Genomic DNA, 1,089,725 nt, shown 5'->3' with positions numbered 1-1,089,725 from the left:
TGGAAAGTTTACAGTTTAGTGCAGTTAGATTGTCAAGTCAGTTGTGCTTCGGAAGCAACTTCCCTTTATGTTGGATGAAGAAAAGTTCAGTCTTGTTGGGTTTAGGTTTTAAGCGGTTGTTGGTCAGCCAGGATTAAACCATGCAGAAGGTGTTATTTAGGAGCTGGATGTCTTTGAGTGACAAGATTTTTATGTAGAGTTGGGTATCATCTGCATAGAGGTGAAATGCGATTGTGACTTGTTTCAGTATCAGTGCAAGTGGTTCCTTGTAGAGTTTGAACAAGGCAGGGGATAGGATAGATCCTTGGGGTACTCCTTTTGTGACTAATAGCGCTGGTGACGTAGAATTATTCAGTTTGATCAGGTGAGATTGTTGTTTCAGGTATGAGGCGAACCACTGAAGGACAGTACCGTTGATGCCTGCATGTTGAGAGAGGGTATTCAGGATAAATTTGTGGTTGACCATGTCGAAGGCCACGGAGAGGTCCAGGAGGATTAGGATGCATGCCTGTCCATGTCTAGAGATCTGTGTATGTTGTCCTTGACATTCAGGACGGGATTGCAGTCTCCGTACTGCAGCCATTCCTGAACCCAGATTGGAAGGTATCGTGCAGGTTGATTTATTCAATGTGGTTGTTGAGTTGTGAGAGCACACTTTTTTCGATAGTTTTGGCAAAGTTATTGTTAGTTATTGGTCTGTAGTTATTGAGGTGATCCAGGTTGACGTCTGATTTTTTGATGAGGGGGGGTGACTTGGCAGAGTTTGAGGAAGGTCGGCAAAGTACCTCTGGAAAGAATGAGTTAATGATTTTGGACCTGGTAGGGGCAATGGTGTGCCTGAGATTTTTGACGAATGTGGAGAGAAAAGGGTCAGAGAGATGCAAAGTAGGCTTAATACATACTAGTATTGAGGAGATTTCTTCTTCCGAGACAGTATTACAATTGGTCCAGAATGCGTTGTTTTTCAGTTGTAAATGATTGTGGTTGATGCTCTGGTTCAAAGAGGGGGTGCCAGTGGTTGGGAAAGTGGCAGTGGGGAGGCCATCTGGACGAGGATCTCTGTTTGAGCGTTTGGGAGAAATTAGCACGAATTTAGGAAACCAACTTACTTACTGTTTAAAATGGCACTTTACATTTTTTAAAATGTTGTGGAAATGCTTATGTTAGGAAAAAGAGTAAATGCATAGGGGCAGATTTACAAGAAAGTGGCGCACCTGTAGAGATGTGTCACTTTCCCTGTGCCACCCTGAGAAACCCTTGCGCCACCATGGATGCGCTGTATTTACAATGCCGCACACCATGGCTCAAGGATTGACAGATGCGTCAGAAATTCTGATGCATTTGCTGGGGCAAAAGTCATGCATTGCTAGAGTCGTGTCGCAAGCACGACGCAACTGCAGCAATGCATTTTGAGGCCTATTCACACTACACTGCATCACTACTTACGCCTGCTTCAAGCAGGCGTAAGGTTTTGACGCAGTGGCGTCCTAGAAGTGACGCAGTAAAATCTGGTAGATTTTACTGTGTCACTTCTACGAGGCTTTCCTGCGTGGGTACGCCCACCCTGCATACATTATACCAGACGCAGGTATAATGTGACACAGGGCTTTACAACGTGATGCATCTCCCTAGATGCGTCATGTTGTAAATTGGCCGGATTTTTCATGCCGCTGCTGCGTCAAGAAAGTGACACAACGGCGGCACAGAAGTATCACAAGGGGCTTGCAAATCTGCCCCATAATGTTTAGAATCCTAGTAAAGAAATGGTGAAAATACATTAGCTAAACACATGTAAATAAATGTGCATTTTAAAACTTTTTGCACCAGGCAACCATTTCTTAACATGTATATTAACAAGGCCCAAAAGTCTTTTCTTTCAACTCTTGCTCACAGTTACCTGAATAAGATATTTAGCAAAACTGCTTACAATTAGTGACATCTTTCAGAAATGTGCTGACTATAACATCATGTTCATCAAGCTCCTCATCCCATGTTAGATCATGTGTTAGAATACAAAGAATCTATTAAAACTGCTTGTGTTAGATGGTGACTTAGAGATTTTATGAATGATATTTCTGTATAACATTTATAGATGCTTTCATATTACTGACTAGCCATTGTTCATGCATTGAGCTCATAGTGCATCCTTTAGCTTACGTAGGAGGGTTCTCATGAGAACCTTCCCTCATGCAACAAATATTGCAATAACAATATTGATCAATGGCAACGAGGGGACAGACTGTGGGAATCGGAAGAAGAGGCATCGTATGGCTGGCGACACCACCTCGTGAACTATTCTCATAGGCTATCAACAGAGGACACCTAGTGAATTGTTACGAAAGTATGAATCTATAGTAATGAGTGTTCCTAGGTAGTTAGCACCACTTCCTTTACCTCATTCTCTGCGACTTACCGTTACCCGTTATTCCATTCCAGTGGTCCTGCCGTTGGATCTCTCCTTGTGTTGAGACTCTTCTTTATTAAGAGTTGATTTCTTCAGCTCTTCCCCTGAGGTGATAACTTTTGGATTTTGGTGATCAGTGCTACGGCAAGGATTGCACTCTTATTTACAGTTGTTACTGCAGCTGTAGTTTCTAGAACTACTCTTTATGAGAAGTTAATATCTTGCTCACTCTTCTCCAGAGGTACTCTTCATGGGTTCTATTTAGAATAGGTCCTTTAGTTAACTTACAGGGTTTCTATACAGAACATTGTATTTTTCTAATGCTGACTTCTAGCTAAATCTTTTTATATTTCTGTAAACTTACTAATCTAAATAATGAGGTTTAGAGATTCTAACCTTATGATAAATATTTTTGAAACTTTTATCACCCTCTCATCATTGACTGACTTCAAATCCTAAATGTCATTGATGTTTTGAAATATTTTGAGAAAGCTCTAATTCGCCTAAGGTGGAAAAGATCCATTGACCTCTCCGGAGCCACAAGGATTCTCGACAGCAAGATTTGTAAGTGGGTGTATATTAAGATTTAACCACCTTGATGAGTCCTTGTGCTCCAGCATGGGGGAGGTGGTGGGGGTCCAGTGAGAGTTGGATGCTAGTAATTTTTCAGAGACAAAATTGGTGAACTCTTCACATCGCTTAACAGAGTCATCAGTCAGATGTTGCAGAAAAGAGGAGGCTTGCTGTTTTATGATGCAGAAAAGGTCTTTAGGGTTGTTTCAGAGAGATATCAAGTTGGGCTTGGAAGGAGGGGGATTTCTCTCAGAAGATATGTTTGTTGTATTTTAGGCATTAGGCTTGGAAGAGAGAGAGAGAGAGAGACGGGTCAGCAAGGGTTGTTGTTTCCATGTTCTTTCAGCCAGCATAAGTTGTCGTCTCTCATTGTTGACGTCTTTATTGAACCAGAATCTGGAGGGGATAATTGTTGACTTTTTGAGTAAAAGGGGCAATTGCATTCTTGCATTTTTGTGTTATAGTGAGAGGTAAGGTCTTCAGCGGAGGAAAGATCAGAAGGAGGTTGAATTTGGGAAGAGATTAGGGATAGTAATTCTGGTTAAGGGATTTGGTGCATATTTCTCACCCAGTGTTTAGGGCGTTTAGAATGGGACTGGAGCTTGGGTTGGTTGGCCGTGAGATCGAATAGTATAAGGTGGTGATCAGTCCAGTCAGAGGGAAGGATGGACTGGAGTTATATGGTGCTAGGGTTAAAAATGATTGCGTCGAGTGTAGAGCCTGTGGTGTAAATTTGGTTATTGCAGTATTGGGTGAGATTGTTTGTTCCATGGAAAGTGTATATGGGTTGAACTGTTGCATCTTCTGTATTATTCAGGTGAAGGTTGAGGTCTCCTAGTATAATGTCTGTGGTGCCCTCCAGGGAAGTTTGTGTTATTAGGTATGTTAAGTCCTCGGAGAGTAGTGTTTTTTCACCTAGAGGCTGATAGATGAGGTGGATTTTAATAGGGTTGGAGCCTTAGGAAGGGAGATCAGCCCCTAGATATTCAAAGGTGGAGTAATCGGATGTAAGGAAGGGTTTTAGGCATAATTCGGTTTTGTGTATGTTAGCTTGCAGTCACAACATATGATTGAGGAGTCTGGTGGGGTGAGGTGATCGATAATAGGGGCTGAGTATTCGTTTATACAGGTTTCTGTGAGAAAAAAAATGTCAATATTACGGAGAAGGATAGTTTCGGCAATTTCGGTGGCGTGTTCGGCTGCTGAGCAACAGTTTAAGAGCATGCAATGTAAAATGGAAGATGTTCTCGGTTCGGTTTGACTAAGCTGAATGGTAGTCAGTTGGGCAGGTGGTCTGGGGGGGCGATTGGAACAAGGGTTTCTGCTAGATCCAAGGATGACTGAAATCTCATGGTAGCAAAGCAGGGTGGGAGCAGTTACAGTTGTGTTGCTCAGCATTTCCACTTCTAACTGACGCCTTCTAGTAGTGGTATGTTTAAGTTGTAAGGGAGCATTGTCATATGTGATGCCCTGCATTTCCGCTTCTAGCTGAGACATCCTGGTAGTGTTGCATTTAGGTTTGAGGTGGTAGTGAGTATAAGGGACGGTGGACCAAGGGGTAGAAGGTGAGGGGTCGAGGTGTGTGTAAGTGGCGGCAGGATTAGGGTTTGCCATAGTTGTGGTGTTAGGAAATGAGTTGGAGCAGAAATTTAAGTCTTTCCGTAGTGTAGTGTTTCATCCAGTATAGCATTGATTTTGAGTTCAAGATGGGTGATTATGGGGATCAGTTGAGAGGCGGTTGTATCTCTGGTAGAAAGTGGGGCAGATTGGTGGACGTTGGAAGCTGGGGAGGGTGTTATGGGAAGGTCTAGCTAGCCTAGAGTGGTTCGTGGGCTTTGGGGATTCAGGTGTTGTAATTTGATCTAACTGCGTTGGGGAAGTAGGCATGGAGGTAGGAGACCATAGCTATTTTTTATATTACCTTTATTAAGTCATTTTAGTACTCTTTAGAATTATGTAGAATATTTGAGCATCATCTATTTAGTATTCTTTGTTTGCCTGAGACTGCAGCAATGTATTTTAGTGGTTTGAGACATGTGTGTGTTTGGTGGGGATAATGTGCTAATAATTAAAAGTGTTTTAAGTAACAATGTTCATTACTGTAAATCAAATTTTAAATGCAACATGCATTCAAAGTAATTTTAAAACATGCATTCTAAAAAGTGTGTTTCTTTTATTTGTAGTACATTGACACTACAAGTTTAGCAAGACGTATTAAAAAAGAAAATAATGTGGATTGTGGGACAGTGTTACCTTTTGCTGACAGGGTTATTTGTTTATAATGTTTATTTTCATACACTGGGGAGGATTCTTTGATAGATGTTCGTATCAAGGCTCAGCCTGCGCACTGGCGTTGTGAAAATGTTTCTTTTTTACCAGCACCTAAAGAAAGATAAAATGCTGTGTTTCATTCTATTTCTTAAGGGAAACTGAAGATCATGTAAAATAATTCAGGACTGTGAATTACGGGAAATAATTCATGGTTAGACCTCTTTCACGTAAAATACGAGCTTTGTAACCACTGATAAATATGCAATAAGAAGGCTTAAGATTCTGACTCAAATTCACTAAATCACTGAAATTCACCACTTCTATGGAAACCATTACTATGACTCCCTTTGCAAATTTCATCACTCACAATATCATTGATGACATCATAATTGATATAACTGCTTGAACCAAAATATGAACCGCCCCCTTGAGCCACCTGTGACATAACACAAGGCATCATTAACTACATAAGTGACATCTTTGATGAAAACCACTCTTGACATCACTAGTGACTTCACTGAGGACTCCACTTCTTCTCGTTACAATGCTTTTTGCCATAATCTTTTCAATTGTTTTTGATCTGCATAAGATTTAATTTTTAACGTTAATTAAATAAATTGTTGCTTATTTTGATCTTTCTTTCATTTTTAATTTGTAATTGTAAGTTATATGCTCCTCTTTATTGAGGGTTGTTATATTAGTTTATTAAGGGGCATATCATCAAGGTGGCGCTATAAAATTATTGCCGCTTTTGCGTCCGTTTCCGGGCGATAAGCATCGATAATTTTATTGCCTTATCAGCAAGGTCACGCTATCGCGTGAATCCTTGCCTTAGCGCCCTTCCCCATAACGCCCAGCTTTGCATCTCTAATGAGATGCGAAGTGGGCGTACCTTCCCAAAAGAACGTGAGAAATGCCGCTAAGCGACATTTCTCCTATTATCTAGCCTCACGCTACCCTGCAGAGTGATAAGAAAAGTAGCGCTAACCGAGGTTATCGCTACTTTCCTTACGCCTGTTTTTCATCTGACTTAGCCATGATATCCAAAGGAAGGTGGATATCATGGCTGAGTCTGCCCTGCCCTATCAACAAGCTATCACCAAATGTTGTGCAATTATCACTGGATTTCCAGCGATAATCGCACATTTGGAAGCTTGCGCCTGGAATTTTATCGCTGTTGAGCTCAGCGTTGCTGATAGCACGCTATATCAGTGATAAAATTCAGCGTTAGCCGACGATAATTATCTTCACGCTAAGCGCGCTGAGCGATAATTATCGCCGGCCCTTGCTGATATGCCCCTAATTTCTTTTGAGGTTCTAATCTGTAGTCTCATATAATTACGTTAATATGCAATTTTTGCTTTGTATTTTATCTCTAGTCTTTATTCTTCATAGTCTTCTATTATACTTGATTATGGGACATAGAGACGTAGGGTAGAAAATGTTGCCACTGTTAATGTCATACAGATGCACTGACATGTGCACCCCAGTATTAGTCTAGTGACACAGTGTAGTATGGCGCCGGACGCACCTATGACTCCCAACATGGCCCCTGAGAATGATCCAGATGTAACGAATATCCCCACACCAGTCATGCAGGAGGAATATAATCGCTATCTTATCCTCTTTTTGGTTTTGACTGACTCCTATAGAGACCACAGTTCTTTTAATAAAGAACCTATATATTGATAGTAATGAGTGTGTGTATCCTTCTGACTAGTGGGCTACAAGACCACAAATGACAACGCAATATATGGTGCAGAATGTTAGGCAAAGATACACACAGACCAACAGTTTTGCATTATACTTCCCCCTCAGTGTCTCAGATTCTCTAATTTTCTGGATTGGGCCTGACTTAGAATTTAGTGAATGCGGTAACTGATATTCCTTTCACCATATTAAAAATGGCATAGGATATAATACACTTGAAATCCGGCAGGCGGGATATCCTTCATGTTTGGTATGGGGTATTTCAACCATAAAATGCTAAATCAGCATTTCGACTTAGGTAGAGATCTACTTTTTTGTGACATTTGTGAACACTCATGCTCTCTGTACATCTTACTGAGTGATTCTATAAAGGCCTTAGTGGTATGATCAAATTGTGTTCCTTGACTGGAGGTCCTTGTCAGTTAAATAGTATTTAAATGTATGTCATGGGGTGTGAGTGTGTGTGTGTTTGTGTGCTTGTGTGTGTGTGTGTGTGTGTGTGTGTGTGTGTGTGTATACATGCATATGGAAATATGAGTCTGTATATGTGAGTGGTCTCTAATGTTTTTGTGTCCCTATGTGGCTTTCGGTGTAATTTACAATGCATGATATATTTATTCCATATCCCTGTTTTGCTGTATGACTGTTTGTTTATATGATTTCTAGAGTGTTGCTTCTCAATTTTATGTTTCTCTTGCAGTATATTTGTCTTGATGTTTGTGTGTGGCTTTTTTGTATCTGACTGAATAATAGTGTACAAATGTTTGTCACTGAGTATGTATCACATTGTATCTCCAAACAAATGTCACTGTCTGCCAGGGTCTCAAGCATTGTGCCAATAGTGGACCTGAGTCTACCTCTAACTTTGTTGCTTTATATATATATATATATATATATATATATATATATATATATATATATATAATTCACTTAAAAAACCATAGGTTTCACACATGTTATAGTTAGCTGTACATTTCACTCGTAAAAAACCAATGAAATTCCACGTTATAGTTAGATCAGGTAACTATAACTTGCGCGCCCACAATAAACTGCTGATGACGTCACATAGTACATCACTCATGACATGGTCAGTGACATCACTCATGACATCAATGATGACATCTGAAATTACACATTGTGGATTGCGGTCGCGCAAGTTATAGTTACCTGATCTAACTATAACGTGGAATTTCATTGGTTTTTTACGAGTGAAATGTACAGCTAACTATAACATGTGTGAAACCTATGGTTTTTTAAGTGAATTTGCAAGGTTTTGTAAATGATAATTCCTAACTATAACGTGTGTGAAACCTCTGGTTTTTTCAGTGAATTTGTACGGTTTTTTAAATGCTAAGTTATGTATTTATTTTTTATTTTTTTTCTGGTTTTTCACTATGCGCACACCCTGCGCGCACGGTGCGCTTCGCGCACCGTGCGCGCACTGTGGGCGCTCGGTGCGCTTCGCCCACCGAGCGCCCACGTTGCGCAGTCCATGCCGTGCGCGCCTCGCCTTTTTTTACGCAGTAACATTTGTTTTTTTCTCCCTTGTGGGTCCTTTAATTTATTTAATAAATGTGATTGTTACTTCTTTATTTTTATTTTTTTATTTTTTTTGCCGTGCGCGTACGGTAAGCTTACCGTAAGCGTACCCCGCGATTTTTTAAAAAAATTATTTAATTTATTTTTTGTACTTTTCGGTCCTTCTTGGACCCCCTGACAAACACTAGGGGGTCTGCAACTCTCTTCGTTGCCCCCGTTTCACGTTCCCCACCTTTGTTTGTCAGTGCGAGAGACAGAAAATGGCGGCCGACACTTCCTGATTTTGACCGATTCGAATGTTTACAGTCATGTAACCACCAATCAGAATTGAGCTCGCGCACGGCACCGTACGCGTACGGTAAGCTTACGGTAAGCGCACGGAGCGCGCTTACAGATATATATATTGATTTAAATGCTATTTTCTCAGGACCTACTGAACAGATTTACACCAGACCTACAAAAGGCACATCCTTGACCTGAGGACTACCTCTCTGCCAAATTTCAAGTAATTCTGTTCAGCCACTCGGGCTGTAGCTTTGTCTAAAGGTCCTATGGAAAAATGCATGGGGAAAACGCGTTTTGGGACCCCCCTTTTTTCTCAGCCCCCGCTTGACGAATCCCCCCGAGACTTTCAGGGTAGGAGCGGAGCGTAGCGCCCCATTAGTTTTGAAAATTTCGCGAGGATTCGTCGACCGGCGCCAAAGTTATTCCAAATAGAATGTTGCGGATTTCCTATGGAAACACGGTCCTAACTATAACTATCTACTGGCGACCGCCAGTAGATAATATATATATATATATATATATATATATATATATATATATATATATATATATATATATATATATGTTTTCTAGAAGGATGAAATCCGAGAATTCCCAGACAATAATCCAGCGGCACACCAAAGGACGACACAATAAAGATTTTATTGTGTTATACAAACAGAACTACGCATTTCGGCGAAGCCTTTGTCAAGTTGATGACCTGTTCCCAAATTCCCATAGAAATACAGGTCATTGTTCATAGACAGTGAAGAAACATTGTATGCACGGTAAATCATAATCCTTAAACAATAAATTGTAACATCAGCGATATTTTCTCATGATGACAAGTGAATGTTTTTTTACCTTGAAGACAATTATAATTCATTCATTTTCAATTTTGAAAATATAAGCCTGAATACATGTATATATCGTAAATTCGATGATACATTTTGGTTAATGTTTCATTTTCTTTCTCTTTCCTTCATTCAATTAATTGAAGGTAATTATTTACTTTTGTACTGGTAATGTACCAAAATATCATCGATATTAAGGGCAAGTGCCCAATCATTATATGATCACCTATTGCATATACAATGTGCTTTTATCGGTAAAATACCAAGAAATCTATCATTAAGGGCAAATGCCAAAACATAATCAGATCATATATTAGACAATATAAAATATACAGATTTTGAATTAAGGCGAAAACAATTCATCAACTCATCATTGCAGTTTTTCTTTTTGCAAGGAGTGTCTTTATATTAATATGCATCGATAGTAGGAAATATATCCAGGGGAATAGGTCAGAAACTGTTTGTGAGGTGTGAAAACAACCGTATAAATCCAATAATGAATAAATAATAATGAATAATAAATACACCAAGTGAATATAGATAAGAGTAATAATAATAAGAATGTTAGATAGCAGTATATACGGGTATCGGTAGTGTACATCCATATGTCACATAATCTAAGTCACTACGCTAAGCCTAGCTTTGTGGTGAAGAGTTCATTAGTTAATTAATTTTAATGAACCATTTAGTCAATACAAAGAAATAATTCTAAATGAAAAATATCCACCCCCTGCTTCTATACTGTAAAAAGTGAGTTGTTAAAATCTACATTCAGAAAGGGAGAACAAAAGGAAATTTTTTCGGAATTGACAGAATTCTACCACTTCCCAGAGGGGGAGATAGTGAGAAACTCCTAAGAATTACAGAGTCCAAGTATATTATTGAACTCAATACTAAAATCCCTAATGGGATGAATTATGGAGAATAACTTGCTACTCACATAGGTTAAAAATCCTATCCCCAGAGCCTTATCTCTCCTTTTGTTCTCCCTTTCTGCAATGATGAGTTGATGAATTGTTTTCGCCTTAATTCAAAATCTGTATATTTTATATCGTCTAATATATGATCTGATTATGTTTTGGCATTTGCCCTTAATGATAGGTTTCTTGGTATTTTACCGATAAAAGCACATTGTATATGCAATAGGTGATCATATAATGATTGGGCACTTGCCCTTAATATCGATGATATTTTGGTACATTACCAGTACAAAAGTAAATAATTACCTTCAATTAATTGAATGAAGGAAAGAGAAAGAAAATGAAACATTAACCAAAATGTATCATCGAATTTACGATATATACATGTATTCAGGCTTATATTTTCAAAATTGAAAATGAATGAATTATAATCGTCTTCAAGGTAAAAAAACATTCACTTGTCATCATGAGAAAATATCGCTGATGTTACAATTTATTGTTTAAGGATTATGTTTTACCATGCATACAATGTTTCTTCACTGTCTATGAACAATGACCTGTATTTCTATGTGAATTTGGGCACAGGTCATCAACTTGACAAAGGCTTCGCCGAAACGCGTAGTTCTGTTTGTATAACACAATAAAATCTTTATTGTGTCGTCCTTTGGTGTGCCGCTGGATTATTGTCTGGGAATTCTCGGATTTCATCCCTTTAGAAAACGTTTTCAGCGGAGTTGCGACCGCTGCTGGCACCGGCGTCGAGAGGAGTGAGAGCGGTGATCTCGCAACGATTCCTTGGAAACATATATAGATATATATATATATATATATATATATATATATATATATATATATATATATTCGAGAAAGGCCACAGAAAGTTTTAAAGTTCATCTCTCATATTTAATGCTCGGCAGCTTGCAGACAGACCCTATGCCCAAGGAATCACATCCAAAATTTAAATGTCCAGACGCGTTTCGGGAAAAGACAATCCCTTCATTAGCGGCGTTCGGTCTTTGAAGGAGTTGAAGCTAATTAAAACCCCAGTGGGTTTACGCGAGTCGTGGCGGGCGCCTGCCAATGCTTTATAGATGCCATGTCAGGCATAAACTTGCGCTCCCTTTGGGCATCACGTTGGTGTTTAAACTTTGGGAGGAAATAAGCTGGCGCTTTGCAGGGAGCGCAAGTTTATGCCTGACTCAGCATCTATAAAGCATCGGCAGGCGCACGCCAGGACTCACGTCAACCCACTTGGGTTTGAATTGGTGTTACCGAGCAAAGAATGGATAGCACTCCCAGTTGGGATTATATTCAGGCACTACATGTACCAGGAGGCCATAGTTATGGCCACGCCCACTGAGGGCGGTTGAAAAGGGTGCGGATTCACAGCGCTTCCACTCCTTCAAAGACCGAACGCCGCTGATGAAGGGATTGTCTTTTCCCGAAACGCGTCTGGCGATTTAAATTTTGGATGTGATTCCCTGGGCAGAGGGTCTGTCTGCAAGCTGCCAAGCATTAAATATGAGAGCTGAACTTTTAAACTTTCTGTGGCCTTTCTCGAATTTGGGTTCCTGTTATGGTTGGATTTGTGAGCGGCTTTCCTGGTCGCGAGTAAAGGCCCACTGCATAAGCGGGTCCATTTGGACATCACGTTGTTGTTTAAACTTTGGGAGGAAGTAAACTGACGCTTTGCAGGGAGCGCAAGTTTATGCCTGACTCGGTATCTATAAAGCATTGACAGGCGCACGCCAGGACGCACGTCAACCCACTGGGGTTTTAATTGGTGTTACCGAGCAAAGAATGGACAGCGCACCCACTTGGGATTATATTCAGGCACTACATGTACCAGGAGGCCATAGTTATGGCCACACCCACTGAGGGCGGTTGAAAAGAGTGCGGATTCACAGCGCTTCCACTCCTTCAAAGACCGAACGCCGCTGATGAAGGGATTGTCTTTTCCCGAAACTCGTCTGGCGATTTAAATTTTGGATGTGATTCCCTGGGCAGAGGGTCTGTCTGCAAGCTGCAGAGCATTAAATATGAGAGCTGAACTTTAAAACTTTCTGTGGCCTTTCTCGAATTTGGGTTCCTGTTATGGTTAGATTTGTGAGCGGCTTTCCTGGTCGCGAGTAAAGGCCCACCGCATAAGCGGGTCCATTTGGACATCACGTTGTTGTTTAAACTTTGGGAGGAAGTAAGCTGGCGCTTGGCAGGGAGCGCAAGTTTATGCCTGACTCAGCATCTATAAAGCATTGGCAGACGCACGCCAGGACTCACGTCAACCCACTGGGGTTTTAATTGGTGTTACCGACCAAAGAATGGATAGCGCACCCACTTGGGATTATATTCAGGCACTACATGTACCAGGATGCCATAGTTATGGCCACGCCCACTGAGGACGGTTGAAAAGAGTGCGGATTCACAGCGCTTCCACTCCTTCAAAGACCGAACGCCGCTGATGAAGGGATTGTCTTTTCCCAAAACGCGTCTGGCGATTTAAATTTTGGATGTGATTCCCTGGGCAGAGGGTCTGTCTGCAAGCTGCAGAGCATTAAATATGAGAGCTGAACTTTAAAACTTTCTGTGGCCTTTCTCGAATTTGGTTTCCTGTTATGGCTGGATTTGTGAGCGGCTTTCCTGGTCGCAAGTAAAGGCCCACCGCATAAGCGGGTCCATTTGGACATCACGTTGGTGTTTAAACTTTGGGAGGAAGTAAGCTGGCGCTTGGCAGGGAGCGCAAGTTTATGCCTGTCTCAGCATCTATAAAGCATTGGCAGACGCACGCCAGGACTCACGCCAACCCACTGGGGTTTTAATTGGTGTTACCGAGCAAAGAATGGACAGCGCACCCACTTGGGATTATATTCAGGCATTACATGTACCAGGAGGCCATAGTTATGGCCACACCCACTGAGGGCGGTTGAAAAGAGTGCGGATTCACAGCGCTTCCACTCCTTCAAAGACCGAAGGCCGCTGATTAAGGGATTGTCTTTTCCCGAAACGCGTCTGGCGATTTAAATTTTGGATGTGATTCCCTGGGCAGAGGGTCTGTCTGCAAGCTGCCGAGCATTAAATATGAGAGCTGAACTTTAAAACTTTCTGTGGCCTTTCTCGAATTTGGGTTCCTGTTATGGTTGGATAAAGGTTTGAAGGATTAATAGCAATAATACACACCCCACTGGAGGGATGGTATTTGATCAAAGTCATGGCAAAGAGAAGTAAAAAAGAAAAAAAGAACAAAAAAATCTGCCACCGCAGGATGTAAATAAAATGAGAACTGGCTTCCTTTAAAGACTTTCATTAATTATATTATTTTTTGATTGAATTGCATAAAGTTTCATTCAATTTTAACAAAAAAAAACTACAGCACCCAGAATACATTGTGATGCTCCCATCACCTGACAGGAAATGACGCAATTTCATGTCTGTAATGGTTTTTAAACTTTGGGAAGGGAGCGGTCATGTGATCGTGAACAAGGTATCAGTGATACTGAAATGCGTAGATCAGGACGCTTTTGACCTGTAAAAATGAAATAATGGAAGCTGTGCTAACTTCAGGAGTGCGTCCCGTTTTTCTTTGCAAAAGGAATATGGTGAAATATTGAAGCGGCGTGGTTCTGCCGCAGGGAGTTGCACCCATGGTAAGCGCTGTGAAATCCTGGTGAAACGGAACCGACGTGGGGAAATAAATGTACCAGGAACAGTGACCGCTGGCATTAAATCGGAGGAAAAAAACAGATACCAAGGAAACACACCGCTCGGGATCAAGGTAAGAGTGTGTATTGGCGTTTTGGACGAATTGACTGTGTAAATCAATCACGCATACAAGTGTAGTGTGTATCGCCAGTTTCATGCCGGGAAGGGGGATAGCCGGAGCAAAAGAGTACTGCATTAAAGCTTCAATGAGGGAGTGTGCAGCGGAAATGCTTATCTGAAAGGGCTATCAACCGGAGTACGGCTGGAGTTAGTCACAGCAATAAAAGAAGGTAGAGATTGGAAAAATAAAAACAGCGATAAAGGAAACCAAAAGCGAGGTAATGGAAAAAAGAGAAGCGAAGCGTAATGAATTGTTGACAACAATCTTTGATAAAGGGAATGTGGACAAGGAAAGGAATGTGATACCTGAAATAGCAAAATCAGATCCCAAGAGTAAACTAAGGATGTGGGAGAAATTAAGCCGCAAAGAAATCAATAAATCATGGGAATTTATAACTTTAAGACAATACTTGGAAGTACAGAGAGTACCAAGAGGTTTGCGAATAATGCTAATGCCGAGCCATCAAGACAGCTCAAATGAATTACTGCAGGAATGGGGTGACTTTATACTGAAATCTTCACTTGGATTAATTGAGATATTAGTGAAACATATAGAATTTGGACTGGGGAAAATTAAAGAACAACTTAATGAGACAGAAAAAGAAATATTACAATTAAAAATGACCAGCGAAATGATAAAGTTTAAAGAGGAACTAGAACTTCAAATTGAGAAACATGAAGATGTTGTGCGAGAGCGCAAACATAATAAATTCATACGAGATTCAGTGGATTATGCAGAGGGACGCATATTCACATTCTCGAGAAAATATGATTTATTAAAGCAACAAACACCGTTCAACAATGCAGGAAATATCTCAAGCAGTGTCTCATCTCTATTATCAACTGATGCAAGTGAAGAAGACTCTGGGATACCATCAGATCAAGGAGGGGATAGGGGACATGCGCCTCGTATTGCAGCAAAGACAGTGGGAACAAAATCAAAACACAATACCAACAAAGAGGAAGAGGGAGAGGGCATCAGTGGACCCCAAGAAATCCAAGAGAACGGGAAAGAGGTGCAAAAGAGAGCGCAGAGAAAATCGGAACAGAGACAAGAAGCATGCGACAGAGGAGGAACAAATGATGGATGAACTACAGGTAGTCAATCTATCAAAAAGACATATAACGGAAATGGAAACTTCATTACTAAAGAGAGGCATACATTTTTGCCCAACAAAGAAAATGGATTTGGCTCAAGTGAGAATAGATTTATATCTATATATACGAAAAATTAAGTTAGCAAAATTCTTTGAAGAAAATCAAAAGAAAGAGAGAGAAGATAAATTGGAAGATACAATATCAGTCTTAACAGCAAAAGATTCGGACAACTTCTTGATATTATTAAATTTGGATACAAATGAGGGGGAGGAAATGTCACTAAGCCAAGCAACTACACAATCTGGAGCAGGCCTGAGTGGCAAAAAATCGAAATCGAAGTTCTATCCCCAATTACCACCGGGTAATATAGTAGACCTCTTCCAAGAAGCGGTAATTCAAGACCTGTATAAAATCAAGGACTCAAACTATGAAGACAATCTAACAAAACAGGAAAGAGAAGCATTGGCGCATTTAGCATCAGATGACCAGATTGAAATAAAAATGGCGGACAAGGGTGGGAACATAGTGATTTGGGATAAGGTGGCATATATCACTGAGGCACATCGTCAACTAAGGGATCCCAAATACTACGTGAAACTGAAAGTGAATCCAACAGCAGAAATAAAAAGAGATCTGGATGAAAAACTTAAACAATGGAGAATAAACGATCTAATTGATGAAGAATAATACAAATATCTTGGAGTACCCCATCCAGTGACGGCTACAATGTACTTCCTGCCGAAGTTACACAAAGATCAGAAAAAAACACCAGGGAGACCAATCCTATCAGCAAAGGGATCAGTACTAGAACCAATTGCAAACTATATTGATCACTTTTTACGACCATATGTTGAACAATTAAGCTCCTACATACAAGATACCAGTGACTTGTTGCGAAGACTCGAAAATACACCTTGGCAAGAAACCTACCAGTTAATTACAATGGATGTCATATCCCTATATACTAACATAGGGAATGATATGGGCCTACAGGCATGCAATTTCTTTTTACAAGATCGAAACATACAATATAAAAATCATAATCAAATGTTATTAGACATGATCTCAACATGCCTGACCAAAAAATATCTTCTCATTTGGTGAGCAGGTGTATCGCCAAAATAACGGGACTGCCATGGGATTTTCATTTAGTCCCAGCTAAGCCTGTTTAGCAATGGGATGGTGGGAGAAGGAAGTGGCATGGAACACAGAAAATGCTCAGATGACAAACAAAATTGTTAGTTGGATACGTTTTATTGACGATCTACTCATCATTTGGGATGGGTCAACTCTTGAATTCCAAGAATATTTTGAAATCATAAATAACAGCATGTCAGGCTTGAAATTCACTTATGAAATAAGTGACCAGAGAGTTATTTTCTTGGACACAGAGATCCACATCCAGGGAAATCATATCCAAACTACATTACATAGGAAAAGCACGGCAACAAATGCCACCTTAGAAGCAACAAACTTTCACCAACGTACGCTTATTTCCAGCATCCCATATGGAGAATTTCTTCGTATTCGAAGAATCTGTAGCGAAGAAACAGAATGGCAGAAACACAGTGAGGCAACAATGATAAGATTCAATAAAAGAAAATATAACAGAGGCAATGTCGAGAAATGTTGGACAAAGACTAATGAAAAGACAAGAGAGGAATGTCTAATTCGACGAAACAAAGAGAAAGGCGATGATCCTGAACCGTTAAGGTTAATAATGGATTACTCACAAGAGAGCAAAGAAATTGCCCAAATTAAAAAAAAAATTTGGAAAATCTTACATCTGGATGAAACAGTAAGTAAAATAGTAGGCAAACATCCAACAATAACTTATCGGAGAGCTAAAAACTTAAAAGATCATTTAATTCACAGCCATTTGAAAATGAAAAAAGAGGAAACATGGCTAAAAACGAAAGGATTTCGAAAATGTCATGCATGCAAGGTGTGTCAGATTGCCAAAACCAACAAAAGAAATCAAAATGGCCAACACCAAAAAGTGGGAGATTCGTCAACTAATTACGTGTAAGACTCAATACACCGTGTATGTGATAGAATGTCCCTGCCCGCTATTGCATGTAGGAAGTACTATCTGTGAATTAAAAAAACAAATAATTGAACATGTAAGAGCAACCATTCACAAGGATAGAGCAAATGTGATTGCGAAACATATGGAACAACATCATGAGAGCAATTGGAAATGTCTAAAGTTTTATGGCATCGAAACAGTCCCAAAGAAAGATCGTGGTGGGGACAGGGAGAAACTTTTAAGACAGAAGGAATCCCGATACATATTAAAGCTACGAACTCTGAGTCCACATGGCCTAAATCAGTCAGAGGAGTTATATATTCATTTATAAAATAAAACAGAACAAGTTTCCAGTATAAGAAATAAATATGAAAACAAAACAAAAGAAAGAAAATAAAAAATAAACTAATGAGAAGCACGAAGTGACATAATTTTAAGACGGCACATATATCCACCAATATAGACAATGTCTATGATCAATCCCCACTGGAGGGGTAAAGGTTTGAAGGATTGATAGCAATAATACACACCCCACTGGAGGGATGGTATTTGATCAAAGTCATGGCAAAGAGAAGTAAAAAAGAAAAAAAGAACAAAAAAATCTGCCGCCGCAGGATGTAAATAAAATGAGAACTGGCTGCCTTTAAAGACTTTCATTAATTATATTATTTTTTGATTGAATTGCATAAAGTTTAATTCAATTTTAACAAAAAAAAAAAAAGAAAAAACAGCAGCCAGAATACATTATGATGCTCCCATCACCTGACAGGAAATGACGCAATTTCATGTCTGTAATGGTTTTTAAACGTTGGGAAGGGAGCGGTCATGTGATCGTGAACAAGGTATCAGTGATACCGAAACGCGTAGATCAGGACGCTTTTGACCTGTAAAAATTAAATAACGGAAGCTGTGCTAACTTCAGGAGTGCGTCCCGTTTTTCTTTGCAAAAGGAATATGGTGAAATATTGAAGCGGCGTGGTTCTGCCACAGGGAGTCGCACCCATGGTGAGCGCTGTGGAATCCTGGTGAAACGGAACCGACGTGGGGAAATATATATATATATATATATAGATATATATATAGATATATATATCTATATTCACTGAAAAAAACATAGGTTTTACAGACGTTATAGTTAGGAATTAGCATTTAAAAAACCTTAGAAATTCACTGAAAAAACCATAGGTTTCAAGGACGTTATAGTTAGTGGAACTTTTGACTCACATAAAACCAGAGAAATTCGCCAGTTATAGTTAGTTGATCTAACTATAACTCACGCACCCACAATGCACTGCTGATGACGTCACATATTACATCACTCATGACATGGTCAGTGACATCACTGATGACATCACTGATGACATCTCAAATAACATCACTGATGACATCACTGATGACATCATCCAGTGAATGTGTGTTTCTATAAAATGTAAATATGTTTTATATATATATGCCAAGGTGTATTGAAGAATAAATGCATTTACAAGTGCCTAAAGGAATTATTTCGTATGTGTGTGACTGACTGTATAAGTGAGTGATTGAACGTGTCTTACTGAATGCATGGGTTAGTGACTAAACTGTGTAAAAGTCTGTATTAGTCTCTCCATTGGTGTGTAAGCAACTGCATGGGTTGCTGAATACCTACATGAGTGTCTATATCGGTTATTGATTTGTTGTCTGAGTATCTGTATGGGTCCCTGGGTGTCTGTGTGGGTGGGTGGGTGTATGAGTCTGTGCATAGATGTCTGAGTGGGTGATTCAGTGGTTGTATGGATTAAAAAGTGCATCTAGAAAGGGCTGTATGGGTGAGCTAGTGTGTTTATGGGTGTGTTGGTGCGTGAATAAATGTCTCAGTGGTATATCTGTGACTAACTACATATGTTTTAAGCCACTATATGTGCGTGTTGGAGTATATAAATGAGTATACATGAGATTAAGTTATTTCAAGAGTGGGTGTATAAATAACTGTCTGCTTCTATCAGTGATTGTATAAGACAGTAAATATGTGTTAGTATCTGTATAAATAAGTGATGTGGCATGTCTAAAAATAACGAAGTTGGTATGTATAACGGTATACATGATTAAATGGGTATGTGATTCATTCTTTGCATTACTGATTAGCCGTGTGAGTAACTCTATGGATGAGTGGCAGCGTGTGACTGCATATATAGATGTATGAGTGCATATTATAGTCCTCTATTGATGAGTAACTACATGTATAAGTGACTGGATGTGTGTGTAGACCTAAGAAATAGTGAGTGCTATGTAGTATATGGTATTCTTCTGTGTTTGCTTTCAAAAATAGTAGTCAGCATTTTACAATGGATGTATCAAAGTTTATATTAGAGCATCAGTATGTGCATCAGATTGTCATGTGGATGATGTCATCAGTGATGTCATCAGTGATGTCATTTGAGATGTCATCAGTGATGTCATCAGTGATGTCACTGACCATGTCATGAGTGATGTAATATGTGATGTCATCAGCAGTGCATTGCAGGCGTGCGAGTTATAGTTAGCTCAACTAACTATAACAGGCGAATTTCTCTGGTTTTATATGAGTCAAATGTCCAACTAACTATAACGTCCCTGAAACCTATGGTTTTTTCAGTGAACTTCTAAGGTTTTTTGAATGCTAATTCCTAACTATAACGTCTGTAAAACCTATGTTTTTTTCAGTGAATTTCAAAGGTTTTTTAAATGTTAATTTCATATTTTAATATTAATAAAACCTATATTTTTTCTAATTGATTTTTAATATTTTGCAACTCTATTTTTAACTTTAAAAATTATGTAATGTTTTATATCTTCCCCCAAAAATATGCATATCAAACTTTTTTTGGGGGGGAGAAAACTACAGTCCCGTACCGATACTCTATCAACCTTGATCAGCACGCAAATCCTATCCACCACATTTAAATGATGTGCATTTCGTATCCGACAGGTTTGTGACACCACGTCCCGCGTAACATCATGTATGTATGAGGTCGCGCCAGCTGCTACTTTAGTATGCGACGGGTACGCACTACCAAGCCGTGCGTTACGTCATGTACGTAAGGGGTCGTGCCCGCTGCGCGTTACGAATGGGACGAGTGCACGCTGCCACACCCTGTGTTACATCATAAATGTACGGTGTTGTGCCACGTACGCCATTCCCTCATTTTTTTTGTCACAAAACTATATCTAAATATCTTTAAAGTGTATATGAGAGCAAGCGATAATCTAACATATTTTAAACATTTATATATTTCTAACTGTAATAAACTTATATTTTAGCAATTATATTTTCTCAAAATCACGTTGGGTGCGGTCTCCTTGCGTACTAGATGCGCGATTGCCATGTGACCATAAAAAAAAGCACTTTTAGTTCATAACATTTCCCATTGTAACAGTTGGAAAACACCACCCATTTTAGTCAATCTCTGTACTGCATTTGATGAGACACACCTCTACTGCTTAGAGAGATTTTTTCTAAACTTTTTGCAATGTACACATATCTTACACTACGCATAACATGCAACCATCATCTTCATCAATATTCATGGTCTGTTAAGTAGCCTTCCACCTGTGATAGCCATACACTACAAGTTACATAACCAAAGTTTTCCCCACTACCAGAGGTAACATAGTTACATACACTGCCCACAGCACAATGTAATATCATACAGCCCAAGGGCACTATCATGCATAGATAATGAACACACGGACACAGATAGATAGTGGAAGTGGGTATGAGCACATGCGCTCGACACCTTTTTATTACCAGGGTCACATATCCAGTAACGTCTGTTGTGGATGCGTGTGGAGTCAGTGTAAACCATTCCTCAAGGAGTAGTTGCTGCTATCATCTACTACAACAGTAATCATTGGATCACACATAAACATTCAATAATAAAAAAATCAATAGTTTGTACTGCAGTAAGGTAGGGACAGGAGATGTGAAGTAATACAGAAAAATATTCTATCGCAAAAGAAACACAACTGATGGTATACTGAGACACAATTAATAGATCAGAAATAATACACAAAAAGATTTTATCATAAAGGGTCGATCAGTTTTTAGTGCACTCAGAAAGCCACATCAAAATCATTCAGCATGTCAACAGCCAGCAATGATGTGTGCTGTAGACAGGCAGGCAGGCCGTACTTGGAGTAATATCTGTTGCCATCAACAGAACATCATCAGTAATAGCACCTCAATCTAAATTGTGAACACTGCTGTCTACAGTGTAGGCCAGAGAGAGCGGTCAGCAAGGGCCCACAGCTACGTAAGGTGGAATTCAGCTACACAGTTTGTCATACACGAAGCAACAAAAGTTTGTCTGGAGCCTGTAATAATACGTATTCATGGTGTAGACAGAGCGCACTGGAGCAATGTCTTTTCCTACAGAAGTGCGTCATCTACAAGACCAACTCTATCCTAATTGTGAACACTGCTATCTGCAGTGCTAATTGTAAACAGTACTCACACAGACATTCATGAATACTTTCTCTCACTTCCTCTTAACAAAAGACAACAACATCAATTGCAGAAAAATCTGCAATAAATAAAACAAAACAATTCAAATACCATTTCTGCTGTCTACAGTGTAGACTATTCAGTGTTCCTTTGCACTTGCAAATTAAATTTGGTCATTGTATTAAACCTATAAATCATTTAAAAAAATGTCTTCAAAGAAGTATACTAAAAACATAATATGGATATTCCAATAGATGTTGTAGTTACTTGACTACTGGATTCTATAATTAAACAATCAGCACTCAATCTGAATTGTGAACACTTCTGTCTGCATTGTAGGCCAGACTCACTATTCATTAACACCTGACAGCCATGTACCGTTCAATTCGAAAGCATGGACTTGCTTGCAGCAGATCAGAAAGGGTACACAGAAATAATATCAAACTTCAACTTCTGACATCCTCAATCATACAATCAAGACCCCATTTCACTGTTTGGACCTGCTGTACCACAGTGTACTCCACCGACTAGTGTCAACCAAGCACAATAATAATGTGCAACAGTTAGCTACGGAAACACCAAGTCTGATGCACCTCAACAGAGCGAGTTCTATGAAAACCAAGCAACAAGTAATATCGGACATCTTCCATTGTGGAATCAAGACACTGTTCCACTGTTGGGACCTACAGTTGCTTGCACCTGGTCGAAGGGAGTACCTTCATCTTCACTCTCAGATGAAGTTCTAACATCCTCCATTGTCAGATCAAGACACTGTTCCACTGTTGGGACCTAGAGTTTGATGCACCTCATCGGAGGAGGTACCACAAATCATCACAAACTGTAACTTCTGACATCCTCAATCATAAAATCAAGACCCCGTTCCACTGTTCGGACCTGCTGTACCGTGGTGTACTCCACCAACCACAGTCAATCAAGGCCATTAATCATGTGCAGCAGTTAACTACGGAAGCACAAAGTCTGATGCACCTCAACAGAAGGACCGCTGAAGATTCACCTGCACGTTATATCGGACATCGTCCATTGTGGGATCAAGACACCGTTCCACTGTTGGGACCTAGAGTTGGTTGCACCTGGCAAAAGGAGTACCTTCATCTCCACTCTCAGATGCAGTTCTAACATCATCCATTGTGGGATCAAGACACCGTTCCACTGTTGGTACCTAGAGTTTGATGCACCTCATCAGAGGGAGTACACAGATATCATCACAAACTTTAACTTCTGACATCCTCAATCAATCAATCAATCAAAGGCATTTATAAAGCGCACTACTCACCCGGAGGGTCTCAAGGCGCTGGGGGGGGGGGGTCCGCTACTGCTCGAACAGCCAGGTCTTGAGCTTCTTCCTGAAGGGGAGGTGGTCTTGGGTCAGGCGTAGTTCGGTGGGGAGGGCGTTCCAAGTCTTGGCGGCCAGGTGGGAGAAGGATCTACCTCCTGTAGTCGCTCTGTGGATGCGGGGGACGGCTGCGAGGGCGAGACTGGTCGAGCGGAGGTGGCGTTTGGGAGCGTAGAAGTTGAGGCGGCTGTTGAGGTAGGTCGGGCCTTGGTTGTGTAGGGCTTTGTGTGCGTGGGTGAGGAGCCGGAAGGTGATTCTTTTGTTGATCGGGAGCCAGTGCAGGTCTCTCAGGTGTCTGGAAATGTGAGTTCGTCTGGGGACGTCGAGGATGAGTCTCGCCGAGGCGTTCTGGATCCGCTGGAGTCTCTTCTGGAGCTTGGCGGTGGTACCGGCGTAGAGGGCGTTGCCGTAGTCCAGTCGACTGGTGACGAGGGCCTGGGTGACTGTTTTCCTGGTCTCGGTGGGGATCCACCGGAAGATCTTACGTAGCATGCGCAGGATGTTGAAACAGGACGAGGAGACGGCGTTGACTTGTCTGGTCATGGAGAGGGAGGAGTCCAGGATGAAGCCCAGGTTGCGTGCGTGGTCTGTCGGTTTGGGTGCGTTGCCCAGGGCAGGGGGCCACCAGGAGTCGTCCCAGGCGGAGGGTGAGGAGCCCAGGATGAGGACTTCCGTCTTGTCTGTGTTCAGTTTCAGGCGGCTGGTCGTCATCCACTCGGCCACGTTTTTCATCCCTTCGTGTAGGTTGGCTCTGGCGGTGGCGGGGTCGTTGGTCAGGGAGAGGATCAGCTGGGTGTCATCGGCGTAGGAGATGATGTTCAGGTTGTGTTGGCGTGCGATGGCCGCAAGGGGGCTCATGTAGACATTGAAGAGGGTGGGGCTGAGCGAGGAGCCCTGAGGGACGCCGCAGGTGACTTCCGTGGCTTCTGATCTGAACGGGGGCAGGCGGACTCTCTGTGTCCTTCCGGTGAGGAAGGAGATGATCCATTCCAGTGCCTTCTCCTTGATCCCGACGTTGCTGAGGCGCTGCACTAGGGTGCGGTGGCAGACAGTGTCGAATGCCGCGGAGAGGTCCAGGAGGATGAGGGCCGCTGTTTCTCCGTTGTCCAACAGGGTTCGGATGTCGTCTGTGGCAGCGATGAGGGCGGTCTCGGTGCTGTGGTTGGCCCGGAAGCCTGACTGGGAAGGGTCGAGGGAACCAGTCGTCTCGAGGAAGGCTGCCAGTTGCTTGTTGATGGTCTTCTCGATGACTTTGGCTGGAAACGGGAGGAGCGAGATGGGGCGGTAGTTCTTGAGTTCGGTGGGGTCCGCCGTTGGTTTCTTTAGTAGAGCGCTGAGTTCGGCGTGCTTCCAGCTCTCAGGGAAGGTGGCGGTGTTGAGGGAGGTGTTGATGATGTCCCGCAGGTGGGGTGCGATGACAGCGTCGGCCTTGTTGAAGATGTGGTGAGGGCAGGGGTCGGTTGGGGAACCGGAGTGGATGGAGTTCATCGTGCTGATGGTGTCTTCGAGGTTGATCGGTGTCCAGGCGTTGAGGGTGGTGGTGGGGGGCGTTGGTTTGGTCGTGGGGAGCGTTGGTTGTGTTCTGAAGCTGTTGTGTATGTCAGCGATCTTGTTGTGGAAGTAGGAGGCGAGGGAGTTGCAGAGGTCTTGCGATGGGGTGATGTCGTTGGTTCCGGCGTTGGGGTTGGAGAGCTCTCTGACGATGTTGAAGAGTTCCTTGCTGTTGTGTGCGTTGTTGTCCAACCGGTCCTTGAATGCTGTTTTCTTGGTGGCGTGGATCAGTTGATGGTGCCTTCGGGTGGCGAGCTTGAGGGTAGTCATGTTGTCCGGCGTTGGGTCTCTTCTCCATGCTTTCTCGAGGGCTCGGCAGTTCTTCTTGGAGCTCTTGAGTTCGTCGGTGAACCAAGGGGCCTTCTTGCTTCCGGGTCTGCTGGGTGGGGTCCTCAGAGGGGCGAGCTCGTCCGCGCAGGTGGAGATCCATTTCGTGAGGTTGTCGGCGGCTTGGCTGGGGTTCGGTGAGCTGGCGGGAGGGTGCTGGCTCAGGGATGTGGTGAGTTGTTCGGCTGTGATCTTGTTCCAGCTTCTTCGTGCGGCCTGTTGCTGGTGGTGGTGGACCGTGGTTCTTTTGAAGGTGAAGTGGATGCAGCTGTGGTCCGTCCAGTGAAGTCCAGTGGCGTGGCTGAAGGAGATGTCTTTGCTGGACGAGAAGATGGCGTCGAGTGTGTGTCCGGCGAGGTGGGTGGGGGTGGTCACCAGCTGCTTGAGTCCGAGGGTGGCGAGGTTGTCAAGCAGGGTGGTGGTGTTGCGGTCGTTGTTGTTCTCCAGGTGGAAGTTGATGTCCCCGAGGAGGATGTAGTCGGCCGAGGGGAGGGCGTGCGGGCTGATGAAGTCGGCGATGTCTTCGCTGAATTGAGTGCGTGGTCCCGGGGGTCGGTAGATCAGGGTGCCTCTGAGGGTGGTCTTGGGGTCGGTGTGGATCTGGAAGTGCAGGTGTTCGGCGGATGTCAGGGTGTTGTCGGCGTTGGTCGAGATACGGATGGTGTCTCTGTGGATGATGGCGATGCCTCCTCCAGTCTGGTTGTCGCGGTCTCTCCGGATGATCTTGTAGCCCTCTGGGACGGCGATGGCGATGTCGGGCGCTGAGGAGTCGTTCATCCAGGTTTCCGTGAGGAAGGCAACGTCAGGAGCTGTGGTGTCGATCATAGAATCAAGACCCCATTTCACTGTTCGGACCTGCTATACCACGGTCTATTCCAGCGACAGCAGTCAACCAAGCCCAATAATCATGTGCAGCAGTTAACTGCAGAAGCACAAAGTGTGATGCACCTCAACAGAGACAGTTCTGTGAAAACCCAGCAAAAGGTTATATCGGACATCGTCCATTCTAGGATCAAGACACCATTCCACTGTTTGGACCTAGAGTTGGTTGCACCTGGTCGAACAGAGTACCTTCATTTCCACTCTGAGATGCAGTTCTAACATCCTCCATTGTGGGATCAAAAGACCGTTCCACTGTTGGAACCGACAGTTCGTTGCACCTGATCAGAGGGGGTACACAAAAATCATCACACACTTTAACTTCTCACATCCTCAATCACAGAATCAAGACCCTGTTTCACTGTTCGGACCTGCTGTACCACGGTGTACTCCACTGACTGGTATCAGTGAAGCACAATAATCATGTGCAACAGTTAACTACGGAAGCACAGTGTCTGATGCACCTCAACGGAGGAAGTTCTATGAAAACCAAGTAACAAGTAATAATGGACATCTTTCATTCTGGGATCAAGACACCGTTCCACTGTTAGGACCTAGAGCTGGTTGCACCTGGTCGAAGGTGGTACACAGAAATAAACACAGACTTTAACTTCTGACATCCTCAATAGAATCAAGACCCCATTTCAGTATTCGGATCTGCTGTACCGCGGTGTACTCCAGTGACTACACTCAACCAACCCCAATAATCCTGTACAGCAGTTAGCTACGGAAGCACAGAGTCTGATGCACATCAACAGAGTGAGTTCTGTGAAAAACAAGCAGCAGGTAATATCGGACATCATCCATGGTGGAATCAAGACACCATTCCACTGTTGGGACCTAGAGTTAGTTGCACCTGGTCAAAGGGAGTACCTTCATCTCCACTCTCAGATGCAGTTGTAACATCGTCCATTGTGGGATCAAGACGCCATTCCACTGTTGGGACCCAGAGTTGATTGCACCTGGTCAGAGGGGGTACACAGAAATTATCACAGACTTTCACTTCTGACATCCTCAATCATAGAATTAAGACCCCGTTTCACTGTTCGGACCTACTGTACCGCATTGCAATTTCAACTTCATGCATAGCAATGGCTGCTCCATTTTCCAGTATTGCTCGTCCAAGAAGATCGTGACTACATGGACCACTAGTTTCACTATCTTGAGAACCTTCATTATTAATTTCAGCTGTGATAGTCTTTTTCTGTTCAACTTCATCATTCAACATTTTTAAATATATAGCAAAAATTGTACGTGCAACGCTACTTTTACATGTAATACAAGAATCTTCATAACAGTCAAAGTCTCCAAATAATTCACTTTCACTACACCATGAATTAAACAGTTGCAGAAGTGCTAAATAGCAAAATTCTCCCTTATCTAAACTTTCACAACTAACTTTCTTGTGGTTTATGAGATTACTCTTTGCATGTTTTACTAAACAACCATGACATCCAACTACTGCATATTTTCCTTCTTTTACAATCTCTTTAACATTTCAAGCTGTAATGTTGAAGTACTTCATACAGACATAGCTGTTCCAGATGTTGACTCCTTTCCGGTTAGTACATGTCCAACATATTAGTTTTAAGATTGTCTGTACTGTCTGCTTCATTTGCTGCTAATTCTTCAATTTCTTCAAATCATTTCAAGACTCCATTTTGTTTGCAGGCAAGACCTAAACTTACTCAAATGATTCCTCGTGACTTTGAATTTAAACTTGAAGAGCATCCATACAATCCAATTTCTCGGTGGGAAAGCATTTTCAAAGTAAAGCTGTACAATTCTTTACTAAGGCTTTTCTCTCGTGTAATTTCTTCCCACAGTTCTTTCATCTCTATTTTTTCTGATTTTGTTATGTACGATGTAACGTAACATGCAACAGCAATTGAGTTATCTGCAACATACTGAATGTCCATGTTCGCATTCCACATTTTTTATATGACTGGATTGTAATCATTGATATACTTTGACACTTCTCTTCTTTTTAACTTGTAGTTATTCTTTTGAGATTTCCGAGTTATTGTGTGTCTTACAGAAGAAAAAAAATAATTTACTCTTCCTTTACAAATGACTGGACTGGAGAACCACACCGACATCTGGTGTAAAATTTCCTTTAAAGTTGTAGTTTCTTCTGCAATACTTTCAACACTTGTGACTTTGGAAACGTAAAACTTGTTATCTCAAGCTTCTATCTCCTTCTTCTCTTGGTATCTCAAATGTCACATACTATTCAATGAAAGGCAATACTGTTTTATCAGAATCATTTCCAAATGTAGGTTCATCCTTGAGCCATAGTAGCATATGTATATGAGGTGCACCTCTTTCTTGATACTCCTTTCTCCAAAAGAAATAGGTAACCTCCCCAAGAGCTGTATTCTTTTTATTGCAGATAAAAGACATTATAGGTTGAAACCTATCATTACAATATCTGCACACATATACAGGATCAAATGAACACAGTTCACCACAAGGCTTTATTTCAACATTTTTTATATTTTGCTTCTCTTAGAAAGTCAAGCAAATCTTCCCATGCATACTCTGCACAACTAAGTGAGACAAACCATGTTCTTGTACCTACGTTCCGTAACATACACTTGAGTTCTTCATGACGACAATACCAATACTCATTTGTTCCACGTTGACATGCCATCAAATTGATTAAGTGTCCTTCTAAATTTTCTCTTTCTTGAAGTTTCTCCACAAATACTTTCGCAGAAAGAACTTATTGATGAACTTTAGTTTTAAGTATGTGGTTCACTGCATACGACAAAGAAGACAGATCACTTTCAAACAAAAAGGTGAAATATGTATAAAATGCACTGTTGAAATCTAGGATCTTCAGAATATAATCTGAAATTTCAAGTGGTCAAATAGAGAAAGTGGACAAGTCAAGGACTGAAGATATTTATGAACATTACACAATATGTCCTTTGCATTCAAAAGAAGTAATAGGAAGCAGCATTGAGTTATTTGAAATGAAAAAAGCACAGGGAACTCCAATAAGTGTATGGGAGAAAACCTTGGAAGGTCATTATTTTCCACAGCTGTTTCCTACAGGAGAAGATGGACAGTATATTGATCCACCTGTACCGATTGCAGCTTCAGAATACCGATCAACAAGATTCATCTTCTAAACGTATTACCTGTTCACCCACATTTACAGTTTTGTAAGAAATATTGTTCTCTATAAGTTATAAGGTAGCCTTTTCAACTTTTTTAACACCCACAAAATCTTTCCATATTTTCTGACTTTTTGTTACTACAACATTTACTAGAATGACTACTGCCTAATTTTCCTCTTTCACTCCAGCAATAGTTTCAATATTCTTCTTAAAATCCAAAGGTAAGTACACCACTCTTCCTTCAAACCTCTTTGCAAGTCTGTTGGTGACAGTTTACATGTTTTAGGTTCCATCCGAATTTTAGTTTGAAAATAATTAACACATTGAATTAGGACAGACTCATATGTATTCAATTCTGCCAGTTCCTCCGGAATAGCTACTAATTCTAAGTTATTATTCACTGCTCTAAAAGGCATTTTGTTCTCTTCTAATTTGTTATAACAATATTTACATATACGTTGATCACTACCTAACTCAAATTGACCTTCCACCAACAAGTAAATTGTAAATTCTATCCACTTACCATTGTTCTCCTTTTCACTTTTCATATACAAATCAACATTCCTACTTTGACTTTTATAATCAGTACGTCGACAACAAACACAAACATAGTCTCGTATTTCACACCACACTACATTCAACTTTCCAATTTCTTCTTCAAACTGATCAGTGCTAATCACTTTCCCATCTCCTCCAACATCTGTAATTGTCAAACTTTCACGTTCTATGAACTGGTCCTCTGAACCAAAATATCGCATTTCAATATCATCACACTTTTTTTGAACAACTAATAAAGAAGCATATAAAAGACTTGTACTCAGTTCACTTAAAAATAATGCAGAACTTTTTACATAGTACACTTTCCTCACAAACATCCGCATTTCTGAATAACATACTGCTAACATCCTCAACTGATAAAAAACACTTTTACAAACTTTTCTTCAAAGACAAGCCAGAGAATGTCCATACTTCTCAGTATATTTTCTTACGTGACATAGATCTAGTCCTTGTAACAACTTAACGTTCTGTGTAATACTTTCTCTTCAAAATCACAATGAATAACTTCTGTTTTAAATTGAAAGCACTATCCACTACACTTTCAATATGCTGTTTCTCTTTCAATTCAAAAACATTCCTTTTATATTTGAAGCATTCTTTCATTGAATTCTGAATCACTCTAGATCGAAAAAGTCTCTGGCCATTTTCATGAATTTCCTTTTGTCTCCGAGTAACAGATACTATTTCTTTATCATCTTTCCTTTTCCTGGTATTTGAAATTGAACTCTGCTTCACCTTACTTGAAAAATTCCTATTTTTCCTCTTGTGTGATCCTTTTTTCATCTTGTACTTATAGTAGAACAAAGTTTTTCTGTACTACTCCCATTTTTTCCAAATACAAACTTTTGCCTTTTGCACAAATATATATTTTTCTTCTCTTTTCTTTTTTTTTTCTACTTCTTCTTGGCATTTCCAAATTTTAATCCAAATGAAATAATTTTCTGAAAAAAAAATAGATCCAATTATTTTTCATACAAAACTTCCACTAACAACTTCCACACCCAGTGCTGCAACGTGATTGAACACGACAGAGCAGCACTAACATGACAAGAAGTGTCATAGAACATACAGCAAGTATTTATTTAATTATTTACAAACACCTTTACAATTTATATGTAATTGCACTACCTCGTACTTTTCACCTCTCCGCCGCACCCCACCACCCCACACCACTCTCTCTGCAACCCACCACAGACAACTTTAAAGATAGTATTAGTAAACCTTTTTAATCTATGTACTTAAGATGATATTATCAACCAAAAAGCACCCACAAAAATTACCATTATTAGCCTACAATTTTATCTACAACTTTCCAAACATAACACTGCCCCCCGGTTTTAAGTGCAGGGGAGTGTCTGTGGGTGTCTGAGCAACCTCATCCCTTTTTTATTTTCTTTATTGCACTGCAGTGAGACTGTGAGAGCATGCACATTACTCACTACTTAGAAGTGCAGACATCAATGCAGGTGACTCGCATTGAAGGAGAAGAGAAATCCTTTGAAAAGACACTTTTTCTCTCAGAATTTCTCTTTTTGCGTCGCAGGAGCAACATCATCGTGGGGTAATTGGAGAGGATTTTCTAAAGCACACAATGATACTTATCTTGATTTAGAACATGGCCCAACTTGCATAGCCCACACCCCTTTAAGAGCTTTGCCCCCCCCCCTTTTAGAGCACCCCCACTTTCTGAAATGCTCATAAGCAAAACGTATTAAAAATGCAAATTTGCGAGTAAAACATATACCATGCCATAGGGCTCTTTCTAAGTGCTCCCAGTGGTACTACATCACCTTTTTTTTAAAACATTTTTTTTATTGTTTTCATAGCAGCAACTCAATACAAGCCACGCTACCCCCCGTCAAAGATGATACTTCACATACAGTGTTGCCTTCCAATATCCAGGAGAATAATCATCCAGCCCATGTGGGCCCCCCCCTCCCTCCCCACCCCATGTCAGTGTGCCCCCTCCGCCTTCCCCTCTCCTGATGTGCACTATATCACCTTTATTAGCTCGACATCTGCACGTTACTATATTCTGTGTTTTAATCAGAAACATACCCATCTCCCCCACACCCACAACCACCCACGCCCTTCCTTAATCGTACAAAATAAAAAAGAAACCACCACCATTCCTAGTAGCGCCACTTTACCCATACACAGGCTTAATTTTAACAGGTGTGTGCCGGAACACTTATCAGCAAAAAGTATTCAAACATGCAAATTCGCGGGAAAATCATAAACAATAACATAGCACGCTTAATAAATGGGCCCAGTGAAACTGCATTACCTTTACTAACAACACATGCCCATGTTACAAATGTCCATCTTATAATCAGCAACATGCGCACATCCCCCACCCCTACCCATACCATGCTTAACCTTACGAAATCAAACAACCATCCCCTGTACTTCCGTTACCGCCACTATAGCCATAGATAGACTTAATGTCAACAGGTGTCTGCCGGAACGCTCATCAGCAAAAGCTATTAAAACCTGCAGTTTTGCAACTCACACGTACACCGTACCATAAGACAGTTCATAAATAGTCACAGTACCACTACACCACCTCAACACCCGCCCTTGCTTAACTGTACGCAATAAAAGAAAGAGCTCCACAAACGTAGAAGCGCCACTATAGCCATACAGAGGCTTAATTTCAACAGATGTCTCCCGAAAAGCTCATCAGCAAAACGTATTAAAACATGCAAATTTGCGGGTAAAACATATACCATGCCATATGGCACTTTATAAGTGCTCCCAATGGTACTACATCACCTTTAGTACACATCTCCACGTTACTATATTCTGTGTTTCAAACAATAACATAACTACCTCCCACACACCCACCCCAGCCCTCGCTTAACAGTACGAAATCAAACAGAAACCCCCCCATTCCTAGTAGCGCCACTATACCCATATACGACGTTAATTTTAACAAGTGTCTGCCGGAACACTTATCAGCAAAAAGTATTCAAACATGCAAATTGGCGGGTAAAACATAAACCATCCCATAGCACAGTTTATAAATGGGCCCAGTCGAACTACACCACCTTTACTAGCTAGACATCTATATGTTACAAAAGTCGTTTAAACACTCTGTAGAGTGTATAGCAGGGCATGGGGAGAGTAAACAAAGTTCTAATTCCCAAACTTTTGATATACAGTCCCTTTACTGTATCTATACTAAAGATATTAAATGGAATGAATAAATTGACGAGTGTCTCAAAAGGGATAGTGAAGCTCACAATCAGTAAAACACTAACCACTTCAACACCTACATATATCTGCCACAGCGACACAGCCTGACAAATAGTATCACTTATAATCACATGTAGTTCTCTAATGTCAACAAACTCATACAGAAATAATACCGCACATTTACATTTTTTTTATCTCTCACACATTTATAAAACATCTCTTCTAAAGAAGCACTCCCCAACTACTTCTATTCCATAAGAACAGACAATAATTAATACGTTTACTACCATATATTTTAGTATATCTACCTTTTTATTATTCACTAGTCAGAAACTACAAAAACTATTGACTATACCCAAATGCAAACCAGAAACCATATTCATATTTATCTCAACTTAGATTCACATGATTCAAACTATGTGTACATATAAAAGGAACTTATCACTGTTCCTGTCTCCATCTCCTCTCTATGTAATCTCCAAACACTGTACAACAACCTACCCTGACTTACATTCAAATCTACCTCTCAGTGTCAAAAATAAGACCACAACCTGCCCACATAACATTTCTGCATTTCGTTTTATCGCTTTTAACTTAATAACACATACGTCTCCTACCACCACCTCCTACCCCACTATTTCCACAAAAAGTATCAGTTGCAAACGTGCCACATTTTCTTTATCTCCCCAAATACATTACAAACTCAAATTAACGCTGTACCTCATTTTCAAAACAATACAGTCCTATAAAGATGACAAACTACACTTCTTCTCTGTGAAAAATTCTTAAACATATATAAAATACTTATATAACAACAGCTCAAATGTTATGCATATTTCATAACCAATATCAAACACCACACTTTACTAACACTATATTACTTCGAAATAAAAAATACTTTCAAAATTAAAAACATCACCTCAAATACTTAATCAATACTATAAAACACATAACACACCTTGTTCATTTCTAACTCACCTTTGTAGTTGTTATCCAGATTTCAAATGACACACGCATACAATTCTCTCTTTCTCACATAGTACATGTAAAGCTCCGACTTCATCAAGAATGAAACCAGGAATGGCACAATTTCTCTGTCGCTCCACACATAAATACATGTAAAGAACAAATCAGAATACTTCATTCCTTCAACGACATTCCAAAACTTACCTCCATTGCTTAATTTTGAATTTTCCTTCCGAAAAGCTACTTATTATTCCGCGCCACATACAGGTCACAAGTTCAACCTATTTTATCACCACACTTTCTGGGACTTTCTACGACACCTGCAGGTTAAAAGTTCATCATTTTTTTTAACGGTATACTTTTGCAACATTTTATCGAACATTCAACGGCACGTGCACGTTAAAACTTCACATTAGGGGTCAGTAGTTCATCAGCTTTATTCCCAGCTCCAGCAGCACCTCACCGTACGTCCCCAGCCCCATAAGACCCGTAGGAGTCAGTGTTTTCCACTTTCCAAATACCAAATTCATTTCATACACACGAATTTACCTCCGCACTCCCCATATAACACCCCCTAAGCACCATACAGAAGTTACAATGTTCGAAACAAAAGTTCCTCCAAGTAGCTATAACTGCATGCTGACACTACTTGCACAGATGTGGCACAGCGGCCAGAGCACATGACTTCACAGCATATGACACACTGTTTGAGCTCACGCTTCCATCCCGAGTCCGGCAGCAGCTCATCTTAGCAGCATGAGACTCTACACACTACCTCACATATTTTCCGTACCCCAGAACTTTCAGACCAGTACGGGTCAGTAGTTCATCATAGTAGTTATAGACACATGCTGACACTACTTCCACAGCTGTACTGCAGCGGCCACGGCACATGACTTCACACCATAAGACACACAATTTAGACTCACGCTCTAATCCCCGAGTCCCGCACCACCTCACCTTAGCAGCATCACACTCTAGGCAATACCTCACTTAATTTTCGTAGCCTAGCACTTTCACACCGGTAGGTATGATTAGTTCACTTTGCACCCCCTCTATAGCACACCCTAAACACCCCACAGAGGTTACAGTGCTCCTACCCTCCTATTCCCACTTTTTTCGCCCTTTTTTCCCCTTACTCGCTTCAACGGAATAACAAAATGGCAGCCAACACTTCCTCCTTCCATGAGACTCTAGACAATACCTCACATATTTTCCGTACCCAGGACTTTCACACCACTATGGGTCAGTAGTTCATCCTAGTAGGTATAAACACATGCTGACACTACTTTTGTACTGCAGCGGCCAGGGCACATGACTTCACAGCATAAGACACAAAGTGTGGGCTCACGCTTTAATCCTCGAGTCGTGCACAAGCTCACCTTAGAAACATCACACACTAGCCAATACCTCACTTAATTTTCGTAGCCTAGAACTTTCACATCGGTAGGTATGATTAGTTCACTTTGCACCCCCTCTATAGCACACCCTAAACACCCCACAAAGTTTACAGTGATTCTACCCTCCTCTTTCCCACATTTTTTGCCCTTTTTGCCCTTACTCACTTCAACAGAATCACAAAATGGTGGCCAACACTTCCTAGTTGCAAACGCTCGCAGCGCTCACAGCCAATCAGCAGCAAACTCGTGCTCATAATGCCTCAGCCAATCAGATGGCAGAATTCCCAAATATCGATATCTGTAAATTTCGATATCTCTCAAAAACTACTGAACGGATTTACACCAAATAAACAAAAGCGTGCTTTCTAGACCAAGACCCTTCTCCCTGCCAAATTTGGGGTAATTCCGTTCACCCGTTCGACCTGTAGCCTTGTCTAAAGTTTCCAATGGAAATTAACATTGAAAAAACACGTTTTGGGACCCCCTTTTTTCTCGCCCCCCCCTTCACGAATTACCCCCAAACTTTCAACATAGGAGCTGATCTCAACAAAGAATTAGTTTTGAAAATTTCACGAAGATTTATCAATCGGCGCCAAAGTTATTGCGAATAGAATGTTGCAATTTCCTATAGTAACTAGGTCCTAACTATAACTACCTACTGGCGCCAGGGAGCTGCGTTGCAGAGAGGTGTTCAGAGTCCACGCCCCTTTTTACAACACTCTGCAATGCAGCTCCGTGGCACTCACTAGAGGTACCTGGTGGGCTAGTTAGCCCCTAGGGGACCTCTGGATTGAAGAGGAATGAATTCCCCAACTTAAAACGCGCCACAGGACGTGCTTGCACACATCACCTCAGGCCCCGCCCCCTACCTTCACCACTTTGCAAATGCGCCCCTTGGCGCGTTTAAGTTGGGGGATTAAGTCCCATTGAATCCTGAGGTCCCCTGGTGGCCAACTAGCCCACCAGGTACCTCCAGTAAGCGCCACGGAGCTCCGCTGCAGAGAGGTGTAAAAAGGTGGCACGTTTGCAGAGTGGTGCAAGGAGGGGGCGTGGCCTCCGCCCGATCCCGTATTTTTTTTTTTAGAAGTGGGGCTATGTAGCCCCCCTTCTTTTTCTAATTTATTGGCCCTGGGGACCCCATCCCCCAGGGCCTGCCCCCAATTTGTTTGAAAAAAAAAATTGGGAAGGGGGCCGTGTGGCCCCCCTCCCGAGGCCATAATTTGCCCCGGGGACCCCATCCCCAGAGGCATGGCCCTTTTTTTTAAATGTTTTATTTTGGAGGGGGGCTGCCTTGACCCCCTCCTGTGAACACGTATGGCCCCGGGGACCCCATCCCCCAGGGACATTTTTTTGTTGTTGCTTTTTAAAATAAGCAAGCAGGGAGGTGTTCAGAGGCCACGCCCCTTTTTACAACACTCTGCAATGCAGCTCCGTGGCGCTTACTAGAGGTACCTGGTGGGCTAGTTAGCCCCTAGGGGACCTCTGGATTGAAGAGGAATGAATTCCCCAACTTAAAATGCGCCACAGGACGTGCTTGCACACATCACCTCAGGCCCTCCCCCTACCTTCACCACTGTGCAAACGCGCCCCATGGCGCGTTTTAAGTTGGGGGATTAAGTCCCATTGAATCCTGAGGTCCCCTGGTGGCCAACTAGCCCACCAGGTACCTCCAGTAAGCGCCACGGAGCTCCGCTGCAGAGAGGTGTAAAAAGGTGGCACGTTTGCAAAGTGGTGCAAGGAGGGGGCGTGGCCTCCGCCCGATCCCGTCTTTTTTTTTCATTAATGGAAGAAGACATGGTAAATAGGTGTCTAAATACAGTGATGTAATATCTGACGTCATCAGCAGAGGATTGCGGTCGCGTGAGTTATAGTTGCCTGCACTAATTTACACAAACAAGAAGAGCCACCAACGACAGACAATGGTTAAGCACTTAAATTCCCGAGTATATTTTTATTCAAAGATGGTGCATCCACTTCCAGCATCCGTCGTTGAAAGATGCTATAATGATCCAGGAATTTCACAAACAAAAGGAAGGTGCACTCAGCACAAAGGTCATTCAGATCCACAAGTATTATCCATTAATATTTCAAGTTTATTCCAGGTAGGCAAATACAACCGGCAAACAGCCAACGCGTTTCGTCCCTTTTGCCAAGGAACTTCTTCAGGGCTGCGGAAGTAACGTAACAGTATGAAAACACAAATATAGTGCGAAAACCAACAGAAACACATGACAAAATACAAATATATAAATACAATTTGATCAATGACAAACATAAACATTATGTACAACATCATATGTATAAAAACAACACAATACACACACATTACATATAGCGTGTTTTGCTAAGCATGTAATACATATATAAGAAATTCATAAGTCCCAAAAAGGAAGGAGAGCCAAAGGGTACTAACCATAAGGCTACATACATTTTTTTGTAATCTTGGAAAAGACATTTTCAATAGAACGAAGAGGAGAAAGGAGAGAAGAAAAGAAAAGAAAAGATTTTTATAATAACAGAATCTGAAAATATATAAGAGACCAGTATAAATATATACAAATCTAAAAACAAATAAAATCAATGCAAATACATACTCCATAATAGTAAGAATATATATATATAGTCTCACCTAAAGATCAAAGGGATACGGCTAATTTCGCAAGAGCAACTTCTCAGTAGCCAAAAAATCCATTAGTTGCACAAAGTTCAGCACATGTGTATCCCAATCTAAAAGTCAAAACGACAAAAGTCGAGCAGATACATGATGTGTCTAATCTTTAAAGTGGATACACAACTATAGAATATATTCTAAAATCCAAATCGTCGCATCTAGGGAGAGCACGTTAGTCAAAATAATTTTTGGCATTCACGGCATAAGCCAAACGCAGTAATACCAAAATCACGTTTAGACATCAAATCATCACATTACTCATGCACGGTGCGCGCCTATAGATATAAATGTACTTTCAACTGAAATTTTCTCAGGAACTACTGAACAGATTGACTCCAGATATTCAAAAGGCACATCCCTGACCTGAGGACTACCTCTCTGCCAAATTTCAAGTAATTCTGTTCAGCCGTTCGGGCTGTACCTTGGACTAAAGGTCCCTATGGAAAAATGCATGGGGAAAACGCGTTTTGGGACCCCCCTTTTTTCTCGGCCCCCGCTTGACTAATCACCCTGAGAATTTCAGGGTAGGAGTGGAGTGGAGCGCCCCACCTATTTTGAAAAATTCGCGAGGATTCGTCAACCGGCGCCAAAGTTATTCAAAATAGAATTTTCAGATTTCCTATGGAAACACGGTCCTAACTATAACTATCTACTGGCGACCGCCAGTAGATAATATATATAAATATATATATATATATATATATATATATATATATATAGATAGATAGATATATATATATAATATAGCAACAAAGTTAGAGGTACACTAGGGGCATGCCAGTTTACCAAGCATTCCCGGTCTGTTCCCGCAGACTAGCCACGCTTTGCTCTGCTTAAGCTCACATTGTTATGTGCACGCTCCACTGCTTCAGTGTTTTGGAGCTTGGCATAACTTTCAATTCTCACTCCATATACACATTTCCTTTGTTTGTAATTGCGCTCAGGAGCGCGACGGCTCTCTCTGCCCTCTGTTGGGACCCCGACACAGTGTGTTTGGAACAGAGTATTTCTCTTTATTTTCGTTTAATACACACATTTCATTCGTTTGCAATTGCACTCAGGAGCGCAACAGTTCTATTTGCCCTCTGTTAGGACCCCAATATAGATGATTAATGAACTTAACTTTTTGCTTATGATTGCTCACTCACTATGTGCTTGTCTTCACTCTATTAAGCATAACTCTTTGATAATCTAATGCCACTACCTTTACTTAATGGGCTGGATTGGCATATGCACCTAAGGCTCATAGCCCGGGACAGATGCGGTAAAATACCTGACTGTTGTAGGTGAGTTTTCGCAGAACTAAGCAATCACTGGGTGCACTGTCACATGAGTTCTGTTGCACAATCATGTACACTACATGTTTGTTTGTCTCGTGTGGAGTGGTTCAACCATGCTGTACGTTACCATGTTCTAAACTGCGCGGTGTGTTCTCTTTTGTTTCACCACAGGTTTTACCGGTGAATCTGCTGAACTGTCGGATCACTGGTACAGTATTACACACCGTCGTCTCCTTTAACTATATTCATTATTTTTCATCACTCACTATTGTGTTCACTCACGTATAGCAGTAGCTAGTAAGAGATCCTTATGAAGGCTGCAACACTTATATAGGTCTAGAGGCCGAAACATGTGATCACTTCCTAGTGCACCTGCTTCTAATGTTGGGGTTTACACTACTCATTATCTATTTTTAATCTTGGCATGGGGTTGCAATAATAAACGTTGTCTGGCTAACCTCGTAGCTAGTTTTAACCACTATTTCCTTAGCACTGCACTCCCTACACCACACGTCACGCTCACATAGGGTTTTAGGATAACCCCTTCTTGAAAACATCCCTGAGCTCCTCCCTTGAAGCGAGGGGGTTGTAGTCTGCGTCACGACTAGGCTCATGACGCGAGGAGGCATCCCTATGATGAAGCATGACACCTCTGGTTTGTGAGGGAGAACGTCCTTAAAATGGATCCCCCCTCCCCTTCGAACATAGTTATTTCTATCAACACGCTCAACTAGCTTCACTTTGGAACTGAGGGCTTCTTTTGTGACAGATATTAGTAGGATTGGGGAGTCTGCCCCCGCTTGTCCTTAAATCTCCTCAAGCCCCCTCTTGTGGGAATAAATATTATGAGGTCATCAACATTGCAATTAGTGTGCAAGTTATGGTTTGCATGGCTATTGTGTGAGTTAAGCATTGTGCTCCTAACCATAACTTGTGAATTTCAGTGTTTTTTTCTGTTTTTATTTGTAACCACAACTGCTCCTTAACTGGGATTTTTAGGTGAATTTCTGAGGTTTTTAAAAACATATATTGAGGTATTAAAATCAAAGCTCACCATAACTTCACTTTAACCTTTGTTTTTCCAGCTTTTAAAAAAACTAATATACCACATTCAAGAGTTCGTGGCACTCAGCATCTGCGGGTGGCTAACTCCCCTTGTGCTGCCTTCAGTCATGTGCAGCAGGGGATTGGCTGCCTGTGCACAACAATCCATGGGCAGTCAACCCCACTTCACACAGCATTCAGCCATTGGCTGTGTGCAGCCTCAAGCCACCCCAACATCCAATGGATGGCCAAACCCATCTGCACACGGCCTTTATCTGTTTGCAGCAGAGTGTTGTGTGCAGGGCTGGGCCAGTGGCACAGCCTTTGGCTGTGTGCAGCAGCTCTGGCCCCAGGACCTACATTTAAGGTCATGTGCCAATCCTCTGCAGGTAGACAAACCCTGTAGTGGGGTTGGTGGCAGGGCATTTACTGACCACTCTGTGGACAGTTAACATCCGCTTTGACTGTGCACAGCATGGTCGGCTTCAGGGTGTACCAAGACTTCATGAGCAGCCAACTCCCATGGCCTTTGACCATGCACAGTGGGAGTTGGCCAAAGGGCCATTTACCCAGCTCTCTAGGGGCGGCCATCCACATTTGTGCACACTGTGCACCGTGAATGATTGGGTGCAATTCCTGGCCTATTGTTAGTGACAGCTGCCCCCACAATGTGTTGTGCCAACCCCTACATGTGGCCATTTGCCAAGCACAGGAGAACAATTCACAAATCCAATATGTGATCCATGAATCTTGCAAAATAAAAAATAAATCTTATTTTTATTTAACTGGTGTGTGGTCCCTTTGACCCCCACGTGGGACCCAGGGTCAGGGTGCATTCACCCTGCCCCTTTTCTTTTGATTTGTACCAGCATGGTGCTAAATACCTCGTGTTGGGTAATGGTGGCTATGATGGTCAGCCAATCAAGAAGCAGTGCAAATCCACAATGCAGGATGAAAGAAAATGTCCCCTCATCCAATATTGTGAATTTATTTTAATTGATCCACAGAGGATACGCAAATTAACAGTACAGTTATCATCAAAATGTAACCTCTTGATGTCCAAGCTGAGCCCATATTTAAATGTTACTTTCTTGAAAACTACTGAATCGCCTTACACAAAACATGGCAATGGTACTTACTTGAGTAAAGTTCTACTTTTGTGACATAATTGGTGTAATTCTGTTCAGCTGTTTTTTCACTATTTCAAATGGTAAATGACAGTTTTTTTGAGCCCCCATGTGACAAACGGCATAAAACCTACCATGACGAACCCAAAGTAGGTGTACTTTTAAGGGGAAAGTTTTAAGAAACGTTCCTTACTTTGGATTTCACTACAGCCCGCTACTTTCTTTCTTTCTTTCTTTCTTTCTTTCTTTCTTTCTTTCTTTCTTTCTTTCTTTCTTTCTTTCTTTTCTTTCTTTCTTTCTTTCTTTCTTTCTTTCTTTCTTTCTCGCTCAATGGTCCTCATGATGCGTAGTATAGGAATTGAGGCAGATTTTTTCCATCCCTGGAGTTACTGGTATCGGGTGAAAAGTGGGAGTAGAGAAAATCCTCACCATTAAAAGTTAGACCCTGAATCGGGTGTCCACTAAGAAATGAGTAACTACTGGGGAAACTGGTTAGTTCTAGGACTGGTTTACCTGATAAATCATCATCTTGTTGAGCTGGATTGTCACCTGAAGAATTTGACTGATTTCAGCAGCCAAAAACTTTGGATGAAAGTTTTTTTTAAAAACTCACAATTCCAGTAGGGCAGGTATCTGCTCTTGCTGACCCCTTCAAAATTAAATTGCCACTCGTAAAGTGCCTAAAGGCCTTATTATGAGTTTGGCGGTGAGGGGGCAGGTCTGCCCCGCTCCCGCACCGCCAAACCCATGTTTGAACTGCCCGCCAGATTAGAAGTTTTCTCCTGTCTGGCGGGCTGTTATTTGGCGATCCCAAAATAGGCACCACAATGGTGACGTCAAAATCAGTACATACACAGCATGGACTGAAGCAGATACTGGGGTGCACAACATGTGCCCCCTGCATGCACCTCGTGGCGCAGAGGAACAAGGGGGCCCTGTAGGGCCCCTTTTGTTTCCTCACCGCCACACTTTTCATGGCGGTTGCACTGCCATGAAAAGTGTGGCAGTGAGGAAACTCGTAATATGCATGGCCGGGCTGCAGCGGCGCCGCCAAGCATATTGCGGCCTCAAGACCACCACACCACTACCAGGGATCTCTGATCCCTAGCAGTTGCCGTGGTCCCTGGGCGGCCAGACCATCCTGGTCATAACAGAGATGTTGGAAGACCGCCACTGCCGCGTCACCACAAGACTCGTAATAAGAACCTAAGTCTCTTGTGTATGGGTCACAAGACTAGGGTGTGTGTGGGGCAAAAGTTGAATGATCTGACAAAGAGAGTGAAAATAGCTTGAGTTCATTATACTTTTCTTTAGCCCCTTGATTTGAAGACATATTTAAAATGAAAGCATCCTTTATTTTTCGTGCTACATTGCAAATAAACAAGGGCTTAAGAAAGTGATGATATCTAATCAACAGAGCACAAATCATTACAAGATGCGACTATTTTCTTCTTATCGCTAAGCACCATCACTGTGGTTTCAGCAATATCAACCAATGTTGGCTTATAGCTCACCATAGCTATAAGCAGCAACTGAGGCACAATTGGAAGTCGGTCTCAAAGAATGCATCAGCAAAAATTGATGGTCTAATATGCACCACTCCTAATATTGATATCTGCCACATGGTTACCTAAAATGGGAGCGGCACAAAATTCATCCCTATTTGATCCTATTTCTGATGGATTTTTTTAGTGGTAGTTGCCCCCCATCTGACACTGGCCATTACAAGTGGATATTCATCAACAAGGCAAATAGACCTTCATTAGCTCCCCAATATTTCAGTTTGTCCCATGAACAACTATGATTAATGTTATTAAATCTGAGCTTCGGTCTAAGAACCAATCATAGACTGGAGTGTCTAGTTCAAATGGTTAAAGCTAAGGGCCTGATTACGAGTCTGGTGGTCTTAAGACTGCCAGACTCGCGGTGGTGGTGGCCCGTCCGCTGCATTACGACTTGAAAATTTGTTGCGGCGTAGGACCACCAGCTGCGCCAGGGATCAGTTGTTCCTTGGCGTTGTCCCACTCAGCATATTATGAGTTCCGCCAACGCCAGCCATTTCATGACGGGAACCCTGCCATGAAAAGGCTGAAGCTGGAGGAATAAAGGGGCCCTACAGGCCCCCCATGCAACCTTCACCATGGTGATACGCTCAAGGAGGCACAACATGTGCTCCCCTGTCTGTATTCCCCCAAAGTTCCAGCACGGCATGGACGTCACCGTCCATGCTGTTCTAGAACTTTTTGCTGTTCCCATTGCGGTGCCTGTTTTCCAGGCACTGCCAAGGGAAAGTCGAAGGGCCGCCCGCCTTACACGAGTTCATTTAATAATATAGGGGGAGGACCTTGCTCAGCTTTGGAGCAGCTGTGTCGGCTGAGAACCGGCATAACTGTGCCAAAGTCAAAATCAGGACCTAAGCTGCTATCATGGGTAGACTTTTGTCAAAGGAGACAATCTTTGGATCTTCAACTCAAAACATCTGTCCTACGTTTGATATTTGAATGCAAAGCTTGGCACCCTAATCTAGAATTTCTATAACGAAAAACTTTCATCCACTCTGCATGTCACAGTATTTATAAACGTGGCTTAATATACCACATTTTGATAAGTGCTGTATAACTTGAATTGGTTAAACTCTATAGTAAATAAAGAGTGCCACTAATCAACTGCGGCTTCCAAAAATATGTTTGGTATATGATTGTGCTCACAAGAATGTATATTGTATGAACAATGTCTCAGGATTGCAGCATATTTCAGTGTCACTCACAACTCAAACCAATGAAACATCTTTATGACTTGAGAGAAGAAAAGTGACTTTTTATACAACTCATAAACCTGCTCACCCCAAGCTACTGTTCCATTTTTAATAGAATCCCTCTTATTTAGGCTCTTAACCATTTTATTGACAAAACAATGAAAAACAATGGTTAGTATTAATTTTAGACATCACATTAGCCCAATCTACATTGGAAGCCCTATCTGCCTTTTTCTCGCCACATTTTAACACTGTTGTCTTGTTGCAGGACTTGACTGCCATAATTAGAATTAATAAACAGAACATTGGAGAATCTTAATATCAACTTTACATTTAAATTTGCTATGACTGCATCTGTTCCACCAGTGTTAATTACTGTTCTCGGCCTCCTTCCAAAGGAAACATATGGTACAAAACTCTATACCAACTCAGTCTTGTAAAATGTCTCATACCCTCGGAAAGGGAAGATCATTAACATTTGAAGGAAAAAATGGCTGAGTTAGCAACACAGAAAAATATGTTTTGCTCTCTATTCTCAGAAGAATTGGTGCACATACGGCCTGATTACGAGAATAGGTGCTATTTATCGCACCTGATAAATAACGATACCACGGGATTTGTTATATATTGCATGCAATAAATAGCACCCATTACGAGTTTCTGGAGAATAACGTGGATTTTGGTGTTTAACGTGCCAAAATCCTGATGATACGGTAAATACTGTATGCTTTTCCCTGTTAAATTTCGGAAAGGTTTGACCTGCCTCAATTTAATGAAAGTTGAGCTCGTTAATGCATCCGCTAATCATCGGATGTGTTATATAAAACCAAACCCGTTATTCAGACCAATGCGTAAACAGGGGTTTATACATGGATTGGAATTTAATGAGCAAGTCGTAATCAGGGCCAAATAGTCGTCTGAATAGTCGGGTTATTGCAGACGATGGCCTAACAGATTTTAATAGCTTGCACTGAATTTTCAGGTACAGGGTCTCATCAGTTGTACTTCTATCTACCCTGGGGAGGAAGAATCACTCCCTCCTTTCACATGCTCCTTTTACTTCTCACTCACTTATCAATTACACCAGAGAAGTCACAGAAGGAAGATAATGGATTCATCCACAATGGCTGACCTGAGAAGTAAAGAAAGTAGCAGCAATAAAGAAAAGGCCTACACTCACTTCACTTTAGGTAATTCAGAGTTTTGTAGTCATTGCCAAATCTATAAGAGCTTTGTTAATCAATGTTCTAAAATCATAAGCTCGAAAACTAAGCTACTGCAGAAAGGAGTAGCTTTTGTTTGGTCAACTGAAGCAGGTCAGGCATTTAGCTTTTTTGAAAGAATGTTTTTCTAGTGTGATGGACTAGCCCGATCTCAAGATCACCCCCAAACCTTTTTACCTAACCCCTACTGTTTTCTGAACTTGTTTTTGTTGACTTTTATACTCTAGCACTGGTTAGCACTGGTAAAGTGCACATAGTGCTTGTGATTTCCCCTTTAAACATGGTGAAATTGGCTTAGACTCACGTGGCACATTTAAAAAAAATCCATACATTAACAATTAATTATAAAACATAATGCCAAATAAAATATTCAGTTTTAAACAATTTCTATGAACACCCAAAAGCTCTAAAAAGTACCAAAAATATTTTTTTTAAATTATCTTGTTGAAAAGTACCAATGTAAGCATTATTTACCAATGAGAAAACACTAACAAATTACAATTAAAACACTTCCCAAAATACTCCCAATAATACACAAAAAAGTGAAATTATATTCCAAAAAGTTAAATGAATCACAACAAAAAATATTTTATAGTTAATAAATCTTTTTAAAAATCAAAAAAATAACACATTAAAATAAAAGAGACAAATAGATTAATAAGTTGAATAATGTGCATAATTATTAGCATATTTATCCAATTAAAATAAATAAAATAATTGAAAGTTTACAAAAAATCCTGAAATATTTAATGAACTAAAACATTTACATAGCTAATATTCTAAATAGCAAAAACAAATAAATAACAATTTTTCAAATTTTTATTAAATAATGTAACAATTAAATAATTTACTTAATACATTTAAATGTGGAAAAGCATATAAATGAATTAAAAGGTATATGTAAATATCTTCCCACCCTACTCCCCGACAAACCAAACTATCCTACAATAATTAACAAAACAAAAAAATAAACAAAATTAAAACTTTAAAACTATTAGGAAAATGTTAAAACTAAACAATTACTGCCAACCAAAATAAAATATTAGTAACTTAAACTGCGCAAAATCATAAAACATTATCAAATAATACAAAAGCAATATTATATAGAACTCTATTTCAAAAAATATTATTACAACACATACAAACACAATATTCTTACCTGCAAAATTCTGTACTATGAGAGTCTTGTCACTCCAATACTTTTGAGACAATATGTTAGACGATATTTTTGACACAGTATTATCATTGTGCACCTGTCAAACTATATCTAAGATGTCAGGCCTTGGCACAAGAAGGTGACTAGGACAAGACATTGTGGCTGTCAGAAGTGTGAATGTACATGTATTTTGCAAGCTTTTTAGGTTTCCTTGTCTTTAGCTTTCAGGAATTCCCAGTTACCCAATTAGTCTAGTCGGGAGTAGAGAGTTGATTGAATAGAGATATTGCTATGGTATATTTGTTCAAACACATCATAACACATAGTATTCAAAAGACAATCTATTGAAGATATTTCTTTATATTGTAAATATCCACTACAACCTGCTGATCTCCTTCACCCCAGAAGTGACGAGGCAGAGTGAGGAGTCATGTGTCTCTGTTTTCTCCATTATCCCATTCCCCTCCCCCACCTCTATCCCTGGCCCTCACATTTTAGCATATGTAGTCATTGGCAGGAATGGTGAGAGACGGAAAATAACACCATATCCTTTGTATCCTGCAAACAAGGTTAGCGTAGCCTGGCACAATTGAAAATCTACATGGTCAGGGGGAAAGCCAAGAGTTGAAGTAGACCAAAAGCTGCAGGAAGCCTCAGTGATAAATTTCAGCCGGTGGTTTTCTGTGCTCGGCACCAGCACTTAATTGGTTTGCGGTGCTCTGCACAGCATTTAATTGTCAACAGCACACACATGACAGTCTGCCACATGGTGGCACTGCTCATCTAATTTAGAGATTAGCAGAACAATGGTTGTTTATTAATTTAATAAATACTAAACATTACTAATACCTACCTCCCAAGCCCTTCCTTCAGTTATGGGAATCTCGAATAATATGAACTGTCGCACTTGCAGGTGAGAGAGTTGTTTTGGCACCATCGCTGGCAGCGATGACAGGGGCAATGGGTGGTGCAAGTTACAGCGGTCTCCTGGCCAGGGCCCTGGCACTTATTATTTTACAAATTAAGCACTGGAAGGCCTACAGTTGAAGACAGGCCAGGTATAGGAAGGCCAGAGAAGATAAACAATGGGACCAGACGTTCAATGACCCCATGAGCTAATAAGAACTCTTAACCCAAGAGCTAATGAGATGCTAGGAGCTAAAGGGAACCCACAACCTTGGAGTTCCATAGATGCTAGCAACTGAAAGCAGCCCTTAGCCTCGGAGCTGCAGAGATGCATAAACTGAAAGAAACCCTCATCATAGAGGCTGCAGGGATACCAGGAGCTAAAGGGAGACCTCTGCACTGGAGTTCCAGAGATCCTAGAAACTAAAATGAGCCCTCAGGCTCAGCGCTGCAGGGATGCAAGGTTGTAAAGGGAGTCCTCAGTCCAGCTGCTGCAGTGGGAGCCAGGAGCTGCAGCTCTATGCAAAGAAGAGTAGGGAGAACAGGAGTTACTAGGGAGCCAGGACAGCAGGGTCAGGATAAGTGAGCATAGGTCCAAAGAGCTGAAGGGAAGCCAGGGTCTGCAGATACCAACACAATTGGCCGAGAACCTAGACACTCTAAGAAAAGCAGGTAAATGAAATGTAAGTTGTTGCATCCTGGGTCTGATGGCTAAGTGGACTAATGCTTCCACTGCTGGCATCTGCAATTTTGCTGCCATCTGTCATTATCTTCATGGAAACAGATTCAAATGTTGGTGACTCTACTAAGCCATTCCTTTGCACTAGAATGATCAAATCATTATCACTGTAAAAAACCCAAATAACCATTGGTTATTTAGTGCCAGATGTACGCCAGGGTGACTGTGTGCTTTACAAATGCATTCTCTTTGAAACAGGAGACTATTTTTTGCTATCGCTCAGGAATCTTCCAATATGAATTCTTTGTGTCTTGTATAATATTTCTTTATTAACAAATTTCGAAACCACCGTATTTAGTTTACAGATTGTTCATGCACGAAAAGAAACAGAGTGGATAATTCGGCAATATTAAATATATAGTGCATTTGTGACATTGATCAAAGGATAGAAATCGAAAACAACATCATTACATCAGCATCAAGATGTACTCAGGCTTGTGTAAGATCTGTTCCTGCTCAAGTAAGCAGAAATCCTAATGAATAACAGAACAACTGGTGCGTAAAGAAGCAGTTTGTACTTATAGTCGTTGCTTACGAGAAGCAAGGCTAGCAGTAACTGCGCCTCTTTGACTGCCAGCCTTGCTTCTCGTAAGCAAGACTATAAGTACAACGTGCGTGTTTTCCACCGTTTGCAGGTTTTTAAAACACAAAAATAAAAGGCATTGTCATTTACAATGCCAGTAGCGCAAACTCTCGCAAATGCAAAAACTATTGCATTGTAAATGCTTGCTCGATCAGGCTGTCCAGAGGGGACTGTGAGGACAAAGAAAGTCTTATTAAAGGTCAGCTTAAGGGGCGGGCCTTTTCGTGGTCGGCAGTCAGCTCACTCTTGCCAAGTGACAGTGTTAGGCCTCTGGAATGGGTGAAATACTGCAGGTATGGTGCATGTTGAGATCTTAAAAGTGGGTGCGCCATTCACCCCAAACGGATGTATGTCGTTACAACGCACACTTTTACAACGCATGCACTTACAACGCATTTTTTACAACGCAAAATCCATTACAACGCATTGCTTTACAACGCATGACACTACAACGCATTTTTAAAAACTGCCTTTACAACGCATTCCATTACAACGCATACTACCTTTACAACGCATACCATTACAACGCCTAATATTAAATTGCATTTAAGGTAAGTATTAGATAGTATAGGGGTAAAAATTACTTAATAAGTGTTGGATAGTATAGGGGTAAAAATTGCTATTCTAACTCCAGGGGGTGCAACAGTAGGGTAAGTGTTGGATAGTATATGGGTAAAAATTACTATTCTAACTCCAGGGGGTGCAACAGTAGGGTAAGTGTTGGATAGTATAGGGGTAAAAATTACTATTCTAACTCCAGGGGGTGCAACAGTAGGGTAAGTGTTGGATAGTATAGGGGTAAAAATTACTATTCTAACTCCAGGGGGTGCAACAGTAGGGTAAGTGTTGGATAGTATAGGGGTAAAAATTACTATTCTAACTCCAGGGGGTGCAACAGTAGGGTAAGTGTTGGATAGTATAGGGGTAAAAATTACTATTCTAACTCCAGGGGGTGCAACAGTAGGGTAAGTGTTGGATAGTATAGGGGTAAAAATTACTATTCTAACTCCAGGGGGTGCAAAAGTAGGGTAAGTGTTGGATAGTATAGGGGTAAAAATTACTATTCTAACTCCAGGGGGTGCAACAGTAGGGTAAGTGTTGGATAGTATAGGGGTAAAAATTACTATTCTAACTCCAGGGGGTGCAACAGTAGGGTAAGTGTTGGATAGTATAGGGGTAAAAATTACTATTCTAACTCCAGGGGGTGCAACAGTAGGGTAAGTGTTGGATAGTATAGGGGTAAAAATTACTATTCTAACTCCAGGGGGTGCAACAGTAGGGTAAGTGTTGGATAGTGTAGTGTAATATTATGCGTTGTAATGGTATGCGTTGTAAAGGTAGTATGCGTTGTAATGGAATGCGTTGTAAAGGTAGTTTTTAAAAATGCGTTGTAGTGTCATGCGTTGTAATGCAATGCGTTGTAATGGATTTTGCGTTGTAAAAAATGCGTTGTAAGTGTAGTGCGTTGTAAAAGTTGCGTTGTAAAGGTTGTTCCCCACACCAAACGTGGGAAGCAATAAGATCGCAGGAACACCTGAGATACCCTCACAAGGGACAGTCTAAATGTCTCTGCCACCTTGAAGAATGCGTCAACGCCCCCCTTTCCTCACGAGGAAGGAATAACCCACAGTACAGGAGAAAGGTCATGGGACAGCGAAAGGCTTAACTCTGGTCAAACCAGTCTAGTGTGAAAGAGCAAGAGGGTGGTGACGTGCACACGTAACCAGAAACTGGAGTGGACGGGAGGGCATGGATAGTAGTGAGATGGAGAGGAGGGATGAGAGTGGCGAGAACAACTGAAAAGACGAGACAGAGAGATAGAAACGATCAGAAAGAGAGGAGAAGAAACTAAAGGAGGAAGGAAAGGGTTAGCACTCCAGTGGAGGGGCTGGGGAGTTGGAGGAGGGAAAAAGGGAAGAGAATGAAAATGGAGGGAGTTGATGTTAAAGATAAACACAGAAGGCCATATTCACAAGGATCTATCGCCGAGTTAACGGCACTTTATCGCAGCCAAAGTTGCGATAGACTTATCGCCCCAATCACAAGCTGGTGTTAACATCTCACAGCACCAGTTTACCCACGATAGCAGCCGCAAAACACATCGCCACAGATGTCCTCTGCAACTATCGCTAATGAGATGGAGAGGAGGCGTTCCCGTGCCAAAAGCCGCGAGAACACCACTCCACAACATTCACAACGAACATCCAGAACTGCGATAAGAACACAAAACAGGTGATAAGGCGCATTAGCAGCAGGAGTTTAACACCTGATCTGACCTGGTGCAAAGTAGGACCACAGCCTGCACTACAAAAGGGAGACCAGCCCACAGCCACATCGGAAGGGCAACAGATGCCATGGAGCCACTGGTCATGCGGCCCGGACACCCAAGAGGGCCACAACACCCGCCGCCACCACCCCCAGGACCCCCCTCCCTGGAACCCCCCCGACCTAAGACATGCCACATCAACTACACCTAGACATGTACAAAATCATCCGCTTGATGTCGCACAATCACAACTGGTGACATGCATGTGTTGTAACAAAAATGAGCATCACACATTCACTTTCGAAGCAACAAATGAAACTTTATTAAAATGAACACTGAAATGAAATAAAAACACATGGCGGCTCCACTCAGGACAATCCATAGGTCACAGCCCGCAAGATAAAAATCATGATGAGAAGGTGTGTCCTGCGCACATCAAAGGACAGAAAGAGAGCGAAGGAGAGAGAGAGGAAGAAAGGGAGAGAGAGAGGGGGAGAGAGAGAGAGCGAGAAGAAGAGAGGGAGAGAGAGAGAGAGAAGAGAGGGGGAGAGAGAGAGGGAGAGAGAGAGAGAGAGAGAGAGAGAGAGAGAGAGAAGAAGAGAGGGGGAGAGAGAGAGAGAAGAAGAAAGAGAGAGAGAGAGAGAGAGAGAAGAGAGGGGAGAGAGAGAGAGATAAGAAGAGAGGGAGAGAGAGAGCGAGAAGAGAGGGAGAGAGAGAGAGAGAGCGAGAAGAGAGGGGGAGAGAGAGAGAGAGAAGAGAGGGGGAGAGAGAGAGAGTGCCGCCCCTGCGCACCCAGGCCACACTGCTCACCTGCTGCCAGCGGTGAGTCTCCAACCACTTGCCGGTATGTATAGCAGTACACCAGGTCACACATCTGAGACAGAGCCGTCATCTGAAACAGAGTCCAGATACATGTTTGGCACAGTACACACAATTGCACAAGACAACATCGCCTGCCCGCCTATGCACACACAGGCAGAGGCACCCCAACCCCTCCCGCCACCCATCGGAGCATGCCCGCCCATGCACACCCAGGCCTCACTGCTCACCTTCCGCCACCTGCGTGCAGACAGGAGGTCCCACCACGTGCCGCTGCAAGCCGCAAGCCTGGGGCCTGCGGACATGGCACCCTCCACATCATGCAGCCCCGCTCCGCAGGCTACCAGGTCTCACGTTTGGTGCTGGGTCTTGATTACTCCATGGCAGAGGACATACCAGTGCACCCAGTCTCATCGCAGGCTGCACACCCACTAATCCCAATAGGTGCCTCTAACTCTGTGATCCCGGAAGCGATGCCACATGGCTGTCGGCCAGCGCTGCCCGCTGGCTCTGGCCTACACTGCGGTCCAGCAAGGCACACAAAACCTGAGCTGTCCGGACCGCCGGGACAGGGCATCATCATGGGCAGCACACCCACTCAGCAGCTTGAGGTTTCACTAACTCAGTGCACCCAAAGTCACCGTCCTGTGGCGGGGTGCCTGTGCCGGCAACAATGCTCCGGATGCCACTAACCCTGTGCAACCCCAGTCAGCGCCACGTGGTGGTAGGCCCGTGATGGCATCAAGGTCTCGGGTGCCACTAACCCTGTGCGCAACAACTCATGGGCCCTTTATGATTGAGAACCGTGGAGCGTCCGTCATCCAGTCACCACCGGCAGAGGGAAATGTGACGTTGTTGGCCCCTTATGGTGGCGGAGTCACATGGCCTGTGATGCCTGTGCCGGATGGGTGTGGTGTGCATGCAAACCAGCATGCTGACAACTAGACCAGTGACCTGCACACCACCAGCGAGTACGCCTGCGACAGGTAGCAATGAGTGCCCCCCCGGAGCGTAAGCGGAGTGGTCTGGCCTGCCGTACGCCGGACCAGCGCAGGGCTTGCAACAATGACTCATGGGCTCTGGGCGTTGTTCACTTTATGTCCGGACATGAAAGTGACTGATGTGTGTGTCCCTGTTGTAGTGTTCACGGGACCCGGTACACAATATACAATGTAGCACCCTCTGACTGGCATCCCACAGGATGAGCATCATTGACGCAACGGAAATCACTGTCCCTACATTCATCCACACATTCATACATGAATGATGAAAGACATGGCACAGCAGTGCGTCACTGGATGTTTATTGCACATCTAGTGCAGGTCTGCAGCTGGAGCGGTACAGGGCAATGCCGAGCACACTACACAATATGGGCCCGTGGAGGGCCAGCCAGAGTCCATCCAGGGATTACAAGTACTGTGGAAGAGAAAGGAAACAGTCCGCAGTCTGGTCACCGTGTCATTGGTCATCAAATAGGATATGGCAGTCCATGTCGCTGTCCAAGGTGAGTGCATTGGAGTGTATCGGGGTCAGCGGAAGGTCTTGAGGCCGTCTGTGGCACCAAGTAGAAACAGGCCAGGTGGCGGAAATGAATGCTAGTGCCTCCTGATCACAAACTCATCCACGTCCTCGTCATCGGATGTGTGCCCCGGATGTGTGCTCCCACCTGTGGGTGTTGCAGTACCGGCTGAGGCACTGTGTGCCACTGACACATCAGGTGCTGGAGTGGATACGTCTGCCGCACTGTGAGGCAATGGCACACCAGGGGGCTGAGATGTGGATGGTGTGGGGGCAGCAGCATTCATCTGCGCCACGCCTTGTGGCAGCAATGCCATAATGATGATCTGCAGGGCATGGTAGATCCCAGTTACATTTTGCTGATGTGCAGCGGTGGCTGCCATCCTTTCCGTTTCCATCCGCACCATGTCCTCCATGAGCCTCCGCATGTGTGCCAGCTCACGGCTGGTATCGCTGGTGCCCCTCTGAGCGGACAGGTGTTCTTCTCTCCGTGTCAGGACTCCAGCGATGTAAGTCAGGGCTCGTTGGAGACCATGGAGTGGGCCTAGACACCCATGGATGGCGTCCAGTTTGGTGGCCATGAGGTCAAACCCCACCCGCACCTGCTCAGTCGTCTCCCTCTGGTCCTCCAGCACACAGCGCTGGAAGGTTGTGTGTTGTTCCCGGGGGCCTTGGGAGACTGCCAGGGCTGTGAGTGCCTCCTGATGGGTGGTTTGGGTGATGGATGGGGTCTCCTCGATGCAGCTGGTTAGCCCTGATCCTGGAGGTGAGTCAATGATGTCTAGGAGGGCTTGTGCGTCGATGCTGTGGTTGTCATCCTCGTCATTAGTGAAGAGTGGCTGGGACTGCTCTGCAGGGGGTGTTGACGATGGCCCTGCAATGTGAAGGGGAGATGATGTATTGCAATGTGTCCACATGTATGTAGCCACATGGTACATGTTGACATTCAGACAGCATGGCATTGCACATTGTGACAGTCTATAGATCTGGGGGATGACCCAGAGTCATTTGGGGTGTACACTGTGCTCTGTTTGATTGTGCATGTGTGCCATCGTGGCCATCTCCACCCATCCCCCCAGTACCTGGTGGTCACTCACCCTGTTGTGGTTGTGTTGTGTCCTGTCGAGCAGTGTCCGGTCCCCCGACTCCGGCCACAGTATCCACACTGATGACTGTCGACACCAGCTCCTCCATGTCATCCAGCAGGAGCTGTGGCGCTGGGCCCCCAATTCCAGTCTGCATTGCTGCCTTCTGGTTGGCTGCGTGTTTCTCCTTGGTCTTCCGCTTGATGTCATTCCATCACCTCTTGACCTCGTCCATTGTCCGCTTGTGCTCTCCGACGGCATTCACCTTGTCCACGATGTCCCGCCATATTCCAGCTCTGGTGCCCAATGACACGTTGGAGGTGACTTACAGTTGTTGATGGTGTTCCATCACCTCCGTGACTATGATCCTGTTCACCTGCGGACTGAACTTCGTCTTCCTCTTCTTCTTGAGCTTGCCCTTCATTGTCCCCGAGGTCCCGGGCTGGTCATAGGGGGTGCTTGTGGGGTTGCGCTTATCCTCTGCGCATGCTCCGGCTGCCTCCATGGTGCTTGGGTGTTGGTCAGTTTGTGTTTGGGTGTTTTTTCTACTTTTATGGTGATTTTTCCCACTCCTGAATGTTGTCGGCTCGCGCATGCCAGGGACTCTATTGTTAGCACTAAGAGGAGAATGGATAATAGGCACCCTTGCCTGGTTCCGCGACCAATTGGAAAATGTGGAGATAGTATACCATTCACCCAAACTGTTGCTACTGGTGACGTATACAGCAGCGCTATCCACCTTCGAAAGTTTGTCCCAAACCCAAATCTAGCCAGTGTACTCTCGAGAAAGGGCCAATGCACTGCATCGAATGCCTTCTCTGCATCTAGGGACAAGAATATGTGTGGTAGGTCTTGTCCCTTGACAGTCATCAGCCAAGTGTGTGTCCTACAAAGTTTCCACTTTGTAGCACGCCCGGGCATAATTCCGGACTGGTCATAGTGAACTAGGGATGAGATAACCCCTAGGAGGCGGGTCGCAAGGATCGTCGCTAGTATTTTAACCTCAATGTTCATTAAGGAGATAGGGCGATATGAGTTGGACTTGTCCTTGGGTTTACCTTCTTTATGGATAACCACGATTGTGGCAGTCCGATGATTCAATGGAAGAGTGCCTCCTTGTTCGCGTCCTGATGAAGACATAGTAGGTGGGGGCTCAATAGGACCAAGCATCGCTTATATAGTTTGGCAGCTGAACCATTTGGGCCTGGGGGTCTTACTAAGTATCTGTTGCTCTAATCTTTCAAGTTCCTCCACCCTCTTTTTCTTTTCCCATGCAACGCAGTTCTAGGCTCTATCCCGTAGCACCACTTTGTATGCCTCCCATAGTGTCACTCCAGAGTCCACCGATCCTTTTTTTCAGTAAAAAAGATCTCAGTGTCTGCCCTAAGGCACCGTATGATATAATCGTTTTGTATATCCCAGGCGTTTAGGCGCCGTTGGGGAGTTGTGTCCCGGTGTTTGGTGCCTAGGCTTACCAAGAGGGGGGAGTGGTCCAATTGCCCCCTCGCCAGGTAGTCTGTCCTCCCTACATCGCTTATATTGCCCATGGGGATCAGAACGTAGTCCAATCTAGGGGAGGCTATGTAGACTCCGGAGAAGTAGGAGTAGTGCCTGTCATGTGGGTGGTGACAGCAACATATGTCCCTCAGCCCAAAAGTACATGCAAAGCGTGCCGGGGGGAAGTGCTCGCCGGTGTGCCTCGAGTCTCAGAACGGTCAAGTGACACATGCATTACATCATTAAAGTCACCCCCAATCACATGGAGTGATGTGGGAGCCTCTAGGAGAATATCCGTCCCTTTGGCCAGAGCCTGGGACTGCAGTCTTGGCTGAGCATATACAAAAATTAGTGTAGTCAGTCTACTGCCCCATACACCTGTAACCCTGACATACCAGCCAAGGGGGCCTGCCCATCTGTGGGTCACCTCAAAGGGGGGGGGGGGGGGGCGCTTGATCAATATTGCCACACCCTGGGACCCAGAAGTGTAGCCTGCGTGGGTCAACAGGACATAGGCTCCCCTCCAGGAAAGCCACATCTGTAAGTCTGTCTCTTGAAGCATCACAATATCTGGGTGTTGTCATTTAATGTACTGTAGGATCAGTCCCCTCTTGATCTTCTTACCCATCCTGTTGACGCTCCACGTCATTACTGTGAAGGCAGGGGATTCCATTTTCATATTTCAGACCCAACTAAGTGTCCCCGCTGGATGAGTGAAACTCATATGGCCCATCTGCGGCCTCATGGATACCTGCCCACAAATAGCCTGTGTGAGCAACCTGTAATAGTAAACCTATAACTCCCCAGCACCCCAACCAACCCCTCCCCACCCCCCAAACTCTTCCAGCTGCATTTACCCTCATATCTAAACCATGTGCAGGAGAAACAGGAGAGGTCTGTTGACCACCTCCACCCCCCAAGTAGCATAGAAAAAGCAAGTAGTTTCCTACAGCAAAGAACAGACAGAAAAGAAAACAAAGATTAGGGCTCCAGTAGGGCCGTGTACCAGTCCAGCCACCGATTAGGGCATTGAGGGCACCTGAAGTGTTCATGGGTCTCTCTGGCCAGAGCTGAGATGACACGTCACAGTACTGGCCGTTCTGGGTTGCACTTGTCAATCAATGTTATTGGCCACCCGTCTTCCCCATACCGCTCTATGGCAGTAATTTCAGCAGCCAACAGGTGCAAACTTTCTGTTGCTGAGGATAGGTCGGGTTCCTCGGAGTCTGAGTGGGTGGCTCCTGAAATAGGCGTTTTCTTGATTTTATTCTTCGGGCGATCTCGGTCTCCTTCTGTGTCTGTGGAAAAGCCACATCTCAGTCTTAGCCGGTCTTGTATGTATGGAGTCCCTCTTCTTCCAAGTCGAAGAGCTCAACCAGTATTTCACTTTTTCCGAACATTGTCTTTGGGCCTAGTTCCGGAAGTCTGCTGTTGCTCACTCCCCTAGTCTGAAAGAGGCTGTGGGCAAAGTACGGGCCTTTCCTCAATCCACTCCCATGCCTTTTCCGGCATCTAAAAGAAATTAGATTTGCCCTGAAAAAATACCTTGAGCTTGGCAGGAAATAAAAGCATGTACTGGAGTTGGAGTGCTCTCAGTTTTGCTTTCTCTGAGTCAAATGTGCGCCAGAGTTGCTGGACCTCGAGACTATAATCCAGGAATGTCATTATTCGGGCGTTTGCATGTTTCACTTCACCTCGTCGGTGCACCTCCTACAATATCATGTCCCGATCTATAAAGTTGAGGAATTTGGCTATAATAGGTGTAGGAGGTGCCCCCAGAGGAGGCCTGGATTCAACGACCTGTGTGTACGCTCTATTATAAAGCACGTGGAGAAGAGTTCTGGCGGTAGGGTATCCTTTAGCCACTTTGCCAGGAACCACGGAGCATTTTTTCCCTTAACCCCCTCCAGAAATTGAACAAAATGGAGGTTATTTCTACGTGCCTAGTTTTCTGCATCATCCAGTCACCAGAGGACATCTTTGTTAGTGTGGCGGAGTTCATCAACTCCCTTTCGGAGGTTTCTCACTGTGTCCTCTACCTCCAAGATCCGGGTCTCTACCTCGTCACCCTCTTTGAGACCCTCTCTGAGACCTTGCGCAGGTCTTGACGCAGTAGAGACACCTCCGCACACACTTCACCGATCTTGCCCTCCAAGGCCTCTCGTCATGACTGTATAGCCTGCAGTAGTATGGTATTGTTCGGGACAGACTGTGTGTCTTTTTCTGCTTACCCCATAGGGTCTATGAATTTGGCATAACGATCTAGTTTGCCCTGCCTGGGGTGCTTGGCATATTTGTCTTTAGTCATGATCACGGTGTAGCTGGCGGGCCAGCACCTAGGAGGGGTAAGTACCCACTAATATGTCACCACAAGTGGGGAGAGACCGCTCACCTTCACATCGGACACCCGATGAGTGGTCAGGGAAATAGACTGGGGTAAAGAAGTGTGGGTGCCACCCCGCAGCGTAGTGCTTATAGCTCCTGCACCATTCTCAGTGCATCACCCTGAATAAAGGCCCAGCAAACAGGTATTGTGCAGGTATTGTAGGAGGCAGTCAAAGCGGTGCAGAAAACATAGTGGGCGTTGTCCATCCTCCATGAGGGAACTCCGATGTCAGCTCGCCCTGCAGGGCCCTCACCAGGGACCACTATCGAGAGAGGTCGACCATTTCCTCGATCTGAGCTGTTCTTCCTGCTCCGTGGGCCCATCTCAGCCCATGATGGGACCAGCACGCTCCAGGCCCCAGGCCCCAGGCACAAGCACCCCGCACCCCTCCCCACGTGGCACCAGGGTGGCCGCGTCACTCCCACAGCACTGCACCAACCCTCCACAGCACAGGCAAACCTCACCGCTCGGCCCATCTCACCCGAGCAGAGAGCTGCTGTGGTCTTGCAAGGCACACATTGAGGGAGGGAACTGGGCGGCAGGCTCTCACCTTTCGGGTCAGTGCCTTTCGTCGAGACGCCTCAGGCCCTCTGGGCAGTCTAGGGCCAAGCAAGTGCAGGATTGCCTCTTCCGCAGGGGCCATTGGTTTGCTCCCGTCTGTCGAAAAATGCCCCAGGCCTCTCACCAGCACACCTCGGGTCACCCAGCCACTCCACAGGGGCAGCCACCCACATCAATGTTCGAGTAGGCGGGTGTGCATCTGCGGCCCTGGTCTCACTCGGTGCACGCCGTTCCTGTTAAACAACGACCTCGATTATCCGATCTCTCTCGTCTTCTCGATGGCGGATCTCATTCACGACCCAAAACCAGGCGGGGGGAGGCGGACCATCCTGGAGGCTGGGCATCACCCCCCCCTGCCCTTGGGAGCCATCGGTTGTCAGGAGTAGCTCTTGTCCAGCGGGGCCGAGGCACCCGGTCAGCGCAGGCCGACTGCCATCTTGCTTCTCAAGGGCCAGCCGCATCCTCGGTCACCATACGAGCTCTCCCGGGGTCGCTGGATCGAGAGACCAGCAGATTGGCACGGGGCATGGCGAGGTCCCCAAGATGGCCTCTCAAACAGTAGCGGATGCTTGTCAGTATAGCAGTATTTCAGTCAGATTAGTCAGCTCCCAAAGGACGCTGCTTACACGTCCATGTCACTGGCCACGCTCCCTGTAGTGTCCTGCAGGACACGTTCTAGTGTTTGTCAGAATATGAGTTTTCCCAGCCACTCCCTTGAGGGCTGGGCACACTGGCGCTTCCACCAATCCATCACGGGTGTCATGCGTGACATGGCCCCAAAAATAAAAAGGGCCTGGGTGCACGTGCTCATGGCCAGTTACTGTACCTTACCGCCTGGTGTCGGTGTCAGTCATTGCAGTCATGTGGGTCTGAGGCCCAACACCACACTCCCCAGATGTTTAACCTAGAATTCTATAGCTAATTTGTCAATGAGATTTAGCCTCTGTCATGCCAGGCACCCAGTCATAAAATCATTATTTAAGGTGCTCTTCTGTGCTATTTTTATTTTTATCAGTAAGAAGAATTGGGATGCCATGTTTTAGCACTACCCATTTTGAAAACTAGGATGAGTTTTAAAACGTTGATGGTTTCATATTAAGCATGTACACAAACTCAGTTTTAGGCAACTAAGGACACATTAATTTAACCCACCAATGAAAGGTTAAAGATTTGAACATATTGGACAGCCTTTCCAAATATTTTGAATTGTTCTTGTATAAAAGTATATCACTTTTATCTTGATGCACTGCGCAAGCACTTTTTTCACCTATCACATCTCACGGACAAAGAAATTGTACTATTCGGTTATATGAAAAAAGCTCAAAAAAGAAGATTTAAATACAGACTTCTGCACTTAAGTTCAGTTACAAAATAATAAAATAATACTGCAATGCATCAATAATGTTACTACACTTTGGGGCATATTCTCAAGGACTTATCGCCGAGTTAGCGGCACTTTATCTCAGCCAAAGTGGTAATAAATGAATCGCCATATTCACAAGCTGGTGCTAACAGCCAATATCACCAGTTTCCCTGCAATAGCAGCCGCAAAAATCATCGCCACAGATGACACCGGCAACTTACGCTAATGAGATTCAGAGTAGGACTTCCTGTGCAAAAAGCCACGACAACACCACTTCGCAACATTCTCGCATTCTCATTGACCAGCCAGATCGGCGTTAAGATCACAAAACATGCGATAAGGCGCGTTAGCAGCAGGAATTTAACACCTGCTCCTACCTGGTGTTAATTTGGACGACAACCTGCAGCATGAAAGGGAGCCCAGCCCAGAGCCACACCTGAAGAACAACAGATGCCATGGAGCTACTGATCATTCAGCTCGGACAGCCAAGAGGGCCACAACACCCATCGCCACCACCCACAGGCCGCCACCCCCACCTGGGCCCTACCCCAGGCACCCCCCCCCCCACCCTGGACAAAGATACTTCACATCAACTTTACGAAATCAGAACAAAACAATTTGCCTGATATCGCACAATTACAACAATTAACATTCATGTGTGGTTAGAAAATGGAGATTCATTCATTCATCATTGAAATTCCAAACAAAATATTTCATTCAATCCTAACTCAAAACAACTATTTGAAAGAGTCATGGCGGGTCTTCACTGGACAATCTGTAAGTCACAGCTTGGAAGACATAATTCATGATAAGAAGGTGTGTCATGCGCTCATCAAAGTACAGAGAGAGAGAGAGAGAAAGAGAGAGAGGGCGAGAGAGAGAGGGAGAGAGGGAGAGAGGGAGAGAGAGTGAGAGAGAGAGAGAGAGCGAAAGAGAGAGGGAAAGAGAGAGAGAGGGAGAGAGAGGGAGAGAGAGGGAGAAAGACAGAGAGAGAGAGAGAGGGAGAGAGAGGGAGAGAGAGAGAGAGAGAGAGAGAGAGAGAGAGAGAGAGAGAGAGAGAGAGAGAGAGAGAGAGAGAGAGAGACTGAACAAGGAGCGCAAGGCCGCTCGGGCTTCTGGCTCATACATGCCAACTGTTGTGTGTGTATCGCTATTGGTGCACCATGAGCCTAAGGCCCAGCCTCAACTGCAGCTCGAAAGCCACATCACATTTCCAGAATGCAAGCAGTAGTCAGACTAACATTAGGGATAAAAGCTCCTTTGTCTCAATACATAAGGCGGAAGGACATCTTCACCTCCGACCTTGGTCTGGCATGCGGCTGGCACCCCCTGAGAGAGATACCGTTGCAGATTATGACGACTCCCACACCATGCACAGCGCTAATGAAAGACCAACGTATCCACACACAGAAGTCCTTGCTTGAGGTACTCCTGCATGGGATGCCCTTGACACTTACGTACACAACAACCCATTCTTCCAAACGTTGCACACACATACGACTCATTGCTCCGAGCTGTGGCATATCATCCACATAACTGCCGCAGGTCAGAAGAGTGCCGGTTCTACAAGAGCCACCAACGCAATGGCGGGACATCCCGGGCACATTCACAACCCCTGTCACATGGAACTGTACCGTGCATGTATGCTGCATTTGTTGGGAGCACTGCGACTGGCAGTGTTGCACATCAGTTACCGTCTGAGCCTCCGTCTTGCGTACGTTACCTGTGTCCAGCCCTAGTTCCACTGTCGAACATGCACATTCGAGTGGCCCATGGATGTCTGCCTATCCAACACAATGGTAGCTGAACTGGATTATGACTTGTGTGTGCGCCCCCTGATGGCCCACAACCAGGAGTGTAACTGTGATACCCGTGCATGGGATGCCTTGATATTTGGCGTATGTGCTGGCAGTTGGGCATGGGAGATTGCACAAATCCTTGTGGGGAGTGACCACATCAAGGCACTCCCCTATTGGGCTGTTTTGCGGATTGGTGAAACGGCGTGGACAGAGCACATATGTCTGCACCAGTTAATGGACTGGCTCTCCCTTGTGTTCGTCGAAGTCGACAACAACGTACTCTTGGAACTGATTGCCCTGGAAGCTGCGCTTGCATTCATGGATGAATAACTACGTTCCTGCAGCCACAACTGATTGTAACCCAAAACACAGGTCCCAATACCTTGTTGCATCTCGGAGGAATATCCCACCACAACAGTGGACTTGTCTGCATTTGCCTGGACTCAGAATGCATGTGCGTACACCTACATGTGTTGACACACACCTGTGCAAGGTGAGGCAGTCCCGTGGGCGGAGCTGCACAGCGTTGTTTGGCAACGTTCCTAAATCTGACATATTGCTGGAGGGAGAGTACACACATGGCAATGTAGTACTACATGTGACCTTGTTGGACCCTTTCACCTGCTCACTGTCAGCAGAGCAGACAGTCAGCGCAGTCCGGTGGTACAGCACTATGCAGATCCCATGGGCTGTGAGTCGTGTCCAATGACACGGAGCAATGGGCATACGACAAACATCACATGACTCGTCCAGCAAGGCAAGGTGGGCGGAGACCGTTGCCATCCGTAATGATTGGTGTTCATTTTTGCCTCCCCATTTCTTGCACCCCTACATGTTCCTATGCTGCCTGTTAGTGTCTGAAGCATTGGTCTGCATGTTGTGGCCCTTGTCTTGCCCGTTCTGACTCACATATGCTAATAAAGTCTTGGCAACTTCACTAGTGTTCAACTGTGATGGGTGTTGATTAGAATGACAAATCATGTGCCTCAATGAGCATTGTCCATACACAGGGAGGGACTGACTGACGCATTTCACTTGGGGGTGAGTCCCTATTGACAGCTCCAGCTCTGTGAGCCAGACATTGTGGTTGGGATAGTTGCTGGTAGACCTGTGCTCTTACGTGTCTTCAGCAATGTAGGTATGGTGTCCATCTTCTTGCCATGTGGATCAATGTGATCCATCAAAACAGGCTGTGTCCACACAGTTGAGTGTGAGTAGGTATGCAAAGAGATGTTCTGTTGTCACATGTGATGGAGGACATTACTTTGGGCCTGCTACCGAATTTGACATTTTTACACACAGCTCTATTTAATACATGGATGTGGGGCTACGTTAGGGGGTTGCAAGACTGTTGTTCATGAGCAATGAGGCCACAGCTAGTTCACACCTTCACAGTCATCTAATTGTCCATGTGGGTCAGGCTCAAACATGTGCATTGATGTAATTTCCTAGGGTGTACCTTTTGTGCAATCAATGTCCATACATTCATTCATATGTATATACTTGATTGAACATAGACATGACACATCTGTGTGATTTGGAATGTTTTATTCACATTCTGTGGCGTGTCGGAGCTGGAGCAGTACATGACATGCAAACCACATATTACATTGTTGCCCAGTGGAGGGCCAAGCAGAGTCCCTTGGGGAATGATAAGTTAATCGGAAGAGGAAGAGTTCAGTCCGCAGCCTGATTGCTGTGTCATTGGTAAAAAGAGTAGATATGGCAGTCCATGTTGGTGTCCAGGTGAATGTCGCAGAGTGTTTCAGGGGACAGTGGAAGGTATTGTTCCAGGGCATGATGCAGAGGGCTGAACCAAGCAGGGACAGGCCATATGGCGTGGATGAATGCTACAACCTCCTTTTGCATACTGAGTCATTACCATCCACATCTTAGTCCTCTGATTTGTGTTCTTTGTCAGGTGTGTCAGGTGTGTGTGGTGTGTGTGGTGGTGTTATGGCTGCCTCACTGTATGCCACTGGCACATCAGGGGGCAGAGGTGGTATGCTGCCTCACTGTGTGCCACTGGCACATCAGGGGGCGGAAGGTGGTATGGCTGCCTCACTGTGTGCCACTGACACATCAGGGGACGGAGGTGTGTGTGTCGAAGTTCCTGCAGCAGTCATCTGGGACAGACTCTGTGGCAACAATGGCAAGATGAAGTTCTGCAGGGCATGGAAGATCCCAGCTACATCTCACTGGTGTACATCCGTGACAGCCATCCTTCCAGCCTGCATCCGCTCCATATTCTCCATTGTCCTCCACATGTGTCCCAACTCCCGGCTGACATCGCTGGAGCCTGTCTGACTAGACAGTTCTTGTATCCAAGCAATGGCTCCAGCGAGGTCAGCCAAGGAGTGTTGTAGAGCATGGTACGGACTGTGGGTGTCCGTTAGGGACTGTAAGTGGTCCCTGATGGGACTCATACACCCACGTATGGCATCAAGTTTGGCTGCCATGAAGTCGAAACCCACCCTCACCTGTTCAGCCAGCCCACTCTGTCAGTCTAACACACGGCGTTGGAATGCCATGTGTTTTTCCGCAAAGTAGTGGGAGCCAGCTGTGGTGGTGGTTGCTTCCTGCTGTGTGGGCTGTGCAGGGGGTGGGGTTACCTCGATGCAGCTGGGCTGCCCTGCTCCTAGAGGTGGGGTGTGGAGGCTGTCCACGAGCCATTGGAGGGTCTCGGGGCAGATAGCTAGGGGGGTCCTCATCATCATCACTGAAGAGATGTCTGGTCTGCTCTGCAGGAGGTGTTGATTGTCCCTCTGCAATGTAAATGGGAGGTACAGTGTGTTTCATATATGTTGATGCATTGTACATGTTTACATTCAGACTGCATGACAATGTACATTGTGACTGTTTTGGAGGGGCTGGATATTTGATGGGAGACAGTGGACATTTTGACTACATGGCGGATGTGAAGTTGTACTCGTACATTATCAATTCACAGTTTCCTGCTATGGCAGATGTGATTGGCCAGTTTCTACGCACAAGCGGCACCAGTTGTGTCCTCTGTTCTGTAGTGAAAGTGTTACACTTTGTACCACATTGTCGTCAATGTTGATGTGCTGTGATTGCTATGTGTGTGTGCTGCATTGTGGGAGAGTCGCCCCTGCAGCTCTGATTTAGCAGCCCCTTATCCCTTTGAGGCGGTGTGCCTTTGACTTGTGTGCTTTTACGGTGCTGAGATGTTGGCAATTTGGGTCATTTGTGCTCTTGGGCATTTTTTGTACTCTTGTACATTGCTTGTCTGCAGATGTGTTGTTGACATCAAGGGTTGTATGTGCACGTGGATGTGTCAGAGTGTGAACTGCTCCTTTGAGGATGTGATCCACATTGGGCCACCTCAGTGTCGTGCACCATGTCATGTATTTTGACTGCAGCCATGCTATCGGTCATGCAGTGTCACTTGCATTGTCAGTGTGGCTCACAGAGCCGCTGCTTTGCTGGATCCGGGACATGTGCATGGGTAGGTTGTGAGATTGGTGATAGGGAGGGGGGCCCCTTTGTGAGCATAGTAGACTGGGGCCTTCTTGGTGTTTCTATGTGTGCTGCACTGTGCCAAGGGTATCAGGGACATGTTCCACAATCATTGTGGGTGTGCAGTGTGCTACACATAATTGTGCATGTGTACCATTGTGCCCATCTCCCCCGTCCCCTCAGTCCCTGGTTCTTACTCACCCTGTTGCTGTTCGGTCAGGTCATATCGAGCTGTGTCCGAACCCCCAACTCCTGCCACCGTCTCCACACTGATGACTGTGGCCACCATTTCCTTCAGCTCATCCAGCTCCTCCTATGGCGCAGGACTCCCACCTCCGGTCGACAATGCTGCCTTCCGGTTGGCAGCGAGTTTCTGCTTCGTTTAGCTATTCACGTCATGCCAGCGCCTCTTGACCTCCTCCATTGACCTCCTCGATACTCCGACTGCATTCATGTTGTTCACGATGGACTGCCATATTTCCATTTGTTTTAGCCAATGACACAGTGGAGGTGACGAATAGTTGTTGGTAGTGTTCTATCACCTCCGTGAAGATGATTCGGTTTTCCTGCGGACTGAACGTCATCTTCCACTTCCTCTTCTCCATTCCCTTCCCCGGCCACGGGGTTCCTGGCTGGTCCTCCGTGGGACTTGTGGGGTTCGAGTTGTCCTCTGCACTCGGTCCGCGTGCATCCATGGTGCTACGCAGTTTCTTTTGCTTTAGGTGTGTTTTTTTTGTTGCTTTTATAGTGCATTTTCCCGCAAGATGTGTGGGAATTGCATGCCTGTCGCGGGTCATCGCTAATTTTTGTATCGCGATTTGGGGCATCGCAACTTTTTTTGCGTTCGTGGTTCGCATTTTTTAGGCCTCGCGTTGATTTTATCACGGGCATTTGGCGCGTTATTGTGAGACTATCGCATGGTGCCGCCTGGTTGAGAGTACAACGTTACCACTGTGTTATTTTCCTGCGATACACTGCGATATGCAAAGTTGTGTTAAGATAATTTTGCGATAATTATCACACGTTCTTGAGAATATCCCCCTTTGTGCAAACGGTATTGCCATTTGAAAGTTAAACCAAACCAGTAAGTGAGTCTAAATAAAGAAAGTGCCGTACCTACTAGACTCATTAAAAAAAAAAAAATCTGCACGATTACCGCCAGCTTTTTACTGGTTATAACTATAAATGGTATTTCCTTGATGTAATGAGGCACCACATTTCTATAAAGCAGCAGAAAATGTATAAATGTGCGACAGTAGAATTAGAGTGACAATTCATTGCCAACATAAAGTAGCACTATTCCTTCTTTTCGTTGCCATGGACTTTTTTTTTTGCTCTTGTTCTCAATTCTTCTTGGATCAAGATGTGCAAATTTTAAAATTTCCCGAGCAGTGCTGTATGATGTTCGTCTCCTGGGTTGAACATGTGCATACCATCAGTTTAATTGAAAAGCGTTTACCCATGAGCAGAGATTAACTATTATGCCCGCAGGGTTGAGTAATCTGGGCCAAGAGTCAACATTCCCTTGTGTTTTCTAATTGTCACACATGCAAATGTATTCAACCGGGCAATTCCCAAGCCAGCTCCTCTGTGGAAGTCCCCAAGCTTTGAGCAGATTCTCATGTTGGAATGTAGTCGCCTGACAGAAAACTTTTGAGTTTTCTGATAGGATTTTAGCTCGCTTTTAAAGAAGAAAAATGTGACCGCCTCTAAATAACCTCCAGGCAAAATGTAAACAATTTGTTCATGGTGTTAGTGACTCATTAGAGCTGCCGGAACAGCAGCCGGTCTTGCTGCTCAGTGAGTCAGCACACAGGGTGGTGCATCTCAGGCAGTATTCGGTGTAATTGTGGGCAGGGCTCAAGGGTGGGGCCTGGGGCGGTCAGTTTCAGACAGTACTCTGTGTAATTGTGGGCAACGGTCAAGGGTGGGGGCTGGGGCAGTCAGTTTCAAACAGTAGGCCATGTAATTGTGGGTAGGGTTCAAGGGTGAAGGGTTGGGGTAGTGTACAATGATATTTGTGATATATTTACCAAAAACCACATAGGCTAACATTGTAAGCTAGCTGGGACGTATCTTAACATTCTATTGAAAAAATCTGAATAAATCTTGGCATTTAGTTCCTTTGTAAAAAAAGTCCACTGTTATAAATCTGTAAAATAAAAAATAAAAAACGTGTTGAAGGAGCACTTCATGCAACACAGTCTCTCTCTCTCTCTCTCTGTCTCTCTCATCCACCAATTCTGAAACTGACCTTCACTAATGACATCTAACTAATGGTTACTCAGTAGAAGCATTCCTAAAAGCACAGCTCTGAATGTGATAACATCAGAGCTTAATTTGTAAAAAAACAGAAGTGCCAGGGCTCCCGTCAGGAGGCCACTGCAGCTTGCACCACACATTGCCCATCCCAGCGCTGTCAATGATAGTTAAAGCACAACTGCTAATCAGAACACTCCTACAAGCGTGACAATTCGGACTATTTCAGGCCCCCGAAGCTATAAGAATGGCTTGGGTGGCATGTAATAGTAATTTTTTATGTTGTGGTCGTCTCTAAATTAGCCAGACAGTGCCACCTTGTGGTAGACTTTCAAGCGACAGTGTCGACAATTAAGTGCTGGTGCCGAGCACCGGAAACCACCTGCTCAAATTAAGCACTGGCTAACATGCTTTCGAAACACATCCAGAAGACTTTGTGCTGCTGAAAATAGGAGATGACATTAGTGCAGTCTGTAGCTTGCAGTGAAGCCACCTGCAACATTATGTGGGAATGAGTCTATGACAATATGCCGCAGAAGCCCAAGTTAAGCCCTTCTATCACATATGTCTTTCCATGGAGCACCGATAAGCCTGTTGTGAACATTGAGAAAACTACTGAACTCATCAGTTCAAGTCTTTGCCTATTTTGGACGATATATATGTCCGGAATGGTGAAGTTCAGGAAGGTGTGCCTCTGAAACACTGACACAGCACAATACATTGGTCTCAAGTCTATGAACTTTACAATGACTCAGTCATGTGCTGTGGTAACCAAAATCCCTAAACTGTTCCATGGGTGGTCAACTTTAAGGGCTTGGACGGAACTGCATATTACTAACTCTACCAATTTTATTGGCCATCCCCATTGTAGATTCCCATTCGCCATAAAGCTGCTGTGGAAGATGATAAAAATCCCTACTGGAAATGTGGCACTGGTTATGGCAGGGAGGACCTGGCTTGGCAGTTCGGACTGGACTGTACCCATGAGGCACAGGGTCAAGACTGATTTGCATATGGCTGGGTTCAAACTGGAACGGCATGGTGAGCAAAATAAGGATGGATTTAGGCCCGGGGTGAATGTATGACATTGTTCTGCATTCTGTCCATCAACTGTTGTCTTTGCATTTGTCACCCTGAGTGGGAAGGGTATGCCCAGACGTGGGTCCCATGCTCTCAATGCCATTGGAATCAAGCTATCCTGGCTGAAGAGGGGTGAAACCCCGCAACCGGTCCTAGGATGATTGTTTCCAGTCCATGGAGGACCTGGCTTAGCAGTTCGGGCTGGACTGTACCCATGAGGCACAGGGTCAAGACTGATTTGCATATGGCTGGGTTCAAACTGGAACGGCATGGTGAGAAAAAAAAGATGGATTTAGGCCCAGATCTCTGTACTGGGGTGAATGTATGACAATGTTCTGCATTCTGTCCATCAACTGTTGTTTTTGCATTTGTCACCCGAGTGGGAAGGGTATGTCCAGACGTGGGTCCCATGCTCTCCATGCCACTGGTCACCCCAAGTTGGAAGGGTATGCCCAGACGTAGGTCCCCTGCTCTCCATGCCACTGGAGTTATGCAATCCTGGCTGAAGAGGGGTGAAACCCCGAAACCGGTCCTAGGATGCTCGTTTCCCGTCCAGGGAGGACCTGGCTTGGCAGTTCGGGCTGCACTGTACCCATGAAGCACAGGGTCAAGACTGATTTGCATATGGCTGGGTTCAAACTGGAACGGCATGGTGAGCAGAAAAACTATGGATTTAGGCCCAGATCTCTGTACTGGGGTGAATGTATGACATTGTTCTGCATTCTGTCCATCAACTGTTGTTTTTGCATTTGTCACAACCAGGAAAGACACTACTGAATAACTCCAGTGGTTGCTTTTTCTGGACAGGCAGTGCAATCATACACCACCACAAAATATAATATAGGGCTTAGATTTTCATTCTGTGCCTTTTATTCATTTCCTCATTACTATTTTAAACTGTTTCTCTCTTTTTTTATTCAGTTTTGTTTGTTGTCAAGTGATGATAACATCAACATAATTGTCTGAAAGTCTTTCTAGGAAGAAATATTGTGGCTATCCCACTTACTCTGTCTTGGATGTTGGCTTTATGCATAAAGAGAATAAATCAAAAAGTACTTTGATTTATCTTGTCTTGCCAATGGATCATGAAAGCACATGATTCGTGCTGTAACAAAGCCGGGCTCACATATGAGGGAGGCATGATGTGGATGTGGTTTGTGTGAGTGTATATGTATGTCTGTGCATTCATGTATGTGTGCATATGTGTGTGGGTACTTATCTTGACTGCATTTGATATGAGGTAGGGGAGGAACATAAAGGTATTAAGTTTTATTGTTTCCAACTTTGATCACTTTTTCCAACAGCTACTCTTTTTTATTCCGTCTTCGAGATCTGTTGATTCTAACATTGGACTGGATATTTGATTACAGGGAAATGAAGAAGGACTCCTAATCAACTTTGCTTGCTACAAAGTCTTTTTACTCAGAAGAAAGGTCATTGTGTTTGGGAACAGCTACAATCATCATTATTAATGTTCTATACATATGTTGTGTGTTGGGAAGACAAGTCAGTCTACTGGAAGCCTTTCCATAGTGAGACTCCATCTCTGCACCAGAGCTAAACAGTTATTGAAAATGTTGAGTCATCTCCTAAATCTCTGCAGGTGGCAGGAAAACTTTTCCTGGACTAGAACTAGATAAATATCCTTGGCCATTGGCAGAATCCCCTTACCTCTGATGACCAGCTGTAAGCTTCCTAACAGGCGAAACACCCTGAATATCTGCACTGTTCACGAGGCACAACACCTGCCGAATGCCACTAAGGGCTTGTGATAGCAGAGTCCAGGAACTCCTCTGCAAACTTGAGGTGAAAACTCACTTTTTAACATCAGATGTTGGCATGAGACAATTTTTGAACTGCGGACCTACGACCAGTGGCATCACAAAAGCCCCCACAGTGCATGGGCCCCTGAGGTGCAGAGGCATCCTCCAGCACTGGCAGGCCCTTGGACTGAGAGCTTAAAATCATGTGACAGGAACAGGCCAGAACTGTAACCATGTGAAGGCCACATTGATACCACATTGACTTCTCAGAATCTCAATTTTGACCCGTTCCTGTCTGGTAGAAAAGGCTATCCCACATCTGGGGCACAATTTTCGTAAGGAGGAGCATGGGAATGCAGGAAGGTGGGGCCATTGCCGAAGGCTGCAAGTTCTGAGATTTTCTGTCACATAAGTATGAGGAAATGTATTCATTTCACCCATATTTTGACATTTACAGGGCAATATGAATTGGAAAAAGTGGGATTCACAGAACCCACACCATCCTTGGCTTCCCTGACTGTCAAACATTATTGGGCTTGGTAGGTTTTTCTGGGTGAAGGATGGCCCTGCACTGAATAGCCATGAGCCATCCCCCATAAAAGATGTGAGGAAATTGGATTTTTTAGGCATAGATATGATATTTGCAGGGCATTCCATGTAAGAAACTGTACTTGGATCCACACAACGCCATGGATTCCTCTAGTCTCTAGTTTTAAAAAATGTCTTGGGTTGGTAGCGATCTGTGATCGTCCACAGGCCCAAGTACTGCAACTACCCTCATCCCAAGAATGATTGGAATTTAAAGAAAACCTTCCACAGTGCATTTTAAGGCCCATCCACACAAATGAAGTACCATATTTATTGGGCGAAGTGTGTGCTAGGACTTTTGTCATTACTTTCAGATTCCAGTATTTTCTGTCACAGATAACTGATAAAATTCTGCGATTTCAACTAAAAGCTTGTCATTGACGGAATTTTTGGTAAGAAAAAGTAGTGTGATCCACACATGCCACATCACACTGGACTTACCCTTGTCTCTAGTTTCCCCAAATATCTAAAGGGCTGGTAGGGTGGTGTGGGTGCTTTTCGTCCCCATGCCTGAATACTACAGCCCTCCCCCATGGAATATGAGAAAAAAATAGGTGTTTTTAGGAATAGTTAAGACGCTTGCATGACATGACATGATAGCTATGGAGCTTGCAGGACATTCAAGTAAATGGATAGATAGATAGATAGATAGATAGATAGATAGATAGATAGATAGATAGATAGATAGATAGATAGATAGATAGATAGATAGATAGATAGATAGATAGATAGATAGATAGATAGGATATTTACACAAGCCACACCACCCTTGGCCTCCAGGTTTGAGAAGTGTTTGGGGTTGGTAGGTTTTCCGTAAATGCAGGGTGACTGACTGGCACAAATAGCACAGAACCCCACATCCCAATAATCAATGCATGTTAAAACTAACATTCTTGACATTTCTATGTCACATTGTTGGGTATTTCCTGTTCTGGGCCAAGTGGAAAACTCATGTTTTTTGGAAGAAGTGTGGCAACGATGGGTGATTGGACTTTGCTATTCCCTGCAATTTCTCCTCACATAAATATGAGAAAAGTCTCTGATTTCCTCTACAGTTTGAGATTTGCAAGGTATTCTGGGTAAGAAAAAATATTGGTAATCATACAGCCACTCCACCCTACACTATCAAAAGTGTCTAATTTTCAAACAAGTCTGAGGTTGGCCAGTTTCCTTGGGTATTGACTGATCCACGGCCCAAATACTGCAATTAACCACATCACAAGAATGATTATAATTGAAAGCAAAAATCTTGACATTTCTACAATGCATTTAGGGATATTTCCTTTTCCTAGTATTAGGCCAACCAACACAAGTGGGGGTGCCGATTTTATCCAGAAAAGAGGGAAAATGTTGCATGGTTGACATTTTGTTGTTACTTATAGACTCCACAACTTTCCTACACAGAATTTGTTAGAAAATTTTGCGATTTCACAAAAAGTTTGACTTTTACAGCGCTTTTAGATAAGTAAAAGTAGTGGGCAAAAGTGGACTGGTACAAGGAATCCATATCCTTAAACTCAAAATCTTGGGTACTTTTAAAAAATGCATAGCTTTTCTTTTCACATATTTACCAATTTATTTTATTTATTAACAGCCTCATGCATCAAGCCAAAATCCAGTCGGTAAAATACCGATTCGCTAATAGCTCCCGGTATTGAGTTAAAAATACCCAATCCCAATGCATCAACCCAAAAGCAAAAATCGCTATTTAAGGAATCCTTAAATAGCGATTCCTTAAATAGCGATAGCATTTAAGGAATCCCAAATTGAGATTCCTTAATTTAAGGAATCTCAATTTGGGATTCCTTAAATGCAATGCATGAAAGTAAAAAAATTAGCGAATTCGCTAATAGGGGGAGCAAATTACCATGAAGATGAACTGCATGGTAATTTGCTAAAAGTTTGAAAAATGCACTTTTGTGCATTTTTCAAAGTTTCATGTTGCGCACACACATGCCCTTAGAGCATGTGTGTGTGCAACATATGTGCACATATCAATTTCAGGGGTGCAACAGGGTGTCATTTTGACACCCTTGCACCCTTGAAATTGCATGAGCAATTTGCGAGAACCTACTGGTACTCGCTATTTGCTCATGCAATCTCCAATTCATTCCTATGGGCCTGGAGGCCCATAGGAATGATTGGGATGGCATTCCTTAATTGCTACTCGCAATTTGCTAGTAGCAATTAAGGAAAGTTAAGCAATCGCTATTTGAATAGCGATTCCTACATGCATAGCCTTTTGCTATTCCTTATTAGCGATTCCTTATTTTTCGCTAATAAGGAATCGCAAATGGCATTGTTGATGCATGTGCCCCTAAATGTTTTCTACTGGAGTGAAAGCTGGCTGTACACAATGAAAATTATGTTTCTCTCAGTGTGGACTGAACATAGTAAAAGTATCAGGCTTCATTAAACCTTACACTCATCTCGTTTTTAGGTCTCGCCTGACCCAGCGCATGCGTGGGTCTGGCGAGACTTTTTGAGAGGGCTCCAAAAAGTGCTACCAGGCCAGCCTAGAGCTACAGTGAATGTGCGCGGGCGCGCGCTTGACCGCGATTACTTTCACTTTCCTGGCCGCACGGCCGCTTTGATGTTTGATTGCGATCGTGATCACTTTCGCGGCCGCTTGGCATAGCCAATAGGTCTCGCTTTTGGGACCTTATAAGAATTTAGTTATGCAACTGTTGCATGGCTAAACACTTATAAGGTCCCAAAGGCGAGACCTATTGGCTATGCCAATGCTTGTTTAAGATAGTCTCGCCATCCACATTTTGCCCTTGTGGGTGCTCTCGTTGACTTTTTTTTTTTTTAGCTATCAGCATCACTAAGCACATGTGGCTGCCATTTTGTGCTTCCGCATTGAAGGTTTTCCTTTCAAGATTTTTATTTTTCATGGTAGATCTTTGGCATTGATAATAGGCCCACATGATATTACAGTTTACAAGGATGGTCATCATTTCTGTGGGCCTTTCTAGAAATCCCAGCTGTCAGCATTATTTAGAAGGATATTCAGAGTGTCGACTTTGGAAAGAACTGAAGACACGCTTCTTTAAAGATCACTGAATGACAATGACAGGACAGCCCATCTTCACTCTCAGAACCCAGCTTCCATCCCAATCACAAATTAACTGTCTCTTTGTCTCTGACCCTGTACAGCACTCTGCCACTCGGCTAGATTTGCACTGTACGAATACATCATTTACACAGATAGTTTTCTCATACATTTGACGTTCATTGGTGGATTAAATAATGCAGATTCTGAAAGCTACTCCACAGGGCCCAAACGGATGGACCAACACACTAAAATAGATTTTTTTATACTGCAGTCTACGCCAAACCCTCCTAAACAGGTTTTGGTCGATATTAATCTGCATATCTGCTGAGTGATCAGTTAGAAGGATCACATTACCCTGCTCTGAGTGAGGTCCCCAGACCCAATCCCTAAAATATGAATGGAATGCTAAATCTCATAACGTATGCCCTTCCCCACTGAGCATTGTAAGCATATGGGGATATCCTGTGTTAGTGACCAATATAATAATGCAGCATTAGTGCCTTGCACTTGACTACCCTTATAAAGCATGTTGGAGAATGCTTTCTATGGCAAGACGGGAGGCTCAATTAACACTGCAGTAAACACCATCTGTAATTCAAAGAAGAGGAAGTAAGCCATCATGCTTTAGTTTATGTAAACAGGTCTACTACATGCTTACATAACCTTGTGTGGCTTTGTGTGGTTTAGTAAATACAAAGTAAATACACATTAATGCACAGTAAATACAAAGTAACACAAGGCAGAGCAAAGAACTGCCTTGCTTTACTTCACTTCGGAGAGTCAAGGATCACTTGGGTGGACCTATGTCTTCATGAAGCCTAACAAGGAGAAATGTTTCTATTTCTTCTTGTTACTTCCTCTTCGTAAGTGTGCTGCATACTGCAGCATGCACGGAAAGAGGAAAATGCCTTTAGCGATTGTTTTGGGCAGCAAGTTATCTCTTCCTGCACAAAAACAACCCTGTCGGTAACACATGCATTCTTTCACCATGGTGTAAGCAGGGCCGGACTGGCCGTAGCGGGCACCAGCTGTTTCCCCCGTAGGGTGGGGGACGGTTTTCTGGCTGTGGGGGCCGGTTTTGTCACTGGGGGTCGGTTTTGCAGCAGTGCTGCAATATCGCCCCACAGTAGCAAAAGCGGGAGCGGTGCTTTTCACTAGCACCCCCAAGAGGCCGGTCGAGCAGCAATCTGCCTGGGCTGGTTGCTGTACCCAGTCCAGCCCTAGGCCTAAGGGTGCCTGCTTCAGGGCTAGGCATCCTCAAGTGCGCCTGCGCGGAGAGAAATCTGAAGAGTGTCACAACTATAGATATAGCGCTTTTCAGCTCTCTCCCATTCACGTAACGCAGCGCAAAAACTGGCCTTGAGCACTGCCTTGCATGAATTCAGAGTCAATCTGTCCCTCAGAGCGGTAGGAGTTAAAAGCCACGCGCCTGCACAGGCATCAAAAGGGAGCACGCCATATTGCGAAAGACAAATCTCACCGAAGCGGCGACGCAAAACTAATGTGATCAAAAATAATGGCGCAACGTAGGAAAACTGTAATTTTATCGCAGACAATCAGTTTCAAAGTCTGAGGCATCAACAGACTGTCACGTGGCGTAACTAAAGAAGCATTAATTGCTTCCACTCATTACAGCTGACCTTTCACAGCTCACTCTCGACTGCGCTTTAGCACTCTTCAATTAATCAGGGCATCAATAACTCATGAGTAAATAATGGATCGCAGCGCTCTATCGCCGGCCCGCCGTCTCTCCCTCTGCTCGCGGCGCGGATCAATGAACCTCTCTAGCCGAGATTCCCGGGAATGCGGGGCGTTTATTACCGCCTGCCTCCAAGCACGACGCAAACAAACGCGAACAGGCCCAGGCTGCCGCCTCCTAGAAATAGAGGCGTTATTCCATTAGGGGAAGAAGAGGGAACCAAGGTCCTTTGTGCAAGCAAGGAAACTGGGCCCCCATACGCTGGTAAAAAAAAAACACAAAAAAAACGACCACTGCTTTTGGTGAAGTGAACCCTTCACACCCGGGTCCCGGTGTCAATGCACTTGCTGCACTATTGATACCACTCCTGGATTCATGGCAGGGCCCAACGGCGCTGATGATTACGGTAAATACAGAATAAAGGCATCCAGGTTAGATTCAGTCTAATTAAAAAATAGCAACGCTTGGTAAGCTCAAAAAGGAAATTTGTAAGATTGCAACTGTTGTGTTTTTGTTCTTTATCTAAGAATATTAATCAGTTTTTGTAGGATGGGGAGGAAAGTTGCAGACACTTTGTATAATTCACCAGCACGTTTATTTATATATTCCCCTAGGATGCATATTCTGCAAGTGAAAGCTTGTTAGTGTTTTTTGTAAGGTGCAAGTAGTAGCCCTTTCCCTATCATACTGGGTGATCTCAGCACCCCGTTTTTTTAAATATTGTATTTTATTTCATCTTTGCAATTTTATGTTCTGCACACGTGCCGACCTTTAAGCACTGTCTGCCAATGTGCTTCAGAAAATGGTTTATTTACCACAAATGACAGGTTTTGACACTACTTAGGGGCATATTTACTAGGACGGCGATAAATAATAGCAAAGCGCGCTTAGCGCTTGTTTATTTATCGCGGTCTATCGCAGGAAGTTATCGCCCTGGTAATGCGTTATTAACAACGCGTTACTCCAGGGCGATAATATTCCAGGGAAATGGGCCAACATCGCTGGAAAACCAGCGACGTTGCACCCAAAACGGAGATAGCCTTGGTGATACGACCCTTGATGATATGCCCCTTAATTTTTAAGGCTACTGGAATACAAAACTGGACATTTTTGAGGTGGAGTTAACTATCAGAATTGCATCTAATAACATTATTTTGAGCCGGCGCGACCGTGACGAGCACTTTTGTATGAAGATCATGGAGGAAAGAAGCCAAACCTCACCATGGCCGCTGTGTGGGGTATGCGCGTAACTCACTACTCATCCTTTGTACTGAGGGCCTGTTGGCCAGCTGCAACCACCATTTGCCTTTAGCTGTAAAACTGCTGTAGAGAAGTAATGTTTTTTTTATCTCAACGAGGGTATCTCAAAGCAGTTTCCAAAAGTATTGTACATTTTTGTAAATTTCCCAATTACATCTGTCCCTATATAGTTCAAGATAATGACCTAACAATTTCAAAGGGCAGTGTCAAACTTACTTTTCTTGTAGTTTGTAGTGTAGGACTAGCTCCGCTTTACCTCTACTTTTGTGAAAATATTGTATTCTTATGACAAGGAAATTGGATGTAGGGTAGGAATCGACAAACACCAACATATATTCTGACCAAAGCAAAACAGTTCCACCCCTGCTGCCTTTGATGTGTCTTCTGCTTCAGTGCACACTTGTATAAGCACGGTACACTCATTTTCTTGTCTCAAATCAATGCTTAACTCACTTACAGAGGAGGCCACTTGTTCCCAGCTTCAAAAACAGAAGCTTAGAGTCCTTCTGTACCAAGGACAAGGACTCACAAAAAGGAAAATCCGAGTGTACATAGAAAAGTTTTTTATTTTCTGATTATTGTTGGGAAATGTTTTCCATGTGGGGGATTTGGTTTAAATACAGTTTAGTTCACATCTCCCAGAAATTTAAGCGTTAATGTCTTAAAACAGTCATTCAAATGAAAAAAAAAAATCCGTATTTGTAAAGTGCAAACTACTCACCCTTACTGGTCTCAAGGCGCTGGGGGCCGTTGTGGAAATTAAGTGAGCTATTGCCCAGAGTCACATGGTAACGAGCTGAGCTGCCGCCGGAGCCAGGGATCGAACTGTGAACCCTGTGCTCAGAAGTCAGCTGCCCTGGCCGCTGCACCACACCTCTCCACACATGTGGACGGAATTGCTCTGATTATTAGCAACGGGGTGATTGCCCACTGTACCCTGGTAGCAAGCTTTCCATCTTTGAAGTGGTGGTACATAAGCTTCATTTGGCCCCAAATAAAATGATAATAAACCAATTTTATCTTATTTTTCTTCTTACCTGCGGCTACCCGCGAACGCGTCATATGGCGGGGCCATGCACTCTGTGCAACAGCAGTGGGGAGGAGGGGTGATAGGCGCTACCAAGTGAGCACTTAGCTTTTCTCCACCCAGCTGTGCTGTACAGCCGGGTGGAGAAAAACCACAGGCTCCCAGTCCGTGACTGAGTGCCGAACCAGAGAGCTCAGACCAATCCAAGCACTCTTCTTATTCTAGGATTACTATTCCCAGCATGAGAGAAGCGCTTCAATTGGCATATGGGAGCCTGCTCACCGTGATGAGCACAGGACCGGACCAGGATCGGGAGAGCAGCAATGAGGTAGGTAAGTTCTATAGTTAAAAAAAAAAATTGTCTGTTCCCCCCGCCTCCCCTGCCCCACTACTTTGGATCCACACAGTCACCACTGGATTAGGATTTTCTCCTTCCTTTATCTAGGGAAGCAACTTTGTGAAAAATAGGCATATGTAAAGCAAAACTTGCCATTCTTTAATTTGCAATTATATTTATATTACACTGTATACACTTGATGAGGTGCCAATGTGATTTTGATATAAAGGTAATAATACAAGGATGCATACAAAAGCTATCCCAAACATCTGGGTAATCTGAATAAACAAAAAAAGCAATGGTTTTCAGACTTGCCTAAAACCTACTATTCATGAGGACTACTTATGTAGTAAATACAATTAACTCAATAAAAAACTTAAATAAGCTAAATAGGAACAGGCATGATGGATTAGGAAAACACACTGCCAGGCACTGAAATTTAGCAGACAGTACTTATTAATATACACAAAATAAGACTTCAGGGACAAGGGGGTAAGTGAAAAACACGTGCTCCGTGCTCAAAACGTGTTTCACACAATACATTTAGAAACTTTTTTGTTTAATCACAATGAACGAATGGATCGTTTTCTAATCGCAATCTATTGCATTGTTCCCAAACATTTTAGAACCACGACCCAATTTTAGAACAATCGTTTGCCACCCACCTAACTTTAATGAGGTGGGCGATTTTTTTAATGTATCTAAAGCATCGGGTGGTGGAGTACTTACATTTACAGACAGCATATCTTCTATTAAAATGGCCACTAAATTTGCACAGACATACAATTTTACTGATAAAAATATATTGCACACTTATGATAATGTGTGGCAATCAGGTTTTGGTGAACATTTATCATTTATGCATCCCCAAGTAAAGTGTCTTGATTTGTTTTGATCCTATTAAAATCTTCGATTCCATCACACTTCAGAATTACCCCAAAAATATTCTTCGTTTTTGCTTTTCTAGCTGCATACAGTTCATTTACAGGTATTTTTCATTTTGTTCTGCGTTACAAAAAAAATGGCACCCTACAGCCTTTCCGTTCCCACTCCCTGTACCCAAGCCAGATTGTCACATAATTCACTTTTCTTCCTCTCACTGCAAAGTAAGATGAGTTTCTAAACACCAATCCCCAAGTTACAAAATACAAGCAGCAATTTGTCAGAAGACATAACCTGACATTTGACCTCTGTCTTTGAAGCATTGCAAATGTGACAAGATAAATACAGAATTTAAAAGCATCCTTAATTACTGCTTTGACTTGAGCAACCCACTAAAAATTGACTGGTGATCCACTGGAGTGTTGCGACCCACAGCTTGGGAAACTCTAAACTAGTGTTAATATATCAAAATGTCATTGCAAAAGGTAAAAGTTAACAGCGTTTCAACAACAGAATGTGCAGGCCATCAACAAGACTATTGATTCCATGAAAGCCTGAGAAAAAGATAGGGGTGGGCCACAAGATATCAATTCAACTGATGGGGCAGTCCGAACAGGTACTGCCAGTAGGATCAGTGGGCATGGGTACTATGTAGGCAGCAGACTGGAAAACAAGCGTACTTGGTGATGAAAGTGCTCCCGCCAAGAGGACACATCTGGAGAGAGGCCGGATGTGGAATGAAGCAGTATGGCATGTTTCTAAGAGGAACAGAGGATCAAAAGACCACACAATCTCTGCCAGAACAGGAAAAAGGTCCTGGATTCTTCTTGATCTGGATTCTGGTTCACTTTTTTTCATGGAATGCAAGTTTGAGGGTATCAATAGTGTAGCAGGTGCAGTGGCACCTGGGCTCAAGTGCATAAGGGGCCCACATCACCTCCAAAATTCACATCTTACTGTAATTAAACACAGGCAGCATACCAATATATGCAACCTAGTATACACATATATACAACTCACAGGGATTTAACTCAAGCTGTGCAGTATTATAAAATAATAATGGATTGCAGCGTACCAAGTAATAATTTCATGGCATGCTATGTTACAGAGCTTTGCATAGCACTGTTTTGCCATTAGTGTGGCCTTCCAGCACTGTCAGATTTTCTTACCTTCATACCATGTTTTGAGGATTTTAGTACACACCTGTCTGCTTGCTCATTGTTTGAGTTGGATCATCGGTGCTTTTGTGCATATGTTTGGCTGTTTATGTGATGAAATGGTTGTGCTGTTTGTTGGCTCTACCCCAAGGCCTAAACAAATTAGGATATCTGCCATCTAAGAAGCATTTGCCAGAGGTAATGAAGAATAGGGTGTCACATGTGGTTTTAAATCAGACTACCCGTGGGGTGTTGAGTGTGTGTGTGGTTGTGTTGACTTAGTGCGTTATATGTTGCCATAGTGTATTTTTTTTCCTTTTTTCTTTTTTTTTTTGCTTTGTCCTCATTCGCCTTTAACCATAATAGCCAAATCGACTGGTCATACCCCTACTTGACGAGCTAGGATAGCGCCGACTCTTTGATGGATTCTATCGGTACCTTCAACCTGTAGGGGTATCTATCCAGACCGACTTGCTACTTGCCCCCATAAAAAAAGGGGGTAGGTTTCACTCCCGCCTGATCTATGCGACCAGATGGACTCTTTCGATGTTGCGGGGGAAGACCCAACATAGTCCAGGGAGTTTCCGATAGGCATAATCATTGGACCCACCCTTCATTATAACATTTTCCCGATGAAATAACATAAGAGATATAAAGATTTATCTTTAACTACTTCCAACGAAGCAACAGCTGTCTTTCGACTCCCAAATCTAGCCAGGTCCATCTTAGATGTTTCATATAACGAGGTCAGCCAGTCCGAATGTTTGGGAGGGACAGTGTCTGTCCACCTTATACAGATTTGTCTCCTTGCCAGTAAAATTGAATAGAATAAAAGTGATCTGGTTGGTCCTACAATGTGGCTGTTAAGACCGAAAATTATCAAAGACAGGTCTATTTGTATTGGTACTCTCAAAATACTCTCCATTATAGCTCGAAACTCTTCCCAAAACAAACCGATTGAGGGACAGTCTTTAAACATATGTAAGTCCGATGCTTCTGCCAACCCACATTTTTTACAATTGACCTGAGAGCCTTTTACGATTTTTGATAACCTAAGGGGGGATAAATATGCTCAATGTAGCGTAATAAATTGATTTCTCTTCGGCCATGCAGGTTTAAATATGCTGAAGAGATTTTTAAAAGAGTCCTCCCAAAGTAGATCACACTGTACATTTGGTATCTTTTCGCTCCAGAGCTCGTTGGGTAGCTTAAAATCCCCATCCACCGCCCCTTCTATGGCCCAATACCAAAAAGAAACCTCCTTCTTTCCTGCTGGCCCCTCAACCAGCTGCTGTTCTAAGCTGTTTCCTTCACCGATATGTCCATTCTGTCTGATCTGGGACTGGACCCAGCTTTGTAGCTGAAGATATTCGAATCTTGAGAGGCCAGTACCCACTCTGCTTTTTAAGTCTTCCCATGAGATGCATGATTTGTTACTAACAAGATCTCCCCATACTCCCAGTCCCGTATCTTTAAGTGGTATTGCCAGCTTATCCTGAAGGCATTCGGGCGAGCCAGGGGAGTCCCAGAGTGGTGCTAGATTAGGGAAGTAGTTAAGACCTGTCATGTTTTTTAATCTTGCCCATAATCTGGCAAATCCCAGTAGGACCTTCAATTTAATTTTTTTGAAGAATTTTTGATCTCCAAATTTAAACATAAAACCCGCCTCCGACAGACCCGCCCCTCTTAACATAGCTAGTAACATGTCTCCTCCCCCTATAGCAGTCGGAGTTTTTAGTAGCATCCGGGAGTATGTAAGTTGAAAAGCCCACGCATAGTATTGAAGATCAGGTAACGCTAAACCTCCTTTCTCTCTCCTCCGCCTTAGCTTTTTCCAGGCTATCCTGGTAGATCTGTACGCCCACACAAAAGAGTTTATTTAACGTTGAAATTTTTCAATAGTGCCCTTATCAAAATGTAGAGGGATAGTGTTAAAGAGGAAAGTGACCGTAGGTAATATTGACATTTTAACAAGGTTTACCCTCCCAAGATAGACAAAGGGAGATGGGCCCATGTCTTCATCTGCTTCTGGCATTCATGAAGGACTCTAATTAAATTGACATCTGCTAATTTATCTATATCCTGGATAACTCTAATCCCAAGATAGCGCATATTATGACTTGTACTATGGACTGTGCCCAAGATGTTCCAGGTCATAATTTTTGTTTTTCCAGCGTTTATCTCATAACCTGAGACCTGCCCAAATTCCTCCCCCAATTCAATTACTGCTATGAAAGTTGTATCTAAATCCGCTGATAATATCAGAATGTCATCCGCATACAATGCCACTTTCCTCTCCCAATCCCCGTGTCTGAAAGGCTCAATGTCAAGACTTTCTCTGAGCTTCTGTGCAAAAGGCTCAATATAGATGTCAAACAACAGGGGGGAGAGGGGACAGCCCTGTCGAGGCCCTCTGGTAATACTAAGTGCCTTGGTAAGAGTACCATTAACCAAGAGCTTGGCAGATGGTGCCGAGTATAGCAACTGTATAGTGCAACAAAACTTATCTCCCAAGTTGAATTTTCTCATGACTTCTGACAGGTAGGTCCAGTTTGCCCTGTCAAAAGCCTTAGTGGCATCCAAAATTAAAGCTACCAGGGGGAGTGAGTAGGTGGAAGCTATGTCTATTGCACCAACCAGATCACAGGTGAGGTCTGCCAATTGTCTCCCTTTCACGAACCCCTTCTGATCGGGATGAAGGATATCCTATGCTACCACCCCTAGCCTGTTCGCTAAAATGGAAGTAAAGATTTTATAGTCAACGTTTAAAAGCGATATGGGGCGATATGACCCACAGCTAGAAGGATTTTTCCCGGTTTTAAAATCAAGACTATTGTAGCATCGTTCCGTGATGCATGAGGACTAGCTCCCTCCAAAAATATCTTATTGAATAGTCGAGTTAGTATTAGTATTATACTCTCCCCAAGTGATCCATATAGTTCGCCTGGTAGACCATCGGGTCCCCCAGCTTTCCCTCTTTTACAACCTGCCAATACCTTCCTCACCTCTTCTTGCGTTATACTCTGTTGTAAATCTAATTGTTGGTCTGCGCTAATAGGTGTTAAGATGATTTCCTCCAACCATGTTCTCACTCTGATTTTGTCCTCTATGGAGGTCTCTTTATATATCTCCTGAAAGTATTCCAAGAAGGCCTCCCCAATACCTTCATCCGAGGAAATGGAGGCTGCACCGTTACTCCCAGAAATGTCCTTTATGTGATTTCGGAGCTGGTTTGCTTTGATTTTAAAAGCGAGTAATTTCCCGGCTCCTTCCTCATAATCAAAGTGAGCAATCTTGCTAGCCTCCCATCTGCGCATAAGCTTCCCCTGAAGAGTGGCCTCCAATTTTCCTTCAGGGATTTACACTCATCTAGGTCTTCCTTTTGGCCTACCCCTGCCTGGCTATTCATTCTTGCCTCCACTATCCTCATTTCTTGTTCCAGAGCTAAAATCTCTTCTCTGTACTTTTTGCACCTATAGCTCGACCTATTAGTTATCATACCCCTCAGAAAGGCTTTAAGAGTGTCCCATATTAGTCTCCAAAAATAGGCTTGCTTCTCTTGAGAGAAAACTTGTTTCCTCTTCTTTGAGTAACAATGTCCAATCAAAGGACCATGTTCTACCCTGTTGTGTCTGGGTACAGTCTAAGGTCAACAAAATGCCAGATTGACCCGACAGATGTGATGGCAAATACTTTATATCTTTTACTCTGTCCCTTAGCCTATAGCTGATCAGAACATAGTCAATTCGTGACTTATGTCTATATTTAAAATTCCTGTAGGATACCCCCAATTGTTGTCCTGACCTCTCTCTCCAGATGTCACTGAGCCCCAATTGAGACATTATTAACAGAAGGGACGCCTGGATCTTAAAGGTACTGTCGCTCTGCTATTGGAGGATTTATCTAATTTAGGGTCCAGAACAATATTAAAATCTCCTGCTCAAATCACAGGCTCTGGAAAGTCCAATAAGTGTGAGGAAATAGTATGAAGGCTGAAATAGTCATCCTGATTCGGCCCATGATACCCCACCAAAGTGAGGAGGGTACCTCTTACAATAATCTTCAAAATCAACCATCACCTCCCTGGGTCCCCCTTATATTGTAGGACCTGTACTTTAGCTGATTTTTTAAAGAGAATCAGCACTCCTCTGATGTTAGCCATCTGGTTGGTGCAAACAAAATAATTCACCCATTTCTGAGATCTTAGTATATTTTTTGTTTCTGCCTCAAGAAGGTGTGTCTCCTGAATAACCATGACCTGCGCAGAGGAGTCTTTTAAGTGTTGTAAGATTTTTGCTCTACGTGACCTCACGTGAAGGCCATTCACATTCCAGGACAACATCTGCAGTGTAGTCATATTTTTAAATCTCATTGCCCCACACCCTCTCTTGAGCAAGGCAGACACGATGCCTAACTCTTACTCAGTCAGCCCATTTCATCCTAGATAAAACTAACAACCCAATGCAGCCTAAAAAGATCAAGCCGAATGAGGTGATTTTGTTTTTTATTCCCCCGTGCTCCCCCGCCCACTCTTCCCCTCCCTTGGAGAACCCTACCCCCATTTGTCTGGACTAGTTGTTGTCCAAATTTTCGTGTCCAAGAACTACTACCCCCTCTAACCCTTACATAAATGGAAAAGTTACCCTCCCGAAGTGCATCTCCTAATTCTAATAACAGCAAAAGGTGATATCTCCCAATTCAAAAAAGTATGTACTGTGTATGATCCCACAGAGTACATGCTTCCTTCGGTGTAGCAACTGCGTGCATGTATGCATTTATGCATGCACTGTGCAGAGCTAGTGACACTTCTTACTTGGCCCATAGATGCATGCAGCATAGTGGGCCCCTGGTGCCCTGCCACTCGGCCCATAGGTGCAGGCTCATTGTTGGACCACTGAAGGCTCCAACAAGACCCATTTAGGCACACAAACTGTGTGATCACCGAGTCTCTACATTTGGACCATTGATGCATGCACTGTGTAAGGCTATTGTTACTAGGCCCTTGGATGCATGGACAAAGTGGGCTCACTGATACTCCTTCCTAGGCTATAGATGAATGCATTGTATGTGGGCACTGTAATTGTCCTTTTGATGCACTCATTGTGTTGACAGATGGAAATAGATGTTATCATCTGTTATCATCTGTTACCATCTGTCAAAACAAGTCTTAAAACTAAAAAAGAAATCTTAAAATTGGCCAGACATGTTGGCTTTACCAGTGCTTGTTTTATGTTGATGACACGACCATTGGTCAAAAGGTAAAGCAGCAGCTAAGCCAGACTGATATTCTACCTACCATAACTAATACTTTCAGCAAGAAATGAGGGGAAGAGGAATGGCCCAAATAACTATTGTGTGAACGGGGCACATGAAAACCCATTCTCTGTATATTTTTGAGATGATGATATAAAATGTAGTAGGCAGTGAAAGCTACCGCTAAGTAATATTTAAAAGCCAGTGCAAAGCTACATTTCCTATGAACTGTAGAGAAAAATTGTTCACAGGAAATAGAATAACTTGTTACCAATTATAGCAATGGAATGCTTCTGTAGCATTACACCAACCTTCCAAACAAAATGGCTCTTTTTCCTTACTGCTGATAGCTTAGATAATCTGTCTTCTTTGACTGCTTTCTCTAAAAGTTATTTTTGACTTGTTTCAACAGTGTGTTGTTTAGAGTCATTTTTACAACCTTGGCACACATTCGGGCCTGTGGATTTGCAAGGGGGTGTTGACTATCACTCTGGAAGATCTCCATGAGCTGATTGTGCCAATTTGATTTCCAAACAGGTTGTCTCCCTTAAGCCTTTTATTTTGCCACTACAGGGCTATCTAAATTTAGGTGGTAGGCTCACTACTTGTTTAACAAAAATGCTAGCTTTTTTACACTTAGAACTTCACCCTCATCAATGTATATTAATAGGATTTTTCCCTAAATCTCTCCCATGAGTGTTCCTAAAAGTTTGCATCTTTTGAGACACAGCTGCCATTACTGCATCATATGTATGGAGCCCAGGAGATTAGGAGTTCACTGCTCCCTAGATATGGCTGCCTCTTACGAAACAACCAAAGAGCATAACACATAATTTTACTTGCTCGAGTTAGAGCTCTTAAGATGCTTGTGATGCTCCTGTGTGAGATGTTTGAAGAGATGTGCAGTGCAGAGCCTGTGCATTGTGAAACAGAGCTACCATTTTATGACATGAATGTGGTCATAGGTGCCAATTTGAGATCAGGCGGAATTAACAGCAGACCTACCTTGTCAAAGCAGCAGCCCAGGTCCCACTGTTTTGACTATTGGTGCTTCTTGCTCCCCTTCTTACTCTGGTGGGTTCAGTCTAGGAGCTGAGTTGTGCTCGATTAGGAGCATAACCCGATGTTCTTGACTTTTGTGTGCACCAGAAGAAGTACAGGGAAAGGTTTTGTGATTAAGGAGCCACTTGTGCATTGTGGGCCCCTGGAAGTTCAGCAATCTTCATGTTGAGCTTATTTATGATAGGCCACTGAGATTCTTTTCTTTGTCATAGACTGTTGGGTTTGGTGTCCATTTTCCTCCTTCTGATCACTGGTGAACCTTGTTTACTCCTCTAGTGGTCACCCAAACTGTTCACGAGGCATCCTCATTTTTACACATGAAATGATTTCTTTTAAGCCACTGCAGCAATGTCAGAAAATAAAGACAAATACTCTTCAGAGGCCCCTGCTTCACTGAATGGAAAACAAAATTACTGAAGCCATGATTTCCTTTCATAATGAACTCCACAGTCTAATGATCTATTCCAACAGCTAGTTCATGAACTATTAACTTACGCAAGGAGTGTTGCAGCCCTGGAACAAACTCATGGTAGGACCAGAGAACAGCACACCATCCAGTGCTGCAGCACTACTAGGAACAGGTGCAAATGAAAGTTTCAAAGCCAAAGCATAAAGGGTGCAAGGTGAGCCAGACAAACATGCTATATCACAGGACTCCATTGACAAACTTCACAGACCCTCTTGAAGTCTATATCAATTTAGTAGTCCCAGCCTTCTGGATAGAAAGAAAAATGGTGAAATGTACAATGAGTCACCTTGTGGGAGGCGTGAAAGAGGCGACTCCGAGCTCTGGAATTGACCACAACAATGCACAGACCTGTTTGGAGGATGGCAAGGGAATGAAAAAAGATGGGACTGTCTAGGTCATGGGCCATATAAGAAAACAAGCATCAAAAGAACCAAAAGATGCAGACAGTACACCTACTACTAATAAAGACATACCGGGAGTTAAAGCAGTAATTCTATGTTTGTCCTCCATGACTTATGCTCGCTGAGATCCTCACTATGCTTCCCCAAAACTGGAGAGGAGGAAAAAGTTAACAACAAGCTGAGAAAAATGCTGGACAAATAGATGCATGAATGCTTTAGAGCAGAATTCTTCAGACCCTCTATGCTATGTTGTGTTGTGCTGTGTTGTGTTATTGTATTTGTATAGCACGCTATCACCCACATGGGTATTCTAGTGCTGAGCAGGTGTGTGTGCTTAGCCCTGCCTATGGTAGGTTGGTTTACTGAAAAGCTAGGTCTTCAGCATCTTGAGAAATTCAAGAAAAGAGAGGAGGCTCTAATGTGGAGTGGGAGGTCGTTTTACACTTTAGGAGGAATGTACACGAAAGCTCATCCTCCTGATATGTTTCTGTGTGTGCGTGGGATGTGTGACAGAAGGAGTCATGCAGAGCGAAGGTGTCTGGATGGTTGGTGGAAGAAGTGACTGTTCAGGTACGTGAGGCCTAAGTTGTATAGTGTCTTGAATGTACGTGTTAGGAGTTTCAATTTAGAGCGTTTGTGTATCAGAAGCCAGTGTAGTTCCCTGAGGTGTGGTGTGAGAGGTTGAGGATGAGTCTAGCTGCCAGGTTCTGGCTGGTTTGTAGTCTTCTAGTGAGTTGCTTGGTTATCTTGGCATAGAGGGTGTTGCTATAGTCCAACTTACTTGTGACTGGGGTGTAAGTGACAATTTTTCTAGTGTTGCTTGGAAGCCATTTGAAGATCTTCCTCAGAATCTTCAGGATGTGGAAGTAGGATGCAATGATGGAGCTGGTTTGTGTGGTCATGTCCAGTTTGCTGTGGATGATTATTCCAAGAGACCTGGCGTGGGTTGTGGGTATGGGTGTAGGTTCAAGTTTTGCCGAAGATCTCTACTTCTGTTTTCTTAGTTTTGAGCTTGAGACAGTTGGATTTCAACCATTTAGCAACTTAGGCCATGCAGGCAAAGAACTTGTTTCTTGTGTTGGGGGTCTCGTCCGAGAGGGAGAGCCTGAGATGCATGTTGTCCGTGTAGGAGAGGATGTTGAGGTTGTGTACATAGATTGTATTTCCCAGAGGGATCATAAATGCATTGAAGAAGGTGAGGCTGAGCGATGAACCTTGAGGCACTCCGCAGATTAGTTTTTGGGCTTCTGAGGACTATGGTGCAAGGCTGACAGCTTGTGTTCTATCCGTTAAGAAGGAGCAGATCCAGGACAGAGTGGGTGCATGTATTCCAATCTAGTGTGGGTGCCTGATGAGGATGGGGCTGTTGGACTAAAAATGATTTCGTTATTTTGTCTGTGTATTATTCTATGTAAGTTAGCATTCGCGGCACCATTTTATGTTTGGCCACCATTTTGAACCATGATCGAGACTGATCCTTATTTTCTTCTTTGAAATGGCCTGTAGTAAGTTTTGCTTCTCCAAGGTTGGGCCTTGCTTTGCTAATGAATACATTGTTCTTATTAACGCATACGTTTCCTACTAGATAGAGGCCTTCTCCCAATCGTCTAGTGTCGGACACGGCCAGAATGACCTTGAGTAGAAGATAGTGTGTGCCCGGCCTCAGATTTGAAACCTGTCTTTCTGTACTTCTTTGTTTAGCTGCATCTGCCCAGAAAATTCCATTATGGGCGTGCCTTCATTGGTGCTGAATTGTACATAATGTATCTCCATGTTTTGCTGATGTCAGTCCCTCTGCAGCAATCCTAAGAGACTGGGCTCCGCTCAAGTGTACCGAAATAAATATATTGGTTTGTATTCTCTACTGTCTGAACGACTCTTCATTTGTATGGAAGGGTGAGAGGTGGTCGTGAGTGACCCGGGTGACCCTAATCGGGTCACTTCCTTCAGTTGGCACCCGAACGGGGACACCATCAGGTGAGTGACCCAACCCCCCTATGAGGACGGGTGGGAAAGTCGAGGCCATTGTCGGGTCAGATAGACAGATCAGTGAGCCCTGCACAAGAGACTTCCTGCACTCGCAGCTGCACCTTCTGTCCCACCGTACGGTTCCTCGCCCATCAGTCATCCCGACTGGGGTCCTGAATGGCAAAACCCTTGGATCTGACCGTTTTATCTGAAGAGTTGGCAGTGGAGAATAAATGTGTTTGACCTGCATACATCAGGTGAGTTTGTTTTGGTTCTTTGTGGATATGGTACCATTTTGGCTTGTATTTCATACTGTCTGAGGACCGTCTCTGGGATCAAAGCACTTGCAATTGCTTTGCCAGGCAAAATAACAAATTTGGGTTCTTTTTGAAAATGCCTGGGATTAGTCGATTCTTGGTTTCTTGTTGTCGTTGTTGTTCTACAGATGCTTTATTGGAAGAAGCTCATCCGGCGCCTCCAGAAGGCACTCCTAATTTTGATATGTATGTGAAACATGGTCTTGGCCCTATTATGTTTAGTACACTGTGGCATACATATACGAAGGACAATGCCGAGTTGCAATGGCCGTTGACTGGCAATTTTGACGAACAACATTTTTTTTGTACAGGAAAAATTGTTTTAGAAACGAAGTAGACAGTCTATGTTTGATTCACTTCGAACGTGGCAGAAGGAGGCTAAACAGAGATGATTAAAGATGGAAAAGGAGGCAAGAAAGGGGAGAATGAAAACATTGACTCAGAAAACTGTAGCACATGATAGAGAAAAACAAGAGATGGGATCAAACGTGGAGATAGGAGGTTTGATTACAGATTGATAAATCTTATGTGGCCCAAGAAGAAAATTATACTTTTGTGGAAGAATTGTTAGATACTCGACCCCCACCTCCATATGCCCTGCAGAGGATATATCCTGCTCTCCCCTCACAGTCCCAGCCACCTGTTCCTTCAGTCTCTGCTGTATCTGCACCTGTTACTATTGATCAGACTGCTTTGGCCACAGCACCTCCTGTCTTTTCTTTGTCCTTGCCGTCTGTAGCAACTATGACTGTTAGTACTCCTGCCATACCTATTGTTTCAGCATCCCTTCCACCAACTTTTACACCTACGATGCAGCCAGCAGTGACGTTAGTGCCCGTTACATTTGCTACTCCCACTCTGTTTCTTCATTCCCCAACATTACTGAGTAGTGGGACACCAGTACGTGGATTTGAGGATAGAGATTGGACAAAATTTAGGGAATGTATGGGGCCGTTAGTACGGCCTAATGTGGGAGATGAAGAGAAAAGGGTAGTAGCTAATCAGGCTGCCCAGTGGGCTCGTAATCCCATTTACAGTGTGGAGGATGTTTGGGGAACAATGCGAGATTTTGAGCCCTTTATACAGCAGCATGCTCTTAAGCACATGTCGGCGACTTGGATTGGTCTTTGGCAGCAGTGCTTTCAATCGGAAGCGCCTAAAATTTTACATGACATTAGAGATCGTGTGTATGTTAGTGACTTGAGCCCAGAACAAGTTTTCAGTAATGTCACGACAATAATAGCTTATTTAGGAAGGTTGCATGAGACCAGTCCCAAGACGGTGACTCAGTTTCCGATGCTGGAGGTTTATACTATAATCACCCGGAAATATCAGAGTTAACAGATCAGCATGGTGCTGTCACTAGACCAGGTGTGGTGGCCTGTTTCCAAGAACAAAGGGTTTATACTCCATGGAAAAGGAGCAAAGTTTTGTCTCTTAAGTGTCAGTTACCTGATCCTCGGAAAAATGCTACTGCATATTATAAAGAATTGACTGAAGCTGCTTCTTCAACAGTGATGACTCTAGCTGATATCGAAATGATTTTTGGACTTCTTGTTACGGTTGATATATGGAGGCAGGTGCATACTCAAGATCATGTTGCAGAGTTGGGGGGTAAATGGGATCAATTTAAAGTATGTGATCAAGAAAGGTAGCCAGGTGATAAGCCTAAAGCAGAGATACTTGCTTTGCCAGGCCGCATTATCACGTATATGTATTCTCATATTCCACTGAGGAAGGTTGATTGGGACAAGTTAACGGCTTGTTGCCAGAAAAAAACACAAGAGTATGTCTGATTTTTTCACTCGGTTTGAAGATATGTTTCTAGATTATAGTGGGCAGGATTTGTCGATTGAGGGAGCTGTCTGGTTGTTTGTTAATAGATTTGTTTCTAATTTGCTTACTGAGATTGCGACTCGATTGCAGGCTTCCAAAACCACCTGGTCCACCTCTTCCCCTTCTGTTATTTTGAATATGGAACAGTAATATGAGCATAGGGAAAATGAAGACAAGGAGAGGACAGAGAAGAAGCACAAGGATTTGAAGACAAAGGTGTTGTTGCAGCAAGCTTCTAGAGGGAATGGTAGAGGATGTGGTGGTTTGGCCCGACAGCTCACACGCTCTAGCAGGCAGCCGAATACTATGCCCTTGGGTCCGAATCAGTGTGCGTATTGTAAAGAGGAGGGACACTGGCGGGGCGAGTATCCCGTGTTGTTGCAGAAGGTGGAGGTCCCTGGACGGGGTCGTGGAGCTGGTGGGACGGACAGGGCTCAAGATGCTGTGGCCTCGCAGCTTCATTCTGATAAATACTTTGATGACCCTTGAATGGAGAGTATCATCATGATGATTATGTCACGGATGAGGTGACAGGAATTTCTTAGAGTTAGGACAGCCAGGGAGAGAGTGAGGGACCAGTTCCGATACCTGTAGATCAACGCGGTCCATATGTTACTGCGGATTTGCGTGGCCCGGCTAAGGAATTTTTGGTGTATACATGTGCAACAAACAGTTATATTTTCTCGTTCTTTGGTCCCTGGGGCGGCTCTGTCTGGCCATAATAATGTTTCAGTAGGTTTCTCTGGTGTACCGGTTGTAAGCCCCATTTCAAAACCTCTTGCATTGACCATTGTTCCTTTCACTGTGGATTTGTCATTCTTGCTGACATTTTATTGTGGTGAGAATTTGATGGGTTTGGATTTATTGAAAAAGTTGCATGCCATAATTTATTGTTCTCCGGTAGGTGTTTACATGACAATGGGTCCAGATGTGGTATGCACTAAACAGTGTCTGTCCAAAGATGCGCCCCTTCCTTTTGAACTTAAGGATGTGCCGCCCACTCTGTGGGCAACAGGTGACACAGATGTGGGACTATTACAGATACCGCCGGTTTCGACCCAAGTTAAAGACAATGCTATTTTGCCTTGTATCCCTCAGTATAAAATACCACAGACAGGAGAGCGAGCCTTATTGCAAATTGTACAGGATTTGATTGAGAAAGGAGTGGTTGAGGAGACGACTGCTAATATCTGTAGTAGTCCTATTCTTCCCATTCTTAAAAGGTCACCTTCGGGTTCCTCTGATGATCATGCAGATGTTTATCGTTTTGTGATTGATTTGCACAAAATGAATAAGATAGTAGTTCCCCAGTTTCCTGTTGTCCCTGACATTGCTACTCTTTTGACAATGATTCCTTCCACTGTCAAATTCTTTTCTGTCATTGACTTGAAAAATGCATTCTTTAGTGTTCCTATCCATCCAAACAGCAGGTATTTGTTCGGTTTTACACTACCTGGCAGAAGCTTTAGATTCTGTCGAGCTCCTCAGGGCTATACAGAAAGTCCAAGCATTTATAGTCAAGCATTAAAGAGCCAATTGGATTCCCTTTCACTTCCCCCAGGGAATGTATTGGTGTAGTACGTTGATGACTTGCTCATCGCTTCTGACACAGGACAAGGTTGTAGGTACAGTAGAGTTAAGTTGTTGTTGCATTTGGCACACCACGGACATAAAGTTTCCCTTTCTAAATTTCAGTATTGTCAACAGGAGGTCACCTATTTAGGTCACCTACTGTTGAAGGAGGATAGGAGATTGACCCTGGAGCATATTAGTAACATTGTTCAAGGAGGCGTTTATTCACAGTGTGGGTTCAGGCTGAAAGCGCAGCACTGCATAGTGAGGAGATAACTGGGCTTCGTAAATTTCCCATTTCACAAGACTGGGACAAATTGCTAGTCGCCTTCCAGACTGATAATTCAACAGCACCAGGTGCCACCCTGTTAGCCAATCCTTTACTGCCTTACCTAGCCCCACGACTCAGCAATGGGGAGTTGCACGCCTCTGAGCCTATAAAGTAGATTTATACCGCTTTCCCTAGTCTGTCACGGATGACTCCCCATATGCCCCCTTCAGTCCCCAGACACACAGACCCTCCTCATCAATGACAGCTCTGTCCTGCTATAAGTATTGTGTCTACTAATTATTGGGTGTACGGATGCGTGGAAGTGCACTGATGATGCATATTAATGTACGGTCCTGTGTAGTTAAAGCTAACTGAGATTAGTGGGCGGTAGATGATTCTTTAGATGTTTTAAGTTTTAGTTATGTTTAGAATATTTTGGGAAAAATATGCTTTGTTGGAATTCACTAGTGAGCGATATGTGTGTTTTACAATCATTTAAGGTCTTTTTCCTATTAAAAAGTGACTTGCCGGTACGATCTAACCGGTTACGCACTGGATGTACCTGGTGCACAAACGTAAGCTCCTGTTAAGACTGTATCGCTATGATGTGTTTTTGGAGTATGCAGTAGATAGCAATTACATTCATTGGTATTCTATGATGTAGCTCGATCGCAGGCAATAGCACACAGAGGTACTCCTGCGTATGCTAAAATATGATCTACATGTCAGCATTCAGGAATAGCATCAATGTGTTGTTTCTAAACTGTTACAACGGTCAATGCTATTCGGCATCTGAGATTCGCATTTATATTATTCGCAGCAGAAAATAACCAAAAGATTTTCCCTTCGATTGATTCGAACTGTCAGTTATGATAAATATGTAAAATACCAATAAAGATATTTAAACAAAAAAATTAGTACCATTGTTCAAATGCCAGTTCCACAAACTCAGAAAGATGTACGCGCCTTTATAGGTATCACCTCCTACTGTCGTCAGTTGATACCTAACTACTCCCTACTAATTAAGCCCCTGCTTGCACTAACCATGAAAGAAGTGCATGTGCCTTTACCTTGGACATCTGAATGTCAGCAGTCTTTTGAGCAACTAAAAACTGCGCTTTGTTTGGCTCCAGTGCTTGGTACCCCTAACTACACCAAATCATTTGTATTATATGTTCATGAGATGACTGGTTGCACGCTTTCTGTTTTAGCACAAAAGTTTGGAGATAAGCAAAGGCCGTAAGCTTATTTCTCTGCTGTGCTTGACCCGATCACACGAGCCCTCTCGAGTTGTCTAAGAGCTCTCAATAAGGCAATCGGCTGGACTCGTACTTGATACTGATCTCAAGGTCATGGTACCCCATGCTGCGGATACACTTTTGAATAAAACAAAGACACAGCACCTCACCAGTACACGTCTGACTGGCTATGAATTAACCTTGTTTGCGAAACACATCACGATCAAACAATGTGCCACTCTGAATCAAGCCACGTTACTGCCCCTCCCTTCTGAGAGTGATGAAATTGATACACATGATTGTATCTTCTGGACGGAGGAAGAGACGAAGGGATGGGTAGACTTGACTGATGTTCCCCTATCTGACCCCCAAGAGGAACTATATGGCAATGGCTCTTGTTTTAAATTACCAGATGGCACTACAACTGCTGCATATGCTATTACTACGCTGTTTACAGTAGTTGAGACCTCACAAGTTCCCTATCAGTCGGCCCAAGCTTCAGAGCTAGTTGCCCTAATACGAGCTTGCAAATTGAGTGAGGGACTGGTTGTCAATATTTATACAGATAGTCAGTACGCCTTTGGAGTCACGCACAACTTCGAGCCACTCTGGGCAGAGAGAGAGTTTCTTACTTCGCATGGTGCCAAGTTTCAACATGGACACCTTATATTGAGGCTTTTGTCTGCTTTAACACTCCCTAAGAAATTGGCAATAGTGAGGTGTAGGGCTCACTGGAAAGTCACTGATGATGTAGGTAGGGGAAACACTTTTGCAGATCAGACAGCTAAGGAAACGGCCCGGACAAAAATGAAAATGAGCCCATCATTGCAATTACCACCACCAGAGCCAGTCAGAGCCTTAAGGGGACTCTATGCCCCAGCACACCTCGTGGCAGGGGCCACTGACGGTGCCTCACGTGCCAGGAAGCACTCTACAACACTGCTCAGGGCTCCCGCGGTGCGGGAGCTCATCATTGCAATTACCACCACCGGAGCCAGTCAGAGCCTTACAGGGACTCTATCCCCCAGCACACCTCGCGGTAGGAGTCGCTGACGCTGCCTCACGCGCCAGGAGGTGCTTTAAACCCCCCCCCCCCCTTGGATCTGGTGCCCTAATCACTTTCAGCTTTAGGTAATACACCCAAGACTACCCGTCCCAGAATAGTAGTATCAAAAATAAGACTATTGTTCTTTTACTTCTAAACTAAACTCTGGGTGTATACTTGAAATTTGACACTTTTGCTACAGAGGAGCAGTACTTATTAAGATACAAAAACTTGTTATTCAACTATTACGCTTAAGGAGTGATCTGTGTACAGTCGATCGCCAGTCTCTCCTTTCTCCTCCCCTCTGTATTCAGTTGTTAATTGCCCCTACTTTATTTAGAGGTGATTGTATTAACCTAGTATCTGCAACAAGGAAGAGGTGAATTTACAAGGGAACTTTGCGTGGGTGTACATTTGGGAAAGAGCTTTTCCCCTAGCCCTAAAACACACAAAAATCCTTTGCAGACATAATGGGCAAGCAGAAGACATCCGACGGCGTAGCTAAAGGTAAATCCTCAAAAATAAGGAAGAGCACAGTCGGTAATTGCTTTATTGAAGAAATTGATAATTTGATTGAGTTGGTGGAATTATTGCTAAATACGAAATGTAAATTAATTAGCAATAGTAAAACAAAAATCACCGCCTTTTATACCAAATTTCCCCCAAGCACTCAATTTGTGAGCACGACACCGAAGGGCCTCACAATAGTAGTAATTGTACCCCAGCGATACACAACAGATATTAGCTCCCCCCAACATATGGCCCAGAATGAAAGCGACCACGATGTCTGCCAGGAGCCAATGTGTACCGCTCCTGAAGTACCAAATAGTGCTTAGAGAGGCATAGAGACCCTGACTCCGATTGTCTGCTACCAGCTGTAGAGATAGTGCCGACCAATAACAGCATGGAAATACCCATACAGGCATCTAATACAACAATGCAGGCACAACAACATGTCAATACTCAAGGAAAACCTAGTGAAACACATGCTCCGCCGATAACATTAGCATTGCAGGACAATAGTAACGAACCAATGAAAACATGCAATTGATAGCTGACCTTGTCCAGAAGTTAGATACATTAACAAAAGAGGCCACTAACCTGAAGGTAATAATAGGTAACTTACCAATTCATAACAGGGAATCTAGGGAATCTTCCCCAGAGTAACACTGTGCATGCCAGGAACAATATAGCCCCTCAAGATCCTGTACATAATTATCCGAGATCACAAGATCTAGTGAAAGGAGATTAAAACAAAATGAAGGACCCAAGAACTGATACACAATGAGAGGGCTCAAGACCGGAAACATCATATAAAAACTTTGAGGATTGGCATGGTTGGTAAAATAGAATGAATCATATCCAGGAAAGAACAAGACCTGAGAGTGGGACTGAGTGGTCAGGGAGAGAGCGGAGGATTAGTACCTACACAAATATTCAATCAAATATAAATAGAGCTGGCCATACCAGCTGGCACAGACAAGGCAGGGAAAGTACAGCATGGGTGCAGGATCAGCATGCTATACAGCACATGACAAACCGACCCATTAGACATATAGACGACAAGCAGATTTTGACCACTCATAGGATAAGTAGTTCCACCAAGCAAATGGGTTGGAGAGTAGTTATGACAAACATCCCCAAACTTAGTCTCTCTTCATATAGTGAGGACAAAGAGTCGCTGAAAAATTAAGGTAATACACTGGATTCGTCACAAGCGCAACTGTTTATCTGTAATCCACTCTGATCAACTGGAGGAAGAGCGTTTAACACACTAAAAATTCAGCCTTTGATACAATACTACTCACGTTAAAAACAAAAGATATAGCTGATGGATTAGCAGCCCTTGATCTAGGGACGGGACCACTCTCCAGCAGTTCTGTGAGATTCAGATTATTTAATCCCCGTGGTATAACAGAAGGGAACTGTCACGAATCTGCCAACCCCAGTTCAACACCTAACCCTGATCCTTCAAATAATACTTTGGAGGCAGTTGATTGACAGCTAACGCTGCCTCCCACACTTAATCGAAGCGTGGGGCCCATATTTTACCCAATGAAGAATCATACCCTTCCGATCTCATTACTAAATATCACAAGGTCCAAGAAGTTAGGGGAGAAATAGGGGCAGATCATGCCTTAGATATCCCACATATGTGAAGTTCACCAACTCAGCAATCAGAGGTCCAAGAAGTTAGGGGAGAAATAGGAGCAGATCATGCCTTAGATATCCAACATATGCGAAGTGCACCAACTGAGCAATCAGAAATGTGTCTGACATCATGGAACACAGCAGGGCTGAAACATAATCTAAAAGATGGTGAATGGCAGGAATATATCGATCATAGCGAAATCTGCCTGCTACAAGAAACTTGGGTATCGAAAACCCCTCACAAGCTTGGGTATTAAACATACAGTGTTAATGCCATCCCCCACAGTAAGAGGTAGACCCTTGGGTGGCCTTGTCCTATGGGTAAAAATCACCCTATTTGTTGATATAACTCAGCTGGATTTTCCCAATCAAGACACATTGGGGATAAAGATATTAACACACGATAAAGCTGACATTTTTATAGTAAATATTTATAATAGACCAAGTCCACACAGTAAGGAATCTCCAGTTATAGAGTTGTTAGATACATTTTTAAGCACAATTGACTTGAGGCCAATTGTAATTGTGGGGGGAGATTTTAATCGTAAATTTGAACCGGTAGTTTGATTGGAAAATATCTTTGAAGAGGAGGATATTGCAAATAATATTCCTCCTCTGGAAACCAGCCCCGCAGTGCCCTGCACAGTTGCAGCCTCGCAACGTATTCGACTAGTCTCAGGGCAGGGACCACAAAGAGCAGTATTGATTACATAATGGTATCTGTTAACTCCTGGCCTAACATCCATGATCTAAAAGTTGAAATCAGAGATGATAGCGATCATTATCCTTTGTGTTTAACATTAGCAGGCTCTCTCTTTCAACCTATGAATTGGAGAAACAATGATAACAACCCAATTTCAACCCAACCCACAGTTAGTAACAATCGTAGAGCCCTGAAATGGCCAGCAATAATGGGTAAAGACGAGGTTATCATAAGGATTTATAACATCTTTTCAGATGTCATTTCTCCGTATATTAATCTTCCTGTTGCAAAGATTCCTATAGTGCAGATCCACCACACAATGGTAGGCAAATTAAAACAGATCTTGAGTAAGATCCCTAGGGAGAATGGGGGGAGGAGGGAAAGCAGCCGCTTATATCTCAGCTAATCAGTGGTACAGCAGCGAGTGCCGCAAAGCTAAGAGTAAGCTTATAATGGCAGCAAAATCAAATGATATCAAAACACTAAGAGACAAAAGTCCAAGTATAATAGATTATTAACACAAACTAAGAAAAATTGGGACGATAGTGTCTGGGCGGAATTAATTATTGCAGCCAAAGTTAAGGATCACACAGGCTTCTGGAGACTGATAGCCAAGGGTAACAAATTGGGAAGGAACTGTATGGATCTCTTTTTGGACTCCGGTACTTGCGTAACAATTTTTCAAAACTGTATTCAAAGACCATCACTGATCCAACAAATAATCAGCAAGGACATATAACCAACCCTGCAATAACGACCAAAAGGAAACAAACTCAAACCCCGTTATTTAGTATAGAGGATACCCTAGCAGCTATCAATGCAGTTAAGCCCGGGAAAGCCCCAGGCCCACATAAATTACCAGGCGACCTGTTGAGGCATGATAAAGATGTTTTGGGGCCATATACCAATCTTCTCTGTAATGCAGTGGTGGCTGGCGCCCCAATACCAGAATCGTTGAAAGGGGCAGAAATTATTACTATATTTAAAAAAGGAGACCGCCAAGACCCTGCAAATTACTGGCCTAAAAGTTTAATCGTTACTTTACAAAAGATTTATGCTAAGCAGATTTTATCAAAATTAAATGACTGGATAGAATGAAACCATATTTTATCACAATACCAGGATGGGTTTAGAGCCAGAACTAGTACAATAGACCAGGCTTTTAGACTCCTTTGCATGAGTTGGAAATACACGATTTTAGTGAAAAGTCACTTGTATATAGCTTTTATAGACTTGAAGGCCGCCTTCGACCTTATCCCGAGAGATTTGCTTTGGAGTTCTCTAAAAAACCAATGTGTACCTGAAGATCTCCTTGTGCAAATAATAAGATTACATAAAAGTTAGATGGGGACCTAGTGGAGAGCTTACTGAGGCAGTCCCCATAAGTAGGGTTGTAAGACAGGGCTGTGTACTGGCACCCACCCTTTTTTTGTTATATGTAAATGATGCCCCAAAATATCTTTTGGGGTGTATACATGACTCACCGAGGTTAGGTGGGTTGCCAGTACCAGCTCTTTTATTTGCGGATGACACCATTCTAGTATCTCAAACTCCGAAGGGACTTCAAAATGTATTAGACTCCTTCAGTCATTACTGCGATTCAAAGGGTCTTGAAATAAATGAAATAAATTCTAGTTAAACAAAATATATGGCAGTTAAACCACATAAATCATTTAAGAAGAACATTACTGTCCAAAAACAGAAGCTAGAATATGTGTCGAATTTAAATTATTTTGGTATCACACTTGATACTAAATTGACTTATTACCCACATCTGCAAAAAAGTAAGACCATCCCGCTCCAAAATTCCTCACTAATACTAAAAACACATCAAAATAGTATCACAAAGGCAGTGTTCCCTGCACTTGAAGTGTATAAATACAGGGCACAATCAGCAACCCTTTATGGTGCAGAACTATGGGGGACTACCTGTAGGAACATGTTTGCGGGGGGAAGAAAATACGTTTATAGGAAGTTGCTACATCTCCCTGTGCGCACACATGTTATTCCTATTGTCATCGATTTAAACATAAAACGCACTGACCACCAGGCTACACTGAGACCGCAGCTGTTCTGGGTGCGATTGTGAACCATAAAATAACTAGCAAGTTATAAAGAAAGGCTAGTAGAAATGTTAAGGTTTGATCAGCTTACTAAACCCCAGTGGGTTAAGCATGTGCACATAATGGGGCAGATTTATGTTGCACTTGCGCCACTTTTGCGCTGCCGTTGCGTCACTTTTGTGACGCAGCAGCGGCGCAAATCCTGCGCCATGGTGCGGGGTATTTACAACGTGACGCATCTGGGAGATGCGTCACGTTGTAAAGCCCTGCGCCACATGTAGGCGTTCCAGGGCAGGTGGGGGCGTTCCGGCGCAGGAACGCCTCCTAAAAGTGGCTGAGTGAAATCTACAAGATTTCACTCAGTCACTTTTAGGCCCATGCTGCGTCAAAACCCTGCACCTGCTTGAAGCAGGCGTAAGGATTGACGCAGCATTGTACAGATAGGGCCCCCCAGAACATTGCTGGAGCTGCGTCGCGCTTGCGACGCAACTCCAGCAATGCGCCACTTTTACGGCACAGATGCGTCACGCATCTGTGCCGTTTTTGCCCCATGGTGCGCCGCATTATAAATGCGGTGCATCCATGGTGGCGCAGCTGTGGCGCATAATAACTGGCGCATCCCTGCTGATATGCAGGGATGTGCCAGTTATCATAAATCTGCCCCATGGTTTTGTAAACTTGGGTTGAAGCATTTTTGGGAAGAGCCCACTTTATTGACATCAACCTCCAATACATACAAAATAGTGTTACCCACAGCCCAGAAATTGGTAGATTAACGTCTCAGTTCCTTCTTACAAAACCAATTCTGACCATTGAGCACTATTTGGACGAAGTGCAGCCTCAGTTGGCAAAATCCTTGTACATGAAATTTTGCTATTGTGCTTTGCAAATTAATTCTAAGACAGTGAAATGGGGTCGAAAAATAGATGAGAATAACAACTATTGTTGTTTATTATGTCGACCCACTGTACAAGAAAACGATCTACATATACTATTCTTCTGCCCAGCATACGCTATTCCAATGCGAAAATGGATTAAATCCATCTGTTGTAATTTGGGAACTAGGTCTTGTTCTGATGCAAAAAGAATACTATAAACTGATACCTCACAAAAAATTGTTTTTAGTGTTACCAGATATCTGGTTGCCGTTGGTCTATTATGGGAAAAAAGGCATGACATTTTAATGTTCTAATCTTAGGTGTTGGTTTAATTACAAATATGCACTATATTGCATTTGCACTTTAGAACTGTCTAGAGACTAGGCAGAATGCTTTAGACATTAACATGCACCCTTGCATATGCTAGTTGCTGCTCAAGTTCGCATATACGCACTTGAAAAGCACTTGCACTTTTGTTCACTCCCTAGAATCTATGAAGAAAGCTTTAACTACTAATACTTACATGTACTTTTCTAGTATTTGCACCTTCCTACCTCAGCCTGGATTATATTATATGTTCCCTTCTATGTTTTAATTGTACTGAACTGTAAGCATAGCATTTTTATCAAACCTTACTTGATATATTGACTCGCCAGCACTTTATTGTAAATATAAACATTTTAGTAACTGCATTTGTTTAAGGTCGTAATAATGGAACGTTTTGTATTTGAACTGTTTTATCAATATGTATGAACTGTTATCCTGTATCTTTTATATTTTTGTTTTTTTAAACCGAATAAAGATTAACGAACTAACAAAAAGAATGTTTGTAGCATGTCCCCTAGGTGGGTGCCTGAAGTAGCCATGTTTGAAGATACACTTGAGAACGTGAAGGAGATACAAAGTGAGGCCACAATAGATGAATTAGCAATGTGGCAAGAAAGTACAGCACAATTGAACGATGAGGGATGTTGGATTGATAAGTCAGGGAAGCAGAGATGGATGTTGCCAGATACATATGTTCTTCCTGTAGTCACGATGGCTCATGGCCCAGCCCATATCAGTGCTAAGGGTATTTGCAACTTGTTAGACCCTGTATGGCAGAATGATAACATCTCGAAAACAGCTGCACATTTAGTGAAGTACTGAATGGTGTGCATGATGCACAATCCTGGGAAGGGTACTCCTACACCACCCGGTAATTTTGCACCACCTACTTTCCCTTTTGAGGTCATCCAGGTGGACTATATAGAATTAGATAGGTGCAATACTTTGAAGTATGTTTTGGTGGTTGTCTGTGTATTCAGTAAATGGGTTGAGGCTTTTCCCACTAAAGATAATACAGCCGTTACAACTGCAAAGGTACTCCTGAGGAGTTCTTTCCTCCTTTCAGCTTGCCCCATTTGATTTGAAGTGATAACGGGAGTCATTTTAATGCCAAGGTCATTCAGTTAATCTGTGATGGTTTGCACATAAAACAGAAGATTCATGTTGCAAACTACCCGCAGTCGGCATGTTTGGTTGGGAAGTACAATAGTACAAACTGAAATTGGCAAAGATTCAGGAGACAATGGGGTTACAGTGGTCAGATGCTCTACCATTAGCTCTTTTATCAACAAGAATAACAGCACATTCTAGGACAGGATTGTCACTGTACGAGGTCGGGTTTGGATGCCCGGCAAATGTCTGGGGCGTCCCGTGTCCTCGGTGGTTCTCAGACATTGAATACCCATTATTGATTGACTACCTTTACCAGTTAACTGAAAATGTGTGTTCTATTCACCAATAGGTCCGCGAGTCCCTGCCAGCTACACCCGAGGGACCCGGACACGACATCTAACCTGGGGATTATGTGTTAATTAAGAACTTTCAGCTGAAAAAAAAGCTTGGAGCCATGCTGGAAGGGACCGGACCAGGTCCTTCTGGCTACACGTACTGCAGTCAAGGTCGCTGGCTGAAAGAATTGGGTGCATATGGCACTCATTGCAAAATGGTACCTCTGCCTTAGGACCAATGGATCAAAGACGGCGTAGGGGACTCTGAGTGTGAGACGATGCCTCAGTTTGTTCCCTTCAGTGACTCTAAACTGACCTGGACACAAACGGATGTGGAGAATGATGAAGTGCTGAATGCAGCAGTTCCACCAGTGATACAAGCTATTCAGGAACCCCTTTTCACTGATTCCTCTGTGCCTGGAGTCACCAGGTACAATCTACGTCCTTGGCTGAGGAATAGTGCACAAAAGGAGAAGTCAGATGAGACAGGTTTGGACTGAGCAAGTTAGGATGTACTTTGCTGTAGTACCAACAGAGTTTGTTTAGGGTGAAGTGAGATTTCTGCACTGTTTTGACATTGGACAGGATAGATTGAACGTACTCCCTTAGAGGGGGGTACATTATCTAGATTGGCGTGGGATACATCACGAGCTTAGGATGGAGCAAGCTCCACCGCTGGTGCCTCAAGAGTGCCAATGTATTGATGAACAATAGGAGCCTGTACCAGTGAGGCTCTGACGGACACTGGGAACACTTACCTTTCCTATCATTTTTGTTGCATTTCGTTCCTTGCTTAATCATGCATCCTTTTGGTCGGCCTATTGATGAGGAGGAACAGCCATTTGCACCACCACGTTCAACAAGGGGTTGGTCGACAAAGAGTAAAATGATTTGCATGTTAATTTTTGTGCTTGCACTAGCAACAATATTTGGAATATCCTGGTTTTTAGAGGGGAAATTTCCTGTACATTCCTTGGTTGTCACAACTCCCGCTCACCCTGAGCACATTTTTGTTACTCTAGCCCCACACAAAAAAGCACATAGGCTGTCCTACACAGACAATGTATTTCTACAAATGTTGCACCATGCTCATAATTGTCTGATACAACTAACTGTTGGGTTTGTTGGTTGCTCCCTTCGGTCACTCATAAGAGCGAACATTTTTTGTCAATGCCACTGTCGTATATTGGCAGCTGTGAGGGTTGGTACGAATTGCTTTGACTGGTGTATTTCCAATATCAGCTTTCTACCTTGGGTATGACATCTATTGATTCTCACACTGCAAATGAATATTTACGCTTCTATCAAGGGTTTACCCCTCTAGGACCAGCAGGACAAGGGACTCTAGGGACACTGTCCTCAAAGTTATGCTTGAAAACGTACCATAGGGTGAAGGATAATGACTGGTTTCAAATGGAAATGGCTGATTTCCAATGGTTTAACATTTCTGAGTACTTTCAATACTTCTGAGGTCCAAATATTACTAAAGGTAAGCCGATACCTGTGTCGGTGGTCAATACGGGGACCGGGGAGATTAGGTTGGGGGTGAGTAAATGTAATTTCACCTACTAGCTGAATACGACTAATAATTTGCCTTTGATCCTGCCCCATATTGTCTATTTTGTTTGTGGGTCACAAGCTCACGTCTGACTCTCGAGGGGACGGTCAGGTACATGTTATCTCTCCTTCCTTCTTCCCCCTGTATATGTTGCCCCGTCTAATTATCATAAAAATCATCAGCTGCAACATAGAAGTACCTTCCTGACCCAAGCCAAAGGGGTTGTTGACACAAAGGCTATCGATCAGACAGACACCACTGCACAACAATTTGGAGATGCTGTGAAAGGCCTACTACCTTTTTGGGGCCCCATGGCTAATAGCCTTCAAATTCGTCAGTTAACAAGAGTTGTTGAAGTGGTTATCAATACAACTGCTGGGATAATGAAAATATCACTGGTGAGCTCCAGAGATTAGTCACTTTGCAGAACAGGATGTTGCTAGACGTTATCCTTGCAGATCGGGGAGGGACCTGTTGCATCATAGGTAGCAGCTGTTGTGTTTATATACCTGATAACGCTCCCAATGTTTATTCAGCGATACAAAAATTACATAGAATATCAGCTCAGATACACCAAGAAACAGGTACTTGGACTTTATCTGGGTGGTTTTGGAATACGCTAACATCCTGGGGTTGAAAGATCCTCACTTTCTTGGCTGTGGTTGCCGGTATCTTCTTTACATGCTGCCTCTGCATACAATGTTTCCCAGCTTGTTGTTCCTATTACGTCAACATCCTCACTCCCAAGCAGAAAATATCAATTCATGATACTAATACTGCGATTATGATACAAAAGGATATTGACGATTTGATGCAGATTGATGAAGGTATTTTTGAGCCTACATCTTTCCTTGCAGCCTCCATCCCTGATACTGAATATTTGACATGCTCCTAATACTGATGCTCCTTTGTCCTTAAAAATGTTATATTTTCTTTGATCATTTCATAAGATAGTTAGCTCATGATAAAAGGAGGGTCTGTTGGAATGAAAATGTTTTCTTTATTTTGTCTGTGTATTATTCTATATAAGTTAGCATTCGCGGCACCATTTTATGTTTGGCTGCCATTTTGAACCATGATCGAAACTGATCCTTATTTTCTTCTATGAAACGGCTTGTAGTAAGTTTCGCTTCTCCAAGGTTGGGCTTTGCTGTGCTAATGAATACACTGTTCTTATTAATGCATACCTTTCCCACTAGATAGAGGCCTCCTCCCACTTGTCTAGTGGCGGGTACGGACAGAATGACCTTGAGTAGAAGATAGTGTGTGCCCGGCCTCAGAATCGAAACCTATCTTTCTGTACTTCTTTGTTTAGCTGCATCTGCCCGGAAAATTCAATTATGAGCGTGCCTTCATTGGTACTGAATTGTACATAATGTATCTCCATGTTTGCCGACGTCAGTCCCTCTGCAGCAATCCTAAGAGACTGGGCAGACTGGGCTCTGTTTGAGTGTATCTGAATAAATATATTAGTTTGTATTCTCTACTGTCTGGATTGGGTTCAAAATGGCCGACAGGTGAGGAGTTCCAGCTGGGAGCTCACGGTCAGGGATTGCCTGTTTGGCTTTAATCCTGAAATTTCCACTCCCTCCTGGACCCGTTTACTCACCGGGGTCGTGCTCCGATTGCAGCCATTGTCTCTCCAATCTCCTCTTCTTGGATTCGTTAACCTCAGACAAATTCAGGTGAACTTCTCTGATCGGCAGAGCCAGAGGAACATGGCTGTTGCCCGGTGGAGCTGCATCGCCAGCTATAGAGGAGATTAGCCCCAGTGCACTGCCATGGCCGTCACCTACCCAGCCGGGCTTCTGGCATTTTTCTCCGCGCCTCTCGCTGCTGACACCTTTCTTCCCCCTGCCTCCTGACGAATCGTTGATGGTCGACTGTTCGGATCTATCCTTCAGCGGTTCTGATGCCTGGTGGCACTTCTCCGGATGGCTGCGGAATAACTGAAACAAGGTCACCCCTCGCAATGCTTTCCGAGATCGACAGCCGCTGCTTCCCATTCTGCCTGCCCTCCAGCTTTGCCTCCCGTGGGACGTCCAGGTCTCGTGAGTCTTTTTCCAGGTACAAGGGTGCAGAGGCGGCGAGTATCCCGGCACTGCGGCGTGTTGCCCCAGGCTGTTCTTTCCTTCTGGGAGACACGCCCTCCTAGACTGCGTTGCTGCCTCCCTTTCGAGTGGACCGCTGCCCCAACACCCAGGCAGATTTCCCCGGACCTTGGCATGATGATCTACGGCACTACTGCCCCCGCGACCCAGAGCCTGTGCATTCGGATGGACCGGTGGGGTTTGACTCCCTCCAGCACTCCGCTCTCCTTCAGCGCTTTTGGAGGCTTCCCCCCTTTGGCTCCACTCCATAAAATCCGCTCTCAGGAGTTTATTTTGGGTCTTGACTTGCGTGTGTCCCGCCATTTCGGGATGTTTTTGTTGGCCCCCTCAACTTGGATCCTCCATCTTGTCGACCCTTGTCCGTTTCCCCTTCTCATTGGACTCCATCTTGGCGATCCTCGAACGTTTCCCTCCACTGCTGGACTGCTCCTCGTTCTTAGCCTTACTGTCCTTTAATTCTGACCCCCCCTTAGGTCCCCTCCATTCCTTTCTCCTTTTTCTGGCTCCGAATCCTGGGTTCCTGAGATTAAGGGTCCAAACACCGGTTTGTTTTTTTGCTTTTCATTTCCCTGTCCTGATCTGCTTTCCTTACTCCTTTTTTACTTTTCCCCGCTTACCCTCTTTACCCCTTTTGATACTCTGTCCTCTGTTACTCCATGCTCTTGTAATTAATAGTTACTCTTGTCTGTTATGTAACTTTGTTTAACAAATGTAATAATTTTGTTTGTAACTTGCAACTCGCTGGTCTGTATGTAAAGCGCTCTGATACCTCCGGGTCTAGCCAGCGCTATATAAAACTCATCAAATAAATAGTGTCTGACCGACTCTTCCTTTGTATGGAAGGCTGAGAGGTGGTCGTGAGTGAACCGGATGACCATAATCGCGTCACTTCCTTCAGGTTGAAAGACCATGTTAAATGCTGCAGAGAGGTCCAGCAGAACGAGGGCTCCAGTGTCTCCTCTATCAAGGATCATGGAGATGTGGTTTGAAGAGTGCTGTTTCCGTACTGTGGTTGTGCCTGAATCCAGACTGCATGGAATCAAGGAGCTGCTGGTTGCTAAGGTGGTTGGTGAGGCATCAGTTGATTAGTTTCTTTAAGGCCTTTCCCGGGTATGGTAGTAGGGAAATGGGTCTGTTGTTGGTTTCTTGAGCATAGCCATGATGGTGGCATGTTTCCAGGTTTCCGGGAATCTGGTTAATTCGGTGTGGCTAAGTAGATGGAGGCGTTGCATATGAGTGTTAGTTCTTCACTGATTGGTAGGAGTCCTTTGGTGAAGTGGAGGGGAAAGATATGGCCATTGAAAATATTGACCATTCAGTATTCACATTCATGGCAAAATAGGTAAAGAATTCCAAGGATGGCCGGAGGGATGAGTCGAAAGAGTTATCCATCTGTCACAAAGAGTCAAATCCACAATCTGGATCCAAAACGGAGTAAAGAAAGCTATCCCAGTGGTGCAGAAAATATCATTTGATGATCCATTTGTGAAGGAGATGAGGACATAAGGTGCACCACTGTAAAACACCCCATCATGCTCAAGCCTCTAATAAAAAGGTGGTTTTCAGCAAAACCTTTGGCCAGTCATGTTTCTCCTCACATTTCCAACAAAGATGAAAATACTAAGACTAAAGAAGATCAAACACAATCATTCCCTGCAGAAGACAACATAGTAGAGGTTATGAAGCAGACTTAGCAGCAGGAGAGCTAGACCCCTTTCTATCACTAAGAGAGAAACTTATTCCAGTTGCATGGGTCTTGCAAGTACTGAAGGGATACCATATAGCACTGGATGGTACAACAGTGCAACAGAGACTTTCTACACCAGTTCCAATTCAAAACAGGAAGGGGAACTGGTATCATTGGACTTCTGATAACTGAAGGCAAAATGCAGTATCAACTATCCTTCCATATCTCTAGGTGTTTTGAAGATAACTTTTCCTTACTGCTGAATACAGTGAAGTACCAAACCTAGTAATAACTCTCTGTCAAGTTACTGCCTAGGGGGCCTAATGTCCTTTCAAAATGGAAGAGCTCATCTTCGGAGGGATCATCTTAAAGATGGTAATAGCATTGATGGTAATCCATTAATAAGCCAACCAAACCTCCTTCAGTTAATTTTGGTAAGAAAATATGTAGTGCCATCAAAGCTTTACTTTGACCTAATCCTGGTTAGCTGGTGCTACTAACTGCTGCTAAACACCAGCACCATTGTCCCTCACACTGGAGGAGGCCTGAATGCTCATATTTCTGGATCACATGATGCTCATGTCTCAGGATAAGGAGACCTCGTGAAGTAATATTCTGTGAGCATCAACACTCGTGAAGGATCAAGGCTTTGTGATAATTTAAGAACAACTGGGTCAAGTTCCAAAGAAGAATACAATCTTCCCAAGTTTCAAAGAGTTTGACTATTTTTGTCTGGCTTCTGCATAGTCAAGTATATGATATTAGGAAGGCTGAGTGCTGTTTCCTCCAGAGCACAGACAACATATCAGAAGTTCAGCACATAAAGCATCTGTGCAGCACCACATCCAAGGCACTAGCAGATCTAGGTGTTTAACACTGTCATTTCTGTTCAAAGCAAATATATGTCTGTATGTGCAAGATTTCTTCTGGGAACTTGAAACCCAACTCCAATTTTAGATATGTGAGGGTAACTGGAGCCTGGATCAGGCAGTGGTGGCATTGCTGGTGACTTTCTTGGGACCGTTTACAAGAGACCTCTTCACTTTGTCAATCTCTGCTCAGCTTCTGGTGGTCTTCAGTTGGCTACTGCATCTCTAGGCTCTGGGGGTGGTTGCATTGATGCAGAACTGGATCACAAATGTGAACTATGTGTTTCAACTGTTTGTGATGATTCTGAGCATGATCTCTCAAACTCTGAGGCAATTGGCATCTCTAGTTCTGAGAACCCCCTTTGGATGCCTCCAGCATAGTTTCCAGGTCCTCTGAAGTTTTCTTAGTATTTTCCTAATCCTTTCTTCCTTGGAATGCTTAATTTTGATAAATATTTTGGGGAGCCTGCACATGTTGGTGTCGGAGAGTTTAGTACCACTAACTTCATGGATTATTTTGGGGTATTCAGGGATGTTCCAAAATCTGTTATCTGCAATTTTCATCAAATCGTCTTGGGCCCTAAGAACATCCAAAGGATTTAGATCAACTTGTCTTCCTAGTATGGGTAATGTATGAAACACGACTGCTATGCCATTAGAGCTGATCTAGTTCACTGACTACATTTTTTACTTCTGAAAGTGGAAAAAGGTAAACATGTATCAGTCAATAAACAATTATATCAAGTTACTATTATTTATCACAGGACCTCTCAAACTGTTAAGCAGAGGTTTATGGCTCAAACAGCACCATCGATCAACATGAGCGCAGCACAAAATAGCTTCCGCAATATAATCTGCAACCAAATTAAATATGCACAGACTGCAGACAAGTGGAATATCTTGTTATCTTCCTACATGTAAGATGTGTAATAACCATTACATTACACATTTGACATTACTTGCATTTGGACAGCTCTCTTCACCTTAAAATTTGGACTAGAGGATCCACCTCAAGTACAAATCTCATTCAAAATAGTACTGGCTAATCTTGGCGCTATAGTGCAACATTTAGGGCCCAATTCACAAAGGTAATTCTGCATGTGGTGATCTACTCACTTGTAGATCTAAATCTATTCCGTTTATCACCTTATAGGGAAATGTAAAAAAGTTTATTATTTAAAAAAATACTTTCATGCAAAAAAGTGAAATACTTTTAAAGAAATAATATTAACCCAGGACTATTAAAAGAGCAGCACACTATCTCCTAAAATTATCTTTGTATTGTATTGAAAATGAATTTAATATTAAGGATTTTTTATAGTATTGTTCTTTTAAACAATAACATAAAATTTGAATTATCTGCCTGCACTAACATTATAATTTTGATTATTCTTTAACAATCTCAGTTACAAGTTATGTTATTGATTTTTTTTTTTAAATGTACTTTTTAAAAGTGAGTTAAAATTGTTTAATTAAATTAAAACACAATAAACTTTAGCAAAATTGTACTTAAACGTTTTTAACTTAAAAATGTATATATGCATTTTAAATATAGAATTGATGTATGTTACATTATTTTCTAAGCAGTCTTAATGTTATTGCCTGCCTACATTGTTTTCCAATGGAGTATGATGCATGTGCAGTGCTTGACTGACAGCAAGTGTGTGTTAAAGTACATTTAAGTCTGTTTTGTCACGATTAGGGCTGTATTAGTATTATTAGAAGTGTGTTCTGTGATTAAAATGGTCTTATTCATGTGTGGGTGTGTGTTTTGTATCAGCCTGTCCTCCCTAAACCCACCCTTATATTCCATTAACCCCGCCCATTTTGAAGTAATGATTTCTATTTTCCATTGTTCCCTTTGTCCCTCTAACATTTACTACTAAATCATTCACTTACATGAGCAGAGATCTCTGCCATCAGGGGTGATGGCTTAATTTTTAACTCTTACTAAATATACCACTGCGCTATTTTCCCTTGTGTGAACAGTGCTTCAGATTTTCACGCAGTGATGGCTGCTACCTGTTAGCAGCAGTGGGGCGGGGTGGGGGGTAAGTAGGTTACAAAAAAATAAATCACTTACCTCCTTTTGAGGAACTGAGGTAAAGGTCTGACAATGGTCCCGGCAATTTCCTGTTATACAATAAACTTAAGGGCCAATTGGGCCAGATATGGGACAGTACACATAAAGAACCTAAGCCTTCCGTTACATTATGTGTATTTCTCACGCATTGGTACAATCGTAAAGCAATCACTGTATTCAATGCAGGACTACTGAAGGGGAGGCATGAGTCTATGTACCACCTGAAATGGTGGTGGGAAGTTCAACTGCACCTGGACCTGACTGATGATAAATGGCTGAAATGTTGAGCAGCGTTAAAAAGGTTTCCAAAAATGCAAACCTGAAATACACTCAGTTTAACTGTCTGCACCACTCTTATCCCAAGTTGTATAGGGTGCATGCACGAGGACACATCGACTAATTGCCCGAGATTCACTGAAATTGACGCTGACTTCCCTCATATGGTTTGGCATTGCTCAGGAGTACGATTAATCAAGTGGAGGGAGAAGGAAGAGGCTGTGATCCATTCAGCTTCCTTGCAGTAATGCTCCATTTCAATAGGGAATGGATCACTTGACCTGAGTAACCAGGGTTTGCAACGTGTTAATTAAAAACCCTCAATCACGTATGTAGGTCATAGGCGGTATATCTTGGTTCTCCGCCAAGTTAAAAAACGTGACAGCATCATCATTGGGCTTCTTTTTCATATGCTTACCTCCGTCCGGAGGAAGAACCACTGGTTATTGCAGTAGTGATCAGAGAGAAGTGAATTCGTAGTGCCCTAGTGAAGTGGATTAAAAGTAGAAACCTCGTATGACCTAGACAATATTTTTAATTAGTCCGGAATCGAGGTGAATAAAATCCGTATGGTGCGTGAAAAGACGGGTTATCAGTCTAAAACTGTAAGTGTCAAAAAAATAGGTCGACATGTTTCAGCCCTTGCAATCGCCCATGCGGGTCGGTGGGGGCTTTCTTCAGGACCTCAAGAAAGTGATGGTGGCTATGTGTATTAACGTAGCAACCTAAGTGAACAGCCTATAGTTCACTTTTCATTAAGAAGGTCATATAGTATCTTCAAGCCCGTGATTATAGGCTTCAACAGGGTACCGGTGGGCACATTTGACCTGCTGCTTCCGTCGTTGTGAGCGACTTGTGCTCGCTCTTCCTACGGTGCCCTGGATTGCTCAGGATTGTCCAGAGTTTGGGATGAGGTGGTGCAGAATCTGACTGATATAACTAGTAAACTGGTTCCTAAGGAAGCCACGCTCTGCCCCCTGGGACTATCGACCCACATGAAATAGACTAAACACTTGTTGGTTTTTGTAGACCTAGCACTGGCCCTGGTGAAGCACTGCCTATGGCTTGGAAGGCCCCAGCGGCGCCACACATTGGGGACTGGCTGGGAGGTGTCCGGAAACGGGTGTATGCCGATATTGACATTTTCTCAAAACTTAACCTGGATGACACAAGCAAGATCTGCTACGACACCTGGAATATATACCTGTAAAAAGTGGAGGCTAGATGAAACAGGTGACTCCTTGAACATGATTTTATATATGTGGAATTAAAATTTGCTGTAATCAGTACTAACATGTGGGGTTGCTCTAGTAAACTGGGGTAGGATTGAGACACTTACAGCGGGCGGGCTTACCAACTGGGGAGACAGATAATTACATGGGGAAGCGCAATGCTACTATACCCGTATAGTTTGGTTATTTATGTTTGCTGGATTACTGTTTATTGAGAGATTCACTGCAGTAGTATATCCTTGACCAGTTCTGCTGCGGAACGGGCACATTTACCTGAGTACGTCTTTAGGTATATTTGTTGCTATATTTTCAGAACCGTTAAAAGTTTTATTGTAACAATTCAATAATAAATTAATAATAATAAAAAACTGTGCTACATTCAGCTAGGTTTGCTATTAACTGGAAAGATATTTTTGGCTGAGGCCAGATCACAGCAGTGCTTAATTTGAGCCAGCGCTTTTCATGAGTACCAGTTAAGGACACATTCCTCTTAGGCACAAAGAGATTAAGCGATTTTCTCAGAATCACAGGATTTAGAGCCGATGCTGAGACTCAAACCTGGTTCCCCAGCTTCAAAGTTGGCAGCTTTGGCCATTACGCCACATCCTCTCCCCACTTTTATGGTTAGAAGTTCTGTTGTAGGCTGCGCTAACAAGAGAAATGGGCTGGTGAAAGCTGCCTCTTGAGGAGAGCCTAAGTATTTTTTTTTTACTAATTAACCACTGGATCACAGGATATTAAACAACCGTTTAAAGGTCGGCTGAATTGACATTTAAAAATGTCTATTTTGAGCCAATAGATGACATGCCAGTGTTAATGGTGAGCATTTATCAAGCATAATCGTCGCCTCTCGGTTCTGACATTACTAGACTTTTCTAGCTAGGGTGCTAAAAAGGCACAATTGCCTGCAAGTTGTTGACTCCAAAGCACTTTGTGAAATGTCGCTGTTTGAGCCTCACAGAACCTAGTCCATGGCTGTGAGATGCCCCTGGGCAATGTTTTGCAAAATACCTCAGGTACTGCCTCAGGAGCAAACAAAACCTTTGCTAGTTGCAGCATGTTTATGCAGCTGCAGCAAGCAGCATTGCACATGTCTAATGCAAATTCAGAATTAAAATGTCCTGGTCCCTTGGTAGTGAGGAATCAGGGAGCCCTTCGTCCCTATAAGTAAACTAACGATTGGACAATTTCTTGATGGGGACTGATTTTTGGAAATAAGACAAATTATTAACGAGCAAAGTTTGTGATACATTGCTTGATGCTGCTTGTCATGCTGATATATTGTAATTGCATTTATATAGCGCCCACTAGCCCTGACGAGGCATTGAAGCATTTTTCTGCAAGTAGCCCGCTACAATGCAACCCAAAAAGGATTAGTGGTGAATTAGTATAAGGATAAACGAAACTAATTTGAGCGGTGGACATGAGAGTTTGTTATTTGGATTGAAAAAGGATAGTGGAGGGATAGAAGAGGGAAGGGTTTGCATATATATGGCGCTTGCTGCCCCTAATGAGGTGTTGAAGCGCTTTTCAGCGATTAGCATGCTACTCCAGAACCCAAAAAGAATTAGTAGTGAATTAGTATACGGAAATATGAAATTCATTTGAGTGATGGACATGTGAGTCTTTTATTTGGAATGAAAAAGGATAGAGGAGGGATAGAGACTGAAAGGTTTGCATTTAAATAGCGCTTGCCACCTCTAATGAGGAGTTGAAGCACTTTTTTGGTGAGTAGCACACAATCCGGAACCCAAAAACAGTATAAGGGGTGAATTAATATAGGGAAATATCAAATTAATTTGAGCTGTGGACATGTGAGTCTGTTAATTGCATATATGCCATTGATAACCTCAGGGTGTTTAGGCAGTAGTAGCAACCAGATGGGACATCTAATAGCAATATTGTGTTGCTCTCCTAAGGTGTTCCATTTATGTAACTATGTTGCTTTGTGTTGCTGTTCTGTTAGGGTAGGTTTCATACCGATTATAGAAGCATGGGTGTATACTCTTTCCTGCATTTATCATGTAAATATGTGTGGCATTTCTGGTAATTAATGCAGTTGTTGCGGAATGATGTGCTGAGTCTGGAAACAGCTATTCGTGGATATACTTGTGGTTTCTGAGTGTGTGCCCCCTTCGCTTGAGTGGTAGTTATGAACATTAATGCATTTAGGTGCTCCTATCATATTAGGAAGACAATATTTGGATGACGCTTCATTGGGGACCTGAGGTAAACATGGTCTTAACCAGGGTCAGCCTGGGACAGAAAATAGACCTGGGCACCAATATAAAAGTACCCCCATTAGCGAATCGAATAGCTAAGAAACTGGCCCACATTTGCTAATCGGGCAGTTTTGAACTTGTAAAAAAAGCTATAAAGGTTTTCTGCAAGGCATGGAAGACTGCATTCATTTGTGCTTGTTGCAGGCAATGTTTGGGCCAATATAAGCAAAATCAAGAAAACTGCCTCATCTGAATATAAAACAAGCCCACAAACAGCCAAAATACCAGCCCACACACATAGCTGATTGACCTGTTGGCCAGTCCAACACTGGTCGTAACAGAACCTCATACCCTTGTTGAAATATGTTCAGAAACAAGGATGATGTATGCATTTTGAGAATAAACCAGGTAGTTATCTTGGAGCACATGTGTAATATGCCACTAATGAATCACTGACATAATATTGACGAGCACAATATCGAAATGCAAAAATATCAGCACCAAATTATCGATTACACTATTATCGACTACCAATACTTATTAAACAAATTACACAAATATCGAAATGAGAATATCGTAACTAAAAAATATCGTATACATTTTCGAACACACAAATACCGTCAGAAAAAATATCGAACTTTCTTTAATGAACATTAAAATGTCCTAAATATCGAAAACTAAAATATAGACAGCTATTGTATAGATTTTATTTAAATATCGACATTTAAAAAAGTAACTAAAATGAACATATCTTCACCCCAAAACGTATTTTCACTATATAAACAATAACTACGCATATTATAACTATTATATAACTTTATTATAACATATAAACATATAAAAACATCAAAACTTTGAAAGTCAGCCTATTAAACTTAACATAAAATATTATTACAAATAACACATACAAAATTAAACATTATAAACTATATAAAACATACAAAAGCAAAGAAATATGTTTAAAAAAATAATTAGCACTAACAACGTCTTAATTAGCGTTTCCTATATATGGAAACTAACTGCCAGAAACTTTAAAAAAATGAAGAACAACAAATGGAAACCTCTAACTAATCAAATACACCAATGAAATAAAGATAAATACTATATAACCAACAACATTTTACATATAATACAAACTACAACTCTATGGAAAAAAGAAGATGAGACTCTGCCGGATTACTTCCAGATAGCAGATTTACATTTCAGAAACAACCTTTACAACAGCACTAAGGGGCTGGTTCCGATGGCCGGTCGGACAGCTGTCCGTAGCCTTACGCTGCGACCGACACGTACCCGGAGCCGGTCCGTCCTGTATAGGAAGTACGGTGCTCATAACTGCCAAAAACACGACCGACACGTAGGCTGTGAATCAAGACCCATTCTCCGTCCGAGCCGTAACTCCCAAAGAGGAACCGTGTCGCCCGGAAGCAGTATCCATAGCAGTTTCCGGCATTGACAAGTACGATGCGTACTCCCTACGCGGCGGACGGGTCGTCACGTACGGCACGTCACAGCATCCGGAAAACAAGCATATCAGCTACGATTCGCGCCACAAATCAATACACGGCTACGAGACAGATCAGCTTGCAGCGGGTACGAGACGGAGCAACAAGCAGCGTGTACGACACGAACACATCATGAATCCCATCGCGCAGGTCATACCAGTAGTCTACATCTATGACCGGATCAGGGACCGACGCCGATGGCGCAGACGGTAAGTCAGACACCTACCACATAAACAAACAACACGTACCCGCAAAATGGCCGACACACACAGGGGATACATATCCTGGCCGCTAACAACAGCCCGCCATAGGGGTTGCATGGCCAGCACCACTAACACCACCACCCATAGAGGGCCTGTTGCCCATCACCCCTGCCACCCCCACTCATAGGGCTTATGTTGCCCATCACCCCTGCCACCCCCACTTATAGGGCTTATGTTGCCCATCACCCCTGCCACCCCTACTCACAGGGCTTATGTTGCCCATCACCCCTGCCACCCACACCCATAGGGGGCCTGTTGCCCATCATCCCTGCCACCCCCACTCATAGGGCTTATGTTGCCCATCACCCCTGCCACCCCCACTTATAGGGCTTATGTTGCCCATCACCCCTGCCACCCCTACTCACAGGGCTTATGTTGCCCATCACCCCTGCCACCCACACCCATAGGGGGCCTGTTGCCCATCACCCCTGCCACCCACACCCATAGGGGACCTGTTGCCCATCACCCCTGCCACCCCCACTCACAGGGCTTATGTTTCCCATCACCCCTGCCACCCCCACTCACAGGGCTTATGTTGCCCATCACCCCTGCCACCCACACCCATAGGGGACCTGTTACCCATTACCCCTGCCACCCCCACTCACAGGGCTTATGTTGCCCATCACTCCTGCCACCCACGCCCATAGGGGACCTGTTGCCCATCACCCCTGCCACCCCCACTCACAGGGCTTATGTTTCCCATCACCCCTGCCACCCCCACTCACAGGGCTTATGTTGCCCATCACCCCTGCCACCCACACCCATAGGGGACCTGTTACCCATTACCCCTGCCACCCTTACTCATAGGGCTTATGTTGCCCATCACACCTGCTACCCCCACTCACAGGGCTTATGTTTCCCATCACCCCTGCCACCCCCACTCACAGGGCTTATGTTGCCCATCACCCCTGCCACCCACACCCATAGGGGACCTGTTGCCCATCACCCCTGCCACCCCCACTCATAGGGCTTATGTTTCCCATCACCCCTGCCACCCCCACTCACAGGGCTTATGTTGCCCATCACCCCTGCCACCCACACCCATAGGGGACATGTTGCCCATCACCCCGCCACCCCCACTCATAGGGCTTATGTTTCTCATCACCCCCACTCACAGGACTTATGTGGCCCATCACCCCTGCCACCCCCACTCACAGGGCTTATGTTTCCCATGACCCCTGCCACCCCCACTCACAGGGCTTATATTGCCCATCACCCCTGCCACCCACACCCATAGGGGACCTGTTGCCCATCACCCCTGCCACCCCCACTCATAGGGCTTATGTTGCCCATCACCCCTGCCACCCCCACTCACAGGGCTTATGTTGCCCATCACCCCTGCCACCCAAACCCATAAGGGGCCTGTTGCCTATCACCCCTGCCACCCCCACTCACAGGGCTTATGTTGCCCATCACCCCTGCCACCCCCACCCATAGGGGACCTCTTGCTCATCACCCCTGCCACCCCCACTCATAGGGCTTATGTTTCCCATCACCCCTGCCACCCCCACTCACAGGCTTATGTTGCCCATCACCCCTGCCACCCCCACTTACAGGGCTTATGTTTCCCATCACCCCTGCAACGCCCACTCACAGGGGACCTGTTGGCCATTACCCCTGCCACCCCCAGCCATAGGATGGGTGATGCGCAACACATCCAGCATACGCAAGCATCAGGTATGTCCGCAAAATACATCCCCCACGACATCATGACAACAGTGTGTAGTCTGTGACAAATGCCCACAACAGTGAATATGGCTCCGAGCATACAATGTAAGTAACAGCACATGTGTGACCAACACAGAAGTGTGACATACACAAGGCAAGCATCACCATAGCACTGTGGCAATGTAAAAAGAACACCCCCTCACGGTGTAGAACAGAAGTCAAGTGGGGGCTCACAAAACGCAGCAGATGTGGAGCATTGTGGTGATGGGGACCAAACCCCCCTCAACACAGTGACCAAAAGGTAAGTGTCATCATGGTCAAAGATGCAAATAACAAACAGCGTGTATGATCCCTGCTCCCAACACATCAAACACCTCTGGTGCAAAATAGTGGTTGTGTCCCATACACACAGAGATGTGTTGAGGCAAACAGTGCTGTGAAAACATAACACTCTCGGCCATGTGCAGACAAGCACAAAACATGGGGGCTGACAATGCACACAGCGTACAATGACACAACAGCAGAAGTGACCATCACCAAGCATGTACACATCTCGAAAATAGACACACCAACCAAAACAACATGTGTAGACTGTAGGTGTCAGCTCACTAACTCACATTCCATGCCAGCAATGGCACCTAACAACCAGAAATGAATGAATGTGCACAATGATGTGAAATGACTCACAGGAACAGCATGCAAAGTCACAGAAACAGCATCCAGACAAAGGCTCACAACAGCAATACCAATGCACTGGTGCAGATGCATAAACACAAACAGGCAAACTCACACTGCACATCGGACACAACATGTGTGTGTGTGTGTATGTCTTAGTGTCCCCAGGCAACTACACAACACATGATGGGGGCTGAACCACAGTGACACAGATGTGGACACAGTGCCATACAAAAGTAAACCATCATTGGGACACCCTCAGTGGGCAATCAGGCATTGGGAGATGAGAGGAAGCACAACAGACACATGTGACACTAGCTGGAATGAACACCAACGAACACAGCAAGAGACTGACACACAACAGCACAATTCCCAGGGACAAGACATTGGTGTGACACAAGCATGCATGACACCTCCACTGTACAAACTGGGAAACGCAGACATGTGTCCTGTGCCACAAACGTACATCACACATACACAAACACAAATCACTCAGCATGGGCACTCATCCATGGACAAACGGGAGCTAGGGGACCATCCATGCAAACATTCACATCAATCCACCCTCAACACCACACACCTGAACTGCAACAATGTGTATCTGTGAAGCCCACATGGACAGGTGACATTGCACATGCCCACATGACAAACACAGGAATGTTGGCAGGAACTAAGGTGCACACACACATCACACAAGGACTGTTTACAACCCTGGGGAATGACAGACACACTGCACAGTATGCGGTACATGGCCATGACCTCAAAGCTCATGTGACCTTCACAATCCCTGCCACAGTCCCAGGAATATGCAGATGCCAAGGAGGAACACCAGGCACCCATGCTGACACCTGCCAGCATCGCTGCCGTGAACCCGACAAGTGGGAGCAGTCACACACACATACAAATGTCGCAATCACTGAAAACTACCACCTAGGGACAACTACATGATATTGCGAACAAACAAGTGCCTTGAGGAACCCTCACTGTGTCCCATCTGCGTCTGACAACATCATCAACACTCAGAACTGACAAATCACAATGATGATATACCAATTAACAGTAGTGAGTCATGCACCCACACATCTGGTAGCCCATTGGAAAAGTAGTGGGATGAACCCAGTACCACTCAGCAAGCATCAACAACAGGAACATATAATGGGAACACTGTCTGTGTATGAACAGGGATGTGGACACACACACATGCACATACAACACACACCATGGGCCCAGGCCATGTCACTGGACAACACACTAACTTGAGGGGACACAACTCCTGTGTGAGCCCAGCTGTGCCAAACATATTCACCGCAAGTCCCACTCATGTCTGCAGAACACTTGGTCAGTCAGCCATCAGTTACCGCACACTGAAGGCTCTGGTCACAACAGCCTGGGTACGGGAGTTACCCCTAAGTCAGCTGCACATACCCCAAACATATGTCTAGCAAGTTCCACAGAGGACCCAGTTTCTCCTATTACAATGATGCCGACACCTGTAGGGCCAGTAGTGATGAGCACGAAGTATGTGGAAGTGACAATTTGGACAATGAGAAGCACATCATATGTGCAGGGGTGCAAGCCACAGATGTGACCATGCCAATGAAATGCTCACAGAGAGATGTACACAAATAGTTGATCCAGACACACCCAGGTAGCTGCAAAGGATGACATGGATACCCACCAGAATAGGATACATATCTCATGGACCACAGGGAGTACCTCACATCAACACATCAGTATGCAACATTGTAAACCAAGCATTACAGGTGCAAGGGCATCTAAAACAACCTCAACATGATGTACAGCTAAATCAAGTTCACAGGGACAAAGTAAAAAGCTTTATTCAGCATATGAAAAGTGAAACGTCTGTTCCAATAAAAGGCCAATGGCCAGTACATGTCCAAAGGGCAAAAAGTGAACTAGAGTCACACATGCAGTATATGAAATTCGAAACGTCTGTGCAAACAAAAGGCCAATGGCCAGTCCATGTCAAATTGCCAAGGAGTGAACTAGAGTCACAAATGCAGTATATGAATTCGAAACGTCTGTGCAAACAAAAGGCCAATGGCCAGTCCATGTCAAATTGCCAAGGAGTGAACTAGAGTGACAACTGTCACACCTTGCTTGCCTGCACTGCTACGGACCCGGGTCATCCCCTCGGAGGGGCATGCATGGGGGCAGGCCAGGCACCGCAGGGACAGGGTCAGGGCACAGCAGAAGGAGGCAGTGAAGAGGTGGTGGATGCAGGCGAGACACTTGCAACTGCAGTGGAGATGACTAAAGTGGTGGGTGCTGTCACAACTGTGGGGCACAAGTCAGATGGGGTGGGTGCCGGCACAACTCCAGTGGGCAGGTCAGATGGAGAGGATTGGCTCACCACTGCAGTGCCCAAGTCAGACGGGGTGGGCGTGGACTCCAAAGCAGTGCCTACATCCATGGGAGCGGAATGGGGGACAGGTGAGGTCTGCAGGGCAGGGGGTGGTGACACGGTCCGCACATCAGTGGCAGCAACTGTCTGACCAGGTGTGGAGGAGCAAGTGCTAGGGGGGCATGGCCTTAGCATTTTGGGGATGGTGTATCTGTGTGTGGGGGAACCCGGGGCAGGGAGTGGCGGGGGAACCTCTGGAGTGGTGGCCTGGGGGATGGAGGACGGAGACTTTGCCTTGGATCTGCGTGCTGGCGGGGGGTTCTTGCTCTTCTTGTGCCAGGGGGACTTGCGGGTGGGCGTCTCGGTCTGACTGCGCCTGGGGCAGGGTGTCCGGATGTGAGGGGCACTCCCTTCTGTGTGTGGGGACTTCCTCTTCCCCTTGTAATCAGGATCTGCTGGGTCGGTGGGGAAGAGGCCAAGGTCACAGAGGAAGAGCTTCTGGGGGTATGGGGTTGCAGGTGAGGCAAGGGAAGGGGGCTGGGAGGGAGAGGTCTCAGAGGACTGTGGAGTGGTTGTGGATGACTGTGTGTGTGTCAGCAAACCAGCCCCTTTGAGTGTGGAATCAGTCCCCTGCGCTTGCTTGTGTGCACGTCTAGACCTTTGTTTGGGGGATTCTGTGCTTTGGACAGGTAGTGTGGTGGCAGAGACAGCCTCACTAGCTGGGGTTTGGTGGCTGCTGACACCCGCCTCCACAGGGGAGTCATCCTAAGAGCTGCTATGGCCTTCAGCTGGGGGGGATGGTGCTGACGACTCCTCTGTGTGGCTCCACTCACCCTCTGTGCTACTGGGTCCACCTGACTCCTATCCTTCTGTCCCTGTAAGGTTCTGTGGCTCCTCCTGTTCCGTGGAGCTGTCCCCTCCTGTGGCCGTGGATGTATCTGGATAAGAATAGGAAGTAAGAGAACAACATCAGTCACCTGCACCGACTGCACACACCACAGTGAGTACATCACATCACAGGGCAAGCCCTGGCATCATCAGCTGAACGCAGCTCAAAGTGCCAACACTGTTTAGAATAAGACAATTGTCATTTCCAACATCAACCATGGCACACATATCGCTCCTTGACTTGTACACATATGTCTGTTGCATGTTGGATGCCAACACCCCAATGTGCCAACATGCACCACCCACACATTAGTTGTACATGCAAGTGAACATGTAGGAGTATGTCACTATACACACAGCACATCTCTTGCTACTGACTCAGTACAGCTGTCCGGATGAAGGGATGGGCAGAGACTCATTTCTCATGCTTGGGGTGCATGCCAGCAACACACACTATGGTGTACTCATGCCCGGATGGGCAAAGCCACAATGGGGTGCATGGTGCACACTTGAACACAATGCAGGCTCACTCATAGCAAGTTAAATGCCATGGCACTGGGATGCCCTGAAAGTCAGTCAACACTGTCTCCTGTCACAGGGGCAGGGCATCCAGACAACAACACAATCCTAGCTCAGGGGTAAAGCTAACTCTGCAGATGACCGGCGCACTTGCCCATCCCATGCAAACAACATATCCAGGACCCAGAAGACCCCATATCATGAAAATCAGACATATGAGTCTCAGCAAACACAGTAGGGGAGGAATACTGGTGAGCACTGGACAATTTAGAAGTAGCGGGATGTGTGGGAAAGCCTGGGTTTCCTAGGGGCGGTTGAGCACCCGTACATGACTCATAGTCGGGGAAGGGTACGTAAGGAGAGGGGACGACAGAGGGGGGCACACTGACATGGGGTGGGAGAGGGAGGGCGGGAGGGTCCACATGGGAAGGATGATTAAGCTCCTGGATGTTTGGTAGCAATGATAAATGTACGGTTCTCCTTTTCGACGGTGGAGGTAGAGGGGCATGTATTGAGTTGTTGTTTTGAAAACAATAAAAATTGTTTAAAAAAAAAAAAAAAGAATGAGTCTCAGCAAACACAAATCCATGTACAATAACACATCACAGTCTGCCATGCATATAACCCAGCTGCATGAGGGACACAGTTGTATACACCATTGTGCGCTGTCAGATGCTCACACACCTATATGTCACACAGGTCTTGTCTCACACAGTCACATTGCAGATGTCATGCTGACCCACGGAATCATGGACACCCCAGTTGTACGTAGCAACAACTAAGCCACACCCTAATGACACAGAGGCACACACCTGAGGGCACATGTCACGAAGCACAACCTGCAATTTCACACACAGGAGTGGGATTACAGAGTGTTTCTGAATGCCCTTGAGGGGGCAGGACTGGGCAGGACTAATTGAAACAGTGTTTTGCCCCGGACAGTAGTCAGGTGGCTAAGCAATTGTGGCATACTTGCGATACCTACTCCTGATGCCCAAAAATTGGAGTACCCTGCTGCATGGTTTTGTATTGAATACCCCAGAAACATGTTGCGAATCAGGCCAGCAATTGGTACACATCTCAAGGGCACACACAGTTCACATGTGGGATCTCAGGCATTGTGTAAACAATTGACCCACCCATGACACACACAACAGAGTCACGGGAACTGATGCTGACTGGTACCTGATACATAGCTGACTGCAGGGACACAGTTCCCTAGTGACACAATCAAAAGACTGTAGGGGCCACACCTGTGGAACAGATGAGGAGGGTGCATCACACAGATGAGGGACCTGATTTTGGGACTACAAGACCTACGTAATGTGGAAGTGTGACCCGGACAAAAGACTGCTATTTGCATGTCAGATATAGTACACAGATCAGGCATGGACTTACCCCCTTCCTGCTGCTGTCTGGCCTTCAGCTGCCTATCCAGGTCCGGGAAGACCACCGCCAGTATCCGGAGCATGTGGGGAGTCAGGGTCCGGTGTCCACCCCTCCTGCGTGGAGGTGACAGCTTGAGCTGGACTCTAGCTATCCTCCGGGTCCAGCCCCGAAGGTCCTGCGACCTCTTCTGGCAGTTGCGGATGCGGCGCTTGTAGACCCCCACAGAACGAACAGCCCGGGCGATGGTCAGCCAGATCTCCTGCTTCTGGTGGACACCAACCTGTGAGGAGGACAAAGTGAAAAGTACATCAACACACATGCCCCAGATTTGTGCAGCACACAATTAGATATACATGTCATCATCACAAAGTGAAAATTATTACACAGGTAGTGCAACCCTAGGGAATGAAAACTCACATGCATGTCTGACATGTTAACAATGCATGGATAGTTTAAGCTGGCAAAAATGCACTTTAGCAGCAGGAAAAATATTCAGTACATGTCCCTACACACATTGGGGGATGAAAGTAGTCAGTGATAATGCTTGCCACTGCTGTAGACACTGCTAGTACTGCTAGTCAGACAACATGCTTAATTAGGAAGGCAGTGGACAGCACACTCACCTGCTCTCCTGGTGTCCCATAGAGCTTTCTGTACACTGGAAGGAGCCCGTCCAGCAGGGTCTGGTTCTCCTCCTCAGTGAAGGCTGGGGCCCTCTCCAGTGTACGTGCCATAGCAGGAGCCAGAGGATGCATAGACAGCAGCAGTGGTAGCAGGGATGTGGCCAGTAGAATGTAGTGCAGGCAAGTGAGCTCCCTGGGGTCCAGCCAGCCATATATCTGTGCTGCAGAGGCAGACTCTGTGCCGTGTGTCCAAAGTGATAGGTCCAACACGGTTGCATTCTATGAATCTGGCCAATCCATTTAAAAGTACGACTCATACACGCCTTCCGCATCGTTCAAATCTTCACCTTCATGGAACACTTGAAATTGCACATTGTTGTAGGCATCCAACTGAATTTCCAGTGCACAACTCGTACAAGTTTTGAATCCGCATCCGTCTCCATGACAGTCTTGAGCCAATGGGTGTGCCCGGCTCATTCAACTGACTGTACAACGCGTATTTTGAATGTACACATGCACCCATCTCCATACGATTCAATGGCCAAGGCGTACGCACGGCTCGGACATGACCTGTGCAATGCGTACGCATTGTCACCCACGTCGGACCTCATTGCATTCAATGACAAGGCGTACGCACGGCTCGGACATGACCCGTGCAATGCGTACGCATTGTCACCCGCGTCGGACCTCATTGCATTCAATGACAAGGCATACGCACGGCTCGGACATGACCCGTGCAATGCGTACACATTGTCACCCACGTCGGACCTCATTGCATTCAATGACAAGGCGTACGCATGGCTCGACATGACCCGTGCAATGCGTACGCATTGTCAACCGCATCGGACCGCATTAGTGTGACTATTAGACGGATACAACACACATATTCTCATCATGGACACCTGCACACACCTGCCACACTATAGCATTGGCCACACAGTGTCCCATGGCATGTGAAGCTGCATTCCCTGGGTGTTTGAGGGGGCCACAGCAGTTTTTTTGTCTGGCACTTTGTGCATCCACTCCCAGGCTGTTATCTTGTACATGGGGGCAGAGTCCTTTGTGTGTTGTGCACATTAGCACTGTGATGTGCAATTGGACAGTAATGGGCATGAGTGAAGGCCACAGTGTCAGGTTGGATATGTTTGGGGCATGTCAAATACACCCTGAGTCCTGGGGGTGAGGGCATGTACGTCACAGTGAGACCTGTAGCCCCAATACTGATGTGCACCCACAGTCTGTGTGCATGTTGTGTCTCAGATGTGTCTGATCACATGTTACCATCACATGGGTGACAGTCTCCACATCCATGTGGTACATGCATCAACCGTGATGGGGTGTGTGTCTAAGAGACGTACATGTAGGGCCGGCATGAACAACAGTGGCCACTACCTGTGGGACTTACGCTTGCCTTGTGGTGTGTGCGTGCTACGCCATGTCCATTGCTGTGTTGATGTGGCAATACAGGGAGCCTGGGTTTCTGCATGGCAAAGATCTGTGATGCCTGGGAGACATGAATCCTCATTAGTCGCTGGGGTAGGTTTTTTGAACTTTGCAGCAGCACATAGGTTGGGTGACACAGCCAGATGATAAGCCCATTGCACTACATGGGACTCATGTGGACATGTGGAATTGAGATGTGAGGTGGTGGTCTTGTAGGTGACATATGTGTCCATGACCAACAGCACACACCTCAGTACATTGTGTAATGTCATGAACTAGCATGTGAGAGTGGTCGTGGTCATGGCCACATGGGTGGATGTACTGACAATCTTCCTTTGTGCATCTCTGTACTGCAGGGCACCAGCTGTGCATCGTCCGTTCCCAGACCTTGCAACCATGCAGGAACGCCACAGCATCAGACGGTACCACTTCACCAGGCCACTGATTGAGGAGTTGGCGGAGCAGTTGGCGCCATATCTGCTACCTGGCCGGACATACCCTACAGCACTGACCCCAGAGGTGAAGGTGATGGCAGCCCTGCACTTCTTTGCTACTGGTACCTTCCAGTACACTGTGGCTACTGCTGGTGGGATGTCGCAAACGATGTTTAGTCGGGTGCTACGCGATGTCTTGGAGGGGATATTGCAATTCCTCGACCTGTATATCAAGTTCCCGAGCCAAGATGAACTCCCTGAAATTGAGTATGCCTTTTATACACTGGGGAGGATGCCAAACGTCATAGATCCATTGACGGGACACATGTTGCCCTGATACCACCACAGGCACATGAGCAGGCATACCGCAACAGGAAGCACTACCATTCGATCAATGCTCTGGTGGTCTGTCTTGCTGACATGTTGATCACACATGTGTGTGCACGGTTCCCTGGTTCGGCGCACGATGCCTACATAATGAGGAGTAGTCACATTGCAATGCTGATGTCACAGATGCCAACTCAGCGTGCCTGGCTTGTCGGTGTGTACTGACTGTTTCTTATTGTGTGTGTTTGTCAGTGTTGTATTCCGCACTCCTACCAAACTCATCTACTTGTTAATTTTTGTGTGTGTAGGTGACTCCGGATACCCCAACATGCCGTGGTTGCTGACACCCCTCAGGAACCCTGTGACACCAGCCGAGCTGCGCTACAATGAGGCACATGGTTGGAGCAGGAGGGTGACTGAGCGGACATTCGGCCTCCTGAAAAGCCGCTTTCGCTGCCTGGACAAGACCGGAGAGGCCCTCCCATATGAGCCTGCAAAGGTGTGCAAAATAATACTAGTCTGCTGCATGCTACACAACATGGCGGTGCAGAAGGAGGTGCCTCTCATCCTGGATGAGGATGACGACGACCAGCTTCCGGCACCTGTGGAGGATCCCGGCCTGGGCCAAGATGCCAGTGATGATGAAGATGATGGTGACGTCCGCTCCCAGCTCATCAACAACTTCTTCACCTGAAAGTGAGTTTCCAGGGTTGTTATGTCAATGTATGGAGGTAGCCAGGAATGTGTTGAGCCAGCTCTGTTGCTGTCTGAGTGTGCCTGTGTGCCACTTGACTGGATGCGTACTGTGATGTGTCCATTCAGGTGGTGTGTACTCCACAATAGGGTAGTACTGCTAACAAGTGTTTGTGTAGGTGTTTTGCAACATGTTTTGTGCATGTGTATTACATTTCTCTCCTGTTCGTCTGTGCTTTTGACTGTATCTTGTCTGTGTTTCCCAGGGTCCTTTGCCTGTTGTGTGGTCAACACTGACCCCCAACACTCAGAAGCCAACACCAGTGTGTAAGTTGACAATTCCCATCAACTGATGAACCACACATCCCTGGACTTCCATTCTCCAAAACATTGTGAGTGTGTGTCCACTGTTACGTAGAATTACCGTGCAACTATTGTGGAATAAATGTGTTGCTTATATGTAATGAACCTGTGCTATGCTTTGTTATGTGCATTGTCTGTCTTCCCACACCTGAGTGATGTCTGCTTACCTCACCTGTGGACTTGTTACCACTGACTGTGCTTGGTGTTGTGTCTGTGCATGCCAATGTGTTTCAGGTCAACATCATTGTGTGTGATGAGTCACATGGCCATGGTGAGTATGTTTTGTGTTGCCATAGTGGTGTGTCTCCCTCACATGTGTCACATCCACATGACTGACCTTACGTTGGTCACATTGTTGTAGTATTTGGTATGCACTGTGTTGTGTAGCAGATCGAATTCGCCCTGAACATGACAAGTTTGAATCACAGCAGAAGCAAGTATGGTGTACTGGTGAGTTTATTTACAAACATGTGTGAGTGAGGTGCACAGGCTGGTGGGTGCTGTACAGTGGTTTGTGAATCCAAAGTTCACATTTGAGTTGGAAGTGCTGGTAGATGAAATGTCCAGAGTAAAGTCCACAGTCATCTGATACATTGGCCCAACATGAACCCTCCATGTCATGTGGGCGAGTTGTGTGCGATTGGACAAGGTGAACGGGTTGCGCACAAAGAACATTATCCAGAACAGGTTTAGAGGCCCTGGGGGATGTGCTGGAACATCTGCCTCTCACATGTCCTTCTTCGGACGACCCCTCTTCTTCCGGGGGGATCCTCATGTGCAGGCCTCTGCGGTGCAGGGTACTCTCCGCCAGAGTCCTCCTCCCTCCCTGTGACGCTGGCAGATGGTGTTGCGACAGATGTTGTGGGCACACAGGGAGGTGGGGACAGGTTGGTGTTGATCTGGCGGAGGCATTGTAGTATGTCCCAATGCACCGCAGTAAGGGCATCCCACTTTGCCTCCATGCGGGCATGGTGGGCGACCTGCTCCTGTTTTATGTCCTTGAGGATCCCCACTACCTGGCCAAATCCTCCGGTGCTATCCTGGTACGCATCTATGATACATGCCAGTTGGGGGTCATCATGCAGTCCAGACCCCTCTGCAAGGCGTGCCCTGTGCCTCCCACCCCTCCCAGCACCCCTCTCCACATGGGCAGGACCAGCGGCGGTACGCACAGGTGACCCAGGGACCCCTTGGGTGGTGTTGCTGGTGGTGTTGGCTGTAGCTTCCGGGGGGTCCTGTGTCCCTGTGCTGTGGGTGTTGATTGTCCTTGGTCTGTCCGTGTTGGCGGGGTTACCCTGTCAGTGTCCAGATGGTGGAGGCGTGGGTACAGGGGGGCAGATGTTGCTGCTGCTGGTGCTGCATGATGGCTCACACCAGAGGGGCCAGGTTGGTCGTCGTCATCCGAAGAGGACAGTGAGAGAGTCAGACCAGAGAGCTCAGTGTCCAACAGAGTCTGGGACTGGGTATCCTCGTCACTTGTCAGTGGGTGCCCAGCACGACCTGTGTTTGGAAGAGACACACAATGTGATTTATGTTTCTACATGCATCGTTGGTTCACAAACATGACATTTTCTACTTTTCTAACAGATGCCTGCCTGTACACTGCTTTTTCCCAGCTTGTCACAGACAGAGTTTGATCTTGTTGTTGGCCATTTGCCAGCATGGCCTTGTGCTCCCCACAACAGAGCCCAGTGTCAGACATCTTGTCGGTCCCTTCCCACTCCCTGTGAGGCGAGTATGGTTCAGCGAACATGCATAGATAAGCTGAAACATGTTCACCATTTATTTTCACTCATTTTAACAAATCGGATGGTCCTGGTCAACCTAACCAGCCAGTCAACATCCGTCACACTTCTTTTAACGGTCGCCGGTTTTTCCACCATTAAAATTTATTTTTGGCAAAAACCTGTCACCTTTTAAAATTTCACACTACTCACAACACTCACATCCTTGCACCCCCCCCAAAAAACCCTGCTCCGCTGTAACTCAGGCATTGTAGAAACCAGGGAGGAATTCGGCCTCTCTGATGGGGACCCAATGATGAAGCATGTCACCAACCAGGTTGGTGAGTGAGGGTTCTTTTAAAGAAATAAGTCTTTCCTTGTGCTGTCCTACCTTTTAGATTAAACAGTTACTCGTTTGTTGTTTTTGAATATTTATTGGCTTAGTCATTGCTTGTTTGGTCCTTTTTTTTTGCTTTTTCCTTTGTGTTTTGTAGGCATGTAGGATACGTTCATGTGACGGAAACAGACGCTGCTGTTGTCTCGTGCGGGCTTCTCCGCCTCGTTCACGCTGCCTGTCTTCTGTGTTTGGTAGGCGTCGTTCGCGGCGGTCTCTATTGCTTGTGTGCCGGGTTGTCTGTGCGTGTCGGTCGTGCGGCTTGGTCTCCGTGCGAGTTGGTCTGGTTTTACACGCATTGCATCGTACTGCACTAATCGTACATCGCAGGTATGGGTCGGTCGGGTTGATTCCGGGTTCGTGCCGGTCGGTGAAAATCGCATCGGTTTTCCGGCCGGATCACTATTTTCCCTCCGGCTCGGTCGTACGGCTTGTATTCCGTACGTGTCGGTTGTAATTCACTCGCGTTGCATCGTACTGCACGGGTCGTACGGCGCTGGTCCGTGTTGGTCAATATTCATCCGGGTCCGTGTCGGTCGGTTCGTTTTGCGGCCAGAATCAGCCCCTTAGTAAGTAAAACGCCATTTAGAATAGAACACTACTTACACTCTTCACTTAAAAATATATCAAAATTTAATTTACTAATATATCTCTCTTAAACTTATATCTCCTCTACAGATACCTTCTAAAAAGCACCAAAAACTACTTCTACTGCAGCAACAAAAAAGTTATTAAAGCAGCAAGTATATTTCTCTTTTATATTCAACAATTCCCTAAAAGGCTCACACAAAAACCCACTTATCCCCAATTTTCCAATCACCTATAAATTAATAGAGCAAACATTTTAACATTATATTTCTTCTTACCAACAGAAATATATTCAAGAAAACGAAAACAGAAGTTTGAAAATAACCAACACCATCTTCACTGACATTAACAGCAACATTGTAAGTATATGCAACGAAATGTCTATGTATTTTCCTAAAAACTGTACTGTATTATATCAATTATTATTTATAAATATTTTCCTTAGAACTAAAAAAGCCCACCATGACTGCAGGAGCCCAATTTATAATGTCACAAAAAGGCAAAATGTTATTGTGTTATATGGGTTATGAATACACCCAAGAAAAACAAAGTGGTTTAAAAGTGTTTTGGAAATGTAGTAAATATTATTTGAATAAATGCTATGGAAGAGCTATTACACAGGAAACCACTGTTACATCTGTTAAAGAACACAACCACCCACCAAATGTAACAGAGATTGAAATTAGAGGTGCTCTTTAAACAATAAAAGAAGCTAGCACTAGTACAGATAGACCTATCACAGAAAAACTGGAGGAGCAGTTACTAACAGTATCCCAACATGCATCTAGTCAATTACCATCTATTGATTCCTTAAAAAGAACAATAGCAAGACAAAAGAAAGCCACTACAACTAGTACACCTGCCCCTAAAACCTTTCAAGAGGTAGAGATTCCCCCTGAGCTAAGTGTAACACACAGCAATGAACCATTCATATTATTTGACAATAAATGCAAAGACAAACAAATTATTATGTTTGCTACTGCAAACAATTTACTTAAATTACAGCAAAGTAACAGTTGGATGATGGATGGGACATTCAAAATTTGTCCCAAACCATTTTATCAGTTATGCACAATACATGTTTTTTTTCCAAATATCAAATACTCCATTTATCTATACCCTACTCCCCAAAAAACAACAAGCTACCTACATTGAAATTTTAAAACAAAAAAAAGAGAAAACCAATAATTATTTTCCTAAGAAAATATTTATTGATTTTGAACATGCCATGATCAATACTATACTAAAATGCTACCCCCATACAGCAATCCAGGGTTGCTTTTACCACTTTAACCAATGTCTCTGGAGACATCTACAAAAGTCAACCCATGGGGGCCCATTAGGATGGCGGGCGGATCGCCCCCGCCGGGCCGGCGGTAGTCACCGCTGGCCCGGCGGGGGCAATCCGCCCACCATCCATACTTCAAAGACCCCCCGCCATATTAGGATGGCTGGGGGGTCCGCGGCGGATGGAAAGACCGTCCGCCGCTTTTCTGCCGGTCGACACATTGACCGGGCGGAAAACATTCATCATATGGTGGTGGTGTCTGCAATATATCCATATTATGATGATAGCGTTGCCGCCATGGAAAGGCATGCGGTCTTCGCTGTTGAGGGGTGGGGGGTGCACATGGGGGTACCTATGGTACCCCCCTGCATTGGCATGGACACAGTGGCAGGCACCGCACGGTGCCTGTCACCTTGTGCATGTCAATGCACAACGTGCATTCCCAGCATTGTGGCGGGCGGTGCTGTGAGCTTCGCCTGCCACAATGATGGGAATGGGGAATGCCACGACCACGATGGCGGTGGCATCCTAATTGCAGGTGAGGGACCATCGCACTCCTGGCGGTTGGTCCCGCATTCCGTTACGGTGGCGGGCGGACTTTGTCCATCCGCCATCGTAATAGGCCCCATAGTGTTGAGTATGCAACTGACAGTACTTTAGCATATCAAGTAAAAAAATTAATTGCACTGGCCTATGTTCGAGTAACTGAGGTAGCAGAGCACTATAGCCTCCTAATAGAAAGCTCCTACTACAAAAGACATCAAGAAAAACGAAGCCCACTATTGGATTACTTTGAGGATACCTGGGTGGGAAGACTCCACAGAACAGGGCACAGAAGACTACCCAAATTCCACATTCCATGGTGGAATGTGTACTTGAGCACACTAAACAAACAAGCCAAAACCAACAATGCTGTTGAAGGATGGCATAATGCCTTCCAATCAGCAACAGGAAGAGGTATACCTACCCTACATAAACTACTCCAAGCCCTACAAAAATAATGAAGGGGGCGATTATGTTGGTGGGCGGATCGCCACCACCCGCATGGTGGTGGCGATCCGCCCACCAACATTCACCACCCACCTCTCATTTCCCCCTTGCCACATTACGATGGCAGGGGAGTATTTAATATGGTGGCGGTACATATTACGATGAATGCGGAGAGCAGCCTTTCCATGGCAGCAACGCTGCCATGGAAAGGCATGCAGATCCTGCATTTGGGGGCCTGTTGTGGTCCCCCAGGGTGTGGGGGGGTGCACCTGGGGGGTACCTATGGTACCCACCAGCATTTGCCTGCACAGGGTGGCAGGCACCGCGCGGTGCCTGTCACGTTGTGCATTCAAAAGCACAACATGCATTTTTTACCTTGCGGCGGGTGCTGCTTGCAGCACCGCCTGCCGCAATTTAAAAAATACCCGATGCGCCCGCCAGTGTGGCAGGCGCATCCTAATGCCTACGGCGGGACAGCCACACCTATGGCGGGCGGTCCCTATGGCCATTGCGATGGCATTGCAATAGATCCCAAAGGTACCGGGAACTTAGAATGGAACAATCTGTAACTCAAATAGGCCCTAAACTCACAAAACAAACCAAAAAATGTACGAATTACTACAAAGTCAGGTAATACTATACCCAACTACAAGAGGCCTAGAATACCTATCACTAATAGCAAAAACAATTCTTTAAATAATTTTCCTAAAACAATATAAAATAACTTTCCTACAAAACACAATTTGTAACTGTACATATAATTTTTCTTAAGTTTGTAAAATATAAATAATTTGTCATATAAATTTAATGCAGTTATAAAAATATATATTGACATCTTAATTACATTTTACCTAAACATAACACATATATAAAATAAAATTGTCAACATACCCTCCCACAATTATAAAATTAAACACTTACGGTTTCTGTAGCTGAAGAAAACGTAATCCAAAAATCTTGAACACATCCAGGTATCTCTCAGTCCAAATAAATATTAAAATTAACCCCCCCAAAAAAGCAAAAATACAACTGTTCCAAAGTAAAAATCCAGTGTCGATAAATCCAACGGCTTTAAACCATTAAAAACCCAAAAATAGTGTTCAAAAGTAGAAACACTCCAGGAAAAGCCCGAAAAATTAAGAAAGTGTGAAATAAATATTAGTATTAAATACTAATAAACACTTCTTAATAAAAAAAAACAGTATCCTCTCCAAAACGCGATTCCGATAACGAAACCTGTAAAAATAGAAATAAACATACCCACCCACACAAACATACACATACAGTATAATAACCAACATATAAACACACTTTATGTACTATAAACACACATTTAGAAACATGTCCTACCCTTTGTACACTAGGCCGCAAACACAAACTATCGACATCTCGCAAAATTATAATTATCATTAGTATAAAAAATATTAATAATTATTATAATTACTCATTAATTTGTATCATTTACAATACCTATCCAAAAATGCCTAAAACTGTTTAAAATGTTAAAGAAAAATGTAATCTTTTGAAAAGCATATTTGTATAAAATGCTAAAACGTACTAATTAATATTATTAATTTATCATAAATGTATAATATTAATAAAAAACTATATATGACATGTTAAAAAAAATAACAAGTGTCTATGTTTTTTATGTTAAAATATGCATAATATGATATACTATACATACAAAAATATATATAAATTTTTGTAAATGCTATGAATGCAAAAACAAAACTGTATAAACAAGTAAAATTATCATTGTTACAAAAATGTTAAAAATAAAAATGTTTAAAAATGTTTCCTGCTACAAAAATAATGTACCTATGTTTTACAATGTAAAAAAGCAAGAAACATGTATGTTGAAAAAGTATTGTATGTGAATAAACATATATATGCAAAATATTTCATTTTCATCCATTACAAATATGTATTTTGTTTCTATGTTTCATCAGTTGTATAATTTTGCCTTAATAAAATGTATTCTTTTACCCTAAACATGTTATTAATAAATAATAAAATAATGTTTACAATTAAAAAGTGTTATTCTTTCTCTATTAAATTATTATCATTATATATGTTCCTGAAATATATATTTTAATTCAATGTATATATTCTATGTAATTAAAAATATCATATACATATATATATATATATAAATATATATATTTATATATATATGATGAAGAAATTAAATAACAACCCCGACCTTGTAATTCGCAACTAAGACAAAGGCGACAACTTAGTTCTATGGACAAAATCGGATTACAATAATGAGGCAATGAAACAACTACAAGACAAAAACTGCTACTGCAACAGTGATCAACTAACACTCAGAAATACTTATAACATCTACAGAATGAAGTTGATTGCCTGGAAAAATGCAGGATTATTGACCCAAGATGAATATTCCTATTTACGTAATGATCATCCGACAACTCCGATCATATACTTCATTCCTAAAATACATAAAGACCCCAAAAATCCACCGGGGAGACTCATTATCTCGGCACGAAACAGTCTATTGGAACGAACTTCCATATATGTGGACTATTTTCTTCAACACTTTGTGTACAGCTACCATCTTATATTCGTGATACGGGTGACTTTTTATCCAAGATTAAGGACTTCAATTGGAACAATGACTATTTGTTAATTACATTAGATGTTTCCTCGCTCTATACGTCAATCAATCACCAAGATGGCATTGGGCATTATAACATTATCTTGATCAGAGACCCTCACATTGTTTACACCATAACAAAATGTTTAAAGATATGACCGAATTTTGTTTGAATAACAATATCTTTATGTATAGAAACACTCTGTATCAACAACTGCGAGGTGTAGCGATGGGGGCCAGCTTCTCCCCCAGCTATGCATGTCTACACATGGGTTGGTGAGAGGAGCTGGTCCTCCTTAAAAAACATGAACACATAGTCAATACTAAGATTAAAATCTGGCTAAGATTCATTGACTACCTTTTCGTCATCTGGCAGGGGACCCGGCCGGAGGCGGAGGAGTTCCTGAGTGATCTCAATTCCAATAATCTAAACTTGGAATTTACAGCCAACATAAGTGCTCATGTGGTGGAATTTCTAGATGTACAGGTGTAGATAAAAAATGGAACTATAGCCACCAAACTACATCGCAAAAAAACTGCAGGCAATGCTATTTTACACGCCACCAGCGCTCATCCTAAACATATCATACAAAGTATACCCTATGGTGAGATGCTCAGATTAAAACGCATTAGTAGCAATGAGGATGATCTACACAAGGCCCAGGTGGCCAGCACCCAACGTTTTTTGGAGAGGGGTTATTCCAAAAAAACTATAGATATGGCCATCAAGAGAAGTAGTAAAATCAGCAGAGATAGCCTTTTGACAACACAGATCATTAACGATACCACAACTGACAGTAACACCCAACAAGAATCTGTACATGTGGATACATTCAGATTCATAATGGAATATAGTAAACAAGCTAAAGCCATCCAGAAAATCATTAAGAACAACTGGCCGCTTATACTAAGTGATCCGATTATCGGTCATACTTTGCCAACCAAACCAGCCATTACTTACAGTAAGGGGCCCTCCATGAAAGATGAACTGGTCAACAATGACCCTTGGGATTGTAAAAAAACCACTTGGTTAAACCAGCGAAAAGGCTTTTTTAAGTGTACATCATGCAAAGCTTGTCAACAAGGAGTAAATAAAATTTCATACAGCACTCCTTTCAGTGACAAAGAGATTTCTATACATAGAAATCTGACATGCAAAACTGAATATGTGATCTATGTGCTGGAGTGTCCATGTGGCCTTCAATACGTTGGGAGCACGGTTCTCCAAGGCCACAAAAGGATACTCCAGCACTTGAGAGCCATGAGAAACAAAGATCACACATACCCCGTAGCACGCCATTTTGAAGAAACACACAATGGGGATCCCAAAGGCCTAAAATACTTTTTGATCGATTGCGTGCCATACAACAAAAGAGGGGGCAATAGAGAAAAAGCCTTAAGACTGCTGGAAACCAGGTATATTTTGCAATTAGACAGCAAACAACCTTCGGGTCTCAATGGAACGGAGGATCGCTACACCTGTTTATAACAGTCACAGGAGTAAGAGTCTCAATTTCGATCAGAAAAGAAAATTAAGAAATATTGCTGCTAATAGTAAAAAATGATAACTGCCTCTTTGAGCCTATCACAGTCACACTTATGGGTTTTTAATAGTAGGTGATATTAGTTTATTTATTTATTCACAAATGCGCACGTCACAATATACATATATATAAAAACTTCTTTAGTGATATTGGTTATGAATATGATGCAAAATCAGGATAGGGACATAGCAAAAACAAACATCTTGTGAATGATTCTAACCATACAGTTCAATTTATCAACATAGTTCCATCTATTAATATCCAAATTTATTGTTGGCAAATACCCACATCCTACACAAGGGCCAAATGTCTCGAATTATGACACTATGTCAGATACAAAACCGCAGCCCAAAAAAGGGGATCAGCCACATGACATTTTAAGCAGTTCTTAAATTGTTATTTATTTATTATAATCAAGTCTATGGCCGTTTTTATATATTTTTATATATATTTATATATTTATATATTTATTGTCACACTGATTTTATAACTATGAGTACTAATTTATGTATTGTACGTATGGGTCTGTGTATTAAGTAACTCCTCTATGTCCATAACCATTTCAAATGCGATACCACTAATGTTTGTTGAAAGCACTTGTCACTTTAAAAGAGAAAAAATGCACTTTTTTGAAAAAAAGAAAAAAATGGTGAAAAACCCAGCAGAGACTGCTATTTGCGTCATGTGATCAAGGGCCTGTGGGCTCGAAACGCGTAATTGCTGTGCTGTGCTTGTGTGCAGACATTAAAACGAATCTTAAGCACTAAATTGTGGTCCGGGCTCCTACCTGCAGCGGCAAAAACGATTGCGTGAAAGGGAGTAGAAGTCATATATATATATATATATATATATATATATATATATATATATATATATACATATATATATATATATATATATATATATATATATATATGTGTTACTTACTATTAAATCAGAAAAATGCTGGACAGTAATCCAGTCTAATTTACTACTCCCACTCCAGCTAATATTAAGTCAGGGAAGTTGCTGGACGCTAAAGATATATAATTTACTATTCCCACTCCAAGTTAGTATTAGGTCAGGGAAGATGCTGGACCCTAAAGATATATAATTTACTATTCCCACTCCAGTCAATATTAAGTCAGGGAAGGTGCTGGACACTAAAGATATATAATTGACTATTCCCACTCCAGTCAGTATTAAGTCAGGGAAGGTGCTGGACACTATAGTTATATAATTTACTATTCCCACTCCAGTCAGTATTAAGTCAGGAAAGGTGCTGGACACTAAAGATATATAATTTACTATTCCCACTCCAGTCAGTATTAAGCCAGTGAAGGTGCTGGACACTAAAGATATATAATTTACTATTCCCACACCAATCAGTATAAATTCAGGAAAGGTGCTGGACACTAAAGATATATAATTTACTATTCCCACTCCAGTCAGTATTAAGTCAGGGAAGGTGCTGGACACTAAAGATATATAAATTACTATTCCCATTCCAGTCAGTATTAAGTCAGGGAAGGTGCTGGAGACTAAAGATATATAATTTACTATTCCCACTCCAGTTAGTATTAAGTCAGGAAAGATGCTGGACCCTAAAGATATATAATCTACTATTCCCATGCCAGTTAGTATTAAGTCAGGGAAGGTGCTGGACACTAAAGATATATAATTTACTATTCCCACTCCAAGTTAGTATTAGGTCAGGGAAGATGCTGGACCCTAAAGATATATAATTTACTATTCCCACTCCAGTCAATATTAAGTCAGGGAAGGTGCTGGACACTAAAGATATACTATTCCCACACCAATCAGTATAAATTCAGGAAAGGTGCTGGACACTAAAGATATATAATTTACTATTCCCACTCCAGTCAGTATTAAGTCAGGGAAGGTGCTGGACACTAAAGATATATAAATTACTATTCCCATTCCAGTCAGTATTAAGTCAGGGAAGGTGCTGGAGACTAAAGATGTATAATTTACTATTCCCACTCCAGTTAGTATTAAGTCAGGAAAGATGCTGGACCCTAAAGATATATAATCTACTATTCCCATGCCAGTTAGTATTAAGTCAGGGAAGGTGCTGGACGCTAAAGATATATAATTTACTATTCCCACTCCAAGTTAGTATTAGGTCAGGGAAGATGCTGGACCCTAAAGATATACAATTTACTATTCCCACTCCAGTCAGTATTAAGTCAGGGAAGGTGCTGGACAATAAAGATATATAATTTAGTATTCCCACACCAGTCAATATTAAGTCAGGGAAGGTGCTGGACACTATAGTTATATAATTTACTATTCCCACTCCAGTCAGTATTAAGTCAGGAAAGGTGCTGGACACTAAAGATATATAATTTACTATTCCCACTCCAGTCAGTATTAAGCCAGTGAAGGTGCTGGACACTAAAGATATATAATTTACTATTCCCACACCAATCAGTATAAATTCAGGAAAGGTGCTGGACACTAAAGATATATAATTTACTATTCCCACTCCAGTCAGTATTAAGTCAGGGAAGGTGCTGGACACTAAAGATATATAAATTACTATTCCCATTCCAGTCAGTATTAAGTCAGGGAAGGTGCTGGAGACTAAAGATATATAATTTACTATTCCCACTCCAGTTAGTATTAAGTCAGGAAGATGCTGGACCCTAAAGATATATAATCTACTATTCCCATGCCAGTTAGTATTAAGTCAGGGAAGGTGCTGGACACTAAAGATATATAATGTACTATTCCTACTCCAGTCAGTATTAAGTCAGGGAAGGTACTGGACAATAAACTTATATAATTAACTATTCACACTCCACTTTCTATTATATGAGGGAAGGCGAAGGACACTAAACATATTTAATTCAATATTCCCACTACAGCTATTAATAATTCAAGGAACATGTTTGACTTTAAACGTTATATTATTGAAATTATTTTAAGATTAATACTTTTAACTAATATTAAAATTTTAAAATAGACTACATATAAAGCATTAATACAGTATTTTTAAAAAAAATTATAAATCGTTATACATTTTTTATAATTTAAACAGTTTTGAAAAATCCTAATCTTTAATATAAATATATTTTTTTAAATTCAAGAAATTTTTGTTACAAAATTTGAAAAATATGTAATGTAATTTAAAAAAATCCGTAATACATATATTAAAATTTAAATTTAACAATACTAACCAGTAAAAATCCACATTTTACATGATAATTTTTTTTTAACACCAAGGGGTCTATTAGGTTGGCGGTCAGAAAACCACCCTGACCGCCATGGAATCAGAAAACAACCGCCCACCGGCACCTTGGAAAAACCGGCAGGGAAATTAGGATCAACTGCCAAAAAACACCGACCACGGCGGAACGGAGCCAAGAAAAACTGCCCATAGCGAGTGGAGATGGCCAAAATCCGTCCGTGGCAGTCGGATTCGCGGCGTAAAAACACCAACCCGCCGCAAGTATAGCGGAGACACCGCACGGGAAATTAGGTTATCCCCGATGGTCCCGCGGTACGTTCCGCTGTTTCCGACCACCGTGGTCGCAAACAGTGATGAGTGGGAGAGCCGGCAGAAGATCTGCAGCATAGCCACCGCTGCGGACGATCCGTGAAAAATATGGCGGACGAATGAAACAACCCACAATAAGGCCAAAAAGCGCACACAGCAAACTAGCCGTGCCCCACAAAAACACAAAACACACCCCAATGACACAACCACATGGCAAAAAGAAAAATACAATTCACAGGACAACACACCTGACAGCAATACCCCATTTGGACACACCCACATAGCTGAGTATAAAACCAGCCCCTTCCCTGACCACAATCCTTTGCAATTTTCCAGGAGTGAAGGGACATACACCCCAGCTTAAAGGAGAGGCAAAGAACACAACATCACTAGCCACACCACACACAGCACCACCACCACTTCCACACCTGCACTACTAACCCCCGGCACATCACACACCATACACATCACAACCACACCCACCACTCACACTCCTGCACCCACAACCACTTTGCACACCACACACCATGGCAACACATAAAATGCCCAAATTCACAGAGAGTGAGTTGACAGTCATGGTAGATGAGACAGTCAGAGTGGAACCACAACTGATTGGTAGCCTGGTCCAACAGACACCATTAGCCACAAGAACACAAATCTGGGCAAGGATAGTCAAGAAGGTCAATGCAATAGGGACCACCCGCGATCAAAAAAGGAAATCATGAAGCAATGGCATGACTTGAAGAGGGTTGTCAAAGAGAGGAGGAGCAAGAACAGTGAGCTGGCTCAGAGGACTGGCCGTGGCCCTCCCATTCCACCAAAACCATACACACACTGGGAGGAGAAGGTGCTTACCATACTGCATCCAGAGAGTCTCACAGGAGTACCCGGGGGAGTGGAGGCTGGTAAGTACAAACAAATGACTACCACCACACTGCTATGTACTGTCTTGCACAACTACAAATCTACACCACCTAGGACAAATCCCATTCATCTGCACCACACACTCACAAAAACATGTCTCACAGATCCAACATCCACTCACTCCCATACACCCCAAACTTAGCTAGCAACATTACCATGGGGGCATGTGTACAGGCAGACAGCACTACAACTCCCACCAAGCCCCCTTGTCCCCCTGCATCAGCAAGATGGAGCCCTCCCCCACCCCACCCAGAAGCATGTGTCAGCCATTACATAACCCACATCAAACTTACAGGTAGGTAGCCATCTTCCCTGGGAGGGGGTTTGGGGGTGGGAGGCCTGTACCACTACTCCCACCATGCACTCTGTCCCACACCTGAGCAGGATGGAGCACTCCCCCAACCAGAAGCAGTTGGAAGCCATTGCAGTACACCAAACAAACTTGCAGGTAGGTAGCCATCTTCCCTGGGAGGGTGTTTGTGGGTGGGAGGCCTGTACCACTACTCCCACCATGCCCCCTGTCCCACACCTGAGCAGGATGGAGCACTCCCCTACCCAGAAGCAGTTGGAAGCCATTGCAGTACACCAAACAAACTTACAGGCAGGTAGCCATCTTCCCTGGGAGGGTGTTTGTGGGTGGGAGGCCTGTACCACTACTCCCACCACGCCCCCTGTCCCACAGCTCAGCAGGATGGAGCACTCACCCACCCAGAAGCAGTTGGAAGCCATTGCAGTACACCAAAAAAACTTACAGGTAGGTAGCCATCTTCCCTGGGAGGGTGTTTGTGGGTGGGAGGCCTGTACCACTACTCCCACCATTCCCCCTGTCCCACACCTCAGCAGGATGGAGCACTCCCCCACCCAGAAGCAGTTGGAAGTCAATGCAGTACACCAAACAAACTTACAGGTAGGTAGCCATCTTCTCTGGGAGGGTGTTTGGGGGTGGGAGGCCTGTACCACTACTCCCACCATGCCCCCTGTCCCACACCTCAGCAGGAGGGAGCACTCTGCCACCCAGAAGCAGTTGGAAGCCATTGCAGTACACCAAACAAACTTACAGGTAGGTAGCCATCTTCTCTGGGAGGGTGTTTGGGGGTGGGATGCCTGAACAACAGCTCACCCCAGGCCAACTCGTCCCCCAGACCATCACAATGGAGCCTCCCCTCCCACCCAGATGCATGTGTCAGCCATTGTATCACCACAAACAAAATAACAGGTAGATAGACATATCATGCTTGCTAGTCACACCCCTGAGCAGGATGCAAGCCCCCCCCCACACACACACACAGATGTGTCAAGTCAAAGCCAAATGGGAAAACAGAACAGGTAAGTAGCCAGTATGTGCACATACATGGTGACACATGACAACACCAGCCCCCTCATTGCATACACACACATATCCTATTGCCACTCACAGTGTGCACACAGCTAAGCCAATGAGACTGTCACAGCAACCAAAGTGTGACACACCAATGCACATGTAGGAGAAAGTCTGGGAACAATCATGCACAGCACTGAATTCCATGTGTAAGTGCCATAGGGCCAGAGCAGCAAGGACCAAATGTGAAACTAGAAAGCATGGTTTGTGGTACGAATCCAGATATGCACATGACAAGATAAAGGTATGCAGGAGATGACAATGGCCTGTTCATTGCCAGATGTAACGTCTGACAGGGCTGAGTGAGCAACAAAGGGTCCTCACAGATATTTTTCCCTGCGCTAGTCCCTAGATGGCAACATGTCTCTGTACTCAGAAATCATGCACGTAGCACATGGTAGGTATTGACAACTCACACCATGGACAAGTAATGCATGTACCACAGCACCATGTCAGGAGGCACAGTAGTGCACATACAACAAAATGTGATGATCAGTCAACTGTGTGGTGTATAAACAGTGAATGACTTACAGTTAACACAAAGCTTTCGGTGTGCACTGCAATGACCATCTCCCATCTGACCCACAGGTGACCAAGAACTCACTGCAGAGGACAACACCAGCAACCTGCACAGCCAGTCCCTCCCCCCTGGTACATGAACTCTCGGATGTTGACTCCCGGGATTCTCTGGACGATGAGCTCGAAGCCGGCCCATCTGGTGTGCCAGGGAGCAACAGGTCCAAGGACCCCATCGTCCTCCACCACATCTGCTGCACCAACAACATCACTGCAGAGCCCTGCTGTTAGGGCCTGTGCGTCCACCGCCACCACCACCACCACCAGTGCTGCCTGCAACACCCTCCCTGTCCCAGAGGATGACCGCCCCACACCACCGACTGAGGAGGGCAGGGAGAGGATGCGGGTGCCTACAGTGGTGAGGCAACAGGTCTGTGGCAGCAGGGAAGGTGGGAGGGGCAGGGACACCCACAGATAACAAGAGGCTGGGACCCAATCCCTGGACCACATCACCAGAGTCCTTGGGACATATGAACGGGCCCAGGCACGAACGGGCCGGTCGGACGAACTGTTCCACGAGCTCATCCTGCTGATGAGGTCCATCGACACCTGCATGGGACAAATTGTGGACCTCTTGGGCCAGCAAGTGGCGTAACTGAGGGACAGGCCTGCGCCACAACCCACACCTCCACCCCCTTTGGTAGTCTGCAGGATGACAGTTCACCATCCTCCCCTGCGGCCACAGAAAGGGGTGAGTCCTCATACCCCACTGGCCCTACAGCAGGGCTCCCCCCTGCCAAGCGACGAAGGGGCCGTCCGAAGAAAAGAAAACCCTGGAGGCAAAGCACCTGGCAAACGCCAGTCACGGAGCCAGCCATGATTGCAACCCTCTTCACCACTGCATTGACTTCATTGGCTGTCCTTCCCCACACTGCCTTGTGAATGGCATCTGTCTGTTGGACTGGGTCACCACAACAATGTTGTGGCTACTCGGCTATCTCATTTGCCACAACTGTCAACTCACTGCTCCACTAATCACCTCAATGTAAATGTTTCCCCCCTCACTTGTCACCATTGTAATTAAAAAATCCTTACACACAAGTTGTTGTGTCTGCTCCATCTTTATTCCAGGATGTACAGTCGTCACCATGATTACAAAGTACCAGGAGACTGGAGTGTATGTAGGCAAGGAGAGGTTGAAGGCAGCTAGGAAAACACAACAGAACAACATTCACTAGTCTGGGTGTAGCATCACAGACATCACACAACACTTCACAACAAGAGAATCCCACATGCACACATCACAATGGGCAACAAGTGTCAACATACACATCCTGAAGAACCAGAACCTTTTGGACCTGGCGGCGCAGGGTACGCCTTAATCTCCTGGGTTCTCCTGCTTAGCTACACAGAGACACGGGGACACTCTGTCGGCATAAAAGATCAGATTTATTAGCTGCAGCTAGTACAGTTGTCCCAGAAGTACACGAGGTAGGTTCTCAGGAGACTGCCACTTCACTCCGTGGCGCACAGTCTTATATACCATATAAGTGAAATATTCATTAACCAAATACACACCTAGAACATATAGAAAAGAGCCAATAAGAAAAGTTGAAAAACAGGACAGCACCAATAGGAAAGGTTTGAAAACAAAGTATCAGATGACTCGAAGAAGCCTTTCCTTCAACTGTGTTTGTCATCCCTCCCTCAAACTAATTCATTGACAGATCCGCAACTAACTTGCAGGTGGCGAGATACGTTTGTGTGTATTGGAGGACAGTTGTGAAACGAGAGAATGCTAGCAGAGGACAGCGAAGGCCAGACGATAAGATAAAGTCAGAGGAGAATAGTGTGAACCAACAGATAGTTGAGACGGGGATTAGAAAAACCAGACAGGGATTAGTGTACTCGGCCAAACCTAACACCAGCTTTGCAAATAGAGGCAGAAGGCTAATTTTGACACGAAGCTGCAGAAAAAGCAGAAAAAGACTTCGATCATCATGCTGCCTGAGTGAGGGCAACACAAGTTGGCGGCGGAGTACAAAAATCGCGGGTCTATACGATCACAATTGAAAATCGAAGTTCCTCAATCCTGTAGATGTTCCTAAATTAACTGTAGCAGAAACATTGTCAGCTACCACTGAGTCTGCAACCGGCTGCTGTCACAAATCTCACAAACACCTTCACAACAACTGCAACATCATCAGACAATGGGTACGTTGTACATTGTCACCCACCTTCAAGTGAAGTAGCGGTTGATGAGCTGTTGATGCAAGTCAACACCTTCCTCCTCTCCTCTGTCCTCATCACTGGACACGGGTTGGTTTGCAGGCGTCGGCCTTGGGTCCTCATCATCATCCAGAATCTGGGGAATCTCCTTGCAAATGGCTAGGTTGTGGAGCATGCAGCATGCCACTACAATCTGACACACCTTCCCGGGCGAGTACATCAGTGCACCTCCGGCCTTGTCCAAGCAGCGGAAACGTGACTTCAGCAAACCAAAAGCAGGCCCCACCACAGGACGTGTTCTCCCATGAGCATCATTGTAGCGGACTTCACCCAGGGTCCTGGGATTCCGCAGTGAGCTCAGCAACCAGGGACGGTTGGGATATACAGAGTCACCTAGGTGTGACAAACACAAATAAACATTGCTATGTGGTGGAGGCAGAGGGCAGCAGGTCACACACCCAGCATGCCATATGACTAGGCATACTCATCAACAATCCATGCACGTTCTGGAAGCAGATTAGCCATCAGCTGGGGTACAATGCTGTTCCGCAGGATGTATGAGTCATGGGCTGAGCCGGGGAATTTGGTACACACGTGTAAGATGATCATATCTGCCAGGCACAACACTTGCACATTTATGGAGTGGTAATGTTTACGATTCCTGTAGATGTGCTCACGTGTCTGTGGTGGCACAAGCCCAACATGAGCGCAATCGATGGCACCAACAACATGGGGGATGTGTCCGAGGGGATAGAAGTCTCCCTTTACAGCTGCCAATTCAGGCCCCCTGGGGAAATGGATATATCTGTCCTTGTAGATCATCATGGCGGACAGTACATCACACAGCACCATGCTGAACATCGGTTGTGACATCCCACTTGTGCTGGCCACCGTGTGCTGGAATGATCCAGTAGCAAAAAAAATGCAGGGCCGCCATCACCTTATACGTTGGGGTGAAAGCTGTTGGATATGTTCTGCGAGGCTGCAGGTGGGGCTCCAACATATCACAAAGGGTCTTTAGGGTGGCTCTTTCCAGACGGCATTTCCGGATGATCGCCTCATCCTCCGTGTCTTCCAGCACTGTCAAGTGACGAAGCAGATTTGGTCTCCTCCTAGTTAAGATGAAAGTGGACACATGTCAATGCAATACATCATGAGATGGGCACAGTATCTCACGTTCTGGATGGCACAACCCCAACAATGACTGTCATCAAAATTGAGTTACAGACCAGCCTACATGTAGGGACACCTTCAGCTACACAATTGGCACACTTGTAAACTTACACAAAGCAAGTCCCTCAAACACCACCTCGGTCAATGTGAATGCACATAGGGATATGGCCACAATTACCATGGGCACGTCTGGGAGTATAGCATCCATCATATGTGTAACAAATCAACCTCACTGTCTAATGCCTAGCTGCTGTACCTGACACACCTTCATGCGTCATTTGAACCGAGCACACATCAACAACACAATGACCACACTCTGAGCAGAAATGACGATTGTGATCAGACATGAGAGGACATGCAAAAAAGAACATCATTAATTGAGACAAACAGCACCTCAACACATTGACATGTGTACACATTGTAGAGTCCATAACAACACTGTCCTGTGTACAGGACCATCAATATCACAAGTGACATGTGAGGGAGTACATGCCAATCTACGAAATCACATACACAAATGTGGCATGTATAGTCACCAGTGGAGTAAATGGAACATTGGCATTGTGTGCACAATGATGTGCCATTTACCATGTGGCCACTGTGCACTGTTGATGTTTGCCAGATGGCCATTGCCATTGTATGGCACCCAAATGGCGGTTATTACTGCCTGGCCCCAGTGGTGTATCACCAGCACATCCTCATATACACAAGTGCGGTAGTGATAGTCATGGAGACATGCCCAAATGGCGGTTGGCATGCTCCGCCACCCAAATCGCGGAACCTCATGTAAATGTATGGCACCCAAATCGCAGTAGCTACCGCCTGTACCCAGCGGTGTGTCACCAGCAATCCCCATATACACAAGTGCGGTAGTGATACATATCCATATATTGCCAAATGGCGTTTGGCATGGTCCGTCACCGAAATCGCGGTGCCTCATGTGGATATATGGCACACAAATCGCGGTAGCTACCGCCTGGCCCGGTGTCACCGCCATGGAGCATGCCCGTAGGGCCAATGGGAACCTTGATTGCGGTGGCATGATACAATTTTAAAAATCACGGTAGGTGTGCTCCGCCACCGCGGAGCCGGTCATTGAATGCAATTGAAAGATGCACCATCGCGGTAGCGCACGCCGGGCCCCTGCGGTGTGTCTTCGCCATGGAGCATGCCCTTACAGCGAATGGGAACCTTGATTGCGGTGGCATGATGCAATATTGAAAATCGCGGTAGGCGTGCTCCGCCACCGCGGAGCCAGTCATTGAATGCAATTGAAAGATGCACCATTGCGGTAGCGCACGCCGGGTCCCTGCGGTGTGTCTCCGCCATGGAGCATGCCCTTACAGCCAATTGGAACCTTGATTGCGGTAGCATGGTGCAATTTGGAAAATCGCGGTAGGCGTGCTCTGCCACCGCGGAGGTGGTCATTGGATGCATTTGAAAAAGGCAGACCTGGACCACCAATTGCTGCAGCTTGGCACCTTTGAAATGACCCCAGGGAGCTATATATGTGTGGGAGGGAGCCTTATAATTCCACTGCTCCCAGAGCCTGCTGCCAGAGACCCCTCACCTGCTGCTGCCTCCAGGGACTGCTGCCAGAGACCCCTCACCTGCTGCTGCCTCCAGGGACTGCTGCCAGAGACCACCCCCCTGCTGTTACCTCCAGGGACTGCTGCCAGAGACCCCTCACCTGCTGCTGCCTCCAGGGACTGCTTCCAGAGAACACCCACCTGCTGCTGCCTCCAGGGACTGCTGCCAGAGACCCCTCACCTGCTGCTGCCTCCAGGGACTTCTGCCAGAGACCCCTCACCACCCAATTCCGCCGCTGTTGTGTCATGTCCACAGTGATGGCAAGGACAGAGAAGATCTGTGCCAGTCCCTTCACAAGCGAGGAGCTGGAGGTCCTGGTGGACGAGGTGCTCACACAGTACCCAAGGCTAAATGGTGCCCCAAATGTCATTGTAAGTCCTCAACACCAGTGGGGGGGGGGCAGGGGGGCACACATGTAGTTGGACTGATGCAGTATGTGCCTGAGAGTGTGTGGTTGTGTCATGCACTGCCTAACATGCTGTCTCCAGGGGGAAGGTGTGTGTACCCAATGCCACAGGTTTCCCTACCTGCAAATGTATGTTTGTGTGACCTGTGTTGTGTTGTCAGCCATACAGTGACGCAGAAAGTTGTTCATGCAGGAGTCAGGACAGTGATTGCTTGGCTGAATGGCTGTGTGTGCCCCTGTTGTCCATCTCAGTGTCAGCCCAGCTGGCCTGCACAGTCCCCGCCCAAGAAGACAAGGACACATCACTTCACTTACAGAGTATTCCATCAGTCTTTTCTCATTGCACTCCAGCTATGAGCCATCTCAGCACTGTAGATTGCACACGACTGGCCTTGTGATGAGGATTTTGGATTTGTGAGATCATGTCCCTCAATGTGAAAACCATGACACAGTTATTTATTCACAGGGCAGGGACATTGAGGGCTGCGCAGTCTTGGAGACAGTGAGTCTACCCCCAAACACAGGTTGATATGCGATGTATGTGTTGCTCAACCTAAAAATGGACTGGAGATGTGGGCAGGCTACACAGGGGTTTCAGTGATGGCATCCTGCATGTGTGTGAGATGTGCAGGGACTTTGTGTCCCCTCACACCTGCATGCATTTATATTAGCTTTTCCCATGCAGATATACCATGTGAGATGTATTCTTGTCTCTGTTAGACATATCTTTGGATTTGTGATGAGTTTGTATCTTGCTGCTGTACTGATTTATGTAGGTATATAACACTGTGTCACTGATCATTTCCTCCTCTTGTCTCCCATGCCTGCAGCTCAAGGTACACCAGCGTAAGGCCGTGTGGAGGGCCATTGCGGCCAAGGTGCGGGCTCTGGGTGTCTCAAACCGACGGCGCACACACTGCCACAAGAAGTGGGACGACATCAGCCGGCTGGCACAGAACGTGGCGGAGATTACCTTGGGGCTGCTTCCTCGCACTGGGCGTTTGGCACGGCGCAGCATCACACCACTAATGGGCCGCATCTTGACGGTGACACAGCCTGAGCTGGATGCACGTTTGAAGGAGCATCTGCAGCTCGCCAGGGGTGAGCATTCTGGGAAGGGTGACTTTGGCTGGGAGTGGCTGCATGTGTACAGAGCCTGTGCCAGCGCTGGCCTATGTGATGTTGGTACTGTGATGCAGTGGCATGTAAGTGGCTGCCTGGCTGGGTGCAGGTGTTACACATTTGCCCTACCTGTACTTACAAAGGTAATTTGAGTACTGTTCGTTCCCATTGCATCCTGAGTCGTGGTCTTCAGGTATCGTCTGCATTGGGGTAGTCTGGGGAATCCCATGGGAGGGAACGGCAGTGTGCCCGATCTGAGTGTGCCTTCATCAATGTGTCCATTGCATGCACTCAGATTTGGGAGGCCTACACATCTGACAACAATGTGCACCAGTCTTTGGGCCCTAAAGTACAACATGGTGGGTGGCATGGGCTCATGGCCATTGTGGAATGTCATGTTGTAGTCTGTGTCTGTGTTGTCCACTCCTGTTCCATCCAGATGTCAGTGGCAACAAGTAGTGTGCCCCCATCATAACCCTAGGTGTGCTCAGAGCTATTTGTGTGTCTGATTGAAAGGAGCCACTAGCAGGGTGTTGTGCTGTGTGGTCATCACATGGCTCCCTTGCGCCTGAATTTCCAGTTTCCACGCACTGTTTGAGTCAATATAGTGAGTTAGCACAATGTGATTGCACAGGGTGGTGTGTAACATGTAGATTTAGTCATCTTTTGTAATGCATTGCTTGCATATGTTTGTTCTGGGGCTGCCACTGAACTGACCCTACATCTCTCTCTCTCATGCAGCATCTCCTGTGGTCACGGAGGGACAGGAGACGGACACCAGTGGGGGTGAAACAAGCACAACAGCTGCACAGGATCCCAGTGACACAGATGTCACCAGCGCCTCAGAAGGGGACAGGAGTCTGCTGGAGGAATCCCAGACTGAGACGCAAAGTACCACATCAGCTGATGCCAACAGGGATGCATCCATGTTGGCGGGCACAGGGAACGGGAACTCTGCATCATCTTCCACCACACAGCGGTCAGTGTCCACCCTCCCAGCCACTTCCTCTGGTGCTGCCCCTGTTCGCTTCAATAAGAGGGGAAGGGTGTCCTTCACCCCGGGCACCGCTGCCCCTGCCCCTGCCCCTGCCCCCCCTGCTGCCATCATTGCTGAGTCTGTGGTCCTTTTGCGCCAGCTGTGTGTAGGCCAGACAACTCTCCTCAATGCCTTCATTGACCACGACAAAATATTGGCACAGGTTGTTGCTTTCATGGGGGGCAAACATTCAGACGTGGGTGGGCTGCACCAGACTGTCCAGGCTTTGGCCTCCACAGTGACGTCAGCCCTTCAACAGGCACATACTCACAGTCCAGCTCCGGTCCCTTTGTCCACCCCCCTGGCATTTGCCACGTCTGACGATAGTGACCACGGTCCACATACCTCAAAGTCACGATACAGCACACGAAGCACACAGCAGCAACAACCCAAGCGGTCACAGGCGCAGACACCATCCCCACAGAAGACCAAAGCCACCCCAAAGCGCAAGGACAAAAGCCCGTCAGGCGACCCCAGGGGCCAAAATGCAAAGAAGCAGACCTCAGGCTCATATGCCTCAGAGGCATCCCCATCCAAGGACTCTCCTGTCCCTAAAGCATCTCGCAAAGAGAAGCATACAGTTTCTGTGCCCACTGAGAAGGTGGTGCATGCCAAGGGTACACCTAGGAAGGACTCCAAGGCACATTCACCCACCACCTTGACTCCCATTCCAAGCTCAGTGAAGCAGGGGAAGGAGGGCACTAAAGGGGTAACACCTAGTAAACAGGGGATGGAGGGGCAAAGGCAAAGTCAGACAAAGCATTCTGCTGGATCCAGCACATCACCAGAGGGGGTGCGAGCATCTGCACCTGATGCAGCTTTGGTGGTGAGTGTGCTTGTTGTGTCCACACCACTTCCCATCGGTCCAAAGTCAGTCAAGCCAGTTAGGATCCCCAAGAAGTGAAAAGGCACCCCTCCACAATCTCCCAGCCACACCGTGTCTCCCATCTGCATGACTCCGCCTCCACGTGCCAAGCAGCCCTCCGACTTGCCAAGCCACTGATAGCTCTACCTCAGCTGGTCCGCTCTCTCCCCGGTCAAGTGCCCCGACAGTCCCCGAGACACAGCCAGCTCCCAGTCCGCCTGACAGCCAAGTCTGAGTGGTATTTACCCTTACACACCTGTCTCTCACACAGGTGGGCCTGTACTGCACATTGTTACACCCTGACTGTGTTGCTGACCATGGAAAGGTACAGTCACACACATTCCCTGTGCAGCCTCTCCTGGACATACTCTGCACTTCGTTTTTGCCACTGGCCTTGTTGCTCTTTGCTGTGTTCAAGTATTTCCTGTGCAGCTTCTCCTGGACATACTCTGCACTTCGTTTTTGCCACTGGCCTTGTTGCTCTTTGCTGTGTTCAAGTATTCCCTGTGCAGCCTCTCCTGGACATACTCTGCACCCTGAGCTGGCCACTGGACTTGCTGTTTTGCCCTTGCCTGTGCAGCTTCTCATTGACATACTCTGCACTTTGCCCTGCCAACTGGCCTTGTCATTCACTGCTGTGTGCCCCTTGAATGTGCAGCTTCTCATGGGCATACTCTGCACTTTGCCCTGCCAACCGGCCTTGTCATTCACTGCTGTGTGCCCCTTGCCTGTGCAGCTTCTCATGGACATACTCTGCACCCTGAACTGGCCACTGGACTTGCTGTTTTTCCCTTGCCTGTGCAGCTTCTCATGGACATACTCTGCACTTTGCCCTGCCAACCGGCCTTGTCATTCACTGCCGTGTGCCCCTTGCCTGTGCAGCTTCTCATGGACATACTCTGCACCCTGAACTGGCCACTGGACTTGCTGTTTTGCCCTTACCTGTGCAGCTTTTCATGGATATACTCTGCACTTTGTCCTGCCAACTGGCCTTGTCATTTACTGCTGTGTGCCCCTTGCCTGTGCAACTTCTCATGGACATACTCTGCACTTTGCCCTGTCAACTGGCCTTGTCATTCACTGCTGTGTGCCCCTTGCCTGTGCTGCTTCTCATGGACATACTCTGCACTTTGCCCTGGCCACTGGCCTAGCTGTTTTGCCCTTGCCTGTGCAGCTTCTCGTGGACATACTCTGCACCCTGAACTGGCCACTGGACTTGCTGTTTTTCCCTTGCCTGTGCAGCTTCTCACGGACATACTCTGCACTTTGCCCTGCCAACCGGCTGTGTCATTCACTGCTGTGTGCCCCTTGCCTGTGCTGCTTCTCATGGACATACTCTGCACTTTGCCCTGGCCACTGGCCTAGCTGTTTTGCCCTTGCCTGTGCAGCTTCTCATGGACATACTCTGCACTTCATTTTTGCCACTGGCCTTGTTGCTCTTTGCTGTGTTCAAGTATTCCCTGTGCAGCTTCTCATGGACACACTCTGCACCCTGAACTGGCCACTGGACTTGCTGTTTTGCCCTTGCCTGTGCAGCTTCTCATGGACATACTCTGCACTTCGTTTTTGCCACTGGCCTTGTTGCTCTTTGCTGTGTTCACGTATTCCCTGTGCAGCTTCTCATGGACATACTCTGCACCCTGAACTGGCCACTGGACTTGCTGTTTTGCCCTTGCCTGTGCAGCTTCTCATGGACATACTGTGCACTTCGTTTTTGCCACTGGCCTTGTTGCTCTTTGCTGTGTTCAAGTATTCCCTGTGCAGCTTCTCATAGGCATACTCTGCATTTTGTGCCTTGCTCTTCTCTACTCATGGTGCCTATCTGTGCAATATTTGATTATGACAGTTGCCCCTTTTGTCTGTTTTGTCAGTGTCCTTACTGAATAAAGTTATTTTGCTGTGTGTATATGGTTTACTGTGCCACATGCTATGTGTGTCACTTCAACATAGCCAATGTCTTGGCTCACTTACTCTATTTTTTACAGGGGTGACATGGACTTCAGTTCTTCCTGACCCTGATACTTGTGGGGGCAATGATGTCAATTTTAAATGGAAATCAGTTGTCAGTTTCTGAATTTGTTCATGTTGGCTATATTGTACACATGTCAGGTTGAGGGGGCACTGCCAGCACAGAGTGTGATTCTATCCACAGTATTGCAGGCAGGCAGGCTGGCCAGGGTCATCATGTATGTGTATTCTTCCTTTATGTGTGCCCAGTGGTGTATGTGTGTGGTCATCTTGTGATGGACAGTCATCCTAGTCCCATGGCTTACTTTCAATGTGTGCTCTTGGGTGGTCAAGAAGTGTGCAGTGTGAAGGGGGTGACTTCGTCGGGAGTGTTGATGTGTGTATGCCCCTGTATTGTCAACTACACACGTGTCACCCAGGAGTTGTTTGCCTGTTGTCTTGATTGTTCAGCCCTGTGGATGTGGTTGTATGCACATGTGTGAGTTGTATGTTGTGCACTGTGCAGTGTGTTGGTGTGTCCTTGCAGTTCTGGCTGACTCCTACTTGTTGTTTTTCTCACTTGTGAGTATGCAGAGTGTGTGACTGGCAAGTCAGCGTTGTGTTTTGTTGATCATCCATGTCAACTACACACGTGTCACCCAGGAGTTGTTTGCCTGTTGTCTTGATTGTTCAGCCCTGTGGATGTGGTTGTATGCACATGTGTGAGTTGTATGTTGTGCACTGTGCAGTGTGTTGGTGTGTCCTTGCAGTTCTGGCTGACTCCTACTTGTTGTTTTTCTCACTTGTGAGTATGCAGAGTGTGTGACTGGCAAGTCAGCGTTGTGTTTTGTTGATCATCCATGTGTCTTGTTGCTGTTTGTGGAGACTGTGCAGACCTGCTGCTCCACACTGCCATTGTGGTTGTGTTTTCTCATGAATTGCTGTCACATGGTGCCTTTTGCCTCCAATATGGCATGTTGTGTGTGGTGTCATGCCATCCCCTATCTGTGCTTTAGATGCCTACCTATTGTGAGTCTGCACTACCTCTATTTGTGGATGATACACACCTGCCATGTCCCCTACTGACATGCAGTACACTTCACTTTGATGTCAGCTGTCCCCTTGGTTTACATGTGTGTGGGCCTCCCCATCACTTCATTTGTGACACTGTGCTTTGTGGTGCAGTTCTTTGGCCAGGAGCAATGTGTCACTCAGGGCATTTCCCCAATGGGTTATATGTCATGTTCTTGTGCTGTTTGGCAGTCATGGTTGCTCATATGCAGTTCAACTGTGTGTGCTGCCCAATCCTCTGGTCAAGTTGTTTCCACCTTTCTGTCCCAGACTTGTGCATATGTTGGTGTTGTGTTGGATGTTTGTGTGTTGGCTGTGGTACTGCTTCACTTCCTGGGTGTGCTGTTGTCTTTGTGCTGTGCTGATTGGTGTTGTGTGGGTTAATGTTATGTCACTCATGTCTGTGTGGGGCTGGTATGCTTGGTGTGCACACACTGCTTGTTGTGCATGCAGTGCTGTGTGTGTATGTTGCCTTGTAATTGCCTGGTGTGCATCCCCTGATGTCCTGCTGTGTTTGCTATGTGATTGTGTTGCCTGTGCATCTGTTGTTTGTTTGATGTGGCTGTGTTGTTCTGTGATGGTGCACTTCTTGTCTGTGTTGTGGTATGTTGTCTGTGCATTGTTCCTGAGTGACGAGGTTGTGCACTCCTGTTGTGTCTGTGCTCCCATTGCCTTTCCACAGTTTAGCTGCACAGGGCATGTCTTTTCTTGTTGTGGTTCTGTGTGTGTTTCTGTTGGGTTATGTATTTGTCTGTTGTTTTTGTGCAGACATTTGTTCTGGCACCCCTGTGTGTGTGTTTGTGATGTTTGTGGCTACCCCCAGGGTGTGTAATTGTTTGACTGTGTATTGACTAGCAAGTATTGCCACCCTTCAGTGTGTTTGACACTGGTGTTGTGTGCTGCTGGTGTGAGGGCGGGTATGTGTGTAGATTCCTACTAGTGTTTGGCAGTCATGGAGTGTGTCAATGTGCCCTGTGTGTTGTGCTGCTGGCGTACTCCTGTGAAGTAGTTGTGTACATGTGTGGCTGTTCACAGTTTGACTTCAGGGCCTTCCTTTCATCCTTGTGCCTATACATGGTTTGCCTTGCTGTCTCCCTGTGTTGTTGCACTGAGCTGTCTGTGGTTTGACTTCACTAACTGTACCAGCCATGTGTGCTTTGATGGGCTGAGGGTGTTGTTCTATGTTCCTTGTCTTGCATGTGATGTACACATGCTTGTTGGTTGTCTCCATGACCCCACTTTGGCTTTCCTATTTGTTGTGCTCCATTGCTGTTGGCATGTGGTGTGTGTATGTGTATGTGTGTCAGTATGGGGTATGTATGTGTGACTTGGCAGGCTGTGTGTCCAGTAGGATGTGTGTTCCTTGTATGTGTGTGTGTTCTTTGGTGCTTGTACTCATTTTTATTGCCATGAGTGTGGTGGTGTTGTGGTGTGTGTGTTTCCCTGGCCCTGTGCTTCTGTGATGTGTGTTCCTCTGCAGCCACTCCTGCTGTGGCTGGCTCCCTGGTTGTTTGGTGTGTGGTGCAGGGTGTGGATTCACCTGGCTTGTTGTTGTGCATGGGGGTGCACAGGAGGGGCACATGGCATGTGCCTTCAAAGGGTGTGCTAGTGTGTGGAGGGTGGAGATGTGGCCCTGTGCTCTTTGTGCCCTGCCCATGCCTGACGCTGGCCCTGCCTTCTGCATTGTGCGCATGTATTCCCTTGTCTTCACCACTGCGGTGACGTGACCGGGACATTGCTGCATGATCGCGGAAAATGTGTGTCCAGGATGCAGAGGGGTGACATGGTGGCAGGTGAGACATGTGTGGGTGCACTTGTGGATGTGTTCCTGTCCCCACCAGGGTGTCTGATGTGGATTTGGACCCTGTATCAGCCCATGAGTTGTGTGTTGTGGTTGTGTTATTGCGTACCTGCGGCGGCGTCCGCGGCGGTCCATGAGTTGCTGGTGATGTATCAGGTACAGCACCGGAAAAAAGTGTAGGGCTGGGTCCATTGCAGTCGTGTCCCGGTGGTGTGGACCGGGACTCTGGTTTTGCGCTCCACTGTCGAGCTTCCGCCGTCTCTGGTTGGGCGGTTTCTCCGCTGCGGTGCGACTGGTTGTTTGGGGCATCCTAATTTGTGGAGCGGAGCGGACATCATTCCGCACGGCGGTGAGTCTTCATTGGCTCACACCGCTGCGGTGGAGGGCGCACTATGATGGCGGTTCGCGTCGCACTGCGGCGGAAGGGAAATGGGCTAAGTTTGGCCATACTAATAAGGTGGGCGTGGGGTCTGCTGCTCGCGGGCTGTAAAATGCATTTTTCTGCACCGCCAGCACCGCGGTGGTGCCACCACCCGCCACCCTAATAGGCCCCAATTTTTTTTTTTACATTTCTATAATTTATTTTATATTTATTTAAAACACTCCCCATCCACACCGTCCAAAAACTCTACATCCCACTCCAAAAACAAATTATTATTTAAATTTCAAATTTATACATTTCATTTCTGGAAAAAAAAATGAATACGTAAAAAACTAGTACCACACAGTTATCCCATCATAAAACAACAATCCACACCTACTACCTTTTACAACAATATTTTAATATTAAAAAATACTATTTCGACATTTTCAAAAAACGATATTTTATACATTCTATATTATTATTTTCGAAATTTTTACAACACTATCAAACGATATTTTCTTGCAACAATATTTTTGACTCGATATTTCATACTTCGATATCAAAAAATATATATATATATATTTTTGTCATCGATATAAATTACTTTGATATAGTGGTATTGTCGATAAAAAAAATCAATATTATTGTCAGTCGATATTTTAAATTAGATATGACCAGTAACCCCCACTAATAGCTTCACCATTACAGCACTGCACTATTGCTGTTAGTGCTGTATAAATGGATTTGCCCTAGGAGTACCACGATTGCTTCACTGTGATTACTTGCTTTTCTTCCTTCTGATTTATTATTTTTTTATTTTAGGTGTTTCACGTTAATTGGAACTACATGCAAGGAGCAGCAATGTGATTTAACAAGAAGATTCCTACTGTAGCAGGGTATCTGAATATGAGGTGACCTGCAGTGGTCATGGTGGGGTTCGGTTGAGACTGGAACTCAAAAGTTAAGATGTAGTGGGTTAGGGATGATGTGCGGAAATTTAATTGGGAGAGCACAAGTCAGCAAAATATACATTTTTTGACTAATCGTACACATTTCTATAATATATGTTTACATATATATACAACCTGAGGCACACACTCATTTGAAATGTGTGTTTGTGACTGCCTTTCAATAAGCTAATTTTCTAATTTTTGTACCCAGCACCATATATCTTCATTATATTTCTGCAGAATGTACGTGTATGCTATAACTGCATGTTTACTTCTGACTCTTGATAGGCCTGAGAATCTTTATGGAGAAAAGAGAGTGACTTTCAGAAGTCGTGTAATGCAAGAGGTCAGACTGAAATGAGTAGCCACTGTAGATCACTGTTGCAAAAGTGTAGCAGAAACCCAGATACACATGACATTTTTGATGAACTTAGTTGTTCAATTTTGAAGTTTTCTACAGTGCAAACTAAGCATCAATGGATGGCTGAGCTCTGGGCGTATGCGTAGAAGGATCAAATAGTGCACATATATTAAATGACAAAAACATCATAAAAGACTTTCCAGGCATTATCCCAGGCAGTCAAGAGGTCTTTGGCAAAATCTGATCCTAGAAATGATTAATGCCATGGTCAATCAAGGGGTGTGTATTGGAAGACACAATAAAGCCAAGTGCCCTACAGAAACAATCGCAATAGTAAATGTTGCATGATCGTGGAAGTATCAGAGAGAGCCAATACCTGGAGTGGTAACATACCCCTCTATAATGATTTCCCATGCATAGACTGCAGGTGTTATGGGTGGCGCTGAGAGAATGATGGAAAGAGAGATGGAGTTCCATGACTGGGAAGGCAAAGTAGATTAGGAAATGGCAAAGGAGTTCTGTGGTTACGCCGGCATTGATGTGGAGAAGGGATGAGTGTATTCTATCAAGAGCTGGAGGACCAGGAAGTGTTGGGAAATTGTTAAAAACCTTTTCTTTCTAAGGAAAATATAACTTCAATTTACAGCAATCAATGCTACCCTGTGGGCCTGATTCACAAAGGTAAAGTTACACTTTTGTGCAAGCTTACTCTTTTTCCATATTCACAAACTATGATTTAATTGTAACTTTTGGACTATGCAGACTCTGTATTCGGGGTGGTGAACGCCATGCATAAAAAGATAGACCTGTCCTATGTTTTATGTGTGGAGTTCCACACATAAAAAGATAGGCCTGTCCTATCTTTTGTGAGTGGATTTCTCTGCCCCAACTTCGGAGTCTTAGTCAAAGTTTGTGTTTACAGAAACAGGGTAAACGTACTCAAAAGTGTAAGTTTTCCTTTGTAAATCAGGCCCCTCATGTGTCCTGTTTATCAGCGCCATGATGATCAGGTGAACTTGCGCTTTATAAGTAATGAACGTGGAACATAGATGAGTCCAGGAGGGTTGTGAAAATTGACTGAGTGCACAGCCCATTGTTAAAGTCCCAGCATGCCCCACTTTGGCTATTTTGGGTTTTTCCTACCCCCCCCCCCAACCCTCCATGGGTGGGGTGCCCCTGAAAGGGCTTGTAAATGATTGGCAGGCCACTGGCCTTAAAAACTGTCTTGCTGAATTTTGCCGGGCCCATAGTGTGTTGCCATAAATCAGTGTCCAACTCCCCCCATTGTGCGCCTGGGTACACAGACATGCGTGCTCTAAACACCTCATCATACTGGACCCACCCATAGCCCCCGAAGTTTAACTGGGCCTTTCTTATCACATCTATATAATTGAAGAGTGCCACCAACCTCTCCGGATATCTCTCGCAGTAAACATTAGCATATATAAGGAACGCCGCTGTCCAGTTCACTATCGTCATCCGCACTCGTGGCCGCTTTGTCAGCTCTAGCTCCTCCTCCTTAGACCCTTCCTTCGACCTCAAACTTCCATGGAGGAGTTTCATCATCTCGACATACTCCCCTTTCCATATCTCCTCTATCGTTACCTGCATCACGTGCACCCCCAATGGCTTGGCCGTCCCCATATAAGGCAGCTTCTTAAACCTAATCTCTTTACTCTCTAATTTGTCCCCAGGCTTGTCCTGTGTGTCCTTCTTCGTCTCCCCCCAGCCCCTGACCTCACCCCTTTGTCATCCTCCTTGCCAACTGTCGCCCCCTGCTCTAAAGCGTACCATTTCTTGTCCCCTGGCTGCCCTGCAGAGTCACCTCATGCACCATGGGGTCCTCAGTACCCACTTCAGTGTCCCACACGTACTTCCCTTTCCTCAAGTGGGCCTCCCACTGTCCTGGGGCTCCCTTGCCTCTGTTCCAATGAACACCATTGTTGTGCGGGCCTCCCAGCCTGTCGTGTATCTTCCTGCATCCTGCCCCACTGCAGGTATCCTGTTGTGGGCCTCCATGCTTCCTTGAGACTCCATGCCCTTCCCCAATGACCTCTTCGTGTGAGCATCCTCGCATCCCTGCACCTCGCTAGCTGAGACCCCTGTATAACCCGCACAGGGCATTTCAGAACCATACTTCAGTATCTTACCTGGTGCCAGGGTTGGTGCCCACTCATGGGCCCGCCGCTTCGCTATTGCCTGCTGTCTCCACGTCTGTTCTTAATTCCCTGTGTTCTGCTGGGCCCTTGTATCCTGCAACATACTAGGTGCAGATGGGTTAGATGACTCCCCCACCGCACTCTACCACTACCAATTACGCACTTCTACTTCACCCTCGTCGTCATCCCTCAATTCCCCCTCTTCCAGATTGCCTTGATCATAAACCAGTAAAGTGTCCACATTTGCGCCAACTCCCAAAGCACCACTTTTTCCTCCACCTGGGCATGAGCTCTTCAGTGTGCAAGAACTGATCGCGTGCCAACATACCGGGGGGGCTGTACCTTGCCCTCCCCACCTCTCTACTGATGCAGGACGCATAGTCCCATGTTCCAATTGGAAAGAGGATACCCCAACTCTTCTGCCAGTTGCACACTGGAGGTCATTCCAGACCTTCTTGAGGCCTGCAAGACAGACATGGTCCGGTGTGCTGGGGACTACCCCATCCTGCTCCCACAGCCCTTTTGACAACTGTTCCCTCTGCCCCTCCCTCCTGTGGGACCTGCTTCCTTCCCATGTGGGCTTCCCATAAACCCTGCACAGGTACCTCACTTCCACTACACTGGATGTGCTCCCCCAACTGGACCTGCCCGTCATTCCCTCCTCCTCCCTGTCACTCCACATCAACTCTGCCACTGCTATCCTGTGGCGAGGGGGGAAAGGGTGGCCATGCCCCTTCCACCCACCTCCCTTTGGGATCCCCCAATTGCACCACTCCCTGTAAAGCCACCCCCAGGCTGCCCTAATTTACTATTACCACTCCAGTTAGTATTAAGTTCACCCAAGTATCATTGCCCTAATCAATTATGTTCCAGGTCCCGTGCTGAGGGGAAGGGGCAACACCTCCTCCTCCCCGACATGCTCTTTTGCAGCATCCTCTGCCACCCACTCCTCATGAACTTCCCTGAAGTCTACCGGTTCCCGCTCCTGCCTGGCTGCCTCGCTATCCCTCATTAACTTAATCATCTCTTCTATATCACCCTCCCTCCACACACTTGTCACCTGCCCAGGAAGGTCGACCTGCTGACTGTGCAAAGCCATGTGAGGCAGCCCTTCCCGCTCCCTCCCTCTACTGGAGGCATGCGATTATCAGCAGAGGCCCACCCCCAAATCGAAAGCAGGAGGCCCCTATTCTTTCTGCTGGGACCTTACAGCTTTCACAATCCACAACATCCTGCTCCTGCCCCTTTGCCACTGCTGGGGACAAGTTCATCGCTCCTGTTCCCTCCCTTCCTCCCCGTGGGGCCACACTAACGTCTGCGGCGGCCCCGCCAACTTGCACCACTTGCGAGGCCTCTCCAGAGCTACCTGAGGCCTCACGCAACATCCTTGTTTCAACACCTCTTCGCCGTGCCGCGGCAGGGAGAGGCAACTCCACGTCCCCTTGCCACACCCACCCGCCCCACACCTCTTCCCAGGGCCGCTCTCCGAGTATGGGAGCGGTCCTTCCTACCTACCTGGCACACCGCTGCCAAAGGCCGGCACAGAGACCTGCAGGCCAAAACTGCAGCTGCAACTCCGTTGGCCACCCTACACCCCGGGTGGCATGCAGGCACCAGGGACCCCTTGGGGAGGAGATCAAGCTGTCCCACCTCTGAAACCAGCAGCACTGCCTGGGCCACTTTATCGCCGATGCCAGCCATCACGGTAAGTGTTTACCAAATCACTATGCTGAACTTATAAAGGGGAAACCCACCAGAGTGGAAAACCTACAAAAATGTAAAACCTGCCTAGGGACCAGCCACTGTGTCACCAAGACAAAATGGTGGCTTGGGCCCAAAATGGAGATCCTATATATGCCTTGGGCTATGAAGTAGCCCAACTGTAGCCCAGACTCCTGTGCGGTCGCTGGACTGCACCCAGGGCCGGACTGGGTACCACAACCTGCCCTGGCAAAGTGCTCGGCCGGCCCGGCCGATTTTGCAGCTATGCTGCAAGAACGGCCCTGTAACAAAAACGGCCCCCAGGGGCCCAAAACCGGCCCCCACCTGTGCGGCGCACCGGGGGAACGGCCAGTCCGGCCCTGACTGCACCAACTTCCCCAAAAACCACGGGGGCAGACCTTCCTGTGCTCAGCTGCCCCCCACATCCCCAATGTACATGTCCACGCACGCAAATAACACTACTTGTTGGGAAAAGGAATGTAAAAACGACACCCCTTTCTGCAATCAAGAATCAGAGACACATGCACATTTAAAAGCAAACTTCCTGCAGCAAAGGATTGCTGAAGGAATTCCAACTTCATGTTTGAAGGCAAATGACAATTTAAAAAAAGTGTTCCTGCACCAATAGATGTGCAAATTAAACATGTGGAAATGGGCACCCTATAACGTGGGCGAGGAATGACAAGTTACATTATACAGCGGCAGGGACCATACTGGTCAGAAGTATATTCTGAAGAGTGTGTGTGTGTGTGTATGTGTGGGGGGGGGAGGGTTCTAGGGTCAGAGATTGGATTGACTTTCTGTTTTCTCTGTTCTCGAGATGAGATACTCTATGCTTTTATACTGGCTGCTGGCCGGTATTGATTGCTTCGCTGTACCTGTTACTTGTTAGGTGGGGAATTGATGTCTTTAATATTTATGGCACGTTATCGATACATGCCATTCATCTTTCCTTGAATGCTTTTATCCACCGACGTGGAATATCGCGCATTGAATGCTAAGCGATAATAAAAACGCCGTGTCTGGCAGCCCATCACATTTGCTTGAAATGAAGCCTAACACAAGGAGCAGAGCAACAAAGGTGAGGAAAAAGCATAGGTTTAAAGCAGTAGAAAAGTTTTGGGCGAAAAGAGCCTTAAAGAGATTTTTAAATCTGAGATAACATTTTAAAGTTTAAGGGAAAATGAAGCAGAGCTCCTGAGGGGTAAAAAACTGCGATTTGTGCTGTAATCACTGGCCCCTATTAGAAGTTCACGCTGAATGATTACGCCTCGACGCTGAAACAAACAGCGTGTTCTATATTTTTTACCACATTGCTATGTTGAAGTCACTCCCGTATTCATGACGCTTCTGCTTGTTGCGTGATATTTCTTCCCAGACAGACAATCTAACATCTGTCACCGCCGCGCGCGCCCTAGAGTGACACCGCTGTGAATACTTGCTGTGCTTCCTGCACAGGCGCGGCGACATGAAGGATTGCTTTAGCTGCAGAAAAGATTTCCACTCTATTTTCCTCAGGGGAGGTGACCACTCTCGCGCTAAGTTGAAAATGAGAGCACGGGAGGCCTGACACTGTCCCTTTAAATTTTGCTAACTTTGGCAGTGACAAATTACTTGTGAAGATATGGAAAGCAGGGGCAGAGTTTGCTGGTCGAAAGAGAACAAATATGTGAACAAACTGCTAAGAGCCCCGCGAGGAACATGTACACTAGATTTTTAGAACTTTTAATGCATTGTAAATAAGCGAACAAAACCAATTTAACATTTGGATTGTAAACTGTTTAGTGCACTCTACAGAACACGGATGTCTAACCATATGGAAGAAAAAAAGTTACAGTTTGTTTAAATGATATATAAATGTACTTATGTACATTTGTAGGGCACACACCTATCAAATGAGAGCTCTTTACAACAAAAAGACGAGCCAATTAGTGCTCGCCCTCTTGGACTCACGAAGAGTAAAGTCCAATCAGATTGTCAGAATATCCACAATGAATATGCATGTGGATAATTTACACGTAGCGAATGTCATTGGCTGACATTTGCATAACTTTGGTCACTTTCATTGTTTGCCTGGACTTTAGCATTCGGTAGGCTGACGAGCCTATCATTAGCATCTAAGTATTTTATGCTACACCGGGCAATATTCATAATACAATAGTTCAGAAAACAATGTGAAATAATTAATATTCTATGGCTATTGTTGGCTATTGCAGTGTGGCAAGCCAACAGAGGCTATACTGTCTAGGACATGGCTGCAGCCCATGCCCCTGAGATGTGTGGTATTGCTTTTATATGTATTTTTAAGTGTTACACACAAGACAGGCCTTGCTGCATGCTAACAACATCATTGGGTACTGCATACATTAGAGCAGTGCAATGAAAGTACATAGGGGCATATCTTAGCGTGAGGATAATTATCGCTGGCCAACTCTGAATTTTATCCCGGAGATAGCGTGCTATCAGCAACGCTTATCTCCAAAGCGATAAAATTCAGAGCGCAAGCTGCCAATTGTGAGATTATCGCTGGAAATACAGCTATAATCCCACAAGGTTTGGCGATAGCTTGCTGATACGGATAGACATACTTAGCCATGATATCCACCTTACATAGGATATCATGACTAAGTCAGAAAAATACCAGACATAAAAAAGCAGCGTTAACCGCGGTTAGCGCTGCTTTTTTTTATCTCTAACAGGGTTAGCGATATCCTTGATAATAGGAGAAATGTCGCTAATGTACTCTGGAACGCCCCCTTTGCATAGATGCAAGGGGAAGCGTAGAGTAAAAGGGTGCTAATATGCAAATTTGCGTGTTAGCACCCTGTTGCTGATAGGGCACTAGTTTTATCTCTGCTTCTTTGGCTTTTAAAGCCAAAAAAGCAGAGTTAAAGCCCTTGTTGATATGCCCCATAGCTCATTTGTAACAAAGAGCGGTTTAAATTGCCCAACAAATATAATATGTGCTTGATGACCTTGTTACTCTAAGGCTCACCCAGGGCTTTAAGTGGGCCGGGTCATGCCGGTGCTCGGCACCAGCAGTTATAAAACGCAGGTACTGAGACGGGTCCCTAGCTGCATCTCCTTTTTTGTCCTCACAATCAGGGTGCAAAAATAAAATCTTAACTCTGCAGCAGTTCCACCCTTCACTGTCTTTGATGTAACTTCAAATAGACTCGTTAAATTCTTTCAGAGTCTCATCATTTCAGAACTGAAGCATTTTCAATGTTATATTCAACGAAGCCATACTTATTGCTTATTTATCTTTACGCAACTAACAACCGTTGACAAAGCCAACGGTCCTGGCTTGTGTTAGGTGTAATGAATGCTACTTGTATTATATATCTGGATGCAAGGACAAAAGCAGTAAAATACAAGTTGGGTGGCACACTATTCTAAGCACACACTTTTAGTTTATGTGTTTTTAAGCCACACCCAATTAAGGGCCACGCTGCTTTGAGAACCCCCGTTTCCCCCACCCCCACGTTTTTTCATCTCACTTGAAGCCCTGGGCTCACCAGAAGAGCTGGATAAAGAATATTTCCACTCTCCGATGCCCTCCCATAAACATAGTAGCAGGAATATGGCTACAAAAAGAGTTAGCCTTGCAAGTTCCAACTTTAAGGGAGGAGGGAGACAAGTAGCAGTAAGCTTCTGTGCACTTCCCATGTTTTAAAAAGAAGCATTGCTCATTATGCTGTGCAATGAAACAGGAGCAGGGGGTGAAGTGATGCCTAAGCAATCAATAGAGAAAAAAGAATTTGAAAGGTATATAAAACGAGATTACACATGAGTTGTTCGAGGGATGCTGAAATACAGAGTTATGACTTCAGGCCTTATGGCACAATAAAGTATATAGGGAGGATTTATATGACTTTGCATATTATTGCCAGTAGTGTAACACTACTATTCTGTTAAGCAGCTGGTTATATTTAAGGTACAGATTCGACTAATTGAGTAGGAAAGTATAGTGAAATATGATTGGGGATTATTTAACTTTTACATGAATGTATATAATGCTTGAAGAGTTGTTAATAATTTTTACAGTCATTCGAATACTTGCAATTAGTAAAACATGAATAGTGTACAACAGTCTTATAGTTTAAAATACCAATTGTTGCGTGCGAGTACCGATTTCGGGGCTCAGAGTGGGACTCTGGGTACACATGCAGAAAAGAGTTTCCCTGACAGATTTTGCCTGACGCCTACCACTCTTTCCACATGAGCATAGCTAATTTGGGAAAGAACGAGAAACCCCTATCAGTTTTCCTTTTCTCCAAAAAGGTTAAAATGTACTTTTGGGTTTAGTAAATATACTAGATGTAACCCTTAATAATTTGGGGTAACACAGCATCTCTACTGCATCCCCATTCAACATCCTTAAAGAACACAGTGCAGGTCTACATTGAATAAATGTATATTGCTTCAACAACGAAAATTAAAAAAAACATTTCAAACAAATACCATAAAATTTGCAAAAGAAAAAAGTGCAAGTGTGTCTGGTCTGATAGACCGTCACAGGAACATACACCTATATAAGAATATATGATATTTTCCCAAGGGAAAACATAAGTGAGAATGTATGGGGCAGTGCTTCACTATCGAAAATTCAACATTTGTAAGGGTGGGATGCACACCGAGTCTTCTTTCTTTAACTAATCCTTGCTTTTCAAAGAGTGCATGCAGATTGGTTAAGTGCCCTGCCCACGTGGCACCTAGGTAGTCAAACTGTAGAAAATAGGAGCGTCATTTCACTCCAACCAATCGCACAGCTAATAGTGCCAACATGGCGATCATGTATTTTTCATTTTGAACCACACTTTCTTCATATTTCGTCATTTTTAACCAACATTTTTAGCCATCTTTTTCATTTCAAATTCATGCTTGAATCCACACTCGGTATTAAATGCCATTTTCCAAATTTCTAATGTTCGCGCTGTGCCCATCCGAGCCTCTTGCAAGAACAAGACTGATGCAGAATTCGTCCAAGACGATATTTTTATTAAAAGAACACCCAATGCATTTCGGGACACAAACGCCCTTCGTCAGGGGTAACTCTGTCGTGAGTGTTAAAAACCATCGAGCCTCCCCATTCTTCCCAGAAATTACCAGGTGGTGTTCTAAGGTGATGTGCTCTACTCTTCCTGAAGATCACAATTTCAGTCTTGTCGGTGTTCAGCTTTGTGTCCTGGGCGTCTTATCCGTGAGGGAAAGAATGAGTAGCGTGCCATTGGCGTAGGAGAGGACGTGATGTTGTGAGAGCGAATGAGGCTGGCTCGAGGGATCATGTATGCATTGAAGATTTAAGCATTGCTCTATGGTACACACACCTTCACAGAACACATATTTGCAGACCTTAATTATGTCATTCCCCTCTGCCCATTTACTGATCCTATTAAAAATAACCCTGACAAGGACTTTAAGCATCAAAGTGATGAGTAAAACTGGCCTATAGCAGCAAGCTTGCTGCATGTCCCATTTTTTAAAGATGGGTACGATGGTTGACAAAGAGCAAGTTCTTGGTATACTTTTAAATGAGATTTTATTAAAAACTTTTGCATGTATAGTTGACCATAATTCAATATTACACTTAAATAGGTCCATGGGCAACCCATCGGGCCCTGATGACTTACCAGAGGGGCTCTCTTGCAAGGCACGAAGAACCTCAAGTATCTCAATAGATAGACCTTCACCGAATTCAGGATGTAATGAATACATTAGGCTGCCATCGGAAGAGAAGTTTGCTTGGAAAATATGCTAGAAAAGGGTAACCCACTGTGCTGATGTCATGTGAACACTTACGCTAGATAGATTATTATTGCTAACTTTGATAGCTCTGACTGTACTCCAGAATGCCTTAATGTTCTTGGATTTACAGACAAACATTAGGCGCGCCCATTTTTGTTTTTAGTGATTCTTTGTATAGTGCACAGCAAGCTGAAATCTTAGATATGTCTATAGGTTTGGATTTCAAGCCTGCCATAAATGCCACCTTGCGGTCAAGCAGGTGAAGTGAAACCACTTAGAGGTGGAATGTGCTGGTTTACAGGCTGGTTTTAATAGGGAGGAGTTAATTCCACAACAAATCTCTACAGAAGTGGCTACTGTAAGGTCATCAGTGGCTGTTTCTGACAGGCAAAGATCAAAAAGATCATAGTAAAGTTGAATGAGAGACCTTAAAAAGCCATCAGGATTATCAAGTGCCCAGACCAACCTAAGACCATCAGGGGTCGAAGCAAGTCGATAGGCATCCTTGGGTAGATGGTGAAAAATAGATAGTGGAGGAAGGATTACAGCAAATAGTGGAATATGGTAAGGATTTTTCCATAATCCCATAAGATTATAGCTGTTTTAAAAAACACTGGGCAATGAAAAATGAATCAATCACCGGAAAGCAACCATGACCAAAACAGGTGGGAGTAAAGCGGTTACAACTGCAATCATGTACATTTGCCAAATCTTTCTGATAAAATTGAAATCATGCTCTCTGGGATCTCAAAGGTCTAGGAACGAGCCATCAATAAATGTTGATCAAAAATGGAGATCCCAGCCTTTAATTCAGCGTTAAAATCCCCGTATGAAGACAAGATGTGGCCTGCTAGAGTACAAGTAATTTAGGTTAAACAATTCATCTACAAATTTAAAAAGAAGCTGATCGTTACTAATTTTAGAATGAGAAAAATCATTATGAAAATTAATAAGAAATAAACAAAAAGTTGCTATGAATTTAACCCAAACCCCCTGAATAAACTGGGAATGTGTATTTAAAACCATAGTACACAAGGTAGGAGGAGGGGGAGGGTGTAAGACTAGGTCGCCCTCCTCACGTATACAAACAAAGAAAAGCCAAGGTATTGGGTTTTGAGACCTAGTTCAAGAATGTGGCTCCTAACCAGTGTGATCGGGAAAAAAACAGAAAGAAAGAAAAAATATATATTTCTTGAGTCCCCTCACTCACCAGGGTTTACCCACGGTGACATGCTGCATCATTGGGGCCATCCCAGTTCTCTACGAACTGGGGCGTGCTATGACTTGGGGAATTATGTAGGAGCACTTTTAGTGGAAGACTATGTGTGGTGCAGTGTGTGGTAGAGTGGTTAGAAAGTGATTAAAAATACCTTGCTAGTGGGCCTAAACAACTTTTATTCTTGCTCCTAGGTTGGTAAGTCTAAAAGGGGGGTTGCACTGGGAAAACTGACTGTGATGAGTAGGAATTCAGTGTATGATCAACATGTTTCGAGCTTCCCCTAGCTCTTCATCAGGACCACACAGGGACCAGCCCTGTGTTTGCCACTCCTAATAAACCTTAATAGGAAAAAATAGAGACAGTGAAAAAATAAAGAAAATAAAGTGAACGCTGCTACTAATAAAGCATGCGTAATTAATACATATGTTCCCTAAGTCACATTGTATATCTGTAATGGTAAAAATGGAGAGAACGCATTAGAAAGCAAAAACCCCTCACTCGAGTGGAGGTACACATTATATTCTTCCATGCTGCAGTGCTCCATATGGGTGATTTGCTCCATAATGGTGCATGCAGGCTTCCAAGGTGAGCGTGGTTGTGCCGAAATAGGTTAAAACATGCCTGTCAAACGCAGCGTGGATTATTTACATATGTGTATAGATAGTTACACACAACTCAAGTGGTGACACACAAACGACACACACTCTACACAAACAGGTAAAAAAAGGGTTTTTGCGTATTTTCAAATCTTTACTTTGTTATGTGCGAGGTTGCGCTCCATGGACTCGGGGGGCGGTGTCTCCCTATGAAACAATCCTGCCAGAATGAGAAGGTAGGAGAGGTTAGCGTATGCAGTTAACGGAAGTACAATGATTGAGGTTTGCATGGGCTCTCGTTGCGTTAAAGGTACGTTGAACTCACGACCTTCCTAGCGAGACCTGTGGAGGCAAATTTCACTTACTTCAATGTTGGGGACACCGCGTCTAGGCACCTAGACTTCTCCCCGCCGGACCGCATCTTAGCGTTTCTCCGGCGAGGAGCTGGTTATAAGGCTTCCGTGTTTGCCGTGTAATGGTCTTGAGAGACTAGATTGCAAGGGGGATTAAAATGGCCGCCGCTGTTGGGAAAGGGTGGCAGCCATGCTTGTAGGATACGTGGGTGGGCTCCGCAGTATCCTCGTTTTCAACACTTTAATAGTAGCATGTCGGTGTTAAACTTTGGTCTTACAGCATAATTTAATATTCAATAAACAAAATTATTTAGAGGTGATAATGTATGGCCATGGAAACTTCTATTGTAAGGACTCGTTTTTTTACTGTGGAAGCCTCTAGTTTGGTATGCATTTGTACAGCATAAGCGCAGTGTGTCTTCTTTATGTAGTTACTTAAAACCGATCCTCTAGTGATGTAGGAAATAAAGGCATCGGTTATAAACGGGTGAACCCTACATCCTATTTTGCCAAAAAAGGATAGTTTTGCTCATTATGTAACCCCACTTCAGGCACATTGCATGTGTGTTTTGATGGGGATCTTGCTGTGTCTCATGTTTTTGGAAAATCAATGGGGAACATCTCTATGGTGTATTGGTGCAGAGGCATATACCCCACAAGAGGTGTTGCATGCTTCAGCTTGTCTTGATACCAGACCTAACCCGTGGTGACTATGTTGATACTGGCGGAAAATTCAACAGAACAGACCCGGTGCGGAGTTTGAACACCCAGCGTTGTTCCCTCTTGTGTAACCTCTTTTCTAGGTTATCCTTGTTGATGATCTGTTCTAACACTACCCATCTCAGATCGTTGGGTGTGTGTTGTTTCTTGATGAAGTGGGCAGTCATTCTTGTGGTGGCGCGCTTGCACCGTATGTTGCTTCCTGTGCTCCACTATGCGGATACTCACTTTCCTCGTAGTCATACCCACATAGTGGAGGTTGCATGTGCACGTGATGAGGTATACTACTGCTGCTGTGTTACAGTTTGAAAATTGCCGTAGTTCCCAAGTAGTGTTGTTGTTCAGAGTAACTGTTTTGGTTGCTGCTGTTAGGTGGCAGACGCTGCAGTTGCTGCAGGGGTAGTGCCCTGTGGGTAATGGATGTAGCCTGCGGGCACTGCCTTAATTCGTATTTGTTGATCTGGGTCGTATGTGCACTAAATGGTTCTTCAGGTTCATGCCACGTCTGTGGCTGAACATGGGTGTAGGTATGTTCAGACCCCCACTATTTAGTGTGTTCCAGTGTTTCTTCACTATCTTGGTGACTCTGTCTGAGGCCACGTTAAAGGGGGTTTACAAATTGGTCTTTTGGATTCTGAGTTTTTGGTTATCTTGGGCTCAAGTAAGGCTTCCCTGTTATTATTTGCGGCCCTTTTTCTCGCCTGGATACAAGATGTTTTGGGTAGTTACGTTTCAGGAGTTTCTCACTGAGATCCTTTGCCTGAGTGTTGTAGTCATGTTTGTCGGTGCAATTCCTTCTCAGACGAAGGAATTGTCCGAAAGGAAGGTTTTGTTTTAAATGCCGGGGGTGGAAACTATCATAAATAAGGAGGCAGTTCCTTGCAGTTGGCTTGATGTGTGTGGTGGTAGCTAGAGAGCCCTGTCGTGTCAGTATGTTTAGGTCCAGGAATACCAGGTGCGATCTACTCATGGTGTGGGTAAATTTTAGGTAGGGGTCTTGCGAGTTGAGCCACCTTAGGAATTCATTGGCTTCTTCCTCAGTGCCCTCCCAGATCAATAGAACATCGTCTATATATCTTTTCCACATCTGGACATGATGTAAGTGGGGGTTGGTATTACTTAGTATCTTGTGCCTTTCCAAATGGTGCACGTAGAGGCCGGCCACGTTTGGCGCAAAAGTGCTTCCCATGCTGATACCATGTTGTTGGCGGTACAGGTTGTCCTCAAATCTAAAGAAATTCTCAGTGAGCGCCAGTCTGCAGCATTCAAGCACTACGTGTCTGGGGGTGTGGTAGGTCCAGTCATTCTCAAAAGGGACCTCTTCTAGTATCTCTAGTGTTTCTTTATGAGGGAGACTTGTGTAGAGACTCTCCACATCCAAGCCAATGAGTATGCTGGATGTGGGGTCAAATTCTAGATCTTTCAAAAGGCAGAGGACTGCTTTGGTGTACTGTAGATAGGTGTCAGTTTTCTGTATAATATGATGTAATAATGTGTCTGCAAACTTGGACAGTGGTTCTAGAATGGAACCAATCCCTGACACTATGGGCCTCCCATGTGGTTTATCCTGATGTTTAGGGATTTTTGGGATAGTGTAGAAATAGGGAGTAGTGGGGTTGGTGTTATCAAGAAAACTCGCTTCTTTTTTACTCAACCAGTCGTTGGTTAATGATTTTTCAATGAGGAACGCAATGTCAATCCGAAGTCGTTCCGTGGGGTCTTCGTTGATGCGAATGTAGTTTCTTTCGTCTGCTAGCAAGCTCAGGCACTCATTTTGGTAGTCCGTAGTGTTCTGTAGAACGATGGCTCCCCCTTTGTCTGCTGGTTTTATTGTGATTGTATCGTTGGTGGATAGTTGTTGTATTGCCTCCTGTTCAATGTTGCTTGTGTTGTGGAAAATCTTGATGGACCTTGGGTTCAGTTCCTTAACTTCTTTCATTATTGCTTTCTCAAAAGCTAATAGTTCCACAGGTAGGTTGATAGGCGGTGGTGTGAAGTTAGATTTCTTCCTTAATCCTGTATCGGTTCTTTGTTCATCAGTTAGTGGTTTGCCCCTGAAGAAGACTTCAAGTTTTATTTTTCTGATGAACTCCTTGAGTTCACAGCAGTGTTTGAATCTGTCTACAGATGGAGTGGGTACAAAGCCTAACCCTTTTTCCAGCACTGATAGTTGTGTACGTGTTAATGTGACATCAGATAGATTCACAACTAGACTGGGTTGTTGCTTGTCGTTGGATTCTCCGGTGGGCCCATGCTCCGTGAGTGGCTCCTCGATGTCTCCAGAGGTTATGCCCACTGTAGTTGTTGTCCTTTTCTGTTTCTTCCTCATTGCATCACCTTGCCTCGGCCTAAAAAAGACTTGTTCTGTTGGTCTTGCCCTTGGTCCCAGTGTTGGTATTGTTGTTGGTGGTAGGCCTGGGGGAATTGAGGTGGGCCATAGAAGAAAGGCGGCGGTGGTCCGTAAGGCTGAGGTCCTGGGTATGTGGGCCAGTTAAAGGGTTGTCCCCTTTGGTACCTCCCGTAGTTGCCCCGGTGCCCTTCTGGACCTCTGGTTGCTGTTGCGATTGTAGTTGCTTGATGAATCTGAACTGTCTGAGCCACAATCGGTTCCCTCGCTGTCTGTGTTGTAGCCAGGGTTTCTCCCACTTGGTACATAGTCGTCCTTGGTGTAGGGGTATACTTTATCATGTGAAAATTATTTCTGATCTTTTCTTAGTTTTACATATTTCGTGTCTTTTAACCCAATCTCAAATTCCGTCATGGTTTTATTCAATTCTTCCAGACGCTTTTTCAATTCTGTGGTACTTTGGTAGGACTTAAGGCGGATCTCTAGTGTATGAATGTCCTCTTTCAGCGCCTCTGATAGGGGTGCTGCTGTTTTTATTATCAGCGCTAGCCAATCCCTGGTGCAGTGCTAAGAGATTAGCGACCAATCTTTCTTGAATAATTTATCCTTTTGGAATATGAAGGGTTCGTTCCTCACAATTAAACCTCTTGGCGCGAAGTTGGCCCTGAGGTATTCTGCCATCATTATACCATGGACTAATGTCTTGATTTGGCTACGTTTCAATTCGGTTAATTCATCCCAACATTGGCTGGCCTCATTGTTATCTTTATTAGGTGCTCCAGTTAATGGTAACATGGAGGCAATGACCCTGTCTACCTATTAATCCGAAAAGGTTAGACCTGTTACTTCTGCCATGATAGTTTTGGAAGATATTCGGTTTGTGAGCCCTGTTGTTAAAATGTTTGTGTGTGTCTCAGGTGTCAACTACAAAGTGTTGTGTGGTGGGAAGGGAAAACTCCAGCAACTGAGAAACTGCTATGAACAGTGCACAAGGTAGGGGGAGGTGGAGGGTGTAAGACTAGGTCGCCCTCCTTACGAATACAAACAAAGAAAACTCAAGGTATTGGGCTTTTGAGACCTAGTCCAAGAATGTGGCTCCTAATCAGTGTGATCGGGACAAACCAGAAAGAAAGAAAAAAAATGTGCTTTCTTGAGTCCCCTCACTTACCAGGGTTTCCCCACGGTGACAAGCTTCATCATTGGGGCCATCCCAGTTCTCTACAAACTGGGGCATGCTACGACTTGCTGAATTAAGTAGGAGCACTTTTAGTGGAAGACTATGTGTGGTGCAGTGTGTGGTGGAGTGGTTAGAAAGTGATTAAAAATACCTTGCTAGTGGGCCTAAACAACTTTTATTCTTGCTCCTAGGTTGGTATGTCTAACAGGGGGGTTGCACTGGGAAACCTGACTGTGATGAGTAGGAATTCAGGGTATGATCAACATATTTCGAGCTTCCCCTAGCTCTTCATCAGAAACACACAGGGACCAGCCCTGTGTTTGCCACTCCTAATAAACCTTAATAGGAAAAAATAGAGATAGTGAAAAAATAAAGAAAATAAAGTGAACGCTGCTACTAATGAAGCATGCGTAATTAATACATACGTTCACTAAGTCACGTTGTATATCTGTAATGGTAAAAATGGAGAGAACGCATTAGAAAGCAAACCCCCCCTCACTCGAGTGGGGGTACACATTATATTCTTCCATGCTCCAGTGCTCCATATGGGTGATTTGCTCCATAATGGTGCATGCAGGCTTCCAAGGCGAGCGTGGTTGTGTCTAAATAGGTTAAAACATGCCGGTCAAACGCACAGCGTGGATTATTTACATATGTATATAGATAGTTACACACAACTCAAGAGGTGACACACAAACGACACACACTCCACACATTATCTCCATTCTCTACATTTTTACCTTTACAGATTTACAACGGGACTTAGGGAACGTATGTATTAATTACGCATGCTTTATTAGTAACAGCGTTCACTTTATTTTCATTATTTTTTCACTATCTCTATTTTTTCCTATTAAGGTTTATTAGAAGTGGCAAACACAGGGCTGGTCCCTGTGTGGTCCTGATGAAGAGCCAGGGGAAGCTCGAAACATGTTGATCATACACTGAATTCCTATTAATCACAGTCAGGTTTCCCAGTGCAACCCCCCTGTTAGACATACCAACCTAGGAGCAAGAATAAAAGTTGTTTAGGCCCACTAGCAAGGTATTTTTAATCACTTTCTAACCACTCAACCACACACTGCACCACACATAGTCTTCCACTAAAAGTGCTCCTACGTAATTCCGCAAGTCGTTGCACGCCCCAGTTCATAGAGAACTGGGTTGGCCCCACTGATGAACCTTGTCACCGTGGGGAAACCCTGGTGAGTGAGGGGACTCAAGAAAAAACTTTTTTTTTCTTTCTTTCTGTTTTTTCCCGATCCCACTGGTTAGGAGCCATATTCTTGGACTAGGTATCAAAACCCAATACCTTGGGTTTTCTTTGTTTATTTAAAAACCATAACCATAACTTTTAGAGATAACTTAAACCATGTTACCTAGCCTACTCAGAGCAAGAGGAGGTGGCAGGGATTGAGCGACTATCAAAGGGCCTCATTTATGTTTTTTTGCCATAGGGCAGCACAGCAGGCCCTACAGCAAAAGAAAAGGGCAGGAATGCTCCATATTGATTAGATACAGCGCATTCCTGTCCTTTTCGCCGGCGCACAATGGGCTGCTGTGCGCCAACACAGGCACCTTTGCACCATGGTACAAGGGGGCCTGCGTTGCAGGGATGATTATTCTTGTGCAGGAAGGGAAACCTTCCTGCACAAAAACAATCACAGGAGGCTTTTTCCTCTTTGTATGTGTGCTGCAGAAAAACGAGGAGAAATAAAGATATTTTTCCCCGTTGAGCCTCTCATGCGTAAGTTTTTGGCGCTGCCTCAGACTTACGAATTCTCGTAAATCTGGGGCAGTTTTAAAAAGCCTTGGATGTTGCTGGGAATGCCCCCAGCAACACCTGTGGAACACCCCTTTAATGCAGTTTTCTGCGTGAAAGGGGCACATATTTATAAGGCCATGAAAAGGCATGTAACATGAAAGTGACGTTCCGGTTGCTCACTAGTGCCGGCAGGGTCCCATAAATGAGGCCCAAAGTCATTACAGAGTAAGTTAGAGGTATCCCACGTTTCTTGGAATAATGTGATAGCATACAAACGAATGAAAGCAAGCCTTTCTGTAGAATTCAGTTTGGCTCTCTACCCTGCAATATGCCCACTGAAGATGGTGAAGGTGGGGGAGGAATTGAGCAATCTGGCAGTTAGATTAGATTCCCTAGTCATGGTTACAGAATCAGGGCTTGGCATTGAGGTGACACAAGGTGGTATAATAACTGGTCAGTCTAGATTGTCTAAACTCTGTAGGACAGAAAATCAATTTTGTAACTTGTCAGAATGAGACAGCTCCTTAGAAATGAGTTCCTTGCTAGCACATTGTAGGTTGCTGTGAGGCAAATAGAAGTAGCCAAGTGTTAAAGCCATATAAGTTGCAGGGGCGGCTTCTCCATTAGGGCTCTGGGACTGCCCTCCAGAAATTCCTACACATTACTGTACAAATATGAAATAGATCAATTTATTTAGAGATATGATCGTATCTCTAAACAAATCAATGTTTTTAAGTCTGTGCTGTCTTTCCCAGGGTGCCTGCCCCACCTCGCTCTGAAGCAGAAGACGGAAGCCAGGCAGTAAATCAAGAGCTTACTGTTCTAAAGCCCTTAATTGCCATTGTAGTCTATAGCAGTATCCACTATAGGCCAGTGACGCTTTCAGCATCATGGGAGCAGCAGTCTGTCACTCACAGGCATAGATCCCACCATTTCCCATTCGACACACATAGGAGTGGATGCAAGCAAGAGTGTTTTGCTGCCTTGTTCTCAGTAATGGTAAATGTTAAAATGCTAATCCTCGGTTATGTATATTGTGCTGAGTTCCCTTGCCACGCTAACCTCCCTTACTGTGACACACCAGGCCCTGGCTGCATGTTGCTGGCCCTGTTAGAAGTGGAACTGCTGTATTTGTTCTGAAATTGATCCAAAAGATAAGCAGGTCAGGGTTCTTGTTCCCTTGTGAAGTTGATCCAAATATCGAAGCAAAGCAAGTGTTATGTGCTTACAGTAGACAGTTATCTTCTGTAGGACACTAAAACTTGTCATATGCCCTTAACAACATGAATGCCAAAAACATGGGTTGATTCATGAACAATGAGTGTTAAAACATTAAGGCAATGCATGTCAGTGATTTAGTTCCTCTCTTATTTCACTTTTTACTTAATCTTGCCTTTCCCAAGAGCTAGCTATTTAATCATGTTGTGTTTCTGTATTTTTTCCATGCCAGGTGTTTCTGATGGGATTTGATTGAGAGCTCTGACACTGAAGCCAAAGTAAAGTGCCTGTCAGTGGGTTAGCCTCTCTGCAGAGAGTTATTCCGGTTGCAATTGCACTTCTGTGGGAATATGTGTGAAGGGTGTGCACAGATGGCAAAATATTTACAGGGCAAAAGAAAACGGAAATAAATTGTTTAAATGTGAGTGAGCGTAGTGTATGCATGAAAGTGGTGAAGTGAGGGAGATGTGAGAAAGTGCAGGAAGAGTGAAAAGAGGTGTTGAAGAGGAAAGAGAGGTGGTTGAAGACGAGATGTGCAGAGAAAAAGGGCATACCTATCTAACATAAAGAGCACATAACTGAAGGCTAAAACTCCTTCCACAGGCCTCAATACTATTGAAATTTCAGGATTGAAACATTTTCAAGGTTAATTATTTATAATAAATCCCTATTGTTACTCATTATCTTAAACAGCTAACAACCTTTGACAAAGCCAATCGTACTGACAGGTTTTAGGTGTAGGTCAGTTTTTGTGTTATATATCTGGATGCAATAACATCTCCGAGAGAAACCAAACTGCCGGTCGGGTAGCACACTATGGGAATCACAGAAATGTATTTTACATGTTCCCTTTTAGAGAGCCCCCACATTTTTCATCTGACTTAAAGATATGTCTTCACATATTTCTATACGACTGATTGCAGTCGGCAACTGTGGGTCCTTCCCGAAGCCTTCTTAGAGCCTTTTCTTCTAAAGTTGATGCCGCATGCACTGCAAGACACTGGGCAAACAAGCACTTTAAAAGGCTGAAGTTGTTGTGCTGTACAAGTTGCACATTACAGTAACTGTTGAACATAGTAATGCAGTAAGATATAGGACAGTTTTTAATGTGTTTAATATTTCAACACTATATGTTCCCATTGCTTTCTAAGCCTTGCTTTATCACTAAATTAATTTGCTTTAAAATGCACCATTAGCCAATCTTTTTTCAATTTCTTCTCTGGAGGAGGACCCAGCCTGGACCCCACGTTTGTCCATTAAGCTTGCTCGCATTGCTCACTACATAAAAGTCATACCAAACTTTTACGCTTCACCACTTTCAAATGTCACCAGCCGCTACTGATGAGTTCTTATTGAAGTGCCTGAATTGAACCAAAAACTTATGAACAAATTAAGTTCACCAGAAATTAATGACCACACAATCACCCTCCAGTGATTTACTAGAGGGACACTCCCAAGAAACTCTGCTAACAAACAATACATGATTGGAATCATATACATTTAAGCTCAAAGTCTTACCCAGCCAATGGACAACTTTACACTTTAGCCGTTCCACGGTTTCAGCTGAATCAGATGACAGAGTAGGAACATTACCCACTTCAAACAGGAGGCTTATGATCGGCATCTTGCTTGAATTTGTACCCAAACAATACGTAAGATCACATTTATTCTGCAAAAAGATTACCAGTCTCACCACTGTGAGCAGATATAGTTGCAATAGAATTTAAAGGAGCTGAGACATTAGCACAAGACAAGGATTAACATAGTCACATATGAATACAGATGGAACTGACCGTAAGCATGGAATAGACAATTGATGCCTAAGGTTGTCATCGTCGGACAACTGTGAACCAGGAGAGAGTTCATCTGATAAAACAGCCATATAATTCATACAGGTTTGATGCAATCTTTCCAGTCTTGCAGTGAGTGGGAAGAAAAGCTTTTTGGGCGCAGAGTGAATACTAACACAGATTTAATTTACAGGCACGTTTCAGATAAGGTGGGCGTTAGTCAAATTGTCAGAGGTGTTAAATTCCCTATCCTGAAATTTAGGCAAACGGGCTGTCTTTCCTTTGCATTTGACCACAGGTTCAAAGGGTGGTGACCCGGAGGAAGAAGTCAAGACCAGTGGTGTTCAACTCTGACCAAGAGCGTCAGCTAACCCTGTATTTGCAGCAGTGGATGAGGAAGATAAAGACAGTGTAGATGAAGTGTTGCCGTAAAAGAAAGACTCCTTTCTTCAAGTTCTATCTCCTTAGAAATTACCCCAGTCGCAATTGCCCGAAAATGATCAGTGGTGGTGGCCTTGGCTAGGGCGTGTGTGTTACCTGTAAATTTGTGCTTTCCCATGATCATGGTCCAAGGAGATTCAGTAGTGAAGGTGAATGGGGAGGCCCAGCCCAGCCTCATCTCAGCTTGGACAGGCGCAAACGGGCCTGCTCTTGGCCTGGTCTTCACCCGGGTATGCGCCTGGGTGTGTCCCACACTGCAGGACACCACAGGTCATTTTGAGGACCAGCGCGGCACTTAGCAATCTGGTCCTGCCTCCTCACCGCCAGAAGGATTCAGGCTTAAGAATACCTTGCACCATAGAGACAAAATGACAGCATCCCTTGCCGTGGGGTTCCTCTGGTGATTAAGCACCCGCTGGATGCTTAACATTCTGGACTCACCTCTTCACCAGCATGATTCTACCCTTAGAGGACCTTGCACCAGAGAAGGAAACTAACAGCATGAATAAGAATCTGTTGATGCATATGATTGAAATAAACAGTGTGCCTATGGGTGCTTGTTATGAGCATGGGTCAGTCCTACTACAGCTGAAAAAAGGAGTGTTTTCATTTTACACAGGGAGATAGGAGGCCAAAATTATCTCTGCAGAATTTCTTATTGTGGGGCAAGAAGGTGAGTGAGGTATTAAACAAGACAGCCAGGGATAGCAATAAACATTTTTAAGAGAAACACACTTTGCTCCTGTGAGTCTGCATTTTGCATACACGATCAGGAATTTCACCTTTTGGTCATTCATCTTTTGCTCATCCAATTTTGGATGTAAGGTGTACAGTTGGAGAGGTGTGGAATGTCATTTGTGTCTTTGATCCTCATTTTCAATTTCATTGCATTGGTATATCGCAGGTTGAAAAGACCGGAGCTCTAGATTAGATGATCAAGTAGCGAAACGAAGACATTGAATTCGGAATTATAAAATCTAAGACCAATATCACAAATTCTATATTGATTACAGAGAAAACAGCAAAGAAGCACTTACTTGGATTTTTTTTCTCTTTTTTTATTATTTTTATATTGTATACATTCACAGATACCACTGCAGGGATAGCCACAGCTGGCATAACTCATTAGTATAGTGTTGTTTATGCGGTTACCCCTTTGCTGGTTAAATTTTGATAGAGAAGTAGGTGTAAGGAGGAAAGGACAGAAAAGTTAGAAAAGAGAGAGAGAAAGAGAATAGATAGGTATACATTCTTGACATAAGATTAGCGTCGATATATCAACTGCAATTCGTTTTATCTCAACTCGGGGTTATTGAGCCCTTCTTGAAGTCCACTCGGTTCATACTTGTGCTGTGCCTTGGGCTGTCGGTGGTTCCAGTAGGAGTTAGGGTCGGGTGTCTATGGAGGCTCGTAGGGGTCTAGGGATCTGTCCAGAGCTTCCCACAGCCCCCTTGATGACGCCTTCCAGGGGGAGTACTGCATCGCCATGCGATCCGCTCCTCTGAGGTGAGTGACCCAGTTGACCCAACCTTTGTAGTTAGTTTTGCTAGTGTCTTTCCAGTTGGTCAGTACAAGTTTAACCGCATCTGTGAGTAGTAGGTCCATTAGTTCCATCTCTCTCTCCGAGGCGAGATCAGTTAGTATAAACGCCGTGGTGAGGGAGGCAAAATCCCTCGTTAGTTTGCACTTAAACACATTGTCTATGAAATCAAATACCCTTCCCCAGAACACCTTGAGTGTTGGGCAGTGGAAGATAAGGTGCGCTAAGTCTCCCTTCTCTATGTTACAGTTCCAGCAGAGGGAGTCTTCCCTGAGGCCTAGTATGTGTAGCCGGTCTGGGGTCCAGAAAGGTTTGTGGAGTAGCCAGAAACTTTGTGCTAGGACTGGGGTGATTTTATTTCGCGTGGCCGAGGCCCACAAAGTTTTCCACTCATGGTCGTTTAGCGGGGGGAGGGTCTGGTTATTCCAGTATTCAGTTGTTTTGGCTTTGAGTTTGGTGGTTTTCGGGCGAAGTAGCTTGTATATTTGTGAGACTTGCACTTACTTGGATTTTAAAGGTAATGAAGGGAGATTAGGATGATGCAAGTGAGAGCACTTTTGAATAAAACAGTCAATATTCCTCTGGTCTCTAATTGCATCAGCGCAGGTGTTGGTTCTGTGGTCACAGATGTTCAGAAGATTTTGTGAATCTTTAGATATGAGGGGGAGTAGATTTAGGGCTGTTTTAAAGGGGCTATCCAGTGAACGATGCCACGATTAGCTGCAATCACTTCCATGCCAGTTCTGTAAGTAAAACACACATGTTTTAAGACATCTTTGAACCCTAGGCAGGTCTAGCTGGCCATTAGGTGTTTTGAGAGGTAATTTCGTATCTTGGCTCCATGAATACCAAGGGCCTGACCTCGGCCTCTCAAAGAGCTGAACCCTGGGCAGAAAGTCTTGTGCAGTGGAGGTCTTGGGAAGATTTATGTTTCAAGGATGCTCTCCTGAAACACAAATGTCTTTTGTGCAATGTGGCTTTATTCGCCATGGACCTCTCCTCTTACAGTGACTGCCCAGTTCTGCACACCTTGACCCTTTGCCTTTCCATGTGCTGGGTATCTTAATTCTAAAGAATAGCTCTAGTCCATCAAAAACAGAACTGTGGCCTGGATCAAAGCATCTTCCATGAAAATCCACAAAAGGCAGAATGTTCCAAGCTAGAAGGAGATGAAAGGTAGATGTCACCTTTTCCGTTATCTGCCTGTTTAGTGACTGATCATAGCCTAGCCCCAAACACAAGCATTTCATCCTAGTTTTTACAACCGGTCCTAGGCTCAGTGACTCAGTCAGTGAAAGGGGAGGACTGAGGCGATAAAGTGCCTATCAGCATGATGTCTGTCCTGTCCCATTTAAGGAGAAAATTATTTTACATACAAACCTAGAGCTCCACAAGGCACTCGCCCATTTTTTGGCTAGGCCTGTCAAAGTCATAAAATCGGCTAGGCCAGGTGAGCTACTCCTGCCCTGTCCTGAAAGTGATCCAACAGGTAGAAAAGTAATTTCTTGTATATGAGATGAGCCTGTAGAGATGGGCTAGAGGTGGCAGGTGTGGATACCATGTCAGCGGGCGTTGACTTTAATATGCAGAAGTTGAAAGCCAAGGTGGATTACCTGGAGGAAGCAGGCAACAAATATGCGGGTTTCCAAGGAAGAGCAGCAGAGCCTCTATTAATGTTGAAAAGCAAAATGGGACTGTTTGAAGATGCCAGATGGGTGACGAACATTAGAATTGGGGACTTTCCTGCCATTGCTTCAAATGCTTCAGTCCAGGAAGTAGTACCTTCCTTTCTCACCAGTCATTTAAAACCTGAAGATTGTGACATAGCTGAATTGAAGAAAAGGGCAAACAGATTGGCATCCAGGTCCCCGGGCCTCCAACAGTCTTAAAGCCTGGTCTCCATTATTGGCACTCTTTACCACCCAAATTAAGAGACTAAACACTCAGGAAAGCAGCAATACTAATATATGATCAGCAGGGGCAACTGGTCCTCCTATTTTCAAATTTTAGTCAAGGAACACAGATGCAGTCAAAAGAGTTTAATGAAGTGCGGAAGGAATTGTTGATGCACGGGGTATCAGCTGCTGTCTTGTATATCGCTCATCAGAAAGGGCAACTTAATGTAAAGTTATTTTTGTCACCCAATCAGAGGCAGAGCAGGCATTTCTGCAGCAAGTAAAACCCGGAAAAGAGGACTAGGGCTTGAAATAGCAACTTAAATTATAAACATACAGAGGATCGCACTGCTAAATTAGCCCTGTGGGAACAAAGTAGAGATGCTGATATTATGACACATTCGTAGATGTTGGTGTTTTTCTGTCTCTTTTATACTTCCTGCGTTCCCAACCCCCTTCCATTGGCTAGAATATTCAACTGTCCATCTCTCCATACCCTACTTCAGGTATCTCTATCAACGGCTGTCTATTTGATTGCACTGACCTGTGAAATATGCGGTCTACAAATGTTTTGCCTACAGAGTCTGGTGGCTCAGTGGGCTAATGCATCCACTGCAGGGACCTGTGTTCGACCTCATGGTCACGTGTCCACTCAGCCTTTCATCCATCTGAGGTTGATAAGATGAGTACCGTTGGGTAACAATATTTACTGACCGTTGTGATTCTTGGGTGCCACTGACTAAAACTGGTGCAGGGATTAGAGCGGTAATGATCAGGGCACAAATCAGGGGTGCGTGCAGGTGTACAGAGTCCCCCACAATTTCAAGAGCGGGGATTCCGTTCCCCTTGCCCGGGGCCAAAGGCATCTTACGTCCCAGCATTGCAGCTGTCTGCATTTACAAACTTTGCTCTGACTTCTGTGGACCCCCATTGAAAAACTACTGGTAGCTGGGGACCCCGTCTAAGCAATTTCTATGATTTCAACCTCAACACAAGACACACACATACAGAAATAAGTTTACGTAAAAATTACACAGATTATGAATTTTCTTATTCAATTCACAAACAATTTTTTTCTCCAAAAATCAGAATTTTAATGGGCAGGTTGAAGCTTTGCAAAATTTACTTTTCTTTCAAAAGACAAAGCGATATGCTAGTCTCTAGCATTTCACTTTGTCTTTTGATTTTAAAGCATGCTCTCTTTCTGTCAACAGATACCAGAGTCAATGAAGGCCACCAGTTGACCATACCAGATTCAGATTGCTGCACTCTCACTGCTATCACGAATCAAGATAAGGATAACAATTGAATTTTTAGCCTTCAGTTTCAAATTCCTTCACATTTACAGAGTGTTTAAAACTTTAACATTTAGCTTTTTTCTGTATTTATACTTTATACACCTACTAATATTCCAGGGACCACAGCTTACCAGCTGCTGGCCTAAAGAACTGCAAATGTGCAGTGCTGTTGTGCTCTGAAGCTGGACAAAGAAAACCAGCAGGAAGCAAATATGCATCAGAAGCAGGGTTGACTGTTTTAAAAAATAAAACAGGACATTTTGGTTACTTTCTAAACGCAGTTTTACATGTCATTCTGAGTTCCACACATTTGTTTAAAAATAGTAATTTCTGAGTTCAATTACACACTGAAATGTGGAAAGCATAAATTTGATTAAAAAAGGTAACAAACAACGTTGTCACTATTTTTTAACTTGTTGTTTATGTAAAATATGGAACATATGTAAAATATGTCAGTTCCATAATATAACTGAGGAATATTATAAGGGCATGACGAAGCAGATCTCCCAACCGTCGTCCTCCACTGTTACTGTGTTATTTTTTTTCTTTCTGTTTTCTTGTGATTCTCTGCAATGTATCTGTTGTAAAGCGCTCCGATACTCTCGGGTCAGGCCAGCGCTATATAAAACGTCTTAAATAAAATAAATCAAAATAAAAAATACCTATTGTGATGCCACTTCCTGAGATATGTTTGTTATTTATGTATGCTAATTGCTCCCCCCTCTATTTTTCTTAGGACTTGTGCCCTGGTGATGAGGGGTGAACATTTTGACCAGAACATTATGTGATGAACTCCAACCTGCTCCCATTCACTAAGTGATTTTATTTGCTGGATTCATCCTCAAGGAATCATGATATTGTTACCCGACTGCCTCTTTTTCTTCTTCTCAGTTTACTCCTAATAGAACTTTCTTTAGCTTTCTTGCACCTGGTTCTTGGCAAGAAGGACAGCTCTATTGTTATTAGGTCACGAACCACCAAAGAATGAAACAACTACTATAGGAGAACATAGATGTTTTAAGGCATGGGCAAAGTGGGCTGTGGCCCAGGGCCCCCATCTTTCAGGTGTGCCCCCTTTTTAAGCTCTCAGGACAGTTCTAGACTATCTAGAGGTTTACAATAGCCAGTTTGTTTACTTTCTGTTTTTTTCAGCCAGCTCAAGCTGTCTGGCCAGACCAGACAAGACCCTACTTGAGAAATGGCGATGGATAAAGAAAAATACCTACTAGATTCTGCTTAGTTTAAGCACGCAATTTAACATTTTAAAATTCACAGAGCTAGCCCAACTGCCTAGGCTTTTACCTTTATGCAACATGTGCCACCACTTACAATGCAGTAAAGGCTTGCCTTGTGTGCTCTTTCTATGACTGTTTCGTCCTACTGAAGCTTCTGCCAGATCAGCTCGATCACAGCCTAATGTCGCATGACTCTGAATACCAGTCCCAGGCAGCACTGGCAGTGCGGTACACAAGAGCACTCATCAGCACCGAAGGATTAGCTGCACCATACCTTGTGGCTTAGAAGGCTTAGTAGTGTCACTAGTCGTTTAGCTTGTCTGGTGTGGTTAAGCTGAAGACTGATTGTGCCAAGTTAGGGGCCAACTATAACTATGCAGTGCAGAACAGCATTATATGTACCATCCATGGCTGAACCGTCTATCTGGAGCCATTGCTGTGCCGGTGGTCTCAAAATCTAGACTCACCTAATTCAGAATCCATGTTCCTCATAGGCAGTAAGAATAAAAAGGTGAGGGACAAGTGAACTGTACCATGTGCAGCAGACTTGCTTTCGCAACTTGTCTTTCTGCTTCTCTGGTGCCAGCCAGTGAGACCGAGACTGTTTGTTCAAAGGATGAGCTCATTTGTAGGCTGCCCAAGACAGAAGGTTGATAGTGATCCGACCATAGGGCCTGATTCACAGAACCCGTCTGAGACAAAATCCTAAACTTACTACTCATGGTATTCACAGAATGCACTTACGACTGTCCTAAGTTTACGTCTGCACTCGGGCCGGAATTTCCGCACCCGGAGCGAAGCTCCGCAACCGGAGTGGAAGCTCCACATCTGGAGTGGAAGCTCCACACCCGGAGCGGAATTTCCACCATCGGGCCGGAATCTCTGCTTTCGGGCCGGAATACCCACAATCTGGTGTTAATTGCCTATATCTGATGCATTGTGGGTATTCCCGCCCGGAAATGGAGATTCCGCCCCAATGGTGGAAATTCCGCTCTGGGTGCGGAGCTTCCGCTCCGGGTGCGGAAATTCCGGCCCGAGTGCGGACATAAACTTAGGACAGTCGTAAGTGCATTCTGTGAATACCATGAGTAGTAAGTTTAGGATTTTGTCTCAGACTGTTTCTGTGAATCGGGCCCTAAGTCCCCAAGGGCATGAATGAGCAGAAAATACATACAAAAATTCAGAGTTGTTCTGAGTAAGGGGTCCTACATTATGTTTGGGCCAGGGCCCCCAAAATCCTCAAGATGCCTCTGAGTAGCGGATCCGTCAACTTCTTGCAAACGCCTGGTGAACCAGTAATGTTGTGGGAGAATTGGAAAGAAGCATTTGAAACATCTAAAAGCCACTGGTGGAGATGAATATGTTGCAAAAAATGTGTTTCGTTAGACAGGGGTGTTTAGGATCTTTTCGAATAATACACTCATGTGATATTATGACAAGTGCTGTGAATATCATACTCCTAGCCACTAAACCCACCTCCTTGTAGACAGAGGTTTCCTCTACTTTGGTGGAAGGCAAGCTCGGTAAAAAAAAAAAAAAGAACCTTTTTAAGAATCTGTCATTTATGAACCTCATGAGCTGCCAGTGATAGCTAATACGAAAGTTGTAGATACTATCGAAATATATATTTGTTTTAACCAAAAAGATAGAGCAGAATGGGTGAAGCGAGCAGTAAATGCAGAGGGAAGGGAAGTTAACAGATAAAAAGGGAAGAGTTTGGAGATTGAAGATGGAATTAATATACAGAGGGAAGTAGAGGAAAAGAGGGAGGAGGAAAGGAATGGGAAAAGAGGGGAGGAATAGAGAAAAGAGTAGAAGGTGAGAAGACTACATAAGAAAGAAAGACTAGCGAGAGGGTGGAGGCAAGGTGGATATTGACTAGAAGGAGAGGCGCGAGGGAAGGAGTGGTGAGAGAAGAGATGGACGGAGAGGACAGAGGGGGAAGTCAGTTGGAGTGCAATGCGAGCTTGGGCTGTTGGCACCAAGCTTGGCTCCTAGAAAGCTCTGGAGTGGCACTTTAGATTAGATGAGGTTGTTGCGTGTCCAGTGTGTTCTTTTTTCGTTGTACCTGGAATTACATCCTCCAAGGATCCAGTTGCATCTATGCTTACTCAGTAATATTACAATTCACCTTCCTCTTTTCATACCCTTGTCTCACACATCCTTCCATGTGGTCCTCCAAAGGCTCAGCTTGTTTGGCAAATGCTCTTGTGGCTCCCCAGTGAGGGGTTAGTCAATTAAAATGCCAGCTTCGTTCGGGGAATGGAAGCCCATCTCACTATTTCCTCACCCCCCCTCTTTTCTCTCTCTCTTACTTTACTCCATCCGTCTCTCATCTTTACTGTCTTCTCCTGTACACGCTCGGTGTACTACCCGACTGCCATTCATCATTTTTACACTATTGCAGCGTTGATACGTTTCCTCTTTTTTCAACACATTACACCAACAATCATAACAGTTGCATTTACTTTTCAACACATATCTCGCTCTGAGCCACTGTAAGGCACAACATACTTTGCTGTAACCCAGCGCGAGGAAATTCAATTAAAAAAGTACAAAGAATATAAAATTGTGTACAAACATTGCAGCAAACAAGAATGATAAAGTCACTGGAAAATAAGGTAATCAAAACAAAGCAAAAAAACTATAATAATAATAAATTGCATTTTTTACATATTCAGCTTGGACAATGCCAGCTATGTTGTATACGTGAAAGTACATATTCAGTTTGGACTGATGCCAGCTAACATTGAAAGATGAAGCCCCTATCCTACCATGGTTCTTGACTCAGTTGGCAAAGGTTTCCAAATCCACACACCCTCATTTGCATGCACCTGAACCAGAACCATTTGAGGAAGAAAGACTAGCAGTTGTCCATGAGCCTTAACAGTCAACTGCTGATGAGTCTCATCAGGCAAACCCCTAACCTCCATTCCTATGGAAAGATTTTGCAGAGCAAATTTCAAGAAAGATGCCTTCATCGGTACTGAACTAACCACTTTTCTCTATAATATTCTGATCTTGTCCCACACACTTCACTATATGCCTGACGTTCCAGACCCGTCCACCTTGGGGACGTTCAATACCCTGATACGGCGCCCAATCTCGGAATCACCTTTGTTGACCCAACCAAACTTAAAAGCCCTGATGCAATCCCCCACCACAAACTGCGGACTTTTCAAAGATGTTTTTTCCATCATATTTCACCTTCTCCCACCCTTTCATCTCTGCAATTCTATTAGCCACTACTTCCTGAATATAATTAATAGTATTTCCACAACCTATTTCTTTTTTAAACCACCATGGTTTAAATTTGGTAACTGGTTCTCTCCATTTCAATAAACGAAAAGGGCATATTTCAGTGAGAGAATGAGGGGTAACTCTATATAACCATACTCTTTGCCGAAAAAACTCTTCCCACTCATGCCCAATGTCCGTAACCAAACTATGCTATCTTTGAGTACACTATTAAAGCTCTCAACCTGACCATTAGATTGCGGCTCATACAGGGTGGTAGTAATGAGTACAATAGCACACTCAAAAACAAATTGTTCCATCTCCTGTGACTTGAGATGGACACCATTGTCTATAACCAGAAAATTGTGATATCCTCCTCTGCTGAAAATGTCTTTAAAAACATCCATCACAACCTTAGTTTTATTTCAGTTCACTTGGAATAGTAGCCAATAAATACAAATGTGAAACAGGAGTTCCCTGTCAAACAATTAAAAATGTTCCTGTTATATCAAGTGCCACCTTTTCCCAAGGATTATTTGCCCACTGTTCAAGGTGCCAGTTTAACCTTCAACACCCTGCCACTATTTACACACTTTTGGCAATCTCTAACAAATCTATAGTCCATTTTATCAAGGCCAGGCCACCAAAAGTGTTCTTTAAGTCTCCTCTTCATAGATGACATCCCCGGATGACATTAATTGGCTAATTCTAAAATCCTTTGATGAATTTTCACTCAGACTTTTTCCATTCCTCTTCAGATACTACTTTCGAAACAGGAGAAATATCTTTACCTAATGTTGCCACAACATAATCATCTTTGTGTCTATCACTTTTCTTGTGAAATTGGGACCATCCAAAGGTAGTCGTGAAAGACAATCAGCAGTTACACTACTTTTGCCAGGCACATATTCCACAGTAAAACCATCTTCCTGATATTGCCACCAAGTGACAATATCCCCACAAGATGTTTATGGTCTGTCCACGAAAGGGATTGAACGCCCCATTTAAGATTCTGAAAATGTTCTACCCCCCAAACACATATTTTTCAAAAGTGGTCCCAAGGAGGTAAGTGTAGCCCTTGACTTCCACTGCAGAGTGTTAGGATCAGTGTACAAACACCTCTAACAGAATTAGCTCAAAGGTATAATTTCACTTTATTCAATTTATTCTAAGAGATTGTCAATTCAATTAATTAGATTCAAAACGATTGTAAGGTGCTCCTAAAAAGTGATGGTACAGTGAAAATGACTATTGGTGCAAAAAGTGCACACGTGCTATGAACAGAAACATATGTATGTGGCCGATAGGGATAGTAGGATATTTTGAGTTAGCACCCGTTGAGCGAGTGTTGCTATCCATCATCAGTATATTAAAAACAGTCCACATAAGTTATTTTGTCAACGTTTCGACACCCAAAGTATGTATTATTCAAAACGGGGTCATCATCAGGACGAAAATTACATAGGAGACACCAATTGATAGCGACAACTGGTCCTACAGCCAAGGGGGAATTAATCCTCAACATACCTTGAATCTTTAATGTGATCCCATCAGAGACGAGACTTGGGCTTTTAAAGGTAAATGTGTCACCCAGGATTTTATCAAATGTGTTTCAAAATCGCATGTCTGCAGTCATTTGATTAAGAGCGTCTTTTTGACAAAGAACATCTCTCCTGAATTGATTGTCACATGCAAGCAATTCTCTCTTAATAACCGCATACCTCCTTTCATGGAAATGTCATGTTCTAGAAGCAAATGCCACATTCCATTCTTCCCCCTCTTTTGTGATAACACAGTCCCTACTCCATTTTATACACTAGCATCTACTGTTATAACATACTGTTTCCCCACACTGAACCATTTCAGATAGGACCTTCTATCATATCTTTTTTGATTTGAATAAAGCTCTTTTTGTGGCCTTGACCAGACAAACTCAGCATTCTTACTCAGTAACATCCTTTTTGCTTTTATGATTTTGAAAAATGTACTATAATACCCACAAAGTCCTGTGAAAGAGAAAAAAGTCTCCTTGTTGTTATGAGGTGATGCACCCCTTACAACTTCAACCAAAGACGTTTTGGGTACAGCAACCTCCCCTGACAAGGTATGCCCCAAGTTCTCTGCTTCTCTGTTGAACAACTTACATTTTTGACCTTTCAATATCAAGCCATGTTTCTTGAGGCAATTGCATACTTCTTTTAGATATTCCATATATTTGTCTTTGGAATTCAAGTTAATGAGTATATCATCCTGAAAGCATTCCATATAACTTTAAATGTCCTTGAAAATATGGAACATGGCTTTTTGAAAAACCAAGACTAACGCAAATGGCATTCATATGAATTGAGATAATCATTTAAAAAAATAAAAATAAATCATGGGACATTTAGTCCCTTCTCAATATTTGAGTAGCATTTCCCCATGACCTTGTTTCAGTGTTTTTCTAAAGGTGTTTAAGTCGATGGCAAGCCCACAATCACCTGTGAGCAGGGTTGGACTGGCCCATAGGGCATCCAGGGAGTGCCCGATTGGCTGGTGTGACAGATCAGTGTGTGGGCCACTTTTTGGGCTGGTTTCTATGGCTAGGTAGGGCTGATTCTTACTGTTGATTTCACATATATTAAAACATACATTACCTGCATCAAGCACACATCCATGCAATCTCTTATACCTTATAAAAAAACATATACAGCTTGCCCTTACAAGTTCAAGATAGTCATGATTCCCATTTTTTTAGCTATCTGATTTGCTAATGGGACCACTTTTATTTTGGTTCCCGGGCCTATTGTTTGTTCCAGTCTGACACTGCCTGTGAGGTTCAATATGCACTCTACCATAATGTCCCATAGGCCCATGATTAGTGGGCGCAATAAGTCAAAAGTATAAGTTAGTGTGAGTAGCTTTTCCAGACATGCCACACGATTTATTCTTCAAGCTGACACTAGACACTATCTCATTCACAGGGATGGTCATGGTGGCAATGATAATGGCTCAATTTGAGACACCAAGCCCTGTAAACAAAGATCAATTGAGATCATTTTTAGGTCTTTCAGAGGAATTTTGCTGGGAGGTCCAAATCTGTGAGACTATTGTTGAAAAAAGATGCAAGGTTTGAATGGTCACATGAATGTGAAGAATCGTTTTTAAATGTGAAGAATTGTATTACGTGTGCTCCCATTTTGAAGCCATTCGATCCTAAATATAAATTGGTGCTTATTACTTACACAAGTGTCTATGTTGTCAGAGCGGTTTTGATGACACTAGAAAGGGTGGTGGCATTTGCATCCAGGACTCTGAATGGTGCGAGAAAACTGACTTGGTAATAGAAAAAGAAGCTTTGGACTGTTGGCAGCAAAGCCAACGTGTTCGTACATAGTTGTTGGTTACAAGATTTGAACTAAAAACAGAACAGGAGCCTTTGTTAGACATTTTCTGAGAAGGTTCCAAAAAGAGCTTGCCTCACATGGCCAAGTGCTTTTCAGATAAGAATTTTCATTTGGGATTAAATATGTACCAGTTATGTGAACTGCAAATGCTGTTTGTTTATTTAGAATGCCATTGTCATCTCTGATCATGGAAAAAGAAGATGACTGGATACTTGCTGACGTGCAATTAAATTTAGGTGGGCCATCATGGAAGACGAATGGAGAACAATGAGTAGATGTGTGTAAAGTCAAATATCTCTTGGGGTTGGAGAAAGGAGATGGAAAAAGATCTTTCGCTAGGTAAATTCAAATGTGTTTGGCTAGACCTGTCAATGGTTAATGACATTGTTCTAAACTGTGACAAGTTAGTGGTACCAATTTCCTAGAATACAAAAGAGATGTCTTTGCTCTACGAGGGGAACAGTGGTATGACAAGGGTGAAGTGGAAAGCAAGAATGGGATTTTGGTGGCCAGGGATGAATCGTGATCTAGAGATGCATGTGAGAGATTGCAGAAACCCCATGCAGAGTAGGAAATCTATTTCTGTGAGAGCATCCTCCATTGGACCTTTGAAATATCCAGATAGGATATGGCAGAAGGTTAAAGTGGACTTTTTGGACATGGGAGTGCGAAGGGAAAACTAGCGATAGTGTTGATAGAGTACTACTCCAAATGACCAAAGGTGAGGGTGATTGAGTTGGTGAAGCCAGAGAATGTCAATGTTTTTTGTATCGTACAGGAGGTTGCTATTCAGAAAATACTTTCAAAAGAGATCACGGACTCCTTGCTAATCACACAATGTCCAATTAATAAAAATGTGTCATGCTCCATAATATGATTCGTAATCTCTTTCTTGATATTTCTTTTTGAAACATTGCAAACAGCCAATCCATGTTTTGAGGTAATTCTCTTTGTCAAGGCTAATGGCCAATGTGCATTAATAAAAAAAATCCAGGGGGTACTAGCATCCAATGTCTTTTATGCAGATATGTCTTACATGTGAAAAAGAGTATCCAGATCAGTTTCACTTTTAGTTCTCGTCAATGCGTGTTTCTCTGCAAAAGATTGCTAAGGTTCAAGAATAGCTTGGAAGCGTGAAGAGATACTGCCAGTTTTGATAATTGCCTGATACCTGCACTGGAAGGAACTAAAAATTAAACCGATCCACATACTCTTTTGAATCTTTTGGAAATTCCAACTGCCCTGAAATAAATATTTCCTCATAATTTACAACTCTATGGAAATATTTGATGGGAAGCAGGATATTTTACAAAACTTAGAATACCCATAATAAACAATACAATAATATAAAGAGCTAAATAGCAATTCCAGTTGACTTACATAATATCTTTAGCTCGTGTGCCATAGAACGATTGTACGAAGGAAGGGTGCCTTAGAAATAAGTGTTCTCCAATGATACATGGTGTACTAGTCGCACCTACAGCACAACATAGAATAATGACTAATGATTACAATAGAAGCATCAAAATTAGAAGAATCAATCAGTGCTTTGTTGACAGTGTTATCAGTGGCCGTCCTTCTCAATAAGCTAGTGGACATCCTCAGGAGTGTGGAAATAGGTCTTGTTTTGATGCATTTCTTGCTTGTGGAAATGACAACAAAAATGTTGTATGCACATTTGGACTTGAAGTGTTGTTGGAGTGACTGATTTCTTGTGGATTTCCACTTCTAGGGTCATTGCTCACTCTATTTGTTCCAGAACAAGTCAATCTTCTCTCAAATCTGATAGCACCTTTGACCTGCTGTGTCTACCTCTTGCAATCCACCTTACCTCCTTCTCCTTGTCAGTCTCCGGTTACTCCCTCTTCCCCGTGACTTCATAGAAAGATATGGCGATATCTTTTCGTCCATAAAAAAAAAATATTGCTCCTTCATCAGGCTTGGACATGTCAGGTAGGAGGAAAGGGATGCTGCCACCTCCTGTGTTCACACTCCACTGTTCTGCCACACTCAAAACATCTAAATCAGTGTGTTTTGATTAAAGCGATCCACCCCACAGTCCACTAGGTATCTCCCATTATAAATCCTCCACTTGACATAAAGCATGTCCTGCTGCCAAATTCTGTATCAAGGACTTATGTACCCAGAACCATATTGCTCTAAATCCCTATGCATACTCCATTGCATATACCCTTTATCGTAGGCTGCTTACAATGGAGGTAGAGCTTGGGTTTGAGCCACACCTTGCCCTTAGTCTCATTACCCCATAACCCACTGCACAATGCCTTCATCCATGCACATTAGGCTCAAGAAGCTAGGTGTACCCTTTGACAAAACTCAATCTCAATGCACCAAATCTGAATAAAGACATCCTCAACATGTTATGCACAGCAAGCTCTGAGCTTTTGAGTGGCAGGCCTTATATAACATGTAGAAAATAAACAAAAATAATGAACGCAAAGAAAATATTTGCATCTGATATTGGTGATGCTGAAAGTACACTTATTTGGGGGGGAGAGGAGGGCAGCGTTATAATATTTTCTTAAATGCATTTTTTCTCAACTGAGGAGCGACCTCTGTTTTGTCAGACACTGGATTTAAGACTGCGAAATTCCCAAGACATGTTTATTTGAAGCATGTCTTCGCTGATTTTGATTAATTTGAGATAAAACATCATATCCCTTCAAGGCTCAGCCCACCAATTTTAAGCATTGTCTCCAAGATCTTAACTTGGAGACAATTCTATTGATAGGACTGCATTCTATTGAAAATACAAGTGAAACAGTTATTTCAATATGTCTGAGTTGGCTGAAAACTGTGCCATATCTATTAAGCCAGCAGGTATAGGCCTAGTATAGTGTTTCACGACCACACAATTGACTATAACAAAGGGTAGATCGGATTACTGGGTAACAGGGATAACTATACAGCACTGTACCAAGTTTCTACCCAAGAGATGTGTACTTGTTCCAGAACAAAGTCAGCATAGCTTGTCCAGCAGATCAATATTCCTAAGCAATTTCAGTCCTACCTTTCATACCTCCCTCCCGTCTGCCTTCCGTACCCTCCCAAAGGTACACGCATGCACAATCAAAACACCTCATTTACCCATCATAGCAGATTATGGATTAATTTTGGAATAACTCTTGCAATATTTGTCTTTTCCCACAAAACCCGTTTTGTACAAACAACCTCTTAAATAAAGGACACAACTTAAATGATTCACATAACCCATGACAAGACATTTAACTCTGAGATAGACTGGCTGAGTAGTTTGTCATTGAAAATTTGTATGCAAGCATCCTAAAATTGCTGCCAAGATGTTTTACAATCTGTTGTTCAAAGATGCCACACCCACACTTCTGTAACAAACTGAACTTTAAAATCGATCACACCACTTTGGCTCTCACAAAGAACACTATTATTTATTCATTAGACAGTTTTATTTACAGATTCTAGGCACAGTCATGGGGTGATGTTAACACCAGTGATACCAATGTTTACATTACCAGCTTTAAAGACAAACATGTTTATCTTGTATCCAAAACGTATTTTAGTGATGCAAAGTGTTTGAAAAGATTCATACATAACACCATAAATATCATTACTGAGTTTTAAACATAGCTCAGAGCATGTTACCAACTTTTATATTTTTCTATGAACTTGCACGACAGTCAATGCCTATTAACTTTTACACTTTACTATCAATTGCCAGAATCTTAAACCATAGAGACACCAGTGACTGAAAGCCAATCATTAAGAACTCACTCTATTAATATAATCAACACTCATGGTTCTGAAATCCAGCCTCATGTACCACTTCTCATCAGGCTGAAAGGCTGGTATGTATATGCCATTTAAAACTGCTATTAAGCATGCACTCTGGAATACCAGTCATAAAGCACATACAAGGCTTGGTATCTGTGCAGAAAAATACTTATAGAGCCAGTGTCCGAAATTTCTGACAACCGTCTAGTAGGGTTTTTATTTTTCGAACCTAAAGATATATATATATTTTTAACTCATCCAGGGCTGGCACATTGCCAACTCAAGATATGTGCAGTCTGCCACCAGTCACTAAAGTTGCTATCCAATTGACAATTAATTAAAAGAAATAAATAAGAATCACATAATTCTAGCACCACTACTAAGTGGCAACCACTGAACTATATAAACTACAATTCAGGAGATGTTTATGTCATTAACTGTTCATGGGGTATGTTGCATGTTGGTCAAACCTCTGGAAGAGAAGAGTTCTACTGGGCTGCTTCACCAATGTCAAATCTGCCACCACTCAAGAATTTGAATGCACAAGGATCAGATAGGACTGCATTTGAGGAATGAATAAGTGTTGCTGGAGAGTGAACAACGTGGGTCCAAAGCAGTATTCTGTAAAGAGAAGTTAATCAGGACAAGTATGCTCTTGATCCATTTTAGAATGGAAATATCTGTGAGATTCAGGATCTTATTGATTAAGTCAAGATATATATATATATATATATATATATATATATCAGAGATACTTGTGATACTAATCTTGGTATGCTTTTCCTTTTTTGGTTAATTGGATATCCTTGTCCAGGAGACATAAAAATAGAGTCAACTGTTCTCAAAGCATAAGAGACAAACAAGTAAGCCAATGACAAGCATTTATTTCTTCAAAACATTAACGCATAGCTTGTTCTTATTCACCCAACAATTAATGAGTTGAGGGTCTTAAACAGCAGTCATGAAGCCACAGTGTCAGCCACGAAGATTTGAAACTTGATTCGCAGGGCTTAAATGAATGTTAAAGCACTATGTGTGGATCAAATCTTTTCATAATTTCATAACAAATGTTATTGATTTTTAGTTTTCTAACCTTACAAAAGGGCGTTGTGGCATGAAGCAATACAGCTTAAATAAGAATGATCAAGGTACATATATTATTTGTCTATCTTCAATACAAGTATAAAAGTATATGTACCTCTTGGCTATTGATCAACGATTGCTATCCTCTCAATCCTCAAACACACTCATATTTACACTTCACTGTCCCCCTCAATGCTGAATCTGTAAGAAGCACTTGTCATGAAACAAAAATGGTAAAATAAATCTGTATTTTAATAATCAATGTAAATTTATCCAAAGAATTTCTTATGTAACACAATAAATCATACACATAAAAATCATACACAATTTAAATTGATAAAATCACAAAACAATTTTTCGCAGTTATTTCTAAAAAATTACATGCCATAAGAAGGAGAATGGTAATCGACAAACAATGTGTCATACATCTGTTAATTTGGATTTGCCAAAGGCAGTGTCGGACATGAGTCACTGATCCCTGTCTTTCCCTAACTGCACCAAATGTAACACTTTGAAAACAACAGGCGTCGACGCGTTTCGGTGGTGAAAACTCCACATAGGACCACCTTCCTCAGGACCCAAAATATTTTCTCCTTGTGTGTATATGTGTTCAACTACGATGTCGAATTCACCTATTAAGAAAACATATTCATACACTATAAGATCCAGACTGACAATCTAAAAAAAATGTTCACAATGGTTAATTTACACAGGTTACCCATACAGATGTATAATCCCCTACAGGTGTTCAGTTTTATAATAAACAACATATCTTTAAAAAAACTTTTCTCAAAATGTATAGAAATGTTCAAAACATGAGTGCTTCATACAGTTCGGCAGACCCTTCTATTCAATCTGAAAATATATGTTTATCACTACATGCGCCCTTCAGTTCTCATTCATCCACTTCACTTTCACTCAACTCTTATTATACAATTTAATTCAGCGTTTTAATCATGAAACTCACCGGTACAACCGTACTTCGGCAAGAATGTCTCCTACATAGGAGTACTTCTAGAATTCTTGGCGGATGGTTGAAAACTTGCAAAGATTACTAGAATGATAAAACACCCCAGGTAAATTCCTTTTGGTAATGTGGGACTGTAAAAACCCTCATCAATTCCACCTCTTTAATCCCACTAATTTTTCCTCTCATGTCTCCTATATAGGAGTACTTCTAGAGTCCTTGGCGGATGGCTGAGAACTTGCAAAGATTACTAGAATGATAAGACACCCAAGATCAATTCCTTTTGGTAATGTGAGACTGTAAAAACCCTCATCAATTCCACCTCTTTTATCCCACTAATTTTTCACTTCATAAAGTGAAGAACTTCCACGACAAATGTGTAATGCTTTGACTATATATAATCTCATACAGTCCCTGTATTTATGTTATGGAGTTATTTTCCTATATAGGTCCGAAAACCCACCTTGATACTTGTCATAGGACGCAAAGATAAAGTAGACTTCAGTTCAAGTTCATGTTAGTGGCCGGATACAATATCGGTCGCTGCAAAAATACATATTTGGTATATATATGGTCAAATTTAATATGGAGCAGTGGTTTTTAATTAACTTCCCCTTCTATTTTAACCTCTTATTGAGGAGTGGTTTTCTCACTTCGAGCTCACCTCTCTGGAACTGCATTCATTCCATGTGGGTGTAAGTCCATATATCGCGTTTTCTTATTGTTCAAAAGGGGCGAGCATATAATTTGTCATCTCCCTTGGTCGTCTGTGTAGGTGATGAGAATAGCTATATTAGTCGTCGTATATCACCACTATCCTGCTTGTAATGCCATATTCTATCAGTTTTTGTCTATTTATGCTATTCAATGGGATACCTACCCGTCGTACTGCTGTTTATTGGACTATTCTAAATGCCTGCATTATGCTTAATAATTTCCTTCAAGCCTTCCACCTTTCCAGTGCTTGATTACTTCTATGGTGGTAGGGGTGTTTGTCAGAACTTATGTATTACGTTTCCTGAAAGAGTCAGCCTGTGCATACATCTTCCCAACCAAGCGTCATAATGTTAGCCACTATTTTATTCGTCGAATATAGACCCTCAGATTCTAGGTCTATGTCCACCTTGCCCCCTATGTCTCGCTTCGCAAAGGAACGTGTTGGAACTTGATTCTTAGCCATATGGTTCCGACACTGCTAGAAAACTAACCTTGCCTATACCCAGTATATACCGCACTAAAAGTGCTTATTCCTCCCCTATGTAGAATTTCAATGTCCCCTACCCAACCTTTGCTTACCGCTTGTCGGGGTCGCGTGTTTGTTCCTCCGTCTTTCGTTTTTTCCTCCCACTTTATGCTGACGCCGTCTAAGACTGTTTGTTTTATCGGTTGGCAAACGCATGACATCTCACTGTACGTACGTCGCTAGAACCCGACATTATTCACGTCTATTCCGTCATCGCCATCTTGGGATGGGGGGAAAAATACTCCCGCACATATTGCGCGATTGTTAGGAGTTTAACACCACCCGTTTTGTGGAAAATATTATTAAAATCAAAAAACCCTTATCTCCAAATTGGTATCAGTATGTTTTTATATATACAGATATAAGCCCCATTTATTAATCAATCCTATTAATCGAAGGGCGATCCAACCCTGATCCTTAAAAACCCCGTTTTTAGTTGGGGATGTCCATAAAGCACAGCAATCAGTTAAATTTAAAATCTGATTTCGTTATATTTAACAAGAGACCCCCACTCTGATGTTTTAAAGAGTAGTATTCATTTTTACTCTCCTCATTTGTAAATTAATTGCGTTATGCGGGTGCATATAAATCACTTCCGTCCTATAGAGTTTTTTCCATGTGTAAAATTAGAGTCTTTATTTGATGTGAACACTTTGTGTTGCAGATAGTCATCCTTCACAGGGTGTTTAAACCACCAGTGTCATCCAGTCTTCTTTCGAATTTAATCCCTTTTGGACAGTGTTCAGAGTGAAAATGTACCATTGTTCTCTGTTTTTCCTTTTGGTCTCAATGTTCCCTCCTCTTCTGTTAATCGTGATTCTCTCTATAATAAACCATTCAAACTCAGTATGTTTGTGGTTCATTAAGTTGAAATGCTCCACAAGAGAGGCATTGGGTTTCTTTGTTTTAACTGCTGACCTATGTTCTAGTAGTCTTAATCTCAGTTCTCTCCCTGTTTCACCCACATACGCTAATCCGCAAGGGCAGCGTAGGAGGTACACCACGTTTTTAGTTCTACAATTATTTAGGTGTTTGGAGACCATTGTGTATCCATTGTGTGTCAAAGATTTAGTGACCACACAGTTATTACATATCGAACAATGGCCACATTTATGATTTCCCAACGCCATATTGCCCTCAATCGTTCTCTGTGCTCGGGGGCTTTCCTCCCTATACGTTCTCAAGTTCTTTCGTATGTTGTCATTACGTTTAAACGCAAACAGAGGTTTAGGTAACTTCATCTCGTTGCCTTCATTGAGAATGCCCCAATTCGAGTTGACTATATTTTTGAGTTTGTTGCTTACATTTGAGAATTGGGTAACAAACACAATTCTATTTTCAGTGTTCTTTTTCTTCCTCTCTTTGTCCTCCACACTAGGGTTTAACATGCTCTCCCGGTTATAAAAGCGGGCCCGCTTAAATGATCTTTTAATCAGTTCTTTAGGGTAGCCTCTGTCCAACAGCTTGCCTTTTAGAACAGCGGCATGTTTATAAAAATAATCCAATGTTGAGCAGTTTCTCCTTAAACGTAGAAACTGCCCAAATGGGATGTTGTCCCTCTGAGTTTGCGGATGATAGCTCGTATAGTGGAGCAATGTATTTTTGTCCGTGGGTTTGGAGAATAGTTCTACTTTCAAGAGTCCTTCATTGACCTTAATTGTGATATCCAAAAAATTCACTGCACTGTTGTTATAATCTGCAGTGAACTTAAGGTTGATGTCACCCAGATTTAGCCACTCCAAGAATTCAACCAGAATGAGTTCGTCACCTTCCCAAATAAAAAAGATATCGTCAATGAAGCGGCGCCACAACCGGATGTTCTCAAAGAAGGGCGCCGCTTCATTGAAGATATGTCTGTCCTCAAATTTGCCTACATAAAGGCATGCCAGACTGGGATCTTCAATACACACACCATTGCAGGGCCAGTAACAAAGAAAACATTATCGTTGTTCAATACTAACATTGTCCCATTTCAGCTAAGCATGAGGAGTAATTCCATGCATCGCAGTTGTATCCATAGATGATATTGTATAGCTACCATTACTACGCAAATGTTTTGATCTCGGCATCTAATTGACTCTATGCGCCTTCATGTATTTGCAGGGGAATGTTCCTATAAGTGGCCCACCTTGCCCATATTTTGGTATGTTTCTGTGGACATCCACGAGCGATAAAAACTGGAAGCTCGAACTCCATAATTAAGTCCAGTCCTGTGTTCCATTGTGAGACCTGGGGGGAGGGGGATACGCCTTCTACAGTCTGTAGCTTATCGACTGTAAGACCTAAGAACAGTAAGTGTCTTATGTATCTGTTACCCACTAAATCTTCTGTATTATGTAAGAGTGTTAATTTCAGAAACCTCGGTATGTCCCAAGCCAGTACCTCAGCTAAGCAAGCAGGAACCCCTCCTCAGAACCGGTCAAGGACCAAGCAGGGCCTGGTTATATGTATAAAAGTGCCTTTGTCTGATTGACATCGGAGGCATATTGGGGAAGCAATCAACTTCGCAGTCCACAGTCTGGGCCGGGTGTAGTAAGCTCTGTGGAGGTATTTAAATTGGATGAGATGAAGTTGAGAGGAAATTGTGGCCTCACGTGGTGATCGTAGAGCTTCGGCCCAGTTATCCTCATCCAGTGGTCCAATAGATGTATCCCAGGCGACCCTGAGAGCATCTAAAGTTATTGGGTTATTAGTAACTAGGGTTTGCTATATCTTGGTTATCTTATGTTCCTCGAGATCCCCCATGAGGAGTTTGCATTCGAGAGGGCTGAATTCCGGGAGGGTAATCACATTTTTGATGTATGGGTGAAGAGCGTGTCGCAGTTGCAGAAACTGATATAATTGGGTATGGGGCATGTGGAATTCTTTTTGGAGGTCTCCAAATGATTTAAGGACCATCCCTTTCATATTATCCCCTAATGTTGAGACGTCAATGCAGTCCCAACCGCTGAAGCCCTGTAAATCAGCTAATTGCGGAAGCAGGCGATTCTGTCAAAGAGGGGTCGGTTGTGTTAGACGTCCCCACCATCCGATTCTACATAGGGTTTGTCGCCATGTTAGGATTACACCGTGTGTAGCGGGGGAAGATCTTTGGGATCAGTCTTATTGTAGAGAAGCAAGAGAACATTGGGGTCCGCCATCATCCACTGCTCAAGTCGATATGCAGATTCGGACCTAGAGCCATACCACCAGTCATTCAGAACCTGTAGGTGTTCTGCAGCGTGATAAGCTTGTATGTCAGCAGCGGCAATGCCCCCACAGTAAGTGGACTGTGTACATATACGTAGGGCTACTCTGGCAGCGCCACCCCCCCCCAGAGGAAGTGTCCCAGCAGTGCGTTAATTTGGCGAAACCATACCATAGGGACGGGATATGGATGGGATTGTAAGTGGTACAATAATTTGGGAAGGGAGACCATCTTGAATATGGCCGAGCGTACATATAGGGATAAGGGGAGTGCAGACCAATTTTTAATCTCAACTTTAACCTTTTCTGTCGTTTCTTCTAAGTTGCATATCCAGGACATACTTTGAGTGTCCGATATGTAGACTCCCAGATATGTGAACCCCTGTGATACTATAGTGAGTTCCTCAGCCCATCAACCATTCCCCAATGACCCCCACAGCGGCCAAAGCAGCGATTTAGAAGAGTTCATATAGAGACCGAAGGACTCACCAAAAATACGCATGATCTGTAGTATTCTGGGGCCTCATCTATGGGGGTCTGTTAGAAAGAATAACAGATCATCTGCATAGAGCGCAATACGATCAGAAATTTCGGGGGTCCATTCAAAACCTCAATATAGCGCATCTATAATTACCCAGGCCGCCAGGGGCTCTATGGCAAGGGCGAAGAGAAAAGGGGAAAGGGGGCATCCCTGTCTGGTTCCCCGCTGTATGGGAAAATGTGGAGATGTGGCCCCGGTGACCCGGACTGAGGCAGTTAGGGCAGTGTACAATAGTTGAATCAGAGCTATAAATCGGGGGCCATATTCTGGTGTCTTAGTAAAATGAACATATAGGTCCAACTGACTGAATCGAACACCTTGTCCATATCAACGAGTAGTAGGGCTGCAGATCTGTCTAATCTGTTTGCGGCCGCTATAGCGTTATGAGCTCTGCGTATATTGTGTTGGGTCGCACTGTGGGGCATAAAGTCTGCCTGGTCAGGGTGGATCAGGACTTGGAGATGGGGGAGCGATCTGTTTGCCAGTACCTTGGCAAGAATCTTAGCTTCAATGTTTAGAAAAGATATTGGCCGGTACGATGTGCATAATTCGGATGAGAAAGACCAGAATCTCAGCGTGTCTCCAATCAAGGGGTAGACACTTATTCTCGAGGGCTTCATTGAGGGTTGCGAGGTACTGTGGTCCTAATGGTTTCATGTTCAGTTGTGGTTCCGTGAATTCTGAACCCTTTCAATGAAGGTTGTCGTATCGTGATGATTTTGGTATCAGCGAACCGCGACTGACATGTGCGGTATGCGTAAGCATTTTCGTCATGCTACACCGATGGATTCACTGTGTATTTAATGATCTAGTCTTCACCCGTGGGTTCCATTTTGTGCATAACCGCCATTTTGTGGTTGCCCTCACATAGGCTGATGACTACAGGATGACTGTGGCCAAGCGAGCCTCTAGGGATGCATACACCTTAGTTTGAATTCGTGTTGACTTCTGTTTGACCTGAGTCAACTGACCCTGTTGCCCGAGGCTAAACTTGCTGAGCCAGTACCTTGTTAAGCAGCTGGTCAGATAGAGATCAAAGAGCAGGACATTATTGATTCTATGGCACACGCACACACCCCTCTATCTTTCTCCTCATCTGTTTCTGCTCCTTACTTTTATGGCCTTATGGCCTAATTATTGATTTGGGTTGAGGTCTTTTATGATGGGCCCGTCCGGCCTGTTTGAGCAAGAATGCCGGATTTATGCCTTGTCATTGGCGGTGGGTTGGATAACTGAAAGTGGGTTTGTCGTTATGTGATGCCTCTGTAAATATCGTCCTCTGATTGGTCACGTTTGTGAGTAATTAATGTTAGCCAGGAATGTGGTTTTTGGCATAAAAGATAATGCTCCGCTCTATTATGTAGAGCAGTCTCCTGAGAACATACACCGTGTTGTACTTCTAGGACCTCTGTTACTGGCTGCAGCTAATAAAATTGATCTTTGATGTCAGCAGAAGAATCCTGTGTCTCTGTACTCTAAGACAGGTGAACCCGAAGACTTCGGGCGTGTCCCCTGCGCCGCTGGGATTAAATCCTGGTTCTTCACAGTTTAAAGAATTTGCTATGGAACCCATTGGGGCCAGGCGATTTGCTTATTGCTTTATCTGAGGTGGCTGAAATGAGCTCCTCCAGCGAGACCGGAGCCTCGAGAGAGTCGTGTGCGTTGGTAGTAAGAGTCTTGGGTGGCAGATCCCGACAAAAGTAACCAAGCTGCACTTCAGATATGGTTTCACGCTTGGTATAGAGTGGTTAGTAGTAGTTGGCGAAGGAGTGGGCAACCTGCCCTGGAGTGATGATCAATTTCCCTGTTTGTGACTTAAGGGTTGGGAGTTGTATTGGTTTAAGGGAGTATTGGCAACATCAATGTAACAGTTTCCCTGATCTGTCCCCCTATTGGTAGAGCCTGCTTTGCATAGCCCGCCAGATGAGTTTGGCTTCATCGAGTTGAATACTTTGATATCTCTTCTGCAATATGGCTAGCTGACGGTGAGCCCCATGTCAGTCTTTGTCAAGTGCTTGTAATTCCGTTTGTATTATCAGTGCTTCTAAGTGTATCAAACACTGATTTTTTTGCCGTTTGGCAGCAGAACAGTAACTGATGTCAAAGCTGCGAATAGTGGGTTTCATAGCTTCCCACAGGGTAGTGGCAGAGTCTAGCGTACCCTCATTCATAATTAAGTAGTCTGTTAGGGCTTTGTGTCAATGAGAACGATAGCTCGCATTGTGTAAATGCCAAGACGACATTCGCCAGTGAAACGGAATCTGCTGGGGGCCCAGCGTTAATCGCACTTGTACTGGGGAGTGGTCCGAGAGACCCCTGGGTAGGATATCTGCCTTGATCAGGTGCAGTGCGTGTTCCCTGGTGATTAAAATATAATCCAGTCTAGAAAAAGACCCATGCACTGTTGAAAAGTACGTGAAGCCTGCCTCTGTGGGGTGGAGTTTCCTCCAGGTGTCAGACCAACCCAACGCCTCGACCAGCGGCCCGAAGCGGGACTCTCTATGTGTAAGCTGTGTAGTAGTAGAGCGGCATCGATCTCTTCCAGGATGTATGCCGTCGTTCCTATCCCCACCAGTCAGTGCTAAACCATCAGGAAAGGACCCCCAGATGTTGATTATGCGTTTGGTAAGTGGGCAACTGAGCAGTGGAGGGGCATATACACTTCTCAGTATTATGGCCTCCCTACCAACTGTGCCATGAACGAAAAGATATCTGCCCTGCTTGTCAGCACAAGTGCGGATGTGTGTGAATGGTACTCTACAGTGGATTAGGATGGCTACTCCTCTAAAGCCCCTCGTAAAGCCAGAGTGAAATATTTGAATGAATCCACAGCGAGTCAGGCATGGGGTTTTAGTCCCCAGCAAATGTGTTTCCTGCTGTAATAGGATGTCAGCCCCTAACTGTTTTGGGTGTCTGAGGACCGCTCCCCATTTGACCTTATCCAGCAGGCCTCTGACGTTCTAGGTAACCACCAATATTTTCCCAGCCGAGTCAATTGTGTCACAATGTGCCGAGAAATGATTTACAAAATGTGTTTAGAAAAGACTAGCTGCTATGATGCATTGAGGGGACCTTAGCACAACGTGAACCAAAAGCATTAATAACCAAGACACCCACGCACCCCCAACCGCCACACCAATCCAACACCTCCAGGAACACAGAAGTATCTGTCGCGGAATGTGAATAGTCCTCACTCCAACTGGGGTTAAAGGCTGGAACAGTCCAATGGATCCCCATTGATCCCATCCCTATAGAATGTCTCTGGGATCTAAAATGTCCAGTTCAGTAGAGTAGCCCAATCCTGTGCCGATGTGCAGGATCATGTTAAAGAAGAGCTTCCCCAGCCCAACTACAAGTGGGCCCTGGAGTCCAGAGGGTCCAGCCACTTAAAGCCCGGCCTTATTTATCTTGTTTATTAACCTGCTGGTCGCTACGCAATCCAGAGTGCCAAGAGGACCTCGCACGATGACGTATTTTTTCCGTGGGGTTATTGTCTTTGTGATGGCGCGAGTCGCTAGTTGAGGAATCTGTATCTCGTGGTGGAGGTGTATGTGGTTTAACTGGGCATCGTTCATCCATCGAAAAGCATCCTCGGGAGTGTCAAAGAATAAGGTGCTGTTTTTATAGCTGACACGAAGATGAGCCAGAAAGAGCAACATATATGAAATCTGCAGCTCCTTAAGACGTGTTTTGGCGGCCGTGTTGGCTTGCCTCTGTTGCTGCACCAGTCTAGTGTAGTCAGGAAATATCATTAGTGGTTGTGATTCATAAGTGAGGGATTTTAGGGCTCTAGCCTGTCTCAGAATGGTATCCTGATCATGGTAGTTTAGGATCCGTGCGATTATGGGTCTGGGACGGGCCCCAGGAGGTCCACCGCAAGTGCTTGATGGGCTCGCTCCAGTATGAAGCAGGGTGACAGACAACCTTCAGGGATCCAAAATTGGAGCCAATGTTCTAGGAAGGTGCACATGTCCGAACCCTTGCATCCCTCAGGAAACCCACAAAGCGTAGATTATTACATCTGGCTCTCCCCTCAACGTCCTCCAGGCCCTTAGAGATCGACTCGAGGGTGGCAACCTTTCCTTTCAGGATCGTGATGTCCTCTTCCACTTTCGAGACTCTGATTTTGGCCTGTGTGATCCGCCCAACGGCATTACGTCCGCCCCCACTGCGCCGATTTTAGCATCCATTATGTTGCGCAGTTGGGCAATCGCAGCTAGGATCGCGGCAGTGTCCGTCACAGCCACGGCTGTATCTTCGGGGGCAACAGAACCGGTACCGCTGAACGTAAATTTGTCCGTGGTGCTTTATTTTGCTGAATATATGGTTGGGTGGCGAAGATGATAGAGCTGTGATTTGAAGCCCCAGCGGGTAATTATGTGATCTAGTCCAGGACGAAGTATGGGTAGTCAGAACCCCTCGAGGCGGGTAAGTATCTGGACACCAGCACCTGGGGGTTCTGGTGCCACGGAGGATCCTCCACACGAATAAGCTGCACAAGGACCTAACCCGGCCACTTCTGCCGACGTGGCGATCCCCACTAAAGGGCGCAACCCTCGTCTACCTCGGGTGGCTGTGTCACGCTGGAGGGCAAGCTGGCATATGCTGAAGGATAGCGCAGTGATGTGGTGACACTTTGGCAGCAGTTATCTGTGGGACATCGCACATCCGCGGTCTAGGGCCACAGGCATGTCTCTCAGTGCAGGTCGGAATAGGTAAGGAGACAACCTATTCTGTATTGTTGTCCAAGGCCATCCAGATCCTGCAATCTCCTGGGATCCAAGGAAGCACCGCACCGTCGAAGACGCCGCCAGGGTGAGTGGCAGAAAGTGGGTATGACCAGCACCCAACCAGATTCTTGCTGCTCACCGGGGATCTCGCATCAGCCCCCAATACACCCTAGGCCACATCTGGAGAGAACCACACATCCAAATCTTCGGTGACGGGAACCTCGATGCCCGCCCCGGCGTCCCAAGCTCTCTCCGGTCAAATTCCAGGGCCAATGCGGGCAGCAAACTCGGGGCAGCCAGTGAGCAGCGGGTATCGGGACCACAGCCGACCCAGGACCCATCAATAACAAATCGGCGATAGAAATAGGTGTAAGTAGGCTCCCCTCCCTATGTCCTGCCTGCTGCTCCACACTGGCCAATGTTGTGTGTAGGTAATATCTGCAGGGCTGGACTGGCCGTAGTGGGCACCGGGCATTTCCCCATTAGGCTGCTAGGGTGGGGGGCGGTTTTGGGCCCCTGGGGGACGGTTTTTGTTACCGGGGTTGGCAATATGGCCCCCCTGTAACAAAATCGGCCGAAACCGGCCCTCGCAAACTGCTTGGCTGCACCCACTCCCCTGGTGGGGGGGAGGGGGGGGCGAGGCAGCTGAGCAGTTTGCCAGGGCCGGGGACGGTTCCCAGTCCGGCCCTGAATATCTGGGTGTAAATTAGGCCACAGCACAGAGCACAAATGACTCGGATTTCTCCAAGGCCCTCCCCGGTCCAATCCTAGGGCCAGCGCAGGGAGTAGGCCGACCCGCGTAATAGTCCAGAAGACGTGGCACTTCGTCTCATTTATATATCTTCTTTTTTCTTGTGCTTTTTACTCTGGGCTCTCGTGTCACACGCTGCCGGAGACCGAGAGAAGAGAAACGAGTAACAACAGTCCCAGGTTCCGAAATTAACTGCGACGAGAGCCCAGAGTAAAAAGCCCATGAAAAAAGAAGATATATAAGTGAGACAAAGTGCCACGTCTTCTGGACTATTACGACAGGACAAGATACACCATGGCACTCACTAGTGTCCTACATAGAACCCCACAGCCCTGAGGAAGACCTTCTGAAAATCATCACGGTCCCCACACGGCGTCGACACCCCCCCCCCCCACACTGAGGCAAAGAGTTTCTCCGTTCTGAACAACTAAGATGCTAAAGACACCCTGTCTAAGCAGTACCTAGGCGGCTTAGCCATGGACTTTCACAGGTGTTCTCTGACCTCAACCCTTTGGACCAAATAATAATTAAGTATCGAGGAGGTACAAGTTAATAGGGCCCGATACATAGAAAATAGAGTAGAACTATCTAAATTCATATGAAGAAGGCTTGTGTATTATATGCAGATGTTTTGATTTGTCATTGTATATAAAGTTTTAGGCACAGCAACCCCTGAACCAAAAATATTATTATGATTGTTTTGTCTAAAGAAAAACAAACACAAAAGATAAAGTAAAAAAATGCATTTTTTGATATGATGAACAATGTGTCACAATGTCCTGCTCTTTGAAGAAATGAATGTATGATGGCTTTTTCTCTCTTATAGAAAAAGAATTGAAGTAAACAAAGTTCATTAAAATTGAAGTCAATAGTAGGTACTAATAGAAGACCCGCAAAGTAAAAAGAACCGAATATCCGTGGTCCAAGAGGCATTTGATAATTGTACTATATCTGTTAAGCCAGCAGGTATAAGGAGAGTATTGGGTTTCACGAACACACAACTGAATATAACGAAGGGTAGATCGAATTACTGGGTAACAGGGATAACTATGCAACACTGTATCAAGTTTCTACCCAAGAGATTTGGCCTCCTTCCAGGAACACACTTAGCATAGCTTGTCCAGCAGATCATCATTCTTAAGCAATTTCAGTCCTACCTTTCATACCCCCCTTCCCTTCAGTCTGCCTTCCATACCCTCCTAAAAGTACATAAATGCACGATCAAAACACCTCCTAGACCCATCGAAGCGGACTGTGGATTAATTTTGGAATAACTCTTCCCCCCCAAAGCCCGTTTTGTACAAGCAATCTCTTGTATAAAGGAAACAACTGAAATGATTCACATAACCCATGACAAGACATTTAACTCTGGGATAGACTGGCTGAGAAGTTTGTCACTGAAACTTTGTAGGCAAACATCCTAAAATTGCTGCCAAGAAGTTTTATAATCTGTTGTTCAAAGATGCCACACCCACACTTCTGTAACAAACTGACCTTGAAATCGATCACACCACTTTGGCTCTCACAATGAACACTGAGGCATATTAGCGAGGGCTGGCAATATAATTATCGCCGCTATAGCGTCCGTTTTTGGGCGAAAAGCGGAGATAATTATATCGCAATATCATCAAGGACACGCTAGCGCGTGTTTCCTTGATGTAGAGCCCATTTTTCCCAGCCTCGCATCGCTAATGAGATGCAAAGAAGGCGTGGCTGGGAAAACAACACGTGTTAATATCGTGAAGGCAGCTTCGCGATATTAACAAGGAGGTGCAGCGATAAAAAAAATCGCGCTACCTCAGCCTTAACTCAGGAATTTAACGTCTGTTAAATTCCTGACTAAGGCATACTTTTAATGGGAGATGGATTATGCTGATAGGACCACAGGGTCGTATCAGCAATGTTATCGCTGTTTTCAATGGAACATCGCTGGAAAACCAGCGATGTTCCATTGAAAACACCGCTATCACTGAAATATTATCGCCATAGCGCTATACGTTGTAAATATAGCGTTATCATGGCGATAATATTCAGCGATAGCCGGCGATAATATTTCTATCACTATGTACGGCCAGCGATAATTATCGCTGGCCGTTGATAATATGCCCCACTATTATTTATTCATTAGACAGTTTTCTTTACAGAATCTGGGCACAGTCATGGGGAGACGTTAACGGTTGGTGTTATGTATGAATCTTTTCAAACATTTTACATCACTAAAATAAGTTTATGATACAGGATAAACATGTTTGTCTTTAAAGTTGGCAATGTAAAGGTTGGTAGCACTGGTGTTATCCTTACTGAGTTTTAAACATAGCTCTGTGCATGTTACCAACTATTATAATTTTCTATGAACTTGCAGGACAGCCAATGCCTATTAACTTTTACACTTTACTATCAATTGCCAGAATCTTAAACCATATAGACAGAAGTGAGCAAAAGCCAATCATTAAGAACTCACTCCATTAATATAACCAACACCCATGTGTTCTGAAATACATCTTCATATACCACCACTCTTGAAAGGCTATTATTTATATGCCATTTTAAACTGCTATTAAGCGTGTACCCTGTAATACCAGTCATGAAGCACATACAAGGCTTGGTATCTGTGCAGAGAAATACTTATAGGGTCAGTGTCCAATATTTCTGACAACCCTCTAGTAGGGTTATTTTTCGAACCTAAAGATATTAAATTTAGAAAAAAACCTCCAGGACTGGCAGATTGTGTGTCTCAAGATACGTGGGGTCTGCCACCAGTCACTAAAGTTGCTAGCCAATTGACAATTAAGTAAAAAAAAAACTAATTCTAGCATAATGACTATGTGACAACCATTGAACTACATAAACTACAATTCAGAAGATGATTATGTCATGAAATGAAATGAAATGAAAATATGCTTATATAGCGCATGGCTACCCGGAGGCATCCCAGCGCTGCGGAGTGCGAGTCAAGGAGATGGCGGATTTATGGAAATAGCCATGTCTTGAGTTGTTTTCTGAATGACAGATGGTTGGCTTCCCTACGAATGGAGAGAGGAAGGGTATTCCAGAGCATCGAGGCGTTGTAGGAAAGAAGTCGACCTCCTGACCGAGCCCTTCTGATTCTGGGGACCTCCGCTAGATGAAGTTGGTCTGAGCGGAGATTTCTGGTGGCTTTATAGGGTTTTATTAAGTTTTTGATGACGGGAGGGCCTTTATTATGAAGGATTTTGTGTGCGATACAGAGGGTCTTAAAGTGTATTCTCTCTTGTATTGGAAGCCAATGGAGTGTCTTCAGGGCAGGCTTGGCTGAGCAGTGGTTAGTAATGCCAGTGAGTAGCCTGGCGGCTGAGTTTTGGACAACCTGAAGTTTGGAAATGACTGCTCTAGGCGCGCCCAGATAAAGGGCATTGCCATAGTCCAACCTGGAAAGTGCCTGAACTACAAGCTTTCTTGAATGGGCAGGCAAAAGAGGGAGTACTTTCCGTAAGGTGCGAAGCATACCATAGCAAGTGGCAGCCGTTTTCCTTGCTTGGGTTCTGAAAGTGAGGTCATGGTCAAGCCATATGCCCAAGCTTTTTATTTCCAGTTTGGGTAATGGTGCAGGCCCCATACATGATGGCCATGAGTTGCTGGGATTGAAGCTTGCTTGATTGCCCAGCAGCATGAGCTCGGTTTTGTCACCATTAAGCTTAAGGTGAGAGAAACTCATCCAGCTGGTAACTTCTTTAAGACATGAGCAGAGATTGGTGGAAGACTGCTCTTCCTGATTCAGGGCCACAATGAGCTGGGTGTCATCTGCGTAGGTGACCAGTTGGATTCCAAAAGGGGCAACTATCTGTGCTAGTGGGGACATGTAAACATTAAAAAGAGTGGGGCTCAGGGAGGAACCCTGAGGTACCCCGCATTGGAGAGGAACTGGTTGGGACCGGATGTTCCCTTCAAATACCTGGAAGAATCTTTCTTCCAAGAATGACTCCAGCCAAGACAGGGCTTTACCTGTTACTCCCACATTTCAAGGCTGCACTTAGATCTAGGAGGATGATGGCTGAGGATCCTCCAGCATCCAGAATCTTCCGTGACTCTTCCACTACCGCTATTAATGCAGTTTCGGTGCCCTGGCCAGGGCGAAAGCCTGTCTGTGAGGAGTGGAGCAGGTTGAAGGTTTCTAAGTGGGCGGAGAGTGCATGGTTAACATATTTTTCTGCGACCTTGCTGACGCCGGGGAGTAGTGAAATGGGGCGATAGTTGCCCAATTCCAAGGGGTCCAGGTGGGGTTTCTTTAAAAGCGTCCTCACCATGGCATTTTTCCAATCTCGAGGGACTATGCCTGAGGCTAAGGAGGCATTGACTAAGTTGGCAATGGGAGGAATGATAGTGGGCATTGCCCGTTTCAGAATATTGAAAGGAACTGTTCATGGGGTATGTTGCATGTTGGTCAAACCTCTGAAAGAGGAGAGTTCTACTGGGCTGCTCCACCAATGTCAAATCTCCGACCACTTGAGAATTTGAGTGCACAAGGATCAGATAGGACTGCATTTGAGGAATAAATAAGTGTTGCTGGAGAGTGAACAATGGGTGCGAAGCAGTATTCTGTAAAGAGAAACTAATCTGGACAAGTATGCTTTGATCCATTTTAGAATGGAAATATCTGTGAGATTCAGGATCTTAATGAAGGAGTCAAGAATCAAGATACATATATCCGAGATACTGGCGATACTAATCCTTTTATGCTTTTCCTTTTTTAGTTAATTGGGTACCCGGCTCCAGCAGACACAAAATAGAGTCAACTGTTTTCAAAGCAAAAAGAGACAAACAGGTAAACCAATGACAAGCATTTATGTCTTCAAAACATCTTATTCTCATGCACCCAACAATTATTGAGTTGAGGGTCTTAAACAGCAGCATGGGGCCACGAAGATTTAAAACTTGATTCTCAAGGCATGAATTAATGTTAAAGCACCATGTGTGGATTGAATCTTTTCAGAATTGAAAAGGGAATTGTTGAAAGGGGAATAAAAACTTTAAGGTCTACTTGAAAGGATAGATTATGAAGAAAAGAAGCAGGCTATCTATTTGAGGTTTCAGTGACTCAGGCAGCAATCTGAAGATGGTGCAAGCACTGTTTTTTCTGATCTATAGTATGGAAGGCCAGTGATCCATTCAACAGTACAGGTGGAGCTCAACTGTTTGTGTTAGTTAATTGAAGAAGATCATCCTTTATAGTAAACATTGTTGTCTCATGACCTATTTTCACAGGATCTGGGCAACAAGGGATTTTGCGTAACAAGCGTAACATGAATTTCTCAAAATTACGCCTGCCTAATTTAAATTTGCCACTCTAGTTCTAACTAAGGACTTGCAGAAATTCCAGAGTTTTCAACGAGAACAGGAGCTTGGAAACTCAGTTCCTGTGTGTTTCTTCAGTATTGCTTCAATCAGTGCTTCTTTAAATAGGTTAGGCATCTGGACAAATGCCAAAGCCGATGTTACATATATATGGATAGTAAATGGTGACATTTTGCTGATTTTTTAATGCCTTGCGGGTTGGACATGAATTAGTCTGGGAGAGTGACAGGTGAATCCTCCTATGGATTTTGTCCATATCCTCAGAACAGCTGAAAAGAAAACGAGGAACACCATTTTCCAATGGTAACAATTATACATGAAGGATCTGAGGCATATTTGTTCTGCTTTTGTAAGCAAGTAATTTTAAATTTCATTTTAAGGATCTGTAGAGGTGGACTGGGTTTAGCCAGGGAAGGTGAAGATGTGAACATGTAATCAACTTTTTTGAGGTTTTTGGAGTAGAGGAGAGCTTTTCTATCTTCATAATAGCAATGCCACTGAAGCATTAGTTAGAATGGTTGTCTGCTCTCATGCGACTCCCTAAAACCCCATTATTTACATTTAAAGCCCTTCAGGCTATAACACCAATTCCACACTGTATTCCTAGACATCATCCACTCACAAGACTTCAGTGCTGCCACACACAAAATATTTCTAATGGAATGCGAGTATGCCTGCTCTTTTCTAAAAAGAGCAGGCCTTTCTATCTCCATACTAAATATTCCATTAAAATGTTCATTTGGACGGGGCTACCCATTGCGAGATGCTATACTGCCAAATCTTCAGTTTTGGAGTGACTGCTGTCCTCTGAGCCACAGCCCAGTTATCTCACACAGCATTTTTACTTTAGATCTACCGACCTTTTGGAAACCACATTCATAATCTTCACAGCACACCAACGCATGGAGAGAGGAACCGAGAGCGCTAGGGAATTCACCTTTAATACAATTTTGACTGTAGTATTAACTCTGCTTGCTTAAGGGCCAACTGACAAAGTGGGACACACTCGATTGAAGAGATGTAAGTGAAGTGACAGGGAGAACTGCAATAGAGCATGTACAAAGTTTGTGATCCGCCCTTTTGTTTGTGTGGAGTTTTATATAGCGTGAACTAGACCCGGCGGTATCAGAGCGCTTTACATGAGCACCAGTTATGTTACAGACAGACACATTCATTTTTGTTAGGCACAGAGAGATTAAGTGATTTGCCGAGAATCACAGGACGTTGAGCGTCCCTGTCGAGACTCGAATCCGGTTCCCCAGCTCCGAGGTCCACCAGAATTGCCGTTAAGTCACATTTTCTCCTCAAAGTGGGTAAAAATATCATACAGATTTGGCTGTATCACTATATATATTCACCAATCGCAATAAGATTTGGTTTATTTGGCCATGAGGCTCTGAATATATATTGGCCCACTGGGACATACTATTTAACAATATATTGCACCTCTATGATGATTTTAGCTACGCCTATCAGAAGGTATTGTGGTCTTTGTACAGACTTAGGGGGTGATTATGACGGCGGGGGGATAGACACCGCCTCGCCGGCGGTGGTGATCCGCCCGCCATTACAACCACATTTACCCCCTGCCATATTACTATGGCGGGGGGTACCGCGGCGGACGGAAAGTCCGCCCGCCGCTTTTCCGCCGGTCGGCAAACGTTACGATTGCTGGCCGGGCGGAGCTCAGGCATAATATGGTGGCGGTGCCTGGAAGGCACCGCCATCCATATTATGATGCCTGGTGGTAAAGGCCTTTCAATGGCGGCGATGCCACCATGGAAAGGCTGGCGGGGATGGATTTGGGGGCCCGTTGTGGGCACCCAGGGGTGTAAGGTGTACTTGGGGGGTATCAGTGCTATGCACAAGGTGGCAGGCACCGCGCAGGGCCTGTCACGTTGTGCACGGCAATGCACAGCAGGCCTCTTTGGCATTGGGGCGGGTGCTGCTTACAGCAGCACCCACCACAATATTAAAGATGCGGATTGCGACCGCCAGGGTGGCTGTCGCATCCTAATTGGTGCTCACTGTGCAACAGGAACCAAAGTACCCCCTTCTGAGAATCCTCAAGTAGGGCACAACTGGTCTGGGGTTGCTTGTGGTACCCTCTGAAGCAGCCCTCACCTGACAGTTCAGCATGGACTGTTCCAATGAAGAACATGGTCGGTACTGTATTGCGGAATGTGTGCCTTTGTCTAGAGCGGCATGGTGGGTGTAAAACGATGGACTGTAATGTGGCCCCCCAGTGATTGCCAGTGGCTGAGATGAATTCAAGCATTCCATCAATCACCTTGTTGTTGCAGCCAAGGCAGGAGCAGACAAGACACTAGCGAGAATGATGGTTGTGGTGTGAGAAGGAAGTGGCTCAGAGACAGGGAGAATCACAATAGAGATACTAAGGTGATGAACTATTCAGTGCCGCAGAGTGGAAGGCTCACAGGAGATGGTAAACTGAGATAAAGTGTTATGAGTCTGCAAAGCTGTTAACTATACCTTTGTAATCGTGTTTCCTTTAGGTGTATGTGAGGTGAAAGACGCACACATGTAAGCTTCTAGGGATCTAGCCAAGTAAGTTACAGCACCGTAATGGAGCTGGAGACAGCCATGTGATTCATGCTCACTGTTACGAATAATTGTAAGCTATGCAATTGCTATACTCTCAATAGAATTATCTCGAGGAAAAGGAGTGTGTTGTGCCAGTTAATAGGTGCTCTCTGCAGTGGCGTCTCTCAATAGTGAAGCGGAGTGAGTAACCTGCAGATATTTATTTTTCGAAACGTACTTTGCTGCAATATTAACCTGCCACAAATTCTTACTTGAAGTCAATATGATGTAATTATCTTATAGTGTTTTCAGGTCAAAGGATGTAGACGTTACTCAGCAGCAGCGTCTGCTCAAAGTTGTAAGGGTCGAGAAGGCACCTTCAATAAGAAGGGCATGCATGTTATGTTATGTTATGTTATACTGTTTGATTCTTGGTATAGCGCACGGCTCATCCCCGAAGGGACATCTCAGCGCTGAGGGGCAGGTAGGTGAGGGAAAGAGGCAATCAGAACAGCCAGGTTTTCCGGAGTTTCTTGAATTCAACTAAGCTTGGGCATGTTCAAATGGAAAGAGGAAGTTTATTCCAGTGGAGCGGAGCAAGATAGGTGAAGGCACGGCCTCCATTTTTGGCAGTGCGAATACAGTGGGAGCACAAAAGAGGTTGGTGGCTAGATCGGAGGTTTCTACTTGGAATAAAGGGGGTGAGCTTTTTGCGTAGCATGCTGTGGTGAACCCTACGTACTATGGTGATGCTGGTGAACATAGCAAGAAACAACTGCAGAGAAACACTACATGCTCAGCACTCCTCAGGAAGAGGATATTAGCAATTTTATTGTGGCAGTTAGAAGTCCTTGCTCATCGTCTGGTGGCACACACATGCTTGTGCATAGGGATATTCATTATAGCACATGTCCCAGGCAGTATCAGTGTGCACTGAGTTAGAGTCTGGACATCATGGTGGCAAAGACCAGCTTCCCAGAAGCATTGACCCACATCTATCTACTCTTGGACCATTCAGGGTACAAATGGTCCATGTTCGCGAGGAGGACCTGAGGCCACTAAGCCGATTGCTATCTAGTCTGGGAAGTCCTTAAAGCAAATCTTCTTTGAATTGTTGGGATAATCAGAAGGAAAGGTTCAAGATAAGGCTAGGCTGTAAAAACAAAATAGTTTGTAAATGTCACTCTGCAGGGTGAGAGCAGAAAAGCTATGGGGAAATAGACAGACGTCTAAAAGAGTTTCACTTGGATGCCTGACTTTTTAATCTTTAAGCAAACTGCCAATCCCAGCAAAAGAGCTCCAAATATTGCAAAAGGGATCCCTCAGGCAGTGACCAGTTCCAACCACGAGGTATCCGACATGTGCTGGTTCCTCTGGGGCTTGGCCAATGTCACGGATTCCCTGTCTCTGTTTGTGATTCCTCCAGACATTTTCATCCTCCGCCCTACTACTTGCTGCTTCCTGCCACACCCCATCTTGCAAAGCTGCTTCACACCCATATATGCAGTCAATAAAAAGGTCTCGAAGGTAGGGGAGAGATCTCGAAGTACTTGGAGTCTTCATAGACAAAATATGGGCCTTCCTAGACCAAGAAATTGGCCTGCCTTAAAAATCTTTTTGACGTTGAAGAAGTCAAAAGTGGATTTTTGTAAAAACTTTAATAACAATGCTGCCTGGAAAAACTTTGTTTTGTTCTTTTTCCGAATGATTTTGACAGCCATGAGTGGGTGCCTCGGTTCTTGTGTCTGTAGGCCAGTGTAAACCAAACAATGCGGTATGCCTCGCATTGTTTGGTTTTTATGCTTTTACATTTCATAATGAATTTGTCGTTTAGAAAAAACAAAATTGAACAACAGCGGAGCCAACTATTACTCCTTAATGTCATCTGCACTTTTATTGCCATAAAAATCTGAGCAATGTAGCCCGCAAGAAGCAGCCTTGAGAGCTTACGTGACACCTTCAAAACAAAATGTTTTAAAACAGTTGCATACCTAATCATACTCCTCACGCATGGTAGATCATGCTGTTCCTATTTGTTGGAGGCCACTCAGTGGTCCATTTTTACTAAGAAAAATATCTGACTATTTTTCTTAATCTGGTTCATTTTCACCCAGCAAGTAATGGAAGACATCCTTTGCAGACATTTTCCCCTGGAGTAGTTTTAAAAAATTTAATTTTACACTTTTAAATAACACAACACTACCTTTACAGATCAAGCGTCAGTGTGCTACCCACAGAACAAGACCAACTCAAGCGAGAACCACAGAATAGGAATATCATGAGGGAACACACGTAACACTGAGCAAAGAACCAGCTGAATGATGGAGTAACAATCCCCAGAATTCAGAGAAAAAGAGAATATGGGGGTGGGAGAAGTTATGTTATTGGGATTTGTATGGCGCGCTATTTACCCGAGAGGGTAACCGTGCTCACAGGAGTCTAGTTGAAAAGCCAGGTTTTCAGCTTCCTTCTGAATCCAGAGGGAGCTGGCAGCACTGATGGGCAGAAGGAATTCATTCCACGTCTTGGGGGTTATGTCTCCTAATTTCATGTGCTGGACGCAGGGGTTGTTGAATGGGAGATGTCCAGCCAAACTGAGGTGGCTTTTTAGGGATGCAGATGTGATGATTGAGTTATGCAGGTCCTAAGTTGTGGACTGCTATGAAGGAGAGGAGTTTGAAGGTGCGTAACCTATTAATGCGTAAGAATTCGTCCATTTGACTATGTTACACCGCTGACTACGGCTACAACAGTTGTTCCCTTTATTCAAGGTACTCAACTGTACCACTGACCACTTTCACACCATATTATAACAAGCACTGGCAAGTGTAATAGGTCTCACCTTTATACCTATTGGCCGTGCCCATGGTTTTTAACCACGCTGCACAGCAGCCATGATGCTGGGCAGCATGGGCAATGTTAAAGAAAAAAATGAAAACGTTTGAAGCAGCCGACTGCGTCATTTTGTAGGACCGCTTGCCACACATGCTCGTGCCTACAAAATGATGTAGGTGCTTTTTTTCAGTTCTGATCAGAGTTGGATCAGTAACTATAATGAAAATAAAAGGCGATTTGTTAAAAAAAAAGATTTTTTTTAAAGTTGCCAGGTTGGGGTGGAGTGATGGAACGTGGAAGCAACACAGAACACGGGGAGGGTGGGAGAACATGGAAGCAGCACAGGGGTTAGGGTTGAACGCAAAAGCAACATGAGGAGAGTGGTGGGGGGGGACACTGAAGCAAAATGGGGGCTGGAGGGAACGCAAAAGCAACAAGGAAGGACAGGAGGAACACAGTAGCAACATTGGCGTTGAGGGGAGGCAACACAGAGGGCACATGGGTGAAAGTAATGAGGAGAATCACATGGATGAGTGCAAGAAGGAGGGGGCAGGAGGAAGTGACAAGAGAGCAATACGGAGAGCAGGGAAGAAGTATTTGAAGGAGACAGGTCAAAAAACACTAATGAAGTGCTTCAAACAAAAGAAGAAAATAGGGTTTGAAAGGGAGGTAAAGGAAACGGAGATGGCAGCCCATCAAAAACACTGTAAATACGCAATGGCCCATGGGAGGAACAAACACAAGATTGGCAAGCTGGCACACGAATAAGAAGCAGGCAAACAAGATTGAAAAGGAAAGTGAACTAATGTTACGCCACCTTGGCTGGTGGCCACCTGCGAATGCCCACGGTGCAGCAACTCGTGATGGGTCGTATGAAAGCCAAAATGCAACAGGGGCACTCACGTGGGAATGCTCTAGACCCTCCAACTCCGTGTACTGGTGACATGCCGGAACCCACACCCACGGCCCTAGCAGCAAAAATGGACTCCGTCCTTGCAGCGATGGAAAGGATAGGTGCCGTGTTGGAACACACCAGAACCTCCCTGGAAACCCGAATAGATAAGATTGCCTCGGACTTCACTCTCCTACATGCAGACCATCGTAAGTTGGCCGATAATGTCACTGTGCAGGGCCAAACAATTAAGGAGCTCCAGCCTATCACACAAAGCCACACTGCAGCGCTGCAAGACCTAATGGATTGTGTTCATGAGCTGGAAGACAAGGCGGATGATGCGGAAGGTCGTTCCCGCCGTAACAACATCCGCGTGGTGGGCCTGCCGGAAGGTGAAGAAGGTAGTCATCCGGAACAATTCATGGAGCGGTGGCTCCGTGATCTTATACCTCAAGGTTTCTTGTCGCGGTAGTTCATGATCGAAAGAGCCCACCGCATCCCAGGACAGAAGCCTAAGCCGGGAGCCAGACCATGGCCATTCCTCTTTAAGTTACTCAACTATAGAGACCGCGACGTGGTTCTCCGAGAAACTCGCAAGATGGACGCTCTCACAGTAGGCGGTAGCTCGGTCATGCTCTTTCCTGACTATACAGCCCGGGTGCAAAAGCGTAGGAGCAACTACACTGCAGTGAAACAGCAACTCCGCGCCCTTGAAATACCATACTCACTGTTTCCAGCACGCTTGCGCATTATAGCCAAGGAGAAGACACTTCTTTGATTCCCCAGAGGAAGCATGGGACTGGCTCGAGGAGTCGGGGCTATGGTCGGGCGTGAGGCCTGCGAACTACAAGCAGTGGCGCTGCAACAAGTGGAGGAGCCCGACGTCGTAGACGCCGCGGGGCCAGGAGGGTCATCCAACCTGGGATCAATGCCCCAACCCCGGAAAGCATGCTAGAGAGAGATTGGAAGCTCTAGAAGCAGCCACCACCCTCGGCTCCCCACATGCCCAAGAACGCTTGGACACCCGCATAGAGAACACTCTGGTGCCCAGCGGCTCTTCCTCGCCCTCCACCACCACTTCAGATGACCTTACCCTACCGGTGGTGACTCCGCAAACTGCTGATGATCTTATCTGAACTAACCTTCTGGTGATGGTCACGATCATGGGCATCTCACGCAAGTAACCCATGGTCAGCCTCCGCTGGTTCCTAGCTATGGTTGCGAGCAGGGGTGGATCTATTGTACTAGCGGTAATGTCGGGCCCTCCTGGTGTTGGAGCGGTGGTGACCCGCCTGTCGTCGGCCGGGTCACACATACCATCTCATGGAGCCAGGGGGGGAGTGAGCCCAGGGGGCGTTGCATTTCCCTGGCCCACCAACTAGATTCACGGCCCGTTGGCCCAACACGATGACGCCAGAGCTCACACTGTTGACACACATCATATGCAGGAGCAAGGGGGAAGGCTACGACATCACAGCTGGTGCGCGCACCCTCACAGGCACCCTACTGACCTAGTTTACGCCACTCCATCGTTATAGAAGTTTGGACGGACATTACGCAATGTCTGCCCCTGCTGTTACACTGTTCTTAGTTTCTCAGTTGTGTTTCTTGTTGCAGCACTCCGACATATTGTCGCCGGACCTTGTCCCTTGCGCCGCCTGCGCCCGCCTTAGCCCCGGCACCGCTATTACACTGGCTCACCCGTGATGGCGCGCACTGACATAATTATGTGGAACATCCGCGGCACGTACAGACCCTTGCGCCGTTATTCCATCTTTGCATACCGTCAGAGACACTCTGCTGCCATTGCCCTCCTACAGGAAACACATATGACCCAGCTGGATCTAGACAGGTTGCGCAAACGCTGGAGAGGCCAATTATATGGCACAACCTATTCAACACGTGCACGGGGCACACTGATCTAGTTGCGGGCGGGTACTCCATTCATATGTGCCGACACAGTGATAGATCCTGCAGGCAGGTACACTCTGGCTCGGGGAACACTAAACGGCCAGCAAATACTATTGGGCTCCATCTACGCTCCGAACATTGACCAACCCTCATTCCTGGCACAACTGTCCACATCATTGGCCCTTATGCTGGACTTCCGTGGTTACTGGGCAGGGATTTCAATTCGGTACTGGATATACACCTGGACAGGTCCTTTCTGCCCCTCCGAACCACGCAGGCCAGTTTGAACGCCTGGGCCCTCGCTGGATGGCTTTCACACTGGGCGTTGCTGGATGTGTGGTGGTGCCTGCATCCTGACACTCGTATATATTCTTACTACTCTGCAGTGCATGATCTTCACGTGCGATTAGACAGGGTGGTGGGCTCCCAGGCACTGTCCCCACTGATTGAAGATGCTGAGTAGCTGGGGCGTACCCATTCAGACCACAATCCCCTGAAGCTGCAACTGAACTGGGACTCTGGTCGCCCCCCTGTACCCACATGGCGTCTTCAACCCGCCGCGTTAGAAAATCCGGAATTTCGTGCATCTCTGGGAACGGCTATCCTGGAGTATTTTGAACTGAATGACGGGACGGCGAGCAGTGCGCTGGTGGAGTGGGATGCCCATAAAATGGCTATCAGGGGCCACTGCCTTGGTGCAACGTGAAACATACGCAAACACTTAGCATGGTCACTCACTCGCCTCGAAACGCAATTACTTAAATATGAGCGAGACGGCAATGGCGGGGGTCGCCACTCCGCGCATCTGGCACGTCTTCGGGCGCAGCATCCTGACCTCCTGGAGCGTCTGCGTTGCCACAATTACACGGCCCACACGACACGCACTCATGCCAAAGCTGACAGGGCAGGTCTCTTGCTAGCTTGGCTACTCAAGCAGGAAAACGCCCATGCCCTGATTGGGGCCATACGTACGCCCGAGGGCCCCCTGGTATACAAGCAGCGCAAAATACACCGGGTGATGTCCGACCACTATGTGCAGCTGTACCACTCTGCGGGGCGCTGCTCCGGGCTCGAGCTGGACGGTTTCTTGAAAGCTGTCCGCCTGCCAACGGTCCCCGGAGAACATCTGTAGTCGCTTGACGGCTCCCTTACCTTGGAGGAGATTGGTGAGGCGATCGGCTCCATGGCCACCAGGAGGGCACCGGGACCGGATGGCCTCCCGGCTGAATACTATAAGGCCTACAGGGAGTCCTTAGTGCTGAAACTGCACACTCTTTATTCCACAGCTCTCGAGGAGCGCGTTCTGCCCCCTTCAATGCACGAGGCCTACCTGGTGTCCCTGCTTAAACCAAACAGGGACCCCGTGAGTCTGGGATCATACCGACCCCTGGCTCTACTTAACGTGGACTATAAAATATTTGATAAGGTGTTGGCAGAGCGCCTGCCGCCGGTGGTGCCTCAATTGGTGCACAGCGACCAGAACGGATTTGTGCCTAAGCGCAGTACCTCACTGAACCTGCGGCGGTTCTTTAGGGTGGCCCCGGATAGTGTGCAGAGATGGTCTAGGGCGGGTTGTCTCTTACTGGATCTTGAAAAAGCCTTCGACTGTTTGGAGTGGGGCTACCTCGAAGCGGTGTTGATGCGATACGGACTGGGCCTGGGGTTTCTCCAGATGGTCGCACTCCTGTACAAGAATCCTACAGTGAGGGTAAAAACTGGGCCCTACATCTCTGCTGCAATACCAATCTGCAGGGGCACCAGGCAGGGGTTCCCGCTTTCGCCCCTCCTGTTTCCGTTGGCAATAGAGCCCCTAGCCGCGACACTGCATATGACACTAGGAGATGGAATCCCCCTAGGGGACGCAACACATCAGGTGTCACTGTACGCAGATGATCTTCTGGTGTTCGTCAGAGATGTTAGTAACATCCCGGTCACTCTGGAGTGCATACTGCTCGACTTTGCCGCTCTTTCTGGACTCAAGGTGAACGCCACTAAGTCCTGTCTTTACGCATTTGGTGGGGATATCTTGGACTCAGGCTATATCCTAGATGGCGTGTGTGTGCAGTGGAAAGCGGACACTTTCCGATACTTAGGAGTCCAGATATACCACCAGCCGGCAGACCTCATCGAGGGCAATTTGGGCAGGGCTGTGACGGCGATTAAGTCCCAGATGTGTTTTTTTAGCACGCTCCCACTCACAGTCACCGGCAGGGTAGCCTTGTCCAAGATGGTGATACTCCCCCGTCTTCTGTACTATTCTGCCAATCTGCCAGCATATCTCCCGGCGGCCTTCTTCACCACACTCACGCAGTTGCTCCGGGATTTCATCTGGTGTAACGCGCGGCATCGGATGGCTCTGCCCAAGCTCTACTTGCCTACTGACCAGGGAGGCCTGGCTGTGCCGTGCTTTGAACATTACTATTTGGCAGTGCAGCTACAATGGATAGCCCACTGGCTAGCAGGTAGGGGCCTCGATAACACTGCAACAACAGCACCTCCCCTGTCTCTAGCTGCCATCACCAAGCTCTTTCACCCTGCCACGAAAGCCTCAACGCCGACACCACTCCTCATGGTAGTAGCCTACAAATGCTACCGTTGCAGACTCTACCTTACTAGAACCCTGGCTCCTTATGCTCCGGCCATACCGCTGGAGGGCTCCCCTAGCAGGCTGGGGGTGCTCACCGCTCCTGAGCTAACGGAGTGGCATGCATCAGACATACAGACCCTGGGTGACCTCTATCGGGACGACACTCTCATGAAGTATGAATCCCTGGTCGATGAGGCAGGCCTGCCACCTGGGCAATTCCTCAGACACCGTTCCCTGGTTGCGACATTGACTGCTAGACGGGGGGACATGCAGGTGGAACCAGGCCAACACCTCACCATACAGTATCTACATGTGATGGGGTGGGGTAGGCACTTGATACGTTAGTTTGCGGCCTCCCTCCGCACGCACGCAGCGATCAGCCTAGACCCGCTCCGCCGCAAATGGGAGATAGACCTGGAGAGGCCACTGGACGATAGGGAAGGGGGCAAGATGCTACAGAGCCAAACACGCATACCCCGCAAAATGCGGTTCCGCCAGATACAGCTGTTTATACTTCACAGGGCGTACCTCACACCCAAAATGATCAATAGATATTTCCATGGCATAGACACTGCTTGCCCCCGCTGCGCGGAGCTAGGAGCAGGGCTGATACATATGCTGGGGAGTTGCCACAAGCTGCGCCCATATTGGGACTCAGTCCACGAGGCGCTGCATATCTGCACAGGCCGTACCATACCATTTGAGTGGCCCGTCTACCTATGAAAGTCACCTCCCACTTCCTCGACTTGGGGTTGGTGGTGGCTAAACGGCTACTCACTAAACGCTGGAAGGCACCGGATCCACCACACACACGGGCATGGTGGTTTTCACTCCAGGCATGGGCCAAGGCGGAAGGCATAGCTCTCCTGAGAGAGGAAACACTGGGACTTCGGAGGACACCTATCACAACACAGTGGGAAGGGCTCCTGCAGGCCTTGACACGGATTGAGGGGGACACGGCAGAGAGACACACTGCTCAGGGGGGAGGCGTGTTCCCGGAGATTACTGAGTAGGTGTATGAGGTTCATTTGCCTGCCAAGTAGTCAGCTGCGTAATGCCTGTTGCCCTGGGTGAGTAATACTGGGTCTCCTATGTGGGACTGCTCACTCGAGGGATGCTGGGGGGGGGAGGGCTGGGGAAATAATGTGAAATATACGTTTGCATGTCGGACTCTGCTGCTGTTCTTGGTTACTGGGGGTTCTTGACACTCTGCTCCCTGTTTATGTTCTCTTTTATTATCTGTACCCGCAAGTATCCTGACGAATTTGCGTAGACTCTGTGCACTATACCACTGGACCTATCATACCAAAACATGATACTGTGTATCGTATTGGGGTTCGTATTATCACCACTTGGTCACTGACACCATTGAATGTTGGAAGAGAGGTCCCCATGTTTCACGGGACTGCTCCTCTGTTCTTGCCTACTACTTTATGATATGGTCAATGTTAATTGAGGCCTGATGCCTATCTGTAAGCTGTAAAATTTGCAAAACAATAAACAGATTTTTCTAAAAAAAGAAAAGGAAAGTGAACTAATGGTATGCAATGAGCGGGCTCCGAGCCTCTATGTTATTGGTAAGCCACAGTGTGTGTGTGCGTGTGTGTGTGTGTGTATATATATGTATATATATATATTTTGTTTGTTTTTAATGAAGTGTGAACTTGATCCGAGGGTATCAGAGCACTTTACATGGATTTACATATACATAGGCGGTATAACAAAAGTGGGAAGGAAGGAGTCATACAATATAAGGCTTTACAAGGATTATATATACATCGTTCACAGAGGTATCATAAAATGGGAAGGAAAAAGGCATTCATTATAAGGCAAGCAGGAGGTAAACCGGGGTCGTTTATAGGAGATAGATACAAGTGCGAGGCATATGTAAGTACAGTATAGGGGTGGGGTGGAGTATACAGAGGGGGTGGAAATAGAGGTTGGAGTGAGCAGCGTGTCTCAACAGACAACACATGCACTGTCAAGTAAGCTTGAGTTAAAAAAAAAAATAGCACTTTTTTTCATAAGACGCACTCTGTTTATAGAAATGATGTGCAAACATGCTTTTCACAGTGGTGGCTTATCCGCTTATCTCACGGAGCAGTGTAAAAAAAAAAATGATAATAGAAGTTATTTCTGTTATGACATCGGAAGGAGGAGGAGTTGCTGCACTCCAAAGTGCGCATGCGCACTTTGCATGTTCCCCACCAGGCTGCATTACTCAGCAAGGTGGGGAACATGCCCAGTCACCCATTCGCTGTCTGAGCACCGAGCCACAGCCCTCAGACCAATCACAACGCTGCATTGTGTGCTTCCTGGTTCCGGTGGAGAGACGACAAGGGACGATAGAGAAGAGACGGCTTATGACTCGAAACGTGACGAGGTGGTTTTTATTTTCAAATTACATTTTTTCCCCTTGAGTACCTGGGGCTGCTTTACAGATGCAGCGCATTTCCCTTCACTGTGCTGGCATACCTTTTATAAGGTGCGCCCAGCGCAATGAAGGGAAATACACCGTATTATAATGAATGCGCTGCCCCTAGGGCAGCTGTGAACCACCGCTGCCCAGGGTCCTCCTACCCCCAGAAGGAGGAGGGACAAAAGCCATCACACAAGCCGCGAGGGTGTATCTGTATGACTGGTGCAACAGGTATAGTTGTACCTGGACCCATGGGCTTACTTTTCTCTAAAAGGCAAGCCATTGACACATCTGGAATGTAAACTGGACACAATCCACATGTAGAATTATGTTTAAGTGGCGAGTCTTCATAATTAAAAAAAAAAAAAAGTGTATTTTTTTTTTAGTTCAAGTATTTTATGGAATTTAAAAAAGTGTATTTTTTAACATGCTAAAGCATTTTACTTTAGTACATTAGTTTTATCATCTCATTTAGTGGCACTTTTTTTAGAATATTCATGTCCCCCATTAGCCTGATGGTGATGCCATCAGAGAACCGAGAGGCAAGTCAGTTGCCATGTGTTCAATTTGATCAGCTATAAAATGTAATGATGGAGGAAAATGAGGCACAGTCAAATGAAGTAACTGCACAGGAGCACACAATCTGGTCAAGCAGGGAAGCCAGGATTGATCGGTTTGTTCGGAACTCACACTGTGCAATTCAGCCGGATAGGCATCTCTTTTTCGGTCCTGTTTTACATCCTATATTAATGCTTTGTCTTTTATTCTTCGAGGAGGAACATCACTGCACTGTATTAAATAAAGGAACAATAATGCATGTCAAATCAGGTTGAAACAAAAAAGTCTTTCTACAAAAGAATCGATTAAGGAATGGCAGAGTACTCTGTTTTAATGGTTCTCTTGCCTTAACAAAGACACTGATTTCAGGATAGGCGTTCAGGTAATTACATGCCTTAACAAAGCAAAAGTCTGGGAGAGCCTATGGAGTTCACAATTCTCCTATCAAGTGCAGAGCTCAGTTGTCCACAGACTTTCACACAAAACCCACCTCTGAAGTGCTTTTCGCATTTCTCATTACACCCCTAGGGCTGGGGGCAGCGGGTTAGATGGAGTGACCGTCAGGACCCTGTAAAGTGCTATGAAAGTGCTTGGAGAAGGACACAATGTCAAGGATTTGTCGAATTGTCTTACATAACATTCTGCAGGCTCTTCACGGTCAGCCCATCTTAAAGACTACCGCAATGCTGGGCAGCACAAACAAGCAGAATACAGTTAACACAAATGCCTCTGCACCATCATGAACAGTTGCACGCTGAGGAATCATTGACTTTATTACAGGTCTAGATTCTAGCCCCACCCATTGCCCTGCCCTTTGCACCGCCCGAAACTCCACCCCTGGTCCACAATGCCATTGGATGAGTACCTGCACATATGTTTTTTCCTTTTAAAGGACGGTTAGGTAGTGTCGCTACTGGCATTTGGCAGCACTGACAGGGACAGTGAATGGTGCAGGCTGCAGTGGACTACTAAGAAATATCTTGAGGCCTTCCCTTTTTTTTTTTTTTTTACAAATTAAGCACTAGTTATCTCCATACAGTTTTCCCTATCTAGTCCTGGGAACTTCCATCTGCACAGACGGTCTTTCAGAAGCTTGGATGTCAGTGCACACGTCAGAGGGCTGCTTGTGCTCTAATGTACTTAACATTTCGACAGTGTGGGACACAGTCACCTGCAAAATTAACCCTGTCAAGGCAGAATACATTCCTCTAGGACCTATTCTGAAAGAGGCACTGGTAAGGATCTCAGACTGATAAAGGAGTCAGGGTCGTTTGCCCTGATGAGCTTCGAATGCTGGGTGGCCCAGTGGAGAACATGGTCCCGTAAGTACCCACAGATGTTGAGTGGAAATAGGGAAATGCCTTCCCGGTGGCCTGGCTGTCACACTGGGAAGGAGGCGGCATTTAATGCCAGCAATAAGGAACTCTCCATTCATAAGAATTGAGAGGGATGGTCCTACCTCGCATTGCAGATCCAAATGCCTCAAGGGTGCCTTAGGAGAATTGAACTTACCCTTGGTCTTTTCTGGGACAACTGCATTTGCTTTAGCTTAGAAAACCCAGAGATCACCATTTTCCATCCTTCCACCATGCGCTGCGGTACATGCTGGCTTAATACTGGCCTGCATCAAAAGTAGTTCAGAGACAAAGACCTTTCTCATTGCCCTCTGCTTGTTAGAGAGTACTGGTTTCACAGCTATGCACCGCTGCCCAAAGTTATATGCAAGTCTCTACGTCATCTTTGAGTTTTCTGGCTCAGTGCACAAGCAAATGACTGTTTAGTTTAAGTGTTAGGACAAATAAGGTGGGGCTCTGTGGTCTGGAGGTGTACACACCATGCATGCCTTCCTTATCAAAAGGGACTATAATCCCCTTATCAGCTGACATAACCTTGGCGTGTTTTTAATCTTAGTCACAGATCAGGCATTTTTCCCTGCTCACTGCACTGGGCCTACACACCTCCCCTCTTCTCAGGTGCTGCTTAATTCCTATGTGGCTGGGGACACGACTACATCCAGTGTGCCCGGATTGCACATGTATTTGGTATAACTAGCTGGTAGTATATGCCACTGGAGCAAGCTGTGCAATATGAAGGTTAGAGGTAGCCTGGCAGTTTAGCAGTGTGTATTGCTAGCAGTCCTGAAGCTTGTGCGTGGTAATAAATGCTGAATTGTGGGAGAACATTGAGAAGATGTTGGGAAGCGACCTTTTGTTGTGCCCTGCCTTTAGTTATTACCATGAGCATTCATTAGATTAGATTGAAGATGTGGAGAGTTTGGAGGCAGTGGTCGCTTTTGAAGTGATGTCAAGTCCTTACCACTTTGTTCCACCAGAGGTGCTGTTCTCAAAAGGCTGATAGTGTTTAGTGGGAGGGCTTCTCTCTCCTCTTTGTCCTCTTTTTGTGGGTTTTCTTTTATCACCTCCATCTGCCTTGCAACTCATGGAGGGAAAAAAACAGGTTGTCTGCTCTGGAAGAAGGGGTTTTCACAAAGTGAAGGAACGCCTTAGTTCTAAAACAACGTGTGGAATTAAAAAAACATGTCTGAATAAGAGTGCTGAAGCTGCCATTGAGTGTTTTATGACTTCTCATTCACCGGTGTAGGCGATACCTTGCAGGGGGCTGGGGAAACTACCAAGATCCAGTGCTGGTGCTTTGACAAGCATCCTTCTATCGCCTGAAGAAGCATGCAAGTACAGAACTGAGAAGTTGTGAGTCTGCCTGGCCTCTTGAGAGGTGTACTGGAGGTATCCCTCGAGGAAGAAGCTCAGCTGCCTGAAGGAGCGGCCCGAAAGTGTGGTCTGTCCCAATGAAGAAATTGCCAACTTGAACAAACAATGTAATGGGCACTGGGCAGCTCGGCTGTGAAGCAAATGCAGTGCTTGCTGCCCCCCCCCCACCCCCCCCACAAGTTACCCTCACAGGACACCAAGAAAGGTCTCTGCCCTAGCAGGGGAGCGATTAGAGAAGTGATCAGCATGGTGCAACATTGCAGGATCTAACCCTAGCGAGCCCGAAGCAGGTCTCCCTCTGCTCCCACAAACTTCTCCCTATCCCCACCTGAGCTCTGCTGCACTGAGAACTGGAATCACACCCCATGGCCGTGAACTGAACTGTGGCCCAGCAGCTTGTAGAGTCAAAAGGATACGATGGACTGACATCCAGGTCAGTCGCTGTAAAATACTGTGCTGGTCCATGCACCCTTTTCTCTGTGTGCCTGGGACCCCAAAGTGTGGGCTCCTTAGACAAACTCTGTCTCCCTACAAACTCTTTTGGACTTGTCTCAAGATGCGAGAGAGAACTGTGACAACTTTTTTGGGGGGGTTGCTTCGAGTCTTAATCACAGTGAATTGTGACTGCTCATTCGCTTGAAGGCAGCCTAGCTGGAACAGCCATTCGTACCTGAAGGAAGGATATTCACTCTTCATGCTAGGAGCCTGCATCTGTCCAGTTTTCCCTACTTAGTAGTTTACCATTGTCCTAAATGTAGAATCACCTTAGTAGACCTTTATTTCTGCCCATATTTTGTGCTCTATCGATAGGCTGGTGTAATAAAGCGCTTTGTCATTTTATACAATCAAAATACCGACTGGACATTCTTTTACTGAGTGAGATTATGTGGATTGTTGAGATGCGAGTCTCTAACCAGTTATACTCAAAGTGCTGCCCTCCTGATCTTTACATGCAGCATCTTGATCAATAGCAGCACCTGGCAGCTGTTCCCACAACTCAGCACTGACATTGAAAAAATATTAAATAAAAAGGCAAGTCTTTCTTTAAAGGTTAATTGAAGTTAAATAAAGGAACTAACTAGGTAACTTAAGTTTAGGCCCACCTTCATTTTCAAAGCCATCTTGCAGCAAAAATGTAAAAATATGAGAAGGTCTCTTCAAAATTCAAAAAGTGTATTTCATTAACATGCAGAATCATTTCACCTCAGTAGATCAGATTATATCAGTACATTAAGAAGTCTTTTTTTTTACAGTGAGCTTTCAAACGTGAATTTACAAACATTAATTCTTCCCCACACACTGACAACATTGCCAAGTGAACCAAGAGACACGTCAGTTGTTATGTGCACTCTTAGGGTGGCCTGGGTTCCTATTATACATGAACAGCATTATAGTTTATTAAATCAAACACATGAGGTTTTGTAAAGCGCACATCCTGTAGTCATGTATTTTCGAGGTCCTCTTATGTGAGATGAAAAAGGAGAGAAAGCGAAATAAAACAATTTGCTAGGATCGCACAATTTGGTAAAGAGGAGAAGTTGGATTCAATCCCAAATTTTCTGGCTTCACATTGTGCAATGCAGTCACTAGATGTACATGCCTAACTTCCCTGCTGGCATCAATGCAGCCCTTGGTCACATCACAGACCAAACTTTGTGGCCCCTAGGAAAACGTTTGAGTACACCCATGCTCTAACCCAATAGCAAATCTGAGGGTTAAATTATAAGGGGTGTCCACAATAAGCCATCAGTGGTAACACCTACTGCTGAAGCTTAGTAACTCCTGCATGCTTCGGGATCCCCAAACCGGTTCTGACAAGGAGGGACCAGAGGCCAGTGGGAATTAATCGGCTACTAAACATGGGATGGGGTAGGTCAAGCAGGAAGGCCACTCTCCCTCGGAGTGCTAGCCACCCCACCACCCCAGAGACTGCTAAACCAATTGACCCCAGGCATTATGTAGAGGGATGAATACTTTTTCCAACTTTCCCACATTACCTTTACTTTTGGATTGCGTCTCAATTTCATCTTTCTAACATTTAGTTACAACCTACCATTTCTGTCTTCTTTGGTCCCACAACCACAGACAAATCTGGGTGCAGGGATGTCTGTCCATCACCAGCAACCACTCTGTAGCCCTTCCTATCAGATTCTTGCCACTGTAGAGGTATCATGCCCTAAACCCTTGCTCAGCTCTCAGGCCAGTCTCCTGCAACAATAGCTCCAGAAAATCTAGACTTTAGGGTAGAAGAGCATCCCATGATTGGGCTTGCTCTGCTGGTGTACAGTTACCATTTGCCTACGCTAACATGTCTTCTCTAAGATACAGGGAATAAAGAGGCAAATGTTCTATGGTGTGATTTGTTACGGTACATTATGTTGGCAGCAATGTAGCTCTTATTCTGCTGCCAACTATGGGCCCATATTGCATTAGACTGCAACAAAGCGTTCCGACCATGACCTGTGCATCTGACGCCTTGGACTGGCTTCCTCTGGACAGGACGGTTCTATTTAAATCCCTGGTCACAAAGCTATTCATCAGGTTGGGCCTAGTTTTCGGAATTACTAGTAGGGTAACTGCTCCTATTAGAGGGTATCTCAGGGTGGAAAGTGAGGGGATCTTCCGATTTAGGAAGTGGTGCCCTCATACACCCATTATAGTAAGGGGTGTGAAGCGTTGTAACCTACCCTATAATCTGCTTGCCTGGGGTCCAGACCTAAGGGGCACAAAATTTACGGTCGTAGGGCTGGAACATAGGACAACTTCATTTGGTTTACGCCCTATGAGTTAAATTGTTTTGACCTACAACTTTATGTAAGTACATTTGGGTAATCATTTGATACCAGCATGCATCCTCCCAACCATGATCAAGGGTAGGGTTACTGATTATCACTCTTTTTGGTCCTGATGAAATTACATGGATCCCTCCTGGGCCACTGAGGTATGAAACATGTCAACCTACACTATATCTGCACATTTTGCTTAATTGTTCTCTTCATAACTAGGAGCTAACAATTGACAGATTACTTTTATCTCTACCAAGGGGAACGCTGGATTAAATCAGTTTTGGTACCCCTTAGGTATTTTTTTTATAACAATTTGTATTAGAGAAAAAACTGCAGCAACAAAGACAGTACCTAAGCAGTTCAGCTGTTAGTACATACATTCAAGAACGAGTAAAGTGTGCATTACCTTACAAGAGCATCAACAATAGCATCAAACATTATAATGGTCAGTATAGAGGGTTACATTTGTGTCCACAAGTCAGAGTCACCACATTCTGCACATGTTTTATGTTTTGCCGGGACGGGGAATTATGTCGTCACGTCTGTGTCCGCTCCCTCCAGAATTGCGTTTCTCTCGTGTCTAAATTCCACCGTGGGAGAGATCCAAATATCCCCCCTGTATTTATTCCAACGCCCCCACTTTTGGTCCCATTTTTGAGGGCAGCCTCTACCTTTATACACAGTTTTCTCCGCCACCATAGCAGGGTCCATGTCCTTAGCCCAATCACGCAACGGTAAAGTATCCACACCCCACTTCTGGGCAATATTTCTTTCCAATATACTCCATCCCATGGTGGCCCATGATTGTTCGGTTTGTGTGAGGTCCGTTGCCTCCCAGATGTTAAGGAGGCATAGGCGGGGAGTTGGATGTATGGGTTTATCACAAGATCTAGTCATTCGTCGGGTAACATCTACCCAGTATTGCTGTATGTGGGGGCATTGCCATATGTGTATGACTGTGCCTAATTGATTGCAGTGTCGGAGACAGTTTGTGTCTGTCTCCTACCCATTCTAAATAGTAGTTTAGCATCAAAATATACATTGTGTAGGATCTTAAGCTGGACCAGCCGGAGTCGCATTGGGATGGCCACTTCGCGGGGGGAAGCTAGCGCTTCACGCCAGTCCTCATCAGTGATAGCACCCAAATCTATCTCCCAATTGGCACGCAATTGCAGCATTGGATCGGGCTGGTTGTTGATGAGTTTCTTATGTTAGTGCGACAGCCTTGTTTTCCATGGGGTCCAGCAACAACCTGTCCTCTAAAGGAGAGGATTCTGGGAGGGAGGTGTCTGTAGGAAGGGCACAGTCTATCGCATGGCTTAGGTATTTTTAACTCACCCCTTCACCCATCTCTCACACCCACACTCATCACAGCTATTGGATTAAAAGATCTCTGCCAAGGAGCCCTCTCGCTGGGCCCGTGGGTATTGCAGCACCGACCCCATGAGGAGCAAGCCCGAAGAAGATAAGGTGTGTGAGGGCACCACTTCCTAAATAGGATGATCCCCTCACTTGTGCCATTTTTCCACGCTGAGATACACTAATAGTTACCCTACTAGTAATTCTGTAGTTCTTGGGAGCAAGGGTTCTGGATCATTTATAAGCTCCATGCCCCTCCCCCCCTCTGTGCAACTAATACAGGCCTAGTTTTCTACAGGGAAAATGTGAGTGGTACTTCCCCAAATGTTTTCTGTGCTATGTCAATGCTAACCTGCTCATCATCCCCAAGTTCATAAAGGTATGATCACGCGGTCAAGTCTTTTATGTGAAAGCTGCCTGGATTTAGGACACTCTTCCCCTGATCTCAATCCATTAAGAAATACTGGCTTTTAGGAGAGACTCTTAAAACTTGGCGTTACACCCTCTAGGTCTCCTCGCGTTGTCAGTCTATTGCATCAGTTATCAGCAGCATGACACCTTTCTAGGCAACAGTTGCTCTTTATAAATTTAATAATATCAATAGAAACATCTATGCTTGGCCATTAGGATAACTGCTTTCATATCACCATGTAAGAGGCACTTAAAAAACCCCAAAGAAGTTACTTGCCTTTGGTAATGCCCTTTGTGGATACCCTAACCACAGGATCACCTTGTGAATATCCACTGGCGCCAGACTGGATCCAGAACCTACAAAACTAGCGCTCCTGCAACCGGAATTTGGCATCATGAGGCTCCTCACTGACTTTAGGCCATTCCAGAAGTGCCACATACAAGCACCACACATGCAGGTGATACCAAGGGGATGATGGACGGAGCGCTTGAGCAAATCAAACACCCACCCCAAGACAACTGATCTGGGTTTAATCCATCATCATTCTTTAGCTCACTCCACCACCCCAGTTCAGACATGGCCATATGCAAATCAGTCTGACCCTGTGCCTCATGGGAACCGTACAGCCCGAACTGCCAAGCCATGTCTTCCATTGACCGGAAACAAGCATCCTGGGACCAGTTTCGGGTGCTGCACCGCTGGCTTCTTTTAAAGACCACTAGAGTTTATTCCAAAACCTCAGGGCCTTTCGACACCATATGACCAGGGTATTCCTAGTATATGTAATACCGTGACAATTGCAACCCGATTTGCCCCCCTCGAGGAACAAGACTCACATCAGAAGAACGATGAATAAATAAATGGACGTAGCCGTCTTGCGAGGAACTTTAAGAACAGTGAATGTGGTCCAGGAGCAAATTACAAAGATGCCATACTCGACTCGCACATTCATTCTCAGATCATGGAAAATAAGCTAGACAACAAAGACTGGCAATCTCACATTCACAACGCAGATTTGTTATACTTACTGGAGACATGGCACACAGAAAATGTTACAATCAACAGTTTTTTTGCATTCATAACCCCTGCCACTCCATCAGTCCATGGCGGGCAAAGAAGACGTGGCCATTTTGGTGTCACCTTTAGCACTGCTGACTCTTAGGACAATTGATACTAAAACTCCTTTTTCAGCTGGTTCTCTTACAGTCCAATACGACATTATCTTTTGTACTGATAAACTTTTATAATATAATGTTTAAAGTTAAAGGACATGAGGTTGTGGAGGAATTTGATTAAGTATTGGACACAATTACAAAGGGCTTTGAAGCAGTGTGCGCATACATCTGGGCAGGAGATTTTAATATTAGTCCCCGTTTGTACTCCTCAGCAGGAAATTGTGGTTACACTGACACCATAGGAAATAATGAGGCACACTTTCCTCGACAAAGCTATGGCGATTGTATAAATGAATTACTATAGAGGTATAATTTGGAACTACTGGCACAAAGTGATGTTAGAGGTAAGGCTCTCCTTTCAACAGAATAGGAGAAGTTCATATATTGTCCATATAATGCTCTCATTGAATGCCGTTTTTTTTTTAGCTCACTCGTTGTAGAAGCTAGTAGCTTTAATGAATTTTCCACTCACACTAAACCGGATTTTCACAAACCAAGGCCTGAAAGCACCCCAGATGGCTGCTCATATTGACACTGCAAGGAAAAATGGGATTAGTTTAAAGTGGACGGGGATTAACAAGACAGCCCTAATTGATAAGGTGGTGAAAAGCAACAAGAACCTTTTAGTCTGTACAGAACGAGAGTCCTCCCAGATAAAAGTGTGCTAGCTTTCAGTAAGATTTCTTCTGCGATTGCAGATATTTTTAAAAAAGACTAAAAAGGGGACAAAGCAAGTGAATCTGGGCAGGTTTGATCACCACTACACAAGAAAATCGAAAACTAAACAAGCATTGGCAATGCAATAGGTCTCACATTAGCTTAAGTTAGAGCTATTGGCATTGTAAATGACAATGTCTTTTAACCATGTGTTATGGAGTGTATGGGGTGTGTAGTGAAGCTTACGGTTTCAGATTTACTTGTAGAGTTGTGCAGTGTTTGAAAGAAGTTGTTTTTTTTCTTCCGCAGAGTTCTCTATTGGTTCTTCCTCTAATAATGTGTTACTGTCTCACTGCCTCATACCGGCTGAGCAGGAGAAAGAAGATGCTGTCAGTGATAGTAGTGAGACTCTCGGCAGGAGAGGCTGTGAATCAGCGGGCAGAGAGTCGGGCAGTAACAAGCCTGAAGTACTGACTTTGCCAATGGTTGTTAGTTGCATAAGATAAATAAGCAATATGGCTTTGTTGTATATAATATCCGAACATGCTTTAATTCTGAAATGATGTGTGAAAGAAGTATAACGAGTCTCCTTGAAGGTACATCAAAGGCAGTGAACAGTGGTACTTTTGCAGAGTTAAGATTTTTTTTATCCTGAGGGTGAGGGCAACCGACAAGGAACCTGTCTCAGCCCCTGCTTTTAGAACTGCCGCTGAGCACAGGCAGGACCCAGCCCACTTAAAGCCCTGATACAGACTATACACGTGCACACAGAAACAAACAGCCACACTTGCATGCATCCAGCCCACAACATGCATACATAAATACCACAATGCAGATGCCAGTGGCGTACACGTGCCTGCAGGCACCAATTAGGCACCACTGACACAAGCACAAAATCATACGAGATCAACACGTGTACACACAATCAGCCTAACCCTAGATGCGTCCACAACATATGCATATTCAAGAACAAGAAGGGTGGAAGGGAGGAAGGCTGCAGCTACAACATAAGCAGGCACACAACAGTGGTGTACACTTTTATGCACTCACAACATACGTGCCCCAATAGGTAATTAAACACATACCGGCAATTAGGGTACACGTGTATGCAGCCATACACTGTCCATAATAATTTATGCACCATTAACATGATCACACAATCAGACAGCGTTCACTGGTATGCAGACAACATTTGCACACACATTGACGAAAGTTCACAATAGTGGAAGCGCAGTGTTTTGAGTCATAACCCTCTCCACAAGTTTTTGTTTCCAATCAGTCACAATAGTAAACCATAGAATCATTTTGAGCCCGCGCCTCATACACTATCAGTTCACGAATTATGGGGCAGTCATCCAAAAAGTGAATCTTGACGCCACTGGCAGAGCTGGATACTGCTTCCAACATGGTGATGTTTACACCCTCCTCTAGCAAGACACACATGTGGTGTGTAGAAAGAGGGTAATGTCATATTCGCGCTATATAAATGCAAAACAAATATCCACACTATTACCCAGCAGCCATTTGCACTAAAATCTACTTTCAGATGCTCTGTGCAACGGAAATATGTTGTCAGCTGTAGCAGACAAAGACAACATGGTGATCGCTACACATGCATTAAACACCCTCTGCATTTGTGTACCCGGTGAGGGATTTAGCCACGCCCAGTGGACCGAGTGCGGCTGTTTTCTTACATCAAAGGTCACACGACGGTTCAAATCTTGCCCTGCAACCTAAGGTGAACCACGGGTTTCAAGTCTAATCGCGTTTCCTCGCCACTGACAGCCTCAAGAGCGACAGATCAAATAGTCATTTATAGACGTGCGGCTCCGCTGCCGATCAACAAATTATAAATGTTTAAACCACAAAGCAAAAGACAGGGAGCCACCCAAGTGAGTAACTTAAAACCATTCTATCCCGGTGGGGCACAGTGGCTCCTGGCTGCACAGTCTTGTCACGTCGGTCGTCGCCGCTCCTCTCTGCCCCATGGTCAGATGGACAGAGATCAGGGCTGACTCGTCTAACAGGTTCAGCAGCTCTGCGTTGCTGTAAATGAGTCGCGTTAAGGGAGCGAGATGAAAATGGGAGCAAGCAGATTGCAGACAGTGAAAGTGATGCCATAAGCAAAAGACACGTTGTGCGTGAGAACATCTCCTGTCCAGGCAGGCATGGCAAGCAGGAGACTGGGAGGGAACAAACATGCCTCACTTGCAATCAACAGCAAGGATTTTTCCCTCGCGCCAATGAAAAGCATGGGTGGAGCTTCCACCCCGCTTCCAAAGCAAAACCAACGACAATAGTCTCACAAGCGAGCAGCGCATGTGCTGCGTCGCTAGGCGAGGCCTAAAAAGGCCCTACAGCGAATCTCAAGGGATAACAAGCATTTGCAATGCAATAGGTCTCGCATTTACGAGTTTGAGCTATTGACATTGCAAATAACAATGCCTTTTATGTTTGTTTTTAAAACAAATTAAAGGCTTTGTCATTTACAATGCCAATAGCTTACACTTGCATAAATGTGACACCTATTGCATTGCAAATGCTTGTTTTCTAGCTTGCCCAGGCCGATTTTTAACTCAATCAGACCCTGTGGAGGGGCCCTTGGGTGCAGGGGTGCCTGCTTAGCAAGAAGGGCTGCTGAAAGGGGGTGCATTTTGATGCACAACACCCCCAGGTTTAATAGTTGACTCAAGTTCTAGGGGTGGCAGCACGCACAACATCCAGGGTGGCCCAAATGAGTTACCTTGCATGGGGCACATCTGTGTATTGCGAGTGCATGGCGGAGGGTGGCTGCAGTCGGGAAGGAGAAAAACAAGAAGCAGCAAAGTATAGCCCTGAAACCGTTACTCCTATATGGGAATAAGCGTGCAAGGCTTGCTTGTGGCACAGAATAGGGACGGAGAAGATTTCCAACTCCCACGCATGAACTGCAAAGCTCCTTGAGACAAAATGGGTGCCATTAATACAGTTCCTCTCCTTGCTTCAAGTGTCTGCAAGATTTGAGAACCATCCAGCCCGTCCTCACTCCCTTAATAAACTTGGGGTGACCTGCTCCGTGTTATTAGCCAGCGCGGTTAACATGGTTTTGTAAGCTTGCTCTGTCGTCGGTGGGGGAAGGGAAATAAACAAAGGGGGAGTAAGGGAATTTCATGATCGCATCGCGCCGCCAGTTAATTGGAATCATTATAATAAATAAATGCATTTGATTTGAACCATGAAAAAAGAGAGCACTCTCGAATTTCACACACCATAAGGGGAAGGCCTCCTGGTGCTAGAAGGGAACACTGCGGCTCCACTGTGGTGCATTTGAAAGAGGCTGCACGGAAGCATCGGGCATTACCATTTCTCTCTGGGCCGGTCAGTCACAGGTATGTTCCACCGCACCACCCGCTTCAGTCGTCCCAGGTCAGCTCCCGGTCTGCGCTCGATATGAATTACACTGTCTTGGAGGCGGTAATAGATTGTAGTTTTTGACACTCAGTTTAATATCGGCGCAGTGCTGTTCTTTACAGCCCTGCGCGCTCCGGAGGAGGCAGCGCTTTGATTAAGTGCCAGTCTTGGCAGCAGACTGAGTTCTTGCAATAAAGGTGAGATTAAGCAGTGTTTTCTACAGCTGCACCATGGGTATTTTTCAGTATATTACCGTTCTTATTAATCATCATCCCAGCCTTCCACCGGGGGAAACTTGTCTGAACAAGCAAAGATAGATAAAAAAAAAAATAAAAATCACGTTTCACAGAGAACCCACACGCTGCTGCCTCAGCAGAAAAACAGTCTGCCGGGATCCCCCTGTCCTCCCTGTGCGCCTCTGCGCTCCGTGCCTGCTTCACAGCTGTCGTGAAGACTTCTCTTATCTGCTTGTTAAATAAACAAGCAGATAAGAAAAGTCTTCACGACATCCGTGAAGCAGGCAATGGTGTCTGGAGGGGCCGTCCAAAACACGGACAGGGCGGCAACCAAACACCCTTCTTTCCACTGGGAAGCCAGCGTTTCCCATAAACGCTGACGCTACCCAATGGGAATGAGGGGCAGGGCTTTGAGTCCCTTTTAGAAATGTTTTATATACACTATCTCTCGCAGGGGAGGAGTGCATGCACGCTCCAACGCCAGGCAAGACCTAAAAAGGAAGTTAAATCACTGACTTAACTATACACAGGCAAGAAGTCCGAAAAGAATTACAAGAACCAGGATGAGCCAGCCTGGAAGACGCCGTGGGTACCAAAGATAGCATACTATTTTGGAGAATAAGTAATTCTCCATTCATTAAAGATAGTTTGGACCTGAGAGTAGGGGCCCTAGTTTCCCCGATCGGACTGGATATGCTATTTCAAAAGTATATTTAATCCACATTTTGAACAACCTGCCACCGCTGAAGGGGACGATTCCACCTTACAGGTGTCATCCCCCATGCAGGCAGTTAGTTTAGAAGAAGGGGAAATTGCCATTGAAGTCTTCCACTACAAAGCTCCTGGCCCGATGGGGTTCCCAGTGGACGCATTTAAATCTTGACTAGCTTTGTGGGCACCAATCTTGACATAGGTACTCAATGCTGAAGCACGAGGGACTACCTAGTCTACTTGGACAGAGCCCATAATAGTTCCTATAACCAAAAAAAGGGGACAAGTGCTACAGTATGATATCACTTATGGATTCATCCGTGAAAATAATGGGGAGAATAATTTTGGATTAGATATCTGGGTAGCAGAAAACAATGTGTTAAACTCTTAGTATGGTTTTAGGAAAGATATTGGCACATTGACGAAACGCACCAATCTCCCAATACACTGTAGCCAAGCAGGGACATTTATCTGTGTAAATTATCTAAGCAGCGCTTTTGACTTGGTCAACCACACTAAATTGTGGTAGACCTGATCGAAATGGGCACCTCAGAAGACATTGTATCATACTAGTCCCAGATGTATGCCTCATTGACTGGCCGAGTGAGACATGGGATAGAGGGAGAATGTACCCCAGGTTTTAGGGTCACCAGAGGTATAAGACTAGGCTGTCTTAGCTCCCTTCCTATATTCTCTATACATAAATGGGGTTGACAGGAAGCTGCAAGGAATTGCTTGATGAGGCTAGAGTAGGTTCTCGCCCTACTCCTCTAGGCTGACAATGTGGTTGTGATATCCAGAACCGCAAATGGTCCACAACAGCTGATCAATGAATTTGTCACATATGGAGCAGTAAGATTTAAAATTAAACCCAGCAAAAACCTTAATTGTAGAGTGTGTAAGGGGGAAAGCGAAGAAAAAAGCCCATTATATAAGGGGCCATAAATTGAAGTTCATAACTTATCCTTCTTGGGCGTATTTTTTTTCAAAATTTGGATCCTGGGAAACCCATACAGGTCTAGCAAATCTCAATTGTAAAAGGACAATCGAGGCTCAGTTTAGATTTGCCACAAAAATAGGAAATAACCCAATACATGAGATGTTACAGTTGTATAGGAGTAAATGCATTTCCACAGCTACCTATGAGGCAACTCTTTGGGGCATGACGGGGCACTCAATCTTGCAATTATAGGATAAACCCATTTTGTACAGACACCTTGTTCCTTGTACAATGCTAACTTGTATCACTCAGATAACTGGACACAACTTACCTTGACACCTTTGTTTTTACCAGAAATATTTTTATTACCTCAGGAAGCTTTTAACTTTTTATGTAATCTTGAGACCGACATTTGGCATGCCGTCTCTGCTTTCATTATGTGTGCTATTATCGAAAGGAATTCACTACCCAGTGGATGGACCCGAATCACTCCAGTAAGGCTAGGCCACCCTAAAATTTATATCAAACTCATTGCCAGTACTGAAAATAATTATTAAACCACACTTGGTTAGTTGAGCACCCTATTTAATATCAGTGTCCAACCATTAATCATTTACTTCTTATTTTGTCTTTTTAACAGAATCTTCTTTTGAAAAACAGTCATATAGAGACATAATGAGGACAAACAAAAAATGTACAATTTTTTACACACACAACATCCATCCACTCTGTCTAATCATCCATACCAGGGTTCTCCAACCGGTCGATCGCGAGCTACCGGTAGCTCGCCGAGACCCTGTGAGTAGCTCTTGCAGCTTGCATTTAAATTTAGTAGCCCTTTGGTGTTGTTTGGGCTATTCAGGCTTTTTTTGTGCTCCGTTGCCTCCCCTCACCCAAAGCAGCTGCTCGGATTGGTTTTGAGCTTAGCTGGGGCGGGGCGGGGCGGGGGGTTGAGAGGATGACGCTCCTCTCCTCTCCTTCGTGTACATCTTGTGTCTGCGCCCCCTGCTTTTCTCACTCTGGCACCGCACTTTTCTTTGTGCACGAGTGCCAGTACGGAGCAACAGGCGTGGCAGGGTGAGGCCATTGCAGAGCAGTAGGCAGGTCAAGGTGGTACAAGCAGTATAGGACCACCGGGACCCACGCCATCTGCCATTTTGTGCCTACAGTACAGCCTGCCACTGCAGGAGGTAAGAGAAACGATTTTATTGAATAAGGCCCTTCGGTCCCCACGCACTATTGAAGAGATGGCATACTTAACTATCCAATTGCATAACTTTCCTGTGACTCATAGTTCCCCGTACTTAGGTAAAAACATATCCAGCAGCACACCCCAGCCCTGCCTTAATCCCTGGGCCAGAAATAGAACATTACTCGGGCCCTCATCTCCTCTCTAGTCTAGCTGCCCCGTCGTGTACTTTCAAACCAGGGAAACGGCTAACGGTGGCTTTGCCCAACCTTGATTAAAACCATACATGCCAACATTTCAGAAGAGCAAAGTGGGAGATTCTTTAAAAAAAAATCGGGAGAATGTGGCCTTGAATCGGGTTACCGTCATGTATGGGCTTTGGAAGCGTGCTGCCGCAGGATCGGACATTTGAAACGCAAATGCACGTTTTTTTTTACCTTCCAGAAGCATCGAGCGCAATGGCAGGCAGAGAGAGGGTTATGCAAGTGTTCTGCACTCACTGGCCTGGCAGGTTGCTGGCAGTGCAAATACCCTCCCCCCACCTGTGTGGCAGCCCAGACACACACACACAGCCGCCCCCGAGTACTTCACAGGTCTCGATGATTTTCACTGACCAGAAGTAGCTCCCACTACACAAAAGGTTGGAGACCCCTGGTGAAAATCATCGTGAGCTACTAAACCCAAGGAACTCTGGCATTTTTCCGAGCGACCTCCCACGCCTAGTTTAATTGACTATAAGGCTATGTCTAATTTCTTTAGCACCTATACTGTGGTTTGAACAAAATACTTAAGAGTTCCCTAGAAACACTGAAACTTTGGACTTTTTGGCCCACCAGCCAATAAAATCGACCCACAAACAGCCTAAAAACCAACCAATGCACTGATCTGTCAGGCCAGCCCTTAGGGCAGCGTCTGCATCACCTGTTGTCATTCCCACCCCACTGGCCTCTCAAGTGCAGTTCCATAGAATGGCATCACCCCCTTACAAAGTCACTCAATAATAATGTTTCACATTTAACAATTGTGGCAAAATGCAAAATGGGGATTACAAACAGACATACTTTGCTTGCTCCTGGCAGTGTTGTGAGATGGAATGGAAAGTTAGTTACAGTAAGGGGTGGATCGTGGAAACCAGAAGTTGCGCATATGATCATGCATCCACCATTTTATAAACTTGTTCAAGAAATTAGCTGCTTGCTGACAGAACTGGTCTCATCCAGGGTGCAACAGTGACTTTTTTCCACTTCTTTTTCATTAACATTAACTCTTACGAAGCCTGGCCTTTATTGGACAGTGTGAAACTACGAGCCCCAGCATGCATTGTGCTGTGGGCTCAGAAACCAAGACTAACTGATTCTGAAAGTCTCTGCACTTCTATGCTCTGTTAGTGAAACGAAGCCCACATGACTAGCTGTGACCACCCTGTGAAGTAAGCTGCGCAAACTGCTTGCTTTGTTAAATCAATGAAGCAATAACACAGCAAAGCCTGGGACAATCAGGCCACCTGCCTTGAGAAAACACAAGACTTCATGATGCTTGCTGCACAGAGAGCCCTCATATGCAGAGAAATATGGCATGCTTGAGGGCAGACCGCACACAAGACACATAGAAACACCATTCATGCCCATGCTGCACATAAATCAGCAGGGCTGCTGTTTAACATGACCCTGCCCTCTCCTGCGTCTTACCTTACCTAATTCTCGGATATATAAGGTGGCAGGCTGAAAAGGCAGGTGGCACTGTGCCCGGCCAGTTCAATACTACTCATGCAAACCTGCTCTGCACTGGCACTTATCGCACACAATAAACAGCACGGTGCCAGGGTGGGAAAGTCAGGAGGCGCAGACATGAGATGTGCATGTAGGAGAGGAACGTCATCCCCTTCGGCCCGCCCGACCCCAGCTAAGCTCAAACCAATCTGAGCAGCTGCTTTGTGTGAGGGCGGACAATGGAGCAAAAAAAGGCTAAAATTATGTTATTAGACGGGACGAGTCTCTGTGCCTTTGGAGTTTTGACCTATAAATAATCTTCTTGAGGCACGCATAGCACTATGGAGGCGACGTGCTTTGCCCATGCTAACAGTTTTCTAGCAATACAGGTGCTCTGTTTTAATCATACATGCCAACCCTCCCGATTCAGGCGGGAGACTACCGATGTCAAGGCTAGTCTCCCGCCTCCCGATTCCTGCAAGCAAAAACCCGATTCCTCTGGGTTTCAGCAGACAGGGCTTGGTATTGTGTAACGTGCTAATTCTAACAGCAATAGTCAGAGTGGCGATGCAGGGGCTCCTGGAGGGGTGAAAAACCAACAAAGCCTCTAACAAGCGAATGGTCTTTAAAAGACCTGTGAAGTACTCGGGGGCGGCTGTGTGTGTGTGTCTGGGCTGCCACACAGGTGGGGGGAGGGTATTTGCACTGCCAGCAACCTGCCAGGCCAGTGAGTGCAGAACACTTGCATAACCCTCTCTCTGCCTGCCATTGCGCTCCATGCTTCTGGAAGGTAAAAAAAAACGTGCATTTGCGTTTCAAATGTCCGATCCTGCGGCAGCACGCTTCCAAAGCCCATACATGACGGTAACCCGATTCAAGGCCACATTCTCCCGATTTTTTTTTAAAGAATCTCCCACTTTGCTCTTCTGAAATGTTGGCATGTATGGTTTTAATCAAGGTTGGGCAAAGCCACCGTTAGCCGTTTCCCTGGTTTGAAAGTACACGACGGGGCAGCTAGACTAGAGAGGAGATGAGGGCCCGAGTAATGTTCTATTTCTGGCCCAGGGATTAAGGCAGGGCTGGGGTGTGCTCCTGGATATGTTTTTACCTAAGTACGGGGAACTATGAGTCACAGGAAAGTTATGCAATTGGATAGTTAAGTATGCCATCTCTTCAATAGTGCGTGGGGACCGAAGGGCCTTATTCAATAAAATCGTTTCTCTTACCTCCTGCAGTGGCAGGCTGTACTGTAGGCACAAAATGGCAGATGGCGTGGGTCCCGGTGGTCCTATACTGCTTGTACCACCTTGACATGCCTACTGCTCTGCAATGGCCTCACCCTGCCACGCCTGTTGCTCCGTACTGGCACTCGTGCACAAAGAACAGTGCGGTGCCAGAGTGAGAAAAGCAGGGGGCGCAGACACAAGATGTACACGAAGGAGAGGAGAGGAGCGTCATCCTCTCAACCCCCCGCCCCGCCCCAGCTAAGCTCAAAACCAATCCGAGCAGCTGCTTTGGGTGAGGGGAGGCAACGGAGCACAAAAAAAGCCTGAATAGCCCAAACAACACCAAAGGGCTACTAAATTTAAATGCAAGCTGCAAGAGCTACTCACAGGGTCTCGGCGAGCTACCGGTAGCTCGCGATCGACCGGTTGGAGAACCCTGATTTTCACTGACCAGAAGTAGCTCCCACTACACAAAAGGTTGGAGACCCCTGATCCATACACTCCCTCTCAATACACAACAAATGAAGACTTTGCTTGACAATAGATATTTTTAAATACAAAACAGTTAGCACAGTTCTGCCTTTTCATGCCCAACAAGAAAACAGTGTTTTTCTCCAGCAGATTATACAGTTCCCTTCGTAAATGGGCTTCACGACCATGTAAAGCTCTTAGATCCACGTGGCAAGGTAACTTATTTTCTCAGTCTTTTTTTTTTTTTACCCCCGCCCACTGTGTCCTATTTTCAAGCTTGCATAGTTGTGTTTTACTTGTCGACACGTTTCGAATCCCTGATTAGTCCCGGGTTCTCCTCAGAACTGGTATTTACTCTCTGGTTCATCCTTCAAGAACCTGACACTGCGACCCATGCTTTGGTAGTTTCCTTCAATCTCTAATTTATCATCACATAGCCTATGGCCAGCTTGACACCATCTCTCGGTCTTGCGAGTGACATCCTCCACCGCAGTTCTGACGTTGATTCCCGAGTTGGTCTCCTTTGCCCGTAAAAACGGACCGTGCCTGACTTTTTACAGGCAAAGGAGACCAACTCGGGAATGGGAAAATTAGAGATTGAAGGAAACTACCAAAACATGGGTCGCAGTGTCAGGTTCTTGAAGGATGAACCCAAGAGGTATTTTACCACTCTGCTTGAAAGAAAGTCAGTGCAGTAGATTCAGATCTTAGTGGATAGACTGCCTTTTATGAGTGTTCAGGATTAGGTGTGCTGCTGCGTTCTGCACACATTGAAGCCCGTTTAGCACGTCCACTGGCGGCCCCAGATGGAAAAGTTACTTGCCTTCGGTAACGCCTTATCTGGTAGAAACATTATCTAGCCACAGATTCCTTACTTTTGAACTCCCGGGCCTCAGGCTTGATCCAGAAGATTTTTGATAGCAGTACCCATGCGTACTGGTAGGTGGCATCTGCCTGCTCAGCGTGACGTAGTCAGCGTTGTGTTAGTTGTCGTGACGTCCGCGTCGTCAATATAACCGGTACTCAGGCACGCTGATGTCCATACTTTTCATGTCTTTTCCACACCAGAAGCACGGAGCCATGAAGTGACTGACAATGGTGCATTAAAAGAAACTAGGGCCCTGAAGGGGAACAGCCTTCACACTAAAAACAAATCCACTGTGCAGAGGAGGATGGGTGGGTCCGTAAGGAATCTATGGCTAGATCATGTCTCTACAGGATAAGGCATTACCAAAGGTAAGTAACTTATCCATCTGATAGAGACATCTAGCCGCAGTTTCCTTACCTTTGAACAAATACCCAAGCAATACCATCCCTGGAGGAGGGACTGCGGAAAGGTTTTAGAATAAGAAGTCCTGCAAGACAGAGCCGCCAAACAGGCTCTCCCTGAGAAAACAGGCAATAGTGTGCAGAGATGCTCGCGTGGCCGCTTGGCAGATATCTGCAAGTGGGACACTACGCTAAAGAGCCATGATTGCTGCCTTTGCCCTAGTAGAATTGGCTCAAGGCCTTCAGGAGGCTGTTTCTTTGCTAAGCCGTAACATATTTTGTTACAGAGAATAACCCAGCGTGATAGGGTCCTCCTTTGGACAGCAAGCCCCTTCTTTGCCCCCACGTACCCTATAAAGAGTTGGTCATTCACCTCGAACTCTTTGGTGCAATCAAGGAAAAACCACAACGCTCTTTCGGGGTCCAGATGCTCCTTTTAGAAGTATGCTGAGGTGCATAGAAAGTGGGCAGAGTAACAGACTGTACCAGATGGGTGTTACCACCTTAGGGCGAAAAGATGTTCTAGTCCGAAGTACCACTTTGCCTGGAAAGATCGTCAGGTAAGGAGGCTGTGATGACCGTGCCTGCAGTTCACTCACCCTTCTGGCAGAGGTGATGGTCACGAAAAAAGCGGTTTTGATCCTGAGCAGCCATAGAGGGCAGTTGTGTAGCAGTTCAAACGGGCACACATCAAGTAGGTAAGGACCAAATTTAGGTCAAACTGTAGCATAAAAAATGGGGAAACAAATGGGTAAACACCTTAAAAAATCTCTGCACAAGAGTGGATTTAAAAAGTGAAGGCTGATGTGGCAGCCAAAGAAAAGCAGACAGGACCAAAAGGTAGCCCTTCAGAGTACCCAGAGAAAAGCCCTGCTGGACCAAGGAAAGAATAAACAGGAGAACATCTTATAGAGCGGCAGAAAAGGGGTCAATAGACCTTTCTTTACAATATTTGCAATATGTGTTCCATAGGCAGGTGTATACCGACTTCATGGAAAGATGCCTGGCTGCCAGAATAATTTCGCACACTTCAGCAGGAAGGTCAAAAGCAGTCAACTGCCACTGCTCAATCTCCACACAAGGAGGCAGAGAGTGGACAGGTTTGGGTGGAGAACCCTCTACTGCTGCTGCGACAGAAGATCCAAAGGGGCACACTGATCGGAGGATCGAAGCTCATTGCCAGAAGCTCGGAATACCAGACTCACCGTGTCCAGTCCGGAGCCACAAGAACGACTTCTGCCCGGTTGCTCCAGATCTTCTTGAGCACTCTGGGCAGGAGTGGTATGGACGGAAAGGGGTACAGGAGGCCTGAGCTTCACTTGCGATGAAAAGCGCCAACGAATGAGAGCCGCCTTGGAAACGCCAATGCGCAAAACTGCTGACATTGCGCATACTCTTCAGAGGCAAACCGATCTAACCAAGGATCTCTCCCCACCGCTTAAAGAGTCCTTGCACCCCCTCCGGATAGAGACATCGCTCATGATCCAAACGGAACTGGCAGCTGAGTTTGTCCGCTCTGGCGTTAAGAGAAGCGGCTAGATGTTGAACCATCAGGGCAATGCCCTGCTGTTCTAGCCAAGTCCAAAGACGCCAGGCCTCTTGACAGGGTCCACGACTCCCAAAACCACCTTGTTTGTTGCAGTACCACATGGTGGTAGTGTTGTCCATAAACACCTGAACTATCCTTCATTTGAAGAATGGCAAAAAGGCATTCAGTGCCTATTGGATTGACCGAAGCTCCAACAGGATGATATGGAGCTTGGCTTCCACAGGATACCAGAGTCCTCTGATCTTCACCTACCCCAGGTGGCCAGCCCCTCCCAGAAGAGATGCATCAGTCACTACTGAGAGATCAGGGTGGGGAAGGGAGAGGGATCTAACTCTGACCCAATTGCGGTTTGTTAGATAGAACTGCAAGTCTTTCGCAGTGCCGTCCAATATCTGAACCAGGTCAGTGAGATTTCCCCGATGCTGTGACCATTGGAACTTCAGTTCCCACTGCAGAGTCTGCATGTGCCATCTGGCATGGACCACTAGCAGGATGTTTGAGACCATGAGGCCCAACAGCCTCAGTCATTCTCACCGAAATCCAGGATAGAGGCTGAAACATCGGTATCATAGCCTGAATATCCTGGACTCGTTGCTCAGGAGGATAATCCTGAAACAGTACCATGTCCAGAATTGCTCTGATGAAAGGTGCGACTTCGGCTGGTTGATAGTGAACGTCAATGAATGCAGGAGGTTCGCCATAATCTGGAGGTGGGAAGACTACTGCTTGGCACTAGCCTGCCTTCAGCAACCAGTCGTCTGGTAGTCGTCGTGGGGGGAAGACTGGAACCCCTGATTTTCGCAGATGGGTTGAGACCACCGCCATCTTTCTGAACGCACTGGTGAAGCCAAAAGGGAGCACAACAAACTGCAAGTGCTCATGGCCCACCGTAAACCGCAGATAGCGACGATGGGCAGGAAAGACGGGATATGGAAATAGGAGTCCTGCAAGCCCAATGCTACCATCCAGTCTCCCGCGCAGACAGGACCTGTGTGAGGGTGAGCATCTTGAACTTTTTTGAGGAAGCAGTTGAGGGCCCTGCGGATAAGCCTAAGGTCTCTGCCCTTCTGTAGAACCAGAAAATAGTGGGAACAACAACCACCACAGCCTATTTCTGACTCCGGAACCCTCTCTATAGCTCCCTTGGCCAAGAGTTTGGACTTCCTCGTGGGACAAGGTGATCCTCCATCAGCTGATCATATGGATCGAGGGGTAGTCTCAAAGTGGAGGGAGTAGCTCCTTCAGACTATTTGCAACACCCACCTGTCCAAGGTGATGGTCAGCCAGCGGTGGAGGTGATGGCGTATCCTGCCACCAACTGGACGTGTGTGACCCGGGAGGAATCTGACTAGAAAGGTTTTGCGGTGGAGAAGGGAATGGTGGCTTGGCTCGACTTCTGGCTGCCCAAACCTCGGGTCTGGGTGAACCATGTCCACTGCCCCACAGAGGTTGCTGAACTCGTGGAACTTTCTGGCTGGAGATGGGTTGGCGCAGTTGGAAGCCCCTTTCGTAGCCGCAAAAGGAGCGAAAAGCAAAAACAGGCCAGGATGAAGTGATAAGGCCTAAGGACTTGGCCATAGCCCATGAGACCTTGAAACGCTCAAGCGCTGCATCTGCTTTGTCTCCAAAGTGACGGGAGCCATCAAAGGACATGTCCATAAGTTTGGTTTAGACATCCCCTGAAAACTCACGTGTTCAGCCAGGCATGGCGCCTTATGGCCACTGTCGAGGAATTCTGTCCTACTCCTGCGCAACTGTATCCCATATCAAATGGGAATAACGGCCCAAAAGACATGCAGGGTTCACCGACCGCAGTGCGAGGCTGGAGGAAGAGAAGATTTTCTTCCTGAAGCTTTCCAGCCTTTTGGATTCCTTTTCCAGGGTGCGGAAGGAAGCGTGCCACGAGAAGTGGAAGTTTGGACAACCAAGCTTTGTGGGTGGGGAGGCAGTGAGGAAAGCTGGGACGCCCGCTGCAGGGTGATGGTGGTGGGCACTTCTGTTCACAGGACCCCCTGTGCTGGGCTTGGACCAGGTTCCCGGAAGAACGTCCGTCAAGGCCTTGTTGAAAGGCATCAAGGGTTCTGAGGCCGACACACCAGGCTGCAGGACCTCTGTCAAGACGTTAGTCTTGACTGCCACCATAGGAAGCTGCAGGTCCAAGACCTCCTCACCACCATTGCAAATGGCGCAGCCTCCTCCTCCATAGCCAGGTTAGGGGGACAACATGCCAGAATCTGGGGAGGTGTCGGGACTGCTGGCATCACCCAGTTCCTCATACCAGTCCAGGTCTTTAGGTTGCAGGATTTCCAAGGTATCCTACTGCCCCTACCAATCCTCATCATCTATTCCTAACCCTTCAGAATAGGGCGGGTTGAACGGCATGGAGCTGTACAGCTCAGCTGGTGCCGGTGGACGCCAGACCAGCTCTGTGTTATCCAGAATGACGATTAGTTAAGGCTCCGCCGGTGAACACCGGAAATGCAGAGGACCTCGGCATCTGATGCGGTGCTGGGGAAGGTCACTGAGGTACGACTGGTGCTGGTCCGGGGATGGGTCCAGGAGGAGGCCATGGCGCATGGGCTGGACCCGAAGGAGCAGACCCCCAGGTCTCCATCTGAACCTGCGGGGCTTGAAGGTGTGCCAGCAGGCTCAGGCCACCCAAATACATGGCATCATACAATTCTTTTAGTTGGGTGGGTGTTGCTCTTGGCCACGGAAAGGGAGGGAAACGTGGAGCCGACCCAGGCACCCACTCTGCCGAGTGGGGCCTCAAATGCTGAAGCTCCTTTGTCTCATCGCGCAACGGACTGGGCCAAGTCTAACATGCTTCGACTTGTGGAGCTTCTTACCTGACTGCAATGACTGAGGAAGAGGACTTCGACCCTCCCAAGTGGTGCTCGGACATTCCTCTCGACTGGGAACGATAGACGAGGCGACCTCGGTGGAGCACGACTGTGTTGTGGTCGCGTTCCAGGCACCAGAGACACACTAGGTGAGGGTCCGTGACCAACATGGTGCAGTTACAGGCACCACCGGCTCGAACCCCGAGGGCTTTTTTCTGGACATCACTACACAACAAAAGGAGCATATCAAAAGTTGAAAAAGTCTGTAAAAAAATCTTAGACGGAACTCAGCTGGCTGGCACGGAAATAAAATAACGGACGTCAGCGGGCCAGAGTGGTGGTTAAATTGACAAACACGTTGTCAATCGGAGTCGACAGACACCACCTACCGGCACGCAGGAGCACTGCTATTAAAAAATCTTTCGCATTCAGCCTAATGCCATGGAGTTCAAAAGTAAAGAATTTGCGGCTAGATGTCTCTATCAGATACAGGACTTTGGCATAGTTAGATCTGCCTGTGATAAGAACATTAACTACATCTTACCCCAGGTGCACAGGCGGGAATTTCATAGTCTTTCTTAATGATAAGGACCGAAACTTAAGTGGCCACTATGGCCTGCACTTGCAGTTCAAATGATAAGTTATTGCCAAATTTGACCACCGGTGCCAGGATTGGAGGTTCTCCCAAAATAGCGGGCCACAATCTAAGATCCAATGGAGAAGTAGCGCCTAAACCCTGAATCCCAACATTATCAGAATACAACTTGAGACAGCTACCGTGTATCCAGCATGTAACAGCAGTGAGGCAAAACTAAGTGTTGGACTATGGTGTCATCTAGTTGTTAAAAAACTAACATCAATTAGGAGTTGTCCACATAGGACACAATATTAAATCCCCATGGCTCCACTTCCTTAGCAAATGCACTACAAATATATGTTAAACAGCATGGGGCTTAACGATGAGCCCTGTGGTACCTAACATTACAATTCCCTATAGCTAGAGATGAAAGGTGGTAGACGACTGCTTGTGAGATGGGAACTATATTAGCTACAGCCATGGTTTATACACAGTTCTCGATTTTCCAGTCTCTCAAGAAGCTCATGGGACACTATCAAACGCAGCTGAGATCAAGCAGAATGCCCACTGCTTTTTTGCCCCCACAGTGAAGATTGATTCTGATGAATTACATGATCCCTAAAAGGCTACTTCTGTACTAAAGCCTGAATGAAAAGGGTGAAAGACTCCCTTGTTTTCAATAAATCTCGTGATTGGTCTATTGACCAACTTTTCCAGCATTTTCTAGGTTGCCAGAAGTAAGAAAATTGGTCTATAATTCCTCAAGCATGGCGGGTCTCAGTTAGATTTTTTTTTTAATACAGGTAATACCAAAGCCTTTTTCTAAGCTCATCTCCTTCCTCCAATGACAAATTTAATAAAGTGCGAAGTCTTCTCAAATGCTTCTAACTTAGTGTACCAGGACTACTTCTGCAAACACATGTGAATTTCTGAACATGTTAAGTCTGTACTTCGGTCAACTCAAACACCTGCAGGTATACTTGTGACCAAGAATGGAGCCTCTTTTTTTGTGGGCATCTCAATAGTTTACACAGATTCAGTTATATTGAATCAAATATTGGCAGCCATCAAATGCATTCTATTTACAAATGTTTAAAGAAATGTTATCTAGTGTTGCCCTCAAAAGGTGAACAGCAGTTTAACAAAACGGCCAGTAGCTCTTATCCATTTTTTCCATGTTGCAAATATTGTTAGGGTATATTTTATTTGGAAAACAAAATGCATCAGTTTAGCAAAACAGCCTGCAGCCTTACTCAGTTTTCCCCATACTAAATTATTTTTGGGCCAATTAATTGCAAAATAGAAATCACCAGTCTTGCTTCCGTTTTACTGCATATATCGCATATAATAAAAGCATTTTGGGCTCAATTTAAAAAGACACAGAATTGTTACATTTTACAAATGTGTACACATTTTAATATTAGAACTGTCAGTAATGCAAGTTCAGCTTACAGCTCAGTGTACTTCACTATAATTTTAGCCCTATTAGTAAAGGCTTATAAATGACATTTAAACAATTTTGAACATCTTATACATATCATATTGTGCATATCTGGTATATTCAGCAAACAATCTTTTTCCCTAAAACCATACTGTGGCACTGTAAACTGGCAACAGGAGGTTAATCTTTCCTCTGCAGGGAACAAATTCAACATGAGAATTTGCTGTCATTGACCACAAACAATGTGTCTTGGGCGTTGGCCAGTAGAATTCCAGATCCTTGAAGGTTTTATAATAAAAAAATAGTTACCAACAGCCTGCTATTTCAGTGCCACTTGCATCTGTAAGGTGACCTTTTGTTATTTGCTGTAGTTCTGAATATCAATATTGTTTTAGCAAATTATTTTTCCTATGGGCTACTGTTGACTTTGCATATTCGAGTCATCCTATGTAGCAAATTATTTCTAATATTTTTTTGTAATGTCGTATTTCCATACATCGTACAATATGTTTGATTATTCAAAATGTTTCACTCTTTTTAAGAAACCTTTCCTATGTAAAATGCTCTGACACCCAATGGTTCCTCGTATAGAAAATAGCTAATAAATAACAAACAGTAAACCTCAACCCCCACACTACTGAAACACCAGTATTGGAGACAATGTACCAAATCCTCTGGTGGCCTTTAGAGTGTTCCCTACTCAGACTTATTCCTAGACTCAAATTGAACTCTACATTTCTGGGTCAGTCACCATAAGTGGGGCCTGTTAGTAAGAATTTCCATTCCAGAACCTGCCTTCCAGTCAATGCCAAAAACACAAATACGTGAGAAATAATGTTGTTTTGCTAGTATTGACTGCTTTATCGCCTTTGACTCCACAGTGTTTGCTGATTTAGGATGCTGCTGTTCAGGAGGGAATAAGTTTGTGATAAATATAACCTAGGAATTAAAATGACTGGTCACTAGCAACATGCATTCCTCAACATTCCTGCATATTAACCCAAATAATGTCTTCAGTAGATTCAATCCAGTTCTGGAGTGCATATGGGATCATTATTTTTCAGCGTATTAAAAACAATAGAACATAGGTAAAAGAATCAAGTTATATTAAAAGACTTTATTCACAATAGAGAAATTTTTACAAATATAGCTCTTAGAAATTGTGCATCTTTATCTATTACATAAACCCTAATTTTAGAGATTTTTATAAAGGTGGAAAAGGTCATAAGGAATATGTAAAAATGCATAGAAATCAAGAAAAATACAACATAAATTCAGTGTGACACTGGAATACACTAAACAAATGTTGATGCAAATTTTACTTCACATGTGTATGAAAATTGAATAATTGATTACATGACATTTAAGTGCTGTTAAACCTATTCACTTCCCAAAATGTATTAAATGTAAATTGAACTGCATTTACCTAGACTGCAAAAAATATATAACTTAAGATTAACATAATATTTAGCGCATTTTAATTTACATTTTCAAAACGGAAAGCAACTGTTAACTCAAACGCAATCTTTCATCACACATTACATGTTTCGGGATGTTTTAATGACAAAATGTTCAGACTTAATCAGATGAACACCATGTTCATAGTAAGCCTGTTTATGCTGCACAATCGTTTTGTCTACTTACACCAGCAAATCAAAGGTACAATCTAGTGCAGTTTGTACATAACTTACATCAAATAACCTGCTGAGTGTTTTTAGGATTTGTGCTCTCCACACCCTACCACCCACACAAAATGAAGTAGTTGGTGCTTCATGTCTATATAACCCCGCACTCCCTAAATATGAAAAGCTACACTATTTATCAAAATATATTGCATTATTAACCCTGGTCATAATAGGTGCTATAATTGGATTGCGCACTCGAGTACACGTAGGACTCACACATTAATGTGTTTCTTGAAGCCTCCTCGAGTTCTTTGCTGCTGGATGTGAAAGAATTAACCAACTTCTTTCTGGGGAGCTAGGAATCTTGGAAAAAGTTTAGAGTGAGAAACAGAGGCCAAGGTTATGATGTGGCACCTCAAACGTCAAAATACAAGGAATGTGAGAGGTATTAGTGCAATAAAAATGTAATTGAATTTACTCCTTCTACAGACTAAAAACATACAAACTGTAGTGCTCCTAGAAAGGCACTTGAAAAAAAGGAGGACGATCTTACATTAGAGAGGACTTGGCATGGTCCCATTAGTTATTCATGCTTTTCTTCAGCTGCTTGAGGCAGAGCAAATGGATTAAGCCCAATGGTCTCTTAAGACAGTTAATATTTCAGCTGATGTAATGGTGGGGGTCAAATGGGGACGAATGTGCAGCTGTGTGTGGATTACAATGTCGTTCATTAAGGAAAAAAGGCTTAAGATGCCAATTTAAACGAGTGTGTTCATATGATTTGAAAGTGGGAAGTAGAAATTGTATTCTTTGTAAGTAAACATTAGCATGCCAATCCGCCAAAGATGGCTCAATTAGCTTATGAATAACAAGGTTACGTTTACATAGCAATCACTTGTTTCAACTAGTATTAGCTTATTTTAATCCAAAATATGTCCTATATGTAGGATCTTGGAGGTCTGCAGTTTTACCCAAACTAGAACTGTACGTGCGTTTGGGCAGACCTCACTAATTATTTTTATAAATATCTTTGCATTGTAGGTCACATTACTGCACATAGAAGCCAGAGAAGCCACTAATTTTATCAAAACCACTTTTTCAGGTTTGCGCAAGGGCCTAACTAGCAAAATGCAATTTGGTAATCCTTTCATTAAAACATCCAATAGAGAAAAGTCATACCTATCCGACAACGGGCTACATTGCAAAGTGCCCTGCTAAGATTACTGGAAAAAGTTGTCATAGTAGATTTGATACTGTAATGCTGCTAAGTGGACAGCAGAAAAATCACAACAATCGTCCTCAAAGTAGCTATGGGTTGGGTCAAATGACATTACAATCTATTGAAAGCCCTTCTAGATGTCACAGAAAGAAATTCGGAAGATCTTAACAGGAGTTTTGTTGACAGCTTATTGACAGGATGCACAGAGGAGCACTAACAGTGGCTTTATTAAAGTGTGTGTATATAAACCATACGCTGAATGTGCTAATTCGATAAAATCAATGCTCATATCATGGTAAAATCTATATTTGCTGCAATATTGTGTGATATTTGATTAAAGCAGTTCAACACGTGCGGGGGTAAAAAAAATCCCAACTGCTTTATGCCCATTCTTTCAATAGCAGAACGAACAGCTGTACACAGTGCTACAAAATGCTTACTAAGCAGTTACGGATGAATCAAATGCAAAACATGCAGGTAAAATAAGGAGATCTGTCTAGTAAAAGTGAAGTGGACATTTGAAATATGCAGCTGTTATGTTCATGAATTCCCTAATTCATTAAGCTGAATCAGGATCAATAAAACTTCCCTCTCCCTTCACCCTCCCCACAAAACCGGAAGTTCGGATCTTTCTTTGCAATTTAATGGCAGCCAGTAGTTGCGCCATAAGGCGGATGATTAAAAAATGCATCCAATTATTCTGCAGCTGGTAATTTTAACAATGGCCCACACAAAGCAATCTAATTTGTAAAGGAAACTACAACGTAATGGCCAATGAATATGCTTTTGAGCAGCATGCCCAAACACACATTCCAAGATGCAAGTGACTGGTTCTTGTATGGCTGAAATGACATACAGAAATTAGTGCTGGTTAAAAATGATTATCTGAGAAGCTAAATTGCACTTAGTTTACAACTGATCTTTAATCATAAATAGACTAATTGACGCATTTCTGGTGCCGGTAAAAACGAATAAAACGATGCAAAGACAACATGGATCCTGTAACACAAATGTAACCCCCAACTTGTATTAAGCACTGGTTCTACAGACAGGATAGGTTAGGAAAATTATGTGAAATAGCATGAATATTTGTTCTTCACCTTATACCGGCACATATAAGATTTGTGCCTGTTATTTCAAGATTATGTACTGTGCCCAGAGTATGCACTAACACGGCAACTTCATAAGTAAGTGCACACACTACAGTCAACACCAACCGGTATTGCAGAATAAAGTTGTGTATCTCATATTTATTTTTTAAAGCTCATTTAACAACTCATGGACTTAGTGTTAGTATATGCACGATATGTTAAAAAAAGCTTTGTGAAAAATATGCACACTGCTCTGTTTTGTATCGGATACGGGTCTTGGTGAGATCCTTAATATGGAAAACAATTTTAAAATCAAGATAAAAAGTGGTATCCCAATGAAACAAGAAAGACAGACTGGCTTGTGTGAGTCATGTAGTTCTCTTGATAATGATTGAGGCGATCTCATTTAGAATATTTCTCCTGGAGCTCTTTCACTCTGAGATATATTTGTTATAATCCATGTCCCTTCTGATGAGAACTAGAATTCCTAAAAAACGTATCTTTTGATGTGTTTTTTCAGTTTATTACTTGCCAATATTTCGGGATGTGGAAAAGCAGAGACCTGAATTAAGCAGCCTTCCAGTCCTTTATAGTACTGTATTTTAAACAGCATCAATAAGAACAGCTACATATATTACACACTAATTATTTTTAGAAATGCACTAACAGGTATGACTATTTCGATTTTCTAACAGATATTTAGTAGTACTGTTACTACCGACTAAGTTCCCCATTTAAAAGTTTGTATTAATCTATCAAATATTTATGCAAAGTTCTCTCAAATTAGTGAGCCTGATAGTGTATTTTTATAACATTACATACTCTTAACTCATTAAGATTTTACCTTAATTCTTCAAATAAGTTTTGTAAAATTACCTCCTGAGCTGGTGAAGGTGATATACTACATAATTGAGAGGTGCACCATATAAAATTTAGATGAAAGATATCACTAAGTCAAAATGACCAATCATTTCATGATAATTTTCACTGATGGGTTCAATTCTTCCTTTATTGTTCGATCAAATTCATATTAAAACTGTAAATACAGTCAACAGCCAACGTGTTTTGTCCCAAACATTGGACTTCTTGTGGGCAATGATCCAATTAGAGTGGAACCCCGGCGCGCAACACCCATTGGACTCAAAGGGCTTCAGCCCCCCCCCCCCCTGTCGTGTTTGGCTGCCCGGGATGAGACGGCTTCCTGGGCACACACACAGCCGCACTAGAGTACTTCACAGGTCTTTAAAATACCTTTTGCTTGTTAACAAGGCTTTGATGGTTTTCACCCCTGCAGCTCCACTCTGCCGTTTGCTTGAAGAAACAGCCCCCCCTGAAATTTTTTCTTAGCCCCCCCCCACCCCCCGAAATTTGACTCTAGTTGCACCTCTGGTGGAACCAATGAGATATCCAAGAAACTTACAGCTGGAAAGGGTATGTTCCACACAGTTCCAATGTTGTAACCCTATCCCTAGAGGTTTGTCAAGACATACTCGTGTCAGTCAGTGAGAAAGAAATTAATGGGTGGTCCCTGTAGGTCCAATCCCAGGGTTTCCAAGTCGTGTCGGACGCAGGTCAATTAAGCCCTTATGAGTCAAGCACCAGAAATCAGTGCCGCTAGCCACAGAAAGCCTCAACGCGATCAGTCGGGATGACCTTTCTCACTGACAGACACGTATGTCTGGAAAAAACTCTAGGGATAGGGCTACGACATTGGAACTGTGCAGAACATATCCAAGAAACTTACAGCTGGAAAATGGGATCTCATTGGTTCCTCTCCAATTGGATCATTGCCCTGAAGTCCAATGTTTTGGACGAAACGCGTTGGCTGGTGTGGACTGTATTTACAGTTTTAATATGAATTTGATTAACAATAAAAGAAGTATTGAACACATCGTGAAAATTATCATGAAATGATTGGTCATTTTGACTTGGGGACATCTTTCATCGAAATTTTATACGGTGCTCCTCTCAATTATGTTAGAATTTGTTTAGTCCATTTTTTAAACCGCATCTTGGCAGTGGGTGCTTGGAGTGTGTGCACATGGCCAGATATTTGGCTCTCATCGCTAGTTGAAGACTTCTGGGAGACTGCGGATAGGTGCGATCCTCTGTTTTGGGTTCCACTGTCTTGTCCAGTTTTTCTGTGATCTACTATATATTCTTTATACTAGCTGGTGTTTACAGTTGCTGTGTTGGCACGTGTATTAGACACTGAAGCCATCACATAAGATTCCACATGTAAGGTCAGGTGAAAACATTTTGATAAAGTCAAGAAGTTAATCAGACCAGGTATATTTTCTTACTAACAATTTTTGTCTAGCACATTTAAATATGTATGTAATTAGTGGTGCTTTACTCTTCAACTCCTCTTCCTGCGCTATTAGTGGAAATCATAATACAGCAAATTAAAAAAAAACACTAAAATTAAAATCCTAAGGGTAATCTAAATGCCAAATATTTTATCTGAGGAGTCAAATTCTAACACCACAAAGTTTAAGCACTCAGTGGAATCTAAACACCAACAGAAATATTTCAAAAGTGCAAGGAAATGAAAACAATTTTTTTTTCCCCCAAAACACACATTTTAGACACTGCCTTTTACTTTTCTTTACCATTAGGCTGTTTCTCCAGGCAAAAATAAAACATTAACTTTGAAAGCTTAATCTCCACAAATTGTGATCATTTTGTGACTGGGAGCTGGAAGAGCTCACCCAGATGATGGATCTAAGGAAGCAGGATTGCATCTTTGGCAAATAACAGATCATAAAACAAAATGCAGAAGGATACTTATCGCAGGTGTAATTAAACCTCCAATCAGATATGAACTCACTAGCACTGCTTCATCATATTGCATATTTCCACACTACGTGTACTCAAGGCTGAAGCACTGCATTATTGCAAATGAACAAATTCTAATTGCTGCCGCACTGACCAATTTCATATTGTTCTGCAATACTCTTCCATTTTCACAGCCATTTAGGACGGGGATAAAATATGCCTATACTTTAAGATCCACTAAATGATAGATTTAGGGCAACTCACTCCACACACACAAGCCTTTGGATACAAAGTGGATGCCAGGGCGTGAACTTCATCCAACTTGAGCTTGTCAAGGTGGGCCATAAAATTCAATGCATACATTTGAAAACCTTTCCTGGGAAGTAATTGCCTCGCCATGCCCATCAACATGACATTTTGAAAGGGAAAGGAGTGATCTGTGTGAAATAAGTCCAAAAAGGTTGGAAGACATGGACTGCAAAAAACATTTTGTTAGTCTTGCTGCTCAGTTAACTCCTGGTGATTATTATTATTATTATTATTAAAAGGCTCTTCTATAGCGCATGGCTACTCGGGAGCATCCCAGCGCTTAAGACTAACCAAGCAGAGAAGGATTGGGAATCTAGAGCTATTTTAACTAGTTGTTTGGAAACAGAAGAGTTTTTAACTTTTTTCGAAAGACAGGGAGGTTAGGCTCTTGGCGGAGAGGTGGGGGAAGAGCATTCCACAGCCCAGCCGCGTTGTGCGAGAACAGGCGACCTCCTGTGCGGGATCTGCTGATCCTAGGAACTGTCAGCAGATTTTGTTGGTTCGAGCGAAGATTCCTGGTAGGATTGTAAGGTCTGATCATATCATCTAGAATGGGGGGGCCACTCCCATAGAGTGTTTTATGGACCGTGCAGAGGGTCTTAAAATAGATTCGCTCCTTTATGGGGAGCCAATGCAAGGTGCAAAGTGCGGGCCTGGCTGAGGTACGATGGCTGGTGCCCGTGAGTAGCCGTGCTGCGGAATTCTGGACAACCTGAAGTTGTCGTATAACCGACACGGGGGCTCCAAGATAGAGCGCATTCCCATAATCCAACCTGGATATAACAAGGGACCGGACAATGGTTTCCTTTGCTGCCTCGGGTAACTGAGGAAGGATTTTCCGGATTGTTTTCAGCAGTCCGAAGCAAGTGGCTACTGTTTTCCTTGCCTGGGTCTTAAATGACAACTCGGCATCCAACCAAAAGCCGAGACTCTTTATCTCGGTCTTTGGAGTGGGTCCTGGACCCATACAGGAGGGCCAATATATCGAGTTGTCAAATGTGGCTCGTTTTCCTAGAAGCATCAGCTCCGTTTTACCTCCATTCAATTTCAGATGGGACAGGTCCATCCAGTTTGCTACTGCTTCCAGGCAATGACAGAGCCTGGAGGGGGAGGATTCCAACTGATTGAGAGAAACAACTAGCTGGGTGTCGTCAGCATAGCTTACCAGTTGGATCCCAAAAGGGGCAACTACTTCTGCCAGGGGCGCCATATAAACATTAAACAGTGTGGGGCTAAGGGAGGAGCCCTGTGGCACCCCACACTGTAATGGCATTGCTGGAGAGCAGCTATTTTCTGTAAAGACCTTAAAGGATCTGTCACCAAGAAAGGACTCCAACCACATGAGTGCCCTGTCTTTGACGCCCAGTTTTTTAAGACGAGACAGGAGGACACGGTGGTTCACCGTGTCGAAGGCGGCACTGAGGTCCAGGAGGATAATGGCCGCGCTGCCACCTGCGTCCAGAATCCTCCTGGAGTCCTCTACCACCCTCAGCAGTGCCGTCTCCGTGCCCTGTCCTTTCCGAAACCCAGTTTGAGTTGGGTGGAGCAGGTTATGGGTCTCCAGAAAGGATGCTAGTTGTTTATTTACCCATTTCTCTGCGAGTTTACTGATGCCGGGGAGCAGGGAAATGGGACGATAATTGGAGAAGTCCTGGGGGTCGAGATGAGGCTTTTTTAACAGGGCCTTAACCATTGCCAGTTTCCAGTCTTGGGGTACCCTTCCTAATTCCAGTGAGGTGTTAACTAGATGGATAATGTATGTACTGATGTTGGATAAGGCTAACTTTAAAATATTCATAGGGGCAGGATCTAGCGGGGAGCCGCTTTTTACAGAGTTGAAAAGCGTGGGCAACAATTCAGTACTGAGGGGGGAAAAGGAAGGGAGGCAAGGCAGAGTAATATCTGTATCATCTGGCAAAGGGAGGATAGGTTCTTCAGGAGGTAGAGGGGGGAGGAACAGAAGGATCTTTTGAATTTTTTCAGCAAAGAAATTCGCCAGATTGATGCAGTGAGCATCAGCCTCCTCCGTGCAGAGTAATGAGGATGGCGGGTCGGGGGCTTTTAACAGGGATTTAGCTATCTTGAACATCTCTCTTGGGGCATTGGCTGAGATCTCTATTTTTTCTGCATAAAAGATGGATTTGGCCACGTTAAGAGCAGATTTATATTTTTTTAGAGAGAGTTTGTATTTAGTTTTTTTCTCTTCCACAAAGTGTTTTCTCCACTGTCTCTCTAACCGTTTACATTCTTGTTTTAGGAGCCTTAGCTCAGAAGTGAACCAAGGTTGTTTAGTGGAGGCTTTCTTTTTAGAGATGTTTGTTTTAGGGAGCACCCTATCCAATGATGATTCAATCCATTGGTTAAAGTCCACATTAGCCCTGTCAATGTCCTGATTAACCTGAGGCTCGCTTATATTCAGTGCCTCTGCCCATTCGTTCATTTTTAATTTCGTCCACCGCCTACTCAGAGTTTTTCTGGACGGTTCTGTTGGACCGGGTGTGGGCGTATTCCATATGAAGGGGATGACCATATGATCTGTCCAGGGGGTGGGATAAGGCTCAGCTGATGTTAAGTCCACAATATTGGAAAATATGGGGTCTAAAAGGTTCCCTTTAGAGTGGGTAGGGTGTGAGACTATCAAATTCAGTTCACATGCCGCAAGATCTTTAGTTAATTCTGTGGCAGTGGTATCTGAGGGATTATTGAAATGAAGATTCAGGTCTCCTAGTACTATAAAATTTGAGACCCTGCTACGTGATGTTCTACAATTGAAGGAAAGGCCCTAGGCACTTGAACATCTTAGAAGTCCAGTTTGTCAGGCCTGGCGGTATTACCTTCATTACAATTAAACTGATTAAGCAGCACTCGACCAACTTAAATTAGAGTTAAAGACAAATATACTATGGAAAACTGACTAAATTTGGTCTCTGACTGTTAATTTTGGCCCAGTCAACATTACGTAGCCAGAGGCGATGCTGTAAGGATTTAATTAAAAATGTCAAACAAGTCGACAATCAAACCCTAAAAAAACAAAAGAAAAAAAGTGAAATACAAAAATAAATTTATCAAATACCCGACGTGTCTCACACCTACCCAGAAGTCTAAAAATGTTTTAGACTATTATAATAAGTTCAGCATGGTTTGTAAAGACATACAGAATTCCCTTTTCAATATTATACAGTTCTTTAACAATACTAAACAATTACATTATATTTGCGCACTTCAGATTGTCTGTTGAACTTGGCTATTCTTGGAAGGGAAGGAACTACAACCCATCAGCACATACAATACAAACTTTGCACAAAATTAGTTTTTTCCAAATTAGGTTTCACTCTTGAAATATATTAATTTTGAAAGTGTAATGCTACTAGAAACCAAATGAATACATTAAATGGATGTAGTTCAATAAAGAAGTATTCCTATGCTTCCTTCATGGTTAATTAATCTTTGAGACATTTAAGGAAGATGGATAAACCCGCATACAAAAAGGCTGTCACAGTTGTACAGTTTGTCTCTGATGAGCTACCGACAAACCAGCATAACATCACACTGTAAAGTAAAGAAAATCTTTATACTAAATTTATTATGGCTTTTTGCAACATGGCAAAATATTACAGCTTAAAGCAGACATCTCCTCATGGAGGAGAAGGATTTTTTTGCAGTCTGACAAAAAACAATAAGGGGCTTAATAATGTGCCGCCCAGCTAAACAATTTGGCAAAGGAGGCACAGCAGCCTAAAAAAGTATTAAAAAGTCAAATTTCTAAATAAATGTGGCTCAGATGGCGAGATGAAATAACAGAAAAGTCAAGTCATATGAAAATAATTTATGTCATTCAAAAATATTTAGAGATTAAATGTAATAGACTGCAAAACAGTTGGTCTACAAATTAAGAATAACTACGGACTGGCATAAAACTGAATCATGTGGTCAGATACTGGAAAATAAATCTGAAAGGAATGCAGTGAATCATCATTGAAAATAGTTTTTTTCATTTGGACTGCTCTTTCATCTTGCTGTTTTTGTAGATTACTGGTAAAGGATGTGCCTCTGTGTTAAAGATCCAATGCTCCAATGGAAGAAGGTCGTCATCCGAAAACAGTAGGTACAAGTACCTAGAATAAGACAAAAGAAAGGATATATTGAAATAGTACAAACACCTAGCCTGTCACAAAAATTACTTAAGAATAATGTGAATGACTAAACAAGTGACAGTGTTGTGAAAAAGTACAGAGTTGGCGGTTTCTGTTTTCCAGCCCTGCACGTTATTTAACGGCGTTTTTCTTTCAGGGAAACTAAACACTTGCATCCTTGAATAAATGGTGATTTGGTCAGTTTGTGCACCTCTTCCTCTAATGGAAGAAGAGTTCTATTTAAAATTAAAAAAAATAATATATGGATATTTAATGATATATCTATATATTGGCAGGATACAACAAGTATGCTTAATTCAATCTCCTAATACTTGTTACAACATTGCATCATGAGACAATTAGAAAGAATTCTGAGATGCACAGTGAGGTACCAGATAGAAAAGAGTAAAATCAACAATATTTTCTGTTATTTGCATAACTGTTGCAAGTTTTATCTCTTCTATAATGCAATACTTTATTTTATCCACAAGGTTAGCCAATTCAGTTAGTCCCACCTCCATTTTTGGCCCAGATGTACTTTCCAATATATCGGACTGAATATTTTTGCCATTATCAAACATTTTAAGAGCAAATATGTTTATTTTCTAGAACAGTGTGGATGGTAGGATGACAATCATACACATACAATATCTGCCTTTTGAGACGTGCATTTAATCTGTTCCATTCCATGTATAATTTTGAACCAAAGGAATTTCAATCTGGTACTTTTTTTTATGGCCGGATATTAGCCCATCAGGCGGCCAGTCCCTTCAGGTGGAGTGTTATACAAAATACCGCCCTGCCAGCTCACGGTCGGAGGGTAGAAAATAGTAGATTTCCTTGGGCATGTACGAGGAGGAGTAAAGGGGGGTAGAACAAATACCCTTCACAATAGATTGGCTACTAACTACCAAAGACCGGTCTCCCATTGGCAAGATGGGGTGATAAATATCTCCCCACCCTCATGCTTGGGCAATATTGAATAGCAGTATTCTCCCCTCCATATAAATATAAGGGAATAGTCCCTGACATTGGGCAAGGCGCAAAGGGCAGAAACACCACCCTCACACTTGATAGCCACAACAAACTATTAATGTCCGCTAAACTATTGGCCATTAATTATTATTAATGGTTGGACCATTAAGGTTCATCCTGACGGGGGACACTGACCGTCCAAAAGGGCATTGCTTTGGGACTCGGTCATAAATTGAGGAATCTGCAGGAATAATTTATTCAGCAGTAGCCATACTTCTGGAACACAATGTAGCTTTCCGCAGATACCACACTGCCCTCCTGCGCCTCCCCTGATGAGTTGTGCTTTGGTTAGTAAAAACCCGAGGCATGCAAACATTTCATCCACTTTATGTGATGCTCTGTCTGTTTCAGTAAACGCGTCTCATTGGGATGGTCAAAGTGTAGAGTGTAAAGCACAATTTTTACACCGGCTATACCATTTAAACAGCAACCACTACCTAAACAAAAAATTCCTGGCACATGCAATTAAAACTTAGAGTAGGCAACACAAACACATTAAACAAAATAAAATGGCTCTCAACTACAAAGTCATGGCATGTTGCATCTGTATTCTATCGAAATGACTACTTGATGCCTGATCACCAAAGCCTAATGCAAACAGACAAAATCATCCATAAAATTGCCACTGCCATGACATTGATCAAACAAGTAATGGCAGGCCTTGATAAAGCCAAAGGCTAAAAGGGGCTGACCCAAAATGCACTCTTTGGTCTCCGTTTTTTTCTTCTTTTTTAAACTAATTACAAAAGACCTATATACTTACAGCTTCAGCAGCCAGACCTAAAAGCGTTAAAATATCCCCTAAATTCATCATATTTCGAATCAAAAGCACTGCATCTTAAAAGGAGGAGAAAAAAGACTGAGGACTGAACAAGTTGAAGGCAATTTTGCAAAATACATATTTTAAATAAGTTATCAATCCGTATTAGTGATTTTTACAAAAATAATGTATATTAAGTGACAGTTTTCAAATGTAAAGTGGGCATGGAAGTTGCACAAATCTTTCAGCAATGATTGTGAAAACAAACATCTACCTACTCCAAATCCTATTTATAAACAAGCAACCTTTTGGCTTAAAAACATAACAGAAGAAATCCCCTCACCAATGTAGAAAAACAAAAATATTTTATATATAGAATGACACTAAAATGACAATCACAGATACATTTTTTATATAGAGAATGACACTAAAATGACAATCACAGATACATTTTATATATAGAATGACACTAAAATGACAAACACCTGATCAGTAGAACCAGACGTTACAGGTAAATAAAGCAACTAAAAGCACAATGCTCCGCTCACGATTATCTAGTCATGTGAGACCGGGTGAAAGTCACAAGTTCAGGCTGACAGCAATGGAGCGCAGATCATATACAGGCACAAGGTTAGTTCCTTCTAAGTCCAGTGCAAAGAGTTCCGTCCATGGTGGAAGGGGCCACAAGAAGCAGAGCAAGCGTTACAGATGGTCGATGTAGCGTGAAGAGCAGACCAAGTGTCGCACACAGTCGTGGCTGTAGAATGAAGATTCTGTCAGGCGTCCTGGGCAGTCGTGATGGAGGTTTACGTTGGCGGTCATCGCATGCTTTCGCTGTAGTTACAGGTGCAGATCTCACACTGCTGGGAGTCTTTGGCGGTCGCTGTGGAGCAGAGTCTGATTCACCAGAGCTTCGCGTTGGCGGGCAGCAAGATCTTGACGTGAACTAGCCCTATCGCAATGAGCCCAAAGCTTCAAGAGAGCTCAACTGAGGCCACAGCAAGGGTCCAGGACCCGAGGGGCACCACTTTGGGATTAGGAAATCACTCCAGCAGAGACCATCAGGGCTTAGGCAGGTCGAGCAGCAGGTCAGTTGCAGCTGGCCTCTTAAGCTTGTTATATGTCCCTTTAGATCAAAACAGGAGGCCAACTGCCTGGTCCTTAATCCTGGGATAAAGGGGGCAGGGCCCTTCTCAGAAAGCAATACAGCAGACTAGCTGAGTAACAGTCCTTCTGGCAGCAAAGCAGTCCTCCTAAAGTATCCAAAGATCCAAGAGTATACTAAAGTGTTGGGACTGAGCGTTCAAAATTTATATCTGGTGCCTTCTTTGAAGCAGAAGTTGAGAGAATTCCCTATGAAGGCCTTGAAGTTTTCAGCCTCCCTTGTCCTGGGTCAAAGCTGGCTGCATGAACAAAACATTGGTGACAAGTCATTTGTGTGAAGGCAGGGCACAGCCTATTCAACTTATGTGGAGCTGTGCTCAGCTCTGCCCCGCCCCTTTCCTGCCAGTTGACGGCCCATCCAGACACCCCTAATCACTCTATTGTGTGCCTGTCTGGGAGGAATAAAAGCCCAACTGTCAACTATACATAGCCATGTGATCCAGGAACAGACTGCAGGCATCAAATAGGACAGGAAGATGGCAGCTTTCTAAAAGTGTCACTTTCAAAACTGTAACTGAAGATCCAACTCCATCATTTAAGAAGATTTTTAATTACAATTTCTCAGACACCAAACATTAATTGTTTACCTGTACCCATTTAAAAGTTAGCACTTATTAAATGTAATAAGGCAACCCAATATTATCCTAGGAGAGAGGTAGACCTCACAGTAGTGAAAAACAAATATAGGAGTTTTTCACTACCAGGACATGCAAAACTTAAAAGTACATGTCCAACTATTTAAATACCCCGTACCCTACCCTTTGGGCTGTATAGGGACTACCCTAGGGTTGACATATGCATTAGCCCTTTCACTGCTAGGCCTCCCCCCTTGTGCTAAGCCGTTTTTTGGCTTTTTGGGGTAGTGTGCGCTTAGGCCCCTGTAACTTTTTGTCCACATAAGGTATCCACGCCAAATTTGCACCCTTTTCGTCCATCATGGGGATTTTAAAGGTACCCAGGGTTTGTGGATTCCCCTGTAGGGGACCCAGAAATTAGCCAAAATACAGTAACATTTTGTTTTGGGGGGAAAATGGGGAAAAAGTGCTGCAAAGAAAGCGTCTGGGTTTTCCCCTGTAAATAGTATCAACAAAGGGTTTGTGGTGTTGAAATAATCATCTTCACAGCTTTCCGAGACAAGCAGACTTTTGTCAGAAACCATTTTTTTTTTTTTACAAAGTTTTGGCATTTTACTGGGACATATCCTATTTTTGCTACTTTATGTGCTTTCAACCTCCTTCCAGTTCGTGGAAGAAATGGGTGTGAAAGCAATAATGGATCCCGGAAAGCTATACATTTCTGAAAAGTAGACAAAATTCTGATTTCAGTAAGGGGTCATTTATGTAGACCCTTCAAGGTAGAAAAATTGAAAATGAGTTGAAAAACAGCCATTTGCCAACGTTTTTACCTGTAACTTCTTCTAAGTATGACAGATGTTTGAAAGCAATACACTGTTACATCCACTGGACCCTTCTGCTTGTGGGGATATATAGGTCTGGTAGGTTCACCAAGAACCAGAGGAACCCAGAGCCAATAACTGAGCAGCGTCTTGCAGTGCTTTTTCATTGTGTATCGAGCATATAGCAATTAATTTGGTAAAATATAAAGAGTGAAAAATAGGTATCAAAGACACCTATGTATTTCTGAAATGGGAAGAAAATATAAAGTTTATAAACAGTAGCTATTTGCACATCTCCGAAATTGTGGTTACCCATACTAGCCTTTGAATTGTAGGGCATTTTTCAAAGTGACTACTTTTTTCACATTGTCTTACATTAGAAAGGCAGAAATGTATAGAAAGTAAATAGGTAATAACAGATGGTCTACAATTTTGAGTTCCCCCAATTCTCCTGATAAAAATGGTACCTCACTTATGTGGGTAGGCCCTAGTGCCCGCAACAGGAAACAGCTGAAAAATGCTACTTGGACACACCATATTTTTACAGTGAAAACAGGCCCTTTTTTTGCACAGTGCCTAGCTGTGGATTTTTACCCTAGCTCAGCCGGCACTTCGGGAAAACTAGCAAACCTATACATTTTTGAAAACTAGACACCCAGAGGAATCCAGGATGGGGTGTCTTGAGTGGCTCTCACCAGATTCTGTTACCCACAATCCCTTGCCAACGTCAAACTTTGTAAAAACAAACAAAAAAAACAAAAACAATTCCTCACATTTCTGTGATTGAAAGTCCTGGAATCTGCATGGATCCACAAAATTCCACCAACCTCGCATTTCCCAAAGTCTTCCGATAAAAATGTTACCTCACTCGCGTGGGTGGGCCAAGTACCCGTGACCGGCAAGGGCCCAAAACGTATTGAGGAGACCTCCAAATTACCCATCACACACAAAACAACCTGGTTTTGCAAAGGGGAGGGGGTCGTCACCTGTGTTTTTGGCCCCAGCCTTGGCGGCCATTTTGGGAAGCTACCAAGCCCATCAATTACTGAAAACTAGACACCCGGGGGAGTCCAGCAAGGTATGGCTAGCGTGACCCCCCCAACGATTTCCTACCCAGAATCCCCTGCAAACTTCAAATTTAGCTCAAACAAAACACATTTTTCTCAAATATCTGTGTGGGAAAGTTGTGGAATCACTGGGCCACCCAGCATTCCCCCAGCTCTCCCCATAAAAATGGTACTTCACTCCCGTGCGCAGGCCAAGGGCCAAAAACTTATTGAGGAGACATCAAAATTGCCCATCACAAAACAACCTGGTTTTGCAAGGCGGGGGTGGGGGGGGGGGTCACCTGGGTTCCTGGCCGAGGACTTGGCGGCCATCTTGGGAAACCAGTAAACCCACACATTTCTGAAAACTAGACACCTGGGAGAGTCCTGCGAGGTATGGTTTGCGTGGAACCCCAAACGTTTTCCTACCCCGAATTCCCTGCAAACCTGAAATTCAATTTAAAGACATCAAATTTTTCTCACAATTCTGCGAAGGCAAGTTTTGGGATCACCGAGCGGACACACATTTCTTATCACCCAGCGTTCACCCAGGTCTCCTGATAAAAAGAATACGTCACTCGCGTGGGTGGGCCAGGTACCAGAGACAGGCAGGGGCCCAAAATGTATTGAAGAGTCATCAAAATTACCCATTAGAAAAAGACCTAGTTTTGCATAGGGGGGGAACCTGGGTTTTTGGACCATGGCTAGGCGGGCATCTAAGAAAACCTACCAACACATTACATCTGAAAACTAGACACCCTGTGGAGTTGAGAGGTATGGCTTGAGAAGATCCCCCAACTTTTTCCTACCCAGAATCCCCTGCAAACCTCAAATTCAGCTGAAAAAAAAAATGTTCTCAAATTTCTGTGTGCGAATGTTGTGGGATCACTGGGCTGACACAAATTTATCACCCCTCAGTCTCCAGATAAAAATCATATGTTATTTGTGTGGATGGGCCAAGTGACTGACATGGAAGGGCCAAAAACGTGAAGAGAATGAGGGCGCCCAAAGCGGGTCCGAAAGGGCAAGGCTGACGCTACTTTGAACACCCATACAAGTGAGGTATCATTTTTCTCGGGTGACCAAGGGAAATGCTGGGTAGTAGGAAATTTGTGCCCATGTGGTGTTCCTACAACTTACCGACACAGAAAATTGAGGAAAACGTGACTATCAGTAAATTTGAGATTTGCGAGGGATTCTGGCTAAGAAAATTCTGGGGATCCATGCAAACCACACCGCCAGCCAAGAGTCAGTACACGCACACCACCGTACACGCACATCACCATCCACACACCACCAGCCAAGCACCATCCAGGCACACCGCCAGCCAAGCGCCATCCACACACACCGCCAGCCAAATGCTATCAATGCACAGTCAGTCAAGCAATAGCCATGCACTATGCCAGCCAAGCTCCACCCAATCACTATGCCAGCCAAGAGCCATCCCCGCACACTTCCAGCCAAGCAGGGCCGGACTGGCAACAGCAGCCAGCCCTGGCAGATAGCTGCTTAACCGGCCCTGACGCTGGGGATATCGGCTCCCTGTGACAAAACCACCTACACAGCCAGAAAACCGCCCCACCTCTACTGCCCACCGGGTAAACGTCTGGTGCCTGCTATGGCCAGTCCGGACCTGCAGCCAAGAACCATCCATTCAAACAGACAGCAAAGCCTCAGTCCAGGTACACTGCCAGGCATGCACCACTCCACGCACGCCAGGCAAGTACCAATCTACACACCATCAAAGCGGAAATCCACCCACAGCACTAGCCAAGTGCCGGTCAACACGGACCGTCAGCCAAACTCCAGCCAAAGGTCAGTACACGCAGACAGCCAGCCAAACTCCAGTTTACACACACAAATTCTCCCTGGTTTATAGAGGTTTTCTGCCACCGTTTGTATGCAGATGAGAATAAAAATATCACTGAAACAGGCAAACTGTGCGCCCAAAATAAAAAAATTAAAAAAAAAGGAGCGACCCTTGCCTATGGAGCTTCTCACTGGCATGCCCATAAACATATACTTGGTGCCTAGTAGGTTTTGTGCCCCCCCCCCCCCCCCGGGGGGGGGGGGGGGGCAGATAGGGGGCTATTTCTCCGATCTGCCTTCTTTGGTCGGTAGGGGCATTAGCATGGCCATTCTCGGCAGCCCCACCCCCTACGTATAAAAAAAACTAAAAAAATCTCTGGAGCATAGTAGGCTTTCTGCCCCACGTGGGCAGATTAGGGACTATTGTCCCCAACTGCCTCAAAGGGATGCAGGAAAGGCTTGGGGGGGGGGGGCAGATTGGATTGGGGGCTACTGCCCCCCAGGGGAGGGAAGAAAGACTGATTGTGCCCAATTATTTTGAGGGGGGGGGGGGGGGGGGAGCAAAGACATTTGCCCAAGGGGCCGCTCCCCCCCGGATCCTTAAGCAGGGATCCACTGGGGAGGGGTACCATTGGAAAGGGGAGATTTTCCCCTTTCCAATGATACCTCTCCTGACTTTCTACGTGCTCAAGGGGCTGAAACAGACCCATGAGCACGTAGAAAGCGAACCAGAAATGAGTATCAGCTCATTTCAGTTTCTATGAAATTACATCAGCGCAACATGCGCGCTGATCGTCATTTCATGAAAACCAAAAATACAGTTTTGGGAGCGGAGGAAGCTCTTCCCCAGCTCCCGAGGTGGGAGGGGGGAGGTGTGGTAACGGAGTCCTTCTGGTGCCCACACCAGAGGAATTCCCTGTGCCATGGCATCGGATGTGCAGGAGCCATCAGTTGCACATGAGCACTTCTGTGTCTGACGGCTCCTGCTCGTCCGAAGTATGGAACGGGTTAAAAAAAAAAAAAAAGGTTTAGGCCTGGTAAAAGGTTTATTTTGCCAGGTCGAAATGCAATGGCAAGCTTGAGGCACGCTTCTAGGGCTACTTGGGTGCGTGGCATAATAAGTGCAGCAGACACACTTGTAGCACTTATTTTACAGGCCCTTGGGCACATGTGGTACCACTTTAATAGGGAGTAACAAGTATATTAAATATGCCAAAAACATTTGGGGGAAGACCACCCTAAGGCTGACTGGTCTAAATTGATTTGGGATCTAATGTTACCTATTCTAGGACTGTCTATTCCACATTACACCTTCAGTTGCTTTGGTCAGGCCATGAACTTGCAACTCACAAAAAGTCCACCTACTGTTACGATAAATGAAACTTGGCTTGTGGTTTGGCTTTTGATTTACAAAATTGGGTATTTTCCATTGAAATGTCCAATTACTAAAAATGAACTAATTCACAAACACCAGAAATACACTTCTGAAACCCAAAAAATAAAATAATGCCTACCATAGATAGGAGAGCCTTCCAGAAGAATTTACCCTGGCAGCTTCTTGATGGGTAGGATGCCAGAGATGTTTCCAACAGCAGAGCCAGCAGATGCTCCACCACCTCTCAAAGAAATGTGGAAATAAAATGTTTGGTGGGGCAGATGAATGGATGTTTTATTGTCGTCCTTTCTATTGCAACATGCTTTAAAAGACCACCTTAGTACTCTGATGGATAAGCATAGGCCTAACGCGTGTTAGTGTTGATCCCCGCATAAGTTGGCATCCACTGCAGCGAATAATAAAATGCGTTTTTTCGTTCGAGGGATACCTATTTTGTGAATGTGACTGGATCTATTGTGAAGAGTTAACAGACCTTTGTTACAAAATATTGGTTACTTAACCAGTCCTCCAAGAAAGGTCTCATTGGTATTTTTTATTACTTAAGAAAGGCCACCTACCAAAAACTAATTCCATTATGAAATTAGATAACCGAGTGAGTGTTTGTAACTGGAAATGTTCAATCCTCCCAGATGCTAAAACTGTAGGAACCATCTACACTAATACTGGATTTTCAGATGGTGTGAAGGTTGAGTTACTACTTATTATCCATAACGATTCTCAAAAACGTATGAATGACCAGACAAGGTCATTACTTAAGGAAAAAAAACAAACAGTCAAATGATTGGGTTGTCAAAATAGACTGGCACGCTCATATTGTAGCCTTCACCGTTAAAGGGAAACTAAAAATTGTACCTTTAAGCAAAGAACAGTCTACTGCTGTTACAGATATCTGAGGCTTTGGGATACTTTTGAGTGGTTCGAATAGGCATAACATTACTCTCAGAAAACAATGTTTAAGTGTCCTCTATGAGTTCACTACTGTAGTATCTGACCAGTCACAATCAAGGTAAGGTTTGAGGAGATATCACAGAGGTATCATTGAGAGATTACCTCTTTCAAGTCAAAATGTAGCCTTCCTGGATGTCATACTAAGCCCTTCAATAAAGTCTTGCCTCCTTATCTTCTTCTTGAGCAGCAAGTGAAAGTTGCATGGTACAGCAAGGAAAAAGTCGCTTACAAGCAACAACTGGTTTGTAGTACTGTAGATCGGCCTGCTGTGCACAAACCTATCAAGTGCTGGGCTCAGACATTGCAGGTTGTTTTTCTTCGAAGAAGTTTCAGTTTTAAGGTGAACCATGATGCTTCACGGAAATACCTTCACCAAAACTCACAATACACCAGGACACAGACTCCACCTTAGATTGAGTTTTTTACCCGACAGATAAGTAGGTGCATAGATGAGAAGCAGAAAAGTTATTGATAGTGTAGAGAAAACTGAATTTAGGAAAATTGCAATTGTAAAATGTCATACCGTGTGCTTGCATCTGGGAAGTTGGTATGGCACATGTGATTCTACAAGATGCAAACTGACTGCTACAGGTAAGCAACATTTTCATTTTGCAGCTTGTGCTGCTGTAAATCACATCCTATGCATCAACTATAAAGCAGTATCCATGTCCCTAAAGTGAAGCCATGCGAGGTTCTGCGGGTAGACGTTTGGAGCAATGTTTAAAGTGCAGTTTGTCCAGGGTGAACTTCTTGTCAGGCATGAATGTCCACGAAGTAATGCTAACTGAACATATGGCTAGTACACAATGACAGTTAAGAAGTCTGCAAGTGGGAGGTTGCCTAGGAAAGCCATATTGGTCCCTTTATGAGGAGCGAATATGCTACTTACCAGTATGCATCTGTTCTTGGCATGTAGGGCTGCTGACATTCATATCTGTGCATAGATCGCCGCCTAGTGTTGGGTCCGGATGATTGCACATTGTTGTCCTGGAAGAGTCTTTGAAGTATCACGAGATAGGTGGCTCCTCCCCTGGACTACAGTGCGCATGGGCATCCTCTCCATCCTCAGATTGTTTTTCGCCATTGTGGCAGTGATGGAGTAGATACAGTAAGTGATGACCATGCTATACAGTAAGTCTGAGTGCTGCAGCCGCCACAGGCGCCGGGGAGGAGGGTTATTGTTTTTTTGCCCACATACCCGCATTCACCTTACGGCTTTTCTCTTTAAAAGACCTCCGATAAAGAGACCCTTCGGGGGACCGTCGGGCATTGCAGCGCCGGCCCGACGAGTAGCAACAACAAGCCCAATGATGAAGCAAGACATCCTTCGGGGTGTGTGAGGGCTAACTAGAGGCTACATTGAGTCCTCCCCTTCGGGATTGGATCCTTGAGACTGGGGAAATTTCTCTCTGCCTCTTTTCATCTCCCTTCTACCTCCCTCCCTCCCTCTACACTTTCTCTTCTCTTTCTACTTGTGTTGAGCAGGTGATCGCTATTTTTGTTTCACCGCCAACATGGAACAATGTCCTCATTGATTTAACTGTGGTGATGGATCTCCAGACTGTCAAGAACTGTTGGAGTCTCCCCCCGACTGGTGTTATGTGGTCGGGGGGCTGTGACAAGACGTCACTGTTTGTTATTGGCGGAGGACCTGGTGTTGTTGTTTCCTCATCCTCTGCCTTTGGTGCTGGATCCACGATATCCACCCCTATTGGTCTTATTATAGGTACTCTGGTTACCTCCTTTATTGTACTGCTGCTGGGACCCCTGACCTCTAGCTGCTCCTCTATTCCCGGGGCGACGAAAGGAGCCACTCCGAAACTGCTGCGACTGTAGAGCCCCCATAGATTTTGCAGTTTCAGTGTCCTTTTTAATCTTTTCTAGTGTAGTATCAACCTCGGGGCCAAATAAAAAGTCTGGGTTGACTGGTTGATTCAAGATATTAGTTTGAATTTCAGGTTTGAAACCTGATATTCAACCATGCGTGCCTCCTTAACATCACACTAGTGTTGATTGCCCTAGCTGCAGTGTCAGCTGCATCTAGTGCGCATTTGATGGACGCATTTGTAATGAGTTTTCCCTCTATGATGAGGAGCTCCGCTCCATCTTTGTAGTCATCTGGTAGGTGTTCTATTAGTGCTTCTAGGGTATCGTAGTGTGACCTGTCGTATCTGGCCAGGAGTGCCTGAGTGTTGGCAATGCGCCAGATGTTTGCTGCTTGTGCTGCTATCCTTTTTCCAGATGTTTCTAGCACTTTGGACTCCTTGTCTGGAGGAGGAGCATCACCGGTAGTTTACGAGTTAGCTCTTTTGCGAGCATTAGAAACTACCATCGAGTCCAACGGCAATTGACCCTTAATGTACATTGGGTCCCCTGGTGCTGGTTTGTATTTTTTTTCTATTCTTGGGTTCAATACCCGTGCTCTGGTTGTCTCCTTAAAGATGTCCTTAGCATGTTTAATAACCCCTTTTAGCATTGGTAGAGTCTTGACTGTTCTTTCTGATGTTGAGAACGTGTCCACCAAGAAATCCTCTTCCACCGAGTCAGAATGAAGTTCCACTCCGTGATTGGCCGCCGCTCTTTCAATGAGGGCGTTAAAAGCAGCAGTATCTTCAGTGGGAGATGTTTTTATATTATAAATATGAGTGTCAGGAGCATTTTGTGGGTCTCCTGGGTCATTAGGGTCTCCCCATGCTTGATCCTGGTCTTGCTGTTGTTCATCAGGGTCAATATCCCCAGGATAAGTGGTATCCTCATTATAGCCCTCTCCTGCATCCGCCTCAGAGTGTGCGGGAGAAAAGGATTGTGGTTCCTGATGATATGTTTGGTAAGGCTCCACAAGCACTGGTGTCGAACCTGACGCTATTTTATTTTTCAGGGGAATTTTGTATGATTCCAAAGTCTTTTCTGGGACAATTTTCCGCTTGCGGAACAGTCTACCAGTCTCTACGTCGATAAAGTGGTCCTGTGAGTCTTCGACATCTGTCCTTCCTGTCGACACTGTTTGTGGTTGTTCGATACTCTTCCTAAGTTCGAACATCTTAGGTGTCCCCGGTGGTGGCAATCCAAACTTGATCGGTGCGGGCGCCGAGTGAGCCTTGGCGACCTTCTTTGGTTCGGGACCCGTTTTCGGTTCGAGAGTGTCCCGTTCCCTGATGCGCTTTAGGGACTTCGATACCAGTTGCAACGTGAATGTCGGCGGTGCTTTCGATCCGACAGGCTCTTTGGAGACAGGCCTCGACGCGGTCTCCGGTTTCTTTCCTGTCTTCGGGGCTTCGATCTGCTCAGCACTCCTCGGTGTTGATGTAGTCGGATCAACCACCTTGACCTTGGTCTTTGGTGCCCCAACCTTCGGTGCCATAGGCCTCTGCGGCTTCTCGGGACCGAGGGCCTTCTTTTGTTTCTCGGTGCCGAAGTCCTTTTTTGGTTTCTCGGTACCGAAGTCCTTCCTTGGTTTGTCGGCTCCGATGTCCTTCTTTAGTGTCGACGGATTGGAAGGTTTCGATGCCTTCGATCCGACCTGAACCAGTTGCACTTTCGGTTTCGATTTGACCGGTGCAGGTATTGGTTTCGATTTCACGGAATCGACTCCAGTCTTTTTTGATATTTCTGGCTCTTTTGAAATGTTCAAAGCTGGGCCTTTATGCGGGGCTGTAGAACGATCCGACCGATCTTGGGTAAGGCCCGCAGGCGATCCCTCGACCTGAGCCTTATCAAGACTATCTCCCTCGGCCTCCGCATCGACGGATTGGCCTAGCTCCTCGCCTGAGCTATCTTCCTCGGCCCCAAGGGCCTCCTCGTCGTCTCCTACGTCGACGACGTCTTCTTCCCTGAAGATCTCCTCATCTTCGTCATATTGGGAGTAATGCTCTGAAGCAGGGTCCGATTGGTCTTGAACATCCTGCTCTACAACGTCGTCGGAGTGGTCTACCTCTTCGACGCTCTCGCCTTCTTCGTCCTCGGTACTGAATATGTTAACCGGGTTAGGTGCCGATTTCTTGGCCTCCAATCGAGCCGCTCGTCGATTCCGAAGGGTCTTCTTCGACCGGAACCGGGCGCAGGCCATACATTTGGTCTCATCATGATCCGGTGATAAACATTTGTTACACACCGGATGGACATCGACGTGTGGATATTTTGCGTGACATAGAGGGCATCTTTTGAAGGGAGTCCTCGATTCCATCTTCGAACGTCAATCGATGTTCGGACCGAAACTCGATCCGATAAAGGTGAATAAGTTCGAAAACAAGTATAATAATCTATTGATACTGAACGCAAACGATACCGACGATATCTAAAGGCTTTTTGCCTTAAATAAAGTTTTCCTAACTTGAGCTAAGATAAGCACATCCGAACCCAATGGCGGAAAAAAACAATCTGAGGATGGAGAGGATGCCCATGCGCACTGTAGTCCAGGGGAGGAGCCACCTATCTTGTGATACTTCAAAGACTCTTCCAGAACAATGTGCAATCATCCGGACCCAACACTAGGCGGCGATCTATGCACAGATATGAATTCAGCAGCCCACATGCCTCGAACCTGAAAGTACCCTAGGCTGTAGGGGCGGTTGGCTTTGGAACAACAAGGTAAAGTAAAGAATAACAAACTTGAATGCATTTGCTAATCCATCAGGCAAGGCTCACTTTAGAGAACGGATTTCCAAAATGAGAATGGCCAAAAGCAATAAAGTGCAGTTTGGTTTCCTTAAAGCATTTAGAATGGTCAACCTAGTACATAAGGGCTTACAACTAAAGTGTGTAAAGCGCCTTCTACAATAGACTGTGTTAGAGAAAAAAAGAGGGTAAATCACTAGCTTGACGTGGAAAGTTGAGACAACTGGTCTGAAAAGAAAGATGTGTCCTAAGGGCTACCTGATCTTTGCGCACCTGGATAAACGGCTGCTAACCTGTCAAAACTTGCAGTTCACTTACCCTTTGGCAGGAAAGGATGGCAATGAGAAAGGTCATTTTCCAAGTAATGAACTGCAGTGGACAGAAGTAGCTCAAATGGAGGCCCCATAAGTCAAGTAAGGACAATAAAAGGTCCCATGAAGGGACTGGAATTGTGAGGTACAATAACCCTCTTGATGCAATCCGTAAGGCTTTTAGAAGGGTGATTTAGAAGATGGACTGGTGTATCCTGTTTTGCATCTAAGTGGCTAGGTGTAACATTATGGAGAAGTAGACCAATTCTGAATTTCTGTTAGGTGCCACATGTAACCAGTGAAGTCTTAGTCTTTGCAAGACGCTTTTAGATGCCATGGTTTATGACAATGGTGAAAACGCACTTGTTGTGGCTTTGACTTCTTTATGAATTTGCATGCTGTCTTCAGAAAGCTGTAGATAGCCAAACTAAGATTCAGTGAGTGCCCTAATATTGAGGTGGAGCAGCTGACCCGGATACTGCATGAGGAGATCTGGAAGTAGTTGTAGCTCTTCATGACGACGGATGGACATTTACAGGAGTAATACAAGTACCATGGTTCTCGGGCTTATTGCACTGCAGTACTTCTAGTGCTTACTGTCGCTATGTGGGTGCTGAAGCGCTTGCCAACATGAGTAACACCGTGTATGATGTGTGGTTGGAAGAATGTAGTCTTTTTTAAAAATATATGTAGCAAGTGTTCCCATGTTTGATGACCACTGAGGTGCAGTTATCTTATGAACCGCAGCGTGTAGTAGGGTGTTGGATGATAAAATGAGACCCAAGCCGTTTTACGGTTTTCAGCATGCCGGCAGCTTAGAACAGCTCCGCAGGCCCCTTCATGGCATTTCATGATGTAGTCTGCTGAGCTGGTTACTGCACTGGTTTGTCGAAACTGAGAATTTGTGTATTGTATTCCTGAGTAGGCATGTTTGGTGGAAGACAGAAGTGGGGAGATCTGTTTGGATAAGCATTTTTGTCATCATCCAATATCTGATTTTCTTTGTGAGATGTAAAGGGATCAACATTTATAGGGATCAACATTTATAGGTATTTGAGAGCTGCAGTGAAAGGACTATTCAAGTCCTCCAGCAATGTGTGAGAGATCTCTTCAGTAATTCCATGCCTGTTCATTTGGTGAAGATTCTTTTTTGGCTGTACAGTGCTGGTGATGGACAAACCTCATACCAGATATGTCTTATGTGAATTTAAGAGGTATACATTATAATTTGTTGCGGACCGCTGCGTATTATGGTTTCGGCATTATTGTGGGCCATATCTGTTATATATTCAAGTACTTAATTCTATAATGTCTCTCCTCTGCCCTGCCCTTCCCCCAGAAAGGAGGGCTGTCACTGGAGGAGTGACAAATCCGATAGCCTAACACAGGCCATGGGGGAGACCAGTGGTTCACACCTGAATGTTAGACACAGTGATGTGAAGCAAAAGGTTATCCAAGGGCCTCAGCCCTTTTTATCATTCTCTCATCAACCCCATCTCCTTCCTGAGATGTGCAGAGGCCTCTTCTCAGTGACCTCTCTGAACCAAACAGCACCCTTTGAAGTGTACTGAAGAGCTTGTCTGTCTCTGCCTCCATGTTGTCCCGCCCAGCTTACATGAATGCAGCAATACACAAATCTGCCTGGGGATTCCCCTACCTCCTCCCCTCATGTTCCTCCACTCAGTAGGTCTCCCAAAATGAAACCCAGAGTATTCCATGTGTTGTGCTCTTCACAGGCACAAATACACCTAGCACATTTATATAGCATGCACACAAAGCACAGCATTACATCCTTCATATATTGTTTCATTCACAGGCACACATGCACCAAGCACATGCATATAATATACATGCACTGCATTATCCCCGATGTTAACACAGACACCCAAGCACGTGTACCACACACAAACTGTGTTGCACTTCACACCACACCTGAATTAGGCCAAAGGGGAGTAAAGCACACAGCAGAAGAAATTTAAATGAGTGACCCTGTAGGCCTCACTCCAGTGACACAGGGAAAAGGGAACGGTTTACTTCTACTGATCACTACACAATATGCTGCAACCAAAAGGCTTGTGCTACTTAACTCCTGGTAAAGGCAGTAGCCTTTCACCATTTTGAGGGTAGGGCTTTGGGTGCCCCTCCCGGTCAAAAAAGACAGCAATCCATGAGACAGAACTATGAAATGGCACACACTCCTGATCCAGCATCGGGATCCAGACATTAAAGTTGGGGCACTCTGGCAGGGGTGAACGTCCATCACCACGCGAGGGACTTTTCTGTCCCAAACATGGTCCTTTTTTTGAGAGGCTATATGGACAATGTAGTGTGCCTTGAACATTGCTGTTCTAACTATAGACATCCAGTTGAGCGGTTGCAGGACTGGAGTCATGTGTTCGCTTGGGTTTAGCAGAGAAGAAGCTTTGTGTATGATGAATGCAGGTGCACCAAGGAATAGGCTGTTGACATAGTCAAGCTATTAATCTCATTTGTGCTATCCACATCTTGACTACATATGGTATGAGCAGTAGGGGGCAAGCATAACGCAAATATCCCTGACCAGCTGATTCTTAGAACATTGCCCATGGATTGCAGGTTCCTGGAGGTGAAGCTTTGGTATTCTGAGTTCTCATGGGGTAAACAATTCGACCACTGCCCGCCCCCCCCCCCCCCTCCCTTCTCCCACCATCCTTTTGGAGCTATTAAAGCACATAAAATGTATTTCCATTCATGTGTTTGTTGGTGCATTGGTGCAATCTGCAAAGTCAATGTCCACTCCAAGGAGTGGTTCTGCTAGGAGGGCGAACTAGAGTGTATGGCCTAGTGCCAAATTGACTCAACTAGCATGGACTACTGCAGCGAGTGCACCCCACAATTGTTTGTAAGTAGTACGCAAGGATTATGATGTCAGCTCTAGTACACTAATGTGCAAGTAATATTGCTGCTTAGATCATTGGCCCTGGATAGGGAGCTGGCCCATGTATGCTACTCACCACAGAAGGGAGGTGTCTATGTTGATGGTCACTTTCGCTTTTAAAATCTTTTTGAGTTTAAGTGAAGTACAGTTAGTCCACATTGTCTGCAACCAAGCTAAGTTGGATTGTAGTCAAAGAGAATTAAGCAAGTGTTGTTACAGAGCTACCTAAATCAGATTGCAACAAGTATGGGGCAGTCAGTCAAGCAATTCCGGGAACAACAAATTACTTGTGCATATCAACCGTTAACTGTATAAATAGCCATGCAATGCATCAAAGCGGTCAGACTAGACCCACTGGAGTCGGCAATACATATCTTTGCATTGTCACTTGTTGCGGCATGTTGAGCAACTTCTTGCCCAGGAACACGTTTTTGTTGTTAAGAGCACTGCAGTTTGTTCAGAATACTGGGCCCCACGAACACTAGACCTTCCCACTGACTAGTTGCTTGTGACCAGTGTGTTGAAAGGCACACTCAGAGGGCACACTCAGAGGGCACATTTGCAAGGAAAACAGACTTTGAAACACCATCACATTAATTGCCAGGTTAGGCTCTGCAAGTCACAGTAATGAGTGTGACACTCAAGAAGGCTTGCGTCTACTAGAAGCAAAGATGAGATTTTCGGTATGGTCTTTGGATCTCAATGTGTGGAGGAGTGAGATTGGTGGTTGGGTGAGAGCGAGGCATTCCATTTGGCTGTTACTCTTTACCAAATAATCTTCTAGGTATTGAAGAACAAGTTACTTACCTTCGGTAACGATGTATCTGTAAGAAACATTAGTTAGTTAGATTCCTCACCTTAGAATATCCCCAGGCGTCAGACTGGATACGGAAGATTTTTCGTCAGCAATACCCCTTGCGCGTCGCTAGGCGTCGTCTGCGGCTCCGCGTCCGTCGTCGGCGTCGTACGCCGGAATGACGGAGTACTTAGACGCCGCCCTCGCGCGCTGACGTCAGTTCTTGTACATAGCCTTCCGCGCCAGGAACGCAGAGCCATGCAAGATACCGACACTGGTGCCAAAAAATTCTAGGGCCCTGAAAGGGATAGCCTTAACCCTAGATGTCAGTTCGCAGAACGGGGAGGATGGGTGGGTAGGTGAGGAATCTAACTAATGTTTCTTACAGATACATCGCTACCGAAGGTAAGTAACTTGTTCATCTGAAAGAAACACGTTAGTTAGATTCCTCACCTTAGAATAGATACCCAAGCAATACCAACCCCGGTGGTGGGTCTGCGAACCAAGATCACACCAGAAAGTCCTGGAGGACAGAACGGCCAAAGAAGCCATCCCTCCGGACTTGGCTGTCCAGGCAATAATGCCTGGCAAACGTGTGCAGCGAAGCCCACGTTGCCGCCTGACAGATGTCCTGCAAAGGGACCCCCCGTCCCAAAGCAGTAGTAGCCGCTGTGGCCCGAGTAGAATGGGCGCGCAGCCCAACAGGCGGTTCCTTTTTTGCCAAGGAATAACAGATTTTTATACACAAAACGACCCACCGGGAGATGGTCAGTTTGTGTACAGCTTTTCCCTTCTTTGCACCCACGTAGCCAACGAAAAGCTGGTCGTCCACCCGGAACTGTTTAGTGCGGTCCAAATAAAAGGAGAGCGCACGTTTTGGGTCCAGACGGTGGAGCCGCTCTTCCTCTTTGGAAGGATGCGGAGGCGGAAAGAAGGTGGGCAAGGTGACAGATTGCCCAAGATGAAAGGGGGGTCACCACTTTCGGTAGAAAGGAAGGACGAGGCCGAAGGACAACCTTGTCCGGATGAACAGATAGAAAAGGAGGCTTGGACGATAGAGCCTGGAGCTCACTCACCCGTCTAGCCGAGGTGATGGCGACCAGGAAAGCAGTCTTAAGAGTTAGAAGACGAAGAAGACAATTATGAAGAGGCTCAAAGGGAGCGCACATCAGGAATGTCAAGACAAGATTCAAGTCCCACTGAGGCATTACGAAAGGGACAGGAGGGAACGTGTGAGTAATGCCTTTAAGAAAGCGTGACACTACAGGGGACTTGAAAAGAGAGGGCTGATCTGGAAGCCGTAAGAAGGCAGAGAGAGCAGCAAGATAACCTTTCAAGGTGCCCAGGGCAGAGCCCTGCCGGGCCAAAGAAAGAAGAAAGAGGGGCGGAAAGGGGATCCACAGCCTTTGCTGTGCACCATGCCACAAATTTGTTCCACCGGCAGGCGTATACCGTCTTTGTGGAGGGACGCCTAGCTGCCAGAATGATATCACAGACTTCAGGAGGCAAGTCAAATGGCATCAACTGCCGCCGCTCCATCTCCACGCATGGAGGTGGAGGCTGGACAGGTTCGGGTGGAGGACCGTCCCCTGCTGCTGCGACAGAAGATCCTCCCGAAGGGGCAGACGTATCGGAGGATTGGTCAACATACTGAGTAGCTCGGGATACCAGTACCTTCGTGCCCAATCCGGAGCCACCAAGATGACTTGGGCCCGGTCGCGCTTGATCTTCTGCCCAGAGTGCTGAAGAAGTGGTATAGGCGGAAAGGCGTACAACAGACCGCAACTCCACTTGCGACGAAAAGCGTCGCCGAGCGAGTGCCGCCTTGGAAATTCCAACGCGCAGAACTGCTGACATTGCGCGTTCTCGTCGGTGGCGAATAGATATAACCAAGGCTCTCCCCACTGCTGAAAGAGACCTTGCACCACCTCGGAGTTCAGACGCCATTCGTGATCCATCATGCACCGGCGGCTGAGTTTGTCTGCTCTGGCGTTCAGAGAACCCGCCAGATGTTGAACCACCAGGGTGATGCCCTGGTGTTCCAGCCATGTCCAGAGGCGCAGAGCCTCCTGACAAAGGGTCCACGACCCCACCCCGCCCTGTTTGTTGCAATACCACATGGCGGTGGTGTTGTCCATGAACACCTGCACGACACTTCCTCGGACAGAGGGAAGGAAGGCTTTCAGTGCAAGTCGGATCGCTCTCAGCTCCAACAAGTTGATGTGAAGGCGAGACTCCGCCGGAGACCAGAGGCCTCTGATCTCCGCCTCTCCCATATGGCCACCCCATCCCAGGAGGGACGCATCCGTCACTACGACATGCTCCGGAAGGGGTAGGGAGAGGCTCTTGCCCGCGACCCAATCGCGGTCCGTGAGCCACCACTGCAACTGCTGTGCAGTGCCCTCCGAGATCAAGACATGGTCGGACAGGTTGCCGTGATGCGGGGCCCACTGAAACTTCAGGTCCCACTGCAGAGCCCGCATGTGCCGCCTGGCGTGATGCACTAGTAGGATGCAGGAGGCCATCAGCCCCAGAAGCCGCAACACTAGCCTGACCGAAACCCAGGATAGAGGCCGAAAGATGGGAATCAGGGCCTGTATATCCCGGACCCGCTGTTCCGGTGGATGAACCCGGAACTGCGCCGAATCGAGAACCGCTCCAATGAAAAGGAGCTTCTGAGAGGGACTCAGGTGTGACTTCGGCACATTGATGGAAAACCCCAGCAAATGCAGGAGATCCGCCGTAGTCTGGAGGTGGGAGACGACTGTCTGGGGCGAGCCCGCCTTCAACAACCAGTCGTCGAGATAGGGGAAGACTGGAACCCCTGATCTGCGCAGATGAGCTGCGACCACCGCCATCACTTTCGTGAACACCCGAGGGGCACTGGTAAGGCCGAAGGGGAGCACGGTAAACTGAAAGTGCTCCTGACCCACCGTGAACCGCAGGTAACGCCGGTGGGCCGGCAGGACGGGGATGTGGAAATATGCGTCCTGCAAGTCCAACGCTACCATCCAGTCTCCAGGGTCGAGGGCAGCTAGAACCTGAGCCAAAGTTAACATTTTGAACTGTTCCTTCCGGAGGAAGGCATTGACGTTCCGGAGGTCCAAGATAGGGCGTAGGCCCCCTTTGGCCTTCTTGGGAACCAGAAAGTAGTGGGAATAACAACCACGACCTACTTCTGGGCTCGGAACGCGCTCGACGGCCCCCTTGGCCAAGAGGGCCGAAACTTCCTCGTGGAGAAGATTCAAATGATCCCCCCGAGATACGGTGGTGCTGCGGTGGCATGGCTGGAGGGGTCGTCTCGAAGGGGAGGGATTAGCCCCTTCGGACGATTTGCAGCACCCACCTGTCCGATGTGATGGACCGCCAGTGGAGCAGGTGATGGCAAACTCTGCCGCCCACTGGCGTGGAATGGGCCTGAAAGCTCGGACTAGGAAGGCTTTGAGGCGGATGCTGCCGGGGTGGATGTGGACTGACCGCGTCGTCCTCCAGTACCTCCTCGGCGGAAACCACGTCCGCGACCGCGTGCAGGTTGGTTCTGCGGCCGGTGGCTAGGCGGACGTGAGGAGGAGCCCCTTCCTTGGCCACGAAAGGAGCGAAAAGCGGAAGTTTGTGGCCGTGGGGCCGAGAGGCCCAAGGACGTGGCCGTAGCCCGTGAGTCCTTGAAGCTAGCCAGCGCACTGTCCGCTTTGTCACCAAAAAGGCGAGCGCCATCAAAAGGCATGTCCATGAGGGTGCTCTGGACATCCCCTGAAAAGGACGTGGACCGCAGCCAGGCGTGACGTCGAAGCGCCACCGTGGTAGAACTCTCCCTACCCAGCGAGTCCGTAGTGTCAAGCCCACATTGGATTGCATGGCGCGCTGCATCTCTCCCATCGGCCAGGGCCGAGGAAAGCCGAGCCCGGGCCTCCTCCGGGCACAGTGGCAGCACGTCCTCCACCGCATCCCACAGAGAGTGGGAATAACGGTCCAAGAGACAGGCGGTGTTCAAAGACCGCAGGCCCAAACTGAGCGAACAGAACAGCTTCTTACCAAACTGTTCCAGTCTCTTGGAATCCCGGTCCGGAGGAGCGGACGGGAAGGAGGATTGGGAGGTAGAGGCCTGGATAACCAGACTCTCGGGGTGGGGTGTTGGGACAGAAAACTGGGGTCGCCCGGAGCAGGGCGGTGGCGCCTGGCAATGTTCCTATCCACAGGAGGGACTGTGGAGGGCTTGGACCAGGTGCCCTGCAGAACGTCAGTGAGGGCCTCATTGAATGGCAGCAGAGGCTCAGTGGAGCATGCGGCAGACTGAAGCACCTCAGTGAGGATGTTAGTCCTCACAGCCACGGCAGGCAGCTCGAGCCCAAGGGCTTCGGTCGCCTTGCGCAGCACCACAGAAAAGGCTGCACCCTCCTCCGAAGCCACAGTCGGAGGAGAGATGAATCCAGTGTCTGGTGAGGTATCCAACCCACTGGTCTCCCCCAGTTCATCTGCTCAGTCCTGAGCAAGTTGGCTCTGAAGGGCCATAGGGTCATCAGACCCCTCCCAGTCGCCCCCGTCATCCGATTCCTGGTAAACAGGAGGAATGATCGGAGCCGGTCGATAGACAGTGTGTGTCTCTAGCGGCGTCGGATGCGGCGTCGGGCGGCGCCGCATCAGTGTCGGGACCGGACAGGGGCTGAACCGGGGATCGACGTCGACCGGAGCCGGTGTCGGGGGTGGTATCGGTGTCGGCGCCGGAGGCGTAACGAGGTCGACCGGCGTCGACGGGGGGCCCCGGCTTGGGGCCCTCGGGGACCTGTGGCGTCGGGGCCGGAGCCTCCAACTGCGTCGGAGCCTCCAACGGTGCCGGGGCCGGAGCCGCCGGCATGCGAGGTCGCCCAGTCGAGTCCGCGGGGCCCCTAAGGCGCGCCAGCGGGCGTCGACGGCGGGGCCAGGTTCCTCATGGCACTGACCTCCGCCGGCGTCGCGTCAGTCCCAGGGACCGTCGGGTATGGGTACTTGCGCGGCTCCTGCGGAGCCGCGGAGGTGGAACCACCCGGACCCTCGGCCGAGTCGCGCGACCGGTGAGGGGAGTCCGAAGAGCGGTGTCGCTTCTTGGACTTCTTGGAGTGCCTCAACTTACCCGAAGACTTCGAGCCAGATGAGTGACAATGTCGAGTGCGGCTCTGCGACCGATCCGTGGACCTCCTCCTGGACCGGGATCGAGAGCGACGCGGAGCCGAGTGGCGAAGCACGAGAACCTTGCGGGACCGCTCCCGCCTAGCTTTCGAGGTCAGGGCCATACAGTCGGAGCACGACGCCGCGTCGTGGTCGAGGAGCAGTACAGGCACCGGCGGTGATGATCGGTCACCGACATCAGTCGGTGACAGTCGTCGCAGGCCTTGAAACCAGGCATCCTACCGGCACCAGAGTCGAGAATTGACCAAAAAGAGTCAAAAAAGTTCGTCAAAAATTGACTAAAGGGGTAGCTCTCCCGGATCTGCGCTTACTGGCGCGGAAAAAAGAATAACGGACGTCAGCGCGCGAGGGCGACGTCTAAGTACTCCGACGACGTCATTCCGGCGCACGACGCCGACGATGGACGCGGAGCCGCAGACGACGCCTAGCGACGCGCAAGGGGTATTGCTGACGAAACATCTTCTGGATCCAGTCTGACGCCTGGGGATATTCTAAGGTGAGGAATCTAACTAACGTGTTTCTTTCAGATATGCATGAATGTCACTGCGTCGAAGTAGTACTGCTATTGCAGCAAGGCATTTAGTAAACAGCATAGTTCCTCAAAGGAGAGTACTTTGAATTGAACTACACTTTCCATCAATTTGCGGTACTGATTAGGCTGGTGGACTGGGATGTTGAAATCGGCATTCTTGCGATAGCAGGTCGCCATCTAGTCCCCGACGAAGAGAAGAGAAACGAAGTTGGAAGAGGTGTGGCGCTGCAGCCCGGGCGACTGACTCCGGATTCTGGGGATCATGGTTCGATCCCCAGTGCCAGATTAGCCCAGCACCATGTGACTCTGGGCAATAGCTTGCTTAATCTTCGACGGCCCCCAGCGCCTAGAGACCCTTACGGGGGATTGTTCGCGCTTTATAAATGTGGATTATTATTCTTGGAAAATTTTCAACTGAAAGCACTTGGACATGATCTACTAATTGAGTGCTTGGAAGTTGAGCATTGGCCACAACATCCAATCTTTCTTGTGGCTAGAAGTACAAGGACTAGGATTCCTTGTTCTCGTTAATCTGGTGTAACCGGTTTAAAAGCTTCAATTTTGAGTATACTTCCACTACTTTTAGCAGCAGTCACTGGTAGTTTTGGCTGATGTTATGCCAGTACGATGGTATACTGGGTGGAGTAGTGTGAAATTCTAGACAACAGCCAGGGAGGGGTGGTGACTGAGAGCACACATTGCTCTGAGGTTATATCCTTCCTCTGTGGAATATATATAAATACCATTATGCGTCCCTGAATAGGTGTTGCGTGGTCAGAGGGGAATGTGTGGTGAGTCACTGCTAAGGGCAGAGGTGTCCTTGGTTTGGGTGCCTCTGGCCTCTAACAGCTGTTGTCATGGAGGTGTACTGCTTGGATGACTGACCTTGCAGAAAGGGTTGCTGCGAAGATTGTGGTTGGTCTGCTGTCTTTGCTGCAATCCTCCACAGCTGGCGAAGAATCCCAGATGTCTGTGGATGTTTTTGGAGCGCTCCCATGGATTTTGTAGTGTTGGTGTGGTTCTTTAACAAAGTCCATTTGTGGTCCAAGGAGTGTGTGGAATTGAAGGACAAAACAATGAGCTGCTACTGCACATTAGGGTGTAAACCAGACACTCTAGTTCAAACATGGCAGTGGAAGAAGATATCTCTTTTGGGCCAGAGGGAAACTATCAGTGGCATTGAGGGTGCACCAGATGATAGCAATGAAATTAGTGACTCCAGGACAATTTCTTTCCCTGGCTTTTTGTAAGGTTTAGAAAAGTGCTTATTATGCTCCTCCATTTCATCCAAATGAGGTCTGTCATATTCAGACAGCAGGTCAATGGAGTTGGCAAATCGCCACTGCGGGACAATCTCCAACAGCAGCCTGCTTGTTAAGACCTCTATCGTTTTGCTCTCTTTATCTGGTGACAGAGTATTTGCTGTACTCTGGCTGAAAAGTCCTTTTTATTGCCGTGTGGACAGACTAGATCTGCTTTGTCTTCAGTAGGGAACGGTTTGCTCAGAAACTAGCTCAATGAGGTCTTTGGAGTTGACCATTTAGTGGGAGAGGGGGCATGAGTGTTGAGGCTTTATACCAATTAGTAGCTTCTTTGTTCTGCAAATTCCTTCAGATGGATAGTTAGATGTTTGTCAAGGATTTCAGCAGGACACGGGAGCAGCGAGATAGAACACCACATTTACAGACCTTACTGTCCAAGTTAGGATTTTTTTTAGATTTTTTTTTTTAGAAGGGGCCTGATCACTCCCTCCTTCCAACGCCGGGGATACGTCCCGGAAAGTAGAATTTTATTCATCAAATTGGAGAGCGGTTAAGCCACAATGCTGGCAGCCGTGTGTAGGATCGCTGCAGGACAGGATTCCAGAGGCGACCCAGATTTAGTATTAAAGATGTATTGTTCCAACGTCTTAGGAGTAAGGGATGGAAACAGTAATTTAGGCTCTTGGTCCTTAAACTCAAGACATCTTGGGAGGGTGTTAGTTTAGCTTCTCTACCCGAGGGTTCCTGTGCATGAGGATTAGAGGATTTATGCACTTTAAAGCCATCATAGATATCAAAAATTTTAGATCGAACAAAATTAGCTAGTTGGTTGCAAACTTTTTGTGAGTCTTTGGACTCACCAGCACCCGGAGGGGTGCAGATTTGATGAACTACTCTAAAGAGTTATTTGGTAGAGGTAGTTTTCTCAATTTCATGGGTACGGAAAGTAGATTTCTACTCCGTCACAGATAATTTATATTGCCCAATTCTATTCCTATAGATCACTTTCTTGCTCTTCCTGATTTTTCCTCCAGATCTGCTCTTGTCGCCAACACGCCTGCTTGAGTGTTCTGAATCTATCATCACACCATGGGGTGGATTGAGAAAGCGTCTTATGCTTAACTTGCGTAAGGGGGGACTAGCCTAACTCCAGACACACTGCAAAAGGATCACCACCCATGTCTACATCCGCCACAATCTCAATGTGTATGTGTTAGAAATGGGGGTCTCTAGTTGGCAAGGGCTTGCACCTTTGTCCAAATAGGGACCCTTCTTCCTATTCAGGATAAGGGAGTTACACTCCTAAAATAACCCCTGCTCATCTCCTTGGTAGCTTGGCACGAGCAGTCAAGCTTATCTTAGAGGCAGTGTGTAAAGCATTTGCACATAACCAACAGTAATACAGTGTACGCACTACAAAAGGACAACACCAGTTTAGAAAAATATCCAATATTTTTATATATTTAAGACAAGACCAAAACGATAGAAATCCACAATACATGGCTTAAAAATCTAGCCCGGGGCTATCACGGCGTCATGAGCAAACAAATCCAAACAGTTCAGGCTGACCGCAGCATCGCGGGCCAGCTACGGTGTCGGGAAGAATCGCAAACATTACCTTCTAGACATGCCGGGCGTCGGCGACCTCTCGTTGAGCTTTCGAAAACACGGTGTCCGCAGTGGTCTGTTCCGGAGGTCGGTGCAGGAGTCGTTGGTGCCCTCGAAGTCACACGCGTTGCAGATCGATCTCTCTGTTGGGAGTCAGGAGCGCTGGCGTCGGCAGGCGTCGTGTGCTGTGGTGCTCAGTGCAGCGGCGCAGTGCCCTCAGGTCACGGGCGAGCAGTGGCTCGGTGGCGGCGTCAGATGGCGTCGTCAGTGAGACCAGGGTCGCGGTGCGTCGCTGCCTTCTTCGGTGCATTCAGGACACGGAGTCGGCAGTGGCGTCACGATGCGAGATGAAGGCGGTGCTCGTTGCGGTGCTGGTAGGTCACGGGGCAAGCAGCGTAGTAATTTCTGAAGCGCTGTCGGCTGACGAACTGGAGTTGATGGCGCCGGCAGGCCAAGGCTGCAGTGCGAGATGAGGGCGGTGCGTCGTGTGACTTTACGAGCAGTGCCCTCGAACCACGGTGCAAGCAGCGGCGTCAATTTCATCGTGGAGCGTCGTCGTCGGGGATACCAAGGCATCGTCGTGAGCAAGGCGGTGCAGAGTGCCCAGAGGTCGCGGTGTGCAGCGGCTCGGTGGCGGCATCAGCAGGCGTCATCGGTGAGACCAGAGTCGCGGTGCGGCGGTGCCTTCAGGACACGGAGTCAGCAGTGGCGTCGTAGAAGTCGTTGAGTTGCTTTTCTTCTGTTGCAGCACAAAACACACAGTCCCCAGTGCTGAGGGCAGAAGAGCTTGAAGTCTTTGCGGTTCCTGAGACTTCTTGAACAGGGGGCAAGCTCTACCTCAAGCCCTTGGAGAAACTCACAAAGTAGAGTGCAGAAAGTTCAGTCCAGTCCTTTCACTGCCCAAGACAGAAGCAGCCACTGCAGGCTAACACAGAAAAAGTGGTAGTCCCTCCTCGCAGCTTCTCCAGCTCTTCTCCTTGGCAGTCTTCTTGGTCCAAAAAAGTTTTAAAGTAACGGGGTCTGGGCCCCAATATTTATATCCACAAATCCTTTGATCTTAGACAGAGTGTGTCTGTGCCCAGCCAGAACCAGTTCTGCCTTCTCTGGTGTGATTTCCTGGCAGGAGGTGGAGACGGCATTGTCAGAGGCAGACCACGCCCTTTGAGGTACAAGGATATCTCCTCCCCCTTTCCCAATTGCAGCCCAGGCCTATTCAGCCCTTTCCTGACCCATCTAGACTATCTGGAGCCACTCCTGCTCCCCAGCCTTCTGTCATCCAAAGCCCGGACAGGCAATGCACATTCCAGCTGAGGCACAAGGGATGACTGAGAAAGAAAGTACCTACTTTCTAAAAGTGGTGTTTTCAAACACAACATTTAAAAATCACCTTCACTAAACGTTGGATCTTTAGAGTCTGAGTTCAGGCCTGCTAAACTTATTTCCCTACCCAATTCCCTGGGCCAGTTATGTTTATAAGATGGTATAAACAAACTCCACATTTTGTCCTATGGGGAACATGTAGCCTAGCAATTGTGAAGAATGAAATTGGTCATAATTCCCTATCAGGACATACCACACACACCAGGGCATGAGCTATCTTTCACATACACTGCACCCTGCCCGCAGGGGTACATTGGACCTACCTTAGGGGTGCCTGACGTATGAAAAGGGAAGGTTAGGCAAGTGTATGCACTGGCCAAGTCGACATGGCAGTTACAAACTGCGTGCAGACTCTGCATTGGCAGGTCGGAGTTACCTTTTCAGGGCTAATCACGTGACGTGGGTGGCACAATCAGCGCTGCAGGCCCATGAGTAGCATTTGATTCACAGGCCCTGGCACACTGTGCATTTTACTAAGGACTGACAAGTAAATAAAATATCCAATCATGGAAACACCAATCCATAACACAATTTACCACAGGAGCACTTGCAATTTATTACTGATCAGCAGTGCGAAAAGTGCGCAGAAACACTACGCCAGCAAAAACTGGGAGGTCAGAAAGCAAAAACTCAGGGGAAACACGACAAAAGATGCCAAGTCTAACAGTACGATACCAAAGGGGATGATGGACGGAGCATTTGAGCAAATCAAACACTCACCCCCAGTCAACTGATCTGGGTTTAATCCATCATCATTCTTTAGCTCACTCCACCACCCCAGTTCAGACATGGCCATATGCAAATCAGTCTGACCCTGTGCCTCATGGGAACAGTACAGCCCGAACTGCCAAGCCATGTCTTCCCTGGACCGGAAACAAGCATCCTGGGACTGGTTTCGCGTTAACCTTCATCAGCCAGGCTATCCTGAATCCAGTGGCAAAGTGAGCAAGGGACCCACGTCTGGGCATACCCTAACAGTATGCCATCCAGAGTGTAGTACAAGGCTTCAGCCGAGACCCCTTTCCAACTTGTCCAGGTTTTAATCTTAGGGGGCTGACCGCTTCTAGTTACAGAGGGGGGATTAAAAGAAAACACAATTGTCATATGATTGAACAAGCTGAGGGAGTGACTGAGTGATAGGACCCCCTAGTATCATTAGAGAATATACAATCTAGGGTTTGACGTGCCTTATGTGTGGGACCTGACACGAGTTGAGTCATTTCCACGTAGGACAAGGTTTTGATAACTGCTAAAGAGTCTTTGTTTTTCTCTTCAAGATAAAAATTTAAATCACTCAATATGGTCAGGCACCTATTAGCGATAAAAGATTCAATGAGGTATCTTAGCTCATTTACAAAAGGGAATCTGGGTCCTATATACTAGCAGACTGCCAAAGGAACATGTGGCTGAAAGTATAAACTTAAAATGAAGGGTTTCACAAGTCTTTAAGTCAAACCCAGATTCCAACAAGCATTAATACTGAGTTTTATACACAAAAGCCAAACCCCCCCCCTCTCGGCCTAAATGCCCTATCCACTGTTAGGATTGAGTAATTAGGCAGAAAGGAATAAACTAGGTAAGGCTCAGACGTTTCATTGGCCCAAGATCCAGTTATAAAAACCCAGTCAAGGTCCCATTAAGCCAGAAAAACAGCAAACGCCAGCCTATGTGTTATAAGTGAGCGCGAGTTTATGTCGAAGACTTTAAAATTAACTACTGATGTAGGGTTAGGGCAACCTTTAGCAGTGTCCGAAGGACCAACTAGGTGGGGATTTCCCTCCAACCTATTAAAGCCCACACCTTGTGTATTGTTTACCTTAAAACTACAGGTTAAACAGCAACAATGTAGTAGCTCAGAGCGGTCCAGGAAGGGGAACAATACAAGAGGTGGAATCCCACCTACCTCTACATGTTAAATTAAAAACGTTGCAAAAATATAATGTGCTTCAGATTGGGCAATGAAATCGAGACGGCTAGGATGACTGACATGTCTGATGAGGCTGTCTAAAACATACTAAAATATGTTTTGGTATTGGCTTATTACAGGAGCTACATATAGATGGGGAACGAAGTACGGCATGAATCATAAATGCCATGTTATCCAATATGAGGCAGTAAACATTTCAGTTGGACATTAAAGTCCACCAAAACTACAGTAAATTAAAATTACATCACACAATTTAAATGTTCAGGGAATATCACCACACCAGTAAGGATCCACTTTTGGTCCTGTGGAGTGCCAAAAAATCTCCCCTGAAACAACTACATTAACTAATACTCAATGAACAAGTTACTTACCTTCGGTAACAATATATCTGTAAGAAACATTAGTAGTGATAGATTTCTTACCTTAGAATTACCCCCAGGTGTCAGACTGGATCCGGAAAGTTTGTCAGCCGTACCCCTGCGTGTTAGGTGGCGTCGTGTGGCTCCGCATCCGTCGTTGGCATTGTGGTCGCCGAGAAGACGTTGCGGCAGCTACTTAGACGCCGCCCTCGCGCGCTGACGTCAGTTCTATACATGACTTTCTGCGCCAGAAAATGCAGAGCCATGCAAGATACTCACCACTAGTGCCTCGAAACTAGAGCCCTGAAAGGGAAGAATGGGTGGGGCAGTAAGGAACCTATCACTACTGTTTCTTACAGCTCTATTGTTACCGAAGGAAAGTAACTTGTTCATCTGAAAGAAACACATAGTGATAGATTCCTTACCTTACAATAGATACCCCAGCAATACCAACCCCGGTGGTGGGTCTGCAAACCAAGATCACACCAGGAAGTCTCCGAGAACAGAACAGCCAAAGAAGCAGTCTCTCCGGACTTGGCTGTCCAGGAAGTAATGCTTAGTAAAAGTGTGCAGCGAGGCCCACGTAGCTGCCTGACAGATGTCTTGCAGGGGGACACCATGTCCCAATGCTGTAGTGGCTGCAGTCGCCCTGGTGGAGCTTCCTTTTTAGCCAGAGAATAGTATTGTATCAGATTTGTATAGCGCAGACTGTCACCCTACGGGTATTGTGGCGCTTCGACTTATCAGGTGGCACCAGCAAAACAGAAATCCTATTTGAAAAGTAAACAGCTAGTTTTACTCATTCCTAGGGAAGAGCCAGGTCTTTAAGCTTTTCCTGAAGAGAAATAGGGAGTTAGATTGTCTAATACTCTGGGGCAGATCATTCCAGAGGCGTGAAGCTGCTACTCCAAATGCTCTGCCTCCAATCCTGGTTTTCTTGAATATGGTAGCAGTTACTAGATTTGCACTGGAAGAACGAAGGTTTCTCCCAGGATTATACCAGGTGAGTTTCTCCTGCAGAGGTACTGGGCCCAAACCATGTACTGCTCTGAATACAGTACAGAGAGACTTAAACTGAATTCTCTCCTTAATGGGTAGCCAATGCAGGTCCTTTAAAGCCAACGTTGTTGAAGATCTACGCTGCCTGTTTAACACCAGTTTTGCTGCTATAGACTGGATTCTCTGCAATTTCTGCAATACTGTTTGTGGTGCTCCTAGGTACAGAATTGCAGTAATCCAGTCTGCTTAAAATTATATTCCTCACTACAAGAGGTCTAGTGGCGCTAGGTAGTAGTGGGAGAATCTGGTGAAGCGCTCTTAGCAAGAAGCAGATACTAACGGTTCTATTGGCTTGTGACTCCATTTGGTGGTTGTCGTCTACTAAGACCCCTAGTTTACACAGTTTTAACTAGAACCAGTGGTTCGTCCTTCGGGGTGAGTCAGAACTCCAGCGGCAGGTGCCGAGACATTTTAGCCATGGAGCAGTACACAACCTCAGTTTTTCCCCCATTAAATTGTAGGGAGTTTGTCCTAAGCCAATTGGAGGTCTGTTACATACACTCCTGGAATGTGTCCATAGTTACTGCTTGATTCCCTTCCAGGGAAAACACCAATTGGGTGTCGTCCGCGTAATTAACTGGGTCAATTCCGAAAGACCTGATAATAGGGATTCAAAGGGCGCAAGTATATGTTAAATAGAAAGGGGCTTATTGCGGAGCCCTGTGGCACCCCATGGCGCACCGGGGTCTTAGTGGATGTGAACGGTGTAATGGTCACAACCTGTTGTCTACCCGTCAAATAAGATTGCAGCCACTTCACTGCCCATCCTTTCACACCTATATTCTCCAGTCTTTTCAGCAGTATTATATGGTTCACCGTATCGAATGCGGCCGACATGTCTAGTAACACTAGTACTGATGGATTACCATTGTCTGCTCATATTCTTGGATTGTCCAGTACAGTCACTAGGGCTGTTTCAGTTCCATGTCCTGGTCGGAACCTAAACTGGTCCTGTCTAACAGATGATTTTCCTCTAGATACAAGGACAGAGATTTACTAACTGCCTTCTCCAGGATTTTTACCGCGTACGGCAGGAGAGAGATTGGTCAGAAGCTCACTGGACTTGTAGGGTCAAGAGACGGTTTCTTAAGAAGCAGAGTCACCACTGCCTGCTTCCAAACTTCTGCGAACATTCCTTCTTCCAGTGACTGGCAGCAAATCTTCCGCAGCCAGGGGAATAATTCTTGCCGAAACTCCTTCCAAATCCTATGTGGAAGAGGGTCCAGAGGAGAGCCTGAGGATACACTTTGGGCAAGGCTGTTAAATGAATCCTCGGTAAGAGGTTGAAAACACTCTAAAGTGGGCGACTGACTGCTATGAGATGTTTCTATCTGTGACTATTCGGCTGGTGTCTGAAGTAATTCATCCTGACAGCTGCTGTTGCTGGGGTTGAAACCTCCAACAATTTTGATGATCTTCTCGCTAAAATGGGCGGCAATGTCAGAGTTTTGGCGTTGCGACCACCTTATTGCCCATACAGACTGGAAAGGTCCTTTATAATATTAAAAAAGCGCTTTAGTACTGTTGGGTGCTTGCAGAATGGAGTTAGCATAAAAATCTGCTTTGGACCAAGAAATAGTTTCCTTATACAGAGCCTGAAATAGTTTCAACTCTTTATCTGACTATATACAACCTTCTCCATTTCCTCTCGGCCTGTTTGCATTTTTTCCGCATCAATTTCAACTCCTCACTGTACCAAGGGGCTGAGGGCTTCTTTCTATTCTTCAATTGTTTTACCGGGACAATCAGATCCAGGGTACCGTTTATATAGTTACAGTAGATTTGACAGTTTTCTTCTACTGAGTCGTTAGGGGCAAACAAATTCTGTTCTAGGAATGTCGGGCGTAGTCTATCTTTTTTTAGCTTGGCCCATTCTCTTCCCTTACAATAGGTCACAGACCGATTTGCGTTATTCACTAAACTAGGGAGTGTTATCCTGAAGTGGATTAGAAAATGGTCGGTCCAACTTTGGGGCAGTACATCCATCACCTCGGTCTCATTCCGATTAGCAAACAGGAGGTCTAAGACATGCCCTCCTTGGTGAGTTGGCTGATGTACCAGCTGATGTAGGCTTTCACAGGTTTGCCTTAAATCTCTCAGATGGGGTCCTAGGTTCCCGTTATCCCAGAGACTGAAGTCCACTAATATAACCATTCTTGAAGTGCGCTAAGGTCAGGTCGGCGAGGGTGTCGAACAGGGCTTGATATTGGGTATTTAGACCCGGGGGTCTATAACAAACTATTCCTGTTAGCAATCTTCCTCTTGCCTCTTGCAATGAGAAGCCTAGTAATTCAATACCCTCGACATAGACATGTAATGGAGCAAAATCCAATTTTTCTTTAAAAATCACCCCGACCCGCCCTCCTCTCCTAGAAGACCTTGGTTTATGAAAGATTTTGTATCCTCCTGGGCATGCGAAGCCCAGCTCTACAGAGGAGTCGGTGCTAGTCCAGGTTTCCGTTAAGAATAAGACATCTAGGTCCAGGCACTCTAACATTTGACACCTCCTGGTAATGCTTCTTCAAGGACCTGCTATTAATCAAATAACAGGCTTTAATACACAAGACGACCCATCGGGAGATAGTACGCTTGTGTACAGTCCGACTTTTTTTGGTGCCAACGTAGCCAACAAGAAGCTGGTCATCCACCCGGAACTGTTGTGTACGGTTCAAGTAAAAGGAGAGCCCACCTTTGGTCCAGATGGTGGAGCCTCTCCCTCTCTTGAAGGATATGGAGGCGGAAAGAAGGTGGGCAAAGTGATTGTCTGCCCGATGTGAAAGGCAGTGACAACCTTTGTCAGAAAGGATGGACGTGTCCTGAGTACAACCTTGCCCGGATGGACAGATAAAAAAAAGGAGGCTTACAAGAAAGGGCCTGGAGCTCATTCACTCTCCTGGCAGAGGTGATAGCAACCAGGAAAGAAGTCTTCAAGGTCCGCAGACGAAGAGGACAATTGTGCAGAGGCTCAAAGGGAGCGCACATTAGATATGTAAGAACTAGATTCAAGTCCCACTGTGCCATTACAAAGGAATATGAGGGAAAAACTGAACTTGAAAAGAGGGCTGATCAGGGAGCCTGAGAAAGGCCGAAATAGCAGAAAGGTAGCCCTTGATAGTGCCCAGAGCAGAGCCCTACTGGGCCAAGGAAAGAAGAAACAGAAGAACTTCGGAAAGAGGGGCAGAAAGGGGATCCACAGCCTTTGCTGTGCAGCATGCCACAAATTTCTTCCACCTGCAGGTGTATACCAACTTAGTGGAGGGATGCCTGGATGCCAGAATGACATCACAGCCTTCAGGAGACAAGTCAGAAGGAATCAACTGACTCCGCTCAATCTCCATGCAAAGAGGTGGAGGCTGGACAGGTTCGGGTGGAGGACCGTCCCCTGCTGCTGCGACAGAAGATCCTCCCAAAGAGGCAATTGGACCGGGGGATCGATTGTCATACTGAGTAGCTCGGGATACCATGTATGCCTATATTTTTCGGTGGATATGCTATAAGGACCTGCACATCGTAAAGTATACGCTATAATACAATGAATTATTCAGGACAGTTGTATTGGGTGCTAGCAAATAGCCACATACTCATCCACTAAGAGTAATAGTCATCTCAGAGAATACAAGATTCCAAAGATGTTAAAATTTGTCAAGAAGGCAATGCAGCACACCCCAAAAGTAACATACACCCCTAGATCAAACTTTGCTCCGGGTATAGTCCATTAGTTGTAAATTTCATTCAAAGAAAACAATCGATATCCGTTCTTGATATAACTGGATATGTTGTATTTATTCAATGGTATTCATACAAAGGTCCAATTTTCACAGCGCAGCCGACGCACGTTTCGCCCAACGGGCTTTCTCAAGGCTGCATACATACAAGAGAAAAGAAAAACATAGTATCTAATACTCTGTATACACAGATATGTAACCAGTATTTTAATCTGTGTTGCACCGTGCATGTAAGTCCAAAGCAAATCCATTATTTTATTTATATAAAGACAAAGGCAGAGACCTTGTAACTTTTTGGACCTTATGATAGGTCTCTGCCTTTGTCTTTATATAAATAAAATAATGGATTTGCTTTGGACTTACATGCACGGTGCAACACAGATTAAAATACTGGTTACATATCTGTGTATACAGAGTATTAGATACTATGTTTTTCTTTTCTCTTGTATGTATGCAGCCTTGAGAGAGCCCGTTGGGCGAAACGCGCGTCGGCTGCGCTATGAAAATTGGACCTTTGTATGAATACCATTGAATAAATACAACATATCCATTTATATCAAGAACGGATATCGATTGTTTTCTTTGAATGAAATTTACAACTAATGGACTATACCCGGAGCAAAGTTTGATCTAGGGGTGTATGTTACTTTTGGGGTGTGCTGCATTGCCTTCTTGACAAATTTTAACAGCTCGGGATACCATACTCTTTGAGCCCAGTCCGGAGCCACAAGAATGACTTGGGCCTGGTCACGCCTGATCTAAAGCACTCTGGGTAGAATTGGTATAGGCGGAAAGGAGTACAACAGACCGCAACTCCACTCCCGGCGAAAAGCGTCGCCAAGAGAGTGCAGTCTTGGAAATTCCAACGCGCAGAACTGCTGACATTGTGTGTTCTCTTCGGTGGCGACTAGATCTAACCAAGGCTCTCCCCACAGTTGAGACCTTGCGCCACGTCAGAGTGAAGACACCATTCGTGATCCATCATGCACCTGCGACTGAGTTTGTCCGCCCTGGCATTCAGTGAACCAGCCAGGTGTTGAGCCACCAGGGAAATGCCCTGCTTTTCCAGCCATGTCCAGAGGCATACAGCCTCCTGACATAGGGTCCACGACACTACCCCGCCCTGTTTGTAGCAGTACCACATGGCGATGGTGTTGTCTGAACACCTGCACCACTTTCCCTTTGACAGAGGGAAGGAATGCCTTTAGTGCAAGTCGGATCGCCCGAAGCTCCAGAAGGTTGATATGGAGCTTGGACTCCGCTGGAGACCAGAGGCCTCTGATCTCCGCTTCTCCCATATGGGCACCCCTATTCCAAGGGGGACGCGTCCGTCACCTCCATTTGCTCCGGTTGGGGAAGGGAGAGGGATCTGAACCGTGATCGTGATCCACCACTGCAACTGCTGTGCAGTGCCCTCCGAGATCTGGATGTAATCGGACAGGTTCCCCTGATGCTGCGCCCACTGGAACTTTAGGTCCCACTGCAGAACCCGCATGCGCCATCTGGCATGAGTGACCAGCAGGATGCAGAAGGCCATGAGGCCCAGCAGCCTCAGGGTCATCCTGACCAAAACCCAGGAAAGAGGCCGAACGATCGGAATCATAACCTGAATATCCTGGACTCGCCGTTCAGCAGGATAGGCCCGAAACTGCGTCATGTTCAGAACCGCTCCGATGAAGAGGAGCTTCTGAGAGGGAATCAGGGGCGACTTCGGCACATTGATGGAGAACCCCAGCAAATGCAGGAGGTCGGCCGTAGTCAGGAGGTGGGAATCGACTGCCTGGGTCGAGCCCGCCTTTAACAGCCAGTCGTCGAGACAGGGGAAGACTGGAACCCCTGATTTGCGCAGATGAGCTGCGACCACCGCCATCACTTTCGTGAACACCCGAGGGTCGCTGGTAAGGCCAAAGGGGAGCACGGTAAACTGAAAGTGCTCGTGGCCTACCGTGAACTGTAGGTGGGCCGGCAGGACGGGAGTGTGAAAATAGGCGTCCTGCAAGTCCAACGCTACCATCCAGTCTTCCGGGTCGAGAGCTGACAAGACCTGAGCAAGCGTCAACATCTTGAACTTCTCCTTCCGGAGGAAGCGATTGACGTCTCTGAGGTCCAAGATAGGACGCAGGCCCTTGTCCTTCTTGGGCACCAGAAAGTAGTGGGAATAACAACCACGTCCTACTTCTGGTGCAGGAACGTGCTGATGGTCCCCTTGGCGAAGAGGGCCGCGACTTCCTGTTGAAGAAGTGCCAAGTGATCCCCCGACATGCGGTGGTACTGGGGTGGCATGGCTGGAGAGGTAGTCTTGAGGGGGAGGGAGTAGCCACTCCGGACTATGTCTAAAACCCACCTGTCCAAAGTGATGGAGTGCCAGGGGGAGGGGGGGGGGGCAGCTGGGGGGGGGGGGGGGGTTTCCCCTCTGTTTCGTATATTGGTCACTGATATCAGCGAGCTCTGGATGCCCCCCTCTTCGACCCCATCAGCGCAGCTGGGCCCACTACGCTACTCCATGCCTCCTCTTTGGCGCTGCTAATCGCCTGTCCTTCTCCTCAGGTCTCAATGCATGACCTGCTGCCGACCTGGTCCTCACAGCTTGGGCCCCGGGCGCGCTTCTAGGATCCTGTTGGGCACTCTCCCATAAAGCCCCCCCGGGGTCTCCCAGCCTCCAGTATATTCAGGACTTTCTGCAGCGCGGTCTCAATTCCGTGCCCCCACCGCTCTACCCTGGTTCCTCCGGGCCTCTGTCTCCCCCAGGCGCCCACTAGTATCTCCAGGGCTGCACTCGCTCAGTCTTGCTAAAGATGGGGGGGGGGGGGGGGGGGGGGGGGGCGGGGCTCTGCCTCAGTTACCGGCAGCTGCCCCTGCCAGCCTCCTCAATGTCGCTGCAGTCTGCCTAACCTCCAGGAACCAGCGCAGCTCTCACCGGTGGTGGCCAGGGGCCTCCCCCAGACCCGCCACAAGGCGTCTCTGGCAGATCTGCACCTGCCTCCTCACCGCTTCTCCGGTTCAGCCCTCCATTGATTTGAAAAGTTCGGTTGAAGTCGGTCATCAGGAGGAATTCAAAAGGTGAGGACTCTGCAGTTAGAAGTATTCATTAGAAACCATTAGAACTCATCACTTAATGCCTCAATCTTTCATGTTTGGAATCTACTTGGTCGGTTCCAGGAGCTACCTTCGAAATCTGAGCGCTTGGAGATCGTTACATTTGATAAAACAACTATTCCCCTGCTGCAGGCAGTCCACCAAACAAAAACCACCACAAAAAGCAAGGTAAATGCACCTAAAAAAAACAAGCATTTGCAATGTAATAGGTCTCGCATTACTGATCGTTTGAGGTATTGGTGTTGCAAATAATGCAATGCCAATAGCTCATACTTTTGGTAATACATTGCAAATGATTGCATAGTGAGCCAGGAACCAGCATTGTATGTCTCAGTGCAGTACCGCAAGCTGCTCCTAGAAGTCTCTAGTGAGCAATACTCCTGCACTGCATGTCTAGGTGCAGTACCGCAAGCTGCTCCTAGAGGTTCCTAGTGAGCATCATAAACTTTGAAGATATGGTAAATACACCCTGCCCATAATGCATTGCATGCAAGACAGTACCATGAGTACATTCAAATAGCTATGTCCATATGTACAATTAGCATCTTTGAATTGTGACAAAATAATTATATTAATTCCGAATTATGTTAGGTTGTACTCTATGTGGAGCTGATGGAGGGAAATTTATACAAGGTCTAATATAGATGTGGATGTGGTAGGTGCAGCACCGCAAGCTGCTCCTTGAGGTCCCTAGTGAGCAAGGCACCAGCACTGCCAGTACCGCAAGCTGCTCCTAGAGGTCCCTAGTGAGCATCAAAAACATTTGGTCACATAAGGTACTCCCATAATGCATTGCAGGCAAGAGAGTACCACAAGTACATTCAAATAGCTATGTCCATATATACAATTGATAGCTTTGAAATGTGAAAACAATTATATTAATTCCGGATTATGGTGTACTCTATGTGGAGCTGATGAAGGGAAATTTATAGAAGGTCTAATATAAATGTGAGATGTGTAGGTGCAGTACCGCAAGCTGTTCCTAGATGTCTCTAGTGAGCATCAACTTTGAAGATATGGTAAATCCACCCTATCCATAATGCATTACATGGAAGACAGTACCACAGTACATTCAATATATACAATTAGTAGCTTTGAAGTGTGACAAAATAATTATATTAATTCTGGATTAGGATGTAATCTATGTAGAGCTGATAAAGGGAAATTTATAGACGGTCTAACAGATGTGTAGGTGTAGTAGAGGTCCCTAGTGAGCATCAAACTTTTGGTCACATGTGGTACTCCCCTAATGCACTGCATGAAAGACAGTACCACAAGTACATTCAAATAGCTATTTCCATATAAACACAAATAGCTTTGAAATATGACAAAATAAATATTATATTAATTCCGAATTAGGTTCTCTATGTGGAACTGATGAAGGGAAATTTTCTAGACTGTCTAATATAAATGAGAGATGTGCTAGCAAGTAAAGTAATCACTGCTAACCTGGTTTAGGACCAAGTGAGTGTCCTGTCTGAAGGCCTTTAACAAAATAGTGCCTTGAGGTTGTAATTAAACCTAGAGAGTAACAACACATGTAATAGGGGTTGTCCTCATGGGAGGTTACAAAGAGAGACAGGGAGTTTGTTGTAACTTACGTTTATCTGCTGCTCAGCCAGAATGAGTGTGGTGTGGAATGTTGGATGGATGGAATGTTGGATGTCTGTGAATGTCAGTTGGGTATGGGCTGAGCAGCAGGACAGCTGCTCCTGGTGGGGTTTTCCTGATTTATACTTGTAACAACTTAAATAAAGAACTTAACTAATCTACGCTAGAAGATCATATCTTCATTTGGATTACAACATTTGGCGATGGTTTTGAAGAAGAATCCACGTGTGCAATTTGAAGAAAACCGAAAACTACATAACAGAAATGTGACAGGAACTGAAAAGTGAAGCCAAAGGATGTTGAAAAACTAAGAATTGACAGAAACCGTGAACTGAAACCAAGAAAATCACAAGGTAAAAGACATCTTTGTGGTAATTAAGAATGTGACGCTGTTTGGCACCCAAACCCCACCAGTGACCCTGCCATCGGTCGCCCTAAAACCCAGGTGTGCCAAACTCAGAGTTAAACAACGGCATAGTACCAGCCACAGTGTAATGTGTATATTTGGTCGGGGACAAATGATCGAGCCCTGGTGTGAGATGCTTGCGGTGTGATGGGTTGCCTCTAAGTGAATTCATACTTTGAAATACTCTGTGTGAGAAAAAAAAAATAAAAAATAAAAAAAAAAATCGAACGCCGCTGTGAACTGCTCACGACGTGATGATTCTGTGCAAGATATGTAAATTAATGAGCAATTATCCGGTGTTGAATCGGGAGTTTTGCAAGGATAACATGTACCAGAAAACGAACACATCTGATTGTTCAAGGAAGGATATCGGGACCTGTTGCTGACTATTGGTGTTGGCAGCTTTTGTGCACTTTGGGATGTGTGGATTGAGAATGGAGATCGGGCCCATTGCTGCTTTGAAGAGCTGAAGCGAGATTGAGGAGCAAGAGGGGTGTGCCTAAGTTGTTGGCTCACGATGTGGAGACTGTGCTGTGGAGTTTGCCCGGATGCTGTGGGAGTGGAAAGGAGGATATTTTTTTTTTTTGTTCATTTGGACATGAGCGTTTCAGTTAAGGGAGTTGACAGTTACAGTTTAAAAAAAAAAATCTGGCACGAGAGAGATAACATATGTGCAGGTTTACCTGTTCACAGTGGATTTCAGCGTCATCTTCTGTGACGACCTTGCACTCCATTCACGTCTGTACTCTTGGGGGGCATTTTCTGGTGTACGTTTGTGCTGAGAACCAGCCGGCTCTACGTGGACGCGCGTGCCTCCATTTTGTTTTATGAAAAATACAGGATTACATCGTCAAGCCCAGTTTTTCATTGAAGATTACTGTGAAGGTCGCTGCATGAAAATCGGCAGGGGGTCTTGTACTGCGTAGAGAACCAGGTACTGACAATATGTTGGGACAAAGCTAATGATATCGTCAATGTGTGAAAAAAAAAGTTTAAGAGATGGCATGAAAGCAGTTTCTTCTTGCCCGCGCATGTCAACCACAAAACTCACGATTCTGCGGAGTATTGCTCCGTGAACAATGTCAGTGGGTTGGTGAGCTCCTTGGAAGCTATGGCAACAGCGAGGAAAATAAATATACATGTGGGAAAAAAAAAAAGAGGCGGGAGCTTAGAACTGAGTCAGAACTGAGACAGTGATCCCACAAATGGGTCAGAGAGCCCAGTAGAAGTTTAAACAGGACAAAGGTCCCAGTATTGGAAGCGGGTTTGAGAACCCAGAAGAAGCTGTAACAGGACAAAGGTCCCAGTAATGGAAGCAGGTCTTAGTGACCATGTCGGGAACAATGTCCCGGAACTTGAAACACAACGGAAAGCCCAAAAACATGTGGTCAAAGAGCCAATGTTGGGACAAAGGTCCCAGAACTTGATCCACAACAGGGACAATGGTCCCGGAAGCAAAAGTTTGTTGTGTATGAGTTGGCATTGAGGTGTTAGGCCACTCATTGGTTTGAGTTGTGTATGAGATGGCTGTGTTGTAGTTAAGTCACTCATTATTAGGTATGGTTTGTTGTATAATGTGTGTGAACGTGATACCGATTGTATTAGTGGTTTAGTTTTGGATGTGTGTGTATAAGTGTTATGAGGGTGATCGTTTTCTGACCTGCGGTGCGCACGTTGTGTCCTGATATTTGTATTGTTTTATGGTTGGTTCCCTATATGTTGCTTGTCGTGCCGGTCTGGCCAACTGGTGTGATCTGTGCCATATGGGCTTTGGTGTGTGATGTAGGACAGTGGTTTATTCAGGAAGTGACGTGATACTTTGGTCTGAATTTAATGTGGTGTGAAACATTTAGTATAGTTTCCCTGTGAGGTGTGATGTGGTATGGTGTAAAAGAATGTTTTTAATTATTCACTGTGTGCGAGTTGAGATGTAGTATGGTGTGATAGGGAGATGACATGTAGTATGATGTTTATTTTATGTGAGTTTGGTGAGATATAGTATGCTGTGATTGGATATTTTCTTCATGTGAGTTTGATGAGACGTGGTATGGTTTGACAGGGTATGATGCGAGATGTTTATATTGTATTGCATTATTTTCTTATTATTAGTGCATTGTATTCTATTTCTTGACTATATGTTATTTGCCATATTGTCATTATTTTATAGTTTCATCTAATCTATTTCACAATGCACTTGTTCCCCGTAAAGAAGGGAGATATGTTGTAACTTACGTTTATCTGCTGCTCAGCCAGAATGAGTGTGGTGTGGAATGTTGGATGAATGGAATGTTGGATGTCTGTGAATGTCAGTTGGGTATGGGCTGAGCAGCAGGACAGCTGCTCCTGGTGGGGTTTTCCGGATTTATACTTGTAACAACTTAAATAAAGAACTTAACTAATCTACGCTAGAAGATCATATCTTCATTTGGATTACAACAGAGTTACTAAGGAGGTACTACAAAGCCTAATAACCAATGAAAAGCCACCATTTACAAAGGAGCCAATTAAAAAGATGGGCGGGAAGTAGGTGGAGCTTTATTCACATATCCTGAATACAGCATGTCTCGAAGAGACAGCGCAAGCGTTGCCTAGTCGATACCTAAAAAAGTCACTTGCAAAAGCCTGCAAAAGTAAGTTCTGCTAATGAGATCGTATAACACAGAGGACGTCTTTCACCAATGCTTAAATATACAGTGCATGTAAGGTGGACACAAATTGAGTTCTTATATTTATGGTAAACTAAACGAAAAGGTATTTTTCTTCAAATAAATGGTAAAAAGCAATGTGCATGTATAACTCTTGTAAAGTTTAACTGATTTTTAACATTTTAGTTAACTGATTAAGTTTATAGGGTTTATTTTTAAGCTGAAATAAACTAATTAAATACATATTAAGTGAAATACGACCATGACCAATAGCGCTGGTGTAACAATGTTTGTTCAAAATCTAATTATTAATGCCAACACACTTGCTTTCCATTTCATTCGACTTTCATCTGTATAACATGCAATTCTATTCCTTCCGCTTAAATTCTGGCCTGCCCGAGCGAGGTTAGCATTTCGTAGCATTGCATTTTCAAAGCACATACAATTTCATCATTGTAGTTTAAAAACTACACAGACAGATAGTTCATACATTTTTTCCTTCTAAATATATGAGAAAGCGCCTTTAAAATAGGAGGGACGGTCGATTTAAAAATGGTAGAGTAATTACGACCCATGAGTGCTTTATAAAATATAAATAGGATACAAGTTTGTCTCTTTTCAAATCAGGGATGCACGACACACTAGGGCCTTTCAGAAGAAAAATAAACAACCTCGCATGTAAGCGAGCTAAGATTTGTCAGATGCAGCCTGATTCAGGCGGGTAACAAATCCAATGCCGCTCTGTGCCATGGAAGAACGACAATGCAGTCTAGTCACATTTAACATGATCTGAATGTCAAGTGCATGACTGATAATTAGTAGGCTCCAAAGAACACCGCATTGACACTTTATATTAATTAAAGCCTTGCAATCTGGGTGTTTTACTTACTTGAGTGTCTCTGCAAGGTAGAAGCTCTGCTGCACATCATCATGAGTTGGCTGGCTGGCGTACACATCTCGAAGGCCAGAAAATCCCCCTTCTACTCGGCAGTTTTTTTCCAATGCCTGAATGAATGAGAACAAACTCCAGCTTCAGCAAATTAATCTACTGCCAATTTTTCTATTAGCCTGCCAAATCCAATTACATTACATGCTTTTGCCAAATTAGTTCCTCTTTTCACAGTGAATTTGGGCATAATTTCAAATTACAGGCATAGATAAAACACAGAAAACAGAAAAACAAAATTGGAACCGACGGAAAGCGCATCAGACCGTGCTTTGATTAGTTGAAAGTATTGCAGAGTATTTCTGAGCACTAACATATCCTATTCATAATAAGCGGAAAGGATTTTTGGGTTGCTCTCTCTATCATGACAATGCATCACAAACGCTCCACTGTGCTCTCTGGACACAGTTAGGTCAGAACTGCTGGGTTAGTTTGAGGGTGTATCCAAGGGGAGTGGGCATTAATCTATAACCCACCATTAAAATAAAACAAGCCAAAATGGCTAGTCAATACACAGAAATAAATCTAGGGATCGTAAGGCAAGAGAAATTAAAGCAAGAAATACATCAAACAAACCAGTGGCTTAAAGTATTTTAAGGTCAGAAAAACACATGTTTGGTATGCCTGGTTTCTTGGATTGTTGGCACGGAGTCCATTGGCCACACAAAATAAGTAGATGAATTCCTGGATTTTATAGAAAAGGTACCTATGTAGGTACTTATATACATGCAAACCAATGCACGAAGTCGTCCTTTAGACATAATGAAATAAGAAAACTGCTTTCCCTTATGAACATGGATTACGGTTCTCAATCCACGAAACCTGAAATAGTGATGTTGAACAGAGCCTTTGAAAGTTGTGTAGGAGTTCCTTCACTGCGTACTCCTGTTCAATCGTATCACAATGGCAGACCGTCTTTAAGTAACTCTGCGGCACAGACAGACAACAGAAAAAACAAAAGTGTGCCATTGCTTCAAAGGGAGTGGTCAACACAACTTGTACTACATCACAACAATAGCTTAACTGCTACCAAGCAAAGCTAGTATCAAACTTTAAATGTCTTCTATCTCGGTGAACGCCTACCCTGCATTCAAGGTCAAGCAATGCAGTCAACCATGCAGAGCCATAAAATGCTCTACCCCTTCTTCAAATCCAACGCAAATAAGAAATGTAGCACTAAAAGGTCGCCTGCACATATTACCCGAAAATATAAACCCTAGCTCTGGACATCAGCAATACACCTGGTGCGGTTCAATTCTAAACTTCCAGTTCAGTTTCTTGCAGTCACACCCTCAATTGTCTCTCAAAAGCACACTCCCTTGCTCCTCATGTAATCATGAACGGATATGCCCCACATGCCCTACTGGTAAAGTAGTGTTACATTTGAAAGAACTGATACACCCCCAAAGCACATTTGATTCATGCTCTGTCAAACACTAATAGTTAATTTTACCCAAAAAGGCTTCAACTTGGAGTAACAGGTCAAATTATTCAACAATTCCTAGTAATTTACAAAAATGTATTATCTATGCAATATAATATGATATACACATCTGCAAGATAATGGCAACAGCTTTGTGAACTACTTTTTAATGAGTACACAGACCTTATAGTTCTTGTGCCCTACAAGCAATTTTATAGCTACGGTGTGTCTTTGTTTTCAGTCCTTAAGCGTCCTCGTTAAAATGTGTAAAGGGTCATCCTGTGGATGCCCAATAAGCATGACAGCCTATTGTTAAAGAAGGCAAAAGCACAGAAGGGCCCCAATCATGCCCCATACTGCCAGAATTAAATGTCTGCCAAAAGAAAAAACTTTGATAGCGCTCCTTTTGAATTTGAACTCTCATGTACATGCGTATTTATAGATTTATGCACTTCAGACCCAGGGGTACAGATTTTACTATACTTTCAGTCATCAGCTGGTGGATATCAATGGTGACAGCTTGTCAGAACGTCTGCCCAGACATTGGTCGCGATTAAAGGATACACTTGTAATAAAGTGACAGTTTACATGAATAGTACAGGGGCAAAAAAAAAGCTGCTGAACATGCCTCAACTTTGACAATAGGCATAAATGCATTCTGGGACCTAGGATTCTTATGGGGAAGGAGAGAATACACTCAGAATGCATATTTGACAGAGAATCACCATGCTACACGTGTCAACGGATCAAGAGCAGCCTTGATCCCAATAAAGTTGTCGGAAGCATAAAAACAAGCTAATGAACCTGACTGAGCCATCAGCTGTTGAACAGTGTGTGCCTGGGCATGGCCTTGGAATGGGTCCACAAATATCTTTCCAACCACACTGCTGGACCTGGCCCTTTTTGCAGGGTTATCCCCAAACGTTTTACATTCCTCCGCCTTATTTTGCTGACCTTTTTGTTGGGTCTAGGACTCTGGGCACTTTATCACTGCTAATTAGTGCTAAAGTGTATGTGCATTCTCCTCTAAACAAGGTATGCTTAGTGTACACCTGTTTTGCATATTTAAAACTACTTACCAAGTCTTAAACTCCCCCTTTTATTTCCACATAGGTCCTATGTAGCCCTATAGGCAAGGTGCTGTCTAAGTAAAAGGCAGGACATATGCCTTATGTGTGGCATAACCTGGTACTAACAAACAGCCTATTTTGTTTGTCACTGCTGTGAGGCCTACTCCTCTCAATGGCTAGCATTGGGAATTCCCTTACATACTTTTAAGTGGTCATTCCTGATCTGAAAGGAGGGGCGTTGCCATGTTTGGTATGTTTAGAATACTGATAAATCATGCTTACTGGTGTAGTTGGATGTTCAATTATTTTGGAAATGCCCCTTTTAGAAGTGAGCATTTCTCTGTGCTTAGGACTCTTTGGGTCGCATTATGGAATACAGCACACTCTCCTTGTTAGAACTCTGCATTAAGGAGTGTCATGTTGAATGCACTGCCCCCAGGGCAGCTGCAAACTCGCGCTGCCTTGGCGCAGCGCATTCAATTGAAAAACGAAGCAGCCACTCGGTGTTTTGCTGTGCATGCGGCAACCCGTCTGTACTTTTAACGGGGATTAGAGATCCCCCTTGTAGGGGGGGGGGGGTGCAGTGAGTGACTGCACCTGCCTGCATGGGGATGCCTGGGGGCCCATAGGCCTCAGGGCCTATGGGCCCCCAGGGCTGGCATCAGGGGCACACTATTAGTGCGCCTCAACAGCTTCTTTGCCCATTGCTCTCGCGTCTAATACGGCACGGGTGCAAAGGCAAAGGGATTCCCTCATTTGCATGGGGTTACGACCCCATGGAAAGGAGGGAACACCCTCTGGTGATGCCCGTTGTGGTCCCAAGGCACTTTGTATATTACAGCTTTGCAGCCTGACTCCAATACATTCCTGAGCTAGGGTGACAGCTACACTTAGTGTATACTTTCCAGAAAGCCACAACACAGAAAGGGCTGGATGTGACAGGGGTTACATCTGCATTCATCTGAATACTGATGATCTTCCTATAATGGGAGAGGATGTTCACTCTTTACATTTGTATAGGTTATGCCCTCCTCTCACACAGAGCTGATTTACCCCCTACTGATTGGCTGGAGCAAGGGCTGGGTTAAAAGGGATTGTTGCGCACTTCTAAGGGTTTCTTTGAAGTCACTCCTTCAAAGACAATTTGGAGTAGAGGTACAGGGGCTCTGACCCTAGTTTGGTGAAGCACTTTTGGATCTGGAATAGAACCTCTGTTAAGACTGCTGCACTGTTTAAAGGACTTATCTGGACTTATTTTCTGCTTGTTGCCTTGCTGCTCCCCGACTATGGTCTAACCAGACACTGCATGGGACTTGTAACTAGACGCTGCTGGCTCTACATGCTGCACATTGCCAAAGGACTGCTTTGCAGTAAAGTTAACCCGCCATATATCTGTTGGCCGGATGCCTACCTTCCTTTGTGCCCCGCATCCAGTGTTCTCCAAGGGCCTGCTTGCCCCCCTGTCACCCCGCGCTTTTTTCAAATTTATTGCCATCAAAATGTGCGCTTGCACACCACTGCCATGGGACTCTGGTTGCCTGGGAGTAAGGCAGCAGTGTCTGCTAAAGAAGAAAATGTGACTGCTTTCACTGTTTGCCCTAAATCAGCTTGCGTTGAGCACTTTATTTTATCAAACAGCACCCCCAGCGAGAGGCCAGCTCGAAGCATCTGATCGCCGTTTCAGGAGTTGCAAGCCGCAGGGAAGCCCTGTGGGAGTGGCTCACCTAGTTCTCAGGATGTCAATGCTAAAAGCAACCCTGCACAAGTGGCCTCCACTTCCTCCAGCACGTTTTTCAGTAACCAGGGGCGGGCCAGGTACAAAGACCATCACGAGTCCCAGCTCCTTGAACAGTGCTGTGTGCAACCAGCCAAGGGAAGGCTGAAGGCTTAGGATTTGAGCCCTGTTTCCGAGGCAGGCCTGCCTACCTGCATCCTTCCCCACAACACCTTGCAAGGGTGCCCACCTCACTGCCACAGATCCCAGAGGATGGGCCAGTCCCCACGTGAAGCACTGTGGGTGAGTAGGGCCTGGCCTAGGGGAATTGTGCCGTCACCCACACGTCTACACGGGGGGGGGGGGGGGGGGGGGGAGTTCTTTCCTCATAAACATGGGGGCCTTCTTATTGCTAAACCTTCCGGGATGAGACCTCGAGAGGTACATAAAACTACCTCCCTTGAAAGAAGGCCTTCAAGGCAACGCCCTGTTTGTTTCGAAATCACAAACTTTCCTTCCCTTCTTACAGCATGTCAGCTAATAGGTGCTCCTGTGCCCCATGTTGTAGAGAGGCAGCAGATGTTCTACTCCCACCTCACATAACTGGCTCAATACTGGGGTGTTACTTGCTTTTAAAGCATGGTCATGTACCCAGGAAAGGATTTAGGGATTGCATACAGTTAAAGTGATATTAGTATCTAGCCGTGCATAGGAAACCTTGGAATCACCGTAAACGGTCTAATAGCAGCGCAGGTGCTCCAAGGCCCTATATGCCTTCCTGCAACAAATGATTATTACGGCTATACATAGGATTGCTTACATGATACTCCTGCAATACCTAATCTATACGTGATATTACTGTAATACCAGTGGTGGTTAGTTTATACTGCCATGCTTGCAAAGGTACTTGTATGTCTTTTTTGCCTTGCATTGTTCAGGATAACTATCTATCTCAGGATTTGCATAGTATGCACAGTTCTTCTGATTCATGTCGTTTTTGTCTTGTTGTATGTATAATATACTATATATTTTGCCATATAATCATGGTTGGTGTCTCTTGTGGTGTATGTATCTGTGTGGTGTGCATATGCTTTACACATTGCCTCTAATAAGCCTGCGTGTTCTGCGCCAAGCTACTAGAGAGTGAGCACAAGTTATCATTGGTGTGTAACTTACTTGCCCCGACTGGGGTGGTGGGTTCTGTCTGGCTTAGGTGCGTTCCCTAGCCCCCCAGAAACTTCATTTCTAACACTCAAATTTTAAAGTGCTCTCTTCTTTCATCGGCAAGGTTCATCTTGGTCATGGTAATTAACGTCCACCTGTTCCAAATGTGCACAGATTTTGAGATTATCCTCTAACCTTTTCCATGCGTCGGACTGCCCCATGCCGTCCGAAATCACGATAGACGTGTGCGGAGGACGGCCAGGGGCCGTCTGATCTGCACACGAGTCAGATTTGGCCACACTCCGGCAGAATGTTCGCCGCAGCGAAGCGGCTAAAAAGGTGACGTGTTTGGTCTCAAGGCAACTACAGAATCTTATCAAAGGGATTGACCCACATCCTCACTGGATGAAGGATTACAGTCCCTTTCTATTTATGTGAAGACTGTCGATTCTAGGACGAAAAACAAAACACTCCATTCATCTGAACTAAAGCACTAGGTGCGGTCATTGCTCCAACTGAAAGTAAAAAACAAAAGAATCACATCTGGCTCAAACCTGTGCAATGACCCAAAAATTCATGCAGAACTCAAGGGTGTGTATTTCCTTTAGTATGCTGAGGAAAGTTCACAACTGCTGCAGGCCACACACTGGAGAGAACCCAATAAACCACTTGTACTTTCGAAGTTGGAACCTCAGCACTAGTGCTTTAACTAGGCTCCTCGGAAAACAACTCCTAAAAGTTACATGAATCCATAGTGATATTTGCTACAGTTTGGCTTTGTAGACCCCCACACTGAAGGCAATCCCATTGTTATATTGTCTCAAACATAAGGATTAAAATTCAAGGCCTCTCTTTCACATGACTTGGAGATACAAAATCATGCCAAAATCCCACCAAGACTTTGCAAGGTATGAGAAAAACCTGACAAGGGGTCTAACTTCATGAATAGACTACTTCCAACCCAAAGCTGTGATATAGCTGCCTATGCACCATGAGAAAAAAAGATGGGTTACAAAGGTACAGATATTTAAGAAACTACCAAAATAATGCCTGCCCTGCAAGCCATTTTGGGAAACGAAAAGACTTGTCATGATCATGGCTAATTATGGTCCAACTTCTGCTTGGATACATAAATCAGATTCTGTTCAGGCGCAGAGCATGTCATCGCTTATAGAGTATCTTAAGTGTGTGTGCATTTTAGCTTGCTCATTTATGTGTTAGAATAGGCAACAGATACAGCAAAATCAAGAAACTTTCCCTATCGGCTCTAATACACAATGACAGGTACACCGTTATGTCGAGTAATTTTTGTAATATAATTTACACCAAGAACTATATTGCCTCTAGGTGCACGCCTTAATGATTGAAAGCCATCACAATTGTGGATACGATGAGAACGGTGAGTTAAATCTGATTTGCTTAAAATTAAGCATCATGAGAAAAATTGTTAGTGTACTAGCTACTGTAAATGGGCTGTTGCCCACAACAGCTATTCTGTAAACTGTTAAATTGATCAGTATTATCAATTAAAAACAATTAAACAACCAAAATCACTTTTCCCATTTTACAACAGTTAAAAACAGAAAAACAGTGTACGTACCTCAACAGCTTCCCAGCCCCACTGTCGGTATTTGGGGTCGTGAGTGAATCGCCACATATACATATAGGTTTCAATAACTTCTGGCCGCAAGATGTAATACTTTTCATTTTGCCTTGTGGCAATGGCTTCAACCCCACCATCAAACCTGAAGGCCTCTGGTCCTAATTTCATAGCTAAAAAGGGAAAAATTGCCAATATAGTTACAAAATGTACTGAGTGTTCGCACTTAATATATTTGAACATATATGTTAAGGACAATGAAAGATCTTTTGATGAAGACGATTTCAATACAAACTTCGGCTCTAGTTAAAGTTTTTAATGCTAGCAGCTGAGCGTTGGAATCTCAACATGTATTCATTTATTATTTCTTTCATGACATGATAAAGGCTATACCTCTGGCGTTGTGTTTTTATTTAAGTATCAGTTTTTCCAATCAGCAAATGAATGTAAAAATGCCCAGGCACACACTAATCAACAAATGACAAAAAAAAAGCCAAGAGGGAAAACAAGGTCCACATTAACATTACTAGTAAATATACCAGAGCAGCTCAAGAATCCGTACTAAGGCATAGACAAAGCGTTTGCAAATTAAATGCACCTTTAAAAAATAAAAACAACAAAAAAACACAAACCCTTTAAAAAGGACAGTTCTAATACCTAGATTTGCCTTGGAAAATAATTGAGCTCTTGAAATGTCTTAACGTTTATCAAGTAAGAAGAGCTAATGCTCATTTCAGGATGTGAAAGTAGATATGAGGAAAGATAACGTACAAGACAACAACCACACAAATCTCACTAAAAAGTGGTTTTTCTTGCCAAGAAATATAGCTTTATTTACTGGCGGGTAATTTATGGCATTTATAATTCAGCACAAACACCAGATGGCTCTGAAAACGTCTGGACGCATAGGAGTCAAATACTTTTATAACTAAAACGGCGTTATGCGTCTGTGAACATTGTCCTACTCTTGGCCTGAGATTGCGAGTCCCTAGCAAGAGCGGAATAGGATCTCAGTTTCTTTGTGTGGGCTTTATTTCTCAATGTATATGTTATTCGCAATGGTTTCTCAGCAACATATGCTACTGGTAACTTGCCGAAATCCCCCCCCAAAATACCCAACCATAAAGAGATCAGGGATTATGAACTCAAAGGGGAAGTATGCTGGTTGGCGAAACACACTAGTCCCTTCGTCAAAGGACAAGTGAACGGTTAACGAAGCCAGCAAGGATGCGGTGAAGGACGGCGACAGGCAGCTAGGATTCCAAATACATTACAGAAGAGACAAATTACAGCAAGAAATGGTCTTCAAAAATCAGTGTTGCCTGAATGAACTTGGTACCTACATTAGGTACTCGGGGGGAGGGTCACTACATTTTAGGGAATCTGGGGGCGCTAATTTTTAGGGAACAGTTTCTTGAAAAGGGGCGATCACATTTGGAAACTGCAGACATAGGGGGGAGGGGAATACAGGAGGCCCAACTGATTCAAACATACCATTAGGGAACATTAATATTTAGTCGAAGGGTCCTTCTCCACCCCCAGGCCCAAACATCTCCAAAACTGGTCGTCCCAATTCAAGAGTCATTTGAATGTTCACCTAACACCCACTCACAATCAATAGGACAACACACAGACACGCACTGAGGAAGCCCCTATTTGGCTTAACAAGGGCAATGCAGCACTCCACAGGAGACAGTAGTTACAGGCTCCGTGTCAGTCATAGTCCGACCATGGTGCAATCATATTCTTGACCCTAAAATGCTTTCTATCCTCATGAACGCTTCCTAGGGTGAGACTAGACTAGTTGGACTTCAAATGCATTGTGCCTCCGGGGCCGCACTTCCCTAGAGATGCAGTTTTCAATCGGACTCCATTTGTCTTTGGAGTATGGTAGCACATCTCCCTTCAGCCGGGCATGTAGGTTGAATATTGGCAGGAGGGTAGAGCTACAATGTTTCTCCAGATTCTAAGCTTGTGGTCACATTTACCAGGGGAACAGCATATGGAGTGCTACACAACAGCAACAGGCTGTGTGCAAATCAAATATCCTTTGGTGCTGGTGCAGTGGCCAGATTTTAAATAGAGAGAACTGGTCTAGACGGTCTGTTCTTATTCAGTTCTAAGGAGCACTGTGAGAAAGCCAGAGATGAGGAAAATGCAAGCTTTGCTGACAGTTCATAATTTTGTCTATTCGAGTGCAGGGAACATCTTCCCACAAAACTGGTCGAGATGGAGATAGCACCACATGGTCAAAGGTATGTTTCTTCAATGAGACATTGGCCATACATTCTGAGCACTATCTATTCTGTGTTGAAACTCCTACACATGGAAGGGGGCACTATGGTGTGTATTTGGCACGGCACAGTGGAAACAGATAAAACTTTAGTTGGTGTCAGGCAGATCTGGAGACAACTGCTTAGATAACCAACACAGTTCTCGTCTCTCTTCTAGAAAAGCCCTGACCTGACTGGAAGCTAATGCATTTTTTTCAAACCTTCACAGATGGTACATGGGGAATGTCCACAAATGTAGAGGGGGAAAACAATCTTGTGCTGCAGTCTCCATGCTCTTGTGGAGGTCACAACATACAGCACAAGTTCAGACGGGCATGCAACAGAAACGAGACATGCATTGCTCAGACGCCAGGTCATAAGGCCCTTAGGATCTTAATTTCACCAAATCAAACGTCTATCAACTAGACTAAATGAGTATTTAAAACCTACCACTCAGGCTAACGGGAACAACAATCTGGTCTTGGTGATTTGGACAAATTAATTCTACTAACCACCTTTTCACACTGACTAGTTTTATCCCTTCGAATGTAACTAAATTGCCCAAGCCTATAATAAAGGCTTGTTTGCCACTCAATTGCACCAAGTACTATTTTCACAGATTCAGAGTAGCTAAGATAACAGTTACATCAGTCTGCCCTTAGAAGCTGGATAACTATGTGGATGCCAGAAATAAATAAATTTACATATAAATTCCCACCACATAGGCGTGTTAAACCAGGGTTTCTAGTATCTCTAATTTGTACATGGCAGATCATGAAAGATAGTTGTGTACGACAAATACCAATCCATTACGGCTTGGAACATATCCATTACAAGCTATTTTCTATGCTCTTAGTTATCCCATTGCATAGTCAGACTAGGATACAATACAGCCTGGGCACGATCTTCACATTCTGAATAAAGCAGCATGACAATTAACACTGCAAAGATAAAATTTGTGGCATTCACTGATGGCTGTAAATGCAGGGGAGGCAGACTTAATGACCAACTTTTAACTATTTCATGGTTCCACATATGGAAAGCATTTATTCGATGATGAACTTGACTAGAAAATCTAGATGGCAGTGGCGCAGCATGGACTATGAAATGTGAGAATGCTTTATTCTAATACATGTTATGGGGATTATTTCAGCCTCTCAAACTTGATTACAGAGCAAAAACAGTTCCGATCTTGACCAGCAGCACTCCAGTTTGGTGGTCTGAAAGTACACTCGCCTTGGATACAGTAGAGGATCCTCTGTGAAAATTAACTTTAGGCCTTCAAATTCAATACCAGTTCAAGCCATAAGACTTGACCTCAAGCTAACATCTGTGAATGCAGTAAAGCCAAAGGCACTACAGAAAGTGTTTTTCAATTGGTACGACATTCATAATGGTACTATAAAGTTATTGTTGATTTATTTTTCAAAGCAGTATCTGAATGAGTGGCAGGGACAAGGTTTCTTTGTACTCAAAAATATTGAATTGACATACCTAAGCCCCAATTGGAGATAATTATAAAGATGGCTGGAATAGAAAAATACTATTAACCACACTTAGGCAGCAAAAGCTGCTGTAGGTAAGTGCGGTGGGGCCGGCTGAGGGGGGATTTCGAGAGCAGACCTCAAGGGAAAATGAAATAAATACATTTTACCTCGTGGTCGTCTCTCGAAATCCCCCCCAGCCAGCCGGCCCTACTGCTCTTACCTGCAGGGGCCTCGGCTGCACTTATGCACTATCTATGGCGGGTGGGCGGCTCTTTGAGACAAAAGTCCTGGCAATGTCCTCCAGGTTCAGGCAAGGTGGATAGAGGAGTTGGAGGAACCCATATTAGAGCGGGAGTGAGTAAAAGTATATGAAGGAGTTCGAGAGGTGAGCTCCAATGCCCGTTTTAAGTTAATTCAATAGAATATAGTGCACAAGGAATATCTAACTCCATACAGGGCAAGTAAAATTTACCCGGGGTGATCAGACGCTTGCCCTACATGTGGAGAAGCAGCAGCACGCTTCGTGCATATAGTATGGGAGTGCTGCAGCAGTCTGAACCAATTGGGGGGGCGGGGGTGGAACTTATACATGCGGCGCCCGGACGACTCTGCTCTATTGAATCTAACACCCACCCTGAAACAGAAAAACTGAGTAGGAGGTTCGTGCTCCTGGGGTTGGTGTTTGCAAAGCGGAGAATAGCAATCTCGTGGCTTAGACCGACTCCACCGCCTTTAAGCAGATGGAATAGATATGAAAGAGTGGGCAACAGCTGAACTGGTTCGGATGACACACATTAGGAAAGATGATAGACTTGGAGGATGCGCTACATGGTCCACGATGCTTGCAGATTTGAAGGATCCCCTGGATGGAGAGGTAGAGGTGAGGTATTTACAACAAACCCCGGAGCAGGAAATGGGATAGGTGGAACAATGTGTGGCACTTCGAACAGATGGTTATGAAATTATAGACGTGAACACAGTTACTGGGCAAGTAGACACGAAGAGCGGGTGGGAAGGGGGGAATTAAGTTTATTTCCTGTTAATTATTTGTTTTCCTTGGAACTGACAGTTGTCATGTCAACAGCTGGATAAGCACAGCACCGAGTAGATCAAAGTGGCAACCTTTCCCTTCCTTTCCTTGAGAGTGGCAGTCACCCCTCCTCACTTGCATCATTTAGCTTATAATCTTGTTCTCTGACTCTGGACCATTCAGACCGGTCTTGTGACGCACTGGGATCAGTCATTTTGCTAGAAGGGTATGTGTCCTCATATCTAACATAGGTGCGCTGTGCCCATGATTTGGGCAACATTTGTGCAGATGAAGTGGACTGTCTATGCGCTGCCAGCAACTGTTTCTCTTTGTTGAACTATCGAATAGTGTTTTTCTGTCCACTTGCCTTCGCCTTATGGTAATATGGACTAAAATAACCCAGGCAGAAAGTAAAGGAGGATCCTGGAGAGAAAGGCCAGAAACACCTCAAGTGTAGGAAGGCTACCAGTGAAATGTTGCAAATTATCCTCACAAAGGTCATAGGAAAAGGTGAAGTGAAGCTAGGCTTAGTTCAATCCCCAAAGGACCCCAAGCAGGTAGTATCTCATCTCACCCTCTGACTCTTTATAATTTAAATGATAGAAGACAGATTGTTGACCTCATATGGTCATATTTGAAATAATCATGTTACACACAAGATTAAAAAGTTCTGTACTTTATTTAAATATATATATGAAACTTCGACTTTTTTTTTAAAGGTTATTTACTTTATTCATAGAGCGATATCATATCTCACAATCTTGTTAAGATATGTCACTATTGTGACTGCAGACTCAGACAGAAAAATGCATGCCTTTTCATGTTAAGCATAACTTAAGTAGTAGCCTTGTGGTTGCGAGCAGGGACTATTCAACAGCTATGAGGTGTTGGAAATCTAAATTACAAATGATAGTAACAACCACATTATAAGAAATCGGCTCACATAAATCAGTTTCTTATAAGGCAAGCACAACAATGCTTTTAAGTCCAATAACTGGGATTTTAGAAAATAAAATCCAGCTGCCCCAAACACTTCACAGATCTTTTTAAATTCCCCTTAATAATTCACATGGACAGACCTTAAAGTAGGTCTTCTTTGAGGAGGCAGAACATCCTAACAGAACTGAAATATCAAAACAATTTTCCAGCAGTGCAAACCTCAAATTAAAATAATGTTGATTTAAAATATGAAAGAAGAAACAATGTTCTAGCTACTTCACTGATACAAACTACATAACTTATCACCTGCAGTTGCCTATTAGAACAAATACTTACGTGTGCGATCATAGGACTCATGACAGGTGCGTGTGATCTCTGCACCAAGTTCAATATGATGACCTGTTTTATCGCTGGGAGCGCCATCTGCTCCGAGTGCGTACATGCCACCGGCAAAACAGGTGAGGTGGCCCATTTTGTGCTCCAAGAGTCCCCCTTTCCATTCAGCAATGTAAGTCAGCCCGTTGCTAGATTTTCGAATTAGATGCTTTTCGATAGCCTGTGGGGTTACAAATTTCAAACATTTTAACACTGCTTTAAATAATTAGTCAATATACAGAGAAACATACCGCAAATAGTCTGTTACGGACTACTTCGGACAAAAAAATTAAATAAATTGATTACCAAATAGAACTTGCAGGTACCTAAAGCATCAATATATCCCCAAATGTGGGAGGGACTAAGCACCCACCATAGAAGTGTTAAACGAGTAAAGAGCTGGAGAGCAGTCTATCAATCTAGCCATCCATCAATCCATCATGATAGAGATCATGAGAACTATGGGATGGATAGCAGTCTAATCCGAAACCCATACGATCTTACGTAAGATACCAGCCAAAATGCATGCATCCAGCAAACTTAAAAGCATAATCATTAGCCCTCCTCCTTTAGTAAAATAAAGCACAGAGTTCGCAAGCACCACTATATTCTATGCCCAAGAGGGTTGCTTTAACAGAAGAGTGGTAATTCCACCCAAACTGTTAGACCGAGTGTAATGGCAGAACATGCCTACAAAGGAAAAAAATAACTAAGACAAGTGCATTCATTTCAAACAATCCAACCTAGATCTTCGATTATTACCATTATGAAACTGTGCCACACAGAACAGTGTTACAGCAGGACAGTTTGTCAATGCAAAAATTGATTACTAAACATAAGAAGTTTAAAATATTTGGCAGTAAATGAAAATACTTGGCAGATATGAAGCTTGGCTAGCTTTTTACATAAATGAAAAGCTTAAAACACTTGGCTTACAATGTATATTTAGGTCTTGGCACGCACACACTAACTGCTCTAAACGGGCGGGCTCCATCTACTCTGCATACTGGAGCCTCCCAGCTAAAGATTCTGAAAACCCCAAAGGCCGCAAACGTAACCCCGATGCAGGAGTGAAGAGGCTACTGGCCAGCCCTCAAACGATGTCATAGTAACCCCCGACTGCACTTGTCCTTCAAACGACCCCAATTAACATACTGGATAAACTCGCACTAACTTTATTCCGAGCGAACGTGAGCTTCCCGCGTGGTCTGTCGCTCTGGATACAATACGTGTAAGGAAGAGTGAAGCAGGGCTAATGTATTATTCAGTTCTTGGGCTGTCTGGACTTGTGGCCGATAGGAACAGAGATCGGATTACAAAATAATGTCCCAGAAAATCCTGCGATCCCCGAAGCGCGGACAGACATGTTCTGAAAAGCGTCATGATAAAAAGATATACAATTTGTATTCCAAGGAAGGCTATGTTGTGGAAAAATAAAGCCTACCGCTTGGGGGGCTTAACTGACTGCCAAACAGACAACATTTGCAAACAAAATGTTCACAAAAAGGAAAAATTAGTTTCCTGGCGTTTGCATTAATATGTTTCGAATAATTTTAACCGCGCAGTATGGCGGTTGGATAACCAGCAGGACAGCACAGGTTGACGGGCCTAACCACAAACTGTAAAACACAAAAATCAGATATCCTACACCTTTTACTAGGCTAACCCCAACGTGCTTCACCATAAAACATGGATGCCAGGAGCAGAGGCTACAAGGCCTTGCTACATGAATACTTACTAATGGCCTACACTTTATTCATCATTTCAGAAAATAAACGTTTTCATTTTTATAGCATAAACACTATCCAAAACAAGCCTACGTTTCCTATAGGTTACAATAATTCTTTGACGGTATGTGATTATTTTCCAGTACAACAAATCTCGCCCCATTCTGAAGCCACCCCCAACCCAGTTAGCCTCAAAAAGGCCTTGTGGAAATCGCCCGGTAGCTTTTAAGTTGGAGCCCAGTACAGAACTGTGTAGACGCACTGGGAAAACGCACATTTTTTAAAGGAGTGAGGACAGTCGAATAGCCTGGTGTTCAAGGTTGGCGGGAAATGCATGTTGTGTGGAAGAGGGGGAAGGCTAGTGCCTATCTAATGTTTTTCTGTGACTGCTACAACTAAAGTCACGATTACAGATTGCTTTACCAGCTTATAAATATCCGCAACTCTTTTGGGCTGCACATCTGGAAGGTGTTTGACACCTCCATGTGATAATTGTCATACCTGCAAAAGACATTTCTACCTGACCTTCTGTAATTAAAATGCATCTCAAATCTCAGACTGTCATGGACTGCATCCAAATGTACCACCTTTCTTATCCAATTCTACTCCAATAATATCTGGATTGTAGTGAGGTTGGAAGGTTCAGCAGCAATGAAACGAAACTTGGTTTAATTCGAAGGCTGTTAAGTCTGAAGACCTTTTTTTTTTAGGTCTTGCATAGGCAGCGCATGTGCTGTCTCTTCGAGATATGCTATATCCACTCTGTGGGCATACAGGCCGTCCATCGCTTTTCGTTCGTTTATTTGTACGTCCTTCCCAAAAGCTTGCTTCTGGATGGGTAATTGTTTTTTGTCCCTCCTTTTGGTGTCTTGCTCCCTCCCACGGAGCAGAAGCCTATTACCTGTATCCTTTCACTTTTGTCTATTTCTGTTCGTGTATGTGCACTATTTTTTTCCATTAGTTCCTTCAAGTCTGTTTTCAGTCGCTCAGCATTTGCTGTGACAAATGTTGCTGTGAGCTCCGTTTGTGTCTCGTCACATTTGCCAGATCGCCCCCACATCCCAATGTGGAGACCACCTCTGTATCTAAAGTTTGTGATGAGAAAACAATATTAACGTGAGAAGTAAACTGTATGGGTGTCTAATGTCAACCATTCATACTAAACTGAAACATAAAAAGTATAGAAAGTTGAAATACAAGTAGTTTCACACTCTAGGTCAAATTAGAGCACTAGGTAAAATTAGAGCACTAGAACTCTTAATGTGTGACTAGTCGGCCCCCCCACTCACCCTACAGGTCCAGCCTACCCCTCCCACCCCACCATGAGGGATGACCACTTTGTCTTCCCACGTATTAAAGTCTGTATGAGTGCGTGCATGTTCTTTGTTACAGATAAGGGTAGTAAATCACAAGAGGATTCCTACTGTATAGCTGTGGGAGTTTGTACGTTATAATTTTGAGCATTATTAATGTACAGAATATGGATTTACATTTAAATTTACATGTGTGCACTTACCTAATGTTTTTGCTTTTAACAGGATTTTGGTATGTCCTCTTAAAATGCCTTTTCTTTGCCTATTCTAACTACGCCTCAGTTAGGACTTGACGCCATCTTGTTCAAAATGGATGTCTCACCCTGCATGTTTACTGTTTATTTCTTTTTCTTTTAATTATTCTTTTTATTGAGAGTTCATAAAGACAAAATCAATGATACATAACACATTTATAATAGAATTAATACGGTACAGGGCACATTGGTGCAAAAACATTTTCAAATTGCATCAATTCGGAACTTGATTATGAAGTGCAGAGTGTAAAAATAAAAAGCATAATAAAGTTTCAACTATTCAGAGCAATTGTAAAGTGCAAGGTGCATAAGAAGAAACAATCTAGCAGACTGTTAGTTAAGATGATATAGTTAAGAATAAATGCTGTCAGAAAATATGATAGAAAAGACTAGGTTTCGAACACACTCCAAAACTTCTCATATTTCTTCAGTGCCCCTGATCTCAGTGCATATTTCCTTTCCCTGCCCTGGATTCGTAGTAGTTTTGCCTTCCAAGCCTGAAAGGTTGGTACTTTATCGGTTTTCCAGGACTGCAAAATAAGGGATTTGGCTATTAGGGAGGCTATGAAAAGGGACTCATCATATGGAGTGTGGCTCATAGAGCAGCCTAGTACAGGAATTAAATCGTCAAACATTATAGTGGCTTTAAGCTCCAGGGAGAGGTATTTTTCAATTTCCTTCCAGAATGGCTGAATTTTAAGACATTCCCAGACAATATGTTTCCAGTTCCCTTTATCCTCACACCGGAAACATTTATCAGCAACTAGGGGGAAGATACTGTGGAGATAGGAGGGAGTTCTTTAGATCAATCATTTATTATAAAATTGCATGCGTCTAAAATTAGCGCCGCGAAATATTTTATTAAATTTATTTATTTTATCCCATACATACTGGTTGATTTCAATATTTTCCCTCTTCTTCCACCTCTCAATGATCCTACTGGAGGATTCCAGCCCTTTGTCCTCTTTTAATAATTTGATCCAAATACTCATCTTTTTTTGAATTTTATTATTCAAAGCTGTCGAGATAATTTCTTTGTGGTATAGATTTCCTATATCCAACTCTTTAAGCCTTGGATTTAGCATACAGAAAGACCAATTCAAGGTGGAATAAGAGAGGTGTATCTGTCTGGAGATTTCATCCCATGACTTCCACCTATTTCCGGTAAGGAAGACTTCAATCTTTACAAAGCCATTTTCTTTCCAGAGATTTATTGTTTTACTGTCCATACCTCCCTCTCCTCCCAAATTAAAGTTGTTCAAATCCGTTGTATTACTTATTCTAGGAATAGAGTAAAATTTCAAAAACTGAATTTTCTGTTTGAAAATCTACTGGAGGGATTTGTAACAAACTTTCTTTGGATCTTTCGTCGTTCTAATCGGGTCGGTTATTTTTACTTCTGACAGCATCTTCTTCATAAAAAAATTGTCTGCCTCGTTAGTGTCGGAGAAAAAAAACCTAAAACTGTGATGTGCAAAGGATGCAAAGTAATATTCTCTAATATTTGGAAGGGACAACCCTCCTTGAACAGAAGGAAGGTATAAAGTGTTGCATGCAAGCCTCGGAGATTTTTTGGCCCAGAGAAGAGGAAATCAGGGCATCCACTTTAAAAAAAAAAAAAAAGAGACCTGCATTACACAAGGTAGAGCATCGAATAAAAAATTAAAAAGAGGTAGAACCGACATTCGTATTAGTGCTGCTCGCCCCATTAAAGACAGGGGTAATAAATTCCAACTCTCTAAAAGAGACCCAACCTTAACAGGAGGTGAGAAGTTCAATGAAAACAGATCTTCCAGATTGTCCGATATGAATATTTCCAAATACCTCTTTGGGAATGGGTTATATATTTGCCTAAATTCTGGTATTAAAGTGTTTACTGTTTATTTCTGTTGCACACAGAAAAGCAAAATCATACTGGTTTATTTCTGAATGACGTTCTTGCTGTTATTGAACACTTTCAATATGGGCTCAGTTATGTTTCTACTGCTTAAGCTCTCACTGCCTGCTGTATCGCATTCATGTAGAATAATCCATTGTGATTTTAGTAACTAGTTTGTTCTGCTATCTCTGGATGGGTTCAATGTAGCTAAAGTAAAAGTTACTTACCTTCAGTAACGTACATCTGGTAAAGACAGTCTACCCGCAGATTTGTTAATTTTTTTAATTCTCCCAAGGCACCAGGCTGGATCTGGAAAATGTCCCCAAGTGACTGCGTAGTACGACTCCACGATGACGTAGACTGCATAGTACCATACCATGCAATTTATAAAGCGCTCGGCTACCACCAACGGCAGTGTCCCGGCACTGAGTGGTCAGAAAGGGAGGGAAGGGACACACTAGGGCAATTCAAACAGCCATGTTTTCAAAGCCTTCCTAAAAGTAGGTTCCGATTCTGCTTTACGCAGATGGTAAGGCATAGCATTCCAGAGAGCTGCCGTTCTCACTGCAAAGGCTCGCCGGCCCATCCTGGCTTTAGAGAAGCGAGGGTTATGGAGAAGCATCTGAGAGTTAGAACGCAAGGTCCTAGACTGATGGTATTTCTGAAGTCTGTTTAAGGTATCCTGGACTTCTATCTCTTGTGGCTCTAAAAGCAAGAGACAGTGCCTTAACCCCTTCGATGCTCATGACGGAACGGTTCCGTCATGAGCATCGGTTGGGCTGTGCTCATGACGGAACCGTTCCGTCATGAGGACAGCCCCCGGGGGAAGCGCTGGCGCTCCCCCCCTTGTGCCTCGATCTTGCCCCCCTTTACGGGGGTGGCAGCGGAAGAGCTTCCGCTGCCACCCCCGACCCCCCCCGAGCCCCCCCACGCTTTCTGATGACGTCAGCGCGCACAGCGCGCGCCGGCGTCATCAGGAAGCGTTGGACGCGCTGGAATCCATTTCTTCCAGCGCGTCCAAGGGGAGCAGAGGTAGGTATTTGGCGTCTGGTGGGGGCCGCGGCGGTGAAATCTCTAGTATTGAGGCATCGGGGGAGAGGAAAGAGTATTTCCTCTCCCCCGATGTCTCAATACAGGGCATTCCTGCTCCACGATCGCGCACAGCGTCGCGATCGTGGAGTAGGGATGCCCCACTAGACACCAGGGATTTTGTATTTTGAGTTTGGGAAGCGACCCCTTAGGCAAGGGTCGCTTCCTTGGGGACGAAAATTTGGCAAAGTCTTTTCTGCCCCCCCTGGGGGCAGATCGGCCCGCTTTCTGCGCGTTTCTGCCCCCAGGGGGGGCAGAAAAGCCCACTAGACACCAGGGATGTTGTTTTTACTATGTAGGAAGCGACCCCTTGGGCAAGGGTCGCTTCCTTGGGGGCAAAATTTGTGGAAGTCTTTTCTGCCCCCCCTGGGGGCAGATCGGTCCGCTTTCTGCGCGTTTCTGCCCCCGGGGGGGGCAGAAAAGCCCACTAGACACCAGGGATATCGTTTATGCTATGTAGGAAGCGACCCCTTAGGCAAGGGTCGCTTCCTTGGGGGGCCAAATAATTTGAAGACTTTTCTGCCCCCCCTGGGGGCAGATCGGTCTTCTTTCTGCCCGTTTCTGCCCCTAGGGGGGGCAGAAAAGCCCACTAGACACCAGGGATGTCTATTTCGTTATGTAGGAAGCGACCCCTTGGGCAAGGGTCGCTTCCTAGGGTGGTAAAGTGATTAGGAGACTTTTCTGCCCCCCCTGGGGGCAGATCGGTCGTCTTTCCGCCCGTTTCTGCCCCCAGGGGGGGCAGAAAAGCCCACTAGACACCAGGGATGTCTTTTTCTTTATGTAGGAAGCGACCCCTTGGGCAAGGGTCGCTTCCTTTGCGGCCTAATTATTTAGAATACTTTTCTGCCCCCCCTGGGGGCAGATTGGTCGTCTTTCTGTCCGTTTCTGCTCCTTGGGGGGGGGCAGAAAAGCCCACTAGACACCAGGGATATAAATATTATTGTAGGAAGCGACCCCTTGGGCAAGGGTCGCTTCCTTGGGCCCCTAAATGTTTTGAAGACTTTTCTGCCCCCTCTGTGGGCAGATCGGTTTTATTTTTTTGCCGTTTCTGCTCCCATTGGAGGCACAAAAGCCCACTAGACACCAGGGAATTAGTTCAATTAGAAATAGAAGTGACCCCTCGCTTCCAGGGTGCAATTTGTTATATGTATTTGGCTCACCTGCCCCGGGACTGAATAGCCTTTTTTTTCCTGCTGTTTTCTGCCTGACCTGGCACACAAACCGATTGACCATTTGGGTAGTGACATGGCATGTTATAATGTTTATTGTTATATTTTTTGTGATTTCCAATTGTAATGTTTTTTTTGTTTACTTTTTTGTTCTAGGTGAAGGCTTTTCTTCTGTTCACGGTGACGTTTTGGTTCTGGTGGTTTTGCTGTTTGTGTAGTTTGGTAAGAGACTGTTTTTTTGTACAATGCAAATGTGTTTGATTTCTCTGCCTGTTTTTTTTTGCAAATGGTGTAATAATAGCAGTATGTTTGGTTTTTGAGTTTCAAAAACTTTTTGCATTGGTGCACGATGTGTATTTTGTTGTCTTGTGAGTAATTTGTTTTTTTTTCTTCTTTCTAGTTTGATATCGTTGGTCTTTGCTGTGTCACTGCAGAGTTTGTTTCTGGTGAGTGTAGCTGTCTCTTTTGATTTTGGATTGTATAGTTTTTGAGTACATTGATCTTATTGATATAAGGTACACATTTCTTTACTTACTTGGTTTGCACATTGTTGGTTGTTGTTGACTTGTTTGTGCAGTCTTCCATCTTAGTAGGTATAATGGCTAGCCGCAGGATGACTGCTCAGCAGGTTGTTGGTTTGCTGTTTGAGTCTTCCTCTGATATTGGGTCAGAGACTGACTCTGCTTCTGAGGGAGAGGGGGCAGGGGACGATTCTGGCAGTGAGTTTTCTCTCCGTATGGGGTCATCGGATGATGAAGATACTCTTAGTGCGGATGAAGTGCCTGTGTTAGAGGAGGAGACTGATGTGCCGATAGTGCGGCAAGAGGCATCTGGGCTGCAGCCTGCGGCTGCAAGGCTTCCCGTTGGTGTAGTGCGGCAAGAGACATCTGGGCTGCAGGCTGGGACTGCAAGGCTTCCCGTTGGTGTAGTGCGGCAAGAGGCATCTGGGCTGCAGGCTGGGGCTGCAAGCCTTTCCGTTGGTGTAGTGCGGCAAGAGACATCTGGGCTGCAGGCTGGGGCTGCAAGTCTTCCCGTTGAAAGTGATGACCTCTGGGTTGCCCCTGGCATGGTGCAGCCGGAATTTCCTGAGTTTACTGGTGTTCCAGGGTCTAGAGTGAATACCGAGAACTTTTTGCCTGTAAATTTTTTTCAGTTGTTTATGGACGATGTGTTTTTGGCAGAGATTGTTGAGCAGACTAATTTGTATGCCGAACAGTTTTTGAGGGACAACAGTGCCAGTCTTAAGCCACACTCTAGAGCTACCCGGTGGACTCCCACAAATGTTGAAGAGATGAAGAAGTTCTTGGGTTTAACTTTTTTGATGGGCTTGCTAAGGAAGCCATCATTGGCTTCATATTGGTCTAGCAGTCCCTTGATGGCAACGTCTATTTTTCCGGCAGTCATGAGTCGTGACAGGTATTTGCTTCTGCTTCGGATGATGCACTTTGTAGATAATGGTTTAGCGTTGCCACGAGATCACCCTGATTGTGACCGTCTTTTTAAGATTAGGCCTGTCCTTGATCACTTTGTTGATCGATTTTCTGAGATTTATGCCCCTGGTAGAGAAATTGCAGTGGATGAGTCTTTGGTGTTGTTCAAGGGCCGCTTGGTTTTTAGGCAATACATTCCTAGTAAGAGGGCACGCTATGGAATAAAGCTGTATATGCTGTGTGACAGTCGGACTGGATATGTCTCTAATTTCAGGGTGTACACCGGTAAGGAATCTAGGTTTAACCTCCCTGGTTGTCCGTCCACTTTTGGAGTGACTGAGAAAATTGTTTGGGAACTTGGAAGAGGATTTTTTAACAAAGGCCACCATTTATATGTAGATAACTTCTACACTGGTGTACGGTTGTTCAGGGAATTGGCCAAAGTGGACACTTTTGCTTGTGGCACAGTCCGCTGTAACCGTAAAGGTTTTCCGAAAGAACTTGTTTGTCAAAAGCTTGTGCGGGGACAGTGCAGTGCGTTGCGTTGCCAGGAGCTTCTTGCTGTGAAGTTTACAGACAGGAGAGATGTCTACATGCTGACTTCCATCCATGATGAAAGCACTGCACCTGTGACTGTTTGGGGTCAGGTCGCTGAAGCGCGCAAACCTGTATGTGTTTTAGACTATAATAGGTACATGGGTGGTGTTGACAGAGTAGATCAGAGGTTGGAACCTTACACTGCTCTTCGTAAGGCTTACATTTGGTACAAGAAGTTGGCTATCCATCTTTTCCACTTGGCAATGTTTAATGCTTTTGTTGTGTTCCAGGATTCTTGCCCTGAGTCAAAGATGACTTTTGTTAAGTTTCAGGAGTCTGTAATAGGCAGCCTTGTTGTAGTGGAACAGGCAAGTGTTCCTAGAGTTGGACTGGTGGAGGATGTTGCTAGATTGAAAGAACGCCACTTTCCAGATCACATTCCTCCCACACCCGCAAAAGATTTTCCCAGTAGGAGATGTAGAGTCTGTTGGCGAAGAGGTTTGCGGAAGGAGAGTCGTATGTACTGCCCCGATTGTCCCTCTCATCCTGCACTGTGTCTCTCTGCTTGTTTTAGAGCGTACCACACGCGAAAGAATTTTTGGGAGGATTCTTGAGAGGTAAAGTGAACTGCCTGGTCTGTATTCTTTGGATAATTTGATTCTGTTTCAATGTTGGTGTTAGTGCAATGTATTTAGTTGCTGATTTTCTGTTAGAAGATTTGTATCTATTTGCAATTTGTTTGTGTTTTTATTTTTTTCTAAAAAAATCCAAAATGTGATGGCGGTGTGTGTAGGCTTGCGCTTGGCTGTTGGTGTGTGTGGACTGGCACTTGGTTGGTGGTGTGCGTGGAATGGTGCTTGGCTGACGGTGTGCGTGGACTGGCGGTGTGCATGGACTGGCGGTGTGCGTGGACTGGTGCGTGGCTGGTGGTGTGCGTGGAATGGTGCTTGGCTGGCGGTGTGCGTGGACTGGTGCGTGGCTGGTGGTGTGCGTGGAATGGTGCTTGGCTGGCGGTGTGCGTGGAATGGTGCTTGGCTGGTGGTGTGCGTGGAATGGTGCTTGGCTGGCGCTGTGCGTGGACTGGTACTTGGCTGGCAGTGTGTGTGGACTGGTGGTGTGTGCGGACTGGTGTTTGGCTGGTGGTGTCCGTGGACTGGAGCTTGGCTGGTGGTGTCCGTGGACTGGAGCTTGTCTGGTGGTGTGTGTGGACTGGAGCTTGGCTGGCGGTGTGCGTGGAATGGTGCTTGTCTGGTGGTGTCCGTGGACTGGAGCTTGGCTGGCGGTGTAGGTGGATTGGCTGCCGGTGTGCCTGGACTGGCGATTGGATGGCGGTGTGCCTGGACTGGCGCTTGGCTAGCGGTGTGCGTGGACTGGCGTTTGGCTAGCGGTGTGTGTCGACCGGTGCTTGGCTGGCTGTGTGTGAGTAGTGACTTTATGCTGGTCACTACACACACTGCTAGCTGAGTGCCACTCCACGCAATCCTTCAGCCTGTGTAGTTGCTGTGTCTGGATTGTGGGCGTGTGAAAGTGATGGGCCCTTGAATGGCGCTGTGTGCCGGTGTGAGTTTTGTTATGTGATGGGCCCGCGGCTGGCGGTGTGAATGGTTTTGTATGTCTCACACGTATGAAAGGTGTATGAATGGCCTGTAAAGAGGTTGGTGCCTTGTCGTGGCTTTACAGCTCACGAGCTGAGAGTCAATGGTTCAGTTTCTTGCCCTTTCAATTATTACCAGTGCATTTCATGTTTTGTGAAATCACTTGGTAATACAATTTTATCTACTGAACCATCACTCACCCTCGTGCCAAATCCAACCAGTATGTGTGTGTGCTTGCGGGTTAGATGACTGTGCAGTAATATTTGTCTTTCTGAAGCAGGGTGTACCTTGTCCCTTTTTGGTGATTTTTGTACTGTGTTGCTTTTGTACCTGGTGGTGCGAATGGTCTTGTTTGTATCACGTATGAAAGGTGTGTGAATGGCCTGTAAAGCGGTTGGTGCCTTGACGTGGCTTTACAGCTCACGAGCTGCAAGTCATTGGTTTGGTTTTTTGTGAATTTAATTATTGACAGTGTATTTCATTTTTGTGAAATCTCTTGTTAATAAAATTTAATACACTGAACCATGACTTGCCCTCGTGCCAAATCCAACCAGTATGTGTGTGTGTTTGAGGAATAGATGGTTGTGCAGGAATCTTTGTTTTTTGTTTCTCTGCCAAGGTACACTTTCCATGTAAGAATAACCCACCAACTGTAGATATTGTCGAAAACCTTTGGGAGTTCATGGTGATGTCTCTCTAGTGATTTGAAAAATATTTTTTATCCCCATTGTCCTGTAAACCTCAAATTGTCTGCCACATTTTCTTTGCAGTATTATTCCTAAATTCTCACGCTGTAGTAACAATAGGTAATCTGGTTTTGCAAGGGGGGTTACTTTGGTTTTTTGCCCAGGGCTCGGCGGCCATCTAGGGAAACCTTTCCAACCCACGCATTTCTGAAAAGTAGACACCCGGCGGCTTCCAGGGAGGTATGGCTTGCGTGGATCCCCCAACGTTTCCTTACCTAGAATCCACTGCAAACCTCAATTTTTGCCCAAAAAATCACTTTTTTCACACATTTTGGGGTGGGAAAGTAGTGGCATCACCGGGCTCACACAAATTTACCACCACCCAGCGTTCCCCCAGGTCTCCCGGTAAAAATGGTGCCTCACTTGTGTGGGAGGCCCAAGTACCCGCGGCAGGCAAGGGCCCCAAACGTAGTGAGGCGACCTCAAGATGGCCTATCGCCAAACCACCTGGTTTTGCAAGGGGGGTCACTTTGGTTTTTGGCCCGGTGCGCGGCGGCCATCTAGGGAAACCTACCAAACCCAGGCATTTTTGAAAACTAGACACCCGGCGGCTTCCAGGGAGGTATGGCTTGCGTGGATCCCCCAACGTTTCCTTACCCAGAATCCCCTGCAAACCTCAAATTTTGCCCAAAAAATCACTTTTTTCACACATTTTGGGGTGGGAAAGTAGTGGCATCACCGGGCTCACACAAATTTACCACCACCCAGCGTTCCCCCAGGTCTCCCGGTAAAAATGGTGCCTCACTTGTGTGGGAGGCCCAAGTACCCGCGGCAGGCAAGGACAACAAACGTAGTGAGGCAACATCAACATTGCCTATCCCAAATGTCGCCTCACTACGTTTGTTGTCCTTGCCTGCCGCGGGTACTTGGGCCTCCCACACAAGTGAGGCACCATTTTTACCGGGAGACCTGGGGGAACGCTGGGTGGTGGTAAATTTGTGTGAGCCCGGTGATGCCACTACTTTCCCACCCCAAAATGTGTGAAAAAAGTGATTTTTGGAGCAAAAATTGAGGTTTGCAGGGGATTCTGGGTAAGGAAACGTTGGGGGATCCACGCAAGCCATACCTCCCTGGAAGCCGCCGGGTGTCTAGTTTTCAAAAATGCCTGGGTTTGGTAGGTTTCCCTAGATGGCCGCCGCGCACCGGGCCAAAAACCAAAGTGACCCCCCTTGCAAAACCAGGTGGTTTGGCGATAGGCCATCTTGAGGTCGCCTCACTACGTTTGGGGCCCTTGCCTGCCGCGGGTACTTGGGCCTCCCACACAAGTGAGGCACCATTTTTACCGGGAGACCTGGGGGAACGCTGGGTGGTGGTAAATTTGTGTGAGCCCGGTGATGCCACTACTTTCCCACCCCAAAATGTGTGAAAAAAGTGATTTTTGGAGCAAAAATTGAGGTTTGCAGGGGATTCTGGGTAAGGAAACGTTGGGGGATCCACGCAAGCCATACCTCCCTGGAAGCCGCCGGGTGTCTAGTTTTCAAAAATGCCTGGGTTTGGTAGGTTTCCCTACATGGCCGCCGCGCACCGGGCCAAAAACCAAAGTGACCCCCCTTGCAAAACCAGGTGGTTTGGCGATAGGCCATCTTGAGGTCGCCTCACTACGTTTGGGGCCCTTGCCTGCCGCGGGTACTTGGGCCTCCCACACAAGTGAGGCACCATTTTTACCGGGAGACCTGGGGGAACGCTGGGTGGTGGTAAATTTGTGTGAGCCCGGTGATGCCACTACTTTCCCACCCCAAAATGTGTGAAAAAAGTGATTTTTTTGAGCAAAAATTGAGGTTTGCAGGGGATTCTGGGTAAGGAAACGTTGGGGGATCCACGCAAGCCATACCTCCCTGGAAGCCGCCGGGTGTCTAGTTTTCAAAAATGCCTGGGTTTGGTAGGTTTCCCTAGATGGCCGCCGCGCACCGGGCCAAAAACCAAAGTGACCCCCCTTGCAAAACCAGGTGGTTTGGCGATAGGCCATCTTGAGGTCGCCTCACTACGTTTGGGGCCCTTGCCTGCCGCGGGTACTTGGGCCTCCCACACAAGTGAGGCACCATTTTTACCGGGAGACCTGGGGGAACGCTGGGTGGTGGTAAATTTGTGTGAGCCCGGTGATGCCACTACTTTCCCACCCCAAAATGTGTGAAAAAAGTGATTTTTTGAGCAAAAATTGAAGTTTGCAGGGGATTCTGGGTAAGGAAACGTTGGGGGATCCACGCAAGCCATACCTCCCTGGAAGCCGCCGGGTGTCTAGTTTTCAAAAATGCCTGCGTTTGGTAGGTTTCCCTAGATGGCCGCCGCGCACCGGGCCAAAAACCAAAGTGACCCCCCTTGCAAAACCAGGTGGTTTGGCGATAGGCCATCTTGAGGTCGCCTCACTACGTTTGGGGCCCTTGCCTGCCGCGGGTACTTGGGCCTCCCACACAAGTGAGGCACCATTTTTACCGGGAGACCTGGGGGAACGCTGGGTGGTGGTAAATTTGTGTGAGCCCGGTGATGCCACTACTTTCCCACCCCAAAATGTGTGAAAAAAGTGATTTTTTGAGCAAAAATTGAGGTTTGCAGGGGATTCTGGGTAAGGAAACGTTGGGGGATCCACGCAAGCCATACCTCCCTGGAAGCCGCCGGGTGTCTAGTTTTCAAAAATGCCTGGGTTTGGTAGGTTTCCCTAGATGGCCGCCGCGCACCGGGCCAAAAACCAAAGTGACCCCCCTTGCAAAACCAGGTGGTTTGGCGATAGGCCATCTTGAGGTCGCCTCACTACGTTTGGGGCCCTTGCCTGCCGCGGGTACTTGGGCCTCCCACACAAGTGAGGCACCATTTTTACCGGGAGACCTGGGGGAACGCTGGGTGGTGGTAAATTTGTGTGAGCCCGGTGATGCCACTACTTTCCCACCCCAAAATATGTGAAAAAAGTGATTTTTTGAGCAAAAATTGAGGTTTGCAGGGGATTCTGGGTAAGGAAACGTTGGGGGATCCACGCAAGCCATACCTCCCTGGAAGCCGCCGGGTGTCTAGTTTTCAAAAATGCCTGGGTTTGGTAGGTTTCCCTAGATGGCCGCCGCGCACCGGGCCAAAAACCAAAGTGACCCCCCTTGCAAAACCAGGTGGTTGGGCGATAGGCCATCTTGAGGTCGCCTCACTACGTTTGGGGCCCTTGCCTGCCGCGGGTACTTGGGCCTCCCACACAAGTGAGGCACCATTTTTACCGGGAGACCTGGGGGAACGCTGGGTGGTGGTAAATTTGTGTGAGCCCGGTGATGCCACTACTTTCCCACCCCAAAATGTGTGAAAAAAGTGATTTTTGGAGCAAAAATTGAGGTTTGCAGGGGATTCTGGGTAAGGAAACGTTGGGGGATCCACGCAAGCCATACCTCCCTGGAAGCCGCCGGGTGTCTAGTTTTCAAAAATGCCTGGGTTTGGTAGGTTTCCCTAGATGGCCGCCGCGCACCGGGCCAAAAACCAAAGTGACCCCCCTTGCAAAACCAGGTGGTTGGGCGATAGGCCATCTTGAGGTCGCCTCACTACGTTTGGGGCCCTTGCCTGCCGCGGGTACTTGGGCCTCCCACACAAGTGAGGCACCATTTTTACCGGGAGACCTGGGGGAACGCTGGGTGGTGGTAAATTTGTGTGAGCCCGGTGATGGCACTACTTTCCCACCCCAAAATGTGTCAAAAAAGTGATTTTTTGGGAAAAAAATGAGGTTTGCAGGGGATTCTGGGTAAGGAAACGTTGGGGGATCCACGCAAGCCATACCTCCCTGGAAACCGCCGGGTGTCTAGTTTTCAGAAATGTATAGGTTTGCTAGGTTTCCCTAGGTGCCGGCAGGGCTAGGGTACAAAATCTACAGCTAGTCACTTTGCCAAAAAAAGGGTCATTTTTCACTCCAAAACCACGTTGCGTTTTGCGCCATTTCCTGTCGCGGGCACTAGGCCGACCCGCACAAGTGAGGTACCATTTTTCTCGTAGGACTTTGGGGAACGCGGGGTGGGTGGAAATTTGTGGATCCACGCAGATTCCAGAACTTTCCATCACAGAAATGTGGGGAAAATGTGTTTTTTTTGTCAATTTTTTACGTTTGCAAGGGATTCTGGGTAACAGACCATGGTGGGAGGCAGTTAAGTCACCCCATCCTGGATTCCCCTGGGTGTCTAGTTTTCAGAAATGTATAGGTTTGCTAGGTTTCCCTAGGTGCCGGCAGGGCTAGGGTACAAAATCTACAGCTAGTCACTTTGCCAAAAAAAGGGTCATTTTTCACTCCAAAACCACGTTGCATTTTGCGCCGTTTCCTGTCGCGGGCACTAGGCCGACCCGCACAAGTGAGGTACCATTTTTCTCGTAGGACTTTGGGGAACGCGGGGTGGGTGGAAATTTGTGGATCCACGCAGATTCCAGAACTTTCCATCACAGAAATGTGGGGAAAATGTGTTTTTTTTGTCAATTTTTTACGTTTGCAAGGGATTCTGGGTAACAGACCATGGTGGGAGGCAGTCAAGTCACCCCATCCTGGATTCCCCTGGGTGTCTAGTTTTCAGAAATGTATAGGTTTGCTAGGTTTCCCTAGGTGCCGGCAGGGCTAGGGTACAAAATCTACAGCTAGTCACTTTGCCAAAAAAAGGGTCATTTTTCACTCCAAAACCACGTTGCGTTTTGCGCCGTTTCCTGTCACGGGCACTAGGCCGACCCGCACAAGTGAGGTACCATTTTTCTCGTAGGACTTTGGGGAACGCGGGGTGGGTGGAAATTTGTGGATCCACGCAGATTCCAGAACTTTCCATCACAGAAATGTGGGGAAAATGTGTTTTTTTTTTCAATTTTTTACGTTTGCAAGGGATTCTGGGTAACAGACCATGGTGGGAGGCAGTCAAGTCACCTCATCCTGGATTCCCCTGGGTGTCTAGTTTTCAGAAATGTATAGGTTTGCTAGGTTTCCCTAGGTGCCGGCAGGGCTAGGGTACAAAATCTACAGCTAGTCACTTTGCCAAAAAAAGGGTCATTTTTCACTCCAAAACCACGTTGCGTTTTGCGCCGTTTCCTGTCGCGGGCACTAGGCCGACCCGCACAAGTGAGGTACCATTTTTCTCGTAGGACTTTGGGGAACGCGGGGTGGGTGGAAATTTGTGGATCCACGCAGATTCCAGAACTTTCCATCACAGAAATGTGGGGAAAATGTGTTTTTTTTTTCAATTTTTTACGTTTGCAAGGGATTCTGGGTAACAGACCATGGTGGGAGGCAGTCAAGTCACCCCATCCTGGATTCCCCTGGGTGTCTAGTTTTCAGAAATGTATAGGTTTGCTAGGTTTCCCTAGGTGCCGGCAGGGCTAGGGTACAAAATCTACAGCTAGTCACTTTGCCAAAAAAAGGGTCATTTTTCACTCCAAAACCACGTTGCGTTTTGCGCCGTTTCCTGTCGCGGGCACTAGGCCGACCCGCACAAGTGAGGTACCATTTTTCTCGTAGGACTTTGGGGAACGCGGGGTGGGTGGAAATTTGTGGATCCACGCAGATTCCAGAACTTTCCATCACAGAAATGTGGGGAAAATGTGTTTTTTTTGTCAATTTTTTACGTTTGCGAGGGATTCTGGGTAACAGACCATGGTGGGAGGCAGTCAAGTCACCCCATCCTGGATTCCCCTGGGTGTCTAGTTTTCAAAAATGTATAGGTTTGCTAGGTTTCCCTAGGTGCCGGCAGAGCTAGGGTACAAAATCTACAGCTAGTCACTTTGCCAAAAAAAGGGTCATTTTTCACTCCAAAACCACATTGCGTTTTGCGCCATTTCCTGTCGCGGGCACTAGGCCAACCCGCACAAGTGAGGTACCATTTTTCTCGTAGGACTTTGGGGAACGCGGGGTGGGTGGAAATTTGTGGATCCACGCAGATTCCAGAACTTTCCATCACAGAAATGTGGGGAAAATGTGTTTTTTTTGTCAATTTTTTACGTTTGCAAGGGATTCTGGGTAACAGACCATGGTGGGAGGCAGTCAAGTCACCCCATCCTGGATTCCCCTGGGTGTCTAGTTTTCAAAAATGTATAGGTTTGCTAGGTTTCCCTAGGTGCCGGCAGGGCTAGGGTACAAAATCTACAGCTAGTCACTTTGCCAAAAAAAGGGTAATTTTTCACTCCAAAACCACGTTGCGTTTTGCGCCGTTTCCTGTCGCGGGCACTAGGCCGACCCGCACAAGTGAGGTACCATTTTTCTCGTAGGACTTTGGGGAACACGGGGTGGGTGGAAATTTGTGGATCCACGCAGATTCCAGAACTTTCCATCACAGAAATGTGGGGAAAATGTGTTTTTTTTGTCAATTTTTTACGTTTGCTAGGGATTCTGGGTAACAGACCATGGTGGGAGGCAGTCAAGTCACCCCATCCTGGATTCCCCTGGGTGTCTAGTTTTCAGAAATGTATAGGTTTGCTAGGTTTCCCTAGGTGCCGGCAGGGCTAGGGTCCAAAATCTACAGCTAGTCACTTTGCCAAAAAAAGGGTCATTTTTCACTCCAAAACCACGTTGCGTTTTGCGCCGTTTCCTGTCGCGGGCACTAGGCCGACCCGCACAAGTGAGGTACCATTTTTCTCGTAGGACTTTGGGGATCGCGGGGTGGGTGGAAATTTGTGGATCCACGCAGGTTCCAGAACTTTCCATCACAGAAATGTGGGGAAAATGTGTTTTTTTTGTCAATTTTTTACGTTTACAAAGGATTCTGGGTAACAGACCATGGTGGGAGGCAGTCAAGTCACCCCATCCTGGATTCCCCTGGGTGTCTAGTTTTCAGAAATGTATAGGTTTGCTAGGTTTCCCTAGGTGCCGGCAGGGCTAGGGTACAAAATCTACAGCTAGTCACTTTGCCAAAAAAAGGGTCATTTTTCAATCCAAAACCACGTTGCGTTTTGCGCCGTTTCCTGTCGCGGGCACTAGGCCGACCCGCACAAGTGAGGTACCATTTTTCTCGTAGGACTTTGGGGAACGCGGGGTGGGTGGAAATTTGTGGATCCACGCAGATTCCAGAACTTTCCATCACAGAAATGTGGGGAAAATGTGTTTTTTTTTTCAATTTTTTACGTTTGCAAGGGATTCTGGGTAACAGACCATGGTGGGAGGCAGTCAAGTCACCCCATCCTGGATTCCCCTGGGTGTCTAGTTTTCAGAAATGTATAGGTTTGCTAGGTTTCCCTAGGTGCCGGCAGGGCTAGGGTACAAAATCTACAGCTAGTCACTTTGCCAAAAAAAGGGTCATTTTTCACTCCAAAACCACGTTGCGTTTTGCGCCGTTTCCTGTCGCGGGCACTAGGCCGACCCGCACAAGTGAGGTACCATTTTTCTCGTAGGACTTTGGGGAACGCGGGGTGGGTGGAAATTTGTGGATCCACGCAGATTCCAGAACTTTCCATCACAGAAATGTGGGGAAAATGTGTTTTTTTTGTCAATTTTTTACGTTTGCAAGGGATTCTGGGTAACAGACCATGGTGGGAGGCAGTCAAGTCACCCCATCCTGGATTCCCCTGGGTGTCTAGTTTTCAGAAATGTATAGGTTTGCTAGGTTTCCCTAGGTGCCGGCAGGGCTAGGGTACAAAATCTACAGCTAGTCACTTTGCCAAAAAAAGGGTCATTTTTCACTCCAAAACCACGTTGCGTTTTGCGCCGTTTCCTGTCGCGGGCACTAGGCCGACCCGCACAAGTGAGGTACCATTTTTCTCGTAGGACTTTGGGGAACGCGGGGTGGGTGGAAATTTGTGGATCCACGCAGATTCCAGAACTTTCCATCACAGAAATGTGGGGAAAATGTGTTTTTTTTGTCAATTTTTTACGTTTGCTAGGGATTCTGGGTAACAGACCATGGTGGGAGGCAGTCAAGTCACCCCATCCTGGATTCCCCTGGGTGTCTAGTTTTCAGAAATGTATAGGTTTGCTAGGTTTCCCTAGGTGCCGGCAGGGCTAGGGTACAAAATCTACAGCTAGTCACTTTGCCAAAAAAAGGGTCATTTTTCACTCCAAAACCACGTTGCGTTTTGCGCCGTTTCCTGTCGCGGGCACTAGGCCGACCCGCACAAGTGAGGTACCATTTTTCTCGTAGGACTTTGGGGAACGCGGGGTGGGTGGAAATTTGTGGATCCACGCAGATTCCAGAACTTTCCATCACAGAAATGTGGGGAAAATGTGTTTTTTTTGTCAATTTTTTACGTTTGCAAGGGATTCTGGGTAACAGACCATGGTGGGAGGCAGTCAAGTCACCCCATCCTGGATTCCCCTGGGTGTCTAGTTTTCAAAAATGTATAGGTTTGCTAGGTTTCCCTAGGTGCCGGCAGGGCTAGGGTTCAAAAACTACAGCTAGACTCTTTGCAAAAAAAGTGTAAATTTTCAGTGTGAAAATGTGGTGTGTTCACCTTAGGTTTTGAGCCACTTCCTGTCGTGGGCACTATGCCTACCCACACAAGTGAGGTACCATTTTTCTCGGGAGACTTAGGGTAGTTCAAATTTGTAAAGCAACTGTTATTACCTGTTGATTTTTGATGCATTTCTCCCTTCCAAATGAAAGACATTGTGTAAAAAAAAAGTCATTTTGAAAAATGACCAATAATTGTCATGCAAATATGAGTATTCCCAATTTCGAAAATGTGCAAATATGCACTGTTTCTGAACTCTGTAATTTGTTCCCATTTCAGAAATACATAGGTGACTTTCATACCGATTTTTCCAAGTATACATTTTCCCACAATAATTGCTATATACCCGGACCAAAAAAAAAAAACATTACAAAATGCTGCTCATTTTTCTACTCTGGGTTCGTTGGGCTCTTGATGAACCTACAAGTCCTATATGTCCCCACAACCAGGAAGGTCTACCGGATGTAACGGTACATTGCTTTCAAAGAGATGTCATAATTCGAAGAAGTTACAGGTAAAAACTTTGACTCAAGAGGCTGCTTTTTTCAACAAATTTTTAATTTCTCCTATATTTGCCTGTAAATTTCTATAAAGAAACCTTGATGGATCTACGCAAATGACCCCTTGCTGAATTCAGAATTTTGTCTACTTTTCAAAAATGTATAGCTTTCCAGGATCCATTATTGTTTTGTTACCCTTTTCTACCGTTAACTGGAAGGAGGTTGAAAGCACAAAAAATAGCAAAAATAGGGTATGTCCCAGAAAAATGCCAAAACTGTGTAAAAAAATGTTGGTTTTCTAACAAAAGTCTGTCATTCCCTAAAAGCTGGAGAAATTGTGATTTCAGCCCCACAAACCCTTTTTTGATACCATTTGCAGAGAAAAACCCAGAAGCTTTCATTTGCAGCCCGTTTTTCACATTTTTCACAAAAAAAAAAAAAAATTGCTGTATTTTGACTAATTTCTGTGACCCCTCTAGGAGAATGCACAAACCCTGGGTACCTTTAGAATCCCCAAGATGTTGGAAGAAAAGGACGCAAATTTGGCGTGGATACCTAATGTGGTCAAAAAGTTACAGGGGCCTAAGCGCGCACTACCTCAAATAGCCCAAAAAGGGCTTAGCACAGGAGGGGAAAAGGCCTAGCAGCGAAGGGGTTAAATTAAATTCTTTTCACTGGGAGCCAGTGAAGGCTCCGCAGATAAGGGGAGATGTGGTGTCGAAGGGGAACATTTCTGATGAACCTTGCTGTGGCGTTCTGGACTGTCTGCAGCCTATGGATAAGATAAGGTGGCAAACCCAAATATAAGCCGTTAGCATAGTCCAGCTGAGATGTAATAAGGGCATGGACTATAGTGGCCCGACAGTCCATCGGCAGCAGATGAAGCAATCTTCGCAAGGTTTTGAGTTTCCAGAAACATGCTTTAGAAACTTGACCTATCTGAGCCTTGGCCGACAATTTTCAGTCAGATTTGAAACCTAAATTTCTGAATGAGGAGACCTGGGTAGGAGGGGGAGTCAGCTGCGTCGGCCACCAGAGATCAGCCGGTGGGGGTGAAGGTTGATTAAAAAACATCACCTCTGTTTTGTCAGTATTTAATTTCAAGCAATTGTCCGTCATTCAGGAGGTGATCTTAGTTAGACTATGCCTGAAGCTGTCAAACGCAGCCTTAGCAGTGTCTTTAAAGGAAAACACAAGCTGTGTATCATCAGCGTAAGAAATTATTCTCACTTCACAGTGTTCCACAAACGATGCCAAAGGAGCCAGATAGACATTAAACAGGGTGGGGCTAAGTGCCGAGCCCTGCGGCACTCCGCATACCATGGAGCAAGAGGAGGAGACATGAGGGCACAGCAAAACTTGCTGAGACCGCGCCTCCACAAAAGAGCGAAACCAGTTTAAGATGGTCCCTGCGATTCCCAGCTGAGCCAGTCGGTCTATAAGAATCGAGTGCAAGACCGGATCGAATGCTGCAGACAAGTCCAGCAGCACAAGCATGGCACAGCATCCCTGATCTAGGGATTCTCAGATGGTTTCCGCCACCTCCAGCAGCGCAGTCTCGGTACTATAGGCCGCCCTAAAACTCGACTGGGAATCATGAAGGAGGTTATTCGATTCCAGATAATTAGAGAGCTGTCTCTGAACTTTTCTCCAGTATTTTTGCAGGAGCGGGCAGAAGGGAGATGGGCCTATAGTTCTTGACTATGCCAGGATCTGCGTCTTCTTTTTTCAGAATAGGCAGAACAACTCCACGATGATGTAGACTCCGGTCAGGACGTCAGTGGAGCCATATAAGTCCCCACCAGCACGCAGACGTCAGTTTCTTCTTTTCTGTGCTGTAACATGGATCTTGAGAAGCAGTTCCTCAAGTAGTTTATCGACCTACTTCGACACCGGGTGTTGGTGGAACAGTGTGCCTTTGTCTAAAGTCGACAGATTTTAAACCTTGTGGGTCTTGCAGCTGAAATGTTGGTGACGGACCCGCATACAATTTGTATGTGGTGTTTAGGTGAGCACCACGATGCCGAGGATTGTGATTACTGCCAGAAACTAAAACCAAAGTCGTAGAAGGAGCGGCGTTTGAAGATGATGGCGGCACTTGTATAGAAATACTCAGAGGCTTCACATCCTTGGTCTTCATAGTCCAGGGAGGAGCATTTGTGGGTCGATCTAAGTCGGTCTGGAGGACAACGTTCTCCAGGGAAGTCGAAAAGGTAAGGGATAGTGCTAAGGTAGTATGATGCTATACTTTTCTGTGCTCTGATTTGCTAAAATGTTATTCTTTTGCTCACACCAGGACAAATCTAATTTTCATTCTGCCTTATGAGATTTCTAATATAAATTCAAATTTGGAGGAGTGAGCCACAGTTCTTCCTGATGATACTATGGATGGAGTCTAATTTCTTACTGATTTTGTTGCTCAGATGGACTTCAAATATTTTTTGTTTTTTCCCCTAACTCTGTATTGCCCAATTACGGAGAGTCTTCATGACAATGGCTTATTATATATGCATTCACAGTTTGTTTTGTACTTTTGAATTTTTTTAATAAATGTTTCTAAATTGTCTAATTCTGCCTTAGAACTCACTTAATAAGACTGTCCTTACTTGACTATGCTGAAAATAAATGCTGTCTAGTGCCTTATCTCAGACAAATTGCCTCATGAAACAGGCTTAACACCGTCCCCAATTCAACTACCTTTGGGAGAGTTGAGGTGTTTTTTTGGGAGTACAATTTTAGGAGTTCCCAGCACCCACATTGCCGATGGATTTTTTGGACTCTAAGACCTCCTGAATCACATGGCCAATATATCAAAGCCGAAACATGTAATCCCGATTGGTGACGCAGAGAAAATTATAGTCCAGCACCTGTTAATACTACTACTACAGTACTTACATGTTTTTTTGTTTCAAATCTGTTTATTGAGAATAAAATTCAAAGAAAACAATATAGCCATCGAGATCATTAGAAAACTTAAAGGAGGAGAGAGAAGGAAAAGGAGGAGAGAGAAGGAAAAGGAGGAGAGAGAAGGAAAAGGAGGAGAGAGAAGGAAAAGGAGGAGAGGGAAGGAAAAGGAGGAGAGAGAAGGAAAAGGAGGAGAGAGAAGGAAAAGGAGGAGAGAGAAGGAAAAGGAGGAGAGAAGGAAAAGGAGGAGAGAAGGAAAAGGAGAAGAGAGAGAGAGAGAGAGAGAGAGAGAGAGAGAGAGAAAAAGCCAAGGAGGCAGGTGACATTCAGCATCCCCCAAGGTCGGCGCATGCAAGTTTAGTAAGCAAGGCAGCTGCATGTCCCAAAGCCAACGTGAACCAAGGAGTAGTTTCTTACCTGTAACTCCAGTTCTGTAGTAGGGGTATCTCGGTTATAGTCATAATCTATTAATAGTCCCGCCCACCCATGTGCGGGGACCCCGGAGCAATCAAAATATCTTTTAAGCTGTCCTGCATTTGCAAACCTGCAAAGACACTTAAGAGACAGACAAAATAATACAGCCTAATAACAATATGGCTGCACTGGCCAGCACTTCATCTGAAGTGAACACAAAAGCCAAAATAAAGTTTAAATGTCATTTTTATTCACATCTGACATGTTCCTTTATTGTATCACATTCCCTTCACCAAAATCCCTTTAAACAATAGAGAGGAAGGGGTGGACAGACAAGCCCTATAGGCTGTCATTATGTGTCTGCTAAAAGGATACCGTGCCTTTAAGGAACTCTCCAGAGACCCCCGGTATCTCAGGATGCACAGCCAAAGCAAGTTACTTTCAGTTCTTTTTGAAGGTGTATAACAGGCCTGATACTGTCAGTTTACTCCACCGGGGAGGAGGGAGGGTCGCTTATGACTATAACAGAGATACCCCTACTACAGAACTGGAGTTACAGGTAAGAAACTACTCCTTCTGTAGTAGGGGATCTCTGTGTATAGTCATAATTATGAATAGAATGGCAAGCCCATCCCAACCAATAAACAGCGGTGGAGTAAAAACCGAACACCAACAAATTACTGTGCAAACAAATTCCTCAGCGAAGCCTGTCCAACCTGCGCATCTGCCCTAGCATCAGAGTCCAGGCAGTAATGCTTTGTAAACGTATGGACCGACTTCCAGGTGGCAGCCTTACAAATGTCAGCAATTGGAACATTCCTAAGCAAAGCTGTAGTCGCTGCTTTGCCCCTAGTCGAATGCGCTGTAGGCTTACCCCCTAACGTCTTATTAGCTTTCTGATAACAGAGCTGAATACAGGACACAATCCATCTGGAGATGGACTGTTTCGAGGTAGCTAGACCAGTTCGTACCGAACCATAATTTACAAACAGTTGATCCAACCTGCGGATGTCTTTTGTCTTATCTAGATAGAATTTCAACACTCTAATGCTGAAAAAATGTAGGCAAAGTTATCATTTGATTTACATGGAAATCAGATATCACTTTAGGTAAAAACTTAGGATGAGTACGCATTACCACTTTAGAAGCAGAGAATACAGTATACGGCTCTTGACAACACAGTGCCTGAATCTCACTTACTCTCCTGGCCGATGTAATGGCCACAAGGAAGGCAGCCTTCCAGGACAAATGCTGCAGAGAAGCCTTATGAATAGGCTCAAAAGGCTCCCTCATTAATCTGGACAACACCACGTTCAATTCCCATGGTGGAGAAGGTCGTCTAACAGGGGGAAAACACCTTACGCAAACCCTCCAAAAAATCTTTAATCACAGGGATTTGAAAAAATGAGGTTTGGGAAGGGCCCTTTCTATACGCAGTCAAAGCTGCGAGATGAACTTTAATAGATTGAAAATTAAGCCCAGATTGAGCTAACTGCAGCAGATAAGGCAAAATAACATCTTTACAGGATGTAGGGTCAATGTCCTTTGCCGTGCACCATAAGCAGAATCTCTTCCACTTATAGGCGTAAGAAGTCCTCGTAGACAGTCTCTTCGCCTCTTTCAAGATCTCCATACAGTCCTGAGGTAGGTTCAAGTGTCCATACTGTACTAGCTCCGGAGCCATGCTGCCAAACTCAAGGACGAGAGATTGGGGTGAACCATCTGTCCTCCGAATTTCGTGAGAAGGTCCGGCCGACACGGCAGGCGCCGGTGTGGTAGAACAGACCGGTGAAGAAGGTCGGTGAACCACCATTGCCTCGGCCACTCCGGAGCAATCAGGATCATCCTGGCTCTGGATTGCGACAGCTTGATCAGCACCGCCGAATCAGGGCAATGGGTGGAAAGGCGTAGAGAAAGCTGTTCGACCAGCTGATCCATAGTGCATTCCCCAGCGTCCCTGGTTGGTAGTACCTGGACGCGATGTCACGGCATTTGCTGTTTTCTGCCGTAGCGAACAGATCGATATCCGGAGTGCCCCACTCTGCGAAGACTTCTCTTAGCACGTCGTCGTTTAGCACCCACTTGTGATTTTCCTGAACGAGCCTGCTGAGCGCATCGGCTTGGGCATTCTGCACTCCCGGCAGATGGGTTGCCGTGATCGTTAGGTTCCTGGCCACCAGCCAATTCCAGATCGCCTGTGCCTCCCGAGACAGCGTGCGTGAACGGGAGCCCCCCTGCTTGTTGAGGTAATACATGGTAGTAGTATTGTCCGTCTGAACTAGCAGGGAGTTCGTCTTGAAGGAGGGATGGAACGCCTTCAGGGCCAAGTGTACTGCTCTGAGTTCCAAAAAGTTGATGTGGTAAGTCATCTCCGTCTGTGACCATATCCCCTGAATCTGAAGAGGGCCCGAATGCGCTCCCCAGCCCTGGAGAGACGCATCGGTCACTATGGTCTGGACCGGAATATCCTTGTGAAAGGGAGTCCCCTTGCAGACATTCTCTGAGGAGCACCACCATTTCAGAGACTGTAGAGCGTGTTGGGACAGATTAATCTTCTCCTCCCAACGCCCCCGCCTCTGGTCCCATTGATCCTCCAGACATTCCTGCAGAGGCCTCATATGCAGACGTGCATTGGGGGTGAGAGATGCATGAAGCCATCGACCCCAGTAAAGTGGACACCGTCCTCACTGCAGGAGAGTGGGCTGAGAGGAGGTGCAGGGCCTTCCAACGGATAGATAAGCGTCTCTCCTCCGAAGGACACACGCTTGCGTTCAAAGTATCGACTGAGGCCCCCAAGTACTGGAGACACTGCACAGGGATCGGCACTGACTTTGTCATGTTGATGTGCAGTCCCAGGCGATGAAGCAAGGCAGCTGTCCTGTTGAAATGATACGGGGCTTCCTGGTACGTGGAAGCTTTGATCAGCCAATCGTCCAGGTAGGGATACACAAACACTTTGTTCTTCCGCAAGTGTGCTGCCACCACTGCCATGCACTTGGAGAACGTCCTTGGTGCAGACTTCAGACCAAACGGGAGTACTGTATACTGGTAATGGTTGTTGCCTACCAGAAACCTCAGGAACTTGCGATGCTCTTGTGCGATCGGCACATGAAAGTAAGCGTCCTGCAGATCTATGGCGCACAGTCAGTCTCCTCGATGCAACTGAGGGTAAATCTGATGCAGGGACAACATACGGAACTTTTCTCTGCGGATCCACTTGTTTGCTTGACGCAGATCTAGAATAGGCCTGAACTCGTTCTTGTCCTTTTTTCTGACGAGAAAGAACCTTGAATAAAGACCTTTTCCTTTTTGCCTCAAAGGAACAGTCTCTATCGCCTTCTTCTTTAACAGAATGTCCGCCTCCCACTGGAGCTCTCGCACCATGTAGGGAGAGCGCACTGGTGGGACCTGTGGAGGCAGGCTGGTGAAACGAAGACTGTACCCATTGCAAACAATATTCAGCACCCACTTGTCCTGAGTTATTGTTCTCCACTCTGCCAGGTAGTATTGAATACTTCCCCCCCACCGGAGCGGGTAACGGATGAGGGGGAAGTGACCTTTCAGGGCTTCGACCCGGCCGGGCCTTTGTTCCCCGACTAGGATTGATGCTGTCCTCTGCCCCTCTGGCGCTTTTGAAAGGACTGCCTCGGGAACTGCTGTTGTTGCTGGTGTTGTTGACCAGACTGACGCCCTTGGCCGCGTTGCTTAGAATAACGTCTGCCATAGGAACGGAATGATCTCTTCTGTTCCTTGGGTTTTTCCAACCCCACGGCCTTCAGGGTTTCTGCTTCGGCCTTCATGCGGGCCATTTCGTCATCCGCATGAGACCCGAACAACGTCGTGCCAGAGAAAGGTAAGTTAGCAATCTTTTGCTGCGCTTCAGGCTTTAGAGAGGTAAGTCTCAGCCAGGAATGTCTCCTTATGTGTACTCCATGACAGTACCCATGGGCCGCCAGCAATGACACATCCCCCGCTGCACTGATGATCTGGTTGGAAACCATCATGCCCTCATTCAACACCTCCTGGAAGTCTTCCCGTTTATCCCTAGGCAGGGAGTCAGCAAACTGTTGCAGGGAGTCCCATAATGATCGGTCATAGCGACCCAGCAGAGCGGAGGCGCTAGCAGCCTTCATAGTCGTGGCCGACGTAGAGCACATCCTCCTCCCAAAGGAGTCCATCTTGCGACTCTCCTTATCCGGAGGAGCTGTTGAAGAGGGCGACGTGGCATGTTGCTTCCTAGCCGCAACTACAATGACAGAGTCCGGGGGAGGGTCCACCCTGAGGAACGCCGGGTCCGAATCAGGGGCTCTGTACTTCTGCAACCTTGAGGGAGCAGACTTCACCACGGCCGGTGTCAAGAAGACCTCCATGGCTGGTTCCTCCAGACCTGGAACCAAAGGGAGGAGGGGCGTGATAGATGCGGGGAACAACGTTTACAACGCAACTTTTACAATGCACTACACTTACAACGCATTTTTTACAACGCAACATCCACTACAACGCATTCCATTACATAGCATGACACTACAACGCATTTTTAAAAACTACCTTTACAACGCATTACATTACATCGCATACTACCTTTACAACGCATACCATTACAACGCATAATATTACACTACACTATCCAACACTTACCCTACTGTTGCACCCCCTGGAGTTAGAATAGTAATTTTTACCCCTATACTAGCCAACACTTACCCTACTGTTGCACCCCCTGGAGTTAGAATAGTAATTTTTACCCCTATACTATCCAATACTTACCTTAAATGCAATTTAATATTATGCGTTGTAATGGTATGCGTTGTAAAGGTAGTATGCGATGTAATGGAATGCGTTGTAAAGGTAGTTTTTAAAAATGCGTTGTAGTGTCATGCTATGTAATGGAATGCGTTGTAGTGGATGTTGCGTTGTAAAAAATGCGTTGTAAGTGCATGCGTTGTAAAAGTGTGCGTTGTAACGACATACATCCGATAGATGCGCCTTGTGTAATGTCTCGAATATCACAGAGGTAGGGGGAACTGGTACGGTCACTGAGATTCCCAATTTTGCCGCCCCTCTCATCAGTACATCTTGGAAAGTGGCAATATCATCCACTGGCGAGATTCTAGTAGGCGGTGTTTCCGATAACGTGGGGGAAAGCCGTCCAGTGCCAGAAGAGTCCGAATACCTCGTGCCTCTGGATCGAGATCTATACCTCCGTCGTCCATGCCGTGTGTGAGTGGACTATCTGTGTCTGCTCCGTGACCTCCGGCGAGATCTAGAGCGTGATCTCAGTCTCTTAGGAGCCACTGGTAGCTGAGGAGAAGGCGGGAGCTGTGGCACCGGAGGTGGTGGTAGCGGAGGTGGCGTAGGTTGCTTAGGAGGCACCACTGGGAGCCGGGGGTCAGGTGGAGGAGGAGGCGGCGGCGTAGGAGGCTTCTGAGGCCGCGGCTGAGGTTGCGGCCGCGGTAGAGGCAGTGGGTCCATTGGAGCTCTCTCCGTCCATCACTCCTTGCAGGAGAACCCGGACTAGCCCTGTCCGGACTTCCGTCCACCCTTCTATTCTTTGCGGGTTTACCCCGTGAAGAGGCCGAAGTGAACGAGGGAGAGCGTCCTCCTCTCCTAGATCCACGACTGGATATCGTAATCACTGAAGAAGTGTTACCAGGGGATCTCGTCGTCGAACTGTGCGTCGACCTCGTACGGCTTCTCCTCGCCGAACGCAAACTGCGTCCCCTCGACGTCGACCGGCGTCCTCTGTCTTTCCTCAACGTCGAGCGCCTTCGTCTCGACAGCGAGCCTCTCTACGTCGACGGTGAGCGATGTCGCCTCAACGGCGATCTCCTTCGCCTCGACGGCGATCTCCTTAGTCTCGACGTCCTTCGCCGGTGTCTCCGCGTCGATGTTGTCGACGTCGATCTATGAGTCGACGGCGAAGGAGACTAGCGGGCTCGCCTCGACGGCGAGCGGCGCTGTCTGCGGGGCGCAGTACGATGTCGATGGTGTGTCGACGTCGACTGTGAAGCCTTCGACGGCGACCTAGTCCTAGGTCTCGCCGGCCCCTCTCTCGACGTCGAACGTCGAAGACGCCGAGATCCAGAGCCCTGGATCGACGGCGAACACACCGGTGCTGTACCTCTCGCCGTCTACGTCGTCGTCCTAGACGTCGAATGGGATCTTCCGGCCGGTAGGTGTCGTTTCTGCTCCTTTTTCTGCCCGGAGGTCCCTCCAGTGGCTGAAGCATGGGCAGAGGATGGGGAAGGAGATCCTCCATGCCCAGAAGTCCCACCTGTTCTCTGCTTCTCCTGTCCCTGAAGGCGAATCTTCTCTCTGTCCCTCAGGGTCCTCTTGGAGAAGGTCTTGCAGATGTCACATGTAGCAGGGACATGTGAAGATGATAAGCAGAGAATACAGACATCATGTGGGTCCGTCTTGGCCATTTTCCTCCCACACTCAGGGCATTTATCAAATAAAGCCATGTTAAGAGTGGGTCAAACCGCACCAAACTACAGGATGCAGCAGAGAAAGGCTCTAGACGTCGAATGAACAAACTTTTATCTTCAAAAAACCAATTTGAGTCCAAAACATCCACCCAAAAGGGTAGAGCTCAATGCTCCCGGGTCCTGATAGCAGGAGCCGGAAAAAAGAACTGAAAGTAACTTGCTTTGGCTGTGCATCCTGGGATACCGGGGGTCTCTGGAGAGTTCCTTAAAGGCACGGTATCCTTTTAGCAGACACATAATGACAGCCTATAGGGCTTGTCTGTCCACCCCTTCCTCTCTATTGTTTAAAGGGATTTTGGTGAAGGGAGTGTGATACAATAAAGGAACATGTCAGATGTGAATAAAGATGACATTTAAACTTTATTTTGGCTTTTGTGTTCACTTCAGATGAAGTGCTGGCCAGTGCAGCCATACTGTCATTAGGCTGTATTATTTTGTCTGTCTTTGCAGGTTTGCAAATGCAGGACAGCTTAAGAGATATTTTGATTGCTCCGGGGTCCCCGCACATGGGTGGGCAGGACTATTCATAGATTATGACTATACACAGAGATCCCCTACTACAGAACCAAGGGTACCACTCAAGGAGGGGGCAAGGTTACCCAAGCTGTAGAAGGGAGTGGGATGATGGAGGATTCCCAATGGGGGGGGGGGCTGTGTGAAGTGGAGGCGTGGTGGATAAGGCGTCCCAAGTCTAGATACTGATCTCCTGTTGGTGGGAAGGGGCAAGGAGGGGGAGGGGCGTGAAAGCTTGCAGGGGAACCGAACATAACGAGGAGATCAAACATCTCTATTGGGCACCCAGAGACTATCCGCATCAGAGGGGAATAGACTATCCTCAAACAGGCGTAGAGCCCGGAGCTTTGGAGGCTGAAGACGGGCATGATCCAATTTGCAAAAATAGTCTATCAATGGTTGCCAGAGTTTGGTGAAGTTGGTGTCTCAGAGTTGCAAATGCGCCATAACTCTAGTGCCATAGTATGCTACAGGTGGGTGAACCAAACATTCACTGGAGGCATTTCAGCCTTCTTCCAGTATAGAGCTATGATTTGTTTAGCGGCGCCAAGCATATGGAGGCTTAGGTGCCAATCCCTGCGCGTCATGGCAAGCAGGTGCATGGGCCTGAGGCCCAAAATGACCGTGGACGGAGTTTCGGGCAACGGGTAACCAATTACCAGTTTGATGTGACGAAGGACCTCCTTCCAGTAGGTGGTCAAGAGCGGGAAAGTCCACCAGATGTGGACAAAGTTCCCAGTGGCGCTCGTACAGCACCAGCAGAGGTGAGGAAGTAGGGGGGGGAATGTAATACCTTTGTCACATAACCTTGTATGCGGTTTCCCTCTGGCAGACACTGCGGAAAACCTTCAGGATGTCGCGCCACAAATGGTCCCATTTTGTAGACGTGATGTCAGTAGATGTGTCGGACTGCCGCCTGGACTGGTAAGCATGTGGGACAACTCAAAGAGAGTGCTGAAGGACTTGATATGTGCGAGAGATCAGACCCCTGGAGTTATCAAAGGAGTGCACCAGCTGTTCAAAAGGGGTAAAAGGGCGGGTGGCTCCCTGTGCGGAGAGTGACGCCTGAATCTAGTGCCGGATTTGAAGATATTGTAACCGGGCCCGCTCGGAAAGCTGAAAGTCCCGTTTGCATTGGTCGAAGGATTTAAAGGAGTTCCCCTTAAAGAGGTCCCAGAGTGTCCGACACCCGCCTTCCGACCAGGCCGAAAAAGAATGTGGGTGCAAGGCAGGCGGGAAATATGGATTGCGTGCGATAGGAGTGTGAGAGGACGGAAGAGAAGACCTCAAGACAATGCTAACTTATCCCAGATAGAGCTCAGTCTTTGTTGGGATGGCCATAGAGGTGCTGCGTGATCGAGCCTCCGCCTCCCGTGGGAGCCAGGCAAGATCACATGTGGGTCTACAGGTCACCGCCCTATCCATATGGAACCAGACCTTCTCACTCTCCCAAGCCATTCATTCTGAGATGAAGTGAAGGTGAGAGGTCCAGTAATACTCCATCAAATTGGGACAAGCCAACCTCCCCTGTCTCGGGGCAGCAAGAGTATTTTATTGGAGACGTGTGGACGATGTCCTCCCCAAATGAAAGTAGTGAGTTCACGCTGAAGATTCTGAATCTGGTGCTGTGGGAAAGGTGTGGTTAGAGTCTGAAATAGGTATAATATGTTCGGTAGCACCTACATTTTGACTGTATTCAAGCGACACAGCCAGAAAGAGGGAGAGACTTCCACGTTCGCAGATCTAGAACGGCCTTTTTACATTACTGCCAATTGGCTTGTGACCATGTGTTGAGAATGGGAGTCAAATTGAGTCCTAGGTAACGGATGGAACGAGAAGCCCATTGATATGGGACGAGAGACTGGAGCACAGAATCTTCGGGGATTGTGAGATTCAGGGCCCATGATTTAGCGCTGTTAATTTTAAGGCCCGAAACCCGTTCGAACGATTGGAACAGCCCATGAAGGGTGGGCAAGGAGGTTCGCGGGCCGGAGAGCGTGAGGAGGAGGTTGTCCGCACACAAGGCTATTTTATGGTCCAAACCTCCGAGGGTGATGCCATGGATGTAGGAGATTGGCGTATCATGACAGAGGGGCTCTACAACAAGTGCAAATAGTAGAGGGGAGAGAGGGCAGCCCTGGCGGGTGCCTCTATAGACAGATAGGGCCGTTGACCCGTACCTGGGCTAGAGGTGAAAGGTAGGAAGCCATGATCCTAGCAATCATCTGAGGACCCAGTCCTATTTTATGCAGGACAGCCCGGAGAAAGACTCAATCCACCCGGCCGAAAGCCTTCTCAGCATCAAGTGACAACAAGCACGCAGGTATATCCCAGTGGTGAGCCTTCCAGACTATATGCGCGATGCGCAGCACATTATCCGCACCCTGCTGGTGACGAATGAAGCCAACCTGATGCGGCTGGATAAGCCTGGGTAGATGCGGGTCGATTCGTTTGGACAGTATTTTGGTATAGAGTTTCAGATCAGTGTTTCAAAAGCGCGATGGGGCGGAAAGAGGAACATAGCGTGGGATCCTTCCCTGGTTTGGAAAGTAGTGCGATTTCCGCCATTGCCATATAGAGGCGGAGGGCCCCCCTGAATCCGCCAATGAGGAGGGCAACGTGAATGAGATGAGGGAGTGCGAAACAAATACGTAATCGATGCGAGCGTAAGAACGATGGACATGTGAATAGTAAGAATAGTCTCGCGCGGCTGAGGAGTGGTAGCACCAAAAGTCAAGTAAGCCAGGATCAGTTAGATGCTTTATCAAGGAAGAGGACATGGCCCCCGCCCCATGAAACGAGCAATCGCTGCGGTCAGGCACACGTCCCAGACCAGGTTGAAATCACCCCCCAGGATAAGGTGAGGGTCATCGTGTGTTAACTTGTCGGTAACGGGTTTGAAGTCCCAGCGGCGACGAAGCGTGGTTGGAGCAATGTCCTGGAATAACTGTATGGGAGAGCCCTTGTAGTTTAGTTCCGCCTTGGATCGTGGTGCCTTGAGGATGGCCTCTTTTTTCGTGAAAAATAGGACCCTGACCAGTATGTCGGGTACAAGACCGGGGCAACCAGACACATGGTGGGCTCGATCGAGTGCGGGGGTGGGGGTGGGGGGTAGAGGCATCGTCATCCCCTCGGATTTCTTGTAACAGATCTGCAACAAAGGTCATGTCAGATACCTCTGCCCCAGCTGACACACCCCTAAGGCGCAGGTTGTTACGGCGGCTCAGATTTTCTTAATCGTCCAGTTGGATTTGGAGTTCAATATGCTGTTCCTTCAAGAGGGCGAGGCGCTGCCAAAGTTGCTCTTGATCTTCTGTGCGAGCGTCAACAGTTTTCTCAAGGTCATCTACTCTCCCTCCAATTTCCGCAACGTCTCTCCTGAGCTCCTTAACACAGGATTGTACCTCCGAGCCAATTTTGGATTTGAGTTCTTGCATAAAATTGGCCATAAAGGATTGGGTGACAAGGTCGGAGGGCCCCCCCCATCGAAGAAGCCAAAACTGCAGCAGGAAAAGAGCACGGCTTGTTCCACAAGGCTGTCACAGGGTTGTCTTTAGGGGGTGCAGCTGTGTCCTTCCCAGCCTTAGCGTGTGTCAGGATGCCTCAGGCTCCCACGCGCCGGACGTGGGGCCAGGGCAGGAGAGTGCTGCAGGAGATCGCATGTCTCCCCGTGCAGAGAGTAGAGAGCACCACAGTATGCAGGAGCAGGGCGGTCCGCAGTCCAGGAGCAAGAAACGAAGGCCCGACCCTTCAGAGCCTGAGCCCCCCCCTAGGCCCACCCCCAGGCACGTGAAAGAGTCCGAGTCACAGGCCGGATCCCTGGGATCCCCCGCGAATCCCCAGCAGGGGCAGTGGTTTTCCATGCCCCACAGGAGCCAAAGCCCGGTATGTAGCAGGATCAGGGGGTCACCCACAAGAGCGCACAGGGATGGGTGCCACAGAAGACATCAAGTGTGGGGCCCGCGCTGCACCAGGTCCACAATGCGAATCACCAAGCCTCCCCATGCCCCAGCAGCAGAGTTCAGGGAAGTTGTATCGGAGGGACCCGCAGTGAGCACACCCCTGGCAGAGGATAAGGGCGCAGTACAAGTCCAGGGTCTCAGAGGCTTGTGGAAAATGAGGGTTGCCCCACTCGCGGGCCGTCAGGGGGGCGAAGCCAGGAAAGCAGAATGACCAGTCGAGGGCCCAGTTGCGCTGTGAGCATAGGGAGAAGGAATCCTGTGTGCGTCGCCAGTCCCCTCTGCTTGGAAGGCAGCCTCACAGGACCCCTAGAGGGCCGGCGCTACGGTGGGCAGTCCGCCAAATGCTCGGCAGCTCATTCCCCCGTGCAGCACCAGCAGGCCCAAGGAATCGGGAGTCTCAGCAGAGGTGGGACAGCACACCCTTCATCGGTTAGAGCTGTGTGCCCAGGCCTCCAAATCCCCGCTCCAATATTCAGGGAGCGGAACAAGGCTCACCAGTGTCAGTGGCAGGCCCCCGTCTTCAGAAGCTCTCCGGGGCCTGGGAAGATCTAAAATGGCGCCCGTAGGCCCCTTCCCCAGAGCCACCCAGCGCACCGCCGCCAGCGTCAAGAAGGGTGCACCAGGTGTCCAGTCACCCAGGCGGCGTCATCAGGGGACGGCGGAGGGCTGGGCTAGGACTCCGCGGCCCGCTCCCATGGACCACGTCAGAGGGCCCAAGATGGCAGCAATAGCAGCCGCTGTGGGGCAGCACACCCTCTGTGCGCCATAACAGGGGGGTCGGGGTCTCTACCCCAGACAACTAGGTAGGGCACCCAGGTGCGGCAATAAGGGGATGGTGAGGGCCCTCGCTGGCCAATGACACCCCTGGGCCCGGGAGGCGCAAAATGGCGGCCGCTTGCACTCGGGCCGGGACCAGACCTTGAGCCGCTAGGAACACTGCTACCAGCAGCCCAAGGCAGCAAGCAATGTCTGGAGACCTCCGGTGTCCAATCGCACAGGCGGCATCACCAGGGGATGGCGGAGGTCAGGGCCAGGACTCCGCGACCAGCTCCCATGGGCAGCATCAGAGGGCCCCAAGAACACCGCCACCAGCAGTCCGAGGCTGCAAGCAATGTCAGGATACCTCCGGCGTCCAATGGCACAGGAGGCGTCACCAGGGGATGGCAGAGGGCCAGGCCAGGACTCTGCGGCCTGCTCACATGGACCGCATCAGAGGGCCCAAGATGGTGGCAGTAGCAGCCGCTGTGAAGCAGGATACCCTCCGTGTGCCAAAACAGGGGGGGTCCGGACCTCTGCCCCGGACCCCAAGGAATCCGGTAGGGCCACCGGGTGCGGCATTAAGGGGATGGTGCGGGCCCTCGCTGGGCAGAGACACTCCTGGACCCAGGAGGCGCAAAATGGCAGCTGCATGCACCTGGACCGCGACCTTGCCTTGAGCCGCCAGGGACACCACAACCAGCAGTCTGAGGCGTGCGCCAAACGGGTAGAGGGTGCCCAATCCTTCTAGTGTCCAGACGCTCCAAGCAGCGTCGCCAGGGAAGTCCAAATGCCACTTTAAAAGCCTATTAAGGCAGCGGCTGTCCAGAGGTCCCTCGGTGTGCGTCTCACTCCATGCGTAGCGAGCCCGCACCCCTACTTACATGTTTTTAATCTTAATAGGGAGACGATCATTAAAACAGTCTTGCATGGTTACAATTAAGATAATTTTACACTATCTATCCCTGCAATATCCAGAGTTTACAGATCTCTAGCTGACCCCACCCAGATGTACCATCAATCTGGATGAGGGATCCAATGATTAAGCATGCCTTGTAAAGGAGAGATTGTCAGAACATAAGCCTGTGTATGAATAATTCATCGTCTGGGTGCATGATGTAAAGATTCCAAACCTCTTCCCCCTTTTAGTGGATAGCACCAGGAAACCAGTTGGTGACATAGCGCTTTATAAAAGTTTTAAATAAACAAAATAGAGGCCGAGGTGGACTTCTCTTTGAAAACGGTCATGTACCAACTGGCTCCAATGAAAAGAGTAACGGGGTCCCACCAAATTTAAGTCAATTGTTAATGCTTGGCTCAACTAGGACGATGTCCTTTACATGGGAAACACCAAACTGAACATGGGCTTCAACTTGATATTTGATCTGATCAAGCGTGACTACATCTGAGGCCAGACCGTCCTAGCACTGCCTGTCAGCAGAAGCAAGACAGTTATGCAATACCTTGTATTATTTTTAAGCATAGACAGCGACTTGCTCCAAAGTGCTAATGTGACCATTAGAACCTATTCGATACAAAAACGTGGCGTGGGTATGTTAAAGACCGAAACTTAGGCGCTTCATTTTTCAATAAACATACCTTATAACTACAGAGCAAACTAAACATGGACTGCGTCAGATGACAGTTCAAGACCTATATGCTCCAACAGCCCTCTATTTAGCTTCAAGGCTCAACTAGTGAGATAAGTGCCTCTCTGCTAGGCCCAAGCCTAAATTAAGTACTCCAGAAAGTGTATTGTTAAGTACAGTATTCTTTAATATCCGCTTTGAATAAAGTCTTGGAGGCGGAAAGAAACAAATGCACTAGGTTGTGTCACTTGGCACTTTTTGCAATGATTGAATTGCGAACTGAAATACGAATGACAGCTTAAAGACAGTCAAGCCAGTGTAACCAAGTGCATCTAAAAACAAGCATTGGTAACGCTAATATGACTGGTACTGGCTGCCAGCCTTTTGGCTTAGTCAATGCTTATTTAATGACTTTTGTAAAATAGGAGCTGCTAAGCCCTTGCCGATATAAAAAGAAAAAAATACATCTGGTTAAAGGCAAAAATATAATTTGGCGTCACAAAGTACAATTTTCCATAGCAGTCCTGGTAGTAAAGTGAGCTACTTTCTGTGGAAGTCCTCTTTGTGAAACAGAAGAATGCGGTCACACCGAAAAGAAACATGAAGGAAAAATGTTACTTAACGCATGATCATATGTTCGTAGCATGTATGTCTGTAGATCCACATGCTCTTTATTCTCTCCACTGTCACCTAGTGTTGTTCCCATACAAATGCAACTTTTTTCTTCTTCACCTCGAAGACATTTGAGTCAAAAGATCTGTTACGACTAAACCCCCTTATGCACAAAGCAGCAGCCCACTGGCTCCATCTCACTGCTTTCCTGGTCAACAGGTAAAAAGTGTAGAACAAGTTACTTACCTTCGGTAACGATTTATCTGTAATGGACCAATTAGCTATGAGTTCCTCACTTTAGAATTACCCCCAGGCGTCAGACTGGATCCGGAGAATTTTTCTTCAGCAGTACCCCTGTACATCGGTAAGTGGCATCGGTCGACTCCACATTAGTCGTTGGCGTCGTGATCGCCAGAATGTCGTCGCAGTATCTACTTAGATGCCGCCCCTGCGCACTGATGTCAGTTCTTTACACGACATTCCACACCAGAAGCGCAGAGCCAAGCAAGACACTGACCACTGGTGCACAAAACTAGGGCCCTGAAAGTTAGTCCCTTACCCTAGAAGTCAGTTTGCAGAACGAGGAGAATGGGTGGGGCGGTGAGGAATCCATAACTAATATATGGCTCTTACAGATATATTGTTACCGAAGGTAAGTAACTTGTTCATCTGAAAGAGACTATTCGGTATGGAAGCCTCACCTTAGAATAGATACCCCAGCAATACCAGGTGTGTCTGTGAACTAAGATCACACTAGGAAGTCCTGGAGAACTGAACGGCCAAAGAAGCCGTTTCTACGGAATTGGCTGTCCAGACAGTAATGTTTGGTGAAAGTGTGCAATGAAGCCCACGTAGCTGCCTGGCAGATGTCATGAAGAGGGACTCCATGTCCAAAAGCAGTAGTGGCTGCCGTCGCCATGGTGGAATGGGCACACAGCCCCACTGGAGGTTTCCTTCTTCTCCAAGGAATAACAGATTTTTGAAGCAAAGAACGACGCATCGAGAGATGGTCCGCTTTTGAACGGCCCAACCTTGCCGCCCACGTAGCCAACAAAGAGCTGATCATCCACCCGGAATTGCTTTATGCAATCCAGATAGAATGAAAGCGCACGTTTTGGATTCAGACGGTGGAGCCTCTCCTCCTCCTTAGAAGGATGAGGGGGCGGGACAATGGTGGGCAAAGTGATGGTCTGTCTTATGTGGGAAGAGGTAACCACTTTGGGAAGGAAAGAAGGCCTAGTGCGAAGGACAACTTTGTCCGGATGAACAGCCAGGAAAGGAGGTTTGGAAGAAAGAGCCTGAAGCTCACTCACCCTGCAAGCAGAGGTGATGGCAACTAAAAAGGCAGGTTTGAGTGTCAAAAGTCTGAGAGAACAGTTATGTAGCGGCTCGAAAAGAGCGCCCATAAGGTAGGTCAGAACTAGGTTCAAGTCACACCGGGGCATTACAAAAGGAATGAGAGGCAACAAGAGAGTAATGACCTTAAGGAAACGATTTACAATAGGGGACTTGAAAAGAGAAGGCTGATCGGGAAGCCGAAGAAAGGCAGAGATGGCCGAAAGATAGAATTTTAGAGTGACCAGAGCAGAGCCCTGCTGGGCCAAAGAAAGAATGAAGACGAGAACCTCTGAAAGGGGGGCAGAAAGGGGATCCAAAGTCTTTGCTGCGCACCATGCCACAAATTTGTTCCATCTACAGGTGTATACCGTGTTTGGTGGAGGGACATCTGGCTGCCAAGGTAATGTTACAGACTTCGGAAGCAAGGTCGAAAGCTGTCAACTGACGCCGCTCAATCTCCATGCAAGGAGGTGGAGGACGGACATGTTCAGGTGGAGGACCGTCCCCTGCTGCAACAGAAAATCCTCCTGAAGGGGCAGTCTGATCGGAGGATCGATGGCAATAAGCAAGAGCTCAGGATACAAGACTCTTCGTTCCCAGTCCTGGGCCACAAGAATGACTTGGGCCCGGTTGCGCTTGATCTTTAGCACTCTGGGCAGAAGTGGTATAGGCGGAAAGGCGTAGAGAAGACTGCAACGCCACTCGCGACGTAAAGCTTCACCTAGTGAATGGCGCATTGGAAATTCCAATGCGCAGAACTGCTGCCGCCGAGGGGTGCTGGTAAGGACAAAGGTGAGCACGGTGCACTGAAAGTGGTCGTGCCCTACTGTGAACCGTAGGTAACGACAGTAAGTCGGCAGGACGGGGATGTGAAAATAAGCGTCCTGCAAGTCCAACGCTACCATCCAGTCTCCAGGGTTGAGGGCAGACAGGGCCTGGGCCAATGTCTCATTTTGAACTTCTCCTTCCGGAGGAAGCGGTTGATATTCCCGAGATCCAAGATAGGACGCAGGCCCTTGTCCTTCTTGGGTACCAGAAAGTAGTGGGAACAACAACCACAACCTACTTCTGGGGCAGGAACTCGCTCGATGGCTCGCTTGGCCAGGAGAGCTGTAACTTTGTGGTGGAGAAGGGCCAAGTGATCCGCCGACTTGTGATGGAATTGAGGGGGCATGGATTGAGGGTTAGTCTCTAAGGAGAGGGAGTAGCCCCTTCGGACTATCTGCAAAACCCACCTGTCCAACTTGATTTTGAGCCTGTGGGGGAGGTGATGGCGAATCCTGCCGCCCACTGGCGAATGGTGGCCCTGAAAGGTCGGACTAGGAGGTAGCTGCAGAGGGGGTGCTGGTGGACTGGCCCACCTGCTGGTCCCCAGACCCACGACGGTGGGTTCCACGTCCCCGGCTGCCCAGAGGCTGGACAGCTTGCGCAGGCCTGTGGCTCTGGACGGAACATGGCGGGGCATCCCTTCTGTAACCACAAAAGGGGCGAAAAGCAGACTGCACAGTGCGAGATCTAGAACCGAGGCCCAAGGACCTGGTGGTAGCCCTGGAGTCCTTAAAGCGCTGGAGCGCGTTGTCTGCTTTGTTGCCAAACAAGTGACGGCCATCAAAGGGCATGTCCAAAAGTGTGGCTTGGACATCACCGAAAAGCCAGTGGACCCCTGCCAGGCGTAGCGTCTCAAGGGTACGGACGTTAAAATAGTCATGACAAGCGAGTCGGCGGTGTCCACCCCACATCGTGAGGCGAACTTCGCTGCGTGTCTCCCTTCGGCAACTTCAAGGGAGAGCATGGCCCGGGCCTACTCCGGGCACTGTGGCAGCACCTGCACGACCGTGTCCCACACAGAATGGGAGTAACGGCCCAAGAGACATGAAGTGTTCACCTACCGCAGTCCTAACCTGGAGGAAGAAAAAATTTTCTTCCCAAGATGGTTCAGCTTCTTGGATTTTCTATCAGGTGGAGCGGTAGGGAATTGTGGAAATATGGATTTTTATGGTCGGTTATGTCCCCTATCTTGGACCCCAACGGTTTCATGTATAAATCACAAGTACATGTATGTTCCCTCCAGTTCCAGTTATGAAGACGCAAACACATGTGCGTCCACCGTCAACATGTCCTCTTTCAGATCCGCCATGAATGGGCCGGACATTCTATTCCTAAGTATGAAAGGCCACCGGCTTTATATGGTTCACTTATCCCATTTTACAGTCCAGGCGAGTAGGCCCTGATTCTGCCATTAAGCCTTTTCCTGCCTTCTGCCTCTGAAAGCTCCAGTCTGAGCTCGCATCTGTATCCATGAACTTTGTCCTACTCCCTGCGCGGCTAACAGTGCCTGACTCGGCCTGTCGGCCTATCTGCCTGCCAAAAACTGTATTTCACCTTCAAGATTATCTGCTCTGCTCCGCTCCCCATCCGATGCATTCCTGTCTGGTAGTTTAGGTAAACATTCCTCCAGCTACCGTGCAAAGGGCCAGGCCTCACTGCCCTCATGCAAGTAATTCATAGCCCTGTTACCATGGAATATTCCTACCCCCTCGCATCTAGTGTAGACACTTAGACGCTTGTACACGCACTAACAGTCAGTATAGAATAAGATTCTATCCTAAGAGACCTCTCTTTTTGGATAACACTGTTCTTTAAACATAGGATATTAGATATGATTTGGGATTAGGTTGACATAACCCCAGACTTCTGTCTCCACATATAGAGCTAAATGTCAAGTCCCATTCTCCCTCTAGTTGCACGTCAATCACACGTCATGCGGCTGCGCGCGCATCTCTGCCAACTATTTCTGCTGACATTGCAGGATTCTCTTATGGATCCACCCACATATTACATCATGTATGATGACGTTTATTAAATTACGCCCTCTATTAGCTACGTATGCACCTCTTATCAGCTGTTACGCCTCTTGCATCTGTTTCATTGTAATGTATTTTCTATAAAACTGTTTATCTGTCAATAATATATGTTCCTTCCTTCCTGAACTCTCGTGGTGATGGAATAGAAGGCCCATAATTCGAATTATGTTCCTTTGTATAGGAATAAAACCCGTTCTGAACCTCTAATACCACGGATTCTGCCTCTTATTTTACTGAGCTATTATTATAGATTTTCCGCATCAAATTAAGTCCCGGTAATTAAATTATTTACCACATAAATGGCGCCCGAACAGGGACACTTTCTCATCTCACGCGCCGGAGGTGCGTTGCAGGCCCGGTCTCCTGTCACAGCTGGACGGACAACAACGCGTACCCACAGGATTTCCTGTATCTCCCTCCTGCCGAGCGGGGGTAACTGAGGCTGCGATCAACACCCAGACGAGGCGGTGAGAAGTGCGAAGTATCCCGACCAGAGCCTAGCTGAGAGAGCAAGATCCGAGGTATACAGAGGCCCACCAGGTTCCGAAGTTCCGAAGTTCCGAAGTTTCGAGTCGAGTCCAGTCCAGTCCGGTCCGAGTCCAGTTCAGTTCCGAGGCCTTCCGTTCCGAGCTACCCGGTGAGTACCATTATCGGGGAGGCGTTCTGACGTGCACATAGGTTGTGCCGGTCAAGACGGGTTTGGGTACACAAATCCGGTCTGCACTGTTTCAGCAGTGTATCTGTACTGTTCAGCAGTATATCAAGTATGTCTAGTATATAATTCAGAATTACCTAGCTAGTGTCGAGTATTATGCTTAGTGACTAGATCCCTAAATGGCCATCATTGTTGTTCATTAAATATTAAATGTTAAATGTTTTAAATACGTTCTGCATATTGTGGTGTGAATGACTGTTCATTATTGTGTTTTGTTGTATTAAACGTGTTCAAAATTAGGTATCAGATCAGTTCTCAATATGCCGCTCTTTTCGAAATTAAGACCGATCAAAACTAGAAAAGGGGTACTCGAAGAAGCTGTTCCCATTCCTCCTAGGGACACTCCAGGGTACTTCATGTATCATAAACATGGCCTAGACGCCATATTATTTCTTGATTTATGGGTAGACTACACCAAGGAATTACCAGAAAGTCAGAGGTGGCCCGCAACTGGGACCTGGGATGCAGATTGCATCATGAAAGTGGAGGAAGAATTATGGAAAAAGAAAGCTAGACAATCACAGAAAGATGCCATTGAATTATGGCGTAAAGAATCGTATAGACGTACAGAAAAAGCACGCAGACAGGAAGAGAAGAGTAAGGAGAATTCAAATAAAGTCCGAGAAAATCTATTAATTGAAGAAGGTACCCGAGCAAAAGCAGAACAAGTAGACAGACAAAGAAATGCCCTTATGAATGGTATGTATCCTCTTCTGGCCGAAGGGTTACCTAAGGCTACTCTGGAGATACCAAAAGACTTGCCACCTCCGTTGTTTCCGATAAAATCACATCCCAAAGGGCATCCCAGAACCGCAGAAGACGTGTTCCTTTCCTCTTATTTAGACGACGCAGCTCCCGAGTATGCTAATACTGCACCACATAGACCGCCTGCCGAGGGGGTTCAACGCCAAGACCCTCCATCTGTACCTCCGCAACAACAAACTCCGACACAAGTTCCGGCCAGCACATCTGTTTCTACAGCTGTACCCACACCTATGGTTGCTATATCACGTTCAACGAATCCTTTCACACCCAGCACCCCAGGCGGTGCTACAGGAGGTACAACAAACATTTTTTCCACGCCACCCAGAGTAAATAAACTTTCCTTTCAAGAATTAGCCCACCCACGTACGCCCAAACTAGTAACTCCCGACACGCTTAAGGAACTTCTAATAGATTGTAGATATGATCCTGTGCCCGGCAAAAAGGATGAAATGCTGCTGGCATCATTACGTATCCGACGAGCTGCAATATATTTAGGGAGGCTACCAGGAATGACTACACATTTAGAAAATATATATCATTTTGTCCAGTCAGGGCGAGATTCTGAAAGTATTAATAGAGCCATGGAGTACCAGAAAGTGGAGATACAGGGAGAACTGTTACGTTTCCTCATAAATTGTGTGGTCAGAAATCAAGACCGACCAGGGGTAAATCCGGAAGAAATGCAAATTCTTACCACATGGAGTCGGAATATATCAGAAGGGAGACATGATAAACGATTAAGTATAATAGCTATGTGCCGAAAGATCCGCAAAGAAGTAGAACGAATACACGAAGAAAGATTAGCAGTAGACCAGCCTGAACAAACCGAAGAGGAGGAAGAAATAGAACTGCCCCCAGGACAGTTAGAAACTATGGCCTATGTAGGTAGAGGAAGATCTTGTAATAATACTAGATGCTTTACTGATCCGATACGTCCAATACGTCCAGAAAATAACAAATTTCCAAACCCCTATAATAAATATAAGGTCCCCCGAACATTCGTTCCAAGCCGCTGACAAATTACTCCGAGAACGAAGGGGTTATCATATACTCGATTCTATGGACGAACAAGAATTAGCCAGGTCAGCCGTTCACTGGGTTGACAGTCCCGGAAAATATAGTGATGATACACTAGCACACACGTTTTTGAACCTCAACCCAGATGAACAGCGTTTAGCTGGTATCTACATGATTCAACAACTCCTCGTATTAAATAAAAGCCAACACTCCGATCCTGGTCCCTTACCTGATATATTGACTGAATTACTCACGAATAAATGGAGAGGTTCAGGTACTGAGTTAATTAGAGAAATACTAGAATCCAGAAAGCAGTACACTCTTTTTGTATGCCCCGAACATGTCTCACTGCCCATCAAGGAAAGAACGACGTATTATATGGATAGACAGAATCCTTTACGCGAAGTGCACCCGATAAAAGGTGATGACAACCAGTTTAAACGTGTGTTTGTATACACACCCATATCTAAAATGGAACTATTAGAAATGAAGAAAGTGGTACCCAGTCATGACAAAGACCCAGCGGGTTTCCACCGTGAAATTAAAGACATGTTGCTCATGGGAGAGTATACCTATCCCGACATTATGAAAATATTAAAGGTATTAATGCCTGCGGGCATTTATGAAAAACTCAAAGAAAAGGATTGGGAGGTGGGAGACCAAAAGATAGATTGGACAGCATTAGAAAACGAAGAAACAGCTCGAGGTCCAGGTCTAGGGCTTGGGGAGAAGACCAAAATACTACCAGGTTTACTAGTACAGGTACTGCCACGTTTATTAACTACGAAAAAGGAAGACTGGGGTGCAATCTCAGCCTGTAAACAAAAGCAAGATGAAGACACTAGTGACTTTTATGCCCGATTCGAAAAATGTTTTGGTATAAATAGTGGAATAAAAGCAAGTAGCGAATCTTATCCACATCTGTTTGTGACAAAATTAGTTGAAAATGCCCTGCCCCAAGTTAAGAATAGAGTATTGAAATTCGAGAGTACCTGGCAAGGTAACACTCCGTCACAAATGTTACAAATGCTACAGTACCATCACAATAGAATTAGAGAGGAACAAGAACATGAACAAAGACGCATGAAAGACACGAAAATGAAAATGCTAGTTTCCCAGACAGTTCCAGCTGACGGTCATAAAAAGGGTATGACACAGTCCAGTGTTTCAGCAGTTTCTGTAAAAGGGACATGCAACTATTGTAAACAGCCAGGTCATTATGTACACGATTGTCCAGTTTTAAAACATAATATCGCCATAGGTAATACAAAAGAAAGACCGCGGCCACTTAGACAGGATCAGAACCAACTAGGAGCTCCGCAGCATGCACAGGCCATGCCAGCTCCGCAACAGTCTATGCCAGCTCCACCACCGCAGCCTATTGCTGCCACACCAACAACGACACGACAGATGTACCAGACTGCACAGTATGACTACCCTGATTATCAACGATACTCATGAAACAGCCTAGAGAGGGAGGTTGGCTTACCCCTTATCGAGGTCCCTGTAGATCAAGAAGGACCTTATGTATACAGTGAACTATTAGGCCAGGATAGAAAATTTTTACTTGATACAGGGGCAAGCCGAACAACCATAAAACGTAGTGAAGTTCCAGGGGCACCCCTCTCAGGCTCACAGAATATTTCCCTTGGTTTTTCAGGAAAACCCATCATTAACGAAGTATCACAGCCTCTTCCCCTTACGATTGGTCCTTTGACACGAACTACAGATTTATTGCTTACTAAATCATGTCCAGAAAACCTGTTAGGTATAAAAACATTGAAAGCTCTAGGAGCTATAATATGTTGTTCTCCGGAAGGAGTAAGATTGTTTTTACGTGATTTCAAAGGGCACTATGTGTCCCGAGACATGGATCACCGACTGCAGACTTTACCCACACATTTATGGGCACAAGGCCCTACAGATGTTGGTTGCATGAACATTACACCATATCGAGTCACACTAAAGACAGGAGTGGTACTACCACGAATGCGACAATACAAGTTACCCCCAGATGCTGTAGTGGCTTTACTGCAAATCATTGACGAGCTTATTACCCAAGGAGTGGTTGTGGAAACCGACTCCAATGTATGTAATTCCCCGATAATTCCGATTCTCAAACGAACTGATCCAAAAGCCCCGCCAGTATATCGATTGGTTATTGATCTGCGCGAATTAAATAAATGTATTGTACCACAATACCCCGTAGTTCCAGACATTTCTTCATTACTGACAGCCATTGATTCCGAAGCAACATTCTTTACTGTAATTGATCTCAAGAATGCCTTTTTTAGCGTCCCAATAGATCCGGAAAGCCAATACTTGTTCGGATTGAGTTTAAATGGACGAAGCTTCAAATTCACACGCGCACCTCAAGGATTCACAGAAAGCCCCAGCATCTATAGCCAAGCACTGAAACGAGAACTTGACAGTATCCACATGCCAGTCAACACTGCCCTGCTTCAATATGTCGATGATCTGCTGATCACCGCTAGAAGCGAACCTGAATGTGAAAAAGCCTCACTGACGGTTTTACATTTTTTGGCCGAAAAGGGGCACAAGGTGTCCCCTTCTAAGCTGCAATTCTGTGTCCAGCGAGTTGTTTACCTTGGTCACTCGCTGTCCAAGGAGGGAAGGCAGCTTACACCCGACCGCATACAGTTAATTGATAACATGTCAGTACCCAAGACACAAAAGGAGGTGCGGGCTTTTATAGGCCTCACTTCATATTGTAGGCAGTGGATCCCTCAGTATGCATTCCTAGCAAAACCACTTATTCAGTTGACAACACAGGAGGCGGCCACATCGACTGTCCTCCCTTGGACTCAAGAACATACACACGCCTTTGAAAGTTTAAAGAAAGCTTTATGTCAAGCACCTGTCCTAGCAACACCATGTTACAGTAAACAGTTTACACTCTTTGTTACAGAACGCGAAGGTACTGCTTTGTCAGTACTCACACAGGAACAAGCAGGATCACACAAACCATGTGCTTATTTTTCTAGTACACTAGATCCCGTAGCTCAGGCTCTGCCTGCGTGCCTGAAGTCAGTGGCAGCGACAGCTTTAGCAATCAGACAAAGCGATGCCATAGTGTTAGGACATCCATTGACAGTACAAGTACCACACGCAGTAGAGGTTCTCTTGAACCGCACGCAAACACAACACTTGACTATAGCGAGACTCACCGGTTACGAACTAACATTGTTTCAGCCACACATAGAAATCAGACGTTGTAGTACATTGAATCCTGCCACACTTTTGCCAGTAAACGGAACAGACCCACTAGCACATGATTGTATTGAAGTTATTACTATCACGACGAAACCCAGACAAGACTTGACAGACGTCCCATTGACAGATCCAGACCTGACGTTGTATGTAGATGGTTCATGTATGAGAACAAGTACAGGAGAGCTAGTGGCCGCGTATGCAGTCACAACAGACACTGAAGTCATTGAAACAAATTGTATTAATACCTTGTCAGCCCAAGCAGCAGAGCTCATCGCTCTGACACAAGCCTGTATTCAAGCCACAAATAAGAAAGTTAACATATACACAGATTCGCGTTATGCATTTGGAGTTGTACATGACTTCGGCGTACTGTGGCGAGAGAGAGGTTATTTAACTTCTCACGGTGCCCACATTCAGCACGGACCCCTCATTCATGCTTTATTAGATGCAATACATCTACCCACTGCAATATCAATTATGAAATGTAAAGCTCATACGAAAGTTACTGATATCATTTCCCAAGGCAATGACCTAGCTGACAGAACAGCTAAACAGACTGCTCAGAATAAAACTCACACATCTGACATGACAAAGACAACAGTTCTGACGCCAACACATTGCATGACGGTTAAGGATCCCGCTTTTGACGTAATTGACATACAGACACATGCTACACCAGAAGAAATAAAGAAATGGACTGAATTAGGAGGGATCCAAACTGATCAGGGATGGATGACGAAGGAAAAATCTATATGGTTTCTTCCCGACTCAATGGTCCAAGTTATCATTAATACAATACATAGTCCAGCGCACTTAGGAGAAAAGGCTATGCTAGACAGCATTCAACACATTTGGTTCAACAAACATTTACGAGCAGCAGCTAAACAAAAAGTTTGTACCTGTATGATTTGTTGTCAGTTTAACCCAGGTAAAAGCATTCCCGTAGAACAGGGTGGATTTCAGCCTCCTGATCACCCTTTTGAAGTCCTCCAGATGGATTATATCCAGATGGAACGATGTCGAGGATTCAAATATGTTCTTGTAGTTGTTTGTGCTCTTTCCCGTTGGACAGAAGCATACCCGGTTTCAGATTACACTGCCCCGACTACTGCCAAACAGTTAGTTCGAGAATTCTTCCCACGGTACGGTTTACCACGTGCTGTCTACTCAGATAACGGCCAGCCGTTCTCATCCGAACTAATGAAACACGTTTCACTTTTGTTAGGTTATCAATGGAGATTTCACTGTGTCCGACACCCCGAGGCAGCAGGTCTCGTGGAACGACATAATCAAACTCTGAAAATTAGATTGTCCAAAATATGTAGACAGAAAGGTGTCGATTGGGTAGTAGCCTTACCAGTCGCACTCTTTTACATGAGAATGGTAGCACATTCTCGAACAGGGCTATCCCCGTATGAGGTGATCTTCGGTAGACCACCAAATATGTGGGGGACGCCTATACCTCGTAAAATAACTGACGTTGACTGTAATATGCTGACAGATTACCTGGCTTCCTTGATGTCTGCACTACAATCTTGTCGTTCACAGGTAGCTGCAGCCTTTCCCGACAACACCGAGGTGAAACCCCATGACGTAGTTCCCGGGGACTTGGTGTTAGTGCGGAATTTTGACCCAAAGACTCAGCTGGATCCTAGGTGGAAATCGCCTCAACTTGTTCTGCTCACCACGAGGACAGCCGTGAAGATCGAAGGTCGCAAAGGCTGGATACATTCGAGTCATATCAAGAAATTTCATGGACTACCATCCGATATAGAGACTAAACCCTGTGTTTCTTCAAAGACAGACTCAAAGCTCCCTTTGGTTGAGCAAACGAACTCAGAACTATACAGCCTAAAATTGAGGTCCAGTCAGTCAGACAATTTGATTGTTTAAGTCCTCTCCAAGGTGAATCGGTTGAATTTGTCTCTGACATGTATCCTCTGGACCGGAATAGAGAAAGAAATAATCAAATGAAGTTGAAAAAACATGCGTACTGTAAATCACTGCGTAGTCATTGCACAGTGACGTTATTAATTTTATTTTTCTTATGTCTTAATAATCGCTGCAAGTATATTGTTGCACATATATTATCCTATTTCTAAACATGTTTACAATGTTACTGCTGAACATTTTTAGTGAATTACCCCCGCATGAGTTGGCATATAGATTTGCGCTGCGCAACAACACTTTTATTAGTATGTTACATCATTCCCATCAGACTAGCAATGCTACAAATTGTTGGATATGTGGCCGACTCCCTCCCTATCAGAACTATAAGGGAGTTTTGCCCCTCTTTCCATATCCGTTCACACACAATGGCTCCTGTGGAGCATGGTTTAGTTTAATTAATTCCTTAGATTCAAACTTAGCAGTTTATCAAGACAACTGGGTATGGGGAAACCTGAACTTAGTTTTGCTTAAAGTCTGCTACCCTAACAAGGAGGGACTTCCCAAAAGAACAGGAACTGATCTAGAAAATGAAGTATATGGATTAGGTAATTTTACACTTAACCTCATGATCCTGAACGTTGAATCTGAAGCTACACCAATTTTGCCCGCCATGTCCGTATTCCCAGTTAAAGGGGAACTATGCATAAGAAAGAATGGCTCCATACACATGGGCCATAGTAAATGCACCACTGTGATAAAATTCAGTGATCAAGGCAAGTCTACATTTAGAGCTTCTCGTCATTCCTACTTTATATGTGGCCAGACCGCATATATACGCCTACCTTTAGATTGGGATGGTACCTGTTACATAGCATTCCTTCTACCACCTGTTTTCCTAGCTCCTCCTGATTATCATAGAAATACTCATTTAGTACACAATAGACAGCAGAGAGATCTCCCAATAGTCGATTACACTGAAACAGCATGGGAGAAATACACAGATTTCAATAAAGGCTTCTTTCCCTATATAGGTACAGTCACTAATAGTAAGTTGATACGTAGATTAACCAGAACCCTTGAAGCAGTAGTGAACGAAACTATTTCCGCCTTAGGCAATTTAACAGAAGAGCAGTTTGCTATGCGGATTGTTGTGCTTCAAAATCGTCTTGTCCTTGACGTCATCCTGGCCGATAGGGGCGGAGCTTGTAGGGTCATCGGATCAAGTTGTTGCATTTTCATACCAGAAAATTCGCCGTCAGTATATAAAGCCATAACACGCCTTCATAAGATTGTAAGCCAGATACACCAGAATCCAGGCACCTGGACTTGGTCCGGTTGGTTCTGGGGCGTGTTGTCAGCCTGGGGATGGAGAATACTATCCTTCCTAGGTATTGGCTTTCTCATACTATTCAGTTGCTGCTTATGTCTACAATGTGGGCCAGCGATTTGTGGTCTATGTGCCACCTCGTGTATCCCACATCCAAGTTTTCGTTCAAGATCCCGGAAGAAGAAAGAAGAACAAATGATGTTATATGAACAGATCGATGGATTGATGAAGATTGATATCTCCTAAGGGCAAGTAGGGGACAAGGAGGGAATGTGGAAATATGGATTTTTATGGTCGGTTATGTCCCCTATCTTGGACCCCAACGGTTTCATGTATAAATCACAAGTACATGTATGTTCCCTCCAGTTCCAGTTATGAAGACGCAAACACATGTGCGTCCACCGTCAACATGTCCTCTTTCAGATCCGCCATGAATGGGCCGGACATTCTATTCCTAAGTATGAAAGGCCACCGGCTTTATATGGTTCACTTATCCCATTTTACAGTCCAGGCGAGTAGGCCCTGATTCTGCCATTAAGCCTTTTCCTGCCTTCTGCCTCTGAAAGCTCCAGTCTGAGCTCGCATCTGTATCCATGAACTTTGTCCTACTCCCTGCGCGGCTAACGGTGCCTGACTCGGCCTGTCGGCCTATCTGCCTGCCAAAAACTGTATTTCACCTTCAAGATTATCTGCTCTGCTCCGCTCCCCATCCGATGCATTCCTGTCTGGTAGTTTAGGTAAACATTCCTCCAGCTACCGTGCAAAGGGCCAGGCCTCGCTGCCCTCATGCAAGTAATTCATAGCCCTGTTACCATGGAATATTCCTACCCCCTCGCATCTAGTGTAGACACTTAGACGCTTGTACACGCACTAACAGTCAGTATAGTCAGTATAGAATAAGATTCTATCCTAAGAGACCTCTCTTTTTGGATAACACTGTTCTTTAAACATAGGATATTAGATATGATTTGGGATTAGATTGACATAACCCCAGACTTCTGTCTCCACATATAGAGCTAAATGTCAAGTCCCATTCTCCCTCTAGTTGCACGTCAATCACACGTCATGCGGCTGCGCGCGCATCTCTGCCAACTATTTCTGCTGACATTGCAGGATTCTCTTATGGATCCACCCACATATTACATCATGTATGATGACGTTTATTAAATTACGCCCTCTATTAGCTACGTATGCACCTCTTATCAGCTGTTACGCCTCTTGCATCTGTTTCATTGTAATGTATTTTCTATAAAACTGTTTATCTGTCAATAATATATGTTCCTTCCTTCCTGAACTCTCGTGGTGATGGAATAGAAGGCCCATAATTCAAATTATGTTCCTTTGTATAGGAATAAAACCCGTTCTGAACCTCTAATACCACGGATTCTGCCTCTTATTTTACTGAGCTATTATAGATTTTCCGCATCAAATTAAGTCCCGGTAATTAAATTATTTACCACAGAATGCACCCTTGGAAGTTGAGGCTTGGACCACCAAGCTCTCGGGGGTGGGGTATTGGTAGAGGAAAATGGAGTCGCCCGGGCCAGGCGGCGGCATCTGTCAATCATCCTGTCCACAGGAGCCCCTGTGTTCGGCTTGGACCAAGTGCCCAAAAGGATGTCCGTGAGGGACTCATTGAACGGCAGCAGGGGCACCAAAGAGGCCGCTGTCTGTTGAAGCACCTCGGTCAGGAGGTTAGTCCTGACCGCCACCGTAGGAAGCTCAAGGTTTAGGGCCTCAGACGCCCTACACAACACCAATGTGTATGATGCACCCTCCTCCATAGCCACGGTAGGGGGAGATCGCATGCCAAGGTCTGGAGAGGTGTCCAGACCACGGTCTCACCCAACTCCTCTCTCCAGTCCTGTTCTTCTAACTGGTCTGCCAGATGGTCCACAGACCCTTCCCAGTCCTCCTCACCCTCTTCTGGTAGCCCCAGGATGATGGGGAACACCAGGGGAGGACAGGGGTACAAACGCATTGGTCAGCGCAGGTCCAGACATCGGTCGACACCCCCAGCCAAGTCTCCGCGGGGCCCGAAGGCACACTGGCAGAGTCCGGCTGCCCAAAGATGGAATAGTGGGCTTAGTAAAAGCTACAAAGGTGGGCAGGGGTCACTCCAGCTCCCGGAAATGGAGGGAGGTTCAGAGCCGACCCAACAGGCTCCATGGGCAGAGCCTGGCGACTACCTTCCGCATCCCATCACACGTCGGCTGACTGACAGGGAGAACGCGAAGAGTGACAATGCTTCTTTGCCTTCTTATGCTTCGACTTACCCGAAGACTTCGACCTCTCTTGACCGGACCTAGAGCAGTGTGGAGCAGACTACCAGGCCTCCAGAAGCTTTCAGGACTGCTCCCACAAAGACTTCGGGCCATGGCCCGGCAGTCAAGAGCACGTCTTCAGGTCGCTGTCACGCTCCAGACACAAGAGGCACACGAGATGGGGGCGGGGGAGGGGGGGGGTTGTTGTCACCGACATCAACCCCCCATAAGGCTTGAAGCCAGTCCGTCAATATGACATCCCTGTGCACCTGGAGTCAGACAACTCTAAAGGATGTTGACAAAAAGATAGTCAAAAAGTGATTTGTGGTACCGCTCTCTCTGGATCTGCGCTGGCTGGCGCGGAAAAAGAAAGAACGGACGTCAGCGCGCAGGGGCGGCGTCTAATACTGCAACATCATTCCGGCGATCACAACGCCAACGACGAACGCGGCGGAGTCGACCGACGCCACCTACCGAAGCTCAGGGGTACTGCTTAAGAAAAATTCTCCGGATCCAGTCTGACGCCTGGGGGCAATTCTAAGGAGAGGAATCCATAACTAATAGTCTTTCAGATAGAGGAGTGTGGTGTGCATAACAAAGGATAATAAAGTAAATGGAGAACATCTGTAAACATGCCTGCTTCCGAGAAGGGCGGGTGCACATGAATCTACATGAACAGATGGTCACACGAAAGGAAACTTTACAATTCATAGCAAGTGTGGCTGTAGATACACAATCTCTGCAGAAAGCAGTCCCGCTCCAAAGCAGCGGCTAGTGAGCAGACAATGCATATATCTGAAAAGGTCTTTGCATTGACAGCCAAACCTGTTGGTGCTGAAGACCCTCACAACAATGAAGAATGTGGTGCGGACCACGTAATAGCCTTGCAGATATCAGTTAAGAGGTATAGTCCACAAAAAGGTTAGTGTTACACCATTTTTGTCCCTAGAGTGGGCTCTTGGGAGCCAGGAGTGTACACTTAACCTTAGCATAATAGGTTTGAATACATTTAATTATCCACTTGGCAATGCCAACTTTAGACATGGAAGAGCCCCTGGGGGATTTAGAGAAAACGACAAAAAGTTTGTAGACTTAAAATGCTTAGACGAACAAGCTACCTACCGTTGGAAATGCCTTATCTGACAATATCTAGATTACTTACCTTTGACTTTCCCCAGGCATCATAATGGATCCAGAAGGTTTTTTGAGCAGTACCCCTGCGCGCTGGTAGGTCGAGTCAGTTGGTTCTGCATGGCATCAGACGTCAGCGTCACTTATATAGGTGCCACCTTGGGTGCGCAGATGCCAGTTACTTTTGCGACTTTCCATGCAGAAGCACGGATCAATGAAGAGCACGGGTCAATGATGGTGTCCACACTAGGGCCCTGAAAGGGATCAGCCCTGACCCTAGTAATCTGTGGGTTAGTAAAGAATCTGCGGCTAGATATTGTCTACCACATAAGGCGCTACCAAAGATAAGTAACCTAGTTTACCTGTCGGTATAGTTTTGCAGCTTGAAGACTTTCTGGATTCACTATGCTGTGCATTATTCCGCCATCTAGTGGTTGGGTCCGGAATTGTAGTATTTCTTCTATTTTTTTCTTTCCGTGGCCCAGGTAGGCGTCGACATACCACCATTTGGTGTCCTTCGTGACGTCTACGCGCTTCCTCTGGAAGCTCCCACCTTTGGTCGCCATTTTCGGATTCTTTTTTTCTTGTCTTGTATTACTTTGCTTCTCCTCTAATTTTGTAAGTCTTTCTCCAGTTTTAATCCCTTTCCTCCCGCCTCATCTTTCTGGTGGTGGAGGGTGGGTTCGCTAGTGAATCCAGAAAGTCTTCAAGCTGCAAAACTACACCGACAGGTAAGAAACTAAACGTTTTGCAGCATGAATCTTTCTGGATTCACTATGCTGTGCATAGACTTTGTAGCGGTCTGTCCTTATTGTGGTGGCTGGGTAGAAGATGATCTCTGGTTACTGAATATGTTATGTTACTGATTTTGTACCGCGCACAGCTACCCCAGCAAAGGGGCGTCCTGGCGCCAGAAAAGGTAAACACAACAACACAGAATGCAACGGGTTACTAAATTTTATTAAAAAGAAACGTTTTAATGACACCTCTGAACCTGGTTAAATCTTCCTCAGCACGGATGTCGTAGGGAAGAGCGTTCCAGAGCTTGGCAGCTACTACTCGAAAGGAGCGGCCACCCGTCCTGTTCAACAGAAAACGGGGAACAACAGCTAAGTTCTGGCCCAAGGATCTCAAAGAGCGAGAAGGGATGTACGGAGTAAGAAGATTCGTGAGAATAGGAGGAGCCAAGCCTTTCAAAATTTTAAAGGCCAGGCAAAGCACCTTAAACTCAATGCGCCGCGCAACAGGCAGCCAGTGGAGAGTATGCAGTACTCCGGACACTGAGCAACGTTTGGGCAACCCAAATATTGCTCTTGCGGCGGCATTCTGCACTCGTTGTAGCCGCAAAAGTTCAGCCTTGTTCGTGCCTGCAAGCAGAGCACTGGCATAGTCTATCCTAGATAATACCGAGGCCTGGACCACCAGCTGTCTCGTGCTGGCATCTAAGAATTTGAGCACCGGCCTAATGCTCCTGATAATGCCGAAGCAAGAGGCAGCCACCTTCTTCGTATGGCAGGTGAAACTAAGTGAAGGGTCCAGCCAGACCCCAAGGTTCTTTAACTCCATTGCAGGAGAAGGGATCATACCTAACTCGGGGGGCCACCAACTATCATTCCAACATCCAGGAAGCTTACCAAACACCATCACCTCTGTCTTCTTAGTGTTCAATTGGAGACAGTTCTGATTCATCCAATTGGCCACCGAGCGCAACCCCTCACAGAAGTTGAGGGCATCCATAGCTGAGTCCCCACTTAGTGTGACCGCCAGCTGCGTGTCATCCGCATAGGAAACCATTGTCAGGCCCCAGCTTTTGACTACAGCAGCCAGCGGCCTCACGTAAAGATTAAAAAGAGTGGGGCTCAGAGATGAGCCCTGAGGAACCCCCGACGTGAGCGGGTGAGAGGTGGACTTACCGGGTGGTATCGCAACCTGGAAGGATCTGTTGGAAAGAAAGGAGCGGAACCAGCCTAATGCCAACCCCCTAACCCCAGCTTCCTCTAACCGCCGCATCAAGATGTCATGGGACACCGTATCAAAGGCGGCACTCAGGTCTAACAAAAGGAGTGCCGCTGTTTGTCCGGTGTCCAGCACAGAGCGCAGGTGTTCAGCCATATATAGCAGGGCAGTCTCCGTGCTGTGGGCTTTACGGAAACCATTTTGAGTGGGGTCCAAGATGTTAGCTTTATCAAGATGGTCCGCCAGGATCCCATTCACGTGGGTTTCGATGACTTTAGCAGCCCACGGCAGCAAGGAGATGGGGCGGTAGTTCTCAGGTTTAGTGGAGTCGAGGGTAGGCTTTTTCAGGATGGGAGTGACTACCGCTTGCTTCCACTTGGTAGGTACGGTCCCTGAACCCAGAGACATATTAATGAGGGAAAGTAAGGGAGCACGGCATGTATCCTGCATGTTTTTAAATAAGGCCGGTTTGAGGGGGTCTGCCGGGGAGCCAGATTTAATTTTTTGGCTCAGGAGATCAAAACCCTCCTCCGATAGGGGGGCTAGACAGTCCAGGATCCTATCCTTGAACTCAAGACAATCAACAGGAATCGAGCAGTGCACGGCAGTAGGGAAGGAGTGGTAAATAGCTTGCACCTTCTGAACAAAAAACATGGCCAGGCGCTCGCAATGGGAGTCTGTGCATATTTCAACCGCAGGGGTCCTCTTAGTTATGAGGTCCTTTAGGACCTTGAAGATTAATTTGGAGGGGTTCGGGCTGTTCCGAAACTCCTGCGCATAGAAAGCGGCACGTGTACGACACACCGCTCTGTGATATGCCTTGGATATAGTGAGGTAGCAGACCTTAAGCGCGGGATCATAGGCTTTCCTCCATCGCCTTTCCGCTTGCCTACACTCTCTCTTGAGAGACACCAGTGTCATCATACCACGGGCTATGAGCCTTGGTCCGGCACTTGGAACGTACACAGGGAATAAGAGTCTAAGGCTGTGCCAATCCAAGTGCAGAATGCATCATACCCACCGTCCACGTCAGAGAGGAGGGGTAGGGGTGTTTTACCTAATAAAAGGTAAAAATCATCAAGCTTTAATTTACACCACTGGCGGGACAGGGATGTTTTATTCAGTGCCACGAAAAGAGAATCTGCCACGGGGAGAACTGCTTTCACCAGCATATGATCTGTCCAAGCCAGCTGGACAGGGTGGCATAAAGTAATCTCCTCTAAGGAGGTAAAGAACGGGTCCAGTATGTGACCACCAGAATGGGAGGGGGACATCACTCTCTGTGTAAGCTGCAAAGCTTCCAGATCTGCTAAACAGCTCCTAATGGAAGATTGGGAAGGACAGTCAAAATGCAAATTAAGGTCACCGACCACATTAAAATTAGCACAGCCGAGAGCTTCTATACTAATGACGTCCGGGAGAGCAGCCCTAAATGCCGCATCGCAGCCCGGAGGCCGATATATTAAAAGACCTGAGAAGCTAAAGCAATGAGACAGAGATTCTGAAACGAGCACATTCACAACCTGGAAGTTTTAATTCTTTCCATTCACAAGGAAAGCGCCGTTTCACCGCCATTGCAATCCCACCACCTCTCGAACCGCGATTGAGAGTTACCACGGTATAATCAGGGGGGAAGGCAAGGTTTAAAATCGCTGTGTCATCGTCTTGTAGCCATGTCTCAGTCATAAAAAGCACATCAGGGGAGTCATTAGTGACCATGTCAAAGATCTCCGCCTGATGTTTGACCAGAGATCTGACATTTAGGCTATATATGCTGGCAACATTCCCCTCCAACGCGCTGATCTGCCGAGATGAACTGTGGCTGGAGCGAATGCGAGATGGGGGCGGCAGGTGCCAACAGCAACAGGTACACCGATAAGGGCCCCTTAGTGGTGCTACAGGCGGGAGTGGACAGACGGAGCAAAGGTCACGTACGGCCAATAAATCAGCTCTACCATACCTGAAAGACAGAGCAGCCATAGGAGAGATGTAAAAGTCTGCCGCACCCCGCACTTCCTTAGCGCGGACGGGCGCAGACGGGCGCAGACGGGCGCAGACGGGCGCAGACGGGCGCAGACGGGCGCAGACGGGCGCAGACGGGCGCAGACGGGCGCAGACGGGCGCAGACGGGCGCAGACGGGCGCAGACGGGCGCAGACGGGCGCAGACGGGCGCAGACGGGCGCAGACGGGCGCAGACGGGCGCAGACGGGCGCAGACGGGCGCAGACGGGCGCAGACGGGCGCAGACGGGCGCAGACGGGCGCAGACGGGCGCAGACGGGCGCAGACGGGCGCAGACGGGCGCAGACGGGCGCAGACGGGCGCAGACGGGCGCAGACGGGCAGACTCTGGCTTGACTCAGGCGCGATGAAGGCACACCGCTGCGCGTCACCGCTGCGCGACCGAGAGAAGGCTCAAGTAGGCTCCAAAGTGGGAGATCTCGCGAGATTACGCGAGAGTGCCCCAGCCCAAAGCAAGATGGCGCTCAAAGTCGTGGCCCCGCTTCCCCGTGATCCCGGACCCGCCAAAGGCGGTGTAGATGGTCCCCAGGGGGGTTCTATGGTGCAAGGATGAGGCCAGGGAGGTCAGTGTCAATAAAAGCAAGGTACAAATTACACAAGTCAAATAAAATACAAAACGGGATTTTTAAAATCCGAGAAAGCATCCAGAAAGCGCTGCTGGCGCTAGCGAAGTCTGTGTAGCCGGTCACCTTCTCCAGGCTGACCCCTCACCACTCGCTGCCTCAAGTAGGCTCCAAAGTGCGAGATCTCGCGAGATTACGCGAGAGTGCCCCAGCCCAAAGCAAGATGGCGCTCAAAGTCGTGGCCCCCGCTTCCCCGTGATCCCGGACCCGCCAAAGGCGGTGTAGATGGTCCCCAGGGGGGTTCTATGGTGCAAGGATGAGGCCAGGGAGGTCAGTGTCAATAAAAGCAAGGTACAAATTACACAAGTCAAGTAAAATACAAAACGGGATTTTTAAAATCCGAGAAAGCATCCAGAAAGCGCTGCTGGCGCTAGCGAAGTCTGTGTAGCCGGTCACCTTCTCCAGGAATAGGTGTTGTAAGACCTTCTGTCCCACTTGCGCTTCCTTGTTCATTTGGATATCTACACAGTAGCGCTTAGTGAACGTGTGCACTGAAGATCTTGTTGCAGATTGGCAAATGTCTTTGAATTGGTGTGTTAGTTAGAAACGCAATTGTAGCTCCTTTCTTCCTTGTTGAGTGGGCCTGAGCTGCTCCTTGTAACAGCTGTCCTGCTTGTTTGTGGCAGAGTTGTATGGTTTGTGCAATCCACCATGCAATGGTATTTTTAGTAACTGGTCGTCCCAAAAAACTGCTGGCAAAGGAAACAAAGAACTGCTTTGTCTTTCTGCACTCTGTGTATTTGCAGGTAGGGCTCTTGAAGTGTTAGTGCTTGCAATTCACTTACTCTTCTTAGTGATGTGATAAACACTAAGAAAGGTGTCTTTAGCGTGAGCATGTGCAGTTTAGCTTTGTGAATAGGCTCAAAAGGTGTCTTCAGCAATTGCGTGAACAAACTTTTCCCCGTTTCTCCTCTTGTGTAAGCCACTATCGCCGCTAAGTGCACCCATAGGGATGTGTAGCTTAGTTAATTTTGTAGTAGATGCGTTAAGTATTTTAGTACTGTTGATTCCCTTGTGATTTTCCTTTGCAGTTTCTCCCTAATGCACCATTCAGAGAATCTTTTCCACTTAGCACTTTCTTGTGGTAGGTCTTCTTGCCTCCCTGAGCACTGCCATTGTGCTTGCCGGTAGTTTGAGGTGTGCAAATTCTAGGTCTTCAGGAGCCATGCAGCTAGGCTGAGGATCTCTGGCTCTGGGTGCAGCACCCTTCCATTCTGCATTGTTAACAGATCCCTTTTTGGGAATCTGTGTGCTGGTGCTTGCGCCATCTCCACTATTTGTGAGAACCAGGACTGTCTGGCCCACTGAGTCGCTATTAGTATTAGCGACATGTTGCTGATTCTGCATTTGCGGAGTACCCTGTGTATCAGTGGTATCGGGGGAAAAGCGTATGCAAATGTCTTTGACCAATTTATCCATAGCGCATTCCCTTGTGACCGATGTTCCGGTTGTCTGGATGCGAAGTGTTGGCATTTTGGTGTGTTGCAAATAGGTCTATTTGCGGTGTCCCCCACTTCCGGAATACTTTTTCTATTTCTTGTTGGTTGATCTCCCATTCGTGGGATGCAGACGTCTACCTGCTGAGTCCGTCTGCTTCCACATTGTACTTCCCTGGGAGATGTATTGCTAGTAGGTCTATCCTTAGAGGAATGGCCCATGTCCATATTTCCTGAGCCAGCCCTGATAGTGCTACTGATTGTAGTCCACCTTGCTTGTTGTAGAACATGATAGTTGTGTTGTCCGTTTGGATCAACACCCTGTTTCCCTACAGCTGCTTCTGAAAGGCTAGGAACACAGTTTTTAGTTCTAGGTATTTGATTTGTTTGACCGTATCTTGTTGAGACCATAGTCCTCACCTTGAGCTTGTCCATGTGTGCGCCCCACCCCAGCTGGGAGGCGTCCGTTGTGATGGTTACTGTTGGAGTTGGTTGTGTGAATGATTTCCCCTGTGATACGTTTTCCTCGTTCCACCACTATTTCCTGATGCACTGCGTGTGTGACAACCACTAGATCTTGCCAACTTCCTGTAGCCTGTGACCATTGCTGCTGTATCCATTCCTGGAATAGTCTCATGTGGAGTTGAATATTTTGGACTAGGTGGATGCATGATGCCATCATTCCCGTTAGCTTGCTCACCGTCCTCACTGTCAGAACTTGCCCCGTGCGGTAAAGACGTGTTTCCTTCAGTATTGCCAATGTTCACTTCCTGCTGGGGAACCCTTTGGCCTGTATGGTGTCGATCTCCGTCCCTAAGAATATCTTGATTTGCTCCAATGGATTGGGAAACCCAGTTGGTTCAGTGTTTGTACGACCTGCTGTATGTGTTTGCATTGGCTGTACAAACTTGCCTTTAAGAGCCAGTTGTGTATTCCTTGCCTTCGTAGCAGCGCTGCTACTGCTGCTAGGCATTTTGTAAACACCCTTGGTGCGGATATCAGCCCGAATGCCAGTACTGTGAACTGATAGGGAGTTTGGTTGATCACAAACCTTAGTATTCGTTTGTGCTTGTGGTTGATGGGGATGTGTAAGTACGCGTCCTTAAAATCTATTGTTGCCATGTAATCCCCTTGTATTTGTGGTATTACATCTTGTAGGGAAGTCATTTTGAATCTTTGTGTCCTTATGAATTTGTTCAAGAACCTTAGATCTAGGATAGGTCTTAGTGTTTCGTCCACATTTGACACGAGGAAACATGTGGAGTAAACCCCATTGTTCCTTTGGTTGTGCAGTGCTGCCTCTATCGCCTCTTTGCTGAGCAGTTCCTGCACTTCTACTTTCAAGAGCGAAAGTTCCTTTGCAGAGTGTGCCTTTTTCCTTGGTTTGCTGTTTGGAAGCTGTTTTCTAGCTCTATACAGCATCCGTGTTGTATGATGTTTAGTATCCATTCATCTGTTGTGATCTTCCTCCACTCCTGGAGGAAATCTCTTATTCTGCCTCCTACTGGTGTTGTGTGTTCGAGGTATTGGAAAGTCAGGTTTTTATTTTTCTCTATGTCTTTCTGCCCACCCCGAGGTGTTGCTAGGGTGGGTTTTCGTATTATTGGCGAAGTCACTTTGGGGGAAGGCTGCTGCCCTCACGTGGACACGGAAGAGGGGAATATTGGACGACCGTGACACTGAGGAATCGTCATACTTCTCTAGAACGATTTCTACCACAGTGCAACACACGTGACCGAAAGAACCATTGGAAACCATGTATGATATGGAGTAATAATTGAGTAATTCTCATATCGTACTGTGTTTGAATGAGGCCGCAGTACAATATACTGGACCGCATGAATTTTTTAAATTATTTTCTCGAATACTTGCTAAATACGACGTTGGAATAGAGCCCTGATGAAGTTCCCTATAAGGGAATGAAACACGTTGGCTGGACGTTTTCTCTGATGATCTTAAAAAGAAATTTTGAATAAAGAAGCTATTTTTCTATCAAAACTGACCTATTGGACTCTGAACTGCGCACCCCTATTTGGTATGCCCTCCTCTCAGTGTCTGCCCTCGTCCGTTTGAGCGACCTCGAAAGGACTGTCCTCTGGGCTGGTACTGCCAGTTCTGCTGCTGTTGTCCCTGCTGCTGCTGGCCTTGGTTGTTCCCTTGATAGCTGTGTTGGAAAGTCTGGTGCGATGTAGTAGGCACGTTGCCTTCCCTACCACCTGGCCTTCTCACGGGTGGAACCCTTCTCATCCCTCAAATGGATCCTTACCCCCCCCCACCCCGACTGCAGAAAGACAGTCATCCACACACTCAACCAGCAGTCTAGACTACAGCAACGCCCTCTACGCCGGAATCAACAAAACTCTTCTACACAAACTCCAAACCATCCAGAACGCCGCAGCCAGGCTCGTCCTAGGGACACCGCGCCACGAACATATGACCCAACACATACGAAGCCTCCACTGGCTCCCCGTCGAGAAGAGGGTCACCTTCAAACCCCTCACCCACGCCTACAAATCCCTCAACAACATCGGACCCAAATACCTCAACGACCGAGTAGGTTTCCACGTACCCAGGAGGAACCTCCGCTCTGCCGACCTCGCCCTGGCAGAAGTCCCCTGCATCTGCAGAAACAGAACCGGCGGGAGAGCTTTTTCCTACATCACAGCCAAAACCCGGAACAAGCTCCTCATCATCAGACGCTCCCCAACCCCCCACACGTTCAGGAAGGACCTCAAGAGCTGGCTCTTTGACTGACCCGGATCTGCCCCTCCCCCCCCCCCCCCCCAGCACCTGGAGACCCTCACGGGTGAGTAGCACGCTCTGTAAACCACTGACTGATTGATCCCTCCGCACTGCAGCGCTCCCATGGACCTTGCTGTCTCGTTGTCTTTTGAGCTGTTTTAACTTGTCGTCAACTGGTATGCCAAACAGTTGCTCTCCGTTAAAAGGTGTGTTGAGGATGTTTTGCACTTCTGGCTTGAGGCCTGAAATTCTAAGCCATGCGTGTCTTCTCTGTCACCCCGATCATCATTTGTCTGCTGGACGAGTCCGCAGCATCCAAGGCCGATTTTAAATACGCATTCGCCATGTTTTTTCCCTCTTCTACCAGGTGAGCTGCCCTTTGTTGGTACTGGTCTGGTAGATGCTTGAGGAGTTGCCCACTTCCTCCCAGTGCTGGTATGCGTGCCTATTGACCAGGGCGTTGGCGTTTGCAATGCGCCATTGAATTGCCACACTCCGCTTCACCTTTCTCCCCACGAGGTCCATCCTTCTACTCTCCTTGTCAGGAGGTGGCCCAGCATTTGTGGGTACATTGGCCCTCTTCCTAGCCGTTGCTGTAATGATGGAATCGGCTGGCACTAACCCCTGGATGTATGCAGGGTCCTTAGAGGAATGTTTATATTTTTCCTCTGTTCTATGAGTCACTGCTTTGCATACTGCTGGTTCTTTAAAAGCATCCCTTCCCTGGTCCAGCACACTAGGGAGCATGGGCAGGAACTGGCTCCTAGTCTGTTGAGGCAGCAGAGTTTCCAGGAGGAAATAGGTCTTGGGCTTCTTTTCCTCCAGTTTCACCCCATATGTCTGTGCAGCCTTTTGGACGACCAAATTCTAGATCCCTATGTCGTCTGGCACTGAAGGCCTCGAAAGGTATGCGTCTACTCCTCCTTCCGGCAATTCGGTGTCGAGTCCATGCCACTCCAAGTCTTGTGCCTCCGAGGACGTAGAGTCCCGGTAGGTCTGCTGATCCTCGTCATCTTCTCCCTCGAAATAATACAGGGCTTCTTCCTGTTCCTCGACCGGTTCGGGTGTTTTCAATGGTTCGGCGTCCTAGTCTTTCGACTAGAAGCGCGGGCCTCGGCGGGATGGTGTACTGGCTCATCCTTTTTGATGAGAAATATGTTTATTGTACAGTTAATTAAAACCATTACAAAAATTGACCATCTCTTATTAACATGAAAAGTGAATAAAGAAAAAAAGAAAAAGCTGATAGCCATAGTTAAAAACACACGTTTTAAAATTGGAGAATATCCACTCCCCCTGCCTTGGTAGCCCATAATCTTATTTCTTCATTTCTATTGGAAATATTGGCAGCAGTTCGTGAGGTAGAGTTACCCCCCTAATCAGTCTTAACTGCAGAATGATATCCGGCCGAGGAGTGCAGATTTAAAGTGCATATTTAAAGTGCATAGTGCCACCTCAAAGAGGAAAGATGGCCATTTAATTGACCTTTTAATGATTTTCTTAGGGCATTTACTTGTGCAAAAAAGCTTGAGGTAATGTGCTTCAAACACTGTTGCTGTACACTTATTTTTAAAACGAAGGTCAGCTACAGATAATAACTTTACTAGGCAACAGCTTAGTTGAATGTCTTTGTCAGAGAAGCTTGCAAGCACCGCTTGTCTGCACGACCGTAATTGGTTTTTGTTAAAGATAGGTCTAAGTAGTAACCGGCGTTCTCGCGTCAGGTCACGGCAAATCGTTATGATGTGGACTATGTCCTCCTCTCCTTCACCACAAAGACGGCACATTGCTGGCTTTGGAGGGTGCAGCCAAGGAGGCAGATGGTATGCCGTCGGTAATAGACCTAACCGAAATTTCAAGAACTTTTCTTTAATGGTTCTAGAGAAGTTAGAAAGGAGGTAGGCTTGAGGAGTCGCTTTCCTATAGGTTTGTATCGTAAGCCAGCCATGTGAGCGTTTTATCAAGGTCGCTTTGTCTTGTAAAATAGACTCTTTTTTGACTATGTTGTTTACAATTTTCTTGAAGCTAGCCATGGTACCAGGCATTGCCCAGAGTTGCCGTAGCCCCAGCTGGTCCAGTGCAGTGTCCAAGTATTATCTGGCTGGGCAAGTTCCTATTGTTTCCACTTCTCTCCACAAGTAAAAATTCAGCGTTCCTGGCTGCCCTTTTTTTTAAATCTTGAACCAAGTTAACAAAAGCTCCTTTTCTGGCTAGCTCCTGCCCTTGTATCCCAAATTCCAACCTCATTTGCGCCGGAGAGATAAATCCAGGCAGCCCATAAATTATTCTCAATGCTCTTGCGATGGTGCCATTTAATATTTCCGCATCCCTCCCTCTCATGGCTTCACTTCCATAGGTGATTGATAGTATCAGTTTAGCCCGAATCACCTTGGTCAGTGGGAGATAGCTTGGTCCAGCAGTTATATTCTTCAAGTTTCTTAAAGCTACTGCTGTTGTTAACCCCCTCTTTTTTATTGCCTCGAACTGTGCTTTGTAATTGCCTTTGCTGTCGATCATAACCCCCAGATATTTGTAGTCTTGAAAGACTTCAAGCTTTTATTTTTCCAGGTGCCAGTTGTATTTTGTTTTTATTTTCCGGTAATTTACACACATGACTTTTGTCTTGTCTTGGTTGATACTTAGTTTGTTGTTTTCTGAGTATTGAGATGTAATGTCCAGCAGGCGTTGTAATCCTATGGGTGTCCGACTGATGAGAACTAAATTATCTGCGTATAGGAGGTTAGATAGCTGGCGACCTCCCAGCTTCGGGGCATGCGCATTGCTTCCATTAAGTTGGATTGAGAGCTCGGCCATAAATAAGTTGAATAGTGTCGGGGCTTATACACACCCTTGTTTTAATCCTGAGGTTGTATTCATCTTTTTTGATAGCTAGTCTCCTGCCCCCAACTTTACTTGTACCCAGGTGTTACTGTGCAGAAGGATTAGTTGTGTTAAAAGCAGTGGTGGAATACCTAGCTTTTTTAGTTTTTGCCACAGAAGGTTTCTGTTTATATGGTCAAATGCGGAACTGTAGTCGATAAAACAGATATATAAAGGTTGTTTGATTAGAAGTGCAGCGTCTTTCATTAGTGAGAGGGACGGAGATGTTAGTAGCAGTACCCATGTCTCTACAGAAGCCGGTTTGATTATAGGGTATTACTATTTCTGTAGACCATGTTATTAATTCTTGGAGGAGCACCCCGGCATAATATTTGGCGTCATTGTCTAAAAGGGCAACCAATCAGTAGCTCCTTGGATCGTTCCTGGCTCATCTCAAGACTCCACTCAAGACTAAAAGCATTTCCGAGCGAGAGCTGCCTTGGGAACTCCAGCACACAAACTGCTGCCATTGCGCATTCTCGATGGAGGCAAACAGATCTAACCAAGGCTCTCCTTATTGTTGAAAGAGACCTTGCGCCACCTCCGGGTGGAAACGCTATTTGCTTACCTGAGTGCGTGGACAATTTTGAGTGGGACGAAGAGGACAGGAACGGTCTGAGACCTTCCTCTCGACCAGGACCATGACTTCCGCAGAGTCACATTCCGGGCTGCCAGCAGCTTCAGGGACTGTTATCTCGAAGATTTCAGCGCCATGGCCCAGCAGTCGGAGCACGACGTGGTCGCACTCCAGATACTACAAACACATGAGGTACTGTTCCGTCACAGACATGGCACGGTGACAGGCACCACAGGGTTTAAAACCGGACTTCCTCAATGAGATCCTTGACACAAAAGGAGGAAAGAAACATCAAAAAAGTAGAGAAAACTTTGCAAAAATCCTGTCAAAAAGTGACAGAGGGGCACCTCTTCTCTCGGATCGGCGCTGGCAAGCGTAGAAAGAAAAGAACTGACGTCAGTGCGCGAAGGCGGTGCCTATATAGGTGACATGGACGCCGACACCACCTACCGGCATGCCGGGGTACTGCTCATGAAAAATCTTCTGGAATCAGTCGGACGCCTAGGGAATTTTAAAGGTAAGGAACCTGCAGCTAGATGTCTTCATCATATATGTAAATGCAGCAGAGTGGGGAGGGCCTATTCTACAGTATGGTTGTGGGAAAAAGACAACTTAATGGTTTGGTTCATATAGAAAGGTGAAATAACCTTAGGCAGAAATTTGGGGTTGGTAGGGAGAATGACTGTCTTTAGGTACTTGAATAAAGGGTTCTTTAAATGTAAGAAGGTTAAGCTCCACTAAATGCCTGAGGGAAGTGACCGATTAAGTGAGCTTCCAAGACAAGAAGTGTAGTTGACATAAGCATAGGGGTTCAAAAGGAGGACTCATAAGTCGTGTGAAAAGCACCGAGGTTCCAGGCAGGTGCCAGAGTCCTCTTTAGAATAATTAACCTGTGTTGACCCTCCACAAAGGCTTTAATGACTGGTATTCCAAATAGGGAAGTGTTGTCTGTTTTGGAGGTATGTTAGCTGCTGTTAAGTACAAGCATATAAGAGTAGGCGTGGTAGGATTCCATGCTTCCTGCAGGATAGCCATGCATTCATCTGTAAGGTTGGGGTACCAAATTGCGAATTCTCCTCCGCTGTTTTGGATATGGGTGACGCCAATGCTGAGCGAGAAGGTCTAATGATTGCAGGAGCTTCTTATGAGGAGCTAAACTGACATTTCCAGAAGCTTTTGATACTAGGGCTGTCTGGCCCAGGTAGGCACCACTAGGATGAAGGTAAGGAACATATGCCTCGCCTTCCACACCAAGTACATGAGGGAGAGGCGGAAAAGCATAGGCAAATATTCCTGACTAGTACACACCATAATGCATTGCCAATGGACCAAGGGGTACACGTACCTGGAGGTAAAGGTCTTGCATTTTGCAGTTTCAGGAGTGACAAACAAGTCTATTTTGGGAGTGTCTCACTGTAGGAACTACTTGTGAAAGGTTGATGCATCCTGCTGAGCAAATCCGGAAAGTCACTACTCCAGGCAAATGCTCCACCAGCAGGTGAATGTTGCAGATTTCCCAGGGCCAGAGTTGTTGTGCTAGTCAAGAGAATTGGGAGCAATGAGTGCCACCCTGCTACTGGATATAGAACATAGAGGTCATATGTTTTTAGTAGTATTGTTTACCCCCCATGTGAGTGGAAGGAATGCTTTGAGAGCTAGTCTGATGCCTTGGAGATTCAGATAGTTTATGTGGCTGCTCTGCTGCTCAGGGGTGTAGAGGTCCTAGATAGCCATCATGCGCAGGTGAGCACCAAACAACATTAACTATTCATCTGTGGTGGTGGTCACTTGAGGAAGGTGGTCTAGAAAGGGTCTGCCGAGCAACAGACTGTTGATACCCACTAAATCAGAATACAGAGCCCTATTTATTATCAACACTAGGTTCTCCTATTGCCCCTCCACCTGTTAGCACTGCCTCGCAAAGGCATTCCTGAAGGGTGCACATGTGAAATCTAGTGCATGGTACAACTAGTATGCATAAAGTAATTATTCTCAACAGTTCTATGATTGCTTGAAAAGCAATAGGACTGTGTTTGACAAAAGAGAAAGCAGCTCCTGGAATGACAGCACCCTCTGGTGGCTACGGTATGCCTTGCCTGTCATTGCTTCGAGGACTGACTAGAAGGGCTGAATTTGGTGTGAATGGAGATGCAATTTTCACATACCTGGGCAACAAAGCAGAGCAAGTGCTTTGTTTTTAGCGTGTGCTAGGCATTACCGTTTGCTGCTACTCTTGACCAGCCAGTCGTCTAAGTAAGGAAAGACGTTAATGGCATTTCAGCACAGGTGCCCTGCTACAAACACAGGACACTTTGGGAATACCTTTGGAGCTGTAGTGACTTTGAAGTGTCACATCTTTAACTGGTAGTGTCATCCATTTACCACAGACTGGAGGTATTGATGTGCTGGGTGGATCAGGATACGAAAGTATGCATCTTTCAGATCGCATGTGGACATTAAGTCGTCTTGGTACAGTATAGGGATGACGTCCTGTAGAGCGATCACATGTAAGTGTTTGGAGAGGATTAACTTTTTCCAATGGCCAAAGGTAGAGGATAGGCCAGAGGGAGATTTTGGGAAATTAAAAAGTACAGGAATATACCGCTGTGCCACGATGGTGTGCAGGCACCAGTTTTATTGTACCCATTTGAAAGAGTGCCTGAAACACCTTTTCTTGCAACGTGGAGATGGTCTTGACTCACTATGTATTGGGATGGTGAAGGCAGTGTGAAACCTTTCAGCACAATGGAGAGCACCAATGCATCTGAGGTGATGCTTTCCAGTGTGCTAGGAGTGCCTCAGCCTTCCCCCAACATGTTATGTGGTCAAGGTGAGGGAAGGGGAGGTCACTGCTTTGTAGTAGAGGAGCCCCTTGCGGAATTGCCTCTGTCACACTCATTCCCTCTATATGCCCCTCTAAAGAAGGGCTTAGGCTTTTGGGTGTTCTGAAAAGACTACCTATATGGCTGAAGAGCATATGTATCGGTTATCTACAGCCACACAATATGAATACATATACATACATACACACCTCCACCCACTCAACCAATTAAAAAAAGCACTGCACGCATATGAAATTAGGGAGTAGTTGCTATTTCATTCACTGCTTCAGCTTGGGAATGCCCATAATGCCCTGCAAGAGCTTTTATTTCCTCATGGTGCCCGAAAAAGGAGCAAGAGGACCACTAACTTTTTTTTACAGTTGTGGGGGCATTAGAGTGCAGCAGCCCATCTAGGGACATTAAAAAGAAAGAAGAAACTGGCAGGAAATCTCCAGGGTCATTGATTACATGACTCAAGGAGAGCTTACCATCATTTTAAAGAATACGGAGCTGCAGCTGTATGCTCTTCAGGTGAGGTGTGGGGACTCTCCGTGGTTGGTTATATGGTTGTGTTTTGTGGCCTGGAAAGTGTTATAGAAAACTCAAACGCATGTTTAAGATTGTTTTAAATACAAATGCTTGCCATGCACGGCTTATGACCTCACATATTATATCAGTCATTACATGCTCTAGGACACTGTTGCTATCACTGATGACATCTGAGATGACAACTGCTGACAACACTGTACATGGCAGGGGGGTGAGTTATAGTTACTTCAGTTAACTAGAACTGGTAATTTTAGTGTATTTTTGTATTTAAATTGTAACATTTTAACTGACTTTTCCACCCAACTATAATGTCACTTTATTCTTTGTTTTTTCCGTTATATATATATTCACAGAAACAATCCCATAGGTTAATGGGACATTTGTCAGCTAAAAGAATTATATTAAAACTAAAAAACAATACATTGAAATTCACCAGTTCTAGTTAACTGAACTAACTCCCCCCGCCATGCACACTTATCAAAGATGTAATTTCAGATGTCATAACCGATGTTATCAACGCAGTCATTGAACATGACATGAGTAATGAAAATTACAATTACTTTAGGGCATGAGTTATAGTTACTTGAGATAGCTAACTGGTGAATTTGGATTAGTTACTTACCTGTAATCCTAGTTCTCTTCCAGGGGTATCCTCATCAAAGTCATAAGCACTAGAATATTCCCGCCCATGCGCAGGACCCCGTAAGGACTCCCCGGTATATCATAAGCAATACATTAAAAACCAAGGAGCAACAACAGCAAAGCAGGTTTGAAAACTGTTTTAATGCTTAGCACTTAGCACAATCTCTCAGATAGGACTGAAAGCATTGGCAGCTCACAGGCTGCATTGTAGAAAAACAGCCTAGAAAGGCTGAAAAGCTAACTCATAGCAACATAGAAATAAACTGGCACCGTGCCTTTAAGGCAGCCATGACCCCTAGCTTCCCATCATGCCTCAGGGGTGACAGGTAGGTCAGTTCTGTGCGGTGACTTAAAAGCCATGACACAAAGTTGACAATTCCTTAAAAACAAGGTTACTTTCCCCGAGGAGGCGGGAGGGTTGCTTATGACTTTGATGAGGATACCCCTGGAAGAAAACTAGGATTACAGGTAAGTAACTAATCCTTCTCTTCCAGGGGATCCTCATCAATAGTCCTAAGCACTAGAATAGAATAGCGGGCCACACCTCTTCCACCTGCGGGCAAAGGAAAAAGTAATTAATAATCAAGCTCAGATAACCAAACTTGAAAACCCAGATAACTTATTATCTGAATCGATTCCTCAAGGAGGTTTGGCCTACTTGAGTATCCGTTCTGGAATCGGATTCAAGACAATTATGCCTTGTGAAAGTATGTACCGATCTCAAGGTTGCTGCCTTACGAATCTCTGCCATTGGAACATCATGCAAGAAAGCTATTGTAGCCGCTTTCCCCCCTAGTGGAGTGTGCTTTAGGCGACAATAGGGGTTTATTTGCCAACTGGTAGACCAATTTTATACAGGACACTATCCATCTCGAAATGGACCTTTTAGAAGCTGGAAAACCTGTCCTCATGGAACCATAATTTAAAAACAATTGATCTGATTTTCTTATGCCTTTTGTTCCCTCCAAATAGAACTTGAGCACTCTCTTAAGGTCTAAGGAGTGGAGTGACCTCTCCGCAGAAGTTGCGGGATTGGGGAAAAAGGATGGTAGGGAGATTGACTGGTTAACATGAAAATCAGATACAACTTTTGGCAAAAAAGCAGGGCGAGTCCTTAACACTACCCTGTTGTGGTGAAAAATCGTATATGGCTCTTTGGCAGACAGCGCTTGGATTTTACTTACTCTGCGCGCTGATATCGCCACTAAGAAAGCGGTCTTCCATGTTAAATGCTGCAACGTGGCCTTATGGATGGGCTCAAAAGGAGGACCCATCAGTCTAGAGAGGACTAGATTCAACTCCCAAGGAGGAGAAGGAGGCCGAACAGGGAGATACACTTTCTTCAACCCCTGTAGGAAATCCTTGACCACCTGTAGTTCGAAAAAGGAAGGCTGGCTTGGAGACTTTCTCTAGGCCGTAATGGCCGCTAAGTGTACCCTGATCAAGGAATACTTTAAACCTGATTTGGCTAAGTACAGGAGGTAAGGAAGAATTACCTCCTCCTGCCCTGTAGTAGGTTTAAAATAATTACGAGTGCACCACAAGTAGAATCTTTTCCACTTAAAAGAGTAGGACGCCCTCGTGGAAGGTCTCTTTGCCTCTTTTAGGATGTGCATACAGTCCTGCGGTAAATTCAAGTGTCCATATTGCAGGACCTCAGGAGCCATGCTGCCAAGTTCAGTGAGGGAAGGTTGGGATGTAGAATCTTCCCGTCCATCTTGGTCAGCAGGTCCGATCTGTAAGGTAGTCTCCTGTGGGGGAGCACCGACAACTGTAACAGGTCTGGGTACCACCACTGCCGAGGCCAGTCCGGAGCTATCAAGATCGTCATGTTGCATCGGATGAGTTTGGACACCACCTTCGGGATCAGAGACCGGGGAGGAAAGGTGTATGCAAATATTCCGGACCAATCCATCAAAAGAGCATTCCCCCTCGTCCCTGGACAGTGGAACCTGGATGCGAAGGCGTGGCATTTTTTGTTTTGGTCGTCTGCAAACAAATCTATAGAAGGTTGCCCCCCACTGATGGAAAATATCTGCCACTACCTCGTCGTTTAGGATATAACTTTAGCTCCCAGGGCTTCTGCCACCCGAGTGAGAGATATGTATTAAATAAGGATGGGCTCAGAGCCCTGGGGAACTCCTATTGATAGCTCGCACGGTTCTGAGAAGAAGGGGGAAATCCAAAACTGTTGATTTCTGCCTTCCAAAAGGGAGGCAAGCCAGTTTAGAGTTGGACTCCCTATGCCATAGGACTTCAGGCGTACCAGGTGTCTAGAGTGGGGGACCGTATCAAATGCTGCGCATAGGTCTAACATGATCAACAGAACCCTTGCCCCAACATCTAATGTGCCTTTGATGTATTCTGTGACGTCCATCAGCACTGTCTTAGAGCTAAAGTGGGGTCTAAAGCCAGACTAGCTAAGATGGAGCAGATGGTTGGACTCCAAATATAGAGAGAGCTATTGATTTACATGCTTCTCCAGAATTTTGGGTAGTTGCTGGTAGCAGGGAAATATGCCTATAATTAGATTGCATCAACAAGCCTATCGGCTTTGCTAAAAGGTGACCATAAATATACAAGGCAAGCCTACAAGCTCTGTCAAGGGGGTCACCTCATCAATATACTGACTGTCAACTTCAAGGGCGCTTCAGGGGAGGCCAGGGACCATTACTCTGTCCCAGGGATGGGGTCCCCACTACAGCTTTGCGCGGCACCCCAGGGGTTGAGGTTCCCAGATCCAAAACTCCGCAGGGGGGGGGGGTCCCCTCCCCTTCTAATAAAGGAAGAATCATGGAGTTGGGGTCACTGGGGCAGAAATCTGCTCAGGAGAGGGCGCCTCACCCGTGCAAAAAGCAATATATATATATATATACATATAAATATATTTATATTTGATTTTTTACTGTGATCCTGCCGGAGAACTACAAGATTGCAGCAAAAACCTTTTTAGTACTGATGACCCTGTTGGGTACTAAAGATAAGTAGGGTAAGTTTTTAAGTTAGAAGACATTTTAGCTTAGTGATTATCTGTTGTCGCAGTACTTTAGAGAAATTTTGCCGTATTACGTGGAAGTACTGTGGCACATAGCGATAACAAGACATTATTTGATTGGCTAATGACTGCCTTTCCATAAGTTAAAGGCAACCATGTTGTTTTTAGGAACGCTTTGCGGAGTTACACCCTTAGATATTTTTCCCTTCCCTTTTACCACCTTATTGAAATGGTAATAGGTAAGGAAAAATATTTACAAGTTTCTATATATTAAAAAACAGATGTACAGAGTATCGTGGTACTGTCTAGGAAGTACTGTGGTACTGAAAAAGAAAAAATGTAAAAAATGTAAAATACAATGTACTAGACTATGATTTATAAATTGTGTTTTAAATATTTAAATCTTCAGAAAAGTGTCTTTGGACTATTGCTGTAATGCCTACAAATTATTGCACTACTTAACATTTTTTTTTTTAAGAGAGTAGTTCTCCCTACACTGCTGTAAACTATATAGAAATTATAAATTCATTTCTCTAACTATTATCACTTTCATAAAGTGGTAATAAGTAGAGAACAATAAAATGATATACTTACCTAGATACAAGGCCCTAACGCAGAATGCAGCAAAAGTGTACTGAAAACTATATGGCTGACTTTTACGTTTTGCAAAGACAGAAATTAGCCAATCAGATATTGGCTTCTTATTGGCATGTACAGGAGTATACCACGAAGTTACTCCTATACATGAGATCACTAAGTATTTTAAACAGGTATAACTTTAACAAGCATTGAAAATGCAACAGGTCTCGCTTTTGGTTAAGTTAAAGCCATTTGCTTTGCTAATGGTATTGTATAGCAATGCAAATGGCTTTAACTTAATAAAAGGCGAGACCTACTGCATTTTTAATGCTTGTTTAAATATAGTGCAGCATGTCTTCAGTTGCACATCGCACTGCCTTCTGTGTGAGCATAGGACTACCGTCTAAACTTGCCCGTCAAATATCTTTTCAAAACATTGAGCGGAGTGACACACGGGTGGTGAAACTGGATTGGATTGGAATCCAGGGAAAATAAATGCATTTAATAGCGCTGTCACATGGTACTGCAACTCAAAGTATTTGGAAAATCAAAAATACAGCAACTCTGCGGCGTTATGCGGGTAGATTCAATGTTGACTCTCAATCTTCGTGTGGAAATGAATGCCCAGTGCACAGTCCATGAAACCTGCAGCTGCCGGTGTACTCTCTAAATATCACAAACAGGGGTGTAAGTGGAATGAACAAATGGGGGAGTTTCTCAGAAAGGGGCGTGGCAGATGAAATTATGGGAGTGGCTTAAAACGCCTAAGTTTAAAATCTGTGCATAGCATAGTGAGCGGCCGACTGGTATTTTGTCGAAGAGAGAGACTTTGCAATCTGTGGGACTTGGGCGCTGCTGTAGTGTGCATCTCCGTTTTTTTTTTATGAATTCCAAACAATGCAACAAAAGGTCTGAAACCCCCACAGAGTTTCGATTTTGAGCGAAATAAGACTGCGACTAAGAATGCCTGGCGCGTGTCATTTTCAGGGTGCACGCACAAGAGTGCATCACCTCAGTCGCTTTATTTACAGGTGAGTGCGCTCAAATTAACATCAAATTAGTTAGAACGATGGATTTAATACCGCGAGTGAAAGAGAAGAGGGAGTAAAAAAGAGAGGACGTGAAATACAAATTGCCCCGTATTGTGCATCACTGAATGGACATTTTAAGTGCGTCAAAGTAACTTATTTTTTCAAATGCATTGAAAATTATTCTGATGGCATTTCGAAACATGGCGCGTGCAAAAAGAAAAGAACAGAAGGATGCAATGTTTTTATTTACAGACACAGTCTCCAGTGAGGTTGTGGTGTTGCTTACGTTCTGTAACAATGTTTTTGTGAAAGGGAGGGCGCTGGCGCTGCTCGAGGCTCTGTCGCCCTGCGCCGGCTTCCTTCAACTCTGGGTCCGTCGCGCACGCACTGTTTAAAGTGAAAGCACGCCGAAGCCAGAGTTGAAGGAAGCCGGCGTGAACAAGATGGCGGCGGACTGCCCACAGTCCATAGGGGTACGCGCAAGCTGTCTGCATTAGCCAGATGGCGAGATCAGCCATCTTTGTCCATGAAGGCGTGTGTATGCAAGCCCTCGGCAGAATCGATTCCAAAAGGTCTCTCTGACGAGAGCAGCGCATGCGCTGCTCTTCGCCAGGCAAGACCTAAAAATACTTACACTATTTACAACTATCAAAAATGAGCAGTTACACCTTATCTATTTTTCTGGCATATTACATGTACATTCGTTGTCCCACTTTTCACGCTACGCTTGTTTCAAGAACTACATTCCAATCTATGCCATTTGACTCCACGTCACTGTACCCCACTCCACTCTAACCCACTCCACTGTATGGTATTTCACTCTACTCCAGTCTAATCCACTCCACACCAATCTACAGATGTCCCAGTGTATGCTATTCCACAGTACAGAACCCCAATGTAAGCCACATCACTTAAAGTTATAACACTATGCCACTCCATTTTATGCGGCTGTACTATGCCAAACTCCACCCTACACCACTCCTGTACAAAATTAGTCTGTATGCAGCTTCACTGTACTACACTCCCCTCTATCCCACTCCACTATTTCACTGTACACCACTCCTCTTTACCACACTCCACTACAACAGTATACAGCACTGTCCTCCACTCTACAACATTCCACTTAATGACAAAACTGATTTAAAAAACATTTATTAAAATAAAACAAAAAATCAAATTGAATTTATAACAAAACAAATTTTGAAGCCTTTGTTATAGTTACGAACACTATTCTTTCTATACAACCCAAACCCAACCTACACAAAGATGACAATTTATAGTTATACATAAAATTTATAATTTAAGCACCACATTTAAATTACTATAACTTTATAATTTTAGAAACAATCCAAACTTAAATTTCACAAAAATTATAAATTCTAAACATACCTTTAATTTGTAATTTATGCAACACTGTATACATTTTTTAACGTGCACACCTCTACAGAGTATTGAACTCAGAAGCCACGCTACATTAAATATAACTCGCACCTTCTACAATAAAAATTTTAACATCACTAATAACATTGTTAATGTAGTGTGGCTACTGAGTTCTATTATGTAGGCGCAGGAGTTAAAAGGTGTGCAAGTTTATCAACTGTATATATATATATAATTTTAGTAAAATAAAAAGGTCTTGGGGACCGCCAGACCTAAATATGGCTGCACCCACTGCATGAATTAACATTGGAGAAACTTAACTTTAGCAGTGGTGAATTAGAAGGATAAACATCTCTTAAATAGGCTGTTGTGGAGACCAATGATATAATATAAAATGTGGCTTTGGTAGGCAAGCCAGTAACTGAGCTCGAGAAACATGTTTTCAGAGTGAGGTTGTGGTTTTTCACACTGGCTTGTTTACTGCAGCTTGAGGAAGGGACATGCATTGGGCCTTTTGCTAAATCAGAAAAAGAAAATTATTAATTTGCGATGGGCTTAAGGGCAAATGTATCACCAAATAAACTGATTTACATTTCCTTAGCCATGTAAGCTACATAAATATGAATTACAAGGCACTTCACACAAACATTTGCTTATGAGGTGATACTTCATTACTCAACTATGTGAAAAAGTATGAGTAGGTGCTTTCCAAAGACAGTCACAGTAAGTGGTTACAAAAATATCGACTTTCTCAGCCAATCCTAATTTGGAAATATTGTAGGATGAGCCGACAAAAAAGCAGAAGCGGCTGGAGTCCTCAAACATTGAGGTTTGGATGGACTGGCTATTCTCTCAGATGGGAAGCTCTTGAGGAAAGTTAGAAAAAAGTTTAAGGACGTAATGAATCATGGACATAATTCATTTTCTGCTATCCTAGACAAATTAGACATCCCAGTCCCCAGCTGCCTGTTGTAGTTAGAAAACTGCTTGCAAATTATTCATGTATGCGGCACCCTCAACAAAAACGGTAGCCGTCTTGATCACGACTGTGTGATAACCTAAGCTTTGGGTTCAGAATTCAATTAAGCTTAGGTTGAGTTTATTTGTATACTTAGGCTACCTTATTCAATTAGGTGATGCCATTGTGTCACCTTTTGTAATGTGCATGTCTAATCACGTCTGCAAGGGGCTATACATCTTGTTCAACATAAAATATGAAAGTGTAGGGTTTAACTGGCAATCAGCACCACTTCGTGGTGGCGAAAGGGACATTGTCAGGGCCATAACTAGTTTGAGCATCTTGATTAATTTTAAAATCCATATAGCACGTCAACATCTGGCTGGGCCACAAGGGGCTGGTCCATTTCAGGCAAAATTACACGGTTTTCTCCTCACCTAAGCAACTAGTATAGAGAATATTTGTGTCAATAATATGTCACTGTCAAAACTAAGCCAGACAAAGTAACTATGTAGTCTTGCCAGCTTTAGATCAATGGAACCTAAATATACACCAAACATGTCTGCACTCCCTACCCCTGAGGCCACATGTGAAGGAAAATATATTAATCATGAAAGTCTGGGGAGAGGATGTGGCTTTTGTAACTGGGGAACCAGGTTCGAGTCTCTTAATCTCCTTGTACCTTAAAAAAACACACACACTGGCAAAGACAATAGGTTTCACCTATGCAAGACCTAATGCAACTGCCAATTTTTTTTTTTTGACAAGTTGCTCAGCAGCTTTGGCTGCTGTGCAACATGGCCTAAGGAAATGTTTAAAGGCACTATAACTGGGTCAACGCCGGCCACGCCATAGAGCTTAGTAATTTACTTTAAGTCATGTTGCACAGGCACAGCCAATCTTATTAGCTCACTTTGCCACCCCAGTTCTGACCCGGCCATATAGAAATCAGTCTTGACCCTGTTCCTCATGGGAACTGTCCAGCTAGGGTGGCGAAGTGAGCTAAAGCACGATGAGGGATTCAACCCAGATCTGTGGCTGGGGGCGAGTGTGTGAAAAGTTTCAGCACTCCGTCCATCATCTCCTTGTGTTTGCTTTTTTCTATTTATTGAATGGCCAGATCAGGCACATACTCAAATATTCATTAATTATATGTGAGGCTATATATACACTCAACGTTGTACAGTGAGATACAGCTAACCACGATCAACACACAAAAACTACATAAACATGCCAGGCAGTTCCTAAATACCACCAGCCCTTTTGTACTACTCCTGATGCACAACTTGCAGCCCACGAGCAAGGTAAAGAAGAAAAACAAAATAACTCCCTAAACCACATCCACAGGAAGATCTTTTCTTAGGGCAGGGACTCTATGCAGCCACCCCCAACTTTTTCATCCAACTTCCATCACTATATACAGTCCTAAAATTTTCTGCAAGCATATTTTCTGAAAGCTTGAGGAGAACTGTTGGAGATGCACGAGTGAATCAATATATAAATGGACTGATCCCAACACATGAACACCCAGATTGGCTATACAAATAATGTAAACAGGCTCCAACCAAAAGAATCCTAACAAGAGGATAAACTGCTCTAATCACTTCCTCAACTGCAGACACAGGGGAGTTAGCTTAGATAATTCGAGAGTCTCAGCTTTCCGCTTAGTAGAATGGTTGAATGGCGAAAGTTTGGATTACAGCCAACAGTGGTCAAATTGAAGATTGAGAGGAAGTAGTTAATGTAATAAGGCTCAAATGGTTCCGAGTAAGAAAGAGGCCCTCCTAGCCTAAAGAGTAGCAGCTAGTCCAGATACAACGGAAGGAATCAAGGGGAAGCTGCAGTCCATCCATATTAATGGCTATGAACTAATTTTCTGAAATGCAAAGAGCAAGCGGGACGGCAACACTCCAAGATGCCGACTTACCACCACATGATACGGATTTAGGCGGACTTCTGTTGAAACTTATGGTGCGCTTTCAGACTCCAAACAGCACCAAAGCCTATTTTAGTGAAGAACATCCAATATTTAGTAAAACCTCACCATAGAACGTGCAGGTTTCTGAACTAAGGGTAAGCTGAGAGTTCAATATGCAATATATTTCCATATTCACAGAAAAGTACAAGCACCACAAATTGCATGAATCATTTTAGTTACTGTGGATTTTGAGGAAGACTTGCTTGTCTTACCTGCACACTCAATTGATCCCTAGATAATGGATCATGAGAAACTAGCCAAAGTCAACAGACAGTGGGTTCACCAAATTGGTGAGCCTCAACAATTTAGAAAAGAAAAATGCTTTTCTAGAGTCCCCTCACTCACCCAGGGTTGCCCCTAGGTGACATGCTTCATCATTGGGGCTATCCCAAGCATCTACTGCTTGGGACGTGCTACGACTTGCGAGATTTACGTAGGAGAACTTTTTTGTGTGAAACTATGTGTTGTGCAGTGTTGGGGGAGTGGTGTTTGTATTAGTTAAAAATACCTAACTAGTGAGTTAATTTATTCCTACTCCTAGCTGGTAAGATAAAAAGGGTTTAATAACAGGAAAAATATAACTTATGTGGTTATATTGGCTATTATTTTGTCAACATGTTTCGAGGTATCCCCTAACCTCTTCAAGCCAGCATGGGATCCAGCCCCACCTGTACCACTCCGTGCAGAAACCTAAATTAAGGTGAAAAATTAGACTAATAACGTGGGCCTATTGAGCGCACTTGGTTATATACATACGGTTATTGATGAACACATATTTATATGGTAGCACTATTATGTCCCATGGTCTGTCTGGATGGAGGAGCCTGTAGGAGTGAGTGAGGGGACTCTAGAAAAGCATTTTTCTGTTCTAAATTGTTGAGGCTCAACAATTTGGTGAACCCACTGTCTGCTGACTTAGGCTAGTTTCTCATGATCTATTATCTATGGATCAATTGAGTGTACTTTAATGATATAGGAGGACGAACCTAGCCTGAACCTCCTTTTCTCTTATTCTGACAAATTGTCTCTTACCTGAACAGCATCATAATACATTGTTTTAGCTTCTTCGTCTTTTTTGTCAGACATCAACCATGCCTTCAGCAAATATTCGTAAAAGCTGTCCCCAAGACCGCCAACAGAGACATGATCTACAAAAAAAAAAAAGACATATTACTTAAAAAGCCACAATCCATGACCACCAACAATGTGCAATACATGTTATTTTAAAATTGCTTTACAAAAATCAAACTAATTTAGCACTGTACACCCATAACCGCCACTTTAAGCGTATTAAGCATACAAGTATGCCATCATAACTGTAATAAAACCCAATGAGAGCAGTAAAGATTATCTTGTCAATCCTTTTAAGTCAATGTGGAACTGCCACAAAACATTTCATTCCATGTGCTCCCACAGTGAAATAAAACTGTCCACAGATTACACTGACGAGTGACTCACTGCACTGACACTGCATTTCACTTTCACTATGGTTCTCATGCACTGAACATAGCAGTATGTTTACCTCATGTACCTACAGCATTTGAGTGTTTGGAGAGAAGATTTTAGACTAGGTGAACAAATGGAACCAGATAGAGCCTTGTGTGACTCCAGTCTCTGCCCAAACTTTCTGATGCTGCCGCTCCAGGAAGGGGGGCGAGAGCGGCACAAAGGTCCCAGGCGTGGAGCTTACCCCCATTTTGGAGAAGCGAAGCTAGCTTTTTGGCTAAATCCTGCTTGGAAATAGCCACACAAAACTTGGCAAGCGGGACAAGAAAAGTAACAAGGATATTAGTCGAGTAAATGCTGCATAAGCAATAGTGGTGGACAACAAAGTAATTATCAACCTTTTCAATTAGTAAGAGCAAGTACTAGGCAGGGTCTCAAGAGGAAACGTTACGCACCAAAAGGATGGGTTAACAGGAGAGGATTGTTTTAAAAGATCTGTGCCAGAATTGTTGAAGTATTTTATTTATGTAACACATCTGTCTCCTCGAAGTGTCAAAGACATTTAAGAGTCTCTCGGAACGATTTTGTACTACTACATTTTTCAACTAAAACAGGCGGCAGGCAGACACATTTTGCAGGCTTCATAAAACAGAACAACATTTGACTCATAGGCCTTTAAATTATTATTTAAGAATTGTACAGCTTAGTCACATGAATAAAATTATTTCTACAGTCAATTGCATTTGCTATCGTCTTCAATTCCTTCTCAGTAAGTATTTCAAACATCAGAAGATGTACAAATGCAACTCTCCTCTCATTCTGGATCCGTGAAACAATTGGATTAACATATTTGTCACATTGCTGCTTTCACACATCTTTTGATGAGGGACAAATGAACACAAATATTAAACTATTAATCATAATTCGAGAACCCCAGGCTCCAACCACCTTTCAGAATGTTATCCCTCTGCATTTCGTTCCTCATAGTTTAACCAGGAATATCTTATTTCTATTCTTCTGCAATGATGAAAAACACAAATTCATTTAGACAAGTGGACACTTTAGGAGACATAACTGATTCTCCAACACCACATGACAAAAGCAGAGCACATGCTTCTGAAGGAAGCATTGAGCCGTGTTGCACAGAAAAAAAATATATTGGGCCACACAATTTTAGAACAACCATCTCCTAAACTGCTAGCGGCTTTAAAGGCCACTTTGAGAACCATGGCATAGCATGCTGAACATACGGACCATATATTCTTCATGCAGGCAAATGACACTGCAGTAAGAAAGATGCTTCCAGCTTATAACTCAAAATATTTGAACAGCTATGCTACTGTAATTATTACACACCGATAACAGTGGTGGGTATTTCACTATCGCAGGGATATTAAGGTTAACTTCAGATTTTGATTCTTTGTGTAACCAAAGTATGTAAAACTCCAGGGGACATGGCAGCCTACAATATACAATTCAGAAAATGAGCAGTGAAAATTGGGTTTAAATCTGGGATTCCTCTGCATGGCCACAAGGAAGGACTCTCCAGAAATGGGCCTGAAAACAAATGTGCCTAATAGGTGGAAGGCCATTGCCTGGTATATTGAAGCGACAGGAGTTGCTAGTTTGTTTCACAATTACAAGAAACCAAAACACCTAGGAAGAATGATCTTTGTAATAAATTATGCATGCAGCATGCATCCAAAAGGCCAGCTGTTGGGCCATTTTTGGAGAATGGTCGATAAGCCCCTGCACAATGGAGACTACTGCAAGTGATCTTGCCATGAGTGTCCTGGTTTTTCACATGGAAAGAATCCAAAAGAAGAATGATCCCACAATTATCAAAAAGGAGATGCAAGTCTTCGTTCACAACAGCAGGATGCACACTGGCCTTGCCTTCGCGCAATATCCAAAGAGGTCATGCCTCCGGTAGAAGCGTCCACTTAACAGGATTTATTTTATGCTGCAGGCAAAATTCCTTCCCATTACCTCAACTAGGCTTGTTAATACTTTCAAGGTAATAATGCCAGTCAAAACCTGAAAACAGCAATCGAGAAATAAAAGGTGACAATGTAACTTTTGTAAAACGCCTGCCACTGTGCTGCCCCATGCATGCCTGAATATTATAATTGCGTTGATCTGTCTGCCCTCAAAATATTATTGCTGGAATCAGATATAATAATACAAAATAATTACATACAAAATGGCACAAAGACAATCATGATTTTCCAGTGGCCCTAACTATAGGCAATGGCAGTTCTCAGACTGCAGAGAGAAAGTTGTCACTGATCAGCTAGTGCAACATCTTGGATACAAAGCAAACTGGACGATTTGCAGTCGAGTTTTGGAGTTAGCCGTAGTACAGAAACTACTCACTAGACATGTCGGAAAGGACTCTGGAAAAAGAGTGGCAACGACCTCTTTATTACCCATATTTGGTACAATCGGGCATGTCATCCTTTTTCAACTGTTGTCGCAAGTTGCCAGTGTGCCAATCCATTCCTTTGAGTGACTTAAATCATTCCTCTTGAAAGGCATGGCTTGAGCTCAAAAGGGGATGGCATCATTTTGAAGGGAGCGGCATTAGATTGAAATATGTGACTATTTTCCAAAGGTGGTGAAAGGTGTTGAAAGGTAGAACATTACCAATATGTGCCATCAATTATCTCTAGCTAGTTGCTGTAACAGTTTATGAGGATGCTGTTAGTTACAGCGACCATTTTGTTTAGCAAACAGGAAATGCAAACTTAGATCACAAAGTAAGAAGTGCATTCTTTTCAAACTAATGTCCTTTAAATTAACAGTGGTATACTCCAAGTGAAGACTAAAGGTCTACGAGAAGAATTTTTAATATGGCAAATTTTAAGGAAGGTTTTTGTTTCTAATGTAAAAGCAGCCATTCTGATAATTGTACACTATGTGGTGTACGAGATTGCAGACTAGAGTATTTACCAGGCAAATATTTGTCAATGCTTGTTGCCTTGTTTCAAGAGAAAAGATAAGAAACCATAGTTTCTTGGTGTGCTGTACTTTTAGTATGCTACTCAACTAACCCTCATTCTCTCTAATATTTAAAGCTTAACTGGATATTGTGTCACAATGCACATTACGCAACGAAACCACTGGTTTGTCTTGGTCCCAAAATAATGCATTCAATTAGCACCTTTTCGGCCTGGCAGTGTCCGATATTCACACAGTGAATTCTACAATTACAATAGTCTATAACAGTGCTATTACCAAGCTGCCTATTATGGCTATGTGTGTACATCTCTTTATTCAAAATTATGGTCTTGGTTGGGAGCACTTTATGGGAAGAATAAAGATGATCAACTATAAAGTAAAACCTTCTGCTTCAGATTGCAAGCCTTGTAAAATACTAACTTGATACAGAATCAGCAGAAACTTTGAAACAAGAAAAACTCCTATCCAAACCTACCACTGCTTTGGGATTTAAGGTCTCGAAAAATCAGCCCCTCCCGGATTCCATCGTTTCTCGGTCTTCAGTCTCCTCTTTGATTGGTGTTTCCCTATACATTTACATATCACATTACTGCTTATCTCCACCTACCTCTCGTGTTTAGCCTTTTATGGTGTCTGTATTGCCATATATTTGAGACTGTGGTCATCTTTTCTTTTTTCTGTGTATTATCTTTGCTCTTTGACTGTTGCACTGGGACAAGTTTGTCATTTGTTTCAAAGAATGTAAAAGGGCTCCATCATCCAACCAACAGACAGGTTATGTCACTTATCCAGGTTGATGACATAAAATGCACTAGTTAAAGGGGCAAATCGCTTGATATTGATGCACAGACATTGAAAAGTATTTGATTGTGGAATGTCCAAGTTAAGGGCCAGAAAAATCATGTCAGTTGTAATTTATAGACTCCTTAATATTGTAACTGAAAGTAACTGATTCTGATGGCTGTTATAAAGTATTTGTATTCATTTTGAATGTATATAGTATTAAACATGTTTTATATTTAGTTTTGGGATGAGGTCACTGCTGAGTTTAGGATTATTTCCCATAACCACAGGGGAGACTAAATTAATGGACTCTCTCGGAGACAGCAAATAAGGTTTTAGGTAATGTCCAAATAAGATGCAAAAACATTCAAATAACCATTCTGCAAAAGTATTGTATGAAACTAAAGTTATGCAATCCTGTGAAAACCGAATTATCTTTTTGACACTAGAACGGATTGTATTTTTTCAAGTAAAACAATGAATATCTTTTGGAACCCAGTGATTCGATGTGGTTCAATGTCGGACCATGCAAACTTATGCCTGACTGAAATGTTTCCTTTGAGAAAATACTATGGCTGGGTAGCTAATATGAGATCACATTTTAAGACTTGGCCAACAAATTTGTAAAAAAAGAATCTATTTAAATTCATAACACGTTATGTCCACAACTTCAGCTAGAGATTTTGCTTCAAAAAAGTAAATGCTTAAAAAAAAATGGGAAACTTCTAACTATTTTATTTTCAAAATCTTAAATTTACTTAGTAAGCCTACAATGGCTAAATCTGTACACAACACAATAACTGCCTCAGATATTCTTCAATAAAATATGATTGGATAGGTAAAAAAAAAGCAAGTAAATTCTTAGCTTTACTCACAAATGTAAAATGAACAGTTCCAATGTCTAATACTGTTTATGAAAAAGGTAAAACCAAGACTACTCACTGAGATAAGTTTGGACTGGTTTGTTAGATTTTAGAAGAAATAATATACCCTGGATTATCAAACCAATGCAATGTCAAGAGACAATGATCCAAAATGTATTTGGATTTTTTGGGAACAGAATTTACACAGATGAAATTAAAATAGTCCTTACTACTGGGAAAGCCCCTGGTCCAGACAGATTCTCAGTTGAATTTCACCCAATCTCTAGCATTGCTTTAACTAATCCTTTTCAAGTATGAACAGACCCCACTTTAACACTGTTGGTCCATTTTTAGAAGCCACACATGACTTATCCGTAAATGTTAGAGACCTTAACTTTTGTATTAAAATAAAAAATGACTGCCACAGTTTCAAGATTTGCTCCGATTAACATTTTCTACTTCTAATTTCATTGAGAGCAAATGAGATTAGAACTGATTTTGCACTAGCTAATTAAAAAATAAGCAGTCTGGGTTCATAAAAGGTAGACTCATTTCACACAATTCTAGACCGTTCTTAATACAAGTAAGAGACCTAACAAGCAATATCGTTTGTTTACATTAGAACTTGATGAGAAAAGCATTTAATCACCTTGTGTGGCATTGTATGTTAATGAATTAAGGTGATATTATTTGTGTTCTTACATACATACAGCTGATATTGTTATTATGAGGAAAGGCAGGAGGGACTTCTTTAGCTACAATTTAGGTTTGCAGAGAATTCCCGGTAGGAAAACGTTGGAAGATCCGGGCAAGTCACACCTCCCTAGAACTCCCCGGGTGTCTAGTTTTCAGAAATGTCTGGGTTTGGTAGGATTCCCTAGATGGCGGTCTAGCCCAGGACCAGAAATGCAAGTGCCCCCCTAGCAAAACCAGGTAGTTTTGTGATACATAATGTTGATGTCTCCACAATACGTTTTTGGCCCTTCCATGTCCTGAGTACTTGGCCCACCAACACAAGTGGGTACCACTTTTTTCAGCAGATTTGGGTGAATAATGGGTGGGAGAAAGTTTGTGGCTCCCCGCAGATTCAAGAACTTTCCATCACAAAAATGTAAGGAAAATGTGTTTTTCATATATAATTTTTTTTGTTTTTTGCAAAGTTTGAAGTTTGCAAGGGATTCTGGGACCTGGTGAGAGCCACACTAGTCATCCCATCTTGGATTCCCTTGGGTGTCAAGTATTACAAAATATACAGGTTTGCTAGGTTTCCCTACATGCCAGCTGAGCTAGGACCTAAAAGCCATAGCTAGGCATATTGAAAAAAGGGTCAGTTTTTACAGAAAAAATGTGATGTGTCCACATTGCGTTTTGCGCAGTTTCCTCTAGCTGGCACTAGGCCTACCCACACAAGTGAGACCATTTTTTCTGGAGACTCAAGGGAAAACGGAATAGTTACCATTTGTCTTTCTATGCATTTCTGCCTTCCAAATGTAAAAAAGAAGTCATTATGAACAATACACTCTAATTCACATGCTAATATGGGTACCCTCAAATTCAGAGATGCCCAAATAATCACTGCTTCTAAACTCCACATCTTGTTCCCATTTCAAAAATACATGTTTTCCTGATACCTATTTTTCCTTCTTTGTATTTTATCAAATGAATTACTGTACAACTGGTACAGAATGAAAAACCATTGAAAGGTGCAACTCACTTATTGGCTCTGGGTGACCTACAAGCCTCATATCCCTGTAACCAGAAGATCCTGCGGACTTAACTGTAGAGCGCTTTTAAAAATCTACCAAAGTTAAAAGTTACAGGTGAAAATCTAGGCACAAATGGCTGATTTTCAAATAAATTTCAATATTCTTTTATTTCAACTATTACTTTCTATAGGAAAACCTTGAAGGATCTACACAAACAGCTCCTTGCTGAATGCAGAATTGTCTACTTTTTTAGAAATCTATAGTTTTCCGGGATCCATTATTGGTTTCAAAATTCCTACCACTAACTGGAATGAGGTTGAAAGCACAAAAAAGGGAAAAATAGGGGATGTCCCAGTAAAATGCCAAAACTGCAGAAAACTTTGGTTTTCTGACAAAAGTCTGCCTGTTCCTGAAAGCTGGGAAGCCGGTGATTTTAGCACCTCAAACACTTCGTTGATACCATTTGCAGGGAAAAAAGCACACTTTCTTCTGCAGCACTTTTTCCCCATTTTTCCCCCCAACCCCCAAATCTTGCTATATTTTGCCTGCTCGGTTCCCTCCAGGTGAATCCGCAAACCCTGGGTACCTTTAGAATCCTCAGCATGTTGGAAGAAAAGGACGCGAATTTGGCATAGGTACCTTGTGGACAAAATGTTATGGGGGCCTAAGCGCAAACTTCCCCAAATTGCCAAAATAGGGCGTGGCACAGGGGGAAGAAAAGGCCTGGCAGTGAAGGCAAGGAGTGTAATACATGAGGGAAGGAGAGGAATACATGAGGGATGGCCCTGTTTATTATTATTTCTATTATCCCTTGAAACTTGTCGGAAAATCTGAATGTGATAGTTTTCCAATAAGCAGAGCAGAACAGAACAAATATTCTGCAGATGTATTATTTTAGGACAAAACCCCTGGATCATCCGTACCTGTTTTTATTATGTTTGTTAACAATTGTTTTGAGATCTCCTGATACAATTCACATAATTTAAAAACTTGCACATGTGAATACATTTGTTTTAGTTTAATCTGAAATAGCCTCAAGGTTAAAAACCTTGCTTTATAATAACTTAGTTAGATCGCAGTAAAAAACAAACAAAAAAAACCAGCTTCCTTCTAAATAGACACAATTATTTAATATGCTGATGGGTACTCTTAGACAATTAAAATTATGCTAACTCCTATAGTGATCTATAGAACTTCAAAGTAACCTGTAAAGAGGCCATATATCAGAAGCCATGCCATTATCATCGAATACATTCTATAACACGTGGACTTCTCCGCCCATTAGTAGTCAGCCCATTAACCGAAAAGGCAACATTCCTATCATTTTCTATAAAAAAAATATATACTGTGGTGAGATCGGACTAATTTTTGTTGACAAATTACAATATGTGGGTGGCTTAATTATTTAATAGTCATGTCTGGATCTGCATTAAAGGTTACAATTCATCTCCTGGATCATTTTAGCCCAATATAATAAGCACATTGGTTCATTAGGTTACATCGCTAAATTCACTAAATCTGTATAACCCTTCAACTATTAAGGAGGTTCATTTAGATAAAGGACTATTAACTCCAAGAGCTTGAAAACAAATATATTCTTATGAGCTCTTGATGGCAAAAAGGAAATCTCACTGCATCTCAATTTGAGAAGATATGAAATACATATATTTGGTTGCTCTCTGGGACAACATTTGGAAGAAATTTTTATTAGCATCTTCATATTCTTTATAACATTCTTTATAAGATGGGAATCACTATTCTCCATACATAAGCAGTCCTGGTTTCAGATGGCATAAAAAAAAAATATCAAGTACTGAGGTTTGTCTCTTCATAATATTTTGAGGAGTCTAATGAACTCTTCTCACTCATTTCCTCAGAGGCAAAACTACCAACTTTATTGCATTCGCTCCTCTGCAGAATGCTGCGAGTTGCAGATATGATAAGCTATTCTAAACTGCTCAATGGACATTGGCTGCTTTAATGAGAAGGTAGACATAATTAATTTAATCGCGATTCACAGACACTGTTTCAAAAATATATGGTCTCAGTTTTCACAAAACCAGAGTTTTGTACACCTCAAAAAATCGAATACTTAAGAAATTATGAATATTTCCAGAATTTACATTTCTTATTGCCATTTTTCATATTCATTACTCTTGTAGTAGCCTTTACACACGTACTCTATTTAAAATATAGTGTTATGTTGACCATGCATTGACCAGGCATGAAATGTGAATTAAGTATAGGACGATGTTCACATTTCCATTTTAAGTATGTGCATGACCCACATGCAGGCTATTTTTTTTCCACGCATGAACATTCACCCATGAGCTTTCACAGAAGCTCAGCTGGTTGATGGCAGTTGCATTCCATCTCCCAAGCACAGCAGGAATTTTGGTTCAGTCAATATGAAGACTTCTTTTCTGTACTATGCTGCATAAATGGATGATAAACTGATGGAGTGAGTTACCCTTCTTGTGTAATCAGTATTATAAAATCCTTGTTCTCATATAGGTACATATGCATCCAGGCACTATTGTAAGAGGATATACCTGGAAAACTGACATCACAACAGGAAGATTCACAAGACATTTCCACAGCACAAATACCTACTCAATGAAAAGCCCTACACAAGGATATAAAATGAGGATAACAATTTCTGATGGAGACTTCATAAAACAGAAGCAACCCATGCAACAATGCACTCAGACTGTGGTTCTTAAGCTTTTAGCTTCTGGAGAACCACAATTCATCATTACTGGAATATAAGGACCTCCACTGTATCTTTACAGTTAGCCGGAGACCCTGGCGTAAGCAATTTCAATGTTTTGAACCGCAAAATCAATACACTACATTTTATCAATTCACAAATATTATACAATAAATAAATCACAATTTTAATGTAAAGTTGGAGCTTTTTTAAATGAAGGCAACCCAGCGGCCATACTTTATCCTGTGTGATGCACTTGCACTTTCCCACAAAACAATCTTAGGATATCAACTTCATTTTTAGCCTCCCATTTCAAATTTCTTCACATTTACAGAATATTTTGAAATCTTCATTTTACAGGTTGCCTCTTTATATACACCTTATTAATCTATTAGTATTTAATTTTCTAAGCGGTCGCACACCCCCTGAGTAGGCATCAGGCACCCCAGGTTAAGCATCACTACACAAAACAAATGTGAGGAACATATGAATATTGGGTTAAAGGAACTCTGCACGTCATGACTACTCATTGCATTCTTTGTCTGCACCCTCACATTAAAAATGAAAAATATTATGCTCCTCAGAATGTTCGTTTCTCTGCGACTTCTATCGCAGTCTTTAATTAACAAGAACTTTGTCACACATACATTTGTAAGACTGAGGAAAAATTATCAATTTTGTTTCACAAACCACGAACTACAACTAAATAGCAGAGGATACATACGTTGACCCCACTGTCCACTGTTAGGATTCAGATAGTTTGGATAGAGACCTTGTGGCTTCTCTAAACGGTTCAGGACTTTCCGAATGTTCATAACCTATGAAGATAATAAATAATTATTTTGTATAAAGCAAAGTTTATTTTAACCAATTTGTCTTACATTTAATTGCAATTAAGATTAATGTAATGAATACTGTCTGTATAACCCATCCATTTTCTACTGACTGCTAATGGGCAAGACTCGTGTGCGTTTCGAATGACTGCTCAAGTTAGTTTGGCACATCCCCTCTTACGCAGAAACGTCAAATGATGACCACCATAGTAACTGGTTCTAGGCCTACAAGAGAACTGGTATACCTGAGAAATTACATCATGTTTCAAAGGGTTCGCTGGCCTGCATTTAAAAAGATATGTCCTCTTACACAGATTTTACCTATTTTCAGAAAACATTTGCTTGGAGAAAGGAAAAAAACAAGGCCCGCTGGATTGCGGTGGGGGCAAATGGAGGAAGGCATGGGGCAGCAATACAATAAAGCATGGAGGAAGTTATAAAAGCAATACAAGACATACAGATAAACACGGGGCTCCTGAGGATGAAGCACACGAAGGAGAGGGCAACACGCAGAGGGGCTTGAGGTAGTTTGGTGGGGGAAAAGCACACGAGCGAGTATGAAAGACAAATGAGAGGGAAACAGAGGGTGAGTGGGAAAAGCACAGGAAGCAGATGGAAAATGCATGCACTCACATATTGCTCAGCCAAAAGAGTAAAAGTAATTCCTTAAAAGTGAGAACTGTAAGGAAACTAATCTGTCAATCAAAAGGATGGTAAATAGGCTATGTCCCCGTTGTCCAACAAAGGTGCACAGTTCTGAAGGCAACAAACCGAAAGATAACACCCAATTAAACACCAAAAACCTAATCTAAACAAATGCATTGATATTTCTCAATCGATCCTTTTTCACACAAAACTATAAATTGACACTAACGTCACAATCAAAAATTGACAGAATTTATTTTAGTAAAAAACAATGCTAGAATTAGTAGCACAATAGTTCCCGCAGTTTAATTTACACACAAGCTCTTGGGCTGGAGGAATAAGTATTTATTAGGAAAAGCAGGCATAAATAATCAATTAAGCATGAATCATTAATTCCAATTAAATGAGTTTAATTACTTATGAATGCAGTTTATTACATTAAATTATTTTTCACAATTAAGAGCTTCAGTTAGCGTGCTGAAGTTAACTTTAAGGCGACGTGTGGCACTTCACAGCTCACCGGAAATTAAATAAAAAATGAAAGAAATGTGGTACCTTTTCTGCAAATAGAGGGTTTCCAGAAAGTTCACTCAAATGAACAAATTCCAAATGCAAAGTCCCAAACTCAGCAAGAATACTGCTTCCTCCAGAGGCCCAAGGCCAGTTTCGACCAATCCCACTAGAAATAAATAGACAGCAGTGGATTAGAGACAGTAGTTAACCAATTACAAAGTGCAGCAAAGATTGCTGGATTATCAAATGGCTGTAATTTCTGTCCAGAGTTTTCTAAGCAAGAATATAATTGGCAAACATAACTTTACTAATTGTACGCATGAAAAATACCCTTTGAAACAAAAGGAGCATTCTTTAATATTCTTGGAGATGTCAAATGTTATCTATAATAAAGGCATTTCATGTAAACTACCACAAGGAAGAAATAGAATATAGAAAACTATTGCTCAACGAAATCAGCAATTCAATATAAAATTATTTGGAGGGCAGATGGAGGACATAAAAGTAGATCTGAATAACAGCGAAAGAGCATTCCACAAACACTATAAGCTGGCATGGCATTAACACTTCACGGGAACACAGCGCTAAATAATAGCTCTAAAATGTGCTTGGGCTCAAAGCATTACATCAGGTTACCCCCCCTAACCACTATAAATTTGTCAACAAGTCAATGCCCATCAAATCACAGAAAGGGTTTAAAATATTGCTCCTATGTTCTCAATGGTCTACACAGATCTCCCATAAATGTCAATTAATACTTTCCCGTTCAAGCAAACCAGCGCCTAACAATCAACCACATAGTTGATGCATCATGCTCGTCCTAAAATGCCTTTCATTCCAGGAGGTAGATGTTTAATTAGCACCAACACCTGTCCTTCCTAACCACTTATTACCAGATAAGCACAGCAATACCCCTTCGCCTATGAAAAGAAGATAGATGAGGTGTTATGGGGTGATTGTAATGAGTGATCAATGAAATGTGCTAAAAAATTAACAAAAACAAGGTTAAGCCCAAGACACATTGAATTTTTGATTTATTACAATAGTAGTACCGTAGCAAGATTGATTTTGTACTGTTTCTAGCTTTATATGGGGCATTTTTATTTAAAAAGTTCTAAATTACACTTTCATTGCTCGGCCAATATCGCCAATCAATCCAGCTGCCCATTTCACCCAGAGAAAACATGAGCCTGGTTGTGTTTGTGGATTCGAATAAAACTATGCAAATGTGATTCCAAGGTCTTTTACCGGCTTGATGTCCGGGAGGGAATATTCTATATTTTGTCAGTGGGATAAATATGATTTACTTGCACCCCTCAAGATAAGCTCATTTTCCTCTTTCACAGGTTCTTTTTTCTCTTTACTTGTGCCACCTCCTCCCCTCGCTGTTCACAGTCTCCTGTCTCCCTTAAGAAGTTGAAATACTGCTAATATCAAAGATCAACAAAACACTATTATGCAAAAGTATATTCGAGGGATCTAAGCCACCCAAGAAGAATATAAACCACCTTCGACAATAGATTTATCTTTACCTAATGTTTTGGTCATACCAGAGTAAAAAAAAAAAAATAAAAAATAAAAAATATATATATATATATATATATATATATATATATATATATATATATATATATATATATATATATATATAAGTTTAAAATCAAAAAAGGCATTGTGATGTGGCCGCCTCAGTTTTTTTTTTTTTATTGCTGGCATGTGGGAGGGCAGGAGGTAACACTGGGCAGAAAGTGTGGAGGGTTTAAAAAGCACTATGACACAGCCAGTGGTGTCCACGATTGAACATTTTTTTAAGTTATGGCAGGGGTGACATGCAGAACGAACAGAGGGGAGGCAGGGGCAAGCCAATACAGAGGAAGTAGGGAGGGTGGGAGCAAGCAGACAGGAGAGTAACATAGTGGGGGATTAGCTACGTGAGGGAGTCTGCTGTAAAGGACACTGGTAGAGTGTTTAAATCCCAAAAAAAGTAGCGCCTAAAAAAAATGAGCAGATAAACACAAGTAAAGTGTTGATGCTTTAGGCAAGGGACAAAACACGAAAAGGAAGGAAATGTACGGCAGCTGACCAATAAGAAGCAACAAAATGAGGGACAGCACCCAAGTCTGCCTCCTTCATGATACGTCAAGTGTGTAGGGCCTAGGAGGGGGAGGTGAAAAGAGTGCTTAGGCACGCCGACTATGCACCAGACATGCCCATTTCGTCTTCACAGCCCTTCCTCCAAATAACTTATATGATGTCAATGGATAGGTGGCGTGCTGGGGTTGTAACACTACCAGATCAGTATACCAACGATAGATTTGTCACACTACACTACAAGATGCAGTGGAAACCTTTAATCTAGGTCGGGGGCAGTTGCTACCATTTACAATCTCTGACGCCAATGACACGCAGTTGGTGGTGGTACTCTGACGACGTTACACGGGATGCTCCCAAATTCAGGAGCTGTCTGGCGGCAGTCACGCAGTGGATGACCGCCAGCACAACGCCAATAAATCTGAGGTGTTGTTGGTGGGGAGAGATACGGAGTTCTGGAGTGAGCATTGGTGGCCGAATATCCTTGGAAGCCCACCCACCCCTAGGATGGTGGTGAAAAATCCAGGGGTGTGGATGGACTCGACCCTCAGCTTTCAGGATCACACCAAGAAAGTGGCAGGCTTGTGCTTTGGCTTACTCAGAGGATGGAAACCCCTGTTGGGGTACTTTGATCCGTCCACCCAACAAATGATTGTCCAAGCGGCTATCCTGTCAAGGTTGGACTACGCCAGTTCACTCTACCTGGGGGTCAATAAGGCTGAGGTCATGCGTCTGCAAAGGGTGCAAAATGCGGCAGCCAGAGCCCTGCTTGTGCTGCCTAGAAGCTGCTCGACAACCGGTGCCATTCGACAGTTACATTGGCTACCTATGGCCAAGAGTATCGAATTCAAAGCCCTTTGCCGGGCCATTAAAATTTTGAAGTTCTCTTCCCCGGGTATTTTGGCCAATCTGTTAGTGCCTTATACACTGTTGCGCCCTCTGCGCTCCTTGGGGCAATGCCTGGTTACCGTCCCTCGGGTGAAACGTGCATGTGCCGGGGGAAGGATGTGGCAGAATGGACAGTGACAGAGGAGTGTTGTATGTGCAAATGTAGGCGGGATAACAAATTAGCAGACGACTTGCAGCAGGGCTCGAAAAATGTAAAAAATGTTACTAGTCTTGCAGGTCTAGTAACTAATTATCTACTCGACCTAACTATAATGTACTTGACCCATGAACTGGTCTCAACGCGAAAGTGACAGTTCACTTCACAAAGTCCTCTAACTTTAGTTCAAGAAAGAAAAGTAAATGTAGGAAGACAAGCTGGCTTTTGATCTCTGTCTCTGAAAGCCAGAAAATGTGACAAGATAAGATTTAAAGGCATCTTTATTGCTCATTCACTTGGTGAGCAAGCAGAACACCTGCTCGCCAGGGTGAGTAGACCCTAATAGCTCGTCCTGATTAAATCTGGCTCGCCATAGCGAGTGGATTTTTCGAGCCCTGTACAGGTATGGGCTACTATACTGGTCATCTAACTCAAGCCGCCGGATGCTAGGCCTCCCTAGATTCATTATACATGATCTTAATGGCTACATTAGTTTGCTGGAAGGCGGCATTTGGATTCCTCGATCAGTTATATGGGATGAACGATAAATTGGGTGGCATGCAGACATGATGTAGACATAAAAAACAAACTTTAACCTGTCAGTTCTCACGATTTCGAATTTGATCAATACCTTATTGTACATTGTCATGGTAGAGCATGGGGGCTAACTTTTTTGGGGAGACTGGGTGGGGGAGTTCCAATTTGTGACTGTTCTACTTGTCCAATTCACTATTATATAATATGCTGATAAAGAAAATATTTAAAAAAGAACATTAGGGACAATGAAGCCAAGCAATGGGCAGTCTCTAATCCCGCTGATAGCAAAAACAATTATCTTGAAGAGGGAGTTCTCCGAGCAGTCTGCCTTTTCCGGTCAACACATGTTTCGTCTACTGCTGAAATCTTAACAGCAGACTTCTTCAGGGCTGGAATATAAATATGAAGGTATTATTGAGAGGAAACTCAAGGAATATTTGTAGTCCCGTCCCCAGGGTCCGTGGCCCAAGAGGCACCCGTTGTGTGCTACAAGGGGTCATATGGGGTACGTTCAGAGTGTAATATAGTGCTATATTCGAGTGAAGTGTAGAGGGGGGAGAGGTAAGGTAGAAGGTGGTGAGTTCTGCAGTCTATGTGTGATATATCATGCACTTCTGTCAGAAGTACCAAACCCCAAGTGCAGTGCGAGTCACAGTGTGTAATCAAGCAGCTTATTAGTGTAGTGATCCTGTATGGAATGGTGTAATTGATCCATCTGATCCCGATGTGAACAAAATGTGATGGCCGCCACTCAGAAATAATGAGAAATTAAACTCACCATATCAAAAGCGAAATACAGCTTATCTTCTAGTCCGAAATTAATGGAATAACATGGGCCCAATCAATGTAGTCTTAAAGTATTTGATAAATTCTGTAGGGGTAATCAGAATTCTATTAGTATATCAAAACTATTTTGCATTTCCTCACTGCTTCAATAGAGACACCATTATAGTAGGATGTCTTACCTTGTTCACGCAAAGATCAAGCGTGGAGACTGGGTACATGCAGTAATATTGGCATAACATCTGTAATAAAACAGTGGTTGACACTTAATATACTATGTGTATCGCATGAGTAAATTATGGAGAAGTTAGTGTAAAACAAATAGTGGCTCATACAATGTATATATGTCAATTAAAATGGTTCGGGTCCCCATAATGAAATGAAGTGTTCCCACGTGTGGAGTAAAGGCGGTAATTATGATAAAAAGGGGAGACCTCAATATTGTCAATAATAAAGTTAGGGGTACGCATAAGGCCTAAGCTAATGTGATGCCCAACTGCTCTCATCTCTCTTTGATAGTCAAATTAGTCTCACGTATTTAACTGCCTGTAGATAGCATGAGTGGCAAAGCAAATTTCGGGAGAGTTGAGCTATGGAGAAATGCTCAGAGTTCGTACAAGTCGTCGCTGCTCGTACCTTTGACCAGCAGTATCCACCCTCTTGTTGTCAAGTCTGATAAGGAAAGCCCCAGTAACCTGCCTACCTTAGAAAGCTAATGGTCCAGTCTAGTGTCAGGTCCTTGGCGTGCCGCACCATACTGAAAGTCCTATTTATACCGATGGGGATAGTAGATGGACTATCCCCTACCATAGGGCAAGCGATTTCTCTGAAAGACGGCGGACATTTTGTAGTGTGTATTACTAAGTATTACTGTGTGAAAGGCTAATACAAGGACATCCAAAGTAGAGACCTGTTGAATAATAGCAATCGAGTTTGAGTAGCTATAAAAAAAGCCAGTCTGTATAAATGGGCCACTGGTGTGTTAAAGCATGGCAATAGTATCAAATAGGCGTTCGCCTATGTTCCATAAAACTGGCGATCTTTCATAATACGTTTTGTGACCACGATCATGTGAGAATACAAGCTCACCAGTATTAAATAAAACTGGCGGTGTGAAAATAAGCTGAACAGCAACGGCCACAATACTAATGTATGCCACATCCATAAGTCCAGTGAGCATATTACAATACCATACTCTGTGTTGTGATACCCTATAACCGTGAAGGTGAAATAAGAGATGAGTAAGTAGTGAGAGATACAGTGTAATTGCTAGTACTATAAATTCACACATACAATTCCAAAGTGTCTAGCTGGCAGTATCTACATGAGGTCCACCTATATAGCAATGCAATTTTCTTATGTCAGTTTGTAGTCATAATATAATATGACATTTGCAATTTCAATGTTTCAGTAACATTGTACATCAGCTCCAGAGAAATGAATGTAATTCAGAATGATACATGTGTCAATCTGATGAGCGAGAATGTCATTAGTACACATAGATACCCCCCATGTTAGTTGGTCACGTGGTTCAATGTAGGTATACTAACTAAACAATATTGCTTATGGGTAACTGAACCAAAAGTTTTGGAGAACTGACAATATAGGGGAGTATATGGAGACATGACATCCAAGGGAGTCCCCGGCCTAATCCATATCAGTGTGCCCCGGGCGGAAGATGAATAGGATTTGGGGTATACTGGACCACTCCATCTCCGTCTCAAAGCATCTACCTCCCCATCAATAAGGTGCATCTCCTGCAAGAGGTAAATCTATTTTCTGCGCAGCAGATATGAGAGAAGTTTATACCGTTTTGAGGCAGAGCCCATACCCCGCAGATTTCACCTGAGGGAGTAAGATGCATTATGCAACATAATGATGCATCATAACCTCTCCCACCACCCCATACCCCCTTCACAGTGCAGCAGAATTGCCATGCATCGTTTGATAAGTCTAATGTATTGAAATTCGGCCCTTGCAACCAGAGTTCAACATCACAAACTCCCAATCCCCAGGACAGTGTTGCAATGGCCACCTGTCCAGAACCAGCCATAAACAGTTGAAAACCATGCAATCATGCTCAATGAACTCCACTATTGGGGTTAGACATTGCGTAGCGCGTGTGCCTGCAATTGCACAGCAGACATTGATGTAATCTGCCATGCGTGGTGTGATCACCAGTGGGTCGGGTTAACATCTTGTTCTTCCTTTGAGTTCATGAAGACCCGGCTCAAACCAGATGTGCAGCCACTAGTTTCAGAGTGTCCCAATGCAGCAGGGACACATTGTACTGACTCAAAACACCCGCCGATGTCCCAGCTTGCCAAGGGCAACTCATGTGCAGTTCACTGCTCCTAGGGGAACAGTTCAATGTGAAAAGGGCTGCAGGTGGAGAGCTCAGCGGATTTGTGCTGTATGGCGTCCCTCCATCCTGCCTATGCAGCCTGCACCAAGAGACCAGGACATGGTCAGCAATCAAGGTAAAAAAGTCAACGCCCCCCTGCGTTCCAGAATTCTCCGGCATATTTGCTGCAGCCCGGGGCCTCTCTGGGGACCCACCGTACAGTCACCCAGCTACCAGGAGCTCTCCAAGCAGGCCCCATAAGGACGCAGAGGCTTGCTCTGCTCCCCAATAGCCACCACACCTCAGCACGCAGAGCAAAGCCATACAGCCTCAGCAGCTGAGACATCGGCATTATTGATACGGGTCACTTTGGCTCTTGCTGCAACGTGGCCCAGCAGTGCAAGTCAGGGCTCTGACTGGAACAGAACTGTGCAACAGCTGCCTCCATCTTGCCCCTCCAGGACCACCACAGCCAGGACCTCCGGCGTCACCGGAGGGGCCCGCCTACAACCCCAGGAGTCAATTCTACTCTCCCGGAGTTCCCATCCGGCTCCTCTGCTTTCAGCAAGGTGGGAGAAATCAGGGCAGTCAGCGAGTCTAAGATGCAGCCATCTTCCTCGGCTGTTAGCCACGTCCCGACTTCAAATAAATTTAGAGAGCTTGATATGATAAGAATACTGCAAACAGTGCTTTAAGATTTAGTTTATAAAAAAGAGCCATAAGCGATTTACCATGCTAAATTGATCAGAAATATTTCTAAACCATTATGAGCACACAAGTATGGTTGCTCGTGTGTTTTCCAAACTTTTCCAACTCATGATGAATACCAATCACACAATGCAAAGTAACTTTTCCTGAGGCTCCTCACAGATCAATTTTGTTTATCTTTTATTTGGGTTTTGTTTTAAAAACTGGCCGAGTACCCTGAAGTGTACGATTCCCAGAAGTGCTAATTCCTGATTGGGTAGTGTTCCAAATGCAAGAACCGTTTAAACACAAACAATAATCTTCGAGCAACCCAAGATTTTTCAAGCATTTTTTTAAAGGCTTCTTTTGATATATATTTTCCAAATAGCCTCAATTTTTGTTAATTGTTTGCTTCATTATATTTAACACAATCTAGTAATTCAAGATTTAACCCAGCAAGGAAAGTAATATAGATTTTTGCATTCATCTCAGAAAAAAAACTTCGTAATTGCTTATTGATTGCTCAGTATTTCTTTATCTCCTGATGACTTAATTGAAATCTTGAGCTACTGTTTTAGTAAGCATGCAATAAAGACCCTTTACTAATTCAATTGTAACTACTGTGGAAAAAAGACAATGTACAGCATAGCTGGTACCACCTATAAATCCACGCAACCTCTAGAGCTTTCATCACAAAGAAAGCAAACATTGGCATAGCCAATAGGTTTCAACTAAGAGATTTTGGCTTTGCCAAGGTCAGAATGCAGTGATGCAGAGTAGTGTGGCACAGTGGACAGTGGTACAGAATGCAGTGGGGTGGCATGCACTGGTGCAGATTAGTGTAGAGAAGCGTAGACTGCAATGGCGTATAGTGGTGCTAAGTAGTGGTGTAGACTGCAGTGGTGTAGATTCCAATGAAGCAGAGCAGAGTCATGGAGTCAAATAGAGCAGAGCGGCGTAGAGTCAAGCGGTGCAGGGTGGAGCAGAGCAGCGTAGAGTCAAGTGGTGCTAAGCAGCATAGATATAAGTGGCGTGGCATAGAGCTGAGAAATGCCGTCAAAGGCCTATGCCAGACTCTGTTCAAGTTCTAGGGGGTCCTTGTCCTTAATCTCTGAAGAGAAGCCAGTCTCAGGTCAATGTTTTACAGAGGCTCTGCACTGGTGAGCATTGTGCTTTGGACAAAGTACAGCAAACCCAATGTTTTACTCTGTAAATTATATTTTGAGACATGAAAATGTTTTAGCGTTCTTTATTTGGAAGGCATGTAGAATCAGAGTCACACTATACAGTGCAAGAATAATTTATTCTGTGCCACAGAACGGGCCTATTCGCTTTCATAAATGAGGTGATTTGCTTACACTGTTGGGTGTTGGGAGGGAAAAGCAGCAACATGGGAGGTAATAGAAGCTACATTGACAGATATGGGAGACGGAATGAAAACAAACACTCCTAAGGAGTGCTTGAACTCAAAAAAATAAAAATAAAAAGCTCCAAAAACGAGAGCAGTGGAAGGTCACACATTTATTTCATGCTCCTGGGGAAGGCCAAACACGAAAAAAGGACATGACCCAAGCATGCCATGACAAACGGGAGTGAAGCAAATGAGAGCCACCCTAAAGCTAACCAATGGTAATCTATGGGCGAACTGCAAGTCTACTGTAGGTAAACAAAACGTAGGAAAAGCATGAGCGCTGTCTAGACGAAACCTAAAAAAAACCCCATAATATTCACAGTATGCATACAGAATCTCTTAACTTTATCCTAGACACCAAAAATTAGCTTCTTATTCCCGCTATGCGCAAAATACATTTAAAAACCTACTGCCCAATGGCTTCTGCGCAGGGAACAAGTGTTTCTTATTTTACAACTTGGCTGTTGCACGGCTCTGCTCAAAAACTTCCAAATCTTTGCTGTCTCTTTGAAAGAGGCCGTACAACCTGCTTCAATAGCACAGATCAGTCTGCCTCCCTTTTAAAGTGCTCTATCCTAAGAAACCAGCTGCCATTCTTGAACTCTTAAATACCTGTGATAGGACTCGAGGGGTGAGATACCGAACCTCACTTTGCTGCGAACCACAGTCATTTAGATTTGGGCAGCTGAGTCAATCTGAAATTCACCTCTTCCATCACCAGTGCCTTTTTGTAGCACCCAAAAAGCCTTTGTTCTACAGCCACCTGAAAGCCTAGAAACACTTATGGTCCTTCTCAGAACCTCTGCAACTGTAAAGGATTTCATAGCTAATCGTAGTCCTGTTTCAACCTATTTCCCCTCACTATTTTTTTTTCTTCCACCACTTTTTTACTCCTGCTCTATTTTTACAATCTTTGTCTATGTAAAGCAATCAGGGTTGATAAGTAATAAAAAACAGAATCCATGAAGCTAAATATTACCCCTTATGAAGCTGTAAATGAAAATTGTAAACTTAACATTCTTCAACAACAGTATTAATGGCAGAGTGAAATTGAAAATACACCTCATCTTACATGAAGCTTGGAAAGTAGTTGGTGAGCACGCAAAAAATAAATAATTAAAATACAATTTACTTTATATTAGATTTTTTGTATGAGGTTTGTTCTTTAACTCCAGTACTATTATATGCTTAGAAGAATCACAACGGCAGGATGCTGATAAACGTCAAAAAACGTGGCTTTTCTTTCTACTACATTTTCCTAGATGAACAGTGATCAGCAGAAAGGAAATATGTATAGCAACATGTTTGGTTTTAGGAGCTGTAGATAAGGACAGGAAGGATGGTATCCGCCTACATGATTCTAACATCTTGGGCTGCAGTGTTTTGTTTTTAAATCGGACTAGTGTTACACTGATTGGAATATTGTTTTACAACAGATATCCAACTGTTTTAGATGGGTTTGATTTTTCACTAGACTACTTGTATTCTTCATGTCTGCAAACACCTTTTCTTTCATTTGAAAGAGCAATACACAAAGAATGTAGAAGGTGTGTTGGAAGGGCAATTGTGGGACCATGTATGAGAGGGAAAAAAATATTTCCTGTTGTTCACTATAAGGCTACTGCGAGTCACCTTGGAGTTTCCATGACCTCAAAGAACTGTCTTCGATCAGGTTCCTTTACATATAGTTCAAGAACTCCTTGGCGACTTTAAATATCCTTATGATGTAAAACAGAGGGTGCTTTATGATGTTTGGAACTACAGCTCATCAAGTTGAAAGAATTATTTTGCAGCTGTAAAGCTTCTGCTAATTATTGTGCTTGAAATAAGCAATGTCAGCTGACAATATGCGGCCACTAACGTTCCACCTAGATCACATCATTATTCAATTGAACAGCAGGGACTCTACACAATTTTATCAAGTTATCCGATTTATGCGATCATGAATGTAAACACAACTTAAAAATCTCCATCTACTTTGTATGGTATAGGGGCAATATGCCATGCTGCATAACGACTACTTCAGAACACCTCCTTAGAAACTACACCACTCATGCATGCATTGCAGACATCAGAAAATAGCTGCACCATATAGAATTCTCATGAAATCAGGTTAACAAGAAGTCATTAACAAAGTAATGCCTTAAAACAGGTTCACAAAGTTACAAATGGCATAGTCATTAAAATGGTGGCAATCCCCCCACCACCCCAAAATACCCCAGAGCATTCTAATGTAAAGTGGCACCTAGCAATTTCACCTAATCTCCTGTTGAATATACCTGCCTCCAACACTTAAAGCTCCATCCACTACATTACTTCAGTGTTTCCAAAGCTGGAACGGCTCCCGAAGACGGAATGAATTACCAACAAGGTCCAACACGTGCATCCTCGTTGATTAGCATTGAAGCTGAAAGTGTCAAATGGTCTTCGATATCTTCAGAATACAGAAACTGCTGCTCCCCACCTCATCCCCCACCAAACACCACCTATGTTTAAAGCAGTCCAGATTCTTCACTGACCTACAAGTATTAAACTGGAAGGTTTAGGCGTGGCAAAATGTTTATTTGGCTAGGTCGAAATGGCAGTTTAAACCTGCACTACAGGCTGAAGTAGCAGGCCTCGGACAGGTTTTAAAAAGCTACGGTGGTAGGTGGCTCAATGAGTGCTGCAGACCCAGCCGTAGCATTTAATTTGCAGGCCCTGGGCACCTGCAGCTTTATTTACTAGGGACTTACAAATAAATTAGATGTGCTAATTGGGTGGAAGTCTATTGTACCATATTTAGAGGAGCCAGCATAAGCACTGGAACACTGGTTAGCAGTGGTAAAGCAAACAAAAACAAAAAGCAAAACAGGAGAGGTGAAGGCAGTAAGCTTGGGGGAACACCATGGCAAGAATGTCAGGTATAACTGTTCAACTTCAGTTAGTCTAGGTGAAGAAATCCTCATTGCTTTCTTAGAGAAATAAACTGCATACATCCCAGTCACACAACCTGCTTCTAAACCTTATGTGAATACCTAACAACCAGCAGCGAAAAAACCAGAGTGGAAATTCTCATTCTCCCAGAATAGGGCCATGTTCAAGTCTGTAGCAAGGGATACTGTGGCTCACCTATTGCCTATCATTGATTGGCTTTACCACCAACACCAGTTCCCTGAGCCTTATGAAGATTCATCTTACACACACCATAGACTGGTGTTTTGGAAGTTGGGGCAGGGTACTTAACCTTTCTGAAAGTATAGTTTCTTCTTGCGATTGTATACTGTAAAAATTTCGGATCAACAGACCATTAAAACATAGGTTCATCCTACAGCAAGGGTATTGAAGATGCAAAATGTGTATTTTACGTTCCACCTTGTCCGGCTATCCCTTGAATAAACGCATGGCATTAATCAGAATTTTTTTTGACTTTTCATCCCGCAAATTTGCGCACTCTCTACCTCTTTGAATTTGCATGACTCATGCGACCAAGCCTTATAAACAATACTTTTTTGCGAATATTTGTTAACGTAGGGGCTAAATATTTTCAGACGCAATGCCGACCTTGGGGAACTGTCTGCATGTGCAAAGATCACCCTATACACATCAAGCCACCCACTCTGGAGAGGGCGGTTAAATGAAGGGGGGGATTCAATGCTGCAGGTAATACGGCTCTGCAGTAGTACAGCATGTGACCATTTGTCATCCATGCTGGAAAGTCATTTATCAAACGCACACACTCAAACATTGCACCAGGCACAGCAGGTCTTCATTGCATAGTATAATCACGCTGCTTCTAAGCAGCCGCAGACTGGACAATGTGTGGCTTCTCTACCCAGCACCTTCAATTCCACCACTGACAACCCATGGACGGTGCTTACTGTATACCCTGTCCTGTGAAGTGTTTTTCATTTGGCTAACCAGGAACATAGCTCACAGGACAGGAGTAGTAGTTCTGGTCTCCACAAGTAAGTCCCGAGGTGCCCATCGCCAACCACTGGCACAAATTGCGCACGGATTGTGGGACATGAGGCTGTACAGTGCTGAAGGAATATCGTCCAGTATCCACTTAGCAGTACTGAGTTACTACTTGCCAGGTTTAGTACAATATCGTTACCTGTTCTGCTACATCACTACTGTCACAGTAGTGTGGTGCACAGGAAGTGAGGTTTGTGTGAAATCATAGTACCTTTGATATGAGAATTATGAATTTTAAACGAATGTGAATTGAACTACTGGCCTTTTACACTGTATTTGACATGGTCTGCTTTGCACTCAGTCTGGTATATCCATTTAGTGTATGAGCTAAATGGATATCCTAGGTTCTAAGTTTAGTTCCCACACAGGAACTACCATTTCTAGCCAGACAGCATCCATTTGCGATCTACATTTGCCGCTACTATTTCTGCATTTGCACAGGGTAGCCAAACAAACCTGAAATTTCAAACACAACATACATTGATTTGTGTTAGAAGAGTCAAAAGAGGCCATCTGAGCTTAATGGACTGAAAATAGCCATAGCACTCGGACAGCGTACACATGGCACTGCATGCAGAACAGAGCACCAGTATGTGGACAAACACTTCTAATGGTGGCTGATTAGTAAAACTCTGCAGTTATACTACATATTGTGCAGCTCACAAGACAAATCTACAAATGCTTTCAACCAATACAAAGCTAATCCATAACTAATCAGAGCCCCTCAGTCACAATTTTTTTTTAACAGTTCACAAAGAATGATGAAGTAGCAGTTTATTTGCAGCAATCTCTAAGATTCTACGGCGGCTGGCAATTTTCCAGTTTGACACAGAACCTATGCGTACCATTTAAGCTATTTGTCTAGTTAGATCTCACAGAGACAATTGCACTATTCAAGTAAATGTATTTCACTTTCATTGGAATGTTCTGATTTAAGTAGTAAATCAATTCCAAAGAGACCGCACACAATGGGCGGATGATGGGAGTCCTGCCAAAAAATATATATATTCTGTGCAAAGAGCAAGACCGATTTTCGAAGGTCAAAGTGAGTTTTAAAACCAGGTGCAGATGTGATTCTTTCTTAGAAACGGCTGTCACTGGCATAGTGATGGGACATTAGCAGTGCATCAGGATCATTGCATTCAATATTGGGCCTGGAAAGGGTCTGGTGGGGCTTAGGTGTCGAGTGTACTAACAGCTGCCCTAGAGCGAGAAGAGAGGAGAGATCCTTATGGAGCCCGTTCCAGAAGTTGCTTCCTGGAGATCTGAAAGTTGAAGGTCTTTTATCTAAGGGGACTATAGATATCATGCTGCTCAATGTCAATCTGCTTGACCAAAAAAAAACAATTACCTTATTATTCAGTTACAGCATGTTGCATAACCAAGCAGCATAGGTCTGGCAATTGGCAAAGTTCTGGATCAAGCAGGAGTAAGACCCGGGCACCGAATGTCAGCAAGCAGGGAAATAACATGAGGAAGCCGCATCATATTTGTAGAGCGCCATCCAAGACTGAAGGGAAATAGATATCTTCCATGTGCCTTCTCTGCTCCAGACCGATTGCTCATCTGGTAGGTAATAGCATAGAGGCCATGAGACCCAACTTTCAGAAGGCTCCTGCCTGACAGCTGCTTCCATCAGTCTAAGCTTGTGCTACAGGATTGTTGGTTTTTATAGGTTTGTGCCCTATATGTCACAACAGTGGGAGCAAGGGGACAGGGGCCATACATTCATCTTTGTCTTTTTTTAGTAAGACATGAAGATTGCCCAACCAATTTCCATATAGAACCCCAGGCAACTGAGACTTAAAAGGAAACGTTACATGAGGATCTGTGTTATTAATATTGAAGCAGGTTTTGTGTAGAATCTGGGATAATTATACATTCCTCAAGTATTTGCATTAATGTTCGAAAAAACCAGTAATTTTGAATGTTAGAAACTGCTGCCCTGAGGGCTTAGCTCATGGCAAAAAACTAGAAAGACCACACCTGAGGGTAAGGAGCTTAAATTCGCTCTCCATTTTCGTGTTTCGAAAATTTTACACTTTATAGATTCATGTTGAGGTTTGCTCCACTGTATAGTAGGCATTTAGTATTAAACAGTAATTAGAGCCCACAAAGAAATGCCACAACACACGTGAATTTGAACCACCTAACCAAGCGCCCTTGCATTTTGATCAGTTAATTTTCAGAATACATACTTTGTCAAACATGTGCATAATGTCCAGGGCAGTGCGTAGCTCTCTCTCAGAGCAGGTACACACTAACTTCTGTATCAAACTATCTAAAAAACTATACCAGTAACCACTGAAAGTAGTAACTCCCTTCACCACAACAGAGGTGCCTAGGGAGGTTTCGCGCTATGCATCTGAGGGAGGAGGTAACCCAAAATCCCAAATGTTTAAAAAGATGCAAACACATTGACAACCACCATCCTCTGCATTCAAAATTGCTACTGCTCTTGAGCTGCCCGGCTCAGTCTTACTCAGACACCACTTAAGTCTTCTGGAATTACACATAGCTGACTTTTGCAGTACAAACCAGCCTGATCTAGAGAAGGACAGACCTGCTCCAGCTAGGAAAAAGGGAGATGGGAATCTACCCTGTCTTCTTGCTTCAATTAGAACCAAGATAATAAACAATGAATCTAAAAGTGGAAAAGAAAATGCACAAACATACTAGTAAGTTCAAACTACGCAACCACCTACTTTGTAAAGTCACAAGATTCACTGCCCCTATATAACTGACTCAGGTTAAGGAGAGATCCGGATGGTCCCAACTCCCACTGCCAACAATCATTCAGAGAGCATCTCTACACTCTGGTTTGGGCTGCATTGTTAAAGACCAACCCTTCTACCCAAAAGAACACCTCTGTAAGGATAACCCACACACTCCAAAATATCCATTTACATCAACGTGGTTCAGGAACAAAAGATGAACCTTTGCTGCATGAGTCACAACATGTCGAATGTGTGTACAAAGCACCAAGGACCAAACACTCCTTATTGGCCAATGACAATTCTCCTCAGATTATCCATATGACTTCCTTACTTTTTGCATTTGTTTTTACTCAGGTAGCTCCTGTCTATGTATTTGGACATAAATTTGTAGTTCTAAACGGGAGTCACAAATTGCAGAGAAGAACCTGTGCTAATTCTCAACAGGATTTACTTGTCTCTAGGCATCAATTACATTGTAAAACAATGTCATCTCACACTCAAACTGTTGCCCTAGCTAGACGCCTAGTAGTGTCAACACCATTCATATCAAAATTCAACGCTACGCTGGTTTCCTCCAGTAAACTCACGCCCCACAACAAATTTCAGGAGAGATGAAACAGTGCTTGATAAAAACCCTGGCAATACATGTTCAGCTCAAGGACATTCACTAGAACAAATTTTAGGTTTTTGAATTATGCAATTAACCGTTCCACTATGCCCCTGAGATCTAACTGGATATTTGCCTAATCTTTAAACAGACTTATGACTCATACAATGTTATGAACCTCTGTGTCTTACACTCTTCAATGATGTAGATCCTATGGCCTTGGCTCCAATTAGCAGATTTGTAGGTTCAGCCCTAAACTTGAAGAGCATCCATACCCAGCGAAGGAGAAGAAAAGGAACACTCCAGCAAACCACACACGCTCATCCTCACCAATCAAATAGTGATGTTTGACTCTCTCCAGGGGTCTTCCACAAAATCAACTCAGTTCTCAAAAGCTGGAGTGTTGAAGCACAAAGTTCTCTCCAGCACCATGAAAAACTGGTCTGGTAGGGTACCGGCATTTAACAATGCTACTCCTGTAAAAGTGGTTGATAAAGTCAAATAAAAGTCCACATCCAACTGCCTTCCAGAGATCAAAGTCAATAGCAAAAGGTGGACTGTGTGGAGACTGACTGCATCAAGTGGACACATGCTCCTCACACAATATGTGCAGGCACAGTGGCAGGTTCTTCTCGCATTGTTTCTGGTCTTTAACCTTCCCATATTATGTGCAAATGAGAGAACTTGATGGAAGCTCATTTTTTAAAGAGAAATACATTATCAACAACGAACCAGGTCTTTAATTTTATTAGAAAAAAAATTTGATCCATTGACAGCCCACATTTCTAGAGCGAGGGAGTTTGAGTACCTGGCGCCAAGAACCACAAAGGATCGGCCACTCAGTATAGTCTTCCTAAATCTTGGAAACAGGTGGTTGATTAGAGCACTAAGACCTGGAAAGGGTAGAGTGACCAAACGTCCTTGAAGTTGGGATCAGTAAGCAAAATAGGCTTAAGGGAGATACAAAATGAAAAAAATATTTATCACTTAGTCACTTTTTACCACTGAAAAAGCATTAGTCGTTATGAGCTACAGGAATTGGTAATAAACTCTACAGTGAGACTAGCAGTAGCATTCTACACCATTTGAAAGTGTTGAATAAGAGGCAGGGATTCCTCAATATAAAGAATCCAAATAATCAACTCTTACCATAATTATGTTTAACAGTCCACGAGAAACAGAGGAAATAACTTTGTGAAGAGCATTTATGTGAAAAAATAAATTTATGGGGACATGGTTACACCGCTTGCAAAGGATAACTTGTTGTCAAAAAGTACATCAAGGTTTTGTGCAGAAGAAAGGGATGAGGAGAACCTAGCTCAGGAGGCTACCGAGCCAAAGTGCAGAAGGATGGGGAACTCCCCAAAATTTGCCTTACCATGCAGTTTCAAGGGATTTTGGTTCATCTGATCTGCAACAGCGGTCCTGCAAGATGGAAACTTTGCATAGCCATCCATTAGCAGATGATCGTTCAAAGATATGATGGTCTGGAAGGTATCAGCATTAAGCATGTTTAAGAGGCCAAAGGATTTGATTAATACTTATAAAGGTGAGCTGTAACACTTGAACACTGTAGGGCTGAGGGATAAACACTATGGTTCTCCATAGGTAATACTTAAATGAAAAGCAGAAGGCAGGAAATACACGGTCTACACTAACTTAAACGTTTCTTTAATGCCACTGTTGGTTAAAGATCACATTTGAAAGTGTCAAAAGCGGCACTTTGATCCAGCTTGAGGAGGAAAGCTCTACTCATTTGATCAAAGGTGTGCCGAAGAGCTCCTAAAAGTACTAAAAGGGAAAAGACTCCAGATTGAATTGGCTTGAAAAAAGTAAACAGACCGGTAGAAAATTACTCAAATCTAAAGGACCAGTTATTGAAAAAAGAAACCACAAAAGCTGGTTTTCACAATATGGCGAATTGCAACATGTTCATTACATGAACGACAAGGGCCAAAAGCGGCTTCATGATCTCTAAAGAAGCATAACCTTTAATGTACGATGATTTTCAGCTTAGCTAGGCGGAACACATCCTACTTTATTTGCATAGCACCTCCTCCGACCTCATAACTGAATTGTATTCTGGCACTTAGATGCCTTCATGGACTTAATATAGATGCACTAATAGGATTGAGAACAAAATAAAATTAACCACATCCCCTATGAGACCATTGCCAGCTTTTCAGTTTGTTTAAGTGTTAGATAATCAAGAAAGCAAGCTTGACTTAGGCAGTCACTACAGCAGAGAATCAATTATCTTTTTCTGTTACCTAACGGTTTCTAACAGATCAGGAAACAGGGGGCACAAAATAAGGTTCTGGTAGAGCTCTGCACGGAGATCATGCCAGATGGAATGGTCAAAGTTTGATGTTTTAGGGAGGTAGGAGATGGACAACACTGCAGTTTCCCTGCAGCAGCGCATTACATGAACCAGGAGGCTGCTTATTTGATACCTTTAGGCTTTAATACGCTTCTCAGACTTCTTTTTTTATATTACAAAAGTAACAAGCCATCAGCTCAATGAAACAACCTCAGTGGCCCACCTCACTGGCATTCTATACACCAAGAACTTTCCTAATCAAAAATTGTATTGCTATAATTTTACATTATTCATGTGATCGGAAGGTGAATTGCAATAAAGCAAGTATGGAATCTGTAATGAGCAGCCCACATTGTATGCACCACACAAAATATGCCAGTAGTAGAGCACTGCAGCGCTTTCCAAGTGCCACCTACACACACTGGAAATGGATTAAGAAACTAACCGAGGGGGAGGAGCCAAGATGGCGACCGGGACGGCAGCGTAGGCTCCCGGCTCTGTGAACCTCCGCACCCCGCACAGATATCCTGCACGAGATCCTTAGCCTGCGCTATCTACCCGTGTTGGTGAACGCGAGCGGCAACCGGCCGTGTGATCCCGAAGTTTCTGGCAGCGGTACCGCCGGAGAAATGTCCGTCTGAAGTTTGCGGCCTGTGCAGCCCTGGAGCCGGGACCTCGAGTGGACGCCGTGGCCGGGCGGCAGTGCAACAACAACGGCCTTTGGTGACTGGGTGGGGTCGGACTGCCGGAGTGGTGCGAATGTCGGACTGCGCTTCGCCGTGGTCGCTCCTACCACTAAGCGTAGCTGAACGAGTGCGTGCCCGAGGTGGCAACTCCAAGACTCTCCGGTGATTGCTTCAGCCTTCGCCGGTGAGCTGCCCGGACGCCGCCCGTAACTTGTCTCGATTCTTGCGGGCTGCCCCCGGATTTTCGCAGGCGCTGGTCCGTGGTGGGGACGACTGTGGCCCGTGACCACACACCGGACACATTGTTTGCCTGCCCTCGGAACCCAGTTACCAGTGCCATGGAACCCGAGGCGCTTGTGTCTGAGCCCCGGTCCCGATCTGGGATGGACCTACCCAGCGGCCATTTTGGTATGCCAGAGTCCACTATCCTGTACACCGGGTTGCAGCAGGATTGGGAGGGTGCGACTCTGAGGAGCGTAGCGGAGCGATCGCCGGGAGCTGTACTGGGGTACGGTGACCTTCTCGAGGCTCTCGGTGCCCTTCACTCCACCCTGATTCACGGCGCCTGGGTGTTGGGGAGCAAGCTCGATGGAGTGACATCAGCGTCGGAACAGTTGCCGCCTGCCTATCCCCAGGTACACTGGGACTTCTCACACCGCGCACGGGGGGACAGTGTCGTGGCCGCCCCTGTGAATAGTGCACGCCTGGACTCTCCGGACAGTATATTAACGTGCGATCAGCTGGCTGTGGATCTGGTCTGTTCCGGAGGTTCCGGATCTGAGTGGGGGGTGGTGGCCTTGTCCCGTGCGCGGCCTCCGACGACCCAGGCAACGTCCAAGCAACGGTCGCCCGCCCTGGCTGATTCCGCCTTCCTGAGCCTGGTGTGCAGTGTAAATCCTGGCTCGGCACTGGGAAAGACGACCCTCCCTAGAGCTGACTGTGTCGATCTTCAGAGCCCTCTACCCTACCTGTGTGTGTCGCTTCCTGAGTTTTATTGGACACTTCTCTTCCTGTAACATTGGACATGGCACTGGGACGAGGGGTATGCATGGGTGGGTTTGCAAAGAGTGGCCAAGGATGATGCTGACCCTTCCGAGGTGGTCACCTACTAGGCGGGCGGGCTCGGGAGTTGTGTGCTCTCACGGCATAACTGTTAGTGTACCAAGTGCGTACTGCTCCTTACTCCTTTTTTGACAGGGTCGATTTTGTGTTCTTTATTGTATGCTTTATGGGAAAACGTATGGTGCGGGAGGGAGAAACCGGGGGCGTGTTTTGCAGGCCCTCCTCCAGTTTATTAATACTCTCTCTACCCCCCCGTCTGGTGGGGGCTCCTTTCCCACTTTTTTCTCTGTTTCTTCTATATTTTGGGTCTGGTTCCGGGGCGACAGGCACACTGCTGGGGGGGGGGCCGTACTCATCTGCAGAGGTGCAGGGTGGGGGGTTGGGGGGGGGGGATCCTTTAGTCTTTTCACCTCCTTTTTCTATGGCCTCCTTTTCTTCTCTTATTCTTCTTTGTCTTTTTCTGGGATCAGCATGGTAGTACTCCTTTGTTGTTAATCACTGCTGTTTCCGGAGTGCCATACTTTCCGTGGAGTTTCCTGGGTCTTGGGGCAGGGGGTTGCGGGCGCAAATGGCCGTGTCATTCCTCCACATCCTGAACTTCCTGTTTCAGCGCCATTGCTTAAATAGACTGCTGTGTATTGTTTACGTTCATCGTTCTGCCTGCCATTTTTCGCTGCTGGGAAACTGTTTGGCGCCTGATCCTTCCATCCTTTTCTATTATAAAATGTAAACCTTTATTATCCTGGTCTCCTACTTGGGCTGTTCAGAGACTGAGAGTATGCTAGCGTCGAGATTTTGCTCCCCGAGGTACTGACTGTGATAGACCCGCTTTCTGTTATTCTGACTGTTTAGCGGCCGGCCCCGGGGGTTGTAGGCCCATATGTGTAATTGATTGAAATGTCAATAAAGGTTTTCAAAAAAAAAAAAAAAGAAACTAACCGATATTGTGTACGAGGAGTGGGACTGGCAGAGATGCTTACTGCATTTTTTAAGGTAAAGACACAGTAAAGCAAAATTTTAACCAACGCTGTTTTTCTTATTAGATCAATATGCATGTCTACATTACAATTCATCTTTGCACTATACTTAAAGAAATAACTGGTATATCGAAATCACTTCCACAGTTACATACCACTGAGCTTGAAGGGGGCGCTTCGCTACATATAGTGCATGTAGATGGTCATTAAAGAGCGGATAGAAATTTATTCAGTTTCTGTCCAGTAACTTTGATCATAAACATGCAAATTGTCATGACGTGCCTAAGCCCTATTGCTACACAGAACAATTAAAATGTATCAACTTGTCCAATTAATCCACCAGAATTTGTAGAGCAGGCGTTGACTCTCCAATGTATATGGAACTTGTTAGAGCTTTTACATAAAATAAATGTGTATCCGGGATGCAACTACAACCCCGGTTACAGATACTAGGGGCTTGGGGAGTACTTTAAAAGAGTAAAAATAAAAAAAGCCACAAAGGAGACTATTGCTGGTCAGGAAATAATTTTAAAAGGAAAAAAGGTTTCTGTATTTGTACCATGCACACAATCAATCTGAAATTCACTAACTGGCAAGTGAGATGGCTACTCAGAGGTCAGCAGTTCAAATTACACTTACCAATATGGTTGGTAGGGAAAGCCAACCCCGCTTAGCACAGAGTTCTGATTTTGTACAAGGTAGTTTCCCCTTTTTTAAATTTTGTGGGCAGACTATTATCTGCTGAATGGATAATCAACTGGTACCCATCTTCTCTAAAGTTCACCTTACTTGAATACAATCAGTTTGTCATTCCAGACCACTGTAGATTTTATGAATATAACTAGCTCTTTATTGCTGCATGGTTTATTGATTGTTTTTAGGGCGGATGTTGCATTTTATGAGGCATTAGAGGCCATTGAAATGTGTACTAAAAATGGAACAAAAGCTGGTCCTGCAACAATGCACAACCTAAAGATTTCTAGGTTATGAAAAACCAATAAGGTCAAAAACATGGAAGGCTGACCATTTCGCACAGTTACCCTGCTGTCAAGTCATTACTTTTACATGTGTTCGGGCCACATCATTTTAACAAATACTGTTGAACTATACTGAAGCATTTTTCCAAAAAACAAGTTCCATTCGGTGTACTTGATTGTTAAGATCGGATATTCAACTGGAAAAAGACCGCAGGGCACCGACCGAGACACTGGACTCTCGTGTTCAGAAACTCAATACACAGCGCCTGAAACCACCAAACGTTCGAGATTTAGTCTGGCCCATCAAAGTACTGATACAATGTACGGAAATAAAAAAAAAAAGATACAAGTGCTTACTATTTTACTCTGCACTTACACAGTCAAATTAAGACTGACACAGGTTCCGGTCATCACAGTTCAGTGGGAAAGGCCAGTAAGGCGCGACGGTATGCGCGGGAGACACTCTCCCAGGGGCCTCAATATTAACTCCGCTGGAACACAATCCCATGAGGACGGACCTCGGCTCAAAAAGCCCGAACTAGAAGTGCAAAACACAGAAAGCAAGAGTGGATTTCCTCACTTACAACAGGCTAGTTTACTGAAGTATTATGGAAATAGACTCGAGAGACGACTTCAAGCAGTGATGAGCTGCAGGCTCCGAGTGCAACTGCCTATCCCAAGTAGGACTGCATCAGTTAGTGTCTGGCTATTCGGTTATTGCTGCGTAGGGATAATAAATTAGCATTCTCAGTTGAACAAATGCAGGGTTTTACTCTGCTAATTGTGACTCCTGTTTCAGAGCCATGAAAGTGTTTTGCATTCCAACAGAATTAGGATTAGCGAAACCCCCAAAACCACCCACCTCTCCTGTACTTGAGGCCTGCTATATAACCTTTGTTAGAATACGATATGAATTCCAGCTTAAACTTTCTCCTGCGCTACTTCCTGAATATGTAATATATGAAACACAAATTGCATTTTTGTAGAAATCCGTATTGCTTGTGGGTAAAAGAAATCCTGGTCTGTAAAACTGGCACTGCAAATTTGAGAACACATTTAAATATTTCCATTATTAAATTAGGTATTATTAAATATTACTGTATTTGTACTATTCTGTTTGGTTATTTAGTATGCGACTGAAATGATGGGTTTCTCCAAGGCCTAGAATGTCCTTCTTTCACTCTTTAAAAGATGCCTGGTGCATTTTAAAGCTTAGGCGGCCACCTAGCTAATTTTCAACAAGCCCTCTCAGAAAGCACTTTATCAAGGAACTGGAGCGTATGAGTAGCTGCCAAAGACAACGTGATGGGTAGTATCTGGAGACCTGCCCAACTGGAAAAAGATGTTTCATCTGACAATCACTACATACTACTTGTATTCTGGTGGTAAATTTAGATCAATTCAATGATTCAGGCAAAATGGAGAACAAGTACCAATCGAATGATTGCGTTCCACAATCTAAGGCACTAGCAAACATTTCCGTCACAACCGAACTATGTTAACATTCAAATGATTTTCACGGTCTTTTGACCAACCAGAATTAATTTCTAACAGTTGAGTTAATAAAAAAGTATAAAGAAAATAGAATACACACTTCTAAACAAAGATAATGCATTACAATATATTGTATTATATAACAAAACAATTTTGATCAACAATTGTCTTAACAACTGGGCCTATGCGGGCAGAGAGTAACCGGCCTACAAAGTGGACAGAGCTGCAATACAGAGTGGAAACTATGAGCCTCTCCTGTATGCCCATAAGCTACCGCCAGACCTACCAGTACACACTACAGCAGTGGCTAAGTGTTGGATGGAGGCAAATAGGTACCTAGGATGGCATGCTAGACTGACTAGTATACATCCCATATGGTTCAGGGAACAACTGAGGGAGGTGACCAATCTGAGGGGCTTCTCACGATAGATGACAATAGGCGTTGAACATTTGGAGGGGATGTGTGGAGGAATGGGGCGCCCCTCCCATTTGATGACCTGAAACAAGAATATGACCCAGCGCCTTCCCAGAGCTTCCCTTACCTACGACTTGTACATGCTCTAAGGGTACATATTCAACAGGGGACAGTCCTTTCTGACTCCTCCCCTCTAGAGGGCTGACTATTGGTAGACCCCATTTCCGATAAAGGTACATCGACTGTCTACCTAAAGCTAATGAACAACTCTCCAGACCCCCTGGGCCCCTTCTGGAGCGCCTGGACGGACGACGAAGAGTGGACTGAAGCACTGCAAAGCCCCAGAGACTTAGCGATGTGGGCATGATTTATGTTGGTACAGCTTAAAGTCTTACACCGTACATACTACCCCCGCACACGGTTACACAAATGGGGAATGGCACACGCCGCAGTGTATAAGGGGCTGTGAACAAGAGGGATCTTGTACCTTATCATGTGGGAGTGCCCAGTGATTGGTGCATTCTGGCAGGGAGTTTTGCAGTGGTGAAAGTTCCAGGTGGTCGTTTCGCAGCACAGAGGTCACTTCACAGTTGAGGAGCCCAGAACGTCTGTACATTCAACTTGAGTTTAGGAGTACACTCTGATGCCAGTCTAGGGTCTAGGACCAGTGGGGGGGGGGGGGGGGGGGGTCTGGACTCACTCCAGCAGCAGGGCTCAGGAAGGTCCAGTTGGCGCTGGTCTGTTGGGCAGTTGCAGGGAGGCCTCTGGAAGCTAGTTTCCTTCCTGTAGCTCAAACAGGAGGTCAGCCAACATATCCTTGGAGCCACTTCTGTGGAGCCTGGGTTCAGGGTGGGTAGGTCTAATGTTCCTTCTTCAGGCTGCACACCAGTCCTGATTCTTCCACAGATCCAGATGTGTTCTGGTGAGAGTTTCTGAAGGTGCCACCTTTATATCTGGTGTCAAGCCTTTGTGTGGGGGGGAATTTCCTGGCCTACACCCGAAACGGGTTCTGGTCATTTCCTTCCCATGGTCCTGGTTCCAAACAGTCTAGGGTGACAAAGGCAAGGACATGCTTGGTATCAGGTTCCTTTGTGTGCTGCAGGAAGGGCCACTGGAAGTATAACCAGGGCAGGGCACAACAACTCCAGAGCCATTGTGTCAGGAAGACTCTTCACACCTAGACCTTCTGTGCACCCATTTCTGAGAGGAATACACAACCCACAAAAGGAGACCCTGGATACTGGAAGGCACAATTGGTTTAGGTAGAAAAATGCCAACTAACTAAAAGTGACATTTTTAACACAGTAATCCATCAAACTTTACCATTAAAGACGATTTTCAATTACAATTAATTTGAGTAGAAAAAGCACTTCTCTATCTGGTCCCAAACTAAAGCTTTCACCTATTAAGTACAGTATAGTACCCAGTGTTAAGTCTATGGAAGAGATAGTTTCACAACAGTGAAAAACTACTTTAGGGTTTCTGTCAGGACATGTATAACTTAAACCCACATGTCCTACTTTTTAACTGCCATGCACCCTGCCCTATGTGGTTTTAGGGCCTACCTTAGGAGTAACTTATAAGTATTAAAAAAGGAAACTTTTGGCATGGCAAAAGGTTTAGTTGCAGGCCTGAAATGTTTTACAATTCTACTTTAGTGGGTGGCAGAATAGGTACTGCAGCCCACTAGTAGCATTTCATTTATAGGCCCGTGTTTCATACCATATACTAGGGTCTTAAAAGTAAATTAAGGGACCAATCCGGTATAGGCTAATTTTAGAGTGTGTACAAGAGTGCACAAGCACTTTACCACCGATTAGCAGGGCACAGTCTTAAAAGCCATCAAAGACTGGTTCTGCAAAGGAAGGCAAGTTGACAATCTGGGATGACCCTGCAGAGAGGGCCAGGTCCACAATATGCATGTATTTCTCCATAGGAAGTGTATATTTTCTTGTGTTCTAAGCACTGCTGCCCATCATTTATTTTCTATTTCATTTATTAAATTGTGTAAATGTGAACATTTTAATTATACCCTGGCACTGTTCTAGACAATACTATACAAGTGCATTCAGTCACGGGGAAAACCTTCTCAGGAAGGTTCCATCAGCTGGAGTGGGGCTGGTACGTACATCTGAATAACCACACTTTTTAAACCAATTATTTCTCACTTCTACCCTACATGATCCCGACTAGTGTCTTTGGTCCTGAACACTGGTAGATGCCCGGATGGAAATCTTTCGACAGCCCACCATCTCATCAACATGGTCTGCGTCCTGAAAGCAGAGACATACACCAAAGTGCTCTAGCACTGAACACGCCACAACTAGCCACAATCTGTGTTTCATAGGATACTGAACACTCCACTCAATTCATCTGCATACTAATTTCAGATACACCCACAAATGTTCCTCCTGAGAAAGTAAATGCTGTACAACCCTGGTAGCCTTACGTGCACAACAGCACCAATACCATGGAGAGAGCAAAGTGCTGCCAAATCATCAATATTACTGCCACGCCAACATATACACTAGATCCACACTGACAACCCTCACAAATATACCGTGCACTAATGAGCATTGTGGGTACAGGGAAGCCCTAAAACCTTACACACCAAAACACACCTCAATAGCACGCCCACATGTGGGTGAATCAGGGACAATGTTAAACCTCGATTTCATGAGCCAATGTTTCCAAAAATAAGGTGCAACACAGTATATCAAAAATACAGTTAGTAAGGACCGACTAAATAAGTCAGTTCCAGGGCAGAATGCTAAAGTTTAGACCGATTTACTACAAAAATTCAAAATGTACAACATTGAAATTGCTAAGTGTAGATTCATAGCCATGAAGGCTTTCTGCAATAGTGCAATATTGAATGGAAAGAAAATCAAGAAGCCCCAATGAGCAGCAAAATCCATTAGAAATTGGATTGCATCCCTAGTAGCATCGGAAGGTCATCTGGCTCACCCCCAAATAGTGCTTATATAAGAAATCTCCTTAGACTATACTGAAAACTGCAGATTCATCAGCGTGTAAGCAAAATATAATTTTAGCAAATCAGAGCATAGAAGTAATAGGAAGAGACCTCAAAAAATACCATACTGAGTCCAGTTAGAGAAGATCATTCAGAAGGATAATGTTACTTACCCAGTGAGCATCTTTTCTTGGCATGTACAGCTGTAGATTCACATGCTTTGCATACTCCTGCCATCTAGTGTTGGGTCCGGATGTTTGCAAGTTGTTTTTCTTCGAATAGGCCTTTCCAGTCATGAGGTAAGGTGACTCTTCCTTTGGGTGATAGTGCACATGGGCATCAACTTAATTGTTAGATTGTTTTCCCGCAGAGGGTGAGAACGGAGTTAGTGAGCGTAGAATAGTGATGTCAATGCATATGAATGTAAATTGAAAACTACAACTACAGGAGACCGGGGAGGCGGGTGGGCGCATGTAAATCTACAGCTCTACATACCAAGAACAGATGCTTACTGGGTAAGTAACATTATACGTTCGAGGCATGTGAGCTGTAGATCACATGCTTTGAATATCCTATATAGCAGTATACTCCAAAACCAGTGGCTAACTTGTAGTGGTTGTAGTTGTTTGAAACGGTGTTTTAAGTACTGCATTTGCCTGTTGTCTCGCTAACACATCTACACAAAAGTGTTTGGTGAATGTGTGCAGTGTAGACCATGTTACTGCCTCACATATGTCGGCTACGGGAATATTCCCAAAGAAGGCCATAGTAGCCCCTATTTTGCAAGTGGAATGTGCTCAAGGGGGTATTTTCAAAGTTTTTTGCTAAGGCATAACCTGTTTGGATACATTTTACAATCCATCTAGCAATTCCAGACTTAGATATGGGATTGCTTTGTGTGGTGGTGAAAAAGCAACAAACAGCTGCTTTGTTTTCCAAAAGTCTTTGGTTCTTTCTACGTAATATAGTATAGCTCGTCTAACATCAAGTGTGTATAGAGCACTTTCTGCTACGGAATCAGGTTGAGGAAATAATACTGGTAACTCAACTGACTGATTTATATGAAAGGCAGAAACTACTTTAGGGAGAAATTTAGGATTGGTTCAAAGAACCACCTTATCTTTATGAAGTTGAAAAAAAGGCTCTTGTACAGTTAATGCCTGAAGTTTAACAACTCTTAGTGAGGTTATCGCTATGAGGAAGGCAACTTTCCATGAAAGGAATTTTAACTGGCATTTGTGCATTGGTTCAAAAGGTGGAACCATTAGTCTTTTAAGGACTATATTTAAGTTCCATTCTGGTGCAGGTAGAACTCTTGGTGGTATCACCCTTTTTAATCCTACCATGGAGGCTTTGATCACTGCTACTCTGAATAGAGCTAAGTGTTGTCTATTAAGTATGTGGCTACTGCTGCTAGATGTAAATGAATGGATGTGTAAGCCAATCCAGATTGCTGTAAATGCAACAGATAACAAATGATGTTCTGTACAGAAGTATCAAGTGGATTGATATTGTTGGTTTTTACAATAGATAACAAACCGCTTCCATTTTGCTGCATAACATGGTCTAGTAGTAGGCTTTCTAGCTTCGAGAATATTCACAGTCTGGTGGTAGCTGTAAATAACCAAACTGACTTCAGGAGCCAAATCGCTAGATTTATTTCTTTGGGATTTGGATGTGTGATCTCTCCATGGCTCTGAATGAGGAGACTAGGTGTGAGATGTAGTTTTTGATGTGGAACCACCAACAGTTCTAACAGTGTGGTGTACCAAGGTTGACGAGCCCCTGTGGGAGCTACTAAGATCAGTGTGAGGAATGTTTGTCTGAGCTCCCGAACCAGTAATGGAATTAGTGGGAGAGGCGGAAAAGCGTAAGCAAATATCCCATAACAACTCATCCATAGAGCACTGTCTTTGGATAGATGGTGTGAGAACCTGGATGCGAAGTTTGGGCATTTTGAGTTGTGTACTGTGGCAAAAAGATCTATTTGTGGAAATAGGGAAGAAGATCTTGGGGGTGAAGTTCCCACTCATGAATTTGCTGCCTGTGTCTGCTGAAGGTCAACAATTTGATTGTCTACTCCTGAAAGGTGTTCTGCTAGGAGATAAATTCTGAGATTAATTGCCCAATTCCAAATGCTTTGTGCAAGGGGAGACAGCTGGAGAGTGTGTCCCCCTCCCTGTTTCTGTAGATATTATGCAAGTATTTCCATTAGAGCGCATCTAATGGAAGTGATGGAAATTAGTTTACCGTCATCTAAATCCTGAGCTTTGGCCTTATGCTCATCTGGGAGAAACTGTAGTAATTGCTCTATTTAGTACCAGTGGGCCCTTTCATATCTTACTACGAGACCTTGGGTGTTAGCAATACACCAACGATTAGCTGCTTGAGCAGCTACACGTTTGCCAGAAGCATCAATCAGTTTTGACTATCTGGGGGGAGGCGGGGGCCTCCCCAGACGCTTGAGAATTAGCTCGCTTTCGAGCATTGGATATTACTACAGAGTCAAGTGGTAGCTGAACCTTAATGAAAATAGGGTCTGTTGGGGAAGGTTTGTATTTCTTATCTACTCTAGGAGTGAGGATTCTAGCACGTACAGGATCTTTAAAGATGTAGTCTGTGTGCCTCAACATACCCTTAAGCATAGGCATTGTCTGACAGGATTTATGTGTTCCTAGAGTTTCAAAGAGAAAATCCTCCACTAAGGACTCTTTATGGAGCTCCACCCCATTGTACTGTGCAGCTCTAGCAATGAGCTCCTGATATGACAGATTGTCATCAGGTGGAGATGGTCTGGCAGGGTAAAGATCTGGGTCTGTATCCTGTGGAGGATCAATTGTATAATCCGTCCACGGATCTATTGGTAACTGTGTCGTCATCATCAGTATCCCCTACATCAGGGTGAGGTAGAGGAGACTGACTAGGTGTAATGTGTAAAGGATTAAGCTGTGGTGGAGAGGGAGGAGGAGATGGTAGTGTGTGGAAAGGATTACTACCCATATCTTTACTTTTCAACTGAATCTTATAAGAGCTGTTGTCATCAGGAAGCTTGTGTTTGGATGGTGGTTTAGCGTGAATATGCCCTGCGTCAGGATTACTATAGCGTTTTTTCTGTTTCGGATCAGACTTTGGTGGTACAACGTCCATGATTGGATCCGATTGCAGTATGGGCAGCTCTTTAGTTTTCTGCACCCAAGCTTTCGGTGCCAAGATGGAATGTCCTTTCGTTGCTGAAGATTTCGGCACCGAGGAATGTTTCTTTGGTTTCGGTGTCGAAGGTTTCGACTCCGAACCCATTTTGTGCTTGGTGTCCAAAGGTTTCGGCTCCGAAGTAGGTTTTGGCCGACTTTGTCCCAAACCGGAAGGCTTGTGAGAGTTTTTTGGTGCTGAGCTGGCCGGCTGAGCGTTACAAAGCTCTTCTCGGTGCCGACCTTGGCCTGAAGGCAGAGGTGGTGCCGAAGCCTTAAATTGTTTAGGGACGGTGGGTAGGGGGTCTTCTGTACTCACGTTCCCTTGTCTCTGCGGCACATAGTCGACCTCGAGGACAATGTGCAACTCTGATTCGGAGTCCGACGTCGCTGAAGCCTGTTCTTCGGCCGCCGAGAAGCCTCTTGCTCGGAGTCTTCGCCGAAGAGATCCGGTGTGTTGTCTAACTGCTGCATCTCTAGACGCTGAGCCCAATGATCACAGAGAGTTTTCTTTGATCTGAATATCGGAACGCATCGCTGTCTTGTTCTTTGTGCTCTGGGGACAAACAAGTTACACACCTGATGCAAGCCTATACGGGGATACTTTGCGTGGCACAGGGGGCAGAATTTGAACGGAGTCAGTTCCATCAACAAGGAGCCGGACCAACGCAGATAAGACAGAAGTCTGCCCGCAAAATCCCAATCAAAATGGAGATTTCTTGATGGTCGAGTCGAACGGCGGAGAAAAGGAAACGCGATCGAAAACAATATCATTGAGGGTAGCGTGGATTGCGCACCAATGGGAACCAGAGAACCGATTCCGAAAAGGAGCGCAGCAATACACGTCCAAACCAGATGGCGGAAAAAAACCAATCCAACAATGAAGTCTATGCCCATACACACTATCACCGAAAGGAGGAGTCACCTTACCTCATGACTGGAAAGACTTCTTTGAAGAAAAACAACTTGCAAACATCCGGACCCAACACTAGATAGCAGGAGTATGCAAAGCATGTGATCTACAGCTCACACGCCTCGAACATAAACATTACTTTGCATAACTGCATGCAGCAGAAGTAATAAACAGTGAACATGCAGTGTGAGACATCCATTTTGAACAAGATAGAGTTGAGATGTAACTGAAGCCTAGTTAGCATAAGCCAGGAAAATGCACTTTAACAGGTCATACCAAAATCATTTAAAAAGCAATAACATCAAATAAGTGTACACATGTAAATTAGAGTATAGATCCATACTTTGCTCCTTGTAAATAATGCACAATTAATACTAATGCACAAAACCTTCTAGAGCATAAAAATGCACACAATCACCTATGTGGGCCGAGATACATACAAGGAACAAAATGACTCTGGGCATGCACTAGACAACCAACCACTCAGCGCAAAGATCAGCATAAGCATCCTTCAGCCCATCTATCCGTATACGTATTTTACTACAAAGAAATTTCAGAATGGAATTTATTTTTACTTTCGTAGTAACCTATACTAACCACTGTCTTAGGTCTGATCCACTCGAATGCATTACTGAGTGCCTCAGTGTTTCAGCACATGGACAAAGCCACTGAGGACTCAAAATTCACTGATATGTGTAATTCTAAGTACACCAGTACTATCTTCAAAGCCTTAATATTTTTAGCTAGCTTCCTAACTTAAACTCTAAAGCAGTCTTTAAATCTACCTTTAAAGCCACTTGAACATCTCACATTCCAAGTCTTCACTTTCCATTCCCAAAGATAAAATTCAACAACTTCTACAAACATAAGAACCCTTCAACCCGGAGCAACTGAAGCAACTGAAACAACTGAATATTCCTTGCTTCACCCAGTCACTTTCACGCATCGTTTCATGCTCGGGATCATACTACAAGACTTATTTATGATCTGCCAGACAATCTCTAAAGCGGCAAACTTTCTCCTTTGAGCCGTAAAGAGAATAAAGCCACTCCTGTCCACTTTTCTTCTACAAACAGCCATCATTACGGGCATTACACACCACGCTCCCACCACTCAGCTATCCAACATGCCACCCCCAGAATTTTCTTAACTTCATGGAATTTCGATCACATGCCTACAATCTTCATTGAGTTACATTGGGTAGCCACTGAGGCTCAAATGAAATTTGAACTACAAGATTGTCCACATCAATCTCCACCCTAGCTCTGAAAATTTCAAGATACTGGGTGTTATGTGAGGTCTCAGAAGCAAAAACAATGTTCTTGAGATCCCTAGCTAAAAAACCATTCACTCCCATCACCAATCCTTATTCTAACAAGTATTGGGAATGCAATAAGGTCTCGCATTTGACTGAGTTAGAGCTATTGGGGTTGTAAATGACAGTCTTTTTCCCATGTGTTTTGGTATTGAGTAGAGAGGATGTATGTGGTGTGTAGTGAAATTATGTGGGCTGAAGTGGAACTGTAGGTTGTTGGATTGCGTGGAGTGGATTTGTGTAGTGCAATTATGTAGCATGGTGTGCTGTGGAAATGTAGGTAGCAGTTGTGGTATTGAGTGTTTTTTTTAATTATGTGAAGCTGCAGTTCTGTGCCTTTGGGTCGTAAAAAAACACGCTATGGGTGCTTGGGGCACCTGCGTACAACCAAAAAGAGGTGACAAGTGAGTAGTTTTGTTTTCCTTTGTACCCGTCTGTTGTGGCAAGGTGGGGATATTATATGCAAAAATAATTAAATGAATTGCTCCATAGTGGTATTTAATCTTCTACATGAGCTGAACTCTCCTTGAACATGCACAACCCAATGGCTCCTGGACTTATGCGTATCTTCATGGGTAAGGTACCTGTAAATGAGGTTAGGGTACCTTGTGCACATATTGTGGAAGGTACTGTGCCGCCGCCCTGTTTCTTCTATGGCGATTTGTGTTCTGACCACGGACAGCAGCATCTTCAAAGAGTGGCTCTAGGGGAGCAAGACGCACAAGAAGAGGGTGGGCGAAGATCTACAGCTCGGGATCTAAATGTGCAACAACTCTTGGAGTGTGGGCCTCTCTGTATCCAATACTCTAAAACACAGACTTCCATTGAAGTGCTCATCAGCTGGGTTGCAGAGGTTGGAAGCACAGAAGTACAGGAACACCTAAAATATACTTAAGTTCGGAACACATGGGTAACTTTTCTTTCTGTGGCCTAGCTTCTGGTTCGTGAAAGCACCCCTTGCAGAGCACCCCAGGCAGTGTGGGGGTGATGTTGGGTTCCTGGAGCACTGGTGATGTCTGGGCAGGATTGTAGTTTGAGTGTACACCTTGTCGAGTGACACTCTGTTTTGTATGTCGATCCCTTCAGGCATATGTGAAGGTAAAACCAGGAGGCACCCTTGTAACAAGATGACAGCTCACATTGTGTACTCTTTGGCACCGGGAAAAATGATATCGTTTTTCATCTTGTTGTCTCTGCCTTTAATAACCGTGCATGAAAGACCTTCACAGGTTTAGAATTAACACTTGAAAAGAATTACAGGGGGCAAATTGCAAGCCCTGGTTATCATGTCTGGAGATGTTTTAGGTTGAGAATTCGAGACCTCTTGTATATACTTTGGTATATACTTATATGTGTAGGTACTATGTGGGCTCTGGAGATCACCCCAAGGACTTGTCTGCATCCACTTAGGGACTTTTTTTCTGTTCAACTGTCTCTATTTAACTTTGATAGAAAACGACTAGCAGAGGTCAGTAAAATACCTGAATCACATTCTCTAGATTCCAGTCCATAGAAATGGTCTTCCACGTGCACCCGTAGACAATATTTTTTTCAAATCTCGTATTTTCAGTGATATGACCACCGAAGGCCCTGATTTTATATTAAAAATAGAACTTTGGACTATACCATTTTCCGCTGAAAGGCAATATTTCTTTCCATGTGTTCCCATACCTAGCGTGTCATGCAGTTTGGTGCTTACTTTCCCTCCATGTTAAACAGTAGATGTTTCAGCACCAAGGCGAATGTGCTGCATAGCTAAATACGTATAAGGTCCCAGAGGCGAGACCAATTGCATTGCAAATGCTTGTTTCAGATATGCCCCCGTTTCTTGTAATTCCCCTTTGCCGTGCAGACAGTGGCTCTGCCAGGGAAGATGGTCTGCCCTGTGAGGAAAAGGTGTAACCAGTCCTTCCACATTTCTGCATTGTAGGCAGGTGTCCAACAAACAGACGAAAATGACACTAGGTATACATTCCGTACTGAAAGTGGTGCGCAGAAGACTGTCAGTTGTGGCGTCCCTTAGAAAAATCACATATTTCAAGGTGTATTGAGGGATGCACTGCAAGGCAGAGCGGGAACCCTGTTTACTGTCCTGCCTGTACGTCCATCTTTCCTTGGAGGAGCTGCAGGATGGCTGCTCGCGACACAAACGTGATTTGGTTTTAATATGTTTATTTACATTATACACCTACATAATGCAGCACTGTTTGTAAGCGCCCGAGGGCAGGTCCAAAAGTATAGTGCTTTAAAAATGTTAAAGCATACAAGAAGCGTGATAGCTTTTTCAAAACTAACAAGCAAGGACGAGGTAGGGGGTGGAGAAAAGGGAACAGCACACGGAGAAACGGTGGGTAGGAGGGGGAAGTAGTAACATAGGAAAAGAAGCATTGGCTAAGCCAATATTTTCGGCCTTGGCAAGCCTGAAATGTATTGTTGTAATTTTTATTTTGCAAATATGCGCAATAAACATTAAATTAGTAAAATTATAAAAGTAACAATGCCACCACCTAAAGTTGCCATGCACATACTTATTAAAAAGAAAAGTAAAACAAATAAATGATCGCGTGCAAAAATATATAAAAAAAATGAAATGAAAGCAGAGATTGTCTAGCAGCCCTGGCATTGACGTGATCTACTTTTTAAATTGACATGTATGCACGAAAAGAGAATGCAGTTACTCACAATGTAATGAGCCAATGTATGAAGTGGCCTGACCCATTGCCACATGTATTGGTCAGAAGCAACATGTGAATGACAGACCAGTGACTGATAAGGGCTGACTAAAAGTCTCTGCATGTACATATACATATGTATGTATTATTAGGAACAGTTTGGAAAACATGAGCAGTGGAACAAACTTTTCTGTCCAGACCAAAAAATGTATGTAGGCTAAGAACACACCCTAAAAAGATGAACAAGGCCAGGTATCCCCATTGTATTAACCTTCCATGCCACACAAGTTGAGCAAAGCCAGCTACCTTCCAAACAAGTATTGTGCGTGCTAATTAAATTGATTAATGAAAGGGCTGGTACCTAATTTTGTAGTAAAAAATTTTGTTCAGTCACTGCATTCCAAAAACAGGGACAAGTGCTCCAATTAGTGAAATCTGCCCGGACACATGATCAAAACCCGGGACTGTTCGGGATGCTTGTTCTCACTTAATCAGTGCCCAACCAGCCGCCCTTTGCACACGGCGAAGCCTGTTTTTGTGTGTGTGTGTGAGTGGGGGGGGGGGGGGGGGAGTCAAGTCAGGCGAACGGAATATACAGCGACTACCTTTTTGCACTCCAGGATCGCGATGCACTTCTACTAATCTCCAAAGAATAAAAAATAAAATAATCTTATTACCTTTAAGGCTAGCATGAGCCCAGCTCTTTCTTCCTCCCACCAGTAGGTAGAAAAGCTCCAAAGTTTATAGACAACTTGTAGGTGCTACACAAAATACCAATAAACACATGCACATATAAATGAAGAAATGTGTTGAGCTCGCAAACAGTGCCGCGTGGCATATCTAGCTTTTCTTCAATCGCTGACGGCTATCCATGCAGCAAGTGCACTGACATGCCTGGAAGGCAACGTGTTAGTGCTTCACAAAATACCAATACCTACATTAATAATAGATTAATGCATTTAAAAAAGCGAGTACTTTCTGCTTCGGAACCTCTAAGTGATCTAAAGAGTCTGAACAGCAAATTGTTGGTGCTATACCACATACGAGCACACATTTGAATAATATACATTTCGACGTCTCCTCTGATCGTACAGCACTGCCTCTCTTACCCAACACTTAGCGACCACCACGTCGACAAAGTCTGGGTTTCATATTTTGTGGGTTCCATAAGGGCTTGTGACAGAGGAAAGATGATGTTCTTATTTGTAAAAATTTAAATTCGTGTCTGTATGTGTGTCTAAGACAGATTCAGGGCTTCTGGAAGCTGAACAAAGTACATTACAAAGCCAACAGTAGAAGACATCCCGAAAAAACACAAAGCAACCTGCTGTGGGTTAGAGGCCATTGAAGACTGCTGCGGGGGTGGCATGGACACCGTGCTCCATGGCAGGCTGAGAAGGCAGGCGAAGCGACCAACGGGGCATTGCTGCTGCAGCCTGCGGAGGCCTAGGTTGGTTGCCATTGGTGCAGACTTCACTACAGCAGAAGGGTCATCTCCCTGCACCTAAGGACAGGCAAAGCAGAAAGGAAGGCCACTTGTCGCTCCTCCTCCCTTCTCTCTCCTCCCCCCACAAAGCAGAGATGTTAACAGAGTTGGTGGAGTCGAGTACGGACACCATTGTTTGCTTAGTTTCCCGGTCAACTGGGATTACATGCGGCATTAGTACTGTTAAAAAATAGGCATATATTATCCTCAATTAACTCCCCCAAAAATATATAAAACCGGGCACCTGCTAAAATATTAAGCGTGGTGCCCATGTTGTTAATACTTAAAGTTTACAGTGCGGGACAGCAATGAGGAGCAAATAGTGGAAAAGCAGGCGCAGTGGTGCAACCTAAAGTGCGACGACCCGTGTTGTGAAAATAAAAGCAGAGATATTAACAGAGTTGGGCAAGCCGTGCGGCCGCCATTGTTGGCTTAGTTTCCCGGTCAGCCGTGATTACATGCAGTGTTGTGTACGGTTAAAAATAAAAATAAAAAAAAATAAAAAGGAAATACTTGACAAGAAAACAATTCTAAAAGTGGCCGTCTGCTTAACTATTAAGCATAGCGCAGCAACGTGCACCGATGTCGTGGGTGGAATAGGAAAAGATCATTAAAGAAAACAGTGCTCACCTACTATATAAAGCAGACCGTGTAATATCGCAAGTAAAAGGTCCAGTTCGTATACAAGGTTACAAATGCAGACAAGGCGGTACCCAAGGAGGGACTCGTAAGCCTTTTCACTATGAAGAGCAACGATTTCAAAAAGGACAGTAACGAGCCAATTGACAAGACGGGCGCGAAATGGGCCGAGCTTGTATTCCAAACCTCAATACAGCATGCCTTGCAGAGCAGCGCTGCCCAGGCTCGACCTAAAAAGGACTGGTGTGTGTTCAATTCATGGATGAGATGAAGAATTCAATGTGTAAGAACAGTGTAGTTTTCAGATATAAAATAGTCGCCCATGCTTTTCATGGGAGGTGGAAGGACACAGCCAATAGAAAAAAAATGTAAGACTAAAATACTATAGGGGAGAGATTCAAGATGTGATTGCAAATGTCTACAGCAAACAGCTGAAGGTTCCTAAGCCAAAGAAGCCAATAGTTTAAGATGAATGAACCAAAGACTGCTTGGGGAACTATTTAATATAAGTTCACCCATGAATGGCACAGGTGCAATTAATTACACAATAAAAAAATTACAAAAACACCTTCTCAGAACAGGCTACTGCACTACCTAGATTGCAGCTTACAACTACTTACTATTATTATCCAGGAAACATGCATATTTTCAACAAAGTGACACAATAGCCTGATTTACGTTTAAATTGGAAAATGTTTGCTATTAAGTGCAAACAGTATTGTGGACTGTATGCACTCAATTCTTAAAACAACGATTATGCAGTCCAGGACCAGTCACAGAAAGGCGAAACTAAAACCTAACAGCAGCTTTCTACAAGGCTGTCTGTCACTTGGATTGATTCTGCAAAGAGGGTCAGCTGCTGGGGCTTTCTACGCTACACTCATTATCCAGAGCTGGAGAATCAATAGCAGCATTTCAGCGATACAAGATCACAAAGGCACAATCCATTTTAAAATCACAGCAGAGCTTGAAACCGCGAACAGCAGCTGAAGAATACATAAAAAGTGTACATTTAAAAGCATACACAACCGTACCTTTTCATGTTTAACAATGCCCACGGTATACCAGTTGGTGTGTTGAAGGCTGGCAGCAATTTCTGTCCAAGTTCAATAGCCTTTTTCCTAAAAATCTGTGGGGTAAAAGAAAATCACAATAAGGCAAATATGTAGAACTTCTTCGGTCCTAAGCACACCTCTATCAACCACAAACTTAAAGTTGTGTCTGGACATTCATTGAACTTGATGAGGTTAATAGAAGTTTCAGGTTCTCTGCATCAATTAGTATGTTTGTGTAACAAAAAAGCCCCCTGGTTACTCCCCACTGCTCCTCCCCCACGACTCATATATAAAGTAAATTCAGAGACGATACACTGTACAAAATGCCTAACATTACATTCCACAAACATTCAAAGGTTTTGGGAACTACAGTGGCCTCTTGTGGCCTAGAAACCCTAAGACCAATACCAACGCAATCACCTGTATCAGCTATCGGTGTGTTCCCACGAAGGAGCCTCAAACTAGAAGTCTAACAGAAAGAACATATTTCACGACTGCTGCCTGCTAATGGGGTGCTGAGCGCAGAAGCCTCGGAGGGCAATGAGCACAATAGAAAACATGCAGTCATTCATTTACTTTCTAACTAGCTTCATTTAATTTCACATTGTGCAGCTCTAAGTAGGTATTCCAGGTTTCAGAATTGAATCATACTTCTAAACAGATCAAATTTAAATGTTAAGGTTTTTTTTCACCTAGCAAAAACAGCGGAGGCTCCATGTTGAATGTGATACCCTCGCCCAACATCAATGTTGCATTCAGGAGCTTGTTTTGCCTTTAACCTTGGTTGTGTTGAGTGGGAGCTGTCACATACTGGATGGAGTTGGATAATAGGTTACACACAGTCTACAGAAAAGTACGATTTACCTTTGTACAGTTTAATTATCTTACACTTACAGGACTCCTGCTTAATTAAGGATACATTGCTAAGTGCTTTTGCTGACAGAGCTGTGAACGCCAGCCTGTTGAAGATGGACGTTTGCCAACAAGGCGTAATGACAAAAACTAAGAGGGAGGAATCCAAATGGAGATTCAGCAACCTGGCCCAGTTACTGTCTTGACGAATAATGGTGATGAGCTGGAAATCTCTGAACGCTTCTGGCTATTAAGCAATGGTTTGCCAATGTGCACAATGTAATGTTGTGGACAATTCAGGACAGGTCAAAGTGAGACGGAGGGGAGGTGGTAATACAGCTGAGGCGCAGAATTGGGCAGAATTTGTACTTGAATTAGTCAAGAAGAAATCAGATGGCAGACTAGTCTAGTAGCAAAACTGCATGCAATGACTTGATTACGAACTTTAACTTGTAAAGAACAGCCATGCTCTCACGGTTGGTGTGGCAGTACCTGCCAAAGGATTGCAGCAATATATACATAGCAGAGAATAGGACTCCTGGGGTGATTTTTTGACAATCATGGTTATCAATTTGACCACCTGCTCAAAGGCAGATCAAGACATTTCAGAAGTCGCAGGGTTTACCAAAGTACCACACTAGCATTTGCCAAAGGCACCTGTCCCACCTCCTAATCACCTAGCCTACTTGTTCTGATGACAAAAGCAGGATACCCAGGGAAGAGCAGACAGCAGACCATATCAGAGCTTGCACAGTGACAACTGCTGTCTTTTTCATTGATTCACATGGACCCCAACAAGTACGTACATTTCCAGGCAAAGGGGATATACATGTTCACAGAAAGTTGGATTTGTAACCAGAATTATTAGGCATACCAAGGTCGTTCATTGCAAATGTGTCTATGCTCGCGGTGCATTCTGCACAGAACGTCTTAATTCTGTGCATCACCTTCATTTAGCATGGTAAATGTGGTCAGCAGAAGCACATGGTGCCCTTGAAGTGAGAGGCACTGGGCTTTGAAGGCTGCAGTGATTTTAATATGAAAGCATTCAAGGAGAGATGCAGAATTTACAACAGCGCATTACATACCTTCAATAACCAAGTTATTTCAAATGCATTGAAAGGTTAGCATATACTGCATATAAATGGTACTCATTCCTCCACCATGTTAAACAATTGAAGATCGCATGTAACTAGTCGCTATAGCAGGAAACTTCCAATCATTTCATCAGGCAAAATAGATTAGCCAAACTGATTCAGGCTATAATGACCTATTACATAGGCAGTAAGGGCAACTTTGCCCAAAGGCGACCCACCATACTCAGCCACCACCATCCATAATTGGGATATGTTAAAGATCTGGATGTTTAAAAATAAACTGATTAGTCAGATTAGGGAAGCAAGACGTAGAAATAAAGGGATTCGCTCGAAAGCTCACATTTTCTCAACATATGGAAGCTTGATCTGAACTCCAATCGCACACTGCCTCAATAGGCATCATTGCAACTAAACTAAGATGTGGCTGAAGCAAGTCTCCAACCATCATCATCTTAGAGGTCTACGGCGCCACCATTGCGCTAGATACACACATCACATTTGAGTTCAACAAGGTCATGTTCACTTCAGGCCCGAAAGCTTCTTAGAGTTATTGGTGACATGTCGCAGTACCTCATGCCTGAAGCAAGAAATTACTCTGCAAGGTCACCCAGAAGACAGTTTCCTGGTCATCCTGGTCCTGTCCCTAGGACTTGGCAATACATTTGTCCATTTATCATCCACATCAGGAAAATTCTATTCTTTGTACAGAGTTAGGTAGTCTAGCAAACTTTATTCTGCCCAAAGAGACCTACAATAATTAACGTTGTAAACGTGACATCCAGGGACCCTCACACATATTTATTCCCTGGGATATCCAGCCTTCTTACACTGCTAAAAAAAAAGAGCAGGTCTGTGTCCAGAGCCACAAGTATCTTACTTAACCTACTAATCGCAGTGGTCAGGTAAGCTGCAAAGTGACTGGATCCAAAATAGTCACTATCAAGGAAACTACAACACAAGCTAAAATGTATATAACCTTAGGCCCCACTTTTCTTAAAACAGCCCAGGTCACAATGACGCCCGACTGCTTAATGACTTGACTATAACAGCTTTCAACTGTACTTTCCGACTTGTTGGAATAGCATGATCAGATGATCGTATCAGTTTAAGAAATTTCTACCCCAGCTTTTACCTATTTTCTGTGAGCCGATAAATATGTCCCTGGCATCAGCAGAAGTACTCGCTTCATGGATACACGCCAAGGTCATTCCATTGCTAAAACAGCCGACCCTTGATGACTAGCCAGAACATTTCCACCCCATCTCATTACATCCCTTTGTGGCTAAAGTCACCAAGTCTTGCATCAACTCTACTCTAACAATTTGTTGAGTCCAACGAAATTTTGGACTCCTAGCAGAATGGCTTTAGACCACGCCACAACACCAAATCCACCCTGCTGGCAGTTACCTAACACCTGTGGAGCTCCTTGGATGAGGGCAATACCTCGGCTCTGATCCTTCTCAACCTTAGTGCTGCATTCAACACTGTATCGCATAAGATGTTGCTGCGATGCCTACAGGATATAGCTATTGGAGGTGCCGCTCTAAATTGGTTTGCATCATTTCTATCTGAAAGATCCTTTCAAGCGATCTCCCCTCCCTACGGCTCTAAGGTACAAACCGTACATCATGGGGTCCCGCAGGGTTCAGCTTTGAGCACTAAGCTATTTAATATATACATAGAACCTCTAGCGGAGATTGCTAAAAGTAGAGGCTTCTCCCTGGTTTCTTATGCTGATACTCAGCTTGTGATCTTTGTCCAACAACTCGGACCAAAATATGGTCAAGTTCCAGGATGATATGATGGCTATCACGGACTGGATGCCGACCAAATGCTTGCAGCTGAATGCTAACAAATCCGAGATTCCTCTCCTGGGAAGAGACATTTATAGAGTGATCGCTGGTGGCCCACTGCGTTGGGAGCCTCCCCACTGTCTAAGGAGATCGTAAAAAAGATCTGGATGTCTGGGTTGACTGCACTCTTACCTTTAAGGCACAGACTAAATCAGTGGGTAGTGTATGTTTCGGACTCTTACGCGGACTTAAGCCACTACTCTGGTTCTTTGACGCTCAAACACGCCAGACCATCATCCAGTCTCACCATACAAGACTGGATTATTGCAATTCCCTGTACTTGGGTGCCAATAAAGCCAGGATTAATAGTCTTTAGAGGGCATAGAATGCCGCGGCCCGCCCTTCATTCATTCATTCTACCTCCTTAAATTCTGCGGACTCCAACTATACATAAGCTGCATTCGCTTCTGGTAGAGAAGAGAATACATTTTAAATAATTGTGCATTGCTTACAGAATTCTTTAAGCTCAAGCCCCCCCACCCCAATCCGAGCCAATTTTCTTATCCCTTACATTCCTAGCCGTGCGCTGCACTCCTCTGATCAACATCTGGCACGTGTTCCCTGTGTCAGAGCACAGGCGGGAGGTCGATCATTTCATGTCTTAGTTTACTCCAACTGAAACACCTTTCCAGGTACTATTAGGAGCATTCAGAATCACGGGGCATTCAGGAAGGAAGTAAAGACCTGGCTTTTTTCCTGAATAATCCACCTGCCCTGATCTCCTCCATTGTCTTGAAAATTTGGAATCAGCGCTGGGACGCCCCACTGCTGGGGCGGCCATGCGCTTTACAAATCTGATAACCTAACATGACATGACAGTTTTTAGAGTGGGACCTTTAAAGGTCTTGCATAGAATTAATCTTCTGTCTCCTCATCTCGCAGAATGATGCTTTAGGAAATTTGAAAAACTTCAAAATAAAGTATCCGAATGCCAACTGTGACTGAGTGGACACAAATTTTAGACGGCCCACGAAGAAAATAGAAGATTGTGCTAAACTGGAACATGTGTAAATAAGAGGGGCCTTAAGAGATCTCAATGTGCAGAAGCACGCTGTAATTCAGTTTGGATATTAAAAGTAACTGCTTTCAGTCATGTGCAATCTACACGTTAGATCAGATTGATGCTTTTTAGTATCCGTCTGAAAACCCATACTAAAGTCTAAAGAGATACGATACGTCTAATCGAGTTCATACAACAAAAAAGATTGTCCAGATCAGCTCCATTTAACATGGAATATCTATTGACTGGCCCTAGTTAGCCTTTTGAGGCAATTTGATCATCTTTAGCTAAACAGATGTAGTGTGATCTAAATTTCAATGAGAAAAATGTAGTGGTTTTCCAGCAGGTCACATGTATGACAGCAGTCTGTTTTGGCCTTTTACTGATGAAAATGAATCACTAACCTGCTACACTGTAAATGTCAGCAGAGTTCAGTCACGCTACCGAATTTTTCACCCAGTGGCATAACGAAACTTGAGCCTGCAACGTACACAGAGAGCTCCAGTCCAAAATTTGCTTTTAGAATGATATCATTAAATACTGAGGGCTTGCGGCTTTCTAGGTTCTCTCTTGCCACTTAGACTTAAATATAAAGATGTCACTGCCTCCGTCTCCCTTGGAGACCGAAGATGGTGAAAAAAAAAATTCTGGACAGCCAAGGTATTTCAAAAGGGACTAAACAGACAAAGGTTTGCGCATCCCCTGGTTAGCATAACAGCAGGTAATCTTTATTGACATTTGTTTAGTGGCTCCTCTTAATTGGTCCACATTAATATCGATAAATCGATAATACTAATTTGATACTGTTGTCAAGGTACAGCAGGCTTAACTCACCATGGTATACGTGGTGTGCGCTGGATTGAGGCAGATTCAGCATTCACCTGCAGATTCAGTTCCCCTCGATTTGTAAAGGGTTAACGTTTGCATAACTCCATACTCCTGTGCCATAATGACCAACAGAAGCGCATGTGAACCTGTAGATAAATATAAGCAGTGACAGGGCCTTGCACCCTGTTGGCCAGGGAAGGCTCAGTAGCGCTCACGCCGCCCTAGACAGCTTAACACTGGCTGGGATTATAAGGGAGGCCCAGGTCCCAGAGTTGTCGAATTTAACCAGGTAATGAAAGCTATGCACACTACCCAAGCCCTCTCCCAGCATTCTGCAGAGGAGACCCTACGATTGTTGGGGCTGCAAGTCATATCTGGCTTACTGAAATGGATATTCAGCTCCAACTTACCCATAAAATCCACAAACTAGTCCACAAATGCCTACAATGGAAACCCTGTTGTATTCACCATGAAGTCCTCTTTACTAATAACCTGAAAATCACATGACAGACACCATAGGGACTAAAACAAATGAGGCTGGAAAGAACTTTCGCGATAACAAGGGCGCATGCTTGAAGGAAACAGAGGTGATGGATCAGTGACAATACCAACAGGCTCTGCAAAGCCAATAAGTTTGCATTGGCTGCCAGGCTTTTGGAACGGTCACTGCTTTTTTGTCATGGATTTTGCAAAACTTAGTTGGGAAAGCTGCTAGATCAGGGGTCGCCAACATTTTCTGTAACGAGAGCTATAGCTGTTACACGCAAATTATCCTGAGCTACTAGTATTAGTGTTGTGATAGTGGGTACATCAGACAAGTGGCCACCCTATGCAAGATTACCAACAATAATCACCTCAGTGCACCAGGTAGGGTTGTTAACAGTAATGTAAAAAAATGCTTTGTCACTAGAATGCCTTTACATAGGTAATACTTAGCAGCCATGGCTGCAATGTCCGTGGCACCAAGGCAATATCAGGAATAAGTCTCCACACTGCCACCACGATTTAGCCTTCAAATATCAGCTTTAAAAATATTTTGAAAATCCATCCCTTTTTCTCCAAACATTTTATGAGTTCTGAAAATAAACACATTTTCTCCTCTAAAACACACTTTGCAATTTTGGTTCAGATATATTGAGCCAATCAAAAGCTTCTAGTTTAGCAGGCTGGGCAGCACACATGAGGGCTACTCCGTGTTAGCTGTAGAGCTACCAGGAGCTCATGAGCTACTCGTTGGAGGAGCCTGTACTAGACTAATCAAGCTTATAAATCAGAAAAAGGAGAAAAAAAACACTAGCTAGGATCTATATTTCTTTTGGTCTCAAAAAGCAAACCTTGCCATTGGAGTCCCGGCACTTAAGGGAAGTACTTTGTGTGTGGATGTGCTCCTTGTTGAAGGACATATCACAACTCTCAGCTAAGTCAGCCACTGGCAAAGTGGCATGTGATATGATGTATTGGGGAAGAAACGTGTGAATGACGGACTTATGGATGAAGAGGGCCTGCTGAAAGTTCCTATAAGTAAGCATATTATACATATAATTTTAGTAAAATCAAAAGGTCTTAGCTAACTCGAAGAACTAATCAAGAAGATTGTCCTTCATGGTTTGTCCAAATGGTACCATACAACTGCTTGCATAGAGTGATGTTAAGACTATTACGTGTTAAAGGTCCACAAATTGGTCACATGGGTAATTTCAGGGGGCTGGTATAAATACAGGTTATTTAACCGCCTAACTGCGGCGTGAATTCCGCCACGGTTTGAAAGAGGGGGCGAGGCACGTCAGCCAACAGACATGTGCAGCACTAGCCAGGTAGTGCTTGCGACGGCCGTTGGGAGCACGGAAGGGGTTAAGAATCTATGATTTTGGGACAGTAATAGAGAATTCTGGAGCTAAAGAGAGGTACGGTTGAGCAATTACCTTAGCTAAACTTGAAAACCGTTTAGGCTTTTAAACCTCATATTTAAAGCAAAACATTTCCAGCTAATGTCATAAGATTTATAATAAAATGCCAACTGACAGGCACTGCTGGCACAGCAACTGGGTCGTCGGATTCCCTCCCTTCACATAGGGCGTGTTGCATTGTTGTGCATAAGGGCATGCAAAAGATGTGAAGATTTGTCACGTGCTCATGCAAGGGCTCACTTACACACGTCAGCAGTCGGTATTTGGAAGCCCAAAAACAGAATTCTGTTAATAGACACCATAAACTAATTTGACATGTTCTAAAAGGTTGGAGCAAAAACGTGCCTATGCTCAACCCACAAGGAGTTTTGCGTTGTTTTCTGGAATATACAAATTCAAATCTAGTGGCACTCAGAATATTTTGAACAGCTTTGAACCAAACAAGAGCTACATTTGGAGGTAATAACTGAATGGTACAACCACATACATCCCACACAATTTTTTAAAATTTAATATCAGTTTATTTAATTCAAACAAATAGAAAGTACATGATGCAGTGAAAGGAAAACAAGGGTGCAAGAGCATCACAGGCTGGGCTACATAATAAGTCATCAGTTCCGGGTCAGCTCAACAGAGCAAACCCCGAGACACAAATGCCTTGAAGGCACAGGAACTTCCCGAATCACAAGTGGCAGCACCAAAAGGAAACCCTCACCAGGACCAAGGGAGGGGCTATGGGAGGAACAAAATGGCAGAAGCCAAACCAGGGTTCAATCGTCCAGTAGAAGGATGACATAGCATCTCAGCCAGGGAGTCAAAAGGGGGTCCAAGTAAACATGACCCAAACAGATATGAAACACCCACCCCGCATAAAGGAGACATTCTGCACTGCGACAATATTAATATACTTTGCCATACACAAAATAAAGGGCACCATACAGCAATAGAGAGGCAAAGAAAAATCAGAAGAGGTGGGTGGGGGGGGGGGGGGGGGGAGTGGCAAGGGCCTGGAGTGGGGGGCAATGACCTCAAGGACAAAGGGACCCGCCTGGCAGTTCAAGCTGGTTGTTCCGGGGGATCCGGTCTCTGAGCCCGAGAGAAGACTATTTCATAAGCCATTGAACGCCACACCACGACTTACTTTGAAGAAAGCAAATTTTCATGGACCACAAGTAAAGTCCTGCATATTTTGATAGACTGGCAGCTTGTTTTTGCCTTCCACTAAGGCATAGTAATGTATTTATTTTGCTCCCGCCTTAGTAGAGCCTGTGCATACAATTATACCTTTGTTTAAATGACAGCCACGTTGTGAAACAGGAGAGGCCGGTTTCATCCAAAACTGCTGGTCTATAACAGGTATTAAATTGTTGCAAGGTATGTATTCATGTGCATTTTTAGAACACCGTCCTGCCTCTATGTGCAACTTAAATCCAACAATTCTTTATAAGAGCATTCGGTTTTGTTAACGTGTGAGCATGTTTCATGGAATTATCACACCAGTTGTAAGTGTCCGTTATGTACACCTCCTTCCTTCCTGTTTGATAAAGCTAAAAATGAAGATGGCCAACAACCTCTTGATGTCAAATCCACAATAAAACGAGTTTGTGCTAGTCACACCCACATACAAACCGTTGATCCTGCACTCACTGACGTGATAAAGGTTGAAGGCCTCATTTTTCAATTAACTCTTCAATACATTCACTAAGTTCTATCCTAGACTCCTGTCATTGGAAACGCATCAGGCGCATGACCAATGCTGCCAATTATCAACACTGTTTACTTAAAAAATATCAAACCATTACCATCCACCCCACTCATTTGGGAACTGTAGGAAATAATTTGTCATGGTTTGGTAAAGCCATATTAACAAGTACACCAAAATACTCACTTGTTCCAATGAAAGAAGTTCTCCACTCAACATCCAGACCTCCACTATGACTGGAACCAAGTCTTGTCTGCGCTGAAAGACGTACACTGGTTGCCCAACAAAGCCATACTTCAATTTAAAGGTGGCTTATTAGAATAAAAAGCTGTTCATCTGAAGAATACCCCGCCCCCAACATATATGCTAATCAATTAGGGGAAAAGAGTCCTTGCTTCAAAGTCCCCCGACCGCCTGAGTAGCTCAGAATTTTAAAGCTACTGAAACGCAAAACCAAATGTTCAAGAGCAAATACTATATTTTTTAATTTCCCATGGATCTCTGAACTCACCGGACCCTCCTTTTCTCAGAGGTATAAAAAAAAAACTTTACTAGTTTGCTTTTCTAAAACAATCCCTATGGCCCAATCTCACATAAGAGCCCTCCTTTTCCCACTTGTAATCTTACAGATTCATTTACACATGATCTGTTGTATTTCCTTCTTAGTTCCGTGTAAAGCATGCTCACAGTGGGGTGCAGCAGCACCATGAAAGCGTAAAAAGGGGAAGAGGAAACAGAGTTTGAAGCCCTTTACTTCAACTGCCTTCCCGCACATTTGGATAAGATATTACTTAGTGTTGAGGTTTATGACTGATTGGCTACTCAAATATTTGTAATGCATACGCACCGCTACACCGAGAAAGCCTAGGGCCACCAAAGCCAACTAAGAGCAAGCCAATAAACAAGACTCACTTGTCAGTTGCTTTAAAGGACACCTTATGAACAGTTCTAGATGCGAGGACGGACTGCCTGAACAGAACTCACAGGTATAAACTGCTCGTGCTTTATTAAAACTCTGCGTAAACCCATAACGACGGGGGAAAGGAGTCTATCATTAGTAACTAAGAATAAAGGTACACAGTAGCTTCAGGTACGCCAATTTAAGACCATGAACAGGCCAGACAAGCTTCAGAACATTCAGACAACAAACACAGGGGACTGCATCGAAGTAGAGAAGCAGTGTACTTTTTAAAGGAACAGAAACCGTTTTAATAAACAATCTGCCTGCCCCATTTGAAACCCTCAGAGAACCCGGAATCCGTGTAGAACTTTTAAAGACTGATCGGCGTTTGGTAGGTGAGAGGAAAGGCTTTTATCCCGACATGAAAATAGCAAGCATTAATGTAGCACAAGTAATTGCTTCCAACAGTTTCAGAGACGGCTCCGTGACTGTGCGCTGCGGCAGAAACTTTTTATAATGTGCCATTTACCGATTTGATTTGTACTTGCATCCCCAGGTGCCTTCCATTTCTGAGAAACCAAGTCGAAGCAGATACAACTTTACATACACAGCTGGCCTTCACAGACATACTAAAGTGTCTCAGGAATTCTGCCAACATGATTGTTGGTCCAAGTTTTCCTGTGCATTAGAATACATAGGTCTCATTATATCGTCTGTTCAAATGATTCAATCTATACCATAAGGAGGTAGAGACATTTTAAAAAAAGGTAGTTTTTAATTTAAAGTAGAGCTATATATTTTACAGCCGAACAGGTGTTCGTTGCAACACTCGGGACATGAGATTCAAAATCATAACCGAAAAACAGAAGGAAAAGATTGGCCATAAGAGCCCACATTTTAGGAGGGACAGATTTAAAAAGGTATTTATTTTTGTATCTATGCCTGCGTTTGTGGAAGAAATCTGCCATAAAATGACGAGTCTGAACTCACATCAGTGATTCCTAAAATGAGTTTGCACTTGTAAGGAATATGCTACTTACCAGTATGCATCTGTTCTTGGCATGTAGAGCTGCAGAGTCACACTTAGGATAGTAGATCGCCATCTGGTGTTGGGTTCGGATGCTTGCAGGTTGTCGTCGTCTTCGGAAGAAGTCTTTGGTCACGCGATAGGTGACTCTCCCTTGGACGACAGTGCGCATGGGCATAAACTCAATCGACAGATTGTTTTTTGCCATATGGGAAATGATGGAGTTTGAAGAAAAGAGAGAGATGTCCATGTGTGTTGTCAAAGTAAGACAATGCTGGAACAGATACAGGTCCCAGGGAGGTGGGTGGGCGTGTGTGACTCTGGAGCTCTACATGCCAAGAACAGATGCATACTAGTAAGTAGCATATTCCGTTCGAGGCATATGAGCTGCAGACCACACACTTAGGATAGACTATATAGCAGTATCTTCCCTAGCGGTGGTCACCTATATCGGTTGCAGCAGTTTGAAATAGAGTTTTAAGGACAGCCTGACCCACAGAAGCTTGTTGCTTTGCTTGCACGTCAACACAATAGTGTTTAGTGAAGGCGTGTGTTGTAGACCATGTGGCTGCCTTACAAATATCTTCTAGGGGAATGTTTCCTAAGAATGCCATGGAAGCCCCTATTTTGCGTGTGGAATGCGCTCTAGGGGGAACCATTAGTGAGCGTTTAGCCTTGTGGTAGCAAATTTGGTTACATTTAACTATCCACCTAGCTATCCCAGATTTGGAAATGGGGTTGCCTTTATGTGGTGGTGAGAAAGCAACGAACAATTGTTTTGCGGAATGATTTGGTTCTGTCAATGTAGTACAGAAGGGCTCTTTTGACGTCTAAGGGATGAAGAGCTCTTTCAGCTACTGAGTCGGGATTTGGGAAGAACACTGGTAGCTCTACTGATTGGTTTAGATGGAACGGAGATATGACTTTTGGAAGGAATTTCGTGTTTGTTCTAAGAACCACTTTGTTACGGTGTAATTGTAAGAATGGTTCTTGTATGGTTAAAGCCTGGATTTCACTCTTTCTGAGGGATGCGATAGCGATAGCGATAGCGATAAGGAAAGCCACTTTCCATGTGAGGAACTGTAATTCGCATTTATGCAGAGGTTCAAATGAGGGGTCCCATGAGCCTTGTAAGAACAATGTTTAGATTCCACACTGGAGAGGGTGGTAATCTGGGAGGAATAATTCTTTTTAGTCCTTCCATGAAGGCTTTGATCGCAGGCACTCTAAAGAGTGACAAGTGTAGTCTATTTTGTAAGTAGGCTGCTAATGCCGCTAGGTGGAGACGTATGGATGAGTATGCCAAATTACATCTTTGCAAGTGTAGCAAGTAGCAAATGATGTGGATGGATGCATCCAGTGGGTTTATATGATTGTTAGTGCAGTAAATGGCAAATCTTTTCCATTTTGCAGCGTAGCAGGCTCTAGTGGTGGGTCGTCTGGCCTCCCTTATAATATTCATGCAGTCTGGTGGTAGGTTGAGACAACCAAACTCTAGGACTTCAGGAGCCAGATCGCGAGGTTCAGTTGACCTGGATCTGGGTGTCTGATTTCTCCATGGTTCTGGGCTAATAAGGACGGCGAGAGATGCAGTTTTTGGTGGGGCACTAGCGAGAGATCCAGTAGTGTTGGGAACCAAGGTTGGCATGCCCATGTGGGAGCTACTAAGATCAGTTTGAGAGACTGTTGCCTGAGCTTGCGTACCACTAATGGAATGAGTGGGAGAGACGGAAAAGCATACGCAAATCTGCCTGACCAGTTCATCCATATTGCATTGCCCTTTGACTCCGGGTGGGGAAACCTGGCGGCGAAGGTTGGGCATTTTGTGTTTTCGTGTGTGGAGAACAGATCTATGTCTGGTTGGCCCCATTGTTGGAAAAAGGGTATTAGTACTTGGTGATGTAGTTCCCATTCGTGGATTTGTTGAGTCTGTCGACTTAACAGATCGGCAATCTGATGGTGAACCCCTGGAAGGTGTTCTGCAAGTAGGTATATTTTCTGGGGAATGGCCCATCTCCAAATGTTCTGTGCGAGCTGGGACAGCTGGAGAGAATGTGTGGCTCCTTGTTTCTGTATGTAATACATGGCTGTCATGTTGTCTGTCCGAATAAGGACAGTTTTGTTTTAGAGATGTATTTGGAATGATTTTAGTGCTAGGAACACTGCTAGCAGTTCCAGGTAATTGATACGGAGCATTTTTTGTTGAGTGGTCCATTTGCCCTGAGTGGTGTGGCCGAGGAGGTGGGCTCCCCATCCTGTGAGCGATGCGTCCGTTGTCAGCACTATCTGTGGAAGAGGCTCTAGGAACGGCCGCCCTTTGGAGAGGTTTATGTTCCACCATTTGAGAGAGCGATGTGTGCGGCTGTCCACCAACACCAGATCCGTAAGTTGTCCGTGAGCCTGGTTCCACTGACGTGCTAGACATTCTTGCAAGGGACGCATTTGAAGTGTTGCATAAGGCACAATGAAGATGCATGACGCCATCATGTCTATGTGTTGCATGAACACTCTTGCTGGAAGAGAGTGTTGGATTTGGAATTTTGCAATAAGAGCTTGCATATTGGCTATCCTGGCTGGATTGGGATATGCTCGGGCTGTGGAGGTGTTTATTATGGCTCCCAGATACTGATGTATGTGAGCAGGTTGGAGGTGAGATTTGGGATAGTTCATTGTGAATCCCAAGTTGTGTAAAATTTGGATAGTTTGGGGAGTGTGTAGGACACACTTGTTGAATGACTTGGCTTTTATTAGCCAGGCGTCTAGATACGGGAAGACATGAATTTGTTGCCGTCTGAGCTGTGCTGCTACTACTGCTAGACATTTTGTGAATACTCTGGATGCGGTTGTTACCCCGAATGGGAGGACTGCAAACTGGTAGTGTTGTCCGTCCACCACAAACCTTAAATACTTCCTGTGGGCAGGATGTATGGGAATGTGGAAGTAGGCGTCCTTGAGATCTAGTGTGGCAAGGAAATCGCCTTGTTGCAGTAGTGGGAGCACTTGTTGAAGAGTGATCATATGGAAATGATCTGAGTTGATATACAGATTTAGGGGTCTGAGGTAGAGTATCGGTCTTAGAGTCCCGTCCTTTTTGGGGATTAGGAAGTAGAGTGAATATACCCCTGTACCCTGATGTTGTAAGGGAACTGGTTCTATTGCGTGCTTTTGAAGCAATGAGAGATCCTCTTGTTTGAGGAGTGCAAGATGATCTTGTGACATGGAACACTGTTTGGGTGGTATATGCGGGGGGGCTGTTGTGAGTTCCAGGCAGTAACCATACTGGATAATTAGTCTTACCCACCTGTCTGTTGTGATGGAGTTCCAGACAGGTAGGAACTGTGTTAGTCTTCCCCCGACCGGAGTGGAATGGTCTGGGGGGAGTGGAGGAAAGTCACTGTTTTGTGGCAGGGGAGGTGCGAGTGTTATTATTACCTCGACCTCGCCCCTTGTTGTTTCCTCTGTAACCGCCTCTAAAATATCCTCTATTGGGGGATGTGTGTGTGGCAGTTTTGAATGTCGAGGAGGTGTCCGTTCCAATATTTTTGGAGGCTCCTCTATAGAAGGAGCGCCGAAAGGACCCACGTGGTTGGGGAGATTGTAATGCTCCCATGGACTTAGCCGTCTGTGTCCTTTTTCATTTTTTCCAGGGCAGCGTCTACTGCTGTCCAAAAGAGCTGTTCCTGATTGAATGGCTGACTAAGTATAGTAGTTTGTACCTCTGGCTTAAAGCCTGAGATGTGTAGCCATGCATGTCGAAGGAGCACACTTGTGTTAATTGTTCTAGAGGCGGTGTCTGCGGCGTCTAGTGCACATTTAATTGCTGCATTTGAAATGAGCTTATCCTCCTGAATGAGGTCATTTGCCTGGGTTTTGTATTGGTCTGGCAGATGTTGTAAGAGTCTCTAATTGATCGTAGTGGGCCCTGTCGTAGCGTGCTAGTAGGGCTTGGGTGTTGGCAATTCGCCAGTGATTAGCGGCTTGTGCTGCTACTCTTTTGCCAGAGGCTTCTAATAGTTTGGATTCTTTGTCTGGGGGGGGTGTATCCCCTGTGGTTTGGGAGTTGGCGCATTTCCGAGCATTGGAGACGACCAAAGAATCCAAAGGGAGTTGGCCCTTGATGTAGTTAGGGTCTTCAGGAGCAGGCCTATATTTCTTTTCGATTCGTGGGTTGAGAACCCTGGCACGAACGGGGTCTTTAGACTTCGGAGGCGTGATTTACGACTCCTTTAATCATGGGCAGGATTTGTACAGATTTTTTAGACTGTTCAAAAGTGTCTAATAAGAAGTCTTCCTCTGGTGCGTCTGAGTGCATTGTGACGCCGTGGTATATTGCTGCTCTATTTAATAATTGTCCAAACCCCAGGTGATCGTCAGGAGGCGATGGTTTTGAGGGATATGGCTGAGGATCAGGCATGTCTGGTAAGGGGAATGCCCAATCATCCAACGGTGTGGTGTCTGGATCCGTAAACGGATCATTAGGATCACCCCCACCCCCTAGGTCATCATAATCATCCTGTGGTGGTGGTGTAGGAGATGGAGAGGGTATATGTAATGGTGGTGTAGGCAGAGGGGGTGGGATAGGAGGCAGCATAGGAGAGGAAGGAGGGATAGGGTAAGTAGAAGAGTCCTTCCTATTTACAGGAACTGGGGCGGGTGGTGTGTCCAGCTTCCGTTTTTTGCATGGTACCGTGGGGACATGTCCAGTCTTGGGGTTGATATAGATCTTTATCTTCCTTGGGTCTGGATGAAAAAGTTTTTGTTCTTCAGGAACAGTCTTTGGTACCGATTTTTTCGGTTCCGATCGAGATTTTGGTTGATCGGTAGCGTGTTTGGCTTTAGGAGGCGTATGAGAGTCCTTAGCCGGTGGTTTCGGTACAGCCGGTGGTTTCGGTGCCAATGTGGTCTTCGGAGCCAAAGGTGCATCTGTGGGCTTGGGAACCTTCGGTGCCGGTGTGTCGATTGGCCTTGGTGTTTTCGGTGCCGAGGGCTTCAGAGCCGGATTCGGTGCAGAGTGGTCTTTTGTCTTCGGTGCCGATTGGACAATTACATGCTGTTTGCTTGGTCCCGAGCTACCGGAAGGCTTATGTGTCTCCGGAGCTGAGCCCGGAGGCGGGGCTTCTGAAGGATGTTTTCGGTCTCGACTGGGGCCAGCAGGCGAAGTCTTGACCAATGCCTTTGGTGGGGTTGGGGCAGGGGCAGTGGTACTCACACGTTGCCCAGGAGTGATGGGGTCGTCTGAGTCGACTGCTTCGGAAATTATTTGCAGATCCTCTGAATCTTATTCCGGGACATCTGGGCCTTCATCAAAGATGTCCTCTGGTTCCGGAGCTGGTCTCTGTGCCATGATGTGGCGTCGAGCCCTTCGATCCCGAATGGTCTTTTAGGATCGAAAGGATGAGCACGTTGGACAGCTGGACTCGTCGTGTTCCGGTGATAGGCACAGGTTGCAGACTTTGTGGTGGTCACTGTGTGGAAATTTTGCTCCACACTGGGGGCATTTTTTGAACGGCGTCCTTTCCATGAGCCGTAGGCCTCATGGCGTGGATAGGCCCAGCGGCCCGCGTCGACGTCCGGAATAGAGCCGATGTAATCGATGTCGAGGATGAAGGTGTTTCGATGTTTTGTTGATAGTTTTTCGATTCGAGAAGCTTGGAATTGATATTTCCAACTGGAGCAGAAATGTTGCATCCGAACCCAATGGCGGAAAAAAACCAATCTGACGATGGAGTTGATGCCCATGCGCACTGTCATCCAAGGGAGGAGTCACCTATCGCGTGACCAAAGACTTCTTCCGAAGACAACAACCTGCAAGCATCCGAGCCCAACACCAGATGGCGATCTACTATCCTAAGTGTGTGATCTGCAGCTCATATGCCTCGAACATTCTATTTCCGCATATATACACACACTTACACACATTAAAAATTCCCCAAGAACGACAGAAGTTGGCCTAAGAAGCTGTTTAACGAGGATGTTGGTTATTGGGATTCCAAAGTACAACTGTTGCAGAATTTGATGAAAAACCTGGAGCATGTGGATTATCAAACTGTTGGCAGGAACTTTCCCATCACATTTAAGGTCAATTTTACTCTAGTGAAGATACCAATGAAGGACATTGGTTAGCATACCTTCTCTGTCAAGAAACCAATAAAAAAATACATGTAAATGCAGTTGCTGAAGATAATTTCCCATGCAGAAATGGGACCTTAAAAAGACTTACATTTCCAAATGCAGAAATACTTCAGCATAGGAGTGCCCCTAGGAAGGGCTGCGAATAAGTTAACAGATGAAAATATAACAAACTCAAGTGCAGGATTATTATGACCGAATATACTGTAAAAGTCAATGAAAATCTCAGTAATTTTGCAGCTATAGGAGGACTGTGGGCAGAAGCCATCATCAACAATTCACATTTAAAGCAAATAATGATCATACAAGTCAAAAGAACAAAATTAATCTCAAGTAAAGCTACATAAGGCGTGTGTAATATGAGGGGGGAAACCTAATCATGAACACTGATTCAGTGTGGAGAAAAGGGCTTCTTTTAATAAGCATAGAGATATGTAAACTGCTAAAGGCACCACTAAAAGGCAGCAAACTACAAATGGAAGGAAGCAAATAGGTTGAAAGTTAACTATAAAGGAAAATAGTCATGGCATACAGCAACAAGTACTTTCATTCCGCTTTTAGATATTACAGTTAAAACAGCTGGTACTGCCAGTTACCTGTTACAACACTGCATATTTTGAAGCTTCTGGTAAGTTGAGACGCTCAACACTCACCCATTCGCCTGAATAATGAGAAGTAGGGCAGTAACAGAGGTCTGGTGCAAACTTTGTCTACTAGGGCAACTGACTCAACATACCCCCCAAAGTGCACAGTGGGGAAAAACAGTTAAATGTAAAAACTCTTAAAAGTAGCATGGCTGACGGAGCTAGGTTGCAGGGCAGCTAGCTATGTGCTCAGGGTGCTACCTCCCGCTCCCTGCACTCACCTACACTGGAGCTTTCGGTGTCTTTCCCCTGTGTTTGGATGCCTGAGTGTGAGGGGGTGGTCCCCTATCTCGCCCCATTTGCTGTTTCATGGAGGGAATGCCGGGGAGATAGAGTACACCAGGAGGGAAGAGGAGAGACGCCAGCTGTAATCTGAGGGGAGCTGGGAGCAAGAGAAGTGTGTGGTCAATTGGTGTGGGGATGAACTGCAGGACCACAGATGCAGCCATTTTGTCACATGTCCCTTCTTCCCTGACTCCAAGCACAGTGTGCATCTTCTGTGACTGATGTAGGAGTTGCCGGGAGGCTGAGCAGTGAAGAAGGAAAACTGAGGGAGAAGGAAAGAGGAGATGTGGGGTGCAACGCCAGCCCTACGATGGCATTAAGTTCACAGTGAGACACTTCTATAAAAACGGATTTACATGGACCAGCATATGCCACAGCGAAGTCCCCAAGGTGTGATGGAGTTTCTTTTAGAACCTGTAAGTATGCAGCTATCCGTTCTCCTTCCCTCCCTTCTTCTACACCGTCATTTGGCAGCCCCTGTGTGGCAAATGTTTATCTGCGTGTTTGTGGTGAGCGACTTTGCCCCCTGGCAGTAGGGACTACAGATGTGCAAAGAGCCCCAAATTTGGTGAGTGCTTTCATTTTCCCCCTTGTTTAGGTCTCGCCTGACCCAGCGCTTGCGCTGGTCTGGCGAGACTAAGTAAGGGCTTCATAAAATGCTACCGCCGGCCACAGCTTGCAGTGCATGTGCGCGGGCTTGAGCAGAGGTGCCATATGGTGTGATTACTGCTGCACGCGCACCACTCGTCGGCAGTAGCATTTTCCCCCGCGATTACTTTCACTTTGGCCCCGCGGTTAACTTGCTTGTTTTCACTCCCCACCTCACGTCTCTGACCATGCCTCCCTCCTCCCGCCCCCGCAGCCTCTCGTCCTTTTCTCCCCAATCCTAATGATCTTACAATTTTTGCACTATAAGGCCGTTCTAGCTAAAGTGGATGCGTGTTTAAATTTACCTTATGGCAGCCGCCTTGTTTGACAGTCTGCGTCGCGGCTTGGCTTCTTCTTAAGTCCTTCTTTCTTCTGTGGGGCATGCCTCTGTTTCTTTAGTTAGCGCTACCTTTGGATTCTTTGCTTACCGACTCTTGGTTCGATTGCCCTTACACTTCTTGGCCACTTATGAGTTTTCCTTAGTTGGTGAACTTCTTTGCGCACTCGTTGGTTTACTTGTTTTCCTTCAGTCGATGTCTGTGAGCACTGCAGCCCTTGTGACGGTGACAGGCCGAGTCAGCATAATGGGTCCCGCCTGCAGGTTGCACACAGATCTTTGGAGCCCGTGTGTTGATTTGCATCTATTTAATCTTGATTCAAGCTGGTTACCTGCAGAACAAACGTGCTCTCTCGTCCTCCACACACACATGCCCTCACACATTTTCTCATGCATGAACCCCTGTAAATTGCCCCTGTGGTGCCTCCCCAAAGAGGCCGATGGGTAGTGGCACTTTAGAAATCCTGTTATTCATTTCATTCATTCTTTTGCTCCTCATACCCCCAGTACTGAGACATCGACCAAGTTCTCACAAGTACTGGTTTTACCATGCACGTGTATCCAAAACTGAGATTCACATCTCTTTTGTAAAACAGTCTTGTGCAGAGTTTTGCTGGTGCCTCTTTACCCTGGTATCAAACTAAGACATTTACAAAGCTCTGTAATGTTTGATGATTTTCACCACACTGCTCTTTCTCGGCACTGGTGCATCTAAAGAGCTCTCACTCAGGGCCGCTGATCTGACTTGCAGCGTGTGCTTAAAAAGGCCTTTGGCACAATACGTTCCAGCAGGGAACTGACACAAGCCCCTCCTTGAACGATTGTTCATGGAGTTGGTACAGCCACTGCAGAGATTTTCTCAAGCTGCAGGAGCACATTTTTGAATCCCAGTGGAGCCAACTCAGCTTTTCATCATTTCGAGGTCGATACAATTAAAGCGACCAGCAATTCTAACATCTGCCATGGACTAATTTTAAATAATTTAACCACAATGTGATACACGAATATTGCCTATTTCATCTGCCTACTCAAACACGTAGGCAAGTAGTTGATGAGAGGGTAAAATAGGGTTCAAAAGCCCCGAGCATTTAACTAAACATTTTGGTCTGCGAGTTCTATACAAGAAGGCAAAGATGAATTGGTGAGCGGAGGACACGTTCACTTTAAACAGCATTATCTACAGCCGGTTACAGCCACAGGTAAGAGGGTTGAGCATCTGCTGTGGAGTGAGCTGCGTGTAACTTGCAGGTCACAGGTTCTAGTGCCAATTTCATTGCTTGCTGGAGTGTTAATGCATCTGCTGTGGATAGGTGTTACTTGAAGAATATAGTGTGATTAAACAGCATGTAAGGTAGCGTGTTAGGTTAGTGCACCGGTTGCAGATCTTTGTGTGTCTGCTTAGCAAAAAGGTGTCCTCTATCCTCACCAGTAGCATAGGTAGGTGGAATGTGGCATCCACCTCAGAGACTTTCTGTAACCAGTAAGTCTAGAGATGGGTCACAATCAGATACTTTAAGTGTTAATTTGCAGGTCCTGGAGAGGTTATGTAGTCTTTATGCATCCCAACCACAGCAAAATAGGCTCGAAAGGGAACGTGCTTACTGAGAGACCAAGCTTACCCTGCAAGTCACTGGTTCCTGTCCAAAAATAACAAGCATTGGCATAGCCAATAAGTCTCGCCTTTGGGACCTTATAAAGTGTTTAGCCATGCAACAGTTAATGTTGCACTAAGGATATTGTGCTGCATAACTAAATAATTAAAGGTCCCAAAGGCGAGACCTATTGGCTATGCCAATGCTGGTTTTATTTTGCACTCCGCTGTCTCCTGCGGGCCTCAGGGAGGGGGCCCTGTCACAAGGGGTACACAGTAACTTGGCCTAATAGGACCCCCACAGAACTGAGTCAGGAGGGGCAGCTGGAATATGTACAGTATACTCTAAAGATCTATAAGGAGGGTGGCCTTAGATACAAATCGACACCCAGCAGATTCTCAGTTTTGATTTAGAGGCCCATGTCCAGTAGGGGCAGCTGTCCAAGTGTGAGCAAAGCCATATACCAATGAGAAGGTCCCAATGGCTTAAGGGGGGGGGGGGGGGGGGGAGGGGGGGCGCTCTCCGCTAGCTAAATTGCCTTGCTCCCTTCAGGCCTGTCCTTTATGCAGGTGCTCAAGCACATCTTGTCAGATCAGGATGGTAAAGAAGAGCCAAACTGAACAAGAATTACGTAATTTCTGGTCAATCAACAATAGGTGAAAAAGTGCCTGACGACTCTGGAAGAACACTCAAAGTCCAATATCCGCTGAATGAACCAACAAATTATTTTGTTAAGAAATTGTGAGGACTGACAACCGTCCCATTGGTCCAATATATGGATAGTAGGGGTCCGAGAGGGCTAAGACTCATCTCAGCCAGGCATGAAAAAAGGCTGGCTCAGCTATTAAAGGAGTCATTGGGCAGGGAAATTGCAGAGTTCCCCACTCAAGATCTTTTGATAGTAAGGGCCCATCAGGTCTCGGCAGGCACAAAGGCTGGCACAAGGCTGCGGATAATCATTGCCTACTTTCAAGACTAATAAAAAGGAGTCAATTTGAGTGTTGTAGAGCAAGTAAACGAATTTCCTTGGCTAAAAGCTTCACTTTTTGAATTTTTTCAGATTTAGCCGGGGAGAGAACTAAAGGCAGAAAGAGTTTAGGACCTTGCTGCCGGAATTCAAGGTCTTAGCCATCCCTGCATCTATCTGTGGAGCGTCCCCAAGGATCAATTGGAGCGGGAACTTCCAGAATTTTCCGGTCTCAAATGAAGCTTGAGATTTCATCTTTGCTAGCAACACTTCTCTTCCAGGAAGGAAGGGGGTGCTCAAGTAGGAGGGGAAGGGAGAGCGGCTAGAATTTCGTGCCCTGAGAGTTTTAAAGCCAACCTTGTGTATGTGAGTGGTGGCCTGTATAGCGTTTACTTATTTTTTTAGATAACACTGGACAGCTATAAAGGGCTTTCTTAGATAATTAGATATTGTTGCAAAACTTCTCCCACTCTTGGTGCAGGTTGGGTGTGGGAGGGGAAGGGTAGGAAGGAGGCATAACTCAGATAAGGATGCATAACAAAACATCCAAGTATTTAGGGTAGGGTGAGTCTGCCTCACAAACGAGGCAGGCTCAAGAGGGCGGTGAGGAGGTAGGGAGGAAGGGGTGTAGGGGGAAGCAGGAGAAAAACAAAAAGGTGATTCTGTGGCATTAGAGCAGAGGGTGTAGAGTATGTGGTGCTCTTTCTATTGTTTTTGTGGCTAGAATCCAAAGACTTGTTGGTGCTGCCTGTTTGGTTGTTTGCAGTGGTAGGACATGGCAACAGATCCTATAGAAAGAATGTGAGTCCTGGTGTTGTCAATGGCTAATTTAACGCTGGTTAGCTTTAATGCTAAAGGACTCAACAAAAAAGTTAATAGGGCTGCCACGTTTGCATGGCTGAAACAGTTTAAGCCCAGCCTTGTTAATACAGGAGATCCACTGGGCATCAGGAAGGGAGGAGAAAGTGAGACATCTGGGTGCATGGGATGTATTCTTTTCCTCGGCCAGCACAACACTGAGGAGTTGCTATTCTTGTAAGGAAAGATCTACATGTGAAATGTCTCAGTAATTAAGGATCATGTGGGGCATTGGGTCATTCTCCCAATAGAGGTGGGGATGCGCAGGATTAATGTAGGATGTTATTATGGCCCAGTTAGCGACAATCCGAGCCACCTCCAGAAACTGACATGGTCCTTGTGCTCCCTCACCAGGAAGGACATTCTGGGTGGGGATTTGAGTTGACAGATCCCCAGCTCTGGACTCCTTAAATGCATCGCACACCTAGCACAAAAGACATGCAGAGGGAGCTGTTAGAGATTTGTGTTCCCTTCTGGGCTTATGGGATGTAAGGAGATAAAAAAACACAGGGTTAAAATCCTTTACCCGTTTATTCTAAATGCTTCCACCCCACTTCTAGGATCGATCTGTTTCTAGTATCATTTTCCCTGGCTACTTTAGTTATATCTCACTATGCTGGCAGCCTGTCAAACCACTTCGCCTTAGCTGTTCAGTCCCTCTGCAGGTGACTCTGCACAGATGGAAAATGGATAAGACCATGCTTTTAGAGCCAAAGTTTCTGAATCCAGCGATTCAAACATTTTACCTTATAAATAATGCCTTGGCAAAACCATCAGTAGTCTGGTAGGCATTCAAATGTACGGGGGGGGTGTCTTAAACTGCATGACAGCATTCAGAGTTAAAAAGGAAAGGAAAATAATTCATTCTTTGCAAATGGTAACCAACAAAATATATCAAGCTGCACTTAAACGACACCAATAGTTTGCTGAGAGATAGAGGGCAGGGAATACAAGAGGAACAAAGACTTCCGTCTCCAAAAATAATTGAAAAACAAGCAGATTTTTCAGCGTCTGGTGTATGAAGGAGAGTATGCAGGCCAGTTTTTCAGCATGGTGAGCCAAAGCGAGCAAAAATTGTAATCCGAATGTGCAGGTGAGAGATCCATGCAAAAGTCAGTTTAAGGAAAGGACTGATGATATTAGGCTTATCATTCATCAATATTACTCCACGGAGAAGGAAATGGGTGTCAGATAATGTGATTAATTGTGATAGGAATTTTACTGTGTATGCTTTGATGGTTTTAAAAATTTTTAACCGAATAAAGCCAATTTTTGACTTGACTTGACTTGGGTGTCAGATGGGGCACATCCAAACCTGCCCAAAAATCCTGGGTACCAAATTCTTTTTTTGGGGGGAGCCCTGATAAACATCCATAAAAAAGGGAACCTGCACCCGGACTAAGGTCTTATTGGCCAATCACTTTATTAAACAGCGATAAGCTAAATGTAAAGATTCTAGCTAATCTGATTGATATTGTGGCCCCTACTCTGATCTCTCCGGATATACAGGATTTAGAGGCCGTAGTCGGTTTACAAACACTCAGTTTATGGCCGATTTCATCGACTTTTTTACACAGACTATTGTGGCAGCAATTATCTTATTGGACGCAGGGAAGGTCTTTGATCTTGTGAGTTGGAAGTTTTTCTTTAACTTTATTGGTAAATTTCCATTCTACTCCAACTCACGAGGTTTATCCACCCCTTATACCAGGGAGCGAGAGCTTAACTTATTAAGGGGAAATAGTGCTGAGTGAGAGACCAGGCAGGGATGCCCTATTTCCCCATTGTTATTCACTCTGTTTGAGCCACTGGCCGAAGCCAGTCAAAGTAGTCTGGTCTTATTACCCAATTCAGGGACTTCGGTAATTAAGTTATATGCGGATGATGTGGCGCTACACCCACATTGAACAATATAAATAGGGCTCTACAAATAATTAAGAGCTTTACAGTGTAGTGAGGTTATAAGAAACCAGGCCAACACAGAATGCCAACTTTTTAATGTCTCCTTGGAAAGTCTCCCGCTTCTTTTGAAAAGAATTCTAGACCGGGTCCTAAGAGATATTTAGGCATTTTTCTTAGTGATTTTTTTTTCATGATTATAACCCATTCTTAAAGAGGGTCAACTATCAGCAGACAATTTGAAGGCAACTTTTGCTTTCAATATTGCTTTTATCAAGATGTTGATCCTTACTTTGTTTTTATTCCTTTTCCTGGCGGTTTCATACAAATTAGATAATCTTTTCCTTGTCAAATTTGACTAGCCACTTCGCTCATTTGTGTAGAACCAGAAAAGCCCCCGTGCTAAACGGAGCCTTTTAAAACTGTTCAGGAACAAGGGCGGTCTGGGACTCCCAGATTTACAGCATTATTATTTGGAATCTTTAGCGATACAGGGACGCCATCTGTCGGTGAAGTCTCCTGGCTTGGACAACTCTGTACTTTTCCAAATGTTGAAAGGTTTTAATATCTATGACCTATCTTGGTGTGTGAAAACCCCCTAACTCCCTAAAAAGTTAGATAAAACACTATCCTAACTTGTGTTATGTGGGCTGAAGATATTTCAACACAAGGTAAGCCTAGTATGAATTGCGAAAAGCCATTAGACAGTTGCAGCTTTGTCACTTGGATTATCTATGGAAATCATAAGCAAATGGACAGATCTAAGCGTAACTAAGACTGGAGACCTTTGAGGGCCTTGGGTTCAAATCACCACAGATGCTTTTTTGGGGGGGTAAACGGTTCACAGCCATCATCATTTTTTATGTAAGCCGAAATAAGAGCAATACTAGGCAATATTAATGGGTTGGACAGCGAATCCTGAGGCGGACTTCGAAAAATCTACTTGCCCACTCACTATGGTGTCACATTTTATCAGGTCGAGCTATTTTTACCACCTATTCGTCTGTTTGGTCGAGTGAACTTATGCTGGAAGGAACAGATCTTCAGTTAATTCAGAAAGTGAATGAGCAATAAAGACGCCTTAAAATCTTTCATTTCTCTTGACACATTTGCAGTCTGTTCAAGGACAGAGGTCAAACGTCCTTTTGTATTCTTACTTATCTTATCCTGGAAAATTGTGTTTATTTTTCTCTTATTGTAGTGAGAGGTTTTTGTCAAGTGAGGTGTTATTGTGAAACAAGGCTGTAAGTTATCATTTTTGTTTGCTTGTTAATGAATAGTGCAAAATTATATCGGGAATTTCGAAATAACTTTTGTAATTCAGAAGTGTGAAGCAAATATTTAAATAGGAGCAAAACAAATTGAAACACTTTACGTGGTGAAGTGCAAATTACATATTTGCAAAAACTAGATTTCCAAACATTATACACTATAAAGTTTTATCAATAAAACCACGTCCGTGGGAAATGTTGTGGCCATTTCAATGGAAAATCTGCTGATTGCAAATAAGTGTGCTACCAGTTCATGCTTCAGGTATGCAGTTATTAAAAACGGATAGTTTTAAAATATTATATGAAAAACAATCCTGTCCCCGCCCTGATGACATTACGGTTAATGAACTAAGAGGCAAGTCAGGGGTCATTGGTATCCTATATGTGACTAGATTTGTATTATATATGGAGCAAATGTATAGCCTGTTAAATCAAACAAAGGTGTTTTTTTGTACAGAACATGGAGAACTTGTTTATTTGAATGTGCGCTCATCTGATAAAGAAGAAAATGGCGGTACACTGAATTTAAACATATGCCCAGGATCACAATTTGAAACCAGTTTACGGGTCAAGAGCATTACAATTCGGTCGAGTAGATTTAAGTCACTAGACCTTCAGGTCTAGTAAAAGTTTTATGATTTTTCTAGGCCTGCTTTAAGGGGGTAGAAAATGATTTTTTTTTCAAGGGCAGCTGGAGTTAATCTCGCTTAGATTTTGGTATCCAGCTCTAAGCCCAGACCCAACACGGTTAGCTGAAGCATCAAAAGGCAAATGGATGCAGCATATGGAGATTGATATTAGTGACCAACAGTGAGAGCGGTATCTCAGCTTGAGTTACACCTATTTTAGGGACACGAATTTCTAGCACATAGCTTTCTTTAATGGGTGGATGCTCTACTTAACACCAGGGCTCTGCATAAAATGTTTCCTTCAGTTTCGGAGAAGTGCCCAAAGTGTAGCTCAAAAGGAGATGGACTGCACATGTTCTGGTCCTACAATTCCCTTAAATTCTTTTGGGAAAGGGTATTCAATGCAGTAAGCTGGACCATTCAAGTAATTGTCGATCCCTCACAGAGAGTGGCTCTTTTAGGCCCGGTGGATTGACACTTCCATAAAACCTTGAGCGCTGGGAATTTTATATTTATTGCAATGTTGATCGTACTAATTACCCACTGGAAGTCGCCTGCAGGGCCCAGCTTTAAGCAATGGGAGGCAAAAATAAATAAAGTCAGTCAATGGGAAGCTTGGTGGCATGCCAAAATAAATAAAAGGCTGGTCAAGCAAAGTACAGGAGAACAGAGAGTAAACATGGGCGTAGAAGGGACAAAAACAGCAGGCATAAGGACTTTTAGTAGTGGTCAGGGAGGGGTCAGCCGGGCTGGCGGCCTGCTCTAGGAGTTGATATGTTAAGTCTGCACAGTCCCTTTAGGGAGAAGATCAGGGGGAGGGTGAAAGAGGAGGGAGTGTGGCTTAAGTGATGAAAAAAAAATCTGTTCAGCACATGCCCACAGTATCTTGAGGTCAATGAGGTGGGCTAGAAGATTCTACGGATAATTCTTGTCCTCGCCGATATGTTATGGAAGGATATGGTTTCTGTGTAACCACCTGTTCTAATTAATTAATAAAAATAAAAAGTAGCTTCCTCAAAATACACTGAAGGTAAATCTACAAGTATTGCGGAAGAGGTCGGTCAATGAGGTTTAAAAATACTGCACAATTCTTAGTTTGGTCACAGCTGCCTTGAGTCCGAATGCATTGTTGCCATTATTCAGATTCCAATGCGTCCTCCATCACAGGCATTAATACCTGCACAAACAATTTATTTATTGCAAGCAAGACACAGGGTTTTAGCAATGGATGGGATTCTCTATGGGAGAGGTCAAATTCTGTTAGCCACAGACCACAGTATCAGAAACCAGTATTTTTCCAAATTAACTAAACAAATATCAGTTGTAACCACTTTTTATAACACTTTGCATGTAAAGTGCTAGCACTTCGTTTTTATCGGAAATATTCATTTCCCCCAATGGTCTACTTGCAGTAAATGCACATTTCCATTGTAGATTTTAGAGTCAAAATAGTTTTGATTACATAAGCAGTAGTTTCTTTCAGACTGTGATCCTAATCCCTTTCCACGCACCACTCCCAACCAAACGTGGAGGGATCTAAAGGTCAAAGGAGTCTGACAAGCAATCATATTGAGCAGGTGAACCAGGTATTTTTTTAGATAAACTCAAGTCAGACTACATTGTCAATACAAATGGCAAATTCAGTAACTAACCAAGTCGTTCTTTTTACTAACACTAAAACGATTAATTGCATTTTTCTACTTTTCACTCACCGTCAACTTCCATTGCTCTTGGAGTGAAGTTCAACCAGGCCCTTACAAAACAGTGTCTTAATAAATCCATCAATCAGGTCAACCTTCTAGTCTTTCTTCAGCCTACTCTGAATCAACTTCATGCATTCTCAGTCTAACTCTCTAGGAGCTTCTAAAAGAATAATACAGCTTGTAGACATGCATGTAAAAGTGGTTTTTGCAACTTGAGATTGCTTAAGAAACTGGGTCAAAAACCAACTAAAGAACTGGTAAAATAAAGATGTAAAGACACTCGAGAGATTTCCAAGTGGAGACTCTTAAAGATGCAAAGACGGTCGACCATCTTAAAAGAGGATACTCTACCCAACACTGAGGTAAGGACATAAATCAAGTAAGCAAGAATCTTGGGTAGACACAAGGGGGGTGCTAAATTAATTTCCCAAACCCACTGTGGGTCTCTGGTAACTTGTATACCCAAGTATTTAAACCTGTCACAAGGTATCAGCAATTAGTCTTGCCAGTGCACAGGTAGACCTCCCCCCTAAAGAAGGTAGATGACTGTTTTAACCTACCTGATCACCAATCCCCAAAGTCCTTAAACTTTGAGAAATCCTGAGCCCCCCGCCCTTTGGTCTTGCGTAGTTCGCATTTAGGGACAAAACGCGTACCAATAGGGAAGCAAGGCCGCAGTCTAATTTCTGTGCCAGGCCTTTTTATGCTTATCTAAGGTGCAAGTGGTTTGAGGGCAAATCATGGAGAACGTTGGCAACAATGATCTATTGCAAACTCTGTGTTAAGGAGATTGATGTGCAACTGGAACCTCCGGCTCAAGGGCTTGGAAAAGGATAAGCGCAGCTCAGAGCCAAACGTCTTTACAGAGTAATATCACAAAGGGGCATGGTAGTGTACAAAAGTGCCATCGCTATGTGTGCCAGCTACAAGTGGAGTCTAGCCACTCTTGAGAGCACAAAATCATTTTAAATCCTAGTTTATGCGAGCAGAGCTCACCTATACTTGTCAAATTGCAAGGACTTTGGCAAAGATTTTTCATCACTATAGTTAAGGGAGATTAGATGATAAATCCTCCATGGTCCACTGGGCGACCTGGTTTTGGGACTACTGCAGTGATAGGTATGCAGAGGCCATCTGACAAGATCTCAATCCACATTATGTTCAATTACAGCCCACAGGTGTTGCACTGAGGCTAGAGAGGTATTTTAAAAGTTTGGTTTAGTGCCCATTTGGTCCCAGTGTCCTTAAAAACATGTTTAAAGATGCAATTAAACTGACTTGTCAAAGGTATCAACTGTGACATTTTGCTGTGTATACCTTTAAAGTACACCACTTACAAAACAAACCTCATCTTCTGGCTTCTGTTCCCAAGCACTCTTCTAGGAGAGTTCTACTAACGCAGTATGTAGAGAAAAGAGGTAGTACTTCCATGATATTGCGTTCCATGATTGTTCTTCATTATGAGATTTACTTTTAAAGAGCTGGAGGCAACACAAAGGAGGCCCAACTAGATTACCAAATAGTTACCCAAGCAAAAAGTCATCCCTATTGGCAGCACCAATGCTAGTGTCACATCAGCACTGAGGATTTACTGAAAAACCTAGGTTTACACCTACACGCAAAACTGTCTGCTTCCATGTCTCTCACAATGAGAAAAAAACTGCCATAGTAGTGCACGTTCTGGGAATGAAACTAAAGCGTGGATGAAAAGCTTCCTTGATTGGAAAAGGATAAAACTGAAAGGGTAAACAAGTTTAATAACCATGTGCAGAAACTAGATTTGCTTTGTAATTCGAAAGTGAGCACAATTCTGTTGAGCTATCTCTTTAGGAGGCTTCATGTCAGAGAGAAGGGGAGCAAGCTGAGAACCACGTAAGCAAAATGAAATCTTGCACAGTAAAACCGAAGAAAGCAATTTGGAGCACTAGTCTAACAATGGGAAAGTGGAGGAGGAATTAAGGCGGACGAGAGACTCATTTGGCAGATGTTTTAGTAGTAAACAAAAGGACTAGAGACAATGTACTGAGGGAGTAGATTCGAGAGATAAAAGGTCTACGAAAGTCGTAGCAAGCAGGACACAGTGTGGCCAACTCGTGAAGTGATTGGTCTGAGTAGGCTAAAAGCACAATATGCCAAAATACCTTTTGCAGTATTTCTGGATAGATGGCGTGTTTGCAAAACGTTTGCAGAAACTAAGGTAAAGCAGAGACTTGTGTCAACTAAACAGTGAGGAGGTAGTGCGGTAAACAGGAAGAAGGATGAAGGGTAAAGTAACATCCCATCAGCTCGAGAGGTTCTTGACTCGGGGTCAAAATTCACAATACAATCTTAATACCTTACTTTGTAAATGGTAAAAGTGGCGTTAAAGTAATCAAACATTAGGCTTAGAGGTTATGGAACTAAGCAAATAGTTTCGCACTGCTATTTTTGCGGAAGGTACTGAATTTATTAGAAATGCATTCTCTATTAAATGGTGGCAAGGTGCAAGTGTCTTTACAATAGAAGGAAAACATTGGCGGACCAAATCGGAAATAGCTTACAAATTAATCTCACTGGGACCTACATGAAGTTGTGTGATACACTAAAGGAGTAAAGAAAAATGTTCTCGTATGGTTGTAAAGATACTCTTAGTACAACAAAGATCAAACACGCCAACAGAGATTCTAGGCTCTGGGACATCGAGGCGGGCAATTATGATAATGCATCAGACAATAGGGGCAAATACCCAGAAATGGGAAGCTCCAGTGAAACGCAAGTGAGATGGGGATAGTATGTCAAATTGAGTGACAGGGTGGGCTAAAGCCTCGACACGCATCAGAAAATCTTGTAAAAATGTTTTTAAAAAGCTATATTCTGCCTCACACAATTCAATATTTTACATAAAACTTATGTAACCCATACTACCCTAAACACCAATGTGAATGCCTTAATTGTAAGTCTAAATAGGTCATGTTCCCTCATATTACTTGATCATCCCAAAATGTTCAGGGATACAGGGAGAAAGCTATATACACTTACAACAGGGTCATGGGGCAATGGATAGGGAGTGCGCCACTACCTGGCTGTTCACATATCCAAATTTTATGGTAAGGGTAGGGAAGAAGCATGGGTACATGCTATTAATAGTCAATTCAATATTTAGGACCAGAGGCAACTTAAGTGTTGCTGGAATATGAATTTACCTTGAAAAGAGAAGAGGTGTCTGGCAAGACAGGAACAGTTGATTTATTTAAACTTTTTGGCTGTGAACCATCCACAGAAACTGGTCTGAAGATTGTCTCGACATGCATTAGTTCTGAGTGCCATTATATACAGTCTTTGGAGCATCATAAAGCAATGTAGATCTTATTTTTGAGAGAGTAATGCAGGCATAGCCATGAAGTGTAAATCAGGCTACCTGATAGTAAATGCAGGTGGGTCTTGACCTTCCATGGACACAAGGGCCAGTGGGTGAAGTGTTCAGTTTTCCGGTATGGGAAGCGCGTGATCACTGTTCTGATTGACTGAGTGTTCCTAACTTCATGTGGCATCTAACTTCATGGTGTTTTGGGAACACAGCTCCCCTCCGGCCATATGTGCTTTATTGGGTGCCAATCTCCTCAGACCACTGTGGTGCTGGTGCTGCGCCTACCTGTGGGACTAATCTGGTTTTGTCCTGTTCTCGTGTTTGTCTGCCTGGTTATGTGCCACTCCACATGTGATCTGTCAATCAGTAGCCTCAGGCCTAGGTCACAGGGCCTGCCTGACCACATATTGCTTACTTTGGGTTGATAGGGAGGTCATCTCGGGAGATTGACAGTGACTGGATCTCGTTTAATATACATGTGTTGTTGCGTGGTTTGACATAAATTGTAACATAAAAAAGCAGTTCAGTTTACATGCTATAGACCAGGTGTGGCACAGCAACACACTGGATGCAGAAGGAACCACTGTATGTGTGTATCTGGTATTTGTAAAGCGCAAACTAATCACCCCCAGATCACCAAAGAGCTGCGGGCCGTCTGAGAGAATATGTGAGCTATTGCCCGGATTCACAGTGTGCTGAGCTGCTGCAGGCGACCGAACCGTGAGCCCAGTGCTCAGGGGTCAGCCAAATACGAGCCAGGACTAACACATAGGAATGGTCACTGGCAGAGGAGGCTCATATTAAACCAGATGGAAAAGGTGAAAAGGTGGGAGAAAATGCACAGATAAAAGAACCTATATATATATATTAAGTTACAAAGACATACAAAACTTTTTGAATGAGCACCCCAACTAAACAGGCCCGCAAGATTACCACTGGAGAACATTACATATCTATTACAGCTATGGCAAAATGCTATGAAACTGTTGGGTTGGCAACAGTTCACCAAATCTATGGTCCTTCGTCACAGAACCGATTTCACATTTTACAAACGTATGGAAATATCTAAGATGTTAGGGAAAAAAATACAAAATAAAGCATTCCATAAAATCAGAAGACACTTTTTAAATATATTTTTTTCCAACGGGTAAGCTGCATCCGTATTATCTTAAGTGCATGGCGATACAGTAATACGCTAATGCTCACATTATCAGAAAGCACTTTCTTGTATTCTTTCAAGAAACTGACACGTGACCACTGACATCTGCTTGTTTTTAGACAAACAAGCAGACGGATGTGAACACAATATGGGCAGTCTATTTGAGAAGATTAAAGCAGATTCCAAAAATAGACATCTGATTAATTGAATACAGCATTCTGGTACTGGAGAGCCAAGTCTGAAAGAATTAAATTGTAAACACACATTCAAGGCTCTTCACATTTAGCTTATTGACCCAAATTCATGTGCGATCTGTTACCTTTGCTGCACATCCTCAATCAGTAAACACAATATTTTCACAATCTTCATGTAAAATGAAACAATCAAGAGAAATACATCCAGCTTCATATCTGACGTTTTACTTCCTGCTTTCACTAAAATCTAAAAAATAAGCTTAGTTTATCAAATAACCTTTATTAGTCTGATGTGTATGGAAAGAGGTGAATTCAACCCAAAAACAGTGAATTCCTGGCCATCTAGGACTAAAGTACACCTTACTAGTCATGTATTTTTATATTGAATGTCTATTTTGGGGATTTTAGGTTGTAAAATATGTTTTCTTTAAAGTACACTTATCAATGGACACATGCTGGAATTAGAATGTTTGTTCACCTTTCAGGAAAAAAACTGTTTATAAATCAGGCAATGTTGAGGACCAGCAGATTCATGCAATTCTGTGCCTTTAGCTTTAAACACAATTATGGGATTTAACACATTTGCGACAAACGTGCATAATTGCACAAAAACGTGGTTTCTAGCTTCAATTAATGAAAATACCGCTAGAGAATATGGCGCATAGTTCTGCTTCTTTTTTAGGCTGCATGATTAATATTACCTTTACAAGAAATACTAGTATCCCTAAGATTAGCTTTATAAAACTTTTCAAATAAATTAGTAATGCTCTGTAGAGTGGCTTTGGGGAGTGGGGTATTTACACACACACACACACACACATATATATACATTCACTGAAAAACAAAGGTTACAGGGACGTTCTAGTTAGGCTGACATTTCACTCATACAAAACCAGAGAAAATCAACCGTTCTAGTTAGCTGAGCTAACTATAGCTCACACCCCCGCAATGCACTGCTTATCACCTCACATATTACATCACTCATGACATGGTCGGTGACATCACTAATGACATCTCAAATGACATCACTGATGAGAGAGAAAATACAAAGAAGGCTTCGACATACTGTTACTGTGGAGGATCCAAGAACCATGTCAGCAACTATACTGGTTGTCCCACTGCGGGCAAACGTTTCATGTCTTGCAAAAAATTAGGACACTTCCAAGTGGTGTGCATGAGTAGCAAAGCTCCCATGCGCGTTAGCAACATTGATGTGGAAGTTGACTGGTGCACAAATTCCATCAGCAATGTAGTTTTGACCATTGATCGTAATATGATGCGCAGAGCTGTGAATTGTCCCACTTGTGGTGCCATAATTGAGGATTTGGTTATGGTGACTGGCTCATCAATTACTATTCTCAGTGATACAACAACCTTCTATGATGAATGGGTTGGAGGTGGTAGAGAGAAAGTTCTACCTACATCCGATATTAATCTTAAAGCATTCGGCAATAAACCCTTTGTTATGCTACATTTATCTACAGCAAAGATACAATGTCTGGGTAGGAAAACCATTAGCAAAGTGTATGTTGCAATCAAGGGTAAGAAGATTATTGGCAGTAAGGACCTAGCCAAAATGGGTCTATACCTGGCGCCTGGCTCAGACACTCCAGTTATCCTAGATGACATACACGTGAAATCAGTATGTAGCTTGGAGGAACCACTGCAGACAATTCTATATAAGTACAATGAGCTCCTCGATGAAGGTGGTGTGATCCGTGGCATGTTTATATTCAATTCAGCATTTATATTCAAATGTATTATTATCTTACTAGGCCAGTGCCAGCAGGGACGGGTTGGCGAAGATTCCAGCTGACCAAGTCAGTTTCTTCTGGGATCTGAGCCAGCAGGTCACTGCCCATTGTGGGTGAAGTTCTTACTGAATAACGCCTCTGTAATTAACCATCTGGCTCCAGTGATACTTACCACAATCAGGTACACTTGAACAGTTTTACCAATTAAGGCATCACTCATGTTTAAGTATTAATCCATTCTTATGTACGAGAATCAGTTAATAGCTAGCATCCTTACATTTGATTATCAATCAAACTGACTGATCTTGGCACTTTTCTGTCATCAACCAAGAAACTTCTTAAAAGACTGCTCAAGAGACCTCACTGTGGCCATCACGACTGACTGAAAAAATTGCATATTTAACTTCAAGAGCTGAGTGCTGTTACAGCAGTGTCAAACAGTAACAATTTGTAGAACACATGCAGTAAGGTGAAGGCAATCAACAAGTTAAGTATTTGTTGCTGTCAATACCGGACTTGTGATGTATGGTGGTTTTCACACTTCTGGAAGACAATTGTATTACACTTAACATTCCCTCAAGGGTAAGGACGGCAATATTGTAGGAAAGACGAAATCAGAGAAGCAACTTATGACTGCCAGTTTGCCATCCACATAATGGCCAACCACACAATGGCGATTTTTTTTTTCACATATTTGCCAAAATCCCTTGCTCGGTTTTTCTGTTCGTTCCTTACTATTTTCTCCTTCCTTTTATTAGTCTTTGTGCTCTTTTCCCTTACTCCCTTTTTTAAGTTGTATTTGATATATTTCACCAAACAAGTAGGAAGTAATTTATTCACCAATGTCCAATTGGCCAGAAGTGAAAATAAAAATGTAAATGTCACTGGTTACGGGTTCGATCAGAGGTCTCCAATACCTTTGAAATTCCACCTATATCAAAGCAAAATCAATTTCACCGGGTTGTCTAGGCCATGTTTTACAGCTGCAAAGAAAACCGATTTCTGGAAAACAGCTTTGAAAGTAACTGAAAATCTCCATGTGTATTTCTTTCAAAATGGGACTGCAGCTGCCTTCCTCAGTAACTATTCTGCACATTTTTTGTAACAATTCTATAGTTCTTCCAGAAATCTGGTCTTGTACTACGAGCATCTGGTGCTTTTTTTCCTCTTTATAGTTAACCTTGTTTACACAACTAGATACCAAGCAGCACATGAGCAAAGGCAATGTATTTCAGAACTCTGGAACCACCGAGTACAAATAAGAGAACTCGCTTTGCATATAAAGTGCCTTTTGAAATCCGAGACTGCAGTGCTGATGGGCAATACAGTGTGCGTCTGAAAAATTAAGTAGGCTCTGCACTTTGAATCAATAATGAGATTCTCAATGCAGTTTAAAGCAACTGCATCAGGCTCACCCCAGCACCATAAATAGGACTGTAGCTTTTCAATCAGACTCTGGGACTCGGCTTGGCACAGAGGTGAGCTTTAAAGTCACGGTGCGAGCATTATTACAGGCTAAAGTGATGACAGCTGATATGCAATGATTTTAATGGTTAGGCTTGTTTCAGCTTTCACACATGTGCTTCGAAGAAAATCTCAAGCATGTTTTCATTATTCATGCCACTTACTCAAACCGTGCCAACACAATGCAAAGAACAGTACTATGAGGATGTTATCACACTGCATGGTTAACCACATGAAGATGTATAGAAGTGCAATGCCAACTGCCTATGTTAATCTATGTAAAGGTTAACATGATGTAAAAACATCAAAGTAGCTGTAGTGCGATGTAATGACTGCAAAGTAATGGTAACATGCCAAGAATAGAAGATAGAGCAGGAGGAGAAGTTCCAGGGTGGGAGATTAAAGGAATGGCTTAAGAGCGTGTAGGGGCACGTGAGAAGTTTTATCCTATCAAAGGCACAAATTGAGTAGGCAAAAACGGGTGCGAAAGTCTGAAAAGTAAGTTTATGCATTTGGTTTTTCATCACATTACTGAGCGATAGTTTATTTAAAAAAAAATTGTAATATTTAAATTCCAAACAACCACTTGCTTGTGTAGTTCTGCTATGATACAACACAGTGATATTTTTTTTTATTTTATTCTCTATGGGTAAGCCTTTTCTTTATTGCTTCCTCATCACCATCTCATCGATCTTTACCTTACCATTTTTAGCAGCATAAATTGTTAATTTCTTTAGTTTACAAAGATGGTACCTTCACGAAAGTTAAGTGTAAGGGCAAGTGATAAAGGATAGGTGATTAATGGATTAAGGGTAATAAATTAAAGGTAAGGGATTAAGGGTAACAGTAAGCAGTAAAGGATATTGCTCCTTACCATTAGTCCCATACCCCTTAACATCTTATCTATTGTTCTTGCCCCCTCATCTCATTCCCTTTGGCCATTACTTATAACCCATTACTCTTAGTCCCTTACCCCATCCATTACCTTAAACCTTTGTCAATTGCCCATAAGCCCTTACACTTACCCAGAAGCACTCACCCATAACCCACTTCACGCTTCCACCTAACAGTCCTAAAAATATTATGTATTTAATATTACTTCTGTAACTTAAAATGAAATGGTAAACAATGAGATGATCTACAACGAAGGTGTAGGCCATAAGGGAATCCACAGAAGGAAACGGCACAACAAAAACAGATGCAAGCAAATGATAAGTTCACCAACAAATTTCAGGACCTCTACAGCACCACATTGATCACAGCATTCTATTTGCAAACCAGCCAATAAAAACAGATTCAGGACCATGTCAGCAGTCCACATCCAAGGTTTGAAATATATGCCCCCGATAGAGGCTCAAACATCGGTATCGTAGTCAGAGTATCCTGGATTCGGGATAGAACCAAAACTGTACCGTATCCAGAACAGCACCGATGAAATGGAGCTTCTGAGAAGGAGTTTGATGTGACTTCGGCACGTTGATAGTGAACCTCAGAAAATGCAGGTGGTCTGCAGTAGTCTGGAGGAAGTCTGAGGTGAGCCTGCCTTCAACAGCCAGTTGTCGAGATAGGCAAAGAATGGCTCCTCTGATCTCTGCAGATGAGCTGCAACCACCGCCACTTTGGTGAACACCCCGTGGTCGCTGGTGAGGCCAAAGGGGAGCACAGCGAACTGTAAGTGCTAGTGGCCCACCGTAAACCTCAGGTATTGTCTGTGGGCAGCAAGGATGGCTATATGAAAATATGTGTCCTGTAGGTTCTACGCTACCATCTAGTCTCCTGGGTCCAGGGGAGAAAAAACCTGAGCCAGGGTGAGCATTTTGAACTTCTTAAGGAAAAAGTTGAGGGAACGTAGGTCCACAATACAGCGAAGGCCTCCGTCCTTTTCGGGCACCAGAAAGTAGCAGGAACAACAACCAGACCCACTTCTGATGTCAGCAATCACTAAGGCTCATTTGGCCGAAAGAGCCATCACCTGTCGGAGAAGAGATAGATGGTCCTCAGTCAGCATGTTGTATGTAGGAGGCATGGATGGAGAGGTAGTCTCATTGGGTAGGGAGTAGCCCCTTCAGACAATCTGCAAAACCCACCTGGCCAATTTTATGGACTGTCAGTGGGGTAGGTGAGGGTGCATCCTGTCACCTACTGGGCGCACATGGTGGTAAATGAGTGGACTAGGAAGGTTTGGAGGCTGCTGCTGCTGGGGAGTGGACTGACCCGACCCAGTGGGCTGGTAGGAGCCCCATCCACGGGCAGGCAAGGGCTGGAAAGCTCCTGCCCAGCCACCGCAGCTCACATACAGTTGTGGCTGTACGCCATGTATGTGGCTGCAAAAGGCGGATTGAGGGCGACGGGGGGCCATGGAAAGGGCAAACGACCTGACTGCTGTTCTTAAAGTGCTCCAGCGTCAAATCTGCTTGGTCTCTGAAGCAGATGGGAGCCTTCAAAGGGAATGTCCATGAGGCATGTCTGGACATCCATTAAAAAGCCAGTAGTCCTCAACCAGGCATTGCGTCTCAGTGCCACGGTCTACGAATCCAGGTCCATCCGCAACACCTGCACAACTGTGCCCCACAGAGCGTGGGAATGGCTGCGCAAAAGACCTGCAATGTTCACAGACCGCAATGTCAAGCTGGAGCAGGGAGGTGACGGTAGGCAACAGTCCTGTTCACAGGAGCCCCTATGCTGAGCTTGGACTAAGTCCAAAGCAGGACGTCAGCAAGTGCTTCATTAAAAGGGCTGAAGGACTTCCATCAAGATGTTAGTCTTGATTGCCATCAAGGGAAAACTAAGATTGAAGACCTCTGCAGAAAACATTGGAAAAAAAAGCTCGCTCCTCCGAAGCCTGGGTAGGGAGAGAAAGTATACCAGTATCTGGTGAAGTGTCCAGTTCACTGGCTTCACTCAGATCCTCACACCAGTCCATAGGATCTTCACAGGGCTGGTATTTAGGGACCAGCAACCCCTCCCACTCCTCTGAGTCATAGCCGATAATAGACCTAAGGTTCCGGCCTGGATGGCACCGATTCAGTCTATGCCAGACTACGCCTCCCACCCAACCCCACCACCCCTGCATAGTGTCAGTCGGGGATGGGAATGGCACTGGGTGAGTCAGCTTCAGGATTAGCGCTGGTGAAGGATGGTACAACCGGCGCCGATTCAGATCCATCCATGGATCCCTTGGGTCAGACTGGCACTGTGGCAAGAGCTGCCGGCGTGGATCCAGAAGGGACCCGACCAAACCAACGGGACAGGGTGCATGGACTCATAAAACTGAGTTGGGCAGGGGGTGGGGGGTGTCCCTCCAGCTCTCAGAAACTCTGGGACACACAGAGCTGACCCAGTCGCTGGCTCAAACGCGGAGCCAGGTCTCGAGTGGTGATACACCCTCGTCCCGTCGGACGAAGTGAAGTCGAAGCATGCTTTGACCTCTTTCTTATGCGACCTCGACTTACATGACCTGCTCAATGACAAAGTGCAACCTCTGGATCCACGACCGCTCCTAGGACCTTCCTCTCGACCAGGACCTTGATTGCCGTGGCATCGAGCCAACAGGAGCTCGAGGGTTCGCTCCCTCAAGGTCTTCGGGGGCATGGCGCGGCAGTCAGGACCGGCCTTTGGGACGTGGTCCCACTTGAGGCACCAGAGGCAAGCAAGCTGCGGGTCAGTGACCGACATCTGCCAGTGACCGGCACCGTTGAGCTCCCAGCCAGCCTTTTTAGAGAACATACTAACACACGAGTATACATCTCAAAAAGACTAGACAAAACGTAAAAAAAAACTAGTAAAAAATGACTAAGGGGTAGCTCATCCAGGATCTGTGCTGACTGGCGCACAAAGAAAAGAACTGGCATCAGTGTGCCTGGGTGGCACCAATATAGGCACCACAAACGTCACTTAAGGCAAGGATGCCAAAGACGTCATGCAGAGCTAAACTATGCAATCTACATGCGCGCAGGGGTGCTGCTCACGAAAACATTACTGGATCCGGTCTGGCCCCTGGGGATAATTTAAAGTTAAGGAATCTGTGGCTAGAGGTCTATCAGATATCAAAACCCAAGTCTTATTCAGCATATTCCAACAAAACATGGCCAACCTTGTTTTTCAGAGCACGGCCAAGGTCCCCATGCATTTGTGGTGTTGCTTTCTTACCTTTCTTTACTGCATTCAGTGACGATGTAACTGAAGTGTAGCATGCTGCTACACTTTCACCTTAATAGCAGTTGAGTTGATGTAATATATTTTGCCATTTAGAGGTTGCAACCTGTACTTACGTGAGACCCAAATTGGTGCCAATAACTCCTGAATGCACTGTAAATAAAACAAAAACCTCCCACATGTATGGGGGTGATGCAGCCTACACTAGCATCCAGCAACAATACGAATGAACATGGCTCGCTGCTGGGTATATTTAGAAGAGCATCAATATCATTGATATCCATCCTGGCAGGGACTCTAAAAATTAGATCCACAGCCTTTGTTAAACTAGATATCAAAATATTATTCTCTCAAATGTGGATCAGTTATATGCAAATTATACCAATTCTCTTAGGTAGGTATTGTATATGGAACTTCTCAACCCAGAGGTGTTAATGCTTGCTCTAAGTGGTGGTCTCTCTGTGTAAAGGGCACTGAGTTACAGCAAAACCAAACTAAGGGACCAGAATCGAAAATTAACAGGTAACCGAGAACCACAGAGGACAATGCTACATATCTAACAGGAGAGACTCAACAGACCCTGCCTTGGCCTGATCATTGGACAAGAAGAACAAGTTACTTACCTTCGGTAACGCTTTTCTGGTGGATACAGTATCTGCCTGTGGATTCCTCACCTTGTGAATATCACCTGCGCCAGCAACATTTGGAAACTTTTGTAGCAGTCCACGCCGATGAGGTCGAAGACGACGTCACAGAGATACGGCTCCGCTCGCGACTCACCGGCTCCATAAGAAGACCTAGTCGGCGTGATGACGTTAGTTCCGCCCTTTTTTCCGTGCCTTCGAGGCACATGGACTGACTGACAGCAATATATACACAGTATACACAGTACATAATATACAATGCAAAACACAGTGTGAAGAATAAAAAGTAAGGCAAATAAAATAGCACTCTTCCTTTGACAGTGATAAACAATCATTATTGTAGGTATACAAGGGTGGACAACGGGGAGGCGGGTGGGTCAGTGAGGAATCCACAGGCAGATACTGTATCCGCCAGAAAAAGCGTTACCGAAGGTAAGTAACTCGTTCTTCTGATGAATACATCTGTCAGTGGATTCCTCACCTTGTGAAAAGATTGCCACAGCAGTCCCACTCCCGGAGGAGGGTGTCCATCCTTCTATACCAGAAAGTCCTGAAGGACGGAACGAGCAAAGTGTCCACCCCTCCTCACCTCGAAATCCAAGCAGTAATGCTTTGCGAAAGTGTGAGGGAGGCCCAAGTTGCAGCCCTACAAATGTCCTCCACAGGAACACCTTTAGACAAAGCAGAGGTGGAAGACTTAGCCCTAGTAGAATGAGCCCTTAAACCCTCTGGAGGTTCCTTACAGCCAAAGAGTAGCATATCTTGATGTACAAGACAATCCATCTGGAAAGGGTGTGCTTGTGCACCGCTCTGCATTTCCTGCAGCCAACAAAGCCCACAAAGAGCTGGTTGTCCACTCGAAATTCTTTAATCCTATGAAGATAGAAGCTCACCACACTCTTAGGGTCCAAGTGGTGAAGCTGCTCCTCCTCCTTGGAAGGGTGAGGGGGAGGATCGAAGGTAGGAAGGGTAATAGATTACCCCAGATGGAAAGGAGTTACCAGCTTTGTCAGAAAAGCAGCCCTGGTCCGGAGTACCATTCTTTCAGCATGAATGGTCAAGAACGGGAGTTTTGAACTCTGAGCTTGAAGCTCACTTACCCTCCTTGCCGAGGTAATTGCAATGAGAAAGACCGTTTTGAAAGACAACAGTCTCAAGCGACACTTGTGTAAGGGCTCGGAGGGAGAACCCATCAGGTAAGTTAAGACGAGGTTTAAGTCCCATTGAGGCACAATAAAAGGAGTAGGAGGAAACTTGTTTGTAAGGCCCTTCAGAAATCGTAAAAGAATAGGCGATTTGAACAATGACAGCTGATCCGGCAAGCAAAGGAATGCCGACAAGGCCGAAAGATATCCCTTTACAGTGGCTACAGCAAACCTTGCTGAGCAAGAGAAAGGGCAAACTGAAGAATGTCAGATAAACGAGCCCTCAAAGGATTAATAGATTTATCCCCACACCAGAGCACAAATTTAGACCATCTATAGGAATAGATAGATTTGGTGGAATGACGTCTGGCAGACAAAATTACATCTACCACATCTGGCAGGAGAGAAAAAGAATTCAGGTTGCCCCGTTCAATCTCCAGGCATGAAGGTGTAAGCTCTGGAGGTGGGGTTGTAGAACCTGCCCCTGCGACTGCAAGAGGAGGTCTGCCCTCAGAGGGAGACGGAGCGGAGGGCATGAGGAGAGGTGGAGAAGATCTTTATACCACACCCTTCTTGGCCAATCCGGGGCGATCAATATGACTTGGGCCCGGTCTTGGCGAATCTCTCTCAGAACCCGAGGAATCAAGGTTATGGGAGGAAACGCGTAAAGGAGATGTGAATCCCATCTCAACTGAAACGCGTCCCCCAACGGATACTGCAGAATGACGGGCAGTGAGTATTCTCGTGAGTGGCACACAGGTCCACCAGAGGAGTTCCCCACGACCGGAAGACGTGACGAACCACCTCTGGATGTAGCCTCCACTCGTGATCGGCGGAGAACTCCCGACTGAGACTGTCTGCACGCACGTTCAGAACCCCGGCCAAATGATTTGCCATCAGACAAATCTGCTGATCCTGAGCCCAGAACCAGAGACGCAGAGCCTCTCTGCAGAGACCAAGCAATCCCACTCCTCCCTGCTTGTTGACATACCACATCGCGGTAGTGTTGTCCGTCAGGGCTTGAACCGACGGACCGCGAAGGAAAGGGAGGAAGGCCTTGAGCACCAAACATATCGCCCGCAATTCCAGAAGGTTGATGTGAAGCAACCTTTCCTCTGGAGACCAAAGACCCTTGATCTCCAGAGCCCCCAGATGCGCACCCCACCCTAAAGTGGAAGCATCCATTATCACTGTGGCCACCGATGGAGGTAGATGGAAGGGCTTTCCTTGAGACAGATTGCCGTCCACGCTCCACGCCGATGTACAGCTTCGAGCAAGGGCACATGATGGCATACACAATATTCCTGGTTTTGCAGTTTGTAAACTTTGTGTGTCCATTTAATAGAGTTGTGCGTGAATTCGGTACCCTCCACCGTGTTACATACTGAACACGTGCCACACTTATGGAGGCCCTCCACTGGTTTCAAATTCCATAGTGTCCGTAAATCTGGCTTAGAGTTTATGTTTAAGTTGGCACGTATGATTTGTTGGCCTATGCTCTTGTTTTTTCGCATTGCAAAGAGTGGTCTTTCCATGGGACATTCAAGACCAGTCAGCAGGTGCCAGTTGTTCAAACTTGCCTTGCGGAATTTGTGAGTATGTGGGCCAAACATGGATACACATACTAATTTGTCCAGTGGTTTCTTGCTCATTTTGGTCAATAGCTCTTCTCGGTCAATAGCTCTTCTCTTGGCATGTACCAAGCTCTCTTCGTCGTGCGTTTCAGCATCTTCTTCAGATACCCTCTCTTTTTTAGTTGTTCACACAAAACTTCTGCATGGATCATAAAATCCTCTTTGTGGGCGCAATTACGCCTGATTCTTAGTAGTTAGCTGTACGGCAGATTTTCCTATAGGCTTCTGGGATGAAAGCTCTGATAAAGTAAGATGGTGTTTTTGTCTATCGGCTTACGGTATAAGGATGGGGTTAACTTTTGATCTTGTGCGAACACCGCAATGTCCAGGAACGTTAAACGCGTCTTATTTTTCATCATGCTAAATTTGATATCAGCATGTCTTCTGTTAAGCCACTCAAAAAAATTGGACTTGATCATCTGTGCCTTCCCACATGCACCAAACGTTGATATAGCGGTACCATGATAAAATATTACCACTAAATGGATTATGGTTGTAGATAAACCGGTCCTCAAACAAAGCCATGAAGAGCACCGCCATCTCTGGGGCATAGGGACACCCCATGGGGGTACCCTTGACCTGCATGAAGAACCTATCTTCAAATTTGAAGTAGTTCCTTTTGAGAGCTATTGTGGCTAAATCAAAAATAAACTCAGATGGAACCCTTTGTGGTTTTGGTCGTGTTTCTATAAAAAACTCCATAGACTCAAGGCCCTCTTCTTGTGGAATCTGAGTGTATAATGAGATGACATCAGTTGTCACCATCCATTGATGATTTGAATCAAACGGTAGGCCTTCAATCTTAGTGATAAAATCTGTAGTGTCCCTAAGGTATGATGGTACTTGGTCCAAGAAAGGTTTGATGAAGAGAAACTTATTTTGCTAGCGGTTCAAGAACCGAATCGCACCCAGATACAATCGGTCTCCCAGGTGGTGGTTCCAGATTTTTATGAATTTTTGGGAGAAGTAGATAACTGGAATTCTCTGATGTTTTTTATTGAGAAATTCAAATTCTTTGGGACCCAAAATCCCTTGTTCAAGTCCCCATTTGAGATTGGTGTGATTTCACTCTCTATTTGCATAGTAGGGTCCTACGTTAGTTTTCTGTACCATTCTGTGTTTAATATTTGGCTGTTTGCTTCAGCTTGATATTTGTCCTTAGACCACAAGACAAGGGCTCCCTATTTATCTGCGGGTTTCACCACTATTGAGTCATCATTCTGTAGGTCTTTTAGTGCTGCCTGTTGTTGTCTGGAGATATTTATTTTGAAGAAAGTCTTTTTCTTTGCCATTTGTGTGATTGATCAACTTTGACTAATGTGGGCCATAGAGTAAATACAGAGACATGCTTACAGTCAATATACTGGTTGTTTTTAGGTCCTGGAAACAAGATACTTGCCCCTTGTGAGAAGTATAACATGTGCATTTTTTCAACTTTAGGTACTATTAGTGTAAAGTGAATATGGCTACTAAATTGAATACAAGAGAAAAGGGACAGCTCCATTTAGGTAACCCATTGTTATTTAATTTTAAATCTGCAGGTTACACCGTGCTTTAGCCCTGATGAAAATTGGGATTGGAAACGTGTCGGCAACTTCCATTCTTTTTCTGCAACAAAGGGTATTCAAAATGTTTTGGATCTCTGGAGAGGGTTCTCAGAAGCCATTGTACCCCACAGAGCAGTACTCACCCGTGTGGTGGCAGTTCCCTTAATCGTGCCAAGATATAGGGCCCCTTTTGCCTTGTATTTATACCAATATTTTGCTGGTGTAATTTTTGTATAATGTGTACAAATTTTTAGTATTTTCACATCAGATTGGTTTTGTTTCGAAGCACCTTATATGTATCACAGTTGTTTGTATTGAAAGTGTATTTAACTCAAGACATGTGCAAAATGGTTACACAAAGGTGTCTAATATGATTAAAAAAAATGTGCGATTATGACACTTAAAGCTTAAGAACTGAACCGTCTTCGCTTTGGTCTGCCTAAATAAATAGCGGTTCAAAAATCGCCAGCAAGGTTGTCCTTTTCTTCATAATTATATTTATACGTCCATACCTGGCGTCTTTTGGACGAAAACCCCTCCTTCTTTCCTCTGAATCAGAATACTTAGCAGTGAATCATCACATAATATACAATCATATTCTATAACCCAAAAGTGGATGGCAGATACAAATATACACATTTCACGACAGAAAGCTTGCTGCTTGCCACACAGCTGAATCACTATTGCGCTGAATCCAGGAAATAATGTTGGGTAAATGTAGGCCTGTTTTTCCATGTTGCAGAACAGCATATACTCTCAAAAGGCACTCCAGCAAGCAGGGCCACAGTTGTAGAGATAGACCTGGTCGAATGTGCCTTAGCCTTTTCTCCTAAAGGCCGTCCGGCCTTAGAATGGCAGAACTGAATGGCTGCTGAAATCCATCTTGCGATGGTGGCCTTAGAAGCCAGATGCCCCTTGTTATTGTTTCCGTATGCCATGAATATTTGATCTGTAGTACGTAGATGCTTTGTGAGATGCAGATAGAACGTTAAACAACTTCTTAGGTCACAGGTATGCAAAGTGCAGTCAGTAGGAGTTTGTGGAACTGCGAAAAAAGTCTTGAGTACAGCAGGTCAGTTGAGATGGAAATCTGTTAGAACTTTAGGTATGAACTTAGGATTAGCTCGAAGAATCACAGTATTATTTTTTTAATTGTAAGAAGGGTTCCTTTATGGTGAATGCCTGGAGCACAGATACTCTGTGCTGAAGTAAGAGCTAACAACAAGGCAACTTTCTAAGTTAGAAATTTGAGATCCAACCTGTGGATAAGTTCAAAAGGAGCCTTCATGAGTTGTGGCAATACCGTGTAAATTTGCCAAGTTGGTGGAGGTGTTTCAAATGAAGGGAAAACCCTGAACAAACCTTTAAGAAACTGCGTGAATAGTCTGTTTGACTACAGAGAAGAAGAACCGGATGTTTCATCTGTACCTAGAGAAGGCCTCTAGATGCACCTTAATGGAAAAATGCACTAGGCCATAACTGGCTAGAGAAAGAAGGTATGGGAAAACCTGTTCTGTAGGTGATTTGATTGGGTGGATGTTGGATTGCTGGCACCACATGCAAAATCCTCTGGAATATCTAGATGTTGCTGTTCAAAGTATTCAAGAGCAAGGTAGATAAGAGCAGAGAAATCCGGTTCGGATGAAGGACCAGATTCGGTTCATTGAAAGCAAATTCTTCTGGGCCCCAGCTGAATGTGATTGTCCTTCAATGTCCTCCAATAACAGCAGAAGCTCCGTGCACCAGTGTCTTATGGGCCCCCTGGAAGCAATGAGAATTAACCTGCATGGTTCCCTTTTCATTTTCTTGAGAAACTTGTGAAGGAGGGGTAATGGGGGAAAAAGCATATGCATAAATCCCTGAGCATCTGATCAAAAATGCATTCCCACACGACCCTTTTTGCGGGCCACAACTTGGGTAACACTAGCATTTCCTGTTCTCCTAAGCAAAGAGATCCAGGTTTGGCTTGCTTCATCATTGGAATATGGTGTCTAGAATGGGCTGTTTTAGCTCCCATTCGTGGCCGCTCTGGTTTGTTCTGCTTAAAGTATCTCCCAAAGTGTTACTCACCCCCACCAGATGGTCTGCTCTTATGGATACTTGGTGCGCTAAAGCCCGCTTCCATATTTCCTGTGCCTCCAGAGACAGGATCTGAGATTTAGTAGCTCCTGATCAGTAAAAGTAATGCATTCAAGTAGTGTTGTCTGTTCGTATCTACACTGATGATCCCTGAATTCTTGTCAAGAAGGTTTGCAGGGCAAGAGAAATCGCTCCGAGTTCCAGGAAGTTTGTTTACATTGGACTGCGAGAGATTCAATTTGCCACTTATATAGAGATCGTGGAGAAGAGCTCCCAAACCCTCTTGAGAAGCATTTGTTGTGATTATGAACTTTGGGACTGGAGATAGGAACGTTTGACCTGATGAGATTGTAGGAGTTTTTCCACCAAGGAAGCTACTTTTTCATGGCAGGTGTGATTTGAATGACATTGTCTAATAAGCCTTCTATCTGAACCAATTGTTTGTCCAGTTCTTCTTGGAAAGGTCTCATTCTTAGACAAACACAAAGTACTGAGCTTAACGGAGGACATGCTAGAAGATATTTGAAAAGACTTACAGAAATTGACTGTTTCTGAAAGGACCGAGCCAGTGTCATGAGTTTTGTTTGCCTCTGAGGATGAGAACGGTTTGTCCTGCAATGTATCTAAGTTGCTCTTAGAAGGTTTATCCTTGTTGAGGGAGAGAAGAGATTTTTGGTAATTTACTGTGAGCCCCAGAGGTTGAAACATCCATTCACATGTTGTAGCCTTTAACACTTGTTGGGCAGATGAAGCTTTTATGAACCAGTCGTCGAGGTACTCAAAATACCCGCAGGCCTTTCTGTCTTAGATGGGCTGCCACTTGGGCAAGAGATTTTGTGACCATGAGAGGGGCCAACCTAGACAAAAGGGGAGCACTTTGAATTGATAGTGAGTGCTGGCTACTGTGAATCTGAGAAACTTGTGATGCTTGGGATGGATAGGACATAAGCATCTTGCTAATCTAGACTCCCCATGTCTGTGTCTGCGTTTATTGCCTGCAAGGTGTCATCTACGTGCTTGCCAAATAAGGCATCACAATCATATAGCATGTCTAGAATTTTTGTTTGGACTGCAGGACAAAATTTCATCACCTTTAGCCAACCTTGGTATCCAAGGACCGATGACCCTGAAAGCTGTCGGAAAAATAAAGAAGCTATGTCCATAGCATAATCTATGATCTCCAACGCAGATCTTTCTCCCTTAAGCAGAATCTTTGTCATTTCTGTTTTACCTTCTGTCAGGAAATCCAGGAATGTGGCAATATCCGACCACATCTGGCGGTCATTTCTAGCAAGAGAATACGCAGCACGTATGGTATTGCCTGGGATGGTGGAGAACCGCTTCCCTAAATAATCAAGGCATCTGCCTTCCCTATCAGGTGGTGTTGAGATTGGTGCGGAAGGGTTCTTAGAACATCACTGGGCAGCCTGAGTAATGACTGAGTCTAGGTTTGGATGCTGTTCCACACATGCTGGAGAGTCCTCAGGGGCTTTATATTTTGTTTCCATTCATTGAAGAATAATTGTGACTGTGGCAGGAGTTTATTACTTTAATCCCTTCCTAACACTTTGACTGTTCCTTAAAGTCATACAGCAAGCAAACTGATTGCTTCACTTGCATTGGGAGCTAAAAAAGTGTAGCTTCTCGCTCCATTAAAGTATGAAAACCACCAATATTGTCTGGTGGAGAGTGTTTGTTGAGGCACAGGAGGAGAAGGAGTAGGAATGAGATAGTCGTCCCACTCATTGCCCACTGAATAGGGGGTCCTGAAATTCACCCTTTCTATCCTCATCCCAAGAGGATAGGTCATTTCTAGGAGGCATGGCAATGTTCGATCTTGATGTTATTTTTGGTGTAGGCGGTGGTGGCATAGGACCTGGTGATCTAGGCGATGAAGTGGTCTCCACAGGTGTAGGAAAATGTTTAACAGTCTTGCAGCATGCTAGGTAGGTCTTGCACCAGGGCTATAGGAACTAGGACCATATCATCAGGCAGAGGAGTTGGAGTATAGTGAAGGAATTGCGCCATATATTGATGTTGCTTCTTAACATATGGTTGCCTTTGATATACTAGAAATAGTATTCATCATCCTCTTCCTGGTACTTACCCTGGAGCTCCGATGGACTGAGCCGCTCCAAAAGGACCATCATCGTCATCTCCACTAAGTCTAACAAGTGGCTTGGTGGTAAAGGAGACTCCTTACTAGTGGCGGTGTGCTCTGGGTGCAGATCATCTTGTGCAAGTCTGTGTCTTGTCAGCAGTATCATCGAGTGTAGCGTCAAGGTCAAATTCGGTGCTAAAACCAGCATTGGAGGCTTCTTTATCGTCGCAGATGACGTTTTTTCTTCTAGACGCGTCACAAACTTTTATTGACGAGGTCTTAGGCGACAGTGCCATTGATGGTGGTGGCACGGCCACCGACTGTAGGCTTCTTCTTAGTTGACTAGGTGGCAATCGACAAGGTGGTCATCGACACAGATGTCGCCATTGACTAAGTGGTAGTCATCGATGATGTAGTCTTCGTCGTTCCGTGGTAATAGACAACATGGTTATATTCTGTCTCGACGTTTTAGTCTTCATCCCCATCATCGATGAGGATTATGACGAGGTCTTCATAGTCAGATTATACCTGACTAAAACTGGGTCAGAGTAGGATTTTGACAGCTTCAAAGACCAGGCTGAGGATGGATTAGAGAGGATTGAGATTTTGCCTCAGAAGAAGCAGATTCTCGCTTTTCTCTCTGTGAGGAGCCTTTTGAAGACCCATCTTTAACGCTTTTTCTATGCCCCTAAGGTGACCATTGAGACCTTTCTCATATCCTGGGCGTTTCATATGAGGTGATCGAATCCTCACTGTTTTCTTCCTAAAACGACAGTTTTTGTCTTTAGATTCTGAAGCCACAAAAAAAGCCTCCAATCTCTGTCCTTGAGAGTGGAGGAAAATGTCCTTCAATATTTGCAGTCTTACCTTGTGGGTGGGATGAAGGCAATATATACATTCCTTAAGGGGATCTTATGAATGTAGCCTTTTCTTTCCACAGGTCCCACAAGGTCTAAACTGTCCATATTTGAAAGGTTCCGACATCTTGAAGCTCGAGAATTGGGAGAAAATATCAAATTTGAGTTTAAAGCTGAATAAACTGAGCAGAGCTCAGGGAGACTCCCTGTCACATGACATGCTGTAGAAAATCTGAGGAAAGATGCGCCTGCTGGGAGTGTTCTAAGAGTGCTATTGCCTTGAGTTTAGTTCTTTTCTCTTAAAGATATATAGATAAGCTATAAAAGTCAATGCCTTTTTACTGTTTTTACCATGGGACTTCCACCTAGACAATGGGGAGGATTAAAGCATGTGAATCTATGATGGCTCCAATACTGGAGAACTAAGATTTGCCATCCCTCCACTGGTCACATCAGGTTAACGTACGCCACAGCATGGCTCACAAATCCATTACAAGCTGCCACAGCCAAGCTATGTTAGTGTTATTTTTTTGTTATGTTAGTGTTATTTGCTATAGTGCACGCATCACCCAGGGGCATCTCGGCGCTGTTGCAGATCCAGGACCGGAGGAGCAGACCAGGTAAGTTTAATAGAGATAAGCTTTTAGTTGTTTCCTGAGTATGCTATATGTGGGGGTCTCTCAAAGTGCTATGGGTAGGTTGTTCCAATACCGTGGGGCACAATATGAGAAAGCCTTACCCCCGGTGCTGGTGTGACGGATTTGGGGTACGCACAGAAGGGATTGGGTACTTGATCGAAGACTTCGGCTGGGGACGTAGGTGGTAAGTTTTTTTTTTTTTTTTAAGATAGCGTGGACCATTGCCTCTTAGGGCATTATACGCGAGGCAACAGATTTTGAAATGGGAACGCTTCTTCACTGGGAGCCAGTGCAGTTCCCTAAACAGGGGCGCAGAAGGTGTGCTTACAGGGCGGTTAAGAATAAGTCTTAATGCGGTGTTCTGGACCACCTGCAGCTTCGTCAGCAGGGTATCGCCCACTTGGGCCAGTAGTGCATTCCCATAGTCCAGACTGCTGATCACCATTGCCTGGACAAGGGTTCTATGGGCGTTTGTGGGGAGGAGGGAGAATATTCTGCGCAGGAGATGCATATTGTAATAGCAGGAGCTTGTGATGGCAGCAATATGGTCTTTCAGTGTTCGGGCTTGATCAAGTTTTATTCGTATGTTTTTTAGCTTTTGTTTAGGCACGGGGACGGCACCCAATTGATGGGGCCACCAGTTGTCCGTCCAGATGGCCGGGGCTTTACCAAGTAGCATAATCTCCGTTTTTTCTGGATTAAGCTAGAGACAATTCTCCGTCATCCAGTTGGAGATTGCTATCATGCCGGCCGAAAAGCGCTCTCCGATTCTAGGTCTAGGCCCATGGTGAACATAAGCTGGGAGTAGTCAGCGTCTGAGATGATCTCAAATCCGAATTGCTCTGCGATCTTTGCCAACAGGGCCATATATATATTGAATAGTGTCGGGCTTGGGCACGATCCCTGAGGTACACCCTTCTCCAACTGGATTTTGCCTGAAGAATATGGGCCTAACATGATCATCTGTTGTCTATCTGACAGAAAATCCTGCAGTCATTTTAGTGCTGTTCCCTGTATGCCGCTAGCCTTCAATCTGTTCATGAGCTGTAGATGAGAGATGGTGTCGAAGGCCGCAGACAGATCCAAAAAATATCAGTACTACCGGACTTCCTGCATCCATCCCCGGCCTATAAGCTGTAAATATACTAGAAGTTACCGATTCAAATATTTGAAATCACTTTCTATTGTGCATGATCAGCCGATTTACAATTTGCAGGTCTTGCTGTATGGTTAGCAGGCTGTAAAATAGGTGAGGTTAACCAACAGCCACTACAAGGTTTCAGTCACTCATGAATAAAGGCTGCAAAGCATTAGAGCAGAATCTAGCTTATTATGCTGTAGCATCACAAAGCTGCATTCCAACCTCCCCATGCGGCCTTGTCACACAGGGCAGCTTATCACACAAGCATGTTTATCACTGTTAAAATTCAGGAAACAATTTGGGCCAGGGCCAAAAAATGTATAATTTTCCATAGGAAGTATTTGAGTCCCTCTTAACGTTGCTCCCCCAACTGGATCTTCACAAAACCGAATATACCTGCACCTGGCATTACTTGGTAGGGATGTATGACGATGCAACGCAAACAAACACAACGCACATCATTACATCGCATTTCTCACATCGCACGCACCGTTACATTGCATGCATTCACCACGCAAACCATACCATCGCACTGCGCCCTCACATGCAAGCAAAAGACCTTTACAACGCACACAAAGACCACGCATTCTATCACACCGCAAAATTCTCCCTAACGGCCACCCAAACACAGTACAACGCCCTGACACTTCCCTCAACCCTAAGACGTAAACAGACAAGGCAAAAACAGTATCATACATTAACATTAACCCTAATACCTAAAACACTACCATATACGACTCATAACCCTAAGCCCTAACTCTAAAGCCTAAAACACTCCCATATTCGACTCTTAACCCTAAGCCCTAACCCTAAAGCCTAAAACACTAACATATTCTACTATTAACCCTAAGCCCTAAAGCCTAAAACCCTCCCCTCCACTACACTCCCCATAACTACCCTAAACCCTATCCTTACCTGTCTCTCGTCGTGGTTCCAGCGTTGTCTCCCCGGTGTCCTAGATTACTAAGAGTGTCAATTTCCCCATGCCCCATCAACGAGTGCCTCATGTTAGATCTGCACAAATTCGAAATTACTAACAGTAACCTCAACATACTGTCAGATGAATATGCTTGAAACTTGGCAAAAGTGCCAAAGTTATACCCAAGTCAACGAATAGCTTATCAACAGACAAGATGTTCAACAAATGTAACTGTCAAACCAACAAAACACCCTTTTGAAACACTAATCTCTAAAAAACTACTGAATAGATTTACACCAAACAATATAAAGCATACTTTTGGGTAGAGTAATAGTTTCCAAATAAGTTGGGTGTAAATCTGTTTGTTGGTTTTCGCTGAAGGCGAGATCAAGATCTCTAATGGAAGCTAAAAACAGGATAACATCTTTGACCCCCTTCTGTTAGTCCCCTTCCCAGAACTACATGAAATTTGGCATGATGTATGTATGTATACATAAGGTATTTGATAGCTCAAACTTTGCCAAAAAACAGCGGAGTGTTCTGCAGGGTCAAAGTTAAGTATACAGTCAACAAGTGATAAAAGGTAGCTGGTACGTGGACTACTAATGCATTGTGATGCAGTGTTCTTTGAAAAGTTGTGCATTGAACTTTGCTTCTAAATTAGAGCAGCATTGACAAAATCTGATTGAAATGAGCTACACTCAGCAAGTGCCAAATTTGGTACAGATTTGTTGGAGGTCAAAGTGACCGGAAAATGCAAAAACGCCTTTTCAAGCGAAAGAGCCTCTGAACCATAAGTACACAACAGAGACTGCCACGGAGTAAAATAAAGGAAGGGCCTGCCAATAATATTTAATTTGTTATCCACAAAGCTCTATTTTGAATACTGCAACGTACAAATATTCTTACGCACTTACACACCTAAGTGACTTATCTTTGAAGATACAATGCAATATAACAAGGGAAAGAAAGCCTGATCAGAAACAAAATGTCTTTATTTAAAAAACTACTAAGGAATTAGGTTTCCGTTTCCATCATTTAACACGATGCCATATCATAATTTCTCTTATGACAAAAGCACGGCAGCGCCTGACTGTGTTCAGCTGCAGCACAGATCGCACTATTAAATATTCAGCAGCTCCTGAAATATGAATGACCTTAAAAACTAAGGTTCTACAGAGGACAAGACTCCGAAACCACATCATTATGAATAGTACTCGGTTTTCTACGAATATCACAAAAAGCAATTTCGGATGTCGGTCTGGTCCTGGTTATTGGATAGGAAGTTTCTTCTGATGAATGCATCCAAGGTAAATCCTCTTGATGGAGAAAGGATTATTAGGAATGGCATATGGCGTTGGAATATTACTAGACGACCATCTCTTCTATGAAGCATGTGCCATATGAAAAGAATAATATTAGGGAGAGAGGAAGTGTAAAGATTCCATGTACTAGGAAATCAGGTATGAAGCTTTTTACAGCCCTGGGAATCTACGACCACCACTCAGCTCTGGCAGGTAACAACTGCCTCTTCAAAGGAAACACAAGGAGATGGACGGAGCGCTGAAACTTTTTCAAAATATTGTTTCAACCCACTTCTGGTGACCATTTAACTTGTTTTCTTCTCAACATCCAACTTTGATAGTCTTTGGTGAACATTGTTATTCCTCTACACAAAGGAGAAAGGGCCTGTACATAGAATTGGAGCAATGTGGTATGCCCATACTATCTTCAAATTCACATTTCCAATCAAGTTTATCTTTCCTCACTAATTATGCAATACCTTTTATCACTCTACTGAATCTTTTCACTTAACCACTGATTTCAGGGCGATATACTGTAGTGCCTTTATTAGCTACTTCATTCCTTTAAAAAAATGTCTACAAGTCCAAGGCAGTACAGTGCGTAACATTATCGGTAAAGATATTTAACAATAGCATTGGTACCTGGCATTTCCACAATTTCAACCTCAAGCCATCTTCAAAATAAATCCGTATCAAAAGTTACAAAACCTTATCACCACAGGACCCATAACGTCAACACCAATGGTTTCCCATGTATTAGGACAATTCACAGGCTGCAAAAAGGGTTTAATGCATTTGTAAACTTATCCAAGCCTTCACACTGTACACAAGAGTGTACTATACATTTCATATTCTTGTCTAACCCCTGCCAAACGTAGTTATTTCACTATTCTTACTCTTTAGGATACCCAAATGCTCTTCATGGCACAATACTAGAATTCTCTAACTAAGTTGGACAGGAGGCGCCATTTTGGAATCCATTAGCAATTTACCCTCTTCCACAGAAAGTTTGTGATGCATTTCCCTAAAACTCCTGATTCCTTGTCCTAAATGCCCCTTAAAGGGCCAGCCATTACTCACATTCAGATACACACTTTAATTCCACATCCTCATTGCCTGCTATCCATTCCTCCTTTATTATTTCTTTGCATACACATCTTTCAACCACGCCACACAATACTCTTCACATGCTTCTCTAGGAACCTCCAGTAAAGGTAAAGGTAACCTTAAGTATATTCTACCCTATTCATTTTTTCAGGAACATACTGTATGTTATAAGTGTAGTCCATCAATCTCATTGAAAGTCTTGCAATTCTAGGAGTGGCATTGAGCAAACCCATTGTAGTCAACATATTAACTAGAGGTTAATTAACACATCCTACTGTCACATGTGAGTGCCATACAAATTGCCTGAAGTGTTCCAAATCCCAAATAACCAAGTATTCTCTTTCTATAAACAGCATGTGCTTCCGAACACGTGAGTGCTCGAGAAGCGCAATATACAGTAACTTGTCATTCATTTCTCTTTGTGACAAAACATTGCTAATATCTACACAACATGTATCTATTTGTAGTACTGATGGTTTGAAAGGATGAGTCAAAACCAAGCTGAGCATACTGCTCATCGCCAATATTTTGAAGATTCCACGCACTAGAAAATCAAACAAGAATCTTTATTTACAGCCCTGGGAATGCGTGTCAACAACTCAGCTCTGGCAGCTAACAACTGCCTTTTTAAACCAACACATATTTGAATGGCACACAACAGTTCTGCATAGAACATGGGGAAGTTCAAGTATCTACACCACAGGGAGACTGGTTCTTCCATCACAAATTTGCAACATCGCTATCACCACCATTCCAAACGCAGGAGCAAACAGAAGGCGTTTGGCATTCTTCCAAGCTCCAGCATCATAATGTATTTCAAACCATGGAAAGGTGAATATATTATACAATGCTTTTCACCATCCGCTTCCTTAAAAAATAGAGAATTCCTGCACACAACTGACTGTTCCGGAGGGATTAATGTGAAAGCAGGGCTAAAGGGAGAGGAATTTAGCACGTGTTAAACCGTTGCCCAATAAAATTAAATAAAAATACTTTTGGTTTCCTTTTTGCTGAACAGACAGGTGAATTTGCCCCGGTTAATGCCCTTTGGGCAAAACAAAATTAGTTTTTTTGCTGTAACAGGCACACATCAGGCTTAAAGCTGGAAGATGCTAATTTGCATTAAATAGTTCTCGCAATAGGAGAGTTTGAAGGAAGAAAAAACCTCACAGAAAGGGTTTACCAATGCACCCCAGCAGAAAAAGAGTTGATCAAAGTGGAGGCTGTGTAGTTTAGTTCTACTATGGACACTCACGCTGGAGAATAATACAGTATTAAAAAAAAGTAACTTTGCAGAATGCTTTTGGTAGGCAAAGCTCCATCATTACAAGTGAGATATCGCTAATTTAGCTTCCTGTTTTGCATAATAAATGGGCTTTACACTTCAAGTAGGATTGTAGCATATTTCTTCAACACCCTTCCCAACGAAAAAGTACACCAAAAGCAGACGGGCTGCTTGTGAACATTAGCACGGACTACACACGAAAGGACGTGATAACTCCACAGTCATGCAGGCCTGTGCCCACCTAAACATTGTGCTTCAATGGTCAAGATCTCCTTTTACACCGGTACCAGAAAAACTTTCCTTAAAGATTTAACTACCTAACTACCACGGGGAGTGGGGGGCGGGGGGGGGGGGATGAGTGTCAGTGAGCAAGAGAGCGTGCACATATATGCACTTAAAAGGATTTCTTAGGAGGAAGAAAAATTGATTGCTAATGAAAGTATTTTAACAAGAAGATTTTATATATACTGGCTTTCTGCTTAGCGAATCCATGTACTAGTTGAGCTGAAAAAACTGTAAAATGCATGTCCACCTTAAACTCCCTCTTCAGATCAGGCAGCACCAATAGTAAAGCTGCTTCTGATCACTGTGGTTTGTGGATTGGTTTGCCAAGGATTTGGACACATTGCTAGAACAGTGCAGGGAGTTTTAAAACAAAAGTATACTGCTTACTGGATTGACTGTGTGGCCGACAGTTAAGTGAAACAGTAGACATAAAATGGACATAAACCTGAGTAGGGAAGATGCATCACAAGTGAAGAATGAATCTAAACCTCACTAAGAAGTAAACAACTTCAAACGTTTAGTTTCAGGTGTTGTTTGCATTTAGAGGTGCCTCTGAGGTAAGTCATTACCAAGTAAAAAAAGAGTGGCCTTCAAGGATGTCTGACTAATAGGCTATATTCCAGGCATGGTCCAAGACCCACCATATTCAGAAGGATTCCAGATATTAGAAACCGTTAACAGTTTTGACGAACCAGACCAGATGAATGGTGGAGGAAGTTGGCAAACCAAATGCTACAAACCTCTGGGAAGACCAAATCTTTTCCATCCATTCCATAGCATTTTTGGAAGAAATAAAACTGACAAGCCTCAAAGTTGTGAACCAGCGCGATGCAAGTATCCAACTAAGCCTTGAGAAACCATAATCCAGACAGTGGGATAACAAACCCAAGAATGTAAAACCATAATTGATAGGAAGGTACAAATTCAAAGTGACAGCACTGTATATATTAGTTAAGTTTTAGACTGACTAATCCAAGTTCCAGAATGTGGGCTTCTGTCCTCATAGCAAAAGGTAGAACTATAGCATGAAATGGTTGGTCAACACTCCTACCTACAGTATGGAAAATTATTTCAAATTGAGAAATAAGTGGACTACATTCAAGTGATGAATGGCAAGGTATCCATCATCATAAGCTACTCTACCCAGTCACCTATCCTCAACACAAAATCCCAAAGCAAATCTGAAGCTTAATCAACTACAAGCTCTATTCAGTTGCAAGCTGGATTAGCTACAGAGCTAGGCAAGCCAGGGAAAACTGGACCAAATACAAAAGCAACAAGACACTGTATGGCATGGACCAAGGTCTAAACTACCACCCTGTTATTTAACAATAGCTTGGAATGCTAGGAGATTATTATTTTTTTTAAATTTATACAGAGTTTTATATAGCGTGAACTTGACCCGAATCTGGTATCAGAGCGCTTTACATAGCACCAGTTGCATTACATGACAGATTCATTTTTGTTGGGCACTTTTGGCCTTCTAGTCAGAAATCCTCAATCAGCAATAAGCAAGTGACACCAAACGCTGGTAATTGAGGTGTCTTGAGTGGATATTGTTGTCTGTGAAAGGATTTCTGGTCAGATTTATTTTAATACATACTCCAAAACCAATGTAATTGATTTCTTCATCACACCCTCTTATGGTGCACGCCCAGCCCTCTTCCCTTTGTACATTACTATCTTCTGATTGTTTCCAAATGAAAACCTTTATTTCTAAGCCCATGTCAAGATATTTATTGGAAATCAAACTGGTTCTGGTCCCTGAAAATTGTAATCTACTTTCCAACCCTCACTTCTCAATAGCTTGGTTTCGGAGTGTATGCAAGTTCAACGAAAAGCAAGCCTACCTAGCACCAGTTTCACTAGCTTTTTTTCACTCGAGTGCATCAACTGCAGGCTCTTGCCCTCTTAACCAGCTGACCTGGTAGAGAAGCTCCAAGTCAATAGTTAATCCAGCATCACAGGAGCATCAAAATAGGATGATTGGACATGCCTTCCAGAGAACAAGTGTCTGCTACCGCTCCCAAGCCCTGGGATTTTTCCACAGCAGAGATTTAAATCCTTCCTACTCTTTTTCAAGCGGACTTTAATATGACTCCTAATTTTGATAATCTTAGTTTTGCTTTCTCCTCCTTTCATATTTGGTTCACCAATTATTTTAGACTGAAAAACGATCTAGAGAGGCAAAGATTCCAGAGCCCCGAGTCACCGGGCATGAACACAAAAGGAGGAATTTGAGAGTAGAGCCACAACTACTCCTCCCCTCAGAATTCTAGGAAACCGGTGACTATTTTGGAATGTCACTGATCGTTTGAGTGCTTCAATAAAGTGATATAAAAATCTACAAATATTGAATCAAACAAAATACATATGCAAAATTGGAAAGAATATATTTTTATTTTGTTAGAAATGCATTTTCAGTAAGAAAACATCTGATGTGATTAAAAGCAAAGCAACCCTTTACGCAACTCAAACACATTTTAGAAGTAACATAAATTGGACCCTTCAATGATATGCTTTACAAGAGGTCTCCTAGCAAGACTTTTGAATTGTCACAGCTAAAAAAATGTTATTTAAGAACCTAGAGGAAGACTTGCATCTCTTTCCCATCTCTTGTTCCTTTAACAACTATTATAAACCAGCATATGTGTCTTTATGTACACGTGCTTCATGGAGAGAGCAGGGAGGAGGATGTGGTGAATTAAAACAGCAAGGGGGTGCGGGAGTTAGCTAAAACGACAGGGGTGGTGGATTAACAAGTTTGGGAAGGAGAGAAGACTGCCTACTGATGCACTCGTATGGAGTGCCCCAAAGCAAGTTTTAAAAAAGTACCTTCAAGTGCTAAGCCAGTGGAAGGACACTAGCCAGTGACCAGAAGCTGTACTTAGGCCAAGCTCAATGCCACAGTATGGACAGGCAAAGCAGAACAGGAAGATTTGCTGACCAATCTGAAGCATGCAAATTAGAGTGACATTGAAATAAATGAATGGTAAGTAAAATTAAGCATTCAGCAGGCTGTAAGCCCCTTTAAAAAAATGTTTTAATGTTTTTAAATTACAAGATATTTCGCAAGAACAGTGCAAGCGAAACCTAAATAAAGTGGGAGCACTCAATGGAAATTGGTCAAGGAAGCAGTACTTGGGCCATGTTCCAGGAGAGAGACAAACGTGAAGAGGATGTGAAGCTAGCACGTGTGGACCAAAAAGAAGCAAAGAAATTACAGTGACAATGAAGTCAACCAATGGTAAGGAATTGGGAGGCTCTAAGCCCCCTGTAGGTAAACAAAATGTCTTGCAAGGGACAGCGCTTGTACTGTCTCAGATGAGACCTAAAACCAAGGTAAGCTCATTGGCAAAACAGAGTAAGATAAACCACAAAAAAGAATTAACATGCTCCATAAGTCCTTCAAGTATAAAGAGCTGTGTCCGATACCCATAACATACCGAAAGGTAGTAGGTTGGAAATGGAATGGGAACATGCACGTAACAACGCATGGTATTGCCACTGAAACGTACCAAACAGTGTGCTTTCATTATAGTAAGCTCTCATGAAAAATGCTGATTGACAATTTCATAATCGAGATACCTGCTCGTCACACTCTATAGTACTAATATCAATAATGAATCAAAGAAAATCTCAGCTCAGAAAGTGGAAATCGTTCCATAATCAGTGTAGAAAGAGCTCTTTGGAATTAAGGCCTCAAATCATTAGATACTTGTGGGCTACATTTTCTTTAATATTAACCTTGGTTTTTAAAAATGTGGCAAAGTGATGGGCACAGTCAAACTGGAAGGTAATTAATATTTGAGAGTAGCATAAAGTGCCGATATACCGGAATCTGGTAATGAGCCAAGGACAATGGCTGGAAGAAAAACAACAAATGAAATCTGTAGACAGCAATCCTATAAATTCCACTGGGTACAACAACAGTCATTACATGCATGTGCATTAAGATTCAGCTCTTTTGCAGTAAAATACCGACAGTGAAGATGAAATAATGTTCGGTGCAATTTAGATTTTTCACAGCCTGGTGGGCAGAAAATCTGGATTTTATTAAGGACACTGAGGCGAAGATTATCCCTCCTCTACTGTTCCCACCCTGGGAATATAACTTATTTGTTATTCTGTCTTTTCAGATTAGATTTTTCAAGAGATCTTCCGGATGTGTCCATTAAAGTTACTTCAAAGAATTTCTAAAGTTATCTTGTTCGAAGCTATCTTGTTCGCTGCACAAAGAAGGGAGATGTCTACGTTCACATGGACTATATACTCTGTTAGAATGTTTTGAAGTTCTAGATCTCTTCATTGTTGCTGCTGTGAGCTGCGCAATAAAGGAGATTTGCATAATCTTAGCCTCCGTGTCCGTAATGAAATCCGACTGACCTCTCAAAATACCCGACCGAAAGAATCTGGACCCAACTATTTATCAGAAAATACACTTATTAGGAGGGTGCAACACCCCCAAACACAGCTGCCAAAGTTTCAGATTGTCATGTGACATTTTATTAATTTCAGTGAAATTATAAGTGACATTTCAACGACTATGAGTGACACTTTCTCGCGAGCAAAAATCATGCAATAAAGACTAGGGAAACTTGTAAATATCAGAAATTACAGCCATTTGAGCAACAAGAAACTCCAAGAAGTTCTTCAAACTGCTGCAGAGCACCAGAAATGGAAGGGCACTAACCCTAGTGCTCCCTCCTGTAACCTGACTGTACGGTAAACCCTCTCCGTACTGGTGCCCAATGATCACCTCAGAAGGATGACGAGACAGAGCAGCCCTGCCTGCAGATTACACTGTGTCTGAAACTATCAGATCTTCAGTGCGTGCGCTCCGCGCCGACTGTGTGACAAGTAAAGTTACAACAAACACTACAGTGGCAGCATGCTGCGTGGCCAAAGTACCTACTTGAACTTCACTAGCAGTCTGTCTCACACTGCGTCCGGTGGCCGCTGCGGTGAGCCGCACGGGGTCGTGGCCGCACAGCACACTGCATGCAGTTAGTCTACCAGACTCCCCACAGCGCCCGCGATCACGATGCCTCTCATGATGCGCGGTGGCAATGCTGAGAGAATGTCAGGGCAATGCTGCGGTCCCACTGGTCCAACGTGGGGTATAATTTATGCGCAGGCAGCAGCGCACTGGACTCTCTCAGATTAGAGTCACCCGCCGCTTCTGACCAATCTCACTTCCTTCCTGTGTTCCAGGACATGAGGTCACATTCAGACAATCCCCCCCACAGCGCCACAACCCAGTAGCAATCACTGCTGAGGGCAGGCCTCGTGATGGGATTCGGTAGTGTCAATCAGTGACTTACTGTGAAAGCCGCGCCACGGGCGGGAATTTAATGCAGGCAGCAGGGCAGATTGTAACATTGTAGCACTCTCAGCCAGAGCTGAGCAGACAAGATCTTTGACTGTTTATTGACTGAGGCAGCTGCTGGCAAGTCTGCGGGGAGCAGCAGAGCCGGTGCAGTCCGGTGTCACAGGCGCCGGCGTTAGGCAGCACCCTGGCGTAGCCAGTTTGAGTGGCATTAAAAATGTGTGACAGTGCATTTCAGTGCAGTGATGCGGAACACCACACTGAACTGCGTTTGAGTCACACCTGATGCGTGATAATTGGCAGGCCTGCAAACACCACCCCCAGAAACTACGTCCCATGGTGCAATGTATCATCAAACTCGCAGCAGATGTCCTTTTATTACAACAGTGAAATGGGTAGGTATTAGCGTTTGCAAGTTAATTAATAAACCATGCACAGTTAAACCAAGAGACAAGGTCACAGTGACCAACATCTAGATGGCTCATTTTGATTAGAACAATATAGCCTATTTGGACAAATCAGACTGCATGAAAACTTTCCAACTGTTAACTATACGGCTGCCAGCACATTCATGAGAGTGGTGAATGTCTGCACAAAAAGCAGAGCGGGATGATGAGCCATCTTAGAATTAGCAAGTTAAATGTTACCCGACTAACTAGATCATAACACTTCAAAGCTCTCAATGTGGGAAGATGTGCCTTTGGTCAAGCACCATAAATGATGTGCAGCAAATGTTAAATTCAATCTGAAATTTAACTAAAGAATAGGAAGAACAAGATCAGGCTTGCAGGACTAGTGATTGGAAACGCTGCCAAAAGTTGTGCGAGAAGAGTGGCTATAGAAAAAGGCCCAAAAGAAGAAATCCCACCACCTATCCCAAAACACTGCACAAACTAACTGTGGTATGGAAACTACGGTTACAGGGAAGCAGGCTTGACTTTCATAGAATGCGTTTGTTAACGATGCGATCCTAACCCCTAGTGTGTGTGCCTGTGTGTAGACAAGGTGGCTTGACGCCTGTACAGCTCGACTTGTATTAAAAGTCCATACTGTAATGACAAGGTCCTCTGGCATGCAAACTACAGTAAAAACTGTAGACAGCAAAGTCAGCATCAAATACTCTATTTGGAAAATACCGACCGCAAAAGTACATACAAATATAAAAATGAAACAAACACATAAAAAGCATTGTAAAAAGGGCTCAACTCGGGTTAATAATCAGATCCCTGCAAAGCTTTTTAAAAAACCAAGCATAATATAATTGATAATCGGTACGAGCAGATACTGCAACCAACCCACAGTCTCCTCTGCATAAAATAATCAATCAGCACATTACTGACCATAAAAAAGGCAGTATAAGGCACTCGAAGCATAAAACCTTACACATCAATACAATGAAAAATAGGAGTTCAAAATAGTTTGAGATAAAGTCATGAATATGGAGAAACCCAAGTAGTCACTGGAAAGAGGCAAAAAACAAAGCCAAGGCTCATAACATAAAAACACAGTCCATCGCTTTACATCTAATGCACCAACTCCAGTGGCGATATTTAGGCACTAAACAGACGACTATCTGCAGGGACTCAGTGCGTAGAGGTCGTAGGGCAGCCTGAAGCGGTATACAGTCAAGTTGTTTGCAAAATGGGATAATCCAAGCTTTCATAGAGCGAATATAACTGGACCATAAGAAAATCTAATGTACCAAAGATTCCTCAGCCTGCCGGCATTCTGGACATGTGGTGCTCGAAGGTTTTAGGGCTCCATTTAGCCAATACGGCCAGTAAACCTAGAGTGCTATATCGAAATTTAAAATGTAATTGCCTTGCAGCTGGTGGCTTAAAATAATATAAGAAGGGCTCAAATACAAAATCAGGCTTAAAATTTAAAACGTTACAAGCAAGAGACCCTTAAGGTACATTACTTGTTTCAAAAACATGCATCTACTCCCATAATGCATCCTTTAGGGTGGCCCTAAAAGGTGTTTTGTTGAGGGAGAGGGAAGACTAAATTCTCAGAAGCCAAGTTAAAACATTAACATTGGTTAGCCATTTCACGTCCTGAACCACCCTATATTTCTCAAGGCCCAATGAATATTTCAACCTTTGCCAATACAGTAACTGTTTAAGTTTGGCCTTTGGGTCCTAGGTTCAATGCCCATGTACCGGCGTAATGGTATAGGCGGAGTTCTTTTTGGTAGATTAGTTACAGCTCTCAGGAGCGTATTCGAGACCACACCAGGCAAAGCCAAATTTGTGTTGCCCCAAACTTCAGCCCTGTACAAAGAACTACCCTTAGCCTTGGCCCTATAAGTCTTTAGCACAGGGGAGATGAGCCTTACTCGGGAAGTCTTTAAATAGCAGCATAGTGTTGAGATGGGTTCAAGCTGCTCTTCTGGACCTGGGGAAGCCAGGACCTAGATCTAGGCAACTTAATGGACAAGTTACTTACCTTCAGTAACACCTTATCTTGTCCATCTCTGATAGAGACATCTAGCAGCAGATTCCTTACCTTTGAACTGATACCCAAGCAATACCTCTTACCTTTTAGACCAGAAAATCCTGCAGAACGGAGCAGCCAAGCAGGCCCTCTGTGAACATGAGAAGTGTCTGGCAAACATGTGCAGAGATGCCCACGTGGCTGCTTGGCAGATATCAGCAATTGGTTCCCCATTCTGGTGGGCTGTGGTGGCTGCCTTTGCACTGGTGTAAAGGGCCCTAAGGCCTTCAGGAGGCTGCTTCTTTGCCAAGGCGTAACAAATCTTTATACAGAGGATAACCAATGAGAGATGGTACTCTTCTGAACACGCCCCTTCTTTGCTCCCATGTACCCTATAGAACTCTTTAGTGCTATCAAGGTAGAAAGATAACACTCTTTCTGGGTCCAGACAATGGAGACAATCCTCTTCTTTGGAAGGGTGTGGAGGTGCTTAGAAAGTGGGCAGAGTAACAGACTGACCCAGATTGAAGGGAGTTACTACCTTGGGCTTAAAGCATGCCCAAGTTCTTAGTACCACTTTGTTCGGAAAGACTGTCAAGTAGGGAGGCTGTGAGGATAATGCCTGCAGTTCGCTCACCCTTCTAGCAGAGGTAATTGCCACTAAAAAGGTAGTTTTGGTAATGCGCAACTGTAGAGGGAAGTAGTGCAGCAGCTCAACGGTGCACACAGAGCAAGTAAGGACCAAATTAAGGACCCACTGTGGCATAAGAAAAGTTGAAGGGGGAAACAAGTGGGTTAACCCCTTCAAAAACCTCTACACCAGAGGGGACTTAAAAGTGAAGGCTGATCTGGCAGCCAAGGTAAAGCTGAGAGGGTCGAAACATAGCCCTTCAGAGTGCCCAAGGCAGAACTCCGCTGGGCCAAGGAAAGGATAAACAGGAGAATATCTGGCATAGGCAGATGAGGGGTCAATAGACTAATCAGTACAATATTTACAAAATATCTTTCATCAGCAGGCGTATACAGATTTCGTGGAGGGACGCCTGGCCACAATAATGTCACAGACTTTGGGAGGAAGGTCAAAAGCGCTCGATCTCCACACTAGGATGTGGAGAATGGACAGGTTCGGGTGGAGGACCCTCCTGTGCTGCTGCGACAGAAGATCCTCCCGAAGCAGCAGCCTGATCACAGGATCGATGCTCATAGCCAGAAGCCCACAATACCAAACTCTACGTCCTCAATCCAGAGCCAAAAGAACAAATTGTGACCGGTTGCTCCTGATCTTTCTGAGCACTCTGGGCAGGAGTGGTAGGGGCAGAAAGGATTGCAGAAGGCTTGAGCTCCACTCGCGACGGACAGCGTCGTCGAGTGAGAGCCGCCTTTGAAACACCAACAAAACTGTTGACATTGTGCGTTCTCTTCGGAGGCAAACAGATCTAACCAAGGCTCTCCCCACCACTGAAAAAGACCTTGTACCACTTCAGAATAGAGAGGTCACTCATGATCCGCAAAGCACCTTCGGCTAAATTAGTCTGCTCTGGCGTTCAGAGAACCTGCCTAATGATGAACCACCAGGGAAATGCTCTGTTCCTGCCAAGTGCAAAGAAGCAGTGCCTCTTGACAGAGCTCAAGGCCCCACACTGCTCTGTTTGTTCCACATGACGGAAGTGTTGTCCATGAACACCTGAACCAGCCTTCCCTTGATGTACGGTAAAAAGCCTTTCAGAGCCAATCGGATTGCCCGAAGGTCCAATAGGTTGATATGGAGCTTGGCTTCCGCCAGAGACCAGAGTCCTCTGATCTACACCTCCCACTGATGGCCACCCCATTCCAAAATACACCCGTCACTACTGTGAGATCTGGGTGGGGAAGGAAGAGGGGTCTGCCTCTGACCCAATCGCGGTTCGTCAGTCACCACTGCAGGTCTTTCTCAGTGCCCTCTGATACCTGAACCAGGTCGGTGAGATTTCCTCGATGCTGTGCCCATTGGAACTTCAGGTCCCACTGAGCCCGCATGCGTCACCTTGCATGGTCCACCAGCAGGATGCAGGAGGGCATGAGGCCCAAACATCAGGTTCAATGCCTGAATATCCTGGAACTTTCATTCAGAAGGATAGGCCAGAGACTGCACCATGTTCAGAACCGCTCCAATGAAAGGGAGCATCTGAGAGGGAATCAGGTGCAACTTCGGCACACTGATAGTGAAACCTGAGTGCAGGTGGTTCGCCGTAGTCTGGAGGTGGGAGAAGACTGCGTGGGATGAGCCCGCATTCAACCAGTCGTCGAGATAGGGGAAGACTGGAACCCCTGATCTCTGCAGATGGGCTGTAACCACCGCCATCACCTTTGTGAACACCCGAGGGGCACTGGTGAGGCCAAAAGGGAGCACGGCAAACAAAGTGCTTTTGGCACACTTTAAACCGCAGGTAGCTATGGGCAGGCAGGACGGGGATATGAAAATAGGCATCCCTCAAGTCCAGCGCTACCATCCAGTCTCCCGGGTCCATGGTAGACAGGACCTGAGCTAGGGGTAGGGCATCTTGAATTTCTCCTTTAAGAGGAAGTAGTTGAGGTCTCCGAGGTCGAGGATAGGACGAAGGTCTCCACCCTTCTTTGGGAAAGGAAATAGCAAGACTAACAACCACTGCCTATTTCTGACCCGGAAACCCACTCTTTAGCTCCCTTGGCCAAGAGAGTTTTGACTTCCACATGGAGTCAGGCAAGATGATCCCCAGTCAGCCGATTGTACACTGGAGGAATGGATGGAGGGGTAGTCTTGAAAGGGAGGGAGTGGCTCCTTTGGACTATTTGCAACACCCACCTGTCCGAAGTGATGTCTCGCCAGTATTATAAATGTTGTATTCTGCCACCAACTTGCCGTGAGTAATCCTGAGGGATCAGACTAGAAGGGCTTTGCGGTGGAGGAGATTGTGGCTTGACTCTACTTCCGGCCTCCCAACCCGTGGGGTCGGGGTGAACCGTGTCCATGGCCCGCAAAGGTTGCTGAACTTGCAGGCCCTGCGGCCAGAATTGGTTTGGGGAGCTTGGTAGCCCCTTCTGTAGCTACGAAAGGAGCGAAAAGCAGACAGGCCAGGATGGAGTGTTGAGGGCCAATGACTTGGTCCATCAAAGTGCATGTCAATTAGATTAGCCTGGACATCCGCTGAAAAAAAAACAGATGTCCTCAGCCAGGCATGGCGATGTACAGCTACAGTGGTGGAATTCGCTCTGCCCAGCGTCTGCATCTCTCTCATCTGAAATGGCTTGCGAGTAGAATCTGGTCCCCCTCGGAGACTCTTGGCAGCACCTGCGCAACCATGTCCCATATCTAGTAGGAATAACGTCCCAAAAGGCATGCGGTGTGAAGCATTCCTGATAGATAAAATTGAGGACTCAGGAAGGCTGGTTCAATTAAGTTGATTTCAGGAGAAAGATCCCATCCATCAGCAAGCCAGCATCAGCCTCAACTGACAACTTTACATTCTCCACCACAGAACCCCATGACATACTAACAATTCTGTTCCACATAACAAAGACATGTCATGAAGGATGGAATACCACATATCCCCCTTCCTTGACACATTTAAGAATAATAATATTACAAAAAGCATACAATTAACAACCAACAATGAAATTAAACAAAAACATAGCGAGCAGGTCTAATAACCATAGATAAACGGCATGCATTCTGTATAACTATCGTAAAATTAACAAAGAAATTAAACAAAATCATAACGAGCAAGTCGTCTAGTAACCCTAGATGAACGTCGTGCCTTCTGTATAACTTTATCCCCAACCAACTGAAAGATCTTCATTGGGTGGATTGTCATCAACCTTGCAGTCAAGATTTCCCCCCGATTGCTAACACTCTAAGTTCCAAATACGATGATCTTGTGTTTGTATCACATTATTAAATACTTTAATAACTCTTATAGGCTTCATAAATTTAGATGATGAACTTCCTAGCAAACCAGGACGCTTTATCACCCAATCACCAACTTTTAAAATAGTTTTCTTAACAGCTTTCTTTGAATCAAAATATTTCTTCCAAAGCTTGGCTTTCTCTTCATCTTTCCTTTGCATCATAAGACCATCACACACACTTTTTGCCTTTAGCTAATTCATTCCTGTTGACCCAAGAAGGCTCTACCAGAGTACTGGGCACTCTCCCTCTGAACAGAAAAGGTGTTTTGCCTGTAGTTGCATGTGGAGACAGTCTATACTCCTCCGCCTTCTTTACAACCTCTTTTTTCCAGTCTAATGATTGAGATTTAGCTAAGACAATAGTTTCCTTAATGACTATTAAATCTCTCAATCATGCCATTAGCCTCAGGATGAAACAGAGAACAGGTCTTATGTAAGATACCCTTAGAAAGCAGCAAATCTTCCATTTCCTTGGAGATAAATTGCACCCCATTGTCTGCTGAGGAAGGTTTTCCAGAATCTTAGTTAACAAACAGGCTCTCTAAACATTGAATCACATTAGAAGTGTCAATTGACGATAAAAAGAAAATCATATGCCACCTTGAATACATGTCAATTGCAGCTAGTATGTAGGATTGTGACCCCTTACTGTGAATCGGTCCAACGATGTCCAAAGCAATGTCCTGCCAAGGTTTATTTGGACGCTTTCTTAAAATCATTGGTTGTTCATGCGTACATTTAGATTTGTCACTCAGCATGCATGGAATACAGTCTTAATACGTTAACCCATCTTGTCCATACCAGGCCACCAATATGACATGCGTAATCTCTTTACTCTTAGAAATACCTGAATGGGATGAATGAATCAAGTCAATAAGTTCTTTCCAAAGACTGCAGGGCGGAATAAGTTTAATACCACGAAATAATAATCCTTTGTCCACTGACAACTCATTACGCATTAACCAATATGGTTTAGTAGATTCAGAGCCATCCTTACTGCTGTTCCACCTCTTTTGAACAAGAGACATTACCTCACATAAAATGGAATCACAAACTATTTCCTCACACTACCTTTCCTCAGAGATATCATGATCCACTACACAAACCCACTCTTCATCATCATCAAATGTATCTTCTTGCGAGAATTCAGAGGAAACGAGTCGGGACAACACATCAGCAACACCATTGTCAGTCCCTGGTATATATTTAAGTACAAAGCTATACTCTTGTGTAAACCAATAATCCACTTAGAAATCCTACTCAAGATTGAGTCCAAGCCCTTTTTATTAAATATTTCTACTAATGGCTTGTGATCAGTATGTACCTCAAAATCAACTCCCTAAAGAATGTTTTTAATAGCCCAAAACACTGCAGGGGATTCCCTTTCTACTACAGAGTAACGAATTTCAGGATCTCTTAAGCTCCGTGACAGACAACAGTCTGTATACCAAAAGGACCATGTTGTTGCAAGACAGCACCTAACCCCTTTTCACTCGCATCAGTAATGAGAATTGGTTTAATGGTGGGATTAAAGCTTCTAAAATGGTGCTTCATTAAGTTTTTCTTTAAAGTTAAAAAATTTCTCTTCACAAAGACATTAGACAATACAAATTCTACACCTTTGCGTAGTAAACATCTCATTTTTACAGTAGAGGCAGCAAAACTCTTCGCAAAGTTCGCATAATATACAATCATGCCCAAAAATGTCATAAGTTCAGTCTTGTTTGAGGGAGGACACATTTATGGTGTTGATTAGATCAGCCTTGGGTTTAACCCCATCTCCAGTTATATTGTGATCCAAATAATTAATAGAAATTGATCTAAATCTACACTTATCAGCTTTGATGGTAAGATTATGATCACTCAAACTCTTTAAAACTGATTTAAGTCTTACATCATGCTCACTTATATCCTTTGCAAAAATCAAAATGTCATCCTGATACACACCCACACACACACCAGGAAGACCTTCAAGCACACTTTCCATAACACGCTGGAACACAGATGAAGCAGATACATACGTATGCCTTTTGGCCTTGTATCTAAAAGTACCAAAAAGGCATAATAAATGTAGTATAATCTCTGGAAGACTCATCTAATTCAATCTGGTGGTAAGCACACGTTAGATCGATCGTGCTGAAAACCTTGCCCCACCAAGTAGAACCAAAAGTTCTGTAGTATTCGGTAAAGGATAATGATCCACCACTACATTTTTGTTAAGTTGTCTCAAATCAATACAGAGACAAAGGTCCCCATTGGGTTTCCATGCAGCCACAACCGGAGCCAACTATTCTGTCTCCAACTTCCTCAATAATGCCCCCTTCTTTTAATTTCAAGATCTTTCTGCATATCTTCCCTGAAAGAGGCACATTTCTCACCTTACAACATACAGGCATGGCATTTTCTTTTTTTATTTAATCTTATGACGGTATCCTTTCAAGCATCCCAAGTCCTCTTAAAAAACATTTGGAAATTCTGCCTTTACCGAACATACAAATTCATCATCACTATTCCTTGTCACAGAATAAACTACTTCTCTAAGTTGAATGGGTGGATCAGCATTTGGATCAAGATAAACTCCCAAGTCACCTTGGTGTATCCAGCTAATTATACTGTCACCTCTCTTGGACACATACCTTTTTCCAGAAACTAATCTATTTTGATATTCTATGAGACCTACAAAATAGCCATGTAATTTGATAGGCTCACCTCCATATGCCAAAGGAATGTCAGGCTTTAATAAAATAATTTTATCTTTTAACTTCTTAACATAAAATTTGTTAGAAACCAAGGTAATTTTAGCGCTAGAGTCAAAAAGAAATCTAGTGGTTTCACCTTCAATCAAGATTTCATCAAAGGGACCCCTATTTGCAATTCTGTTTGCTTTCACCCTGAACCACTATCTGCCCACATTCAAAATCTTCAGAGCTAGATTCAGCTTTACAATCATCATAAATTTCTATTTCCTTAACTTTAGGTTTGCTTTTGCACAATGTTGTGAGATGTCCCTTTTTTCTACATTTTGTTCAAGTTTGATTGAGTGCTGGACACTATCATTGGCAAGATGATCTGCCTTCCCGCACCTATAACATTTTATTTCAGTACAAGAATTTACAACTTCCTTTTTATCTTTACCTAATAACCTTTCACTCTTGTCCTTAACATGTATCTTCAAATCTTTACTGTAATCCTTTTTTATAACAGAAACACATTCAAGAGAATGTACAATTCTTTTTGCTACTGTTAAAACCTCATCTAAAGTGGGCTCATCACGCAGCCAGAGCTCCTCCTTGACCTTTTCTATATTGCATCAGAACATAAATTGATCACGAATCTGCTCATCAGTAAGATTATCAAATTTGCACCAAGAAGCAAGCTTCCTTAGACGAGTCACATACACTTCAATAGTTTCTTCTTCTGCGTGCATACATTTGGCAAACTGGTACCTTTCCAGTATTGTACTAACCTTTGGAAGGTAATGATTACAAAGTTTAAAACAAATTTCGTAATCATTTAAGTCTCTTGCTTCCATAGGAGAGAGATCGGGTAGATGGTCAAAAAACATCTTGCCCCTCTGACCTTAAGCAGTGAAGAAGCAATGACAATTTTCTTTCTGCACTGAGTGAAGGACCGCATACTCTTGCATATCTTTTGAAAAATTTCAATTTTTTCAACTTTATAGGTGGAGAACCAGGAGTAGATAAGAAAAATGGAGCTGCTGTAACATTCTGCATTATGTAAATGTAAAATATCAAATGCATTGGTAATTATAAGCAGAACTTCACAATAACAGCACTTGAATATTCAGCAGACTAATAAATTTCAATTGAAACTTTAAAATTAATAAAAATAAATGTTTCACTAAACATTTGCCTTATTAACAAAACGTACCATCTAGTCAGAATTTCTTCACTGAAATAAGGATCGCGCTGCAGTTCAATCACGCCAATGTAAATTAAGTGTGCGTGTCACTGTGCTGCGGAGAACACACTAATTCTGAACAAACATTAATAGAGAAGTGTGCGTGTCACAGACGTCAAGTGTGCATGCCACTGCGATGTATAAGACACACGCACTGATCAAAACGCTCACTAACAAGTGTGTGTGTCACAGAATTCAAGCGTGTGGGTGCCACTGTCTAGTAGGAGACACGCTGGTTCCTGAATTCAAGTGTGCGTGTCACTGTCTCGCAGGCGACACGCAAGATTACTTCAAATGCACATATATTGACTTACATCAAGAGCGCATAATAGTGAACATGTCAAGGCACCCAATAATAAGTGTCTGTGTCACTTAGTGCACACTGTTTAAAGTGAAACGGAACCACCAGCAAATAGTGTGTGTATCACTGCTGAAGAGTGAACACCAATACATAAAGAGCCACCAGAAAATAGCGATAATTAAAGGGTTGCCAAGCAACTACCAAAATGGTTTCTGCGTCTACGTAAAAGGCGTGCATGCTGACAAAGGACGCTTCAGACGTGCTGGCACAGGACGCTGCAGACGCTGAATTCCACAAGGAATGGCGAAACCCCAAACGCTCGACAATCCAAATGAGGTAAGAGTACCATAACAAGTTTACTTTCAAATGAGGCACGCGCAACAGTTTATTTTCAAAGCAATCTCACGCTGTAATCAAAGGTGGCAAAACTAAGCCCAAAACCTCCAGGAATTTAAGTTAAACAGAGCAAGCCTTCATTGGATCAAATTGCTCAACTTCATCCATGGGAGGATGGGATTCAAAGTGTGAATAATAAATCATTGACCACCACGATTCAGAGTCAATACATAGACATGTAACAAAATCTCTCAAATTCGATGTTAACGATGTCCATGTGAGACCCAACCACCATGATATACTTGTTAGAAGATGTGACCCATTTTTTTCTTTTAAAAATTGAAGTCACGCAGTAACCAGTAGATTGCCCCTTTTTTAAGACTAAGACCAACTTCAAATACAGTTTAAAGTCATAGTAAGAAATGTAGATTTTTACTTCCAGTCCCAAGTATATTCAGTATGATGAAAGAGATAAGAGCTTGCCAGTTGGTGAGATGAGAAAACAGGTTCAAATGAAGGTTTCCCAAAAGAAAAGGTTATCTCTCGCCAATCCTTTGAGTTAGGATCTTCTCCATCCTGCCGACTACGCCAGTGAAGCAATCCTGATAGATAAAATTTAGGAATCAGGAAGGCTGGTTCAATGAAGTTTATTTCAGGAGAAAGACCCCATCCATCAGCAAGCCAGCATCAGCCTCAACTGACAACTTTACATTCTCCACCACAGAACCCCACGACATACTTACAATTCTGTTACACATAACAAAGACATGTCATGAAGGATGGAATACCACACTGTTCACCAACTGCAATGCTAGACTGGGGGAATAGAAAATGTTCTTTCCAAAGTTTTCCAGTCTCTTGGGTTCCCTGTTCGGGGGGTGCGTAAGTTAACGCGCCACGGGATGTGGAAGCTATAACCACAACGCTTTTTGTGTGGGGGGGTAGGAAAGCTGGGTCGCCCAGTGCATGGCGATGGCGGCAGGCAATCATTCTGTTCACAGGAGCCCATGTTCTGGGCTTGGAGCAGACGCCCGGAAGAACATCCATCAAGTCCTCATTGAAAGGCAGCAAGAGTTCTGAGCTGGAAGCACCAGGCTGGCAGGACCTCTGTCAAGCCGTTCGTATCGACTGCCACCGTAGGGAGCTGCAGGTCCAAGGCCTCCACAGCCCTATGCACTACCATAGCGAATGATGCCCCCCTCCTCCGTAGACATGTTAGGGGTAGACAGCATGTCTGAATCTGGGGAGGTGTCCAGGCCACTGGCATCACCCAGTTCCTCATACCAGTCAACGCGCTGGGGTTGCGGGATTTCTAAGGGGTCCTGCTCCCCCTCCCAATACTCCTCATCCATTCCTATCCCTTCAGAATAGGGCTGGTTAAACGGCATAGAACCGTACATTTCCGTCGGCGAACGCCCGACCAGCTCCGTGTCGGAAAGAATGAGGAAGCGCCGCTGGTGGGTTCCGGCTAGAACCTCTGCTGCTGAAGCAACGCCGGGGACGGTCACTGTGGAGGTGCAGTAGAAGGCTGCTGCGCCGGAGCCGAAGGCGCGGAACCCACAGGGCCTTCATCCAAGCCTGCACGCCAAAAGGATCGGGCCGCACAAATATGGTGCACATGACGCCCCAGTACTCCATAAGTTGGTTGGGGGTCCCGGGGGAGGGGGGGGGGGGGGGACTCGAACACCAAGGTTCCTCTGTCTCATCATACAACTGACGTGGCGAAGTCTAAACACGCTTTAACTTCTTGTGCTTTTTGTGATGCCTCTTAGCTGACAACTTGGAAGAAGAGTACTTCGATCCTCCACAGCTGTGCTCGTACCTTCCTCTCGACTGAGACCGGGATCGAGACAGACAGGGTGACTTCTGGGACACTGGTTGCTGGGCTGCAATTTGCTTTAGGGACTGCTTCCTCAAAGCTTTCGGTGCCACCGCCCGGCAATCGGAGCACTACTTCATGTCGTGGTTGCGATCCAGGCACCAGAGACACTAAGTGGGGGTCCGTGACAGACATGTCACAGTGACCGGTGCCGCACGGCTTGAACCGAGGTCTTCTTGCTAGACATTTCTAGCACACCAAAAGTCGTCGAAAAAAAGTGTCAAAAAATGACAGGGGGTAAGCTCTCTTCAACAGATCTGCGCTGGCTGGCGTGGAAAGAAAAGAACTGACGTCAGTGCCCCAGAGTGACGATTTTATTGGCACTGCATACGCCATGACGACTAACGCGACACGGTCATGTGGAATCAACTGACTGCACCTACTGGCGTGCAGGGGTACTGCTAAGAAAACTCGGATCTAGCCTGACCCCTGGAATTCAAAGGTAAGGCATCTGCAGCTGGATGGCTCCATCAGATTCCAAATAATCAAATTATTACCTTGTGCTACGGTCTATACTCCAGCATTATCGATTCCCTAAAGGTTTTATGAGGGCTGATGGCCATAAACTGTATTAGAGTGGTTAATCGTCAGCCCTCATTCAAAGCAAAAAGCCTCGAACGTATCCACTAGATGTTAAACTGGGTGTCATCCAGCTGGGTGTTATCTGCAAATAATAAAAATCTTATTACCAGCCAATCAGGTGACATGGTTTTGCCCGTCCTCTAGATACGTGGCCACATCATTAAGGTATACAGAGAATAGGGTAGGATCAAGGACACACCCTTGTCGGATCCCTTTATGAAAATCTAACCGTTCGGTAAGCAGCCCACCCAGGCCCCATATAACCTGGGTATGTGTCCTGAAGGAGGCGAACCAAATAGTCCAAATGATCGAGCAGGGTCCCATGATTCTTGAGGTCCTCCCACAACGTTCCCGTGGGGACTAAATCAAACGCAGACCAAGTCTACTAAGACCAGATATAGGATGACCTTTTGAATGACTACTGTCTTCCAGTAAATAATTAAAAACCTAAAAATCTGGTTGATAATACTAATCCTTCTAAACCCTGCCTGCAGGGGGCGTGGCCAAGATGGCGGCGAGGTAGGACGCAGAATTCAGAGCTCCTGCACGCCGCCCGCCGAAAACAGCTTCTGAGAGCTCCAGGGAGACCCGTGGCCGTCTGCAGTTCACGGCGAGGGGCTGCCCCAGGGACCCGCTGGCCCGACTGGAGCGGGAGGCGGCCGCAGCTGGCTCCGGCTGGAGACGGAGCTCTGAGAGGCGACCCGGCCTGCGGTGGTCGGTACCCGGCGGAGGCTTCGACAACGCGGAGGCCCTGAGAGAGGCCTACCGAGGCCAGCTACCCCGATACCGGCCTCTGCCTGGGGACCTGAACGCGGGCCGCCCCCGCCGGACGTTGGAAGCTGCGGAGGCCCGGAGTCTTGCTGGCGCTAGAGCGGGACCCCTCTCTGTCCCGGACGATCGACGAGTGGACCGGTCCTGGGGGCTGCCCGGCGCGGGGGTGTGCTGTGCCTGGAGCGCCGGCGGCTGGACGCGGACCGGGACCCGGCTGGAGCACCCTGCTGGCGGGATCCGGACCCAGCGATCTGCTCTCGTGCGAGGCCCTCGACCCCTCCCTGGACCGGCTCGGCGAGACAGGCTGCGACGACTGGGGAGTGTGGAGGCCTGCCTGTTCGCCTTGTGCACGCGGGCTCACGGAGGCTGCCCGGAAGGCGGTGAGTCAAAGAGCGCCGGAGCGGGAGAGAGGTGAGGGGCTGGGGGCCCGGTGGGTGCCCGGACCTGAAACTTTGGGAGGCGCCGCCGGAGGCGAGCCTTGGGGGCTGAGGACACCACCGGAGATCAGCCGGCTAGTGCAATAGACGGTGGGCCACGTTCGGGCGCTGGCCTGCGGGCGCACGTGGCACCCCCCCCCCCGTGGCCTTTGCTGGATGCCGTGCCTACCCGATCGGCACCCCCTCCGAGACCTTGCCTTCAGACCCGCGGGGCGACGGCGGGAGACAGCCTGCTACTAGCCCGGGAGCTTGCCGCTGCTGGACTCCACCTCCCTGCCCTTCCTGCTCCCCGGTGGCGACATCGACGCGCCCCTCGGCGCTGGTCTCTTCGTGGGACACTACGCTATGCCAGTATCCAAGGCGAGGAAATCAAAGCCTCTAAAAGACATATTTGGGCGCCCTCAGCCTGTCCCCGGCAGTCAAGGCGCGGATTCCCAGATGGCGACCCTGCAGCGTTCTCCCAGCGCTGGGGAGGAGCCGGTCACCAAGGCGTTCATGGAGTCCCTCTTCCAGACTCTGCGGGCTGACCTACAGACAGTGAAGGCTGACCTCACCGCAGAGATAAGACATCCGCAGGGATGTGGGGGAGGGAGTGGCGGCGCTAGAGGAGAAGAGCGACGCCACGGTGTCCGACATGAATACGATCCAACAAGAACTCCTCCGCCTGCGGGACCAGCAGCTAGATGTTCAGACACACCTCGAGGACCTGGAGAATAGGTCCCGCAGGCATAACATCCGGATTCGCGGAGTGAAACCCGCGGCCGACAACGCGGACCTCCATGCCTTCGTCGGGGGCCTCTTCCGCCACATCCTAGCGGCGCCGGATGGCGCGGAGATCGTCCTGGACAGAGCACATAGGGTCGGTCCACCCCAGGCGCCCAACAGCCCCCCTGCGGACATACTGGTGTGTGTTCAAGACTTTAAAACCAAAGAAGCTATCCTCGCGAAAGCAAGGACCCTCCATCCCGTCTCTTATATGGGGCACTCCCCGGTGCTCTACCAGGATTTAGCTCTGATCACTTTGCAACGCCGACGACAGTTCCGCCCTGTCACGGACCATCTCCGGCAGCGGAGCATTCCATACTCGTGGGGGCACCCATTCCGCATCATCTTCCGCCTCGATGGCAAACTTCACCAGCTACGTTCGCTCTCCGAGGCCTGCGGAGTGCTGGACTTGGCACCACCGGACGAAGAGGGGGACAATCGAGCTACGGACCCCGAGCCCGGGCCCTCGGCGTCAGGATGGCGGCGACAGGGAGGGCGCAGACAGGGCTGGAAGCCTCACAAAGCAGACATAGCTAAGAGTCAGCGGGACGCTCTGGCCTCGGCGACGGACGCGCTGGCCGGGCTGCCCTCCGGGGCTGAATGAGCGCTGGCCACTTGTAGCTCCACGCACTTGACCCAGGGGTCTCCGGCGGGAGGCGGGCGGCGGAGGGAACCGATACTCCCCCTCTTGGTCACACTATGGTCCCCACACCGACGCCCCCCTGGCTTTGCCAAGGTGACGAACAATCTTACCAGATCAAGACTCTGCTGTTGGGTTTTGTTAATGTTGTTACTCTTGATACATTTGTTTTGCAAGGGGTTTGGGGTTTTTTCTTTTGGTATGGGTTTCCTCGTCCGCTCTCCCATGTTGCACCCCGACAGATGCGGCACAAGGTCTCAGAGGGTTTTAGAGGCCTCCCGCACTTGCTTAGGATAGTTAGCGTCCTTCAGCGATTCCGCCTTGCTCACTGGACCGTAGATGCCACACACCCCCCTTAAAGTTCTTACGCTAAATGTGCAGGGGCTGAATAATCCCGTCAAACGAAAGGCAGTCCTTAGTTATCTGGAACATTCGAAAGCGGACATATGCCTTTTACAGGAAACACACCTACTGGCTAAGGACCACCACAGATTGAAATCCCGAGCCTTCCCAACACAGATGTTTTCCTCTGCCAACTCCAAGACAGCAGGGGTGGCCATTTTGGTTTCCCGCTCTTTCACAGGCAGGGTCTTACACAAGGGGGCGGAGATCAGGGGTCGACTCCTCACCTATCAATTCCTACTGGGGGGGTGACTCTGGATGTTGGTTCCATCTATGCACCTAACGAAGGGCAGATTGCATTCCTCCTCAATGCTCTTGACGATGCAACCGCCGCTTCGGGCCGCTGTCTGCTGTTGGGCGGTGATGCACGCTTAGATTACTTCCTTAGTTCCTCATCACTTCAGGCCCACGAATTGAGCACTGACATCCTACCGGCCTCCCTTTCCGATCATTCCCCTGTTCTGGCCACCTTCCAGCTCCCACCATCCCTGCAGCCTCTCCGACATTGGCGCCTGCGCGACACACTGCTACACCACCCCTCGGTTATCGAACAGCTCCAGAAAGCCATCTCGAACTTCCTCGCTCTCAACGCTAATCCGGATACGACTCTAGCGACACAGTGGTTGGCGCTGAAGGCTGTCCTGAGGGGGGAATTTATAGCCATCTCATCTGCCCAGAATCGCGAACGCAGCCGCAAACGGGCGGAACTTTCCCAGCGCGTCTCAGAGCTTGAACAAATGCATCAGAGAACCGGCGCTTCCCGGGCCTGGCGACAGCTCTGCATAGAAAGGAAGCAGCTTGCTGCCTTGGATCAGGACAGGGCCGAGTTCGCTGCGATCAGGCTCTGACACGCATACTACACGGGAGGGGATAGGTGCGGCAGCCTGCTGGCCAACAAACTGCGGGAGACCAGACAAAAGCAGGGAGTCCGCGAGATCCGGACGTTAGGGGGGGAACCTGTAACTAACGACGCCGATATAGCAGAGGCATTCCGCGATTTCTATGCGGGCCTCTATTCCGGGGAACCCCTGGAGACTCAGGCCTGCGCTGACTACATAGCGGGGGCCCACATGCCTTCCCTGCCTTCTGTGCAGGCGGACCTCTTGGAGAGGGATATCCGGATAGAGGAGGTTGTCTCGGCGATCTCACGCCTTAAGCCGGGTAAATCGCCGGGCCCAGACGGCTACACGGCTGCCTTCTATAAGACCTTTTGTAGCCAAGTAGCCCCTCTCCTGACGAGTTTATTCAACACCTTCGACCAAGCGGGAGCTATCCAGAGTGACATGCTAGAGGCCGCGATAGTCGTTATCCCTAAAGCTGGAAAGGATCGGACGGCTTGCAGCGCGTACAGACCCATCTCCCTGTTAAACATAGACATTAAATTGTACACTAGCATCCTCGCGGCCCGATTGGCGCCGCATATGGCCTACCTGGTTGAACCAGATCAGGCGGGCTTTATTCCACAGCGGCAGACAAGCGACAACACTAAGCGCATCTTGCACCTGATCGAAAAGGCGTCTCGTACGCAAGGAGAATACATGCTCTTGGCCATCGACGCGGAGAAGGCCTTCGACAGGGTGCACTGGCCATACCTCGAGATGGTACTGGGGAGCGCTGGGCTTGGGGAGAAGCTACGTACCAGGATCTTAAATTGCTATCGCTCCCCCATGGCGACGGTCCGGGTGAATGGCTACACTTCCTCCCGCTTCCCCATTGGGAGGGGTACTAGGCAGGGGTGCCCCTTGTCACCCCTCCTGTTCGCGCTCTATATGGAACCTCTGGCTTTAAGGGTGCGGAGGCATCCCCTCATCACGGGGATTAAATTTGGAGGCGACATCCATACCATTAGCCTCTACGCGGATGATATCCTGCTTTCCCTCTCTAACCCGATATCAGCTCTGCGCGCTCTTTTCATCGAACTGTATGGATTTGCGCGGGGATCAGGATTCAAAATCAATTTGGAGAAATCCATAGCACTTAACGTCTCGCTCTCCTCACACACCCTGGCCCAAATCCAGGCAGAGCACACCCTGAGCTGGGCGGCTGCCTCGATCCCCTATTTGGGCATTCACCTAGCCCCGACACTTCAGGCCACCGCGGACCTCAACTACTCTAATCTCCGCTCTCGCATCCGATCAGAACTGCGCAGATGGAAAAACTATACGCTCTCTTGGTTAGGCAGGATTGCGGCCATCAAGATGACGGTCCTCCTGCAGATCTTGTACCTCTTCCAAACTCTTCCCCTCCGCCCACCGTCCGGCTGGATCCAACAGACTCAGTCGGACCTGGCGCGCTTTATCTGGCAGGGCCGTAAGCCACGATTTCGACATGCAGTGGCGACTCTCCCACACCGGAGCGGGGGGGGGGGGGTGTGGGTGCCCGACCTTCAACTATACTACCATGCCGCTCAGCTTCGATACTTAGTGGAATGGCACCAATTGGAATCGGAGAAACACTGGCTGTTTCAAGACCAAGTGGTGGCAGCCAGACCGCTGCAGGGCATCCCCTTCCTTCGTAAGCAGCATAGACCACCCAATCTCTACGCTTCCGGTATCACGAGCACGGTGCTGGACTCATGGGACCGTACTAACCTTGCCCACCGACTGACCTCCTTTCCGTCACCGCTCACCCCAATCTTCGACAATCCAGAGTTTCGCCCTGGCGCGGACGCCCAGGCCTTTCGCGCCTGGCGCTCCTCCTCTTGTAGGTCCCTGGGTTATCTTTTCGATTTTGACGGCATAATCACATTTCAGCAACTCAAGGAGCACTATGGCCTCCCGGAGTCGGAGCGCATGCCATATTTACAAGTCCGACACTGGGCACTCCACCAACAGGTTAGGCCCCAGGCGCAGCGTCTCATGACCCCTTATGAAAAATGGCTGATGACGCGCACGTCCAATAAGAAGATAATCGCTGACCTCTACAAAATGCTTCTGGACTCCACCGCACACACATATAACGCAGGCCGGGCTCGGTGGGAAAGGGACCTGGGCAGATCCTTAAGCCACAAGGAATGGGAAGGTGTCTACTACAGAGCGCGGCACACTGTGTACCACATGGGTCTCACGGAGACTGACCAAAATTGCCACCTACTGGTATTATACGCCAGAGCGCTTGCATCGCTTTGACCCACGTCGGAGCGCGCTGTGTTGGAGGAATTGTGGAGAAGTGGGCACCCTAGTACACATTCTGTGGAGCTGTGCCTGTATACAACCATATTGGTCCCAGGTTCTGGACGAAATTGATCTGCACTTCGAGACAGAGCTACCGCGCTTCCCCGCGTATATTCTTCTAGGCTTGCCCAACCCGTTGACATACCCACTCAAATCCCGGAGGGGTAGGCTGATGGCCATCGCCTTAGGCGCAGCGACACAAAACATACTGATACACTGGCGCTCAGCCCAGCTCCCGACACACTCTGGATGGCTCCAGAGACTCTGGGGGGGTGTTGGGAATGGAGAAACTCACACTCACTTTAGCTGGCAGAGGATCCGAATTCCCAGAGTTGTGGAGGCCCTTCCTCACCCTACTGGTGTCTGAATTCCGTGAGCTGACCTGTCCCCGCTACCTGCGATTACTGCGCCTGGCAGACACGCAGATTCCGAAAACCACTTCCCAGAACCGCCGCAAGCGGCGGCGCTGTTCCCTTAGAGGCTGCCCTCACTTGATCGGTCACAGCGGACGAGGGAAGGGGAGGGGGGGAGGTGTCATTTGGGTATTGTATGGTTTTATTATTTCTATTTTTTTGTCTTCGGTTTCTGTTTACCACCCGTAATTTTGCTAAGCTTGGCAACCCAGTTGCCTCATTGGTATTGTGCCTTCAGACTCAAGGGTGGTTGTTGTTCAATGTCTGTTTGAAATCAATAAAGAGATTTAAACCATAAACCCTGCCTGCAGGGGGAGAGGGCCTGATGGGGCTTAATTCATTATTCCAATTTGCCTAAGATTCACCTTGCAAAGACCTTTTGGGCTACATCTATGAGAATAATCTGCCTGTAATTTAGGGGAGTCCCACTGGCCCATTTTATAGATTAGGACAATTTGAGCCGCCTTCCAACTAGCAGGGAACTCGCACCCTTCAAAACGTAGTTAGATAATGTATTAAAATACATAGCTCAACCCTCAATGTAAGCAAGAAAGATCACCCAGTACACAATCCGCCAGCAGCTTTTCCAGCAGCAATAGCTTTTATTACGCTAGCAGATTCACTCAACTCAAACTTGAGACCCAGAAGAGAAAAGATTCAACATTTAACTGTACGACTCATTCAGCAGTCAACCCCAGCATATAAAGATCAGAAAAGTGAGAATGCCATACCTCAGGAATAAGGAAAGCGACCAAAAACCGTGGGGCTTGCTGGCCTTCGTTGACCACCAACTTCCAAATTTCCTGGTGTGAATGTGCATGTCAGCTTCGTAAATGGTCTCCCATACTTTAGTCTCCCAGTCCTTGCACACTTATGTAGGCCAGCTTATATTAATTTCTTTAGGCTAATATCAATGAGTGTCACCGCTAATAAGGGCTCGGCAAAGCTCATTCTTCCTGTCATCACTGGACTTTTTGTACCAGGTACGCTAATGTTTGAGGGGTGCCAGAGATGTCACAGTGATGCATGAAACACTGCAAGAATTTTTTCCAAATCATCCTTAATCTTTAAAATTTTCAAGTTCCAATTCCGGTCCCTGCCCTTAACAAGGTTGGGATTTTCTAGCTTTAAAATAGCATCCCTAAGGTCCAGGTTAATTACATTTCTGGAACTTAGATGCAGCTACCTTGTCCCACTTGATCCTTCGCCTATCATTTGAGGGCACCAGATTGGAACTTAAAGATACAGGAGCATTATTGAACTGGTTAAATAAGACTTTAAGGGAACAATGGAGAGAGTTATGATCACGGTCAACATTCAAATCAACCAGGTTACCCCAGAGATGTAGAGAGATTAAGAAGCAATCAATTCTGTATGTGCAGCTGGGGCGATTGAAGGTATAAGCACCACGGGGATCAGATACTGTGCGGCCAACATATGCCCCCAGGGCACATAGTAAGGTAAAAGACAGGAGTTGATAAGCAGCACATGTCCAGCGCTTCACTGATTTAGTGTTGAGTATCAGTATCTCCCATTCCTCATCTTCCTCACCAAAAGGGGAGGCATTTCCTGTGGCCAGTGGTTCAGATGTGGTGTTCAAGTCACCAGCAAGGATGACAGTCATGTGAATCATAGGGTAATCTCTGGTAATAGATATGCTCAGAATATCATGTGAAATAAAAGGCAGCAAGAGCATATTTTAACATTAAGGTTCACTTCAGCTCAAATAAGGAGGCCACCAGAAGGGCGCCCCCTTCCTACAGAGCAGGCCGGAATACGATCAGCAATACAGTCCTACCTATATAGTGGGTCAAGGGACCGAATTTCTCAGAGGAGACCAATCAAATTGGTCAATAAAGCTTCCCCAGGCTAACTTGGACCCCAACTTGGACTTAATCCCCACTATATTCCAGGACAGAATGTTAATAGCAGAGGAAGACCTGGAATGAGCATCATCACTTGTCGGTAGGGATGGGAGATCGCTGTTTGGGCACGGACACTCTGGGTCAGGTAAAACAAATCCCTCCAAGTCATGTTGGATGACAGCCATACCATCCACTCAATCATGGATGTGCCCATAGCCTCCAACTGCTTGCAGGGTGTATCCTTCCACTGAGCTAATAAGACAGAGATGGTGGGTTAAGATCAAACCTGATCACTGTACTGTGTAGAAATTCGCAAAGCAATTCTATAGTTACTAAACCTTCCAACAGGGATTTCAACTTCAGCTCTAACCTGATATAGTTATTAGATTGTAAAAATACAGTAACCTGTATAAAAACAAAGACGATAATCTCATTTTGAAACCTTTATAGCATCTGTTCTTTTCAAACACCAGACTTCAAACTTCAATACCACAATCAATGCACTATTCTGCCAAAAAAAAAAAAAAAAGAGAGAAGATTTGCTCCTTCAGTATTTTATGGGCATCGGCCGATGTCTTGTAGATTAATAATTTTTTTAGAGTGATGTTAGAGGTTAATTTACGTTCTGTAACACCTCTGCACAACCCAACTGCACATTCACGAACAGTACTTAAAACAGCCACATTAAAAGATTGCATTTGCCAGCTGTCATGATAATCTTTCTTAAATGTATTAAGTTCAGAAATCAAAATAATTTATAAAAAACCAAAAATAGCACTTTATTTAGTATTTGGGCAAACTTACCTCTATACCAGTGAGATAGAACGCCGACAACAGCCCACCAACAAAACGAATATTTACTTCAAAGACGGAAACCTCAGCATTCTGAAGAAAGAAATGCAAATAATTTACTTCCCTTACAGCATTTTAAAAGCAATTTACTTAGGGTTTTCATATAGAATACAGCTGGCAGCACAAAATGTAATAATTTTTTTAAAAGTAGTTATCCATCATGATATTAATTGTATTCACTTCTAAAGTTTACTACAGAGTAAATCTAAATAATTTAAGTGTTAAAAAAATAGTGCGGTTGTAAGGATTGGTGCATAGGCATGGAAAAAGCAGTACGAGGTCAGATATGCCCCAAAAGAAGATTAAACAAGCATTGGCATAGCCAATAGGTCTCGCTTTTGGGACCTTATAATTATTTAGTTATGCAACTGTTGCATGGCTAAACACTTATAAGGTCCCAAAGGCAAGACCTATTGGCTATGCCAATGCTTGTTATTGCTAGCGATGCCAACACAGAGGAAGGCAAGGCATATGGGTAGCACAACACTGGTTGCATCATTGCATTTTTTGGGGTTTATTGAGGGGCAGAAGGTAACACATTTGGAGGGAGGGGGGCAGAGGGTAACACAGAGGGAGAGACATCGAATCAAGGGCAACAAGGGAGGGCTTAGGGAGGGGCTGGGAGCAAGCACACAGACAACAGAGGGTGGGAAAGGCGGAGGTACACTGAAGACAACAGTGTGGCAGGAGGGGATGGGGCAAGAAGACAGAGCGGAGGGTCGGCGGAAGAAGGAGCATGGTGGGTGGTAAGTATGGGAGGGAGACAGGTAAAAAAATGAAGGTAGATTATGTGTGCTGGCGTGAGGTCTCACACTGACAATTCCTCATCGCGATGGTGATCACTGTAAATGCAAAAGCGATCGCGATGACACACTAAGGATGCGCGGCAGCAGCGGGGGGAGAGGTATGGTGCTGAAGGCTGGCGCAGGATGGCTGGGCGAGAAAGATGGGGAATGCGGGGAGCAGCTGTGCGCGTGCAAGCCATCGTGCACTGTAGCTTGTCGCCAGCACAAAAAGGTGGGTAGCACTTTCTAAAACCACCTACTAAATGTCTCGCCAGACCAGCGCATGCGCTGGGTCAGGCGAGACCTAAAAAATGGATTACACTTAGGGCTACTTGTTAGGACATTTACGTGGGGATACCAGATGAATGTAGGGATTCATATCATGCATTGCCACAGATTTATTGAGATGAAATATATGGAAGGGCAATTGGGGACCAAGTCTTTAGACAATGGCACTTTTGGAACATGAATATGTAAGTTGATGATCCATCTAGGGGCCATGTTAATACAGATAAAACTAGGTTTCATTTTAAATATGATAAAAATGTGTATAGAGTTAAGCAGCGCTCTGACGACGTTTTACACATTCTCACAGGCTGGAGAACAACATTAATGAAATCAGAAGCACTGCCCTGTTTCATCTTGAGGACTGTCAAAATGCAATGAGACATGGGTAAGGTTAGCAGAAAGTATTTTCAGTGTGGTCGCATTCTTATGACGGGAAATGGCTATCCCCCACCTACATTTACATAATCATGATAAACAAATGTTTAGACTGATACCCACAACTGTGCACTACACTAGCAGAGACCATGTTCATGAGATTTCAAACTTTCAGTGAACATTGTATTCATTAAGCAATTTACAATGTTCACAGGCTGCAGAATAATGAGGGGGACAGTTCTTGCTAGTCCTGCAATTCATTTACCCTGTTCCGCAGTAGTCCTTTCCAGATAACCATAATAGCCAACAAAAAAGCTCTAGAAGCTAAAATTGTAAGCAAAACTTTTCATCCTTAACGTTATCTCTGTCACCCATTTTGGGATGAATGAAAAACCAAAAACAAATCAAAAATAATCAAAGACATTACCTTTAACTAGAAATATTTCAGACAGTCTTTGTGGAGAGTTTGGTCTACAGAGAAACAAACCTAAAATGACTTCCTGAAAAAGAATTCTGGGCACCAAGATTCAATGCTTGGAAGAAACACTTTCTAAGGCTTCACATTTGCTCTTTCAGCTATGGGATTTCCAGATATCCCATCTGCCAAAATGAATTTGAGACACTAAACCACCACTGCCTACACCATTAAATCTCCCTTTCAGAAGTACAAACCGGATGGCTTCGTTTCATTCAGCACCAGCCAAACGGAGTGCTACGCGTGACTCAACACAAGATACTAGTGCTGGAATATTACTGGTCTAGGAAACTTTACAGCGATCTTGCAGCCCAACTTAATTAATGTGCGCCACAGAGTCACGTTTACAGAAAAGCTTGCAGGCACCTTGACAACGTTCACCAATCAGCACACCGTCGACAGCACATGTCTATGGATATCACAAAATTGAAGAGACAAGGGATTAAACTTTCTCTGACTCCCTTACCGATTTTTAGTCTCACACGACAGAGAAACAATAAATAGCACAAATAACTTTACTAGACGCTAAACGTGGGAAAATCAACAGATGTCTTAATACTGCCCTCACACACTTGATAGTGTCATGCTTCATCATTGGGCCGCATCATACATCCAGGTGCAGACCAACACCTTGGATGGAGCGCAATTTAAGAGAATGAAGAGTAGTGGTGAGGGTAGAGTATAATAAAGAAAGACAGGACGAAACACAAAAGTGTAACTCAAATCAAAAAGGAAAACAAATCTTCTCCTGGAAGAAGGGACCAAGAGAGGTGCAGATATAGATGTAAAACTGTCTCGAGGTTAACCCACAAATTTTATTATTGTCAACCTCTGGCAGGATTAAAACCAACGGTATGGGGTATTCAGGGAAGGTAACGACCCTTCAATCCCCACTGCAAAAACCAACATGTTTCTGCCAGCTTTTTCTGCGCCCAATCGGGTCACTCTGGCATTCATCAGGGTGTTGGTCCCTATTTTCTGGTCTGTACCCCTAATCGGGTATTCTTGACCTTTTTACTTGGTAAATTAGGGTGTTGCCCCAACGTCACTCTGTCTGGAAATTTCCAAGATGATACACAGTTCTACAACAAGAAAAAACAAAGAGAGGGAAAACACATTGTGATCTCCAGACTCATAGTTTTTCTCATTAGCCTTTACTCTTATTGAATTCCCCATGCGTCTATTTAAGTGATTAATATCCTTCATTGTAGCCTATTCATTTAACAAAACCCTCAACCCGTGCAAGCGGACATCGCCTCACACGTGAACCCTTCAACCAGTGGCGTAAGTGCGAAAAAATTCTTAATCAAGGACCTGCAAGTGTACTCACAGTGCATATACGTCTAGGACAAAGATTTGCCCAACCATTAGTCTCTCTAGAGCCCCAGAGAGTAGAAATCAAACTCTCCTCGCAAATCTATGGTTCAACTGTGCCAATCTTTTCACAAATTCATTGTACTTACAAGAGTCTACGAGTTTTATTCTGAACCCGGGACTGCGGGGGAAGGTGCTCTTGTCGTCACACTCTGGATGTTTTTGCACCATCAGGTAAGAGGAGAGCAAGGTAGACAAAAGACGGGATCGCAGCATCAGTGCAGCCATACTGTCGCAAAAATTCTCCCAGTCGTCTGTCATCACCTCGCACTAATGCGCCTATATTTAACTACAAATATCGTAGAGCAAACTTCACCCCACTGATATCGTCTGCTCCTCTTAAGAGAACACAGCTCAGAGTACCCACGATAGTAACGCTAGGGAAAAGGTAAGAACAATGGAGCCTCCAAGATATTAGAAGATCTGTCTCTATCGAATTCCAAATTCTTAATTAGATTTAGTACCTCCCGGGTATCCTTCAAATACGCAGGCATCTTTCGTCCAATTGTACAAAAGATGCCTGCGTATTTGAAGGATACCCGGGAGGTACTAAATCTCATTAAGAATTTGGAATTCGATAGAGACAGATCTTCTAATTGGGTTGGACATAGAATCTCTATATACAAACATTCCCCAACGAGAGACTGAGGGTGATCGAAAACATTCTTTTTGCAGAAGATTGGGAGTTCCAGACGCCAAGGGCATTCATACTTTGCCTCTTGGAATTGGCACTTACAAAGAACTTTTTTAAATTTGGAGATCAATTTTATTTACAAACCCATGGTACATCCATGGGGAGTTCTTGTGCCCCCAGTCTGGCTTGCCTCTACGTCTCCAAGTTTGAGGAAGAAATAATTTTTCCATCTACCAATCCCTTTCTGAACCATATAAGGGAGTGGCATAGATATATAGATGATGTCCTTATCATTTGGAGGGGAAATAGAGTTTCGGCTGAAACTTTGCACACCTGGCTCAACCAAAGGAATCGGTTTCTTTTTTTTACCGGAACGATTACGGATGATACTCTTTCTTTTCTCGATTTGAATATTAAAGCAGAGGGAGGGACTTTGACCAGCAGTGTTTTCCATAAAGAAACGGATAGAAACAATCTATTATCGTTTCTTAGCTTCCACCCTCGGACTCTGAGGGAAAATATACCCTACGGGCAGTTTCTGCGTCTTCGTAGAAACTGCTCCCATGTGGCGGATTATAAAAAGGAAGCCGAGAATCTCAGTGTAAAACTCAGAAATAGAGATTACCCTGAGGTTGTAATCAAGAAAGCTCAAAAAAGAGCGAGGAACTGTAACAGGGATGTCCTATTGGAAACCAATATAAAAGACAATGGAAAGGAGTATATGTGTGACGACATACAACACAACATCTAACCATCAAAAGAAAATCATACAGAAGAAATGGCAAATTTTGAATTCGAATGGATTGAACCAACCTGTCCCCTTGTTTTCTTTTAAGAAGAGTGCGAGTATCAAGGACATGATCGTGAATACGCGTCCTAGGCCACAGAGGGATGTTGATAATTTGCGAAACCACCACCAATTTTTACCACCAGTGGTAGGTCATTATTCATGTGGCTATTGTAGAGCTTGCCCTGCCTCAATCAATGGAAAAAGCATTGACATTGGTTTAAATAGTCCCTGGGAATTGAGACAACACTCCACATGTAACACAGAAAATGTGATCTATTTACTGAAATGCCCCTGTGAGATGCTGTATGTGGGTATGACAACCCGGAAAGTAAAAACTCGCATTTTGGAGCATATGAGCACTATACGCTGCGGCAAGATCAATACAAAACTCACTGCTCACTTTCTTGAGTATAAACACAATGAGAAAGATCTTAGGTGGTTAGTATTGGATAAACCATTTATTCCACCGAATATGAGCGATATCTCGAGCTTCCTCTTATTGAGAGAATAGAGATGGGTGGAAAGACTGAAAAACAATATGAAGGGATTAAATGATGGGATCCCCTGGTTCCAATTATATGGAATCATGAAACAATGAAGTTGAGAGAGACAGATACTCGACATATCAAGATGGGTTTTAAGTTCTGTGGGAAACGCTAGAGGGAGTTGATTCTGTAAAAACCCTCCGATACATGAAGTGTGCAAGATAATCTGTCTTGCGCATATTATTTATCTCTCAGTTGATTAAACATACGAGCTTGAGCACTATCAAACTTACTTTTCAATTAATTGAGGCTTTGTTCGTATATGCAGGCGAACTTAGTAATGGCCGCCATGATAGGTGCCCCGCATACACAGGTAACAGCTAGGGCCTGTTTCTATGACTATGGAACAGAGAGCAGTCTGGGAAGGATGCGAGCGAGGCTGACAGCAATGTGGTTTCTCACGCATGCTGGCTCCTTATATAGAGGCTACACCAGAAAGACCCGTATCGTCGGAGGACGTACGAGGGGAGATCGGAGACAGTGTCTCTTTGGCGTAGTGAGTACCTATTGTTAGGTGTAGCGGTAAAAATATCTTGGAGGCTCCATTGTTCTTACCTTTTCCCTAGCGTTACTATCGTGGGTACTCTGAGCTGTGTTCTTTTAAGAGGAGCAGACGATATCAGTGGGGTGAAGTTTGCTCTACGATATTTGAAGTTAAATATAGGCGCATTAGTGCGAGGTGATGACAGACGACTGGGAGAATTTTTGCGACAGTATGGCTGCACTGAAGCCGCTATCCCGTCTTTTGTCTACCTTGCTCTCCTCTTACCTGATGGTGCAAAAACATCCAGAGTGTGACGACAAGAGCACCTTCCCCCGCAGTCCCGGGTTCAGAATAAAACTCGTAGACTCTTGTAAGTACAATGAATTTGTGAAAAGATTGGCACAGTTGAACCATAGATTTGCGAGGAGAGTTTGATTTCTACTCTCTGGGGCTCTAGAGAGACTAATGGTTGGGCAAATCTTTGTCCTAGACGTATATGCACTGTGAGTACACTTGCAGGTCCTTGATTAAGAATTTTTTCGCACTTACGCCACTGGTTGAAGGGTTCACGTGTGGGGCGATGTCCGCTTGCACGGGTTGAGGGTTTTGTTAAATGAATAGGCTGCAATGAAGGATATTAATCACTTAAATAGACGCATGGGGAATTCAATAAGAGTAAAGGCTAATGAGAAAAACTATGAGTCTGGAGATCACGATGTGTTTTCCCTCTTTTTGTTTTTTCTGGTTGTAGAACTGTGTATCCTCTTGGAAATTTCCAGACAGTGACGTTGGGGCAACACCCTAATTTACAAAGTAAAACGGTAAAGAATACCCGATTAGGGGTACAGACCAGCAAATAGGGACCAACACCCTGATGAATGCCAGAGTGACCCGATTGGGCGCATAAAAAGCTGGCAGAAACATGTTGGTTTTTGCAGTGGGGATTGAAGGGTCGTTAACTTCCCTGAATACCCCATACCGTTGGTTTTAATCCTGCCAGAGGTTGACAATAATAACATTTGTGGGTTAACCTCGAGACAGTTTTACATCTATTTCTGCACCTCTTGGTCCCTTCTTCCAGGAGAAGATTTGTTTTCCTTTTTGATTTGAGTTACACTTTTGTGTTTCGTCCTGTCTTTCTTTATTATACTCTACCCTCACCACTACTCTTCATCCTCTTAAAAAATTGCGCTCCATCCAAGGTGTTGGTCTGCACCTGGATGTATGATGCGGCCCAATGATGAAGCATGACACTATCAAGCGTGTGAGGGCAGTATTAAGACATGTTGATTTTCCCACGTTTAGCGTCTAGTAAAGTTATTTGTGCTATTTATTGTTTCCCTTTTGACCCACTATGCCACTATAGGCAGGGACCTGCCACAGGCAAATCAGTCTTGGTCCTGCCCAAACAAGAACAGTTTAGCCTGAAGTGTCAGGTCGGGTGCCCCGAAATGAGAACACGAGCAACCTTAGAAGAGCAGTCTGGGTAGTCAAGAAATTGCTCACACAATATATAAAAATAAAATAAATTCTTCGGATATTGTTGAAGGATGTTTTCCTCAATATATAAACAGTTCACTGCTGTGTTTTCACAAGGATCACAATCTTTCACTTTAAGGACTAGCATAAAGAATGGATTCCTCTGATGGCTGGGAATATTTACATCAGTATTGTAAATGTTCTGATTATAGAGATACTGAAAGGCAGTGCGATTATCCGATGGGAAATACATTAGACATGCACAACTGTGTAGGTGGAGTAATTCCCTGAAGAGAAATTCACTTACATGTACAACTATCAATTCAGAGAACAGTAATGGAACTCTATACGACTGACTAAATAGTTACCCTTTCAAGTTTACTCAGGAACATTTTCAGAGGTCTTATACTTCAGTTCCTTTGCCAACAATATAGATATAGCCCAGCTGGGACTTGACATTTCCTACTTTCAATTAGGCATTTAGGCCAATACTCTATAGCTGAAATCAGATTCCACAGCATTTCCTACTAGCCATACAGAAGCACTGGCCTATGCAAGTTATTGGCTTTGTCAATATTCTTTTGCGTGTGCGCTGTGCAACAAAGAGAAGAATAAAAATTGCTATGACATGGCAAACAAACGACAGTGTATTATATTGTACACAGTATTAGGCAACAGAAGGATTCAGAAACTCCATGACCTACAGCATCAAAGCAGAATTGTTTCTTTTTCAAAAGAATATTAAGTCTGAATTCAATGTCTTTTGGGGGAAGGAAAATCAGATTGTTGGCCATGAACCAAAACATGATTTAATTCATTTTTAGCATTTGAGACAAATTTTCCTAGGAAATGATCAGGCAGTTGCATCACTAGAGGTGGCATTTCTATCTATTTGTCACCCACTATGCCACTACAGGCAGAGACCAGCCACGTGCAAATCTGTCTTAGTCCGGCTCCAAATGGAAAAGTTCAGCCTGAACTGTCAGGTCCCCTCCAGATGGGAGGCACCAGATGTTTTGAACAGTGAGTGTAGCATTTGCAGGCAATGAGGGAGTAATCCTGAAGCTTGTTGGGTATTGATGAACGACCTGCAAACAGAATTATAAATAGCGGTATGAGCTCTAAAACAAGCACAGGGGCATACGGCAGGAAGGAAGAAAGTCAGCATGTTAATTGGGGAGAAATCTATCTTCTAAAGCACAGGGTCACTTATTGATTAAGAGTTTTTAAGCAGATTTGGGATTCAAGTAGTCTTGAATGAGTTTGCCAGCAGAGTACAGAGCGATTTAAGTTGCAAGTGTACCAGCGGGTGTTGGGAGTAGCTTAGTCTGCTGAACATTCACAAAACTTTTCAGTGTGAAATGGAATCTACTGTAGATAATATATAGAAATTCTATAAATGTATATGGAAGAATCCTATGTTTTACAGCCTTAAATGTTTTGACATGGGAAGGTATTGAACAATGATGATCGAGACAAAGCAGTGCCTATATAAAAACTATGAACGACTCCTCACCTGATGGTGGACAAACTTCCGTCGTTGAGTACCTCAACAAAAAAGATTGAGGTGGAACAAAGCTGGTGTGTCCAGAAATAGATGTACTAAATGAATCTTCCCTTCTGTGGTTTGATCCGACGTAAGAGGGTTTAATGGCATCACAAGAGATGCAACAGGTGGTCAAACTATATGAAGCATACTCAAAGGAGGCATCTGCTCCATGCATTTGCTCCATAGACATGAGTACATTACCCAGTTAATAGCAGTAGCGCCATCTATCAATTGGTGCCGATGCCCCAGAGGCTTAGGCAATGTAGTGCAAAACAGCCTATTACAGCAGACGAACAAAAGTTTCATCGTATGCATAAACGTGTGACAACTTTATATCTCAGAAGCCTAAGAAACCTTTTTCTTTCCAATAGAAAAAGTGAAGAGGTGTTACATGCAAGATGGCAAAAGGTATGGATATTTCCTGCACCCATACTAGGTACAAATAGAATCTTATTTAAAAACCAAGGATGCAAATGTGAATACGCAGGTTCCCTACTATTCTTCTGCTTCAGGGTGTTATCACAGCTTATCACCTTTCTGATCTGACCTTTTTACACGAATGCAAAGGTCTTAAGACCTATTTTTTTTTTTTAAACCATTTTTATTGCAGGACCAAGTACAGCGTATAGGAAGCAGGAGGCGTGTCAGTAATGCAGGTTTCCCGTCCCCCCCCTTATCCGTCAATTCGTGCAGCGTACACAGCCATACTGCCCACATCCCGGAGGCCGGGCGGCGTCACATAGACATATGGCACATTGATACAATACTGTTAGGAGCAAATTTCCGGGGGGGAGCGCCGCTGTCCGCTTTTGATCTCTCTCCCGCTGCTCCCCTCGGATACGCACATAACTTACAAACTACCTCCAGAAAACCTGAAACTTATGAACTCCCCGTCCACCCACCCCTCCCTAGAGCCCTCCCCATTGCGCCTGGCCAGGAACAGATAGCGTGTATGGTGGGTAGCAGGAAAAATACAGTAATCCCTCATCGTGTGTGTTTGGCAGGGGGGCCTAATGCACGACTTCGTCCGCTGCGCCCCCAGAAGTCTCATCTTCCTCCCCACTGGCTTGGCTATCCCGCAGGGCCTGCACCATCACCTCCCATTCCATTGCCACCGCCTGAGCCCTGTCGTCCGGTTTTCGGTGGGCTAATTGGTACTTGAGTGTGCTCTCGCTAGCCGCCCATTTGATAAATTCATTCCGCCATCTTTGGTGTGTAGGCCCCGCCTTCGACTTCCACCCTTTCGTCACCTCTCTTTGCTAGTAGAAGGCCCAGGTCTATGAACTTGCTCGACATTGTATTCTTGGGCGTGTGCGGGAACCAGTGGAGTATACAAACGGCCGCGTCATATTCTAGGACTCTATCTGCCACATCGTTCAACGTGTCTCCGACCCCCTCCCAGTACTCCCGCAGGTGTGGGCAGGTCCTCAGCATGTGGACCAGGTCCGCTCCCACTCATCGAGTGGCACGCAGCCTCCGCAGCTCCAAAGTATTTCCTAATCTTGTCTGGGGTAAGGTACGCCCTGTGGAGCACATAAAAATGTATCAATTGGAATCGCGCAATCCTCGTGCTGTTTCTGGCTCTGCGCACCAGCTGCGCCCAAGTAGTGTCAGGGATGTCCACCTGTAGGTCCAGCTCCCACTTGTTCTTTAACGCGGTTAGGGGCTGGAGGGTCTCCTTTACCATCCGTGAGTAGACACACGTCACTGCCTTAATGGTGCCAGCCGACATCGTGTATTGACATGCCTGCGTCGTTGCGGGCTCAACTAGGCCCTCACCCCAGTGCGCCTGTATGGCTCTCACCACCGCCGCATGCAAGAGGTAATCCCCTCTCGGGAGGTCGTAGCGATCCCGCAGAGACTGGAACGGGGACAGCACGCCGTCGTCGTACAGGTCCCCCAACACCTGCAGACCCGCCTCCTCCCATAACTGCAGCCTTGACCAATCTCCCCCATGGGGGAGCGCTGTCACCATGCCCAGGGGGATTTCGGGCGCATATGGGTGTCTGACTCCCGCTCGCCTCTGCGAACTGTTCCAGCATAAACGGAACGTACGCTCCTCTTGGGTCAAATCCCCAAGCGCCAGCCTCTGCTGGAGGGTGATGTAAGCCAGCACATGGCGAGGAGTGCCATCGTCCCTCTCATTCTCTGGACCCCGGTATACCCTCGCCACTTCCTGCGTAAAGGACTGCAGTTGTGCAGCGAAGTAGTAGAGCTCGAAGTTTGGGACCGCCAGACCCCCCTCGTCTTTTGGGCGGGTCAACGTCTTGAGCGCTATTCTGAGTCTACCCGAGCCCCACAAGAAGGATGTTATTAGAGACTTGAGGTGCTTAAAGGTCGCTCCAGGCACCCACACCGGGAGGGTCCTGAAGAAATATAGTAAGCTGGGCAAGGCAATCATCTTCAGGAGGGATATGCGGCCCGCTACCGACAATGGCAGGGTGGCCCAGAAAGACATGCACCCTTGTAGGGCACGGATGCAACGCCCTATATTGCCCTCCAGCAAGGCCGGGGCGTCATGATATATGTGCACCCCCAGGTAGTCAAGACAGTGAGGCTCCCATCTAATCGATTGGCAGGCGGGGGGCTGCTCCTCCACTTGCCGCAGGGGGAATAGGCAAGTCTTGTTCCAGTTAACCCGGAGACCAGATACCCCGCCAAACCGTGCCAGGAGCTCCCGCGCACCCTTCACCGCACCGTGGGAGTTCTCTAGGAAGAGGAGAAGATCGTCCGCGTATAGCGATATAAAGTGGCGGTGCCCTCTAAAATCCAGCCCGCCGTAGTGGTTGCCCAGCCTAGCCATGGCCGCCAGGGGCTCTATTGCTAGTGCAAACAGCAGGGGGGACAACGCACAGCCCTGCCGGGTGCCGCGCTCCACCTCAAACTGCTGCGACACCAGCGTGCCCACATTCACGCGCGCCTTCGCCGAGGAATATAGCACCTTTGTCCAGTGTATGTAGTCATCGCCCAGGCCGAATCTCCGCATCACTTTGAACAGGTATTCCCATTCCAGACTATCGAACGCCTTTTCAATGTCGATCGATAGTACCAGGGGCAACTGCGCCTCGGGCGGTGGATCATTCACCAGCCTGATCAGCCGCCGGATGTTGTGGGTGGTGTTGCGGGTGGGTATGAACCCAGATTGATCCTTGTGGACCAACACCTGCATGTGACGCAACAGTCTGGTCGCTAGGATGGTACTGAGAATCTTGTAGTCGGTAGTGAACATTGATAAGGGCCGGTAGGACGCGGGATCAGTGCTTTCTCTGCGTGGCTTCAGTAGAGGGATCATTATGGCCTCGCGCATGGAGCGCGGGAGCCGTCCTCTGTCCCTGGCCTCATTGTAGACAATTTGAAGCCGGGGAGCCAGCCGCTCCAAGTACTGGCCGTAAAACTCTATGGGGAGGCCGCCCGGGGTTTTATTGCGGGCCATCCGCTTTACAGCTCCTTTGATTTCCGCTAAGTCTATTGGGCCACCCAGGACATCTGCGTGCTCTCGGTCCAACCGTGGCAGGCGCAGCTCGTCCAGGTACGCCTCTATTTCTTCATCCCGTGCCAGGAGTGCGCTTTTATACAAACGCACATAGTAGGACCGAAAACCTTCCAGTATGGCTGGTTGTGTGGTACCCACACGGCCCTCCCTGTCCCGTAAGGCTAATATGGGCTGACTGCTGCGAGCAGGGTTTGCTAACCAGGCTAGCAGCGTCCCAGCCTTATCCCCCTCGGCGTGTGTTTTAGTCAGGTATGTTCTATAATCGAAGCTGCGAAGACGCTCGACCTCCACCGCGACTGCCTCACGCGCCTCGCAAAGCCCGTCCTGCAGCTCGGGACGGCCGGGGCGCGCCACCTCGGCCACTCTCAGCGCGCGTTCTGCTTTCTCCAAGTCGTCCAGCAGGGTCTTCCGTATTCCCGCGTATTTCCCAATGCAATGGCCCCTCACCACTATTTTAAAGGCATCCCACTCCGCTGCCCTAGAGGTCGCGGTGCCATCATTCTCCGCAAAGTAGTGCCCAACTCTTTCACCGAGCGATTCACGGAACGGCGGATCATCTAACGTGTCCGGCCGCAGTCGCCATGTCGGGATGCGCGGGACCTCATTCATCCAGCCTAGCGACAGTAGCAGGGGATTATGGTCGGAGACGGTGCGCGCCAGATATTCCGTCCCAGCCACCGCCGGGATAACCGAAGAAGAGCACAGGAAAGCGTCCAGTCGGACATGAAGGTCATGGAGGCCGGAGTAGAACGAGTAGTCCCGCTCCATCAGGTGCTGAGCGCGCCAAGCGTCGGTCAGGCCCCACCTGTCCTGCCAGTCCGATCTAGTTTTCGCCAGTCGGTGCATCGGGGACGTGGGCAGCGGCGGGTGTGACCTATCTAGTGTGGTATCTGCTATGGAATTGAAGTCACCCTCTAACAGCACCGGGCCCGCGAGGTAGCCAGCCAGCACCCCTGAGAGACGCGCAAAGTAAGTCGCCTGGTCCACATTAGGCGCATAAATGCTTCCCAGAACTATGTGCTTGCCCCTAAGTTTGCCCTCCACCGCTACATACCGCCCCTCCGGGTCCGCTGTGTGTCGAGTTACCTGAAAGAGAGTGCCCGCCCGTATCCATATTAATACCCCTCTAGCGAAGGCGGAGTACGTGGTGTAGAACAGTTGGCCCCTCCATCTACGCTGCAGGGCAACGCCCTCCTTCGTGAGGTTGGTTTCCTGCAGAAACGCTATCTGAACCCCCCTACGGACCAAGTAGGCATGCACCTTATGTCGCCTTGCCATGGAATGGAGCCCCCTCACATTCCACGTCACACATTTTATCGACCCCGCATTAGCCATAGTCCCATATCGCACGGCATGTAACACAGATAAACCAGCTCCAGGCGCATGTGGTGGCACTATTCCCTCCCTCCCTCAGCACTACCCCTACCCCCCCTCTCTGTATTGCGCCTTGAGCCCCCCCAACTACTCCAGGCCCCACCCCCCCCCAGAACAGGACCTAACTTCACAAAAGCTGTTCCCATCCAAACTGTGCACGAGCAACCGCGCTCTCACAAACCCGCTAATCCGCAGTCTACACTACGGAGGCCTTATGGGCCCTGTGGGGCGACGACTAGTCACAAGAACCCAGCCATTGACTCCTACCCCCCCCGCCCCGCAATACGCACGAAGCACACTAGTGTCCAATCTTACTGTATGCTGCTCAGGTAACTGGTAGGGCGAGTCCCGGCCACCGTAGCACATCAGGAGGCACCTGTCCGACGCTCAGCCCTCAATGATCTCTTCCGATGTCTGCGGCGTGACCACCGGGCCCTTCGTGCTGCTTGAGTCCGAGTGCCCCGACTCAGAGTCTGTGCCCCGGTCCTCCGAGCCAGAGGCCCGTTCCGACGGGACGGATGCTGCACCTGACAGGACCATCACCGCTCGCAACGCAGCCCTCCGGCCGTCCTCCGTCTGGGAGTCAGTCGGTCTTCTGGGCCCCCGCCTGCGCCCACGGGTCCCCTGCGATGCCCCCGCCGGCCGCTGCTGTCGATGGCCCTCAGTTCCTCCGGCCCCGGTCCGGGCCGCGTCCGCTCTGTAAGTGTCCCACCAGGACCATGCCTCCGCCGCCGAGAGGAAGAACAACGTGTTGCCATCCGCTACCACCCTGAGCTTGGCCGGGAAAAGTAGCGAGTATTGGAGGCCCACAGAGCGAAGTTCCTTTTTGATGGGGAGGAAAGAGGCGCGCAGCTTTTGGGTCTCGAACGTGTAGTCCGGGAATAGCGTAACCTTGCTATTTTCAACCTGGAAAGGACCCGCATCTCTGGCCCATTGCAGCAACCAGTCTCTGTCCTTGTAGTGCAGTAGTTTGACGATCACGGGACGAGGCGGCTGGCCCGGTCTAGGGGGTCTGGCAGGCACACTGTGCGCACGTTCCAGCATGAAGAAGGGTGACAAGCCCTCCGGGGCCACGGCCGTCCGCAGCCAACCGTCCAGGTAGCCCACCATGTCCGAGCCCTCTATTTTTTCCGGAAGGCCTACCAGGCGCACGTTATTGCGCCTGCTGCGATTCTCAGCATCCTCAGCCCTCCTTTCCAATGCATGTATCCGATCCAGCGCCTCCGTCAGCCGACCCTCAACCGATTTTTGCGCCGGTAGAAGGTCCGTCAGGGTGGACTCCGCAATCTTGACCCTGTCCGCCAACTTGCCGTGATCAGCCCGCAGGAGACCCAACCCCGTAGCCACCTGCGCTATATCTTGGTGTAGCGCGTCTTTCGTGGTCGCGATGGCCTCCAGGATACGATCCTGCATCTGTTGCAGGTCCATTGGGTTCTGCTGGGCCCCCGCAGGCGCCCCCGAGGAGGGGCCTCCGTCGCCCCGTCCTCCTTTCGGTTTCCCCATGGTGAGGCGCTATGCGCGATCCGGCTGGTCCCAGAGTCTCGAGGCCGGCGGCGGGCCCCTCCCGCTGAAGCAATAGTCCACTGAGTGTGCGCCTCTCGACGGGGACGGTCAACAATGGACCTCACGGCCACGTCCCCCCGCCCCCACCGCAGTCCAAGTCGCAGACCCGCCTCCCCGCTCGAGCCGCCGCACACGCGTGTCCGCTCCGCAGACCGCCGTAGCGCCCCGTCCCGGGCCACAACCCGCGGCGGGGATCGGCGCAGTCCCAGGGCCCCGCCGCGTTCAGCTCAGCAAGCGGCCCCTCCCAGGGATCCGGGGAGGTCCACAACGGTCCAGGCGGGGAGCGCGGCGCCGCATACGGCGCCCGTAGGCAGAGTAAGGGGCCGCGACCGGTCCGCAGCAGGATATAGATCGCAGGGCCAGTCCGCCGGCCGCACTGCCCCCAATCCTCCAGGCAGGGCACAGGCCAACAGTAGGCACTCCGCCGCTATCGCAGAAAAGTCTCCGGGGGCCCAGCTGTCTCCAGGAGCCCACGGCTGCTCCAGTCTCCAGTGCGCGGGCAGCCGGTGATGTAGTGGTTCCCTCAGGGGGAGCAGGAAACGGCCGCCTCACCAGTCTCTCCCGACCGTCCACAATCCGCCGCCAGGGGCCCCTTAGTGTGGGAGGGCGCTGGAATCCCGCATCGCAGGCATCTGATCTCCAGCAGGGGACAGGCGGGGCACGCCGTGGGCACCAGCGCCCGCGGTCTCTCCCTCAGGTCAGGGCTTCCATGCTTCCCCACAGCCGAGGTGAAGGGGGGAGGAGCCCCGTCCCAATGGGCTCAAGCGCCGGTCCGGGCTCTCCAGCGACCGGCGTCCCGGGGATCCGCTCCGTAGCAGAGTCCAAGCACTCCGGTGCAGGGCAGCCAGTCACCCACGGCTCCTCGGCACCTCCGTAGTTCACTTTCTCCGCAGGTCCGGCGCGGCCGCCATCTTGGCTGACGGAGCGCCGGCGCCGCCGCGACACTTTCCTCCATGACCGGCGCGATCTCCGGGGCTCAGCCCAGACCGGAGCAGCGCCCAAGGAGTCTCCAGGGATCCCCCCGGGTTTTCGCGGTGTGCCCCGGTTGTGTCAGGATGATTTCGGTGGAGAATCGGGCGGGGGATCGGGAGCCTCTCTAGGTTGCGACCATGCTCGCTGGCTGCTAGCCACGCCCCCCAAGGTCTTAAGACCTATAACAGTAAATGTCAGCGCTCATACATGGATGAAGGAATGGCTCATGATAGGGATCCTCAGTTGAAAAACCGAGTCACAGAAAACTTGTTCGAGGTCAACTGAAAACCAAAAGCAAGGTTGTCTTCACAAGAACAGCGCTAATTCCTCACTGCTCTATCCATCTGCATAGCAACAAGCAAAGACAAACGGAAAATATTCAAGGGGTGATCTAGAAAAGCAAGGAAGAGGTCGAGAAGGTGCACATATACATATATACATATATATGTACATACATATATATATATATATATATCGCAAGAGTGAACTCGTAAACATGCATGCACATATTCTTTACAGCTCCTAGAGGACTTCAGTACACAGTTTTGAATAATTTAGACAGGATTATAAAATAATAGCAAATAAAGAAGAAATATGTAATTACCAAACTGTTTGACTCAAATTTAAATACCATGAATTCACCAACTACAACTTTGAAATTGCTAAGTAGTTAAAGCTTAATGATTGTGCATATATTTGACTTTAGGAATGTATTACAAGACTGGTGGACTAAGCATTCTCCACAACAATCCCATTGTAAACAGATAAATCGACAGAATTCCAACAAAATAAAGGGTTGTGGTCAAGAATACAGTAGCCTTCTCAATTTAGAATTCAAGACAACAGTACTCTTTGGAAAACCTACCTGTTTTACACACAACTGGGAGCATGGAGACAAAAAACAGAACGGTTACACATGCTTTTCACGCAGTCCTGTTATGAATGACATACATGTACAAAAGATAGATTTGTAGAAAAGATGTTTTACAACATACAAAGTACTATAGCATGCACACAGCATTTACTTTAAAGAAAAAACATACAAACAGAAGAGCACTGATTCATACTCGAGATTTATGACATTTAGTGCTATTTAATTCACACTTCTAGCTGAAAGAACGCCCCAAAGTTACAATGCATCACGAACTGCAACTGCATATTCGGTTGCAAGAAATCTCGCCCTGCACCAATAATTTTAAAGTTCTTGTAGAACATTAAAAACACTACAGGACTGGAAAAATAATGGGCAACTCCGGTTGGGTTCCATAGCATCACTGCCTTTAAAACAAATTAGAGACTCGTTTTTTGGCAAATATGTCCCACTACCTTCTCGAGACGCTGTATACATTCTACAAGGCAGGCAAATGCAATATGCTGCATCATTTTTACACGGGGGATATTTTAACGACACTTTACGTTTGTCCCCTCTGCCATGCTCCCCTCTGATGTAAGGCTTTACAAATGAACCATTCAAGAAAAATACAAAAAACGAAATCCATACTTTGAAAATAGAAAGCAATACATTACCCATAACAGGTTGCAAAACGTATATGGACTAAGTTTACACTGGCAAACTCAGTTGCCTGCAACTTTTCAAGAAGTAACGTTGCAAACAGATTCCTCCCTAGATCACAGGAGATCGTAAAAAATCGTTTTTTGGAGGTACCTGTACATGTAGGGAGATGCTTTTAAAAATCTGTGCTGGTTCTAGAAGCAGGCTTCGACATCCGAGCTGCAAGTGATTACAGTGGATATGGTCTCATATTACAAGTAGGTAGTAACATCACAATTAGACCCATCCCCACCCATGCAAGTTTAGTTTAAAACCATCATACTCCGTAAAAGCTAAATACAAAGGAAATCCCGAACAGCACCCACACAATGTACTTTTAAAATGGAGTTTATCATCCCGCAAGGTTTTTAAGAAACCACTCACTGAATGAATTGGTCCTAGAATCTTTTTTTAAAACAATTTACATTTCACTTTTCTGAAAAGTGTGGCTGATATTTATCCATTCGCAGCCGGTCTCTAAATTTAATGCAACACTTTTTAGAAAGTAGTTTGTGCCTGCTTTAACAATGTTTTCACCAAAGGCAAAGTGTAGAAACCATGCTTCTAGATGAGTGGTCATGTACACAACACTGATTCTAGAAGACAGTGAGTGGCCATGGCAGTTCTTATTACATAGGTCATCTACTACCAAGTCCTTGTCGAAACAGTGGTGTCTGACTCAGGCGTAGAGATCACTTGTCTGAAATGGTTTCTATCTTTTTTTAGTGGGTCGTAGAACTACAATCAAGCAAGGTTGTTTCTCCTCTGCTTTCACTCATAACCCATGGAATACCTTGCCGCCATAGACCGTTACCTTTTCCTTTATTCGCTCAAAATTAGCATATACCCCAGGCCTCGAAAAATCTACTCTCCCACACGCTATGGAAAGTCAGATTTTATCAGGTTGAGCTACTTTTGGGACCTACTGGACCATTCTGGGGACTGATATATACTATACAGAATATGCAGCCCAGTTTTACAAAAAAAAAAACCAAAAAAGATGTCCCGATGATGGCCTTGGTCAAGTCTACCTGTGGGCTGAAAAGTCGGCTGTTATTTACATAATATGAAGAGCTGGAATTTACCGAATTCTTGTTTGGTCTTATATCAAAATAAGTGTTTGTCCTTATATGATATAATTCTCAGGTGCTTTTGTTAAACTTCAACAGCTATTATTCTGTATAGTGCATATCTTTGTGTTGCGATTTTTTATTTAGTCATTTTGTGCAGTTGGTTCTGTGAAACTGAATGAATATTTTGTAATTAATCTCGGTGTTGGTTTGATTGTTTATGGGACCATTACCACTTGTCCTGTGGGTGTTTGTTAGGCTTCTCAGTTTATGTTTTTCTTTTGCTTCTATTTGATTAGCATCACCGAGTTAGATGCGCTCCAGAGTGAACCACAGTTATTTGTTTGCATTGTACTATACATGGAACAAACGTTTAGACTATTAATCCAACAAAATAGTTTTTTGTATGGCAGACACACCCATTTTGTAAATTTGAAAGCGCTCTCATATGTGACAGTGAAGAAAATGGCGTCTCAGTCAATGAAAATATTTGCTCAGGAACACAATTTGAAACCAGTTTAATGGTCAAGAGCATTACAATTAGGTCAAGTAGATTAAAGTCACTAGACCTGCAGGTCTGGTAAAAATGTTATGATTTTTCGAGGCCTGCACCCCTTCCATACAATAGCCACAGGTGCATCTTAAGGGTGTTCACGGAATTTAAATTATAGTCAATTTGACCAGCCACACAGTAAGCACCCCACCATTTTGTGCTAATAGATATTAGTATTTGGATGAACCAGAGGTGTATGAAATTAAATAAGGATAATACAAATACTGTGCTAAAATAGGGAAGCTTGATAATCCTTTACTAAATGGGGTCCTCCTACTAATTCTTTTCTTTCCAAAAGGCTACCAACCCGTGGTTCTCTTTAATATAATAGTTTTGCTACAACAAGCAAGAAAAGAAATGAGTGGCATTTACAATTCACTCTCTCAGCTAAGTAAGACAATTAATGCTATCTCTGCAAAGAACTAAGTACCAGAGATTTCTTTTCTACAGAGCCGGAGTTTATAGGATCAAGCTGGCAGTGCAAAGAAGGATGAAAACTGGAGACGGGTATACAAGAGGTTTGACCCAGACAGAGGTATTTTCCTCCTCTGAGATATGCAACTAAAAGTTTTCTGATTAAACCGGACGTCAAGAGGGGGCATGGCCAACAGCATGGCCGGGTAGCTGCGTTCTCCACTAGCTCAGCTGGACCCCATCCAAATCCTGACATATCCTGACCCTTGACGCCCGAGAACTGCGCCAGAGCTGACCGGAGGGTGTGCTGAGTTAGAGATTGGCTGGAGGACCGATGAACTGGGGGTTTTCACGGTGCTGTGAGCCTTTCCTGCATCGTAGTTGGTGTGCATCCCTTTAAGATGGCAGCCTGCCGGGGCAGCCAATGGTGATCTGTGGAGCTCACGACGGCCCTGGACTGCGAGGTGAAGGGGGATCACGCCGCCTGGGTGCTGACACACTGAGGAGCGGAATTAGTAGCGAGTAGTATCCCCACCCTCCACGGGCACAACAGGAATGAAGTGACGGTCCGCCCGGTACAGGCGCTACATCGGACCTGCATTGCAGAGATGGACGGACCGGAGGAGCTTTGCCGGCGGAGGGGTGGCTCCTGAATCCCGGAGCCGAGCAGTGGCTAGGTCTGCGTGCCGTTTCCTGTAAGCAGCTCTGAGGTGGAGTGCGGGTGCTTCTGTTTTCCCCCACTCAGGCGGATAATTTCTGCACTGAATGAGACTGCACATGTCGGCCAGTCTGAGGCTGCGCGGCCCTGAAGAACCTTTCCGGCTGCGGCGTAGGAGGGATCGGGGGACTACAGGTCCCAAGACTACGCTGTTGCTTGGAGTGTGCTGTATGACTGGGAACGCTTAAGGGGGCCGACTGCTGGACTTTTCCCTCTACCCCTACAGCCTTTGACTATTGTCCACGTGAGCTGCCTGGTTGAGTGCTGTGGGGACTGACAGCATTGCGGACCCTGAGGCAAGTTCCTCCACCCAGGGCTAGATAGAGGAGGCTTTTCTGGCGCAGGAACCCAGCACTGTGGACCGTGAAGTCGGAGCGGCTGGACTGCTGACACCGGGTGAAGCGCCCTGAGACTGAGCGAGGGGCCACCCGCGTCTTTCCTTCTTTGCGGCGGGTGGCGGCAGCCGTTGACGAGACTGCGCAGGCCGACCCGCCTGCTCCGGAAATGCCCTGGAGATCCTTAGTTACTGGCAACGCAGCGTCTGGGCCCACAAACCTTGCGGTGCGTCGCGTAGCTGATACGGGAGCCCCGCTTCCCCCCCCCCCCCACGGATTTAAACAACGCAGCTGCGGGTGACCAAGGTACATGTGCAGGGGACCGCTGCACCTGCAGGCCCTGGTGTGCATCTTGAGCTATTGGCATCTGGTTCGGTAGGCCCTTGACTCTGCCCCCCCCCCTTCTTTCCGGGGTCCTTGCGAAAATTAGAGTATACTGAGACAAGCGAAGAGGGGATGGCTGGAGACGGGGCTGTGTTCCCTCCGTGGGACTCACCCATAACAGGGGGTAGCTTTGGGGTTTATGCACTATTCCACGCAGATTGGACATCACTACAGCTGGCATTGGAACTACGAGAGACCACAGCGGGTGAGTCGTTGGGAAACCACCAGTGGTGCTACGATGGTCGTGACTGTGGGAAAGTGTGTCAAGCTACATCTTCACAAATGTGAGTAAAAAGGGCACCCTGACAAATTGGAAAAACAATTCCTAGGACAGGGTAAATATACAGTAGAAAATAAATTCCTAGGCAACCTAACATTTTTATACATAAACCAATGTTAATGGTCTCCGTGTAAAAGATCAAATTGCACAATATATTTAAACGAAATTATTTAATCTTCAATTATCAAGTTCACGTTAACACATTCATTATTTTAAAATACAAATTTAATGACATAAAAAGCCATATTTATTCCAAACATAATTAATCTTCATAAAATTAAAATAAAAAGACACAAAATGTGGCAGAAGTTAAGTCTTCGACACGCGTTTCAGCGCAATATGCGCCTTCGTCAGGAATTGCCACAACTTAATCTGAAAACAAAAAATATATACTGAGAACCAACATAACATGTTATAATAAAACATTTTATTATAACTAATGAACAATTACACTGAGATACATATTCATGATCATAATCTTTTACAAAGTTTTGTATATGCCTTCACATTCAACAGACCAATATTCATAAGAATTGAACTAGAAATTCTAGAAATAAGAAATGTAATAGGGTGTAGAAAAGGTAAGATCAGAAAATCCCAATATTAGCTATAGGTCACCTAAGTCCTGAGTCCCTATATATGCTTACATTTAGGCAATTGATAGATGGCACGGGACTGGACAAGAATGGTGTGTCACGTTTCTAGATTAAGCAAACATTTATAAATCAGAGAAATAGGATTTATACCTTTGAATTCTACGTCTCTAAATTATTTTCTGAGGAGCTTTATTTTCTGATAATTCTATATTATGTTCTCATACGACGGAAGTCTGATTTAGTTAATTCAAAAAATTATAAAGAAAACTGGTAATTATAGTTTACTACGCTGTTAACTAGACCCATTTTAAAGATTTACCTGATGTAGATTAAAAGTAATTTATCTAAAGGATATAAGGGCTTTAATCAAGATTGACCCACAAAATTTCTTATTTATGGAATGGACAAATTATTTTAAATGAATTACATGATTTGAAATTAAAATTGCGATCAATATAGATTTGGGCAGTCCACATGAATGGCGAACACCTTTAGCTTGAAGAATAACTTCTAAAAAACGAGAAAGCAGACAATGCGGCTAAAAGTTAACTTTCCCTAATTTATAGTTTAAAATGTCTCAATCTTACTTTAAGTTCAGATGTTGAAGCCTTTGTTAGCATTATCTTACCTTACACGCGGACGTGCTGAAATTTTGACTTGCTGCATACTGAATTTTAACGAATATATTTTAAACTGAGACATTATGCTTGATTTTTAATTGTGCTTAGTGGGCGCTTTGTGTGTAAACTTACCTCACTCTTCCTTCCCGGTTAATCCTGTGCCAGCGCCCCGTTCCACCACGGGTTCTCCAGATTGTTGTGGAGGGCGCCGGCACACATTTGGGTGTTTCCTTTGAGTCAGGGGGTGGAGCCAGGGGGTCGTTAGTGCTCTAGCGCTCCTTGGTATTTAAACATCATGCTCGGTCCGTCGTGCAGCGGACACGTGCAGAGGGGGGGCCAATGGCGCGCCTAAGGCAAGCCCGTCTGCGCCACGACCGGGCCAGGGGCCAAGGATGCTGCTCCTGCGGCCTTCGACCTCTACCCTTGGAGATGCTATTCTAGAGGGGGCTTATTAAAGCTTCGACCGGCTGTTTTGCCTTGTCATCACAGCTGGAATCCTGAGTCTCTTCCTAGGAAGCTACACCAGGGATGTAACAGCTGTAACACTAGCTGGAAGCAGGCCAGTAAGAGTTGTCCTGACACCATTACTGGTAAGATCTGCGGTATGGGGACGCCTATTCAGGGCTTTCTCCTGAATGCTAGATCCATTATCAAAAACAAAATAGCCTTCAGAGATTTTGTGTCAGCCAGAAAGCCCACGTGGGTCTTTATTACAGAAACCTGGGCAACGGATGCATCAGGTCCGGACTTGGTAGACGCCATCCCCTCGGGGTATACTCTGTCCAGATTGGATAGAGCGGGGAGGAGGGCTGGGAATTGTGTATAAAGATGCTCTCATTTGTCGCTCTCGGGCTCTGACCACTCTCTCTGAACCTTATCAGGCTCTTTACTTCTCGATTAATTTTCACCCCTATGAAAGTTTCTCGGGTATTTTATGTTATAGACAACTGGGTTCAAGGACTTCCTTTAGTCATGACTTTGGTAAATTGGTAATAACCTATTTGGAGAGATCCAACATTCCGATTTTGGGGGACTTCAATATTCATTTAGAAAATACCTCCTGTAGGGATACTCAATGTCTTTTGGAAACGTTGAGCTGCTGTGGGATTGCCCAGCGGGTCGGAGGTTCTAATCATACTGCAGGACACACCCTTGATGGGGTCTTTTCTAATGATCCTAGGCTAAAGGTGGGGCAGCCCATCCCCCTGGTCTAATCATTTTGCTGTTCCATTTGATCTGTATTGTCAGGCCTCAGCATGCTCCGTCGTTAGCGATAAGAAACCAGACAAATAAAGAAATGTCAACCTTATAGATAAAGAGGCACTTCGGCCTTTCTTTGATAAACTGGACCCGGCCTTTCAGCTCGATGCCAATTCTGCTGTCATAGAGCCATTTCATACGCTAACAGCAATGGATGTTCTTGCTCCGGCTAAAAAGCATTACTCGGCAAGAATTAGGCCTTCCGCTCCCTGGTTTACAGAAAGACTTCGAATACTTAGACAGGGTTGTCGTAAACAGGAGAGGCTGTGGCGTACTCATTTAGAACCCTCGGAGAGGGTACAACATAAGCATTGCCTGAAAGAGTATAAGGCGGCTGTTATGGAGGAGAAGAGATTATATTTTTCCAGGGTTACCGCCTCCCTGAAATCCCCCAGGGATCTCTTTAAAGTTATCAACTCTTATCTCTCTGCGGGTAGTGGATCCCTCAGAGCCCTCGCAGGAACGCTGTGATAGAATTTCGCATTTTTTTCAAGCTAAAATCTCCGATATATATTCCTTGCTGGAGGCAGCGAACTCCAGTATTAGGCCAGAAGTGGAGTTGCCGATCCTTTCCGGTGAAGCTCTCCCCGTGAAGGAGACCCAGAGGTTGCTTACCTTCCCCTTTTTGTCCGTGGAGGGGATGGACAGGCTCCTGGACCGTGTCAATTCTGGCTCCCCTTTGGATCCTTGCCCGCTAAAGGTGTTAAAAAACTGTCGGGAGATTGTGGTTCCTCTCTTTATGAGGGTCATGACTGTTGCTATCTCTGAAGGAGTCTACCCGTCTCTGTGGAAGACAGCAGTGGTTAAACCTCTTCTTAAGAAGCCCTCTTTAGACGCTGGGAACTAAAAAACGTCCGGCCGATCTCTGCTTCCCGTTCCTGGTAAGATCTTGGAGGCCTACTTAAATGTTCACCTCAGCACATATTTAAGGGATCATCATTTGCTTGATGGTTCTCAACATGGCTTTAGGAGACATCATAGTACAGAGACAGCTTTGACGGTAATCTTTAATAACATTCGGACGCAGGTTGATGCTGGTCGTACTACGCTCTTGGAGCTTCTGGATCTCACTGTGGCCTTCGACACCTTATCTCCTCATAGGCTGGTGGCCCGCCTTCGAGAGATGGGTGTCGGGGGCACAGGGCTGAGCCTCCTTTTTGGGGGAACATGAACAAAAGGTGAAATTGGGTCAGTATTTCTCTGCCCCCAAGGTTCTGCAGTGCGGTGTCCCCCAGGGCTCTTCTCTAAGCCCTACACTTTTTAATATCTATGTGGCCCCTCTTGCCGAGGTGGTAAGATCCTTGGGGATGGAGGTATTGTCCTACGTGGACGGCACCCAAATAATGGTTTCGATAACTCATACTGTGAAAGACAGCCCCCAATTTTAGGAGTTGCATGGAGGCAGTTTCCCTTTGGATGTTGGAAAATTTTCTGAAGCTGAATGGAGAGAAGACCAAAGTCTTGATCTTCGGGAATGATCAGGGAATCTGGTCCAGTGATTGGTGGCCGAGCTCGCTGGGGCTCTGTCCCTGCCCAGTTTCCCATGGGAAAAACCTAGGTGTGATCATGGCTGGTGTGATCATGGCTAATGTGCTCGGAGGCTACAGGTAAATAGGACTGTTTCCACCTGCTTTGGTATTATTAGGATTCTTAGAAAGATCTCTCCCTTTCTTTTCAATCACGTAAGCAGGCTGTAATGGCCTTGGTAACCTCAAGACTGGACTATTGTAATGCCCTTTATTTGGGCATTAATAAAAGTTTTATCTATCGGTTGCAGATGGTGCAGAATGCTGCGGCTAGATGTGTCTTTAATCTTTCTAGATCTCATTCAGCCACAGCCTCAATCAAGTCTCTGCACTGGCTCCCGTTGAATGATAGGATTATTTTTAAGATCCTTTGTCTGACCCATGAAGCCTTTTCTGATGCCGGTCCTGAGGGTATAAAGTCGACTGTTTGTCATTATGCCCCTTCTAGGTCTCTTCGGTCTGCAGACAAAAATCTGCTTGTTGTGCCCAGGTTTAGGAGGCCCAAATGGGGCAGTAGAGCCTTCTCTTCTTTGGTGCCCAGAGTGTGGAATTCCCTGCCTTCGTGACTTCTATTCGGTAGGGCCTTGAAGACCTGGCTTTTCGTTAATCCTTCAGTAGGAGCGTGTTCCTTCTCTCTCGTCCTGATGGTTAGCATAGAGTGCCTTGACGCCCGTGGGCATAGTTCACGCTTTTATAAATTCAATTTCATTCATTTATTCATTCAATTAGTGCTTCTTTGTGTCGGGGTGCCGTGCTAAATGGCTACAGGCTTCTCCTCGATCACGTTTCTGACATCAAACTGAAACGCGTTCTTTATGGTTTTAAGTACTAGACTGTCCCTTCCAATTGTGGTCACATGATGGCGGCAAAACGTTTGCTTAATCTAGTTTGCCAAATAATGTCTAATATTGAAATATGAATTATTGCAGATTTTAACATAGAAAAGATAAGAAACGTGGCACACCATTCTTATCCAGTCCCGTGCCATTTATCAATCACCTAAATGTAAGCATATATATAGGGATTTAGAACTTAAGTGACGTAGCTAATATTGGGATTTTCTGATCTTACCTTTTCTACACCCTATTTCATTTCTTATTTCTAGACTTTCTAGTTCTATTCTTATGAATATTTGTCTGTTAATGTGAAGGCATATACAAAACTTTGTAAAAGATTATGATCATGAATATGTATCTCAGTGTAATTGTTCCTTAGTTGCAATACAATATTGTTTTTATTATAACATGTTATATTGGTTCTCAGTATATATTTTTTGTTTTCAGATTAATTGTGGCAATTCCTGACTAAGGCACATATTGCGCCGAAACGCGCGAAGACTTCACCTCTGCCACATTTTGGGTCTTTTTATTGTAATTTTATGAAGATTAATTATGTTTGGAATAAATATGTTTTTTATGTCATTAAATTGGTATTTTAAAATAATGAATGTGTCAACATGAACTTGATAATTTAAGATTAAATAATTTCATTTAAATATATTGTGCAATTTGATCTTTTACACTGAGTCCATTAACATTGGTTTATGTATTAAACTGTTTGGTTGCCTAGGAATTTATTTTCTACTGTATAGCTACAGCTTCACACCAGACGGCCTGCAATGGCGAAGGATAAGGTGCCTAAGACGTTGTAGCAGGGTAAACTAGATCGATTCGCCCAAGTGCTCCCTGCGCCGGGGGGAGCAGAGGGGGGCTCAGCTCCCCTTCTGGACAATGCAGCCATACTACAAGCAATCCATGAGTCAAGAGAAAGCTTTGAAGGGAAGATGGTGGAGATACGCTCAAAGGTTACATTGCTACGCCACGACCTGCGAAAAGTCTCTGAACGAGTCATGAAACTGAACACCGCATCTTGGAGCTCGAAGATACCTCACTCTATGCGGAAGGATGTGACGGGGCTTTTAGCCTCAATGAAAGAAGTGGCCTTGAGGGTCGACCATGCTAAAAATAGGGCCCGCAGAAATGACCTTCGATGTATTAGTTTTCCAGAAAACGCGGAAAGAACGGACCTAGGCCAGTTTCTCCTGACATTTCTAAAAGACACCCTTCCAAATACCCATTTTTGTCCTGCTTTGTCATAGAACGAGCTCACAGAATGCCCAATGCTCGACCGCCTCCGGGGCCCCCCCTCGACCCTGGATAGCCTGCTTTTTGAACTTTTAAGACCTAATCCTATGTGAGCTGAGGAAGATGGGGAGATCAAATATGAAAATGCGCGAGTGATGGTATTCCCGGACTACTCATGGGATGTGCAAAAGCAACGACGAACCTTTGATCCGGTCAAAGCGAAGCTTTGAGCACTCGAGATTCAGTACATGTTACTGTTCCCAGCCAAGCTTAAAGTTATCTTCAAAGGCAACACGTTTTTTCAGACTCCAGAAGAGGCATGGTCGTGGATTGAGGAACAGCCTTAGTTCAGGCGCAAATCACCCCAAGCTCCAGATCTGTTCACAGAAAAGAGACTGGGCTCAAGTCAGGAGCAACTCAAAGAAAAGCTCAGGAGAGGAGTGTTGAAAATCCAAGGTGCAGCCGGAGGAACACGGTGGAGGTCCTTGCGGCTTAGAGAAAGTAGGTCACAAATATCGGATTCGGATGACGATGCTGTGCAGGACCATGCGAGACACCTCGCTGAGATCGGGTGACAACATCCACACTGAACGGTCAGCGGATGCCGATAGTGAACACTCGTTACTGGAGAGCATTCAACGGTTGGAAGCCCCAGACCCGATTCTGCTCAACACAAGCACGCAACAACAGCATCCGCCCAGTAATGGCAAAGAGGACTGAGAAGGGGCCGGACGGCCGCCAACACACAGTAAGATAACCCCAAGGCCTGGTAGACATTGCAGAACTTTGGCCTGAGACAGGGAAGTACACTTAGTGCGGTTATCGTATTATTGTGTTTATTGAAACAGGGGGGAGGGGGCTACAGACCTCTTAGAGGATTACCAGCGCCAGAGTTAGCATGTTGACGAATTGGGATAGGGTATGGGTACCTGAAGTGTAGGGTGGGGGGTAAGTTAGATATTGTCAAATGTTGTGTATTGAGATTGTCACGGGGGGGGGGAGGGGAGGGCGGGACCGTTCTTTTCAGTTACATCAAATGAATGCGGAGATTGAGCTGGGATTGTGGATGTGGGCAATCCTCGGGGGGGGGGGGGGTTGGACGTGTAAATGAGCCATGAATTGTATTACAATGACTGAGGACAGATTCACGGCATTAACATGGAAAGTCAATGGATTAGGAAACTAAATCAAGCAGGGTCTTGTATCATTATCTCAAACAACTTAAACCCGACAATCTTTTTACAGGAGACGCACCTACTGGGTTCGAGTTGTTCTTTCCTGGGAAGAGGACATTATACTACCCTGTCACATGCAGATTTTACTAAGGGTTCGAGAAAATTGGCAATTATCATTACAAAGTCACCTCCCTTTCGTGTTACTCAACAGTGGGTGGACTCTTATGTTGCAGTGCAAGGAAATGAGAACCGTAAGATGTTCTTACTTATTAGTGCCTATGCACCCCTGTGACTGCAGCAGCATACGTTAGATAGGCTGACAGATGCTACCGCACTCCTGACCAGCTATACACATCATAGGAGGAGAGTTCGACGTCAAGCCCTCCCTAGATCGAACCCAACTTAGACCTGGGTCCCAAAGACCCACTATGTTGGCAAAATTCCAGGACGCCCTTGGACTGAGTGACTTGTGGAGATGACACCACCCCACTATGCGTGCCTATTCCTACTTTTCGGGTGCTCAGAGTATTCAAGACTAGACCATCTTTGCTGCTGCGGGGGAGGTCGGACCAGGGGAGACGGTGGAATACTTAGCTAGGGGCATCTCAGACCATTCACCGCTTTTATTAACGGTGGGCGGGACAGGTGATTGTCAGGTAACCAACTAGAGACTGAGCCCATGGGCCTTGAAAGATAAAAGGGTTGCTAAAGAGAGCTCAGTGTAGATGCAGAGCTCTATTTAAAGGAGAATGTAGGTTCAGTAGTCGGCAGTCACTTTATGGGACGCATTCAAGATGGTGCTGAGTGACAGAGCGCAAAATATAATTGCCCATATAAAGACGCGAAACTCAGGAGATGGCGGTCTTAGAACGCAAGCTTTTGAGTTTGGAGGGCAGTGGCGCCTCCACACGGATTGTTCATACCTTTCGCCAAATTGAAATAACCAAAAGGGAATATTAGGCGCGGACGACCAGAGAGGTGAGGGCTCAGCAATTGGCAGTCCAACATAGACTCTACGAGACAGGCGACAGGGCAGGGAAACTGCTAGTGTGGCTCGGCAGGAAGGAATTTGAGTCGAGATGGGTAACGTCCTCTACAGACCAAAGCTCAACACCTACTACACCCAAAGATATTGCAGGGGCCTATGCACGGTACTACACAAACTTATATGCAGCTACACCTCAGGCGGACGTGGCGCAAATAATCCACTACTTAGATGCAATCGAGCTTCCCTCACTCTCTCGGGCGGAGAGAGAGACTAGAGAAGGCCCTCAATCTCAAGGAATTGACAGCGGCCAAAAGTCAGGAAATCTCCAGGCCCAAACATACTCCTGGGAGAATTCTTTTAATTAAATAGTAGTTTACTGGCACCACACTTACTAAACAGGTTCCTGAAGGCAAAATAACAAGGGATTCTCCCACAAGTTCTTCGAATGGCCACTGTAGTGGTAATTCATAAGGCAGGGAAACCTCCGGAGGACTGTTGGTCATATTGGCCCATATATCTGCAGAACATTGAGACCAAAATTCTGGCCACTATTCTAGCAATGCGGCTCCTGACTGTCATTACCCCCTTGATACATGGAGACCAATCCAGTTGTATGCCTAAGCGAGCCACGAGTTTCAACCTACGACGCTTGGCCAAATGGATGACCAAGGTTCAGAGTCAGGAAATCCCCCATCTGCTCCTTTCGTTAGACGCCGAGAAGGCGTTCGATACCATTCATTGGCCCTTCATGAGATGCACCTTGGAAAAGTTTGGCTTCGGCCCAATATTTAGGGACTGGTTAGCACTCCTGTATAATGCTCCTGAGGCTAAAGTCTGAGTTAACGTGGCTGTCTCAACGAGTTGGTGGATTCAACTAGGCAGGGTTGTCCTCCGTCTCCCCTACTGTTTGCCCTTAAACGGGAGCCTTTGGCCTGTGTAGCTGGCACTCGTCAAGGTCTGGAGGGTTTCATAGAAGAGTCTGAATTTTTATACGAACGCATATCGCTATATGCGGATGATATTTTATTATACGTCACGGACCCAGCTGCGACACTCCCCAAACTGCTACAAATCTTTGAAGAATATGGCCGACATACCGGATACAAGATTAATTGGGGTAAATCTACCCTGTACCCCATAGCTGGAATGGTGGAGCCCCAGACTCAGAGCTGCCTAAGGCTATCCAGAGAGGGGTTCACTTACCTGGGACTCATTACCACTGAGGTAGCAACTAACTTGGTGCTCAATATCAGACTAATTCTCTTGAACTTTCAAGAAGATGTCAAGAGAAGAGATGGAGGAAACTCCCCCTAACGATCATGGGGATGGCCGCTATGAACAAGATGATTACACCCCCGCAGTTGCTGAACATCTTGCAAAATACCTATTGAAAAATCCCAGAGACAGTGTTCACAACCCTCATTGCGAGCTACGCTTACTTCTAAGGGACGGGGCCCATCCGCGAATAGCGTTGCAAATGCTACAGTGAAACCCATACAATGGAGGTCTCGCCCTGCCGGATATCAGAGCCTACTACAGAGCGCCCCATCTCACTTTAATCAATAAATGGAACCACGCTCCAGGAGACCACCCCGGTTGGAAAGGTTACAATTTAGAAAGCATACACAATTACAATTTATCTACGGAGGTGAAGGTTGTACTCTACTCCTACCAGCTACCAAATGCATTCTGGAGGCACAGAAAAGTCCTGAGAAGCAAATGAAATGGTACATGAAACCAACAAAGGAGACCCCGTTATGGAAGGGAACTAGACTGACTGAAATTAGAAAATTAAGAGGCTTTAAACAGTGGGATTTAATAGGGATCTCTAAAGTAGGAAATGTACTGCAGGCAGGTACACTGGCCCCATTTGCCTCGCTTCAAGCTACATATCAGCTACATGACACTCAAGCCTATCCCAGACTAAAACATGCCTGGCAGGCGGAGGGACTGGACAGAACCTGCCGGAATATGCCCCATTAGAAGGCAGACTTTTACACAAAGAAATTCCAACTCAGGCCATCTCGCTGACCTATAAAACACTGATTAACAATATGCCTGAGAAACTAGGCCTTCTTCGAACTAAATGGGAACTTACCACTGGTCCACTAGAGGATATCGACTGGGAAGTCGCCCTTATGTGCCCACGAGAAGTAGCGATTAAACTATGACTACTGCTCATTCAGTATAAAATCCTGCATAGGACTTACTTTGACAGAGCACAACTTTATTCCATGGGGAGAGCAGATAACCCAGATTGCCTCAGATGCCACACACAACGCAGTACATTCATACACACCTTCTGGGAGTGCAGTAGGGTTCAAACTTATTGGCGCAAGATAATACAGGAACTCAACAACATACTAGAGGCCCAACTTGAGTTGGATGCAAAATTCCTCACTGGGGAATCCCCACAGATGTGGACCTAACAAGGCATAAACTCATGTTGGCTAATTTGGGGTGATGGTAGCCAAGAGGCATATAGCTAGGTATTGGGGTACCCACCGCGTCTCAAAGAATGGCGAGCAAGTTTGGATCTATATATGGTCACTGAGAAAGTGACATAAGGCGAGGGGTTGCCCCCTGAAGTTTCGAAAGATATGGGCGCCATGGATAAAATATTATGGTTTAGAGCTGGGGGATGAAGAGGAGGGATTGCTCTTACCACTGGGAGGATCGGGGAAAGACTGGATTGTGAGACCGGACCAATCACTGATGAAGGGGATTAAGTTGGATCTGACCCTTAGCATATGTATATGTACTATGTTGAAATCTAACCTCATGCTCTCTTTCAGAGGAAATGTTGATATACTTTTTGCCCTATGCCAACTGCGATTGCTCTACTACCAATTTGCATCGTGCACTCATGATTTCTTTAATTATAAATTCAAATTATTAAAAATAAACAAACATTCAAATAAAAAAAACTGACCTCAAGAACACACTTATTGATCCAGATAAAGACCACAAGAGTTGGTTGAGAATTTATTTGGAGAGAGCAATCCTGGGAGATCACTGCACTCCCCTTGGGAATGTCACTGACCTAATGGACAGCCACAACACTAACACCTGTGGGACCCAGTCTTGTAAGGGATTTTCTATCCTGTGAACCACATCATAGCTTCAGGCAGATTGACCAAAGTATATGAAAGCGGAGTAAAAGTTATTACTTTTCTCTATCCCACTATGTAATTATCCTAAGTTAAGGTAACTGGCCTTCGCACTATACTTCAAGACAAGTTGTTTTCCAGGATCTTTGGATTTCTGCAAAGTTCAAGGCTTGCTGGTGCGGGAATCAATCCATGAGCCAAAGGAAAGAGGTTGTGGCTTCAATGGATGGAGCGAGAAACAGGACCAGCTCTGGCTTCAGTCCAGTAATTGTAAGTGTCTGATGCATGTAGACTAGGCAGGGTTCTTACCCAGCTAATGTTGATGAACTAGAGCTGCTGGCCAGCCTTAGTGACCTGCAGTGTCTTCAGATCTTTTGAAGATAGACCATATGTCGGAAGTATGTCAGCCACTGGAATTGAGAAAGCAGGTAGAAAATCCAAGGTATTTAGTTATTTCAGACCTCCTCCAAGGCGAACAAAATTTGGGATATTTGCCTCAAATGCCAAATTGCTGCTCAGACAGTACATATTCCAGGAGTTTCAAATGAAAATTTGGCACGACAATCACAGTTGCAGACAGTATGGTCATTACGGGAGACCAAGCACTACAGATTTGATTGCAGACAAATTGAACCCTCAACACCAAATGTTTACAGATGGAGAGACTGGATCCTGTAACAGCAGTCGCTGATGCCACACTTCAGAAGCAAGTTAGGAGATGCCTTCTGATTTTCCCCATTTGCTAGTAGCAATCTGTACTAGAAAAGCATGCCCGGCTGCATGGTCTATGTTCTGCATGATACAGTAGGGTCCAGCTCATTTTCTTTTTTTTGGACAAACTGACCATTAACACTTTGCAACAGGCTATATCAGATTTGAAAAACGGGTCACTGTGGAAGGCTTGTTTTAGTCCTTTGGCTCATTTAAGGCAAAAGGAAGGTTAAGTGCCCAGATTAAAATTAATGAATTCTTATGACTTATTTGAGCTTTTAGACAAACTCAGTCTGAAATCGCCTATGTAAACACTGATTGTTCACATGAAAAACACCCCCTCCGTATTCGAGCTAGTGTGAAAGTAGGAACCACTGCTGTGCATGGCACAGTTACTTTGAGGAGCTCTTCCTATAATGTACAGCCAAACTACAGAGCATACTTCATCAGTTTTAGCTTGCAGTCAGCACATGCAAACACTTTTTCTGCGTTGGGCATATTCCATTAATAGCACTGGCATGGTGGTCGCCACAATGGTGAAGCTGCTGAAAGCTAGTTGGGAATGCATCTTAATCCTTCCATATGTTCTAACTTCAGTCCAGCCTGTCCGTTTTCGCTCCAACCAGAAAATCTGCACTTTACTCAAGGCTACATGAAGTGTCTTAAAATAAGTGTTTTCTGGGGGAGTGCCTACTTGGAGTAAAGTTGTGGGTTGTTCACAGAATCAGAACAAGCTTCCCTCTAGATTTCCTGCTCAGTTATTCTCACTTGCTACTGTATACAAGAGGGACGCCTTTCCCTTCTGTGTCATGTTCTTACTGAATTAAAATAGGCACCCACGAGAAAGGTGGTTTATTATACGTTGGCTTGCTTTCATAATTTTTTGTGTAGATTTTGTCTTGCAGACATAAGGAGCTTGCACGCTATTTGGTGCTTCCATTTCCTTATAAACTAATAATCTTGCTTTTGGTACCTTTTGGAAAATACTCCTTCACTAAGTGCTAGTACATCCAGGTAGCACACAACAATAAATTACTGAATCCCTAAAAATCCTCATTAACAATAAATGACCCAATTCAGAACTAAGGGATATATTTTTACCAACCTGGCAAATTACCAGTTTAAGACATCTGGAAATAATTTGCTTATCCAAAACTGGAAATGTAAAAACCAGAGTGTTTCAAAGTTGGACATGCCACCATGCCCAAGTGGACAAGTGGTTTTGTGGCAAGCCTTATATTTTAAAAAAACCAATACAATTACCCTTGCATCTTCATTTAAACCCCTGCATTGGCAATCTACGGAGGGATGCATTCAGTTGAAGCTACCTGCCTAACTTACAGGCTTATATTCTACACCAACCATCATATCTTGCTTGCAAGTAGTATAATTCCCTACAGCTAGCTACCTAGGGCAATGGGATTCTATTCCCTTGCTTCCCATATTTAAATCCACTATTAGAAATTGGGTTGGTTTGGCAGAGGTATGCAACATGTTCAAGAAGGAAACAGAACTCTAGTCAAGGCATGTCAGATACAATCTATAAATAAACCTGTGCTCACCCTATGGTGCTTGGCACAGAGCAGCAAAGTATTTGTGCAACACTTCAAACAGTAACAGTGAAAACACCACAGAAGGTTTCCATACAACTTTTAGAAAAATAGGTTATGATTTTATAAATAATAGTAAAAATAGCGCCAGGAAGCAGAAAGTGCCTATGGGGGATATCTGGGGAATATCTGGTCGTGCTGGGGCGGGGCAAAGTCAAGAGTTCAGGAGGACCGCAGGCCGATACAGGAGCCAGGAAATGTCTGCTGAACAAAATTATCTTGATACTGGTTGCAACCACGAGATGCGAGGTGCAGCTGAGCAATGCGTCTGTCAATCCCACAGTTGAGGTAATGAGTCGAATTTCACTACTCAATGATAGTGATGCTAGTTCTGAAGACGAAGCACCGCATCGGAGATGCTGGTTGTCTCAACGCAGTCAAGGGGATGCGTCGATAGTCTCACTGCAGCGATGCTCTGGTTCCAAGTACAATGCGCCGGTCCCTGTCCTGCAGCAGCTGCAATAAGTCTGTTCTGCTTCATGCAACAGAGGATGGGTCTGTTCCATTGGAGCACGTACCTGGATTTACTTCCACTGGACTAGGTACAGGAACAGGGGGTGGGACCTTGATATCCCTGAGACTTCAAACCGGAAGCAAGCCAGCATGCCCTTAAAGATCACTCTAAAATTGGCTTTTCTAAAATATTAATGACAGATTCAACCTTGCCAGCAAAGAGGCTCTATTGTTACCATTCTAATGATTTGACCGGACAGATCTGCTCCTTCTCCATCAGGAATTACAGCTTATAAGGTGTAATAAGGCTTTCCTAATATTCTGAATTTGGGTGTTTTTCAGCTCATGGACATCCTAAACTTTAAAGTACATGTCCTACCTTTTAATTACAGTACCCTGCCGAATACCGAGGGCCTACCTTGGGGGTGGATTATATGTAACAAATTGGGAGTTTAAGGCTTGTCAAGAGGTTTTAAATCCCAAGTCGACATGGCAGTGTAAACTGCACACACAGGCTTTGCAGGGGCTGGCCCGAGACATGTTTAAGGGGCTACTTGTGTGGGTGGCACTATCAGTGCTGCAGGCCCACTAGTAGTATAATTTTCAGGTCCTGGGCATAGGTAGTGACCTCTACTAGGACTTATTAATAAAATAAATATGACAATTGTGGATAAGTCAACCAAACCATGTTTAGGGGAGAAGCACATGCACTTTAGCACTGGTTGGCAGTGGTAAAGTGCTCAGAGTGCGAAGGCCAACAAAAAGAAAAACAGCAAATTTGGAGGGAAGCAGGCAAAACGTTTGGGTGAAGACCACCCTAACGACGTCAGGTCTTCACACCAACGCTTCCAATTTTGAAAAAAATCTGAAAGGCCACATAGAATGAATTTCTGTATTAATTTTTTTTATCTGATTACTACTGCCCTTATTACTTTTTCTTTTGTTTCAACTGATGTATTGTATATGGTTGTTCGAGCCCCACATCCACCATGGAAAAGGTTTCTGGTATACAAAAAAAAAAAATGTTTACGAAAAAAGAAGAATTTACAGTAAGTTCTTTCCATTTTGTAAAAGTAATAGCCAAGTTATACAACTGTTCTAATTCTTCAATAAAAGACTGTTCACCTATGAAGGAGTATTCATGTTAGAACCTTTATTCAGCTATGTTTCAGTCCTTAAATTCAGATACCTTAGCACACAGGCCAGTGCCCAACTGTCCTCAAATGCCCTAGCAACTGACTTCCGGCACTGAAAGTGCACAGGATATACATCATTCCCTGCTAAAACTGTCTGCCGGCTGCAAAACTGACATTTACAGTCTCTGCCAGTCTGCTCTACGGGTTCTTACAGCTGAACACGGAAAGGAAGAGGTGGTGTAAAGGCTGTAAGCACTAGAATACAACCTATTTCAGCACACTGATGGGTTAGCATGAAGCACAACCAAACGCTCGACAAAGGAATTAAGTCATGCTGCATGGACGCAGAAGTTAATAGAAGTTTAGTAGAATAAAGCCTGTGTACGCAGGATTCAAGGAACATAACTGCCCGACTATGATGAGACTCCCAAGGAAAAGGGCAATAAAAACATTTTTAGAACCACTCTTCCTCTATGTAACTAGTTAATTCCCAGGTCAGCAACACAAGACTTGCAGGAAACTACAAGAGCATTTAACTAGTTGTCTACAATCACCATTCAATGCGTCCATATTCACAATGAATCTCTCATTTTTTGGCTATTGTTTATTATAGCCTCATGTCTCTACTCGAAGTCCTATAGGGCCAACAAACATCAACATGTTACATGAAAAATAGCAGGAGGCAATTATATTGGAAATTAATGTCGTCACGCCTTGAATGAATTACCCCAAACCCTTTAACTCCCTTTCAACTCTTTTTCCTGTACCTCTAACTATGCAAAAAAAGCGTTGATTTAAAAACCTCTGCTGTCCCAAAGTCACGTTCATCTGCAAAGGTATTTAATAAAATATGATCTAGTTCGGCCAGGTAAGTTATCTTCGTTTGACCCCATGGATATCAATCTGAATAACAACTTGACCACTCATCCAAGCTTCTCTCAGGGGATGAAGAAGACAGTAGCTCTGGGTTGGGTAACAGTGAACATGTATAATCTGTGAATGGCAACAAAGACCGATTCAGGAGGTAGCAAGTATTCTATAATTACAACATTTATGTAAGAGTAACATACGGAGTTCAAAATAACGCCATTTGTGGAATGTAGTCATTACATTGCATAAGCTAAAGAAGTTAGATTATCTATGATCTGATTCAAATAAGATCAAGGAAGCCATAATTCATCATAGCATTTATGGCATCAGTCTTCACAGTCTGAAATATTCCACCTCTCAATCTAAGGAAATCCAAACCCAGGTTTTTGTTAACATGTTCGAGCTGACCAGCTAGGAGTGCTGAACTTTAGAGATGGTTGTAGCAGCATGCACAGTGCAGTTTAGCATCACATGGAATCCTACATTTTGAGTCAGGTAGCAAATGAACGTTTTAAAGACGACCAGCTTTTATACATCTTCACTAATTAGTTGCATAATGATGCTATGAAGGGCTATCTTTTTCAATTCTATTTTCAAGTAGGACACATTGTCCGATGGCACTGTCTGGATCACAGCTTTGCCTTAGTTCTCACACACAATGTTAAGAGGGCCAGGAAAATGTGTGGTTTTTAAAAAAAATTTCAATAATTGGCGCCGAAGAACACACTCCGATCAGTAAGAACACAGCTGTTGAATACTCCACTAAAAACAGTTCTAGTAGCATTTGATATCCCATTTCGGATCACCCTCATATCAAATTTTCATAACATACTGTAGTATTCTGTGAAAGTGCTCGAGGAGAAAACTACATTTCCTCATTCACATAACCTTCCAGAGGGGTTTAACCCATCTCATTCAGCAGGGAAATCCCAATCCAGCCCATTGGATCTACCCCTGAAAAGACTAATCTGGCCACCAGCCCAAGGGAACACGCCACAGGATCACAGCCACCACAAACGCAAATGTTTTGAACGAGCCCTGAAGCAACTGCGCTCCCTGCTTCCACAACACAAGAGGAAAAACATGGTCCTCTTGACAGCCTAACACACGGTAAGCTATATAAACTGCAAAGGTTTACAAACTAAGTTCAATTAATAGCAAACATCAACCATGCGTGCTACTTAAACCACTAGTGCATGGAGGGTCAACAGTTTAATATTTAAAGCATGAACTTCAAGAAATAGATCTTGCTTATGCAAAAGTGGCAATGTGGCAAACGTCAATTTCCAGCATTTTAAAACTAGGTTTTGGCAACATTAAACACCCACTATGTTAATACCTGGGACAGAAACTATCTTGCTACCTCTGTGGAATATTATAAATTAATTTAAGTCTCACGTTTGCAGCACATTTAAAAATAAAGCTGTAATTGCACAATTCCTGTCTGCATTTGCAAACTGGACATTACACCAATTCAATAAATGTTGGCATTTGATTCCAATACATTTATGGATGTGAAACGTCCATTCCTGCAGGACTATCGCTTCTAGACTCGAAAGTCAGCCTCTGCTATTTGGGCAGTGTCATTCCCAGTACTTCAATTTGGATTAGAAACCTTCTCAGCCAGTTGGAACAAGTGAACTCAAAACTACAACTATTTGTAAATGCTATCGGTGTATATAGCTACATAATTTACAGACTGCCTTGTGTTACGGTCTCTAATGTAAGTTTGCCATGTTATGCTGAAAAACAACTTCAGCAAAAATGAATCAAAAACATTTACATGTACTTTTGTACCTGTTCAAAGTTGTAATCTATTATAAACAAGGCGAAGTTAATAACTGTATATTGTGTTTTTATTTTAATTTGATTTACAGTCAGTACCATAAACCTCATTCATTTATAAAGTTGAAAAGGAGGCGCTCAATTCGTTAAAGAAGGGGAAACTTTTATAGCATAACATCCACCCACAGGAGTCTTGGTGCTACACTGAAACATGCCAAAGGTCAGATGGAAAGAGCCTTTTTACTAGGTTAACCAAAGTTTAAAGTTTTCCTACAAAGATGAAAAGAAGGTTGGCTATGAAGAAGTGTTCTCCAAATATGTCAATAAATCTTAATGTATAGGCTTTGGTAATTCATAACAGGCATTCATTTTGAGCATAGAATTCTAGACTATTTAAACCAGATATAACTAATATTTATTTCCTGGCCCAACCACCCTGGACAGAGGGAAAACCCTCTGTGGCCCTTTTAAGGTCGTCATTGCTTGGAACATGAAGGAAGAAACTTCTGACTCCAATTTTTTTTTATCAACAGTGATGGACAGAGATCTTCGTGAAGCGATGTGCGACACCATACACGGTGAGGGAAATCAGACAACATAAGATTCTACAGCTCGTGTAGTAGAACATAAATTAATTGAGGAACCTCACTTCCTCTAGAGCACAAAAACATCACCAACCACTGGCATGTCAACAATGTACATAGGGCATCTCTATAGTAAAACCTAGACAAAAAGCAGCTAGAGGTCCAAGCGATACAAAACTTTTCCATTACTAACAGCATCCAGCAGATGGATTTTTTTGATTTCTTTTTACTTCATTCAACATGGACCTCGATTGTGCTTGATCTCTGAGCATCTCCACACGAGAATTTCAGGGGCCAAACCCCAGATTTCAGATCACCTTGCTCTCCGTTCAAGAGGCTGGTCTGCCTGAACGTCAATGAAACGTGCAGCACTTAGACAATGTGACAGCAATCTGTGCAAAACCATTTAAGAGCCCACGCAGTTAATTATGGCTACATCTGCAAGCAGCAGATTAACAAAACAGATTGAGATCAGGTAGGCTAATCGAAAAGTGTGAATCCATTCAAGCAGATTCGTATAAAGTAACCTATATGTTTAGTATTGTAATTTCTAATGTCCTCAATGGCAAATTTTACTTTTCAGCATTCCTCACCAATCCAAGATGTCTTTTTCATTCATTTCCTTCTCTTTTCAACTTAATGTGCTTGCTGTTTATTCTATGACTGAAATGTTGCCTTCTGACACACATCTGGTGTTTGAAGGATTAGGTTTAAATTTGGCAACATCCACAGCCTCGCCCACCTCGCTTTGTTTTAGGTAAACATGGTTAGGTAATCCCTCAGCGCCTCTCCAGTTCTTTAATTCTGAATCTCAGGTGTAGGGTTGAGGCCGCTGTAAAACTTAAGAAAAAAAAAGTACGCATACAGTTTTTTTTTTTTATCTTCACTGCATTTCCTGCAACAGTACATCTGCTCTGACTCCACATGAGGACAATTGGCAGTGTTGGATATCTGTCTAAACCTTAACGACTATCCCACTAAGACAGAAGTACTGGAACAGGACAGCTTGCTATTTTGCACAGAGGTTGTTTGGTAAACTGTGCAGTAGGATTGAACATCAAAATATGTTTGTAAACGTCAATAGCTTAGAAGTCGCATTAAACTTTCGGCTGCACTGCTGCCGAAGAAAGTCCCAATAGGTTCAGTGAAGTATGGAAATATTTATTGTAAAATAGTCTATATCAGAGATAACCGACCAGAGACTCCGCCACCCTTCCTCCCACCACCATACTTCAGCTATGAAGCCAGGGATCCCAACAGAACATAGAAATAGAACATACCCCTTCTACACACATGGGTTCAATTATCAATTTTATTATCAATGGGAGAGGAGTTGGCCTAACGGCTGGGGCGGTACACCTCGAATCTGGGAACTGGGTTAGAGTCTCGGCAATGATGCTGAACATCCTGTGATTCTGGGCAAATCACTTAATCTACCCGTAGCTAACAAAAATTAATGTGTCCTCATGTAAGGCAACTGGTGCTATGTAAAGCGCTCTGATACCCGATTCGGGTCAAGTTCGCGCTATATAAAACTCTATAAAAAAATAAAAAAAATTGGAGTGAGAGTACGCCCACCAAGAGAAGAGGCTAGTGCATAGCTGAGCTCAGGATAATTATAGATGGGTCTTTATGAGGAAGGCCAATCTGATGTTTTCGCTCCACAAAAGTTAACTTTCACATAGACAACACATCGTCAGCTCAGACATCCAGTAAGCTAAGCGGACATGAGCATGAAAACATAGCAGCAGATTGCAGTTATTGAGATGGGCAGTATACATATAAATTCGGATCCATACAGATAAAGATTCATTGCAGAATCTAGTTAACAAATGTAACAATTAAGTTAGAACTGGAGATGGGTAAATATGATCTACATCAAAACAGGCAGCCTAAATCTAATTAGGCCTACAGAGCTCAAATCTGAAATTAACCTTTAATAAACTAGTCGCATTAATTATGAGACATCAGATACTGTGTTCCTGAGCCATATTTTGTGACTTAATGATATTCCTTTTGTGACTGGAGCCATTCACAACTATTTACCGTACTCATTCACGGCAATCTGGGAAACAAACCTCCAAGGACACACAATACCTCAGCAAGCAGAGTAGGAAGTTGCCCCGAGCTCACTGCCTGCACATTTATTGGTGGAAAGCAATGTTCCTACCTAGCTCCTTTCTGGGGAGCATATTCAGGAGACTAACATAACGTGTATCTGTAAAGCACAAGTTCACCCAAGGGTATCTTGGCACTAAATAACAGCGGTTTATTGATTCTACACAACTATAAAGCAATTCCTGGGTTTGCAACAGAACATGGTACTAGAATGCAGTGTAAATCGACTGAGCCGATTTGGTGGGTGGTGACTGGATTTGGCTGCGTCAAATAAAATTGTCAATCATTTTTCATTTCTTTCTTAAATTAATATAGATGCCACTAGGCATGGTAACTATATGAATGTAAAAAGAATGAGTGAATAGTGTGGGAGCATTTTAAGGGCTTGGCTAGGATCTCAGAGGCATAGTAGCTCCCCTATTTTTACCACTAGATGGATTCTAACACTTCTGACTTAACTTTGAGTCAGTAAAAAGTACTACCTTCTGCTGCTAGACAGCTTCCTGATGTCCGAAAGAGGATAATAAAAGACTTTTCCACTTACTGTTGAATTTCTGCTTCTAGAACCTGGGGATTGACAGTTTCCTGATCTAGTCAACACGGATAATATTTGGTTCTGCCTCTGTTGGAAAGAGGCCCCGCTGAAGGGGTATGCTTCCTTTAGGTACTAGTGAGATGAAAAGTGAGTTGGTGGAAGATGAATCCGTGTACAAAACGGACTGGGTTAAGGCGCTCCAACCCTGAAGAACTGCATTAAAAATGGGTTCTTGTAAAAGAAACTTACCCAGTACTCAAAACTTTGAACCCAATTATCTGCATTTATCCTGCTATCAGAGGCTTGAGCCAGAGTTGCAACCACCTCAAAATATGGGTCACCTTTCAGCCCCACCTGCATCTAACAGTATACAATGTCAGTTCAACAACTGGCGCCTGCAGCCTCCACTTATTGGATATGGTTCGAACTGGAAGTTCAGCAAGCGAGAACGCACAGACCCTGCCCCACATTTTGCTGTTAATAGGGTTAATTCAGGAACAGTGCTTTTTATTTTTCCAACTATGGATGGCGCCCAAAATATGGAACTCTCTTCCCCCTGAAACCAGACTGAATGACTCTTCCGCATCGTTCAAAAAAGAAGTTAAAGCTTTGCTCATGGCAAAACTTACATGATCAATTGCCATCCTTGCTCCGAGTTCTTTAGAGCCCGTTTAAAATGCTCTACTTGTTTAATCCTCCTAAGATTTCTTGCTCCAAATGTTTTTATATGACTGTTACCTGCACAATATTGTTTGTTCCAACTTACTGTTTTGTTGTTCGGTAAAGCGCTCCGAAATCCGCAAGGATCTTGTTCGCGCTATATAAGACTTTCAAATAAAATAAACTTTTGTAGCATTTGCTTTTCTAGACATTTTTCCACTACAGCCTTTCTACCCCTTGATCAATTTCCTTTTCTATTGTCTTATTACAGTCATCTATATTTACTTCAACCAGCTCTGTACTTCTAGGTTCTTTATTCCTCAAGTACATTTTATTTGGTTGTGCTGCTAGACAACACTTTGCAGCATTTCTTAAATTGATGGTGTATCACTCCAGCTGAGCTATCAAAGGTGAGCAAAGATCACAGAATCCAGTTTGTCGTGCACCAGACTGCTATAAATTTCCTTCCTTGGCCAATTACGAACAAATCCTATTAACAATCAAAGATTAAGAAAACAAACAGCAAGGCCATAACACATCGTACAACATAGTATCATGCTCAACAAACACTCAAACTCTGGAACTTCTAAATAATAACAGAAAAATAATGGTTGCCCTATATACTTAAAAATGTCCTTTACTAACTTAGGCATTTGAAAGACCTTCTCCCCACTGCTTCCTCACAAGGATGTGCTTACTCCCACCTAGCCAATAGTGAACCCCTCTGTGCAAGGCACTGCATTACAAGGGTGCATTTGCCCCCTTGTGCCAGTGTCAGAACTCCATTTTCCCCCAGAAGGCTTCAGTGCCCACGCACAGTTAAATGTTTTTCCCTAGAATTGCACTTAATTTGGCTGTTCATTTAAGCTTGAATGCAATCACCATAACTAATTCGTTTACAGCTAAAAGTACTCTCTAATTTAGGTGATCAAGCCAGTGAAAAATTACAATTTGGCAATCATTGAAGAGATTTTTCAGAATGGTAATTCGCAGGTGTTCATCAGTGCATTTTGGTTATCAGATAGCAAAATTCACTGTTTCTTCTCCGCTCCAAGAAGAAGCTCAGATTCACAGTCACTGGAGCCATGGAGGTACCTGTCCTCAGTAGTATGCTAAGAAGAGTATTAAGTAGCGTTGAAAGCTCTTTATAGCTTATTGGGAGTCAGAAAACAATGTTAAGAGTGGGTGTTCAATGGGTTGTCACCTGTAGCCAGACTGCATTGAGTAATAATTGAAAGGTCTTGTATCCACTCACACTATGGACCGAGAAAATTCTGATGTTTCATGGAGACAAGAAGAGTGACACTGAAGTCCTCATTACCACCCAAGAAGCAGGATAAACCAGAATACAAATTTGGAAAAAACTAAATACTTGAAGACTATTTAAAGAGCATGTAGTCCAAAAACATTACAGAGCACCAAAACCATCAACACATCAAAGGGCAACAGCATTCTTAAGTCATCATTATCCAAAACAATTGTAGTATCATAGGCAAGGCAGCACACACGTACATGTGGTGCATGGGATGTGGGTGCATGGGATGTGAGCGCATGTACACAACCTGTATAATGAAAATGTTTGGGGGGGTCTAGCTCTTTAGGAAAGCAATTGAAACTTTATGCATAGATTATAATAACCTCACTTGCAAGGCTTTTTGTCCCATTTTATTTGCACGGTTTATCACAAAGTTCATAAAAATCCATCATACTTACCACATTAAAATCTAAATGCTTCTCCACCCATTCCTTCGCCTCTTTAAATTCTTCTTTCAAGTCCATGATGAAAAGTGTATCAAGAGAATCTACGATAGTCGCTCCTTGAATATTACCTGAAAAGATAAATTGATAGGCAAACATAAATAAGACATTTCTGAAATGCATGCAACTTCAAATTAATGCAAATGACAAGCTTCAAAAGGGCACACAAATGCCTGCCTGAGCTGAGCACTGGATGGTGCTCAATCAGAAGGAATTCAAAGACGGCATAGTAAATCTACTAACTACACCGTAGCAACGGAATACAGTTCTGAACTGACGGAAATACAGCATATTCCACACTCTCGCTGACAAAATAAAGGAATAAATGATTAAAAGGCCAACAACATCATCTTCAAAAAAAGTGAGCCCTTGTACACCAGTTATTTACGTATGGGTACATTTTGAAACTTTTCCTGTGTATATTTCCTAGAACAGGCCTTCTGGTACTACTCTAGAGGCTACATTTAGAGGCGGCTACATTTAGAGGAATAGTCCATACTTTGCTATCACAGAAAATCTCCAGAAGGCTTGGTTTGTGTGTAATGAGCCATGGAACTACGTGTCCTCAATCTTTAGGAACACTTTCAGTAGATTGACAACTTATTTGGCAAAGTAAACATCCACAAAGTGTATTCCCAAGTGGATTTGTTGGGCATTTCCAGGTCTACAGTAGGAGTTGGATGACACTAGGGGAAATCACTATCCAAACAGTTTCCTAAACAGGCACAGATCTCATTGGCACATCAGGTAACAAGCGTATGAGCAAGGCTAGGGAAATGGAGGATTTGGCTTTGTGGCACTCGTATGCAATGGGAAACCATTCACAGGACTACTTTCACTATACAGCATTGCTGTAAAAGTTTGGCTGCCCAGAGGTATTTGAGGAAAACCGTATCCCTTTGCGACAGTGCCCGTCTTCATTATAAACTGGTTTCAGTATTATTTTGTGATGCCATGAATGCTTTTCAACCGTGAGCCCTTTTTAGGTCGAGCCTGAGCCAGCGCGCATGCACTGCACTGCTCTGCCAGGCTTCTTGTAAGAACTCTAAAAACTACTCTGTGTGGGTCTGACTCCTCCCACACATAGGATTGGTTTGTGTGTGTCTTTCAGTAATGAAAGCACACAAATGGCTAAAGGCGGGTGCATGTCCCACCTTCTTTTTTAATGTTCACTCCCACGGCGTTTTGCTCTCGGGAGCGAGCACAGGCGCGTAGGCTGGCAGCTGCATTCCTCGTGGGTCAGGTTACCGTGCTTTCTCTTTCGCTTGTTAATGTTTTACGATAATGACCTCGGCGCACGCTTATAGAGCTTGCATTTTCCAGCAAAGAAAGTATTTCTGTTGATTATTAGGTGCTGCAGTTGAGCACCAGAAACCACCAGCTCCTATTTAGCACTGCACTTTCCCTATGTTTAAAACACCATTACATAATATAAAGCACTGTAACCTACATTCAATATTGGTTTCACTATTGAAACACGGCGCACAACCCGTGTAAATATGAAGGCGATGTGCTTTAAAGGACAAAACCTCTGGCTCCAGTCACACTCTCAATGCCTAATTTGTAACCTTACAACTGCCAGGGCTTTTATTAGGCAGCAGCTTCAGACAACATACTTTTTTTAGCCTGCCTAACAGGCAGCGCACAACTTGTGTTAATGAGAAGTGAATGTGCTTTCAAGGACAAAACGTCTAAAATGTACGAGCTCGGAATCCAGGTTCCATTCTCAAATGTTGCTCAATAGGGTGTGATTTTGGGCAAAGCATTTAATTTCCATACACGCACTAAAAATACAAGTGGCCTGGACTGCAGATAAAGTATTTGTTGATTATTAGGTGCTGCTGTTGAGCACCAGAAACCACCAACTCCTATTTAGCACTGCACTTTCCCGATGTTTAAAACACCACTACATAATATAAAGCACGGCAACCTACATTCAATATTGGTTTAATTATTAAAACACAGCGCACAACCCGTGTAAATATGAAGGGAATGTTACTGTAAAGGACAAAAGGTCTGGCTCCAGTCGCACTCCCAATGCTTAATTTGTAACCTTACAACTGCCAGGCCCGTTTGTCGTATTTCATTTATATGCTAAATAGGGCTCGAAAGTACGCGCAAATGTTTTTTTTAATAAATCTGTGCCTTTTAACTGTATTCTAGCGCATTTTATCCTGTGCTTTTCGTTTTTTTTATATACACAGATAACTTTCTCTTTTACTTCTGTTTTTTATTACATTCTGACAGATCGACTTCTGAAGCACTTTTAGTTAAAATAAGAGTCCAGCTTCAAATTTTTTCTACCTGTATGGCTTTTGTTTTTATAAGGCACATACATTGCCGTCAGTACACTGAACATATTTTAAGGTTATTGGGCAAAAACAGAAATAGAATAGTGGCATGCCTCTAGCTGCACTCCCAATGGTTAATTTGTAACCAAGCAACTGCCGGGGCTGTCATTAGGCAGCAGTTTTAAACAATATATATATATATTTTTTTTTTTTTTTGCCTGCCTAACAGGTAGCGCACAAACTGTGTAAATATGAAGGAAATGTGCTTTAAAGGACAAAACTTTTGCTCCAGTCGCACTCCCAATGCTTAATTTGTAACCTTGCAACTGCCGGGGCTTTTATTAGGTAGCAGCTTCAGACAACATACTTTTTTTAGCCTGCCTAACAGGCAGCAAACAACTTGTGTTAATGGGAAGTGAATGTGCTTTCAAGGGCAAATGCTCAATAGGGTGTGATTTTGGGCAAAGCATTTAATTTTCCTACACACTGTAAAAATACAGGTGTCCTGGACTGCAGATAAAGTATTTCTGTTGAAGTTCCCAAATGCGAGACGTATTGGCTAAGCGAGGAATGCGTTTCTCTATCAGCAGTAAATCAAAGGGCTGAAAACTCCTTTCTAGAATATTCCAGTGTTATGTGAGATTCTATGTCAGGACTGGAGGCGAGGATTGCCTACTTTCTTCACTTTATTCCATTAGCAGCATGAAGGTAAACAAAGACTACGTTTCCCATGAACCATAGGGAAAAAGTAGTAAAGAAACATGGTAACAACAAATCAGCAAAAAGTATCAATGTCCAATCAAGAGAGAGAGCGCCCAACATAGTCCTTTGCTAGTGTCCCCTCTTCCTTCACTGCTCCGCAGCTAGATAAGTACTCTTCAGTTCTTTTGTTCTGTTTAGTGCTTGGTTGGGTTATTCTGGCGTTTCTGCTGGTTTTAGGATATGCTTTGCTCTTAATTTTGTGATATTGCTGTATTGTTGGTATTGTCAGCATCTTTTGCGCTTCAGCGCTTCTTTCCACGTTTTACCCGCCTTGTTTTGCTCGTGTGACGGAGCTCGCACGCGTTTAGACTCACGTTGAAGCGTTGGTTGCTTTTGTACAGTGGCGCCGCGGGGTTGAGGGTTTTTCCTAATCCATACGCGGCGCGTTGCTGGCTTTAGCTCTACGGACCTCCCGCCTCAAGAGGGCGCGGGAGGTAGTCTACGGAGCGTCACAGTGTTTGATTTCTTCAGAGATTCAAACACCGCGTGCGTCTGTCACAGAGCCCGGTCTGAGGCGTAAGCCCGTGTGTGGGTCCGTAGCGGCAAATTCCCCGCGAGCTGCCGCGTATGTAAGAATGACGCTCTGTTTCCCCGCTACGATAAATGAAAGGGGTTTTCAGAGTCAGTAACTTCCTTTGAACGCCTCGTGTGAGGTCCAGTATCTCCCTGTTCAGGGCTTTAAGGGGACAAGGTCCAGACCGGTGATCACCCCTCTGGCTCTGGGGGTGTGTGGGTGTTTGCTTTTCTATCTTTTCCGCCAGCAGTGGTCCCCTGGGGCTTGAACCCCCTATAATTGTGGCTGTTCTCTTCCGTCCACGAAGTTGGCTGACACCCAGCCTTTGTTGTTGAAGGCCTTCCTACTGGCCAGTTCAGTTGCCACTCCCATATAGCCATACTGTTCTTTTTAGAGGGCAATGATTATGTGGAGTTCCCGGAGGAGGAGGATCCTCTTGTAGATATGCCCTGGGGGGATGCCTTTTACAATGCTGTTGATTCTTCCATTTACCAGGCTGTGGACCACGCTATCTCCCCTCTAGAAGACAGGCTTTCGTGCCAAATAAATGAGGCGTTCTCGCGCCTGGAACAACGCAGGGGTAGTCCATCCACTTTATCAACCGTCCTGACCCCATTCCTGTAGGCTCCCCGCCGGCCAAGCGCCCCCGGTTCCCTGAGGTGGATTCGGATGCTTTCAAGTGTTTACGGCAGGCTTTCCTTGACAATCAGGCAGCGCAGCCAGCTATTATTCCCCCTCCTCCCCCCGACCCCTCGGGGTACTGACCAGGACGCGACAGGCTGTCCGGACTCGGACCCTGTATCTTCGTGGCCTTGGCTCCCCTCTCGCCCTACGGTGCCCCCTTCAGTCACCTTGGATATGTTAGATCCAAATGATATTATTCAACCCCGCTCTTCGGAGTGGGTCCCTGGGGAGAAAAGTAGCCGCTTATGTAGCAGAACACATCCGTCGGCCTTTGGAAAAAGAGGCTCGCAACTGCCTGCGGGTGGAGTGCCCTTGCCCCCGAAATTGACACCAGAATGTCTACTTTCCTCCAAAAATTCATGTGTGACCCAAACAAAGGGATTGATGGATCCTGGAGTGCTTGCCAGGACAAGCTCCTGGACGCCCTTGGACCGGCTACCGAAATCCTAGATATGGCCGAGGAGGTCAAGGAATCGGGCTCTATTATTTCCCCTGAAACCCTGTCCAACTGGGCTCAAAGGGTGGTCATCTTCCTGGGCAATGCGAATTGCGCCCTCTCCACAGAGCGCCGCAGGTCCCTCCTCAAAGATCGATCCCAAATTGGGAGACCTGGCGGATTCTGAGGCAGGCGCTGTGGCTCAAGGGGGCCCGTTTCATGAGCCCTTTATGAAGGAGCTCGGCAAGTTTGTGAATACCTTCACATCCCTCGACAGGGCACAGTCTATTAGGAAAGTTTTTCCCCGTGTTTTTCGCAGGACCGGCCGAGGCAGGAGCCGCTCGGCCGGTGTCACCAGCAGGGTAACCAGAGAGGTTCCGGTCAGTCTCAGGACCAGCCCCCGCAGAGGCAAAGGAAGAGGATTCAGAGGAGGATCCACCGCCACAAACTCTGGTGAGTCTTCGCCTTTTTTCCCCATCAAAGGTAGGGGGGCGGTTGGCAAGTTGTTACCAGGCTTTGTTGTCTCACGCACGATGCATGGGTTCTCCAAACAGTGCAGGGGTTTCACATAGAGTCCATGGGGTCCCCAGTTCAACGCACCAAACCCCGGCCCATCCAGTTTTCGGCTCCAGATGCAGCCCTGGTGGACGAGGAGGTCGAATCCCTCCTTCGAAAGGGCGCCATTCTCCCCACCTTCCGCCATCCAGGGGGGGGTTTTGAGCAATATTTTCTTGGTAGACAAGACAGACGGCGCCAAGAGGTCCGTCATAAATTTAAGCAAGTTCAACGAATGGCTAGTATACCGCCATTTCAAAATGGAGGGAATTCATCTCCTTCGGGATGTTTTGCGCCCCCCGCGATTGGATGGTCCGTTTTGACCTCAAGGATGCCTATTTGGTGATCCCAATTCTTCCTCCGCACAGGCGATTTCTCCAGTTCACCTGGCGGGACCACGTTTACGAGTTTGCTTCCCTCCCGTTCGGTCTCTCTTCGGCACCCTGGTGCTTCACCAAGGTTCTCAAACCGGTGGTTGAGTTTGAGGGCAAGAGGAGTCAGGATGATCGTGTACTTGGACGATCTCCTTTTGATGGCCTCTCGCCCGCGCCAGCCGGAAGCGCAGCTTCGGAGGGCAGTGGATCTTCAAGATCTTGGTTTTGTCATCAACGAGCGCAAGTCTCTTACATCCAACCCAGTCGCTTACCTTCTTGGGGTTCATAATCGACTCAACGTCGTCCACTCTCAGTCTCCCGGCCAGGAAAATCTCCAAAATCAGACACGAGTTGCGTCGTGTCCTGTCCAGACAGTAAGTCTCCCTCTGTCAGCTCGCCCGGGTGGTAGGTCTCCTGTCAGCTTCAATTCAAGCCATTTTCCCAGGTCCGCTTCATTACCAGGCCTTGCAGTGCCTCAAGGCATACTTTCTCAGGAAAGGGTTCTCATACTCGCACTCTGTTTCCCTCACTCCCGAAGTGAATGCCGAAATCCAGTGGTGGCTGGACCATATAGAGGCCTGGAACGGCCGGGCGATCTTCGGCTCAGCTCCAGATCTGGTGATCGAGTCAGACGCCAGCAGAATTGGCTGGGGTACATGTTGCGGGGAGTTGTCCACAGGAGGTTTGTGGTCTCCAGACGAACAGAAGTTACACATAAATAGTCTGGAGCTTTTGGCCGGTTCGTTTGCTGTATGATGCTGGACGAAAGACTTGGTGCAGTTGTGTGTCCTGCTGAAGATGGACAACATTTCGGCAATCCGGTATGTAAACCATCTGTGAAGCACCAGGTCCAAAGCCCTCTCGAATCTCGCGGCAAGTTTCTGGCAGTATTGCCTAGACAGCCAGATATCGGTCACAGCCGAGTAGCTTCCGGGTCTAGACTTTGGAAGCAGATTTCCAATCCCGCCACTTCCGGGACTCCAGCATGTGGAAGTTGGACCGATGCATCTTTGCGGTTCTGAACGACCACTGGGGTCCGTTCAACAGATCTGTTTGCGTCCAGACTGGACGACCAGACACCTCCGTTTTTCAGTTGGAGGCCGGATCCTTTGGCTGCAGCCACGGACGCGTTTCTTCATGATTGGAGCCTGGAACAGGGATACGCGTTTCCCCCATTCGCGATGATCGCGCGCTCTTCAGCTCAGATTCGCAGGCAGGGAGCGGATTTGGTGATTATCACCCCCACTGTGGAGGTCGCAAGTTTGGTTTCCAGTTCTTCTGGAACTTTGAGATTTTCCAATACTACTCCCCAATATCCCACTCTTCTCACGAATCCCAACGGGAGTCCTCACCCGCTGGTGTCAGCGGGTTCTCTGTTTCTCATGGTGTTGTGGATTTCAGGGGTAGATGGGGAAACCCCAGGTCTTTCGCGAGCGGCTGAGAGCCTCATCTCAAAGGCTTGGGCGGACAGCACAGTCAAGAGATACAAGTCCGCGTGTAGCAAATGGGCCCGTTGGTGTCTGCGGCGGGATTATGATCCCTTGGTCGCAGACGTTCAGGTGGTGAATTTTTTGGCCCAGCTAGCTTCGGATGGGTTTGCTTATCGGTCCATCAATACTTTCAGGTCCGCTATTTCGTCGGGCCATGTTTCGGTTAACGGCACCCCTATAGGGGAGCATCCCCTGGTTTGCAAACTACTTTGGGGCGTGAGCCTATCTTTGCCTCCTGATCCTCGTTATTCCGCCCTGTGGGATGTGAATCAGGTTCTCAACCTTTTTCTTTCCTGGCAGCCTAACCGGTTTCTCTCTCGGAAGGAGCTTTCAGCAAAATTGGCAATGCTCCTCTGTTTGGTTTCTTGCAGGCGTGTCTCGGATGTCCGAGACCTGGATATTTCCGGGAGGATGTTCACCCCTGAGGGGGTCACCTTCACTCTGCTACGTCGCACTAGAGTGATTTCGTACCCGGCGTTTCCTGACTCGCCAAAGTTGTGTGGTCAGATGTCTCAAGGAATATGAAGAAATGACAGAGGAGTTCCGTCCTCCCGGAGAACCTCATCTCATTGCGCTCGGAAAACCCTTTAAAGCGGTTTCCTCGCCCACCATCGCCAGATGGGTTCGGGTGATGCAAGAAGCTGGCGTAAGTCTGAGACTTTGGAGCACATTCTGCTCGTGGAGCGATGGCCTCGAAGGCGTTCGGCTTGGGCGCATGCCTAGAGGATATCCTCAATGCTGCCGATTGGTCTTCGGACTCTACTTTTAAGAGGTTCTACTTTAAACCAGTACTGAATATGGCTCAGCTGGTTGTGGGCAAGCTTTGAACAAGCCTAATCCTCGCCTCCAGTCCTGACATAGAATGAAAAATTTCCTAGCTAACGTAACGGAAAGTTTCAATTCTATTAAGGACGCGGAGGCAAGGATTATCCCGCCCTTTGCTCCAGGAGGAGAACCCTCCCCGTACTGCAGTAAGTAGCTGTTTTCAAGTTGTGATTGTCACTTTGCTGAATTGTAGGACCTGTTTTGCTCCGTAACAGGTTTTGGCTGTGTTTTCCCTGGGTAATGTGTCCGTTATTTGCAGGTTCTAACGCTCAGAAACAGGATATTTGAAGAGTGCGGAACAGCTGCCGTCGTGCTCCGAAAGAGGAAGACGGGACACTAGCAAAGTACTATGTTGGGCGCTCTCGCTCCCGATTGGTTGTTACCATGTTTCTTTACTACTTTTTCCCTATGGTTCATGGGAATCTTAGTCTTTGTTTACCTTCATGCTGCTAATGGAATAAAGTGAAGAATGAAGGCATAATCCTCACCTCAGAGTCCTTAATAGAATTGAAACTTGCCATTACGTTAGCTAGGAAATTTTTCATTCTGAGAAGATAATGAGCAATACCAATCACAGCTAACAGTATTGTCTGAATTTCTCAAGTCCGGAGTTAAAGTACGTTCTCTTTCTGAAAGTATTCTACCATCTCCCTCATAGTAGGGACCACTGGTATTGAATATGCTACTTACCAGTATGCATCTGTTCTTGGCATGTAGGGCTGCTGACATTCATATCTGTGCATAGATCGCCGCCTAGTGTTGGGTCCGGATGTTTGCACGTTGTTGTCCTGGAAGAGTCTTCGAAGTATCCTTGGATAGGTGACTCCTCCCCTGGACTACAGTGCACATGGGCATCCTCTCCATCCTCAGATTGTTTTTCACCATTGTGGCAGTGATGGAGTAGATACAGAAAGTGATGACCATGCTTACAGTAATTCTGAAAGCTGCAGCTGCTACAGGCGCCGGGGAGGAGGGAGGGCGATATGAATGTCAGCAGCCCTACATGCCAAGAACAGATGCATACTGGTAAGTAGCATATTCAGTTCGAGGCATGTGGGCTGCTGAATTCATATCTGTGCATAGAATGTATAGCAGTGCCCTCTATTAGCGGCGGCTACCAGTGCCAGCTGCAGCGGTCTGAAAAAGGGTTTTGAGAACAGCCTGTCCTACAGCTGCCTGCTGTTTTGATTGCACATCTACGCAATAGTGTTTGGTAAATGTGTGTGTAGTGGACCAGGTGGCTGCTCTACATATATCATGCAGGGGAATATTTCCTAGAAAAGCCATGGAGGCCCCTAACTTACGTGTTGAGTGGGCTCGTGGGGGAATAGTTAATGTGCGTTTTGCCTTTTGATAACAAATTTGAATACACTTAACTATCCATCTGGCTATCCCTGCTTTGGAGATGGCGTTACCTTTGTGGTGTGGGGCAAAGGCAACGAACAGTTGTTTTGTCTTCCTAAAGGGTTTAGTCCTGTCGATGTAGTACATGAGGGTCCTCCTTACATCTAGTGTATGGAGTGCTCTTTCCGCGACAGTTTGTGGGTTTTGGAAGAAAACGGGCAGTTCAATAGTTTGATTCATGTGGAACTGCGATATAACCTTGGGCATGAATTTGGGGTTGGTACGTAGTACGACCCTGTTGGCGTGGACCTGTATAAATGGCTCTTGAACTGTTAGTGCCTGGAGTTCACTAACTCTTCTTAAAGAAGTGATCGCTACCAGGAAAGCTACTTTCCAGGTGAGGAATTGAATCTCGCATGAGTGGAGAGGTTCAAAGGGTGGACCCATCAGGCGTATGAGGACCAGGTTGAGGTTCCACATTGGAGCCGGTGGGTGGCTTGGTGGAATGACTCGTTTGAGTCCTTCCAAGAATGCTTTGATGGCAGGCCCTCTGAATAGTGAGAGGTGCTGCCTGGTTTGCAGATAGGCTGATATTGCGGTCAAATGGACACGTATAGAGGTGTACGCCAGATTGCATCGGTATAGGTGTAAGAGGTAACAAATGATGTTTTGGATGGATGCGTCCAGCGGGTTAATGTCATTATTACTGCAATAAATGACGAACCTCTTCCATTTGGCTGCATAGCAAGCTCTTGTAGTGGGTCTCCTGGCCTCCTTGATGTCCATACAGTCAGGTGGCAGGTTGAGGTAGCCAAACTCTAGGACTTCAGGAGCCAGATTGCCAGGTTCAGCTGTTGCGGATCTGGGTGCTGAATCTCTCCATGGTTCTGCGTCAAATGTGCGGGTTTGATCCGCAGCCTTTGGTGCGGCACCACGGAAAGTTCGAGGAAGGTGGTGTACCATGGCTGGCGTGCCCACGTAGGAGCAACTAGGACGAGTGTCAGGGAGTGTTGTCTGAGTTTGCGAGCCACCAGCGGTATCAACGGCGCTGGGGGAAAAGCGTACGCAAATCTGCCGGACCAGTTCATCCATATCGCATTGCCCTGCGACTGCGGATGTGGGAACCTGGCGGCAAAGCTTTGGCATTTTGCGTTTTCGCTTGTGGCGAAGAGGTCTATCTCTGGATGACCCCACTGCTGGAAGTACGGTTGGAGTACTGAAGGGTGTAGCTCCCACTCGTGCATCTGGTGGCTGTGTCTGCTGAGCAGATCCGCCATCTGGTTGTCCTTGCCCGGGAGGTGCTCTGCCATGAGGAACATGTTCCTCTGAATGGCCCACTTCCACATGCTCTGAGCCAGATGAGACAACTGTGGAGAGTGTGTTCCTCCCTGCTTCTGTATGTAGTACATGGCAGTCATGTTGTCCGTCCGGATCAACACGACTTTGTTGCACAGATGTACTTTGAATGCCTTCATGGCCAGGAAGATTGCCATCAGTTCTAGAAGGTTGATGTGCATCTTCTTCTGTTGTGTCGTCCATAGTCCCTGCACTGTGTAGTGGAGTACATGAGCTCCCCATCCCTGGAGAGACGCGTCCGCTGTCAGTACTATTTGTGGAACAGGCTCTTGGAACGGTCGGCCCTTGCAAAGGTTTTGTGGATTCCACCAATGCAGAGAGTTGTATGCCCGACCGCTCACCAACACTAGGTCTTTCAACTGTCCTTGAGCCTGATTCCACTGACGTGCTAAGCACTCCTGAAGCGGGCGCATATGTAATCTCGCGTGTGGGACTATGAAAATGCAGGAGGCCATCATGCCTATCAACTGCATGAACACTCGCGCTGGAAGTGAGTGTTGGGGTTTGAACCTGGAGATGCATGCTGTTGATCCTCACTAAATTTGGCTGAGCTGTGGCCGCCAGAGTGTCTATAGTCGCACCTAGGTACTGTTGTACGTGTGCGGGCTGGAGATGGGATTTCGGGTAATTTAGTGAGAATCCCAGACTGTGAAGGAGGTGAATGGTGCGGGACATGTGGTTGGCACATTGCTGGGCTGATTGTGCTTGAACGAGCCAGTCGTCCAGGTAGGGGTAGACGTGTACGTGCTGCCTCCGTAGATGTGCCGCCACAGTAGCTAGGCACTTCGTGAAAACCCTGGGTGCTGTTGTCACGCCGAAGGGAAGGACTTTGAATTGGTAGTGCTGCCCCTGAACAGTGAACCTGAGGTATTTTTTGTGTGAGGGGTGAATGGGTATGTGGAAATACGCATCCTTGAGGTCCAGCGTGGCTAGGAAGTCTCCCTGCTTGAGAAGCGGAAGGACTTGCTGGAGAGTGAGCATGTGAAAGTGCTCGGAAAGAATGTACTGGTTCAGGGGTCTTAGGTCTAATATAGGCCTGAGTGACCAGTCCTTTTTTGGTATTAAAAAGTAGAGGGAGTACACTCCCGTACCCTGCTCGTGGACGGGTACGACCTCTATAGCGCCTTTTAGAAGCATACTTTGCACCTCCTGCTGTAAGAGCGTTAAGTGCTCTGAGGACATAGGACGGTTTCTTGGAGGTATTGTGGGTGGAGTGGAGGTTAGCTCTAGACAGTAACCGTATTGGACAATATCTTTGACCCACCTGTCCGTGGTGATGGAGTTCCACGTGGACAGGAACCTTTGTAGCCTTCCCCCGACAGGTGTTATGTGGTCGGGAGGAAGGGAGAGGGAGTCACTGCTTGTTCTTCGGGGAGGACCTGGAGTTGCCGTAGCCGCGTCCTCTTCCCTTTGTACTGGAGCCACGATATCCACCCCGGGTGTTTTTATCGTAGGTGGTTTGTGTATTGCCCTTGTTGTATGTCTGCTGTGACCCCTGTCCTCTACCCGCTCCTCTATTTCCGGGGCGACGAAAGGAGCTGCTCCGAAAGGACTGAGTCTGGAGAGCCCCCATGGACTTTGCGGTGTCCGTGTCCTTTTTTATTTTCTCAAGGGTGGTGTCAACCTCCGGTCCAAATAAATAGTCGGGGTTGACAGGCTGGTTGAGTATATTATTTTGCACCTCAGGTTTGAATCCGGAGATTCGCAACCAGGCATGTCGTCGCAGCATGACGCTTGTGTTTATGGCCCTGGCAGCTGTGTCTACGGCATCTAGTGCACACTTGATGGAAGCATTTGTGAGTAGCTGTCCCTCTCTGATAAGAATTTCTGCACCTTCTTTGAACTGGTCAGGGAGATGTTGGAGTAGTTGCTCCAATGTGTCATAGTGCGCTCTACCGTAGCGAGCGAGGAGCACTTGAGTGTTGGCTATGCGCCATATGTTGGCAGCCTGGACGGCAACTCGCTTGCCAGAGGTCTCTAACACCTTGGACTCTTTGTCCGGGGGAGGAGCGTCACCTGTCGTCTGCGAGTGTGCCCTCTTGCGAGCATTCGCTACGACAATGGAGTCTACTGGTAATTGGCCTCTGATGTAAGTAGGGTCCCCAGGCGCCGATCTGTATTTCTTATCGATCCTGGGGTTTATCACCCGTGCCCTGGTGGGTTCTTTGAAGATGTCCTTGGCTGGTTTGAGGACCCCTTTCAACATGGGCAGAGTTTTTACATGCCTTTCTGAGGATGCGAAGGTGTCCATAAGAAAGTCGTCCTCGACGGTGTCAGAGTGAAGCTGCACTCCATGATTATTTGCGGCACGTTCAATAAGAGCATTGAACGCTGCGGTGTCCTCTGTGGGAGATGTTTTCGCCCCATAGAGTTGTGGGTCCTGTGCATCTAGAGGTGCACCTGGGTCAGCAGGGTCGCCCCAAGTTTGATCAGGGTCCTGTTGGTCATCAGGGTCTATGTCTCCGTGGTAGGGGACTTGGTCACCCATGTAGTCCTCCAACACATCCGTGTCGGAGTGTGTGGGAGAGAATGATTGTTGATCCTGGTAGGGCGAGTGGAAAGATTCGCTTAGGACAGGTTCTGAGTCCACAGGCAGCTTTCTTTTTAGTGGGATCCGGAAAGGTTCCAAAGGTGGCTCCGAAGTTATCCTCCGTTCGTGGATAACCATCCTGCCGGTGTTGGCGTCGATGAGATGTGACGGAGACGTCTCAGCAGGTGTAGTTGTGGTGTGGGTGACCCGTGTCCTGAGTTGGAATATTTTTGGGATCGTGGACGGAGGCAGGCCAAAAGTAATGTTGGCTGGCGCCGAAGAGGCTGCTGGAGCTTTTATTGGGCCGGAGCCCGACGTGTCCTGGAGGACCGTTTTGGTTTTGCTGCTTTGTGCCGCAACAGGTCGCACTTGGAGCGCCTTTGAGGCTTTAGCGCCGACCAGGTCTGTAGAGGCGGCCGTGGACTTTTTTGGCGCCGGTGGGTCATCGAGTCGAGGGGCGGGAATGGCCGTCGACGTCTTCGATGCATGAGGCTTTGGTGTTGCCGTGGAAGCGATGGGAGACGCAGCAGGCAGTGTGACCTTTGGTGTCGGAGTCGATGGCGTCGACGCCGGGAGCCGATCAGGTTTGGTGGCACCGAAGGCCTTTTTCCGTATGCCGACTCCGACGTCGGCCGCTTCAAGTTCGGCACCGAAGTCTCGCTTGGTGCGCTCGGTGCCGACGCGTTTCGCTGGCGTCGAAGGTGTGGAAGGCCTCGATCCGACCAGCGCCACTTTTGGTTTCGGTTTCAATTGAACCAGTGCAGCTTTCGGTTTCGGTTTGGAAGAAGGGAAACCAGCCGGTTTAGGTAATAATGGTTGCCGCTGAATGTCCGAGGCCGGGCCCGAGGGCGGGGCCGAAGAACTGCGGGATAGGTCTCGGGTAAGGCCCGAAGGCGATCCCTCGACCGGAGCCATAGACTGTGGCACTGGGCTCTCTTCAGTCTGAACGGGTAGGCCTTGCTCGTCATTGGAGCTACTCTCTTCGGCCCCTAAGGCCTCATCGTAGTCTCCTACCTCGGTGTCATCTTCATCTCTGCGAAAGAGTGATTCGTCGACGTCGTCCGATCCGGAGTTATGTTCGGAAACGGGACTGGAGGGTAGGATCTCCAATTCTTCGACATCTTCGGTCTCGGCGTTGAAGATGTCTGCCGGGGCCGGTGCCGCGTGCTGCGCTTCGAGTCTCGCCACTCGTCGATTCCGTAGAGTCTTGTTGGAACGGAACCGGGCACAGGCCATGCATGTAGATTCGTCGTGATCCGGCGAAAGGCATTTGTTGCACACCGGATGGACGTCGATGTGGGGATATTTCGCATTCCATACCGGACACCTCTTGAATGGTGTCCTCGATTCCATCGTCGATGTCGTCGATGGGCAGGTAAGATGCGAAAAGTCGGTTCTGTAAGTTAGTAAACTAACAAAGTTTTTCCTAACTTGAGTTAAGATAGCACATCCGAACCCAATGGCGGAAAAAAACAATCTGAGGATGGAGAGGATGCCCATGCGCACTTTAGTCCAGGGGAGGAGTCACCTATCCAAGGATACTTCGAAGACTCTTCCAGGACAACAACGTGCAAACATCCGGACCCAACACTAGGCGGCGATCTATGCACAGATATGAATTCAGCAGCCCACATGCCTCGAACACATTATTACTGCAAACTTAGCGCAAGACTAACAGTTAACAATATTTTATGTATTTTTCGTTTAGCTCTTCAGATGGTACCATGATACCAGCAACTGTCACTTGCGCACATCCCAATCAAGTATTTTTTCCCCCTCTATGTTCCTCGACATGCACTTCCTTTACCTCATGTTCCATTAAAGTGAGCTGTGGCCAAACTGGGTCTTGTTCAAGCTATATAAAAGTGAAATAAATAAATATCAGGGGTCCGATTTAAGTTTACAAAGAGACTAAAACACTTAACCACCCAAGTACATAAATTGTCAACACTCATGGACTAGGATACTAGGGGAGGTGGGGAAAAGGTGTTTTTTGGCAAAAACCCTTAAACTAGTAAGGGGGAGGCAGCCAAGCATATTTAACCAGGATTGTTTATATTTACGAGACACTGAGTAATGGTACCGCCTGATGGTCTAAATAATGAGGTGTCTAATATTACCTCCTTTCCGAGTCTGAGGTGCGATAGGTCACCAGATAGCACACAGGACAAAGACAGGTTGGGCTAGCATCAGTGTTGCCCTTGTGGGGACCATAAAATGGAGACACGTGGAGTACACTTTTGACTCCATTTCTTTTTGGAAGTTACTCTACATGTAACATCTTTTGCAGCGTTTGGATTTCTTCTAAAGAAAAACGTTTGGAGCACGTGAATTATTGCACGGATATCTCAAGGTCTACTGGTATTTTCCTAAATACGCCCTTTGGGGTTGACACTTAAGCAGTCGCTAGCAGGGTCTGGCCTAAAACTCCTTTCCCTAATATAGTGGGGTGGTTCCATCGAGTAGCACAATGTACTGTGTTTTTAAAGTGATTAGAAAACAAGCACCTTCAGTTTGGTGTAAACAAAGTCCTGATGCAAACCAGATTTGAAAATTGGGAGATCTCATATAAAGGAGACTAACATCCTATCATTAAATGTCAAATGTGTCGACGCTGTACAGCTTAGTCCATGCTACAGAACACCAGAAAATTAAAATAATGGATGTTTTGACTGGAACTGTAAATTAGGTACTGCAACACGAATCAAATAACAAAAGCTGTAGATGAATAGTCTGAACCAGGACCTGTAGAACAGGTCTTTCTCAAATTTGATATGGAGTCAAATGAAAAATAAGAGGCAGCATTGTCTGCAAGCAAGCAGAGAACGAAGATATAACAAAGCCGTTACTAACCACTGGAATCCTTCAAATGAGCAGACTCAAAATATGTTTCCTGCTCCTTTACTTACATTTCTCAAATGTAAAAAGCAACAAAAAACAAACAAACAGATAGCTGGTTAGCTGCCCAGTCTTAAGCCATAGGTACCTGAGGAAGCATTCATATTTATGTGCACGAATAAGTCAACTCCCATCCCCCACACATCCCCTCCAATAAGTGCCCCTATATGCTTGTCCATCATTCTCACTCCTTTTCCCATACTATTTTCTAGGATCAGCAAAGTTAGTTATGACCTATCTGAAATCAGACAAACCCCAAAATGGTTTCTTGGCAATAAGATGAGGAAAGCAGAGGCACAGCTTGTGTGGAGAAAAACGCAAAGATTTGAGAGATTTACAGAATGACTGAAGTGATTGAACAGAACAGTGGGTAAAGAGGTATGGTGTTCCAAATAAAAGAAGCCATAACTAAGCTAGATAAAACAAATATGGTGGTGGAGGATTTAAGAGTTTTCAGCAGGATGTGTGCGCATGCAACTACAAGTAAAGTTGGGAAAGTGACAGTAAACGGTATACTGAACAGGAAATCATCTTGAAGGTAACCGGAGCAGGCTACAGTGGGCATGAATGACAAGATAAGCTGATTATGTAAAGCAATCCACTTTCTAGAAATGAATATGGAAAAAAAAAATTCAAAAAGAATTAGACTTGAGTGGTGTCCTGGTAACCAAATTAACAACAACCACAACTGGAACCCACTGAAATATTATATGGTTTTGATACCTCTGCTAATAGGTACACAGTTGCTTTCTGAAGAAATATGGGATAACGCTACTAACACCTCTCCTCCCCACATCCACATTACCATCCTCAGCATTGCTGGTCAAGATGAGGGAAAGTAGCAGAGGGTTTGGAGTGGGAGAGAATGGGAATGGCTCAAATTTGGAGAGGTGCTGCTTCTATTAAACAGTTGTGCCAGGTGCTGGGAACGGAGTAAATTCCTTCCCTAAGAATTTGTCGTTGGGAGCAAGGTTCACCTGAATTTATGGGTTATTTATTTAATTCGATACCAAAGGGAATGATGGACGGAGCGTTTCAACAAATCAAACACTCACCCCCAGTCAACTGATCTGGGTTTAATGCATCATTCTTTAGCTCACTCCACCACCCCAGTTCAGACATGGCCAAATCAGTCTGACCCTGTGCCTCATGGGAACAGTCCAGCCCGAACTGCCAAGCCAGGTCTTCCCTGGACTGGAAACAAGCATCCTGGGACCGGTTTCGGGTTCATATCCCTCATCAGCCAGGCTATCTTGAATCCAGTGGCAAGTGTGCGAGGTATGCCCAGACGTGGATCCTGGGCTCACTGTGCCACTGGAATCAAGCTATCCTGGCTGAAGAGGGGTGAAACCCCGAAACTGGTCCTTGGATGCTTGTTTCCAGTCCAGGGAGGACCTGGCTTGGCAGTTCGGGCTGGGCTGTTCCCATGAGGCACAGGGTCAAGACTGATTTGCATATGGCCAGGTCTAAACTGGGGTGGCATGGTGAGCAAAAGAATGATGGATTTAACCCAGATCTCTTGACTGGGGGAGAATGTTTTGATTTGTTCTGCATTCCGTCCATCAATTGTGTGTCTTTTGCTTATTTATTTTATTGACATTCTTAGCAATTTTTTATTTTTGTCAATACCATAAAGGGTATGGTGGGATTACACCCATTCCCTGCCCCTTTAAAAACTTGCCAATGTGCCATAAATGCTCATGTACCAACATCTGAAATTCCTAGGTGGCAAACCTGAAACATCCAAAGGGTCCCAATCTAGCATTTGTGGGGAAAAAAGAAGAATTCCAACTTTAAGGAAAGTTCGGCAATTTTCAGTAGCAAGTGTTAATAGAAATGAACTGCGAATACCAATTGGAGGACACAGATCTAATTTACCATAAAATGTACACCAAAACGCTACCGAAAACATAAAAAAATGCATTTCTCATTCTACTGTAATTTCAGCCAAAACACAATTGCCCAATCTATCGCTGGAAGGCAAGTTGCATTCCAACAAACCCTATCTGGAGCAACACTCCAACCCAAACACTTTTGATATTTCGCTTTACATGGCCGTCATTTTTTGTACTCCTTGAAGGTCTTATGTGTCCAGTTCAGAGACCCCAAAAAAAAAAAAACACTTGATATAAGTCTCACTTTTTTGCACCAGATTTTAAGTGCTCATAGACATCATAATGGGATTGCATGGCTCTTGATTATGCCCACCGTATCCCTTGGTTAAAATATATCGGGGAAGGGTTTAGAACTCTTGGGAGGGCGGAGTTCTTTAGTGACCTGGACACTATCACCAGGAAGGATCTGGTCTGGGCCAAGGAGCATTTTTACAGACTCCAGGGAGTGAAAAGGGAGGAGTCTGAATTAATGAAACCCAGTGTACGGAAATACATCATTTTAAAACAGTACAATCAATGGAACCGTATCTCTTAGGGCTCCCAAACACATATGACCGTTTTTTACTGACAAGGTTCCGCTTTGACTTATTTCATCTTCTCCTTGCTCACCCCCGTGGGAGCAGCAATGGTCAGACTTTGCCTTTATGTGGCTATGATAACAAGTCTCCCCAGGACATGATCCATTTTTTAATATTTTCAATTTTTACGAGGTACCGAGGAAGACCTACATAATCCCATTTTTAAAAACATTACATTTTAATCAGGTGCGTCCCGCTTTGACCTATTTAGCCTGGCTCTCAGGGTCTACACTATGGTATGTCCTTAGTTTTTAAAGGTGGCAGTTAGGCTTAGTTTGAGCTGTGACTAGAATCCTGCGTTTATTAGGCTTTTAGATTTTCTTTTATTTATTTAACTTGTTGGATATTTGTACCTGATGACTGCTGACATTAATGGTTGGCTGTCTTTCCTCTTTTTTACTTGTACTGTTATATTTGTGACTTGTATGGTTTTTATAAAAAAGCAGATGCAGACTCCCATGAAGAAAAGAGGTTGGGAGGAGAGCGATATATAGGAAAACTCATCAGTTAACAATGGCTCAGAATCCCACGATCAGAACTTCAATGTTCTCTCCACTTTCATATCCACCCCCACCAGCCTTCACACTCCAGGGAGCGAGGACATGGCTAATACAAGACTTGGACCCGGTAAAAGCAAGTAGGATTCTGGAAAGAAGCAGTTTTTCACAAGACTTGTGCAGAACAAGATAATTAATAGAACCAACAAGGAAATGGCTTCTCAGGAAACCATATGAATTTGTAATGGAAACATTAGGACACAAGCCAGTTAACTCCGTGGTGCCAGTGTGAGCACATGTAACAGTAAATAGTGGAAAGGTGGAAAAAAGGTGAGTATTGATGCTGGCTCTGCCCCTCGTGACCAGACTTAAAATCCCAAAATCACAAGTACCCGCCTGTATGTTAACACTGGCCCAGCTGCCAATACACAAATCACCACAGTCTCTGGTCATCATCTCCGAGTCTTATTGAGCGTAGTACAATACAGATGCTTTGCGAGCACAGGTAAAGGTTTCCAAGCTCCCCAGATCATTCAAGCAATAAAATAAGCTCAACTCTATGTATTATCAGGATATTGCTAGTCTCCCAGGGATGCTTAAGTAACAAACAAAGCACTACTTGTGACTAGCAAAGTCCGGATTAAGAACAGTGGCTTGTTTTTCTGAAAACATTTGACTGTGCCTATATTTACAATTTTGAAACTGCGACTACACTTGGATGAAGATGCAGAGTCCTGACTCAGTGCCAGGCACACCCAATTGCCACAAGTTAACTTACTTATAAGTCGCTAGTATACGATATACCAGGGGTATCTAGGGCCTGCAAATTAAGTGCCCCTCATGGACTGAAGCACTTACTGTGTCTCCATGAGTGTGACAAAGGAAAGCATGAATCCCAGTACGCCATTGCAAACTGCTAACTCGACTTTGCCATTTAAACCAATGGCAAAGCCCAATCCTTCCTTTAATTTCTATGTCACCCCTAAGGCAGGCCCTACTTAGTCCTAAAGGCATGGTGCATTACATTTAAAATACTAACATGTTCTTTCTTAACTTTACGTGTCCTGACAGTAAAAAACGCAAATAGTTTTTACTTGGAAAGGCTAGTAGCCCCACTGGTGAATATGGAGTTACACACTGACAACTCAGCAGTGCTAAATTCAACTTGAGCAACAAGTCTGGTTTAATGTAACTTTCATACAAATTACAACTTTAGAAAGATGCCACTTCGTTGCCCAAAGTTTTCTGTAAACATTTATAGCTGCACACAAGCTGCTGTTCCTGAGGAGAGATGAGACTCCCAGGAAGAGGAACGAAGGGTCTGCGGAGAGTAAAGGTGTGACATCCTACTCCTGGCAGGATGTCCAGAATGGGTGTGAGCCCAAAAGACGAGCTTCCAAGGGGAAGCCACCTTAGAAAGGCAATGGTAGTCACACATGAAAGGGGATGCTCCTTTGTTTTAGCAGGCAGGCATCTCTGGCAGAGAGGGATCAGTTGCCAAATCAATTTTTCTGAGGGCATGTAGACCAGAGGTAGCTACACCTGCGGCTTGAGCAGCACAAACCAAAAAAATGGATCTGTCATGTTGGGAGTAGAAAGAGTAATGCATTCTGGGCTAGCTAAATACCACACTTCGCAGGAAGTCAGGTACGTGGGGACCTGGTAGCCCATTGGCTAGTCAGTCTTAATATCCCCCAAGGCTTGTTGGGGGCAACCATGGAAACAAGTCCTCAGATGACATCTGTAAAGCAGAAAGGACCGAAGACGACTGCCCAGCAAATAGAAGCTGCCTAGAAGGCTGAACTGCACCTCTTGCATTTTGGGCTAGCAAAAAACGGACTGTGCCTTTGGTGTGCCACTTGAGGAAAAGTCATTCCCACGCTCCAGATAGAGAAGGTGACTCAGTCAGCTGGCTGACTCCCTGTTACAGCCACAGGACCATGAAGCGGAGAAGCCTGCCCCTTTGAGAGCCCAGCGCCAAGAAGCCGGATCGCTGCTGGACGCAGAGGTGCAGCCAGGGACAGTCCCGACCCTCAAGAGTTGCACCCAAGTTTAGCGAACCTAGAAGTCTCACCAGAAAGCAGTTTGTTTGCACAGACGTTACTGCAAGTTCAAGGAAACTGCTGGGTTTTGCTGTAATCCGAGACTAGACTACCACTGACAACTGGTTTTGCACTGGACTTTACTAACTTCATGAGACAGACCCCAGAGGCCAGTTGTCTTTGGACAAGGAAGCGCAGACACTGCCTCAGCATCCTTGAGCATTTTCAGCAACCTATATCCTTTGCATCAGCACCTCTCCATTTACTACTATGGTAGTTTGCCCATGGGAAATTGAACTGGAGTGTAGGTTGCTTAAAATTCAAAATAACTGTTCAACTGGACCCGACTGGTCCCTGCCATTAGCTCCATATATGAGCTGGACCCCCACCAAGAGAACCCTTATAACCGTTAAAGTTACTTGTTTTAAACATCGAGTCACAGTAGATTTGCCTTAAGTGGAAAGGTGTAATTTATTGTCCGTTTTAAATTACCTCCCGAACCCTCCTGTGGAGTTGTTGTTGTGGTGTCTATTTAAAGATAAAAATCTAGCATTTTTGTATAAATGGGTGTTGGACTTCGGTGTTGCATTTTCTTATTCAACTTTGGTATTTCTAAATACTTCATACATGTTTCTTTAATAAAGCACGGCTGCTGAACCACAGTTATCCAGAACTGAGGAAAAGTTTTATAAATAAACTTGACAAGACCCGATATGGAATCGTGACTTGCACACTATGAGGTTTAACAGCAACACCATATAGTAAACCACTTTACTCACATTAAGCATCACACAGTTTGATTAAAGATGGTTAGATACAACATCAAAGCAGTAAACGAGAAATTGGGCATAACCTTCTCATCCAAGTAGCTTACAAAATGGCAACTCGGGAGCCAGCATTAATTACCCAATAGGGTAACAAATATATGCTACAAGTTACCCAACTTTTATAGCACTCAACTCCAATATTTGTAAACTTCACAAAACATTTAGTGCTTTCAGTGTTCATGTCATCAAGAACCTAAGCAAAAGGCACTCACCAAATAAATTACTAGCATGTCCTTGTTTCGATACTGGCTTCAGTTCATTTAATCCCCATGCATAACGTTTATAATTATCCCATGCATATTTCATCATCTGGAGGAAAAGAAGGACAAGGTGGAAATGTCAAATCAGTAAATGCAAAGTACTTGAGCCAACAACATTAGTGCTACAAGAATTCACAGTGGTAAAATAAAAAGAAAAACAGTTTAGTAGGACAGGTTTAGCAAATTAAAACATTTGACCACAATATTTACTAAAACAAGTCATTTAAGAGCAGCATTTTTATTTCTATTTTGCACGTCTTCAGAACGAGTAAAACAACTCTACTGCAAATGAACACTTTCCCTTAAAAAAAACCGTGCAAACTCACGTTTTCCCAGTGCTAGGGTAGTTTTGTAGGTAACTCGCAGTGCATGAGGGTCTAAAATATACATCTATTTAGATGAAATTTGTCCAGACTTGAGGCGGAAGAGCTTTCACCAAAGCAATTATTTAGATTTAGATATAAATTTTACTCTCCAGCCCAGTTTCCACTCAAGTGGGTCCAAACACAAACATCTGTGCTGTCACTTGCCATCAAGTCATATATTTAAAATATTCAAAGAGCAAAGCACATGTACCAGGTCCACCAATTGTGTATGACAGTGGTTCTCTACCTGTGGTCCAGGGACCACTAGGGGTCTGCAAAGTGTACTCCGGGCGTTAGCAACTACTTGCAAAATTAAATTATATTAACAGATTATTAAAGTGTACACAAATGAAGCAAAGTTTAAAGCGAATTTGAAAAAGTTATGTAAAGGTGAAGGAATTTGACATTGGAAGCTAAAAATTAAGTTAGCATCCTCAGATTGATTTGTGGGAGCAGTGCAAGTGCATCAAATAATATCTAGTACGGACAATAAGTGGTCTAAATTGAATTTAGACAAGCTCCAACTTTCCAAATAAGTAATATGTATCTGCATGTGGCATGCTGGTGTCTGCATTTTTGGGAGTATGAGTTTGCGTTTCAAATCATCAAAAATGTTGATGCCAGGGTCCCAGGCATCCAGTAATGATTCCGTGGGGAGGAGTGGAATACATCAATTTCCAATAATGATTGTCGGGATCCCCGTTTTCAGTAATTATGTGGGGGTTAACAGAAGTTAAAAGGTTAAGAAACACCAGCGTATAATGTTAAATGGGGCGATCTTCACACATTTTTTTCTGGAGGGTCATTAAAACTAAGCATCACATCCATACCTGGCTGAGAGGTTTCCAGTGACAAAAGCTTGGTTTCCCTCAAGCGTAACACCTATAAAACAATTGCGCGTTAAAAGGCAGAAATCTAACCATAAACCCCCCAAATAAGAGTGCAACATAATGAATATGAAGTTTAAAAAAGCAAGATTAAGCTTCCCAAGTAAATCAAATTCAAAAGGACATTAAAACAAGAACATTTAAGCGGAACCAGTGGGAATTTGAAAATGGAGAGATATACAAGTTTACCAGACAACAAACCAGACGTGTACATAAAATCTGAAACCACTAATCTTAGGACATTGATTCCTAAGCCAGCAAAAAATAGTTTCTAAACAAAACTAATTTTGAAAAGGATCAAAGGGAAATTTTGCGAAGGACTAGGGCATGTTATGTCAAAATGTACAAGCTCAAAGCCACAAGAAATAAGTTGTGTGCTTATCAACATAAATCAAGTAAACGCTTAATTGGGTAGAGTCTACTCCTAAGTACATCTATCACCCAAAAGGGACCACAGTAAATCATGCGCCACTCCAAGTAGTTCAAGCTCATGCAGACAAAGTCCAAAAATCAACAGTGCCCTCATGTCTCCAACCGGGCCAGCCAGATTTCATAGCTCCGAGAGGGCAAGTGTGTCATTTACTCTGAGAAGCAATCACGCAACCAAAATCAAGGCAGAGGTGCACATAATGGGTTCTTTCAGAATAATGTAGCTTGGCTTCTCCACTCATTTCTATTCACAGTGCTACTCGTGTGCAGTTTCTGTACAATTATTTAAGCTTCCACCAGTTTTCAAAGGCAGGCACAGCCAACTGTTCTTTGGTTGAAGCTAGCCAACTACTAAATGCACAAAGCAGACAGGTTAAACTAACTCAGGTTAGTGTCCCCTACAAAAAACACAAGCATAGGAAAAGCAAATAGGTCTTGCCTTTATGGCCGATTCCTTTCCCAGTGGTGTTTAACCACGCTGCACAGCACTCCCAATGCAGTGTAGCCTGGATAAAGAAAGAAAAATGTGTTTGACCAGTTTCTTTGTCTTGCTTTGTAATAAGAAGATGTCTATGTTTCTCTAAAATTAACATGTTTTTGAAAGGAATAAAAACACCAGATGCTGCTGAGGTAACTTAGGAGCACATGAGCTTTTGTCGACCTGCTTTAATTTCCAGGGTGTAAGTGGAGTGAGGAGGTGAAAATGCACGAGTATTTCCCAAAATTTGCTAAGAATTAGCGCCACATAGGAGGCGGCTATCCAGCGCTAGAAAAAATACCATTTGACCCATAGATTTACATGTACAGAAGAAAATTAGCTACATTTCTTACCACAGTTTTGGATTAATTTAATCCACCTTTCTCTGTGCACATAGGCACCACCTACCTTTGCTTCGTATCCGGTGTATGAAGTCAGTATAACCTATATAACTGCGTTCTATACTTTGAATTTGGCAAAAACTTAATTCAGAAGATGCAAGTTGGGGGTTAATAACAAAAGCACTGTGTGATAAGCGTCCATGCAAGGATGTGGCATCAGGCAAACCGGAAAAAATACTGACAGTGGCAGAGGCCACATACTCAGGGCCACTAGAATACTGTGGCAGGGGAGGGCCGAATTATACAGCAGGGTTGAGTAGATTAAGCAACAAAGGCAAATTATGCAGCGCAATGCGACATTTTGTGAAAGTATTTCTTTGTCATTTTTACACTTTTTAACAGTCTGAGCATTGGTTAGACCCCATTAGTACAAGTTTAACACCCAAATGTAGCAATAAGCAACACAAAGGTGACCAGTCAAACTTTGCTAAGGGCCTCACACTCGTGGGAACACTTGCCGTGCGTTTTTAGTAACATTTATACTGTTTTAGCTAGAAACAATTTTTTAATTAAAATGTGCAGATTATGCAGTGGATGATTGATTGTGTGGCCAATGCGGCAAATCTATAATGATGTGAAAAAAATAGCTGCCGCACAATTGGGTAAATCCAGTGGCCCAGGTTATACTGAACCATTATAGGTGTGTTTACGTAGCTATCTGTGACCGTCTGTGTCATGTCGAAACATGTAAAGTACTTTTAATGTGAGGCGGGATAAGGACTAAGTTTATCAGACACAATGAATGTGGGCTGACCGTGACGACCAGTTCATCTTCAAAGGATGGGTTTAATACACTTATTAGTCTATTCCACTTGCTCTCACGGAGAACGCTGGGATCGTAAAATATGTCCTTTTATCCCAACTGAGTGCAGGCAGAGCTGTAATGACCAGGGTCGGATTGGTAACGTGGGCACTCGGGAAACGGCCGAAGGGCCAGTATCCGAGTTCCAGCTGTGAGCTGCTTCTTTGGGCAGCCTGGGGGCGGTCTGTGCTGTTAGGATGCCGCCAGCAGGTGCAAGGGTGGGCTTTTTAGAGGCAGATGGGCCAAGGTATCACTCCCTTTCTCTCGCTGGGATGGCCCATTAATGTATGCTGATTGAGCGGGGGCAGGGGGACTGGGCATAAGTGGTCTCACTTGCATTCATGTGTGGCTCAGCAGCGTAAACTAATCTGTGGATTTTCTTTTTTATCCAAGTGAAGTTAATACAACATGCCCCCCCCCCCCACCCCCTTTTCATAAAAACTTCACTGAAGCAGTGTTTTGCAGAAAACAATATGCAAATGTGGGCCACTTTTTTATAATGTGCTCAGGCCGATTTTCGATCCCAATCCAACCCTGGTAATGACAATAACTTTTCTAACAAGCTAACAAAAATCAAATAAATCCCAGAACTACTGGGCCTCACACCTAGTGGTCCTTAATCACGAAGCACCAACCTATTACAGACCCAGCATATAGAATGGACAGGCACAATAGGTTTGCAGGCAACTACTTAAGGGCACAAGATAAACACCTAAATACACCCCGACTTCTACCACAGTTTCCATCTGGACCGCTGCAACTGCTGCTTTGGGCAGGAAGGGCAAGATCACACGGGTTACTCCACTGCTGGAGTCCTGTCAATTAGGTATGCTCTCAAGGAAGCCGGGGTTTGACAAATGGGACCTGAATGTTCTCTAAGGTTGGGGACCTGTGGGCGAAGGGCGGGGGTTGTCCCATTCGGAGAGAGCTGCAGACAGGCCCAATTAGGATTGGAGGAGGCCCTGGCCTCGCCCCGGGAGGTGGCTATCCGTTCCCGTTTCAAACTTGTACAGCTCAAAATACTCCACACAGCCTACTACACTAGTTCATTGCTTGTTAAGATGGGGCTTCTTGGCTCGCCGGTCTGTCCCCATGGCAGTGGTTCCACTGGTACCTTTTTACACCAGTGGTGGGAATGTCCTGTCCTTCAGCAGTACTGGGTTAGGATTGTGTCCACCATGTACCAGATAGGTCATAAACCTATTGAGGCTTCCCCCCCAGCTTAGTCTATTGAACATTTGGGAAGCTACCGATTTGTCAAGAACTGAACAAATGCAGGTCTCGTTGGGCTGCATGGTGGTAAAACGCAATATCGCCAGAACATGGAAGGGAGGAGTTGAGCTTCGATATACTGACTGGGAGTCCGACATGGACTGGTGAATGCAGCGGAGAGGGTGGTTTATGAAAGCAGGGGATGCCCGGGCAAATGGACGAAAATATGGGGCCCCTGGAATGAGAGCAGAGGTCTACTGTGTACCCCCTTTAGCGACACTCCCCCATTCGTTGTTGATAATGAGACGCTGTAAGGTTTTAATAGCTAAATGGGACCATGACTCATCTGATTGTGTTACTGACCCATTGTGCTGATTTGTATTTAACTGTAATTTTATGTTGCACGTTTTTTGAACATCTTGATGACTGCTTCACTGCACCCGTTTTATTTGTATTGTTTTATGTTGATTTCTTTAAAATAAAAAAAGGTTTGTCAAAAATAAAACATCCCAGAACACAAAATTACAGGGCACAAATTGGAATGCACGGTGTTTTAGGCAGGGATTAACCACCGTCAGGCAGCCTAGTGGGCTAATGCACCTTGTGCAACTTTCTTTGTAAAGATCAGAAACAGGTTTCATTTAAGGTGTTCCCTTGCGGAAATGGGATGTTGATAAACTGATCACAATAGGCGAGTTCGACAATGCATAAATAGGTTCCCTGCACTTCTACAAATGAGAAAACCTGAGGGGTGCACCTCCATAATTGAATTACACAAATGTTAAGAGTCCTTTTACAACCACATGGTGTAGAGTGTACGGTGCCCTGCTGCTCTACTGGAACACAACCAGAGATATACTAACGTGACTCAGCATAAAGGCACATCCAGTTTCCAGCCTTGTGCGTTTCCTCCGCAATCCGATGCATTCTGGTACTTACAGCATGATTGATTTCAGTGTGAAAACATGAGTAGCACTTACTGATAAACCCCTTGCGTTGCCCAAATCCACATGTTCGAACTGCATAATATAACTAGTGCTTTAAATGAGGAAAACATGAGTGCAGGTATTAATTAAAATGAGCTAGAGCTTTGGCAGGTGGCGGGGCTAAGGGCAGGACATGAGTATACTTAATTACTTCTATACCAGATTTAGCACATACTAAAACATGATAAATGAGTATGTGTCACCAAAACAGGTTAACTGGTTACACAAAATACAAGCCAGACACAATATGTTAACATTTATTTGTTTTGTACTATTTGCAGCTTCTTAATACCATATTGCTATTTGTTGATGTGTGGCACAATACTATTTATTCAAGCATGCACACAGAAAGAAACAAGTAGACATACACAAAAGCATTCCAAACATTTCCTTTACAATATCTCGAGTGTGTCCGGATTCTCTCCCTCCTACTCTCTGACAAGAACAGGCAGACAAGCAGGGAAGCACACAGGCATAAGCAAACAGTCAACGTCTCAGGTGGGATTAAAGCCATTTAAACTCCTTATCTCCCTATGACTTTAATTGCTACTCCCGTGTTTGCACAAGATCACAGGATAATGTGAATGTGGTTAACAGCACGTGGCCTAATTGGACCCTCCACTGTCAAACACAGTGTGATAGTGCACACAGGGACATCATGCAAATGAGCATACTCTTGATAGTCGCTCAGCTCAGGACTACAGAGCGCCTTGGCTGTCGGACAGGTTCCCCTTCGACAGCCTAGTGCTCACCAGCACAAGCCGCCAATGAGCCTACCCAGTGCTTAATTTGCAAAGAAATTAGTGCCGGGCCCTCGTCAGGAGGCCACTGCAGCTTGCACCATACATTGCCCCTCCCAGCACTGCCAATGGCCGTCCTAGAACAATTACTAACCATCACACTCCTACAACTGACAATTCAGTCTGTTCCAGGCCCCCAAAGCTGGAAGAATGGCTCGAGCAGCAGTCAATAGTTATTTTTAAAGTATACCAAATTAATAAACAGTTGTTGTGCTCACCTTTAAATTAGACAGCCACCATGTGGCAGACTGTTCCAAGCCCCAGTGTTGACAGTTAAGTGCAGGTGTTGAGCACCAGAAACCACCGGCTCAAATTAAACACTGAGCCTACCTTCCATGGCAGTAGAGAAGTGCTGGTACTCATTACCTATGAATACCGGCCATTTAGAGCACTGCCTCTGGCTCTTTCACTATGGCCAGGCTCTTCCTGCTGGTTCAGTGACTTTAGATCCACATCACCTCTCCATTTACAACTCTCCTCTCATCCCAGCCTCCAACCTTCTCTCACTGGTTCTATCCCTCTTACTCCCACCTGTCGCTTACTCTTCTCTCCACAAGTCTTATATTTTGCAACCGTTTCCCCCCCCCACACTTGCCTCCTCTTCTCCCCTCCATGCTGTACTCATCCCTTAGGTTTGCCGCCTGGCCAGTATTGTGTTGTGCTACATTTCATTAGTTGTAGTGATAGAGCACACTTCTGTTGTGGCCTGTATGTGTATGTGTATGTGTATGTGTATGTGTGTATATATATATATATATATATATATATATATATATATATATATATATATATATTTATATTCACTTAAAAAACCATCGTGCTTTCAGCGGGGAGTGATCGGAGGTGCATTTTTCCACTACCTGCCCTGAAGAGAGGATTGCCTTGAAACGCGTCGGCGTACGTAGTGGGAACTGTGTAAGCAGTAGAGAGCCGTTTTCCTTTCCGCTTAATAAAGGTGATGCTTGGAACACCTTGGTGCTTGTCGAGTGCTTTTCAAACAAACGACCAACCAAGCACGAGCATGGATTTATTGGCGGCGGTCGTGCCGTCGAAGAGCACCACCCCGAGAACCTGGGGGCCCCAGGGGCTAACATTTGCTGGCCTCTAATTGGGGACTAACACCAAGGAATTGAGGACTACGTTAATCTGCTGGGGCTCATTTGGGGGCTCCGTTCAGCAGGAAGTTGCACTCTTATTCAAAGCCGACACTACATTGCCCAGAATACTTTGCTCATCGCACAGGTGACAACCGACCACATGGTATATCACATGGTGCTTTCAGCGGGGAGTGATCGGAGGTGCATTTTTCCACTACCAGCCCTGAAGAGAGGATTGCCTCGAAACGCGTCGGCGTACGTAGTGGGAACTGTGTAAGCAGTAGAGAGACGTTTTCCTTTCCGCTTAATAAAGGTGATGCTTGGAACACCTTGGTGCTTGTCGAGTGCTTTTCAAACAAACGACCAACCAAGCACGAGCATGGATTTATTGGCGGCGGTCGTGCCATCGAAGAGCACCACCCCGAGAACCTGGGGGCCCCAGGGGCTAACATTTGCTGGCCTCTAATTGGGGACTAACACCAAGGAATTGAGGACTACGTTAATCTGCCGGGGCTCATTTGGGGGCTCCGTTCAGCAGGAAGTTGCACTCTTATTCAAAGCCGACACTACATTGCCCAGAATACTTTGCTCATCGCACAGGTGACAACCGACCACATGGTATATCACATGGTGCTTTCAGCGGGGAGTGATCGGAGGTGCATTTTTCCACTACCAGCCCTGAAGAGAGGATTGCCTCGAAACGCGTCGGCGTACGTAGTGGGAACTGTGTAAGCAGTAGAGAGACGTTTTCCTTTCCGCTTAATAAAGGTGATGCTTGGAACACCTTGGTGCTTGTCGAGTGCTTTTCAAACAAACGACCAACCAAGCACGAGCATGGATTTATTGGCGGCGGTCGTGCCGTCGAAGAGCACCACCCCGAGAACCTGGGGGCCCCAGGGGCTAACATTTGCTGGCCTCTAATTGGGGACTAACACCAAGGAATTGAGGACTACGTTAATCTGCCGGGGCTCATTTGGGGGCTCCGTTCAGCAGGAAGTTGCACTCTTATTCAAAGCCGACACTACATTGCCCAGAATACTTTGCTCATCGCACAGGTGACAACCGACCACATGGTATATCACATGGTGCTTTCAGCGGGGAGTGATCGGAGGTGCATTTTTCCACTACCAGCCCTGAAGAGAGGATTGCCTCGAAACGCGTCGGCGTACGTAGTGGGAACTGTGTAAGCAGTAGAGAGACGTTTTCCTTTCCGCTTAATAAAGGCGATGCTTGGAACACCTTGGTGCTTGTCGAGTGCTTTTCAAACAAACGACCAACCAAGCACGAGCATGGATAGATATATATATATATATATATATATATATTCACTTAAAAAACCATAGGTTTCACACAAGTTATAGTTAGCTGTACATTTCACTCGTAAAAAAACAATGAAATTCCACGTTATAGTTAGATCAGGTAACTATAACTTGCGCGCCCACAATAAACTGCTGATGACGTCACATATTACATCACTTATGACATGGTCAGTGACATCACTCATGACATCAATGATGACATCTGAAATGACACATTGTGCATTGCGGTCGCGCAAGTTATAGTTACCTGATCTAACTATAACGTGGAATTTCATTGGTTTTCTACGAGTGAAATGTACAGCTAACTATAACTTGTGTGAAACCTATGGTTTTTTAAGTGAATTTGCAAGGTTTTTTAAATGCTAATTCCTAACTATAACGTGTGTGAAACCTATGGTTTTTTCAGTGAATTTGTACGTTTTTTTAAATGCTAAGTTATGTATTTATTTTTAATTTTTGCGCGCGCGGTGCGCTTCGCGCACCGTGCGCGCGCTGTGGCCACTCGGTGCGCTGCGCGCACCGAGCGCCCACGTTGCGCATTTCGTACCGTGCACACCTCTCCATTTTTGACAAAATATCAATTGTTTTCTCCCTTGGGGGTCCTTCGATTTATATATTAAATGTGATTGTTAATTCTTTTTTTATTTTTTTTTACCGTACGCGTACGGTAAGCTTACCGTATGCGCACTCCGCGATTTTTTTTTAAAATTATTAAATTTATTTTTCATACTTTTTGGTCCTTCGTGAACCCCCTGACGAACGCTAGGGGGTCTGCAACTCTCTTCGTTGCCCCCTTTTCATGTTATCAACCTTTGTTTTTCAGTGCGAGAGACAGAAAATGGCGGCCGATACTTTCTGATTTCGACCGATTCGAATGTTTACAGTCATGTAACCACCAATCAGAATTGAGCTCGCGCACGGCACCGTACGCGTACGGTAAGCTTACCGTAAGCGCACGGAGCGCGCCTATAGATATATATATTGATTTAAATGCTATTTTCTCAGGACCTACTGAACACATTTACACCAGACCTGCAAAAGGCACATCCCTGACCTGAGGACTACCTCTCTGCCCAATTTCAAGTAATTCTGTTCAGCCGTTCGGGCTGTAGCTCGGACTAAAGGTCCTATGGGAAAATGCATGGGGAAAACGCATTTTGGGACCCCCCCTTTTTTCTCAGCCCCCGCTTGACGAATCCCCCCGAGACTTTCAGGGTAGGAGCGGAGCGTAGCACCCCATTAGTTTTGAAAAATTCGCGAGGATTAGTCAACCGGCGCCAAAGTTATTCCAAATAGAATGTTGCGGATTTCCAATGGAAACACGGTCCTAACTATCTACTGGCGACCGCCAGTAGATAATATATGTGTGTGTGTGATATATATATATATATATATATATATATATATATATATATATATATATATATATATATATATATATATATATATATATATATGTATATCAACGATTATTGAAGCTAACAAAAAATACCCGATTTTTAACGTTACACAAATTTGTGTTAAAATACGATTTCTAAGGCCATTCATGATTTCAGAACTGAACAAATATCTTGTATATTTGTCTGAAAAAAAGTGGCAATCCTATGTTCACCTGTCACCTCACTTCTTTACACTCATCCCTCCCCTTTCCTTCTATGTTCATCTCATTTTTCACCCATCCAAATCTATTGCCAGTTGTCATGGGAGCTCATTCCTGGAGTGCTTCAGCATTCCCTGCTATTCTTTGCTCTATGGGAAGGACTAACTTCACACCCATGGACCCAGTTCCAAGGTCAGTCGCTGTTATGCAAATGCAGTGATTAGTGTTGGAGAAGCACACAAAAGAAAGCAGCTCCTGTGCTGGAAAAGAAAACCTTCTTTGACAAAGGTAGAGGCTTGAATTGTGTTGCCACTACAGTACCCTAAAGTGAAAGGATAACTAACTGGCAGCCCTAGCCCTTTCACGCGCCCGACGGAGGGCACCTGAGGGAGAGTGGGGGATTTGAGGGGGTTAAAGCACTTTCAGTTGAATGGTTGTTGCGCACCTGAGACAGTGCAAGGTCTGTCTACACCCTGTCCTGTTAATCACAGCATGACGCGAGCCCACTCAAACCCATGCACTTTGGGGATATTCAAATGGGCGATGATGGAATCGTCAAAACTCAGCACAAGGCTACTTCAGAGGTTCGATGCGCTTACAAGCTCCTCGAAAGCATAGTGGCACCTGTCCAGCTATGGAAGAGATACCTAACCTGAGCCTGCCATGCATCAGGCTAAAGAGAAGTGCCGGTACTGATGGCTGGATAATTTGGAAGTGCCGGTAACTCCATACCGCCCCATTTAAAACCATGAATATACAAATACAGAACTTCACCATACAGGGAGGGTGGTCTGTTTGTCCAGCTGTGTGTGTAAATGACTTTGCCGCTAGAAAACAGAACATCCTAGTACCTATATTTAATGTTATTTTCATCTTCACTGAAGATACTTAACATTGTATCGTAAGGCAGCAAGAGTGGTTGTTTCATCGATCACTGAACTTTATTGTGAACACATGGCCTCAGCACAAATCAACTGCACATTCCAAGGCCAGCGGCAGAGATGAGAAGTGATGAAAGGAGAGTTTGTGGGGGCAAGGATTGAAAAGAACAATAACTGAGGAGGAAGTAAAGGGGTTGAGGGGATATCAAAGGAGCCATAATCAGCATCTGTTGGTTCGGAAGAAGGAAAAGCAAAATGGAGTGCAAGGTTCTCATTCTCTTGCGCAACATGACGGCAGGGAGCAGCAGAGGCACGCGCAGCGGAAGGGCACAAGTAAGGAGTCCATGCCCCATACGCTGCCTAGTTGAGACCCAATAACCATTACACGATTGCCATCTTTAAAAAAACTTGATTCTGTTGCACAGAACACTAGATCCACAAACATGGTTTACCGAAGTTGTTTACTGCCCTAGATTTTGAGGTAACTGCCATTACATGACGAATGATCATCTTTTGTGATGGGAAACATTCCCAATTAAAAGAAAAAAAATGAAAGAAAACTGTTCTACTACAGCTATTTGGTAGTCGAGGCTTAAATCAATTTTCATGGCATAAAAATATTTTGACAGTGGAGGAGTGTGGGATTGCTGAATTATTGAAATATGGATTTTGGACACAACTCCCTGCCACTCAGTCTAGGACCATAAAATGATTGCAATGCTCAGTCTGAGACATACTAAAATGGAATACTATTGCCGCTACCCTTTGTATGCTGCTTTTATACTAGAAGGAGGAAAAAAGGTTTGGAAGAGTAAAATGGTATTAACTGGTAAACTGATCTGGTACAGGATGACATTAAATTTCCTTCATAAAGATCACAGGTCAATTGTTTTGTAAAAACAAGTTTAAATGGCATGCTCAAGTCCAACCTTTGTCTATCGAAGTGAGACATGCGATGGTGGCTTTCTGGTCCGACAAGAGGACACTAGAAAGGGAAAGCTGCTTGAAGATGCTACATTTTGGATACATTGCCCTAGACACAGTCATAAGAATTGGATCGTGGGAATCTTGATTATTCCTTAAAATTTCTAATGCCATTGTCGTAATGTGGGTGGGATCTCCACCATAACTGCACTTAATATCTTCTCTGGTTTATATTGGTATAAATAGAATAAGGACTTAAGGCTTCCTAATCTTACCTGTTCATTTCCGGACACCAGATTTCAGTTTAACAAAGTCTTAATTTCTGGTGCTAGACTAACAGCTTTCTTTACATGGATTCCATCACAGGAATCCTTAGAGACCACTAAAACAAGATCAGTTTCCACGATCAAAAGCACATTGGCAAAGGTTTATATGACTGAGTAGTTTGTTTAGAATCGCAAAAGCACCCGTTTTGTTCCCTTTCCGTGGGGAAAACACTGTTCTAGGTTATGTTTAACTGCAGTGTACATCCAGTATTGGGATACTCACTATTACATAGGTTACGAAGAAATTAGCAATGTGGAGCAATGAGTTAAGTGATCACTGCTCACATCCAATCAATTTTGGAAGTTGAGGAACAAAGCACCATTACACAGAGGTAGCTGTATGTCTTCCTCATAGTGCTTACAATTTTCAAACAATACAGCATAAACACATTAAGTTCTTATTTTTTAGTGATGTAAAAGTTGAAACCTATTCAGTGATGGCACTGAATCTGTTCTTCTGTTGCTTGCTTTTAGCCACAACACAAGCAAATGATTTTAAGTCCAGCAACTGAAAAGGCACAAACAAACTTCCTCCACTCAATATAGTGAACATCTTTAGACATATAGATCACTAACAAGTGTCAAGCGCATTTTTTAAGATTTTACTCGCTGCAGAAGAAGTTAAAAAGTAATGATATAATGGTAGTCTTTATATTCATTAAGTGAACAAGCAATGTAGACAAATGTTCACTTGGTCATTGCTTCCTAACCTTTTGACTAAGGACCCTCCACTTAAGCCTTACTGGAACCCAGGGACTGCCACCGAGTCATTACAGGAACCCAGGGACCCCCACCGAGTCATTACTGGAACTTAGGGACCCCCACTGCGTCACTACTAGAACACAAGGACTCTGGCCTAAGCCCATGATGATTTAAACCACAAACAAGCATTCAAACAAATACACAAATGATGAATCAATTTAATTCAAGAATGCATCATTTTAACACTATCCTGGAGCCGATGATTAACATTCACGTTTCATCTGGTTATAGATAACAAAATTGGGCATAAAACAACCAAAGCTATCTTAAGATATTCTAGTGTCTAAGTAGTAATTAAAACAAGGCACCTAGATTTTAGTTGCCGCTTGTGTGGTAGTCAACATAATCTTTAAGAATAAAAAATGGTGTCTTAAAATTATGGCCTAAGGCAGGACGCAAGTCTTTAAAAAAGTAGCAGGGGTGCTAAACAAGTTAGGCAGTATGCATGTGACATGGTGTGGTGTTGTCACACACATGACGTCACGACAGTTGATATTGCAAATAGCATCACAAGAAGTGACCTCGCAGGAATAAGACATCACAAGAAGTGGCATCAGATTTTAAAACCTCACATTTTCAGCCGATCTATCATGAGTACATTTATGCAAATTACGAGATTTAACAAATTAGATTTTGGATGTGGGTTGTGCTAAAAAGTGGCGCGATACCAACGCAAAATCTGGGCCTCAGCTAATTATTATTTTTTTTTTTTAACTCTGCTACCAATAAATTGCCAACAAGGATAGCAGTAGATCTGTTGTGCTTAACTGGTTGCAAAGCGTGCATTTTAAAATATCTTACGGAGTTAAAGCACCTGCAGCAGGGATCCTAGTGTGCCCAGTAAATCTCAGGGAATAATAAATACGAATAAGATAACTCTGGAGGATAACGCTTTTGCTGAAGAGATCCGTTTTTTATTTTTTACAATCGCAGATTTGAATCAAATTAGTATTGAAGATTAATGTGTCTCCTGCAAAGCACATCATGTAACCTGCAAAGGGCAGATGTTTATTTTATGTAGATGGGTAAGTGGGTTACTGCTTTTAACAATTCTTTGTTACTTACAGTTCATAAATCATAATATAGCACAGTGAGCTATGAAGGACATGTGACTCCTACACCTTGTAATTTACACTTACATGATTTATTGTCAATGTATAAAGTTAATGTTAAGTAAAGCTATCAGACACCCTGCACTGGGATGCATAACATTATAAAAGAAATAAAAAGGTGGTATTTAAATTGTTCTTTGTGTAAATACTGGGACAGACCAATTGATCAGGTTTTTGTGAAGCGCGCTACTCACCCGTCAGGGTCTCAAGGCACGAGGAGAGCAGCTCTATTTGGGTCATTTGAAGAGCCAGGTCTTGAGGTGTTCTGAATTGGTGCAGTGTTGTGCTCCAGAGGTGAAGGGAGAGTTTGTTCCAGGTCTTGGCTGCGAGGTAGGAGAAGGATCTTCCATCTGCTCTGGTCCTGTAAAAACAAGGGACAGTGGCTAGGGAGAGGTTGGCTGAGCAGAGGCTTCTCTTGGGGGCGTGGAAGGAGATTCGGTCATTGAGGTATTCGGGTCCGGTGTTGTGGAGGGCTTTGAAGGCGTGTGTGAGCAGCTTGAAGGTTATTCTTCTTTCGATTGGGAACCAGTGGAGGTCACGGAGGTGTTTGGTGATATGATTGTGTCGAAGGATATCGAGGATAAGTCTGGCTGCGGCATTCTGGAGTTTGCGGACGAGTGTTTTGTTGATTCCTGCACAGAGGGTGTTGCCGTAGCCCAGCCTGCTGGTGATGAGAGCGTGGGTGACTTTTCTTGGAGTCATTTGGGGGGGGGGGGGGTGGGGGGATCCACTTGATCGTCTTGTAAAGTATGCAGAGTGAAGAGTATGATGCAGAGGTTGAGTGCATGGGTTTCCGAGGGCATGGGGCCGCCAGGTGTCGTCCCATGCAGAGGGGGTGGAGCAGAGGATGAGGACTTCTGTTTTCTCTGGGTTGTGCTTCAGGCAGCTGTTGATCATCCAGGTCACAAATGCTTTCATCCCTTCTTGGAAGTTGTGCCAGGTGATGTCGGGTTCCTTGGTGAGGGAGAAGATGAGCTGGGTGTCGTCGGCCAAGGTGACTATGTTGAGCCCGTGGTTTTGGACGATGGTTGCAAATGGGGCCCATGTAGACGTTGAAGAGTGTGGGGCTAAGGGAGGATCCTTGGGGTACTCCGCATCTGATCGGTCGGTTCTGAGAGGAAGGGCAGCAGTCTTATTCTCTGTGTTCTGCCTGGGAGGAAAGATCATATCTAGTCTAAGGCCTTTCCTTGGATGCCGGCGTCGTGGAGTCTGGTGGCTAGTGTGCGGTGGGAGAAGGTGTCGAAGGCTGGTGATAGTTCCAGGAGGATGAGGGCTGCCGTGTGACCTTGGTCGAGGAGGGCGCAGATGTCAGTGGTGGCGAGGAGGGCGGTCCTGGTGCTGTGGTTACAGCAGAATCCGGGTTGGGAGGTGTCTAGGATGCTGTTGGTTTTTATGAAGTATGCTAGCTGCGTGTTTACTGCCTTTTCGATGACTGGCAGCAGAAGGTCCATTGGGTCTGAGGAGGGCTTCTTTGGGAGGGGGTCGACTTCGGCGCACTTCCAGTGGTCCGGGAATGTGGCCATGTTGAGGGAGAAGTAGATAGTTTGTCGTAGCTCAGGTGCGATGGGAATGGCAGCCCTGTGGAAGATGAGCGACGGGCAGGGGTCAGACGGTGTTCGAGTAGATACTTTCATTGCCTTTAAGGGGTCTTATGTGGTGAGAGGGGTCCAGGTGAGGAGGGTCTGTTGGGTGGCATCATTGGGGGTGGGAGTTGATGTGGTGCCAGGGTCTTGGTCAAAGTTGTCGTAGAGGTCTTGATCTTGAGATGAAAGAAGGAGCAGAGTTTGTTGCAGAGGTCTTAGGAGGGGGGGTTGCGCTGTTGGGTTTGACAAATGCCTGTACGATGGCGAAGAGTTGCTTGAAGTTGTAGGCTTTTTAGTTGATTTGATGAGTTGGTGGTGTGCTGTGATGGCTGTTTTGTAGGCGGAACGTGCTTCCGGGGTTTTGCTGTTTCTCCATGTCTTCTCCAGTAGTCAAGAGCGCTTGGATTCTCGGAGCTCCGTGGTGAACCAGTTGGCTTTCTTGTGTCGTCTCATGGTGTTCTGGAGGGGAACGAGAGTGTTGGCGCAGTTGGCGATCCATTGGTGAAGGTTGCTTGAGACTGTTGGCGCCTGTCGTAGTTGGGGGGAGGGGTGCAGGTGAGGGCCGAGGTGAGGTGTTCTTCAGAGACTTTGTTCAAGCTTCTGCCTGGGAGGCGGTGTGTGTGCTTGTGTGCGGTGGGTATCGTAAAGGAAAAATGGATGCAGTGGTGGTCGGTCAAGAGCAGTTCCATGGTGTGGCTGAAACAAATGCTTTATCCGGCCAAGATAGGGTTTAGTATGTGTCCTGCTGTGAGTGGGGGTGGAGCCAAGTTGCTTCAGTCCTAGGTTGGTGAGGTTCTCCAGCAGGGCGGTGGTGTTGGGGTCGCGGTGATTGTCCAGGTGGAAGTTCAGATCTCCGTGTAGTATGTCGTCCATAGAGGCGTGGGGTGCAAAGCGGTCGGGTGATGAGTTGGTGAAGGGAGATGGGGTACAGGGGGTCTCTCTAGGCAAGTGCTCGGCGGAGCGTCACTCTGGGGTCGAGCTGGATCTGGAAGTGGATGTTTTCCATGGGGCGTCAGGCGTGTGTGAGTTGGAGGTCCCAGATTTCTATGGCGTGTCTTTGCAGGGAGCATACGTTGAGGAGGATGCAGCTCAGTGGTTTGCGTGCGGTGGAGTCCGTTGGGTGTAGCTGCCAGGGTCCGGGGGCCGGTGAAGGTGCAGTGTCGGCAGGAGAACGAGCCTTGGGTGTTGTATGGCATTGCGAGCTGACAGTTTTTGCGTCCAGGGTTGAGTGCGTGGAGAGTGCATGGGGGGGTATCGGGGGACCAGGGTCCCTGGCGCTGGTCGCGGTCGGGCTTGCCTTTGGCACGCATTCTGCGCACTGCCACCATTAAGTAGGGGTTGGGTTAGGGGGTTCAGCTGGGAGGCGAGAGCGATGCGGGGGCAGCAGCTGCAGGGAGCGCTGGACGCAAGGGAAAGAAGGCAAAAAGAGAAAAGGCAAAGAGGAAGGCGAAGAGAAAGAGGCAAGGAAAAAAGGCAACAAGAGAAAAAAGCAAAAAAGGACACAAAACAGAGTGGAAAGGCAGAGATCAGAAACCCAAAAATGACAGAACAGAGCAGAAAGGCAAACAAGAGAAAAAGGCAAACAAGAACACAGAGTGGAATAGCAGAAGAGCAGGGTGCTCTTCCACTAGCGACACTGACCAGGTCAGAGGTCTTGCTCCAACACGTTTGACATTCTTACAGTACATGCATATCTTATATAAAGGGACTGAACAAAGTTGAAAAACATTTTTTAAGTAAAAGTTGTGTGCCTTCGTTTTACCTCTGTTGCATTTAAGTGTGATGGTCCAGACAGCACCCAGCTAGGATTATATTGGTACAAAAGTAGGCTTGATGGCCCCTTCTCTTCGGCCTTTATCTTGCGCCCAGCTGGAGGTTAAAGTAAACAAGCATTTGCAATGCAATAGGTCTCGCATTATTAAAAGTTTGAGCTGTTGGCATTGCTAATAATAATGCAACCTTAGAAGCTCCAAGATTCAGTAATGTGAGACCAATTGCATTGCAAATGTTTTTTTTGTTTTATTTTTATATAGCACGAACTTGAGTGAATGTTGTGCATTTATGTTGCATTGAGTACAATGTAATTATGTGGCACAAATTGGAATTGTGTGGAGTGTATTTATGTTGCATTAAGTAGAGAGTAATTAAGTGGCGTGCAATTATGTAGTACTGAGTGGTATGTGGAGTGTATTTATGTTATACTGAATACAGTGCAATTGTGATGTGTAATTATGTGGTACTGAGTGGTATTATGTTGAGTGTAGTTATGCACTCTACTCAATGCAACATAAATACACACCTTTCACTCAAGTTCGTGCCATATAAAAAAAAAAAAAAAAAAAAAATTGGCCCTGAGTTTTTCCTGAATCCTATGCTGCTGGTGTCCGTCTGGTGAAGCCACCACACGGGTCATCACTCCCATCGTAACTGGTAAATCAACAATAGAATAGTTAGGGGGTTGAGGGGTTATGCGGACTAGCACACAGTAGCACCATATCCACTTTACAACAGCGGGCACTGCCCTACTCCCATACCGGCCGCTGGTAGTGGTGCTACTATGATGAGTAACAATGGCAGGTGATTGCCCAGTGTACAACAGAGTAAAGATGGTCTGCGCGGATGAAGATATGGCGAGTGTTATGCCCAGCCTACAGTGCAGAATACAGAGGCTGCTGGTGGGGGCTGCAGCCGGGAGGGATGTAATGAGCAGTTACCCATGCAGAGTGGAGCAGAATCCCCACCAACCCGCCTCTCCCGTGTTTATGGCTCAAATGCTGGTATTTGTTGTTTCACCCCCACTTCTAATCCGTGCAGTTCCTCACGTTCAGACTTCATACCAGATGTATCTGTGTGTGTGTGGTTTGCTTGTGTGTGTGTGGTTTGCTTGTGTGTGACGTCCCTTGTGTGTCCTTGATAATAAAAGTAAAGTGAACCAGCTGCAATACTTCACTGATTCCCCTGGCTGTGACCCGAATATGCCTGCAATACAAAGGTTCTTTAGTTTCAGGTTGGGAGGGGCAGTGCAGTACATGTTTTGCATCGCTGCTGAGTGGCGGTGTGTGTGTCGTGGGATATATTTTCAGCCAAGCCTCACTTGTTAGCCAGCAGTACCGTTCATAGTGTCATTTAGAGCAAATGTTTGCCTTGTTGTTGAAAGTTAAGCGTGCAAGCTGTGTGCATCTGTGAGTGCACACAGCGAGTCCATCCGGTGCGAGGGCCGTGATCTCTGCGTTCTGTTCAACATCCTGTGATTCTGGGCAAATCACTTAATCTCCCTGTGTCTACCAAATAATGAATGTGTCCTTGTGTAACGTAACTGGGGCTCGTGTAAAGCGCTCCAATACCTTCGGGTCGAGATAACGCTATATAAATCTGCACACACAAAAAATAGACTGCGCACTAGCCGTGTTCTCTTGGGTCGTTATTTGCATTCGCTCCTGTGGTAGTTTACAACCCTCATAAATGCAGTGAGTGTCCCTTGTCCAGATGGCTGGGATAAAACGTACGCAGTTCGGCCGACTTCCGTAACACTGTAAAGACATGCTGCCCAATATTCTTTCTCCACAACAGTCTGCCGTGAATAGGAGGGCTTGTTTACTTTAAAGTATGGCTGGCTGACCGCTTTGTCGTCACATGGCGGCAAGCCGCATCGCCCGGGAGAGTGTATGAGATCATAACTGACACGTTTTCAGGGTGCATATGTGTGATATTTCTAGGTTTACAGTGTGCTGTTGGGTGACATTGGCCTGCCTCCCGCGTGACGCTTTAAGTGACAATTTCTGCAAGCGATTCAAGAAAACGGGTGTAATGCTAAGATTTTCAGAGCCATTTTTTCGCTTTGCCCGGTAGGCATTATGTAGATGCTATCCATAAAATGACGGCTGGGAAGTCCATCAGTTATTACTGCACGTCATACTATCTGCAGTGGACTACCAGCTGTTCTGTACAATGCTAAAAGAAAGGCACAGCGTAGAGTGAAAAGGGCTCGTCATACAAACTCTGATGTACTTTTTCAGTGTAAGAGTCTGCGTCCAACGGAGATTGCTGTCACTTTGTTTCCCGTGGCATATTGGAACAAGCGCGCGCTGAAGCGGACGAGGAGGGAGTGGGAGGGGGGGTGGGGGCGGGCACAGTGGTGTGGCCACAGTTTTAATAAATAGCCACATCCCATGAAGCGGGCGTCGTGGCGAAGTGAGATAAACTGGTGTGAAATAGCAGCAGGGAAGGGGGCGGAGAGGGGCTACGAGGGAGAGCGACGTAAAGCCATATGGCTGCTTTGCACGCGTGCACGCCTCGTGCACTGTAGCTCTATGCCAGGGGAAGCACTTTCAAAAACCCACTTACAAAATGTCTCAAAGAGACAGCTTTTGCTGTCTCAGCGAGACCTAAAAAAGACCCTCCTTGCCTGCACGTTGCTGCTGGGAATGGAATACAAACAATGTGCAGGCGCTGCTAAACTTGCCCTGGTGCCTGAAAATTACATTTCAGGTTATGTCAGTAAGGGTCGAACTTGTTGGCAGAGTGGACGTCATCTACCCTGTGAAAACAGTGGGTGGACACAGTCTACTTGCTTGTTCCCCCCTAACTTTTTGGCCTAGCCCAAGGACTGTAGAAAATGTTAAACACCAATAGAACGATAGCTTATCTGGTAAAGCAACAGAAACCACAATTTTTTAGTATCTTAACTGGATATTCATTTTTTGTCTCCAGATTAAACTCCAGATATAGATCACAGTGTTAGATTCTGTGAATGTGTAAACACTGCTTCGGTCATACATATATATTTCACACCCAGAAACTAGGCAGTGGTAAACCTAAACACACAGCTTCATAATCAGATCATATTAAGTCAGTGCAGTTCACATAGCAACTGTAGAGGGATAGAGTGAATAATTATGGAGAGTTCATCATCATTAGACAAGACATGGAAAAAACAGCTCTACGATCGGCACAAGGGTTCACACAGAGAAAGAAAATTAGTATTGTGGGCTTTTTGTGAATCAACACCCTTCAGACATTTGGGTTGACTGATTAATTAACATTTTATATAGCAGTTCTTAACTAATTAGTACTGCTACACTTACCTCACCTCAGTTTACGAGATTCATGGACCAGTTGGACCAAGAGTAGCACAAACAGCATTGATGGCAGAACCAGCTTCGGACTGAAGTGCCTCACAGACCTGTTCTCTACCATGTAAGCTCTCAATCAAACTTGCCCTCTTGGAAATGAGGCCAGTCAAACAGATTTAGGAGCTGGCTGGTATGACGGCCAAAACAGCTGCTTATGCATCAACAGATTTGTCAGAGGCTAGTCCAAGGTCTCTGCTTGATACAGGGGAGCTAGCATCTGGTTTTACATCTGCTCACCAAGTGTTGAGATATCACTTTAGAATGTTATCATATTGGGACCACTAGCTCTTTATACAATATTGTGCTGTTTGGCACACTGTAGTACTGGGTTATGTGTGAACGTGTAACATACAGATAAGCCTTGGCTGCACATTTATACTTTATGCAACAATTACCCAAGCACCAGTAGACTCACCACACACACCATCTCAAGTTTAACCTTAGACTGCCTAGAGACAAGGAAGTTTAAATAATCACACTACCCATGACCCGGTTCGCTTTTCTGTTGGAGTCAGAGTATCCCAGGTGCTGGCTGCTAGGGACCTTTAGCTTGTGGGGCTCCTGTAGTGAGTGACTCCAGTGAATCTAGCAAGTACTGATAAACCTAAACGGAAACAAATGTAAATGTGCAAGTCTCTTACATTGCACATATTTTTTAAATATTGCAGAGCAACAAATAGGACTGGTGTTATGTGCCCGAGTTAGACCCATGTAGCAACGCTGCCCATTTTCTTTCATTGTCCTCTTTTCCGTGCAACATTTTTTGGTGTGACGTTTTGCATAGATTTGCATGCATGACAAGGTTGGATTTGTTTCTCTGAAGCTGCTTTGCTTATATAACTAGCATCATACAACATTATCATGCTGCCTCCAACACTAAGAACAAGGCCTTTACGCACGATATACAAACGTCGTTCTATCTTCATCCACTGGACGACAGGGCTATCTACATATCCATAACAATGCTAATCTGCGTGTACATCGCAAGGAAGCTTTTTATTATAAATAAGCATTTTCCAGGGGTTGGCAGAGGAGATACTTCCGCTGACATCTAAGGATCCTGCATGCTTCTTCAAGCAGCTGTCTGACACTGCCGTGAGTGGTGTCCATTTTGTGACCTGGACGGGGTCCTACATTCTTTCCCGCCAGGTAATGGGGTTGGGTCATCCGGGGGGAGGGGGGGGGGGATTCTTGGCTAAACACCTACATACACTCTAGACATACAGAGTAGTGATTGCATAGTAAGAGTGCGCCTGATAAGTACCTTCTATTATATGCCTGCATATATGAACCGTCTAAGCACCATGATGAAACTATATCTACTTTTTTGGTGCTTGTAATCACTTTCATCTGCTTTGGTCCACTGATCACAGCACAAGTATTCTATACAAGAATAACGTTGGTTCAATAAATATATTTAAAATGTCCCATTGTGTATTCTCTGTATATTTCTATGAGAACAGGAGTGCACAAGTGATTAAGCGAAAAGGTTCTGATCGGTTACCATAATCCCTGAGGGGTCATGTTCAGGAGTTGCCAGAAACCATTCGGTCCTTGTTTGGGTTAGGAGGGCTTATGGTGGCACTGTGAGTTAGCTGGTCTTACATGGAATCAGTCTAAGCAACTCACCCAAAGTTAGTTGTCCACAAACGCTCAGATCCTAAGGATTAGTAGAAACTACACAACACTAGGTGGAGGGACAGTGAATCACTTTTTAACACCATTTTGTTACATCAAAATTAGGCAAGGTATCTAAGAGAAGAGAGTGACTGTAAATTCAACCACTTGGAGGATTCAGGTAAAAATTATAATTGCAAAAAACTTCTGGAGTTGAAACACCATAGAGACACTCAAGGGGAAACACCACTGTAACCAAACTCAAATGATGGAGTGCTCCTCACACTTAATTTCCTATACGTTCTGAGGCTTTCATTTTCTCTTTCTTCAGTAGGCATACCAGAGCAGTACGTGCGGTCAGCATTCAGATGCCTTGGTTCCATTATTGATGCAATTCTAAGTAAGCAGTGCATTAGCCAATCGGCAGCTCCACTACTTCAAACTAAATGGCAGCAGGGTTCCCAAAATATTGGGAGTACTTGTTACTGAGATCTGCCAAAGGAAGCTGATCAGGAGACCGAGCTTCAGGAGGAATTGGAGCTAGTCTCAAGGTTAGAGAGTGAAGGCTGAAGGCTACAAAGCCAGTTTATCAAGTTGTGGAAACGCCACAGACAGGCCGTCGGTCGGTTTGTAGTCCCTACCATAGGGGCGTTCCCTGCTCAAGCACTGCTGTAGGGTTGACGATGTTCCTTTCTGACAGCCTTTCCATGGAGGTCCCCCCCTTAGCCTCCGCCATGAAGCCTGGGGGGCACCAGTGGTGCCCCCCCGAACATCCATGTCCTGTGTGCCAGACAACATATGGTGCATGCCACACGGTATAGGGGTGTTTGAAAACATGCCTTTTGTCATTGGGGCGTTTGCTGCAGCCGTTTTCCAGGCAGCAGCACAAGCCTCAATGACAAGAGGCATGTTTCAGACTGCCTACAGGGTGGTCGGATCGTAGTGTGACGGGTGGGATTGCCGCCTACCTGTCTGCCGGTCCCGTACCTACAACGACTGTGGTCGTCCGCCACCACTGTAATCAGCACCAGTCTCATTCGTGACCATAACTGTGAAATATAGTAGCCCTAGAGGATCAGATAATCTGCACCTTCAGTGCCTTATCAAAAATACAGTAGTGTATATTTTCAATTGCCTAAACTATGCAATTGCAAAACGTGAACTGCATTATGAAAATAATGTGTACGGCATTATGAAAATGTGTACATTTAGCTTAATTTGTAGTAGGGTATCACAGTTCGGTATTACGAGCAGCACAAGAGTTACCATGTTGTAATGGATTAAGTTAGCTTAATATTAAAGCCAATTTAAATGCTGCATTTACACGCTTGAGGCAAAGAGGCCTTCACATTTCCTTAGCAATTATTTTGCAGGTTATTTTTTCTTCCTACTGTGGATGCTGTGTTTTCCGGAAGTCTTCAACTTGTTAGTGAATAGTAGTATTGTTATATATTAGACAACTGATCGTGAGGTTCCCATCAGAAGGAGAAGAAATCAGGATGAGAAGAGGGACTTGTGAGAAGGACTGAAGCGCTAGGAGGCCTCAGGGTAGCTACGCGCTATAGAAATCTAATTTCATTCATTCATTCACTGTAACCAACAGTCTCTGTTCAGTATAAAAAGTCGAGAACTTGGCCATATTTTCACTATTGTTTTTCCAGGGATAAAAGTGAGCATACTTTCACCCAGAGTCTGGAGAAGACTGATTGGTTCCTGAGAATGGGAACAAGCTGACATTTTGCAACTAGTGTTTCTGTTGAAGAATAGCAGCGCGTGTTCCTCAGATCCGTGGGGAGAGATGCTTGCTGACTTCAAACCAACAAGACCCTTCTTACCTATTGCTGGTTTCTGCTGTTTGAGTGCAAAGGCTTCATAACTAAGCATTCCTATTTTTTCATTGGAAGACTTCCTTTCTGAAGAGGACACCTTATTTTACTTGCTTAACCAAAATGCCCTTTCTCAACTTATCCTTAATTCAGAGTAGGAGTTTCCTTTATGGAACATACATGTTGCATATTCTGTATTGTATATGTAATTCTTGTTAATGTCCTACTTTATCTAATTTTGAAATTTCGACCTCTAGACCATTTATATCTGTATAAATGACCTCTCTGAAAACTTAAATGAGTTTAATACAAAACATTTAATTATACTATGTCATAATTATAATTTATAACTAATAAATCACTTTTAAACTTACGTTCTCTCTGTAGTTTACTGTGGAGCCCAGTTGGTTTTCACTGTTTATAAAATTAATGAAAATGATTGCTCCTAGACCCCTATCCTAGTCAATGAAAAAAGGTCGACCAGACGCGGTGTTTGTTATACCAAATGTGTGAAATTTTAAAATCCCCACACAAGCAACAGCTTTATGGAAAATCCAGCCTGTAAAGAGATACACTCCCGAAACACTAATGCAAGTAGCGTGACCATCTCACGAGAAACACTGAAATATGTACATTAATGGACAACAGAACCTATACTAATCCCAAAACTGCTTCATTAGGTCACCATACTGAAAGGGATGAAGCAGTGCCTCATTTCCTTATATAACAAGTACAATAAATCAAAGTCTGAAAGTTAAGCAATAAACAAAAAGGCAAGATGATGTGGTATTGCAGGATCAAAAAGGAAAGCAGGGAATCCATGAAAAAAAAAACCCCATAAACAAAACTAAGAAATATATCACAGTCAAAGTCAAAGGGCAATATTTAACACCTCTAGTAAGATAAAAGGTCCAAAATCCATTCACTTGGCATTATAAAAAACTGTCCTGAATATCCTGTTATGTTTGGACTCCTTGCGTACCCACAACAGATAGCACACAATTTCTATTTAGATAATTCTTATGTAAGTTAATTACATCTTAAGAGCCTGAAAAGCTGGAATTGAACCATCCTTCCCCTATCTTTCCCTACTACAATAAGAATGACAAGCCTAAAAAAGAGCCTTCTAACCACTCATGGGCCAAAAGAAAAAAAACAGACATATGAGGAGAAATTAAGGGAGCATGTGCGACATGGCTTATTAAGATCAATTGAAAAAGAGGGCCTTCCACAAACTGCATTTCAACAATCTACTGAAGAAAAAGGCTGGACTAAAAGGGCGGAGCACAGATTAAGTCTTGGGCATTTGTACCAGCTGCTTTGTCGGTGATGTACACAACCACCAGATCTACCTCTATTCTCAACGCCTTAGCCAGAAAAAGTGCCATGTCTGTGTGTAAGCTTCCTTGTGGCAAACAGGATACCTTTTGAATTGTGACTGTGGGTTTGTAGGAGTTCTGGATCCAGCCCGGATTAGTAAAAGCTGCAGTGATATGCAGAGTGCGATTGGCTTCAGATCCGATGTTTCACACCATACCTGTAATTTTTTCACACTCTTGCTTAATGCCATTAAAATTGGTTATGTTTTGTACTTTCATTTCTTGTGAATACTTATTATTGGAGTGTGTGCTATCACTGGAAACTTCTGTTGGGCATACGTATACTGAAAGGTTTAGACTGACTGCTCTTGAATAAGTGAATACGTTTTATGAAGTAGGCACCTGTAAATGTTCACAAGCTGTTCAAGTGATAAAATAAAAACTATAACAAACAGCTGATCCTAGAGACTGCGTGCATGCTTTTACTAAACTGTAAAATTAGGGATGGTGTTAATGATAAAAGAACTTATTAATTTGGAAAGAGCCAACTTCAGGATCTAAGGCTTTCGGTAACAAGACAAGACTGTGTAATTGGAGAGGTATTTAAATCCCACCACTTGCAAAGTTCACCAGAGTGAGTGAATGGAATGAGCCCATCTTTCACTAGAGATTATGGGAACAATAGTGGCCAAATGGTGCATTTTAAAGCACAATTTGCAACTTAATTGGATAAAAATCTTGAGGTACAAAGGTGTACCAGTAATACAGTAATGAAGTGCCAGCAAAAGTCAATACTTCCCATAGATGTTTGGGATTAACTTTACCAACAAAACTAACAATAAAGGAGGCAAACTGGTGTTTTTCCAGCTTTATTGGATTTTTATTTTATTAAGATTTATGTATTATATGCACTTCATAAAATCCAATTACAAAATGTTACATGGGATACCATTCGGTCTGATTTGTAAGTGTACTACAGTTAACCAGACATACTACTTACAGTATACATTTGGTTTTGGGTCCTCCATCAACCACTGTATTTTCTAGATTGGCCTCTTACAGCTTTTGGCTTGACACTTCATCAATCACATCTTGACACAGCTCAGTGGTGTATTTCTTTCCTTCTCCATAGCATTGGATAATGGGTGCATCCTTACATTAAGGCATACATGACTAGGGACAATGGATCTTACCCTTTTAGTCTTGTCTGCTGGGAACAGCAAACCCCACAAATCTCCTTTTGCACATCCCAAAAAAAATTTAAAGAAAAAAGTAAATTCAACTTCAAAGAGAACCAGAAGCCTTGATAGTAAAAGCTTGCCAGGGCTACAGGAAGCCCATTACAGTGGGTAGCAAACATTCCATCTTGATGATGAACATTGAAGAAATCAGTAGCGCTGGCCACGTCTTACTACTAAATTTCAAATGGTCCAGGTGGAGAGATGAGGAATAGCAATGCACTTTATTTACTAAAACACTGCGGGGGCAGGGTTTTCTGCAATCCCAAACCCCAGATGAAATTTACAAACCTTTCATTGCATTACAACCCAGATCAGTTTCACTAACTATGCAGACAATATAAAGTGCACATTTAAGAACGTTTGTGCATAGATCACAAGGTTGGCTGGTTTACTAGCGGACCACACCCATGTATTGGTGCTCCCACGTTCCACTATACGTTCACTAGGCATGCCACCACACCCCTTTTTAGAGTTGTTGAACAAATGTATTGATGCCCTACTCACTACCTTTGACATGCTGTGTACCCCTTTGCACCAACTTCAAACCTCAATCCTACTTAACCAGTACGGATGACTTTACAATCTAGAAAAGTACAAGAAACATGTAGCCCCAAACATATTGCCTCGTTGGTCATACACTTAACACCATCACTTCCAGGATTGACAATGTGTTGCACATCACAATTCCAAATAAGTAATTATTTCTTCAACTTCCATCTTTACCCGTGATTAACCACACATCCCAGTCTATTCTCATTTTGAGCCAACAAGAAATCCTCAACTCAGTCACACCTAATTCTTTACCCCATCAGCTACAAAGTTCACTTTTAATGTCCTCCTCAGAAATGCCTTCTTGCACCTAATTTGTTGCATAACCAGTGCATAACGATTGATATGGCACTAAATGCTAGGCAAGAGTGAATACAGGGGAGTTCTGTGAACATGCCAATGCAGACATGTTTGCTGGCAGACAGATCATTCACACTCCATGACGCTCACCAAATATCCATCAATCTACTTGTGGAGACCAAATCTCCATCAATCTACTTGTGGAGACCTAGCGTCTGTACCTGGCACTCTCCACACTACACAACAAAACCTCTACAGGGTCATTAGGTTCAAGGACATTTCCTCCCACCCATTTATCACTGGGTAGCACACATTACCTTAGGCTGAACACAACCAAAACAGAAATAAAAAGCTACATGCCATCAACCAGGCACTCAAATATTCCTTCAAGGGTCATATTTTCCAACCTCACTACCATAAATGGGTCTAGCAAGCTATTGCCATCTTAAGCAACATTAAATTCTACCTCATAAAACTTTTGTTCAGCAAGGAACACAAGCAATAATTCAATCCTCAAAATTAGCATCTATCCCTCATCCCTGAACTCACACCAAATCTTTGACTCCAGAAAATCAAATAATTGCTATTCATATTTCATTGAATCTCCAGTAATCCCCTTCTACCTCCTTTGCTCATGAGGGAGGCAGTCTTGTTCAAAATAGGGCACTAGATTTCAGGATCACTTCATGGCCCAGAAATACACCACACATTGCCCCCCCCCCCCCCACCTCACCCTTCCTCAAACCATATCTCTACAAAAATTCTCTATCTACAAACCAAATAAAAAACAATTGTTTCAAATCGCCTCTACCATTCTTCACCACATGCATTTTTTGGCTCTTCTCCAAATTAGTGGTCGCCTATCCCCCGATATGCTTCATAGCAGTGTCTACAAACGTAGTATGTGATCCCAGTGAAGAGTAATTCAGTAAGATGTTCTGTTACAAAGTTATGGATGGTCTACAGTTCTAGATAAGTTTCCAGGGTGTATTTATAAAATAAAAGACGAAGGCCCTCAGCCACCAAGCAGGCATGCTTCCTCATCAGGCCCCTCCTCACAAATCCCAATTCTAGAGTCTGCTATGGGATCCACCAGGAGCTCTTCAATGCTGTTTATTTTTTGTATATTTTATTATCTGGTTGTATTACTAGATGAGAATGGCGCTGGAGTAATTTCACTCCTTCCTTCTCAATGTGGGGCATATGATGGAGTTACTTTGTCTTCCTAAGTCATTGAATACTGCTTTTTCGAATGGCTCTCTTGCAGGAGTTATGGCATGTGGGTGGAAGAATGAGATAAGGTTTAGGCCAGTCACTAATTTCTATCTCTGTCGCTGGTTTAGCTTGAAAAGAGAATCTCAACAGAATTCTGTAAAGCTTCATACCAGATCTACAGTGGATACACAACTACCCATGATCAAGCCCCCTCAAGGATTTACGGTCTCATTCACCTCTTACTCAATGCAACCTGGCTCCCTGTTTAACCTGCAAAAGAATTTGTTTAAAAAGTGCTAAAGTCATACATATATAGTCTTATCGGTAAATAGCACTGTTTTCCTAGGAAACCGTAATCTTTAGAGGTCCTAGCAGAATGAACCTGCAGCCTTGCAAATAGGGCATCAGCCCGACATCAAGACCCAAACTGATGCTGGATGACAAATGACTAATCCCTGAGGGGCCTGTTTAACCCTGAAAGTGACAATGATTAGGAAGGAGAAGGACATTTTTGAATGGTACCTTCTGCAATAGTCCCCACATAGCTCAATGCACTGTTCAAATGAACAAAATATCCATTCTTTTGGTAACAGCCTGAACAATGCAATCTTATCCAAATGTCACAACCAGTTTCTTCAAAAAATGTTAAGTCTCCCTTTTCGGTCAGTAAATTAAAGTACATTAAAAATGGTCTCCCCTGTACTTGCCCCATGAAACAATGGCAAGCAAAATAAGCAGCATATGGTAAAAAGCTGGAAGATTGCCTCAAGGTGGCTTCTATAAAAGCCCTATTCAGAGGTTCATGGCGAGGAGTACAAATAAAAAAAATAACCAAAAGGGTTAGCCCTTCGAATAACAGTGCTTCGAGGATCATAACGAAAACAGTACTAGAATAGCTTAAGAATTCACTATTGCAACTTAAAGAAGCAACAGCTACCAGAACCTACTTTTCAAACTTAGCTTTCAATAGCCTTTTTTAAATACTATCAAAATGATGGTTTGAAAACACCATCCACAAAATGTATATTTCATACAGGTGAAGGAGAATGTTGCAACCAAAATAAGCAGACTATGAACTGATCACACAAAATTAATTTTCCAAGTAGGAGACACTACAAGTTTCTGGGTGATACTATCTAAAGCACAGATCATGTGGCTAAACCCTTTGTGCTAGTTTGAAATCAAGTTCCCAGAAGTTGCAGGCACTAAATTGAACAATTTGGAGACCTCTCTAAGTTAATCAGGTCATTGTTCGAGACAACTCTAGGTATGTTTATCAATGTGACACTTTGGGTTCCATGCTTAAGTGAAAGTGACTTCCTTCAGGACTCTAAGGCCTGGTAGACGGTTCGAAGATACTACTAGTACACAAGCATTGACACAAGCATTCACGATGGTCTACAGACTGGCCAAGCGAAGCGTGCAACAGACATTACAAGGCACTGCTCTCGCTCCTAGATTAGTAAAGCCATAACATTTAAACTACAGCAGTCACATGTTGTGCCTTTCATTCTACACACAATGCAACATAATAGCTCAATGTGAGGCTCTGCAGCCCGTTCTCCATTTATCGGATCAGCTTTAAATAAAACGGACAGATCTGTGCAATATGGGCATAAGTGTAAAGCATGGATAACGCCAGTTGAATGTTCCTTAGTTACGTACACGGTCACTAGAATAGAAACTGGGGGGGAAAAGTATGTAAGGAGTCATGCTTATGAAGCGGTACTTGCATTGAAAGGACCCTCCAGTGAATTAGATCACAAATCTCAACTGAAAAGCAGCATTCTGCAATGCCAATTGTTAGAGATGCAAGCCTGGGTAGAGAGTGGCTTTAGTCTGTGCATTAGATGGGCCCTTTAAATAATCCTGCCTTCAAAAGCCTTATTACGCAGGTCTCGTCTTTGCTCACACCACCAAATTCTCACTTCTAAATGGGCTCTAAAAACTTGGAAAATACGAGGAGAGTTGAACGGATACTTTAATCGTGTACACAACTGCCAAAGAAGGGGATGATGCATTTTAACAAACAGTCACATTACATTATCCTAGGGTTCCACACACAGTGATAAATGCTTAACGGAGAGCTCCCTTTATTTGGCTGTTTTGTCCTCAAGTTACCGATGAAATAGAGCACTCAAATCCATTATGTCTGGACATCAGCCTTTGCTTTCCATGGCACCATTTCACAGAGAAATTCTTCCCATTTCACGCCTCTGCAGTCAGTCTTTGGAGAAGCATTACAGGGCTGTGATAAGATGTCAGAGGGTCCAAAGTCACAAAAACGGAGCATTTTCGAATGTCAGAATTTAAAACCGTCGACGTCCAAGACACCGATTTACAAGACAGTTTTCCAGTTGGCAACACGTAATGGAGCTAGTCATAGAAGCAACAATTTAAAACAAGCATTTGCAATGCAATAGGTCTCGCATTTACGTGAGTTTGAGCGATTGGCACTGTAAATGACAATGCCTTTTATTCATGTTTTGCTTTTTGAAACCTAAATAAAAGGCATTGTCATTTATAATGCTAATAGTTTAAACTCGCGTAATGCGAGGCCTATTGCATTGCAATGCATGAAGGAGACCCTTACTGCTCCATGCTAAAAATTGAGTAGCTGATGTCAGCTTCCCCTCCAGGCATGGAGGAAGACCATAGTGAGCTTCTAAGTAGGGGTGAGAAAGAGGTGTAATAGAGGGGTGGCTGTTAGAGCCTCCTTGGTGTTAAACAGTAATGGTGTTTTTATCGTCAACATGGCTAGCTTTCCGCTGGTTGTTACGCGCTAGCACTTTTGCAGTAGTCAGTTAGATACGCTGTAATATTCCTGGTAATGAAGCCCAGGAAGCTGCTTTGATGCCTCTGGTGCTTTAAGCCACTGAGCTATCTTGCTGCCCTTTGAAGTTGCAATATGGCGAATGCTCACAGAAGTAGAGGTTCAAAATCGTAATTTAGTTTACTACACTTCACTGGAAAGTTATGTTGGACCAGTATTTCCATAGTACATTAACCTGACAGAATGAGAGTTATCCTAATATGCCAATTATGGTAAATGTAAATAGCCGACGTTACTAATACCAACTTTAGCAGCACTCTATGTATCGACCGCAGAAGGCTAAACCCTTGCGTTCACCATGCCAGATCCGGAGCTTGTGAACTGTAGCAGACAGCACCGATGTCAATGCGGGCGCTTAACTCGCTGAGCCGAGAATGCTGTACTGCCTCATTTTACAGAGCAAGGGATTGCTAACTGGATAACTCTGCCTCGTGACCTTACAGTGTTAAGTAGCAAGCTCACGCATTGTTTACTCGAGACATTTCCTGTTGTCAGAGAGTGAGGAAGGTGGAAACTGTAGCGTGCACTCTAAAAGCAAAGATGGCTGCTTAAATAAAACTTGTATGCAAAACAGCCAGTGAGGCATTGTTTTCCTCATTATATGTTTATAGCACTTTGCTCCAGATTTGTTCTCACTAGCGCCGATGCAGTCGAATATTCACTTAATATTTGGGCAGCGCTGCTTTAATGTCTCGTGTTTTCAGCGCAGCTGTTGGCTACTTTCACGTACATGTACGAAGAACCCGCTCTGTGTTATCTATAACCAAAGTCACTGATTGGGGCTTCGATCTCATTACCATCCCCCGACGTAGATTGTTGCGAAGCCACATTCTTGCAGCACCGTCTAAAATTGCATTTTTCTCTCTCCACAGAATTTTGGCTTTGAGAGCGCAGAGTAGCAGCAGTGAGAAGATGCATGCAATAGTAAAATAGACCTATAAATAGACCTTATAAGAGTTTAGCTAGAGCTATTGGCAATGTTTTAAGGTATGTTGTAGAGCAGTGTTTAAAGTACGAACTAAAAAAAAATGTAAACAAAGGACCGTTAATTATTGTAAGGAAGACAGTATGTCTTGAGCCAGCCTCTGACGAGGTTATGCAGCATAAAGCCTGGCTCTGGGCCCTAATAATTATTTCTAAAAGCGGATCGGGAAAACAATAAGGCGCACTTCTGCACAGCCCGTGGTAAAAACTCTGCAGCCAGTCCCCTAGGGGACGATAGCATAACAAACCCCGTTATAGCAGCAGCCAGGAAAACCACAGCTGCACTTTTAGGCTACAGCAGTTCGTGTGTACAACGCCAAGTGTATCACACGTAAGGGGGTGTTTTTCTTAAAATAGACTCTACCCTGTTCCAATAACATCAAAGGCTGTACACGCCGCACCCCGGATTATGAGAGACCATTAGAAATCAAAGTCCAATTACGGGCTGTACACAATAAATTAGCATACCTACAATGTTAGGCATGTGTGACGTACACGATAGCTGATACCGGACGTTATACAATATAAAAGTGAGCGGCTTCTAACCAGGTTCACTTCTGGGTCAGAGCATCAAAGGCTGTGTACACCACATCAAATGTAATGGGGCGGAGTCTGCTGACCTTGCAAGGATGGGAGGCAGAGTGGCCTAACTGAGAAGTGATCCTGTGGCCGGCGTGGTATTTATTTATTTGTATAAAATATTAGCCAACAGCTATGACACGCAGCATAAAGCCCGGCTGCGGGCCCCACTAATTGTTTACAGAAGCGGATCGGGTTAACAATTAGGCGCACTTCGGCACAGCCAGTGGTAGGAAACTGCAGGCAGTTCCACGGGGGACGAGAGCACAACAAACCCAATCAGAGCAGCAGACACGACAACAGCAGCTGCACTTTAGGGTTATAGTGGGTGAAAGTGTGTAAAACAGTGTGTAAAATGAGGGCCGATTCCAGCTTGTACACGGAACAATACTGTGTATGGTCACTATGCGCTAATGCACAGAGTACGTACCATTCTAAAGTACACATTTAATTGTTGGCCATGTTCATTATGAAAAGGTACATATACCCATTGCGGATCGCCAACAGAATCCCAAAAAATTGTGTGAATGGCTACATAAAGCATAACCACAGTCCTTACTGCAGAGTCCAAGTATCATTAAACTGTGCACAAAAAAAAAAACAGTATTTGAAGGTTACTTCTTTGCATAGTGTACATCATATACTTTTTGTAAATGCAGCACATCCGTTATTTCATTAAACCGATGCAAAACGCAGATTGTGCTTAAAGGGAGCTTGTAAAACACTCGCAGTAAGATGGAAGAAAACATACTGCACATGTATAATTACAAAAGACGTGACAATAAATAAGCATACCTACGACATTACAAAACATTACACACTGATTAATGTACAAACTAAATTGAACAAGCGCGCACTGAAGTTGACGAGGAGGGAGTGGGAGGGGGGAGTGGGGTGGGCACAGTGGTGCGGCCGCAGTTGTAAAAGGCAGGGAGAGGGTGAGATTGAGAAAGGGAAAGATAGGGATCAAAGGATACAATAACAAGCAGGAAGGGGGTGGCAAATGGTGCCCACTTTGATGTCCTCAGTGGCCGCGCGGCTCACTGAGGACATCAAAGGGGCTGCGAAAGTGAAAGCAAACGAGTGCTTTCAGGCCTCCAAATGATGCGCGCGCCCGGACGGCGCACATGAACTGTATTTGGAGGCCTGAAAAGCCACTGTTTGCACTTCCAAAACTCGCTTACTATAAGTCTCGCCAGAGCAGCGCTAAAGCGCTGGCTCAGGCGAGACCTAAAAATGATTAAAAAACGCAATTAGACAAAATACAGAAGAGGCCCAATGTTACACATCCGAGGAAAAGGGCTCTTTACACTGGCATACATAAACATGCATTTAACTAGAAATATTACTTACAAATTAAAGAAAAAAACCTAGTACTATACAGGAGGCTGACAACTACAAAAAGAAGCCTCTGTTCGATACTTGCTCCACCAGCTTGTGTGCCAGTTTGGACAATACCACATTGGGGTGCCACTGCAAAATGGGTTACAGTAAACGAGGCAGGTGAGGGAATAATGGAAATGCGTATAGGAGGCTGTCAAAGGATGTTTAGCTGTCTGTGGGGCTCTTGGGATTGTCATTTTATGGTCTAAAGAACAGCAGACAAGTAGGATTTGCCAGACTCCATTTAAGTCAGAATTTACTAGGTATACAGTGAAAGCTATTGAATAACCAACTTAACAGCCTCATTACAAACCCGGGACTGTGCCAAGTCCTATGTGAATTCCTTGCCTCAGTCGACCTTCGCTTAGGAGGGTGAACACTACCTGCTCATGAAACAAGGTTTTACGTTTAAAGATGTGTTGTAGAATGTGTCCCTATTCCTGAAAAAGGAGATTCAGCAATACAAGACAGTGGACTCTACTGTGTTGGGGCAGAATGCTATCTAACTACTATGGATGATCGGGGATGGCAAACATGATTGAACTACACGTGGAAAACAATGGAAAATGCCTCAATTTTCACAGAACAGTCTGGCGTTTAAAGGGGAGAAATGAAATAAAAGATTTGGCTCCCACTTCAGAAGACTATAAACTACTTCCACATTATGGGGGGCATACTTATTGATCAACCCCTTTATGGCTCTGCTAAAGGCAAAAGAGATCCTTGATGGAAGAGGCTGGCAAAATAGAGATGAGGGAAAGGGATGTGAAGAAATTACTGTTGAGTCACTTATACAGTGGACAATTTTAACCTGCTTTGAGGCACAGTTTATACTTTCATACACAGTGTGCAAAATGACCACAAACAATGGGAGACATAAGCGGACGCAAAAACAAAAATAGAAATTTCTGGCAGTATTTATCATACAGTTCATCAACACAATCCACACACTTTGAAGGTCAGGTCTTTAATATCAACCTTGTCGTACACATTAAATTATTCCTGGAAAGAAGAGATACTTAATTCGGGGTTAAGGGCCTACACAGCATTTAAAAAAAAAATCTAAGTTTCTAATCTACTTTAAAACAGTACCCTCTAAATTGCTTTGGGAGGTAAAAAAAAAGTCAGCTCACACGGGGTAAAACAGTGTGTGAACCACCAACAACTTTTCTACACAACAATGAAATAATCCATACGATGGAGTCTTTGCAAAATGCCTGTACCAAGAGTAAGAAGAATAGCACACCATGCCAATCATTAAACAGCCCTCAACCAGACTTGTTCTTGAAAATGGTCATGGATGGGTGAGTACAAAAATGTGCATCATTCAACCTAAAGACGTTAGTTCACCACAAATGTTGATGGTGCATTAACTGCAGCTGGACAATAAAAGGCTGGACAACACACTACATATTGGTCTGCAACACACTGGTTAGTTGCAGTCTTCCAGTAAACGCAATAATGTAACAAACCACAAGGCATCAGTCTTCAGAAAACTCAGCAGGATGAAGTTGGAACAATCAACGAGGTCATATGTGTAGGGTGCAAAGAAGATCAATTCATGCAATCCTAAAGCTAAGAGAAGGTTAAGGTGGTCTAACTGCTCAAATTATGAATAAACTACAAAACTTTCTGTTAAGCAAGTCTGCCTATCACATTTTAATCCACGTATTGAGGGTCGGTCAGAGACCAATACAAAGCATACAGGCAAGCACTACGAGCCCATAACCCTGGACATTTAGGTTTCTGAAGGGATCGATCACTAAGGAAAAGAGCTGAAAATTCAATGAATAAGTCATAGCAGAGCTCATATTTGTGCAAGAGAAAGTCCATGAAGCACAACGAAAAACACTGGTGTCCTGGCTGGATGGGTGTAAAAATTGTTAAACTCTTCTACATTTGTAAGTTAAAACTCACCCTTAGAATATTGAGCTACTTTTACGCACACTAATAAAAATACATCCATTGGTTCTATCAATCTACTTAGTCACGAATTTAGTAACCGGCTGACTGGGCTCTGACTTCGGTTTAAATAAAGGCATTTCATTTCCATTACGTAATCTGTGCCTTACAAATAATGGGAATATCGATACAAATTAAATTACAATCCCAAAAGTTCTTAAATTCTAACAGCCAACAGCATTGATTAAATGGCACATCCCGATGCACAATAACATGGCACAATCCGTTTTTTAAATCTCAAAATATAATAGAGATCACCATCACAGAAAACAATTTTGTTAAACAATTGCTCATTATTCAAATTACAGCCACAAAGCACCTTTCGCATGACAACTGCCACCTAGCAGGGAGTTATGGACTACTTAGAAGTACAGTGAATATTTACCAGTTACTGCTAGACCAGCTGGCTCCTCGCGGATACTCCAGCACCCCGAAATATAAATGGAAAAGCACAACACTCTAAATATAAAGGAGCAGTTCACTTCAAGGATCCATACAGCTTGTTTAAATGATCCAGGCTTTCCCAAACAAGCCCAACCACTCTCCACAAATTCCACCACACCTAAATCACTTTAATTACTCCCACCTGGGCTACAGGACAATAGAGGCTCCAATGGGAGAGATGTACTTTACCAAATGAACAGGGTGGATTTGTGGCCCCAGAGCTATGATGGTACTATTTCTGCGCCCAAGCACATTATGCCCCATACTGGTATCACCCACAGCCTTTTCAATCTCACTTGGCAATCGACAAAGAGTGCATTCAATCCCATTCAATGCAGCACTCAAACTAATTGGTCAGTAAGTCTGAAATATATACTGTAGGTTGCACAGTGATGGTGTGGCAAAAATTGCATCTGAAGTCACAGCATGAACTCTTCTATTCACTAACCTCCCACTATCACACCATCCATGGATATCTGACATGAGGAGAAGGCACAGAGCTTATTAAAAGGGCTCAACCTAGTTACATTTTGAGATCTCTTCCCCCAAGATTCATTCAGTAACATGCAGTAACAGTAGCATGCAGCCCTTTAAGCCACCTTTCCGACATATCCACTTGAAAGCACCCTCTACCCCCCCCCCCCCCCCCCAAATATTAAACCATTTACACTCTTGAAGAGGTCCTTTGAAAATCTGCAGACTAATCACTAGGCTATATAACTCTGTGCAATCTGAGGCCACTAGGGATGAATGGAGTTTAGCATTTGGTATCCGGATATCAAAAGTGGATGATTTCTTATTGCTCGCAAACAAGAGGCTCTATCACCCAACAGTAGGCTGCGCTTTATACACTATGTTTCTCCATAGAATCTACCACATTCCATTTAGTTTGATGAAAGGGGCTACGGTCAGATGCTGTATGATCAAGGTGGCCAGGCAGGCTGTTTGCACTTAGCAAGGAGGTTGCCCTATGTTCGCACATATTGGCAGAAGGTTACTCTCTGAAATGAAAGAACGTCTTCTAGAATTGGATCCCAGGACTGGTTTATTGGGAGTGGTCCGACATGTACCGACTGGTGTGCTGTAACAAGCGAAAATAGCATTGGTACTTGCAAATTGCAGGATTACTACGTCAATGGGCAAGTTTCTTCCCTATATGCAAAAACTGCTTAAGGACATACTGCAAGGAGCAGCTCGAAGTATATGAATCATTACTCCACATTACATTATGTCCTAGAAACTTCTGGAGGCTATCAAAAACTAACTTAATCAACATACCAGCCAGGGTATTTGGATGTTAGCATTACAGCAAATGAACTGTATACCTAGTGTTGCAGAGGTCCATAAACCAAACCGAAATGAGTCCCATTGCGATTGGTGAACTATGTTTTAGTTACTATGCATGACTTGAGAGACAATGCTGCGGTTGTTCAGAATACTGCATTTCTGCTTTACACAAATAATATCGAAGTCAATTCTTCTATGTGTCTGTGTGTATTCTTTATGAGGATTATAAATAAAAAAATAAAAAAGTTTCACCAAACCTTGGATTGTTATTTTCCACCGTAGAAGAAACTCAGACAATCTGCTCATATACACCCCCAGACCACCTACCTAAAAAAAACTCAACTGGCAAAAAAAACCTAGGCAGGACAACATATGACATCAACAACACTTCAAGCAGCACACTTAACGGAGGATTACACCCTTTGAAGGTTCCGATAGATACACTTAGCCTCTGAGGTTCCTGACCGATAGGCGTGTAGTGGACCAAACCGCTTCTGGGTTCCTCAGCAAGAGGCTTCATCCAACCGCTTTTAAATTTAGACAGGCTAGCGGATTCGTATGACGGCCTAACGCCCCTTTGCAGTGCAGGAGAGCATGCATCACTACTGTCACCGTGCATCAGATGTGCAGGCAATGAAGAGAGCCTTTTCAACTACATAAGTTTACAAAAAGAAAGTTGATTTAAAGCCATGTAAACTTAACTCCTGTATGTACGTTTATGTTGCCAACTTAATTTCTAGTTGTCCTTAAATGGAATGGTGCTGGTTTTGGATTACAGAGTTTGCTAATTTTCCTTTAAAAATGCTCACCGCACTCGCTGGCAAACTATCACCTGTAAATGTTAAGCCTCCAAATGAATGGTTTAATTCGTTAATGTCGTTTTAGAACAGTCAGTGAAAGCAACTGTTTCATGAAGGTCAGCGAGGAAGAGAGCCTGAATTGCAAGCTAAGAAAGATCAGCCGTACCAGATTGTTCTGAATGACTCGTGGCAATTGTCGAGCAGAATAAAAATACATTATAGATCAAGTCATTCCTTTATATAGCTAGCCACCTACACACGTTTCACAGCAGTACAAAAGGAACTCACCAGCATGCATCAAATTAATAACTTGTTCTTGCAGTGTTTCAGAACAAAAATGAAAAATGCTTGCTCACTTTAGAATCAAGAAAAGTGTCCTTCTCATCGATGTTTGAGTTACCCTGTCGTTTAAAGACGGCATTTATTTTTAATTATTTTTGGCTATACTTGGAGCAAACCACACCCTAATAGCTGTCAACTATGCAACCGAAGGGAGAAGGGGGGTTATCCCTACCAGACATCCAATATTATGCTTGGGCCTTGCAGTTGACAAACTCCAGAATGCTTTCAATACGCCAGAAGAAAGTGATATGGATAGAGATAGGTTCCATTAAAATTTGGAGATCCAAAATTCTTTTAAAACAAAATCAAATTAAAAGTCTTACAAACACTGGCTAGAATGTGGTACACAATCGGACGATGGTCGAAATTAGACTATTTTCCTATTCAGCCCCTATTTGGGAGTCTCCTGGGACCCCCAAGTGCATCAAAGATAAATCAGCCCTACCGATAAGGAATGCGTTTGTGTTTTACTGGGGAGATTTAACCCAAGATGGTAACATTTTACCACTGGACAAGTTAAATGAGATGCTGGGGGGTAAACTCTCGAAATTTAAATATTTCCAATTGAAAAGTGGGGGGGGGGGGGCAAAGCCGGAAGTTGCGCTTGGGTATTGGAATTTTTGGGGAAGAAAGCTTGTGGGGAAAGCCCCAGGAAACAAGGAAGTCTCAATCTGTTACTGGGAACTACAAGAGATCATGGATGGAGAATTCAGCCTGTCAGAAGAATTGTGGGGAAGATGCTTTCCAAGGGAGCAGGTACAGAATATGTGGCAAGTATTGATGCGTACATTATATTCCATTGTTAAGCCCACTTTTTTTAAGGAGAAACCACCTCTTCACTTCACAGGGCATACCAGAGAAGCTGTCGGAGATGGGAAAAGGAAGATCTGCTAAATGTGAAAAGTGTAGTTTAGAAAAGGCGACAAATGTGCACAGGTTTCTGCAATGCCTGGGAATCCTGAGGTTTTGGGACGAAGTGCAGGTATTTTGGGTCTACATATTAAGGTAAGCCTTTCAATGATCATTTTTGAAGTGATTGAAGGCATTACAGGAATTGCCAGAGATCTGATCTACTCAATTTTACTTGCAAGAAGAGACATCTGTTGGAAATGGGTGGGAGATAAGCCCCCCCCCCCCCCCCCCCCTCAACACTCAGAGTGGTTAGACTCCCTTTCCTATACGTCTAAAATGGACTTACTGGGGACAATTTCTAAGAAGAAAAAATTCTGGTGTTGGCTATTGAACTGGGCTAGGGTGTAGTGAGATGGGATGGATATATAAAATACAAAGGCATATATACCTTGCCCAATGATTACACCTGCATAACTCTTGGCTGCGATGCCCCCCCCCCCCCCCCCCCCCCATTTCGTGCAGCTGCCGTTAATCTGACAACCAGAGATGTACCCGTATGGGGGTAATGTCTATTCTGGTGCCTGGCTTTAGGTCAGTTTCGAATTATGGGACGAGCTAATAGACACTGGAACCGGAGGTGAATGAGGAAAAAAAAATATATATATATATGCAACCGCACATCGGCAGTCGGGCAGCGAATAGCCTGAGGTCAACACCACATAAGGAACCTGGAGACAAGAAACTATCTTAGTAGTGTATACACAAGGAAGTTTTCTCATCTGCATTTATTGCGCTGCTGCATTTTTGAGGTTCGGTGTTCTACCCCTCCTCCAGCTCATACTCATTACAAATGCTTCTGAAGCACTCAAGCTAAGAACCAGAAGAGGAACACTATAGGACTGTTTGGAAAGTCACTGAAAATAGAAGCACAGATTTGAAAGTATGCAAACAATCAGGAAGGGGAAAGGAAAGTAAAGAGGAAGCTGTCCCTTACGTGAGCCATATGAATTACGACATCTAGGATAACCTCCAAAAAAAAAAAAGGAAAAAAGGGGGGGAAAGCAACGCTGTCCAGCACACGTCTTGTTACCTTTTAGATGCTTGGTAAGAAAAAAAACATGCAGTATCAGGAGCAAGCTTTGCAATTTGAAGAGACGATGTATCTAACTTGTGCTCTAAAAACTCTTGATATGTACATGAATTGCAAGAGTTTTGCATTTAAAAAAAAAAAAAAAATACGAGTGGACGAAAATCAGATATTCAGGATTACGGTTTTTCCAAGGTACGAAACAGTTCGCTGGAACTTTAAGACCAAAGATGGTAGAAAACGGTCATTTTTTTCAAGTAAATGCCCTGGAACACGCTGTGGGTACATATTATATTTTGGGCTTGGGTGTAGGGGAAGACAGCTAAGGGGGTGGCGTCTGATATAGTCTCAACTATTAGAAACAGGGACACTGCACAAAGCAAAGAAAAATGTATTAACATTAATTTGATAGAAAACTTTGAAGGAAAAGTTGACTCCTCTAAATAAATGTACACTGCCGAGAATGACAGTTCTTGCTGGGTCAATTCAGCAGCAGTGCACCATAATGCCATTCAGGAGGGCCATATAGTTTGCACAGGAATTTAAAGTCTCAGTTCAGTTGCTCTAAGATAATGTAGCAATGGTGGAAGGGTACTTGACTATGCAAAAAGTATTTTTGAGGGGGCTACAAACCAAAAAAATGGCAAAAGGATATATGTAACCTGCTAAGTTTCATTCACTTTCCTTCACAAACTGAACCCAAGCTGTGATATTAAGCCCAGCAAAAGAGCACAAAATATGTGCATGACGTCCAAATAAGGGACTACCAACACATTTTGAAAAGTTTCTCATGGTTGTAGAAAATTGGTAGAGAAGAAAAAAAGGCAAAACTCTGTAAAACTACTTGTGCTCCTCCATGACACACTATATTATACCATGGTAGAGCATCAATTCAATATAAGCGCAGACTTGCGTTTACTGTGCCATACACTGCCCTGAATGAAGGCAAAACAAATATAGAAACCTGCCTTTTATCCTCTGCATCAAGGACATCATAAAATGAACCACAAAACTGTTCCTGTGCCCTTACGGGACGCAATGTAAATGACAACATTAGGGCTTGGGATATGTTGGCTGAATGGCTGAAACATTTGGACACAGTCACCTGAAAGGTCTATACTTTCAGAGCAAAGGCAAGAGGAGGTCCAAGTAGGACCATGCTCCTGATTGATGATTGGGCAATACCGTTTACTACTGTTGTAGTGAATACAGTTTACTGACATACTGAAATACTTGGTGCTATGTTTGATTTTATTGTCATGGGGGGTGGGGGTGAAGGAATGGGGGGGGGGGGATAGACAATTTCTCAGTTTGCAGTCAGCTCTTGCTGGCCGAGTGCTGATAGTACTGAGGACTGCGGTGCACATTTGCTCTTAAACGTTTGGTCTGAATGTTAAAATATCTCACAATAGAGGTTTCAGCTTAATAATGTGTGTACGATGTAAACAATATGTGAATTACCATGCAACAGCTCTCGACTGTTCCGGTACCCATGACAAGTCGTACCCAATGTGGAAAATGAGGCACTGTCTCTTATTTTATTATAGTAGTAGCAGCAGCAGAACTGCTTTACCAAACATGGTAGATCAGGGATGTGAAGGGCTGTGTTACAGGTTAGTGGGCTACGCCCATTTCACACCATCATTAGTTGTATGGAGTTTTTAGATTAAGAAATGCCCACCTTTTATCAATTGGGCAGTCAGAAAGATATTTTGCTCTCCATATAACATGGTTAGGATTTTTTAAAAGCAATATGCATAAGAGCTGCTGTCAAAACAATGTGTAATCTTGACCATACCTTCATGTATGCATTCTGTCTCCAATTAATATTGCCCTTTTAAGTTAAAGGGGTACCAATATGCTTTTCTGCTTACCATTCAAATGCATTTCTCTGCTTGAATTTAGTTTCATACTAGTGAATCACCTTATCAGAAATTGAATCCTAGAAAGCCTCTGTGAACCTTCACCAGAACTCAAATGTTGCTGAGAAACCTAGTTTGAGCCAAGCATTGGCACCAAACGCAGCAAAAGAATCATTAATGTAACAAACCATCAGGTTGTAGATTTCACCCCAGCATACATCTTACCCTAAACTGTGAAAATTACGAACAGACAGCTAAAAACTACACACACACCCTTGCCCGGCTTGTGATTTAATTCAAAGCTTTGCTTCATAGAAACATGAGTGGTCACCCCAACAAACCAAATAATTATGGAAAGGAACTTTAGTGGAGACTGCCTAAATACTGTTTCGATTAAATGGAAACGGAAAATAATTGACAAATTTTCCTTTTTTTATTTTTATTTACCCACTCTTGTTTTGAGACATTAAAACCGTTTGAGGAGACATTTAAATATATCTTTAAATTAAATTCACACGAAATATAAATTAAAATCATTAACAGTTGATGGTGTCCTGAAAATCTGGCATGGCTCATACTCTCAAGGATCAATGTTGGACACTACCTGTTGCATATAACAGCCAAGCTTTTTTAGATTTTGCTTTTTTAAATAGATAGATAACCTAAGTAGACTAACAGTTTGTGGTTTTCCTTTTGAAGCCCAGGCCATGATTTATAAAAAAAAAATCATATTTTGACAATTTTGTTTATGCTAGCCACCTACTTCGATCCCTTCTCCCCTGGTTCTAACTTCCATATCACTATTATTTCAAGAAAATCCCAAGGTATCCACTCTCAAAATCTGAAAGAAGTACAAACATTAGAGTAGAACACTTTCTTCTCTCAAATGCCTCCAGCAAAATTGCAGATAGGGAGTAATCTGTGTTCCATCCTGACATGGATCATGTCTTCCTGACTGACACGCGGTTGAATGCATCCTCTTATCCAGTGCTAGACCCACTTGTCTCACCACAACACTTGATTATCTATTTCAAAGAACAGAGAAAAATGGTGTGGAGTAGCAGCAATTCATAAAAACACTAAACAATCAATAAGTCTAAACAATTACAACTAGTTTCCTACCTTTCAATGTCTCACCACTAAACTAAAAGTGATCAATTATGCTTCTATTAAACTCTATCCCATTTATCACCCATCAAATGCAACAACCTTTAGCTGATGAGATAGTGAAACTCCTGATTAAATCCTTAATTCTAGCACCAATATTTACTTAACTTCAGCCTTAAACCAGAGAAAAAATGCTGCATCACTTCTATGGCCACTCTTACTCAAAATTAGTGATCAAAAGGCTCCAACTTACCCAGAATGCGGTAGCTCACGCTCTGTTCGCACTCACCAAGCACTGCCAAGTCTCCGACCTCCTTCATCGGTTACACTGGCTGCCAATGGCGCAGATAATTTACTTTAAAGCTCTCTGTATTATCCACAAGATCTTTTTGGGCCTTTGCCCTGGGATTTTGAGAGCGCTATGTGCTCTCCTTATGTACCCACCAGCACCTTGTGCTCAGCAGATCTGCATCTGGCCAGAGTGCCTCGGGTATGCAGAACCAGAGTGGGTGGCTGCTCGTTCAAGGCACTGGCGCCTGCCATTTGAAACTCTACCTCTTTCTATCCGTAGCTTCTCTGATCACTGGATTATTTGAAGGACTGAAGACTTGGCTATTCTCCAATCACTAAGCTGCCTCTGCCTCCCACTATACTTTACAGTTAGCGCTGTGATGCCCCGTTGCTGGGCAGCCATGCGCTTTATAAATATTTTATAGCATAACTCAATGATGGTCTAATTATATCAGAACCTCTCCCTCAGCCGTACAGTCTCCACTGTGAATCTCACTATTAAAAGAAGCAGAAGGCTCAAGAATGACCTTTCAGTCCTGGCTGCATCATTGTCTCAATTTCTTCACTCTCAACTCCTGGAAAGCCATCATCAGTGGAGAGCGAAAGACAGCCAAGCAGTGGGTAAGACTACTGAAAATAAATTGATAGTCCCATGCTAGCTTCAGAAGTAGCACATGTTTTACAATACATAGTCAAAAGCAGGTTGTCAGTTCACAAGCAGATCAATACAATCAAAAATACGATAAAGATAAAGACAAGTTTGCCCACAAAAAGAGAAACGAAAGATCAGAGCATTCCCTAGACAGGGAAACAACTATAGAAAAATTCTCAGAAAAAGCAAACAACCTGGTGTCCAAACCTCCCTTAGGAGAGCATGGCTTAACGGCAAATCGAAACAAATTAAAAAGGGAAACAAAAAGTATTTTCATAGCCAAATCTACATACGCAATATAACAGATGGACCAAGCTAAAACACAAAAGCTCTGAGGTAGGAGCAGAACATACTCTTTCCAAATCAAAGAGGCTGGAGGGGAAGGAAATATCTTGTAGGAAAGATGTGGAGCTCTCCAACTTCTCCGATTAGAAGGCAAAGAAGATTTAACTACACACACCACTTGAAACCATGCACCACAAAGGAACCACACAAACAAATAAGGTAATGTGTTCCTCTTTTAAAAGTTGAATACCCTCTAACATTTGCATGGAGCCTCTAGCCTCAACTTTCAGTAGCTAATAGTTCTTAAAATCCCATATCATTTCTAAGCAGAAAATGCTGAACTCCATCTGAAAACTTTACACTAAAGGTGTTGAATTCATGGCAGAAATGCTTGAAGACATTCAAGCCTGGATGCCACACCACCACCTACCTAGAGCTTAACCCACCTTTATCACCAACCCAACTGACAAACACAGCTTAACTTGCTAACGGATTAAACCGTAACCCTTCAGTTGTGGAATCCACTGAGTTTTGTAATTCTACTTGGACAAAAATCTTAATCTTTAAGCAAATTTCATCCTCAATTTTTCTGTGGCTCAAACCTTATTCTCAGATCAAGATATTACACTAGTTATCTGAGGTCTTGTACTACTGCAACTGGACTATGGAATCTTCATACTCGCAATTATTCCACAATTTAATCTTGCTTATCACAAAGCTGCACTATAACCCACTATCAGGGTACCACATAAGTCCTATTCTGGTTTCCCCGAAGTGGCTTTTGACAAAAGAAAGGAGAATCTTTTACCGAGCTTTGTCACACAAAGCCATGCTTTCAGGAACCCACTACTACCTTGACAAGGACCTTAACTGGTGCAGCTATATTTAACCTTTTGACTCCAGCGGATCCCCACTGAATCACTTCTGGAAGCCAGGGGCCCGCCAACTAAAACTCTACAATTTGAACCTCAAAAGAATACTCACAAATAAAGGAGTTAGTATACCTCACACAAATTACAAAGTATTCTATTTAATTCACGAAAGAAAATATGCGAAAAATTTAAATAGGAATGTGTAGCTTTACAAAATGCACTTTCATTTTTAAAAAGACAAAGCAATATGCTAGACTATAGCCCATCACATTGTCTTTTTTGCTCCTAGATCATGCTCGTTGTTGGTGCATTCCAGTGCTTCAATTGAGACATCAAATTGTCCACAGTAGTTTTACCAGTTTGCTGCTTTTGCACTGCTCTCAAAAATCAAGATACCAATTCCCTGTTTAGCATCAAGTGTCAAATTCCTTGCCCTTTACCTAGCACAAACTTTCAGTTTTGCTTTATGTATATGTACTTTATTATTCTGCTATTATTTAATTTTCTAAACAGTTGTGCACACCCTGAGTAGGCATTGCGGATCACAGGCTAATAATCACCAATCTAGAACAAGATCAAGGAAGACCTCCTTCAAAACACTAAGATTTAAGAAAAGAAACTCAAACAATTCTGCAGAAAACACATCTAGGGTGTGGTGCTACATTCCACCAGCCATTATGGCCATCATAGAAATACATTAAAGAAAATAAAGAAAGAAAGAAAAGTTGGAAAGCCTATTTCAGCACCACCTCCCACTGTGAAAAACATTTCGCGATGTAGCAATAATCAGAAATAGAATGCTTTAGTACCGCCAATTCTGTTCCACTAGGATGTTCACCATGCACATTTTATTCACCCTTTGTAACTGTTATATACTGTTCTACATTTTACTGTATAATACATATTAGGTATTGCATTATATTTTCTATGGTTGTAGCAAACTGTTCCCAAGTAAACTACTCTGCCACCCGCTTGGTTTTGTCCAGACTATAATCAGATAGTAAGTGAATAAATATACATTGACAAACCCTTCGTCAAGATTAACTTTACTTCATTTATTTGTACAGCAACTTTTAAATTGACAGAATTTTATCAATGTCATAAGTTGCCACATTTACTATCTACAAACTTTCTTTGCAGAATTGTCCCAGAATGGAGAAGAGGGCACAGCACACTGTTGAATCAGCTCTTAGAGAAAGGCATGTTTTTTCAAGTACTGTCTACATGCAAAGTATTTGAGTGCCTGGTATAGCCCATACTGCTTACTGTACACAGCAGCACCCAAAGCTGCAGCCATAGGACCAAAGGAAATTCCGTCCCTCCAATCATTGCTTCTAGTCTGGATACACACCTCCCCTTCAGAACAAACTGCCTTCAGAGTTAACTTACAATTTGAGTTGAGAGATTTTGGCAAATTATGATTTGTGCATCCCAAAAACCCAGCGTGATGTTACATTTTTGCGGAAGAATGGTTCGCATTCTATGAATAATGGCCAAGCCTGTCCCATTAAAAGGAAAACATACTTTCTGAGAAGGGTTTGTGTTATTAGGTTATAACTAATTCAGGTTTTGTTAGCAAACGTGCTTGACCATAGTGGGGAAATAAGCACTACTTTTGAGACCATGCTTAAAGACTGCAGTTGTGAATAATTTGTGCTAATGAGAAGTACCTGTACAGCATTAGTAAAATTGACTCTGTCAATATTCCTAAACCTAATGCAGGTCCTGGGTAAGCCACTAATCTAAGATGCAGAACCCTTTACCAGTCTCAGCATGCTTTACGTAACCTTAGGCCTAGTTTTAAATGGCGAAAAGAAACCCGATTAACATTTGCATTACAAAAGCAAAATTCTCTTTTGCAAACATCCACTAGATTTTAACTGCTAAATATACATAATATTTCTCAACTCCCTGTTAGACTACAGCTATCAATTTTAGGGGGGGGAGGGGGGAGCAGGAGGAGGCTGCCCCTGCCTACTCAATAAACCCACTCTGGTTAGATTATAACAGTTCTGGGATAATCCCTACATACCCCTTGGTAATGATGGCACAAGCAGCAGGCAATCCCCAGAAAAGTGGGAGATATGGTTTATGCAGTACCAGCAATTTCAAATTGAAGAGCCCAACACAAAATACCCAAACCAATTTAGAAAAAGAACAATGCCAAAAACAAAAGACACCAAAAATCAACAAAATAAGCCAAGGAGAACCAGAGATATGAATTTTTGAAGTTTTATGCAAACACCGCCCAGAAAAAGGTTCAACATTACAGAAAAAACGCAATTTCAGGTAAACCACAGTGGAGCACAAGTCAAAAACATCAAGCAGGCTGTCCTTGTTTATGGTTTTACCTTCAGAGCTTATCACCTACTGCTGTAAAAGCTTCCTCCCAGTCAAAATCTTCTCCAAGTCTTGCAGCCCCAACTCCTCAGGCCAGGACTATCTCATGCCAGACCTTCTATAGGGTCTAGCCCTCTTTAGTCAGCTGGACCCAAATGGAGGAAAGAGTAGTTCTGCTTTTTGAATCGCTGAAGCAGAAAATAGGAGACCAACCATTTGACCCTTGAACAGTCCCAGTACCTGAGCACCAGCAGGAATCAGGAACCCTGCTAAAAGTCCTCTTCTAGCAGGAGCAGGGATTCTTCTTCGGTTACCTTCTTACGGTTTAGAGCCTGATTAAGAGTTTGGCGGTCCTGGAGTGGGCCACCACGTCTGCACCCCGCTCTTGCACCGCCAAACTCGTCTGCCGCCCGCCAGATTACAAGTAATCTCATGGTCTGGCGAGCAGTCCTTGGGCGGTCCCAGAGCAGTGCCTATTAAAAAGGCACCGCAATGGGAACGCAGAAGCCTGTTCCTGCATGGCATGGACTGTAAAGTCCATCCATGCAGGAAGGGGGCGATTGCACACAGGTGGGCACATGGGCCTTTGCAGGCACCCCTTGACTCGGAGGCAACAGTGAGGAAAGTTAGGAAACTCCTAATATGCTCGGCAGTACCGCCAGCATATTAGAGCCCTGAGCGTCTCGCAACTGCTGTGGGATCCATGATCCCAGGTGGTTGCGGCGGTCCTACTGCTGTATTCATAATATGGCAGGTGGACCGTCAATCTGGTGGTCCAGGGACCGCCACCAACTCTTAATTATGCCCTTAGTCTTTACAGGTCCAAGCCTGTGCTGAGGAGGCGATTTCGCCAGATCTAACTTTTGCACTATCCAGCAGATTGGAGTAATTAAACTGCCCAATATTAATTGTTTTGCAGTCCATCCTCCCCCATTTATAGCTTTCTCTTTACCTTACTGTAAAATTACAGAGGAGCACCTGTTTTAGGATGGCAAGACCCAGCTGCCGACAGGTCAGTTTTCTGATTTTTGGCCATTCATCTACCTGATAGGGTCAAAACTAGTTTTACATTCTACTGTGGTTGGAGCCCAACTCTCTAGGAGTGTCCTGCAGATTAACTGAAGAAGCCCTCCTTGCCATCTAAGTCAAAAGAGGTAGTGCTAAAAGTGCACTTTACTCTGCCAACTGTTTCTGTCCACTCCCAGATAGCTTGTTCCTACTAAGTGGCCATCAGTCAAGACCAATTTGCCCTATCCTGGTGCCAGAAGCAAGCTAATGTCCTCTAAGCCAGAGTTACCAACTTTCCCAGCCAAATAGGAGCATTTCAGATTTAAAAGTGTGATAGGTTTTGGGACCGACTTTAAGACAGTACTGACTAAGGCACCCTAGAGAACTTTTTTACAATGATAATTTTCTGCATAAAATATCAAACGTCTGATTAGACCATTGTGCCAAATTAAAAAGACTAATCAGAAAATAACTTTGAAACATTTTCTATTGCTTTCCTAAGCAAAGGAAGAAAATAAAGATTGTGATTCCACATAGACCCATCAGGAAAAAGTCTAGCCAGGCTTACAAACTGAAATAGCATTTGGGTTTTATTTCACTGTGAGGGAAAAACCAACTCCAAAATGTAGTGTGACCTATTTTACATACTGTCACCCTGTACATGCCTAGCCAGAGCAAAGTTGGGTCCTGGCAGAATGTTTTTTTTTTTGCCATATAATACCCACTGGCAGTCGCCACTGGGTAGTTATAATTTGGTCTGCTTTTCCATAGTTAGAGAGTTTTTTGGTTTGCTAATAACTAAAAAAAAAAAAATAGTTTGTCTACCTAAGCTCCTTCCTAGAAAGCTTTGGGGTGATTCGTCAAGCAGGGCAGAGACAAATAAAAAGGGGAGCCCAAAACCCAATTTCACTATGCATTTTTTCTTTTATTAGGCTGCACAAATTGCTTAGCTGAACTACATTAAATTTGTTAGGGAGCCAAATTTGGGGTCAGAAAAGCATGCTTTGTGATTTGGAATAAATCTATTCAGTCTTTTTTTTAAAGAAAGCAGACATTACAGGACTCCGGGACTTAGTCCCATGTCTTGAAGTTAAAATGGAAAAATAATACAAGGGAGCAGGTTATGAATACCTAGCCCCCTAGGCCCTGTGTGGGAGGGGGGCGAGGTGTTAAGAGAGGTGATGGGGTGGATTTCTCTGGGAACCCCCTGGGGTCCAAAACTTTTTTTTTTTTACACAAAGCAGCAATGTCGCAGGACTCCAGCAGGATAGCAGCAAGAAAACATTAAGAGGAGGTAGCGTGGCCTCTCCCCTTGTAATAAAAGATAGCCCTGGGGGGATGGGGTCGCCGGTCCCCAAAGTGGCTTGGGAGCAGGCTTCACAAATGGGTTTGAGGAAGCAAGGCCCTACAGCTAGCTCCAAGCCATGCGCAGCCAAATGACCTGCAGGGTGTGGAGTTGGTTTTGCGCATGGTCATAAAATATTACTTTACATTAAAATAAAAGCTAGAAATTCACTGTAAAGAATAACTGATTATTAAAGTGGTGTTCGTTACGTGAGAATTTCACTGACAATGAAACGTTTTAAACTAAAAAAAAAAAAAAACACTAATTCACAAGTTCTAGTCATCTTTAGTAGCCAACTCATGCCCTCGCCATGTACAGCTAATTACCACATATTACATCACTCATGACATGTTCCATACCATCATTTGTAACATCACTGCAACATTTGAAATAAAATCCATTTATGAGAAGACTGTGCATGGCGAAACCACAAGTTATCTTAAGGCACGAGTTAGTTACTAGAACTGCTGAGTTTCAGTGGGTTTTTTTTTTAGTTTAAAAGCTTGTCACTGACATTTTCACTCAACTACGTCACTATAATCTCTGCTTTTTTCAGTGAATATATGTTTTTATCACTGCAAAAAACTAGGTAAAAATGTCAGTTAAAACTACTAACAAAACCACTTCAATAGTAAACCATTTTCGAGTACCTATACCCGATGCCCCCATCATGCACAGTGTTGTTGTCCCAACCAGGTTCTTGGGGCACCAGGTAGTCTGGGCTTTCTGGGCATCAATTGGAGTGGTTCACCACTGGTGTCCTGGGGCAACAGTACTAGTGGACACCAAACTGGTTAACCAAGTACTCCTCTCTAGCACTTTACTCTCAGTGTAAAGAGGCAGAGCAATCCAAGGTTTGCTCGAGGAGAGAGGTGGGTAAGACATTCTGAATCCAGTTTCCACCATATTACCAGCTAATAAGATCAATATCCAATCAGTGCTTTACTTTAGAAGAGAAAAGTACTTTAATGTGCACACACAAGAAAAGTTTACTACACATAAAACTAAGATACACAGTGAAAATCAGAAGTCTCTACAACACTCTAGGCCAGTGTGCTAACCCCAAACCGCAATATAGCTCCTAGATACTAAGCACTATAAAAACACTGTCAATATTGCATTAAACATGTGGGGAATCTGGAACGAATATCAAGAGCATGGGGGGCTCCAGACGCAGGTGACATAACATACCAGCTGCATAACAATATGTGCCAAGTTATATGCCTCTCCTGTTCATGACAATTGTTTGGTGACTTGTTAGTGAATAAATAGAATTTAAAAAAAATAAAATAGTTTTAACAGCATTAAACAGATCACGTTGCACAGGAACCAATATTTGTATTACAATGTTAGTGTTGATATGAAGTCAAATGTTCCTGGTCCTTCCATCATCCTGCCTCCCAAAGCAACAGAAGTGCCCACCCTTCCTTGGTGAGGACACCATCTCAGGTGCCTGGGATCTGGATAGGGGTGTGTTGGAGTTAGTGGAGTCCCACTAGTCAAGTAGCCACTGGGCTAGCTGTAGGAGGGTAGTGCTTGCCAGTCCACGCTGAGACTCAGATGATAAAAGAAGTGGTAGCCTACCACAGAGCATACTGGTCACAGTCGGGATTTTCTAACAAGGCACCCAAGGGGATGGTGCTGCTTGCTACTAGTGCAGGAAAACAAGGGCAAAGCTGGAGACTATGCAAGTCCTGGGCCAGGACAAAGGGTTCAACGGTAAGTTCTTCAAAAGGGCACTCTTCCCCCAGCTACAGATGGTAACTAAGCACCCACAGGCTCCCACTCCAAAGGGAGGGGCGTAGGAATCTCACCTTCAATGATAACATGGTGTTTCCTCCACCTCCCTCGATGTGCAACAAATTTCCTCATCTTGAGCAGCTGTCTGAAGTATCCTTATTTTGACGGAAGCCTCCACAAGTCAGACAGGTTAGTCTCTGCTTTAGTGCCCAGCAGACCAACTGCCAACCAGCTCCTTCCATCAGACTAGCAAATACCTTTCACTGGTATTACGTCACAGACACCATCTCAAGTACAAACCACATCTCCTGGACAGAAAAAATATCAATTCAACCCCATGACCTCTGCTTCCTCCGCGATCCCTTGCGGGTGCTTTGTTGGAAAAGGGAACAGGTTTCAGCAATCAACTGGCTGATTAGGCCAGACTTATTCCCTGAGGGACAGGCTAATCCAGTCGGAGTCTGCAATTTTTGCATCCTGGGCGCCCCTCCAAACCTCGGGCAAATTTCCTTCATGATCAGTCTCTGATCAGCTGGTGTGAGGGCCCTCCCAATCTCTTGGTACCAGTCTCTCCTATCCCACAGAGAGGAATTTTAATTACCTTGAGACCAGGAGGATTTGACCATCACCCTGCAGAAAGGGAGGGGGTCGCCCCAGCAGGGGAAGTCTTAGCTAAATAAAGATAAGAGCCAGTGCCTACCCCAACCCACCAAGCATCTACTAAGAATAGGGAGGGGCATGGGAGAGCTGGAATGTCCAGCAGAACAGATACCAGTTTGGCTTACATTACACAGAATGGCTCATCATACTCACCCTGTGAACCCACTGGCTCTCAATATACATACTATAGACAAATAGAAAAAAAACAAGTGAGTGAGACTGCACAGACTATTTGCCACGAGGGAGCTACTGAGCAGCCCCACCTAAAGACAGGGTTACAGGTACCTTTCCGTGGATCATGAAGACATCAACAGCAGGGAAAAGAAATGGGATCCAGTGGACACCTTGGACGCAGCTTGACAACCTGGACTTTGCAGATGACCAGCCCCTACTCTCCCATACCGTTTGCAGATGTAAGAGAAGACTGGAAAAGTGGCAGCCACATCAGCACAACGTGGCCCCAACAACCACAGGGGAAAAACCAAGATCCTAAAAGCGAACACGGCCAGCGCAAACTAAGGGCTACCTTCATTCAGCTAAAAATAGTGAAGACTCGTTTACTTGCATAGTTTTGCTAGCTAAACATTTCCAACAAATCAGTGCTACGTTAAAGAAACTTTCAGTAAGGTCACAAACTTGGAATCTTTTACATTGCAGATAGTGTTTGAGGGCTGCTTCTTCCATTGATTTCTCCTCGCAAAAGGAACAGACATTTAAAGAAATTAGCACAAAAAAAGTGTTTTGCTATTCATTTCAGCAGTTCTCAGGCAGTGGTTAGGAGGATTGTTTCTTAATAAAATTCACCCGAAGATTATTTCGGCTGTGATAAAGATGCGCAGACTGGTTTTAGTATCATGGTCACTGCCATTGCCTCCGGATTAGTGGATCATTGTAAACCGTGCAAGGAAGCATTACAAAGCAAATTTGATAAACTAATATGTTGAAATAGTTCTGCTGCTGAATGCTTAGCTAGCAATAACATTGGAGAACATTGTGCAATGTGTTTTCATCCCTTGCGTACGGTTGCAACAGAGCTAGTTCTCGACTCTGCTTTATTTATTTTTTCATCCGTTAGGTTCGCAGGAAACATTTTAAAGGAATACAAACTGCGCGGAAAAGGAAACAGATTAGCACCGTGAGATCCAACCCAGTTCCAGGGTGTTTGCTGACTCCAGGCTGCCGGCTCTTTAAGGAAGACGCAGACATGTGTAACAGGACACACGCTTATCGTGTAGGTCACAAGTCCACATCTGCTTTTTGTCAAACAATAACATTCCTGTCAGTGCTACATTTCCTACAGAGCGCACTAACCACTGGCTATTCAGCAGTTTTCTTGTTCAACACATGAAGAGAAGCTTTACAAAAAGCTGTCCCTTTTCTAAACTAGACACCACGTGCAGAGGTAATGCTTCCTTCTGGGGACAGTAAGACTAGCTAGGTAGGAAGCAGTTCAGGGCAGTCCGCGAGACAGCTAGCGTCTATGCACACTGTTCAAAACCCGTGGTGAGTGTCAAAGCCCTCGACAGCCACCTACGTTTCTCGAAAGGCCGTGTGCTCCTCCACCCAGTTCCTAAAACTTTACTCGGCAATATATATACAGAATGGCATTCACAAGGTCACTGTTCGAGGACGAACGCTGCGCGCGCTGGGAAATAATGCATGGCCGTGAAAGAAGATCATCTCGACCATGTTCCGTGGCGTGACGCAGAGATGCCTAAAAGCAAGGGTTGTAAAGGCTTACAGGATCAGGTGCGCGAGTTTCACCCTTTACTTATAGGACGCCGACTTCTTTAATATTTTCCGTTTGTGAAACGTGCGACAGGGGTCTCCCAAGCACACATTTGCCAGGAGGGTAGAGGGAAAAATTTAGCCATGTCACGTCCTCGGCAACTAAAATGTCAAAGTGTGACAAAGGTTATGGTTCCGTCTATGAAACATTCGTCTATGCGTTGCCATTAGGTCCCGTGTATGGATAGCGTCTGGCGTGAGCAATTACTCCTGACGTCACCATTCTGGACCCAGCAGCAGTGAGGCTGGACATATTGTGCATCCCATGCCAACTCTGAGTCAATGTGCTGCATCTCTACTGGGCACATGAGAACTCTACTGTGAGCGATGGCATTCAGCCCTTTCACAAGGAACAAAGTATTGTATCGTAATTGCATTTATATAGCGATTACTACCCCTGACGAGGCATCAAAGCACTTTTGCAGCGAGTAGCTTGCTACCCCAGAACCAATAAAGGATTAGTGGTGAATTAGTATAGTGAAATATACAAGTAATTTGAGTGGTGGATATGTTAGTCAGTTATTTGGATTGAGAAGGATGGTGGACAGCTAGCAGAGGGAAAAAGGTTTACATTTCTATAGCGCCCGTTACACCTGATGGGGTGTTAAAGCGCTATTTCAGTGAGTAGCACGCTACTCTGGAACCCATAAAGTATTAGTGGTGAATTTCTATATTGAAGTAAGAAAGTAATTGGAGTGATGGATATGTTAGTCAAAGTAGTTACTTTAAGTGCCAGGGACTACTACGCAATTTTGAGACAAAAAATTGCTTTTGGCGTGTATCTTGTCTGATGAAGGCCTCGGTTTTAAACAATAACGTTTGACAAAAACAAGCACTGCAAGCCAACATGATGCTGGCGGTCAACCCCAGACCTACTGGGCTAGTCAGTGCTTGTATATTTTTTAATGAGTTTACAGGAAATTGCAGCTGATGCATCTGACGCGGCATTGTGTTTTTTCCTTGAGTTAATGTTCATCAATGTCTCCCATGAATGCAGCCCATCAGAAGTAGTAACGCGCTTTGATTATAATCACTATAACACATTTTATTAGAGACTCCATGGCAAAGACTTTGCGGCAAATTACTGTTAAGTTAGCAACCCAGTTAATCCTGTTCTGCAGATACCAGATTTTGCACAACATAAAAAAAGCAATTACTTACGACTCTAGAGCATAATGCGCAATCGTCTGACTAATCACAACTTGCCATTTCAAGGGCTGGGCAGAGACAGCTCGAACGTTCTGGCAAAGATGTTATCATCAAAACGTAATAGACAGAGTAGGAGTCAGGTTGAGGGTGGGAAGGAAGTATTCCAATTGGCCTCACCGTCAGGAATGCCGGTTAACATGTCACGACAGTGGAATCAAATTGCACACATCTATCCACTGAAACTATCAAATCCTCAAGATTCAGGTTTAAACTGTTTGTGATTCGAGTAAATTCTTAGGAAAGAAATCACAAAACAACCTTGAACATTTTTTTTAATTTAATTTGTTGAGACTACATCAACTGTGTACATTGCAGAGCAAGATCACACCTGAAAAGAATACGAGGTATAACACTGGGATGCCTAGACTAAGTGTGGAATAGAAAAGAGACTACAACACAGAATTTAAATAAACAGTAGTGTTACAAGGAGAAGCTTCCTTACTTAAGTTTGATTGCCACAAAAAAGTGGTACCAATAAGTGAAATTGCTTATCGACGTCAGTGTTCCAGAGAAAAATGTGCAAAAACTAAGTTCATTATTTTATAGTCCATTCAGAAGTTAGCAGAACCCTCTCAACATTATTGCTTGGAACACGTACTAATAAAGATTATCTCCAGCTCAATGCCGATCGCTTCTTTAGATTTTGTGCACATTACGCCCTCCATTTCCGAGTATAGAGTTTGGGTGCATCACTTATCCTATTGTGGATCAATTACTCCTCCCCTTCCTGTTTAAACACCATCCCCGCCATGTGTATCACTCATCTCATTGATATGACTTCTGGCTTTCACTGCATCACTTCCAGCTTTCTTTGCATAAGCTGCTGGCTCAGAGCATGATAGAAACCAGGATTTCTACACATCATCCCTGGAGCAGAGTGCATAAACCCTGATTTTGTGCAAGTCATCCTCCTGGGAACACCCAATGACCTCCCACCCAGCTTTGTGTGCATCAGCCCCGGGCACAGAGCACACAACTTAGACTTAGCACATATGAATGATGACACTGGTTGTATCACCTTAGTTTTCTGCACATCAGCCCAGAGGTGGAGTACATAACCCCTGAATTCATGCATGCCAACTCTCTGGCTCTAGGTATATCACTCTCTCGGAAGCCTTGCCACAAACGCTCCAGGACCAGCTACTTACAAGGCAGTGGTCAACTAGTCTTTAGCATAGCATGTGAGGTTATTTTTATCTGCCCTCAGATGGGTTGGGGGAGATAGGGGGAGAAGCCATTTTCTTCATTATTATTGAAAGATTATAACAGCAACAATAAGTCAACAGAATACCTTCAGAGAGCTTCAAACTACTTGACAGTATAACAGAGGAATAACTGGGTAAATCAGTTTATGCATAGGTGCCGAGCTCACCTCAACCTGTACCCTTGCACCCCCTACAGAGTCACCAGAATAGTAACTACTATCCAATATAACCAGGACAAATTGGGCTGATTTGTACAACTAATCATACAATCCTGGGGAGTGCGATTCAAGGTGATGCTCTGGTCTTGTAAACAAATAGGTTGTAGAACATGTTCTATACTATGTGCTCTTTGCAGGACTGATGTATGGTGCAGCTTACGTCATGCCTGCCAGTAAGGCCAAACGTAACCAAAAATGGCTACGTACTTGGGGAGATACTGATGCACTACATTACACTGTAAAACATAAGCAGGAGTTTTTTTTCGAAAAGAGTGGGCTAAATTCACAAAGAATTTTGCACATCTAATTCAATGTCAAAATTGGCCTGTAAAGCAAAAGAATACACACAATGAAGATTCTCAGAATCATGAATAGACCTTGCAAATGGCCCTGAGAAAAGAAAAATTCCTATAGTATGGGGAGGGGTAGTTTCTGCACAATTCAGCTGAGAGGCAGGGTGACCCTGCCAGAGCAGGTGAACACTCAAATTTGCAAGTTTTGCGGGTTCTGGCATATTTCCAGCCACATTCTCACCATGGAACTACACAAAGGGAAAAGACTACCTGCAGAGTAAGAAACAAAAGAATGCAAATTCATGCGTCACATTTCCATATGCTAAAATTTCGCCTGACTGAAACCTTTCACACTTGAATGATTCACACTGAAGTACCTATGCAAATACATGACTATACTTGATTTACTAAAGTACTTCTGTGATCGATAGTGAATTATGAATTATAGAAAAGTCTGCTATTTTGTGCCAATAGGCAAATATTCAACACTTAGTGGATGCAGCTGGTATTTGTGTGCTGCATAGGGCTGATTTAGTTTTAGGACACTGGTCAATGTGAAAGATGGTATTTAGTAATTGTTTTACGTAGAAGGCACAAGATCATAATTTTAAGCTAACACCATACTTGGGCATATGGTGGACAGATTGTGAAAGGGGATGGAGGGGTAAGGGTACCATGAAGTCATTTTGGTGTAAATGACTTTACAGAGCACATGTGCACCTTTGAGCTTGATACAGAAATATTTTAGTGTTCACATGTTCAATGCCAGACTTCTCAAAATTTGCAATTCTCACCCTATAACGTTTTTTCTAAATGTAGTCTTCTCACAAGAACGTTGGGGGGCTGGGGAGGACTGTATGGCTTGCTATGCCATTACAGTTTAATTTTAAGCATTTTTATTTATATTTATGTAAATTGATGAGTTTTCAGACCTTCATAGCGCTTAAATGTAGCTATGTAGATTTAGCTTGCTTATGTGCGGCCACGCTTCACAATGGTTTTATGTTTTTTTTGTAGCATGTTAACAAGTCATCCCGCCTTTATCCCCACAAACTAAATTGCAATACCACTATTATGTGCTCTGGGAGATTTATAAATCACAGTTGACACATGATGCATTGGCAACTATTTACAATGCAATTTTCTGCCTCCCTTCTTCACTAGTAATTTCTCAAAGTTGACACATCCACATAAAAAAAAAATGTAAGTCTGATATCTGAGCCCAACCAGTCATAAGTGAGGTGCAACTTAAACCTACAACTGGGCTGTTCATGGAGTTTGTATGTTATGGGAATAGACCTCCAAAGTGAGGCGTAATGGCTAAAACCTGTTCAACTGGTTGCGCAACGCATGCATTTCTGAAAATGAGCTATGGGTTTCTAGTAAAGCAGAGCACATTATAAGTAAAGCAGGTACTTAACACCGACAGCAAATGATCATGTTGCCTGTAAGATCAGACAAATAAAATTAAGACCCCATATTCCTGAAGTGTGCGACCACTGAAAATAATCAAAGAAAATGTACTAGTTAGAACGTCAGGTCGATTCACAAAATGTTCTGTGGCATGGTCTTACACCTAAACTAAACAGAATATTTTTCAGCGAGAAGATGTACAGATTTAATGTTGGGTTGAATGTACAACAACCTCGCAATCTCGGAAAATAGTTAAGAGGTGGGGGAAAAGCCCTCTACTTAAAGCACATGGACACTTTGCGGGGATAAGTCAGTTGAGGCGTGGTTGGTGCCTTCTACACCTTTACAAACTGGCACCAACCACTGCAGAAACCACCTCTGGGAACAAATCTGATCCGAAAAAATCACCGAGGTTAGTAAATACCCACAAAGCTACTACAGGAAGGGAGTTTTAGTTTGAATTTTTGTAATTTTTTTTTTTACAATGGACCAATGCTTACCTATTTGCAGGGAACAGTGTTCTCATCCACAATCCAACCGTTAATCCTAAATTATTCCAGTATACAGGCAGCATTTCTGGTATACTAAGTGGAATATTCAAACTAAAATCTGCAAATCCAGAAGCTCTAAATCAGAATTTATACCTTTTGTTTGCAAAAGATCAAAACCTTGGCTAGCTAGGGAGAGCTTAAAACTTACAAAATATTTTGCGAATTAGACACCCTTAATCACTACCTACCTGCATAAACCTCAAACCGGTGCAATAGAGGCAACAACATTTAACCAGGGATCCCGCAAAAACGATCTCCTATTCTTCATGGCCTCCTTCAAACTGTGAATGTTCTGTTAAATGCCTGCAACCAATTTTTCTGATTTCTTTAACTTGTGACGAACTCAAAGGTTAATGTTCCACGTTGTACACTATCAGTTTAGATCTTGTCACGTGTCACTTATCAAATAGAATAAAATCTCAGGTAAATATAGCTGCGGTGGACATAGGTACTTACACAAGTTTCTTAATCGTGATGACCATCTTAAGTAGAGGTTCCTAGCACCACCTTACTGTTTCAAAGAACCGCAGGGGTCATATACTAATTGAACAGCACAGCTAGAAACGGACCCCTTGTATACATGGAATACAATTTTGTCAGTCTCAATTTTAGGAGCAAAAATACATACACTGGTGCATGCCTGTAGAAGGATATCAGTGCACCTAATTTGCAGATTTGTGGTTGAAATCCCAGCTATTTCATATCAAGGAAATGAAAAAGTAGTACAGCTGCATTATTTAATCATACAGTCCGCATCACACCTTAAAATTCTTGGCAAATAGTATAAGGCATTGTAAACTAAATCTGAAGAGCATATGGATTTTTTTAAAGTAGTCTAAAAATAGTGTTGGGGGTGGTTTTTGTCATCAGCCTATTTTTACTCACGTTTATTTATACTACCACTTTCAGGATGGTGAGGGAAGCTGAAAACTAATACACATGAAAAAATATATATATACGTAGATTGCACCCAAGAGATTTTTATTTACTTCTATATTTTTAGGCAACTCCGGTTTTCAAGAAGCAGAGCTGTATATTTGTGCCTTCCAACTAAACAGACTTGGCAAGAAGTAAACGTTTGTCTCAATATTACGCATTAACACTATAACCTTCTTTCAATCAAAGCAATCCACTTAAACCCAGTAGTTCATGGGCATTCTTTGCACATACCTAGAACAAGTTGGTGGTACTTCTACCCACACGCTGTGCATGGCAAAGGAGTAAGCAAAAGCAAACCAACTTTGGAGTCATCCAGCATCTTTCCAGAATGCTGGAAAGATTGGGTTTAGTACAAGATCTGTTTTTACTGGTGGCTAGCCATTTCCCTTTTAAATATTAGGGATCTTAACGAGTCTTTGAATGAAGGAGAAAGGATGGTTTGAAAAAAAGCTGAAGAGTCATCAGTTCTACATTTTTAAACCCATGGCACATAGAGAAAACAAAGCTTTGTCATCAACTGGATAATATTTTGAGGGTATAAGATGCAGCAACACAATGTTTGCCCTTTTAGGCTCTACCGGTGGCGCTTGTCACATCTCTGTGGATCATACAAAGCAACCTATTTCCCTTTTGAGGGAAATGAGAACTTTTACCCTATGAGATGGCCACTCCACGGAGTTCCGCCAGTGGCAGAGTCTGTTAAGTTGTGCTGCTTGCACTGATTTAGCGTCAGGAGTCTGTCTAGCGCTGTTAAATCAGCACGAACGGCACTACAGAGGGCGCTGCTTCTTTCTACCGCTGGAGTAGACATTCTACTCTAGTAGCTTCGTGAACACGAATGGCAGATCTCAATGCGAGCAGGTGTGGTGTGCCACGACCACCCACGATGAGAAATCTTGCCCGGAGGAGGTTTAGCACGCAATTCTTTCCTCAACAAGCGCTCGCCAACTTACCGCTGGCGAGCCGCTCAAGAAAAAAAAACTCTGCTCCGCGTCACTTCGCAGAGTTATTCGGAACTCCGCGCAGAGCAGAATTCTTCACCCACCCCTGCATATCAGACTATGCCAGTTTTGATAAGCATAACACGACAACTGTGTGGTTAGTGTCACTTCAAAATAGTCATATTTGAATGATTGTGGTTTAAGATTCCAAATCGGTAATTCCTTTTTTAAGTTACTTTCAAATTTGAGGGGTAATTTGAAAGTAAAATTTGGGGAAAAACCCAAAACGCGCACTGCAATAGAAGTAATGCTTTTTTTTTTTAATGGATTGTGAGGGATTATGGCGAGTAACAGTAAAGGACAACAAGTAATTGACTATACGCAATGCCTCAAAAATGAGCAGGGCCTGCTATTTCACTTCTAATAAGTGAGGTAAGATGTTCTCAGGCGTAACGGACAGGTGTTATGGGGCTGTGGAACAAAATTATCTCTGGTGTTGACTCACAGCTTATGGCCCTGTCAATGCTGATTTTCTGTTTTCAATTTCGTTTTTTTTTACTTTGCTGGGAAAATCTGCTGGGCATGCACAAAGACTAAACAAGCACTGGCAAAGCCAACAGGACTTGCCCAATTAAATGTCTTCTATCCATGTTATTCAGCAGCCTCAGTGCTGTGCAACATAGATAAAAGTTTGAAACAAAAACAAAAAAATATATAATGCAGCCAGTGCTTGCCACTTCATAGCACTTTTTTTCACTTATTGCAGGGTGGGAGACAACACGGAAGGAGGGGGGGCAACACAGGGATGGTGGCAACACTGAGGGAGGGCGAGTTGGGAGTCAACAGGGACCGTGAGGGAGACGGGAGAGAGAGTGAAGTGCAAGCACAAGGACAGAGGGTGGGAGTGGGCAATTTATGGACCCCAGAGGGTAGGAGACTTGGGGGGCAAGCAACAAAAGGGACAAATAGAGGGAGGGCGATGGAGGCACGCAACACTGACTAGATAGGCCAGAATGGAGGAATACTGGGAGAAAAGCACACAAGGGAGCCAGCTGAAAAAGACACAAAAAAACGTTTAACTCTGACAAAGTGCTTAAACAAAAACAAAAAAGAAAAGTAAGCAGCCGAAGGACACAAGTAATGTTTCCAATCAGCCAGGGGATGGAGAAACACATGAAGAGGAAGTCTGCTACGGCAGCTGACCAATAAGAAGCAAGCACACTGTTAGAAAACAAAAAGATCTCAAAGTGACCATGCATGCACAAACTAAAATGTCTAAAAGCAAACGCACTTGTTGGGAGCTCAAAAAGCACACTGAAGGGAACTACTTTGTGTGCAGATGTGTTCTTGTTAAAGAGAGGAAAGCAGTCACTCAGAAATTAGCCAATGGCCGAATTGGTTGGAAGAAAAATGTGAATCATAACAGTAGACCAATGAATGAAGAGACATGGTTGAAGGCCCCTTTAAGTATAGAACATATAATTTTAGTGAAATTACAAGGTCTAGTCTAATTCCAGACCTGAAAATGGTAGGAATCCTGGACAGAGTAGGTACAGTATTACTGGTAGGGATCCCGGATACAGTAGGTACAATATTACCACACCCAGACTCATTACATGCTATGATAGGAAGATAATAGTTTCTGATGTTTTAACTGTTTGCATAGCAAGAACGATATCACAAATGTGGAAGTAGAAAACATGCCATACACAAAGTATGTGTAATGGAAAGACAAAACTATGGTGATGGAATTCTTCGTTTCCCATCTGACTAAGGCTAGAGGTGCTTTTTTTAGCATTTGCTTGCAGAATCTAAGCCACATAAATGATAGACACCTTTAATATCATCCACAACAGAGGGTATGCAACTTTTCAATTTACAAAAACTAAAACATTGGGAACTCTGCTACAGAAAGAAAAGCGGTCAAAAGATAAAAAAAAGGGGGGGGGGGGGACTGCTCTACTTACTGATCAACAGGAAATCACTGTCAATTAGGGGAGAAATGGTGGATTCTAACTCCTGTTTTATTGAAATATGTATCACATAATCAGTGCATTTAAAATGAAATTGTCTGATTTTACACACTGTCACAGTATCTATTTGTACAATAAAAACATGGTAAAACAAGCATTGGCATAGCCAATAGGTCTCGCTTTAGGGACCTTATAAGTATATTTACTTTTGCTATAATCGCGGCATGTAAAGCACGGGTGCCGCGATTATAGCAAAAGTAAAGAAATAGAAAAAAACATCTATTTCTTTACTTTTGCTATAATCGCGGCATACTAATAAGGTCTCAAAAGCGAGACCTATTGGCTATGCCAATGCTTGTTTACTTTTCCCGCAGGGGAGGGGGCCTGCGAGATTCCCTTGCAGGAGCGTGCGACCATATGGCGCCACCATATGGCGCCGCGCGCTCCCGAAAGGAAATCGCCAGACATGCACGCGTTGCCATTGCAAGCAATGCAACGCATGCACGTTTTTGTCCCCAAAGCTGTGCCGGTGGCTTTAGGTCTCTCTCCTATGCAACGCATGCGCGCTGCGTAGGCGAGACCTAAAAATGAATGGTCCTAAAAAAAACAATATGCAAGTGCTAGGTAGGCAGAACCAAGAGTCAATTAGATGGAGGGGTGGGGGGGGGGGCTGAACATGTGCAGCAATCGTAGCTGATGCACTGGTGGGTAGCGTGGCCAAGGTAGGATAAGGAAATCCTTCACTGGTGCTCCAATGAAACTCTTTAGAAAAAGCCATTGACAGTCTTGACTGCAGCTAGAGGCAGTTTTCCACCAGATGGGATGGAGATCGCACAGGGCAGCAGAGCAAGAAAGGTCTTTACAAATCTTCCACCATCTTGTGATTTGTTAACCCAATGCATTCAATGAAGGTCTGGAAGTGCTGCCAGAGAAATACGGTCATTCTAAAGGTAAGCTCCCAATGATTTCTGCCCTTCCCCCAGTTCCATTAGAACCTTCCAGATTGATCCAATGTTTTCTCACCCTCATATTTTACATTCCATTTTTTAAATTGCAACTTTCATACAGTTTACATTATACAAAGGGGTTGGGGCTGGTGGTTACACCTAACTCTAACAATAAGAATGAATGGTGATGGCACAAGCAGCATTGACCAATATCTAGAAGCACAATCATTTAGCACCCAAGAGCGAGCTGCCTAAAACAAATCAGATATCGCCCTAAAGTGGGAGAAAGGAATAGAGAAGTCAAATGACCATAGCTCTGCTGAAGCACATGTTCTACAAGGACCATCACTAACAATAGTTAATGGCCAGCATATTATGGTCCACGAATGTGAGCATGAACTTAATGATTTCCCATAGCAAAGGGGTAGACTATCTGTGTTGCAAACGTAAGATCATACCTCTGCAAAGGAAAAATTATGCAGTAAGTCTTAAGTCACAATATTTCCACATCAAAATCATTATTTTGTCTCCCAATACTGTGGGCTGGAGTTTTATCTTTGATCACGAGTGGGCCCTTGTCCCAAGGGAGGCAGCTATAGCGATACGACTGCGCCTCATACAATTTAAATATCTGCATAGAGTATATTTTACCCGGGCCAGGCTGTTCCGAGCGGGTTTGGTTCCTGCTCCGGACTGTCTGCGGTGTGGTCAGGAGGACGGAACATTTATACATACTATTTGGCACTGCCCAGCACTGGACCGCTTCTGGAAGGGGGTGATCTCTTGTCTAGCTGAAGTGCTGGTGTGGAAATGTGGATTTTCCTGATCAGTTATGTCCCCTATCTTGGACCCCAACGGTTCTATATGCATGTTACAAGTACATGTATGTTCCCTCCAGTTCCAGTTTCTAAGACGCAAACATATGTGTGTCTTCCGTCGACATGTTCTCTGTCAGATCCGCCATCAATGGGCTGGATATTCGATTCCTAAGTATGAAAGGCCACCGACTTTATATGGCTAAGTTACTCCATTTTTACAGTTCAGGCAAGTAGGCCCGATTCTGTCCTCAAAGCCTTTCCCTGCTCTCTGTCTCTGACAGCTTCAGCTTGAGCTCGCATCTGTATCCATGAACTTTGTCCTACTCCCTGTGCAGCTAACAATGTCTGCCTCGGCCAGTTTTCGCCTGCCTGCCAAGAAGTTGTATTTCACCTTCGAATTATCTATTTTGCTCTTCAGCCGATGCATTCCTGTCAAGTGATTTAGGTAAACATTTCCTTTAGCTCACAAGCAAGGACTCAGCCTTTCCGTCCTCCTGCAAGTGATTCATAGCCCTGCTGCCATGGAAAGTTTTCTGCCCCTCGCATCTCATATAGACACTTAGACGCTTGTACACGCACACACAGTTAGTATAGAATAGATTCTGTCCGAGAGTCCTTCCTTGTGGATAACATAGTTCTCCAAACATAGGATGGTAGATATGATTTGGGATTAGGTTGACTTGACCCCCCAGACTTCTCGTCTCCACATGTAGAGCTAAATGTCAAGTCCCCTTCACCCCCTAGTTGCACGTCAATTACACGTCATGCTGCTGCGCGCGCATCTATGCCAAGTATTATCTTATAGATCCACCTATGTCTGATAATGCAAACCAATCATGTTTCTTTTATTCCTTATTACGCCTAGTTTCGATTACGTACCTGTTTTGTCACTCTTCTTATCAAATGTTACGCCTTCTACATTCGTTTCATTGTAATGCACTTATTATAAAAATACATGTCTGTCAATAAATTATTGTACTTCACTTCCTGAACCCTCGTGGTGACGGAACCTGAAGGCCGCGACTCGAGTCGGCCATTTTGAATGGAATAAAGCCCATTTAGAAAACCTCTTATACCACGGATTCTGCCTCTTGTTATTTTGAGCTATTTTACTTTATTTTAGGATTCCGTATGAAATTCAGTCCGGTATTTTATTTACCACATAATGGCGCCCGAACAGGGACACTTTCTCATCTCACGCGCCGGCGGTGCGTTGCAGGCCCGGTCTCCTGCCACAGCTGGACGGACCATAAACGCGTACCAGCAGGATTTCCTGTAAGCTCCCTCCGGTCAAGCGGGGGCGACTGAGGCTGCGATCAACCCAGACGAGGCGGTGAGAAGTGCGAAGTATCCCGACCAGAGCCTAGCTGAGAGAGCAAGATCCGAGGTATACAGAGGCCCACCAGGTTTTCCGAAATCCCGATGTCCAGAGGGTCCGCTGTCCGCAGTCATCGAGTCCTGTCCATTCTCTGAGGCCTTCCGTTTCAAGGAGCTACTCGGTGAGTACCATCGCCGGGGAGGCGTGTTGACGCGCACATAGGTTGTGCCGGTCAAGACGGATTTGGGTACACAAATCCGGTCTGCACTGTTTAGCAGTGTATATGTACTGTTTAGCAGTATATCAAGTATTCCGAAGAATTCAGTTATTGTCAAGAATTCAGCGTGGTGATTAGTTAGGCAGACTGTCATCATTGTCGATCATTGTTACAATGTTTAATGTTTAATGTTTAAAGTGTTCAAAATATTGTAGTATGAATGACTGTTCATTGTTCACTGTTCATTTATTGTGTTTTTCGTATTAAGAAAATTCAAGAGTAAGTATCAGATCAGTTGTAAATATGCCGCTCTTCTCGAAGTTAAGACAGATTACTACCAGAAAAGGGGTGCTTGAAGAAGCAGTTCCTATTCCTCCTAGGGACACTCCAGGGCATTTTATGTACCATAAACATGGCTTAGATGCCATATTATTTCTTGATCTATGGGTAGATTATACCAAGGGATTACCGGAAAGTCAAAGGTGGCCCATAGCGGGAACCTGGGATGCAGAGTGCATCATGAAAGTGGAGGAAGAGTTATGGAAAAGAAAGGTCAGACAGTCACAGAAAGACGCTGTTGAGTTATGGCGTAAAGAATCTCATAGACGAACAGAAAAAGCACGTAGACAAGAAGAGAGGAGTAAAGAAAGTTCAAATAAAGTTCAAGAAAATCTATTAATTGAGGAAGGTATCCGAGTGAGATCAGAACAAGTAAATAGACAAAGAAATGCTCTTATGAATGGTATGTATCCCCTACTAGCCGAAGGATTACCTAAGGCTGCTCCAGAGATACCAAAAGACTTGCCACCCCCATTATTTCCAATTAAGGTACATCCAAAGGGGCTTCCCAGAACCGCAGAAGATGTTTTTCTTTCCTCATATCTAGATGACGCAGCTCCCGAGTATGCTAACGCCGCACCACATAGACCGTCTGGCGGAGGGGTTCAACGTCAGGATCAGGTATCTGTCCCCGTGCAACAGCAAGTTCCGACACAAGCGTCGGCAAGCACATCTGTTTCCGCATCTGTCTCCGCAGTCGACTCTACAGAGGTATCGACACCCATAGTTGCTGTGTCACGTTCAACGAACCCATTCACACCCGACGCCCCAGATAGGGCCACGGGAGGTGCTAGCAGTACTTTTACACCACCTAGAATAAATAAACTTGTCTTTCAAGAGTCAGCACATTCACGTACACCTAAATTCGTAAGTGAACGTACGCTTAAGGAACTCCTTGTAAATTGTAGATATGACCCGGTGGTTGGTAAAGAGGACGAAATGGTCCTGGCATCATTACGTATCAGGCGAGCCGCAGAGTATTTAGCGAGGTTACCAGGGATGACTACGCATCTAGACAACATATATCATTTTGTTCAAACAGGACGAGATCCAGGATGTATTAACAGAGCTATGGAATTCCAGAAAGTAGAGATACAGGGGGAACTGTTACGTTTCCTCATAAACTGTATGATCAGAAATCAAGATCGTCCGGGGGTAGACCCGAATGCAATGCTTATTCTTACAAGATGGAGTCAGAATATATCAGAAGGGAGACACGATAAGCAAAATTGTATAATAGCCATGTGCCGAAAAATCCGTAAAGAAATAGAGCGTATTCATGAAGAAAGACTGGGAACAGACGAGTTTGAGCAAGATGAAGTGTCCGAATCAGGGAATTCCGCAAGACAGTCAGAGACCATAGCCTATGTAGGCAGAGGAAGATCCTGTGAAAATACTAGATGTTTTCCTGATCCAATACATTCTGTATGCCCAAAAAACAGCAGAACGTATCCGACGCCTGTAATAAATCTGAAGTCTCCTGAACATTCGTTTCAAGCCGCAGATAAGATACTACGAGAACGAAGGGGTTACCACCTCCTCGATTCCATGGATGAGCAAGAATTAGCCAGATCAGCCGTTCACTGGATTGACAGTCCTGAAAAATACGGTGATGAGACCGTAGCACACACGTTTCTCAATCTCAGTACAGATGAACAACGCTTAGCTGGAATCTATATGATTCAGCAACTCCTCATATTATATAAGTGCCAACATGCTGACCCTGGTCCTTTACCTGATATATTAACGGAACTACTCACAAACAGATGGAGAGGTTCTAGTAATAAGCTAATTAAAAAGATATTAGTGTCACGTAAACAGTATGTCCTTTTTGTAAATCCAGATTCTCTCTCCCTGCCCCACAGAGAAAGAGCACCGTACTATATGGATAGACAAAATCCTTTACGAGAAGTGCACCCAATAAAAGGCGAAGACAATGAGTTTCACCGTGTATTTGTTTACACACCCATATCAAAAATGGAATTATTAGAAATGAAGAAAGTAGTACCTAGTCATGACAAAGACCCAGCGGGTTTCCACCGAGAAATTAAAGACATGTTACTGATGGGAGAGTACACCTTTCCTGATATTATGACGATATTAAAGGTGCTTTTGCCTGCTGGCATTTATGAAAAACTGAAAGAAAAAGAGTGGGAAGTAGGAGACCAAAAGATAGACTGGACAGCATTAGCAGAGGAAGAAAGGAGCCGAACTGCAGGTTCGGGGCTCGGGGATAAAGTTAAACTGTTACCAGGTTTACTAGTACAGGTACTGCCACGTTTATTAACTACAAAAAAGGAAGATTGGGGTGCAATCACAGCCTGCAAACAAAAGCAAGATGAAGACACAAGCGATTATTATGCTCGATTTGAAAATGTTTTGGTATAAATAGTGGTATAAAAGCAAGTAGTGACTCATATCCACATCTATTTGTGACAAAATTAGTGGAAAATGCATTGTCCCCAGTGAAGAATAGAATATTGAAATTCGAGAGTACCTGGCAAAGTAACACTCCGTCGCAAATGCTACAAATGTTACAGTATCATCACAATAGAATTAGGGATGAACAAGAACACGAGCATAGACGCATGAAGGATACAAAAATGAAAATGCTAGTTTCTCAGACAGTACCAGCAGATGGTCACAAAAAGGGTGTGACACATTCTGGTGATTCTGCAGTTCCTGTAAAAGGAACCTGCAATTACTGTAAACAACTAGGCCATTATGTACATGATTGTCCAGTCCTGAAACGTAATATAGCTACAGGTATTGCAAAAGAGAGACCACGATTAGTTAGACAAGATCAGAATGAACAAGGACCTATGCAGCATGGACCGTCCATGCCAGTTCAGCAACAGGCAATGCCAGCCTCACAGCAACCCATACAGTTTGTGCCAGCTGCACCACCGTTGCCTGCTACTGCCACACAAACAACGACACGACAAATGTATCAGACTGCACAGTATGAATACCCTGAATATCAGCATTACGCATGAACCAGCCTAGAGAGGGAAGTTGACTTACCGCTTATCGAGATTCCTGTAGATCAAGAAGGACCTTATGTACATAGCGAATTATTAGGTCAAGATAGAAAATTCTTACTCGATACAGGGGCAAGTCGAACAACTATAAAACGTAGTGAAGTTCCAGGGGCACCCCTCTCAGGCTCTCAAAATGTTTCCCTTGGTTTTTCAGGAAAACCTATTGTTAATGAAGTATCACAGCCTCTACCACTTACGATAGGACCTTTGACACGAACTACAGATTTATTGCTTACTAAATCATGCCCAGAAAATCTGTTAGGAATTAAAACTCTGAAAGCACTAGGAGCCATAATATGTTGTTCTCCAGAAGGAGTAAGGTTGTTTTTACGTGATTTTAAAGGTCACTATGTGTCTAGAGACATGGATCCCCGACTACAGACTTTACCAGTACATCTATGGGCACAAGGCCCTACGGATGTTGGCTGCATGAACATTACACCCTATCGAGTTACATTGAAAGCAGGAGTGGTACTACCACGAATGCGACAATACAAGTTACCGCATGATGCTGTAGTGGCTTTGCTGAAAATCATTGATGAGCTGATTGCCCAGGGAGTAGTTATAGAAACAGACTCCAATATATGTAATTCACCGATAATTCCGATTCTTAAACGAACTGACCCTACTGCCCCACCAGTATACCGATTGGTTATTGATTTGCGTGAACTAAACAAGTGTATTGTACCACAATTCCCTGTGGTCCCTGATATATCATCATTGTTGACAGCAATTGATTCCGAAGCAACATTCTTTACTGTAATTGATCTCAAGAATGCTTTTTTCAGCGTCCCAATAGATCCGGAAAGCCAATACTTGTTCGGATTCAGTTTAAATGGGCGCAGCTTTAAATTCTCACGCGCTCCCCAAGGATTCACAGAAAGCCCCAGCATCTATAGCCAAGCACTGAAACGAGAACTTGACAGTATCCACATGCCAGTCAATACTGCACTGCTTCAATATGTCGATGATCTGCTGATCACCGCAAGAAGCGAGCCAGAATGTGAAAAGGCTTCTCTGACAGTTTTACATTTCCTAGCCGACAAGGGGCACAAGGTGTCCCCTTCTAAGCTGCAATTCTGTGTTCAGCGAGTTATTTATCTTGGTCACTCGCTGTCCAAGGAGGGAAGGCAGCTTACACCAGATCGCATCCAGTTAATTGCTAACATGTCAATACCCCAGACACAGAAGGAGGTGCGGGCTTTCATAGGCCTCACTTCATATTGTAGGCAGTGGATCCCTCAGTACGCATTTCTAGCAAAACCACTCATTCAGTTAACCACACAGGAGGCAGCCACATCGACTGTTCTCCCTTGGACTCAGGAACATACACAAGCTTTTGAAAGCCTAAAGGAAGCTTTATGTCAAGCACCTGTTTTAGCAACGCCATGTTATAGCAAACATTTTACACTTTTTGTTACAGAACGCGAAGGTACTGCCTTGTCAGTACTCACTCAGGATCAAGCAGGATCACGCAAGCCATGTGCTTATTTTTCCAGTACATTAGATCCCGTAGCTCAGGCTTTGCCTGCATGCCTGAAATCAGTGGCAGCGACAGCTTTAGCAATCAGACAAAGCGATGCCATAGTATTAGGACACCCATTGACAGTACAAGTACCACATGCAGTAGAGGTTCTTGTGAACCGAACACAAACACAACACTTGACCATAGCAAGACTTACCGGTTATGAACTGACATTGTTTCAATCACACATAGAGATCCGACGGTGTAATACATTGAATCCTGCTACACTATTACCTGTAATTGGAACAGACCCACTAGCTCATGATTGTGTTGAAATCATTGAAATAAAGACGAAACCTAGACAAGACTTGACAGACGTTCCATTGTTAGATCCAGACCTGACGTTGTATGTAGACGGATCGTGCATGAGAGCAAGTACAGGAGACTTAGTGGCCGCGTATGCCGTCACAACAGACACTGAAGTTATTGAAACAAATTGTATAGATACTTTGTCAGCCCAAGCAGCAGAACTTATTGCTCTAACACAAGCCTGTATTCAAGCCACAAATAAGAAAGTTAATGTATACACTGACTCACGTTATGCATTCGGAGTTGTACACGACTTCGGCGTGCTGTGGCGAGAGAGAGGTTATTTAACCTCCCATGGTGCCCACATTCAGCACGGACCCCTCATTCATGCTTTGTTAGACGCAATACATCTACCCACTGCTATATCGATTATGAAATGTAAAGCACACACGAAGGTTACTGATACCATTTCTCAAGGCAATGATTTAGCTGACAAAACAGCTAAACAGACTGCTCAGAATCGCACATTAGACATGACAAAGCCAATAGTTCAGACACCAACACAGTGTATGACAATTAAGGACCCCGCACTTGACGTAATTGACATACAGACACATGCCACAGCAGAAGAAATAAAGAAGTGGACTGAACTAGGAGGGATCCAGACAGATCAAGGATGGATGACGAAGGAGAAATCTGTATGGTTTCTCCCTGATTCCATGGTTCAAGCCATTATAGCTACAGTTCACAGTCCAGCACATTTAGGAGAGAAGGCTATGCTAGACAGCATTCAGCACATTTGGTTCAATAAACATTTACGAGCAGCAGCTAAACAAAAAGTTCGTACCTGTATGATATGTTGTCAGTTTAATCCAGGAAAGAGTGTTCCCGTAGAGCAGGGTGGATTTCAGCCTCCTGACCATCCTTTTGAAGTCCTCCAGATGGATTATATCCAGATGGAACGTTGTCGAGGATTCAAATATGTTCTCGTAGTTGTCTGCGCTCTCTCCCGTTGGACAGAGGCGTATCCCGTATCAGATTACACTGCCCCGACTACTGCCAAGCAGCTAATTAGAGAATTCTTCCCACGGTACGGTTTACCACGTGTTGTATATTCAGATAACGGTCAGCCTTTCTCATCCGAATTAATGAAACATGTCTCACTCTTGTTGGGATATCAGTGGAAATTCCACTGTGTCCGACACCCCGAGGCAGCAGGTCTCGTGGAACGACATAATCAACTTTTAAAAATCAGATTGTCTAAAATATGTCAGGAAAAGGGTGTGGACTGGATAGTAGCCTTACCAGTTGCGCTATTTTACATGAGGATGGTAGCACACTCTCGAACAGGGCTATCGCCTTATGAGGTGATCTTTGGTAGGCCACCGAATATGTGGGGGACGCCTATACCCCGTAAAATAACTGATGTTGACTGTAATATGCTGACAGATTACCTGGCTTCCTTGATGTCTGCACTACAATCTTGTCGTTCACAGGTAGTCGCAGCTTTTCCTGACAACACCGAGGTGAAACCTCATGACGTAATTCCCGGCGATTATGTTCTCGTCAGGAATTTTGATCGGAAAACCCAACTGGAGCCAAGGTGGAGGCTTCCTAAGTTGGTCCTGCTGACGACCAGAACAGCTGTGAAGATCGAAGGGAGGAAAGGCTGGGTGCACTCCAGCCATATAAAAAAATTTCATGGACTTCCTCCTGACACAAACAGTACTCCCCGTGTGTCTTCCCCCATTGACTCAAAGCTACCTTTGGCTGAGGCCAGTAGCACCGAACTCTATAAACAGAAACTCAGGTCCAGATCTAAACTGTCGGACGATTTGATTGTTTAAGTCCTCTCCAAGGTGAAGCGGTTGAATCTGTCCCGACATGTATCCCTTAGGTCTGAATCATGTAGAGTCCAGAATCATAATGAAACGACATGCTTATTGTAAATCACTGCGTAGCCACTGTATTGTGACTTTATTAATTTTGTTTTTCTTGAGTTTTTTAATAGTTACTGCAAGTATATTGTTGCATATGTATTATCCTGTTTCTAAACGTGCTTTCAATATAACTGATGAACATTCTTTTAGTGACTTACCCCCACATGAGTTGTCCTATAGACTTGCGCTGCGTAATAACACATTCATTAGTATGTTACATCATTTCCATCAGACTAGTAATGCCACCAATTGTTGGGTGTGTGGCCGACTCCCTCCCTATCAGAATACCAAAGGAGTTCTGCCTTTCTTTCCACATCCGTTCACACACAATGGCTCCTGTGGAGCATGGTTTAGTTTATTAAATTCCATAGACCCAGACACAGCAGTTTATCAACAACACTGGATATGGGGAAATCTGAATATAGTTTTATTCAAAGTCTGTCACCCCAATAAGGAGGGTCACCCCAGTAGAACAGGAACTGATTTAGAAAATGAAGTGTATAAATTAGGTAATTTTACGCCTAATCTTATGATTTTGAATGTCAAATCCGAAGTTGAACTAATTCTGCCCACTATGTCAGTATTTCCAGTTAAGGGTGAATTATGTGTGAGAAAAGTTGGTTCCATACATATGGGCCATAGCCAATGCGTTACTATAGTAGAATATAGTGATCAAGGTAAATCTTCATTTAGAGCTTCTCGCCATTCTTACTTCATATGTGGCCAGACGGCATATATGCGTCTGCCTCTAGATTGGGATGGTACCTGTTACATAGCATTCCTTTTGCCACCTGTTTTCCTAGCTCCCCCTGATTATTATCGAAATGTTCATTTAGTACACAATAGAGAGCGAAGAGATCTCCCAGTTGTCGATTATACTGAGACAGCATGGGACAAATATGTAGATTTCAATAAAGGTATCTTTCCCTATATAGGTACTATATCAAATAGTAAGCTGATACGCAGACTCACCAAGACTCTTGAAGCTGTAGTAAACGAGACTATAGCCGCCCTAGGCAATCTGACAGAGGAACAATCAGCGATGAGAATTGTTGTTCTCCAGAATCGTCTTGTCCTTGACGTCATCCTGGTCGATAGGGGCGGAGCTTGCAGGGTCATCGGATCCAGCTGCTGCATATTCATACCAGAAAATTCGCCATCTGTATATAAAGCTATAACACGCCTTCATAAGATTGTAAGCCAGATACACGAGAATCCAGGCACTTGGACGTGGTCCGGGTGGTTTTGGAGTGTGATATCAGCCTGGGGATGGAGAGTTCTATCCTTCCTAGGTATTGGCCTTCTCATACTATTCAGTTGCTGTCTATGTCTACAATGTGGACCAGCGATTTGTGGTCTGTGTGCCACATCGTGTATTCCACCACCAAGGTCTCGTTCAGAATGCCGGAAGAAGAAGGAAGAAGAAATGATGCTCCATGAGCAAATCGATGGAATAATGAAGATTGATGTCTCTTGAAGGGCAAGAAGGGGACAAGGAGGGAATGTGGAAATGTGGATTTTCCTGATCAGTTATGTCCCCTATCTTGGACCCCAACGGTTCTATATGCATGTTACAAGTACATGTATGTTCCCTCCAGTTCCAGTTTCTAAGACGCAAACATATGTGTGTCTTCCGTCGACATGTTCTCTGTCAGATCCGCCATCAATGGGCTGGATATTCGATTCCTAAGTATGAAAGGCCACCGACTTTATATGGCTAAGTTACTCCATTTTTACAGTTCAGGCAAGTAGGCCCGATTCTGTCCTCAAAGCCTTTCCCTGCTCTCTGTCTCTGACAGCTTCAGCTTGAGCTCGCATCTGTATCCATGAACTTTGTCCTACTCCCTGTGCAGCTAACAATGTCTGCCTCGGCCAGTTTTCGCCTGCCTGCCAAGAAGTTGTATTTCACCTTCGAATTATCTATTTTGCTCTTCAGCCGATGCATTCCTGTCAAGTGATTTAGGTAAACATTTCCTTTAGCTCACAAGCAAGGACTCAGCCTTTCCGTCCTCCTGCAAGTGATTCATAGCCCTGCTGCCATGGAAAGTTTTCTGCCCCTCGCATCTCATATAGACACTTAGACGCTTGTACACGCACACACAGTTAGTATAGAATAGATTCTGTCCGAGAGTCCTTCCTTGTGGATAACATAGTTCTCCAAACATAGGATGGTAGATATGATTTGGGATTAGGTTGACTTGACCCCCCAGACTTCTCGTCTCCACATGTAGAGCTAAATGTCAAGTCCCCTTCACCCCCTAGTTGCACGTCAATTACACGTCATGCTGCTGCGCGCGCATCTATGCCAAGTATTATCTTATAGATCCACCTATGTCTGATAATGCAAACCAATCATGTTTCTTTTATTCCTTATTACGCCTAGTTTCGATTACGTACCTGTTTTGTCACTCTTCTTATCAAATGTTACGCCTTCTACATTCGTTTCATTGTAATGCACTTATTATAAAAATACATGTCTGTCAATAAATTATTGTACTTCACTTCCTGAACCCTCGTGGTGACGGAACCTGAAGGCCGCGACTCGAGTCGGCCATTTTGAATGGAATAAAGCCCATTTAGAAAACCTCTTATACCACGGATTCTGCCTCTTGTTATTTTGAGCTATTTTACTTTATTTTAGGATTCCGTATGAAATTCAGTCCGGTATTTTATTTACCACACTGGGGTGGATGATTCCGCGCACGCCACGCCTGGCATTGCTTCATGTTATGGAGGGCGTTGGGGGCAATATATACAAGCAGCACCTACTGCGGCTAGGCCTTACGCTGGCGAAAAGAGATATTGCCAGGGCGTGGAAGGCGCCTAGAGCCCCATCGATTGCAGCATGGAAGAACGGCCTAGATTTCTGTATGGGGCTGGAACAGCCTATATTTGTGGCCCGAGGGTGTCCACGCAAGCACTATAAAATATGGAAAAGATGGGCGGATTACCGGGGACTGTGGCTGGAGCCACCAGTGGAAGAGGTGGATTAATTCGTGGAAGGCCTAGGGAGGCTAGTCGGGAAGAAGGGGTGCCAGGTAGGAGGGGACGACAGGGGAATTCCTCTTCTTACGGCATGATGTGGCAGAAGGGTTGTGGGGCGAGGGTAGGGAGTCCATGGGCAGGGTGCGACACAGGGGCAGGGGTGGGGGAAGTTAGGGGGGGGTTGTTATTGTTCGATATGTATCCTTGCTAAATGCACAAATAGATTGCTACGACGATATACTGCAATGTCATGCTGCTGTTGACCCTGATATTCAGGGTCCTGTACCATCTGTGCAATCGCTCAATAAAATATGTTTTGAAAAAAAAAAAAGAGTGGGCCCTTGTAGAACAATTTCCAAGAGCAGTTTTGATACACTAATGAAGACACAGGTGAGCACAAGGCTAAAGTACTTGGGCAATGAAAGAATACAACACGGGTGTGATCATTAACGGCATAGGAAGGCCTGCAATTTCGATTATGTATCACTGAAGCTCTGACAAAGGGTTAACTCCGGTTGCTGGGAACAGATCCAGCAGCAAATGCAGACCAGAAGGGCATGTTATGACGAACGCAGAATGCAGTCTCATGCTGAAAGTGTCAAACAGTGTATGTTACCCTAACTGCCATGGTAAACTTGAGATCAAGAGGCTCAGAAAATGAAAAACATTAATACAAGAAAATTGTGAGGCATGCTTAGTTTTGGCCTTTTTAATTTTCAGGAAACTCAAAAAAGTATTTCCAAACCAGACATCATGCCCTGTGATGCATTATTTTATACTTTTAGTGTATATAATGCAGAGAATGTCAACTTGGGACAAAAACATCAGCTTAGAAATGTTTTGCAAAGCAATTGTAATTCACAGGGAAAAAAAAGAAAAAAAATCAGCTTTGGAACTGGCCAGCTTCTGGACAAAACGGAGAAAGGTTAAATCACTCACATTTTAGATAAACATACTTTTGTACATTTGAAAACCTGCTTTCATATGAGAACACTCAGTATTTGGAATATGTGGCTGTAAAAAGAAAAAAAAAAAAACATTTAAGAGAAAGGTTTGCCATCAAGAGCTTAAGCGTGTGAATGGCTGCAGCATGTTAAGAGATCAAAGTTGAAACTTTTTAGTATAATTTAAATTGTGGACTAATTCAAGAAATAATTCCAGTGACGGTGGATCAGTGTGTGTGTGTATATATATATATATATATATATATATATATATATATTCACTAAAAAAACCATAGGTTTCACACATGTTATAGTTAGCGTAAATTTTACTGATAAAAAACCAATGAAATTCCCCCGTTATAGTTAGTGCAGGCAACTATAACTCACGCGACCGCAATCCTCTGCTGATGCTAATACTGTATTTAGACACTTATTTGCCCATGTCTTCTTCCATACATTTTTAGCTATACATATATTACAAATATTTTTTTTTCCTTAAAAAGACACATATGTCATCAGCAGAAGATTGCGGTCGCGTGAGTTATAGTTGCCTGCACTAACTATAACGGGGGAATTTCATTGGTTTTTTATCAGTAAAATTTACGCTAACTATAACATGTGTGAAACCTATGGTTTTTTCAGTGAATTTGCAAGGTTTTTTAAATGCTAATTCCTAACTATAACGTGTGTGAAACCTATGGTTTTTTCAGTGAATTTGTACGGTTTTTTAAATGCTAAGTTACTTTACGCCATTCGTGGCGTGCGCGCCCACTTAACGCAGTTCGTTCCGTGCGCGCACGGTGCGCTTCGCGCACCGTGCGCGCACAGTTAGCACGCGGTGCGCTTCGCGCACCGCGCGCCCACTTTACGCAGTTAGTGGCGTGCACGCACGGTGGGCACGCGGTGCGCTACGCGCACCGCGTGCCCACGTTACGCTAGATGGGCCATGTACTTACTTGTAGGTACCAAAAAACAAACAATAAACACAAGGGCTCTTTTTGGAGCCACCTTATATCTAAACACTTAAATGCGATTTTTTTTTAAATTTGTTTTATTAAGTTTTTTTTCGGGTGCGCGCACTCGGCGATATTTTTTAACAAAATATTAATCTTTTTTTTTGCCCTACAAGGTCCTACTTTGACCCCCTTACAATGCCTACTGGGTCTATTTCTACCCGCTCTGCCCCCTTTTCAAGTTCTCCCCCTTTGTTTATCACCCCCTCTTTATGCGATAGACAAAATGGCGGCCGCCGCTTCCTGATTTCCACCGATTCGAATGTTTACTAAGATCTAACAACCAATCAGAATTGCGCTCGCGCACGGCGAGGTGCGCGCACCCAGCGCGCACGGAGCGCGCTTAGATATATATATATTGATTTAAAGGCTATTTTCTCATAATCTACTGAACAGATTTACACCAAACCTACAAAAGGCACTTCCTTGACCTGGGGACTACCTCTCTGCCAAATTTCTAGTAATTCTGTTCAGCCGTTCGGGCTGTAGCCCTGTCTAAAGGTCCTATGGAAAAATGCATGGGGAAAACGCGTTTTGGGACCCCCCTTTTTTCTCAGCCCCCGCTTGACGAATCCCCCTGAGACTTTCAGGGTAGGAGCGTAGCGTAGCGCCCCACCTATTTTGAAAAATTCACGAGGATTCGTCGACCGGCGCCAAAGTTATTCAAAATAGAATGTTGAGGTTTTCCTATGGAAACGTGGTCCTAACTATAACTACCTACTGGCGACCGCCAGTAGGATGTAGGATATATATATATATATATATATCCTCCAATAAGCAGTGCTTACTAAACACCCAGTCTACTCACCATCGTTTGCCACAATTGTTTAGAGACACTTCCAAGATTGTGTTAAATAATGTCACATTTTAGAATCCAAAATATTTACGTTACAAGGTACAACTTTCTAGTCTCCCCCCCCAATGTCTCTCTTGGGTATACAGAATCCTAAGGCCAGTGCCATGTGGCATTACTGCGTGCAACATGAACACCTACATCGGCAAAAACTTTACAACTGCCCTGACACGGTTACTCTCCCAATCACAACTGAACACAGTAGAGGCCCTTTTTGATGTCATTTTGAAAATAACACTGGCGCAGGTGAAGGGTGTGTCCAAAGCGGACGGGTCTGCTTAAACTAAAAAATATCAATAAATTAACAACCCTGAACAACCTACACTCCCTGCAAGCTTGAAAAAACTAATCTGCATCACCAGGAATCAGACAGCAGCATACTTGGACGAAAAACTAACCACCTCAAACAAGCAACTCAAGAAATCAAGAGTTCACGCCATCATTATGAGGAAGAAAAAGCCAAGATTCACTCCACATTCCACAAAGTTGCAGGAACCTAGAATACCAGCCCTCTCCACGTAACTTTTGCATTCTCAGTGCTGCTATTCAGCAAGAAGTAGGTCCAAAAGGCTCACAGTTCACCAATAAGCAACCTCCAATGCTAAATCTGCCACTAGACCATCAGCAAAAATTGCCTACCTATTTTACTGAGCTCTCACTTATTCTTCCCTGTGCACGTGGGTTACTGTGTCCTCCCCTCATATGTGCAGCACTGTTACTCCCCAGCTAGGATTATATTCAGAGCTACTGAAAGTATGCAATTTTGCAGCCTGAGTGTTCAACTCATTATTATGGATTTTCCACATAATTCATCCTTTGCTGCATAACAAAATAAAACAAAAAAAGGTTTCTAGCTCAAACGGATCAAAAGTTCCCAAAAACTTAGCGACACACGTAGCCACTTTGTGGAAGGTCCTTTGCAAATGTTGTCACCTTTCTGTTGCTTTTTGCTGAATTTGGGTTCTAAACTGGTACTAAAGGTAAAAAAATGTGTTTGCCATGGCAGTGTTCATGTGTAAAAAATGAATACTATCACAAAATATGCCACGTTACGTCCATAATTTGCCTTCTGTTGCCACATAATTTAGTCAGTCCTGCAGCATAATTTGATCCTCTCCTGCAACAATTCCATTGGCGCGGATTATACTATGGTAATACACACTGTTAAATTCGATCATGTGCCAATGTCCTTACCCAAGAAAATAATGACTTGTGCACACCTCATCGATGTTCTCGTTTAAAACCAATTGAACTTCTTCAAACGTTAAGCACATGGTGACAGCAACTGGTTTAATTAGGGGTCCAGAAAATATGCACTCCATGGATGGCTGATTGCATCAATATAATCGCTCTTGTACAGGTTTAGGAAATGTGTAGAAGTTCATTATGCACAAACTAGTTAACAATTGGTTAGTGCCAATTCTTTTGCAATAGACTTTGCCCCTTCTAAATCATACTAGGTCATAGAATACGCACACGACTTAGAGTTGAAAAATGCAGATCTACATATTTCAAGAAATTAAAGAGCGCATAAAATTACACAACTAAGGAAGACTTGCAAGCTGCATTGGACCTCGTGTTGAAGTAGTAAACGTGTTCCCAGTCCTCACAACGAGCAGTGCCCTCTTAATTGGCGCACCAGACAAAACAACTCGAGTCTCAGACTAAGCTTTTATCCGGCGACTTCATTGCGAACAATGGATCATTTACACAGCCTTAGCCCCGAGGAGCCTCCCGCAGAGACCTACCCACTGACCCATGAGGCGCTAAGAACCTCTTGGCAGCTACCCCGAGCTCGGAGAGGAGAAAGGAAACCAAAGAGAGCTTAATCTAAATCCACGGAGCGGTGGGAAGAAAATCAAAGGGGATACAATACATTTAGAGGGCAAGAGGACGATATGAATATGCATTTAAGGTGATCATTGGTGGATGAGGGGACCTTAGGACACTTTACAGAAAGTGATGCTAGCTTTTGATTTAACTTTTAAACTCGTGAATGTTTCACCTGAACGGGATTAGGCTGTGGGATTGTCAAAACCTTGCCAGGAAGGATGATAAAAGATATCGTGATTCAGATGCAACGAGTCTAAGGAAGGTAAATGTGATTGGGAAGCAATTATTAATAAGTGAATTACTGAGAAATAAAACAAGGCTAAAAAAAAATCCGGAATAATACACTAGATGAAGAGTCGCACAGCGTGAATGTACTGTCCCATGTGCAGAAAAAGGCAACAAACAATATTACTGCAGGCCTCGAAAACTAAAAAAGGTTATGAAATCTGTAGGTCTAGTGATTTAAATAATCTAATCGGCCTAATTGTAATGCTGTTGACCCATAAACTGGGTTCAAATGATGTGACCGTGCGCAATTATTTTAATTCACTGAGCTGCCATTTTCTTCCTCATCATATATGGGAGCACTAAATATGCGAGTTCAGCAGGTCTGCTGTACAAACAAAAAATGTAGTTTGATTTAATGGATTAAACTTTCTCCATATGCAATACAAATTTAGCCACAAATAGGATACACTTGACCCCCGACTTGCCTTTTAGTTCATTAACAGCATTGCCATCAGGACAGGGGTAGGAATGTTTCTCAAATTATGTTTAAAAACCACCACTTTTAATAAATACATAGCTAAAGCTTGAAGTGTCTGTACACCGTCATTTGCAATCAGAAGATTTTACATTGAAGTGGCAACAACATTTCCTACTGGCATGCAGTTTTACTGCTAAAATTATATAGTGTACAAACAATGTTTGGAAATCAAGTTACTGCAAATGTCTAATGTGCACATCAAGTAAAGGGTTCCAAATTGTTTTGCTCCTATTCAAATCTGTTTGCATCGCACTTAACAAAAAATCTGCTTTCATAATTCCGGATATATTTTGAAATAGTTGTAGTATTTACTTACAGGCTATTTAAATGTTGTGTTAGAATAAAACTGGTATCTTCAGACAGATCACTTGACAAAAACCTCTAGTGTTAGTAAGAGAAAGAAAAACTCAATTTTCCAAGCACCAATTAGTAAAAAAGACATGACAATTGACCTCTTTCCTTGAACAGACCACAAATGTGTCAAGCTACAAATATGATTTAATGGGCATCTTTATTGATCATTTGTTTTCTGAACCAGCACAACACCTGTTCCTTTCCAAGTCAAGTTCACTTGCCAGAATGGACTAGTAGGTTTTAAAATAGTTGGACCTGATGAAATATGACTCGTCATTGCCAGGTACTATTAGATTTTTTGAGGCTCGCACTGTCAAGCAAGATAAATTAAGTCAGTGCAGGGGGCAATGAAGGCCCGAGCATAAACAATTTTGATTAAATGATTTTGGATGAACTCGGACACTTGACATTTGCTGGGATCTGCGGGTCAAGGGTTTAAGTTCTCATAAGGCTACATCAGCCTTCCATGGATCCAAGATCACATAATCTGCTCTTAGAGATTGCAGAAATGTGATATGAATCTCAATACAAGCGTATTACACAGTACTGTTAACAGTCTGACAACATGTTAAAGTAAAGCCACAGAGCACTTGTGAAGGCTACAGAGAACATCCAACTTCCAAGTGGGCAACCCAACAGGTGAGCCTGGAGGCTAAAACTAGAAGGCCACATTACCCACAGAGCAGTCATCACCCACAATCATGGGATATAAGGCAGTAACAGCTCGGATAAAAGGCTCCATGGACACAGGAAGCACGTTAGTTCATGGCTGTGTGGCAAACATGGTGCTTTTTTTCCTTTTTAAGGCATGTTGTACAGCAGCCCGTCGGAGCTGCTGTGAAACATGCAAAAAATAAATAAGCGCAGGAGGGTTTGTGGGGTTGGGGAGTGGCGGGGGGGGGGGGGAATCAAACAAGGGTGGGTGGGTAAACATCTGGAAATGGGAGGATGTGTAAACAAATCTGAGAGCAGGAGAAAGGCGGGGGAGGGTGAAAAACAATGGAGGGCGGGTGTTGGGGGAAGGGGATGGACTGTTGTAAAACTTTGCATTTCTTTGTAAAGCTGCATCTGTGTGATATGATTACACTGTACTGAGTGTGTGACAAACTTGCACTAAGCGGACGGTTAATTTTGGTATTGTGGCACAAACTGCACTACTACTTACAAGAAAGGGATCTCGGCCAGGAAAAGACAAAGCTACCCAGCTCCTTCCCACACGAAGAGCGCACTCCATAGTGCTGTGTTGTAAGCATATCACACAGCCTTCCCTGGCTTTTCAAATAGCCCTCACACGGGTGAGTAGCTCAGTGCAAATCACTTAACATGGCACAAGTCATTCATTTTGTTATGCTTCTTGCGCCCAAACATTTTACAGGCCTCAAAATGCGACCGAGTCCTACTCTGGCACGGACCTGTTTTTCTGTGGTTAATGTAATATTTATACACAAAAGCACAAGTGATAAAACAGCTTGGACCCTAATCTGGTCACCCGTATGCTAAAAGCCCAGGTGAAAGCGAAAAACAAATATCACTCCAAATATGTCCTGCTGAGTTTGTTTGCCATAAAACAAAACATTATTTTCAGTTGAAAATAAAATCCCAAGTTTCTATCCTCCTTCCTTAAAGGCTATTTTTAAATGGTAATGGGCTACAGCAGTAACTCCAAGCCCGCAAATTACCTCCGGAATAAAATGTCCTACGCTGAAGTTTGTTTTTCCCAATCCATTCCATGAAAACTTTTGCCATCTGCAAAATTTCAGGGCAGTCGTCTAAGGACGCTGTCAAAAAAATAAAAGTGCACACACGGAGATATGCATATAAACGCAGGAACATTCAGCAGGTAGGAGAAAAATTGAATATAATGAACATCAATGGCGTTTATGTGCATATTTAGCCATTCTAAGCCAGATTGCATTTTATTAATCAGTGGGTCAACAGGAGCAAATTATTAGTGAACGCATGGTTGCGATATTCCGAAAATAAACCGCAATCACGGACCATTCATTATTCCACACATAACAGGCACCTCTCCAAAGTCCGATTATTAGGAAAGAGCGAGAAATTACTAAGTCATTTTAAGTTATCACTAATAATGACACCATAACAAAGGAAGTGTGGTATTGTGGCGATATTGCGTTCCAATGCTGTCTTCACTTAACGCTGTGGGATACTGAGCAAATCAGTAGATCTCCCAACTTGTGCAAATGTCTGGATATCACTACGCCTTAGTTCACAAAATATGGAACATTTGGGAGCGATTAGGTGTAGTTTTAAAAACTAATTTGCCAGAATATTTTAAAAACTTACACTTCAAGAGGGGCCTTGGCAGTATGAGTGTTAAGTGCACAACTGCCTGGCACATGCATGACTACAGGGAAACAGCCATTACAACGAAACTTTAACGCAAGCCATCACAACGCAAGTGCCATCACAACGCAAGTGCCATCACAACGCAAGTGCCATCACATCAAATTTCGTTATCAAGGCATGAATGGTAAAGGGATATGTGTTTTACATGCAAGTGTAAGGTAAGTATGTATGGTTTAGGTTGGACTGGGAAGTGTGGGTTTGGGTTTTTGGGTGGGCTGAGTAATTTTAGGGTAGGTTTGAGTTTTTGGGTAGAATTGGCAATTTTGGGGTGGGTTTGAGTTTTTGGGTAGAAAGGTTAATTTTAGTGTTTATGGGGGTTATAAAAAAATATAACTATGTATATATGTATAAAAACACATACACATACATACACACACATTTACCTACCTTCAGCAATTTTACCAAGTGTATGTCTTTACCCTTCATGCCTTTGGGTTGTAATGGCAATTATGGTAAAGTTTGCATTGTAATGGTAGGTTGTTGTACAGACATTGGCGTAGTAATACCTGCATTGTAATGGCACGCGTGGTATTAGTACGCGTTGTAACGTCATTCGTCTACGGCCGTTGTCGTGAAAAACACCAGTAGCTTAGGTTCTACAACCAGCAGCACCCTGATGTGGGAGGATTAAAAGCGACGGCTGAGAGCGAGAGAGGTGGCTGAAAGTTGGGGTGGTTGGAGGGTGAAACAATAGAGACTAAGAGGAGGGTGGTGGGTTAAAAGCAGGGGGGTCAAAAAGGATGGTTTGAAAATAATGAAGGGCAGTTGAAAAATAAACATGCAGTCACCAAAAGACCTTGTTTATGAAGAAAAAAAGCTCTAGCAACGAAGGAAGCAGAATAAGACTTTAAAAGAAGTACTTCGTCCACACAACAAAAGACACTCGGGGAAAAGAGAAATCAGAAACCTACAGGAAACGGCACACAATAACCCACATAAAGCAAGGAAAATTTGTGTGACAAGTAATTAATGGGCAAGATGCAAGTCCTTTTTCAGATTTTTTTTTTTTTTTAGATTCAAGAGATTGCCAGGACAGCGCAATCGCAGTGCAGGCAAAACTAACAAAGCCAGCAATTCATTTTTTCTTTTATAAAAAACAAGATCATAAATATCATTGTTTTCAACAGCACAGCCGACGCGTTTCGTCCTTGAAGCGGACTTCTTCAGGGCTGTTAGATACAAACACAAATATACAAATAAATACATACATATAACCAAATACATTACATATTACATACTCCATAACCACATTACATACAATTATATACAACAAAATACCATTATTTCAACTAGATATCTACATTTAGACACAATATCACATTTGTTCAGTGCAGAAAAATTCATGAGTTGCCAAACATCAAAGACAGAACAACAATATTATACGTAATAATTTTTTCATTTCTAACCTATTTTTCTTTTTGTTATTTTTATCATAAAATTTAAGATAGTATGAACAAAGACACCATGTTCTCATAAACCATATGAAATGATATATATGGGCCAATAGCATAAAGAACCGAAGAGAGAAAAAGAGAAAAAAAAGGAGAGAGAAGAGGAAGCCGAGACCTCAAAGAAAAATTGCAACATGGGGCAACCTTGCCGATATTACTAATTTGTAGGGCATCCATATAAATTATTCAAGACTAATTCCAACACTTAATTCAAGAGGTGTATAATTTATGTGAACCAGAATGATCCTCAACCAGATGCCTATGAATATTATCACTTCAACAAGGGGTTGCCAATGAGCTTTGTGTCAACTTTGTAAAGCGGGATAGACATCTTAGCCCAGACCCGTACCATATAGGCAAGCATAAGGATAAATATTCAATGGTACCCACCGCTTAATAATCACAAATAGGATCAATCCTATTCAGAAAGAGTCAGAGGATAGCCAGATCCGTAGTTTGTAGGTAATTCCCCTTTCTTTTGTGTAACAGGGTTATCTGAGGGCCCAAATGACACAATGTGTAAACATGTGAGAAAAAATCAAAAAGGAAAATATGAAGTTAAACAACATGGGTTCTCCGATATACGAAATCGCTTCAGAGACCCATAGCTAAAATCTTTATAATGTGTCATCCTACCGATATGTGACACCCACTGAGATTGATACTTACATAAGAAGTAGCGTTTTCTGGAGTCACCATAATACTAGCAATCAAACCAGAGCATATCCCTTCATGGGTTTCCTATTATTCATGCGAACGTGTTCAATCTCTGCAGCCTAGAGACAAGACATACGGATATATGTAATTATAGAGGCTGAGAAGACAAGTCTCCAAGGAATCCAGAGATAAGTCCCTTAAGGTTATATAATCCATGCACTCCGTACCAGAAATCCCAGATTTATTAGCCGTTCCTATATACATCATGTCTACATCCAATATCGACTTCCCCTAGTCATTATGTCAGCCCAGTGCCCCATATATTACGGGAAAGGCTTTTACGGAGCATATTTTAAGAAAGAAGAAAGAAAAACCACATAACCGCGTTACTAGTGCGGAAAAGGAAAATAACGTCCCGACAGCGGTTCGATGAAGGCAAAAGTAATTCTACCGAACAGCCTTCTATATTCCCCTCTCCCCTAAATGTGCAAGAGAGAGGAGAAGTAACAAAAACAGCACGGGATTACAAACAACTCTGAAAGTTGTTCAACATAGGGCAACCGAACCATAATGATGCCAGAGCTTGACTGCCCCCCACAACTAATTTACCGATATGAGGCTGTCTTGATAGCCCGAGCGTACCGAGTATCACGGTACGCTCGGGCTATCACATTGTCATTTGGACCCTCAGATAACCCTGTTACACAAAAGAAAGGGGAATTACCTACAAACTACAGATCTGGCTATCCTCTGACTCTTTCTGAATAGGATTGATCCTATTTGTGATTATTAAGCGGTGGGTACCATTGAATATTTATCCTTCTGCTTGCCTATATGGTACGGGTCTGTGCTAAGATGTCTATCCCGCTTTACAAAGTTGACACAAAGCTCATTGGCAACCCCCTTTGTTGAAGTGATAATATTCATAGGCATCTGGTTGTGGATCATTCTGGTTCACATAAATTATACACCTCTTGAATTAAGTGTTAGAATTAGTCTTGAATAATTTATATGGATGCCCTACAAATTAGTAATATCGGCAAGGTTGCCCCATGTTGCAATTTTTCTTTGAGGTCTCGGCTTTCTCTTCTCTCTCCTTTTTTTTCTCTTGGTCTCTCTTCGGTTCTTTAAGCTATTGGCCCATATATATCATTTCATATGGTTTATGAGGACATGGTGTCTTTGTTCATACTATTTATGATAAAAATAACAAAATAACAAAAAGAAAAATAGGTGAGAAATGAAAAAATTATTACGTATAATATTGTTGATCTGTCTTTGATGTTTGGTAACTCATGATTTTTTCTGCACTGAACAAATGTGATATTGTGTCTAAATGTAGATATCTAGTTGAAATAATGGTATTTTGTTGTAAATAATTGTATGTAATGTGCTTATGGAGTATGTAATATGTAATGTATATGGTTATATGTATGTATTTATTTGTATATTTAGGTGTTTGTATCTAACAGCCCTGAAGAAGTCCGCTTCAAGGACGAAACGCGTCGGCTGTGCTGTTGAAAACAATGATTTATGATCTTGTTTTTAAAAAAAAGAAAAAATGAATTGCTGTTTTTTGGAATAAAAAGGAATTGGTTTTGAAGAACTCTGATGTGGAAAACAGATCTTATAATTGGTCATCCTAGTTCTTTGATATGTGGTGCATCTGTGCTTCCGTTTAAAATGTGTTAGGTCCCCAGAGGGACATGCATTGTGACAGTGGGTGTGAATCAGTGTGCACACAAACCCCAGCAAGTACACGGGTGTAAGAATAAGCGAGGGATAGTAGGTCAGGTGCTGTTTTATAGAGGGCTCCACTGTCAAGGTGTGTTTCACCCCTTTCGTTTTTTACAAAACTAACAAAGCCCTTTGTACAGCACATGGTATAATATATCATAGAAACGGCCAGGAAACAAACAACTGAGTGCTGAATGATCACCAGACCAAGTACACGCCTGCTCAATACCTCAGCACCCAGTATTGTCTCCTGGTTGGCTAAGTGGTGCGATGGTTGCACGGTTATTCATTTTCCATTGGCACCAAAAATAAAGCACATTTTTGTAAAAATAGGTCTCCAGCAGCATGTATGTGCATCCTAACCCTCCAAACCCATGGCACTTGTTGCTGCTGATGCCCGTGTAAGTTGAAGGGTTAGATAAGAAAAGAAGTTGCGAAAGGCAGCATGATGGCAATGGGTTTCCATCCCTTTGCAAGCAGCACTGCAAAGATTTACACACTGACCAATTTGGCCTCTGGAATGACACAGCTACTCTACATACCAAGGCACTGTGGATTTTGACAGGGAGCTATGCAAAACCTGGACAGCTTGGATGCTTGAATTACAATGTGATTTACATACCAGGGGAATGTGCCAAACTTCTCTGGCTTGTATTTTGTGGCACGCACTTTCTTTACAGAGAAATATTGCACCTGAATTTTCTGATAGAACCGAAGGAATGAATCATTTCATAATCTGGCTTCCCCCCCTATAAATATTTACGTACAGAACAGCCTAATTTACCTGGTGCTATGAGGGACGAGTTTATAACATTTTGCCTGGGTGATTCCTGGTTCCAAATCCAACACTTAGCCCCAACTGCACTTCGGAGCCCTTAGCTAAGATGAAGTTGTGATGGAAACAAACATTTTTGAACTCAGATGACGAAATATACACAATTAGCGTTGCTGTGTAGGAGACAGAGCCCAATACAAAAAGGGGAGTATCTGTTAGGTGCTATTCGATCCACCTAAGTATTAGGTCTACATGAAAAATAGTAAGCAATTGCATAACTTCACAGGGGTCCGTATATTTCCCTTAACTCAGAGAACTGCATCTGCAAAATTTCACAAAATCTTAATTCATATGAAAAACATCATGCCCATTTAAGGGTGCTTTCCTCTATCCCTTGAGAAAAATGGGGAATTTTAGGGCACAACTTATCTATGATCATTTGAATGAAAGTTTGAAGTCCAGATATGCGTGGGATCCCTACTACAAATGTTTTATCCACAAAATGTATGACTCTCCTGTAGGCACCTACATAGGTGTCACTTATTAATGCGGGAAAACATGCATGCATTGTAGAAGATCCACGAGATGAAATCTTTGTATGTAGAACGGCATTTCTGTCTTTGTAAATCAGTATCTGATTTCGTATGAGGGGCTTTTTAGGACATACCTATGCAGAGCATATGCAGTCTCGAGACATGCAGTATAAAATGTATGGGCTTTCAGCACGCACATCCGTTTTCATTTGTTCTTTCATGTGCCTTTCAAAATTCCTTTGTTTTCGTTTGTGAATAGTCCACATTTGTCCTCCTCCTTTTGTTGTTTGATCACGCCCTGGAGACTAGCCCTGTTATATGGATCACTTCACTATCGGCCATAGGTATTAGTTTATATTTATACTTGACAAGGGGAAACCCGTGAGGTAGGAAGGACCTAGGGTACTTACTAGTTTGAAAAACAAGGGTCCTTCAAAAGCAATTCAGCATGGGATAAATATAGACCAGAATCGGCTCTATATAATTATGCAATGCCCAGCCGGACATTGAGGTTTAATGATCAAGAAAAACAGATAATTTAGACATACGTGTGAATATTGAGTGGGACACAGTCCTGCGTCCTTCAACACTTAACAAAATTACAAACAGTCAAACATATAAGACATTTATCAGGCTGAAGAGGGAAGCTTATAGCCAATACGAGATTCAAGGGCAAGCTTTCACGGTAGTACAATGTCATGCACAATTTTAACATATGCGTTTAACATGCATGTTTGTACATAGGGTCGACGACGTTTCGATCTATTCAAACAATACATAGATCATCATCAGGACTAGAGAATACACAAGCCTGAGTACAATTCCAGAATCGGAGGCGAACAATTCCTATTTAATATTAGAAAGGAACCGAATTACAGTTGTTTGTTCGGGGGTCCAGCGGCCATGAGGAGATTCTCAGAATGGGGCAACGCTGAAATACTTGCTCGTCGCGGCGTGCAGAAGGAAGGAGCTGTAACGATATTCAGCTTCCGGGTAAGGCGGCTTGACAATCCAAGGTCCGCCAGAGAACGAGTGAGCTGCACGATCGCAGCTTGTTCGCCTCCAATATTCACACGTATGTCTAAATTATCTGTTTTTCTTGATCATTAAACCTCAATGTCCGGCTGGGCATTGCATAATTATATAGAGCCGATTCTGGTCTAGATTTATCCCATGCTGAATTGCTTTTGAAGGACATAGGTATTAGTTTAGGAACTCTTTCTTTTGTCTTAGCTTGTTTGGCTTCCCGAATGCGCTCAGTCAAGGGCTACAAATCATGTCATTATCTTGTTTTCCACTGTCTCTGGTTTTTACAAGCATTTTTCTAACAGAGGCTAAGCTGCTTTTCATCCTAGAACATTTTTGGTTTCCTTACTACAACTGTCCAAACCATAAATAATATACTTACCGAATGGAAGTGTACTTTAAAATACAGCCAACAGTAGGATCAACCTATTTACATTGTGCTTTTGACAGTAATTTGGAATCGATTTAAGAGGTAAGTAAGCATGCTATTGCTCAGTTTTATGAAAACGTAAGTAGCTTTAAATTGCGCCCTCTTAACTTTTAATGCTTTCGTTTAAGTTTCAATCATTGGTTACATAAAACCAATGTCAAGGTATGTCTCCTCGTGCTCTCCAAACACGGCATGTAATGTGAGGTTACTTAATATTTCCTGCAAGTAGACAGTGCAACAGCACCTCAGCACTACCGCAGCATAAGCGCAGCACCACCTGAGCATCATTCAGCACTCAGCACCACCACAACACCACCTGATCATTCAGCCCGCACCAGTTCCCAGCACACCTCAGCACCAGCACACCTCAGCAGCAATACAGCACTATTTCAGTATCAGCGCAGCATCACCTCAGCCCAACACCAGCACAGCAACACCTCAGCAACAGAACACAACCTCTGCATAAGTCACCACCAGTGCAGCCCCACCACAGCACCAGCTCCCCCCACCACTGCAGCAATTCAACAAACTGCACCACTTCAGCATCAGAGCAGTACCACTTCAGTGCAGCATCACCTCAGCACAGCCCCAACTGAGCATCACCTGAGCACCGGCATCACCCAGCACTATCTCAGCACCACCTCAGTGCACCATCTCCGCACCAGCACCACCTCTTTACCAGCACCAATTCAACACCACCTCCTCAGCATGACTTCGCACCACCACAGCATGACTCGGCACTAGCTGAGCACCACCTCATCAGTGCACCACCACAAGTGCAACACCAACTCAGCATCAGCATAGAGGAATCAATTCAGCCACAGCGAAGCACCACCTCATCGGTAGGACACCACCAGCGCAGCCCCACTTCAGCACCAGTGCAGCATCACTTTATCAGTGAAGCACTGCAGCAGTACAGCAACTCTGCACCACCTGAGCACCAGCACAACACCACCCAGCACCACCACCTGAGTACAGCACAGCACCACATGAGCACAAACCGCACTGGCGCAGCCCCACCTCCACTCAGCACCACCTCCGCCCAGCACCACCTCATCTGTGCACAACCAGAACAGCAGCACCTCAGCACAGCAGCAATGCAGCATCACTTCAGCAGTGCACCACCACAACCAGTGCAGCACCAGTGCAGCCTCACTTCTGCAGCAATTCAGCACCACCTCGGCACCCGCGCACCTCCGCATCAGCGCAGCACCACCTCAGCATCACCTGAGAATCCCCTTCACACCAGCACACCACAACCTCAGCATCACTCAGCAAAACCAGATATCATTCATCATCACCTAAGCATCACCTCCTCTCAGCACCACCTCAGTCCGCCCTCAGAATCTGTTATCTGAGGATTCTGTGTCCCTCCGCTGCTTGCGTTGTAATTCAGGTACTATTTCACAACCTCCATCCTCCCCTTGTTTAGGTCTGCCCCCCAAATAACGAAAAAAGCTATAACAAACAAGCATTCGATCTGGCAGATAGAAATTTTCAATACAGCAAGGGCAAAAAAACTGGAAGATATTTTTTATGTTAGTTATTTTTTTAACAGGGTTGTTTAGTTGTACATAGTGTCTTCTTGGTTACATATAAAGTAACAAAAATGCTTAGAACACTTATTACAACTTTTCAACAAGATGCACATCAGCCACAATGATCTACAACATAGCTTAAAGACACTGGCAAAGCCAACAGATTTGGCTAAACACCTATAAAGTAGGCCTGGGCAGTAAACTTCGCTCCGTTCGCTGAGTTTTCTGCACTCCGCAGAGTGCAGAAAACTCCGCTTCCCAATATGCAGCTGAGTTTTTTTTCCACGCTCGCAATCGCGAACGGTAAGTTTGTGATCGCGAACGCTAAGTACGTGAGCTACCTCTGGGGTAGAATTTCTACCCGAGCTGCAGGAATATCAGCACAAACTGCAGTTCGCACTGCACTCCGCCACTCGTGGAATTTGCTGAGTTCCACGTAGCAAAACTCCACGAACTACGCCCAGGTCTGTTCTAAAGTCCCAAAGGCGAGGCCTATTGGCTATGCCAATGCTTGTGTACTTTTGCAAAGATGAGGCCTGCACTTGGAACCGATTTGCATACTAATTTTTGTACACAAATATATAAAGGGGGGGGGGGGCCCGTCTGATTGCAAATATTAGTCTAGCCACAGCGCCCCATCTTTGAATGCTTGGAAATCTACTTCAGATGTCAGACCATTATAGAGCGGTTTGCTTTGAAGTAGCGGTTCAAAGTGTCTTTCAACAGTGTGGTTAGGCGCACTACATAAGAACTGAAAACCCGGTGCCATTAAACGGGCATCAAGAGGTCGAGGGTCACAAGGCGGGCTTTACATTGCAAACTATCAAAACTTTAGTTGTATGACCAGTGGCATCCTTAGAGCTGTCTGCACAACTTATTCATTGATTAATTCAAAGTCAGCATAAAAAGTTGGTTCGGTTTAAGATTACGAAAACTGGTTGCCACAATCTTCATGTTTCTAGAATTTGAAGCAGCTCAGGCTAAGATGTTGGACAAAGGTCTCGAATCTCCCTATATATACATATACACACATATATATATATATATATATATATATATATATATATATATATCTCAATCTGGATCTACCTGCACCCGCAAAATAAATGCTGACAGATGTCATTTTTGAGGAATGGTTAGGGCCGCTAAGACCCATTTCAACTACAACACACTATCTTACTTTAGCGCAGCCACTCATGTAGCGTCCCCAGTTTGTCTCGTCATACCAATCTGTTGAGAACGTGCCTCATTTTCAGAGCAGATTGAAATATGTATTCACAAATGCTGATCCTTGGGTTCTCCAGCAAATAGCACATTTCTCCCTGCTTCGGGGCAGACAGTGACAAAACTAGAATCATATACTTAGAATAAGAGCATACCACATCAAGCAGATTTGGTGATGTTTAATGGTCACTTAAAATGTGCATCATAGCATCAAAGCGATCTCGGAAGAGACCAGAACATACATTGTGGCGCACACCATCTACCTACCTCTCCTTAATAGATGAAGTGAAAGGCAGCCAACAACTTTTCTGCAAGCACTCCCAGTTGTATGCTGAAATCGGACTTCTTGGCAAAATATTCTTTTTAAACACTTCTCTGCACAAGTACTAGGTAAACAAGTTAACTCCTTTAAGGGAAAAGCCGATGGGTAGCATCCGTCGGGAAGAGTAAACAATGTTCTGGATTACACGCAAGCTATGGTGATAGTAAGCGCAGCGATAACACCAATGAGACCGCCGTGCCATCAATGAAACATTAGCGTAAACTGCACAAATTCCACCAGTGAGAGAGAAACACTAGCGACTCATTAGGCCCGGGGGTATGCCATTGCATTCATTAATGTACAACCAACCAACCCACTGAACACTTAATTTCGCATTTGAAAACCGTATTCGCTTCTGCGAAAGCCCTAAACGTTGCAGCAATATGTACAAGGGACAGCGGGGAAAACAAACACTGCAGTGGCTTTGTTACTCAATTCCACATTCTCGTTGGCAGAGCTTTGCCAAAAATAGACTACCCCCCCCAATCAATTAAATGCAACATGGCATAGGGTATGCAACTGTACAATATTTTGAACTGGCCCTTTTAAATATATAGCTCGTAATAAAAAAACTGCAAAGTAGTCCTTTCTAAACAATTGTGCGATTGACACCCTTTCATCTCCCGAAGAGCAAAGTTTAAGTCAACCTGTAAGTTGCGAGAGTAGGAACACACACCGGACTGGATGGTCAACATATAAAGCAAGAAGACCAGGTCCACGCTTGAACCAAAAGCTAGTACATGGTGGTGTCAAAGCACATAACACGCTTTATGTTTTCACACAGTGCACATTGCTAGGTTCTGTGGGGAAGCAGATAACATCTAGTGTAGTCGTTAAACCTGCCTAGGATGGGTGACACAGAAGTCTACTGGAGCATGATGCGAATGCCTTTAGGCATAAACAAACTGCGCGTTATTATTGGAACAAAGAGAAAACTCCGCTTTAAAAAACTACGCATTTGCTGCGCTTTTGGGGTGCTCTCTGCAATTAAAAGACTGACCAAGTTAAACAAATTGATCTTACATGGGCAAGGAGATATCCCGCTCTTGTACAACCCAAAAGGAGAGGGTGTTGCTTGGATCCCCTCCCTACAGGTTTCTAGGTCCTGTAACAGGATATGCCCAAAGGCAGTCCTAGCTAATTACTCTGCATTAGGACAATGGCACAAGAAGGTGTGCTTTTAATAATATGGAAGGATGGGTCACCTTTATTTATTTCTTTATTTACCATCATCTATGAAAGTTTGTCACCTTTCAGGAAAAGCACTGGGGGCACATTCAAAAAGACCTGACCTTTTTTCTCCTGGAGGTCTGGTGCTGCCATCTTTCCTACACATATGGGACTTAACACAGGGAACTGCAGAAGGAGTGTAAGGGTAGTTCATTGGCTTCAACTGACTTAAAGAAGGTTGGTCTGTTTAGTCCCTACACCAATTCTCTGCCCCCCTCCCCCTCCCAAACAAAAATATGCCGGACATATGGACAGTTTGTGGGAGTTGTTCCAGCTTTGAAGGACCAGTAGGTGTTGTCATCATGGACTGCGACCTTTTGGTAGCCCGTTAAATAAGGTTATTACATTTCCAGGGGACCACCCTCAATACTTTGCATCAAATCAAGATATGATCCCTGGCACAGGCCTGCAATTGCTGGTTTGTAGAAGATCTCAGGCGACATGGGAAGATTAATCATAACATAGGACTTGTTTGCCCGTGCTTACTAATGCTGGGTTGAGTTACCCGTACAACTGAAATGCGGATTTGGAAAGGAGATTCATGTTCTAGAGACGCAATACCAATGTTCACACTCCCAAACCAACGTGCCATGTAACGCCTTTGAACCAGCAATGCTTACATTATGTTAATATTCTTGTGTCTCATTTTTAGGTCTGGCTTGACAGCGTAGTTACCTGGACGACTAACTGCCATCAATTCTTTAAAATATACATCAACTAGTCTTTGGCTAAACCCAGAAGTATGTCGCTGCTACTGACATTTTAGGGTCATCCAGCCCCCTAAGGAGTGCTTACTTTGGAGTGCATTGTTGACTATTTTACATCTCAAAAGTAATCCATCATCACTCATTACCTTTTATTGTATACAAGCATCTTCTACAGATAGAATTGTTTTCACAGCAGTAGGCTTTAATGTTTTAGTGAAAAGTCGCGTTTTGTCTCCTGGAGCACTCTATACACACTGGTGAAGAAGCAATGGCAAAGATAAGTTTGGCTTTAATATTCCAAAGCAGGCATGCACGAATGCTTTTCGAAAACTTTCCCACATTAAAGCCATACTTATTTGCTTTGCCAAAGCTTATAATTTTCTAGTTGCACAAAGGAGAGGTAAACAGCGAAGTTAGGACCAATAGCAGTGTAACTATGCTCTCTCCCACCTTCAAAACAAACAATTATCAAATTTAAAAGCTGTGGAAACACTGACAGATATTGCTAAATGTCAGTGTGTTTCTGCTGTGATGAAAGGCTGCTTTTTCCAGTCAAAGCCCAGTGCCTTTTCCTCACATCGCCCATTCACAAAGTGACAGGCGTAAAAAGCAGGCTCATGTCCTACACCATCAAGTAGCCTTGTCAAGATTATGTGCTGGTTCCAAGACCAAGGAGACCTCCAAATAAAAATGTGTATAACCTAATCCAATCTTACCGAGGGTTGGCATTTTGGTTAGATTGCCTATCGTTGTAATTTTCTTTATACATGTATTGTGCTTTGCAACAAGTGCAACCTGTGTACTGCTATATAGAGCTTCTCACCAACCCATTTGTTCCATCGAATTTAGAGGGATGCTATCTAGCTTAAGGAGTATGGATGTGTGTGATATCATTTAGTATTTTCAAAAAAGAAAATTGGGAGAACTCAGAACCGCTAACATTCACTTTGAGGGGACAAAAAAAGATGGGGCCAGTAGAAAGGACTGCTCATGAATCCAGAGGATCAGAAGCATTTGCAGAGAGCCATGGTGGTCAGTTTTAAGACTACCATAGTCCACAGGTTTGTACTAAAACTACTCAATCACGTCGTGATCAAACCATGGCAGGGAAATGCAGTCACCTCCTGCCACCAAGGTACCGCTACCTGGCTGCAAATTACAAGGCATGGCAGAGGCGAATATCACCAATCAGATGGAGATACATTTTTTTTTCATATTTGATTAGTTTTCAGTTTTAGACTTAACGCGCAACACATCCAGGCATACATCATAAACTCCATAACACCTCCATTCAAGACATTACTAAAACGAGCAGTCGTAGCTTCCCCTAGAAAGGGAAACATGGGACAGTAATACAAATGAGCAGTAGACAGTAGTACAGACAGATAGTTTTGGGTAGTGATAACCCCACGGTAGGTGCAGCAGCATTATTGGGCAGCACTATAAATCATCATGGTCAGTTTTCGAAGCAAGGTATAACCTGAAGGGTTCCCAGATATCTTGTGGACGGGCTTGAGGGTATTCGAGTTCAACATAGTTCACATCCCACGCTACATTAGGCAGCAGCTTTCAACCATTCAGCAACCTTAGAAGGAGGTTCCCTTACCCAGCAGCATGTCAGTTGATAATGGCAATCAAACAGCCCTCTCACCAGCTGCCTGGCTGGCTTCAGCATATAAGTTTAGTGGAACCAAAGAGTGACAGCAGTGGGGCACAATCGACAGTAGAACCCACCATCTGTTATGCTATGGAAGATTTGTTCTCAGTGATGTTGGCCGATGCAAGGTGTAGGAGTCTGTGCTCCACTCCATTATCTGGCATTGGAGTAACAGATGTTTATTTGGGAAATCTCTGCCACTGGCCAACAAACTTTCGCCATGTATTGACCAGGTTAAGGTAATCACAACCCAATTATAAATTCAGGATGACCGGACAGAGGAATAGCTTGAGGCCATACGTTCACAGCAGATCTCTAGGGCTCAAACGCAAGAGACCCTGCCTGGTGGGAGAGGGGATTCCAGGGGATTTCCCCTAATGGCAAAGTAAATCCCTAGGATTTCAACTAGACACAGATGGCTCACTCAATCTCGCCATCCAAAGAATCTTGGCCAGTGCAAGTATTACTTGCCCCCATTAGGGCATGTAAAAGTCATACTGCCCCATGATCCACATGTTAATAAATGTATCAAAAACAGTCTGTCCACCTGAATTCGCTTTCCCAAAATATATATTAAGCAACATTTTTAATTTGTCAAAATCATTGCTTTTTGATTTTCAGAAAGTGATGCAGCAATGTCAGTGTGAGAGAAGTCTGATATGGGAGGTTGCCTGAAACTTAATTTTTGCCTGATGTATAGTGACCTGTGACTGATTCTGCTTCAACTTGAACATGCCTTTCAGAGGTGATGTTGACGTGTCTGATCACCACAACTAATCCTCCAGTCATGGTCTGCCGTGTGACTAAATCAGATTCAGCACTAGGAGCCTTACAGAGGCAAATCTGCCATGAAAATGAACCATGCCCACTACCAATAGCCTTTCTGCAAAAGTAATGGCATATGCCCTCGGCCTGGTTGCCCCCACGCCCACTGCCTGCTGCCTGCCTCCTTCCAGCTGCCTACCTGCTGACGCCTCCAGCCCGGCGCCCCAGCCGCCGCAGGGCCGCCCGCCTCGATCGCCGATCCAGCCCGGCGCCCCAGCCGCCGCAGGGTCGCCCGACTCTATTTTCGCGCCGGTTTTTGCCGCGACCCCGCCCCCACGCCTGCTGATAGGACCACGCGCTCCCCGCCTCCCAGCTGACCCGCCCTCCCGGCTCCCTTCTTAAGGGGACCCCGACCCAGGTTCTGCAGCGACCACTGTGCCCTCGGCCTGGTTGCCCCCACGCCCACTGCCTGCCTCCTTCCAGCTGCCTACCTGCTACCTGCTGACGCCTCTAGCCCGGCGCCCCAGCCGCCGCAGGGCCGCCCGCCTCAATCGCCGATCCAGCCCGGCGCCCCAGCCGCCGCAGGGCCGCCCGACTCGATTTTCACGCCGGTTTTTGCCGCGACCCCGCCCCCACGCCTGCTGATAGGACCACGCGCTCCCCGCCTCCCAGCTGACCCGCCCTCCCGGCTCCCTTCTTATGACGCCCCCTCAGCGACCGCGCAGCGGATGCGCGCAGCGGGAGCACCGACTGAGCGCCGAAGGTGCGCCAAAGGTAAGCCCGTCTGCGCCCGTCCGCGCCCAGTGCCAGGACCCCTGGCCCCCGCAGACCCCAGCCCACCCGCCGGACCTACGACGCCGCCACCCTCATCGCACTCAACGACGGACGAGTCCCGGGATGCCACCGTGCCACCCCGAGACGCAACCACGGACCCATCAGCTGCCGCACCTGCAAGTTCACCTGCATCCGGACCCGCCCCACACCAGCACCCGCCAAGCCGAACACCAGCAGCAACCACCTCAAGTGCATCCTGCTCAACACCCGCTCAGTCCACAGACACGCCATCGAACTCTGGAACCTCATCGACACCACTGCTCCTGACATTGCCTTCCTCACGGAGACCTGGATGAACGCCTCTTCAGCGCCCGACATCGCCATCCCAGAGGGCTACAAGATCACCCGGAGGGACCGCACCGCCAACCAGATAGGAGGAGGCATCGCCATCATCCACAGGAACACCATCCGCATCACGACCTACACCGACGACATCCTGACTACCGCCGAATACCTACACTTCCAGATCCACACCGACCTGAAGACCACCCTCAGAGGCACCCTGATCTACCGACCCCCGGGACCACGCACACAATTCAGCGAGGACATCGCCGACTTCGTCAGCCCGCATGCCCTCCCCTCCGCTGACTACATCCTCCTGGGGGACCTCAACTTCCACCTGGAGAACAACAACGACCACAACACCACCACCCTGCTCGACAACCTCGGACTCAAGCAACTGGTGACCGCCCCCACCCACCTCGCCGGACACACACTCGACGCCGTCTTCTCCTCCAGCAAAGACATCGCCTTCAGCCACGCCACAGGACTCCACTGGACGGACCACAGCTGCGTCCACTTCACCTTCAAAAGAACGACGACCCACCACCACCAGCAACAGGTCGCCCGCAGAAGCTGGAGGAAGATCACAGCCGACCAGCTCGCCGCTTCCCTGAGCCAGCACCCTCCCGCCAGCTCAGCGAACCCCAGCCAGGCCGCCGACAACCTCACGAAGTGGATCAGCAACTGCGCGGACGAACTCGCCCCACTGAGGACCCCGCCCAACAGACCCGGCAGCAAGAAGGCCCCATGGTTCACCGACGAACTCAAAAGCTCCAAGAAGAACTGCTGAGCCCTCGAGAAAGCCTGGAGAAGGGAGCCAACTCCGGACAACATGACCACCCTCAAGCTTGCCACCCGGAAGCACCACCAACTGATCCGCGACACCAAGATAACTGCATTCAAGGACCGGTTGGATAACGCACACAACAGCAAGGAACTCTTCAACATCGTGAAAGAGCTCTCCAACCCCAACGCCGGAAACAACGACATCACCCCATCGCAAGAACTCTGCAACTCCCTCGCCTCCTACTTCCACAACAAGATCGCGGACATACACAACAGCTTCAACACCCTACCGACGAACGCCACGTCCAACCCGACCGAACCACCGCCCCCCACCTCCACCCTCCGCGCCTGGACCCCGATCTGCACCGAAGAAACCGTCCGCATGATGAACTCCATCCACTCCGGATCTCCGACCGACCCCTGCCCTCACCACGTCTTCAACAAAGCAGACGCCGTCATCGCACCCCACCCCACATCATCAACACCTCCTTCACCACCGCCACCTTCCCCGAGAGCTGGAAGCATGCCGAACTCAGCGCTCTACTCAAGAAACCAACAGCGGACCCCACCGAACTCAAGAATTACCGCCCCATCTCGCTGCTCCCGTTCCCAGCCAAAGTCATCGAGAAGACCGTCAACAAGCAACTGGCCGCCTTCCTCGAGACGAACGGATCCCTCGACCCCTCACAGTCTGGCTTCCGAGCCAACCACAGCACCGAGACCGCCCTCATCGCTGCCACCGATGACATCCGAACCCTGATGGACAACGGAGAAACAGCGGCCCTCATCCTACTAGACCTCTCCGCGGCCTTCGACACCGTCTGCCACCGCACCCTAGTGCAGCGCCTCAGCAACGTCGGAATCCAGGAGAAGGCACTGGAATGGATCATCTCCTTCCTCGACGGAAGAACACAGAGTCCGTCTACCACCGTACAAGTCAGAGGCCACCAAAGTCATCTGCGGCGTCCCTCAAGGATCCTCGCTGAGCCCAACCCTCTTCAACGTCTACATGAGCCCCCTCGCGGCCATCGCACGCCAACACAACCTCAACATCATCTTCTACGCCGACGATACCCAGCTGATCCTCTCCCTGACCAACGACCCCGCCGCCGCCAGAGCCAACCTTCACGAAGGAATGAAAGAGGTAGCCGAGTGGATGTCGACCAGCCGCCTGAAGCTGAACTCGGACAAGACGGAAGTCCTCATCCTGGGATCCTCGCCCTCCGCCTGGGACGACTCCTGGTGGCCCCCCGCCCTGGGCACCGCACCCAAACCGACAGACCACGCACGCAACCTGGGCTTCATCCTGGACTCCTCCCTCTCCATGACCAAGCAAGTCAACGCCGTCTCCTCGTCATGCTTCAACACCCTGCGCATGCTACGGAAGATCTTCCGGTGGATCCCCACCGAGACCAGGAAGAATGTCACCCAGGCACTCGTCACCAGCTGACTGGACTACGGCAACGCCCTCTACGCCGGAACCACCGCAAAGCTCCAGAAGAGACTCCAACGGATCCAGAACGCCTCAGCCAGACTCATCCTCGACATCCCACGACACAGCCACATCTCCGGACACCTAAGAGACCTGCACTGGCTCCCGGTCAACAAGAGAATCACCTTCCGTCTCCTCACCCACACAAAGCTCTTCACGACCAAGGCCCGAGCTACCTCAACAACCGCATCAACTTCTACGCTCCCAAACGACACCTCCGATCAGCCAGTCACGCCCTCGCTGCCGCCCCCTGCATCCGAAGAACGACAACAGGAGGAAGGTCCTTCTCCTACCAGGCCGCCAAGACCTGGAACTCCCTCCCGACCGACCTGCGCCTGACCCAAGACCACCTCGCCTTCAGGAAGAAGCTCAAGACCTGGCTGTTCGGGTAGTAGCAGCACCCCCCCCCCTCCCCCCCCCCCAGCGCCTTGAGACCCTCCGGGTAAGTAGAGCGCTCTATAAATGCCTATGATTGATTGATTGATTCCTCAATCCTAATCTCACCTAAAGTGTCCCACACATTTAGACCCTTCCCAACGGAGGGTTTTATGTTTCGGAAAAGTAGAGCTCTCTCCTCAGTTAGGACATCACTATGTTGTTTAAAGGACCCTCTCACACCCTATTGGTGTCATGCTTTGCCATCAGATCTCATCCTGTACCCAACAACCAGGATGGGCTCAACCATATTCCAGGAAGCACTGGGGGAAATTTCTCCTGCCGGGGTCCTATTCTAAAAATACCTAGAAAATACCCAAGGTATCCCTTTTATTGTTGGTGTTTCTGGTACGATTAAAAATAAATCATTATGGAGTCTGTGGAAGTAATGATCCTATGCCCTCTTTGTTAGAATAGATATTTCAAGCCTGGTCTACTATGGTCAATAGGTCGACGGCTTTCCTCAGAACTATAAAGTGTTTCTATGCCCCATGAACACTTTATTCCTATGTCTTGACATCAGAGTATTGTTGAAAAAATAGCTGTCTGAAGGGTCACCCCAAACTTTTTGCCTTCCTCCTCCTCTTTTTTCGGACCTAGTTTTTGATGGCTTCAGGACTAAGCGCACTTTACCACTGCTAACCAGTGCTAAAGTGCACGTGCTCTCTCCTCTAAACATGGTAACATTGTCTCTACCCAAATGACTTATTGAAATTACTTATAACTCCCTAGTAAAGTGCACTAGATGTGCACAGGGCCTGTAAATTAAATGCTACTAGTGGGCCTGCAGCACTGATTGTGGTATCCACTTAAGTAGCCCATTAACCATGTCTCAGGCCTGCAACTGCAGAGCCTATGTGTTAAGTTTTAAACCATCATGTCGATCTGGCAAGCCAGACCTGAACCGTCCTTTTAAAACAGGTCACCTCTAGTGTAGGGCCTGGACAGCCAAGAGGGCAGGGTGCAATGTATTTAAAAGGTAGGACATACTTTTAAGTTTTACATCTCTCCCCTATGATAATATTGGGAATATTTTCCTACATCTTTTAAGTGTAATTCCAAATTGTGAAGAGGTAGACGTTAGGTTTGTGAACTTCTGGTGAAGTTGGATTATAAAATACAGTTTAGCAAACAACACTTTTAGAAAGCTGGCATTTACTTACTTTAGACACTTGATGCAAGCTGCCCGTCTCTGTTCAGTCTGGGTTGGGTGACAACTGGCCTTTGTGTATTCCCTCTAGACAACCACACACAAGGAACAGAGGTGAGTCTTGACAGGCCTTCCAGGGAGATGGGAGGGAGAAGCTGGGCACAGCCACACACTTACACCTAGACATTTTGTGTCCTGTCCCCCACCCAAAAGGCAGCATACCCCCATGTAGTTAGTCTTGAGCCAGGTTAGGAAGGTAGGACCTCTACACTTCAAAGGCACAACTGAGTAGGGGTACTTTACCTATAATACCATAACTTCACTACACTTCTGAACCTGTTACTACTCTGCAAAGATTAGGAGCTGATGTTATGATGGAAGGACTGCCACTCTGCTGGACTGCTGCTTTGCTGGGCTTCTACCTTGCTGTGCCTTTGCCTTGCTGATGTGCCCAGCTGCCTGCTGTTCTCCTGCCCTGGTGAGGAATGGACCTGCATCACTTAAACCCACAATGACTCCAAGGGTTTATTGGCTAGCCTCCTGTTCCAAGTCTCCAGGATATCAAAGACTTCAACTTCCTGCATTTGGACTCCACAAGCTGTAGTCTGTCCTCACAAATTGTTGACCCCAGTCCTGGACCCTTGGAAGTGAGGCCTAAGGTGCTTCTACATCCAGAACCCACACATCCTCATCAGAACCGGTGCATCTTTGCAGGAGTCAGAACCAGCACATCAGTGTCGCTGCATGGGGCAAACCCAGAGCATCACCTTCAGACTGGATGTATCGCCTATTGCAGCAGCAGTGGTGCATTGCATTCAGAACCAGCACTTCGCTTTCGAAACAGACGCATTGCAGCAGCGGCGTGGAGAAAATAGTTGCATCTCGTCCACTGCTTGGCTCCACACTGACTTATCGCTTGGCTGCCCCTCGCATCTTTGTCGACAGCTCCTCCTAGATCAAGGAACTTTGGTTCAGAGGACCCAGGAGAGCATTGCAGTTGGCCTGAACTTTTGACTTTGCCCCGGTCTAGCGTGACAAGATAATTCATGCAAGCGCTTATTGCTTTAAGCAATATTTTACATTTATTCGTTAAAAATTCATCTCTCTACTTCTACTGGTTTGATTTTTTGTCGTTTTGGTCTTGTTTAAGTTACAAAATCATTCTTTAAGTTACTAACCTGGTGTGGAGTTGTTTTGTGGTGTTTGCACTGTTACGGTTTGAAGTGTTGCGCAAATACTTTAAACATTCCCTCTTAAGTTAAGCCAGACGTCTCTGGGCTGAGCTACCAGAGGGTGAGCTCAGGGTAATTTAGAGTGTTGCGACATACTCCTACTAGGATTGTGGTACTTGCTTTGACAGGGTGCATACTTCTGCCAGTCAAACCTAATTTCTTATTAAGTCACAAACAAGACAAACATGTAGAACATACAAAATGTACTTAAGACAGTTTTTGCCTTTATTTAATGCAGGGTTCCCAACTTTGGTTGCCCTTGTTATGTAGCCAATCGCTACACTGGAGGTGCGCGGGCATGTCCCTATAGTCACACATTATTCAATGGTAACATGCCTCTACTCACCCTACTTGGTCAGCGTATGTTCACCTCCACGTCATATTCCTCGATCCCACCATCCTACTAATTGTAATACTGACATGAGATAGTCTGTGCTTTAAGTCGCCTGTCTTTTCACAGACCATCCAGGAAGAGGACTGCAACGTTTCCAATCTGTCTCACAAAGTCAAAATTTCAGCTAGACTAGGGTTTTTAATCAGTAGCAACTGCCTTCAAGGGCTTCTCATTTTGTTTACAAATCAAATGTGGGTCCAAAGCCTCTGCATGAGAAGTGTGGCTTGCCAACAAACCAAACATAGCCGGGGTAGCCATACTTCACATCATGCTATGTAGCATATGTGTGACTAACTGCTCGGCAGCTCTACTTAACTTTTCAGAGGCAGGCTGGGAGTGATCCTCATTCATATAAAAAGAAAATATTGTTATACTCAACATACCAATATTAATTAAATGAAGGTAATACTACAATTAAACACCAACGAGAACTATTGCATATTTCTGTGATGCTCATCCTTACACTGATTAAATTCCTTATTAGCATGTGGAAAATAAACACCGAGAAGAGGTCAAAGCAGGACACCGATAGCTGTGCTGTGCTCAAGGGATCCAAGGACTCCAAGGATGTGGAAGTTGAAATGCACACTATTAAGATCAAAGCATCTAACTATTAACTATGATCCAGTAATTCTTGTCGACTATACGAGCGAAGTGAGAGGCCTTCTCGGCACGTAAACTCGCTCCCCAAAAAAATGTATGCTGGCGATGGATGTTTGTTAAGTAGGAATCAACAGGAAGATTGTAGTTCATCATGAATTTATTAAGTTCACAGCATAAAAACGCCAACGCAGCATACACAGCGCGCACAGCTGTACTCAGCTAGAAGATGTCTCCAACTGATCATTGATGACACCTGGGGATTCCATGTGTCATCAATGATGCAACTTCATGGAAGTCAAAACATGCAAATAAGAATTAAAAAAAGACAACACATCTTCTCCCTTTAACTTAAAATAAATAAAATAAAAAAAATTGAAATAAAACATCTTCCCTCTAAACAATGAACAAAACAATATAATTTGTACTCATGCAGCCATATGACAACCAATGAATAAAAGAAAACTAACCAATGACAAAATCCTCGAGATAGTCCGGTGGTTTAACCATTCGGCCGCATCTATTAACAAGGACATCTTTACCTTGAGATTGAGGTTCAGGGACAGAGGACGTCTCTTGTTCGGTCAACTCTGAAGGACCAGAATCAAGAACATCAGAAATACAGTCATTCTGTGAATTATCAATAGAATTATCATTCTCAATTTGTGAAGAATTAGATAAGCACTCTAGTTGGGTTGTAACATTGAAGGCATCAGTTTTTTTCTAAATTCATTTCATCATGTACAGACTTCGAGCAACATTCAACTCCTACATCTTCCCCATCAAGCCAATGAAAGCTCGTTATTTGGCTATTCATTCCATATGTTGAGTTTATCATTGCACTTCACAATTCTACCAATATTCCAAATCTTACCATCAGATAGTTGGACTAAATTCTTAAGGATTCTAACTACAGTGAAGGGTTTTGAGAATTTACTTTGCCCCTTTCTCACTTTAAAAGGTAGTTTAACTCGTACCAGATCACCTATTTTAAAAATTGTCTCGTATTATGTTTGATGTCATAATAATTCTTATATTTTTCCTCATGTTTAATATTTTCTTTAACATACTCAGGTGACCATTCTAATAACCGGGAATGTTTAAGCCAACATTGATTATCCTTAGTGAAAGGAACACGTCCTTTTATAATGGTAAAAGGACTATAACCTGTAACAGTAGGCGTAATACGATACATCCAGACCATTTTCTTTATTCCTACAACCCAGTCTTGATTCTTAAGGTTTGCCAGTTGAATTGAATCCTTGATTACACGATTAAACCTTTCTACTTCACCATTTCCACTAGGGTGATAAATTGAGGTGACTATGAGTTATACCATTGTGTTTCAAGAAATCTAAAAGGTGACGTTTAAATTGGACCCCATTATCTGTTATGACTTTGGGGAGCCCTTCTCTCTGAAATAAGTCATCTAAAAATTCAAGAACTGAGGATGTATCAGCTTTCTCAACTACTTTAATTTCTGGCCATTTTGAAAAGTAGTCTATTGCAACTAAAATGTACATATAGGAATTATTTTTTGTAATGGGTCCAGTGATATCTATCCCTAGAGTTTCCCAAGGCATCTCTGGACACACTACAGGACACAAAGGAGGAGAGTACGTTCTCAGAGGTTTGTCAGTTATTACACGAAGAACATTCCCTTACTACTCTCCACCTCAGCATCTACTCCCGGCCACCAATATAATTCTCTGATGCATTTTTTTGTTTTTACAATACCAAGGTGACCCTCATGGCAAAGTTGGATGACCTTCATCCTCAAATTCCTTGGAGGAATTATTCTTTCACCTCTTAAAATGTTACAATCTTTAGGGGATAGTTCATCTCTCACCTCCCAAAATTGTTTAAGTTCTTCACAAAGCAATTTTTTAACTGGCCATCCATGGACAATACATGTTTTAACCTTATTAAGGAATTCATCCTTGATAATGGACTCTTCCCATTCTTGAGGACACAAGCTCACGTTATCCTTTTTTAAGTCTATTCCAGCTACTTGAAAATCCTCTACATTTTCAGTAGATACTTCTAATGGCAAGGGCAGTCTGCTCAAACTATCAGCTACTTGGTTCTTCACTCCTGGAGTACATGTCATCTAAAAGACGAACAGACATTCTAGCTATTCTAGGCATGGCAGTCAAAAGTCCATCAGAGGACAGTACTTTCACCAGAGGTTTGTAATCACATCTAACCTCTACTAACCCCAAATGAAACTCCTAAAATGTTCAAGTGCCCAGACTACAGCTAACGCTTCCCTTTCAATTACTGAATAAATCTCTTCAGCTGGGGACAGGGCTCTTGAAGCATATGCAATTGCCACTTCTATCCCATTTTTCTCTTTTTGTGATAGTACAGCACCAAGTCCCTTTTGACTTGCATCAGTGGTAACAATACAAGGCAAAAGGGGATAAAAACCAAAACGTTCTTTAGCATCACATAGTTCATTTTTAAGATCTGCGAAATCCCGTTGCAATGTCTGCGACCACTTGAAAACAGATTTACACTTTAACAATTGACGCATATTGAAAGTCTTTTCAGAATTTATTTTTACAAATTTGCTGTAAAATTCTATGAGCCCTAAAAAGGATCTCAGTTCATCCTTATTCATAGGAGGAGGAGCATCTCTAATGGCATTCATTAGTTTAGATTTAGGTTTTATGCCTTTAGCGGAGATTTCATGACCTAAATAATCCAATGAATCAACACCAAATTTACATTTTGACAATTCTGCAGTGAGACCTCTTTCTTTTAGTATCCTTAGAACAGAATCAATTCTTTCATCATGTATGGATTTGTTTTCACCCACTATAAGGATATAATCCTGAAAGAATAGAATACCAGGTAAGTCATGGAATAATTTAAACATGAGTTTGTGATACACCGCAGCCACAAGGCCAAACGGCATGCGCAAGAACCAATAACCTTGGAGAGTCATGAATGTGGTCAAGTTATTACTATCATCATGCAACGGAATTTGATGATATGCTGATGTTAGGTCAATAACCGAAAACCACTGCATGCCTTTAGTGAGATTAACTTGTTAATTTTAGGCAAAGGAAACCTCTTGACTACTATATTTTTGTTCAAGGACCTCAAGTCAATGCATAGGAGGACCTTGCCATTGGCCTTACGAGCCACTACTAATGGAGCGACCCAATTTGAAGCTTCCACCGCTTCAATAATTCCGTCATCCAGTAAGCGTTTTAACTCCTTAACCTCTTCACGAGCAGCCCAAGGAATGTGTCTAGATTTTTGTACTGTAGGTTGAGCATTTTCTTTCAGTACAATTTTATGAACATATCCATTTAACTGACCAACCTTATTGCTAAAAACTTCTGGGAAGTTATCTTTAAGATAAAGGTGATAATTTGCACTATGGTCTAAAAGCATGACTTGTTCCACCCCATTCAGGTTTAAAATGAGGTTCCTCTAATCGATCCATCATAGTACAGGAGGACCCCCTAGTGCAACATACAATTTTCCAACTGAAGACCTCCCTTTGAATTCAAAAGTAAGTTCCCTAAAACCCACTAGATCAATTTTTTCTCCAGTAAAACTTTCAGGAGAGATATCAGGAGGAATTAAGGTGGGGCCTAATACAGGGACAAAATCTTTTTCCCACTGTATTTTATCAATGGTCATGTACGGAGATCCTGAATCTGCCACAATGAGTGTCATAACACCACCAATAGACATTTAACATACAGGTTTGGATTTACAATTAATACTTAACGAGTTGACACTATCAGACACTCCTAAAAACACAGTCAACATTCTTATTAGGTACATCACCACCAGAAGACGTGGATGAAGAACCATTATAGTCATCCTTCAATAGGTTGACTTTTTTCTTTTTGTTCAAATTACGCTGGCATGCCTTTGTAAAGTTACCAATAACACCACATTGCAAACATTTTTGTTTCCTAGCCGGACAATTCTTGAAGTTGGCTAAATGATTTTTACTTCCACACCTATAACATTTTTAAACTGTAGATCCCGTATGAATTCTAGTAGTATCTTTAGTAGAGGACGAATTTTGAAATTTTCCTTTGTATTTAGATGAAATTTTGTTCACTGTAGATTTTTCAATTTCCTTGGGAGACTCTGAAATAGCTTTGGCACACTTGTTTGTAGTTTCTGCCTTCTTGACTAAAGCAACTACATCAGCTAATGATGCTTCACCATGTACCCAAAGACGCTCTTGAACTTGCTCGTTGTTAACATACATTATAATTTGGTCCCGGTTAAGTTCTTCTTCAAGTAGGTCAAATCTGCATGTCAAAGTTAGTTTTTTTTTTTTTGATCAGACACAATCCTCAACAGATTCTTGTTTTTCTTGTTTCCTTCCAAAAAATGTGTGTCGGTCAATGGCTATGCACACTGATGTAGACCATTAAATGTCGAGATCTTCAAGAGCATGAATAAATACATTTGAATCATCTGCAGCATGTGTCTTTTTGTTCATAGAGTTGTGTCTTTTTGTTCATAGAGTTATACACTTTCAAACCTTGAGGACCAAGAGAGTGAAGTAATATTTTCTTCTTTCTTACTTGTGTTAATTCTTCCTCACCATCCTCTAATGCATCTATATAATTTAAAAAGTACTCTCTCCACTCTTGCCATTTAATTGGAGGATCTCCTTTAGAAATTAGAAAGGATTGTGGTGGAGTTAATGAGAGTGTTTGTGCAGCACACTGTGTAAAATTTGGTGCAAGAATGAATATGACTTAGGTAATAATATTTCACAAAATACTAATAATGTACATATGAAATATTTAGGACTCGATATACAGAAGACAAAGTGTGCTTATTACCATTTGTAATGTTTTACAGTAAAATACTGATGGTGTGCCGATCACTGATAACAGGCTGGTGAACAAATACAAGTATAATGTTTCTTTTTAAAGGATATTAATTAACAATTTTGTTGAGGAAAAAATTCAGGCTTAATGCACAATTGGTAAGGTGTGCCTATCACCGTTAATAATATGGTGTGCCTATCACCCTGAAGATAGGCGGATGAACAATTAATTGTCACCTGTATAAGTTTATCTTTTTTTTTGTTGATAACATTAAGAAGGTGTGCCTGTCACCGTGAATGGCAGGCAAAAACGTACTCAAAAACGATGTAATGTACAGTACCTTCCGATAAAATGAGCCGGTAGAGCAGTTTCCCAAATGCGTGCACAATAATGCACTGATTCTTAGGATCCAATATGGCGGCACGCACTACGTCGATGCACGAATGCGTGAGTTCAAGGGTACCGCACAGTGCGCATGTTCGTCATCACACCAAAGCAAGTGGTCTGGAGTGTGGAACGTCAGTCAGCAACCGCGTTCGAAATTACGCGATTAGCCGGTACGTTGAAAGAATGTCCGACTGCTATCAAATAATGCAGCCTAATTCAATACAACTCAACCGGTGTTAAATTAATTCACTGTGTTGGCCATAATAAGTTCATTCTTGCTACTTACAGTTTCTAGATTCCTGGATTCCTTGTTAATTTCTCTTGACATTGCTTCCGTGGATTGGTCTTCTGTCGATTTCACGTTGAGTTGAAGTAGATGATAAAAATGATGAATAGTTTCCTCAAATCGTCGCCAATTTTGTTAAGTAGGAATCAACAGGAAGATTGTAGTTCATCATGAATTTATTAAGTTCACAGCATTAAAAGGCCAACAGCATACACAGCGCGCACAGCTGTACTCAGCTAGAAGATGTCTCCAACTGATCATTGAGGACAACTGGGGATTCCATGGGTCATCAAGGATGTAACTTCATGGAATTCAAAACATGGAAAAAAGAATAAAAGAAAGACATAACAATGCCCTTTTGTCAGGGTTGCTTTAACACTGGAGAAGTTAATACTTGGGATTATTATGTTGGCTAGGGTCACAGGCCAACATGATGGCACAATTTTACACCATAATCCGTTCACCCTGTGATTAAAGACAATTACTGCCTCTACCCGTGGCACAGGAGATGGTGGGTGATATCCGAAGTAAGGCTGGCCAAGGAGTTTCCTTCCCAGAGGCACCAATCAGGGACGCAAGTCTGACAGTTTCAGGCTACAAAAGAAAATAAACCAGCATTGGCATAGCCAATAGGTCGCGCCTTTGGGACCTTATGAGTATTTAGTTATGCAGCACAATATCATTGGTACAACAGCATCAACTGTTACATGGCTAAACACTTATAAGGTCCCAAAGGCGAGACCTATTGGCTATGCCTGGCAAGAATTCACCGACAGCGCTCCACCCCTCCCAAAAAAAGGACATTACAAGTATAATGAACGTACATATGAACCGTGATTTTGGTGACGATCCAGTGTCAATCATTTCGATTTTATGATTGTTACAGAAAATAGGAATTTTGAATTGATGCGGTCTCTAATTGCGTGCCTCTGATGGTTAAAACTTCTTTACAACCTTTAGCTAATGACAAAACTTGAAAAGAAAACTCAAGCACATTTAAGTGGCTTGAGATAATCTATGTATAGATGTATTTTACTTTCAACATTACAGAAGCCATGGGCTGTGACCTGCATCATAAAGAGCTATTCTGCTCCTTCACTGCATGGCTATGAGTATAAAGCCTTTCACTCCCACCACACCTTTCATTAAGGGACGGCATTCTGAATTTGTGGATAGTGTTAATGAACTGCAAAACCCAGGTGTGTAAACCTTATTAATGCTACGTCTCGGTATAATGAAGTGATGTGGACCATGATACCGAGCCAGGGCTGTGTGGCTTAGAGGACCAACACAGGGAGATGGTTCATGTCCCCTTAAGGGCAGGGTGATTATCCTTATTTGCAGACATGCATACAGAGACTTCGTCTCTAGGGCTGGGTGGGCTTACAGGATTGGTGAAGGAAGCGTTGTAGTCCAAGGTTTGAGTCTTGTCCAAAACATGTGTTCACTAAGTGAATTTAATTACAGTCAGTATATAAACCCACTGAAGTGCTTCCGAGTGCCTGCTTTGTCACAGCTTGAAAAACGCTTGCCGTTATAAAAGTGTTTCTGTGCCTTCTTTCTCTCAACAGAGCAAGGCAATGTTTGCATCCCTTTTGGATAAGACTGTTTGGGACACCGGTTAAATTAAAAGGTGATAAAACTCCTTTGTTAAAGGAGCATTTAACAGTCTTCCGTAGAAAGACGCAAATGTGACTGGACAGGGATGCCAGCCAACAATGTAATTAACTTTGATTATTGTCCCATAAATTAAACCATTTAATGCACATGTCACAGCATTAGCATATGCAACGGAGCAATGCAATTAAAACCTCATGATAAATTTGTAAGAAGCTACAACAAAAGGATTCTCCTGCAAATGTCGCCCACTGTGCATGAAAAATGAGGCTGAAGGCTATCATAACTATTATACAGTACATATATCTCAACGTGCAGCATAAAAATACACAAAGATAACTGAGGCAAAAATTTGCATGTACGCTTTTATTACCCAAGAAAAAGAAAATGACAGTCACGTCATAATAAAGCTTCATGATGCCTCAAGGCACACAACACCGCTGTCAGCTTAATTCCGCCATTTGGCTTTCGCTCGACTCCACAACTTTTGAGAAAGCCGCAGGCTCAAAGTCAACACTAGTCTCTCCCGTCCCAGCAAACACCTTTCAGTAGAGGCCGAGGCTGTAGGGTTTTATACAAGAGAAACCTAGGAAGAGTAGAGCGTCGTACAGCGACCAATCTGTTCTGAATGTTTTTTCGGCATAAGCAACGGTCACCCACCAAAGAATCGCATTTTTCCCATATGAGTGCTTTACAAAGCAAGAGTGTCTGTTTGGGGTTATAAATAAAGTAGCGTAGCTCAACAGCACGGTAGCGGTCATTAGCAAAATTAAAAGGAAAGGTAACACTTTTGTAAGAGTTAAATTTAAGCAGGGAGCACAACACAGTGTAGGTCAACCATGCCGTCGGGGGAGTCGTCGTGGGGACGGTTCTCTTGCCGTGGGGTGAGAAAACAGTGCGGAGGACCTGCGACACCTATTGCAAGCTGGGCGAGCCGAATAAAGTTAAGGCGCGCTGCATGTAACGCCATAAAGCAAACACTGCATCGGGAATAGAACAAGCCACAGGGAGGGTATCGATTGGGTACGGAGGGGAACAATGGTGCATGCAGAGAATGTCTGCTTGGGTGGGGAGAGGTGTGTTCGAGCATATTTAAGGCACAGAGTAAGGAGTGAATATAGCTCCTACAAAAAGGAAACAAGGAGAGAGGAAGGAGTAAAAAAGGAGAGAGAAAGGAGTAAAAAAGGAGAGAGAAAGGAGTAAAAAAAAAAAAAAAAAAAAAAGGCCGCGTGGCCGTGACAGTGACGCGGCTGTCGAAGTGAAAGTGATTGCGGGCTGTAAGGGTTCCAGCGAGCGATGCACTTAATGAGCCATGAGGGCTCGTAACTGTGCACGTAACCGTACGCTCTAGGCCACACAAAAAGCTGTGGTCGCCTTTTTAAAGCCCATTGACTAAATGTCTCGCCATAGCAGCGCATGCGCTGGCTCAGGCGAGACCCACAAAGAAGGGGGGGACTGCTTTTATGTTGCAAGCATTACCACAGTAAACCAGCCTCAATTTTTTTTAGGTACCTTCCAACCACTCCCCTTGTCTGGTCTCCCATGCATTATGGACTATGTATCTAATACGTGTCTTGGGTTGCGATGCAACATGGTCATCAGTTATTTCAGAGGCAGTACATTTCTGCACATATTGTTTCAATACAACTCCTAACTCATACTTTGATCTATTGGGGCTAACGAGTTTTACACTCCAGAACGCCACTGTGCATCTTACTTAAATTACAGCCTGGGTTGCCAGGATATACCTCAGCAATCGTTTGAGTCTTGCCCCAAGTAAACTAAAACTTCAACCCAAAACTTGTACTTCTGTGACACCAACAAATCGGCATCAACGTCGCTAAGGATGGTACCAAAGTGCCCTTGGTGTGGTCTCAAATGCATGGCTAGCATTGTATTTACAGTTTTCCTGCAATATTCCTAGTGCATCCAATCCTTGGCCTGCAGACATCAATTTGTGATGTTCAAAGCATCCAGTGGGTGTGGCAATTCACAGGGAAGTACCTTTCCCTATGGTTTGCTTCAAAAGGATCTGCAGGCAGTCGCATAATCCCATCCTAGTTAGCACAGACCGCTGGATAGCTGAACTTTTTAAAGAACAAAGCACATTTTGAAAGAATGAAGCAAAGCAAATAAAAATTTAACAAAGAGCCTACTCTGGAAAACGCTATCTACGGCAGTCTAGGTTAGAATATATGGGGGCATGTTTACTAATGCCAAGTATTACTTGATCAGTGGGCTCTTACTATTGTGTACTGGATGTAAAGAAAAACATTAAGCTGTCAAATGGATCATAGCAAAACCAAAGGGGGTGATGGACGGAGTGTTGAACATTGCAAGCAGTCACCCCCAGTCAACTGATCTGGGTTTAACCCCTTCCCTGCTCATGACGGAGCCGCTCCGTCATGAGCCACGGTTGCCGTGTGCTCATGACAGAACGGTTCCGTCATGTTACGGCCGTTGGCGGCCGCTCCGCCTACGCGGCGCTGTTTCCCCGCCTGTGCGGGGGGACAACGCAAATGGGCGGAGTCATGACGGAACCGTTCCGTCATGAGCACAGCTCAACCGTGGCTCATGACGGAGCGGCTCCGTCATGAGCACAGCGCCACCGCGCTGCCCCCCGCACCTCCCAGCACCGCGGCGGAATTCCCGCCGCGGTGAAAGGGTTAATCCATCATTCTTTAGTTCACTCTGCCACCCCAGTTCAGACATGGCCATATGCAAATCAGTCTGACCCTGTGCCTCATGGGTACAGTCCAGCCGGACTGCCAAGCCATGTCTTCCCTGGAACCGGAAACAAGCATCCTGTGACCGGTTTCAGGTTCATAACCCTCGTCAGCCAGGCTATCTTGAATGCAGTGGCAAAGTGAGCAAGGGGCCATGGCTAAGCAGTGACAGAGACCCTTATACTTACATGGCATATACTTTAAAATGTGGTCTATCTAGGCACTAGGTTAATCCCAGTCAATTTTCCGTAACAATTTGATATCACACGTTCTATTGGTGCAAATGCATTATGCTAATTGCCCCAAACTATGAAACAAACACATATTTATAACAACCCGGGTCACAGAAGCACCATTTCTTGTGGGCACAGGACGATCCAACTTGGCACACCTGATGAAAGTTCTATTAAATTTGTCTGAAACATTGGTTTTTCGAAGGTGGTAACATGTTACCACTTCTATATCATCTGCTTGTTTGGAACCTGCCAAGAAGCTTACGTGATGGGTGATTACAAGTTTGAGGTCACTGCGAACCAACTGAGAGGGCTATATTACTTTGAGGGCATAAAAATACATTCTGGGCTCTCATTAGAATGGGGAGGGGGCTTTTAAGGGTTCCAGCAGACCCCTATGCATTCTTAAGACCATCAATTCCGGATACATAGAACACAGATTTATGAAAAGTGTGAATTTAAATGTAACTTTTATTAATGAATGGTGGCAGAAACATAGTACTAATTGACTCCATAAAATTTGATCTCGCTGGTTCATGTTAGCTCGAAAAAAACGATTGTCCCAAATAAAACAAAACCACCGAAAACGACAACGAAATTTAAATGTTCTTACTTTGAAACTGTGCTTTGGAGTTGGCTATCAATGGTCCTCTCTGGGTAGACCAGCAGTGGGTTATCCGAGATTCTACCCCTTACTACGACGAAGAAAGGTTTATCAGCGGACCAGTGTCACTGTGGCAAAGTAGAACAAGAAGCTTGTGAAGCTTTAGCAGTCCGATCTGCCCGGTGCTAACGACCGTCTAAAAGTGCTTCCGCTACCGCAATCTAAAGCCAACACTTTATAGAACCCTCACTATTCACAAAAGGTATCAATGTGCTTTTATTTCACAGGCCATTTAATGAAAATCGCACTTTTGTTCTTGTCAGTTCATTAGAAAATAGAGTTCCTGGACACTACTGTCTTTCCGTCTTAATTACATTTTTCCAAAGACATTTTATCACACACAAAACACGGACAGCCCTACAACTTAAAGTGCAAGGCTTGTTATTCGTAATACAAAACTAGAGATCAAGAGGTGCCTCGTACACAGACGTAGCTACAAAGTACAGGGACCAAAGGCGTGAACACGAGCAGACGTCACAGTTTCCTGTTTTTCTAAGTGGTACGGACGGGCATCGCGCCTCTCCAGCCGCGTGCACCGAGCTGCAGACCCGCGCGCCGCTGCTCACATGTAAACCGAGCTGCAGTTCCCAGCATTGCAGGTGGGTGGGGAACTACAACCACATTAAGCAGCCGCTACTTAAGGTGGCAAGATCAAGCGCGTAGAGCTTATTATTCATCGTGCATTATCTACAAGTAGCATTGAATGTGTACGCATGAGACATCTGGATATTGTGCAAGAACACCACGAAAAACAAAACGAACAATGTGACTAGTTTATTATCGTTGTGCCCCAGTTTTACGCGTGCTTTTCACAGCATTGGGAGGAAAGAATCCGGGCCGTTGGTGTGGATTCAAAAAACAGTGTGCAACTCGGCACTATGCCTGGCTGGCTCTATGGAAAAGGACGGGCTGAACAGGCTTGAATTCATATAAGGAACATGTTCCAGCACTCCCAAAACCCCAGATGAGTCGCACGAGCCGAGGGTAAAACATATCTACATGTTACCATAATTTAGGATTTAAGGAGGCCATGACCAGAAGTTTTTTTTTTTTTTTTTTTTTTTACAAAAATCTAACAAAATTACGTTCTATCTAAGAGAGAAATATACACCCCACCTAAAATCCAAATCACCCACCCACAAATGAAGCATTCAATGGAGCATCAAAAGAGAATGACTTGCATCAAGCAGCATCTTATCCTACCATAACAAATCCAAGCGTCAAAGGGACGCAAATATAGTTCCCAATAACCATCAAACACTGCTGACCCCAAAGAAGAACCTCAAAATGCAGTCCAAGTCCTAATGTAAAATCCACTTTTACCAATCCTTGTGTCAGAGACAGAAGATCACTCCCTCCATGGTCACGACAGTTTATCTTAATCCCATTCCTCGAGTTTCATCCTAGCCAAATTCTGATTATCAGTAAGGGCAGGGAACCGCTGTCCTTCACCCCTGGAAACACATGGAACAGTCAGTCAATCATACCACGCTGAGTTTTACACAGTTGAGCAAATGTGTCAGGAGAACACAAGAAGTCAGATGCCTTTGGAACAGGTAGGGAGATGGTCATATGTGACAGAAAAGTAATATTTTGGACCAATGGAGCTAGGTATTTCCCCTTTTGCTCTTAGGGTATCTTCAGTTAGTCCTACGTGAATCGGGGTACGGTCAAACAAACAGCAGGTGTGGAGAAAGTACGTCCTGTGGCATACAGCCACTGAATCAGAAGAGCGCTTTTAAACACACCAGCTACAACATGTACACTTCATTAAAAAAAATCCTTGCCCAATATGGTACCAATTCTAGAGCTTTCATAGAATATGCGAATATAGTTTTTAAATGTGCTAAATCTATACTGGGCTCCTAGATATCTGCTATACTCCCAAATTCTAGATCCAATGGAAAGTTTGACATGCTTACTTAATTAACCTTCTATTAAAGGCATATGCTACTCACTAGAATGGACAAATCGGCAGGTCAAGCTTTCACATATTTAACATGCAAGACATTCTAGGAACTATTTGTGTAGGCACTGAAAAAAAACTTAACATGCAAGGTTGACGGCCAACACACAAGTGCATCACGTGGGAACATGGTGATGTGGAAGGTAAAATAGGTTAAAATATTTGTATTTACAAGTGTATTACAAAAGTGTGAGTTTATATGCATGTGAAAAGAAAGTACGATTACATGCAACACTTTCAGCTTTAATTTCCCAATTTATTGAATCTTCTGTTTCTACTAAATACTTCTTAGCACAGTCACATCACATGTATTCAATAACGCAGTAAATACACTTCACTCCATGCAATACTCTGTACTAGGTAGTACTTTATTGCATGTAACATTATAGAGTAACTATTGTCTAGAAAATGGCTCCACAAAAGCATTTACAAATAAAGCTGTTCAGGTTTTGTTAACCGCGCTGTTGTGAGCATGCAATATGGCGCTCCAGGATTCATGAAGTTTCTCCCCCGCCTCCCAAACTCATTTCCTTGCTGCTCTTTTTAATACCCATGTCACTTCTCAGCTGCCTACAAAGTTAATCGGGGATTAAAAGATCCCCTTTTAATCAACGCGCACTTGTTTTACTTGAAAACAAAATCTGGACTTAAGAGCAGAGTCTCAGCTATGAAAGGAGAAAAGCAGGAAATGACCAGATCACGAGTTACAGTAACGTGTACACCTATTTGAAGCTTTTACTTGCTCTTCATAAATACTAGGGAGAAGGGGGGGCAAAAGGAAGGGAAGAAAGGAGGGTTCATAAAACAATGACTCTTGGAAAGAGTCTGACAAGAGGCCAAGTCATGTGCTCGGCACTAGTCCTTAAGATTGGCAGCTCGTTGCTACCACCTTCAGTTCTCCCAGAGAACAGAGTGAAACGGCAGATTTCTGAACTTCATTTCTTCTTTCACACTACTGCTTGGACCTACACAATTGGGATCACACTGGAGCCGAGACTCCAGCAACAAAGGGCCAGTGCTGGAGAGCTCAAGCAGGCCATGCCACACATGGTTGAGTGCCTGGGCCTGTCCCACAGCACCCATACTATTACCTCTGCACAGAACCCCAATTGCTGCTGTCCTCCCACAAGGCAAAAGCGCTTAAGAAAAAGAGGGGCTTGTGGCAGCAGTGCCAACGCTCTACCTTCATCTCACCAGGTCTCAACCTCTTGCTCTCCAGGTAAAAAAGGTATGGGAGCAAGAAAGAGGTGCTGGTTTACAATCACACCAACTTTGGGGCATTGAATTGACAGATAAACTGGAAAGCATGAGACAGGATAGAGAGACTTCTACTTAAACACAAGCAATCACACACCCCACTGGTATTACCTATTCAGAGTACGATATAGGACCCATATCCAAGCCAAAAATCAAGAGACGATGAACCAGGCAGAGTCTGTGAAACTGGTTTCAAACACTATCTCAGCAATGCCAGTGAGAACTCAGAGGGCACCTGTGATCCCATGAAGTAAATAAACAGGCATCCAGTTGCAGGAATTGTTTACCTACAGAGAGCCATCAATGAACCTGGTGAAACTAACAGGCACATGACGTATTCATTATTTAGGCATCACTGCGGTCAGTAAAAGCTTCAATTGAAAAGCCATTATACCATCACTGCTAATCCCATCTGCCTTCATGGTCATTTTCCAACGATTATCTGGAGTTACATCTTTCAGCCACTGATATGGGCCGTAATCTGGATCCTGAAACAAACACTGGACTAACGGGGTCTTGGCTGTCTCTACTCGTGCTAAACAAAATAATACACATTTTTACTGTAGCAGAAACAAATTCAATAGGAATATTGTGCTCTAAAAGCTGCCTGCGTACAACAGGCAAATTCTAATAAACTTCACTCCCCCAAAATGTATCATTTTTATTAGGGGATTAAACTAAACTTTGGTTAGATTCCTCAAAGCTGATGATCAAGCACCAACTCAAATGTTCTACAGTATCTAGGACCCCCTCCTAAGATCTGCACGTGCATCTCACATGCAAACTAGTTAGCCTTTTATTACTCTAAAAGTGCAGGCAAGGCACACATACGACAGCTTAATCTGTGCAAAGTACATAAGTGATACACACATCAGTTTAGAAAAATTAGGAGCATTACATTTCAAGCAACCAGGAATAAAACGGATCGGCTATCAGACATACTTAACTTCCAAAAGTCATGGTGTCTTTTTCAGGTCAAGTCAGGTTTTGCCATCCAGAGCCTGTAATACATCACGTTATGTACAATAACAGCCCCACAACTGGTCTGCCTCGTGTAACTGTTAAAACACCATTTCCTTAAAAAGCCACAGAGCAGTAGCAGAGGTTAGCAAGGAATGCCCCAATAAAACTCGATTGTTGTTCCCTTTGGAGTTTCAAAACAAGGAGAATAATAACACTAAATTGTTGTTCCCTTGGGAGATTCAAAACAAGGAAAAGGGAGGGCGAATAAAGTAGAAATACACTGGCTTGAGGATATTTTTATTTGGACAAACAAGGGAGGTGTGATCTGGAGTGTTGCAGTTGAGCGATCTTGGGAGTTTCAGGAAGGCTTGTGGGAAAGAGATTAAGTGTTCAACTTATTAGCAGCACACGGGCACAACTCATAACGTATTTAAAGTCACTAACAATCAGGGGCCAACAAGTGAAGATTATATACATATATACACAGTAATATTATTGTCTAAATTCGGTGAAAAGGGTTCATGTTTACAAGGATTCCTTCAGGTCCAGCAAGCCAGCTTGGCATATGCTCAAGGCACGCTCCTCAAAACTAAGCCACTCTAGGTTCACGCACAGACACTCAGTGTCACTTCTGGGTGCGGGCCCGGTGGGCAGGGACGGGGCTGCATGCATTTGGTAACTGTCAGCAAAGTACTATGAGCCAGATCACAGCCGCAGGCTGCGCCCATGTACCAACGGGGCGCGCCAGAAAAACGACGACACACCGCAAGTTTATGGAAATATGGATGGGGCAGACATTGCATGAGGTAGACACAAACACGCGATTAGTGGGATGCGAGGCACATTCATCACAGTGAACGGAAGTACATGTACTTGCTGTCTTTCTATACCAATGTAGCAGCGTTATACTAAAGCAGGTTTCTTTAACCTACGCACTGTTCAGTGTCCAGAGCTTAACACAAGTGCCACTCACTGACAAGCCCCAACGCAATTATGAAAATACGTGTAAACCTGCATATGATTTTACTAACCTGAATCAAATGCCACATTAACATAAGAAATACTAAATAAAATGTTATTCAAGAAACAAAAAACGAACTGCAAATAAATCCAGCTGACAGAACTCTAAGCATTGACAGAACTCTAATGGTGTTTTGATCGGGATGGTCAGCAACCCAGAGAGCTCCTAAGGTAGGAGACACTTCTGGAAAATCTCAGCTCAGCTGAATCATAAACAAAAGGTAGAATCCGAGGAAACGTCCCGAGCAACCGGCTGCACAACATCCTGTTCAGCACTTGCATTCAGCCTGACTCGGAGCTCGTTAACCCCGTCACTCAGATGGGGAGTGAGGGGCGAGAGGGGCGGGGGGGCGGCGCAAGAGAATCACTGCACCGACCAGAGTACCAACAACTTCTGCTCATGATAGCTGGGCAACACACTGAACCGGACACCTCAGTGGGTTCAGTTCACCGCCTCTGTCCTATCTACAAACGACAGCAGTTTGATTAACACCAGTGGGAGGGTTTGTTGCAAACGGTTTACCGGTCCGTAACCTCTCTGGGATGTTCAGTGAGGGGGAATGCCCGCTCTGAAGCATGTGGTGCACCGTGCAAGTCGTGAGTTCGAATCCTGCCATTCTCCTTCAGTCAACACGGAGTCGATTACTATTAAGTTGGTTAACAGTAACATGACTTACAGCGTATAGAAACGGCAGGACTGCTATATGAGGCGATAAATAAAAGAAAATAGTAGTTGTGCATAACGATTGGTGTTAGGTAACCCCTGACGCTGTCAACGTTTCAGATCTGGCAACGGAATGTAGACCGTGTGCACATGGTAAAGGCTTGTGAAGACAGCTTTTGAACAAAAAACGGGTTACGACCAGAGCCTGGGACCCTCCGGTGTTCGTGAGGGCATGGCTCTAATTAGCGATCTTGCAGCTGAAATAAGTAGTTTCTGGCTGTCAGATCAAGAATTACGAGCGTTGTATGTGGTGTCGTATTTCAACAAATGCGGCTGTGGAAGGATTTTGCAAATACATATATCGCCACATTAGTAGTCTATCCCAAGCCCTAGATGGACGTCACTTCCGAAAAGGGAAATGTGGGATATTCAATGCCAATGGACCGCCCCTTCGTTGTACTTAAATAAAGATTAAGAGCCCAGGTCTCCCACGAAAGGCTCCTCACAGGAGACAACCCAGCCGGCTTTCAGGAACACTCACGAACTCTCCTAGTTCTCTGGAAAGCCAACTGTGCCCAGGGCAGCCATGCTAACTCATGGAATTCACCAGCACCGGTACACGTTCAAGCCTCCATTCATACTATGCACACGCTGATTAAACCAACCTCAAATCACATTTAACCTGGCTTTACAATAGACTACGAAAGTGCCTAGGTGGGTAGGCGCAGGCATGTGGACATGCCACCAACAGTGGACCCGTTTTCACCGCTGCTGAAGGTCACTGCTCCAGCTTGGTAGTCGGCAAATTCAAAGCAGGTTTAAGCCCTGCCACCAAAGCAGAAACAAAATGTTTGATGGGAAGCAAGACTAATAGCACAACATCAATACACGCCTAGACGTGGTAAAGTCATGCGAGTTGAAATGGTGGTGCTGGGACCCAGGCACCGCAGAAAGTGATAATAGAACAAGAGCATACTGCAGGCAGCCACACAAAGATAGGCCTGCCTTCTAGTTTCGTGCAGGCATCATGATGAAGTAGTACTTGCCACCCCTTCCCCTGCAGTGGCACAGCCTGTGGTAAACACAGGAAACGTGCAATTGACGGATATGAGCACCCCATGCGCATAAGCATATGAAAGGATCACGTCTTTCTTGGCAGCTCAAAAGACTGGAAGCGGTAGGGAACAGGCTTTTAATGTAACCAAGAGCAACACAGGACAGTAAGTGTTGCGGGAAGCCGGGACTCCGCAGATAACGGTGGTCGAACGGCTGGTATGATGGGACATAAGAGCAGTCTGGGAATGCAGAGGATGGGCTGCTTGTGCGAGGGTTAGATATGAAAGCGTATAAGAGCGGCTGCCCCACAACACACGTGTGACAAGAGCTCACTATCATGTGTGCTTGGTAGCCCACATGCATCACACAAGCCATTCAGAAGGAGTCATTTACAATTAAGCTAAATAATAACCGATTAACTTACGTTGCTCTCCTTGTCACAATATAGCACTCGCAAAGCGCATCTGCAAACTGCATTTGTTGGATGCACACATGTTCGTTTATACATTGCGAGTAGGGTGCCTATCAAGTAAATCAGATGTATGGGGATGCCCCCGTCATGTATTCACAATGAATGCAGAACGGCGCATCTCCACACATTTGCTTTACTTGATAGGCATCCTACTAGCATGTGATATATGATTTATGTACTGGAGGGGTATAGGCTGCTTGGTCCTCCTCGTCTCCATTTCCTGTTTTCAGGATGCTCACATGTTTGCATAATCGAGGTTACCCTGTGGTTTACAATTAAGAGGGGTCTCCCCAAACGGCCCTGTACCAGGCAGCCAGATTTAAAAACTAAAGAGGGAAGGGGGCAACGGCGTGGCGAACTGAAGACTACAAAGGAGGCACAGTAAGAGTAGGCAAAGAGAAAAGCTCTCGAGGGCGAGGGGCTTGGGCATGCTGAACTTTCATTGCACTTCCACGACTCTTGGGAGAGACAGTTGTAGGTTGCTTACAAGTGCAAAGGTCCTGTGAGACTAAGGAGGAGTGTAAGATTAGGATCGAAGATTAGCTGACCAGAACTGTCGCTCGCCCAATGATCAGCCCCAGGTGATGTTCCAGGTCACTCACCTCCCGCACTTTGTTCCTCTTGTCCCGCACTCCGGGATCGGCCGGCTCTCCCCCGGCAGCCCCCACGGGCGGTTTAAAGACGATCCCCTTAGGGGGCTCATGATCCACCATCTCCAGCTCTCCCACGCCGGCGGCCAGCCGCTCCTTGTCGCGACGGATGTCTGACTGAATGTCGGCGGGGGCCCGCTGCAGTGTATCCTGTGCCTCCCTCAGCGCTCGGGCGTGCTCCTCTCGGATACGGGCCAGCCGCTCCTCCAGGTCTCCCACGACAGTAGGGGGAGGAGGCGGCGGGGCGCCAGGCTCCGGGGCACGCTGGAAGAAGACCCCGCTCCACAGCTTGGAAGAGTCCGGCAGAAAGAAAAGCGCTCCGAAGCAGAGTGTCGCGAAGGCGCTGAACACCAGCAATAGCGCGAACTTTTCGCTCAGGCGGAAAGCGCCCGTAGGCTTCCTCAGCCCGGGGGAGCCCCCCAGCGGCGGGGGCAGCAACGCGGGGCCCGGCATGGTCCCCAAGTGGCCCGCACCCGCCGCCCGGGCTCCCTCGGATGAGAACAGGCACCTCGATCCGGGCGGCCCTCCACCAGACCACGATAACGGGGGACCTGTTGCTGCAGCCGAGCTGCCTCTGCCCGCTGCTCTCTCTTCTCTAGGGAAGTTGCTGCCGCCTGGTGCCCGCTCGTGCCCCTTTGCAGAGCTCGCGCCTGCGCATTCGACACCTCAGCAGGGAGCGCTCTCACCGCAGCCTCTGCCCCAGTACTGGCAGCCGCGCGCGCCGAGAGCCGATCCCTAAAGCGAGGGCGGGTCGCTGGAACGGAGCCGCCGACCAATGGCTGTGCGGTGACCCTCGTGCTCAGGTGTGGGAGACTGTGGGCAGGGCCAGCAGGGCTGCCGGAGGGCTAAGGTGTGGAGCCTGTCCCGGGACGGAGTAGGCGTGAAGCGAGTAGGCGGAACTTGAGGTAAAAGTGACAGCGAAAAGGGGCTGGACTGAGCGAAAGAGGCGGAGCTGAGAGCAATGGTCTGGGAGAGTTGAAGCTTAGACCCTTAACAATAACAAGACGCCAACGGCCGCGGGACCCACGTGGCCAAAGGAAGGGTGGCTCGAGCCCCACGCGCATCACACGCTCGCGCGTATACAACCTAAAATAACCTTAAATAACGGGAGTGAAACAACCAGGCTTTAAGCATATATCACCCAATTTGATTTACAATTCTGTCACTACAGCTTTTCCCATTGTCCCGACCAGCAGTGAGCTCTCTTTAATTAAAAGCAAATATCCTAGGTGGTTTCTTGCTGTTAGTCTCCAAAATGTCCCAACAACTCATATACACTGAGGTGCTAAGTCTGAGTGACAGACCACTTTGGTAAAAGCTTAAAGCATGTAAATGTTTCCTTTTTTGGAAAGAAGAAACTCATATTTCTTGTCAGTTGCTTCCCTCAAAAGAACCTTAGTTCCAGAGCAAGTGAATGGTCAGATTTCCTCTTTCAGATGTAATGTGTCGTTACCGAAGGCTTGTTGCTCCTCAGGGCACAAGTCCTAAAAAAGGAAGTGGGGGGACTAACCTAGGTAGGCAGTATGCAAGTGACATCATGGCAAGCGACATCACGACACGCAACATCATGGCGCGCAGTATCATGGCGCATGACATCACAGCGCACAATATCACGGCGCATGACATCACACATGGCAACACAGGAATTGACATAATAGAAAGTGCCATCACAAGCCATGCCTTTACAGGAAGTGGCATCACAAGAAGTGACATCAGCTCTAAAGCCCTCACATATATGTTTAGCAGGTCTATCATGTGTATGTTTGAGCGTATTGCGAGGATAATAGCACAGTGAGCTGTGAAAGATATGTGACTTCTACAACTTGCAATCCCCCAGTTTTATGTAACATTCATTTACTAACTTATATAATTTATTGTACATGTAATATGCACGTGTTGATGTAAAGTGCTCTGACACCCTGCATTGGAATGAGTAGGGCTATACAAGAAAAAATAGTGGTAGTTAAATTATTTCAATGCGTCCTCAGGGGAAGTAAGCTCTATATAAATGCAATTTGCTTTGTGTAAATACTGAAAAAGGCCAACGCATCTGATATTCTTACAGTGCATGGATATATCCTAAATAGGGACTGAACAAATTGAAAACCTGCCCCTCTTAAGTATGTGTGACATGCTAACAAGGTATAAGCCTTTGTTTCCCCTCCGCTTCATTTGCATCAGGTGTGAGGCTCCTGACTGCTCCCAGCCCAGGGACTCGAACAAAAGGAGGCCTGATGAACCCTCAAATTTGTCCTTTGTTATGGGCTCAGCAGGAGTCTTAAATAAGAAAGCCCGTCCCAGCGTGCACGTTTTTACTTGTTGCAGATGGAAAGCAGACAACGTGCAGGCGCTGCTGAATGTGTCCCGGTGTTTCGAAATTACACTTGGACGAGTTCAGCACATTATTCAGTGGGGCCCAAATTCTTGGCAGGGTGGACGGCGTTCAACCTGTGAAAAAAGTGGGTGGACACAGTCCACCCAGGAGTACCCCCAACTCGTGCCATGTTACTCCTACAATTCCAATAACTCAGCACATCCAGTGATACAACAGAAATTGTTGTATTGATAGTACAAGGAGAATCGAAAAAAATACATAATTTGATATGCGTGATGTAATACACTGTGGTTGAATCGGTATATGTAACCATATACCTGAAACCATGAAATGCATTCATGTCACACCTAAGGCTTGATTAGGAGTCTGGCGGGGGTGGTGCAGTTGTAGTTTCAGTCTCCCGACCACCCAATTACACGTAGGGCGGTCAGACCACCATTGTCCAGCAGCAGCCGCCAGGGAACTGACGTTCCCTGGTGGTGGTGTAGAGGCAGTTATATGCTTGGCTGAAGCATATTACAAGTTTCCTCTCCCCCACGGTTTTCATGGCGATTCCTCCTCCATAAAAACCATGGCAGAGGTGCCCCAGGGCCATATGGATGCACACAGGGGGGCACAACATGTCCCCCCCTTTGTGCATGCACACCAGCTCCTGCAAAGCATGGACTTTACAGTCCATGGCATGCAGGAACTGTTTTTGGCGTTCCTATTGCAGTGCCCATTTTTTTGAGGCACTGCCGTGGGAAAGTAAAAAAAAAGCTTGTCAGACACGAGAAACAATCATAATCTGGCGAGCGGCCCGACCATGGGTTTGGCAGTGCGGCAGCGAGGAGGACCTGGCGCAGCACCCTCAAACTCGTAATCAAGCCCATAGTTCAAATATACTCAAGTGCATGCAATATGACAGCTGTTAAACATGAGATAAATTACCCCACTGGACATTATAACTATATTGCATATCACCAAGGAGTTCCATGGCAATATTGAGGAACGAAGCCCAAGGCAGAGTTCCTTTATAATGGTCATGGAACTTCAAGACAATTTGCAATATCGTTTCAAAGTACAGCAGAGGATGTTTCATTTTTTATATATGGTCACACCATTGCCCTTTAAACAAACTGCGTAAGTTCGTCTTGCTATTGCTCTTTCATGTTCATTGCATAAAAGAAGAACACAAACAGAATCTAAACTACAAACTTAGAAGCACCGAAAAGCAATTAGTAAATTTTGCAAATTGATGGTACAAGAGGTTGCTGTAGCTGGGATTTTTAAATCTTAAACGTTGAGTACAATCATCATACAAACCCAGCCACTAGTTGTATGGAATTTTTTCTTCGTCAAGGAGAGGGGTCTAGTAGTAATCATTTACATTGATTTCCATAAACAGAAAAGACTAACGCTCCACAGGAAACAACAAATAGAATTGGATTGAATTTAAAGGGATTTATTAACAAATTAGTTTAATCCAAATCATAAGTTTATTAAATAGTTAAGTGTCAGTCGTTGTTATTACAGATCTCAATGGTCTACAAGTTGAGCTTTTCAAAATAAGCTGAGATACAACATTAACAAGAATTACAAATAGAATACAGAACATGCAACAGGTATATTCCATAAAGGAAATCCCCTAATCTAAATTAAGGAAGTAGAAATTTCAAAGGGCATTCAATTTGGGCAAAAAAGTAATGTGTCAGCTTCAGAAAATCAAAGGAAGGTTTTTCATGAGAGAATAGGAATGCTTGGACATGAAGTCTTTGCACTCAAGCAGTGGAGATCTGCAGAATAGAGAAGGGTCTTCTAAGTTCAAAGTCAGTAAACATCTCTGTAAGGAAGTCTCTGGGTGTTCTATGTGCCACCTAGTCTAAGGAATTCACAGTATTATAATTACATAAAGCACGAGTTACAACATTTCAGCTTGTTCCCATTCTCACTTTCCCATGTTATTACAATGGCCCAAGCATGGCTATGTCCTTAGTTTTTACACTGGACAGAATCTTGGGTAAAGTCAACTCTTCCCAAAGGTCTCCCTACCTGGCATCTCCTCCTCCTTCCAATGAGTACCTCACTACCAGTCATCTACTACATAGCAAATACCCTTTCACTAACTAGTAGAAAGCTTCTGGAAAAACACAGCATCTACAATGGGAAGAAACACATAACAGGTCAAACAGAATTGTGCAAGCCTCTTCACCTAAAACGATTAAATGTGAAATTCAAAATGGCTTTAATATTAGGCTAACTTATTTCATTACATCATGTCAACTCGTATGCTGCTCATAATAGCTAAGTGTGGTCACCTACTACAAATTATATGTTAAAATGTGTACATGTGATTTTAATGATGCAGATCACAATTTGCTCATAAACGAGTTAATTATGCAAAAGTAACATTTCTCTCTCTCAATATTTCTTCTCTGATGGTTATAATAGCCATCAAATTAAACACAAGATAATCTCAAAGAAACACTTCATTTTCATTTAATCAACAGACAGCAAAACAATACTCTTTTCCATTACTTTTTAAACAGGTATAACTCAATGAATAATAATAATCATGAATCAGACACATTTAATTAATGTTTTATTATTTGGTATATATTCATATCAAATCCTCCATCTAAACAAATCAATATTATATTGAGCTCCCTATACTACCACAAAATAAAACAACCACATACTCACACTTCAAGTCAATCACACACATTATCATAAATAAAGAAAAAACAAACTTTCCATTTATTAAAAACATTATTCAGAGTCCCACATATAACTAATATTAAATTGTATGGCTGGGTGTCAATAAGCATCAGTGTACATAGATGTAAATACAGAACTATTTTTTCTTTAGTCAATTAATCAATATATCAATGTACTCCATCAATTAACGTTAACAATATTTCACAGTCACAAAAATATGGGCAGAAAAAAAAAATGACAATTGCACCGATACAAGATCTCCAGGAAGGACCGCACCACCCGCCTGGGAGGAGGAATCGCCACCGTCCACAAATCCACCCTCTGCCTGAGCACACTCCCCGACGAGCCCACAGACCTGACGGAACACCTTCACTTCAAGAGACTGGCCAGCGCTACCTCCACCCTCCATAGAACCCTCATCTACCGACCCCCTGGACCCTGCGGACATTTCGCCAACTCCATCACAGACATCATCTCCCAGCATGCCACCGCGTCCACCAACTACACCCTACTGGGAGACCTCAACTTCCACCTCGACAACAAACTGGACCCCAGCACCACATCCCTCCTGGACAACCTCCACAACATTGGACTCCGTCAGATCGTGATCGAACCCACAGACTCAGCAGGACACACCCTTGACCCCCTCTTCACAACAGGAAACTCCATCACCTTCAGCCACACCACCGAACTCCCATGGACTGACCATCAATGCGTCCACTTCACCTTCAGAACACCCACCATCCACAGACACCAGCACTTGCTCCCATGAAGAAACTGGACCAGAATCACCGACGACCAGCTAAACTCATCACTCAGCAACTCCACCCCAACTATGGCGGAAAACGACGACCCCAATACCGCAGCCCGTACCCTGCACAGATGGATCTCCGACAGCGCCAACACCAAAGCCCCCCTCAAGAAAAACAACAACACCCACGTCAAGAAAGCTAGATGGTTCACCACCGAACTTCGAGAGTCCTGACGCACCTTCCGCCCCCTCAAAAAGGCCTGAAGGAACACCAAATCCACAGAAGCCCACAACAACTTCAGAGCCGCCACCAACGCCTACCACCAACTCATCAGAAAAACGAGGAAAAAAACGATTGAAGACAGAATCTCCACTCATGCTCACAACAGCAAAGAACTCTTCAACATTATCAAGGCGTTCGGCCACCAGCGAGTCCACCGACATCCCTCCCTCACAAGACCACTGAGACAAACTCAGCACCTTTTTCGACAACAAAATCAAGAGCATCTACCACAACTTCGACGATTGCAGTATCGTGAGGGATGTTAAGGCACATGCAGTGTGCATTCAAAAATTCATAGCTTTATTGTTCGTGTGCATGCATTCATGTGCTTGTCAAACACTCGAAACACAAACAGTATTGAAGGGATTTGCTGTCCCGCCGCGGACCGCCGCCGTTGGAGGCAGTGGTAAGTCGACTGCTGTGCGCTGCACCGCTTTGCTGTGGGATATTTATTTATTTATATATATATATATATATATATCTCTCGACCATGTCCCCTCAACCAGAAGGAACGGGCACACACACAGGCTTGCAGGGAAACGGCAATTTTTAATGAACAGGCATAATGCATTTCGGAGTAAGTTCCTTCGTCGGATGCCTTTTAAAACAACTAGTGTTGTCGGTGTCCAGATCTTTGTAGCGCCAGCTTCGCTCCGATAGGCGAAAACAGCATGGTGGGAGTGACATGGATTAAGTACCTTCCCTGTGTGGGTGGCGACCTCGTTCCCGCCATTAACACCACTGCTTAGCGCACAATATTGCTCTTCCCATAAGTCTTCATCCTGCCGCCATTCACCTCGGGAAATCCCGGCATGGATTAGCAATCAAAGTCCGTCGCAACTAGTGTTACTGATTGCAGGATTGGCGGCGGTACAGCAGCATTTTCAAGAACGTTGAAAGTCACCAAAGTTGCCACTTTACCTGCTGTACTTCTTTTAGGATGGGGTGCCAAGGTGCTAAGTGGCCATGCACCAAAATCTCTCGACCATGTCCCCTCAACCAGAAGGAACGGGCACACACACAGGCTTGCAGGGAAACGGCAATTTTTAATGAACAGGCATAATGCATTTCGGAGTAAGTTCCTTCGTCGGATGCCTTTTAAAACAACTAGTGTTGTCGGTGTCCAGATCTTTGTAGCGCCAGCTTCACTCCGATAGGCGAAAACAGCATGGTGGGAGTGACATGGATTAAGTACCTTCCCTGTGTGGGTGGCGACCTCGTTCCCGCCATTAACACCACTGCTTAGCGCACAATATTGCTCTTCCCATAAGTCTTCATCCTGCCGCCACTATCACAGATACCTTGCTCACGATCGTGAGCAAGGTATCTGTGATACCGAAACACGTAGATCAGCTTATGCCTGTATCCCGTGAAGTGAAATTGAGCAAATAAAGCGCAAAACAAGGTTGCTGAGAGTGCGTCCCAATTCTTCTTCCAACCCGGAGGGATTTCTGGTGGATGTTAAGCGGCGTGGTTCGGCCGCAGGGTCACGCACCCACGAGGAGCGCTGCATTGGCTCGGTAACCAGGAACCAAAGGAGTGGGATATATGTATATATGTATATTATCTACTGGCGGTCGCCAGTAGATAGTTATAGTTAGGACCCTGTTTCCATAGGAAATCCGCAACATTCTATTTGGAATAACTTTGGCGCCGGTCGACGAATCCTCGCGAAATTTTCAAAATAGGTGGGGCGCTACGCTCCGCTCCTACCCTGAAAGTCTCGGGGGGATTCGTCAAGCGGGGGCTGAGAAAAAAGGGGGGTCCCAAAACACGTTTTCCCATGCATTTTTCCATAGGACCTTTAGACACAGCTACAGCCCGAACGGCTGAACAGAGTTACTTGAAATTTGGCAGAGAGGTAGTCCTCAGGTCAAGGAAGTGCCTTTTGTAGGTTTGGTGTAAATCTGTTCAGTATATCCTGAGAAAATAGCATTTAAATCAATATATATATCTGAGCCAGCTTACGGTGCGCTTACCGTGCGCTTACGGTAAGCTTACCGTACGCGTACGGTGCCGTGCGCGAGCGCGATTCTGATTGGCTGTTAGATCTAAGTAAACATTCGAATCGGTCGAAACCAGGAAGCGGCGGCCGCCATTTTCTCTCTCGCACTCTGAGTGGGGCAGCAAAAACAAAGGCAAAAAAAATCTAAAGGGGCAGTGTATTCAGTTTCTAACCACCTAGCATTGATGTAGGTGTCCCCAAAGAACCCCCAAGGCCAAAAATTCAATGTTATTTTTTTTCGAAAAATCGCCGATTACGCTTACCGTACGCGTACGGTAAAAATTATTAAAAAAAAAAAAACTATCCACACTATCCACTCCCCGTGTGCAAAAGGTGCCCGAAGGGCACCATTTGTGCATGGGCAGTCTTTATCCGAAATTATGAAAGTTTACCTTTCACAACGAAGTGCATAATATGTCCTCCATGTGCGCACGGTGCGCGAAGCGCATCGTGCGTACATGGCCCATCCCGCGTAACGTGGGCACGCGGTGCGCGCAGCGCACCGGGTGACCACCGTGCGTGCACGGCACTAACTGCGTAAAGTGGGTGCGCGAAGCGCACCGCGTGCTCACTGTGCGCGCACGGTGCGCGAAGCGCACCGTGCGCGCACGGAACGAACTGCGTTAACTGGGCGCGCACGCCACGAATGGCGTAAAGTAACTTAGCATTTAAAAAACCGTACAAATTCACTGAAAAAACCATAGGTTTCACACACGTTATAGTTAGGAATTAGCATTTAAAAAACCTTGCAAATTCACTGAAAAAACCATAGGTTTCACACATGTTATAGTTAGCTGGACATTTTACTGATAAAAAACCAATGAAATTCCCCCGTTATAGTTAGTGCAGGCAACTATAACTCACGCGACCGCAATCCTCTGCTGATGACATATGTGTCTTTATGAAAAAAAAATATTTGTAATATATGTATAGCTAAAATTTAATGGAAGAAGACATGGGCAAATAAGTGTCTAAATACAGTATTAGCATCAGCAGAGGATTGCGGTCGCGTGAGTTATAGTTGCCTGCACTAACTATAACGGGGAAATTTCATTGGTTTTTTTTCAGTAAAATGTCCAGCTAACTATAACATGTGTGAAACCTATGGTTTTTTCAGTGAATATATATATATATATTATCTACTGGCGGTCGCCAGTAGATAGTTATAGTTAGGACCGTGTTTCCATTGGAAATCCGCAACATTCTATTTGGAATAACTTTGGCGCCGGTTGATGAATCCTCGCGAAATTTTCAAAATAGGTGGGGCGCTCCGCTCCTACCCTGAAAGTCTCGGGGGGATTCGTCAAGCGGGGGCTGAGAAAAAAGGGGGTCCCAAAACGCGTTTTCCCCATGCAATTTTCCATAGGGACCTTTAGTCCAAGGTACAGCCCAAACGGCTGAACAGAATTACTTGAAATTTGGCAGAGAGGTAGTCCTCAGCTCAGTGATGTGCCTTTTGCATATATGGAGTCAATCTGTTCAGTAGTTCCTGAGAAAATTGCAGTTAAAAGCACATACATATCTATAGCCGCGCATCGTGCGAGCACCCTAACGTGCGCGAGCGTAATTCTGATTGGTGGTTACATGTTAGTCAACGTTCGAATTGGTCGAAATCAGGAAGTGTCGGCCGCCGTTTTGTTTGTTTTCAGTGCGAGAGTGAAAAAGGAAGGTGGCGAATGTGAAAAGGGGGCAGGGTAGAGAGTTCCTGACCCCCTAGCCTTTGTCAGGGGGCCTCTGAAGGACCCCGAAGGCAGAAAAAAACATTTTAATTGTTTTTAAAAAAAAAAATCGTGGGGGTGCGCGCACGGTGAAAAAACAAACAAAAAAAATTAAAAATACAATTTTAATACGTCGTTTATTGTAAAATAAATATATAAAAAAATAATAATACATACATAACTTAGCATTTAAAAAAACGTACACATTCACTGAAAAAACCATAGGTTTCACACACGTTATAGTTAGGAATTAGCATTTAAAAAACCTTGCAAATTCACTTAAAAAACCATTGGTTTCACATGTTATAGTTAGGTGGATATTTCTCTCGTAAAAAACCAATGAAATTCCCCCGTTATAGTTAGTTCAGATAACTATAACTCGCGCGGCCGCCACTCTATCACAAGGATGATGTCATCAGTGATGTCATGAGTGATGCCACTGAACATGTAATGAGTGATGTAATATGTGACGTCATCAGCAGTGGATTGCGGTCACGCGAGTTATAGTTATCTGAACTAACTAAAACGGGGGAATTTCATTGTTTTTTTACGAGAGAAATATCCACCTAACTATAACGTGTGAAACCTATGGTTTTTTAAGTGAATATATATATATATATATAAATATATATTATCTACTGGCGGTCGCCAGTAGATAGTTATAGTTAGGATCGTGTTTCCATAGGAAATCCGCAACATTCTATTTGGAATAACTTTGGCCCCGATTGACGAATCCTCGCGAAATTTTCAAAATAGGTGGGGCGCTCCGCTCCGCTCCTTCCCTGAAAGTCTCGGGGGGATTCGTCAAGCGGGGGCTGAGAAAAAGGGGGGTCCCAAAACGCGTTTTCCCCATGCATTTTTCCATAGGACCTTTAGTCCAAGCTACAGCCCGAACGGCTGAACAGAATTACTTGAAATTTGGCAGAGAGGTAGTCCTCAGGTCAGGGATGTGCCTTTTGCAGGTCTGGTGTAAATCTGTTCAGTATTTCCTGAGAAAATAGCATTTAAAAGCATATATATATCTATAAGCGCGCACCGTGCGCGTACGGTAAAACTTACCGTACGCGCACGCTGCCGTGCGCGAGCGCGATTCTGATTGGTTGTTAGATTTTAGTAAACATTCGAATCGGTCGAAACCAGGAAGTGTCGGCCGCCATTTTGTCTCTCGCAGTCTGAGGGGCTGAAAAACAAAGGTGGAGAACGTGAAAAGGGGGCAGGGTGGACAGTTCCTGACCCCCTAGCCTTTGTCAGGGGGTCCTAGAAGGATCCCCAAGGGCCAAAATTTCCTTTAATTTTTTTGCGAAAAATCACGGAGTACGCGTCGCGTGCGCGTACGGTAGAAACGGAAAAATTCCGCGAACTGCGTAACGTGGGCGCGGAGCGCACCCACGCGCGGTGCGCGCCCCAAAAAAATACATAACTTAGCATTTAAAAAACCGTACAAATTCACTGAAAAAACCATAGGTTTCACACACGTTATAGTTAGGAATTAGCATTTAAAAAACCTTGCAAATTCACTTAAAAAACCATAGGTTTCACACATGTTATAGTTAGCTGGACATTTCACTCGTGAAAAACCATTGAAATTCCCCCGTTATAGTTAGTGCAGGCAACTATAACTCACGCGACTGCAATCCTCTGCTGATGACGTCAGATATTACATCACTGATGACATATGTGTCTTTCTGAAAAACAAATATTTGTAATATATGTATAGCTAAAAATTAATGGAAGAAGACATGGGTAAATAAGTGTCTAAATACAGTGATGTAATATCTGACGTCATCAGCAGAGGATTGCGGTCGCATGAGTTATGGTTGCCTGCACTAACTATAACGGGGGAATTTCAATGGTTTTTCACGAGTGAAATGTCCAGCTAACTATAACATGTGTGAAACCTATGGTGTTTTAAGTGAATTTGCAAGGTTTTTTAAATGCCAATTCCTAACTATAACGTGTGTGAAACCTATGGTTTTTTCAGTGAATATATATATATATATTCTTATATATATATATATATATATATATATATATATATATATATATATATATATATATATATATATATATATATATTCACTGAAAAAACCATAGGTTTCAGGGGTGTTATAGTTAGCTGGACTTTTCACTTGTACAAAACCATTGAAATTCCCCCGTTATAGTTAGTTCAGCTAACTATAACTCGCGCGCCCGCAATGCACTGCTGATGACGTCACATATTACATCACTCATGACATGGTCAGTGACATCACTCATGACATCACTGATGACATCTCAAATGACATCACTGATGACATCACTGATGACATCATCCAGTGAATGTGTGTTTTTCTGAAAATTAAATATGTTTTATATATGTATATCTCAAGGTCGATGGAAGAATAAATGGGTATATAAGTGTCTAAATGGATGATTTGTTTTTGAAAAATTGATTGTGTAACTGACTGATTAAGTGTATCATAGTGAATACATGGCTTAGTGAGTAATGTTTAAATATGTAAATATCTGTATCAGTCTCTCACTTTGTGTATAAGTGGCTGCATGGGTTGGTGAGTAGCTACATGGGTGTCTATATAGGTTATTAGTTGGTTTTTTGAGTATCAGTCTGAGTGTCTGCATGGTTCGGTGGGGGGTATTACATAGTGCATAGGTGCATGAATTAGTGACTCACTGTTTGTATGTGTTGAACACAGCATGTGTGCAGGACTGTATGGGTGGATGAGTGTGTGTATGGGTGTGTTAGTGAGTGAATGACTGTCTCAATAGTGTCTTTATGAGTAACTACATATGTTTTAAACTAGTATATGTGACTATTGGTGTATATATGTGAGTATATGTGAGAGTGAGAGATTGAAAGAGTTCCTGTATGAATAAGTATGTGTTTCTATAAGTGATTGTTTAAAAGACTAAGTATGTGTAAGTTTCCGTAGAAGTAAGTATGGTGGTGTGTGTATAACTGTATATGCAAGTAAATGTATGTTTGATTCTTTATTAGCATGAGTGACTATGTGTGTGAGTAACTCTATGGATGAGTGGCATTTTGTAACAGGATGTATAGGTGTATGAGTACATATGATGAGTGAGTACATGTATGAGTGACTGTATAGGACTGTTGGTGAATGAGTGGATGTGTATGTGGATCTTAGAATTACTGAAGAGGTTGTTGTAACTGGTATTGGTATGTCCATTGTTTTGAAAATTTTAGTCTCTATTTTTGAATGTGTGTATCAAAGGTTATATTAGGGTGAGAGGAGGTCTGCCACTCTATCACAAGGATGATGTCATCAGTGATGTCATCAGTGATGTCATTTGAGATGTCATCAGTGATGTCATGAGTGATGTCACTGACCATGTCATGAGTGATGTAATATGTGACGTCATCAGCAGTGCATTGCGGGCGCGCGAGTTATAGTTAGCTGAACTAACTATAACGGGGGAATTTCAATGGTTTTGTACAAGTGAAAAGTCCAGCTAACTATAACACCCCTGAAACCTATGGTTTTTTCAGTGAATTTCTGAGGTTTTTTAAATGCTAATTCCTAACTATAACGTGCCTGAAACCTATGGTTTTTTCTGTGAATTTCAAAGGTTTTTTAAATGCTAATTTCTAACTATGCCTACAGAGATAGGACATGTGAAGAAAGAAGAAAAAATGCACAGAAAGAAACAAAAGAAGTGCAGAAAGAAGCAACAGAAGTCCTCAAATACGAAGATAAGTGCAGGAAGAAGGATAACGTGCAGAAAGAACAAAAAGAAGAGCAGAAAGAAGCCTTGTTGCAAAATCATCCTGTACCCTCAACTTTTTCAGACGGATACTGGTGGTAACTGAGTCTGACTAACCAGTCCTAGAGCCAGTGCTATGTTAAAAGACACTTAGAATACAGTGAAAACACCTACATACACTAGGGAACATTATGCGTTGGGGTCCCCCTGTGATTAGCATGACCTCCTCTGTAAGCCCCTAGTGTATAATAGGGCATGGGGATTAAAACTACCTCTTAAAACAGGCCACAGGGCGTTTTTGCACACGTTAACTCAGGCCCCGTCCCCTCCCTTCACCACTGTGTAAACACGCCCTGTGTCCATTTTTAGTTGGGAGATTAAGTTCATTTGAATCCTGAGGGTCCCTAGGGTCCAACTAGCCCACTAGGTACCTCCAGTAAGTGCCACAGAGCTGCGTTGCAGAGAGGTGTAAAAAGTGGCACGGCCTGGACCACCTCTCTGCAATGCAGCTCAGTGGCGCTTACTGGAAGCACTTGGTGGGCTAGTTAGCCCCCAGGGGCCCTCAGTATTGAAGGGAAATTATATCCCCAATTTAAAACGTGCCATAGTGCGTGTTTGCACACGTCACCTCAGGCCCCGTCCCCTCCCTTCACCACTGTGTAAACGCGCCCTGTGGCTGTTCTAAGTTGAGAGATTAAGTCCCCCTGAATCCTAAGGGTCCCTAGGGTCAAACTAGACCACTAGGTACCTCCAGTAAGCGCCACAGAGCTGCGTTGCAGAGAGGTGTAAAAAGGGGCTTGGCCTCAGAACACCTGGCTGCAGCGCAGCTCCCTGGCGCATACTGGAGATGCCTGTTGGGGGCGCGTTTGCAGAGTGCTGCACGGAGGGGGCATGGCCTCCGGCACGATGCCAGTCTTTTATTTATTTTAGTTTTTTAAGAATGGGGGCTGTTTGGTTCCCCTTCTTATTCTAATTTATTGGCCCTGATGACCCCATCCCCCAGGGCCAGTCTCCTAATTATATTTTTTTGACCCCAATCCCCAGGGCCGGTCACTGTTTTTTATTATTTTTTAAAAATATATATTTATAGACACACCTAGGACATGCTGGACAAACCGTACGTACCTATCACCATGACGATTTGCGTGATATTCATTAAAAGGCGACTATGCATGCAATGAATCCACGTGGAATGTATTTACACCACTAGTGAAGCTCTGACATGTCTGATGCCCTACCGTGCCTAATCCACTGATGTGCTGCCACTGCCCTCAATTTAGTATGATGTACCAGTCCACTCCTCCTGCCCTCCATTGCCCAATTCTATGCCCCATCATTGACCTCCTGCTTAAACTCTGTGCTTAGCTTGCTGCCCCTATTCGTCTTCCCCCTGCCCTCCGATGTCTTTGTGCATGCCCCTGCTCCATCCTTTTTGCCCACCATGTCCCATGGACCTGCCACTCCTATCTACTCTGAGTGTTCTGTTGAGCTGCCACTCCCCTCCCACCTGCCTAGCATTGTCAGATGACTGTAACCTGTCCCTGCCACCTCCACCCTGCCTGTCCACATGCCATGCCCCTATCCTCTTCCTCCTGTCCTACATGGTCCATTGTACTGCCACACCCTTCTGCCCTCCCTGGTCTGTTGTGCTGCAACTGCTCCTCCTGCCTGCCCCGTGTGGTCTGTTGTGAGGTCCCTTCCCCTGAACTTTCTTGTCTGTGCACAGGTCCTGACCCTCCCTTCTATCCTCCATCGTCCTTTGTGCATGCCCCTCCACCCTCCTTCTTGCCCATCATAGCCATTGTGCTGCCACTAACCCTCCCACTTGCCATGCATGGTCTTCTGTGCTGCCATGGCCCCTCCCACCTTCCCTGTGTGGTCAGTTAGCTGCCCCTGACCCCCTCCCACCTTCCCTCCATGGTCTGTGTGTATGCCATCACAGTCTCAATGTTGCTCTTCATGGTGTGTCTTGCTTCTAGTGCCCATCCTGCCTGACCTCCATGGCTATCTTGCTGCTCCTGCCCTGCCCCCTTGCCCCCAGCCCTACTCCCTCCCTCCTGGCTTGTCTGTTCCATTGTAATGCCCCTGATCCGTCCCTCCTGCCCTTTATGGTCTGTTATGCTGCAGCTTTCTCTCCTGTCTGTCCATTATGGTCAGCTAGCTACCATTGCCTCTTGCCCCTCTGTTCTCTGTTGTCCATGTGCATGGTCCTGTCCCCTCCCTCTTGCTTTCTATGGATTGTTGTGCTGCACTCCCGTCCTGCATGCCCTGTGTGGTGTATTGTGCTGCTGCAAACCCTGATGCCTGCCCTGCAGGGTCAGTTTGGTGCACCTCTCCATGTCCCTCCTGTCCTCTGTTATCCAAGTCCATGTCCCTATCCCATTTCCTTCCATGATCCAATGTACCATACTTGCGAACATTTTGAACTTGGTAAGAGGGAGATTTTGAAAAAAAACTGGGGTATTGATTTTCCCCTTTGAGTTACATTGAAAAAGAGGATATTGTAGACAGGAGACAGATCAAATAAAGCCCATTTGAGCTTAAAAACATTGGACGTTTCCTGGCTGAATCGGGTCTGTTGGCATGTATGGTTGTACTACCATTGCCTCTTCCTTCTGCCCACAATGGTCTATTACATTGCCACAGCCTTGAAGGAGGGTAGATTTTGTATCACAGGGGGCCCCTGACCCGTTCTGTCCACACCTGAAGTATGAGACCCTTGTCCTTGCCCTGCCAGCTGCATTTGTAGGCCGTATTAAATTGACCAGCGGGTCCTGTGTTGCTATATAATTATCCTGAGACATCCTTACCACTCAGCCAGCATAAAACCCCTGTGTAGGCCCTTCTGTTCAATATGTAGGCCTCTTTGTTAAATTGACCATAGCTCTGCAATTTTAGTGTATAGCAGTCTGAAGGCAGGTCTGCGAGGCCTTCTGATCCAAACTAGTAGCCCCCACCCTACCCGAGTGCTCCGTGCTCGGTATCAAAGTTCAACATCCCCCTGAAGCTGTCGACATACAGTAGGCTGCATCCTGGACTGGTACTTGCTTCCTGGGCAGGTTTCCCGCTTTTAAGGAAGTGGCAACCGCAGAGCGTCAAGTTAGGAGAACTGAGGAGATTTTATACATGAATATATTGAATTCCCGTACAATACCCATTATTTTCTGCTTGCTCTATGGAACTTACGATAAGCGATTGGCCTGAGAGACTGACCTTTTCACCCAGTCCATTGTCAGCATTAAGTGGGTAAATGACGAAATGTCTGGTAAAATCTGCAGACGAAGCTTTTGGGTAGCATACGTAGGTAGATGTAGCGTGCAAAGGAGCCCACAAAATTATATAAAAAGGGAGCACCCGCAGATATCGACGGACTACCTCGCCGTCTGTATGTAGGTTAACAGGCAGTGCAGGTTTTCCCCAAGAGCTGGGAGCTCTTGTCTTCCTTTGCTTAAAATGTCTTGCTCTGCTTTGCTTGAAGTATCTTATTCTATTTTACCTATATGAAATGTCATGTTATGTTTAACCATTGTTCTCTTTACTTTTGCATTTAAAAGATTTTGTATTGTAATTGCAGGAATGCTTGCTCTAAGAGTAAACGTGAGTGTTCCTAGGTAACATTTTCCTTGGTGTAACTTGTTTCTCATGATGCATTTATAGATGTGTTTTCTCTCTCTCTCTGTCAGTACATTAATTGAGATACAGAGAATATTATGACAGCTGTATGATTATCTGGATTCTGTATTTTGTACTTTATGTCTCTATTCTGCGGTTTCTTTGAAGTTGCATCTTCTCATTAAACTGCCATTGTATTCTGCCTCCAATTCCATGTCTCATATGTCTGTTTTCTTCATTTTTGGAGCAAGCGTTCCTAGGCACCCCGGCTCAAATTAAGGTGCCCCTTTTGTCCCTGACTCACTCTCCTGCTCAGTTCTGTGGTGGCTCCCGGGGATCTGGGGACCGCCCCTAGCTTCCTTGACCCGTAATAGATCTTCCCTCCAACAGCCTCTCTTGCAAGTCCTGTATTGTTGGTTTGTTGCCCCTGCCCCCCTTTCCACTGCCCTCCATAGTCTGTTGTGCTTCCACGGCCCTTCCTGCCTGCTCAGTGTGGTTAAATTGTTGCCTTTGCACCCTCCTACCTGCCTTCAATTTTCAGAGTCCGTGCCCCTGGCCTCTGCCTCTCAACAGTATCCTAATGAACAACTAGATTGCTAACATTCTATATTTATTACAAAAGTGTGGAACGCCTGACATCATCTTGATGTAATCAAAACTGTAATACCTAGAGCATTTCCTTTAGAAATTACATATATGAGAGGGTCTTATTGGCATCAAAATTATGGTTAGTGCTCTAAAAGACTAAAATAAGGACATATTTTCTGAGTTTTCAAATAGCGACAAAGCACTTTTAAATTATTTGTTATCTTTATGTTTTTTTATCCAGTTGACCACTTGATTAAATGTTGCACTTAGGGGAGAGGATGTGGTGTTACTTCCAGAACTGCAGACTTTGCAACTGGGGAACCAGGTTGAAGTTTCTGCTTCAGCTCGACATTCTGTGATTCTGGTCAAATCACTTAGTCTCCCCATGTCTACAACCAAAATGAATTTGTTCTTGTGTGATGTAACCAATGCTCATGTAAAGCACTCCAATACCTGACAAGTCTGCACTATATAACACTGCAAAAACACAATATAATAAGGGTTTTGCACACTTCTGTCATTGGGCTTTATTTGGGCTACATCTGGGTGATTTTGGGCTACATTTGGGCTCTTTTGTCTCCGGTGGCCATCTTGGGAGATTTATTTGTTATGAAGTTTCCTAATTTCCTCATGTACTGCAGTCTCCTCAGTAGGAAATGCTTTCAGTTTTTTACTTTGATTCCATCATGAAGGTATTCAGATATGTCACACATTTGCCATAAATTCTGAATGTTAGCACTCTAGTTGCTCATTAGATCACTGTAGTAAAACTACTGCACCATGGAAGTCTGCTCCTGGTATTAAAAGTGCATGTTTCAGTCTGCATGTCAGAATTTTTTAATGAAATAGAAGAGGATTTGAGAAGTCACTCAAAATGTGCCCTCATTTTCTTTCTTCAGCATTAATCATAATTTCTATGGCAAAATGAACCTCCTCATTGTGTTCCTTTTTAAATTAAATGTTTTAAGTGTTACCAGTTTATTCCAATCAAGATGGCTTCAGGTGTGCCATACTTTTGTCATAATGAAGACAGTAAGCGCTCTAGTTGTTTTTAAGAACATTCTGGGACATTCTGTCATTGGGCTATACTTGGGCTACATCTGGGTGATATTTGGGCTACATTTGGGCTCTTTTGTCTCTGGTGGCCATCTTGGGAGACTTATTTGTTATGAAGTTTCCTAATTTCCTCATTTACTGCAGTCTCCTCAGTAGGAAATACTTTCAGTTTTTTACTTTGATTCCATCAAGAAGGCATTCAGATGTGTCACACATTTGCCATAAATTCAGAATGTTAGCACTCTTTTTGCTCATTAGATCACTGTAGTAAAGCTACTGCTCACCAGGGAAAACTGCTGCTGGTATTGAAAGTGCATGTTTCAGTCTGCATGTCAGAATTTTTTAATGAAATAGAAGAGGATTTGAGAAGTCACTCAAAATGTGCCCTAATTTTTCTTTCTGCAGCACTAATCATACTTTTTATGGAAAAATGAACCCCCTCATTTTGTTCCTTTTTAAATTAAATGTTTTAAGAGTTACCACTTTAATCCAAGCAAGATGGCTTCAGGTGTGCCATACGTTTATCATAAGTAGGACTGTTAGCGCTCTAGTAGTTCTTTGGAACACTCTGGGAAGCTGCAGTAGAACACAAAGGAATCAACTGACAGTCTCTGCCCTTGTTAGATGTACATGTTTTACTGAGAATGTCAGACTTCATTCTCACATGACTGAGAAAGATAATGTGAATTTACAGAAAATAAGCTCTCAGTTTAGCCTATAGATCACCTTCCAAACCTCTGTGGTAAAAGCATGAGAAAATATTTTTCTCTCAATCATGATATCCCAGCAGAAGGCTTTTTCACATGGTGAAATCACCTCAGAACATACCACAATTCCTAAAATGAGTATGGTACCATCAACAAATGATTTATAATGTAACTAAAGTCTTAAAACCTTCTATTAACTGCAATGCTTTTTAATGAGGTGCTATCATGTATATTGGTCCCAAGATGGCTGCCAACACTTCTTGGATGAAGTGCTGACAGCCAATCAGATCTCAGGATGAGATGTGTGGTTAGGCTCCGCCCACATATATATATGCTTTTAAATGCTATTTTCTCAGGAAATACTGAACAGATTTACACCAGACCTGCAAAAGGCACTTCCTTGACCTTATGGCTACCTCTCTGCCAAATGTCAAGTAATTCTGTTCAGCCGTTCGGGCTGTAGCTGTGTCTAAACGTCCTATGGAAAAATGCATGGGGAAAACGCGTTTTGGGACCCCCCTTTTTTCTCGGCCCCTGCTTGACGAATCCCCCCGAGACTTTCAGGGTAGGAGCGGAGCGTAGCGCCCCACCTATTTTGAAAATTTCGCGAGGATTCGTCGACCGGCGCCAAAGTTATTCCAAATAGAATGTTGCGGATTTCCTATGGAAACAGGGTCCTAACTATAACTACCTACTGGCGACCGCCAGTAGGTAATATATATATATATATATATATATATACAAGAAACGAGGACACAGTGGGGATTGTCTCGGCGGTCATTTATTCACCATAGCAGGACAGGGCATAATGCATTTCGGCGTTGGCCTTCATCAGATGCCTGGTTGCACTAGGATGCACTCGCTCCCTCGTTTGAAAGTCACAATGCACTCCCATTGGTTGGAGTGTAGCAGACTCCGCCCCTTTTTCCACCAGTCTGCAAACGTGCCTCTTGGCACTCTGCTGGTGGGGCGATGAGGTCCTCTTGTGTCCTGAGGACCTCAGGACACAAGTGGACTTCATCCGCTGAGCAGCAGTGCACCAGGAGCCGCGTTTGCAGAGTGGTGGAAAACGGGGCATGGCCTCGAACCACCTCTCTGCAATTCAGCTCTGTGGCAGTTACAGGAGGTACCTGGTGGGCTAGTTGGCCCCCAGGGACCCTCAGGTTTCAAGGGGACTCAATCCCCCAACCCAGAACGCACCAGAAGGTGCGTCTGCAGAGTGGTGGAGAAAGGGGGCGTGGCCTGGTATAAGAAGTTAGTAATCCTGCTGTGTGGGATTTACTGGAGGTAATAGGAGGGGTAGTTGGCCCCCAAGGTTGACATTGGGGGTTAACTACCCCTCCTGTTACCTCTAGTAAATCCCACACAGTGGGATTGCGAAGAGGTATTCGGAGGCCACTCTCACCTTTCTCCACCACTCTGCAAACGCGACTGCTTTGTTAAAGTTAGAAATTAGCATTTAAAAAACCTTAGAAATTTACTGAAAAAAACATCGGTTTTAGGGATGGTATAGTTAGAAATGAGCATTTAAAAAACCTTAGCAATTCACTGAAAAAACCATAGGTTTCAGAGGCGTTATAGTTAGTTGGACATTTTACTCATACAAAACCAGAGAAATTCGGATGTTATAGTTAGTAGAGCTAACTATAACTCGTGCCCCCGCAATGCACTGCTGATGACGTCACATATTACATCACTCATGACATGGTCAGTGTCATCACTGATGACATCACTGATGACATCTCAAATGACATCACTGACATCAAAGACGCGTCCCCATCTCTCCTCCTTTTTTGAAACAGGAACTCAAAGGGACACGCGGCACAGCTCCAGTAATGCAGCATAGTTACTTTACTTAATCAATTCCATTAAAAACAGGATACTAACTGACCAACGCTTTTTGGCTGCAGCCTTCCATAGGGTCATAGAGGTTCATGTGTACAAACTGCCTTTTTAAGACGGGCCACCACCATTTTCACAAGTGTACCTTTTAAAAAACAAATGAAGGACTGGGCCACTGTTTTAACATTCACAATATACTATGTTCACCACATTCCTTTCAGAAAATGGAGTTCTACTCACTGTAAAGTACAATAATTCCATTGTATAGCATAGAAATTGCTTTTTTTATTCTGTCATAGAATGAGTAAGGAGTGATACCTTCCTAGAATCAGAAACATTATTGTACATTGCCTAAGGGGAATTGTACCACATAGTATTTTATCAACCTTGAGATATTTTCAACAAACACATTGTCCATTTTCATTAGTTCCACCGTACCTAGTTTAATCTTGTGCATACTAAATATCCCATCAAGTGTGTATACAATATCCATATGCAAATTGAAACTTACAAATGTGTGAAGAGGGCAATTGTGCATAATAGCAATTCCTATATTACGGCAGTATGCATATTGCCTTAATCCCAATGCATCTGCATTTACCAACATTGTACAGTTTTGCAAGTTGAATAAGCAAACAGCAAGATTTGCAAATAGCAAATATAGCAATGTCCCATCAAGCATGTATACAATATCACTGTGCAAAATGCAATTTACAAATGGGCAATTCCTGTATTGGAGATTATACATATTGCACTAATCCCAATACATCTACATTTAACAACATTGTGCAGTTTTGCAAGTTGAATGTGCAAACAGCAAGATGATCAAATAGCAAATGTAGCAATAATCCTATATCTGTCAAACATCAATTAGCTGCACTGCCTCTCAGTTGGATTAGTTAACCACTCAGCCCTTACTGATACTCAAGGCCAATTCCGAAAAGGGTTAATACATGACATAATGTCCTGTAGAAGTTGAATGAAAACAGGCAATTTCTTAGTGAAGTACTCATCTGAAAATATCGAGACAACGTCTTCTGTAAAGGTTCCCAGAGAACTTTTTCGTGCAGAGATTCCTTCTTCCATTATGTCATCAAGTTCCTTTCACCAACTGTTCCTAGAGTGGAGATACTCAAAGGGACGCAGCCTAACCTATTGTGCCCCTAATTTTGTTGTTGTTCTCAACTGCATTTAAACACTCCCCCGATATCTTCTTGTTTGTAAATTGCATGGTTTCTTATAAAGTGCTTAGTGCCTGAAGTCTAAACACAAGAGGTCGCAGCCCTGTTTCGAATGTTACTACCTCTTCAAGTGGCCAGCAAATTTCACTCTCTGGGCATGGGAGACATGTATTGAGTTAGGCAATCCACCACATTTGACAGCAGTTTTGGTGATCAGAATCACCTTGTAGGGTCCTTTCCACCATGACTTCAAATATCACTTCCAAATGTGTTCCTTTACTTGATCCCGGTCACTAGGACTAAGGTCATGGCATTGCTCTTGAATCAGAATTACAGTAACAGCTCTAACATGGTGAGAGACAGAATATACCAAATCAGCCAGTTCTTTGCAGTAGTAAAGAATCTTGTCATCTGTGATACTTACAAGCACATTCGCAGGCACAGCAGGCAGTGTCATGGCACGTCCCATGAGTATTTCATGTGGCAACAATCCCGTTTTTCATACAAGAGTGATTTGGAGAATCATCAACACCAAAGACTGAGCATCTGACGATTAAAAAAAAAATGGACGCAAACACATTGGATTAATGAGATTTCAGTGTCCCATTAATCTGTTGAACAATTCCCGAAGTTTCTGGTCTATAGCTGCAATGCAATCTTTATTCCACTTATAGTGCCACACACACCATTCTAAGCATCTCATTATTAAAATGAGTCTGTCTGTCTGACTCCAGACAAACCAGAAATTCAAACCTTGGTATAAGTTCTCACAACAGCAGTCTGACACAACAGTGATACTGTCATTTCTCTATGTTTGATTGACTTCCAACCATCGGGAGAAAATTAACACTATGACCAGGACATATCTCTGCCTGTTACAGACTGGCATCTCAATGAAATCCAACTGCATTCTGTTCAAGGGTCCGCCTGGTCTGCCTATGTGACTCATGGCTAAAGGGGTCCTTCCCCCTATATTCATTTGCTGAAAGGTCATGCACCTATGGCACCATTCCTCAGTTAGAAGTTTACATTGGGGGTTGAACCAACTCTGCCCCAACAATCTCACCATTGCAAATGTGTAGTCATTGGGAACAACAAATTATCAGGCAACACAGTTTTTCCATCAGCTGAGACCCAGTTCTCATTTGCATTCTTAACGCATCCTGCTTTAACCCATTCTTGTTACTCCGCTTCTGACACTTCTTCTGGCAATCTCTTGATTTACTCCCAAGTATCAGCAGCAGTCAACAGCATGCACAAATTGGTGTCCTCATAAGATTCATTTGCATACTTTACTTTAAGTGCGCATGCCACAATTGTGCAATAGCAATCAACTCGTCATCGTATCTCTTTCCAGAGATTACATAGTCATTTTCACTTCTGTGGGTTACACATTTAACTCTAGCAATTTCTTGAGGCAATTGCTAAGCTTCCAATAATCTCATCAAATATTCCTCATTCCGGATGGGAAATCCAGATGAAATCATGAATCCCCTTAGTGACCATAACTATCCAAAGTCATGGACGTCATCAAAGCAAAATTGACTATCATGAATATTTTTACCCTCAATTGGTCTGAGAGAGAACAGGCTCTGGTAAGAAGTGACCAGTTCTGCTACTTGAGCAGAGGTGACACCTCGGAGCCAGGAGGCTTCCACCACATCATGAACTGTACAGACAGCATAAGCTGCTCTCAAATCTCCCGTGCTAGCACTTAAAAACAAGCATTGGCATAGCCAATAGGTCTCGCCTTTGGGACCTTATAAGTGTTTAGCCATGCAACAGTTGCATAACTAAATACTTATAAGGTCCCAAAAGCGAGACCTATTGGCTATGCAAAGCGGCCCTGCGGCTGCGAAAGTGATTGCAATCGCGATCACGATCAAACATCAAAGCGGCCGCGAAAGTGAAAGTAATCGCGGTAAAGCGCGGCATGCGCTCCCGCGCAAATGCACTGTAGCTCTAGGCTGGCCTGGTAGCACTTTTTTAAGCCCTCTCAATACGTCTCGCCAGACCAGGGCATGCGCTGGGTCAGGCGAGACCTAATGAGCCATCAACAAACATTACATAGTAAGACTCATTAAAGGGGTTCATCCTTAATATCAGGTCGTGGCTTGGGGCATACATTCGTGACATCAAGACAGTCATACTCAACCTCTTCCTCACCAATTTCATTCTCAGGCGTTGGTAACAGTGTAGCTGGATTAAGGGTTTGACATCTTTTCAAATAAACATTTTCAGCAGTCAGAATCAATTGTTCATACTTTGTGAGCTTGCTACTTGACATATACTGTGTCTTAATACATGTAAGTAAAATATTCACTGAATGCAGGACTATCACTGTGAGAGGATGTAGCACAACTATACTCTTGCGTCTCTCAATACTGACACCTACCGTTGGAACTTCTTTAAGGCAGTTGGGCAGTCCTGCAGCTACAGGGTCAAGGGTAGTTGAGAAATCCGCCACAGGTTTTCGAGAGTCACCATGCAACCGACTAAGCACTCAGAGAGCGCAGGCTCCATCTTACTGCAAAACAGAGTGAACATTTTACTGTGATCAGGCATTTCTAGTTCCGGTGCACGACAAAGACTTTCTCTCACCGCTAGGAATTTTTTTAAGCAATCAATGTCCCATGGAAGTGGATCAGGCACATCCTTGTGCGGCAGCCTCAGTAAAGGCTTGGCCATTAGTGAAAAGTTAGTATCCACTGTCTACAGTAGCCCACCATTCCCAGAAGCATCCTGTCTTCTCTCTGCATATTAGGTGGGTTCATTTTCAAGATAGCAGTAATTATCTCTTGTGACACCTTCCTTGCTCCTTTCTAAATGAGATGTCCTGACACAGGACCTAATTTTAACAATATTACAATGTGTCAGGGCTCAAAAGGGCAATAGTATTCTGTTTGCAGGCTTCTTGTGTTCTTGACGTCACAAGCATGCACACAAGAACAGAATTACATGGCATTTGTAAAGACTCTATATTCTTATTCAAGATCTGATTAAAGATACACCCTTGTGGAACTCGGCACCATGCCAAAACTCTATTTTTGAACTAGAATGAAAATAAACCTGATTTTCGTCATGCAATGGCATTGAGAAAAACGTCTAGCAGAGGTCGATCACTGTGAGCCCCTCAGCATCATAGGGTAGCTGAAATAATATTGTAGCTGGATTCGGTACCACGCAACAACATGGAATGACAATATTGTTAATCTTCCTTAAGTCGTGCACGGTTCTTATATTTTCCGTTTGGTTTCTGCAAGCCCATAATGGGAGAGTTGCATGGACTTCATACTGTCTCTCTCAAAATTCCTTGCTGTATCATAGACTCAATTGCTGGAGTGATTCCAGCCACTGTCTTACGTGTGAGATTATAAGGTGGTGTTTCGGAAACACAGCATTAGGTTTAATCGTTATTCTGACAGATTTTACACTTTAAATACATCTGATGTCTTTTCCCGAAAAATCCCATCCTTCGAGGTTTGCAGTATTTCATAAATTGGGAGGTAAGTCCTCTACTGTTCTCACTTGTCGTGCCATTTTGAATTCAACATCTTCATCATGCATTTGGAACTCAACACCCTCCTGTGTGCAGTAAATAGTGCAATCTAACTTACACAAAAGATCTCTTCCTAACCGGTTTACATAATTCGTATTGCATATAACAAATTGGTGATCTTCTTCAAATGACCCTATTATACAGGGGCCTTTTTTGATATAAGGTTGGTTATTTGTTTATTTGTAACTATTACAACTTGGATCTTCTTTCCCGTGAGGGGTAGGTCAGGGACTTTCGCTGTTCTAACAGTGGAACGGATAGCACCAGTGTCAATCAAAAACTACACTTGGCGGCCATTCACCTTCCACTAAAAGACTACTGTGGTCTACCTCTAAGACTGAGCCAAGCACACAATCTTCCTCCCCTCTCAGGCACCGTAATTGTGACTGATCTAAATCGAAACTCTCATTCTCAAACAAAGGGTAATGTTGAAATGGGTTCTGTTTTTGAAAGGATTCAATTTTGGTTCTGCACCTTAATTCACATTTAACCTGGGATTAGCCATGTTCCGTGAAGGCATCAGAGCTTGCAGGACTTGCATCATTGGGGCTTGTGACTGATTTGGGTTTGGCATTCGCTGAACCATAACATTCTACATTTGAGTCAGACTAACATTTTACATTTGCGAATCGCCAATTACGCTATTTGGATTCTTACAACACTCCATCTTCCAGTGCCCAATTATGTTAACAATCATGACAAGGAGTCAATCTATTCAACGCTTCAATACCTGCATTGGAATTCGGATCAACTGGAACACCTTGGCCTTTATCTTACGGAATACCATTCCCACATTCCACCCCTTGACCTCTGCTCTGATAATGAACACCTGGTATTCCACCAGCGTTTCCCGTACACAACTGATTTTGAAAGCTTTTCTGCCCCAACTTCATATGGGCAAGCACAAACTTTTTCATAAACCTTTTCTGCTTCATATCGTGTTTATCACTGCAGTACTTAGATCACCTCAAGATCTCATCCTGCGGCATAGTCTGCCAACAAATCACATTGTGTTGTATGCGCATACTGGTCTCTGGTCGCAACTCAAGCACAAACTTAACACAAAGCTGTGACCATTGTGCTGTTTAAACACCTGCAACAGTCGTTCATAGTTGGCATGCGCTGATTCTTTAGCCTCCTTAGTCTTTCTATTAATCTTTAGCTAATTGATCTCCCTTGTCAGGACCGGTCCTTTCAGGAAAGTGATCACCTTATCATACTTTGCCTCACCGTAGGAGATAGTGCATGAACATGTGGATCCCTTGGGGCTTCCGTACGAGGCCACTGTATTGCTATCTTACACTCAGCCCATAAAACACTTGGTACCACAATATCGAAAAGGTATCCAAATGTGTTCACAAAACCTTTGTGATCTTAACAAATCTGTCAACCTGAGTGTATGATTGTGAAGGATTTTCTTTCAATTTTGGGAAAATGCTCATCAATATCACCTTGACTCCCTGGCCAATGAACATCCTGTCACCTAGGGAACGTCAGAGCCTCATTTTTGTCAGGGGGGTGGTGGAGGCGGTTTACCATTCACCTCTACACTGTCTGTTTGCTTCTTTTTCTTTCCACGTTTCTTCACTCATTTGCTGTCCAAGTTGTCAAAATTGCTCCATTTCCGAATGCATTAAACAATTCAAGCAATTTATAACCCAATCCCTGAAGATTGCGTACTGACAATCGCTTCATAATCTTGGACTGCCCTGAAACATTTCTGCACTGGCAGACTACTATAGAGATCACATCATATTTCCCTGCCAAATCTGTTATTTTCTCATGTTCTGTAGCTGCACACCTATTAATCTCCTTACTTGAATATATTAGCTCATTTTCCTAGTATTAATTCAGATGTGCAATGTCTAAACATCCCATAATGATTTCCTCCAATTTCACCTTTAACTTTGGTACATCTGAAGGTCCAAAGTTTCCATGACTCTTGATGGCGACTAAGTTTCTTCTGCCCCTCTACTCTCAGGAGAATCCTCAAACCTTGGGGGCAAGCCCTCATTATCAAAAGTTCCTGTTCCCCCCTTGAGTCATTGGAGTTGTGAAAACAAGTTTGCATCCTTCTGTCAAGAATTGTACATCCTGTGGTAGGCTCCAAGCAACAATCTGTGAATTCTACGATGTTGAGATAAACCCTGTTGCAGCTACTCCATCATGGAACAAATACAACAGAAGGAGAAAAATCTGGGGCAACTACATTAGTAGCTGTCTCATTAGCTGGAGCTGCTACTGAAGGATTTGGAAGTGGTCCCCCAATCTGAGCCGCAATCAGGTCAGCAGAGGCCGAGGCAACAGTACCACTATTTGTAGTAGTACCATCTGAAACAGGAGACAGGGAAACATAAGGCAGTGAATGTGAGGACATCAAAACATCTAAGAAATCATCGCCTGAATCATTATCATTACTAGACTTTTTAGTGACATCGGCATCTTCATTTCCCTGCCTTTGTTCCTTTTTAGACTTCTCTGTTGTCAATATTGGATACATTTTACCTCCTTCAAGTACGTATTTTCTCCACGTATGCTGTTCTTCATCCCATTTAGCATCAGCATAATTATGCACCACTTTCTTAGCTCTGTTCTAGTATTGCTTGTTCTCTTTTGCATGTGCAGTATACTCACAAGCATTTAAAGCTTCATACTGTGCGGGTCTAGCAGAGGGTTTCATATGATACAACACTCCACTCAAATGTTTTAAAATTCTCAAATTAAATGTGCCATATTGTGGAGATCTTAATGCTTCATCTTTCTCATGATCTTATGCCATTGACGAAGCCACAAACCTATGTGAAACCCTATATTTGTCACCATATAATGACCTGGCATACCTTCCGGTGGAGCTTCCTTGTCCTCACAGGTAGGACCTTGCCCAACACTCCTCACCAAATCTCTAAGGACTCTGAAACATTTCATGATTAACAGTTCAGCAATGAAATGAGCAAATTTCAATTCAAATTTGCAACTTTTTAGTCCGAATCACAATTGAATACAGAGCAATACTCACACCCAATCATTGTGCTATCCTTTTCTCCGTGGACCTATCACAATCAATCAATCAATCAACCAATCAAGTGGATTTATATAGCGTTGGTCATCACTCGAGAGGGTATCCAGGCACTTGAGGGTCATGATGGTTCATGTGGCTCAGTCGAACTGCCAGGTCTGAGTGCTCTCCTGAATTCCAGTAGAGAGGTGGAGGTCTGGAGCTGCAGAGAGAGGTTGTTCCAGGCTTTTGCCGTAAGGTAGGTCAAGAAGCATCCTCCGCTGTTGTTTTGGTGGATATGAGGAGTATGGGTGAGTGAGAGGGAGACAAAGCGTAGTTGTCTGGTAGGGTGGTGGAAACTCAGGGGATGGTTTATGTAGGGTGGTAGTTGTTTGTGCAGGGCTTTGTAGGAGTAGATCAACAGCTTGAATTGGCATTCCTTCTGTATGAGGAGCCTTTGGAGATTTCTGTTGTGGGTGTGATGTGGGTCCGCCTGGGGCGGTTGAGGATGAGTGTGGCAGCAGAGTTGTGTGTGGTGTGGAGTCTCTGCAGAAGGTGTGTGGTGATCCCAGCGTAGAGTGCGCTGCCGCAGTCTAATCAGCTGGTGATTAGGACCTTAGTGACAGTGCGCCTGGTGTTCAGGGGGAGCCATTTGAAGACTTTTTGTAACATGCAAAGTGTGTGAAAGCAGGCAGAGATGACTGCGTTGATCTGGGACTTTATGGTCAGCTTGCTGTCCAGGATTATGCTGAGATTTCTGGCATGGTCTTTCGGTTGCGGTGAAGGTCCTAGTTCTGAGGGCGACCTGGAGTTGTACCAAGGGGTGGTGTTGTTGCCGAAGATCAGCACTTCCGATTTGTCCTTTGCTTCATGCAGTTGTTCTTCATCCAGTTGGCAACACTCCTCATGCACCTGTGGAAGTTCGTTCCTGTGTTGGAGGGATCTTCTGAGAGTGAGAGGATGAGCTGGTTGTCATCTGTCTAGGATATGATGTTTAGTCTGCGGGATCTGCCGATGTTGGCCAAGGGGGTCGTGTAGGTGTTGAAGAGGGTAGGGATGAACAATGGGCCCTTGGGGGAAGCCTCAGATGATGTTCTTGGGTTCAGAGGTGACTGGAGGTAGGCGGACCTTCTGTGTTCTTATGATCAGGAAAGAGGCAATCCATTTGGGGGCATTTCCTGGGCTACCGATGTGATGCAGTCTTCTGATCAGGGTGTGATGAGATACTCAGCACAACATTCAATAACACACCAGCCAATCCCAGTGTGACACTTCGCACCAGTTGACCTAGCGCAGTGCAGTACTGTTTGATTCAACCCTCACTCTCTACAGTGGTTCACCCTCCTTTACAATTTCTTGTACGCCAACCTTTCACGAACTGTAAGCAAGCACAGTAAACAAATAACTTCCTTATGCTCCACTAAAGAATTCACTCACACTAGAAATAACCAGAGATAACACATTCCAACTTCCGCACATATTCACAGATGAAATCTCAACCACCGGAAAATCTTTCTCACTAGTGCAGCTTCCTCTCTGTGCAATAGCGTCTGCTAGCACCAATCACTATTAATACATTAACAACAATTGGTTACAGTTCCCTAGCTCAATTGTGCGGTCAATAGTACCTCACCTACCAACACAATAAAACCTAGCGGACAAATTGTATCATAGTATACGCTTTTCTGTCCCAGGATCTTCGACTGCGACGAGCCCGATAACAGCTTCAACTGCTCAGCATCAAACGCATATGCACATTTACTCAACTAAGCTATAGCCATCACCTTAGCGCAAAACACAAAACTTTGACACAACACTGTACGTTCAGCATAAACATTTGTGAAGCACAGCCTCATTAATAGTCACTCCTCCACCACTACTTTCAGAATTGCTGAAACCTGTCACTCTTCAAAGCTGGGCTATGGACTTTACGGACATGGGCAATTTGGGCTGCGGCAAAATCTAATCAAGTCTACATTTTCAGAACTATTCTAGCGCCTTCTCTCCTGTAACATAACAGTCACTCTGCTACCACTTACTGGAGAACATCAAAGAGAATTGCAAATAAAATACATAAAGGAAAACCCCAAATCTAAATTAAGGAAGTATATATTGGAAAGGGCATTTGAATCTGGCAAATAAAGTAAGGTGTAAGCTTCAGAAAACCAAATTAAGGTTTCTAATGAGAGAATAGGAATGCTTAGGCATGAAGCCTTTGCACTCAAGTAGTGGAGATCAGCTGAATTGAGAAGAGTCTTCTCAGTTTGAAGTCAGCAAGCATCTTCGCGAGGGAGTCTTTGAGCATTCTATGTGCTATCTAATCTAAAGAATACACACTGTTATAGTTCGACAAAACACTAGTTGCAACATTTGAGCTTGTTCCCACTTTTGTGAGCCAATCAGTTTTCACCAAACTCTGGTAGCAGGTAAACTCCCCACTTCCCCATGATATTACAATGGTCCATGCATTGCCAAGTCCTTGATTTCTTACACTGGACAGAATCTCAGGTACAGTCAGCTTTTCCCAAGAGTCTCCCGTCCTGGCATCTTTTCCTCCTGATCGGAACTTCACTGTCACTATAGTCTAATACAGTGCAAATACCTTTTCACTAACTAGTAGAAAGCTTCTGGAAAAGCACAGAATTTGCAGTGGGAAGAGAAACACAACACGCAAATTAACAAAAAAAGTATTGTGCAGGCCTGTTCGCCTATAACGAGTAAAAACAACATTCAAAATGGTTTTAATATTTGGCTAACTTAATCCATTACAACATGTTAACTCATGTGCTGCTAATGATAGCTAAGTGTGTTGATATACTACAAATAATATGTAAAAATGTGTACATGGTATTTTAATTATGCAGATCACATTTTGCTAATAAATGCGTTAATTATAAAAAAAAACCATTTTGCTCTCTCGGAGTTTAATGTAAGTCAGGTTAAAAAGTGCTGTGACCCACATTGTGTAGAAAGATGCAGAGATTTCAACTTTCCTGCAATGGTGTATAAGTACACCATGGAAAAATTTAAGATGTTGACATAAATATTTCCTTTCTGCTGATTATTTTGTCTTTCTAGAGACACATCTGAAAAGAAGGAAAACCCAGCTCCAGTTTTCTTCGTTTAAACTGCAATTGTAATTATGCCCCGTTACCTGCCTTTCACCCTGTCTGCGGGCTCTGGCCACATGCATTGTGACATGAGAACACGACCGTAATAACCTCATATTACAGTTTGAATCTTTTACAGGTGATTGGAGACGTCATAAGTCTCCTGTAATAAGAAATTAGAGACATGCTTAAATACAGGGATAGCAGCCTCCCACGTATTATAAACAGAAAACAGGATGTTCTTTCTGGTAGCACTCAGTATGTAAAATGCCTATCGCTTATCTCCTATGGGGTTTACGGATTTGTACTCACAGTGGGCACAATACGAGATGTAGTGATATCCTACTCCTTATGATTTTACCATTTTGAATACCGAATTAAAAAGATAAGTATGGCTTGGTGCTTTTAATAATTGATATAGCTGGTTGTTTGTTTGTGGTATCCATCAGTTTTGAGTATCCTGCAGCTTTGAGTTTTCAATAAACATGATATAAATAGAGTACAACCAATCTTATGTCATTTGGATCAATGGTTGGGTGATGTAATTTCTTATGATGACCTTGGAGTTCAAGGATGCAACATATTGTGTTACACATTTTTATACAGTGTGCGTATTGCTATTTGTAGGTATTCACAGCACAACTGAGCCTGGTAACAACCAGTCAATGGTAGCCACAATTTATCTTACACAATAAATCCTGTCCAAGCAAATTCACAGGACTCAAATCATAAAATGAACTGTTGCGTATTTTTGAACTGGCCAATTTTAACTGGAATATCTACTGTAACTTGATTAACAGTTTGCTTATTACTAATCCCTAAAACTCCTGCTTCTCTTCCTGAGAGGGGTAGGTTTGGGACTTTGACAAAACAAACTGTAGAATGGATAGCCTCCGTATCAATCAACAATGAAACGGGATGGCCATTGACTTCTCCGTCAATATATGGGCCACTTTGGTGTAGCTTTAGAAAGGCTCCAAGCATACAATCCTCCCCGTAAAGGCACCATTATTGTGAACTACTTCTCGCTAGTTCATTACTGTTGAACTTGGCTTCTCTGATAGGTCATCCCCAAACATTTTGCCTTCACCCTCTTGTTTTCTAAACTTGTTTTGTTGACTTGTTGAACACAGCACAATTTACTACTGCTACACAGTGCTAAAGTGAGTGTGCTCTCTCCTTTAAACATGGTGAAATTGGTTTACACATACTTGGCATATTTAATTTACTGGTAAGTCCCTAGTGAAGTGGTATACTTCGTGTACCTAGAGCCTGTAAAATAAATGCTACGAGTAGACCTTTAGCAGTTATTGTGCCACCTACTTAAGTAGCCTTTTAATCTTGTTCCAGGCCTGCTATTGCAGGCTGTGTGTGCAGTTTTAAACTGCCATTTCGACATAGCAAAATAAACGTTTTTGGTAGGCCTAAGCCTTCATTTTTAATACATATTTCACCCCTAGGGTAGGCACTCAACAGCCCATAGGCAGGGTGCAGTGTATTATAAAAGTTAGACGTGTACTTTTAACTTTTACATATTGTGGTAGTGAAAAACTCGTTAAATTTGTTTTTTACTACTGCAAGGCCTACCTCTCCTATAGAATAACATTGGGTTAAATTGTTATATTTAATAAGTACTAACTTTCGATTGGGAGCAGTTAGTAATGTTGAGTTTAGTATCTAGAGAATTGTATGATTAAGACGTTTCAAGTCACAATTCTGAAAATGCCACTTTTAGACAATGTCCTTGTCCCTACCATTTGGTGTCTGCAGCCTGCATCCTGGGTCACATGACTAGGTATAGCTGGTCTTTGTATATTGCTCCCAGACAGTGAGACAAACTGGGAATAGGTGTTGGCAGAATGGGCCATTTCTGACTTGATAGGGGAAGAAGCTGTCACCTACCACACTTGCACATCACAAAAGCTCTGCCTGAGCATACTCAACACTCACAAAGGATTTGACACTAATATTTTGTGTCACCATACAAGCTAGGGCCAGGCAGGGAGGCAGGAAATTCCAAGCACCTCTGGGGGTAGAAGCTTCTCTTACCTCAAAGTGGGCACCACCAGGTATAAATAGTAGACCCACAGACCCAACTCTTTAGTACACTCCTGGACCTGTGGATACTACAGAAGAAGAACTGCTGTGACACACTGCTGCCATGCTGCCTGCTGCCCAACTTGCTGAGAGGAAGACTGGAACTACACCCTTCATCCCAGGCTGAAGTGACTCCAAGGGTCAGCTGACTGAACTGCTGTTCTGAGATAGAGGATCAGAACAAGCTCCAAAGGCCTACCGCCTGATCTGCTCCAAAGGCCTACTGCCTGATCTGCTTGAGCCCGACTGGCCTCTGCTGAAGTGAGAATCTGATCTCCAAGAGGTGTCCCTCAGGTCCTGGAGCTCTCTCCCCAAGAAAAGAAGAAATCCTGAAGTTTTGGGCTCTTTACATCAGCAAACAGGGTTGTTTGCACCAAGATCCTGCCACCTGTGCTGCCCGCCAATGCTAAGTTCTGGTGAACCCGACTCTACATGCCACAGAGACCACAAACGGAGCCCAGCAACGCTTGATCTGCACTTCGTGCTATAGCATCGACAGCCCGCAGTGACTGACAATGCGAACCTCCAGCAACAACCAACTTTGACACCTTACAGGATTTTCGTGCCACAGCAATGACCATCCACGATACCCGGCCGCTCTTCTCGCTACAGCAACCCAATTTGCGATGCTCTCCCTGCTGATCGCAGCCTCCTCCACATTAAACTGCATTTTTTTAACAGTGGGTTCTAGAAGGTAACTTTCTCAGCGGGACTAATCAGGCCCCTGTGTCTGGCCAGTGCTCCATCGCGGTCGGCCTGAGCTTGTGTCTTTCACCCGGTCTCGCATGACCAGATAGCTGCGAGTGGCGCTTTGTACTTTAAGGTGCTTTACTTACTTGAAATCTTAGAAATTGCATATCTCAAGTTCTACTGACTGGATATTTGTTGTTCTGGTCTCAAACAATTTATTACATTTTAAGAAAGTTTGTATGTTCTTGTCCCGACCATTTGGCGCCAGCTGCCTATATCCTGGGTCACATGGCTAGGTGTGCCTGGCAGTTGGTCTTTGTGTTTTGTTCTCAGACAGTGAGACAAAGTAGGAATAGGTGTTGGAAGGATGGTCCATCTCTGACTTGATACAGAGGTGAAGCTGTCACCTTCCACACTTGCACATCACAAAGACTCACAATTGATTTGACACTAGTCTTTTATGTCCCAGACAAGCTGCTGCCGGGGCAGGGAGGCACCTCAAGTACCTTCTCCTAGATCAAAGTGGGCACCAGGTATAAATATTTAAACCTGAGACCCAACTCTTCAGTACACCCTTGGTCCATAGGATACTACAGAAAAAGGACTACTGTGCGTATGAGTTCCATGATTCCGAATGATTAAGGGCCACATCCATAATTGAAAATAACGGTCACAAAGGGGCATATTTGCAGAATATTTGCCCCTTTGCAACCACTATTGTTGCATTTGGGATGCATCATCCCAAATGCAAAAATTGCTATTTTTACATCAATTGTGAGTGCATTTAGAGAATTGCAAATTGCGATTCCCTAAATGCAATGCAAAAGCAACAAAAAAATTGTGATTTCGCAGTTACGAAACGCAAATTACCATCAATTCAAAGTTGATGGTAATTTGCGAAAACTTTGAAAAATGCACAAAAGTGCATATTTTCAAAGTTCTATTTTTTACACATACATGACCATGGGGCATGTGTGTGTGCAACTTGTGTTGACATTGCAATTTCAGGGGTGCTTCAGAATGTCCTTTTGGCACCCTTGAAATTGCATGCGCAATTTGCGAGTACCTATTTGGTACTCGCAAATTGCGCATGCAATTCCTATTGATTCCTACGGGCCTCTAGGCCCATAGGAATGAATGGGAAGCAATTCCTTATTTGTGTTTTGCAATTTGCGAGTCGCAAATAAGGAATGTGTAGGAACCGCACATTTTATTGCAATTCCTACATGCATAAGCATTTGCAATTCCTAAATTGCGATTTCTTAAAAATCGCAATTTAGGAATCGCAAATGCACAGTTTGATGCATGTGGCCTGAAGTCACTTAGAAGGGAACATGAATAAATAGTTCTGACTCTAATAAAACATAAGGAAGAATTAGGGGTAGAAACAGGGGAGCAAACAGAGATATGTTCGCTACCACTCAATGCATCATCTTCGCATTAGGTGGTAAGTACCAATATTGCACTGTAGAAAGTTTTTTTCCTCTGTATATACATCTCAATATAGTCATTCATAAAGATTGCATCTATTAAGATTATGGTCTGGATATTGATTCTTGTAAAGGTAAAGTAAATTGATACTTGTATAGCGCACTACTCACCCGCAAGGGTCTCAAGGCGCTTGTACGAATACCGCTGTGGAAACCATCCTGGCTTTCCCTGTGGGGTGTCCACTCCTGGGCACCCCCAAGGTGGAGGCCAGGCATCCTTAGCGTTGTGGGGGCTGTTGTGGAGATTAAGCAAGCTATTGCCCAGAGTTGCAGAGTGGGACTCCATGATTGGAATGGCACCGAGGCAAGAATTATCAGGTCCATGGAATTTTTGAGCCCAAGACCCGCCGAGGCGGGGAATTGAACCCTGGTCCCGGGCTAGACCTCTGCATCAGGGTCTGCCGCTCTAATCATTGAGCCTCACTTCTCCACAAGGTACTTGTTCCCCATCAAAAGAATGATCTGTTTCCACTTTAGGGCGGAATGCTATTTAGAGGGCTGTTTGGCTCTCACCCCAACTGGACCAAATAGCAAATTTGCGCAAACCAAGAGTTTCCTCTCTGTGAAGAGACACTCCCTCTGCTCTTGCCCAATTGAGTATGGAATGTGACCAGGCCAGTAAGGAACGGCGGTTCACTAGATTTCCAGCATCTCGTAATCAGACGCTTAGCCACTATGAGGCCAAGATTTATGAATCGATTTTTGCCTCTGTGTTTCTTGTCTCTTTTGAATATCCCCAGTATTCATACTTACCATTAGTTGGGAAGATGTCTGTCAGTGCATTCGGACAAGTGATGTGTTACTCCCTCCCAATAGTGTTGTAATTTGGGACACAACCATTAACGTATGTATAATGTCAGCATCGTAATTCTGCAGAGGCTCTCATGGCTAGAGCTAAAGGCTCAATGGCTAATGAGTAAAGAAGGGGAGAAAAAGGGGTACCCTGTATGGTGCCCCTAACCAGTTTTATGGGTTTAGATATAAAGCTACCAGTCCAAACTCATATGGCTGGCGTGTGGTATAAAAGCTTGACTAGATGAATGAAGTGGGGTCCAATGCCATACCTTGGTAAAACATTGAAGACGAAAAGCCATTGAATAGTGTTGAATGCTTTTTTAAAAACAAGTACTAGATATCCAGATTGTAGTCCAACACAGGTAGTGTATCGGCGCAGATTGAGAGAGGTTGTTTGCTCCGGTACAAACCCATTCTGATCACTATGTATCAAATAGGGCACTAGTTGGGCCAGTCGTCCGGCCAATATCTCATCCAGAATCTTAGAATCTGCGTTTAGCAATGCCAATGGGTGGCAAGACCCCAGTTGAGTGGGGTCTCTGTCGAGCTTTGATAGAGTTACCAGTGTGGCCTCACATAGGGAGTCCAGCAGATGTGAGGAGTGCAGCGCCTCATCATACACCTGCTGCATCTGCGGGGCTAGAAGGTCAGAATACGCTTTATAGAACTCAGCTGGGAAGCCATCTAGACCCGTCACCTTCCCAGAAGCAAGAGCTCGTATCGTGCCCTGAACCTCAGCAGCTGTGATGGGAGTGTCCAATTCCAAGCGTTGATTAAGGGTCAGCTTAGGAAAAGGAAGGTCTTCTAAGAAGCTGATCATTTCGGAGTCGGACGCCTTTAGGGTTGATTAATAAAGCGTTGTGAAATGGAGAACCATCTCCTTGTGTATTTCATGTTGTGTGTATTGCATTTCACTGCCAGAGAACATCAATACAGTGATAGGTCATTTCGGTTTTTCCTGTCAGATCAACCAAGCGAGGAGGGTTCCCGAACAAGCAGCTGCTGCGTGCGTCCTGTCTGAGTGTGCCGTGCAGTTAAGGTATCTCAGCCTCTCGAGCAGCGCTGTGTGATGTTTTTGCTTTCACTAATTCCGAAACACATGAAGGTTCAGTGGCCGTTCGCATGTCAAGTTTCAGCAAAGCTCTCTCCACCTCCATTAATTCGTTCTCCACCTGTCTCCGCAACCCGCAACTAAGGCCCAGACAGTGGCCCCTCAGTGTCAACTTTAGTGCATCGCATTCCACCAAAGTAGAAGCTGCCGTTTCTGTTTTATGTACAAAAGATTCCATAGTCGCAGTGAGAAGATTGTCGTGGAAGGGAGGGTCCTCCGACATGGCAGGCTGCAAACGCCAGGTGGGAACCGGGAAAGGTCGCATGTCTCAAGGAAGTGGTACGTATTGTGGATTATGGGCTGAATGGGTGCGACCCAAATAATCGCCATGCATTACAGAGGGTAATAAACTGGACGTGATCCTACCTAGATGAATACGCAGAGCATGCAGGGAAGAGAAAAAGGAATACACGTGTTATGGTGTTGCGATGTCTCCATATGTCCACCAGTTCACACCCTTGTGTCTATTCCCTTAGTGTCAAGGCATTGGTAGATGCCGCCATGCATCTCAGTGGTGGGAGGGAGCGATTTAAGCACGTATCCAGAACACCATTAAAGTCTCCACCTATCAACTATGGTAGGTCGCACCATTTACAGAGTATCGGTGATAAAGATTGCCAGAAGGACCCTTGTTCAGTATTGGGTGCATAAATGCTAACTAGTAAGAGGTGATGACCAACTCTTCCCTTGAGAAAGCTGTATCTACCCTCTGTGTCTATCACCACCTCTTCTATCAGGAGTGGGGTGCCCGGCAGACCCAAATCAACAGTCCACGAGCATATGATGAATAATTTGTGGCAAATACTTGTCCTCTCCATCTGCGTTGTAGCTTAGATGCTTCTAGATGTGTTAAGTGCGATTCTTGTAAGAGAGCTATTTGAGTGTTATGTCATTTGAGGTATATTGGCATATTGGTGGAAGGGAGTATGTAGGCCCTGAATGTTCCAGGTGATAATGTGTTAGGTTGTTGTGTTATGTCTATGTGCAAAAATGTGAATTGCCAGAAGCCAAAGACGTACATGCAGGTAGATCTAGAAATGGAGGCTAGAATCTGCAGAGAGCATATATAGCAGAAGCTAATTAACCTTAACTTAAAACTGAGGGCCAACATGGCGGTTTAGTAATGCCCCCGATATCAGACTGAAATGTGAGTCTCCACCAATATGGCTACTCCTACTGGAATCTCACCAACAGCCGCCGCAATTACTGTAACCTCTAATCACAGGACAGCCCCAACGATCAGGCAGCCCGTGGTAGGAGGTGTGCCGTGCAATTCAGCAGTTTCTCTTTGCTTCTCAGCTGTGTGCCTATTAGGTCAGCGTAGATTGGGGGGCCTCTTATCCCAGTCCAATGCCCACCACTGAACGCGCCCAGGCTGCAGCCGCGGGCTCCAGCCTCACCAAGCGGCCGCTCCACCTCCACCCTCAGCAACATATGGATCAGCGACCTCGTTCTCTGTCCAGCCCCCACCTTCCAAAGCGTCGGTCGGCAGGCAATCCTTAAGGCGAAAGTGCACCTGCACTCCCAGCAATTGTACGCAGCCCACAAAGGGAACGGCCAACGCCCAGTCTCGGGTCTCGAAACTCCTTCGCCAGGCCCCAACCGCAGCCTCCTCCATCTCGTCTCGGCCTCTGTCACTTCTGGGCTGCCTGACGGAGCTCCAGTATTCTCACAGCATTCACGGCTCCTGTTCCTTATTTTTTCCTTTCCAGTTCCCCGCATCATTTCAGGCAGGCGGGCAACTAGAGCCAAATTTCGGGGGGGGGCTGAAAAAGATTTCGGGGGGGGCTAAGTCTTCCAGCCATAGGCAGAGTGGCTGTAAGAAGAGGTGAAAACACAACAAAAGCCTCATTGACGAGTAAATGGTATTTTAAAGACCTGTGAAGTACACAATTAGACGGACGCCAGCTCGCGAGGCTGTCTCAGCCGGGCTGACGCACATGACGGGGGGGTCTGAAGCCCGGTGAGTCCAATGGGTGTTGCGCGCCTGATTTCAGATCATTACTCGATATCGCTCACCCCTGGTCACGGCTTCTGACCTCTCCACACCTCCTGTTGCAGGCCACCGGCGGATGCTAGTGGTAATCCAAGCGCTGCAGCCCAGCTCCCATCTCAGGAGTAGCCCGGGGGGTTCAGGTGTTCAATTGGCTTATTTTGTACATCCGGATGGTGCTCCATAGTTAAATAATCTTATCAGATAATAGGTGTGTGTTGCGGAAGGGAGCTAGAACTCACCGCAATCTTGTCCCTGCAGGCCACGCTCCATGTATAAACCATTCATAGAAGGAATGCACTGGCTCCTTCGGGTATTGCGAGGTTCTCAAAATCTTATGCCAATCCTTCTCATAAACTAGTTTTTTTCAAATACTCAATCACAGCCTTATATTTGTTTGCTACTTCAGCAACAGTACATTACTAGGACACATTCTAGATTCTTGTGTCGGCCAACCACCACAACCTTGCATTATAATCACAAGTCTTCAGGAAGAACAATCTCAAAACAATTAATTTAAATCCGTCCACAACATCTCGGAAATGTGTGCCTGTTAATGCACTTCATCATACCTCTTGCTGTATACTCCTGCAATTTCAGCAAATAATGTGTAAATGCATACAAATCAGCTTGAGTTTGCGGTGTATACACAAGATTCCCTCCATGGCCTTCTCTCAAAGGAAATCCCAATACCCTCCTTGTTTCAACCTCTGAATCATGAGCTCACCCTATCGCTGAAAAATTATGTAAAGGTAGTCCTTCAGACTATGTGTTTTATTTTTAAGCTCATTGTATTTTTAATCACTCTTTGTTTTAATCTGTGATTTGCTTGATGGTCTGTGACTGAAATAAAGCATTATACTACTACACTAGCGACATTCCTTACTCTCCTTTTGGTCCCTTTCATCAGCCTTTTTATTCACTGTAAAAATAACAGTTGATGGACAGAATGCAGTACTATGTCATACATTCACCCAGTACAGAGATCTGGGCCTAAATCCATCGTTTTTTCACTCACCATGCCATTCCAGTTTGAACCCAGCCATATGCAAATCAGTCTTGACCCTGTGCCTCATGGAAACAGTCCAGCCCGAACTGCCAAGCCAGGTCCTCCCTGGACTGGAAACAAGCATCCTAGGACCGGTTTCGGGGTCTCGCCCCTCTTCAGCCAGGATTGCTTGATTCCAGTGGCATGGAGAGCATGGGACCCACGTCTGGGCATACCCGTCCCACTTGGGGTGACAAATTCAAAAACAACAGTTGATGGACCGAATGCAGAACAATGTCATACATTCACCCCAGTACAGAGATCGGGGCCTAAATCCATCGTTTTTTTGCTCACCATGCCATTCAAGTTTGAACCCAGCCATATGGAAATCAGTCTTGATCCTGTGCCTCATGGGAACAATCCAGCCTGACCTGCCAAGCCAGGTCCTCCCTGGACTGGAAACAAGCATCCTAGGACCGGTTTCGGGGTTTCACCCCTCTTCAGCCAGGATAGCTTGATTCCAGTGGCATGGAGAGCACGGAACCCACGTCTGGGCATACCCGTCCCACTCGGGGTGACAAATGCAAAAACAACAGTTGATGGACAGCAGAACAATGTCATACATTCACCCCAGTACAGAAATCTGGGCCTAAATCCATCGTTTTTTTGCTCACCTTGCCATTCCAGTTTGAACCCAGCCATATGCAAATCAGTCTTGACCCTGTGCCTCATGGGAACAGTCCAGCCCGAACTGCCATGCTAGGTCCTCCCTGCACTGGAAAAAAGCATCCTAGGACCGGTTTCGGGGTTTCAACCATCTTCAGCCAGGATATCTTGATTCCAGTGGCATGGAGAGCACAGGACCCACGTCTAGTAATACCCCCTCTTCAGCCAGGATAGCTTGATTTCAGTGGCATGGAGAGCACGGGACCCACGCCTGGGCATACCCATCCCACTCGGGGTGACAAATGCAAAAACAACAGTTGATGGACAGAATGCGCAACAATGTCATACATTTACCCCAGTACAGAAATCGGGGCCTAAATCCATTGTTTTTTTGCTCACCATGCCATTCCACTTTGAACCCAGCCGTAAGCAAATCAGTCTTGACCCTGTGCCTCATGCGAATAGTCCAGCCCGAACTGCCAAGCCAGGTCCTCCCTGGACTGGAAACAAGCATCCTAGGACCGGTTTCAGGGTTTCACCCCTCTTCAGCCAGGATAGCTTGATTCCAGTGGCATGGAGAGCATACCCGTCCCACTCTGGGTAACAAATGCAAAAATAACAGCTGATGGACAGAATGCAGAACAATGTCATCATGATGGATTAAACCCAGATCAGTTGACTTGGGGGTGAGTGCTTGCATTGTTCAACACTCCGTCCATCATCCCCTTAGGTTTTGCTTTGTTCTCCCTAAGTTGGCATGGTATGCCCAGACGTGGGTCCCCTGCTCACTTTGCCACTGGATTCAAGGTACTCTGGCTGATGACGGCTGATTAGCCAGAAACCGGTCCCAGGATGCTTGTTTCCGGTCCAGGGAAGACATGGCTTGGCAGTTCGGGCTGGACTGTTCCCATGAGGCACAGGGTCAGACTGATTTGCCTATGGCGATGTCTGAACTGGGGTGGCTGAGTGAGCTAAAGAATGATGATGAATTAAACCCAGATCAGTTGACTGGGGGTGAGTGCTTGCATTGTTCAACACTCCGTCCATCATCCCCTTTGGTTTTGCTTTGTTCGCCCTTAGTTGGCAGGGCATGCCCAGACGTGTGTCCCTTGCTCACTTTGCCACTGGGTTCAAGCTAGCCTGGCTGATGACGGCTGATTAGCCAGAAACCGGTCCCAGGATGCTTGTTTCCAGTCCAGGGAAGACATGGCTTGGCAGTTCGGGCTGGACTGTTCCCGTGAGGCACAGGGTCAGACTGATTTGCATATGGGCATGTCTGAACTGGGGTGGCGGAGTGAGCTAAAGAATGATGATGGATTAAACCCAGATCAGTTGACTGGGAGTGAGTGTTTGCATTGTTCAACACTCCGTCCATCATCTCCTTTGGTTTTGCTTTGTTCGCCCTAAGTTGGCAGAGTATGCCCAGACATGGGTCCCTTGCTCACTTTGCCACTGGATTCAAGCTAGCCTGGCTGATGACGGCTGATTAGCCAGAAACCGGTCCCAGGATGATTGTCTCCGGTCCAGGGAAGACATGGCTTGGCAGTTCGGGCTGGACTGATCCCATGAGGCACAGGGTCAGACTGATTTGCATATGGCCATGTCTGAACTGGGGTGGTGGAGTGAGCTTAAGAATGATGATGGATTAAACCCAGATCAGTTGACTGGGGGTGAGTGCTTGCATTGTTCAACACTCCGTCCATCATCCCCTTTGGTTTTGCTTTTTATTCACTGTACCCTTTTTCCATCTTTCTTAATATTTTTTCAAATCACTCCAATGTCGGGGTTTCTCAATTAATTCTTTCATATGAGCTCTAAAGGCAATTAAACCCATTTCCTTGATTTCATCATGTGTCAAATCCTTTTAATAATTTCACTTCGCTTTCTTCATTTTGCTGATGTGTACTTATAATTCATCAGCCAGTTCTTCTAATTTAGAATGTGCTTCATTCAAATATCTGCCTACTTCTTTAATCAAATGTCTCATTTCATCTGCATTGTAAGTCAACAATCAATTCAACTCAACATTGCCCTTAAGCATGTCCCCAAATTCAATCTTCAAAATGCCTATGCTAACTTCTCTAGAAGGAGGCTAATTTATCACCACTCTGGTGCCGCTACCTGAATCTGAGTTTCTAATGGCACACCTCTACTTGTACCTGCTGTGATTATCATATCTGTTGATGCACCTGGTACCTATCCTAGTAAGAGTCTGTACCCTGTCATTGTCCCCACCGAAACCTGTGTTCACTCCTGCGTAGTGGCAATAGTTCCTCCATCTGCATAGGGAGTTGGTCCGGAACATAAAAACTCACCTATAAATCTATCATCTTCCTCCTCTCATTCAACTACATGTTCTCCATTCTTTTTTATTTTATTTTCATCAATCTCTTCTTTCTCTGTTACTATAGCAAGAAATGTTTTCACATATTCGATTATTCCTCTCTCCAGCTTTTCTCTTGTCGATCTATTTTGTTCTCAAGCCAATGTCTAAACGAACTCTTCACCTGTCTTGCAGCTTTCTTTCTCTATTTTTCTAAAGCTATTCATTCCCACTTATTAAGCTCCTCAAACTGTGTAGGTCTTGGCGTTGGCTTCATATTATACGCGGTCTGCCCCAAGAAATTCACCTCTATAACACTAAAGGTACCCTTAAATGGAAATTGTAAAGCCTCATCATGTGCAGTGTATTTATTTAATTCTGAAATCCATGTACATGTATTGTACCCAATTTCGTTCATCATTGAATAAGCGGGCATTCCTTAAGCAGGTAAATTTTGACCCTCCATAGGTACTATGGTAACCCTAGGCTTCATTAGCAAACTTCCCATCTTTCTTTCTATTCAAGCAACCAAAAATCAAATAAAAATTACAACAAACAATAACCAATCCCAGTGCAGCTCTGTCAGAGATAAACCTATCACAGCACAGCTTTATCAGCAGCCCACCAAACAGAGCACTGCTTTGTGATGACATCTAATCAATCCTAGTGCGGCTCCCTGGCTGGGCAACCAATCACAACCTGACTTTTCTGTGAACCAGAAATTAACAACAATGCCTATTTATACTCAAATAAATATAACCCCCTTGTCTGTTTACCATAGAAAGAAAGGAATAGTTGTACAATTAAATAATTGCAATGCAATCAACACTTTGAAACTTCAGGAACAACATCAAACAAATCAATTATAGGAGACGGAATGCTTCATGTAAACCACAATTCATAATAGGTAGACTGTCCATTGGTAATCAACATTAGTCATTGCATTCTGCTCTGTGCACAAGAATAAGAATACACCAACTAGAATCAGATATCCAACCTAGAAAAGAAATTTAGTTAGTTCAGAATCCCTATCAATTTTGTAAGTGGTGCCTCAGTTTTCACACCATAATTTGAGATAAGTACTATAATATATCTTGAGATTTCGGATTTCGATTAATCTGTTAACCAAACCAACCAATAAACCAATACAAACTCAAATGCGTTTACAAATATGAATAAATCAACATGACAGTGATCAATCCACCAATAGAATCCTAAATTATCATTGTATACCCAAACAACTCACAACAGACACAATTATAAAATCAATTCTCCCTATTCATACTTATAATCCAGACCATACAGGAACTCTCAGCTTGTCACTTCCTAGTAGTCTACACAACACCGGAGTTTTGACAAAGTTCCAAAAACTCCTTTCTCCCCATAAGCAGACATCTACAATTCAAAAATCATAGAAAAAATCTTTAGGATCTCTCTAGGGATCCCCTAGAGTAGGAGGTGCTCCTACGCAACCATGCTTTCCTACCAAATTTGTGGGAGCCCAAACCCCAATAATGTACTCAACTCCAATATTTTAATCATCCCAAAATTACCTCTTGCGGTCCAGCTCCAACACCCTTGATCTAGCGATAAGAAACACCACTCTCAACATCATTCAGCTTAATAAATAGTAAACTCAAAAATAGTGAGTGGAACCACTCAAGAAATGAGTTCTAGATTAATGGAGAGTTCAAGAGTTTTATCACAAATTAAGTTAGGTAGTACAAATAAATCTATGTTTGCCATGAAGGTTCAGATACAGCAGTACAAAGTCAGGAATCAGAGTTGTCAGGTTCAAATAAAGAAGGCTAACAACATTTCCAAAGGAGTAAAATTACAAAGTAATGAGAAAATGTAAGGACTCACCCATGTGAACAGAGTACTATGGGAAAAAATAAACCCAAATGGACAGAGTTTCATGAGGAAAAGTAAAAGTCGCCCCCATCCACATAAACCAGGGGTTTTTATACAATGTTTATGCATAAACATTGAGTAAAACTGCAGATTTAGCATAGTGATATTTTCAGCAGTACATCTTAGACAAATCAGAAAATGGATTGTCACAAATAAGTCTTTAGCACTATCCTACTTCTAAGAATAATCAAAAATCTATCATTATTTGATCTTCCGCTCGACCTGTTGGTACTAGGGGGGGACTTTAGTCTTGCGCCATGGATCGCCTCCCGCCACACAGAGACCCCCAGGGGGATCCCAACTTGCCCAGTTCCTGTCCGCTATGGGCCTTGTTGATGTCTGGCAGCAACTCAATCCAACCACAGCACAATTTACATTCCACTCGGGGGCACACAACAGCTATTCGCGGATCGACCACATGTTCACCCACGCACAAGACATTCATGAGTTCTCCGAGTCCTGATGTCTCGCACGCGGCATCTCGGACCACTCACTATCCTCGGCAAGATAACTATTGGCTTCTCCTTGCAACGTGGGACCTTCAACTATAAACCCCTGGGCCCTTAGGATACCACATATCAAAAAGACACTAATCAGGGAAACCGATTTGTATTTCACAGAAAATGTAGGTTCACTCTCATTGGCTCAAATTCTATGGGGTGCATTCGGGGCAGTAATGAAGGGTAGAGTACTAGCTTTGATGGTCGGCCATAAACAAGAACTAGTTAAGCATATAGAAGAGCTTGAGAAAGATATCCTGGTAAGGGAAAGGGCACCTGCTTGCGGTGGTGCGTCTTGACTACCAACAGCTCCTTATAGACGCGGCCAAAGTAAAGTACAAATCGACCTGCAATAAGATATACGAACATGGAGAGAGAACTGGTAAACTACTTGCCTGGCTGGAAAAGAAGGAACATCTGTTCGAGATGGGCACATCTATTACTAGGGCCCTACTGGAAGGCAATCACAGATCTCCAGCTGATATATACATCCATGGGTACCACCCCGCCACTTGCAGTGGTGGAATTACTCTCGACTGTAAATGTCACCTGTTTATCCCCAGAAAATACAGACTTCCTGGAAAGCAAATTTACTAACTAGAAGTTCAAGTAGCCATACAACATGTCTGCTCGGGCAAAGCCATGGGACCCAACGGACTCCCGATTTAATTTTTTAAACCTATGGCATCCAAACTATCCCCCCACTTACTTCAAATGTATATTGAAAGCTTTAAAAAAGGGATGCTGCCCGCAGATATCCGAATGGCTTACATAGTGGTTATTCATAAACAAGGCAAGCCGCCGGACGATTGCAAGTCCTACCGACCCATCTCGCTCCTAACAGTTGAGGCCAAAATACTGGCTAAACTGCTGGCTAATAGACTTATTCCCCTCGTTGCCGATTTGATACATCCAGACCAAACAGGCTTTATACCTTGGCGGAATACAGCCCTGAACTTAAGAAGGCTGCACGGGGTACTAGGTAGACACAGTACGATTAGAGAGGATGCCACCTTGTTATCATTAGACGCCACAATGGCATTCAACACCATCGAATGGGACTTCCTATTTGCAGTACTGGCGAGGATGGGATTCGGACCCAACTTCATAAAATGGATCCAACTATTATATGCCTGCCCGACCGCGCAGGTGGTGGTAAACAAACACACTTCCAGGCCGTTTCAATTAGAAAGTGGGACCAGACAGGGGTGCCCTCTTTCGCCATTGCTTTTGCCCTAGTATTGGAGCCCCTTGCGGTCTGGATCAGGGGAGACCCACTTATCCGTGGTCTGAAGTGGACGGAGAGCCATGAGGACCGGTATTTCCTTATACGCAGAAGACAGCCTTTCATATATGGCCGCACTATCGCAAACACTCCGGCGAGTCCTACACATATTCCATATATTTGGCGCTCACTCAGGATACAATATTAACTGGACCAAGTCTCAGCTTTATGTGCTGTGGGGGACACCGCCATGCAACCCAAGAGGCTATGATATCCCAGTGGCATTGTGGGGCTTCCGATATCTAGGCATATACACCACAAACGATCCGGTCCTATTCTATGAGACAAATCTGCTCAAACCCCTGGCGCGTCTTCGAGCCGACGTTAAGTACTGGCGCTCCCTCCCCCTCACTCTCTTGGGACGTGTGGCCCTTTTTAATATGCTCGCACTCCAGCGTTTCCTTTACGCCCTGCAAAATACACCAGACAAGATCCCGGATACTTATTTCACTAATGTGCGCGCATTACTATGGGACTGCCGGGCCCCAAGAATAGCCACTAAAAAATTACCGCCGGGTTGGTACGACGCGGGCATCGCCCTACCCGATATTAAACTTTACTACCAGGCATCCCAATTGGTCGCAGTTAACAAATGGGCCCACGGGGCCCATGATGACCCAAATTTCCACACTGATCGGTGGCTGATGGGATGGGGGATACCACAGGGCACTATACATAAATCACCGGAAATTAAACCTCACAGGGCCCACTGCGCGCACAGTGGAGACATGGCACAGGGTTAACAAACAAATTGGCTGGCACAACAAACTCACGCTAGCCACACCACTTTGGGAGCCAGACCTCTTGGGTCGCCTTGGCACCTGCCGAGGGTTTGATAAATGGGACCTTATCGGTATCTCAACAGTGGGTGATATGTTGATCTCGGGGAGGTTGGCCACATTCACAGAACTCCAGCAAAAACACCAAATTGCACAGACCGAAACATTTTGATACCTACAAATAAGCCACGCTCGTAAAGCAACACTTCCCAAAGACGACCCTATACCGGAGACCTCGCCATTGGAAGATAGATTGGTACTTGACCCTATGAATAAAAAAGCTATATCACTCACACAGAAAAAAATACTGAATAACCGTCCTGACCCCCTGATATGACTCAAGCAAAATTGTGTGTCGGACCTAGGCGAACTTGATGATGATGATTGGCGGGACGCTCTGGCCTCTTTCAGGGAGGTGGCTTTTCCTATGAGACTACACCTGGTTCAACTGAAAATCCACCACCCAGTGTACCTGGATGCGGAAATCTTAGTCAAAATAGGTAGGAGAGACGACCTGCTGTGCCTTGGACACTGGCATCAAAAGGAGACTTTTTTCCATATCATCTGGGACTGTCTGGTGTGTGTAAATACTGGGATGAAGTCACCAAGCAAATGGGAAGGGCCGGAGGTAAGAATCTGAAGGCCACCCCTCAACTCTGCCTATTAAATATCTGGGAAGCCACTGACCTCACACAAACTGAGAAAATGTGGGCCTCACTGGTATGGGCCATTGCTAAACGAAATTGGGTGTGGGGGCCATCCCTTCCATGCGTGGTTGGGCAGCGGATATGGACAAAGCAATGATAGCTATAAAAGATGTCTTTAAAAACAGGGGTGGCCCCAAAAAGTGGGATCGTAAGTGGGGGGGTGGAATGAATACAGAGGGGACATCTGCATGTCTCCGACACTGGAACTGCGGCATGAAGGGCACTGAATGGCAGACATATCAGATGTTGAAAATGTGAGCTTACATTGGGATGAGTAACGTAAATGTCTATTTCTTATCAATTGAACGATTTATTTATGTGCACTATGACCTCGGTGCAACCCCGTACTCCAATTAATGACTGTGTAGGTTATTGAAATTATGATTCTCTGTGGTGATGTGTAACGCAATTCCGAAATGCATTTCCGTCTATACTGTGACCTCGATGCATAGCTGTAATGCAGTGTTTGTTTATTTGTGACCAATAAAAAGAAAGTTTACAAAAACAACAAAAAATAAAAAATCTCCCATTATATTCCACAGCAACAGAAACCCATAGGTGTTAAACGTAATATAAACATTCTTTAACAAAGAGCAATACATTAATGTGCTAGCAAACTGTCAAAAATCTCCTTCAAGAAAAGTTACATCAGGAACAGATGGAAAGCTTAATTCACTATACCCACTCGCTAAAGAATCTGACAATAACATCACACTGCACTGTGCACCACCGAAACTGTAGAGTTAGAAGACTCACAAGGTTACATTGATTGGGAAGGGGCATGAGCAGGAGTGAGAGGAACAGAACACTAGGAACTGCTGCCAGTTTCATAAAATGGTGTCTTCACGAAAATGTGGCATAACTAATTTACGTTAATAATCATATTTCTAAACATTTCTTTTAATTCGTTTTAAGGTGCAACATCATTAATTCATCAGTTATGACTATAATTCCCACACATTATTTATTACCCAAAACTGCACATTTAAAAAAGTTCTAACACCAACTTCTCTGAATCTTTGATTGAAATTACTTAAGAATTTTAAAAAGTTTAAAAGTGCTGAGATACCTTCATTTTTTCAACCAAAAGGTATGAATTATATTTTAAATCAAAAGTGACAATCTCTCCTGTGTTACACATAACAGCTAGCAATACATTAATTAGCGTTTGGCCACTGTAAACGCAGCTCACATTGAAAGACACCAGCAAACTAACCGTAAGCTTCCTCATCCATGCCAATGATAGATGTGAGCTAAACAAAAGTAATTTAACATATAGCACAGAGTACAATATCGACTTAATATCGAATATAATATTTGGCCACAGTGGCGTAGGAAGGGGGTGTAGTGGGTGCGGGCCGCCCCGGGTGTCATCACTGAAGGGGTGACAAAATGGCAAAAATATGTGTTTTAAACACATATTTTTGCCATTTTGTCAAGCCGGTGGTGATAAGAAATTTTCCGCACCGGGTACCACCTGACCTTGCTACGCCACTGTTTAGCCAGCAACCCTTGTAGGGGATACTCATGCATTGCTGTCAAGCGTGCCTCATGGTATGCCATTCATATTTGACCTATTTTTGTCAAAAGTTGTATAGTATCCTAGTATGCCTCTCAAACACATTGATCAACTTTTAAGCATTTGAATGGGAAGTTGCTCCAGGTTTTCAATGTCTGAAGGCCATAATCTTAATTGTGTCAGGTTGGGTGTAGTACACACAAAATGTAAGAAGTCCTCATGGCTAACGCAAGGTATATATATTGATTCAGAAATACTCACCAGAGGCACAGTCTTCAGAGGCATGCTTAGTGATTACACATTCAAGATCAAAATAAGGCGTCAAAACTGTATCAAAAACCTAGAAGAACACTTTGCATCTATTAGAATAATTTTCCTTGACTTTCCAAATGTTGAGATATCAGAGAAACACACCTTCCTGAAGTTGTCAAGGAAGGAAAAAAGGGAAACGACAGCAATAGCTGCCAGCTATTACCACTGGCGGTTCCTCCACTAGGGCGGAGGAGCATTGTCCCACTGCTTGAACTGCAAGACGAATACAAAAAAGAAAATATTAATAACGTTAGTTATTATCATTTTGTTTTCTGTATTCAGCTTGGAGCTGAAGCCAGAGAGGCGGGGCTGGGCACCCCACGTCACAGGGGGAGGAGTGGTGGCAGCACCTAAACTGCGCATGATGGTTTAGTCAGCTTTCTCAGGCCATCCAAACCGTCATGCGCACTCTGCATGTTCTCCAAGCAGGCTGTATTACAGCCTGCGTGGAGAACATACACAGCCTGCCAGCCCCTGTCTGAGCGGTGAACCGCGGCGCTCAGACCAATCTCAACGCTGCTATGGCAGCATCGGGATTGGTCAGGGAATTCTGGGAGGCTGTGTGTTTCCTGTGGAAGAAGGACAGAGGAAGAAGAGGAGAGGGCCTGCGGTCGGCGGTATAGGTAAGGGCTTTATTTTGTATTATTTCCCACCTCCTCCCTCCGTTACCCCCCCCCCGCCTCAACACCACTGTTCGGTAGCAGCTGCTACTGGCTATTACACATCCAGTCACCAGGATAGACATGAAATGCAGTCTCAAATAGTTTTACCCATCTGTTTTCATATTAATTCTCACACCTTTTGCTCTGCACTTAAAAGTAAGAATGTACTGATATGTATGTTTTGTCCATTGCTTATGTCATGTATTAATATTGACAGCAGTGTTTAAACCTCTAATGGTAATAATCTTACAAATAAAAATACATATGACTCAGAATATTTGTGTAATATGTAAATGTAGGATGAATGAAATGCACTCCTATCGCACGGAGCATGAGGTGCTCATGTTCCACAGAGTCTGGTTTACTGAGAGTACACAGTGCTGAAGTGATGAAGTGAACATTATCTTTTGAGAAGCCATCACTTAAGAATGAGTTAATACTGTTTATTACCAAAGCCAGAGAGCTATCGATTCGGCATCAGTGGAAAGAATAAGAAATTAATGAACTGCTCTTGAAATGTATTGCAGAACTGAGAAAGGAGCTAATAGCCAATTAGGGTAAATGGTGTCAATTGAAAGATGATTAGTATAAGTCAGAGCTTGGACAGTATTGCAGAGGATATCTACTTTTTCCCTTAATTTTTTTTCAAAGTTTACAATAATACATCAGAACTATTCACAGCTACTCATTATGGTTCTTGGCCTGTGTTACCTTTCTCCCTATTTTGAAAAATCTGCGTCATTGTCCTAAATGTATTTCAGAGTGAAACTGCTTGAATCTGAATATTCAACAGCTCTGAGAGCAAACTTGGAATTATACTTAGGCATCTAAATCTATTTACATGTCTGATGGTATGGCATTTTAGTCCCTCAGAGAGGAAAGGGAAAATGTGATCATTTGTAAATGAAGGACTTCTAAATGCAAGTTGGAATTTTTCTCTGCAGCATAAGGTTTGATGGAATGCCACGAATCTGTGAAACCCTAAATATCAACACATCTTTAGTACATGATTTGCCTTTATGCTGGATCTGCAGATTCACAAAGCCTATAGTACAACTTTAGTGAGCATTTAGTCTTTATCAGAATTTAAAGTTGTTATCTCAAACACATGGTCTCGAGGAACAGGTGGCCAGAATCTTCCAGTGGGACCTCCAAAGTAAACAACTCTTAGATGCTATTACTATTAGCACAGCACTTGGCATCCCTTAATCCTCTGAGGATCACATCCTTTCCAGCGAACAGATCTAGTCTTCATAATTCTGCATCATCTCCACAAGTCTGCATACCGCTCTCAAGGACCTGAAGATGCTCTCCACAGGTCCTATGCTAACACTGGCAGCCTTGGAATTAAACACAACTCATCTAAATTGATTTCTGGCCAGTCATCCTCCACAGTCCCTTCACAGAACCCCAACAGCACAGTTCCTGGTCGCACAGTTCTTGGTCAAGTGTACTCAGTCTAGGTAACCAAGGCCAAATCTATTACAGACTGGACATCTGAGCCACATGGCCTTCTAGAGGATTATGACTCCCATAATGACCCCCAGGCGTGCCCTACCCTTTTAGACTCGAGTCTAGAGCTCCTCCCTACCAGATTCCCATTGGGTTAGTCCACACACATTCTTATTCCGTTTACCCATTGAGGAAGATTAAGTACAATCTCACCAGATCTCACTGGATGCCTTGTCCACTCCCAGCTATAGAATCTTTAACTGCCTTCAGCACAATTTGAGGTTGACTCACGTTCACAGGCTAGAGTTAGCCAACACTACTATTACACGACCCAGATCTTTTGATACTGACTGAAGCTCGGATAAAAGAAGCTTCAGAAACCATTAAGTATATTCTCTTCCCACTTGACTATCCCATGATCTGTTTTGACCTTGAAGGAAGTGATGGTGAAGATTGGCGGTGATACACAGAGGGGTCCTCTGATGATGCAGTACATAACACTGCAAGTGACCTAAGGACACCAGGTGAGCATTGAACCCTCATCAATGCCACGTTTCTGACACATCTGTGCCAGCATACCTTTATAAAGAACACCAGATCGGCCTCAAATGGATTAAACCTCTCATCAAATAGATCATACTTGATCCAGTGAGATCTATGAGCTGGCAATGAGCAGTGGAAAACTCCGGAAGTAAAACTGAGCTGCACAGCGCCTCTTGTGGCTTCCGTGTCAACTACACTACAGTCTTTGCATAGGAGTGAAGAGCACCAGATGAGGTAAGATTGGAACTTTGGCTTTCCAGCCCTCCTTACCAATACGCTTCCCAAGTAGAAGGTATAGTTTTTTAGCCTGGAGGAGTGGGGCTGGAGCTACCCTGAGCAGTTTTGGCATGGACCGATCCGCCCCTTGCCGTACTTGGCTTGTTATTATACCCCTACATCACTGTAATTTTGTGCAGCAGCACCAATTTACTGTTAATTGACTGACATCTCTTGGCTGAGGAGTGATAGTTTATGTTTGTTTTATAACTAAGGAACAAGCAGTGAATGCAACACTGGTTATGGGGCAGTTTTATGCATATAATCGTACAGCCAAATACACATTATTTAAGCAAGCCTTACCAGTAGACAATATAAACTTACTTATTAACTAGAAACCTTTGTATGCTAGGTTTTCTGCTGCACCATGACAATACACAAGTTGCTCACTTGCGCCATTATACCCAAGGGACTTCAAAAGGATCATTAATAAACTAATGACCACACAACCAAAAGAGATTAGGAAACAACGTACTCAAGCAATGAAAAAAGCCTTCCTTTAACTTATTCTATGACACGAGGAAGAAGTCTGCCAATCTTGCACTATCTTGTTCTTAGGAAGACTGAACCATACGCTTTTATTGAAAGCACTACTAACAAGCAAGAATTAGCAGTTGAGGGCAGTGGTGCTGGATAATAGGTGACTTTCTGAGGCTCCGTCCGGGAGTCGGTACCATTGAGCAAACTATGAACCTTCTTATGATTGAGGGTAAATACGTTCAGGGTCAGAGTTGGGGCACTCCACATGGCCTTCATGGACCTATCTAGCGCCTTCGATCTGGTGGACAGGGGCAAGATGTGGCTCATGATGGGGAAGGCTGGGAGTAATGCTGCCCTGGGTGACTTATTAAAACATTTGCACTGGGGTAACACAGTGCGGGTGCATTATAGTACAAAATGTGATTGTGCCCATGCCTTTAATTCCAACAAGGGTGTAGGGCAGGGTTGCATATTAGCCCCCTTTATATTTATTTTTTATATCAACACCCCTGAGAAGCAGCTAGAGGCAAGAGGAATAGACCTCCCTATATTTGGAACCCCATTTATTACATGGGGACGACGCAGTTTTAATCGCCCATACAGCTAACAGTCTCCAGTTATTGTTGGATATTTTTCATGATTTTATGGGGGGAGCTCAACCTGAAAAGTAACCATAAGAAGTCTTTCATTATTACATGTGGACCTAAGAATACTTGGTCCCGCTCTCATCATATAGTAGAGCCCCATTGCCACAGTAACTAATTTGAATTATTTAGGGGTCATTATGTCTTCTGATTTTAGTTGGGGGAACCGTTTGTCCCAGAGAGCAGGTAAATTTGAGGGGGCAATAGATTACATTTTTAGGTTCTCAAAAAGACTTGGACATAAACCCGTTTTTGAACTTATTTCTCTTTATAAGAGTAAGTGCATCTCCCAGGAGACTTATGGGGCCGGTGTTTGGGGCTATTCTTCGTTGGGCAACCTTCAAATGATAGAAAATAAATTCCTCTGCAGGTTACTTGCCGTTCCTAATAGCACGGCCAGTTTTATTACTCATTTGGAAGCCAGGTTGGCCTTCGTGGAGGATCTAGTCCAGGTTGCCCGCTGTTGTTATAGCTAAAGATCTGGCTCTCGCTCCACACTTTGTTCAGTCAATTGATTCTTATAGACTGTCTTAAACAAAATCATGCAGCTGGAATCCCTTGTCTCACCTACATTCAAAAGATATGTTTGACCTTACGGCTGTCAAAGTTTTTTCTCAGCCCACATGCAATTAATGGGAGTTTAAAACATTTGGTAAAGTCTCTTTTTTTCTCTTTTAGAATGCAACTTAGGCTTGTAAAACATCAGTTGATGACCTCAGTTACCCGCTACCTAGATATAAAGCAAATTGAGGGTGGGGAAATGTGAGGAAGCCGAAAGTGGACTAGGGGAACTAGTGGCGTGCACACCATTGCATAGTGAAGTACTGCTGCTTCACATACAGGACCCGGAGTATCCCTTTAAAACAAAGCTCAGCGTTCCAGAGGTGGAGTCTCGAGTAGTGACATCATTCCCTGCTGACCTATCAGAGGAGTACGGCAAGCAGAAGAGAAGAGAGGACGAATCAAAGGGAGAGCGTGAAAAGCCAGAAGAACACGGAGAGTTGGAGAAAACGCCAGGCCGGAGGGAAAAACGTCGAGAGGCTCCAGAAACCGAAGTCGTCATCCCGGAGGACACGGAAACGCCAGGAAGCCATCGAGACCACGCGTCGCCCTGCCACTTTCCAGGAGGAGGGTGGCTGGTCAAAGTACAGCAGAGAATACGGGGAATCTTGGGGCACTGGGTGGGGAAGAATGGGTTTTAGAGGGAGGACACCGTAAATAGGACCACAATTGCTGACGGTAAATGGTGATCCCTCACAAACCCCTCCTGAGTCCAAGAACGTATTGGACAAGCCACTGAGCCGTGTTTTTTTTCTTTATTTGTTTTACTTTCCTTATAGCCTCACTGCGCTGCGAGGACCCGAGAAGTGAGCCCGTCTTCGGCCTGGACTCGTTATTACTGACACGTGCAGAGTACTGAGGAAGCCGGACTGCCTCTCACTATTGTTTCGAACCGAATAAACCATTTCCTGAGATGTCAATTGGTCTCTGTTCCCTCCTTTTACGCTCTTGATAAACCCTTGAGTCCTTGCCCTGACGGGACATATGACAGGAACGTTATCTTATCTGGATCACAAACTCAGAATGCAGACCCACTTCAGATTGGCACTTTGCACTATTTGGCAGCTCCCCCCCGTCCCCAAAGCAGGGCTCGTGGTTTTCCACTTTACCCCTTTGCCCTTGTGATGGCTTTTCTAAGCAAACTTTGACCCATTTTATGTTTTACTGTAGTTTTTATTCCAGACCAAAGGCGCTCTTTTTACGTCCGTTACAGTGCACCTTTACTTCTAGTTCTTTTTCTGTTTATCTGCATCCAACTGTTAGAGGCTGAATTGTGTTGTGCCTCTATTTTAGGTTATGTACATCAAGCACTTAAGATCAAGAAGACTGTGACCCTTATTAGTGATTAATGCTTTGCTGTTTTTTATTATAATCAAATTAGTATTTCTGTTATTATGAGTCTTTTAGCTGTATAACTAGTTTATCTATTTTGTATTGCTTATGGGTTAATGATAAGGGTGCTGTCAGTTGATTGAGCCTCTATTGTATGAAAGGTTTACTTTAATAACTTGTATGTATGTTATTTATTGTTTTATGGCTTTGCGCCGAATAAAAGTTACTAAACTGAACTGATAAATTGAACATAGCTATTTCAGAGGTGGAGCATGCAACAAGCTAACAATCCCATAAAGCCCCTATTCCTGATCATGGTCCAGTTGACATTTCCAGAGTTAAGCCACTATTATGGGCCACGGTCCTTAATAAAGTTTAAATTCTGTTCTATTGTTTGGCATGACTCCAAGAAGTACTGTAGCAATTGTTCTGATACACAAGAAGGGTATTGAAACAAATGCTCCAATTTACTACACCATTTCATTATTGGATGGGCCCGGCAAGATTTATGATAGGGTCTTGATTAGTCGTATACAAGGCTGGGCACATTCTGAAAGCATCCTTGCTGATATTTAGGCAGCATTTCGTAAGTGTATTGGAACAATTTCAAGGCCATGCATCTTTATTTAAAATGAAAAAAAGTATGTGAGAACTAGACAAGCACATATATATATATATATATATATATATATATATAACTTTTATTGATTTAAATTCAGCTTCTGACTTGGTCTCCATGTAGCAATTCTGGCTCTCATTGGAACACCCAGGACTAAATAATTGCATGATAGAAACTCCACAAGAATACAAAAGTTCAAATGTATTATAGGCTGAATGGGGAATCCACTAAGAGTGTTACGATCTCCACAGTTGTGCGTCAAGAGTGTGTCTTAGTTCCCCTACTTTTCTTATTGTTTTTGAATGATGTTGGTCAATACCTAGAGGGCTTAAAATCTAGATAATCCAAGACTTCGTAACAACAGAATTCCAATATTACTATTTGCAGATTATGTAGTACTTTTCTCATTGTCAGAAATTTCCAAGCTCCAACTAATCAAAGGTTTCACAGAGTATTATTTAAAAAAACAGCTGTTAGTTAAAATGATTATGAAACCATTGGCCTAAGATGCCTCTTTCTGGTCAGCATTGAGCCTCTAGACCGGAGCTTAAGTTTGACTACTTGGAATTAATTTAGAAATTTTGAGACAAATCCCTAAGCACTTTTCTACAGGTATGTATGGCTAAAACAATAGCTTCAGCTACTTATGGTGCAGAACTCTGGACTCACATAGTCGTTACTACAATGGAGAAGTTTAAGTCAAAATTATACACAATTTCAGTTCTTTTACCCCAATCCTTTATTGTGTCCGCTTGTGCAAAGCAGGCATTTATTTGAAATTTTTGATGGAGACAGTAACTTGCCCTGCACCAAGTATGATGCAATGGTGGTCCCACATAAAAAATAACTTAAAGTTAATCAACAATGAATCCATTTTTCAAAATCTGGCTACCAATAATCCTGACACAACCAGAAGAATTAAATTGGAAGTATAAAATCAAGGATATTTTCAACAAATTTAAGGATGATTCTTTAGCGTATAGCTTCTTTGTACATAAAGATTAGGTCAGCTTTGAGATTTATTTAGATAAAATGTATCCTGAAGCACAGCGTATTTTGGACACGTTGCGCTATGGGTATCCAATGTAAGCTGGCCAGGTCCTTCATTGTTTGTTCAATTTAGACTTGGTACATTGCAGCCAAAGTCTATACAGATAAATGAACAAAGGATAAAACTTGAGATGATTGATATGATTGGGACATGGAGATTAGTGAAACCATTTTGCACATTATGATTTGTTTGTCCAAGGACAAGAACCACCCAATGAAATGGCTTGCACCTTTGCACAAAATATATAATATATTGGACAACACTGATGACTGAGATTGTGTTATATAATCAACCAGCCAGAGCTCCATCATTTGATTTTCCCCTTACATTTTGGTCGCCTCTATTATGTCTCGTAATTTACAACTGAAAGTCCCACTAATTTTAACGAGCGTTTGAGAGGCTCTTATGAGACTTGTTTTGTTTTTTCAGTTTCTCCATTTGTTGTGGAGTATACTAAGTACATTATGGAAACATTCTAGATGTAAAGTTTTAGAGTTCACAATTTGGTTATAGAAGTACATTTTCTGCAACAAATATTTTAACAAATCAAATGTAAATCCCAAACTGATCATCTTTCTTCAGTTTAGTGAAATGGGGGGGGGGGGGCGATTGTATCTGTTTTAATGAATGAGTGATGATTATAGCAATTAATGTATGGACTTTAAAAATGATGGGATTTCCAATGTTTTTATTTTATGAATTTTAATTGTTAAGGCTTGTGCTGATAACAATATCTACTACTGCAGGTTGTGATTTTTCTTTTATTTTCTATTCCCTTCACTGAGCATAACTGCTTCTTTGTTGTCTTGTTTGCTTCCAAGATACATAGACAAAGCCAACCACTGTCAGTGCCTGTCCTGATGTGAGCCATAAGCAAGATACCCGATTGTGGAATATGAATGTCCATTAATAGCCTTTATCTTCTTCAGCTTTATTGTATCAAGCAGCAGATCATGATACAAGCAAAGGGTCCAGAGGATGAACTCCAAATGTGCTCACATTCAAAGGCAAACATTATACATTCTTGTAAAGAACACATATATGACCAATGAATATCCTTATCCTAATGCTACATCACTCTGATATAGGTAGCCAATGAATACATAGTAAACCTAGACATCACATTGTTTACATACCAAACTTTCTCTCTGACAATACACAATGAGGCCTATTCACAGTGGTAAATCTACACATGTAGATTTAATGTAAGTAAATGCACTCTTACCACTTTAGAGTAACTTTACTCCTTTGGGCTTTTCACCATTTACACGTGTAAAGGTACTCAAAAGTATAGCCTTTCATGCTCCCACCCCTGAAATAGGAAGTGGAGTCAGTAAAATCATCAAATATGACAGTAAAGTTACTACTGCTAGTGACTTTATGACCATATTTGACATTCTTTACACATAGAAGAGACCTCTACAATCGGGCCGGAGATCTCCCTACGATAAGATATAGAGGAAAGTTGAAAAGTTTAATACACTTTTAAAAAGAATAGAAAAATATTTTCATTTTAAATACAAATGTTAATTAATTGTATATATTCATTTTAAATGTAGAACAATATGAAAAAAGTGTTACAGCATTGATGACTTAATTTTAAATTACAATTTTATTATTTTGATTATATTAAATTAAAATAAATCGTTTCTCTGAAATTCAAATGAAAAAAATGCACCTACAAGAAAAAGAATATTTTAATTTGTATTCAAACTGAATTAAAGTGATGTGTATAAATGTAATAAATGGTATTTAATATTATTTTATTAAGTAATAAAGTTACATTATTTTTAAATGTGAAAAAGGTTGATAATTGTTTTTATAAAATAATAATGAGGCTTTATTTAGAGTCATTTTTAACATAAAAAATGTCTTTTTTTTTAAGTTTTAGTATTTTGTTTTATTTTAACATTAGTTCCTGTGGTGTTTTAAGTCTCTAGATCCATTATTTTCTAAGGGATGGTGCTCCAGTACCAGTGGTTGGCCATGTGTGGTACTGGGCTTACTCCCCCCTCTGAGCTGAAGTACAGTTACTACAGTGTTGGGTCCATTTTGGTTGAACCAACTATAGTAGGGCAATTTGTGAACAGCAATGGACTTACTCTTTTGTGGGAGGGGGTATGTCCCTGCCTAAACCCATTCCTAATGCTCCTTTAACCCTTACTTAGTCCTCCTTTAACACCTCCCCTTTAGTCATAAGTATGGCCCATTTCCAGCCACTCCCCACTGACCCTCCCACCTTTACTTTCTAAAACATTTGCTTACATGTTTGAGATCTCCGCAGTTGGAGCACAGATTTCTGCACAGAAAAGATAGGGATGATGGAGTCCGTGACCTCCTCGGCACATAGGTATGTAAATAGCATTTTGAAAGTACGTTTATTAGTATTAATGTAGTCAGTAGCGGCTCGCTGAGGTAGTGCTGCTGGGCGGGGGATGGGCAGGGTGGGGGGGTTAGTGAACTCCGGCATACGGCCGAAGGGAGTTAAGTAAATAAATAAATAAAACAATTTACATTGCGCGCGCTTCATCGCCAACTCGGCGATGCAGCACGCGCAATGTAAATTGTTTTATTTATTTATTTATTTACTTAACTCCCCTCGGCCGTATGCCGGAGTTTACTACCCCTGCCCCACTGCCCCGCAGCTCTCCCTCGGCCAGCCGCTACTGAATGTAGTACTACTAAACGTACTTATAGCAGTTGCGAATAGGCCTCAGTGTGTCCCAATATATAGTTCAATGTATCAAGCAAATGCTGTATTGTTGACTACTGTAATATAGAACACAATACTATGTCCAGCTAATAGATCTTTTATATTTTCTATTTGGTTGCTTCTTTTTCCACTAGGCATGACGCTTTTTTTTTTTTAAAAAAAACCTTCTCATGTGTTTACCTTTTGCTGTTCTGGAACAGCCAAGAGCTGGCAGGTGAAAATGCATTTGTGTAAAACTGTCAGGATAATTTTCTAACATTGTAATTATTCCCCTGCTTGCTCTAATAATAATTCTGAAACGATTTATATAGCTCTCAAATACTTTCTAAATTATTTAGTTGTGTTTGCAGTTAAGGTTTTAGTTTCAAAAGAGTAAAAGTACCGGATTTTACAGTTTTTTAAAAATATCTTTACCATCCAGGACTTAAACATACAACGCTAACATCCTATATTATATAATGTCATTTGCGCTTATATACATTACCATTCCTTCCGCCTGGGCTATTTTAGCGAGTGTTTTTGACGATAATGACACAATCTGGCAACTAGTACATTTCTGCAGTCCAAGCTGTCGCGTGATTTATAAGGGCAAGAAAACGTAGAAGGGTGCAGTTCGCACCTCTGTGTTTCACCACTGGTTAGAAGGTACTTACTGTCTTTGAGTGCATTACGAAAGACTCGCACACTCCCACTTCCTCGTGCCCTATTTTTCTTTCTATAGTTTGTCTTCAGAGCTTAGGTTAATTAGTTAATTTGAGCGGATATTTTCAGCTCAGGACACGCCTCTGGGACAGCCCATTGTACAGCCAGAAACAAACAGAGCAGAATAAAAAAACACTGAATACAATGAAACAAAAGCAAACACAGGTGGAACAAATTAGTTTTATGTTATGCATGTTTCTTTGAGAGATAACATTCGGTTCGGAGTGTTTCTTATTTCCAGACCACAAAATATTTAAATAGAGAAATTGTTAGTTGTTTTTCGAACACAAAATCACAAACGTTTATTTTCTGTCGCAAGCTGACGTGACAAGAGACGCGTCTCAGAAGGCCCAGTGTTTTTGTTTCAAGCATATTTATATTTGAGGATCGTGTTTCCTGGCAAGGCCCGTCATGGAAGGCTAGCCTTGTCTGCCATCTATATTGATTGGTAGTTAATAATTACCTTGTGAGTTGGGAAGGCCACGCCATACAGAACCTGCACTACTTGCAGCACCAAACGGTGCTGGATAATAATAAGAACTCAGTGGCGTAACGAAACTTGCGGGGCCCCCCCTGCAAAGTGCATGAAGGGGGCCCCTCACACTCTGTACCCAGTCAGGAGCTCTCAGACCCACCGGTGTGCAGTGCCAGAGGGCGCCCCCTGAAAGTTGTGGGTACCAACCGCGGGAGCTGCAGGGGCTATTGTTACACCACTGAGACAACCTGGTAATATTTCCTTTTATTTTAGGTCTTCTTATTTTGTAATTTACCATATGAACTCTGCTCACTCTCTCAGCTCCTATACATACTCAACAAGGACGCCCCTATTTGCACATGAGACACGGGCTCAAGCATATTCTCGTTTGCATAGGGAAATCGCATCTGGACATCAGTGGAACCCAAAACAAATTAGAAATGTAGTTGTGTTCCAGGTAAATTGCATTAGGAATTAAATCTGAGTTTCTGACATTGGTATTAAATCAATCCATGTGCAGTACAATATAATAGACAGTCATACAACAGAATTATGTACAGATGACGCTTTGCTCACATAGTGATCATATTTACAACATATAATATGCAAGACACAAATGCTTAATTTGAGCCAGTGCTTTCCGGTGCTCTGTACCAGTACTTAATTGGAAGCACTGGCTCTACTGACAGTCCACTGCATGGTGGCGTGTAGTCTGTTTAATTTTGAGATGAGTATACAACAGCCATGTTTATTAAGTCCAATCGCATTGAGAATGAATGATACCAGCCTCTCACGCCATTATTATAGCTTTGTGTGGCCTGAAATAGTCTGAATTGTCATACTTGTAGGAGTATGATGGCTAGGTGTTATGTTGGTACTGTCCTTGGCAGCGCTAGCAGGGGCAATGCACGGTGCAGGCTGCAATGGCCTTCCGAGAAGGGCCCTAGGACTTATTCTTTTACAAATTAAGCACTGCAAGACGCTGTACAAAACCCAATGGTTATATGTTAATCCAAACAAAATAGAGGGAAAAGGGTAGTTCAACTGTGGTGTAGCAAGGCTCACGTCTCCAATTGCTTTTCCAACTTTGTGGAAACCACTGGATTTCTGGAGCCAAATCAAGCTGGGTTCCGTCCAGGCCATTCGACCGAGACGGTAACCCTGGCAGTCCAGAATACACTTCGGTGTAACGCAGACAGGGATGTCCACCAGGCACTGGTGCTTCTTGACCTGTCTGCTGCATTCGACACGGTCGACCATACTATTTTGGTCGGCCGTGTCGAGCAGGCAGGCCTCAGAGGTGCTGCCCTGAGCTGGGTGGAATCATTCTTGTCCGACCGGACTCAAGCAGTGAGACTGGGCACTTTCACAGCCCCTAGAATTAAGAACGATTGCGGGGTCCCTCAAGGCTCATCCCTGTCCCCCCTTTTATTTAATTTATACTTGCGTCCCCTTTTGTACTCCTTGAGGAAATTCAAAGTGTGGATCTTTAATTACGCAGATGATCTGCAATTGGTTTTCCCCCTCGGGTCGCCGGATGCTGTCACTGAGTTTAGGGAGGTCATGGCTCATATCCAGAGTTGGATGGGCCTTAACCACCTAAAACTTAACCCAGGCAAGACTGAATTGATCTTGCCTGGGAAGAGCGAACTCAGCTGGGGACCTCAATTTTGGCCTCTGGAGATGGGAAACCCCCCCTCCAATTCCCGCACAGTTAAGAGCCTTGGAGTCACCTTTAGTGAAGACCTCTCCCTGAAAAGTCAGGTAGGGTCAGTTGTCTCCGCCTGCTTCTTTCAGCTGCGCAAGATTAGAAAGATTGCCCATTTCCTAACCCATTCTGCCCTGATACAGGTGACCATCGCCCTTGTGCTGTCTAGGCTGGACTACTCAAATAGTTTATATTTGGGCCTTCCAGCCGGGCAGCTCAAGAGGCTGCAGCTGGTTCAAAATCAGGCGGCCAGGCTGATCTGTGGGCTTCCTAAATGGCAGTCCATCGGGCCAGGCCTGGCAGACCTGCACTGGCTGCCGGTAGCCCAGAGGGCGGCTTTTAAAACCGGCTGCATTATCTTTAGGGCATTACAAAGTAAAGGCCCCAAATTTATCATCAATCTGCTTGCCAGATACACCCCCTCCCGCAACCTCCGCTCTGGTCACAAAAACTTGCTCATGGTGCCGGTTGTTAGGAAACAACGTCAGGGCGGCAGCTCTTTTCATTTTCTTGCTGCCTCCCTCTGGAACTCCTTACCAGCTTCTTTAAGGTCACACGAGGATATTCTAGCCTTTAGACTAGCCTTTAAGACCTGGCTTTTTAGAGAAGCTTATCCTTAGACGTTCTAAGTTGTCCTCCTGTTGTTGTGTTATGCTCTGAAAACCTCCTACAGCGCCATGAAGCCTACGGGCGTACGTGCGCTTTATAAGCTAAATTTAACATAACAGGATACAATGGGTTCAGTAAGAGCAAGGAAAATGTCCTTTTTGACTGCTGTTGGAGTAGTAACATACAGCAAATATCAGAGTTCAATGAGTCCCTTCAAGCTGTGTGCTCTGGTGCCACTGCACCTGCTGCACCAACAATAGCTAAGCCCCCTACTCTCTCATCTCTCTGTCCTTGTCTCCTCTTTACTGTCTCTCTTCTAAAGTGCCTGATGCGCCTGCTGTAATTACCTGGGGGAGCTGGAGGAAATGGCAGGGGTGCCAGAAGCGGCCCTATTCCCTCAAAAACTGGACTCCTATGGCTCCAACCCCCATGGGGAAATGCCCAATGGAATTAATGGTAAGTCCAGCCTTGGTAGAGAGTCCTCTTGGAGAAGAGGGGCACTTATGAAACCAGTCCCCTCTCATTTTCCTTGAGGCAAATTTCCCTACATTATGCGTGCAAATACTGGGGCTTATTTAGAAGCCCATTGCGCCGCCGGTGCATCACGTTTATTGATGCACTGACAGCACACTGGGCTTCCCCATATTTACAAGGCCATGTAAAGTCATCCTGCATGACTTTCATGGCTTTGTAAATATGTTTACCCTTTCACGCAGAAGTCTGCGTGAAAGGGGCATTCCATGGGTGTTGCTGTGGGTGTTCCCACTCAACATCCATGGAACTTGATGCATTCATAGAATTACAACATGTTGTAAAGCTGGGAATGCGTCAGAATCCTACACCTCCCCAGGAGAGGCGTAAGGAGGCACAACGAGGAGAAAAATATTTATTTTTCCTCTTTCTATGCGTGCTGCATTCTGCAGCACGCACAGAAAGAGGAAAATGCCTTTAATTATTGTTTTTGTGCAGGAAGGTGTCCCTTCCTGCACAAAAACAAGCATCTTATCAGCACTGGCACCCTTGCAAAATGAGGGAAGGGTGTCTGCTCTGATGCATGGCTGCTGTTTGTACACTGGCGCAGGAGAGAAGGACAGGAATGGGCCATGTCTTGTAGATACGGAGCATTCCTGCCTTTTTATTTTGATGCACGACAGAGCAGCAGGAAGGCTTGCTGCGCTACCGTGTGTCAAAATATTGTAAATGAGGTCTATTGTGCCTTTTGGGGAGATGCCGCAGTCACAACAGACTTTCTCCTTAGGGCCTAATTCCAAGTATACTGGAAATCCTGATGTGATCATTTTAACCGTGAAAGTACAGGAAGCATGGGTATTGGTAATTTTGTGCTGCCAAATCACCTATGGATTTCAAGATAGCCCCTAAGGAATGAAGAGTTAACATCAAAACTGGGGTTGCCACACCTGTTTCCATCAAAAATCCCCCAATTTATGGCCTTTTTATGGAGACATATTCCAGCATGTGTGATCTAATGGATACGTCGCCAGAACTACCAAAGGTTCTAATACCAAAGGCGGGGATACCCCATTAGAACAAATTCCCTAGTCAGACAATCATGTTTTGTTTCTCCCGAAACTACGAGTTCTGAGTAGCTCGAAATGATGGGTCTGATGTGTGAAATAACGCTTTGGCAGGTGTTCGCTCTTGAAATTGCACACCACGCAATTGCCTTCAGCCTAATCTCATTGCCTCACTAACAGAGCAGACCCACCCACTTGGACCTACAGCCACCCTTGTCCTTTCAAGCCTATCCGTCCGCCTCCATAAAATGTCCTCTCCACCTACACCTCTTTTGTCCTCAGCCTACCCCTCAGTACCTATCTGTCCCCATTCCCATCTGATCTCCAGTTAACTCCTTAATTAACGTTTGACGTGGGCTTATCAATTTTTATGCCCACTCCTCGCCAAACTGGCCTGTCAGTCCAGAAATAAAAAAGTATAATTCATACTAAAAACTCCAGCAAGTAGTACGCATTTCCCCCAAAAATACATGCAGGCGTAATTGTCAATAAATAACACATAGTCCTCAAATTCCATCTCCCTATGAATTCTGAGAGTCCTTTCCAACTCATAAATTACCCTCATTTTGCAATTGGCAGCCTTCTTGGCCTTGCTGCAAGCCACAGGCCTGAGAGCTCCCATCCAAACTCTCTTAGGAGCCAGTTTAGTCAATAACAAATATGTCCTTGCACAATGGTCCTTGTATTAAATATAACATGTTTTTTAAGTTAATCGTTCACCACCCACAGGGGCCCACGTTTACTAATGCTATGTGTAAGGTTTGTGACATTTTTGTGACACAAACCTCTCACAAAGTGTTAGGGTGTGATTTACTATCCATGATTTGCATTGGATTCTATGCCAAAGTAACTCAAAGTTGCGCTATGCGCTGCTTTGCGTTACTTTACATCTACGGGGCATTCTGTGTTTGGTGCATGGGCGTTCCCATGTGACCACTGATGGGCTTTGATGCAAATCCCTATCTAAATCATTGGTAGAGAGGGGTTTGTGCAAAAATCTTACACCTCCTCAAGGCAGGTGTAACGAGGAGAAAGGTTTTTAAATTCTCCTTGTTTGTCCCATTTTACATTTGAGCTGCATTGTACAGCACACATAAATAGTGGAACAAGCCTAAAAGCATAGTTTTTGTATTGGAAGGCTCTCCTTCCGGTACAAAACGTATGTTTCAGAGAACGCACACACCCTTGCACTATGGCATAAGGGTGTGTGCTTTGGCAAATGGCTGCTATAAGCAGTAGCATAGCCAGTGTGTCATGGGCCTTGGTGCAAGGAAGGAAATGGCCCTCTGGCTACTGTTTGAATTATAAAATACAACAATAATCAGGGTTCAGTGTCCCCTCAGACCTCAGTGGGCCTGTGCCACTGAACCTGCAGCACCAATGTAAGCTGGGCTGCTTTCCTAAGGTGCACCAGCCCTGGTAGATAGAAAAAATGCACCATATTTAGTAGATACAGCACATTCTTTCTCTCTCCCTTTGAAACAAGACAGTGAAACAACTTTGATGCACCGTTGCCTTGTCTCGAAGAATAGCAAATCTGTTCCCAGACATTTATTGTTATGCAGCTCAGCAGTACTTATTTTATCAACCTCAGAAGGATGAAGGCTGAGTGGGCTTACTGAAGTTTAAACGTGTGACCATGAGGACAAACACAGACTCATAGAGTATGTCAAACACAGACTCGTAGAGTAGATGCATGTGTCCACTGATCCACGGAACCCATCACCTTCATTTCTCTAAAATCCTTTTTCATTTGTTAAAGCAACACCATTCCGAGTCACGGAGCCAAATTGTGTATTTCTAAGGTGAAATACTTAGGCCGCTCAGCAATAGTAGGCAAATGACAAAACTGAATCCCAGTTGTTCACTGAAGCGCTTGCATTCTCTGAATATTAAACCCATCTGACTTTACAAAGTGCTGCCTCTTGGCCTGCATTCTTGCCACATTTCCCAAGGCCTTTTGACTGCACAATAGAAAATACAATTTTCGAGGCAAAGTTATAACTCCTAACATAAAAATGCCCGCCCCCAGCCACACATACTTCCTACAAGGTATACATGGGCATACGAAATCCTCCTCACCATTTCCTTACCTTGCAGTCTGACCCCACCTTTGATTTTTTTAAAACTATTCACCACCTGTTTACCAGTGCATACCCTCCCATTGAAAACACAATACCACCTCTTGCTCAAGTAGCTCTGGGACCCTGGGGCCACAAGAAAACCCAATCACACATAGCATAGATATAGTCCCCTCCCACTCTGAGACGTCACACTTCCCTACCGCATGTTCCTTTCAGTTTCCCATCCTTGGCAGCATTATTCACTCCATCTCCACCCTGACAGTTTGTTGATGGTCGACGTAGCTATGTTGTGAGCACAGTTAGCTACCAGCCAGAGGTGATGCATAATTGTGAAAATCAGAGCTGCCACATGGCCTCGTGTCCAGTATGACACCTGCAGCCAGGTCTCAGGTTTTTTTCTTTTATCCAAAAGGTCTAAGGCTTGCAGTCACCTGCTACAAAGACAAACGTTAAAAACGTTAAACTGCTATTCAGAAAATGCAGAGTGCTGATGGCTATAAACACAGGGCTACTAGAGGTATCAGACAAAAATGTGGTCAGTTGGCTACAGACGTCACTGAGTTCAGTAAACCGTATGTCACCGCAAGGAATGGTCTGTTATCTGCACACAGACCGTCCTGCAACCCCCCACTCTGTTTCACTTCCCACGCTGTCCCCAAACACAGATTTGTGGGAAAGGAGAAGCACAAGCAAATATGTGATCAGTGCGCCCTGACATCACAAATAAATAGCGAGTGCAAACAACAACTCATCACCGTCTGTCTTTTGAAAGCGCCAAGTCGCACTAAATGGCCAACATAAAAATCTTTCCTTAATCGTTCAATTACCTTTGATTACATAATAGCAAACGTCTGCGACACATGACTGAAAATCGTTTAAAAGGCAGACCAGCAACAGAATCTCCTCTGTTAATTAAAATAATGTAGGACACTAGTAGAGTCTAGCGAGTCATTTGGGTTTGGGAACAGGTGTGTTTTTTTTTTTTTTTTATTTATTTTTTTAAAAACCTTTATTTCTTCAAGAGTCTGGACACAGCTATTCAGCCGACAACCCGGAGGTTCGGCAGCTTCGTTAGAGAAGGACAAAGAAGCGTCCACATTGCATTAAAGGAGCAGTGAAAAGATTCAATTTTTAAGTAAACACAAACAAACAACAAACCCCAGCAAGGCAAAAACACTGAACGCCCATGGTGAAAGCCCCCCAGGGGAGGCCGGACCCCAATCATCTAACAGTCACAGTATTGTGATAAGAGGAAGAAGGGGGACAGCAGAGGCCCAAGAAGTCAATTAATCATCACATCTTATATACTGAGCTGGAAAGAATGTCAAGAAGAAATCTGTTCCTCGGGGGGATCCAAATCAGGGGCAAGACATATTCTCCCCCTGTATTGATTCCACCGCCCCCAGATGGCGTGCCACTTCCGAGGGCGGCCTCTAGCGCAATATACTGTCTTCTCCCTGAGCATACTCCAATCCATATTTTCTTTCCACGCAGTCAATGTGGGGGGCCCCGCGGAGCCCCACAATCGCGCGATATCTCTCTTAGCGACCATGTTACCCAGAGTCACCCATTGGGTCTGTGCCGCATCGTGATCAGTGGGCCCCCAGACATTCAGGAGACAACACCGCACTTCCGGCTGCATAGCAATGCCCGTCACCTCCCCCATCACTGCATGGACTCTCCTCCAGAATTCCGCGATGACACCACATTCCCAGATGATATGCAGGAAAGTACCCACCATACCACATCCCCTCCTACATAGGTCTTCCTCAGAGAACCCCATATGAACCAGCCTTGGCCCCGTCACATACACTCGATGCAGTATTTTGAGCTGCACCAGCCTCAGACGCGACGGGATCGCAACCTCCTTGGGAGAGGAAACAGCAGACTGCCAATCCTCGTCATCCAACTCGAGTCCATCCCTAGTCCACTGGTCCCGCAGCCCCAGAAGCGCATCCGCCCGGACGTTTATCAATTTCTTGTAGATGAGCGAGATCGTGCTCTCAGGCATATGGCCATCAAGGATCCGGTCCTCCAAAGGAGAAGACTCAGGCACCTTCTCACCCTCCACGAGGACTGACCGGAGGGCATGACGCACCTGAACATAGCGGAAAAACTCGGAAGTCCCCAGCTCATACTCCTTCTGCAACTCTTCAAAGGACTTCACCCTCCCCTTAATCAGCACATCTCCGACCCTGGAGATGCCGATCAGGTCCCATTTATCAAAACCTTTTGTATGCCAAAGCCTACCCAATCTTTCAGATTCAAACAGCGGGGTAGCGAGGGTGAGCCTATCCTTCCAGCCCAGCGAGTCAGTTGCCATCTTCCACACACGCACCGCCACCCCAGTGGGCCCCGTGAGGGACGAGTCCAGGGACCGCGAGTACAACGCCCTGTGATAGTTACCACCACGCAGCAACCACCTATCCATGGCATAACCAGGGCTGAGGGCAGGGCCATAGAGACCATGATTAATCGCGCTCAGCTGGGTGGCCCAATAGTAGCGTCGGATGTCTGGAAGCGCAATACCCCCATCATACCATGGAAGCGTCAACTTAGCAATTGCTATTCGCGGCCGCCCGTCCCACAGCAACGTTCGTTGGAGGCTTTCGATCTCCCGAAAGTATTTGGCCGGTACCCAATCTAGAGTATTCTGCAATGCGTAGAGGAACCGGGGAAGAGACATCATTTTGAACAAGGCAGCGCGCCCAACGAGGGAGAGCGGCAGCCTCCGCCAGCCCTCTACATCCCGCCGCAGGCGCGCCAGGGGGGGGAGCAGGTTCCTCTCATACCGCAAAGCGGAGTCCGTGGAGATAAAGATCCCCAGATACACGAAGCCCTGCTGAGCGATCTGGATCGAACAAGTTCGCGGGATCGGTGGAACCTCGCCCATTGGGTCTGTGCCGCATCGTGATCAGTGGGCCCCCAGACATTCAGGAGACAACACCGCACTTCCGGCTGCATAGCAATGCCCGTCACCTCCCCCATCACTGCATGGACTCTCCTCCAGAATTCCGCGATGACACCACATTCCCAGATGATATGCAGGAAAGTACCCACCATACCACATCCCCTCCAACATAGGTCTTCCTCAGAGAACCCCATATGAACCAGCCTTGGCCCCGTCACATACACTCGATGCAGTATTTTGAGCTGCACCAGCCTCAGACGCGACGGGATCGCAACCTCCTTGGGAGAGGAAACAGCAGACTGCCAATCCTCGTCATCCAACTCGAGTCCATCCCTAGTCCACTGGTCCCGCAGCCCCAGAAGCGCATCCGCCCGGACGTTTATCAATTTCTTGTAGATGAGCGAGATCGTGCTCTCAGGCATATGGCCATCAAGGATCCGGTCCTCCAAAGGAGAAGACTCAGGCACCTTCTCACCCTCCACGAGGACTGACCGGAGGGCATGACGCACCTGAACATAGCGGAAAAACTCGGAAGTCCCCAGCTCATACTCCTTCTGCAACTCTTCAAAGGACTTCACCCTCCCCTTAATCAGCACATCTCCGACCCTGGAGATGCCGATCAGGTCCCATTTATCAAAACCTTTTGTATGCCAAAGCCTACCCAATCTTTCAGATTCAAACAGCGGGGTAGCGAGGGTGAGCCTATCCTTCCAGCCCAGCGAGTCAGTTGCCATCTTCCACACACGCACCGCCACCCCAGTGGGCCCCGTGAGGGACGAGTCCAGGGACCGCGAGTACAATGCCCTGTGATAGTTACCACCACGCAGCAACCACCTATCCATGGCATAACCAGGGCTGAGGGCAGGGCCATAGAGACCATGATTAATCGCGCTCAGCTGGGTGGCCCAATAGTAGCGTCGGATGTCTGGAAGCGCAATACCCCCATCATACCATGGAAGCGTCAACTTAGCAATTGCTATTCGCGGCCGCCCGTCCCACAGCAACGTTCGTTGGAGGCTTTCGATCTCCCGAAAGTATTTGGCCGGTACCCAATCTAGAGTATTCTGCAATGCGTAGAGGAACCGGGGAAGAGACATCATTTTGAACAAGGCAGCGCGCCCAACGAGGGAGAGCGGCAGCCTCCGCCAGCCCTCTACATCCCGCCGCAGGCGCGCCAGGGGGGGGAGCAGGTTCCTCTCATACCGCAAAGCGGAGTCCGTGGAGATAAAGATCCCCAGATACACGAAGCCCTGCTGAGCGATCTGGATCGAACAAGTTCGCGGGATCGGTGGAACCTCGCCACTCAGAACATATAAATACGATTTACTCCAGTTGATGACGAGACCCAAATTCCTACCGAAAGATGTAAGAATGTCACAGACCACTATCAGTGATTTCTTGGGCGAGGCAAGATACAACAGGATGTCATCAGCATATAGCGAAATGCGGTCCTCGTGTTCGGGCGACCATCTAAGTCCCCGTATATCCGGGTTCCAGCGTATCCACGCCGCCAGTGGCTCAAGGGCGAGGGCGAACAACAATGGCGACAGGGGGCAACCTTGCCGAGTGCCCCTCCCAAGCTGAAACGGAGTCGACGCCCGGCCTTTTACCACCACACTCGCAAGGGGTCCCTCATACAGCAACCTCACCCAGCTCACAAAGCCATGGCCAAAGCCGAACTTGGCCAGCACAGCCCACAAATATGCCCATTCCACCGTATCAAAGGCCATCGTGGCATCGAGAGACGCCACAACGGCTGGTTCACGCAGCGTGCCCGCCCTGGCGATCACGCCATGAAGGCGCCGAAGGTTTAACGCGGTGTTACGATGCGGAATAAAACCGGATTGATCCGGGTGGATCAGGTCTCCAAGTACCCTGATCAATCGGGCCGCAAGGACTTTAGCCAGAATCTTCGGCTCGGCGTTAAGAAGTGAGATAGGCCTATATGAGGCACACTTATCTCGGGGTTTACCATCTTTGTGTATAACAACAATTGTCGCCAGTCGCTGATCCAACGGGAGGGTCCCACTCCCCCGCGCCTCCACGAACATGGCGCGCAGGTGAGGGGCAACCCTATCCGGAAACAGCTTATACAGGTCAATTGGCAAGCCATTCGGGCCCGAGGCCTTGCCCGAGTTCAGCGCGCGGATAGCTCCCGCCACCTCATCGACCGTTATGTCTCCATCCAAATCGTCCCTATCTACGTCGGAAAGACAGGGCAAAGCGATATCACGCAAGAGGTCACGCGAGTCCTCGGGCGGCCTATCCGACACTGAGGCATAAACCATACGGAAATAGTCCGTGAAGCACTGTACAATCCTCTCAGGTTCCACAATCACCTCTCCCCCCTCTCCCGTCAACTCCGGCACTACTCTATTAACCCGTTCTTTTTTGTCCAGCCAAGCTAGGAGTTTCCCGGCCTTGTCACCAACATCATACAAGCGGCCCTGCTGTTCCCTACTGAGGGTCTTAGCAGCATTCGTCACCAGGTCCTTATACTCGGCTTGCTTCAAGCTCAGCTCATGCAGTGAGGCCTCTGTAACCTCCTCCTCTAGCGCTCCCTCCAAAGCCACGATCTCCTCCTCAACCTGCATAACCTCGCCATCTCTCCGCCGCTTGGCCGCCACTACAAGGGAGAGGGCCTCCCCTCGCAGCACGGTCTTAAATGCTTCCCACAGCGACACTGCCGAGTCCACGGATCCCTGATTATCCTTGAAAAAATTATCCACTGTCTTCACCAGTGCGCTGCGCATCTTGGGGTCTCGGAAGTACCAAGGGTTAATAGGAGCCACTCTTCCCCCTCCCTCACGGCCAACATCCAGCCTGACCCACACTGGCGACTGGTCCGATACACCACGCGCCATGTGCCTGGCCTCGGACACCATTGAGGCATGCGCAGCCAGAGTGAGGAGGTAATCAATCCTGGAGAGGCTACCATGCGCTCCGGAGTGGAAGGTGTATTGGCTCTGTGTGGGGTGCCGGAGCCTCCAGCAGTCTATCAGCCCAAGAGTGTCAAGAAAGTCTGGAAGCCACTTCTGAGCCCCCCCTGTGTCTCTGGGCGGGTATCTATCCAGCAGCCCAGAGCCTACAGCATTGAAGTCACCCCCCACCACAAGCATACCCCCCGGGAGATCCAGCAAGGCCCTACCCAGATCCGTAAACGTGGAGGCCTGCAGGGCCGGCGGGACATAAACCGAAACTAAAACCAAAGTTCTTCCTTCCCACCGCCCCGCCACCGCCACAAACCTCCCCCTATCGTCAACAATGGTGGAGTCCACCTCAAATGGTAGCGAGGCTCTGACTAGGATGCCCACACACCTGGACCCAGAGGAAAATCCCGAATGTGCTATGAATTTATAACCCTTCCTATTAAGAGCATAGCACGTGTTACCTATAAGGTGCGTCTCCTGCAGTAGGGCGACATCCGACAATGACCGTTTCAGGAATTGCAAAACAATCCCGCGCTTAATGCGATCCCCCAAACCATTAACATTCCAGCTAATGACACTTAAACCCCTACCCCCCATCCCCAAACGTAAGGAGGCCCACCCCACACCCGAAGAGCCACCATGGAACAGTCCTGAAAATAATCAATACGCCTTGCAGAAACAAACCCCCCAACAACAAACCCAAAATCCCAACTATCCCCCCCACCCTGCACCCCTGCTGCAGCTTACAAAGCCCCCCCAACTTGCAGTGTGCCTGTCGCCCTACCAAACCCAAAATCTACAAAAAGTACCCTAAGGGAGGAAAGAGCTCCCCTCGTCCTCCCACAACCCTCCGTATTTACTGCATTCTGTTCAAGTCATTAACGGAACCGGACTGACTCGATTTGATCGAGTCAGTCCGGTTCCGAAGACATCAACCTTGTTCATCCCGGCCACTGTCCCCGTCTGCGGCAGTGTCCTCTCCCGTCCGTCGTCGGGGCAGAGCGTCCAGCCATTCATCGGCCATGACAGGCGACTCAAAAAAGAATGTTCGGTCTTCGTACACCACACGTAGTCTGGCAGGGAAGAGCATGGCATATTTCAGTTCCCTCTCCCGAAGCCGCCTCTTCACCCCCAGGAAGCCCTGCCTCTGCCTCTGCACCTGCTGGGTGAAGTCAGGATAGAAATTCACCGAAGCGTTCTGGAAGGAGACCGGGCCCGTCACCCTCGATGCTTGCAGGATAGCGTCCCGATCTCGAAAATGAAAGAGCCGGGCGACACTCGGCCTCGGTGGGGCTCCCACCTTGGGCCTACCACCCGGCACTCTATGGGCCCTCTCAACTGCGAAAAACTTTCCAAGACCCTTAGGCTGCAGATGGTTAAGCACCAAGTCCTCCACTAGCAGGTCTACAGAAGTCTCGTCCGAGGACTCCGGGACCCCGATAACGCGCACGTTGTTGCGCCTGGCCCGGCTCTCAAAGTCCTCCAGCCGACGGGCGGCGAGATCACTCTCGGTCCGCAACTTACGGACCTCGGTCTGTTGTTCCGAGACATCATCAGTGAGGCCCGTGGTCTTGAGGTCCAGGGTTTTAACTCGTTCGTTCGTTTTGCCCAAATCCGCGCGGATCAGATTAACGTCCACCAAGATGGCATCCACTTTGTGCGCCAGGGCATCAAACTGTCTCCCAATCGAAGTCTGCAGCCCTTCGAGCGCGCCCATGACATCCTGGAGCGAGAGCTCCGGGGCCAAGGGTGAGGCAGTCTTCTGTGCATCCGGCGACTGGATCGGTCCACCCGGTGACCCCTTCTGCTGGGCGTAGCGGTCCATATTATTGGCCTGAGTATAGGCTCCCCGCCTGGTGGCCTTAGGCTTCAGCCGATCCACCTCTGCTTTGCCCGACATGGTTGGCTCAAGCAGGTCGGTTCAAACAGGACGACCCTCTTCCAGCGAAATAAGGCAGGAGTGCGCAGTCCTGCGATGGGCCGCCAGAGTAGCGTGCAGAGCGTCCAAATGATAATAAAGCAGCCGAGAGCACTCCCTGGGCAGGGCCAACAAAGGGCGAGAAAGTGAAAGTGAAAGGATGGGGACCTCCGTCCGGTAGTTCACACCTCGCCTGGCCGCTGTTGTTCAATTAGAGGTCGGGCATCCTGCCAACTCCAGCCCCTGGCATCCCTCGGAGATAGGCCTCAATCTTCCGCCATGCATAACTCCGGTTCCCGGTGGGCGATCCGACCGCGGGTAGCATCAATCGCCTCCCTGACAAGTCATCTGCACGATGCCATGCATGCAAACAGGATTAGAGACAGGATAGTCGACGGAGGGCACGAGGGTCTCGGGAGCTCAAAGCTCACGCGGCCATCTTGGTCAAGCGCTAGGCTCCTCCCCGGGAACAGGTGTGTTAAACTGATACTGCATTTTTATCCCCCATTTAACCTAACGTAAGAAAAACACATTGGGTGATTGGCAAAGTTAAATCGACGGACCGAAAACATCTACTCCGGAAAATCAATAACGTAAGAGACACCGGTTCTGCCCAAGAGCAAAGAGGATATGGGCACTGAGGTAATCACACTCAGCCACGGTTGGGCCTAAACAATACCAAGCTAGATTCTCTCCGTTTGTAATCTTAGAGCCTCCAAACAATTTTCACATGTATTGCGTGGTCGGGATTAGAACCCCCGATCATCCCCTTCATAGATATCTCATTTAGTTCTTAGTGCTATGGTTATCTGGTGCTAAGTCTTGTGCTCTACCAACTCTTTTCACGCCCGACCAAATATACCCCGTACGCTGCAGCATTAACCCAAGGATACACTGCGTCCCCCCGCGTCCTTCATTGTTTACCGTAACATTGCTGCTGTTTTGCTTAGCTTTACTATGTATTGTCCTGAGACATTGTCGTTCTTAAACGTTTCGGGGGCAAGAGAGCCCGCGACGGCCTAAAATGCGGCGGCTGGTATCTTAAGGTAATGCCGCCATTTTCTACTGAGCATTACTGTACTGGCTATGGTGCTGGTAAGTTGCAACACGTGCGATCCTAATGATCCTTTGGTTCACCCTTGCCGAGGGGGGTCATGGCCTCGCCCGATCGGCTCCCACCTGAAAGGGACATCCCCCAGGCTGCCCGCCAGCACGACCGCATCTTTCCTACAGCGGGCATAGAGCTGGCCTCCATGCCGCTCCTATTTCTGGCTCTCATCACCGGCAGGCCTCAGCGCCCGCTGCTGCACGCTCTTGCATCCAGCTCAGTATTGCTTCTCCCGCTGGTCTTTTGACCGCGACTCGACCAGCGTGCTCACCCATGCCACTGTGCAACGTAAGTGCTGGCTGCGTGGCCGCGCCGCCGTGGAGACGGCCCCTGGAACGCAAGGGCCTGTGCTACGTCGTCCCCCCGTTCTTTTTGAGCGTGACCGCGCTCACCCAAGCCATTGGCTGCGAGGCGGCGCGGCCGCGGAGGGGGCCCCTGCAACGTGGGGGCCCACCCGCAACGCGGGGGCTGCGGGGGCCTGTGTTACGCCCCTGTAAGAACTTCATACTATTGCCACATTCGCATAGTAAAACTTCGCAGTATGAATAGTTCGAAGGCAGACCGGGGTATTTGTCACAGACCTGCCTAGCCTACATATCACCAGAGCATAGCTCGGTCCAATGTCATGGCATGGGACGAACTCTGTATAATCACTAGTATTAAGTACTGCAGGACTTTACTTAGAATTTGGCGGCGGGATACCACATCAAAACATGACTGCTATCATTACAAGTGCATAGGCTATAATACACTTGTAATACATTTTAAGAATCCCATCTGACAAACTTTAAATAAGGCCCTCAATCAGCAGAAGCGTAATTGAATATTTGATTGCAACTAAATTCTGCTACAGCTCTCCTTACAAGTTTTCTGATAAACCCAATGTAGATGAAAACACGAGTTTCTGTCCGACTTTACATAGCAAGATGTGTGGTAAAACCTGCACATTTCTGGTTGTCAGATACATTTCACCACTTAAAAGCAAGCAGGATTTATCTACAGAAATATTTGTCAAATGACCTGAAAATCTCAGAAAATTGTTGCACAACAATAACTTCCATGAGGAACATCTTGCAACTGAACAGAGCTCTGATTTCTATCCTTGTTTCCAGCATGAATCCTTTATCCTCCCAGCCCTTCCTCCTACTTCCAACATGTTGTTCGTCCTGGTGGTGTTAGTAAGTGCCAATACTACATATCCCCCAACCTTAACCCCGTGCATGCTGCAAACGGCCCCCGTCCGTCCGACGTCATGGTGGGCGTGTGCGTAGGACGGCCGGGGGGTTGTCCGAACACCACCCACTCATTAATACGCACGCACAGCTGGGGCAATTCGCGCAGCGCGCAAGGGGTTAAACAACTCTTCAGTAGAAAGGCAGTTCAGTCCATAACAATAAATAAATAAATAAAATAATGTGGCCAATAAAGGGCCACATTGTAATCGGCCCCTCGGTTTAGTTTCCGACCACCGCATTACAATGCTGGTGGTCAGAAACTAAACCGGCCGGTCATTCCGGTTGGCTTTTGACGGGCTGAAGGAGGCCCGTCGGACCTGGCTCGTAATCCCAAAGGGCGGGCATTTTCGCCCTTGGGATTACGATGCACGGTTTCCGGCACAGTTTATATGTCGGCCTATGTCAGAAAGCGTGTTTGGGGGCCCCCAGCAGGGACCTCTTGGGTGCGCGGGCTCCGGTTGGGGGCCAAAGAGGCACCTATGGTTGATCCCTGCAAAATGCGATGCAGCGCGCGCTACGAAATTCGTTTTATTTATTTAATTGTTGACTTACCTGCAATTATCCATATTCCGGTTTTCAGAACCCTCCACCCTGCCCTTCCCCCGCCCCGCCTTACCGCCCCACGGAACTCCCTCCACGGGCTGCGGCTGTAGATCAGTACAGTCACTGCATGCAGTTACTCCACCAGGTGTTACTTTGGTTGCTTGAAGATTAACAAATACATAGTGAGTGATCTTTCTTCACAAGTTTCCATGATCATAAAGCCATTAACCTCTAATAGCCACTGTGGATTGAAGTGAGAGTCAACTTTGTTGGACCATATTTTAGCCATCACTGGCCAAGATTACGAGTTAAGGCATTATTTATCTTCCATGATAAATAATGATACTGCGGGTAAGTTATTTATTGGGTGTGATAACACCTATTACTAGTCCATGGGGAATAACATGCATGTTTTGGTGTTTAGCACACCATAATCTGCATGATACGGTTTTTAACATATGTTTTTCACTGTAAAAGTTCAGCAGGTTTGACCTGCAGAAATTAAACAAATGTTGAGTTATTTCATGCATCCGATAATTATTGGATGCGTCAAATACCTTCAAGCTCGTACTTCCGACCCATGCATAAACAGGAGTTTACGCATGGGCCTGAATATTACGAGGAACTTGGAATCAAGTCCATAGTGTTTACCTGATGTAGTTGAGAGGTGGCCCCTCTTCTTCATGCTTTAAACTGCTTCATCTTGACATTCTGCTGATGGTCTATATCCTATAATTCTTGATGTGCATACAAAAACTTTGAATGAAAGATGAGGAGTTCTAACTTTTATAACATGTATCAGATTAGCTGGAGATTTATTGATATCATACAAGCGGTGTCTCTAAAGTCTGGATGAGTTTGACAGAGAACCAGTGAAATTGGTGTGGGTGAATTAGGCAATCAACTTCAAAATGGCTTCCATCACTTTCAAACCTCATGAGAGCCCTGTGACTTCAAAGGACGTGTAGTTTTATTGACTGTACTCAGGCGTCTTGCATAGTGCTTCCAGTACAGCCATGAAGTCTGCACCCTGCGCACTGCCACCCCGTCCTTCCTCTGAAGGCACGTACTGCATGACAGTTCAGAATATCATGCTTCCATGCTTTTCAAACACAAAGAGGTACATGCAAGGAACACATTATAATGACCACAGCCAGACTTTGATCTCTGCTTTCAAGTATGCCGTGTCTGGATCAGCTAGGCTCTTATTGGCATGGGCGACAATTTTCCTATTTGTCTGGATGAGTTGGGTCCCTGTTCATGCTGATCTAGAATAACTCAAGGACATACAAGATTATTAAAATATATTATTAAAAAAATCATTTTAAACATATTTTTTGTAAACATTTGCATCATACAACATTTACGGGTAAGAAATACATTTTGAGTTCAATACATAGCAAAGCGACAATCCAGAAACCACAATACATGTAACATTTCTCGATGTGTTGTAATATTACATTCACCTCTCATACAACCAGAGTAAGTAAAATGTACCACAGTAGACCCTGACTAAGACCCCGCACCCCTTCTAGTCTTCAAAGCCCCCTAAAATCCCTCCAGGCTCCCCCAGATTTTTTGCCACTGTTTTGGGCATCCCCTTTCGTGGTACACACCCTGCTCCGCTCTCTGACACCAGTCTAGATCAGACATCCCTTAATGGTTGGGGGTTGTATCTTAACACAAGAATTTTGATCACCGGTACGCACAGCTTCTTGGTAGTAGCTAAATAAACAATACCACTAAAATAAAACTTGGAACTCTTACATGCCACATGAGAGAAGAAGATTCTGAGTAGTCATTGAATAGCAAAGTTTTTCACAACTTTCTGAAATTAAGGCTTGTTTCAGTACATAAGATGTAAGGTAGAGCATTACACAAATTGGCATCAGCAATTGGGAAGGCTGTCACCAGAGGTGACCATTCAGGACCTTGGTATGTCAAGTAGATCTTGAGAAAATGAATGGAGTGTGCATGAGGGATGATGAATTAGAAAACCTGCCGCCTAGCAATGTAGGACTGCTGCTAGGCAGCTTTGTGAGCAACTGTTAAGGCCTTGAATTTAATTGCCAATTATATGGGCAGCCAATGGAGTGACTTCAGGACCTGCAATTACGTAAGCCTGATATGGAGTTTTGGTGATGGTCCAAGTAGCGCTCTTCTGCATAATTTGCAGGCATTATAGATATTTAGAAGATGTACCAGGAATGAAATTAGCATTTGTTTGGGTTATAATAGCTATTTTCAATGTAGGAAGTCTTCATTTCAGGATGCAAGGATGATAGCCTGTAGTGTGCAATGGAAACCTGAAGGACCAAGGTCAACGTGGAGTTGAATAAAACTTCAAGATTCCTGACTACCTTAAATGGAGGAGGTGGAATACCCATGATCTCTGGCCAAGCTGTATGAGGCCAGCCATTGAATGGGGATGCACTAAGAAGAGTTTGTCTGTAATAGGTCAAGCTTGAGATTTGTGACAGACATTCACCAACAGACTACAGAAAGGCATTCCCTTATTGAATCTGAGAGCCAAAGATGAGTTGAAATTCATCTTCTCAAATATGAAAACATACAACCAACTAGTAGTGTAAGTTACCCAAACGCCTCTATATAGATTAAACAAGGAGCCTTGCGAGACAGCATCGCTAAGTTTCTTGCTCTCTAACGAAAGGCGGCATAGCAACAGTCTGATTTCTGTCGGATGTGCCCAAAAAACAAGATTAATAAACATTTGTAGAAGGATATCATCAAAAGCTGCAAAAATATACAATAAAATCAGTGATTCAACACCACATCCATCTACAAACCTTCTTAAACATTTAAGGTTGATAAAATCACCAGTTATGTTATGTAGCCTGGGTGAAACCCACCAGGTAAGAGCCTGCAATCACATCCTGCTTGTTGTTGTAGCTGACTAAGCACCAGCGTTTCTAGCAGTTCACCCAGGAAAGGCAACAGTTAGACGTTTTTTGGGTCATGTGGCCTGACCGTAACTTTTTTAGTAGCAGCTTCACTACTGATGACCTCCTGTCATTGGGGAAAATCTGCTGATTTAAGGGTTATTATAGCTAGGAAGATGCTCATTTTGCTGAAGAGAATTAGGAACATCATGAGCATGATCTTTGCTGTATATGAGTCTTTTAGAGAGCCTGGAGGTCTGCAAGATGCAACATTGGCCATCAGCTGTTCCTAATTTATTGATTCTAACATCTCTAGTTGACTATGCTTGAGCTGGACTGCCGGCTTCAAGTGACAGAAAGAGTAGGGATGTTATTAAGGGTGACAGAAGACCACCACATATGTTATCAAGGGGATAGAAGCCCCCACATCTTAAAATTCGTATCAGATTAAGATCATGCATTCTCTTTCCAGAATTGTTTAGAAGTTTGTATTCTGCTTAGAGATGATTATGGGGAGTTTGATTCTGAAACTATGTTGAATAACTCCTCCTTCCAGGTCTGTATGAGCAGCATAGCATACAGAGCGCACAGCAGGTACCAGTCTGCTTGGCCTCTGGCTTTGTGATTACATGTCTGATGGCTTCAAATGCTTTTTGATAGCAGGTCAAACTTTGTGTGTTGTGACATGTCACCGAGAGACAAAGGAAGGAACATGGTGTAATTCACAGGAATGGGCATTGTGGCAATGGCTTCCACCTTGTCCAAAGGCAGTTGTATGCCAAGACTCAATAAGGTGCTTACTTGATCTTAATAAGTATTTATTTATTTAGATCAGGTTCAGAAAAGCCCATGTGGGGGATGAAGACAGATGGTCAATTAGGACTTGTTGTATAGTAGAGCTGCACCTGGTTTTGTAGGATGTGTGACTTACCACTCATGCCTTTACCATTGCCACACATGTGCTATCATGCGTTGATCACCAACAATTTGTGTACCTTTACTATGGGAGGGTGGGAGAAAAAAAATTGAGGTTTGGGAGGATTATCCCCAAAATAAAATATATATATAGGGAGCTGACCCTTGCAGTAACATGCTGTTTGATGAACAATTAAGAAGGCACTGGTCTTTAAATGTTATGCTGCAAACAAGTTTACCACCCGGTGCCCGCTATACTCCACCAAAGAAGTCATGAAGAGCGGAATACATGTGTCTGGGGCTAAGAAGATGAAAGATTAGAAGAAATTAATAGTTATAATGCTAAGAAATTGAAATGTTGGAAGAAATGAATTGTCATCACGCTTTGCTTCACTGGATCAACTGCTACTTTGTGAAAGATAAATATACCACATTGTCCAGAATTCACTGGGAGTGCTACTAACTCTTGTTCCACTTGAAACCCACAGCCAAAGACTATAGGTGAGTGCCAATATTGTTTTGAGAGGTGGCAAATGCAGGTTTGTGATTTTTGCACACACACATAACTCAAAGTCCTAATTTCTCTAACCAAACAACCTCCCTTTCACCTCCACCAAACGTCACAAGCACAAAATACCCCCAAACCAGCCAAATACCTGTTGTCCCACTACCTCCACCCCTAAAACAGGACATTAAGAAGAAAGAAACAACTAAATTGCCTACTTTACAATGCAAGATCCATGAACAAAAATCGTTTACCATCTTTCACTTGCTTTCAGAAACAACACCATACTTCACCTTCATTACAGAAACATGGCTCAGTGAAGATTCTGCACACATGTGTCACAAAGTCATCCCTCCTGATTTTTACATCATTAAAAAAACTCCTTATTCCTTCCTCTTAATACATAGACCACCACGCATCAATGCCAACTTTAAAGTTGTCCTCTTTAATACAAAATGGAGTAGCTGCTTTATTTCTTTTGGGTTTATTGGCTGCATTTGACACTGTTCACCACCACAGGCTACTGCAGAGGCTTCACAATATCGGAATCCATGAAAACGCTTTAAAATGGGTTGCTTCTTATCTCGTAGACAGGCAAAGTGCAGTCTACCAGCCCCCTTTCATATCACCTCACACACAACACAGTGGCGTTCCTCAGGGGTCCATCATATCCCCTCTATTATTCACTATCTATCTATTCCCCTTACCAAAACTAACCAAACCTCGCCACGCCAGCCAACCGACCACCTCAGGGGACTTCATTCCCCAGCTGCCTCGGCCCGTATGAGGAAGCCCGCAATGTGTCCAGGGTGCCGGAGCGCCATTTAATCACAGGTGGCGTCCCGCAATGTGGGAGGCTCGCCATGCCAGCCGACTGACCGCCTCAGGGGACTTGATTCCACAGCTGCCTCGGCCCTTAGGAGGAGGCCTGCAATGTGTGTGCAGGGCGCTGGAGCGCCATTTAATCCCAGTAGGCAATGCAGGATGCGCCCGGGCGTGGCCCGAATAAAGACTGGGCCAAGAGCGTGCCCGGCTGTGCCAGGCAGCACCAGGAAGTACTGGGGCGGGGCCACCCCTTCTACATCTGCCACAAGATACTGATCTATTTGCTGTTACCCTCAGTCCTTTGATCTGTTGTCTCCCTGTGCTATAGCCCCCAGTCTTGCACTTTAGGTTCTTCATTGAGTGTCAATGGGGAAACGGGAGGTTGCTCCTGCCTCTGGGAAACCCACCTCTGGTTCCACCTTAGATGGCATTTTGCAATATGCTGTGGGGGTCATTAGCAAGGAACTCGACTTGGCAGAATGGCGTTTGCCCCTGACATCTTTGTCTGAGTCGTCTCCCAAGTTATCACAAGATCTCCCTGAGCCTCATGGGTCCACCAGGATGTCCCTCCCAGCACCGCTCCTCCTCCACTTGCTTTGGGGTCCGACCAGTTGGCCACTTCCCTCGGCACTTAAACCTTGACTGTTGCTACTAATGAGGAGTGTGATGAAATCATGGTGCGAGATCAACCATCTGTGTGTCCAACCAACTTGACTAACTCTGAGGCCACCAGTAATCAAGGGGGCAAGAGGAAGAGACTACCAAATCAAAAAGATATCATTCAGAACCACCTATTGTGTCATCTACCCCAGCCTAACCTCAAACTGTTAAATCAGCCTTCGACTAATGAGTTGTATGCAAGACTCCTTGGTGGTTTTGTACAGGGAAATGTGTACAAATGTAATATCTTCACTTAGTGTATCTCTGGTTCCTATTATCGATAGACTAGGCAAAGTTGAGGAGGCCTTGGGCGAAGTTGAGGGATACTTTGCTGGTGCAACATTTGGTAGGATCTTCTTTACCTGGCCCAGTAGGCTGCACTACTGACAAGGCCCATTCAACATACCCCTCACCACACCCTTCAGCCTCCTGGTGGTGTGACTGATTCTTCCCGGACTACTAGGGGTACCGCCTGTAGACCTAGTCCAGCAGGCTTATTCATCTATCAGGGGCATGCCCACATAATTCTCTTGAAGGTACTAGTGGGGACCGGGCTCAGCATGCTAGATCGTGTGGCTCTGGAAGCATATCCTTTGGTTCTACTCAGCGCTCCGGTCCTTCTCGGGGCCATACGTTGCAGCTGCCCCCTGAAGCCACTCCTTTTGTCGTGATCCTAAGAACTGTACCCCCATTAAGTAAGAGCTCACTTGAAGATCATGAGCAATTGACCAATAGGTTGTCCACTGGGTTAACACTTGATTGGGTGGTTTCAAGCTAGGTCAAAAACAGATAAATGTTGTGAGTAGAGTTTCTTGGGTGGGTAATACACCAAAACCAGACAACAATGATTGTATTGTTATTAATTTCAAAGATAGTAGAGTGGCAAATTACATCTTGTCCAAGTTAAGTTTTATTCGCCTTGCACCAACTGCTATTGAGGCCCTCCCGCTGGGCTATTTTTATAAACCCCAGGGTTGTCTGTCCACTCTTTTAGCATCTGGGTCTATTTTGCCACCCTTTAATAGGTTTACTCCTCTTTTGCAATTGGACCTACAGGACTGACTTCCTGATGCAGCTACTCCCTTGAGATTAAGTGATCTACTAGTTGAGTCTGTGCAATCTGTGATTGATATTGAATTTACGCCTTCTGGGCATGTCATGTAGGGCTACTGAAAGCCATACCAAGCAACCACTATCTATTGCCTCTTGGAATATTTCCGGTTTAGACAGCAAATGGGATAGGTATGATTGGCCTAAGTTAATTGAATGCCATGCTATTATATGTTTTCAAGAGACGTGGCTCATTGACCCTATTTATGTGGATGGGTACGCTATCTACCACACGCCAGCAGTTGCTAGTAACATAGGCAGGGCCATGGGTGGTTTGACCACGTTTCTTTCTCTTACTTACCTGCCGAAGGTATTATAGTCAAATTGCGATTCAGTATATTACCAGATGATCTTGGGGCCGATTCACAGAACTAACTTACGACAAAATCCTAAACTTACTACTTTTGGTATTCACAGAAGGCATTTAGTAGTCTTAAGTTAGGATTTTGTCTTAAATTAGTATTTTGTCTTAGGTTAGGATTTTGTCTTAAGTTAGGATTTTGTCCTAAGTTAGGATTTTGTTTTAAGTTAGGATTTTGTCTTAAATTAAATTTAAGACAAACTTAAGTTTAATTTAAGACAAAATCCTAATTTAAGACAAAATCCTAATTTAAGACAAAATCCTAACTTAACTTAAGGCTACTAAATAACTTCTGTCAAAACCAAAATTAGTAAGTTTAGGATTTTATCGTAAGTTAGTTCTGTGAATCGGGCCCCTTTTTCCAGTGTTCTGCAACACGATTGCTGCTAATAAATCTATGCAATAACGTTTTTGACTATTCCAATGTTGATCTAACACACTCTCTATGAAAGGACATTGAGAAGTGCCTTGGTATTGTTGGTGGATTACAACTTAAATGTTTGTCAGTTCTCTCAGGAAAATATTTGTGGGCTGGAGGACGAGGCTGGGATTTCTTTTACCCATTTTGCACATTGTCCTCTTGGTGATGAACACAATCTGTTGTTGACTAAATCTAATCTCATTTTCTCCTTTGATGCTCTAAGCCTTACACCAAATACTACACCCTCTTTTGTGGGGTGAGGTACTCCGAGCCACAGTACTCCGATTTTATTATATTTACTAAATCACTAAGAGATTGGGTTTTGGATTACAATCTTGTTGATTACCCCTTTAGCGACCATAGGCCTTTGTCACTCTCTCTACACGGCTCCAGAATCTCTGCAGTGGTTTATCCCTCGCACGTATTATTTTCTAGGAATTGTGGTGTAATAAAAGCCTGGTCCAAGGTCAATGAACCGTCCTTCTTACCGCAGATATTAGTCTCTACATACCCCGACTTCCTGGTCTGTTTATCAGATGAACACATTCAGGGTTGGGGTCCTGCACTCCTCAATAGCCTTGATAAGATCTGCAGAGCAGCATTTGATATCCAGATTCCGCACAATATGGGACGGAAGCCACCTGCAAAGTTGTTTGATGCTAATTGTACCCAGGCACATAACCAATTGCTCACTGCACTGGGAAAAACTCCTAGAAAACATGACGTGGCGCAGAGATGTAGAACTCTGTATCGAGCCGCCCTTAGAATCAGGAAGGATACTATAAGAGAAGTTGCTTTTTCATTACTGGTGCAGGCAAGTGAACTTAGGAATTGCAAGACCTTTTGGGCGACTTTGAATCACAGTTTTCGTGGGCCAAAAATGATCCTGGTATTGACACTGTTATTCTCTCTGATATTTATGTCGCCCATTTTACCAAGCTTTATGCTGAGCCTTGCTGAGGGAACTCAGATACCCCCGATAATATCCTTTTAGTTTCCCTCCAGCCAAGGACCGGCACTTCAACTGTGTCCTGCCTTCCGCCATTTTTTTTGGTTGCCCAGCTATTCAATTGGATGAGGTTTGTGGCTATCTGTCCGGTTAGGCGTTCACCAGGCCCAGATGGGCTTCCCTGTGATATGTTTAAAGCTAATATCCAACTGTGGGCCCCTTTACTGACAAATGTCCTAAATGCTGCCTTAGTTGCTGGCCCCACCAAGAACTGGTCCCATGCAACTATTGTTCCTAATTTAAAAAAGGGCGCAAAAAATTATCCACACTGTTATCGCCCCATCTCACTGATTAATTCAACTGCTAAGATTATGGGACGAATTCTGTTGGACTGTTTGCATCTATGGGCTGAGGAGCGTAACATACTCTCAGACCTTCAATTCGGTTTCCAGTCCGGCATAGGCACAGTTGAGCAGTCCTTAAATCTATATCTGTTAATTGACAAATACACTGTGGCCAAGTGTGGCAAGTTGTATTTGGCTTTTATGGATTTGAGTTCTGCCTTCGACTCTGTTAATAGGTCTAAATTGAGGGGTATCGTGACCGAAATGGGGGCGGGGGGAGCGATCTTTATATTGTTAATTTCCTTAAGAACTGCACAATGATGTTGCTGCCAGCGTAAGGTATGGCACACAGGAGCTAACTACACCAGCTTTAAGCCTGGCAAGGGGCATACGGCATGGCTGTGTTTTGGCTCTTTTCCATTTGTATAAACAGCTTGGAGGATAAACTGGTGAATCTTAGGGCAGATTGTCCTTGTGTCGGTGATTGTAGTATTCCCACATTACTTTATACAGATGACGCAGTCCTAATTGCCAGGACTGCAAATGGCTTGCAACACCTGCTGGACTGTTTCTGTGAGTTTATGGCCAGTTTAGATCTTATGGTCAACCAAAATAAGACTCACACAAAGATTTTTGGGGGATGGAAGAAGGACAATGTATCTTTTGCACAGAACAGCTAGAAAGTTGGCTCTGTTCCTACTTTTTCCTACCTAGGCATCCCCTCAGATACACTTCTCTTATGGGGACCCTTGAAGACTAGCATAGCAGCTGCCTTCTCCAAATCAGTGGAGGCCGTTCTCAATTTTGCCCGCAAACTTGGCCAGAAACCCATAAAGGAGCTCTTGACTGTTTATAAAACCGAATGCTGTGCTATTGCTCCATATTGGGTGTGGGGCATTGAAGATCAGGAGAGCTTGAAACATTGAGAATGGCTTTATCAAGAGACTGCTAGCTGTACCCCAAAGCACTAGCTCCTTTGTCTTGCACATTGAGGCAGGGATTGGCTACATAAGCGATCTTATTAAACTTCAACCCCTCCGTCTGTGGCTCAGAATTTGGAGCAAAAGCCAGACTTCCTTTAACAGGACTGTGCTTGCAGACTGTTTAAAAATCAACCACTGTCTGAGTAATCCTTGGATGAAGTATATTCAGAATATTTGTCGTAGTATGGGATGAGAGGACTTATTTACCTCGCCCATTAATGCACTAGCAAGCTCTATTATGACTTTGAAGAATGTGTTTTTAGACGGATGTTTGGAGGACATAACGTGGAGCGCTGCAGATAAACCAACGGTCCAGACCTATATGGGGATTTGTCCGAGTGTCAGTCTTGCACTATACTTAGTATGGGTGGGAAATATGCATCACAAATTTTTATTGATTAGACTTCGGTTATGCATGGTGCACTTTCTTGCTGCCTTTCCGTCACAAGAAGATTATGACATGCGGATAATGGCAAAACTACCAGCCTGCCGCCATATTGCTTAAGGAACTTTAAGCCCCTACAACAACATTAAGAGAAGTTAGAAATGTAGGAGGTACTATAGATTCAGATCTATCCTTGATAACATATGCTAACAATGTCACAAAGAGTACCTTCTACCCAATCAAAACACTACATCATCTAATAAAGCATCTTCCCATGCCTTGCATATCACCATAAATTGCAAGCCATTCTCACACTCGTAATCTCCAAGCTTGACAATTCTAACAGCCTATACCTTGGTGCACCCACAGTCATTATATGCAAAATACAACTCATCCAAAATGTTGCTCTAAGGTTTCTTCTCCACCTTTACCAAAGAGAATGCATGACTCCAATTCTGCAACCACTCCTCCAAATAGTAAGGTATTTGGCCATAGTGGATGGAATCCCTGGGCCCTATTAAGGCTCAGGGAGGAGAACCATGCATTTTCTCTTTTACATACAGCATTTCTGTTCCAAGTCTCTGGTTGTCATGCAATAAATATATACATAAATCAATCTTGCTGTACTTAAACCAAAACTAACCTTTCGAATTGTAAATACTGAATTTATGGGGTGAAAAGCATGCAACAGTGTTTAGTATTTAAACAATTATTAAAATATTTATTAATGAATGACACAAAACAGCTTAATTCTTTCCAAGATAGCACAAGGGGTGGCACCTAGATTATATAACAATGTAGTGTTCCCCACCCAAGAGGGTGGTAGGAAATGTAAAGCTATTTATCTTCCAGATCCCTAAGCCCCAATAGATGCCCATATATTTTTTAAATTGACACTCTACCCTTGTAAAATGAGGGAATGACCTCCAAACGAAGACTAGCCCATGCTAAATAATGTCCTCTAAACACATTACTTGTTAATAAGAGCTGACAAAGTGGAGCCTCCAAAATTAAACCTGCTAACTTACTGTGCTATCCACTATAGCAACAAAAAACCTGTTAAAACCCTCCTCACTGTTACTCAGAACCTGAAGTTCCGTACCTACATAAAACTCAACCAGGAAAGGTCCGAAGTTTTTCAGGACCATTTGGGCATCCAGGGATAATTAGGTCTTATTTGGTTACAATCAAGGTGCTTAGGGCAGTTTACCACTGTTGCCCGATGAATGAACCTTCTATGGCCTCCTCAATATTAAGCACCAAGCATACCCTTTCAGCACTTGAATCTCAGGGCAGAGTAGCGAGCAACCCAAGGCTTTTTGGGGAAGTGATGTGGTGGCATAGGTCTAGAACTCAACAATCAGCCAACAGAGCAACATAACAGCTGTCCATTATAGAGCTAACCTTTCTGAAAAAATAAATTATTATCCACTATTTAAAGCTACACAAAAAGGATATAAATAGGGGTAAGTGTTGTACCAAGGCATTAATCTAACAAGGCAAGAGAAATTCACAGGTGCAGGTTTACTGTGAAAGTGCAAGCAGACGCTGTGTCTATGACCCGTAGGTCAATCTCTTGGTGCACTCGATCTTAGTTTACTTAGCAATTAGCTCCATCCTCACTTCTAGTCCCTTCTGTTAGCCTAGGCCAAATCAGTTCAGGTTTACCTTCACTCATGGGGGTTGGGCATGAGCTCAAGGTCCTTGACATGGTTTAATGCAGGTAGATGGCCCGCCTCTGTTTCTGTGTTGCCAAAGGAGCTACATGTTCTAGACCCAGTCTGCAGATATAGCAGCAAGCTCTAGAGATAGGTGCTAGCAAGGTCAGTACAACCCGTACACACACTATTCCTTTCTTGAGGACAGTGAATCAGATTCGATTACTGGATTGCAAGGAGACCCGCTCCAGCACTTGGGTCAGCTTTATATCACACCAGTCTAGGGATGGCAACAGTCATATTCTATTTCTTCTCTTTGACACAGAGAACCAGGTGCAATTATGTCGATCTAAGCACTTGGTTTATGGTGATCCTCTAGCACTTGGTTTGGCACATGTGAGGTTCCATCAGTTGGAGTAATCACGAGCAATAGTCAAGCTCTCTTGCTTTTCTTTAGTGCAATGCATCAAAAGCCCTAATGGTGAAGAAGGGAGACTCACTGTAACACTTGGTCTGGCTCTACGATGTTCCTGTTTTCAGCCCACACTCCCGGGCAGTTACTTGCTCTTGGGAGCTGCAGCTGCTCTTCTACTTTAAGCTCCCTTCCTCCTCCTGGAGCGCAATTGTTTCTCTCTCTCAGCAGGCCAAACAGCCACCATACCACAATTATCTTCCAATAGAGGATAAGGGCTTAAAGGTGATGTCCCTTACCTCTGGGAGACTGACTATAAGTGACATCAGCCATGACTTACAATAATTTGGTGACACTCTGCTCAGTGCCACCTCTTTGGTTAAAGATATTTTCTGGAACATCTTTGGAATGTTCCAAACAAGGAATGTGGATTCCGCAGTCAATGTTCTGAAATTGGTTCAAAGTGGTTCACTCAGAGAGTATATTCCTTGTCTCCTAAGCAGACTTAGTTTTTGTACCCAGGTGATGGTTCCACAGCAGGGAGAGAGGGATGAGGGGTGTCTCCAACTGTAGCACCCAAAACAAAAGTACAATCAGGCATGAAGACCTTGTGTCCTGCAGCCGTTCACATTTTGGGGGTAGCACTTCTGGTAAGGACAAAAAGCAGGTCTTAAAAGAAATATTGGATCAGCACTAGAAAGGAGGGAACTTTCGCCACCTTCCCACATCCTTTGTTTGATGGAAGTGAGCAGTAAAGAATAATCATGAATACCATTGTTGAAACTTTACTGCTCCATTTCTAAAGGTTGCCCTGCCTCCATCTTCCCTCACCTCACATTGCAGCAATACATTTTGCTGGTCCTGGAGACAGTGATCCAAAGATGATTTACTAAGGACAATCCAATTGGATCCCACTGGTCCCATACCATCCACTCATCTGCATACAGCTATATGTTACCAATACCAATAAGGTTATACTCTGTTATACAATTCCTACCAATTAAGTTGGACTGTGTATTTAGATGAACAAAACTTCATAATACAGAGACAGTCTTCCTATATAATCAGTAAATGTTTGGTTTTTGGCTAGCTCACAGTACCACATCTAAACTCCTAACCTTACAGAGCTGTGAATGTTGTAAGTAACCTTAAACATGACCACTCTGATTCGCAAGGAAATCGTGGAAACAGATCTAACCCTTTCATTTGTTACTTTTGCATACCCAAGGTATTACAAAGAAAAGATATGAGAATGCATTTTATATATTCATTGAAAAGATCTGATCCTTGTAAATAATGCATGATTAAAAATCTGATGAAACACATTATTGTTATAACAATTATTAGAATGATGAAAAACACAGACAATTCAATCATGTTAATTGTTATGATATGTTATGATAGGAACAAGATTTCTAAGAGTGCAACAAAAGCCAATAGGCATCAAGGCACTAAAGTCCCGCTATGCAGTTCGGCAATATGCTGGTTCCAAAAGATGTCAGAGGAGCTAGATTTCCCTACAAGGTGAAAAGCCAGGTCTGTAAGGCTTTCCTGAAGGGAGAATGCAGCTTAAGACATGTGAGATGATGAGAAAGAGAATTCTAGAGTTTTGCTGCCGTGGTAGAGAAAGCTCTGCCTCCTCAGCTCTTCTTCCGAACTCTGGGTAGAGTTACCCAGTTGTGATATGCAGAGCGAAGATTTCTTGTAGAGGTATACCAATGAAACATGGCTTTAATTCCATCCGGACTAACTTGGTAAAGGGCCTTATGCACAATACAAAGTGCCTTGAACATAATGTGCCTTTTTACTGGATCCTAGTGCAATTCATGTAGTTCTTTGGACACTGACTGACATTTAGGGGTATCCGGGGTAAGCCTTGCCAACACAGTCTATACTAGTTGCAGCTTTGTTTGAGTCATCTTGTTGATCTCCAGGTAAAGTGCGTTGCAATAGTCAATCCTTGAAGAGACAAGCGCAAGGGCTACTTGTTTACGTGCCTAGAAAGAAATAAATGGAAGGATTTTCCTCAGCATTCCAATGATCCAAAAGCAGGTTGTCACAGTACAATTGTCCTGCCAGTACAGTGACAGCTCGCTGTCCTTGATGATACATATATTCCTTGCCATGTCTGTTGGAATAGGTAAGGTACCCAACATATCGGACCACAATTACTGTTCCAAATGGTAGATTGGTTTCTGAAGAGCAGCATCTCCGTCTTCTCACCATTTAGCTTCAGATAGATTTTTCTCATTCACCTTGCCACTGCCATCATGCAATTGTTAAAGTTGGTTGTTATGGCATCCGTGTCTTTTGGATTCAAAACGATTATCTGAGCATCGTCAGCATATGACACAGCCTGTAGCCCGAAAGAGCGTATGATCCTGGCAAGTTGGGAAATGTAAAGATTAAATAGTGTGGGCCTCAAAGACGAACTCTGTGGCACCCCACATGGCTAGGAAAATGGATCCGATCGAAACTGATTCACAGACACCCTCCAGGACCTATCTGTAAAAATTGAGGTCAGCAGTTTCAGATCCCTATTTTTACTTCCGAATTCCTGCAGTTCAGTCAGCAGGGTTGGGTAAATAGTGTCAAAGGCTGCGGAAAGATCCAAAAGGATATAGGCAGCAGCCTGTCCTGCGTCTACTAAGCGTCTGACACTATCTGTAGCAGATACCAGTGCTGTTTCTGTTCTGTGATTTCCAGTGTTGGTTCACCAGGGGCATCGACCCACTAACAAATGGCCCAGGCCTGCCTCGTCTCCAATTACTTGCTGTCATGATGTTACACTTTGCAGGAGAATGATTGTTGGTTTTCAAAATAAAGTGCAACATAATTCTAGCAACAAAGGGATCTCCACTGTCCGTTTCGAACTGCGCATGTGTTAGGTGGAGGCTTCTTCAGCCCACCTTGCACATTCACAGTATATAGCAGATATGAAGCACTTAAACGGGCAGTGCAGCATGTCTGCTAATGAGGCTTCAGTGGGGCTTGTCACTTCATCCCGATATCCTATCAGATGGCAGGGTAGAGGAGGAGACCTCGCTTCCAGCCCTATCCTGCATCTTATATGTAGGGCCGGCTCTAGGGCTGTGCGACCGGTGCCACCGCACTGGGTACTGGCTTCCTGGGAGCGCCGTGTTTGCAAGTTTAGTATGTTTTTCAAGCACCTGCTGCAGAGTTTCTTTCCTCCAGCAATTAACAGGCCTCACAAAAATGTCAAGAAAACTCGTGTGATTAATTATCTTCCTGGAGTGAGATCAGCGTTTTGTATAGTTGAGGTTTTGACTTATGTGAAGTTAGTGTAGAGGGTTAATATTCCTGCTGCAAAGAACGTGTACCAAGTAGATTACAGAGTGCATATAATGTAAACAGATCAGCAGGTTACCGCTTTTAACCGGTTGAGTGTTCATGACGAGCTCAGCTCGTCATGAGTCACAGTGGAGCTGTGCTCATGACGAGCTGAGCTCGTCATAACGGCCGCGGCCCACCCACGCGTGATTAATTCCCGGCCTGTGCGGGAGAATTAATCAGTGGGCGGGGTCGTGACGAGCTCAGCTCGTCATGAGCACAGCTCCACTGTGAGGCATGAAGAGCTGAGCTCGTCACGAGCACAGCGGCGCTGCACCCCCCCCACCCCCCCGCCCCCCCTGCACCCCTGGGGAATTACCCCCGCAGGGAAGGGGTTAAAAAAGACATCCTTTTGTTACTTGCAATTTATAACTTAAAGTCCTAATATTCAAGAGTGAGCTATTAACTTTCATCATCGAACTGCATACACACTGCAAAGTATACAGTAGAACATTGATTAATGTTACATAAAGGGTTAATTTGGTTAGAAATCAATTCTTATTATTAAAGAAAACTCCCAACTATGCTGTTTCTTTTTCGATTCTGAGTTTGTGCTTCTCCACCCCAAGCACTCTTAAACTATACTGCCTACCATTATGGATGACATGTGACTCCTACACTTTTAGTCCTTTGGCTCATGTAACATTTCCTGTACACTGATTTACACATGTATGATTGTGTCTGTGTAATGTGTGTGTGATGCAAAGTGCTCTGACACCCTACACTGGTATGAGTGGCGCTATATAACTAATTCAATGCATCTGAGAGCAGTAGCGACTCCTGGAGGGAGTGCTGCAGGGCGGTGAGGCGGGGGATGAGCAGGGTGAGGGGGTAGTAAACTCCGGCTCACGGCCGACCGGTGTAATGTAAATAAATAAAACGAATTTCACTGCGCGTGCTGAAACGCCAAATGGCGATGCAGCGCGCGCATTAAAATTCGTTTTATTTTTTATTTATTTACATTACACCGGTGGGCTGTGAGCCGGAGTTTACTATCCCCCACCCTGCCCCTCCCCCGCCCCGCTCAACTGCCCCGCAGCACTCCTCCAGGAGCAACTACTGTCTGAGGGAGTGTGGTTTTGGAGACTTGGTCACTGTTAAAGGGTGCTAGTGAGAGAATCCGTGGTGAAGGTGGTCATGGGGGGCAGGGGGGGGGGGGGTGCCAACAAACATTGTGGCACAGGGCGCCACCAGCGCTAAAGCCGGCCCTGCTTATATGGCAGTAACTCACGTTCCAGGCCAGGAAATGCAAAGGCTATCATTCATGACTGCTTCTGCTTGTTTAGACTGGCGCACAATTTGTGAGAGGCAGAATCGTGGAGCAAGAAGCACAGGTCAAATGCGTCACGAGGTAAAATAGCTTGGATGTGAGCGAGTGCATGATTGTGATTGTAGGGAGCAGGGTGGGACCCGGGGAGAGCTGAGGCAGGAGACAGCCCAAACAACAGTTATTGCGCACCTCGCAGTACTCTGAGATTACCACCCCCAAGAGAAAACGAGTGTTGTAATTTCCGACTCAGAGACAATATTTGCAGTAGGCGAAGGCCTGTTCCTAGCATCACGTATGAGACCAATAGAAAAGAAACTCGTTTTGCAGTGATACTTAAGGCTGATGGAAACATGGTGTCTTTGTCTAATTCACTTAAAAAATGTTGTAATGTGAAACATAATGCTACGATCAATCATAGTCAATGGTGGAACCTCCTCGATGACAAATGTACTTCTATTAACAAATTAGAATGTTGTGTGTGACTTTCTTTAATGCACAGATTTCAAAAAGTATACTGTGATGTAAAAATATTCACGCCTCAGTGCTTCGAAATCTGTGGCAGCTGGGTTACCTAGGCAGCAGTACTAACAATACATCATTTTAAATGTGCATAATCAAATGCAGAGATGAACAGCGTTATTGAGAGTCACACAGGTGAACTATATTCGGCTGCACAGCGACCCTGGTCCCAAGTGGAAAGTGACTCAGCCACTCCCAGGCTCACTTATCCCACATTCCTGCTGCCTTCAAGCAGTCCCACAGATGCCATTTACCTCATCACTTTTCTCTGCACAGCATATTTCACTCTCTGAATATGATTGCACCTGAAGCTAGCCTATTCTCATCTCCAGCTCATGTCTCCCATTTGTGGCCTAGGCCCAGCCAGATTCCCTAGCTCGCCCTGAGTGCAGTTTTCACCATCTTCTCTGCATCGGAGGGCCACTCCTGGCAGTCTCTGGCTGCCGTGGACAAGATTGGAAATCAAACACTTGTTATTAATTGGGCGTTTGAAGCCATAAAATAACGTGGGCTAAAGAACACACGCATTTTTATTTTCGTGTTTCCAATTATGTCATGTCATGTTTAAAAAAACGTATACATGAGAAAACCTACAAGGCTCTGTATATTATCGTTATAGGAATTAATCTCTTGAGTGACAAGGACGTAACGGTTATGTCCTCAGCTGTGGTGCTGGTGTGCCAAGGACGTAACCATTACGTCCTCTGCACACTGCTGCCTAATCCCTCTGCTGTAAACAGCACAGGAATTTCTCTTTTTTTTTGCCTCTGGAGGTGGGGAAGAGTTCCCCCACCTCCGATGTATTTTTTTCTCTAATGTAATGATGATCGCACACGCATGATTCGCTGACATCATTACTTTGAAAGTGAAACTGAAACAAACCTATGTTTTGAATATGTAAGGATGGGCCCTGCCCATAATGGGCATGCCAATGCCCCAACCCCCAAACAAAAAAGTGACAGTCTTTCTTCCCGCCCTGGTGGGCAGATGCGGTTATTACCCCCGATCTGCCCCCCGGGGGGGGAGGAGAAAGCCCACTAGACACCAGGATTTTTTTTGATTAATAAAAGAGGGGTGGGGGCCGCTTATAATGGGAGATGCCAATCCCCCCCAAAAAATAGACACGGGCCAGAAAGCCCATTAGACACCAGAGATATACTTATTGGCATGTCAGAGAGCGGCCCCTTAGGCAAGGGTTGCTCCCCTCTGTTTTGTAAACACATCTTGGCTGCTTCTGCCCCTGTGGGGCAGATCAGCAATATTTTTAGGCAGATCTGCTCCCAAAGGGGGCAGAAAACCACTAGACACTAGCGAAGGTTTCTGTGTGTGAGTGAACTGGAGTATGGCTGATGGTCTATGTTTACTGGCGTTTGGCAGGTTGTGTGTAAACCTGCATTTTGATGGCGGTGTGTGTGGACTTGTGCTTAGCTGGCAGTGTGTGTGGACTAGCGCTTGGCTGGCAGAGTGCGTGAACTATTGCTTGGCCAGCGATCTGCGTGGCTGGCACATGTCTGGCGGTGTGCGTGGACTGTTACTTGGCTAGTGATGTGCGTGGACTGTCGCTTGGCTGGTGATGTGCTTGGATGATGCTTGGCTGGTGGTGTGCATGGACGGTGCTTGGCTGGTGGTATGCGTGGATCCTCCAGTGTTTTATTACCCAGATTCCCCTGCAAACTTAAAAAAAAACGAACAATTCACACTTTCCTCACATTTCTGTGTGAAATATTTGTTGGATCAGTACGCTGGCACACATTTCCCACTACCCAGCATTTCCCTCAGTCTCCTGAAAAAATGATAACTCACTTGTGTGGGTGCCCAAAGCAGGGAACCTAAAAACCTATCAAATGAAAAACTGAGAAGGGGAACCGAAGAGGGTCCAAAAGACCAGGTTTATTTTCATACGTTTGTAGGCTGACACTGCTTTGGGCACCCACACAAATGAGGTATAATTTTTATTGAGAGACTGAGGAGAATGCTGGGTGATGGGAAATTTGTGCTGGCATGGTGATCTGACAACCGTGTCACACAGAAAAATGAGGAAAATGTGGCTTTTTAGCTAAATTTGAGGTTTGCAGGGGATTCTGGCTAAGAAAACGTTGGGAGGTCCACACAAGCCACACATCCCTGGACTCCCCTGGGTGTCTAGAAATGTCTGGTTTTGGTAGGTTTCCCTTGATGGACACTGAGCCCCGGAACAAAAACGCAGGTGCCCCCTATCTATGACAAAACAACCTGTTTTTGCAAGGGAGGCACTTGTGTTTTTGGTCCCGGACTCAGCGTCCATCTAGGGATACCTACCAAACCCAGACATTTCTGAAATGTAGATATCCAGAGGAGTCCAAGGAGGTGTTGTTTGCAGGGATCCCCCAATGTTTTATTACTCAGAATCCCCTACAAACCTCACGTTTAGCTAACAAAATCCCATTGTCCTCACATTTCTGTGTGGGAAAGTTGTGGGATCAATGGGGTGACACAAATTTCCTACCACGCAACTTTCCCACAGTCTCCCAATAAAAATGGTACCTCACTTTTGTGGGTGGGCCAAGTACCTGCGACAGGGAAGGGCGCAAAAATATTGTGGAGACATCAGAATTATCTATCACAAAACAACCTGGTTTTGAAAGGGGAGGCATCTGAGTATTTGGTACCGGGTTAGGCAGCCATCTTGGGAAACGTACCAAACCCAGACATTTCTACAATCTAGACACCCGGGGGAGTTTAGGGTGGTGTGGCTTGCATGAATCCCCTGTTTCATACCCAGAATCCCCTGCAAACCTCAAATTTAGTTTAAAAAAATCTAATTTTCCTCACATTTCTGTCTGGGATCACCGTGCCAGCACAAATTTCCTACCACCCAGCGTTCCCCTCGGTCTCATAACATGAAGCGACTGACTGGGGAATATGGCGCGTCCCAAAGAGACAGGCAGGCAGGCATTGCCTTGAACCCTCTAAACAGTCAGCCATTATCTGCCACCCAGGCCCAGTAATCAATTTTTCACCCCCCGGAAAACATCTTTTCCTGTGCACATTCTAGAATTTGCATATTTGTCGGGTGTTCTCTCAAGGAGTGAAATTGGTAGCTTTGTGTAGGTCTGATCTCGTTGAGGACTGCACTCTCCCTGTTTGCTCTTGCATTTTATAGCACCTGCAGGTCGACAATACTTTCTAAGCTTGACAACAGCATAAAAAGACAATTTGGAAGTGGCCAAATCCCGTTTCACTCCTTGCAAGTGGCATGTAGGACCTTGGTCTAGGCAGGCACTCATAACTGATGTGGATGGCATGTATGTATGAAGGATAAAAGGCACATGCCTTGCTACCGGAGCGTGCATTGCCGGGTGTGCACTGGAAATAATTTCCTATGCCAGGGAAAACAAGTACTATTGACATAGGTAATTAGACCTCACTTATTGCTGCAAGTCTTGGTGGCAAATGTTCAGTTCAATCAGTAGTTTTAGAGTGGAACTCTTTCCAATGAATAAAAGGCTGATGTAGCCTCTTCCGTTAATGTATTATTTTTAAGTGACAGCAAATAGGGTTAAATTATACCTTGTAGATGTGGCGACTTGAAAACCTACTTTTTTTTAAAATACCATAATACTTGTTCTGTTTTAGGATGCGCTATAGTTAATATTTTAACAGTCTGTCTAATGCTAACATCTGTGAAGTACTACAATGTATACAGGGCCCTAGATGTAATAGCGGTAGTTGTAGCTGCAATAATAGTTATCATATATTTTAATGTTAAAAAAGGTTTGTATCCATTTTATGCAATCTTATTCATATTTCTCATTTTGAGCTTGCACAGTCAGCCTTTAAAACTTTATTCTTGTCACTAAGTACAGTTTCCTGGTGGCATTGTGGTTTTGTACTGTGCAGATCTTCACATTAAAATAAAATTAGCTACAAATTAAAAATATACAGGAACAATTTGTGGAATTATATCAAACCCTGAAGGGGCCGGAAGCCTTCAGGTACACCTAACCAGTGCAATGCAACAGGTCACCGGGCAATTAGTTGGAGGGTTGGGGGTTGGCTCGTCAGGGGTTACAACTTCGATTTTAAATTTGCGTCCACCGCTTTTCAAATCCACTAGCCACTACTTGTGATTTCTCTGTTCCTTCACATAAGCCATCAAGTGACTATTGAGGTGTTTCTCCAGAATCTTAGCTGACACTGGCAGCAGACAAATGGACTTTAGTTCTTGAGGTCATTGGGGTCAAGATTGGGCTTTTTGAGTAGTGACGTCCCCACTGCCTCCTTCCACAGACGAGGGGAGCACCATGAGATGATGGCTTTGTTTATAATAGATGATAGTGGTAGAGCTACCGTACCTGCTACCATTTGTAGAATTTTCAGGGCACATGGTTTAAGAGGCAATCCCGATTTAATGTTGAGGAGATGTAACTCAATAAGTTCAGGTATAAGAGGAGGGAAACCAGTGAGCATCTTCACATATTTTTCCGTAATCTCTGTGCATTCGGAGGAGTGTGGCTGCAGCTGTCTAGTTAGGCACAACATGGCGTCGACTTCTGTATAAGGAGCCTCACACTTTTTATAGATATTTAAAATTTTCAGTTGGAAGAAATCTGCTAACTTATTGCAGAGTTCTTGTGAGCCTTCTACTACTGATATGGCCAGAGGCGTAGATAACGGATGAATGATTTTGAAAAGTTCTTTTGAGGAATTAGTCGACTCAATTTTGTTAGTACAGTAGATCACTTTTTCTTCTCTGATAGCTAGTTTTTAGTCTCTAATAGCTGTCTTATGTTAGCACCTTTCCTGCACCTCATAATGTTTCCTCTAGGCACATTCCCGGCGAGGACAAGCTTGTTTGAGAAGCCTTAATCATTTTGTGAACTATGAGGCCATCTGCAATTTTCTCCTAAAATTGACTTCCCTTATGGGTCCTACCTCATCAGCTGCCGAGCACAACCAGGCTGGGAAATCCTCCACCCCTCTATCCACATGCTGATGGTCAGTATTAGGCTTGCTTTTAAGAGTACCTGCAAAGGGTTCAGCTGAAACCTTCTTCCAATTCCTTATGGAGGTCTTGATATTGGTGAACGTATCCTTCTTTTGAAAAGGTGGAAGGGTAAGTAAAAAGGAAACTGCCCTGTGGTCTGACCAGCAGGGAAGAAGCACCTCATGAACTTACAGTCTCATCTAGGGATCTTCCTGCTACATGGGCAGGGGCCATGACCAACTGTGGGAGCCCGAGGCAGGACAGAATCTCCTTAAGTACTATGGAGCATCCATTGACAGTGTCCCACATAATGTGAAAGTTACTTTTCACTAGGTGTGGTTCAATAAGGTTTGCTATTTCGGTAGAAAACGACGTCCTGGGGGTCTATAGACTAGCATTCCAGCAAAGGAGATAGTAGGTCATATATTAATAGTGTTAATGTTTTCAAACAATTAAATTATTTCACAATTGAATTCGAAAGTCCAAAAGAAGATCTTCCAGATGTATGATGTCAACTTCTTATTCTTTATTAAGTCAAATGTCAATATCAGCCATCTTGAAAAACAGTTAATACTTTTGACAGGCAACGTGTTTCGTCCCCATCCGGGACATCATCAGGGCTGTAAGGTAAAGAGTACAAAATCAAAATCCAACCTTAAACATCCAAAATATACATTGCAATTTACAAACACATTGATCCAAATGTACGGATGGTATTGACTGAAGCGTGTAGCTCCTACTCTGCCTATATAACAATTGTGAAAGAATTTAATTGTTTGAAAACATTAACGCTCCTTCTGGATTAGGGTGATTGTAGCTAACAGTGGTTGGGGACGATGAACCATAAGAAGTAGAGCGTATCTATGTTGAACGAATAGGTTGTAGATATTTAAAGAATAGCCTTCCAGTGCACACAGGGTTTGACCTCCATCGTCTTCTTCAGTTTTGATATTTGTATAGTGAAATATAGCACCTTGCAAGAATTACTACATTGATTTGTCTCCAAATGACACTGATACTGTACTTTGTATACAATAGCCAATCCTCCTCCCGGCCTGCTTACCCTATCTAATCTGAGGATTAAATAGCCTGGTGGGATAGCTTCAACTAGCCATTTAAACAAAAGGAACCAGGAGTTATTGCTAAGGTCCAGCACACATGCTCCCTTATTCAATGGCTTAGATACATGGGTGTGAAGTTCCTTGGACAAGGTAAAAGTGCTATTAGTCTGTTAGGTCAGTGGAGTATGCTTCAATAGGAGCAAATGCCCTCATACACCCCAAGAGGTGTCATGCTTTATCATCTGGGCATGTTCCTCATCGAGCCGGTGCTGCAATGCCCGATGGGCACCCACGAGGGAGCTCTTTGCCAGAAATCTTTTGATTATGCTGTTTGATGAGTGCGGGTGTGTGGGGGGTGAAGAGTAGTGTGGTGACAAGAGTGATTAAAAAGAGGTTCAGTGATGCCGGGTTTGTGTAAACTTTACTAGTGAGGCTCACTAACCTAATTAAAAGCAGTACTGCTCATGTGGGATACAATGGTCCTAAAAAACAGTTGTGATTAGCTCGGGTAGTCCTGCCTATGTATTTCAACTGACAAGGTCAAGTGATCAAATAAACGCAGTTGCGTGTGTTGCAGTTGGTGTGTTTCTATTTGATCCATGTCAGGGTGTCTGTCAATTGGACCTTCTTTTTTGACTGTGTAAGGGGACAAATGTTACACTGGCTACAAGGGGAGAGGAGTTGGCCTAACGGTTAGGGTGCTTGACCTCGGACCTGGGGAAACTGGGTTCGAGTCTCGGTAATGACACCAAACATCCTGTGATTCTGGGCAAATCACTTAATCTCCCCGTGCCTAACAAAAAATGAATGTGTGTCCTAACTGGTGCTATGTAAGCGCTCTGATACCTGATTGGATTCGGGTCAAGTTTGCGCTATATAAAACTCTGCAAAAAAAATAAAAAGGGTAATGGCCTGCTACTGGGGGCAGATTCCAAAGTTGTCTCTGCATGGGGGCGTGTGTGTTTTAGGCCTTGGATTGATGAGCATGTCTTTTAGGTTTGCGGTTCTTTTAAATGCAACCCTTGTGGGGGTTGAATGTTGGCTTGCCAGTTTGCACAATTTTCTAGTGTTGTTTTATCACTTTTTTTGATAAAGTTGGACTCTGGGGTGTACGTAGTGACACACATTAGTTCCTCAGCCTGGGATCTCACTCATGGTTCCAGGAGAGACTTCCTATTGTTGCTGCATTCTCTTTTCTGTGCTTCAACTTCACTGCCAATATTTCGGAGAAAGTACTCCCATTTCTAGATCTAATCATCAGTCTTTCTGAAGGCGAACTGAATACAAAAACCTTCAAAAAGCCGACTGACAGCCATACCCTACTAATGTTTAGTAGTCATCATCCAAAGGCCTTACGGGAGAACCTTCTTATGGACAGTTCTTCGTTTGCGACGCAACTGCAGTAATGTTAGTGACTTCACGGACCAATCCCACAACCTAGCAGTACACCTGGCTAGACATGAGCACCCACTCAGACACATCAAAACTGCACAGAAAAGAGCACACAACGACCAGGAATAGGTTGCTGATGAACGCCCGGGGAAGTGGCCTTAAAACAACATGTGGAGCAAGTGCAGGTTTTAAAATGATAGAATTCATCAAATCCAAACAGTGAAAATGAAGGTGGGTTGCCCTCCCGATGTATACTCAATAGTTGTTCCCTGGAGTACACCAAAATGGGCAGGGTTTCTAAGCTTGCAGGACCATGGGTCTGGGGTCCGGGTGCAGTCTGGATGTGGACGGGCACAGACGGGCTTTCCAGTGGCGCGTCTGCTGTGTTTCTGTGCACTCATGCCCCTTAAGTAGCCGTCTCCAATATGGGGAATGACTAAACTGCTGCTGTTTAAAATGTCCACCAAAAAGTCAACTAGGAAGTGGGCAGTACAACCTCTCCCTCACAGCAATCAGCTCCTATTGAGTCATGGTGGACCGAGGAGTGGGTATGTTTTACCAAGATTAATGTTATGTGTTTAAAATTCATCTCAAATCAATAAAAGGAAAACCACAAATAACAGTTAAAATTTGTGTGGTGCTCGAGTACAACAGCGAGAATAATGGCTCGTCCACGCACTCATGCCCCTTAAGTAACTGTCTGAGCCATGGCGGTCTGACGAGAAGGTACGTTTTACTAAGAATAAAGGTATATGTTTAAAATTTGTGGCAAATCAATAGAAGGGAATTCAAACAGAAGAGTTAAAATTAGTCTGGTGCTCGAGAACAACAGGGAGACTCCTATCTATCACTAATACCTTTATACTAAAGAAAGCACATCAGAGGTACCCTTCTGCCAGACCTTTTGGAATGGTTTAACCCCATACCTGGTGTTAGAAACTGGGTCTCTAGTTGGCAGAGGTTTTCACCCTGTCCACATAGGGACAGCAATCCTAGTCAAGGTATGTCAAATACACAACCTAAATTAACCTGTGCTCACCCTTTAGTGACTTGGCACGGAGCAGTCAGGCTTAACTTAAGAGGCAAAGTGTAAAGTAATTGTGCATCACTTAAACTACAGAAACACAGTGAAAACACCACATAAAGACTCCACACCAGTTTATAAAAATAGAGAATATGTATATGAGTAAAACAATACCAAAACGACAAATATCCAATAAGTAGAACTTGAGATATGATTTTTTATAGATTAAATCTAAAAACAGTACTTAGAAGTCAATAGGGCTAAAAGGTTACTTGAGATCGCGTTAGACTGGGGTTAATCCAAAGTTCAGGCTGACTGCGATGGAGGGCAGGCCCACGCAAGACCCACTGAAAAAGTACATTTGTATGGAGTAAGCATCGAGGTCGAAGACTTGATGCATTCGGTCCGATTCATGCAGTGAGGTCGATTCATCTGAGTCAAGCCTCACAGTCGGTGTTGAAGGATTGGTTCTGTGTCGAAGTTGAGCCTCGCAGCGGCATCTTTGGCTGCAATTCTTCATCCAGCAACGGACACGAAGAAACCTGCCAGAAGCTCCAAACCGTTGATATGCAACCTCGGTTCTTGTGGAGACCACAATCTTCCCGTGGAAAAATCGCCGCATCTGGTGCCCCAGCCTGCCCTGCTGGCGTCAGACTCTATAACAATGTCTGGAGCGGAGCTGAAGATTGCTTGGCCTTTCCAGGCATCCATGTGGGCGACCCACCATTGGATCGATTCTTGAGCCTCCTCAGATAGTGGCACTCTGTGAGAGTAGGGAGGCCACTGCGCAGTTATGCTGCTTTCAGACATTGCTGCGGCCGATAATGAAGGGGCCCCAGGAAGATGGCCTGAATTGATGAAGAGAAGTCCCACTACCTGAACCAGCTGGCTGAGAGAAACCTGCTGTTTGGCAAGAGTACGTCTCAACTCATTTCGAATCTTTGACACTTTTCTGGAGGGCAGACTTATGGTGGACGAGTCTATGACAAAGTCCCCGAAGGTCACCTTCCGAGCCGGAATCAAGAGGGATTTGGTCTCGTTCACCACAAACCCCAAGTACTGAAGGAGGTCTATCCCCATTTGGAGGTGAATAGACAGCTTGTGAGGGCACTGACTCATCAGGAGAAGATCATCCAGATACACTATCAGACGTATTCCCTGAGCTCTCAAGTATTCCACCACTGGTTTGAGGACCTTTGTGAAACATCACAGGGCTCAGGAGAAACCGAAGGGCAGTGCAGTGACCTCAAATGTCTGCTGATGCCACACAAATTGAAGGAACCATCGGTGAGGGGGAAGAATGGGAATGGAGAGGTAGATGTCTTTTAGGTCCATCCGTACCATCCAATCCAGGGGTCGAAGAATATCTCTCAGGGGATGAATTCCCTCCATTTTGAAGTGGTGGTAAACAAGCCAATCATTGAACTCATGGAGGTTGATCACCGGCCGATGGCCCCCATCAGCTCTCGAACAAGAAGAGGCTGCTGATGAACCCCTGGGAATGTGGAGTCAAAAGGGAGATGGGGCCTTTGGAGAGAAGAGAAGCAATCTCTTCATCCACGAAGGCAGCCTCCCGTCCTGACAAATGAATAGGCTGAGGCCTGACACCCTGAGAGGGGTAGCAGAAAAACTCTATGTAAAACCCCTTTACCGTTTGGATTACCCAGGCTTTCCCTGTGATGGAAGTCCAGGTCTGGAAAACATTTGCCAGCCGCCCTCCTATCCTTAACCAGGAAGAAGGGAGAACACTCGCTGGGACTGGAGGAAGCTGTGGCTCCCGGAATCCTCTGCCACGTTGGCCTCTTGTAGGATAGAAGTTCCCGAAGCGGGACTGATCTTGAAACTGGCCTTACTGGGAGTCTTGTCCTCTGGGAGGATATTGATTGAAAGGGCGGCCGGTCGAGCGGCCCCTACCTCAACCGGCCATGGGGACCACTTTTTTAGACGCCTGGGCTTTATCGAGGAAGTTAACTATGTTGACAAATTTTCCTATTTCTTTCACAAATGGCTTCCCAAAGAACCCTCCCTTAGCAATGGCACCTGCTTCCAAGTCCGCCAGATCCCCCAGCTTGGAGTCCACCTTAATTAAAGTGGTGATGCTCGGTGGACAGCGCACAATTTACGTTGCCCAGAAAAATGATTGCCCTTTGTGCCCACCCAAAAGGGTTTCAGGAGAGGTCAGGGACCCCGAGAGTTTGACCTCCTCGGCCATGTCCAGAATTTTTGTAAGGGGCCCTAGGGGGTCTTGAAGCTTGCCCTGGCATGCCCGCCAGGACCTATCAATCCCCTTTTTGGGATCTTTCATGAACTTCTGGAGGTAGGTGGCCATGCACGCATCAATTTCCTGTGTAAGGGCCAATTTCCCCTCGAGCGAGAGGCATGGGCACTCTGTCCATAGGCAGTTGCGGGACTCCTTCTCCAGAGGTCTCCGAATGTGCCCTGCTACGTAGCTTGTGATTTCTCGCTTGGGTCCCATTCGGAGGACGAACAATTTTGTCAGGGTCAAACATATCTGAGGGAGTACCCTGTTTACCCTGGATAGCTTGGGAGGGGCGGGAGGAAAGCCACGGTCTAGAAGGGCCAGGCTCTTCATCTGCATCCCTGTCTGGGTGAACCGGCACAGGGGTATCAGGAGTTGGACCCCCGTCATCCCCAGCAGGTTTGGAAGAGTGGTTACTGGCCAGGAAGGCTTGTTTAAGCCTGTCAAAGGAATCCAGATCCACCCCGGTTTCACAGCGACACTTCGCCGGGACTGGATCCTGGTCTCTAGGGAAGGGAGCCCCTAGGGCATCAGGCAGAGGGTTAGGGGCTGGGAGGGACCCAGAAATTTTGCAGAGGCCTGGGCTAACTAGCGGGAAAGGCGTTCATCTAAGGAGACCATGGCCTCTGCACTACCCTATAAATAGATGCGTCCAACGCATCATATAAATCATCGTCCCATGGAAGGGCTGTAGGGGTGCCCTCTACCCCCTGGGGATCCTCCTCAAACTCCATTACCCAGGTAAGTATTGTGTGTGCAACCCAGAAACATAATATGGGGTAAAGGCCCGTAAGTAGCTCAGAACCGGGGAAGGTTTAATAAGGGACTGCCACAAAACTTTTTGTGGGCAAAGCCTCGCTTTTAGGTAGGTCTAGGTCCGGGGACACGTTGCCCTGGTGCTTAATAACTAAGGGCCTGCCTGGGTGTGTGTCCCCCTAGGCTTTTGAGGCCTGAATATGGATACTGACACTAGGGGCGTAAAAGTAGTACCTGCTTGAGACCCTGAACTGCAGGGCATCAAGGAACACTGATACGATTGGCGGTAAATGACTCTGAAGCATCTTGATCGGTAGTACCGACCCCTGCTGGGGTGTAATCTTCAGGTGGCAAAGGCTCCGGACCGGCGGCACGCAGTCTCTCCTCCTCTGTGAGGAAGTTTAAAACTTGTGTGCCGTGGCCCCGCAGCGTCACAGTGTATCAACCTTAACTTGTAGTTGGGAGACAACATGCGTAATTGACCACAACAGTACTTCCATTGCTCCTCCGCTAGTGGAGGACTAAACTCTTTGTTCCAGTCTGCTAGGGATTTGGGTGTTATCACCGGGTGTGTATTTTGCATGGTATTATATAGACGTGTGATGAGCTTACGCGATGAAGGGCAGGTTAGCATTTGTTCAAGGGCGAGTAATGTAAGTGGAGGTTCTGGGAAGGATGCATACCTCTGCTTGCATGCTTGCATGCCGCTCGTTATTGATGATACAAGAATAGTTCTGCAAATTTTGGTTTCGCTCCCTCCTCGCGGTCGGTGGAGATCTAAAGTTGCCCGCGGGGTATAAATCAGCAAATGTGTTAAGGCCTAACTGCTTTGCTAAAGCCACACCACCCTTGTCTCCTAGGGGAGGGACGTGTGGGTGAAAGGCCAACTGCATGGATGGGGCATAGAGATTCTCCAACTTGGCTCTGTTTCGTAAGTCCTTCCAGCTCCAACCTAATGCCTAAACTGTGTCAACCTCCTCCTGGGCTCGTTTATACGGTTGATATATTGCTACCAAGAGTGGGATTGGTGCCACTCTGTCCATCTCCACTGCCACATGAGGCTGGAACGGCACAGGGTGGATCCAGTGGTGCAGAAACTGGGCTTGTGCACAGTAGGCATAGAGTTGGAGGTCTTGGGCTCCCAGTCCATGCTGCGCCAGCGGAAGAGTTAGTAATTCCCACGATATTCTGGCTTTTTTACCTGCTCACACTAGGGACACCATTAGGGAACGTAAGGTTTTAAAGAAGACCTGTGTGAGAAGGAGGGGTAGATTTACAAATAAGTATAGACATTTTGGTAATACCCCCATCTTAGCTATCGCTACACGCCCAGCCAAAGAAAGTGGCAATCGATCCCAAGACTCCACCTTGCTTTCCAGCCAGTTAATGGCCTTACCATAATTTGCTCCCTTCAATTCTTGTAAGTCTCTGGCAACCCAAATGCCCAGGTAGTGGACAGGGCCTTCAGCCCCTCTGAGAGGAAACTCTAGCGAGGAAGGGAAAGTGTCATCGGTGAGTGGGAACAGGACTGATTTGGACTAGTTGATTCGTATACCAGACAACCCACCAAACCGGAGGAGCTTGCGCAGCACTGGGTTAACATTATCTGCTGGGTTGATGATGTATAGAGTTAAGTCATTCGCGTAGAAAGATATTATAAGCCCCCTAGAGGTGAAGCCCAGCCCCCTGGCATCATGATGCTGCCTAAGACGCGCAGCAAATGGCTCCATGGCTATGGCAAACAATAATGGAGACAGGGGGCAGCCCTGTCTCGTGCCGTGGGTAATTGCCAGCGGTGATGAGATTAAGCGGTACAATCGGAGTCTGGCAGTCGGGAGAGTGTATAACAATTTTATATGGTTTATAAATAACGGGCTGAACCCTGGTCTCCTCAGGATAGTGAATAAAAAGCCCATTCAAGTGAGCCAAAAGCCTTGGTTGCATCTAGTAGGACCGCCAGGGCCTTACAGCGGGGGTCAAGATAGTGTAAAACAGCAAAGGAGGTGCTGAGGTTATGGGCTGTGGACCTCCCCTGTATGAATCCGGATCTGCCAGGGCTTGCAATCAGGGGCAGCAATGGCTGCACCCTAGTTTCCAAGAGCTTTGTGTATATTTTTGTGTCGGTGTTATTTTGTGAAAGTGGTCTGTAGGAGTCCATCTCTTGCCCCTCTTTGTATAGTGTTAGCAGTTGGGGGCGCTAGCTGTTTGGCATAACATTTATAAAATGCAGCCGTTCGACCCTCAAAGCCAGGTGCTTGGCCCGAGGGTAGGCTATTAACTACTTGAATAATATCCTTTCTCGTAAAGGGCTCTTCTAAAAAAGCCCTGTGCGCTCTGCCCAACCAAAGCAGTTCAAGGGAGTCCAGACAAGCTTGAAGCTCATCCGAGGTTGTGCCTGAGGTAGAGGTGTACAGTGAGGCACAGAAATTTGTGAACTACTCTATGATTCCCTGAGGTCCTTGTGTCAATTCTTGGTTTGCACTAAGTATTTCTGTGATGTACGTGTCCTTTCTAGGTGTGCACAGCAGGTTGGCTAATGTCTTACCCGGTCTATCACCTTCCCTGTACTTCCTAGCCTGAGTATATTTCCCTATGAATTTCACTTCTCTGTGTGCCTCCTCTTCGTACTCTGAGATCTTGGCTCTAATGTCGCCCAACAGACTGGGTTCCTCTTATCCAAAGTACTGCAGCTGAGAGTTCTGGTGTCTGTCTCGAGTTTCCCCAGAGATCCTCTTATAGACTTTAACATCCCGGGTTGCCTGGCTATGCACATCCCCTGAATCACGGCTTTAAATGCCTCCCACAGCGTGGCTTGAGTCGTGACTGATCCTGTGTTAGTGTCAAAATAGTCAACTATGTCCCCCCTAATTTCCTCGCGGAACACTGTGTCAATGAGTGCGTGTGCAGGAAGCCGCCAGCTGAACATTGTTATTGTTATTGTTATTGTTATTTTGGATTTATATCGCGCCCAATCACCTGCAGGTCTCTAGGCGCGCGGAAATCGATGGTAACAGACAATAAACTCGGCAAACACAGAATGAGAGGCTCTTTTTGGTCTAATTTACACCCAGGGTTCTTTTAAACAGCAATGTTTTTAGCGTCCTTCTAAATCGCAGAAGATTCCCCTCCCTGCGCATCACCTCAGGCAGTGTGTTCCATAGCTGAGGGACTAATACAGAGAAGGCTCTTCCTCCCTTGGTTACAAGTTTGTAACAGGGGCAGACCAAAAGCTGAGAGTCTGAGGATCTAAGTGTTCTCACTGGACTGTACACCTCCAGACGCTCAGTGATGTTAGCTGGTGCCTGACCATAGATTGCCTTATGAGCTGTGCATAAGTTTTTGAATTCCACGCGCTCTTTAATGGGGAGCCAATGCAAGCTGTGTAACAGGGGAGAGGCCTTAGTTCTCCTTGGGAGTCTAAAGATTAGTCGTGCAGCATCATTCATCACGACCTGCAGCCTGTTAGTAAGAGTTTTGGGTAGGCCAAGGTAGAGAGCGTTTCCGTAGTCTATCCTTGAGATGACGGTTGCTGCTACAATTGAACGCATCATTGACTGGGAGAGGACCGGGGTTAACTTTCGTAGCTGTCGGATGATGTTTGTACAGCTACCCACCACAGATGAAATTTGACTGGCCATTGACAGGTCGCAATCCAGTTTGATCCCCAAACTCTTTACGTTCATGCTTGGTTTTGGAGCAGGGCCCAACTCAGCTGGCCAATAGAGGTCACTCCAGGGTGAGGCGGTAGAAGGAATCACCAGTACCTCGGTCTTGTCTGGATTGATCTTTAATAGGTTTCCAGTCATCCATTGCACAGTAAACCTCAATATGTTCTGAGCATTGAGTTGTGCGGTACTTGAATTATCGACACTCAGCAACAGCTGAGTGTCGCCCGCGTAGTTAAAGACTCTGCAGCCCCTGCTGGCCAGTGATGCAATCAGCGGTTGTAGGTAGATATTAAATAACAGTGGGGATAGGGCAGAGCCCTGTGGCACCCCACATTCCAGGGTCCCCACCTCAGATGTGTGTTCCCCCAGTTGTATCCTTTGCGTTCTTCCCAAAAGGAAGGATTGCAACCACTTAAAGGCCAGACCTTTGATCCCAAAGTCTCTCAATCTCTCCAAAAGCAAGGCATGACTGACCGTATCGAACGCCGCTGATAGATCTAACAGAATCAGGGCGCTCGGTTTCTTATGGTCAGCCATGCCTCTTAATTCATCCATCACCGAGAGCATCACCAACTCGGTGCTGTGATGAGCTCGAAATCCTGCCTGCCGCTCATGGAGTAGATGGTGAGATTCCAGATACAGGGACAGGGATATTAATACATGTTGTTCAAGTATTTTGGAGAGGAAAGGCAGTTGGGAAATAGGCCTGTAGTTCTTTAGCACTGCAGGATCCGCACCGGGTTTCTTCAGTAGTGGCCTTACACGTGCCTCCTTGAAATCCACTGGTATATACCCTGTTTCCAGAGATCTATTGAGGAGAGACATGATACATTTCTCCAACAGAGGACGGGCTACACGAAAGACGCTGGGTGGGCACGGATCTGCTGGAGAGCCAGATTTAGTTTTTCCCATCAATTTCTCCAGACTCAACTCATCCAGCTCTGGAAATGCTGTAATAGTACAGCCAGCTAGATTAAGCGAGGTTGAAGTTGTGACAGTTTCGTTTAACAACCCACTCTTTATTTCCGTGATAATGGCCTTCACTTTTTCTAAAAAGTACACCTGAAAGGAGTTACAGTCTATAGGGGACTTGGAATTGTCAGATTTTTTGCTTAGCTCTGACAGGATTTTAAAAGTCTCTTTCTTTATGTTGGCTGCCTTATTTAGCCGGGACTCATAATATTCCGCTTTAGCTAGAGCGGTAAGCTTTTTATAAGAATTAAGGGAGGCTTTGTAGAGGTTTCTAGCTGTGTCTTGCTTGGTTTTCCTCCAACCCCTTTCCAAGGCTCTGAGCTTTCTTTTATGTTCCCTTAATAATGGCGTGAACCAGGGAGCCCCCTTACCAGCACCCCTTATCAGCTGTGTTTTTACTGGCGCTATTTGGTCAATGGCCTGGGCCAGGCTCTGCATTAGACCCGTATATTCTTGGTCCAGACTACGTTCCAAATCTGAGGATTGATTCAATGGCAGTAGTACCTTAGTTAAGGCCATTAAATCAACCTCAGTCCAATTACGGGTACTCCTGGTTTCTGATGATGTAATATGTATATGGCCATCAATGGGTATCTTACAAGAGACTAGGTGGTGATCTGACCATATACAATGAGTAACATCTTTAAGAGTGACATTTGTGTCTGTCGTCCACACAAGGTCAAGAATATGGCCTTTAATGTGTGTGGGAGTGTCGACAAGTTGTGTAAAACTCAGGGCGGTCATCATAATATCCAATTGACGTGTGGCCAAGTCCCGGTGGGGGTTATCCCAATGCAAATTAAAATCTCCTGTCACCAAGATTTTCGTGTATCGGGTACACAGGTCCGACATAATGGGTCCGAAAAGGTCGTAGAAAAACGGGGTAGACTTTGGTGGGCGGTATACTGACAGAATCACCCAGCAGACATTAGACATTGTTAACTTTACCCCAAGCAAGTCAGATAAATCCACTGATTCAGATAACAGTAGCTCGACTGACAGGCTCTTTTTATAGAGGATAGCTACCCCTCCCCCCCGAGCACCTCCCGGACGGTTGTGCCATATGGCATCATAGCCCCCTGGGAGAGCGGCAATGATGTCAGGCAACGAGTTGTCGTCCAGCCAGGTCTCCGAGAGGGTCAGGACATCGATGTCATTGTCCTGGAGTAGGTTATATACCTCTACATGATGGCAGTGGAGTGATCTCGTATTTTAGCTGGCAATCTTCAGTATAGAGCCCCGGTCTGAGGGAATGACCTTATGAGGGCGAGATATAGCATGAGTCTTGATAGTCCTCAGGGTTTCGTAGTCCGGATCCCTCTCACCTTTATCCAGACTGCGCAGCTCCTCTGAGGAGTAAGTAAGCCTGTAGCCAGATGTCCGAGCCGCCGGGCCCGTCCGTGCGCGGACCGGCGCAGACGGGCTGGACTCTGGCGTGACTCCGGCGATGCTCTGGCGAACCCGCAGCGCGTGCCCGCTGCGCGTCAGCATGACCGTCTTAAGTACCGGTCTAGCGTCCTTGTGACGACTAGACCGCAGCGATCCTCAGCCCTCACCCAAGATGTCCGCCGTTCTGGCAGTGTGAACCAATGCTAATGCAGGTGGGGGAAAGGGGCCCGCTCCAAACGCGGTGCTTTCAAATTTTAAGTGCAGGTATGAGGCAGAGGCAGTAGGATGACAGATAAAAACAAGGTACAATAGTGAAACAATTTTTAAATTAAACGAGTAAAACGGGAACTTTTAAAAACTGCTATAATGCCCCAAATGAGCGCGCTATGTTCAGCAATGGTCTAATGCTTCTCTGTGTTGCCGGAAATAGTTTCCAAAGATGACCGGCCGCCTAATTTACCCGTCTTAAGTACCGGTCTAGCGTCCTTGTGACGACTAGACCGCAGCGATCCTCAGCCCTCACCCAAGATGTCCGCCGTTCTGGCAGTGTGAACCAATGCTAATGCAGGTGGGGGAAAGGGGCCCGCTCCAAACGCAGTGCTTTCAAATTTTAAGTGCAGGTATGAGGCAGAGGCAGTAGGGTGACAGATAAAAACAAGGTACAATAGTGAAACAATTTTTAAATTAAACGAGTAAAACGGGAACTTTTAAAAACTGCTATAATGCCCCAAATGAGCGCGCTATGTTCAGCAATGGTCTAATGCTTCTCTGTGTTGCCGGAAATAGTTTCCAAAGATGACCGGCCGCCTAATTTACCCGTCTTAAGTACCGGTCTAGCGTCCTTGTGACGACTAGACCGCAGCGATCCTCAGCCCTCACCCAAGATGTCCGCCGTTCTGGCAGTGTGAACCAATGCTAATGCAGGTGGGGGAAAGGGGCCCGCTCCAAACGCGGTGCTTTCAAATTTTAAGTGCAGGTATGAGGCAGAGGCAGTAGGATGACAGATAAAAACAAGGTACAATAGTGAAACAATTTTTAAATTAAACGAGTAAAACGGGAACTTTTAAAAACTGCTATAATGCCCCAAATGAGCGCGCTATGTTCAGCAATGGTCTAATGCTTCTCTGTGTTGCCGGAAATAGTTTCCAAAGCCTAGGGCTGTCCATCAGGCATATCCAGAGTTGGACCAGTGCTATCTGATAGCATTCTGGGTAGATGTTTTACATCTGTAGTCCAGGCCGCAATGTCCAGAGATACCAGCCAAAAATCCAAATGCGACCAGGCATCATGTTGAGCTGTTATGTAGGTGCCCTCTCTTCTGTCTAGGTGCCATTTCCTCCAGATATCTATGCGATTGCCCTCTATGGCAATGGTGTTAAGCGCTGCACTAGCTCTGAGGTGTAATCTACGGGTGCCCCCCTTACAATCTCGGTCATCATCCATAAGTGCATTGAAGTCCCAGCCCCATATCAGGGTTTCATTGCCCACAGTTTCGATCTTGGCCCATACGGTGCGAAATAAATCAGAGGTGTCTACATTAGGCCCATATACTACTGCCACTAGAGTGATGTTCACCGTGCCCAGCCTGCCCGCCAGAATGATATACCTGCCCTCTGGGTCCACATGGGACTCACTAGTAGTCCACCCTAACCCTTTTCTAATCAGTATCGACACCCCTCTGGCACAATTTGAATAGATAGAGGAGTAAATTGGGTACCATATTTTGTTGTGCAATTTAACATGTGAAGTGGTGTTTAAGTGAATCTCTTGAAGGAAATGGATATCGGTGCTGTGTCTGCCTAAATAAGAATGTAAAAGTCTGTTCTTGCGATATTTTTCAGCCCTCTTATGTTCCATGTTAGTATTTTATAAGAGGTCATATTGTACCATTATGTTGTTCGGGTCTGCGAATGGCTGGATGAGAGTCAATAGGGCACCTGGGGACATTGTCTTACTAATGTGCGCATACCACTGAGGTCTTTGTAACCTAATGCTTCAAGTTAAAGTACAGACTATGTGGAAAATGCTAACTGCTGGTGCTGACTTACATGTCTCAACACAACATTTTCAATGAACTGAACAATCCCTTCCCTCCCCCTCCCACACCAACCCCCAATCAGGTTGTGCATAAGTCCCACCCCCTTAACAACCACAAAAGTAGACCCACGACTTTTGCATGGAGACAGGAACAGGGAGCTCTCCCTGGGGAAATGACTTTACTGGTCTACAACCCTGCCCAATGACTGAGTGAGTGAGCCAAGAAACTTATTGTTCACCTGCAGAACATTAGGCGCGACGTCGACATACCTACTCAAGACAGTTTACAACCCCATTTTAAGTTAGGGCCTAGAGTACACAGGTTGCTTACATTAACAATATATGATTACACAACAGTGATATTTAGTGCTTGGCCAGTTATATTATTCTATATTGCTCAGTCTGGTGTCCGAGTGGGGTTTCTGCAGACCCCAGCGCCGCTTTTTCCTCTTACCCCCAATATTTTTTGCGAATTCCATAGCTGATTTGGCATCTGTAAAATAGTGTGGTGAGCCCTCAAACAACACTTTCTGCTTGGCTGGATATAATAAAGCATATGGAAATTCTGCTTGTCTGAGAATTCATTTGACCGGCACAAACTCGCCCCTAGCTACCTAGACCATGGGGGTAAAACCCGGGAACATGGAGATGTTGTTTCCATTGAAGTTAATGCTTCCTCTCTCTCTAGCGAGCCGCAGAATAGTGTCCCGGTCTCGGTAGTTCAGTATGCGTGTGAGTATGGGTCTCGGCCTTGATCCCACAGGGGGCCTAGGGCCCAACGTGTGATGTGGTCTTTCAACAATAAACATTGTTGACAGGTCGGAACCAAATAGCTCCCGCAGCAACTCCTCAACAAAAGTTTCCATTTTGTCAATGGCAGTGGTTTCGGGAATACCTGTGATTCGGAGGTTAATCCTTCACGACCGGGCTTCTAAGTTGTCAGCCCTTATAATGTTCAGCACCTTATCCATTTGGAGGAACTGCTCTTTGGTCTTTACTTGGAATTCATGCATTTCAGTGGAACGGTTGTCAAGTTGGTCTAGCTGGGACTCATGCGTATCCACTTGCTTTTTGACTTGATCAAGTTGGGAGGTTAGAATGTCTAGTTTAGTCTCTTTAGTTTTTAGGCTAGACTTCATGTCTAGGAGCAATGCACGGAGGTCATCACCACCTCCCACCGCTCCATCTCGTGCACCAGATTCCAAATCCGTGTCTGCCTCATTTTCAGTGTGTCTGGTTTGCTGCCTGCTTTCAAAATGAAATTTCGATTGCTTAGTGTCGTGTTTGCCCACCTCAACCCTGTAGACAGTGAAAGACACGGCTGGGTACCAGCGGTCACCTGATATATATTAGAGCAGATACCCACACTAGTTCTGCATTAGTGTTTTACAGCGACCTTGCAGCTCACCGCCTGGACCGCACCAGGGCGTGAGTTGCCTGTCCCAGGGCAGGCTCTGGCGCAAGGAAGTAGCCTGATATCACACAGATACGCCACGTGTAATCTGTGAGTTCATGTACTCCTCTTATCCACAAAACAGGTAGCCTCTGCACCTCACCGGGCTCCAGGTACACTCTCGGGGCTTTCAGAGCACATGCGCCATTTTTCAGCGTGCGGGATTTAGGTCTCACTGACACAGCGGTGCAAGCGGGCCCTATTTACATGCCACTGGCCCGGAGCTGTTGAGGGGTGCTCACCACATTGCACAGTGTGCCCACCGGTTCTTGTTTCGCCACAGCACCCCACCACAGTCAGCTGCTATTAACACTCCCAGATTAGAGCCACATCCAGTCAGCAGACGTCGAACCACTTCATGTGGTTTCCTCTCCACTGTACTGTCGCGCCCATCTGCAGAGCTCACCGCTGCGACAGCTCGAGGTACTTGAAATGGTGGTCATACGTTTTTAAGGGGTCGACTCGACTGGGTCTTCTAGGCATCCATTAGTTTGAATCACCAGTGTTGTAGGAAGTGCAACTCACCTCCAACACAGCTATATCTTGGCAAGTCCAGTTGCTCCACACTTGCAGTTTCTTTAGCCCAGGCACAAAGCTGTGTTTGCTGCTGCCGACTCTCTGCCACCACACTGTACTCAGCGGGCTGCACTGCAGCCCCAGGCCCAGTTCCACAACTGGACTCAACTGTCGTGGCAACCTCCAGGGGTGGTCGGGTGGCCAGAGGAGAACCCACAGCAGGTGGGCAGGAGGGGCAGCCCCAGCGCAGGGATTCGGCAACACCACCCAGTGGCCCTCCCGTGTCTGGCAGGTCCACTCCACATGCACCCTACGCATCTCCGCTCCGTCCGATGCCCAGCACAGTCCTCACTTTCTTCATCAATGCGTCCGACCCAAGATGGTGGCTGTGTGTTCTCCGCAGGCCCATTCTGCCACAGTCTCGCGTACCGCCAGCGGCTTGTTGTTTGGGGGTCATGGCAAGCTCAGCACTCCGCCTGCACAGCGCCACAGCCGCAGTCCTAAACGCCTTCGCCCACAGCAGCCGCAGCCACGGGATGGAGTCAAGGCCACCGCACCCCGGGACTGACGCTCGACTGCCCACCGGCCCATGGTTAGCGACCTCGCACTGCTTCCCTCTGCCTTACCGCCGGTGTTCCTTTTATTAAAAGCTGCAGGGCGCGCAAACAGAGGCAGTGTTCACGGCAGCTGCGGGCAAGCCTCTGAGCCCTGTCTCACTGGGCTGATCTTCCAGTTAGCACCCAGCTTACAAATTCGCTGCTAGGCCCTGGCCCCCGCACAGGCTCTCAGCCGGGCCACAGCTAGTTTCACAGGTTGTTGGCTTCACTCGACGTAGCAGTCGATCAGCGCCTCCATCACCACCAAACTCCGATTCTTTTTAGTTGCGTTGTGCTCTTGGTTATAGAGGATTATGTAGGATTATGATAGCCGCCGTCGGAGCCCTCTCAGTGAGCGGCTAGCTTGATACTCGGCCAGCCACGCCCCCCGCACTTGGGTACATAAAGATAGATTGACCACAAGAGAGAAAGCTTAGTGGACATTTGAAGGCATTATTTAAAGTGAATGATGAATTGATGATTGTGGATAATATTCTGATGATATGTGATAAGATGACCCCTACTTTGGGTTTAAGGAAGAAGATCTTTTCTATGGGTCATGAAGGGCACACGGGCATGACAGGCGCTAAAAGGTGTGTTAGAAAATTCTATTGTTGGCCTGGAAATCATAGGTTGATGGATGCTTGGGTACGTAATTGTGAGATATGCTATCACAGTAATAGGTCTTCTGAATCTAGACCATTTGTTACAGAGAGTCAGCAGATCGAAAATGTTCCTTGGCCTTGGAGGATAGTAGGCATTGACATTCATGGTCCTTTTCGAGTTATGCCTAGGACTGAGGCATACTTATTGGAAATTGTTGATTATTTCACCAAAAGACTGGAGGTCAGAACGTTAGAAAGAGTCAATTCTGAGGTTGTAATACAATCTTCTATAGAGAGGGTTTGATGGAGGAACATGTCTGTGACATTGGACCACATTTTGAAAGTAAATAGTTTGGACATGTAGAAAGATTCAACTGGATGGTAAGAGAATACATACAGTGGAGGGTGAAGAGTGGACTGTCATGGAGTAAAGGATTTCAGGCTAATATGTTGACATATAGAATCACTTCTAATTCTCTGATGGGATATTCATCCTTTGAATTGTTGAGAAGTAGGAAACCAGGAGCCAAGTGGGTTCCGTGGTGATAGGTTATTGGGGAAAAGGGCAAATTTGCAAGAAGTTAATAAAAGATTAAAGAGGCATCAAGGCAGGAGGAAAATTGAGATGGATCATAATAGAGGGAAATCTACCAATACGCAACTGAAGGTGGGTGACTGGGTTTCTATCAAAATTCCCAATGAGATAGGGAAGGAATGGCCTTGATGGTCGTACCCAGTTAAAATCCTAGACGTTTTTAGTAGGTCGGTAACAGCTATTGGAGGAAAGGTATGGGACTTGAGCAGAGTTTCTGTTTGTAGGAATGCGAGTGTGAAATCTGACTAGATAGGAAGATTCTGAAGGGACTGGTGGTTATAAGAGCATGATTGACAAGGTAATTTCTGAAATCAATATATTTTTCGCCTTACTGATATTACCTGTTGATAATGGTAACCTACAGAGTCCTGTTATGCCTGGCTGAAGTGTGGCGGTTAATGGGAATGAATGTGGGGACCAAATCTCAATGGATATCAATCTGTGAATGTCCAATAGAAACTGTATTAAGATTCAGTAAATGTGTGAGGTGGATGCCTGAGAAACTTTGAGAGTATGTAGGATACTGATGCTTCTGCTTTACAATTTTAGTTTTTAAAGAAATTTACTTGTCTCAGTATGCTTAGATTGTCGTTGTTTTATTTCTTGTTTATGTTTTTTGTGCGACTGTATCTATTAATACATCATAGTAGCAGAATTGTTGTATTGGGCTCTCTTTTCCCTATTTCTAAAAATGAATTGTATATTTATTTTTGATTTATCTTGAAGAGAAAGGTGTGTTGTGTTCTGTTTCTAGAGAGGGAACATAGAATGTGGGGATGGTTCTTGGTGCGGCCTTGATGTGGGAGTGGAGACGGATTGCTGGAGACTGATTGAAGCTCCAGTTTCATCTTGTAAGAATGAACCTTCAAATTACTGTGTAATCTCTTTCCTTCTTTACAGTGTTCATCGTAATGCCATCAGTATATCACTGTAAGAATAATATGAGGAGGGTACACATATCCATTCAGAGCCGGACTGGCATTCCGAAGCAGCAAAATGGAAGGTGTGCCTACAGAACAAAAGCATTTATGGATACAGGTAGTGCTTTAGGAGTACTGTTTTACATACTTTAACATGCATTTTTAACAGTGGCGGCTGGTAGGAAATGGTAGAGAGGGTGGGGGTAGGATAAAAAATTTGAATAAAAAAGAAATTCAGTTTTACATGGTGGTCGCCGCTGCACGCCGCTACCTCTCTGACGCAGAACCAGGAAGCACCCGGGCTCACAGACTTCCCTGACGAATCACAACGCTGCCTTACTGCAGCATTGTAATTGGTGTGAGCGCTGTGGTTTGGCGCTCAGAGAGGGGCTGGTAGGCTGGGCATGTTCTCCACCCAGGCTGTGCAATACAGCCTGTGGAGAACATGCAAAGTGCGCATGACAGTTTGGCTGGCCCGAGACAGCCGGCAAAACCGCCATGCGCACTTAAGGTGCAGCCACCACTCCTCCCTCGACATCACAGGAGCCGGCTCCGCCCTAACTTGACCTGTCTTCAGTGCAACTGCATCACTAAAAATAAAATTAGAATAACGTTTTGTTATTACCATTTTATTTTTCCTTTGCACTGCTTTAAAGCGTTGGAGCGACGCTCCTCCAACTTAGCGGAGCAACCACCACCAGTTTTGAATCGATCAAAACATCCAGCTCCCTATATTAAAATTGCAGTTTCTATTTGTGCTTTTAGTATATAATTATGACGTGTAAGAGTGGGCAAAAAGAGTGCTACAGGAATACTCTCTTACTTACTCTTACGTGCATTTGCCTGTGTTTTTTGCTTGTTTTTTTCCCTGATAGGTATAGAGATAATATGACAGAAAACTAAACAGCACAGGTGAACCTTGGACTTCGGACAAACGTCTAGTACAGCTGTTGCACAAGTTTGTAAACAGCTCGAACAGGGTGAAGCGTCCTCTGACGCAATACAAAATGCAAAAAGCATCAGAGGCAACCGTGGCACTCTGTAATTAAACTCCCACTGCTGCCTTTCCTGCACACGAAGTTTATGGTTAACTATTTCCACGTGCATAAGCAGTCAGTAAGTGATCTTTAGCTCCATGTGCAGGTCCTAATCAGTAGTAAACGTTTGTCTTGATGGCGGGGGAAGATGTGGGCGAGGGAGGGGCCAATAGTGGAGTTAATCAGCTTTGCCTTTATAAATTGCGGAAACATTGAGCAGACACAAATACTGGTAAACCAGGGCAGGCTGTTCCTATAAATACATTAAAACATGAATTGTATTATACTGAAATTGCATTATCGAAGTGAAATTGTATTTACATTGTGATTCTTACCCCGACCAGGATGCCAAGCAGGTTTGCAGGTGGATAGTGCCATGGATGGAACAGTATGTGGTCTATCTACATGGATAGTTTAAGATGTTGTGCATAAGATCTAGAGTTCTGCAGTTGCTTTTGCGTCGCTGTAGTTCTGCAGGAATTTAAAGCTATTTGCAGGGAGGAATGGTACGCCTAAGCATGAAATGCTGGTGAGTGTGTGCAGTGCAGGGCACAAGTCCCATAAAAAGTGGGGGGACTGACCAAGTTAGACACTATGCAAGTGACATCAAGACGCGTGTCATCCACAGCACATGACGTCATGACGAAGAGCTATGAAAGAAATAAAATAGTTATTTGTGTAAATACTGGGACAGACCACCCCATCTGACAGTCTTACAGTGTCTGCACTTATATACAGGGACAGAATAAAGGCAAGAGATAGCAAGCTGTGTGCCTTTGTTTCCCTCAGTGGCATTTACATTTGTGTGAGGTTCCAGGCCACCTCCAGTCAGGATATTCAAACAAAAGGAGGCTTGATGGCCCATTAACTTCGGCCTGGCTGGAGGTGGAAAATAAAAGCCCCCTTGCTGCCTGCACATTGCTGCTGGAAATGGAAAGCATACAACGTGCACGCGCTGCTGAACGTGTCCCAGTGTCTTACACCAGGACAAGTTCCGCATATTTCTGTGGGGCCTAACTTCTTGGCAGGGGGGACGGCGTCCACCCTGTGAAAATAGTGGGTGGACGCCATGTACCTGCGTGTACTCCCGACTCGACTATATATCAGAAGTATGCCAATGCATTGCTGCACCTGCCATGTACCATTTGGCAGCCCATCAGGCTGGTGGGCAAATCCTCCTATGATCTAGAGGACTGGAGAATCTCAAGACTGCTGTGGGCTTCAGGGGTGAAAGTTCAGCCATCGAATAAGTATATATGCTCTGCACAGTCCACAGCAAATTACGCAAGGCACAATTTTTCCCCTTTCCTCGTCCAGTCTGGTCATTGCGCCATTATCTTCGACAGAGTGAGTATAATTTCATACCCCCAAAAGTTAGGAAAAAAAGGAAAGCCAGCAGGGGCGGAATCAAGAGTAAGAAGACCAAGGGGAGGCTGACAAGGGAAACTGTGTATTCTAGCACTCGAACACCCGTTTCTATTTCACCTTTACCACCTTGCTCGGATACAGCATATCCACCTTGGCTGCATGCAGTACTGGCCGATATTGTTGGCCAATGTAGGGCCATTATAAAAGAGGAGGTTGCCCCAATATTCAATCTAATCCAAAGCTTTGCGAAAGTGCATACTGACCGTGATCAAAATCACATTGGCTAGTATCTCTAACTCCCAAAATGATAGGTTGTCTACAGCCCAGATTTCATCATCAAACTCAGAACTTATTCAACGCAAACACAAGTCTGTTGAGGCAACCAAAACTCGTATTCTCACAGGGGAATCTTCCGCACAAAATGGTCCTACTTCAAAAACAAAGAAACAGACTGCCCAAAATATCAGAAGGTCCTTTTCGCATAATCCGCAGTCACAAGATGCATGCCCAAGTAATTCCATCTCACCAGTGGGGAACATTAGTAATAGAGAAATCATAGCCACCCCTACTACGATCCATAACAACTTTGCTGATAACAACAACAAGATAACTCCTATAAACTTGCCAACGATTAATCTCCCTCCAGCGGCATCTCCGTATGTGACCATTCTGACTGGGATTCCTGAACTTAATAAGGGCACAAAGGAAAACCACTTAGATCGACGTAATAAAGTACTTTTTTGGTTGGCAAGACACAAGCAGTTTCCCTATGAGATGGCCAATGAGATTTTGATGGTGAGGAGGGTTGCATGGATAGGACCAACGCAAAAATGTTTAAGGGGGGATTGTGTGGTTATCAACTTTAGGCACCCGCAGATTAACCAAAAAATATTTGCCCAACCTACATCATCTTTAGGCTATCAAACTTCAATTAATGTCTCTCCCCTTGAATTTTTCTATCCTCATTCACCCTGGGTGCCCGTCCCTCGCCGAATTGGTTCCACTACTTCAGGCTTGGGTTACCTCAAAATAATCCACAAAGGCCTAATCTGAACCTACCACCCTTTGGAATCCCTGTTTATAACCGATTTGCTCCGCTAGAGGATGTTGATTGACTGGATGGTCTGACCGATCTAACATCGACCCCTGATGGCAGCAGTTCGACCAATTTTACCCCAGGCTCTATATGTGTTCCGGAGTCTGGGGTTATTCCAACAAAAATGAATCCTTTATACTTGGGTATTACAACCAGTTCAACCTCCCTCCCTCCATATCCTATCTCCCAGCCTATCCTGACTACCAACGACTCATTTTTCTAATGATATAACCAATGACTCCTCCCTGCCCTTGTCTTCTCCCTTGTCCTCTACCTCGCATGTAGGAAGAGAGAATACTTACTCAGATAACCATTTAAAAATATTATCTTGGAATGTCGCGGGCTTAATAAACAAACTTTCCTGCCCAGACTGGAATTATTTTATCAACCAGCACGCCATTTGTTTAATACAGGAGACTTGGGCTAAAGAAGAATTCTCAAAAAAGGGCTTTCATACGGTTCCTAATTTAGCCCTTATAGGTACCAGGGGAAGACCATTTGGGGGCCTGTCTATTTTCATAGGGGCACATTTAGGCTGTACTATCACTCAAATTACCACTCCAAGTATAGACTTGCAATGTATATTATTAACATTCCCCTCCGGGTCTAGTCTTATCCTTATTAATGCTTACTCCCGTCCTACCAAGTCGGGAAATGAATCACCTACCTTAGAAATTTTGGATAATTTTATCCAAACAGTAGCGGATAAGGGCATTTTGATGGTTTCCGGTGATTTTAATTGCCAGTTTGAGCCCTTACCTGGGTTCACTGATTCCATCACCAGTGAGGAGGATGAACAGTGGTCCATACCGGCCCTTCAAATCCCACCAATTAAGGCCTGGACACCTCTAGCAGTGCAAATAAATTCTTTAACCCTTGCTAACTCATTAAGAGCCTGCAACGGGCGCACTTTATCGGACTTAGAGGGGAGTCACACCTTTAATCGACCAGGCCAGACCTCTTGTATCGATTACATAATGGTAGAGGTTAAAGCATGGTCTAAGATCATGGACTTTGTGGTTCATTCTCGTCATGACAGTGACCACAATGCCCTGATCCTCGACCTGACTTTATTGATGGCGAATTGTCCTACACAAAATAGCGGTAACAATCTAAGACCTCTACTTCTCTCTAATGATAGAAGACGGCTTAAATGGCCACTGATTCTTAAATCCCCGGATAAAATCAATTCTGTTTATTTGGTCATACATAAAGCCCTTACAGAACTATGTCACTTTCTAGAGCAGGGAAATGACAATAGGGAAAGCTACATACTCCACATTCATGCAGGCTTAGTTATAGCACTGGGTGACCTTCTTAATCCAATAGCCTTTAAACCAAAAAAAACTTTGAAAGTTCTTTCCTGGTTTAATACAAAATGCAGGAGGGCTAAATTGGCTCTCCTGGCTTCATTAAAATCAGGTGACAGGACAATGGTGGTTACGAGGAGAAGTGAATATAAGCTGGTCGTAAAAGAGACAAAACAGAACTGGGAAAATAACAAATTGGAAGATATTAAAAGAGCCCTAACTAAAAAAGACATGAGGGAATTTTGGGCAATTATTCGATCAGACACAAAGGAAGGGCTAGTGGCAGATGACCCGAACATTGCCCCGGGCCAATGGACCGATCATTATCAGAGTCTATATGCTCCTTTAGCTCCGGTCACTGAGCCTCTACCTGCTCCTAACTTGAATATAGAACCTGTTGATATTATAACCCTCACGGAAGTAGAAAAGGCTATAAATAGGCTCCCAATAGGAAAGGCGCCGGGTTTGGATAAGATTCCTGGGGATCTATACAGGCACCAACCTGAGGTATGGATTCCCTATCTTTCTTCCCTCTATAATGCTGTACTCCACGGCGCACCTATCCCTGATACTTGGGCGGGCGCTGAAATAGTCCCGGTTTTTAAGAAAGGCTCCCCACTCTTGCCAAAAAACTACCGCCCGATAAGCCTGATTGATGTCAGTCAAAAGCTCTTTGCACGTATCATCTTAAACCGAGTGCAATCCTGGATGGATGAACAATTAATATTGACTCCATATCAGGCTGGCTTTAGGGAGAAGACATCCACAGTGGACCAACTTCTTCGTTTGCAACTTCTTTATTGGAAAACCGTGAGGGTAGAGGGTGGCAGTCTCTACCTCATCTTCGTTGACCTTAAAGCAGCTTTTGACCTGGTCCCTCGTCAGACTCTTTGGGCGGTTTTGGCTGAGATGGGGATGCCTGCCTGTCTACTTGAGATTGGTAAGCGACTCCATAAAGACAATTTTGCCCAAGTAAGGTGTGGCAAGAGGGGCAATTTGACATCTAAGTTCCCTGTTAATCGTGGAGTCAGACAGGAATGTGTGCTGGCCCCAACTTTATTCTCCCTTTATATTAATGCATTGGTGGCCCACCTGCGGGGAACCAAGGACATTGACGCCCCTAAACTTAACAACGAGCAGGTAGTGGCATTAATGTTCGCCGATGACACTCTTTTAGTGTCAAAATCCCCTATGGGGATACAGCGTGCTCTTGATAGTTTTACCGAATTCTGTTCCCTTAGAGGGCTTGAGGTTAATACCACGAAACCAAAATTCATGGTATGTAACCCGCCCAAAACCACCCGCCCTAATCCTTCCCTTAATGGTGTTATACTGGATAGGGTAACAGTGTTCGAATATCTTGGAGTTACACTCACAGATAGGAGGGAATGGGGTCCTCAGCTAGCAAAAGCAAAACTTTGACTTACCCAGACCTGCGGTGGGATCCTTAAATTGCACAGAGCATCCACCTCCAAACCTATAGCACCCATTATTGAGATTTATAAAGCACAAGCACGGGGTGCAACTTTCTATGGGGCTGAGCTCTGGGGGCACTGCCCAGCTGGAGACATCAGTAGGTCTGAGAATTTGTTTTTAAGGTCTTTATTGGCCCTACCACCCAGTACACCACTCAATCCACTTAGAATGGATCTGGGAGTTAGACCCATCCAAGAAGAAGTCGCGCTGAGGCCTCTAATGTACTGGCGGAGGCTGTGGGTAACTCCGGAGTTGGTAAACTATCGAAATGATTTAAAGTCACTAATAACCCTCTCTGGTTCAGCTAAAATACCGTGGCTTGCACACATCAGAAAGGAGTTCACGAGATTGGGAATTCCTGCTCTCTGGTATCAGCCAGAGACAACTGCTCCAAATCTCTCTAGAGCTGAACTGGCTAACATATTTTGGACAAATAGCAAGAACAAACTGTTATCCAATAATAGGTTAGGTCCACTGACCATAGAATGTTTTAATATAAAGGAGGAGTTTAAAATAGAGCCTTTTCTAGATCAGATTGAGCCGTGTGCCTCTAGAAAGCTCTATATGCAATTTAGACATGGCGCACTCCCTCTGAGAGCCTTCTCAGGACAGTGGTCGACTAATAATCTTTTTGACTGCCCGACCTGTGGAGCTACAAAAGAAACTGAGTTGCACGTCCTATTATTTTGCCCCACATACAAATCAATTAGAAAACGTTGGCTTGTCCAACTTTGTAGGAATTTGGGCACTATCCACTGTCATGCGGCCTATAGAATTTTGAAGACTGATACCTCAACACCTATAGTTTTTTCGGTATCACGTTATTGGCACGCTGTGTGGCGGAGGAGATGTTCCCTTATTTCATCTAATCCTTAGGGCCATCTAAACAGATATATTTATTCGCCACTAGTATCATTTTTAATTATTTTAACTTTTTATTCTTTTATACTGCTTTTAAATAACTGTGTTGTTAATCAATGTAATTTACAATGAAATATTATTTATTATGAATTGTAACTGTCTATCTTTGTCCTTGTATGATGTATGTTTTTATGACTTACCATCTTTTATGGTCTATGACCGAAATAAAGATTATTTGAGTGATTGATTGAGTATTCAATGTTTCTTATATTCCTAAGAAGAGAGTTCCAGAGCATAGTCGCTTGTGCAGAGTAAGAGGTCCCACTGATGCGCTTCATGAACTAGACACAAAACAGGCACACAACGCAAAAGTATTTACATTAAATTAAGAGTTTATTTAAGTGTCTAATATGCGTCCTGCAAATCAATTCTAGTGGTTGTCCCTGCCTCCTCTTTCTGTGTGTCCTCAAAGACCCATAAAGTCAAACTAGGAACCCAACCTAAGTCACAGGAATAACTCCCCCTTTGCCTGATAAAAATATGAAACATCATTTTTAAGCTCTCCGCCTCTCTTCCAGGACATACAGGGGCACCCTTGACCAATCATACGATGGTTAAAAATGTTCAAAGGCATCTATGCACCATTTAAAACCTACAATACGTAGTAACTGAAAAATATCTTTCTGCTCTAGTCAAACATTATTTTACTTAGTTTACAATGAACAATGAATCATTTTAGCCAGAAGATTACAGCCATAAAAGAAACATACTCTCCAGTTATCAATGATATATTAAACCATGAAAAGTGTTCTATTTGTTGATGCTAAGAGCAAACATCAATAAATTATGAATGTTGGAACACATATATCTGCTCTTTATCGTGTGCTTAACATTAACAGGACCATATACTTTCAATTTTTGTGTGTGGTCCATGATTGGGTACTTGTTAATATCTTTTGCATGTAGTATTAGTGCAACTACTTAAAATGATCAAAATGCTCTTGTTCCATGCAACACAGGGACTAATTTAGCTTGTGCTGGTGCCAGCACATGGTTTCCTCACTTCGTTTAGTAGTGGGAACTGCAAAGCTTCCGACAGTGGAGCCTCCGGTGACTTCATCATCAGAAAATTCCTTCTGACGGCCCAAGCACCACAAGGCCACTGTGGTCCCAGATGCAGTAACCTCGCCCGGATTAGAGTGGGCTTCCGCCACAAATTTTTCCTTCCCTGGATCACAGTGCGAAGTATGGTGGACCCTGGCAGGGAAGCACAAGGAGAAATGCGTGTTACAGATTTTCTTTGTTCCTTTGTTCCTTTGGAGAGAAGCAAGTGCTTAATGGGTTCTTATGGAAACAAAAAACATTCTTTATCCAAAAGTGCTCCCTCAAAGCATGAACACTTTCTGCAAAAATCCTCTGCTGCAGTGGCTCAGTACTTTTATTAGGGTTAGTAGTTTCCTCTGCCCTCCACCACTCCCATCGTTTCGCAGAACTCCCCTTACCTCCCAAAAATATGTGTGAGCTTTTTGTCAGATTTTCTTTCTTTTTTCTGAAGACATTAATAAATGTTACTTTTCAGTAAATACTTGAATTGCCACTTGTTAATGGTTATATTGTGTGTATTTTTATAGCGCACTATCTATGACATGTGATGGTATCTTGACGCTTGCAGGTGAGGTGGCTCTAATGTGGTGTGGTAGATCAGTCCACCCTTAGGAGGGATGAGAGAAGATGCGACCTCCTGATCTGCTCTTGTGTATGTGTGGGACGTGTGCTACCAAGAGTTTGGCTGATCAGTGGTGTCTGTAGAGGTGTTGGAATTGCACATGCCTGTTCAGGTAGGCTGAGCCTGTTTGTGTAGTGCTTTGTACTCGTGGATGAGGAGCTTTATTAGTTCATGATTATGTATCCGGAGCCAGTAGAGTTCCTTCAGCTGTGGTGTGACGTGACAGGCATGGTAGGTTGAGGACCAGTCTAGCTGCTTTGTTCTATATGGTCTATAGTCTTTTTGTGAGTTGGTTGGTGATTCCTGCATACAGGGCATTCATGTAGTCCAGTTTGCAGGTGATGAGAGCTTAGGTGCTGGTGTTTATCATGTTACTTTTCAGCATCATCATGGTGTGGAAGAGGGACATGTTGACTTGGGCAGACATGTTCAGCTTGTTGTCGGTAATGATCCAAAGGTTTCTTGCTTGTGAGTTGGGGGTGGGATTAGTTCTGAGGTCTATAGGCTACCACAGTGATACATCCTTTCCCAAGATCTTGTTTGTGTTTAGCTTGACGCAGCTGGACTTAATCTACCTTGCCACTTTGGTCATTCATGAGATGAAGTTGTTTCTGATGCTGGGTGTTTCGTCCAAGAGGGAAAGTATTATTTGCTTATCGTTGGCATTGGTGAGTATATCGATATCGCGTGCACTGGTGATGTCTGCGAGCAGGGTCATATAGATGTTGAGGAGGATTGGGCTGAGGGAAGAGCCCAGAGGGACTCTGCAAATAAATTCCCAGGCTTCTGAAAAGTATGACAGAATTTTGACTGTTTGCGTTTGTCCGGTGAGAAAGGTGTGGACCCATTGGAGGGCTGATCCGGATGGGATGTGAGACTGTGTCGAAGGCTGCTGAGATTGTCGAGTAGTACGAGGGCTGCGGTTTCTTTAATGACGAGGATCATCCGGATGTCATCTGTTGCTGCAATGAGGGCAGTCTCTATACTGTGGTTTGGTCTGAATCTTGATTGCGTGGTGTTTCGGAGCTGGTGGTTAGCAAGGTGATTGGCTAGGCATCTGTTGATTGATTATTCTAGGACATTGACCAGGTATGGTAGGAGGGAGATCGGTCGGCAGTTCCAAGCTTGATCGGATCTACTGAGGGCTTCTTCAGGAGGATGTTGATGGCTGCGTGCTTCCAAGCTTCCAGAAAGGTGGCTGTGTCCATGGAGGTGTCCATTTTGAGGTAAGAGCTTCACTGATCAGGGTTGAACCTTTGTGCCCAGAATTTTCAGATTCACACTGTGAGAAACAATATCAGCCCATGTTACACACTCTACACCCCCTGGGATTTTCGCACGATTATTTTCATATGGGAAATCATGGTGCTTGTATTTTTGCCATTTTTATTTTATACATGAGGCACATCAAATTCCGTGTCATACGAGCCTTGGCAGAGCATAATTAAAGGCCCATCAGTATGAGCAGCATGAGTATCAACTTTTTCAGGGCAGTAGCTTTTTTGAGGCTAGCACCCTCCACTGAGCCTATCCAATCCATCTTCTTCTGCTTTCAAATAGCACCATTACATATTTAGTATGGAACACCTTTAGATTTATATTTATGCCTGTAAAAGATGCTAGAGGGACAAATTACTCATTGACTTGCTAAATTTCATGAAACCCCTCCACCACATAATGGATCATGTCACCAATCCACTACATACTAAAATACTTGTGGAGTAATAGGTACTGGCTCAAGCAGCACGCTTCCCAGTGTATCTGATACCTCCCTCCAGTAACATCTGACAGGAGGACATGCCCATCTAACATGTAGAAAATCTGCCTGCATATTCCCACATCAGCATTCCTTCTCAATCCATATCTAGTCAATTGCACCGGCGTATAATACATTTGTTGCAAACAATTTAAAAGTAATAATACGTAAATTACAGTTTGGTGTTAAGCAACCTGGTAAGTGTACAACAAAATCTCCAGTCGGCCTTGGATAGTGGTGTGTTCAATGCTACGTTCCATCTCTCTAGTGCCCTCTCATTGTGTCTCTATATTTTTCCCGTTGAGCTGCAGTGTAGATTTTAGTGAATGAGCGTTCTCGGGTAGGTGCAGTTAGAAGAGTCTGTAGTGTCTGCAGTGTGGGTGGCTCCTGTGAGAAGAATACATATGAAGCTTTAATGGCATGTCTCAAACATATATAGGTTAAAAAGAGTAAAGGGGTCTGCGTACCTCCAGTACATATCTCTGTCGAGTTGAGGAACATCTTCTCCTGAACATGTCCCCCCCCCGGTGCGCAAACCCATCTCAGCCAGTAGCTTCAGTGCCTTTTGTTCTTGTGTAACTATTATATCCGGATGGTGTAAAAGGGGTAGTGCAGGGGCATATAGCGGTATCTTATGTGCTTGTGCTCTAAATTGTTCCATGCTTGTATCCTGCACTGCACTGTGTTTATAGCCAAGCGTGAGATTCCTATCCTTCTCTTTGGTATTAGAGCTGTGAGCAGGATGGGGAGAGCTTCTTCTGATTCTATGGCAATGTGTGGGACATATTCATGCGGACGTTGCCAGTAATGCGCAAAGTGCGCCTGCGCGCAAAGATAGTAAAGGTACATATGCGGTGCTCCAGAACCTCCCTGCGCATGCTGGCGAACTAATTCTTCCCAACTAATTCTCAGCTTGTGGCCTACCCATGTTAAGGTTTACGTGGGGTCGCAATTTTGTAAAAAAGTGTTGTGGCAGGGGAATAGGTATAATTATAAATAAATATAAAAATCTGGGTAAGAGGATCATTTTTTTAATCGCAATCCTATCAGCTAGGGACATCGGCAGTCGGATCCATTGGGGTACTTGGCCTTTGAGTTTTGAGAATGCACTGCCATAATTGTCACGTAGCACAAGTTCCGAATCTCTGTAGACCCAGATTCCTAAATACTTGAACGGGTCTGTACTCCAGATCAGAGGGAATTCGATGATGCATTTCTTTGTACGGGGGTTAATGGTATAATCGCCAATTTGGACCAGTTTACACTAAGGCCTGAGAATCTTTCATATTTAATATATTCCCATAGCAATGGCTCAAGATTATTTGCAGGGTTGCGTACATATAGGATCCAGAAACATCTCCTTACATTATTTTTTATCTTGCTCTTATCTTAAACTTTCTAGAGCTCTTCAGTGATTTTTCTACAGATCTTATTATATCTTTTTATCTGAATATAGTAGTATCTCATATAGCTGTATGAAGCTCATGTAAAACCTTCTGCCATTATTTTCAGGATTTAACATCCACCTAGAAGTTATTTTTTTTCTTTTTCGGTCTATAAGCCTTAGAAAGATTCCTTTTTTTCTAGGATTAAGCATTCAGATAATTCTGTACGCAAGTACTAGATCTTCAAAGATATCCCAACATAGAAGTATATCTTTAAGATTTTGTATATACTCAATGTGAAATAATTCAGACAGAAGACTGACCTCTTACAAGCCTCTGAACAAGCAACAAGATGTTCCAATTTGCTAATATCATATTTGTGGAAGTACATGTAATTTTAGTGTGTAAATTAATTATTCAAAGGTGATTGACTGTGTTAGACCTTATACTCTTCAGGTAGTGTTTCCCTAAACTTTTTGCTTTTTCCTTCTAAATTTTGCTGATTCTCTTGTTGTGGCCTTAGGGCCTGGGGCACTTTTCCACGGTTAATGAAGTGTGAAGGAGCACACACCCTTCCTACCCATGTTAGGAAGGGGCGCTTACCTGATGTTTGTAAATCAAGTTGGGATGGCACCAATGATGTTCTTAAACATGTTGTGTAAAGGAGACAAGGGAGACCCTACTCACAAGGAACCAAGGTAAGTATTATATAAAGAGAAACAGTGGTTCCTGTGGATAATATAATTAATAATGATGAAAATAAACACAATCGCAATGAAAGAAAGGATTAGATGGAGGTCTAAAGGAGAAAAAACCATATACCACTCAATGTTTGGCAATAATAGCAGGTTTTTATATATATAACAATGAAGTTTATATTTTAAAAAACAGTGCAGAGTGTCACCAGTGAACATGGAACCTACAGAAATAGTGACATATTGTGACATAGACAATTGCTTTTCAACACTAGTAAAGTCGCCCAAAAAAAATAATGTGCAATGAAAACAGCCTCCTTATATAATAGTAGGGGCTGATGAATGGTTCGCTTTAGGTTTTGGCGATGGCGTTTCGACCCCTTTTACAGTGAGGGGTCTCTTCAGGACCTAATGATGTAAGGACATCTAAAATTCAAGGGAGAGAACGATAGCATCAGTGTGGGGGTCAAAACAACAGCATTGCTATATGGAATACTCAGGGGCGGCCTGTACCTGAGAGGAAGGAATCATCATCAGAGTGACATCAGTGCACCACAAGGAAGTGAAAGTGTAGGAAAGGTGCTCACATGGGACCCAGCCTGGCACTGCACATAATGGAGGGAAGGAATGAGAAGGAAAATTTAAAACCAATCGTATGCATGGACTAGTTAAAAAACTGATGGTAAAGGAAACTTACCCCAGTGAGGGGAAGGAACTGACAGAGGGGGCAATTGCAGCGATCAGCAAAGCGAGTGTATCGGTGTATAGAAATTCTGACTCAAGGGAGACACGAAAATCTGTGTAATTCGCGAGGGCCTCTAAAAAAATAATGAAGGAGTCTATTTAATTATAGAAAAGAGGAAGCTAGGTGAGACAACCAAACATAGAGCAAATTCATAAAGCCCTTACCAGGGTTAAAGCAATTATTGCTTGATACGGTGATGCAACCACTCCGACCAGCGGGGGGTAAACCACCATTTAATTTTTGCTCTCGATCAGTAAAAACACGGCAATCCCTGTACCTGAAAATGTGGGCGAATACAATAAGACTATTTTTTTTTTAAACAGATTTTTATTGAGTTTCAGAAAACATACATTCAATCCTGCAGTCCTTGGCCTGCTCAAGGGAGGAAGACAGCATGCAGTGCAATAGATATCATGACAAGCTGATTACAAAGTCTCATGCAACCCCCTACAAGGCACTCGTGGTACAGGTCAGTCCGTCTGCATGCTTGATCCAGTCCAATGATATGAAGCTACAAATAGAACCCCCGGCCCCCTCCCTCCCCTCCCTCGTCCGAAACACCCCCAACAGGAACCCCCCACCCCAACCACCCCCCCAAGCATGTCGCCAGTTACTTAGATATGCAGGAAGGCAAACAAGTCTCCCGTATCACCTATCAGTCTCCCTATCTCTCAGGCCGAGGTAGTGAGGGGATCAGAGACACAGGGGGAAGCTTCGTATCATGATTGCAGGGGTCCCAGCTCACACTGTCCTCCCACAGGCGGGAAAGGTCGCTCAAGGGGCTCATGCCACACCCTCTCATCAAGGGTATCCTCATCTTCTATAGCCGGATGCTTGGCCAGTTCCAGGAGTGCCACCCGTGCCCGGGCTATTTCCAGTGACTTCTCACTTCCATTACGCTGAGCCATACATAACCTATAGTTCCCTTCACTTTCTGCCCATTTCACCAGCTCCTCATTCCAGTGCACTAGGCTAGGCCCCTGCCTCGCTTTCCAGTGGGAAGTAAGATCTCTCTTAGCCAAGACCAACCCTAGGTCAATGAACTTGCTGGTAATCTTAGTCTTGGCAGCGTGGGGGAACCAATGTAACAAGCAGACCCCCGGTGTCAAGGCTATCTCCCTCTCTGTCACAGCCATCAGAGCAGTTGTCACCCCTGAACATGTGGAGAAAACTCGCCCCAACCTGGGCACAACGGGGACAAGTGGCCGCCACCCCAAAGTATTCAGTAAGTTTACCAAGCGTGAGGTAGGCCCTATGGAAAACACAGAATTGAATGAGCTGGAAGTGCGCATTCCGAGAACATTTCCACAACTGCTCTACAATCACCTCCCAAGGTTTTTCTGCAATGGGCTCCCCCAGGTCCGCGCAGGTCACTGCTTTAAAGGTGCCCGCTGCCATCACTACATTTTGACAAGCGAGAGACGTATCTGGCTTCAAGAGTCCCTTTCGCCAGTGCTTTCTGATAGCCGCTGTCACGGCTGCGTGCAAGAGAAAGTCCCCACGCAGGAGATCATGTCACTCCCTGAGGTCATTAAAAGGGAGAAGGTTACCACCCTCATAAAGGTCACCTATTGCCGTAACACCCTCCTCATCCCAGGCCAGCAACTGGCTCCAATCTCCCCCGTGAGGCAACGCCGCACACATCCTCAGCGGGATCTCGGTCGCATAAGGAGTCTTAACATGTGCCCTCCTAGCCAGGCGTGCCCAACACTGGCTCACCGTGCGCAAATCCGGCGGCAGTAAGTCACCTCTCAATGGGGCCCGTAACAGCACACAGGACAAATGGTGCCAGCTCGGATCTGACTCACCCTGGTCCTCCGGGTGCCGAATATGGCCCGCCACCCACTTCGTAAACCATTGAAGCTGCGCAGCATGATAATAGGCCTCTAAGTCTGGCAGCGCAAGGCCTCCATCTGCCCTGGGCCGCTGCAGATTGATCAAATCAACCCTCTGTCTCCCAGCGCCCCAAATAAATACCGTAATCAAAGTATTAATCTGGGCAAAGAGTTTACCCGGGATCCAAACAGGGAGCGTCCCAAAATAATAGAGAAACCTGGGCAGGATGACCATCTTCACTAAGGCAACCCTGCCTGCAACAGATAGGGGAAGAGTCCCCCAAAAATCAAAACAAGTCTTCGCTCCGCACACCGCCCGCCCCACATTGCCCTCCAAAAGATCGTCAGGAGCATGGTAAATTCGAGTCCCCAAGTAAGGCAAACACCGACATTCCCACGGAACGTCCCCTGCCCTCGGATGATTCATTCTGTCTGGTCTAGTAGGAAACAAACACGACTTGGTCCAATTCACCCGGAGTCCCGCCACCCTCCCCAAGGTCTCCAGCAAGGCCCTCGCTCCCCAGAGGGCATCCGCAGCGTCCGGCAGGAACATGAGGAGGTCGTCCGCATACAATGCTATATGCTGCCATCGTCCCTCCACCAAAAGCCCAGGGAAATACTGCCCTGACCGGGCGTGGGCAGCCATGGGCTCCATCGCCAGGGCAAATAATAAAGGGGACAACGGGCGCCCCTGCCTCGTCCCCTGAGCGACTGTGCAGGCAGCAGAAATCAAGCCCCCCATCCTCACCCTGGCAGTGGAAGCACTGTAGAGCAGTTCCGCCCACTGTATAAAGCATTCTCCAATCCAAATTACCGTAAGAGGTTTAAAAGATAGGGCCACTCCAGGCCTTTTCAATATCGACTGCAAAAATGCAGTACTCTTCCTTATCATAGGAGTCGGACCCCAAAATGCGCACATTCATCGCAGTATTCCGTGAAGGAATAAATCCGGCCTGGTCCGTATGGATCAGTTTCGTCATATGGGGCATCAAACGACTGGCCAGAATTCGGCTTAAGATCTTGTAATCAAGATTAAGCATCGCTAGGGGCCTGTACGAGGAGTGGTCCCAAGCAGGTTTGCCCAGCTTGTGAAGGGGAACTATGAGGGCCTCGCGCGTGGCGGCAGGGAGGGCACCCTCGTGTTGCGCCTTATTATAGAGCACCACCAAACAGGGAGTCAAAATGTAGGCCACATAAAATTAGACGGGAAGCCCATCAGTGCCCGACGTTTTGTTTCTGGCCATGTGCTTTATGGCGCTGCGGACTTCGCCCGCCTCAATGTCCCGACCAAGAGCTTCGGCATCCTCGACCTCAAGTCGTGGTAGCTCAGCCTGTGGCAGAAACTCCTCATCGCCCGGGAGTCCAGGTCCCAGCCTGCTCCGGTATAACTCGGTATAATACTGTAGGACACAATCGTTGATACCCTTTTGGGTGTACAACACCTCATCGCCCTGGCCTCTCAATTCCATTATCATTCTCCCTCTGCGCGCCGGATTGGCCAACCAGGCCAGCAATGCCCCAGCCTTATCACGCTCCATGTGCGCCTTATCCGTGTAGGCCTTAAAATCGAAGCAGCGCAATCTATCTATTTGAACTGCTAGTTCTTCTCGCGCTTCAAGCAACCCTGCCTGTCGGTCCTGACGCTCTGGGTGCTCCCTCTCCGAATCGCGCACCTTCTATTCTGCCTGAAGCACATCCTGCAGCAGCACTTTGCGCACTCCTACTACCTCTCTTATGCAGCGCCCCTTGACTACCGACTTAAAAGCATCCCATTCGACCACCAGCGAAGATGCCGTGTTGGCGTTAACCCTAAAGTATTCATCGATTGCTGACCCAATAGTAGCACGGAACACTGGGTCTTCTAGTGTGTCAGGTCTGAGCCGCCAAGTGGGGGTGGCAGGGTGATCTCGCAGCCAGTGTAGAATTGTCAATAGTGGGTTATGATCAGATGATGTCCTAGCTAAGTATTCACTATGTGTCATCCCTCCGTGAACATCTGGGGAGCTAAGGATCGAATCTAACCGCACATGCAGGTCATGTAACGATGAGAAATAAGAATAGTCCCTGTCAAACAGGTGGTGCGCCCTCCAAGTATCAGTCAACCCCCACTGTTGTTGCCAATTCCGCCGTACCGCAGCCAGCCTATGGATCGGGGAATCCGCAAGGGGGGGATGAAAGCGATCCAGGGAGATATCCGTAATGCAATTGAAGTCGCCACCCAGGAGTACTGAGCCAGTCAACAAGAGAGCCAATTTCCCAGAGAGGTGCGCAAAAAAGGAAGCCTGATCTGTGTTGGGGGCATATACACCCAACACAATGTCCCTGCCATCAAGTTGCCCCGTCACCACAACATATCGACCTTCAGGGTCAATCACCTGCCCAGTACTCTGAAACGGTACCCCCGTCCTAACCCAAACCAGTGCGCCTCGCGCATAAGCCGAGTATGTGGTACAGAACACCTGCCCCCGCCACCTCCGTTGTAAAGCCAGTCCCTCCTGTTTATTCAAGTGTGTTTCCTTCAGCAGTGCTAACTGCACCCCACGTCTCCTAAGGTAAGCATGAATTTTGTGATGGCGAGTCATAGTGTGCATCCCCCTAATGTTCCAAGAGAGACATTTAATACCTACGGTGGTAGCCATGGCACAGTGAAGAGAATGCTGCTTCCCCTACCCCCCATGGCGACATGCTTGGTCCCACCCCCCCCCCCCATCCCCTGCACCCCAACCCCCCCAACTCCCACTGCCCAGGATAGGTTCCCTGAAACTAGCCCCCATCCAAACTGAAAGAACCATCAACCTTGCCAAAATGGGCAGTGAGACGTGCGCCGACCCTATGGGACCCAAAGCCCCCCCGGCACTCCCCCCGCCCTATGTTAAAGAGCCAGTAACAGCCCACTGGGAGCCCCTTTAACAGTGAGTCATTGGTGCCAACTCCCCTCTTCCCACAGGGCAGGCCCCCCCAACCGTCAAACCTGGGCTGCATTGCAAGGTTGTCTCCCCCCGCCAGCAAGGTCCAGATCAGCCAAACAAGTCCACCGTCTGCGGCGTGACCTCTGGTAATTTAGGCCCAGAATTACCATTCGTGATACCAGCTGGAGAGGACCCAGAACCCTCCAGCACTCGGCTAGAGGAAGCAGAAGCCGGGCTGGTTCCACCCTGACTGATCTCCACCACCGCTTGCACAGCTCTGTCTCGTTACAGATGGCGGTCCGGTAGCGTGAGAGCTCTCGACGGACTCGCAGCATCAGGGGATCGTCCCTCCGCATTGCTCGCTGGCGAACTCTGCCCCAACCTTGACTGTCGTGTCTCCAGCAATTGCCACGCGTCCTGTGGAGTGGTGAAAAAGAGCGTGCTGGAACCGTCCACCACCCGCAGCCGCGCCGGGAAGAGCATTGCATAAGGAATGTGGAGCTGTCGCAATTTCCGCTTGAGAGCAACGAAGGAGGCGTGCAGTCTCTGAACCTCCCTGGTGTAGTCCGGGAAGAGCATCACCCAGGAGTTGTCTATTTGCAAATGTTGCTTCTCTCGAGCCCGCTGCAGGAGGTGGTCCCTGTCCCGGTAGTGCAGCAATCTTGCCACCCTCGACCTCGGGGGTGCTCCCGGCTTAGGAGGCCTAGCCGGAACCCTGTGGGCACTCTCAAGGGCAAAAAAAAGGGTAGCCCCTCCGGGGCCACCTCCGACCGGAGCCAGCCCTCCAAGTATCAGACAGCATCATCCCCTTCCACACGCTCTGGAATCCCCACTATGCGGAGATTATTCCTGCAAGACCGCCCTTCGCTGTCCTCTGCCCTCAGTTCCAAGATCCGAACCCTGTCCTCCATCTGCTTCAGGGAGTGCTGCAAGTCGGTCACCTTGTCTGGTACCTCCTCCAATGTCCTCTCAGTCGCTTTCCCCCGCTCTTTCAGCTTCTTATGATCGTCCTTAAGCAAAGCGAGATCCACCCCAATAGTATCTATCTTTGTTTCGAGGGCCTCCCGGGATGCAGTGATGGCCTGCATTATATCCTCCAAAGTAGGGCCGCCAGGAGCCTCCACACCGGAGTGTCCCGTCTCGACTTCCTTGTCGTCAGACTGGTGCCCCCCATCCTCCACCTTGAGGGCAGTGAACTCCCTTCTCCGTGACGCACGGCCCATCTCAGTCGTCTGCCCGGGTCCACACTAGCCACCACCAGCCACGAGATGCCGTCAATCCCAACTGCGCTTAATTGATGTAGCCGACTCGTCCAGCAGAACAGACAAGGCAGAGTACGTCCCAAGGGAAAGTCGGCGTGTGAGGCCGCTGCACTTGGCCCTGGAGGCGAACAGGACAGGAGAGTCCAGGGGCCGGCCTCTGTCCCTTCCCGGCCGCAGTCAGGAGGCTGGAAGACAATAGCGCCACACAGATAGTGGAACGCGGGGGGCAGCCAGCAACTCGTGTAGGTTCTCCGGCCCCCGCACCTCCTCAAGTCTCCTTCGAGGCAGCAGCGTGCTCCAGGCACCCAGCGACTCACACAGTAGGGTCCAGGGCTCGGCCGCTACACGGACTCCTCCTGTGGGAACTCCACCTGCCCACAAGCGGTCACCAGGCAACTCCACACGCCCAAAGCCCACCGCCACTAGTAAAGCGGGCAACTCTTGCACAGGGGCCCTGCACTCTGCACCAGTCAGTCCCCCTCCACCAGGGGCCGGTCAATCGGGGCAATCCGGGGGGGAGGTAGGACGCCGCCCCTAGCGAGCTCAGCACCAGGGAACTCGCAACCAGACTCTACCGCCCCTCAGCGTCGTCCACACAACAAGGGGGGTAGTACTCCCGGCCAGCCACACACCGTCCCCAGTGTCCCAGTACTTCTGCAGGGGCAGCCCGGCCGACACCGAGCACTCCGCAGGGGGCCCACAAGCACCTCGGGTGCCAACAGGAGTCAGACGGTGAAGATCGGCTCCGACAGCGGGCCCGCTCTGCCGATTCCCAAGGCCAAGCTCCCGCCTACCTCCTTCTCAGGCAGTCCGCTCTTCAATGTCAGCATCGAGCCGCCATCTTAGGGTCAGTCCACAGCATCAGGCTGCGGCGCTCCGCTCTCCCCGCATTCCGTTCCGCCGTCAAAGCCGCCGCCAGCCACCACACTGGGGTCAAAGGCAGGACCCCCCGCCACTCATCAGAGGCGCCTCCCAGCTCACCAGTCGCTGCAGTGAATGCCGATCTCCCCGCTAGGTCGCAGCCACCATCTTAGGTCGCCGTGGCCAGCGCTGAAGCGGGAGCAAGAATCTCACCGCGTTCCGTTAATCAGGCACCCACGCTGTCGGGGGGAGCTCCCATCAAGGCACCAGGTATTCCGCTGCAGGATGGGGGATTAGGGACCGCCGTAGTATTGCAGGATCAATGGCAATGGAACGAGGCCATGGAGGAGCTCCAAGGTCCGCTTCCGACTACATCGGCGTCAGGCCACGTCCCCCGCGAATACAATAAGACTATGTCGCCAGAATGCCAGTTGGTAACAGCGTCCTAAATATAAAGAGAACTAAGCTCTTACCGTCTCCTGGATCAATTGATCTTGATACAGGGACCGTAAATGCATGCATCCGCTGCGCGTAAAGAAAGAATAACCGCTCGAGTCTATCTCCACTTGTTCAATGACAAGGGGCTGGAACTCGCTGTGGAGTTAATTAATACTACTGTATTGCCTGCCAAAATCAGACGTCATGGCAGACATCACTTGGGATTGCCGCCAGATGGTGTTATCCAGTTATCTGTGATCTAACGGTAGACTAGAAACAAATCATCACAACAGAGAAAAGACCTAATACAGTCAACAAAAAGGAAAGGAAAAAAGGGGGAGAAGGATGAAAAAGAGTGCAAATGGCAGGGAGGATGATTCCCATCTATGAGGGCGATATGTCTGAGAATATTCGTGAAATGGGAATTAAGATGCATGGGAAGAATTTGCGCTATGTGAAGGAAAATAGTTGTGAAATAATCATGGCCGGGCTGAGGATTGCTGTCTTAAGGACACCTAAATGACAGCAATCCAGATCAGTGGGCTAAAAGGGGCTGGGTAACCCAGGGCCAGAATATTGCAGATGTGTCCATGGGAAGCTTACAATAAAAGCACAATAACTAAAGAATATTAAGAGTACAATAATTGCAATGTATGAAATCAAAAATCTAAACTGGTGGCATTATCTGAAAATATATACAAAGTGTTATAGTATAACCGTTTTGATAGTTACACATATATGGCATTTCATATAGTACAATTATGACGACATTTTGAGAACCAATGAAGAAGCAATTGTAATCCATGATTTCCTAAGTTTAGAGCTCTATGTGATGTTACAACATTGACATTAGCCTTTCAGTTCAGTAATGTGGCCACAAAACCATGCCATTCCTCAGCCGAGTTTAGTCCATGGATAATAGAGTTAGTCCTTTCTATCCATTGACATTCCAGTCTTTGCAAAATTTGCGTCAGATCACCACCTCTTTCCGGAACAGTTGCTTTGTCAATGACCTGCCATTTTATGTCATATGCTGTATGTTTTTTTTCCACAAAATGGGTCAAAAATGGAACATTTGTTACAGAACAACTGATACGATGGATATGAAATGATGCTGTCTGATTCGCGATTTGATTGATTGTGATGTCTGTCCAATGTACGGTAAGTTGCAGGGACACCATATACAATACACCACATTGCGTGTGTTACAGTTTGAGAAGAATTCAAGTGCCTGTTTCACATTAGCATGCTCAAATGTATTGGTATCAAATGTAAAAGCACAGGAAACACAATTACCACATTCACAATGTCCTTTCAAATCTGGTAGACCCCAAGATGATTCCAGGGTTCTGGTCTTTCTCCTAATTGTGCTCTCTGTAGAAGAATGTATCAAATGATCTTTCAAATTTTTGCCCCGTTTAAAGGCAAACATGGGGGATTCTATTGTGGAATCAATGTTTTTATCAGATCCCAATTTTTCGTAATTAAGTTACGGATCCTGTTTTTGTGCACACCAAATGTGGTTACAGAGATGAGTCTATCAATGGGAGTCTTCTTCTTTGTGGTTAGTAACTCCTCTCTCGAGCAAAACCAAGTGCATTTGAGGGACTTTCTTATCAGTCTGTTGGGGTATCCCCTGGCTAGTAATTTGGATTTCAGTACCAGGGCCTCTTTCGTATAATCCTCCTTATTTGAACAATTACTGCGCAGACGCAGAAATTATCCAAAAGGCAAACCATCTTGCGAAGCCCGTGGGTGATGACTTTTGTATGCTAAGAGTGTGCTCCTCTCTGTCGGTTTCCTGTGAAGACTAGTGTTGAGGGTGCCCGCTTCATGTTTAATTCTCAAGTCCAGAAAAGCTATAGGTGACTTGTGTATTGTGGACGTGAAAGTCAAATGTTTCTGTATGTTGTTGAGGTATACCACGAACTCATGGAACTCTGTCTCTGTGCCGGACCATATCAGAAGAATATATCGTCAATATGCCGCTTCCAGCATTTAATGTTGGAGCGGTACCTGTTGGTTGTGGTCAAGGCATAAGTCTGTTCAACGCATGGTTACTGGCCCTAAAAAATGACAAAAAGGAATATGAGTTCTTAAATGTCAGTCATATTAGCTTTATTTCGATAAAAACATATCTTAAAAGCTGTAGAACACAATTAAAAGGGTACATTGGTTCGGAGTACAAAGCATTTTGTAATAAAATAATTGGCAATAACATTAGAAGGTAATATGTACAGAGCAAAAACATTTAAAAAATACAATTCAGAAGGTGCAAATGGATCATAGCAGCAACGAAATTTAAGTACTAGCTTTCAAGGTTCTCAATCTAATATTCCATGCCCAGCTCAGAAATTTGGCTAGACCGCACGCATATAGGATTCGGGCATCAGATCTTAAGATGCGCAATGCCACAAGGTGACTACGGGTACCCAACTCCCTGCAGAGCGGTTTAAACCATCGTTCCCTTGGAACTTTATAGGCTGGGCAAACGAACATGACATGGGCTATTGACTCAAGGTTGGCTTTACAATTTGGGCAGGAGGCTAATGTCTGGTAAGGAACCTTCCATCGAGCTGTCATTTTGCAGGTAAGGAGCGAGCCAACCCTGAACTAAAAAAACAGAGCTCTGTCATACGTTTTTGTATGGCATCTAAGTATGGTTCGTAGTAGGTAGTAGGTTTATGTTGCATAAACTCCTCAGGTAGTCTGCCTACTTTAGAGTGAAGAGAGCCCTTGTTTCGGACGTAGGACCAATAAACTTTCTTAAGTTCAACCTTTGGTGGGGCAGTTCTATTTATCCATTAAGACATAGATCATACAACAACATTTTTAGGTCCTTTTCGCCTAAACCTGCTGCATACTTTTCTAATTCTGGGGTCCGCCACAGGCGGGCCCATAGCAGAAGGGGGCGAAGTCTAGCCAAATCTCTGAATGAATGACACCCTAGATCTTGCAATAAGGGCCTAGTGGGTGTCCTCAGGGGCAACATCATGAGGTCTTTCAAAAATTTATTTTCTGACCTCACTATTTGGTCTAGATTGGAAAAACCGCAGAGTTCAGCACCATAAAGGGCTGAACTCACTCCTCTAGCCTTATATATATCAATTGCGGGAGCAATAGGTTTGCTAAATGAGGCACTGTGCTCTTTGAGTATTGCTCCCGCTACCCTTTTATGATTCAGGAGCATTTTTTGTAAATGGGCACTCCAGAGCATGGAATCGGAGATACGGATGCCCAGATAATCAAACGTGGTAACCTTCTCTAGCGGGACAAAATTTAATACAGGTGGAGTTCTAAGGTTCTTAGGGGGATTCAGAACCAAGTACATAGGGCCCGATTCACAGAACTAACTTAAGACAAAATCCTAAACTTACTACCATTTTCGTATTCACAGAAGGCACTTACTCACTTCGGTATTCACAGAAGTTAGGAGTCCTAACTTTAGGACTCCTAAATGCCTTCTGTGAATACCGAAAGTCTTAAAATTAGGATTTTTCTCAGTTTAGGAGTCCTAAAGTTAGGACTCCTAACTCTACTACTACTAAACTGAGAAAAATCCTAATTTTAAGGCTTTCGGTATTCACAGAAGGCATTTAGGAGTCCTAAAGTTAGGAGTCCTAACTTTACTACTGCTAAATTTAGAAAAATCCTAATTTTAAGACTTTCGGTATTCACAGAAGACATTTAGGAGTCCTAAAGTTAGGAGTCCTAACTATACTACTACTAAAATGAGAAAAATCCTAATTTCAAGGCTTTCGGTATGCACAGAAGGCATTTAGGAGTCCTAAAGTTAGGAGTCCTAACTTTACTACTACTAAATTGAGAAAAATACTAATTTTAAGCCTTTCGGTATTCACCGAAGGCATTTAGGAGTCCTAAAGTTAGGAGTCCTAACTATACTACTACTAAACTGAGAAAAATCCTAATTTTAAGACTTTCAGTATTCACAGAAGGCATTTAGGAGTCCTAAAGTTAGGACTCCTAACTTCTGTGAATACCGAAATGAGTAAGTGCCTTCTGTGAATACCAAAATGAGTAAATGCCTTCTGTGACTACCAAAATGGTAGTAAGTTTAGGATTTTGTCTTAAGTTAGTTCTGTGAATCAGGCCCTTAGTTTTCTCAGAGTTAATAATCAATCCTCTATTAGCACAAAATGACTGGAAGCTGTCCAATAGACCCTGCAAGCCCCTCGGGGTCTTGGAAATAAGGAGGGTATCGTCAGCGAACAGGAGGGTAGGAATTTTTTCGTCCGCAAGGGCTGGTGCGTCAGATGGTATTTGGCGCAAATTCTCCACCACCCCATTCACATACAAGGAGAATAGGGTGGGAGCTAAAACCCAGCCCTGGCGGACACCCCTGTTCACTGGAATTCTGTCCGTCCTCTATCCCTGGGAGCCCCACCTAATCTGAGCATAATTGCCTTCATGGAGACGCATCAGAAGATTTAAAATATACTTGGGAATCCCCAGGTCAGCTAAGACCTTCCACAGACGCCCTCGAGGGACTAGGTCAAAGGCAGTCTTTAGATCTATAAATGCGAGATAAAGACTGCCTTTGCCTATTTTGACAACCTTCCAGTGAAAGAGGATTAGCCTGAACACCTGCTCAATTGTCCCTATGCCTGCCCTAAAACCCGCTTGGAAGTCGGAGAGAATCCTATTTTCATCTGCCCATTCCAGGATTCTCTCCAACACCACCCTCCCAACAACCTTTTGCACCGAATCAATTAGGCTTATTGGGCGGTAATTAGCAGGGTCGTCCCTAGCGCCCTTCTTGTGAATAGGGACCACCTCTGCTCCTTTCCAGGTTGTGGTCAAGGCATAAGTCTGTTCAACGCATGGTTACTGGCCCTAAAAAAATGACAAAAAGGAATATGAGTTCTTAAATGGTGAAAACCCACTGACTCCTGTCCTTAATACCCTCCCTAAGATCCGCAAGAGCACTACTAATCCTCCGGGACGCCCAATTCTATCTGGATGTCGTTCAGCCCTAGAACCAATTGGAAGGTATATTGATTTCTTTATCAAAGATTTTGTTCCCACACAAGAAAGCTACATGAGGGACAGTATGTACATGATTAATTTAGTAGATGACATGCTTTACAATATTGAAACAGACTGGCTTGCCACTCTGGATATCTCATAATTGTATACTAATATGCCTCAGGAGGACAGTATCTTGATAACAGAGAAATTGCCGGAGACCAGAATAAGGCCAATACAGGGCCCCTCTAGTTTCATCATCTCCCTGCTCAGGATTGCCCTTCAGTTCAATGACTTTGTATCTGAAGGTATCTACTACCAACAATGCTCTGGGACCAGCATGGGAGCTGTCTTTGCACCAAATTGAGGTAATCTCTATATGGACTGTGTTGAACAGACTTATGCCTTGACCACAACCAATAGGTACAACTCCAACATTAAATGCTGGAAGAGGCATATTGACGATATTTTTCCGATCTGGTCCGGTACAGAGACAGAGTTCTATGAGTTCATGGTATACCTCAACAACATCCAGAAACATTTGACTTTCACGTCCACAATACACAAGTCAGCTATAGCTTTTCTGGACTTGAGCATTAAATATGAGGAGGGCACCCTCTACACTAGTTTTCACAGGAAACCGACAGAGAGGAGTACACTCTCAGCATACAAAAGTCATTACCCACGGGCTTTGCGAGATGGTTTGCCTTTTGAAACATTTCTGCGTCTGCACAGAAATTGTTTACATAAGGAGGATTATATGATCGAGGCCCTGGTACTGAAATCCACATTACTAGCCAGGGGATACACCAACAGACTGATAAGAAAGTCCCTCAAACGCGCTTGGCTTTGCCCAAGAGAGGAGTTACTAACCACAAAGGAGAAGACTCCCATTGATAGACTCATCTGTGTAACCACATTTGGTGTGCACACAAACAGGATCCGTAACTTAATTACGAAAAATTGAGATCTGATAAAAAAACATTGATTTCACAATAGAATCCCCCATGTTTGCCTTTAAATGGGGCAAAAATGTGAAAGATCATTTGATACATTCTTCTACAGAGAGCACAAATATACGAAAGACCAGAACCCTGGAATCAGTTTGGGGTCTACCAGATTTGAAAGGACATTTTAAAAGTGGTAATTGTGTTCCCTGTGCTTTTACATTTGATACCAATACATTTGAGCATGCTAATGTGAAACAGGTAGTTGAATTATTCTCAAACTGTAACATGTGGTGTATTGTATATGGTGTCCCTGCATCTTACCGTACATTGGACAGACATCACAACCAATCAAAGCGCGAATCGGATGGCATCGCAGTTGTATCAGATGTTCTGTACCAAATGCTCCATTGGTGACCCATTTTGTGGAAAAGAACCATACAGCAGATGACATAAAATGACAGGTCATTGATAAAGCAAGTGTTCCGGAAAGAGGTGGTAATCTGAAGCAAATTTTGCAAAGACTGGAATGTCGATGGATAGAAAGGACTAACTCTATTATCCATGGACTAAACTCGGCTGAAGAATGGTGTGGTGTTGTGGCCACATTTTTTAACTGAAAGGCTAATGTCAATGTTGTAACATCACATAGAGCTCTAAACTTAGGAAATCATGGATTACAATTGCTTCTTCATTGGTTCTCAAAATGTCGTCATAATTGTACTATATGAAATGCCATATGTGTGTAAGTATCAATACAGCTATACTATAACACTTTGTATATATTTTCAGATAATGCCACCAGTTTAGATTTTTGATTTCATACATTGCAATTATTGTACTCTTAATATTCTTTGGTTATTGTGCTTTTATTGTAAGCTTCCCATGGACACATCTGCAATATTCTGGCCCTGGGTTACCCAGCCCCTTTTAGACCACTGATCTGGATTGCTGTCATTTAGGTGTCCTTTAGACAGCGATCCTCAGCCTGGCCATGATTATTTCACAACTATTTTCTTTCTCATAGCGCAAATTCTTCCCATGCATCTTGATTCCCATTTCACGAATATTCTCGGACATATCGCCCTCATAGATGGGAATCATCCTCCCTGCCATTTGCACTCTTTTTCATCCTTCTCCCCCTTTTTTCCTTTCCTTTTTGTTGACTGTATTAGGTCTTTTCTCCGGTGTGATGATTTGTCTGTAGTCCTCCTTTAGATCATAGACAACCGGATAACACCATCTGGCGGCAATCCCAAGTGATGCCTGCCATGACATCCGTTTTTGGCGGGCAATATAGTAGTACAGCGAGGTCCGGCCCCTTGTCATTGAACAAGTGGAGACGGACTCGAGCGGTTCTTCTTTCTTTACGCGCAGCGGATGCACACGTTTACGGTCCCTGTATCCAGATCAATTGATCCAGGAGACAGTAGGAGCTTAGTTCTCTTAATAGTTAGGACACTGTTACCAACTGGCATTCTGGCGACATATTCTTATTGTATTTTGCCACATTTTCAGATACACGGATTGAGGTGTTTTTACTGATCGAGAGCACAAATTGAATGGTTGTTTACCCCCTGCTGGTCGGAGTGGTTATATCACTGTATCAAGCAATAATTGCTTTAACCCTCGTAAGGGCTTTACGAATTTGCTCTATGTCTCGCCTAGCTTCCCCTTTTATATAATTAAATAGACTCCTTCATCATTTTTTTATAGACCATTGCGAATTACACGGATTGTCGTGTCTCCCATGAGTCAGAATTTCTATACACCAATACACTGGCTTTGCTGATCGCTGCAATGGCCACTCTGTCAGTTCCTTCTCCTCACTTGGGTAAGTTTCCTTTGCCATCAGTTTTTTAACTAGTCCATGCATACGATTGGTTTTACATTTTCCTTCTCATTCCTTCCGTCCATTATGTGCAGTGCCCGGCTGGGTCCCATGTGAGTACCCTTCCTACACTTTCACTTCCTTGTGTGCACTGATGTCACTCTGATAGAGATTCCTTCCTCTCAGGGACAGGCCTCCCCTGAGTATTCCATATAGCAATGCTGTTGTTTTGGCCCCCGCACTGATGCTATCGTTCTCGCCCTTGAATTTTAGATGTCCCTACATAAATAGGTCCTGAAGAGACCCCTCACTGTGAAAGGGGTTGAAACGCCGTCGACAAAACCGAAAGAAAACCATTCATCAGCCCCTAATATTACATAAGGAGGCTGTTTTCTTTGCACATTACTTTTGATGGTCTACTTTACTAGTGTTGGAAACTAATTGTCTATGTCACAATATGTCACTATTTTTGTAGGTTCCATGTTCACTGGGGACACTCTGCACTGTTTTTTTTAATATAAACTTCATTGTTATATATATAAATAACTGCTATTATTACCAAACATTGAGCGGTATATGTTTTTTTCTCATTGGGACATGCATCTAACCCTTTCTTTCACTGCGATTGTGCTTAAACGTGTGTCCAGCTTGCCACTGCAGGTCTGTCTCTTCACTTGCACTAATGATGGGCTTAAAAATGTGTCCAGACTGCCATTGCAGGCTGGCATGTGCAATTGCACCTATGACGTTTTAAAACATGTGTCCAGCCTTCCATTGCAGGCCGGTCTTCACACTTGCTCTTGTGAGGTGCTTGAACATGTGTCCAGCCTGCCATTGCAAGCCGGTGTGTGCACTTGCCCCAATGGTGTTTCAAAACATGTGTCCAGCCTGACATTGCAGGTCTGTGCATGAGCAATTACGCTTCTGCTCAGGCTGGCCTTTCTAAATCACTAGCCATCCTGTGAGGACCTTTCACTAGCACTAGAGCACCCACAGTGTACATCTTAAGGGGTTAAGCAAGTGGTAGATAAAAGGCCGGGCCGGTACACATATGTGTTCCTGCCCAGGTAGTGATGAATACCTGTGTGTGTTTTCACTACCTATGAGGTTTGCTCCGCCCGTAGGCTAACATTGAGAAATGGTTGAAATTACTTCACGCCACGATAGTGGATTGCAGTGAAGTAGCCTCATTATGTTTCCTATCATTGGATTCACAAGGACAAACCCTTTCCTGTGGTAAATGTCATTTTGTCATTACTATCTTGGAAATGTCTCTTCTAGAAAGTGGGCATTTCTCTGCTCTAAAATTCTTTGTATACCTTTCAGCTTAACTCCAGTCTACACTGCAGGCTGCGGGAGCACATCTGGGCATTCCCCAGTGACAGTTATTAAACATTAGGCATGCAACTGGAATGAGAGACCTCTGCTATTTGAGGGCCTGACTGGATAGATTGGAGGAAGGGATTTTGACTCTTGGCCTCTGGGAGCGAGATTATTCCCCCACTAAAGATTATGATCTACATTCTGCGGCCTCATGGCAGACAGGACTGAAATTTAGGGGAGACATCTGTGGTGCAAAAGGAAACCTTTTGAACCACCCCCACTTCCAAGGCACACTGCAGTATAAATACTGGTGCCATACTTCAGCAGGGCAGAGATACACTTGTGGTGACATGGGACTGGAGAACCTGGAACTGCATGGTGCACACTGCCAGAGGAATCTGTTGTGCACAAGGAGTCAAGGAGGATTACTGCCATTTAAAGGGACTGTACACCCTTCCTGAATAGTGGCTGGCCTGGGCTGACTACCTGCTGCTTTGTGGCACTCTGAAGGATGCTCTCCAAGGGCTTGCTGGCTTACCCTTTGTCTTTTCTGAGGTCTAATGGACATCAAAAATCTCCTATGAGGGACCCACACCATCTACTTGCGATACCTGGAGAGCGGTGCCCTCTTAAGTGCCCACATCTTTTGCTGGATCCCAACAAATAGCGCAGCATGTGCGTAGAACAAAGAATTGTGCCTGGAGACGGGATTGCCTTGTGCAGATCCCTAAAAGCCTTTCCCGCATCTGAGGCATGTGGCCTCTGAATCATGAGGACCTTGGCATGCATTAGTGTCTTGTTGGTGGTGAGTGGATTCACCGGTTGCGGGATTCAGTGTGGCCCGCTACAGTGATCGGGCTGCATCTCTCTCGTGCTACACTCTGACTGCATGTTCTTTGCGTGCGGTGTCCAATTCACAGGTTGCAACCCTCGGAGGGGGAGAGGGGGTAACCGTAGTGGTGACTCATTCTACATTGTGAGGCATTGCTAAACCTGCACCTGTGTGTGTGACTGGAATTACCTGGTGCGACCATTATCAACACGCCCCAGGCCTTGTGCCTCATTACCAGGGAGGTACGGACTTTGCGACTCTTCGTTATGTGTGACCAGAGTTATCTGGTATGACCCTAATCAACACAAACCAGACGTTGTGCCTCATTTCCAGAGAGGTATGGAATTTGCAACTCTTCGTTGTATGTGACCGGAATGGTCCGGTGAGACCCTTATCAACACACACCAGATGTTGTGCCCGGATTGCCTGGGTGCAACTCTGATCATCGTGTACCTTCATTCCCCATTCATCAATGGTTTCCTTTTTTGGCCCTCAGCACGACAGACCAACTACCCTCTCCTCACCCGGCCACCGACAACATTGTGTTGCTAGTTAGAATTGCCCTTCTCTGGCTTGGGGTAGTGAGAATGATTGACTGGGCTGAAGGAACGCTTCTGAGAGCGATCAGAAGTGGACTAGAGACTGCGTGATCCCCCTGTACTTCACAGAACTGGGCTGGTGCTGGAAGGCCCTTGTGAAACCATCTTGAGTGACCGACTATTCCACTCTTTCTCCGCTTCTGCTTCGCATCCTGTGGGTGAACTTCCCAAGTGGCTGCCAATCCCCCATTTGCCGACTGCCTCTTAATTAGCCCTGCTACCAACCCCTACCTGCTTCCCTGGAATCCTGACTAAGTGTGCATTCAGCCACATGTGGCCTAGTATCTGGGATGAGGCCTGATTATCTTCTATCTGTAGGCATAGGGCAGTCAGGGTGAGCTGGAGGGTGGAACGAGGCTTGGGCCACGGGGTCTGCAGTGGACTCTCAATTGACCTGCTGGCTATCAGTTGCACTACATTACGGTGCTGTGTGCATATGTGTGCGAGCGATTTCCATACGGACCTGCCTGATATCAGTTGCACCACATATCAGTGGGAAGTAGGTGTGTGCGTGAGTGACAGTCTGCAGACCGCCTGTAATTCACGACACTGACCAGCGGTGTTACCTTACACGTTGATTTCTTGCCAGAAGAACATTACAGTTGACATTGGTTTTACCTGTGTGGCCTAGGCCCACAGTGCTGCTAAAAAGTGTTATAATTCTTTGTATGTACATATTCCTGATATTGTTGTGATCCGGGGTGAACCCTATAACTGTGTGGTATTGAATTTTTTGAATTGTTAGTGTGGGCCTGGGGTTCACAACATGTTGCACCGCATAAGGGTACGGGGGGTTAGAATAGGATCTGTCCCAAGTGTGGATATTATTGATGTCATTTAAACATGGTTGGGCCTAGTACTACTAGTGGCATTTCCAAGTGTGACTTATGTTATGTTATGTTATGTTATGTTAACGGGTCTTGTAAAGCGCCTGGTTACACTAGAACAGTGTGTCCCCGCGCTGCGGTGTAGCTGCAAGGGCAGCCCCACCGCAGCCCCGAAATACATGATGTTCATGTGGTGGTGATCATTGTGTGTGTTGAATACAAACTTTATTTGCATACATCACATGTGAAGTCTCTTTTGTGACACTCAGTGTATTTATTGTGAGTGCTTTGCCAGTGCTTTACACATTGCCTCTGTAATAAGCCTGACTGCTTAGTGCCAAGCTACCCAATGATGATCGCAGGTTATACAACGTGTGTAATCACCCACCCCTGATGGGAGTGGAAGGTTCTGTCTGGCTAGGGTATCACCTCAGTCAACCAGAAAGTTTCAGTTCCAACAGCCTGGTTCCACTCTGTTCCATCTGACATTTCTTAATAAGAGGATAATTCTCAGAAATAAAAGAAAGTTTCATCCAAGACTAGTTTCTCATTAATCATTGGATGTGTCATGCCACACTGGCAATTGACATCTACAATACCATTTAGCATCCTCATGTTAAAATATAACATCAACGCTAAACTCATACTGTCTTGAATGTCTAAAGAAGGCTTTGCAAATGAAGAAGTAGGATTATTCCGTTACTTATCAAGAATATTTACCTCAGGATCCTTTGTCATAGTTGACATCAGCGTAGCATGAAAATCACAACCTATATGCAAGACAGAGTTGATGTAATTGAAATTATTCAAAGAAACGGCACTTTTTGATTTCTTTACTATGATTTCCTCTTGCATTTGTGGAGGCCAGTGAATATTTAAAAGCTCAATATCAAAGATGTCATCCTCAACTTTGAAATATAGTTAGAACCATATTTAGGCATTCTTCTGTGCTACTAGTAACACATCCAGTGCCTATGAAGTAGTTGGTGATTTGGCCATAGCTAGTCCCACAAACAAGCAACCACTTCTTTGTGACTTCTCAACAGTACTAAAAGTCTTGTAATCTTTAGCCATATATTGAATTGTCTGCTGTTTTACATGTAAGATGAATACGTCATCTTTAGTAAAGACTTTAACAACATCATTTTTCGGTAAACAACATTTGATTCTAGCTACCTTCCGTGATGATTATATAGAGCCGTTCTCATTATTATCATGTGCACTATAATTTGTAATTCTTAGACGCCTGTATGTGTTTCAGGAAATAGTATGTTTACTTTCAAGCTCCTTGTTTAAGGCGATAGATGATATACTGGCAGAACTGGCATGGGCAGGACTCTGCCCCAAATTAAGTATTTTAAAGTTGCGCAAAAAATGGGTGGTTTGACGTTGTCCCACTTTGGAACACTGTTACCTAGCAGCTCTGATTTAATTATTGGCCATGTGGCTCATTGACTCCCCTGAGAGGGAGAATCTTCAGTCAGGTAAGATGAATGGTATGTATCTGGTCCCTCCCTCACCGGGGAAACAACACAACGTCTGAAGGTTTGTTTGCACTGGCTCACAACCGCAGCTAGCAGCAGTGGAGGCTTCCACTTAGAGTCTGTGAAGGCATTCAGGTTATGGTGGGTTGTATCCCTGCTTCTGGGCTTCGGATGAGTTGGGGCTGCAGCCGTAGGGTCAAGGGAAATGGGGCTACCAAGGCAATCTTTTTCTGGCAGCTAGCCATTGCCACTACATGTATTGTCAAGATGTTATGTTATGTTATAATATTTCTAAAGCGCAAACTGTTACCCAAAGGTGTCCTGGCGCTGTCTACAAAGAACCTCCCAGAGAGCTCACCAAAAAAGCAGCATATTACACATTAAAACATCCAGGCTTTTAAGGCTTTCCTAAAAGCCATGAGATCCATACTATTTCGAAGCTGAAATGGGAGGGCATTCCAAGCTTTGGCTGCCCCCACCCGAAAACTCCTGCCTCCCCAGCCGGTTTTTCTGAAGGTTGGAATTGCTACCAATTTAGCTCCTAGGGATCGCAATGGTCTATTTGGAAGATAGTGGTACAATGAACTCAAGTGCAGCTTGTCTTGGTTGTGGCACCATCTGCTTGGGCACAGTTCGATGGCACAGTCCATTTGGGCAGAGCTTCACAATGACACAGTGACACAGGCTACTCATGCATAACTTCACAATGATGCAATGTTACAGTCTGCTTGGGCATAGCTTCACAATGTTGCATGAGAATGGTTCACTCAGGCATAACAAGTGTGTTAGCAGTTCCCACACTTAAACAGTCAAAGGAGACAAGGAATGTGGATTCTCTGTTTGCACTTTCAGAACCAGTTTGTGGTGCTTACTATTTCTCCTGTCCTCTCCAGACTATTTTCCAGGTACATCGTTTGTGCAGAGTGATGCTCCTCACAGCAAGGTAGTATTCAGCATGGAGTACACACAACAGAGGCCCTCAGAAGCTTTATGTGCCTGGCTATCAACAGTCACACTGAACAGTGACAAGGAAAGGGACAAAATCTGACCTCTCCCAAAGGACCTTTCACATTCTGAACAACAGATACTGCAGTCCCAGCCTTCACCCGAGCCTTCCCAGCTGTATCAGCCCTCACCAGCTACCAAATGGCAGTTCTTATAAAGATCAATGAGCAACGCCTTTTAGCAAAAGGACTTAAATGAATTTATTAAGGAAGCATTGTCTTCTCGTTCCCCAATTCATGGTTTCGTTTTCCTGCCTCCAACTTCAGGAATTTTAGCTATACTCCTCATTGTCTAGGAAACAGCCTCACCTCCATCTTGTGTGTGAACGGGACACTTTTTCAAAATGGATCCTCAGGCTTCCATTACTCTAGTTCACTCAACCACCCAATGCCTGTACCACACAGGCTACATACATAAAAATGCAAAACATGCACTTGGGATGTTAGCGCTAGGGTCTGGGTTAGCAGGGTGAAACTTTATTTGAGTGGGCCATTAGGCATCCACCCCAGTGACACAGATAATAATGTCTGGTCACCACTATCGAGTCACAAAACGCAGTACGCTGCCACCATCTCTACATGCTAAACCCATTACAGGGGTGGCAGTCCACTGTGAAACAAAAGAGGGCAAGGTTGGTGCACCCTATCCAGGTCCAGGACCCCACACTGGTCGAGGGACGTCTACACCTTCGCAAACCATGATGGATTAGTGTGACACTGGGACCAAAATCTAAAAACCTCGACACCAGATACACACAGTCAGGGGAACACAACAGTGCACCATGCAGGGGACATTCCTATTCCCGCAGGTATCAAACAAATAATATTCAGTCAAATGATTAATAGCTGTTGCCATGATAAATAGCTGTCAATCTTCAGCTTTTTTGCAGTTTTAAGTACCACAAACGTGGCCTAAAGGCATTAGACCACTTTACATGAGCACATGATTAGATTATACATATTTTCTATGCACAGTAAGGTTAAGTGATTTGCCCAGAATCCAAAGATGGCTTCTCTGTCCGTTAAGCCACATCTTGTCCCCTTTGCATCAGTTTGGAAAAAGGAGGAAAACAAACACTTAACAAAGTGCCAGAATTAATTTTAGGATGATGTAGATATATTGCCAATGTCAAATTTAATTTGGATGATTTCATTAGTGTAGCCAAGCAAATTAAAACCAAGTAATTGTATGGAGTGTGTACCTTCTAGAATAAAACTGAATACAGCAACAGAGTGGAATTTGAGTGGATGCTTTCAACACTTTGAGACTAGAGCATTTACTGGCAGCAACCAGCTCTACATTTGTTTATCGAATAGTAAATAGTAGGTAAATGTAAGAGAGTTGTTTACCTGAGGTGACCAAGATTTAGGAAGAACATTCTGAACAGGGCCGTTTCTTGGTGCTTTGCCGCCCTAGGCGAGAATTGAAAAATGCCACTCCCTCCCTTTTATTGCCATCACTCTCTCGCCCTGTCATCTAGGCTAGAAGAATTAATGGATTAGATATTCCCAAACTCATGTTTTTTGCTGCCCTCCCCCTTTTGCCACCCTAGGCAACCGCCTAGCCTTGCCTAATGGTAGAAACGGCCCTGATTCTGAACTTCACAAGCACTTCCTACCGACAGTAATTGGTGGATTAGGAGCAGATGGTTGCATTACTTATGTTGGCGTTCTTTATTTTGCCATTACTTCAGCTCACGTTCATATCCAGTTAATGCATTTTTTGAAACGATCATACTTTATGGACTTATCATATCATACACTAGCGATAAAGGGGGATGATTACATTTCATCTTAGATTTATTATTCAATTTCCCTTTTGTAAATATAGAATAGATTTAGAACAAACAGAGTTAGTCGCAGTGCAGGTCATTATCTGTGGACTAGCATATTCATTACTTACCTTTGCAGAATGTGCATTTAAATTACTTTTTTAATTTAATTATTTCCCAATGCGTACTTTTCACTTATTCTTTTTCTTTAAAATTCACAATCCCATGTTCATCACGAGTGGATGTATAGTTTGTATACATTATATCTGAGGGTCCTGTTTGTACTAATTTTTACAGATCGGTATAGAAAAAAATAGTATGTTTCCTGTCTGTATGTATTTTTATATGCGTAAAAATATAGGTAATCGGGCTTCTTTTGAGTGACTCTCTGTGCTGTCATTCTTAATTTCCCGGTCGATAGCTTTGTAGATTTAAAAGAAAAGAAAGTTTAAAAACAGGATGAGATTTTCTTAAGTAACCACATATCTCTGCATTTGTTTGTGGTATAATATTTTCATGTGGGTGCATTATTTCTTATATTTGACTTTGTAATGTGCTAAAACCACACAGGCATCGAAGTATGAGTGCGCATTAATCAGTTAGATAATGTGGATGGAAATATATATAAGTTACAAAACCATTTGTTCACAAAACTGAAAATAAATATGGCTCAGTACTGATAAGATTGCCAAAAAGTAAATATGGACAAATGCAGACGGAAATGTTAAAAAACATGAACACCATAAAACCAGGAGCTCTAATTGATGTCTAATAAGGATTAATCATTGAGGTGAAATATTCTATTTATTACATCTAGGCTGACATGGGAGAACAATACATTTCCTCTAAAAAAGTTTACCAAAGATGCTACATTCTCCTACATTTGTAGCCTGTTCTCCTGTCCTCCTACTATAAAAGTAAAGTTCGTATATTTTTGGATTTCTTTTCTAGGGCACCATGTGCTAGATACCTCTTGCCGAGTCTAAGCACACTTTTCTATCTTGATAACCTATCCGGTTTATCCAACGGTGTCCTTTGCACTCGATCTTTATTATTGTATACACTTTTTGAGAAAGCAATTGGCGTTTTATTATGTCATGGAGAAGGACTGATCAATTTTAGTACAGTCCCTCAATTCAGCTTTCCTATTGATCAAGGATGTAGAAGTTGATGCCTGATAAAAAGCCCCTGTAGGAGCCAAATATTAGCTAACAGACAGGAAAACAGAAAGAATGCTCACTAAATCTAGCTGGATGAATTTCGACTACACCGAAGCCAGGCAAAATTGATCATTCCAAATGTTGTGTATTGTGCTAAAAACGTGGTAAAAAGTTGACTGACCTACTTAGAATCTGTCGAGTTTCAGCTATATTAACAGATAGGCACATTTTAGCTTTAGTGTACCACACCCGCCCTTGGGCCAAACCTGCTATGATACTTGTCAAACGCAAGAATCTATCACTTCATGTTCCAGAGCAGAAAAAGAACCACCATTTACCACCTGACTCTTACTATCACAGAACGAAGGGAAACAGCCAGTAAAACACGGCTGTTTCCAAGGATGCCATTACAACGCATTCATTAGAACACAAGCTCCATTACAATGCATAGCCTTTACTGAGCATTTTTAGGTCTCGCCTCACCCAGCGCATGCGCTGGTCTGGCGAGACTTATTGAGAGGACTCCAAAAAGTGCTATCAGGCCAGTCTAGAGCTACAGTGCATGTACGCGGGCGCGCACGCTGCGCTTTACTGCGATTACTTTCACTTTGGCGGCCACAGGGCTGCTTTGCATAGCCAATAGGTCTCGCTTTTGGGACCTTATAAGTATTTAGTTATGCAACTGTTGCATAGCTAAACACTTATAAGGTCCCAAAGGCGAGACCTATTGGCCATGCCAATGCTTGTTTATGCTTTTACCACACATGCCTTTACAATGAATTATGTTGTAAAGGTATGTATGGTAAAGGCATATCTGTAGTATGTGTAGTAAGTAGGGCATATGCGCGAAAACAGCTGCATTGGTAGGCAGTCCACGTCGTTAGAGGAAACAGAGAGACTCTTCTTCACAACGATGGGCACTGCCCCTCAGATGAGCTGCCTGCACGAGGAGAGAGGAAAGGGGGATTGGGTCTGGTGCAGGGTGCTACTATTTTATGGGTTTGGGTTAAAGAAGGGCTGGAGGACGGTGGAGGAGAGTGCAGGGGTAGTGATTTAGGGTTTAGGGGAGGGGAAGTTCTGGGGAACAAGGGGTGTGCAGTGGTAGTGTTTTAGAGTTTAGGTTAGAGGAAGGGCTGGGGGCCACGGGGCCAAGGGGGTCAAGCAGAGGTAGGGTTTTAGGGTTTAGGGCGCGGAAAGGGTAGGGGGCCGGGGGGGGTCACATAGTGGTAGGGTTTTAGGGTTGAGGGCAGGGAAAGGTCTGGGAGCCGGAGGGGGGTCAGCAGGGGTAGGGTTTAGGGCAGAGGAAAGGTATTTTATTTAGAAGGGTTGGGGGCTGGGATGTGGGGTGCCCCAGGGACCAGGATTAGGGTTTAGGGTAGGCGTCAGAGAAACATGGCATGCATATGCCTTTAACATACATGATTTTACTACAAACCTTGTTGTAAAGGCATGTGTGGTAAAGGCATATTTGATGGAATAATGTGTTGCGTGGTAAAGGTTTGCGTTGCAATGGCATTCGTGTTGTAACACATGTCTGGTAAAAGCATGCGTTACAATAGAATGCAATGTAACGTCATACATCCACAAGCTAAAATCTGGAAACTGTAGCATACTCTACAGACTAGGTTGAGGGACAAGATATTCATTGCTTTGCTGAAATTAAGCTTCACTCTAAATATAGTCCTAAATGCTTTAGCAAAGCTAAACTCCAACAAGATGAAGACAGCCCACATCACTGCCATTCTCAACAAGCATTTGCAATGCAATAGGTCTCGCACTTATTAGAGTTTGAGCTATTGGCATTGTAAAATTACAATGCCTTTTATTTATGTTTTGGTTTTAAAACAAATAAAAGGCATTGTCATTTACAATGTCAGTAGCATAAACTCGCATAAAAGCAGTGTGTGGGGTGCAGAAGTGTGCGGCGTGCAGCAGTGTGTGGCGTGCAGCAGTGTGAGGCATGCAGCAGTGTGCGACATGCAGCAGTGTGCGGCGTGCAGCAGTGTGCGGCGTGCAGCAGTGTTTCGTGTAGCAGTGTGAGGCATGCAGCACTGTGACGTGCAGCGGCGTGCAGCAGTGTGCGGCGTGCAGCAGTGTGCTGCGTGCAGCAGTGTTTCGTGTAGCAGTGTGAGGCATGCCGCACTGTGGCGTGCAGCGGCGTGCAGCAGTGTGTGGTGTGCAGCAGTGTGCTGCGTGCAGCAGTGTTGTGCAGCATGCAGCAGTGAGTCATGCAGCAGTGTGCAGCAGTGTGTGGCGTGCAGCAGTGTGCCGGTTGCATCAGTGTGTGGCGTGCAGCAGTGTGTGGCGTGCAGCAATGTTTCGTGTAGCAGTGTGTGGCGTGCAGCAGTGTGTGGCGTGCAGCAGTGTGTGGCATGCAGCAGTGTGCGGCGTGCAGCAGTGTGCGGCGTGCAGCAGTGTGCGGCGTGCAGCAGTGTGCGACGTGCAGCAGTGTGTGGCAGTGTGTGGCGTGCAGCAGTGTGAGGCATGCAGCAGTGTGTGGCATGCAGCGGCATGCAGCAGTGTGTGGCATGCAGCAGTGTGAGGCGTGCAGCAGTGTGAGGCGTGCTGCAGTGTGAGGCGTGCAGCAGTGTGAGGCGTGCAGCAGTGTGAGGCGTGCAGCAGTGTGAGGCGTGCAGCAGAGACATGTGGAGGGTGAGGAGAGACACGTGGAGGGTGAGGAGAGACACGTGGAGGGTGAGGAGAGACACGTGGAGGGTGAGGAGAGACACGTGTAGGGTGAGGAGAGACACGTGTGGAGGGTGAGGAGAGACACGTGTGGAGGGTGAGGAGAGACACATGTGGAGCGTGAGGAGGAGACACCTGTGGAGGGTGAGGAGGAGACACATGTAGAGGGTGAGGAGGAGACACATGTGGAGGGTGAGGCGGAGGGTGAGGAGACACGTGTGGAGGGTGAAGAGAGACACGTGTGAAGGGTGAGGAGAGACACGTGTGGAGGGTGAGGAGAGACGTGGAGGGTGAGGAGAGACACGTGTGGAGGGTGAGGAGAGACACGTGTGGAGGGTGAGGAGAGACATGTGTGGAGGGTGAGGAGAGACACGTGGAGGGTGAGGAGAGACACATGGAGGGTGAGGAGAGACATGGAGGGTGAGGAGAGACACGTGGAGGGTGAGGAGAGACACGGAGGGTGAGGAGAGATACGTGTGGAGGGTGAGGAGAGACACGGAGGGTGAGGAGAGACACGTGTGGAGGGTGAGGTGGAGGGTGAGGAGAGAGACGTGTGGAGGGTGAGGAGAGACGTGTGGAGCAGTGTGCTGCGTGCAGCAGTGTGCTGAGTGCAGCAGTGTCGTGCAGCATGCAGCAGTGAGTAATGCAGCAGTGTGCAGCAGTGTGTGGCATGCAGCAGTGTGCCGGTTGCATAAGTGTGTGCCGTGCAGCAGTGTGTGGCGTGCAGCAATGTTTCGTGTAGCAGTGTGTGGCGTGCAGTAGTGTGTGGCATGCAGCAGTGTGCGGCATGCATCAGTGTGCGGCGTGCAGCAGTGTGCGGCGTGCAGCAGTGTGCGGCGTGCAGCAGTGTGTGGCAGTGTGTGGCATGCAGCAGTGTGAGGCGTGCAGCAGTGTGTGGCGTGCAGCGGCATGCAGCAGTGTGTGGCGTGCAGCAGTGTGAGGCGTGCAGCAGTGTGAGGCGTGCTGCAGTGTGAGGCGTGCAGCAGTGTGAGGCGTGCAGCAGTGTGTGGTGTGCAGCAGTGTGAGGCGTGCAGCAGAGACACGTGGAGGGTGAGGAGAGACACGTGGAGGGTGAGGAGAGACACGTGTGGAGGGTGAGGAGAGACACGTGTGGAGGGTGAGGAGAGACACGTGTGGAGGGTGAGGAGAGACACATGTGGAGCGTGAGGAGGAGACACCTGTGGAGGGTGAGGAGGAGACACATGTGGAGGGTGAGGAGGAGACACATGTGGAGGGTGAGGCGGAGGGTGAGGAGACACATGTGGAGGGTGAGGAGAGACATGTGTGAAGGGTGAGGAGAGACACGTGTGGAGGGTGAGGAGAGACGTGGAGGGTGAGGAGAGACACGTGTGGAGGGTGAGGAGAGACACGTGTGGAGGGTGAGGAGAGACATGTGTGGAGGTTGAGGATAGACACGTGGAGGGTGAGGAGAGACACATGGAGGGTGAGGAGAGACACGTGGAGGGTGAGGAGAGACACGGAGGGTGAGGAGAGACACGTGTGGAGGGTGAGGAGAGACACGGAGGGTGAGGAGAGACACGTGTGGAGGGTGAGGTGGAGGGTGAGGAGAGAGACGTGTGGAGGGTGAGGAGAGACGTGTGGAGGGTGAGGGGAGACATGTGAAGGGTGAGGAGAGACGTGTGGAGGGTGAGGAGAGACACGTGGAGAGTGAGGAGAGACACGTGTGGAGGGTGAGGAGAGACACGTGGAGGGTGAAGAGAGACGTGGAGGGTGAGGAGAGACGTGTGGAGGGTGAGGAGAGACACGTGGAGGGTGAGGAGAGACACATGTGGAGGGTGAGCAGAGACACGTGTGGAGGGTGAGGAGAGACACGTGTGGAGGGTGAGGAGAGACACGTGTGGAGGGTGAGGAGAGACACGTTTGGAGGGTGAGGAGAGACACGTGTGGAGGGTGAGGAGAGACATGTGGAGGGTGAGGAGAGACGTGTGGAGGGTGAGGAGAGACACATGGAGGGTGAAGAGAGACGTGGAGGGTGAGGAGAGACACGTGGAGGGTGAGGAGGGTGAGGTGGAGGGTGAGGAGAGACACGTGGAGGGTGAGGTGGAGGGTGAGGAGAAACAGAGTTGGAGGGTGAGGAGAGACGGAGGTGGAGGGTGAGGAGAGACGGAGGTGGAGGGTGAGGAGAGACCGAGGTGGAGGGTGAGGAGAGACGGAGGTGGAGGGTGAGGAGAGATGGAGGTGGAGGGTGAGGAGAGACCGAGGTGGAGAGTGAGGAGAGACGGAGGGTGAGGAGAGACCGAGGTGGAGGGTAAGGAGAGACCGAGGTGGAGGGTAAGGAGAGACTGAGTTGGAAGGGAATCAGAAGTGGAGGAGAGAGAGAGGTGGAGGGTGAGGAGAGACAGTGGTGGAGTGGGGGGAGGATATCACTTTTACTTCCTCTCCTAGTGTAAGGTAACGCCCCCACCCCACAGGCCCTGCCGGGGCCGAGAGCAGATCACTGTTCGCATCAGCCGTCACCCGAGACCGCTCCGTACTTGTTGGTAAATAGAGGTTCACTATCTGTTGATAATGGGATTCACTTGGGGGGCTGACTTACCTCCTCCACCCCCAGGGCCAACACTGAGAAGGCATCAGAGACCTGGTGCTGCCTATGCTGCAGTACTGCGAGAGAGAGGGATGGGGGGGCGGGCAGAGGAAGAGGAGTGGGGTTAGAGAAGGGACAGGTGGGGAGAGAAAGAGGAGAGAAGGGACAGAGACAGAAAAGGAGCAAAAAAAGAATTAGAGAGAGTAAAGAGGAGAGTTGGGGAAAATGAAAACATTACGAGAGAACATGTAGCAAAGAGGTGGAGAGAGAAGATGGGAGAGAGTAAGGACGCAGCCAAGAGATAGGGCAGAGACAAAAAGAATCGAAACAATACAAAAGTATTTTCCAAACTCGTAAATAACCACGGGCCAAACAACTGATCTGCAATGAAGCATCCGAATCCGGTATATCATGACGTTAACCATGCAAAATTTTTTTTTTTTTAAAAACACCCAAAAACACGTATACACCATGTTGACCCTTTTCCATGCAACGTATTCTAAAACGCCATTCTCATTATACATTCACAGCAAACCTGTTCACAAGAGTGACAGAAAATGTGGTATTAGTGTTACATTTTTGTTTACATCCATACCCGCTCACTTATGCAATTAAAGGATTCATGACCACACGGTTAAACAAAATGTACTGATTGGCCTTGCCGTGAAGGAGAAACACGTGTTGACACACACTCCCGATCTGTGAAACGTTCACCCCACTTTCTCGCAATTGAAACCAGTGCATGTGTCCGACGAACTTCCTGCCGCTTATCTGAATGCACCAGTGGCAGAAGATAGTCACCATCTTGCAACAACACAATTAAAGGGAGGCATGTCTGTCTCTCCCCACCGCCACATGTCTCTGAGTCTTACTGTCTCATGCGAGATCTCCCTCTAGGAGACAGCTGACACCGACTCTTCCCCTGAGACAGTACGGGAGAAATCGTGTGTGTGCATAGTGTGTGTGTCTATATGTATATATCTGTGTGTGTATGCATGTGTGTGTGTTTGTATGTGTATATGTTTGTGTATGCATGTGTGTGTTGGTGTGCAAGTATGGGTGTGTCATTGTGTTCATTTGTCTTCATGGATGTGTACACATATGTTTGTGTGTATACCTATGTCTGTGTATTCATGTTTGTGTGTATGTATATGTGTTTGAGTATGTTGATGTGCGTGCTTGTTTATATGTGGGGTTGGTGTGTTGGTGTGCATGTATATGCATATGTTTATGCATGTCTGTGTGTGTTTGTATATGTTCATATGTGTGTGTAAATGCATGTGTGTGTTTGTATGTGTGCATAGTTGTGTATGCATGTGATCAGAGGGAAGAGTGCACTTGAGGGCAAAGAGGAAAACATACAGGGAAGAGTATGTGAGGGCAGAGAGAAAAATACAGAGGGAAAAGCACGTGAGGGCAGAGAGAAAAATACAGAGGGAAGAGTCCATGTGAGGGAGGAGAGAAAAATAGAGAGGGAAGAGCTCATGTGAGATCAAAGCGAAAAATACAGAGGGTAGGGCGCATGTTAGACCGGAGATAAAAACATAGAGGGAAGAGAGCATGTGAGAGCAGAGAGAAAAATATAGAGAGAAGAACACATGCGAGGGTAGCGAAAAGAATACAGAGCGAAGAGCACATGTGAGAGCATAGAGAAAAAATCCAGAGGGAAGAGTACATTTGAGGGAAGAGAGACAAATACAGAGGGAATAGCATGTGTGAGGAAAGAGAGAAAAATGGAGAGGGAAAAGCACATGTGAGGGCAGAGTGAAAATACAGAGGGAATAGCACATGTGAGACCAGAGAGAAAAACATAGAGGGAAGAGCATATGTGAGGACAAAGAGAACAAGTACAGGCTATGCCAAGCGGAAGTGATCGCGTTTGCGATCAAACATCAAAGCGGCGAAAGTGAAAGTAATCGAGCAGAGCATCAAAGGGCTGGGTGAGAAGGGAGGGGGGAATGCAAGGGTCAAAGCGGCTAAAGTGAAAGTAATCGAGCAGAGCGTCAAAGGGCTGGGTGAGAAGGGAGGGGGGAATGCAAGGAGCAGCTGTGCACGTACACGCCATTGTGCACTCAAGCCCTAGGCCAGCAAAACCATGTGGGTAGCACTTTTGAAAGCCCACTTACAAAATGTCTCAAAGAGACAGCTTTCGCTGTCTCAGCGAGACCTAAAAAGGCCTTATTGCCAATTGTAGCCACTGGAACTGGTGGAAACTAATTTATATGCACATGTGCTACTCCAGAATACTGTCACTCACAGTGAATATAGTCAATTTTCTTAATTCAACCTCTGACACAACCAGATAACCCCAATAAAATGTATTCAAACTCATCAACATAATTAAGCAAGATAAATTGGAAGAGAAAAAATAACGCACGCTGCTGTAAATGCGATGGATATATGCTTGCAATAATGAACTAAACATGGCAGCGTGTGTCCGTCTTGAAGAGCACTGTATATAGTCTATCATTGTTTTAAAATTCCAGCATGGCAGCCACATTTGGAACCAATATGTTGGCGATGTTGGAATGGTAAAACAATTATACCTAATGGACAACAGCATTCCACAATGGTCTCCTGCTTTAGAGGAAGTGGCCATGTAAGATGTGCCGCACTGGAGATTAAATGACTGGCAGGCAAACAACTCGTTAGGAGATTAAATGACCGGCAGGCAAACAACTCGTTAGCACTGCCTGGATAGCTTTAGTATCCTCTTAAGAAACATTAAAATAATAAAAGAGGAGTAGCAAAGAAATGAAAGGGAAACTATAAAAGGAGAACATTCACAACTAAAGCACTAGCCAACCTGTCCTGACACTAAAGCACATTAATTTTCAGGTGGATGTTAGAAAATGTGACCATAAAAGCACATTATTCACAGAGCCAATGATTGATGTGGACTGAACCATTACCTCATGCAGTAAACTGTCAAGGATGGAAGCAGAGTGTAAATGACACTCAGACAGATCAATGTCAGAATAGAGCTGACCCAGATGCCCTCCATTTAAGGTTTATTAACAAAAGAACCGGCTTCTACATTCAAGGTTAATTTGCCAACGCATTTCGAGGCTCTCTTCTTCTTGGGTAGCTTTCAAGATGCGGCACAGATTTTCCAACTTTCACAACATGCTGCTTTATTGTAAACCCATAGTGGGCCACGCTGGATGCGCGGACTTTCACGGTGCATGTTGGGGCCTGTGGTCCATGTTGGAATCAGTCATTTCCCTCAGTGGGTTCCACTCCGCATTCTTAATTATAAAGCTTTAATACATCTTTAAAACCCTCAGTGGGCCCCAGAATGACGAGCAGGTTAGTATCTTGACATTTGCTGTGCTGATCGCGGTTGTGACACAGTTCCGGTACCGCGCAGCCGTTCACTTGCATTAGGAAACGGTGCAATCCTTCACGGAAGGGCAGCCGTGTTTTTAAATGTTCAACAATGACCCGAAGGTTTCAAGGATGCACTCACAACCAATGTAACCTTGAAGGGTTATTAACAAAAGAACCGGCTTCTACATTCAAGGTTAATTTATATTGCCGACGCGTTTCGAGGCTCCCGCCTCTTCTTCTTGGACATCTTTCAAGATGCGGCACAGATTTTCCAAATATGCAGAAAAATACAGCTTGCAGAACAATATACACCCCCTCTCAACATGGCCTAAGAAGAAGCATCACAGTTGAAACCTCTAAGGGTTGTCAGAGTGGGTGGCGAATGCCAAAACCCTTGCCTACTATGGTAATCTGTGAGATTACATGTAACAAAATACTTGTCTATAGCCTGTAACAAAATATCATACCAATCAACTGTTAAAAAGTCTTACTGACTTTACAAATGCTTTTCACAATTTATAACCTGCTGATAAGCTGGTTTTGTCATACTTATTTCATAACAATCAGACCAGACCTATGGCATCAAACATAACCCATCCCTTTGCATCAATCAGGCCTACAGCTTGTCACCATAACCAACTCAGGTCTACAGTTTTCAGCATAAGCTTTTTCAATAAGTCAACCATCAGACACACAGCCACAATATTAGAAAGGCATACACATTTACACTTGGCTCAACAAAATACTGGCTCTCCTAAGAACGCCTAACAGGGATTCCCAAAGAGCAAATCTTCTACGCCGCTCATCTCATCTGTCCTGTTGCCTTAGAAAGACAAACACCATACATTTTGTAGTTATCTAAGACACTTTAACATCATTACAGTTTAATGTATGTGCCCCTGAAAGGTCACACCAGGCAGCCATGATGAGGCTAGCTTAGGCAGCTGGATAAATAAACAATATAATCACAGCTGCATGGAAGTGAATCACTTTTTACTGCGGAAGCACACAAATTCTGCTCAATCACAACATGTACTCCTGGCTACCAACATGTGGGCTGTGCCCAAGCAACTCACAAGGGAACAAGTCCTAAAAAGATTAGTGGGGAACTAAGCAAGTTAGACAGTATGCAAGTGACCTCATGACGTGTGACATTACAGCATGTGACATTGCAAGTTTCACCACAGGAAGTGACATCACAGGAAGTGGCATTACAACCCATAACCTCACAAGAAGTGACATTACAAGAAGTAACATCAGATCTTAAGGCCTAACACATATGTTTATCTGGTGTATAATGAGTACTTTTGAGCGCATTACCAGATTTTACAAATGAGATTTTGCATCGGGCTTGTGCCAAAAAAGTAACCCAACTGACACAAAATCTGGGACTCAATTTATACATGTATATTTAAAAAACTCGTCAGTAAATGTGTTCTGTTCTGCTTGATTGGTATGGATTGCTAATCCATTGTGCTGTGCATGCGTGGGTTCGTATCCCATCCTCGTCGCCAAAATGAAGTAATGAAGGACGCAGTAAGTATATTAAATCTTCTTTAATGTCCAGTAATGTACAATCACCTTCAGATGAAAGTCCTCTCAAGCCACGACTGAGGGGAACACCAACATTCTAAACAGCCTCCACCTGAGGATTCTAGGATAGAACCAAAGGAAAGGAAGGTGGAGGGGAGGAGAGGAGAGGAATGAACCAAGTGGGAGAGATTGTAACATTGGTTGCAAAGCCTGAATTCTAAAATATCTTATAGGGTTAAGGCACCTGTTGCAGAGAGATTCGTGTGCCCCCTAACTCTTAGGGAATATTCATAAAGGTAAGATAACTGTGGTGGTTAACACATTAGTTGGAGAGATCTGTGTTTGCCTAGTCTCAGTTTTGAATCAAAGTAGCATAGAGGGTTAATGTGCCTCCTGCAAAGCACAACATGTAACATGCAGATAACAGATTTTTATTTTATGTATATAGGTAAGTGGGCTACTGCTTTTAACACAGAGATCCTTTTGTCATTTGCAGTTCATAAATTGTCAATATAGCACTGTGAGCTATGAAGGACCTGTGACTCATAGACCTTGTAAACCTCACTGACCTATGTAACACATCCTGTACATAGATTTATGCACTTATATGATTAATTGTCAATGTATAATGTGTACGTATGATGTAAAGCACACTGACACCCTGCATTGAGATGAGTAGTACTATAAAAGTAATAAAACAAAATAGTGGTATTTAAATTGTTATTTGTGTAAATACTGGGACAGACCAACTCATCAGACATTCTTACAGTGCATGCATATCTCTTTTACAGGGACTGAACAAAGTCAAAAGCACGCCTCTCTTAAGTACTTGTGAAGTGATAACAAACTGTGTGCCACTGTTTTCCCTCCATTGCATTTGTATCTAGGTGTAAGCCTCCAGAAAACTCCCAGCCAAGATACTTGAACAAAAGGAGGCCTGATAGCAACTCAACTTCAGCCTTTGTTTAAGGCCCAGCTGGAATTTAAAATAAAAATGTCCCCTCGCTGCCTGCACATTGCTGCTGGGAAAGAAAGCAGGCAACATGCAAGTGCTGCTTAATGAGTCCCGGTGTCTTAAAATTACACCAGGACAAGTTCAGCATATTTCAGTGGGGCCCAATGTCTTGGCAGGGTGGACGGCGTCAACCCTGTAAAAATAGTCAATGGGTGCTGTCTACCAGCGTGTACCCCCAACCTGTATTCTGCCCCTCATCGTAGTACTCCTGTGAGCCCTTTTTAGGTTGATCATGTAAGGTCTATCAAGCGAAACCTAAAAGAATTAAAACACTACCTACTAAATAGATATTTATGTTGCAATATATGTATGCTAACTGCACAATTTAAGAAGAACAGGGATCGTAACATTTGTTAACCCAAGTTAGGGACACATACCACTTGCTGTTTTTCCTACCCATTTAGAATAAGCCTGTCACCAGAGGGAACACAGACATAATATCGACCATAACAATATTGGGATACACCAATATTGTGTAAAAAATATCGATAACAAAAACTTAGGATCAATAAATAAATAAATATATATATATATATATATGTATATATATATATATATATATATATATATATATACGACCTCCTCACTGGGGCAACCTTCGTGTTTTCAAATTTTGCGGCCAGCCCGGTCGCGAGGAGGTCCCGCTGCCTACACCTGGCGGTTCCACGGTGCTTGAGTACTATGAGCGCTGATTGGAGTGAAGGGGGCCTGATTGCCGGTAAATATTGGCAGGAGTGCAAGTGACTCTACAATTTTTTCAAGCCCACTGGGGTAATGACATTGTGAGAACTACTTCATTGGGGTTTGCGGCACCCAACCGGGTTTTCATTGGAATGGAGAGTCAGGAGCAGCTATGGGTTAAGACTACATAAACCACAATGCCTTGCTTGCTCACGCCCATGGGGGCGGGACTCCATATTTAAATAAAGTTATTCCTGCACATTTCCGCTGTCCCCGCCTGATGTTGTAGAGCTGGTGAACAAGGGCAGCTATTGCCCGAAACGCGTCTGGCAGTCTCGTTTGGAAACTTTGAGGGCTGACTGGCACCGCTGCTGCCGGTGTGATCGTGTGCAGTAACCCCTTCGTGTGCGACCGCCTCACTGGGGCAACCTTCGTGTTTTCAAATTTTGCGGCCAGCTCGGTCGCAGGAGGACCCGCTGCCTACACCTGGCGGTTCCACGGTGCTTGAGTACTATGAGCGCTGATTGGAGTGAAGGGGGCCTGATTGCCGGTAAATATTGGCAGGAGTGAAAGTGACTCTACAATTTTTTCAAGCCCACTGGGGTAATGACATTGTGAGAACTACTTCATTGGGGTTTGCGGCACCCAACCGGGTTTTCATTGGAATGGAGAGTCAGGAGCAGCTATGGGTTAAGACTACATCAACCACAATGCCTTGCTTGCTCACGCCCATGGGGGCGGGACTCCATATTTAAATAAAGTTATTCCTGCACATTTCCGCTGTCCCCACCTGATGTTGTAGAGCTGGTGAACAAGGGCAGCTATTGCCCGAAACGCGTCTGGCAGTCTCGTTTGGAAACTTTGAGGGCTGACTGGCACCGCTGCTGCCGGTGTGATCGTGTGCAGTAACCCCTTCGTGTGCGACCTCCTCACTGGGGCAACCTTCGTGTTTTCATATATATATATATATATATATATATATATATATATCCAGGAACTCCGCTACTGTCGCTTCTTGACAACGGATACGGACCACAGTTTGGTGCAGCAAATATATTTATTTCAAGATCACCTTGCCGCCATGACGCGTTTCAGCCCGACCATGGGCTTTGATCACATGACACGGTAACGTAACATATCATTGGTTTATATAATACGAGTAACAAGCAAGCTGATTGGCATGTGTCGAGACAAATGACATGAATAACAGACTACAAACAGTTCGTTCCTTAATCTTTTCAGGTTACAACTACGAGTAAAATACAAGTAAATTAAAAACCTTAAAACCACTTAAAATGTATTTAAAAGAAATTTTTGTTTTATATAACATAATTTAGGTTTCTGAAAACAAGTTGTTGATATGAATGGAACTAATGCTTGCAAATTTGTTTCATTACTCTTGACTGTATCTGTAAACCTGAGATAGAAATACTAAAGTGCATAGTGCCTGGGGGTTTACACAGTTTGATGGTATATAACAACCCTTTGCCATTGTGAGCGGTGTTAGTGTTAAAGGGATCCTTGTTCTGTGTATTTGAAAGTCTTTTCGTCGTTCCCCAATTACCCTGATTGGTGCATAATCTCTCAGTACAAAGTATATAACTACGATAAACAGCATGAATGCCTCTCTGGAGAATACATTGAGGAATAGCACATTGAAAGGAGCCTAAATAAGTGTATAAATAAATATATATGTGTGAAAGAAAACCTATCACTGGAGCCCCAGTGATACCGTTTATGCATGACATGATATCATGTCTGCTATAAACAAAGCTTCGTTGCATTTTTTGGTAAATCATTTTTTCAGTTTTGTGGTCAACTCCTATTAATAGGCTAGGTGGCAGTTCAGCCCTACAGAAGGTATTATGGACCCATCTAGTCTCATTTGTACAAATACGCTAGTCAATGAAGATAAATATGAAACGGCCTAATGGTACATGTTAATGATAGTATTTCAGTTGAGAGACCTCGATATCACATCATATGAGGTTGTATGTTTAAGCTTACTGAAAGATACAAGCAAACTGTGTAAATGTATGTAGGAAAATGAATATCTAAGTTTGCAAATTACCGATGAGATTATATACAAGTAGGATTAAGTATTTTAAGGTTTTCATAAATATAGAAAGTGATAATAAATTTTATTAAAACCCTTTATGGTTTTAAGTTGGGTCCTTATTTCTCTAAGTGTATAAATAGATAAATAGATAAATAAATAAATAAATACCCTTTTACATGTTATAAAATTATATAAGCGTCTAAATATAATCTGAAATAGATATTTGTTCAGCTTTCATATTATGTTATATGGTAAATAAATAAATACATCTAAAAGTAAATACATATAAAAGACCCTATACACTTCTATAAATAGTTGTTTTAAAACATTTAAAATCCCCTTTAAAAAGTTAATTTAAAACCTAAAAAAGTATATTTTCCTTCTATTTTACATGTTATATAGATAATTGAATAGTGACCACAGTTATCTATAGGTTTGCATCTTTCAAAAGTTCTTATAGGCATGTATAGAGATCCTCCGTTATGTTTAGGCCTGATGGATGTTTAGTATTCAGTTCAAGGATATATTTTGTTTCTAGCTGGCGCAATCTGTGCTCCCTGTCGCCACCTCTTCTACTGGCTGGGATTGAATCTATTTCAAAATATCTTAGGTCACTGCTTCGAGAGCCATGCTTGGATTTGAAGTGGCTGGGCTACAGGATATGTCTCATCTTGATTTGTAATTGCCCTTAAGTGCTGTAGTATGCGTTTATGCACTTGAAGTTTAGTGCTTCCTACATAATGTAGGTTGCATGGGCATGAGAGTACATATATAGCAAATTCTGTTTTGCATGTTAGAAGCTTAGATATTTTGTGTTTTTTCTCACTGAAAGGGTTAACATACCATGATTTGTTTTCACCCTGTGAGCATGCTTTGCATGTTTTGCATTTAAAAAAGCCAGTATGAGTTTGGAGCCAGCTCGTGGATTCTATGACCTCTAGGCTTGTTTTGACTAAGTCATCTCTCATAGAGCGGCTTCTACTGTAAGTTATTGGGGGTCTTCTCGGGAGCTTAGATCCTATCACTGGGTCACTGAGAATCATGGACCAATTGCGGTTTATGATGGATTCAATCTTGCCATGCTGTTGGCTGTGTTGTAATATGATTCTAAAGTCCCCCATAGTGTCATTATTTGATGCTGTTTCTTGTGTACATGACTTAGTCACCTGTTTCTCCATGAGTAGCGTTTCCCTGCTTTTTAGCATAGATTTGTTAACCGCAGTTTGTATAACCTTTTCTGAGTAGCCCCTTTCTTTGAATCTTTTTTTACTCTCATTTTGAGCTAATATGAGGTCACTTTCTAGGCTATGAATTCGCCTAAGGCGAAGCATTTCACCGTAGGGGATACTGGTTATCAAATGCTTTACATGTGGGCTACTTGCGTGCAATGTGGAGTTTCCCGCTGTTTTCTTGCGGAACAATTTGGTGACTATTTGGTTTCCCTTTACGTACACCTGTGTGTCTAGAAATGTTACTGAAGAATTGCTAATGTAACCTGTGAAACTTAAATTTAAATCATTGACATTGATAGCTTGTACAAACTTTTGTGCTTCGTCCTTACTACCATCCCATACTACGAACAAATCATCAATGAATCGCAGCCATAACTTCACATGAGAATTAACTTCATCAAAGTGCTCTGTTCTGAGGACCAACTCCTCCCACCAACCCATGTGTAAACACGCGTAGCTGGGGGAGAAGCTGGCCCCCATCGCTACGCCTCTTGTCTGTCTGTAGAGCATGTTATTGAACATAAATACATTGTTTTCCAAGCAAAATGTGATCATCTTCATCAACATAGCCTTGTGATCTTTACTCATGCCTAAGGCTTTATCTAAGAAAAAGTCTATGGCTCGTAGTCCATCTTCGTGTTGTATACTTGTGTATAGAGAGACGACGTCAAGGGCTATGAAGTGGTAGTTGTTTTTCCATTTCAGATTCAATATTTTTCTTAGACAGTCACTGGTGTCACTCACATATGACGGTAAAGCTTTAACCAAATCCTGCAAGAAAAAATCTATGTATTGTGAAGTGTGTTCAAGGTAGCAGTTCATGGCTGAAATTATTGGTCTGCCAGGTGGATTCACAGGGTCCTTATGTAATTTGGGAATGAAATAAATGGTAGGTACAACAGGATGGTTGTTTTTCAAAAATTTGTATTCGTTTCCTGTGAGAATACCATTAGATTTCCATAATGAAAGACTTTTGTTGTACGATGCATACATGATTTTCAATTCTGCACCACTGAATTTGGCATAGCATGCTCTATCGTTAAGCTGACTATAGGCTTCCTTACAGTATTTTTCTCTGGACATCAGCACAATGTTCCCGCCTTTGTCTGAAGCACGGACAATCACATTGTTATTTTCTTTGAGTTTTACAATCAAGTTTCTGTAGTCCTCATCTTTTTTGTTGTATTTCATTTTGCCTCTGTATATTTTGCTGTTGAGGGCCTTTAATTCCTTAGTCACCTGATCATGGAATAGATCTATAGAATCCCGTAACATCACTGGAATAAATTTGGACTTAGGTTTGAAGTTTGTTTTAGTTCTTGCGCCTTGGGTATTTGTATTATGTTCATTAGACTCTTCTTGTTGACTGGAAGTAGAAGTCAATGATTGATTTTCTGACTGATTTGTATTTTCAGATGAGTCCCATAATTCTTCCATTGTGTCAAGGAAGGATGTTTCTGATTGGGTTGGCATAGAAGTTGTTTGACCTTCATCGCTTGATGGGACGTATTTTTTATTCAGTATAAAATACTTTTTAAGTTTTAATTTGCGAGTGCTCTTGAATATATCCAATCTTGTCTTGGCGTAATTGAAGTTGTTAGGTGGACAGTATGTGAGGCCAAGATTGAGTATTTTCTTTTCTTTGTCACTTAGTGTTATTTCAGATAGGTTGACAATAGTTTTGTTAATGTCTCCTTCATTACCTGTTTCATTTATTTGCCTCTTCTCCATGTACCGCGTCTTTTCTGATTTGTTCCTTGCCCTGTTTGCCTTTCGCCGTTGCTTGCGCCTGTAGTTCTTTGTGGGCCGGAGTTGTTTTTCTCTATGCGTGGGCGAAGGGTTTGTCGCCTGTCCACACATAAAAAACCGAGTTCCTCGTCGAGTGTGTGTCTTTGTCCGCGGAGGTTGGTTGTTGAGCCTCTATCAGAATCGCTATCTGGGATCGAGCTGAGATCCGACGATGTACCGGTGGATCTTTCACTTGCCTCGTGTACATTTGGTATGGTTACTCGTGACTTCTGTCCTTTATTAGCTCTCAATGCTTCATATGTTTTCGAAAAGGTGAAGATTTGGCCTACTTCGTAGTCCGTTTTATCTCGACAGAATTTAAAAGATTTGCGTTCTTTTATTTTGTCCTCTTCTTTTTTTAGCCTAGATATCATCTCTTGGCGTAGTTTCGTTTTTTCATCTTTTGGTTCCATTGCCTCGATTTCTTCATTCAATTTCGCTATTTCCTCCAACAGTACTGCACGATCAATGTCTGCATAAGGCGTTTAGAAGAGTCTAAGTTACATTCCGCCCATTCTCTCATCATAAGCGGGTTAGGTGCCTCATAACTGGGGGCCAGTAGAATTCGTAGGCCTCGCGGGACCCTGTCCACGTCCAAATACATCCGTAGTGAACGTGACTCCCACCATTTACTTTGTTCGGAGCGACTCTTTTTTCTAGGATTTTAAATTTTTCTTTCATTGTAACGTTCCTTTCCGGGGGTTTGGTGGTGGTGTTTGTTTCTTTGCTTGTCCCCGCCTTGCAGTCATTGAATATAGCTAATGCTGCTGCTTCCCTCTCCTTCACCGTGTCAGCCGACATTGTGATGTATTTGAAATATATTATGACCGAAACAATATAGAAACTTTAAATGTCGGTTTCAGCTATTCGGTCTGCACACCTCTCACCCCTTTCGCGCCAATGTACACATACCTGGATGTATCCTTGGGATGAACGTTTCCTCCGAGACAGTCCCTCACAAGGTTACCACAGGCTCGTGTTCTCTCTTTGCGGTGCCAGGGGGGTCCGAAGTACGACTCCTTCCGGGTCAATGCTACTGATCTCCTAAGGCAAGGAAATCCGGTCTCTCCAAGTACTTCGGTCCTGAGACGAGAGGGGGTCCGTATATTAGCCGGAAAGAGACTTCGCCGACTTGTAATGTATCCAGGAACTCCGCTACTGTCGCTTCTTGACAACGGATACGGACCACAGTTTGGTGCAGCAAATATATTTATTTCAAGATCACCTTGCCGCCATGACGCGTTTCAGCCCGACCATGGGCCTTGATCACATGACACGGTGACGTAACATATCATTGGTTTATATAATACGAGTAACAAGCAAGCTGATTGGCATGTGTCGAGACAAATGACATGAATAACAGACTACAAACAGTTCGTTCCTTAATCTATATATATATATATATATATATATATATATATATATTATATTATCTACTAATCGTGTTTCCATAGGAAATCCGCAACATTCTATTTGGAATAACTTTGGCGCCGATTGACGAATCCTCGCAAAATTTTCAAAATAGGTGGGGCGCTCCGCTCCGCTCCGCTCCTTCCCTGAAAGTCTCGGGGGGATTCGTCAAGCGGGGGCTGAGAAAAAGGGGGGGTCCCAAAACACGTTTTCCCCATGCATTTTTCCATAGGACCTTTAGTCCAAGCTACAGCCCGAACGGCTGAACAGAATTACTTGAGAGGTAGTCCTCAGGTCAGGGATGTGCCTTTTGCAGGTCTGGTGTAAATCTGTTCAGTATTTCCTGAGAAAATAGCATTTAAAAGCATATTTATATCTATAAGCGCGCACCATGCGCGTACGGTAAAACTTACCGTACGCGCACGCTGCCGTGCGCGAGCGCGATTCTGATTGGTTGTTAGATCTTAGTAAACATTCGAATCGGTCGAAACCAGGAAGTGTAGGCCGCCATTTTGTCTCTCGCAGTCTGAGGGGGTGAAAAACAATGGTGGAGAACATGAAAAGGGGACAGAGTGGACAGTTCCTGACCCCCTAGCCTTTGTCAGGGGGTCCCAGAAGGACCCCCAAGGGTCAAAATTTCCTTTAATTTTTTTGCGAAAAATCGCGGAGTACGCGTAGCGTGCGCGTACGGTAGAAACTGAAAAATTACGCGAACTGCTTAACGTGGGCGCACGGTGTGCGAAGCGCACCGTGCGCGTACGGTACACGCACGGTGAAAAACCTTAAAAAAAAAAAATACATAACTTAGCATTTAAAAAACCGTACAAATTCACTGAAAAAACCATAGGTTTCACACACGTTATAGTTAGGAATTAGCATTTAAAAAACCTTGCAAATTCACTTAAAAAACCATAGGTTTCACACATGTTATAGTTAGCTGGACATTTCACTCGTGAAAAACCATTGAAATTCCCCCGTTATAGTTAGTGCAGGCAACTATAACTCACATGACCGCAATCCTCTGCTGATGACGTCAGATATTACATCACTGATGACATATGTGTGTTTCTGAAAAAAAAATATTTGTAATATATGTATAGCTAAAAATTAATGGAAGAAGACAAGGGTAAATAAGTGTCTAAATACAGTGATGTAATATCTGACGTCATCAGCAGAGGATTGCGGTCACGTGAGTATATATATATATATATATATATATATATATATATATATATATATATATATATATATATCTCAACCAAAAAGTTACTCTGCATTTGAGGGCCTCACACGTTGTGACAACGATTTCCCATCTTGCTGGCAGAAAGGAAGGCTTGCAAACAGTGTCCTTTCAAGCATATTTATTCAGCATTGCCTTAAATCCAAACATGTTTCGAGCAGCATTGCCCTTGGTCACTGGCGTAGGCAAATTCAGGAAGCAGCAAAAGTTTAAAAGCGCACCTGCGCCTCGTTAAATACACGCCCCTCTTGGCTTTAGCTCGCTTAGCATCATGGTAGATTTTAAACTTTTGCTGCTTCCTGAATTTGCCTACGCCAGTGACCAAGGGCAATGCTGCTCGAAACATGTTTGGGTTTAAGGCAATGCTGAATAAATATGCTTGAAAGGACACTGTTTGCAAGCCTTCCTTTCTGCCAGCAAGATGGGAAATCGTTGTCACAACGTGTGAGGCCCTCAAATGCAGAGTAACTTTTTAGTTGATTTATTACGGTCTGACTCAGATCGGGAGGGCTCCACTGCGGAAGAGCAGGTCTCTGGCGCTAATCATTCTAAGCGCTGATGGGAACGCTGTGCTTCCAGTTGGTGGAAATCTGACTTTAGGAAGGTGAGCAACAATGGACTTACATGCTAACCTACTATAGGATTAACAGCGCATTCATCTGGCAGCATGCACTATGCAATTGATATTGTGGATACTACATCTACCATGATGCTAAGCGAGCTAAAGCCACATTAATGTCACATTAATTTGTACTTTTCCTGGCGCCCGCGCTAGTAGTGTTTGGGCTGCCATTCGTCTTGTTGTTTCTTCTTCCACGATGTCTCAGAGAAATAATACAGTGATCTTTTTTATATATGATGTACGTATAATAGATTATGCACCTCTGTTGTACCAAATTATTGGCTTCCCCTTTCTTTATATATCCTTGACTTGGACTTCCCCTTCTGATATGGAGGTTCCGACTGCCACCTCTCTCTTTTCCCTCCTTAAGCACAAAGAAGATATATTAGAATACTCGATCAGTTTCCTCGAGTTCATGCGTTCCTTTTTTGGGCTTTTGTGCCGTAACAGACTTTTGCCATGTAGCCTTCCCTTCAGATTTCCCTCCCGATCGGCCAACCAGAGACGCCCTCTCCTCCGGTACAGCACCCGTGAAGATTAGCGCGAAATCGCACCAATCCCCGAATGCACCCCAGGTATGAGGCTTACCTCTGGGACGCCGACCCGAGTATCCTCTGGAGTCTGTGCAGCAGTTTTTCAGAGATATTTTCGTCTTTGCGGTGATAGATGTCTCAGCAAGGCGGCCGGCAGGACTCCCTCCGTAAATTCTCGCAGTACAAGCGCCTTTAGAATGTCTATGATGTCTGAGGAATGTAATGACCCTACTGTATATGTTAATTGTGAACTTTCCGACAGAATAATATACATGTATAGTCAATTACAATTTTATCTTTTAATCTAAACGCTTTATTTTCTCTTCTTTCACAGGAGGAAAGGAAGGGGCCCACCGACTACTTGCGGGCACTTCATGGGCTACCTACTCTTTTCTTTATCTCTTTGAAGAGTGCACCACCGATTTATAGATAAGATTTTATTCACTTTTTTCTAGATATTTCACTAATAGACACCTTTCTGTTGTTTGTCTTTTGACAGCACTGAGTAGTATTGAGTTTTTTTTTAGGCCACTGGGCGTGAGTACTTAATATATATCAAATTTTCATGTAAAACCTAAGACAGCATGTATCGCATATAACAGCAATATGCCACTTGGCGTGTGCAGTGATTCATATTACCCCTTATGCGTTTATTTACTTGATCCGATCGGTATGCTGTATCGGTTCATACACGGGTGCACAGTTGTACATATTGTTGCTTATTTGCCACTTTTTGATAGTGCAACCGCTTTTTGTTGTTATAGAGCAGCATCAGCCTTTTGGGGCAAGTATAGATAAACGCTACCCCTCTTGCGTACATTCCAATATTACCCTGAACCGAGTGGATGTAGTATCGGATCTTTAATGGGTGCACATTTGGAATTCTAACAGTTAAGGGACCACTTTGGTTAGTGCAACCCAGCCTTTTGCGTGACATATCGCAAACAGTAGTAGCGTGCACTGGCTTGGTATGAACCATGTTGATTATAGAACTTTACCTTTTTCTATCTTCTGTTGCATTATGCTATCAACAATGTATTATGTAAAGTATATATTTGTACTTACTATGTGTATGGATAATGCCATACACCTCTTGACACTACAAGATGGCCGCAACTTTTCTTTACGAATGTACATGGCAAAAAGCTGTCCTCTTTCTATGCCCAGTACTGTGACTATGTAATGACTGCTTTGGCACTCGGTTCTTTGTGTGATCAAGGAAGTTTTTCTTCCGAAACGCGTAACCTGAACCTTGAATAAATATCCTGACACGGACTTCTGAGAGCATGTATTTACTTATATTGGATTGTGATTATATGCCGGCTTTGCTCTACTGGCTTTACGCGCCACCGAACTATGGGCGGAGCTCCGGGAAGGGCGCTTGTACTGCGAGAAAATATATATATATATATATATATGGTAGAAAGGTTTCCCGAACGCGTCAGCTCCACTCCTGTCGGGGCCGGTGCGAGTTCCCGGGTTCGGGTCCCGGTATATATTAATGACGGAGGAATTTCATTGGTTTTTTACGAGTGAAATGTCCAGCTAACTATAACGTGTGTGAAACCTATGGTTTTTTCACTGAATTTGCAAGGTTTTTTAAATGCTAATTCCTAACTATAACGTGTGTGAAACCCATGGTTTTTTCACTGAATTTGCAAGGTTTTTTAAATGCTAATTCCTAACTATAACGTGTGTGAAACCCATGGTTTTTTCAGTGAATTTGTATGGTTTTTTAAATGCTAATTCTTACCTATAACGTGTGTGAAACCCATGGTTTTTTCAGTGATTTTGTATGGTTTTTTAAATACAAATTCTTATATTAAACGTGTGATTTTTTTTTTTTTTTTGCAAGGTTTTTTACATCTTTTTATTTTTACTTTATATTCTCTTTAAACACTATGCTTACATTTTAAAAATTCTGCAATATATTATTTTTTCTCATTTTTTTTTTACCAAACAGGTAAGATATATTAGTATAACATAGTGATTCTTTTTTTCCAATTTTTTTTTTTTTTACGTGCGCGTACGGTAAGCTTACGGTAAGCGTACGTTTTGCGTAATGTACGTAATATTTCTACTCTTTTTGCGTATGGTTACGCAATTTACGTAGACGTGCGTACTGCGTACGCGGCGCGTAAGCGCATACGTTACACGCGTACGTTACGCGGAAGTGTTGGGGCGTGCCTGTTATGCGCATGCGCGCGTGCGCGTGTCATTTATACGCGCATGCGTACTTTTACCGTAAGCGCTCCGTAAGCGCTCCGTAAGCGTAACGTACGCGCACGGTGGGTCATGTGATCAAGAAACAAAACTTTTGATTGGTTTAAAGTACTTTCAGTTCTAGAACTCTCCTACACCACACCCATTCCCCTCATTTCTGCTTGTGATCCCTTAGGAGAAGGAGCTGAGTTGTCTTTGGGATACGATGGCAGACCAGAACTCCTCTTCTGAGAGTGAGGCTAGCAGCACCACCATCAGGCAGAGAAGGAGGAAACAGAAGAGCTCTTTTATATGGGAGTATTTTACATTTCCTGAGGGCCAGAAAAAAGTAAATGCTGCTTTAGTGACTTGCAAGCTTTGCCAGTGTGTACTTTCTAGAGGTAATCCTAACAAGAAGTATTCCTTCGGGAATCACACTATGTTAAGACACCTTGAGGATGTACACCCTAGGACACATGCTCGACATACTGGAGGAAACCCTTCAGTAAGTCGACCAAGCACATCCACAGCAGCTCAGCCGAGTCCATCTTCGGCAGCTCAGCTGAGCCCTTCATCTGTGGGGGGAGATTCACCTTTTTCTGGTCCTCTGGAAACTAACCATCGATTTGCGAGGGTTACAATGCGGTGCTCAAATTGCCATGGTCTAATTGTTCGTGGGGAGACCAGTGTTCCCCTAATTAACAACAGAATAGACCAGCACATTTGTCCTACCAGCTAATATTCCCATTCTTCCTTTCCTCTGTCCCTGCATGAACACAACGGCTCTTTTAAGAGCCAATCTTACCTCTCAACGTTTTTAAATTTTTTCTTAAAAACTTTTTTTTTTTTTTTTTTTACCGTAAGCTTATTTTTTTTTATTTTTTTTTTTAAAACACTAAAAAACAATTACCACATTACAAGGTCCTTGAGGGATTAATAACGAAATACTGAAAATCTGTTTGAGGAGAAGTGGAAAAAAGGGACCATCAAATTTCAGACTTACCTGACCCACCCAAAAATTTAATTATCAATTTACATTTTATTGAAATTGCTTGAATAAATGGTTTTATTTTTCGAAAATTTTCTTTCTCAATCTGAAAAAAAAGAAAAAAGTATTAATATTTAATAAAACATTTTATAATACAGTACACGTATTTACATATTTTCCAAAAACAATTTTTTGCCATTTTTTTGCTGTTTTCAGAATATATTGCATTTCACTATAAATCGTGAAAGCAATTGCATTCATCACTTAACAGCGGGCAAAAAAAAAATATCAATCTCAAAGATTGTTTTAAAAAAGCCCAGAATCTCTTCTCACTTAAACATAACATTATAGAAATGCAAAATATTCAAAAAAAATATCATCTAATAATAACTATTTTAAAAAAATACCGTCTGACAATTTTGTTACAGAAGCATAATCACAAAAATAATATATCTCAAATAACTCCACAATACATCTGGTTACCTTTCCTTTAGGCCAAATGGTAATTTTAAAATTCTTTTTTGATTAAATTTCCAATGGTAATCCAATAAAATTCCAAAATTTAAATTGTACAGATGTTACCGATTCTCTCTAAAATTTTGGTTTCCGAAAGATTAATTAGGAATTAAATAAGTCCACAATACAATTGGTTACCTTTCCTTTAGGCCAAATGGTAATTTTAAAAATCTTTTTATTTGAAAATTCCAATGGTAATCCAATAAAATGGTAAAATTGTTTTGTACAGATGTTGCCAATTCTCTCTAAAATTTAGGTTTCAGGAAGATTAGATAGGAATTTGCTAAATCAAAAGGCAAACGTTGCTTAAAAACCAATTGACAATCATTACACATTGTCCAGCCTTTTTTACATTTTAGATAAACTGTGTAATGACCAGAAGTTACAGTAGGTCCATCATGGAAAATTATTGCAACTGTTACAAAAGTTTTTCCTGAAATTGATAATTGCTGTCCCGTAAACTTCTTCATTAAAGTATCCAATTTTGAACCATCAGCTCTACATCGTTGCATCATTAAAATTACATACTGTCCGTATTCCTTTAAAATTAACGTTGAAAACATGTCAGATTTACACTCACCGCATTCCATGCTATGATTAGCATCTTTAACTAATTTAGCAAAAGTGACTGTTTTACTCTCTGGCAATGTTAAATAAATAAACCTTTCAGAATCAACATTAGAGCCACATGTATTGAAACAGTTTTCACAACTATGTTCCCATTTATAAGAGAGACCAAACATATTTTCAATTTGTACCCCTTCTTCTTCCAGTACCTGAAGAAAATACATCAAGAATTCCTGTGCGTCTTGCTGTACATTTTGAGAAAACTGTGTACATCCTGAACATACATCTAAAAGTTTTCTAATTTCAGTAGCACTTTCTATTTTAGTTTTATCATTACTCAGCTTTTCAAAAAGGAGACTCAACTCAGAACAGAATCTTTTTCTCTGATTTACTATTATCTGCTCTTGCAAACTTTCAAGATAAAATACAACATTCAGCACTACATTAGCGTAGCAGTTGATACCAGAGCTATTTTCAAAATGACAACCAACAACCTCTTCAACATTTTCCTTTTTCTTTTTGCTTGCAATTACATCACTCTTCTTTTTTTTTCTCCTCTCTACATCCTCATTACAGATATTCTCAATTCTCCTTTTTCGAGAAACAACACGTTTTTCTAACACAGGATACTGACCTAAATGAGGAGCATAGGTTCTTCTTAATCTATTATACTCCTTTACACAATTTGCATCAGCACTAACTTTTGAGTCATCAAAGTCTATCATAAATAAACCAGATAATGTTTTCACTCGTGACAAAGCAACATAAGCCATACCTTCTTTGAACACAGTTGAACCAATGTTCACAAAAGCACAATCTACAGTCAATCCTTGAGACTTGTGAATAGTTACAGCATATGCTAGAGAAAACGGAAACTGCTTCCTACGTACATATAAGTCTTTCACAAGCATGAAACGAACTGTACAACGACAAATGTCTATAACTTCTTCTATCTGATCAAATTTTATTTTTAAACATTCAATTCCATCTGGTAATTAATAAAACCCACAACTCTTCCCATAGCTCCATTCACTAAATCTTTTTCAACATCCAAATTTCTCCTTAAAAATACTCTACAGTTCATGCAAACATATAGATTTTTTTCTAATCCAGCAGTTTTGGAAATGTTCTTCTCTAGTGAATCCAATTTATTTTTCAGTTTGCCTGTTAATGTAATAGTAATTCTTTGATGCTGAATTTTGTCCACTGCTTCCAATTTCCTAATCTCTTCCTTTTCCAATTTCAAAAGTTCCTCATTGAATATTGAGCATTCACGTAGAGTTGGCATTAAGCAGATTACACTTTTCTTTTCTGCAATGTTCTTGTATATTTTCTCTGCAACTATTTCTTCCTTTGGGAATAAATTATGTAGCAACCGACTCTGTAATGCTTTCGTGCCAGCTTCAGTGAGTAGTCCAATTCTGATATCTTCCAGAATACTTCCATATTCTTCATCGTTTGCTTGCCTCATATTAGTAGTAAGTTCCTTGTACTCAAAGAAGGACCAAATATTTGCATTACCAATGCTTCCCAATGACTTCTTTGTGTCTTCATGTGTCACAGTATTAAACACTGGTTGTCCTTTAACTGGAGTAAGCTGTAGAAGATCCCCAAAAACGATGACAAGTTTTCCACCAAATAACACGTCATAGTCTCTCCTTAGAATTTGCTGCATTCTTAAATGCACAAAGGCAAGCATTAAGTTTGATACCATGCTCACCTCATCAATAATGAGAACTTGCATCTTCTTCAATACTCTTGAAACTTACAAGCATGCTTCTCCAGTTAGCTTGTGGTATTGTATTTTGTTCTCATGCTCCACTGGTAACATTAGCAAACGATGTAAGGTGATTCCTTTTATGCTATATGCTGCTAACCCAGTTGGAGCAGTAACCACACAAGACAAAGTTGAATCCGTTTTTTGCTGTAGGTAGCTTCTGATGACTTTTATTAAGAAACTTTTTCCAGTTCCAGCTTGTCCGCTTACATACATCCTGATTGGTTGAAATGATGTGCATGAGCACTCTTTTTTTTCATGTAGTAATCCGTAATCAATTTTGTTTCTGATCTCTTCATAAATTTGTTGCTGCTCTTCATTCAGTTGTCTTTCCAAATTTGGTAAGTCTATTAATTCTTCTTGAGCTTGATTCATAGCCGTTTCCACTTCAGTCATAGCTATTGCAGCTTCATTTTCTACGATTGGTTGTCCTAGGGGATCTTGACTGAGTGTTCCAGAACTTTGGCTGTCTTGAGAACTGTCTCTAGCTACTTCAGCTGCAATTGTAGTTTCCTGTTCAATTTCTTCATTTAACATTTGGACATAAGTTATGAAAGTACTGCATTCTATGCTGTCTTTGCAAGCATTAAAGTAATCTTCATAGCTTTGAAATTCTCCCAGTAGTTCGTCCTCTGAACGCCATGGTTTAAACAGCTGTAAAAGAGCCAAGTAGTAAAATTCCTTTTTGTCAGTAGTTTCGCAACTGAGCTTCCTGTGATTTATCAAACTTCCTTTTGTTTGCTTCACCAAACATCCTTCCTCACCAATGACTTTATATTTTCCATTGTTGATGTCTTCTGTGGCTTTCCGTGAATAAATGTAGTTCTGCAGCACTTCATAGAGACACATGTTCTCAAGATGATGACTTCTCTTTGGGTAATATGTGTCCAACATGTTTGATTTCAAAATATCTGTACTTTCTGGGTCATTCTCGGCCAAATATTCAATTTCTCCAACAGATTTCAGTACCCGATTTCTCATTGCTGCAAGGCCTAAACTTGCCCAAATTATTCTTCTTGATTTCGAGTAGAGACTTGCAGAAGATAACCTATCTGAACATTCGTAGGATCCAATTTCTCGATGCGATAACATCTTTAAACTGAAACTGTATAGCTTCTTACTGACAGTCTTCTCGTGAGAAATCTCTTCCCACATTTCTTTCAATACAGTTTTTTCTGATTTAGTAATGTAAGACGTTACATATCGAGCAACAGCAATGGAATTGTCAGCTACATACTGTATATCCATGTTAGCATTCCACATGGATAAAATGACTGGGTTGTAGTCATTTATATTTTTTGATTCTTCTTTTCTTTTTAGGTTGTAGGTATTCTTAGGTGATTTTCTTGTAATAGTATGTCTCACAGCTGACATAAAACTGTTTACTCTTCCTTTTGAAAGAACAGGTCTAGGAAATCCAAATCGACATTTAGTGTAGAATTTATCTTTGCTCTTGTATTTCCGTCGACAGTATTTTCCACACCGATGACTTTGGAAACGTAAAACTTGCTCCTTTAACTTTTTCTCTTCTGTGCTTTTTGGTATAGCACATGTTGCATATTCTTCAATGAAAGATAACACTGCTTCATCAGTATCTGTTCCAAACTTTGGGGCATCCTTGATCCACAACAGCATATGAATATGAGGAGCACCTCTTCCTTGGTACTCTTTTCTCCAAAAGAAATCCACAACTTCTCCAAGAGGTGGATTTTTTTTATTGCAGATGAAGCACATCATGGCCTCAAATCTATGATTGAAATATCTGCAAACATTAACCGGATCCAATGAGCACAGTTCTCCTGCTGTCTTGTATTCGATGTTTTTAATGTTTGAATTTGCCTCTCGTAGAAAATCCAGTAAATCATCCCAAGCGTACTCGGCACAGCTTAGGGTAAGGAACCATGTTGGAGTTCCTAAATTCCGTAACATGCATTTTAATTCACCATGGCGTCGGTACCAATATTCATTTGTCCCACGCTGACAAGCCATCAGATTGATCAGTTGTGTTTCCAAATGATCATCTCGGTGCTGCACTTTCTCCATAAAATCCTTAGCAGACACATTTTGTAAATGTACTCCACTTTTTAAAATGTGATTTACTGCATAAGATAATGCAGACAAGTTGCTTTCAAATAAAAGATCGAACAAATAAGGAATACTTTGTCGAAATCTTGGATCTTCTGCATATAGTCTTGTAGTCCGATACTCAGAAGCTGGAATCTGTTCTGGACGTTCATCGTATCGTCCTCCTTTTCCTGTAGGAAACAGCTGGGGAAAACATCGAGCTTCCAAGCTCTCCTCCCATACACTCACGGGAGTTCCTTTTGCTTTCTTCATCTGAAACAGATCAATAGTGTCTCCCATAACTTCTTTTGAATGAAGAGGATGTATGCTAAAATGTTCATAAATTTCTTCTTCCTTTGACTTGTCCACTTTTTCAATTTGTCAAGTTGGTGTTTCTGTGTCTTCTTGTAAATCTTCTTCTTCTTCTTCTATATAAATTGATTCATACCATTTGTTATTCCTTTTCAAATACAAATTTGCTCTTTGTACTTTCCGTACATCTACCAACTCCTGCCAAATCTTCTTATTCTTTGTAGGTACACCATTAACCAGAATAACTAATGGTTCAGTTTCCAAAGTATCTGCATCAATAGTTTCCATATTTTTTTTCAAATCCAAGGGCAAATACACCACTCTACCTTTTAAACCTCTCAGTAAATCTGAAGGAGGTAATTTACCAGTTTTGGGCTCCATACGTACTATGGTCTGGAACGGATGAGACTTCTTCAGGGCTCAATAATATGGTGAGTATATTTCTTTTCAATCTTGCCGTTCTTTTGAATATGGTTTTCAAGATGCAGGTTTTGTCTTGGTCATAAAGTATTTTGTGACAGTCCGGTAACCACCAACTCAGGTCATGATTTCAGCCTGAAGAAGTCTCATGGGAGACGAAACGCGTTGGCTATGACTATGAAAATATGAAATATGACATGGAAGAAATCTTCACTCAAAATCAATAAAGAAGAAAATCTCAACATGTTATATGTGTCGTATGCTTTATCAGGAGTTTTTTTGTTACTTTGAAACGATATAAATGTGTATAGATGCTTGGAGATCTTACGAAAGTATATAGTGCTGAACCTCCTGTGTATACATTGAATGAGTATAGACTCATATGTATTTAATTCAGAAAGTTCGGCAGGAATAGCATCCAATTCTAAATTATTATGTACAGCTCTGGTCGGCATTCTATTTTCTTCTAACTTATTATAACAGTATTTACAAATACGCTGATCTTCACCCAATTCAAAACAATTTTCAAGAAATATATATGTTGCAAAATCCTTCCACTTATAATTATCTTCATTTTCACTTTTTCTGTAGAGATCAACATTCCTGGTTTGATTTCTATAATGAGTTCTGCGGCAACAAATACAAGTAATATTTGGTCTTTCATTAGAGATTATTGCAAATTTTGTCATTTGATCATCAAATTTCTTACTTACAAAGGGTTCTACATTCTCTTCCACATCTTCCTCAATAACTGTGTCATTACCTGCACTGTCTTGTTCTGGACCAAAGTAACTAAACTGAATTTCATCAGTAACCTTCTCTACATCTGATACCGATCCACGGAACAGAGCCCTATTCAATTCATCTAACTTTATTGCTGGACTTTTAGCAAAATACAATCGTCTCACAAACTTTCTCATTTCAGTATGATGAACAGCCAGCATCCTAAAATGATGAAAAACACTTTTACACACTTTTCTAGATAGACAAGCCAGAGAATGTCCCTGCAAACCAGTATTCTCTCTCACTCTGCATGGATCTAGACTTTGAAGCACCTTAATCTTCTGTTTAACACTTTTTTTACTATATTCTCTTAGAAACTCACGAAATTTATCAATAGATTCCTGACGCACAGTGCAAATACTACTACAATTCCAAGTATACACTGGGGCTTTAGGACGTCTCCCCATAACCTCATCCGCCATCACTTGTTCCTCATCTCTTGGAACCATTTTCTCCTTCTCCATTATACAACCATTTTTCACTTCATAAGCACGACCTCTGGTGTCAACTGCATGCAGCAAACTATTACTTTGAAGATAACTCTCTTCATTAAAAAAAGGTTCACTACTTGAACTATGCATCCATTCTCCTAAAAACACTTTACAAAAGTTTGTTCTTTTCACTAGTCTTTTCCTTTTGCTTTGTGATTTCAGTACATTGACCATTTTATCTAATGTACGCATCCTGTTCAAAATTAAAATGAATAGTTTCCTTTTTAATTCTAAAGCCTTTGCTACAATGGCTTCAATTTCTTTTTTTCTCTTATAAAATTTTGCTTTTTTCTTATATTTCTTCACATCCTTTATCAAATTGGACATAACTCTTCTCTGAAACATTTTTCTACGAATCTCTTTAAACGCTGTTTTTCTTTTTAAGTTAATCTTTATTGTTTCTGAAGGTATATTTGCATTAACTAAATGCTCAATGTTTTCCTGTTGTTTTCTATTTAAAACATTATTTCCAGTACAGACATTTTGTACATTTTTCCTTTTTTTGAAGATATTTTAAAAAAAATCTTTTGTCTGCTTACCAGAAGACTTTCTCTTTTTCCCAACATGAGCATCTCCAACTAACTTAGGTCCTCCAGTTGTCTTCAAATATAGATTTGTTTTGTGGTTTTTCCTTAGTCTGGATTTTGTAGGCATCTTAAATTTTGATCACTGCTCTTCAGCAATACCTGAAAAAAACTAAAAAAAAATCCCTTTATTTTATTTTAATATATTACTATATTTTTTATGATCTTTTCAAATCTTAAAATACTATGTACCCCTTTCCTACAAGTGAAAATCACAATAAAACCATCACAAATTAAATATCTAAAAACAATTCCTGTGTGCACACAGAGTCATGGTTTGATATTAAGCAGAAAACGAAATTTCTTTGCCAATTTGAAAGCACACTTACTACTCTTTTTTTGGCAAGTGATAAGTACTTTTACAGTCTGACACATTTTCAATCCACTTTTCAGATTCTGAAAACAGCACATGTCCAAACAGCTTTTTGAGACCAGGAACATGTGTAACCTGGGTGACTGACTACACTCCAGCAAAGGCAACCAACCTTAGTGATGTTGAATGTATTTGCATTACTCACTGCAACCTCAAACCCCACTCGGTTGTGAATACTATGCATGATTCTACAGGATAAGCAGCTGGGTGTGTGCTAAGAGTCTGCTTCTGCAGAAAAATAGCTGCCCCTTTCCTACTAATGCAAATCTAAAATTACCAGAGTAATACGCAATAAATCTCTGTCAACAATTCCTCTTTGCACACAGAGTCATGGTTTGATATTAGGCAGAAAACGAAATTTCTTTGCCAATTTGAAAGCACACTTACTACTCTTTTTTTGGCAAGTGATAAGTACTTTTACAGTCTGACACATTTTCAATCCACTTTTCAGATTCTGAAAACAGCACATGTCCAAACAGCTTTTTGAGTCCAGGAACATGTGTAACCTGGGTGAATGACTACACTCCAGCAAAGGCAACCAGCCTTAGTGATGCTGAATGTATTTGCATTACTCACTGAAACCTCAAACCCCACTCGGTTGTGAATACTATGCATGATTCTACAGGATAAGCAGCTGGGTGTGTGCAAAGAGTCTGCTTCTGCAGAAAAATAGCTGCCCCTTTCCTACTAATGCAAATCTAAAATTACCAGAGTAATACGCAATAAATCTCTGTCAAGAATTCCTCTTTGCACACAGAGTCATGGTTAGAAATTAGGCAGAAAACGAAATTTCTTTGCCAATTTGAAAGCACACTTACTACTCATTTTTTGGCAAGTGATAAGTACTTTTACTGTCTGACACATTTTCAATCCACTTTTCAGAATCTGAAAACAGCACATGTCCAAACAGCTTTTTGAGACCAGGAACATGTGTAACCTGGGTGAATGACTACACTCCAGCAAGGGCAACCAGCCTTAGTGATGTTGAATGTATTTGCATTACTCACTGCAACCTCAAACCCCACTCGGTTGTGAATACTATGCATGATTCTACAGGATAAGCAGCTGGGTGTGTGCTAAGAGTCTGCTTCTGCAGAAAAATAGCTGCCCCTTTCCTACTAATGCAAATGTAAAATTACCAGAGTAATACGCAATAAATCTCAGTCAACAATTCCTCTTTGCACACAGAGTCATGGTTTGATATTAGGCAGAAAACGAAATTTCTTTGCCAATTTGAAAGCACACTTTCTACTCTTTTTTTGGCAAGTGATAAGTACTTTTACAGTCTGACACATTTTCAATCCACTTTTCAGATTCTGAAAACAGCACATGTCCAAACAGGTTTTTGAGACCAGGAACATGTGTAACCTGGGTGAATGACTACACTCCAGCAAGGGCAACCAGCCTTAGTGATGCTGAATGTATTTGCATTACTCACTGCAACCTCAAACACCACTCGGTTGTGAATACTATGCATGATTCTACAGGGTAAGCAGCTTGGTGTGTGCTAAGAGTCTGCTTCTGCAGAAAAATAGCTGCCCCTTTCCTACTAATGCAAATCTAAAATTACCAGAGTAATACGCAATAAATCTCTGTCAACAATTCCTCTTTGCACACAGAGTCATGGTTAGAAATTAGGCAGAAAACGAAATTTCTTTGCCAATTTGAAAGCACACTTACTACTCATTTTTTGGCAAGTGATAAGTACTTTTACAGTCTGACACATTTTCAATCCACTTTTCAGATTCTGAAAACAGCACATGTCCAAACAGCTTTTTGAGTCCAGGAACATGTGTAACCTGGGTGAATGACTACACTCCAGCAAAGGCAACCAGCCTTAGTGATGTTGAATGTATTTGCATTACTCACTGCAACCTCAAACCCCATTCGGTTGTGAATACTATGCATGATTCTACAGGATAAGCAGCTGGGTGTGTGCTAAGAGTCTGCTTCTGCAGAAAAATAGCTGCCCCTTTCCTACTAATGCAAATCTAAAATTACCAGAGTAATACGCAATAAATCTCTGTCAACAATTCCTCTTTGCACACAGAGTCATGGTTAGAAATTAGGCAGAAAACGAAATTTCTTTGCCAATTTGAAAGCACACTTACTACTCATTTTTTGGCAAGTGATAAGTACTTTTACTGTCTGACACATTTTCAATCCACTTTTCAGAATCTGAAAACAGCACATGTCCAAACAGGTTTTTGAGAGCAGGAACATGTGTAACCTGGGTGAATGACTACACTCCAGCAAGGGCAACCAGCCTTAGTGATGCTGAATGTATTTGCATTACTCACTGCAACCTCAAACCCCACTCGGTTGTGAATACTATGCATGATTCTACAGGGTAAGCAGCTGGGTGTGTGCTAAGAGTCTGCTTCTGCAGAAAAATAGCTGCCCCTTTCCTACTAATGCAAATGTAAAATTACCAGAGTAATACGCAATAAATCTCTGTCAACAATTCCTCTTTGCACACAGAGTCATGGTTTGATATTAGGCAGAAAACGAAATTTCTTTGCCAATTTGAAAGCACACTTACTACTCTTTTTTTGGCAAGTGATAAGTACTTTTACAGTCTGACACATTTTCAATCCACTTTTCAGATTCTGAAAACAGCACATGTCCAAACAGCTTTTTGAGTCCAGGAACATGTGTAACCTGGGTGAATGACTACACTCCAGCAAAGGCAACCAGCCTTAGTGATGTTGAATGTATTTGCATTACTCACTGCAACCTCAAACCCCATTCGGTTGTGAATACTATGCATGATTCTACAGGATAAGCAGCTGGGTGTGTGCTAAGAGTCTGCTTCTGCAGAAAAATAGCTGCCCCTTTCCTACTAATGCAAATCTAAAATTACCAGAGTAATACGCAATAAATCTCTGACAACAATTCCTCTTTGCACACAGAGTCATCTTCTGATTCTATGCAGAAAACAGTATTCCTCATTTATACCAGTACACCTTAATTTATGGTGAAAACATAGTCCATAATATTTTACATGTTCCTTACATTTAAATTTCTCCCAAAACACAAAATGATAAACACAACTTCAACAAAAGGAATTCCAATTCTATTATTAATTTCTTAATTTACCACATACATCCCCTCTCAAACTCATAACTCACCTTTAAAATTAGTTAGTTGTGAAAGAAATGTGGCACTCAAACAGCAGATTATCAGAGCCAGGATCTCTGTTCTGTACACCTCTCTCCTCTCAGCAGAACCAGATAATGGCAATGTTTCCCTCTCTTTTTCCACACATATACATGTTAATTTCAAATCTCAGTGCTTCCCCCTTTTTTTCAAATGTAATCACACATTTCTATTGGTTGAAAACCAACCCTTTTCCAAAAGTATCCTTCCCCCAACTTGACTTCTGCCTAGTACCCTTCCCCCAACTTGACTTCAGCCTGCTACCATAGCAACAGCTCATAGAACACTGCTGTGTGGAGTCAGGTCAGAAGTTCACCACACAATGTTTCATTTCCAAAGAGCAAGAGTGCTTGACTTTTCTAACCTAACAGCAAATCCATAGTAATGTTCTTTGGTAACACATTTTTCTGTACCAATACAAAACATGCTTCTATAAATTGACACATACAGCCTAGTTTTTAGTGTAGAATGGTATGAAACAGCCAATGAGTTCTTTTTATTTTAAAAAAATATGTATGCCTCCATTTCCAAACTGTCTTTCATTTCTTTTTCCCATTCTACTGAAATACACCTCCTGAGTGTATCCAGATCTCCTTTGAAGATGTTCACAGTGTGGATTGTAGGGCACAGCTATGTCTTCTGGAGTGAAAAGTATGCAGAGAAAACAGGTATGGTGAGAGACCTTGCTTTGCCAAATGTAGACATTAAATGGATTGGTCAGAGAGGGTTAAAGTGGCACCAATTGATGACATTGGTGAAATCCTTCATGCAAATCCAACACCCTGACCTCATAATAGTGCACTGTGGTGGCAATGACCTAGGCACTTTGACTGGGGTAGGTCTGGAAATGCTTATGAAGGAGACCTTTGCACAACTGTTTTCACTTTTCCCTAAAACTGCCTTTGCGTATTCTAACATATGCCAAAGGCAAAAATGGAACTGGTCCAATCATTTTTGTCCACAGATTGACAAAGCAAGAAAGCACGTCAACAAATCTGTTTCTGCTTTCCTCCGAGACTATGGTATGGGTTCCATTTACCACAACAACTTGCGTTACAACATGCAAGACATTTATAGAGGAGATGGTGTACACTTCACTGATGAAGGGAACAGAGTCTTCCTCTTGAACCTTAGACTCTGCATCGGTACTTACTTGTAGGTACCACTAAAAAATCACTTCATAAACACAACGGCTCTTTTTAGAGCCCCCTAATATCTAAACACTGAAATCTGAATTTTATTTCTTTTTTTATTTTTTTTTTCTACCGTACGCGTACGGTAAGCTTACCGTACGCGTACTCCGCGATTTTTTTTAAAAATTAATAAATGTTTTTTTCGTACTTTTGTGTCCTTCTTTGACCCCCTTTCAAATGTTAGGGGGTCTGTAACTCTCTTCCTTGCCCCCTTTTTACGTTATCTCCCTTTTTTTTCTGTGTGAAACACACGAAATGGCGGCCGACACTTCCTGATTTCGTCCGATTCGAATGTTTACAGTCATGTGACAACCAATAAGATTTGAGCTCGCGCACGGCACCGTACGCGTACGGTAAGCTTACGGTAAGCGCACGGAGCGCGCTTACAGATATATATATTGATTTAAATGCTATTTTCTCAGGAACTACTGAACAGATTTACACCAGACCTACAAAAGGCACATCCTTGACCTGCGGACTACCTCTCTGCCAAATTACAAGTAATTCTGTTCAGCCGTTCGGGCTGTAGCTGTGTCTAAAGGTCCTATGGAAAAATGCATGGGAAAAACGCGTTTTGGGACCCCCCTTTTTTCTCAGCCCCCGCTTGACGAATCACCCCGAGACTTTCAGGGTAGGAGCGGAGCGTAGCGCCCCATTAGTTTTGAAAATTTCGCGAGGATTCGTCAACCGGCGCCAAAGTTATTCAAAATAGAATTTTGAGATTTCCTATGGAAACACGGTCCTAACTATAACTATCTACTGGCGACCGCCAGTAGATAATATATATATATATATATATATATATATATATATATTACCTACTGGCGGTTGCCAGTAGGTAGTTATAGTTAGGACCACGTTTCCATAGGAAATCCGCAACATTCTATTTTGAATAACTTTTGCGCCGGTCGACGAATCCTTGTGAATTTTTCAAAATAGGTGGGGCGCTACGCTCCGCTCCTACCCTGAAAGTCTCGGGGGGATTCGTCAAGCGGGGGCTGAGATAAAAGGGGGGTCCCAAAACGCGTTTTTCCCATGCATTTTTCCATAGGACCTTTAGACACAGCTACAGCCCGAACGGCTGAACAGAATTACTTGAAATTTGGCAGAGAGGTAGTCCTCAGGTCAAGGAAGTTCCTTTTGTAGGTTTGGTGTAAATCTGTTCAGTAGATTCTGAGACAATAGCCTTTAAATCAATATATATATCTGAGCCAGCTTACGGTGCGCTTACGGTGCGCTTACCGTACGCGTACGGTGGCGTGCGCGAGCGCGATTCTGATTGGCCCTTAGATCTTAGTAAACATTCGAATCGGTCGAAACCAGGAAGCGGCGGCCGCCATTTTCTCTCTCGCACTCTGAGGGGGGAGCTGATAAACAAATGCCAAAAACATATAAAGGGGCTGTTTAGACAGCGCCCATGCACATAACCATGTTAGTTGAGTCTTCAAAGATCCCCCAAGGCAAAAAACGGTAATTTTTTATTTTTCGAAAATTTAGCCGATTACGCTTACCGTACGCTTACCGTACGCGTACGGTAAATAATTATTAAAAAAAAAAAACCTCACTCTCTCCACCCCGTGTGCAAATGGTGGCCGAAGGCCACCATTTGTGCATGGCATATAAGAGCACAGCATTTCCCAAAAAAATTTCAACAGATTACCTATCACAAGGAAGCGCATAATATGTCCTCCATGTGCGCACGGTGCGCGAAGCGCATCGTGCGTACATGGCCCATCTAGCGTAACGTGGGCACGCGGTGCGCGTAGCACACCGCGTGCCCACCGTGCGTGCACGGCACTAACTGCGTAAAGTGGGCGCGCGGTGCGCAAAGCGCACCGCGTGCTCACTGTGCGCGCACGGAACGAACTGCGTTAAGTGGGCGCGCACGCCACGAATGGCGTAAAGTAACTTAGCATTTAAAAAACCGTACAAATTCACTGAAAAAACCATAGGTTTCACACACGTTATAGTTAGGAATTAGCATTTAAAAAACCTTGCAAATTCACTGAAAAAACCATAGGTTTCACACATGTTATAGTTAGCGGAAATTTTACTGATAAAAAACCAATGAAATTCCCCCGTTATAGTTAGTGCAGGAAACTATAACTCACGCGACCGCAATCTTCTGCTGATGACATATGTGTCTTTAGGAAAAAAAAATATTTGTAATATATGTATAGCTAAAAATTTATGGAAGAAGACATGGGCAAATAAGTGTCTAAATACAGTATTAGCATCAGCAGAGGATTGCGGTCGCGTGAGTTATAGTTTCCTGCACTAACTATAACGGGGGAATTTCATTGGTTTTTTATCAGTAAAATTTCCGCTAACTATAACATGTGTGAAACCTATGGTTTTTTCAGTGAATATATATATATATATATCCACAAACAGAGAAGCTCCTTCCGGATCTGCTGGGACCCTTGAGAGGTGGCGCACACGCCAGCGGAGCACGCCAGCAAAGATAATATCCACACAAAAAGAAGAATAGTTTGTGCGCTCTCAGTAATGAACAGGTAAATCACGAGGTAAATAATCCAAGAGTTTAATACACACTACGCGTTTCGGCGACAAGCCTTGATCACGTGTGACAATGTGTTACAAAACAGTCCTTGATAAAGCATTGAAAATACGAGGTCATCACAATGAAGAAGGGACTACGTTCAAACATAGGTAGCGGCCATCTTTGAATGGTAAAATCAGTAAATCGCATTGATATAAACGTAAACATTGCATACTCCGAGTAAATTCGAAAATCAAAGTTATAATTTATAATAAATGATGCAATAAGGACCGCCTCCTCAAGTGCGGAAAGTCCCTTACGCTACACTGCTGGACCAAATAAATTGTAAGGGTAGCATACAAAGTGAAGAGTAGTTGCCATAGTAATGATGCCCCACATTAATAACACGAAAAATGCGTGAACTAAAAAATGGGTCATGTGAATAACACTCTCCGGGCAAATGCCCAGGCAACCTCCTGGTTATGCTAGTGTCTCGGGCTAAATAACGAGAAAGTCAGCATAATACTAAAATAGTACTGCTCTAACACATGAAATGTGCAGGTGATGACTTAGGTCAATAGGACTTATCTTAAACCAATAACGTGCTCATATGCTCTACCAAGGAACCGTCAGTGAAGAGGATTGAAGTGATGAGCTAGTGAAGGGTGAAATCATGGAGGAAAAGGGTAGGATGCCCGTGCCGGTGAGTCAATGTGAAGGGCTCCTTCCTTCTCTCCTGTAAATAATACAAAAAGAATGAACATGTCAGTGCAACGAATAACATAGCTCATAAAAGTAACACACTAAAAAGTTATATAGCATAACATACACATGGAATGAGAGACTGTTTAAAATGCAGAGAGGCAAAAACAGCTAAAAATTGCTGTAAATAGGTGAGCATGAGAACACTGTATGCTGGAAGAGTAACGCAGCAGCTAAGCCAATGAGGATAAAGATATACCAATACTAGCCTGCTGCAATTACAATTACATGGTTGTTCATTGTTTTAGGTGGATTGACATTTCTTCGTCCATGTTCAATCCACCTGGGCTCTTTGTTTGAAAATCAATAATATACCTAGATTCCCGTTGTCTGAGGTTAAGAGTTCTGTCCCCACCTCTGGGATTCCTAGGTATATGCTCCAAAATAAAATAGCTCATGTCGTTGATGTTGGAACCATGTTTTGCGAAAAAGTGACGGGCAACGGGGTATTTGGGGTCATTGTTGGTAATAGCCCTCAGATGTTCCATCACCCTCTTTTTGGCAGGACATGTGGTACTACCTATATACCAAAGTCCGCACGTACACTCAATGGCATAAATCCCGAAACAGGTGCTACATGTGAGAAATTGTGTGATCCTCTTGGACACCCCACCATATGTCAGATTGTCTTTGAATGTGCTGTTTCTGCAGGCTTTACAGTGGCCACATGGGAAAAATCCCATGAGGCCATGGCCAGTATTAGTGGTGCGATCAGTGATATCATTTCGGACTACTATGTCCCTTATGTTCCTATCCCTCTTGTAGGTTATGCTGGGCCTGTCAGGAACCAGATTGCCAACCACCCCATCTGACTTCAGGATATCCCAATGTTTGGCGAAGATGCGTTGGATTCTATGCGCATCAGAATTGTATGTGAGAATCACACGGACCGCATCAGCAGTATCTTCAGTAGTTCTCTCTACTCTGTCTTTGAGGGTATCCGCCCTATTAATCCCTTCTGCGCGTTCTTTCGCTTTCTTGAGAACCCAGTTAGGATAGCCTCTGGCTAGGAAACGGCTGACAATGTTATCCCTCTCAGCTAAGTAGGCATCGGGATTGTTGCAATTTCTCTTTGCCCTCAGCAGCTCCCCGTAAGGTATACTCCATTTGAGAGTATCAGGGTGGCTGCTGAGGGCATGCAGGATGCTGTTGCCCGCTGTCGCTTTCCGAAAAAGAGTGGTGCATATCTTGTTCTGTATTACTTCCAGTCCTACATCTAGAAAGTCAGTTTTGATGTCATTGATACTCCCAGACAGAACAATGTTGTAGCTGTTGGTATTCAGTTTCATGATAAATTCCTCAGCTTCACCTCTGGTACCATTCCAGACGATGAACAAGTCATCAATGTAGCGACGCCACATGACAACTTTTTGGAGATCGGTTTCCAGGGTCCTGCTAGCTGTTATTTCTTGCTCCCAGTAGCCCATGAATAGATTGGCGAAACTGGGAGCAAAGCAGGAACCCATGGCAGTACCGTTCACCTGCCTGTAGAGGGCGCCATTGAAGGAAAAAATATTGTTTTTGAGACAAAAATCGATCATTTCCATTATCATACGGCTATGTTCCCTGTATCTGATCGGTCTTTGCATCAAAAAATACTCACAGGCTTCCATCCCCTGTTGGTGATTGATTATTGTGTACAGGGACTGGACATCCAGCACAATAAAGAGGTAGGTGGGCTCCCAGGTCAATTCCTCAATTTTACCAAGAAAATCCTTAGTATCCCTCAAGTAGCTAGGAAGGGATATGACAAATTCCCTTAAGAAATGGTCCACATACTTAGAGATGTGTTCACTTACACTCCCTATGGAAGAGACTATGGGGTGACCAGGAGGTCTGACTTTATCTTTGTGGAGTTTCGGCAGTAAGTACAATATGGGAAGTTTCGGGTGGTCCCTTTTAAGATAGCAGAATTCTTCCCATACTAAGAGGCCCTTGTCTTTCCAATCAATGAGTTTGTCCCAGATCTCTGTGATACTCAAGTTATAGATGTCCCAAGATATAGTTATGTAAAAGTTAGTGTCTTGGAGTTGTCTTAGAGCTTCACTAATGTAGTAATCTCTGTCTAGGATAACCACATTGCCCCCCTTATCTGCCGGGCGTATGACTAGAGTGGTGTCACTGGCTAGAGTTTTGAGTGCCTGTCTTTGAGTGTAGGATAAGTTGTTGGTGCGGCTGCCCGAGTATTTTTTGCTGAATCTAAGATCTACTAAAGATTTAGCAATACAGTCCTGGAAAGTGTCAATGTTGTCGTGGGGAAGAGGGGGCACAAAAGTAGATTTAATTCTGAAATTAGTGCACGCTGCTGCCCCTTGGGTGAGATCCATATCCCTCAAGATTTGAGTGGTGTGGATCTCACTATCATTGGATGTATTGTCATGCGCTAAATCAGCCAAAACCAGAAGATTATCAATATCATTGATCATAAGATTACCCATGACATCATTATTGGCAATATCCCTACCAGGTACATGTTCTTGTCCTTTCAGTTTAAACCACTTTTTGAGTTTCAGTTTCCTCACATACTTAAACAAATCAATCCGTGTTTCAGTGTAGTTAAAAGGGGAGGACGGACAAAAGGAAAGACCCAAACATAGGGTTCTCTTTTCTATATCGGATAAGGGCCTTTTGGATAGATTTACTACAGTTAAATTTACCATGTTCATATCCATTAGTAATTTTTGTTGGAGCGTGTTTTTCTGTTTCCCATGGCTCCCCTTCCTTTGTCTGTGTTCCCAACGTTGTTGTAATCTCTTTTTTCTGTTGCGGCGCTTCCCCTGCCTCGTCCTCTTCCTCGTCCCCGGGTTCTCGGTTGTTGATTGTCCCGTGTTGTTTGTCGGTCCCTCTGCAGGACCCGAAACTCCTCTAAAAAATTGACCTGTCTGATGTTGCAGTCCTCGCCCGATGTGTTGCCTTCAGATACATCCGATTCGACATCACTTACAGTGGGGGTGTCAGTTACCAGGGTGTTACTTGTAGTGGGAATGGTTTGCCTGAGAGTTTCCTGCATGGTGTACAGATGGTCATATTTCTTACTGAACGTTAGGATCCTTCCCTTCTCATAATCTGAGTAATCTCTGTTCATCTTCCTTTGTTTTCTAGCCTTAATCTCTTCCTCGTACTTAGTGAGACGTTCCTTCATGGAGTCTAGGATTTTCTTTAAGGCATCATTGTCCACCATCTGTTGCAAGTCTGCACTGAGGGTTTTGATCTGTTTCAGGAGCTCTTCCCTGTCCTGCCAAGCATACTTGATCAATATGCCCATCATGCCTTTAGAGCTTGCAGCTGAGTGCTCCGACCATTCCTCCAGCATTTTGGGGTTGGGGGCTTCGTATGTGGGAGTGATAAAAATTCTTAGTCCTCTTGGCGCCATGTCCTGATCTACATAATTCTGTAGAGAAATCGCCTCCCACCATTTGGACACTTCATTTCTTTTAAGTTTCTCTAGTTTCTTAATTGCATCTTCCACTGGTTGTATCGAAGCGTCCCCTCTCAGGGTATTGTCCCCTTTGTTATGCACCCCTGTTTTCCTGCTGAATAGGGTCACTGCTGCTGCTCGTCGTTCCGCCTCTTCTTCCATGTTACACTGCCACTTGGACTATTCCTCGCTGATTGTACCCTGTTTTACCCCCCCCATATAATGGGGAGTTCCTCCTGCTGTCTGCTCGAAGTGATATTGGTTGCAGGACAGGTATCCGGAGCCAACTATTGTGTCTCTCATTCCATGTGTATGTTATGCTATATAACTTTTTAGTGTGTTACTTTTATGAGCTATGTTATTCGTTGCACTGACATGTTCATTCTTTTTGTATTATTTACAGGAGAGAAGGAAGGAGCCCTTCACATTGACTCACCGGCACGGGCATCCTACCCTTTTCCTCCATGATTTCACCCTTCCCTAGCTCATCACTTCAATCCTCTTCACTGACGGTTCCTTGGTAGAGCATATGAGCACGTTCTTGGTTTAAGATAAGTCCTATTGACCTAAGTCATTACCTGCACATTTCATGTGTTAGAGCAGTACTATTTTAGTATTATGCTGACTTTCTCGTTATTTAGCCCGAGACACTAGCATAACCAGGAGGTTGCCTGGGCATTTGCCCGGAGAGTGTTATTCACATGACCCATTTTTTAGTTCACGCATTTTTCGTGTTATTAGTGTGGGGCATCATTACTATGGCAACTACTCTTCACTTTGTATGCTACCCTTACAATTTATTTGGTCCAGCAGTGTAGCGTAAGGGACTTTCCGCACTTGAGGAGGCGGTCCTTATTGCATCATTTATTATAAATTATAACTTTGATTTTCGAATTTACTCGGAGTATGCAATGTTTACGTTTATATCAATGCGATTTACTGATTTTACCATTCAAAGATGGCCGCTACCTATGTTTGAACGTAGTCCCTTCTTCATTGTGATGACCTCGTATTTTCAATGCTTTATCAAGGACTGTTTTGTAACACATTGTCACACGTGATCAAGGCTTGTCGCCGAAACGCGTAGTGTGTATTAAACTCTTGGATTATTTACCTCGTGATTTACCTGTTCATTACTGAGAGCGCACAAACTATTCTTCTTTTTGTGTGGATATATATATATATATATATATATATATATATATATATATATATATATATATATATATATATCAATCATAAGAATTGTAACAAATCAAATGCAAAACATGTAATGAATTACCAAATAATTACATTTAAAAAACGAATACACATTTACAAAAAATATTGATTTTAAAATGCTGTAGTAAATATGATATATGTAAACAAATAATACAAAATTAAACAAATATTAATATTAAATATATTTAACAAATATAAAACAACTTTAAAAAAGTTATTGGTGTCTCAGAATAATAGATATACTATTACCACTTCAGTCTATGCAACAGTAGGAAAAGCGCTGAAGTTTAGAGGTGTAAAATATACTATTCCTGCCCGGGTCTGTGCAACAGTAGGGAAAGCATTGGACTCTGGAAAGGTAAAATGTACGATTCCCACCACAGTCTGAGCAACAGTAGGGAAAGCAGTGGTCTTCGGTGAGGTAACATTTACTATTCCCGCTCCAGTCTTTGCAACAGTAGGGGAAGCTTTGGACTCCAGGGGGGGTAACATTTACTATTACCACTATTGTCTCTGCAACAGAAGGGAAAGTGCTGGATTTCGGAGGGGTACAATTTACTATTCCCACCCCAGTCTGTGCAACAGTAGGGAAAGTGCAGGACTCCAGAAGCCTAACATGTACTATTCACCCTACAGTCTGTGCAACAGTAGGTGAAGCATTTGACTCCGGAGGGGTAACATTTACTATTCCCACTCCATTCGCTGCTACAGTAGGGAAAGCATTGGAATTTGGAGGGGTAAAGTTTACTATTCCCACACCAGTCTGTTCAACAGTAGGGACAGCGTTGGACTCCAGAGGGGTAACATTTACTATACCCACTCCAGTCTGTACAACAGTAGGGAAAGTGTTGTGCTCCAGACAGGTACAATTTACTATTCCCACCCCAGTCTGTGCAACAGTAGGGAAAGTGCAGGACTCCAGAAGCCTAACATGTACTATTCACACTACAGTCTGTGCAACAGTAGGTGAAGCATTTGACTCCAGAGGGGTAACATTTACTATTCCCACTCCATTCTCTGCTACAGTAGGGAAAGCATTGGAATTTGGAGGGGTAAAGTTTACTATTCCCGCACCAGTCTGTTCAACAGTAGGGACAGTGTTGGACTTCAGAGGGGTAACATTTGCTATTCCCATTCCAGTCTGTGCAACAGTACAGAAAGCGTTGGATTTCGGAGAGGTAACATTTATTATTCCCACTCCAGTCTATGCAACAGTCAGGAAAGCGTTGGACTTCGGGGGGCAGGGGTAAAATTTACTGTTCTCACTCCAGTCTATGCAACAGTAGGGAAAGCGTTGGACTTCGAAGGGGTAAAATATACTATTCCCACTCCAGTCGATGCAACAGTAAGAAAAGTACTTCACTTCAAAAACATAAGATATATGAATCACAACCCTAATATTTTATAAAAATATAAAACTCTTAATATAAGCTTTATTAATTAACCCAAAACATTATATAAAAAAACTATTAAACAATGAATGTAATTATTAAATAATTTAATAATGATCAATTTAAAAAAGTTGGACATTACTGTTACTTAATTAATTTACCACACTATACCCCCACAAACCTAGAAGCCCGTATAATTAAAATAAATAAATGGAGCACAATGAACATAATGCATAACTATTTAAATATTAATTACTTAATTATTCATTAAGTAATTGATCAATTAATTATTAATTAAAGAATCAATGAATCATTATTTATTACTTAATTTATTAATTCAGTTTTAACTTCCTACCCTATACCCCTACAAACCCACCAACCCGCACATAACAAATAACTTAAAAATTGTAATTATTGCAACATTTACACAATTCATAATTAAGTCTCCCTGTTTTCTGTTTTTACAGATTTTTACAGATGAACACAGACAGAAACCATTTATTTTCTTGTTTGTATTTATTTGTAAATGTGACTAAAAACGGATATTGGGTTGCTCTTTGGATGATTCTAAATATTATCTGCAATGACTGCCAGACCAATAGCTGTGTGGATTGATAGGTAAATTTGTTAATTGTTTTTACAAAAATGGTAAAGAGGCCTAACAGGAGTAAATATCCACAAGGTTGATACTGAAATTTGCATATTTTCATATAAGCACATTGATTTATCTTCTGCAGGTGTTCATATGTTTGAAACCTGGCAACCATGAGAGCATATTTATTGGATAAATAAATATTTAAATATACTAGTTTCAGCTTCATTTTTTCACAAAACCCAAAATAAGTATGGATAAATACAGATAACCTTAGCCCCCCAAAAATAGGGATAAATACAGACAGAAATGTCAAAAATATATATACCATAAAACCGGAAGCCCTATTAATAATCAATAAATAATTATTAATAAATTGTTAATTAATTATCAATTAATTATTACTTAATTAACTTCCCATCCATGCCCCTACAAATGCAGCAACCCACACCTAACAAATAACTTAAAGAGTATAACTATTATAGTTGACATAAGTAATAATCAATTAAATTATTCATAATAAATACATTAATAATTGATTATACTTAATTAACTTTACATCCTACACCCCTACAATTCTAGCAACCCGCTACGACAATATAAATTACTATTATATTTAAATACAGAATTAGACATAACTTAACATTACAAACTATATTTAAAAATATTAACAATCATACAAACAATAATAACTCAAAAAAATTAATACATAAACTAACACACATAAAGACAACCATATTATTGAAAACGATATTTACAACATTATTCTTGAAAATGCTATTACTTCCCTAAAAAATCATTATTCTTGACAACTATTTCTGCATCACAATATTGTGTCAAAATATTTTTTCTCCAATATTTCTGCAAACGATATTTCCAACTCAATATTTTGTCCAAACACCCACCAGAATGTGCTATTTCCAGGTGTAATGTTTAATAAATAAGTGGTTTTAGCTGAACCTTTTTAATGATTAACACTGTGCTTTGCATTATTTTCTCATTTATATAGTATAACTGATGATGAAAATACTGAAAACACTGCTGGTAATGTAGTATCCCAATTGTGATGCTATGTGGTGTGCATATATTGTTGTCACGACAAATAGTTTAACATATAGGAATTGCCTAATTTTTGTAGCCAGATAAATTTCCATAGGTACCGAAGAAAGCCATAGACCCACTGGGATCTGTGAACCAGTAGACCATTACAGATGAAAGGGTATTAATAGACACGTTCAATCACTCTATGTTTTTTAATCTAGTCAAGATAACTAGGAATATTTGTTGCCCTGATTCACTTTTAACAGAGATGCATATGTCTTTCTACTTCTTTTGTAAAATATAGGGATTCACTCTGCACATCTTTGTGGGGGCTACCCTCATCAAAGCCTCAATGGTAACTCACTGCAACTGAAGTAAATATGGAAACATGAGATGTTCGATAAACCAATTTTTGTAAGCAACCAATACTATTGGTTAACAAGCGATGGGAAAGCCAATAGATCTTGCCTATGAGAGCTATTGGCTTTGGCGATGATTAGTAGACAAGCTGGACAACTGTGCGGCTGCTGTAAAAATTTATTTTGTTTTTAAAGGTTCTATGATGTGCCAGAGGTAATGCACTTTTTATTACTTTTTTTTAAAGTACCTAGCACTGGCTGAGTCAGAGCTCTTTTCTAAAATTATTTTTAGCTGTGTCCTCCCCATCCACTTTTGCCTGTCCTCTCCCCTCACCCTTTACTTTTTCTCCGTAGACTTCTCTAATGCCCTTCCTCCCTCTGCATTGCCTTATCCACAGGGAAATGAGGGTCCCAAAAGGGATGAGGCAACACGGAGCGATGAGGGAACACAAAGGGGGAAAAGGCTGGGGAGAAGGTTGCAGGTGGAGGGAGAAGACAGATGAGAGGTGATGGAGGCGCACACGGGCAATGGAGGTTGAATGGGAAGGGCTGGAGCATGCACACATACAATGGAGGGTGGGGGTGAGTGGCTGGGGCAAGCACACGGGCAATGCAGGGTGCATGGGAGAGACACTAGGGCAAGAACATGGACAATGGAGGGTGTTCTGGAAGAGAAGGGAAAGCACATGGAAAACAGAGGGTGGGCAGGTGGGGCTTGGGGCAAGCACATGGAGAAAGAAGGGTAAGTGGGAGGGATTGGAGAAGCAAAAGAACAAGCACACAGACAATGCCAGGTGGGCAGGAGAGGCTGGGGTAAGCCAGACAGACAAACAAGGGTAGGAAGAAGGGGCTAGGGCAGCACAAGGACAATCAGGGGTGGTCAGGATGGGAATATGGGTGGACCACGGAGGGGGAGTAGCATACAAGTAAGGCAGCTGGAAAACACAGACACTCTTGTAGAGTGCTTAAACTAAAAGATGTTGCAAAAGTATACAATAATGCGTCCATGCTCCAGGGGAGGGACAAACACAAGAAGAGGAAGAAAAGGCTATGGAAGCTGACAAATAAGAAAGCAAGCAAATGAGAGTGACAGTAAAATCAACCAATGGTAAGCAACGGAAGGTTTCTAAGCCCACTGTAGGGAAACAAAAGGTCACGCAAGAAACAGTGTATGCGCTGTCTCAGACAAAATGTAAAAACGGAATGCTCCTCATGACGCTTTTTTACCACACAGGAGGCCTTCTAATGCTTGTGATGTATAAATAAGGCTGCATTCCAATTATTGTTGCACGCCATCTTCTAAAGACTTTTTTAGGGAGCACCTTGGACCCCCTCCCTCCCCCTACCTAACTACTGCACTACATTCCCCAGTGGTTCTGGAGGCGGGCCTGCTGTGTTCCAGATTTTCATGGCTCTCAGAGCCTTTATAGCCCCCCGTGGCTCTTGCATCGGGGATTCCACCTTCTGCCCTTCCATACAGGAGGTTGTCTCCCCTCCTGCTGCTGGTCCGCGCTAGGGAGTGCCTCGGACCCCCTCCCATCTACCACCTAACTACTTCACTACATTTCTCAGCGACCCCGGAGAGGGGGCCAGCTGTGTTTCAGGTTGTCGCACCTCCCGGCACCTTTATAGCCCCCGTGGCTCCCTCATTGCAGGAAATGCATGTGCGCTGCCCGGGCCAAGGGCAGGCCCATCTGCACCCATTAGAGCTTGAAGGAGGCAGGGCTGGGCCACTCCTCTTCACTTGACCTGACCCCAGCCTAAGGTACTGTGCCTGTCCCTGCACTGCCGCTCCCCCAACCCTGCCTGCTGTCCCTACCCCTTTGCTGCTGCTCCCCCTGCATTGTCCCTGCCCCTGCCCTGCCCTGCCCCACCCCCTGGGCTGCCCTTGTGCCGCCTGCTGTCCCTGCACTGCTGCTCCCCCTCCGCTGCCTGCTGTCCCTGCAGCATACGTTCACAGGGGGCGCACCGCCAATGCACCACAGGGTGGACAACGCCCAGTGCAAGGACCAAGAACACCCTGCAACCGCTCCACTGTATACTGCTCAACAGCCACTCCCTCTCCAAACATGCCAAACATGCCACGGAAATCTGGGACACCATCACCACCCTTGCCACGGACTTTGCCTTCATCACCTAAATGTGTCTCAATCCCACCTCAAACCACAATATCACCACCACCACTCCTGAAGGCTACAAGGTGATATACAGAGACTGCACCTAAAAACAAGGCGGAGGCATGGCAATAATCTTCAAGGAAAATATCAGATGCACCATCACCAACGAAACCCCACTCCTCTCAAGGAACACTTCAACTTCCTACTACAAACTGGTGAAGACCACAATAAGAGGCACCCTCTCCTACACATCCCTGGGACCCTGAGCAACATTCTGAGATGCCATCCCGAACCTCATGGCCCCCTAGCAATCGACTCTCACCACTACATCCTACTTGGTGACCTCAACTTCCACAACAACGACTCCAACAACGCCAACTCAATTGCCCTTCTGGAGAACCTGAACAACAATAGCCTTACCCAACTGGTCACCAACCCACGCACACATTTGGACAGACACTCAAACCCATCTTCACCTCCAGCAACAGAATCAAATTCAACCACATCACAGAACTCACTTGGATGGACCATACCATTGTACACGTCATCAACACCGACGCCCAGAACACCATCACCAGGTGTCAGCTCCCCCCCACCACAGCTAGAGTAAGGTCATTGAAACTCAGTGATCAAAGGCCCTCACCACCTCCCAACCTGACGCCTTAACAGACTTCAATCAGGCCATCCAGAACTTGGCCGCCTAGATGGCTGAAAGAGTTGCCCCACTGAAACCTACAAAATCCCCAAAAACCTCCAAATATGCCAGGTGGTACACCCCAGAACTCACCACCAAGCACAACTACTACCAGCTGGAGAAACAATGACGGGCCACTAAGTACCCCACTGACAGAGCAGGGCAAAAAACAGCCCTCAGCAAATATCACTGGCACATCAAGGAAGCCATGAAAGCAGCCATCACCACCCACATTTACTCCGTGGCCTACTGCACAAAGGAACTCTTCGAAATAGTCAAAGATAACTCCAACCCAACAGCCACAGAGAACACCATCAACCCCTCCCAAGAACTCTGTGACACCCTCTCAGACTACTTCTACAGCAAGATCACCAACATCTACAGCAATTTCAACCTCCAGCCTGCCACCCTCAACCCCAACTACCTCTACCAACCAGCAAACATCAGCTAAACTATTACCACCTGGTCTCCGCTCTCCACCCTGGCCACCTCAGCCATCATGTCTTCCATCCCCTATGGGGTGCCCACGGACCCCTGCCCCCATCACCTTTACAACCTTGCAATGAACCAACATCCTCAACACCTCCATATCTGCTGAAATATTCCTGTACAGATGGACACACGCAGACATCAGACCCCTCCTAAAGAAAGTCTCCGCCGACCCCAGCGATCTCAAAAATGATAATCCGATCTCCCTGCTCCCCTACTCAGCCAAAATACTTGATAAAGCCATCAACCAGCAGGTCACAGAATTCCTGGAACAAAAACACCTACTGGACGCCTCACAATTAGGATTCCGTGCCCACCACAGCACTGAGACCGTGCTGATTGCTGCCACAGGCTACATTAGAACAATCTTTGACTGCAGATAAACTGCGGCCCTGATCCTCCTTGACCTCTCCTTGGTGTTTGACACCGTCTCCCACCACACCCTCATCAGCATACTCTACAACATAGGCATACAATAAGATGCCCTCAAGTGGATCGCCTCCTTCCTTACAGGTTGCACACAGAGCATCCGACTGCCTCCCTTCACCACCGCTCCCCAAAATATCATATGCAGCTTACCACAAGGATCATCCCTCAGCTCCACCCTGTTCAACATCTACATGACCCCCTCACAGACATCGTCAGATCCCACAGACTCAACATAATCTCCTACGCAGACAACACTCAACTGATCCTCTCGCTCACTGAGGATCCCTCCAATGTCAAAGCAAACATCTGTAATGCCATGATCAACATAGCCAAATGGATAGTGACAACTACCTCCAACTCAACTCCAACAAAATTGAAGTGCTGATCTTCTGGAAGAACACCTCCACATGGGACCACAGCTGATGGCCTGCAGAACTTGGACCCACATCTGCTCCGACCGATCATGCATGCAACCTCAGTATCATCCTCGAAAGCGAACTGACCATGGAACAACAAGTCAACTCAGTCACCTCCTCCTTCTTCCACACACCCGACCCGACCAACACCAGAAAGACCGTCACTCATATCCTCGTTACCAGCTGCCTTGATTATGGCATCACCCTCTATATCAGCATCTCCACCCAACTCCTCAGAAGACTCCAGGCCATACAGAACTCCACAGCCAGACTCATCCTAAACCTCCTCAAACATACCCACATCGCCCCCGACCTGAGAGTCCTCCACTGACTCCCCATCCAGAAGAGATGCCAGTTCAAGGTCCTCACACGTGCCTACAAAGTCCTCCACTACCTAGGACGTGCCAACATCAACCATCTACTGAACGTCCACCAACCCTCTAGACACCTGCACTCCTCTTCACTCTCCCACGCACACACCCCCTGCATCCTTCACAGCCGCAGCAGTGGCCGCTCCTTCTACATCGCTGCCAACTCCTGGAAGAACCTTCCCCTCCTGCTCCGTGCAGCCCCCTGGTTGGCGGAATTCAGAAAGAGACTCACTCTTCAATGGAGACACAGCCCCCAGATACTCCTAGGGGTGACAGAGCTTCGGTTTACAAATGCTGATTGATTGATAAGGTGCCAATTTTTCTAGAATTCCACTACAGATCTGCTTGTGATGTACTCCGAGAAATTGTGGCATATTTATTGCACATGTATAAGGGATAATTGGAGATATGCTTTCCTCAAAAAGGCACAATACATTGATCCCATGCTTTGCAAGCCCCTTGGTTGTGGCACCTGTCCTGCTTGTCACGTTGTCTCCTGAGAGGAGCTAGGTGAGCAAGACTAGAATGGAACAGCTTGACATAGGTAAGTGGCAGGCGAGAGGGGAAGGGCTGGATGGAGAGAATGTTTCTGGCAGGTTTGGGTGAAATGTTTGTGTGTGTGTAAACATATATGTGTGACAGTGTGAATGCATAAGAATGTGCAGATATGTGGGCGTGGGTGGGATGATGATGCAGGTTGCAGGGCTAATTGTTCCAGCATTTGACATATTGTGGATATCCATGGTGACATTCTACCAATCCTTTGCAGAATATGGGTCTGTCCATGGAAACTGCTGACAGTCATGGCAGCTGGCTGTCTCAAGCATTATAGAGGCAGCTCGTGAAATAATCTGGAAATTCAGAATGACATTTGGGCTAACTGAGTCATAGGGGGGTCATACATGATATATATTGTGGGTAGTGAGGTTGACAGTCTGGCTAACACAGGCACAATAAAGGCTCATCCATGACACACTGTGGTCATTCACTGGAACATGCTGCCTGTCCCAGGCATCAAAGGGCCCATCCATGACGTCTTGTGGACATTAACAGTGACATTCTGTCTTTGCCAGGCCTAATGAGACATCCTTTAAGAAATGTTAGCATGTCTGTGGAAATTCTGGCTACTTTTCCATAATAATGACCCATCCATTATATAATTATATAATGTGGGCATTCATGGCAGTCCTTTAGCTAACACAGTGATAGGCTCTGGGTGACATTATGTAGTCACCCAAAGTGGCATTCAGGCTATCCAAGCATATTAAGGGACATTCCTGACCTACTGCAAACCTATTAGCATTCAGGGAGACACTATCACTCAGCCATTACACACTGTGAGCATTCATAGCAACATTCTGATTATGGCAGGCATCATGAGGGGCATCAATAATATAATATAACAACATTCTGGCTTTCCCAGGCATCATAGTAGCCCATCCACAAATACTATGGGTGTTCATAGTAACATTCTGACTAACGTAGATATCCTAGGAGCCTGGCCGTGACATAATGTGGGGATTCAGAGTGATAGTTATCCTAGGCATGTGAGGGCCATTCATGGTACACTGTAAGCATTCAGAGTCTCATATGCACAACAGAGGCCTACCTTGAACTGGTGTGACATTCATGCTTTCCCACACAAGAGGTTTGGGCTCATCTATGACATGCTGTGGGCATTTATGGCAATATTCTGGTTGCGAATACACAAAAGAAGCTGCTCCAAGTTACAATGACCGAAACTTAGTAGGTGCTAAGGGAAAATACTGGCATCTCACAAAAAGTGAAGGAGACAGGGAGGCTCTTCTAAAACTAAGTGGGGGCCTGTGAAAGTGAGTGAAATTCTATCAGTGTAATTGGCAAAATACATTTATTCAGATAGGCAAATATATGCTATCAAAAATTCAACAACAGTGAAAAGGGGAGTTAATGCCCCGTCACGGTAGTAGTTAAGTTTGTCGACAAGTTTCTGCCGTGGTGGGTCAGCGGCATTCATGAGGACGGGAAAATAAAAAAATGGGCTCCTATTTTACCAAAATATTAGTATGAAGTTACCACTGGGTCAGTTGACCTGTGTCACACTCTACCTAAGATGATTTCCTGAAACCTGTAAATATAATGAAATGAAATGAATGAAAGAGGCATTTGTAAAGCGCATGGCTACCCTAGGGCCTCCCAGCGCTGAGAACCAGGTGAACAGAACACTGACTGCTTATGCGATGGGGAAAAGATGCGTCTTCAGTAATCTCCGGAAGGGTAGGTATTCTTCCTCCATACGAATGGAGTGTGGGAGGATATTCCAAGTCTTTGATGCGACGTAGGAAAAAGAGCGACCACCGCATCTGGATCTAAGGATTCTCGGGATCATAGCCAGGTGTTTACTACCAGAGCGAAGGTGTCTATTGGGATGGTATGGGGAAACTATCTTTTGAAGGATTGGAGGGCCATTCTTGTTCAGGACCCTATGCATAATACATAGGGCCTTGAATTTGATTCTTTCAGAGATCGGAAGCCAGTGCAATTGTCTGATTGCTCCTTTAGCTGATTCTCTCCTTGGGATTTGTAGGAGGATTCTTGCTGCACAGTTCTGGACCTTCTGCAAAATGCTTATTGTAGATAGGGGAGCTCCTAGATATAAGGCATTAGCGTAGTCCAGGCGTGACAGAACCAATGCTTGAAGGAGCAGTTTTTTTGCGTGGAATGGGAGAAGAGGTAGGATCTTTCTGGCTGTTTTCATGATCCCGAAACAGCACCCAGCAACCTTGTTGGCCTGTGTCTTCATATCCAATTTTTCGTCCAACCACACTCCTAGACTCTTAATGTGGTTTTTAGGAGTGGGTGGGGATCCCATGCAACTGGGCCAGGCCAGGAGCAGTTCTGGGGGCAAGGGCTTTCCCAGCAGCATAAGTTCTGTTTTTGCTCCATTCAGTTGGAGGCAGGACTGTTTCATCCAGGCTGATATTTCCTCAAGGCATCTCGAGAGATTGCATTGTGGCTGTCCAAGATTTTTGAGAGAGACAATCAGCTGGGTGTCATCGGCATACATCACTATTTGTATGCCGAATGCCTCCACAATTTTGGCTAGAGGACTCATATAAATATTAAAAAGAGTAGGGCTAAGAGAGGAGCCCTGGGGCACTCCACTCTTCAGGGGTATCTTCCCAGAGGACACGTTCTCCTCGAACACCTGGAAAGTGCGACCTTCTAGAAAGGAGGCTAGCCAACTCAGTGCTAAACCAGTCACCCCCATCTCAAAGCACCTTGAAATCAAGGTTTGATGGTTGACGGTATCGAATGCTGCACTGAGGTCAAGGAGGATCAGTGCAGCTGATCCTCCTGAGTCCATAATTTTCCTTGTCTCCTCCAGTACTGCGACCAGGGCAGTTTCCGTACCTTGGTGAGCTCTAAAGCCGGTCTGAGTACGGTGCAGGCAGTTATATTCCTCCAGATAGGAGGAGAGGGTAGTGTTAACATGCTTCTCTGCAATTTTAGCTATTCCCGGGAGCAGAGAAATAGGGCGATAGTTAGCCATTAATTCCGGATCCGATCCTGGTTTTTTTAACAGGGCTTTCACCATGGCTTCCTTCCATAGTGCGGGGACTGTGCCTGCTGCCAAAGAGGAGTTGATCAGTGTAGCGATGACAGGAGCTATTTCTAGGGCAACCTTCTGTAGCACAGTGGGAGGCGCCTGGTCATTTGGGGAACCTGCTTTTAGTTTATTGAGTATAGACACCACTATGTCAGCGTTTAAGGGCTGGAAGAATTCCAGACTTTGATCTCGACGGCCTCTATTTTCCACCGTTGAGAGGTCACGGTTAAAGTTATCGACGGTCGAGAAGGCTGAGTAGATCGCCTGAACCTTATCGTGAAAGAATTCTGCTAGATTGTTACATCGCCCTTGTAAATCAGTCGGTGTCATTGATATTACGGGAGGGGAGGTCAGGGCTTTAAATATTTTAAAGATTTCTCTGGGTGCATTGGGCGCAGATAGAATTTTTGCCTCATAAAACGTAGATTGGGCTTTGGAGATCTTTGTTTTATACAGTTTTAATGCATCACGATAAATTTTCTTTTTCTGAGGTGAAAAATCTTTCCTCCAGTGCCTCTCGAGCACCTTGCAGTTCCGTTTTAGGTCTCTTAGCTCCATGGTATACCATGCCACTTTTTTTGTGCCTTTTTTGATGTCTTTAAATTTTATCGGGGCAAGTACATCCAATGAATTTTTAATCCATTGATTAAATTGTAAGTTAGCAATTTCGGGGTCAGATTCAAGGCTGGGGCGTGTTTCTTCAAGAATAGCAACCCATTCCTCTCTGGAGATATTTGACCATCTCCGGTTCGGGATTTTGGTGTGGCTTTCGACCTTCCTGCTCACGGAGGTCAGCCAAGAGAACGAAATTAAATGGTGGTCCGTCCAAGGGAGCGGCAGGGGATCCTCCATTTGGAGGTGGATATTGGAAAAGATTGGATCCAACAGGTGTCCCTTGACATGGGTAGGGCCCATCACTTTCTGGGACAGCAGTAAGACCTCTAATGCGTCAGTTACTTCCTCCACATAGGTGGCCGAGCGGGTTTCGAGATGTAGGTTAAGGTCTCCCAACACAGTGTAATTAGGCAAGGAACTGACCGATGTGGAAATATTCTCCACCAAGTCCCCAATAAAGGATCCTATAGCTCCTGGGGGTCGGTATATTAGCATGCCTGAAAAAGTACATGTGGGAGATAACTTGATAGAAAAGGAGCAGCTTTCGCAATCCCGGATAAGTCCATCCGAGATTCGGCAGCCTAAGGACTCCTTGTAAATAATGGCCAGTCCACCTCCTCGGCCCCGGCATCGATCTTGCCTCTGGATGGAATAGCCTTGGGGGAGCGTCTGGACAACCGAAGGATTAGACCAATCCGTAAGCCAGGTCTCAGTAAGAAATATTACGTCTGGTCTGGAAAAGAGAGATGGCCATCAAAACGTTTGGTCAAAAAAGAGTAAATGCCCCACATGCATTACTGATACATATAGTGGCTATTAGTGTGTAACAGGTGTTGTTGCAAACGTGAAACACACGCAGTTTTATTAAATGAATGTGAGACCAGCTCACAACCTTACCCTGGTCAAGCTTCCTACACGCCCCATGGGAGGAGAGTGAAGGAGAGACCCCTGTAGTCAAACTCTGGAAGAAATAGAAACACAAAACAAGTCAGCCTCTATCATCCAACCTTTTCCTGGTGGGGAAATGGAAAGGCATTCCACACGTGCACATTCATACTGTCATTCACACTCTTACTACATCAAGGTGCGTCTCTCGTCGTGATCCTAGATGTGTCTGCTCTTCATCCCCGAAGTAGAATGAGCAGTGTAAAAATCAGGCTTTAAATAGTACCCTTAATGAGTAAACCTGGTAGAGTGGATGCACATGTGCTCATAATGACTGTTTAAAAAGGATCCCGGTGTCTGAAAAGAGCCCCTGTTATCTTTGGGCTGCATGCCTGATCCTCGCGTCAGCTGGAAGAAGAAAAGGAAATTTTGTATTTTTTTTTACAGAGTTTTATATAGTGCGAACTTGACCCGAAGGAATTAGGTATCAGAGCGCTTTACATAGCACCAGTTGCGTTACATGAGGACACATTCTTTTTTTTAGGCACGGGGAGATTAAGTGATTTGCCCAGAATCACAGGATGTTCAGCTTCATTGCCGAGACTCCAACCCAGTTCCCCATATTCGAGGTCGACCGCCCTAGCCGTTAGGCCAACTCCTCTCCCCGTATTTCGGCCGAACACCTGTGGTTTCCCGGTGTCACACAGAATGCAGGCTGGCCTTGCCTGGATCGCGCTTCTGCAAGCAGCGCGGGGCGGTGCTGCTCATGTGTACACATGCGAACACCGCCTGTCCTCGTGATAATACCTATGCTCAGTGCTCTCCACAAGCATTTTCTTGTGTTATTCAGGGTACGCACGGGTGTGGAAATGCCGCGTGTGTTTCTGCAAATATCGCTATTGTAAAAAACGAAGGAAAGAAGAGATTCAGCACTTTTACTCAGAAAGTATGCAGGTCAAAGGTTCTACAGTTCTCTACGAGCATGTCCCTGAATTTGGGGTGTGTTCCTGAACATCGTACATGTTGTCAAAAAAACAAGATTTATGATTCCTTTTCAGGAAAAGGCATTATTAATTGTTGCCATAGTGAAATAGTTGCTAAATTCTAACTTTGAGAATAAATGCTGGGACCTAATTGAATTTTAAACAGGGGAAATATATGATGCATAAATGTATTAGAGGGTGCTGGATATAACAATTATTTCAGTTTAGATGTGTTACCCTCTAGTTTTCACGCTCATACACATCGAGTTTTTAAAAAAAATGTTATAACTATATAGGGCATATAGCATAATGCCCTAAATAGTGTGCAAACCAGTGGTATATTGTCTGGCAGTATGCCTATGTTTGTAGTTGCATTATTTCCCAATCTGTAGCCAAGGTATCTCATCGTTCAGTCCCGTATCCCATGTTCGTAGACGGCATACACATCGTTGCTCTCTGATATGGAGAATGCTCTGAATATCTGGGCTTGTCCTTCTAATGACCTCAAGTACTACCCAGATCTACGTCTTTATGGTTGTGTTCGAAGTAATGCCTTGTCAATTTTGTGTTCTGTTTTTTTGCATCTGATGGTGCTCCTGTGTTCGTTAATGCGAACCTTGATCTTTCTCGTTGTCATACCCACGTACATCAAATTGTAGGGGCATGTAAGCAAATAGATAACATTCTCTCTATTGCAGTTGCTGAAGTTATTTAGTTTGTTGGTTTTTATATCTACCTCTTTAGGTGTGCTGGTGAAGGAGCATGCCACACAACCACCACAGGGATAGTGTCCAACTGGTCTTTGATTGCCCCACAGTGTAGTTTGGTTCTGGTTCTTTGGTAGTGGTATCTTGGTGTGGACAAGTTCATCCCATATGCTTGTGTTCCACTTAAAAGCAAAAATGGCGGTGCCCAGTGTTTTTTCGCCCCATTGAGGATGTGCCAATGTTTTCGTATGATTTTTATACTTTGTTCGATATCAGAGTGTCTGTGGTGACACACACTACTCTTTTGTTCATTTTCTGATTATTCTTCCTGGCTCTTTTTCTTGCTTTTCTGATCATTTTTCCGGGATAATGGCATGTTGACAGCTTGTTCTCAGCCTGTTCATCATAAGTTTCGATGGTTGAGCAGTTCCTCCTAATCCTAAGGAATTGGACTACCGGAAGATTTTATCAGAGTAATCTTGGATGAAAGCTATCAGAAAGTAGTAGACTGTTTATACCTGTGCTTTTGTTGTGAACTTTAGTTTTGATCCCGTCTGTGGTCATGATTATTACTATATCCAGAAAGACAGCCTCTTCTTTACTAATTGAGTGTGTAAATCTCAGATGTTCGTCTCTCATGTTAACCTTTGTACTTTTGTTAACCTTTGCACATTTGTACTTTGCACTTTCTCCCGCGCAGCGGACGCGGACAGTTGGCATCATAAGGTGAGCTCACTTTCTCTGTGACCCGCAATGCTCCCCGGTCCACCACGAGTTTTCAGTCTCGATTGTGTGGAGGGAGTATTGGCAACGCTTATTCCTCATTTCCCTCTTCCGGGCTGGAGACCGGAGCGGGTGGAGCCTTGATTGGTATTTAACATGGATGTCAATTTTCCCGCGCAGCAGACGCGTGCAGTTGGTATCATAAGCTGAGCTCAGAACTTTTGAATTGAGAATGCATCTTTAGCGCAATTTTAGAAATACAACCGGTACCTTTTTTAACTGTTTGTTGCACATTTGTACTTTGTACTTTCTCCGTGACCCGCACTGCTCCCCGGTCCACCGCGAGTTTTCAGTCTTGATTGAGTGGAGGGAGTATCGGCAACGCTTATTCCTCATTTCCCTCTTCCGGGCTGGAGACCGAAGGGGGTGGAGCCTTGATTAGTATTTAACACAATGACACTTCTCCCGCGCAGCGAGCCCGCCACTGGCGTGCCGAAGGCGCACCAAAGGCAAGCCCGTCTGCGCCCGTCCGCGCCCGTCCACATCCGGACAGGGCCAACGGCCAGACATTATGCTCATTTTTTATCTTACACTGCACAAGAGTTAAAATCAATGTAGGGGAATTGGGCTATTGATCCATGCACCCATTCCAAACTAGATAAACTTGAGATTCTGGACCCCCACCCTGAAACTCCTTTCAATCTTCTTAGCCAGGAATCCCTTAACAATGACAAGTGCCGGCAAGTTCCAACCAACCCCGCACACCAAGTGCTGGAGGGACTTTCTATCTGCTATTTAAATACACGCTCAATGGTGAAACACCAGCTCGAGATTTTCCACCTTCTAGATGCTGACAAACCGGACATCCTCCTCCTCTCAGAAACGTGTTTGACAACGGAATCGGCTCCTGACATTCTTGCAGCAATTCCAGACAATTACTATATCCTCCGGGCTAAAAGACCTGCGGGTAAAATTGGAGGAGGGGTCGCAGCAATAATTCAACAGAAGCACAAATTTACATTATTAGTATCTCTAGGTATCCCCTTGGTCGACAGCCTTCTGTTTGAATCTCACCATTCTTCTTTCATATGTGTACTAGGTTATAGACCTCTTCACCACTTTCCTAGATTCCCCCAGTTGTTAGGTGATATGATCGCCGAACTGGTGGTTAACCATTCCCGAATTTTGATTATTGGCGATTTTAACTTCTGGCCCAACGACGCGCGAGAAAGTCCCTGCTCTATCGAATTCACTGAACTCTTAGTGGTCCTGAATTGCACTCAGCATGTAAAGGTAGCCACACATATTATGGGGCACATTTTAGACCAGGTCTGTACCGCCAACTTAGAAATTTCTCACCTGCAGGTCTCCCCTTGTATAGGTCAGTCCATCACTTTATTACCTTTGTTATGCCCTATGACCGCCCGACTAAAATTCCCTCGCCAGGTAATTTTATGGCCAGAAACTGGGGTCGGGTGGACATCGAAGAATTTTGTTCCTTGTTAACTGCCTCAGCCTCCACTGCCTTAGATGAGTCTTCTCATACTCAAGCGGAGAACATTAATACTTGGCTGGACTCTACTAGAGATAGCATAGTCCCCTTGAGAAAAATTAAAACTAGGAGGCCCCATGATGCACAACGTTGGTTTTCAGCAGATCTAAAATTAAAGAAACTTGCACTGAGACAAGCCGAACGCAAGTGGCGCCGCGACTACTGCCCCGCCAAAAAGGCCGCTTTTGTGTCTCTATTGAGAAACTATAAAACCTCTATCCTTAAGACCAAAGCAGAATACTTCTCTCTTAAAATACTAAATTCAGCCAATAAAGCCAATGACATTTTCTCTATTGTGGATGAACTTGCTTCACTGGATCGAGTCATGGCAAAACCTGTTCCATCACAAACTCTATGTAATTCTCTCAATTCTTTCTTCATCGAGAAAATTGCCACCATTAAGGCCAGTATTCCTAAACCCTCCTTACCCCTGGTCCTTTAATGCTCTTAAACAAACCCCACTCATCTTGATCAAATTCCTCTTATTACTCAAGACACTTTTTGTGCCCTACTAAAAAAGGTCAGCTCCGGCTCCCCCATGGATAGCTGCCCCCCTCACATCCTCCCGGAAGCATTCCTATGCTGCCCGGATCTGCCCTTACTGCTTCTTAACAACTCCCTTGCTCAAGGGATTGTTCCAGACTTATTCAAAAAAGCAGAAGTAGTCCCCATCCTTAAGAAACCGAGTTTAGATCCTTTGGTTCCTGGTAATTACCGCCCCATTTCTTTGATGCCCCATTTCTTTGATGCCTTATTTAAGTAAGATTCTGGAAGCCCATGTTGCCAATTGTCTCAGTTCTTTTTTAGAGCAATCTCATTATCTGGACCCTAATCTAGCAGGGTTTAGACCTGAACATTCAACTGAGTGTCGTTTTGGCAGTCCTGGATGAACTGAGAGGGGGGGTGATCAGGACACTACTCAGGCCCTGGTGCTCCTGGATTTGTCGGCCACTTTTGACACGGTCGACCACCATCTTTTGATCAACCGTGTCGGCTGCGCCGGGATCCGGGGTCTGTCGTTGAAGTGGATCACTTCCTTTCTCGACAACCGCTCCCAATCAGTTCGCCTTGCTAATTTTTGTGCAGAACAAAGAAAACTGACCTGCAGAGTCCCACAGGGCTCCTCCCTCTCACCCCTTCTTTTTAACCTGTATATTTTACCTCTGATTCTGGCTTTGCGTAGAGGTTATAGTTTTCAATTATGCCGACGATCTTCAATTGATGTTTAACATTGATTCATCTGCATCATCTGTTGTGAGTTTCCAATCTACAATGAATTTCATCAATGATTGGATGAATATAAATCAGCTCAAATTAAATCCTGACAAAACCGAGCTGGTCCTCACTGGCGGGTCGGCCAACCCTTGGAACTCCAACTACTGGCCTCCGTTACTGGGGAGCCCCACACTCCCAGCTAGTTCTGTTAAGTTTGGGAATTGTGATTAGTAATGACCTAACTATGAAGGCTCAGATCTGCTCAGTGGTCTTCGGATGTTTTTTTCATCTGCGACGAATTCGAAAAATCTGTGGATTCTTGTCCACAGAGGCCCTGACTCAAGTCGTCCTTGCCCTGTTAATCTCGAGTATTGACTACGCAAATTCTCTGTATGCTGGCATACCAGCATACCAATTGCATCGCCTGCAACTGGTTCAGAATCAAGCGGCTAGGCTGATCTTTGGTCAGCCGAAACATCAACATGTGAAACCACTGCCGAAAGGCCTCCATTGGCGTCCTGTGTCCCAAAGCTGTCTATTTAAGCTAGGCTGTACCATCTACAAAGTTCTCTCAGGACGTGGTCCTGTCTTCATTGCCTCAAAGTTACAGTGGTACACACCTTCGCGTGACCTACGCTCATCTAATAAGAACCTGTTGTCCCCCAATCCCTTCAAACGGAAGAAACATGGGGTTCTTAGATTTACAACCTTGGCTCTCAATTCTGGAACCTTCTTTCTCCCGCACTGCGTATGGCAAGCTCTTACACCCAATTCAGGAAATCACTCAAAACTTGGCTATATATTCCAGGCATATAACTGAACTCACTATTTTGCGACTGCAACCGTCCTCTCTTCAGCGCCAAGAAACCGCCTGGTGTACGTGCGCTTAAAAAATCACCTTTAACATAACATAACATAACCCCATCATGCAAAGTCCTCTGCTTCTTCCAGACTGCCATGCCAAATAATAATGACATCGTCTATGCATCGTCGCCAGATCTTCAATTGTGCCGCATTGAGGTTATCCTGATGAAAGATATGGTCCACTTCAAATTGGTGTACGTAGAGGCATAAATTTTGTCAAAGGTGGACAGACCCAATGTAGTGTGGTACGGTCAAAATGAAGCAGTGTTTGGGTTAAAAGGCCCCTCACACACCAACCTAGTTGGTGTCATGCTTCATCATTGGGGCCCCAACCGGGTGGCCGAATGCCCCCCGGTTGTGCTGCAACGCCTGACTACAGCGGAGCTGGTGTGGTGCAAGAATGTGATGTGGTGATGATTAAAAACATATATCTCTGAGAATCCTTGCCATAAGAAGATTTATTATTGGCGGCTCAGGATATAGACTAAAAAGATATGTGATGCAACTAATGAAGAAATAATTATCTGCTAGTTGGCTGTGTTGTGGGTCTACATGTTTCAGCTCACGTATAAAAATAATGAGGAGCTTTCGTCAGGACCAGTGTATAGTGAGTGGCAAAAAGTGAAGTGCCACGTGGTGAAAAAATATTAAAAAGGTTATTTACCTACACACTCGCTAAGGTGTGTGGACACAATGTCAACAAAATTGCGGACACTGCGGCGCAAACCTGTGGGAGAAAACAAGACAGCACAAAAGACACATAAGAGAATTACATTTGGTGCCCTGGATTGCAGGAAACAATCAAATAGATTTTTAAGTGCTGTGATTAATCAAACCTGTCTTCAGAGAACGTACCGTTGGTGACACACACACTATTGAGGTGTATCATGCTGCTAAGCGAAAAGGCGGAGGCAAGACCATTAGAGATGCTAGGTAAGACGCAAAGCGTTCTGTGAACTAGGGGTGCCAAGTGGTAAATAATACGGCAATACTACAATGAGCAAATGGTGAACTGTACACGAATAGGGCCAGGTGATTATACCGGCAATGGTCGTGAGACCTCTACATGAGGTGTGTACATAGTGAGAGGCCCACTGTGCGCTAGTGAGAAGAGGCTAAATGGAGCCCGTAATCGCTAGAGGTATGGGGTGGGCACAGTCTCAAGGAGAGGAAAACAATGCGCAAAACAGAGAGGGGAAAAGGATAATTACACTATGGCTGAGTGAGAGCGCTGTGCAGGAAGCGGGAGGGGGGCGCTCCTTACAACAATTCTGTGGACAGAAGAAATAACAAGTTTAAAAAGCGAGGTAGGAAGGGAAGTAACGGTATCCAGGGTGAGCGAGTGAGAGACACCTTACTTGGTTGTGAAGCTACCATCGCCTGGCACCTACTGTGGCCTCCCGAAGTCCCGGATGCTGAGGGACCCAAGGGAAAAGGAGATCAAATAGGGAGGTACTCCATTGTGTACGTGCGTGTGTGCTGGTAAACTCGGGCGGGGCCGAGTGGACCACGCATGCGTGTAGGGGTAGCGCGTGGCTGGCGCGCATGCGCGACAGATACCCGGGGATTAGGAGCAAAAGCGCCTGCTCAAGGGAGCGGTGTGAGTTCTACGCGCATGCGTAGGGGAAGAAAGCCTTGGTGGGTGTTTCACTGAACCCGTGCATGCGCGGAAGCTGGGGATATTTCGAACACATGGTAGGACGGAAATTACACAAAAAGCAGATGCCCACTAGGTAGTTTAAGCCTGATCTTGAGGAAGTCAGGAAAATTCATAATAATGAACGAGGTGGGGATGCTAGAAGAAATAGAAGCTGGTATTGTGGAAAAGCCACAGGGGTGTACATAAGCATCTAAGGCCAGCTGAGTAGTGAAAGCCAGGGCCTGTAAGGGGCTGGAAATACCAGATGGCAAGATAAGCCAGTACTGAAATGGGAGATGTGAGAAGAGGGAAAGAAGGGGTGTACCTGACATGTTGTGGGTAAAGACCATGGATAGGCGTAAACCTGTGGTTCCAGATCAGAAGGTTTAAGCCTATTAAGAAGATGCTGTCAGGACTTTCTCAAGCAGTTCCAGGGGATATTATCGTTCAAACCAATGATGTGGCTCGAGAGGCGATATATCCATCTTTGTTCCTGTTCCAGGAGACGGGTCTGAATGTTGGGAAGGTTGTGGTCTAGGGCTTCGAGTATGACCCATCTCATATCGTTGGTCGTGTGGCCTTTTTCCAAGAAATGATTGGTCATTTTTGTAGTATTTTTCTTGCAGCGTATTGTGCTGCGGTGCTCACAAATGCGGGTTTTGACTTTGCGGGTGGTCATACCAATGTAGGTCAGATTGCACGGACATAAGATCCGGTATACAACATTCTCTGTGTTACAATTGGTATGTTTGCGTAACTCCCATGTCCTTCCAGGTTCCAGGTTCAGGTATTTGGTTGTCTCTGTGATATGGCATACGCTGCAGTTACCGCAAGGGTAGTGCCCTTTGATGTTGGGGAGGCCCCAGGCGTTGAGCACCGTGTTGGAAGGTCTGGCGGGGACCCCCGGTCTGGTAGATACTATGGTGTCCTTGATGGATCTAGCTCTTTTGGTTGAGAGAAGGGGAGGTTCCCATTTCAGGTGGCCTGTGTTGAGGATCTTCCAGTTCTTTTTAATGATCTGGGAAACTTTGTTGGTCACCGTGTTGTAAGTGGTAACACACGTGAGTGGAGGGGGGGTGGGTTCTTTGGGGTAGGTTTCCAGTAGACCTTCACGGTTTTGATTTCTGGCCCTTTTACTTGCGGTCTTAGTTATGTGTTTCGGGTAGCCGCGTTGGTGCAGCTTATGGCAAAGGTCTTGGGCTTGTATTTTATAGTCTCTAGGGTCACTGCAGTTTCTGCGAATTCGCAGAAATTGACCATACGGGAGGTTTTCACGGAGGGCTCGGGGGTGAAAACTGGAAAAGTGCAGGAGCGAGTTACGGGCAGTGGGTTTAAAATGTGTTTTACTCATGAGTCCTCCTGAAACTGCATGGATGTCAAGATCTAGAAAGGTGGTTTGGTGTCTGTCAGAACTATGTGTGAAACGTAGGTTTGGGTCACACGTGTTTAGCCAGTCACAAAAGGTGGTAAGTGATTCGCTCGATCCTTCCCAGATGAGGAGGATATCATCAATATAGCGCTTGTAGAACTTGATTTGTGGGATACGTGGCTGGTTGTTACTGAGCAGATGTTTGGTCTCGAAGTTGAAGACATATAGGCCCGCTATGCTGGGAGCGAAAACACTCCCCATTGATGTACCATACTTCTGTAGATAAAGCTTGCCCTCATATTCGAAGTAATTCTCTTTGAGTGCGAGGGTGGCGCACTTCAGTACGAATGAGGGAGGCGTGTGGTATTGCCAATCAGCCTCATTGAGGGCTTCTTCTAATACTCGTAGGGTGTCATCTTGGGGGAGGCTGGTGTACAGACTTTCCACATCCAGTGATACCAGAAAGGAGCTGTTAGGGTCATAGTGTATGTTAGCTAGGAGTCCTAGAAGATCTTTAGTATCTTTGAGATACGTGCTGGTAGACTGGACCAGGGGTTGTAAGAAGTGGTCGCAGAAACGTGAAAGGGGTTCCAACAGGGACCCGATGCCTGAAACGATCGGGCGACCAGGGGGAGGGATCTTGTTCTTATGAATTTTGGGAACAGTATAAAAGTATGGTATTTTCCCTTTTGTAGTGGTGAGGAATTTGGCCTCGCTTTTTGAAATCTGCCCACTCTGTTCCGCTTCTCCCACTAGGGTTAGAATGTTCATTTTAAGTGAGATGCTGGGGTCATGTGTGAGCAGTTCATAGTTCTTAGTGTCATTGAGTAGGTGCTGGCATTCTTGGTGATAGTCCTCTTTGTTGAGGATTACCGTGCCTCCCCCTTTATCGGCTGGTTTGATGATTATATCAGGGTTGTTCTTCAATGATTGTAGGGCAAGCCGTTCTTGTCTGCTGGTGTTTTGGAATGTATGGGGTTCTTTGAGGGCTTCGATTTCCTTAAACACTGCTTGCTCGTAGACCAAGATTTCTGGTGGAATTGAGCTGGGAGGGGGCATGAAGGTAGATTTTACCCGTAGGGTGGTGTCCCCCTGGTCACTAGGGTCAGGGAGAGTCGGAGTGTTCTCAAAGAATGCCTTAAGTTTTAGTTTGCGAAAGAATTCAGCTAATTCGCAATGTAGTTTGAATTTATCAAGTTTAGTCGTGGGGGCATAGCCAAGGCCTTTCTCAAGGATGGCTTCCTCTATGGGTGTTAGAATGTATTGAGAGAGGTTGGTGATGAGATTTAGCGTGTGCTCGGGCCTGGTTGTTGGTCTCTGGTTTGGCTCCTCGTCTGTGCTCCCTGTGGAGGGTCGTCCTGCCAGTGTACTGTGTTCCCTCTGCGTCTCCTTCCGCGACCTCTTCGGCCTCTTCCTAAAAAAGACTGTGGTTGGTTTTGGTTCATGTATGGTGGTGGTGGACCAAATGGTGGGTTCCAGCCATACCCACATTGTGGGTGTATAGGGGGATACATGGATGGGTATAGTACGTTGGGTCCCCGGGGCCCCGGGGTCCATGGTTGTTGCCATCCTATGGGGCCCCCTCTACCTTGCTGACGTCGGCGGTAGCTGCTATTACTTGAGCCGCTGCTTCCGGATGAGTCTTCATCTGATGATGTCCCTGACATGTCCGCCCGATTAGGTGGTTGGTAGTCCGCTGCGGCGTAGGGGTAGGTCTTTGTATAGGAGAATCTCTTAAGATCCTTTTGAAATTTGGTGATTTTACTTTGGGTGAGGCCTTCTTTATATTAGTTTATTTCCTTGTTGGTTTCCTCTAGTTTCTTCTTGAAGGAGGAGAGAGTGGCTTTTAAGTGAGTTTCCGTAGTTTGTATTTCGATAAGGAATGCATCAGAGAGGCGTTTGGATGTTTGGATGATGAGAATCATCCAGTCACGAGTGCATCTCCATGCTATTTGTGCCCAATCTTTCCGAAAGGTGGGATCTTCTAGAAAGATGCGAGGGGCATTCGTGACTATCAAGCCTCTTGGTGCGGTGTTATTCCTCAGATATTCGGTGAGAATTACCCCGTGGAGTATAGTTCTTATCCGGTTGTGCTTTTTCTCATTCAGGTTGTCCCAATCAGCTGTTTGTGCAATCGAGGTTGCCAAATTGAAGTCTGCCAGTAATGGAGGGTTGTCAAGAATACTGTTGACATCATCCAGGGTGAACCCTAAGCCAGGGTTCTCAGCCATAGTGAAAAAAAGGGGGGGGGGGTAAGGTGGTGTTTGCGCAAGGTAAGGAAAAAACTGCTCTCACAGCTGTGCACTGCGAATAACTGTAAAGAACAATGGGAGAGCTAGGGAAAAAGGGGGGGGGGGTACGTCCGTATCCCCTGGATGTAAATAAATTTTGTCAAAGGTGGACAGACCCAATGTAGTGTGGTACGGTCAAAATGAAGCAGTGTTTGGGAACCCACAAAGTGGGTTAAAAGGCCCCTCACACACCAACCTAGTTGGTGTCATGCTTCATCATTGGGGCCCCAACCGGGTGGCCGAATGCCCCCCGGTTGTGCTGCAACGCCTGACTACAGCGGAGCTGGTGTGGTGCAAGAATGTGATGAGGTGATGATTAAAAACATATATCTCTGAGAATCCTTGCCATAAGAAGATTTATTATTGGCGGCTCAGGATATAGACTAAAAAGATATGTGATGCAACTAATGAAGAAATAATTATCTGCTAGTTGGCTGTGTTGTGGGTCTACATGTTTCAGCTCACGTATAAAAATAATGAGGAGCTTTCGTCAGGACCAGTGTATAGTGAGTGGCAAAAAGTGAAGTGCCACGTGGTGAAAAAATATTAAAAAGGTTATTTACCTACATACTCGCTAAGGTGTGTGGACACAGTGTCAACAAAATTGCGGACACTGCGGCGCAAACCTGTGGGAGAAAACAAGACAGCACAAAAGACACATAAGAGAATTACATTTGGTGCCCTGGATTGCAGGAAACAATCAAATAGATTTTTAAGTGCTGTGATTAATCAAACCTGTCTTCAGAGAACGTACCGTTGGTGACACACACACTATTGAGGTGTATCATGCTGCTAAGCGAAAAGGCGGAGGCAAGACCATTAGAGATGCTAGGTAAGACGCAAAGCGTTCTGTGAACTAGGGGTGCCAAGTGGTAAATAATACGGCAATACTACAATGAGCAAATGGTGAACTGTACACGAATAGCGCCAGGTGATTATACCGGCAATGGTCGTGAGACCTCTACATGAGGTGTGTACATAGTGAGAGGCCCACTGTGCGCTAGTGAGAAGAGGCTAAATGGAGCCCGTAAGCGCTAGAGGTATGGGGTGGGCACAGTCTCAAGGAGAGGAAAACAATGCGCAAAACAGAGAGGGGAAAAGGATAATTACACTATGGCTGAGTGAGAGCACTGTGCAGGAAGCGGGAGGGGGGCGCTCCTTACAACAATTCTGTGGACAGAAGAAATAACAAGTTTAAAAAGCGAGGTAGGAAGGGAAGTAATGGTATCCAGGCTGAGCGAGTGAGAGACACCTTACTTGGTTGTGAAGCTACCATCGCCTGGCACCTACTGTGGCCTCCCGAAGTCCCGGATGCTGAGGGACCCAAGGGAAAAGGAGATCAAATAGGGAGGTACTCCATTGTGTACATGCGTGTGTGCTGGTAAACTCGGGCTGGGCCCTGTGGACCACGCATGCGTGTAGGGGTAGCGCGTGGCTGGCGCGCATGCGCGACAGATACCCGGGGATTAGGAGCAAAAGCGCCTGCTCAAGGGAGCGGTGTGAGTTCTACGCGCATGCGTAGGGGAAGAAAGCCTTGGTGGGTGTTTCACTGAACCCGTGCATGCGCAGAAGCTGGGGATATGGCGATGGTAGCTTCACAACCAAGTAAGGTGTCTCTCACTCGCTCACCCTGGATACCATTACTTCCATGTGTTCGAAATATCCCCAGCTTCCGCGCATGCACGGGTTCAGTGAAACACCCACCAAGGCTTTCTTCCCCTACGCATGCGCGTTGAACTCACACCGCTCCCTTGAGCAGGCGCTTTTGCTCCTAATCCCTGGGTATCTGTCGCGCATGCGCGCCAGCCATGCGCTACCCCTACACGCATGCGTGGTCCACTCGGCCCCGCCCGAGTTTACCAGCACACACGCACGTACACAATGGAGTACCTCCCTATTTGATCTCCTTTTCCCTTGGGTCCCTCAGCATCCGGGACTTCGGGAGGCCACAGTAGGTGCCAGGCGATGGTAGCTTCACAACCAAGTAAGGTGTCTCTCACTCGCTCACCCTGGATACCATTACTTCCCTTCCTACCTCGCTTTTTAAACTTGTTATTTCTTCTGTCCACAGAATTGTTGTAAGGAGCGCCCCCCTCCCGCTTCCTGCACAGCGCTCTCACTCAGCCATAGTGTAATTATCCTTTTCCCCTCTCTGTTTTGCGCATTGTTTTCCTCTCCTTGAGACTGTGCCCACCCCATACCTCTAGCGCTTACGGGCTCCATTTAGCCTCTTCTCACTAGCGCACAGTGGGCCTCTCACTATGTACACACCTCATGTAGAGGTCTCACGACCATTGCCGGTATAATCACCTGGCGCTATTCGTGTACAGTTCACCATTTGCTCATTGTAGTATTGTCGTATTATTTACCACTTGGCACCCCTAGTTCACAGAACGCTTTGCGTCTTACCTAGCATCTCTAATTGTCTTGCCTCCGCCTTTTCGCTTAGCAGCATGATACACCTCAATAGTGTGTGTGTCACCAACGGTACGTTCTCTGAAGACAGGTTTGATTAATCACAGCACTTAAAAATCTATTTGATTGTTTCCTGCAATCCAGGGCACCAAATGTAATTCTCTTATGTGTCTTTTGTGCTGTCTTGTTTTCTCCAACAGGTTTGCGCCGCAGTGTCCGCAATTTTGTTGACACTGTGTCCACACACCTTAGCGAGTGTGTAGGTAAATAACCTTTTTAATATTTTTTCACCACGTGGCACTTCACTTTTTGCCACTCACTATACACTGGTCCTGACGAAAGCTCCTCATTATTTTTATACGTGAGCTGAAACATGTAGACCCACAACACAGCCAACTAGCAGATAATTATTTCTTCATTAGTTGCATCACATATCTTTTTAGTCTATATCCTGAGCCGCCAATAATAAATCTTCTTATGGCAAGGATTCTCAGAGATATATGTTTTTAATCATCACCACATCACATTCTTGCACCACACCAGCTCCGCTGTAGTCAGGCGTTGCAGCACAACCGGGGGGCATTCGGCCACCCGGTTGGGGCCCCAATGATGAAGCATGACACCAACTAGGTTGGTGTGTGAGGGGCCTTTTAACCCACTTTGTGGGTTCCCAAACACTGCTTCATTTTGACCGTACCACACTACATTGGGTCTGTCCACCTTTGACAAAATTTATTTACATCCAGGGGATACGGACGTACCCCCCCCCCCTTTTTCCCTAGCTCTCCCATTGTTCTTTACAGTTATTCGCAGCGCACAGCTGTGAGAGCAGTTTTTTCCTTACCTTGCGCAAACACCACCTTACCCCCCCCCCCCTTTTTTTCACTATGGCTGAGAACCCTGGCTTAGGGTTCACCCTGGATGATGTCAACAGTATTCTTGACAACCCTCCATTACTGGCAGACTTCAATTTGGCAACCTCGATTGCACAAACAGCTGATTTGGACAACCTGAATGAGAAAAAGCGCAACCGGATAAGAACTATACTCCACGGGGTAATTCTCACCGAATATCTGAGGAATAACACCGCACCAAGAGGCTTGATAGTCACGAATGCCCCTCGCATCTTTCTAGAAGATCCCACCTTTCGGAAAGATTGGGCACAAATAGCATGGAGATGCACTCGTGACTGGATGATTCTCATCATCCAAACATCCAAACGCCTCTCTGATGCATTCCTTATCGAAATACAAACTACGGAAACTCACTTCAAAGCCACTCTCTCCTCCTTCAAGAAGAAACTAGAGGAAACCAACAAGGAAATAAACTAATATAAAGAAGGCCTCACCCAAAGTAAAATCACCAAATTTCAAAAGGATCTTAAGAGATTCTCCTATACAAAGACCTACCCCTACGCCGCAGCGGACTACCAACCACCTAATCGGGCGGACATGTCAGGGACATCATCAGATGAAGACTCATCCGGAAGCAGCGGCTCAAGTAATAGCAGCTACCGCCGACGTCAGCAAGGTAGAGGGGGCCCCATAGGATGGCAACAACCATGGACCCCGGGGCCCCGGGGACCCAACGTACTATACCCATCCATGTATCCCCCTATACACCCACAATTTGGGTATGGCTGGAACCCACCATTTGGTCCACCACCACCATACATGAACCAAAACCAACCACTGTCTTTTTTAGGAAGAGGCCGAAGAGGTCGCGGAAGGAGACGCAGAGGGAACACAGTACACTGGCAGGACGACCCTCCACAGGGAGCACAGACGAGGAGCCAAACCAGAGACCAACAACCAGGCCCGAGCACACGCTAAATCTCATCACCAACCTCTCTCAATACATTCTAACACCCATAGAGGAAGCCATCCTTGAGAAAGGCCTTGGCTATGCCCCCACGACTAAACTTGATAAATTCAAACTACATTGCGAATTAGCTGAATTCTTTCGCAAACTAAAACTTAAGGCATTCTTTGAGAACACTCCGACTCTCCCTGACCCTAGTGACCAGGGGGACACCACCCTATGGGTAAAATCTACCTTCATGCCCCCTCCCAGCTCAATTCCACCAGAAATCTTGGTCTACGAGCAAGCACTGTTTAAGGAAATCGAAGCCCTCAAAGAACCCCATACATTCCAAAACACCAGCAGACAAGAACGGCTTGCCCTACAATCATTGAAGAACAACCCTGATATAATCATCAAACCAGCCGATAAAGGGGGAGGCACGGTAATCCTCAACAAAGAGAACTATCACCAAGAATGCCAGCGCCTACTCAATGACACTAAGAACTATGAACTGCTCACACATGACCCCAGCATCTCACTTAAAACGAACATTCTAACCCTAGTGGGAGAAGCGGAACAGAGTGGGCAGATTTCAAAAAGCGAGGCCAAATTCCTCACCACTACAAAAGGGAAAATACCATACTTTTATACTGTTCCCAAAATTCATAAGAACAAGATCCCTCCCCCTGGTCGCCCGATCGTTTCAGGCATCGGGTCCCTGTTGGAACCCCTTTCACGTTTCTGCGACCACTTCTTACAACCCCTGGTCCAGTCTACCAGCACGTATCTCAAAGATACTAAAGATCTTCTAGGACTCCTAGCTAACATACACTACGACCCTAACAGCTCCTTTCTGGTATCACTGGATGTGGAAAGTCTGTACACCAGCCTCCCCCAAGATGACACCCTACGAGTGTTAGAAGAAGCCCTCAATGAGGCTGATTGGCAATACCACACGCCTCCCTCATTCGTACTGAAGTGCGCCACCCTCGCACTCAAAGAGAATTACTTCGAATATGAGGGCAAGCTTTATCTACAGAAGTATGGTACATCAATGGGGAGTGTTTTCGCTCCCAGCATAGCGGGCCTATATGTCTTCAACTTCGAGACCAAACATCTGCTCAGTAACAACCAGCCACGTATCCCACAAATCAAGTTCTACAAGCGCTATATTGATGATATCCTCCTCATCTGGGAAGGATCGAGCGAATCACTTACCACCTTTTGTGACTGGCTAAACACGTGTGACCCAAACCTACGTTTCACACATAGTTCTGACAGACACCAAACCACCTTTCTAGATCTTGACATCCATGCAGTTTCAGGAGGACTCATGAGTAAAACACATTTCAAACCCACTGCCCGTAACTCGCTCCTGCACTTTTCCAGTTTTCACCCCCGAGCCCTCTGTGAAAACCTCTCGTATGGTCAATTTCTGCGACTTCGCAGAAACTGCAGTGACCCTAGAGACTATAAAATACAAGCCCAAGACCTTTGCCATAAGCTGCACCAACGCGGCTACCCGAAACACATAACTAAGACCGCAAGTAAAAGGGCCAGAAATCAAAACCGTGAAGGTCTACTGGAAACCTACCCCAAAGAACCCACCCCCCCTCCACTCACGTGTGTTACCACTTACAACACGGTGACCAACAAAGTTTCCCAGATCATTAAAAAGAACTGGAAGATCCTCAACACAGGCCACCTGAAATGGGAACCTCCCCTTCTCTCAACCAAAAGAGCTAGATCCATCAAGGACACCATAGTATCTACCAGACCGGGGGTCCCCGCCAGACCTTCCAACACGGTGCTCAACGCCTGGGGCCTCCCCAACATCAAAGGGCACTACCCTTGCGGTAACTGCAGCGTATGCCATATCACAGAGACAACCAAATACCTGAACCTGGAACCTGGAAGGACATGGGAGTTACGCAAACATACCAATTGTAACACAGAGAATGTTGTATACCGGATCTTATGTCCGTGCAATCTGACCTACATTGGTATGACCACCCGCAAAGTCAAAACCCGCATTTGTGAGCACCGCAGCACAATACGCTGCAAGAAAAATACTACAAAATGACTAATCATTTCTTGGAAAAAGGCCACACGACCAACGATATGAGATGGGTCATACTCGAAGCCCTAGACCACAACCTTCCCAACATTCAGACCCGTCTCCTGGAACAGGAACAAAGATGGATATATCGCCTCTCGAGCCACATCATTGGTTTGAACGATAATATCCCCTGGAACTGCTTGAGAAAGTCCTGACAGCATCTTCTTAATAGGCTTAAACCTTCTGATCTGGAACCACAGGTTTACGCCTATCCATGGTCTTTACCCACAACATGTCAGGTACACCCCTTCTTTCCCTCTTCTCACATCTCCCATTTCAGTACTGGCTTATCTTGCCATCTGGTATTTCCACCCCCTTACAGGCCCTGGCTTTCACTACTCAGCTGGCCTTAGATGTTTATGTACACCCCAGTGGCTTTTCCACAATACCAGCTTCTATTTCTTCTAGCATCCCCACCTCGTTCATTATTATGAATTTTCCTGACTTCCTCAAGATCAGGCTTAAACTACCTAATGGGCATCTGCTTTTTGTGTAATTTCCGTCCTACCATGTGTTCGAAATATCCCCAGCTTCCGCGCATGCACGGGTTCAGTGAAACACCCACCAAGGCTTTCTTCCCCTACGCATGCGCGTTGAACTCACACCGCTCCCTTGAGCAGGCGCTTTTGCTCCTAATCCCTGGGTATCTGTCGCGCATGCGCGCCAGCCATGCGCTACCCCTACACGCATGCGTGGTCCACTCGGCCCCGCCCGAGTTTACCAGCACACACGCACGTACACAATGGAGTACCTCCCTATTTGATCTCCTTTTCCCTTGGGTCCCTCAGCATCCGGGACTTCGGGAGGCCACAGTAGGTGCCAGGCGATGGTAGCTTCACAACCAAGTAAGGTGTCTCTCACTCGCTCACCCTGGATACCATTACTTCCCTTCCTACCTCGCTTTTTAAACTTGTTATTTCTTCTGTCCACAGAATTGTTGTAAGGAGCGCCCCCCTCCCGCTTCCTGCACAGCGCTCTCACTCAGCCATAGTGTAATTATCCTTTTCCCCTCTCTGTTTTGCGCATTGTTTTCCTCTCCTTGAGACTGTGCCCACCCCATACCTCTAGCGCTTACGGGCTCCATTTAGCCTCTTCTCACTAGCGCACAGTGGGCCTCTCACTATGTACACACCTCATGTAGAGGTCTCACGACCATTGCCGGTATAATCACCTGGCGCTATTCGTGTACAGTTCACCATTTGCTCATTGTAGTATTGCCGTATTATTTACCACTTGGCACCCCTAGTTCACAGAACGCTTTGCGTCTTACCTAGCATCTCTAATGGTCTTGCCTCCGCCTTTTCGCTTAGCAGCATGATACACCTCAATAGTGTGTGTGTCACCAACGGTACGTTCTCTGAAGACAGGTTTGATTAATCACAGCACTTAAAAATCTATTTGATTGTTTCCTGCAATCCAGGGCACCAAATGTAATTCTCTTATGTGTCTTTTGTGCTGTCTTGTTTTCTCCCACAGGTTTGCGCCGCAGTGTCCGCAATTTTGTTGACACTGTGTCCACACACCTTAGCTAGTGTGTAGGTAAATAACCTTTTTAATATTTTTTCACCACGTGGCACTTCACTTTTTGCCACTCACTATACACTGGTCCTGACGAAAGCTCCTCTTTATTTTTATACGTGAGCTGAAACATGTAGACCCACAACACAGCCAACTAGCAGATAATTATTTCTTCATTAGTTGCATCACATATCTTTTTAGTCTATATCCTGAGCCGCCAATAATAAATCTTCTTATGGCAAGGATTCTCAGAGATATATGTTTTTAATCATCACCACATCACATTCTTGCACCACACCAGCTCCGCTGTAGTCAGGCGTTGCAGCACAACCGGGGGCATTCGGCCACCCGGTTGGGGCCCCAATGATGAAGCATGACACCAACTAGGTTGGTGTGTGAGGGGCCTTTTAACCCACTTTGTGGGTTCCCAAACACTGCTTCATTTTGACCGTACCACACTACATTGGGTCTGTCCACCTTTGACAAAATTTATTTACATCCAGGGGATACGGACGTACCCCCCCCCCCTTTTTCCCTAGCTCTCCCATTGTTCTTTACAGTACGTAGAGGCATGCCATGCTTGGAGCAAAAGTGCTCCCCATGGAAGTACCTCTGATCTGGTGATTTATTGTATCTTCATATTCAAAGAAGTTTTCCATGATTGCCAATTCTGCACACTCCATGATGAAGTGTCTCAGTGACATATATTCCCAAATCTTACTCCAGTAGAATGTGTTCCACCACACTTAAGGTGCGTCTCTGGGGTATGCTGGTGTACAGCGCCTCGATCCCCAATGTGATGAATAGATCTTCAGCTGGATTGATCTCAAGGTCACTGAGGAGGCAAGGGACATCCTTTGTGTCAGGTAGGAGACGGACGTTTGTACGATAGGTCTAAGGAACCAATCTCAAGAACTGAGCCTATACCTGACACTATAGGTCTTCCTGACACCAGCATCCTATTTTTATGAATCTTGGAGAGCGTGTAAAATCTAGGGGTGCGGGCTATCACACACCAGAAACTCAGCTTCGTGTTTGGTTATCCAATCGTTCATCAGACCCTCATACACCATGATCTTAATTCTGTTCACAAGCCTTGGAGTTGGGTCAGTCTGGTGAACTTTATGGCTGTCTCCATCTGATAACAATCGGATGCATTCTTCATGGCACATGTCTTTCTTCATGATAACGATCACCCCGCCCTTGTCTGATTGTTTGATGACAAGTTCAGTATTCTCCTTCAGTTCCATGAGTGCTTTTCTCTCACCTTTCTTCAGGTACTGAAAGCCTTTTTTGTTCTGGCAGTCGATTGTTTCTATTTCATTCAGTACCGCCTGTTCAAAGGCCAGTGCATGGCATGGAATGGACTGTGTAGGTGTCACGAAAGTAGACTTCTTTCTCAGTCCAGTGTTAAGTAGATTGCGTGGTTCAGATTCTGAAATTTCAAAGTAGCCCCTAAGTTTGATTTTTCTGAAGAACTGAGCCAGTTCGGTATGTAGGGCAAAGAGATACTTCCTGGGGGTTAGTATGAGTCCCAACCCTTTGGAGAGACCAGAGTCTTCATCCGGCGATAGCGTATGACCACTCAGGTTGACTATATTAGTAGTTCCCTGCTCGTGGCTGGTCCTTGTTCTTTCACTTTGCTCCGTGTGACTACTATGTTGGGTGTCTGATCCTCCCAATGTACTCTGGTGTGTTGTCTTGACTGTTTTTATCTTCCCCTGCCTCTGCCCCTGTATAAAAAAGGCGGTAGACCTTGTTGAAATGGAAATCCTGCCAGATAATAGGGTTGTTGTCAGTAGCCAAATGGGTGCATCGGAGGGTGCATAGGTGGCTGTTGCAAGTTTGGGAAATGTTTCCTATGGGGGCGTCCTGTGCTTTCATCACTGCTGCTGTCACTTCAGTCAGTCAGTCAGTATTTCTTTATTCGATGATTAAAAAACATCATAAAAGCACACATATACAGACAGTTAAAAATACAATTAAATCATTATCCAGAAACCTGACTGCAATTACACATTTAGTAGAAAGAAAACTAAGCAACACATTTCATTTTTTTTAAAACAATCAAGTTGGTTCTCTAGTTGCCCTTAGTCGTACCGCAACTCTGATAAAATTCATGATACTACAAAGTGTCAGGGGGTCGGCCGCTTTTTGCAAAAATATTAATGCATCTTTAGCGTGTGCAAATTTCGCTTGCTTTAGGATTCTTATTAGGAATCTGCGCCTAGGCATTGAGTAAAAAGGACACAAAAGTACAAAATGAAGGGTGTCCTGCGGAGACCTATTGTCGCAGCCGCAGGCACCCTTCTGCTCAATCGATGAAATAAAACCTGGTGGATCAGCCAGTAAGTGAGATAAAAGATTGAGCCTAAAACGCACCATTAAAAATCTATCCTGAGCGTTATGCATGAGACACAAATACGGCTCCATACCCACACTATTTTTTACCAGGCTATGGGCGTTCACGGTGCTTTTAATCCCTTCAGCCTCTGCTCTGCTTTTACATCTCTGGGCCAAGAATAATCTCTTTATAATCAACTTATCTTGTGACACAATTCTCGTTGGATTTAAAAAGAGATCCTTGCGGCCAAGGTTTTCCAGACTGGTCAGTACATATTTCAACCATGGTATACTCAAGCTTCTATCCCTTCCCAGGCAGTCATTTATAATTTGTCTACTTAAAGTCGCCTCAGGATTAAGCCAGGATCTCAACCATGCCAGAATAGGTCTGAGTTTGACCAAATCTTCAAAATATGGCCTCCCTAGTTCTCTGTGGGCTATTACAGCAGGGGTGCTCTGAGGAATCTTCAGAATTGAGCGTAGAATTTTATTTTCTTCCCTCTGTAACTGCTGAATGTTTACAAATCCCCACACTTCTGCGCCATAGATGGCCTTGGAGCAGCATATCGCTCCATAAAGATTGATACTTTGCTCGGGGGACCATCGGCCCACTCTACGTCCATAGCCTGCAATAGCACCGTTGGAGGATATCAGCTTGCAACAGCGTTCCTCAACCAGGGGTTTAAATTGCAAGGAGCCATCGAACAATAGGCCCAAATACGAAAAGGCCTGAACTCTTTCTAATATATGGCTACCTATTTTATAAGAAAAATTATTACAGGGTTTATTACCAGCCAGCATCACGTATGACTTGCCCAAGTTCACTGATAAGTCTAAGTTTGCCATGAACTTTACAAAACCACCTATTAGCAGCTGTAAGCTCTTGGGTGTACGTGCAAGTAGGACCGCGTCATCAGCGTAAAGAAGAACTGGGATAGGACGTGATCCTACGCATGGACAATCAGTTTTTAAATTGTTCAGGTACTTCTCTAAGTTGTTAATATAGAGTGAGAATAAAAAGGGGGCCAAAATACAGCCTTGCCTCACCCCGCTAGTACATGGGAAGGATTCCGTCAACCCTCCCTCCATGTTATAGCGTACTCTTGCTGAGGTGTCCCTGTGTAATTCCCTCAAGATGTTAATCAATCCCAAGTCAATCCCCAATTGTGTCATCAAGGACCACAGTTTGTCCCGATTTACATGGTCAAAAGCGGCTGCCAAGTCCATGAACCCCAGATAAATGGCTTCATTGCTGGCTTTGGTATATTTCGCTACCAGCATATACAGGTTCAAACATTGATCGCTTGTGGATCTCCCTGTTCTAAACCCGTACTGCGTGTCCGAGATAATATTATTCTCCTCGGTCCACTCAGTCAGGCGTTTCAAAATTACCCGGCCCAATATTTTGGCTGACACATCAATAAGTGAGATTGGGCGGTAGCATTGTGGGCTATCCCTGTTCCCCTTTTTAAAAATCGGGACGATTATGGCTGTTGACCAAGTTCGGGGAAGGCCCAGCCTAAAGGCAGCATTTATCACTCTCGTAAATATTGGGGCCCATAGCTCAATATTACTCAGGAACAGATCTGGAGGTGTCCCATCAGGACCAGGGGCCTTGTTTTTTGTCAGACCCTCGATTTCCACTGCGATTTCTTTTAGAGTGAAATAAACGTCCTGCCCCAGCTTAGTTGTCCCTCCCTCCTCTAAACTGGGTGCTGTGCCATAATTATACAGTCCCTTAAAGTGTGTGAGCCACTGGTCCGGGAGAATATTTGTCCCACTCACTGGTGCATTCTTATCCTGGAAACAGGGTTTGTTGATTATTCTCCAGAACTCAGTGATATCTCTCCTTTCTGCGACCTCTCTTAAGTCAGCCCAAGCGTCGCCCTGTAAAATTGCCTTCCTTCTCTTGATCTCTTTCTTGTACCTCAATCTACACTGAGCTACTTTTTGTTTATCTCTTGGCCTTTCCTTAAGACTACCTTTAAGGTCCCTTAAGGCACGGGAGCAGTCCCCATCGAACCATCTCGGGCAATCAGTTCTCCTTTTTGGGGCACTAGTTTTTAAAAGCCCATCCACCAAGTTAGTTATCTGCCCAAATGCTTCAATTAACAATGACCCCTCCACTGTAGGATCAAGACAGTCATCAATAAAGGTTTTCCCTCTGTCCATAAGGGATTTATAAAAGTATTCCCCATCTATCTTTGACCACCTAAGCCGCCTCCCCTGGTCTGTTGCTCTCTGATGGATGCCACCCGACTGTTCCCTGCCAGTCTGGGGCTAATAAAAAAGCTCCAATACCACAGGATTGTGGTCACTAAAAGGACTCCATTCAATCCCTGCGGCTATGACCCTATGTTTTAGGGGGCTAGATAAAACAATGTAGTCAATGAATGACGAACAGCCTCGACCCTTAAAGGTGGGGGGGAGCAGCCCATCTTTGTCCAGAGCCATCATATTCATGGTGTGCGCCAAATAATGAGTATCTAAAACTTTGGTGAAAGCCATGCCTTCCTGAGTGTGGCAAAAGTGGGGTCCATTTTTAACTGGACAATGGGACCAATCGGCATCAGTGGGAAGTAAAGCCGGGCAAAGGTGGCAGTTAAAATCGCCCATAACTAGAATAGCAGGGGCTGGTGCCCCCTTGCTCACTTCCATCTCTTGGGTCAACCTATGATCCAATTCCAGGGGGAATGAATTGTTATCCCCTGGGGGCCCATTATTATAGGCATTAAACAGTGTCAACTTTAGCCCTTTGCCCTTGAACCATATGGCCTGAAGGTTCTGCGAGGACCAATTCGTACCTGTCCATGATCCCTGTAGATTTAGGTCCACATATATGGACAGGCCACCCCTAGCTCTGCCTGATCTTGATTTTTGGGCTTGGACAAAAAAGCATTTGTACCCAGGCATTTGAAAGAGACTGTTGTCAACCACCCAAGTCTCCTGGAGGCTAATTATCTGAAACTGATTTATGTACTGCCTCCACTCACAGTTATTGAATTTATTTGCCAAACCGGCTATATTCCAGGAGATGAGTTGTATCCCTCCCGAAATTTTGTGTGTGCCAGCTATGCCTACCAGGTTAGGTGATATATTTGACAATCCCGTTGTTATTCCTAGTGCTATTCCACTACCCCGTGGTGTGTGCTCGCTGCTCTTTTCCCTTGTCTTACTCAAAGCTAAGGTATCTCCCCCCCCTGGTGCGGTTAGCTGTATTGAAGATTTGCCGAGGCTCTCCCCCCTACAATTACACGGGATTTCGGCCTTCTTCCGTTGCCGGGGGGTTAATAAGGTATTTGTTTGTATTATCTCTATTGCTGCCTCTTGTGGTTCCTCAGTGGTCATATTCCTCCTTTTCCATCTAAGCCAGGGGTCTGCTGTGGATAAGGAGCAATTGAGTCAATCATTCTCCTCAAGCGATGTCAGGGGGCTAAACCTATTACGCCAGCTTAAGGGTGCAGGGTTCCTTGCTCTAGGGCCGTCGCCAACATGCCCCTGGGCCCTATAATTATTGGATCTCTCCATGTGTCTCCCCACTGATGAGGTTTCATAAGGTGCTACATGCCTGGGATAAAAATAGCCCAGTGGCAATGATTGTATGCTACTAGAGTGATTAACTGACCCGTACGACATAATGTGTTCCACAATTCTTTTGTCCCTAAAGTTAACTATAATACAGTTACCCGCAATGTCCTTGCGTCTAATGCCTACCCAGTCTACCCTTCTGACATGTAGTATTTCCCCACTAGCGTTATCATTACTAGTCAAAGGTTTATTGATATGAAGCCAATGTGTGACCTTATTGTGTAAGTCTCCATGTGTCTCGTTCTGGTCGCCCCTTAATTCTGGTGCTCCTGCAAGCACTATAACATAAGGGGAGGCTTCCGGTGGGAGATTAATTGTTGGCAGGGCCCTGGGTGGCATCAAAGGGACCTCAACATTGAGCTGCTTTGGTGATTGCGCCCTTTCTGTTCGATGCTGTTTTGTTATTTGTGGTACTGATGGCATTTGCTCGGGTGGGCCATGATCATTCTGTGGTGCCCTAGTATTTAAAGTGAGGGCTCTATCCTGTTGTACCGAATGGCTCATTACTTCTGGGGCCAAACTCCCTTGAGATTGACCGTCATTCTGCCCCATCGGTTGAATGGCCTGTTGTGGGCCTATATTGGTATCATGCGTTAATATACAAGTATGCTGTTCCCCTGTATTTCCCAAAATCCTACTTCTATTTTTTACCTCATTTAGGATTTTGTCCAGCCTACTAGCCAGGGGTTTTATTTGGGTTACAATAAATGATTCCAGGTAGTTTTGTAAGTCTACCACAATCTGCGTTGCCCATAGAGGTGGCACTGATTTCTGGGCCACCTTGTCTGCCTGCTCATCCCTTGCTCTACTACTTATTTCATTTGGGGGAATACTGGCTCTACTTTTCCTCACTTTCCGTTTTTTTTTATATACCTTCCGTGTCCCAATCCTTTGGGGTGAGTTACTAGAGTCTAATACCCCCGTATTTATCCCGGTATCCAGCTGCATACATAGGGGATCTAGGTCCAGGATTTGTGGGGAACAAAAGGGAGAGATAGTCATGACTTCGCTTGCTGGACCAAGTGATAGAGTAGGGGAATCCGGCTGAGGGATTAGAGACAAACGTCTCTCTGTTCACTCAATTTCGCATGATACAGCCCCAATAGCTTTCTGCAGCATGCGATCAATGGCCGTAGGCTTTGAGGCTGGAGATGGGATTATACCTATTTCTGGTGTTTGCGACTTGCGCAGGCTCGAGGAATTGCATTTCGCCCTAGCCGCTCGGGTTTTAACCTTACTTGTCATAATGTTAGCACAAGTGGCCTCCTAGCAGTCAGTGTCTCACCTAGATTTAGGTACTTATTTACAATATACAGTGTATCATGTATTTGTCCGTGTCCACAGTCACTATCGCAAACACTTTTCTTACTTGTGATGAGACTCACGAGGGGTGGCCCAGCCCGGCCTCCTTTGGCCCCTGACGGCCACTGACGGCCCGCCCTTTGCCCGGGCTTAGCCCGGCGCCGCCCGTGCGCGTCCCGCGACGCGGGGGGAACCTCGCGTTTTTCTGCGTCTCCAGGCGCGATGTCGGGCGGAAGTGCCCCAGTGCCGCTCAGCACCCTTGGAGCTGTGGTCTCCGCGCTGCAGCCGGCGATGTCAGGGCAGCGGCAGGGGGACTCACAGCGTAGGCAGCCCAGGTGCAGCAGGACAGGACCCCAGGAACTCGTAGCACCTCTCGCTTTGCTGGGAGAGTGTTGAAAGTGCCCCCGCTCCTCCGAGGGAGCCTCGCGTTTTTCTGCACCTCCGGGCGCGATGTCGGGCGGAAGTGCCCAGGTGCAGCAGGACAGGACCCCAGGAACTCGTAGCACCTCTCGCTTTGCTGGGAGAGTGTTGAAAGTGCTGTCACTTCCACTCCTTTCTTCTCTGGAACTGAAAGTCCAGTTCTGTGGTGTGGGTCTGAATCGCTGCTGTCTTCTTCCCGTGGGTTGTGGTTTTTCATAGTACTCATCTGTGATGTACGGGTAAGTTGTTTCCTGGCTAAATTTCTGTACATCCTTTTTGAGTTTGTTAAGTTTAGATTGTGTAAGATATTCCTTATATTGGGAATGGTCATTATTAATCTCCTCTAGTTTCTTTGTAAAGACAGAAATATGCACTGACGTCTTAAGTTTACTCTCACTCTTTTGTATTTCCACGAGTAAGGCGTCGGCTAGTTGTCTGGCTGTGTTAATGATTAACACTAATCAATTCTTAGTGCATTTCCACACAATGCATGACCAATTCTTCCAGAATTCTTTGTTGTTCAGGAAAAGTCTGGGTTCATTAGCGACTATCAGGCCTCATGGTGCTGTGTTTTTCCGGAGGTATTCAGTCATAAACTCACCGTGTAAGGCAGTGCGAATTTGTTCTTTCTTACTTGCGGAGAGGGCATCCCATTCATCCTAATTCTTTACCGTCTGGGCTACAACTGTGTCTTCTAACAGAGACAGTGCTCTCAGTACTTCTGCAAAAGTTGCTTCATCAAATGTGAGTTTGTTATCCATTGCTGGCAAGGGGTAGGGTAATAGGTCTCACCAGATTGGGGTGGACTTGGAGGTGTGGTGGGAGGTTATTCCTTATATTCAAGGTACCCTTGTTTTTTGGCTACTAATGCCAATCTTTTTCAGAGAGAAATGCCCCTTAATTCGATCCCACAGCCGTCAGCAGTACAAACCATGCCACACACTAACCCTAGGAAATCTACCGGTAGGCCAATGCCTCAGGATTCGGAGGAGCTGCTCAACCATCGAAACTTATGATGAACAGGCTGAGATACTGGAGAACAAGCTGTCAACACGCCATTATCCCAGAAGAACGATCAGACAACCAAGAAAAAGAGCCAGGAATAATTATTGGGAAACTCTACTTGAGACCCAGGAAAAGAAAGAGAACGAAAGAGTAGTGTGTGTCACCCCTTACACTCTGGTATTGAACAAAGTACAAAACATTGTACGAAAACATTGGCACATCCTCATGGGGGAAAAAACACTGGGCGCCGCCACTTTTTGCTTTTAAGCGGAACACAAGCACACGGGATGAACTGGTCCACACCAAGATACCACTACCAAAGATCCAGAACCAAACAACTTTGTGGGGCAATCAAAGACCAGTTGGATACTACCCCTGTGGTGGTTGTGTGGCATGCTCCTTCACCAGCACAACAAAAGAGGTAGATATAAAAACCAACAAACCATGGGTGCTAAAAAACTTCAGCAACTGCAATAGCGAGAATGTTATCTATTTGCTTACATACCCCTGCAATTTGATGTACATGGGTATGACAACAAGAAAGATCAAGGTTTGAAATTAACGAACACAGGAGCACCATCAGATGCAAAAAACCTAACACAAAATGGACAAGGCATTACTTGGAACACAACAATAAAGACTTAGATCTGAGATGGGTAGTACTTGAGGCCATTAGAAGGACAAGCCCAGATATTCAGAAAATTCTCCATACCAGAGAGCAACGATGGGTATACCATCTATGAATATGGGTTACAGGACTGAATGATGAGATACCTTGGGTACAGATTGGGTAATAATGCAACTACAAACATAGGCATACTGACAGACAATATACCACTGGTTTGCGCACTATTTAGGCCATTATTATATCTTCCCTATATACATATAACATTTTAAACCCCCCCTCAATGTGTATGAGAGTAAAAACTAAAGGGTAACACATCTAAACTGAAATGATTTTTATGCCCAGCACTCTTTAATACATTTATGCATCATGTATTTCCCCTGTTTAAAATGCACTCAGGTCCCAGCATTTATTCTCAAAGTTAGAATTTAGCAACTATTTTACTATGGCAACAATTATTATTGGCTTTTCCTGAAAAGGAATCGTAAATCTGTTCTTTTTGACAACATGTACGATGTTCAGGAATACACCCCCAATTCAGGGACATCCTCGTAGAGAACTCTAGAACCTTTGACCTGCATTCTCTCAGAAGAAAAGTCCTGAATCTCTTCTTTCCTTCGTTTTTTATAGCAACAGCAATATTTGCAGAAACATACGCGGCATTTTCACACCGGCGCGTACCCTGAATAACACAAAAAAACGCTTGCGGGGAGAGCTGAGCATAGGTATTATCATGAGAACAGGCGGTGTTCACATGTGTACACACGAGCAGCACCGCCCCGCGCTGCTTGCTCATGCGCGATCCAGGCAAGGCCAGGCTGCATTCTGTATGACACCGGGATACTACAGGTGTTCGGCCGGAATACAGGTTTTCCTTTTTTTCTTCCTGCTGACTCGAGGATCAGGCATGCAGACCATAGATAACAGGTTCTCTTTTCAGACACCGGGAACCTTTTTAAACAGTCATTACGAGCACATGTGCATCCAGTCTACGAGGTTTAATCATTAAGGGCACTATTTAAAGCCTGATTTTAACACTGCTCATTCTACTTCGGGTATGAAAAGCATACTCATCTAGGATCACGGCGAGAGATGCACCTTGCTGTAGTAAGAGCATGAATGACAGTATGAATGTGCACGTGTGGAATACCTTTCCATTTCCCCACCAGGAAAAGGTTGGTTGATAGTAGCTGACTTGTTCAGTATTTCTATTTCTTCCAGAGATTGCCTACAGGGGTCTCTCCTTCACTCTCCTCCCATTGGGCGTGTAGGAAGCTTGACCAGGGTAAGGTTGTGAGCTGGTCTCACATTCATTTAATGAAACTGCGTGTGTTTCACCTTTGCAGTGACACGTGTTACACACAAATAGCCAATATATGTATTAGTAATACATGTGGGGCATTTACTCTCTTATGACCAAATGTTTTGATGTCAATCTCTCTTCTCCATTATATTTACAGGTTTCAGGAAATCATCTTAGGTAGATTGTGACACAGGTCATCCTAACCAGTGGTAACTTCATAATAATATTTTGGTAAGATAGGAGCCCATTTTTTTATTTTCCCGTCCTGATGAATGCTGCAGTCCTTTCGGGCCACCAAGGCAGAAACACGTCCACAAACTTAACCACTACAGTGACGAGGCAATAACTCCCCTTTTCACTGTTCTTGTATTTTTAATTTCATATAATTGCCTATCTGAATAAAGATATTTTGCCAATTATACTGATTTTTAGAATTTCACTCACTTTCACGGGCCCCCACTTAGTTTTAGAAGTGCATCCATGTCTCCAGGTGTAGGCCCGCTCTCTATCAAAGCAAGTTCTTAGAGAGCGAGGATTGCTGATGATGAAGCATGACACCAGGTGGTGTGTGAGGACAATCCTTCACTTTTTGTGAGATGCCAGTATTTTCACTTAGTACCTACTAAGTTTCGGTCATTGTAACTTGGAACAGCTTCTTTTGTGTATTCATGCTACGTTGGAGGCCAGCTTGCTATGAGTGCCCCGTACCTCTAGTTCCCTCACCTGGGACTTCCAAGGGTTAGTGTGTTGCAACATTCTGGTTGTCCCTGACATTTTAGTGGCCTTCCATTGTACACTGTGGATATTTAAGGTGACATTCTGGTACAAAAATTCTAAAATTGGCCTGGATTTACTTGTGTTTCTGTTTGAATGGATCTTGGCCTGATGTTTTGGGCTGGACCGTTCCTGTTGGAGCAGGGCAAGATTAATTTGGTTATGACTCTGGAGTTCTGGTTATCTCTGGCATAATAGTGGCCCATCTATACCTCATCTCTTGCTCAGGGTAGAAGTCTGTCTATTTCAGGCATATTAGTAACCCTTCGAAGAAATACTGTGGACATTCAGGGAAAATATTGATTGGTGGTTGGACCTTCAGTGCTGGGTTTGGTTGGGCTAGCCAAGGTTTGATGTCTTTATTTTTTTAGAGAATGAAATTGAATTGACTTGCCAGGGCACTGACTCATATGTATTTAAATGATTGATGTAAGTATGATTTATATTATAATACTATCTACATTGGGGTCAAATATTATGGTTAATTTATGAAATGCTAAAATAATTTTCATGACTAGAGATCGGCGACAAAACAAAAAATGCTAAACATTTTAAAACATATTACAATATGGTGTATGCTTGGTTGCAATTGATCATTCTTCTATCTCTGTAAAAAAGTATGATATTTTTAGTGCCACTAATTTTTAAATTCAGTAAAATGTAAGTTGGTGTCCATCAGTGACACACTGTAGTAATGTAGGGAGTCATTTTGGCTACCTCAGACATAATAGAAGCCTATCTTTGACATAGTGAGAAGATTTTTGAGGACAGACTGGCTCTCACTGGTATAATAATGGGCCATCCATTAAATTCTAAAGGAATGAGATTCTGGATAGCCTAAACATTATGGTGGTGGCTTATCATCAACATATTCTAGACTCTGAAGATGAACTTCATGCCTGACATAATTGTGGACCACTTTTGACACAATATCGACATTCTTGACCACATTATGGCTGCCCCTTGCAGACACATAGCTCATCTTTGACATATAGTTGTCATTTATGACAACATACTGGCTGTCCTTGGCATAATGGTGCAAAACTGTGAGAGTTCTTGACTAAAAGTATGGTTATCAGTTTCATAATGTTGGCTGTCACACAATGGTCCCCGATACTCTATTTATTGTTGTTCAAAATCATTTTTTTAATTTTTTTTAGAAACAATCAGTAAGCAAAACTAGTAAACAGTACAGGGCCTTTTATTTTGTCTCTCACAGTTAGGGGCACAATAACGGACATCCTAGTTTCCCATTATGTAGATTTTTTGGGGTTTTATTTTCTGGTGATTCAAAGGTAGAGCTGTGTGCCACTGGCATGGAAGATCAAGGACAGCAGATGCCTGTCAGTGTCCCTGAGGAGGGGCTGGAGTTTCACGTTAAGGTGGCCCTCCTTTATGAACCCTCACATTTTGAGGTGTAGTCCAATAGGAGGTAGCCATGTTTTATTTGCCATGTCTGGTTTGCTAGAAAGGTGTCAAACCAGACGAGCTCTCAACCCTGAGCACCTCAAAGAGGAGAGGTAACATAATCATTTGAACTACCATTGTGAGCATATATTGAGTAGTATCAAATGCTATACATTTTATATCTACTTCTTCATGAATATTATAACGGATTTGAATTGTGGGAGATTTCACTAGGCTGTTCATAATTCTGAGCAGTACTTGCTGGTGATTTGAGGAACGCGGATGACTCGTTTTTAGCAGGTGGATGATGATGACGACTTATTGGAAGAGTACCAGGATAATTCCTTTTATTTAAAAATACTTAATTAAGTGCATAACTTATGAAGGCAAGATGGCTGTGCCCTACTTTGAAGAGCTTGACTTTGATGATAATACTTCACAATACGCATTCATGTAGGTCATCGAGTAAAGTTAGAGTGAAGGCGGTGGATGTGAGTGTGAAAATATGGATGGTGGTTGGTCTTTCAGTGTTAGGTCTGTTTGTGGTGGCCAATGGTTTAGAATTAGTGGTTTTAGAGAATGCCATTGCATTGACACACATGTGTATTTAAATGACAGTTGTAGGTATGATTTATACTTCTGATAATACTTTCATTAGTGTGAAGTCAAATAATATATTTAATTCATGAAAGCAAATATATTTTTTATGATCAGAGGTTGACAACGAAACAAAAAATGATAATACGTTTACAGCATATTAACTTCACAATATTGTGTATGCTCGGTTGCAATTGATTATTCTTCCATCTCTGAAAAAAGTAAAAGTATATTTGTACAGGCCCTCTTTCTTTCAAACTGGTCAAAGTCCTACTTCAATAGCAAGTACTATCAATTATTTTTCTGTTGTTTCTAACATTCCATTGGTCCCATCAGAATATCGCCCTTGAATGTTTAAAATGACTTTTGCATTATAGTTCCCAATCTCACATGAGGTTGGGGGTTTCATGCTTCTAAGCTTGTCACATTTTTGTGTCTTAAAGCTTTAAAATTTATGCTGTTTGAATATTTGTCGATAGTATATCAATGGGTTTTATTTTGAAACGTTTCCATTGACTCGCTGTGATATTGTGCTTATCAGTGCACTTTACTCACCTCCTTTTCAAATCAAAAGAGTGAAGTGACCAATTCTCACCAACGTTTGTTTCTTAGTTTTATACTGAAAGGTTATGTGTTGTGAAGTTCTGTACTTAATGACTCACCAGCTTATGTGAGTGATTTAGGTTTTATACCCCACCTTCCTCCCTCTTTTCACCTCATTGTTATTCCTTTCTCTGCATCCCTGTCCTCTCTCCTCCTCTCTTTCTCTTGCACACCATGACCCCTCTCTTCAGCACATGCTCCTCCCTCTCTCGAAGTCACTACCTCAGTTTCGATGCCTCACTCTCTTCTCTCTGCCTAACCCTCCTCTCTCACCCTCACTCCCACTCTGCCCTACTCACCTCGTTCTGCCTTGTCCTCCTCTCTCTGCCTCATCCCACTGTGCCCCTATGTCTCACATACCCCTCCCTCCTCCTCAACCTGCTCTCTCTCTCAACTGCTCTTTCTGCCTCACCTCTTCTCTATCTGCCTCATCCTCCTCATTCTCTCACTCTCTTTTTTCTGTTTAACCTTCCTCTGTCTACATCACACCCCTCTCCCACCACTCCCTCACCTCTCCTGCTCTCTGTCTGCTTCACTATCCTCTGTTCCCCTCTCCATCATCTCTCTTTCTCACCTTACTCTTTCTACCAGGAAACATTGTTTACATCGAATGTGATACATCGCATGCCATCACAACCGCGTTGTTACACCGCAAACCATTACAACGCAAGTTGTTACAATGACTTACTGTAGGGGGCAGATGGTGTTGGATTTAAAACCCAACACCTTCCCTACTATTGCACAGACTGGAGTTGGAATAGTAAATTATACTATTCCAAAATCCAGCACGCCCCCTACAGCAAGTCGTTGTAACGACTTGCTTTGTAATGGTATGCGGTGTAACAATGCGGTTATTGTGTAATGACCGCATTGTAATGGCATGCGATGTACCGCATGCATTGTAACATGGCCTATTCCTTTCTACCTCACCCTTGTTTCTCTTGACCTCACCCTCCTCTGTCTCCTCTCCAATCCCCTCTCTCCACCTCGCCCTCTTGTTCCCCTGAGTGTGCCTTACCCTCCTATCTCTGCCTCACTATCCTCTCTCTTTTTCTTACCCTCCATTATCTATTCTTCAATTTCCTCTCTCACCTTCATCTACCTCCCCTGCCTCTCCCTTCACCTCACCTCAACTCCTCCAACATCTACATCTTTGATACATCCTCCTCCTCCTTCCTTTCTAGCCCTCCTCGCTCTCTCATGTTATCCTTCTCACCCTCCTCTCTGCCTCATTTTCCTTTCTGCCTGTATCACCCTCACTGGTACCGCCTTTGAAATAAAGGTCTTGAACTGCTCTCGTACATGTGGTATTGTGAGTGGGTGTGCTTGTATGTTGGGGCTTTGCAGTCTGTGCCTACTCTGTCTGTCAGGGGAACTTGCCTTGTCCTGTTAAAGCAACACCTGTGTTTTCTTAGTGGTAGTTTGTAAAAACCTTTTCACTTTTGAACGGCTGGCATTCCCAATACTTGTTTTACAATTACCACAGCACGCAGTAGGGATCCTGGAAGCAGAGACAGCATCCATTTAGTCAATCCAAGATTTGTAGGGAGTTTGCAGAAGAGGTGGGACAAGAAGGCAGGGAATCAAATGAGCATTATCAAAAATGGTCAAAACCTGCACATCCTCTTCAATGGGAGCCAAAAAAAGGAGAAGGGCCCTGTGGCTCTTAAAGAGTATGTTCATAGGTTGGTTCCTTCCAGTCGCATTGTTTTTTTACAGTGAAACTGTGATGTGGGAAGATGAAGGGGAGTAAGCCATTGGCAAGTCACATATCTATGAAGGGAAGAGTATCTTAGGAAAAGTGGGTGAGCTGCCACCAGGAAGTGACTTAGGGAGGGGAGGTCTTTCAGCTAGAACGATTCGGAAACCCTAATGTTGCAGAAACTGGTGTGCATGCAGCAGTGGTGTTCTCCTACAAGATGTCAGGCACCTCCTTCTCAGATCCTCGGAGTGGTGTTGATGCTCTATGGGGGCCCACCTCCCGATAACACCAAGTCCGGAATGTAATACTCACAGACTGTTGGAGTTATCAAGCGGGGGAAGGAAAGGGTAGGTACAGCAGGGAGGGAGACCTGGAAATGACACAGGAAAATAATATCAGTAGGCGTTTCACAACCTCCCTGCCCAGATTCAAAACAGATGCGTTTGTGACTTCACTCTAGAGCAATTTGCCTCCCCCTACCTGTAAAGGAAAATAACCAGAACCATGAACACCAGAAGAGAGTAGGGCGTTTGTGTATTCATCTGCCTGGCACTAGGGAGGACAAAGAAGAACAAATACGTTGAGTGACACCCTGTTCTCCAACCCCTCAATGGATCGTCCACTTCACAGAAATTCATGCAACACGTACCACAGAAACATGCTGGTATGGCTTTAGGCGAATACTGCGGGCTTCGCCCTATGCTCTCTCTCTCTTCTGGATAAGGAAAGAAAAGGAACAAACACAGGACAACCAAATTGCTGAGTATCCTGAAGGGTGGCAGTGCATTCACAGTCTATGGGATAAGTAAGTAGCCCCGAACATTGATACTCCTCAATGCCCTGTGGCTCAAGAACATGCACCTCTAATGACGTGGCTCCTCTACAACCCCGGTGATGCCAAAATAGCTGCCTGAGTGTCAGGGAAGGGGTTCACCAATCAGGCGTCCTGCCCCACAACTCTGGCAATGAGGTACATTCAACGACTTGTCTGTACGGGCACTGCCAAACCTGTCTGCTTTCTGCCGACAGACAAGACGTAAGATTGTAGCGCAATAGTTCATCAAAATGACCATAAGCAGTGTTGTCACATCCAAAAAGACTGTTGCGTACTGGTCTCTTTCCCCAAACACAACAACTTGTGGCAAAGTCCCTGGTTGAGGGTGCTTAATGTCCCCTCTGCACGAGCCCAGCCCAGGGTTCTTCCAACAGAGGAGGAGTGCCTAACAAGGAAGTGGAGCCCCACCTCTCGTGGCTTCAAGAACTCGGGAAAAGCGGTACCTGGAACGTGCTCTTACAGCACTCTTACCGCCTGATTATGCAGTCCTCTGGTAACGGCTGGTGTCCGCAAACAACCTGAATAATCGGCAGCGTCCTGTTCCCGGACCGCTGCCTTTACGCTATTTCCGACGTTGCCTCGTGGTCACGTGGGGCGTGACTCGCGGAGCATGCCGGGATCTGTAGTTCTTTAGCTTTTTACTTCCTGGTTCGCGCTAGCGGTACAGCCAGCGCGTAACCGGGAAGGGATCCTGACAGAAGACACTGCAAAGAAAGCAGTGCAGTAACTAAGGAATTGACAAAAGAATGCATAGTAACTTTGCCTGAGCAGGTGCACTTGACAAGAGAAAGACCTTGTCGGGTGATCGATTTGATGGCGGATGTGCTGGAAGTGACACAGTGACATGTGCCAGTGTCTGGCAAAAGAAAGAGCAGAGGTAGAAATGTTGCGCTGTCAGTCCAGGATGAGATTGTACAGGTGGAGTCTCCACTGACACATGGGAGTGTTGGTACTATAGTTGTAGTACAATTGAAAAAGCAGGTGGAGCAGCCAAGTAGTGAAAAGTTAGAACAACCCATTTGAGACAAATTGGGAGAGCAGATGAAGTAGCTTCCAGAAGAGAAAGTAGGAATAACCATGAACGATTGAAAGAGGTTGAGTGCCTTCATCTTGAGATTCCTGCAGAGAGAATAGTAGTGAGGGTTATATGTCACAATATTGCAGTCCAACTATCAAGCAGCAAAAATATCCCATCCACAATATCAACTACCGCTATTTGTCAAGGAAAGACCATGTAGAGAAGTATAGCTTTACTATTCTTAGCTACTTGTGTTGACGATATTGTGGATGTTATATTTTTGTGGATCGGTGTTTCCACTGCAAAATAATCACCCCCAGTCTTAGTGTGACATCTGAGAAGATAGTATTTCAGTAGGAATACAACCTGCTGAGAGGACATCAAAGGAGAAGGGCCAACATTGTAGCATTCTGGAGACCTTCATCTGAGGATGCAATGAAGTAACTACGAAGAGCTGGTGAGTACGGTGCCAGTCGTCAGGTTAGATGAATACAAAGGGATAAGCAGGACAGCTGACAGTCTGAAGGCAGGAGAGAGGTCAGACGCTGCTGTAAGAATTAAAGATGCGAGCATGAGGAGGAGAGCAACCAGCATTTAGGGAGTGGATCACTGTGAATATGAACAAAGGTAGTACAGGGAAGAAGAGGGCAGCTATATCACGTGATAGGAGGTCTGGCTGAGTGGATCTTACAAGAGGTACCAGATTGACAGAGAGGAAAGCGCTCTTAGGTTGTGTTGCAGTGAAAAAAGGGAAGAGACTGGATCTTGAGGTCAGCCATTATAGGCTGGCTGGCTTAGGATGACTATGCTCCCATTGTAGTGCCTAGTAAATAGTTATTTAATTGAAATGTTTTGGTGGCTTGTGCCTTTGCGATAATCCTTTGTTGATGAGAACACAGATACTACAGTTTAAGAAATAAGGAAGAAATAAAGTTGTGGGGTTAGAGAGGGCAGCTTCCAAGACTACATTGCCTCAATGTGCCACATTAGTGAGCAACAGTGCACACACATAGGCTGAAGATGGAGGGGCTAGCATGTTTACAGACTCATGTGAAGGGAGTAGGTTGGAGTAGCAAGCAAGGGGAAGAGACAGATGGTGCAGCCAAAGGGTCTAATAAGCTTATTGGATTGCCTTTCATGGTCTTGATCAATCTTCTCCAGCACACTTATAAAGAAGAAAATGACTGTAAGAATTGTTTTTGTGCAGGAAGGTGTGCCTTCTTGCACAAAAGCAGTCCTGCTTATTTTGCAGGCACACTTGCTCCATGGTGCAAGAGTGCCTGCGTTGGTATTAGGCTGCTGATTGTGTGCCAAGGCAGGCAGAGGACAGGAATGCGCCATATGGCTCATTCATGCCATCTCCCTTTCACGTAGCACTGCAAGCTGTCTTACTGCATTGCGTTACGTGAAAAGATATTAAATCTGGCCTTGACTTTCTGGAAGATTTTAATTGCCACAGTGTCTGGAAGGCCCATGATATGCAGAAATGGCAGCGCAAGTTATTTTCTGAAGAAGACAGTACTTTCGGTTTTAGCATACCAGTGCATGGTGTGTAGAAAATTGGTCTAACTTTTGAAACAGGGTGGGTTTTGGAACGGCATTGCAATTTTGGATTTTGTTTTGTTGAGAATTGTAACATTGATATGGCGGGGCATTGGCAATGGCTGGCTGGGAAGATGGTGACTTTTATAATAGACAATGGGAGTGTGGTGCATGTGATTACCAAGATGTCAGCAAAGGATAAATGGCTGGGGATACTGCTTTGCCAGGATGGTGCAGATGTGTTTAAGGCTCTGTATAGTTTTCCCAGGCAACTCACATTCTTGTGAGGAGTTTGCAATTCCTTATTCTCTCTTTCGCTTGCAGTGGATGATATTCCATGGGCTGGTGAACAAGAGTCTGTGGGGCCTAGGTAAGCAACTGCTACACAACAGTTTGGCCCATCCCTCAGATGTCTCTACATTGGGTACGTATAGTTTGACAATGTTTGTATTCCAGACGGGAACTGGTGGAGGACTATTGAGTGCTTGATAAATAAAATGTGAGATGGGGAAGGGGTGAGATTTTTTAAATAAGAAATTAACACACTTTATAATAAATGTGCAAAATTAACGTGTACGCTTGAGGAAAATAATGCGTTTTAAATGCTAAATACGCCACAAAATTTATTCTTGACCTTTCCATGAACATGTTTTTTCAAAACGAATAAGAGTTATTTAAATGTTTTCATGGATTTCCACAAAATGTTTTTATTTTCACAAAGACCATTGTTAACTAATGATTTGTTTTTGTCATTTATTGGGGGTAATGAAGAGTTCATACATTGAAATGCAGAATTTAAAATGTGTATTTGACTTTTTGTCTTAGTTGTTTTTCCCGATAAATGGTGATTCAGTAAAATGTTTTCTTTTTCATTAATACAGATGATTCGACTTCTACATAGACCATTGTTTAGAGATTTGATTTTGAAGGTTAAAAGATGTAGTAAAAAACGTAGGCCTGAATGAGTCGAAATGCATATGAACATAAAATTGTTATAATTTTGTAGCAAACGTAACAATACTGTCTGTGGACTTTTGCATTCCAGTGAGAAGAAGAGGAGTGATCCTGTTCCCAAGAGAGAATTGAACGCTGATTGGTTGACGGGAGACAAGAAGAGCCACATTTTGCAAAGCTTCAGAATGTGATGTCTATAATAGTGCATGTTGCTAGAGTATGTTACCACTTTACAGACCATTTTGTTTCATGCCATTTTTCACAGTCCCAGATTTTATTTCACATTGCTTTGTGATTCTACTGAGAGTTTCTTGACCCTCTCTTTAAGGGAAGTTCTGCTTTGATATTTTGATGTATTTGAGCCGATTATTAATACTAAAACTTCCTGCTTTTCTCATACTCTTTAACTAGAACTCTTTATGGGTTCTGGCTATCTCAATTTTTCACCTAATTCTTAGAATAAGGATTCTTTTCTTTAAGGAACCCGCTATAATGCATTTATTATATGATTTAATTAATCAATATTGATTTTATATTTCTGTCATATATTGATGGTTGAGATTAATCCAAATTTAACTTGTGATTTGCAATAAAGATGATCTACTAAAAGATTGATTAATAAAACCCTTTAACTCATACCAAACTCTCATTATTGACTGATAATAGATTAGTTATTGTCATTGAAATGTATGTGATGTGCAGCTCTCCTCTTCTCTCAAACAATGACAAAGATTCATTGCATTTGGAGTGAGCAGCGACGGTGCTAGCCGTGATGCTGGTAAACCGTGACTTTTAAACCCTCTTGTTTTCCTGCTACAACAGGGGAAAGGCAAGTTGTGGGGTTGAGAGGCTGAGGGCTATCCCCAGAAGCCATAAGTGGCAAACTGGCAGGATTCATTTCGTGGGAAAAAACTGTCGGGATTCATTTTATGGGAACACGTATTTGGATTAAAAGATGTTTGGCAATGAAATTAGTTATAGTATGATGGAAGGGGGTCCAGTTTGAGAAGTAAGAGAATAGATGTTGGAAAACTGATCACAGTGGGTATTTCAGGTAAGATTATGGGTTGTTTGAAACTGGTGTCTGTTTTATTTTTGGGAAATCGGCCAGTTGAAAGCATAGATTTTAACCATATTTTCAAGGATGTTCCATGTAACGGAGCTGAATGGCAGAGCTGATATCCCTTGTTTGAAAGGCGATGATCCAGATGTAAGTCCTGGGAAGTGCGGACTTGAATACGCAGGAGAAAAATAAAAGAAAACCGGAGGGGCATAAAAATTTGGTTGCATGAGTCAGGTTAGGATGACTAATGAAGTACAAGTCTTGTCGTAATAAAGATTGGTTGAGAGGTCTGGGTGGGATGCAATATATCAGCCATGAAGGCCAAAAGATTATGGCATCAAGGTATGATACCCGAATATCATATTTTACTTATCAACATCTAAAAATATAGTGACCAGAATATCAACTACCTGGCTATCTTGAATTTTAGTATGCATTAGTAAGTAAAGGTTTACACACATAACATCTCATGTGTACACGAGGATAGACATATCTTCAAAGACATGAATGCTGAGTTAAGGACAGCAAAACTATATAGTTAAGCTCACGATATTCTAGTTAACGATATTTTGCCCACTGTATTTTTGCATATTGATATTAAAAACTCGATATGACAGTACAATACCTTGTGGGGAAATCTGTCTCTTTGGGGAGCATGGTGAACGATGCAATAATCAATACAAGTTCGTTATAAAAAAAGTTTGCTTTTCTAAGGTAGTGTAATAATTCTCATTATTCAACCTTAATGAATAAAATATGCCTTTACACTAATAAGAGAGTGTACTGCTTTCGTGACCAGGCCCGCTGTGGCCTTCCAGGTCAGCTGCCCATTTCTGCCAGGGCCTGGGAGGCAGAGAGCTAGTCTAGCCGACAGGCAACTTAGTGGCATGGCGCATTTTCAAAATACAACAATTCACTATGTTTGAAAAACACTGCTGAATGAACCTTTTGAATGACGTTATTTGCTTCAACATTTTCATGGCATGAGAAAGTTGGTGTCTTTAAACCCACGCTGAGAAAAGGGACATGAATCACACTAAAAGCGCCCCTGCGTCAATCTTCATTGTTTCTTTATAAAATAAATGTGGTGCATTTGCCAGTTTACATTCAGAGATGCCAGGTTTCATTGTCACAGAAAGATGGGCAGCAATGCCCAGGCCAGTAATGATGTTGCCTTGGCAGTGTTTGTTACTTATTGACTTTGTGTCCTTTCTTTCTTTCGTTAGTAAATCAAAATGGACGTGTACCGTATATGACCTTTGGTTGTGTTTTACAACCAAGATACCGATCCAAACAAAAATCAGATCCTTGTGGAACAGTTATCACTGCAGATGTCCTCAGCATGTTCTATTTACCAGGTAAATTACGTGCATATGTGAATTATGATTTGCCCTATGCACGCTTCTACAAACGATCTTAAAACAAGCATTTTCAATGCAATAGCTCTCGCATTGGCGAATGTATAAGCTATTGGCCTTGTAAATGACAATGCCTTTTATTTATGTGTTTTCAAAAGCAACACATATATACAAGGGATTGTTATTTTTAATGCCAAGAACTCAAACTCTCACAAATGCAAGAGCACTTTAATGGTGGCCGTGCCCCCTTTTCCAGACACTGGTTACAGTAAGTAGCATCTAAACAAAGGGGTGCGGCCAACATGAAAGTGAAAGCACTTTCACCCAGTGTAAAAAATGTATATATTTTCCAAAAGCTTCTGTAGCTCGGATGCTAAAGTGAAAGCGGCCCGCACTAGTAATTAAATAATTATGTAAGCGTGGCAGCTAAAGTGACAGCGGACCACGTCCTATATTAAATAACGAAATAGGTGCGGCTGCTAAAGTGAAAGCGGACCCCACCGTATATTAAATAATTAAATAAGCTTAGCGGACCATGCTGTCATTTTGAATAAACCAAAACCAAAGGGGATGGTGGACGGAGTGTTGAACATTGCAAGCACTCACCCCCAGTCAACTGATCTGGGTTTAATCCATCATCGTTCCTTAACTCACACCGCCAACCCAGTTCAGACATGGCCATATGCATATCAGTCTGAACCGTTGCGTCATGGGAACAGTCCAGGCCAAACTGCCAAGCTGTGTCTTCCCTGGACCGGAAACAAGCTTCCTAGGACCGGTTTCTGGCATTTCAGCCGTCATCAGCCAGGCTAGCTTGAATCCAGTGGCAAAGTGAGCAAGGGACCCACGTCTGGGCATACCTTGCCAAATTAGGGTGAACAAAGCAAAACCAAAGGGGATGATCAACGGAGTGTTAAACATTGCAAGCACTCACCCCCAGTCAACTCATCTGGGTTTAATCCATCATCATTCTTTACCTCACTCCGCCACCTCAGTTCAGGCATGGCCATATGCAAATCAGTCTGAACCTGTGTCTCATGGGAACAGTCCAGCTCAAACTGCCAAACCATGCCTTCCCTGGACCGGAAACAAGCTTCCTGGGACCGGTTTCTGGCATTTCAGCCGTCTTCAGACAGGCTTGCTTGAATCCAGTGGCAAAGGGAGCAAGGGACTCACGTCTGAGCATACCCTGCCAACTTAGGGCGAACAAAGCAAAACCAAAGGGGATGATGATAGGAGTGTTGAACATTGCAAGCACTCACCTCCAGTCAACTGATCTGGGTTTAATCCATCATCATTCTTTAGCTCACTCCGCCACCCCAGTTCAGACATGGCCATATGCAAATCAGTCTGAACCTGTGCCTCATGGGAACAGTCCAACCTGAACTGCCAAGCCATGTCTTCCCTGGACCGGAAACAAACATCCTGGGACCTGTTTCTGGCTAATCAGCCATTATCCTTTTCTTTAGTGACATATAAAAGATAAAGAAGATCAGAACAGCTCATCCAAAACACCAAGCCTTCTTCATCTGTTTCACCCACCCCTTCCGGTAGAACTCTGCAACAGTCATACTTAAAAACCCTGTCTCTTTCAGATTTTATCGACAGACTCTACTCCCTCAAATTGACTACCAATGAAGAGGATGTCTTATTTTGATCCTTCATCAACGTTCTTTTTGAGGACACGCTCTAACTCCTTTTCACCATTGTCAATGCATCCATCACGCAAGCTCCCAAGACAGGAAGGATTCTCCTACTCCCACAGAAACCTACACCAGACCCCAGTGACTTTGCAAACTACTGGCCCGTCACTCATCTACCATTCATTGATAAGACCCCTGAAAAAAGCAATCATGTTCAACTTCAAGATCACATTACTGCTAACTGTCTCCTGCACGACTACCAATCTGGTTTCAGATCTTGCTGCAGCACGGAAACTGCTACCGTACACATCATAAACAAGGCCCTCCTGACCATGGATAAATCTGCCCCCTGCTTCCTGTTATTGCTGGACCTCTCAGCTGCCTTCAGCACAGTCGAACATTGCACCCTTGAAAGTGCCCTGGATTCTCGAATGGGATTCACCAACAATTTCATTCACTGACCCTCTTACCATTCCAATTGACACCAGTTAGTTCACATGTGCACCTCCAGGTCCCAAACGTTCCTCATGTTCACCATCTACATGGAGCCCCATTGGGCCTTGGCTCACAGATAACAACATCAGAATTCACCAATGTGCAGATGATTCACAAATGTACTTGAAGGTCTCCTACGTTACAGAAATTCAGCACCTCAAACACTGTCTGCATCACATCCAGACATGGATGTCCTGTGCATACCTGAAGCTCAATTCCACCCAGACAGAATTCTTGTTGTTTTTGAAGAACAACAAACAAGAAGTAATACAAACCTGACTCAATGATATGAACCTTGATAGCTTTGAACTGCAACTTTCACTGAATTCCTATTCACTTGCGTTCACCCTGGATTCAATTCCACCCTGAAGGAACACTTTGACAGAAAAACACAAAGATGGTCTGCTGCCAGCCCTCTCTTTTAATGAAAGTGAAACAGTTTCTACCAGAAAGCAGCTTCCAAACTGCTGTTAAAACTCTTGCATCTGAATTGTGAAAATGCCCTACTCCAGTGCCTACCACACTCCACACTGGCATGTCTTAATGACATCCCATATGCCACAGCATTTCTCATGCAGGGTCTGAAGATAGGATCAAATCCTCAATCCTGATGGAAATCTATTGGTTTTCCTTGCTGACTCGCACCACCTAAATAAACCAGCTGCATCATGAACAAAGCCATAACGACCAGCAAACTTATCTTGCAGACAGGTTCACCATCTTTTGTGGTTGTTTACACATCCGCAGCTTAACACCATCAGCAGCAGCGATATAGCTTTTTGCAAAATGTCAGATCCCCAATCAATAACATAGATCACCATGGTAGCGATTGGAATACATACATATACACATATGACTTGAACACGTCCCAAATATATTTTCACTAAAAATTCCTATCAGTGTACCAAAGCACTAGGATTAGAGATTCCCCTTTTCAGGTGTGGGCTCGGAATATTGAGCAATGAATATCGTGGGACCTGAATATTGTAACCGAAATATTGAGGTAAAAAATATTGAGAGGTATGTGTGAAATCAATTTTCTATACCCAACTCCACATCTACATACCTTGAAGATAAATATATTCAAGCTACGTAGATATGGAGTTAAGAATAGTAAATCTATACTTCCTTAAATGTACTTATATTTCGATTTTTGTACCCTTGATATTTTGGCTAAGATATTAAGACATTTCAATATTCCCTAATCGATATTACATACTACAGCCCCCTCTCTAACACTGCTTGACGCAGTACTCTGTGCCAACACTGAAGAATTATTTGCCACAAACAAGAACTCAGTATTAAGCCAACACATTATGTGGAAGACCTTTAAAGTCTGTATTAGAGGGATGTCAATTTTAAAACACACAGGGGTACTTAAATCCATCAGAATGGAACTACAGAAACTAGATACTAAACTTTCAAACCTTGAAAAAGCCTTTGGAGTCTCCCCAAATCCTATAGATCATGGGGCCATATTATGAAGGAACGGCGATAACATTATCGCCGCTTTGGCGGCAGGAAACTGCCGCTAAAGCGGCGATAATGGTCTTGATAATATACCCTTGTGAATTTCCATAGAAGCCCAGGTTCACACCAGAACCTGGGCTTCTATGGGAATTCACAAGGGCATATTATCAGGCCCATTATCGCCGCTTTAGCGGCAGTTTCCTGCCGCTAAAGGTGCGATAATGTTATCGCCGTTCCTTGATAATATGGCCCATGAAAATCTAACTGCTCATAAAAATCTTTCAGAACAAGAACTCAAATTCCTAAAAAAATATGCACTGGTCAGAAGATATGGCAAAGGTGAGAGACTCAATTCAATTTGAAAAGCTTTTATTCGGTCAAATAAATCAACCATATCAGCAATACATTCATAAAACAGTCTAGTTAAAAACAAAATGGAATGTAAAAATAGTGGGATTGAAAATATAAAAGTATCAAAGTTCATAAACATGACGAGCCAAGTACAAAAGTGCAAATGCATAAGTCACAAAGAGCCCCTAACATTTTACTTGGACATGAACAGTCCTGATTCAAAGTGCAAATGCATAATATACCGAAAAGGTGAGAGACACATTAAGACACTAGCCTGGATACTACTCCCTTCTCTATTTATTACCACCTTGCATAATCTCAGAACCCTTTTTTTCTCTCATGATTCATATCCACACAGACTATCCCACTTGGAGAAGGCTTTCGACTTGCTTGAGCGGCCTGTGTTTATGAAGGTCCTTGAGAGACTAGGAATAGATGGATGCCTAGTCTATATTATTAAACTCCTATAGTCAAACCAAGTGGTAGATTATGCATCAGTGGGTGCCTCTCAATGTCCTTCATGATTAGAGGAGACACTAGACAGGAGTGCCTCAATTTACCCCCTGCTCTTCGACGTAGCATGTCAGTTTTCAGGGCAAATTGAGGAAACCTAGTATACAGGGGTCTAGAAATGATGGAAGACAAGTTAATAATTCATGAGAATTGAAATAATAGACTTAAGGTTAAGGTCACATTTGTGTTAATGATGTCAGAGACCTTTTTACGGCTAGTTATGTGTCATGGTCTTTGCCTGGCAACGTGTCACTAGTTGCATTATCTCTCTGTATAGGTATCAGTTTGCACACATATCTGTCCCTCACTTTTATTGTTTTCTTCTTTTTGGGTTCCCCCGGTTTTCCTGTCAGTGCCCTGCTGGTCCCCTTTTGTCTTGCCTCCTTTTGCTGGTGTGTACATCCTTCTTTGTTCAATTATTCTGTCTGATGTGTTTGTGGCAGTGTCCTGAGGTTCACAGCTGAATCCAGGTTGGCCCAAGGCTCATTACAGTAATGCTGACTGCTAAAGATGGTAGGCTTGATCCTAAGGGAAATGGTACACCTGGTTTAAGTACTAAATGCAATGTTGCATATTTTATTGGATTGTCTTAAAGTTCTGATTGCATGGAAAACGTTCTTCTGTCCCTTTTTTAGGTCTCGCTGAGTCAGCGCGCTTGCGCTGTCGGAGAGACATTTTGTAGGTGATGTTTGAAAGTGCTGCTGGCTGGCCTCGCGCTTGCGTTCACGCGAACGTGCACGCTCGCATCCGCCAGCTTTCAGCCCCGCACCTCATCGCACACCACTCACCAGCCTACTTTTGCCATCGAGCGCGCTTTTCTTTATCTTTTACATCTCAAAACTCCAATTACATGTCTAGCGTGAACATCTTGACATTTTGCCATCGCGCGCGCGCGCCACTCGTGCAGAGCGCGCGCTTGTCTTTATAATTTACATCTCAAAACTGCAATTACATGTATAGCGCGAAAGTCTTGATATAGCTGAAGGCTGCACGATATTTGTTGCAGAGGCAAGCCCAGCTCATATTTGTAAGTGTTCAAACACAAAAGTTAATTTTCTAAACTTCCCTTTGCAGTATCTACAATCTGTATTGAGCACTGAAGACACTCTCGTTAATGTCTTAAAAACAAGAAGGACGTTGTTAATGCGCCCTAAAAACAGACAATACAGGTATCGTTGCTATTTTGGCTGGATGATGTAGCCACTTCCTTGTAAAACTGTTCCAAGCAGGATCGTGAAAGTGTCATTGTTCACCTCACCCCGAAGTTTAAGTCGATTGATTTAGATCTATAACCCTCCGTAAGGAGGGGGAAGGAAGCCTTGATTCAAACGGGGAACCATTCTAAAATCTTCTTTCGTCTTACATGTGCGGGGTCTTCCTTAGGCACTAGAGCGTGTTTGAATTTCATTTGCACTGCTTTCCTGTTTATCAAATGTGTCGAGGGTCTGTTTACTAATTTTTCAACGAAAAGACTAATGTTAACATTCTGAATCTGGTTAACATGCGGGAAACGCGCACAAAGATGGATAATTCTCACGAGAGGCTCTGACAGAAGAGCTGGGTACACAGTGCAAAGTAATGTTAGTGCTTATATTGCTGTTTGACGGCCTTGCCAGAATAGAACGGCGCTATGCAACCTTTTAGCAAAGTGTAGTGCGTTGTGTGTAGAAAATAAATTACCAGTTTGATCTCTAACTGATATCTGTGCTCTACCCTCGTTAAAACCTGTTCAGTCGCATTTTGAGGTCAGGTGGCCAATAACGGGGCCACAAATTATGATTCTCAACGTGAGTGACCACAGTGATATGGCATTTGATCGTCAAGCCTCACACTTTACATATCTTTGTGTAGAATTATTTATTTTCGATAATAGCTGTTACTTTTGTTTTTTATGAAGATATGGAAAAAAAACAAATTTTGGCTATCGGAATTCGTTTTATTTGTAGTTTGGAGAATACTAATGATTAAAATGTTCCTAATTGTTTAGGTTTATGTTTAAGGGCCATATGTAGGTAGCATCACATTTACCGACTCATAAATACCGAATTTTACCGATTCGGTATTTATGAATCAGTAAATGTGATGTAGGTAATAATTCGGTAAATTTTACCGAATCGGAAAAATTCGGTAATTATGAATCGGTATTTACCGATTCGGTAATGAGGCATACCTTCCCAAAGATTCCTATGGGCCTGGAGGCCCATAGGAATCAATGGGAAGCCATTCACCATTACCGATTCGGTAAATACCGATTCGGTAATGGGGGGAGCATATTCAAGGGTGGCAGGGTGTCACATTGACACCCTGTTGCACCCCTGAATCTTGCATGTGTGCACATGTGGCGCACATACATGCCCTAAGGGCATGTATGTCTGCCACATGGCACTCTTAAATCTGCAAAATATTACTTTTTGCAAGGTATTCATTATTTATCACCAACCTGTATTTGGTGGTAAATAACGAATTCTTAATACTATTTTTCACTCTTTAGAGTGCTCCCTACATACGATTTCAGGATTCGGTATTGACCGAATCGGAATTTTACCGATTCGGTAATTTACCGAATCCTGAAATTATGCCTCCTACATCTCAAATAGCTAAATACCGGTCAGTAACGGGATATTTACTGAATTTCGGCCGTTACCGACCGGTATTTAGCTACCTACATGAGGCCCTAAGAGAGCTATAATTGCCTAGTTGCTGTCAGTTGATATTTCTAGATACATACTGTTCAGCAATAAAATATTTTTCGATAGTTATGAATCTGCATTCCTTACATTGAAATTGACATTCTAGTTAAGTTGTCTGGCTCCTTTGCCTTGCATTTTGATATATTTTAACACTCTGCTATTTCTCGGTTTTCATGAAGACATTGTTAGTGCTTTTGAGTAGTTCACCACGTTCATATTCAGATGATTAAACAGGTAGGAGCTGACACAAAGTGACTGCTGCTAATATTTGTATAGTAAGTGGCTGTACGAACTGTACAAGTTGAAGATTTTGAACGTAAATCTATCCTAATTTGTTTTTGTCATTTTATGTGCGAGCCAATGCTCACATTCCTGCAAACTATCTTCTAAGAATCTGTGAGAGGATCGGTCCCCTTCTAGAGAAGGAGATCCCACAGAGCGTTCCCGGAGTGCAGATTCTACTGGGAGTTGGACGCCAGTCTTTATTTAGATCTACAAAAGGTAATTTGTGAAAATGGTGGAGAAAAGCAAATTCGAGAATACAAGGATGACTATTTGTGATGCAGATAGTATTGTTCAGTGTTATTAATAGTGCAAGGTGTCAGGCAGTTTGGTTGCGTTCATGACGTCTGTGCCGAGCACCTTTGTCTTTTATATGATCATCATCCTGTCAGTAGTGTATTTGGCCCATATATTTGCAAGTGAGGGGGTAAGAAGGCCTCTTAATTGCAGCATAGTGGCTGGGGTCACTGTGTATGCATGTGAGATTTTGTGTGTGTGTCCACTGTGGTGCCTCCTCTATCCATGGTGGCTAATTTACCCTAGCACATTTTGCCACCCATGGTTCATGGTAATCCGTCCCCCTCAGATACAGAGGTCATCTCTGACTTGATAGGACCAACCCATGAAATAACGGTTTTCACTTGAAGCATTTTTCGAACACTCTTTACATGATCGTGTCCTCTCTCGCTGGCATATTGCTTGTCCTAGAAAAAATAATGGCCCTAATGATGACGATTTGTGGCATGTTAGGGATTTTTCGACATGATGGTGCAACTATCACTACTGAGCAATGGTGCTCTGAACCAAATTTCGACCAGGCTTACAAGAAAGAGAAAAAAAAAAGAATGTACATAGTGACGTTGCTAGCAAGATCTTTAATTCTTCAAAGGTGGCGAACAGATAAAATTCCGACCTTTCAACATTTTCATTCGAAGTTAAACAAGATTAAAGCATTCGAAAAACAAGCATTGGCACAGCCAATAGGTCTCGCTATTAGGACCTTATAAGTATTTAGTTATGCAGCACAATATCCTTAGTGCAACAACATCAACCGTTGCATGGCTAAACACTTATAAGGTCCCAAAGGTGAGACCTATTGGCTATGCCAGTGCTTGTTTAACCGTGTCACAACAGTTCCAGAAATATCCTATATACTGCACAATTCCTTCACTCACCGATGACCTAAACACAGAAAAGAGTCACTCCTTTGGGGTGAGCTTCAACCCTATGAACACACCGTTGGTCAAAGCTTGGCTCAAAGGTGGGAAGTATGTAATTTGGACTACAATAAAAGATCAATAATCAAAAAGCATTGGCAAAGTTAAAAGGTCTGGCGCTGGTCACCAGCCTTCTGCCAAGTCTTCTTTTGTCATGGTTTTTGCAAAAGTTTAATGTTTGGGAATATGCTGGACCCTGATCAATAAAAATAAAAAAAAATTGCTGCAGGCAAAAAAGATTTTTTGCTCTTAAAAAAATGCGGGGTGAATCTGCACCAGTGAATCTACACTGAAGGGAACTACTTTACATGTGGATGTGTTCCTTGTGAAAGGGCTGCATGGCATAACTCGTAGTGAAGACAGCCAATGGCTGAAGTGAGCAGATACAATACCCCTTAATGCACGCTGGAAGAATAAGCATTGGCATAGCGAATAGGTCTCTCCTTTCGGACCTTATAAGTGTTTAGTCATGCAACAGTTGATGTTGTTGCACCAAGGATATTGTGCTGCATAACTAAATACTTATAAGGTCCCAAAAGCGAGACCTATTGGCTATGCCAATGCTTGTTAAAAATATGTCATTAGAAACCGTGTACAGGCTATGGAATTTTTAACTGAAATGCGTTTCTTGGTTGTAGCATGTGCCATTGGAAGGTTTACGATCGCTGCTAAAAAGGTTTTCATGTGCATATAGATTAGTAATTTATAGATAATTTGCGATGATAGGTATTTATCGTATGTGACCGTTTGATGATAAAATGAAGATAGGGTATATTTTGAGGTATATTGATTCAATAACATTTTATATAATGAATTGTTTATCTGTTATTTTATGTTGTTTAAATAATGTGACATAATCACAAAAAGTTGATATGTTTGTATATGATATATGTTTAAGGACCATTTCCTTGACGTACTGATGACTGGCAAGCTTTATAAACCTATTTATATGTTACATGTCCAACTCAAGTATGAATATACTTACGTATAATATATTTTTTTCCACGCAGCAGTGTTTTGACTTATCTCCAAAACATAGAGGTAGCATGTGCAGTACTTATACCAAGATAATTCTGCAACAGGGAGCATACTCTAGTCCTGTGTTTCTATCTCTCTCCCTTTCCCACTTTGCCCCAAATTCATATCACGGGCAGCAAGTATGTCTTTTCTAGGAGGTGCAGGTATTCATGGATGGCAGAGACTTTCAGTGTGTCTGCATCTTCCAAACTGGAGAGAGAGAGGGAATCCCTGGCCTATATGCTAAATCAACATTCAGAAGAATTGCAATGCCACCAGAAAGCCGCTTGTGTCGCTTTATGCATAAAACTCCCAGTCTTGATGGCAAGACCCATTTCCATTATCAAAATGTTGATCCTCGCGAAGTTTCAATATTGTTTCACTAATATACTCGCTTCCATGAATACTGTATTCTTTAAGAGACTCACAGCAATACCAACCAGGCTGATCTGGGAGGGTAAACAACCCAGAATTAAAAGGAACTTCCTTACACTCCCATTCGAAAAAAGGAGATTTGCCATCCCAGATTTAGAACATTATCATTATTCAGCTCATTCTCATATTACTACTTGGCAACAACCAGAATCTCACTCTCCACACTTAGCTGTGGAAAGGGACCAGATTGAGAGGGACACACTAAATACAGTCCTTTCCTTCCCCATCACTAGATACACCCTTCTGATGCACACAGTCCATAGCACCGAATCATAGATGTCATTTACGAGTCGCCAGGGGTTACAGTTGCGACCACTGGCTTGGCCTTTGTGACCCCTGGCACTGGCATTACGACTAGGCTAAGCTCCCTGAATTACAGTCTCAAACCCATGCTTTACAAATTTTTATACCATGCAAAGCTCTCTAAAATTGACCCTTGCCATCGCTGCACTCACCCTGCTACTGATTTTCTTCATTTCGCTTGGGATTGCGCCGCTATTCGAGATTTCTGAAAGTCAAACCTTGCAGAATTAGCCAAGGTCACCACTCATCACCTTGAAATGTCCCCACTGATAGCATTGCTGGAATATGTCGCTGTGATCCTCCCGATATGAGAAAACACAAAGCCATGCTATCTCTCCATGATAAATGTGGAAATGCCACAGCCAGGCTTCGGGTCTCCACGCCTTCTGTGTAGCTATGGTTGAATCAATCAATCAATCAGTGGTTGGTGAAGCGCAACTACTCACCCAAATGGGTCTCAAGGCCCTGGGGGAGTGCAGCTCCTGGAGGTTCATGGCGACTCGTTGAAGAGCCAGGTCTTGAGGTCCTTTGTTGACTCGAAGATTCCTCGGGAGCGGAACGATGCAAAAAGGGGTCCACCTCTCGACAGCCCCAACCCTGACTGCTATTAAAGCACAGGAGAGTGGGATGGTCAAGCGGGGGAAGGAAAGGATGGGAACAGCTGGGAGGGAGATCTGAAAGTAAAAGACACTCAACACATTAGCCTTTTCTTTAGTATGCCTATTCAACTCACTCTAGAGGAGGGATGCGTACCTGCAAATAAACTTAAACCACGTTTTCTCCAGGTGTACTCATCCTGGATCCCACTCAAGCAATACCCTGTTCTGAATGATATAGAGGATTCTAGGAACAAAAGGAAGGCAACATGAAAACACCTCCTCACACTCTGTGGCCAGGCAGACAGCAAACACTCTATCATATGCTCTTTATCATACACACCACTTGGGTTGACTTGCTTCGCTTCACAGGGGATGAGCAGACTGCCGCCTCATGGCCCCCTGTTAAATAAACAATGGTCCGGAGTTAAAATGCTTCTTTCAACTCCGTGGCATTTAAGTCAATGTCAACCGTTGGTTAATGTTTCAGGGCGAGTATTACACAAGTACCACTAAACACCTAAGATCACCCAGGAATTTGCACACAGGGAATGCGAAATAATAACACTCATGAATTTGGAGTAGCCAAGCGGCCAAGGTATACACTCAGCAAAGAACAGCAGGGTAGGGTTTCTCTCGCCACACAAGGAAAGTCTAGGCAGGAGTACGAAGTCTTTGCAAAAACAATATCGAGAGCAGCGGCTCTCAATGATCCAGGTGGTGCATGTGCACCCTTACCCTACACGGGCGAACAACAGACGTCGGGGATCTCGGCTGCATCGGGAGAATAATCAGCAGCGAGTGAAACGCCGAACGGCGTTTTCAAAGGTTTACCTCTTCCGGGTTCTTCCCACGTGATCGGACTTGGTGGCGGAAGCGCAGGGATCATGGGAGTTGTAGTACTAACTCCCGTTTTGTTCTCGTTCCGTGTCCACCATCCGGCTAACCACCCCATCAGCGCTCTCGCCTTAGCGTCTGGTGAGCTATTCCGGGCATGACGTGAGTCAGGTAAGGCACGGAGAGGAAGGAGTGTAACATCCTTCATGAACTTGGAGAGTGTTGGTGTCTGTCGGAGGTGGAGAGGGATGGTGTTCCATGCCATGGGTTGAGCGATGCACTGCAGGAAGATCACTGGCAAAGCCGATAACAAATAGATCAATAGATATTTGGGGTCCACTAGGAACACCTGAAGGCGAAGGGTTGAGATACCCTCCTGTACCATGAACCTGATATCTTCATCTGTTTCCAGATTAGAAAACCTCAATTTTCAATATGGTTCAGTCTATGCTAATGTGTCATTACTTCGGATCTGTAACCTCAAATGCTGCTATCATTCTTGGCTGTTGTCCTTCAGCTTTTACATGTACCTCCCTTAGGCAGACTCTGCAAAATCTATCATATATAATGCTAGATATTATTTACTACCACCTTGGACATAATCTTTAGTGATAATGTACTTGTATGTTGTCTATATCATCAAATAAAAAAAGTTGGAAAAAAATAGCCTGTTTTTTTATATATATGGATGCCATGGAGACCTAAAATGTTTTTTTTAATTTAATTTTGTGCAGTGATTATTCCAGAATATGAAGACCGCCATGTTGTTTCACAACCATACAAACAATTATATTGATCAGTGGAATCACGAATAATGTTCACTTTTTTTAATGCAAAAATATTCCATTTGCTTTTATTTTCCGGCACTGGATTTAATGGAACGAATTTCTGGGGAGTGGTGTTGTTTTTGGTCTCCCTTTATTGTAAGGCTGCAGTAAGGCTGTAACAGTCTGCAGAAAATCACTACAGTTCTCTGACCAATGGCATGTGAACGACAAATATATGTCTTATGGCTGGACTGTGAAGGCAAAAATGCTGTGGGTGCTTTATTTTCTTTACGCTCATTTGCAGGTCTGCTCCAATATTGTGTGCATAATTTTAGTTTTCCTCAACACTATTCTTAAGTCCTTACAAAGTTGCTTGCTAAATTTTTTGAACTTCGGAATTCTCTCTTCACTATATGAAGCTAGCTAGCAATGGGGGAGCCGACCTAAAGGTAACACTATACTAACCGATATAACATGTACCCCAAGGGCGACGGCCCCGACAGACAAATGTCCTGTATGTCCTGTATGTGTATAAAAAATATCTAATAAAAATAAAAACGACCCCCTTAGGAATGCACGCCTGTCACTGATTGAGTTAGTTTCTGTCACTTTTATTTGAACCTATGCACATTTTCTTACTTTGGGTATAGGCATACTCTCCAGTTCGCTTTGTTACGCCTTGAACAATTTGTTTAATTACACAACAGGGAAACTGAAAGAGCTCACATAATACTGTTTTAGCACACCACTTTTGGCCAGTAGAATTAAAGGCATAAAACCGGTATTTTGTGAATATTCTTGGACTGTACTACCAAGTATTTAATGGAATGAAAGAATTGAGGTTTCTGTGCTGCATGAAAAAGAACCCATAGACATATTCAAGTTGCTAATCTGCACATTTATACTGTCTCATGCTTGTACACTTGGGGGCATATTTATCAAGCATTTGCTTGGCCTTTACGCCATGCAACGGGGTACATGGGTGAAGCAACTGCTAAGTAAGATTTATCAAGCCACGCAAGGCCATTCCTGCCTTTTCCCTATCACGCAGCGCAGGAAGGTGGCTTGCTGCGCTGCACTGCTAGATTTTTTAAAATAAATATTCCCCTTGTTTCGTACTGCTGGGGAATTTATCTTCTCCCATGCTGCCTTTACAATGTCCTAGTCTGGATTTCCCTTACTCCCCTCACATGCTGCCTTTCCCCATCCCCACACAGATAGTTGTGTTCAGTATTCATGGTCATAGTGTATCTATGACAGTCCCTAAAAGAAATATGGGTAAAAAAGGTAATTAGGAATCCTGTCCAAAAGTTATGGCCTATGTAATTTTGGTTTATTTTTAAACATGTGAAATAAAATCCTGTGCTTCACACAGCATGCCATCTGAGCAGTATTTGGGTGCCTCTCTGCATTTTCTTTTATTGCTGCCAGATATTTTACACATCAAACACATTAAACAAGTCAGGCCTACTAGATTTGTCAATGCTTGTTAGCTGTATCTGATAAATTAACAGCAACACTGACATTGTTGTGATAAATTGGAATCGAAAATGTTTCAATTCTTCTGCAGTCTCTCACGCAGTTAGACACTTACACCCTTTTCTCACCACATCCTCCGTAAGCATATCTAAGATTTTAACACAGTTGCCATTGACACATATGAGACTACTGCTCTGTGTGCTCTGCAGAGACAACAAGGACTTGATGTGCATGTAGTTCTCACATTTTTATCGTCCACTCACAGGCTCTGTATGAAACTCATAATGCCATGTGCTTCAGAGTTCTTCAGGGGCGGCTCCTCTGCAATGGCAGAGGAGTGTTGCCCCACGGGCTCAGAGCCGGCAGCTGAGAAATAAAACAAAATTGTATCCTTGTTTTATTGTTCATCTGCTGGCTGAGCCAGCGAATGTAGGGAGGGGAGAGCCGGGCCATGGGAGTAGGAGTGGAGTGCACTTCTAAATGCGCATTTCCGTTTGGCCGGCCGTCTTAGGCCGGCCAAACAGACATGCGCACTTAGGTTTCTCCAAGCCGGCTTCATTGCACGGGTTAGAGAAACAGCACAGACTCCCTGTCCTGAGCAGAGCGTTAAAGCAGATAAGGAAAATGTGAACACCGGGCACGGTGTAGTTAACAAAAAAGTTGCAAATTGACTCCCAGTTTGATGAGATTACCTCAAAATAGACTAATACTTAACATGCATGCCTGACAAACATGTGACTACATATAATGAAACAGACTAACTAATATATTGATATTATGTCTCTTTAATTAATACAAAATATAAATATTTATTCAATTTAGTTTTCTGATTTTTCAATGAATTAATTCTTCTATGTAAACATGTACATTTGTGGACAACAATATCTCATCATAAATGCTTGTATATATACAGATTACTTCCTATGTAATACATATGACCATGATTAACCAATCATAATAAATCTGCAGTGCATACTTGTTATACCACAATTGTTTCTCACTTGTTGTGCTCTTCAATTATCTCATAAACAATAACAATATTCAAAAAGCAGTGTAAGAGTTTCTTTTTCAGATTGTTACTCTATAGACGATAGATGGACACATAGGCGGTAGGTTGACACAACGCGTTTCGGCTAGGCCTTCATCAGGAACCCGCTCTGATATTTACACTACATATAAAAAATGATAACAACAAAAAACATATACCAATTAAAAATCAATCTTAAAATTGGGAGTCAATAAAGCAATCATTATTCAATTTAAACAAAGTTTTTTTTGTATATATAAAATATATTCAACTATTAAGAGTGATCAGATCTGATCCAAGGTCTCAAAATTCGACTGAGGGAAACACCCATAAGGTGGAAAATAAGCACGAATGTCTTCAAAATGCTTAAAGGACATATTTTCTGTAGTTAATCTGTTCACCTAAGAGCCCTTAGGTTGATGTATATAGGCTATAATCACAAAAATGATTACATGCCTCTTTTACTGGTAGGAGAATTAGGTGATCTACTGCTAACCAGTATATATCTGGATGTTAATTATCTCTACATAATGAAGGCATATATACTTCTTCAAAACTCTCACAGGATACCAATTATATCCTGTTCACAAACATATTAATACCAACCCTCATTTGTGTTGCAGTTCAAATTCTTTACTTCAATTACTCAGTGCAACCCAAAATGTATTCTTCTTGAAGTTGATATTCTACGGTGTTACTAATTGCAAGACAAAGAAAGGATGCATACATATATCATAATAGAGCGACTAATCGATATATGGTCCACATCTATTGCTAATTTCATGCGTTTGAGTTGTAAATAATAGCCATTCTCCCATACGTAGTTACCAGTACTCACTTGTTAAAAAGTAATACTCTGGACATCCATATGGCATCAAATACAAGATGGCAGAAGATTACAACTTCTATCCTTTCTTCAACGGAGGAATCGGATCTGGGGGTTCAGATATATACATGGATACAGTGTAAACTCTAGCCTTCAATTATTTGATGTAGAGAAAATCCACTGAAAGTCATGTAGTATTTTATAGATTAATGCCGAAGATTATCAAGCTCACTTTGTATTTCTTCAATTATTATAATGTCTCACCACTTGTATTAATTAAATTATTACAATTGCGTCAGTTACCTACTCTATATCATGCCTTTGCAACTTACTCTTTCTTCAATTATGTCCCGTTGTTACCGTAGCTAGCCAGTATATTTAAATGTACATACCTCAATCAGTCTTATATTATCGTTCTATTCTTGATTTGACTTTTTCGTTTTTATCATCTTTTCTGGCAATAGGATTTCTTCCGTGTTTAATGGCCTTATTCGTCCGTCTAGTTGATGACATGAATATAAATGCATCAATTCATGAATCCCGTGTCGTATTTTCTTCTACATTTAATACTTATGAAGTTCGACTCTAAAGAACATACTAATCTGCTAGATTGTTCTTTTTAATTCATTCATGCTGATCAAGTATGCATTTTATCTATCTAACCGTTTGTCTCCCCCGTAATTCAAACATCAACACTATCTTAAAAATCTGATAGTGAGCGCTCCCTGCAAATCAGTTATGCGAGCAATCAAATGAAAACCTGCCCTTGCTTTGAATTATCCAAATACGATCTTTGTTGAGGCTGATATCACTGTAATTCAGAAAACCTATCAAAGTCTGATGTAACGACTCATTTTCCAACATAACATTAACCTTCAAATTCTCCCTAAGACAAAAATGTAATCTTATATACTTTTACATCTTTCCATCTTCTACATCGCTATGTATATTCCTCAGAGATTAGTTCGGTAAGGACCTAAATGAAACGTACCTCCCGTATATTTCGCGTCTCCGTTTAGTTCGGCGGCTACCCGATTCCTTTGCCATGTGAGTCTATTTACGTATGTCAGAAGGACGTACGTTTGTTAGACGCACTTGATCACTAGCATAGATATAGGACTTTGTATCTTGCAGGAGGACGCTTAATGACCTCGCGCCATTTTGGAATGGTGATTTTATCTCATTCCTTTACTAATCTAATTGCTTATAACATATCAACTTGTCTTTGCTTTACAAGCTTGCTCATGGCATAACAGTAGACCTATTATGAATAAAATCCTCTCCAATAAAGATACATATTGCCCCAGAAAATACTAAGGTACTCCCACTTTACCTTTGTCCTCTACCTTACAGATCAGTATACAATCCATATAACAATCAAACCCCGGTAACCGATATCTACACTCAGCCTACCTGCTTATGTCATCAAAATAACCGATAGCTTGTCGATCATTTTAACTTCAATGAAAGTCAAAGGTCAGCTAGAGACTGAAACAATTGGTTTCATAACCCTTTTAGTTTGTTGCCAGGATCAAACTACATGCTGGTCTCAGATCTCATAGGTCTAATTATTCTGGGGTGAAGACTAGCATTCTATTTATGGGTAGCTCTACAAGCAGTCCCTAGGGCGCAAAATTTATCTGGCAACACTAGATACATGTTAGAATTATCTGTCGCATCTTCAGATACAAATACGGTCTATCAGTTATTTTTGATGGCTTGATCCCAGGGGATCTCTTGGTTCAACCCAGCTGTTGCTGTATTAAGGATAAATATCCAGTAGACTTCTCTCATTTTTCTGATTTTATCCGTCGGCAAGCTTGCTCGAGGCAAAATCTTTTCTAAAATATACCACTGGATGTCCTCTGGCGTATGTCCTAGGTTCACGAAATGCTGAACCATGGGCGCCAATGTTTTCTGCGTTCTGATCGCAGATCTGTGCTCTGTAAGCCTGACATTAAAGGCTCGCCCTGTTTCTCCTACATAACCCATGTGGCATGGACATATGATCAGATATATGTCATTTGTCGATTTACAGTTGTTAAGTGTGTTGGGAGAAATATCGACCCCATTAAATGTAAATGTCAATGCCTCAATGGCCATTGAGCAGGATTTGCACGAAGCGCATCTGAAGTTGCCCACCACTTTTTTGGAACCTTCCAGATTGGTTTGAAGGAAGGTGATCTCATTTTTCATCCTTGAATGTACTATGTGATCTTTCAAACTTTTATTGCGCCTGTACGCAAATAATGGCTTAGATATAATGTCCCTTTCCTTGGATTTGTCCACATTTAGTATATGCCAACTGGAGCAGACCGCTTGGCAAATCCTGGCATTCAGCATAGAATGTCGTGTTACAAAAACTAATGATGGATTTGTTTTCGTCTTTGTGTTTGTTAATAAATGTTGCCTGTCATAGTAGCGTGCCCTTTTATAGGCATCCCGTACAATTTTGTTGGGGTAACCTCTCGCTTGAAATTTTTTCTTCATAATGATAGATTTTTCATCAAAGTCACTGATATTAGTACAATTTCGCCTGAGGCGTAAAAACTCGCCAAACCGTATATTGTCCTTTTGGTTCTTGGGGTGAAAACTATCATAATGCAGAAGTGTGTTCCTGGCGGTGGATTTAGTGAACAACACGACTGCTAAAGCTCCCATATGATGTTTAATGAGGATGTCCAGATATTCTACTTGCTCAGAACTGATGTTATGAGTAAAGTTAATGTTATCTTCGCATAAATTAATCCACTCAATGAATTCAAGCAATTTCTCATAAGTGTCCGACCAAATGAAAAAGACATCATCAATGAACCGCGACCATTTGGTCACAGATTCATAAAATGGTGCTATTTCATTGTAGATGTATTTCTTTTCAAAGAAGGTCATATAGATGTTCGCCACAGTGGGGGCACAAGACGCCCCCATACTGACGCCTTGATTCTGTTTATACAGTTGTTGATTAAATTCAAACACATTGTCCTCCAGCACAATCTTTAAGCATTCCAACACAAAAAGTGATGGGCATGTGATATTATAGGCATTAATAAACCAATGCACAGCTGATAGGGCTCCTCCAATAGGGATGTTACTGTATAAGGCCTCTATGTCCATAGAGACCATATACTGAGTCTCAATACAGAAAGGTGTGTTTTCCAATAGATTAATGACATGTCTGGTATCCTGTACGAAAGCTGGGGTCCTGGATATATATTTGCATAGTATGGCATCAACATATTTAGCTAATGGCTCTGTCGCTGATCCGATCGTGGTTACTATCGGTCTCAGTGGCGGATCCTCAGCATTCTTATGTATTTTTGGTAAGCCGTAGATGCTAGCCATTCTAGGTTTTTCTTTATTAAGGAATGTCCACTCCTTAATGCATATGTCTCCATTTTTCAGGGCCCTATTTGTTATTTTACGTATTTGGTTAATGATTTGAGATGTAGGATCTCTAGAGATGGCACAATAATATCGTGTATCTCCCAACATTTGATTCATTTTTAAAATGTATGTGGGAGTATCATACACAACAATGCCTCCTCCTTTGTTTCTCCAAGCCGGCTGCATTGCACGGGTTAGAGAAACAGCACAGACTCCCTGTCCTGAGCAGAGCGTTAAAGCAGCCAGCTCAGGCCAATCCCAGCGCTGCTGTCATAGAATGAGAGCAGGGAGGGGATTGCCAGGGAATCTGTGATGCTGTCCCGGGGGCTGCTGGGACCAGGAAGATGGAGGCGCGACGCGGGAGGCGGCCGTCAGCTTGAGGTAAGCCTCTTTTTTTATTTTTTTATTATTAACCCCGCGCTCCCCCTGTCGCGCCCCCTCCACCCAACCCGCCACTGTTTGTTTTTGGCAGCTGCCACTGGAGCTCTCAATCATGCACTGTCATAAATACACCCACAACCTAAACTCACTCATACACCTGGAGGCGACTCTGTTCGAAGCCTGTATTATACAAAAGTCATATGTTGCGTGAAATAACTTCAGACAGAAACAACATCTTGAAAAAAGCAAATATGCTTTGTGGCTGGAAGATAAAGTAAAACATATGAACTGTAAACAGAGATTGCATCTCTGAATATAAGATTTTTTACAGTCCTTATTGAGAAACCGATCAGTCTTTTTCCATTAGAGTTAAGGACACAAATACAGAGCCCAGTATAGAGCTCTTATATTCCAAGTAACCCTGGGCGTAGTTCGCGTAGTCGCGCTACGCTATGCTACTTGAACTGCGTAGTGCGGTAGGGAAATGCTGTTCGCAATGATTGCACAGTGCCGGATGCATGTCCGCACTGTGCAATCATTGCGAACGGCATCATGCACAGTGCAAGCGGTCGTTTTCTGCCGCTCGAGTAGATTTGTACTCGAGCGGCAGCTTTCTCAACGCGGATTGGTAATTTCTCATAGCGAGCGGTCGCGAGTATACGCAACCACTCGCAATGAGAAACCTGACCTTCCTACGTTGAGAATCTCGCTTGGAGTTTTATTTTCCACGCTTGTGATCGACAACTTGATGTTGCCGATCGCGAACAAGGAAAAAGTCTCGCCGGTATGTTGATTTTGCTCGCTCGTGGTCACCAACTTGATGTTGAGGACCGCGAGCGAGCAAAAAATGCCTGATACGCTACACGTTTTTGCAATGTGCTACGTGCAATTCGCGTAGCGCGTAGTTGCGCTCGCTACGCACACTCCATGAGCGTAGCGTAGTTGTATAGTTGCACGTTTTAGCCTGATTAGTCTGGAGAGCATAACTAGAGGCAAGGGCAGGCAGCATTTCAGCATGTATAGTCAATCAGAAGAGACAGCATTTCAGCATGTATGGAATATTGTAGAAACACCGAAGGCTACTCATTGGAATTTAATCACAGTGTATACAATCTACACAATGAAAGTAATATATAAAAAACTAGGCACAAAGTGTGTGTGAAAGGAAGAAGGATTAAGGTATATTCAAAGATTATATTATTTTATTTATTATCAATATATTATGAGTGTAAAAAACATAAACATATTATGCACATAATGTCATTTGGCAGGGCACCCATAACCTACCATTCAGCCGTCATTTGCATCAACAATCAGAACAATAGAGAACTGATTGAATCAAATGTGACCAAAAACGATATATACAATACAGATGAAATCAGAAATGTACAATGATCGGGATTAGTACAAACTTGTTGGCAACAATGGAATTTTTGTTGTGGCTAGTTGAGATGAGTTTTCCAAGTTCATCATGATAAAAAGGCATTGCTGTATGTGGGGGTGTCAGATAGCTAGCTTATGCAGGGCTGAACTAGGTCCAAAAAAGCAGACCTGGCAACAAGCATTGGCATAGGCCTTGGAATGGTGAAGATCATGGTTGATTGGGGTAGAGTGGAGTGAGGTAGATTTGAGTGAAGTGGGGTACATTGAGGAAGATTTGAGTGCGGTAGATTGGGATAGATGGAGAGGAGTGGGGCAGAGTGGAGTGGGGTAGATTAGGTTTGAGCGGAGTTAGGTGGATTGGGGTATATTGGAGTGGAGTGGGGTAGATTGGGTGGATTGGTGTAGGGTAGATTGGAATGGAGTGCGGTGGAGTAGATTGGAGTAAAGTGGAGTGGGGTAGATTGGGGTAGAGTAAAGTAGATTTGATTGGAGGGGGTAGATTGGGGTGGAGTGAATTGTGGTAGATTGGCATAGAGTGGAGTGGGGTAGATTAGAGTGGAGTGGGGTAGATTGAGTGGATTGGAGTTCAGTAGATTGGAGTAGGCTGGGGTAGATAGGGATACAGTGGAGTGGGGTAGATTGGATTGGGGTGTATTGTGGTAGATTGAAATGGGGTAGAATTGTAGTGGAGTAGGGTACATTGTAATGGAGTGGGATTGGAGTGGGGTGGAGATTGGAGTGGAATGGAGTGGGGTAGATTGGAGTGGGGTAGATTGCGGTCGATTGACATTGGTTAGATTGTGTTAGATTGGAGTGTGGTAGACTCTGGTAGATTGGAGTGGGGTGGAGTGGGGTATATTGGAGTGGAGTACATTTGAGTGCATTGGGATAGATTGGAGTGGAGTCGAGATTGAAATGGAGTGGGGTAAATTGGAATGGAGTGAGTAGATTGGGATAGACTGGGGTAGATTGTAGTGGAGTCGGGTAAATCAGAGTGAAGTGGGGTGGAGTGGAGTGGGGTAGATTTGAGTGGAATGGGCAGATTGGAGTGGAGTGGGGTAGATTGGGTTGGGGTAGAATGGATTGGGGTGGATTGGAGTTGAGTAGATTATATTTAGTTAGATTGGAGTGGGGTAGTTGGATAGACTGGGGTGGTAGATTGGAGTGCAGTGGATTGAATTGGGGTAGATTGGGTGGATTAGGATAGATGGGGTGGATTGGGTAGATTGGAGTGGGTTAGATTGGAGAGAAGTGGGTTAGATTGGGGTAGATTGGAGTGGAGTGGGGTAGGGTAGATTGGAGTTGACTAGAGTAGATTGGTGTTGAGTGGAGTGGATGGTGGTAGACTTGATTGGGGTAGATTGGAGTGGGGTAGAATACATTGGGATAGATTGGAGTGGTGGAGTGGGCAGATTGGGGTGGTAGATTGGAGTGAGGTAGCTTGGATTTGGGTAGATTGGGATGGATTGGGGTAGATGGGTTGGATTGGTGTAGGCTGGTGGGGGTAGATTGGAGTGAAGTGGGTAGATTCAGGTAGATTGGAGTGGCTTGGGGTAAATTGGAGTGGGGTAGATTGGGGTAGACCGGAGTGGATTAGGGTAGATTGGAGTGGTGTAGATTGGGGTAGATTGGGGTACAGTGGAGAGGGGTAGATTGTAATGGAGTGGGTAAGAGTGGAGTGGGGTAGATTGAGGTCGATTGAAATTGGGTAGAGTGTGGTAGATTGGAGTGGGGAAGACTCTGGTAGATTGGAGAGGGGTGGAGTGAATGAAATGAAATGAAAAGAATATTTGTAGAGTGTGATAGCTACCCTGAGGGGTCCTAGCTCTACAGACAAACGCGGGCAAGGAGTTTGCCATGTTTATTGGGGACTTTTAAAAAGCAAAGTTTTTAGGTGTTTACGGAAGGGGAGCAGGTTGGGCTCTGGTGGGGAGGAAGAGTGTTCCATAATTTGGCCGAAATGTAGGAAAAGGAGCGGCCACCACATCTTGCTCTCTTGATTTTGGGCACTAGGGCGAGGAAAGAAGACATCGATCGGAGCTGCATATTAGGTTGATAGGGAGTGATCAGCGATTGGCTGATGGCCGGGCCAGTTTTCCAGAAGGCCCTGTGAGCAATGCATAGGGCCTTAAATTTGATTCTTTCCCTGACCGGAAGCCAGTGTAGGCTCTTCAATCCTGGGTTGATGGAATGCCGGTGGGGGATCTGAAGGAGTGTGCGGGCTGCACAGTTTTGGGTAATCTGAAGTTTGCGGGTTATGGATTGAGGGGCCCCTAAATAAAGGACATTCCCGTAATCCAGGCGTGACAGAATAAGGCCCTGGACCATGATCTGTGTTGCCTGAAATGGGAGAAGGGGAAGGATTTTTCGAAGCAGCCTGAGTAGTCCATAGCACTGAGCTGAGAGATTTACTGCTTGGTGGTTAAAATTGAGGGAGTGATCCAGCCAGACACCCAAGCTTTTGATTGTGTTTTTGGAGGCTGGGGCAGGGTCGAGGCAAGTAGGCCACGGTAAATTTGCATTGAAGGAGGCGGTCTTTCCTAGGAGCATGAGTGTTTTCTCCATTTAGCTTTAAACAGGAAGTTGTCATCCAATTGGCAACCTCCTCTAGGCAGCTGCTTAGATTGCTTGGTGTGTTGTCTGGCTGGTTTAGAGCCACCACTAGCTGAGTGTCATCGGCATAGGTGATGATTTTTACGCCAAAAGGGCGGATGATCTCAGCTAGGATACTCATGTAAATGTTAAACAGTGTGGGGCTCAGGGAGGAGCCCTGAGGAACCCCACAGCTGAGCGGCCGGCTGGTGGAAATAGTGTCGCCTTCAAATACCTGAAAAGGGCGGTCAACTAAAAAGGATCTAAACCAGGTGATCGCATTTCCTGACACTCCTAAGTTCATAAGTCTATGGATTAGTTTGTCATGGTTTACAGTGTCGAACGTGACACTTAAGTCGAGGAGGATAATTGCCACGGCGCCTCCTTGGTCGAGAATTTTCCTGGCCTCCTCGGTTACTGTGAGGAGGTTCCGTGCTGGGGGTGGAAACCTGTCTGGGAGAGATCAAGTAGGTGGTTACTTTCCAGGAACTCTACCAGTGCTGAGTTGATTTGTTTTTCCAGGATCTTACTCAGCCATGGTAGCAGGGATATTGGCCTGTAGTTGCTAGGGTTATCCTGATCAAGGTTGGGCTTCTTCAAGAGAGCCCTGACCATGGCACGTTTCCAGGGAGGGAGAAAAGTGCCAGAGGAGATGGCAGCATTAAGCAAGTCGAGGGTTGTTGTCTATGACCGGCATCAGAGCGAGTGGGGGAGCAGGGTCAAGTGGGGAACCAGATTTCACCCTGTGCATAATAGTCTAATGTAGTGAGATCAAGAAGGGGAAGGATATCCAGAGTGGCTGGGGGTTCACGTTCTGGACTAGTGATGGTGGCCAGGGCTAGATCAGGCTGAGTGGGGGGGAAAGGAGGTGTAAATTTTTTGTATTTTCTGGAAAAAGAAATCAGCCGGATTGTTACAGCGGGTTTGAACGTCAATCGGATTGGGTTGTTTCTGGGGAAGTTTAAGGAGAGTTTTAGCGAGCCGATAGATTTCCTTGGGGGAGAAGGCAGCTGCCTTAATTCTTTCTTCGTAGAAAACAGCCTGAAAGGCTTTGATTTCATCTTTATAGGTTCTAATTGCCTCCCTATAGGCGGATTTGCTAGTGGAAGAATAGTCGAGTCGCCATGTCCTCTCTAGCTTTTTGCAGTGTCGTTTAAGTTCCCGAAGTTTGGGGGAATACCAAGGAAAGGTTGTGCCGCTACTTTTTGTAAGAGAGCATTTTGTGGGAAGCACCGCATCTAAGGAGCTATGGGTCCAGTGATTGAATTCCTCGTTGGCTACAATGGGGTTGGAATTACTAGCTGGTCTTGAGGCCTCAAGGGCTGCTATCCAAGGTTCCATGGGAAGCTTGGACCAATTATGTTCTCTACGAGAGAACATGTTAATGGGGGGGGGGGGGTAATCGGGGGTAGCCCAGGACAGAGGGATCAAGAAGTGATCCGACTAAGGGAGCAGGGATGGAACTCCCGTTGTGAGTTCTGCGCGATTGCTGAAGACAGGGTTGAGTAGATGGCCTTTAATATGAGTGAGTTTGAATGATAACTGTTTTAGTTGTAGTGCCGAGAGGCTCATGGTCAGTTCTTTGGTGGTGTGGTCATTAGTATTGTCTAGGTGAATATTGAGATCACCCAGTAATGTAAAATTAGATAGCAAGCATGCTAGATTCGCTATTGTAGGGGAGAGGGCATTGAGGAATTGCCCAAGGGCCCCGGGTGGGCGATAGATAAGTAACCCTGAGAAGGTACTTGTGGGGGAGAAGTCGATAGCGAAAGTCAAACTCTCACAGTCAGGTACCAGGCCAGGGTGACTTCAGCAATTATAAAGGTCCTTAAAACTAATTGTTAGGCCTCCTCCTCTACCCTCTTTGTGGTCCTCTCGTTGTATAAGATAACCGTGAGGGAGGGTTTGAATGAGGTCTTGCTCTGACTCCGCGCTGAGCCATGTCTCTGCAAAGAAAAGAGCATCAGGTTTTAATTTTTTTAGGAGCAGGGCAGTTTCTGTGGAATGCTTAGAGAGTGATCTGCAGTTTAGCAGGTATATACTTCGACAGGTGTCCTGAGTGTGGGGGTCATGTTCAATGAGGGTGGGACGGAAGTGGAACCCACAATGTGGGCATGTGGTGTGTTTGTCTGCCACATTCCATGAATGATGGCAGCTAGCAGAAGTCATTTAGCTTGAGGATGAGGAGGGTATACTGGCTATAAGACCTTGGATGTGACTGCAAGTGGGCAGGGGTTGTGGCCCCGTCCAGGCACAGACGGGCGCAAACGGGCTTGCCTTTGGCACGCCTTCGGCGTGCTGCCGGCATGCCCGTTGCGCGCCTCCGCTGCACGAATGGAAAGACATGTGGGTTAAATACCCTGCGAGACTCTGCCTCCTCCGGTCTCTGACCTGGAAGTGGGGAAAATGAAATATGCACCGGTTCTCCCTCCACTCAAGCGGGAAAACCCGTGGTGGACCGGGGAGTGTGGCGACTTACAGCGTGAAGAGATCAGGAGGGTAACAACAATTTTTTAAATATTAAAAGTAGCTTTGGATGAACTGTTTTTCTTTGCTAGCTTCAGGTTAAAAACACATAAAAACCTTAGAATTTGCCAATAATTGAATGGAGTGGAGTAGAGTTGGGTAGATTGGAATGGAATACATTTGAGTGCAGTGGGATAGATTGGAGTGGAATGGAGATTGGAGTGCAGTGGGGTAAATTGAAATGGAGCGAGTAGATTGGAGTGGGGTAAATTAGGATGGAGTGGGGGTAGATTGGAGTGAGGTAGATTGGATTGGGATAGATGGGGTGGTTTGGGGTTATGGGTTGGAGTGGTGTAGACTGGAGGGGGTAGATTGGAGTGGAGTGGGTTGAGTCAGGTAGATTGGAGTGGTGTGGATAGGGGTAGATGTGAGTGGGGTAGACTGGAGTGCATTAGGGTAGATTGGAGTGTTGTAAATTGTGGTACAGTGGAGTGGGGTAGATTGGGGTAGACTGGAGTGGGGTAGATTTGGGTACACTGGAGTTGAGTGGGGTAGATCGAAGAGGAGTTGAGTGGGTTGGATTGGAGTTGTAAATTAGAGTACAGTGAAGTGGGGTAGATTGTAATGGAGTTGGTTAGATAGGAGTGGAGTGAAGTGGGCTAGATTGCGGTAGATTGAAATTGGGTAGAGTGTGGTAGATTGGAGTGGGGTAGACTCTGGTAGATTGGAGATTGGTAGAGTGGAGTAGAGTTGGGTAGATTGGAGTGGAATTCATTTGAGTGCAGTGGGATAGATTGGAGTGGAATGGAGATTGGAGTGTAGTGGGGTAAATTGGAATGGAGTGCGTAGATTGGAGTGGGGTAAATTTGGATGGAGTGGGGGTAGATTGGAGTGAGGTAGATTGGATTGGGGTTGAATGGGGTGGATTGGGGCCATGGGTTGGAGTGGTGTAGACTGGAGGGGGTAGTTTGGAGTGGAGTGGGTAGAGTCAGGTAGATTGGAGTGGTGTGGCTTGGGGTAGATGTGAGTGGGGTAGACTGGAGTGCATTAGGGTAGATTGGAGTGTTGTAAATTGTGGTACAGTGGAGTGGGGTAGATTGGGGTAGACTGGAGTGGGGTAGATTTGGGTACACTGGAGTTGAGTGGGGTAGATCGAAGAGGAGTTGAGTGGGTTGGATTGGAGTTGTAAATTAGAGTGTAGTGGTGAAGATAAGAGTGTAGTGAGTAGATTATAGTGGAGTGGGGTAGATTAGGAGGGAGTGGAGTGGGGTAGATTGAGGTAGATTGCAGTACTGTGGAGTGGGGTAGATTGGTGGATTGTAGTAGGTTGGAATGTAATGTAGAGGGGTAGATTGGTGTGAGGTAGGGTAGTCTGGAGTGAAGTAGATTGGGGTAGAGTGGAGTGGGGTAGAGTAGGGTGGGGTAGAGTGGGATAGATTGCGGTGGAGTGGGGTAGATTGGTATGGAATTGATTGGGGTAGATTGGAGTGAGGTAGATTGGAGTAGGGTAGATTGGGGTGGAGTGAGGAGGGGTAGATCGGAGTGGGGTGGATTGGGGTGAAGTGGGTTGGACTGGAGTGGAGTGGGGAAGATTTTAGTGGAGTGTGGTAGATGATTGGAGTGGAGTGGGTTAGATTGGGATGGTGTGGGGTGAAGTGTGGAATATTGGGGTAGAGTGGAGTGAAGTGGGGTTGACTGGAGTGGAGTGTGGTAGATTGGGTGGATTGAAGTGGGGTATATTGTGAAAGATTGGAGTGGGGTAGGCTGTGATAGATTGGAATGCGGTAGAGTGTAGAGTAGATTGGAATGGAGTGTGGTAAATTGGAGTGGAGTGGGATAGATGGTAGTGGAGTGGAGATTAGAGTGGAGTGGTGTAAATTGGATTGAAGTGGATCAGATTGGGGTGGAGTGGTGTAGATTGGGGTAGATTGAAATGGAGTCAGGTAGATTGGAGTGGAGATGGGTAGACTGAGTGGAGTGGGTTGGATTTGAGTGGAGTGTGGTAGTTTGGAGTGGACTGGAGTAGAGTAGATTGGAGTGGACTGAGGTAGATTGGAGTGGAGTGCAGTGGGGTAGATTGGAATGGGGTAATTTGAAGTGGAGAGATGTTGGGTGGATTGGGGTGGATTGGGACTGGATTGGAGTAGACTGGAATGGAGTTAGATAGATTGGAGTGGAGTAGATTGGAGTGGAGTGGGGAGCATTAGACTGCACTTGGGTAGATTCAAGTGGAGTCTGGTAGATTGGGGTAAAGTGCAGTGGGGTAGAATGGAGTGGAATGGGGTGGGGGTGATTGGATGAGATTTAGTGGAGTGAGGTAGATTGAAGTGGAGTGGGTTAGACTGGAGTGGAGTGAGGCAGATTGGGTGGCCTGGAGTGGGGTATATTGGGGTAAATTGGAGTTATGCGGGGTAAATAGGTAGACTGGATCATAGTGGAGTGGATTGGGGTAGATTGAAGTGGGGTGGTGTAGATTGGAGTTGAATGAAGTAGATTGGAGTGGGGTAGATTTGAGTGGGGTATAGTGGGGTGGGGTAGATTAGAGTGGGATGGGGTAGATTGGAGTGGAAATGCATAGACTGGGGTGAAGGGAGCTTGATTGGAGTAGATAGGAGTGGAGTGGGGTATATTGACATAGAGTGGGGTAGACTGGGGTAAAGTAGAGTGTAGTAGATTGGGATAGATTGAGTGGTGTGGGGTTGATTGCAGTGAGGTGGGGTGGATTGGAGTGGGGTATATTAGGGTTGACTGGAGTGGGGTAGATTGGAGTGGGGTAGATTGGGAAGGGTTAGATGGGGATTAGGGTACATTGGGTTAGATTGGAGTGGGGTAGACTGAGGTTGAGTGGAGTGGAGTAGATTTGATGGAGTGGAGTGAGGTAGATTAGGGTAGATTGGAGTGGAGTTGAGTATATTGAAGTGGGATAGATTGAGATAGGTTGGAGTGGTGTAGATTGGGGTACATAGTAGTAAAGTTGACTGGGGAAGATTGGAATGGGATAGACTGGAGTGGGGTAGATCGGAGTGGAGTGGGATAGACCTGAGTGGGGTAGATTGGAATGGGGTGGATTGGGCGGAGTGGGATAGATTGGAGTGGACTGGGTTAGGTTTGGGTGTAGCGCGGTGGATTGGGGTAGATTTGAGTAGGGTGGATTTGGATAGATTGGAGTTAAGTGGAGTAGATTGGAGGGGAGTAGACTGTGGTGGATTGGAGTGGATTGGAATGGAGTGGGGTAGTTTGGTGTGGAGTGGTGTAGACTGGAGTGGAGTGAAGTAGTTTGGAAAAGAGTGGAGGGTAAATTGGGGTAGATTAATTGGAGTGTGGTAGATTGGCGTGGAGTAGGGTAGAATGGAGTGCAATTGGGTAGATTGGGGTAGATTTGAGTGAGGTGGGGTACACTGGTTGGAGTAGGGTAGATTGGTTTGGACTAGATTAGTATAAATTGTAGAGAAGTGGAGTGGAGTGGGGTAGATTGGAGTGGATTAGGGTAGGTTGGAGTGAAGTTGTGTAAATGGGAGTGGAGTGGGGCAAATTGGAGTGGAGTGGGTTGGACTGGAATGGAGTGGGAGGATAGAGGTAAATTGGAGTGGAGGGGGTACGCGGTGTGGAGCGCAGGGGCGGAGAGTGGAGAGGCATAGAGCAGAGTATTGTAGAATGGAGTGGAATGGCATGGCATATCACAGTGGGGAGTAGCCCTTGACCTATTTGGTCATATGCAACTCTCTCACTTCTGCCAGCGCCTCAAGACCGGGACAGCGATCCCAGTCCCCGTTACATTACCCCCAGTTTGAGACTACTGTTAGAGGTCCACTGGGCTGGGGATATCTTCTGTTGGTTCCTGTTTCTAGACTGTTTATTAATTGTTTTTTTTAAAAATTCATTTTATTTTACTGGGGTTAATTTGGCCTTAGGCACTCTTTTTGGGTGGGTTAAATTAGGGCTGTCACATTCTTGTTTCTTGCCTGTTCCTGCCATGTTTCTTCCTGCCCCCGACGCTGTTCCCACCATTCAGCCTCTCTGACAGCCACTCCCACCTCCCAGAATTACTTATGGAGGCTGCTGTACAACCGCGCCACTGGCACCCCGAAGGCATGCCAAGGGCAAGACCATCTTAGCCCATCTGTGCCTCGACTGTACCCAATGACAGGAGGCCTTGCTCCCGCTTCCTGCTGATACAACACCAAGGAACTCCTGAACCTTAACCCCGTACACCGTAGCAAATTCTACTTCACCTCCTTGCCACGATTGACCAAAGGACCATTCACCTGCTGACACTGCCACTTCTCCTGGAACACAACCTATGAAGGATCCTGCGCCACTCCCATCCAGAAGACCCCGAATAACACAGAACTGCTCCAATGTATCCTGCTCAACATCTGCTCCCTCTGCAAGCATGCCACCACTCTCTCCACTGACGTTGCCTTCATCAGTGAAATGTGGCTTAACCCCTCCTTAAGCTTAACGTCCCTATTTCCACTCCTGACGGCTTCAAGATGATACACCGAGACCATGCCAACAAACAAGGGGGAGGCAGCGCCATCATCTTCAAGGAAATCATCAGATGCACCATCCTCAATGACGACCCCATGCCTCTCATGAAACACATCAACTTCCAACTACAGACAAACGCAAAAATCCACTGTTGGACTTGGCCCATTTTGCAGGGTCATCCCTGAAATTTTTCCCTTCCTCTTGTATTTTTTCTGACCTGTTGTTGGCTGTTTTATGACTCTGGGCACTTTACCACTGCTGATCAGTGCTAAAGTGCATATGCTCTCCCTATGGTAAATTGATGTATGGATTAGTGACTCCATGATTGGCTTGATTGGTTTACTTGTCAGACCCTAGTATAGTGCACTGCGTGTGCCCAGGGCTTGTAACCAATGCTGCTGGTGGGCATGCAGCACTGATTGTGACACCCACTGGAGCAGCTTGTAAAGTATGTCTCAGGTCTGCCATTGCAGAGCCTGTGTGCAGTCTGGTACTGCCATGCTGACTGGGCAAGTGCACCCACTTGCCAGTCCCTAAACCTTCCCTTTTATACATATTAGTCACCCCTATGGTAGACCCAAGGGCAGGGTGCATTGTAGGTAAAAGGTAGGACATGCCCTGGTGTGTATGGCATGTCCTAATAGTGAATTACAGCCATTTTCGTTTTTCACTATTGCAAGGCTACCTGTTCTCCATAGGCCAGAATGGGCAGTTTGATTATTACATTTTATAATCCTAACTGACTCAGGGAACATGGTAGATATTCGAGTTTAGTATGCCTGAACTCAGAATGATAAAATACATCTTTTAGTGAAGTTGGTGTTTAACATTCTGTGCTTGAAAATGCCACTTTTAGAAAGTAGGCATTTTCTTGTCTAACCATCCAAACCTGCCTCTTCTAGGCTGTGTATTCCTTGTCTGGAGTTTGAATGACAGGGGCTGGGGGATTCCAGGAGACAGGGTGAGTCAGCACAAGGCTGAATAGAGAGATCTGCATCTAGATGTGTGGGAGGGGTTGCACCTGGGACCTGAATAGGGCTGGCCCTTCCCTTCACAATGCTGGCTCCACCTCCTGTGGCGTGTCTGATGTCCCTGCCCTGCACTGTGAAAGGAAAGTAGGAGACATGTCAACAAAGTGCTCCAGGACTGACCAGAACTGGTTTGGACTAGGCAAAGGCCTCTCTGCCTTCAGAGAACAAAGAGAAAAGGAGTATAAATATTGGGACCCAGACCCAAGAACTTTAGATCACTTCTGGGAATCAAGATGAACCTTTGCTGAGGAGAAGAACCAGGAAGCTGAAGGGGGAGGCTACCCCTATGCTGTGTGTTTGGGGGTTGGACTGCAGTGGTTGCTTCATTACCAAAGAGAGGAGAAAAGGACTGAGTGTGCTTTCTATCAACTTGAAGAAGAATCTCCAAGAGCTTGAACTAGAGCTTGCCTCCTGCCTGAAGTCTCAGGAATTCAAGACTTCACCAACCAGCTCCCCCCTGAATTCCCTTTCTGACAATTGAAGTGCCTGCTGTTGTACTGGGCCTTCTGAGAGACTGCGTGTCGCTGGGAGATGGAAGCGCGACACAACAACGAGAAGCGTGTCGCCGCTGTAGCTGCTGTCATCGCATCGCCGAGGAAGCGAGCCGCTGCTGTCATCATCGCATTGCCGAAGCGCAGCGCAGCACATCGCTGGAGAAGCGGGACGCTTCCATAGAGGTCTTCGTCGCATCACCGGAGAAGCGCGTCGCAGGGCCTGCCACGGCTCCAAAGATCATCGAATCGCCGCACGGCCGTTGGGCGTGCACACATCACTCCAACGTTGTCGCATCGCAACCAAGATGTCATTTTGTCGCATCGCACTGGAGAAGAGTATCGCATCGAGGTGCCAGCGTGTCGCATCGCACCGGAGAGCAGTAAGAAACCGATGCATCAACTCCCCACACAGTAAGGAAGCGGGCATCAACTCCCCTGCACAGCAATATGGATCCAACGCATCCACTCCCCTGCGTGTAAGAAACCGACGCATCACCTTCCCTGCAACCCTTTTGTTTTCTTTGCACTACGCATCTAAGGTACATTGAGAGTAAAGTGTCGCATTTACAACTTGAGAGAACTGAGCTATTTTATAACATTTGAGAGACTATTTTTGAGTACAGTATTGTGGATTTTTGTCGTTTGGTGTTGTGTTAAGTCTATATAAAAATATTTATTTTTGTAATACAACCTGTGTGGTGTCCATTTGTAGTGTTGTCGTTGTATTACTGTATGTGTTCACAAATGCTTTATACACTGCCTCTGAGATAAGCCTGCCTGCTCGTGCCAAGCTACCAAGGGGGTGAGCAGGGGTTATTTTAGGAGTGTAGCCCCTTATCCTGGCTAGACGCAAGGGTCCCTATTTGTCACAGGTACCTACCTATGCCAACTAGAGACCCCCAAATCTAACATCCGTGATAAGAGGCACCCTCGCCTATAGAACCACTGGACCCTGTCCAACTTTCTGGGTTGCCATGTTGAACCTCATCGCCCCCTGGCCATTGACTCCCACTATTTCCTACTTGGCGACCTCAGCTGCCACATCAAAGACTTCAACGACACCAACTCCATCACCTTCCTGGAGAAGCTGAGTAACATTGGCCTCACCCAACAGGTCACTGAACCCATGCACAAGGCTGGAGACACACTTGATCCCATTTTCACCTCCAGCAACACAATCAAATTCAGCCACACCACAGAACTCACCTGGACTGACCACGCCATTGTACACTTCACCATCTCTGATGCCCAACACACCATCATTCAGCATCACACCTCTTCCCCCAGCAGCTGGAGCAAAGTGTCACCAAAGCTCAGTGGACTCAGGCCTTCACCTCCAACCAACCTGAAGCCTCAGCAAACTTTAATCAGGCCGTCCAGAAAGGAAGCCAAGAAAGCAGCCATCACCACATGGATCAACACCACAGCCAACCACACTAAAGAACTCTTCAAAATAGTCTAGGAATTCTCCAACGCGACAGCCACAGAGAACACCATTCACCCCTCCCAAGAACTCTGTGACACTCTCTCAGACTACTTCCACAGCAAGATTGCCACCATCTACAACAATTTAAACTCCCAACCCACCACCCTCAACCTCAATTACCTCAACCAACGAGCTAATACCAACCTAATGATCACCACATGGTCTTCACTCACCAACGAGACCACCACAGCCATCCTGTTCTCCGTCCACTCCGGGGCTCCCACCGACCCCTGCCCGCAGCAACTCTTCAACGTCGGTGCAAATCCAATCAGCATGGAACTCACCAGCATCCTCAACACCTCTATCACCACTGCACCCTAATCCTCTCACTCACTGATGACCCCTCCAACGCAGAAGCAAACTTCTGCAACACCAGGACCAATGTAGCCAAATGGATGAGTGACAACTGCCTCAGACTGAACTTCAAGACAGAAGTATTGATCTTCAGGAATAACACCTCCGCCTGGGACAACAGCTGGTGGTCAGTGGAACTTTGACCAACTCTAACCCCAGCAGACCATGCATGCAACCTAGGGATCATCCTCGCAGCCAACTGACGATGAAATGGCAAGTCAACGCAGTTGCCTCCTCCTGCTTCCACACTCTTCGACTTCCTCGCAGTATCTTCAGAATGGATCATTACCAACACCAGAAAGACCGTCACTCAGGCCCTCGTCACCAGCCGCCTCGACTATGGCAACAATCTCTAAGCCGGCATCTCCAACCAGCTCCTCAGAAGACTCCAGACCATTCAGAAAGCGGCATCAAGACTCATCCTGTACCCTTCCCAAATGGTCACACATCACCCTACCTCAGAAATCTCCACTGGCTTCCCATCCAGAAGAGATGCCAGTTCAAGATCCTCATGCATGCCTACAAAGCCCTCCACGGTCAAGGGCCATCCTACATCAACCATCAACTGAATTTCCATCAGCCCTCTAGACACCTGCGTTCCTCCTCACTTGCCCTTGTCCACAACCTCCGCATCCACCGTAGCCTTAGCGGGGGCCTTTGCTTCTCCTACATTGCCACCAGAGACCTGGAACAACCTGCCCCTCCATCTCTGAACAGCACCCTCCCTGGCGGACTTCAGAAAGAGACTCAAGACCTGGCTTTTTGACAGAGACTCTGCATCTTCGGTGCCCAGATACCCCTAGGGTTGACAGTCTCTACAAATGCTGATTGATTGATTGATTGACTTGAGTATCGTAGAATTGAGTGGAAGGGCATAGAGTGGAGTAAAGTGTTGTAGAGTGAGGTGGGGTACTTTGGAGTGGCATAGTATGGAGTATGCATTGCGTGGTAGCACCCTGCCATTACAGATAACACATCTTTAAATTAAAATGACCATTACATTTGCACAGACATACAGTTTTACTACACACAAATGAAAATGTGTGGAAATGTCATCACCTAGTGTATTGATGTCTTTTAATCGTGTTCAAATATTTGTTTCCACAACACTTCAGAATTACAAAACATTTTGCTTCATTTGTTCATCCCTAATTCTGATTTATTCTGAAATATCAACACAGTTCATTTCTGTGGTGTGCTAGAAAAAATAACACCCCACAGCCTCTCCTCTCACATGGGTACCCCATAGGATTGCCACATACATTCTCTCACTTTGAAGTCAGAGAAAGAAAAGTAAACACCAAGAAGACAGAGCCTGACATTTGACCTCTGTCCTTGAATGCATAGCAAATGTGAAAAGATAAGAACACAATTTAAAGGTTTGGTTACAGAAGGCAAGTACTCAGAAGGATACCTTAAATAAGGGATGCTCCATGGGAAGGACAAACGCAAGTTGGACAGTCTAAAGCAAATAAAGCCAGCAAATAGAAAGCAAGCAACTGTGAGTTACAAACCACAAAACCAATAATAAGTAATAGATTAAATGCATTCCAAGGGAAGGTCTCAGAAATCCCACAAAAATTGATTCGCAAACCCGGGCCCGTATTACGGAAGTGCCCCAGGGGCTCAACAGGCATTTGCGCCTGCTTTGTGTGCCCCTAGGGCACTGTGGTACTACTGAAGGGGCTTCAGATGCTTGTGTGGCCCCTTGTGCAATAGAGAAAGCACTTGCATACATGTTGCGCCAGCGCTAACTCAAGATAGTGTTCCCTCATTTGCAAGGGGGCTTTTCCCCATGAAAATGAGGCAATCTCTTTACCTCTGCGCCCGTGCCGTATTATGGACGTGGGTGAGGAGGTTAAGAAGCTGTCAGGAGGCACACTGACAGTGTGCTACGAAAAGATGGTAAACCGCTAGTGCCCCTCCTGATAGCAGCCCTCTAGAGAGAGTTAGACATCCCGTTGCTGGGAGGTGCAGTCACAAACTGCACACGCCTGCAAGGGGATCTCTCTACCCTCTTTAAAGTGCATGTAAGTTGCCGCTTCCACACTGAAACACAGAGTGGCTTTGAAGCAGCCACTCTGTATTTCACTTGAATGCGCTGCCCCCAGGGCCGCATGCACACGCCTGCAAGGGGATCTCTCTACCCTCTTTAAAGTGCATGTAAGTTGCCGCTTCCACACTGAAACACAGAGTGGCTTTGAAGCAGCCACTCTGTATTTCACTTGAATGCGCTGCCCCCAGGGCCGCATGAGTTCGCAGCTGCCCTTAGGGCAGCGCATTAAACCTAAGAGGGCACAGTTTCCCTGTATGAACATGGCGCACCTGTTTGAAGGTGCGTCGTGGCGCAAACAGAGAAAGTTCGCCCCATACGTAATACGGCCCCTGATAGGCTCCGACCTAAAAATGTGCAAACCAGTCTGCTCCCTTCCTCCTCGCTTTCTCACCTCTCTTTATCTCTTTCCTCTCCCTACTGAGCTTCCCCAGTACCTGCCATAATTACCCGGGGAAGCTGGAGAAAGTGACAGGCGCCAGCAACAGCCCCTTCCCTAAAAACCGGTCTCTAATGGCTCTAGCCCACCTGGGAAATGCCCGGTGGTAAAAACGGTCAGCCCGGCCCTGAGCTTAGCGTATTTACTCAATATTAGTCTGAAGTGTGCACTCGGCAGCCCTGCGAGGGGCATCAGCAAGCATGGCCAATGCACACGGAGCCTCTGAGTTATGTCCTACCCCTGCTAACACCTGATGTTGACTTCTTCATTCCTGGATGCCCTGAAGCTGCTTGCCTTGCAGTTTGTCAGCGTCCCCATACTCTGCCCTGGGAGTTTCACTGCGTGCCTTTTGCCAAACAAACACATTAAGCAAATGCCTTCGGGGGCTCTGAGCTTGGGCACGCTGAGCCATACCTGTGGTGCGAAAACATTTAGAAAGGGAGTCATTAAAAATAAACTATTTGTCATGTGTCAATATGTGCAGCAGTGACAACGTGGCCTATCAGGCGTATCTTGGCCTCACTTGGCTTTACATTTTCTTGCAATGGCAGACACCTTTTTAATCAAACTGCGGACATACACAGATTCCCAGAAAGGGTTTCGCAGTAGATATGATGCAAGAAGGAGTAACTATTTATTATTGCATTTTGAACGGAAGAGCGATGACTCTGCAATGATGTATCAGAGGTATTGCAATAATAATACACAAGTATTAATTTGAACATGTGACTTATATGATTATTAGTCAAAACTTGACCACAAAGGTAACACTCATTTGGCAATACAGGAAAACCGGGCTCACTCACAATATGCTAATTCACATATCAAAAATAGATATCCTATCATACCACTACATTCATACATGTGACATCACAAGACAGAAAATAACTAAGACAGATAGCGACTGATTGGTAAAATTGGCAAAATAGCAGAACTGAAAGACAACTGGCCCGATTCAGAAAAGTCTTTCTTTGAGGAATTTTGTCTTACTCCTGTCTTAATCTGAGTCTCTCCTGAACACCCAGACCTGACTCTCAAAGAATTTTGAGTGAGTAAAAAAAATAAAAAAATATTGGGTTTCAGAAATATAACACCATAAACGTTAGCAATGCATCAGAATTACAAATAAACATCAGGGTTTCATAAAATATCAACACGATTAGTCATAATTAAAATCCATTGCACAGCAGTCCTTGGTAATCTGTAACAATAGGGTGCAAATTTCAGGTACAAGTAATCTTCCCCTTTTATCAGAACTCTCCAATAAAATTATCCCGACACACAAAAATATTTGTCTTATGAAATGACCTTGAAACCTGACCCTCATAAACTTTTAGTCAAGACAAGCCCTAGACTTCACGGCGGATTTCAGGTAACCAAGGACGAAGAAAATACATTCATCCTTCAGCAGTTGTAGGTACAGGAGAGCCGGACGAGCCTGCTTAAAATTCATCTTCTTTAAAATCGTAACTATAAAAAACTTCCATGGGACCTCATAAAATGTTCAAAATAACATAAAGTGTAGCAAATCCTGTGGAGACTCTCCGTCGCAGCCACAGGGTGCTAACAACTGACCTCTACTGCTCCCCCTCGGTATGGCAAGCAGAAGGTGAAAAAGATCCAGGCGAAACCTGGTCATTAAAAACCGCTCATAAACAGATAAAGGCCCCAGAAGATAAGGCTCGGCTAGTGATGTTGTCTTTAGCATTAAAAATGTACAGACACTAGGTTTCCGCACTCCTCCCTTTCCAATTTCCTTAAACTGCTAAAGGACTCCTTTGTTATCCCCACATCTTTTTGGTTATTAGTTCAGGGTTGGTATACAATTCAACTCGTCCTAACTTTTCAAAGCTGTTCTTGATGTATCTAAGCCAGGGTATGCTAAGGGCATAATCGAGGGTCATACACTCCTTTAAAATCTACGGGCTCAGCGTTAGTCCCTCATTCAACCAGATATTTAGCCAGAACTTTAGGGGGTGAAATTCTAAAGTGTCACCTAGGTAAGGCACCCCCAGTTCCTCGTGTACCACCAAGTTAGACAGGCCACACCCAACAAGCGCTTCAAAACTGTGTTCTCGGTCACCTGCAAAACATCAGTGGAGGCGTGCTCCCATATCTCGCTCCCATAAGAGGCTGCAGCTACACTCTTGGCTTGGTAGATCTTCAACAAGGCTGAGATGGGTCTATTTCCTAATTTAGGAGCAAAGTTAAAGATGGCCGCGTCCACCTGCACCAAATCTCCCTTCTTTCTTTGTTTGAGCGGCCCCCATTTTATTTGATCATCCAGACTGACCCCCAAATATGAAACGGCGTCTGTGCGGGGTACCTTAGCAGGACCTATTCTGAATTGAAAACATTTTTGTTGTCGTTTCCCCACTTGCATGACATAGGATTTTGAGTTGTTGGTAGATAAGTCTCGTTCTGACATAAAGTCGGGAAAGGCGTCAAGCAGTATTTGAAGCCCCCTAGCAGTCCTAGATATGAGAACTGCGTCATCTGCATAAAGTAATACAGGGAGACCTCATCGCCCTGCATGCGGATAATCTACCTCTGTTGATAACAGTGCTTTGTCTAGGTCATTAATATAGAGGTTAAACAAGAAGGGGGTTAATATACACCCTTGGCGTACACCTCTTTTTATATCGAAATTCCGTGATACCCGGAGGTCCTGCGAGAATCTAAAGTTGGCCTTGGTAAAGATCTTCTAAAAACCCCAATATCCTTCATGGACTGCCACAATTTTGCCCTATTCATGCAATCAAATGCGGATGACAAGTCCATGAAGGCTAAATAAATGGTGCCAGAACGTGCAACCATGTATTTGTTGAGTATCATGGTAAGGTTAAGGCATTGGGCCACGGTTGAATGACCTGGGCAGAACCCACACTGTACGTCTGAAAGTATATCATGTTCCTCCATCCAGGTGGTCAATCTGTCAAGTAACACTCGGCCCACCACCTTGACCATCGAATCCAACAGCGAGATTGGCCTCTAACAGTGTGTACTGTCACGATCACCCTTTTTAAAAACAGGCACTATGGTCTAGGTGGCCCATGACTCAGGGCATCCTTTCCCTGCCGCCGCATTGATTACGACAACAAGGATCGTTGCCCAGAAACGTGGGTCAGATTTAAAAAGGGCCGGAGGGATACCATACGGTCCTGGGGCTTTGTTACTTGTTAACCCTGCAATGCCCCCCTCAACCTCCCCCAGTCCAAAGGTTAATACAGGGGTATCTTCCTCTTAACCTGATTGACAAGTGTGCTTGGGTGGGTTCTCAAACATGGTTTTGAAGTGGAGCACCCATTCATACTCGGTAATATGTGCACCCGTTTCACTATTTTCATCATGCTCTAAGAACGGTCTATTAATATGCTCCAAAACCTAGAGCTATTCCTCAGAGTACTTGCCTCAGTCAACTCCCTCCATGCTTCCTCCTTCAGATCGGATTTGCGTTTTGCCAATTTCAGTTTATAGTCTTTACGGCACACTCTAACCAAGGTCTGGTTTCTGGGACTCCCATTAAGGGCTTCCCGCAGCTTTCTTGCCGCCAGCGAGCAGGAGGAGTCAAACCATCTAGGTGTCTGGTTGACTGTTCTGCGGGCCGAAGCACTTAAAGGTTTGCTTACTCTAGTAGATATAATGTTAAAGGCTCTAATAACCTCCCCCGGGGATGTTCACGGCAAGGTACACAGGGCTAGTTCATTAGAACAGGATTCTTTTACCGAATTATAAAAAACATCTGAAGAAATTGTGTACACTTTAGCCATCTTCTGCCATCTGTTGGTCTTATTGACCCTTTGTGCTCAACTCCTCTTTTACTTGTCAATAAAGGACCACAGAGTTTAACACAGAGAGGATTGTGGTCACTATAGGTACTTTGCTGTATAGTGAATCCCCGAAATAAAGATTGTAAAGAGGATGAGATTAAAAGAAAATCAATAAATGTGCCACTACTTTTCCCGTTAAAAGAAGGGACAAGTGCCTTGCTATATGGGTCAGTTAATGACATGAGGGACGTTAGATCAAATTTGTGTAAAAGATTATTCAAAACTTCCCCCTGTTTTGTTCAAGATTGATCCCCCTCACCCAGGGGCAGCCTAAGCTGACTGAGCTTGCAGTCCTTAGGTCTCCACAGGGGTGTGTGTTGAAATCCGCTGTAACCATGAGATTTGGAGATTCAGCAATACAGTGTTGCCTTATAAAAGACCCCAACAATGTAATATTACATCCAACAGAGAGACATGATACAGAGTCATAAAAATGTATAAGAACCATTTTATTGGCCCCCTTCTTAGGACCAGAGACTGTAAGCATGGGCTTGTCGTGGGCAAAATCTGTATCTGGCATTCTACCGCCAGGGAAGTATAAATAACAAGACCGCCCTGAGGTCTACCAGCCGTGGAAGGGGAGGCTGGAACTTAAGAAGACTTATAACCCTCCACGAATAGACTACAGTCCACTAACCATGTTTCCTGCAGGCGGATTACACAAAATTATTTCACAAATGTCAACCATATAGGATCAAAAAACGTATTAGCCAGACCTGCAATATTCCAAGATATTACATTATTATTGTGTACACATGAGCCCCCCTTGCTTTGCACTGGGGAATCCTGCTGTGTTAGCAAAAGCACTGGATCCGTTGGTGGAGAACTATTGAGTCAACCACGAGCATTCAGCATGGCCAGAGTGGTAAACCTATTAGACAGCTCCAAGGGAGGGGGACCAAAATTCTGTCAAAATATAGCCATCTGATTTACATAAGCTGTGGATGTGGCAGATTCAAGCAGGCATTCCTAACAGGTAGAATTCTCTGTAACATACCATCGGATGGAACTGCATTGTTAGTGTCCATATGGGTATACCCTAGTGGATCTGGTTTACAAAAATATCCGAGTGGTAGGGCCACAATGGTCGACTTAAAACCAGAGGGAGCAGAGTATGGGTCCGTGAACAAAATCCTTTCTGCTATATGTGGTCTGTTAAAATTTACGATAACACAATCCCCCATACACGATTTGCGAGAACTACCTCTCCAGCTAACTCTTCGCACCATATTAATATTATTCTCCACCCTTAAACCCAATGTTGTATTGTGCGATAACCAGTGTAGAACTTTATTCTTTAACTGGAAAAAGTCCTCCTCCATACCCTGTGAGAGAGTTGGCTCATTCCCCAGTACCACTAAATAGGGGGTAGATTCTGCTGGCAGATGAATAACTGGTGCTTGCTGCGAATGGACTTCCCTTCCCCCCTGAGTCTGATTACCTGTTAATTGATTCTCTACTGGAACCCGGGCCTGCATGGGTAATCTGCCCCTGTTATAACTTTGGCTTTGGCTTTCACCTTGTGGGGCTACTACCTGGCTTACAGTTACTTGACCCCAGTGACTGTGGCTGTAACTGTGGCTGTGACTGTCCCCATATGTTTTTAGGCAGGCTGGCCAAGGTGAGGGGCTCCTGCAAAGTACTTTGTCCTGGTTGGGCAGTTATCCCTCCCATTACTGAAGGTGAAAGACAGCATTTAAGGTCCAATAAACTTTTTTTGATCAGTGACAGATGATGGATTATCTGGCCCAATTTAGAGTCCAGCAAGTTCATCATCGTTACCTGGAAAGATTCCAGTGCATTTGTCAGATCAGAATTAGACGATATTTGGTCGGATACTATTTTTTTTTGGAGCAGGTTGGGTTTTGATCTCTAAGCTTTACCCCCCATCACTTGGGATTTCCTTTTGGTACCTGCGCCTATCCCTGAACCACCCTTCTCAGCCAGAGATAAACTCCCTTGCCTAGTTGCATTTGGTGTTTCCAGTAGCGTGCTGGAGGTGCTCCCCGTGATCCCTTGATTTAAGGGTGCTTCGTTACCCCTTATAACTAATTATAACGGCAGGGAAGAGGTGCGGAGGGTGGGCTATTGGTTGGCTGGATGTCCCGACACAATCCTGGGCGACCTCCTGCAGCCCGATGTTATTAGACAGGCTCAATAGTACATCTTCACCACTAGTCAGAGACACATGTGTGTTAGCATGCATGGGTTGTGAAGCAGTGACAGGAGACCTAGAGAGACGTCTGTTAACTAACTCGATCTCCTTATTAATCACTGCTACCGCTCGCTGGAGGAATGAATCCATAGTAGTTACTGAAGCAGTAGTACCGGTCACAGCCCTTCAGGGTGCTAGTGTTGCCTTGCGCCTGACCATTATCGGTTTAGTGAGGGAATAGTTTTCAATTTTGGTGGGTTTAAACATTCAGTTTGCTCCAGTAGTGTGCCGAGGATTAATAGGTAAAGTTGGCCCAATTAGGTGTATCAAAATACCTTACTAAGATGTCCAGAGCACGGAACAAACACTCTACACTCAAACTCCCATATAATTCACGTGAATGGTACAGGCGCAGATGAAAACAATATACAACAGGACTCCGTCCTACCTTCTCCTCGGCTGCTGATGGTACCGCAGAGGGACAAAACTAGAGCAGGACAGAGAAAGGGCTAAAATCAAACAGCTGGGCTCCGTATGAGGGGATTTCAAATGAAGGACCAAGGGATTAGGCCCAGCCCAGCCTCATCCAGTCTCGGACGGGCGCAGATGGGCCCGCCCTTGGCCCGGGCTTCGCACGCGCGCGTCCCGCACTGAGGGAGCCCGAGGCCGCCTTTATGCGCTGGCAGGCACGAAAAGAACCACGATGACGTGTCCTGGCACTAGGGACGCTGGTCACAGTAGTCCCGGTCCTGGAGAAAGTGCTGGTGCAGGTTAGAGAGGGCTCCCGCGCTGCGGGAGCCCGAGGCTGCCTTTATGCACCGACTGGCGCAAAAAGAAACATGATGGCGCCTCCTGGCACTAGGGAAGCTGGTCACAGTAGTCCCGGTCCCGGAGAAAGTGCTGGTGCAGGTTAGAGAGGGCTCCCGCTATGCGAGAGCCTGAGGCCGCATTTATGCGCTGGCTGGCGTGAAAAGAACCACGATGGCGTCTCCTGGCGCTAGGAACCCTGGTCACGGTTGTCCCGGTCCCGGAGAAAGTGCCGGTGCAGGTCAGTGAGGCCACCTTTATGCGCTGGGTGGTGCAAAAAGAACCACGATGGCGCCTCCTGGTGCTAGGGACGCTGGTAATGGTAGTCCCGGTCCTGGATAAAGTGCTGGTGCAGGTCATTGAGGGCTCCCAGGCTGCGGGAGCCCGAGGCCGCCTTTATGCGCCAGCTGGCCCGAAAAGAACCATGATGGCGCCTCCTGGAGCTAGGGATGCTGGCCACGGTAGTCCTGGTCCCGGTGAAAGTGCTGGTGCAGGTCAGTGAGGGCTCCCACGCTGGCATATAATATTATTAAAATACATAATACGACAAGGAAGGTGCCTTAGAGTAGCTTAAGGGGAAGTGGAAAGGGAGTCGAATGACGATTGGTATGGATGCGAAGTGAGAGAAAACACAATATTTTGTCAAATAACCAACATTTTTGAAGAATTTTAGAACAGAGAGGGAAAGCGTGTGTACTTTTTTAACTGTGTGTATGGAACATTTCCAGGTAAAATCAGGCAAACACCTCACCATGTCCAACTGAAATCACTTAGACCCAACTATTTACCAGAAAACACATTTACTAGGGGGTTGTAACTCCCCAAACACCCCCCTAAAGCTATGCCCCTGAGGGGGCCTTAAAGGCTGGTCTATTTGGTGCAAGTCCAGGTCCGAGCAAATGGGGACATAAACTCCAGGGCCATCTGAATCCCTGCAGGGTGGCCTCACTAAGTGTGTGGAGCTGAAGACGATCAGGAGTCGGAGGAACCTGAAACCGATGGCTTTGGGTCAGGGAGTAATTGGTTGATACACCATGGATCACCACTGCTAGGGGTACCACAGGGTGACTGAGTTAATGCACCTGGTGGGACTCCGCTCCCCTGTACAGAGGTGGACCCTGCTACAACACTGGCCCACAGTCAAGTATGTAACATGCTTCCCAGGTTATTTCCAGTGTATTCCACACACATAGGAGGGATCACACGCTAGCCCACTCAGACGTTCTGCATGCCACCTCACTGATGATTGTCTACTGCCCCAGAGTAGGTGGGGAATACTTTTGGGTTATAAAACTGCCAGAGAGGGTTGCCGTGGTACTGGTGAGAGAGAAAGATTGTAATGCTACATCTTGGGTGAGTGTGGTCCACAACTGTCAGTTGGAAAGCTTCTGATGATTTATGTGTTCCCAGGGTGTTGACCAGGCTTGTCCTGACTGTGGTCCCCTAGTACATAATTTCGGCTGTTGATATCCTTTTGTGATGGATGCAGATGTATAACCTCAGAGTATAGCACATACTAAGCAAAGTGAGTTGTTCTTCATTAATGTAAATAGAGTTTCATGAACCCTGATACCCAGGCGTATGCGCCAAGTGCATATAGAAGATGGAAGAATATGGCGTATTTCCATTTCACAGGCCGCACATTGGACCAGAGGTATTTGCCCGTTACTGTAGAGGTCAGTGCCAACAAAGACATCTCTTTCAAGGTGGATGGTGTCAAATGAGTACTCATTTCAATTGGGTAAACATTGTATGTAAAGATGGTGTATATAAAGCACTTTGGATAAAAGAGCTGAAGAAATAACAGATTATTATTGTACATGTTTAGTGCGACTTCAGAGCTTTCAAGTTTTCAATTCCCGATTTTTGTTTGCATTTTGATCCTTGTAGACCTACCTTTATAAAACAATAAACTGGACTAAAGTACCAGAATGCAAAGTCAAAGTCAAAAAATTCTTTATTTCGGCCAATTTGGCCATAAAAGAGTACAGAGTAAAACAGAAAAGGGAAGAAGGGGAAAAGGGAAGGCAAGTAACATTTAAAATCCATTTGTATACACATGGCAATATTTTCGTACAGGCAAAAATACCCTCTCATTAAAACATTTAAAAATGCGACAGGTTCCAGACACTCATTTCAAAAACATTAAAGCTAGCAATCAACATCAATTAATTTACGCCACTTGCACCACATAGCTAGCAAAAATTTAGAGAGTGCAAAAACAATAGGGCTCAATGAACTAGATTTAAAAATTCTAAAAGCATTCAGGCAATGTTTAAAACCCAGATTTCTGCACAATGGGATCAGCCAATATTTGCTTGGTTTAGAATATGCTGGACAAAAGAAGAGAACATGAAGCTCATCTTCTAAATCACAGCTACAGCCCGGACAAGACTTATTAGAGGAGGCCGTCCACTTGCTTGTGACGGCCTTGAGGGGTAAAGTGCCATGTCGCCATTGGATAAAAAGTTTACGCGCTAAAATCAGGAAGACAACATCCATGAAGTCCTCAAAATAATAAGAATTTTTAAATTCTAAAAAAGAATTAGTGAGGGAACCCACATTAGGGGCCGTGATTAAAAGTTCCAGCTTTTGCCCTTTGTAAATTTTGGTAAACATCTTCCGTGATATCCGGCCACATGCCCTATCTGGGTCTTCCCACATGGATTGTAGTCCTAGACTTAGAAGTTCACGCTTAATAAACGCAAGCCAGGGGATTTTGCTTACACAATTGAGACTAAGGATCTGTTTAAGTTCGTCCCTATAGTTTACAAGATCTGGAGTGGTCCATAATCTGTGCCAGAACCTTAAGGGCTTTACTGCTAGCTCGTTTGCAATAGGCGACAGTCCCAGGTCTAACCTCAGCGGTGTTAATGGAGTGCTCTGAGGAAGCGATAATAATTGCCTTGCAAATTTGGACTCAACTTTAGTAATTTCAGGGGCAACACAGTGACCCCAAAGCTCACCCCCATAGAGAGCAGCTGCCCTTGCTTGCGTCTTATAGACCTCCAGGGCAGGACTCACTGGTCTAAAGCTTGATGAGTTGGAAACCTTTAAGATAGCACCCGACAGCTGTGAAAGTCTCATGTGGGATTGGGCCTTTTGCGGACCCCATGACAAATTTTTATGAATTGTAACACCCAGGTACTGGAAGGTCGTAACCCTTTCCAAGCATACATCACCCAATGATGGATTAGCGCGAGTATACACTGGCGGGTTAAAGATCATGAATTTTGTCTTGTCAGCATTGATCTCAAGGCCTCTGCTCCGACAGAAGTCCCCAAAGCCGTTCAATATCCTCTCAATCCCCATGGAAGATTTGGAAAGCAGGAGGGTGTCGTCCGCGAACATGATCGCCGGCACCCTCCTGCCAGCCAGTCTTGGTGCGTCATTGTCATGGACACTGTCCAGATGAAAGATTACCCCGTTGACATAAAGGCAGAACAGGGTCGGTGCTAAGACACAACCCTGTCTCACCCCCCTGCCAACGGGGAACCTTGGTGACAGCGTCCCATTCTTGCCACAGCGAACCTGGGCAAAGTTCCCCTCATGCAATCTCATAAGTAGCACTAAAATCTGGTGCGGGAGGCCCAGATCCTGGAGGACAGCCCACAGTTTCCCCCTAGGAACTAGGTCAAACGCGGACCGGAGGTCCATGAAGACCATATAGAGGCTGCCACCCTCTTCCTTTACCGTCTTCCAGTACAGTAGGATCAGTCGGAAGATTTGATCCATAGTGGACGTATTCCTTCTGAATCCCGCCTGGAAGGGGCTCAGTACATCATGATCCTCCATCCACGTCAACAAATGGTCCAGAACCAATCTTGCAAATATTTTTTGTTGGACGTCAATTAAGCTGATTGGCCTGTAATTGACTGGGAGTAGGGGTGACCCCTTCTTAAATATCGGGACTATCTCTGCCCCCAGCCAAGTACTGGGAATTTCCATGCCTCTCGAGATAGCGTTAAATACGACAAGGAGATAGGGGCCCCAGATTTCAGGTTGATGTCTAAAAAGATCCCCCGGTAATTTATCAAGTCCCGGGGCCTTTCCCACTGAAAGTTTGCCTATTACACTTATCACCTCCCCCATGTAAACTCCAGGGGCTCCTGCTGATCTTCTGGGACTTGTGAGTCGGGCAAACTCCACAACGCAGCCTCCCCGCCATATAAACCTTTAAAATAGGCCTCCCATGCTGATGGCGCAATATTCGGTTCAATGGCAGATTTTAGGTCACCCGAACCATGGTTAACAAGTGACCAAAATCTGCGCGCATCTTTTGTGTCCAGGGCTACCTTTAGGTTCATCCACCTTTCCATGTCCCATTCTTTTCTTGCATGCCCCATGACCTCTTTGTACTGCAATCTGTAATCTCGAATCGCCATTTTGCTGTGCCCTGCCTTAATTGCTATAACAAGATTACTCTTTCCTCTCCTGCATGCTGAATTGTACCAGGAAGAGGCAGGTTGTCTGGGCCTTCTCGTGGAAGCCTGGGGGTAGAAGACTTAAGCCAGGTTATTGGCCAAATCTGAATGGTTTACACTAAATTCTCCATTGAAGTCACTGGGAACATCTTGGGAGATTAGAGTTTCAACCTCCAGGAGTCGTGGTAGAACTATGTTGTAGACTTTAGCTAAGTTCTCTTCCGAGCCTACTATTCTCCCCCACTTTACCCTACGCCTGTTACTAGATAAGATCAGACCCACACCCTCATCATCTCCTCCTACATTAGGTAAGTCTGTTTCTTGTTGGCCTGGATTCACCAACTCCAGGCGTAACGCGTTGTGGTCATTATCAACCCTCTCAACTACCCTGAAATCAATGAGCATCGACCACATCCGGGTTTCCACCATGATGTAATCGATCCGGGACTCTTGCCCCTTCTTGTTATAAGTGCATACTGACGGGCTATCGGACACTGAACGGCCATTACAAGCCCTAAGGGAATTATTTAATACAAGGGCTGTGGTCTGAGTAGCCAATGGGGACCACACCTTGGGGCGTGGGGACTGACATTGGGGGATCGCCCAGAAGTCATCCTCTCCCATAAGCGCACCTTCGCTACTACCAAAAAAAGGCTCATATTGGCAATTCACATCCCCTGCCACCAAAAGCCTAGAATCCCCTGGCAATGTACTCAAGAATTGGGATAAATCATCGATTGTGGATGACTCAAGCCCTATCCGAACTGGCCGCGAGTAGACATTCACAACCGCCAGTCCATAGTCATTGGCCCATTTTAGCACTAAACACTGCACATCCTCTGAATGGGTCTTCATATTTTCCACCACGCAACCCAAGTGAAGAGCAACCCATATAGCCAATCCACCAGAAGGTCTTCCTTTCCCTCCCCACCTTGCAGGTACATGATAAATGGCAAATCCCACTCTTGAGTGTTCCTCCCTGGCCCAAGTCTCCTGGAACAAACATAAGTCCATCTGGTCTACCAGGGCACCCCACTCTGTGCAATGTAGCTTGTTTGTTATACCCGCCACGTTCCAGGACAGTATTTTAATTGAAGTCAGTGCCGTGGCTGCTTTGGTTACTGGAGCACTTCCTAGTGTCTCACTTACACTCTGTGCCCCACAATCAGGTTGAGCTTGGTGCTGTAGCTCGACACTTTCTTGAGTCGCAAGCCCCTCTACCGTTTTAGGTACCCAGGTCTGGATAGATGGAAACGCGCTTTCTGGACCACCCTCAGAATCCTCTGCACTTTCAGTAGTCTTTTTAGGATCCATAGTGTGGGAATTGCCCACCCTCAGCTCCCTATCCACATAAAGTCAGTCCACCATTTCAAGGGAACTAAACCTATTATGGGTCACAGGGTAGTTTTGGGTGGTTAAGTCTCTGTGACTGCCCCTGTTCACCCTTTGACCCCGCCTTTGCATCACCAGTGACCAATCCGATGCGCAAACTGGCGTTGCAGGTCGAGGGTAAAAGAAGGACAGGGGATAGGGTTTGATCCTTGAGCCTACACTGTCGTGAATCCAGTTGCAAATGTGTTAAACTGTGCGCGGGTCCCTAAAGTTAACCAGAACACAATCGCCTGGGATGGTTTTTCTACTGCGTCCCACCCAAGCTATCCTACGTACCATCAGGACTTCACTTTTGACATTGTGCGGTAGGGGCCTATTATGACTAAGCCACTGGGTCACTTTATTTTTTAAAGACATGAATGATTCCTGACCTAGATTGCTAATTTCAGGAATACCTGTCAAAACCACCACATACGGACTGGTTTCAGGTGGTAAATCAATTCTTTTCGCAACCTGGGGTATAAAATTGGGTAGAGACTCTCCCTCCTCTAGTGCTATCGCGTCTGGGGTGTACGTGTTTAAGTTGGCTGCCCCAGCAGCAACTCCTGCGGCTGCAGCTGTCATATTTGCAGCTGTAATAGGAGGCCCGGCAGTAGGATAATGAGCAAGACTCACAACCCCAATGGGCACAGAACTGGGCACAGAACTGGTTTGGGCTATGTCCGTCGACTGCATTTTTTTCTTTCTTTTTACCCCATTCCCAGCCATAGCCTGTTGTAGCTGGGAAAGCTGAGATTCCATGTGAGCAAGTCTCTGATCTAACGGATCAAGCGCTGTCTTTAGTAAGGACCCTAGTCTCTCTATGAGGATATCGTCCTCCCCCTTAGCCTCCCCCATACACTGAACCTGCTCCGGAGTCATGGGTCCTTTTGAAGCTGGAGGTGACAGGGATAAGGCAGTGTCCGAGCCAATTGAGTCATTCAAGGTAGGACCACCCTTGGGTTTTAAGGATGCAACACTGCTAGTCCAGCCCTTCACTGTTCTGGTCTTCCTGTGACAGATCACTTTGGTGGCAGCCCGCTTCCTCTTGCATTTTGCCGGTCTTTGGTCCCCCCTCGATGGATTTGCCGGTGATTTCACGGGCACGGTAGGCAAAGATGAAACCTCTGGTACCACAATTGCTGCAGTTGCCTCTGGAATTGGGAAGCCTGTAGTTGAAAAGATGTGGCCGTCGTCCCGAGGAGCATGTACCGGGGTTGACACACAGATAGTATTGATATGATTGTCATGCACAGGCGTCTGAGCATGAGGCAAAATGGCCCAGGGAAGATCGTTTAGCCATTGCTAGGTCCTGAGACACTCTGCGCTCCATAAGGATAATACCCTGGTCAATCACTGAGTTTGCTCTAATGATAAAATTGTCTAAAGTGCCAGTAACCAACCCTCTACTGGCCAATGTATTGCTCCTTGTCCCCCGAGCAGCCATATTAGTGATGTTAATGATGTCTCCAGCAACACTTACTGTGGCAGATGTAGTACAGTTCTGAAGCCACAGGCGAAAGGAGAATGGAGAATAGGGAATGGCTCAGCCCGGCCTCTCCGACCCCCGAACGGCCCGCAGAAGGCCCCGCCCTTGTCCCGGGCTGCTCCAGCGAGCTCCCGCGCAGCGGAAGTAGTGATGGAGTAAGTAGCGTCAATAGGGGAGGCGTTGCTCTATCCCAGGGGCAGGTGTGTACAGCAAAAAAGACTTCTGGGACTTCAACTCCTTAATTAAATTGTCGCCCCTCTTGTCTTTTCGTGCAGCAGCCCCCCCCCGTGATCTCCACTCCACCTCCACTCCGCCTCCGCCTACGTGTCAGGCAGTCACCTCGAGCCCCCGCCAGCCTCCTCGCAGACGCAACGGGCAAACGCTCAAAACACCAAACCACGAAGAGCCGCCCCAAACAGCAGAAAGGGCGCCGTGGATCCGTGACTCGGAACTCCCCAGCACGGCCAGGACAGCGGCACTCCCCAGCACGGCCAGGACAGTGGCAGCAACGATGCTCCTCCCAGCACCTACAGTGAGTCTCGTGGTTTACGCATGGGAGGATTGCCCTGCTCCGGTATCACCCTCCAGTGCCAGTAGCGGTGATCTCGCCGAAGCCGGTGCTGCTGGTGGCTAGGCCAGGCCTCAGTTAGGCAGTCGGGGCAGTATTGGGGTCCCGCAGTATTGGTCCCCGGCAAGATGCTTCCTCTGAGGAAAAGCAAGGCGGGATGCAGGTAGCCACCCCCCGGTCTCTAGGGGCGCCTCTCACCGCCCCGGGCAGACCCCACTCACCGGTATGTAGTACCGCGTCCGCGGCAAGATGCGAGCACTCTCTCTGGCGCTGTTACAGTCCGCGGTTGCAGGGGTACGCGGTCCGCAGCGTTCTCCGTGAGTGTGGGTAAGTTCTCCCGTCCCTCCGCCGTGGGAGCTTCACACCGCAGTACCCTTCTGCTCCACTCGGTGCTCCTTTCAGGAGACGTCCCGGCTCTTCGTCTTCCTGCGCTCGCCCTTGGCCTCCGCTTGTGTTGTTAGTCCCTGGCTGCGGGCGCCATCTTGCCTCCAGACACTGACATCAGAATGCAAAGTAAATTATTGGACTATATAAGCTACTCATGCATGTAATAGAGAATATTGAGAGCTGTGCAAATTCAGTTTGGGCTCCACTAAATAGTTTAAATCTAAATAGTGTCAAGTTGGTTGTGTCCCACAGATATGAGGATAGTTCAATCACCATCTGGCCTCTAGTGTGCCCCAATGACATCCCCTAATAACAAATAACTAACTTGTCATTATTTGATAGAATGGATCTGGTAGGTTGATAGGAATTCGTCATATTCTGTAAATATTTACGCTAGCCCTTGTCTGCATTCAAATATGATGCATACCATTATAATCCTTATTCTGTCCTCTACTGGAAAGCAGTGAAGGATTTACCTAACCTGTGTAAAGTAGAACGCTGGCCCTTTGTCAACTTGGGTCCTCTTCAGGGTCGTACTGGCAGTAGCGGGCACCGGGTGTTTCCCTGGTGGGCCGCTTGGGTGGGTGCCGGTTTTGGGCCCCTGGGAGGCCGATTTTGTTATAGGGCCGTTTTTGCAGCATTGCTGCAATATCGCCCCCTGTAACAAAATTGGCCAGAACCGGCCCTGGCACACAGCTCAGCCACAGCCCCAACCACCTGGGGGGCCAGCCAAGCACTTTGCCAGGGCCAGTTTGGGGTCCCAGTCATGCCCTGTTCCTCTTCAAAGGAATAGCATACATAACGGGTGTATCTTTAAAGTGCACGTTCACCTGTAGGCATCTTGGCTCTGAATAACAGATGTTTATTGTTACCCAACTCAATGGAACTCGTTTTATTGACCGCAGATGGATGAAAGGCTGAGTGGACCCGCAGGGATTTGAACCTGTGAGCATGAGGTCAAACACAGGAGTCTGCAGTGGACGCATTAGTCCACGGAGCCACCAGACCCCGCTCCTGACCAGCAGTCAAAGTCTAATTGAGGACCTTACTCCCTTCCATGTGTGCTACTGCAGAGGTTGCCTTCAGGGGAAGAATGACACAGCCACAAGCAGGCGATTCCTTCTTTATTTTTTCAGTCCAGGTACATACAGCTGTTGATTCCTCGTGACCGGCACAGGCACGCGCTGCGAGGATGGCTTGCAGGCAGGTGTATCTTCTGTACATATTGGCATTGGTCAACTCTACATGAGCCTGAAGTACAAGTGGCAAATCACCACTCATTTCCTCTCTCCTCCAGCCCCTGATCCTCAATGTCCCTGCTCTCTTCCTGGCTGCACTCTTTCTGCCCCATCCCTGCCGGCACTTGGCCATTGGTCACTATTCAGTGGAGGTTGGTGATCTCTGGACTCCACGCTTCCGCATGCTCCTAGCTCCCCGCCGAAGAATGGCCTTTCTGTTGCCACCTTTCCCAGAGAATCACAGCAGTCATTTGTTTACATTTTAAGATTCTGCAAAGGCCTGGGTGTGATACTCCAACAGAAATTTGTATAATATTGTCAGTATTCTTTTTTTACCATGGCCTTTCTATCTTGGTTTACTTTAATTATCATTCAGGAATCAATAGGCAGCTGTACAACAATCTTTGAAGTGCTTTACTATAATATTTACTGTTTAAAGTATGTATCGATTGAGTGAAGAAATACTGTTTTTAAGTGATTTTGTATTGGTTAGGCCATTACAATCCTGCAGTTAAGAAACCGGTCAGGTCGCCACCCTACCTGTACCCAGAGCTGCTCTCTTGTCATGCTCGTCCAACCAGGAGCTGTCAGTGGCGCAGCCGGATCTGGGGCCCAGAGGGGTGGGAGGGCCTAGCATGCCCTTCACCAGCTACCTCTATTTTACAAAGCAATCTGCTTTGATTTTCATTGTTTCCTGCTCAAGCCTGCCTGGGGCCCAGCTCTGTGTTTACTCTTGGGCGCAGATAGGGAAAAGCAGGGAATCGAAAACCGACAGGCCCCAGGCAGGCACTGGAGCAGGACCGATTTAGAGGGCTGAACGTAGCATAGATTTAGAAAAGACATTTCAACACAGAACCGAATTATGAATTATAAGTGTGAGAGCGCCTATTCTGAGTAACTAGCCATGTAAAACATTTTCCAACCAAATCAATTATCATTAGTCTGCATAATATTAATCATAACACTTGTTTAGCAATAGTGCGACTTTTTCAACAGGACTTGAGGTTGGAATTAATGCAGAATTTAAAAAGGCAAAGTCTCAAAAATTCGGAATACAGGGCCTTATATATGTGGACCTGGCGCCGCCATCGCGTCAGTTTTTGTGACGCTGCGCCCACGTAAAACATACGCGACACTGCACCATATTTACAAAGTGATGCATCTAGGCAGATACGTCACTTTGTAAATCCCTGTACAACATTATACCTGCGACAGGTATAACGTATGCAGGGTTGGCGTTTTTGCGCAGAAAAGGCTTGTAGAAGTGTTGTGGTGAAATACATGAGATTTCACTGCGACACTTCTAGGACGTCACTGCATCATATTATGCCTCACAGCAGGCATAAGGACTGACGCAGGCCCTTTTACATGGGACTCGCCCATGTGAAAGGACACATTGCTGGATGTTAGACCTGGCATCCTTGGCGTGGTTTTCCCCTGTCTTTTTGCCTCTCCCTATGGAATTTTTTGCTGTATGCTGGAATTGGATTTTGCTGGTCTAGATGCTTTGGGCAATTTGCCACTGCTGATCAGCGCCAAAGTGCAAGTGCTCCTTATGTAAACTGTGTTTATGGATTGGTACTTCCTTGATTGGCTTATTTGACATACTACTAAGTTCCTAGTACAATGCACTGTGTGTGCCCTGGACCTGTAAGTCAAATGCTGCTAGTGGGCCTGCAGCACTGATTGTGCCACTCACACAAACAGCCTCTTAAAAGGGTCTCAGACCTGCCACTGCAGTGTCTGCACGCAGTTTCTACTGCTATGTCAACCTGGCAAGTGCACCCACTTGCCAGGCCCTTAACTCCCCTTTACTTACATGTGAGTCATCCCTAAGGTAGGCCCAAGGTACCGCCATAGGCAGGGTGCAGTGTATGTGAAAGGTAGGACATGTACTGGTGTGTGTGACATTTCCTAATAGTGAAATACAGTGCATTTCGTTTTTCACTATTGAAAAGCTGTCTGTCCTATAGGATAGAATGGGGGATACTTTGTAACATCTTATAAGTATAATTTCCCACGGGGACAAGATAGAAAGGTGGAGTTTAGTATTCCTGAAGTCAGAATATAAAATACATCTTTTAGTGAAGGTCATTTTTACATAGTGGGTTTGAAAAAACAACTTTTAAAAAGTCGCTATTTGCTTGCTTAGCCACCCCTTCTTCCTCTGCTGGGTTGTGGATTGACTTTCAGGCTTTGGAGTGACAGTGGCAGGGGATTTCCATTCTCCTCAGACAGCCATTGGGGTGGGGGTTGATGTGTGTCCTGCCTTTCCTGGATGAGTCAGGGCTGGGATGAATAGACCTGGGCTGCAGTTAGAGTAGTGGGATTATATAAATGCCTACACCTGAATAGGCCTGTTCTGCCTTGGACTATGCTGTCTCCACCGCCTGCAAGGAAGCTAGGCCGTAGAGGACAGAACTGGTTTTGACAGAACACAGAGCTCCTCTGCCACCAGAGAACAAGGAGACATTCATTATAAATATTGGGACCCAGACCCTAGAACTTTATATTACTTCTCGACTCAAGAGGAACCTCTGACAAGGAGAAGAGCTGGGAAAGCTGAATGAGAAGTCCTGCGCCTTTCCTGTGTGCTGTGTGGGGTTGGCCTCCAGTGGCTGCTTCTGCCAAGGAAAGGACCAAGACTTGTTGTGGGCTGTGTATCCTGCTTGAAGAAGTTCTCCAAGGGCTTGATGTAGAGCTTGCCTCCTGTTTTGAAGTCTTTGGGACACAAAGGCTTGTTTTGCTCTGTCATCCTGCACCTGGAACTGCTGTTTCAGCTTCCATAGAGGAAAATTGCAACACCGATGCGGGCGAGTGATGCCGGGACCTGCAACAAAGCCGTGGGCCCGCGCGGAAAATGCACATTGCACCTGCCGACTTGCACTGCACCTCTGACGCCTGCGGAAGCTGCACCGTACCGACTCTGCCGCAGACACCAAGGCCACTGCCTGCACCAGAGCCAAGGGCTCCGCTCGTGACGCTCATGACTTGCATAGAAGCCCTGACCTCACCGAAGCCGGTGCTTCATCGCGGAGCCGATATCTGATGTGGGTGAACTCCCGAATCCAACAACCCGGCACGGTCGTAAGGAACCGACGTCTCAATTCTGGCAATAGTAAAGAACCGAGGCCTCAACTCCCCTGCATCACAGGAACCAATGCCTCAGCTCTCCTGTGGTTGTAAGGAACCAACTGTACCCGGCGCCAACGAAGCATCACCTCCCCAATGGCGTGCACCGTCAGTTGTTGTCACAACTATCACGACGTTGTAGTAGCCCCAGATGGAACTATTTGTTGCTACAAACATTTTTTTGTGAATAACCCATTTTTGGTGATATCTTGATTTTGTATGGTGGAATTTTGTCTTTTTGGTCTTGTTTTGTTTAGATAAAGATTTCCTATCTTTCTAAACTGGTATGGTGTCCATTTGTAGTGCTTTCACTGTATCACTGTATGTGTGCACAAATGCTTTACACATTGCCTCTGAGATAAGCCTTTCTGCTTGTGCCAAGATACTCCTCCACTGACTAGAAACAAGGGTCTCTATTTGGATGCAGCAATGCAACACTTTTCATTAATGAGGCCCACAATTATTGAGGTCAGTGGCGCAATGCAAAATGATGGGGCCCCAAGCAGAATTTAGTGAAAGCTCCCTGATTCTTCCATGTCTCACAGATATTAACTGAAGTTGGCCTGAATGGAGGACCCCCTGAAGGATTAGGCCGCCTCCCATCCACGCTGCAAGGGCGTGTGATACAGCCCCGATTAAGATGTATTTTTAAATATACAGTTTTGAATGCCATGAAATTCTGATATTAAGGTGGCATATTAGTGCTTCCAAGGTGTCAAAAGGCTATATATACATCACAGGGTCCTACAAAACGTGGCTTTAGCAAATATGAGTTTTCATGTTATGTGCTATTAAAGATAGCTTATGGTAGTAATTGATAACATCTAGAACATGCGTGTGAAGGCACTAAGCTATCTCTCTGCTCCACGCTTTAACCTTCTGAAATGGATGTTAAGCTCGGAACTCTATATAAAGTGCATTTACTGACTGAGAGACCTTTTCAGATGAAAGACTGACTGTGCTTCTAAGAACTGCTAAATAGCTGATGTGCTTCCAGCATAGGTTCGTGGAGGGCTAGAGCTGGATCAGGCTTTCATGGTAACAGATGACGATGTAAAGAAGACCTATTTATATCTATTGAGCTAAAACCTTGGACACCCTAACAATAGTTTTCAAAGGAAAGTATCCTAATACCTGAACACTGTCAAGGTACTCTCACCACTTCATCTAAACAGGGCAGATGCTGTGCAAAACATGGATGGGAAAGCCAAATGAATGATGCCTACGGTGCTTGTCTCCTCATCTGGTCTTTTTACTGCTAGTTTAGTGATCTCACAATAGCCCATAACAAGTGTGAATAGGTATGTTATGTTTGATAATTTGTTTAGCATGCAAGTACTGGAAAAAAAGTCCTGGCGCTGAAAGAGATTAACAACATAATGACTTAGATAAGACTATCTCACATCTAGAGTCCCGACCTTGTAACAGCAAGGCAAGCGAGAGGCAGTATTACCGTGCATAGAGCCAGGTCATCACAGCTTTCCTAAAGTTGGAGCAATACAGGCAATTTAAGCAAATTTAGAGGCAAAGAATCCGCTAATTTTGGCAACCCCATCCAAAAATGCCTTGCCCCTGGACCGAATTTGATTAGTTCTATGTGTAGAAAGGAGGAAAGCATCCTGAGATCAAAGCGAGCGACCAGGGATGTAGAAATTGCATTTTGTTTTCAAATAAAGAGGTGCAGTATGATAAATAGCCTTTTGAACCAGCTAAAGGGACTGAATGTGATCCTCTGTACCACAGGGAGCCAATTTAGTGAGTGAAGAGCAGCAGATGCTTATCTAGAGAGTCCAAGGGCTAATTTGGCCACTAGGTTTTGGATGTACTGAAGCTTTTTCATCACACCAGATGGAGCATTCAAAAACATGAAATTCTAATAGTCTAAATGACTAAGGACAGTAGCCTTGACCACAATGTGACAAGCCTGTAGGGGAGCATTACATACATTTTTCTACGCACCATCAATGGCAATTCAGATGATAGGCCTTCCTGTCCAAGGACAGGTTACACTCCACATAAAAGCCTAGAATTTAAACAGACTTAACAGAATTGGTAGGATCAGACCAGGGTGTAGGCAAGAAAAAAGGTGAAGATTGTCTTACCGGCAGGTAGTTGAAGACAAAATGTCCTCTTTCTTATCTGAATTAAATTTCAGGGCGTTGTGTTGCAGCCAGGAGGTCACAGTAGTGGAACATGGCTAAGCAGCCAACCCTGGTTTATCAAAGGCTATGATAACTGGGTGTCATCAGCATAGATAATGCATGAGACACCACAGGACCTAATCAATACAGTCAGGGGCTGGTTGTAGATATTAAACACTGTTGGACTAAGTGCAGACCTCTGTCAGACACCTTGACTCAATGCTTTGTATGCTTAAACATTGAGGGGAGGTAGACAGCTTGATGACTGTCCTCAAGATAGGCTTTGCACCACTGAAGTGCTAACACTCCAACCCAGCCTCTGCCAATCCGGTCAACAAGGTGGGATGAGACTCTGTGTGGAATGCAGTGTGTAGATCAAGAAAGACTAGGGAAGCTGGACCTACCTTGTCTGCTTGCATTCTTAGGTCATCAAGCAGTGACACCAAAGCAGTATCAGTGCTGGGAGCCAGTAGGAAACCAAGCTGCATGGGCTCTAAGATGGCATACTGTTCCAAATAGTCGGAGAGCACATGGTTAACATACTTCTCCAAAATATTCACTGCAAAAGGTGGAAGTGATACAGGTCAATAGTTCGAGAGAACAGCCTCATCGATAAATTCCCCTTTCCATTCAGTAAGGACCCATACATTTGAAAATGGGCCATTACAGGTCTCCAGCAAAGGCTGAGAGAGTGCAGACTTAACCAGATTCCAAACTTTAGGCGGTACAGGGTCCAGTGGTGAGACATAGTTAATAGAACCAGAAATAGAAATAAGCTGTCCCAGAGTCGAACAGCCCAGATGATTTAGCCAGTTGTTTTCGAGACTTCTTCCTGAGGACTTGCCTGTCCTATGAGGCTGAATGATATCACAACACCTCAAGATGGACAAGAGGTGTCAATACTACAAACTGCACCTGTGTCAGCCTTCTGTTTAAACTTACTGTGTGACTCGAAGATCGAATTGATCCTCTCTTCGAAATATTGAGAGAGATTATCAGCTAATTCCTGAGAGTGCGTAATGATGGACATAGCACATTTGGGACAGGTTGGAGATCACACTATATTGAAGATTTCTATAGTGGAATTTTCAGCAGTTAGAATGCTATTTGAGTACAATCTAGCCTTCGCGACAGCTACTGAGCGCTTATATTTATGTAGGGCCGGTTTTAATTCTAATCAAGGTGCCAAATCGGTTCTACTTTTTGACATCCTCTTTTAATTCTGCCAGAGCTGCTGTGTACCAAGCTGCTGAGAGTTTCAGATGCTTTGAGCTGACTTTCTTTAGATTCATCCAGTGGAAGCACCTATGATATCCATCTCTTGTCGAGTCCACCTCAGCCAACTTGTTGACCAGCTGAAGGCTGGATAATTTACTCCAGTGCCTTTTTAGTTGAGGGAACTCTGATCTAAATTGGGCCACATAGGTGCAGGGTTCAATTATAAGGCAGACGGTAATAACATGGTGATGTGACCAAATCTGGGGAGTAATTTCAACATTCTCCACTGAATTAGGAGGGCCAAAGATAAGGTTCAACATATGTGTTTTTTTGTGTATAGGGTCATGGAGTGCTCGTGTAAGTTTCATGCCAGCCATAACCTTCAATAAAATAAGAAGTGGTGTTATGGGGATGCACAGAGCTTCTCCGTAAATAGGACTCACCCACAACAAGAAAGTTAGCATGCGTGAGGTATAAAGGGAGTATCAATTCCAAAAAAGTATTAATGAAGTATTCTGCTGGGCCAGGTGGGAGACAGCACACAACGTCACCCCAGAAAGTAGAGGTGTGGTCTGCAATGGATAACCCTAGGAGTCCAGCTAAAGGGAATTTCTCAAGAATAAGTTCCTTGATGGCATACTTGTCAATATCTATTATGGCCAGTTCCCCACCCCATTTCATAGGGATGGTGCAGTAAATTATGGAGCACCCAGGAGGGCATAGTACAGCAATGTCAGGAGCAGAGGAACCAGAAAACCAAATTGCAGTCAGTAACAGAATTTCAAGCTCCCCTTGACATATCAGTTCAAAGAGTTCTGTAGAGAGGTTTTCTGCAAATCCAGTATTAGTCAAAGCACACTTCATATGGCCATTCAAATTGAATTCAGCTCCCACGTATGATCTTGGAGCCTGCTTGAAAAGGAGATTATCAGGTTAAAAGAATCCTGCCTTAGAGAAGGTCTTAATCCTTCTGAAGTCAGTGACAGTATTAGACTCTCCGCATCTACCCCAGTCATTTTAACATGTGTGCTGTACACTAGTCATCACTCTGGCTAAAGATCATTGTAAAAAGAACCACACAACTGGAAAAAATGATGGGACCTAACCATCTCAGGTCAGTCTCCAGCAAATCCTCCCTACTGTAAATAAACTGTGGCATGGTGTGCTAGTCTGCATTTGGACAGGCAGCATGGCTGGCGCTGAGCACAACTGGATTGCAGACACTAGCGGACAAGCTTGCCATTGGCGTGCCAGTGGTGTTCCCACTGCACATCTCTGGTATGTTGCCAAGCAGGAGTCCTGTTTTTAAGTGGCCCTTCCTGTCTGCACATTGTGCAGACCAACCACCAGAGTACTGACCCAAGACCGACTCTCTTAGAGGCACACTAGGGATCTATAAGCTGGGAAAATGGGGCAACACAAGCCCCATGCTGGTCCACAAAAGTTTATGAGTGGCTCCTGTCCCGTTACCTTCACCCCCTGGACTTTCCTGCAACCAACAGCCCGTCAGGAGGGATGCAGGTAAGCCTCAGCATTGGATGTCCAGTGAAAGAGCCAGCTAGGGCTAACACCAAGGAAGAGCACTACTTAGTGTAACCAAAGAGTTTGTGTCAGATGCATTTAGAAAACCGTAACCAGACACAATGTGAAAAATACATTCATTGAGTTCATTAAAAGAAACATTTCTGCAGTCTGTAGTGGTTTGCGGGTCCTGTTGCCCCAGGACAGTCGCACTTCATCCGCAGGCCAGGTGTGGCCTGCAGGGTAAATAAAAGGAAGCGCCCGCTCGGGGGCGGTACTTCGGGCATTACCGCAGTGTGTGGTGTCCTTCACTTGCGCCAGCGCCAGCCACTGCATGCCTGGTGCTGCCTATCCTGCTCCTGCTGCACGCATCTTCACACTGGCAACGAGGAGGGCCGAGACCCTCGCTCGCTATCTGCCGCCTGCCCCGCTGCTGCCAGGCGCACAAGATCTTCGGTCGTGGCCGCTGATCCGTTGACCGCAACACATCGTATGCACGTGCTCGCCTGCTCTTCGGGTGAGTGCACCCTGCCGCGCCACGGATACGGCCCCGAAAATAAAGGAAGATTTGTGCGCTACCACGCGCTCTCTCTCTCTTCTCATACCACGTTGCTGCGGTTAAGCCACGTCCCCACCAGAAATTCTTTCAGCCTGCGAGGCCCACCAGGGAGCTGCTGACAGACACTCTGCCCTGCGAGCTGCACCTCCACGTGCACACGTTCCACCTCACATGGAGGGCCTACCAGAGAACATATCTGTCCTTAATCTGCCCACAGTTAGACCTGCCCACAGGTGGACCTCTACGCTTGTTCCTCGGCATCACTACCTCTGTTGGCCCACCCCCACCAGTACTGAGCACGCTGACTGCTCTTAGCCAGCCCAGTTCTTTCCGCCACAGACCACCATGGGGGACAACGATCAGGCTGCGGCACCCGCTTACCCGCCTTTCCCACACGCAGCCTCAGGGGTGTTACTGCCATTCAGCGAATTGTAGGACCCCACGACGGCATCCCCCAGATGGAAAATATGGATAGAGCGCCTAAATAATTACTTCATCGCGACCCGTGATACCGACGAGGCGGTGAAGAGGTCCTTACTGCTGCACTACGCTGGTGACAAAATTTTTAAACTTTTTAAACATCTGCCTAACACAGGAGCGGCCACTGACTATAACGCAGCGGTGACCGCGTTAGACGTCCATTTTGACCCTCAACTAAACCCTGATTTTGAATGGTTCAAACTGCACCAAGCCCGCCAGAGAGAAGGGGAGTAAATGGACACATTTTATGCCCGACTACGCAAACACGCCAGCACGTGCACTGAAGATGACCAACGAAAAGAGATCAGGGCACAACTTATCCAGGGTTGCCGATACAAGATGCTGAGAGGCCTCATTTTACGCCAACCGAAGTTCGAAGATATGTTGATACTGGCGAGGTCACACGTCCTGTTAGCAGCCAGAGCGAATGAGATGGACCAGGCTCTTATCATGCCCCAGTAGCGGTCCGACTCCATCAAGACGGAGCGGGCGGATGCCCTCAGAGCCAAACCGAAGGGAGTCTCCTTCAGGAGACGAAAGCCGGAAACATCTAAGCCGAGATGTGGATACTGCGGCCAAGAGCCTTACGGGGCAAAAGACTGTCCCGCACAGGGGAAGACCAGTACCAATTGCGGTATACTCAACCACTTTGCCACCGTGTGCCGAAGGCGAAACAGAGGACGTGACTACCGAAATCAGAGACCCCCAACACGGGCGGTACGACAACTGTTGGTGACAGAAACAACACCATTCAAAGACGCCCAAAGAAAAGGCAGAAGGTACCAGGGACCAGTCGAAGACTCTTCAGAAGAAGATGATGAAGAAGTACACCTAATCTCATTCGCACGTGAGCTCAAGCGACGCCACAGGCTCCAGCCAACATGCATGATTCATGTCGCAGGAACCAAGATTAAAGCAGTCATCGACACCGGAGCGACTGTGAATGTAATGGGCCTCCAACAATATCGACGTCTACGACCATGTCCACTAGTGACGCCGTCCAAGACCAGGATATATGCATACGGGCGGACACACCTCTTCCGTTGAAAGGGAAGATTTCAGTCCCCATCAAAGCAGATGACCTGGAAGTCACGGCAACGATCCATGTAATCGACAGGGAAGCAGACACCTTACTGAGCAGCCACACGGCAGAGGACCTGGGCCTCGTCTCATTTGCCAGGAGAATCCAAACCCACCAAGTAGAGGAGCTACGCAGCCAGTTCCCGGAGCTATTGCAAGGACTTGGAAGTGAGATCCCATCAAATTACACATTGACAAGACGGTTGCCCCAGTCGCTCTACAACACAGAAGAGTATCATTCCATCTACGGCCGCTGGTGGAGAAGGAGCTGGAAACCCTGGAAGAGCAAGGCGTCATCGAAAAGGTATCAGGACCAATGCAGTGGGTTTCCCCGATAGTCATCGCGGAAAAAACAAAGCAGCCAGGAGCCATATGCCTCTGCATCGACATGAGGCTACCGAACAAAGCCATTAGAAGGGAACGCCACATCACACCAACGATGGACGACATCATTGCAGACGTCAACGGGTCCAAGAGGTTTTTGAAGATCGACTTAAATGCAGGATACCACCAACTTCCTTTATCAGAAGAAAGCGGCTACATCACCACTTTCAGCACCCACCTGGGGCTACGAAGATACAAAAGGCTCAATTTCGGGATATCCTCAGCAGCGGAAGTATTTCAAAACACGATACGGGAGATGCTGTTGGGATTACCAGGAGTGCTAAACGTCAGCGACGATATCTTGATTCATTCAACAACTGCCGCTGATCACTACAGACATCTCCGCAATACCTTAAAACGTCTCAGTGAGCACGGAGCATCGCTACACAGAGACAAGTATCAATTCTTCCAACCATCCCTCGAGATCTTCGGGTATGTGTTCAATCAGGAAGGCATCCAAGTAGACCCGAGGAAGTCACACGCCATCAAGAATGCCCCGGCCCGACAACACCAACGGAAGTGCAAAGCTTTCTGGGAATGGCCACATACTGCGGGAGATTCATCCCAGGACTAGATACCCGGGCAGAGCCGCTCATAGCCCTTACCAGGACAGACACCAAGTGGCAATGGGGTCAGAAAGAGGAAGAGGCGTTTCAAGGCATCAAAGATGCACTCCTGGAAAAAACCACGCTGACATATTTCGATCCTGGGAAAAGAACGGAAGTGCTAGTCGAAGCAAACCCAGTAGGACTAGGAGCTGTGCTGGCCCAAGAACACAAACCCGGCCAATGGGCAGCCCTGGCGTTCACCAGCAAGTCACTCACGCCCACCGAAACAAGATACGCTCAGATCGAGCGGGAAGCACTAGCCATAAAATGGGCCTGTAGCCATTTCCATTCATATTCAACGGGACAGCCGTTCACCATGGTCACCGACCACCAGCCCCTCGTTCCTCTCTTCAAGGGAACTGCACCTAACCCCCCTCCCGAATTGAGCGATGGGCAGTCCAGCTACAGCCATACATGATGGAGGTGGTATACCAGCCGGGAGCCAAAAACCCCCGCTGATTTCCTGTCGAGGCACCCTATCCCGCAAGAGCCACAGAAAGACACCGAAGGTACAGAACACAACGTACACCTGGTATCAATGGCAGCCTGCCCCAAACCATGACCTTGGACGAAATCAAGGAAGCTGCTGCCACCGACACAGTGTATGCCAGGACTCTACAAGCCATCCAAGAAGGGTTGTGGACAAATTACCTCTGCCAAGTCAACTCCTGAAGCCCGTATATCCAGAAAACCTGGTGAAGATATGGCGAATAAGAAACAAACTCAGCGCTACGGGGGACGAAATCCTACTGAGAGAATCGAGGGTAGTAATACCTCAAGCACTAAAGCACCGCGCAACCCAGTTAGCTCACGGAGGCCATCAGGGAGCAACGAAGATGAAGGCACGGTTGAGAGAAAAAGTATGGTTCCCAGAACTAGAGAAAATGGTCGAGGATTTTGTCTGTCACTGTCCACCGTGCCGACTGACGAGCGCCCCAGAAAGACCGATTCCAGTGGTTACTGAAGAAGCCTGCACTGCCCCATGGTCCAAAGTGAGCATAGACTTCGGGAGTTTCCCAGAGGGAAATACACGTTAGTGCTCATAGACGCGTTCTCGAAGTACCCCATAGTGGAGCCGGTTGTGTCCACCGCATTCAACCACGTGGGACCTGTCCTGGAAAAAGTATTCACCATGTTTGGTTTTCCCCATGAGATCCGCAGCGACAATGGGCCGCTATTTCAAGGGACCGAATTTTAGGGGTGGGCGGAATTTGCGAAATTCAATTTCGCAAATGATCGCGAAAATGTAAAAAAATCTCCGCAAACACGTGGAAATATCGCGAAGATGCAGAAGTTTTTTTCCCGCCCGTTCGTGGTATTTTCTGAGTGGTCGCGGCTCACCAACTTACCCATGCGGTTGCTCACGGGCGCGGCCATCTTGTTTTCACTTGTCTCGCGGTGCATGATCGCGAGAAGAAAGACACGATCGCGCGACGAATGACGTCACTGCGGGGGCGAACTGTCGCGAGACAGCGCAAATGGCTACCAACAATCCAACATCTCGTGGAGAACGCGACCGGATCGGGAAAACTTGTCGGCGAACGCGGGCATTCAGGTAAGGCGATCGCGCGCACGCGAGAATGTATTATTTTACAGCACGAACAAGCAAAATATTTCCAGTAAAATGCGGATTGTGGAAATTTTGACATTTTCGCGCTCTCCACGAAACGTGAAAATGCCAAATTATCGCAACTTCCGCGAGCGGAATGGAATTTTAGCCCAGGCCTACCGAATTTGCCACATTCCTAGGACAGCGAGGAATACATCACCGGTGAGTCACGCCTCAATGGCCACAAGCCAACGGCGATGTGGAACGTTTTATGCGCACGCTAAACAAGATGTTTCGCATAGCAGTGGTGGAACAGGCAGACCCAGAGAAGCGGCTTCACGAGTTCCTGAGAGAGTACCGGAGCACCCCCCACTGCACCACACAGAGGAGCCCCTGGTCGCTGATGCTCTAAGGCCCAAGAAGAGACTTTCTCCCCACATGTCCAGGATGGGTGTCACCGCCTCTGGAAGTCGAGGAAATGCAAGACCGGAGAACTCGCCGAAATCAATGAGTGAGCCTCTGCCACCATGCTGCACCAAGGACACTTTGAACAGGGACCACCGTCCTCCTCAAGGACCGTTGCCCAGGAGGAATGTTCAGAACGAACTACGAGCCTGGACTGTCACTGCCAACCACGGAACCATGATAACTACACAGAGAGGAAATGAAGAAGTGTCCCGAAACAGCTCATGGTTCAAGGAAATTCCTGCTGAACATCCGAAGAGACCTCTTGCTAGTCAACCAATGGAACCTGCCGTTACAGTGCAAGAAAGCCCAAGCGGAGGATCAGGGAACAACGGAGGCAGAGGAACACAGGAAGCTACCATCGCGCCATCCCCAGTCCTACCTCCAAACAGCACGGCCCCTGACTGCTCGCGCCTGCGAAGCTACTCTCAGGGGTATAACCTGCGACCAAATCCTCGCCCGACCCAATGCCTGCGAGACTTTGTGTGCTGATGATGCAAGATTAACGCAACCTAGACAGGTATCCCAAACCCGTGTTTTTTTCACACAAACTGTTTAAACTGTTTGAACTGTTTATTTTTCAAAGAACTGAGTTGGGAAGGGATGTAGTGGTTAGCGGTCCTGTTGCCCCAGGACCGCTGCACATCATCCGCAGGCCAGACGTGGCCTGAGGGGTAAATAAAAGGAAGCGCCCACTCGGGGGCGGTACTTCCCGCATTACCGCAGTGTGTGGTGTCCTTCACTTGCGAGAGCGCCAGCCACTGCATGCCTGGTGCTGCCTACCCTGCTCCTTCTGCATGCACCTTCACACAGTCTATACACGAGCAATGAAAAAAACAACCGATAAAAATCTTTTTCAAGTTCATTTAGAGTAAAAAAGATATAATCCAGTTCAAAAGTGAACAAATAAAAAGATCGGTAAGATCAGTGCAGCTTCTCATCAATCAAATTTAAGAGAAATCTATAGGCTAAGCAATGAAGGTATCAGTTCACCCAGATATGTTTTTCTTTTGCTTTCTCCTATTTGAAGATGTGTGTTCCCTATTTTATCTGCAGCAATACATATGCAAGTATACTAGAAATAAAACAGGATGTGATTAACTACTCACAACTTGAAATCTTTTGCGCTCTGTCCTCACTGTAGAGGAAGCAGAGCTGGACAGGCTGTCTGGATCTCTCATTCGTTTAGATTACTTGGCACCAGTGTATATCCTTGAACCACACCATGAGACACTTTTCTTTGATTTGTGTCTTTAACTGTTTGTTTATGTTTTTTGGGGAAAACGTGCGTTACAAGAAAGAGAATGAAGGGATAATCAAAAAGGAAAAGAATAGAATGGCAGAAAAAGCCAAAGAGAGAAAGAATAAAAAGAGGGTGCGATGATGGAGGAGAGAAAGAGAGATGGAGTGAGGAGTTCCATGTCTTCACCTCACTCCATCTCTCTTTCTCTCCTCTATCATCTCACCCTCATTTTCTTCACACGTTTCAGATGCACTGCTGTAAAAGGGGCTTCAAAATCGCCATAGTATGAGGTGTTTGCTTTTCTTTCAGTGCGTCTGTGGCCTTGTTTTCTGTCTGGAATGTCTTCTGCTTGGCCTTTAAGTTCTCAGGCACAGCTCATAAAGGGTACAGCTAATGCACACAGACCGTCTATGGAACACTTACCACGTGCGGTGTGTGTTGGTGGGGAATTTCTTTTTTCATCCTTACCTAAGTGATCAGAAATGAAACACATAAAATGTTTCCAACTCTATTTAGTTTAAAATATAGTGTGCCGTGTTTTTAGTCATCGAGGGAGGGGAAGCCTGGAATGTGGAGGTGACACAACACTTTTAAGTCTTGGCTGCCATACAAAGAAGAGGTAAGATTATTTAAAGGTTTGACGTAACTCCTAAACTTATGTTCAGCTGAGTGCTTAAGTCTTACCCTGTTGCATTGCTGTTATCCACCAGAAACACTGTCAACATGACTCTGGCCTTCGGATCGTTTAGCAGTCTTTCTTTCTAATTTGTACCCCGATTTGGTAAAGCCCCTTGTGCTTAATTGGACTTTGCCATTGTTAATGAAACATAGGATTATGGTAAGCATTGGTGTTTTCAAAGTGGAAAAAGAACAAAATCAACATGATTTTTCATATTGCAATATTGTTTACACTGTGCAGCTAGAGTTCTGTGAAATACTCATTTGGATGCCTGTGGGAGAGTTTGGGTATCTCAGCCCACCACTGTATGGATGTATGGGTATCACAGATCCCATATAGGTGCATTGAACTTGAATAGACACAGATCACCCTGCCACAGCTTACACTAGGCCAGTGGTAAGGAGCACAAAAGAAGTGTCTGTATGCGAAACAGGTGTCTTCTGTGCATGAGGTAATACAGAAGCAGGGATAAAGGTCATTTCTTGTGTTGATTTGTAATCAATGATTGGTGACCACAGTGGTTTTCACAAACCATTGATACCTGTCATTGCAGATCGCAAGGAAGGGGTGACGATGTGAACGTTGGCAATCAGAAATCAGTTTGTGACTTGTACTGCCTTTTCAGTGTTGTGAATTTTGTTTTGCACATGCCTTTTCAGTGTTGTGAATTTTGTTTTGCTCATGCAAAGTCAGAGATTTGGACATCGTAGGCCTTGAAAGTACGCAAACACTCTGTTAGATTCCATGAATCAATGAATATTATTTCATTTTCTGAAAATAAATATTTGGGACAATTTATTAAACATTTGTGTTGTATATGATACTCTTGCAAATGGAAACAGTGAAAAAATGTTTTTAAAATTTTGGAGACTGTGGGTGTGGTTCAGCAATTGAGCAGAGCTACACGGCGGTTCTCAGCAGTCCTCAGAGGTCTTTCAGTGGGCTAAGCTCTCCCTCTGATCTTCTGGACCTCCTTCTTATGCCCAGTTCCCACTCTTACCAACCCCGGAGAGCATCATTAAGTGGAGAGAACAGAGGCATACAGTGAGGTTTTTACAGGGGCTGTGAAGCCATGAAGTTCTCCTCCTAAACCTCCCTCACTTGCCTGCTTTTGCTTGGTTTATCTTGGGAGAGCAGCGTGCAGTGGGTGAAGGCACAGAGGTACGGAGATCTACATCTGTGCGAAGCCGGGGAGTGCTCAGGGTTGGAACACGGTGCTCAACCCTGAATCGCTTGAGGCTGAATTACTGAAGCGTTCTGCCATTAAATGTTTGTTGCTTGTGGCCCAGTGCACAGTGCACAGTCTTTGAACCAAATTGAAATTGAAGTTCGAAACGCAAGAATCCTGAAAAGGGGCTGCGGTAGGGTGGATGCTAGTGTAGCCATACTGAGTTGAGCGCGACCTCGTTGAGAAGGCCCCACAAGGTTAGTGAGCTCATTGCTTGCTGGGAGTATGCAAATTAAAAATAATTGAAATATGGGACCAAATACTCCTCTAAAAGGAGGCTACAGCAGGGCAGGAGAAAAAAAGATGTATCAAAACTGCCAAGGGAAAATCATAGGACAAACAAACTTCGTGTGTAATGTTAGCTATGGGCAGAAGATTAAAGTATAATCCATGATAGGTAAAGAACATGGATTGAGTAGTGGAGGCAGATCTAGGAGTTTTCAAAGATCTAGCTCAGATCTTGTCCCAGAACTCGGTACACCAAACACAACCCAAATCTGTCTCTCAGGCAAGTTCCTCTTTAGATTTAGGACAGTCAGAATTTGGGGTATGAAGGTATTTATATCAGGGGTGTTTTGGGAAGTTTTGCCAATATTCTGAGAAGTGCATCCCCTGTGGGTGTAGATACATTTGAAGGATGAGAATAAAAAATATCTAGAATTATTCCTGTAAGAGTTGAGAATTTATACCAAAACGAACAAGGACAGTTAAAAGTATCCTGAAATTAAGGAAAGAAGCAAGGAGATAAGCCATCAAACATATCTTGGACCCAAACGATTCCCTTAAGTCTCTAGGTCTTCCAATAAAGAGGTCTATGATTGATGGGAATGAGACGATTGTGCCAAAGAGGAGAACACAGGAACGAATCTCTAGAATCTATTTTTTTACTTGCAATGAGGCTGTAATAAATGAGCCTGTGTGTTTAAACAGTGGAAGAGAAGTGACTTTAACTTTTGTAGTAAATGCTAGGATTTCATTTACGGAAAAGGATTGTTCAACATTAACCTATAAAGGAGTAAAATGGGAGGAGTCAGTGAGAAGCTATTGAGAAGCTATTCTTAGACAAAAAGCCTAGTGATAAAGCAGAACGTCGGGGAAATGCATTCCTCCATTGGATTTGAGTTTCCAAAGATGTGACAAGGATATTCTGGATTTCTTAAAATTCCATAAAAATTTAGAGAGGAGGAAGTCAATTTTTTTTAAAGTAAATAGATGGAATAAGGATAGGAATCATAGAGAGAATATACAATAAAACAGGAGCAATCATCATTTTAATAGAATCGAGACGACCCCACCAAGAGAGGACAAGAGGATTCCAGGAAGAGATGAGTTTAGAAAGACAATCTGAGCCTCCCTTCATGTTGATTTTAACTGAATCCAATATGGAGTTATTAAACCAGATGCCTAAATATTTGCTTTTCAAACTATTCCAACTGAACTCAGTAGAATCAAAATGTATTTCTGTCTTGTCAGAATGAATCTTATAACCTGAAACTGATGAAAAATCTGAGATCTCTTGCAATAGAGGAGGAATAGAGGTTTCGGGATGAGATATAAAAAGTAAAATATCATCTGCATATGCAGACATTTTCAAATGTTGATCACCGTATATAAATCCAGAAATAGAAGATTGTTGGTGAATATGGGCTAAAAAAGGTTCAAGTGATAAAATAAATAGAAGAAGAGATAGGGGGCAACCTTGACGTACACAGCGTTGTAGAGGAAAGAGTTGAGAGGGGAGACCATTAACTATGACAGAAGCTCTAGGGACCGAATAAAGAAAAGAAATAAGAGAGACAAATTTAGGACCAAACCCATGCCAATGAAGAGCTTTAAATAGGAAGGACCAATCGAAAGCGTTCTCCGCGTCAATAGCAACAGCAACTAAAGGATAGGAGAGAGTGGGAGCCTTATTCAAAACGTTAAAAAATAGACGGGATTTATTGGAAGTTAGTCTACCTTTAATGAAACCGCACTGCTCTTGGCCAAATAGCTTTGGTAAAAGACTGTTAAGACGTAGAGCAAGCAGTTTGGCAAAAGTTTTATAGTCAACATTAACCAGGGAAATGGGACAATAGTTCTTACAATGCTTGGGATGACAATGATCTTTGTGAATTAGACAGATTGTGGCTTATAAAAAGGTGCCTTCTTCTTTACCATTAGTATAAAATAATTGAAAAAGTTGTAGGAGATTTGGAAGAAGTAGATTTTAGAAGTGTAAGTAAAATCCTGCTGTAAAGCCATCCGGGCCCAGAGTTTTATCTTTTTTTTTTTTAGTCCTCATTCGCCTTCAACCACTTAAAAAAAACAGCCACCTATTCATAGCCTTACCTATTGACCTTGAATGTCTTTGGCTTTTTATATGGAGTCTCTCGATGTCTAAGCCTGTAACGGTACATTTTTAGGCCGGAAGGTTAATTCCCCTGCTGAGAAAGGGGGGGGGGTTGGACTTACTCCAGCTAGGTCTTTAAAAGAACCTGATGGACATTATCTATAGCCTGGAAAGGCATAGAGTGATCCAAGGAGTATCAAAAAGGCATAATTATGGGACCCGGAAAAAAAAAGAAAAGAAAAACCTATTTCCACTGAATCAACAGGTCCCAATATGCAATCTGTTTCTTACTGCATGTTCTAGACCTGTCCATCTTGGATACTTCATATAATGAGGTTAAACAATATGAATGTTTGGGGGAGCTGGATCTACCCACTGTTTGCAGATTTGCCTTCTAGCCATTAATATTGAATAAAATAACAGAGATCTGGCAGGGCCTACGATGTTACTGTTGAGGCCGAAAATGATCAGGGACAAGTTTATGTGAATTGGTACCCTTCAGATACTCTCAAGTGTCTTCCGCACATCTTCCCAGAAAGAAGCGATGGAGGGGCAGTCTTTAAACATATGTATGTCCGATGCATCAGCCAGCCCACATTTATTGCACACTACTTGGTTCCCTTTCAAAAATTTAGATAATCTGAGAGGGGATAGGTATGCCCTGTGAGCAGTGAACAGATGATTCCGCTTCAGCCAAGCAGGTTTAACTAGTCTGAAGAGAGTTCTAAACGAGTTCTGCCATAGAGAATCACACTGTATGTCCGGGATCTGTTCACCCCATAGCTCATATGCAAGCTTAAATTCCCCACCCACCGGCTCTTCAATAGACCAATACCACACTGAGACCTCTATTTTTCCTGCCGGCCTCACAACTAGCTGTTGTTCCATGCTGATGCCCCTACCAAATGATTTATTCTGTCTTAACTGGATTTGTGCCCAACTTTTTAGCTGGATATACTTAAATCTTGAGAGACCCGTCCCTACTCTCTTTCTTAGATCTTCCCAAGAAACAAATGTATCCTCATTAATCAGGTCTCCCCACACTTTTATCCCAGCTTCTCTTAATGGTATCGTCAAACTATCCTGGAGGCACACTGGTGAACCTGGCGAGTCCCAGAGTGGCACTAGGATTGAAAAGTAATTAAGTCCCACCCTATTTCTTAATCTGGCCCATGTTTTTGCTATTGACTGAAGGACCTTAAGTTTGACCTTTTTAAAGAATTTTTGGTCCCCAAATGTAAACATAAAGCCTGCTTCCGGTAAACCTGCACCCCTTAACATTGCCCGAAACATGTCTCCTCCCCCTGTACTCTCAGGCATTTTCAATAACATTCGAGAATGTGAAAGCTGTAAGGCCCAGGCATAGTATTGCAGGTCGGGTAATGCCAATCCTCCTTTCTCTCTCTTTCGCCTTAGTTTTTTCCAGGCTAATCTGGTCGATCTATATCTCCAAATAAAGGAGTTGAACTCTTGTTGGAATTTGTCTATCAGGGATTTGTCAAAAAACAGGGGGATTGTATGGAAAAGCAATGTGAGCTTAATGTGAGCTTAGGTAAAATTGACATTTTGACCAGATTTACCTTCCCCACGATGGATAAGGGGAGATGTGCCCATGCTTTCATCTGTTTCTGTCACTCTCTGATTTTTCCTACATCCTGCACAATTCTCACCCCCAAGTACTGCATGACAGAACTAATCTGGAATTGCGTTTCTCTAATATTCCACGTCATTATTTCCGTCTAACTGGCATTTATTTTGTATCCAGAGACTTGTCCGAATTCCTCTGCCAATTTTATGACAGTCGGAAAAGCTGTATCCAAGTCTGCCGAGATTATCAGGATGTCATCCGCATACAGGGCCACCCTCCTCTCCCACTCTCCATATTAAAAAGAGATGATGTTAGGGTTATCTCTAAGTCTCTGTGCAAAGGGCTCTATATACAGATTGAAGAGCAGGGGGCAGAGGGGGCAGCCCTTTCGCATTCCCCTAGTTATTTTAAATGCATCAGTCAGTGTGCCATTGACCAGCAATCTAGCTGACGGTGTTTGGTATAATAGCTGAATGGTACGACGGAATTTATCCCCCAAATTAAATCTTGCCATGATTTCCGACAGGTATCCCCAATTCACTCTGTTGAAAACCTTGGTAGCATCCAGAATTAAAACCGCCAGGGGGAGTGATTAGGTGGAGGCAATATCGATTGCACCGACCAGATCGTATATAAGGTCTGCCAATTGTCACCCTTTAACAAACCCCGTTTTGGTCTGGGTGAAGAATGTTGTTTGCCACCATCCCCAGCCTGGTTACTAAGATGGAAGAGAAGAGTTTATATTCTGTGTTTAAAAGTGATAATGGTCGATATGAACTGCAACTAGCTGGGTTTTTGACGGGTTTCAAAATTAGGACCACCGTCGCATCGTCCCAGGAACGAGGAGGACTAGCTCCCTCCATTAGTATCTTATTAAACAATTGAGTAATTACTGGGATTATGGCCTCCTGTAGAGATCGATATAGTTCGACTGGTAGCCCGTCAGGTCCGGACGCTTTCCCTCTTTTGCCACCTGCAATTACCTTCCTCACCTCCTCTTCTGTGATGGCACACTCTAGATCTGTCTGTTGTTCGGAGCCAATAAATGGTAAAATGGTCCCATCCAACCAGTGCTTTACTTTAGCACTGTCCTCTATGCAGGTCTCTCTATAGATATCTTGGAATTAATTCAGAAAAGCTGTACCAATATCTTTGTCTGAGGATAGGGAGGGTGCCTCATCGTCCACCTTTATTTCTTTGATATGGTTCCGGAGCTGGTCTGCTTTAACTTTCCATGCAAGTAGTTTACCTGCCCCTCACCATATTCAAAATGGGCAATCTTACTTGCCTCCCACCTGCGCATGAGTCTCCCTTGAAGAATACTCTCCAGCTCTTTTTTTAAATGATCAAACTTTTCCAAATCTTCCTTTCGGCCAATACCAGTCTGGCTGTTCATTTTGCTCTCGACTGCCCTCATTTCCACTTCCAGAGCAAAGGTCGCTTCCCTATATTTCTTCTTTCTATAGCTTGATCTGTTGGTAATACTGCCTCTCAAGAAAGCTTTGAGAGTGTACCACATTATTGCGATGTCAGCTGTGCCTAAGTTGCTCTCTAAAAAGTGTTTAGTTTCAATGAGAAGGAAAGCAGTCTCTTCTTCTTCAAGCAATATTGTTCGATCAAATGACCAAGTTCTGGTATGCTGTGGCTGTATGCAGTCTATAGCTAATAGGACTCCTGAGTGGTCTGAAAGATGCGACGGTAGGTATTTAATCTCTTTGACTTGATTTTTGAGATTATAGCTAAGTAAAATATAGTCGATTCTCGACTTATGTTTCTATTTGAAATTTACAAAAGATACCCCTAGTTGCTCTCCTGACCTTTCCCTCCATATGTCACATAGCCCTAGTTGAGTCATCGTTGTCAGAAGAGACGTCCTCGATCTAGAGGGAACTGCTGCTCTGCAGTTCGGAGATTTATCCAGTTTTGGGTTTAAGACAATGTTAAAATTTCCTGCACATATCACTGGTTCTGGAAAGTCGAGGAGATGAGAGCGAATAGAGTTGGACCGCAGTATCCAACTAAGGTAAAGAGAATGCCCATCAAGGTGATCTTCAATATCAACCACCTACCACTAAAATCTTCCCTGTATTGTAAAATCTGGGCTCTGGCTTGTTTTTTGATAATATTAGCCATCTGGTCGGTGCAAACGAAAGCATTCACCCATTTTGGAGTTTTTAACATTTCTTTTGTATCTGTCTTAAGAAGGTGAGTTTTTCTTGATGACAATGACCTGCGCCGGGGAATCTCTCAGATATTGTAGGATTCTGGAGTACTATCATATTGTTTTAGAGTTAAAATTAGTATGTTCGACCTTGACAAGGCAGAGACACAGATAGGGTGTCCTTCCAGCCTTCACGTTCTTTCTACTCTTTCTACTCTTTAAAGTTACTAAATCTGACAGGATTAAGACGAACAAGGTATTTTTATTTTTCATCCCCCTGTGCTCCCCTTCCCCCCACCCACTCCCGCCCCTTGGGAAACTGTTCCCCCATTACTCTGGTCTGGTGTTGACCAGCTTTTGCGTCTGTGGGCTCCCCCCCCTCCATTCTTATTGTATCTATGTGCTACCCGAACCTTAGAAAACCATAAATAAAACCCTTTTTTTGCACATATTGTTATTTTTACATTTTTATATACTTTTTTACCTTCTTCCTTGTCCCCTTTTTTTTTTTACATTTATCCTCCCCTTTCTTTATCTTTTAGGCTGTACCTGGCCTATCCCTCTGCTAGGCTCTAAAAAGAGGAGAATATAACAAAACTTATATACGATCTGTTCCCCTTATCTCCAAGTTTTTTTGGGGGGGATAAAGGCTTACCGATCTATATACATAACATAACATAGAATGGACATATAACAGAGGAGACTCTATTCATGTGTGCTCATCTTCTCTAATCTTACTTTACCTCCCAGAAAAGAAAAGAGGACATGATGCCTCTAAGCTGTTTTTGGGACCTCCTTGTTGATTGTATCGAGCAATTCGTCTGCCTCGTGGGTCGATCTAATGTTGTACATCTTATTGTTGTACATAACTTTCAGGAAGGCCGGGAATTTAAGTTGTACTACTGCACCGACCTTCCTAAAGTTTTCCATTCTTTGACCTAGTTCCCACTGTCTTTCAAGTGTGGCTTTAGAAAGATCCAAAAGCACCTCAAAGGAGAAATCCCTACTTCTGAACGTCTTATTGCCTTCAGGGCGAGATTTAGAATTTTCTCTTTAATAGAGTAAGTGAGAAAATTGATGAGAATTTTCCTAGGCTTCGCCCTATTAGGGTTATGCCGAAAGGGGTCCCTATGAATTCTCTGAACATCTCTTTCTAAGAGCTCTATGGTTCTTCAAGTGATAGGGCCTCCTTGAGCAAAGTAATCACAAAAGACTTGATGTCTGTCCCTTCTTTACCTTCTGGAACATTCATAACCCGCAAGTTGTTTCTGCAAGTTGTTTCTGCGGGAGTTGTTTTCCAATGTCTCCATCCTCTGCAGATTTTGTATTTTTACCTCTGCTGATCCTAAATTCGTTTTGAGTTCCTCAACCCAGCTCTCTAGAGTTTCAGTCCTCGAATTTAAAAGGTCGACCTTCCTCTCCAAGGTCTCACAAGCATTCCTTATCTCACTTTGATTGTCTAAAGAGACTGCAAAGCCCTGTTTTATATCTTCTTTTAGTAAGGTAAACAGAGCTTCAATCGAGCCCCTGGAGGGTGGTTGGCGACATCCCCATCACTCTGAACATCTGGTTCTGCTCCTTCCCCTAACTGTGGTTCAGCCCACTTCTCGGGAACCACTGTGAGTATATTGATAGATGTAATACTCTGGCTAAGAGGGGCCCCATTAGCTCCCATATTGTCTAGGGAGTCCCCAATTACAGAGCCAATGGAGTGAAACTTAGAGTCCCTCCCCTGCTTTGAGATAATCAAGATCTCCGGTTGCACCCTGAAAAAGGACCGTAATGATGGGGTAACTCTCACTTTGCACGAGAAGGCACTTTTTTTCCTCCCACCCTTTATACTCCTTCCTTTCACTTGATAGGTCTGGAAGGCTGTGCCCTGGTTAGAGGATATGGTGCTATTAAGCTTCGTATTCCCCAAGTCTTGACTTTCTTCAAAATGTGACTCAAGTGGTTCTCCTATCTCACTATATTTTTCCTTAACATTTGTTTTTCTCTGGCCAGCCTCACTCTGCCTACGTTTACCCCTCTGTTTTGCCCCCCTCTTATTTGCGGCTGTCACCAGGCTGACAGGATTGTGTGTCTCCACTTTCCCCCCCAAATGCTTGTGTTCTCCGTTCAGAATGGCAGAATGAGAATCTGCCTCTTGCGCAGGGGATGCCACACTTTTACCACTGACAGCAGGAGGAAAAATGCCCGGGCGAACGGCACCAAACTGCTCTCCAGATTAAGCTCCACTCTCTCCCCGGTACTGCCAACAGCCGTTGCAACTCCCGCTGCTTCCCCGCCAGCCACCGTCCCAAAGAGCCGACTGATGCTGGCGCTGCCACTACTAACCTGGAGGAGACCCAGGTTACCCAGAGTTTTATCTTTTTTGACAAGACTTAAAGATTGAGACAACTCCTGAATTGACAGATCAAATTCTAGAGGGGTGAAGTCAAGATCCTCATGAGAGGGGGATGGAACCTGGCTAAAATAAGTGTCAATAATAGAAGCGGGAGGGGAAGACTCTGGAGTATAAAGAGTTTTTATAAAATTTCATAAATTCCTCTAAAATATTCTGATCTTTGAAAAGAAGCGTTCCATCCGGTGCGGAAGTGGATTCTACCAATATGTGTTCCTTCCGATATTCGAGGTAGTTAGCTTATAGTTTACCAACTTTATTACGTCTACCATAACAGTGAGCGCTTGTGCGAAAAGAATAGATGAGGCGTCATCCGTAGTTATTTTATTAAAGTCTAGTTTTTCATGGGCAAGGTCCTGTAAGGCAGAATCTGATGAGGACATATAAAATGGGTGTTCAAGGTGCTTAACATTAGTTAAAAGACTTTTGTGTTAAGCAAGTGAATGCTTCTTTTTTCTGGAAACAAACTCAGTGATATAGCCGCGGGCAGTAGCTTTGAATGTGCCCCATAGCACAGAAGGGGAAATATCTGGATCTGCATTTAAGGAGACGAATTCTTTGGCAAAGGGGATAAAAGAGGAAGAAAAAAAGGATCATGATGAAGGACATTTTTAAACTTTTATATAGAAGACCCGGGATGTGAATGAAGCAAGTCGAAATCAGCAACCACCGGGGCTTGATCAGAGATGACAAAATGTCAAATTGAAGAGGAAATAAGATTCTGAGTCAACGATTTAGAAAGAAAAATGTCATCTAATCGGGTCAGGAACCATGTGGAGGAGAGGAAAAAGAAACTTCTGTTGCCTCTGGTTTACAGAGTCCCCAAGCGTCTACAATGTGTGTTTGAGAGATTGTAGCTTGGAATTGTATGTGGGTTTTGTGAGGAATAAAGTGGTCCTGGGATTGGTGGTCAACAAAAGGGTTGATAACCTGGTTACAGTCTCCTCCTAGAATAAAGAATTTGCCATTATGTTGAATAATTGTTTTTGTAATATTAGGCCAGAAAGAATAATCCGGTTGAGTCAGACCATAAACATTGAAACTGTTAAAGATATATTGTTAATAAGCAATATAACTAACACCATCCTGCCCTCTGAATTAGTTTCTTAAGAAATAACAGAGCATTTCAACATTTTATGACAAAAAATAATTACCCCATTTTTCTTAGTGGTCGTAGGAGAAACTAAGAGTAAACCCACCCAGTTCCATTTGAGTTTCAAAGCCTCTGACTCTGTTAAGTGGGTTTCTTGCAACAAGACTAATTCAGGATTATAGGATGCTAAATGGGATAGAATTCTCTGCCTTTTTATGGGATCAATAAAACCTTTCACATTCCAAGATCTAACTCTGAATGTAGAGAGATTTAATTAATTATAAGACAACACGATCATCAGCGATAAAAGGAGATTAATAGATTAGTAAAGAAGTCAACATATAGGGTGAAAGAAACAGTAAGATCGGTAAAAAAGAACTTAGAGAAAGAAAATAAGAAATAAAGAAGGGGAATGAATGAGAAAATGAGAGGAGACATTGCATGTCAAACAAAGAATGACGACTGTAATACATACCATCAAAGGGCAAGAAGCAAACAACAATGGCTGGCGACAGAAAATAAAGATGGCACATCCAACAGAGGGAGACGTACCACGTCAGGAGATCAGACAAGTACAAGGGACGGATATGTAAGGATTTATTAGGATCTGTAATGAAGATAAGAATGAATGAATGAATAAAAAATTTAAATAGCGCATAGTTACCCTCGGGCATCCCAGCGCTTTGTCCAGGGAGACAACCGCAAGAAGCAGACAATTCAGCAGCGTTAAGCAGGGAAGAGGTAAGTTTTAAGAAGTTTCCGGAATCGTAGGAAGCACGTCTCTGAGCGCAAGCCCAGGGGAAGTCCGTTCCACAATGTGGCTATATTGACCGAATATCTTCGCCCACCAGTCCGCGCCCTTCTGACCCTGGGAACTTGAAGAAGATGTTTTTGGTCAGATCGCAAGGCCCTATTGGCTTTATAGGGCACAGCTAAATTCTGCAGGATAGGAGGTCCCTTCCCCTGAAGAATTTTGTGCGCGGTGCAAAGAGCCTTGAATTTGACCCTTTCCCGCACCGGAAGCCAATGCAAGGCCTTCAGTGCAGGTCTGGCTGACTGCATCCTTGGTATGTTCATAAGTAGCCTAGCCGCAGCATTTTGCACTTGCTGAAGTTTGTTAAGCGTAGCTTCAGGGGCGCCTAAAGAAAGATCTCGTTCCAGCCAGATACCCAGGCTTTTGATCTCCTCCTTAGGGCTCGGCAAGTCTCCCATACAGCTGGGCCAGCTAGACGGGGAAGAGAAGGAGTTTTATGTCCGATCAGTACTAGTTCAGTCTTAGAACCATTGAGCTTTAACGCTGATTCGCACATCCAGGTGTGAACCTTGGACATGCAGGAGTGCAGCGAGTCGGGGTTGTCCTCCAGTTGGGATAAGGTGACCACCAACTGCGTATCGTCCGCATAGCTGACGATTTTGATACCAAATGGGGCCACCACCTCCTCCAGGGGAGCCATATAGACATTAAACAATGTAGGGCTCAGAGAAGAGCCCTGTGGCACACCACACTGGAGGGGGGTAGACGCCAAACGTTCGCTGCCTTCCCAAACCTGATACGTCCGGTCACAAAGAAATGACCTAAGCCACTTCAACGCCACACCTACAACCCCTATATCTGCCAGCCGTTGGATCAACACTTGATGGTTCACCGTGTCGAACGCAGCACTAAGGTCCAGGAGGATCACTGCCACTGACCCCCCTGAATCCAAAATGCTCCTAGCTTCCTCCACGACTGCCAGAAGAGCGGTGTCGGTGCCCTGGCCTGGCCGGAAGCCGGTTTGAGAACCTCGTAACAGGCCGTTAGATTCCAGGAAGTGAGATAGCTGCCGATTCACCAGCCTTTCAGCAATCTTGCCGAGGCCAGGGAGCAGGGAAATCGGCCTGAAATTTGCCAAATCAGAAGAATCTAAATTTGGTTTTTTCAGAAGAGCCTTTACCACTGCCCTTTTCCAGCTCGGTGGTACCAAACCCTGAGCCAAAGATGCATTAATGAGATCCGTAACCGGAGCCGCAATGGTAGTTGCTACCTGTTTCAGAAATCTCATAGGGACAGGGTCCCTAGGGGAGCCGCTTTTCAACAAGCCCAGCTCCTTGCGGACTTCGTCCACTGAGGTTGGCCCAAAGATGTCCAAGTGGGCACAAACACCTCGAGATTGATTACCTATATATGAACTCCGGACGACCTGAGGTAGGGTGCTACGAATATTAACTATTTTCGTATTGAAATAGTTAGCCAGCTCATTACATTTCTCACCTGGGCTGTCGTGGATTACCAGGGGCTCAGGAACTTTAAGAAGTTCATGTACCACCCTAAAAGTTTCTCGAGAGGAGTTGGCGGAGCTTTTTATTCTCTCCTCGAAAAATTGGGCCTTAGCAAGACGAAGAGCAGCTTTATATGCCCTCATAGCGGTGCGATACTCATAAGAACAAAGAAATAAAAATGTAAAGATGACTCAATACAGATATAACCAACAAATTATAAGCAAAATTCTCATAAAACTCCCCAAAACTCAGAGACTATCTTATAAGAGTCAGGTTATAGAGGAAAGACCAGCTGTATCCATGGTGGCCGTAGAGTGTGAATGAAGACATTTTCAAAGATCTGCAGGATCTTCAAAGGTAGAGGTTTGATTCTGAAAAGTCACTTTAAACAAGCATGGATGAAATAAACCATAGCTTGCACCCAAAGCATGTAAAGCTGGTCTGAGATCAAGGAACTCCTTCTGCCGCTTATCAGTTACTGTAGAAACATCTTGGGATAGGAAAGGTTTAGCTCCAGACTAGATTAGTTGTTTTTTAAGCTTGGCCACAGTGAAAACTTGCAGGAGATCAGTAAATTTCAAACATAGGAGGATTACACCACAGGGCTTTGAAGGAGTGGATGAAGAAGATAGGCAAGGACCCAATCTGTGGCCACCCTGGATATTCAAAGATACCTGCTCAGAAAGGTCCAGAAGCATCGGAAGAAAAGAGGTAAAGGCGGTCACAGTGTCATCTCCCTTAATGCCCTCCGGAAGGCCATGCAAACAATGGTTGGTGGGCCTGTTTCTGTTTTCAAGGTCCTCAGCAGATTTCCTCCAGAATATAATGTCCTTCTCCAAAGATAAAACTCTTGCAGAGACATCCTGAAGGTCATTGACATGCTGTTCAACTACAGATACCCTGAAGTTCAGTGAAGACCATTTTGTATCCAGAACTTGTAGACGTGTATTGGTTTCCTCAATAAATGATCTGAGAGCACGTATTTCTTCCAAGACAGTGTCTAAAGATACAAGCGAACCAGTTTTCGGGGTAGGAGGAGGTCTGAGCCTTTTGTTGGCAGAGGAGGGCAAATGAATAATAATGGACACAGACGCTGACCTTGAAGAATTAGATTGAGCCATACTGACAGAGTTATGTAATTCATCCATAGGGGGCACTGCAGAGGCAGAGCCTGATACAGGTAAACTAACAGTAAACCTTTTATTTGAATATAGTAGATGTTTGGTTCTGTTCATGTATTCAAATAAATACTTAAAACCTCCACGGGCACAGAAATCTAATAAAATCAATAATTGATAAAAATGTAACAATGAAAATGAAAAAGCCAAGTGGCGCAGGACTTAATTATAGCTTGAGGAATCCAAAATGGACTACAAGAAAAATCCAAAGCCCAAAAGGAATGGAAGAGAAAGATAGTACCTTAGTAAAATGCCATAGCGGAGGAGGATTTCTCGAGTCAGGGAGAAAATAAAATGGCGGCTGAAAGATAATAAACTGTGTCCCTTGACGTTTCATAAGACCAGAAGCAAGAAGGAGGCATTGAAGGATAATCTCATGCTCAGTAGAGGTTCCGCTGGGAAATCCACTCCATTAAACCATTAAATCCACTCCATTAAACCATTTGAGCGGTTCAAAAAACGCTAGAATCGAAGCTGCCTCTCCCGACGCAGTTCAGAACTCTGAGGTCAGGTAGCAATCTTAGAAGCCGCTGCGCTCACCAACGGTGTCCTTCCTGTTCCAGTCGGAGAAAGGAGCAGAGAGATGCGATGAGGAAAACGCAGCGACATTGACAGGAGGTAAGTTTAAACATTTTTAGCTACCCCCCGAATCCCTGACCCCCGATCAGTGCTGGTTGCCACTGGGTGGCGGTACAAAACCAGCCAGGTGGCAACCCTAGCTGCAGAGTGGCTATGAAGGGACAGGCTGGGGATACTATATACAATGCAGGGTGGCTATGAAGGGACAGGCTGGGGATACTATATACAATGCAAATCAGGCTGTACAAAGCCAGTTTGATTTCTGTTCCTGTTGCTGCATTTCGTGAGCTGTGGAACCATGAGAAACAAAGGCAGGTCCAATGCTGGAAAAGAAAAGAGGTGTCATGTAAGGACCAGCAGGAGAGCCAACTTGACAGTGGATATCTGGCTAACAGGATGAAAAGTTGTAGGGTGTGCAGGAGGAGAAAAGAACCGCTAGAAGTAGTTGGTGACGGATGTATAGTATGGATGAAAGCAGAAAAGAAAGGCTAGGTAGGCAGCGAGGAGTGTGCATTAAAAATCATGGATAGATGAAGAAGGGTAGAAGGTTTATGAGTAGAGCACTGAAGGAACGAGTCATAAACAAGAAGTGCAGGAGAGTTGTGGGAGTAAGGGTGTCTTGGAAAGGATATTTTGTATAAACCAGCAAAAGAGGAGTATTTCAAGGAAAATAGGATATAGAATGAGAGTAAGAAGAAGGTTAATCAAAACTAGATAAAGCCAGAGGCGGTCTTAGTAAAGTGTTTAATGCAGTGTGTCTGCAATGCACACTTCACAAACTTTACTTCCGTCACCTGTCCCCTCCAGCCACAAGCCAGACGATGTAAGGCAGGATTGGCTTGGGAACAGTATCTATACGAACACATGAATGACACTTTGCACACCAGGCCCTGCAGCACTATGCAGTGCTTGCCAACAAACTGCAACGCACACTGGGACAGGCGTGTTCTCCCGCAGAGTGGGATCAATCCCAGGCGTGCTCTGGGGCTACCTCAGCTAATGCTCTTTATGTTACACTAGGCTGCTTGTTTGGTTGGTGAGCTTCATGGGCTGCCACAGCCTTCCCCAAGCTCCCTTTGGAGCCTTAAAGAATGAGACAGCAGTCATTCTCAAGGGCTAACTGTGCACTTCCCTTTTCAAAGCTTCACTTGTTTCACAGAATTACAATAGGAGTTCATGTAATCCATGACTCAGTGCTTTTAGCCCTGACCTTAATATTATTACATAATGCATTTGGGAGTTGTAGTGTAGGTTCAGACAATATGTAGTGGATTATAGGGGTTTGCGAGAGGAAATGCCTGGACTGGAAATATAATGTCTCTGGTGAAATGGAGTCATATGGCTACACCATCAATAGTAAACAGCAGTAAGTTCAGTTGCCAGGCTAGTCTTATTTTCTTCTGTTAGTAGCCAGCAAACCTCTACATAGCCCTAGGTAACTGTCTATACATTATGAATCTGTATATCAAGCAGATGCTACAGGACGTCCTCTGCATGCACTGGCAGTGATATTACAAAATAACGTTACCTTTAGTTCCGGTTTTTCTGTTGGTGTTTTGCGGTCAACCACTGAAAAATATGTAGAGTAAAAGGGGTGGATGTACTGAAGGAAATCAAAACAAGGATTTATGTCCACCAACATTACGTCATTATCAGATGAACTCCGTCATCCACTCAGCAGCTGGGACGGAAAAATAACCGACGTAGAGGAACGCCTCATTTCCTCAGCAATCATTCACCAGCCGGGACGGAATTCCAACCGGCAGGGAGGCGCTCATCATCCTTTTTTGCTTGCCATAAGCCCTGAAGAAGTCCCTGGGTACTTCCTCTGACAAAACACGTGTTGGCTGGGCAACTGTTCGTTTTAAAAGAAGAACAACATACTTATTATTGTACTGTTTCAATTGTTTTGCATAATGTGTGTACTCTAGATTGTGTGAAAGTCACGAACCACGCTGCATTAAGCACTAAAATTTTGACGTGTGCACAGGACTGCTCAAATACAAAAAAAAAAAATAATCTTACAGCCTGGCCATTACTCCTTTTTTTAAGTCTTCATCTCATTTTTTGTGTTGCTGGGGCTGCTTATGATGAAGGGTGTGCCTCGTTGGGGGCGGGCAGGTGGGCGGGTCAGGGAGGCGTGGCTAGCCCAGTGTTATGCACGCTGACTGTTTGGTTGCCGCGATCGAGACCGCTCTCCTCGCCGCCACAGACGACATCCGCATGCTACTCGACCAGGCCCTCACCCTTGCCATTGCAGTGTTGTTATTGGCTTAGGGGATGAGAGGGAGGCTGCCTGCTTCTGCTTCCTGTGAGCAGAGAGCAGGAGGCACGATGCGGGAGTCCGGCACCGGAGGTGAAGGTAAGGTTTTTAAAAAAATACATTTTATTAAATTAACCCCCCCTCCCCGCCCAAAGCCGGTAGCTCAGCCCCTCATGCCACATCCTTTCTTCATCTATTTGGTGAGTTTTCCGAGGCAGAGCCAAGAGCAGAGAGTTCCCTCTTTACAGTAGCTCGCTTAGCAGTTAGCCTTTTTACTTGAGGAAAAGTTCGAAATATTAATGTAAAATGGATTTAAGCAATGGGTTTACCCCATCTGTAATTTTATTGGATAGTTTACTTTTTTTTTTAAAAAGAAACCATTTTTACTCCCTATTGATTTGATATAAACCCCTCCTATCTCATGTGCTTAAAACTGCTATTTTTTGTACATTTGTCATTCTCCCAGTGGTTTCAACAGTGCTCTCCTCGCACTCTCAGATGTCTTTTCCATCCTCCTCCATCGTGTTGCTTTACCCCATCAATCCCACCCCCATTGTTTTTTACATGTTGCACAGCAGCACGTGCTGCTGTGCAACATGCCTTGAAGTAAAATTTTAAAAAGTGCTATGACCCGGTCAATGCTGATCACGTCATAGTGCCATTTTTACTTTCAGCCATGTTGCTCAACAGCTCGCACTGCTGTGCAAAATGTAAAAAAACATTGTCAAAACTAATAGATTTTGCATGGGCGAAACCTTTTGGCTTTGCCAATGATTGTCCTGCTTCTGCCGAGTCCCCATTACATAAGGGAAATTGGGGTGAGGGAAATGGCAGGGTGGAAGGAAGGCTTCTCAGGGTACAACAGTGTCACTGAAAATGCACACCACTGAAAATGCACACCACTGTTTACTGTAAATGTAGTTCCTGTCAATATGTACAGTGAGTGCTACGTTGCCCTCAAACTAGGGTGTGGCATACATTTACCAGGGCATCCTATGGCAGTTGTTAGCTAATTCCCACATATGTACTTCTATGATTCATGGATTTCCCACAAACACAAGTGTGTCTCCTCAGTCATCCTTGATATTGCATGTTTGTTTACGTTTTTCAAATACCTTTGAAAGAGCTAAAGTCTTACTTCTATTGTAAATCTAATGTTTCTCTTACTAGTAAAATTAAATGAGAGCATGACGAATGAAACCCAATTGAAAATAGTCAAGAATTGGCGGAGGTTATCTCATCTTTATTTATAGTCAGTGGCGGCTCCTCTGCTAAGGCGGAGGAGAGGCACCCCACTGCTATTTAAGTAGTGCACAAAAGAAAAAGATAATAACAGGAAGTTATTATAATTTAATTTTTCTATGCGCACACAGAGCCAGGTGGCGGGTGGGGCTGGGCTCCATGACACCAAGCAGAGTGAGGAGTGGTTTGCAGTCCTCTAAGTGCACATGTCAGTTTGGCCGGCCCCCTGGGTCCGGCTAAACTGTCATGCGCACTTGGCATGTTCTCTATTGGGCTGTGCTGCACAGCCCCATGGAGAACATGCCCAGCCTCTCCAGGCAAACAGAGTTGTTCCAGTGCTGTATCAGAGCTGAAGAGGATGGAGTAGAGGCTGCGGGCGGTGAAGGAAAAGGTAAGTTCATATTTTTATCATTCTTTTTTTCCAAAAATCCATTTCCAACACCACCTCCATTCCGAGGCTGCTGCCACTGTGTATAGTGCTGGTCCCTTGCTTTTGCCAACATATGTTCACCTCCCTTGTCCTGCGTGGCATCAATACGTTTCTGCCAGTATGGGAAACTAGTTCTCACCTTCTGGCTCATAAAATAGCTTGGTAGGCAGGCTGTGTATCATCACCATTCAGCTGAATGCTTGTGGAAGCCTGGATCTGCAGACCAGTTGCAAACAGCTGTGAGGTCGAGTTAGGAAGTATTCATTGACTGGCAAATATAAGCCAGGCAATTATTCAATAGGTAATGTACTTAATGGGCTTGAGTGACTTGGGAGAATGTTTATTGGAGCACAGGCAGTATAGGCTGCATATTTAAACTTGAGTCATTCCATTTTCCAATGTAGGAGGAAGAGGCCAGAGAAAGACTCACTCACTCACTCACTCACTCACTCACTCACTCACTCACTCACTCACTCACTCACTCACTCACTCACTCACTCACTCACTCACTCTTCCACATAGATACAACACACAAGGAGAATCAGAGGCATAACGAAACTTGAGGGCCCCCTGTAAAGTACACGGAGTGGGGCCCCCATGTTTCAGTCCCATGTAGAAGCTATCAGGCCAGTGGCCTTTTGTCTGTGCACAGTATGCGAGGGGGCCTCCCTGGAACTCGGGGCCCCCGCTCTGCAGGGCTAATGTTATATCACTGAGGAGAGTACCTAGCATGCCTTTTGGACTTCAGTAACCTTAATCTGTAGGGCTGTCCGAGCACCTACGTTTGTATTAGCTGCTTGCTGCTAGGGGGTCTGGAAGTGACTGCTGAAGAAGATGTTGATCAAAGATCTGAGCAGTGATAGAATCAGCTGTAACCTTTGTGACTAATGGGCCTGTTCTTGCTAATGATGACTGTGTACACCTAACTTGTGTGCGATCCTAGGTTTGCAGATTCTCAATAGACTTATTCTTTCACCATTGCCTGATTTATAAATGTTAAATGGTGTTGTGGAGGGATGTGTGGCTTCTGATTAAATGTGTTGTCCAGTTATAGGGTCCAGGGATGGGTGAAGAGCCCTGAAAGTGATGAAGGACTTAATGGGTACCCCCATCTTTAAGTGCAGAAATGGTTTTGGGAGGGGGGTGAAATGTTAATGTGCTGGTCTTCACTGCCTGTGAAGAGGTGGCCTGCTATATCTTTGCTACTATTTGCGTGTGTTCAGTGAACACATGCAAATTCTTCCTTCTCCCTACGCTAAGTTTAGATATCAGTTTACCAGTATTGATAGAGTGCCATAGCAGATCTGTGGCCCAAGATATGAAGGGAGAGGGAGGAAGCAACTTCTCAGCCAAGCACATGTGACCAAGGTGAGAAGTGCCTGCAAACCTGATTCTGAACAGTAGGTATATGGTGGCTACTATCAGCCCCCTTTATTATTATTATTATTATTATTATTATTATATTTAAGTTTGTAAAGCGCTCAGCTACCCGTAGGTTTCCCGGCGCTAGAAACCAAATGAGAGGGGAAGAGTCAGAAAGGAAGGTTGTTACATATTGAATAACCAGTTTTTTACCTGTCTGCGAAACTTAAGGTAGCAAGGTTCAGTTCGCAACTGGAGAGGAAGGGCGTTCCAGAGTGAAGGGGCCAACCAAGCAAAGGAGCGGCCACCCATTCTAGATCTTTTGATTCTAGGAATCGAGAACAAATGCTGATTAGATGAGCGCAGAGTGCGGGGGGGGACAGTAATGCTGTACCAAGGAGTTAAGGTAGGATGGGGCCAGACCAGCATTTATTCTGTACATAAAGCAGAGGGCCTTAAATTTTGTCCGGCTTTCAATACGGAGCCAATGCAGAGTGCGTAGAGAGTTGGATGTAGGGGATGTATTGGGTAGATTACAGAGCAGTCGCGCTGCCATATTCTGGACTGTCTGTAGTTTACGAGTCACCTCTTTGCATGCTCCCAGGAGAAGAATGTTCCCGTAGTCCAGTCTAGAGGTGATTAAGGCCTGGACCACGGTTTTCTGAGTATCCTGGGGGAGCATCCAAATGATCTTACGCAACCACTTAATGATAGTGATGCAGTGGAAGAAGTCTTAACCACGTGGTTTTTCATAGATAGCTGGTCGTCGAAAATGACGCCGAGGTTGCGTGCTGTTTTAGATGGAGTAGATAACGTGCCCATTTGAGAGGGCCAATGTTGGGGTCCCCATAGGGTGGTCTTATGGCCAAACAGAAGAAGCTCTGTTTTCCCCCCGTTCAGTTTCAGTTTGTTATCATACATCCAAGCTGCGATGTTACTGAGACCTGTACAGAGGGAAGAGGGAGAGGAATGTGAACCCGTAGAAAGAGAATAAATGACCTGGGTATCATCGGCGTACGAGTAAATAGTGAGCCCGGCTTGCTCCGCAATAGTAGCCAGAGGTCTGACATACAAATTAAAGAGCAAGGGGCTCAAGATGGAACCTTGCGGAACACTGTACGCCGATTTATAGATTTGGGAGGCAGATGAGGAAGAGAAGACTTGAAAGGTACGGTTTGACAAAAAACTAACGAACCAGTTGAGGGCTGAGCCGATAATGCCGGATGATCTAAGGGCATTAATAAGACCCTTTCAGGGTCCTAAGCTCTGCCATGTAGAAGCATGGAAGCAGGAGAGCCAAGAGCAGGGCTGGATTTTAGCATGGGCGAGCTGGGCCCAGGACCAGGGCACCATTCTTCAGAGGGACGCACAGAGCCGTCACATTAAGGTTATGCAAGCAATGTTATGTTATGTTATGTTATGTTACATATATTTATAATGCGTGCGGATACTCATGAGTGCCCCGGCGTGAAGCCAAAGGGGTATGGAGAGAGCAATAGCACCCCATCACTTGTGAAGCCCAAAGGAGCCCCCACTGCTGCCTCATTTTTCACCAACAGCAGTGGGGATGCCAAATGGCTTTCTGCTCCGGGCGTTAACCATCCAAGGTTTGGCCCTGGCCATCAGTGCAGAGTTTGCCTGCACTGGTAGGGGGTGTTACTGGTCTTGGGGTTTAGAGGAATGCAGAGCTTGCAGCAGTCTGAGGCACTGATAAATGCTGCAGTGATGTTGATTCTGAGGAGTCTGGGTGATGCCATGGTGTTGGGTAAAAGTAGAAAAGAGAACCAACAGTGCTATTGGCAGTAGGAAGTGGTCCCCCTTAAGCCCTGCCACTGCATCTGTGCACATTAATGGAGGGCCATGCTCTCAGCTTCACTGAGTGAAAAGCACACCTTCTCTCCTTGTCTGTCCCTCCTCTCTCCCAGTTCCTTTATCTCCTCCCCAACACCCAGTTAATGGCGTATCATCTGCAGAGACAGCCAGAGACGTTTTAAGGCATGGCAAAAGTGGGCAATCTCCCAGGGCCACCGCCTTCCAGAAGGATTGTAGGAAATTGAACTTTCTATTTGACCTCTGTCTATTCTATTTTACTATCCAAATCTCTCTCCCTCTCAGCCTACATCTCACCTCTGACTCTGTCTCACAAACCCAGTGTCAGATAAAGGATTTTTGGGGGTTGCAGACAGGACATATTTAAACTCATTTTATGACTCTGTTGAAGTTTCACACATAACTTAGTATTGTTTGACATCACACAAGTTTCAAGTAGCAGAAAATGGGTAAGAAAAATCAAATTTGTTTCCTACAGAAGCTCCAAAATAAATATTACCTGGGGCTCCCAAAATCCTTAAGATAACACTGCAGACAGCAGCGCTCTGATGGCAGTTATCTCTCCTTGTCAGTCAGGTTTTCAAACAAATGTGTCCTGCATTTGAGCGAACTGTTGATAGCATCACCTCTGTCAAATTATCATGAGGTGCTTGTATTATTTAGAATGCAATGCTTGTCTTTTCAAGTAGAAATGAAACTCATTGTCTGTAAGTGATGGCGTACAGACCCATACAATAGATTTAGTATGCATGCCTGCGTTCTCCATTAGCCTCTGATTAAAATGAAATGGTGCGTCACACAAAGCTTTCCTTGTTAACAGATTCGAAATAAAAATGCATTTCAATAAGGTATACAAATGAAAAACATTCCTTGAAAAAGGGTAGCTGATGCCCTTTGAGTTCCTGCTTTTGCAAACAAGGTGTGCGCGTGCCATCAGGCCCCCTCACACAATGCAGACTCCAAACGTCACAAATATTCAAAATTATCAAGGCATGCATTCCAGCTTTGGCAATGCTTGTTCGTATGTTTAATTATGCCAGAAGAGGATGATAGTGTTGCATTGTATTGTTTGTGTTGGTAGAAAAGTTTAGGCATGGCTTTAAGTGGGATGGAATAAGTGTGTGGGGGGGGGTCTCTCAAAGGGGCGGGGCCGATTTCATTAAGGGCGTGGCTTAGAACATTTATGCTAAAAACCTGTGTTCAGCATAATGTGCCACCGGACTGGTATTTTGCTGCTTCTGTCATTGAATACACATATATAATACAACAAATAACATTACACCTACAACAAGGCAGGCCTGGTGGCTTTGTCAAAGGTTGTTAGTTGCATAAGATAAATATACTACATTCCTGCATACAACTATGGCTTCGTTGTATATAATATTGAAAATGCTTTAGTTGATGCAGGCAGTGGTTGTGGCGTAATGGCTAGAGCTGCTAACTTTGGAGCTGAGGAAGCGGGTTGAGTCTTGGCGTTGGCTAAACATCCTGTGTTTCTGGGCAAATCACTTAATCACCCATGCCTTCCAAAAAATAAATGAATATGTCCTTGTCGGTGATCATTTAAAGCGCGTTGAGTTTTCCAATATAGAAATGCAAAAAACAAAACAAAAAAGTTACATCAAAAACAGTGAATTGCTGTAGAGTTAAAAAAAAAAATCCCATTCTAAGAGTGAGGGTGAAAATGCTTTTAATGACTGCCGGGGCTGAGCTCCGGCAGGACCTGGCCCACTTAAAGCTCTAAGTTTAGGGAGAACATGGTGGCACTGGATAATATTTTTCCTGTCGGCAAGAGCGCCTTAAGAAGCCACTTCCTGTGTCTGCAGGGGTAGAGAGTTTGATAAATGACGGAAGCTATTTCCCCACAGCTTCGAGAATGATGCATATAACACACAGTTGCTGTGCCAATGATGTGTTTTGCACACAACCATGGTACTTCCTAACATTTTCTGGGGTTAGGGCACATAAGTATGGTAATACGGTGCAACGTCATCAAAAAGTGATGGTCTGCCATAATGTTAAGACTGAAGTAATGCTGGTAATTCTTAGAGTAATGTCGTCTCCCTTGTCATGTGGCTGACAGTCCTCACGAAAGGATGGCAATTACTGGAAATTTGCACAAATAAAGTTGCATGTACTACTGGAAGGAGAAATGTGGCTGACGAATGGAAACAATATTTGATGGGTTGAGGAAAAGAAGCCTGTTACTGTATTTTCTTTAACAGCAAGCTATGTCCTCTAGATAGGAAACCCTTTCAATGTACAGCCTCATCCCCTTCCCCAGTCAGCTATCTGTGTGCTCAGGGCCAGATGTACGACCATTTCATTTTGCGAGTCTCTAATTGTAATTTTGTGTGACTTGCAATTAGGGACTTGAAAAATGAAATGTACTTATGTGTCTCAGACACATTTTTCAATTCCCAGTTGGGTCGCAATTGACCTGCCTCATCAATATTCATGAGGCAGGTCGCAATTTGTGACCCATTGAGCATGACTTGTAACCTTAAAGGAAAACAGGATGCATTTCAAAAACAAAAATGAAAAGCTACTTTTTCGTTTTTTTTAGGAGTAGGCAGTGATCTTAAAAAATATTGGCGCCCACATTCACAAAGGGGAAGGGGTATATAGCTCTCCCTTACAGAGTAGGAGCTTATTTACAAGCCCTGTGCACCGTCAGAATGTCACTTTTTGTCATGTACCGGTAGCACACAGGACTTAGCCATATTTACAAGGCCACGTAAAACCACCCTGCATGGCTTTTCATAGCCTTGTAGATATGGATAAGGCAAAGCAGCGCAAGTCGCTGTCTTGCCTTATTCTGCGTCATAGAGGCGTTCCATGGGTGTTGCTATGAGTGTTCCCATCCAACACCATGTACTTTGACGCTGCCCAGAATTACAATTTCTTGTAAACCTGGGAAAACACCAAAACTTTGCGCCTCCCTAGAGCAGAATGTTCGCATTTCTCCACATTCTTTCCTCTTTCCATGTGTGCTGCATTCTGCCTCCAATTATTGTTTTTGTGCAAGAAAGTGTCCCTTCCTACCCAAAAACAATCATGCAACAACGCAGACACCTGACACCATGGTGCAAGGGTGCCTGCGATGGTGCACGGCTGCTAATTATGCGCCGGCTGAAAGGACAGGAATACACTGTCTCTTGCAAATAGGCTGCCTTCCTGCCCTTTCGAATTGGTAGGGCAGCACAGCAAAATTACTTGTGGTGCTGCCTCATGACAATTCTTTGCAAATATGCCCTGTAGTCAATAGAGTGACGGGTCTTCAGATGTTTGCTCGCATGAAGGTTGAGAGGTCTACGATGTTCCAGGCATGTCTTTTTGATTCATTTTACTCTTTCACCCCTTAGAGTACATTAGCTTACTTTCAACCTATGTCAATTTTTCCCCTCCTGCGTTGATACAAGAATCTGTTGCGACATAACGGGGTTTGGACATGTTCCCAATTTCCTACTGGCTGGCACTTTTTTTTCTATAAACTGCTGCTGTAATTTGTTTTCCACTGTGATTTAAAGTCTTGATTGCAGACAGCATTTATCATGTTCTGAGTTTTTTGTATGCTTATGATGTAACCCTTTTCACTTTTCCACTCTTGATTACATTTTCAAAACAATCTAAAACATTTTATCATCGTGACAATTCATATAGTTATTGCCAAAAAGAGGGAAGTGCGACGGTCCGACAGTGGTGCGTAGCTGATTGTTTTGGTACACAGGACCTTTTCTTTCTAAGTGTTTCTTTCGAAACTGTTCTGGCAGCATTAAGATGTTGTCCACATCTGTTGTTAGCAGCAAGTCTATATTCTACCCACTGAATGTAGGGTAATTGTGATTTTTAATTGCCTAAGCATGTGAGGCAGTGCATTAAAAAGTGCCTCTTAGTCTCTGCCTCACGGGTCATACTGTTGTCAGATTCAAATTTTTCTGTTTGTCTGAAAAGAACTCAGGGGCAGATTTACAAGAAAGTGACGCATCTATAGAGATGCGCCACTTTCCCTGCCCCACCCTGAGAAACCCTTGCGTCACCATGGATGCGCTGTATTTACAATACGGCGCACCATGATGCAAGGATTGACAGATGCGTCATTAATTCTAACGCATCTGTTGGGGCAAAAGTCACGGATTGCCGGAGTCTTGTCGCAAGCACGACGCAACTCCAGCAATGCATTTTGAGGCCTATTCCCACTACACTGCATCACTTCTTATTCCTGCTTCAAGCAGGCATAAGGTTTTGACGCAGTGACGTCCTAGAAGTGACGTAGTGAAATCTTATAGATGTCACAGCGTAACTTTTATGAGGCTTACCTGCCTGGGAACGCCCACTCTGCATACATTAGATTTGATGCAGGGATAACGTGACGCAGGGCTTTACAACGTGACGCAGCTCCCTAGATGCGTCACGTTGTAAATTGGCCCAATTTTTTACGCCGCCACTGCGTCGCAACAGTGGTGCAAAAGTGATGCAAAATTGTGATAAGGTGCTTGTAAATCTGCCCCTCAGTTTTTCGTCAGGGGTCACTCAAGCTCTCATTTTGGGATGGCTGGTGATTGGACATCTGACAAAAAATGACTGATTTCCTTTGTGCTCAATTCCTTTGATTCATCACCTGATTTAGATTTGGGGAAGCCACAATGTTTTCGATAGCAGAACCTTAGCGGATGCCACCATCCCTTCCTTCCAACTGCTGACAAGAATGGTGTTTGAGGTGCTGCCCTTTTTAGAGTGGCACCTCCGATGTCATTACTACTGTCTTTTTTGTGTCAGGGTCTGCTGAGCACACCTTTAGTGTCGTAAAGAGCAAAAATGTCCTCTTATTTTACAGTTTATGTTTAAAATAATTCTGCAATTTGACACAGTCATGCTGTGTCACTGTCATGCCACTATGGTGGGACGTGTTGGCTGGCAATTTCATGTTGCTGAAAGTGCTCCTGCCACCTCACCATAAGCACTTAAGACAGACATCCCACCCCCAAAACCCTCTTATCCCCACCCCAAAGAAAAAGTAGGAAAGTCTAAATAGAAGTGTGATGGCTGAAGACTGAGTCAATAGATGTAGTGCATCTTCTACATCAGCTCTTAGAGACCTAGGGGCATATGTACAAGAAAATGCCGGAGGGTGGTCTTATGCCAAATATGGCAGGCCACGCTCCGACATTTGCAAAACTCAGGGGTGAGCCGTATTTAAGCGCTGGCGCTAAAAATGCTGCCTAGTGCCAGCACAGTAACCTTCCCACCATGTTGGAAGGATGCCTGCACTGGAGGGGCGATTGTTTATGCGCAGGAAGGGACGATTTGCTCCTTTTATAAAGATCAAAAAACAAGGACAAATTAATAATTTCTCTTTGTATCACCATTCTAAGACCAGGTATTCTCTGGCCTTAGTTTCTGTTGCTGCCCTACTAATCTTGTAAATCTGGGGCAGTGTCAAAAAGCACTAGGTGTTGCTGTGGAAAACCCACTGCAACATCCATTGCGTGCTACTTTGGTGGAGAGGTTTGTGGCAGAAAGAGCATATTTACAAGGTGGCGTTAAGCCACGTTAAGTGTCGTAAGTGGCCCGGGTGGCAATAGGGGCTTGTAAATATTCCCCCATCTTAATAAATTGTAAATAATGGCCTCAGTCTGTAATTAGCGTGCTCTACCTGTGATCTGCAATCTGACATTGTGTGCAAGTGTCATATATTTCCAATTTGTTCCATTGCCCACACTTGGCTTTTGTGTGGACTCTGTGATGACATTCTGTGGCCTGTCTTCTGACCCTGAAACTATCTCTTCCTGTGCTCGGTATTGTACATTCTGATGCTGCCAGGTGGTACTGCTGACTATTTGGTGCTGTAATGCCAAGTTGTAGATAAATTACCTTTATGGAGCCAGAATTTAGAGCTGTACTTCTGAACATTGAGTGGCCAAGACAATCTATCTAGTTCTGCGCTGTTTACTTAGGGGTGTATTTATGAGAGGCTTGCGCCGCCAGAGCATCACTTTTGACACTTCACCAGTGAAAGCATCTCAATCATATCTATATGGTGACACAAAGCCACCCTGCATGGCTTTGCATGACCTCATAGATATGTAGTAAAACAAAGCAGTACAAATCACTGCCTTGCCTTACTCTGTGTCAAGGAGGCGTTCCATTGGCGTTGTGATGGGTGTTCCCACGCAACACCCAGGGTTTTTCACTCCGCCCCAGATTTACTTAATCATGTAAACCGGGGACAGAGACAACACCTTCTGCCTCCCCAGAGCAGGTGTAATGAGAAATATTTGTATTTCAACTCGTTTTTTTCCCTTTCCATGTGTGCTGCCTTTCGGGATTGTTTTTGTGCAGGAATGTGCTCCTTCCTGCGCAAAAAATATCTTGCCTGCAACGGAGGCACCCTTTGACCATAGTGCAAGGTTGCTTCTGTTGGTGCAAGGCAGCACATTGTGTTCCAGCGCAGACGGAAAGGACAGTAATGCACCGTATTTCATAAGCCATAGACTGGATCATGAAGAAATTCACAGCAAGGAGAAGAAATTGGATCCAATGGACACCTTAGATACAGCATGACGACCTGGACTATGCAGACAACCTGGACCTACTCTCCCATACCCATCTACAGATGCAAGAGAAGACTGACAATGTGGCAGCCACATCAGCACAACTTGGCCTCAACATCAACAGGGGAAAAATATTCTGTAGGCTAACACAGCCAGAACAACTGCAGTCACTCTGGCAGGCGATATAATGGAAGAGGTTGAGGCCTTCACCTACCTGGGCAGTGTCATAGAAAAGAAGAGCGGCATGGATGCCGACGTCAAGGCAAGAATCGGATCATTCAGCTAAAGAAGACCTGGAGCTCAAAAGACACAATGCTGCAAACCCAGAAAAGGCTTTTAACACCAACATTAAATCAGCCCTTCTTTGTATGGAGCAGAAACTTGGAGGAGAATAGTGACAACCACCAACAAAATCCAGACCTTCATCAACACCTGTCTGAGGAAAATCTTCCAAATCCTCTGGCCAAATACCATCAGGAGCAAGGACCTATGGCAGAAGACTGGCAGCTTTCCAACTACCTGCTCATGAAGAAATCCTAAAAAAATGCTGGCCTGGATAGGTCACACCCTAAACTAGCCCACATCAAACACAACCAGGCAAGCCCTGACCTGGAAAACTCAAGGAAAAAGGAAAAGAGGAAGGCCAAGAAACACCTGGCGCCGCAGCCTCGAGGCTGACTGCAAAGAGACGGGTTACACCTGGTTTCAGATTGAAAGAAAAGCCCAGTACAAAGATGGTTGGAGAGTCCTTTTTGATGGCCAATACCCCAGGGGAGGTATTAGGTGTAAGTATGTAAATAAGTAAGTTCAAGTCTGTTTATCTTTTTGGCTTGTGTCATTTTTGTTGCTGTATCTTTAGCAATAAAATAGCTGCCCTGACCTACACTAACCTATTTCTAGTTCCCCTTTCTCACACTTCACTTGTTTTTAGTTCATTACTCCATATGCATCAAGTTAATTAGCTCTATAATATCATTTTATCTTCATGCTATTACTCCATCTCCTTGATTTTCTTCCTGAGAGTGTTTACTGATAGACGTTTTGCCCAGCATGCAGGATCAGCAATGTATGCTCTGTCCTCTGATGCCAGTTTAGGTAGATCTAAAACCTGGGTATTTTTAGAAATCACTAGTCTTTTAGTGCCTTCTCTGGTGACTTTACTGTCTCTGCCAAGGACCAAGAAGATGCTCTGGTCAAACTAGCTTTTGGAACCCTTGATGATATTACCATATGTCACAGAAATTAGAAAATCACCAATATTGAATTTAATAGATTCCCTTCTGGGACTTTAGCAGTGTTTGCTGGTGTCACAAACACCAAGTCAATGCAGATCAGTCCAATTTCAAACTCTTACTAGACTTTTAAGAACCCATCTTTTGTCAGCGCTACCTCTCACCAGGTCCTGCAAGAAAGGTGGGGGCGGATGAGGCACAGGGACCCTTTGATTATCAATATCTGCTGCTTGAAGGGAAAATGCTGGCATGTTGGTGTATTCGGGTGAGGCGGCACAAATTATGACAGAACCTGGTCTGCTTGTATGAGCATTTAAAAGTTACAACAATGATAAACTCCCTGCAGCTCTAATACAAAGCACATATCCTAACTTTCCTGTAGTTAAATCACCCTGAAACCCCAGACTCCCCACCCAAACCAAATACATTCTAATAAAAAAGTTGCAACCTTCAACAAACTTCCCACACTCTCAAGCCTGCTTCCTCTAGCTCCCCTCTAGCCACCTCATCACACAACAAGCAATAACGATCCAACCCTGTCCTCAAACCAAGCGTAAGCACTCCTCCTGCTGATCAGGAAAACCCTGACAAGGTATTTTCCTGTCCCTTTCAAGAAAATATTCACAATTTACATTATAGAATACAAATTACTCAGCAATGCAGTCTGCTGTCAACCCACAACAAGATACCGCTTCCCACAACTCCATCAAATAATATGTGTTGCCAATTAATGACAGGTGAACCCCATGTAACTTAAATAATATGCATTCCTGATTTCAATGGCTACCTATGTATTTCTATCAATTCAGTAAATCAAGCAGGATCTTTGCGTTTCCCAGTTAACCTTTTCGTTTTCTCTCAGTTGTACTCTGCTCCCTAGCTTCCCTCCAAATTAGCCTTTGAATACGCGATGGCCACATAATCTGTGTCCCTCATCACAGGAACTTAAACCTCAACTGATCCACCTTCATTGGTTTCAACAGTAATGTTGAATACGGTCAACTGAACAAGGTCATTTTCTCCTAGGTGAATCAAAACCAGGTCAGGACACCCTCTGCCAATAAACAACTTGCCAATGTAGGCTATTATTGGGCCCACCTCGTATGACTCCTGTGCCATTATCGAACATCTAGTCCAGACTGTTGTTCTGGATGAGGATAGCCCAGCAACACAACATGCACCAACAATGTAGAGCCCAAAACACATTGAAATTATTAAACAGGCCTAATACAATGTTTGCAATAAGATGACTTGCAGTTACCAAGGTCCCTTTTATCTTTCTCAGGAAATGTCTCCGCCAACACCCCTATTCTAAAGGAATGAATACCAAACTTCATTGTTGGTGGTAATAGAAGTAGGAGCAGGGGGATTTGCAGCACCCCATCCTTGATGCGGTTCAGATGGAGAATTAATAATAAGAGGCACTTATTTATTAGTCATTTTTGGAAATTGGGTGACTAGTTTACTGGGGTGTCAGCCCTGGTCAAGCAGCAACTACAATCCTAGTCAAGGTAAGGCAAGTCAAACCCCAAATTAACCTCTGCTCAAGCCATTGGTAGATTCGCACAGAGCAGTCAGGCTTACCTTAGAAGCAATTTGTAAAGTATTTGTACAACACTTCAAACAGCAAAACAGTGAAAACACCACATAAAAAGTATCCCACACCAGGTTAGTAAAATAGAGCAAACTTTAATAAATAAAACAAGACCAAAATGACAAGAATCCAATCAGTAGAAACAGAGGTATGAATTTTTAAAGAATAAACTGCAATATAATGCCTAACAGCATAAAGCGTCAACCAGAAATATCTGAGCGCACTGGGCGGGAGCAAAGTCAAAAGTTCAGGCCAACCACGATGGAGTGTGGATCGGATACAGTCCCAGATTAGTCCTGCTGAAGGTTTACCTTTTCAAGTTTTGTGCCAAGAATCCTGTTTGTGTGTAGGAAGGTTGCCGGGAGAGCGCCACTGGCGGCAGTCGACGTGGTGCAGAGAGCAGGCCAGGCATTGTAAATGGGTGGGCTGGGGCTCTGCATTGGGGGCCCCCACAGGCTGACGATGCTGCTGTGCGAAGAGACGGGTTTGCTATGGCTTGTGCTGCTTTTCGGTGTGAGATGTGTGGTTCTAGTGCAAACAGGCCCATTCATGGCCACAAAGACGCAAAATCTTGAATTTAAGAGCTCAAGAGCCACACCAAGGGCCCAGGACCTGAGGGGCACCTCTTGGGGGTCAGGAACTTGCTAAAGGCGGATCCAGGAGGGGAAACAGCCTCTACAACGAGGTTTTTACCTCGTTGTACCTCTACCACATATTTTTTTCCAAGCATTTTATATCTTTACCATGCATTTATTGTAAGTTCAGGGGGGTGGGGGTCTTCCCCCATAAATACATTGTTTATATTTATAAATATATATATAAACAATGCGTGGTAAAGGCATACGTTGTAAAAGCATATGCAATCTAAAAAAATGTGGTGTAAAAAATGCATGGTAAAGGCATGCAGAGTATTTCTCTGCTTTGTTCCACCATACAATCATCCAGGAGCTGTAATGTCCATGAGGCTCAGATCAGGAGGCCTATAGACTAGCCCTTTGACTCAGTCTGGGGTCTTGGGTTCAAGATGGAGTTGCAGGTCCAGTTCTTCTTCCCCAGACAAGAGGGCAGCAGGCAAAAGGTCAGCACAGAAGGGGACCAGTTCCTCGTAGAGCAGCATTCCAGCAGAGTGACAGTCCTTGTAGCAGCACAACAGTCCTTCCTGGCAGAGTACCTACAGGTGTACTGAAGTTCTGGTGTCTGAGGAATCTCAGTAGTCACTTTCATTCACGGAGAATTGTTGTTTTGTTCAACATGGCACGATCTATATTTTCTATTTCAGCATCCGTTTCAATTCACTATGCGCACATTATCACGTCGTGTTTTCCACTTCTTACTGTGTATTCGGGCATTTCAAATGTTTTTTGTCTTTTGTTTCAGGCACTTTCTTCATTTCATACATGGGGTACAGCATGAGGTTGACTACTGAGATTCCTTTTTCATCTAGACAGTACATTTGCCCTGTTCTCTTTTGAGCCCTGCTGTTGTTATCTTTGTTACCTTTGAAAAGGTT

At 44.6% G+C, this 1,089,725-nt stretch overlaps 1 protein-coding gene and 1 long non-coding RNA gene across 2 annotated transcripts; one reads left to right on the top strand and one right to left on the bottom strand.

Annotated features, from left to right (window-relative positions):
- Nucleotides 1-265,681: 265,681 nt before the first annotated feature.
- Nucleotides 265,682-732,552, bottom strand: MAN1A1 (mannosidase alpha class 1A member 1). Its single transcript, XM_085611277.1, has 12 exons — nucleotides 731,653-732,552; nucleotides 605,698-605,794; nucleotides 583,543-583,658; nucleotides 538,475-538,555; nucleotides 453,589-453,683; nucleotides 415,300-415,423; nucleotides 413,991-414,084; nucleotides 403,830-403,945; nucleotides 323,205-323,424; nucleotides 317,140-317,312; nucleotides 310,112-310,227; nucleotides 265,682-266,239 (listed from the first exon to the last, which is right to left on the bottom strand). Exons 1-12 carry the CDS (start codon nucleotides 732,151-732,153, stop codon nucleotides 266,116-266,118), a joined length of 1,857 nt encoding a protein of 618 aa, XP_085467403.1. The 5' UTR covers nucleotides 732,154-732,552; the 3' UTR covers nucleotides 265,682-266,115.
- Nucleotides 732,553-852,914: 120,362 nt separating this feature from the next.
- LOC146817818 (uncharacterized) lies at nucleotides 852,915-986,848 on the top strand. Its single transcript, XR_014963024.1, has 3 exons — nucleotides 852,915-853,018; nucleotides 986,006-986,105; nucleotides 986,727-986,848. It is a non-coding gene; the product is annotated as an uncharacterized LOC146817818 (long non-coding RNA).
- Nucleotides 986,849-1,089,725: the final 102,877 nt, after the last annotated feature.

The sequence above is a fragment of the Triturus cristatus genome, chromosome 6, assembly GCF_964204655.1.
Source record: "Triturus cristatus chromosome 6, aTriCri1.1, whole genome shotgun sequence".
Lineage (NCBI taxonomy): Eukaryota > Metazoa > Chordata > Amphibia > Caudata > Salamandridae > Triturus > Triturus cristatus.
The sequence above is the reverse complement of the archived record's forward strand: the minus strand, read 5'-3'. Positions and strand labels throughout refer to the sequence as shown.

Coding starts and splice junctions, on each gene's coding strand:
- MAN1A1 (XM_085611277.1), bottom strand. CDS start 732,153: ATGCCGGGCCCCGCGTTGCTGCCCCCGCCGCTGGGGGGCTCCCCCGGG. Junction 538,556..583,542: donor AGCATTTAGATTTTAATGTG/GTAAGTATGATG, acceptor TTCTTTCTTCAG/AATGCTGAGGTTTCCGTCTT. Junction 453,684..538,474: donor TCTATCTCACTGGTATAGAG/GTAAGTTTGCCC, acceptor TTTACCCCACAG/ATTTTTAGGAAAAAGGCTAT.